At 48.6% G+C, this 1,092,405-nt stretch overlaps 334 protein-coding genes and 6 non-coding genes across 340 annotated transcripts; 166 read left to right on the top strand and 174 right to left on the bottom strand.

The window, feature by feature from the left end:
- Window positions 1-205: 205 nt before the first annotated feature.
- On the top strand, window positions 206-642 carry ATNIH1004_008314 (IQ calmodulin-binding motif protein; the record flags this gene model as incomplete). The annotated part of the gene is made up of 2 exons (XM_033572925.1): window positions 206-436; window positions 511-642. 2 exons carry the CDS (start codon window positions 206-208, stop codon window positions 640-642), a joined length of 363 nt encoding a protein of 120 aa, XP_033423477.1.
- A 206-nt stretch (window positions 643-848) lies between these two features.
- On the bottom strand, window positions 849-2,378 carry ATNIH1004_008315 (alpha-ketoacid dehydrogenase kinase family protein; the record flags this gene model as incomplete). Its single annotated transcript, XM_033572926.1, has 3 exons — window positions 849-1,740; window positions 1,815-2,051; window positions 2,119-2,378. 3 exons carry the CDS (start codon window positions 2,376-2,378, stop codon window positions 849-851), a joined length of 1,389 nt encoding a protein of 462 aa, XP_033423478.1.
- Window positions 2,379-5,038: 2,660 nt separating this feature from the next.
- On the bottom strand, window positions 5,039-6,054 carry ATNIH1004_008316 (urea carboxylase-associated family protein; the record flags this gene model as incomplete). Its single annotated transcript, XM_033572927.1, has 2 exons — window positions 5,039-5,241; window positions 5,322-6,054. The coding sequence occupies 2 exons, from the start codon at window positions 6,052-6,054 to the stop codon at window positions 5,039-5,041; spliced, it is 936 nt and encodes a 311-aa protein (XP_033423479.1).
- A 601-nt stretch (window positions 6,055-6,655) lies between these two features.
- On the top strand, window positions 6,656-10,413 carry BMS1 (GTPase BMS1; the record flags this gene model as incomplete). Its single annotated transcript, XM_033572928.1, has 4 exons — window positions 6,656-6,713; window positions 6,795-6,865; window positions 6,943-7,032; window positions 7,114-10,413. The coding sequence occupies 4 exons, from the start codon at window positions 6,656-6,658 to the stop codon at window positions 10,411-10,413; spliced, it is 3,519 nt and encodes a 1,172-aa protein (XP_033423480.1).
- Window positions 10,414-11,314: 901 nt separating this feature from the next.
- ATNIH1004_008318 (uncharacterized protein) lies at window positions 11,315-12,967 on the top strand (the record flags this gene model as incomplete). The annotated part of the gene is made up of 2 exons (XM_033572929.1): window positions 11,315-11,908; window positions 11,969-12,967. 2 exons carry the CDS (start codon window positions 11,315-11,317, stop codon window positions 12,965-12,967), a joined length of 1,593 nt encoding a protein of 530 aa, XP_033423481.1.
- Window positions 12,968-13,409: 442 nt separating this feature from the next.
- GLO1 (putative lactoylglutathione lyase (Glo1)) lies at window positions 13,410-14,145 on the top strand (the record flags this gene model as incomplete). The annotated part of the gene is made up of 2 exons (XM_033572930.1): window positions 13,410-14,027; window positions 14,101-14,145. The coding sequence occupies 2 exons, from the start codon at window positions 13,410-13,412 to the stop codon at window positions 14,143-14,145; spliced, it is 663 nt and encodes a 220-aa protein (XP_033423482.1).
- Window positions 14,146-14,544: 399 nt separating this feature from the next.
- ATNIH1004_008320 (CCCH zinc finger and RRM domain protein) lies at window positions 14,545-17,075 on the bottom strand (the record flags this gene model as incomplete). The annotated part of the gene is made up of 5 exons (XM_033572931.1): window positions 14,545-14,886; window positions 14,944-15,959; window positions 16,017-16,676; window positions 16,753-16,871; window positions 17,011-17,075. 5 exons carry the CDS (start codon window positions 17,073-17,075, stop codon window positions 14,545-14,547), a joined length of 2,202 nt encoding a protein of 733 aa, XP_033423483.1.
- A 723-nt stretch (window positions 17,076-17,798) lies between these two features.
- On the bottom strand, window positions 17,799-20,692 carry EFT1 (elongation factor 2; the record flags this gene model as incomplete). Its single annotated transcript, XM_033572932.1, has 6 exons — window positions 17,799-17,816; window positions 17,873-19,651; window positions 19,711-20,366; window positions 20,426-20,483; window positions 20,587-20,602; window positions 20,685-20,692. 6 exons carry the CDS (start codon window positions 20,690-20,692, stop codon window positions 17,799-17,801), a joined length of 2,535 nt encoding a protein of 844 aa, XP_033423484.1.
- Window positions 20,693-22,648: 1,956 nt separating this feature from the next.
- Window positions 22,649-23,299, bottom strand: ATNIH1004_008322 (uncharacterized protein; the record flags this gene model as incomplete). Its single annotated transcript, XM_033572933.1, has 1 exon — window positions 22,649-23,299. One exon carries the CDS (start codon window positions 23,297-23,299, stop codon window positions 22,649-22,651), a length of 651 nt encoding a protein of 216 aa, XP_033423485.1.
- Window positions 23,300-23,741: 442 nt separating this feature from the next.
- ATNIH1004_008323 (YjgH family protein) lies at window positions 23,742-24,158 on the bottom strand (the record flags this gene model as incomplete). Its single annotated transcript, XM_033572934.1, has 1 exon — window positions 23,742-24,158. One exon carries the CDS (start codon window positions 24,156-24,158, stop codon window positions 23,742-23,744), a length of 417 nt encoding a protein of 138 aa, XP_033423486.1.
- Window positions 24,159-24,632: 474 nt separating this feature from the next.
- Window positions 24,633-25,988, bottom strand: ATNIH1004_008324 (uncharacterized protein; the record flags this gene model as incomplete). Its single annotated transcript, XM_033572935.1, has 1 exon — window positions 24,633-25,988. The coding sequence occupies one exon, from the start codon at window positions 25,986-25,988 to the stop codon at window positions 24,633-24,635; it is 1,356 nt and encodes a 451-aa protein (XP_033423487.1).
- Window positions 25,989-29,350: 3,362 nt separating this feature from the next.
- On the bottom strand, window positions 29,351-38,436 carry ATNIH1004_008325 (uncharacterized protein; the record flags this gene model as incomplete). Its single annotated transcript, XM_033572936.1, has 2 exons — window positions 29,351-38,365; window positions 38,434-38,436. 2 exons carry the CDS (start codon window positions 38,434-38,436, stop codon window positions 29,351-29,353), a joined length of 9,018 nt encoding a protein of 3,005 aa, XP_033423488.1.
- A 457-nt stretch (window positions 38,437-38,893) lies between these two features.
- On the bottom strand, window positions 38,894-39,305 carry ATNIH1004_008326 (uncharacterized protein; the record flags this gene model as incomplete). Its single annotated transcript, XM_033572937.1, has 3 exons — window positions 38,894-38,900; window positions 38,984-39,013; window positions 39,067-39,305. The coding sequence occupies 3 exons, from the start codon at window positions 39,303-39,305 to the stop codon at window positions 38,894-38,896; spliced, it is 276 nt and encodes a 91-aa protein (XP_033423489.1).
- Window positions 39,306-39,884: 579 nt separating this feature from the next.
- ATNIH1004_008327 (uncharacterized protein) lies at window positions 39,885-48,762 on the top strand (the record flags this gene model as incomplete). Its single annotated transcript, XM_033572938.1, has 2 exons — window positions 39,885-47,113; window positions 48,264-48,762. The coding sequence occupies 2 exons, from the start codon at window positions 39,885-39,887 to the stop codon at window positions 48,760-48,762; spliced, it is 7,728 nt and encodes a 2,575-aa protein (XP_033423490.1).
- Window positions 48,763-50,245: 1,483 nt separating this feature from the next.
- On the bottom strand, window positions 50,246-50,592 carry ATNIH1004_008328 (2EXR domain-containing protein; the record flags this gene model as incomplete). Its single annotated transcript, XM_033572939.1, has 2 exons — window positions 50,246-50,251; window positions 50,317-50,592. 2 exons carry the CDS (start codon window positions 50,590-50,592, stop codon window positions 50,246-50,248), a joined length of 282 nt encoding a protein of 93 aa, XP_033423491.1.
- Window positions 50,593-57,433: 6,841 nt separating this feature from the next.
- ATNIH1004_008329 (uncharacterized protein) lies at window positions 57,434-58,203 on the top strand (the record flags this gene model as incomplete). The annotated part of the gene is made up of 2 exons (XM_033572940.1): window positions 57,434-57,690; window positions 57,747-58,203. 2 exons carry the CDS (start codon window positions 57,434-57,436, stop codon window positions 58,201-58,203), a joined length of 714 nt encoding a protein of 237 aa, XP_033423492.1.
- Window positions 58,204-67,591: 9,388 nt separating this feature from the next.
- Window positions 67,592-68,214, top strand: ATNIH1004_008330 (uncharacterized protein; the record flags this gene model as incomplete). The annotated part of the gene is made up of 2 exons (XM_033572941.1): window positions 67,592-67,654; window positions 67,711-68,214. The coding sequence occupies 2 exons, from the start codon at window positions 67,592-67,594 to the stop codon at window positions 68,212-68,214; spliced, it is 567 nt and encodes a 188-aa protein (XP_033423493.1).
- Window positions 68,215-69,404: 1,190 nt separating this feature from the next.
- On the bottom strand, window positions 69,405-70,903 carry ATNIH1004_008331 (uncharacterized protein; the record flags this gene model as incomplete). The annotated part of the gene is made up of 8 exons (XM_033572942.1): window positions 69,405-69,557; window positions 69,617-69,727; window positions 69,781-69,987; window positions 70,050-70,076; window positions 70,141-70,347; window positions 70,421-70,682; window positions 70,733-70,793; window positions 70,852-70,903. 8 exons carry the CDS (start codon window positions 70,901-70,903, stop codon window positions 69,405-69,407), a joined length of 1,080 nt encoding a protein of 359 aa, XP_033423494.1.
- A 256-nt stretch (window positions 70,904-71,159) lies between these two features.
- ATNIH1004_008332 (uncharacterized protein) lies at window positions 71,160-72,230 on the top strand (the record flags this gene model as incomplete). The annotated part of the gene is made up of 2 exons (XM_033572943.1): window positions 71,160-71,465; window positions 71,544-72,230. The coding sequence occupies 2 exons, from the start codon at window positions 71,160-71,162 to the stop codon at window positions 72,228-72,230; spliced, it is 993 nt and encodes a 330-aa protein (XP_033423495.1).
- Window positions 72,231-74,079: 1,849 nt separating this feature from the next.
- On the bottom strand, window positions 74,080-75,823 carry ATNIH1004_008333 (MFS transporter; the record flags this gene model as incomplete). The annotated part of the gene is made up of 5 exons (XM_033572944.1): window positions 74,080-74,372; window positions 74,430-74,791; window positions 74,848-75,055; window positions 75,107-75,436; window positions 75,499-75,823. The coding sequence occupies 5 exons, from the start codon at window positions 75,821-75,823 to the stop codon at window positions 74,080-74,082; spliced, it is 1,518 nt and encodes a 505-aa protein (XP_033423496.1).
- A 4,446-nt stretch (window positions 75,824-80,269) lies between these two features.
- Window positions 80,270-81,007, bottom strand: ATNIH1004_008334 (uncharacterized protein; the record flags this gene model as incomplete). The annotated part of the gene is made up of 3 exons (XM_033572945.1): window positions 80,270-80,458; window positions 80,526-80,671; window positions 80,854-81,007. The coding sequence occupies 3 exons, from the start codon at window positions 81,005-81,007 to the stop codon at window positions 80,270-80,272; spliced, it is 489 nt and encodes a 162-aa protein (XP_033423497.1).
- Window positions 81,008-82,000: 993 nt separating this feature from the next.
- Window positions 82,001-82,804, top strand: ATNIH1004_008335 (uncharacterized protein; the record flags this gene model as incomplete). Its single annotated transcript, XM_033572946.1, has 3 exons — window positions 82,001-82,278; window positions 82,358-82,620; window positions 82,701-82,804. The coding sequence occupies 3 exons, from the start codon at window positions 82,001-82,003 to the stop codon at window positions 82,802-82,804; spliced, it is 645 nt and encodes a 214-aa protein (XP_033423498.1).
- Window positions 82,805-83,079: 275 nt separating this feature from the next.
- ATNIH1004_008336 (putative fermentation associated protein (Csf1)) lies at window positions 83,080-92,828 on the bottom strand (the record flags this gene model as incomplete). Its single annotated transcript, XM_033572947.1, has 4 exons — window positions 83,080-92,563; window positions 92,623-92,658; window positions 92,725-92,744; window positions 92,799-92,828. The coding sequence occupies 4 exons, from the start codon at window positions 92,826-92,828 to the stop codon at window positions 83,080-83,082; spliced, it is 9,570 nt and encodes a 3,189-aa protein (XP_033423499.1).
- Window positions 92,829-93,800: 972 nt separating this feature from the next.
- On the bottom strand, window positions 93,801-94,722 carry P5CR (pyrroline-5-carboxylate reductase family protein; the record flags this gene model as incomplete). The annotated part of the gene is made up of 2 exons (XM_033572948.1): window positions 93,801-94,105; window positions 94,173-94,722. 2 exons carry the CDS (start codon window positions 94,720-94,722, stop codon window positions 93,801-93,803), a joined length of 855 nt encoding a protein of 284 aa, XP_033423500.1.
- A 301-nt stretch (window positions 94,723-95,023) lies between these two features.
- On the bottom strand, window positions 95,024-96,646 carry ATNIH1004_008338 (uncharacterized protein; the record flags this gene model as incomplete). Its single annotated transcript, XM_033572949.1, has 5 exons — window positions 95,024-95,122; window positions 95,182-95,825; window positions 95,891-95,992; window positions 96,069-96,422; window positions 96,601-96,646. The coding sequence occupies 5 exons, from the start codon at window positions 96,644-96,646 to the stop codon at window positions 95,024-95,026; spliced, it is 1,245 nt and encodes a 414-aa protein (XP_033423501.1).
- Window positions 96,647-100,689: 4,043 nt separating this feature from the next.
- ATNIH1004_008339 (uncharacterized protein) lies at window positions 100,690-102,093 on the top strand (the record flags this gene model as incomplete). Its single annotated transcript, XM_033572950.1, has 2 exons — window positions 100,690-100,810; window positions 100,883-102,093. The coding sequence occupies 2 exons, from the start codon at window positions 100,690-100,692 to the stop codon at window positions 102,091-102,093; spliced, it is 1,332 nt and encodes a 443-aa protein (XP_033423502.1).
- A 2,362-nt stretch (window positions 102,094-104,455) lies between these two features.
- PAFAH1B1 (WD40 repeat domain-containing protein) lies at window positions 104,456-106,273 on the top strand (the record flags this gene model as incomplete). The annotated part of the gene is made up of 5 exons (XM_033572951.1): window positions 104,456-104,493; window positions 104,552-104,717; window positions 104,783-105,867; window positions 105,976-106,015; window positions 106,139-106,273. The coding sequence occupies 5 exons, from the start codon at window positions 104,456-104,458 to the stop codon at window positions 106,271-106,273; spliced, it is 1,464 nt and encodes a 487-aa protein (XP_033423503.1).
- Window positions 106,274-107,048: 775 nt separating this feature from the next.
- On the bottom strand, window positions 107,049-110,458 carry ATNIH1004_008341 (KH domain protein; the record flags this gene model as incomplete). Its single annotated transcript, XM_033572952.1, has 7 exons — window positions 107,049-107,903; window positions 107,981-108,178; window positions 108,234-108,598; window positions 108,654-108,978; window positions 109,033-109,494; window positions 109,563-109,844; window positions 109,931-110,458. The coding sequence occupies 7 exons, from the start codon at window positions 110,456-110,458 to the stop codon at window positions 107,049-107,051; spliced, it is 3,015 nt and encodes a 1,004-aa protein (XP_033423504.1).
- Window positions 110,459-113,671: 3,213 nt separating this feature from the next.
- On the bottom strand, window positions 113,672-116,185 carry ATNIH1004_008342 (uncharacterized protein; the record flags this gene model as incomplete). The annotated part of the gene is made up of 1 exon (XM_033572953.1): window positions 113,672-116,185. The coding sequence occupies one exon, from the start codon at window positions 116,183-116,185 to the stop codon at window positions 113,672-113,674; it is 2,514 nt and encodes an 837-aa protein (XP_033423505.1).
- A 493-nt stretch (window positions 116,186-116,678) lies between these two features.
- Window positions 116,679-117,658, top strand: ATNIH1004_008343 (putative pyrimidine 5'-nucleotidase; the record flags this gene model as incomplete). The annotated part of the gene is made up of 5 exons (XM_033572954.1): window positions 116,679-116,747; window positions 116,807-116,819; window positions 116,874-116,909; window positions 116,972-117,397; window positions 117,480-117,658. 5 exons carry the CDS (start codon window positions 116,679-116,681, stop codon window positions 117,656-117,658), a joined length of 723 nt encoding a protein of 240 aa, XP_033423506.1.
- Window positions 117,659-118,006: 348 nt separating this feature from the next.
- Window positions 118,007-118,078, bottom strand: ATNIH1004_008344. Its single transcript has one exon. It is a non-coding gene; the product is annotated as a tRNA-Arg (tRNA).
- Window positions 118,079-118,718: 640 nt separating this feature from the next.
- ATNIH1004_008345 (putative dynactin) lies at window positions 118,719-122,862 on the top strand (the record flags this gene model as incomplete). Its single annotated transcript, XM_033572955.1, has 3 exons — window positions 118,719-119,153; window positions 119,217-121,472; window positions 121,525-122,862. The coding sequence occupies 3 exons, from the start codon at window positions 118,719-118,721 to the stop codon at window positions 122,860-122,862; spliced, it is 4,029 nt and encodes a 1,342-aa protein (XP_033423507.1).
- Window positions 122,863-123,838: 976 nt separating this feature from the next.
- Window positions 123,839-129,585, bottom strand: chsE (chitin synthase class Va; the record flags this gene model as incomplete). Its single annotated transcript, XM_033572956.1, has 4 exons — window positions 123,839-123,870; window positions 123,931-129,158; window positions 129,214-129,402; window positions 129,473-129,585. 4 exons carry the CDS (start codon window positions 129,583-129,585, stop codon window positions 123,839-123,841), a joined length of 5,562 nt encoding a protein of 1,853 aa, XP_033423508.1.
- Window positions 129,586-132,969: 3,384 nt separating this feature from the next.
- Window positions 132,970-139,405, top strand: ATNIH1004_008347 (uncharacterized protein; the record flags this gene model as incomplete). The annotated part of the gene is made up of 5 exons (XM_033572957.1): window positions 132,970-133,277; window positions 133,340-136,927; window positions 137,003-138,306; window positions 138,367-138,456; window positions 139,014-139,405. The coding sequence occupies 5 exons, from the start codon at window positions 132,970-132,972 to the stop codon at window positions 139,403-139,405; spliced, it is 5,682 nt and encodes a 1,893-aa protein (XP_033423509.1).
- Window positions 139,406-139,474: 69 nt separating this feature from the next.
- On the bottom strand, window positions 139,475-141,287 carry ATNIH1004_008348 (uncharacterized protein; the record flags this gene model as incomplete). The annotated part of the gene is made up of 4 exons (XM_033572958.1): window positions 139,475-140,622; window positions 140,718-140,961; window positions 141,049-141,117; window positions 141,171-141,287. 4 exons carry the CDS (start codon window positions 141,285-141,287, stop codon window positions 139,475-139,477), a joined length of 1,578 nt encoding a protein of 525 aa, XP_033423510.1.
- Window positions 141,288-141,634: 347 nt separating this feature from the next.
- ATNIH1004_008349 (ATP-binding mismatch repair protein PMS1) lies at window positions 141,635-145,262 on the bottom strand (the record flags this gene model as incomplete). The annotated part of the gene is made up of 5 exons (XM_033572959.1): window positions 141,635-141,710; window positions 141,810-144,843; window positions 144,904-144,990; window positions 145,073-145,160; window positions 145,230-145,262. 5 exons carry the CDS (start codon window positions 145,260-145,262, stop codon window positions 141,635-141,637), a joined length of 3,318 nt encoding a protein of 1,105 aa, XP_033423511.1.
- Window positions 145,263-145,644: 382 nt separating this feature from the next.
- Window positions 145,645-147,267, bottom strand: ATNIH1004_008350 (serine incorporator domain-containing protein; the record flags this gene model as incomplete). Its single annotated transcript, XM_033572960.1, has 3 exons — window positions 145,645-146,364; window positions 146,424-147,017; window positions 147,217-147,267. The coding sequence occupies 3 exons, from the start codon at window positions 147,265-147,267 to the stop codon at window positions 145,645-145,647; spliced, it is 1,365 nt and encodes a 454-aa protein (XP_033423512.1).
- A 2,090-nt stretch (window positions 147,268-149,357) lies between these two features.
- ATNIH1004_008351 (putative MFS transporter) lies at window positions 149,358-151,461 on the top strand (the record flags this gene model as incomplete). Its single annotated transcript, XM_033572961.1, has 8 exons — window positions 149,358-149,435; window positions 149,503-149,574; window positions 149,643-149,775; window positions 149,837-149,941; window positions 150,010-150,643; window positions 150,706-150,721; window positions 150,783-150,900; window positions 151,004-151,461. The coding sequence occupies 8 exons, from the start codon at window positions 149,358-149,360 to the stop codon at window positions 151,459-151,461; spliced, it is 1,614 nt and encodes a 537-aa protein (XP_033423513.1).
- A 1,128-nt stretch (window positions 151,462-152,589) lies between these two features.
- Window positions 152,590-155,584, bottom strand: ATNIH1004_008352 (putative GATA transcription factor (AreB); the record flags this gene model as incomplete). Its single annotated transcript, XM_033572962.1, has 6 exons — window positions 152,590-153,285; window positions 153,365-153,568; window positions 153,792-153,885; window positions 154,096-154,429; window positions 154,484-154,634; window positions 155,465-155,584. 6 exons carry the CDS (start codon window positions 155,582-155,584, stop codon window positions 152,590-152,592), a joined length of 1,599 nt encoding a protein of 532 aa, XP_033423514.1.
- Window positions 155,585-156,298: 714 nt separating this feature from the next.
- LSB6 (1-phosphatidylinositol 4-kinase LSB6) lies at window positions 156,299-158,719 on the top strand (the record flags this gene model as incomplete). Its single annotated transcript, XM_033572963.1, has 2 exons — window positions 156,299-157,801; window positions 157,859-158,719. 2 exons carry the CDS (start codon window positions 156,299-156,301, stop codon window positions 158,717-158,719), a joined length of 2,364 nt encoding a protein of 787 aa, XP_033423515.1.
- A 770-nt stretch (window positions 158,720-159,489) lies between these two features.
- Window positions 159,490-163,088, top strand: ATNIH1004_008354 (uncharacterized protein; the record flags this gene model as incomplete). Its single annotated transcript, XM_033572964.1, has 2 exons — window positions 159,490-160,243; window positions 160,309-163,088. 2 exons carry the CDS (start codon window positions 159,490-159,492, stop codon window positions 163,086-163,088), a joined length of 3,534 nt encoding a protein of 1,177 aa, XP_033423516.1.
- A 283-nt stretch (window positions 163,089-163,371) lies between these two features.
- Window positions 163,372-163,992, bottom strand: SRB7 (med21 domain-containing protein; the record flags this gene model as incomplete). Its single annotated transcript, XM_033572965.1, has 2 exons — window positions 163,372-163,902; window positions 163,951-163,992. The coding sequence occupies 2 exons, from the start codon at window positions 163,990-163,992 to the stop codon at window positions 163,372-163,374; spliced, it is 573 nt and encodes a 190-aa protein (XP_033423517.1).
- A 137-nt stretch (window positions 163,993-164,129) lies between these two features.
- ATNIH1004_008356 (uncharacterized protein) lies at window positions 164,130-165,059 on the top strand (the record flags this gene model as incomplete). The annotated part of the gene is made up of 1 exon (XM_033572966.1): window positions 164,130-165,059. One exon carries the CDS (start codon window positions 164,130-164,132, stop codon window positions 165,057-165,059), a length of 930 nt encoding a protein of 309 aa, XP_033423518.1.
- A 44-nt stretch (window positions 165,060-165,103) lies between these two features.
- Window positions 165,104-165,803, bottom strand: SPC24 (kinetochore Spc24 family protein; the record flags this gene model as incomplete). Its single annotated transcript, XM_033572967.1, has 3 exons — window positions 165,104-165,281; window positions 165,330-165,727; window positions 165,777-165,803. 3 exons carry the CDS (start codon window positions 165,801-165,803, stop codon window positions 165,104-165,106), a joined length of 603 nt encoding a protein of 200 aa, XP_033423519.1.
- Window positions 165,804-165,978: 175 nt separating this feature from the next.
- FIS1 (mitochondrial fission 1 protein) lies at window positions 165,979-166,599 on the top strand (the record flags this gene model as incomplete). Its single annotated transcript, XM_033572968.1, has 4 exons — window positions 165,979-165,997; window positions 166,043-166,061; window positions 166,107-166,200; window positions 166,276-166,599. The coding sequence occupies 4 exons, from the start codon at window positions 165,979-165,981 to the stop codon at window positions 166,597-166,599; spliced, it is 456 nt and encodes a 151-aa protein (XP_033423520.1).
- A 476-nt stretch (window positions 166,600-167,075) lies between these two features.
- Window positions 167,076-168,459, top strand: ATNIH1004_008359 (putative RING finger domain protein; the record flags this gene model as incomplete). Its single annotated transcript, XM_033572969.1, has 4 exons — window positions 167,076-167,183; window positions 167,251-167,759; window positions 167,809-168,231; window positions 168,279-168,459. The coding sequence occupies 4 exons, from the start codon at window positions 167,076-167,078 to the stop codon at window positions 168,457-168,459; spliced, it is 1,221 nt and encodes a 406-aa protein (XP_033423521.1).
- Window positions 168,460-168,549: 90 nt separating this feature from the next.
- ATNIH1004_008360 (putative aminotransferase family protein (LolT)) lies at window positions 168,550-169,932 on the bottom strand (the record flags this gene model as incomplete). The annotated part of the gene is made up of 2 exons (XM_033572970.1): window positions 168,550-169,835; window positions 169,881-169,932. 2 exons carry the CDS (start codon window positions 169,930-169,932, stop codon window positions 168,550-168,552), a joined length of 1,338 nt encoding a protein of 445 aa, XP_033423522.1.
- A 111-nt stretch (window positions 169,933-170,043) lies between these two features.
- On the bottom strand, window positions 170,044-174,907 carry ATNIH1004_008361 (GYF domain-containing protein; the record flags this gene model as incomplete). Its single annotated transcript, XM_033572971.1, has 3 exons — window positions 170,044-174,204; window positions 174,284-174,725; window positions 174,813-174,907. The coding sequence occupies 3 exons, from the start codon at window positions 174,905-174,907 to the stop codon at window positions 170,044-170,046; spliced, it is 4,698 nt and encodes a 1,565-aa protein (XP_033423523.1).
- Window positions 174,908-175,983: 1,076 nt separating this feature from the next.
- ATNIH1004_008362 (uncharacterized protein) lies at window positions 175,984-176,626 on the top strand (the record flags this gene model as incomplete). Its single annotated transcript, XM_033572972.1, has 2 exons — window positions 175,984-176,249; window positions 176,302-176,626. The coding sequence occupies 2 exons, from the start codon at window positions 175,984-175,986 to the stop codon at window positions 176,624-176,626; spliced, it is 591 nt and encodes a 196-aa protein (XP_033423524.1).
- Window positions 176,627-177,174: 548 nt separating this feature from the next.
- ATNIH1004_008363 (putative alcohol dehydrogenase) lies at window positions 177,175-178,342 on the top strand (the record flags this gene model as incomplete). The annotated part of the gene is made up of 2 exons (XM_033572973.1): window positions 177,175-177,975; window positions 178,046-178,342. 2 exons carry the CDS (start codon window positions 177,175-177,177, stop codon window positions 178,340-178,342), a joined length of 1,098 nt encoding a protein of 365 aa, XP_033423525.1.
- A 303-nt stretch (window positions 178,343-178,645) lies between these two features.
- Window positions 178,646-179,771, top strand: ATNIH1004_008364 (uncharacterized protein; the record flags this gene model as incomplete). Its single annotated transcript, XM_033572974.1, has 5 exons — window positions 178,646-178,756; window positions 178,830-179,201; window positions 179,264-179,307; window positions 179,529-179,588; window positions 179,636-179,771. The coding sequence occupies 5 exons, from the start codon at window positions 178,646-178,648 to the stop codon at window positions 179,769-179,771; spliced, it is 723 nt and encodes a 240-aa protein (XP_033423526.1).
- A 9,942-nt stretch (window positions 179,772-189,713) lies between these two features.
- medA (transcriptional regulator medA) lies at window positions 189,714-193,075 on the top strand (the record flags this gene model as incomplete). The annotated part of the gene is made up of 7 exons (XM_033572975.1): window positions 189,714-189,842; window positions 189,913-190,004; window positions 190,314-190,403; window positions 190,583-190,631; window positions 190,827-190,992; window positions 191,056-192,536; window positions 192,611-193,075. The coding sequence occupies 7 exons, from the start codon at window positions 189,714-189,716 to the stop codon at window positions 193,073-193,075; spliced, it is 2,472 nt and encodes an 823-aa protein (XP_033423527.1).
- A 1,085-nt stretch (window positions 193,076-194,160) lies between these two features.
- trpB (tryptophan synthase TRP5) lies at window positions 194,161-196,487 on the top strand (the record flags this gene model as incomplete). Its single annotated transcript, XM_033572976.1, has 3 exons — window positions 194,161-194,296; window positions 194,377-194,680; window positions 194,756-196,487. The coding sequence occupies 3 exons, from the start codon at window positions 194,161-194,163 to the stop codon at window positions 196,485-196,487; spliced, it is 2,172 nt and encodes a 723-aa protein (XP_033423528.1).
- A 717-nt stretch (window positions 196,488-197,204) lies between these two features.
- VMA2 (H(+)-transporting V1 sector ATPase subunit B) lies at window positions 197,205-199,269 on the bottom strand (the record flags this gene model as incomplete). The annotated part of the gene is made up of 9 exons (XM_033572977.1): window positions 197,205-197,518; window positions 197,591-197,809; window positions 197,861-198,135; window positions 198,192-198,508; window positions 198,577-198,738; window positions 198,793-198,828; window positions 198,899-198,918; window positions 198,996-199,080; window positions 199,111-199,269. The coding sequence occupies 9 exons, from the start codon at window positions 199,267-199,269 to the stop codon at window positions 197,205-197,207; spliced, it is 1,587 nt and encodes a 528-aa protein (XP_033423529.1).
- A 445-nt stretch (window positions 199,270-199,714) lies between these two features.
- Window positions 199,715-202,048, bottom strand: ATNIH1004_008368 (universal stress protein family domain protein; the record flags this gene model as incomplete). Its single annotated transcript, XM_033572978.1, has 5 exons — window positions 199,715-199,880; window positions 199,937-199,998; window positions 200,072-200,338; window positions 200,406-200,806; window positions 200,926-202,048. The coding sequence occupies 5 exons, from the start codon at window positions 202,046-202,048 to the stop codon at window positions 199,715-199,717; spliced, it is 2,019 nt and encodes a 672-aa protein (XP_033423530.1).
- Window positions 202,049-203,303: 1,255 nt separating this feature from the next.
- ATNIH1004_008369 (DnaJ domain protein) lies at window positions 203,304-204,267 on the bottom strand (the record flags this gene model as incomplete). Its single annotated transcript, XM_033572979.1, has 2 exons — window positions 203,304-204,034; window positions 204,108-204,267. The coding sequence occupies 2 exons, from the start codon at window positions 204,265-204,267 to the stop codon at window positions 203,304-203,306; spliced, it is 891 nt and encodes a 296-aa protein (XP_033423531.1).
- A 288-nt stretch (window positions 204,268-204,555) lies between these two features.
- Window positions 204,556-205,224, top strand: ATNIH1004_008370 (putative DRAP deaminase; the record flags this gene model as incomplete). The annotated part of the gene is made up of 1 exon (XM_033572980.1): window positions 204,556-205,224. One exon carries the CDS (start codon window positions 204,556-204,558, stop codon window positions 205,222-205,224), a length of 669 nt encoding a protein of 222 aa, XP_033423532.1.
- Window positions 205,225-205,467: 243 nt separating this feature from the next.
- Window positions 205,468-209,443, top strand: ATNIH1004_008371 (OB-fold domain-containing protein; the record flags this gene model as incomplete). Its single annotated transcript, XM_033572981.1, has 7 exons — window positions 205,468-206,036; window positions 206,100-206,531; window positions 206,602-206,977; window positions 207,039-207,177; window positions 207,260-207,689; window positions 208,169-208,347; window positions 208,737-209,443. 7 exons carry the CDS (start codon window positions 205,468-205,470, stop codon window positions 209,441-209,443), a joined length of 2,832 nt encoding a protein of 943 aa, XP_033423533.1.
- Window positions 209,444-209,765: 322 nt separating this feature from the next.
- On the bottom strand, window positions 209,766-211,886 carry ATNIH1004_008372 (uncharacterized protein; the record flags this gene model as incomplete). Its single annotated transcript, XM_033572982.1, has 3 exons — window positions 209,766-210,886; window positions 210,949-211,051; window positions 211,104-211,886. The coding sequence occupies 3 exons, from the start codon at window positions 211,884-211,886 to the stop codon at window positions 209,766-209,768; spliced, it is 2,007 nt and encodes a 668-aa protein (XP_033423534.1).
- Window positions 211,887-212,814: 928 nt separating this feature from the next.
- On the bottom strand, window positions 212,815-214,060 carry ATNIH1004_008373 (uncharacterized protein; the record flags this gene model as incomplete). Its single annotated transcript, XM_033572983.1, has 6 exons — window positions 212,815-212,928; window positions 212,991-213,335; window positions 213,410-213,514; window positions 213,588-213,801; window positions 213,884-213,910; window positions 213,975-214,060. The coding sequence occupies 6 exons, from the start codon at window positions 214,058-214,060 to the stop codon at window positions 212,815-212,817; spliced, it is 891 nt and encodes a 296-aa protein (XP_033423535.1).
- A 1,318-nt stretch (window positions 214,061-215,378) lies between these two features.
- Window positions 215,379-215,812, top strand: ATNIH1004_008374 (uncharacterized protein; the record flags this gene model as incomplete). The annotated part of the gene is made up of 2 exons (XM_033572984.1): window positions 215,379-215,544; window positions 215,610-215,812. The coding sequence occupies 2 exons, from the start codon at window positions 215,379-215,381 to the stop codon at window positions 215,810-215,812; spliced, it is 369 nt and encodes a 122-aa protein (XP_033423536.1).
- An 8,529-nt stretch (window positions 215,813-224,341) lies between these two features.
- Window positions 224,342-226,688, top strand: ATNIH1004_008375 (serine/threonine-protein kinase; the record flags this gene model as incomplete). Its single annotated transcript, XM_033572985.1, has 2 exons — window positions 224,342-224,461; window positions 224,508-226,688. 2 exons carry the CDS (start codon window positions 224,342-224,344, stop codon window positions 226,686-226,688), a joined length of 2,301 nt encoding a protein of 766 aa, XP_033423537.1.
- A 1,227-nt stretch (window positions 226,689-227,915) lies between these two features.
- ATNIH1004_008376 (exosome non-catalytic core subunit RRP42) lies at window positions 227,916-229,126 on the top strand (the record flags this gene model as incomplete). Its single annotated transcript, XM_033572986.1, has 2 exons — window positions 227,916-228,461; window positions 228,527-229,126. 2 exons carry the CDS (start codon window positions 227,916-227,918, stop codon window positions 229,124-229,126), a joined length of 1,146 nt encoding a protein of 381 aa, XP_033423538.1.
- Window positions 229,127-229,584: 458 nt separating this feature from the next.
- ATNIH1004_008377 (uncharacterized protein) lies at window positions 229,585-230,515 on the bottom strand (the record flags this gene model as incomplete). The annotated part of the gene is made up of 2 exons (XM_033572987.1): window positions 229,585-229,989; window positions 230,129-230,515. 2 exons carry the CDS (start codon window positions 230,513-230,515, stop codon window positions 229,585-229,587), a joined length of 792 nt encoding a protein of 263 aa, XP_033423539.1.
- A 1,302-nt stretch (window positions 230,516-231,817) lies between these two features.
- CYC1 (c-type cytochrome) lies at window positions 231,818-232,736 on the top strand (the record flags this gene model as incomplete). The annotated part of the gene is made up of 5 exons (XM_033572988.1): window positions 231,818-231,845; window positions 232,241-232,272; window positions 232,338-232,496; window positions 232,548-232,642; window positions 232,712-232,736. The coding sequence occupies 5 exons, from the start codon at window positions 231,818-231,820 to the stop codon at window positions 232,734-232,736; spliced, it is 339 nt and encodes a 112-aa protein (XP_033423540.1).
- A 1,008-nt stretch (window positions 232,737-233,744) lies between these two features.
- On the top strand, window positions 233,745-235,689 carry ATNIH1004_008379 (uncharacterized protein; the record flags this gene model as incomplete). Its single annotated transcript, XM_033572989.1, has 2 exons — window positions 233,745-234,285; window positions 234,362-235,689. The coding sequence occupies 2 exons, from the start codon at window positions 233,745-233,747 to the stop codon at window positions 235,687-235,689; spliced, it is 1,869 nt and encodes a 622-aa protein (XP_033423541.1).
- A 1,186-nt stretch (window positions 235,690-236,875) lies between these two features.
- Window positions 236,876-239,771, bottom strand: RPB3 (45 kDa subunit of RNA polymerase II; the record flags this gene model as incomplete). Its single annotated transcript, XM_033572990.1, has 5 exons — window positions 236,876-237,269; window positions 237,326-237,894; window positions 237,960-238,244; window positions 239,165-239,580; window positions 239,720-239,771. 5 exons carry the CDS (start codon window positions 239,769-239,771, stop codon window positions 236,876-236,878), a joined length of 1,716 nt encoding a protein of 571 aa, XP_033423542.1.
- A 3,383-nt stretch (window positions 239,772-243,154) lies between these two features.
- ATE1 (arginyltransferase) lies at window positions 243,155-245,356 on the top strand (the record flags this gene model as incomplete). The annotated part of the gene is made up of 11 exons (XM_033572991.1): window positions 243,155-243,212; window positions 243,517-243,561; window positions 243,641-243,716; window positions 243,777-243,839; window positions 243,904-244,026; window positions 244,091-244,252; window positions 244,304-244,537; window positions 244,600-244,697; window positions 244,771-244,836; window positions 244,893-245,170; window positions 245,231-245,356. 11 exons carry the CDS (start codon window positions 243,155-243,157, stop codon window positions 245,354-245,356), a joined length of 1,329 nt encoding a protein of 442 aa, XP_033423543.1.
- A 363-nt stretch (window positions 245,357-245,719) lies between these two features.
- cbpA (putative calcineurin binding protein) lies at window positions 245,720-246,586 on the bottom strand (the record flags this gene model as incomplete). The annotated part of the gene is made up of 1 exon (XM_033572992.1): window positions 245,720-246,586. One exon carries the CDS (start codon window positions 246,584-246,586, stop codon window positions 245,720-245,722), a length of 867 nt encoding a protein of 288 aa, XP_033423544.1.
- A 1,453-nt stretch (window positions 246,587-248,039) lies between these two features.
- On the bottom strand, window positions 248,040-249,002 carry ATNIH1004_008383 (alpha/beta hydrolase; the record flags this gene model as incomplete). The annotated part of the gene is made up of 1 exon (XM_033572993.1): window positions 248,040-249,002. The coding sequence occupies one exon, from the start codon at window positions 249,000-249,002 to the stop codon at window positions 248,040-248,042; it is 963 nt and encodes a 320-aa protein (XP_033423545.1).
- Window positions 249,003-249,577: 575 nt separating this feature from the next.
- grpE (mitochondrial nucleotide exchange factor MGE1) lies at window positions 249,578-250,466 on the top strand (the record flags this gene model as incomplete). The annotated part of the gene is made up of 3 exons (XM_033572994.1): window positions 249,578-249,853; window positions 249,954-250,379; window positions 250,434-250,466. 3 exons carry the CDS (start codon window positions 249,578-249,580, stop codon window positions 250,464-250,466), a joined length of 735 nt encoding a protein of 244 aa, XP_033423546.1.
- A 766-nt stretch (window positions 250,467-251,232) lies between these two features.
- On the bottom strand, window positions 251,233-252,777 carry ATNIH1004_008385 (phenylalanine--tRNA ligase; the record flags this gene model as incomplete). The annotated part of the gene is made up of 1 exon (XM_033572995.1): window positions 251,233-252,777. One exon carries the CDS (start codon window positions 252,775-252,777, stop codon window positions 251,233-251,235), a length of 1,545 nt encoding a protein of 514 aa, XP_033423547.1.
- A 1,152-nt stretch (window positions 252,778-253,929) lies between these two features.
- On the top strand, window positions 253,930-254,622 carry ATNIH1004_008386 (putative mitochondrial dicarboxylate carrier; the record flags this gene model as incomplete). Its single annotated transcript, XM_033572996.1, has 1 exon — window positions 253,930-254,622. The coding sequence occupies one exon, from the start codon at window positions 253,930-253,932 to the stop codon at window positions 254,620-254,622; it is 693 nt and encodes a 230-aa protein (XP_033423548.1).
- A 735-nt stretch (window positions 254,623-255,357) lies between these two features.
- On the bottom strand, window positions 255,358-256,055 carry COX12 (cytochrome c oxidase subunit VIb; the record flags this gene model as incomplete). The annotated part of the gene is made up of 5 exons (XM_033572997.1): window positions 255,358-255,392; window positions 255,500-255,563; window positions 255,630-255,711; window positions 255,773-255,803; window positions 255,989-256,055. The coding sequence occupies 5 exons, from the start codon at window positions 256,053-256,055 to the stop codon at window positions 255,358-255,360; spliced, it is 279 nt and encodes a 92-aa protein (XP_033423549.1).
- Window positions 256,056-256,400: 345 nt separating this feature from the next.
- ATNIH1004_008388 (uncharacterized protein) lies at window positions 256,401-257,005 on the top strand (the record flags this gene model as incomplete). The annotated part of the gene is made up of 5 exons (XM_033572998.1): window positions 256,401-256,460; window positions 256,539-256,554; window positions 256,654-256,716; window positions 256,783-256,795; window positions 256,906-257,005. The coding sequence occupies 5 exons, from the start codon at window positions 256,401-256,403 to the stop codon at window positions 257,003-257,005; spliced, it is 252 nt and encodes an 83-aa protein (XP_033423550.1).
- Window positions 257,006-257,275: 270 nt separating this feature from the next.
- ATNIH1004_008389 (RNA-binding protein) lies at window positions 257,276-257,792 on the bottom strand (the record flags this gene model as incomplete). Its single annotated transcript, XM_033572999.1, has 2 exons — window positions 257,276-257,416; window positions 257,472-257,792. 2 exons carry the CDS (start codon window positions 257,790-257,792, stop codon window positions 257,276-257,278), a joined length of 462 nt encoding a protein of 153 aa, XP_033423551.1.
- Window positions 257,793-258,281: 489 nt separating this feature from the next.
- Window positions 258,282-262,508, top strand: sec31 (putative protein transport protein (SEC31); the record flags this gene model as incomplete). The annotated part of the gene is made up of 8 exons (XM_033573000.1): window positions 258,282-258,490; window positions 258,553-258,669; window positions 258,736-258,841; window positions 258,898-259,131; window positions 259,188-259,274; window positions 259,337-262,052; window positions 262,102-262,400; window positions 262,464-262,508. 8 exons carry the CDS (start codon window positions 258,282-258,284, stop codon window positions 262,506-262,508), a joined length of 3,813 nt encoding a protein of 1,270 aa, XP_033423552.1.
- A 489-nt stretch (window positions 262,509-262,997) lies between these two features.
- ATNIH1004_008391 (peroxisomal membrane protein PEX14) lies at window positions 262,998-264,224 on the bottom strand (the record flags this gene model as incomplete). Its single annotated transcript, XM_033573001.1, has 1 exon — window positions 262,998-264,224. The coding sequence occupies one exon, from the start codon at window positions 264,222-264,224 to the stop codon at window positions 262,998-263,000; it is 1,227 nt and encodes a 408-aa protein (XP_033423553.1).
- A 1,523-nt stretch (window positions 264,225-265,747) lies between these two features.
- On the top strand, window positions 265,748-267,043 carry ATNIH1004_008392 (PAPA-1-like domain-containing protein; the record flags this gene model as incomplete). Its single annotated transcript, XM_033573002.1, has 3 exons — window positions 265,748-266,507; window positions 266,575-266,681; window positions 266,777-267,043. The coding sequence occupies 3 exons, from the start codon at window positions 265,748-265,750 to the stop codon at window positions 267,041-267,043; spliced, it is 1,134 nt and encodes a 377-aa protein (XP_033423554.1).
- Window positions 267,044-268,326: 1,283 nt separating this feature from the next.
- ATNIH1004_008393 (uncharacterized protein) lies at window positions 268,327-275,100 on the top strand (the record flags this gene model as incomplete). The annotated part of the gene is made up of 1 exon (XM_033573003.1): window positions 268,327-275,100. One exon carries the CDS (start codon window positions 268,327-268,329, stop codon window positions 275,098-275,100), a length of 6,774 nt encoding a protein of 2,257 aa, XP_033423555.1.
- A 481-nt stretch (window positions 275,101-275,581) lies between these two features.
- ATNIH1004_008394 (DUF4050 domain-containing protein) lies at window positions 275,582-276,820 on the bottom strand (the record flags this gene model as incomplete). The annotated part of the gene is made up of 1 exon (XM_033573004.1): window positions 275,582-276,820. The coding sequence occupies one exon, from the start codon at window positions 276,818-276,820 to the stop codon at window positions 275,582-275,584; it is 1,239 nt and encodes a 412-aa protein (XP_033423556.1).
- A 495-nt stretch (window positions 276,821-277,315) lies between these two features.
- Window positions 277,316-280,183, bottom strand: ATNIH1004_008395 (ATP-binding protein; the record flags this gene model as incomplete). The annotated part of the gene is made up of 1 exon (XM_033573005.1): window positions 277,316-280,183. One exon carries the CDS (start codon window positions 280,181-280,183, stop codon window positions 277,316-277,318), a length of 2,868 nt encoding a protein of 955 aa, XP_033423557.1.
- A 413-nt stretch (window positions 280,184-280,596) lies between these two features.
- ATNIH1004_008396 (lactonase family protein) lies at window positions 280,597-281,833 on the bottom strand (the record flags this gene model as incomplete). The annotated part of the gene is made up of 2 exons (XM_033573006.1): window positions 280,597-281,413; window positions 281,472-281,833. The coding sequence occupies 2 exons, from the start codon at window positions 281,831-281,833 to the stop codon at window positions 280,597-280,599; spliced, it is 1,179 nt and encodes a 392-aa protein (XP_033423558.1).
- A 1,652-nt stretch (window positions 281,834-283,485) lies between these two features.
- Window positions 283,486-284,517, top strand: ATNIH1004_008397 (uncharacterized protein; the record flags this gene model as incomplete). The annotated part of the gene is made up of 1 exon (XM_033573007.1): window positions 283,486-284,517. One exon carries the CDS (start codon window positions 283,486-283,488, stop codon window positions 284,515-284,517), a length of 1,032 nt encoding a protein of 343 aa, XP_033423559.1.
- Window positions 284,518-284,951: 434 nt separating this feature from the next.
- Window positions 284,952-285,821, bottom strand: ATNIH1004_008398 (type 1 glutamine amidotransferase; the record flags this gene model as incomplete). The annotated part of the gene is made up of 1 exon (XM_033573008.1): window positions 284,952-285,821. One exon carries the CDS (start codon window positions 285,819-285,821, stop codon window positions 284,952-284,954), a length of 870 nt encoding a protein of 289 aa, XP_033423560.1.
- Window positions 285,822-286,451: 630 nt separating this feature from the next.
- ATNIH1004_008399 (TauD/TfdA family dioxygenase) lies at window positions 286,452-287,831 on the top strand (the record flags this gene model as incomplete). Its single annotated transcript, XM_033573009.1, has 4 exons — window positions 286,452-286,715; window positions 286,780-287,045; window positions 287,115-287,375; window positions 287,468-287,831. The coding sequence occupies 4 exons, from the start codon at window positions 286,452-286,454 to the stop codon at window positions 287,829-287,831; spliced, it is 1,155 nt and encodes a 384-aa protein (XP_033423561.1).
- Window positions 287,832-287,983: 152 nt separating this feature from the next.
- On the bottom strand, window positions 287,984-290,730 carry ATNIH1004_008400 (anaphase promoting complex subunit 2; the record flags this gene model as incomplete). The annotated part of the gene is made up of 2 exons (XM_033573010.1): window positions 287,984-290,278; window positions 290,332-290,730. 2 exons carry the CDS (start codon window positions 290,728-290,730, stop codon window positions 287,984-287,986), a joined length of 2,694 nt encoding a protein of 897 aa, XP_033423562.1.
- Window positions 290,731-291,243: 513 nt separating this feature from the next.
- On the bottom strand, window positions 291,244-291,777 carry PKR1 (V-type ATPase assembly factor PKR1; the record flags this gene model as incomplete). The annotated part of the gene is made up of 1 exon (XM_033573011.1): window positions 291,244-291,777. The coding sequence occupies one exon, from the start codon at window positions 291,775-291,777 to the stop codon at window positions 291,244-291,246; it is 534 nt and encodes a 177-aa protein (XP_033423563.1).
- Window positions 291,778-293,597: 1,820 nt separating this feature from the next.
- Window positions 293,598-295,494, top strand: ATNIH1004_008402 (sugar porter family MFS transporter; the record flags this gene model as incomplete). The annotated part of the gene is made up of 5 exons (XM_033573012.1): window positions 293,598-294,126; window positions 294,190-294,662; window positions 294,714-295,059; window positions 295,118-295,194; window positions 295,258-295,494. The coding sequence occupies 5 exons, from the start codon at window positions 293,598-293,600 to the stop codon at window positions 295,492-295,494; spliced, it is 1,662 nt and encodes a 553-aa protein (XP_033423564.1).
- A 1,273-nt stretch (window positions 295,495-296,767) lies between these two features.
- Window positions 296,768-298,471, top strand: ATNIH1004_008403 (glycoside hydrolase family 71 protein; the record flags this gene model as incomplete). The annotated part of the gene is made up of 5 exons (XM_033573013.1): window positions 296,768-296,893; window positions 296,951-297,482; window positions 297,535-297,757; window positions 297,821-298,278; window positions 298,338-298,471. The coding sequence occupies 5 exons, from the start codon at window positions 296,768-296,770 to the stop codon at window positions 298,469-298,471; spliced, it is 1,473 nt and encodes a 490-aa protein (XP_033423565.1).
- Window positions 298,472-298,644: 173 nt separating this feature from the next.
- On the bottom strand, window positions 298,645-300,039 carry ATNIH1004_008404 (putative secretory lipase; the record flags this gene model as incomplete). The annotated part of the gene is made up of 1 exon (XM_033573014.1): window positions 298,645-300,039. The coding sequence occupies one exon, from the start codon at window positions 300,037-300,039 to the stop codon at window positions 298,645-298,647; it is 1,395 nt and encodes a 464-aa protein (XP_033423566.1).
- Window positions 300,040-300,498: 459 nt separating this feature from the next.
- On the top strand, window positions 300,499-302,040 carry ATNIH1004_008405 (Zn(II)2Cys6 transcription factor domain-containing protein; the record flags this gene model as incomplete). The annotated part of the gene is made up of 4 exons (XM_033573015.1): window positions 300,499-300,570; window positions 300,632-301,084; window positions 301,146-301,462; window positions 301,512-302,040. The coding sequence occupies 4 exons, from the start codon at window positions 300,499-300,501 to the stop codon at window positions 302,038-302,040; spliced, it is 1,371 nt and encodes a 456-aa protein (XP_033423567.1).
- A 3,897-nt stretch (window positions 302,041-305,937) lies between these two features.
- ATNIH1004_008406 (uncharacterized protein) lies at window positions 305,938-306,717 on the top strand (the record flags this gene model as incomplete). Its single annotated transcript, XM_033573016.1, has 1 exon — window positions 305,938-306,717. The coding sequence occupies one exon, from the start codon at window positions 305,938-305,940 to the stop codon at window positions 306,715-306,717; it is 780 nt and encodes a 259-aa protein (XP_033423568.1).
- Window positions 306,718-307,171: 454 nt separating this feature from the next.
- On the bottom strand, window positions 307,172-307,464 carry ATNIH1004_008407 (uncharacterized protein; the record flags this gene model as incomplete). The annotated part of the gene is made up of 2 exons (XM_033573017.1): window positions 307,172-307,176; window positions 307,242-307,464. The coding sequence occupies 2 exons, from the start codon at window positions 307,462-307,464 to the stop codon at window positions 307,172-307,174; spliced, it is 228 nt and encodes a 75-aa protein (XP_033423569.1).
- Window positions 307,465-308,879: 1,415 nt separating this feature from the next.
- Window positions 308,880-310,871, bottom strand: ATNIH1004_008408 (Zn(II)2Cys6 transcription factor; the record flags this gene model as incomplete). The annotated part of the gene is made up of 3 exons (XM_033573018.1): window positions 308,880-310,646; window positions 310,747-310,802; window positions 310,868-310,871. 3 exons carry the CDS (start codon window positions 310,869-310,871, stop codon window positions 308,880-308,882), a joined length of 1,827 nt encoding a protein of 608 aa, XP_033423570.1.
- A 585-nt stretch (window positions 310,872-311,456) lies between these two features.
- Window positions 311,457-312,226, top strand: ATNIH1004_008409 (uncharacterized protein; the record flags this gene model as incomplete). The annotated part of the gene is made up of 2 exons (XM_033573019.1): window positions 311,457-311,659; window positions 311,728-312,226. The coding sequence occupies 2 exons, from the start codon at window positions 311,457-311,459 to the stop codon at window positions 312,224-312,226; spliced, it is 702 nt and encodes a 233-aa protein (XP_033423571.1).
- A 751-nt stretch (window positions 312,227-312,977) lies between these two features.
- ATNIH1004_008410 (uncharacterized protein) lies at window positions 312,978-313,994 on the top strand (the record flags this gene model as incomplete). Its single annotated transcript, XM_033573020.1, has 3 exons — window positions 312,978-313,343; window positions 313,394-313,570; window positions 313,623-313,994. The coding sequence occupies 3 exons, from the start codon at window positions 312,978-312,980 to the stop codon at window positions 313,992-313,994; spliced, it is 915 nt and encodes a 304-aa protein (XP_033423572.1).
- Window positions 313,995-315,373: 1,379 nt separating this feature from the next.
- ATNIH1004_008411 (glycoside hydrolase family 15 protein) lies at window positions 315,374-317,099 on the top strand (the record flags this gene model as incomplete). The annotated part of the gene is made up of 4 exons (XM_033573021.1): window positions 315,374-315,599; window positions 315,649-316,456; window positions 316,511-316,954; window positions 317,012-317,099. 4 exons carry the CDS (start codon window positions 315,374-315,376, stop codon window positions 317,097-317,099), a joined length of 1,566 nt encoding a protein of 521 aa, XP_033423573.1.
- Window positions 317,100-323,465: 6,366 nt separating this feature from the next.
- Window positions 323,466-324,416, top strand: ATNIH1004_008412 (uncharacterized protein; the record flags this gene model as incomplete). The annotated part of the gene is made up of 5 exons (XM_033573022.1): window positions 323,466-323,484; window positions 323,539-323,758; window positions 323,814-323,897; window positions 323,961-324,020; window positions 324,074-324,416. 5 exons carry the CDS (start codon window positions 323,466-323,468, stop codon window positions 324,414-324,416), a joined length of 726 nt encoding a protein of 241 aa, XP_033423574.1.
- A 4,320-nt stretch (window positions 324,417-328,736) lies between these two features.
- On the top strand, window positions 328,737-331,508 carry ATNIH1004_008413 (uncharacterized protein; the record flags this gene model as incomplete). Its single annotated transcript, XM_033573023.1, has 1 exon — window positions 328,737-331,508. The coding sequence occupies one exon, from the start codon at window positions 328,737-328,739 to the stop codon at window positions 331,506-331,508; it is 2,772 nt and encodes a 923-aa protein (XP_033423575.1).
- A 628-nt stretch (window positions 331,509-332,136) lies between these two features.
- ATNIH1004_008414 (uncharacterized protein) lies at window positions 332,137-334,926 on the top strand (the record flags this gene model as incomplete). Its single annotated transcript, XM_033573024.1, has 3 exons — window positions 332,137-332,502; window positions 332,576-334,393; window positions 334,450-334,926. The coding sequence occupies 3 exons, from the start codon at window positions 332,137-332,139 to the stop codon at window positions 334,924-334,926; spliced, it is 2,661 nt and encodes an 886-aa protein (XP_033423576.1).
- Window positions 334,927-335,288: 362 nt separating this feature from the next.
- Window positions 335,289-336,329, top strand: ATNIH1004_008415 (mRNA splicing protein SMD1; the record flags this gene model as incomplete). The annotated part of the gene is made up of 4 exons (XM_033573025.1): window positions 335,289-335,302; window positions 335,421-335,470; window positions 335,562-335,771; window positions 336,094-336,329. 4 exons carry the CDS (start codon window positions 335,289-335,291, stop codon window positions 336,327-336,329), a joined length of 510 nt encoding a protein of 169 aa, XP_033423577.1.
- An 82-nt stretch (window positions 336,330-336,411) lies between these two features.
- Window positions 336,412-337,293, bottom strand: MTQ2 (S-adenosylmethionine-dependent methyltransferase; the record flags this gene model as incomplete). The annotated part of the gene is made up of 1 exon (XM_033573026.1): window positions 336,412-337,293. One exon carries the CDS (start codon window positions 337,291-337,293, stop codon window positions 336,412-336,414), a length of 882 nt encoding a protein of 293 aa, XP_033423578.1.
- A 220-nt stretch (window positions 337,294-337,513) lies between these two features.
- On the top strand, window positions 337,514-337,977 carry ACN9 (succinate dehydrogenase assembly factor 3; the record flags this gene model as incomplete). The annotated part of the gene is made up of 3 exons (XM_033573027.1): window positions 337,514-337,690; window positions 337,759-337,858; window positions 337,910-337,977. 3 exons carry the CDS (start codon window positions 337,514-337,516, stop codon window positions 337,975-337,977), a joined length of 345 nt encoding a protein of 114 aa, XP_033423579.1.
- Window positions 337,978-338,397: 420 nt separating this feature from the next.
- ATNIH1004_008418 (uncharacterized protein) lies at window positions 338,398-338,664 on the bottom strand (the record flags this gene model as incomplete). The annotated part of the gene is made up of 1 exon (XM_033573028.1): window positions 338,398-338,664. One exon carries the CDS (start codon window positions 338,662-338,664, stop codon window positions 338,398-338,400), a length of 267 nt encoding a protein of 88 aa, XP_033423580.1.
- Window positions 338,665-339,370: 706 nt separating this feature from the next.
- Window positions 339,371-339,811, top strand: ATNIH1004_008419 (uncharacterized protein; the record flags this gene model as incomplete). Its single annotated transcript, XM_033573029.1, has 2 exons — window positions 339,371-339,624; window positions 339,733-339,811. 2 exons carry the CDS (start codon window positions 339,371-339,373, stop codon window positions 339,809-339,811), a joined length of 333 nt encoding a protein of 110 aa, XP_033423581.1.
- Window positions 339,812-340,316: 505 nt separating this feature from the next.
- Window positions 340,317-341,085, top strand: ATNIH1004_008420 (GNAT family N-acetyltransferase; the record flags this gene model as incomplete). The annotated part of the gene is made up of 3 exons (XM_033573030.1): window positions 340,317-340,689; window positions 340,745-340,854; window positions 340,918-341,085. The coding sequence occupies 3 exons, from the start codon at window positions 340,317-340,319 to the stop codon at window positions 341,083-341,085; spliced, it is 651 nt and encodes a 216-aa protein (XP_033423582.1).
- A 242-nt stretch (window positions 341,086-341,327) lies between these two features.
- On the bottom strand, window positions 341,328-344,480 carry ATNIH1004_008421 (KAR9 family protein; the record flags this gene model as incomplete). Its single annotated transcript, XM_033573031.1, has 1 exon — window positions 341,328-344,480. One exon carries the CDS (start codon window positions 344,478-344,480, stop codon window positions 341,328-341,330), a length of 3,153 nt encoding a protein of 1,050 aa, XP_033423583.1.
- Window positions 344,481-345,528: 1,048 nt separating this feature from the next.
- Window positions 345,529-347,055, bottom strand: ATNIH1004_008422 (uncharacterized protein; the record flags this gene model as incomplete). Its single annotated transcript, XM_033573032.1, has 1 exon — window positions 345,529-347,055. One exon carries the CDS (start codon window positions 347,053-347,055, stop codon window positions 345,529-345,531), a length of 1,527 nt encoding a protein of 508 aa, XP_033423584.1.
- A 1,987-nt stretch (window positions 347,056-349,042) lies between these two features.
- On the bottom strand, window positions 349,043-350,225 carry AOX1 (alternative oxidase; the record flags this gene model as incomplete). Its single annotated transcript, XM_033573033.1, has 3 exons — window positions 349,043-349,553; window positions 349,609-349,899; window positions 349,963-350,225. The coding sequence occupies 3 exons, from the start codon at window positions 350,223-350,225 to the stop codon at window positions 349,043-349,045; spliced, it is 1,065 nt and encodes a 354-aa protein (XP_033423585.1).
- A 1,206-nt stretch (window positions 350,226-351,431) lies between these two features.
- On the bottom strand, window positions 351,432-351,660 carry ATNIH1004_008424 (acylphosphatase; the record flags this gene model as incomplete). Its single annotated transcript, XM_033573034.1, has 2 exons — window positions 351,432-351,611; window positions 351,655-351,660. 2 exons carry the CDS (start codon window positions 351,658-351,660, stop codon window positions 351,432-351,434), a joined length of 186 nt encoding a protein of 61 aa, XP_033423586.1.
- Window positions 351,661-352,542: 882 nt separating this feature from the next.
- On the top strand, window positions 352,543-354,630 carry GUP1 (putative glycerol:H+ symporter (Gup1); the record flags this gene model as incomplete). Its single annotated transcript, XM_033573035.1, has 4 exons — window positions 352,543-352,801; window positions 352,866-352,933; window positions 353,001-353,579; window positions 353,632-354,630. 4 exons carry the CDS (start codon window positions 352,543-352,545, stop codon window positions 354,628-354,630), a joined length of 1,905 nt encoding a protein of 634 aa, XP_033423587.1.
- A 159-nt stretch (window positions 354,631-354,789) lies between these two features.
- On the bottom strand, window positions 354,790-355,785 carry ATNIH1004_008426 (putative HIT finger domain protein; the record flags this gene model as incomplete). Its single annotated transcript, XM_033573036.1, has 3 exons — window positions 354,790-354,797; window positions 354,863-355,441; window positions 355,521-355,785. The coding sequence occupies 3 exons, from the start codon at window positions 355,783-355,785 to the stop codon at window positions 354,790-354,792; spliced, it is 852 nt and encodes a 283-aa protein (XP_033423588.1).
- Window positions 355,786-356,641: 856 nt separating this feature from the next.
- On the bottom strand, window positions 356,642-362,963 carry DOP1 (cellular morphogenesis regulator DopA; the record flags this gene model as incomplete). The annotated part of the gene is made up of 7 exons (XM_033573037.1): window positions 356,642-356,823; window positions 356,884-357,000; window positions 357,173-358,418; window positions 358,469-362,410; window positions 362,474-362,623; window positions 362,678-362,802; window positions 362,873-362,963. The coding sequence occupies 7 exons, from the start codon at window positions 362,961-362,963 to the stop codon at window positions 356,642-356,644; spliced, it is 5,853 nt and encodes a 1,950-aa protein (XP_033423589.1).
- A 381-nt stretch (window positions 362,964-363,344) lies between these two features.
- Window positions 363,345-365,504, top strand: MON1 (guanine nucleotide exchange factor MON1; the record flags this gene model as incomplete). The annotated part of the gene is made up of 5 exons (XM_033573038.1): window positions 363,345-363,939; window positions 364,004-364,866; window positions 364,955-365,136; window positions 365,207-365,441; window positions 365,496-365,504. The coding sequence occupies 5 exons, from the start codon at window positions 363,345-363,347 to the stop codon at window positions 365,502-365,504; spliced, it is 1,884 nt and encodes a 627-aa protein (XP_033423590.1).
- A 210-nt stretch (window positions 365,505-365,714) lies between these two features.
- Window positions 365,715-367,603, bottom strand: ATNIH1004_008429 (proline iminopeptidase; the record flags this gene model as incomplete). The annotated part of the gene is made up of 9 exons (XM_033573039.1): window positions 365,715-366,026; window positions 366,102-366,198; window positions 366,251-366,389; window positions 366,439-366,459; window positions 366,511-366,675; window positions 366,729-366,814; window positions 366,882-367,126; window positions 367,269-367,504; window positions 367,561-367,603. 9 exons carry the CDS (start codon window positions 367,601-367,603, stop codon window positions 365,715-365,717), a joined length of 1,344 nt encoding a protein of 447 aa, XP_033423591.1.
- Window positions 367,604-369,283: 1,680 nt separating this feature from the next.
- Window positions 369,284-370,816, top strand: ATNIH1004_008430 (pyridoxal phosphate-dependent decarboxylase family protein; the record flags this gene model as incomplete). The annotated part of the gene is made up of 1 exon (XM_033573040.1): window positions 369,284-370,816. One exon carries the CDS (start codon window positions 369,284-369,286, stop codon window positions 370,814-370,816), a length of 1,533 nt encoding a protein of 510 aa, XP_033423592.1.
- Window positions 370,817-370,957: 141 nt separating this feature from the next.
- Window positions 370,958-373,115, bottom strand: KLHDC4 (putative Kelch repeats protein; the record flags this gene model as incomplete). Its single annotated transcript, XM_033573041.1, has 3 exons — window positions 370,958-372,385; window positions 372,462-372,607; window positions 372,671-373,115. The coding sequence occupies 3 exons, from the start codon at window positions 373,113-373,115 to the stop codon at window positions 370,958-370,960; spliced, it is 2,019 nt and encodes a 672-aa protein (XP_033423593.1).
- Window positions 373,116-379,059: 5,944 nt separating this feature from the next.
- On the bottom strand, window positions 379,060-380,169 carry ATNIH1004_008432 (uncharacterized protein; the record flags this gene model as incomplete). Its single annotated transcript, XM_033573042.1, has 2 exons — window positions 379,060-379,929; window positions 379,981-380,169. 2 exons carry the CDS (start codon window positions 380,167-380,169, stop codon window positions 379,060-379,062), a joined length of 1,059 nt encoding a protein of 352 aa, XP_033423594.1.
- Window positions 380,170-381,144: 975 nt separating this feature from the next.
- On the top strand, window positions 381,145-382,680 carry ATNIH1004_008433 (telomere maintenance protein PBP2; the record flags this gene model as incomplete). The annotated part of the gene is made up of 3 exons (XM_033573043.1): window positions 381,145-381,651; window positions 381,716-382,598; window positions 382,658-382,680. 3 exons carry the CDS (start codon window positions 381,145-381,147, stop codon window positions 382,678-382,680), a joined length of 1,413 nt encoding a protein of 470 aa, XP_033423595.1.
- Window positions 382,681-383,109: 429 nt separating this feature from the next.
- On the bottom strand, window positions 383,110-383,907 carry ATNIH1004_008434 (uncharacterized protein; the record flags this gene model as incomplete). Its single annotated transcript, XM_033573044.1, has 2 exons — window positions 383,110-383,600; window positions 383,721-383,907. 2 exons carry the CDS (start codon window positions 383,905-383,907, stop codon window positions 383,110-383,112), a joined length of 678 nt encoding a protein of 225 aa, XP_033423596.1.
- Window positions 383,908-384,330: 423 nt separating this feature from the next.
- Window positions 384,331-388,805, bottom strand: ATNIH1004_008435 (FG-nucleoporin NUP159; the record flags this gene model as incomplete). The annotated part of the gene is made up of 3 exons (XM_033573045.1): window positions 384,331-387,926; window positions 387,981-388,674; window positions 388,731-388,805. The coding sequence occupies 3 exons, from the start codon at window positions 388,803-388,805 to the stop codon at window positions 384,331-384,333; spliced, it is 4,365 nt and encodes a 1,454-aa protein (XP_033423597.1).
- A 604-nt stretch (window positions 388,806-389,409) lies between these two features.
- Window positions 389,410-390,363, top strand: pup1 (proteasome core particle subunit beta 2; the record flags this gene model as incomplete). The annotated part of the gene is made up of 3 exons (XM_033573046.1): window positions 389,410-389,535; window positions 389,604-389,651; window positions 389,719-390,363. 3 exons carry the CDS (start codon window positions 389,410-389,412, stop codon window positions 390,361-390,363), a joined length of 819 nt encoding a protein of 272 aa, XP_033423598.1.
- Window positions 390,364-390,673: 310 nt separating this feature from the next.
- On the bottom strand, window positions 390,674-393,009 carry ATNIH1004_008437 (uncharacterized protein; the record flags this gene model as incomplete). Its single annotated transcript, XM_033573047.1, has 2 exons — window positions 390,674-392,637; window positions 392,694-393,009. The coding sequence occupies 2 exons, from the start codon at window positions 393,007-393,009 to the stop codon at window positions 390,674-390,676; spliced, it is 2,280 nt and encodes a 759-aa protein (XP_033423599.1).
- Window positions 393,010-393,613: 604 nt separating this feature from the next.
- ATNIH1004_008438 (class I SAM-dependent methyltransferase) lies at window positions 393,614-394,796 on the bottom strand (the record flags this gene model as incomplete). The annotated part of the gene is made up of 4 exons (XM_033573048.1): window positions 393,614-394,302; window positions 394,382-394,543; window positions 394,606-394,685; window positions 394,771-394,796. 4 exons carry the CDS (start codon window positions 394,794-394,796, stop codon window positions 393,614-393,616), a joined length of 957 nt encoding a protein of 318 aa, XP_033423600.1.
- Window positions 394,797-400,980: 6,184 nt separating this feature from the next.
- Window positions 400,981-401,579, bottom strand: ATNIH1004_008439 (uncharacterized protein; the record flags this gene model as incomplete). The annotated part of the gene is made up of 4 exons (XM_033573049.1): window positions 400,981-401,044; window positions 401,119-401,141; window positions 401,317-401,418; window positions 401,514-401,579. 4 exons carry the CDS (start codon window positions 401,577-401,579, stop codon window positions 400,981-400,983), a joined length of 255 nt encoding a protein of 84 aa, XP_033423601.1.
- Window positions 401,580-401,847: 268 nt separating this feature from the next.
- ATNIH1004_008440 (putative pyruvate dehydrogenase E1 component alpha subunit) lies at window positions 401,848-402,288 on the bottom strand (the record flags this gene model as incomplete). The annotated part of the gene is made up of 2 exons (XM_033573050.1): window positions 401,848-402,088; window positions 402,167-402,288. 2 exons carry the CDS (start codon window positions 402,286-402,288, stop codon window positions 401,848-401,850), a joined length of 363 nt encoding a protein of 120 aa, XP_033423602.1.
- Window positions 402,289-403,939: 1,651 nt separating this feature from the next.
- ATNIH1004_008441 (putative DNA repair protein Rad4) lies at window positions 403,940-406,992 on the top strand (the record flags this gene model as incomplete). Its single annotated transcript, XM_033573051.1, has 4 exons — window positions 403,940-404,500; window positions 404,561-404,764; window positions 404,817-405,174; window positions 405,272-406,992. The coding sequence occupies 4 exons, from the start codon at window positions 403,940-403,942 to the stop codon at window positions 406,990-406,992; spliced, it is 2,844 nt and encodes a 947-aa protein (XP_033423603.1).
- Window positions 406,993-407,157: 165 nt separating this feature from the next.
- On the top strand, window positions 407,158-409,307 carry ATNIH1004_008442 (uncharacterized protein; the record flags this gene model as incomplete). Its single annotated transcript, XM_033573052.1, has 2 exons — window positions 407,158-407,203; window positions 407,554-409,307. 2 exons carry the CDS (start codon window positions 407,158-407,160, stop codon window positions 409,305-409,307), a joined length of 1,800 nt encoding a protein of 599 aa, XP_033423604.1.
- A 246-nt stretch (window positions 409,308-409,553) lies between these two features.
- On the top strand, window positions 409,554-410,829 carry ATNIH1004_008443 (BSD domain-containing protein; the record flags this gene model as incomplete). Its single annotated transcript, XM_033573053.1, has 2 exons — window positions 409,554-410,475; window positions 410,540-410,829. The coding sequence occupies 2 exons, from the start codon at window positions 409,554-409,556 to the stop codon at window positions 410,827-410,829; spliced, it is 1,212 nt and encodes a 403-aa protein (XP_033423605.1).
- A 723-nt stretch (window positions 410,830-411,552) lies between these two features.
- Window positions 411,553-413,759, bottom strand: ATNIH1004_008444 (RanGTP-binding protein; the record flags this gene model as incomplete). The annotated part of the gene is made up of 5 exons (XM_033573054.1): window positions 411,553-413,263; window positions 413,316-413,350; window positions 413,402-413,470; window positions 413,535-413,683; window positions 413,738-413,759. The coding sequence occupies 5 exons, from the start codon at window positions 413,757-413,759 to the stop codon at window positions 411,553-411,555; spliced, it is 1,986 nt and encodes a 661-aa protein (XP_033423606.1).
- A 448-nt stretch (window positions 413,760-414,207) lies between these two features.
- Window positions 414,208-416,396, top strand: SUP35 (translation termination factor GTPase eRF3; the record flags this gene model as incomplete). Its single annotated transcript, XM_033573055.1, has 2 exons — window positions 414,208-416,277; window positions 416,340-416,396. The coding sequence occupies 2 exons, from the start codon at window positions 414,208-414,210 to the stop codon at window positions 416,394-416,396; spliced, it is 2,127 nt and encodes a 708-aa protein (XP_033423607.1).
- Window positions 416,397-416,730: 334 nt separating this feature from the next.
- On the bottom strand, window positions 416,731-417,336 carry ATNIH1004_008446 (pre-rRNA-processing TSR2 family protein; the record flags this gene model as incomplete). The annotated part of the gene is made up of 1 exon (XM_033573056.1): window positions 416,731-417,336. One exon carries the CDS (start codon window positions 417,334-417,336, stop codon window positions 416,731-416,733), a length of 606 nt encoding a protein of 201 aa, XP_033423608.1.
- A 2,520-nt stretch (window positions 417,337-419,856) lies between these two features.
- SSN2 (uncharacterized protein) lies at window positions 419,857-424,549 on the bottom strand (the record flags this gene model as incomplete). The annotated part of the gene is made up of 5 exons (XM_033573057.1): window positions 419,857-420,467; window positions 420,519-421,169; window positions 421,218-424,088; window positions 424,166-424,454; window positions 424,508-424,549. The coding sequence occupies 5 exons, from the start codon at window positions 424,547-424,549 to the stop codon at window positions 419,857-419,859; spliced, it is 4,464 nt and encodes a 1,487-aa protein (XP_033423609.1).
- Window positions 424,550-425,062: 513 nt separating this feature from the next.
- On the top strand, window positions 425,063-427,294 carry ATNIH1004_008448 (WD repeat NOL10/ENP2 family protein; the record flags this gene model as incomplete). The annotated part of the gene is made up of 2 exons (XM_033573058.1): window positions 425,063-425,279; window positions 425,343-427,294. 2 exons carry the CDS (start codon window positions 425,063-425,065, stop codon window positions 427,292-427,294), a joined length of 2,169 nt encoding a protein of 722 aa, XP_033423610.1.
- A 1,314-nt stretch (window positions 427,295-428,608) lies between these two features.
- Window positions 428,609-431,743, bottom strand: ATG13 (putative autophagy protein Atg13; the record flags this gene model as incomplete). Its single annotated transcript, XM_033573059.1, has 3 exons — window positions 428,609-431,233; window positions 431,357-431,455; window positions 431,513-431,743. 3 exons carry the CDS (start codon window positions 431,741-431,743, stop codon window positions 428,609-428,611), a joined length of 2,955 nt encoding a protein of 984 aa, XP_033423611.1.
- An 8,313-nt stretch (window positions 431,744-440,056) lies between these two features.
- ATNIH1004_008450 (BTB domain and ankyrin repeat protein) lies at window positions 440,057-445,123 on the top strand (the record flags this gene model as incomplete). Its single annotated transcript, XM_033573060.1, has 2 exons — window positions 440,057-443,138; window positions 443,394-445,123. 2 exons carry the CDS (start codon window positions 440,057-440,059, stop codon window positions 445,121-445,123), a joined length of 4,812 nt encoding a protein of 1,603 aa, XP_033423612.1.
- A 769-nt stretch (window positions 445,124-445,892) lies between these two features.
- ATNIH1004_008451 (uncharacterized protein) lies at window positions 445,893-447,878 on the bottom strand (the record flags this gene model as incomplete). The annotated part of the gene is made up of 1 exon (XM_033573061.1): window positions 445,893-447,878. The coding sequence occupies one exon, from the start codon at window positions 447,876-447,878 to the stop codon at window positions 445,893-445,895; it is 1,986 nt and encodes a 661-aa protein (XP_033423613.1).
- Window positions 447,879-449,384: 1,506 nt separating this feature from the next.
- Window positions 449,385-450,765, bottom strand: ATNIH1004_008452 (uncharacterized protein; the record flags this gene model as incomplete). Its single annotated transcript, XM_033573062.1, has 3 exons — window positions 449,385-449,730; window positions 449,763-450,503; window positions 450,572-450,765. 3 exons carry the CDS (start codon window positions 450,763-450,765, stop codon window positions 449,385-449,387), a joined length of 1,281 nt encoding a protein of 426 aa, XP_033423614.1.
- Window positions 450,766-452,694: 1,929 nt separating this feature from the next.
- Window positions 452,695-455,042, top strand: ATNIH1004_008453 (putative DUF21 and CBS domain protein (Mam3); the record flags this gene model as incomplete). The annotated part of the gene is made up of 4 exons (XM_033573063.1): window positions 452,695-452,952; window positions 453,022-453,235; window positions 453,289-453,958; window positions 454,022-455,042. The coding sequence occupies 4 exons, from the start codon at window positions 452,695-452,697 to the stop codon at window positions 455,040-455,042; spliced, it is 2,163 nt and encodes a 720-aa protein (XP_033423615.1).
- Window positions 455,043-455,597: 555 nt separating this feature from the next.
- On the bottom strand, window positions 455,598-457,083 carry ATNIH1004_008454 (putative C2H2 finger domain protein; the record flags this gene model as incomplete). Its single annotated transcript, XM_033573064.1, has 3 exons — window positions 455,598-455,615; window positions 455,681-456,905; window positions 456,968-457,083. The coding sequence occupies 3 exons, from the start codon at window positions 457,081-457,083 to the stop codon at window positions 455,598-455,600; spliced, it is 1,359 nt and encodes a 452-aa protein (XP_033423616.1).
- Window positions 457,084-457,709: 626 nt separating this feature from the next.
- ATNIH1004_008455 (HECT domain protein) lies at window positions 457,710-461,800 on the top strand (the record flags this gene model as incomplete). Its single annotated transcript, XM_033573065.1, has 3 exons — window positions 457,710-457,912; window positions 457,976-461,618; window positions 461,678-461,800. 3 exons carry the CDS (start codon window positions 457,710-457,712, stop codon window positions 461,798-461,800), a joined length of 3,969 nt encoding a protein of 1,322 aa, XP_033423617.1.
- An 871-nt stretch (window positions 461,801-462,671) lies between these two features.
- On the top strand, window positions 462,672-463,425 carry ATNIH1004_008456 (uncharacterized protein; the record flags this gene model as incomplete). Its single annotated transcript, XM_033573066.1, has 3 exons — window positions 462,672-462,869; window positions 462,935-463,094; window positions 463,142-463,425. 3 exons carry the CDS (start codon window positions 462,672-462,674, stop codon window positions 463,423-463,425), a joined length of 642 nt encoding a protein of 213 aa, XP_033423618.1.
- A 1,622-nt stretch (window positions 463,426-465,047) lies between these two features.
- Window positions 465,048-466,623, bottom strand: ATNIH1004_008457 (uncharacterized protein; the record flags this gene model as incomplete). Its single annotated transcript, XM_033573067.1, has 2 exons — window positions 465,048-466,045; window positions 466,098-466,623. 2 exons carry the CDS (start codon window positions 466,621-466,623, stop codon window positions 465,048-465,050), a joined length of 1,524 nt encoding a protein of 507 aa, XP_033423619.1.
- Window positions 466,624-469,909: 3,286 nt separating this feature from the next.
- Window positions 469,910-470,758, bottom strand: ATNIH1004_008458 (uncharacterized protein; the record flags this gene model as incomplete). The annotated part of the gene is made up of 1 exon (XM_033573068.1): window positions 469,910-470,758. One exon carries the CDS (start codon window positions 470,756-470,758, stop codon window positions 469,910-469,912), a length of 849 nt encoding a protein of 282 aa, XP_033423620.1.
- Window positions 470,759-474,051: 3,293 nt separating this feature from the next.
- On the bottom strand, window positions 474,052-475,642 carry ATNIH1004_008459 (uncharacterized protein; the record flags this gene model as incomplete). The annotated part of the gene is made up of 4 exons (XM_033573069.1): window positions 474,052-474,126; window positions 474,171-474,863; window positions 474,942-475,550; window positions 475,637-475,642. 4 exons carry the CDS (start codon window positions 475,640-475,642, stop codon window positions 474,052-474,054), a joined length of 1,383 nt encoding a protein of 460 aa, XP_033423621.1.
- A 4,112-nt stretch (window positions 475,643-479,754) lies between these two features.
- ATNIH1004_008460 (trypsin-like serine peptidase) lies at window positions 479,755-480,711 on the top strand (the record flags this gene model as incomplete). The annotated part of the gene is made up of 1 exon (XM_033573070.1): window positions 479,755-480,711. The coding sequence occupies one exon, from the start codon at window positions 479,755-479,757 to the stop codon at window positions 480,709-480,711; it is 957 nt and encodes a 318-aa protein (XP_033423622.1).
- A 6,012-nt stretch (window positions 480,712-486,723) lies between these two features.
- ATNIH1004_008461 (uncharacterized protein) lies at window positions 486,724-487,205 on the top strand (the record flags this gene model as incomplete). The annotated part of the gene is made up of 2 exons (XM_033573071.1): window positions 486,724-486,862; window positions 486,943-487,205. The coding sequence occupies 2 exons, from the start codon at window positions 486,724-486,726 to the stop codon at window positions 487,203-487,205; spliced, it is 402 nt and encodes a 133-aa protein (XP_033423623.1).
- A 1,921-nt stretch (window positions 487,206-489,126) lies between these two features.
- Window positions 489,127-489,789, top strand: ATNIH1004_008462 (uncharacterized protein; the record flags this gene model as incomplete). The annotated part of the gene is made up of 2 exons (XM_033573072.1): window positions 489,127-489,582; window positions 489,760-489,789. The coding sequence occupies 2 exons, from the start codon at window positions 489,127-489,129 to the stop codon at window positions 489,787-489,789; spliced, it is 486 nt and encodes a 161-aa protein (XP_033423624.1).
- A 1,588-nt stretch (window positions 489,790-491,377) lies between these two features.
- ATNIH1004_008463 (uncharacterized protein) lies at window positions 491,378-491,945 on the top strand (the record flags this gene model as incomplete). Its single annotated transcript, XM_033573073.1, has 4 exons — window positions 491,378-491,420; window positions 491,481-491,672; window positions 491,726-491,779; window positions 491,908-491,945. The coding sequence occupies 4 exons, from the start codon at window positions 491,378-491,380 to the stop codon at window positions 491,943-491,945; spliced, it is 327 nt and encodes a 108-aa protein (XP_033423625.1).
- A 2,928-nt stretch (window positions 491,946-494,873) lies between these two features.
- ATNIH1004_008464 (uncharacterized protein) lies at window positions 494,874-495,179 on the top strand (the record flags this gene model as incomplete). Its single annotated transcript, XM_033573074.1, has 1 exon — window positions 494,874-495,179. The coding sequence occupies one exon, from the start codon at window positions 494,874-494,876 to the stop codon at window positions 495,177-495,179; it is 306 nt and encodes a 101-aa protein (XP_033423626.1).
- Window positions 495,180-495,215: 36 nt separating this feature from the next.
- Window positions 495,216-495,761, top strand: ATNIH1004_008465 (uncharacterized protein; the record flags this gene model as incomplete). Its single annotated transcript, XM_033573075.1, has 3 exons — window positions 495,216-495,302; window positions 495,348-495,606; window positions 495,667-495,761. The coding sequence occupies 3 exons, from the start codon at window positions 495,216-495,218 to the stop codon at window positions 495,759-495,761; spliced, it is 441 nt and encodes a 146-aa protein (XP_033423627.1).
- A 5,875-nt stretch (window positions 495,762-501,636) lies between these two features.
- On the top strand, window positions 501,637-503,041 carry ATNIH1004_008466 (uncharacterized protein; the record flags this gene model as incomplete). The annotated part of the gene is made up of 2 exons (XM_033573076.1): window positions 501,637-501,658; window positions 501,720-503,041. 2 exons carry the CDS (start codon window positions 501,637-501,639, stop codon window positions 503,039-503,041), a joined length of 1,344 nt encoding a protein of 447 aa, XP_033423628.1.
- A 110-nt stretch (window positions 503,042-503,151) lies between these two features.
- On the bottom strand, window positions 503,152-504,202 carry ATNIH1004_008467 (glycoside hydrolase family 43 protein; the record flags this gene model as incomplete). Its single annotated transcript, XM_033573077.1, has 2 exons — window positions 503,152-503,452; window positions 503,541-504,202. 2 exons carry the CDS (start codon window positions 504,200-504,202, stop codon window positions 503,152-503,154), a joined length of 963 nt encoding a protein of 320 aa, XP_033423629.1.
- A 652-nt stretch (window positions 504,203-504,854) lies between these two features.
- Window positions 504,855-506,197, top strand: ATNIH1004_008468 (uncharacterized protein; the record flags this gene model as incomplete). Its single annotated transcript, XM_033573078.1, has 2 exons — window positions 504,855-504,911; window positions 505,028-506,197. The coding sequence occupies 2 exons, from the start codon at window positions 504,855-504,857 to the stop codon at window positions 506,195-506,197; spliced, it is 1,227 nt and encodes a 408-aa protein (XP_033423630.1).
- A 167-nt stretch (window positions 506,198-506,364) lies between these two features.
- ATNIH1004_008469 (hydroxyacid-oxoacid transhydrogenase) lies at window positions 506,365-507,960 on the bottom strand (the record flags this gene model as incomplete). The annotated part of the gene is made up of 3 exons (XM_033573079.1): window positions 506,365-507,371; window positions 507,427-507,485; window positions 507,539-507,960. The coding sequence occupies 3 exons, from the start codon at window positions 507,958-507,960 to the stop codon at window positions 506,365-506,367; spliced, it is 1,488 nt and encodes a 495-aa protein (XP_033423631.1).
- A 409-nt stretch (window positions 507,961-508,369) lies between these two features.
- On the bottom strand, window positions 508,370-508,885 carry ATNIH1004_008470 (Bys1 family protein; the record flags this gene model as incomplete). The annotated part of the gene is made up of 1 exon (XM_033573080.1): window positions 508,370-508,885. The coding sequence occupies one exon, from the start codon at window positions 508,883-508,885 to the stop codon at window positions 508,370-508,372; it is 516 nt and encodes a 171-aa protein (XP_033423632.1).
- A 696-nt stretch (window positions 508,886-509,581) lies between these two features.
- On the bottom strand, window positions 509,582-511,131 carry ATNIH1004_008471 (arylsulfotransferase family protein; the record flags this gene model as incomplete). Its single annotated transcript, XM_033573081.1, has 2 exons — window positions 509,582-510,268; window positions 510,328-511,131. 2 exons carry the CDS (start codon window positions 511,129-511,131, stop codon window positions 509,582-509,584), a joined length of 1,491 nt encoding a protein of 496 aa, XP_033423633.1.
- A 3,747-nt stretch (window positions 511,132-514,878) lies between these two features.
- On the bottom strand, window positions 514,879-516,816 carry ATNIH1004_008472 (uncharacterized protein; the record flags this gene model as incomplete). Its single annotated transcript, XM_033573082.1, has 7 exons — window positions 514,879-515,189; window positions 515,243-515,610; window positions 515,666-516,045; window positions 516,076-516,286; window positions 516,333-516,456; window positions 516,504-516,637; window positions 516,686-516,816. 7 exons carry the CDS (start codon window positions 516,814-516,816, stop codon window positions 514,879-514,881), a joined length of 1,659 nt encoding a protein of 552 aa, XP_033423634.1.
- Window positions 516,817-520,043: 3,227 nt separating this feature from the next.
- Window positions 520,044-520,967, top strand: ATNIH1004_008473 (uncharacterized protein; the record flags this gene model as incomplete). Its single annotated transcript, XM_033573083.1, has 1 exon — window positions 520,044-520,967. One exon carries the CDS (start codon window positions 520,044-520,046, stop codon window positions 520,965-520,967), a length of 924 nt encoding a protein of 307 aa, XP_033423635.1.
- A 1,278-nt stretch (window positions 520,968-522,245) lies between these two features.
- ATNIH1004_008474 (GrpB family protein) lies at window positions 522,246-522,839 on the bottom strand (the record flags this gene model as incomplete). Its single annotated transcript, XM_033573084.1, has 1 exon — window positions 522,246-522,839. One exon carries the CDS (start codon window positions 522,837-522,839, stop codon window positions 522,246-522,248), a length of 594 nt encoding a protein of 197 aa, XP_033423636.1.
- A 331-nt stretch (window positions 522,840-523,170) lies between these two features.
- Window positions 523,171-524,272, bottom strand: ATNIH1004_008475 (zinc-binding alcohol dehydrogenase family protein; the record flags this gene model as incomplete). The annotated part of the gene is made up of 2 exons (XM_033573085.1): window positions 523,171-523,810; window positions 523,872-524,272. The coding sequence occupies 2 exons, from the start codon at window positions 524,270-524,272 to the stop codon at window positions 523,171-523,173; spliced, it is 1,041 nt and encodes a 346-aa protein (XP_033423637.1).
- Window positions 524,273-526,199: 1,927 nt separating this feature from the next.
- ATNIH1004_008476 (uncharacterized protein) lies at window positions 526,200-527,223 on the top strand (the record flags this gene model as incomplete). The annotated part of the gene is made up of 5 exons (XM_033573086.1): window positions 526,200-526,468; window positions 526,584-526,668; window positions 526,725-526,906; window positions 526,968-527,141; window positions 527,199-527,223. The coding sequence occupies 5 exons, from the start codon at window positions 526,200-526,202 to the stop codon at window positions 527,221-527,223; spliced, it is 735 nt and encodes a 244-aa protein (XP_033423638.1).
- A 2,447-nt stretch (window positions 527,224-529,670) lies between these two features.
- On the bottom strand, window positions 529,671-529,999 carry ATNIH1004_008477 (uncharacterized protein; the record flags this gene model as incomplete). The annotated part of the gene is made up of 2 exons (XM_033573087.1): window positions 529,671-529,765; window positions 529,828-529,999. 2 exons carry the CDS (start codon window positions 529,997-529,999, stop codon window positions 529,671-529,673), a joined length of 267 nt encoding a protein of 88 aa, XP_033423639.1.
- Window positions 530,000-533,071: 3,072 nt separating this feature from the next.
- Window positions 533,072-533,144, bottom strand: ATNIH1004_008478. The gene has a single exon. It is a non-coding gene; the product is annotated as a tRNA-Lys (tRNA).
- A 5,127-nt stretch (window positions 533,145-538,271) lies between these two features.
- Window positions 538,272-538,674, top strand: ATNIH1004_008479 (uncharacterized protein; the record flags this gene model as incomplete). Its single annotated transcript, XM_033573088.1, has 3 exons — window positions 538,272-538,301; window positions 538,353-538,419; window positions 538,472-538,674. 3 exons carry the CDS (start codon window positions 538,272-538,274, stop codon window positions 538,672-538,674), a joined length of 300 nt encoding a protein of 99 aa, XP_033423640.1.
- Window positions 538,675-540,568: 1,894 nt separating this feature from the next.
- Window positions 540,569-541,006, bottom strand: ATNIH1004_008480 (uncharacterized protein; the record flags this gene model as incomplete). Its single annotated transcript, XM_033573089.1, has 1 exon — window positions 540,569-541,006. One exon carries the CDS (start codon window positions 541,004-541,006, stop codon window positions 540,569-540,571), a length of 438 nt encoding a protein of 145 aa, XP_033423641.1.
- Window positions 541,007-541,099: 93 nt separating this feature from the next.
- Window positions 541,100-542,194, top strand: ATNIH1004_008481 (uncharacterized protein; the record flags this gene model as incomplete). The annotated part of the gene is made up of 5 exons (XM_033573090.1): window positions 541,100-541,521; window positions 541,585-541,645; window positions 541,702-541,847; window positions 541,973-542,041; window positions 542,092-542,194. 5 exons carry the CDS (start codon window positions 541,100-541,102, stop codon window positions 542,192-542,194), a joined length of 801 nt encoding a protein of 266 aa, XP_033423642.1.
- A 1,273-nt stretch (window positions 542,195-543,467) lies between these two features.
- Window positions 543,468-543,540, bottom strand: ATNIH1004_008482. The gene has a single exon. It is a non-coding gene; the product is annotated as a tRNA-Lys (tRNA).
- Window positions 543,541-544,382: 842 nt separating this feature from the next.
- On the bottom strand, window positions 544,383-544,943 carry ATNIH1004_008483 (uncharacterized protein; the record flags this gene model as incomplete). Its single annotated transcript, XM_033573091.1, has 1 exon — window positions 544,383-544,943. The coding sequence occupies one exon, from the start codon at window positions 544,941-544,943 to the stop codon at window positions 544,383-544,385; it is 561 nt and encodes a 186-aa protein (XP_033423643.1).
- Window positions 544,944-547,741: 2,798 nt separating this feature from the next.
- ATNIH1004_008484 (putative MFS sugar transporter) lies at window positions 547,742-549,310 on the top strand (the record flags this gene model as incomplete). The annotated part of the gene is made up of 3 exons (XM_033573092.1): window positions 547,742-547,835; window positions 547,906-549,179; window positions 549,236-549,310. The coding sequence occupies 3 exons, from the start codon at window positions 547,742-547,744 to the stop codon at window positions 549,308-549,310; spliced, it is 1,443 nt and encodes a 480-aa protein (XP_033423644.1).
- A 216-nt stretch (window positions 549,311-549,526) lies between these two features.
- Window positions 549,527-550,570, top strand: ATNIH1004_008485 (uncharacterized protein; the record flags this gene model as incomplete). The annotated part of the gene is made up of 4 exons (XM_033573093.1): window positions 549,527-549,688; window positions 549,745-550,031; window positions 550,082-550,295; window positions 550,352-550,570. 4 exons carry the CDS (start codon window positions 549,527-549,529, stop codon window positions 550,568-550,570), a joined length of 882 nt encoding a protein of 293 aa, XP_033423645.1.
- Window positions 550,571-552,813: 2,243 nt separating this feature from the next.
- Window positions 552,814-553,445, top strand: ATNIH1004_008486 (DUF967 domain protein; the record flags this gene model as incomplete). Its single annotated transcript, XM_033573094.1, has 2 exons — window positions 552,814-552,849; window positions 552,906-553,445. The coding sequence occupies 2 exons, from the start codon at window positions 552,814-552,816 to the stop codon at window positions 553,443-553,445; spliced, it is 576 nt and encodes a 191-aa protein (XP_033423646.1).
- Window positions 553,446-553,713: 268 nt separating this feature from the next.
- Window positions 553,714-555,911, bottom strand: bipA (Hsp70 family ATPase KAR2; the record flags this gene model as incomplete). Its single annotated transcript, XM_033573095.1, has 4 exons — window positions 553,714-554,279; window positions 554,336-555,441; window positions 555,496-555,691; window positions 555,761-555,911. The coding sequence occupies 4 exons, from the start codon at window positions 555,909-555,911 to the stop codon at window positions 553,714-553,716; spliced, it is 2,019 nt and encodes a 672-aa protein (XP_033423647.1).
- Window positions 555,912-559,224: 3,313 nt separating this feature from the next.
- On the bottom strand, window positions 559,225-562,027 carry HBS1 (putative translation elongation factor EF-1 subunit; the record flags this gene model as incomplete). Its single annotated transcript, XM_033573096.1, has 5 exons — window positions 559,225-560,432; window positions 560,484-560,663; window positions 560,713-561,444; window positions 561,636-561,704; window positions 561,799-562,027. The coding sequence occupies 5 exons, from the start codon at window positions 562,025-562,027 to the stop codon at window positions 559,225-559,227; spliced, it is 2,418 nt and encodes an 805-aa protein (XP_033423648.1).
- Window positions 562,028-562,889: 862 nt separating this feature from the next.
- On the bottom strand, window positions 562,890-570,273 carry pan2n2 (poly(A)-specific ribonuclease; the record flags this gene model as incomplete). Its single annotated transcript, XM_033573097.1, has 14 exons — window positions 562,890-563,814; window positions 563,874-564,989; window positions 565,050-566,350; window positions 566,413-566,557; window positions 567,906-568,464; window positions 568,511-568,720; window positions 568,773-569,297; window positions 569,354-569,404; window positions 569,472-569,592; window positions 569,643-569,741; window positions 569,805-569,880; window positions 569,956-569,990; window positions 570,074-570,123; window positions 570,234-570,273. 14 exons carry the CDS (start codon window positions 570,271-570,273, stop codon window positions 562,890-562,892), a joined length of 5,253 nt encoding a protein of 1,750 aa, XP_033423649.1.
- A 1,466-nt stretch (window positions 570,274-571,739) lies between these two features.
- pakA (mitogen-activated protein kinase kinase kinase kinase STE20) lies at window positions 571,740-574,420 on the bottom strand (the record flags this gene model as incomplete). Its single annotated transcript, XM_033573098.1, has 4 exons — window positions 571,740-571,844; window positions 571,898-572,232; window positions 572,284-572,383; window positions 572,444-574,420. 4 exons carry the CDS (start codon window positions 574,418-574,420, stop codon window positions 571,740-571,742), a joined length of 2,517 nt encoding a protein of 838 aa, XP_033423650.1.
- A 6,656-nt stretch (window positions 574,421-581,076) lies between these two features.
- ATNIH1004_008491 (putative RNA binding effector protein Scp160) lies at window positions 581,077-585,204 on the top strand (the record flags this gene model as incomplete). The annotated part of the gene is made up of 4 exons (XM_033573099.1): window positions 581,077-581,455; window positions 581,542-581,801; window positions 581,863-584,164; window positions 584,219-585,204. 4 exons carry the CDS (start codon window positions 581,077-581,079, stop codon window positions 585,202-585,204), a joined length of 3,927 nt encoding a protein of 1,308 aa, XP_033423651.1.
- Window positions 585,205-585,909: 705 nt separating this feature from the next.
- Window positions 585,910-586,596, bottom strand: ATNIH1004_008492 (cytochrome b5-like heme/steroid binding domain-containing protein; the record flags this gene model as incomplete). Its single annotated transcript, XM_033573100.1, has 3 exons — window positions 585,910-586,083; window positions 586,162-586,288; window positions 586,478-586,596. 3 exons carry the CDS (start codon window positions 586,594-586,596, stop codon window positions 585,910-585,912), a joined length of 420 nt encoding a protein of 139 aa, XP_033423652.1.
- A 1,755-nt stretch (window positions 586,597-588,351) lies between these two features.
- DOA4 (putative ubiquitin C-terminal hydrolase) lies at window positions 588,352-591,855 on the bottom strand (the record flags this gene model as incomplete). Its single annotated transcript, XM_033573101.1, has 3 exons — window positions 588,352-591,243; window positions 591,350-591,550; window positions 591,619-591,855. 3 exons carry the CDS (start codon window positions 591,853-591,855, stop codon window positions 588,352-588,354), a joined length of 3,330 nt encoding a protein of 1,109 aa, XP_033423653.1.
- A 727-nt stretch (window positions 591,856-592,582) lies between these two features.
- vps27 (ESCRT-0 subunit protein VPS27) lies at window positions 592,583-595,030 on the top strand (the record flags this gene model as incomplete). Its single annotated transcript, XM_033573102.1, has 5 exons — window positions 592,583-592,650; window positions 592,719-592,851; window positions 592,922-593,203; window positions 593,260-594,031; window positions 594,099-595,030. 5 exons carry the CDS (start codon window positions 592,583-592,585, stop codon window positions 595,028-595,030), a joined length of 2,187 nt encoding a protein of 728 aa, XP_033423654.1.
- Window positions 595,031-596,773: 1,743 nt separating this feature from the next.
- On the top strand, window positions 596,774-598,817 carry ATNIH1004_008495 (uncharacterized protein; the record flags this gene model as incomplete). Its single annotated transcript, XM_033573103.1, has 3 exons — window positions 596,774-596,836; window positions 596,905-597,331; window positions 597,394-598,817. 3 exons carry the CDS (start codon window positions 596,774-596,776, stop codon window positions 598,815-598,817), a joined length of 1,914 nt encoding a protein of 637 aa, XP_033423655.1.
- Window positions 598,818-599,666: 849 nt separating this feature from the next.
- Window positions 599,667-602,984, top strand: ATNIH1004_008496 (TAPT1 family protein; the record flags this gene model as incomplete). The annotated part of the gene is made up of 1 exon (XM_033573104.1): window positions 599,667-602,984. The coding sequence occupies one exon, from the start codon at window positions 599,667-599,669 to the stop codon at window positions 602,982-602,984; it is 3,318 nt and encodes a 1,105-aa protein (XP_033423656.1).
- A 341-nt stretch (window positions 602,985-603,325) lies between these two features.
- On the bottom strand, window positions 603,326-606,524 carry ATNIH1004_008497 (glutamine amidotransferase subunit DUG2; the record flags this gene model as incomplete). The annotated part of the gene is made up of 6 exons (XM_033573105.1): window positions 603,326-605,022; window positions 605,076-605,262; window positions 605,320-605,880; window positions 605,933-606,064; window positions 606,121-606,246; window positions 606,309-606,524. The coding sequence occupies 6 exons, from the start codon at window positions 606,522-606,524 to the stop codon at window positions 603,326-603,328; spliced, it is 2,919 nt and encodes a 972-aa protein (XP_033423657.1).
- A 2,199-nt stretch (window positions 606,525-608,723) lies between these two features.
- ATNIH1004_008498 (uncharacterized protein) lies at window positions 608,724-610,143 on the top strand (the record flags this gene model as incomplete). Its single annotated transcript, XM_033573106.1, has 2 exons — window positions 608,724-608,786; window positions 608,854-610,143. The coding sequence occupies 2 exons, from the start codon at window positions 608,724-608,726 to the stop codon at window positions 610,141-610,143; spliced, it is 1,353 nt and encodes a 450-aa protein (XP_033423658.1).
- A 503-nt stretch (window positions 610,144-610,646) lies between these two features.
- ATNIH1004_008499 (uncharacterized protein) lies at window positions 610,647-610,898 on the bottom strand (the record flags this gene model as incomplete). The annotated part of the gene is made up of 1 exon (XM_033573107.1): window positions 610,647-610,898. The coding sequence occupies one exon, from the start codon at window positions 610,896-610,898 to the stop codon at window positions 610,647-610,649; it is 252 nt and encodes an 83-aa protein (XP_033423659.1).
- Window positions 610,899-611,170: 272 nt separating this feature from the next.
- On the bottom strand, window positions 611,171-612,674 carry ATNIH1004_008500 (uncharacterized protein; the record flags this gene model as incomplete). The annotated part of the gene is made up of 3 exons (XM_033573108.1): window positions 611,171-611,345; window positions 611,368-611,554; window positions 612,551-612,674. 3 exons carry the CDS (start codon window positions 612,672-612,674, stop codon window positions 611,171-611,173), a joined length of 486 nt encoding a protein of 161 aa, XP_033423660.1.
- An 872-nt stretch (window positions 612,675-613,546) lies between these two features.
- On the top strand, window positions 613,547-615,313 carry ATNIH1004_008501 (putative salicylate hydroxylase; the record flags this gene model as incomplete). Its single annotated transcript, XM_033573109.1, has 7 exons — window positions 613,547-613,590; window positions 613,644-613,684; window positions 613,746-613,780; window positions 613,847-613,904; window positions 613,960-614,698; window positions 614,758-615,089; window positions 615,300-615,313. The coding sequence occupies 7 exons, from the start codon at window positions 613,547-613,549 to the stop codon at window positions 615,311-615,313; spliced, it is 1,263 nt and encodes a 420-aa protein (XP_033423661.1).
- Window positions 615,314-616,498: 1,185 nt separating this feature from the next.
- Window positions 616,499-617,808, bottom strand: ATNIH1004_008502 (NADH:flavin oxidoreductase/NADH oxidase; the record flags this gene model as incomplete). The annotated part of the gene is made up of 2 exons (XM_033573110.1): window positions 616,499-617,584; window positions 617,632-617,808. 2 exons carry the CDS (start codon window positions 617,806-617,808, stop codon window positions 616,499-616,501), a joined length of 1,263 nt encoding a protein of 420 aa, XP_033423662.1.
- Window positions 617,809-618,635: 827 nt separating this feature from the next.
- On the top strand, window positions 618,636-620,360 carry ATNIH1004_008503 (cytochrome P450; the record flags this gene model as incomplete). Its single annotated transcript, XM_033573111.1, has 3 exons — window positions 618,636-618,812; window positions 618,865-619,140; window positions 619,197-620,360. The coding sequence occupies 3 exons, from the start codon at window positions 618,636-618,638 to the stop codon at window positions 620,358-620,360; spliced, it is 1,617 nt and encodes a 538-aa protein (XP_033423663.1).
- An 84-nt stretch (window positions 620,361-620,444) lies between these two features.
- On the bottom strand, window positions 620,445-621,950 carry ATNIH1004_008504 (isoaspartyl peptidase/L-asparaginase; the record flags this gene model as incomplete). Its single annotated transcript, XM_033573112.1, has 1 exon — window positions 620,445-621,950. One exon carries the CDS (start codon window positions 621,948-621,950, stop codon window positions 620,445-620,447), a length of 1,506 nt encoding a protein of 501 aa, XP_033423664.1.
- Window positions 621,951-622,364: 414 nt separating this feature from the next.
- On the bottom strand, window positions 622,365-623,023 carry TIM17 (protein transporter TIM17; the record flags this gene model as incomplete). Its single annotated transcript, XM_033573113.1, has 4 exons — window positions 622,365-622,406; window positions 622,467-622,621; window positions 622,684-622,882; window positions 622,955-623,023. The coding sequence occupies 4 exons, from the start codon at window positions 623,021-623,023 to the stop codon at window positions 622,365-622,367; spliced, it is 465 nt and encodes a 154-aa protein (XP_033423665.1).
- A 508-nt stretch (window positions 623,024-623,531) lies between these two features.
- On the bottom strand, window positions 623,532-626,172 carry ATNIH1004_008506 (putative C6 transcription factor; the record flags this gene model as incomplete). Its single annotated transcript, XM_033573114.1, has 4 exons — window positions 623,532-624,268; window positions 624,315-625,222; window positions 625,285-625,798; window positions 625,953-626,172. The coding sequence occupies 4 exons, from the start codon at window positions 626,170-626,172 to the stop codon at window positions 623,532-623,534; spliced, it is 2,379 nt and encodes a 792-aa protein (XP_033423666.1).
- Window positions 626,173-626,919: 747 nt separating this feature from the next.
- Window positions 626,920-627,606, top strand: maiA (maleylacetoacetate isomerase MaiA; the record flags this gene model as incomplete). The annotated part of the gene is made up of 1 exon (XM_033573115.1): window positions 626,920-627,606. One exon carries the CDS (start codon window positions 626,920-626,922, stop codon window positions 627,604-627,606), a length of 687 nt encoding a protein of 228 aa, XP_033423667.1.
- A 757-nt stretch (window positions 627,607-628,363) lies between these two features.
- On the bottom strand, window positions 628,364-629,659 carry fahA (fumarylacetoacetate hydrolase FahA; the record flags this gene model as incomplete). Its single annotated transcript, XM_033573116.1, has 1 exon — window positions 628,364-629,659. The coding sequence occupies one exon, from the start codon at window positions 629,657-629,659 to the stop codon at window positions 628,364-628,366; it is 1,296 nt and encodes a 431-aa protein (XP_033423668.1).
- A 382-nt stretch (window positions 629,660-630,041) lies between these two features.
- hmgA (putative homogentisate 1,2-dioxygenase (HmgA)) lies at window positions 630,042-631,546 on the top strand (the record flags this gene model as incomplete). Its single annotated transcript, XM_033573117.1, has 4 exons — window positions 630,042-630,109; window positions 630,160-630,669; window positions 630,733-631,377; window positions 631,426-631,546. The coding sequence occupies 4 exons, from the start codon at window positions 630,042-630,044 to the stop codon at window positions 631,544-631,546; spliced, it is 1,344 nt and encodes a 447-aa protein (XP_033423669.1).
- Window positions 631,547-632,657: 1,111 nt separating this feature from the next.
- On the bottom strand, window positions 632,658-633,425 carry hmgX (the record flags this gene model as incomplete). The annotated part of the gene is made up of 1 exon (XM_033573118.1): window positions 632,658-633,425. One exon carries the CDS (start codon window positions 633,423-633,425, stop codon window positions 632,658-632,660), a length of 768 nt encoding a protein of 255 aa, XP_033423670.1.
- A 432-nt stretch (window positions 633,426-633,857) lies between these two features.
- Window positions 633,858-635,225, top strand: ATNIH1004_008511 (4-hydroxyphenylpyruvate dioxygenase family protein; the record flags this gene model as incomplete). The annotated part of the gene is made up of 4 exons (XM_033573119.1): window positions 633,858-634,510; window positions 634,559-634,618; window positions 634,677-635,034; window positions 635,091-635,225. 4 exons carry the CDS (start codon window positions 633,858-633,860, stop codon window positions 635,223-635,225), a joined length of 1,206 nt encoding a protein of 401 aa, XP_033423671.1.
- A 168-nt stretch (window positions 635,226-635,393) lies between these two features.
- On the bottom strand, window positions 635,394-637,930 carry ATNIH1004_008512 (uncharacterized protein; the record flags this gene model as incomplete). The annotated part of the gene is made up of 9 exons (XM_033573120.1): window positions 635,394-635,461; window positions 635,509-635,645; window positions 635,698-635,737; window positions 635,875-635,941; window positions 635,991-636,025; window positions 636,080-636,127; window positions 636,177-636,289; window positions 636,396-636,483; window positions 636,541-637,930. The coding sequence occupies 9 exons, from the start codon at window positions 637,928-637,930 to the stop codon at window positions 635,394-635,396; spliced, it is 1,986 nt and encodes a 661-aa protein (XP_033423672.1).
- Window positions 637,931-638,773: 843 nt separating this feature from the next.
- CYP51 (cytochrome P450) lies at window positions 638,774-640,353 on the top strand (the record flags this gene model as incomplete). The annotated part of the gene is made up of 2 exons (XM_033573121.1): window positions 638,774-638,968; window positions 639,034-640,353. The coding sequence occupies 2 exons, from the start codon at window positions 638,774-638,776 to the stop codon at window positions 640,351-640,353; spliced, it is 1,515 nt and encodes a 504-aa protein (XP_033423673.1).
- Window positions 640,354-647,797: 7,444 nt separating this feature from the next.
- Window positions 647,798-649,613, bottom strand: ATNIH1004_008514 (uncharacterized protein; the record flags this gene model as incomplete). Its single annotated transcript, XM_033573122.1, has 2 exons — window positions 647,798-649,446; window positions 649,514-649,613. The coding sequence occupies 2 exons, from the start codon at window positions 649,611-649,613 to the stop codon at window positions 647,798-647,800; spliced, it is 1,749 nt and encodes a 582-aa protein (XP_033423674.1).
- A 7,830-nt stretch (window positions 649,614-657,443) lies between these two features.
- Window positions 657,444-658,033, bottom strand: ATNIH1004_008515 (uncharacterized protein; the record flags this gene model as incomplete). Its single annotated transcript, XM_033573123.1, has 2 exons — window positions 657,444-657,638; window positions 657,959-658,033. 2 exons carry the CDS (start codon window positions 658,031-658,033, stop codon window positions 657,444-657,446), a joined length of 270 nt encoding a protein of 89 aa, XP_033423675.1.
- Window positions 658,034-660,551: 2,518 nt separating this feature from the next.
- On the bottom strand, window positions 660,552-662,775 carry CCT5 (chaperonin-containing T-complex subunit CCT5; the record flags this gene model as incomplete). The annotated part of the gene is made up of 11 exons (XM_033573124.1): window positions 660,552-660,596; window positions 660,652-660,731; window positions 660,785-660,965; window positions 661,022-661,159; window positions 661,219-661,867; window positions 661,925-662,214; window positions 662,281-662,364; window positions 662,415-662,508; window positions 662,574-662,622; window positions 662,684-662,701; window positions 662,766-662,775. 11 exons carry the CDS (start codon window positions 662,773-662,775, stop codon window positions 660,552-660,554), a joined length of 1,638 nt encoding a protein of 545 aa, XP_033423676.1.
- A 439-nt stretch (window positions 662,776-663,214) lies between these two features.
- ATNIH1004_008517 (chromo domain-containing protein) lies at window positions 663,215-664,215 on the top strand (the record flags this gene model as incomplete). The annotated part of the gene is made up of 7 exons (XM_033573125.1): window positions 663,215-663,221; window positions 663,285-663,420; window positions 663,472-663,514; window positions 663,567-663,646; window positions 663,703-664,057; window positions 664,109-664,134; window positions 664,197-664,215. The coding sequence occupies 7 exons, from the start codon at window positions 663,215-663,217 to the stop codon at window positions 664,213-664,215; spliced, it is 666 nt and encodes a 221-aa protein (XP_033423677.1).
- A 480-nt stretch (window positions 664,216-664,695) lies between these two features.
- Window positions 664,696-666,261, bottom strand: ATNIH1004_008518 (putative transcription factor Rap1; the record flags this gene model as incomplete). Its single annotated transcript, XM_033573126.1, has 4 exons — window positions 664,696-665,607; window positions 665,680-665,920; window positions 665,994-666,079; window positions 666,133-666,261. 4 exons carry the CDS (start codon window positions 666,259-666,261, stop codon window positions 664,696-664,698), a joined length of 1,368 nt encoding a protein of 455 aa, XP_033423678.1.
- A 1,096-nt stretch (window positions 666,262-667,357) lies between these two features.
- Window positions 667,358-668,190, top strand: CTR86_1 (copper transport protein; the record flags this gene model as incomplete). The annotated part of the gene is made up of 2 exons (XM_033573127.1): window positions 667,358-667,505; window positions 667,574-668,190. The coding sequence occupies 2 exons, from the start codon at window positions 667,358-667,360 to the stop codon at window positions 668,188-668,190; spliced, it is 765 nt and encodes a 254-aa protein (XP_033423679.1).
- A 255-nt stretch (window positions 668,191-668,445) lies between these two features.
- CTR86_2 (Ataxin-10 homo-association domain-containing protein) lies at window positions 668,446-671,275 on the top strand (the record flags this gene model as incomplete). The annotated part of the gene is made up of 2 exons (XM_033573128.1): window positions 668,446-668,633; window positions 668,722-671,275. 2 exons carry the CDS (start codon window positions 668,446-668,448, stop codon window positions 671,273-671,275), a joined length of 2,742 nt encoding a protein of 913 aa, XP_033423680.1.
- A 182-nt stretch (window positions 671,276-671,457) lies between these two features.
- ATNIH1004_008521 (uncharacterized protein) lies at window positions 671,458-672,297 on the bottom strand (the record flags this gene model as incomplete). Its single annotated transcript, XM_033573129.1, has 3 exons — window positions 671,458-671,735; window positions 671,831-672,181; window positions 672,282-672,297. 3 exons carry the CDS (start codon window positions 672,295-672,297, stop codon window positions 671,458-671,460), a joined length of 645 nt encoding a protein of 214 aa, XP_033423681.1.
- Window positions 672,298-672,594: 297 nt separating this feature from the next.
- On the bottom strand, window positions 672,595-675,633 carry ATNIH1004_008522 (putative oxidoreductase, FAD-binding; the record flags this gene model as incomplete). Its single annotated transcript, XM_033573130.1, has 4 exons — window positions 672,595-673,965; window positions 674,022-674,198; window positions 675,306-675,325; window positions 675,468-675,633. The coding sequence occupies 4 exons, from the start codon at window positions 675,631-675,633 to the stop codon at window positions 672,595-672,597; spliced, it is 1,734 nt and encodes a 577-aa protein (XP_033423682.1).
- Window positions 675,634-676,434: 801 nt separating this feature from the next.
- ATNIH1004_008523 (uncharacterized protein) lies at window positions 676,435-677,704 on the top strand (the record flags this gene model as incomplete). The annotated part of the gene is made up of 3 exons (XM_033573131.1): window positions 676,435-676,596; window positions 676,672-677,399; window positions 677,698-677,704. The coding sequence occupies 3 exons, from the start codon at window positions 676,435-676,437 to the stop codon at window positions 677,702-677,704; spliced, it is 897 nt and encodes a 298-aa protein (XP_033423683.1).
- Window positions 677,705-677,836: 132 nt separating this feature from the next.
- On the bottom strand, window positions 677,837-679,351 carry PSA2 (mannose-1-phosphate guanylyltransferase; the record flags this gene model as incomplete). The annotated part of the gene is made up of 3 exons (XM_033573132.1): window positions 677,837-677,863; window positions 677,933-679,102; window positions 679,163-679,351. 3 exons carry the CDS (start codon window positions 679,349-679,351, stop codon window positions 677,837-677,839), a joined length of 1,386 nt encoding a protein of 461 aa, XP_033423684.1.
- Window positions 679,352-679,914: 563 nt separating this feature from the next.
- On the top strand, window positions 679,915-682,587 carry ATNIH1004_008525 (putative dynamin GTPase; the record flags this gene model as incomplete). Its single annotated transcript, XM_033573133.1, has 4 exons — window positions 679,915-679,972; window positions 680,023-682,103; window positions 682,172-682,313; window positions 682,364-682,587. 4 exons carry the CDS (start codon window positions 679,915-679,917, stop codon window positions 682,585-682,587), a joined length of 2,505 nt encoding a protein of 834 aa, XP_033423685.1.
- A 442-nt stretch (window positions 682,588-683,029) lies between these two features.
- On the top strand, window positions 683,030-683,784 carry ATNIH1004_008526 (uncharacterized protein; the record flags this gene model as incomplete). The annotated part of the gene is made up of 2 exons (XM_033573134.1): window positions 683,030-683,419; window positions 683,719-683,784. 2 exons carry the CDS (start codon window positions 683,030-683,032, stop codon window positions 683,782-683,784), a joined length of 456 nt encoding a protein of 151 aa, XP_033423686.1.
- A 277-nt stretch (window positions 683,785-684,061) lies between these two features.
- KRS1 (lysine--tRNA ligase KRS1) lies at window positions 684,062-686,021 on the top strand (the record flags this gene model as incomplete). The annotated part of the gene is made up of 3 exons (XM_033573135.1): window positions 684,062-684,277; window positions 684,357-685,944; window positions 686,011-686,021. The coding sequence occupies 3 exons, from the start codon at window positions 684,062-684,064 to the stop codon at window positions 686,019-686,021; spliced, it is 1,815 nt and encodes a 604-aa protein (XP_033423687.1).
- A 1,305-nt stretch (window positions 686,022-687,326) lies between these two features.
- On the top strand, window positions 687,327-688,475 carry ATNIH1004_008528 (uncharacterized protein; the record flags this gene model as incomplete). Its single annotated transcript, XM_033573136.1, has 1 exon — window positions 687,327-688,475. One exon carries the CDS (start codon window positions 687,327-687,329, stop codon window positions 688,473-688,475), a length of 1,149 nt encoding a protein of 382 aa, XP_033423688.1.
- Window positions 688,476-689,239: 764 nt separating this feature from the next.
- cox15 (cytochrome c oxidase assembly protein cox15) lies at window positions 689,240-690,817 on the bottom strand (the record flags this gene model as incomplete). Its single annotated transcript, XM_033573137.1, has 2 exons — window positions 689,240-690,350; window positions 690,420-690,817. 2 exons carry the CDS (start codon window positions 690,815-690,817, stop codon window positions 689,240-689,242), a joined length of 1,509 nt encoding a protein of 502 aa, XP_033423689.1.
- A 458-nt stretch (window positions 690,818-691,275) lies between these two features.
- ATNIH1004_008530 (uncharacterized protein) lies at window positions 691,276-692,753 on the top strand (the record flags this gene model as incomplete). Its single annotated transcript, XM_033573138.1, has 3 exons — window positions 691,276-691,774; window positions 691,843-691,926; window positions 691,990-692,753. The coding sequence occupies 3 exons, from the start codon at window positions 691,276-691,278 to the stop codon at window positions 692,751-692,753; spliced, it is 1,347 nt and encodes a 448-aa protein (XP_033423690.1).
- A 310-nt stretch (window positions 692,754-693,063) lies between these two features.
- On the bottom strand, window positions 693,064-694,271 carry ATNIH1004_008531 (uncharacterized protein; the record flags this gene model as incomplete). The annotated part of the gene is made up of 3 exons (XM_033573139.1): window positions 693,064-693,516; window positions 693,602-693,972; window positions 694,025-694,271. The coding sequence occupies 3 exons, from the start codon at window positions 694,269-694,271 to the stop codon at window positions 693,064-693,066; spliced, it is 1,071 nt and encodes a 356-aa protein (XP_033423691.1).
- A 1,684-nt stretch (window positions 694,272-695,955) lies between these two features.
- On the top strand, window positions 695,956-697,008 carry ATNIH1004_008532 (terpene cyclase; the record flags this gene model as incomplete). The annotated part of the gene is made up of 3 exons (XM_033573140.1): window positions 695,956-696,192; window positions 696,261-696,613; window positions 696,690-697,008. 3 exons carry the CDS (start codon window positions 695,956-695,958, stop codon window positions 697,006-697,008), a joined length of 909 nt encoding a protein of 302 aa, XP_033423692.1.
- A 406-nt stretch (window positions 697,009-697,414) lies between these two features.
- Window positions 697,415-701,508, bottom strand: ABD1 (mRNA cap guanine-N7 methyltransferase; the record flags this gene model as incomplete). The annotated part of the gene is made up of 5 exons (XM_033573141.1): window positions 697,415-698,120; window positions 698,174-698,894; window positions 699,329-699,495; window positions 699,554-701,124; window positions 701,263-701,508. The coding sequence occupies 5 exons, from the start codon at window positions 701,506-701,508 to the stop codon at window positions 697,415-697,417; spliced, it is 3,411 nt and encodes a 1,136-aa protein (XP_033423693.1).
- A 323-nt stretch (window positions 701,509-701,831) lies between these two features.
- On the bottom strand, window positions 701,832-702,535 carry ATNIH1004_008534 (uncharacterized protein; the record flags this gene model as incomplete). Its single annotated transcript, XM_033573142.1, has 2 exons — window positions 701,832-702,064; window positions 702,112-702,535. 2 exons carry the CDS (start codon window positions 702,533-702,535, stop codon window positions 701,832-701,834), a joined length of 657 nt encoding a protein of 218 aa, XP_033423694.1.
- Window positions 702,536-707,261: 4,726 nt separating this feature from the next.
- On the bottom strand, window positions 707,262-707,618 carry ATNIH1004_008535 (uncharacterized protein; the record flags this gene model as incomplete). The annotated part of the gene is made up of 1 exon (XM_033573143.1): window positions 707,262-707,618. One exon carries the CDS (start codon window positions 707,616-707,618, stop codon window positions 707,262-707,264), a length of 357 nt encoding a protein of 118 aa, XP_033423695.1.
- A 130-nt stretch (window positions 707,619-707,748) lies between these two features.
- acuF (phosphoenolpyruvate carboxykinase PCK1) lies at window positions 707,749-710,009 on the top strand (the record flags this gene model as incomplete). Its single annotated transcript, XM_033573144.1, has 6 exons — window positions 707,749-707,798; window positions 707,906-707,981; window positions 708,035-708,235; window positions 708,556-709,110; window positions 709,166-709,317; window positions 709,373-710,009. The coding sequence occupies 6 exons, from the start codon at window positions 707,749-707,751 to the stop codon at window positions 710,007-710,009; spliced, it is 1,671 nt and encodes a 556-aa protein (XP_033423696.1).
- A 2,444-nt stretch (window positions 710,010-712,453) lies between these two features.
- MIC33 (putative mitochondrial dicarboxylate carrier protein) lies at window positions 712,454-713,456 on the top strand (the record flags this gene model as incomplete). Its single annotated transcript, XM_033573145.1, has 2 exons — window positions 712,454-713,349; window positions 713,408-713,456. 2 exons carry the CDS (start codon window positions 712,454-712,456, stop codon window positions 713,454-713,456), a joined length of 945 nt encoding a protein of 314 aa, XP_033423697.1.
- A 1,175-nt stretch (window positions 713,457-714,631) lies between these two features.
- On the bottom strand, window positions 714,632-715,545 carry PEX11 (PEX11 family protein; the record flags this gene model as incomplete). The annotated part of the gene is made up of 3 exons (XM_033573146.1): window positions 714,632-714,794; window positions 714,849-715,329; window positions 715,479-715,545. 3 exons carry the CDS (start codon window positions 715,543-715,545, stop codon window positions 714,632-714,634), a joined length of 711 nt encoding a protein of 236 aa, XP_033423698.1.
- A 1,091-nt stretch (window positions 715,546-716,636) lies between these two features.
- On the bottom strand, window positions 716,637-718,421 carry ATNIH1004_008539 (putative MFS phospholipid transporter (Git1); the record flags this gene model as incomplete). Its single annotated transcript, XM_033573147.1, has 6 exons — window positions 716,637-716,729; window positions 716,823-717,093; window positions 717,144-717,454; window positions 717,504-717,522; window positions 717,582-718,180; window positions 718,248-718,421. 6 exons carry the CDS (start codon window positions 718,419-718,421, stop codon window positions 716,637-716,639), a joined length of 1,467 nt encoding a protein of 488 aa, XP_033423699.1.
- Window positions 718,422-719,987: 1,566 nt separating this feature from the next.
- ATNIH1004_008540 (proteasome regulatory particle lid subunit RPN7) lies at window positions 719,988-721,573 on the top strand (the record flags this gene model as incomplete). Its single annotated transcript, XM_033573148.1, has 3 exons — window positions 719,988-720,440; window positions 720,497-721,323; window positions 721,381-721,573. 3 exons carry the CDS (start codon window positions 719,988-719,990, stop codon window positions 721,571-721,573), a joined length of 1,473 nt encoding a protein of 490 aa, XP_033423700.1.
- A 1,206-nt stretch (window positions 721,574-722,779) lies between these two features.
- Window positions 722,780-724,324, top strand: ATNIH1004_008541 (putative alanine aminotransferase; the record flags this gene model as incomplete). The annotated part of the gene is made up of 2 exons (XM_033573149.1): window positions 722,780-724,006; window positions 724,070-724,324. 2 exons carry the CDS (start codon window positions 722,780-722,782, stop codon window positions 724,322-724,324), a joined length of 1,482 nt encoding a protein of 493 aa, XP_033423701.1.
- A 1,177-nt stretch (window positions 724,325-725,501) lies between these two features.
- ATNIH1004_008542 (copper fist DNA-binding domain-containing protein) lies at window positions 725,502-727,187 on the bottom strand (the record flags this gene model as incomplete). The annotated part of the gene is made up of 3 exons (XM_033573150.1): window positions 725,502-726,817; window positions 726,874-727,047; window positions 727,112-727,187. 3 exons carry the CDS (start codon window positions 727,185-727,187, stop codon window positions 725,502-725,504), a joined length of 1,566 nt encoding a protein of 521 aa, XP_033423702.1.
- A 2,956-nt stretch (window positions 727,188-730,143) lies between these two features.
- On the bottom strand, window positions 730,144-737,707 carry ATNIH1004_008543 (type I polyketide synthase; the record flags this gene model as incomplete). The annotated part of the gene is made up of 8 exons (XM_033573151.1): window positions 730,144-731,349; window positions 731,401-731,569; window positions 731,637-736,117; window positions 736,165-736,377; window positions 736,433-736,646; window positions 736,701-737,009; window positions 737,059-737,530; window positions 737,587-737,707. The coding sequence occupies 8 exons, from the start codon at window positions 737,705-737,707 to the stop codon at window positions 730,144-730,146; spliced, it is 7,185 nt and encodes a 2,394-aa protein (XP_033423703.1).
- An 824-nt stretch (window positions 737,708-738,531) lies between these two features.
- On the top strand, window positions 738,532-739,891 carry ATNIH1004_008544 (uncharacterized protein; the record flags this gene model as incomplete). Its single annotated transcript, XM_033573152.1, has 9 exons — window positions 738,532-738,563; window positions 738,613-738,665; window positions 738,716-738,884; window positions 738,936-738,943; window positions 739,000-739,173; window positions 739,372-739,440; window positions 739,495-739,551; window positions 739,604-739,740; window positions 739,802-739,891. The coding sequence occupies 9 exons, from the start codon at window positions 738,532-738,534 to the stop codon at window positions 739,889-739,891; spliced, it is 789 nt and encodes a 262-aa protein (XP_033423704.1).
- A 185-nt stretch (window positions 739,892-740,076) lies between these two features.
- Window positions 740,077-741,219, top strand: ATNIH1004_008545 (SDR family NAD(P)-dependent oxidoreductase; the record flags this gene model as incomplete). Its single annotated transcript, XM_033573153.1, has 4 exons — window positions 740,077-740,113; window positions 740,469-740,557; window positions 740,626-740,905; window positions 740,963-741,219. 4 exons carry the CDS (start codon window positions 740,077-740,079, stop codon window positions 741,217-741,219), a joined length of 663 nt encoding a protein of 220 aa, XP_033423705.1.
- A 1,118-nt stretch (window positions 741,220-742,337) lies between these two features.
- On the bottom strand, window positions 742,338-743,527 carry ATNIH1004_008546 (uncharacterized protein; the record flags this gene model as incomplete). The annotated part of the gene is made up of 4 exons (XM_033573154.1): window positions 742,338-742,465; window positions 742,517-742,651; window positions 742,718-743,383; window positions 743,446-743,527. The coding sequence occupies 4 exons, from the start codon at window positions 743,525-743,527 to the stop codon at window positions 742,338-742,340; spliced, it is 1,011 nt and encodes a 336-aa protein (XP_033423706.1).
- A 988-nt stretch (window positions 743,528-744,515) lies between these two features.
- Window positions 744,516-745,184, top strand: ATNIH1004_008547 (uncharacterized protein; the record flags this gene model as incomplete). Its single annotated transcript, XM_033573155.1, has 3 exons — window positions 744,516-744,603; window positions 744,703-745,106; window positions 745,176-745,184. The coding sequence occupies 3 exons, from the start codon at window positions 744,516-744,518 to the stop codon at window positions 745,182-745,184; spliced, it is 501 nt and encodes a 166-aa protein (XP_033423707.1).
- Window positions 745,185-745,963: 779 nt separating this feature from the next.
- Window positions 745,964-747,230, bottom strand: ATNIH1004_008548 (uncharacterized protein; the record flags this gene model as incomplete). Its single annotated transcript, XM_033573156.1, has 4 exons — window positions 745,964-746,294; window positions 746,356-746,454; window positions 746,517-747,004; window positions 747,057-747,230. 4 exons carry the CDS (start codon window positions 747,228-747,230, stop codon window positions 745,964-745,966), a joined length of 1,092 nt encoding a protein of 363 aa, XP_033423708.1.
- Window positions 747,231-748,527: 1,297 nt separating this feature from the next.
- ATNIH1004_008549 (uncharacterized protein) lies at window positions 748,528-750,317 on the top strand (the record flags this gene model as incomplete). Its single annotated transcript, XM_033573157.1, has 3 exons — window positions 748,528-748,790; window positions 748,856-749,104; window positions 749,162-750,317. 3 exons carry the CDS (start codon window positions 748,528-748,530, stop codon window positions 750,315-750,317), a joined length of 1,668 nt encoding a protein of 555 aa, XP_033423709.1.
- Window positions 750,318-751,621: 1,304 nt separating this feature from the next.
- On the top strand, window positions 751,622-754,561 carry ATNIH1004_008550 (uncharacterized protein; the record flags this gene model as incomplete). Its single annotated transcript, XM_033573158.1, has 5 exons — window positions 751,622-751,855; window positions 751,933-752,250; window positions 753,353-753,632; window positions 753,699-754,010; window positions 754,104-754,561. 5 exons carry the CDS (start codon window positions 751,622-751,624, stop codon window positions 754,559-754,561), a joined length of 1,602 nt encoding a protein of 533 aa, XP_033423710.1.
- A 421-nt stretch (window positions 754,562-754,982) lies between these two features.
- RGT1 (putative C6 finger domain protein) lies at window positions 754,983-757,744 on the bottom strand (the record flags this gene model as incomplete). The annotated part of the gene is made up of 6 exons (XM_033573159.1): window positions 754,983-755,857; window positions 755,930-756,519; window positions 756,584-756,779; window positions 756,823-757,067; window positions 757,137-757,249; window positions 757,334-757,744. 6 exons carry the CDS (start codon window positions 757,742-757,744, stop codon window positions 754,983-754,985), a joined length of 2,430 nt encoding a protein of 809 aa, XP_033423711.1.
- A 1,164-nt stretch (window positions 757,745-758,908) lies between these two features.
- On the bottom strand, window positions 758,909-759,413 carry ATNIH1004_008552 (uncharacterized protein; the record flags this gene model as incomplete). The annotated part of the gene is made up of 2 exons (XM_033573160.1): window positions 758,909-759,207; window positions 759,254-759,413. 2 exons carry the CDS (start codon window positions 759,411-759,413, stop codon window positions 758,909-758,911), a joined length of 459 nt encoding a protein of 152 aa, XP_033423712.1.
- A 275-nt stretch (window positions 759,414-759,688) lies between these two features.
- On the top strand, window positions 759,689-762,043 carry RSC9 (putative chromatin remodeling complex subunit (Rsc9); the record flags this gene model as incomplete). The annotated part of the gene is made up of 3 exons (XM_033573161.1): window positions 759,689-759,722; window positions 759,786-760,118; window positions 760,188-762,043. 3 exons carry the CDS (start codon window positions 759,689-759,691, stop codon window positions 762,041-762,043), a joined length of 2,223 nt encoding a protein of 740 aa, XP_033423713.1.
- A 658-nt stretch (window positions 762,044-762,701) lies between these two features.
- ATNIH1004_008554 (Zn(II)2Cys6 transcription factor) lies at window positions 762,702-764,953 on the bottom strand (the record flags this gene model as incomplete). Its single annotated transcript, XM_033573162.1, has 3 exons — window positions 762,702-763,904; window positions 763,961-764,449; window positions 764,498-764,953. 3 exons carry the CDS (start codon window positions 764,951-764,953, stop codon window positions 762,702-762,704), a joined length of 2,148 nt encoding a protein of 715 aa, XP_033423714.1.
- A 1,663-nt stretch (window positions 764,954-766,616) lies between these two features.
- Window positions 766,617-768,600, bottom strand: ATNIH1004_008555 (stromal membrane-associated protein; the record flags this gene model as incomplete). Its single annotated transcript, XM_033573163.1, has 5 exons — window positions 766,617-767,900; window positions 767,960-768,062; window positions 768,124-768,168; window positions 768,238-768,406; window positions 768,492-768,600. 5 exons carry the CDS (start codon window positions 768,598-768,600, stop codon window positions 766,617-766,619), a joined length of 1,710 nt encoding a protein of 569 aa, XP_033423715.1.
- Window positions 768,601-768,883: 283 nt separating this feature from the next.
- Window positions 768,884-769,564, bottom strand: MSRB3 (peptide-methionine (R)-S-oxide reductase; the record flags this gene model as incomplete). Its single annotated transcript, XM_033573164.1, has 2 exons — window positions 768,884-769,257; window positions 769,336-769,564. 2 exons carry the CDS (start codon window positions 769,562-769,564, stop codon window positions 768,884-768,886), a joined length of 603 nt encoding a protein of 200 aa, XP_033423716.1.
- Window positions 769,565-769,982: 418 nt separating this feature from the next.
- ATNIH1004_008557 (Smr domain protein) lies at window positions 769,983-771,784 on the bottom strand (the record flags this gene model as incomplete). The annotated part of the gene is made up of 2 exons (XM_033573165.1): window positions 769,983-771,650; window positions 771,755-771,784. The coding sequence occupies 2 exons, from the start codon at window positions 771,782-771,784 to the stop codon at window positions 769,983-769,985; spliced, it is 1,698 nt and encodes a 565-aa protein (XP_033423717.1).
- An 824-nt stretch (window positions 771,785-772,608) lies between these two features.
- Window positions 772,609-773,208, bottom strand: ATNIH1004_008558 (uncharacterized protein; the record flags this gene model as incomplete). The annotated part of the gene is made up of 1 exon (XM_033573166.1): window positions 772,609-773,208. The coding sequence occupies one exon, from the start codon at window positions 773,206-773,208 to the stop codon at window positions 772,609-772,611; it is 600 nt and encodes a 199-aa protein (XP_033423718.1).
- A 3,079-nt stretch (window positions 773,209-776,287) lies between these two features.
- Window positions 776,288-777,249, top strand: ATNIH1004_008559 (GPI anchored serine-threonine rich family protein; the record flags this gene model as incomplete). Its single annotated transcript, XM_033573167.1, has 5 exons — window positions 776,288-776,336; window positions 776,400-776,478; window positions 776,534-776,665; window positions 776,734-776,840; window positions 777,113-777,249. The coding sequence occupies 5 exons, from the start codon at window positions 776,288-776,290 to the stop codon at window positions 777,247-777,249; spliced, it is 504 nt and encodes a 167-aa protein (XP_033423719.1).
- Window positions 777,250-777,966: 717 nt separating this feature from the next.
- On the bottom strand, window positions 777,967-781,100 carry ATNIH1004_008560 (WD40 repeat domain-containing protein; the record flags this gene model as incomplete). The annotated part of the gene is made up of 7 exons (XM_033573168.1): window positions 777,967-778,103; window positions 778,171-778,246; window positions 778,309-778,506; window positions 778,572-778,857; window positions 778,925-779,867; window positions 779,924-780,066; window positions 780,895-781,100. The coding sequence occupies 7 exons, from the start codon at window positions 781,098-781,100 to the stop codon at window positions 777,967-777,969; spliced, it is 1,989 nt and encodes a 662-aa protein (XP_033423720.1).
- A 2,029-nt stretch (window positions 781,101-783,129) lies between these two features.
- ATNIH1004_008561 (SYLF and SH3 domain-containing protein) lies at window positions 783,130-784,499 on the top strand (the record flags this gene model as incomplete). The annotated part of the gene is made up of 3 exons (XM_033573169.1): window positions 783,130-783,172; window positions 783,253-783,356; window positions 783,426-784,499. The coding sequence occupies 3 exons, from the start codon at window positions 783,130-783,132 to the stop codon at window positions 784,497-784,499; spliced, it is 1,221 nt and encodes a 406-aa protein (XP_033423721.1).
- Window positions 784,500-788,344: 3,845 nt separating this feature from the next.
- ATNIH1004_008562 (putative telomere silencing protein Zds1) lies at window positions 788,345-791,279 on the top strand (the record flags this gene model as incomplete). Its single annotated transcript, XM_033573170.1, has 3 exons — window positions 788,345-788,350; window positions 788,614-791,025; window positions 791,082-791,279. The coding sequence occupies 3 exons, from the start codon at window positions 788,345-788,347 to the stop codon at window positions 791,277-791,279; spliced, it is 2,616 nt and encodes an 871-aa protein (XP_033423722.1).
- A 7,011-nt stretch (window positions 791,280-798,290) lies between these two features.
- On the top strand, window positions 798,291-800,348 carry ATNIH1004_008563 (arrestin family protein; the record flags this gene model as incomplete). Its single annotated transcript, XM_033573171.1, has 5 exons — window positions 798,291-798,352; window positions 798,430-798,573; window positions 798,642-798,960; window positions 799,013-799,441; window positions 799,503-800,348. The coding sequence occupies 5 exons, from the start codon at window positions 798,291-798,293 to the stop codon at window positions 800,346-800,348; spliced, it is 1,800 nt and encodes a 599-aa protein (XP_033423723.1).
- Window positions 800,349-801,372: 1,024 nt separating this feature from the next.
- On the top strand, window positions 801,373-803,126 carry ATNIH1004_008564 (PH domain protein; the record flags this gene model as incomplete). The annotated part of the gene is made up of 4 exons (XM_033573172.1): window positions 801,373-801,504; window positions 801,585-801,710; window positions 801,781-801,873; window positions 801,954-803,126. The coding sequence occupies 4 exons, from the start codon at window positions 801,373-801,375 to the stop codon at window positions 803,124-803,126; spliced, it is 1,524 nt and encodes a 507-aa protein (XP_033423724.1).
- Window positions 803,127-803,628: 502 nt separating this feature from the next.
- On the bottom strand, window positions 803,629-804,764 carry ATNIH1004_008565 (uncharacterized protein; the record flags this gene model as incomplete). The annotated part of the gene is made up of 2 exons (XM_033573173.1): window positions 803,629-804,313; window positions 804,379-804,764. The coding sequence occupies 2 exons, from the start codon at window positions 804,762-804,764 to the stop codon at window positions 803,629-803,631; spliced, it is 1,071 nt and encodes a 356-aa protein (XP_033423725.1).
- A 1,327-nt stretch (window positions 804,765-806,091) lies between these two features.
- Window positions 806,092-807,048, bottom strand: ATNIH1004_008566 (uncharacterized protein; the record flags this gene model as incomplete). The annotated part of the gene is made up of 4 exons (XM_033573174.1): window positions 806,092-806,499; window positions 806,717-806,790; window positions 806,869-806,918; window positions 807,041-807,048. 4 exons carry the CDS (start codon window positions 807,046-807,048, stop codon window positions 806,092-806,094), a joined length of 540 nt encoding a protein of 179 aa, XP_033423726.1.
- Window positions 807,049-808,629: 1,581 nt separating this feature from the next.
- Window positions 808,630-808,957, bottom strand: ATNIH1004_008567 (uncharacterized protein; the record flags this gene model as incomplete). Its single annotated transcript, XM_033573175.1, has 2 exons — window positions 808,630-808,906; window positions 808,932-808,957. The coding sequence occupies 2 exons, from the start codon at window positions 808,955-808,957 to the stop codon at window positions 808,630-808,632; spliced, it is 303 nt and encodes a 100-aa protein (XP_033423727.1).
- A 1,222-nt stretch (window positions 808,958-810,179) lies between these two features.
- Window positions 810,180-814,932, top strand: ATNIH1004_008568 (uncharacterized protein; the record flags this gene model as incomplete). Its single annotated transcript, XM_033573176.1, has 11 exons — window positions 810,180-810,213; window positions 810,274-810,309; window positions 810,369-811,079; window positions 811,202-811,373; window positions 811,941-812,023; window positions 812,211-813,117; window positions 813,169-813,377; window positions 813,431-813,563; window positions 813,618-813,842; window positions 813,894-814,049; window positions 814,101-814,932. 11 exons carry the CDS (start codon window positions 810,180-810,182, stop codon window positions 814,930-814,932), a joined length of 3,498 nt encoding a protein of 1,165 aa, XP_033423728.1.
- A 148-nt stretch (window positions 814,933-815,080) lies between these two features.
- On the top strand, window positions 815,081-815,153 carry ATNIH1004_008569. The gene has a single exon. It is a non-coding gene; the product is annotated as a tRNA-Thr (tRNA).
- A 328-nt stretch (window positions 815,154-815,481) lies between these two features.
- ATNIH1004_008570 (uncharacterized protein) lies at window positions 815,482-816,015 on the bottom strand (the record flags this gene model as incomplete). Its single annotated transcript, XM_033573177.1, has 1 exon — window positions 815,482-816,015. One exon carries the CDS (start codon window positions 816,013-816,015, stop codon window positions 815,482-815,484), a length of 534 nt encoding a protein of 177 aa, XP_033423729.1.
- A 6,006-nt stretch (window positions 816,016-822,021) lies between these two features.
- On the bottom strand, window positions 822,022-824,232 carry FAA4_2 (long-chain fatty acid-CoA ligase; the record flags this gene model as incomplete). The annotated part of the gene is made up of 3 exons (XM_033573178.1): window positions 822,022-822,111; window positions 822,159-823,713; window positions 823,781-824,232. 3 exons carry the CDS (start codon window positions 824,230-824,232, stop codon window positions 822,022-822,024), a joined length of 2,097 nt encoding a protein of 698 aa, XP_033423730.1.
- Window positions 824,233-825,695: 1,463 nt separating this feature from the next.
- ATNIH1004_008572 (calpain-like protein) lies at window positions 825,696-828,440 on the bottom strand (the record flags this gene model as incomplete). The annotated part of the gene is made up of 7 exons (XM_033573179.1): window positions 825,696-826,691; window positions 826,746-826,937; window positions 826,989-827,094; window positions 827,141-827,401; window positions 827,450-827,714; window positions 827,763-827,949; window positions 828,006-828,440. 7 exons carry the CDS (start codon window positions 828,438-828,440, stop codon window positions 825,696-825,698), a joined length of 2,442 nt encoding a protein of 813 aa, XP_033423731.1.
- A 1,306-nt stretch (window positions 828,441-829,746) lies between these two features.
- On the bottom strand, window positions 829,747-830,945 carry nimX (cyclin-dependent serine/threonine-protein kinase CDC28; the record flags this gene model as incomplete). The annotated part of the gene is made up of 4 exons (XM_033573180.1): window positions 829,747-830,008; window positions 830,071-830,234; window positions 830,291-830,799; window positions 830,909-830,945. The coding sequence occupies 4 exons, from the start codon at window positions 830,943-830,945 to the stop codon at window positions 829,747-829,749; spliced, it is 972 nt and encodes a 323-aa protein (XP_033423732.1).
- Window positions 830,946-831,497: 552 nt separating this feature from the next.
- Window positions 831,498-832,676, top strand: alkB (oxidoreductase, 2OG-Fe(II) oxygenase family; the record flags this gene model as incomplete). Its single annotated transcript, XM_033573181.1, has 2 exons — window positions 831,498-831,789; window positions 831,865-832,676. The coding sequence occupies 2 exons, from the start codon at window positions 831,498-831,500 to the stop codon at window positions 832,674-832,676; spliced, it is 1,104 nt and encodes a 367-aa protein (XP_033423733.1).
- Window positions 832,677-833,361: 685 nt separating this feature from the next.
- On the top strand, window positions 833,362-835,283 carry gmdA (putative general amidase GmdA; the record flags this gene model as incomplete). The annotated part of the gene is made up of 5 exons (XM_033573182.1): window positions 833,362-833,634; window positions 833,687-834,520; window positions 834,583-834,630; window positions 834,684-835,095; window positions 835,159-835,283. 5 exons carry the CDS (start codon window positions 833,362-833,364, stop codon window positions 835,281-835,283), a joined length of 1,692 nt encoding a protein of 563 aa, XP_033423734.1.
- A 389-nt stretch (window positions 835,284-835,672) lies between these two features.
- ATNIH1004_008576 (uncharacterized protein) lies at window positions 835,673-837,417 on the top strand (the record flags this gene model as incomplete). The annotated part of the gene is made up of 2 exons (XM_033573183.1): window positions 835,673-836,262; window positions 836,325-837,417. The coding sequence occupies 2 exons, from the start codon at window positions 835,673-835,675 to the stop codon at window positions 837,415-837,417; spliced, it is 1,683 nt and encodes a 560-aa protein (XP_033423735.1).
- Window positions 837,418-837,670: 253 nt separating this feature from the next.
- ATNIH1004_008577 (putative ABC transporter) lies at window positions 837,671-842,814 on the bottom strand (the record flags this gene model as incomplete). Its single annotated transcript, XM_033573184.1, has 13 exons — window positions 837,671-838,301; window positions 838,360-838,649; window positions 838,710-838,961; window positions 839,015-839,576; window positions 839,630-839,707; window positions 839,763-840,432; window positions 840,485-840,532; window positions 840,590-840,714; window positions 840,767-840,865; window positions 840,915-841,037; window positions 841,103-842,006; window positions 842,053-842,224; window positions 842,290-842,814. The coding sequence occupies 13 exons, from the start codon at window positions 842,812-842,814 to the stop codon at window positions 837,671-837,673; spliced, it is 4,479 nt and encodes a 1,492-aa protein (XP_033423736.1).
- Window positions 842,815-845,177: 2,363 nt separating this feature from the next.
- Window positions 845,178-846,326, bottom strand: ATNIH1004_008578 (RNP domain protein; the record flags this gene model as incomplete). The annotated part of the gene is made up of 1 exon (XM_033573185.1): window positions 845,178-846,326. One exon carries the CDS (start codon window positions 846,324-846,326, stop codon window positions 845,178-845,180), a length of 1,149 nt encoding a protein of 382 aa, XP_033423737.1.
- A 1,340-nt stretch (window positions 846,327-847,666) lies between these two features.
- On the top strand, window positions 847,667-849,722 carry GND1 (NADP(+)-dependent, decarboxylating phosphogluconate dehydrogenase; the record flags this gene model as incomplete). The annotated part of the gene is made up of 5 exons (XM_033573186.1): window positions 847,667-847,683; window positions 848,000-848,187; window positions 848,255-848,706; window positions 848,778-849,206; window positions 849,282-849,722. The coding sequence occupies 5 exons, from the start codon at window positions 847,667-847,669 to the stop codon at window positions 849,720-849,722; spliced, it is 1,527 nt and encodes a 508-aa protein (XP_033423738.1).
- Window positions 849,723-850,583: 861 nt separating this feature from the next.
- Window positions 850,584-851,583, top strand: ATNIH1004_008580 (anticodon-binding domain-containing protein; the record flags this gene model as incomplete). The annotated part of the gene is made up of 3 exons (XM_033573187.1): window positions 850,584-850,714; window positions 850,841-851,336; window positions 851,437-851,583. The coding sequence occupies 3 exons, from the start codon at window positions 850,584-850,586 to the stop codon at window positions 851,581-851,583; spliced, it is 774 nt and encodes a 257-aa protein (XP_033423739.1).
- Window positions 851,584-853,670: 2,087 nt separating this feature from the next.
- CAS42 (putative nucleotide-sugar transporter) lies at window positions 853,671-855,548 on the top strand (the record flags this gene model as incomplete). Its single annotated transcript, XM_033573188.1, has 2 exons — window positions 853,671-854,132; window positions 854,199-855,548. The coding sequence occupies 2 exons, from the start codon at window positions 853,671-853,673 to the stop codon at window positions 855,546-855,548; spliced, it is 1,812 nt and encodes a 603-aa protein (XP_033423740.1).
- Window positions 855,549-856,235: 687 nt separating this feature from the next.
- On the bottom strand, window positions 856,236-858,093 carry ATNIH1004_008582 (DNA-(apurinic or apyrimidinic site) lyase APN1; the record flags this gene model as incomplete). Its single annotated transcript, XM_033573189.1, has 5 exons — window positions 856,236-857,142; window positions 857,195-857,329; window positions 857,399-857,518; window positions 857,575-857,611; window positions 857,682-858,093. The coding sequence occupies 5 exons, from the start codon at window positions 858,091-858,093 to the stop codon at window positions 856,236-856,238; spliced, it is 1,611 nt and encodes a 536-aa protein (XP_033423741.1).
- A 688-nt stretch (window positions 858,094-858,781) lies between these two features.
- Window positions 858,782-862,669, top strand: ATNIH1004_008583 (putative checkpoint protein kinase (SldA); the record flags this gene model as incomplete). Its single annotated transcript, XM_033573190.1, has 4 exons — window positions 858,782-859,774; window positions 859,880-860,312; window positions 860,379-860,723; window positions 860,796-862,669. The coding sequence occupies 4 exons, from the start codon at window positions 858,782-858,784 to the stop codon at window positions 862,667-862,669; spliced, it is 3,645 nt and encodes a 1,214-aa protein (XP_033423742.1).
- A 1,750-nt stretch (window positions 862,670-864,419) lies between these two features.
- Window positions 864,420-866,408, bottom strand: ATNIH1004_008584 (uncharacterized protein; the record flags this gene model as incomplete). Its single annotated transcript, XM_033573191.1, has 1 exon — window positions 864,420-866,408. One exon carries the CDS (start codon window positions 866,406-866,408, stop codon window positions 864,420-864,422), a length of 1,989 nt encoding a protein of 662 aa, XP_033423743.1.
- A 3,462-nt stretch (window positions 866,409-869,870) lies between these two features.
- On the bottom strand, window positions 869,871-872,275 carry ATNIH1004_008585 (cytochrome P450; the record flags this gene model as incomplete). Its single annotated transcript, XM_033573192.1, has 7 exons — window positions 869,871-870,322; window positions 870,395-871,000; window positions 871,073-871,141; window positions 871,213-871,321; window positions 871,376-871,492; window positions 871,570-871,803; window positions 872,153-872,275. 7 exons carry the CDS (start codon window positions 872,273-872,275, stop codon window positions 869,871-869,873), a joined length of 1,710 nt encoding a protein of 569 aa, XP_033423744.1.
- A 774-nt stretch (window positions 872,276-873,049) lies between these two features.
- Window positions 873,050-873,983, top strand: ATNIH1004_008586 (putative pyroglutamyl peptidase type I; the record flags this gene model as incomplete). Its single annotated transcript, XM_033573193.1, has 2 exons — window positions 873,050-873,160; window positions 873,231-873,983. The coding sequence occupies 2 exons, from the start codon at window positions 873,050-873,052 to the stop codon at window positions 873,981-873,983; spliced, it is 864 nt and encodes a 287-aa protein (XP_033423745.1).
- Window positions 873,984-874,439: 456 nt separating this feature from the next.
- ATNIH1004_008587 (MOSC domain-containing protein) lies at window positions 874,440-875,513 on the top strand (the record flags this gene model as incomplete). The annotated part of the gene is made up of 1 exon (XM_033573194.1): window positions 874,440-875,513. The coding sequence occupies one exon, from the start codon at window positions 874,440-874,442 to the stop codon at window positions 875,511-875,513; it is 1,074 nt and encodes a 357-aa protein (XP_033423746.1).
- Window positions 875,514-875,683: 170 nt separating this feature from the next.
- On the bottom strand, window positions 875,684-878,922 carry POL5 (DNA-directed DNA polymerase POL5; the record flags this gene model as incomplete). Its single annotated transcript, XM_033573195.1, has 5 exons — window positions 875,684-876,580; window positions 876,655-876,954; window positions 877,025-877,833; window positions 877,895-878,489; window positions 878,551-878,922. 5 exons carry the CDS (start codon window positions 878,920-878,922, stop codon window positions 875,684-875,686), a joined length of 2,973 nt encoding a protein of 990 aa, XP_033423747.1.
- A 756-nt stretch (window positions 878,923-879,678) lies between these two features.
- Window positions 879,679-879,760, top strand: ATNIH1004_008589. Its single transcript has one exon. It is a non-coding gene; the product is annotated as a tRNA-Gly (tRNA).
- Window positions 879,761-887,565: 7,805 nt separating this feature from the next.
- ATNIH1004_008590 lies at window positions 887,566-887,662 on the bottom strand. Its single transcript has one exon. It is a non-coding gene; the product is annotated as a tRNA-Gly (tRNA).
- A 1,828-nt stretch (window positions 887,663-889,490) lies between these two features.
- nimT (putative tyrosine protein phosphatase MIH1) lies at window positions 889,491-891,357 on the top strand (the record flags this gene model as incomplete). Its single annotated transcript, XM_033573196.1, has 4 exons — window positions 889,491-889,744; window positions 889,818-889,879; window positions 889,939-890,152; window positions 890,226-891,357. 4 exons carry the CDS (start codon window positions 889,491-889,493, stop codon window positions 891,355-891,357), a joined length of 1,662 nt encoding a protein of 553 aa, XP_033423748.1.
- A 1,132-nt stretch (window positions 891,358-892,489) lies between these two features.
- sld5 (putative GINS DNA replication complex subunit Sld5) lies at window positions 892,490-893,356 on the top strand (the record flags this gene model as incomplete). The annotated part of the gene is made up of 2 exons (XM_033573197.1): window positions 892,490-892,666; window positions 892,736-893,356. 2 exons carry the CDS (start codon window positions 892,490-892,492, stop codon window positions 893,354-893,356), a joined length of 798 nt encoding a protein of 265 aa, XP_033423749.1.
- Window positions 893,357-893,791: 435 nt separating this feature from the next.
- Window positions 893,792-896,546, bottom strand: CUL3 (cullin family protein; the record flags this gene model as incomplete). The annotated part of the gene is made up of 4 exons (XM_033573198.1): window positions 893,792-893,963; window positions 894,023-895,896; window positions 895,966-896,355; window positions 896,505-896,546. 4 exons carry the CDS (start codon window positions 896,544-896,546, stop codon window positions 893,792-893,794), a joined length of 2,478 nt encoding a protein of 825 aa, XP_033423750.1.
- A 348-nt stretch (window positions 896,547-896,894) lies between these two features.
- Window positions 896,895-897,455, top strand: ATNIH1004_008594 (DNL-type zinc finger protein; the record flags this gene model as incomplete). Its single annotated transcript, XM_033573199.1, has 1 exon — window positions 896,895-897,455. The coding sequence occupies one exon, from the start codon at window positions 896,895-896,897 to the stop codon at window positions 897,453-897,455; it is 561 nt and encodes a 186-aa protein (XP_033423751.1).
- A 379-nt stretch (window positions 897,456-897,834) lies between these two features.
- UTP20 (putative HEAT repeat protein (DRIM)) lies at window positions 897,835-905,735 on the bottom strand (the record flags this gene model as incomplete). The annotated part of the gene is made up of 2 exons (XM_033573200.1): window positions 897,835-904,324; window positions 904,384-905,735. The coding sequence occupies 2 exons, from the start codon at window positions 905,733-905,735 to the stop codon at window positions 897,835-897,837; spliced, it is 7,842 nt and encodes a 2,613-aa protein (XP_033423752.1).
- A 276-nt stretch (window positions 905,736-906,011) lies between these two features.
- ATNIH1004_008596 (CwfJ domain protein) lies at window positions 906,012-907,731 on the top strand (the record flags this gene model as incomplete). The annotated part of the gene is made up of 2 exons (XM_033573201.1): window positions 906,012-906,025; window positions 906,084-907,731. 2 exons carry the CDS (start codon window positions 906,012-906,014, stop codon window positions 907,729-907,731), a joined length of 1,662 nt encoding a protein of 553 aa, XP_033423753.1.
- Window positions 907,732-908,364: 633 nt separating this feature from the next.
- Window positions 908,365-909,576, bottom strand: ATNIH1004_008597 (uncharacterized protein; the record flags this gene model as incomplete). Its single annotated transcript, XM_033573202.1, has 2 exons — window positions 908,365-909,379; window positions 909,449-909,576. 2 exons carry the CDS (start codon window positions 909,574-909,576, stop codon window positions 908,365-908,367), a joined length of 1,143 nt encoding a protein of 380 aa, XP_033423754.1.
- Window positions 909,577-910,983: 1,407 nt separating this feature from the next.
- On the bottom strand, window positions 910,984-911,527 carry ATNIH1004_008598 (resistance to Congo red protein; the record flags this gene model as incomplete). The annotated part of the gene is made up of 3 exons (XM_033573203.1): window positions 910,984-911,263; window positions 911,314-911,427; window positions 911,508-911,527. The coding sequence occupies 3 exons, from the start codon at window positions 911,525-911,527 to the stop codon at window positions 910,984-910,986; spliced, it is 414 nt and encodes a 137-aa protein (XP_033423755.1).
- A 2,166-nt stretch (window positions 911,528-913,693) lies between these two features.
- Window positions 913,694-914,640, bottom strand: ATNIH1004_008599 (ADP-ribosylation factor-like protein; the record flags this gene model as incomplete). Its single annotated transcript, XM_033573204.1, has 6 exons — window positions 913,694-913,967; window positions 914,020-914,091; window positions 914,151-914,213; window positions 914,284-914,303; window positions 914,387-914,534; window positions 914,591-914,640. 6 exons carry the CDS (start codon window positions 914,638-914,640, stop codon window positions 913,694-913,696), a joined length of 627 nt encoding a protein of 208 aa, XP_033423756.1.
- Window positions 914,641-916,000: 1,360 nt separating this feature from the next.
- ACR2 (DNA-directed RNA polymerase I core subunit RPA135) lies at window positions 916,001-919,792 on the top strand (the record flags this gene model as incomplete). The annotated part of the gene is made up of 2 exons (XM_033573205.1): window positions 916,001-916,501; window positions 916,556-919,792. The coding sequence occupies 2 exons, from the start codon at window positions 916,001-916,003 to the stop codon at window positions 919,790-919,792; spliced, it is 3,738 nt and encodes a 1,245-aa protein (XP_033423757.1).
- Window positions 919,793-920,190: 398 nt separating this feature from the next.
- pre2 (proteasome core particle subunit beta 5) lies at window positions 920,191-921,554 on the bottom strand (the record flags this gene model as incomplete). Its single annotated transcript, XM_033573206.1, has 5 exons — window positions 920,191-920,526; window positions 920,609-920,824; window positions 920,903-921,058; window positions 921,133-921,240; window positions 921,423-921,554. The coding sequence occupies 5 exons, from the start codon at window positions 921,552-921,554 to the stop codon at window positions 920,191-920,193; spliced, it is 948 nt and encodes a 315-aa protein (XP_033423758.1).
- Window positions 921,555-922,031: 477 nt separating this feature from the next.
- ATNIH1004_008602 (Eisosome component PIL1/LSP1 family protein) lies at window positions 922,032-923,290 on the bottom strand (the record flags this gene model as incomplete). The annotated part of the gene is made up of 2 exons (XM_033573207.1): window positions 922,032-922,685; window positions 922,796-923,290. The coding sequence occupies 2 exons, from the start codon at window positions 923,288-923,290 to the stop codon at window positions 922,032-922,034; spliced, it is 1,149 nt and encodes a 382-aa protein (XP_033423759.1).
- A 642-nt stretch (window positions 923,291-923,932) lies between these two features.
- ATNIH1004_008603 (uncharacterized protein) lies at window positions 923,933-924,422 on the top strand (the record flags this gene model as incomplete). The annotated part of the gene is made up of 2 exons (XM_033573208.1): window positions 923,933-924,207; window positions 924,266-924,422. 2 exons carry the CDS (start codon window positions 923,933-923,935, stop codon window positions 924,420-924,422), a joined length of 432 nt encoding a protein of 143 aa, XP_033423760.1.
- A 692-nt stretch (window positions 924,423-925,114) lies between these two features.
- ATNIH1004_008604 (uncharacterized protein) lies at window positions 925,115-927,267 on the bottom strand (the record flags this gene model as incomplete). The annotated part of the gene is made up of 3 exons (XM_033573209.1): window positions 925,115-926,833; window positions 926,900-927,163; window positions 927,232-927,267. The coding sequence occupies 3 exons, from the start codon at window positions 927,265-927,267 to the stop codon at window positions 925,115-925,117; spliced, it is 2,019 nt and encodes a 672-aa protein (XP_033423761.1).
- Window positions 927,268-928,407: 1,140 nt separating this feature from the next.
- Window positions 928,408-928,635, top strand: ATNIH1004_008605 (uncharacterized protein; the record flags this gene model as incomplete). Its single annotated transcript, XM_033573210.1, has 1 exon — window positions 928,408-928,635. One exon carries the CDS (start codon window positions 928,408-928,410, stop codon window positions 928,633-928,635), a length of 228 nt encoding a protein of 75 aa, XP_033423762.1.
- A 219-nt stretch (window positions 928,636-928,854) lies between these two features.
- On the top strand, window positions 928,855-930,279 carry ATNIH1004_008606 (putative MFS transporter; the record flags this gene model as incomplete). The annotated part of the gene is made up of 4 exons (XM_033573211.1): window positions 928,855-929,000; window positions 929,052-929,523; window positions 929,577-929,904; window positions 929,969-930,279. 4 exons carry the CDS (start codon window positions 928,855-928,857, stop codon window positions 930,277-930,279), a joined length of 1,257 nt encoding a protein of 418 aa, XP_033423763.1.
- Window positions 930,280-931,238: 959 nt separating this feature from the next.
- Window positions 931,239-932,902, bottom strand: ATNIH1004_008607 (Zn(II)2Cys6 transcription factor; the record flags this gene model as incomplete). Its single annotated transcript, XM_033573212.1, has 4 exons — window positions 931,239-932,013; window positions 932,065-932,189; window positions 932,270-932,553; window positions 932,614-932,902. The coding sequence occupies 4 exons, from the start codon at window positions 932,900-932,902 to the stop codon at window positions 931,239-931,241; spliced, it is 1,473 nt and encodes a 490-aa protein (XP_033423764.1).
- A 510-nt stretch (window positions 932,903-933,412) lies between these two features.
- On the top strand, window positions 933,413-935,179 carry ATNIH1004_008608 (uncharacterized protein; the record flags this gene model as incomplete). The annotated part of the gene is made up of 4 exons (XM_033573213.1): window positions 933,413-933,551; window positions 933,604-933,754; window positions 933,853-935,101; window positions 935,147-935,179. 4 exons carry the CDS (start codon window positions 933,413-933,415, stop codon window positions 935,177-935,179), a joined length of 1,572 nt encoding a protein of 523 aa, XP_033423765.1.
- Window positions 935,180-935,395: 216 nt separating this feature from the next.
- On the bottom strand, window positions 935,396-936,019 carry ATNIH1004_008609 (HAD family hydrolase; the record flags this gene model as incomplete). The annotated part of the gene is made up of 1 exon (XM_033573214.1): window positions 935,396-936,019. One exon carries the CDS (start codon window positions 936,017-936,019, stop codon window positions 935,396-935,398), a length of 624 nt encoding a protein of 207 aa, XP_033423766.1.
- Window positions 936,020-938,548: 2,529 nt separating this feature from the next.
- ATNIH1004_008610 (uncharacterized protein) lies at window positions 938,549-938,934 on the bottom strand (the record flags this gene model as incomplete). Its single annotated transcript, XM_033573215.1, has 2 exons — window positions 938,549-938,794; window positions 938,839-938,934. 2 exons carry the CDS (start codon window positions 938,932-938,934, stop codon window positions 938,549-938,551), a joined length of 342 nt encoding a protein of 113 aa, XP_033423767.1.
- A 1,110-nt stretch (window positions 938,935-940,044) lies between these two features.
- On the top strand, window positions 940,045-941,628 carry ATNIH1004_008611 (retrograde regulation protein 2; the record flags this gene model as incomplete). Its single annotated transcript, XM_033573216.1, has 1 exon — window positions 940,045-941,628. The coding sequence occupies one exon, from the start codon at window positions 940,045-940,047 to the stop codon at window positions 941,626-941,628; it is 1,584 nt and encodes a 527-aa protein (XP_033423768.1).
- Window positions 941,629-942,323: 695 nt separating this feature from the next.
- On the top strand, window positions 942,324-943,374 carry thiA (thiamine thiazole synthase; the record flags this gene model as incomplete). Its single annotated transcript, XM_033573217.1, has 2 exons — window positions 942,324-942,657; window positions 942,716-943,374. 2 exons carry the CDS (start codon window positions 942,324-942,326, stop codon window positions 943,372-943,374), a joined length of 993 nt encoding a protein of 330 aa, XP_033423769.1.
- Window positions 943,375-944,334: 960 nt separating this feature from the next.
- ATNIH1004_008613 (SGNH/GDSL hydrolase family protein) lies at window positions 944,335-946,145 on the bottom strand (the record flags this gene model as incomplete). The annotated part of the gene is made up of 10 exons (XM_033573218.1): window positions 944,335-944,634; window positions 944,685-944,921; window positions 944,987-945,046; window positions 945,110-945,203; window positions 945,264-945,351; window positions 945,488-945,609; window positions 945,673-945,725; window positions 945,785-945,821; window positions 945,876-945,882; window positions 945,944-946,145. 10 exons carry the CDS (start codon window positions 946,143-946,145, stop codon window positions 944,335-944,337), a joined length of 1,200 nt encoding a protein of 399 aa, XP_033423770.1.
- Window positions 946,146-946,899: 754 nt separating this feature from the next.
- SMPD2 (inositol phosphosphingolipid phospholipase) lies at window positions 946,900-948,273 on the bottom strand (the record flags this gene model as incomplete). The annotated part of the gene is made up of 1 exon (XM_033573219.1): window positions 946,900-948,273. The coding sequence occupies one exon, from the start codon at window positions 948,271-948,273 to the stop codon at window positions 946,900-946,902; it is 1,374 nt and encodes a 457-aa protein (XP_033423771.1).
- Window positions 948,274-948,510: 237 nt separating this feature from the next.
- SWD3 (WD40 repeat domain-containing protein) lies at window positions 948,511-950,319 on the top strand (the record flags this gene model as incomplete). The annotated part of the gene is made up of 3 exons (XM_033573220.1): window positions 948,511-949,455; window positions 949,513-950,163; window positions 950,269-950,319. The coding sequence occupies 3 exons, from the start codon at window positions 948,511-948,513 to the stop codon at window positions 950,317-950,319; spliced, it is 1,647 nt and encodes a 548-aa protein (XP_033423772.1).
- A 613-nt stretch (window positions 950,320-950,932) lies between these two features.
- On the bottom strand, window positions 950,933-954,242 carry ATNIH1004_008616 (uncharacterized protein; the record flags this gene model as incomplete). Its single annotated transcript, XM_033573221.1, has 3 exons — window positions 950,933-951,685; window positions 952,593-954,045; window positions 954,106-954,242. The coding sequence occupies 3 exons, from the start codon at window positions 954,240-954,242 to the stop codon at window positions 950,933-950,935; spliced, it is 2,343 nt and encodes a 780-aa protein (XP_033423773.1).
- Window positions 954,243-954,530: 288 nt separating this feature from the next.
- Window positions 954,531-961,103, bottom strand: ATNIH1004_008617 (putative ubiquitin-protein ligase E3 component (UBR1); the record flags this gene model as incomplete). Its single annotated transcript, XM_033573222.1, has 2 exons — window positions 954,531-954,798; window positions 954,880-961,103. 2 exons carry the CDS (start codon window positions 961,101-961,103, stop codon window positions 954,531-954,533), a joined length of 6,492 nt encoding a protein of 2,163 aa, XP_033423774.1.
- Window positions 961,104-961,857: 754 nt separating this feature from the next.
- On the bottom strand, window positions 961,858-962,390 carry QCR9 (cytochrome b-c1 complex subunit 9; the record flags this gene model as incomplete). The annotated part of the gene is made up of 5 exons (XM_033573223.1): window positions 961,858-961,917; window positions 962,010-962,058; window positions 962,123-962,188; window positions 962,257-962,327; window positions 962,379-962,390. 5 exons carry the CDS (start codon window positions 962,388-962,390, stop codon window positions 961,858-961,860), a joined length of 258 nt encoding a protein of 85 aa, XP_033423775.1.
- Window positions 962,391-962,632: 242 nt separating this feature from the next.
- Window positions 962,633-963,555, top strand: ATNIH1004_008619 (putative RNA binding protein Pym; the record flags this gene model as incomplete). Its single annotated transcript, XM_033573224.1, has 2 exons — window positions 962,633-963,256; window positions 963,325-963,555. 2 exons carry the CDS (start codon window positions 962,633-962,635, stop codon window positions 963,553-963,555), a joined length of 855 nt encoding a protein of 284 aa, XP_033423776.1.
- Window positions 963,556-963,806: 251 nt separating this feature from the next.
- On the bottom strand, window positions 963,807-965,756 carry hem14 (oxygen-dependent protoporphyrinogen oxidase; the record flags this gene model as incomplete). Its single annotated transcript, XM_033573225.1, has 3 exons — window positions 963,807-964,598; window positions 964,669-965,358; window positions 965,433-965,756. The coding sequence occupies 3 exons, from the start codon at window positions 965,754-965,756 to the stop codon at window positions 963,807-963,809; spliced, it is 1,806 nt and encodes a 601-aa protein (XP_033423777.1).
- Window positions 965,757-966,183: 427 nt separating this feature from the next.
- ATNIH1004_008621 (mRNA-binding protein NAB2) lies at window positions 966,184-967,759 on the bottom strand (the record flags this gene model as incomplete). Its single annotated transcript, XM_033573226.1, has 2 exons — window positions 966,184-967,264; window positions 967,329-967,759. 2 exons carry the CDS (start codon window positions 967,757-967,759, stop codon window positions 966,184-966,186), a joined length of 1,512 nt encoding a protein of 503 aa, XP_033423778.1.
- A 1,138-nt stretch (window positions 967,760-968,897) lies between these two features.
- ATNIH1004_008622 (cytochrome P450) lies at window positions 968,898-970,623 on the top strand (the record flags this gene model as incomplete). Its single annotated transcript, XM_033573227.1, has 3 exons — window positions 968,898-969,057; window positions 969,108-969,681; window positions 969,759-970,623. The coding sequence occupies 3 exons, from the start codon at window positions 968,898-968,900 to the stop codon at window positions 970,621-970,623; spliced, it is 1,599 nt and encodes a 532-aa protein (XP_033423779.1).
- Window positions 970,624-970,950: 327 nt separating this feature from the next.
- GUT1_2 (glycerol kinase) lies at window positions 970,951-972,953 on the bottom strand (the record flags this gene model as incomplete). The annotated part of the gene is made up of 4 exons (XM_033573228.1): window positions 970,951-971,442; window positions 971,535-971,701; window positions 971,767-972,752; window positions 972,820-972,953. The coding sequence occupies 4 exons, from the start codon at window positions 972,951-972,953 to the stop codon at window positions 970,951-970,953; spliced, it is 1,779 nt and encodes a 592-aa protein (XP_033423780.1).
- Window positions 972,954-974,416: 1,463 nt separating this feature from the next.
- On the top strand, window positions 974,417-975,589 carry ATNIH1004_008624 (MIP/aquaporin family protein; the record flags this gene model as incomplete). Its single annotated transcript, XM_033573229.1, has 3 exons — window positions 974,417-974,715; window positions 974,808-975,354; window positions 975,422-975,589. The coding sequence occupies 3 exons, from the start codon at window positions 974,417-974,419 to the stop codon at window positions 975,587-975,589; spliced, it is 1,014 nt and encodes a 337-aa protein (XP_033423781.1).
- Window positions 975,590-977,010: 1,421 nt separating this feature from the next.
- On the bottom strand, window positions 977,011-978,310 carry ATNIH1004_008625 (glycoside hydrolase family 16 protein; the record flags this gene model as incomplete). Its single annotated transcript, XM_033573230.1, has 4 exons — window positions 977,011-977,090; window positions 977,160-977,555; window positions 977,605-978,159; window positions 978,214-978,310. 4 exons carry the CDS (start codon window positions 978,308-978,310, stop codon window positions 977,011-977,013), a joined length of 1,128 nt encoding a protein of 375 aa, XP_033423782.1.
- A 4,024-nt stretch (window positions 978,311-982,334) lies between these two features.
- Window positions 982,335-989,143, top strand: acyA (adenylate cyclase acyA; the record flags this gene model as incomplete). Its single annotated transcript, XM_033573231.1, has 4 exons — window positions 982,335-982,381; window positions 982,778-983,522; window positions 983,588-988,798; window positions 988,865-989,143. The coding sequence occupies 4 exons, from the start codon at window positions 982,335-982,337 to the stop codon at window positions 989,141-989,143; spliced, it is 6,282 nt and encodes a 2,093-aa protein (XP_033423783.1).
- A 2,069-nt stretch (window positions 989,144-991,212) lies between these two features.
- ATNIH1004_008627 (terpene cyclase) lies at window positions 991,213-992,662 on the bottom strand (the record flags this gene model as incomplete). The annotated part of the gene is made up of 4 exons (XM_033573232.1): window positions 991,213-992,014; window positions 992,073-992,357; window positions 992,422-992,595; window positions 992,649-992,662. The coding sequence occupies 4 exons, from the start codon at window positions 992,660-992,662 to the stop codon at window positions 991,213-991,215; spliced, it is 1,275 nt and encodes a 424-aa protein (XP_033423784.1).
- Window positions 992,663-994,238: 1,576 nt separating this feature from the next.
- Window positions 994,239-996,184, top strand: ATNIH1004_008628 (carotenoid oxygenase family protein; the record flags this gene model as incomplete). The annotated part of the gene is made up of 4 exons (XM_033573233.1): window positions 994,239-994,267; window positions 994,347-994,983; window positions 995,036-995,094; window positions 995,347-996,184. The coding sequence occupies 4 exons, from the start codon at window positions 994,239-994,241 to the stop codon at window positions 996,182-996,184; spliced, it is 1,563 nt and encodes a 520-aa protein (XP_033423785.1).
- Window positions 996,185-998,513: 2,329 nt separating this feature from the next.
- Window positions 998,514-1,000,410, top strand: ATNIH1004_008629 (phytoene desaturase family protein; the record flags this gene model as incomplete). Its single annotated transcript, XM_033573234.1, has 4 exons — window positions 998,514-998,541; window positions 998,596-998,717; window positions 998,779-1,000,105; window positions 1,000,319-1,000,410. 4 exons carry the CDS (start codon window positions 998,514-998,516, stop codon window positions 1,000,408-1,000,410), a joined length of 1,569 nt encoding a protein of 522 aa, XP_033423786.1.
- A 7,277-nt stretch (window positions 1,000,411-1,007,687) lies between these two features.
- Window positions 1,007,688-1,008,018, top strand: ATNIH1004_008630 (uncharacterized protein; the record flags this gene model as incomplete). The annotated part of the gene is made up of 2 exons (XM_033573235.1): window positions 1,007,688-1,007,777; window positions 1,007,836-1,008,018. 2 exons carry the CDS (start codon window positions 1,007,688-1,007,690, stop codon window positions 1,008,016-1,008,018), a joined length of 273 nt encoding a protein of 90 aa, XP_033423787.1.
- Window positions 1,008,019-1,018,011: 9,993 nt separating this feature from the next.
- Window positions 1,018,012-1,019,624, top strand: ATNIH1004_008631 (uncharacterized protein; the record flags this gene model as incomplete). The annotated part of the gene is made up of 2 exons (XM_033573236.1): window positions 1,018,012-1,018,194; window positions 1,018,245-1,019,624. The coding sequence occupies 2 exons, from the start codon at window positions 1,018,012-1,018,014 to the stop codon at window positions 1,019,622-1,019,624; spliced, it is 1,563 nt and encodes a 520-aa protein (XP_033423788.1).
- A 429-nt stretch (window positions 1,019,625-1,020,053) lies between these two features.
- ATNIH1004_008632 (dihydrodipicolinate synthase family protein) lies at window positions 1,020,054-1,021,150 on the top strand (the record flags this gene model as incomplete). Its single annotated transcript, XM_033573237.1, has 4 exons — window positions 1,020,054-1,020,177; window positions 1,020,245-1,020,340; window positions 1,020,418-1,020,788; window positions 1,020,869-1,021,150. The coding sequence occupies 4 exons, from the start codon at window positions 1,020,054-1,020,056 to the stop codon at window positions 1,021,148-1,021,150; spliced, it is 873 nt and encodes a 290-aa protein (XP_033423789.1).
- Window positions 1,021,151-1,022,086: 936 nt separating this feature from the next.
- On the top strand, window positions 1,022,087-1,024,192 carry ATNIH1004_008633 (uncharacterized protein; the record flags this gene model as incomplete). The annotated part of the gene is made up of 8 exons (XM_033573238.1): window positions 1,022,087-1,022,187; window positions 1,022,247-1,022,404; window positions 1,022,460-1,022,564; window positions 1,022,625-1,022,984; window positions 1,023,087-1,023,362; window positions 1,023,526-1,023,643; window positions 1,023,866-1,024,030; window positions 1,024,096-1,024,192. The coding sequence occupies 8 exons, from the start codon at window positions 1,022,087-1,022,089 to the stop codon at window positions 1,024,190-1,024,192; spliced, it is 1,380 nt and encodes a 459-aa protein (XP_033423790.1).
- A 3,728-nt stretch (window positions 1,024,193-1,027,920) lies between these two features.
- ATNIH1004_008634 (WD40 repeat domain-containing protein) lies at window positions 1,027,921-1,030,055 on the bottom strand (the record flags this gene model as incomplete). The annotated part of the gene is made up of 3 exons (XM_033573239.1): window positions 1,027,921-1,028,105; window positions 1,028,346-1,028,511; window positions 1,028,580-1,030,055. The coding sequence occupies 3 exons, from the start codon at window positions 1,030,053-1,030,055 to the stop codon at window positions 1,027,921-1,027,923; spliced, it is 1,827 nt and encodes a 608-aa protein (XP_033423791.1).
- A 1,289-nt stretch (window positions 1,030,056-1,031,344) lies between these two features.
- Window positions 1,031,345-1,033,890, bottom strand: ATNIH1004_008635 (ATP-binding protein; the record flags this gene model as incomplete). The annotated part of the gene is made up of 3 exons (XM_033573240.1): window positions 1,031,345-1,031,348; window positions 1,031,422-1,031,905; window positions 1,033,254-1,033,890. The coding sequence occupies 3 exons, from the start codon at window positions 1,033,888-1,033,890 to the stop codon at window positions 1,031,345-1,031,347; spliced, it is 1,125 nt and encodes a 374-aa protein (XP_033423792.1).
- Window positions 1,033,891-1,034,583: 693 nt separating this feature from the next.
- On the top strand, window positions 1,034,584-1,035,257 carry ATNIH1004_008636 (alpha/beta hydrolase family protein; the record flags this gene model as incomplete). Its single annotated transcript, XM_033573241.1, has 2 exons — window positions 1,034,584-1,034,689; window positions 1,034,758-1,035,257. 2 exons carry the CDS (start codon window positions 1,034,584-1,034,586, stop codon window positions 1,035,255-1,035,257), a joined length of 606 nt encoding a protein of 201 aa, XP_033423793.1.
- A 44-nt stretch (window positions 1,035,258-1,035,301) lies between these two features.
- Window positions 1,035,302-1,038,335, top strand: ATNIH1004_008637 (uncharacterized protein; the record flags this gene model as incomplete). The annotated part of the gene is made up of 2 exons (XM_033573242.1): window positions 1,035,302-1,035,534; window positions 1,038,176-1,038,335. The coding sequence occupies 2 exons, from the start codon at window positions 1,035,302-1,035,304 to the stop codon at window positions 1,038,333-1,038,335; spliced, it is 393 nt and encodes a 130-aa protein (XP_033423794.1).
- Window positions 1,038,336-1,039,514: 1,179 nt separating this feature from the next.
- ATNIH1004_008638 (class I SAM-dependent methyltransferase) lies at window positions 1,039,515-1,040,180 on the bottom strand (the record flags this gene model as incomplete). The annotated part of the gene is made up of 1 exon (XM_033573243.1): window positions 1,039,515-1,040,180. One exon carries the CDS (start codon window positions 1,040,178-1,040,180, stop codon window positions 1,039,515-1,039,517), a length of 666 nt encoding a protein of 221 aa, XP_033423795.1.
- Window positions 1,040,181-1,042,932: 2,752 nt separating this feature from the next.
- On the top strand, window positions 1,042,933-1,044,705 carry ATNIH1004_008639 (alpha-keto acid decarboxylase family protein; the record flags this gene model as incomplete). Its single annotated transcript, XM_033573244.1, has 1 exon — window positions 1,042,933-1,044,705. One exon carries the CDS (start codon window positions 1,042,933-1,042,935, stop codon window positions 1,044,703-1,044,705), a length of 1,773 nt encoding a protein of 590 aa, XP_033423796.1.
- Window positions 1,044,706-1,045,611: 906 nt separating this feature from the next.
- ATNIH1004_008640 (HpcH/HpaI aldolase family protein) lies at window positions 1,045,612-1,046,634 on the top strand (the record flags this gene model as incomplete). The annotated part of the gene is made up of 3 exons (XM_033573245.1): window positions 1,045,612-1,045,851; window positions 1,045,927-1,045,979; window positions 1,046,040-1,046,634. 3 exons carry the CDS (start codon window positions 1,045,612-1,045,614, stop codon window positions 1,046,632-1,046,634), a joined length of 888 nt encoding a protein of 295 aa, XP_033423797.1.
- Window positions 1,046,635-1,047,146: 512 nt separating this feature from the next.
- Window positions 1,047,147-1,049,648, top strand: ATNIH1004_008641 (uncharacterized protein; the record flags this gene model as incomplete). The annotated part of the gene is made up of 6 exons (XM_033573246.1): window positions 1,047,147-1,047,311; window positions 1,047,379-1,047,911; window positions 1,047,979-1,048,372; window positions 1,048,430-1,048,535; window positions 1,049,087-1,049,171; window positions 1,049,477-1,049,648. 6 exons carry the CDS (start codon window positions 1,047,147-1,047,149, stop codon window positions 1,049,646-1,049,648), a joined length of 1,455 nt encoding a protein of 484 aa, XP_033423798.1.
- A 3,224-nt stretch (window positions 1,049,649-1,052,872) lies between these two features.
- On the bottom strand, window positions 1,052,873-1,057,429 carry ATNIH1004_008642 (uncharacterized protein; the record flags this gene model as incomplete). Its single annotated transcript, XM_033573247.1, has 6 exons — window positions 1,052,873-1,052,880; window positions 1,052,930-1,056,006; window positions 1,056,415-1,056,512; window positions 1,056,565-1,056,843; window positions 1,056,901-1,056,942; window positions 1,057,007-1,057,429. The coding sequence occupies 6 exons, from the start codon at window positions 1,057,427-1,057,429 to the stop codon at window positions 1,052,873-1,052,875; spliced, it is 3,927 nt and encodes a 1,308-aa protein (XP_033423799.1).
- Window positions 1,057,430-1,058,782: 1,353 nt separating this feature from the next.
- Window positions 1,058,783-1,059,401, top strand: ATNIH1004_008643 (uncharacterized protein; the record flags this gene model as incomplete). Its single annotated transcript, XM_033573248.1, has 3 exons — window positions 1,058,783-1,059,122; window positions 1,059,276-1,059,297; window positions 1,059,350-1,059,401. The coding sequence occupies 3 exons, from the start codon at window positions 1,058,783-1,058,785 to the stop codon at window positions 1,059,399-1,059,401; spliced, it is 414 nt and encodes a 137-aa protein (XP_033423800.1).
- Window positions 1,059,402-1,062,868: 3,467 nt separating this feature from the next.
- On the top strand, window positions 1,062,869-1,064,429 carry ATNIH1004_008644 (uncharacterized protein; the record flags this gene model as incomplete). Its single annotated transcript, XM_033573249.1, has 4 exons — window positions 1,062,869-1,062,986; window positions 1,063,055-1,063,237; window positions 1,063,281-1,063,379; window positions 1,063,615-1,064,429. The coding sequence occupies 4 exons, from the start codon at window positions 1,062,869-1,062,871 to the stop codon at window positions 1,064,427-1,064,429; spliced, it is 1,215 nt and encodes a 404-aa protein (XP_033423801.1).
- Window positions 1,064,430-1,066,887: 2,458 nt separating this feature from the next.
- On the top strand, window positions 1,066,888-1,068,054 carry ATNIH1004_008645 (uncharacterized protein; the record flags this gene model as incomplete). Its single annotated transcript, XM_033573250.1, has 1 exon — window positions 1,066,888-1,068,054. One exon carries the CDS (start codon window positions 1,066,888-1,066,890, stop codon window positions 1,068,052-1,068,054), a length of 1,167 nt encoding a protein of 388 aa, XP_033423802.1.
- A 1,883-nt stretch (window positions 1,068,055-1,069,937) lies between these two features.
- ATNIH1004_008646 (uncharacterized protein) lies at window positions 1,069,938-1,072,212 on the top strand (the record flags this gene model as incomplete). Its single annotated transcript, XM_033573251.1, has 2 exons — window positions 1,069,938-1,070,432; window positions 1,070,491-1,072,212. 2 exons carry the CDS (start codon window positions 1,069,938-1,069,940, stop codon window positions 1,072,210-1,072,212), a joined length of 2,217 nt encoding a protein of 738 aa, XP_033423803.1.
- A 148-nt stretch (window positions 1,072,213-1,072,360) lies between these two features.
- On the bottom strand, window positions 1,072,361-1,074,150 carry ATNIH1004_008647 (cytochrome P450; the record flags this gene model as incomplete). The annotated part of the gene is made up of 6 exons (XM_033573252.1): window positions 1,072,361-1,072,514; window positions 1,072,576-1,073,247; window positions 1,073,298-1,073,413; window positions 1,073,473-1,073,664; window positions 1,073,723-1,074,016; window positions 1,074,073-1,074,150. The coding sequence occupies 6 exons, from the start codon at window positions 1,074,148-1,074,150 to the stop codon at window positions 1,072,361-1,072,363; spliced, it is 1,506 nt and encodes a 501-aa protein (XP_033423804.1).
- Window positions 1,074,151-1,074,644: 494 nt separating this feature from the next.
- On the top strand, window positions 1,074,645-1,076,434 carry BIK6 (MFS transporter; the record flags this gene model as incomplete). Its single annotated transcript, XM_033573253.1, has 5 exons — window positions 1,074,645-1,075,082; window positions 1,075,140-1,075,541; window positions 1,075,595-1,075,712; window positions 1,075,781-1,076,035; window positions 1,076,097-1,076,434. 5 exons carry the CDS (start codon window positions 1,074,645-1,074,647, stop codon window positions 1,076,432-1,076,434), a joined length of 1,551 nt encoding a protein of 516 aa, XP_033423805.1.
- Window positions 1,076,435-1,077,458: 1,024 nt separating this feature from the next.
- pksP (polyketide synthase alb1) lies at window positions 1,077,459-1,083,924 on the bottom strand (the record flags this gene model as incomplete). Its single annotated transcript, XM_033573254.1, has 4 exons — window positions 1,077,459-1,079,783; window positions 1,079,836-1,083,249; window positions 1,083,303-1,083,594; window positions 1,083,647-1,083,924. 4 exons carry the CDS (start codon window positions 1,083,922-1,083,924, stop codon window positions 1,077,459-1,077,461), a joined length of 6,309 nt encoding a protein of 2,102 aa, XP_033423806.1.
- A 292-nt stretch (window positions 1,083,925-1,084,216) lies between these two features.
- Window positions 1,084,217-1,084,738, top strand: ATNIH1004_008650 (EthD domain-containing protein; the record flags this gene model as incomplete). The annotated part of the gene is made up of 3 exons (XM_033573255.1): window positions 1,084,217-1,084,354; window positions 1,084,413-1,084,609; window positions 1,084,660-1,084,738. 3 exons carry the CDS (start codon window positions 1,084,217-1,084,219, stop codon window positions 1,084,736-1,084,738), a joined length of 414 nt encoding a protein of 137 aa, XP_033423807.1.
- A 271-nt stretch (window positions 1,084,739-1,085,009) lies between these two features.
- Window positions 1,085,010-1,086,412, bottom strand: ATNIH1004_008651 (uncharacterized protein; the record flags this gene model as incomplete). The annotated part of the gene is made up of 3 exons (XM_033573256.1): window positions 1,085,010-1,085,537; window positions 1,085,588-1,086,100; window positions 1,086,158-1,086,412. The coding sequence occupies 3 exons, from the start codon at window positions 1,086,410-1,086,412 to the stop codon at window positions 1,085,010-1,085,012; spliced, it is 1,296 nt and encodes a 431-aa protein (XP_033423808.1).
- A 229-nt stretch (window positions 1,086,413-1,086,641) lies between these two features.
- ATNIH1004_008652 (uncharacterized protein) lies at window positions 1,086,642-1,088,279 on the bottom strand (the record flags this gene model as incomplete). Its single annotated transcript, XM_033573257.1, has 1 exon — window positions 1,086,642-1,088,279. The coding sequence occupies one exon, from the start codon at window positions 1,088,277-1,088,279 to the stop codon at window positions 1,086,642-1,086,644; it is 1,638 nt and encodes a 545-aa protein (XP_033423809.1).
- Window positions 1,088,280-1,088,532: 253 nt separating this feature from the next.
- Window positions 1,088,533-1,092,071, top strand: ATNIH1004_008653 (uncharacterized protein; the record flags this gene model as incomplete). Its single annotated transcript, XM_033573258.1, has 7 exons — window positions 1,088,533-1,088,840; window positions 1,088,903-1,089,159; window positions 1,089,214-1,089,584; window positions 1,089,639-1,090,080; window positions 1,091,016-1,091,173; window positions 1,091,222-1,091,512; window positions 1,091,565-1,092,071. 7 exons carry the CDS (start codon window positions 1,088,533-1,088,535, stop codon window positions 1,092,069-1,092,071), a joined length of 2,334 nt encoding a protein of 777 aa, XP_033423810.1.
- Between the last annotated feature and the right edge of the window lie 334 nt (window positions 1,092,072-1,092,405).

Genomic DNA, 1,092,405 nt, shown 5'->3' on the forward strand with positions numbered 1-1,092,405 from the left:
GCGGTGACATCGACCCATCAACAACTGGTTTCGCGTCGTAGTCGAGGATCATAGTTCAGACGATATTTCGAGCAATAACAATGTGTCTTTGTTTTCTATCAATGAATAGAAGCTGCAGTCCTCCACATTCCAACGAGGTCAGCTCTATCAGCCCACATCATCAACGTCGTTTTAAATTCTATCATTCTTGCGGCCAAAATGCAAAATGGCAGCTCTTCCTAGGCTTCCTCTCAACAGTCCCGGATGCTCAATTCCTCCAGAGTTAATGACTCAAGACTCGCACTATAATCCTGAAAACGGCAACGAAACACAGAGAGTCAACGGCATGGTCGAGCTGCGAGACGAGGAGTCACAGACCCAACCCGTGACTCGCGTTCTCAGTATGTCTCATCTCTATCACCTAGCATACAATCATCCAATCATCAAGCTCTCTAACGTGAGACATCACTATCCAGCCCAACACCACGTAGATGTCCCGATAGCAATCGACAAACACATATGAGACTCTAGGTCACTCTTCAACGTCACAAACCATTCCCCATCGCCCTAGTGAACCTGAAGCTTCGGAGGCAAGTCTACTCGAGCTCGACCCTCCCTAATCAATATCAACATCACATCTACAAGAGCACCCAACAATTGTAGGATGTGGGATGAACGGTTTGATAACCAGGAAATGATAACCCGTTTCCAGGAAATTCATTCTACATGGAACGTGGAGTAGATACATTAAGTCATTTGGACTAGTCAGTTCTATCCAGCATCTACTACTTACTGTCTTCCTATTTCGACATTACATAGTACTACTATTGAAATATGCCATCACAGCGTAGGGATATATCCAGTCTGCTTCAGATCTTCCCAACTCCCTTAAGAGTCAAATAAACATCTGTACCCCAACCCCATAGACTCTGAACAGCAATACTGCCTCCGAAGTATTCGGCGTATGCTCTACTCAACGGCAATCCGTACCCTAGACCGGCGATACTGCTTAAGTTCCCACTACTACTGGAAATGGCGTTGAAGGCATCCATATTTCCATTCTCCAAGCCCTGGACATCGAGGTCCGAAAACGTAGTAAAACTGTACGACCAGATATTGGGCAAGATCTCCGGAGGGATCCCGTGTCCACGGTCGCGGATTCGGATCGTGATACTCTGGGCGGAAGGGGCGGAGATTTTGATCGATTCGTTGGCGTCCGCGGTTCCGACCACCGTGTCCATCTGGAATCCCACGTCTGTATCTAACTGGGCGGCTGGGTTTAGAGTTGAAGTTCCTGGGGTAGATGGTTCGCGAGCGTGTTGTCGGGGTACATCAGGCGCAGCGACAATGGTGACCTCGATGGGCTCACGTTCATTCCCAGCTTCAACCACAGCACGGAACGCGTTCTTCAACAATTCCGTGATTATGTATTCCACGTGGACAGGAACATAAGCGAAGGTTGCATCTGGCTGGCCGTCAATCTTTACTCGAGGTCGGATGCCATATTTCAGTTCGCAGATTTCCCCTACAAAGTCCTCGCATAGTTTCACAATGCGTGCGGGTTGCAGAGCAGTGTCAATGACCCCGATGTAGTTAGAGGGGGTGGTGCTTTTTGACGCCTGTTGGGCTCTGGTATCGGCACTGCTGACAGGTTGAGAAGCGAAATGAAGTGCCAGGTGTTGCTCGGCTATCAATCTTGTACCAATTCTCGCGCGCAAGTGGGTATCCAAAAATCGAGTCACTTCCACAGGGTCGACGTATCTGCGACACTCCAGGAAGCCGCGTGCAAGTATGGGTATTGTATTGGTATGTGTGTGAACGAGATCGGCCAGCACCTCGGCAAACTGGTTTCTTCTTCCAGGGTTGTGACCTGTCGCTGTTGGTAGGGCAGAAGGGTCGAGAGGGAGTGAAGATAGTTGTTGTAGATTTTGGAGATATGTGGGTTTGACACAACAATAAACGACAGATTTCGCAGGGCTTCAATTCGAGATGCTAAGCGTGCGGGAAGGAGAGAGAGGGTATAGTTTGCGGACGCGAGAAGAGCTTCATCAGACAAAGGCGGGCGACCATGTCTAGGATATCGGAATTAGTACTTGCTGCATGGCAAAGCTCAGGAGGGGCAGTTCTTTGGAGTCTCACTTCAGCAAGTCTGCTAGAGTTAACGGTCGGCGTCGACTGGCCGCCAGACGTGCAACTTCATCCTTCGCTCCATAAGTTACGGGCTGTTCAGAGGGGACCTTGGGGAGCGGTGACACAGAGAACGGGCGTTGGAGATGAGTAATAGATGATAAACAAGGAAGGCAGTTACGTCGAAGGCCGTGCCTCGCGGTCCGCGTAAGAGCCCTTTTTATGGCCATAGTAAACACTAGCCATCCTGCGACGCACCTAGTATGTAGCATCGAGTCATGATAAAGCTCGTCTTTCCTGCCGAATGGTTCCAGAGCTTTATTCCAGAAGAGGAAGTCTCACGTGAACACCAATCCCAGATGGGCAATTATTTAGGCAGCAGATCGAGGGGTTGGTATCTCACTGGGCTGTGTTCGAATACAGGCTCCTTGAATGTTGCCAAAAAAATGAAAAAGAAAAAGAAAACAACAAAATACTTATTAAGGAAAATAAGAGTCGAAAATCTTTAGTTATCATTATGGAAGTTTACCTTGGCATTGCTCATCGCAGCTAGTTGCCTAATATGTTTTAGTTGAGTTGGTTGGTAACACCTAAGGCAATGTGAATAGACATCATCCTTTCATTATTACTAATTTTGATGGAGTGATGATATAGGAAGAAGACAGCACTCCAAGTTTAGATGATATTGTTATATAGTACTGGAAGAAATTATAATTTATCATGAGATTTTCTCTCCGTTCACTAAGCTCTCTGCACAGCAGGCTCAGTTCACATATGGCAATCTCTGGTCATACAGCAATAGAATATTCGTAACCTGTGTTCCATGATGCACCTCCGTGTGTGTTGATGCCTTGATTCTAAGCCACGCTTGATGGCTGTCGGTTGCTAGGCTGTTGTTTCCCATAGAAAACTTGTACAAGCTCTACCACTAGATTTTCACTTCGCCATCTTGCTCGACATGAACGTGATCATTTGTCTCAAGGGTTCTGACCGCACCCTCTTCGTATTCGGCGCTAAGTGGGGTCAGCTGGACTGGAATTCCCAATGACGGTGCCTTGGAAGTCTCCAGGGAATATGACAGCTGCCTTACGTGAAACCTTTGATGAGAGTATACTCGTGCTTGATGGTACCCCCTTCCTTTTTCACCTGCTCCTTAGCCCTAAGGCAAAAATAAGTTCCGTGTAAGTATTTCTTTCGTAGCACAGAGAAGGGAAGAAGGAGAAAAGGAGAGGAGAGTGGCGCCTCACTTAGCTAAATGCTCAGGTGGAGAGTCCTTCTTCAGTGTGACCTGCAAACAACTGTTAAAGGATGACCCTAACGCGTGATAGTCAACAAAGGCACCACGAACGTTGTAGACCGGCATTTTGCCTGTGTTGTATCTTCAAATCCGGGAATGATGGATGTGTGGAAAGGTAGGGGGAAATGGACACGGTAATTGAGAAAGTTGGACGTTGAATTTGGAAGGGGTAAGGTTTGAAGCGGGTGGGACTAAAGAGGATTTATACCACTTTGCGCGGGGTGAGGCGTGCCACAGCCGATAAGCAAATGCAGCCACCGATGATAGGATAAAATGGGAGGGGAAACGTGGCCGTTGACCGAGGACCCTAGGATCATAAATTCCTTGAATCGCACCATCTAGGCCATCCAATTGCCAATGTGGTTGGATACGGTTCCTCGCATGGCGCTGCCACTCGAAGTCACTTACTTTTGAAGGCACCCTGATTACCGGGTTAGAATATTGCTACCACATAACCTAGTGCTGCACCATGAACTTTCACAGGTTTGCTGCCCTAACCGAGTTTGTTTCATACTTTACACCCCACTTGCTTATGGCAGTGCGTGGTATGCATAACATAGACACAAGTGCAGAAGCCTATCTCTACTCCGTAGGTCTACTAACATTACTTCCCGGATCAATGCGGCATGACATGTCCATGCAGGAAGTGAAGAAGTGGGGAAAGGGAGCCGATGACGATATCCAGCGCGGGGCAGTCACGTGAAGCATAGCTAGTATGGCTCATCGTAGATCAATTCTCCTGGAAGTTCGAGCTAACACCTCCATCATGATATAGCCAACAATTTTTCTTTTTTATTTCTTTTATTGCATCATTCCTATGAGAAGGTAACTTCCTTGTCCAAGCCTGATACATCGATATGGCCGAAACACATTCCAGTGCATCTAATTGTGGAGCGTAGCAGCAGTATATTTTGCAAATAGTGGGGCCTGGTCACCTGACCACTTTCTCTAGTACTAATCACTGTCACGTGTTTTCCAGCCTGTCTCAGTGTTCTACCGTTCGTGACCTTAGTGATTCAACCCTCTACCTTCTACATGTCTAGCGATACAGCTAATATCGCCTGTTCTGATTGCGCGCGTTGCCTAGTTCTGTATTTGCACGTCCGCGTTTTGGCTTCTGGAAGACATGCCAAAAGGTGCAAGAGGCTCGTGAGATTTGTTTTACTCCATTTATCTTGCTGTAGACACCAAGTATATCGCTTGCTTGCTAATAAGTTAGGAAATCATGCAGGCTCAAGCCCATAAATGGAGTAGTGACATCGCTGCGCTGACGCCCCCGCACCGATTCCGTTATTTCCATGATATGCAACACATGGTGGCTTCTTGAACTAAACCCGGCGCGTCCCATCGCGTACATATCACCACCAGGGAGTCCAGCGCCAGGACTTCCCGCGATAGGCAGCGGCCGTGCCTTATTACATCTGCAGCAGCAACTACGCCGCTATGATATTTCGTCACTTCAGCGCTGACAACAACAGACTGTCATGAACAAGAAAATGGCCGTTTTAAGTAATAAATAAAAAGCTTCTTCGGTGTCTACTTGATATTTGATATATTTGTGCTCCTCATGGACATCATTACCCCTGCATTGCCCTCTCTTCTTTTTTTATTTATTTGCATGTCCGTCACTGGGTACTACAACCCAACATAATTGGACCCATCGTCTTCACGTGGTGGCATTTTCAGTCCATGCATACCTGTATATTTAGGACTTTTTGGCTGTTTCCATCCCGCCAAAACCTGAGGATCAGTCAACTTGTACACTTCCACTCCGAGAGGGCGAGTGGTAGCGCCCATGCTCTCCTCCTTTTCCTCCCAGCTCCAATTGGAAAGGTCGCCTGGAAACTACTGTTAGCCTTTTCTTCTTTTTTTTTTTTTTTTTTTTGCGATCTCCATGATGTGAGGGGAAGACACGTACCCCCAGGACAAGCTGAAAGTGCACACAGAACATCGACCTCGGCAAAGAATTCAAAGTATTCGCCAGGCTTGGCCGGTGAAGCCTCCATGAAATATTTTCCCTCTTCATCCAGGCCAGTCACCTGGAAGACATTGATAACGTCATGCACATCAAGCTCAGTCAGCCCAAATGGCATCACTGCGCGCGTAAGATTCGAATGGCAGTGGAAGTCATACGACTCCCCGCCCATGAGCAGGTTCACATAGGGATCACAGCGAGTTCCCAAAAGATCATGACATCGTCCCCCAAACTGCGTTGGCCCGAAGGTTGATTTCTGGGTTCCATCTTCATCTACCAGCTCATGGAGCTGTCCGCCAGCCAGCGAGTCTCCCGTGATTGTTACGAGTGGGCGGAGATAGGGAAGGTTGGACCAGAGACGGTCGCCAACAGATACATGAGACGCGTGGATCTGGCGTGTGCGAGAAGCCCAGAACCTCTCACGGGCGTTTTGCGCGTTCCAGATATTTAAATCTCCTACCTGAGGGCCTCTGGGAGTAGTGAGACGGCAGATGTGACCGGCTGGTACAACCCAAGCTTGGGCAGAGCATGGACGGATAGTGAAAGAAGTCTCCAGTGTGCGTTTAGAGGCGTCCGAAGCTGTTTCGGAGATAGATCTGTAAATTTGGGTAGTGCCGTGGACTGTTGAGTCCTTCGGGGCTTTATATGCCGGGGGAGGTCGATGGAGCCTAGTCATGTTGATGTATCTGCCAGTATAAAAATGTGAATAGAATGGATGCTGCAACGTGGTAGGGAAATGACGAAGGCTCTTGACGGAGAGGGTGCTTGGTGCTTAATACCGGATGCCATTGTCGGCTTCCTTCCGATGGCATTTGTAATATACTAACTATCGTTAAGAACGCCATAGTATATGCCCCGCTTTTTCCAATCTCCAGAGCCTTCTGTCATGACTTCCCAAGTCTTAAAAGGATTCGTGATAGGCTGTTATCGCCGCTTAACGCTTTGATTGGACCGGTGCCCTAGAGTGACGTCCCAATCTTGTATCGCCGGACCGGAAAACATGCCGGCTGATAAGAACTTATACATAGTAGGTTCGTATAGTTGGTTGGTGCCTCAGGAATCAAGAGCAATGCGCAAAACCCTTTTTATTTTTTTTTTTTGGGGACCGGCACGGATTAAGTCTCCCGCCGATGAAGAAAATGGAAATAATAATTTTGGACCGAGCAAGCTAGCAGCCAGAAGCAGCTCACAAATTGCCATCTGAGTCTGCGGTAAGTCCTTTCTTTCATACGCAAAGAAAGGATTTCTCCAGAGGTCCTTGACCTCTTTTCTCCACAATGGAACAACATCCAAACAGGGCACATCGGCCCTCGAAGGAGAAGAAGAAGTACGATGGTATGTGCATATCTTCTTTCCCTCCCTCTGTTCATTCTTGTCCTATTATCCCATGCTGACTTGCCATTTTTCTTATTCTAGGTGCAAACCCAAAGGCTTTCGCGTATTCAAATCCTGGAAAAGGAAACAGACAAGGCGCGCGGTCGCATGATGTATGCATACTCTATACTCCATATCTTTTAGTCTCGCTCTTGGTGACCTGTGAGCTGATTGGGTTGCTCTATTACAGATTAAGGAGAAAAGACTGCATGTGCCTTTGGTAGATCGGTTGCCTGAGGAGGCTCCTCCGCTGGTCGTTGCAGTGGTTGGACCACCAGGGGTAAGTTTCAAATTATTTTTCGAGTTCAGTGTTCCAGATAGTACGAAGAGCGATGACTGACAGAGGACTTGCCGTATCTAGGTTGGAAAGACGACGCTTATTAAATCCTTGATTCGCCGTTACACCAAACAGACGCTTAGCTCACCCAATGGACCTTTAACGATCGTAACGTCGAAAAGACGCCGACTTACAATCATTGAATGTCCTTCCGATTCTCTTGCTAGCATGATCGATGTAGCCAAAATCGCAGATATTGTGCTGCTGATGATCGACGGCAACTATGGATTTGAAATGGAGACTATGGAGTTTCTCAACGTCTTGGCCTCGAGTGGTATGCCGGGAAATGTTTTCGGAATCCTAACCCATCTGGACCTTTTCAAGAAGCAAAGTACCTTGCGAGCTGCAAAGAAGCGCCTTAAGCACCGTTTCTGGAGTGAGCTATACAATGGCGCCAAACTCTTCTATCTCTCCGGTGTGGTCAACGGCCGTTACCCTGATCGTGAGGTGCATAATTTGTCCCGCTTTTTGTCCGTTATGAAGAACCCTCGGCCGTTGATCTGGCGCAACTCTCATCCATACGCCCTTGCAGACCGATTCCTGGATATTACGCTCCCAACTGATATTGAAGAGAATCCAAAATGCGATCGGACTATAGCTCTCTATGGGTATCTCAGGGGCACCAACTTCCCCGCCCAAGGAGCGAGGGTGCATGTTCCTGGAGTAGGTGATTTAACCGTCTCAGGTATTGAGAGTCTTCCAGATCCTTGCCCTACACCTTACATGGATCAACAGTTAGCCAAATCTGCGGGCAAGGCAAGCAAACGCAGGCTGGGTGAAAAACAGAAACTTTTATTTGCACCAATGTCTGATGTTGGTGGCGTGTTGGTCGACAAAGATGCTGTTTATATCAATGTTAAGACATCTAATTTCGAACGTGATGAAGACGACAGCGGAAATGAAGATCGTGGCCTAGGGGAGCAATTGGTCGTTGGCTTGCAGGGTGAGCGAAAATTGCTCGGTCAGACAGATGGTGGTGTCCGTCTGTTCAGTGGTGGCGAGCCGATAGCAAAAGCGGATGACGAAGATGGCTCCGCGGGAAGAAAACATAGACGAAATGTGAGATTCATGGATGGAGAGGATGCACCGCAAGAAGATGACGAAGGTTTCGAAAGCGCAGAGGACAATGACGATGAAATGGACGATGACGAGGTCGACGGTGCCAGCGATGAGGAAGACCTTGACGTCTCCGCCCCGGCAGACTTCGAAGCAAGTTTCAAGGAAAGACAGGATGGCAAAAGCCGTGAGAGTAAAGAAGATATCGCATTTGCTGACAGTGACTCTGATCTCGGCTCCATATCGTCTGTTGAAGACCAAGAACTGGAAAGTGATGAAGATGACGAGGATATGGAAGATGATGATGATGGAACGCTCCGATGGAAGGAGAACATGGCAGCCAACATCAAGGCCCTTCACGCTAATAGACCGAAATACCGAATCACTGATCTATCCCGCATGATGTACGACGAGTCCATTGATCCCGCGGACGTAGCGCTAAGATGGTCGGGGAAAGACAATGAGGACGAGGAAGAAGAAGAACCTGATGATGAAGGGGATGCATTTTTCAAGAAGACTGATGCCGAGAAGGAAGAGCAATCCGAATTTCGTGCTATCCCTGAGTTTGACTACGAGGAGTTGGAGCAGAAGTGGCAAGAAGAAGATATGATAGAATCGATACGCAGCCGGTTTGCTACCGCCCATCTGTCAGGCAATAGGGATGATGACTCTAATGTTGACGATGATTTTGATGAGGATGATGAAGGTGATGGGGAATTCGAAGATTTGGAGACGGGAGAGATGTTCAATGGAATCAAAGATGATTCTGACCGCGAATCCGATACCAAGGAGAATGAAGGTCCAGCTGATCTTGAAGCTGAGCGTGAGCGTAATGCAAAAAAGAAGGAAGAACTGAGGTTGCGCTTTGAGGAGGAAGATCGAGAAGGATTCGCTAACTCCAAGGATAACTCCCGGCAGGACGGCGGTGGCGAAGAGGAGTTTGGCGAGGACGAATGGTACGATGCACAGAAAGCCAAACTACAAAAGCAACAGGACATCAATCGTGCCGAATTCGATACTCTGGACCCAGCCTCTCGGGCTAGAGCAGAGGGCTTCAAAGCCGGTACATATGCGCGTATCGTCCTTGAGAATGTCCCTTGCGAGTTTGCCACGAAATTTAACCCTCGCTATCCAGTTATTGTTGGTGGACTGGCACCAACTGAAGACCGGTTTGGCTATGTGCAGATGCGCATCAAAAGGCATCGCTGGCACAAGAAGATTTTAAAGACTAACGATCCGTTGATCTTCTCACTTGGTTGGCGTCGGTTCCAATCCCTGCCCATTTACAGCACGTCGGACAGTCGAACACGAAACCGCATGCTTAAATACACCCCTGAACACATGCACTGCTTCGGTACCTTCTACGGCCCTCTTGTCGCACCAAACACTCCTTTCTGCTGCGTGCAGTCCTTTTCAAACAAAACACCCGGTTTCCGCATTGCAGCTACGGGAACAGTATTGAGCGTGGATGAGCATACTGATATCGTCAAGAAGCTGAAGCTGACGGGTGTACCATACAAAATCTTCAAGAACACCGCGTTCATCAAAGAGATGTTCAATTCTTCTCTTGAAATCGCCAAATTCGAAGGAGCCGCAATTCGGACTGTATCTGGCATTCGCGGTCAGATCAAGCGTGCCCTCAGCAAACCAGAAGGGTGCTTCCGTGCAACGTTTGAGGATAAGATCCTCATGAGTGACATTGTCTTCTTACGGGCTTGGTATCCGATCAAGCCGCATCGATTCTATAACCCAGTGACCAACTTGCTCGACCTGGACACACGAGAGGGGTCCAGTGATAGTGGATGGCAGGGAATGCGCCTCACCGGTGAAGTCCGTCGTGAACAAGGCATTCCAACCCCAATGAACAAGGACTCAGCCTACCGTCCTATTGAACGGCCCACACGCCATTTCAATCCTCTTCGGGTGCCACGGCAGCTAGCCGCAGATCTACCCTTCAAATCGCAGATCACCAAGATGCGGGGACACAAGGAAAAGACATATATGCAAAAGCGCGCTGTGGTTCTTGGAGGCGAAGAGAAGAAGGCGCGAGACCTTATGCAGAAGCTCACTACACTGCGAAATGATAAGCAAGCTCGGCGGGCTGCGAAGCAGGAAGAGCGGCGCCAGGTGCATCGTGCCAAGGTTGCGGACAGCCTGGAGAAGAAGTCGGAGCGCGAGAAGAGGGAGCGTGATGATTACTGGCGACGTGAGGGCAAGAAGCGCAAGAACCAAGGCGAGGACGGTGGTGGAGGGAAGAAACGGCGGTGATCTTAAGCTCCTCGGTTTGCATAGCCACCACGCTTTCCCTCATTTGCTGGCAAAAAGTTGTTATTCTATTAATAGTGTCCATATGTATCTATGTATGAGTTGCATGGTGGATGGCGTTGAATATACTGGGCGGTATCGCCGCTGATTTTTGGCTATTCGCTTCTCGAGACTTTATAGTGTATCTACTATTATCGGATGGGTGCCGTGCTGCTGGACTGCCTGAAATCACTGCCTGACGGCTCAGGCGCTAACACGTGATCGCGCCGCGCACGCGTCACGAGTTATAACTGGGTCGACAGCTTGGGTCGTCTGAACGCAAAGAGCACCTTCGCTCGTCCAGCATCCGTCCTCCATGTAGGCTATTATCTATCATTGTGTGCCTCTGGCAATTTCTGTCCTTCGATTCCCGCGTGTTCTCAAATCGATTGGCGAGGTGTCGAGCTTGAGAGCCCCGTGTGGAGACCAAGAAAGAACGTGCTTGTGCCGTGTAGCCTACCGTTGGCCACGCATTGCGCGTGTAAATTTGGGCAAGGCACTCCTTACAGCCATCTGCAACACGGAGTTTTTAAGATCGAAAGTTCGTGCCGATTCAATCGCCCAGTGGGCTGGGAGGCGCTTGACAGCTCCGTCTCGGACATTCCCGCGCCAACCACCCATCTATCCGGGCGGTGATTAGATCATTCATTCGTGCCCGCTTGGGACTGGGGATCCTCGAGACGCCGCTCCCAGGCAGAGCTGGACTCATTTGTTTCAAGTAAACCCTTTTTCTCCCGCTCCTTTGAGAGGCGAGTAGAGTCGGTATCTGACAGGTAGCGGACCAAACTGTCTCTTGCTGGGGAGCTAACCGCCATCTCTCTAGGTAGACAGCCGCGTGCGGGAGTTTCCGTTGCCTTCGACTACAATGGGCGGATCGCCGCACTTAAATGAGCGCCAACACGTGCCGCAAGCACAATCACAGTTGGGTTCTCAGTATCCTGTCGCGGCGGCTCGTGAGAATGGACGGGCCGCCTCCTCGCACGACTTCTACAACACTGTAGAGCGCAATATAATACCTGCTACCCATCATCCAGTATCACCATTGGACGCGCGAACAGAGACAGAACCTGCGAATTCGTCCCATAAGAACCATAGCGAAACTACAAGTTCAGCATCATCTATAGTGCTTGTTCCTCAGTCGCAAGAGCTGGACTCGTCGAATTGTACAACGGCGCAACGTGGTTCTCTTTTGCAACCACCAATGCAGCCCGAGTCTACAGGAGCTAGCAACCTTGGAAAAATAGATGAAAAGACAGTCGCATTGAACCCAGATACACAAAATGACACCCCAGGATCTGAGAGTCCGTCTAAATTGCTACTAGGCCAGAAGCGGACCGCAACAGGCGTGGTCAAACCTGCAGCCAACCCGCAAGATCCTCATTATCTAGACCAAAACGGCACCGAAAGGCGTCGTTCTCGAAGCATCGGCTCCGTTTCACGTGGGAGCAGGATAGCGGCGGTAAATGATACCATAGTCTGACTGGTGGGCTTATTTTCTAGATTGCTGATGTTATCTTAGTTGTCCGTACATCTTCGTACGCGTCTCTCCTACGCCGCAGCCAAAATCGAGAAAAACCGTCAGTCCCACAATGCTCAAAACCAATTGCCATTGGAGCTCCTACACAGTGGTGCATTATCCCAAATATCGAGTGTAGACTCATTGAGACGAATAGGGCTTTGTCCCTCCCCCGACGATGCTCAAGCGATGGATATAAATTCACCAGACGGCACGACCGTGTCTGCACCAGACTTCCAGTTTATAAAAGATCCTTTGCGGGCATCGCCAATAGTCCGGTCGGATGCATCAACCCCTCTCGCGCTGCAAGGTGAACGATTAAAATCCCACAGTTCAACGGCCGCTGCGCCAAAACTTGCACCGCCCGCAGACATCATTTCGAGTAACAGCACTCGACGAAGACGGCCAAACCCGAATGAAACCCTACAACAACCACGACATTCCCATTTCCCCCTTCATCGAAGACATCATTCGCAGCAAGAATCTAGTGTCTCAAGGCCGGCCATCAATTCGGGAACTGTCTTGGTACCTGGAACACCACCTCTTCGACCGTCATCTCATACCACCTCTACTCCTTATGATGCCGTATCCAGTCGGCATGGTCAGTCGCAAAATTCTTCGATGGAACAAGATGCCATTGAGACGTTGCTTTTCATGTCCAGCCCGGGAAACTCGGGTTACCATTCCAACTCCCAAAGTTCCCAGCCTCAGAAGAGTCTGATACACAGCAGTATTAGTAACTCGATAGATTCCATATCCAGCTCTAAATGGTGTCAGGCTCCTTGTATTAAAGATGAACTTGAACCGTCCGATTCTCAAGAGCGCAGTTCGCGTTTGGGCCTGGAAGCGCAGGCTGGTGACGAGATAGATCGCATTCTAGACCAGATGGACAGCGATAGTGACGATGAGAAGCAGTTCACGTCTAATCTCTCAAACCGTCTCAACACGAGTTCGATGTCTAATGACAGTTCTGCAAGACAAGGGGAGTCTTCTACGTCCTAAGCTGTTATCAGGCCGAATGGCCTTGGTCTTCTAGAGTATCGCACAACATTCATTGCTTTTTGGTTTCACGTCGTCTTTGTGATGTTATTTCTGGCACCTTGCATAGTTATGTCCAACATATATAACGCCCATTTTTATGACGACTGCATGCGTTGGGGATAGTACATTTTGGCGTTCAAAGATCCTTTCTACACTGTTTGGCACTGATTATTTTTTTTTTTTTTTGGTCACTTTTGGATTATAGCAATGAGCGGTTGGTTTGAATTTGCATTTTGAAAACTCATAAGGGTCTTGTCTTAGAATGGACATGATGGTGCCCTTCGATGTGGAGATCCTAGGCAATATAGTTTGATTACCAGCAGAAATGCTCCCCCAGAATTAATCCACTTCTACATTTCTACATTTTTCTATTTCCTTACCCTCCAGCCGGAAACCAGAAAATATGGCCACCAAAGACATCGCTGACAGCACCACCTCTCCTTCACCTTTCGAAGAAGGCACGATGCTCCGTGGCGGACACAACACCGATCCCCCGCTCCCAGAGAATAGCCCCACGGTCAACTACAAACTCAATCATCTGATGCTCCGTATCCGCGACCCCAAACGGACTCTTCATTTCTACATCGATCTTATGGGCATGCGCACTGTCTTTACCATGAACGCTGGTCCTTTCACTCTCTACTATCTTGGATACCCAACCACCGAAGCAGACCGCGCCGACCTCCCCACTTGGGCCTCCAAGGTCCCTATCACCCAGACCCTCGGTCTGCTGGAATTATTCCATATCCATGGCACTGAGAGTGCCCCGGACTTTGAGATCTCCAACGGCAATATCCCTCCGCATCTGGGATTCGGACATGTCGGATTCACCGTCCCAGACGTCGCAGCGACAGTCGCCCGACTGAGAAGCAACGGCGTCCCAGTGATCAAGGAACTAGGCGATAGTTCGCGGGAGAGCGTGCCCCTAAGCGAGTGGGAGGCCGAGCGCGGGATCGGGATCGGTGAGCTGCATCCTAATTATAAGAAATTAGTTGATCAGATTGCTTATGTGGCTGATCCGGTATGTTATATCGTATCATATATCCCTCCCCCCTCCCTTGTATGGACGAATTTAATGTCTAATGCTCATGTAGGATGGATATATCGTAGAACTTATTCCTCAGAATTTGCAGAAATAGTAGATATTGTCACGGGTTCTCTATTAGAATGTGGTAGAAGTTGATCACTCTAGTCTCTGTGTATATACATGTCATCCAGTTATTTCAAATGACATATGTCGTATAAATGATTCTATGCTTGATTTAGGAACGTAATCAATCAAGATATAAAGACAAAAACCAAGGATGATTAAAACCGGCAGAAGATCGAAGAGGGGAAAGAATTCTAGAAAGGATCTAGTTTTTTTTTTTTTTTTTTTTCCTTTTCTGGTCTTTCAAATTTTGGTCAAAGTAATGAGAGCTAGTACATTATATCCATAGACATGCAGGAAGAAAAAGGGACAAGTGAAAGGAAGGAAAAGAAAGAAAAAGAAATATTCAACCAGTTCCTATCCTATCCTATCCTATCCTATCGATATGTTACTCCACGCCCCAGTTATCATCCACCTCTGCGACATCATAGTCTACTTCGTGGTTATTATTTCCGTCTTTCTGTTTTGTTGACTGGGCAGGTGGAGACGTGGTCGAGTCCATCATGGTATCTTCGTCGGGAGTCGCTTTCGTCTCTGACCCGGGACCCGAAGTTGTAGACAGGGTGGAAATGGGAGGATTGGGGACCCAGGTGAGTTGAACCTCGCCGACGGAAGGAATCTTCCAGGATCCGAACATGAATTTCTCTGCGACGTAGCGCTCTTTGAACGCTACAATGAGAGAACTAGACTCCTCGGGATGGGGCTCAATCGATTCGTATTCCCCGATGCCCTGAGAGGAATCATGTTAGTGAATGTTTTTAAAGAGTAGATATAGATGTATACTCACAATCAGGAACTGCCGTAATGCTTCATCCTTCTCGTTATTGAAATCCACGCCGGAGACGGCAATTCTTTTGGGTCGATTGTCGAGACGAAGAACACCACCTCGGCCACGCGCCATGCCACCTCGTCCGCGACCGCCACGGTAGGAGGGATCATATCCACGACCTCGTGGTGGATAGCCGCCTCTGCCGAAAGCTCCTCTACCACGGCCGCGGTAGCCAAAAGACGAGGTTGAGTCCGAACTACTGGGGTCAATTCCGAGCGTCTTCGCCTCTGCTTCCAGAGCCGCTAGTTGTGCGCGCAATTGTTTAGTCTGATCACTGGTGTTGTCTTCGGATGTGGATTGTATTTCATCGCTTTCAGGCTTTGCGCCATTGCTAACGTTCTTAGCGCCAAGTCTTCGCATGAGTCGGTCTTTTTCTTCTTCTTGTTTCTTCAAGAGCTCCTCTCGCTGCTTTTCCAACGCTTGCTTGGCATGCTCAGTCTCTTTGCGTTTCCTCATCTTCTCGTCATGGGCCTTTTGCGCCTCTTCCTGCTGCTTCTCGAATTCTTCTTGATCGAAGACCGGTTCTTCCGCAGAGGCCTCGACATGAGCTGGCCGCGATTCATTATTCCGCTCCGTCTTTGGCTTGTGCCAATACACCTTGACAAATCGGTTATCGAATATGACTTTGGGACTGGACCAGGCTCGCTTAGCAGCTGCATGGCTATCATATGTAATCAAGGCAAGTCGCCGGTGTGGTTGCAGAGAGACTTCGACGATTTCACCGTACTGTGAAAAGAACTCGCGGATGGTTGCGTCGTCAAGCTTGTCGTCCGGGATTTGTTCAACCACGATCGTAGTAATCGAAGTATCATCGTTAGGTCCCGCAGCAGAGAGCTCTGAACGACGTCCGCGACCTCCAAACCCGCCCCTGTCTCCGCGACCGCGGCCACGACCCCTGTCGCCGCCGCGGAATGAAGAGTCCGTATTCCGTCTTTGGAAGTCTGTCACGATATTGGATGATTTCGGGTCATATTCTATGCACGGCACGTCGTCAGCAACAGCATGTATAAAAAGAAGCGAAGAATGCATACCATCCTCTTTCGAGATACCAGGCATAGAATCATGCTGATAAGGGCAGGCGGCCCCTAGATAGCATATCCCCTGAGTCTCGTAGAATGGACATCGCTCTGAGGTTTTCGGCACCATCTGCTCCGGCTGCTGTCCGGGAGCACCCGGTGGCATAGGTATCGGGGGCATTCCAGGCATCTGAGGGAAACCCATGCCCTGTAGCGCTATCATTGCTGCCATTGGGTCATTTTGATCGAATGCAGGGAACGCAGGAGGCATGACGGGGAACCCGCCCGCGGTGGGGGGGAATAGCCCCGGTACACCAGACGTGGTACGGCTATCTCTGCCCATCCAGTCTCCCCTGCCACCGCCACGGCCTCGACGCGGGGTCTTGAACGTCCGGTTGTGAGGGAAATCATCGCGCTCTTGATCAGCGTGGAAACCTTCATGGTAGCTACGCTTGCGATTGAAGCTGGGACCGTCGCTTTGTGATTGAGAAATATTATCCACTTGAGGTCCATAAGTGCCTCTGGGAGGGCCCGAGGGCGGATTGAACTGGACCGATTGCGTAGAAGTTGCCGCAATGCTGGGCATATCATGAGGTAGAGGTGGTTGAACTTGTGGCGCAGAGGGTGTTTTCGATGCGAATGTAGTGAAGAGCTCGTTGACAAATTGAGCAGTATCTAAGTCCCGAGAATACTAGTCAGATCTCTATCCCACATAATGCCGTATGACACGGTTCATTCCTGGGCAACCCACGCTCCCTCAGAAAGTCTTCCAAGTTCTCCTCCGAGGCCTTCCTGATATCTTCATCTGGAGCATCCGTGCGGATGAGTGCCAGTACGTAGTCAGCAAGCACATCAGAATCAGCATCAGATCTGCAATTCGCACAGAGAGTCAGTTAGCACAGGGTCAAGCGAAAAACAATTTTTTTTTTTTTTTTTTAAAAAAAAAAAAAGGGGGGGGGGGGGGGATCCAATAACGCATGTAGGATAATGTAGCATAAAGGAGCCATACATGTCTTCTAGCTTCCTGATCACCCACTTCTTCACCTCCTCCGCCTGCACTTCTGAGAGCTGCATATTCGTACTCAGTGAAGGATTCCCTGCAGACAACTAGCGCGAAGCAAGAAAACTTTGTCAGGGGCTTCCGGGATGATCGAGGTCAGATGCAGAATTCAACTTGATTCTTTCACAACTCGACCTAGAACTGTGTGCGCTTCGAACGAGGGAGCTGATGTCAGAGGACAATATACTGCGACGAGGATAATATCAAATCTAGTGTTGATCAAGCCATCATGTGGTGAGCGAGGTGATGGAGGATAGTATTCCAAGAAAAAAAGTGCCTTACGGATCACAAAGCTGGGGAAACGCGAACGACACAGAAGATGGGTCACGTGCACCACCACATAATGAGCCTGCCTTGGAACTGATGCGAAACACCACCCAAGTTGATCTACAGGGACCTACATAGTGCAACGAACTGAATGCATCATTGAACTTGAAAACTACTATTTTTTTGCCTTTCAACTAGGACAGCAATTGAATACGGAAAAGACAAGCCCTCAGTCGTTAACATCACAAAAGATAAGAAAAAGCATAGCAAATGCACGTGCACTCCTGGATTCTACTACTTCTAGGTATCGAGAAATTTCCACATACGACATTAAGCTGTGTCTGTTTTTTTTTGTGTTGGTTCTCGGGCATGCACCCTAACAAAGACATTGTATTGCGTTCGTCAATCTCATAAAGATAGGATGCCAAACATGACCGATTTGACCCCTACGCGGTTCGTAAAGAACGTTTTTACAGCTTGTCGTAGTACTGTTCCAATACGTTAGTTTCATTGTAGTCAAATACGGGTATCTGAAAATACTTACGTTCTCGTATCCGGGAACCTGCTCCTTGAGACCCTTGCGCTTACGCATCTCCAGAATGATCTGACCAGGCTTGGTGGTGGGGTCAAGAGGAGAGCCACCAGGGAGGATAGCCCAATGGTCGAAGACAGACTGAGGGAAAGCCTGGCCACCGGTGGCCTGACGAAGGTCACTGGGGAAACCGAAGGACTCGTTGACAGGCAAGTAGGCCTTGACGTTGAACAGAGGAGTACCGGGGCGCTGCTCCTCAGTGTAGACGTGACCACGACGGCGGGTGAGGACACCGTAGATACCACCCATAGCCTGCTCGGGCACCTGGATCTCGACGTTGAAGATGGGCTCCAGGAGACCGGGCTCGGCAAGCAATGAAGCGGCGTACAGGACACGACGAGCAGTGGGGATGATCTGACCACCACCACGATGGATGGCATCAGCGTGCAGGGTCACATCAAGGATGTTGAAGCGGATAGCACGCATAGGCTCCTCGGCAACGGGGCCCTCGCGAGTGGCCCACTGGAAACCAGAGACGACGGAGTCCTTGATTTCATTGAGGTACTGGACGGCCTTGGTCTGGTCAACAAGCAAGTTGGCACCGGTGGTGTCGGGGCCGAAACACCAGATCTTACGAGCGTCCGTGACATCCCAGCCGTACTCGTCAGCCATGAGACGGGCACGGACCTTGAAATCGTCACGCGGGCTGATCTTGCCGGCCTCGATGGCAAGAGCAACCTCCTCCTCAATGGGCTCAGCAACGACGTATAGACGGTTGTGCTTGTTGGGCGACTTAGACAGGGCAGTCATGCTGGACTTGCCAGTGACGGTTTCACGGTAAGACACGACTGGGTCGGAGACACGCAGGGGAACACCAGCGTGGTCTTCCTCGAGATCCTTCAAGCAAATTTCGAGGTGAAGCTCACCAGCACCAGCGACGATGTGCTCACCTGACTCGGAAATCATGGTCAGGACACAGGGGTCAGACTTAGACAGGCGCTTAAGACCCTCGACCAGCTTGGGAAGATCCTGGGCGTTCTTGACCTCAACGGAACGCTGCACAACGGGGGAGACAGAGAACTTCATGACCTTCAGGTTGTGGGCAGTCTCGGAGGTGGTGAGGGTACCAGACTTGAGCAAGAACTGGTCAACACCAACCAGACCGACGATGTTACCAGCAGGAACATCCTCAATGGGCTCAACGAAACGACCCATCATAAGAATGGTGCGCTGGATCGACTTGACGAAGAGATCCTCCTTCTTGCCAGGGGTGTAGTTAGGACCCTGGATACGGACCTTCAGACCGGACCTGACGGTACCAGAGTACACACGACCGAAGGCATAGAAACGACCCTTATCAGAGGTGGGAACCATCTTGGACACGTAAAGCATCAGAGGGGCCTTGGCGTCACAGTCACGAATACCAATGGCGCACTCATCGTCGGCGGGACCCTCGTACAGAGTCTCGGCACGGTACTTCTGGGCAGTAACGGGAGAAGGCAAGTGGATACAGATCATTTCCAACATGGCATCAGCGGCGGGCAAGAACTTGCGCATGACAGTCTTGAGCAGCTGCTTGCCAACGAGATCCTTCTCATCACTGGCAAGCTTGATCTCAAGCTTCTCAAGGAGAGTAGGGATCTCCTCCTTCTTGTCGTTGTTGACGGCGTTGAAGATTTTGAAGATGGGATCCAAGATAAACTGGTTGAAGGCACGCTCAAGGGGCTTGCCATCGGAGTCAGTAGAAGTCTTGGACCACTTCTTGGTCTTGGGGTTGAAGTAGTTGTCACCCTACTCGAACGATTAGTAATTGTTTTTCTTGTTGGTGTCTCTCCATCTATAAAACTAACCCACAGACGCTCAAGCATCTTCTTGCGGTCAACACCGAACTTCTTGGCGTACTTGACGGCGAACTGGCGGACAGTGAAAGCCCAGCCGTGGAGACCGGAACCGAAAGCAACGGTACCGCGGTCAGGGTAGACCTGGACATCACCAAGAGCCTTGTCGAAGTAGGTGGCGATGATGACGTTGACGGACTCGATGGTACGAGAGAAGGACTGGTACAGATCCTCCTTGGAGACCTGCAGTTCAAGCAGAGCACGATCGACCTTGTTAATGATAAGAACAGGCTTGATACGCTCAGTCAGGGCCTGACGCAGGACGGTCTCGGTCTGGACACAGACACCGGAGACACAGTCGACAACGACCAGGGCACCGTCAGTGACACGGAGAGCAGCAGTGACCTCAGAGGAGAAATCAACGTGACCAGGCGAGTCGATCAAGTTGATCAAGAACTCGTTACCGTCGACAGCCTGGGGGATTTCCTTGATATCCTCCGGGTCGGTGAACTTGGCGTACAGTGAGATGGCGGTGGACTTGATGGTAATACACCGGTCCTGCTCATCAGGACGAGTGTCCATGAAACGGGTCTCACCAGCCTTGGCAGCCGAAATGATACCGGCACGCTGCACCATGGAGTCACTGAGAGTGGACTTTCCGTGATCGACTGTTCGTAGAGGCTTGTTAGCATGGAATCGACAGCTGCGACAAGAATGGTGAACATACCGTGAGCAATGACCGACATGTTACGGATGTTGGACTTGCGGTCCATCAGGGTCCGGATCTAGTGGGGGTTAGCAAAAGTTGTATTTCCTCAAATTTTCCCGAGCTCTTCATCGATAGGCTATAGCTATAGGTTGACCGACGGGCGGGGAAGGTATACGGACCTCTTCGATAGTGAAGCTATAGGAGACATCGTCAGCACTGTTGTAACAGAATATTTCCAAGGCTGTCCGAAGATGATTGAAGGGGGTGGTGGACATACTTGACCATCTTGACGGTATTTGACTGTCAAGAGCCTTAGAGGCGGGGTTGTGTGATAAGAGAAAAAGAAAAAAGAAAAATAAGAAACGACACACAAGGATCTGGATCGAGAGCTAGCTCGACCTTGAGATCAATAGGACAAAAGGACCTATGTGCGCTGCTCCAAATCAAGGAGGATGATTGCTTCACGGAGGAAGGTGAGGAGGGAGAGGGAAAAAGACGAGGTGGTGGAGGAAGAGGGGGAAGAAGAGAAAAGCGAGAGTGGGGACTTTTTTTGCAGTGGGATTTTTTCCGATTTCAAATCCGGGATGTGCGTTTTTTGCCAGTTCCCGCTTATGCCCCTCGTTATTTTACCGTTTGCTGTATTTGTTCTGCCGGGGCGATACCGAACCATGAATCTCTACGTCTTAAGGATTACAATAATAAGTCATGTGGAAGTATGAACTGTAAATCTGCCTCTATTCCTACGTTAATAATTTGGCAGATGGTTTAGATCGCCAGATTTGTTGTATCTTGCGGTGGTCTACATCGAGCTGGACTGTGTCGCTTAGCTCGATTTGCATATTCAACCCTTGGTTAACAGACAAGCTGGCTCATTCTGTGAGTCACTAGAGACAGATTGTCATTTGAAAGTATAATATAAATCATAAACTTCTTATGAATGGATAAATCAACTCACAGTTATGTGATATTGACAAGTATTGATATCTCATCCATTCTATACATTGTAATTACCGATGTAGTTATGCCACTGTATCAACCTTTCCATCCAGCAACTTACGTGGATTTAATAGAAGAACTTAGCTTCTCCTTCCATTAGCTAAAATCCCACCCAGTGGTATGATCACAATTCTACTAAGTGCTGCTTGGTGGCAAGTATACGACTCAACGATTGCATAGCATGCTCCATACATACATACATGGATGCGCGCACGACATTATTAAGCAACGTTTCCTTCGTTTGGTTAAATCCTAACTCCGCTGGGCAGCACGGAGGGGCCCTGCAGTTCCTCACTGGCCGCTTACTTTTCTATTTTGTGGCATATTGCGGTCTGAAACGATTTTTCTTACAAGAAGCTTATTAATCTAATAACTTGGAGGACTATATCAGGTGTATTTTCATAGAACCTTTGAAATTTTCACGAACTTCAGATTCCTGTATGGCTGTTGAATAGGCGTTGGTATTGTTCGTCTCATTGCTAATCTAAAATACATGTTATCAATTTTCCTGCCAGATATCTACAAAGCTCCAAGAAATATACTGGATGGTTCTAAATACAGTTGATATGAATATCCCAGGCTGATGAATTGTTTGATCATACAAAGACTTAGTTGGAAAGGTCAGGTTTATCCTTACAAAGTCTAACGTACTCCTCAATCGAGCTGCGCATACGGTCAAGCTGCGCACCTGTATTCTCATACAAAATGGCTCATTTAGCTTGGAATATCTCAATCAATTTTCCATTATTGTGGTTCGTATTGGAAAGATTAATTATATATGAGCATATAAATAGGTATTGTAAGTATTTTATAAAGGAAATTTATTTTTAGTCTAAAATACATAGTTATATGAGGCTTGAAATATTAAGTAATATATAATATCGAGGTGATTAGTTAATATTACTAACTATCTATTTAGAAACTATTATATGCTCTATTTAATACCTAAGGATTCCTTAGATAAAGTATCTATTAATAAAGATGCAGAATTTTTAAAATGTCCTAACTTAAAAAGATCCTATTTTGTATGAGAATACAGGTGCGCAGCTTGACCGATGAGCAAGTTGGCCGTGGAGTACGTTATAGTTACCTACAAGCCCAATATACTACCTATGTACACAGTGACTGCTTGTCTATTGGGTGAACAACCCCCATTCAAATACTTCAACCCTGTATCCACCGCGACAGTGGCGATCGTTTTTATCCTGCCCTGCCTAGCCAACGCAATCGCCGCTGGAGGTAAAATTAAGCTTGGTAGACGTACCAAAATGCAATCCCTCCTCCCTCACGAGCCGTCGACACATCTTCCATCCTTCGCCTCTGATATGCCACGTGCTTCATAGTAAAAGGCCCCGTCAAGATGCGGCTTAAACCAGTCCCTATCCCATCAACAGCATGCGGACCTAATTGGCCCTTCGTAATAAACGGTGAGGACGCCAGTTCCAGAACCACGACGCTAGTCCTATCCGACCGTTTATTCTTCAGAACACGAGACACCCCCATGATCATACCAGCACTTCCCACCGCGCCACAGAACGCATCAATCCGGTCTAGAAACTGCCGTACCAGTTCCTGTCCGATCGCCTCATAACCGACGAGCGCATCGCGGTTGGAAAACTGGTTCGTGAAATAGTAAGACTCAACCCCTGCGTCTGCGATCTCCCGCGCCCGTCGTATCATGGACAGCATCAGATCTGGCATGAACTCAGGATGACTAAGGATTAGGTCCAGGGTTGTTCTGGGGGTGTGCATGGTTTTGAGCTTCTCTGTAGCGAATGCGTCCGATGATATGACGGAGAACGGGTATCCCTTGATGGCACAGACGAAGGAGGGGCATGAGTCGGTGCTTCCCCTGTCGCTTCGACGACGGTCATGCCTGGTTTTAGGGCCCCGCATCGTTCGGCCTCTTCGATCATGGATTTGTCCATGCGGTCTTTGTAGTAGCCGGTGGGGTTCACGGCTTCGAGTTTCAGATATACCTGTGCGCAGTTGCGGGACGACGTGGGTGAGTCGGACGACTGGCGTGTTGTCGATCACACGTTGAGGGAGGAGTTCAAGGGAGGATGCATGTTGGTTTGTTGATTGATCTGAGAAAGAACAGCGTGAATACGTTATATAGCTGGGTGGCATACGCTGATTGGTATAGGAATGCATAGATCATCAGTTACTTCATATGCCCAGTCTAGACAAGTGTGAAGAACTATACTACATTACAATCTCCAATTGGAGCTATACAATTATGCAATAAACGAATACGAATAGCCTACTTGTATAGCCAACTAATGCATCAAGTATCAATATCAATATCCTCCCAACCAACCTACACCAATATAGAAGATTAAACAATAGCATCTACCTCAATCTCCACCAACATATCCCGATCAATAAACCCATCATGCACGACAATCATCGTCGCCGCCGCCCCAAACTCCTCTCCATTCTGCTTTCCCAACACTTGACGAAACCCCTCGCCGACATCTCCGCAGATGTCATTGCGCGCGACAAACATCCGCACGCGCACGATACTCTCCGCTCCCTTTCCGCCCAGCGCCTGCACGGCCTTGATGCATTCCGTCAGAGCTACCTGCGCTTGCTGGCGCGCGTCGCCAGGGAAGAGGATTTTTGGCGCGCTGGGAGGGGAGGTCGGATCCACGGCTGTGGTGCCCGAGACGAAGATTTGTTGGCCGTGGCGGACGGCGCGATAGTAGCCGATTCGCTGTTCGAAGGGGGACGTGGTAGAGTGGTATTTCTTCATTTTCTTCTCTCTTTCTTTCTTTCTTTCTTTCTTTCTTTTTTTTTTTCCCCAAGGGAGTTTGTTTTTGGGAAGGAGGATATAGAATTGAAATTGAGGAATTAAACGATTGAGGAATTGGTGATGGTGATGATGGGTTCGGGTGCGGACTTTATAGTGGGGAACTTCAATGAGTCAAAGTTGCTCGTATAACTACAAGTTGGAGTACTGTTTGATTTACTGTGGGGTCTGAAGTGATTGTACTCAGAAGGATGTTCTGCTCAACCCTCTATGGGAATATTGGGTATATATATTTCACAGGATGTCCCGATATGGATTAGTTTATTCTGACAAGTAGTCCAGTTTTTTCCATATTAATATTAACAATGTATTTCTGTAGCACTGATTCCTTATCCCATCCTGAATGTATCCTATACCAAGAAGTATAGAAATCCAGGATATCAATAAATCTCACAAGGTTATACATCTCAAGATAGACTAACCAACAATATCCGGTCCAATCGGCCCATTTAAAAATGCCTTCAAGATAGCAATAATCTCCTCGCCCATGGCCGCAATCGCCTTGGGGTCAGTCAGACTCGTCAATTTGGTCGTCTTCGTACATCCCTTGTGCACAGGAACCCCATTGAACCGATCATTCAGCCAGATAATCGCATCCGGAGACCCAATTACGGCCATAGACCCATGCTCCGAGAGCAGATCACGCTTATACTCCACGTCCGAGCCACCACCGCAGTACTTCGTAATCAAGTCATCGGTGTCCTTGACCGGACTGACCTCATCCCCGACGGATTTATACACCATCAATGGAATAGTAGGGATGTGTTGACCCATTGCGTTCGCCTTGATCACCTTCTGGGCTACCGGGTCGTTGAAGATATCCGGGTTCTTAGTGTATGAGTAGATATCTTTCCCGAGATAATGCAGCGCGTCACCGGCGAGACACATGGTTTGGGTTTTATTGAAATCCGCCAATTTCTCGGGCTTGATTTGGTCGAGGATCAGCTGTTGGACTTCGGGGTATTCATTGGCAAGACCCTGGATGCCCGCGGGGACCAATCCGACGAATGGACCCTTATTAACTGCGTCAATGACAGGGAGGATCTCGGGCACTGTGCCTCCAATAGCGGCCCCTGCGATTTTCAATTCCGGCGCATAGCTGGGCTGTAGCTCCGCGGCAAATCCACTCGCCAGGCTACCGCCCGAGTATCCCCATAATGCGACGGTGGCGTCCGAAGAGATATTGGTGATGTCCGACGAGGAGAGCGCCGCGCGCACGTTATCCAGTACGGCGTGGCCGGAGAGACTGTTAGCGAGGAATGCCGACTTCGGACCAAGATGGTCAGGCGCAGTGACTATCCATCCTTTGTTGAGAGCTGCAGCGATCAAGAGGAGTTCAGCCTGCGGCAAAACCAGACCGAGGATTCCGTCGGTAGCTGCATGCAGTTGGAAGGCATACGATGGAGCACAGTTAGGGTTAGCGGCGTCCTCAGCCACCTGGTAGGAGAGGAGCTTGGAGAAGTCTGCGTTATGGGGGATCAGGACAGTCGACACCGTGGCGGTGGCCTTGCCAAAGGAATCCGTCGTTCGGTACAGGATTTGATAGGAACCGGCGAGATTGGCCTTGATGGCGCTGAATGCAGCGATTGGGGATGGGGGCTCGCGGCAGCGTAGGATGGTGCCAGGCGATTTGGACTCGAAGCCTTCTGGGGGGATATAGAATGGGTCATCTAGAGGCTGTGATGGGCCGGAGCTGCGTACTGAGTATGCAGGGAAGGCCACCACGAGAGACAAGAGGCTGAGGATTTGCAACAGAAGGCTTAGCTTGGCCATAGTGCTATATACAGTAATAGATGTCTATATATTTTGTATGGATGTGTATGACTCCACAGACAGGAGATCTCTCCACTATATATGTAGTGCCCCATCTTGCAGCCATCAGAAGAGGATCCTCGCTTGTAGGAACAAGACGCAGGGGCAACCTTGTTCAGTCTGCCGAATCTCCGCTCTTGACACATGATCGAACTGTTCAAAAGACAAAGGCACCGAGAACAGTGAAGACCAGCCGAGGTCAGTTAGGGCTAGATGAGCGATCAATACTGAAAACGGGTTGGCCTGGATATCCAAGGAGGGGAAGACAGTATATTGCTTGTTGATGCCCAAAGAGAATCGGCAGATCGTAAAGGAAGACCATCGTTTCGGACTAAGCCTAGTGTTCCTCAATATCAATCCATCAACCCCGCAATGCGGAGTATGCAGCCGCCGATCAGGGAAGTCTGGGGGAATTCCCGTCTTGCTTTCGGCATGTGCCGCGGAGATCAGGCTTATAATTAGTCGACTCAAAAATGATGAATTGCTGGTTAGTTAGTCCCTGTCGAGGTTAGACCGTAGGAATGCCAGCATATCCTCACTCTACTCCTTTTTACGGCAGCTGGCAATCTTAGTACTATATCTCTTTTTTAAGTAATCTTGTATTGAAAAATAATATCGGACTGGTCGGATAGGACTATTTATGCTAAAGTTTATTTCATAAAATAGAGATACTGAAAGAAGTGCGTGGTTATATCGAATAGTCAACTTATTAAACCGAGCTATCTGGGCTCTTCTCCAGCAGGAGCCAATGATATCGTATGAAATCTATAAATACACAGAAGATAAAGAAGTCGTCAATAAATATAATGCCAAATTAGAATTCTGAGACCATGGCGCTTTTTATGGTAGAATGGTATGACAGAAGTACATGCTCATATGGTATGAAGCCGAGGTGAGATACCCGTGGATCACTCTATCTTCGAGCCTCGCAAAGAATTGCCTTCATTGAACTAAACAACCTTCGATTTTCTCTTCCATTTCCCACCACTTGGAAAACACTTCCTCTCATAGTTTGCCCATCCAAGTGGTCAAAGTTTGTAGTATTCCGTGAAAAACTCATCAATGGCCTTACCGAAAACGTCCTCCTCAGACACCATACCAGTTTCACCAGGCTAATTGTTCTAGGGACGTGATCTACCGACCCCCCTAAAGGTACTCCTAACCCAACCCCCCCAAATTTTCACCTGGACCAAAAGTGGAAGGGTTGGGTCACGTGTCATAAAAAAGGGGGGTGTTGCGAAATACACAGGCAAAACTCCTAGTTTCACAGGTGACTATACCTTAATTGGGGCTAGCGTGGAAATGAAATTGCGTATTTATATTTATACGGGTGCCTTAGTTATATCCTAAATAGGAAATATATAGATATATGTAAACACGAAAGCTCAGAGGAAGAACATGGTCATTTCATTAATTAGTGTGAAGTTGAAGATTGAAGGTGGACGAGATCAAACGCTCGAAGTATGGGCCAAGGCCGAGAACCACTTATGCAGTTCCAACCTGTATGAGTGTGCAACATTATCTAAGAGGTTAAATCCAGGGAAAATCTTAACCCAGCAATATACAGGCGTAATTCCTTGTTTTCAAGTTTTCGTAACAGCTTAATCGTACACTCCCAGGAGCATATTGCCTGGGTACACGTCTATAAAACGTTAGAGGAGCTACAACCAATAGGGGCAATAGGGACACTAGGGACAATAAGGACAATTGGCCTGAGAGGTTAACCGGGCTCACTGTTTTAACCAGAACAGGTGTATCTTCAAATTAAAAGCAAAGTATGTAAGCTGCATAAGTGTCACCTGATATGCTAGAATTGGTTAAAGAAGCGAGAGTTATGCTGGTGTGGTTGTGGTTTTGACTATGATACCCAAAACCGCGGTTTTGCCGCAGTCTATGTACAATTAGCTATCGATACTTATAAGCGAGGCCTTCTTGCTTCTAAAACTGCTGCAGCTAAGGCATTTGATGTTCCTCTAAGAACCCTGATGACGCGTCTTAATGGCACTACTGCTCGCAAGGAATCAGTTGCAAATAGTCAAAAATTATTAAAAACACGGGAGTCATGGATTATAGATATGGATCGTCGTGGCCTGCTTCCCCGGATGTCAGCTATACACTACCTAGCCTAGCTACTTCTCTCTGCCCGAAATCTATCTGCTTCAGCTATCAGAGTGCACTGGGTATTAAGATTTATTAAACGCCACCCGGAAATCAGCTCAAAATACACCGGACGGTATAAATATCGACGGGCAAAATGTGAGGATCCAGAGATAATTCAGGAGTGGTTCCACCGGTTCCGGGCCAGTATACAAAAGTCGGGGATCTGTATGGAAGATATTTTTAATATGGACGAGACGGGCTTTCAAATAGGTGTTAGATCAACTTCAAAAATTGTTTGTGGTTCCAAGACGAGGCAAAGCAAAGCTAAAGCAATCTAGCCTGGTAATAGGGAGTAGGTTACTACTATTTTTGCAATTAATATATCTGGATGAGTGCAACCACCACAGATTATTCTTGCTGGCTAGAATTATCAATCTTAGTGGTATAATAATATGCCAAAGGTCTATAGCACCTCTGTGAGCAAGAATAGATGGACAAATAATAATATAGGTTTGGATTGGCTACAAAATTGCTTTGATATATATACAGCACCACGTACAGTTGAAAGATAAATTTTAGACAAACATAGCAGCCACGCCACTGAAGAGTTTAATAAATTTTGTATAAATAAAAAATTATTCCTTTTTACTTACCTCCTTATTCTTCACATCTTCTACAGCCACTAGATGTGAGCTGTTTCTCGCCGTTAAAATATCTCTATAGCCAAAAGATTGCAGATATGATGCAAAAAGGAATCCACTCTATTAAAAAACTAGGTTTTTTAGCAATCTATCCTTCTGTTCATCTCAAAGCTTTATTATTATTAAATATTCAAAGTGGCTTTGAAGCAACTGGTCTTATGCCACTAAACCTGATACTGTTCTTTCAAAGCTTGATATTCAGCTTAAAATACCAACTCCACTGTCTAGAGTGTTAGGCCTGCATGTGGGCCGCAACATTCGGCTCCTGCATGGCATGGAGTTTTGTCAGTAGGGTTATGGTGACAAAGCTTCTGTGCTGCCTTGGATCTTGTGCCATCGGGTTAATATACCTTTGATTAATTTATTGGTTAATGTAAAGCTAAAGTACACTCATTAAACTACTAGGACTTGAGATCTAGTATATATATAGCCACGGGGGAACTTTAGATACACTCTGATTGATACCTGTTAAGTGTGAAAGACAATTTTGGTAAACGCTGAGATAACTTTATATAAAACCTATTACTTCACCCCATAACCAACCAACAGCCATCCCCGCCCTTGCTTGGGTGAGCCCAAGCCCTTCAACACGATATTCCAAAGTTCTTGGATACCGGGCAAGGAGTCACTGGCAGTAAACAAGTTGTATCCGTATTGCTTACCCGCTGTTTGCAAAATGGTGTGGGATTGGGAACCCTTGGCCTTTAGCTGGAAAGATACATTGTCGCCCAGGGCAGTGAGCAATGAGACCTTGCTTGGAGTAACCGTCTTGTCACGTGTCCAGTAGGGGAGTCTTGGGATCAAGCTGGGCAACTCCATCACCCCAGAAGTCCACATTTGTTGCCATTGTGCTGCATATTCACTGCTGAGATTGATGGCCAGTGTGTGCGTGGCAGCAAAGAATTCATCGATGGTCCTGGAAGCGTTCGTTTCTCGAACGGAGCTGCCATCTAGGGCTGTGTAGCGGAGATGCAGCACTACATCGCTGATGGTGCTGTAGTCGAACTGGCGGTGTTTTGGAAGTTGTAGACTCCACGATGAAATGGCACCTGCGCCTTCGAATGGCCCGTACCGGTCGCTGCTGCGGAAGTTGAGATCAAAGACTCCACTGTCCTCCACCCCGCTGCTGACGGCAATGGATGTGATTGGGACTGGGTCGGTGCGGATGCTGTCACTGTGCTGAGATGATACTCGGTATTCGTGATGCTGGAGACTGAGCGTACAGTTTAGAGAGGCGTAGGGGCCGACGATGCAGGGAATGGACAAGGCAACCGAGGATATGCGGCGGCAGTAGTGACGGGGGAAGTCCAGGTCAAAGAGAGCCTCTGAGAGCTTGAACTCGGTGTTGCCGTCCGCTTGAAGTTTCAACAGGGATTCAGGGTTCAGCTGCCGGAGGGAGATATTCTTAACGATTTCATAGTCGTGCGTGTGGTCTTCCAGATAGCGCATCTCCATCTGCTTCAGCTCCAGGAACAAAGCTTTGCTGGACAGCAGTCCATCCACGGATTTCTCGCAATAGCCGCTGGCATTTGATGGCATTTGAAGTGCACTCAAGGATCCGTTCTGAGAGGGGACAGCATGCTCAAAATTAAGGGCTTTCCAGGCGATCTTCATCATCTCTATGGCGAGCAAGTATGTCTGGTGGAACATGGCGCTCAGGGAATTGTCCAAAACCGCGTAGAGCTGCTTGTTCGTGTACTTTCGATTCAACCATTCTTCCTCCGCGGCCGCATTCTCGATTTCTTGCTGCTGGGTCTGGATTTCGGCGTCGCAAGTGGCCAGACGAGCTTCCATCTGTGCCAGATCCTTGTCGATCCTCATGAGTTCTCGACCGATTGTATTTGCTTCGTGTCTCCGTTCCTGTAGAAGGCGTGTGGCCGCTGCCATGCGGGCCGCACGAGAGGCATTGTCTGCAAACTGCTGGCCTTCCTGCCTGTACATGCTGGCCTGACTGGCGAAGAATTGTCCGATGGTGTTGGAACCAAAACTGGTGCTCAGTCCCACGCCCATCGGTTGCACATTGACGGTGACCGCTGGAATTACCGAGACTACAGCGGCTTGATAATCCTGCTGCGCTGCCTTTTGGTTCTTGCCCGATGCCTGCTCATACAGGTCCAACTCGGCCTTCTCGAACGGGGACATGCGGAGGTCATCTGAGCTCGGGTTTATAAATGCCTGCGGGATATCTATCCATGGCTGACCGCGACGAGGGATGGGCTTGATCTCGTATCCCTCTGTGGCTGGGCCTGTCTTCTGGTTCTGGACGGTGCTAATACTCTGCCCAATGAGCTCGAGGTAGTACTGCAGTCGCGCTTCCTGTTGTCTTCGGGACTCATGGAGCACGGCAACCGCCTTTTCTGATTCCACCTTTTGCCGTTCCTTGACCTTTATAATGAGCTGAAGGACTGCGTTCTGATGCTTGGAACGGAGAATGGCCAGTGCCTCCCCGTCCTTCTTTTCCTTGATGGAGAGCAACTGCTGTGCCGAGTCCCTGAGCTCGTTGACAAGGTCATGGCCATGCTGCATCAGCACTCGGAAACGGTATCGAGGCATTGGATTCTCCAAGCCACCCAAAAGGCTCGATGTGCCGGGACCAGCCGCAGCGGCATTCGACCGCACCACCATCCCTGGGTCCAGGGCGGGTTCGAACAAAGGAAGCGTGCGCACATTGCCATTGATGTCCATGCCGTTTCGGATGTTATAGAGCCGACTATCGATCAGGTCCCGCAATGAAACCAGCTCCGGGTTCGACGGAATGCAGAAGTACAGCGTTCTGATCAAGGCAAAGCGCTCTGAGTTGCCATGGCGCAGACCGGCTTTGCCCCGGGCTCCTGGCTCACTGAAGAATGGAAAGTCGAGGCCTAGGTCAACGTTGACATTGGACGAAGGGTCGAGCTCACTCTGGATATCGTTGTATGTCATTACAGGATACTTGCCCAGACGGGGATTTTCTACCGGACGGGGGCCGAACAGGTGGTCGGCCTCGCTATACCGTTGGATCGCTAATGGGATGCTCTCCATTGTCTCCTGTCGGAAGTACTGATCGCCCAGGGCCACCAGAGCCTGGATATACTTGATCACGAAGCGCATCATGTAGGCTCGGGGCTTATACCGGGCAGCCGCATGAACATTGCCCTTGCTGGCGCGCCACTCCTCCGTTGCTATGGTCGTTTCCCAGGTTCTGGTGAAGTCCGGCATGATGCCAGTTCGAGTATATTCGTCTCGGAATGGTGGAAATGACCAGCATCGGTCCACTCGTTCGCCGTCGGTCGTGGGGTCAAATACCAGCCGGGCCACCTTCAATGCCAGCTCGTACTGCTGGGTCGCAATTAGTCGCTCCATGAGGAGGCTGGGTATATGGACCCCGAGCTCCCAATGATAGACTGCCGACGGAGTAGCCCTCTCGTGGAAGACAACAGAGTGCCGTCTCCCAAAGGCCTCATCTTGTAGGTTACTGGGTAGGTCACGGAGAGCACGATAAACGTCTTTTGGGCTCTGGTCAGAGTTCACATTTTGCATGAGGAGGGGAGTAGCAAAGTCTGTGAGCCTTTCCGTTATCCAGTCCTGTTGGTCGTGTCTCGCCCTCGGGTTAACGGGGAAGCTAAAGTACGTCTCAATCGCATGAGAACCGGCGGCTTCCATGACCAGACCCTGAGGGAGAGAATTGCTTGGAAACGACATGAGCCACGAGCGTACCGACCCTCGGGCCTCTGCAAAAAGTGGCTCCATCGTATCTGGGCTTTGACCGGCTCCGGATACCCCCGCTCTCTTCAATGCACCGCTAGTCGGCTTTTCGTTAAACTTGATTCTGCAGAATTCAACGCGTGGGCCGTACTGTACAGCAATCGGAATCTCAGAGGCTGTCTTGCGCAACGAGGGGGTTGGGATGGTGGTTGAATGGTCCGTCAAGATCAATTGATGGCCTCTAACCTCAAACTTTCCCCAGATGTGGCCGCCACCTCCACCGCTCGTTAGTGATTCTACAGTGACGCTCAGGGTTTCCCTGGCCTTGGGTTGATCCTCCGTAATACGACTCGCCTTCTTACCAACCCGGAAGAGAAAGCTAGTTATGCTCTGTAGCTTCTGGTCCTTGTTCTGCTGAATGCGAATCGACGATTGTGACAACTTCTTTGCGGACCATTTCCCGTTGATATACTCAATGTAACCGAGACGAATCTCCCAGTGCTGATGGGGAAGGGATCCGACCACTTTCTTATCGGTCAGCTCCCCATACTTGGAGTCATTTATACCCCCTTCTGCCTGTCCCAACGCTGACTGCTGACCGGTGATGATATCTGGGATAAACACGAGTAGACGGCCGTTCGAGATAGCCGGGATAAGATATGTTCCAGGCGCGTCCAATTTGGTCATGTCGTAGTCGTGTTCGTACATGGGGATGTCGGCACTGAGCTTCGTCCACGGGGACCACTCGGTGGCCGTGGCTGAGAGTGATCCCTTGGCGATGGAGAGGCCCAAGTGGAAGACGAGGTAGTCTCTGATCCGTATACTTGATTGATTACCACCCAATTCGCCGATGACCTTTGCGAGACGAGGGATCTGTTTTCGAGCTTCCGTCGGTTCTCCGAGAACTTTTGCCAGGAGGCTGGCAACGTCGTCCGTGTTGGATGGAGGTCTCGATCTTTCTACTCCCAGCTCTTTCATCAGAGCGATGAGGCCTTCTGCCTCGTGTTGCTGGGGCTCCATGCGGCACAATCGTTTCCGCAATTCGGTAACGACGCCTAATCTTTCCCACGATGGCCATAGAACGATGTCTCCAAGCAGGTTCTCCAGGTACCAAAGCTTCTCCCTTAACCTCATCCGGTGGACCGAAGACCACCAGAAATTGACAAATTTGCCCCGATTCCCCTTATCCCACTGGGACAGGATTTCCCGCTTCCATCGGGGCAGTTGATTCAGCGAGCTCCCCGTGTTGACTCGGACGTGCAGCTTGCGATAATAATGCGCCGGAGGAATGGTTCGGCTGCGGCCAAAGAAGTGAAATTCGGACTCCCCAGGGATCTCTCCGGTGTCCTTCCTTTCCCAGAGATACGAGACAATCTCAATGTCCGCAACCTCAGTCGCGCTATGGACGTAGCCTTTGATGATGTCGGCGATCCTCTGATCATCCAGCTTGGACTGCATGACAGTACCCTCCACAGTCTGGAACTGCTCCGTTTTATCATCACGGAGGGTCGGATCAATCCAATTCTCTGGGTACAGGTACGACTTGCGGTTTGCCTCCCAGAGGCGATAGCGCATCATGTTTTCGATTTCCCAGTCCGACAGGTTTTCCCGCAGAAGCGTACTCCGGATCCCCTGCTTCTTTTCGCTCCCCAGCATACATCGCTGGAGGAAGAGCTGAACAGTGGAGATGGCCTGCTTGATTCGAGAGGTGTGGAGTTCTGTGCCCATCTGGACGTCAATTAGATAATGTCCGAAGAGGTCATTGGCATCTCTGAGTGGGGGTTGATCTGCTGATAGTTTACTTTGGACTAGCAGGCAGTGAATCAAGGCTGTTCGTTGGCTCTTGCGGATCTGATCGTTGGCGGTAGAAAGCGAGGTCGAGCCAACTGCACCCGAGCCAGAGGAATGCCTTGACTGTATTGCTGAGCGCAGAATAGCAGCATTGTTGAACTCTGCTGTTACTGACCCTGGCCGTTGCTCGGACGGCAATTCGGGCTTCACTGGAGTAGCCATTTCGAACAGCGTCTGTAGGGGTACATTGGACAGACCTCCTCTTCGGACAAATCGCATCACTTCGCGCATCTCAAAGAGCTCGTTAATATCACCGAAGACTTGGAGGAGATTGGCGTCTTTCATTCCCGGGTATCTGCCGTGCAGATAATCGGTGCATTCTTGGATTGTCCACCCTGTAGTACTCTGGATTTTGCTGGCCAAGGAGGTTTCAGGGTCTTGAGCAGAGAGCCATCGGTAAAGCTCGAGCAGTCGTTCTTTGGCGCCAGCTCTCTGGAACTCTTCCCGTAGTAGGCGGTACTTGACGAGCTGAATTAAATTCGCAAGCGTCAGAGAATTTAAGTAAATTCCCTTTGCTTGCAACACGCGGACCTCCGAAATCTTCAGATCCAGGTGGCTTATAACCTCGCTCAGTTGCGTCAGCTTCGCCACCACTGAGCTGGTAGTCTCCAATGTCTCTTGACGGATGAGATTGTTACCAGTAAAGGAGACGTGTGTAGGTGGAACTGTCTCCTGAGACGACCAGTCCAAGTCCGAAAAAGGACCGGTATACTCCAGTTTGTACCAGTGCGCAGCCAACAGTCGACTTGTTTCTGCTCTCTGCGGTCCGTTGCCATGGAGGACCAGCGGCGTCCCATCCAGCACGAGTCTTCTAGCTTTCTCTCCCTCTGGCTCATGTGCCGGAGCCAGATCGATGTTGTATCTCCCCGTTTTAGGCAGCCGAAAGTAACCTTGAAACTCGGAGTCTTGTGCTGTTGGTAGACGAGAAAGACCAAGGAGGGTATCCATACCGCACAAGGCGCTCGATTTCCCGTCTAGTCGTTTCTCTCTCACATGAATGATTTCCGTTAAACAGAACTGCAGGGTTGTTATGTCAAGCCCTGGAAAGTGTGGCTGCAAGCTTGCTAGGATCACTTGACTGCGTTGAGCTGTAGAAACGGCAGCAGCAAGCTGGCTGTAAAAGACTCGCATCTGGGCCGTAGAATTTTGCTCTTGTTCAATGCTTTCAATCACTCCTGGCGCATTCTCGCCAAACACAAACCGTATGAGTGCTGTGATTCTGGCTTTGTCATCCGGTGTGCCACCCTTGTCAATGAAATGGACGATCTCCTTTCCCTGCTCCTCCCCGAAAATCATGGAAGCCAATTGACTGACGCGATTCCTCAGGTCAGTTTCAATAATCGCAGTGACGCTATCAAACTTGACGGTCGATGTGGCAGTAGATGACACAATTGACGCTGCAATCTGTAGATTTTTATCGACGGCAGGTTGATTTGTGCTGCTGTCAGGAACCCTGGACTCTCCTCGCAGGATAAATAACAACTGCTCTGGTGCCCACGAGCCGGGGATCGATGTGATTTCCTTCCATTTCTTTATGAGCGCGAGAGTTTCTCTGGGTCCATGGAAGGGATCAGTATCATCGGGGTAGACGGAGAGAACCTCACCGTATAAAAAGGGTGATATTCCCAGCATCCTACAAAGAATTGCCACCCTATAGAGCTGACGAATCCCATCATGGCCAAGGGGGCTGGTTAGTTGGCTAGCCGACATGACTGCTTCATACTCGGAAACGCTGAGCTGCAGTCCGGACAAAATCAGAGGTAGATTCCCCGGAACCTGCATCGATCCTGCCTGGAATCCGTGCAGGTTGTAGAAGAGCCGGCTATATAGCAAATTTTGGTCTTCGACATCAATCCCTCCCCAGAGAGGCTGAAGCTCGGCTCGATTGATGCCAGTCAGCTCTGACAGCTCCTGAACCGCTGCGAGCTCGTCCATCAGCTGGGGGTCAATGGATGAGGTTCTGGTGCCGGACAGCGTAACAAGGAGGCTGTCTAACTCATCTAGTGGCCACTGAAGCTTCTCTTTCAGTCGGAGGAATGCTTGAAGCTCATGACAGATGTCAGGGTCAAGGCTCAGTGTCTCCTGGTCTCCCTTTCGAGGAAGCTGTCGCAAACGCATATTGTCCAGGCTGTCGGTAAACACAACACCACCATTCTTCGATAAGATGACTAGACGCTTGCCCATAAATCTGGTTTTCAGTATGGACAACAGGCCCTGAAAGTCGAGCCCGCTCCGGGGTAATAGCTCACGCTTGATCAGCGTTAAGCCGCTCTCTCCGCACATTTCCTCCTGGCTGGTGTATCCCCAGTACTCGTGAATATCTTTCAGTCCGATACTGTGGCAGTACGAGTCTTCGTTCCAGGTCTGGTCCTGGGAGAGGAGGTATTCGAGGGAGTAGCAGCTTTCTCGCGTGATGGCGACATAATCCTCCCGCTGCAGGCCGAGAGATTCAGCAGCAACACTCCGTGCCAGGATCTTTTCTGCGTCAGGTTTCTGCTCTGGGCATGTTGAAATCCGACGGGGAGCACGGAGAGTACGCATTAATTGGATTCGGGAAATACCAAGGGCCGTCAAGCACGCCCGGGTTGCATGTGTAGCCTGGTTATAGGGGAAAACGTGCATTGGATAGATCATTGGCTGCACGATTTCCTGGTAGACCTTTAGGTTTGTATTTTGAGGCTGCGCGATATAAGCCTCGCTGGAGCTGTGCTCACCCATGTTGAATGCTTGGATCTTGGGCCGACGTCCCTGCTTTGCATTCCACAGGACCGACTCCAGCACCTCGTTTACCAGATCAATGTAGGGTATCAGCACCTTGGTATTCGCGCAGGAGAGCTCGAGATCGGCCAGATCCGGCCTTCTTTCAAATAGTTTGCTCCTGAGCGTCTCGTTTCCTGTCGTCCCAAGTCGAATGGCTCCGAGCTTCTGCAGCAAGTCCACGAAATAAGCTGCCGGCCCGGTGACCGAGGCGCACTCAATACAACCCATACTCTGTAGACCAAATAATTCCGTCATGTTTATTACGTCTGCAAGTGGTGGCCTCTCGTCAGGTGGTCCGTCATCGTCAGATGCGGCATCGACCGCGGCCAGCCTCACATCCGCGATGCCACCAGTGCCACGCTTGTCGAGTACCTCTCGCCACAACTGGTCTCTTCGAAGCTCGAGCACTTGGGCATGACTGACAATGGCCTGTACCCGTTCTGACGGAATGCCGTTTGCCTCCATGCATTCTACTGCCTGGACCTTATGATCCACAATGTCTTTGGCGGAATTGTATCCCTCGCACTGGATCAGGGAGACGAGGTCGTCCGGTTCACTGACTAGTCCTTGAAGTTGCTGCAGTCTGGACAGAAAATTCTGGACAGCCTCTGCCTCATCTGGCTCCACCTCCGCCTCTGCGAGTATATTGCCTTCGCGCAGAACCGCTCCTATCGGCTCCCGTAGCAGGTCAAAGTGGTATCTCTGCACTAAGTGTAGGACATGGAAAATTTTGTCCCTCAAGATCTCTACATTTTCGGGCAGTGGGGTTTCACTACACCCAACGAGCGCGCACATCACGGCCTGTGGTTCGGAGAGGAAAAGATGTCGACAGATCTCAACCCAGGGTGAAACATACTCTGCCAGCACTTCTCTCTTCCCATACGAGAAGACCAGTGTTGCGAGCTCCTGACGCCAGGAGGAGAGGTGGAGGATATGGTGGGACACTCTCAGTCGGTTTATGCAAAAGTTGACAAACGGTAGGGAGCCTCCGGAATGCTCCAGAAGATATCCCATGATCTTTAGTTTGGCCTTGTCGTGTTTCACCTGCTCCTGATCCACCCCTTCTCCTGCCACCCAGACACCCTGACTCGACGTAAGGTCCCCAATTGCGAGCGGCAGACAGTCCGTACGATCGAGGACCGTCAGTATATGGCCCAGATACGGATCATCAGTGCCAAATGCCGACTCCAGCAGCCTCACACACTGGTCTTTGACGTCGCCTTCGAGGACCAAGTTATTTGCCTGGTGGGATCTTAGTTGGCAATCACGGTAACAAAGCAGCAACACTATGGGCTGAGACATAGACTCACCATAATTTCAGCTATCCTGCACGTGGTGACAATAAATTCTTCCGGCAGTAGAGTAGTTACGCGATGTACGCAATCAGGTGCTAAACATTGCCTGATCGTGGCTCTGGGTCTATCCAAGAGTTCCCCCGCGGGGTTTGCATTCCCTACTTTGTTTCCTTTTGTTTATTTGCAGTTGCAAAGTGAAAATGACGGTTCCGTTTGCTGTAACATGGCATTGCATCATTTTCCTTCGGGCAAACTCCCTGTTGACGTGTTCGAATGTCTTCCACGTGTCCCTACTTGGTTGCTGGGAATGCATGCCTAGCGGATGTGATTCACTTGCAGCCCCCCGCTTAATGAAGTAGTAGTTGCGGAGTATGGAGTAGTATTCTACGGATTGGATGATTCTACCTCGATTGTCACAGGAATGCCCACATTGGTCTCCCCACCACATCGGAATCTTCTCATTCCTCCAGTACTATCAACGCCTGTCTATGATGCCTCCTGAGGGTACTGCTTCGTCAGTAATATCGTGGCACATTTACGTGACTCATGGTACATAGTCAACTACAGGTCGTCGCCTTGGAAAGTTCCCTTGAACCTGTTTTTCCCCCTGTCAGAGGCCAATTAACTCAAATAAGTCCCGCTGCTTACCAGTAATAACTGTCCTTGAGGAACTCAATTTCGGTCTTTCCGGGGCTCGCAGCCCTGACGCTATCGATTTTGCCCATTCGCATCGATAAGGACTTTTGCTCCCCCTCGGCATCCGTTGTCCACTCCCAGATGGCTATCGCTGGCTCTCCGTTGAGTGCCACTTCTCCGGGAAATATCACAGAGATGAGTTCGTTTACTGCATACTTTTCATAGTTGAGCCTGCCCAGGTAGAGGAACATGGTAGACAAATCACCGGGTAATCAAGCAGGACTGGTGTAAATGTGGACGTGCTTGGATAAATCAACAGAACCGGATGTGCTATGTGCAATCGGTACAGGAGAAGTTGATTTCTGAGATATTCAATGGGAGCAGATATATATTTCGGACTGGAAACATGAACTCGTCAGGCCAAAGGCATCTGGCCCTCGAATCCAGAGGGTGGAACCGGTCAGAAACTGGTGGGGGGAACTGCATGCTGTCGTCAGTAGATGACGATCTCTTGTTTGCTGGCATTGCAGATGATTGTTTCTGTTGAGCTGATAGGATGTGAGATTATTCCCCATAGCCCATCCTCCTCAGCCCCTCCGCTTGCTCATGGAGCATTATTACTCGACGTGGTACCAACAAATGCAAATTTTCGCGCTTTAGGTGTAAATTTCCTTTGCCAATTCTGCCAATTTTTGCAATGGGCCATGCAGTCTCCAGCCATGTTCCCTTGTCTCACGCTATTTAACGGGAAAAGGGAATGCGTCTACGGGCATATAACTCAGGATCGGTCATTTGTTCGTAGTCAGAGTAACTTCACTCATTCCCTGACAATGTCAGCAGCAACACGGGCCCAGTTCCAGGATATATTGCCCTATCACTCCACGGCCAGCCGCCACGCTTTCCCAGTGGTGGAAAGTGGCTCAGAAAATGGAGGGGATCTGGCCTCGAGTTTCCCCGGTCACCTTCTTGCAAATGGAGACAGCAGTCGACCAGCACGCGAGCAGTTCAACGTCAATACCCAGACCGGGGGCATGTCCTTCACTCTCCCCATCCATACATCGCCCGGCCGTAGTGGCTTCGGCCCATCCCTCGCCCTGATCTATGACTCCGGATCGGCGTCGACCAACGGGGTTTTTGGGCTCGGCTGGCGACTAGACGGGGTGGAGAGCATCAGCCGTAAAACATCCCAGGCAATTCCAGAATACGATAACGACCGGGATGTATTTGTGCACTCACATGTCGGTGAGCTCGTGCCGCTGCGGTCGTCCGACAACACAGAATATGTGGAGTGTGACCGAGAGGGATATCGCGTCAGGCGATATCGACCTCGCGTCGAACGGGACCCGATATGCATCGAGCGATGGGGGAGCATATCGGATCCCGGAGATATATTCTGGAAGGTGATCCAATCCGACAATACGACGTCCATCTATGGGAGAAGCACAGAGTCCCGGATAGCTCCCATTGAAGCGAGCCCATCCGAGACGCACCACCACACATTCTCATGGCTGGTATGTGACACTTATGATAGCCATGGCAACTATATGGTACATTCGTATAAGCCGGAGGACAGACTGGGGTTACAAGACCCGGACATCTGCCTCAATCAACGCTATCTCAAGTCTATTAAGTACGGCAACAGGAGGCCCAATCGAGATGTGGAAACGTGGGAGGTCGAGCTCCTGAACGAGGACGCTGGGGCTGAGTACTGGATGTTCGAAGTTGTCTTAGACTATGGAGACCAGGATGAAGCCTTCCCAACCTGCCATGACACCCAGCCCTGGGCCCTCCGGCCTGATCCATTTGCACTGCATACGGCTGGCTTTGAGGTCCGGACGCACCGGCGGTGTCGTCGGGTGCTCATGTTTCACCACATCCCGGAGGAGTTGCAACATCCAGACTACCTAGTCGCCTCAACGGCCTTCCACTACGAAGAAGACAGCAGATCAGGGACGAGCCTCCTCAAAGCCTCCACAATGTCCGGTCATACGTTGAAGCACGGGGAACGACGATACTCAGCTTTGGCCCTTCCACCGGTGGAGTTTGAGTACCAAGAGCCCCCGGATCTGGACAACCTCCAAACGGAGACGGTTGAGTTGAATCTATCGGGACTCACTACGGGGCGAGCGCAGTGGGTGGATCTCCATGCGGACGGCGTCCCGGGCGTCCTCGTAGACAGTCCCGGTGGAGGATGGTACTATCATCCGAATCAGAGCCGGGGAAACGAGATCCACATTGGGGGGCCGTGGCTCCAGGACAGCGCTCCCAGGGCCATCTGGTCGAATAACTGGCGCTTTGAAGATGTCAACAAGAACGGGAATGTAGACGTGGTGTGTGTTTCACAAGATCAGAGTTTGCGGGGATTCTACGCAAACGCTGGGGATGGTAAATGGGACAGCTTCGCACCGTTCACTGCGTACCCTACCAGAGGCGCGTCAGGCAGATCATGGACCACGTACAAAGTGGATTTGACCGGGAATGGCCAGACGGACATTCTGTACAGACCCCCCAACAACGACTTGGAGTGGCTCTGGCACGAGTCCTTGGGTCCTTACGGATATGGGGAAGAGCGTCGCACAACTGGAGCACCGCGACTGCCATTCGACCCAACAGGGGCCATCCTCGTGTCCGATATGACAGGCGACGGGCTGGCTGACATCGTCAGCGTGCACAGCACGAGCATTTCCTACTGGCCGAACATGGGATATGGCCGATTTGGCCAGGCCGTTCCGATGCAGAATTCCCCGCGGTTTCCGGACGCAGCCTTCAACCCACTCCGGATCCGGATGGCGGATTTGACAGGTTCTGGAGGGAGCGATCTCGTTTATCTCTTACCACAGGGTGGAGCTCTGGTATATTACAATCAATGGGGGAACGGCTGGGGTACCGAGCATTTCTTACCCTGTATTCCTCCTCTCAATCGGTTCTCTGCTGCAGACATCTTTGACATCGGTGGAAAGGGCACGCAGTGGCTGTGTTGGACATCTGATATGGACAACATCGCTGCACTCGGAATCTCAACAAAGGTCGATGCGGTCGACATGACGGGGGGCTGTAAGCCGAATCTGTTGACTGGTGTAGCCAACGGCATCGGTGGTGAGACGACAGTGGAATACCGCTCGTCGACTAGCTATGCTCTCGAGGACAAGCTGTGCGGCCATCCATGGGCCACACGGTTGCCCTTTGCGGTCAATTGCGTGAAGAGGACCACATTCCATGATCACGTTGCTCAGACATCACACACAACACATTACAGATATCACAACGGGTACTACGACTACCGGGAGCGTCAGTTCCGCGGCTTCCAAAGGGTCGAGGAGCGGACTACGGAAGAGTTTGCGGTGGGAGTCAACGGTTCTCAAATCAAACGCCCTCCCACCGTCACCAGGAGCTGGTTTTACACGGGACTGGAACGATTGGATGCGGAGTTGATCCTTCCCGGTAGTCCCTTGACGCAAGAACCTCTGACCCGAGCACTGTCGAGCACCATTGTGCCGCAAGCACAGACCGAGCCGGCAATTCACGAGGCGTACGTGGCACTGGTTGGCAGGCTCCGTCAGCAAGAGATCTACGGTGACGATGGGACAGACAAAACCGAACAACCGTACGTGGTGATTCAACAGGGATATGAAGTGGTTAGACTCCAAGAGGCATGTCCCGGCAGAAACGGAATATCCCGAGTTAATCCACGCGAGACGGTGAAGACAATGTACGAAAGAGAGAAAGGAAACGATCCTAGGGTAGAACACACCCTTGTTCTCAAGGTCGATGCGTACGGCAACGTGGAGAGGGAGACTGTTGTCAATTATGGCAAGCTACAACGGGAATCGCTAGATGGACAAGACTGGGAAGCCCAAAGACAGACGACCATCACATACACAGAGACCAGATACACAAACGCAGTCGAGAACACTGGAAGCTACTTTCATAAACCAGTAGTTGCCAAGGTCTCGCAATATAGGGTATATCCGGGTTCAAACCTGGCGAACACTGGAGTTGGTGGGCGTTATCGTTGGGATCAATTATCCACAGAGGATGGTGCGTTGCTCAGCCAATCGATCACTTTTCCAATGCAAAAAGACTGTCCTGATCGGTTTCAATCTCTTCCAAAGGAGGGCTATAAGGTGCTCTACGCGAAGGAGATCACGCTCTATCGTCAGCTAAACCTAAGAGGGCTGCTCCCACTGTGCCAGCTCGATCCGTATTCAGTCAAGCACCAAACCTACAAGTTATGTTTCACGCAAGAATTTGTTCAGGAGGTGCTAGACGGCACCGCAGTTGATGGCAGTACAATCAAGGAAGAACTACAGGGCGCAGGCTACGTTAAACTTGGCCCTGCTGCCGGTGGCCACAAGAACGAGTGGTGGGTGCCATCGACACGGCATGGATTCCATAATGATCAGATCACCGATGATGAACTCGGGGTCGCACGCCGCCAGTTTTATATCCCGAACGTGGCAGTAGATCCATTTCAAACGGCATCATACGAATGGTTAGATCCCTACAAGCTCTTCGTCGTGGCGTCGCTGGACACCGTTGGGAACACAACCAAAGCCGTCCATAACTATTCCTTACTGCAGCCAATAATGATGACTGACGCCAATGGGAATCGAAAGAAAGTGGCACGAGATTCACTGGGGGCAATTGTGGGAGTTGCCACAATGGGAAAACAAGATGAGAAGGTTGGGGACTGCCTGGACGACTTGGACGTCGAGATTACCACCGAGGATTTAGAGTCATTTACCCGGAATCCATCTGGTCCGGAAGCTGCAAATCTCCTGGGATACGCTGGGACAAGGACTATCTACCACCGGAATCGGTACAGAGAGGGCCAGAGCGCTAATTTTCGTGCCGACCTCGTGCGAGATCAACATTATCGAGACGGAGACGCCCAGATCAGGATCCAGATAACGTACGTCGACGGCACGGGCAATGACTTTCAAAAAGCGGCCTTTGTCGGACATGGACAGGACAGAGGATGGCAGTTCAGTGGCTGCGTGCTTCGCGACCGTCAAGGGGACCCAGTGAAACAGCTGGTTCCGTTCTTCAGCGCTTCCCATGAGTACCATTCTCCGACGGCCAGTGCAGATCGCCCTGCCACCATAACCTTCAAGGACCCGGTTGGCCGCAGGGTAGGGGAGCTCAATGCTGACCATACGTGGAGTAAGCGTCGGATTACCCCTTGGAGGGATGAGAGGTGGGATGCCGGAGACACCATCCTCGTAGAGGATCCCTCCGGAGACGAGGATGTTGGCATCCATTTCCAGTTGCTGAATACCCAGTTGTATCAGCCCACATGGCACTGTCAAAGAACAGGCATTACAGGAGCAGAAGCAGATGCAGCACGAAAGTCGGAGGTATACGCCAACACTCCGATGATCGTCCATTGTAACGCGCAGGGAAAGGATATTCTCATTGAGCAGCGAGGTTCTACGTGCTCCAGAGACAACCGAAAGGTTTACGACGGGCGTGGAAATATATTTTCCCTTATCGACGCATGCAACCGTTCTGTCACTAGGACCTGGTATGACTGCTTGAACCGACCGCTCCTCAACCACAGTATTGATAGTGGGAAGAGCTGGCAGCTCGTGGGCTGCGACGGGGCCCCCGTGCGAACCAAATTCAACACTGGTCCATGGAAGCGTGTCTCCTATGACGCTCTGCGGAGGATCAAATTCATCGAGCTGGAGTCACCGGGGGGCCGTCAACCCCCAAGGAGGCTCGTTTGGAATGTGTACGGGGATGAGACATGTGTCCTGGATGCGACTAAGAATAACCTGCGAGGGAAGCTGTATCAATGCCATGATCAATCGGGTATCGAAACCCATGTGTCGTTCGATTACAAGGGCAACTGTCTGGAATCGTCCGTCCAGCATGCAATCAACTACGATGGAATATTGGACTGGGCAGCAGGTGAGATTGAGATGGAGCCCGAGATGTACACCACCAGATTCTCGTTCAATGCGGTGGGCCACACCACGCGCACCGTGACAGCCAGTGGTCACATTGTTCGAAATACATTTGATGTCGCCGGTCGACTAACCAAGGCGACTTCGCAATCCCCTTTGCAGGATGAAGCTGCGGAGGAAACGGGTGAAAGAGTGCCGTCTCACACGGATCCCGCAGAGAGCGTTGTAGCTACGTCTTCCGTGGATAACATCCAGTATTCCGAAGATGGCAAGATGTCATGCATCACGTACGGCAATGGTTCCCAGACCACCCACATATACAATGCACAAACGCGGAGAATCGATCGAACCACCGTGACGCGGGCCAGAGACGGTGCGATCCTGCAGGATCTCGCCTATACCTACGATTGCCTTGGGAAAGTTGTGAAGAAGACCGATGGAGCGCAGCAGACGGTCTATTTCCAGAATGAGGTAGTCACACCTACCCAGCACTTTGAGTATGATGCATTTGGCCAGCTCGTATCGGCAACTGGGAGGGAGCAGGTCGACGGATCAACCCCTCAGCTCAAGCCCTACTCGTCCCAATTGGGAGCGCCGAACGTGATCCCTGGAAATGGGGAGGGATTAGTTGAATATATCGAGACCTACGCATATGACCGCGCTGGGAACATTACAAAAGTCGAGCACCAACCCACTGACAATACGAAACACACAAGATGGAGACGGACGTACACCTACGAGGGGACCAGCAACCGGTTGTTGAGCACACAGGTTGGATCCAGCCATGAGCGGTATGAATACGAAGGTGATGCTGGGATTAATGGCTGCATGACCTCGATGCCCGGGTACACCTTGGAATGGGACTGCAACAACCGACTGCGCTCCCTGACGACGCAGCGTGTTGGTAAGCATGCGACGCCTGAGAAGACATGGTATGTGTACAATGCGCGCGGTGAACGAGTCCGCAAGGTCACCAACCGAGGAACCAGTCGCAACGGACCCTCGCAAGCGACCAAGCGACAAGAGACCCGATATCTTGCCCAGTGTGACCTCTCCGCCACCTACCACGGGGACGGGTCGTCGATGTCTCTGAGGACAACAACGAAGATAGCTGCCGACGCACCCTTAGTCATCGTTGAGTCGTCGACTTCACGTCACCTTGCCCGGTACCAGATCAGCGAGAGCCTCGAGCTGGGTGATCAGGCGGATGTCGTCTCGTATGAGGAGTTTTCTCCGTACGGAGCGACCACGTACCACGCACGGCGCACCGGAGCACCACGGAAATATCGATTTGCGAGCTACCAACGGGACGGAGAGAGTGGGCTGTACCTCTGCGGTGCCCGGTACTACGCTCCCTGGCTGGGACGCTGGACCTCTGCCGATCCTCTGGGCACAGTCGACGGTCCCAATCTCTATGCCTACGTGCAGAATGACCCGGTAGCATTGGTGGATCATCGAGGAACCAGTGGGAAGAACGCGCAAAGTAAAACCAAGAGTAATTCCTCACAGAACACTGAAAAGCAGGTGCTTGATGAAACACCACTTCGTAGAGCGCTAAACATCCTGGGACATGAAATGCTGAGAAAGGCTTACAATGTGCAGCCCATGACGCTGGGCACCCAAGGGGCCGGTGATAAGCAAGTGACGGGAATTTCCGGTAAAAGCCGTGCTACGGCCACGTATCAAAATGAATTCGGACGGCCAGAGACCATGAAATCCGGGACTTATGGGTTCGAGATCCGCGTCGACATTGAGAGTCCGAAGAAAAAGAAACAAGGTGACAGCGAGGGTGCAAGTAAGGCAGAGGAAAAGCCCAAAGGGTTTCATATCAACGTCAATTACGGGATGAAGGGCCACGAGCAGAAATACTGCGTCAAGAACCTTCCCGGACCAACTCATGAAGACGAGAAGCGAGAGGTGGACAGGCAGCTCCATAACCTCACCAGATTGTCCGGATGGAACAAGGAGGAATTCGACGAGAAGGACCTGCAGCAAAGAGTTGTCTACAGGGATGAGGTGGCTACCAAAGTGCTGAACCATTTTCTCTCTTACTTTGAGCCGCCTCCGACTGGCGAGCATTGGGTTCCTTACAATTTCGAGGCCATTTTGCTCCAAAACCGCAACACTCCGAGCAGATATGCAGCAGCTCCGTAGGCAATCAAACTGGATCCATTCACCTGCAGAATAGAAACCCCAAGAAGCAAGCTTCTTGTAACTAGCCAGTCATGTGTTTAGGGGATCTCTATTTCTTGATGTATGTAACCCTCTTGTCTCTGTAATTTTCGGTTGTGAAGAGTTTTGTTCTCATCCAAAAGAGCTGTTCGGCGGCGTTCAACGACAGCGTGAATTGGGAGCTGTGATCAAAGAAACCAAAATTCATTTTATTCGCTTGGGTGCAGACAGGAGGCATTGATGGCATTTATCGAGGCCGAGGCTTGGTTTCCTTCATCCTCATCTTCCCCAAGCAGGTTCGGCGTGAGGAATTCAGAAACCAGGTCTGCTTCTTGGCGGGCGAGCCTTTCTACCCACAATATTTTGGCACAACTTCCAGCTCGAATTTCAGGGCACTGTTACAAACGTTGGCTGGTTGCGTTGAAACACGGACTTTTTGGCAGACTCTGCGAGCAAAACTGATTACGGCAGCTGTGGAACCTTCCTCATACTACTAGTCTTGTCTCCCGTCCAAGCTCCCCAAGCATGTAGAGTAATAAACGTTATATTTATTCCTTCAGTTCTGTTATCTATGAAGAGCGCAAATCAATGGTCGGGAGAATGCAATGGATCATGTACATCTCTGGGTCCCGGTAAAAGGAGGCTTCGTCGACGATGGCTCGGTCTATATGAAAGCTGAAAGAATCCACCGGCGAATCCACCGGCCGTGCCTCTTCAAGTTGGGACGATGGATTTCAGGATCTCTTGGATTTGTTGTACAACCATAAAACATATCAACATCAGAGCTGTTTAGAAGATGAAGGGATGATCCCTCTGTAACAGGCTCAAACCCAGGTATTTACGCGGAATATCGTTCAGAGACCGTTCAATCCAACCAAAACGAGAACCAGCATAAGACCTCGACGCATTTTTTTTTGGCTGGCACCCAAATCATAACCCATAACTAGAGACGATGATGGTAATGGAATACTAAAGAGACCCGTCGTCTTTGTCTGATTTGACTTTGATCAACGTCTATGGTCCCTGCGAAATATCGATTGCCTGTACAATGGGGACAATAGTGTACAAGCAAAGCTATTGTGACGCCGAATTAATACATGTTGGACGGCCCTTACCACGCTACAACAGTACCATCATCGATGAAAGATTGAACCCGTTGCCAACAGGATGGCCAGGTGAGATTTGCATTGGTGGACCTGCTGTTGCACTGGGCTATCTAAATCGCGATATCAAGACGAGCAATCGCTTCATTACCCTCAACGGGCTCAGGTATTACCGAAGCGGCGACTACAGCAGGATCCTGAGCAACGGGAACGTCGAGTATCGGGGGCGTATCTCAGGTGATTCTCAGATCGAACTTCGGGGAATGTGTCTAGAACTTGATGGTATCTCCAAAGTTATCATCCAGTCCGACGAGGGGGTTCCTACAGATGCGGCGGTCATTGCCAAGGGTGATTCCAATCAGTATTTGGTTGCTTTTGTTGTATTTTCCCATGATGCTCTTCGACCGGCAGATGTCGGTAGCTTCATCAAAGCACTTATTAACGCTTTGCCATTGCCAACCTACGCAAAACCTGCGACGATCACTTCTGTTGATCGCATTCCCCGCACTGGTAGAGGAAAGTAGACGGGAATCCGCTTGACCTGTACATGAAACACTACGCCCTATTTTTATGTATGACAATGCCCCTATTATCCTGACAAATGTTTCCAATATTTACAAGATAGTTGGATTCCCTACACGGAATGGCCTCTATATTTGCTTTCCAATTCACCGCTGAAGACCACCAGATTCTGTGGTGTTGTGAAATTCAGGGGAAGTGATGCGCAGGGAGCTATTCTATCAGCTACAGGCCAACTAGCCTAATTAGGAAGTAGATGTCATTCAGTGGAAACACCAGGAATCGTAGTATCTCAACCAACTGAGCCTACTAAGCGGTTCCCTATATTCTCATTAAGGTGTTCTCCTATCTAAAGGATTGAGGGGTAGAATGGATCGTTAGATATTTCCATTATAGTGTTTCCGTAACACAACTCTGCCCTTAATGCTTGTAATTATACAGGTTAGTTCCTGTATACTAAAGGTACATATTTGTTATTATTGGATTGGGTAATTATTTCACTAAGTAGCAATAGTAATAGGCGAGGAAAGATAGTGCTAAAATAGCGATAGGCCTAACCCAGGCCAATGACTAAACAGGTCCAAAGTCTGTTTACTCTCCACCTCACGGCACTCCTGTTCTGAAGATGGAATTTCCCAAAACATCTTGAGAGGAAAGACCCAAAAGCCAAACGCTGGCTTTACAGCTTTTTCCAAATCCTCATCCTTATTTTCCCCATACAAGGCGCCCACCATCTCAAAATATTCTTTGTCAGTGCCCAAACTGCGTCTTGCCCAGTATCCGGATTTTATGTCGTCGTCAAGCCGCCATTTCCCTGTTCACTCGTCGTCTTCCACTTGCAACCAACGGTTTGCACTCTGGCAGTCCTTGATATCTCTAATCTGCGGAATTGGTGGTTCAAAGGCCAGGATAAACTGATAGTTAGCCTGAGACACAGAAACGCTCTATATTTTCAACACGCGTTGCCAGTAATAAGCCATTCTCATCGGTCCCTCTCCAATATGTGTTTGTTTCAGATCTTCTGGAATTAAGCGAGTGTCGCGTTGCAGGCGCTCAAACACTGGTGTAACTGTGGCAATTGGGAACGATCTATTAAAGATACATCTATAGGGATCGGCCACTGGTATACCACTTGATAATCCCAAGATCGTACGCCCTGCTCTTGTTCTGCAGATAAAAAAGACTTCTCGTAGCTGTGATAGGGTCTGCTGAAAGACTTTTCGAATCTGGATATTAATATCCAAAGGATCTGCCCGTTGAAGGTCGCTCGTGCATAAACTATTCACTCCCCCAATAGCTAGATTAAGTAGTCCAATACGAAGGGGATCGTAGGTCTTTTTTAAATGATATGTAAAGTCAAGTAAATCGTCTCCTCTCCATTCCTCCGATGCAATCTCGAGAAAATCATACTCCGGATTAAAATATAAAATCCCTGGTTTTGCTTCCACCGGATGTCCCACCGCCGCGTATATATACTCGTCCTCTGGATTATGGCTTAGTATGCAGGGGATTTTAACCCGGTAAAATCGCAACGTAGCCTGTCTTGATTCTTGGCTCACTCTTAGAAACTTGCTAAGGGATTTTCGTCCGTCAACCATAATCTGATATTGCGGCGACGCGCTATCTGGTTTGGGTCGCTCAGGCGTGAAAGGATACTGTTTCTGGAAATAAATCTTTATCAGGCGTTCACGTTTTAACGCATAGCGCCATATTTCGCTGCGGATTTCCGGAGGTAGTAAGGGAAAAGCGGGGAACATCGAGTTTTCATTCCAGGATGCTCGAAGATGATTGAAGATCTGCAAGTGCGGTTGCGAGGCTGCATTCGAAAAGGTCATTGGTATCTTTACTTGCCGTCGCGCTGAGGACGTAGAAGTGACAAATTTATTTAATAAAAGGACCTTTGGGTTATTAGGGTTGAAATGAGATGAACCACTGACTCCGACAAGTAATCGATTGGGTATATAAGGGGTGGACTGTTAGGCGTCAATTCGAACGCATAGTAGACTGAGGCTTAGCGGAAGGCTAAGCCAGAGTGTTTTAGAACTGTTCCTTTAGAGATGGCTGCGGTATTTTCCTGTCCCTGGCCCCTGCAGGATTATTTCAGCACTAGCTTCTAAATGCGGAGCTAGAATAGGGTCTAAAGCAATGTCTCTCTCAATCGAGAAGCAACAATGGCGCGGTATTGGCGATCTACTCCATTTGCGCCCGTCAGACACCCCCGATCATCTCCTCGTCTATGCTCTGCAGGATCGTGGTTGTCAGCTCACTCTATTATCTCATAATGCTGGTTTTCCTCAGCCACAATCTCCTGTGGGGTTTGATAGAGAAGGAATCCCTGGGCAATATTACCCCCAACTGTTGGTTACAGGGGAGGATGTACACCTTCAGGAATAAGAGTAGGCTAATACGCAACCCATAGCTTTGCTCCGGTTGGGTGCCAGGGTGCCTACAGCCGCCCCTATTCTACACCTATGTTTGCCATTTAAGCTACCTTTACACACAGGACTATAATGTACCCCGATCGACGTTTAATCAAGACCATACTTGCAAGACCGCCGACAATAGGAAAGGTAAGTCAAGCTTAACTCCAGTTAAAGCTGGTGGTTAATTTAATTTACAGCTACTATCTGGACTGAGCTAATAGTATCTACAGAAGCAGAACCTTCTGTCCCTAATACCGTACCAGTTCATAAACCAACGATCAACAGACCATTAACTCCTCTGAGCCGGTGTCTTCAGGTTGGTCTACCAGCAGAGACTGTTCAGACTGCCGCAGGCGGCCTTACCCAAAGACTTCAAAATTCTGATAATAAACTTGCTGCTAAAATTCTGATACATACAAATATATATTGTTTTGCACATCGCTTTTATCCGCGATTTTAAGGTCTTTGCGCTGCAACGCCTTTTACAAGCTCTCCTTACTATTATTTACCGTAGCCCACAGTAAGTTGTTTAATTAGTTAGATTTGAACATATTCTGGGAAGCTCGAGGTTTGCGACCTTGCCAAATTCCAAGGACATCTGCCTACAATGACTTGATCAGAGGAGTTCCTGAGCGTATAAGGCAAAGTTCATACGAGTTCAGGGCAAAAATTCCCCAAGCTGTTGTAATCCCAGCTTACTGTGCATCAATATATGTCTTTTTCCAGGCTTGGTGGCCAGTCCTTCGGACGTGGAACATTCCAAAATCTTATGCCAGCTGGACAGCTTGCCTCAGCATTAACAGCTTTCTTTGTCCTTGGAACATTAATCTGTAGGTCGCCAGCTCCGGCGATTGCGTAAATTTTGACTTAAATGTAACTACGTACACGCAGCTCATGACATCAACAGAGTAAGACATTACTAAGGCAGCTACAAGATGCTAATTATTTGTCGACCAAAATGGGTCTATATTACTGATTATTCAGCATCCGCTCGGTCCGACTTTGTTCCTTTGTTGACCATTTTTATTCAGTTCTCCCAGATAGATTCAGATAGTCAGAGACCTTGCCCTTCAATATAGATGGATCCTTATCCATAGATCAGTGATACTAGTGAATGAGACGAAAATGGTAGAACTCCGAAAGAGTAGGTCAAGGAAACACTCTTAGACAGTTCAGAAGTTGTGGGCCCCGAGCCCACAAGTTCCTGGTAGGAGGGAAGGCAACATTCCCTTTATGCAACTGCGTCCCGTGGTCTGTGAGAAGGTTGTTGATTGTCTATTACCTCTTCGACGAGGACTTAAGATAATAGCTATCCATACAAATGTCACGTGCTAATCCCCCGAATTCCTCCACTACACTAGCTCATACGCGTATTCAGCTGGCCGACATTATTCTAAAGGTTTCAAATTAAAAGACATAGGTAATTTATTACATACTAGATACTCCAAAAATACTGTGAAAAGTGCATAATTTATGTATTCACGGGAAAGTCACAAGTTTTAGTATGTTTACATATCCATAGATAATGTACCCGTCGCACCGCCTCCCCCCACTTTTTGTAGTGTTGGTGTAATGACAATACCGGCGAGCTCATTACGAAATCTTGAAATTTCAACTTTTTTATCGATTTCAATTACATTTCAAGGGGCTTATTTTGATTAGTCATTATATGCGGTGAGAGTATTGCAGCCAATAAGAGCCTATCCAGCCCAGATTCTGCCCAATTCTTTATCTTATCTAAAATGCCTAGTGTCACTGGTAGCAACCATTACCAATATATATATATTGACGGGGAGGATTTTAAACTAGTAATATTATCAACATCAGCATGGCTGAAGATTCTCCTGACAAGATCCATTACACCGAGATCGAGCTTCAGAAGTGCTTTGAAGTAGTAAGGGGCAGCACAAAGGTGACTGTACACCCACGTCCACACGTACGCTTTATTAATTTTGGCTAGGTCCCGCAAGTAAAATGCCTTGGGTGCTTCAAAGTTCGAGCGAAAAACACTACACGCCAGTGCGAGCACGTGAAGAAATGTAGCAGCGCGCAGGCTCTTATGGACCCCGAGAATACTCCTGGAAAGAGACAGAAACCATTAAGCTTCCCTACCTCTAAACCAAGTAGAAGTATTGATCGCTTACTAGCTCAGGTGTGTTTTACAGGAGGCAGGCCCTTTAGCCTTTTCGAGCAACAAGAGATGCAAGATCTTATTCATGCTCTAAATCCCGTATACCAAATCCCATCCCGCCATCGAATCGCTGATGACTTACTGGAGGAATCATATATCGAGATACAAGGGAAAGTTCGGAAGGAGCTACAGAGAAGTCAGTTTCTAAATATCTCTGTAGATGAGACAACAAATATACGTTCTCAACGGGTTATTGCTATGACTATTACAACACCCACAAAATCATGGTTTCTTCATCTACATGACATGGAAGATAAGACGCTTGATGCTGCTACAATTAGTGAATGGATTTTGGAAAGGCTCCATAATATTCTCTTGGAGCTTGATAAAGTTGTTGACTGGAAGAGGATTAATTCCATTTCAACGGATACCTGCTGTGTTATGAAGGCAGTATGGCAAATTTTGTCAGAGAAACCAGAGCTTAAGCATGCCTTTATGATTCCCTGTGACTCTCATGGTCTACAGCTGATTATGAAGGATATTCTTGATCCTAATGCTTCTAAGATCCCTAAAGTAAAAGGGGTTTTAAATCAGCTCTCCTGAAGTTGTGGTGTTCTTTCACCAATCTCCTCTTGAATATGCAAGGCTGCAAGCAAAGCAGATTGAGAAATGGGGCCATCGAAAGGCTTTAATTGCAGCAGTTATTACCCGATGGGGTACTCAATATGGCATGCTTACTTCTCTTTATGATTGCCAGGAAGCAGTTTGTGAGTGGGCTCTTATTACTCCTGCTGCTTCTACCATAAAAGGGAAAGAGGTGATTAGAACAACTAAATCTCATGCCTTTTGGTGGGAGCTAAAGGAGTTAATAAAAATCCTTAAGCCTCTGCATATTGCTCAGAAGGAATCTGAGGCCCAAAATTCATCAATCATGGAGGTAACGCAGCGGTGGTTAACCCTCCATGAGACTCTGCGGACGCTTGCTGCTCAGACATCCTTTAAAGATGATTTTTATTCTTATCTAGATGGCACTGGTTGGCAGACTCGAATGCTACGTCAACTAGAGCCACTTCACTGGGTAGCGTATCATCTTGATCCAGCAAGAGTTCCTGGCAAACTTGATGAGAGCGCACGACGCCATATTGAAGGTGCTTTACGACCACTTCAAAGCGAAGATGGAAGATCTACTGCATGGCATGAATTTCTGGCATTCCGGCAAAGAACAGGTGCTTTTTATAATTCCTCTTGTTGGGAAGCAAGAACACCAGCTCTCTTTTGGCTTGAGGCAGTAAGTTAAAGCTATATGCTATTAAGCAAGATACTTACCTATATTAATTTAGGCAGAATTTGCTCCTACTCTTGCTCCTTTTGCTCGCCGTCTGTGTAATACTGTTGCTAATTCTGCTGCAGCTGAGAGAGCATTTTCACAGATGAATCTGCAGCATACAAAGATCCGGAATCGGCTTGAATCTCACCGAGTTGAGAAGCTACTTTATATACAGATTAACAAACGACAATTTCGTGCAGACTCGCCACCTACCGTTACCCAAGAGATGCTTCTTGAGGAGGAAGATCAGGAGATAGAAAGAATACTGCTGCAGCGTAAGCAGGTGCAGGACTATCTATTAGAGGTGCTTGATACTTCAGACTCTGAGGAGGATATTCCACCGGACCCTGTGCCGAACCCAGTACCAAATCCAGCACCAGAACCAGCGTCGAATCCAGCACTTATTGCAGTATTAAGTTCTGCATTAAATTCAGCTTCAACTGCAACAAACCCGGCACTTGTTTCTGCATTAAATTCAAGACTGAATTCCGTGTTAAATTCAGCCTCAAGTCCCCCCCAGCTTTCGAATTCGCATACTGAGACAAAATCTGTACCAAATCCCCTTTTAACATGTCCCAGGCCTTCAGCTTCTATCAGAACGGGCGAAATCCATGGTATTGAAATAAGTAGTGGTACTGGTAGCGGAGTAAAGCGTCAGTCTGAATGGTCTCATGGGGTGGCGGACCATTATCAACAACCTACTCAACAGCAGAGGATCGGAGCTTCTGGTAACAAAGCACATGACCTTTAATATTGCCTATTTTGGATTAGCTTAATTTCAATTTCAATTTCACAGATTTTGATTTCATTTCAGGAGGCCAGATTTCATGAAATTTCAATTTTTGAAATTACATTTTGCCTTCCCTAACTTTTTGCAGTAGTGCAAAAAGTGCAAAAAGTGGGGGGAGGCGGTGCGACGGGTAACCGGTAGCCTAAGCGAGCCGGAATATTACATGCCACATTCAAGAATCATAATATCTCAACAACAACATATTGAGATGCCTTGAATTTTATTGCATAGACTGATATAATGGTCTATACATAGATAGTAAACCAAGAACTGTATATAGTGTATATTTCTGTATATTACAATATAAGGATTTTAAATACAGTTGTATTTAAGTTAAATCTGTATTGTAGGCTAGGAATAATTTATAAAATTTAAATAAAAGAAAAAGAAACCATGTACTATGTGCATAATATATAGGACTTAGCTTCAGTACTATATTTCTAATAGTGGCTGAGATATTAGGGTCCTGAAAAACACGAATTAGCATTGCATACAGTGGTGTCCGGCTGGCTTATATGTCCGGCTCCCTTACCGAATACGTTAACCCCCAAAACCGCGGTTTTCCAAAGTGAAAACCACAACCGCCCACAGTGCAGTTTGCGGTTTTGGTTATCCGCGGTTGTCCATGGTTTTGCCGCAGTCTAGACATGGTTAGCATTAGGCTCGTTTTTGGGATTTTGGGCTATAGTTTCTTCCCATGAACACCCTGTTGTCTGCCACACCTTCTCTTTGTATGGTGGTGGTTATTTAAAGTTCGAGATTATTCAAGAGCTATTTCCATTCTCTAAGGTTGTATGATTTGTTGGAATAAGTATAAGTGGAGTTTAAAGCCCATGGCTTACTTACGTTCGATCGCCGGAAACTTTTCGTCGAGGCAGATCATGACTTCAGCAATAAACTCTTCTGAGGGAACATTTCCCTCCTTAATTAATATAAAGTATTACGATATTCTACCACATTATACCTTTTGCTCGTTGCTCACAGAGTGGTAATGATCTGAATGGTAAACGACGGACAGTGCAACATGAGACAAGCCATTGTCTTTCTACTTATTAGCCAGTGGCAACTTGCCACCTTCTATAAAGTGGCTAGCGCGCAAACAGTTATGGAACGCGATCTGACCGGAAAGCTGACCCCATGTGCAGTAGGGATATAATCTTAGCGGCCATGATTTCTGTCGATCATTAACCCAATGTTGTAGTTAAAATGCCTGCAAGAGGCTGTACCAAAAGTGTCCTGCGGACTTACCGATATTCCTTGTCAATGCGCGAGTGACAACCTCGTTAAACTTGTGTCAGACTGCATGATTGCTAACTGCACTATGACAGAGTCACTTGGTAGGTAGACGCAATATCCTTCGGACAGACCTTCCGGCGCCACACTAACCTTCTCCCTCTAGAGCAGGTTGGATTCGACGCTGTACAATGCAATCGACCCCGGAATAACCGCCACCCACTAGTCGTGGGATTCCTAATTGGGGCACTGGTTGTGTCATTCACGGTGATCTTCCTGCGTGTTATATCCAGGATGTGGATAGCCCACAGACTATGGTTGGATGACTGCATGCACATCATTGGGGGTGTAAGATTGCTCCTTGGCATCCGTGAATGTTGTGGCTAAAACTTTAGACTGACAATGGAATTTGATATTGAAGGGATTTACAATACCTTTGGCAATTTTTGCCAATCTTTGTCAGTGCTACATGTAATCGCCTAACCCTTGACTCGTCTAACTTCCCAACTTTGTTGAAGGCTCCAATAATGGCTTTGGATACCATCTCTATGATATCCACTTCACTTCAATTTCCCAAGTATCACGCCTGCTTTTCTGGTGTAAGTCCTGCCAGCAGTCTTACCCCTTTCCAGCAAAACTGACCAGGGGGTTTACAGGGTATCTCTGTATAATATTCTGGCCTTCTAAAATCTTCTTTATTAAATTGTCTATTTATTTTTTTTATCTCCGCATCTTTCCAATTCGCACTTTCAGGGTGATCGTTTATATCTCCATGGGCATTTTAACTTCGTCTTTCCTAGTTCTTACACTGATGGCAGTTTGGCAATGCAACCCTATCCATGCCGCCTGGGACTATGACATCAAGGATGCGCATTGTTTAAACATCCCTAACATCGCATACGCCAATGCTGCCGTTAACATAGCAACAGAAATTATGATATTTATTCTCCCACTGCCTGTGCTTCGGACACTGCATACGCCGAGGAAAAAGAAGATGGCACTCTGTAGTATATTTGGCATTGGTGTGATGTAAGGCCACCTCTTCCCTAACGCAGGCATGAAGTTATTCACTAAGCATGAAATAGAGTCATTGCGATTGCTACGGCACGCCTTGGTACACTTTCCAATGTGGGAACGTACAATGACTTCACGTACGCCCAAGTGCCTGTTTACGTCCTCAGCTGCGCGGAAGTAGCGATGGCTGATATTTGCGCCGCTGCGCCAACGTTCTACGAAGTTGTTGTTCAGATCAGGCGCAATGCACTTCAAATGACCGAGCCCGACTCTATTGCGATGCAGCAGAGGCTTCCCAAGAAAAGTTCTCCGTCGGGGACCCCACATGCTCGCGGACATATCAATGACAGAATTTATCCAGGATCGATGAATTTATCTGACTTGGCCATTATGGGTCGTACTTGGATATCGGACAATCAGGATATAGAACATACTCCGTCCTTTTCTTCTCATCGGGACGTCTTGGCAAGCATTAACGCTCGCCAGGTCAGCCCAAAGTCTACTTGGAGTCAGGAAGAGGTGACGTGACGCAAAAGCTCCATTTCATGAAATATAAATTTCCTTTCAATCTTGCTCATTCACCCATAATCGTCCATACAAACTACGTCTCCCAAGTGTACTGACTGTACTGTATGTACATTTCTCCAAAAAAAATTTTGGAATCAATTCCTTAGGAACCGGTCTCCAAGACCTGTGCTAAGACAAGGACAGCAGATGTTAAAAGACTATCCTGCTTGCCAAATATAACAAAAATTAGACTGTCAATGATTCGATCCAGTTCTTTGCAAAGATCCACACTTCGTGTCCCCAGGACACGATTATTGACCCGTGATGGTGACGGCTGCGAGTATTGTACCCCTAGTGCAGAGCGCTCTTTTTCAGGTACAATACCTAGACGAGATAAGGTGGGCTTAAGAGAGATGTTGTTTCTACGATTGGGAGTCGATAATGAAATCAAGTAGTTTCGTGCAATCAATACTGCACAAAGGTTGTCGAGTAAATTATCTGCGATTTCTGGGAATATCTTGCGGAATGGTCGTGTATGGGCTATTATGACGAATAATCTTGATAATTGGAGATGTCAATTTCAGCATGCGCCGAGGGAAGTCTTTGACCGAATGATCGAGTTGGTCGATCGTCCACTCATGGTACCACCACTTCTCTAACTCTTTCTCCAATATGTTAAAAGAGAGTCTAGAAGAGGCTTGAGATTTCGGTGACTATCGTGTCCTGGGCGTAAGATTTGGCTTAGGAGGTGATTTTAGGCACTCCTGGCTTTGGGCCAGCTTGCCACAGACAACTGTTTCGTTGGCACTACCTGAACTTAGTGAGTTGGAGTCTGTGTATTTGTTCTCCCTAGGTTTTCGAAATGACTTCGGAGAACAACATTTATGTTTCATATAATCAGTATCTGAAAGTTCTACCGGTGTGTCCAGACTGGAGGCGGGTATCTCATGTTGGTGATAGTCCGGTGTAGAAGGGATCGTGCGCTGTGGTGGAGTCGGGATTAAACAACTCATCGCGGGAGAGGACTGATGCGAGATTTCGACCAGTTTTGGCCTTGTTTTACAACAGCAAGCACCTATCACGATATAAGTATGTCGTTTGTGCAAGAGAAGAGAAAATCTTACCAAATGTCTGTCAGAAGGAGGGGCTATCTGGCACTTTCTCCAGTTGAATTTCCTCAACCTCTCTCCCCTGGCCTCTGTTGTTTCCGCTGGAGCTGGTTGAAGCCTTTGTAGCGGGAAAGACAACACGGGACTCGGCTCCTCTCGCTAGAGACCGACTTAGAGCTGCTTCTCTGCGACACTATGGAAGTATCAGAGAACTTCCTACCCTGAGAAGAATCCACATCCGAAGAGGGTGCGGGACACACAGACGACATGTTTTCCGAGGCAGTCGACACAGGTGTGAGTTCCCATCATCCGAGTCACACTGTCTAATTAGTTTGGGATGTGCCATGTGTACATCATTAGGCTCGTTGTTTATATTTTTACTCTCTGGGTTCCTTTCCGATGTGGGAGTGTTGTACCAGTGAGAGGGCTTGGCCTTAGACCTGATGCCACAACTTTTTGGCGTATCTTAACCAGCGTCCGAATCATAGTCGGGTTTTAGAAAGAAATATGCGGATGACGCTGATGGCTGCGATGACTTTGACTTAGAGAGAGGAGGGCTACAGAGAAGACCGAAGGTTTCCATGCTTGGCGTAGTGGGATTCTGATTTGAACGCCATGTGTGCAGTGTGTGGTTTCCAGACAGCGTCTGTGAGACTCTGGGCTCACTGGAAGATAATGGGTCATTGTCAGAGGAAGATGATGGTAGATGCAATCGGAACGGCTGCTTCAACCTGCGCACCGATCGAAAGGGTGAAATGTAAACAGAAGCTTGGTCTGCTGCGCCGCATTGCTTGCGACGTGCCATACTCGGATTGGTCTGGACAAGGTGAATTTGAAGGATTAAAGGAGAGGAAGTTCTGCGGATGCTGCCTTCTCCAGGACTGTACATTGGGAGAGTAATGAGAGAAAACCATGTCGCGACCGAGGGACAGAGAATGGTCGCCTGCTACATAGCACGAAGGTACGCTTCTGTTAGAGTACGTTGGAAAATTATTCGTAGACATCGTGTATAGATAAACAGGGTAAAGGGTCTCAGAATTACTTTCGTACGAACAAAGTCCACTGAGGACATGATGGATAAAGGAGGTTCAATGAATATCAGATGTATTGGGTTGACAATTAACAATATGGATGAACAGAAGGTGTTGTGAATCTACAGTAGGTCAGAGGAATTGGCATTGAATAGAGAGAACTAAGCCATTGAATTGGATGAGCGAACTTACTTAGTATACAGGAATTTATCTGTGGAAGACGAGACCACAGGTTGGATGAACATCATGTTCATCCGACTTGTGTCCTGGTGGAAGACATAGTAATACCACTCTTCTTTTATTATTGTGAATCAGCTAGTCCATATATGACCAAGTAGTATACATCCCTGCCAATAAATTTCATTAAATTTGATTTACTGTATTATTTCTTTCCCTATATTTAACATATAGTTTTCTTATATTAAATATAGGCTCTACTTTGGATTTCTCCACACTGTAGTGCATTAAGGTAGATCATTATAATGTATTTAGATAAGTATTAGCTTTTTGTTTAGTTCTCTTTAATCTGTCGTTAGGTTTAGCTTTTTAAAATGTGAGGATAAAATTAGTCATGGTTTCCTTACATTTATCTAAAGGAAGTGGCTACGCATTTTTTCGGCCGCATACTGCTAGAAAATAAGACCGGGCTAATGTTACTATTGGCTATCGACGTCGCTAGGAGTTACCTGCTACCTTATCAAACTCACAAGATTATGAGGGGAGCCGACTGGTCGCTGCTGACCTTGAAAGCGGCTGGGCTCTTCCCAGAAGACTGTTACATATCCCTATTCAATAATGGGTATCCGCAATTTAAGGCATAATAAGGTGGATCCAGAGGGACACGCCCGTTTAAAGTGTCTCCCAACTGTAATTATATTTACTGATTTGCACTAAGACATGCCATTATTAATGTTGCTTCTTAATCTAGAATATCCCAGCTGGTATCAAACAGATAATAGCGTCATGAAACCTCGTAGTTTGCCATTCCCATTCCCCACCCCCACATTCGTACGGACAGACCAAATAGGTCTTGGATTCATGTACCCTCAGTCTTCCAAACAGCACGCCAGAAATCAGCAACGAATCACCACCTTCCACTAACAACTCCTCAAAATGTTTATTGTCACCAAGTTGTCCAAGAGCAGACACACTATAAGATGTTGCTAGGTTTCGCAGAGCACTTATCCCGTGGGCGTGGCGGATCGTATCGGAATATACGAATCGCACAAACTCAATAACTCCTGCCACGCTCTGGTGATAAAGGGTAAAGTCCTTCAGGGTTTGAGAAAGCTTAGAGAGAAATAGCCCACAGAGGGAAGCGATTGCGTATTTTTAGTTAGTCTATTTGCTCTGCCCATCAGGTGGCCATGACTGGCCCCATGGAAGTGGATACCGCAAGGTATACTATCCTACTCTTTCTTTCTAGCACAGTGACCCACATGTGCTTTATATAAATCATTTCCGGCCTCGTCGGCCGTGCAACTATGGATCGTAATTAGTCCTAGGAGGACGCTCAATAAAATCCATTTGGAGCCAGGAGGAGGTACGTCTCATATCAGCGAGCTGCAAATAGGGTTCGACGGGTCGTCCCGAAGAATTGGTATCAAATTAAATGGGGTGATCCAAAAGCCCGAAGCCGACTGGAAGTAAACTAACAGTGATATTATTTGTTGACTTGACACCTAATTCGTATACGTCTTTGACAACCAAACAAGCGATCTGATTCTCGTAACTATCTAACTAATGCTTCCTATATAACAATATAAGGACCTAATGGCGTGGCCACTAACGTTGTAATTTGAAATAACCAATTGTGGGTTAGCGGTGCGTCTTAGGTTGACATTATTATTCTGTCTATAAATGATGAGTAGGGTGTCTACTTTAACATCAGCGTTAGGAGATTTAGACATGTAAATGCATGACGACGATGACAAGCCATCAATACTTGCGCCTTAGCAGAGTCCAGCTTATGGTTTCTCGATATCATTTGGTTTTATGTAGCTTAGACAGTTCAATTACAATTCAGCTGCTAGATTACACGCTTGGTAGTATCTCATAACGGCAGGATAAAAAACAATATATATGTAGTGGCTATTCAGCTTTCCACACTTCAAAGGAGAGTTGAGTTTCCATGATGTCCTGACCTCCAGCAGGCACATCTGCCACAGATGAATTATTGTTTATGCATTTGCGAGCCAATATCCTGAAAAGATTCCCGGCCTATCTCGAACCTTGCAATCACCAATCATGCTAACAAACCAGGCGAATCTATTCCAGAGGAAGCGCAAAAAGGCAGCTATGTGTTGTTTCCTTGATTCAGAGAGCGTCGTGAACGGGTAGTTTTCTTGGTCTCGGTATCTTTACCGCCATGCATATTACTCAGAGTCTGTGTAATATCGTTGTTCCACACGCTCTGCTCCTTCATGAAGTCCTCCAATTCTCTGGCTAGTTAGAATACGAACATTTATAACAAGCTCAAAGAGTGAAAGAGGTTAAGACATTCCAAGGCAGACAGAAGTGTGGTAGATACTGTATGAATAAGAGAGGTACTCCACTTACTGGACTCTTGCCTCAAGACTAGAAATTATCAGTAACCTTTGGCATTCTTTGATGCAAAATTGATCTAACATACCCATGCAACACGGAGAGAGCTTCGTCTATATTTATGTTGTTGGTAGTTGTTTGGACGTTTGCCCACATTTCCCATCCACCAACTCTCTCATTTTCAGCCTCAGCGGTATCGACGAGCCTATGCCCATTAAGTATCTCATCTAGCTCGCTTTGATAGTGGCCACTCCTATCTGGTGGCAAACGTGTGGCTTTGTGCGGCCGTCTGGGGGGTTTGGACATGCGGACTTGATCGGTTCCTGATGCGCCTGACAGTAATTGTCGCAACCGCTCAACCCGTGAAGGGGGTTCAGTATTGCCCTGCAACCGATGTGTTACGGCCATTTGAATGCGACAAAGATTATTGAGATCATTGACAGAGACGTCGCTAGTGTCCCTGACAGTATTTGTTTCAGGATCCCATACAACGTACATATGAGTTCCGCAATATCCAACAATATAGACGTTCTTTGTGTGCGGGTTAAGCTTGGTGTTAGGCTTGCCGGCTGATTTCGACGCGCCGTGCAGGTGCAACGTGGCGGGTGAGCCAAATTTAACAAAATGCTGAAGTTTAATATCGCTATTTGTCCACGCGGAATATAGCGTAACATGCGAAGAAGGTTTCACGGTAGGATCTGCTGTGGTAGATCCTGGGCGTTAATCGTTATATAAAAGTGCTTTCGTAGGCAGTTAATTAGTGTGATCTATCGCCATTTAAGGTGCTTGCGGCCATAGCCAACATGGCAGGCCCGAGTCAAAAATCATGGCGAGGACACGGGCTATAAGTATACGGATCCGCGCTCACTAACACCATCTTGCCATGGAGAATCGGCTGCAGTTGGTTCCCAATGGATGCCGTATTCTTTGCAAAGTTGCTAAGTTTGTTTAGTAAGGAATTCGCGATCACTGCGTGCGTACGCAGGTGTATTAAATCCTTAATTTTTAATATATTTTAGCTATTACCCGAACATGGGAATAGCTTCGCTTCGGGATTAAAAAAAAATAAACTCAACGCTTTCGAGTAGCGTCGTCTGTGATTAACATGAAATATTACATAGTCTTAAGGCCAGGAGGTGTATAATTATTATCACAATCTAGTGTTGTACCTCTACCTATAATATTAATATAAATTCGCATTAGTAGTTTTTTTTTGCCGCGTGAGGAGCAGGATCCTTGTAATTCTGCCGGTTTAACGTGCTTGTTTGCAGATTTCGTAGAAAGGCATGGCTTTTGGCCCTTTAACTTTTATTGCCTTAATCCTAGCGAGTTGTAATATAGCACGAAAATGGACATGGGATAGGCGTTGATGCCATTCCACCATGGTGGTGCTTGGAATAGGCGCTGTGGGCTTATATTATTTGGATTAAATCGCGTTGACAACCAGACGAATAAGGTATCAATCTAAATTTTCTGTTAGACTAGCAGATAGCAGGACGCCTGTAGGACTTTTAATAAGAAAATATTTCTGCGTGATGTTGCTGTCTAAAGAAATATTAAATCCTTGTTAATCTAGCTGCCGGAAGGATAGCAGATTTAATAGGATAGTTAGTATATAACATACAGTAGGGATATTAGCGCCGTGCAGAGATATTATACTAATTCCCTTAGTCTCGTGCGTGTATTAGCCAGCGTTATTAATAAATACCCCTAGTAGTAATTGTATTATAGGAGGGAAAGGTTTAAATATTTTAAAAGGCTTAAACTTAACATCTTGGTATTAAGGTACTTATAAAACATCTCTGCCAAATTACGCTTTACAGCCTTTTCTTCTTCCTTCATAGAAACAGGAGGAGGAGATACAGAGGTATTAGATAAAGCCACAGAGGAGCTATGCAATAAAGGCTCCTCTGTCTTATCTAGAGGCAGAGCCCATGGATCCATGATCCATAAAAATGAATTGGTATAATATAACACCAGAACGCGGTTTAGAATAGGAGGTGCGTGGAATAAGGCTATTCCCAAGTAGGAAGAAAGCAGTGAACGTGGGATAGCCAATAAAATGCTCAACTAAAAACTACCACTAAACAGTTAGCGCCTTGCCAGGCAAGGGGATAAGCAAGATAGCCCTGGTACTGCCCTCAAGCAAATATATGTTGTATTACCAGGATCCCCACAATATCTCCCATCTGGTTTGGTGACTCCCATGGCACCTAACGGGAGAACGTAAAGTGGGTGTTCAGTCGCATCCCTCCGAGTCAACTGCAAAAAAAAAAAAGGATCCGAGTCGGCTTTGAACGTACACTGTGAGACTTCGAATAGTCCCCTAAGAGGCGATGGAAAGAGCTAGGACAATGGTTATGTGGGTCATTTCTATCATGTTATTAACTTTAATGGGAAATGGATAACGCGCAAGTTCGGTTTTGTTTTCGAGCCTAGTGGTATTTCTGACCCTGGGGAAGATGTCAGGACTGAAGTCCGTATGTTTTGATGTTCTGCTGACTTTGTTATTGTTATCATAAATCCTACATATCAGACATTTTTGATACCGCCAAGACTCTATATGAGCACGCTTACTTCTCCCTTTGCATAGGAACACAAGTTAGAGCAAGGTTAATCCTGGACGCATCAATACGCGCTTACTGTGTGAGGGTTTGGCTTGTCATTGCTGACTTGCGCACTTCATTTTTTCTCACCAAGGTACGAATGTGTTTGCTTCTTCAGCCAGCCACCCGCAAGATTCGAACCGCATCATTATATGAGACTGCACAGTCGATGCGAATTACCATCACCGCAGGCTGTGTCCATCACCTGTGCAGACTGTAGCATGTGATACGTACAAAAAATGGCTCGCTGCAGCGAATACGTAATTTATCTGGAGCGTGAACAAGCTTGCAGCTGCATTGAATGTATCACCTCAGCTTTCCACAATACATAGGATGTGGATGCTCTTCAGAGACTGCATATCTTCATTGTGGCGTTATAGTCAGGACAGGATGACCCGATTAGCGTATACTTGCTATGACAAACTAAAAGGAGGGTGGTTCAAGTAGAGATCCTACAGTGGTTGGAATTATTGTAATGGCACAATCATCGGCACATCGTGTCTCAGCTCTCACAAGTTCGGGGTCTTCTATATTTAGCTTATTTACCTCCTTTTTGCTCCTGCTTCACGGTTGACTGACTTGGAGGACATATCACCGGTAATGGGTAGTTATTAATTCCTAGGAGCAGCGGTCTAGACGTCATGCTGGAGGAAGTAGGTGGTTGTCGAACTCTTGACTAAGTAATAATGTTGGCATGAATCTTGAACATCAGAGAGACTCAGTCAACTCCGCGATCTTCTCGCATTATTGTAGGTTATTTGCATACAAGCAATGAGGCTTGGGACTTCTCTCTGTCTCACCAAACCGACCCTTAACATGTCATACTAATTTGCCTACTATTCAGCAATTAGTGCGACGAAGGGAGGGGTGAAAGATATAACAGATCGACTTTATACGAGATTGTTAAAATGTGGGACGTGGATGATTGCCAAGTATCTGCTTTATTACCGCAAGGGATGTCTTCCCCTTCCTAGGGTCTCCCTTGGGCCTAGTCACTGCATCAAGCGTCGAGTAGGGACCGTGATACTTTCCAAGCCGTATAACTGGGGCCTATATCCAGGCCAGGTGTGGGCTTTGTTTTACTAACCACCCAGGCAACGTTACATTGCTCTATATTTGTTGTTACTGTGGCCTCCTCTATTCATGCCAAGCTCCGTTTAATTGGTAATGGCTAGATTAAGCGGGTAGACTAACATAGGGAAATGACGAATACAAAAGGGTGGCGCGTTAGGGTCAGGCGCCTGAGACACGGTGGGAACCGGGAAGCTGATCTCGATAAATTCGGAGAGCGGCGTATAAATTTTACTTGCCATGGGTGGTGTTAACATACGGTATACCAGCCATAGACTTATCAGCGTGCCGAGTCACCTTTCAACTATTCTGGGGGTCCAACCTATGATTAGGATGCTGGTGAAGATCGAGCAAAAAACGACTCCTTTACCGCTCCCCTTGCATCATGTATACGACTCGTTTGATACCCGTGGTATACTGGGGGAATGATGCCTAGAAGTGTGGAATAGACATGGATCCCAGTAGCATTTCCTCTAGTCTATAAATCGGCGGCGACTTTGGCTCGCATATAACGCCAGCAGGTCTGCTACCGCATTAAATTAAGAGAAACAAGTCTAAATCCACAGTCCGTGACGTCGGACGGGAACATGCAAGTTGCTCGGCTCTGGTATAGCAAGTCCGTAGTATACCAAAGCGGCAATAATTAAATATCACACCCCTGTCGACTGTTAGATTCCGGTGTGGCATTTCATATTGGCCCAGGAGAGCCAAATCTATGCCTGAAAATGCGGATTAGATTCCGACAGTCTGCCCGTGGTGTATAAATTGAAGGCCATGCCTAACCCAAGTATTTGATTTTTAAAATTCGCTACCTAGTTTAATCGAAGCTATCTTCAGGCGATTCAGGCGCCATTCACCCACATTTATCGTACAAAATTAGTTTCGAGAAGCACGCCACTCACCATGTATGTTGCCCTGTTTCTTAAATACGACTAATTATTAACTGGCCTTTGTAGGATAAAAGGTACTGCAATATTCCTCATCCTATCGCTCGGGGCTCTTTGTGTATATTCGCAAGGCTCCTGTCAGACAAGCACCGTGAGCGGCAATGCCTGTGGCGAATATTCAAACGGCTGCCCAGGAGCTACCTTCTTCTCCCCTAGGGGGGACTGTAAGGAGAGCTTCGAGCTTGTTAATAACGCTAAGTGCTGTTGCGGATGTCCTAAGAAGCAAGTTGACCGTCACCACTGCGTCGTTAAGTTCTACGCAGACCCATATATACAATACAAATCACCCCAAAATGTGATCGGCTTCTGTCAAGACCAGAAGCACTTCGTCGCACGGGACCCGAATGATCTTTTCTCCTATGAACAGTGCAAGGCGGCCCAAGAAAAGATAATTAAAGATATGAATGCGTTCTACGACAAAGCATCGGGGAAGCAAAATACGGTACGGTTTAAGGAAATGGGCGGCCGTGCCAAGGTCCAGAAGAATAGTCAGGGTATCACATACTGGGAGTTCAAAACGAAAGAGGGGGTAGAGCAGATGGACGCGGAGTACAACGTTACAAAATCGTGTCCATCGGCTGGAACCAGCTTTCGGCCAGCGTCGTGTGTTCTTCAGAAGCAAAATCCGTGCAAGAGCAGCCTGCAGGGACAATTTATGGTTTCCGACAATACTGGGTATGATCCGGGGTATCCGGTTAGGAGAGAGCCTACCTGGAACGTGTAGAGGACACCTGCACCCGAGGGACCTGAAACCCACTAGATGGTCTTTTGCTCTTGATATTTTTATGTGCCCTAGTTGTCCAGCTTGCAGTGAGTGGCGGGTGGACCCTAGGGCCCCTTTTCCTTGTATTGCTGCTTTCGGTCATTTCTCGAGCTATTCTCGGAGGGGACATTTGGTGTTTGGTTGGCCAGCCTTGTGTTTTTGTAATTCAACTGGTTGGTGCTTTGGTTACGGTATGCACAGCCTACTTATCACCCACACTACTCCTGAGCTCTTGAAATAATTTCTTCCATGTCAACACGCTTTAGTGTTAACCCAAGGCTAAGTTATGATATTTGTGCTATGCTTTAAAATTCTTCTGATATTCACTATCTTCTAGAAGAGCCTTAATTGCTGTCATATTATCTGATCACACATATTTATATTACACAACGTTGCGAGTCATACAACGAGCACCTGAGATAATGAGACTCAGCAGGCAATTGGGGCAACCACTCTTGATAGCCTAGACCATTCCTAAACATTATGCTGAGGCTTATGGCCTCAGCTGGAATGTGTCACTGCAGATGCATGCATTGCCTGGAATTTTTTTTTTGGGGGGGGGGGAGGCGTGTGATATTCATGCCACATAGCTCCTGTAAATTAATCCTGCACCTAGTAAACAACCACTCTCATGCTTTCAAGGGACGTAGTTATGTTGTGCAACCGCCAAATGGTACCAAGTAACCACTAATTGCGTAGGAATTAGCTGCTAATTACATGTTTCTTTGCCCCCTTTTTGTCGTCGGAGAGAAGGAGTAAGACGTGGCTGGCCCCGGGAGACCGAAATCATGGCGAGCTGAAAACTATGCATATTATATAATCTTAGTCTATCTCCAACGTAGAGTACTAGCAAGCACGCCCTTGGAGCAGCCATAAATAGTCCTTCCTTTGTATAGTCTCGCTGTCGTTGCAGAACACAGACCTTGGCTCCTCTCTATTACATTGACCGTCATCTTGGGACATACAAATCTTCGAATGTTAACCTTCGCAGGTATAATGCATATCCCCTAGATAACTGCTATTGTCCTTAGTCTTCTTGTTCCACCGTATGGAGCACAGGATAGTGGCGTACAGCTGCAGATATGCCACGCTGATGGAAAGATTAGCTCTCAAGACTTATCAAACCTCCACTGAAGATTAATACTTAATCCCTATGCACGAGCGTGATCCCCTTGAAAATGCGACATTCCACTTTTCGAACTCTTTGCCGTGGTCACCCAATCATCTCTCGGGGATAACTTCCCTGGGTCGGGGAAGATTTGCGGGTTGTAGTGGACCATGCGAGTGCCCATGCACACTAATGTCTAATATCGCAATTATTAAGCCAGAGTCCTCGTGTAGAGAAGGTTGCTCGGCCACTTACTCCTGGCGGGATGTATTGATCTCCAAGCCAAATCCCGCCCTGAGGGACGATACGTGGCAGTTCCCAAGGAACTGGGGATGTGAGCCGTAGAGTTTCCTTGATTACTCCTGTCTAATATCGTTAGTTAGAAACTGTTTGCTACTTAAATTCATGTTGAGATATACAAGATAAGGAAGATTTCCTAGTTTTTCGTAAGTCAGGAGACCGTTGGCGGTTTGCTGCAGCGGCCACAGCTCTTCAGCTAATTTTAACCTTGCATTAGTATGGGTGAGAAGATAGTATATGGCCCAAGTAAGTGCATATGATGTTGTATCATTTGCGGCAAAGCAAAAGATAAATGCCTCATCTATAAGAGCCTCCATGTCGGGGGCCTAACGCCTTCCGGTGGGGCCATTAATAAATCCAGCACCGTAGTTGTCTTATTCGCGTGTACATCACGACTTAAGCCTCTGGCCTTGGTCTATTGTTCACATTTCTAGTAATGTTAATGTTCATATCAATATCCGGCTGAGGTATCAACGTACCTGTCGAAAACTGACATATGCTGGGAAGACCCGTTTGGCTATACACAGCGGAAGCCTGCGAGCAGCACGTGCGAGAATGGGAACGTGCTTTGTAAGATAAAAACTCTTCGTGAATAATGTCATGCTCCTTAAAAAAGGTGGTTCAACTTCATTTGATATTGTTAGGTTCTGGGTCTTGTTAAATAATAGAGCCATGATAGCATCTACCTACAATGGACAGGGCATTGTTAGTTTGATAGATTAAAAAGGGGGCCGCTTACCACAGCCAGCATATACAGACCGTCATACAGCGGAATAGCTGCTGGATGTTCAGAGGCTTCCCTGCTTCCTGGAAAGTGGCAATCTTAAGAAGAGCTCTCTCCACGATTTGTTCAACATTAGGGGCGAAATTGTCGACCCGTCGCTTTGAAAACAAAGGCCTCACAATGGAATGGCGAATCATGTGCTTATTTGGATCTCTAATTAAAGGCAAAGCTTCGTAAAGGTTGAAGCTAGCGTAGTATCTGGGATCTTTGAAAAAAGGCGTGCCGTTTTGAAATACCCTTGCAAGGAACTCAGCCACTTTTTATAGATGACAGGCGACATGACTTACTGGGTAAAGAAAGACAGATCGTTTACATGGAGCTTATTGGGACTGATGCGGACAATCGGGCCTGCTCAAAGTCAGACAAGTGTTATAAGGTGTGGTCCCGCCTGATGCGAAAGCCATACGTTCCTTGCCAATAACCTTCTTCCTTGCCCATGCCCACCCACCGAAGGCCATCTTTTTATGCTAGGAATGCTTATTCCTTACTACCATGTATAAAGGATGAAAATAAGGAAGGATTAATTACCACAACCTTTGAGCCAAAGTGACACAATCACTATAAAGGGGCTAGCTCTGTGATTACCCTGAAGTAGCTTACCTATAAGTGCGCAGAAGTAAGCTCGCTTACCTATAACCTTTGTCTTCAAAAAGTTCCTGATATAACTGCAATTCTAGACTCAGTCTCGCTATTCTTATTACTTGCAAGCTTAATATGGAGTACATATGGCATGCTGTCAAATCGTACTTTGGGGAAACATCAACTCTCTGGTTTCAGACTCATTGCTGTGACTTAAAATCACCGTCCAAGAAGAACGACAACGCTTACTACGGTGTGGAAATTAATGAAGACGCTATGCGTATCTTCTCGGGCATGGGAGTTGCCTGTCGCCCTCCATGTGCATGCAGGGACATAGACCGTCTGAGTGATTATATCGACAAGTCCATTCAAGCCTACCGTGGTAAACACGAGAAGGACTATACTCTGTACACAGCAAAAGGAGATACGAATATTGAGGAAGTTTGCCAGTATGCCCTTCGTGACGCCCTCTAGTGGTGGGCGCAATGGCATGGATCCTTGGACGCGCACTGATGGAAGCACCTGTGGGTGGCGTTTTCCACTGTTTCCGATGATATCACAATTCCTCCGCAGGACTTGGCGGACGGATCTTTTCGTCTCTTGGGGAATCGGTTATCGGACGTGCTTGCAGGTCTGCGTTCAGAGGGTGTTCATCCAGACGATGTCAAACTGCTAGAAATGCATCTGTTGAGGCAGTATACTGTGCAATACCTTGAGAAAGTGGACCCAGAGCTTCGCAGGCAGGTATTGGCAAAGACTACCCTCATGTCCCAATTCAGGGTGATGACAGAGGGCGCCCAAGGAGCAGCCCTCGTCGTTCTTGCCGCGAGGGGAGTTAAGTCTCTTGGGCGCCGAGACTGTGGGATTGAAATGGCCGGCATATGTAACTGTCTCTCGATGGACATAGCGAAGGAGGTTCTAGGTATACTCCGAAATAAGCGAACCGAATCTGTCGCGGGGGACAATCGCGAACAGCTCAAACGCGAGTTACGCTGGATTTATCTACGAAGCCTAGAGTGCCTGGATACACATTGTAATTCTACCTTTCTCCGGCGGTTTGCGACCTTAGGGTTCCACTTTGTGTTCCTAAATGACCGTTACCGAGAACGGGTGAGACATGTTCGACACCCCATGACGACGGATCTACGCCATCTGATCATCTCTTACTCGAAAAATTTGGGATCTACCAGGAAAATTCTCATTTAGGCTGAGAATCCTGACTGTAGTTTGACTACATGGACAATCTTTGGACGCAGGCATTCTGTTTTCATTGCTATGGTTGAGAATCAGTTACAATAGTAGCCGTTTGGATTGAGCGAAGACCACCGATCCAGACTGATACTCAATGTTATGTCTCGAGAAACCAGCCCAGAGAGCCTTCGATTGGCTTTGGCGTGACACTTTCAATTCTGGGGCCATAGTTGAGTGTATCTAAATTTGGCGAATCTACGTAGGCCAAAGATCCTTGACAAACAGCCTGGATCGTTTTACTTCCCTTTCTAGGAGGTGAAAGGAACATGTCTGCCATCCATATCGTTATCTGACGTTTCCAACAGCTCCAGTATCCCTTCTTTCCCACTCACTCCGTCCTTGGTACTACAGTACCGTCTGCCAAATTGATACCGACACACAGCTTTGAGCCCTAAGAGAAGGATGCACCCTTGGTTGTAGGTTGGTTGTATTTATACGTTGACCTCTCGCCTTACCGGCGATATACAGGGAGCAACTATCGCTATCTACTTTTCTCTAAACCGTACATGCACCGCTCTATAAAAACGAACTTTTCTGATCTAATGACTCTTATGCGTGCAATCGGGCTGTCAGACTTAGGGCTGCTATACGTTGTGCTGATCACCGTTCCTGGGAGATCAGACCCCAGGAAGGGAAGCGGTCTTCCCGGTCTGGATAGCGTCATCTTTCACCACCTGGTGCCGCTTTGGTCCTTAATGTGTTATCTCAACCCCATCTATGCACCATTAATACGCCTCCCCAGCGGGTGACGCACTTTATCTCTCCAATCGCCTCCTCTTATTTCCATGAAGATTGCATAGACAGTCTGTCCACCTTTCTCTTAATTTCGGCACAAAATTAACCTTGCCTCAGGCATTGCTCGGTTTCTTGCTCCTTATCCAGGTCATGCCTTTCTACCAGGAAACTCAGCGTAAAGGCGACAGCTGCCAAAGAGCAGCAAGCGATCCAGACGTCGCGCAGACTGTGCGTATAGGCGTGTCGCAATAGGTATCAAAAAAGTAGTAGGATATTTTTTATAAAATTGGATAAACACAGACAGGGAGAACTCCAGAATTGCTTCGTTCGGGGTAAGGGAAGGGCTAGGGTGAGTATATCTGGAATGTCACAGTTAGTGTGTGAAGTATGGAGGAAAAGGAGCAAGTGGCGGGCAACGAGCAACAGGGGCCATACTCCTAGACTCCTATGATAACCAAGTTCGTCAAACTTGCCCATCCGAGCCAGGCAGTGGCTGGTTCTGTAAACATAGCTCCAGAGAAGAGTCTTCATTCCAATCAGCAAGAAGGGTGTCGGACAGCGTCATTTTTAGGTATTGGGGGTGGAGGGTAATGCGACTGAACCGTCAGTGTATTCCCAATGTTGTATGGGAAGAGCCATAGTGATGATGCCCCATGGCGGTCGCAAGTGATTGAGAGGCATGTAGCAGTAATGTTTGAGACGGGTTTCCAACACGGGGCTCGCGTGGTTTTAAGATATTAAAGTTTCGCTCGTAGTCCATGCTTACCGGTAGTCACATGGAATATTCCATCACTCAGCAGGTTATCACTAATCACCACCGTTCCACTTATACCCTATCCAGTTGTAAAACACGGGCATAACTATTATATTAGCTCTAAAAATTTATTCTCACATTGTGGAAAGCACTCGTAACAAATATGTAAAATTTGAAAGTCATGACCCTTAACTTTTATTACTTTTCCCTTTTTGGTTCTATAACTACTGCTTGCAACTTTCTATGTGACTAAAATGTGACGGATACGACGCATATGAACGAAGCTAAAATCCATTCCGTCCCAGGTTGCATACCTTAGCCGCTTAATGCTGTAGCGAATTTGGATTTCTTCCTCAAGGTAGAAGAATATTTCATGAAGATAAAGGGAACTGGCAAAGCCAAGCAGGATATGCCCCCCAAAAGACTAGAAGCTGGGCCAATTCCCATATTCAAGAACATAGGTCTAGCAGCCAGGGGCAGCCCACAGGCCAGCAATGATCGTAGAAATGTGTTCCCGGAGATCGCGCTCGCCGCATATGTGCCATAAGTATCTACCAAGAAGTTGAGGCATTGCTGGAACACAACGTTGAAGCCAGCACCGATAAACCCTTGCAGGCATGTTAGCCCAGCTCCTCCTCTTGATTGAGGAAAAATGGGATACTCACCCCCTGCAACCACCGGCGACAACCAGCAATGCGGTGGCGATGCTGTCCAACCAAACCAAAACAGGCCAGCAGAGAAAAAGAAACCTCCAATGATCATTGGCGGCAGACGTGCCTCTGGCACTGGTTGACCACCATTTTTGACCATGGCCCTCACGTATAGAGGCTGGTTGGCGATGTTGATGAAGAGGGCGCAGAGTACACCGACGAAAATACCCAGAATCGGAATCGAGGAGACGACTAAGCTCCACTGACGTTGTTCATAGAATACGATCGGATAGACCTCGATACTGAGGAAGAGAAGTCCGTAGACAAATGAGGCGTAGAGCGCAATGCACGTCAGCATTGGCTCTGTGAAGAACATGCTATCCATGTACTGGGTTAGCTGGCTGCAACAGCACGCATAAACATGACCACGCACCGCAGAGGCCTGTGAAGGTGTTTTGTGACAGCGTTACGCGGGTGAAGCTTTTCATTCTCGCTGGGATGCCAGAATCGCTCATCTCCTGTACTCTCACGCATACGCTTCGCCTTGTGTTTCAGTAGGACAGGGCCATACGTTTCCGGCAGGAAAAAGAGCGCAACAGCCCAAACCACGAACGCTACTATAGCTTCCATGTATGCAGTCCCTGCTACAGAGTCAGTATATAGGTCTTGAACTGCTAAGTAGAGAAGCGTACATCGCCATCCCAAGTGTGGATTGACTGTGAGCGCTGCGCCAATAACAGGAGCCACTGTTGGACCCCCTACTACGCATAGCGCGAGGAATGCCATGGGCACCCCTCTATCCTGGGGATCATAAATATCCCCTAGTGCCGCAGATACGTTACTAATGGGCGCAGAGCCAAAGACGCCGCCTAAAAATCGAGTAATGAAAACACTTGTTGCGTTCCTGCTCACTGCAGTTCCGATGCTGAAGAGTCCCAACACGAGAACCGGCGGCAACATGGACCATTTGCGTCCACATATTTCACTAATGGGCGCCCAGAGCAATGGGCCCAGCGCAAATCCTGCTCAATTAACTTTGAATACCAAATGATTATCGCGTAACTACGACTATCTGCTGACTCACCTAGGACAAACAAAGATAGCACCAGTACCGTTGCCTCGATGCTGACGTCCAGATACGCCGACAGTGTTGCTGACGCTGGTGTCATAATGGATGATCCCAACGAGCCAACAAAGGCCAGCATACCCATTTCTATGGTGAGCCATAATTTGTAGTAAGGTTTCCAATTTTTTGGATTCTCCTTATCACCATCTTCGAAACGGACCAGGAAAGCATCCCGGTCGTCGTCTGCCTTGGTTAGCGGCTTCATGCTTGTTAACAGTGGGTACAGACCATTCTGCAAATCCAAGTTGGGCTGCCGGAGCCGGTAATTCTCTCCGCTGGGCATTCTGATAGACGGTGCTCCAGCGTGTAGATCGCGAGATGGGGGTTTGTGGAAGACAGAGTCCGTCAGTCAGCGTACATGGTAAGTTTATATATATGGACACGGGTAACTATATATTACCAGAAAATACCTGGTACAGCTTATAATGGTTTCCCACCATGTTGTCATGGTCGAAAGAGAGCAAATTGGCGGTCGCACGCACAATTAGTGGACTCAAAAAATGCCGCACGTTTTTTGGACGCTATGGTCCACTTCGTGCTAGTCCTGCATTCCTTTATTTCGACCAACTAGACAACACTAACTGACTGGGATACAGCCTTGATAATCAGTTATTAGGATCAGGTCGGATTTATAACCAGATTTCCTGCCATTGACACTGTACACAGTCACAACCCTAAGAGATTATTCGGTTACAACCTTCGATGGAGGAATGCCTCTATCTACAAGCAGCATAGCTGTACAGCCGATGCCTATGGCTTCTTATGTAGGGCTTCCAGCACAATCGCTGTTGTTATTGAGCTAATAACTTGCCCTGTAGTTGAACTGGGTGCGTAGCCGCCTGGATGTTCCGCCGAAGCCGGCCCACCCTGTAGCCTACAGCAGGGATATCACCCTTCCCATTGAGTCCCAGTAGTAAATTTTGTTATTAGATGATGCAATCTAAGCACTCTCTGTTTCGGCCGAAGCCTGTGTATCAGTTAACCTGGGCCACTATCGTGAGTGTGCAATGGACCGGAATCGTGGCAGGTGGTGATAAGGATGTTCGATGGGGTAAATCAGTTAACTGCTTAGCGTTGGACCGACTTTTGACCATCAGCACAGGAGATAAAGAGGCTGGACTTGGCTAGCCTAACAAGCTTTCTAGTTAGATATCGGGCACTATTGTTTAACCTAACCAGGCAGTAGCGATGTTAGCATATTGTCTAAACCAACTCAAGTGGATTAATTCTCGTATGACATCAACAAAATCGAGCCATGTTTGAATAAGTTGCTGAATCGGACACTGGGGGGAGAATCCTATGCTTCCCCAGTATACGAAGAGTGGTGGCTGAAATGTGTGAAGCGTCTTATAACTATATGCACATTATTCCAACAACGCGCGCAGGAATTTATGGTCAGAGACATTACGCGGGGCCCTTACGGTTAAATTCTGTCCTCATACGATTGCCATTAATCATCTTATTTATATGAAGCAGTTATCTTTTAGCAAAAAACAATAATAATTATATAAAGCTAAACATTTGTCAACCATAAAAATAACAGTACATGTTATGTTTGAATCGGCGTCATGACACCTTTTTAATGCAGCGGTACTCTTCGACAATATTTAATTGAATAAATCAATTTTGCATTATTTTACAACTGTAGGGTGATTACTGGGCATGTTTGTTATCATCAACCGGTTATTAGTGTTATCCTGTACTGCAGATACAGTACTGTCTGTACTCCGTTCTCCGCACATACACGCTAAATAGACCAGCGTAAGTACCCTCCAAGACAAATGCAGCTGCGCCGCAAAATGGCTTCCTTCGATGGCCAACAAGATCCCACATGCCACTAGCATGTTATCCCGTCCAATCGCATTGGCTCCAAAATGCATACCCTTAAGATGCGGGCCAATTCCACAAGAAATCTCTGTTTTTAATCCCTGGATGGGTCGTATTTGGTGGCTTGTATGCCGTCCAGGCCATACCACATGCATGACTTCCATATTTTCTCCTAGTCAATTTCGGTCATGATCCAGCTAAAGTGGCATATACTTCAATATCTACTAAGTACCCCTCGAGCTTTTTGGTCAGACTGGGCTTGAACCCTAGTTCCTGCTGTTGAAACTCTTTTTCGGCCACACATCGTATGGATCTGTCCAAACTATCAGGGAAGAATGAATAGGTCTGGCGTCTTCCCGTAGTGACTTTCCACAAGAAGTTTCTTTAGGCTGCATGCTCCGACAGATGACTACTCGCTCAGTGTCATATGCCCCAGCTTAGTCTACCAACCTACGTACTAGCAACCAAGCGTGGTGTAGCCTACAGGACGCTAGCCATTATTATTTAGTGCATGTCATGGTCAGGGAGTGGATCCGTTCAGGTATAAGCTCTCCCAGAATTGAAATCACACCCGTGGTCTCTAAGTGGGATATCGCTATAGTTGACCGTTATTACTTCCCCTGTCCACCAAATATTGCGACATCACTGCCTAGCACTCTGTAAAATAACTAGACCAGTACACATTGTACAGAGTAGAGTACAGATTGCCAAGTACGTACACTAGAGTCGGTGGCAGCGTTATTGAGCTTGATAGAGGTGGTGGGGTCATTCCATCTTCATAGATCTGTAGTTCAGATGTAGAATTCCAAGCAGATTCAGGACAACCCATAAGTACAAGTAGATTCTATGGACAGATCCCCGTTTCTGTAAATCATTGTTGTATTCTCTGTCCCATTTAAAAAAAAAAAAGGCCCGGAAGCTTGAGATTGTCGGTCCTTAGGTTGCCGACAAGCTAGCGTCGACACTCTTGACCGCGCGGCAAAATGCGACTGTGGTGTAGCCACTGCGATCATTCTATATTATCCGTTACTTGATTTTTAATCATTATTCTACGAAGGAGGTTAATCCAGCACTCCACACAAAATTGCTTGTTGTGCTATCCGGCTGTTGCCGCTATGGGGAAAGAAGGCACCTCAAATGCATGTTTGTCACACGCTAAGCTATTCAAGTGGAGCAGACCCAAATTATCGGTAACCAATTATGAACAGCCCAAGTGAAACTTCACTCCCAGGGAGCCGCGCGCCGCGCGGCCCGGTAGGGACTAGACTGCGGTAGGGACGACCGCATGGGTTCGGCGCGGCCCAGTCCGTGTTAGGTCTCAGGTCAGAGCGTGGCCTACATCGGATCTACGTATTACTGTGGCCTATGTATCCCTATACCCTAATAGTAGAGTGTACGCCGTATACCGGTATACGCCAATGGTAAAAGTCTTGGCCAAAAGGGTATACGGCGGGCCTATCCTATGGGTCCATGGTCTTTGTAGGTAGAGAGGAGATACAAGGGCCCAAATGGGGGCCTGGGTGGGGACCGGGGGGTTCAGTAGATCACTACCCTTGTTCTATGTATTGCCACATAGTTCCACTCGTCAAATTATGGAACGACTCTTGACCAACTGGCCGTCGTCGTTTATGTATATACAGAAGGCACCCAGATGATTGACTCGAGGTCGTGCTTGAAAGAATGCCGCTCCCTAAGAAGTGCCCCGATGGCCATGAATTCTCTCGTGCCTGTCTTGCCTTTCGCACCGGAGACATTGGAGGATCGTATATTTTGGCCACAAGCATTTTATTTTGGCCACAAGCATATTATTTTGGTAAAAGCATTCAGTATCAGGTTGACATTTAAGAAGCCGGGCAGTGAAGACTTGCCAATTGCAGCCGTCTTTGACGCTAATCAACGACTGTCAATTCGTAAGTGCACGATCCCGTCCTTCCTGGCAATGGGAGGTGTTTCAAACACCGTTCGACTTGGCTGAGCCGTCGTCTTTCATCCTGGCCATTTTGAGTGTTACGGCAACAATCTCTTATCACTTTTGTTGGGCCTGGGGGAATGTGTTGCTAGACGGCAAATCTCCAGCGTTTAACACAAGGGATGGGTGGTTTCGGGAGATTAGTTCACGTCACGCTGGTCTATAAGCTGTCAATCCGCTAGAAATATATATTGAAAGCAACATATGATATCTTGGCATGCACTTTCATCCACATCAAAGAGAGGAAAATGTGGGGGAGTCTGGATCTAAACATGGTCTGCTCATATTGAAGCTAAGCTCGACTAGTTTCGTGAGGTTGTTTACCTTCATACTACCGATTCGTTTATATTATTATATTACATATAAATGAGGTGCCCTATTGTTAATTAAATCAACATATCTATTATCTATCAATTTAATAGCCCATTTGACACCAAGGAAATACCCAGCATTGGACCTGCCGCAGCAGGCTGTATTTCATCCTAACTCAGTGGATATGATCCAATTCATCCTGATCTCTCGAGGTGTCTTAATATTCTCGGTGGCCGTACCCTAATACCTCAATTAATCACAGATCAAGATGACACCGTGAGACACAGACCTGTTTGGTCTCCTAGAGTACAAAACATCCGTATCTCAACGGAAACACTGGGTTGCATTTTCGAAATCGGAAAATGAAGAGAAGAACCAGCTCTACCGCCAGCAAAATGAGATGATGGACGGGTCCTACAGAGTGGCAATGAAGAACACCTCAAGGCCCAAGACGTCGCGGAGAATGGAGGCAAGTTAAAGCTTGCAGTCAGAGCCAGCTTCCTGTCAATTTCTGCCTCTTTGCGATCCAGCTATACACCGCAATTTCCACTCACTCGCTCGTACTGTTCGCCACCGCCGCAGCCGCTTTCATGGATCTGGTCTCGTCCATTGTCATGCTAATCACGCCTCGAATGCCGTCGCATCCGAAGCCATCCCAGTATCCTCCGGGACGTGACGTATCGAGACGATGGCAATCATCATGTTCTGTGCCCTGATGACCACCGTAGCGGTTGAGCTCATCATCGAGTCGGCCAAGTCGCTGGCATCGCGGAAGTCCGAGTCAGGTATCCTTGCTACGGTGCCGCTGGCCTGCGTAGGCGTCGGTATTTTTTCGAAATTTGTGCTGTTCCTGTATTGCTTCACCTTGCGGCGGTACCCAGCGGCGCAAGTGTTCTTCGTCGACCACCGGAATGATCTGGCGGTGAACATCTTCAGTCTGATTATGTCGATTGTAGGGGACAATTTCGTCTGGTATCTGGATCCGGTCGGAGCATGCTGCATTGGCCTCCGGATCTTGTTCTCCTAGGTGTCCACGGCGTTAGCAGACGTGGCACTTGGTGGGGAAATGCGCTCCCCGAGAATTCATGAACAAGTGCATCTATGTTACTTTGACTCCTGACGAGAGAATCGAGAAGGTTGACACAATGAGTTAACCATTTCCTTCCACGTTGTTTATATTTCTCCTGTTGCTTTGCCTGACAGACTTAGTGCTGAGCATATCATGCCGGACAGCAACTGTACGTCGAGGTCGATATCATCACGGATCCGGGCACTAAGCTCCGAGACTCCCATGATATCAACCAAACACTCCAGCATAAGCTGGAAGGACTGGCCGATATTGAGAGGACCTTTGTCCATGTGGACTATGATTATGCCCACGATATGAGCTAGGAGCATAGGCCATTGTATGATCCGGCCGGATCTGATTCCTCTATCAGGACACTGGTGAAATGTTTCGTATTCAAAGACGATGATAGAAAAAGTGATCGGGATGAGTCTAATGTTTAGGGAGCCAAATTTATTGATGGAGGAAATGTTATAATAATACATGGTCTAGTGAAGTATATTTGCCTGAGCAACACTCTAGGCTTAATACCACCTGTAATGTCATATTGGAGCGCAAAAGCATTAGTGGGATCCAAAAGATTTCAGTTAATTTTATTTCATTTTTACGATGTATAATTCTCGACATCAAGCAATCTACATGTATTTACTAGATATAAGATTGATAAGATAAGGGCTCAGTTAATCAGGAGGAACTTTCCGTTGCTGCTTACCTAATCTGAGAGCTCTCAAGGTTTACCCGATTGGGATAGCGCATGGCCCCAAACACACCACTGTCACTCGCCTGACACTGCATTCTTCAATATTTATGGGTTCGCCTGTATTGAGGCAGTTAATCGATGCATATGACAGTGATAATGATCATGATGAAGATACGGTATGAGGTGAATTGACTTGTACCTACTAGTGCCATTGTCACATCTGTCGAAGCAAAGAGACATGCGATGAGTAGGGCTGCAGATGATTAACATTCCATAATCCTTCAACCTGATATCCCTAACGCCCAGCCTCAACATGGATAATATCCCCACTGCTAGGTGTCATCCCAAGAAGACACATCAACCTGACCTCCACCGACACCAATGAAGAGCGAAGACAAAATCTCTCGAAAATTCATAGCCCCCGCGTTGCGGTGCTCGAAGGAACTGTTGAATCCAATCTTACCTAGCGTATATGTATAAAGCTGGAGTGATCCCCAGTAAAAACATGAGCAAATCACACTTACTCAGGGAACCTTGTTTTACCCTCTGATTGTACCCATTCCTCCTAATAGCTATTATATCAATCATGCCCGGCGACGGCAGCTTCCGATACCGCGATGGTATTGCAGTCGCCCAAGTCATTGCATTCTTCGCCTCTCTCCTTTTTAGCTTCTCGTTCTATTACCTTGGCCGAATCAGCTGGTTCTGCATCGCCGTGTTCTCACTCATCCGCCTCGTCGGCGCCAGCTGCATGCTAGGCACTATCAACAATGACTCCGATGGTCTCTGGGCAGGTGTATTTGTCTGTGAATCACTAGGCATGATTCTAATCATTTTCTTATTACTTGAGATGTTAGAGTGGATGTATGTTCCGTTACCCCATCTCATTCCATCCCAATCGCATACAATCCCCCAGAACTATATGCATATCTGACTACTCTAGAAATAAATCTACCCCCACAATACATCGTCGAATCTTCATCATCCCTCAAATCATCACCTGGATCGACATCGGCATTTCCATTACAGGCTTCATCATCGTCACTCACAAGGACCATGCCCTCCTTCCGACTCCGTACAGTCGTGTCGGAATCACTTTGGTCGCTGCTATTTATCTCTGGATGGTGGTCACGTTTGTGGTGTTTTGGCTACGTCGTGGATACTATTCTTCCATGGAACGAAGGGCCTTGATGTGTGTTGCGGCTTGTGTGCCGTTGTTGGCTATTCGTCTAGTATACTCCCTTGTGTTTGTCATTACTGCTGATATGGCCTGGAATGCTGTCAAGGGAAATTCGACGGCGTATTTGACTATGACTATGTTCCCGGAGGTGGCGATCATTGCATTGAGTATATGGTCGATTTGGGGGATTCCGTTGCTGTCAAAGGGTAGCAAGAGGGGTGTTGAAACGCAGAGTAGGGATTCGGAAGTCAGAATATTCCGTTGGTCCAGTGATTTGTTTGGATTATGTATGTGTTTTATGCTTCGGAGGTTTGGGTGCGTGCTTCTATTAGCGAACGGGTCAGAGCTAGATTCATCGATACCCACGTTAAGGTCTCTCATTGCAATTAATATATACTAAAAGGTAGATATGTACATAAAGAAACAATCCTATCGTAAACAAGCATCATGTAGTATGTACAGTCCCCTCGATTCTGGCATTTGGATCAGGAAGACCCCAGGATCTTCGTATAGGCATCTTCCACCTCCTTGGCGATTTCCAGCAATGTCACGATAATGATTTGATGCGTAATATTGGGCAACTTTTCACGTTGGAGCCCAATCCATTCCAATGGCGGCGTGGCCTCGCCCATATCACGTAGCTGAGGTGTCTCGATAACTGGCGGCTCTAGCGCAACATAAGTGTATTTGGACTGGGGCACATTGACCACCGCGGTGATCTTCTCTTGCTGCTCCTTGTCGGTCGTTCCATCTCCGCCCAATCCTCCAGTAATGCGCACTGCGGACGGCGGGAGAGGCTTGCCCAGACGAGATGCCAACGCGCGGGAATGTGATTCCCACATATCCCGAATGAAGCTAATACGGGAGTAATTCCACCCAACATCGACTTTGCCTTCAAACGTACTCCGGAAGATGTAGTCAATTTGATGAACTCTCAATTTCTGCCATGTTTCCATGGTCGCCACCAGTCGAGGAACCTTGAGTATCGTACCCCCACTTGATCCGATCACGCGCTTTGCAATTTCGCTAACGAGAAGCTCCTCAATGCCCATAGTGTTCGGCCGCACAATGCCTGACAGTGCTACACGTAGTTGTCCCAAGGTGAGCCCCAGTGCACTGTGGATCTTTCCTTGATCGAGTGAGACGTCAAACCGGGCTTGTGCATCGTGTGCCTCCATTTTGAAAACATGATTGTCGAAGAAGGAACTCGGGAACACTCCCAATGTGACGGAGTTGATGGTGACGACAACTCCCGTATGAAGGGAGATAGGTGCTTTTTCGACCTTGTCTTCTGCGGGCTCACTCGGTTCTTCCTTTATCTGGAACTCTGACTTGCCCTTGAAAGCTGTCGATCTTCGTCGCAAGTACCGTTCGACCTCTCGCAAAGCGGCCTCATACGCAGCCTGTTTATCTTGGACAAGACGTTGCCAAGCATGGAACAGCGCAATAGCTTGTGACGCAGTCAGGCTTGTGCAGAAAACTTGGACTTGATCGCCTTCCAAGATACTGAAGAGCCGCTCAACACCGGATTCGCTTCGAATGTTGTACATAAGAAAGTCGAACATGGCAATGCGAGCGATGAGGAAGGGCTGGTAGTCAAAAGAGACCTTCACCTGGAATTGGTGGAAAGAAACCGAGGCCTGAATAAGCGGTGTCTTGATCTGGAGGCCATCATCCGGCCACTGGATCGAAGTCTGAACTTTGAGCTTTTGGAACTCAATCAATCCACTCATGCGGCCTTTACTCTCGATGCCAGCTGTCTCGAAGCCAATACAGAGAGTCTGCTCCCTATCAGATGTCTTTTTTGAAGACAGCCACAGGTCATTGATGCCGAATAGGGCCTTGCCAAGGCTAGAGCCTAGGTCAAGTTGGATCTCCAACTTTTCGACCGAAATTGTCGTGTTCCAAGGAAATGCAGGCGCGGATGCCACCTGCTGATACCGTTGCACTATATAAGTTTGGCCCTCTGTTGATTGCGGTGAGAGTGTAGGGCTAGCATTGACGTCGGGCGATGGCACCCAAATCTCGCGGAAAAGAAGAAAGTCTTGCACCTGTTTGGCATTTAGAACCACTTGCATCGGACTAATTCTGAGGGCCGCCGAAATGCCCTTTACGCTGCCAAGATGTTTGCTATTCATGAGAGACATGACCATCGAATTCACCTCAAAACTTGCTGTTGACTCGTTGGAATATACATGCTTCACCGACGCTTCTAAGGAGTTGAAAGCAACCAGAAGAGCAAAGAATCGCCCATGCTCCTCAGACTGCACCGTGTTGATCGTTACGTAGGCACTTTCAAATTTGGCCGTAGCTGCCACCCTGGCAATGGGCTGACAGCTCAAGCTGAACTCCTGCTTGCAAATTAAGAGGCCCACGTTCAATTTGCATCGTCCAAGTATTGAGTCCTTGTTCTCTTTCTCGGGCTGCGTCTCCTGCATCAATTTTTGTGGCTGCAACATCATCGCGCTAGACGGTCTTCGAGGTCTATCTTGCTCTCCTTGCTCTCCTATGACTTCCTTAACGGTCGCTGTCATTTGCTTCACTAATGGGACCAGACTTGGGTAAAGCACATTTGTGGAGGCATCAACTTTCAATTCCGCATTGAGCGCCGAGTCTTCCTGGTTGTCTTCAAACTGGACCTTCAAAGCGACTCCCGGCGCTCTGAATGTTGCTGTGGAAGCTTCATCTCCCTGGACACACTGGTCATATCTTGCCTCTGATAGCTTGCCTTTCTTCAACGTTGCGGTCAGCATAGTCTGCGTATCATCCGTATGTCTTCCCTGCAGTGAAACAATCGCTCCAGCAAAATCAACGTCCACCAACACAGACCGGAATCGTCTGTTCCCAAAAAGAGAACGATGCTTGGTATTGTCTTCAGATGGTTTCGGAACGAAGGCAGAATTGGCCTCACGAACAACTCTGCTGGAGGCAGCAATAGAATCGCGTATCATGCTTGCTGGAAAAATGAAGTCGGACGTGGCTCGTATATCCAGTGATTTCCCGGCTGCTTGGAAGGCAAGTCGAACATCCTCTCCTGTAGAAGAGTAAGCCACGTTGAAAACCAACTCCGGCAACAAGGCTGAATTAAGGGACCGCTTCTTCCTGTGGGCGTGGTACGGAACCATCTGCAGTTGCACGTCTTCAATGCGAAGCTTTGCAGCGTTTGACTTTTTGTTCGATAGATTCACCCTTTTTATAGAGAACACCAGATCGTTCGGCTTACGCCTGGGTACAGGCACCGGCACTGTGCCCATGTTCCAACTAATCTGAATGTTGTTGAGGTCCAAGAAATACATGGCATCAAAGAGATCTTCTTGGTTGGAGTCTTCATTGACCCGGATATCAGGAATTTCCGGTGCCTTGGGTTTTAGCTCTAAGTGACCTCGTCGTCGCAGCTTCTTGAGACGGTTTACTTCATGCGATATATCCAATGTCTTAATGCGTTCTTGGAGGTGGACGGCCATATCAACCACCAGTGGAGCCGTCTCAGAGAATAGATCCACGTCGAATTGCTGGCTGCTGAGATGGTACACTCGCCTAAGGTCCCCATTCTCCCGTCTCATGGAAGTAGCCTGAAGTTTAGCGTCAATAGATAAGCCACAGTACGAACGGCTCCTGAGTGCCTCCTTCTTTCGTAGATTAAAGCTGATATTCGATGTATCAATGTGAAACTCGGGGTATTCCATTGGATAACCATCCTCCAAGCCATTGTCTAGGCGCATGCGCACCATCCCCAAGCTGAGATCCATGTCTGCCGTATAGCTTTTCCCGTTGACGGCAGGTGCGGTGGCGTGGATTTTGGTTCCGGCCATTGTCATACGTGCTTTGTAGAGAATGCTGTGGCCATTGTCTTGTGATTCCTTATGCTGCAGAGGAGGCTTATTCAAGGCAAGAGCATCAACGAGATGCAGCTGCAATGTCTCTAGGTTTTGTTTAAGGTCCGACATCAAATGAGAAAACTCAGGCGTTGTGAGGGCCCCCAGCAAACTTCGCACAGAGCTTGCCTCCAGTTGAATAAGTTCGATTGTAACATCCACCTCCATATCAGTACGGACCGGCGACAAGTTTGCAACAACACGGCCATTGATTGGCGGTATTTCTAATACTGATAACTGATGTGTTTTATCCCCTTCCCCTGATAGGAATGTATGCAGATTCTTTTTCAAATCGAAATCTACCTCAACTTTTGCATCCATCGTTTGTATAACACATGTCCGTGCGACCTCCCCCGAGATCATGTATGTCAATGACGGCAAAACACGGAAACTCAGTTGATAGTCACCCAAGAACATTGCAATATGAAACATATTTCGGATTGGCTTTGCAGCAGGGATTTCGTCTGACTTGCGAGCTGAGAGATCCAGAGTTTTTGTGAGCCCATGGATGTATCGAACTTCGTGTTCTATCAGCCGATCTGCGGTATAAGCAAGGTTTATGAGATCTTCCTCCATTAAGTATCGAAGTTTCTTGCATGATCCAGCAACCTTCCACTCGTATCTCACTTCAGTCTCGGTTTCCTCAGACGTGCGTGAAAGATAGACATACGGGTTGCCGATCTTCCAAGACATGAGGACCTTCGAAAGATTTGATAGTTCCGAAGAGCCTGTTTCAGCACTAATCAATACAGCCAGGCCAGCAGCACCGTCAATAACGGAGCCCTTAAGGCCCTGAGAAATACAAGCCAACTTGGCATTGATGCCATCCAGAGTGACAGACCCAAGTTCCGTGCCAAACACGGCTTGTAGCTCGTCCCGTTCTTTAACTTCTTCGTTCGGTTTCCGTTCTAGAGTAGTGGATTTTAATTGAACATTAGACATCGTCTTCATTACACCCTTGGCAAGGTCGAGGATCTCCCATCGTAAGCGAAGGCTAGTAGAAGAGCAATAAGATTGAACAATAATCAAGCTCTTATATCGCTCTTCCCTTTTCAAAGAGGTGTACTTTTGTGGTTTGACAGCTATGGCGGTTGACAAATCCTCAACTACCAAGTTGGTCTCCTTTGGCCCAGGGTCAATAGAGAACCGGAACATTCTCACTGTTGAAGAAAACAATAGTGGTATGGGTAGATTTTCTGATTTACCGGCAAACGAATCCCATACTCTTTGCATTACGTAGCTTTTCTCAACGTGTGCCAAGTCCCAAGCGCGCCATTGATCAAAGCTACTCAACACAATCGTCTGGGCATCTCGTGGCAAGGAAAGGTCATCGCTCAGACATTTCGCAGACAAGTCCAGTTGCTGGTCCACAGGAAGACGGTTGTAGACATTGCGGATGCGGGATATTATTTTCCAGGAATCATGCTGCCGCACATGAGTAGGCGTCACCCTAAGCACATAGGAAATCCGCGTAAGGAACGTGGGATCGGGAATATCTGTAGCCCATTGTGTAAGGTAGTATATAAGGAGTTGCAAGCGTTTGCTATCAAGCGACGAGCTTTGCTGGAAGGAAGACGTGATAGAATCGACCATAGTCGTTGTGCGACTAACCAAAAATGCCAGATGCTCCGCAGATTTGGTGAAAGTGACAGTGTCAAAGGCTCGGGTCTGGAAGTGGAGTCTTGTTGTAGGCCTCGTCACAAGCCAAAAATTCAGGTCACCGAACACACAACTAAAATCGGCTTTTTCCTGATAGACATCACTTCGATTGCCCCGAACAGATATCGAAAGGTTTTCAGCAGCTGCATGGACAGTAGAGCTTTTACTGATCCCGGCCAAAAGATCGCCCTTATGCCGTTCAACTCTTGTTCGGAACTCTGTCTTCAGACGACTTATCGTAAGGCTGTACTCGTCCTGGAAACTGACCTCTTCGTTGGCAAGTTGTTCATCTGAATTGACCAACTTAACGAGTATAAAAGGAGCCCGAATTGCAAAGCCCGTCGACTTCTTCGGCTGTGCCAATGATTTCTCGTAGCCTACTAGGTCTGATATAACATCTATTTGAAGAGAGTCGATGATCTCAACCGGGTGTCTCGGCTGTAATTTCCCGACCAATGTCGCTATCATAAAAAGGAAATCGGGAGTACAAAACCCTTTAAATCCAACGGGTAACTCAAGGGCAAAGTTCGTGTGGGTTGTTTCGTCACGTTCAAACGGAGAGAATTGAGAGTCAAAGTGCCCAACTTCAGGGCCATCTTGAATAGTATCAGTATCGAATGCAAGGTCTGATGGAAGATAAGACATGTCTAGTTCGATCTTGTGAAGAGTAAAATTTGGCATGGCCCAGGGGTTTGCCTCTGGAACATGTGTTGGCGACTCTCTCGCATATTTGCGATCTTCAAATAAAAATGATGTCTGATAATCTCCTCCCAATATGCGAATGTCTTCTTGAGGCTTTCTCGAGGCTGTGCTCGGCACACGGTAGATGCTAGATGTCCCTCGGCGGCTACTTCTCATGCTTGAAGTTTCTGAGGACACCAGAAAACTTCTAGAGCTTAGAGTCTTCCGGTTTCCAGTAAATCGTCTTTCTGGTGAGGAATCCAGCATCTTAGGGCTTCGCACAAGGGGGTCGGGCATCGTAGGTATAGCTATAGTGGGCATGCCTAATTTGTCATTTTTCAGATGCATTGATTCAGGATCCATATCATCCCAGTCAAAAAGCAGCCACGGTGCTCTTTGGGTCCTTTCATCGTGTATTCTAATATGTTCTTGTTGCAGTCTTCGACTTTCAATGATATCACTCTTTCTTTGTGCCATTCGCAATTTTATTGTCGCCTTGAATATCGCGAGCGGGCTGACTTTGGTGTGAAGAACCCCAAATCGGCCAGCAAACTTGTAGTCAACTGCAGCAATGGAAAGGTCTGGCACAGAAAGGCTCATACGTTTCGAGAATCTTTCATTTGCCCAGTCATTTAGCTGAGCGGCGACAGAACCGGAGCTTAGGATTAATGCTCCCTTATCTAAAAGTATCGAGAGATGGATGGAATCGACATTGACACGTAGAAATGTAACATCATGAAGAACAATTGGGAATAATCGCGGAAGAGCATTCTCTTCATTGTCGAAGGAGAAGTCAAAGCTCTTCAATGCCGTTCCTAAGCAGGCCAGAAACTCTGTTGAGCATTCCCCGATGATCTGGCCTATCCTAAAATCCCAGTTGCAAACATACGTCGGCTCTGTAGGGGGTAGACCGAACAGCCGATGGCCATGGATTGAAACACCATCGATGAACAGCTGAGTACCAGAAACGGTGGCTGACTGGTTCGAGAGTTCTGATTCAAGGCCCACTTTCAAGGGAGCTATGGAAAACTGTAAATCCATATAATAGTTTGTGAATCGCAAGTCAATCTCTAGGGAAGGTGCAGTGAGCTGCAAACAGCTTAAATGGTCATAGATATTTTCTGGGAGAAGAGCAAGAGGGCTGTCCACAGTAACGTGCAAAATCACATCGAGGTCATTTGATTTCCTGTTTGGATTTATACCGTTCAAAGTCTCCGGCTGCTCATTCGAGTTTGCAAGCTCCTGGAATTCCTCGAGGGTTTTAAAGTGCACGTCTTCTCCAAAATAATTCTCTTTCACAGTCATGAAACACCGAATTAAAAACCCGAATAAGTAAAGTCTTGGCGACAGACCATCGATATTAAAATATAGAGTATCTGTCAGCTCAGGAGAGGTAGAGGAATAATAGCTGTATGTTCCATCAATGGAAAGCGTATCCAATGTGGCTGTGGATTTATTCTGCAAAAACAAGTGCAGTGTATCCCACAACGGGGCCAGAAAATCTATTCCAGCGTCATACAATCTGACACTGAAATCCACGGCATTTTGCTCAGATCTGTATTTTGTCAAGGGAATCGAGACATCAGATGTAAGTGTCTTGCCCTTGATAACCAGAAAACGATTGTCATCCAAATCGGAAGGATCGCTGATGATATTCAAGTCATTGACATTCACAAATAGCTTCAAATTTACGAATGAAAGGCTGAGTTTGTAGATGAACGGCACAAATGTATAGTAATCTGGAGGCGGACCTAAGCCCCAATCACCGACAAGGTCCGTTAGCAGAAATATGTGATCACGTAGTAAGAACAGTTCCATATCATGACTCTCTACGTCAAATTTCCACGTCCGGAGGCTATTCCAGGTCAGGGGAACCGAGAGATCGCAGTTAATAAGTTGTCTCGGGCATTGCCATAGTATTGTATGGTTGACACTTGACGACATTCTCGACTCCCGAAGGTCGAGATCAAGTCGGCTGGAGAACCCAGATCTCGAAGCCACCATGTCCATAGCATAATTCAGGGTAGAATCCCTGGCTATGCGGAGCGAGAACCAGCCAAACGGTCGGATATCTGGTCCAACATTTCCTTTGTCGCCATCAGCAGCCCTGGACTGCCTCCTCCGCGGCTGTTTCTTCAACTTAGAGGCGCCTCTTATTGCACTGGCTCTGCCTTTCCATTGCCAGTCTCTGGAAGGCTCTCTTGTTGGAATACGCAGAGTTATCTCTTCACTGAATTCCACTCGAAATTTGAAGACAGAACTCTTCCTCAGATCTCCAGGAGCCAATTGTTCTGCCGGTCGGGAGCTTCGATAGGAATTGGGGAAAAACACATTTTGAAGGCCAACTCGCTCCCGGTCAGCCCAAGGCCCGTAGTTAATAGTACCGCCTTCAATCTTGACATCCATTCCCCATTCAGGTGGTGGGGCACCATTGATGCCATGTGGTCCTTTGCCAAGTGAACGTTCCTGAAGAGGTTGAGGCCGCACACATCCAGGAATATCCCAATAATATGCTACAGTCATACTAGGGGTGTCCAAAATGGTTGAAAATCTACCGTACTCGATAGGATTCCATTCGCTATGGTCATCCTGACTTGTCTCATCCATATACCGGGAGAGGCCAACCCAACGCACGTCATTGCGACCATTCAGCCTGTTTTTCGACGCCGCGTTGGGATGCCTTTCGGTCACATGAAAGGATTCGACAGAAGTTTGAAAATAAGGAATAAGTTCACGGATGCTGTGCCATACTCGGCGCTTTTGGAACTGATAGTTAAATATAGTGTCTCGCTTGCGCTTCGTTCCATTCTGATCTTCTCGTGTTGAGCTGAACCCTTTCGCGGCATCGAATTGATTCTGTTTGAAGTCTGGATTGGGCCGCATTTGAACGACAGGATGGCTAAACTGGAAAGAGAAGGATTGTCGATAAAGGTCAAGTGGCCCAGCATTGTTTGCCTCAATCAAACCTGTTGCACCATCAAAAGTAGTGGTCAAAACCGATCTCGTGTTCTCATTCCCAATCACGATAGCTCCTTTATCACATTCTAGCTTAAGTGGTAGAAGCCGTAGTAATATGTTTAGACTCTCCTCCATTTCCTGGACAGGGTCTTCACCATTCTGAGAATCAACTGTTTCCGCGTCGGCCCTACTCCGACCAGGACCATGGCCTGCAGCAGACGTTCTATCGAAGTCGGACCCCGTTGCATACGAAGCTCTCGCCGAATCCCTCTTCAATTCAGGGTCTACCGTATTGCTTGCTGGATATTGTGGTCGTGCAAAGGAGGCTGAGTTTTCCATGGGAAAGAAGCCTGCGAGAATACTGTCATAGGCCGGGGTCTTATTGTAACAAAACCACTCAAGTCCATAGAATTTGGCGGTAAGACGACAAGGAACTGAATCCGTTCTGCCAGATCCTCCTTGTTCCCTAACGCCAGGGTCCTGGATACCGCCATCGCAGCCATTCCCCAAAGGCTTGCCCTTTGCTCGTTTACCATCGGATTCGAGATTACATAGGTGTGTTTTCCTCACAGTGCGCCTCCAATAGCACCACGAAATAAACCCCCCGTGCACAAATATCGTTTCATTCACCCCATGGTATCGGATGCCTTTAAAGAAGATCCTTCCCCCAAGCAAGGATATTTGGAGGGCATGAATGTCGACATATGCGCGGTAGAAATGCCAAGTGTAAGCGCGAATCCCGTACGAGAGGAGAGTAGCGAACAGGCGATTAAAATAGAGCAAGAAGAATAGCACGCTGATACAAATGCGATTAGCGATGTGAGGTCACGAAGCATACGGAAATGAAAGGCCTACAGAATGCAGCAGACGACGATCTCTAAAAGAAAATACCTATTCTGGCGTCAGCTGTTGTAAGATAGCCATCATAAGATAGCCATCATATGATGGCACGATCACTTGCCAGTTGAAACTTGGATCTGGTGTAAGAGTCAATGTAACCAAGCTTGTACTCGCCATCTTGGAATAGATACTATGTCAGGACCGCGGATGGCTGCGACCATGGCGGTGTCGCGGGCCGATTAAACTTCTCTGCAAATGGCCCTAAGTAAATGACGGTATTGTGCTAAAAAGTAAAAGAGGCATCTTCCAGTGGCCAAAACAGACGATTATTCAAACCAAAAAGACGGGACAAAAACAACATCAGCCCACCCTCTGCGGTTTTGGGAAACCAGGAATCCAGCACCTGTTCGCAGAGTTCGTAGTAGATAGAGACATCACCGCCTCATACTCATTCTGCCGGACGTATTTCCTTCCGCCTCGAGATCTATCCCAAATCAATCCTGAAGTGTCATCAGAATGTCTTCATTCCCATTTCAGAAGAAAAACCAGTACATTGCCACCAACCCTACACTCATGCTGTATAATTCTTATTAACACTGGACACATGCTCTATTTAGACCGTAGGCCTCGGTTAGGACCATCATACAGCGCCGGAATGGATGGGCTCGGAACGGTTCCTTTTTCGAGTTGGGCCAGCCGACTACGATAGATAACGAGGCAGGAGCTATATTATATGCAATAAGTGTCGTCATAGCTTCATTGTATCCCTCGGCTAATACTGTGTATAAATCCTATTCAGCTTCTGAAGAGCCACCAGGCGACAGCCTAGAGACAAATTTCTTAGACTCTCTCTTGTACCCTACAGACAATCGTTCTCTCCAGTTCCTTCCATCAGGCTGAGTTTCGCAGCCTGGCCACAGTGTCTGGTGCATACTTCAAAGCACGCATCAGATTCTATTCGAGGCATATCCCAGTGCCGAAATACCAGTTTCTTTCGAAGCTGAGGGCTGCGACCGTGGACGTTTGGTTGATATGCTGTGTGAAGATTGACTAATGCCATAATTACGAGTCGATTATTGGACTATTTGACCCGGTCCCGATACTCCTCTTTTTGTGTAAAGGGACCCATGCAACTAATATTTTTGATTTTGTTCGCGGAAATTAAGTGAAGTCTCGTAATGTTGTGAATGTATCTATAGCTTCCCAAGAGTGTTTCCCAATTCAGCAGCTCGGGACGTTGCCGCCTTGACAGCCTTGTCCACAGTGCCCTGAAATCCGAGCGATTCGAATGTTTGGAGAGCGGCATGTGTGGTCCCATTCGGGCTGGTCACGTTCTTACGCAGCTGCGTAGGGTCATCCGACGACTCGACAAGCATCTTGCCAGCTCCAAGGCATGTTTGCGAAGCCAACCGAGTAGCCTGGTCCTTTGATAGGCCTAGAGCTGTCGCACTGGCGACCAGATGCTCAACCATGGCGAAGAAGTATGCCGGGCCCGATCCTAATCCATATCAGTGTACAGAATTCTTTCGTTGATGCGTATTATCTCTCAGTGTAGCAAATCTCACCAGACAGTCCAGTCACAACATCGAGCAAGTCTTCCTTATCCACCCATTCGGTCGCCTTGCTGACGCTACTAAGAAGCGCATTCACAAGCGCCTTCTCCTCCAATGTCACATCCTCGCTAGCAAAAATGCCGGAGGCGCCCTCGCTGACAAGCGCAGGAGTATTCGGCATGACGCGAACAATATGGGTGCTTCTTCCATCGCTTGTCCGGAGCCATTCCTGTAAACTCTGCAAGGTAATTCCCGCGGCAATGCTAACAATGATGGGCAAATTGGCACGCTGCGACCAGGCGGCAGCGAGCTCCTGGCACACGCCCTTGGTGGTCTGTGGCTTGACCGCGATGATGAGGATATCCGCTTGTCCTCCCGCTTCGACGTTTGAGGTGGTTGTCTTCACTCCCATAGCTGCGACCTTCTCGCGGTTGACGTCCCATGGCTCCGAAACACAGATGTTTTGTTTGTCGACGCCCTTGCTCACAAGACCTCCAATTATAGCGGAAGCCATATTGCCCCCACCGATGAAGGCGAGCTTGCTCTCTTGGAGGGATGGCATTGTGGCACTTCGATAGAATCCTCGCTACGGTGTCTCTGGCGGTGGAAAAGTCAAGAATGATGCAGTTCGTTGACGCACAATCGATCCCCCACTTGTGGTGAGCGGGGAGTGGGGCGGCCTAAGGCTAATTTGGAATGCGGAATTTTCCAGAGCATACAGTGTGTACAGCAATAAGCGCATCTTTTGTTTCTCTCTGCTGCACTTTGGGAGATTGTAGGAATTCTGATCCCTATGAACATACAGCACATACATACTAATTGTAAAAGACAGCCCCCTTTCTCAACGGCCTCCAATCCACCACTTACAAGTTCGCCTTCTCATTGGGAGACCAATACTTAACAGACTTGACCGACAGCCATGATTCCAACGCTTCTTTACCCAGGTCCCGACCGAATCCGCTCTGTTTCACGCCTCCAGAAGGCATATTAGGAGTCAATTAGCCCAGCAGTTGACCGTAACCTGTCCCGATTCCAGAGCAGCGGCCACTCGATCGGCCCGATGAACATTTTCTGTGAAGACCGCCGCACTTAGTCCATATTCGATGTCATTGGCTTTGGCAATGACCTCCTCCTCGGTCGAAAATCGATGCACCGTTGCAACTGGTCCGAAGACCTCCTCTTTCACAATCGTAGAATCCTCTGCTACGTCAGCAAAAATAGTATTCTCGACGAACCCGCTTGATCCCTGCGTTTTGCCGGATCCCCCAATGATAGTTCTAGCATCCTCCTGTCGTCCCTTCTCCATATACGACAGGATCCGTTCATACTGCTGTTTGTTGACAATGGGGCCCTTAGTGACGCCATTCTGCAGAGGATCACCCATCACCGCAGGCTTTTGGTATGAGTGCGCAGCCAGACCTTGGACGAACTTATCATATATGGAATCTTGCACATAGATTCGAGAGCCGAGAGCATAAACCTGGCCATTATTCGCGCTGGATCCAGCAGACACCCAGAATAGTGCGTTCTCAAGATTCGCGTCTTCAAAAACGATGGACGGGCTCTTCCCTCCTAACCCTAGCGTCACCCTCTTTAAGGTTCGATGCTGCCGCGGCACGGAGTATGCTGCGTCCAGTGGCTGTGCTGCCGGTGAATGCGGCCTTTCTAATACGCATATGCTCCGCGATGGCCTTGCCGGCAACATGTCCATATCCGCATAAAATACTGACCACACCCGAAGCCGGCCTCGGTGACCAGTTGCCCCAGCTTCTGTCCATATAAGGGAGTAAATTCAGGCGATTTAACGATGAGGGTGCTTCCTTCCGCTAGAGCTGGCAAGTTACCAGACAGTTATCATTCTATATCAGGTATAAGACAAAAGTAAGCTTCATGGAAGGGCAAACATACAGTCAAGGTAAAAAGGAAACTCACAACGGCGCATTCCACGGCACAATCGCTGCACAGACCCCAATAGGCTCTTTCCTAACAATCCCCCTTCCATAAGGGTTGTCGACCGCTCGTACATTGCTCTCTGCGCACTAGCAAAGTATCTCAGCGTCTCACACGCCTGAGGAACATCGAATAATTTCACATCCTCGTACGCCATCCCGCCATCTACGGAATGGATCGTAGCAAACGTATGGGCTTCACGCTCAATCAACTCCGCAAGTCGACTCAGCAGCATCTGTCCGGTCGCCGCTTGTGTGTGTTTCCAGATCGTCTGGTATGCGTGGCTCGCGGCGTCAACCGCGGCATCGACATCTACAGACTCAGCAACGGCGATGGAACCAAGCTTTGTTCACGAGAAAGGATTAATGACATCCACTAGGGAGCCATTCTTGCTAGAGACGAATTGATTGTTGATGAAGAGGCCCGTAGGAACTGATATAGTGAGTATTATATTTGTTTGTTCCATAGGAACGGATGGGATTCCACTCACGCTCGACCTGGCGGCGATCTCGTCCGGTTAATTCGATAGTAGTCATCACGACAGCTATACTGTTTGTAAAGTCTGTCTAAGTGTGGTACTCTTGGTCAGACTCAGGACTGAAAAAAGGAGTCTTGGGGGCGAAAGGATGCATAAATGTCCCCAATGCGGAACTAATCTGCTGTTGCCGTTCGTCGGAATCAGATTGACTCGGCCATGATAGACCCCGCCCTACTTGTTCTGACAAAAGCTGAGACTTGATAGCGCTTGTATATTAACCAAGAAGTGGTTATCACGGGCCTCCTTACATCTAGAAGGAAGCTAATCGGTTTCTACTTCCCTGGTACTTCGACTATCTCGACCGCTGAATCCAGATATAGGTCCGATAATTCGAGACATGCAGCTGTTGTTGGATTAAACTGGCAGTGCACATACTCCAGAGGGAGATCATATTTCAAATCGGCCAAATTCTCGGAGTCTGGCTGTCCACAGACTCGGCCCTAAGTATCTGGTTCCACGAGCGTGAAGACAAAAGGAGAAAAAGAGAGAGAGAGAGCCTGCCTACAACGTGTCGATACACGCAATTCCACTGCCTTTTGCAGCCCATCCCCGGCGTAACCATCGTCATATAATTCCTCCAATTACTGTGACTATCATGCGCAGAAGTTTTGGGATACATGGGTTTCGGTCTGGCTCATGGAAATAGAACCGTCCGGTCAATCTCCTAGCCCTTTGCTGGTGTATAACTCGATTGTTTTTCTGTTTTCCCACTTGGTCTTCCGTGATATCCATATACATGGACTATGTTTACTATCTTGTCTTGGTCGTTCTTATGTGGGAGACGTATAGTCAAAACGCTCATCGAACGTGCTTGCTGAGGTCGGAATCATGGTTGATAGCCCTGCCACGCAATTTCACTCCATTGGAAATGGATAAAAAGCCGTGACAGAACAACTGCATCCCTTTGAAGGAGTCGATGGATGTCTTTATTAGTCCAAGCACTATCTAAAGTCAGTATATAGCGCTAATCACTGATGGGCCATCGCAAAAATGAAGCATTAAAGGCTTCCCTGGTCTATAATGTTAAAATACCATGACGTATAGACCAATATTTTCAGTACTGTCCTGTACCAGGATCGGAGTCCATCTTCATCGCCGCAGTTGGACAACGTTGAGGTGCTTCCAGTGTGTCGATAAAAATAGTCCAATGATGACTGATCAAGAAGGCGGTGAATGGAGCTCCATCGCTGCCTGGGCTTTGGGGCGACAATACTATTCTCCCATTTCTCATGTTCTCCACGCGACTTTCCCTCGAGTCATGCGAGAGTTTCGCTTTTATATGAGCGAGAACTATACGATACCTATTGACCCTTGTTTATGATCATGCGCGGTTCCCTTTTCTTGTCTGGTTCGTTTGCGGAATGCTGAACCGGTAAACGCAGTTATCAGCATATCCGGTAGAGAGCCGCGATCTTGAGATTCACTATCGACAATGGTAGAGACTTCGCCTTCAGGGGGTACGGGAACCAGTTTGGCCCGTGCAGTGGTGATTGTCTCTGGTGTATCTTCTCTGGTAGCTTCTCTGCTGTCCCTCTTGTGAGAATGCACTACCGTTCCCTTATTGAAGTCCTCCCATGCTAATATCTCCCTGTCCTCAACAGCTCCATATGGCTTCAGACGTATGCCTACTGCTCTCATGCTCCTCCTATAACCATCGCTGATCATTGCCCTAGCAAAAATTATCGAAAACCACTCCTCCAACGATATGTCGTTCGTATCCTATTGATGTCAGTATTCGCACCTCGAGGGAGGAACAAACCCCGGGCTAATCAGATCAGGGTTCCGATATATGCGATCGCTTCTTGGACAAGTATCGTCTCTTTGAAAGCATCTATGTGGCTGGCGCCAATCCGGGATATTTATGAGGTATAGTTAGGGATTTGGGACCGTCTTCGTGTGCCATTTGTTAACAAGTAGCTCTCAGGCCTTCACAATCTACACGTTCTTTCAGTTGCTTATCAATTTCCTCGGGGGTGAACGATCATTGATTATCATGACCCATGGCCGTGCCCCTGTTCAGCATGCCTGGCCTTTGAACCATTGTCTTCCCAAAGTCGACATCTCCGACCCACACACGTTTTTGGCTGTTAAGCGCGGCATCCTTCAATATACGTGGCTAAAACCCATTCTGGCCACGATTTCGATCATAATGAAAGCTACAGACACATACCAGGAAGGCTATCTAGGCCTCACGTCGGGCTATCTCTGGACGGGGATTGTCTATAACCTCAGTGTCACAATCAGTCTCTACTCCCTGGCAATATTCTGGGTTTGCCTTCACAACGACCTGGCTCCCTTCCGCCCGGTTCCCAAATTTTTATGTGTAAAACTTATTATTTTTGCATCGTATTGGCAGGGGTTCTTCTTGTCGATTCTCCAGTGGCTGGGAGCTTTGTCTAACGGTGTTGCGGGCTACACCCCCGACAACTTGGCAGCCGCCATCCAAGATAGTTTAATCTGCTTTGAGATGCCAATCTTCGCGGTCACTCATTGGTATGCCTTCTCCTGGCACGACTATGCGGACCCAACCATCTCCGCCGCTCGGTTACCTGTCATGTATGCTCTGCGAGACGCCTTCGGCATCCGAGACCTTATTGAGGATACAAAGATGACTTTGCGAGGGGAGAATTACGAGTACCGATTGTTCGACTCGGGTGATCATATCATTGCGCACGAGGAGTCTGGATCCCGTCTCCGGCGAGTGATGCATGGCATGCGATACGAGCGTGGAGGAAAGGCCAAATACTGGATTCCGAAGCCGGGTGAGGTGAACAATAGGACACCGCTACTTGCAGGCACCGAAGCAGGTACACGCGACCGACGCAGCAGCATTATGGATCGGTTTCGCGCTCCTGGTAACATCGAAGAGTTCACAATCGACGCCGAAGATGAAGGGCTTTTTACCAAGGCCCGGGTTTTGGAGTTTGGCGACTGGAATGTACGTTGCTAATAGCTGCCCTCTATTGATTTATTGATTTGACATGCTGACGTCTTCCAGTATCCCGTCATCACTGCAAACGAGGTTCCGAGGGATCAACGTTTGGCACACCCTATGAGCTATCAGAACCCACAGTCGCCTGACGTGGTCAAAAAGTCACGGAAGCACCGGAAAGTTCGCACCTCGAGTGACTCGAGGAGCACACATCGAAGCAATAGTGACAGCACAAGCCAATCTCGGAAGGGGTCGCTTCGGAGCTCCAGCACACGACATCCCACCGCGAGCTCTACATCTCAGAATTCTCATCGCAGTCAGTCGGTTGACCTTGTCAAGGACCGGAATGCCGAAGTAGAGGAGCATGTCCAGGCACAAGGGGTCCTGGGCCCAACATTCATCGACCAGTAAGTCGCGCAAATAACCCCGAATGAACAATCGTCTAAGTAACTCTAATTCCCAGGAGATTATCTGGCCCACCAATTAGCGATGGCACGCTGTCAGAAGCAGCTACGACAGAGGACGATACGGATGGTGGCGGTCCGAAAAGACGAGACTGGTCGTATGGCGACCTGGTGGAGGAGAACGTCTGGGACCGATGAGAGGGGGAACTGCAGCCATGCACGAATGGCGACATTTGGAACCTTCTTGAGACAGTTTATAAATAGTTGCAAGGGACCGTCAATGTCGAGGGTCCACGACAGCCGGTGATTGGCTGATGCACATACATAATGCCGATGATGATTGTTATTGTGATCCTGGAAAGTCGATCAATCATAAGAAGTAGGAAGACGCTGCTGCAGTGACTGGCACAACGTGGAATAGGCCCATTCGCGTTGCGAGCAAATGGCGATGCCTAGTTAGGCGCCCATGATGTGACAGCACGGCCGTGGCTCAGGCACTAACAGACTAGCTTGCATCCAGGCACACAGCATGTGCTGTCCCTCATCGTTATTAGCTCCTGCGATCTCCCGCGCGGGGTCTGCTCCCATTCTTTGTTCCTCTTCCTCCCCTCCCCTCCTCTCCCTCGAGTGTTCTCTCTCCTTCGTACGTTTGGATCTGTCTCGTCTTCTTCGAGATGGGCCACACACTCTGAAGCGCCGGTAGCTATGACCTGGGCAATTGAACTAGCAGGATCCCTATTCACTGGTTGGATCTCGTCCTGCTTGTTCTGCCCTATCTTGAGTGATGATGAGAGCTCCCATCATCGGCAGTCGATGGAGCAGAAGGGTCGGTCGATCCGCCGTGCCTCTTGTACATCTTGTCCCACGTCCTACATAGCTAACATCGTTTGCGTCACAGGTGCCGAACGAGAAATGAAAATATGTCACACGCAACCTTACCTCGTTCCTCCGATGACACTTCCTGTTCCCGACAACCAGCCTAGCTCGTCTGTTCCTTCGAGGATCGTCAATGGCCGCACTCGAGTATCACGAGCATCTAGCCGGGCTAGCATGTCGTTCAGGAGGAAGTCGATGACCGCTGCAACGTTGAGAATCAGCGCCCCGTCCGAATTCAGACGAGTTCCCACGTTGTCCATACCGGTGGAGGCAGAACCATTTCGTCCGCTGGAGTTGTCCTTCACTCATTTGCCAGAACTCCCCAATTTTGAGGAATTTAGCCTTGACAACGACGATATCCATCCTCCAGTGCCTCTGGCCCGACCCCCAAAGGCTTCGCTCTCGCGTCACTCACGCACGCGATCTCATCGCACTTCGTCTTCCTTCCATCTGCCACGCAAGCCCGTGAGGTCTGGATCCTTTCGCTCCTCGCTGGCGACACTAGAGCAGCCCTTTGAGAAGCCCCCTCCCATTCCCTCGAATCCTCTTGTACCACACTTTTCGTCCCCTTCTGCAGTCGTTAGCCTGAATACGAGAGTTTCTGCTCCCACACAACAGCCAGACTCGGCGCCCCCTTTGAAGAGCGAGCCCATCAAGGACCCCAAGAACGAACTCCCCGCTCTCTCTAGGGCTTTCACCTTGCAGGACAGGCCATTACCTCCAATTCCCATCGAGGATGACTCCTCAGACCTATCTTCAGCGCGCAGAGAACCCCGTACCCCGGTGACACCACCTGGGAATGCCCACACCAACATCAGCAATAACACCCCGCCTCGCTCCGGCCGTGTGGCCCAATGGCTGCTTCAAACCAGTAACAAGGGCTTATTCTTTCCTTCGGGCTCAATCACAAATCCCTGGAAACCCTCTGAAAAGAACCCCTTCCGATTGCGCTCCCGCACTCTCAGCGGCTCGACGCTTGCATCGTCCATCACCAGCCTGACCAGTAGCCTAGGGTTCAAGACCACCCCCTCCGAACCCGTTAACACGACGACCATTTTACACCCGTCCAACATAGACGGCCGCATGGAGAAAGAATTAGAATTCCCTCTGTCCAAGCCGTCGATGGATAATCCGTACCCAACCATCCATGAGAGCCAGCACCAGGAGAGCGACAATTTCTCGTTTAATTATTACGAAAATTATCGTCACTCGGCTGTGGGGTTGGCTTTTTAGGATATGACCGGTGCACGAAATATTTTGAGATCTCAGTAACAATGATATTGCCATGCATTGCCCTCGAAAACTCTTTTCTACCTTGCGTGCTCAATTTTTCTGGCTTTTTTGTTCTTGTTTTAATCAGACTGAGATCCCGTTTGATATCTCATTCTTCCTTGATCGTGCAGACTGCAGTAGCAGTGACCACACTCTACTCCTGTCAATAGCACAATATGTTCTTGATACCCCTTTAAACCTAATACATTGTCCCCTGTTCTTCAGTTCATACCCTGTTTTATCTTGTTTCTGTTAATAATACAGATAACGATATAAGACAAATAAATGGCAGCTAGTTGATGGATATGACTACTTAAACTATAGGCACAATGGTAAGAGTCAAAACAGTATTCAACGTTTACATTGAATATTTCAGATCCTGACATTCAATTTAAATGCAACTACTCAGTACAAATAGAATCGATCCCTCTGGTTCTAAGGGGCATCTTTCGCTCTCCCTCCTTCTCTAGAACTCTATAGCACGTCCTCTCCTTCAGGCCCTTCTACCACCCTTCCAGATTCACTTTTTTTCAAAAACCCCAGACCAAACAGAATGCTCCAAGTGGTGCATATACGACATGTAGAAGAGATCCATGAGAGTAAGTCGCTAGTCAAGTCAGCATGAACGACACTTACAAGAAAGAAATAAAATAAGAAATAATAAATAGATACCTCCCCAGCCATATATTCCTGCCCTCCAAGGATCCAATTAACACATCTACCCCCCCACCCCCAAGGTCTCTTCCGCAAACTACTTAACAGCATTTCATCTTGAGGCGGGTCTACTTGTTGAAATACCTGGATTTATCAGCCATTGTGCGCATAATATACTTGAAGATAGACGGTGTGTCCTATCTTACAAATGGAAGCAATCCAAACATACCGTATAAAAACCACCTCAAATACAAGTCGATTTGCTACAGAGTCAAAAGTCATTGCCCCCCGTACGGGCGCCTTTTCAAAAATTGCGACACTTCGGATATCATCCGGATCAGAAGAAAGTGTTCCTATATTGTCATGCTATATACCGTGATATAGCCCGGGATTCGTAGATTATGATGGGAGGATCAAAGGAGGTATTCTTCAGGCATGGAAGGGTGGCGAACGGATGAGATGGGTGTACATAGTTCCTTTGTTGAACGTACTGGGATGAAGGTTACTGCGTTTATTGCAAAACTGGTGTCGCCATTTTACACTCTTGGGGGGTAGGAAGGAGATTCGCCAAATATAGTCACGAGTCTGGAAGAACATCGAAAAGAAGCGTACCGTGACACCGATTTTGCAACCAACTGCAAATGTAAAAACTGATTGTTAGAGTGGTTTACCTTATTTTGCTGTGTTTCGAGTGAGATATGGTGCAACGTGATGTCAAGAACAATTTCGGCTACCACGAAGTGGACACGCCGTAGTCGAGGTTCTGTATACAGTTCTAGAGCCATTGAGTCTTAAGTGCTTTTTTTTTTTTTTTGTTTTTTTGCTATTATTTTTCTAAACAAGTTGATTCCTTGGACATGGGAGATTCATATTCTTTGTACCCTTCTCAAGGTGGTAAGTGTACGTCAACGCCGGTGCCTGAGGCTCTAAACGTGTGTGCTTTCACTGACCTTATTGATTACAAGTTTTTGTAATTTATCTTTGTTGGGAGCTTTGGCAATTATTCACAGTAGGTTAGAATAGTCTAGAAACCATTCTAATATGTCCTCAAAGCCTATATACATCGCTTGGCCAATGGGACTCATCTGATAGCAGTCATGACCCTAATAAATAACATGGAATGTAGAATATTACAAATATAGTGGCTTAATACTGCCTGGAATTTGATTATATGATCATTTAGTATTAACGATGTTACCTTGAAGTTGTTCTGTACTATCCCAACACAGATTGCATTCCCATTTCATCTCATATAATATGTAGGCGCCCGATTGCATTGATAACATATATATTCTCGGACAAAGAATCCGCCACTGGGAATCCTTCTTGGATATCACTGGCCTGGTCGACGTCAGATGTCCTCACTACACAGGCAAGGACACTTGGAATTTTTGGTGGTCTGTTTCTTCAAAGCTAAGATGGGATCCCGACGACATCGGGGGATATCTAGATGTACTACCCGATTAGGAAACCCGGAACATCCCTGTTCCCCTCTATTAATGCCTGAGGCAGATACGATTGTTGCCAAATCAATGTCATGTGATTCAGCACTAGTCTTTGGGCTATTTGTGTACCACTTCGGAGAGAGCTGTATACCTGCGCGAGAGTGCGTCACCTCCGGCGACCGTAAAGCACTTTGAATGCCACAGCTTCTCTAGACGCCGTCGCCATGAGCCAGATATTGACAACTAGGCAAGCGGAGGAGCTGTAAGCACTTACATTTTGCCTGTTACGAATTGCTGGTACCCCACTAATGCGCAATCAGGCACAAGTCCATGGTTGCCTACCTTTCGTCAATAAATGCGTCCAAAAGCTCTGAGACGCTTCGCGAAGAGCTGCAGATAAGCGATAGTTTCGATGATGCTACTTGCAAGAAGTATGAAGGATTGTTGGAGAAGAAATGGACAGGGATCGTTCGACTTCAGAAGAAGGTAAATACTCCACGCGATTAAATTTAGGGGGGAGGGGGGAGAGGCAATTGCTGATCAATTCGCAGATAATGGATCTAGAATCCACAATCGCTAGCCTCCATGCAGAGCTCGATTCCACCGCATCCACATCCCGTTCCAAAAAGCAAGATCCGGCAAATTGGCTCCCCGGATCAACGCCAACACATACCTTCGAATCGCACAGAGATGCCATTACATGCGTTGCCTTCCATCCAGTTTTCACGTCACTGGCCTCCGGGTCTGAAGACTGCACAATCAAAATATGGGATTGGGAATTGGGAGAGTTAGAACGAACTCTCAAAGGCCATCTAAAAGCCGTCTCGAGTCTTGATTTCGGTGGACAAAAGGGTCATACTCTGCTCGCATCGTGTTCTAGCGATCTTACAGTCAAGCTCTGGGACCCGAGCAAGGATTATGCGAATATTCGAACCCTCTCGGGACATGATCACTCTGTCTCAGCTGTGCGCTTTCTCACACCTACAGAGAATCTTCTTGTCTCAGCCAGCCGAGACGCATCGATCCGGATATGGGATGTTTCAACGGGATTCTGCGTAAAGGTGATCAAAGCCAATGGCACTTGGATCCGGGATGTTTCAGCTTCCTTTGACGGGAAATGGCTGGTATCAGGTGGTCGTGACCAAGCCGTTACAGTTTGGGAAGTTCAATCAGCCGAGGCAAAGGCCGCGTTATTGGGCCATGAAAACTATATCGAATGCTGTGAGTTTGCGCCTCCAGTGAGCTATGAATATCTAGCCACACTTGCCGGTCTCGCGAAACCTCCTCCCGCAAGTAGCTCCTCCGAATTCATCGTCACCGGAGCCAGAGATAAAACCATCAAGATTTGGGAATCCCGCGGAAGACTAATCAAGACCCTCGTTGGCCATGACAACTGGGTAAGAGGTCTGGTCTTCCACCCAAGCGGGAAGTATCTGATCAGCGTTGCGGACGACAAAACAATCCGGTGCTGGGATCTCTCCCAAGAAGGAAGATGCGTGAAGACAATTGATACTTCCCACGGCCATTTCATCAGTTGCATTCGCTGGGGCCCTATCAGTACCAAGACCAATGCTGTGGTGGAGACGTCTGAAACAACTACTAACGGAGTACCCAAAAAGGGCACCGCCATGCCTGCGTTCCAATGCGTCATTGCAACAGGATGTGCTGACTCTTGCGTACGAGTCTTTACATAGATCCTACCCATCCCATCCCATCCCTTCCCATGATGTTCTGAACACGATAGTCGAATCTTTATCGAATGCCCTGGTGGCATGGATTTCGAAGTGAGATTCCTCTAACGTTCATCTATTGAATTAACGAATTTTTTTAATGTCGTATCACTTCTGTGCTTTTCTGAGCCATGTTGTATATTTTTTTGGTCATATTGTAACATATCTAATATCTAGAGGGATGTTTATATGCGGATGAGGCTGCTGGAAAGGTACAACATGTCGCGCGATGGTGTTACAACACTCGAAACCAACAAGTACTGGACAGAAGTGGCCCTGTCAATCCCTAATGAGATGAGCATTTACCTTTGACCACGAGTATCACTATAGTAACTGGAACGCCAACAGCACCAATACATACCTGCCACAGAGTCGACCCTAGAGCACGAACATTCTATTTTAACAGTAAGGTAGTGCACTATGTACCAGCACCATTCACTACTTGTCATCACTAGAATGATAATAGTACGAGAACCTATGATCCGAATCACTTCATTCTTTACTCGCAAAACCTTGGGGATATCGTCGAGGTATATAGAGCGGAAATCCAAAACGCATCGAACAGAAGCACCGATCTGAAACTCCAGACAAGGGAGCGAGATGCCAGAGGAAATATCACTCAGAACAAAAACTGTCAACACCATCATACACCATCGTTTCACTTGGTATCAATCATATCTTGGACGAGGGTCAATGAAATTTGGATCCTCCATCATGCGTCCCATAAGGAAAAAAAATAAAAATAAAAATAAAATGCCAGCATCTCTCCACCCACCCCACCGGGGAAAAGAAAAAGAACTCAAGCACATAACGTAAACAGGCGTCTTGGAAAAACTGGGAATCTGAACAACTAACGATGAAAGGCATGAAGACTTCAAAAGGGTATAGCGTTCCCATTCTTTCTCCTTTCCCCCTCTTTTTTTGCAGATTTTCCGTAGAGCCCGGCCTTACTTTGAGTGGTATCAAAAATAAAAAAGAATAAAAGAAAAAGGCCGAATTAAGAATCGCTGATAACAAACTCTGCACGGGAATAAAACATGATCAAATCAATAGTCTTGGGGTATACTGCTGCAAATTGACATTGTTTTTAACGCGGTGGCCCGATTGGGGCCGGGTATCCAGAAGTAGAATTGGAAGTACTAGGACGACCACTATCAAATGACGCGCGAAGGTCATGCTTGGGAGTCATGTCCCCTGGCGCGGTACCGAATGGAAATTTCGTGTCAAAGCGCGCTGGCCAGCCATTGCTGCTGCTGTGGCTGTGCGAACTCCCCATAATGGGAACATCATCCTCTGGAAGATTTACCCCAGAATCGTTCCATGGGTTGCGGTAACCACTATCCCGAGACTCCATGGACACCAGAGACGCCTTGGAAGCATTGCTGGAGGCGTGCTTGAAGAAGGACCCGGGAGACGCTGAGTGGTTTTTGCGTCCAATAAAGGAAGAAAAGGAAGAGATGCTACCTGGTTTGCGAAGCCTCTCGAAAATTGACCCACGCTCACTGGTCTCGTCGGAGAAGTTCGGGCGAGTAGGAGAGTCTGCAACGATAGGAGCGGGTGCATGCTGTAACAGCTTTGAGTCAAAGAAGGGCAGGGACTCTTCGAACGAGTCCGACTTCGGACGTGGGATCGCCCCTTTGACGGTGGTTGCATCGAGCCCATGTGCCACTAGTCGAGAGATCAAGAAATCAATGGCATCCTTGAGACCGCCCTCGTTGTTCCGAGTATACCCAAGCACAACGCGATCCTCGGGAGCAAAGGTGGGCGAAGCTGAACCACCGTCAGAAGATGGGAGGTCGGGGTTCGAATCGACAGTGGTGTCCACCTCATACTGATCCTTCAGCTTGGCGCAAATGTCGTCACGGAACTCGGGTGACTTAAAGAAGTCCCGCAGCTCAGGGGAACTTTGGAGAAGAAGTTCGTGATTCTCTGGGACCATTCCCTGCGAGGAGCGTTAGGGAACTGGAGTGTGGGGGAACTTGAGTGTGAAAAAAAAAAGGAAAAGACAAAGGCACTCACTAGTAAGGCATCGACCGCCTGCGGAACCTGGTACTCAGGTCCCGAGATCGTCACAACATCACTAGCAAGCTCGGTGCTTGGGAACTCGATCTTGCAGTTCCATTTCTTCTCCAGCTCATCGATCTCGGTCATGCGAGAAAGTAACTCACGGTGGTACAAGCGGTTGATCACCACGCGCTCAGACACATACTCGGCATCCTACATCATCGATGAGCGACGACACATCATGATGAACATTAGTTGGGGAACTTACAACTTTCTCTACCATATCCATGATTTCCTGCTTGACGAGGTCCAGGCTCTGGGCGTTGCGTGCTGGTGTACGGCAGATGACGTTGTCGACCTTAATGTCATCATCCTCCTTGCCCATCCCGCCGCGATCCATTGCATTGGAGAATTTGACAAAAACCGAATATTTCTTCATGATTCGCTGGATGTGCTGACCTCCGATTCCAATGATCCGCTTGTGGTATTGATCGGGCACATGGAATGAAATCGAGGCTGGCATTTCCTGCTCCACGAGATCCAAGCCGTTCTTGGTAGATTCGTACTGAGCCCCGCACACATCAATATAGAAGTTATACTCATTGAAGCCATCAAAGATGATTTGCACATTGCCTGTTTACAGTCAGTGTTTGTCCCCGCAGATGCTGCCCCATTTCATTGGACTCACTTTGGCCCATGATCTTGTTGATCTTGCCGTTTTTCTTGCCGCTGACGAACTCTTTATGCTCATTGGCCAGTTCAATCTTCACCCGCATTTGATATTGGCTTCGTAGGATGAACGGGATCTGGTTGATAACCATCATTGCGGCTTTGACAGCATCGTCGGACCCATTTATGGTAAATGCCAGATTGTCAAAGCTTACTTCGGCGGAAGAGTTGGTGCAAATGTCGGACAACATGGTGCGGATATCTGCGGTGGACGGAGTGCGGAACGCCGCCTGAGACGGATCCGGTATGATCACCCACCAGGATGCGCTGTAAAACTGGCCGGCCTTAAAAGAAATGTTAGTCAATCAACCCACGGAGGGGAGCATGGGTTGACAAACCAGAGCCATGATTTCCCGGACAGTGCGCTCCACATGTAACACCTCCGTGCCCTGGACACGGACAAGGCCCCGTTGGCTTCCCAGCTGGGGGAAGAGAACGTAGGAGCCATTCATTTCCATCACCTTCCGCACTTTGTCTAGCCGGTCAAGCAGGATACTGTCAATCTTGTTACAATTGACAATGGCATCCTTGACATAGATCTTGACCCCCATCACCAACTCCCGCAGCTTTTGTTTGGCGCGAGCGATCTGTTCCTGGGTATCACCAGTAATGTACACTTCATCCTCGCTGCGACGATGGGAGCCCGGGGGTGTATAACCAAAAATGCGCGGGAAGGGCGGCGGGAAATAAATCGCCGTACCGGTGGCCGCTTCGATGAGTTTGATATTTTTGCGGGTTCGACCACAGACCAACGTGTGCATGGTTAGTTCCAGCTTCATGGCATCCACATGACGTTTGAGCTGTCTAATATTTAGCACACCAATTTGATTTGGGCAGAAAATGGGGGAAACAAGGGGGGTGTGCGTACGATTTGATCGATCATGATCAAGACCCTCGTCTTCGCATGTTCGGCACTCTCCATATCACCGTAGATTGAAACTCGAAAGCGATGATCCAGCCCATTCTCCGACACGTAACCATAAGAAGAAACGACGGCACTATCTGTATCGCGTAGCTTGGGGCTCAAGAGGAAGATGTCCGTTCCCGTATAAGCAGCCAATGTGTCCAGGTGCTCCAAGACACTTGCCCGGATCCCTTTGGTTGATCCATCCATGATCAGATGCATATCCACGTCGACGGTTGCACATCGCTTTTACAGCACTGTTAGCAGGAGGACGAGGAGAGAATGCCGAGACTTTTTTTTTTTTTTTTTTTTTAGGAACAGAGGAAACGTACTAAGAGAATTGGGGTCTCGTTTAGGATCCTTGCACGTATCTTGCGCACCGCATCCCCATCACCCGTGATACAAACATTGGTTACTAGGCCCTGAGGTCGCAGCTGTAACGATGGGAGGGTCTTGGGCTCCGAGGAGGCGACGGTGGCTTCGATCCGTCCGTTACTACTCTCCGTAATCTGACGACATAACCTCCGAAGGGCTTCGACATTGCTGGTGTGGACGGGCAGGGTGTGGACCGGGGTGCCTTCCGGAGTCCCCTCAGGGAAGCACCAGCGTTGAAGGGCGCCAGGGCTTGCATGCAACACTTCATCGGCATCGGGACCAGCCAGGGTGGAGGAAAACGGGACGTTCAGGGACAGGTTGACGGTCGGGTCCACGCCGGTAGGAGGGGTCATTGGTTGAGGCCCATGTGGTCGACGGAGGGAGTGCGAGGCCATGTCGGTATGAGGCCTGGACATACTGAAGGTCGGCGTCATTCGCTCCCAGCCATGACGGGCCTGGCCCGTGAAGTTGGAGATCTTGTGCATGGCCAAAGGGCGGATCGGATCGAATCTCTAACCCCTTGAACGAATCGAGGGGAGAGATGCGAAAGGAATCAGGTGGGAGGAATAGCGGAAAGACGGAGGAGGAAGGGAAGGGAGGGAGAGGGGGAGGGGGGGAGAGAGAGAGAGAATGGGAGAAAAGGACGGGGGAAGGAAGGTTTGAGGTTTGCCGTTCACGACAGGGATGGCGGGAAGAGGAATGGGCGCGACGATGAAGTTGGTCGGTTTGGACAGTTTGAGCGTTGGTGGACAAGGGCGGTTTTTTGGCACCGGAATGGTGGGAAAGGAATCAATTCAACAGGCAAAATGGGTATCGAGGGATGGATGGGTGGAGAAGGTGAAAAATGTAAAACAAAAAAAAAAAAGAGGGAGAAAATCAATGGAAAGGAAAGAAGGGAGAAAGGAAGAAAGGAAAAAAGAGAAAGGGGAAAGAAAAATCCCCCCGAAGAATGAGATAGATCGAGGGTCAAGAAAGGCAAAGATGAAGAAGAAAGTTGGAAGGAGAAGTTGAAAGAAAAGACGTTCAGTTCGAGTGGTCGGATTGGGACGTTTGGCTTGTCCCTGGAGTGAGTCAGCTTACCATTTCTTGTTGTCTTGTTCTCTTTTTCTTGTTCTTATTTTCTCTTCTCTGTTCTTCTTCTTTTTCTTCTTCTATTCTTCTTTTATTTGTTTAATCTATTATTGTTATGATGGTGATGATAATTATAAAATACTCTTTCCTAATGATTTGGCGGCAGATGCGGGTCAACTCAGCCCAGCATCTAGGCCCCAATGTTTGTAACTCTGTCCCTACACGGAATGGATGGATGCGAAGCATTCTTCTTGTCTTCTTACTATCCAGTTTTCTGAGGATCTGTATGAGGAGGATAGTTTCTGGCATTTCCATCTATTCTATTTCTCCCTTCCTTTATCTCTCCCTCCTTCTTCTCTCCAGGACTGGCTGGAACCCTACGGAACGCAATGGATTAAGATCGATCTACCTTACCAGCTGAGCTCTGTATAGTGTATGGTAATGCATATTTCCACCGATACTGCGTTCGTCCCTGCACGGCCCACGTCTTTTCCCTTTTGGGCTCCGCAAGCGAGATGTTGGGGTCACGTGTGTCTTCCATACGGTACGGAACGGTACTCCTCGTCGATTCCGTCATCACTTTTCTCCCAGTAAGAGTTGAGTTTATTAGTCTCTCCAGGAAAATACAAAGGACACTCTAAAACGCACTAAAGCTTAACGGCAACAAAAGTACGGGCTTTGGATGGATCTTGTACTCTGTATTTTGGCTACGGACTTAGGTACTTGATCGACAATTCGTCTGAGAAAGAGCGGGATTATCCTGCCAAAAAAAAAGAAGAAAAAAGAAAAGAAAAGAAAAGAAAGAAGGGAAGAAAAAAAGGGAAAAAGAAAGTGAAAGAAGCTAACTGGACCGGCTATATCGGCCGTAAGAAAATCAGTTCTACAATGTTCGTTGTATACCCTCATTGTCTTCTTCCTCTATCACCTATCATTGGAGTAGCTCCGAGGTATCCAGGTTAAGTTTCCTTAGTCGGGCATCGAGGTAAATAGTGGGTTTCGATACATACAGAGTAGGTACATTTGCCACTCTGCATGACTGGCATTGCCCAGCCTGCCGATTCGATTTGATTTTCTCTCCACATTTACGGGGAAGTTGAAAACTCAGAATGAATGTCTCCTCTTAGCTAGGCCGTGTTTCCACGAATACCCATTGCAGGAAGGGCTAAGAATTACTGGCCGAGAATGCCTTTGGACATTTCTGCCTTGCGTCACCATGATGTATCATGACTCGGAAGGAGCTGAAGTAAAGGCATTGTTTACACCAAGATAATCCCTGTCATGCTCCTTACCCTTCATCTCACTACCTTAGTGGTTACTACTTACTAGTTAGCCCAGTGTTCCTGCCATGGCCTTTGGATCGACTCGTGTAGTACATGACGAATCATTTGTAGATATCCATCTGGCAGGGTATGGTGTGTTTCTGGATGTTTCAGGTTTCTACTCCGTAATCCGTACTCCGTACCGTGCACGATCCTTCCAGCTCCCTCCCTTTCGTCACCAGTTCACTACTGCAGGCATCTTCTGGGTAAAGAACACGAGATGATAACCTTCTTCCTAAATCTACCACTCAACAACTACCTAGTTAGTTGAATGTATTACTCATTGACCAACAGCAGTGGCTAGTTAATTATATAATAGCCTAAGAGAAAGTATCAATCAACAACGTCATCAACACAACCAGTGGGTCAAAAATTGTCTGAAAACCGCGAGACAAGTAAAGGTCAGGTCACAGGTTACAGGTTACACAACAAACATCCAAAGCCTCTGGTACGGAGTCGGGGAATGCGCAGTACAACTTATACTGTCTTTGATTTACCCTCCGTCTACCCTACAGTTCTCACAGTATAGTTATAGCCCAGCAGGGGGATGGATTCTTCATTATCAGGTGTCATGTCACGCGATGTCTAACTGTCCAATCCCCCTTTTGTGTGCTTATTAAATGTGATATGTAGGTGTGCATGCATGCATACAGACACACAGAGAGAGACACAGACGGTGGTGGGGTATATGTGAGTATGTGCTGTAATTTGTATCCATACCTGAGCCCCGTCTCCAGCCCAGCCCTAGGAGGAATACTAGCAAGGGGCTCTGTGACCAGTTCATACTAGACTATGACTGCTCCGTATGCGGGAGATTTATTAGCAGGGTCTACTCCATGGAAACGATGTGGGGACAGCAGAATTTCAAGTCTACTTTCTGCAAGTACACATGTGAAGGACCTTTTTTGGATGGTGTCTTGGCGGATACACTTTTCAGAAACAGGTCTCAATCTGAATACTAGTATCCAGATCAGATGTATATTTAGAAATCGTACCCTATTCTAAGAATATGCCGTGCTAAGAAATAGAGCAATCCCAGACCTGATGAGCAACCACCATACTACTAAACAAAACAGCGTACCTAACTGCAACCCCAGTGTTCTAGGAATTTATTTTCCATGTCGTATTTCTGACGCAAGATATTGGTTGGGAGCCTGTCTAGATGGGATGGCATACAAACCACCTACAGAGTATCTGAAATACAAAGATCATGAACAAGGTAGGTCTGGTTGTGAGAGTATACCAAGGAAATGTTGTTCAAGGATTGGAACAGAGCTATTGTATCAAACCTAATTGCTGGAATATTCGTCAGTATCTTTGTGACGAAATTCGATGTACTCCTCCATCAAGCACCACTCGATCCGGCTCGCCACTTTCATAATACCCTTCCCCCCTGGCCAAGGGGCGCGCAGCCACATATACGGGCTGTTCATAATATTCCCTAGGTCGCCGCGCGGCCTCATCCACATAGACGCTCACATCCCGACCACCTGGTCGCGTGCTTTCGACCCGCGGAAGCATCTCCCGTGGCTCTTCGTACCGGGCAGTGGGCGGCCTTACACTCGGTATCCTGACAAACCTTTCCCGCGGAAGTTCGGCCTCCTCCACGTAGGGCGGCCGCCGCGCAGCGTAATCGGCGACCTGGACGCTAGCGCTACGCGGGAATGGCTCACGTTCCTCAAGAGGTGCAGCGTAGGATCGCCGGTCGCTCGGAGTGGGCCGAGTGTAGTTATTAACCCGCCGATAAATCCCCTGGGGAGGTGGCATCTCCTGCACGTATCGTCGGCTACCATATGGATCTTCTAGCACCGATGCGGCTCGGATACTACCTTGATGCATCGCCTGAGGGTCATCGTAGATCTCGCTGCGAGATACGCGGGCAGAGGGTGGGAGCATCGTTTGCATTCTCGGTGCCGGTGCCGGTTCATCGTAGTACTGATTCCCGTGCTCGTCAACCACGATCCTCCGGGGTGGAGGCGCTATTATACGAGCCGCAGGCTCTTCTTCATAGTATGCTTCTCGGTACCGCGGCGACGATGGTGTTTCGCCTGCGGCGATGTAGCGTCTCGTAGCCGGAGGCGCAAGCTCATCGTAGTACCTTGCTCTTTCATGCGGCGAACGCTCAACAACCGCGTACGACGTGGCTCGCAGCCCACGGGGGCTTGCGGGGTCCACGTATCCACGGGCATATTCCTGTTGCCGTGACTGATGAAGGCTTGCAACCCTCCGCAGATCCTGATCATCACGCATCGGCCGCCTGGTGCCACTCCGTGACGCAGTTGACGGGATTCCTGTCTCCCCATGAAACTCGTACGGGTCTAGCTCATAACCTTGCTCTCGTACCGCAGGATCTCTCCTCTCTATCACTGGGGTGTACCGAGGAGACACGATGTCAATATACACAGGCCGTTCTTGGGGTTGACGGCTGCGGTATGTTGGAGCGCTGTCCGCAAAAGGTGGCGGCGAGACAGGCTCCTCCTTGATGTGAGGTTCGTCAGAACGGCCAGGTTGTACTCTATACGGGACTGGACGAGCCTTGTCTTTTTCGTCATGTATTCTCCTACGTTTCCTAGACACCAACGGCTGGGGTGCAACATCTGGGCTGGCCTGCCGTTCCGGGCCGTATTCCGGAGGGGTGTCCTTCAGCTGGTGAACCGAAGGAACCTTAGCAGTAGCTAACGGCGAGACTCTAGATGGTTGCGGTGCTGCAGGTGACGTTATGTGGTTTCGTATGACCTTAACATCATCTCCAGGCGATAGAGATCTGCGAGCATAACGACCTCGGTCGGGTATTCGAGTCTCCTGTCCCCGTTGCCTTGCTCCACTGGGGTGTCCCCCCTGCAAATATTCGTGACCAGTTCCCCTCTCCATGGGTGCCACACCTGGAGCGGGCGGTGAGTACTCTGGCTCCTCAAAAGCATCCGAGGGGGGCTGCGGTTCTTGGAATCCAGGGGGCACATATTCTGCCTCTATAGCAGGTGGCCGCCGCTGATGACAGGGTAATCGGTGGTCTGCTACGGGGTAAGTATCTCGCATTTCCTGATCCAATCCAGGTCGGTTGAGGGCTTCAAGCCGTTGCAACTCATCTGAATAAGGTTCTGCTGGGACTGCAGTAGCAAGTTCCTCCTGATTAGAGGGGCCGGCTGGGGATGGCCTTTGCTGATCGCCTTGTTGTGGAGAATCAGGGGCTCTACTCGAGTAGAAGGAGTTGTCGTCCAATGACTCACTAGACGCCCCAGCGCCAGGAGCATCGACTGAGGGAGACGGGTTCACCATCTCAAAAGCCTTATGCAGGACATCGGACACATTGAAATCCGGATTCGCATCCTGTATCGAAGCTTTCTGCCGTGACTCCTGCTTCCGCTGCTCCAGTTGTTCCCGCAATGACCTTTCCACTCTCTGCCGCTGTAGCTGTAACTCTGCTCTGACAAGATCGGCTGACTTGGTAAGGAAGATCGGGTCAATTTCCGACGTGGGCCTTGGAGCAATACGCGAAGACCCCGAGGCGCTAGAGGACATATTGCCGGCAGTTGTACCCTGCGAACCAATGGAGATTGTTGGTGTAGTCACAGACCGGGGGAGGTTCTTCCCCGAGGGAGATGCCGGCTGATCCCCGGATATTATTACCTGGGCTTGGGTTGAGGCAGGGGCGGCCCGAGACGCGGGTTTGCGCACAAACTGCTGGGGAACTTTCAACCTAGGGTGAGTCCCGGAAAAGATCTCATCACTGATTCTCAGAATCTTTTCATACTCCTGTACTTCTTCACTTGAAGGCAGTCCACTAGGGACGCTACCTGCTGCTGGAAGCTGAGCCGTTGCCATGGTCTGAGACACAGGAAGAAAAATATTCGTTCCTGAGTAAAGTATCTCACAGTCCACAAACTGCAGGAGATTTTTGCATGGTCTTCCTGATACGCAGAATTTTCAGCTAATGCACCTACCCACAGACCAATGACCAGGGCAGTAAGAGCGGCAGGGGAGACGCAGAAATGGTATGGAGAGAGAAAGAAAGTGTTAAGAGCTTCGAAGCGCAACTTGCTGGCCGACAGGCACTAAACCACATTAGGAAAGCGCTTCGATCGCGGAACCCCGTGCTCTCCGCAGACCAATCATGGCGATTCAATCGAATGGAGTGAGAGGCAATGACTCCTTGGTCATGAATCAATGTCTGCGCCGTTCGTTCTCCTCTGCTACTTTCCGTACGCCCGTTGGGTGTCGCTTAGTTCCTACATCGCTATTTTCATCTTCTGTACTGCTGTCGTCTTTCTCCCGCATTCGTTATACCTATCGCATTCCACCACCTAACCGAAGAACCATGTCGAGCGTATCACATTTCACGGAGCCTGACCCTAGGCCAGTACTGTTTTTCGATATTGATAATTGTGTAAGTGTCTGCAATTTTGGTTTTAGCATTACATTTCTAACAGTCGCTGTGATCTATAGCTTTATTCTAGAGGTGTGGAACCCCCAAAGACATGGCGGAGTAATTGACTGACAAGTCGTCGAGTAGGATGCAACATCTTCGATGAAATGCAAAAGCTCATAAGTAAGCAAGTAATGTGATAACAACTAGAATCAGCTTCTCACGGGTTATGTGCACTCTGACAGATAAATTCTTCACCACACACCTCTCTCTCACGGTGGATGACGCCCACCACCTTCATATGAAATACTACAAGCAGTATGGTCTCGCCATCGAGGGCCTTGCCCGCCATCACAAGATTGACCCCCTCGTATTCAACCACGAAGTCGACGATGCTTTGCCGTTGGACAACATTCTGAAACCAGATCCCAAACTGCGGAAGCTGCTCGAGGACATCGATAGAGATAAAGTGAGGCTGTGGCTTCTCACTAATGCATATGTCACCCATGCCAAACGGGTCATCAAACTGCTGGGGGTGGATGACATGTTTGAAGGTGTCACTTATTGTGATTATTCACAGACCCCGCTAGTTTGCAAGCCCAGCCAGACCATGTACGAGAAGGCCGAGAAGGAAGCAAAAGCTCCCAGTAAAGACAAGTGCTACTTTGTTGGTACGTTTATCCTTCACTACTGCGTCTCCTTTTTCTTTCTTCCAGAGGTATGAATAACTGACGCTGACTGGATACTGTGAAGATGACTCTCATTTGAATTGCAAACATGCTGCGGATCGGGGTTGGATCACCGCCCATCTCGTTGAGCCCGATATTGCCCTTCCTTCGACACCGGCATCGCAGTACCTAATACGAAACCTTGAAGAACTCAGGACCTGCTTTCCGCACCTGTTTAAGCATGATACTACGACTGATGATTGATAGACCTATGCGATAGAGTTATATGTGTATATGGTGGATTGTGTTTATGGATATTATGGATTATTGAGCAAAGTTACTACAGTTACTTTGGGTGATGCTCACTTACCTTATTTGGTTGCTTATAAAGGTACATAGAAAGAGAGATACTCAAATTATACCCGTTCTAGCTCTCGTAGAAGCTCGTCAAGGTCAAGCAAGGGTCACCAAAGGGTACAGGACTTTGGGATATGGTCAGATACGACTTCGCCTACTAAGCCGTAGTTCAGAAAACACGAAGATAGTCTCAGAAGCTCTCTCAGCCGAGAAGCACGGAAAGTCGAATGGTAGATTAAAAAAGGAAAAACATGTTGACCGACGCAGGGATCGAACCTGCAATCTTTTGATTCGTAGTCAAACGCCTTGCCATTGGGCCAGCCGGCCTGTGATTGGCCATAATAACACGAGCCCCTTCTATGAAGCTCATTTGCCAGATCTTTCAGGTTTGATTGGAGTATCGAGAGAGCCGGTGGTGAATCCAAGATCTTGGATATAATCCCGCTTGCTAATAATCCCAGCCCACAGTATTTGCATGGATCGTATGAGGCGATATTGGTATATATAGCGGAGTCCAGTTAAAGAGAAGATTGCTGGATAATCATAGCAGTTGAGCCTATAGGGGCTCTTTATCGACTATAAAATGAGCAGTATATATGAATTGTATTTATCAAACACCACAGTGGCAATCATACATGACTGATGTGAGGGGAGAGTAGACACTCCTCTTCCCTATAAAGGTGCAGTAGGGGCGTCATTGTCACGTCTGGCAGTATAAGGAATAAGATGGATGTCGACATGACCCATCCCGGATGATGTAGATAGGGGTTTATTGACACGAGGCTCTGGATGGAGGAGATACTGATGCCTCAGGCGTCCACAGCCCTGCTCGTGGACCGCGTCCTGAGGCTCCGGACGGAGAGCCGCCGACGGATAAACAACGTCGACCCCTTTCTCACCGCGACGTTCATTCTGCCCCTTCCACGGCTATTGCTGGTACAGGGGCGCAACTCCTTGATGCTCGATAATGGCTGATCTATCTACCGGCCATGTCGTCACTCTGACGGACGGTCGGCAGGCTACCGTTCGATTCGTTGGGACGACGCATTTTGCAGCTGGTGACTGGGTCGGAATCGAACTAAACGAGCCCACGGGAAAGAATGATGGCGCTGTTCAGGGGGAACGGTACTTCGACTGTGAGCCAGGGTATGGTATGTTTGTCCGGCTGTCTGCTATTGCGGCCGTTGTTCGACAGCCCGTGCGCGAGGCCAAACCTACGGCAAAGGGGAATACCAATGTTCCACCACCTAGCAGAGGTCGGGCCCAGAGCGGCGTTGCTGCAGGTAGTACGGGTATCAAGAAACCGGGGTCTGTGCCAGCTACGAATTCAAAAAGACACAGCACCAGCCCTGCCAGTCCAACTCCCGCGTCCAAAGTTACGGCCCAAAGATTGTCATTGAAAGTATGCCAGCACCGTCCTATGGAAGTCACTGGCCTGTGACATGCTAACAATATCCTATCGCAGTCCCCTGCAAGGTCTCCGACGAAGCAGATGTCGGCTGCATCCACGCCGCTTTCATCTCATCGCCCGTCCCTCAGTGGTGCCTCTCGGCCAACTGTTGCAACCCCCAAGTTGCGACCATCTGTCGGTGCTAAGTCTTCCATGGGTCCTCCGCCTCCTCTCTCAGCAGCAACCCGGACCTCGCGACCCTCAATATCCGGGTCTACAAATAAGACAATCAGACAAAGTGCGCAAGACGCCCCATCGGCCTCGATAGGATTGGCAAAGCGCACAGTCTTACGGCCGACGGCTCCCAACAAGACGTTAGAAGAACCAGAAAGCGGACAAAGCTCGAACTCTGAGGCTTTCGAGACGGATTCTCAGGAGCCCGGAAATGTTCCGGAGAATGAGGAATCGACTCCCAAAGCGTCCCAGCCGACTTCAAGCTCTCTGCGAGCAGGTGTTGGTCGTCAAGGGCCATCCTCACCCTCATCACAGCGTCAAATTCAAAACAGCGCGGTAAACAGGGAGATTGAAGAGCTGAAGACGAGACTGCGGGTGATGGAGAAGAAACGAACAGAGGATCGAGAGAAGCTCAAGACTCTGGAAAAACTGCAGTCTGAAAGGGATAAATTCGAGGCCATCATCCAGAAACTGCAGGCTAAATATCAACCCCAGCAGGCGGAAATCAGCGATCTGAGGAGAAAGTTAAAGGATTCGGAAGCGAAGCTTGAGGAGGTTGAGCGGCTTCAAGCAGAACATGAATCCATCATGGAAATGGCAACTCTTGACCGTGAAATGGCAGAGGAAACGTCGGATGCTTTCAAACATGATTGCGAGGTGTTGAGAATGAAAGTCGAAGAGCTCCAACTGGAAGTTGAAGTTTTGCGTGAGGAGAACGAGGAGCTTGGCCAGGTCATGAGTCCCGAGGAGAAATCTAGCCAGGGATGGTTGCAAATGGAGAAAACGAATGAACGACTCCGCGAAGCGCTTTTGCGCCTTCGTGACATGACTCAGCAGCAGGAACAGGAGCTGAGAGAACAAGTCAAAGAGCTAGAGCAGGACCTGGAGGATTACGCAAGCATTAAGTCGCAGTACGAGTCTACAAAAGAAAAGCTGCTTGTGTCGGAAAACAACGTCGAAGACCTTAAGCAGCAATTAGAGACCGCACTTGGTGCGGAGGAAATGATCGAAGAGCTTGCAGACAAGAATATGCGCTACCAAGAGGAGATTAACGAACTTAGTGCGGCCATAGAGGACTTAGAGGCTTTGAAGGAAATCAATGACGAGCTCGAGTATAACCATATCGAGACAGAAAAACAACTGCAAGAGGAAATCGATTACAGAGAAGGCTTGTTCAATGAACAGTGTCGGAAGATTACCCAACAAGACGAGGTCATCGATGACTTGGAATACACCTTGGTCCGTTTCCGAGAGCTGGTGTCTACCTTACAGGGGGACTTGGAGGATATGCGGGCATCGCAACAGATATCTGAGGCCGAGGCCAACGATTTCACCGCACGTTCCCGGGCCATGATGGATCTAAATTTGAAACTTCAGGCGTCGGTCACGAAGACACAGACTAAAACTATCGACATCGAACTCGGCCATATGGAGGCGGAGGAAGCCACCCAGCATCTGTCTATCTTGAAGCTGTATCTTCCCGAATACTTTGAAGGAGAGCGAAATTCGATTCTCGCCCTTTTACGTTTCAAACGTGTCGGTTTCAAGTCTTCATTGATGATCAATGCCATTCGCGAAAAGATCTCTGAGCAAGCATCCATAACCACCGCGTTGGAAGATTCCTTCTCTGCATACGATGTTCTGGAGAAACTTTCGTGGATAGCTTCTCTATGTGAACGCTTCGTGAACTACATTACTAGCTGCTCTGCAGACGTCTTTGGAAGTATCCAGCCCACGCTTTTTGAAATGGAGCCCGTGGAACGCACCCTGAATTTTTGGATTGAATATTTGAAAAAGGACGAGCTGAAAATGAAGAAATGTGGCATAGAGTTGCAAAGATCCATCGCCCTAATGTCTCACCTCGCTGAAAATTACCTGCTCAGTTCGTTGGAGGTCTTTGCTGATGAGCTTTGCATGCGCTCAACGTTGACGCAGTCGTATATCGACCACACAGCCGCGTCCATATCACGACTGAGGACACTGCTATTATCCAAAATCTCGACCCCAGACGGCGGTGATGAGGAAATCGGCTTTCTCTCAAATAAAATGGAGGGATTCGTTACCCATGCTCGTGGGCTGAAAGTTGCCATGGGTAAGGTTTATCGGTCTCTCGACGAACTGCGGTTGAGGTCACTTTCACTTTCCCCAGTTGTTTCCGGGCCATTCAAAAAAAACCGAAGAAGCCGCAAAGGAGCTTTCCGAATTAGCTCGACATCTTGGAGAGAATATTGTACTACTGTTGGGCGATGACAGCCGCACGGAGCCGTTTACTTTGGAAGAGGCGTCAAGAAGTATGTCTCAGATCTCGACTCTCTATGCTCAACCATCAGAATCAGGCAGCGAAAGCAATGATACCATGTCTTTTATTTTCAACAGACTACGCAGCCTTGGGGGATGTATAGAAGAACTTGAATCCATCTCATCCGATCTCACTATCACGACAGAATTTGAGAAGCATTCTTCCCCTTGGATTGCTAGGGCTGCGGAGCTGAAGTCGAATAAGACCACTTCCCCCGATGCGGACGATGAAATTCGCCGCCTGAAGAATGAGATTAACGAAGCGTCGACAGCTCTCGGCGTGAAGGACAAAACCATCGAAGAGCAAATCATCAAAGTAGAGACCGTTGAAGCCCGAATGCGCGATGCAACGAAGAAGGCCTCCATGGTGAAAGAACTCGAGGCTAAGATTGAGGAGATGCGGACGAAGGAGTTGGAGCTCGAGGGACTCGTGAAACAACAACGTAGGGAGCTCCAAGACATGGAGACAGAATGTGACGACATCAAAGCACGGCTAGACAAGGTCAAAAGGGCTTCCGGAGCAGCCGGTATCGCTACGACCGACGGTGTGGTCGTCGATGCCGGCGTTTCGCTGGCCACCATGCGGGAGAATGAGGCCCTAAGGGCAGAGGTAGAGAGCCTTCAAGCGGCTGTACGCTATCTACGCGAAGAGAATCGACGTGCCAATATCCTCGACCCGTACTCTGTTCAGCGTTCTGCAGAGATGTATTCATGGCTTGATGTGCCTCTCACCCAGACAGTGGGTTCTCCGCGAGAGAAGATACAGCAAACGGCGGCTGAAAGCAGGGATGTCTTCACTCATCTCCTCAAACTAACCAAGGAGTCCAACGTTTGTGATCTGAAGTTCACCATGTCCCAAGATAGTACCAACCGTACTGGCTGGCGTCCATCGAAGACCAAGCTTCGATATCAGGTACTTCAACAGCAGGAGAATTTCGAACGCTGGGTCGAATGGAGAGACGACGTCGTCACCGAGGAACGCGAACGGGACAGACAGACCGCTGCAAGAAAAGAGCGACTTGCCCACGGACGGGCTCACGGACATGCTCCGCGGAACTCCGTGTTCGGCGGCTTTCCTCAAGGGATGGGCCATGGGATGATGGGACGCGCATGGCAGATCCTAGGTATGCAGCAGGACCGCAAGACCGCCAACAGGCCGGTGGAACCTACAATAGCGCCTTCATTCTAGTGGATATGTAAACCTAACTCAACGGCTCATTTCTCAGCGCCATATTACAACATCAGTCCGTGAATACGACTCGGCCGTGACATGCTTTCAACCAACAGGCTGTCAATTAACGCTCTAGAGCCGATTCATCTATTATGACTAGATAATTTGATCTAGCACCCATGAGAAAAGGTGTTCATATTACTCGCCCTGTTCAAATCTCCTTTGCTGTCTGGCGTGATATGCTCCATTGAATTGGATCCATGATATCTTCAAGAAATTCGGACAGCCTTCTGGATTTATTGTTGATAAAGAGGCATACCACACTCCCCATATACCTGAGGTACAACGCTGTTCCAGTTCCCTGGTTTTGTTTGCCTGTGCCTTCCAACGATATGTGGACTCTTACTTGAGTCCACCTTTCGACTTTTAACAGGACACCAACAATGATCCAGTTTAGTTGCATTCAGCCAAGATATCTACATAACGCAGAGTCTCAATTAATTTGGGACTGCAGAAAATCACCAGAAAGCATATTGGTGGTACCCATGTTAATACGAAAAGAGTGTAACCCAGTCATGTCCATCATAACTATTGCATTATATATTCTGCTCCCTGTATGTATCTGGGTGTAAATAATAATTACCTAAGTGAACATTTAACTAGCACAAACTTCAACGCTCAACCATACTATGTTCCAATGAAAAAAAAGACATGAAAAAGAAAATAATGTACAACTCCATGCTTAAGCTGTTGAATCTAAACCAAGTAACATGCATATGCAATATAAATCAAATGACCAGCAAGTTTTTGGAAACAAGTCCTGAAGGTGACAACAGGTGAAGGTGTCTTGAATTTCAGATCGTCACTTCTGGGTAGTAGAGACAAACACTCGCTGTGGGTCACATCGTAGATGGTGAGGAATTAGGCGGGAGAGATTGATCGTGGTATCATGTTTCTTTGTCCTAGGCAAGACAGGTGTGAAGCAAACGGATGATCAAAGAATGCCAGACAGAACTGCCTCGGTAGCTACAATGATTGTATGTCAGAGATGATGAAAAAATAGACTATATGGAAGGCGATGCTTACCTGAATTGATATACGGGCGTTTGGCATCCAAGTTCACACCAAAGCGCCTCTCCAACTCTTGCTTGATGCTCTTCTTCGTCACGGTCATGAGATCCACGGACCTCAGGATATCGCGGATTTCTGCGAGGATGGCATCGTCGCTTGGCAGGTGACTAAGGTCCTCCATTTCCATGTCCATATGCTGGCTCATCATCTCCGATGGTGCTAAAGACATACGAGACCCATGTTGAGGGAGATCAAGGTGTGACACGGGTCGAGCGCCAGGGAATCCGTATTCGGATTGCCCAGGGTGGTAAGACCTGGTACCATAAGAAATGCCAGAGACTTCGGACCGATCGTCCCGAGAGGTTTGCGCCTCCCACAATTCTGCCTGGTACTCTTCCCACTTCTTCTTTGGAATGGACGCGGGGTCGAACTTTCCTTCGTCGGAGATGACGATTTTGCGGCCCTTTTCTCCCGTGATAACACGAGTGTTACCCCATGAGAAGTCATCCATGTTCCAAAATGAGTACAGAGGAAGAGCCAGAGCAAACACAGGCATGGCGAGGATGTAGATGATCATCCAGCCAATCATTTCCCACTTGCGGCGGAGAATAAAAATGATTGCTTGTAGACCGTAGATGGCTGCAAGGAGGACGAATGCCGTCCATGGGATAGTAGACGAGTCTCGAATAAGCCAGACAATAAGATAGATGATGTAAGCAATAGTAACAGGTTGGATGGCAGTACTGAGAAGGTCAATAAAGACGATAAACCGCATACTAAAGCAGCAGAAACCGCAAAGTTGTTGAAGAGGGATCAATTCAACCAGGTTATGGACAGTAGAGTTGATCCACCGACGACGTTGCGACAAAAACACAGCCCAGCTTTCAGGGGCAATCGTCCAAGCATGCGCACTGAAGATATATTTGGTCTTGTATTTGGGATGATGCTTTAAGAGAAGAGTCGTTAGATAACGGTCCTCGCCTAGGTGCAGGAGGTTCTTCATATGAAGGGTATCGACACGGATCTCAGAATAGGAATTCACGACCTCGTGGCTGACAAAAAGTGGCTTTGCGGCTTCTGCAGAGCGAATGCGGTACATGGAAAAACAACCTGGCATACAAGTGACGGACCCAAACAGACTCTCGAAGGCCTTAATGAGGTTGTGGGATATATAGTATTCGTAGACTTGGATCATAGTCACCGCAGATGTTTTGGAATTAGTCAGGGCCGTTTCTCCACAGACACCAATGACACGAGTATCACCCAGGAAGGATGCCACCATTCGAGTGGCTGCATCGGGAGCAACGACTGTATCCGCATCGACCTGCAAGATAAACTCGTAGAACGTTGGATTGACACCAATGACATTGCGTATCTGATGGTGCATCTCCAGTTCCATGGGACTCATGGGAAGATTGTAATGAACACGGTTCAAGAATCGCATTAAAACCATCTGTGAGTCCCGTTTGCCTCGGTTACCAGGGCGCGATACTTCGGAAGGCTTTCCAACCTTAACGATAACAAGGAAGGGAACAATGTGACCCATGACTTCGTACAGGCCTGAATACACCTTGCCCATATTGTGCTGCTTCAACCCTTCCCCTAGGCCCTCCAAGCTGAGTGGTTCGGGATCCACTGATTCCGGGACCCCGAGAATGTCGAGAACTATCCTAGGCGTAGGACGGTCATTCCCTTGTCCAATAATCATACCGTCACAGATGATAACAAGAAGTTTACGTTTGTCATCATACTGCATCCGAGCCATGGAATCGATGGCACGGCGAAGAGACTCCTCATCTTCTGTATATGCTGGCACCTGACAAATGATGAACTTATCGAGATTTTCAGGGACGGTCTTTTTCCCAAATTGGAGGGCAGCCAGGAATTTGGAGAGCACAACCAAGCAAATGAAGATCGAAATTGCGAGGAGGAAATACTGAGAAAACTGACACTTGACCGAATTACGTGTATCAATGTGGCCCACGAAAAATAGATTGTCCAAGCAGAGCTGCATTCGGTTCCGAAGCGCTTCATCCATGTTCAGATTTTGCCAATATTTGGTGATGTCCTTACCAGACAGTTGCTGGAAAAGCTGCACCACCTGAGGGTCCATGAAGTCACGGTCAACATTAGGGGGAACCTCTTTCCCAGGGGGGGCCTGAACCCTTCGACCGCCAGCGACATACTCCGTCAAGTCATAGATATTGCCGTTGATGCTTGCGATCGACTTCGACTGTTTATCTGCCAGAGTTGTAAGGTACTGCTGACTGTAGCCGATGTATCCCTTTTTGTAGTTCGCCTTCAGGGTAACCATTTGTTCGTAGAACCAATCGGGGCGCGAGTCATTAGTGAAGTAGCGGAAGTCATGATATCTGGCATTGGGATCGCCGGCGCTGATAGTTGTGGCCGAGCCAGACACATTCGTCGGTTTGTAGTCCAAGAGCACTGCTGGATTAACCTGCCCATCTTTGCCTTGACAGAGAGCGGAAACCTGCACTGGAAAGAGGCCAGTCGCATCGAACCCTGCATATTTCTTCAACGCTGACTCTGGTACGACGTCTGGATAATGGGTGGGCATGAACTTGTCGAGGTCAAAAACCACCCCACGAATAGCAATGTAAGAGCTATGACCCTTTTTACCATCATGCGACGATAACTCAGAAGCTGAATAAACGTGTTGTGTCGGACATATTAGACCGGGAAGGCCGACAATGATAAAGATTGCGATGCCACAACTGAGCCAGATAATCAGGTTGATGGCAAATTTTTCGCGCCATGCGGTTCGCACATCCTTCCGTTTCATGCGGCCAAACACTTTAATTACCCAGTCAGGTATGTAGAAGGTGAGCAGGTAGACAATCGCCATCCAACGTTTGCGGCTACCAGAAACAGGAGTATCGTCTACCTCTTCCATTTTCTTTTCATTTCCCTTCTCCAACATCTGCTCCCTGGTCTCCAAATTGCGGAACATGTCGCCTGAATTGAAGGCAGAACCACCGGCATCAGAGCGTCCATCCAAATCACGGCTACCAAAGTACCCCTGTTTGTTGTCCTCTCCATAGATATATGTGCCAGGAGTCTGGTCGGCAGGGTTGAGAAGACGGACCTTGGAATCCATGTAGCCAGCACTCCGAGGATGCAGCAAGTCGCCGCCTTCATCTGACCCTTCAGCGGCGTAGACAGGAACGACCTTCTCCCCTACCTTCGCTAGATCTGCCCAACAACGCTCGCTAAGAAAGACGCCTGTGCTGCCAACTCGAGCTTCGTTTCCAGGCCATCGCTTCTCATCCAAGACAACCTCTGACTTCTCCTTATCACTGCCAACCACGACGTTGCCGATTTCGGCCAACCCGAGGAATTCAGCAAAAGGAAGGAAAACGCTAAAATCAGCGTTTCTAAGTCGTTGACTGATCTCAGCAATGCCGAAAGTCTGCACTTGGGCACGCACGCATTTGCTGTCGAACTGATTCGCAATTCGTCTGTCGTTTGGCTTCAGACAAAAGACAAAATATGGGTTGAGATTGGGCGAGCTCAGACTTTTACTGACAATGTCCAGCGAGGAGAGGAATTGGCCCGCAGCACCTTGCATGCCACTCCCGATCATGTTGCTCTTCCGCCTAGATGAGGCCTTGGTCGAGCCACCCACTTGGCTGTCATATTCATCTTGATCGTCGGCAGCCGGGGCATCGAAAGTAAGTCTGCTGGAGGGACTGGTTTTACGCCTAGCCATGCTCGGCATTCGCAGAGGCTTTGAGCTTACTTGTGCCTGCATGATGGCTGTTTTTTCTTTCGGGTGCGTCACAGTCTGCAACGCCTCTTGACCAAAGAGCTCTCTCACAAAGTCACTGCTTGTGGACTTCATAAGGTTCATCAGATCTCCTGAAACAACTTCTCCGTTCTCCTCAATTAAACCGGCGGTAGAATAATCGACTTCACCAGCAAAGTGTTTCACCGTAAAAGCTGAGCGTCCCCCTTGAGAGACATAGCCAGTCCCATGGGAGCCCCCAACGGTAATGGCCGGATTCTTGTTTTCAAAACGTTTCCTTACAGACTCGAGGAACTGGGAGTCTGTCCGTCCGCGTCTGGTCTGGTCATCAAGAATGCTTAGAAGTCCATTACCTTGTTTCAGCAGACCACGAACAGCATCGGTGTTGTCGAAGTAACTGGTGGCAGGCACAACAACCTCCTCACGCTCTAGCATATCGGCTTTCCTGTCAAAGAAGGACTGCAGGCAAAAATTGTACAACGACTCAGTCGCCGCATTGCTGAGCAGCTGGTCTAAGGTAGAGCCTGTGGCACAGGCTTGAGCGAATCCGGGGAAATCAACGATCGAAACAGTATTAGAAACACTGTCCTCGGCAGCGCATATCCTTTGGTTGACCGTTTCAATCACGTATGCGACTAGAAGGGAGTAAATGGTTCGAGCAAGCTCATCCGCATTCTGGCGTGCGCCCATTGGGTCAAGCATCACAGTTACTCGCTCGCGGTGAATTGTCTTTGTCCGGTATCCGAAGCTATTTTCAAGATCTTCGACGCTGAGACCCATGAAAGCGGCAACGATGGAGAGAACATCTTTGTTCCTCACCATAGTGATGGTTTCGCCACCCTCGTGAGAATATCCACCAGATTCTTCAGCAGAAGTGGTGGTGGCTTGTCCGCTGATGAAATCCAGCTGGCCAATATGCAAGATAGCGGCAAGGATCTGGCAAATCTCGGCAATTTCGCTTCGAGGGAATTCCAGCTTCCTCAGCGCGGTCTTGAAATGCTGGAAACCATCGGCATCATTGATGCCAACCTTCAACTGCGTGGGATGACCAAGATATCTCCATCTTTTATGGCTCACCGAAGCCGACGAGAGCTTTGCACCAGTTGAAACATGTACGGGGTTGTCAAAGCCCAAATGGGCCTTTTCGGCAGCGCTCGTCCCGGCCAGAAGATAGTAGAGGGCATGAAAACTTCGTTCTCCGGTAGGCACGGATGCAATCCGACTTCGCTCGAGTCTATGGTCAATGATCTTACCACCAATCAGGGTAGGGCTAACAGAGGTCGACCCATCGTATTGTAATTCCAAGAAAAGACCAGCTTTCGATGCGGTTGGGGTGGTCAATGATTTCGTTGTCGTTAAGGTATCGAAAACAAAGGCAGCATAGGACAATTTCGATGACAACGGCGTTGACGAAAAGGACAAAAACGCAGACACCACATGTGCACGAATCGTGGTTTTCCCAGCCCCGCTCTCTCCTCTGGAAAGAAATGGTTAGCTCCAGTAAAGATCAAGACACATCGATAAGCACATACAGAAAAACAATGGCCTGGTTCTCCCCACGAGCTCCGAGACGAGTAAAGGCGCGTCGAGCGAGGTCCTCCGCTTCCCCCATGGCACTACCCTCTTTGGCGCCATCAGGACCCTTCGATGATGAAGTATATGTGTTGAGGCTGATCACCGCCTGGGAAGACAGGCGAGCTGTAGGTAAACCGACATGGAATCTATAGGGCAAATATATTCAATCAGTATCCTGTACGGGCCGCAGGGTTGGAAATAAACCGGGGATCATACCGGCTGGCCAGATGCGCCGTCAAATGTGTGTCGGACTGTAGATGCGATGGCAACGAGGGAAGTGATGACTGCGCATGGGTTGGAGTGCTCCCCACTGGGGATTGCCCGACCATTCTGTTGGTCGTGTCGAAGCCTCGACACTAGGAAATTTCCACGAACTCTTTGGGAGCAGTAAAACTAGGATAACTTGACAGATCCGAAGATCAGGCAAAAAAAAAAAATAAAATAAAATAAAATAAAATAAGAATAAAAATAAAGAAAGAAAGAAAGGAGGAGAAGAAAAAGAATCTCAGGCGACCTCCTCAAAAGGTCTGGAATTTGGCAGAGTCCTAGATTCGACTGGACAACATGGACGACGGCAGACTAACTTAGGATGGAGGAATGCGGCCTTTGCGGCTGGTAAAATTGATTGGGAAATTCCTAGCAGTTGAAAGGCGACAAAAACATTGCTTGCACAGCGGACGAGACAGGCAAACAGATAACTGGACAGTTCAAGATTGGCGTAGATAACAGCTGGGACCTGAGATTCGAGCACAGGAAATCTGACTTGAAACAACCCGTGGTCCCGCAAAGAAACGAGGGACGATAGAGAGGGGTGGACCTAGCTTAAGACGGAGCAATTGTATATAGAGTGGTCAAGGATAAAACGAAGGTAGGTGAATGATCATTAAGTACAAAGCAGTAACAAAAACAAGCAAGATGAAGATGCTGCTGCGAAGAGATGGGGAAAAAAGAGAGTCAAATGGTAGACGAACAAGAAGTGATTAGTGGCAGTTCCGGGGAAAAAGACGCCCAGGTTGCCAAACTGGGTAAGTGTGTATTCAGTATTGTTACCACCACCGTGGTACATACAAAACAAGACTGGGTGTCGGTGTCTTCATTTTTCAAATTACTAGGAAGTCCGACCATTTACGAGAGAGGTGGTATTATTGTATCTAAACCCGACCTACTCCGTACTCCTCCCAGGTACGGAGTGCTCCACAGAGTATGTACTAGGTACTTAGGTAGGTGCTATGTAGCTATAGGGTATGGAAGGAGGAGTAAATTTACACCCTCTACTGCACTTCTGCATACAGGATGGACTGAATTCCTCGACGACCACCACATCAGCTGCATTGTGTCTGCATGGATTATAATGTGTATTGATGGATGGTGATCATTCGTTATAATTTTAGACAGCCAACCAAGGACCAGTAGATTAGGGAACGTCCAAGTGGGGATTCACTCCCAGTTGGTTCTAAATCCCAGGTTGTTTAGTTATGTTAATAGGTCGTTGCTGGTGATTCACCACCAGAAGTTCAGATAAATACTATTACAAAGTACATACGCTCCCGAGGGCCGTCTCAGATAAAATACTACCATGGATTCCGTATCCATACCTGGGAGAAAAGACGGAAATCCCGTCCATTCGATACTGTGTACGTACTATGTCAATCATTCAACGCCACACGCGGATGCCAGTCAAATATCATTCGGACCCTAATCAAGCCGTCAGGGGGTTTCATTAACTAAGTAGCAATTGACCCCCTTGACAATTCGAGTCGAACACTATCCACAGAGCGGAACCAATAAATGCAAGTTGCACCTCGGCGGACTTTTCCGCCCCTCCATATACCTTAGTACCAAGGTACTGTGACGCTCCATATACTCGCTACCGGAGTGGTCTATCCATTGTATCTACCTGGATATGGGACATTAAAGAGTTTATGGATGTATGGTTATGGCACTCTGTTCATGTCACAGGTACCTTGAAGATCGATTATGATGGGTGACTGAGCCAAAGAACAGACGGGGAGACCAGGAGAGAAAAGATAAGAAGTCATATGGGAGGAGAATTTACATGTGGATCGGATCATTCGATCTGTTATTAGAAGGGGAAAGGCGTGAAACTAGGGTGCATAGTGGGTGTGGCTATCGATTGGTACTCCATTCCATTCCTATCATCCTGGAAGATTGTGGAATGTCGGCTGCTTTTTGAACTTTTCATACATTTCAGCCATTTCCCGTAAAGGGCTTCGACGAAGAAGAGTGTACGGAGTATAGGCTATGGAACTTTGGATGGAAATGCATGGCAAAAAAGAACCAAATTGGGCAAGTTTTAAAATATATCCAAATTACATAGGTATTTAAGATACTGTACTTTAGTGGTATGGCTCTGCATGAGACATTCATGGAACATGGCCAGATCCCGCTAGGAGATGGCCGGTCTAAAAGAATAAAAATAACAACATCAAAGACAGTTATCATAGGAGGTTCCAGATAGACTGCATATATGACAGCATCTATTCCCAAAATAGAAAGAAAGACAATAAGGAAGAACACAACCAACAGAGACGCTGTAAATTTTTAACACAGTGGCAAGCTGGAGGGCAGTTGTTGGGTTTGACTGAGACAAAGTGTCCTCCATTAACCAGGGACAAGGCGGGTGAGACAAAGTGTGCCAATTATAGGGTCCCTTCGGGGCCTGGGACCCGATCCGACCCTTTTTGCGGCCTTGATTGGTTGGGCTGAAAGTTTGGCTGAAAGTTTTTGATGCACACCACATAACAGGTTTATTCATATATAATACAGCTATTTTAAAACAAACCCCAAAGAAGGCAACCAACCACGCCAAATTTACCTCCCGAGCAAGTTTCTTACTATTCCACCTAGATTTACATACACTAGAGTTTGTCCCATCCCAATCCTTTAACATTAAAGGGTGAAAAAAATAGATGTCTTGCAAATTCACTGGCTAACATTACCTACTGAACGGCTAGTTTTTCACTGTGTTCCGAATTAGTTCGGGTTTCAGTACTGGGTTACTGCACCAAGTAATTTTCATTTGATGGTTTCGCTACCAAACCCCATCCAGTTAAGCTACTGGAGAGTTATGGGGTGTCGCCGAACAGAAGACAGTCAGACTATGTGGCTCTCTTCTTTTCTTGACTACTACTAATCATCCACCTGGCAATCGTCAGTCTCCATGGTTTTCGGTTTTTGCTTTGCTTTTTCAATTGTCACTCTGGAGCAGCGCATTTGATCTTGTCTTCTACCCTCACCCTCTTCTTTCGTTTCTTTGTTTATTACCACAGTTTCATAATAGTTTTTATTCTCTCATCTCTCTTCTGTCTCTCGCTCAGAATTATCCCCCCCCCCTTCCCGATTATAATCAGAATCTCGACCGCCTCATTCGCTACTTGCCACATTCCTACCACTGGCTCCCACAAATCGAAGATCCTGACTAGGCTTGAAGGGCAAACAGATCTTCCATTTCACATCGCGGTCTTATCCCACTTTCCTCATCAAGAGTTGTCTTTTTTTAAGCTGGTAAAATTATACCCCAAGCTCGCATACATCGACTCTTCCACCTTTGAATGAAGCGTAAATACTACATGTTTTGATCTTCAATCCACTCCAGTCTTCACGCTCGTTGCTTCTGGCTGGTCAGGGTTTCTCACCAGGGCAGCTTGCCGCCACGGTCGTTTAAACACTGTGTTGCGTGATCGAAGCGCATCATGTCAATGTCAAATCGCTTTTCGGTTTACTCTAGCCATTCGGCTGGCTTGTCCTCGGGAGTTCGCCCAGCTCCCCAGTCAGGCTCCCAGGTGTCAACGACAACGCTGTTGAATGCATTGCACACCTATTATAATTCGGGTCAACCTTACCAGTTGGACGCAGGAACAAGTCTCGTGGTAAATACTTGGCTTACTGCTACCCAAACAACTCCCGATGGCCACAGTGGTGGTATCGTAGACCGAGATTTGCCTGTCAGAGCTTGGGAGCATGCGAGGCGAAGGGCAGAGGATGGGTGCATTGTACTGAGGTTTGTACTGACATTGGCGGATCACATACGAAAGGTGTCTTTGGCTGACGGATTACTCCTAGTTCCACTCACCAATCAGCCCCGTCTATCCTGGAACCTTTCCTGGCGGCATTACCTCTATCCACTCCAAGCATCACTTTCACTGCACTCGCCGCTCTGAGACCGTTTCTATCTGCTGTAACTTCCTTCAATCCATCATATTCCCTCTATTCCGCGCTCTCCGCTTGCTACACCTTTACCCTGAAAGGCGATATCACGGGACTCTCTCTAGCACTCTCAACGTCGGGCATTAATGTCCACAAGGGATTGCTGGATATTCCGTCTGAGCCGGGATATCGCGCGTTTGATGTCTTTTATTACCTCCTGACCTCCGCCTCGACACCTGCGGAGCGGGAGTTTCTCGATCTGAAGGACTTCTCCGCGTATGCGTTGCTCAATAAATCGGGCACGTATACGCCTCCTTCGTACCTTCCCACTGCGGACGACGCGGCCTCTGCCGAAGATTTCCGTGCTGCCTTGAAGGCAATTGGCATCAAAGGGGCCTCTCAGCGGGGCTTGCTGTCAGTGCTTGCAGGTCTCCTGAAACTGGGTGATGCGGCGGGCTTTTTAGTCGATCAGGAAAATCTGGAGGAAGCTTGCGAGGAAGTTGGAGGATTGCTAGGTCTAGACCCTGAGATCCTCCTTCATAAATGCTCCACCGACGAACGAGGACTGTTGATTTCGGGCGTCTACGAAGCCTTGGTCGACTGGGTAATCAGTAAAGCCAACGAGGCTATCGGGAATGAAATTCAGGCGTACCTTGAAAATGGCCCCCAGAGCAGTGGTGGTTCTGGCCATGCTGGCCAGCACTCCGATGATGATTCGGTGAGCATTACTGTGGTCGATATCCCCAGACCAGCTCTTGGTAAGGCGGTGGCAATGAGAGGCGTATTTGATGACTCTCTGGGTATCAATGCAGAAATGAAAGAGGATGGGGTTCCCACCCCTCCTGTTGGGCACGCAATTACGACCGAAACGACTGCCGCCGTGTCCCAAGTCGAGGCGGATTTGGGGATAACCACGGGCCCTGCTTGGCGCGAACGAGAATATGAACTTGACAAAAGACAAGGAGTTTTGGAGAAGGTCAGTTTAGAGGTCGAGCCGGACGCGTTTCTCCGGCAGCTTCTACTCCCCGTGGAGTCTGAAGGAATCACAGTTGGTCAGAGAGGTCGATTTGACCTTGCTACTGTGCTAGGCAGTAGTCGGGTGTGGCATCACATTTCAATACACCCAACTGATGACTTGCCCGAAACTCTGACCTCGTCATCTGCGGCGTGGGCTGCCGGGGCTGTGTCTCGTCAAATCCGCGACTGGAGGCTTAGCGAGTGGGCGAATCGTCGTCTCAAGCAACTTGATTTCACAGCCGACTTCGATGTGGAAGAATTTGTCGGCAGGTATTCCCGACTCGGTTGTGCAGATGGCAAGGATGGCGTGGAAAACTGGCTAGTCGAAAGGGGTTGGACAAATGGTGATGCGGTTGTCGGTCACCAGCGCATCTGGATGAGGGAAAACGCATGGTGGGAAGCTGAAACTATGCTTGATCTGAAACCAAATGAATCGCCACCAGCAAACCCCTTCATGTACGGACAAGGTATGCTTGATCCTGGTGTCCCAACTTATGGAGGTCAACCTATCGCAGAGTCAACCAGCCTCCTGGGGAGCCGAGACAATCTTTTGCAGAGGCAAAGCATGCTGGCTCCCAGTGTCGGAGGTGGGAAGTCGATCGCACCTAGCGTACCTCATATGGCAGGCGACTATGGTCTTGGCTCTAAGGGAGATGAGAAGAAATATGACAATCCTTACGACACCTTCGGTGGTGAGCTCGATCCCGAAATTGGCCAGCCGCACCATATTGAAAAGCAAGACATGACCTTTGGCCGTCGCCTCTGGGTCGGATTCGTCTGGGCATTGACCTTCTGGATCCCGTCCTTTGTCCTTCGGTACATTGGCCGAATGAAACGCCCTGACGTGCGAATGGCCTGGCGGGAGAAGGTGGTCCTTGTTCTCCTCATCCTCCTTTTCAATGGTCTTGTTTGTTTTTACATCATTGAGTTTGGTAACCTGCTTTGTCCGAATAGAGACAAAGCCTGGAACCAGAAAGAATTGGGCTATCATCAAGCTCCCAATGACTTTTACGTCGGCATCCACGGTAAGGTGTACGATATTACCAAATTCGCCAAACTTCAGCACAGTGATACCGATATTGAGACCACCTCATCGAATATGGAACCTTTTGCTGGAAAGATTCTGGACGCCTATTTCCCTCCTCCTTTGACTCGGTTCTGCGACCCGTTTGTCACCGACGAATTAGTCGTACTGCAGTACAATGATACCACTGCCGTCGAGTACTCCAACGGTAAACATGATTCCGGGCCTATGAATCAGCCAAACCCGAAGACGAAGCTTCACGAGATAACCTGGTACGAAAAGATCTTCTTACCAAAAATTAAAGAGTACTACAAGGGAGACCTGGTTTGGACGAAGGGTGTGGTCGCTAAGCAGGCGGACGCCGACCAGCGTTACTGGGTCATTAAGGACAATGGTATCTACGATCTGACAGACTATTTCTACTCTCTGAAGAGGAGCAACAACAACAAGGACTACGACTTCTTGCCCAAGAGCATTACGGAACTCGTCAAGAGTAATCCGGGCACTGATGTCACCGATAAATGGCCCAATACGCAAGAGGCGCAGGAGGCTCAGAAGTGTCTTGATTATGTCTTCTATAAAGGAAGAACGGATTTCCGCGATGAGCCGAAGTGTACGGTCAACAACTGGATTCTGCTTTCGTTTGCCGTTCTTATCGGCGTTGTCGTTGTTGTAAAGTTCCTTGCTGCCCTTCAGCTAGGAACTAAGCGTCGCCCTGCACCACAAGACAAGTTTGTGATCTGCCTGGTGCCGGCTTATACCGAGGGCGAGGATGCACTACGCAAAGGCCTTGACTCGTTGACAGCCCTTCAGTATGACAACAAGAGGAAGTTGATCTACGTAATTTGCGATGGCATGATCGTCGGCGGTGGCAACGACCGTCCCACACCCAAGATCGTTCTCGACATCCTGGGGGTTGACCCGAAGATCGACCCCCCGGCGTTGCCATTCAAGTCTATTGGGCAAGGAAGCGATCAACTGAATTATGGCAAAGTCTACTCCGGCTTATATGAGTACGAGGGCAACGTTGTGCCATATGTTGTTGTGGTCAAAGTCGGAAAGGAGTCCGAGCAGAATAAGTCGAAGCCCGGTAACAGGGGTAAGCGTGACTCCCAGATCCAACTACTCAGCTTCCTTAACCGCGTGCATCACCGCGCTCCGATGTCGCCTCTTGAGCTCGAAATTTTCCACCAGATTAACAATGTGATTGGCGTCGACCCTGAGCTGTATGAGTATTGTCTCATGGTAGACGCAGACACCAGTGTTCGGGAAGACTCGCTTAACCGCTTGGTTGCTGCATGTGCCAACGATGCTCGAATTGCCGGCATTTGCGGTGAGACCAGTCTCCAGAATGAGGGTCGAAGCTGGTGGACGATGATTCAGGTCTATGAGTACTATATTTCCCACCACCTGTCAAAGGCGTTCGAATCCCTTTTTGGCAGCGTGACCTGTCTTCCTGGATGGTGAGTCCTGCCTTCTGCAGTGGTCCTGCTGCAGTGGTATCTGGAATCCGGTGCATTTTCTAACCCAGCCAATAGTTTCTCTATGTACCGTCTACGAACTGCGGACAAGGGTCGCCCCCTGATTGTTTCGGACAAGGTTGTCCATGAATATGCGGCCATTAATGTGGATACCCTTCATAAGAAGAACCTGCTTTCGCTGGGTGAGGATCGTTATCTGACTACGCTGATGACGAAACACTTCCCGACCATGTTATACAAGTTTCTTCCCGATGCGTATGCCAGTACTGCCGTACCGGAGGAATGGACTGTCCTGCTATCACAGCGGCGTCGATGGATCAATTCGACAGTGCATAACCTCGTTGAACTAGCAGCTCTAAAGGATCTTTGTGGCTTCTGCTGCTTCAGTATGCGCTTCGTCGTGCTGGTCGACCTCATCGGAACTGTTATCCTGCCTGCGACCTGTGTCTATTTAGGGTATCTTATTTACCGAATTGCCAGTCACACGGGCCCGTTTCCCACGATCGCTATCTCTATGCTGGCGGGTGTCTATGGTCTCCAGGCGATTATCTTCATCGTCAAGCGTCAATGGCAGCATATCGGATGGATGATCATTTACCTCTGCGCCTATCCGATCTACAGTTTCGTCCTGCCCCTTTATTCGTTCTGGAAGCAGGATGATTTCAGTTGGGGAAGCACCCGTATTGTCATTGGGGAGAAGGGATCCAAGCGTGTTATAGCGGTGGAGGACGAGCCCTTTGACCCCCGCAGCATTCCTCTGCAGCGCTGGGATGATTACGCTCTCGCCAACAACCTTCCTGGTCGCCGTGGGGAGTATAGCATGAGCCAGGAGAAGATATATGGCGGTCGGTATATGGATGAGACGGCCATGGAATTGGACGATATGCATTCGAACTACTCCTCGGTAAAGCCTGCTTCCACGATCCTAACCGGCTTCCCTGGTCAGGGTCGTAATGGGAACCCGTACATGCCGCCGCAATCGCCGGCTCCTTTCGGTGGCAACTACCCGGGCAACAGGCATTCGCATCTCTCCCACCTCAGCAGGTACACCGATTTGCCACTTCAAGGTGGACAAAATACACCGCGACAGATGTCTATGGGTAATCTCAGCCATCTGAGCCAGTTCCATGAGAGTGGTATGAATACGAGCCGGCATAGTGTTGGATTGATGCAGAGCACAGACAATCTTCTTGGAGGCCAACGGCCGCACTCTCGGAGCCCCGTCGGTGGCGGATTCCAGTCCAGACCCCAAAGTGCCTTTGACTTCCGTGGCAGCGGCGGACCGGATGAGATGGCCATCACGGAAGCCATTCGGGGTTGTCTGGCAGAGGTAGACTTGGACACGGTGACGAAGAAACAAGGTAAGCCGAAATTACTGCCGTAGGGACGTGGACTATTGGCTAACTTTTTTTTTTTACCAGTTCGTGCCTTGGTTGAGCAACGACTCCAAACAACGTTGACTGGAGATAAGCGGGCGTTCCTAGATCGCCAGATTGATCAAGAGCTAGCCAGTATGTAAAAATAGAGGACGGGTGTATTTTTTTCTTTATTTTTTTTAATTTTTAGTTTTCTGGTTTGTCATTTTGCTTTATTTTTGTGCTGTTGAAATGGGTTGCGTGCACAGCGAAACTGTTGATTTAAGACATATCATATCATTGTCAGCTGGACATGCAGGGCGTTAGGGATGATTGATTGAGATTGAGCATATAGGGATTATGGACGTATAATACTGTTGATAATGGACATAATTGGCATGTTACTCAATAAGGAGATCACGACGTATACAGCATGCAGTATGTACAACTAGCGTGGTGGGGTCATCTGATAGATTTGTTGGATATAAATCCATCTTCTGTACGGAGTATTTTCATCATCAACAACTCTCTGGACACTTTGAATCAACTGTCTATCAAAATGACCTCCACTCAACCCTCCTCATCCTCTCTCCCATCTACCAATACTACTAATACTAATACCAATACCAATGTCACTGCTAATGTTAATGTCAATAACAATAACAACCCCACCACCTCCCCTCCCTACCAATCCCAGTCTCAATCCCAACAAGCTGCCGAAGCCAAAGCAGCATTTACGGCCTCGCTCCGCTCCGTCGGCGCAAACCACGAGACGGAGCTGCGGGAACGCGCACGCATGATCCACGAGAATGCCTCTGCGCTGACGAAACAGGAAACGGGTCTACATCGCGCGACGGAGGGACTTCGCAAGCAGAACGATCAGTGGGCCAAGGTGGCGGATCAGGCGCGCGACGGACTTAAGGAGATCGGGGACGTGCAGAACTGGGCGGAGCTGATTGAGAGGGATCTCCTTGTGGTGGAGGAGACGGTGAGGTTGGCGGAGGAGAGGGAGGGAAGACGGAGTGGAAGTGATGGGGAGGGTGAGGAGATGAATGGGAATGGGGATGTGAAAGGGAAGGGGAAGAGCGGGTGGTTTTGGTGGTAGTTTTTTTTATATATAATTTTTATATATATTTTTGGGGTTTGTTTGATTCAGTTATATAAGAATATGATATTATTCATTGGATGGATATTGTACTCTGTCGAGCGTGCCAAAGTCCTCCTTGATGGTCCGTACACTGATGAAGCGCTGGAGATGCGCCATCGTCCCTGTCTTGTCGTTCGTCCCGGAGTCTCGACTGCTCCAAATGGTTGCTGGGCTACCATGGATCCCGTGCATTTGGTGTTGATGTAGAGCATGCCCGCTGCGTGCTTCAGCGCCCGTTTGCGCCTGGCGTGACGCATAGATGTCCTTGGCGAAGATGCTGCCCGTCAACGCATAGCGCGATGTTGTATCCACCAGCCCCAGAGTCGACTCCCATTCGTCGTCAGGATACACGTAGACGCCCAGGATGGGCCCGAACAACTCGCGCGACATGATCTCGTGTCGTGGGTTCGTTGTTCGGTAGACTGTCGGATGAACGTAGTATCCCTCGTCGTTGGAGGACTGGCCCCCGGCGATTAGCTCCAGTTCCGGATCCTGTTTTGCGGCCTCGATCACTTGGGCTAACCGGTCAAAGGCCCGCCGATGGATCACCGGATTGATAAAATGGCGGTATTCGTCGACGGGACCGACGCTGACCTGGGCCAGCTCCTCCTGCAGGTGTCGTCGGAACTCAGGCCAGACGGACTCCGCTACGTACACGCGCGAGTTGGCCGAGCACTTCTGTCCCTGGTACTCAAAGGCTGCTCGGATGGTGTTCAAGGCCGCGTTCCGGATGTTAGCGGACGGGTGCACCAATCCCCAATTTTTGCCGCCGGTCTCGCCAATGATCCGGGGGTAGGAGTTATAGAGGCCATCGCCGATCCCGTTTCCAACCTTCTTCTGCAGGCCCTTGAACACCTGCGTAGATCCGATAAAGGTCAGCGCCCCGAACTCAGGTCGCTGCAGAAGGGTGTTGGTGACCTCCTCGGCGTCGCCAGGAAGGAATTGGATCACATCCTTGGGCAGTCCCGCTTCCAGGAGGATCTGGTGCAGCAGCCAGCTGGAATGCAAGGCCGAATCGGACGGTTTCCAGATCACCACGTTGCCCAACAGCGCGGCGGGTCCGATCAGAGTGGCGCCCAGCGCTGTGAAGTTGAAAGGCGCAATGGCGTAGACAAAGCCCTCCAGGGACGGTACTCCAGCTTGTTCCAGGTGCCGGCCGGTTGGACCTTGGGCTGCTGGGAAAATAGTGACCAGCATTCTTGGATGTAGTAGCGGAAGAAGTCCACCGTCTCAGTGGATGCGTCGATCTCCGCCTGCCAGATATTCTTACCCTGGCCCAGCATGGTGGCGGCGACCAGCTCCGAGCGATACTTGCCGACAATGAGCTCCGAGGCACGTAGGAAGATCGATGCGCGATCCTCAAAGGGCATTGCCTCCCAGGCAGGTTTGGCCCTCAAGGCAGCATCGACGGCAGCATTCGCCTGCTCTGGGGTTGCTGTCGCATACTCGGCCACAATCTCACGGTGTCTCGACGGGTTCTCTTGTTTGCAGGATTGCCGAGTTTCCAGCTGTCCCTTTCATCAGCCGATGGTCAATTCTAGCTTGAAAGACAAGAGCCTCACCGTATATCTGTTGACAGTGATGGGGATTTGGACCGGTACCTTACGCTTCAGCTTCTGCAGAGCTTGGGTCAATTCGATTCTCTCAGGGGACCCCTTCTCATAGTTTAGCTGAAGGTTCTTGTTAGCTCATACGTCCTCTGGAATAAATGACATCCACTTACCGTCTTCTCATTCTCAAACCTGGGGGGATGCCAAAGGCTCATGGATCGATGCATCAATGGCGGTAACCGGTGCAGGCCAACAGCACGTACCAGCTGTGTCGTAACCACTGACCGCATGATGAGAAATATGGATGGACCTTGTCATGTCCTCACTGGTTCCCAAATGGGCAACCATGGGCTACTTGTATCAACCAGCGTAGACTCGGGATGAGATCCCGAAGCAACATCGTCTTCCGGCCCTTCCCCGCTTGATTCCCCACTTGGGAGGAACGGGGAACATCAGCAACATCTAATAGGCGACCTGGAGAGACCTGCATTGCAGATGGATCATGTTGAGATCAGCTACGCGTTCCCCGCGTCGGATGGCGATCCCGAAGGCGCAATATAATTTAGAGTGAATGTCGCCCGCGACGACGAGAAGGCCGATCCAGAGAAAATATGATCCAAAGGGTTTGTTGCCCCCATTAGGCATTGTGTAGAGGCTCAACAGCAACTATCGGAGCAGGAGCCGAACTGATATCTGAGTCCAGGATTGTGCATCTATAAGTTGTCAATAGTCCTTGGAAGAAAGCTCGGGGGGTATCCGAAATGTTATTGCTAGATAGATGTCTAGGTCCATATCCAAAATGCCTTTCCTACCTCTCGTCAACTTCGTCTTCATCCTCCTCCTCTTCATCCTCCTCCTCTTCATCCTCCTCCTCTTCATCCTCCTCCTCTTCATCACCAGACTCTGCCATACACCTGAAATAGCCTTTCCATATGTTCAATGAGTCTGCCCTCGATTGATGGTCCTCGGTTTCCAGCCCTTCCTCCCCGAATTCATCCCACTCATTCCACTGTCGTAGACTCATCAAATGCCTCATGGTCGGTCGGCCATGAGGGCAATTCCATGGTTTGTCGATAGTCCCCATGTTCCTCACTACCTTCTCCATCTGTCTCTGAGTCAAGTTTTTGCCGATCATGATGCTAGACCGACATGCTCTCATGGCGAACATCTTCCGCACTTTGCCAGGGCGTGGTATATACATATGCGACGCGGAGCCCGTCGCGCTGGCGGTCGGCATCTCAGACAGCAACACAATCAGTTCCTCCAGGTCTCGCACGCCAAAGACTACCTCTTTGCTTAGAGGCAGTGAAACCAGCTTGCACCGGCGGCCGATGGGTTCGTCCCCACTGTTGTCGACTTCCACAATAAAGCCGTTTTTCTCCAACGCGGGCTGGTTCTCGATGACGATTTCCTCCTCGACCGCCGTGAGGTCCAATCGTTTTGGCTGGACCAATCGCTGATTCTGCACTACGGTTTCTGCTTGGAGCCGTTCAAAGTTGATTTTCTCATCCGAGGCATGTTGGTCGATGATGAACAGTTCGTCCTTGCCGTTGGACGATCCTGAACCCGGTTTAACTGTCGATGACCGCGTAGCCAAAATAAACCCTAGGTTGAACTGCCCGATGATGCGCATATTGGCAAAATCATCCTTGGCCACAGTGAGAGATAACTGTTCCTCGGCTGTCTCTTGCGACAGCGATGTCTCCATTGCGTCTTGAAGATCGCCGGAACCGGTAACATATAACCGGAGACTCTCTTGAATTGTTTCCGCCTGGGATTGGATTCTGGAAAGTGACCCATTGATGGTGCTCACCAATTGGACCGTAGAGTCGCGATGGGCAGCTCCCTTATTTAGTTTATTCGCGCGGTGGACATTGCTTTCTTGTGACAAGACGGCCTTCTCCTCTGCCTCTTGAATGAGTCGTTGAACCTCTCCCTCTTCATGCTTCCTTTTTTCATCATCATCCATATGTCTTGCAACAGGTGTTGCAGGCGACTCTGATGTCGCAGCTTCATCTTCATGGCCAACTTCTTGCTCAATCGAGCCCTGACTAGCAGCGTCGTGGTGCGAATGATCACTGCCCTGATCTGACGGACAATAAAGTTGAGATCCATCCTCAGACTCTACATCCTCGAATTGCTCAACTTCTTCATCATCTTCGATCTCCTCTTCCTCATCTTCCTCCATAACGTCCTCGGCATCACCGTTCGTCGCGTGCTCTAACTGGGACCCCGGGGCAGCAAAATTTCTCATTTGCTTACCAAATATACCAGCGCGAGATGGGGTGTGAATCCGTCTTTTCCGAGCTGAAGGATAGTCACCACTGATAAAATCCCCGTCCCTCTTTTTGGGGACACCACTCCCCACCATAGAGGTAACGGTTCTGTTGCCAATAGTAATAGTGGCAACCTCGGGGGGCATTCTTCTTGGCCGCATTCTATCAAATGCATTCTGGATTGTATTTGGCGTCTCCAGAGTGTCTACCTCCTGCGCAGGAGCTGTGTTTTCATCTGAGACATTGCTCTGACAGGTGCGGTCTTCAACTTCATCGACCTCCGTGTCCAGTCCAGCAGAACCCTGAGGTGTGACGTTTTCACTTAAGCCCAATGAGACTTTATCGGCTGGACCATCGCTCTTTCTGGGTCGTGGCTCACTGTCCTGGCTGGGTTGTTCATGCGTAGTCCGAGGAGTCGTCGGCAAAGATGGTATATCTTGTAATCTCGAGATATTCAATCTTGCGGGGGAGGATGACATAATTGTTTGTTCTTGACGAGAGCTGTGGCCACTGAGAAAGTCCTTCATTCTACTTTGCAAGCTAGTTTGACTTTGCTCCACTTCATCGTCTTCAATATCTTGCTCATCATTCTCCGCATCATCAAGTTCCTCGTTGGCTGTATGCCTTCGGGAGATGATATCATGTAGGCCTTTTTTACTCTGCTTGGAATCGGGCTGTCTGGATCCAAGAACCTGGGACTGAGGGACAGTCTGATCGGAAGATTCGAACAATTGTGTTAGTGCGACTTTTAGAGAATCAATCAGCGCCCCCGCATCATGAAGTAGAACTGTTCGCTTGTCAGGAGACACATTGACATCATAGGCATCAGTGTCCATATGAAAATCTGCGAAAACAAACGGTGACTGGGAAATATTGAACGACTTGTAGACTTCGTTAAATGCTTTTGCAATTTGCGGTAGCCCACAAGGGCGAGAATTCACAAAGAACATCTGACGATCGGGTGTTTGTCTTCCTTCCCCGAATACCGGTCTAGAGACATGTCCCCGAACGAAGATCTTATTTAACTGTTTCCCATTTCCATCTGCAGCTCGCCTAGCGGCTGCCGATGGTTCGAACTCCAGCTCCAAATCAAGTGGAATCAGGGCCAGAAGCGTCTTCGCGCCATAGATGTTAGCAATATTTTCTTTTGTAGTTTTGTTGCCGTTTGTGGAGAAGGCAACCACATTTCGTGTCTTTCCCATTGTACTCCTGACACTGAATCGGACACCCGTACTGATGCACGCATAAGCATGTAGAAGGTTTAAGACCTTCGTATATTCACGCTTGATATTCTTTTCCAACTCGCGACGTCGAACGGGCAGCCTCTTGAACAAGCCTTCCACCGAAGCAGTGGTGCCCCGCTGGCCTGCGACGACCTGTGACTTCTTCAACTTGCCAGACGATTCGAAATCAAGGCGGCTCGCCTTGGGGGCCTGATTGGCCTGGGCCGTGACGATATGGAAATCGGACAGGGCACATAGGGAAGATAATGCTTCGCCGCGGAAGCCAAAGGTTTGTAGACGCGAGAGATCATCGTACGAGGACAGTTTGGAGGTGTAGTGTTTAAGCGCTGAAAGCAATCAGTATCGAATTCAAAAATTCTGGCCATGTTTGATGGTTAGAAGCCCACCCAAGTTCTCGTAATTCTCAGGCGAGATTCCACTGCCGTTATCTTGCACCTCGATCAGGTCTAGCCCATTGTTTTTAAATCGGACCTCTGGGTACAGATTTATTCTCGTCAGATGTCATCAATGAATTCGATACACGGCAGTACCCTAAAAGAGAGCATACCGATTAACGTAGCTCCTGCGTCGATGCTATTTTCGACCAGCTCCTTCGCAACCGAGCGAGGTCAACTATAACCTGACCGGATTGGATTTGGTGAACCTGGAGGTGCACAGGACAATATTAGACAGCAAACTTTGAGTAGAAAATAAAAGAGAATGCAAAACATACCGAACGGGCCTCGATGGCCTTGATGGTTGCCATGATGATTCCATGGTGGACAGTCGGGGTTGAAGCCCGACGCGGAATTCACGCGTTCGTTGCCACTTTACGCGATGCCGCGATAAGTAAGCATTTCTGCAGACAACGTACAGAGTCTACATACTACGATGCAATCACCTAGTACAGAGTAGATTAAAAAAAAAAAAAAAGAGAGAGAGAAGAAACAAATATAGTTACCAGTGACTTCATTCAAAATAATACTAGTCATTAACGTACTGGTAGAGCTAATATGTAGCAGCAGTTGGCCCAAACGAAGGTCTCAGCAATATACAACAGGCATTGGGGAGAATTTCAATCATAACACGCCTTACTCTGCTTGCAAAAGACAGAAACAGAAATCAACAAAACCGCATTTCCACCTCACTCAGTAAACATCGAAGCGATCGGGAAAGAGTACTGGGGCGACCAAGGTCCACAAGTAAATAGCATAGCATACCCAAGCGCTGATTATCTTCACCCAACTGGCCCAGTAGGTCCGGCCCACAGGAGCAAAGTCATCGATGGAATCGGGGTCCAAATTCTGGGTGAGTAGGGTAGCCACCCATGTCGTGGCCAGGAAGAAAATTATGTGGAAGAGCGAGTAATTGTACTGCGTCGATCCTCTTTCATCGTCCTTGGATTGGTCCTCATCATCCGATTCATCATCGCTATCGTCAAGGGCGCTGGCAGGCAAGCTACCACTGGCGACAGCCGCACGAAGAGCATCGGCGCGCATCTCACGACGACTAGTGGGCTGTTGGGTCACAAGTCCATGTTCGTTATCATCTGCTCCCAGCTGCGAATAGTTGTGTCCACCTTTGGACCCTAATGCAATGCCCTGGGTGGCCGCACGGGTCGTGGTGTATGCGATCGTGGCCATGGTAGCAATGGCACCCAAGACAATGGTAGCAGTTCGCGTGCCTCGAGCCCGAATCAAAGGATTGCACTGGTTATCATCTGGTTCCATCGAAACGGCCGATATGGTCAGGTACGTGCAATAGACAGTCACCATAGCCGCTTGAGCTAACCCTGCTCGGGGGTTGGACTCTTGGATTGCCGGCTGGACGGACACAATGGAGATTATCAAAAACACGACAAAGTTGATCTAATCGGTCAGCCCGCATTCCAAGACGACAGGGAATAGAACAACCAAAAAAAACTTACAGTAATTGCTGCCTGGTTCATGGCACATCCACTGCGAGCGAAGAAAATGTACATCAAGATCGTCATCGCGAGTGACGCAATGTACATACCCACAGTAGATCCAATAAGCAGCCCACGCCAAAGCCTGGAGTCGTTTTCATCAATCTTCTGCAAGCAGAGCTCAGCCCACGAATGTGCCAGATCCACCAGAAGAATAAGTCCCAACAAGAGGAAAAGCATGGCGCAGATGAAAGCAATATAGTGGCCATAAACAAAGAAGAATGGCTCCGGGATGAAAAACGACATAACCACGAGGGCAATCCACAGGATAATCTTCGGGCCCCAAAAACCATTCTGAAGGACCGCACGGCCATTCTTGGATGATTTCACACCAAGCAGCATAACCGCTAGGACGAGATGAAAGAGACCCAGGCCAAAGTTGATGCGATGAACTGCTACCCAACCAGTGCATTCTTTCCCATCACACCGAATTTCCATATAATCCAAGGTCAAATGTTGCAGCTTTTTGAGCGCGAAAGGCGTAAGCATGATCCATGATATAATCGAATTGATCAAAAGAATGAAGGCGTAGGCAATCCTCGTAGCCATACTGGACTTCCGTCAGTCAACTCATCAGTCACTCCATGTCCACGCCATCGAAACTAGCCGGAATCCTCACCTATTTTGAAACTTCCCACATGCGCTACACACTGCCGAACAAGTTGCAGCGCCACAACATGACGTTGCAACTGTGATAAGCTATCTCACAGTGAGTTGAGGGTTCCGTAGCCCGAAGGTGTTGAGGGAGACATACCGTACTAGCACTCGGAATGACCATAAGCGGTAGAGATAGTAGAGCGCCCATTTTGTTGTCTGATACCCTTCAGACGAAGGGGGGTAATCCTTTTCGAATGAGCAAAGGGACTAGATAATATTAAAGGGACGGATGGAATGCGATTGAATCGAGAGAGCGGCGTCACCGCTCAGAAAGTCGCCGCCTTCGTCATGTGCTGCATGTCAGTTACATAAGCAGACGGTGTCTCCACAACTGACATGCAATGTTTGTATAAACTCTCTTCTACTATAGAATCACTGGTTGATTGGCTCACTGGGACTCTATGCGGATATAGGAGGACCTGTAATGATGTTGCACAGCACCTGCATTCATTCCCATACATCCACATATTCGCATCTATATATAATTCCAAGCCTGTGTTCTAAAGTACCCGACTTTTTGTCCAGCCAACACTGATAACAACCAAGAGTAGAATGATCTACAGCGCCTGATTCCAGAGAGAAACCTTAATCATCCCATTTACAGTAAAGCAGCAAATTTCGGCATCTTTGAGATCAAAACTGGTCAGAGCCTTGGCTTAGGCGGCCAACTGAAGCCACAATGCCATGGGAGATCAGCTGGACTCCCACATAGATGAGGTATTAACCCAGCCCGGAGTGGACAGGCAATGGCGTGTGGAATCAGCGAGGCACAGACGAACGAGACGAATGACCGGTTATCTCCCTTGAACTTCGTGCAAAGTACGCCCTTCAAGGACTTTATCAAGGACTAGAGGCAAAGACGATCTCCTTCGTGATTCCATCTGGCTCGAATAATGTACATAATTGTGGACAAATTGCGCCATCCACTCTAGTGAGCTAGAGATAAGTCTTCCAGTATGAAGACTCTTTCCTCCTGCGATAGTGCTGAGAGCATAGATCACCTGAAAGGGAGTTGCAGTTATGCCAGAAATGCTGGTTGTCGCCCCCACAAATATTCTTGCCCTGTGTATGAACAGTAGGTCCGTGCATGAACGATGAGCTCTCTAGACATTTCGACAATACTCGTTATATCTGTAAAGGCTATCTCCTGGATCCAAAAGCTGAGGATTGTTGTAACAGCTGGCCCCCAATCTGACAGGACTAGCAAACGCTATGGAAAGGCCGGGCAACATGTCGCGAGGGCAATCCCCGTACCCAGCCAGTCTTCCACAGAGGCCAATCAATGTGGTTTTGCAAGCCAAAATGCAAAGTGACCCATAGTTAAGTTAATGAACTAACCTACACTGTTCTTCTCTTAGGTAAGTAGATTCTATCTGGCTTGGATTTTCAAGCCCTCGAAACGACAAGGCTGAAACACAGCTGGTAGAGAAAGATGCAGAACCCTGTTCACTTCTGTAAATCAGTGCACTACAATCGAGTTCCCACACTGATCAAGTCGGGCTGGAACTAACGATAGAGCTAGAGATGTTTTGACTTCTTGCGATTCTCCTGTGCACAATTGCGAGTACTTTCCTGTAACAAACCAGAGGTGGAGCCTGCGGGCAATACGGAGTAGCCATATGGCACAACCGCTCGCGTGCCTCAACAACGCCTAGACTAGACGCCGAGGCAGGCCAAGGAATAGAGTCCCTGGAAGCCAGCTGACCCCCTCAAGATGACGACGAGATTGCCTTGGCTGAATCAGGAAGGCCGGTGCCAAGCCCTGGGGGAGACGCTAAGCTGGATCCAGAAGGAGGCCGAGGACGGGAGTGGCTCAGGTACACGGTACTTACTGTCATTCCGTAGGCCCTGTCACTCTGCAAGTCCCAGGTACAATTACGAGTGCTGGGCCACGTCCTTCGCAACCTCTCGCGTGCTACTTATCTGGCCCCTCTCTCACTCCGACGGTCCTTTCTAGTCGCTCGTTCCAATCCAACTTTCTTCCTCTCCCTTTTATTGTTCCATTTCAGTTTTTATGATTGTTCTCCTCCCTACATTTCCGGCTGTCTGGGCCTGTGTGACTCGATAACGTCGATCCACGCCATTCGCCGAATTGCCGTCGGAGACAGAGAAATATATTGGACGTACTCCGTATCTCCCTCTCCCTCTCCCTCTCCATCGTCAACGCTCCTCCGCGTGGTTCATGTAAAACAATCATTCTGGTGTTCAGTCGGTGCATCAGCACCGGGACGGATTACGATGGGGGATATCAGCACGGCCAAGCGGATGGTTTCCGTCCTGGCGGGCACCCTAATAGCTCTTGCCTGTGGTACCAACGTGCGACTGATTCCCTGGCCTGAGACCATCGTCTGCCAATATATGTGCTAATTATTATCCGCGACAGTATGCGTATTCAGCATGGGCGCCTCAATTCGGCCACCGCTTGAGGATCACCTCCACCGAAGTGAACTTTATAGTAAGCCAACTATCTATCTTGCTTTCCCGCGGCAAACCCTATGCGACGTCGATGTTCACCTTTTCCAGGGCGCAGCCGGTAATCTGGGCATGTATGCATCGGGCATTCCTCTGGGATTGTTGACGGATGCCAAGGGCCCACGATTGACTACGTTCATAGGGGCGATAGCCCTCGGGGTAGGGTACTATCCGATCTATTCAGGTTCGTCAGAGTGATCTTGGAGAAGCAGATCATTTGTGTTGATCTGGTGTCTTCAATATAGCCTACATGCATGGACAAGGGTCTTTGGGGGTGGCCCTGTTGTCCTTTTTCTCGTTCCTCACGGGCTTCGGAAGCTCCTCTGCGTTCTCGGCTTCAATCAAGACAGGTAAATCCGCTGTCGTGGGATCATCGTTCATCCATTGTAGAGCTAATGCGATTTATGAATAATTCCAGCGGCGTCGAACTTCCCAACGCATCGAGGAACAGCAACGGCGTTTCCACTGGCCGCTTTCGGTCTCAGCGCTTTTTTCTGGTCAACCATCTCGGCCGTCATCTTCAAGGATGATACCGGGCGTTTCCTCCTTTTGCTGGCAATAGGAACCTGCATTTTGAATCTCGTGTCCATTCCGTTCATCAAGATCCGACCTCCTAGCGACCCATATATGCCCATGCCGAGAGGCCGATCGCCAGGGGTGGAGTCTAGACGATTGCTCAGGACCAAGTCCTTTGACCTGCGATCCAACCCCGACGAGTCCGATCTAGCAGGTACGCAGAGCTCTACTGCCTTTGAAGCCCCATCCTCCCAGGAGCATGGAAGGTCACCATCGGCCGCGTCGAACTCCTATTCTGGCCAACCAACCAACCTTGATGAGACGTCATCATTGGTGTCGAAAGCCACCCCGAGAAGCTCTCGGGATTCTCCTGCCAAACACGACGCGGACGATGATGACGACGATGCTCTCTCTGATGTTTCACCTGGCTCACCTCACCCAGACATTAGAGGCTTGGCGATGCTCCCCACAGTTGAGTTCTGGCAGCTATTCCTGACCATGGCGCTTCTGTCGGGCATCGGTCTGATGACTATCAAGTTCGTTCCCTTGAATTATCCTCGTAGGCTGTAGCGCTTGGTATGCTAACATCAATACGCAGTAACATCGGCAACAGCGTGAGACGGTTCCCTTTACATATACCTATACCGTGTACCCAGGTTCTAACCATATCCCCAGACCAAGGCGCTCTGGAGATACTACGATGACAGCGCCAGTTCCAAATTCATCCAACAACGACAAGTCATGCACGTGTCCGTGCTTTCCTTCGGAAACTTCATCGGCCGTCTTTCTAGCGGTAGGGGTCTTTTTCTCCTAGTCAACTTAGTAGAAACTCCCTAACCATCTCATGTTCCCAATCCCACAGGCATCGGATCCGACATACTGGTCAAAAAAACTAGACATGTCCCGATTCTGGTGTCTATTCATCTCCGCCGTGGTGTTCACCCTGACCCAGCTAGCCGGGTCGACCATCGCCAACCCGACCCAACTAGTCGTCATATCCGGATTCACCGGCATCGCATACGGCTTCCTATTCGGTGTCTTCCCTTCTCTCGTGGCGCACACCTTCGGTATTGGTGGTCTTTCTCAAAACTGGGGCGTCATGACCCTTGCCCCGGTCTTGAGCGGGAACGTTTTCAACTTGCTCTACGGCAACATTTACGACCGTCACTCCGTCGTCGTCGGTGACGACGGCGATCGAGACTGTCCCGACGGTCTGGCCTGCTACCAGGCCGCCTACTACACGACCTTCTTCTCCGGCGTGGCGGGCGTCATCGTGTGTCTGTGGAGCATTCTGCGCGAGAAGCGAATCCACGGGGCAGTTCTGCGGAAGAGCGAACACGATCGTCTGGCTTGATTGAACCTCGTGGGTTCTATCGATGCGTCCTGAAGAAACCAAAAGCTACCTACCACTCCCACTCACTTATTGTTATTATATAATACCCCCCCTTCTCGTTCAGTCTTGCAACATACGGCAATATGACGACTATATAGATAGATGGGTCCGTTCTCGGGAGACTGGGTTCATTCATTCATTTTTCTCCTCTCTTTTTCATTTTCATTGTCATACTTTCTTTTCTATTTTTATTTTTATTTTTTTTTTTCTTTTATTTAACTCTTCTTGGGTTAATATTGATGAATCATTGGATCTAGCTCTTCGCTGCAGCGAAGACAGAGATAAATATATGGGCACCGAGGTGTCTTGCCATGTACATACATACTGTTTGCCGATCGAAAGGACACGATATTCAGCGTGTGACCGAAACAAATTCTCCGTATAATTAATTCCGAACCAGAAATCAAGAGATAGACAATTAGTGGTAGTAACCTCGGTAAATCAATTGCTTTTTAAAAGTACAATCATTGGTGGATGATAAAATTGATAGGAGAGATAAGATGGAGGGTTATCATATGACGAATGGTTGGACATCATGGGGATCGACATCAAACATCTCACGCAATACAAAACACAGGTAGTAACAACACGGAAGAATCGAATCTGATTAAACCGAGCATAGAGACAGTAGAAGAACTCCTGAGCTGCTTTTTTCTCTTTTTCCTTCCTTTTCCTTTTCTTTTTCTTTTTCATTTTTAGAAGGACTAAAAAAAGCGAGAGAGAACAAAGACACATGTCGGATTCATGAGAATAATAGTAAAATAGATAATAAGAACACATTATTCAACAAACACACTCCGCTGTTTTATAGATTTTTGGTGGCTCCGCAGATCGCTGTCTCATAGTGATCTCCTCCGGCCCACGTCGGAAGGGAAAGAGAATAGCTCGAAAGGATTTTTTGTCGATGAATAGCAGGCAAATAACGGATTCGAAAAACAAAGTTGACGACAGGAGAGGTATTAGTTCATCCGATATACATCCAGCCAACAGAGACGGACTCGTAAAGGGTATCACAAAGCCAAGGAAGATCAGAGAATGTAGCTCAGCGGATGCATTTTCCGGGGTCACCCCCATTCAACAGCCCGACCGTCAAACGCTCTTGGGCGATTTTGTGGGAGACTCCGCCGGTTGTTCTACCACATCAGACAGTCTTATCCGCTTGGCTACAGGCTCGGCAGAGTTGGTGGCTTCCGAGAGTTGATGCTCCATCTCTGCGACGCGTCGCTTCAGGTCATCTTCCCGCCGCTGGGCCTCGTCGAGGGAGCGTCGAAGGCGCACTTCGGAGTCCCGAACAATCATTTCCGACCGGCGTGCCGTCGCATTACTTTGCTCGAGTTCCGTCACCCGGCCCCGGAACAGCTCATTGATGAACTCCAACTCGCTCACGCGGGTCTTCAACGAGGTGTTCGCCGCGAGTAGGCCCTCGTATGTCTGGGGCGTCTCCAGGTGACGATCCTCAACCGCCGAGTTCGACGTGGGAGACGGCTGACGCACTTGACTGGGAGCAAGACCGTTGGAGGTATTCAGCCCATGTTCCACGAGGGTCACACTGTCGAACATGTGCTGCGGCGCGATATTGGAATTATGCGGCGTCGGGTGGTGCGCTTGGTGCATGGACGGGACACCCGGAGTGTCTGTTCGGGGGACTGGCGAAGTGGAACGGTCCGAATGGCCTGGGGAGGCCTTACGTGACGCGCGGCGGTATCCATGAGATCCCCCCAGGGGAGGAGTCCCTGCTTCGGATATCGAAGTCGGCAGACCATTGGCGTCGACCGCACTCCCGGACTAACTCGGAGGCATGGTATATCAGCGACCGGGATCTCACCATGAGGGCCGGGAAAATTTTTTCGAACTGATCGCTTACCTTGCGTTTGGGGCCCTGACCGGCAGTCTTGACGCGATTGCGACTTTTGATGACATCGGTTTTTAAACTTATCGGACGGGGTCTCCCGTGCAGCTTCAAGAATAAGCCACAAGCATTGCAGAGAACTGAGCCGAGTTCGTCTCGGCGCCATAGAGGGGTGGTGGAAGTGCCACAATTTTGACACACGGGCTGCAAATGCGGGCGCTTGTGGTCAGCCATTGTTGTTGCCATAATGAGGTCAATATCCCGGGGAAAGACAGATATGATAGCAGCAGGGGAGAGAGAGAGGTAGATAAGATGAGAGATTTGACGGGGGCGATAAGGATTGCCAGTGTGGTGCCAAGACCGCATGATAACAGATTGGCCGGAATAGGAAAGGCAAGGAAAATTGGGCAACAGCCAGATAAGCCCACGATAGGCCACTTACCGGGCTATTTCCCTGGCCTCCAGTCGTCGCAGCGGGCGAGGAGGTTGCGTAGGTCATATTGGCCATGTTGGGATGCGCATTGCTGCTCGAGGCTCTGTATGGAAAGGACGGATTAGTTGATGCTTTTCCCCCAGGAACCGTGTGGATTTTTGCCATGGCGCATGTTGGTCTGTAGGTATATATATAGACGCGACAGCATCTGCAGACATATATATATATACCATATCCATGGAATTTACCGTCTCCTGGAGCCACCGCAACTCGGATATCCAGTACCGCAAAACAGGTTCGTCACAGTACATACCGTAGATTGGAGGTGGGAGCCGATGCGACCGACGCCAAAGCTGAAAGTCCCGGTAATGACGGTCCTAAAGAACTGGGGAAACCACTACTGTTACCGTTGCTGCTGCTGCTCGGGCTGTGATTGGACTTATCGAGGGAAACGAAATCGGGGAGTGCGGAATACTGCGAGGATGCCGACGACGCACCCGCGGCCGCGTCCGTTGTCGACTGAGCAGAGGTGCTGTCAACGGAAGAGGAAGAATGGTTGTAACTTGGCTCGTGCGACGGCGAAGTGGACGGCGATGGAGGACGAAGGGCCGGGTCGATGGGCGACGCCCGAAACAGAAGCGAAGCCACTGTGGAAGCTGTATGAGGGTACTAACTAGAAATCCGGCCGGGGTTGACCGAACTGAAGTGAAAGTAAGACGACTCAATCCAGATGCACGTCGTGTTAGTGATTGTTTGTATTCGACGGGGGAAGAATGCCGTTCGAGGACCAGCCACGTCGAAAAAGGCGGAATGATTAAGGAATGTTTTCCAATTCTGGTTCTCGCTCACCCGCTGGAACCAGATAAGCAATTGCCAATCCGACCGAATGAATTTTCCTGTGCTTTGGTTTGTGGTTTTCGTGCCGATCGATGTTCAGATCATGGAGGATAAAGAGTGAAAGATCTGAACGACCACTTTTACCCGAGAAACAGACAAGGAATATGGGGAAGGAATGAGAGGTAGTGGGAGGAATTAACAATAAATCAAAATCGCCGCCGTTCGAAAGAAATATGTACCTAGAATGGAGAAGGTTTGAAAGTGAGAAGTGAGCAGGACAGGAGTTGCAGATGGAAGCAAAGCAAAGCCCTGGGACACGCAGGGGTCGAGATGGAGATGGACCGGATAGATTGATTATCGGGTTGTGTTATCGCGCGTCAGGCTATTGATTACGGTATGGCTGGTTCATTTCACTGAGTGCACTAGGCATTAAGACCTGAAGCTGCTCACTACGTATTGCCGGAAATTATTCTACAGTATTTCATGTACCATTAGATCAATATATTAACCCTAAGTAGAGTCACTACTAACTACTCGATCTTCGGTAACTACGGTGTCAGGACATGCTGAGTAACCAAATTTAGGCGAGCCGAAGTAAGTTAACGGTGATACCTACGGAGATGGCAGCATTTCTCCGGAATAAACCCAAGAACGCCTTGACAATCACTGGTTAGGGGATTTTCCATTGATTAGAAGGGGAGTACAGGGAGGGATATCTAATGAATTTCTTGGGGCTATCCATTCCCAACCCTGTGCGATGGCAGGGAGAACGGAGACACCAACCACGCACTATCCATGATTTCATAAAACCACAATGGCTTTCAGTGACAGTGTCTACCCCATACCTTGGGCACAAAGACCCCTACCGAGGCATAAGAGATACCCAGAAAGGGCTTTATCTCTTCCATTAAACGTTGGTCGCAGTGTTGGCAAGTCCCTTGAGCCCAAACAAGATACCCCGTCATGGTCCCGTATATAACCTCCCTGGGGATAAATCTCCCATACGTAGGTAAACATGTTTATAGCTTGTCATCCGAGAATAATTAAGTCCATCCTGCATGAGACTAGAGTCAAGGCTATGGTCGAATCCCCAGGTTGATATTGAAAGGCCGGCTTCTACTCAGGAGTATGAGGGGAAAGAAACATCTGAGAACATTCAGTCTTACCACGGATACCCCATCATAAGTTGATGTAATTCTACCGGTAACATCCTGGATACGAACGAGGCTCATGTTCATCGAGAAACCATATCACATTATCGGGTGCATCATTCAGGGGGCGTTGTTAAGCTCTGGTGGAGCCACACAGGACGCCGCGATGGCGCTAGATACTTCAGTTACCGTCCCGTACGGACAGACTCCCCGGAAATCACGGATCGAGAAAGATCTCCACGGTACGGTACGGTATCAGCCACTCGGCTTGTCTCTCGGACTTTCTGGCTTCTCTGCAGTTCACTTTGGCCGGTTCTCAGTAATGCCTTGAAGCTTTGTGTTACCTTTCTTTAATCGTTATTCTCCTCCCTTTTTCAGCCCTTTTGTATTTTTTTTTTCTTTTCTTTTCTTTCCTTCCTTTCAAATCCCTTTAATTGTGTCTTCGTTCCCTTCGCTTCCTCCCCCCCCTTTAGATGAGACCGTGCTGTATTTGCCTCTCCATCCTTTCAATAGTTCCCAGAGCTCACCATGCCTAAAAGCCGACCGGCAACGTCGGGTTACGCCCGCCTGGCCCAGGAAGAAGAAGACAGAGCTAACGACGTGTACGACTATTCGGACGATGATGACCTACACCAACGTCCCGACACGATATCCCAATCCGCCCCCAGATATGCACCCATCTCATCCCGAGGGCGCATGCAGGTTCCCAACCTCGCCTCGCCACCCGAAAATCGACGGCGATTGAGTGGACACTACCACCGACGGACCCGGAGGAATTCCGGGGTCGACATCAAGGCCATTAATGCGCGCCTGGAGCGGTGGGCCGAGGAGATCGCCTCCAAATTCAAAATCAAAAAGGTCAAGGGGAAAACGCTTGAGGAGGAAAAGTTGGAGATCTATCACTCCGTCTTTCAGCCCCCCGACGGCGTTCGACCGATCGCCGCCGAGACACTCGAATCGGACGAAGTGGAAGGGGCAGCGCGGAGGGCTCGAGAGGAGTTCGAGGAAGTGGTGGAAGGGGTCCGCGTGGCCATAGAGATGGGGGTCCATCCCCGGATGATCTCGCAAGGCAGCTCCGGCAGTTACTTTGCGCGCAACACGGAAGGGAAGGTGGTGGGTGTTTTTAAGCCCAAAGACGAAGAGCCGTACGCATCCCGCAACCCCAAGTGGACCAAGTGGATTCACCGGAACCTCTTCCCTTGCTTCTTCGGACGCGCTTGCTTGATCCCTAATCTGTCCTATGTCTCGGAAGCGGCTGCATACGTCCTCGACTCTCGTTTGCGGACAAATCTGGTTCCGTACACCGACATCGTGTATTTGTCTTCGAAATCATTCTATTACGACTTCTGGGACCGGCGGAAAGCGTGGATGGGCAAGAAGCCTCTGCCGCACAAGGCGGGAAGTTTCCAGGTGTTTTTGAAGGGCTACAAGGATGCCAATTTATTTCTGCGAGATCATCCCTGGCCCGATCAGACCAGCTCCGGTTTTCGCGCTGAAGATGCCCCAAAGCGTAAGAAGCGGCCCTGGAACGAAGCCTGTCGTCCTTCTGGGATTCACTCGGACGATGAGGATGAGGACGACTACGAAAACGGATATGTACGCACCCCTTCACCGCGGGAAGAGAGCCGGGAGCGACGATTCTATTGGACAGAGAACCTGAAGCAGTCATTAAGAGAGGAGCTGGAAAAGCTGGTTATTCTGGATTATATTATGCGGAACACCGACCGCGGCTTGGATAACTGGATGATCAAGATCGATTGGAAGACAGAGGAGGTGTCAATAGTCGCGGATCCGCCGAAACCTAGTGGAGTCCAGAAGGATGACGAGGACGACGAGCACCTTCCTCCTGCTCGCCCTGTGTCAGTCAACTCCGACCGCGCAGCCACTGCTTCTTACCCGTACCGGAGACAGGAGGCAATGATGGCGGTCAGTCGTACCGGAACCCCGCTGAACACACAGGAACCCCAGGCGTCAATCCAGATTGGAGCGATTGATAATAGCTTGTCATGGCCATGGAAACACCCCGACGCCGTAAGTCTGCTTCCTCAGATGATGCCTGAGTGAATTCTTCCACTAACCTTTCCCCAGTGGCGAAGTTTCCCCTTCGGATGGCTGTTTCTTCCCGTGTCGCTGATCGGACAGCCGTTTTCGCAAAAAACGAGAGACCATTTCTTACCCCTTCTCACGTCGACAGCCTGGTGGAGTGGTACGCAGATGGCCCTTCGTCGTGTTTTCTCCCAAGACGACGACTTCAAGGAGAGCATGTTTGCACGGCAGATCGCCGTCATGAAGGGCCAAGCATGGAATGTGGTCGAGACATTGAAGCATCCGGATCACGGTCCCCTCGAACTTACGAGGAGAACTCGAGTGTGTGTCTGGGATGATTTGGTGGACGTCCCGGTTGCCATCCCCCTTCGCGGGCCATCCACCGAAGCCCAGAGACGCAAGGTCCGGAATTATGAGCGTTACGATAATTACGACCCTGACAATGAGGAAATGGACATTGGCGCTGCCATGTCACTGGTATCGGCGCCGGAGCATGACCTCCTCGGTCTAGGTTCGCCCCCGAACGAGCTGCCTAACCCCAACCGATTCGAACTTTCTCGTGGCCGTAGCTCTCGGGACTTTGGCGGGCCAAGGGCTCAGAATGGCAGCCCTGCGACGTTGAACGATTATGACTTCAGTCGGCAGAGTATCGATGAGATTAGCAGTGGAATGGGCCTGGACCAAAGCTGGGCTACACTCCCCCCTCGACAGGGAACAAGGCATCAAAAGCAGAGTTCCGTGTCTAGTGGGCGCGGCCAAGCGCATCTGATTTGGAGTAGCGATGATCTGGAAGGAGATTTAGGATACGCCGCCGCCGAGGGAATGGAAGGAAACCAGCGCAAAGTTATTGTGGAGCGACTAGAGGCTGTCAAGAGCAAAAACCCTGTTTTCACCTGGTGCTAAGCTGCCATCTGTTGCAGTTTGTCTCACCCAGATCCCTCTTGTTCACTTCATCTACGCCTCCTCCTTCTCTTTTGACCTGAGCCGTTGTTATGACCTTTACTCTTCTACTTTAGCGTGTTATGGCCACTGGTCTGAGAGATCTGGATGTATGGTTGCGGCCTTTTTGGGAAATTCCCATCCTATGTTGTATATAGACTTGTTGCCGGGTTCCCTCCTAATAATTACATGGACCTCAGTGGGGGACTGGCATGCAAATAGAGACTACTACTTGTACTGCTGTACTGCTGCAAATAGTCATATTTATAGAGAGCTCATAACTTTGATGTCCAAGTAGGTCCTACATTGCTTTGATAAGCGGTCTTATCGGGGGCTTGGCACGCGATACCAGCATCGGCGAGACATAAGCCATTCCCTTTCCTTCTTCATCGCCATCATTCTCTCCCCTCTTCTCCCCTCTTCCTCTATCGTATGCTCCTTCGTCGACAGTGCCGACCATTTGCGTGTGGAGCACGCGATGGAAGGGCGTTGACGACACTCTTCTCGCTCACTTTTGGTTCACACTTCTGCCCCCTCCCCCTCGGCCCTCTCTCACACCGACGACAGTCGATACCTCGAAACCTGCACCATTCCTTCCATCGACTCCTCTCAGGACCCTCTACCCCTTCTCATTCCTTGACTACGGATATTTATGTCCTCGGATTTTGACCCCCCTCGATATCGCCGACCTACGTTCTCACCTGCATTTCCCGTCTCGGATACCTGCATGCAGGATGGCGTCCCATGCTGCCATGCTCCTGGACCCCAGGGCCTACAAGAAACAGCTTCAGAATAATGGTAACGACTCGGAAAATTCTGATTACTCGCCCCATTTGGACAGTGATACGATCCTGGGACCCCATGATGAACTGTTTCCCTTTCGCCCCTCATCCAGGCACTGCCCCTCTCCTCCCGAAGACCCAATGTTCTTGGATGCGACAGACTCACTGATCGACACCATAGACCGGCAAGATTCTAGCAATTTGTCGCCCAGTCCCTCTCCCGCTGCGACACCCGCAGGCACAGCCTCTGCGGTGCACCGTTTTCTCAGTCCCCAGCGCCGTCGGCAAACTTCCGTCAAGGAGATTCCGAAGTCACGATTCCAGCTGCAGTCGACTGAATCGCAAAGCGGGGATAGTACTGCCTCATCTCCGCAACGATCGATCCGAACAGACCCTGGAGTGGATGTGGAATTTACCAGTGCACGAGTCGATGATAGCAGTGACAGCAAGCGAAATTCCGACCAGCTTGAAAGCGAAGCCGATGTCCGCCACGGCAGTCTAATCGAAGATATGTATGGTGTGGAGAGACGAGCGAACCTGCCTTATAAGAAGCTCAAGACGGATAATGGCGGGAAGGCTGGGTTCGGACAGAAAGGGAATTTTGCGGCCGCAGGGGATAGCGAGTTGGGCGAATGGATGAAGGAAGATCGATCGAAACCAGATGCGTCGATGCCAGTTACTCCGGATGTGGTCGACTTGACTCTTGGTAAGCAGACCGACGGCAGCAACCGGTGCGCTGAAAAGCTACTTGTGTGCTAAAGAATGTTCCAGATGCCTCGACCGCGACCAACGATGATGACGACTTACAAGTGACCGGGTCGAACAACCTCAGCATTCAAAGAGTATGCTATGGCAAGATAGAGAATGCAATGGTCCAAGCTGCCTTAGTCCCCAAGCCGATTGCCCAGACTGTCTTCGGCGATTCCGCGCACGATTGGCCGTCAATTCGATTGGGGGTGCACCGCCAGGCGAGTCAGGTAAACAACCGGATTGATGTCTCCGACCCCAACGGGAAGATATTCGGGGCTGTTGATGCAAAGACTGCCGCCGTGATCGTCCCCCTTCTCGACTCGTCGGCTTTGAAGGTGGACCTGACGGCCCGGCTGGATGTTCGACGGCGATTGCCGAACGAATGGCCCTGGACACCTTGTTCAGCGTTGTACCGAGCCTCCATTAATCTATACGGCCTCCGGAAAGATGCCGAGCTCGTGGGAAAGCACTTGGGCCAGCATAACGTTTGGCTTGGGACCCCGTTTTCGGTGGAACAAGGCGTCCCTGTGTTCAACCCGCACGCCGAAAGAAGACGCGCCCAAGCCGCTTTCTTACCGGCGGCCGCTACTCGGAACCGATCCGGTGTGAACTACGAAGTCCGCACAGCCGAAGAGGTGAACGATGCGGTGATGAAAATGTTCGACCAACTTCAGAGTGCTGATAATCTCCCTGAGATGGACTCTCCGTCTCTCCTGTCGACGCCTCTGCTGCGGCATCAGAAGCAGGGTCTGTGGTTCATGACGGAAAAGGAGAAGCCCCGCAAGTTTGGACCAGTGGAGAAGGACAATAATTCTCTTTGGAGAATGGAGTATCTGGCGAATGGCAAAAAGCGGTACCGCGAGATCATCAGTGGTATGGTACTGGATGAAGAACCTCCGCAGACCCTGGGAGGACTCCTAGCGGATGTAATGGGTCTCGGGAAGACCTTGAGCGTCCTGTCCCTTGTGGTATCCTCGCTGGCAGAGTCTTATGAATGGGCGTCCATGGTCCCGTCTACGGAGCTTATTCGAAGCCTCCCAGGAATTCGGAATACCCGAACGACGCTCCTGGTGGTGCCTTTGAGTGCGGTCAGCAATTGGGTATCGCAGATCAAGGAGCATCTGAAAGAAGGGGCGGTCTCCTACTATGTTTTCCACGGCTCGTCGCGAACGAACGACGTGGACGAACTATCGAAGTACGACCTGGTGATTACCACTTATAGCATTGTGCTCAGTGAGCTGTCGGGACGGGGCGCCAAACGGGGCGTGAGCCCTCTGACGAAAATGAACATGTTTCGAATCGTTCTGGACGAGGCACATACCATCCGGGAGCAAACGGCAGCCCAAACGCAGGCGATCTTCAAGCTGAACTCGCAGCGCAAGTGGTCCGTCACCGGCACTCCCATCCAGAACCGACTCGAGGACCTCCTTTCGGTGACCAAGTTCCTCGGACTTTTACCGTACGACGACCGAAGCCGATTTGGAACACACATTCTCAGCCGGTTCAAGGCCGGGGACGCCACCGTTCTGGCGAGCCTACGGGTGCTGGTGGACTCGTTCACCCTTCGCCGAGTCAAGGATAAGATTGACATCCCCCCCCGACACGACAAGATTGTGACTCTGAACTTCTCCGAGCAAGAAAGCCAGCTGCATGAATTCTTCCGCAAGGAATCCAATGTGATGATGAGGGTGATTGCCGGGGAAGACCAAGCCAAGATGAAGGGCCGGATGTACCATCACATTCTCAAGGCCATGATGATCCTGCGCCAGATAAGCGCGCATGGTAAGGAGCTTCTGGATGCGGACGATCGGCAGAGGATCAAAGGCTTAAGTGTGCACGACGCCATTGACCTCGAGGAGGGAAGAAGCGATGCGGCGGGGGTATCCGACAAGAAGGCGTATGAGATGTTCGTCTTGATGCAGGAGTCGTCAGCGGATGCGTGTGCCGTATGCAACAAACGCCTGGAGGAGCCTAATGCCGACTCGGGCGCGGTCGATCGACAAACGCCGATGGCAATCGTGCTGCCCTGCTTCGATGTCCTTTGCCCCGAATGCTTCTCCGGCTGGAAACAGGCTTTTGATGCGCAAACCGGGCCGTCATCACATGATATCAAATGCCCGGTCTGTGACGGATGGATCCCGGTTTCCTATTCCACGATAACGGTCGGGGGCCTGCAGGATTATACTATGGACCAGGCGCAGGCCAAGCAAAGCCGAAAACAAGCCAAAACGCTAGGGGAGTACGAAGGGCCCCATACCAAGACGCGGGCACTCGTTGGGCATCTGCTGGAGACGGCGGAGGAGAGTAAGCATCTGGACGGTAAACGGCCTCTCAAGAGCGTGGTATTCTCCGCCTGGACGTCGCACCTGGATTTGATCGAGATCGCGCTGCGTGACAACAGCATCACGGGGTATACCCGGCTGGATGGCACAATGAGCCTGGCGGCGCGCGGCAAGGCGCTGCACGAGTTCCACGAAGACGACTCCATCACAGTGCTCCTCGCGACGATCGGTGCCGGTGGAGTGGGCCTCAATTTGACGGCGGCGTCCAAGGTGTACATCATGGAGCCTCAGTATAATCCGGCCGCGGTGGCGCAGGCAGTCGACCGGGTACACCGCATTGGACAGACGCGCCAGGTGACGACGGTGCAGTTTATCATGCGCGGCAGCATCGAGGAGAAGATCTTCGAGCTGGCCAAGAAGAAGCAGCAGTTGGCGGATATGAGCTTGAATCGGGGGAAGCTGGATAAGAGAGAGGTTCAGGAGCAACGGATGAGGGAATACCGCAGCCTGTTCAAGTAGTCTGGCCTTTTTTTGCTTTCTTTCTTTCCTTTTCTTTTTGTTTTTTTGTCTTTCTTGCCCATTTTTCTTGGTCTACAAGACGGACCGATTGATACCCCCCCATGGCTTATTGGCGTTCTTGCTCTTGTCTCATCTCATCTCTGATACTGAGGGCCATATACGATAGGAGAAGCATGCACGAGAGATCTAGATAGGATATGGACGCAAGTCCGGAGTTCATCATTCATCAATACCACAGATATCACCAGAAGGTAGAAAGTAAAAAGTAGAAAGTAGACAACCATCACCGATCGCCATAAATACCCGTCTCAACAGCACCCAACACAGCCTCCAATCGCTTCCTCAACCGACCCAACTCATTCATCTTGTGTTCCCTCTCCTGCTCCACGCCTCTCAATTCCTTCTCCAGCTCTGCAATCCGTCGTCCCTGCTCCGCCTCACTCGAATCAATCCCGGGTAACACCGAGATCAGATACTCAATCTGCTGCTCCTTGATGATCAGATCGCGCGCCAACTCCCGCTGTCGACTGGCGAATGTGCGCGGCGAGTCCGGCGCGGGTGGGATGTTCGGATCGCCTTCTCCTGATCCTCCTGGAGGTGCTCCTGGGGCCGATGGTTGCTGTCCCGGTGTCTGCGTCGGCGGCGGCGATGACTGGGAGGGAACAGGGGCTCCCGCGGGTACTGGAGGAGCGGATGAGTTCTTGGGGATTTGTGCTAGAGCTGGAGCGGCGTCGGGGATGGAGGGAGGGATGGCTGGGGAGTTGTCGTGGTAGGTGGTGAGGTAGCCCAGGGTGGCGTAGAATTGGGTGGCGAGCTATAATATTAGCAAGATAGAGAGGGGGGATATGAAGAGGGAGATTACTTGGTCGAGACAGGTTTGGAGTTGGGTGAGGATATCTGCCATGTTCAAATTCGATGATTGTAGATGATGTATTGAGGATATAAGTTAATAAATGGATCCTTATGAGGATATAAATGTTTGCCCCACAGACAAATCAGAGAGCAACAACAAAGGCAAAGACGAAAACACCACAGCATGACATGACTCTCCTATACACACGATTCAATAACTCAAATCATCAGTTACATTCCACTCGACAACTCCATTCCCTCACACGTCGTCTATTCAAACTTCCCATCCCCCCGACGGCCCCCTCACAGCACCATGACCTGACTTCCTTCCTCCACTACGCCCAACGCCAATCCCTCTCCCCAACGACAACGACCTACATCGGCACACACTACGAATACACCGTACAGGAAAAACTCCGCGCATTCTCCTTCGATCTGACCCGCACCGGCGGACGCGATGACCTAGGAATCGATCTACTCGGCACCTTTCACCCCCCGTCACACGAACACCCGTTCCGAGTCCTGGTACAATGCAAATCACTACGGACGAAACTAGGTCCGAACCTGGTGCGTGAACTCGAAGGGACGTTTGCACGGGCGCCGCGCGGATGGGGACCCGGGACAGATGCCATCGGGATACTGGTGAGTCCGCGCGAAGCGACGCGCGGAGTCCGAGATGCGCTGGCGCGAAGCGCGTCGCCGATTCTGTGGTTGACGATGCAGCGGGATGGGTGGTTACGACAGGCTTTGTGGAATGCGCGGGCGCAGCAGTTGGGGTTGGGTCCGTTGGGTGTTCAGGTGCGGTATGACAGTGTCGATGGCGGTGAGATGAAGTCTTCTGTCGTGTTGACCTGGGATGGAGAGGACTTGATGTCTATGGATCAGACGGAGGATATGATGCTGCGCGTGGAGGAACAGTGGTGGCAGATGTGGAGGGAGAACGAGTATAAAGACGGGGATGATACGTCTGGATATACGCATCTGCAGGTGCTGGAGGCCATGGAGCAGCTGTTTCCGCAGGAGAAACCGCTGCTATATGGAGATTCCTGTAGCAGTCTCTCTCGCGAGGATCGAGAGCGGGTGATGGAGTGGTTGAGGCTACGTATAGATCATAACTGATTGATTGGAATTAATTATATTAGTATAAGGTATCATAACGTAAATCATCCCTGCATAGTCGACCAGAGGTAATTGGAATAGAAGAAACGAGAGAATTTGGGATCGATCTTGACGACGTGCACGTCGCCTTTGCGACTGTTGCGAATGACGGCCTTGTTGAAATTGCCCGCCTCATCAGCTTCGATGTCGACTCCGAGGGAGCGATAGATTTTAAGCCTCAGACTATCATCATCAGTAGTTGAACGAAAGGAGGAATGAAAAGAAGCATACATCGTAGCATCATCAGCCTCCCTCTCCCGTCGCGTCGCTTCATCCCCCTCTAATCCCTGCGCCTCCAGATCCGCCAGACGCTCTTTCAACATCTCCAGCTCACTCTCGAGTCGCTCGCTTTCGATCTCGAGCTCGGTGGCCGCCTTGGCGATGCGAAACTTCTTGGTATCCAGCTCGACAATCTCGGCGGCGTGGTGGTTGGCGTCGTGGGCGGCGACAGCCTCGTCGTACTGGGTGTTCAGGGAATGCAGATGTCGCGAGAGTTTCTTCAGGGATGACTCGACCTCGCGCCGTCGCAGGTCGCGGGATTGCTGCAGGGTAGCCAGCGAGTCATTGATACGCGAGACGGCTTGTTTATCCGGTTGGTGGTTGAAGTTGCCGATGGTATGGTGGATCAACTATATATATTAGCATATTATAGAATGGACGAGAGAAGAGGGAATATACCGTAGCGGGACTTTCGTCGAGCAACATTTTATTATTTATCTTGGATGAGTGATGATGGGTAGATGCAGGATAAATAACGATGATAGTTGACGGAGCAACGCCACAGCACCGCCACCGACCGAGCTCTAGACACCTGACTGACAGCAAACAACAGACGCCAGACTGACTGACAAGACAACATCTATCGGTGTTATCCATCACGATGGGCTCGAATCTTCCATGTATGACCTCCGTCTCTAGATCTATCAGCAACTAACTCTCTCTAGATGCAGCCGATGCGGAAAGGTGACTCCGTCGAACGATAACCCAATCCATCTGCTGACCATCCAGTCCGCTGAAACCCGCGGAACTCCAGGTCTTGCGGTCGCAATATGAAAAAGAAGGCGACTACGTGGGGATTCAGACGAAATTCAACTATGCTTGGGTATATATCTCTCTCTATATACACAGACACCCGACTCTTGCCCAGTATGATGACCCAGTATAATGACTAATCCAGGGCCTGATCAAATCCAACACTCGCTCTGATCAACAAGAAGGCGTCCGTCTCCTGTCCGAGATCTTCCGTGCATCACCCGAACGACGCAGGGAATGTCTGTACTATCTGGCGTTGGGGAACTACAAACTGGGGAACTATGGCGAAGCTCGACGATACAACGATCTCCTGCGGGAGAAAGAACCAGCGAATCTGCAGGCGGCCAGTCTGGGGACGCTGATCGATGAGAAGGTCTCCAAAGAGGGAATGCTGGGGATTGCGATCGTGGGAGGACTGGCGTTGGCAGCCGGCGTGGTGGGAGGCGTGGTATTTCGGAAGAGGCGATAATTAAGTGTATATAGTCATTGTATTGATTTTGGAGCATGGAGGCGTCTGAGTAGATTCTTTATTTTCGTGAATATTATTTATTCTTTAGTCTTTAGTCTTTAACTTTATTCCATCTTTTATGGGATATATTTGTGTATTCAGGCTGATCTCAGGCACGCCACCGCCTAACGTCATCCGATCTTTCTTTTTTCATTTGATTTCGAACGCTTTCTTCTTCATTCATCGACTTCTTTCTTCATTCAGATTCATTCTCTTCCCCCCTTTTGATTCCTTTTGATCTCTCCATCTCATGACTCTCTGATCTCTCTCGCACGTCACAATGAATGACGCTGCTTTTCTATCCGAAATCTCGTATCTTTCCGACTAAGCTTAGACTGCCCTCAGATTGCGTTTCTTTCTATCTTCTCCTTCTACTGATATCCTCTCTTCTACTGAAATATCTCTTCTCCTGAAATCTCTGGTTTTCTCCTCTTGCGATGGCCGATGCCGGAGATCGCATGTTTTGCCATGCCTGTGGCGGGGTATGGCTGCGAAACGATAACGGGCTGATCTGCCCCCACTGTGAATCCGATTTTACAGAGATTGTGTGCCTCATCCTATATCTATCTATCTATCTATCTATTTCTATCTCTAACAGGGCTGACCTTGCAGATTGAAATCCCCCCGGATCCAGATGCCCCGGATCATCCTCCCGATCACCCTCCCGACCCCCCGCATAATCCCTGGGCACACCATAACCCCTGGGACCAGGACGGTGAAGATGATCAAACCTACGACGACGACCCCAGTGGGTTCACACATCACACCTACCGATCCCCCGATGGGCGGTTTACCTTCTCCAGCACGACATATTCCCACGGCCTCCCTCGACGGCGACAGTCGTCCCACCCGCAGGGAAACATGCCGATCGATCCTTTGATGCCCATGGTGCGCGGTCTGGATACCATCTTCCACGGGCTTGCCAACACCTACCAGCAGACCTCGGCCCTTAGGCCAGGACAGGAATCCTCCGGAACGCAGCCCCGGTCCGACCAACGGGCACCCGGCGTGACGTTGGACGGGTCCTTCGATTTCGATATGCAGCATGAGCCCGAGGGGTTACATCCTCGGGATGCGGATGGGCCGCAGCCCATGGCCACGCCGCTTCGGACGTTGGGCGAGTACGTACCCCTTCTTATATCTAGGACGACGTAGACTAACGGACTATAGTATCTTAGAGCTTTTCCGCTCCGACTTTCGAGAGAACGGAGGGGGCCACGGCGGGGTGCGGGTGATGACGGGGCCGAGTCCTCTGGCAATGCTGTCGGCGCTGTTGAACGTCGAGCGACATGGCGACGCGGTGTACTCGCAGGAGGAGCTGGACCGAGTGATCTCGCAGCTGGTGGAGCAGAATGGGAACCGCACGGCACCGCCGCCGGCATCGGCGCAGGCGATCCAGTCGCTGCGCAAGAAGGTGGTGGACGAGGCGATGCTGGGCAGCGACGGGCGGGCGGAGTGCTCGATCTGCATGGATAGAGTGGAGAAGGGCACGGAGGTGACGGAGCTGCCGTGTCAGCATTGGTTCCACACGGCGTGCATTGAGATGTGGTTGAACCAACATAATACCTGTCCGCATTGTCGGCGGGGGATTGGGTGAGTTTTCTCCTTGTGCAGTTTAACGGGACTGACCTAAGGGACAGACACGAACAGAACAGACAGGGACAGAACCCGCAGAACCGGCAGAACCGACAGGAGCCAGGCAGGCAGGAACCGGCCGAGGGGACGAGTGACAATCCGGTGGTGATTGACGATAGTCCGGGGCCAGAGGGAGGGAGTGGACTGGGGGGATTGGCTGGATGGGTTCGCAGTCGATTTGGATAATGAGTTATGACTGTATTCTTGAATGCTATGGCTAATTACTCTGCAACTCAGAGACTTGAGATGGTGTAGACTGTAGAATGCTAAACTAGACTACAGAGAAGATAGAGGACCCGACGACATCCTCTTACACAAATCCTTCAAAACACACGCCACCCATTCGAAATCGCTGCGATCCAGATAAATTTGTGCACACAGCCTTACCCAGAGCCAACCACCATGGACGAACACAGGCACAAAGGTCTGATATCGATAGAGCAACTGATCCTCAAACCAATGCTGAATAGCCAGCACTTGAGACGACAAAATAACTTGACCCTCAGCTTGCTTCCCGTCGCTATCCTCAGGATCGACCACCCGCACAGGCAACCGAACATTCCCCATCCCACAACGCCGAAACTCACTTCTCTGCCCGGCCTTCAACCCAGGTTCCTGGAGAACCTCGGTCCCTAGAACACTCGCAACAATATCCGCGCCCTCATTCGCCAACGTCTCGATATATTCATAGATCCTCTCCTCGCCACCGCAGACGTCACGACGGAACTGCAACGCCGCGGGAACACACAAATAGGGTGTATCATCCGCCGTCGCGACGAATTCAAACAACGATTCAAACGCCGATTTCTTCGGATTCTTCTCATTCTCCCGCATGATCGTCGAAGATGCGGTAGCCGGCGAATCTGGAAGGGGGATAAACCCCCACGAAGTGGGCACCGTCGTGCGTATAAGATGCTGATGTCTTACGGGCACGTAGAGAACCGCACAGCTGCGCGGGGTAAAGAGCCATTTATGACAGTTGGAGGTGAAGAAATCCGGGTTTAGAGTTGTCAGATCGAGTTGGATATGGCCAATGCCGTGGGCGCCGTCGACGAGACTGAGGACGTGGAGGTCGCGACAGGCAACGATGAGGCGTTCGAACGGGAATCGGAAACCAGGGTTACTCACGATGGTGTCGAACACGGCAAGACGGGGGTTGAGGTTCTGTTTGCGGAGGTCGTGCACGGCGGAGTGGAATCGATGCAGGAGTTCATCTGGAGTGATGGGGAATTCGTAGGTGATTTTGTGGCCCTGGAGAGGGGATTTCTCGAATTGCGCGACGAGCGATTTCTCGACGGCACCGTAGACGGTGTTGAAGTAGATGACTACGTCGCCGGGGTGGAAGTCAAGATTGTGCAGGACGGTGTTGATGCCCGTGGTGGCGTTCTTGACGAAGACGCATTCGCCCACGGGGGCGTTCAACAAAGATGCCACGGCTTGACGGGCTTCATCGAGACGTTGAGGGTGCGTGCGACGAATAAACAGGTCGGGACGCGCTTCAGCTTCGTCTTGAAGTTGACGATGGACGGTTTGGATGGCGCGGGGATACGTCCCAAAGGAACCTATTTATGTATTAGATTTAATTTAAGATTCAGAGATAAACAGACCATGGTTGAGGTTGCGATAGGCGGGATGGATGAGGAATTGTTCTTTGAACATAGTCTACAGATACTGAAAAGATGAAGTAATGAAAAGATGAAGAGTTGAAAAAGATGAAGAGAATTGCATCTAGAAAAGACATAAATACATCAATACAATTCAATGACTGACTCATCGTCGGCCCTTCTTCCGAGGCGCCACCACTTTAAACGCCGAATTGCCTTCTTCTCGGCTCGTTCCCGATCCTCGCTTGGCTACTTCGCTCCATCCATTCGTTTCACCTTCCACGATTCCTTTGTCGGCCTGCTGTCGTCGTCGGATGAATTCCTCTGCGAATCGTCGGCCGTCCAGCGTCTGCGAGTTGGCGTACACAGAGTCCGAGATGATCTCCGTCTCTGCCGGCAACTGCAGCAGTTGCTGGACAAAGTCCTCCACATTGATGCTGCTGTCCAGTCCCTTACCCAGGCTGACCTTGGCCCATCGCGTGAACTCCTCCATCGCTCGCTGCGCATTGCTACCGCCTCCGGAACTGCCCGCTGTACTGCTCATGCTACCTGTGCTGCTCACCATCATCGCTGCTGTCGTCGTCGCCTTGGGTCGCACTGGGGACGACGCCGTCAGAGCCATGCTCGACCGCGGTCCTGACGGTGCTGCTGGAGGGGGCTTGGGCTTACCACCAGCGCCCACCGTCGTCCATGCGCCCGCCGACACCGGGGATGGCGCCGTCGGAGCCTTGCCGGCCAGATCGGCATATCGCTTACCCGTAGATGATGGTGCTGGCGGGGTCACGGCGCTTGAGCTGGTCGGTGCACTCTGCACGACCGCTGCAGTTGCAGCTGTCGCCGCGGCCAGACGCTGCTTGCGAGCCTCCTCTTCCTTCTGGATCTGCGCCAGTGTCTTCTTGGCGGGAGCAGCGGATGGGGTCGTGCCCTTTTGCGAGTTCCACACGGAGCCGGTAGATGTGGGCGTCGCGGGCGATCCGGCGCTGGCCCAGTTGGCTGTCGACGGCAGCCCCGGTGCCTGCGTCTGTGTCTGTGCTTGACTGAGTCGCTCCTGTTCCGCCAGAAGCTGCGCCCGACGCGCCGCCGCCGCCAGTTCTTCCTTCTGTGCCGCATTGCGCGCCTCCGCCTCTTGGATCTCCTTCAGCGAAGGTCCCTTGGGCAGCTCGTGCGCCTCCTTGGCCCACGGCGCGATCGACGTGGTGGGTGCGTCCACGGGGGTTTGCGTCTGCGACCGTGAATGCGCCGCCAGGGACTCCGCCACGTTCTGTCGATTGCGCTGCGCAGCCGGGGCCGGGAGCGGCGACGCCGACGGAGGTGGAGGGAACGGCTGCGGCATGGCGCTATCACCCTTGACCCCCCAGACGGATTCCGGTGCGGATTCCTGCTCCTGTTGCTCCTGCTGCTGTTCCTGTTCTTGCTGCTCGCGTTGCGCCGATGCCGCTTTCACCTGCTCAGAGAGACTCAGGGTGGGCTCGTGTTCGATCGCACCCGCCTCCAGAGCGCCCGTGGCCAGCTCCAGCGAGGTCAGCGGCTCTCCTGTCTCCTCCAGAGACGATCCTGTTGGGTGCGTGGGTAGTCCCAGCCCCAATTCCCCATCCTGGACCCGGAGCGCGTGAAACTGGTGAAGTCGCTCTTCCCGCGCCTGCTGGTCGAACAGGCTGTCACCCTGCATGCTGTCAAACTGCTCCTGTTCCTGCTGCAACCGCGCCCGGTCCTGCAGCATCGACGCCACCTGCTGTGGGTGGAACAAGGGGTCGGGCTGCCGCGTCGCAAACGATGCGGGGCTGCCAAACGCGAAAGGGTCGCTACGGCTCACATTCAATCGATCGAGAAGCGCCGGGAGCTGGTCCTGGTTGTTCACAAGGTCGGTGCCCAGCATCGGGGGGCCGACCGGAGGTAGACCACTGGGCCTCATCGCCGCCGCAGCGTCGAAGAACCCGCCGCCGACTACGGACTGGGGTTGCGATGGCGGCTGCTGCTGCTGCGTGGGTCCCTGGATGGGCGATGGCTGGAAGCCCACGGGGGATGCGATGCTGCCGAAGCTGGGCTGGCTGTGGAGGCTATGGGCACTCGAGTGATGCTGCAGCTGATGGGGATGGATGCCGTGCGGGACCCCCTGGAATTGCATCTGCTTCATCAGCGCCTGCTGCTGTGCCAGGTGCTCCTTCTGACGCGCCATCAGATACTGTTCCTCCTGTTTCCGACGCTCCAACGCATTCTGCTGCTCCGCCGTCAACGTGGTTCCGAAGCTGGGGAAGCTGCCCGGGAAGGGGGGCTGAGCCGCGCCGCCCGTCGTGTTGGCTGTCCAATGCCCCGGGCTCGGGTCGGGTCCATGGGGGATCCCAATCTGAGGTACCAGGAATGGCTCACGCGAGTTGCCGATCCGCCGCACCAGCTGCGCCAACGGCTCAAACTCCGGGTCTTCGAGCTTCTTAATCTGCAGGTCCGGGCTGAAGAAGCCGGCCTTGAACCAGTCGTGCATCTCGAGTCCCGTCCAGGGGCCTTGAATGTTGCCCTGAGGATCACGGTAAATCCACCGCATCCGATCCGGCATCACCATCGTCCGCTGCTGGGCCGGCGGCACCACGTTCGCCAGCCCAGGCGTCTGACTCAATGGAGGCACATCGGCGGCCAGGGAGGTCGGCACAGAGCCCACCGCTGAAACCGGCGTCTGAGAAGTGGGCATGCTGGCGGGGGGGTTATTCGCAGGGACGGCCTTGTCCGCAGGCTGGGAGTCTGCTGCTGCATCTGCTTCACGGGTCAGTGCATCCGGGAGAGCCCGCGGGTGACTGGAAATTGCCTCACCTGCTGACTGAGTGTTCTCATCGAGAGTGCCCAAATCGGGCCGGGCCTGGTCCCCTTGCATCTGTTCCTGCATCGCTGGGGGGAAGAGGGACCCCAGTTTGCTCGAGCGGCCCAGACTACCCGTGCCACTGATCCCAGCATGAGCGGCGGGGGCGCCGAAGAGACCACCGCCTCCCAAGGTTGTGGACAGGCTTGGGGACTGAAGATCAGCCACCGAGCCGAAGATCGGATCGCCGAATCCACCAGTAAAAGCAGACCTCTCGCGGGTCGGAGTGCCAACAGCGCCAGAAGAGGGCCATCCTCCGGCACCGCCTAGGGAAGGCAATCCACCGAGACCCCCGAGGCTCGAGAAACTGCGGTTCCCGGCGGCACTGGAGGTCTGGCTGCGGTCGATCGAGGGTAGATCCATCCCCGATCCCACACGTCGGATCGAACCGAACGCGCTCGAAGGATCGCGGAGTCCCGTCAGTCCGGGGTGGTGAGTGTTCTGGATATCCGACCCATCGGTTTCCACGTCATCGACATCGCCTCTCTCGCCGTGAGGGCTCTGGTACGGGTTCGTGTTCGTAGGACTGGTAGGTTCGTGGCCGTGGAGTAAACTCGGCGTAGGATTGCGGGAGTTTTCGTGGCTCTGCATCAGTTCGCGAAAGCCCGGGATATTAGAAGTCATGCCAAAGGCTGAGAAGCCCAGCTGGTCGCCCTGAGACGGCGTGCTGACCTCCTGAGAGCCCCCGAGCGCCGCACTTCCACTGCGGATCTCCTCCGAGAAGGGGTTCGTCTCGCTCCGCCCCGCACGCGTTTTCACTGTCTCGGCCCATGGTGACTGTGAGCGTTTCTCGCCCTCACCTTCCGCCAGACGTTCCAAGCTGCTGAGAGAGGTCTTCTCCTTGATCGAGGCGGACATGTCCTCCGAGCTATCCTTGGAGAATAAGCCCTTCAGGCGACTCTCGCCACGGAGGCTGCCGAAGCCGGCTTTCTTTTCCGTGGTCGGCGTCTGGGCGGCGTTGGACACCAGGGAGAAGGCTCCAAAAGCCCCCATGGGCGAGAAGCTCGCGCTATGCGAAGCCGACGCCCAGGGCGAGCTGGTACTGCCGGAAGCCACATTCAGCGGATTAGTCGAGCTCCGCTTCAGGGAACCAAACGGAGAAGCGGCGTCGGAGCTGCCTTCGCGGCCGGCTGACTCCTTCTCCTTCTCCTTCTCCTCCCATCGTGCTGTGGATGAGGTATCTCGAAAGTCGGTCTTGCGACGCAGCAGGGACGGAGGCGGAGTAGAGGCGGTCGGTTCGTCACGGAAAAAGCGGGTGCCGCTGGCGGTAGGAGACATGGGATTCCCTGTGGAATCGCCCGTCTCTCGACGCCTCGGTCCTGGGCGAGCCGAGCTAGGGGAAGAGGTGTTGTAGGTGTTCATGTGCCCCTGCGAGTAGGAAACTGACGATTTGCGTCCTCCGGTCCCGGTGCCTGTATTATCTTTGGAGGCATTCGTTGGGGGGGGCTTCAAGGGAGAGTTGACCGAGAGAGTAAACAACTGCAGCATTTAGGACCAATCTTGCAGAAATAAAAAGAAAAAAGCCTGCCAAAAAGTCAATCAACAAAGAAAAACTTACCTCTCTCTCATCGTCCGTCATATCCACCAATCCCAAGGGTTCCATGTGTCCGTCATGATCCCAACAGACCTCCGGCCCCGAGGGATTATCCTTGGAGTCCTCCCTTCTACCCCAGGCGCCGTTCACAGGTGAGGTATCCGGACGAGGGTTCCAATCAGCCACAAAGTAATCTGCGACGTTTTTATTCAAGGCCCCGGAATCCCGCTGAGCTTTGTAGAGTTCTAGAAGCTGTTCCTTGGAGTAACGAGTTTCACTGCCGGCCCCGTTGCGAAGTGCGTTCGACGGATAATTCGAAGACATCTGTGAGGGAGTGTAGGGGCCCACCGTCGGAGTAGTCGTCGTACCAGACGCGGGTTGATTGGGATCCCGATTCTGAGAAGGATTAACGGCCACTGAGGGACGACGAAAAGTCTGTGTGGCTCCGTTCATACGAGTTCGAGACCTGAAAAAAAAAAAAAGGCACAACGGCGCGTGGTCAGAGCTGGTAAACAACGACCACGGGAGATTCCGTAGAAAGGGTCCAACCTACCATTCTCCACCCGCAGAGCCATCAGGTCTCCGTGAGGTATCATGGGGATTGCCAGCAGCGGCGGAAGCAAAACTCGAAGGGAGTGGCGTAGGCATTATGAAGTTGGACAAGACAGGCCGATGGAGGGAAAATCCGAAAGAAAGAAGGGGACAGAATAAAATGAATCCCGTCAGAGGAAGGAATTTTTTGGAGAAAAAATTTTTTGAGGCAGAGGGAAGAAGAGTTGGTGATGAAGAGCTAGGTAGCAGATCAAATCAATCAGTTGAGCCACGTCGAAGCGGTAGGGGGTTACTAGGGAAGGAGAAGGACGAGCCCACGAACAGGGAGACCACGAACGTACCTGATGAAGAGGAACTTTTCCCGACGCAGAAGAGAGAGCGCGAGAGAGAGAGAGAGAATTGAAGTCCGGGCGAAGAGACGATCGAAGTCCAGATTGGAAGGTCAAGAGGATCGAGAAGTTCTCCAGGCGAAAATTGAAGAGGCGGCGAATGGGCCGTGGCATTAGGAGAGGGGATGGGATTGGCTGGGGTCCCAGCCACCAAATATTTCATACACACAATACAGAGCATACCGTACGGTAGGTACACAAACACACAAACAAATAATTAGATTATAAAGGCTGCAGGGAAATAAATAAAAGGAAAAGAAAACAAAGGAAATATAGGAGACAAAAGACGAGGAATTACTATAGAGTCTTGTATTTTATAGCCTAACAGAAGTAATCTACGACAACAAATTTACTACCTACCTATCATCTGTAAGTGCGTGGATATAGAAATGTCTTACTGCCACAGCGCATATTCACTGGCCACAAAGGGCACGGATTTCCTCTTTGGGGTATTTTTAGAACGAAAAGAAAGAAAGACACAGAAAGAAAGGAGAACTTTTCTCGCGCTGTTTGTCGGGTGGCCCATTCCTGTGTCCCCCCAAGATGCAGTGAAGCATACCAGATGCAGTCAGATGAATGAAGGACCTTTGCCTCTTGTCAGCCTGAGGCATTCCATTTAATATGTATTTATATCTTCATAATTTATGGCTAATAGCTTATATTTCATGGCTTATAGCTGATGATTTATCAACTGTGTTCATCCCTCTATCGATCATTTTCCCACTTTGCAGTTGACTTTACAGTTGACTTTGCAGTTCCCAACTGCAAAGTGCTGAACCTGACATGCCCTTCTGCCGCAGGAGAGACAACAAGTCCCGTTTTCCCTACGCCTGGTACTGGCGAGGCAAGTCGCTGCGCAAAGGCGAGGATCAAGGAGAGTTCATCACGCCGGTATGCATGGATCTCCCACGAGAGAGGGAACATCAGTCCCTCGATCCACCGTACGCTTCGGTGAACAGATCCCACCATCATCACCCTCATCCTCGTCGTCATCATCACCGACCCAGCGACCACGTCCGCAGGGCGGAGAACAACACCAAGACCGATAAGTATCCAAACCCAGGACCAATCCAAGAGAGACATGTCCACTATCGGCGTCAGTCGACGCAGATATATCCTTCGGGAGTTGGATGTCCGGCTGGGAATCATGGCCAGGAAGTACTACATCGCTACCCTTGCATCTATCATGGGGATTCGTCGTCGGTCTCCATCTCCCCCAGGGAATTTAAACCGTCGGTGCCTTGTCCTGTGCATCTGCAGCCTGAGCATCGTGGGTCCTGTCCGGCATGTAGGAAGCATCATTATCAGGGCCAGTGTTATCTGCGACGCGGTCGTTCGGTCCGTGAGTGCTGCCATGGCTGCTTCGTCCCGGAGGATCATGCTCTACCGAGGGATCTCTGGGACGCAGATGAACCTGACGATGTAGACCATCGGTGTCATGCTTGTCGTCGTTAGTATCATACATCACAGGCGGATTATTGAAGTCCACCTCTACGCGATTTCCCACGAATCGAATCCTGAAACAGCATCTCGTTCACGGTAGGATCCTGAAATATCATCGATGGTGGGTTAGAGGGATGGACTGCAGACTCGAATACATTACAATAGAAAAATCTAGAATATTCCATCGTAGATCAATAGATGAACTTCCAAGTAAGCATTGCATTATAATAGTGAACAGTCCTGCCGGCCCGAGGTCGGCATATCCAACAACCAGGGACCATGAATTCCAGTAATATGAATGATTCTGCTCAATGTCGGCGATCCCATCGTGGATCACTGATTTATAAGCGATCAACCGGGCCTATCCGCAAGATGTTGAGTGAGGTCATGGTTGATGACGATGATAATATATAAATTTGCGCTTCCTCGGTTAACGATCCATCCCCGCATCCAATGCCGCACCACGTTTAAGTCGTCAATCCCTCATCGATCTTAATTCATATAATCTAACATAGTCCCTATATTATTACCATGTCAAAAGCTATCTTCCTCACCAAGGTAGACGGTAAACCCGGCCAAGTCTACTACCCCCTCAATGTCCAGACGCTCCCCAAGCCGACTCCACAGGGTCGCGAACTGCTGGTGAAGATGACCGCCGCGTCGCTAAACCATCGCGATGTCTTTCTGCGTCAGCACCTGTATCCCGGGATCACATTTGATGTCCCAATGGGCGCCGACGGTGTCGGAGTCGTCCTGGGGGCGGGTCCGGAGGTGTCAAACCCCGAGCGATGGCAGGGAAAACGCGTCATCTTGAACCCGGGAACGGGTTGGAAGGATTCCCCAGACGGTCCGGAAGATCCCAAGGGCTATCGCATTCTGGGCGGAACCAAGCACTACGAGAAGGGCACGATGCAGGAGTATCTGGTGGTCGACGAGTCTGAAGTAGAGGAGGTTCCGACTCACCTGTCCGATGCAGAGGCGGCGGCGCTGCCGTTGACGGGGCTGACGGGGTGGAGGGCCTTGGTGGTGAAAGCTGGGGAGAGGAACACCGGCAAAGGCACAGCGGTCTTGCTCACGGGAATTGGGGGAGGTGTAGCATTGATGTGTCTACGGTTCGCCGTGGCCAGGGGCGCCGATGTCTACGTGACGAGTTCGAGCGAGGAGAAGATCCAGAAGGCCGTGGAACTGGGCGCTCGTGGGGGTGTAAACTACAAGGAGGAGGCATGGGAGAAGAAGCTCCTGAGCATGCTCCCCGCGGGAAAAAGGGCCTTCGACGCCATTATCGATGGTGCCGGTGGCGATGCGGTCGAAAAGGCCGTCAAATTACTCAAAGTGCGTTCTTTCATGTCCAACGTGGTGCATTGATTTCTATTTTATAGGAAATATCCACTGACTGCTCTAGGCCGGCGGTGTTCTCTCCGTCTATGGAATGACTGTTTCTCCAAAGATGCCTTTCCTCATGCAAGCGGTTCTCAAGAATATCGATGTCCGCGGCTCGACCATGGGTTCTCGCCAGGAATTCAAGGAGATGGTTGAGTTTGTCAAGGCAAACAAAATCCACCCGGTGATTTCACGCGTACTGCAGGCGGACCTAGGGGACATCGCGGCGCTCGATGGGCTGTTCGAAGACATGAAGGAAGGCAGGCAGTTTGGCAAACTAGTTGTGGAGTTTGGGAAGGCGTCGGAAAGCAAGCTGTAGGGTCGGATCCTATGACTGGATGATTAGCTTTGTCTGCATTATGTGAAATTCCATGGCTAAATAAAATAAAAGAAGCTTGACTGGAATCAAGGGGACTTGTTATACCTGCCCGAAAAGACTGGACAGCACCTTCCCTGTTTGCGGCTTGTTCGCTTCCTGACCGATATATGTCTCTGCATTCCACGCTGCAAGACAATGCAGAGAGCCATCATTATTTAGTCAGTGGCATGGTTATCTTTCTTCCCCAGAAAGCTTCAGCCTGTTAATTGGTAGTTGTTAGCAGCATATACAGCATTCGACACCATGGACCCCAGCATCGTGCAGAAGTATGGGCCGGGCATGTCTTTCTATCTTGCGAAGACGAAGCGCTCTTTGAGCCAGAAAATGGAAACTCAGGTGCTCTTATCAGTCAGGGTACGTCTAGTTCTCATGTATATCGACAGAACCATCGACGGTCTCCTGGAAAAGCTTACGGTCGATGTATCAGGATTATTCCACAACACTGCAAGCCCTCCACGCCAGCAACGACGACCTACAAGAGAAAATGAGCAAACTGCGTTCGAACACACTGCGACTCGAGCTTGACCTGATGAAACTCCAGCGACAAGCCAAGTCGTTCCGTACGGAGTGCCTTGGGACATGGCAGGCGGACGTCCTCACTCGGCTCATCGAAGTGGTCTATGAGCGACATAGGTGGAAAATGCCCGGGAGACTCACGCCTGGAGGCTACCCTACTGGAGATCGGGATACCCTGTCCACGCTGTATGCAGTGGCCGCGCGGAAGATTAAGAAAGAAACGCTGAAACGGAGCTTCGGCCTCCCCGTCCAGTATTATGAGGCACTACAGAAGTACGATGAGGTGAGCCCCTGAGTCAGACCAGGGCCACCACTGGCATCCATTGCCCTTGCTGACCAGGGTAGATTGTCCAATTCCGCAGTACGAATCCATCCCAGACAGAGGGTAGGTTTGCCCAGTGGCTCGTGGCAGCGAAGGCCAAACACCGGGGTCTCTATCACTTCTGGGGGAGGTTGTTTCCTTTGTGTTATGGCCGGACGGTGGAAGAGATATCGGAGATGTTCTGATTCTATCGTCTGCACCGGTTCCAGAGTATTAGCGAATACATCCATCCAGTCTTACCCCTTCAAGTAGAATTTGGTAGATTCTCGCTTACCCGTGAGATTGTAGATTCCACAAGAGCCTGGGGTCATCGTTGCGGGTAATCCATGCCATCTCGTGGGAGCCCACGTACGTCAGCAGAGTAGTTCTCACCATCACCGGAACACGATGCACAGGGCCTTCCGCCCAGCAAACATCAGGGGGAAGCGCTGGACAGTGGCTGGTAGGGGCGAGGACCCATCTCAGCCGTCCTGGGAGGATGATCCCACAGCTCTCCAACACGAACTGCCGTCTGACTGGCCGGGTTTCTGATATTTTTGGCGAGCACTAGCCACGAAAAAGTAACGAAAATAAACCAACAAAAATAAACCCGAGTGCGCTACCAGCCCTACAGACCAAAAGTCTCTGGTCCGTTCTCGCGTCCAGTTACTGGAGTAACTGCAAATCTGACGAGGGGAGTGAATATTGCGGATGACACGGTTCCTCCTGTTGTGCTTATTTTTATCTGTAGCCATTGGTTAGACTTAGACTTTTGGCCGAGATAGTATGAGAAGAATAGAATGTCTTGGATGATGGGATGTCTCAGGTACCAAGTGGTTAGCATGGAACTTACGCCGCATATCCACTGGTGTCTTCCATCATCGTTCTTGACGCCAGGAGCTGGGATGAATAGACTCCGGAGGATAAGGTACTCTAAGGCATTCCCTAAAATCTGCAGGTAAGGTAGCTTGATGTAACATTCTAAATATACCGGGCCATTCAGCGTGTCAATGGGACGTGGAGATGGATGGACACGAAGCTTGTTCGGAGGAGATCCGAGTGAGGTCATAATGGAGAGGAGGATAGGATAGATCTAGCGCAGTTCGACCTAGGCTAAGTCTCTTTACAGTCTGACTAGTAGTCAGTGAATGTTTGCAAGGATAGAGACCAATATGTGCATAAAGCATTATGCATCAGCGTAATGAATATGTGCACGAATGTGTTACAAATGAGTATTATAAATGATTCTGTACCTTCGAGCTGAGGATATACCCCTGAGAATGACATACAGCATAAAGAATCAATAGCTCAGCCTTATAATAGAGCAGTGAAACTAGTCAACAATAATGGCAGATCTTACATTTGTTGTCGTCATTCTCGGACTGGTGATGATAGCATAGCATTGACCCGTTAATCCGTTGATATCCAGAGGTACCACCTGACGAGGCACTAGTCCTGTAGTTCGATCTACCGCGTGATGTGTCGTGGAGACTTCCGAATAAATGTTGACGCTATACTATACTATGTATGGAACTTACGGAGCCAAGTAATGTATTTGCAATTCGCCGATATAAAGATCACTGATTATTAAATTAACTATTCTCTAATTAAAGGTCTGGTAGTCATTAGATCAATTCCATCTTTACATATATACTCCGTACAGAGTACTGTACACATCAATAGTACTCCTTAGCTGATAGATCTATACGGAGTGTTTCATCCACATAATTTCTCCGAGAATTCCACTTTTGCCCCTGCGCTTTAAGCTACAATTGATCCCGGATACTGGATCTCCTTGGCCCGTTCTAAAAAAATAAAACCAAAGAAATATAAAAATAAACAAGAGTTTTCTGGGTTTGCAGTCCTTGGTCCGTACGAAAGAAACCGTGGTGAGACAATTGGCGTTTTCAAATAGGCTTTGAATAGACCATCCTTCGATGGACACCGGGGTTTCCTATTCCGAATCGGTCTTAGGCGCATCGGGGATATTTGCTTCTTACCACTCCGAGGAGTTCGCCTCCATAGGTCCTGGCTGAAAATTACGGAGTATGTCCTTGTCGACCATGGGTCCATAGGTACCATAGCTTGGACTCCGTCCGTCCGTACCTACTTCGATAGTTGGACTACTACCAGAACGTTTACCGAGTGCCATTGTGTATATACTGTAGAGTGATCAACTTCTCCAGAGCCCAGCCTCCAAACGTGCCGATCAGAACGGGCGGCAGGTGGACCAGCTGAGACAAGAAGACTATTAGATCGATGGTGTCCCAGCAAGGGCTGGGCAGGAAGTTAACAAGTTCACCCGTGCGAAATACTTGAATCTGTCTGGGGTGGTACAGTAGCGGAGTAGATAAGTGCCCTCGCTAGTCGTGCTCCCCTGACATCGGGGAATTGCCGATGCAGGGCGACGTAAGGGTCTGATACGCTGCATACGTAGGCGTAGTCACTACGGTAGGTACTGAGCATGGCAAGGTAAATGAACATGCAAGGACTTCATTGAAATTGCTTTGAATTATGATAGTCTGGTGGCAGAATTGATTGAAAACCTAGGACTTGCATCTGGACCGAGAGAGCCAAGATGAGGAGATTTGTCATTATCGGGGAATTTTTGTTAACTTTTGGTGGGCACTCGGGGACGAAGTTATTCCATTCCGTTCTTCCCCTCCCCTGTAACGTAATCGGACACGGAGTGTCCGATTTTTTGCCGCAGCATCACCAACAATTGCAAATTCCTCAATACTACCTATACTATCAAATGGATGTTAATTCTTAATAGGAGAGTATTCCTGGCCCTTAATCGATTCAGGGGGAGTAGAAAAAGTCGGACTCTCGGTGTTCGATTACGTTATATTTTTTATATTTTTATTTTTATGTACTTAACCGGTATTCATTCATTATTCTCACCGATTACGGAGCCAGCAAAAAAGCATACCACGATACCTAGTAGATAGCAGATACCTGCCCTACAGAGTCTACCGATCCTAGACGGGGTACAACGTGGTCGACATAATCTGGTAGCCTTAAGGACTCCATCCCGAAAGCAAATTCCTCCAATGAACTGAGTGCAGAAATAATCGTCCACGGTTAGTTCCTCCGGAGGCGGTGGTTCCCCGTCGATGGATTCGATTCTGGTACAGTAAAACCCCTATATAAGCAGCACCCGATTTAAGCAAAACTCCGGTATAAGCAAATGAACACGGTGTCTAATTTGATTTTCCATATTAATATGCTTAACCCCCCGATACAAGATCTTTGCTTAATTTTTCGCCCTTTCCTATATAAATTTGCCTATATCGAAGTCACAAAATTGCTTATTCAGATATCACACTTTGCTTTAAAGATGGCTAAGAGGACGCGTCGCGCTATTTCAAATAGCCAGAAGGCTGCCCTACGCGCTCAACATCATTTAAAGCCTTATCTTTCTCTGGCATCTCTTTCTAAGTGGTTTGAAGAGACATATAAACAGCCAATTGACCGCTCCTCGATTAGCCGAATCCTCTCCTCTCGATTTGCCTTCCTTGACGACATTCAAGCGCATCAATCTGAAGATAAACGACGCCGTACAGAATCCTGGCCAGAGCTAGAAAAGGCACTCTACAACTGGATACGGAGGGCTGAGGGACAAATAACAATATCTCAGGAGATTATTCGGCAAAAGCAAAGGGATTTCTGGCCGGAGGTCTATCCAGAAAGGGAGATGCCGCAGTTTAGCAACGGCTGGCTTCGACGCTTTCAATCACGCAGAAATATTAAGTGGAGGAGTCAGCATGGTGAAGCTGGAAGTGTATCTGAAGATGCAGCTACTGAAATGGTTATAATCCGTCACGCTCTTAGTATATATGCGCCTCAGGATATCTTTAACTGCGATGAGTCAGGTCTATACTGGAGGATGATCCCGGACCGGAGTTTATCTACACGTTTGCTTCCTGGCCGCAAGAAAGAAAAGGCTCGAATAACTGCGCATTTCTGTTGTAATTCAGACGCTTCAGAACTCCTTCCTATCTGGTTTATTGGGACAGCTAAACGTCCCAGAGCCTTTACTGCAGCTGGTATTAATATTGAGAACCTTAACTGCACTTGGCGCTCAAATAAGAAGGCATGGATGACTGGTGATATCTTTAAAGAATGGCTGCTCTGGTTTGATAGAAGAATGCAAGGCCGAAAAGTTGCTCTTTTAATGGACAATTTTTCTGCACATGAAGCTGCATATAAAGAAGTAAACCCGCAGCTAAAGAATACACTGGTTATATGGCTTCCATCCTGCTCAACGTCACGGTATCAGCCTCTTGATCAAGGGATTATACGCACATGGAAGGCATATTGGAAAAAACAGTGGGTTTTATATATGATGGCTGAGTACGACCGTGGTTTTGACCCGCTATCTACTATGACAATCTTACAAGCAATTCGATGGGCAATTTCTGCCTGGGAATTTGATTTGTCTAGAGATACAGTCAGAAACTGTTTTCAAAAGGCCCTTTCAATTGAATATGTCAATGAGCTTAATGATGAGCAACTTATTGACGATATAAAGCAAGGACTTCAACGCCTAAAACTCTCAAATAGTATCCAGGACATTATGGATATTAATCAGTTTTTGAATCCCACAGAGGAGCAGGTTGATGATAGTCTTATAGATATTGACTCCGCAGTTCTGTCTGAAATTGCACCGCCTCCAGCTTCAGATAGTGATGAGGAGGAAGATCTACAGCCTCTACCAATAATTACACCTACAGACGCTTTAGAGGGCTTATATAAACTACGACTCTATCACGAGTTTATTCGGCTTCTTACACACCAAGAAAGGCTCCTTCTGGAGAGAAGAGCTCAAGCTCAGCGTCAGACAGATATCCGGTCATTCTTTGCCTGACCACCCACCTCCACCTTATTAAGCTGCGGGGCCCCCTGGTTGCCAAAAACATGCAGAATATAGGTTATATCTTATAGAATGATTATAATAATTAATATATGCGTTCTTTAATTCAGTATGGTGCAGTAGATTTATATAAAGCTATATAAATATATATATTTATTACCTTGTTCGGTATAAGCAAAAATCCGGTATAAGCAAACTTTTAGCCGGTCCGAATTCTTTGCTTATATAGGGGTTTTACTGTACAGGTACTCCGTACCACAATCTATTTCCAACATGTTCCAGAAAACTATAGGCAGCTAGATGGAAGACTAGTCTGGGATAGCACCAGAACGTGCACCACCTGTTAATTAACAGTTAAATAGTCGTGTCTAGCGTAGTTGTCTATCAAACTCCGTCATAGACACCTTCGAATCCCGTGCCGACTATCCCCAATTCAGAGCCCGAGCTCCCGATACGAGCCGATGGCCACTGCGCCATGTGCCGCTGCTAGCGAATAGCGGTTTACTGTCAGAAGTTGATGTGATTGCCTGAATTAATAGTCTGTGCTTTGTACTTTGTACTAATGGGGATATGATTTTATGATTTTTCCACCAAACGTTCATTGAGTCGGGTTTCCATGCCCAATGGATCGTGGTGGATACAAAGTATGTACATACAAATAGATGCAGTCCTATTCCTGAGATCACACTCGAATACTTGTATCGTCCAATATATTTGATTCGTTCAAAGTGGTCTTAATTCAGGCAATTCATCGGGCTATCAGTTTGAGGAACGGAATGATGGTCAGTCCTCAAAAAGAGACTGCTTCGGGCCCGAAGATTACTGTCAAACTCACCTGATAAGTTTAACAATCGGCGACTCGGCGGTCCCCCCAACCCCGGGCCAAGCATCGCACACAAAGATTGCTGATCATGGTTTGAGGGCCCACTACCTTGAAGATAATCTATGCATGCTCAACTTGGCTTTTAACGTTTTCCCAACGTGCTGGTTGATCTATCAAATTTGGGTCGGTCCGTTTCCTTCTCCGTAGTGCTCCGTAGTAATATTGTATCAACCTCAGTGTATCCTGTTAACAATCCTTGGAACACCCCTTGGACGAATTAATTGGTGCCCTTTTCTAGGAGTTGGATGAATTGAATCAGTGAGGGACGTGATGTTGTTCCTGTACGATCTGCGCTATTGTTACATTTTGGTTTATTTTTTGGACTCCCGTCAATGTAACATAACTTCATCCTCGAGAACTGGTGGAACAATGGCCTTTTTTTTCTTTTTCTTTCTCTTTTTTTTCCTGGTCCCTCTTTTCTTGGGATAGTATCCGCTCACCCAATGGGATCTGGGCTCTAGATAGGTAAGGTTGGTGCCACCGCATGGTTAGTACGCAGTACATACATTACATATAACAGGTAGTACCTTAGTCACTTGTGAACATCAGAAGGATCACTTTGAATTTATTTTCTTTTTTATATAAAAAAAGAAAAAAGAAAGCTCAAGGTCTCCAGGGGCTACGATGAATAGATTGACCATGTGAGTGGCCAGTTAGATCTTTAATCCAACGACTCCGGTCACGACTCGCCGTTGAGTATGGTGACAGTGCAGAGTGACCTTCTTTCTATACTACCTCCGCCTACCACCTTCCACAAGGTCTAGGAGTTTGGGTTTATACGTTCGATCGTGCCACTGTCCGAGTGATCGAAAGCGAATCACAGCGGGTGTGGTGGGCGAAGGATTTGAAAAAGAAACGGATTTCTTAGTGTCAGTGGGGAGTCCCCACTAGCCACCTGCGGCGAGGTCAATGATAGGCCACCACCCTTGCGTGGATGGGGAGCCAATGCAAGGCTTGCTATGTTTAGCATCCTAGATCGGCCGCTATAATTCGTCGGCCCCGATCTTGGTGTTGTCCATGGATTGGGAGCTGAGTTGGTGCGCATCACAGACGGAGAATCCATGGTGAATGGTGTGGCTGCTGTCCAACTTCAAACTCTGCTTACCTAACAATCTAGTGTTGGTCGGATCTCTGGATAAACACTACTTCATAGTTATTAGGTACTAGCCGTCCTCTGACCTGAAAGCCATTCCACAATGGAGCTATGTGACTGAAGGTCACTTTTGAAGACCCTGTATAGATCTTATGTATAAGAGAGCTGCCGCTACTGCGTGGTAAGTCTGTGGTGTAAGACGACATAAACATAACAGGACATGTGAATCACTATTCTGACTGGTCGTGACGCCCATACTCGTTTTTGGAAAGCTGGTCCAAACCAGTACTTCCTACAGAGTACTTACAGACACAGAAATAAACTTTTCCCGCAAAACCTTAGACAGGATTATTCTTAGACGTAACGACGTCACCTGACTGGAGTAAGAAAGCAAGGTCAGATAGAAGAAAGAAGTCAAGTTAAAATAGGTCGTTTAGCTCGTTCCCTAAGATCGTTAGTGGGGACAAGGAATCGTTCGAACCAAGAAAGAGGGCGCGCACTTTGCATACCGATGGCCTAGTCACCTATTAGTTACCAACTGTTGAAGTGTGCGGTGATTTGTCTAGTGCGCCCAATTGTTTGAAGTCTTCCATAATGACTTCCACCTCCATCGGGGACTGACCGGCGCAACAGGTTAGGGGAATAGGATGGGAATCAAAACATCTCCAGACCAAGAGGCCGGAGTATACCAAGTAACCCAGTACAGCAAGAAGAAAGTGGATGCAGTCAAGGACAAGAGTGGGTTTGCTGGATTTGTGCTTCAGGGCTCCAAAATAAGAAATTCTAAAGGGAAAGGGTTTCAAGCTGGCACGGGGGCTGACTGCCTTGTTGCCCGATGTGGAAGGGAGGGGGGAGACGGAGACCTAAGATGGTGGAGGAGGGCCTTCCACTGGATGGACTAATAGGATGCCGCGATCTAGGCAGGTTAGGGCATTTTTTTAGACCCTAGTGCCAGTGTCGTGGGTGCTTTTGCTCCAGCAGAATGCTAGCGAGACTAGGCATCAAGTATTCGACGGAGGACAAGGAATCTACTCCGTACTATGTTATTGCCGAGGATTGGTACGGTGTAGAATTGTTGTGTGATTGACTAGAAAAACAGTCAGTGGGTCTTGAGGAATAATGCCTGTTCTTCACCTGCGCCCTAAATCTAGGGAATGATTCTGCATTCTGTCAGGAAAGTCAATATCACTACGGAGTACGGAGTTGATGGAGATGGTGGAAGGTTAAAAAAAATAATAAATAAAGAGAGAGAGAGAGATGTTGTGAGAAGAGGCTGTGCAAATTGATCCTTTAACTGCAGTGTCTATGACGAAGGCCTTAGCTTAAAACTACTCCATACAGTAACATACCGATCGGATAGGGAAGTCATCCTTGAAGAAGGCTTAACAAAGTACTGTATTGCAGTACATTGCAACGGAGACTATAAGGCTGCCAACGAGAGTGCTCTGTCAGGTGGGGAGAATAGTTCGCCAGATGTTTGATAAGTAAGGTAAGTATTCTAATTATTCTAAAGTTTCCCGTGGTAACTGGTAAGGAAGAACATAATTGAAGCCTCCACCATCCTTTCTTTTCACCCTCCTTCTGCAGCACTGACTGATCCCATGCTTTTGGTGGATCCACTCCGTCATGGACCGAACGGCGTCTGCTGCTATCTTCGCTAATACCCTTGCTAGTCGACTTCTGGTTTGGGTTACTTTGGGGAGTGGGTTTATTGGGAAAAAAAAAAAAAAAACACACAAATTAAAAATAATCCCTGGGAAAGAGTACTATTATTAAGTGGTTATTCCTTTTTTATTTATTTATTTATTATTATTATTTATTTTTTCTACTTGAGCTAACCTGCCTTCAGCAAGAACACCCTCCACTTTTCCTTTCCCCCTCTTTCCACTGGTCTTTTCCATGTATGTTCGGTATGTTACCATTGTATGTCCTTTGTATCGGTTAGTACAGAGTAGTCAATGATCAAGACTAGAAAGTAGAAAAAGTTCCGAAAGTGAGGGAAGAGAGTAACTGGGAACACCCCCTTAGAAAAAAAATAGGGAATTCTTCGGTCCCATACTTCCTTTATGGTTCTCTCGCCAAGCGGACGCCTGGGAAAGTTCATCAAAAGAACATGGACACACGATGTCTCCCCATGGATTGGCTGGTAACGGTTGGTGGAGGAGAACTAATCCATCCCTCGGTCCTTTGTATTCTTTCGTCCCGAAATCTTGCCCGACCAAGAAAATAATACTTACTATTAATATTCTAATATTTTTATTTAGCGAAGTGTTTCGACTGTCAAAATACAATTCCACTTTTATTTATAAACCCAGAAAATAGTAGTTAGCCATCAAATAATAACCTAAAATAATAATAGCTATGATATAAGTATGACCGCACCACACGGACAGACTGACCAGTATCACCAGAACTAATAACTAACGGTATTAATAAAATCCCTATCTGGGCGCACCTGATCCTGCAACTTTACTGACAGCTTTTCCGACCTCGTTTATTCTTACCTGACCTGATCCTCGAACTTAACCTTACCTGACTGGACCTTTTCCTTTCTTACACTTGCTCCTGCTTGCACCCCGCCACACTAGGCCGGCATCCTCTGCTGCTCTTCCCACCTTAACCGCAGCATTAGTGTGAAAAGTAATATATCTCGTCATATCAGACTCTTCAAGTCGCCCTTTTTTTTTTTTTTTTTTTTATTTTATTTTTATCTCCCTGTTCTATATTTTCCACTTTTTAAACATCCTACTTATTCCATTTATCTTCTCCTTCTCCCCCCTAAATCACTACATATTCCTCCCCCTCCTCTTCCCCTCCTCAATAGTATTTCCTGTTATGGCATCTTAGAAGTGTTCGGATTCGTTTTTCGGTTTTTTTTTTTTTTTTTTTTTATACACTCGCTCAAACATCGCTCGCTCTTACACTCGCTTTGTATTGACATCCAAGTCATATCACATTCGCTACGTTGATTGACCACGGAAGAAACGGAAGAAAGAATCATTTGGAACAGATTGGAGGAAGTGACTGGATCTCCAGTTATTATTGGAATTGAACATCCTAATAATTAATCATCACGCATATTACGCGCTCGTTCATCGTTAGGACGACCTTCGTTTCATTGCTTTTGCCTGCGTGTCTTGTGTCGACTTGCCGATCCGACGGCAGAACAGGATCCATCCCAGTGCATCATATCGGAAAGGAAGATCACCACGCAATATAGACCGAAATCGACTTGACGGCCATCTCAACTTCTCTTCCGTGCGGACTATCTACTTGGCGTTTGCCCTGTCTCGACACACGAGCCGTAAAGGAACCCCCCGCAGAGTCGTTTGTTCCAGCGGGAGGCTCAACGAGTCCCGTTATTATTATTATTATTCTATTGCGGTCTCGTCTGGTCTCAATTCACCGGAGTGGATCTCAGCCTGGCCTATCCAGCAATCTTGTGTAAGCGACAGGTTTTACAGGAGCTCTGATCTGGACTTGAAAGATCATCGTGAATCATTGTCTCGGTTGAAGACACCCAGCTATCACGCACTAGCAAGAAACATCTCGAACCTGGAGCATTTGGGACCCGACCAAGTCTCTAGATTTGCACCAGCTGGTAATTTGCTAAGGTTAGTGTAATCTTACCCTTCGCCACTGATGCCGTGGTGCCTTGCATTAATCGGTCCCTACTGCTTCCCCTTCCCTCTGGACCCTTGCTTCTCCTGGGTCGTGCCTCTGGTGCACAAGGACCCGAGGAAAATTAGGACCCATGACGGGTTCCAGATGGTTGCCGTTTCCACTGTGCTTTCCGTTACCAAGCCCCCGAGTGTTTGTTGTTGACACTGTCATAGTATAGACTATTTTGTCAGTCGTTGCGTCGTTGTGGACTTTGCATATTAGCTTTCTGGGGACCTCGTTACGAGCCTTCTGTTCCTCTCGTTCATCTTGGTAAGTTCTGCTAGCCTATGCAGCAAGCCGATCCCCTTCGATCTCTACGAGGTACTTACTCTCGTTAGCTGGATTGTTCGTTGCTTAACTGCGTTCATTCGTCTGGGTCTAGTCACTCCGGACACATCCTGAGACTTACTTCGCCTGGAGGAATAGGAAGAGAAGCCTGTCTCTCCTGTCGCCATCCGGTTAAGTTCGTACCGCTCGCTATTTGAGACCTTGTCACGGATATCCAGCAGCATCCCGTCAGGCTTAACCACGTTCGGGGGGATAATATTTCAACTTCAGATGCGACCTGGTTCGTCATAGGTGGTTTATTTGGAACAACTTCGGCATCGTGGCTCATTTCTGGGCCATCATCCTGCAGCCAACTTTTCCCAGTTTCACCCTGGTCTTCGGGTACGGGCCGTTGGTTTAGGTCCTCTCTACTGCGTTTTGCTAGCTGAGCCGTATCGCCACCACTCGTCTTCGCTCGTTTTGTCTCGGAGAGATCCTCCAGTGTCTTTCCGTCGTCCTATCGTTTTCCCAGGATAAATTCGCTGTCATTCGCTTCTTTAGGCTGTTGTGTTTCGTTGCAGTTTCTGCAACACCTTCAAACTGGCTTACTCGAAGGCACACAGTGTTTTGGTACGTCCCAGAGCATTGCATACCTGTTTCTCCCATTGCTACCCAATTTCTTCTTGTTGCATTTACTCTGTTTTATCCGTCGGTTTTGGAATCTTGATCCAAATTTTTTTCTACCCATCTGCAGACCCCTCCAGTTCTATTTTTCTTTGACTCTGCGCCTTGTGAGCACCTGTTGACAACGTTGTCATTTTCTAGTTCGACCAAGACTTTCAAACGCCTCTGATTGTGGACGAGTCGTTGGATTTCTCAGACGCTGAAGAGTCGCGGTTCATCGGTGCGTTCTCAGACGGCCTTTTGGCCAAGTCTGATCCTATCCTGTCTATGTCTACTTTCCAGAAGCCCCCTCAAGCAGCCTTGCTCGGTAAGTTGCGCCTCAGTGTCACCGATTTTTAACACAGACTTATTTTGCTAAATGTATATGCAGATTATGATTCTGCTCGGTCTCTGCATGACGGTGCCTCATACTCCAGCTATGGCCAGTCCTCTTATGTGACAAGTGCCTCCATGGTCCCTTCCCCTATGGCTGATCATGCGAGCCAGGTTTCAGGCTGTGTTCCCTACATGGAGAATCAAGGGTACGCTAACTCCTACGAAGAGAGCCGGTCGCCTATGATGGGTGGAGAGTCTCGCCAGCTGCCCGAAGTTCTCTCGTACTCTCCTCAGAGAGGATCTGAAGGCACAAGGGTGTTCGTGGACATTCAATCCCCGTATGATCTTCACAGCTCGACGTACGCGACAGTCTACCTCATATTTGGCTCAAAGAAGTGCGCATGTGTGCCACAGTACGTTGGTTTTCAGGGTACTTTTTTTCAATATGCCCTCTCTGTGGACTCTCCTCCTTTCATGTCGACGGGCTCGCCTTCGTTTGCGGTGCCACTGCAGGTATTAGTGGATGGTCAAAATGGGTGTCCCGGTACAGCCCTTCAGGTTGGTGTTTATACCTATGAGCAGGCTTCCCATCAATCCCCGCCGGATAATTCTAGGAAAAGAAGAATTTCATCTCTACCTGAGGACACATCTTCCCGGCCTATCAAGCGGGGAAGCGGGCAGTCTATGCATGCCAGAGATCAGTCGGCTAGCTATTCAGCATCCTACTCACCCTATTTGCAACCACTTCCCGCAGTGAATGGGTTTGCTACTCCCTACCATGCAGGATCGCCTAGAGTAGGCTCAACGCAGTACTCGACTGTTTCGGCAACCTCCCAACCGTCCATTCGAGCACCGTCGCCCCTTACGCCCTCGTGGAGTCCGTCCTACATTTCGGTCAGCAGTAATCCGCGTACTCCTGGGTTTGCTGTCGCCCATGGGATGCCCCATAAGGCCTCGTCTCCCGCTCGGTTTGCGAACCCACCACTCATTCGAACCTCGACCCTGCAGCAGTCTGGTGCTCTGGGCCAGACGCAGACCTTTAATCCTTACGCAATGTACCCATCTAAGGCGGTTCTTAAACTGAATGGAGACTTGGATAGCATGACTGAACAGTGGACCAAGGAAGAGCGAGATGCGAAACGGCGTTTGGTTCAGTTTACTCGTATGCAAAGCGGAAGCACCATACACGCGGATTTCAAACCTGTGGCCCCTGAAGACAGAGCCCCGAACAGTATCTGCATTAGTTGCATATGCTGGGATGGGAAGGATGAATGCTTTGTTACAAGTGTTGATACCATCTACCTACTTGAGTCCCTCGTAGGTGTTCGTTTCACCGTGGAGGAGAAGAATCGTATCCGAAGGAACCTGGAGGGCTTCAGGCCACTTACCGTGTCTAAAGCCAAAGCAGACAGTGAAGAGTTCTTCAAGATCATCATGGGGTTCCCGGCGCCCAAGCCACGGAATATCGAAAAGGATGTCAAGGTCTTCCCATGGAAAATTCTCAGTCATGCTCTCAAGAAAATCATAGGGAAATACGTGAGTTCTAATTCCATGCTTCACTAAGTCCCCCACCTACTAGCCCACAGTACTAAGTATTTATCTGAATGTAGTCTGCAAGTTACTCTTCCACTGCGGGTGCACTATCTACCCCCATGGCTTCGAGCTATGCAAGTAATGGAGCCGGGTCAGAATCTGGAACCGAATCATTGAACGCTGCATCACCTCAGTCTGTTTCCGATACCTCACCTTCGACGACCTATGGCTCTGCCATTGGAGTGTCAGCCTATTCCTCTCCAACGGTCCAACCCGGTGCTCCGATGTCCGCTCCCACGGAGCTCCGAACCGTGCTGCCGGCTGTTAACCAGCCTTATCAGAATATGACTGCTCCGTACCAGTGCGCAGCAGTCTGCCAGCAACCCAGTCAGATTGCTCTGAACGCTGCCGTCAGTCGAGGTTGGGAGCTCAACCCACTTGTCCACACCTCCGCAGCAAGTGGACCCCCCAACAATACCTCTTGCTACCCATACATGGCACCAGTCCCGTATACTCTATCTGAACAACCTCACGGGTCTTAAGCCATGATAATAAATTTTTTTCAATACATAATTGGCATAGGTTCGGCGTTTTTTTTTTTTTTTTAGCTTTTCTCTCTTTTTGTTTGAAGTCATTCTCGTCGCTCCTTTATAAGCCATGGCGCTGGGTGATTATGATGGTTTATATACGTGGACTTCCTTAATCCGGCAATGGTGTTCTTTTTTTGGGTTAATGGTAATTTGCCATGATCTAATGTCTCTCCTTTGATATACCTAATGTCTTGATGCCCCTTTTTATTTGAGCTTTTCATTGTTGACATGACGCATTATAGACGATATGTTATCCGTTCCTTTCCATTTTGCAAATTTTGCGGGGCATTGGGATTCCACTCCTTGATGAAAAATGTACAATTAGTTGGCATAGCATGGCGCTGCAGTCCTTCCTTCTCATTTCGCAGGTCGGGATATTTGAGATCGATGTGATGGACATTCGGGTCGGCGAAGGGAAAAAGTGTGGGATTTGTTTCGGTCTCGGACTGGGTGCATCTGTGCTCTCTTCTGACCCAGCAGAGAGGCTTATGTGGTACCCAGCCCTGTGTGTTATCTTGAATTTTTCGGTGCTATCTGGGTTGCTTTGATCTGGTTTTTTGTCTTCCAATTTGATTTGGAACCTGCATAGCTTGGGCGTCTGAACCTCTGTTCTCATGGATATTTCTGTCTTCCTTCTCTGTGCTTCGGAACTGTGAGAGTATGTTCGAGAAGTGTTAGTAGTTAGTCTTCGACCTAATTGTGACTGCGTTTGCTTCAAGATGTCCCGATCAGGCAACCCTGCCCTAATTTCAGGCATCTAAATCACATGACACTGTAGTTATCTTATCGTATCACCTGACCCCTCACCCCTGCCCGCGCAATGCGCCAAAGTGAGTCAACCGCCTCAGTTTCAGCTCTGCCACTTTCCTCTCACTCTCTCTCTCACTGACTCACCTTCTTTCTCCCTCCACTTCCAGCACCCGGTTATCTAGAGTCTCTTCTGCTTTGTTGGTCTCTTCCTCTCTGGGCCCTTTCTTATCACCCACAACCATTTCCCTCGTTCTTTTGCCCTCTCTCCCATCTGCCTCTCGCCCACCATGGAACATATCAAGCAGACATTCGCCAGGGCCAAGCAGGAGAAGCGTGCTGCCCTCGTGGCCTACACTACGGCAGGATACCCCACCGTTGAGGAGACAGTGGATATCCTTCTGGCCTTAGAAAATGGAGGTGCCGGTACGTGTGACTGACTGCGATACGAGCCTCGCCACTCATACGGAGTTCACTGGCTGACAATGTTGGATCACTTTTAACAGACATTATCGAATTGGGAATTCCTTTCACCGACCCAATTGCGGATGGCCCGACCATCCAAACTGCCAATACTAAGGCTTTGGCCAACGGTGTTACCGTCACCTCAGTCTTTGAGATGGTCCGTACCAGCCGGCAGCGAGGCCTTAAAGCTCCGATTCTCTTAATGGGATACTATAACCCTTTGATGAAATATGGGGAAGAGCGTATGCTCAAGGATTGCAAGGAAGCGGGTGTCAATGGCTTTATCATGGTGGATCTTCCTCCCGAGGAGGCCGTTCGCTTCAGAGACCTGTGCTCCAGTAACGGGTAAGTCGCCGTTGATCCCTCTGTCATTGCCCTGGTGTGGAATAAGGTCAAAATTGTTGTTAACATATTGGGTAGCCTATCGTACGTTCCACTTATCGCCCCCGCGACCTCGGAAGCGCGCATGAAGCTCCTGTGCAAGATCGCCGATTCATTCATCTATGTAGTCTCAAGAATGGGCGTCACTGGTGCCACCGGGAAGCTCAGTGCCAACCTTCCCGAACTTCTATCTCGGGTTCACAACTGGTCTGGCAACGTGCCTGCCGCATTGGGATTCGGAGTCAGCACTCGGGAACATTTCTTGTCCGTGCAGGACCTTGCGGAGGGTGTCGTGATTGGTAGTCAGATCATCACGACTTTGGGCGAGGCCCCTGCTGGTCAGGCGGCTAAGCATGCGGAAGCGTATCTGTCTGGCGTGACGGGTCGTAAGCTTGAGAGGGATGCTCAAGGCACATTGGTCCGTGAGATCAAGGTGCTGGACCCTGTGGAGAAGAAAACAGAGCTGGCCGTCTCGCAGCCCACAGCAGTCGTTACGGATGCCGAGACCCCTTCAGGCCCGGGCTTGGCCGATCAGATCGATGCGCTTAATGGTACAGGAGATCCTGCCGCCCAGCCGTCCCGGTTCGGCGAATTCGGCGGACAGTACGTCCCGGAGTCCCTTATGGACTGCCTAGCAGAGCTGGAGCAAGGGTTTCAACAGGCTCTAAATGACCCCAAGTTCTGGGAGGAGTTCCGTTCATACTACCCGTACATGGGCAGACCCAGCAGCCTCCACCTCGCCAACCGTCTGACAGACTATGTCGGTGGGGCAAATATCTGGCTCAAGCGTGAGGATCTTAACCACACGGGAAGTCACAAAATCAACAATGCATTGGGCCAGATCCTTATTGCCCGCAGGCTGGGTAAGACGCGGATTATCGCTGAAACGGGAGCTGGCCAGCACGGGGTTGCTACCGCAACTGTCTGTGCCAAGTTCGGCATGGCGTGCACCGTCTATATGGGCGCCGAGGATGTCCGCCGCCAAGCTCTGAATGTGTTCCGGATGAAGCTCCTGGGTGCTTCCGTGGTGGCTGTAGATGCAGGGAGTCGCACTCTACGAGATGCGGTGAACGAGGCCCTTCGTGCCTGGGTTGTCGACCTTGACACCACGCACTACATCATTGGCTCTGCCATCGGCCCTCATCCCTTCCCCACCATCGTGCGTACCTTCCAGTCCGTCATCGGCGACGAAACCAAGCAACAAATGATGGAGCAAATCGGAAAGCTGCCGGACGCCGTTGTTGCATGTGTCGGTGGTGGCAGCAACGCTGTCGGCATGTTCTACCCCTTCTCCAAGGACACGAGCGTCAAGCTTCTGGGTGTTGAAGCCGGAGGCGACGGCATCGATACCGACAGACATTCCGCTACCCTCTCTGGAGGTAGCAAGGGTGTCCTACACGGTGTCCGCACCTACGTGCTGCAGAACGAGCACGGCCAAATCTCCGATACCCACTCCATCTCCGCGGGTCTCGACTATCCCGGTGTTGGACCCGAACTCAGTTCCTGGAAGGACAGCCAACGTGCTCACTTCATCGCCGCCACCGACGCCCAAGCCCTGGTTGGGTTCCGCACCCTGGCCCAGCAAGAGGGTATCATCCCCGCTCTGGAGTCCTCGCACGCCATCTACGGTGCCATGGAACTGGCCAAGACCATGAAGAAGGGTGAGAACATCGTCCTCAACCTGAGTGGAAGAGGCGATAAAGATGTCCAGAGCGTTGCGGACGAACTTCCCCATTTGGGACCCAAGATCGGGTGGGATTTGAGATTCTAAGTAATGATCTGACATACCATATCGTCTTCCTTACAAATCTCAATTTGAAAATAAAAACGCAAGAGAGAGAAAAGACAAGACAAGGAAGGTTTAGAATCTTTATATAGACGAAAAGGTGGTTGCATTGGATCCACCCTACGATGATGATTTTGCAATGAATAATACATGCTGCTGCCTGGGATGATTTGTACCAGTTTATTAAAAAAAAGGCCAAAATTTTTCGGGTTTAAAAAAGCCATTTATGTCATTTCGGGTACATTTTGATGAGAAGATGCAAACTTTCTAATTTCGTGGTTATCCTGTGTTATTATTTATTTTTGTTTTGTTTTGCGCCTCGTTCGGTTTTTCAATATCCATTTTCTAGTATATAGATAGTATTAGGAATAGAGAGATAGTATCTACTTAAATGTTCAATTCTTCGGTACATTGACGGGTACGTGGAAGTGAAAACTAAGTTATAAGCAGAGAAGTTGAGTATCCAAAATCGATAAGTAGTAAGCTATATGATATACAACTACGATGTAAAGTATATGCAATATCGTAGCAGAGACAAGCTTGCAACGCGCAGAAGATAAAAATAAACCAGAACAAAGATATCTTTCGGATAGAGACAAAGAAACAAGGAATATCTTCTTCCCCCCAACTCTCCCCTACCCCCTCGTATCCCCCCTCTTGGCAAATCGAGTATTAGGACTCAGTTGACCACAGTAAAAAGAACTAGGTCTCAATGAGGTCAGCGCCCTGCGAATGAACTTGCTCAGGAGTAGAGAAGCTGTCTCGTGTATCCTTGTTGGCTACTTTGCGAGCGGAGCGGGCATAGAATTCGTCCAGGATACGCTTGGGGATACGGTTGAGCAGGTCCTTGGGGTAAATGCGGAGCAGGTTCCAGGCGATATCCAGAGATTCGAAGATGGTTCGTGATTCATAAGCGGACTGGCTGATGAAGGATCGCTCGAATTTGTCCAGGAATTCGAGAGACAGCTTATCTTCCGAGGACAGGGCCTCCTCACCGACGACAGCCTTCATGGCGGCTGTTGTTTCGGGCATAGTTAGCAATTACTATCAAAATTTAATCGGGGTGTACAGGAGAAGACAGGACTAACCGGCATCTCGTCCAATGGCGTATTTGGCATATAACTGGTTGGACACATCAGAGTGATCTTTCCGAGTACGGCCTTCGCCGATGGCGGATTTCATCAGACGGGAAAGAGAGGGGAGGACGTTAATTGGCGGGTTGACGCCCTTGTTGTACAGCTGACGGTCAATGAAGATTTGGCCCTCAGTAATGTAGCCTGTCAAGTCAGGAATAGGGTGGGTGATATCTGGTCCAAGTCAGCCGATGAACCCTTTCTTTCCTCTTTATATGAACCTACCATCGTTAGGCATGGTCAAAATGGGAATCTGGGTGATAGATCCGTTACGACCCTCGACTCGTCCGGCTCGTTCGTAAATCGTCGACAGATCAGTGTACATGTAACCGGGGTAGCCACGACGACCCGGCACTTCTTCTCGCGCGGCTGAAACTTCACGAAGAGCGTCACAGTAAGCCGATAGGTCTGTCATGATGACCAGCACGTGCTTTTCCAGCTGGTAAGCGTAGTATTCGGCGGTGGTCAGAGCCAGACGAGGGGTAATGATACGTTCAATCCTGAGAGCAAACGGTCAATCCACATCCAGAGCCGGACACAATATCGTGAGACGTACGTAGGGTCATTTGCCAAGTTCAGGAACAGCGTCACTCGTTCCATACTGCCATTCTCCTCAAAATCACGCGTGAAGAAACGGCTGGTTTCCATGTTCACACCCATAGCAGCGAAAACAATCGAGAAGTTCTCTTCGTGACCATCATGTACGTCCTTTGTGGGTTTGTTGACCAGGCCGGCTTGACGACAAATCTGGGCGGCGATTTCGTTGTGAGGAAGACCGGCAGCGGAGAAGATGGGGATCTTCTGGCCTCGAGCAATGGAGTTCATCGTGTCGATAGCAGAGATACCGGTAGATATCATCTCTTCGGGATACACCTGGGCGAGGGAGAACATTAGCCATGTGCAAGGTCACTCCGTCCAGTGCAGCGCAAGCAGGTACATACTCGGGAGTAGGGGTTAATTGGTTGACCGTTAATATCTAGATAGTCCTCCGCCAGGACCTTTGGGCCCTTATCAATTGCGCGACCAGAGCCATCGAAAACACGACCCAACATGTCCTCCGACACACCCAGCTTCAAACTGTGGCCGCTGAACTCGACTTTGGTCTAGGATAGAATCAGCATATCATCCCCGATCGTGTCCTCCAAACAGCTATATACCTTTTTGACATCGATACCCGAAGTACCCTCGAACACCTAACAGCGGGATGCCATGTTAATATAAAATATCCCGCAAAAAGGACTGCCCCAGCTATAGCACCCGTACCTGAACGACTGCCTTATTTCCTATTCACCCGACAATAAGAATCAGTTTCGCGATTTGAAGACACTGGGGTCGCATGCGATAAAGCATGGAGACCTACCTCTAGCCTCCAGGACTTGACCCGACCGCTCGGTCCCATCAGGAAGGGTCAGGGACACGATTTCATTGTAACGGGGAAATTTGACCTAGCCCACGTCGCAATTAGCATGGCATACAACCAACTGAGAGCCTCCGTTGCAGCTCCGGACTGGGAGGTCTCGGGACAGACGAACATTATCCAGAACGACCAACGGTCCGTTGATACCTCCGATGGTATTGTAGCGGATGCGAGGCTTGACGGAGGTCATCCTGGGGTCGACAAATCCAGATGCCATGGTGAACCTTTGCACAATACCACGAAGCGGGAGACGAAGAGAGGAGATAAAAGGACTAAAGGGGAGAAGGCGGAGGGAGGACGGAGAGCTCGCGCTGGCTCTAGAGAGGTCGGGCCAAGTAGCGGAGATGACGATTGCACGGGATCCGCACGTGATGTGTGGATTTCCCCACTTGATCGCTTGAAAGTATTCTATAGGCACAAAACAGCTACGAGGTACAGGAGACAATGCATTAAGATTCATCTCGGTCCTTCACACCAATGGACAGTCATCATCATATACATACATGGAGAGTTCAATCAAATCTCAAGAAGAACCAGGTGGGAAAACAAGATATGCGCCGTATGACCATTCAGCCGTGGAGGTATCCGCAATTGAGCAAAAACCAATTGAGTGAGAAGAGGGGGAGAAAAGGAAGAAAAGGAAAGAAAAACGCCAGCTCGAATTAATCCACTTTCGCAAACGCTAGTTTCTTGGGGGCTAAGAGATTGTTGGATAGACGGATATTCGTCTTCTTATTCTTTGACTGTTTCTTCAGCTTCCTACGAGCCACCATGACGGGGACCGAAGAATGCATCACCAGGTAATTGGAAAACGATCCAAGGAGAACACTGCACGATGATGTTGGTTAGACTCTGGGAAAAAAGGTATATCGATCTTTGCTTACCCTTTCAAAGCGCTCCGACCTCTGGCGCCGACAATGACCAGTGTTGGATCGAGGCCATCGATCTACGGATTCGAGAGAACGTCAATAAATTTTCCCCATCAGACACAGAAAGTTCCCTTGAAGGGTATCACATACCGCTTCGGTGATCATATGTCTGGGGCTCTTGCAGTGGATCACCTCCACGGCCACCCGGACTTGTAGTAGTGTCTTCCTCAACAACCGAACGCATGTCTGAGAGATGACCTCAACGGCATGAACTCGTTCCGATTCTGCTTTCGACATCCCCCGAGAATCAACGGAGCCCGGTTTGCTATCCGTCCCGGTTCCCAACCGGCCCAGTAGTGCACGGGATAGGTTAGTAGCTGAATCGTTTTTTTCGGGTCGTCTCTTCGGTCTGGGATCCTATAACAGCCGCTACATCTTGAATTGCTGTGGCGCTGTCGCCAACCTGCAGAGTCGGCGTGCTCACCTCCTCATGGATTGCACAGATGGCAAACATGGTGTCGCCGTCCCGAAGAATCGTACCAATCGTCCATTCCAGAGCATAGACTGACTCTTCGCTCAGGTCTGTAGCAACCATGTATTTGCGCTGTCGGCGACGGCCACCTTCGGTTTCCTCCGACAGGTGGGCATAGTCTCCGCGGATGATGGTCCGAATCGACCGACTGTGGACAGAGCTATCGATGGCGGACATCTGGATCCCAAGTTGTTGGGCTCGTTTGATATCAGACAACTCGGCTTCATCGTCAGATCCAAACGGTGTGGTGGGTGCAGACGCCGCGTCGTAACTAGTTCGAGGGTGAACATCGGGTCTTTTGGGGATTGGGCCTTGTTTGGAAGAATGCAAAAAGTCGGACTTCTCCTCCGCGCCTTGAATGATTGCTTGTCAGTACAGTAGATACAAAACCGCCAGGGTAATTAATTGATTTTGGGGGTTTTCATCCAGGACAGGAAAAAAATAAAAGGCAAAAAAAAAAAAAAAAACATACACTCTTTTTCTTCCGTCTCACCAGACGGTGAGCCGGCCTTTCCAGTACCTGTTTCAGTCCCTCCGACAGTCGATTTTCTGCCACGCTCCGTCGCAGGCTCATCGTCACTCGATGAAGAGTCATCGAGTTCTTCGTCACTAGTTTCAATGGGATTGTTCTCACTGTCGTACATGTCCTTCTCCAGACGCTCATCCGAAGGGGTAGGTAGTTTCCCCTCGACATCGGAGCAGGAGCTACGACGAGATCCCGGTTTGGACTGCGGTTTGTCGGTGTTCTCAATCTCTGCTGGTTTTTCCTTGTTGGGAGTCGATTTCCCCAAATTCAAGGTGGAATTGCGAGAGTTCGGGCTGAGCCATCGGTTCCTAGGAGGACTGGAACGCCCCGTGCGGGAGGCAGGGAGCCGCGAGTCCAGCGAGGTTCCCCGTGTTGGGCTGTTGCGCCCAGAGTCTCTGCCTCTGGTAAAGCTGGGCAAGCCGACCCTCAGATCGAGGCCTGACATCACCGCTGCCATTGCATTCCTGCCCTGCAGCGCCTTATTGGACGATTTCTCCGGAGGCTTGTTGATGCGCCTGGGGATACCGTACGTGGCACTGGGTGACATAGCGACCGAATCGTCCCAGCGAATGCTCGGTCTAGGCTTATTATTCGGGTTGTTGTTGGTGGTGGGAGTTGTGGAGGTGGTGGTGTTATTTGTACTGTCGGGGTTATCAGCCTTACTGTCTGTGACCTTTTTCTTCTTCTCGCACGCCGAGTGGTCGCTGAATCTGCGAGTCGTAGTAGTCGCGGAGTGGCTGGATGGCTTCTCGGGTGATGTGGGAGACGGAGTTCCCGACGACGTATTATTCGCACGCAATAGCGCGGCGGTCGGGGGAGGATCTGGCCAGTTGAGTCGAGTCGAGGGGGGGGTCACGCCCACACCAATGCCGGCAATCGACCCATGTCGGGGTGGTAGGGCGCCGGGGGCAGGAGCGATATCCAATAAATGCCGTGCAGATGAGCTCTGATTCCGTGGGGAAGCAACGTTGCGACTTTTTTCAAACTCTTCCGCCAGTTCGAGACGCTCTTCTTCCAGGGCAGATGCCAGCGACCCGATGCGGTTGGACTTCCTCCTGTACAGAGACATGGTTTTGGTGGGGGGGGGCACCGCCTTGCAGTGGTTGACAAGCTAGGTGGGGAATCGAGAGCTGCCAGAAGACCCCTATGAACTTGCAGAGAGAATGTGGATACTAGGAATGTCCCTTAGTCTCGTCAGTTCCGTACCGAGAACCGGGTGACGAAGATGGGAGGAGACAGAAAGGATGGAGCGAAACCGCCACACCGACGGCGGAGGATGGGAGGAAAAGATGGACACTTGACAGTTACCTGAGCTTCAAAACCCTGTCAGGGCCCCAATTTAGTCAAGATGCCTAAATATTCGAGGTCGAGCCTCCACGTGCGGGCAACCGTGTTTCAATCACAATGATCGGCCACTAGTTTGTTTAGTTTGGGTAGTCAATTCTGGTTCTGTCACACCGAGGTAAAAGGAGGGGTGTTGGTGGCTGGTGGGCTGGTGGCTGAAGAGATGCGAGCTCTCCACAGAGAGGAGAGAGGAAGAGAAAGAATGAAGATGAGGATGAAGAATCAACGGGAGATGGAAGTGAAGCTGTCAGGTGATGGATCTTGTATAGTCGAGTAAGTTGTTACCTATCAGCAAGGGACTGGCATTCTGAGGGAATAATAGCAATTGAAGAAACTCCGCAGCGTTACGGAGTCGAGTAAAAGAATGGGAAATGATTGCCCCTCGGTCGCTGCCTTGCAGTGGCTCCACACAGACTTTTTCTCTCCTCTTTCAGCTTCAGCTCTGTTTAATAGCGGTGAAAGGGAATGGGAGAGGCATTAATGTGAACGACTGCTTCGTCCGGCACTTACCTTATATATACGACCAGCATGAGGGGAAGAAGGGATGATCGTCTTGGCTGTTGGAGGTCTGGAAGGCGATGTAATGTATGTACCAGTAGGCATCGTTGGTTCGGAGTGGCACAGCAGTGTCCAGACCAGCCAACTTGGCAGCTGTTGGTGATGTCAATACCTTTTCCATGGGAATGCCATACTCATCGGGATGTCTGAGATGAATATACACAGGTAGTCCTATAGCGTTTTATACTCTCATCGGATGCAAATGCCATGAATCTTCGGGCTCTATAATACTGGTAGCAAACGCCGTCGTAAATGCTGTCATCTCCATCAATGATCCGGCAATGGTGATCTCTCCTCCAATGCTCCAAAGGTGATAAACAAATGGCAAAAAAAAAAGTCATCCCCCAGAACTCCTGCTCCATTAAAAAAATAATAAACTCCGCCCCCTTCCCTTCTCCCCTTTGGTACAAGTTCCCCCAAATTCACTTCTTTGTCTTCTTGGATTTCTGTCGAGCCCCCATCGCTGCAAAAGCTTCCTCTGGGGGCTCGTCGAATCCACCGGCTCGCTTCTTACCCCCAGTATAGGTCTCCTCCAACTTATCGAAGAAGGTATCCGCGCGGGAGGCCTGTCGCTGTCGAATAATCGAAGCTAGGTCATTGTCGGTCATGTCTGCATCCTTCTTCTTCCTCCCCCCCTTCTTCTTCGTTTCTTTCTTGTCTGCGAGCTCCTTAGAAAGCTGTTCAGCTTCCTTGGCCTCCTTCTGCGCCCGCTTCAATCTCAGCTGTTTCTTCTTCTCCGACTCCTCCACGTATTTCTTGTGTTCTTGCACCCGGCCTTCGCTCATGGCCTTGTTGATCATGGCACGGAATCGGTCATCGTCATCGATCACATTGCACAGCATCACCGACTCGTAGACCTTGTCCAAATCGCCGCGGTACTTTTCGAATGCGGCCAGAACGTCCCTCTCCTCCTCTTCCGATCCCTGGTAATCCTTCTTGAACTGGTCCAGCGCATTCTCGTCGACCGCGCTCGAGAATTGTTCCCGGTAAAAATCCATCCAGTTGAAGTCATCCCCTTCGTGCACGGCTTCGGCCGTGCTGCCAGTGAGATCGAATCGCTGGCGTCGCTTCTCGTCGGACAGGATCGCATAGGCAAAAGCGATCTGCTGGAATTTCTGGTTCGCTTCGTCTTTGGACTTGGCCTGTACCTTATCTATTGTGTTTCTCTCAGGTTGGCGGGGAGCAGATAAAACAAATACAAAGAGCAGAGATAGATAGCAGCGTACCTGGGTGATGTTTCAGTGCTAGTTTCCGATAGGCCGTCTTGATCTGATCAGGTGTTGCATCTTCCTTGACTCCTAGGACGTCATACAGATCGGTCTCCACGGGCGGCGGTGGGAATTCTACATCTTCGGATCCCTGAAAACCCTCATTCTCGGACGTCATTGTGAAAATTGAGGTAAATAATATGGGATAATCCAAGAAAATAGAATAGAACGAAATAAAATAACAAAAAATATATGATAGGAGTGAGGGGAGAAAGAAAGAACGAGGGAAAGAAACAATCAAGAAACGACGCGTTGTACGCGAGGCCCTTTGATTACCCGATCGGGTTAGATATCCCCCGCCATGCTGTCATGGACTTTTTTTGTCTTCTCTCTTCACTTTTGCTCTGCTTCCTTTCTTTGCTCGTCTGCTCATCTGCTCATCTGCATCCTATCGTACGTCTCGGAAATGCGCTCCCCACACAGAAATTACATCCAGCAATGCCTCAGCCTTGCAGAAAAGTCGCCCCCCCGTCCGACAAACTTCCGAGTCGGTGCCGTTCTCGTGTCGCGCAAAGAAGGTGACCTCTGGGCGGAGGACGACCGCATCCTTTCCACGGGCTACACCATGGAGCTAGCAGGCAACACGCATGCCGAGCAATGCTGTCTAGCGAACTATGCCGCAGTCCATTTGGTCCCAGATGACCGCGTATACCAAGTCTTGCCTTCAGAACCGGACCGAAAACTAGTGATGTATGTGACTATGGAGCCATGCGGGAAACGACTATCGGGGAACACCCCCTGTGTACAAAGGATTATCAACACGAAGGAGGGGGGTCGCAAGGGGATCCAGAAGGTCTATTTCGGAGTGAAAGAGCCCGGGACATTCGTGGGACAGTCGGAAGGGTGCCAGATGTTGACGGCGGCGGGGATTGAGTGGCAGGTCGTATATGGATTCGAGAGGGAAATCCTCCAAGTGGCCGTAGCTGGGCATGAGAATCGCGAGGAAGAGGTCAAGTCTGCACTGGATCAGGTCGATACAAAACTGGATGACATCAGCGACGAGGAGCGGGAAAGGCAGAAGCAGATACCCCGGAATCCGAAGAAGCGCATGATGGAGGTCAATCTCACAGGTTGAATCCATCACCGCTGTAACAGAATGGATGTATGTATGGACATCGAAGACATTGACCATCTGCCATATGCGCGTGTTGAAATGAGGCCGCAAGCAGGCGCCAAGATTCGATAAACTTCCCCGGCGGACAAACTGCTGCTGCCCGGCGGGAAAGCGAGTCATACTTCTTCACTTCTTCTTAGTCCATAGCAGCAGTAACACGGCCACAGATCACAATAATATGCCATAAGATCTCCTTCGCCCTCAATGCCGGATCAACGCCGGCCCTATCGTTCACACAAAGTCCCCGCCTGCGATCGATGCCGTCGGTTCAAGCGAAGATGCACTGGCGGGACTCCGGATCAGCCCTGCGTGCTGTGCAATCTGCAGGATGTTCCCTGTCTGATATCAGCCAGTCCCAAAACACGGGGTGGGACTCGTCGTTCGGCAAAACCTAACCAGGAGCGGGCTCAGCCGAGGACTGTCCCGTCTCCAGTGGTTGATGTTCACCATGCCGCCCTTTCTCCTGTGGAGGGCGAAGTGGCACTGGACCATATCGGGACAAACTACCATGGCTCTGCGGGCGAGGACCAGTCGAAGTCGAAGGTCGAGCTATCCATGGTTGCCAGCCCGGTGATCTCCGAGGATATTCAGATCTTGGAGCGGTATATGTCGTCCAAGGCTAGCTCCATGCCCTCCGTGGCCGGGACTCCCATGGTGTATATGAAAGTTCGCGGATGGAGCGAAGGGCTGGCTATATCGGAGAATCCAGGAAAGCGACAGAAGGAGACTCTGCGACAGATCCTCAACCCGTATGCCGATGAATTAATCAGACTGTAAGTGAAAGACTGGACCGTTATGGATCCGAATCCAACGGTTGATAAGGAAAACAAAATAAGGTACTTCGAGGAGATCCACCCTGCATTTCCCATTCTTGATAGTCAATCTTTCCTGGAGCTATACCGAAGCGGAGACAAACTCTCCCCAGCTCTCACCTGCGAGTTCTTTGCTCTTTCACTTATCCTATGGCAACACTCGCCCAGTCTCAGGCAGTTCCCTAAGCCGGACTCGCACTTCATCTGGAATTTGGCCGTAGAAGCCTTACAGCAGGACTTCCTCGCCCCAGGACTGTCCACCGTCTTCGCCGTTGTGTTAGACATGATGGGCCGACCTGTCTACTCTGTCCTCGCGAATACCATCAACAACGGCCGAGCAGTTGCGCTCGCCCAGTCCCTAGGTTTGAATCGCGATCCGACCAAGTGGAAACGCCCAGCGAGCGAGAAATCACTCCGCATTCGCCTGTGGTGGGCAGTGGTAATCCACGATCGCTGGTTAGTCTTCCATCCCAAGTTCGATCCTATGCACATGCTTCGCTTTGGCTGACCAATCCGTCCATCACAGGTCAAGCTTTTCTCATGGAATACCACCAATTATTGCCAAAGGTCAATACGACGTCCCCGTGCCTCTTCCGCGAGATATTCTCCCAGACGCCAACCAGAGCGAAAAGCATGCCAGAGGGGCAGACTGTTTCATACATCTATGCACCTTGACCAACATCCTCGGCGAGGTGCTCCCGCTTACCTACCACCTGGACGTCGACCAAAAGCTGATCTGGAAGCAAATCCGTCGTCTAGAGCTAGATCTCTGCGAATGGGAGGACAGTCTCCCAGCACATCTCCGACCCGGCAGTGGAGATCAAACCCGGACATCGGGATCCAGCAGTCTCCGACTGGGCTATCTCTCCGTCCGACTTCTCCTTCACCGAATCTCTTTGCATGTAAGCCTCGTGTTGTCTTCGGAGGTCATAATAAGATCAGGAAGCTAACAGACCCAAACAGGTTGCAACACTATCAGACGAGATCGACCGCTCGGAAAGCACCCGCTACCACCTTGCCCAGCTACGCAGGTCCGCCCAGGATGTCGTCGAATACGTCTGTTTTCTCACAAAATCCCAATTACAAGAATTCTGGCTTCCCTGTATGTATAGAATGCCACCCAACAGACCACGCACCACGCCAGTAAATCATAAAAACCATTACCTAACGAGAACCAGACACAGCCCACCATCTCATCCTCACCGTGATAATACTTCTCCGCTGCACCGTCGAATCAACCGAAAAAATTGTAGTCGAATCATGCAAATCCGGCCTCCGTCGCCTCTGGACGAAACTCCAGAATGCCGCTGAAGATGATGGATGGGACTTAGGGAACATATGCATCACGCAGTGTGCCGAGTCGGTGTCGAAGATCCTTGGTACTTCGGCGGAGTTGTGCCGAACTCAGAAGGAGCAGCGATTGGAAGCCGATGTGTTCGAGCGGACGGAGCCTGCCAATAGCCCTGCCAGAGCCCCAAGAGGTACTGGGAATGGGATGGCGACGGAGTTGGTTCCGGATATACTTCCTTTTGCAAACCCCGATATATCATTTGATAATCAGTGGGATATGGGGCTGTGGTACGGGCTGGGATGGATGGATATGGATAGTCTATCGTACGAGGGGGTGAACCCGGAAATTTTTCAGATTTAGTTGGAACCATCGCTTACATGAATGTTTTCAAGTTCTTATTTACTTGGAACCACGTCGTGTTCAGTCTTCTTGCTTTGTCCCTTGTCCCTCCATTGACTGGCATACGCCTCTGTAGAATAAGCTATAACGCGGTGGTATAGTGATAAGTGCTCGCGTATTCTGTAGGAGTTTTAAAATAGAAAAACAAGACCACTCATACCATGGTATCTGCATGTGTTTGTATGTAGAATGACAGTTGGATAGTCGAACAGCCTGACATGGATTATACAGCATGTGACAAATGTAGTATATATACTGATATATACATTATATCTAGTTTATAGGTATACATTCATGGAATAATCCACATAAGATTGATTTCTCAAGACGGTATACATCACGTGATCCCGACCATGATGGCGCGCATCTCACTCTTCAACCATCTCCAACCCTTTTCTTCCAGACAACACCGGCGCCCTATCCCCCTAAAAGATCAGAAAAATGACCCCATGGCGACACCAAACAATGACGGGCTCGTCTTTTATCCAGCATTTTGCTACAAGGCGTCCCCGACGCACTTCTCCTGGGTAAAAATGGCGGCGTTGGATGTTCATCGACTCAAGAGACGGCCGGAATTCGGAGGTATGGAGCTATTTTCTATCTTTCTATCCCACTTTTTAGTTTTGGTTTGGTTTGGTTTGTCTTGGCTAGGCTTATCGGTCTTGGGCGTCATTCTTCGATATCATTTGTGTCGTTCTCCGTTGGCGTATGGTTTCTTTATTCTTTGTTGGATTGGTTAGCTCGCGCGACTTTTGGATACTGCTAAATAGTGCGGGATCATACATGTGCAACATACCTCTCTATCTACTCCGTATATATGCGGATGAGATGTTCAGACCATGTGTCTTGTACCAGTTAGCAGGGGTTACTACTCATTCTTACATACTTTTGTCACAGCGAACACCAAGCACTATGATACCGATTCTGATTTATTTCTCGGGATTAAAAAAACAGTTAACCTAACAATCCAGATCAATCCACCCTGTTCTACCTGAACCATCCGATCCGCTTCGTCTCCGTAATGGGCATCATCATAGCAAGAACAGAATACCCACGACTCACAATCCTCACTGTCGATGACAGCAGCGGCGCAACCGTCGATGTTATCGTCCATAAATCCGAGACCATCCTGGACGTCTCGAGTGCAACTACCACTCCTCGACCCGCTGCCGCCGGAGGGGGAGGAGACATCCAGTCTCCATGGGCCACTCCGCACGTCGCCGCGACCTGCAGATCATCCGCGGTAGACATCACACGACTTGTTCCCGGCTCCGTGTCCCAGATCAAAGGCACGTTGACAGTGTTCCGGGCCACGGTGCAGTTGCAGCTGGAACGGGTCTTTCCGGTGCGAGATACGAACGCCGAAATGCGGTTCTTGGACCAGCGGTGTCGATTCCTGGTCGAGGTGCTTTCCACCCCGTGGATTTTGACGGACGAGGAGGTCACGCAGCTGCGACTGGAGGCGGACGAAGAAGAAGAGAAGATCGAGGAGGAACAGGAGCGGAGTCGGAGACGGCAGCGGAAACGTTCCAAACGAGAGGAGAAAGATCAGCAGCAGATTCAGAAGCTGTGGGAGCATGAGGAACGACGGAGGGCAAAAGAAGCTATGGTTTGTAAAGATGCTGGGGTCAAGACCATGCGTGAGATTCAGAAGAGACAGGCGAGTATGGATCGATGAATCAATTTACCGCTAAACCTTGCACTATCTTGTACGGGTCGGTATGGTTAGTAGAGCTTATCCTAATTGCTTGGTTATATACATTGCTCAGGATGAGAAGCGCTCCAGTCTTCAACATGTTGTACACAGAATTGAAAAATCCATAAGCATCATACAGTACATCAATCATCAGGAAAACGAGAAGGAATCCGCTATTAAAAAAAAAAAAAATACATCATGGATATAATTGCCACTGCGTAGCAGGCCAGGTAGAAAGAAAAGAAAAGAAAAGAAAAGAAACCAATCTAGACATGACTTAACAAAGCATATATGCCTCTCAACATTACCTGTAACCATACGTCTTATAATCATACCCGCCACTACCGGCTGTTCCACCCTGTCCACCAAGCATGCCACGGTAGAAGTCCTCTTCATTAGCCCAGCTAGCACGGGAAGGGAGTTGGTCGTTGTATTTGCTCTTCTCGCGCTCTTTCTCGCGTTCACGCAGAGATTCATACAACCTCTGATCCTCACTATCACGATCAAAGTCCCGGCGTCGTCGGCTATCTTCGATAATATCCCCTGGAAGGGTAGACGAGCCGGGACTATAATAATAATCTCCCCCTTGAGTCATTCCCGAAAACTTGCTGCCATTACTTTGTAGCAGGTCGCTCTCGGAATGCCGGTAATCGGTTCCGGCACCGACTCCCCGAGACGGACTTCGAGATCGCCCAGGCAAGGGATGGTGTGCGCCCCCGCTACGGGAATATAGTGAGCCCTGGTCATAGATATCTGAGTTTCTATGCCCGGCTGGGGATAGCCCTTCCTTTGGTAGAGAGCCCGCAGAGAACGAGTGTGTATGTCGATGTACAGGGGTCCCTGGCCCATCGTATGTTTTTCCTCCTCCGGGTTGCGCAGTGTAGGGCTTCCGTTGCCGCTCAATGGGGCGTGGCAGAGTTTCTGTTTCTTCCTCATCATCATCCACGACAGCTGAGACAGACGCATGGTAACGTCTGCGATCTCGCTCATTGAAGGGAACAGAATCAGGTCCTGATACGACCGAGCTAGTAGAAGCTTTGTGGCGATGGGATGTTATATTCTTTATTTCCTCATCTGTAACCGGGGGCAACTCGACGCCGCAGTGTTTCATAATGGATTGATCAAGTTCTTCTCTCAGTGGGAGGATTGGAGTTTCCGGGAAGAGCCGTCGTGGTATCTCCTTAGGGAACCTTTCCTTCTTGTTGTCTGGATTACTGATGGGCATATTTAATACAGCCTTTTGCAACCGCTCATACTCCTTTTCAGGGTGGGCCTGAATCATCAACGTAGCCCACCGCTCAAACCCGCGAGGTGTCAAACCTGGGATATCAGGTCTTTCGTTCAGTTTTTTCTGCACAAGATGATGCTCCGCCTCCACTTCTCGGAACAATCTTGATATTGAGGATGTATGGTCGTCAAAGATATCTGCAATTTTTCGGAGTCAGCAAGGTATACCTAATGGGATAGAGGCAGTGAATTCAACTAACCTTGCCAAGGGTAAGGGTCCGATGGTACTTTGGTATCCTCATAAAACTTCTGCATTTTTTCTGGCACTATCACAAGCGTGTTTCCCGGAGGGTAGTCCTCAATCTGGCATAAAATCAGTACTAAATTCTCTCAGTAATTTCATATTAAAAGCTACCAAGTGAACAGCAATCCCGCGCAAAAACTGGCCCAGCCTATCGGTAGGCTTTCCATTCTCAAAAAGCTTCCCCCATATTTTCTCCAGAGTGGTGAGCTCAGTGACCGTGACATCCGCATCCCTCGATGGTGGCTTGGGCCGAGGTTCCATATTCTGGCTATAATCACTTGCCTGACTCACTGGCGAGTCTCGCCTCTCTGGTGGTGGAGCCGGAGAGGGCCTGTGAGTAAAACGAGGACTGTCAGTGTACCCTGTGGACGGTGGGTGTGGCGGATAACTAGTGTCTCTGTAAGCATTGGGGATGGGCACTGGAGACGAATTCCGCATGCCCATAGACGGAGACGACGGAGCTTCATTTGATGCGGAGCTCGGTGCGGCGGAACTCCATGGCTTTGACGGCCGAGGCGGGGGGTACGGTGACTGTTGATCGCCTTGCAAGTTATTCAACCCAGTCTCTTTAAGCTGTTGGATAACATTTGCCGTTATTTGTGACACAACCTCCGGTGGCAGGTAGTTGGTGTTGTCAGCCTGGTGACATGCCGAATTAACAGCGTCGTTAATCCTTCCTGAATAAGGCTGTGGCGGGAGGACAGGATACTGATTTGACGGGGATGACGACGAGGGACGCATTGACGGCTGAGGCATATTGAGCCGATCGGTTCCATACTGAGATGGATAAGGAGGAGTGTAGGATATCGGGCGATATTCGTTTGGGTCTATTGGATTAGTATTGCCCGGTTGAGAGTATGGGCCTGTGTTGTTCTGGTAGCCATCGTAAGCCATGAGAGATCTTCCTTATTGAAATATTCTGGAGGCTGCTCAGCGGCTAGATTGGGTACAACAGAGGAAAGAAAAATAAGCTGTAGCTCTTGAGGGTAGCAAGTCCTGACGTCGAGTGCAACAAAGCAGACTAACTGTGGGTGGAAACAAAGAAGAGGGGCACCGGTGGGGGGGCGTTTGGGAGCAGATGGGCCTCGAAAAAATGTGAGTAGAGATTTGAAAAGGAGTGATACTGCAAACCGATGGGGTGTAGATAGATGCTAAAGCGGAGATAGAATAATAAAGAAAAATGTGGCCAGAGTGAGATGGCCGGCGGCTGAATGATCCTCGACCACTTTTTGCTGCAATGAGGGCTGGAATCACGAGGCAGACAGAGCTAAACCCCAAAAAACAAAGAGCCTCCAACTGTGACATCATTGGTGTTCCGCTCTTCTCTTAGACACATATCATGCCAACCATCATAATACTTTCATGTTCTAGTTAAGATAGCCGTTGAGTGGGACTCAACGTCAGCCAGAGAAAGCCGTCTCCGATCCGTCTTAGCCACAGCTATCAAGTAGAATATGTCACCCGCCTAGATGCCTTATGTTTATGTATTCCTCGAGTATGGTGGCAACTATATTTTATAGCTTGCTACAAGAAATAAACACGTAGTTACGTGTCTTGGGATAAGTGGGGATTGTTCCTGGGCATCTAACCAAAAATTGTGTTACCATGGTTCGCTGTCGAGGCTGCAATGAAAGTCCATGGATCCATTCTTAGCTAACATTCGATAATCGCGATTAACCGCCATAATCGAAAAGCTTCATCATGCGGTGCCACCACCAAGACCAATAGATGCCCACCACATGAGACGATTGAGTAGCTACCAGACTCTTTAGCGAAAAATCTAAGGCTTTGCCCAACTTTCGCTTGACGGAACAGCCTCCTTTCAAAGGTAGTCTTCAACCCCTGCCTCGTCATCTTCATTATCAGATTCAACGTTCTGAGAGGCGGGTTCAGGAGTACGCATGGTCGGAGCATCGGTCTTCTCAAAGCGTTTACCCTGTCCCAAGTTAGATAATGTTTTTGCATCATGGTAGTACGTGGGTAAGTTGGAAAGCTTACCGGAACCTTGGCGAAGTTGGAGGATCTTTTAGGAGTCGGGTTAGAATTGTTATAAAGGCTTCCGCTAGCTTTGGAGGCACCATCAGTAACTCCCCAGGAGTCCCATCCCTTGTGGATAGCGGAGCCACCAGCTCCTGACTGGGCTGCTGGAGAACGACGCGGGTTCCCAAGAGGATCGATTGCAGAGAGTTGACAAGTGGTGCTCCGGCTCTCACTTGTAAGCTTCACGAGGTCTTTTTCCAGCCAAATGCCGCCGGCGGCAGAAGAAGCTTCATCATCGCCTTCTTCATTAAGTGCCAGCCTTCTAGTTGATTCTAAGTACGACTCGTCATCTATCTGACTTCTCTTTGCCCGTGTCAGTACTTTCAAACAAAAAGAAAAACTTAATGAGGGCCATGGCAAATATCTTGTCAACTAACAGATGTGATGGTTCCTTGCGTCGAATGCTCGCTTTCAGTCATAAGTTTATTTTCCTCGAGAACGGGTTCCGTCTCCGCGTGGCCCTGCACGCAGTTCAAGCATCTCTATAAGTACGGCTCAAGTTAGGAGATTCAAACCAAGAGATGTATAAGGAGGAGGAAGTTTTAGAAAACACACCGCAGAGTCACGATTATGACGCTGGTTCTTGGCAAACTCTTCCAGTCCTTTGATCTGATCGCAAATGCAGCAACTGAGCTCAACAGTCGGGCCGCCAACACAGGTTCGACATTTGGCGTGCCCAGCAGTGGCAGCCCTGGGACCTTGGACGACAATGGCATTGCGCAGGACATCAAGCTGCCGCTTGGAGAAAGCAGACTGGATTCGGAATTTCCTACAAGTCATGCATTTGACTCTTTAGGCCCAATGTTAGCAGCGTACGTACCAACAATGTAGACAAGCCATAGAAGACTCACTTATCAGGCAGAGCGCAATTTTCCAGCCTAATTTTGACCATTCAGTTAGCCTCTTGTTTTTTCTTTGAACAATGGAGTACATATAGCCTACTGTCTTTTGATCGCCTCGCTATATCCCCCGGCATAGGCACTTCTCACACCCGAGGGTCCCTGCCCTGGGGAGCCTCGACTACCCATTGTCACAGCGAAGCAAGTGAAAAGACCGCTGGTAATTGGATTAGGTTGTGAGAAAAGAGAGGTAACTTTACTGCTGCGCTACCAGCAGAAGAAAAGAGGAAAGAAAGCGGAAGACTAAGAGCAAACGAAAACGAGGAATGGAAAAACCTGTCCACGTGCTGGGTAAGGTTATAGGTGGCTATTGAGTTGGGCTCATGTAGCCTCTGTCCAAACATTGAGGTAATGCTTTCCCAGCTTGATGTTGTATATTTATTGTTTTCTTGGGATCAACCTATTGTGGACTTTATAAGAACCAGTCTTGTCATTCACAATCCCAACGACTTCTTCACTTGACATCGTCGTTCATCAGACAGCACAATGAAAAGCAAGCCGGAACATTCTATCTTAACCTGTGAGCAGCCACACTGCCACCACAGAGACCTTAAGAAGTAATATCCTATTTTACCTCTTTATGGAATTCCCCTCCCTATTAGTGGAAACCATACTTTAAGACAAACTAAATGTATTAGCAATGGCGTGTCTTAATCTTGCTTCTTTGTTCCATGGAGGATGCATTGTTATCTAGGCCCACCTAATTTTGCAGTTGCTACATACTGCACATGTAGAATAAACTACACTGATATATAGAAGATATTATAGTTATTTTTTAATTATTTTTAATTGTCTTTCTTAAACAAAAGAAACGGAAGCTCTGTTCTAGCAGAGTAAGCCAGTACTCTGCTTATTTGCAACCAATTAAATGTGGGCAAGCATATTCGGAGAAAGGGGGAGCTCTGTATTCCTTGACAGTGAAAGACAGCCATTCCGATATCTATAGGACATCTGAAGGAGGTAGAAAAAGTGAGCTAGCATCAGCAACTTACTGTGGTTAATAGGATTTGATTCCACGTTCCTTCACTTGCTATGATCTGGGTGAGATCCTTGGAAGCGAGATAAAGCGATGAAGGAAGGGGAGCCTAGATTACTGCACAACTTTAGTGCAGTAGGTAGTTTTCTTTTGTCAGCCTACCTGCATGATTCCCGATACATGCGAGGGGCGACAGAGATGCATTTTGTGTGAGAACATTAGCATATAAAGAGGGGCAGATACCACTATAAAAATGGCCAGAATTCACTCCCTATCTTCTCGAGAGTACAAGATACTGGGTACAGGTTATAAAGGAGACTAACTTGCCGACTAAACCAGCAAGCCTATATATCTTATATTCCTTTTTCGAATAAACAGTGAGTCCCCTAGTAAATGTACCACCTAGCTACGGACTAACACACAGATTGTCAGGATGTGCAAAATCCATGTTACTATAATGCATTATTCCAAATGTTCTCTATCTTGCACGAGAGTGAGGTGTGTTCTAGACGGAGGGATGCACTACCTATGCAGCAGCTACACAAACCTGCCGAGATCCAAAAGAGTACCTGGGACAAACAATTACTTGAAGCAAGTGCCCAAACCATAGAGATGAAGGTTTGCGGAACGACGTTTGGTGAGCCTAGGTGATTCTGGCGGTTCATGTTCCTGATCTAATAGGTGAATGATGGGAATGGACAGAATTGGTTATTGCGACCGCTCTCCAACTGCTACCAGGGAGTCAGTCAGTCATGTATGGCATGAGCCGAGCCTACCTGTCGATGCCAACATTGCGTGACAATGAAAGAAGACATAAAGTAGTTGGACACCGAGCGGCGCAAGACACCGAGCGGCGCGCCGCTCACCGCTCCGGCTCTCCCTCACCTCCATCTTACTTTAGATAATATTCATACCATTTATCTCCATACAAATGAAATATATTATAAAAAATACGCAGTAGAACTATCTGGTAGGACATTTTAATCGATTATGGCCCTGAATATTGCAATTACTGCATGTGGGAGGCCTTCGCTGCCTAGGTGCCTGGGCCTCGGCCTGAATCTTTGCCTCCTTCTCGCTAATTATTTGATGTGCCGTATCAGCAGTTAGACTGCCTCCATCTTAAATAAACTGTCTAGGCTCTTCCTTTTTTTGCTCTTGGTACTCATCACCTGCCTGACGTCGATAAAGTTCATCCTTTAACAAAGACATTTACTGCATAGCAATCTCATTGCCTTTCATAGCTTTCTCAAGCAAAGTATCAGCAATCGATGGAAAAAAGCATTGGTTTTGAATCTCAAGAAGTTGCTCTTTTTGTCGATTTAATTGGTAGAGATTATAAGGTGTTTTTCCCAAGTAAAATGACTGGTTACTGCCTGAAGAAAATGGTGGACTTGGTGTTTTCAACTTGATTTTTAACTTTGATATCACTGTCGAAGAATCAAGAGGAATAAGGCCAGTAGCCTTAAATCCACTTAATATATTTGCCGATGACATTGCTTTTGAGTGAACCGATGAATAGATAGATAAAAAAATCTACCTTATCAATGGTTTTATACCACTATTCATCATTTCTTGCACTTTTTGACCATAAAAGTGCTTTTAAAGGTGCAAAACAGCTAACATCGAGTGGTTGAAGAAGGTGAGATGAATGAGGAGGCATATAAAGTGGAATAATTAAATTTTCCATGCAGTATCGATCAAATTCAGCAGTTGCATGGCTCCCGTGGCCATCAAAATAAGTAATCGATATTGACCAACAGTGCGGGATCTTGTATGCTTGTCAAAAACTTCTTGTAGCCATTCAAGTCCCAGATTATTATTAGTCCAGCCATTCTCACTAAGACTTAGTCGATAATCTTTAGGTAGAACAGAATACCACTGAGATTGATGTTTTTTCCAGCACAGATAATCTGGGGGGTAAAACCCAACCACTTGCTCAACAGTTACAATTATTAACCCATTCTCTATTACCTGGTTGGATTATTTAGATCAGATCTGCGTGTTTCTGCCGCAGACAACTTTGCTGTTATGTTACACCCATTTGGAAGCCAGTTTCGTCCATGTTGTAGATATCTTGTTCTAAATGCCATATTTTTGTATGTATTTTAACCAATTAAACAGCCTTAATAACCTGTGGACTCGTCTTCACACTTCGCCCGCTGGTAGTCATATCGACGATTATATCTTGACTTAATATCATCATGGCGGGAAATAAATCGAGTAACCCATTTACTACTGACTAGATCAGGGATAGAGGCCGGGGATAACAACGAAGTCTTTTGACGTGCAGATATTAAAAGACCAGCAAGATATTGAATTTGGGAGATCCGTTGAGGCAGACCACGGTTAGCCATATCAATAATCCATCTTTTTAATGTATCCTCTTCAAGATTGGACAATTTCCGGCTATTAGCAATAATATTATTGCGGTTGCTTCTTCCTTTAAGTCGATAAAGAAGAGTTCTTGAAGAGACATCAAATGCCTTGGCACAGGCAGTTCTGGATAAAAATTAGTTATTATTCCATGCATCAACAGCCATTTTCATTCTCTCATCCATTGATATGGCACTCATTTTGGTATATTAATAAAATACTGATGAAAATCAAGATAAAAAGGCTTCGAATACTGAGATGTTTGAATATTTCCAGGAAGAGCGGTGAGCGGCGCGCCGCTCGGTGTCTTGCGCCGCTCGGTGTCCAACTACTTTATTAGGAAATCGCTGAACTTTATAGAACTTCTCAACTTCGTCGCTAGGGACATACTCGTAATAGGATCCGGTTATTATAAAGTAAATTAGTGTTCCAGGACAGAATATATCATCACGAAATACAGGAGGGGCGTCCCAGTCGTAGCTAGAGTCGTAACTGATGGATCTGAACCGCACAGAGAAGCACATTAAGATCCAAGTCGAGAAGGAAGTTCCTGGGTGTGAGGTCGCAGCGTATAGCATGAAAAGCATGAAGAACACTTGGCGCTTCGGCAGCCTGTCTACCCCACTGGGGTCGAAGTTGAGGCATTATCTTTTGATGGTTTTATTGAATGTATTCTTTGAGTTTCTATTTTCTAGCTACTCCATCGCAAGCAGCAGGTTTCCTGGTCCCAATGGATTATTTTAGGCACACGTGGATGCTCCCCAGTCATTACATAAATCTGGGCCGCAAGGCCCATATTCAAGCGTTGGTCCTCTTTAGCGCCAGGCTTGTTCCAGGCTTGTTCAACCTAGGTACAAGTATAGCATGCACATTTAATAAGGTATGCCTAACTGAGTGCTAGGCTAGTATAAAGTGAATTCTGGTTGCTGTAGCAGCTGCCTGCAGAGTGGAAAGGCCATAGTTCTAATCCAAGCGAGACGGCACGACTGTGTCTTTTTACGGAGCCCAGAATAACTCCACACTACGGCAGGACAAATTAAACTATGCTTACTGATTAGAGCCCAGTATTCTATCTAGAGCAGATGAAAAGGGAGAAGACATTCCATCTATTAACTGAACTATAGAATAGGCACCAATTCCACTCATAGAACAATACAAACCCAAGGACGGAGAGGGGAAACAGGGCCATGCCGCAGAAGGATGCGCATGCATGTATCTAGGTATGTATTATGATATCTCATTTAGATTAGGGCCTAATAATAATAGAAGGGAGTAATAATCAAATAAATCTAAAACTACATAAAGATGGGGGGAATAAGAAAATAAGAGAATGCACCCGGAAGAAAAAGGGGGAGCAAGTTGCGATATCCGTTGTATCAAAGCACACACCCCTCCCCTACTGCAAGACAAATGTATGATCCATCAATCAGCTGCCATTCCAGTGCACTGGATTATCATCTATGCCGATAACCGGGAGAGAAGTACTTATGTATTCCGTTGGGCTATCATTTGATCCATCATTCCACCAGGGTTTGCCTTCGGAATTCTACTAAGGCATCTGGCAGTACTATCCGGATGGAGAAAAAAACACATTCCCTCGGGTTTGCCACGGAACGATTCAATGAGGCAAAAAAATAGCGCTCGTTACTATAGTAGGTCACTACTGCGTATTATCTACTCCAGAGTAGGCAATAGACAGTTCTCCGTAGGGATCTCTAGTCACATACGGACTACAGTAGTGCGTTTCTAGAAACAGAACTGGGCATCTACCCGTGTTTTGCAGGGGGTGTCTTATTGATCCTCTGCGGCGTATAGGGATTAAGTTCCTTCTAGGCTTCAACGGTTTGGCTAACTGAGTATTATTAATTGGTTAATGGAAGAACGGAAGAAGTCCCTTCTCTTCCTGAACTGAGCCGGCATACGTCGTATTCCGCATCCTTTTCCCGTTCCAATCCGTACTCCATACGAACCTCCTTAATCCTTCTGGAATCTCTAAGGAAGTTAATGGCTTCGACGATTACCTAGCATGCTTGTTAACTAGTTAATAGCCTGGGGGAGCGGTGTCCACAACTAGTTCGAAGTAGAGTGGCCGTCTTGGCACAGAGAAGCAGACGATAGGTCGACTCATTCAGGTCAACGATTTGGTATGATAATTACGGAAAACCCACTGGTCCAGTGCGGAACTTGACCCATGGTCGGATTATCGGGAAGGAGGGACGGGCCTGCACTGAGTGGGGTGTCCGCATTCCCCGAGCGCCCCGGTGCAATCAGCAGATCCATGACCTCAGCCATAAACCCCACTCATTGCCTTTTCCCGGCTCGATGGATCCAAACCACGTCAAAGTCCCGCTAATCATTGGTGGTTTACGTCCCTACACCAGCAAATCCGGTCGGAGGCTAGAGGATATATAATCCACTGCTGCATTCTGATCCTCCAGTCACCCCACTCACCTAATCACTCCCTCACAATTCGCCCTCTTTCGGTGCTGATGCCCAACCTTTGTCTTCATTTAATTTTTTTCCCCCAATTATTATTGTTGTCTTCCCTTCCTGTTTGGTACAGCCAACAATGGTTCAGTCCAGGAAACAGTTGGCAAACCATTCAGTGTTTAAAACAGAGGGGGCATGCCACCCCAGCAATACTCCAATACTTAATTATATAGCCACATTTCAATCTCCCAAGAACTAAGACATTAACTACATCAAAATATTCCTAAAAATATGAAACCAAATGGGTAATAATCTGAGTATACAAGCGGATTCATAGTGCGGTTATGGGTCAGGTAGCAGATATGGAGCAATTAGGAGAAAAGAGTATAGGACCCATAAGGATACCCCCCTTTTTGGCATTGTTCTACGGGTAAACAACCAATGATTGATAGCGACTTTGGCCGAAGTTAGCCACACCAAAAAAATAATCGAATAATTCGTTGACTCACTAATGCGGGAGGGAAAAGGTACCCATATCCTGGGTATTGGTACCATCATGCAGCCAGATTAAGTATGTCATATCATATGGTGGGACGAACTGTGTACGAGTACGGGAACATGCTAGTATGTACAGTGGGGGTGGTAGGATCCAGTATGATCTATTCCACACATGGCTTTTTCCCACTGCTCGAAAAGGCTTAGCAGGGCGTTGCGATTGCCCAGGATTGGATCTTTTCATGGTAAGGGTCACTGATGAACTACCTAATTCGAGTACTAGTAATAATTAAAAGATATAAAAAATGACACAGAGACTGGAAATGCACTCCAGCCCAGTCGAGGCATTTGATCAGATGTTACAGGGTAGATGGTCACTGTAGTAACAACTGCCACGGAGGATCAGCCACCCTCGCCTCAATCTTGTTATCGGATATTCGTGGCTTCTACGACAGTGCTCTCTACAGCTCTCATACGGGTGATTGGCGCCGTAGTTACTCCGAATTTGATCTGTAAAAACGTCATCTCCATGCATGCACTAAAGTACTTACGTATTTGTACGGAGTAGTTTCAGGTTCAATTGATACGTACGTATGTCTCAAAGTCTGTATATACTGCATATATCGATCTAGATAACCTGCAGCCCACCTAGTGGACCATGTTGTCAAGCATAGATGATAGGTACGTACAAAGTAGAACCAAGCGGCTGTGCATGCATATTTATTGTTATTGCTATAGAAACGTCCACGACTCGAAGGTACTTAATTATAACCTGCCTGGGAAAAATCAAACTACAATACCATTATGGACTTTTTTGTAGCACCGGAAATCGGCTTTAGTAAGATTCTGACTCGAGGTCTAGGGTATATCTCTCTTGCTTTGTTTACTATCGTTCTTCCCCAACGGGACAGTTCGTTTCAATCCACAGGTCAAAAGCTCCGTAATGGGAAGGAGAAATATTGCGAATTATTGAAACTCGTGGATTTGAAACGATAAGTTTTCACTGGTATCAACTTCGCGGCTGTCACAGTGGCTGCTTGTGATGGTCCAATCGAGGTTCGTATGCCTCTACCACTAAGACAGAAGATGATGATAGATTGTTAAAAGAGAAACAGACCAACTCGATCCAGTATACGTGCTTCATACACGACAGAAAGGACAAAGAGGGGTTATCAAGCCATAACTGTCTGGTGTCTTGTATATTGCCGGTTTCAGTTCGTGGGGCGGTTGCCCTGTTTGGCGGTCGGCCAAACGCTATCAACAAAATTAGTTGGCAGGATGGTTTAAGACAGCAGTGAACTATCCACAGTTGCAGTAGAGAGGCATAGATGCTGCACAGCGTACTCCATGCTTAACTCCCTCACTGTATATTATTTATTAGGTACATAGATTGTCCCAAAATCCCTTAAATTGAAAAGTGAGCATATTGTTCTTCTAGGAAGATCAATTTAAATGAGGCCATTTACATTCCCTCGAAGCAGCATATCTTATTGTGTGCCAGGCTCGGGACACGTCAGATTGCCTGTGTGTCTGATTTGTGAGCTTGAAAGACCTGGGCCCCTCAAGACTCTAAGCGGGATGGGCAATACTCTGTACGGAGTAGTAATAATAGTCACAGGCGCAACTCGCAATACAGAAGGCCCAACCCCTGGACATTCTTGGTAGGCCCCGTCGAAAGATCACTGGAAGCGGAGACCGTGGGCCTATTAAGGCTGGACCTCCGACGCGGATGACAGTGGCCGCCGAAGGGTCCCTAACTTGCCTCATACAGGCATTGTTCTTCTCCTATTGGGCCTTTACTGCAGTATCCTGGCATGAACACAATCCCAGCGGAAGGAGGCACACTGTCAAATTATTTATCCTCGAATTTTATTATTATTGTTAGTATTATTGTTTTTGATCTCGCTTCATTTTCTCTTTGATGACCTCATTTCACCTCGGTATATTTGGAAGGAATGGGCTGACAAAACGTAATAATTTGGATGCATAAGATCTCAGTACCTAGCTACTAGCTGCCGTAGTTGGATAATAGCCCAGAGACCTTGTTCTCATAATCAGGTTAGGCGAGGATTTCAATCACCCTCAGTAGGCTATCAGAGTACTTTGCAGAGTTGTACATATGGGGAAAAATTATTGGACACCGATGGTTAACCCCATAGCCTAGTTTTTCTGAGGAGTTCTGGTCCATACATAGTAGATGAGGGCTACGCAGCAGAAAAACCTATCTACCTATCCCTAATATAGTTTAGGTTCTGAATCCAATACCCCCAGTGGGTAAAATCGTATGTAACGGAATTACCTGTCTGTTTCACTCAAAGCCTGTTAAGCCATAGAAATATTAACACACGAACAACTGCTAGGTACCTTAGTTTTGGCTACCGTGTTGTTATTGTCTGGTAACTACCAGAACAATTTTTATGCTTATTAAAAATCGACCTCCATGGTTATTAATATGTTGGAGGAATGGTTATTTTTATCTACTTATTATTATAGCTTTATATCTTTTGGTTGATGGTTCCGACCTTGTTCCAGGGAAATAGTTGTTGGTACCTATGTTTTCTTGTTTACATTTCCGGCGGCTTACCATAATAAATACCCTTCTTCAATTCGAGGCCTTAGATGAGTTTCTTCCGCCCACGGGACTTTCCCTTCCTCGCCCCCCCTTTTTTTTCCCACTTCCCTTTCGTTTTTATTTTTAATAGATACAGTGGATCCCAGTTCCTCGACCTTTCCTCCTGACTCGCCTATCAGGATTAGCGTGGAGGCCTGCTACCCGCCGACAGGAAATATTCCGTATTTTATTATTTCTATTTTTTCTACTATTATTTTAGCTCTACAGAGTACTAAAGTAGCAATTTTAATACGTGTATTAAGAGCTAGTTGTATGAAAACGAGTCATCTTAGTGGGTGGACTGGTGGTGAATATGGAGAAAGTGGGAGTAATCTTGTTTTAGATTATCAAGTTCTCCATATTCCGTATTATTCGGGATTTCCATTTCCATTTTCTTTCTTTTTTCTTTCTTTCTCTCTCTCTTTTTTTTACTAAGAAAAATGAATTAAAAATTAAAGTAAAATATTATATTTTTTTTTTATTGTTCCTGTTCTTGATTGAACATCGCGTCTCTCTCTCCTGTCCGTTAATCCGTCCACTACAGTATTGTTGCCCTTCCCTCCTCAGCCATTCGCCTTGTCCGCTCATTTGAACACATCAATTGCTGCCCTCTTTTTGTCCCCCAACCAACCTCCTATTTGATGACCGACGGGATTATCTTCTGTTTGTCTTGTGTTTACTGTCAGTGAGAGAAGAGAAGCACTATTTGGTCTCTGTCCATGCCAGCACAATCCCTCCTGCTCAACAGATTTAACCCCTCAATAATCCACTTGTATTATCCTTATTTTTCCATTTTTTCATTCCCGTGGTGATTATTATCATCATTATTATTACTATTGCCAGCATCAGTATTTTTTATTTTGCTGTGATCTGCACCGTCCGATTCCACCATCCTTCAAATTCGCTCCGCAGTCGACCGCCTCTTCAAGGCTCCACGTCCCGATACCAATCTCGTCCTGGAGTTGGTAAAGCCGTCACCGCGTCAGGGGCTCTCCAACTCGGTCCCCGATCATCCATTCATTTAGCAGTTCCCACTGAATGGGCCCGCTCATATCACTACAGTGATCAAGTCCAATCCTCTGGGTCCTTCCATCTTGCTTCCAGATCTTCTCCTCCACCTTTCTTTTTTTGAGAACTACATGACTGCCCCCTTTCCCCTCCTCTCCCACTTGTTCTGTCCCTCATCTCGGTATCTTTTATTAGTTCTATTCCCTCTTCATCTGCTCTCGTTTCGATGGGAAAGAGCCATATCATACTCCGAGCCTACCACCGCTTGAACTTCGAATGATGAGCAACTGGTCCCATTAATCACTTTCGACCACAGTCGGGAGAAGTATTTGGTCCTATAATCTATACACAGGGTGAGATAGGGCTGATACATGATGGAATCGAGTGGAAATTGGTAGCTGACAAGGCCATAGTCATACCAAACCTCTTCGTTTATCTGCTGGCAGACAATAAAGGGAAAGGCAGGATGACCGTCACATACGACCACTCGTCACGGAGCGGTGCTCCTACTTCAATGGCTACGCTTGAAGGCCGCTTTGAGGTGCTGAAAGAGGTGGGGGATGGTAGCTTTGGAAGTGTTGCAGTAGCACGGGTCCGGACCGGAGGTTCCAACATTGCACGAAGAGGAACCATGGTAAGTTGTACCAGTTTCCAGGACAAGCCAGACCTAACGTCAACAGGTCGCGATCAAGACGATGAAGAAAACATTTGATTCGTTGACCCCGTGCCTAGAACTTCGTGAAGTGATCTTTCTTCGGACTCTACCACACCATCCTCACCTTGTTCCCGCCCTTGACATCTTTCTTGATCCTTTTTCACGAAAGCTACATATCTGTATGGAGTACTTGGATGGAAACCTCTACCAATTGATGAAATCCCGAGATCAAAAATACTTCGATGGGAAGCACGTGAAAAGCATTCTTTACCAGATCTTATCTGGCCTTGATCATATTCACGCTCATCACTTCTTCCATCGTGATATTAAACCGGAGAATATCCTGGTGTCGTCGTCCGCCCCGAATGATTCCACGTTCAGTCGCTATTCCCACCTCGTTACCCCTCCATCCACCCCCCCGATATATACGGTTAAGATTGCCGACTTTGGTCTTGCAAGGGAGACTCATTCAAAGCTGCCATACACAACGTATGTTTCCACGAGGTGGTATCGTGCGCCCGAAGTTCTTCTACGTGCAGGCGAGTACTCTGCACCCGTTGACATGTGGGCGGTCGGTGCTATGGCAGTCGAAATCGCTACACTGAAACCATTGTTTCCCGGTGGCAATGAAGTCGACCAAGTCTGGCGAGTTTGTGAAATCATGGGAAGCCCAGGTAACTGGTACAGCAAGTCTGGTACAAAACTCGGTGGTGGCGAGTGGAGAGAAGGCTCTCGCCTTGCCCAAAAGCTAGGCTTTACTTTCCCCAAGTTGGCGCCACATTCGATGGAGAGCATTCTACAGCCACCACAGTGGCCTGCATCTCTGAGTCATTTTGTGACTTGGTGTCTCATGTGGGATCCTAGGAACCGCCCAACCGCCACTCAGGCCTTAAATCATGAATACTTTGCAGATGCTGTCGATCCTTTGCGGCCGAAGTCCTCCACAGCTCGGTTACTGGGTCGGAAACATTCGGACAAGAGCTTCAGATCTCCAAGCCGGGAACCAACTGATTCCCCCACGCTTTCGTCAAAGTCATCCTGGTTTAGGAGATCATTGATTGGAAGGTCCGAAAGCCCTGCTCCAAATTTTGATGATGAGCAGCCTCCCAAGCAGCCAATCGTTTCCTATAATACCACTCCAGACCTCCAGAGCGCAAAGAACAGACCAGCACCTAGTAAGCGTGCTACGTGGGCCAACGGAGCTCCAATGCCTATCTTGCCTTCTATTCGGCCAGTGTCGCCACTGTCGAATGCAGTCACAGCGCAAGCCAACTCCTCCATCGCCCATGCGGGTGATGCGAACGCAGGCAAATCGAACAAGATTGGGCGTCAACTTTCTGTTAATTCTCACGGTAATCATTATGCTGATATCCACAGGCAAGAAGCAGAGAGGGCTCTCAATGGCGCTGGAAATAGCAACTCTACTGCCAGTCAGAAGGAGAGCTTTTTCTCGCATCTTCGCAAGCGTGCTCGCAGGCTATCTGGACGTAACCAAACAAATGTGCCTAGTGATGACCTCGAAGCCAATGCTGGTTGTATGCCATGGTCAAATCGATCCTCCCTAGCCCTGGACTCTGTTAACGTCAATGAAACCAAGCACAACTCGGATTTGACTGAACTGGACAAGGCCCTTCAGGGTGTCAAATACTCTCTCGACTCAACTGCCCTAGGTAATGTCCCTGTCCAAATTACTTCGCCGATGGAGGGTGGCAAGCGTCAATCCATGCCGCAAGGGTCTATTCGAGCCATGGGAGACATCGTTGTCTCCACTAATGTTACTCCTGGGCCCACTTCAACCCGAACTCGGCGTGCCTTTCAGTTGTCAACGCACCCCGTCCATCGTTATGAGACCCCCGAGGAGGAGGATGAGCTCTTGGATGAGGTACTTCACTCGGCGAACAAGGCTGCCAGACGTTTAGCACAGACCCAAGCTTCTGATGCCTCTTCCAACTATAGTCGACCAGCTATGGAGAACGACAGCTCACGTCCATTGCCAAGTCCATATCCTACTCCATCACCATCAGCCAAACGCGATGGAGTGGCTTTTGGTCACCCCGACGCTACACCTTGTCGGCGATTGGGAGTCGCTGATAACAAGACGGACTATTCATCTTCAACCCGTCAATGGCCTACTCCTCCTTACGAGGAAAGTGATTGGGCCAACCTTGCTTCTCCCAACATCATGGTGGGGGCAACATACAGGTAGCCATCCTCAGTCCTCGCCCTGGAGATGGTGTCATTTTATTTCCTGTTACTTGCTATTTTGCGACGTTTCTGTTCACATCTACTTATAAGAGAAAATGGGGTGATTATGCGTATAACTGGCGATCTAACCGAGCAAGGCGTACTGGGTCTGATGTCTTCTGATTCTCTTCGTCGTGGAGACTTTTATTTCACCTGCTTAATTTCTCTCGTTGCTCCCTATATCTTACTGCATAGGGCATGGGTTAGCCCGGATTTTTCCCTTTCATTTGTTGGTTCTTGTCGTTCTCATACCCCAAAGGCCTCATTAGATCTAGTCGGCCTCGCAACTTGTTTTCGGCATGCTTCTGATTTCCGTCTTTCGTTCTCATCATATTTGATGCTATTCTTTGCATATCCTCCGTTTGATACCAAATGCGCAAGTCGCGAGGTCTGCTATCATTCCTTATATATATACATTAACTCCCAAACATGTCCTGACCCCTACTGTGAACATTTTCCTTGTGTCTTGAGACTCTTATTTCCTCTGTATATTTTCCGGGCTTTCCTCCCTTCACCGCTATTCCTTTCGCTACACGGAGCAATGCCGTCCCTTTCAAAAATTTCCCTTCTCCCCTGTATAAATATTCTCCCCCTTCTGTTCTCTTTTTCATAGGAAGGACCGCTAGTGATCGTTTAAACAATTGTAATATAGTACTATCTATTTGTGGCGGAGCACCCGTCCAATCATACATACACTTAATGGAAAACACGAGAGCAAATGCTCTGGCCTCTTAATCACACATCCTCCTGCATTCATCAGCTAGAGAACCTTTAGAGTCTGCAGAGTGATAAGTATTATATACTTCACTAGTTATTCAGTTCGGCATGTAAGGGTGTCGCTCGGCCTGGAATAACAATCTACCGCCTTCCAGCAGAATTTCCTAATCCAGTACACCACCCTACGCTGCCGGATCGATTCCTCGTTGCAGAGCACTCCAGTGAGTCTCTAGCATGGACATCTTGCTCCATTGAACATTGTAACGGAGTAACCCTACCGGTACTACCTTTTTGCCTCAGGAGATAAGTTCAAGGGATATTGCCCCTTCACAACTCTCCCACAAGTAATCAGCCGCTAAAAATTGCGCACTTGCGACCCGGCTTCTGGACGGTTGTTTTTTTTTTTTTTTTTTTTTTTTTTTTTTTTTTTTTTTTTTTTTTTTCCCTACTTGGTTTATCCCTGGGACGCCTAATGGCAGCCCAGCGACAGGCTTCGTCTGCATCGCAGACCCCTCTGATTTCTCCTGCAGAGCTTTCTTACCTCTATACTTCCCTGGCTCTTCCCAATGGCCCAATTCGACCAGATGGCCGCTCTGCTACACAGTTTCGACCGCTAACGGCGGAGACCGACATCCTCCCCGGAACCAATGGCAGCGCCCGTGTTGGGTTTGCCGACGGTACGCAAGCGATTGTTGGAGTCAAGGCAGAGGTCGAGAAGACTGTCCTCTCAGCAGCTGCCCTGAATCCATCACAGGAAGCTAGTAATGGCTATACAGACGACGATGGTAACGAAGGGAAAGAAAGTTCGAGTGGAGGACATGGGTCTTGGGTGCAGATGTCCATTGAGATACCTGGTTTTCGGGACGACGATGCTCTACCTGTTTTCCTTTCCGAGATGATGCGGGAACCGTTGGTCGAGTCCGTATCAAACGGACATAATGATGACCTTGAAATGGCGGGGGGTCTGAAAGGGAGGCTCGTAATTAATCGAAGGTGGCATTGGAGATTGTATATCGATGTGAGTATTTTCGGGACTTCTGCTTGGCCTGTGTGAGTGTAGGGTGCTAATTTTCTTCGATGCAGGTTTTACTTCTCTCTCAACCTCTGTCCTATCCGCTCCCATTGCTATCCCTAACAACTCACCTGGCACTTTTGTCTACGAAGCTCCCTAAACTGAAATCGCAAGGTGAAGAGGATCCATTCTTTGACGACGACTGGAATGCCGCGGAACATCTGTATCCTCGCTCCGGCTCGAAATTGCCGCAAAAAGTTCGCCCGCCAGTGACGCTCCTTGTAGTCTCTGTTGGCGAGAACATTATCTTCGACCCCAACCGGGAAGAGATCGCTGTTGCAGATACTGTCATGGCCATATCTGTAACTCGGGACAGTACGTCCGATGTACTGAAACTGTTGGCTATACGAACTGTCGATCCTCCGTCCCGTTTGACGCAGCCTGGTGTGCCGAATTCGGAGAATGTGGCCACGGTGGGTTCCACAGCTGCCGCAGAAGAGTCGGCCGTATTGAACCCATCCACCGGCGAAGTGGAAACTCTAGGTGTCTGGAAGCCTCGACGGGGGGGTGTGAAGAGGAGTACAATCGCACGGATGGTGGAATTGATACTCCAAAAGGGAGGAGTTGGCGAGGAGGTCCTTGAGGGCCTTGAAAATGTCGAAGTTGGATGAATGGATTCGCTATCTGGGACATGATCTGGTCCCGAATTCGAACAGTCCCCTTGTCCCAAGGGTATTCTTTTACCAGTCCATAGTACAGGAAGGGTCTTGCCGGGAAGGAGAATGAGAGTGGTTGATGAGGATTGTGGGGAATAGATCATCGCTGCAGAGAGGTCCAGTCATGCAACCACAGGTAAATCCTACCCCGGAATTAAATGGAGACCTGAGATATGGCACTGCGCCTGATTAAATGCAATGGACGGTTAAGTTTGTCATGATAAGATAGATGGCAGAGAGCATATTCATGTACATAGAGAAAAGAAATCATATACCATATACTCTTGACAACCCAACATCTACGCTGTAATCTACATGCAATCTAGGAGTCACCGTTAGCAACTGCCTCCCAACCCCACTCTCTTATTAACAAACAGATATCTTCAGAACATCCATTCCCACCGTCAATAACATCACCAGATACCCAACCATTTTTTGACCGGCCTCTTCTTCCCCTCCCAATCAAGAAAATACCCGTCGCCATCGGCCTTGTCCTGGTGCTCAACAGCCACGGGCGACTGATCATCAACCACCTCGATATCAACCGAGGTCTTCTTGTCCTCCTCGGACTGCTCCTCCAATCCATGAGCAACGCGGTACTGACGTCTCTTCTCAGCGTCCTCGACACGTCGTTGGCGCTTCTGTCGCGTCTCTAAGGAATTATGTTCCACATGCATCCGGAACACAGTCATAGCCTGGGAGATGGTATCGATCGGATGTGATACAAGACCAGACCACGAGGGAAGTAGATGAGCAAATGGGGACGTGCGTTTGAAATTCGTCGTGAATGTGAACGTTGCCAAGGTCGTTAACACACTCTTGAGGGTTTCGTTTCTGTTAGCGAAAAGCTCTTCCGGTTGATCTTAAACAGGATCGATACCAAAACAGAGATAGGAAGAAGGAAAGAGAGACACGTAAGAGGGGAAATAAATAAATAAATAACGAAAAGAAACCCACCATAGCAATCCAAATATGAATCCACCGACTTGTCAAAAATTTAAACATGAATGTACCCTCTGGCGGAAACATATTCGGGTACTGTCGATTCTTCTGCTCCTCTTTCTCCTTTTCGGACAGCCGGGGACCGGGATAATTGATCGGGGCCGAATTGATGACCTTGCCATTGCGAGTCTGCACCACCCGTCGTGCCGGATGTGATGGCGGTCGGAACTTGTCTGGTTTCTCCAGAACACGATGCTTACCGTTGTCGGCGTGCGAGGATGATGAAGCGCATCGCGGAGACGACGGGGTGCTGCGGTTGGTTTGTCGGCTGAGGGCCAGTAGGGTCCGCGTGGAAGGGGCACCCCGTGGGAGAAGAAATCGAGGAATGTTCGTGGGTGGCATGGCCGTGGGTGGGACTCTCTACACGGCGTGGAGAGTCTTTGTCTCTTTTGCTGGTGTTGAATGACGGACTTGACGAACTTTTCACCGGCGGACATGCCGATAATGTGGTCACGTGATGATATACAGGGGCTATTGTATGCATCTATGTTCATGTGGATACAGACTCTGTGCATTTATTCTATATGATATTAATAGTATCGAAGATTGGATAGATCTGTCTATTTACAATAAATAGCAGAGGGATCAGTTTAGCATGGGCTATTAGCCTCCACGGCTGTGCCTTTCCATCTTCCATACTCAGCCTTACTACACCTAAGGAAATCGAATACTTTGAAGCAGCTGATTGCTCTAGAATCGTACAGATAATCGGATTCTTAATATCTAGTAGCTGAAGGGGTATACCACGAGTATATGTGTGACTCTTACAGTGGGAGTGGACTACGGAGTACGGCGGGATAGGCTCTATCAATGTACTTACTTATACGGGAGGACATAACACTATTGACCCTGGACATTCTAGGAGGTATCCTACCGGTTCTAAATCCAATCAGCACTAAGCATCCAGGGATCCAGGATAGACTCGGTGGTATGTCGGGCTGCTAGGAAGATCGACGTCTCAGATGCATCGGCGATGCATGGCTTCACAGATACAGGTACAGGTACACCTGCCCGTCGATGCGGAGACGATACCCGAAATATGCCTCAGGCCAGCAGAGCCCGGTGGAGCGGAGGCCGGTGCTGACTCAGCTATCCCGAGGCAGATCGAAACGTCTCGGGGAACCAATGATGACGCGGTCATTAATATTCCTCGGTGCTGGGAGTGCCAGGATGATGAACTCGCCATGAGATCATAAACGAGACGGTCATACTCCGAAGCATGTTTGTTAGGTAGTTATTCTGTAGATTGACTGGCTGATCAAAATACACAGGTCTATATATATATTCATCGTGACTAGAGTAGACCGGAGTCTTTTCGAATCCCCCTAGGAAAATGTCTAACAAAGTATCAGTCCACCTGAATAAGACACCGGCAATGGCCCCATCCCGAATGCGCCCGTTTCATGCTGAATCATCTGGCCGCTGATTGGTCCCTGTGCAGATCACGGGAGGTGTCGGGGGCTCCGCCGGGCGCTCTCGTTCTTGTACAAATTCTTGCGATCACTTTTTTTTTCCCTTCCCCTTCTGCTCCATTTTTTTACTCAATTGATCTCGTCCATTTTCTGGAATACCCGCCATCTCTCCCATTCACCTGTACAGTATTCTCAACTCTTTTCTACTCTAGATTCCTTTTATATATTCACAATGGGCAAGGAGGCTTCTTTCGCTCCCGGTAAGCAGATTCCCTTTCTCTGCTAGCCTGGCGCAGGTTAAGCAGCGAGTTCCCTTTTCATTCCCAGCGACTTGCAATGTTTCCTTTCCTGTATGCTGCAGTGAATGGATACTGGTCGATTTTGGCGCCAAACAGTGCTCTCTGCACCCCCTTTCTTGTTTATGGAGGTTTCACTATTCCACAACTTTCACCACCATGATTCTATAGTATTCATTCTTCGTATACTTGTTCTTGACCTTGTCCACGTCTGAACAGCCACCCACAACTCCTCTCCTTATCCACCAGCATGACCAGTTTCGATGTTTTTTGTTTTCTCACTACCATTGACATGCGCGAGGCCGAGTTGGAGGCAATGGAAAAGGCCAAGCAGACTGCTAACAGTTTGGTGACTCCAGGTGACACCGCCAAGGGTGCCAAGCTCTTCCAGGTGAGTTGAAGCTGATGAGTTTCCTACATTAGGGGGGGCGACGGTTAGCTAACGGAGAACACTAGACTCGCTGCGCTCAGTGCCACACTGTCGAGGCTGGTGCTCCCCACAAGGTCGGCCCCAACCTGCACGGTCTGTTCGGCCGTAAAACTGGCCAGTCCGAGGGCTACGCCTACACCGATGCCAACAAGCAGGCCGGTGTGACCTGGGACGAGAGCTCTCTGGTATGTGCTGGTTGGAACTTTACTTGGAAGTCAGCTAACACATTAATACAGTTCAGCTACCTTGAGAACCCCAAGAAGTTCATTCCCGGTACCAAGATGGCCTTCGGTGGTTTGAAGAAGGCCAAGGAGAGGAACGATCTGATCACGTACGTTTTCCCATGGATGAATAGAACATTGGGGGAGGGTGTTTCCGACTGACTGTGATTGCACTATAGCTACCTCAAGGAGAGCACCGCCTAAGTGTTCCCGATCTGCGATGAAAAGAAAAATTTCGTTTCTCCACCCCGTCCGTGCCAGCCGATCGACGACGGTCCTATGGACAGGGCATGTAATATTACTTGCTACGTACCTTGATTATTCGCAATAGACCTTGGTTTTTCCTTTTGTGCGTGCGCTGAAGAACAATGCGGATGTCATAGAAGATGCGCTATCTTTTCCTTTTCTTGTTGTGTGATGACCATGTGTGTACCATTTACCATTTTTCATTTTTCATTTTTTTTATTTCTTATTTTTTTATTTTTCGCTTTCACTGCTGGAGAAACCAGTAGTAATGAATGAAAGAGATCTCCTCTCATGACTTTACCTATTCTAATTATTGATGCTCTGTAGACTCTGGACTGGGGACTACGACGTGGCTGTACTGCGCAGAACGGGCCGTGTCAGGCACATGACCCACAGCGTCACCGCCCATTGGCCCAACCACCCACCGAGCCAGAATAAAAGGACGAGGGGTTCTTCTGCGATCCTGGGGACAATGACGGAAGAAAGAAGAAAAGAATTGAAAAGAGAAAGAAAGAAGTCACTTCTATCCAGAGAAAATCTACAATCACAGTCGTATTGTTCCATCTCCCCGCCACTAACCCCAGGACTTCCCCGCGTGATTGGTGGTCGTGCGTCCAATGCAGGCGCCGCTGTAACGAAGGAGTGACTTGTCGCGACCTTGTTAGTCGGTCCACGCCGTCCTCAGGCACCCACCCTTCCTCGTACCTTGGATCCGCCTGTATCCTCTATCCCTCTATCTACCAATCTATCTCTACTATCTATCTACCCTCTCTATCTTCTTCCTCCCTGCTCTACCTGCTCTATCTGCATCGGTTCCTATCGCGACATCACCGAACTAACCTTCCCAGCGCCCTCTAACCCTCGATCTAGATCGCTCTGGTTATCTGCTCAAGTGCTTGCCTTGACTGCGCGCCGATTGAAGTGGCCCTAGCCTCTCCCTATAGAGCGTGCGCAACGCCGTCCACCATGTTGGACGAGCTGGACAACGTGTTTGATGACCATCCGTCCCTGGATGCGTCCCTGGAAGATTTCGAGAACAACAGCAATTCCCATCAGTCGCCCATCTTCGGTCTCCCCTCCCAACATTCCGGGTTTCGCTCCGAGGAGTCGGACGGTGAGGACGAGGATGCGACCCCCCACGTGGAGCGCTGGTCGCCGCCGGGATTTCGCAGGTATGATTATGTGCAGGGGAGTGGGTGGTACCGCCATCAGCCCTATTCGCGCAAGATCGACCATGACCGTCTGGCGCTGAAGCCGACGGTGGGCCTGAGCCGGTCGCAGTCGCGCGAGCCGAGTCCTCAGTATGAAGATGCACTCGAGGGCCACACGGCTGTGAATCGAAGCACGTCCGCAGATACGGGGGATGTTACGATCGCTGCCAATGTACCGTTGCCAGCTGATGCAGACTCGCCGCAGAAGGGTCGGTCTCCCAGTCCCGGCCCGGCGGCCAGGACGAGCCCGAACCCGGATGGATTGGACTTTAGGTCGGAGAATCACTTAAGCAATTGTAGGCTTGACTCTCGGTTTGAACCCTGTCCAGCACGCTGGCGCGGGATACTAACGGGTGGGCCTTTTTTCTTAAGATATCCGGTTTGCTGTGCGCGCAGAAGTCCAGCACCGTGAACCCTTCGTCGCATCGTTTAATTACGTGCGATCCAAGTTCGACCGTGTCACCAGCTCCAAATCCAGTACCACGTTGTCCATCGTGATTGCGCTGCTCTCCATCGCGTTCATGCGCGCTTTGTTTTTGCCCAATGTCCCGCAATCCATCCCGGATCTCGTGAAGCTGTCGGGATTCGCGCGGTCATTCGAGCCATTGATCTATTATTCGGAGAACGGCGTGCAGCAAATTGGGACCTTACAGGAGACGGGCGTCGCCGTCTGGGATCTGAGTGAGTCGGTGCGTGGGACCAATATGACCAGTGCCCCGATCATTGTGCGCCAGCTGGATGAACTGTCGGAGTCCTTGAAGTCGCTCTCCCTGGAGCTGACGCGCTTCTTTGCCAATGTGGACTCGGACGTCGACTCGATCCTGATCGTCATGGATTGGGCAAAGCGGGAGCTCGAGACCTTGTCATCCCAGCCGCCGAGCTCGCTGCCCTCGATCGTCTTTGACAACGTGCACGATATGCTCTCACGGCTGGGCCCCCTGGAGCGGGTGACAGTCCCCAGCGGCGAAACAGGAGGCGAGGTCACCGCTGCAACTACGCCTACTGTGTACGGCCACGTCGTCACGGCCCTCCTCGGTCAAACCTCTGCGCAGCGCACGCGCGCAACTCTCACGCGGACTTTTACGGAGTTCCTATCCGTCCTGGAAGAATCCATCAACAGCGAATTGACCCACTCGACCTCGCTCTTTGCGCTCTTCGAGTCGATCGATCGGCAGTTCCTAAACCTCCAGCGCACGGTAGTGCGGGAGTCCGACGCCCAGGAGCGCGCGGAAGGCGAGATGCTCAGCTCCCTGTGGACTCGCGTTCTCGGGCCCGATGCGGCTATCGTCCGTAAATATGAGAAGAACAAACGCCTCCTCGCCAACGTTCGTAGTCGTACCGTTGCCAACAAACACCTGCTGATGGACCACCGTGGCCGCCTGCTAACCCTCAAAGTCAACCTCGAGACTCTCCGACGCAAACTCGTTAGTCCCCTTGTTCGACGGAACGATTCTGTGAGCTTTCTTGGTGCCATCGAAGGCGCCAGTGGCCGCAGCAATGGTCGAATGCTGGGGCCCGTGGAAGCCGTGATCGAGGGCCAGATCCGCGGACTCGAGGGCAGCCACGATTATTTGCGATCGGTTCGGGAGAAACAGAAAGCCAAACTAATGGAGATGGTGTATGGATCAGGCCGCAAGATACCGTCCACATCAATGCTAGCAGACGGGTCGGGTGATTCACCGGAAATCGAAGAATTGTAATGCGACAGAAATGGATGAACGAACCTCCCTCCCCCACATGTACCCACTTTCCCCCTCTTCTTCCTCGCTTTTTTATCCTCTGTTCAATACATGACACTGACATCTCTCTCCATTTCTGTCGCATCTGTTCTACCATTGTATATCCTCATCCGCCTGTCTTTGTTACTACGCACTCATGGATTGGTGTTTGGGAGTCCATTCATTTCCTGCTTTTGTCCTGTCTTCTGACTAGCCGGCGTCCAACATAAAGAACGAATGGTGTTTATCATCAGTGGTGTCTTATCGCTTTGTATCTCTTTTTCTTCTGGCATCTTAATACAGGCGATTGCGACGGAATTTCAAAAGCGATAGATGAGAGTTTTGTTTCCTCTCCCTCTATCTCTTTTTTTTTTTTTTTTTTTGCTTGGATTTCGTACATTCCTATGTTATCTGGGAGTGTTGTTGGCGCTGGTGGCTTTTCTTTTCTTCCCGTTTCTTTTCTTTTTCTGCTGTTCGTATTGGGTGTTTTATGTTCTTGAATGGATGAATGAACGGATGAATGGTTGGAGAATTTCTAAGGTGTATGTATGTAGTCTTTTTCTACTTACTTTATACTACCTTAGTATCTTCCAGGTACATACATACGTACAGTACTGACCGTCTGGCATTATCTCTACTATTTATTATATTTCTTTCCTTGCTTCGTTTATTATTCCATCATATAATCATGTAACGTAGGTATGGAGTAAACCGGTACAAATTGATTGTATTTGTGATATGCATAGAACTGTGTTCTTCATTATTCATTTTGTATTTTATAGGAATCGCAAATCAAAATATCCTGTACTAGAAGTACATGAGGTGTTGAATAAATGGATCTAATATGACATGATAGAACCTCCTAAAAGGAGAAAAGCGAAGAAAAGTAGGAAAGACTCACTCATAAGAGCCGTCCGATTGCACTCACCGTCCGTTGTCTTTCAACAGATTCAACAGAAAAGAAAGAAGAAAGAAAAAAGACATAGTATGAAAAGAACTGAGAACAAATATAAAGAAAATCCCAATAAACACGCCGCTGGACCATGACCCCTTTTAAAACTCCGACCGCATGCTTTGTACCCGGTTTTATTTTCATTGTGGAAGACAGTGGGTGAGTTTGATATGTCCCTGTTCTTGTTCACTTTTCCTTCAAGCTTATTATTTCGAATTAAAAGCCATATCCACCGCCTCCGTAGGGGGTCGCCCCGTATGGAGTAGCGGCGCTGGCTCCCCAGGCACTGGTGCTGCCGTTGGCGTAGGCCGTGAATCCCCCGTCGATACCCTCCGGAGGTTCATAGGCATCCGGACTGCGCACACCCATCATATCCTCGTCCTCGACGCCTATCATGCCATTGCGATCACCGTCGCCGGAGCCGGAGAGCGAGGAAATCACGGACGCGAGTTTCCGCTGCAGGACCGTGATACCCTGCTGGATGATCGTATCCGGGTCCAGGTTGCCGATACTTTCGACGTCGAGGTAAAAGTTGTTGGGCTGGGCGTCGTAGTCGAAGGGTTGATCGGGGGGAGCGGCGTGCTCCCATGCAGCGTTCTGAGAGACGGGCCTGAGATGGGGTTGTCAGTGGGGAAGGGGAAAAAATAGCTGAGAAACATAACATACCATTCCTTCACAGGATCCTCCTCATACCAATAATCTACATGTCGTAGATTATTGTGCGGGTCATATTCGAACCCAATCGCCGCAGTAGGCGCCCACTTGGCATGTTCCTTGGCGATGCCCTTCTTCGCGATACAGTTCATCTTAAGTTCCTGGCCCCGACGCAGTTTACAGATCAACGGACCGTGGCCCTGGGGGTCCGTGATGACCGGGTTTCCGACCCATTCGTTGGCGCGCTCACTGCTGACGACCAGATCGCGCGCGTACACGTGCATAATGTCGTCGCCGGTGCAGCGCGCGTGCAACGACAGGGTGACGCTGCAGCGTGAACAGTGGTCCTCGCATTCGCAGTCGCGGGTGTACTCGATGTCCTGGTCGCAGTGTTTGGAGTTCAGGGGGATGAGGCCGAGTCGGTGGGCGAGGAATTCGTCAGGGAGGACGGATGTGTTCTTTTCGACTTCGACAAGGTCGATGGCCATTGTGGGGACTTCAGCGAGCATGGTTCGGCGGAGGGAGTTGGCGAAGGCCAGGTCGACGGAGCTGAGTTTGAAGTCAACGCGGTAGGGTTCCGCCTTCGCAGAGCGTCAGTTACATTGTCTTTCAATTCATACTCATATATTCTTGCGGTATCGCTCACCTCTCGCACTGTCACTTGTGGCCCTGTGGGCTCGATGTCCATTTCATAATCCATGGCGGCGTTGAGGCAGCACAACGGGCTGCCAACTTCGGAGCTCGGATAGGAGAAAAATCTGCGTCGATGCGAGTGATAAACGAGAAAGACAGGAGGATCGAATACCGAGTTAAGTAGTTCAAGATGAGGCGGCGAAAGGGAGCGAGGGAGGTGATGAACTTGTAGGAAGAGAGTCGGAGGTGAAGGTTGAAGTTTGGCTGCAGCCGCGCTTTGCCCGATCGGGATATATCTCTACTGGGTTCGTCACTCAACGTCAGATCGATCTACAACTCGACAAAAGTTACAGTAGCTCATGTGTACATGATATTATTATTCTGATTGTATATACTGCAGGACAGCTACTGGCTACAGACTCTAAGTCTCTACTCAATGTCTATCTATATCAATCATTATTGGAAATGCAAGGCAATGAAGACAGGCAAATACTCTTGCGTAGTCAATCGGATCGCCGGGAGATGATATGATATGACTTTGTTTGCCTTCTTTCTTATGGTTGCTTCTTGGTTCAGAATCCTAGTATTTCATAAGTAGCGGACCAGATCACCCACAGGTGAAAGCAGATCCATCAGTCATCCTGTCAAATGGGTCCAAAAGATGACGATTCTATGACCGTCGCATTGGCAGCTCCAAAAGTATCCATCCGTACGTGGGATTAGATGGCCACCTCGTGTCTGATTCAAAATATGATTGGTATCCAAATAACCAAGAAAACAAATCCTTCTCAAATCTGATCCCAACTCAGGTCCATGAGATGTGTAGCTTTTTTTTTCTTGATCCGTCCAGAAACAGTACAGCCGACCTCATTGCTCTAACTTCTATTTTGACGGATTGTCGCAGAATCTATAGTGATGAGTGCCGGAACTGGAACCATGCGCCGAGCCATCCAGCTACCAAAGCGATGGTATAAAAACGATAATTCTAACTCCAAAACAGCACAGCCGACCATGACATTAAGGGAAGACAAGTCAAGAACTGCAGACGGGGAAGATGCAGCAAATTATAACGAGACATTTCTTTTTGAGAGGAAATCATGTCGAGTCATTAGGGGAAGATCAAAAAGCCCGCGGGATAACTTCCACTGCAGCTTATTCTTTCTTTTGTTCTCCCTGCAATGGAAGAATCAACCAAGTCAGTCATCACTACCGTCTCACTGAACTGCGGTTCAATGCCTCCAGGAGCTCTGGACGGCTTGCAAGAGCCGCAGCAGCTTGTGCGTAGCTGACCCATTGACGTTTCCGTTTGTGCATCTCTGGCCACTGGTCTTCTTCGCGGTCCACGGTGACCTCAAAAAACTGATACGAAGCTTTCGGCGCATGCGCCGTCAATAGCGTGGATGGCCGCATATCTGGGATCATGCCCAGATCTTGATGCACCGTGCAGATTACACCGGCCTCTTCCCAGGCCTCTCTGCAAGCAGCCACTTGGGCACTCGCCTCATCTGTCTCCCATCCACCCTTAGGAAGCACCCAGCCGCCTCGACCGGCAGACTGGATCATGAGGACTTTCGTCTTATCAGCGGACAGTGGGACCACGCCAGCCACAAGCCGTTCGCCTTTCGATCCGTAACCTGAGAGGAAACAGATACAAGTTAGTATAAATTTGCGCCACACTTATCCAAGAGATTGCGGGGGTAGAGGGTGTGAAGGATGCGAGGGGAAATTAAATATAAAAAAGGCCATAGAGTGGCTTCAGGGCTAAGGACTCACGTTGGTTCTTTCGCCCTGTTCGGGACTCCATTGACCGGGTCTGATCCATCATTTTGGACTAAGAGAAAGAATGAAAAAAAGAGAGGAAACGAGGAGACGAATTAAGAATAAATAGCCTTTTGCAACGCCTCTGAGAAATAGTCTATACCCAACCCGATTGATAAATAGAATTGGAGTTCAGCGCCGGTTATACCCCACGCGACAAAGAAGCAAAAGAGTGGAAGGGCTCCGAGAAATCCAGTCAAGCAGTATAGTATAAAAAAAAGGGTCAATGACACCAAGACCCAATAGAAAGGACTTTCTTGGAGTCCAGAAAGCGGCCTTTAGACCTCAAGAGACGGAGGTAACCAGGAGAGATCCAACCTGGAGGGGGGATGGGGAGCTGGTCCAGGAGCCGTCAACCCTAAACTTTTTTTTTCTCCGGGGACGTTAAAAAAAAAAAAAAAAAAAAAAGGCGAGGCAAGGAAATTTTTGGGAATGGAAAACTGGAAAGCAAGGGAACTAGGTGTCCCCGTTCACTCCCGCGGCGGAGGGAACCTCGAAGGAGATGAGAGGATAGGAGGAGACATGGTAATGAAGAGAATAAGACGGAAATAGGGGAAGAGGATAGAGAAGAGGAAATGGGAGGGACGGAGGGGGAGGCGAAAGGAGAGGATCGTAGGTAATAATGAGGGAGCTCGCCGGAGCGGATGGCGCTGGGCGGTACGTACGGGTTATACGCCGATGGTATTACCGCTGTTCGGCGGGTACTTCGCTGCTCCCAGCGAGAAGTACCTTCTATTCTGTACACGAATTGTGGAGTGCTCTAGCAGATTCCAAGGATCTGAGAAAAGCAAGCGCCGAAGAACAACATGGCTCCTAAGTCTTCCGCATTGCGGACCTGTTGGTTCCACCGCGCTCAAGGAATCGCATAATCCCACAGTAAGATAGACTATATACATTGTAACTAAGTAAACTTGGGGATGCATGGTCCCCCAGACCTTACTTGCCTTATACTGTCAGGCACTCGAGTGTTACACGCCTGAAGGTAGCATATCATCTCGGACAGACCAAGAATGTCAGAATCGGTCTGCTAATGGAGAATTGAGACAATTCCTGTTCCATCAGCCTTCGAACCTCACTAACAATCGACAATGTCCGCCACAAGCGCCTCTTACCTGCATCATCCATCTGCTGCATCATAATCGTGGCGGGACTTTAGCATCTCTCCATTTCACCTTTTTTTTTTTTAACAAAAAAAATAAAAATAAAAAGACGTATTTCTCTAAAGCTGTGCAGGCACTTAACCCCAGCTCTCTTTCCCTCGGTAATGAAGATATTTCTATTTCCCAGAGTCAAAAAAACTGGACTCGATCCACATCGGCATAACCAACCCTGGCTGCGGTACAAACGGATGGAACCAGGGCTTTTAGAACCGATGCCCAATAATCATCGTTCTAGTCATTCCTTATGGAGTGGAACGAGTCCACGAGTGAAGGCGCAGTTTCCCTCTTCAATAGGACTCCTTTCAGCTAGATCTTCGTCGGGTATCTCGTTGCACGGACTCGTTGATTTTGTAGGTTTAACGGTGTTCAATGAGAGCGACGCACATGGACAACACCGTCATCCCGTCATGCAAATCAATGCTTCTTGCCGCGGTAGCATACAAGTATTAGAATATGCACTACGTGTGAAGCTCCCGAAGGATAATTAATCCGCTGGTCCTGAGTCACGTTGAAAAGAGACTGGCGTAGAATTATTCTCATTGAGGATGTATTTTTTTTTTTCCTTTTTTTTTTGCCTGACCTCTCTTCATCAAGGTAAGCTAAGGACTGGATACCATGAAACGCACAAGCATGCTTGCATTACATTAGCTCCCAATGGCTATTGGGGAGCATCAGTCCTATCACAAAAAGGTTGATCCCAACCAATGCGGGGCACTAATCAAAACCTGACTTTTTCTCTTAATAAGTAGGGTTAAGGTGGACTATAACTATACAGGGTAAAATGAGAGGGAAAGGAAAGAACAAAGAAACAAACTTGAAATTTTTTAAAGAGTTAATGAGAGAATAAAAGAACTACAGACCATCTATATACACAGTACAGAAGGACCCCCGGCGATCATACCGTTGAGATTCAGCGGACAATGCGGCCACTAGCTGCAACAAAATTGTTCTACTAACGTCGGTAGGCCATGCACATAATATTAATAGGGTTGGTAAGGCCTTGAAACCCCACGTTAGTGATTGGATCGAGATGATACAACGCAGCAACGATCTGTAGCAGGGGCGGATCCCGAGTTCGCAAGGGCGTCGGAGGCCCTGCACGTGATGGCATAGAGTCCGGGGATTCCTAGACAAGATACATACAATCCAATCGCTGAATAGATCATATTAAAGAGTTAAGACATCCATATCACTTCTGGAAAGGGGTTTCGGAGATTGGCCAGGACTTCCGAAGGAAACGATTATGCCAATGCCAGTGTAAGGATTGGCACTTGGCCAACTTCCCATTCCATCGACAATTTTAAGGTACATGGTTTAGATACAACAGCCAGGTACCTGTATGGTAATGGATGTCTTCCATACGGTACGGTATGTACCTTCATACATACAATACCGTACGGATCTCCATCGACCGGATGCTCTCAAAGAGGTAAAGTTGATATCGATAGATGGAATCTGGAGTCAGGAGTTACATATGTACCTACCGAATAGTGCTCTGTACATGAGTGAAAATGGCAATATCAAGCTTCTGTCATGCATCATCGAGAGGGTTAGTTGCATCTGGTATGATTTTCAGACATCGACTCCGAGGATACCCATCCCTATGCATCTACTCCTAAGCTATCACCAACTCCCCTGAAAATAATGCCCCCAAATGAGTAGGGAAAGGAAAGGTGGTTTAAGACATCAAAAGGGACGAAAATAATCCCCTGGACAGGGGTGGGCTAACGGGGCCTTACATGAGCTTGTGACATGGGGATGCGATCGGATCTTTTCTAGAAGCAGCAGGGTGAATCAATCAATCAATCTTGATCTTACCTCGACTGTTCAATCATTCCTCTTGATATCGTAGAATAAATAACCTTTCAATCTGAATGGAATCCTTACTATCATTTCTACCATCTCGTGAGGTCCATGTAGCATTTCGTACCGCCCATAGAGGATATGGCCTGTAAGATACATTCTGTACTGCAGCGTAATGATTATTCTGAATAAATGGATGGACTCCTCTCCACTGACAAAACAACATCTCCATTCACGATCTTACTGCCCTTGTCTGTCCACACAAACATCTCCTCCAGTTGGACTGAACCCATGTCTCCCTAAGGGTTAATCAATTCATTTCTCCAGTAAAAACTTCTTTTCACCTACCCCTCTTCCGTTCTTCGAATTTTCTGCATTCCCGCCTTGAGCGCGACGATACGACTTGCTCCATCGCACCACATCCAATATGGGGACCATCATCGACGCCGAACAGGCAAGGAAGCTGTCGCTCTTCCGACCCCTAGGTAAGCAGCCACTCAGATGCGTGTCGTCGTTCCCGTGCCGTCATTATTGGCTCTAGTCTCCCATTCATCCCACTGAGTCAGTCATTCGGGGCCCTCCCATGATGTATGCCCCTCCCACTGTCACTTTTTCTTGGCTCCTCTTCGGAGATTACTCTGTCAAGCTTCTCCGTACCAGCCGTCAATCAATCGGATGGAGTCGACGATGATGGTCTCTCCTTTCTCGCTAACCGTCGCCACTACATCCTCTGTTGGTCCCTATCCACAATGACCAATTTGGGTGACTAATGATGTTTCCCGGGTCTAGGATACCAGCGTAACTCGTGTGGTTACTGTCACTCGGAGAACGGCAGTGAGTCTCCCTAAAGAATCCCTAGATTGCTCAATGAGCCTCGGGATATTGCAGTGAACACGCATCTAATCGACTGTAGGTGCATCCTACTATGCTAGTTCGGTCTCGGTTCGTCCAGCCCATTATGAAGAACTGGTCAACCGTGGTTGGAGACGGTAAGTTTAGCTGTCTAGTAAGACGCTCCCGCTGTAAGAAAGTTGCTAACTGAGCTCCAGGTCTGGTCCGCTTTACTACAAGCAGAATCCGCAGAGATCATGTTGTCCACACTACTCAATAAGGTGTGTAGTATGTCCTCGACCTGAGATATCCGAAATGTCTATTCACGCTTATTGGATACTACAGGCTTGAAGCCTCGGATTTTAAGCCCAGGAAGGACCAGCGGAAGGCAATCAACCGCTGGAACAAGTTCGTCCTGGGTCCCGAATACATTCGCAGGGCCGCTTACCTATGCCCCAAAACACGGGAGTAAGCATACCTATTTCGTCGCTCCGGTTGGTGAGGATGAGAACTCACTGAAGCCCGTGGCCAGAGAGAAAAAGCGTCGGAAATGCAACTTCGATCTTTTCGACGCGGTGCATGAGGCTGAATACAGCAACGTGAAACGCCCAATTGATCCCAAGACCAAGAAACTCCTGGAGCCCGCGCATCGGTTCGAAGTCAACATAGAGGGCGATTCCATATCGCAGGCCAAGTATGTATCAATAGCAAGAGTTGATTACGACTGCTCACATGTCCTTCCCAGGTTCGAGCTCTTCCTCAAATACCAGACGACAATCCATAAGGAGGATGTCTCTAAATGGCAGACCAAAGATTTCAAACGCTTCCTTTGCTCGGGAATGAAACGATCCCCACCTAATGCGCAGTCCCAAGAAAAAAAGCTTGGGTCATGGCATCAATGCTACCGATTGGATGGAAAGCTTATAGCTGTAGCCGTTCTGGACCTGATGCCGAACGGTTTGAGCTCAGTTTACATTTTGTACGGTCACCGATACCCTGAATAATAGACCAATGTATGTGCAGTGTTACTAACTGCAGAAGCTACGATCCGGATTATGAACAGTGGGAGTTCGGAAAGCTCAGTGCCCTGAGGGAAATTGCCCTAACCAGCGAAGGTGGTTACCAGTATTACTACATGGGTAGGGCTCTTCCGATGCAACCACCATATATACTCGATATCCCTTCTAACGACTATTTTATCTTATTTCCCAGGTTACTACATCCACACATGCCAAAAGATGCGCTACAAGGGTTCTTTCCGGCCACAGTATCTCCTTGGTAAGAACCCCGAATTTACAAGATATCCACCCGACAAAACATTTAACACTCCACAGACCCAGAAAGTCATGCCTGGGATCCCCTAGACAGCGAGCTCTCGAAAAAGCTGGACGAGCGCCCTTACGTATCTCTTTCTCGTGATCGAAAGCTGGCGCACCTGGATGCGCCAGAGTCCGCCGGGAATAATCCCGTTGACGCCGATGCGGAGATCAATGACGAAGAGGTGTCGCTATTTGACTTACACATGCCTGGCGTTTTGACTTTGGAGCAGGTGAAGGCTTTGGATCTGGATCATTGGCTTTTGGTAGTTCAGGGGACATTTGTGCATATGATTGTAAGTGTGTTGTGTTGCGTTGGTTTAACAGGTAACTTGCTGATTAGTATGAATTGTTAGGACCTCGTGGGATGGGAGGGCATGACGATGAATGATCCCCAGTCTGTGAAAGGGATCGTTGCTGAACTTGCTGCGGCGTTGGGCCCCGAGGTATACAAGGAGAGTGCTGTAGTTCTATTCGACTGAAATAGACTGTGAAGATCTCTAGAGATGTCCCTGTAGCATGTGTATAGAGAAATACGATCATTCATATTACGTATGCCACTATGTATAATTCAATGTGCAGTCGAAAACAATATAAACCCATTAGACTGAATGCCGCCCTTCACGCCAATGCTAGCCGATTAAACGCCCCAATGGTGTATTCTGTTAAAAATAACAAGAAAAAATAAAATAGCCACTCAAACACATAGCAACGATGCATTTTTGCGAACCCCTCATGTATATGCAAAGTTGCCAAAACGCACACGCTAAAGAGCAATAGCGACCCGTCCAAATAATAATAAAAATAAGAATAAAGGAAAGCCCTCCAAACGTAAGATGTTCAGTTTACTCCATCAACTCGACTGGCGGCCGAGATGTCTTGGGAGGCATCTTCTTCACTGACATCTCGATCGGACTCATCTCGACATCCAGATCATCTAGCGTTGCACTCGTATCCTCCACCATGACGGCAGGGAGATTGGGACTGCCACCGTGCTCATCGGGATGGTAGATCAGAGTACTGCTTCTGCTGCGTTGCTGCGACATAGCCACGGGCCAGCTGCCGGTTCTCTTATCGGAGGAGATGGACATGGGAGTGCCGGGTTCCACGTCCGCGACAAAGCCACTTGACTGCTCGGTGTTGAGTTTCGACAGAGCATGGGCCAGGTCACTGGCGTGGACTTCCTTGTTTGGTGGCTCTTCGTTGCGCATGACCCATCCGTGTGGAGGGCTGGGAGGCGGGGAGATGAAGAAGAGCTTATCCAACTGTGGGGCCTCGAGAAGCTTGGGTCGTAGGGCTTCCTGTTCGTCCAGGATTGGGGTGGGTTCACCGAAGTAGATCTTTGCGCGGATGTTGCGGCCCAGAAGAGGTGCGCCGTTAAGGAGTTTGCGGACGTTGGCGGCGTCTTCCTCGGAGAGGAATGAACAGACGATGCGCCGTAGGGACGGCAGTGGGGAGAACGAGTTCAGAAGGGCCATGGATTCAATCTGAGCGCGGATAGCAGCAAGCGACGATGGTTGGAAGAGAACGAGGTCATTGAGGTCTGTGATGAGGAGGGTGTTGGATGCCGGTGTTGGTTGAGACAGAGGAGGGAGGTTGGAGAGGTCGAGAGAGAGCGTTGGTCGTCTTGAGGATGTCGACGAGGATCGAGAAGCGCCGAAGGAAGGCGACGATGGGAATGACCCTGGCGGCGAAGTTGCGAGTCCGGACATTTTGAAGGAGACTGATGGAGTTGGAAGGAGAGCTGCGATGGCGAAGTAGAAAAGGAGAGAAAGACAGGAGAAAGAAGGAAGTTAATATCAGGTGGCGGTCAGGTGAGACGAATTGCCGCCGACAAGGAAAGTTCCAAGGAAATCAATCAAAAGAACTTCTCAAGATGAAAGTAGACAGTTTTTTTGTCTGGAATTCTCATTTACTTTGAATGCTTCGTGCAATGTTCTACTCTCCTGAAGAATCGCCGTTCTCGTCCTTTATATCAAATCCCTGACATTCCATCCATCCGTATTGGGCCTGCTGCGCCCCCCCAGGACACTGCCCCATGATTATTATGCACAAATACTAACTCCAATAGTTTGGTAGTCGGGATTACGATGGCTCTGCTTCCGTTCCTGACGATCCGAGATTTTTTTTTTGTTATTTTGCCTTTTTGCCACGGCCATGCCGACACCGTTGTGGCTGAAGCAATATTGCCACAAACAGGTACCCAAATTCGATTGATCCAGAATGATTTTACCTAGACCGCATGCATTGAATACTCCCAAGACTAATTACTGAGAATTATGAATGGTTCTCGCAATGACGAGCTAGGAGGATCAGAATACTTCTCAATGACTCTATACGGAGTGCATGGCTGCCCGGCTCTCCACATAAATCCATCACAACTCCGCCCCGAGAGTGGAGGGCCATTCTGCAAGCGCGGACTCAATCCCCGAACTTGCGGCGTTCTGTCCCTGTGGGTGTATATTTTTGGGGATAGTCTCATGCAGCTCTGACTAGGCATTCAAGTTTCTTCAGCAATGCAATGCAGGTGGTTGGTGTTGAGACATATGCTTCATTCTAAGCCCCTGTTGTAGATGTAGTTGGTGGGTCAATCGAGATGGTTCATGCCAACTGTCAAGCCTCCCGAACGGTCAGTTTTTATGATTTAATGATCTTCCAGAAATCTGGAATGTCACCTGAACCTGTCTGTTGCTTTTGAATGCTCCCATCACAGCCCTCTTCTCAGCCAGCTACACTGCGCTGAAGATATAGTCCAGCAACCGTATGTTTTTACTTGCTTCGCCTTTATTATCTTTCGCTCTTTTTTTAAACCATACCCTTCTTGGCAACTCTTCTGTTCCTCTGCCTTTAGAAATTGTCTGCCTACGTTGGAGGACTCCATTATACCATGACAACTAATCGACTTAGCCCCGTGCGATAGCGCCTTTCTGGTGCTAGTTTCGAGGACATAGCCACCCCGGTATCATCAATCTAGGGTTATAGCAGGATCATCACGATTGTTGGATTTAACACTTATCAACATTTTTCTCGTTGTGGTTCTATGTATAGAAGATAGCCATTTGTCTACACGAAATGCCGATGCCTTGTACTTCTACGGGTCTTTAATCCCACCCACCAGTGTTAATCAGTGCGCAACAGCGACTGTGAACATGTTTCCTAACTAATCTACAAGGCAGAAATCGCTCGGTATCGATTTGCAACCGCTCTCTTAGTCGTTTCTATGTCTGGAGTATACACCTCGAATGCATGCGGCACGCCCGAGTACACATGGAATTCCAAACTGATGTTGGCGGATGCAATTCTCGCAGCATAGGCTATGTCTTCATCCCGGAAGATGTCTAGTTCGCCAACATCTACGTATGTTGGTGGTAACCCTTCCACGCTGGTCGCGCGGGCAGGCGCAGCGTATGGTGAAACGTGGTCCGTGCCAATGTCGTTACCCAGGAGAGCGGTCCAGGCGGTGATGTTGTCGTCATTTGTCCACAGCGCTAGGGGCTCCAACACAGGATTAGGCGTAGTGTTGCGGTCATCCAACATAGGATAGATCAGGATCTGCTTAGCCAGGGGGGGCGACAGGCCACGGTCACGGGCCATCAAGGCAAGGGCCGCAGCGAGCAGCCCACCAGCGCTTTCGCCCATCGTGGCAATGCGGCTGCGGTCCACACCAAACTCGGTCGCATGCTCATACAGCCAGGCCAGCCCTGCGTAGCAATCCTCTGAAGGAGTTGGATGCGGATTTTCCGGAGCCAATCGGTAGTCTACCGAAAACACTTGGACTCCGGTTTGCTGAACTTGCAGGGAAAGTGCCTTCTTGGATAGATCAACATTGCCCACAATCGTGCCACCTCCGTGCGTGTGTAGGATGGCTGGACCTGGGACCACTGACGTTGGGCTCTTCTTTGCGAAACGATACACATTAATTGTCTGCCCATCATATGACTGAATCCGATGCACGCTCTGTTCTACTTCAGGTGCAGCAGGGAGCTTATCGAATGCGGCTGCGTATCGAGCAGTGATCGCAGTGCGGCGACTCTGGATATCGTGTACCGCGGGGCTTAGAGTTGTTGCCAACTCAGAGAGGAGCCAGGCCGCAGCCTTGGAGAATTCAGGGTCATGGGCGAGGGACATCCTAAGAAATTCTGTGCTGCGCCCAGAGATAGACGTATTCGCTTAAGTGGTATGGGAAAGAAGTAGGCAGTAATCACAGGAAGAGAACCCGGTGATAGGAGTCTATCAGGATAGAAATGTGGTCATAGCGGGGAAACATGGTGAGAAGTGATCGAGCCCAATTGCGATTGCTAGTCTGTTCAATTGACTGAAATAGGTATTGATAGCCAAGGCCGTTGCATGTGATTAGACATATTGATGATATAGGCAGAACGTTTTCACGTGACTCTTTTTCTTTGACTCTTGATGAGTGACTCGTAAGTCTCTCAGCTGAGTCTCGAATTTTCTCGGCGTTCGTCCACGATGACGTCAGTGCCGTTCTCTGCCCGTATCGTATCATACCATTAGCCGTATCAAACCCCGTACTGTGGCGGCCTGTCGTTTCTCCGACTGCGGGCGGTCAGCGTGGAAAGTCAGGTGAGCATCTACCGAAAGTTCTGTTTTCTCCGAACAGAATAAATCATACTACAGACTTCATTCGTCCTCTACCTCTCACCTGTCCCATTGTCAATTCCTTCCTCCTCCTTTCTTTCATCATGTTCCAGAGAGTCATCCTCAGACAAGTCAAGGCCGCTCGGTCTCTGGGCTTCGTCCACCCGACACCGTCATCTCCATTGTCTCTCCGTCGCATATCACAGCTTCCTCAGACCTTCCGTCCACTGACTCGACAGCCCAATTCCCGAAGCTACTCTACCGAGAAGCAGGCCGAGCAACAGGAGAATGGCAACAAGGAGGCAGAGTCCAAGGAAACTGCGGAGGACCCTGTGCAGAAGGAGCTCGAGGATAAGAAGAAAGAAATTGTGGACCTGAAGGTAAATTCAAAATTCTATTAATATTCGAAGCCCAATTGGTTGGCGCCAGCGTTTTGTATTATGTGAGAGTACATTGGCTTTTCTGACTCTCACGAAATAGGACAAATATATGCGCTCTGTGGCAGACTTCCTCAACCTCCAGGAGCGCACCAAGCGTGACATGGAGAATGCCCGTAACTTCGCAATACAAAAGTTCTCCGTCGATCTGCTGGAGAGCATCGATAACTTTGACCGTGCTCTCCTTGCCGTTCCCGAGGAGAAGATTACATCCCCCTCGCCCGAAAATAAGGATCTGAATGATCTGGTCTCCGGCTTGAAGATGACTCAGAATATCCTAATGAACACGCTAAAAAAGCATGGACTAGAGAGATTTGATCCCAGCGAGCCTGCTGAGGACGGCAAGGCTCAGAAGTTCGACCCCAACAGGCATGAGGCCACTTTCATGGCGAAGGCTGAGGGCAAGGAGAATGGCGATGTCATGTACACCCAGTCCAAGGGCTTCATGCTCAACGGTCGGGTCTTGAGAGTGAGTGGCCTTCTAGCGACAAGGTGAATTTCTCTTACTAATCTTTCGATTTAGGCTGCCAAGGTTGGCGTTGTCAAGAATGACTAAAAGCTCCGCTTTTAGCATTTCATACTTTCCGCATCTCCCTCCCTTATCTTCTCTCTGTATAATATACCAAAATATGTCTTTCATCATGACGAAACACTATTGTTTTTTTAGGACTAATACATGCGAATGTCCATACCGACGTTCCCCAGATCATTGCTACGTTTGTCTATGACTGCATGTGCATGTTATACCTATTTTATGCGACTGGAAGGGGTATGGGATGTCTTCCTTTCGTAAATTTCATGTGTTTTCCTTTTATCTATTGGCGTTCTTGAGACTCTCACCTCCCTACTACTCTGTATATTATGCGCAACGGTCTGTTGTTTTGCTGGACTCAAAAAGTGAGCCTCCCACTTTTTGTTCCTTTTTTTTTTTTTTAATTTATTGGATTGAGGGAGCATTGGCAAGGATGTGGTATGATATTAGCATTGCATTGGGATCTGGTTTTATACACCCTTGCATTGCTTTGGCTGCCTTGGTATTATATAGTCATACAGAGCATCATGGGTTTAGAGGACGAATAGCAGTCGGTTGGAGGATTAGGCTTTGCTCCGAGTTGAGAATATGTGGAATTCCTGGAATTAGATGACACATACACCTAACTGTGTATGGTCGGTACGACAGACGACCAGTGGACAGAAGTAGAGATCATTTTGATATAAGCGAGCAAATATACTACAAGATAAAATACAAGTGAAACTTCTAGCCAACCGGAGGCAGTCCCGAATATAATTTACAGATTCCACATCACACGCGTACGCTCAAATCACCGTAACTCAACACCCAGCTGAGCCACTAGTTTCTCTCGTACTTTGTCATGGAGGTTGTTGGTTTCCTCGTTGGTCAAAGTGCGCTCGAGACTGCGGTAGTTGATACGATAGCACATGCTTCTGCGATTCGTCTTGGGATGGGTGAATTCATCGATGAGCTTGACATCTTCAACAAGGTCACCGCCAATGTTACGGACAATCTCCATGATATCATTTTCATGAACGGAGGTGGTACCGCCGGCGGCACTGCCTACCGCGCTGGGGAGCCAGAATGCCACGTCCTTGTAGCAGGCCGGGTGCTTGGAGAAGGGCTCGAAGCGGGTGATCCGGCCGTCTTGGAACTGCGACAGGAATCGCTCGTCACGAGACCAGAAGAGTCGAATGTCGGGAATGTTGAAGAGTAGCATAGCGAGACGTTCCAAACCCAGACCGAAGGCCCATCCCACGCGGTTGGGCACGTCCGAGTTGATCAGGAGCTCTTGTCTAATCACACCACAACCGAGCACTTCGAGCCAGTCTCCCTGCCAGAATACCTCCAGCTCCCAGGATGGACTGGTGAATGGGAAGTACGCCTCCACCCATCTAACCTTCAATGGCTCGGGCTCGGCGTCTGTAGTGCCGGCGGCGGCCTTATTAGCCTCCGTGAAGATCTTGATGATCATCCGTTCCAGCGAGCGCTTCAGATGCGCACCAATGGCCTCGACCTCCTCCGCGCTGTGATGCACCGCTTGTAGGGGGTTTCGCTCAGGATGGATGGTGGGGTTCGGGTCCTCGACGGCGACGTCATGGGGCGGAATACGGTTAAGATCGTTCAGTATCTTCGCGGCCGTTTGCTCTGAGTGCTTTAGGGGTTCGGTGTCGGGACGTTTCCATAGCATTGCGCCTTCCATCTGGTGGAAAATGGGATAGTGGCTGCGGTCAATTGCATCTCGACGATACACATCCGCGACCACCGTATATCCCACTTCTTCCGGTCGGATATTTTCATTCCGGTTGATCTGCTGGAAATATGCCTGCTGGTGGGCACTAGTATGCGTTCGTAGCACCGTTTTGTGGTTGATATAGTAGGTATCGGTTCGACTGCGACCCGGATGGTCGAGCGGGAAACCCAGGACATCGAAGTTTTTTACCGTGGACACGACAGGGTCTTTCTCGTAATAGTTTCCGTAAATCGGACGCGGGAATTCACTCTCGAGCAGCTCCCGGATGATCGAAAGAGGGTGGTTCTTCTCAAGGTATAACCGACGTCCGATATGCGAGAGGATCGAGTCTGGCGTGTTCGTCCACTCGTCTGTTGGGTAGGATTTTCCTTCTATGGATATCGACCCTTTCATGGTAGGATGAGGGGCAGATTTGCTGTCCTGGCTGGCATTGGCATTATCTGATGTCCTGCGAGCCGCTGTCGAGCTCCAGGTTCTCCGGGTGATGGCTAGAGAAGTTCGTGGCTGTGAGAGCGGGATACAGACATTTCTGCTCGATGAAGTAATGGACCACCTGCCGCTGCTAATACGCAGGGCCCTACCGGCAGCCAGCAGGTGCATGACTCAACAGTGGTGGACTTGAACGACGCGAGAAAATAATTCTCTGGACGGCGTGTCTTCAGATCTCCAAAACAACTCGGAGCGGCGAAATAAGCGGCCGACTGTTTGTATTGTACGGAGTACCTCGTTCACGTGTATAGGCATACGGATATGGGCTAGAGATCGCTCTTCTTATAGGAATGTAGTAGATGCAGTATACATATAGTCCTACCCAAGACTGTAGATGAGAAATACCTAGTCTTCTCAATACTTACCAATGATATGCAATGTACATCCCTGTACATACATCTGTACATGCATCTCAAGTACCTACATACCCAGTCCATCCATCCATCCCGTTCCCAGACCATCCACGATCCTGGTCTGTATTAGGTCATACTCTCAGCAATCCCCTCTAATATCTCGTCTAGGTCGCAAATCAACTACCGACTTCATCACTCTAGACATCCAACTAGGTCTTTCCGGCGCGGGACTGTATTACCGAACATTACCGTGGTCCGGAAAAACCGAACCGTTGATTGGCGAAGTTGTTGCCGGCCTCGGCGCCTTGATTTATCTCCGGCGCAGAATTCAATTCAATTCGGATTTCCTGATAACACAAACCTGCCATTCTTCTTCCCCCCTAGATCTGCCGCTGGCATGCTCACATCTTGTCCGTCAAGATGGCTAGCACCGCGAAGTTGGATATACCGCAATCTCGGGTTGCTCCTGCTCCCGTGAAAAAGGTCCATTATCCATTTTGGTTCGGAGGCTCTGCGTCATGCTTTGCCGCGGCCGTTACCCACCCGTTGGATCTCGGTGAGTACAATCCATTTTGTCTGATAGTCCGTGAAGATATCTGAGGCTAACATTAAGGTTACAGTGAAGGTGAATATTCCTCGGTTTTATTATTCGTGCCGTTCTTTCTCCATTGTGGTGGCTGCATCCGCATTGTTGTCGCTCGCTAATCGATGCCGTGCGTTTAAATACAAATAGGTTCGCTTGCAAACACGTGGGACTGGTGCCCCTTCATCTATGCTGGGGACATTCGGTCATGTCATCAAGAATGATGGCTTCTTGGGTTTATACAGTGGGGTATATTCCAAACTTCCAACTCTTACTCACGGAAAGAAATGCCGTCGCTAACAGGAATCCATATAGCTCTCGGCAGCCATGTTGCGACAGATAACCTATTCGACCACCCGGTTTGGCATTTACGAGGAGCTAAAGTCCCGCTTCTCGACTCCCGATTCACCTCCCGGTCTATTAGCCTTGGTTGGAATTGCATGTGCTTCGGGCTTTATCGGCGGGATCGCTGGGAACCCAGCCGACGTTCTGAACGTGCGCATGCAGTCTGATGCTGCACTTCCCCCAGACCAACGACGTAACTACCGACACGCGTTCCACGGCTTGGTTCAGATGACTCGTACAGAAGGTCCCGCCAGTCTTTTCCGCGGAGTGTGGCCCAACTCGACTCGGGCCGTGCTGATGACAGCATCGCAATTGGCGTCGTACGATACCTTCAAGCGCATCTGCATCCAGAAACTTGGAATGTCCGATAACCTGGGAACGCACTTCTCCGCTTCCTTGATGGCCGGGTTTGTCGCCACAACCGTCTGCAGTCCCGTGGACGTGATCAAGACCCGCGTGATGAGTGCTACCCCAGCAGAGAGCCGTGGACACAGTCTCCTGGGTCTTTTACGCGATATCTATTGCAAGGAGGGATTTACCTGGGCCTTCCGCGGTTGGGTTCCTAGCTTTATTCGTCTAGGTCCTCATACCATCGCTACGTTTATCTTCTTGGAAGAGCATAAGAAACTCTACCGTTTTTTGAAGGGAATCCCTGAGGAAAAGTGCAAAGCATAGACTATATTTACCGTCATATTTACTGCCATCTCTTCTAGATCTTGATGTCTCATGTACACGATTTTGGCTAGCTATACTGGAGGGACTAAAAGGGTTTGACTTCTTGCTGTATATAATGCATCTGTTTGTTGTCTTTTTTTTCCCGTTTATCTTTGTTTTCCTTTCTCCTTATTCTTTTTTCTTCTCTTTTTTTATGATTGTTTGCCCCTCAGTTTCTGCGAGTGCTGTCCGTTGATAGCACCGAGATATATACCCTTATATCGGCCGATGCCTATCGGGATCACGATGGATAAGCCGCTTTTCGCATTTGAAATTGGTTGTCGGGCATAGACGCCCCAGTGGAGGGGAATTTTACAGCTACTGTTCTGGTTTCTTTTTTATTCATGTTGGTTGTATATTGAATTGGAATAGATATAATCTAGATAGATAGAAGATAATAAAATTACGTATAATTTTGACTACTCTCAAATTGCAGATTGGATACTATTTCGTCTTCTTCCTCTAAGAAACTGGAGGCGAAGGTAGACTATAGTACGAGAGGAGTACCGCGTTGCTATCCAACTTATGTATGGCGTAGATTTACACATTCTGCTCAGGAACGAGTTCAAACTACTGCGAGTCTATATACGTCCATGTCACCAACACACTAGGGATGGAACTATTCCCACGTTGATCAGGTAGAGTACATGTTGACACAAAAAAAATTCAACGTCAATCAACAAACACAGAAATCATCTATTGGTCCAGACGAGCAGGGAAGTTGCCAGCCTCTGTTGAAATTGATTAGCACTGTCACCGATAGGCACTTAAAGGTAACAAAGAAAGAACGTCGAAAAGGAAAAAAGCGAATTGAAAAAAAAAAAAAAAAAAAACCTACCGCGCTGGCCGTCCCACCGATCAGTCCAGGCCTTAGGGCACAGGGAGCGGAAAGCGTGGTAGAACTAGATCTTAATCAGAAAAATGTCCTCGAGATCCTATATATCGAGTCTCCTTTGTAAGAGAATTACCTGAGTGCACGGGCGGAAGTCCTCGCCCTTGGCGTTGACACACTTGTAGTAGTCGACATAGTTCTGCCAGCAGTGCTTGGTCCTGATGGAAGGATAGAGGTTAGGAGAGAAATTGAGAGGTCTGGAATTGCAGGAAGACCTACTGGTTCATCTGGGGAAAGCGAGCATCATAGCCTATCGATCGGGTGGTCAGCATTTTGCAGATGCACGACTGGGGACAAACACCACGCCAATGATGGCGACGAGAGCGATCCGATCGATCAAAAACCTGGAAGAAACGTACCAGCTATGGAAAAGTTAGCAATTGGCCATCATTTACACCGTTCAGCCAAGAGCGTCCTGGTTGGGATTAAGCTCACCTGTCACGAACTTGAAGGGCTTGGTCTCCATGACCTCATCGGGATCGGCTTCAGGAATAGCACCCATTTTGATTCTGTGGAGCAGAAGAAGCTCTGCAGAAGCGTTCAATAATATGGGAGGGGAATTGAAGGGTCGAGGGGGCGAGTGGATGGGGAGGTAGGGAAGGAGCAAGATGTGGTGAGGTTTGCGCCGGTGGAGTGGAATGACCCGTGAAGCAGTGAAGCCGGGAGTGACCGCGGGCGGTCTAGCGAGCCACTCATGCGGCGAGATTTCCTAAACACCCGACTCGGGAACGTGACCAAACCTCCCCTTCGAATTGCAACCTATCGTCACCACTTTGCTTCCTTTCCCTCCACCTCCAGGAACCTTTCACACCTGCCAGCGTGCTGTTTGTCGGTCCCAGCCCCCACCATGTATCCCACTCGTATGCTGCGGATGCAGGCCTCTCGGCCTTTTGCTTTCCCTACTCCTGTGAGTTTCAGCCCTTACCGTTCCGGCTAGAAAAATGAGGCCTTGGCAGTTTGCGGTTTGTGCTAATCAACAGTGTAGAAGGAGAACCAAAGCGGTATGCGCTCCCTGAGAAGCTGGCCATGGATTATGCATCATATGAGAGCTGGATACTGTCGACTCTGGATCAGAATTCGAAACTAATTGATGTCTCTAGCGCACACTATCTCCCAGCGTCTGCGTACCTTGAAGAAGGTGCCCCCAGAGTTGATCCCTCTCGGTATGTGACGTCCTCGAATGCTAACGTCTCATACGTTACGGTACTAATGCTTTACTCCCTCGACAGGACTCGTCCTTGGGTACGTTTGTTCTTTTGGTATTCTTTGGAGCATTTAGAGACATAGATATCAAACCTGCCACTTTGCCCATCCCCCAATTGTTACTCGTCTCACTGACATGATCACTGCAGCGTTGCCGTGGGAGCTGCTATCTACTCCAGTGCACACAAGCTCATGTCCGACAAGACCCTTCGTCTTTCCCGCAACAGTCCCGAGAACCGTGAGCACTAAATTGTACAATCACGTCATCATTTGATTGCAACAGGCGACTTGTATTTTGGTTTTGTCGGAGATAATTTGTATTATTCACCAGGAAGCTGATGTCGCGGGGGAACAAGATTCATAAAAGAAAGAAAATTCTTAAAACTCAGCCTCGGGTGTTGGAGCACGTGTATATAGTACGGCTTTGAACGGAGAGTTCTGGGGGAATAGTGCAAAAAGTTACCTCGTCCCTTAGCTTTCACTTTTGTCCTTCTCGAGGGGTATCATCTTTTAAGACACTCATTCAGGCTTCGGTCCAGCGACGTCCAGCTCTTCAAGTCCTTGCATTGGGTCCTGCGGTCGATCGCTTGCAGCCATTTGGGCCTGCTCTGTCGCCATCTTATCCTCTTCACTCACAGCGTACTTGGCCAAGTAGCCCTCCTGTACATTCCGTAGTTAGTTCTGCTTGGAGAGAAGAGATGAATTGCCTGCGTACCTGTTCCCAGATAGCCGTTTTGCTTCCCAATCCCTCATTGCTATCCTTCTGCGGTTTGGCGGCCGCCACCTTGATCGTCCGCCCGTATAGCTCGCTTCCATCCATGTTGTCGATCGCCTCCTTTGCATCTTCCGGCAGGTTGAACTCTACATAGCCGAAACCCCGATGGAGGTCGTTGGAGTTAGGAACATCGGGCTTGGGGAGGGTGATATCAACGACCTCGCCGAAAGGCACGAACGCATCGGCCAGCGTCTGCATGGTAACCGCCTGGTCGAGACCCCCCACATAGATGGTGCACTTCAAGCGAGCCTTTTCGCTCATGGTGAAACGATCGAGAGTGCAGCGAGGACTGGAGACTAGTAGGTGGCCATAAAAATAACGTGGTTGATAGGCAGGAGTGTAATTACGCCCTGAATTCGCCTCGTTTCTTTCCTCTTCATCTCTTCTCCCAGACTTTCTCGATGGATTCGCGTGATATCACGTGCATCTACGGGTGGTTTGACGAGGGTCCCCAAAAGGGTTAGGCGGATTTTCTTACCCCCAAACAGCCCAAGGAGGACACTTGGTTGATTGAGTTCGAAGACCGCCTCGATCGCATCCCATAACTTGGCAAGTCCCCCTCAGATCACGATTAATTAGACAGAGGGGTTGTCTGATTTGGACGTGTCTCGTTTGTTAACTTTTCTCATTAGCTGCTTACTGTTTCCAAACTGCCTTTTTATGACCCATTGTTACTAGGTTGTTCTGAGTCTGGTCTTCTCCTGATCTATATTGTCTTACCTTTCCTTGCCACTCCTTAACCTTTCCAACATGGTGCGTCTGAGGGAGATTCCCCGGACGGCCACGTTTGCCTGGTCCCCCGGGGCCGCATCGCCGTTGATAGCCACTGGAACTCGCGCGGGCGCTGTGGATGTTGATTTCTCCAATGAAACATGCCTCGAGCTTTGGGACCTGAGCCTTGACAGACAGGTGGCTGGTGGGGAGCTGCAACCTACAGCTAAGATTGACACCGACTCTGGGTATGGGACTTCCTCGGTGTCCATTCTCTGTTTGTGCATGTAATGCTGACTGTGGGTTATAGTTTCAATGACCTCGCATGGACAGAATCCGACGATAGTACACGGGGTGTGATCGCTGGTGCTTTGGAGAATGGATCTTTGGATCTATGGGACGCCGACAAGCTACTTCGTGGATCAAGGTTGGTAGCATTATAGAAGACGATGGAACGTGTTGTTCTTGTTCGATTAGCTGACAGTTTCAGCAGCGACGCTGTGGTGTCGAGGACCTCGAAACATTCAGGGGCTATCAAGGCTCTCCAGTTCAATCCTAAGCATTCGAACCTGCTCGCAACTGGAGGTGCAAAGGGAGAGGTATTTCGCCTGTATCGATGACTACAGAAGGATGGTTATGCTTATTCTTCCAACAGCTCTACATCTCTGATCTTAATAACGTCGCGAACCCGTACCGACTTGGAGGCACTGCGGCTCGCGCTGATGACATTGAGTGTCTGGACTGGAACAAGAAGGTGGCACATATCCTCGTTACTGGAAGCAGTGCGGGGTTTGTTACCGTATGGGATGTCAAGACGAAGAAGGAGAGTTTGACTCTTAATAATATGGGTCGGAAAGCTGTTAGCGCTGTGGCGTGGGATCCTGAGAAGGTAAGACCGGTGATTAGCGGTGGAGATGAATATTAAGTCTAACACGGTGTATACAGCCTACAAAACTCGTGACGGCAACTCCGCTAGAATCCGATCCTTTGATCTGCGTCTGGGATCTCCGCAATTCCCACGCCCCTGAAAGGGTAGGCCCGTCTCCTTTGCATTCCCTTGATTTGTAGGCCTTCTGATCACTAATTTGTCACAGACTCTTCGGGGGCATGAGTCCGGCGTGTTGTCGCTGTCGTGGTGCGCTCATGATCCTGACCTTCTTTTGTCGACTGGAAAGGACAACCGTACTATCTGCTGGAATCCGCAGACTGGTCACTCGTATGGCGAATTTCCTGTTGTCACCAATTGGACCTTCCAGACTCGCTGGAACCCTCACAACCCCAACTTCTTTGCCACCGCCTCGTTCGATGGAAGGATTGCCGTCCAGACCATCCAGAGTACTGGCAGTGATAACGCCCAGGCCATTGCAGACCAGAATCAGGCTCTAGACGGAGAAGACTTCTTTGCGAAAGCGCAGACCCAACCTCAGGTGTCGAGCTTTTCGCTTCCCAAGGCTCCCAAGTGGCTCGAAAGACCCTGCAGTGCCACTTTCGGCTTTGGCGGAAGAATTGTGTCGGTCGGTTTGGCTGAGAAGGACAAGCGAACATCAAAGATTACGATCAGCCCGTTCGAGGTCGATGAGGCTGTTGGGAAGTCCACGGAAACCTTTGAGAATGCCCTCAAAGAGGGTGACCTGCGAAGCATTTGCGAGGCCAGGGCTGCGGACGCAGCTAGTGACGAGGAGAAAGCCGACTGGAAGGTGATCGAGACATTGATTTCTACCAATCCCCGGAAAAGCCTGGTGGAATATCTTGGATTCCAGGATCAAGCTGATGAGGCTGCCGATGGACTGGCCAAACTGGGACTGAACAAGGAAGAGGAAGTCAATGGCGAGCCAGCGAAAGAATCCCGCGGGTCGGGAGCTAAGAAGCACAGGCGCCTGCAATCGATGTTCGACCCGACCCCTGAAGCAGATAATTTCCTGTCAGACCTGGCTGCATCAAAGGGTGCCAAGACCAACAATCCCTTCCAAATCTTCAGCGGCTCCGAGTCCGAGGCGGAGAAGGGCATCACTAGAGCATTGCTTCTCGGTGATTTCGACAAGGCCCTTGATGTTGCTCTGAAAGAAAACCGTCTTTCTGACGCCTTCATGATTGCTATCTGCGGGGGCCCGAAATGCATCGAAAAGGCGCAGGAACACTATTTCTCAAAGCAGACAGACAGCCCGAACTACGTTCGCTTGCTTGCATCCATCGTCGGCAAGAACCTGTGGGATGTCGTGTACAATGCCGATATGTCCAACTGGAAGGAGGTCATGGCAGCACTGTGCACTTTTGCCGATGAGAGCGAGTTTGCTGACCTCTGCGAAGCGCTTGGCGATCGGTTGGAGGAGCAAATCCGTGCTACAGATGACAAGAGTGCTCGCAAGGATGCCTCGCTTTGTTTCTTGGTTGGTTCCAAACTTGAGAAGGTTGTTTCAATTTGGATCGAAGAGCTTCGCGAGAACGAACAGAAGGCTGTTGAGACTGCTGATAACGACTCTATTTTCTCGATCCATGTACGCGCTCTCCAGGGACTGATCGAGAAGGTGACCATTTTCCGCCAGGTTACCAAGTTTCAGGACACGGAACGCACCAAGGACTCTGACTGGAAGCTCAGTACGCTGTACGACAAGTACATTGAGTACGCTGACGTCGTCGCTACCCACGGCCGGCTGCAAGTGGCGCAGAAGTATCTCGACCTTGTCCCGGAGAAGCACCCTGAGGCAGACATCGCACGGAACCGCATTAAGCTTGCGATGAGACAGGCCCCGGCTCAGCGCACACAGCCCATGGCCAGAACGGCAATGCCCAAGACGAAGCCTCTTCCATCAGCCACGCAGTCCAATGTATATCAGTCTCAGTCCACCTTCTCCCCCAACGCACCAGCTGCAGCGCCCAACGTCTACGCTCCTCCAGCTGCCACTGCCGCCGCTCCCAACCCCTATGCGCCGCCGACTGCCGCTGCGAACCCATACGCCCCTACTGCTGCTGCCGCCGCTCCAGCTCCGCCAGTCAACCATTACGCACCAGCTTCTGGAGGCAGCTACGCACTGACAGGATACCAGCCGACGCAGGCGCCCACTTACGGTGCTCAGCCATTAGGTGGGACTGTGCCTCCTCCGCCTCGCGCGGGCAGCAACCAGTCTCCAGCTACCATCACTACTTACACCACCGCCACCAATCTTCCTGCTTGGAACGATCTGCCAGAAGGCTTCACGAAAGCTCCCACGTCGCGCAGAGGAACGCCCGCCACCACAGCTGCACCCATCTCTGCACCGTTCCCGAACCAATCTCCTACTATCGCCCAAGGTCCCCCGCCGCCTGCGGGTGTTCAGCGGACACCTTCCGTTCCGCCTCCACCAAAGGGCACTGCCCCTCCTCCACGGGTGACCTCGCCCCCTTCTGCGGGCCCTCCGGCGCCTTCCATCCCTCCAGGACCCCCGCCTGCCAACCCCTATGCTTCCTTGCCTCAGCCTCCTCCAACGGCTTCCTCCACCATGGGTGTCCCAGCTCCAGTTCCCCGCGGGCCTTCCCCTTACAACGCTCCACCGACTGTGCCGCCACCAAGTAATCGGTATGCTCCTAGCCCAGCAGCGCAGGTGTCAAGCCCTCCGATGCAGACACGTGCTCCTGTCCCACCTCCTCCTCAGGCGTCTGCCTCTCCTTATGCTCCACAGATGGCCCCAGTGCCTCCAGCTGCAAGCCAGTATGCCCCGAGCACACCTCCATCAAATGTACCCCCAGCGCAGCAGGTGCCTCCCCCGGCTACAGGATCCCGTCCCAGTACCGCTTCTTCGCAAAAGGCGGCGCCCCCAGCAGCCCCTAAATACCGTAAGTGGCCACTCGAGACCTCTGACGGATCCTGTCTAACGTTTTCCAGCCCCTGGTGACCGCTCCCACATCCCGTCGGATGCCATGCCTGTCTTCGAGATCCTCAACGCAGACATGCAGCGCGTGAAGTCCCGTGCGCCGTCTTCCTTCAAGGCACAAGTCGAGGATGCTGAGCGTCGATTGAATATTTTGTTCGATCATCTCAACAATGAAGAGTTGCTCAAGCCCAACACCATTGCAGACATGGGGGAACTCGCACGTGCCATTCAAGCCCGTGACTATGAGACAGCACGGACAATCCATCTCGATATCCTGACAAACAGGACCGAAGAGTGTGGTAACTGGATGGTAAGTCAATTGGCCCGCTAGCGATATCTCGTATTTACAACATATGCTGATACTCTCCATCAGGTCGGTGTGAAACGTCTCATCGCCATGAGTCGGGCGACTCCTTGAGTGCCTCAGGTGTGATCCGTTGTATGGGCAACGATCCTACGAGCTCTATGTACGAGGGAAGACCAGATATATGTATGTGCTGTTTAAACCGTACTCGCCATGATCCGACCCAAATGTACGAGATGCGACATGTTATAAGTTGTATTTAGAAGTTGGTCTTCATATGTGACATGTTATTATTATAATTCGTTTCTACCCAGCCCATGTGTTGAAGTAAAATTAAATTGAATCCTTTTGCTACGCCGATACGGAGAGCCTATTTGTATTTGCTACGAGGGGTAGATGGACAGGGGAGGAGGGGGGAATGCATTCTACATAGGATACATTTCAGATGTGCTTCGATGCAAGAGACCAGACCCCTGAACGCCATGTTGGTTGGCAGCTACCAGTACATCCAATACACATTCTCAAAAAACCATGAAAAGTCACATCTACATGGTATCTCTTATCTCCATCTCATATCTACCTCATTTACTCTTTCACCTCACCTTATTTCCCAACGGAAAGACCAGCAGCAACTCTTCCACGACTAGTAGGGAAGTTTCTCGCACTTAGCAATGCACCCTTCACGCCTCTAATTTCTGACTTGAAATTCAATATCGCATCCTCCTCGCCTTTTCCCACTCCCGTTGCGGTCCCATTATTGTCCATGCCGGGGGTGCTATACACGCCGTAGCCAGTGACGGGGCCATATCCCGGCTTACTATAGAGTAAACCATCAAGATAGTGCTGCAGATCATTTAGACTCGTGCGCACGGTGTCATCCATAGTCGAGGACTCTCTCTCCGTGTCGGAGAATTCCCGCAGATGAGAAGTGATACTATCGAGCCGTTTCATGTGCGTATTCACCGCTGCCGTGGGACCGGGCACCGCTTCGCCATCGGTCTCATTCGTCGGTCGAGGCTGTTCCAGATCCTGCGAGGTCTGCGTCGCCACATCGCGATGGAACAGCTCTGTTGGATCCGAGGTGATGGATTCGGTCTCCTCGTCGGAGTCGCTCGTCTTGTGGGCTGTCAGGTGCGGTGGGATGATGGATACATTCTGTTCCAGCTTCTCGTTTAGCTTGGTTAGGTTGGCCGATGCGGTCTGCGCTAGGTCGTGTCTTGCGCTCGTCAGGTTCTCGAGCATTGGTTTCACGAGGTACTCGCTTGCACCGTAAATGCTGGCACCGAGACCGGCTGCGCCATAGAGGGTGTATAGGATGCTGCGTAGGGTCACGAGTGGTGGGGGCTTGGATTGGTGGATAAGGAATTCGGGGTATGTGATGATGGGCGGGACGTCGCGGGGTGACGACGAGGTCTCGGTTTTGGCACTATTAGCGTCGCTAGGTTGGTTACTAGGTCTTGTGACGGGTGAAGAGGCCAAAGGGGTGCTGGATGTCGCTGTCTTGGTTTTTGTCTCTGGGGTATTGTGAGAATCTGAGGAAGCGGAATCGGTTGAGTTGTTGCAGTTGGCTTCGGCGTTGCGAGATACACCTAAGAGGCGGTCGATCTCGTCATTCCGGAGACCCTTGGATTGTAGGAATATAATCTTGCGATCGACTGAAGCGTCACGGATGGATTCATCCTGTAAGAACTTGGATGCTTGCTCTATGAGAGCCGATCGGGAGGCACCGTCAGAGCTGGGCGACGGTGTGGAGGTGGAGTTGTTGGAGCTGGTAGAGCTGGGTTTTTGCCAGTCCGGGATAGAGGAACGGTTAGGTTTGGAGTCAGACATGATGACTGACGGTATAAGAGGAAGGGAAATGGGGAATAGAGTTGATTGAGATGGAGAGAAAGGAAGATGGTAGAGAGACAGTCCCTATGGAGAGGGAGTTGGCCTACGTTGATGTCGACCTCGGCTGTATTGCCGCCGTCTTAGTATTGTCATGTGTGGTATCATATCCTGTCGTACAGGCCGAAGTTCTAAAAGGTACCTAATATTGTCAACCTGAGGCATCTAGTCTATTAGCGTTCTACTCGTACCTACGTGCGAGGTAGTAGAAGCTTCCTTCGAGATAGTGGCGTGTTTGGGCTGAGTGTAGCGTGTCAATTGAGCATTTCAGTTGTACGAAGGTATGATCCAATATACATAGGAAGAACCTATTACTCCCAGGAGGACAGGGAAGTTGTCTGGAGATTGATTCCCTCTAATGGAATTCTCCTTCTCTATCTATCTTTACCATCCCATATTTATTCAGGCATTGAGACCAGTAACTTGCTATCTTTATAGGTCAATATTGCTCGTCGTAGTCAGCATGCCAAGATGCCACCGCCCGGCAGAATACTCTCGCATAGTGCCTTCCGTCATGCTCGCATCGCCTCGGAGTTCCTGGTCTTCTTGAGCAGATTAGTGGTTGTATACCGGACTTCCGATCCGTTCTATATATATAGGATAGGACTGATTCCCAGTCCTTGTGTGTACCAATTAATTTCCGTGATATTTCCCCCGTGAGTTCCCCCCGTCCATTCTCGGATTTCTATCCCGAAGTATCCATTCAATTTCTCCTCACTTCCCCGATGTTTTCTGCTGCGCGCGGTCCCTCCCCCCCCCCCTTTTTTTATTTGATTTTTCTGCCTCCTCCGATTGCCTGCGTTTCTCCATCAATATCCCTGCTCGACCAGCCCAGGAATAATAACATAATGTCCGTGGCCCGACACGAATGCTCCAACGTTGGATCCCCTCCTTCCACCTTGTTCAGAAGACAGTCCACGGAGTACTAGGGTCCAGGACCAGAATGCTCCCATTGGTTCCAAGGTGGCTGTCAGCTTAGAACCTCCCAAGTGGCGTCAAAAGATGTGATAGGGATTGATTGATGGCCTGTGCCTTTCCAGACTGTGTCAAGTCTCAACGCTGGCCCACGTAGCCAGTCAGTCGTCGTCACTACCAGATTTGCCTGTGATCTCTGGATACCCTCATCGCTCTCCCCTCCTTCCCACCCCAAATTCCATTGTTCCCCATTCTGAGGTTGGGAAACCCTCCCCAATACTAGTTTGAATGACCATTATCTTTCATCAAATCCTTATCCCCATACAGCCTTGAGTCCTTCACCTTCAATCATCCCTCTAGTTGGCTTGGATTCTCTTTGTTTGCTTTTTCACAACTTTCTGCACTTTTACTCTATTTCTAATCTGGAAATATTTCCCTTTCCCCTCTTTACTGCTCGTATTTCGTATTTCTTTTTTTATCGCTCTTTGTTGGGGGTAATTTTTTTTTTTTTTGTGCTCGTTGTTTTTGCACGATCCTTTGATCGGCCCATCATGTCCTTACGTCGCTCTCTTCGTGCCCGTCTTGCCCGGGATGATCCACCGAATCTGGATTCTAACACGATTACCAGGCCTACAAGACAGACCCGAGCTGTCGCACCGTCTACATTAGTAACGGTTGTTCGATCTCTGGCAGAGGAGTCGAAAAGGTCGATCTGTGTGACCGTAAAAATGCCATCAAATAAGCTGCGCGAAGTTGCGAGCAGTGGTAGCCGTACTTCGACAAGACGCTCGGTCAACGTCTTCACAGAAAACCCCATTGTCTCAGGGCCACGGACCAGTCGGCCCAGAAAAAGGCTTGTTGAAGTCGACACGAGCGACGAAGATGACGTAGAGGATCAGGAAGAGGATGAAGTCGACGACGAGGATGTGCCTGGCGAAGATGACGAAGATGTCGATGGCGATCTGGATATGGATGACGTCCCACCTCAGCCGCCGGTGTCAAAAAGGAATGCCAAGGCTTCTGGGGCCACCAAACTAGTCAAAAGTGTCGAGGCCAAGGAGATGGAGCTGGATGACGAGGATGACGAGGACGATGAAGAGCTCTCTGAGCCAGACTCAGATGCCGAAGGCGAGCCAGATGACCCCGATGAAAGCGGGGTAGGTAATACAAATGGAGGGGACGTGAATTTAGAGGACGACATGGATGAAGAAGAGATCGATAGCGAGGATGGATTACCCTCTACCGATCTGAGCAAGATGACCAAAAGACAAAGGGGTACTCTGGGGAATGACTTTTTGCAACTTCCAATGGGTGAGTTCTGGATACCGTTGTGTGCATCACCGCAGTATTCTGAGCGCCTTAACTGACATGGACACAGAACCCCAGGTCAAGAAGCACTTGACTGCAGAGGAGCGGGCCATGCGACGGGCGGAGATGGCTCGACGGCGAAAGAACCTAAGTGAAAAGCGAAACGAGGAAGAAAAAGTATGTAGTTGGAATTGATCGCTGTCCGTCTGTGTCAATGATTCAGAAAGTACTTTTTGATCTACTGTGAAATGGATATTGACGAAAATTTACAGATGGATACTATCAACAGGCTTCTACGGAAACAAGCTCCGAAACGGCGGGGCCGAATTCCCGCCGCGGAGGCTGCCGAGGTGGCTTCAGCGGAGCAAGAGCTACAGGATGTCGAAAGGGCAGATCCAACCATGGCCAGATGGCTCAGTGGCCGCGAAGGAAGCAGTGTCAGTGTACCCGTGGAATGGCTTGGTGCACCTGCCGGGCGTGCCTTTGGAGAAGGCCCTCTGGTGATCAATGGATCCAGAAATCTCGTGGAAGAAGTATGATTGATCGAGCGGAATAAGGGGGCGCAAATGGGATTCGGCGTATTCGGAACAGTGATATCAACACAACGGTCATAATCTGGTTACAGGCAGGGGAAAAAGAAGGATTCCTTTGTGGACATTTCGGAACTCCTGTGTCGAGCTGCGAGCGGCATCCGTGGGATAATATCCCGCTCGGTCAGACCTGCTGCAGGAAATGGCGCAACGAACAGGTGAATTTTACTTTATGTCAATTCTGTAAGCTACCACGAGAAAGAGATGTCTATTGATGCAACCGTACATGGTAGCAGTGTTGTACATTCGTAGAAATAGAGACAATGACGCTTGAGTGGGGGTATATATGTCTTGAAATGGATTCGGAGACTGCCAGCGTTTCTTCCATTGGGAGGGGGCTGGCTGGGTTCAACCTACTCTTTTCTTGCATCGCCGTGCATAGGAGTATAATAATCAACCAAAGTCATGGCTGACTCACTAGTCATACCAAGTTGTAAGTGCTGTAGAGGGCACCGGTATCTGCTCTGATACGCCATGCATTGATCCAACATCATTGCCCATGACCTGGAGAAGTAGCAGGTCGGATAGAGCCATATGAACTGACGTTTCTGTTCGTCCTAGCTCCACAGTGCCACTAGCATCTCTTGATATCCTTAATTTTTACTATTTTCCGTAGGTGGCGTCGAGTCTTTCGCGCTTGAAGTAGTACCTGAGGTGCTATGACCTTGTGGTTGCTCTATGGGTGGATCTCTATATGTATTTGGCGAGGTCAGCTTCGAAGGACAAGACTGTGGATCGCTGGACATAGGAGACACTGCCAAAGGACCTACCGCTGTGTAGTCTCCTTGTCCGAGTGTAGCTCACGGAATGCCGGATTGAAGGTGTAGTAACCTGCGACCCAGGTTGACAGACAGTTAGTGGAATGCTGACGCAGTATTTTAAGTGCTCGTACCGGTAAAAACGCCCATGCCAATGGCCAGGAGAGCGGGGATGAAGTTGCGACTCATGACAGAGGCGATGACTGACAGTGCCGGTTGAAATTAATTCGTTGACTTAAACGCGTGTGCGCGCAAAGCCATATCGAAATTGAAGGATGTCGGGGCGGGCCAAGGCGGCAAATCGCCAAATTTCCGCCCGTCGCGTCTCCCCGGCATCTCGACGCGTCCTGGCAATCCCCGCTTCGAGGCAGGTTCGATTCAGTTCTACGCCGCTCGCTGCAATTTGGTCTGGACGTGTCACACTATCTCGGAAATGGAGATCTAGGGCGATGGGTATCAGCGCCAAGGATACAAATGGAATCATGGCGGGAACGAGGATTTGTACCGGACTCGGACGCCGAAGGGGAGCTCGACAGTCAGGATACAAAGGATGTGATTCAGGATGTTGAATATGGAGACGAGATTGTGCTGGTAAATGCAGTGTCTGCACGTCCCTTAAACGAGACAGTCCCGGCCTCTCAGGATGAAGATACCAATGAGGAACGCCCTTCCTCTTTGGATGCCAATGAAGACAATGATCGGTTTTCGCAATCAAGCCATGATGTCCTAACTACAGCACTCGCACAAAATAATGACGATGGGGACTTTACGCCGAAGGCAAGAGGGGAAAACATGGAGCACGCTGCAGGATTGCAGACGGGGTCCGTGGACGAGGATACGATGGTGGATGAAAGGATGGATAACAATGCATCTCAAGAACTCTTGGCTGCTCCAGAGTCAAGTCCACCGTCGACGCCGCGGGCCGCGAAACAAAGAGACGTGTGGGACATTCCGTCGTCTTCTCCGGACGAACTACAGGCCGGCTATCACCCTTTTCTCCGGAAGCAGGTCCCTATTTCACCTTCACCAAGGGAACCAACTGATAGCCAGAGACGGTCAGAAGATGATGGCAATGATGACCACTCTCCTATATCGTCCCCGCCCTCATCACTTCACTCTTTACCTTTGAATGAAGCTGATGGCCAGGTTGACAAGGATGGGACGGATCAGCCACCAAGAAATAAACAAGAGGATCTGCTATCTCCGCTCGAAATCCCAGAAGACGTCCTGCAAGAATTGGCTCAGCCGTCAAGGAGATCCCTGCGACAGCGCAATCCTATCCAGTTGCATCCTTACCTACTGGAAGACGCGAAGTATCAAACTCTTATGAAGGCAAGAGGCATCAGGCCAGTACGTATAGCTCAGTACCAGGAAGCATTGCGTGTGGCAAAGGAGAGTCAGGGCCATGATTTTGTTGATAATGCTGAACCACCATCGAGTAGCCCTACGGCGGGAATTCCATCTGCAGAGGTCAGTTTTGGACCTGAGAAGAGCCCTCAGCGTCATGCACAACATTTATCTCCTACCCGGGAGAATTCTCCAGATGGTATTAGGGGCCCGAAGAGACGCAAGATATCGAGGCCTGGTGATCAATCTCGTCCGCAGCATTTGGCTCGACCTCAGATGATCGTCGATAATTCATCTTCGCCTTTCCATATGGAAGAAAATTCAACCCACAATGTGCCTCCCAGTCCACCCCGCTCTGGTAGCCCGTCTCCGCAAGTCACACAGACTTTCAAGGAGTTCAAGTTTCCCCGAGGGTTTATCCCACCGGCGTTAAACAATCATAGCTCGTTGCCGAGTCAAGTGGAAAAAGATGCCGGCGATGAAGCGCATGATATGGATTTATCCGACGGCGGTGACATCGCTGATGTCCAGTCGACAGCAACTCAAAGTGACTATCCTGATGAAAGAGATGAGGATGCGCATGAAGAAGCTGTAAGGCAACTTCAACGTCGAATAAAAGGTGTTCTTCCGGCTTCGTGGCTGCGATTGGACCAACAGAAGCAAAAACACTCTCGGTTGAGCTCTACTCAGCGAAACCATGACAAAGCAGCTCGGCTGGAGAATGCGAAGGGCGTTGCCAGAAAAGTCACCAAACGGAATGATTCTGCTACACCCTTTAGTGCAAGAGGGCAATTGGCATCACTGGAGAACCTTGCTGACCGTGATAGCAGCAATGAAAGTGGAGACGATGAAGTCGGTGGCCACATTAATGCCCGCCAGGCATTAGCTAATCTAGTAGGCTTTGACGATCCATTCCATGACGAAGATCTGGGAGATGATATCCTCGAAGACAATCGCATTGACTACATGTTCCCAATTGCAACACGCGCGACTTCATCCCGGAGTGAAAACCAGGAAAAGAAGCGGTCGAGGCCAGAAGGGAACAGTGCTCGGATTAATACTTACTCTAAGCGATCTCGCCTAAAAAGACAAACTCGACTTACGGACCCGATATATCCATCACGAAGCGAAAAACAGCCTGCCCCAGCCCCTCCTAGACTTAGCCTATTGGATGCCCCTGATGTTGCTAAACCTCAAAGCCGACAGCCTCAATTCCTTAGAGTCGCGGCGCGCAAAGTCCGATCTCGCCGAGATATGGGAAGACATAGTCCTGGCCGCAAGGTCTTCAGGCTGAGTTCGAGGTTGGACACAGAAGATGCTAATGCTTCCTTACGTGAATGGCATACAGGGCGCCTTCGACAAACCAAGTTGCCGAAACCCCAGGTGATGGCTCGGACACGACAACCTTTGATGGATCTTGCTACAAATAAAAGTGATCGACTCGATATTGACCAGGCCCGAGATACAATAGAATACCCTATATCTGATGCTGGATTCGAGACTCGATCTGGGGAGAGCGGGACCGTTGAAACCTCAAACACAACACCGACCCCAGCTTCAGGACATAATGATATACCCCCGAAGTCTGCACAACGTGACCAAGGAAACAAATGGATTGTCCGTAGAAATGTGGCCGTGTCATCTTTAAAGAGGAATGTTCCGAGGCCTGTGGCACCAGAGCCAGCTAGTACTGGCAACTATATGGGATCAAGCTCATTGCCCCTTAATCGGTCTCTTTCATTGTTCATTAGCGGTAACCGTCACAAACACTTGCCCAGGGCTTCACTTCAAAATCCGGTTATGCAACGATTTCTTACCAACCACACTGCCCCTGTTGCCTATGGTCCCCTAATCGCCACAGCGAAAACATCGAGCAAATTACATGATGAACTACCAGGGACCCACGCCCAGGGATCACGCCGTCAAAGGCGAAAACGGCCTCCTAAACGATTGGATGTTAATATGGCTGAAAACCAGGAGACGATTTCGTTTGTGACCCCAGATCCAGAGCCCTTGGATGCCAAAAGCAGGGATATTCAACCTCGACCCCGAGATTTTGGTGGTCTCAAAGGGTTCCAGAGCTCATATACTATAGATTTCAATGTCTCTCCCCTATTTCCGGGGACGTTCTTTCATGAGACTACGTTTATTGGCAGTACCGAGTTTGCCCAGTCTCTCGAGATAAGCAAGCGGGACCTAGACAAAGATGGGGGCTTTTTCTCCATGAAGGTCGGTCACCAGAGTTTCCGATGGGGTCCTTGGAATGATAGTGTATCATCCGAGCTTGGTATCGCTTTTGACGCCATAATTGAGGATGTCGAAAAGCATGAAGCGGTCGAGGCTACCGCCGGTCACCTATGCAGACGAGGGAGCAATATATATCGAAGCTTAATTAAATACGTTACGGAAACGATGGCTTTCATCGACCCCATCGACAGGGTTGGTTTCATAAAACGAGTCCATGTCCTTATTTCCAAGCTCAACGACAACATAACGCCCGTGTCGTCAATGCCGCCTCGCGATCTGGAACACGTTGCAAGCATTTCTTCTTACAATCTTGTGTTTGCGAACCAAGCGTTACAAATAGCTCGCAATGCTCTTGTTGATGCAGGCATTGCAAACGAAGCCTTAGAGCTTGTCAGGGTGGCCTCTCATCCTGTCATACTATTTGTTTCAAGCCCAGCAGGACAGGCAAATATTTCCAATTTTCTCCAAGCCTGCAAGTCCCGTGAAGCGCGGGAATCAGGGATCAGAGACAATTACTCGGTTGTTGAGGCTTATGTCATTGTTCAGAAGGTATTAGGCCGTACAGACCTTCTCAAGTGGTACTTTGGTGATTTTGTGGCCGAAGCATACTCAATACCTAAGGCAGGGGATTCCGACACTTCGAAAGACATTGAAGCCCTGGAAAGTAGATGGCATCGAATATTCAACATTCTCCCCTTGAGCGAAATCGACGTTTTTGGAATTGCACAAGTCGGGTCACGTTTTAAGGAGAGGCATGACAACTGGTCGGCAATCCAGGCCTTGCTACGACCGGTGTTAGATGTCTATGATCGCAACTCCGTTACACCTATCTCGTATAACAATTATTGCCGAGCTCTGCTCCACCGGTGCTTTTACCTCATTAACAGTTGGGGCTGGCGCGATTGCAAACCACTCCTGGATACGCTTTATGATTTTTTCGCCAAAAATACCCTATACAATCTGAAACTTGAAGAGAACTACACATCCCCGGCTTTCCTCGATGAACTTGACCGCAATCCTTCTCTTGAAGTCAAGACAGGGGATCCATGTTTTCATATATTCCTGAAAATTATTGCAAGCGGCCTGCGCTACTTGTCAAAGGCATATGATAAGAAAAGGGTCCGGAATTTTGCATGGCGCCTGTTACCTAACCACGGCAGAGTGTATCCCAAAGACCAGTCTATCCATCAAACAGACTTGGACGCTCTGAGGAACCACCATGACCTTCTCTGCACTTTGTACTATTCTGTTCCTGATGGATGTCGGCCTCGACTTGAAGCAATAAAGAACCTTGTGCACCCCGCTAGCTCTCATCGTGAAACATGCAATATCAGTCTGCGGTCTTGGTCCAGGCTTGTTCGTTTCAAACTCTCCACAGACGAGGATGTATCTGGGCTGGAACCGTTTGCCGACTGGCATTGCTACTTTGTTTCCGAATTGTTGAAGCAACATACCTTTGCCCGAAGGGAGGTGGAGGCCCAAAACACCGGTGGAAACCAATTTTCTCACAACTTGATCGAGCGGACAATCTCACAGAATCAACGTCAAATCGAATCGTTGCTGAAATCCTCTCTTAGTGGCTTGCAGAGTGCTATTCGGTCTGCCCCGACATTAGACCACGCCGAGAAACTTGTCTCCAAGGCACCTGTCCCAGCAGTATTGGGCCTTTTCAACTCCAAGCTGGCTCGCGTGAATAGTACCGTAACCGAGGCCCTACGGGTGATAGCGGCTTATATGGAGAAATGCCGCTCCCTGCATACAGCAGCTGCGGGTGTCGTTTCAGTCACCGCTGACGAAGACAGCCAAGAATTTGGAGACTGGACGGACATTGAAGCCTTGTGCGGCGCAGAATGGTCACCAGTGCGGCCTGGAATTGAGCACGTGGAAAAGGTTTTCTATCCAGCTGTGTCCCGGCTTGTTTCTAACTGTTTCGGCGAGGACAATTGCCCAGAAGACGCATTACTTTTGGATGCCATTGATTGCTGGACTTCTATCGCAGAGGTGCTCGTGAAGTATGGGATACGGCACTGGGACAACTACCTTAGCCCTTACGATAGTGACTCTTGGGCAACACTTCGAGCGACAATGCAGACTAGAAAATTTACGCCGAAGTTCTTGGCCAGTTGTATCGAGAAAGACCCTCGGTTTACTTCCGAGTGCAAACTCCAGGTCTTTGCCTTGTGGATGTCAAGTTTGGTGGAAAGAGAGTCGATACTCAAGTTCCAACATTCCCTAACGGAGGCCTTGCTGAACCAAGATTCAACGAATCCCGTGCTACAGAACCTGCCATTTTCGAGGGATCAAAAAGATGGGCGATTTTCAATTACACCGGATGACTTCAAACAGCGTCGAGTGTCTCTCATATCAAGTCTCCTGTCGAACATGCGTGCGCATCTGCAAGACCTGGAAGAACGACGAAGCAAAGACCTTTTAACAACCAAGCAAGAATGCAGGGAACTTGTTCAAAACATGATGTCGTCGATGAAGGCAAACTACCGGGAGCTAGGTAGCGGCGAAGCAAGTGCGCAAGGCGAATATGTTGGCTTCGTTCATCGCGTCGTTGGTTTCCTGCAACAGCATACAAGAGACATTTGCCTTATCGACCCGTTTTTCACTGATCCAACATCATTTCCATTACCCTCGACAGACCCCACGTACATTGTGGCGAGACTCAAGAGCTACGAACCGAAGCTTTCCTCCGAGAAGGTCGCAAAGACGCTGATCACGTTCATCCAGGGCGTCTCCGAAAGAGCCGCCATTGATGGTCAACAGAACTATCTTGTTGAGCAGATGCATGCGTCTATGGCAGATTCTTATGAAGCTGGTGATCCGAACAAGCCTACCCTGAGGGCAATACTGATTCAAGCGGTATTTCCGGCTTACCTGGAGACTGTTTTTAGTAATCCAGCTGCATGGATATTCTGTCGACCGATTATTCATACCGTGTCTCTTACTTTTGAAGAACTGCTTTTCAGTCTGGATACTATGGATCGCAGCTGCGTTTCGTCGATACTGGGCATTTTCAACGTCGTCTTTAGATCCACATACCGTGCGCTGAGTACTATAATCCGAAGACTAGAGATGCTCAACGAACCCCCCGTTGCGCTCACTGTTGCTTCTTTTATCCGAATGATCAGGTCTTCTTTGCGGGTCGTGGAGTATGTCGACAGAATCACTAGCGAAGGCGAGAGTCTCGTTTCACAGGTCCGCTTTTTCCGACAATTCGTCCTCCTTGCTGCGTCCCACCTGCACAACCAACTCCAGACCGATGATCTAGGAGGGTTGAGCCTGTCGTCCAACGCCTTTGCCGCAAGAGATGGAGACGACACCCCCACCACTGTCCCCAAGTTCTTCCAGAAGATCCGCCAGTCTGCCGTCCGCGAATTGCAAGCGTACGTGAACGAGAGCTGGTCCCGACACCGAGGGAAATACTACTTTACGCGACGTGGTGGCCAGCAGCCGCAGGAGGTCAGTATTGGACCGGAGGTGGCTGTACAGCTGGAACAACCTCCCGCGACGGTATTTGACGATGCCGCTCTGGCATTCTTTAATGCCCTCGAGACACTGGGTCTTCTCGGAGATTCGGACCAGACCCAGATCCCAAGAAACAGGTATATGAGCATGGACGAGTCATGGCCGCTTATGATTTTTTAGTTTACCCAGATACTAGATGTGATGTGTAGAGCCTGCTTGAAACGTGTGTGGTTTGATAAAGAGAAACTAGACAGACTATGATCAATAATTAATTGTGCCGCCTAGTGTTTCCAAACCCCGGACGAATATGGCAGTCAAGTAGGGAAGGTAGGGAAATCAATCATGCGGAGATATGCAACAGGCACTATGCGTACAAACCAGTAGTGAGTGATATGAAGGGGAGTGATAATCCAGCACGAATCCAATGCAACAAAGAACAAGAAACAGAAACAATAGACCAGACAATGGAAGAGAGAACAGAACATCCAAAGAGCGCAACGCAGCGCAGTACTCATGCAAATCGAACCAAGCTCATCGTCAATCAGCAATCAACCATCATGCAAGAACTATCACCTTGAAGACAACCAAAAAAGGTAATGCTATCCTTAACACCCAAACACAAATATGTCTTTTTTTTCTTCTTATCTTTTCTGCTTCAACCCTATGACTTATTTGGAATCGTCTGATCCACGATCCCATTCCCCTCCCCGGTAGTAGGAACATCATTCTGCCCGTGACTCGAGGATCTCCGATGCGGATGAAAGCCCGAAAAATGCAGGACCTTGCGGACGGCACTGGCGACGCCAGATCGCTTCTTCGACTCGGGGGAGGCCTGGTCGAGTGCATTGTTGGGTTTTCGAACGGTGGCGTCATCTTGGAGCACGATGTTGGAGGTCGCAGGTTTAGGCGGCCATTGACCATCTGCTTTCCAGCCTTGGACGATGGCCTTGGTCACGTCGACCAGGTTGATGGGGACGGTGGGCGTAAGACCCTGGACTACGACCTTCGAGTAGATGGAGGGGTACATGGTTGGGGCGATGGCGGCGCGGACAGGGTTGGTGGTGGAGATTAGTGTGGGAGCCACGGGGATGAAGGGATCTTCTCTTTCTCTTTCTTCTTCTTGCTGTTGTTGTTGGTCGCCGGTCGAGGGGTCATGATACGATGCAGCGGTTTCAGTAGCTGCTACACTGGCGGGGGCAGGAGCTGGTGTCGTAGGCGTCACCCCGGTGGTTAGATCCGGGTCGGGGATGAGGGATGCGGTGGGATGGAGATTCTCTGGATCAGCGGTCGAGGGTTCGTCTTCGCGTTCGCGGTCGGCAGGGAACTGGGAGGTAAATTCTTCCCTTTCTGTAATAGACAAGGAGACTTCGGTTCTTGTGGTGAGCTCGTCGCATCCAGAACCGGCCGACGATGTAGAAGACTCCAATGTAGGATTCGACGCCTCCTCCTTTTTCTTCTGGTCGTCATGCGATAGTGCACCATCTTCTAGCTGCGAGTCCCGTGGCTGCAGCTGTCGTCGACGAATCTCCTCCCTCGACAGGGCGCCCGACCAGGCATTCCGTCTCTCGACCCATGTGCGTAACCCCTCATTCCAACGCATTTCGGCCTCCTCCTCTTGTCGACGACGTTTGCGCCGGGGAGACATGGCCCGCAACGAATCAGGCAGGACGGTGTGATCGGAGGCCCCAATGTCCGGCGACGATACGGGTTCCAGCTCGGACCCGGAGCTGTCGTATTCGCGCAGTCGCCATTCTGCGATCTCGTGTGTTGGAGGCGGCGGAGAAGACGAGGCGGGCGCGCCGGCGTCGGTCGATGGATGGAAGGACCAGTCGTTGCGGACGATTTCACGGACATGGAGTTTGGCTTCGCGGATGGCTACGTCGCGGGCGTATGTGGCCATATTTCTTTTCTTTTCTTTTTTGTACTTCGTACTGTTTGGGATCGAGGGGTGAGTGGGTTAAGCTTGAGCTAGCTAGAGAGCTAGCTAGAGAGCTGAGCGAAGGAAGACCACCAAGAGACGGAGGGAAGCGCACATAGGAGAGGTCGAGAAGAGGTCGATGAAGAAAAGAAAACGAAGATGTGGAAGTTGGTAGTTGAGGTTGAGGTTGAGATTGAGGTTGAGGTTGAGGTTGTGAGAGAGAGGAGAGAAGAGAAAGAGAGATGTGGGGAAAGAAAGTGGAAAAATGCAGAATTCGTCTCGGTCATTCACCCAAAAATTAAGAAATAATTAAGAAATAATGAGTAAAAGATCTTTATATTTATACATACTGTACATGGATATCGCTAGGCAAAATAAAATCAAATTAAATACAAGTTCGTCAATAACTCCATCTCTCTATCCGAACAACCCCCCAACACCAGCCCAAGCAAGAGAATCAATCGCTCCGGATCAAGCTCAAGTGCGTACACGCGCAGCATCAGAATCTGCTTCCTCTCTCGCGAGAGGCATGAACCCCCATCCGGGACTCTTCTTGCGCCGTCCCTTGCGATCCCCATACTGTTCGTCGAACTTGCGGATCGCCGACAACGACGACATATCTTCGCTGATTGACGCGCTGATCTCTTCCATGCCGCGCTCAAAGTGGCTCCAAGTCAGCGTGCGCCGTGTCGGATACTGGTAGGGCTCGTCGCCCTGATGCTGTGCAGCCAGTGCGTTCTCGTCTCGTACGCAGGCCAACGCCGCGGCCACAGACAGATTCTTCAGATCAGATCCAGAGTACAGCGGGGTACGTCGCGCGAGTTCGGCGAGGTCCACGCTGCTATCAAGGGTCTCTTCCCTGAGGTGGATCTTCAAAATGGCTAGGCGGTCCTGTTCGGTCGGCAGGTCCACTAGGAGACGTCGCGGGAGACGTCGCAGTACCGCGTCGTCGAGGTCAAAGGGGCGGTTGGTGGCCACCATGATAAAGGCCGACAGGTCGTTCATCCCATCCCATTCCCGCAGGAACTGGTTGATGAGCTCCCGGTGCGAGGTGCGACTGCTGGCTCCTGTCCGGGAGCAGAATATGGCGTCCGCCTCGTCGATGAAAACGACGCAGGGACTCAGCTTCTTGGCCAGCGTAAAGATGGCCTTGACGTTCTTCTCCCCTTCGCCCACGTACATGTCATACACCTCCGACCCGCTTACCTCTAGCACCGTGGCGCCACTTTCACGCGCAACCGCTTTGGCCAGGAGCGTCTTTCCCGTGCCGGGAGGGCCGTACAGGAGCAGTCCGGGTATCTTGTCGGTGGCTAGGACGCCGTAGGTGAACGCCTCCGGGCGAATGAGTGACAGCGAGGTGAGCGTCTTCAGAGCGTCGATGGTCTCTGGCGGAACGTGCACGTCATCGAACGTGGTCCGCAGGCTTTTCGAGTCCACTACTCCGTTCAGCAACTTCTTCTCGTGGGAATTGCAGACCTTCCGGAGCGAATTCAGGAGCCGCTCCTTGTCACTGCTAGGTTCCGTATGCTTCGCCTTGGGCGTCTTTTCGTGCAGCCAATCACTCTTGATGCGTTCCGTCTTCTGCATCATCTCGATGCCATGCGCAAGATGTTCGAAACCGAACGGCTCCTCCGGCCCAAGACTGCCCAGCGCAAGGGTAGTGGCCCAGTGCACTTGACTGTAAGTCCAATACCGTTCTTCGAGGCCAGATTCCTTGACCAGGGAAGTATCCAGCGGCCAAGCACGGCCCCCAAAGATATCATCCTTGAGGGCGGAAGGGGTCTCGTGGAGTCGGGTTCGGAGCATGTCCTGTAGATGTCGAATGTTAACCTCGAGTGTCCGCCTCTTTCGATCATCCGCAAATGTCTTTTCAGCCTGCTCAGAGCCCATAGCGGGGATCACGACCAGCATCTGTGAGAACTGGTCGTCGAAGGCGTTGTGCATCAACCGCGAGGCATCCGAGTCCGGCGCAGCGTCTTGTGCCGCTGTGCCCACAAACAAGACCCGTGACCCGGCTTTTCGCCGATCCTGGATAGCTTTCTGTAACAGTTGTATAAACCGGGCGCCCTCCCGTGTCCCCTGGATGTCGCCGTAATCCTGCACTTGGACAATGATATCGCGCGCCGGTTTAGGCTGATTGTTTTCAGCGCTCCCACTGGGGTGGGGGTCCTCACCCGATTGTCGGGGCAGTTTCGTAGGTGAAGAGAGCAGCTCGTTTATCAGTCGGAGTCGCCTATCCTCCGCCCGATCCGGACTCTGGGTCGATGCGGCACCCCCAGAGCCATCTAAGGGGTTGTTGAAGGAAGCCACCAACGACTTTAGACCCATCAGGTTGGGAAGGGGGATGTCGCCGGGTTCGCGAGTGCTTTCGATGGTAATGAATCTCGGACCCCGGATCACCGGGCGAAGATTGCGGGACGGCATCGCGGCGTCAATTACATCGGCATCCTCAGACTCCCCCTCCTCACCCATTTCCTGCCAGGAATCCGAGGCGGACGGACGGTACACCTCGTAGCCCAGGGACCTGATCGATGAAGTCGTGCCAATGTCTGCCAGATCTTGCTCATTGCATAGCTGAGCAATATCTTGAGCGTCGAGCGTCACCAGATCCGCGCCTAGTTCCTGCGCTAGCCTCTTCACCACCGCGTCCAGAAACAAGACCCCATCGTTCCCGGGGTACTGTAGAACGAGGTGCGATTTTCGTGCCGAAGGCTCTGTCGCGTATTTGGCGGGCGGGAGTCGCAGACCCGCCCGGGCAGATGCGCATAGCTCCTCCCATAAGGCATCGGTCAAAGCATATCGGTTCTCATCTCCCGGTAAACCATCCGACGCCGGCGGATCATCTCCATCACCACCTTGGGCGACCGCATCTGCACTTATTTGGTCTATCTGCGGGGCCGACGCGGCGATTTTCACCTGCTGGTGAGTCTGCGCCGCGACCTGCCCGTCGTCACTGTGCACGATAGTGTTCCGCTCAAAGAACCAGTCCGGGACCGTTGCGACAGGGGCGGTCCATTCCTTCACCGATTTCCTATTTCTCAAGGCTCTGCGGACTGCAGAGCCATACGGTTTCGAGTCCTTCGCCGACTGTTCGGAGGCCGCCGGCGTGGCAACGGGAGGCAGATGTTCGGACACGTTCTGTCCGGCATTGAGGGTCGGAATATCACTTGTTACATTTTCGGAGGTGGAGTCACGAGCGCCATGAGGGTCCGATGGGATGGACGACCGCCAGGAGGGGGAGAGATGGAATCGACGCGAGGAAGACGCAAAAACGGCGGGATAGCGGCGGTGCGCAACAAATCGGCAGGGTCGTGGGAGGGTCGAGAACAACCGGCCTTGCTGCATTGACGAATACATCCGAGGCAGATGCTGCCACCGGAATCAGGAAAGAGGAGAACTGCTGACGCTACAGGGCACAGAAGGAGGCATCAGCGGGGGCGAAATGAAACTAGGATGTGTTTGCTGCTGTCTTTTTTTTTTATCGCTTTTAGATCTTTCTGTCGGCCAGCATGTCACGTGATGACGATCCACCGCCAATTCCGTCGGATTATTCAGCAATCTAGAGAGTGGTAGAGTGTATAATAATAATATATGCAAAGACGGTATTGTCTATCCAAGGGCTCATGACCTGTGAACCAAGTAAATCTATCGAGAGACCAGGCTGTAACCCAACAGATCCCTGCCTCACGCTCCCCCACTCTCCGTCCAACTTCAGCGCCGATTAATCCGCCAGGACATATGCACCATGGAGAGAGCATTTACTCCTCTCCCCAGATAATACTGCTCAAACCCTCCGCAGTACCGACCTTACCGGGTTCTCCCACTTGGATATTAGCCACCTCGTCTCCTAATTTCCCGGATTTGGGGTCCCTTGCCACAATGGCGACAGTTGACGAAGCCTGGTTCCCGATTGCAACCAGATCGCCCGCCTTGTTGATCACGAATGTGCGAGGAACTGTGCCATAGGAAGAGCAAAAGTCGCGATACTTTACGGTACCGTTCAAAGAGCGATCTAGAGTGACCATAGAGTCGTTGGGAGGGTGGGCATGGTCCGAACGGATGGAGACATACAGCGAGGATCCCTCCATCTGGATGCCCGACAAGGTGGCTCCCTCGGGTAACTCGGAGCCCGGGTACGGCACGAAGGACTGGGTCTTCTTGATGGAGAGGCAGCCGTCGGGTGGGTACGAGACGGCGAATGCGGTGAAATGGCCGTCTAGCTCATTGACGGTGTAGAGCATCGTCTGCGAGTCCGCTCTGCGTTGGAATCGCAGCTGAGCGTTCTCCGCGTCCCAGAAGAGCCCGTGGCGCGGTCCACTGCCGGCGGGAAATTCGACGGCGGGGCAGTCCGTGAGGGCGCCGGAGGACTTGTCAATGGCATAGACGCGGATCTTATCGGCGCCCAGGTCTGGCGAGAGGATGAAGGATCCGGTTGGGTCCAGGATGACCTGGTGCGGGTGGGACGCATCCTGTTGGGGTTTGGCCCCAGGCTTATCCAATTTGTAATGGAAGACCTGGAGGGTGTCCTCGTCCTCCTTTAGGGGAAGGGAGAAGGTGGAGAGCGCCGAGCCACCACTGACTGGGAGGTTAGAATATGCATTTTGAGCCCAGAGGGAGGTGAAAGGCCACATACTAATGCGCAATGGCCAGGTACTTGGCACCGTTGTCACCGCTGTAAACGACGCTATAGACGCCTCCTCCCGGCGCCGCCCCCGTCTTGGCGACTTCGGACAGGGACCCGTCTTCGCCAATAGCGAGACTATGCAAGGAGCCATTGCTGGAGGCATCACCGGATTCATCGGAGCAGTACACAAGATTCGATTCCGGGTCGAGAGTGAGCCAGCTGGGCATGGGGCCGCAGCCGTCCACGGAGGAGGCGATGGACAGCGAGTGTCCATCTAGGGATAGTGTGTAAACTGAGCCCGAGTAGTGAGTGGCATAGAGATGGGCTGCAGAAGCCAAAGAGCACAACAGTGGCAGATAGCGGAGCGACATGGTGGCGAAGTTGGGGAGAGAAACGATTACGTTGAAGGGGAGCGAAAAGGCATGAATATATACTACTTCCTTCCTTCAGCAGGTATGTATCCTGGCATCACCCTGGCGTTTGATGATCAGGGACCACCGTCAGCGTCAGCGTGAATGCAGATTAGCCAGCATCGATCTGCAACTGTGATACATCTCGAGCAAGGATCAAAGCCCCACACTAGCCAGCGTAGCGGGTATATCCGGGCGTTACTTCCAATCAATCTAATAGCATGGCTTCGGTGCGATGTTACCGTGGTTTCTCGGTTAATCCGGGGTGATGTTCTGTACGGAATGGTTACTTTCTCTCGTATCCCCACGACACTCTGATCGGCGTGGGGTAACCGTCGTGGAGCAATCGTCATGGGAGAGTCCCGTGGTTTCATCATTATGACATTCTACTCTTAGAATAGGACACACTGGATTGAGAGTGGCATTCCGGGCGGGCGATCCTTATAGAAATGGGGCCGGGCAGAATGCGGTAAGATCGGGGGCGTAAGAACCGGATTGAAAGACAACTCCGTCGAGGAGGATAAGGGTTTGGCAGAAGACAAGTCTTTGCCCGGTGGTAAGGAGCTTATGTGTTACGATGAACTGGATTGATAGGGAGGCGGACGAAAAAGAAGAGGAAGATGGTGATGATAATTGATAATGACGAGGAAATATCTGCCTTGGTGCCTGACGGACATCCGCTGACTAAGGCACTCTAGCCCTCTCGGCGCTTTACAGAGAGAGATATAAGTTAAATGGAAGAGATGAGATGGTATGATGCCGTTGACTGCTCAGGAGAGAGGATATGATAGTGCTTCTATTCTTAGCTTCCAGGTAATACGTAGTATGCAGTCCTTGACAGGTCCATCCGAGCAAGTCTTATCCTTGTGTTGCTCCGTGACAGTGGCAGTGAGGTATGTGCAAAGTACAGAGTATAGTTACTGATGGAAAGCAATATTTCATTGGCGTCAGATGAGAATATGGAGTACTTTTAGAAGTACTCTGTAATTCTTGGCCCGTACTCGACGTGAATCGAGATCGGCATTCGACAGGATCCCCACCCATCGATGTAGAAAATTTCCGACATGTACGCGATGGACGCGATGAATGCAACCCTTTTAGACTTGACTCGTGAATGTTGATCTATTTTACGGAGTAGGGCTGTGCAAACCTCGTACCTGACAGTGGGAGGATTCCTTGGCTCTGTCGGTGGGCGGTCCATGGTCCACTGGTCGGTTTGAGTTAGTTCTAGAAATGCGCACTCCGTATTAAGAATGAAAGAACATAATACTAACTGGCAATAAGAAGAAAAGAATAATAATCAAGGAGAATACTTACTCTATAAGAATCAACATCCAGTGGACCATCGCCGCGTGGTCGCTCGACGGTCTCGCCAATCAACATCGTCAACCTCAGACATCGACATTAACGCCTCCCAATTTCATGCTCCCTTGCACCGACAACAGAAAGAAAACGGAGGAAAAATGGGTGGGTCATCAATCATCAGGTTGTCCAGCCTCATCCATTTTTTAATCCGTATTTTTTGGTCTCTTTTTTGACACACTCTCTCTTTCCCCCTAGGTCCCTCGTTTATGCCAGCCATCTCAGCCCTTCCACTCGTTTGACCCTCCGCCATGCGAATAAACCTGCTGCTCACATTAGCGCTCTCTTCCCTGGCATGCGCCCGTCTAGAGCAACCGACCGGTTTCTCGCAGCATCCTTCACGCACCACCGTGCTTCCAGACCCATCTCCCGCGGTCGGCGACCATGCAGTCCTTTCGGATCAATTTCCCCCTGCGGATAGGGTTCTGAAGCGAGCGGATGATGATGCGGCCAAAGCCGCGGCCACCGACGACGCGAAGAACGACGATCCCAAGAATAATGATCCCAAGAATAACGACCCCAAGAATAACGCTCCCAAGAACGACGATGCGAAGAACGATGGTGCGAAGGAGGACGACTCCAAGAGTGATGATGCGGCCAAGACTACCGATCCCGCGCCCGCAAAGCCTGCAGAGCCTACCACCGACAAGCCAAAGCCAGAGACCACGTCCGACAAAAAAACGGCCGATGCCCCAGCGACGACGAAAGCTGAGCCCACGACGAAAGAGTCCACGACTTCATCCACCAGCAGCACAACCACTACACAGCCCACGACCACTGCAGAGCCGACAACGACCTCATCCACGGAGAGCACCACGTCCACCACGTCAGCTACCTCGCAGACCAGCAGTACAACAGGCAGTGAGACGAGCACCTCCTCCAGCACAACTTCCTCGTCCACGACCAAGACGTCATCTGCGGCAGCGTCCACCAGCTCGAGTAACTTCAATGTGAAGGAGTGGAATCACAACGGGATGGTGGCGGCAATTGCGGTCTCCAGCATAGTCGGCGCCATCTTCATCGGCACGATTGTCTGGCTGTGCACGCGGAATAAATTGAAGGGGACCTTTGCGAGCAAGCCAGCGCCGCTCGAAGTACTCCCGGTGGGTGCACCGGCTGGCGCATCAACGTATTCGATGGTGCCGTTGGCGGAGGGAAATAACCGACCGACCAGCGAGGCCAAATTCGATCGCGGCTCGATGATGTTCGCCAGTTCGTCGCGCACGGATCTGGAATCTGTGGCACACTCCAGTGCTGGCCGACCGTCGACTCGAATGGTGTAATTGGATATCATGTTGGATATATTCCCGATGCATTAAGTTGGATTGACTCCTATGGTGATAACATAGATTTATTTTGGGCTCTCTGGCGTACGGGTGTTTTGCATGACTTGGAACGGATATGCATGCTATTTGAGCCTTTCTTGGTCTATCTAATATCTTTTTCGGTCCATATACCTCAGTGGTGTATATACTATTAATCCTGATGGGATGTATGTATCCAACACTGACAGTGCATACAAACTACCAAGAAGTAAATGATATGTTCCGATTTGAATTGAATCCGTATAACAGTATCTCTGAGTTCAAATTAATACATCGATATCTATATCAATATCTATATGTATGTATTCGCATATCTATGTGCATGTGCTTATTTATAGACTTACATACTATCTAAACATCATACCTATCTCCACGCTAATTGATAAAAACCCTCATACATCCGCAAAAAACATCACCACAATTTCCGCAGCCACCTTTGCATCATCACCGTCCTGTCCCCTCTCAATCAGCCCCAACCACTCCCGAACCCGGTCCTTATCCCAGCCCATCCGACGAGCAAACTCTTGACATGTTTCACCATTCACAAACACATCGAACTCGAAGTGGCCCTGAAACGTCAACACCCTTCCGGGACAAAAAAGTCCCTGCACGGGACACTGCGCAGTGGACCCGATATTCATCCACGGCTCCGGCAGTTCGACGACATTGTTTGTGTCTCGGGAGACCGGCACCACCCAATCCCCATGAATCATCTGGAGTCTCAAGTTTCGATCTGGAAGCAAGGTGGCCACCGACGGGAACGAAGCGAGGAATCTCTCTTCCAGAGACACGGGGACGAGACCCATCTCGCGACCATGGGGGCATGGCTCGTTCTTCAAAGACGACGAGAGCAGCGTCTGCGCTAGGATCTGGTGTCCAAAACAGGACCCAAAGAATCTCACGTGTGGGAAATCACGATACACGGTACGCAGGTAAGATGTCAGCGGGATGATCCAGGCATGGGTGTCTGTTTCGTAGGCGCCGGCGGCGGCGCCAGTGATGAGGATGGCGTCGATGGGTTGGGCGAGTGGGTTTGATGGTGATGGGGGTTCATTTTCTGAACGGGGATCGGTGCGTAGACTCGCCAAGGGAGGGAGACAGCCGCCGACGACGTCGAACGCCGTGGTGTGGATGGCGATGTTGCGGGGGAGTCGTGCGGCGGCGGATTGGAGCAGAGTGCGGAATTGGGAGCTGTATAGACCGCGGGTTGGGTAGACGGCGGGAACGGGGAGGTCGCAGTCGAGAATGGCGATGTGGATCATTCTGATTTATTTATTGCGGAGCGTAGCATGGTATCTATTTTATATTTATTTGACGGGAGTTATAGGGGGTTTATTTATTTCATGGTGAGAATGTCTGGATCAATATGGACGGATCTGGATTCCAGGTTGGGTAATCGGATCCTGCTATGCTTATTTAATTTTGATATTTAATATATTTCGTCTCTTAATTTTTGTCTGGATCTATGGATCTATTGATAGTTATTCAGTATCTTGGATAGATAGTATATCTACCATTGACCCTGATTATCACCCTGTACAAGAGAATAGTTACAAAACATAAATACAACGCAGTGACGTCAATATCACATTAACTATCTCTTCGTACTTCATACTCCAGTCGGAGGATATAACAATAGATAAAGCAAAGGAAGATTACAACATCCGGCGCGATTGCGCCATCCGCAGCCTGGTCACCTCATCCTCGGCTCCAACGTCCTATGGGATGCTTCGTCGCCAAACGGTCCCCTGGCACGCCATGCGGTCCACAGTTCGAAACATCGCTGCAAACTCCGACTTGGCGTTTGGTTATAAATGGTCTACTTGCTAAATGAACATGATGTTCAGTAGTCACTATTCAATGTTCAGAGTTGAAACAAAATTAAAAAGGACATGGCTCTCACTCAGGCCCCCCCGCTGGATATCTTCCCGGATGGATTGAAAACCACCGGTCAACATCCTCCTCTCTACGATCAGATCCATCCCTTTGATCGATTCCCCCACAAGATATCCGGTCCAACACTGTGGACGGCGGAAGACTATCGGGATCATCCCGAGAAATGGACTCATGCCTTCACCTCCGAGGAGATTGACGAGCTCAGCGCTGCTGCAGATGCCTTTCTCCAGAGTAAGACTCCATTAACAGGCATTAGCAAGGTATCGTCCCCCCTCTCTCCCGCTCTCTCTATATACATATGGATCAAGACTGAGCTCAGTACAGAGCAAATTCCCCCTCCCCAATCTCTCCTCCCGTCTGGAGGCCCTCCGTGCCGATCTCGTCGACGGTAAAGGCTTCATTCTCTTCAAGGGCTTTCCCGTCCAGAAATGGGGAAACCACAAATCCGCCGTGGCATACATGGGTCTAGGCACGTATCTGGGCTACTTCGTCAGTCAGAACAGTCGGGGCCATGTCCTGGGTCATGTCAAGGATCTAGGAGAGGATTCCACCCAGATTGATTCCGTTCGTATCTACCGGACGAATGCACGGTATTTTCCCTCCCTTCCTGAACAGAATATATATATATGCTTAAAGAATGAACCTAATAAATAAAATAGTCAATTCTTCCATACCGACGACTCCGACATCGTCGGTCTGCTGTGTATTGCGCGGGCCCTCGAAGGAGGCGAATCCGATCTCGTCTCTTCTCATCATGTCTATAATACTCTGGCTCAGGAAAGACCAGACGTCTTGAAGACTCTCGCCGAGCCGATCTGGTATTTTGATCGGAAGGGAGAGACCAGCAAGGGTCAGGAGGAGTATATTCGTACTAGTGTGATCTATCTCGAGCGGGGGGAGAATGCCCGTGTATACACAAAGTACGTCTCCGCTCTTCCCATTTCCTGTCCCCTCACTGTCCTTTTACGTTATTTCTTTTCAGGGGAGAGGTGGCATGCTAATGAGTGAATAGATGGGACCCGTACTATGTTCGTTCCCTTACGCGCTTCTCCGATGCAGGGATCATTCCACCTCTGTCGTCGGCTCAGGTGGAAGCTCTCGAGGTCCTAGAGGCGACCTGTAATCGTCTCGCGTTACATATGGTCCTCGAAGTCGGCGATATTCAATTCGTCTCGAACTCGCATGTCCTCCATGCGAGGACCGCATACACGGACCATGCGCCCCCAGCGCCACGTAGACACCTGATGCGTTTGTGGTTGGCCACACCTGAGAATGAAGGCGGCTGGAAATTACCTTTCTGGGATAGCAATGAGAAGAAGAGAGGTGGGATCCAGGTAGATGATCAGCCTCCGGTGGCGCCTTTGGATGCGGAATGATTCCGATAACCCCCTCCTTTTTTTTTGTTTTTTATGAGATTGATGTTTAGCCTTCTGATTTGTTAGCAATACCATGTTAAGTACCTGGATGAATATATGATAATCACGTCTGATTGGATTCGTTGAGGTCATAAGTCATACATGCTCTCCAATTATTGTACAATTCGATAGTTTCCTCCACTGACGATCTCGATCTTCCCCTTGGATACCATACCTGCGAGGAACTCGCGCAGTTCTTCGTTGCTAAAGGGGAAGCCTCCAGGCACCGCGATCTTCAACATCATCACAATCCGCTGCAAAGGCATGGCTCCCTGGTTGGTCAGCATCCCCACGATGAATTGCCAATACAGATTCATCTTCTCCATGGCCGCTGCCTCCGCAGATTCCTTCGCCGCCGCCGCCGCCGCCGCATCGGCGGCCGCGGCAGCGTGCGTGGGCTCGGTCGATGCGTCTCCCATCTCGGTGGCGGATCGATTGCCAGGGATCTCCTCGTCTTCACTGGGGAGAACCTCCAGCACGCGGAATGTATCCCGCTGCACTTCGGTTAGAATGCGCTTGCTGACCCAGAAGAGGCACGCGCTGCGGACCAAGGCCGCCAACATCTCCAAGTCACGCGCTAGCTCGTCGACGGTGCGAGTGTCCCTCTTACTCGACGCCGAATCGAATGCGTAGATCACGGTGGCTTGCCACGTTGTAACCTCGTCCACGAATACCCGGTCCTCGAGATCAAGCTCAACGGTCACCTGGCCCAATCCGTTCAGCCATGTCAGTTTGCGAGACTGCTTGAGTGACGCAAAGCCCGCCGAGTATCGTTGCTGCAGCTCGGCGATATCCCTCGGCACCTTGAACTCCTGCTCCTGAAGCTCCGGCCAGAAGAAGTGTGAAAGGATCTTTGCATGGAGATCTGGCTGCTGGGAGGCGTTATTGTCAGGAGTTCCAGGCAATTGGGCAGTCGATGCACCAGCCAGCCCTTGGTCGTTTCGCACGACCGCATCCACTCGTCGGGAATCGAAGATGTCGCGCATCATAACCTCACATGCCTGCAAGGCGCTGTCGCCAAAGCGCACTTTGAGAAGCTCAAGGACGGACAACTCCTGCTCGAATTCCGTCCGCTTCTCTAGCAGACGCTCTGCCAGCATGCTCTGCATTTCCTTGACGAATGTCTCTTTAGATTCGAAAAGACTGATCAAACTTCCTATGACATCAGACGCCTTGGATTTCCGGTAGTCAGCCGCTGCGTCGATTGGATCTGGGACCCAGTTCATGTCATCCCAGTCTAATTCGCCGGTTTCATTCCTCAGCGAGTTCTGGTGCGCCTTGGCCAATTCGGCCGACAGCTCTACTAGCGTGTCTCCGCCAGTAGCAGTGTGTCCATCGGCGTTAGCTGGGTCGGCCAGAAGACCGCCGACAATGACTTTAACTGTGTCATCGCGATCGCGCAGGTATCGACGAATAGGTCGGGCTACCCGATCCAGCAGAACACCCTTGGGATCAAGGAGATTGAACGCTCGAATGATAGAAATATACAGCTGTAAGATCTCGACGGTGGAGGCGCCCGGATGTAGAAGCCGTCGAATGAGTACCGCAGCAAAGCAGTGCGTCAAATGAATCCGTCCCGCTGAATACGTTATGAAGTGCCGTAGATCTTCAATGGCACCACTAGTTGCAGGCCACTCCACCGTAATCTCGAAGAGTTCCCCTGTCCGAAGAGCGCCTAATCGAGCAATTGCAATCTCTTGCCACTTGTCCACGTCGCTCAGAGAAACATCGAGACTGTCCGGCTTTTTGTCCCCAGATCCCGGGACGTTGATGATAGCCAGAACCTGTACCACTAGCCGAGCGAATACATTCTCTATCCATTGTCGTAGATGCTCTGAAACCAGAGATGGGCCCTCCCACTGACCTGTATATGCCGCCCGCACAAATTCCGTCACCATCGTATTCATGACATCCGCGAAGACTTTCTGGGCTTTGTCCCCGCCCATACCAACCAGCTGGAGACCGGTGAGTAGTGACAGGAGTCGGTCACGAGCTGCATTAACCTGTGCATCCTCGCTTTCCGTCATCATCTGCATCCGGATTTCGGCGGATGGTTCATCTCTCCAGTCTCGGTAGGAAACCGAGTGCTGCCTGTCAACCTCCATATTATCCACACTCGCAGCCTCATTCACATCCCCCAGCTGGCTCAACGTATCAATACCCAGTATAACCAGTATCTCCTTCGTAAGCTCGCGCGTAAGCAACACCGATACCTGCGACCACGGTAGCCCGTGGGAAACCATCATATGGAACTCACGGCGCAATTTAATAAACACCTTCTCTTGCTCTGTGGAGTCCAGCAACGGTAGAACATATTCCATAAGAGGAGCAAAATATACCCTCCGCGCCAGCTGCAGACAGTGCACGACCTTCTGCAGCAATTCCTCTTTCTCGGGATCATTCAAGAGCTACAAAACATCAGACATCGCCGTCCAGGGAGGCGGAATAAAGATCCACCTACCTTGAACAATCCATCTCTAAAATTCTTTAGGAAATGTCGTCGTATCTCATTCCCATACCAATCAATTATATTGTGCTCTTCTCCGTCCGCACGAGCCTCCCGCCCTTCGCCCGTTAGATAGACCAACGCGTCCGCAACCTCCTTGGACGGTGCTTTATGGCGATTCGATAATCGGAGGAACTCGATTTCGCTAAGGCGTTTCCCAAGAATAAATCCATTATCTGGGATCATGAGAAACGTAGTTGCTGCGTGCCATGCCCGATCCCAGGTGTCTTGGTCTGGCCATGGGTCGTTCGTTGTAAGGGTGGCGGTCCTGAAGTCATCTGGTGATGTTGGCGAGAATACAGACGCGAATACGCGTCGTCGACCGGGGAGAACGAGAACTGGGGTAGAGGCCATTGCAGTGTCTTCATCTGGGAGACATTGCTAGCTTTTTCAAAGGCAACCACAGGGCAGTTCAAGTCAACAAACACCTTTTCGGCTATTACTTTTCCTTATCGCGTGCCATCACAACACGATGGATGACTCAGCCATATCACCACCTGACCTTATCGATAAAGCTCGAAGATGCAATTTCGATGTGAGCCAACAACAACACAGTGCTGGGAGAGTTTTCTCATGTGGTATCAATCTCATCATTGATTGAACTTCTTTCCAAACACATTTGCTAGTTACTTTAAACTAGGATTGATGCCTCTACTATGATTGGACCACTGTGGCATGCGATAAATTCAACGCAGAGTATATGGTGAAAATGGTAGTAAACATGTCTAAGGGGTATCTCTTAGTAGAAATAAAACCCAATACATCGTCAGAAGTATGTATATAAAGCGACAATATATCGATATAGCGTGAGACTCTCGCACTGAAAACAGGTTCCATAGTATCCAGGGAAAACCCTACAGTACCATGCTAGGTTGCATTACTGTTGTCCACCTTCTCCCACTCGCTGTCTGTGCTCACGTAGCCCGAGCTATCCCCGCCCACACTGAGACGCTTACGAATCTCTCCCGAGGCTTCTGCTGGCTGAAGTGTAGTCGGGACTGGGGTGGATCGTAGAGCGGACCCGGATGGATCCGGGCTTCTGTTGTATTCCGTGATACTTTCCGTCTCTGTGTCACTGTCGGTGCTGTCGAGAGAACCGGGGGTTTTTCTATTGCCGTCGTGCTTGTCCTTGACGTCTGTCGGAATCTCCCGGGCTGACCTCTCCTTCTCGGCTTCGGCGGCCTGTACTTGCCTCACTTCCCGAGCAAACCAGTTAATCGACCACCACAGGGATGCCGAGAGGAGCGATAGGACGACAAAATGGATGCTGTATGTCGTGAGGAGAAGGGCGAACAGAACGAGTTGGAGGGCCGCAAAGGTGGCGTTGGTCGCGACGAGCAAGGTCGGGGTTGGACCCGGGGTAAAGATGCTCGACCACAGTTCCTCCACAAACGATCCCATAATTACTGTCTATGAATCGGTCCGCGGAATGCGGGGAAGGAAGGGCAGCGGGATAGGGTCAAACGTGAAATGACGTCTGGGTCGGAAATTGGAATCCGTCCCTAAGAAATTTCTCCTCCTACGGAGTACTGTGGGACGGTTAGTTAGTGATGCAAGGGGATTCGGGATCAGAGAGATAAAAGTTCTTACGCGCTGATAATGAGACTTGGACGCAAAGCAAAGCAATACAGAATCACCGGGAGGTTCTGTTGTTTGCGATGTAGAGGGCGGACTGGTGATCTCCCAGACGAAGTCGGGAGTTGACCGATGAGGTCGGCGTTTGAACAGTTGATGGTAGAGAGGTGGAGAAGCAGTCGGTCGGAAAACTGGAGCCAGCCCCAGAAATTGCTAGAGACCAAAGGACGAAGTTAAAATGGAAGTGGCCGCCTTCCCCGTGGGGACCGAACCGACGGACAGTGGTGATTAATTCAGATAAGAGGCTTACAATGTTGTAGAGCGTTGGTGGCTGGTGGAAGTGGACACAAGGTGGAATGAGATTATGAAGAGGGAAGTACTGTTTGGGTCACGTCATCTCGAGGGGCAGCCTGACGGTCTGGGACATCCTCAGGCACCGATAGCGTCTCCCGTGCCATTTGAGCCTCGTGATAAGAACCATTTTGGGCAGAAACTAGAAACTACAAACTACTGATTTAGTGGTGTTTTGTTTTGTATTTTGTATGGTGCAGGAGAGTCAGGTGTCCTTCCACGGCTATGGTCGGCGGGAAACTCTCGGCTTGTTCTTTGGTCCAGTCTACACTTGCCAACCCAATGGCATTGCAGCTATTCCTCAAACACGGTCAGTCTCCGGTCGGCTTTCGACATGACTACTTCCCTCCAATTCCGTTGCCGTGCAGACCAGACAACAACGCTACAACATTCAGTGACCCGCCAACTTTGTAGTAAAACAAGACTGGTGATTGGACCTGGTTTCGCAGACTCGTGGGTCTCTCACGAGGTAGTATGTGTATGGTTGATTAGATCATGGAACTGGACAGTGGGACACAAACGTGATGTCCGGGGTACGGTGAACATGCCGCGTGTATCGATCTTGGGTTTAGAGGGGTTAATAACTCCTTGTCAGTAGTATCTCTTGTACTCCATAGAAAGGCCTCGAGAAAGGTCTCGTGGGGGAACTGGATGAGCCGATCAATCGGACATGAAAAAGTCGGGCCATGTCACGGGATCGTTTGGCTGGAAGGGAAATAAATGGTATGGAGGTGACTCGCCTATCGACGACGGTAACATCGACAGTAACACCGAACCAAGCTTCCCACTATGTCTTCGAACCTACCGACCAGGAATTCTCCCATCTTCCATCCAATCCTAGGGGTTTCTCCCCAGCGAGCTTTCCCCTCCACAGATACTGCATCCAGTTTAGCCTGCTCCTACTCCGGATCCACTTCGCCTACTCCGGAGTAGACCATCGTGTTACTAACTTATTCGACAGATGCCGGGGGATCGCCGTTCCCTGGGAGCGAGGTTTGTTAGGCTCATGATGTTAAGATGCAGCCGACAACCATGGTACAGCAACGAATCAGAAACGCTGGTCGGCCTTTGGCTGTCACGACGCCCAGACTTAACTGACTCTTGGCGATTGAAAGTGGACCGCTCCCCTATCCATCTATATAAGGTGCACCTGAGCTCTCGTTCCTCTCTCCTTCCTCCGATGCGATAGTCGTGTGAATCTAGACTTTCCAGCTTAACCACCGGAACTAGGTTAGGTTCTTGCCACCCGTTCATTCCTCTACATACTTCCCTCTCTTCTACGACCACGGGTAGGCATGTCCGACAAACTTTCTCAACATGTTAAGGACGCCGATGACCGCGAGTCTATCGAGGGATTCTCCCATCATACCGAGACCATCATGAATGACAGGGAGCCGTATGGACCAGCAGGCCTCGCTGGTCTTGTGGCCAACCCATTTGTGTTTCTCTGTGCGGCGTGCTCTACGCTGGGAGGTCTGGTCTTCGGTTACGACCAAGGTGTGGTGTCGGTCATTCTCGTGATGGAGCAGTTCCTTGATCGGTTTCCGGAAGTGGCCCCTGATGCACCGGGTGCGGGTTTCTGGAAGGGTCTGATGACGGCCATGATTGAACTGGGGGCGCTGTTAGGGGCCCTGAATCAGGGGTGGATTGCCGACATGATTTCTCGTCGCTACTCAATTGTAGTCGCAGTCATAATCTTCACCATTGGCTCGGTGCTACAGACCGCTGCGGTGAACTATGCGATGTTGACTGTCGCTCGACTGATTGGAGGCGTGGGGATTGGCATGCTCTCGATGGTTGCACCCCTCTATATTTCTGAGATCAGTAGGTGCATGATGTCTTACGGATGAACTTGTGAGGTGGTCGGGCTAACTAGAGATCTACCAGGTCCTCCCGAGTGTCGAGGCACTCTTCTTGTTCTGGAGGAGTTTTGCATTGTCCTAGGCATCGTCATTGCTTTTTGGACCACTTATGGCACGAGATTTATGAGCGGAGAATGGGCCTGGCGCCTTCCCTTCTTGCTACAGATGATCCCCGGGTTTGTTCTTGTTGGAGGCGTGGTTGTTCTGCCCTTCTCCCCTCGATGGCTTGCCTCGAAAGGTCGTAATGAAGAGGCTCTGGAAAGTCTGTCGAGATTGCGCCGGTTACCGTCTTCGGATAAGCGTGTGAGACTGGAGTATTTGGACATCCAGGCTGAGGTTCGGTTCCACCAGGAAATGAACGCTGAAAAGCACCCGAATCTACAGGGCGGCGGCATCAGAAAGGCATTGCTGTTGGAGATGGCCTCCTGGGCGGATTGCTTCAAGAAAGGCTGCTGGCGAAGAACCCATGTTGGTGTGGGTCTCATGTTTTTCCAACAGGTCAGTTGTGTTGGTTTAGCCGGGGAACGATTATACTGATGCGGGTTGCAGTTTGTTGGAATCAATGCTCTTATTTACTATTCCCCAACACTGTTCGAGACCATGGGCTTGGACTACGACATGCAGCTTTTGATGTCTGGCATTCTCAACGTTACACAGCTGGTTGGAGTCGCCGCCACAGTATGGACTATGGACAGCATTGGACGGCGTCCGAGTCTGCTGTGGGGAGCATTCTTTATGGCTATCTCCCATATTATCATCTCCGTTTTAGTGGGTCTTTTCTCCGAGAACTGGCCAGCTCACAGGCCACAAGGCTGGGCCAGCGTGGCTATGCTCCTGTTCTACATGCTCGCATTTGGAGCCAGCTGGGGGCCTGTTGGTTGGGCAATGCCGTCAGGTGAGTCGTCGATCATTCAATTCGCCTGAGGTAACTGATATCCTGACCTCTCTGCCAGAAATCTTCCCCTCCTCACTCCGTGCCAAGGGCGTGGCGCTTTCGACTTGCTCCAACTGGCTGAATAACTTTATTATCGTAAGATGGCCTGAACTTAAGATTTTGATATATATGTGGCAGTAGATAGCTAACGTCATTTAGGGTCTTATCACTCCTCCCCTTGTCCAGAACACAGGGTTTGGCGCGTACACTTTCTTCGCGGTGTTTTGTGTATTGGCCCTCGTTTGGACATTTTTCTTCGTGCCTGAAACTAAGGGCCGGACGCTGGAGCAGATGGACCATGTGTTCAAGGATAATTCGAGCGAGGCAGAGCAGGAGCGCAGACGTGCCATTGAGGTGGAAGTTTTGCGAGCGGAACAGCAGCAGGCCAGAGTGTAGAGGAGGATGTGTATATAGAAAGTCCACCGGTGGACTCCCTCCATTCTACCATGTAAAACAAGTTATACAGTTGCGTTCACGAAGTCTATGAATTGTATTGACAAGTTTATGCGAGAAATTGATTAGAAATACAGACCAATATTTGAAAGGACCAAGGGGACAAAATAAATCATTCGTCTGATAATCACCTGACCACTTGCCTCACTACCATGTCGACAAATTGTTCACGGATTCTTTTCTACACGACTGGAGATCGGGCCTCTCACCCTTCCTATTATCCTGCTCCTTCATTCTATGTTTTTACCATTGTACTACATGGGAAAACCCTGTGTTTTAACCAAGAGGCTTTATTATGGCAATTCCTAGAGAGCACTGGCGTTCGCATTCTCCTGTCTCCCAGTACGTGATTGTCAATATTTCAGAAGATTAAGCTAACCGTGACGATTAGATGCATGAGAAATAAATTTGTGTCAATGTTCAGAAGATTCGCCTGGCTGATTAAGGCCTTTGTAGCCTTTTTAGTCCAGCGGGAGTCTATTGATAATTTCAGCTGCGACTTGGAACACGATGTTCAAGAAACCTACTAAATCTCAGCAAGTGAACCTAGAGAGCTTAGCGGCAGCACTGAACAAAGCAAGGATGATGCTGGACTACTAAAGATGAAGTCAGAACTCATCTTGCTTGCGGCAGCTTATTTCGGAGTTAATGGGGATAGCGTTGGCAACCGAATTTATTCCTGATCTCAGTGCACTTGCCCGGAGTGAAACGACTCGAGTAGCCCCATGCTGCTATTTACTATGTCGGAGCAGGCTTTTGGCCCAGTGATGGGCCATCAAACTGTTCCCACTTAGGACCTACTTGATTCGTTTAGTGAACCTATCAGTGATAAACATTATGGCGTTAATGCTATCATGCGATTCAGTTAGACCTATGGCGATGATGACTGTGATTGCACTATCTGGAATCGGCGGTGGGTTTTCTGTTACCTGAAACAGACATCGCTGGGGGCCAACACCACTTCATTATTGCCATCGGCGCTTAGCAGGGGACCTACCATTAAGGCCTATGGTTGGAAGGGGACGAATGCCACATACGCTTGTATCACCGTGGACCTGTTCATCTTTCGAGACCCTTTGGCCCCCATCACTACTACAGGTCAGTTGGTTGGCATACGTTGGTAGCTTGTTTCAGATGCTTTATATAGGAGGCTATCGAGCGCCTACCTGACTCCTTGAAAGCAAGAACCCCTCGTTCTTGCTTGCTCGAGCCCGCGATGAAGGCCGACAGTCTACTCGTAGCAGCCTCGCTGCTGAGCTCCACCACCGCGAGAGCTGTTATGGGCGATAACACCCTCAGCGAACGAGACCCAACGAACCGATTAGTCTTTGCGCATTTTATGGTATGTCTCTGCCAGGTCAAACTTGTCGACTTCAGAGCGTGAGCCTAACAGTTACAGATGGGTACGGTCAGCAACCGCCAAAGTGCCTCCGACTACGACGATGATATGAAAAGCGCCAAAGCACTGGGGATCGACGCCTTTGCCTTGAATATCGGAACCGATGACTACACCAACAACCAGCTGGACTATGCCTACGAGTCAGCCGCCAATAATAATATGAAGGTCTTCATCTCCTTCGACTTCAACTGGTGGAGAACCGACCAGGCTAGCCAGGTGGGCCAAACGATTGTCGACTACGCGGGTAAACCAGGCCAGCTCATTGTTGACAACAAGCCCTTCGTTTCGTCCTTTTCCGGCGACGGTCTGGACGTTGGAGCCGTGCGCCATGCTGCGGGCCAGGAGATCTTCTTTGCCCCCAACTTCAATCCTGCCGCTGGGACTGACGTAACCGCGGTGGATGGTCTGCTGAACTGGATTGCATGGCCCAACAATGGTAACAACAAAGCTCCCACTGCGGGGGAGAGTGTGTCGGTATCCGATGGAGACAAGCAATATGTCTCGACCCTTGGGGACAAGGCGTACATCGCTCGTGAGTGCATATCCTCTGTTCTCCTGGCCGGGTCACTGAACAGACTCAATAGCAGCATCACCCTGGTTCTTCACTCACTATGGTTCCGAGGTAAGCTACAGCAAGAACTTTGTCTTGCCATCCGACACCCTCTGGTATGATCGATGGAATGAGATCCTCACCCTGGGTCCTCGCTTCGTGGAGATCATCACCTGGAACGACTACGGCGAGTCGCACTACGTCGGGCCCCTGAGCTCACACACAGACGACGGCAACTCCAAATGGGTGAACGACATGTGCGCATCCTTGCTTCAACTCTTCCCATCACCTGTCTACTAGTATAAACTAACAACACCCAGGCCCCACGAAGGATGGCTCGACCTCTCCAAGCCCTACATCGCCGCCTTTAAAGCCGGCGACACCTCCGTAGACAAACACATCACCGAGGATAAGCTGATCTACTGGTACCGACCTGCACATCGCAACACTAACTGCGACACCACCGACACCTGCATGGAGCCTGCAGATAACTCCAGCGGAAACTACTTCATTGGTCGCCCTAATGGCTGGGATTCCATGGAAGATTCCGTTTTCGTCGTCTCCCTTCTGACCTCCCCTGCAACGGTGCAGCTGAGCTCGGGTGAGAACTCCAGATCTTTCGAGGCTCCGGCTGGCGCATCGTCCTTTAAAGTGGACATGGGGGTGGGAAAGCAAAAGTTCTCGGCGGTACGGGACGGAAAAGAGGTTCTTTCGGGCACAAGTCTTAAGGATGTTGTGGAGGGATGTGCGTGTGGATTCTATAACTTCAATGCTTATGGTAAGTAGCGTCTTGTCAGATCCTCGGTAGAATGGATAAAAATGCTAAATTGAGTATAGTTGGTACTCTTCCAGCTGGAGATATCAGCTCGTTACAGCCAGAGGCTCTGTCCTCGTTCTCGAAGGGTCTGAAGCGTGGTACATGCCAGGCTCCACCCTCGGTTGTGTCGTCGACCCCTGCGGCTACGCCTTAGTTTATTGTTTCAGGATAGATATATCAAGTAGAATGACGTCTGTTGATTTCTGCATCTACTTAGAATCTTATTCTATGTGGATGCACTAGACTAGGACAACTGGCTTTGAGCGAAGAGTTTCCATACTGCTGCTGAAAGCAGCTACACATCTGTTATTCCGCAAAGCAACCGGTTCAGCTATTTCCAATCAGGTCATCCACCTCTGAGGACGTCACCATATGCGCCGCATCAAAGGGAGCTCTTGTAGCAGTGCTGCATTCCCCGTGGGTGTGATTCGGATGAGCGAATCGCGAACTAATATAGGTGAGCCACTCGGGAGCACTCGCGGTCAACACATCGGTATGGTCCATCCCCTTATACAACCTGAGGTGCATCTCGTTACCATAGCGACATGCATCTCTGTACGAATTGATAGTGATCGGAGGCAAAACCGCAGTGTCATTCAACCCCTGAACGATCATGACCGGTCCTGCAGCTTGGGCACCATTGGCTGGAGCCACCCAGTTCTGCCATTGCTTCAGCTCATTGTTCTGCTTGAGAGCGGAAAGACCAGTGAACATCTCAGATGGTTTGAGCCCATATGCCAGCGACATGATACCATAATAGCAGGACTGAGCGCGGGTGGCCAGCGCAATCCGGTTCAGGAATTTCTCCGTAAGGAACGAGGTACTTGTGCCGGGGAATATGCGCTTAATGGCGATGGGCAGAAATAGGGATTCGTAGACGACGTCGTAGTTCGCATAGTCCGAGAGACCTGTGATTTTCTCAACCGCAAGGAGTGTCATGTCGTAGATTTTGGATGCGGGCGCCAACGCCACACTGCCCAGATACGTTCCAGCAGCTTCAGTGCGATGTAGAGGACTCTCAGACAGTTTCCAGACTGCGCCTCCACCTTGTGAATGGCCCACTGCCATCCACTCCCGGGTGAAGAGGTTAGGGAATGCCTTTCGGGCGGCGACTAAGCCGTAGTAGAGATCGTTGGCATGGGCAGGGAAGCTTAGGTATTGGTGCTGGATATAGTCGTTGCCTAACCCTGCGTAGTCCGGTGCAACGATAGCATACCCTTGGTTGACAAGAAGGCTCCAACTGGTGTAGTCATACAGAGAAGGTGTGGTGGAAGGGGGACACCCTGCAAACAAACCGATCGTGCCGTGAGCGTACGCAATGACTTTGTATTTTCTGTCTTTGCGGAAGGAGGTGTATGGAATCCCGATGAATCCAGAAGCTGGAACAAGAGAGCCATTCAATGAACGCGAGGTATACTGGAACCGGTAGACAGACACCCCGGATACAACGTCTAGTTTTGTAGGATCGACCGGTTCAAACTTCAAGAGGTCTCCTGCTTGGGACCCCGTGAAATTGCAAGAGGTGGAATAGAACTGGAAATCGAATTCGCTTTTAAAGAGCTCCCAATCTTTCTTCTGTGCCAGGGTGAAGATCATCTGGCAGGTCTCGTCGCAACCATACTCTGTAAGAGTGGTGGATGAAAGATTAAAGTTGGCCGCTTGTTTTGCAGATGCCAAAGAGCTGAGCAAGGCGCCCAATAGAGCTATGACAAACGAGCGCATGGTGGATGAAATGAGTACAGTTGGAAGTATTCCCCTATGGATGGAGTATGAATGAGCCTGGAAAGAGGCCATTCTTAGACCGTTTGAAGGGTTTAAATAATAACATTTTCAGGTGATACTGTCGACCTAACCCCGCTTCGATATATTATTTCCGGATTGGGATGCAGGTGACTCTACAAAAGTCTTCACGATTATCGACCATAGGAGGTGCCTGGGGGCTCAGGCCTCCTCGTTTATTCGCGCTAGACCCTATTTGGAAATAACCTCGCGAATGTGGGTCCCTCTAACACAAATGAGGTTAGCGTCTCACGGGGTATTCTCCGTCTTGCATTTCCATCTCTGATTCTTCAGTCCTCGTCATGGTCATTCGTCTCTCTTTTCTATCCCGCTTTCTCCGCATTATTGTCTTCTTGCTATGATCAGTATTATGGATGTAGTATATTGACAAGAACGCAGAATATGCCATGCGGAGCGGGAGATAAACGTTTGTTAGGACATCGATGCCATCGATGCAGGCGGGACCATCTCAAAGTATACGGAAAGACTCCGGATCTTGCTTCTTGCGTTTCCCAACAGTGCTGACTGAACGCAGTGTGATGGGAATCGACCGTGTGGGCGCTGTAGTAGAAAAAAGGTGGATTGCAATTCATCGGAGCCTGCGCGAAGCAACCTGCAGGTGGTCTACTATTCGCATCCGGATTCCTCGACGATCCCCAGAGAGGTGCCCGCGGACCAGACTCAACATTATGCGCAAACATTTTTCTTTGCTATGGGACTCTCGCCAACATTGCTGTCTGCTTTTTCTGCCCAGTCCATTGGGTCATTGCTCTGTGATCACCGTTTGACCCAAGAGGCCATATCGGTGCTTGGAGGGCTTTATGCATGTTCTAACCCGAGCTTACTGAGTTTGCCGAGAGTGGCGAAACGAGAATTGACAGCTCGATGGCTTTCGTTGCAAGAACGGATTGAGGAAGGCTTGCAGAAACCGCAGGAAGCTGACTTCGATGGCATCTTAGCCAGCGCGCTTCTCTTAAGCTTTGCTCATGTACTGATCTCTGTGTATATTCCCCTTCACGATGACAGCCACTCGCTGATACTCCCTAAAGCTTTTGGCAGATACATCGGGGAACTCCTGGCGTTCTTGGATCTACCAAGTGCACACTTTTGCTGAATGGCACAATGTGGTCGGCCTAAAAACGTGTCGGCGGAAGAGTCTCCTTAGACTAGCACGCATTTTGGACGCATTCGCAGCGCTATGTCTACAAGAAGATATCGATTTAGTTTTAGCACCTCGGTGGAATGAACTGGGTTTGAGAATGTGTCAGCTCCAGTCCATAGGCCAACCTCAACCTATGCAGGGGAGAGACCAGTTCCTAGATTACTTTGTCAACGACCTGGAAATGTGGGCAAAAATTCAATATTGGTACGCTTAGAACTGGACCATATTATTTTTATTGCTAACCTAGAATGAGGATGATCACTTGGGTGCGCCATATTAATCAGCTTGATGGGCGGAATGGACGTCCTTCTACAGACACGCCCTCCGAGTATGAATTGAGAGGCATTGAACTATCCTGTATTGCATCACGTTTCCAGCGTGATGTGATTGCCATTATTACCTGGTATACCAGCTGGGCCGATGCGGGTGCCACAAGTAGCATACTGCCCCTCTACCACTGTATTAGCGTGGACATATCGAGAATGTTCTGTGACCCTAGTTGGCTGTCTCTCAATTGCCATCTTCCTGCTATGGAACGCCAAGTGAGGCACGCACAAGCAACCAGTGTACTTCAGCTTGTCGAGAATAGCGTTTCGCATCTACACCTGGAAGCCATTATTTACGCACCGACTCTATACATAGTGGGATTGGAAATGAAAAATAAACCCGAGAGAGACCGGATCCTCCAAATTATCTACCGGTTAAAACAGAAAGGCTTCTCTGTGATTGAGCGATTCGAGAGCACCCTTCAAGACTCGTGGCAGGGGTTGGACCTTTTTTGATTGTCTTTCAGTGCCAGTGTCAGATGGAGACTTGTTGGTCAGGGCCATAAAGATATCCATATACACAAAGGTCGATGTGTGATCCTTACGCACATCTGGGGTGAGCTCACTGGAGACCAGGCAAACTGAACGTCAACGATTCCATTGGTATTTTGGCTGAAATTAGTTGTCATGGACTTGTGTACTAATGCCATGTTGCTGCTCATCTTGAACAAAGCTGTCAGGTTTTGCCGATTGTTTTTATCCCCGATGACACCGTGATTCTAGCATAGGACCAACCGGGAAGTGACTGGATTGCCGAGAGAAAAATGCTAACACGTGCCAATATGATCAGCTCTGAAAAAACTACTCCCCTTGCTAATACCAGAGTTCTCTTTATACCCATTGGGTGTGGTTGACTGTGCCATACTGGAATATCCAATGCCCAGAACTACTGAAGTAGCGCTCACTCCGATAGCTACACCGAGTAACTAGCAGCACGGCTTGCCAAGTGTGTCATCCAGTATAAGGCATAAGCAGCGTTTAAACGGTGCCGTGCCTTTCTTCGTACACAGCTTTGCTAAGCTATAGGCTGTAACGGTATTAACACTTTCAGTTTTACTCTTGTGTTCTTGTCTTGGAATAAAGACGTCTTTTACAGCTCACTCTGAGAGACTATGATATTTCGTTCCACGTGAGGGTCAGGGATTATGATGACTGGAAGAGGAAAGATAAAATAATCGGTTCTGATAAAACCAACCATATTTGGTGGACAACGAATCGCATATAGGAACACTCATGCAGATGCGATTAGTCCTACATACTCCGTTGCCCTCCGGATTTGTCCAGTCATAAGCAGACATACTCTAGGGAAGTCCGAGGACTCCGACCCTTCTAGAGAAGTATTGATGCTGAATTCAAACCATCTACACTATAAATGAGCTCCGTATTTTGGTTCTGAGAAGGCAGTATGGCCATGAATCCTCAAGGCCTCGAATTGTCTGGGAGCATAGAACCGAGTATGGGCGTGCCTTCGAAGAAACGAAGCCCTCAGTGCTTGAAAGATGTTCCTAGCGACAAAAGGTCAACTGCTCCATCATTGCATGTCCCGGATGATGCGAACGTACCGTTTGAGGAGGGTCTTTTAGGCTTAAAGCATACGGGAAGCAAAGCCAAAGCCGCAGCGTGCTAGTGGCCCCGTTCTCTGGAGCGAAGAGGTTAGCTTTCTATGCCATGGTACTCACCTTACGTAAACAACCACCCAAGTAGTTAACTATTCTGAATATTGGGTGGTATCACTAACTCTCTTTTCCAGAGAATTATATCCAGAATCCTTCCAATGACTTTGGAAGGCCTGGCGCCCTGGGAATGGGCTAGTCAACGGCCACTGCCCTCAACAATTTCCTATGATTCCTGTCCTTCACGACACCTCTGTTCGCAGGCGTACTTGCAGATGGCAATTGGGGTCGTTACAAGACACTTGTCGTATCTTGCGTGTAAGTGGACCTCTAGCCATGATAGATTCAGCATAACCCTCTATAGGGTATGTCTTTGTGGCATCCTGTTGCTCTGAGTCCTTTTAACATCCATCTCATCGGCGATTGAAGCAGGAGCCGACCTAAGGGACCTTATTGGATCATTCATTTTGATCGGGCTTGGAGTTGGCGAAATAAAGTCTAGAGTGGACCCTTTACAGGTATCTATTCTATGGATCATGGAACCGGATGTTCATTTACTGACACGTCTGTTCTGCAAAGTCGATCAGGTAGGCGGAGACAGGAAACATGTCGCCACTCTTTTGTCTGATGAGCGTGTGATTGTCGACCCTGAACTAACGGTGAGGTGGGTCTACAGTATCTTCAACTGGTATAACAACATCGGTGCACTTTCTGGCATAGTGAGCACCACAGTAGAATTTTTTCCAGGCCTTTTTTTGTCACAAGTTCCTGAAGTATCTGCAGAATGAATAGTAGATAGTCCAAAGACCAGATTATTATCTTGCCAAGCAAGACAAAGCACATCATTTAATGATATAGCACATATAGTGCCCCATGGCAGACGTTTACGGTGATCATTCCGAAGCTCTTGAAGTAATGGAGGCGGAGGCGGGACTTTAGGCCTAGTAGTCCCACATGCACCATACCCACGCAGCCAAAGCATTTCAAACAATGGAACTGAGGTGAAGTAGTTATCCATATATACAGAGTATTTGCATGCCTTTGGGGCGGCCAGGCAGGCATTCAAGATGGGGATTGAGGCGCGGGGGGCCGGGGGGAAGCGTTATTCAAGGCTATATTCGAGGCGTTATTTGGGCCCGAATTCAGGGTACATTTACATGCCTTCAAGCCCTCATTCATGACCTCATTCGAGGCGGAATTCAGAGCAGAATTTGGTAAGCTAGTGATCATATCCATAACCATTAAATCAGTAGCACTAATCTCTGGATATTTAAACATCTCCATTAAGCCTAGCTGTCTGCTAGACTACAAGAATGTCCAAAATAGCCGTATTCTGCCGCTAGTCCAAAGACTTTATACCCTTGCTCTATAGGCTTCGTAGGTGTTTTATATGTATAAAACGAGTGTCCAAATAATGAGTCTGCAGTAGTTTCCAATGAATTTGGATATAGAATATGAAACGGCGCTAATTGTGGCAAGTTGTGGTGGTTTGATTGTCTCTACACTAATAGAGATAAAACTACTTGACCATATAAAAGGAACAAGATGACTGATCTTCGATCAGTCGCATCTAGCGCCCTATATAGTAACGAAGGCCTTAGTCGGAGCATCATACTGGGTTCAACCCGACACAAGTCTATGGGCGAGGGGATAGATCCTGTCTTTGAAGTTAGAATTTCAACCATGAATAGAGTAGTACGAATATAGTAGTTTATTTCCAAGAGTAAAAACACTAGTATATAATAACAATACCCGAAAAAAAAGGCATAATTGGAGGCTTATTAGGGCTCCACTAAGCACGTTCTGTCCGGTGTTGCCGCCCTTGCAGTGGTCTTTTTTCTTTAGCGCATTGTCTTGTTTCTCCATCCTGTTCATCGCTTCGGCGCGTACCACGATCAAGTTCTGTCTGGCCTCAAGTATGCCTGACAATCACATCGTCCCTCTCAGGTCTCGTCTCGGATGCAGAACATGCAAGTAAGTCGTCTCTAATCTATTAGTAGACACCATCGACATGGTATTCAACCTTCTCGCAGAATCCGGCGAGTTAAATGCGGACAAGAAAAGCCGACCTGCTTGCGATGTACCAGCACTGGTCGTAGATGTGAATATGAGACTGGTCCTATACCTTTCATGTTTTCTTCGACTCCCTCCACACTGTCTATCCTCGAACGGCCGCTCCCATCCTCCCCCAATACGGTATGGCGGGAGCGTCGCGCGTTTGCATACTACTCGGAGCATGCTGCATCGTTCATTGGGGGGGCTTAGACCTGGGGTTCTGGCGTGAGATTGTCCCACAGGTATGCCGCAGAGAGCCTGCCGTATGGGATGCAGTCAATGCCATCAGTGCCTTATTCGAAAGCCCTAATCCATGTCTACAACCGGTCTTCTTGAGCCAGAGCCCTGATGAGTTTCGTACCCTCCATCAGAATCATCAGGAAGCCCTGACATGGTACTCACGTTCGCTATCCAATATACATATGCAGATTGGTCGTGGGACGTGGACGTAAATGTGGCGCTGGTAAGCTGTGTGTTGTTCATTTGTATAGAGACCATTCAGGGCCACGTGGAGTCGGCATTGCAGCTCTATCAACAGGGTGAAAGCCTTATTCTTAACTTGCTTGCCAAGTACTGCAGAGGTGATGTGCCTACGCTGCTAAATGGCACGATCATTCCCCTCTTTGTACGCCTCGGAGCCGTTTCTCTCACCATCTCGGGAATACCACCCAGTCATCTCTTTAGTATGCAAGGGACCCGTTTGGCATATGTATTTGCCTCCCTAAATTCTGCCCGACTTGCTCTGGTTGTTCTTTCTTCAGAATGCATGATCTTTCAGCGGGCCGCAGAAGAGCATGTCTCTATTGTTGGCGACGAGTCTTGCCTGGCCGAGGAGTTTTTTATGAAACAGAGGACCTTTCAATCTCGACTAAGGGACTGGCACGCTGCATTTATTGACTTTATCAAGTCGTCACAGGAGCCCCATACCAATGGCGCCGCTCTGCTTCTGACGTATCATGCAGCCGCTCGGATATTTGTCTCGACCTGTTTGACCCGGAGCGAAATGATATATGATGCCTACATGGCTGACTTTCAGACAATCGTCGAGCAGTCCAATTCCTATATGGACGCTACTGTGGGTACTGCAGGTGCACAACCACCTTTTACGTTTGAAATGGGTGCTGGCGCGTCACTCTTCTTAACTGCCTTAAAGTGCCGCGACCGTGCTATACGACAGAAAGCCCTGGACCTGATGCGTAGAGCTCCTCCCGTGCAGGGGTTCTACAAGTGCGCGCCTGGTGTAACTCTGGCAGAAAAGGTATCAGAGCTCGAGGATGCATTTAGTCTTACCTTGGCTGAAGATCGACATAATGTCGATCTTATTGGCTCGTCCTCAGCGGCGACAGAAGATGGAGATATTAAAAATAGCGTACTGAATAGGACCTCTGATGAAAGTCATCCGAACCATGGGATCGATACTCGTCCCCATTGTCCGGATCGTGTTGTGAGAATAGGTGCGAAGTAACGCCATTGCAAAATGGAATCGAGGTCCGGATCAGCTTTTCTTGAAATTCCAGCGAAGGCAATATGACGCTATCAGTGACATATGGGGGTTGGTCGACGATATTGTACCGATTGATTACCGTCAGTCAAATGTTCTTTCTTAGAATGAACTGTGGCATCTATTTCATAGTGCGACTTCACGATTTAATTGTACTATGAAGTAAGAGATAAGCAGTGCCCGGATTATATACATAACACATATATTCTGCGGATATTGCTTCCGGTTGAATTGTACATCATTGATAAATATGGATGCTAGCCAGAGCTCAGACAAATCCAGCTTGCAGATACTGCCATAGGCTGAGCGATGTGTGATCAAACGACAGTCGATATGCATACTCCATGCAGGGTCCTCTTATTTGTTGGCGGTCCAAGGCCACACGCATTTTCCAAACGCCTGTTCTAATATAGTGTTGTTATGCTTTCGGCATTACCAATGCAACTAGTATGAGATTCTGCTTTCAGGCTATGCCACTGCAGAGCCACCTCTAGTGTTGTATTCGGTGCGGGCGTCCCGAGCAATCCAGTCCAAGTTTCGTTGGCGCAGGGCTCGCATATACTGTTTTTGGTCAATGGACATCTCACGTTCCTGCTTGTCGTTCTTGAATCCGCCAGTTGCAAGGAAATGGATTGAGTAGCCGATGAGGACCGAAACGATGCAGCCAAGAATGATCAGAACAATAAAGCCTTCACGACTAATATTGCCCATGTTGTTGGTTTATCTGGAAGCAGAAACCACATGAGATTTTGCCCTCCGGAACCACATAAATGCAGTCAACTTACAATTTAGGTGCTTTAAGGAACGAATAGTTCTCAAACTTCGGAATGCTTTATACTCCAAAGGGCCTGCTGGGAAAGCGAAACGAAAGAACGGAATCAAAGAACGAGGGACTGATTGAGAATTGCCACGTCTGGTATGATAGCATTTATATGGGTCTTTAACCCCCCCCCCTCCCCCGAAGTCCAAACACCTATGCACCCTTGTCACTATTCTTATCCTCTCGGCCCCCGTATACACCTCTATACAGGTGAGATGAGAGTTGGTTTCTGATCAGGGTTAGAGGATTGCTATATACAGTTAGTCGGACCTTTTTCTCATCTCGATCTACACCTTGATTAGCTAGTTTGCATATCCCATAAGATCAGTGACGTCATTTGCGAACCGGCCAATCAGATTGTCAGGAACAGGACCTGTTATGGCTGAAAATGGTTAAGCCCTATCTCTGCCGTTTTAAGAGTGGGCAATACATTTTCTAATACAGATAGGGGAAGTGTGGGCCAAACATGTTTGTCTCTGATACTAGCGAAGGCCATAGACAGACGGCGTCCACTTAGAGAGCAAAAAACAACCACTATGGATCCATCTTTCTCATGGAGTGCAGTTCTCTCCTGGTTCGGCAGAAGCTCTCAGTTGATAGCCGTTGGAATCCGCAAAGAAGGGTATCTGTGGGCTTTAGAAACAGCTGTCTATTGGCCTTTGGCCGAGTGTGTATCCAACCAGGGCATAATAGACCGAGAAAATGACCAGCACCGCGGTGGCTCAGTGAGAGCCCGATCCTGGTCTGATTGGTGCCCCTTCTGAGCGGGAATGCTTACATCTGAAGCTTACTGGGGAAGCTCTGACGAGGTATGCTCGAGACTGGGTCCTGAACGTCTCTGATATGTCGAAGCCGGTTTACGATATTTGGGACCGTACGGCGCATGGCTTGAGTATTAGGATGCCCCAGTTCCACAAGAACGAGCGTATCCCTCCTTGGATGAGAAGGTCTCCGCGTTTTTGGGAGTCACTTCGCTGTAGATGGTGTTCATTTTATTTCTGCAGATAGATGGTTCGATGATGGTCTGCATGCTAGCAACTCCGCCACCTATTGAGACATTTTGGATAGGTGGAGGAGCTGGCCAATGTATAATACAATACAAGTCTTTTTTTTTTTTTTTTTTTTTTTTTTTACAATTTTATCTTTTCTTGTCTTCATAGGGCCTGGTCTGGTGGCCCTCATACTGGTCGTGCAGGTATTATATTTGTATTCCGTATTAGCATGCAATCGTCAATACAATGTACAGTCGAGAATCAGGGTTCGGATATATCCCTGACTTCTCTTTCGGTCAAGGATATATCAAGAATCACAGCTCATAGTCCCAACCCTCGGCGTCTTCGGCATAGGAATCCAAAACATCACTATATGTATCGTTATGGAGTCGTGGGAGCCATTTGTGATTCGTCTTGTCCTCCATAACTCTCCCAAGCTGGGTAGCGGTTAGGATCCCAGTTGTTAGCCCAATCTCGCTTAGGACACAAGCGATATAGCTCTGGATTTGGTCGTCTGTCGAAAAGATATCAAGCTCAATGCAAATATGGCTGGCAATGTAGAACGGCCAGATCAGCATATGTCTACCCCGTGATATAGCCTCTATAGGGATCTCAGATGGCACCCAGCCTATGGTATGAGGAGCGCTGGCTAGAATCTCGCGAAGCATTTGCAGGATGACGTCGAGAGATGTTTCAAAGATAACTGTACACTCTGGGGTCAGGTAACGGGGCGGAATGGCCGAGAATCCTTTTAGCATTTCCATCCTGATCAGGTGGTGGAGAAGGCAGCGGCCGCTGCGAATGTTGTTCCAAGCGTACATGGTCCACATTTTGGGGTAGATATGGTACGTGCCTCTATATATTCGAGGATTGGCCTGGTCAAAGCGGGTTTCGTACGGCCGCTCTGTCGCAAGCCTGTCGTAGAGGGATTTGAATTGGTCATCAAGACTGAGCGCTTCTTGTAAGATTTGCTCCGGGCTTGTCAGCGAACCATTCATCACTCTTGATCGCAAAGACGCCAACTTTATCGTTATTTCGCTTGTGAGCCATACTACACTTCGAGTATCGACGTACTTCTTACATTCGCGTCGAAGGTGAATGATATGCTGCGGCACTGGTAGTCCATTCTGAATGCAGTTGATAGCCAAGGTATGACACAGTTGCTGGAACATCCGCAATCCGACTTCGGAAGTGAATTGCTCGTTGCCTCTTAGTTTTACTAAAATAGATGCCCCCTTGATATGCTGCGTCCGTATGCGCATAAACTTTCGACCAGTACAAGTGATGAGCTCGAAAAACTGAAGCAGCATAACCGAGAGGAGGGTGGTGTCCTGGACAGCATCAGAGGGAGTGTGAAGTGCCTTGTTGACCAGGTTTAAGCCTCGCACATAATACTTTCGTGCCTCGAACATCACATGGTCATGTTGTCTAATGTTTGCAAGACCAGCTAGTCCCACAGCCATAATACAGGACAAGGCGGTCTGGTTGCTCGTATCCCGAGAAAGAATTGTGCTTGCAAAGTCAAAGAAAGTCGGGCTTGGAAAGTTGTTGCAATATGGAGGGGGTTGTCGCGCATACTGTTTGAAGAAGACGGCCGTTCCGAGATCATTTACTGTTGGATATAGACATACACCGAGCGGTGAAGTAAAATATACGTCTTTTGGTGCCTGATTTTGCCACAATATCGGGGTAGCTCGCATAGGCACAACCTGACTGTAGGACGAGATATTCTGGTAAAAGTCATTGCGGACAGTCTGACTTGTCTCCAACTTGCTTGTGGACCGTACTGCATGAGAAGTATCCGAGTTTACATGGATATCAGAACCAAAACCGGTGTTTGAAATACCCGCCGTGACAGTTGAGAGGATCTTTTTATTGACGGAGATACCCTGAGCCACAGCATGAAGACGTTCATCTAGAGGTGTAGTCGAATTGGAGCCCCACGAGCCAGTCGCAGAGCTAACCTTCTTTTTAACGGAGTAACTCTGATCTTTAAAGATCAAGTCCACGTAATTCCTGTATCCCGGACACGGTTTTCGAGACCGTGCACACTGACGACAGCCCTCTGGGTTCTGATCACACTGCCGAATGTTAGCACCTTCCAGTAGTTTAGATAGGTTAACTATCTTGGCTCCTGTAGCTCCTCTAGAGCAGTTCGCGCCAAGTTCCCCACGCACTTACTTTAATCTTCCGCCTGCGACAAGCATCGCACCCTTTCGATGGCGGTCCGGCATACCCTGACAACATCAGCTGTAACGTACTACACATATAAAAACCAAGTAAGAATGATCGGACCACTCACCCATATTGACATCAATCAACCTTCAGAGCGCTGTATAGTGCAGCGATACCATAATTTTTTGTCAACAGGCTGATGGATTTCTGCATTGCGTGCGAGATGTCGCTAACCGAATCAAGTTTAGGCCCATCGAGGGATCCGCCGAGCTAACCTTATCTGGTGGTTTGTGCGAAGAATAAATGCATTTGATTGGGTTGTGATATGAAACCAAGCTTTCTCTTTGTAGTGTCGGCCAGTAAGATCCATTGCTTATCTCCCCTCCGCCTCATTGTTCGCTCTACTGACCCAAAAGGGAAGGGGACAAAAAAAAAAAAAAACCTCCTATGGAGGAAATGTTCAGGCTAGTATATTGTCACAACAATAGAATAGATTGCAAAGAGATAAATAGACATACAGTTCCCATCATATTTCCATTTCACCAGATGTGTTCGCCGACCTAGCTATTATCATTCCTGTGTTCTTCTATACATTCCCCTATAGTTCCAAGCCAAGTTAACTGTATACTTCCGAGACTATGACAATCGACTACCGCCATGGCATCTCCATCTTTGAACTTTTCGTGTATATTCCCACCTCCTTCACAGGTCTGTGGATGGCCAAGAAGCATGGCTTCAAAACAAGCTCTGGTTGGATCTTTTTCACGACCTTCTCCATCGTCCAGGTAATCGGGGGCTGCTGCTACCTGGCCACCCTACACAATCCCCAGTCGAAAGCTCTTTACATTGCCTCAATTGTTTGCAGCTCCATGGGCATGTCGCCTTTGACTATGGCGTGCATTTCCCTTCTCTCCCGAGCGTACGTATCAAAACAAAACGAATATGTTGTTGACAATGTGGGAGACTGATCATATGCACAAAAATTAGAAATAGCACCATTGAGAGTACACACCGCGTCGCTTTTAGCAACTACCTATTCAAAGCTACCCATTTAATCTGCGCCGTTGCCATGATCCTCGGCATCGTCGCGATGACCGAGAACTCGGACATCTCGCAGGCGCTTACAAACGAGAAACTTAGAATCACCTTGATTCTCTTCCTGCTTGCCTGGATTGGTCTTTTGCTTCTGCTGGTGCTTGTTGGCTCTCGCTACATCCACATCGCCAGAGGCGAGCACCGTCTTCTGCTGGCAGTGGGACTGTCCCTCCCGCCGCTCCTCGTACGTCTGATCTACTCGTTCATGAACTCGTTTAGCAACGATCAGTCATTTAGCATGATTTGGGGTAATCCGACTGTCATGTTGTGCATGAAGACTCTAGAGCAGATGTTCATTGTGTTAGTATGCCTGGGGATCGGGATGACACTGTATCCACGGCCACCAGATGTCGCAAGTGGGGGGCATATCCGGAATAAACGGGGCTTCTAGGGATGGCTTAGTGATGTAGTATGGCAAAGATTGCCCCAGTCAGTCTACTCTATAAATTTCTATGCCCGAGAGGTCCGTTGGACGACACCGTCGTCAGTATTCGATTGATAGGTGTTGAGACCTGAGGGGATATTGGTTAACTATATGGAAACCTCTGTTTATATTTTATTTGTTATATTTCTACTTTATCTGATAGATTATAGCTGAAGAAACAACATCTAATTAACTTTAAACTGACCTATATACTTCCGTTACTGCAGATATGCTTCTAGCCGGCGCTGTGCAGATAGGCACGCCACTGGAAGTTTCACATACTCAGTGAACCACAGATATCCCCTAACCAGCCATCTACTCGTTCTGTGTGCCAATTATCGTCCACTTCGTATTGGAATACGACGTACTCCGGCTGGATACGAAGGCCCACCTCTAGGCACCAGCCAGGCAGCATCCCAGAGTCATCTTCTTGCAACCATTCTCAGTACAATTTGTATTATTTTAATCTTGCTCGAGGTATATAAAATGCCAATCTATGCGTAGAAAAAAATAAATATACAGTGCAGTATCTGAACCAGGTCGACGTCATAACGCCAAGCTACACGCCACTCACGTGGAGTTGGGAAATACGAGAGGACTTGCTGAGTTGAAAATGTTCAGTTCTGCTACATATCACTGAATATTCCTTAGTGGTGACAACAGAAAATACCTTCTTGAACGTGGGTAGTACCGTTTGTCTAGATAGTATAAGCCCAACATGCACATCGCCGTGGTCCCCGCATCGTCCCAAACCGGCAAAGCGACCATTCGAGTCCTCCTCAACGACCAGCAAGTCGCTCCGACAGTCCAAGGCGTGTATCGCAATCTGTCCAAGGTGCCGTCAGAATTTACCTGCCATACGAACTTTCGCTCCGTGCAGGGTAATATTGGAGACGTCACGACGCTTGACTTTTCCGGCATCGATGCCGTTTTTTTGACTCCCCCGCCTTGCTACGATGGCTCGGATAGTGTGGAATTCACGCGGTCTGTATGCAATAATGTCAAGGCTGCAATTCAGAAATCGGGAACGGTCAAACGATTGGTGCTACTTTCGAGTGTTGGGGCCCAGCTCCCCTCAGGGACGGTCCGTAGAAATCTTACCTTGCCGGATGCGATAGACTGATTCACATGTAGGGAGAAATCGTGACAAACCACACTGCAGAAACCATCCTCCGAGACGCAGCACCGGAGGTTGTTTTCGTCAGGTGTGCCTATTTCATGGAAAATTGGGCCACTGTGCTTGAAACGATCAAGTCTGAGCATCCGTTCTTCTTCTCCACTATTACCCCGCTGGATTACAAAGTGAATATGGTATGTATACCACTCCCTTCCCCTTTCACTCTTTAAGTCTAACGGTCTTCAGGTTGCCGTGAAAGACATTGCTCAATCTGTTGCCGCTCAGCTTCTCGCCACCTCGTCTCCACAGACTCTCCCGGAATCCCCGTATATCTACGAGCTCTACGGGCCCAGACTGTATACCCCGCGCGATGTCCAGGCGGCATTCCAGCAAGCAGCGGGTAAAGATGTCGAAATCAAGCCGGTCGAAAAGTCGGAGCTGAGGGAGTTTTTTGGGAAGGTTCTGCCTCCGTCGCTCGCTGATGGATTTACCGAGATGACTGTCTCGTTTCTACCGGGGGGTGTGATGACGCAGGATGTCTTGGATAAATTTAATCCTATTGTGAAGCGTGGGAAGACGGAGTTGGTGGAGGTAATTGGGGAGCTATATCGGGGTTGACCTTGAGGTTTGCTATTTTGTCTCTCTTGTTTCCCCCTAAGTTTGATATTGACCTTGTCCCGTGTTTCGTTGACATGTGACTGCCTTTCTTTGTCTAATGATGAGGTATATGCACGAAATTGTCTAATTCTGAGTATATCAGTCTCTATGATTATCCCGTAATTCAGACCACCGTCCATTCGAGCATTTTGGACCAACACTCTCTGCTTTTGAGGCTCAAGAAATTGCTGGGATTGAGCCGGGTCTAGATCAAATCAGCGTTCCCATGAGTTTTCTGTCTTTGAGCCACAATATGCAGTATATAAGAGCAGAATTGGCAATTTCTATTTCAAGACTTGTCTATCCCGAGCTATTCGTACACTGTTCGACTCATCTGAGGGAAATTTTCTCATACGCTTCAACAAGCACTGATCCCAGAATTTTCATACGCCTCCCGACGATATTTACAGACCAGGCTTGATTTCTGTTTCCATTTTAGCCCATCAAATGACACCAATTTAATCGATAACATAGGTAAAAAAAATCATTCCTTCGTATTATTATTTTGGCTGGCGTCAGTTCCTACCTCGATAGTCGGGTGCCTATCCTACCAGGGACTTCTTTATTGCCCAGGAGATGTTAGAAAAATGGATAATGGACAGGGTTAAGGGTGTCAAAGTCCAGCTAAGCCTGACTGCATCAGACGAGAAAAATGTCCTTTCTGTATTATTTCTTGACGTCAAGGTGAGTAACATAAATGAGACCACAATAGGGTGATCTTGTCTCTATCATACCTGTTAACAACCACAGTATAGGATTAAATATAAAACAATCAATACTTAGACCCAGTTGTATCTAGAAGTTGCTTGGGCATGGTGTCATTTCTGCCATGCACATTTACTGCCTTGGCTATACTCGCCCTCAGCGACCAGTGTCCAGGTGCGGAAATTAGTGTTATAGAGCTATGAAAACTGATTTGATCCAGGGCGTCGATCCGAGGTTTAAACACGTAGTCTATTAGACATTAATCTAATGGTTGGTTATTGCATGGGGAAAGAATACACTAAAAATGACTAGGCTGCTGGGGCATTAATTTTGGCCAGTGATATCCTAGTTCACCGCACACTCCGGAGAGATATCGGGACGATCCCATCTAGCCAAATTGCAATTTTGGCGGATATCTGTGGATCTGTCTCCCTTTTAGTAACGGCTTTTTATTTAGTGAAATTACCTCCGAGTGATCTGCCCGTTACTTGTAGAATGTCTGCCAAGTAGCCTCAACGGAATCAGGAGAACATGACTGAAATCTAGCATATAAAGGACCGTCGCTTTCTGCTCAAGTCATGGTGATCAAAAAAAACTTCAACCTTCGAATACTAATATATGGTATTTGATCCATCATGTGGGCAAAGTCACTCATCTGTCTGCATGCCTTTACCGGCGCCGTGCTGGCATCTTCGCGGGTCCCTCTGGACAGGAGACAAGGGGGTCTAGACGCCTTCATAGAGAAGGAAACACCCATCGCTAAGCAAGGTGTCCTTGATAACATCGGAGCGGATGGGAAGTTGGTTAAAGGAGCCGCAGCTGGAATTGTTGTCGCCTCCCCGTCCAAGACGGACCCAGACTGTACGTCAACATTAAAGTCTTCCCAATATGCGCGTTAATAACAAGACAGATTTCTATACCTGGACACGCGACGCTAGCCTGACGATGATGGTCGTGATCGAAAAATTCCGTGCTGGTGATAAATCGCTTGAGTCTCTCATCCATGATTTTATCGACTCGCAGGCCACACAGCAGAAAGTGTCAAATCCGTCAGGAGGCCTCTCCGATGGTTCTGGTCTAGGCGAACCGAAGTTCAATGTCAATATCTCTGCCTTCACGGGTTCCTGGGGCCGTCCCCAGCGAGATGGTCCTGGACTTCGTGCCTCTGCATTGATCTCGTATGGTAACTCTTTAATTGACAGCGGCAAGAAAACCCTGGTCAAGAGTAATATCTGGCCTCTTGTGCAAAACGATCTGGCATACATAGGACAATACTGGAACCAGAACACATTTGACCTTTGGGAGGAAGTGCAAGGGTCATCGTTTTTCACAACGGCTGTTCAGCACAGAGCCTTGGTTGAGGGAAGCGCCTTCGCAAATGCGCTTGGTGAAACATGCGATGCATGCTCCGTGGCGCCCGAAATCCTTTGCCATCTCCAGGATTTCTGGAATGGTACGGGTGTTGTCTCCAATGTTCCTTCAAATGGCCGCAGCGGTTTGGATGCAAACTCTCTGTTAGCCTCCATCCATACTTTCGACCCAGCCGCTGGTTGCGACGATAATACCTTCCAGCCCTGTTCTTCCCGTGCATTGTCTAACCACAAACTTGTCGTCGATTCGTTCCGGTCTATCTACGGTGTCAATAAAGATCGTGGTGCGGGTAAAGGCGCTGCTGTGGGCCGATATCCAGAGGACAACTACCAGGGAGGCAATCCATGGTTAGTATTTTTTCTTCTTATTTTAGACGATGCTGATGAATATGATAAATAAAGGTACCTTACCACATTAGCTGCGGCAGAAGTGCTCTATGATGCTCTCTACCAATGGGATAAACAGGGGACCTTGTCCGTCACCGAAGTGTCTCTTCCTTTCTTCAAAGACATTGTTGGCGATGTCACAGCAGGATCATACAAGAAGGAATCAACCGAATATACATCTCTTACCAAAGCCGTCAAATCATACGCAGATGATTTCCTTTCCGTTGTGCAGCAGTACACACCCAGTGATGGTGGCCTGGCAGAGCAGTTTAAACGTGATGGTGGGGACCCCGCTTCTGCAGCCGACTTGACGTGGTCATTCGCAGCATTCCTGACAGCAGCCTCGCGTCGGAATGGAGATGTCCCAGCGTCGTGGGGCTCATCTGGAACAAAAGTCCCGAGTCAGTGCAGTGGGAAAACCGTGACCGGGACTTATGTGACTCCTAGTCCCAGTCCATGGTAGGTACTAGTATGCTTTTGGCGAAGCGAGAATGTGATCTTTCGTTGGTGGTTCAGGCATGCCAACGGCAGCTATGTTGTAGCCTTTTATATCAGATTAGGTATTGTCAGTAATGGAATGTACTCCGTGCTGTTAGAGGATTAAGCACATAGCCTCATTATGTATCTTCCCTATCCTCCACCAATATATCAGATCGTATCAGATAGTCACATTATCTTCTGACACGAGCCCACAAACGTCTAGTTTACAAGTGATTGGTCCCTTGGCGCAGTAACTAGACACGTAATCCAATTTATGACACAATACTACTGTAAGATAGCCGGACACATCAAGGAGCACCAAGATAGACTCGCTTAAGTGTATTGATGTCTATTAACCCATAGGGCTGATATAGGAATATGTCCACGTGGCTGCACGTGACCATTATCTCGAATAGCATTGACTAGAAAAGAAAGGCCGCTACTATATCCATTGCTCTCTCACTAACTCTGTATAATCATTGTAATTCTTGGTCCAACAAATGTTTATATCTCATACTAAAGAGTATTACTCTTATCGAACTTGTCCAGACGCTTCCTATATCATAGCAACGAGTCAACACACCGAAAGCAATTGTAGACTGCTCGACCACTTCCTGAGATCAATTCAATTGCCCTATGACTCTCGAGATTGTATTTATCATTGTTTGCATTACTGCGAGGCTACCTATACTTAAGTGAGATAAATATAGTAGTCAATAAGGTACAATATTATGGGTTATGTTTTTTAGCAGGGTAGCTAATTAGCTCCAGTACCACTTGCGAGCGCATGGAATAGAGAAATGCTTAAATGAATCGGAGTGCAGCTTTGGGCACCAAAAAGAGTACAGAGATATCAGAAGTCGCGTATTAATATCAAGGATTGTCAATGGCGTCTTTAATTATGCAAATTCGTATAGTACAATACTTAACTTGGATATTTACTTCCTAATCTACTTCTACTCCTAAGTTATAGATAACCTACATATATATTTTTGCATAGACCCGAAAGCATATTGCTTTGAATAAATAATATGATCTGTCCATATGGTTATACAAATCATTTTATTACATATTTGATTAGGCTTAGCAGATTATCTCTCCTACCTGCGTCCGAGAGTCTTCAGGCCAGCGTTTAAGGATCCTACACCATCCCAATATCGGTCTTCCGGGAGCCGGGGGGCGAATAGCGGTGTAGATAATAGCCTCAATTGGTAATACACACTGATCATCCGTCCCATGCATCATGAACTATTTTGGTCGGAAACTCAAATGGCCTCTCATCATGCATGATGAAACGTGACTTATTTGGTCCACTAGCAGGAGATGTCTTCCGCATATTGCTTTTCCCCTTTTCCAGCTCAGCTCGGCTTTCAGAGTCATGAGGAACAATCCTACTCCTTAGCATGGGGTGGGATTCCATGCAGATATCCTCCACCATTAGTGCTTAGATTCAAACCTGTAACACAACATCAGACGGTTGCACCAAGCTAGGAGAGTCAGACAGCCGATCTCCCATTGCTTATTTTAAAGTGAACTGTACATTGCATTTGTCAGCACTTTCAATAACTACTGGTGTCGAGAGTAATATTTTGCGTTTCTCAGTCTTGATTCTCTCTCATGTCTGCTGACTTGGAAAGGAGAAAGGGGACGCACTGCCACCTGTATGCCCCTGATAGCAGCGAAAATAGAAGCAGAATGACCGGGGTCGGTGTTTGGCATTGTTAGCTGCTGCATACGTATACTTGAGAGTGCTTAAGCGCCACCAACCGACAAGAGCCCCATCTTGGGCTTCAGCGAATGCGAGGCCTAGAATATTCGAGATCAAAAAAAAAGAGTGAAGGATGCAGTTCTGCCCCATCTCGGCCCCAATCCCTTCGAAACTAGCGTTCATCTCAGCTTGCCGTGTCGCCATCGATATCGTGCATGGTTTGCATGGGAGAAATCCGAAATGTTGGTATTTTGGCGTCTTCCGCGTCTCAGTAACAATGCGATATTTATGATGCGCTGATCCAGATTCAGTCATATGAATGGAGTACTCTCCAGCAATGATTATGGGCCGTAACCAGGGGATGGTTGCCTATCTGACAGAGAATCAGGGGTAGCCAAAGCTGAATTGGGTTTTACTACACAATTTCAATGCAGGGAGCCCTGAATTACGCCCTAAAAGGTCTACGTTGATCCGGGGCCGTTCATACTCCGAAAGAACAGTCAATAGATAGACACTAGACTCAAACGGGAGGTTGCAGTTTGAAAGCTGGCGTGTACCGCTGCGTGTGGTTGTACAGACACTAGTCCGATTCTGTTGGACTGTTTACTTGCTGCCTAGTCAACCAATGAAACACATAGTGTGGTGTAAATCATATTAGACACCGTCCACGTGAGCTGCCAAGGTGACCCACGAATCATCGGAGAATAGTGAGACGTTTTGCCGCCGGCAACACAAAGGAATTATGCATGGTGGGATCCTCGTGGCCCTTCCAGGGTATCCCACACGACATGCCACATGGCGCTTGGAGTACTTACGTGGGGGTTTCAATGAACTGGTATGAATGGTATGGGCTAGGGACCCTTGCGAGAGCGAAGAGTCGCGCGCATGCTTGTGCGACCGGTTCAGCACTTTAGACCAGGGGTGGGCGTACTAGGCTGACTAGTTCACTATGTACTCCGGGAGGTTGGGAGCAGAAGGCGCCAACGGTGGGCGGTTTTTAGTTAGGCTTATGGGCTTTCCTTTTCCTTCTAGGCATAGCCATTTATAGTTAGACCTAGATGGCCCATTCGAATCATGTCAGCATCTCCACCGTCCAGGTAGTATTCGACGAGGCCACAGTCTGCACTCCGTACCTAGGAGGAGTGACCAAACTAAGGGAAAACAGGCCAGCAGGATCGATAAAAGTGCGCGGCACGTGGAGACCGGCCGATCGTTTGGTCCTTGAAGGCTCAGCCCAAACCTTACGGAGAATAGAGGACAGTTTCACCTTGGTACTTAATAGCCGTCATGGCAGGGGACGGTGTTGAGGTTTCAAAGTGGATCTGCATTTGGTGTTGTTGTCCCGCATCTCTTTATCTACCTAATCTGGCCTCTCCCTTCGGGTCGCTTCGCTGTAGCTCTAGACGATGAACGATGGACGATGAACAATGGAACACGGAGGGTTGTGTTCGGAAATCTCTCGCCGACAAACGGCAATTAATTGATGAGTACAAGCTGCTATGGTTCTGTGTGGGGAAAGACGAAAGAGGCTGGTGAGGTTACGATGTCAATTGCCCAGTTGGGGTCGACTAAAAATGCACCATGGAGAGTTAGTGCGCACATCAAGTGACACCCACGGCGTCATGGGGTTGGGCTAAACCGTTAGCCAGAAAAGAGTGGCTTAATCTATTTGCATTCCGTGGCCATCCTCTCCCGCTACGATCGACGCCACCTTTCCCCTCTTCTTGGATTGATAATTGATTGATTAAATAAGTAACTAGTGAATTCGGAATAGGTAGTGGATACTAACCACAGGTCCGAGTCACCGACAACACGACAACACGACAACACGGTGAGTACGACACTACTCTCGATCGGATGGTGGCGGTCCTCCACCTCTTTAGCGCAGCAGTCATCTCCATCATTATGTATTCAAGGCCACATGCTCGAGAAATCTCCAGACTTCGGAGTAGCAAGCGACGTGTCAGAACCTGCCTATTTCCGTCCGTGGGGACGGAACCAAAAACATCTTCCCGCCAGTGTTTCACGGTTGGTGTTGGTTCGCCCTCGCCAATCAATCCTGGCGAGAATCAATCCACAAAAAAAAAAAAAAAAAAAAAAAAAAAAAAAAAAAAAAAATACAACAGAGTGGAATGGTTTCATCTGGGTACTTTCAGTTACCTCGCAGATACCAGCAGATAACGTCATCATGGTAGTCTTGTGCAGGGTTGCCAACCATACTAGATTAAGGTCCACGGTCAGTTTACGGTTTTATTTGTTTTGTTTCTATGTAACTTGCTTTGGAATGGTGATTTAAATAAAACAAATCCTGTGTCAAAAAAAAAAAAAAAAAAATTAAAAATTAAAAAAACACCATCTTCGTTTCCTTCTCATTTTCTCTTTCAAACCACTTGCATGTCCTATGCTTCGTACTCATTTCCATTTACTACCCCCTGTACCGCCAGTCTCGACTTCATGCTGATTCGAAAGGGCGGATCCAGAAGTGGCTGGCGTCAACTTTGTCAACTTAGTGGGGGCCAAACGAATTGGTCAAAAGCTCTGATGCATCCGAACAAGATTCACTCCTTGGATCATCGTCATGTCATTTACGGGAGCCATTCCTTCTGGCGCCAATCCCGATGGATCCCATTCCACGCGCTTTTTTGTTTCCTTCTATCCCCTCTCTTGGGCTGGCTGAGATGGGCAAATGGCAACCATCACTACCCCGGAGGAAGGGAAAGGAACGAGCTCCAATTGAACCGCCCATTGCTTATCGCCATGTGGTTCCGGATCTAAAACGCCCCTCTCCCTATCACAGTGATCGGTTGTTGACTCCACATATGCCTAGCCGTGTCTTACTCAACCAGTCCGAGTCCGGTACCCGCTCTGGCTGGTTCCGATATACGAATCGGCCTATCCTACCAACTTTGGCCCCCAAATCACTAATCAGTGCATCCACCAAAGAAAATTAAAGAAGGGCAATGGAAAAAACCACACCACCTGTGGCGTCGGTTAGCCTCCTGGGGCTGAAATGGAAAAGAGAGGACGAGGACAAGAAGAACCCTGGTAAATCAATGACAAGGGTTGAGAAAGGGTCAAAAAAAAAACCATTAGCGTGGGCAAATGCCGGGGCCAGGGGAGAAGACGACACTAAGAAGCCTTCTCCCCCCGGTTTTACTACGGCTCCTGCACCTTGTTTCTTGTTTACGGGATTCAAAATGAGTCCGTCTTCCATGGGTCCGTCCACGATCGGTAACCATACGGGGCCAACAAACGTCGCCTGTGTCAAGCCCTGTGAAGTGGATCCCTAGATAGCCAGTCCAGGTGATTCATGGTCCTATTTGTAGATGTGCCACTTCTGGATTGGATGGTGTCCAGGTCCGGGATCGTGAAAATCATTTGCAGGTCAGCACCTGGTATCCCGAAAATTTCCTTATTTCGTAAAGATGATGTGCGCAGAAGCAGATGCGTAGAGACCATGTGGCAAAAATCTCTCCCGTACTCCCCCTCCTTAGTACTCAATGCTAGAGCAGTCTGAACTGGTTGAACAATAGCCGCCATGGCGACCAAATGCCAGGTTAGGAAATAGGGGAACAGCGCAACGCCTTAAAAAAAAAAAAAAAAAGGGACCCCAGGGAGATCAAACCACAAAAAGTTCCATCATGGACCAGTCAGCGTACTCTGTGAAGTTGACCGTGTTGGTTTGTTCAGTGTCAGACCGTGGCAGTGAAGAGTTGAGCGTATTAGAAATGAGTTTAATCAAATTGAAAAAGCTCAGGGCGAGAAAATAAAATGAATGAGCCCCAAATTTAAATAAATAAAAATACTAATACTAATACTAGTACTAATACTAATAAGAAAAGCCCTCTCCAAACGATACCCAGATATTACGACAACCCGCCAAATTTGACCGACTCCGACTAAGCCCGCGACTAAAAACAATTGTCACTGGCCATAAGCTGAGCTCCAGACGACAACTTCGACGGCTGTTGCTGCTAAGTTCCAAACGAACTATTGTCGGCCCCCCGGTTCATGCTCATTGCGTCGATTTAGTATTATTTATTTTATTTTATTATTCTTCGCCTGATCTCACCTCTCAATCTGTTGGGTCCAGGGCGTTTAAATACTCACTTGCTTCGGTCTCTTGATAATTTGCCTCGTTCCCCCCCCAGTATTATATTGTCATCCCGGACAGATTCACCCGTAGGGACCCTGGTCACTTGTGGCTGCTGTGGCTGTTTGAAGAATAAGAGATCTGCTAAAGACACGCACTGTATGTCTCTTACCTTGTTGATACTTATATTTCTGTGTTCTCGTGTCTAAATCCTGAACCACATTCCCATCGCGCGCAGTGTCTGAAGAAAGAGCAGCAACTCCTCATCGTTAATTTTTACATGGCCGATTGGCGATTCATTCCATCGTAAAGTGGGTGGACTGTCCTTTTATCGTTGGGCCCTGGATTGGCCTTGAAGTTGAGTTCTCGAGGTCGACGAGGTTCTCCTACTCCATATTGCTCAGCAGCAACTGTCAAATCGAGAATACTGTGAAGCACAGCGATTTGCAATTATTTCCAATTTCTTCGCAAGTGATTCATTCGCCAGGGGGAGGGGACTCTAAACGAACAAGCAAGGAGTTGATCTTCTCTGCATTGTGTCCGTCACGACAAAGACAAGGACTAGAGGCGGATTCATGGTATGTCGAGCGAAAATCTACCCAGAGAGGTCATGAGATGCTGCCAGAACTCCTTGGCTGATATCTTCCTAGTCTGTATACGCAACATCCGGAGCATACGCACCAGGCGCCATGGCAAACAACACGCACAGTACGTCCTGCTTTGTCCCTGGAGCTTTGACTGCTCAAACTGACTCATGACTAGATTACGGTTGGCAAAATCGTTCATCGCAACAGTACCATCCCTCTTCCATGGCTATGGATCAACAGTCTTTCCCTCAGCCTCCGCTATCATCGGCACCGGGGTATCAGGTTGGATACAATCCGCCACCTAGCACGCAGAGTTACTATCAACCTGGAGGTCCCGCAGCACAGTACCTTGTTTCTCACGCTTCGATGTCCCAGGGCCGCCATCATCCCCGCAGGTAAGCTCGCAACGCGCATTGACTGGGCCCCTATCCATGATCTGATTGTGGATAGCTCTCCTATGCCCTATTCGTTCCCCAGTAGTCAAGTATCCGGCAGTCCTCCAACGATACAAGACCCCTCATCATACACTTCATCGTAAGGAGCTCTGGAAAGGCGCACACTATCAAGGGTTTAGTACACTAACATTTGCGGGTCCAGTCATTCTTCCTACCTCGTCAACCAACAAGATTACTATCTAGCGCAGAATCCCTCCTTCTCGTGAGCCACTACTTGATCTCTAAATCCGGCATCCACTAACCAAACTCTCCCAGTTCAAATCCCAGCTCACTCGCCGTGAGTCCGCAACCACAAAGTCTCATGACACCAGGAACAGTATATTCATCTCCCGACTCAGCCCCTGCCTCTTCGGATCCTGAACAGCAAGTCCGAGTAATTAGCTTCCGACCCAAACCCCAATGCTGGGACCACGGCTGCAACGGCCGTGAATTCTCCACTTTCAGCAATCTCCTCCGTCATCAGCGTGAGAAATCTGGCGTCGTCGCCAAAGCAGAATGTCCCAGCTGCGGCGCGGTGTTCACACGAACTACAGCCCGGAACATCCACGTTGCGCAAGGCAAATGCAAAAGTGGTGGCAGGGAGACCTCTATCGAATAGAAAATATTCGAGAAACACGTTCATCTTTATACGGTATACCCTATCTTGTGGGCACTTTTGCCGAAATAGGACCCGACGCAATACGACCAGAGTGAAGAAACGGGATACATGCGCGGGCACATACATCTATGACGATCTGTACAAACCAAGCAGCACAGTGGGAAAAGCAAGAGGAAGTGGCCTTCGAATATTCAACCTCGTGGTGGTCCTTTCGCTTTGCTTTCCTTTTTTTTTTTTTTTTTATAAAGACTTAAAGACGCCAGACGATCTATCGAGCGAATTGATAGTCGGGGATCGGTGATCTGGTTGGTTGTTGGACGGAGAGATTGAAAGGTCCGATGGGAAACTAGATTGGGAATGCTGATACCCTTAGTTGCTAAAGACGGAGTTTTCTTTTCTCGGTTTATGGGGCTGGACATTGCATTAATTTTTTTGGTTATTTTCGTTTTGTTTCTTTTATTTTCTTTGGTCTAGTACCATCTCTTTCTTTACTTGTTTATTGTTGTGTTTTAGTGATCGGCATTTTCTTTTCTTTTTACGTTAAGCATCATCGAGACCGGGCGGATCTGTATATAGAACGGATAGTGAGCAACCAAGCATGGTAAAACTTGGAGATTGAATTTAGATCTTACCTAGAGAGTACAGACTTTCAATTCCAGGGGCTTGAGATTTCAGAAACATGCTATATTTAACCTTTTTAGTGGCTTTGAAGCGGAGACTCTAAACCACCAGGGGCTCTTTTAATTACTTTTTCTCTCCTTTAGTACGGGACAGAGACAGCTGTCTGTATTGTGTCTGACTTCCCTTTTATTTTACTTCTGTATTTTTATTTATTTGTTCAACTCTCACTATTTTCAGCGAACTGCAGAATGAGCAGAGCACTGTAACTGGATGGGACAATATGGGGTCCAAATGTGATTCAGTTGCTAAAGTCTGAGACGTGTGGATCATCATCGTCACCACGTGTGTCCTTCATCAGATTAGGGGATAGAGACAATGCCCTTGTAAAAAAAAAAAAAAAAAAAGGGGGTGGTAAAGAACTATAATTGGAACCTGTTTAGCTTTGTTGACATTGGAATCAGAGGCTGTAACGAGTCAAGCTCGCATGAAGTGAACGAGTTGTACATGTCCTGGGCTGCCGTGGTACCATGGTGCTGTCGGTACTCGCTAGGGTGGGGAGAACTCGATGACACCACCCAGAAAGAGATACGAGCTGAGACATACACGCGGACTTAGCCCGATCAACCCTGTCCGTCTTGTCATCGTAGTAGCTGCTTCTCGTGGTCATGATCGCCTGTAAGAAGTGTTGACGGGAAGACAATCCATCGTTCTGCACATCCTGGGGGGAAAAACGTCGATGTCTGTTGGGGATCGACTTTTTCTGTGACATGTCCTTCAACCTGGCCAAGTTTTCCGCACCGTATAAACCGAGCTACATCTGGTCGCTGTTGTCTTCGTTTAGGCAACTATACAAACGGGTCGTGGAGTTCCCCCGGGGCATCTGTCTCCACCGGTCTGTCGCCGTGACAATGGAAATGGCTCTTACCGTCCCATCATGGCTGGCGTGTACTCAATCGAAAGAATGGACCACACTCTACAGCCAAGTCAGTAGCTTGTTTCACCGGGTGGGCCATAATTGAGATGAGTTCCAACAGTGAGCATTTTGTTGAGTACCCCATAATTTCTATGGAATTGCCACTTCGTCTGATCCCACTGTGATCATGTTCACCGGGATGGGCTGGAGGAGCAACGACATCTGTAGCCGGTGGTTTCGTGAATCGCAAGGATGCCCTTCTCTCAGTCTCTAGAAGTCATGATTTCTGTACAGATTACAGTTGGGCATCAATCTCGGGGCTCGCGGATCGATAATCATGCCGTCCGTCGGACAAGTCCCTCAAGACTGTCAGCACATGAATTCACTCAGAATTTCCTATAGGCTCGCAGCATTTGTCGTCTTACTTTGTGGGGCAATTGACCAAAAGAGCCACCCAAGATCTTTTGTTCAGCCTAGCACCGTCCCATTCGTTGGAAGACACGGAGTCATGGAGGGGTGGAAGTTTCTTTGAACTTTTGAAGGGATCAAAGCTCACAGGCAGTTCGTCAGTTGGTTTTTACTAATTAACTAGTTGGACCAATCCGACCGTAGCAATTTCCAGGTTAACAGTCAGAGCAAGTGTACTTTCGTATCCGATGTGCCGGGTTCTTGCCAGTTGGAAGCACATCAAGAAGGTAGAAACCTGGCCAGGTTCGTGCATGCCTCTCTGGTGCCAGATGTTGTGCAGTTGGTTGGTGTGCATATCAAATCGAGTGACGATTCCTGCATTATATCGTCCAAATATTGATGATGATATTTCCAAAGACGTTTCCTCTCCCAAGGAGATCAGACTTTTCTGCGTTCACATTCCATGGGCTAATACCATCTGCCAGCTTTATTAGATGCTAAAACCCCGAGTTTTGGATGAACCTGGAAGTTCTTAAAGGTGCAGTCATTTCATACTAACCTGAAAACTGTGGAAGCCCTCCACTTTGAATGGAGTTCCTTGTCAGTTTTGGTTCTTTTGAAGCATTGCACCGGGAATCAACCCTCCAACTGCAATACTTCCCCCATCATTCGCCTAGATATGGGCTAGCCATAGATGTATCATCACTGATTGCTATTTGGCTCAATTTTTCAGATCAATAAAATACACGGGTTGATGCCTGTCTAGCCGGAGTTGGACGGATGATCATCTTTACGAATGATATATTTGACCTAACGAATCTCAACCTCGTTGAGGGCTCTGGATTCATCTGGAGCTGGTCCCATAAATATGGTATATGAAGAGGGCATGGAGTAAACCGTGTATCTTCTATATATCCACTCCTTGTGTCTGGCATGGACCTGGCACTTCAAAGTGCACTACCATGTGTCCTCAACTCTGACGCCTTTCACAGGCACCTCCACAATAGCATCACCAAGAATATCACTGGAATCACTTCTCAAGCTAGTCCACCTAACACCTGATGCGAAGCTACCCCTCTAGTATGGCGCACCAAGAACTTTAGACTGCTGTGCAGTCATTCGGACTGATATAGCGGGAAGGCTAGGTCCATAATAAAGGTAGTGTTTATCTAGCATGTTGACTGTATGATTTCACAAACAGCCTCGAAGTGTCAACAGGAAACTAAACGATCCAAGTGGGCTGAGTGGGCGTCAATTGCCGGTCACATGATGGACAGGGATGTTGAAATCCAGAATTTACACCCTTGATGCAGTCAGCGTCGTATGGTCGTTGAGTTCTACATGATTCCAATGCTTTCTTAAAGCCTTGCTTCCGATTACCAGAAGCCCATGATAACGAGGTTAGATCTATGTCACTCTTTGCAGAGCCAATTCTTGGCCAAGGCATCTCTTGGATTTGACTTGAGGCAAAGAAACCTCGACGCGACATCTCGTACTGATGGCTGCCGACTGGATTATAAATAACTTTAGTGGGAGATCTGCATCATGCATTTCGGGTCTACTTTGACCTCTTCGACAATATGGACTAGTTTTATGCAAAGAAGTCTGTGCAATGTTCACGTTTTCCTCCACTAATTGAAAGGACATTTAAGTCTATGTCCTATATCATTCCGGCCTATTGTATCACATAGTCTGTCAACCTAATGGCCTGGATGACGTGGTAATCATGGAGAAAAAAGGAATTATATTTGTAACATGCATGAATTGTTTACTCTCACCAAGTGGCTTCTTCAATAAATTACATTCTTAATTACTCTGTGTCTCGTTTAGTCTGATGATCGTAGTAAATATCTAGCGGAGCTATATACTGCGTAGTTAGTATATCGCCCTTAGAGATGGAATTGCTACATTGTTGCCTGAGGCAGAAATGTATCAGCACGTGGTACTTACATCACTGATCACCTGACCGAGTCACGGCGTCAACGAGGCTGGGAATGGGATGGCCTGGGATTTCAGGAGCAACCAGTGAGTCACTGTGCTGCATCATTATGTCGGTTGTTTACTTCTGAATCATTCGGTGTTGTCAACTATTTATAACCATATCGTGACCCATTTATCTGAAGGGGTTCTCCTCTCTTTTCAGGACATTGTGCCTACAGCTGTATTGCCCACGTTGCCGTATTCCACACTCCCAAAATGACTATACCAATCCAACATCACTGTGTATGTGTGGGATTTCAAACGTACGTGAATTTACGTGGTCTATTATTAAACTTTCACATACCCCGACTGGGATTGGGTCTCGTTTAAACTTGTTTCTGTTGCTCCTTTCCCCAATCGCCCCTGCAATTAGCATCGATTTCGCACAGCATTGAACCATGGCTTCCATCTTCACTTACGACCCTGACCCGCCCAGGGTCTCCTCGCCATGGTCTACTTCTGGGTCGTCCACTCCACAGTTGACTGGGAGTGGCGCCCGCATAGCGATTCGGACTCGCTCCAGCACAAATTTGAACCAAGCAGATGCCGATGTCTTATCGGATTATGGCATCATAAAGTTGGAGCCAGAGCCGCAGGAAGGACCAACAGAGTACAAGCTTCATCTCCTGTTGCGTCCTCGACGTTTGTACGCATCAATGTCCACAGGCCACCTCGTGGGTGGCTCATATCATTCCCGTGCGAGCTTGTCGACTTCTGGACCGACACCTTCAAGCTATGAGTCGCAATTGAAGCCGCCCCAAACTCGCTCGACCCAGAGTCGCCAGCAACGACTGCAGCAATTGACAACCCAGTTGTTATGGCGCCTACAGCAGTCTTCGCCGTTTCATTCTTCTACCGCTGCCAATCTTGTGCTTCCCGTTCTCCCGGAAGCGACAGCTGAACTGGAGACTCCGCAGAAACCGGCTCGCTTGCTTCCTGGCCTTGAAGAGAGCCAAGGCGCTCTGTATGAAATTGGCATCGCCGACGATGGAACCTTCGTTGGATTAGCCCAAGACGAACTGGAGGAAAGTCTCTCTAACTTACAAGTCATGGCTGCCAGTCTAGGCTGCAAGGTCCAGATTCTCCGACGGGTAATTGTAGGAAAGTGTGAATGGACAGACGACGTGTGTGCTGGAGATAATGACGGTGCGAAGCACCATACAGGACATCTCTGGGTTGCCGAAGCGCTGGTGAGTCCCGATTGGGATTATTACCACGTTCGATCGCCCAGAAAGAACTCCCACGAAGGAATCTCTCCATCTGGAAAACAAAAATCGGATGTTTTACGCGAGGGAGGCTTCTCCACAACAGAGCAAATTCGCGTCTCCATCTCAGGACCTAGTACGGCCGGCAAATCATCACTTGTAGGTACTTTGACTTCGTCCGTACTTGACAATGGAAGAGGAACCAGCCGACTTAGCCTACTAAAGCACCGCCATGAGATCTCCTCCGGAATCACGAGCTCTGTTGCTCATGAGCTAATTGGATACGCTCCCAATAGTACGTCAGCGTACAGCGTCGATATAATCAACTATGCATCAGGCAATGTTGCAGCATGGGATGATGTGCATGCAGCCTCACAAGGTGGCCGCCTGGCATTCGTCTCTGATCTCCCAGGCTCGGTGCGATACTTAAAGTCTACACTGCGTGGTTTGGTTAGCTGGGCACCGCATTATGCGCTGCTGTGTATTCCTGCCAATTGTGATGATGATACCTCGCCGGAGTTTGGAAACAGCGGTGCTGAGCACACGACTGATATCAAACTAGCCTTGTCACATCTTGACCTGTGCGTCAAGTTAAATACCCCTATCATTGTGGTAATCACTAAGATGGATTTGGCATCTCGCACGAGCTTGAGAAACACACTTACAAGAGTACTCTCTGAGCTGAAGGCTTGTGGCAAGAAGCCTGTAATGCTACCTGCTCAGTCAATCGCATATGATAAGACCGTGGACCTGCAGCATTTAAAATCAAACGATGGCCTAGAAGTACGGAAGATTATTGATACAACAGATAACTGGCTGTCTACGGTCCCTATATGTCTTACGAGCGCTGTTGACGGATCAGGTATTGGCAAATTGCATGCGCTCCTTCGGTATCTTCCCATACCTACCAGGCCGCCACTTAGGACAGTATCCAGCGTAAAGTCAATCCCACCGCCACATCTTCCCATGAATGTATTCGACGTTGACGAAGTGTTTGCTATTCCCCCATCGAAAGTCTACTCCGTTTCCTCGGAAGAGCTTCATAAGGAAAATCATGGCATGGTTCTGTGTGGTCTAGTGCGCTATGGGGCTATCTCAATAGGAGACGAAATGGTTATCGGACCGCTCCCAGCCAATACACCACCCGAGCAAGGAGCTCGATACCGACAAGAGCGGCGACCCGATATGCAGCCACAGGATGATTCTGGTCAAAGCCGGCCGCCCTCGAGGGACTTCTCTTCCTCTTTCGTCCAAGGACTCCTTTCCGGCAAGGCTCCTTTTCCTGCTCAAGCCCATTGGCAGCGTGTCCGTGTTGTCAGCGTTCGAAATCTCCGACTGCCAGTACAAAAATTAATACAGGACCAAGTGGGCACAGTCGGAGTCGAGCCGCTCCCTTCTAACCAAGTGGGACAGTCGGCGCGACTCGGCAAGGTTCGCAAAGGAACTGTGTTGGCCAGTTTTGGAGCATCTGCCACGTCCATCTCTAAGTCCCTCTTGTTTCACACTGGGTTTGTTGCTAGCTTTGCGTCAAGTGAATTCGCTTCTTCGTTGTCACCCCCGTTGCTTTTGGGTGGCAATGCAATCGTCTATATTGCAAACGTTCGATCAACCGTGAAGGTGACGTGCATGGCGCTTGCCGGAGATGATATCGTCTCGAGACCACCGTCTCCAGCAGAGCCTGAATTCTTCGATTTTGATGGTGATATTGCTGATCGCGAACGGGATGGTGAGTCAGAAGTGAACCAGATGATCTGTTCCTCTAGAAGTGCCGCTCAAGAGGAGGTGAACATCACATTTTCATTTGTCACGTCTGTGGAATGGATTGAAATTGGCTCCCGGGTGCTCCTTATGCCTGGAGCTTCGTCTGCATTGGCCTCTGCGCACAATCCTACTTCACCGTCGGGACTCGAAGGTTTTGTAGGGAGAGTGTGCGATGTGCTTCATTCTGAGACTACTAAGTCCTGAGTTTTATTTTGCTTTTTGCACTTACGTTTATATATCCTCTGTTGTATCATTTCCGTTCTGTGTCTCTTTGTTAGTTGTATGTAGGGTAGTAATTCCAAGATTCATAATGAAAATGACTCGTTCTCTGTACGATCGACGCGGCACGTGCAGCCCGGGAAACATTTGCCTAAGGCAAGCAAGTATTTGAGCCTGACTGCCTCAGGAACGTAGGGAGCCGCTAACGCCGAGCCAGGCAAGCAGCTTTCCCCATGTCACTCTCAAATCACTCTGGACTGCTCAACCTAGTAGATCTCCTCCCCGCTGGGTGAGAGCTCGGCAGATCAGTCCTGCCTGCATGTCCGAACTTGTGTCTTTGTTGGTTGGTGAATACTTTTTGCTTTTCTTGTGGCACCATTTCTCTCTGCCGGCGAGTTCAAGCCACGCCCCTGTTCTTAATTACTTCATTTACCCCGGATCAGATCCGTCAATTCCGTTGTATCTATCAAAGGCTAGCACTGATTATCAAGTCTTTATTTCCCCATGTTACCCTTCTGACTCCTCTTCCTCTTTCTGTTGACTCACTTGGTGATGTCTTGAGTTCTACTGTATTTTTGTGAGTAAATCTTGTGCGATGTCAACCGTCAATAATATGGCGGAGTCCAGCAGCCTACATGCCGATTATCGGGCTGGCTTCGACATAGGCGCATCATCCGACGAAGAGGGTTTTGAGTCTACTGCGAGTACAGCCTCAGTGGCATCTGAGGGAATACCAGCAGAGAAAACCCTATCGCAGACGGAATCGGCGACGATGTTGAATCATAGCGAACCAGATAAACCCCAACAATCAACCGACTGTGCTAAATCAGAGGCAACTAGTGCTGGGACTGATCCTACAACTCTGGCAGCGAGGACGGCGAAGAGTCATTCCGCAGATGGTGTGAGAACCGTAGAAGCGAATAAGCCTCTACATTTGCTTGGTCTGCCTATGGATGTCTTACAAGAAATCATCAAGGAGGTAGATACACATCCTGTTTCTCAACTCTCACTCTGGGTATAATTCTTAACTAAGCCATCTTTGCATATTACAGGTCACGCATACCAATGATTTGACGTCGCTGGCTCTGACATGCTCAACGCTTCACTCTCTAGCCATTCCTCAGATGTATTCGCGATTCGATATTGTCTGGCCTGACACGTTGTCATCTTCTGATCATCCAGCTGGAGTTGACGCCCTCTCCTACGGCTTGGCGACATTAGTAATGGGGGAAGATATCTTTCACGAACTACCGCCTACATACCGGTCAGATGGGTCTTGTCCACACTGGGGCTTCAATAATTCCTGCACCCGATCAAGTACACAAAGAGGGATAGATCCTATAAGGAGGGTTCGCCGAGGGAATTATTATGCGCAATATACCCGCAAATTCTCAGTGGGAAATGGGCCGTTGATTTGGGTTCAAGAGTACTCTGTGACCAAGGAGACGGGGAAAATGCTGGGGACTTTGGTTGCCTTGGCCATTGCTCGGATGGTTAATTTGGAGACATTCGTATGGGACATGCCTACCGGTGTTCTCAGAGACGTGTGGATTGCACTTGCGTCATTAGCAGATCGACCAGGACATCGATGTCGCTTGGAGCGTGTTTGGGTCAGATGGCACGATAACTCGGAAAGTCCAGTGCGCGCTGCCTCGGCTGCGTCTTCTCTTACGCTTCCACAAACACAGGCCGGTGCTGCTTCTCCCGCCACCATTTCACCATTACTCCACAGATATGGTCATGTGGAGTATCCGTCCCTATCGATAGTGCCTCCGCTGAAGAGTTTGAGTGTGCTCGACATTGACGAGCCGTCGTATATTGAGGAAGCAGCAGTACTCATTCACCGTTCTTGGGATCGGATGAAGGAGCTACGCATTGGCATTTCCTCAAGGGTCTACCAGGCAGATTGGCTAAAGCCGTTAGGAGGGTCCTCTCGGGAGCCAGCTAGCACTGTAAGGACGGGTTGGCCTAAGATCGGAGGTGTCCTGGGAGCTCTACTAGGCAAGTCTGATGATCAGCCATGTCCGGATAGGGTGACGGACGAAGCTTCTTCGAAAAAAGTGCCCGAGAGCGGGAGCATTGGAGATGCTTCAAGTAGTCCTACTCCTCAGCCCACTGCATCATCAGAACAGAGTCTAAACGCTGAGGCAGACTCCGCTACCCCTTCTACACCTGCACAACCATCCCCGGCTCAATCTTCGGTAATAAAAGACCAGACTGAATCCTCTAGTTCTGTCTCAAAACCGGCTCCCTCTTTTACACTGACCTCGGATGCTGGATCAAAAGACCACCTGCTGCAACTGGAAACTTTAGCGCTAGAGCGCGTGCCTTTGTCCATCCCGGTTATGCTGAATAGTCTTGATTGGACTCAGCTCACGTCTCTAACAATCCTCCGCTGTGAAGGGCATGAGAAGCTTTGGCGGTCACTGCGTCGCCAATTTTCTCCATCCTCCGCACCTCCCTCATCTCCGAGGACAGGGAGAAAAGGTGGCAATGGCCAAGAAGGCCTCTCATCAGAACACTTTCTGAGACTCAAACACATCCATACGGATGCTGTGTCTCCATATCTACTACTATTTATCAAGGACACCCTTGCTCCTAATACCCTCGAAACGCTGTTTTTGCACGAGGCTCCCATGTATGACTCTATCGTCCAAATTGACGCCATATACCGGAATGTCATGCGGCATCATCGGATGAGCCTTAAAAAGGTACTTATTGATAGTACGGAGCGGTCAGTAGGCGGTGTTGAAATTGCCACCAGTCGCTGGCGTAAATGGATGTTCACGCGAGATATGGTTTCCTTTGTCACCAGCGGACGCATGCCCCGGCTGCGCGAATTATCCATGACTATACACTCTAAGGACTGGGTAAGACATAATCGATATCAATATGCTTCTAAGAGACTCAGCTAATCTGTAAACAGCACTATTTCTTACAGCGACTGCCCAACGTTCCGCAACTTCGAGCTATCCATATTCCTCACATCGCCCATCCCGTGCATCGGGATCCGAAAGAACTAGCACTGCAAATCCTAGACATTATCATCATCCGGCCGGAGGTGGGGCTGAGTTACGTGGGCATGCAAAACAAGTGCTACGAAATTCTGGAGGGCAAACGTGGTGATAAAGTCGAGTTTGACGATGCAGATGACAGCCACAGCGAAGGTCTTGGACCCGGCATCGACTGGTCAGCGTCAGAGTCGGAAGAGGATGGATCTGACGGTACGGGTGCAGCCAGCGCGATGGATTCAAACTCGGAGCTGTCCTCAGACCGAGCATTGTCGGACATAGACGACTCCGATCTCGAGAACCATAGGTCACGGGTGACATTTCGGCTGCGGGAGATTCTGTTTTATGATGACAAAATCGCCATTTTCAAAGCGCGGCATGGAGTTCTATGATTTTTCAGCAATTTTTTTCGTTTTTCTTCTTTTTTAGCCAGAGATACCATTGAATGATGAAGAATTGAAATAGATTATGGGAATATACGGAGTACTGGATATGTTATCTGTAGAGATTCCAAGTGAATAAATTCTATAGTGATACACAGGGTCTGTGCACTGGGAATCATCCTGGTCACGTGCCACAGCTCTCAGCCTGCGATCACAAACCTAAGACATCCACCAGCCAGACACTTGGAGAACCCATCCGAGAAATTCGACCAGCCAGTGTCTAGACAACAAGTGCGGTTCGCACTTTCTTCTTATTTCTCCTCCCCGTTAAATCCTTTTTTTCTCTGCACGTGGTGCACCCAGTTGCCATCATGAAGCTCGTCCGGTGAGTACACACCTAGGTCACGGAATTTGCATTGCCCAGCTACGAGGCTAGCGAGCCATGCCATGAGAGCGACCGTATCTTGCTTCAACAAGTACATCAAGACTGACATCTTGTCTAGGTTTTTAATGAAGTGCACCAATGAGACGGTCACGATTGAGTTGAAAAATGGTCGGTTTCTTTCCCATCTCCCAATCTCTTCAGCATCTTCTCTCTCGGCCCACGAAGTCGTTCATCTAATACTCTCCTGGTTGCAATACAGGCACCATCCTTCACGGCACTATCACCTCCATCTCCCCCCAGATGAATACCGCCTTGCGCACTGTCAAAATGACCCCTAAAGGCCGAGACCCCATCTCTCTAGACACGATCAATATCCGAGGCTCCACGATCCGGTACTACATCCTGCCCGACAGTCTGCCCCTGGATACCCTGCTTGTGGACGACCAGCCGAAGCCCAAGAACAAGGCACGTAAGGAAGCCGAGCGCGGTGGCGGCGGCGGCGGCCGTGGTGGACGTGGTGGTGGTCGTGGCGGCAGAGGTCGGGGACGCGGTCGTGGTCGGGGTCGAGGTTTCTAGACGGGTCAAATAATAGATTATGTATGGCTTGGGAGTTCTAATTCGATGATATTCCTTGTTCTTTTTTTTGTTGCTTTTTTTTTTTTTCTTTGTGTGGCTTGGGTGATATCGACTTTTTTTTTTTTCAACTTCGAGGGTTCAACTTGATTCTATCTGTCTGTTGTTTTCTGTGGAGGAGAAACAAAATGCATTTATAATCCGGATTTTACTTGCAGAAGCGGATGGTATTATGGATGACTCGAAAAACGATGTCGCTGAGGCTGTGGTCGGCGTGGCACGCACGGTCTTTTTCGATATGTTGCTGTCATCAGATCGCTCACCACAAACTGCCGTGCTCGTTAGCCGGGAAATAGCATCGAGTGGCTGGCTGAATGATACTCTGTACGAAAAAAATTCTATTATCCTCGACACCTATACTAGGATGGATGTCGTGTTGTACAACGATATCTGAGACATGAAACGGAGAATCCCCATCTTTTATCAATCATAATTCATACAATCATCACGTCTACCGTGTCCCATCATGTGTATATCTATATATCACCAGTTAAGTCCCTCCAAATCCTCACAATAACCAACTTCTCCCACCCCGCCTGCATCCCACTATTCCCCACGGACTCGGCGCGCCAACCATGTCCCCAATCACGAATCCTCTGCTTGACTTGATCCGGCCGATTCTGCGCACAAAGCAGCACATACGCCACTCCACGCAGGGGGTCCAACAACGTGGCGATCTCCCCGATCAGCCTATCAGTCGTCTCCATACCATCCTTACCCCCGGCATATGTCAACGACAGGAAATACGACTCGCGCTCGAATTTCTCTGCCCTTGTCAACGAAGCCAAATCCGTCTCTTCCTCCCCCTCCTCCGTCGCAGAAGGCACTCGTGGTAGCTCCTCAGTCGGGACATACGGCGGATTAAACAGTAGGACATCGACGCTGCGCGGACGTATCGAACTGGTCAGATCGCCAATTACGGAGGACAAGTAGACGGTTTGCGGACGGGGACGGGGACGGGGACCGGGGATGGAGGTATTATTATCTGTGTTGGGAGACTGTCGTTCGCAAATGGCTTTCTGTACTGTTTCTTGCGTCGCGACACATGCGTTCCGATTCACGTCTACACCGAGGGTGAGAACATCGCGACGACCGAAGATCTCGAGTGAGTTTGCTGCCACGAAGCCGAGGACGACGCCGGACCCGGTGCCGACTTCCACGACTAGCGGGGCGGGTGATGTCTCTTGGGGACGGCCGCTGGGTTCGTGTTCATCGGCGAGGTGGTTGTTGTTGAAGCGGTGGGAGAGCCATGATGACTCGGAAGGAGAGGAGAGCGTGTCGAGAAAGAGGTAGGAGTCTTCGGAGGGTTCGTATATGGTGTCAAAGGAGACGTGGGAGGTGCAGGGTGTAGGGAGCATCTCTCCTATAGAATTTATCTGGGGATTGACTGCATGTAATTCCAAAGAATAAAAGTAACAGCGCATTTTCTCTCACCGCCTTCCGAACCGCGGTCGGAATGACTTCAACATCCTGATCGGATAACCATATTACTCTGATCATTTTATTTCCCTTTGCATCCAGAACACAGACACAACAATGAGGCCGGCAGTACGTTTACTGATGGCCACGCCATCGACAATGGGCTCTAAATCAAGTCTCAGCGAGGCATTGGCACTTCTCCCGCCGCTGCCACTTTACCGGCGCATTCTGCGCGTGCATCGAAAGAAGCTCGAACCCGAGATGCGCATGCTCGGCGATGGATACGTGAAGAGTGAGTTTCGAGCGCATAAAGATGTGGATAATCCGTTACATATTGTATGTATTTTGTCTCTCTATCCATTGTTTACGTCTATTCTAGTGGATATATGCTAATGAGTCCTTAGATTGGATTCTTAACGGAGTGGCAGCTATACGCGCAGAAATTAGAAGGGGATAAGTGGGTAGGGGAGAAATTAGATAAGGCCAAGGTGGATAAAATGAGTGGTATTCTCTATCTTTCTTCTCCCGATATCATTCGAGATGCTAATGGTGTAGATCAACAACTTGGGCAGTTGTACGAGCTTATGCAGACGATCAAGAAGAAAGATGGAGAGAATCAGTGAGATGTGAACGATGTAAATAGGAGAGAACAGATTGATCCTGTAGTAATGTACTATAATTCTATATCACAGTGAATATGTTTAAGTATTTACCCCTATAACTGTCCCATATATATGAAGTTCGGGCTAATTATTTAATACTAGATAACATATACATTGGGTCACAATATTCACCGACTCAATTTCATATCGAAGCCGGCGCCCTCGGGATAATACAGAAGTATAATTTGGCAATAACCGTTTCTACAAGCCACTGTGGCTCGAGAGTTCGTCATTCCGATTAGATGTCATTTCCAGTCATGGGCGAGAGCGTTGGCGGTATCACAAGGTGCAGGTGGTACGTTTGGACTCCTTTCGGGAAGTATGTGAGATCGTAAAGCTTGGAGCTTTACCAGATGCTGGCTTGGTCCACGTTGTTCCGTTCTAGTGAATTCCGTCGAAAGGGAAGACAACGTGTCCATTTCCATTGCCGAAGTCATCGTCAAAATGCACCAGACCACCCTGATGGAGCCAGTTTTCGATAGGTGCCATCTCAACAGCGTCATCAGCGAGAGTAGCCCACGCTAGGAGGGTGTGTGTCATATTTTCAATCGAATCGAATGCTTCGCCTCCGGCATACAGGGCACCATAGAGATACTCCGCGAGAGTCGGGTTGTCGTCCCGATTGTGGGTAGAAAGTGCACGATGCATGCGGTTAATAGTTAGGGTAAAGAGACTAAGGACGAACCAACAGCCAACGCAGCCTCGTTGCAGTTTGATCCTCTTAATTGTTTGCAGACCGAGAGAGTAGAAAAGTATCCAGTAGTGAAGTAAGTAGCAATCTCTATCCCGTTGTGAATTTTATCAAGAATGCGTGACAATGCAACATTAAACGGTTACTTGCTCTGAGCAATTTTCAGCATATATAGGCACGGGAGAATTCGGTTCCTCTGCTATAGAAATAGCAACCGAAAATTTCAGTAGAAGCAGAGTTGCTAGGGCTTTAGGAAGAGACAGCTGCATTTTGGGATGTGGCCTAACTTCATTTTTGGATAGAATCCGTGCTTGTTGCGGCAATGAAACGATAGGCCACTACTGCCTAGCTCCTGGTGCTAATGCTCATGCCCTCTATATGGCCCGAGCGGAGACGGGGAGATAACGCCTTAATATTATGATCTCCGACTTGGGGCAGGCAGGTAATTCGCTTTTATGCTTACTCTAGCATACTGTATGATCGAGGTGAACCTAAGGCAGAAATCGCCGAGAATGGAAGGACCACACTTCCAGGTTGGCTCTCAACACAACATACCTGGATCAGAAACCGTGCATCTGTTCCCATCATGCGCGATCATTTACTCCGGCTCGGGGAATGCGTATGACCAGCTCTACTCCATACGTCCTTTTCATTTCCTCCACGATGCCTTTGGGATTTTTCAATTTCAATGCCCCAAGAACGCTCCCACAATCAACTGGTCCAAATGCGGTGCGGTATTATATCCGTCATTCCCTCGTAACCAAATACGACGCGACCCCTGACTTTGCAGAGGAAATGGCAAGTCTATGGAAATGGGGCCGAGTGCGCAACTTTTACCAAGGCTCTGCGTCGTCGTTTAGCCGTATTTTCGGACCCGATGTAGGACCCATCATTTTCGAGTCTCTGATTGAAGATAGGTGGGTAGACTGGTGGAACTCTTACAGTGGGCTATTAGGTTCAGGTGAGGATCTTGGTTATATGCGGGTGTGCAGAGTACTCCATAGGGAACTAACGCTGATGTCCAGGATGTTTGGTACTTTCCGTCGCATGTACAGTCAAGAACCTGATGCGTATCATGAGAGGATCTACGCCTCAGGAGACTAGTTGTAAGTAGTTCGTTCCTTTGCCGACTCAGTCGCTATGATCAATGATGTTAATGATGCCTTCTATTATATAGCCGCCCTGCGATCATTTTTTGTGGCTGCTGGCCCATTTACCTTGATATCAATCCTCCAGTGGCCCCAGTGTGCTCTCAAATCCTTTTTCTTAATTCTCAGTGTTATCTGTACCATCGTCGGTGTTATCCTTGGACTCGGCGAGCTCGCGGACCTATCTAATCAGGAGCATGAAAGAATCACATCATATTAGGCTAGCACCTGTATGCTCATTAGGCGAGAAAGAATTGATTAATAAACTCTATTTAATCGAACTCGCCTACTCTTAATATACTATAAATTGCCAAGATCAGGGTAAACTAGTTACGCCCTATGACAATGACTAAGCTTTTAAACTATTAAAACCATGCCACCCAGATCTATACATCATTTATCACTCCAAAGAATCCTCACTCATATATTATATACTATAAACATTATAAAATATATAAAAAATGCCCTCCCTCCTCGAAGACCCAGCAAACCACATCCCACCCCCCCAATCCGCCATGCAAGCCGCACCGACCCTTCAACCCCGCAAAATTACCCTGAAAGACTCCTCCCCGGTGACGTTGTACCCGATCGCGCACGGCGCGTCATCCGTTCCCTCGGATCTGATCACCCTGTTACACCGGGAATTCAGCGCCGAGATCGTCCGCGGCACGACATATCCCATGGAAGAGCCTCTGGGGCGGGACCAGTTTGCTCAGTATTGGTTTGGAACGTTTGCCGTGGTGGCGGTGCTTGGCCATGACGATGGCTTGAAGGAAGGGAGGGATTGGGAGAGGGTTTGTTTGGGGACGTTTTATATAAAGCCGAATTATCCTGGTATTTATTATCCCTCCTTTTTATATGTATATGTTGATGAGGGATCCATTGATAGGACGATGCTCGCATGTCTGTAATGCTGGGTTCTTGACGACGTCCGCGGCGAGGAATCGAGGGGTGGGAATCGTTATGGGGGAGACGTATTTGGAGTATGCGCCGAAATTGGTGAGTTTAGTTTATTTATTTTATTTTATTTTTTTTAAAAATAAAGTTGACAGATAGATATAGGGATATAAATATTCCGTGTTCAATCTCGTGTTCGAGAATAATGTCGCCTCCGTCAAAATCTGGGAGAAATTGGGCTTCAAGATCATCGGACGTGTGCCGGGGGCTGGCCGTCTGGCGAATAGTCCAGAACTGGTGGATGCCTTGATCATTGGGCGCGAGTTGGTATAATAGAACTGACTAGCATGTACTACTATACAGATCTAGATGTGTATTCTAAAGTACAAAACTATAGACGAAATCAATTAATCTACTGAGTACAACCGCTAAATCACATGCGAAAGGGATATCAACAAACGCAATCTGTCCCACAAACACTTGGTATAAGACTGACTCCTCACAGAACCGATGCTGATAATACATGAAAGAAAAAAAACCTGGACATGTGTTAAACAAGAAAATGAAATGCCCGGTTACCGCCACGGGGGCCGATCAGCAAGTTTGCTACGAGAGCCCGCAGCACTGTCCCGGCCGCTGCGGCCCTTAGGCAGAGGAAGGAGGCTAATGCGACGGCTGCCCGAATGGCCCAGTGCAGTGCCGGGACGCTCGGCCTTGGTGGGACTGAGCAATCCCCGGCCCTGGTCCTGCGATACACTGCGACTGAACGACAGCCCGGCAAAGCTTTGTCGATTCCGCGGCGTGTTGGCCATCCGCTCTGTTCCCGACGGTCGCCGGAGTTTGCCATACGGCGGAGGATCCAGAAGAGAAGAACCGGGAGAAGGAGACGGCGGAGGCACCGGACTTCGCGACGCAAGCCGGCTCGAAATACGGCTTGTAGATCGGGTGGCAGAGGGGGCAGGAGAGACAGAGATATCCCGCCGTATGCTGCTGCGGAAGGGCAGGGTGGAGGAAGGGCGGCTGGGGACGGAGGATTTGCGAAATGGCGTGGTCAGAGGATTGGGCTTGTAGATATGGCCGACTTGCAGGTCATTGGTATTCGTACTCCCATTCCACCGCGGACGATTGGGAATGGTAGAGACCGGACGCGGCGCTTTGCGCGTTGCCGGTGTAGGTGTGATAGCACCACCGTTCGTCTTCAACGGCGACGGTGCAGTCAGGGAAGGTTTGGGAATGGCGGACTTCCCCGTCAGGGCTGACGTGGGCTGTGGCAGGCCAGAATATCGACGGACCTTGGACATGGTTGTGCGTGCGACGGAGCTGACGGAGCTGCCGCGTCGACTAGAGCCCCCAAGCGGTGTCGATGCTCCCTTGAGGGCATTCCCAGGTGTCATGACCACCGACGACGGCGGCGAGCTGCCCGGCGTGTCCACCGCGCTCCCCGTGGCCGGACTGTCCATTGTGACGATGCTAGATATCGAGTCCCGCAACTGCTGACTCCGGGCGATGTGGACGTCCTCCAGCGATGCATCCATGACTCTGATACTTGCCTTCAATGCGTCCAGCTTGGAAGTCATGTCCGATAGGAGAGTGAGGGTCTCGCCATTGACCGTGAGTCGATCCTTGACGCCCTTCTGAATGATTGCAACCACGCGTTCAATCGCTGCCACGTAGTGCTGCTTCTTGGCGTCGTAGTTCTCGATCCGCTTCGCCAGTCTGGAGGGATTGTTGAACTCTGCCCCCGATTCCAATGCTTCTTGGAGTTTGGAGATGCTTCTCTCCACGGACTGAAACATCTTCTGCGCCTGTCCGCCAGCGTTGCGAAAAACCAGGATCCATCGGTCCTCGCTGAGTTCCTTGCGCAGATCTTCCGCGTCCCTCTCCAGCGTCTTGTAACGTTCTTCTAGTCGGTGAATGCCCTGCTGTAACTCCCCACAAGCAGTCGGGAACACTCGCTCCGCCCGGGATTGGAACAAAGACAGGCGCATAGGCAAGAAATCCAAGGATGCCCGTAGAGGCTGGATGCGGGCGAATAGGGCAATCAGGTCCGCGTGGAATGTGTCCTCCTGGTGTGTCTGAATGATGGGTGTATCGAAGGTGGGTGGGACGGGGAGTTCCATGCTGAGCCGCTTGCTGGACGTATTCCCATTGCCGGGCGTTTCTTCGACGATCGTCTCGAGTTCGTTAATATCGACCCCAGCATTCCCGGGCGACTGGCCCCCAGACATGACCAGGTGCCGCTTCTCCTCCATCTGGAAGATCAGCTGTGTCAGGTTCCCGACCTCAGCCCCTACATCCCCCAGAATGTTGTTCCACAGCTCTTCCCACTCCATGGCCAGTTCCACCTGTTCTTTTACGGCCCTGAGTCGCGCCTTAATATGTGTCCAATTTTGGATAATGAAATCCATCTGGGTGACGATCGTCCTCAAACTCTCCGGCTCGACACCTTCAATATCGTCCCGTAATTGCACATCTTCGATCGCCTTCACGTAGACGTTGATCAGACCCTCAAACTGCGTGATGGCTTTGTCAACGTCGTCGAGACCTTCTCGCCCTCCCGCCGCCGCCCACTCCACATCGTCGTCCGCATCGAGGCCCTCCAGTACGCTGGTTGCCTTCCTGATCCATATCTGAATTTGGTCGGCTGCTCCCGTGAGAGACTTGATGGCGGAGTGGGCGTTGGGGAGTGCCGAGATACTGGACGCCAATGATGATGCCTGCGGGAGGGAGATCGAAGTGAGTTGGGAGAGTTGATTGCTGAACGAGGCTCGTGAGAAGGAGAATATCGACTCGGCACGCTGCAAGCCGGCAGGGTTAAAGTGCGAGGAAGCGCTGGACGGTTCGGGCGGGAAATCTTTGGGCGGAGATGGCGGGGGGCACTGGGACCTTTCCGTTTCCATTTCTTTTTCCTTCTCGCTCGTGCTCTGGACGTACTTCTCGAAATCAGTGGGTTCATATGTTTCCGCGTCGGGTAGCGAATCGACGGGCCACGGCGCTGGGAGGGGTTGAGCGACAGTCATGGTTGTTTCAGGAGCGTACGCTCCCCCGTCTGGAGATGTCGGGTCGACGGGCTCGTCTGGGGGTATGTCTTCAATAGTATGTGTGTCTGAGTGGGAGGGAAATTGGGAGGAAAATTGGGCGGGCTCGTCCAGCGCCTTGTCGTATGATGATTCCGAGGGCACTTCTAACAGGTCCGGGTCGAACACCTCCAGGAGACCCGAATCGCCTTGCTTCTTTTTCTCCCTACTCGTCAAAAGCAAACCATTCCACGCGCGACCTTTCTTCTCAATCTTGATGGACGCCGATAAGTTCTTGTGAAGGGTGTCCAACTCCTTAATGTGTTCTTCTGGGATTCGACCCACCACGCCAGAGGTGCGAGATTGCGCGGCCTTGTGATGACTGCCGTCTAACAACTTGACTCGCGCCGCCAGTCCCGGGGACAATCGACGGAGGATTGAGGGGCGAACGATCGATTTGTCGGACGCGGACTGGTCGACACTATCATCGGGGTCTTCGTCGTTGAGACTGCTGCCGAAACTCCGAAGACTTCGCAGGGAGGATTTCGACTTGATCCGTCGCGGAAGGGGTTCTTCAGGGGTGGTCACTGAGAGCGCCGGTGGTGGCGGTGGAGGGGATGAGGCGTCGTCCTGCTGGTGGTGGTGGTGGTGGTGATGCGACGTGTTGAAACCGGGGTCCGGAAGGTCGGGGGCCGCCGCAGTGGTCCGCATGGGTACAAGGCGACTTGGGGGGGAAGAGAAGAAAGTGAAAGAGAGCCCGTGGATGGTCTGTGGAATGTGGTTGATGGGCGGAGAATCAGCCAACAAGGCTTCTTGGGGGGGTTCTGGTATGCCACTCTGCTGCCCCTTTCCCGGGAAATAAATGATCAATGAGTCTTAGCGTGAGTTTGTTTGGGATAGGCTGGCTGTGTCTGAGTACATCAGTTGTCAGTTCAAAGGAGAGATCGAAAAGGAGCTAGTCGATCCACATAAAGGATTGGTGAGAGACAGAGAGAAAGAGAGAAGTGATGTGTTGGCTACATGATAGGATCGGATAGGAGAAAGAAGTGAATGTTTGGTTTGGGCAGAAACGCGAAAAAGACAATTCATTCCGCTCAGGAGTCTATCCTCCATCACTGCAATCCCTCGCTGAATTCTCCCTTTCTTTCTCCTTCCCTTCCTAATGAGGATGTGGCGATTCTCATCATTCGTACTAGTCTGGCTAGTTGTGTCTTGTCTGTCTTGGGAGAGTCTCGTCTCCCTCCTAAAAACAGCCGCTACGGAACGTCGTTTAATTTTCCCAGATCCCTGGAATTCATTCTGCACCGTCTGTCTGTATGTATATGTATGTATATGTATGTACACCCAATCTGCATGCTTCGTAGGCAGTTCCCACCTGGTCAATCAACCCATCGCGTTCGTAAACAGATTCCCTAAACCGGAAGAAATGCCTCCATCTGACCCGTATCTCCATCTCTCTGGACTGCAGAACCCTATAATAATAAATAAGGAAAAAAAAAAAGAAAAAGAAAAAGAAACTTAAGATAATAATGATAAAGAAATAAAATGAAATAAAATGTAGTATAATGAAATGGTGCAAAGAATCAAAGAAATTCAATTCCCACAGGAGTAAGGGGTATCTAAGGGTGGGCAGCAAACACAAACATAATAGCCAGAAATGTTAATCAACCATGTTCCTCATACGTGTTCCCAATCGTCGCGAACCTGTCCCTCTCTTCCTCCTTCTTTCATCCTCCCCTCCTTCGATTCCTAGCTGGAGTCACCCCTCCAATTCGTCCTCGTTCGGAGGCCTTGCGTCGTTGCTGCGGGCGGCTGCCTCCTGCCAGTCGCGTGTCAACTCCTGGCGCACGGCGTGACACCATGTGAGGAGGGCCTGGTCGAACTTCCTCCAGGCCTCGTCACTATTGCCCTGGACGACCCCCATCACGTCCAACTCCAGCTTGGTCTCCCACCGGATCTCCGCTGCCTTGACCCAGAATCGGAGATTTTCAGCACAGCGATACGGTTTTCCAACGTCCTCGTGGTACGTTTTGATCTCGCCGAAAAGCCGCTTGGACTTCCGCACTGCCTGGTTATGGATGAGGACTAGGTCGCGGCCATCCCGAAGCCGTGTAAGCAGGGCGGTGGGTAGTGAACCGTTCTCCGGGGCTGTCCAGAGGGGTAATGGCGCGTTGGAATCCATCAGGCTACGCAAGAAGCTTTCTTCGCGCTCCCGCTCCCGACCGGTCCAGTCGCCGCCGGTCCAGGTCCAGCTCTTTCGTTCGCTGGCTTCCTGCTTCTCCAGTTGGATCTCTTGGGCCAACATGGACCGGACGTTGGACATCCAGCCCAGAATGGATGATTGTTCATCCTCGCGGAGCCCCCCGGCAAAATTACGAGAAGCCCACCGCTTGAGGACTTCCAGGACATTGAACAACTCCTGTCGGATCTTCCACTCGCTTTTAATCGATGCCAGTCGCTCCGGACGCTCGTGAGCGGTGTAGTATATCTTGGCTGCGCGAATTGCAAGCGTGACCACATCCAAGATACGCATGCCCCGGATCTCTTGCCAACCCTGAGGGATACCCTCTGCGGGGGTGGAGGGCGGAGCGACATCGTCGGGATCCGCTACCCCCTCCGGCGAGAGACTAATCCGCGGCGGGTTCATGTCGGGAGGAGGCTCCTTCTGAGATCCGAGAGTCTCAATGCTCTTCTCGGCCTTATCCAACGCAGAACACAAATCCTTGCGCAGCGCGGCCAAGTCAGGAGGGGGAGGTATATAGTGCGTTTTGATACTATAGGTGCTCACGGTGGGAGGGAGCATCATCTCTTCGGCCTCCTCGATACCATCCTCCCCAAGATCCATAGCCTCCTCGTCCGTGGGGCTCTCCGTCAGATCGTCGATGAACCGTGCATTGGGAGTCATCAGCAATCTGGGAACCTCCTCTGGCTTCTTCTTTTTCCACTCCCGAGCATGCCCGCCTTTGCCATCCAACAGGCCAGTGCGGGCAAAGTAGTATTGTAGGTGGGCAATACTGCCCAGACTCATCACACTTTCTCGATTCTTCGCGGATTCTGCAAACTCCGCCCCCTGGGGTCGAATGTACCCCCGTCGTTTCGATGAGATGGAGACGGAAGATCGGGCATCGGCGGAGGTGGCGGACGAGGTTGACCGAGAGGATATGGTAGAAAAGATACGGTCTGGGGATGGACAGGAGGAGATGGCTGGTGTCGGGGAGATAGACGGGGAGGGCGAAGAAGTCCGGAGTGGAGGTGCCGCGACCTCTGACTCGATGGAATCATCCATTATGAAGGGAGATGGACTGCGTAGACTCATCCACAGATAGAGAGGGGTGGATGGAGCTCGATGGATGACAGCACTCGTAGGAGACAGGTCGTTATACTCTAACAAGAAGGACCAACCTTGGTGTCAGTGGGATATATCTCTTTCTTTCACACTCGACAGGGAAGGACTGCTGGTCGTCGGCTCGATAGCCGTTTTGGCGGCGACAAAAATAGAGAGGCGTCACGGGTGGAATTGAGGATGACTGATCGATCGACGAGAGAATAATCTTGGAAGTTCGAAAGGGGGGCGTTTTTTTTCCCACTAAAGGGGGAAGCGGGTCGATAGTCCAGGAGCCAGCAGGTTGGCCATGGTTCATTAATTAAGGATATGGACCTCCCGCGGTATTAATAGAAAAAAGCCTACGTTTCTTTTTTCTGCAGCCGGTGCCCCTGAGAAAGAAATCGCTTGCATGTGCCTGGCGGACTCTTTGTCCCGACCCTGTCATCTCAGGACGCTCTTCTGCTTCGACTTCTTCGTTCTTCTCCTCCTCATTTTCTCCTGACGCTCCACCTGTCCTGTGTACACTTTGCCGTTCTCGGTCTAGCTCTCCCCCGTGCCTGGCGGCCCCGCGTTTGGACCGGATGACATAATCGAAGTTAACCTCAAACCAGGATTTCGTGCCTCGGTTGGTGGAAGCTTCATCTCCTGCTACCATGGTTGCAGTGAAACGCTTTATACTGCTACTCAGGGACCTCACGAAATCTTTAATCGGCACACCTTCGCCGTTCGCTCAATCCCTCAGGTCAGAACACCGCTACTATGCCATAGAGTGACGCCCTGCGAGAACAGGAGAGCCCCGCAACGGAAAGACCCCTAAGCTTCCCAGTAAATCGGGCTCTAAAATCCCTGTTCACCAGCTTACCAGCCTTGGCGGTAGGGTGATAGTGCCTTCAGTATTTGAGTTTTGAAACAACTTTGAACCTCTTTCGGCCCATCAACGAAGACAGCTATTGAGGTAGACACCGGGAGGAGGTGAAAGACACTTTTGTGACTAGTTGAGATGCTTACGCCAAATAAGTCTAGGGCAAGTTTTCTCTCGCCTTTTGCCTCGTCGGGTTCTCCCAACATACCTTAAGCGAATACGCATATCACTGAAATTTTGACGCCTGCATCTAGGACAGGATCGTTTCCATCCAACTCGGGAGACTGGTTCACAAATGCTCAAGCCACAGCGGTCTAGGTTGAATCATCATCCACAGCTTGGATAGGTTGATGATCATGAACCTGACTACTTGTCTTTCCGATGTCCAAATATGGCCAATCAAGATCAGGATGCGAACACTTTTGAGACGACCATCCACATGCTTGGAGGGCTTTTGTCTGCCTAAGTCTTGTCCACTCTGCTTCCAGACGTTTCATCTCGGCGGGACTATATTCACCTGTCCAAAGTAGTCGATCTGGCAGATCGAGTTCTCGGCGCATATGAGTCCAGATCAGGGATTCCATTTGCAAGTGCCAACACTGAGACCGGCAAGGGCTTCCATCTCGCGCAGACGATGGAACGTCTTCAACGGCTGAGACCAGATTTATGCAGGGGAGAGTTTAGTATTGAAAAACTAATATTAACCTTTTTAAAAACTCTCTATAGAGCTCTATAAATTAGACGCTTCTAAATGAACGGCTCTATAATTAGTAGATGTCAATATTTCCGAGATACACCAGGCTATTGCTTTTTAGTCCCGTGAGCTTAATAAAAGAGTCCCGCAGACTTGAACACAACCATTAACGTTGAACACGTGGTTTGATGATCAGACTAGATGTAAAGATGAATCTCAATGAGGGGAGTACAACCGATTGGAAAGATTACATCTAACTATGTATACATGAATGATACGTTCAAATGCGCTTTATACCCCGACAGGTTGAACCAGCAACCGGATTGCACACCCTAAACGCCATGCTGACTGTTCACAAACGAGGAAAAGAAGAAGACAGATGGATGTCTATCCTAGATCACCTCGTCTCGCTCCCACCCCGTGGCTTTCAAATTTTCAATCCCTTTCCCGGGATGAGGCTTGGTCGGGTCTTTATACTTGGCAGCATATGGATTGGGATCTGCCCCTTGGTGCAAGTTGCCCAATGTGTGGTTTACCTCTCGGTGTTTGGCCTCGTCTGCTCGGACGTACAGGAGGAGGTCCTTCATACTGCGCTGTCCCTCGGGCATTTTCCAGTATTGCACAGCAATCTCGGGGGCTTCCAGTTTCTCCCATTCGGGCAACTTGCCGCTCTCGATGTCTTTGATCGCTCGCGAATAGGTGAGGACGGCTTCCTCTTCCAGATACCCGACGAATCGATGGCAGATCCGGGGGGATAGGAGATAGGAAATGAAAAAGCCGTTGAAGAACACCCCTTGGGCCCCGAGAACCATGAGGCGCATGAACCATCCCGGCTCCGCAAGCTTGAGGAAGGTGAGCAAATGCATCCGCTCATTATATGCCTCTTCCAATAGGGTCTCAATCCTAGAGTATAGTTAGCTAGATATTAAATTCTACCGAGCGTACAACGTGCACCTACCATCCATTATCCCGCTTCATCCGTCGCAGACTCCTCAAATGTCTCAACATCCCTCCCACCATACCAGGCACTCCCGCGACGCTTTCCAGGAAGATGAACCGGGTGAGCCATTTCTGTTCGGTCATTTGGAACTTAGTTTCGTTCTCCTTGCCTGCCGGGGCATGGCGGTATCCAGTGACCAAATCCATACCCCATCGCAGCAACCGCACCGTGCCCAGAGCGACCCAGTCGGGCCAGTCCTTTGCTTGTCGATGGGCGACTGTGACTTGCTGCATCTGTTCTTCGGTGTAGCTGTAGGTAGCATTAACGTTAAAATCACGTTCCATCTAGGGAAATCAGATAGGATTAGCATACACAGGATGGACCCATGCGGTTTCCATCTCTTTGATATGAGGCGCATCGGGAGGGGGGAAGAATTCTTTGATTTTCGATTGCGGAGTGGTCGAGATAAACCGTTTGGCGTCCGTCTGATGGCGATGTGTCGTGGCATACAAGGGACTCCCCCGTCGTAACCCCGCTGTAGCAACAACACTCGTGTATCCTCGCAGGACAATGTGCAATTGTGATTTTGGGAAGCAGGCGGCCCGAATGGGCACTGTGGCCGTTAACGTGTTCATCCTGGTTGATATAATGTCAATAGACAACTGGTCAATCTCAAATGCTTTCAGCTACCGTAGTAGAAGGATTGGTAAAAGATATTGCATATGAAGGAAATTCTTTGTTATATCTCTGAACGCGGAACTACAGGCAAATGCCTACCACTTCCGGCGCCTGCCATATTTATACCAACGTACGAACCCAATTTTTTCAATCCAATCCAGACACCGATGGTTATGGTAGAAATCGGAATCACACCGGGACCAAACAGAGAAGAATGACATAGAGTTATCGGGGCTGGATCCGGCGAAGAATCTGCTCAAGGGGCGGCTGACTACCTCCTCCGGTTCCAGACGGACAGAAGTAGAACCTAGAAGTCAAAAGCAAAGCCTTGCGGGTCCCCGAAGGAATCATTGCCTTAAAGAGTTGGTTATTCGACGCCCTAGAATTTACATCGAAGTTACCACAATGCAGATCCTGTTGGGATGCATGTATCTGACTTCCACCGTCCAAAATACTCTCCTTCAAAATCTCCTCTGCATACGACTGGTGCCCATCATCGCAGTCGAACTGGAAGCAACTCCAACGTGCTCCCCATTATCTCTATGGGCGCAGACAATCTGAAGCTGTTTTCGGTGTAAGTTCGTATATTTCACGTGAATACAAGTCGCGTAATTTAGGGAAACTCAAAGGCCGGCCATGTGACTCCGGGGGAAGTCGGGTTGGAGTCTCGTCTGAGTCAGAAAACAGATGCCGAAGAAAAATCGGGTTCCCTTCGGGATCGTCCATTTGTTTTCGTGCCTGAGATTCTCGTGGGCAGAGAGGAATAGCGTTTATTCTTACGTCACGATTAATCGTTCTAGCGTTTTGACGTCTCTGGCTTTGTTTGGTGGACAAGTCCCCGAGCCATACTCGGTATATCCGACCGTACAGAGTATATAGAGCAGTTCCGGGCTCTTGGAGCCGGCCGAGAGATCTACATAGTATGATACTCCATCAGTATCTTTTATGCTCAGATTTTTACGTATATTCTTGGAGACATTGTACTTGCTATGTCATTGGAACTGCCCTAGCCTTCTACGGTTGATATTATTCCGTTTTATTATATTTAATACATTCACTTCATTTGGTTCCGATCATTTGTCCCATTTGTCCCATTTGTCCCATTTGCCCCATTAACCCATTAATGCAACTCACGACATAACCTTCTCCAGAGGAACAACCCATCAGCCTGTGGCATTAAACGTTGACTCTGACGTCCGCTTTACGCCGAACAAACCCTCTCCTTCTTGCGGTGGAATCTCTTTCTTTTCCAATTTGACGACGTGCGCGAGTCGCGGTCCGTTGTTGATTTCTTTCACGAGTTCCTGGATGGCCTCGTCCGGCCCTTGAGCCTCACCCTCAACCTGTTGAATGTCTCAGTGCCTGCAATAACCAGCGCATACTAACAGTCATGGACAGAAAAACAAGGTCGATGGATCTGTCAAGGAAATGAAATATGCACACCCTTCCGCAGTGGGTGTTCTTCACCCAGCCTTTTAGGCCATATTGGACTGCCCGTTTCTGTGTAAAATCACTGTCGACTCGAAATGAGCACGAATTGTGCTGTGGAAGTGACGGTGGAGCGTCTTACCGAAATCCGACACCTGAATGACGTGTTGACAATAAGTAAGATGGATATTTAACACAGGAGCCGTGGTGCATAGTATCTCCCATTCTCAAGGTCTGCAGATGAAGCACTTGCCTTGTACAGTGCCGTGGACTTTAAATGCAATCTGCATGCATATCAGCAAGATAACTCGATAAGCAGCTGGGAAGGTGGGGTTGAAACTGCATAGGGGAGCGGAAGCAGAAGCATACTCGTTTCTCAGCCATCTGATTTCTATATCCGAGAAGTATATTTTATCCCAGGGAACCCACGATATCGATCGTTTTGATTGTAGAGCAATAGAATGATGTCAGGCAATAACTAGAGGCAATCTCGATGAGTCAGCGGACAGGCTGCTCGATATGGACTTGTGCTACAACAGCCAATCACCGACAACGATTTTCACTTAGTCAGCAACTGCAAACGAATAGAATAGAGATGTATTCTTCAATTCAACATTATACAAAGATGTATTAATATTCTCTCTCATTGGAAGTATTACAAGGTCTATACACCTCTGTACAAGAGGCAATGTCTATCAATTCAGCGTGTGCCAACTGCTAGTCTCGTTGACCTTCAACCCAGTCTCCGCCCCTGAGCTGATCACGAACCGGGAAGTTGGCTCTCCGCAATAACCACTGCCCTTCGTGCTTCTACAAGGCACTCGGCCGTGTCATGCTGGGTTGAGAATGACTCTCACATCTTTTTCCCGGCTGCGGCAGCTGTACTCTCTAGATACATTGGATACCAGACTAACCGTGTCTGCTACGACTCCGCTGAAAGCTGCTGCTGACACGCGACCTGCCACTGCGAAAGATCCCCGCGCTCAGGCAATCGCCAACGGTGCCTCGCCCTCGAAATGGCGTACTCCCGAGTTTTACGTCTATTATTTGGTCTTTCTCGTCGCCGTGCCACTGATGTTCAAGGCGGTGGTTGAAGTGTCTCAGGGTATATATTCTCAATCTTACGCACTAGAACATCGGAACAGCTTGTGTTGATGGAAGCAATGCAGAAAGCCATCCTAGTTACTCGTCATATGCCGATTTGCTGTCGCCTGGTTGGGTGCCTGGTCGTAAAGTGGTATGCTTCACTTCCCTGTCTTCTCAATGGAGCCAAACCCCTGCTAACGATCGTGTTTTCTGGACAGGACAACTCGGACACCCAATACTCTACCTTCCGCGACAATACACCCTATCTTCTCGTGCTCTTGGTTGTTCATCCGTTGCTTCGCCGTGCATACGATGCCTTTATCCACCCCACCGATACCGGAGCCGTTTCTTCGAAATCTAACGTTGTTGTACCCGGGGAGGCACGTCTGAACCAGCGGATACGCTTCGATTACGGCTTTGCCCTAATATTTATAATCGCGCTTCATGGCGTGTCGGCGGCCAAAGTTCTCCTCATACTATATGTCAATTATAAGATCGCCAAATCTCTCCCTCGAGAATATATTCCCGCTGGTACGTGGGCATTCAACATCTGCACTTTATTTGCCAATGAGCTCTGCGGCGGTTACACTTTCGAGCGAATCGCATCATTGCTTATGGCAAGAACAAATGGTACGGGGGAAGATACGCCATTGATTTTATGGGGTCGGTCCATTGATGGCTTTGGGGGCTTAATTCCACGATGGGAAATCCTTTTCAACATAGCGGTTCTGCGATTGATCAGCTTCAACATGGATTACTACTGGAGCCTTGATTACCCAGCCGCAAGCGCCCTTGAAGTAAGATTGATATCCATTTGGCCCAATTATGAGAATGTCTAACAACCATAAGAAGAAGCAGGTTGATCCAGCCTCACTGTCAGAGCGTGATCGTGTCAGTATTCCTGCCGAGCCGTCTGCATTCAATGGACGGAATTACGTCGCCTACGTCCTCTACGCGCCTTTGTATCTGACGGGCCCCATTTTGACGTTTAACGACTATATCTGCCAGCAAAGATTTGCACCCCCGTCGATTACCATAACTCGCACTGTTCTTTACGGAGTCCGATTTTTCCTCACGTTGCTTTCCATGGAGCTGATCCTTCATTACACCTATGTCGTAGCCATCTCCAAAGCATCTCCGAACTGGGCACTGTATACACCGTTCCAACTTAGTATGCTGGGTTACTTCAACTTGCATATTATTTGGCTAAAGCTTTTAATCCCGTGGCGCTTGTTCCGCCTTTGGGCCCTGATCGACGGGGTTGACCCTCCAGAGAACATGGTCCGATGCGTGTCCAACAATTACTCTGCATTTGCATTCTGGCGTGGCTGGCACCGCTCCTTCAATCGCTGGATCGTACGCTACCTCTATGTGCCCCTTGGCGGGGGAAGAGGGCCTGCATCCTCTGGCGGCAGCAAGCTCGCGTCGGCACTTTATGTAAAAGCGCGACAGATCTTCAACTTCCTCGTTGTGTTCACCTTCGTGGCCCTCTGGCATGACATCAACCTGCGTCTGCTCATGTGGGGATGGCTCATCACGCTCTTCTTTCTGCCGGAAGCTATTGCCACTATTCTCTTCCCTGCTCGTAGATGGCGCTCCCATCTAACTGCCTATCGTGTTATCTGTGGTGTCGGCGCCGTTGTGAACGCTCTGATGATGATGATCGCCAACCTAGTCGGGTTTGCATTGGGCATCGATGGACTGAGAGGTCTGTTAGCAGAGATGCTGGGGTCTTACTCCGGTATTGCGTACCTTGGCATTGCCTGTGGTGCCCTATTTGTCGGTGTGCAGACAATGTTTGAAATCCGTCAACAAGAGGCGCGGGCGGGCATTCACTTGAAATTCTGATCTATTCAACACATTGATACATAGCATATTCATTTATAAAATCAATCTTCTTTTCCCATAACATAGAACCGTGGGTATATAGTTACAAACACACACCAAGGCAGGAACTCTGCCCATTCAACCTAGAAGAAAGCCCCGCATCTCGAATCCTCATGCACCTTATAACACTCCAGTCCACAGGTCCGCAAGTGACAATTCTTGCACCGAATCTTCCCCCAGTACCCACACATACAGCAAAAATACCGCGGCGCCTTCACTATAAGAGGAAGACTAGCCCGCGACGCATTATACGACAGCGGCGGCTCCGCCAGAAGCGCTTGCATGATACGTTCCGACGGCACAGAGGGGACATATGATCGAAGCAGAGGGTCATTATCATGTTCGGATTTGATGAGACGGTCGGTATCTTCTGGTTCGGTTTCTGGTTCGGTTTCTTGGTCGGGTTCGGTATCGGCCGGGGTACGAGACCCATCCTTTTTCTTCCCTGTGTCCTGAGGCCCCGTGGTCGCTGCCACGGCGGGGGTGGTTGAAGTCCGCGCCGACGAAAACCGAGTGGACGATTGTTTCTTCGGGCGCGCAGTCTCAGGTTTCGGCGTGGTAGTAGTAGTGGTAGTAGTAGTAGTAGTGGCGGGTGTGGAACTGCGTCTTAACGAGGAAGGTTTCGAGACTTTATGAAGAAACGGACGTGACGGGGGGTTCATAGTCTGTGTAGCCTGCGCCAGTGCAGCTTCTTCATCGTCCAGGTAATTCCGGAACGTCTTTTGAGATTGTAAAATACGCCGGACATTGGAGGTGACTTTTCCTCTTGTTCCTATTTTATTCCCAGTGTTAATTAGCTTGTTATACTATAAAATAGATGACCTTAATGGGCGCAAGAGAGAAATATATACCTCTCCCGGCAGTATCCTTTTGTTTGGTAGGTATAGGGATGTGAACATCTCTGTGATTCTCACGATCTAGTTCAGCTAGATGTCGAACAATGGCATTAGTCTGTCGGGACGAGAGATCGGTGCGCCCGGGGTCGCGGATTCCGCGTTTTCTTCCGATGGCGGGCGTGATGGCTGCTTTGGCTGGGTCGAAGCCTCGATCGGGGACATAGGTCCACCCCGGAGTGAGATGGGTGGATGAATTGGGAAGCACTTCGACGTGATACATAGGGATTTGACTTGCTGAGGGAGACACTTATGAAGAAGACAATAGGTGATGATTGAGGGGGCAAAGAGATGGATGGTGTTTGCACTGTTTGCAACGGCAATATATTAATGACGCTACTGGCAGCCTAATCAAGGGAGAGGACAAGAATAGGATGGCTTAGGTCATTTGGATTCTTTGGACTAGGAATTTATCATACATATATGAAATGATATGAGAAAGAGAGGATAGCTGGAAATTTCGGCATCTCAACGCTCATCCGTATACTAAAGATCTCTGCATGCATAAAATAGAACAGTATACTAGAGATGCAGAAATCATAGCGGAAAGAGGATATGGTAGAATGTTTATTTTACTAGCTATAATAGGCTCACTTTTTCTTTTGAAGCTGGTCCACTTTCGATTCCAGTTCACCGATGTAAGTCTGTATTTTCTGCGTTGCCGTTTGGAGAGCCTGAGCATGAATTAGTGGGAGAACCCAACCCTCAAATGATATGTAAAATTGACGGGCAATAGGATGACTCTAGGTTCTCATTCTCAAGAGAAAATACGGGTGTAGAGGCTTGTCTGCGGCTGGATAAGCTCCCTAAAGGAGAACCCAACCGACCGAGAGGATGAGGATAAGACACAATACAGAGTGATCAAGAAAGACAAGGTCAGCAAAGAGCAAATATAGTGAACCTACATTGATATCTTCTGTCAACATTTCATTCGACACTCTGTATTCTCCCAGTATATAATAATACACGGAAGCTCCCGCAGCGAGCGTTCCGGCAAGAAAACCCACCACTCTACAGAACAAGTCAGTCAGTTCCCAGAAGACATATGGGGGAATCATTCAGACGCATGTTTCGCAAACCTACCCTCCACGAAATGCCCCTATGGGCTTTTTGGCAGGTAGTGACGAGCTTGTGAAGTTCCTCATGGACGGGGAGGTTGCGAAGCTCCGCGTGGAAACAAACCCGCGCGTCATTGCGGCGGAACGCAATGTAGGCAGAGCTGTCTTCCAGACATACATAGTCAACAGAGATTGATGAGTCACTGGTATCAGGCAGTTAGAGCCATATGGGGAATAAAACAATTGCGTCTGAGGATTCCTACCGATTGGAGAATACGAGGAAGTTGGCGATGGCGAAAGGGCCGTGACGTTGACGTTTCCCGTTTGAGGCGAAGCGCCCTCGGGTCGATCCGGCCAATCGTCACGGGGTTTCCATGGAACTGTAGCCGATCAACTACAGAAGAAAGCATCGCAACCAAGCAATATTATATAGTACAGACCGGTCATACATGTCAATATAAACACAGAGACACGAAAACGCCCAAAAAAAACTGTCAAACAAGAAAGAAAAAGAAAGAAACAAACAAAACAACGCTCAGTTGGCCATCGTACTTTCATTAAATAGGTCCGCCAGCAGATCATCTTGACATACTTCCGAACTCGGGCTTCCCATACGATACGTGCTCTCAAAGGCATGAATACTAAGCTGTCCAAACCATGGCCGGAGCACCCGCTCGATAATCTCGTCTTTGGCCGTCTCGCGGATCCAATCCGCCGTAAGACCCGGACGTTTCATGCCATCGTCGACCTCGGCCGGATGCGTTGGTGTGTGAGGGGACGTGGCCCCTCGTACTCCCAAGCTTTGGGAGACCTCATCGGCAAGCGCCATCGACTCCCATCGTTCAGGGGGGTAGATGGCGTCAATTGTGTCGGTGACGTAGAGCCATTCGAGGAGCTGGAAGTCATCGGGCGCGAGAACGAGCAGCGTATCCAGAAGCTTGCACGCTTGTAACAGTGAGTATGGGTTATATACCTCTTGCTGGGACCCGAGAGGTATGGCCGCCATGGCTTCCTGTAGCTCAGTGTTAATAATCGGCCAAAACGGGGCCAACGTATTGGTTGAGGTCTTAAGAGTGAGTGCTCGAAGGACCATGAATATCTCAGCCCGTGTATTGGCCGATGGCGAGGACGAGCTAGTGGCCCCAAGTAGGTCTTCCAACTTTTGCAGAAGTCCCGGTAGTTCACCAACGAAATAGTCATTATTTGCAGACAATATAAGGAGGGCAATCCTTCGGAGGTTTAACTGCGCTTTCCGATCAGCATCCAACCGCGCAGCAGATGCTCCTACACCAAACATGATTCCTGCAGTACTTGGCGGAGGGAGACGTGACATCAATTCAGATAGTCGATCCTTATCAGCGATGACCCATTGGCGTAATAGGTCCATCCAGCCGTCTTTTACTACGTTAACCTGAGAGCCAAAGAATCGAGGGTCGTTGAAAGCATCCGAGATGTCCTTCTTCCAAACCTTCGCCGCAGTAGGAGCCTTCGCTATATGCTGCAGGAGTGCCATGAAACTGCAGTTGACGTTGTTTGGGAAAAGCCGCGACCGCAAAAGTGGACCAATCACATTGGTCGATATGCCGGACACCGCTGAGTTAATGCGGTCCGAGTCACCCAAAGTTGTGGTGAACGCAGGCATAGAGAGGGAAAGAATGCTCAGCATATCATCCGGTCCAACATGAAGGATAGACGAATGATCCTGATCCACAGATGCCCGGCCCATGACGCCAGATTCCTGAGATAGTCCCATGGGTTTGATCGTGAAAATAGCCGTCAGCAAACGCAGTAGAACGTCCTAAAAGCAGTTAGTGCATGGTCTTCTTCCATCATCGAAGGATACTGTACTCCAAGCTCCCTTCGCATCCGCCGGTCATCACCAAAGCTTGTATTATCCAATTTGGCTCCAAGGATGGCGGCAAACTCTACCAAGCGTGGGAGAATTTGTCTATGTGGAAAGGGATTGCTGAGCACGTCGCGTAAGAAAGTAGTGCAGTCAGCCCAAATTTCGTCCAATACGTCGTCATCAAGGGACCGGGCGTAAGTCACAAGGAAACATGCCAACTCGGACTCGGTAAGAGAAGAGGATAAGGTAGATTTACGGCTGGGGTCCAGCGCTGAAGGGTTAGTTCGGGTATATATTGCGTTAAAGACCGCCGGTATCGTGATTTTAGGTCGAGACCCATCAAGAGTATGAACAAGGCTGAAGATGAGGGACGAAGTATCAGGATCGGACTTTGTCCACATTTCCACCAATGTCTCCAGGCATTCCAGAGCCTCAGCAGTGAAGAGATGCTCAAGGATTCGCCGAGACCGGTTCCTCATGCGCAATGATGTATACTGGAAAGACGCAAGCGATTCTGCATCTTGGGGTAAAGTGCTTCTTTCCACTGCCCCCCAGGACCAGATCGAAAAGCACAAGCGCACGGCATCTTGAAAGCACAGCAATACGGTAAGTCTATTGTTTGCCGCCGAGGACCGTGTATGATTAGGGTCCGACGAAAAAACACCTGATACCATGGTCCCAAAGAACCCAGGAGTCTGGTCGGGGCTTTTGGCAGCCGGCGCATTCGTTTCCTCAAGAAGAAGACGCTCATGAGCTGTGGCAATGCAAGTCTCCAGCCCAGCAAGCAAAGCAATGGTGGCATGTTCTGAGCAATCCTCACGCCACTTTATCGTCTGTTTGAAGGCAAGTTGAAGGCTGGCATAGGAGAGTTGGATCTCCTTGCAGAAGCATTCCACTAACATAAGGAGGATTTGAAAAATAGATCCTGTGTACAATGGGAGAACCTCGCAGAGCAACATGGCCCATCTCTCCACAATTTCCCTAGAGTTGGGTGAGCTGATGCCCTTGAGAAGGCAATCAAGAAGGCGCTGAGGGGGTTGGGGCAAAGCCGGTAGCACAGGCGACTTGTCGGCTTTGTCACTCGTAAAAGACAAAATCGACGGACTAGTCAAGCGTTCTCGGGAACTAGCCCTTTGATGCTTTTGCCTTGGATGAGGTGGAGGTAGGTATGCCTGAGCAAAGCGGACTTTTAGTGTAGCAAGAAGCGTGTCAATGAGTGCTCCTTGTATAGCGATGCTGCCTCCTTCATCAAGCACGAGTAAAAGCCGATCAACAAGATAAGTGTCAATCCCTGAATCAGCAATTCTTTCCGCTCCAGGACCTAGCAGAAGCTGGCGCACTACTAGAAGGGCAGTTTGCTGCAATTTGATCTTTTCGGGGCCTGGTTTATCGGCATCCATCTTTTCCCCTCTAATTACCTTCAAGGCATCTTCAAAGATAGTGAAGTGCAGACTTTCAGCTTCGGCCCCATCCTCCGAGGCAGAAGAGCCCTTGCGCATTTCAATGTGTGACAGCGTATGGGTCAAAAGAGCAGCCCAGCCATTGTGAGAAATTGCACGTAGTGTGTTATAAATCGTGTCTAGCAGATAGTTGCCTTCTTTATAGTCATCGGGAGATATGGTAAAGTTCTCCAAGTTAGTATCAGAGGAGTCTGCCGGCACGAGTAGATGTTCAAGCCTCGAAACCAATATGAGGAAAACTTTATGTATCGACGACAAATCTTGAAGCCACTGTTGCACCAAGTGAGAAGCCTCGCTTGGGCCCTGAGATAGCAAATCCAAGACAATGAAAAGAGGACGCTCCAGCATTGAAGACTGATATGATATGAGTGGCAGCGTCAAATCGCTCCTTTGCTTCGGTGGAAGATCATATGTGCCATGGTTGCTGTGATTCCATAGAACAAAATACCTCCCGATCTGCTCTTCTGACGATAGGTGGCGGGATCTGACTGACGATGTGTCGATCATCAGAGACGTTATAGCAGCCTCGACTACATGATCAGGCCAAGTGACTGAGTGCAGATGCCACAAACTACGCACTGCCTCAACATGGTATTTCGGATTTAACGGTGAAAGGAATTGCCAAAGTTGCTTCACAAGTAACGGGATCAAATCAGTGAGGTCTTCGTAGCTGATATAGAAGCCAGGGTTATGTATAGAATATAGGCTTGTTACTGCAGATGCAATTGTGGAGGTAGATGAGAAGGACGTAGTAGACGGTTCGGCTTGGTCGAGTTTAGTTCGGTTGCAAATTGCCAGGTAAAAGCGCCTATCGCGCAATATGCGAGATTTTGGTAGTTTTCTTAACAAAATTATAAAAAGGTTGACTTTTTCATGAATTGACGTCGTGACGTTCTGGCTATCCAAAGCGGATATGGCGAGTTCATGGGCCTTCCCGATGATAAGCCCTCCAACGACCCTGGGGACGAAAGGTAGTGGTGGTAGGTCGAGGCTACCTTTGCTTTTATTATAAAATTCGTGAATCTTGTCAAGGATCTCGGTGTCGTCGAGGTGGGAGGCGGATGTTTTATCCATTCCCTTCTCGGGTGCAGACTTCTTTGCGAAGGCCCTTTCTGTAAGTAGTCCTGTCAGAGAGGTCATGACCTTCAACAGACTGCTGGACAAAGATTGCAACTGGTCGTCTGCCATGGCGGACCAGCCCTCCTGTGATAGTTCGCGCATTTTGATAAGGGCCGAAAGTGTCAGGAGTGGAACATGAGTAAGTACCATGTCTTCTTCCCGTACATTGAAGTTCTCCAAGATGAAATGAGTAAGCTTCAGGTTGTTCAAGACCCGCTCATACTTCTGAAGCAGTTCACCTGGTTTCCAGTCTATCAAGTGCAAAAGGTTGGAGAAAATAATACCGCTTTCGACTCCATCGAAGAAAGCACTGGCGCTGCGGAAGACCTCGTCAAATTGGTTCTTTGAAGATACCGATTCGAAAGCTTGAACGCTTCGGATGATTGGGAGAAATACTGCAGACACAATGCATCCACCAACTTCCCATCGGTCCATCAAGGAAAGGGATATCCGGAAGGGCCTTGTTTTCTCCGAAGGTACGTTCGTATCATGTTCTATCATCTGGAGGAGACCTCCTACTAGTGGTTTCAACCCGAAGCGAGTAAAGTGCTCAGATTGTGAAATCTCTTGACCGTCGGTCGCAGGCACGGGTTTTTCAGACATCGAGTTGCGAGCTTCGAAAGACGTTCTGTCATTGGCAGGTTCAGGCCCCAAGAGCCAGGCCCATAGTCTCCTATTTAGACTCATGTCCCTTCGAGCAACCACGCCAACCGCGGCCATGGTTAGCTGTTGAAGATCACTTTCTGTGATTCGAGTCTGTAGAATTGGCGAGCTAAGTGGTAGGTGTGTCACGAGCAAGTCAAGGAAATTCCGTTGGACAAGGACCTGGTCGTCAGATAGCCCAGATGCGAAACAACGGATAAGTAATCCTGGTTCAGGCGACACCACGGAATCAGCTGCCACTAGTACATCCTGTGGCAGATAGTAGGTGTCGCTAGCCTCATTATTATTGGGTCTACGGTCTGTAATGCCTAACTTTGGGAGATAGCGATTCAAGTAAGCCAAAACGCCCGAACGCCTGCTGGGACTAGTGATCGACGCAAGGAACAAACATTGCCAAAAGTATTGGCCACTTGAGCTTGTTTCCATGTCAGTCTTGTGAGTGTCCATTTGACTAGCGATTTCGCGGAATTTGTTGACCAGTCGGAGCGTGGGCTCGAAGTCATCACTCGTCTCCTCTTCCAGACCCGGTAGAAGGGCCAAGATGATCGCCTTCAAGGCAGGACGGATGGCCCATGGCTCCAGGCTACAGATATATGTCTCTACCAGGGACAAGAACAACGGCCGCACTGTAAGGGAGGCGAATGTCAGAGTAGGGGCAATGCCGGGTAGGTATAGAGGTAAATCTTGCGACAGTCCTTCGGACTAGTATGCGAACCCAAGAATTAGCCGATATGCTCCCAAACCAACTCTTTCGGAATCCCCAACCTTTATCAGACCAAATATGTATGTATAAACTTCAAGTGCCTTCTGGTGGACACCAGATGGTAATGACGGCTTCATACATTGAGCCAGTCGTTTCGCAACAAGAACCTTGTGAGGAACTATAGGTAAATCAGGAGGGTGGGATTGGAGAGTCTAAGAATCAATTCGTTAGCAGAACATCGACCGATTGTGTACACTATATCCTACCTTCAATAGTCGACTGAGAAACGAGATGTAATCCGCCCATTCCTGCAAGGCTGTATCAAACAACGACAGGGATCGTTCGACGCTCGACGCATAGCGACGATAATTTTTATCCTTCCGTAGCGGCTCTAGATAAGACAGTCAGTGCTGTATCAGGGTCACCCACAACGTGACAACGTCAATAAATGTATCTCAGACCTTCTTTCCCTCGTAGGCGGGACCGCGTCAGAGAGCTCTCGGAGCTGGCGGGGGAGTTCGACCTCGGAAACGAGCTTGGATCAAGGCTCATGGTGCGAATATCGGATAATGAACGATGGAACAGGTATTAATAGGCCGTTCTCCATCACATTTCGCTCATTAGTTGTAGTTGTTGCGGTTGAGATGCACGAGCTGGTCAACGTTGCGACGTGAAGCCACGAAGCCGCAAGGGGAGGCGGAGGTGTTTTTGACGTCCGCTGCCGCCTCCTCGTCTTCACCTCTCTGTACGCGGTGTTCGGGTTGCTGCACTCAGCCCCCCTCTCTCACATCCCATGAACGATGTATCCACTTGAATCTACGCTAAGTGGTATATTTGTCTCGCTGACGAGGAGGTCGTATGTTACTTGAGCAGTCCTCGCTTGATGTGCGACGCTGCTTCGGTCGAACCGAGCCTGGTGCGGATGAAATAAAGATGGATATGGCAGGTCGGAGCGAGTCTAATGAACCCATTAGTGAGAATACGACAGGACTCGATAATAATTTCTCTCACACTCCTTTGACTGATGAATCTACGACTTCCCATGAACAAGGGTGCAGCGTAAGCTCCGAAGAACAACCGCCGCCCCTACCCCCGCGCCCGAGCACGATGCACCTGTTGGATGAAGGGGCATCTTCCTCTCGAAATACTATGCATACGAACCTCCAATCGAGTGCTACTACGGCCATTTCACTGACGGAAACTGTTTCTCACGAGGGTGGAAAGGATAGCCAGTCTACTCGCAGTAACTCAGGAACCTTGCGGGCCAAAGCAAGCCTTAGCCACTTGGCCAGTTCGAGGGGCAGTGAGACCGGCGACTCAGCTAGTATCAGGAGTTCTATACCGTACACAGAGTCCAATGACGTGGATAATATTTTCAGTGATTTTATCGTGACAGAGTCTGGGCCGAATCAACCGGATAGTGCGGGCTTGCTTCAGTTTCCCGAGTTCCAGGCTGATGATGTGGAAGACGATTTTGCAACCGAATTTGAGCACGTGGGAGGTGTAGGTGCTAAGGGCGAGAATGAGGGTAGGTAGTTTATGTGTTATCGTTGTGGGTAGACCGCTAATTGACGGGTTAAAAACATATATAGAGATGGTCCTCGAGAAGTGGAAAGCCAAAAGGAAGCATTACCTTATCTTGTCTGCTGCTGGCAAGCCGATCTGGACAAGGCATGGAGATGGTGGATTAATATCGACATATGTCGGAATAATTCAGACCATTATCTCATTCTATGAAGATTCCAACGATCGCTTGAACAGCTTCGCCGCCGGAGATACCAAATTTGTAATTGTGACTAAGGGGCCGTTGCACTTGGTGGCAATCAGTCGGTTTCTTGAAAGTGACACTCAGCTTAAACTTCAACTTGAAGCATTGTATATGCAAATTCTCTCCACATTGACTCTTCCCTCTTTAAACCATTTATTCTCCGTCCGCCCATCTACCGACTTAAAACGCCCGCTTCAGGGGTCAGAGACTCTCTTGGCGACTTTAGCAGACAGCTTCACGAAAGGATCACCCTCCACCCTTCTCTCGGCATTGGAATGCCTCAAGATTCGCAAATCCCACCGCCAAACAATCAACCAGACGCTGCTGAAGACCAAGGTGGCCAGTCTTCTTTATGGCTTGGTGGTTGCTGGAGGTCGACTAGTCAGTGTGGTGCGGCCTAAGAAGCACTCCTTGCATCCTGGTGATCTACAGCTTTTATTCAACATGATTTTTGAAGCGGAGGCTATCAAAGCTGGTGGCGGCGAGAGCTGGATCCCTGTCTGCCTACCCGGATTCAACAGCAGCGGATACCTATACATGTATGTCAGCTTCCTCGATCTTAGAGAAGAAGCCGGTCATCTTGCCGATAACACAACGACAAAAGAGGAATCGGTCGCCATTATTTTAATAAGTACGAATAAGGAAAGTTTTTTTGAGATGCAGGAGATGCGCAACAGTTTTGTCGAGGTAAGAATTATATATTTATATATTTCTCTCTCTATTTTTAAAAAGAATTATTTTTTGCATGATGGATCTAACTTGAAATGATCTACAGCAAATAGAAAAGAACGGAAGCATAAATATCATCAAGGATGCAATAAATAAAGGCCGACCTACGACTACGGACATTGTTCCAGGAACGGTATTGCATCATTTCCTGTACAAGTCGCGGGTGAATGTACAATTCACCATGTCGTCGTACAATCCCGAGTTTCTATCAGTCTCACGGCGTCGAAGGTGCGTCGACGATCATAGTCTCGTATCTTCACCTATCTACATTGGCCAGAAAAACTAACTGATTTCTTAGACTCTTATCAACTTACAATAATCTCCATGCAAGCATTCATGCTAAACACTGCCATGTCAAGGTCCATCACTGCGTCTCCCAATCATCCAGCTCATTTGCATGGGTGACCCCGGTGTTTGAGCTATATTGCGTTGCCGTTCCCAATGCAAATCGGAATGCGCTTGCTCAAAGCGCAAGTAAGATCGTCCAGTGGGTCCAGCAGGAGGAGGAACGGCTGTTCATTATCGGGGGTGCGGTGAGGCTTTCTACATGGCGTCTGACCCGGACTGTGCTGACTTTCTATGATCAGGTTTTTTAATGAGAGGTATGCGACTTCTTATTGGAAGAGGTGCTAAGCATTGAGCGTAGGTTCGCCTCCATCAGCTTACTTGGTAGGAAATGGATTTTATATATGGTATTTAAATATTGCCAATAGACTGGATAGCAGATATGTCACGGTAAATTTAACCAAGAGATACCCATGGACAGCTGACATTGACCCCCGGGGAATTTGTTAAAAGAAGTCGAGCTAGTCAAGGGTATCATCCCTGAGAGCAAACAGCTGCTGCATCAGCTCATCTGACTTACCCCGTATAGCATTATGGTACATGGTATTCGTGGTGAATTTTTTCACACCCTTGATCTTCGAAGCGGTTTTGCTAGCAAGGTCGTAGTGCACGTACATGTCCTCCAAAAAGGTTGCGGCGTAGACGGGAACCTCATTCCGTTTGAGTTGGGCTTCGTCATAAAGGACAGGCCAGTCGTCGGTTTTTGCTATGATCTCTGCTGCATCCTTGATTTGCTTTAATTCGTCGTATGAGTCGAACATGTCCTTGTAAACCTGTTTGTGGGGGTTATTAGGTTATTTTCTTCTTTGAGTCATGACAAAGGTATCCGGTTCTCTTTCCAAACGTACCATCTCGCCAGTAAACCAGATTTCAGGCAAATCTGTGTTGATGCTGAACTGGGAATCAGCTGCCCGATGTCTGTCCGCAGACCAGTTCGATGCTCGTCTATATATTATTAGTTAGAAATATTTGCCACTACCGAGTAAAAGGAGATTACCCCTGGCAGTATATAGATTCGTGAAGAACAGCATAGAGGACGTTGTTATTAAAGTCACCATAACTTTCGATGGCAGAGATCGTGGGATGGGTCAGGAATCCAAATATCTCCAAATCGTTCCAGGTGCGCAGGATAAGATCTGTAAAGTGTTAGTCATGGATTAGTCGGGGCTTGCGACTCGATCATACCATGGACGCTATCAAGGCCACCTGTCTAGAGTTAGTAGCATGCACGTATCTTATATTGGCTATCTCGCTTACCATGCATGCCAAACATGATTCCCAGTTGTTGGAATCGCTCCGGGGTAAGCGCCCCAGATGGTACACGGACCAGGTTTGTCTGTAGGTACTTGATAATCTGTTTGACCCGATCCACGTCTTCGGGGAATTTGGCGTAATATGCCTTGTTCCTCTCTACGACCTTTTCTGTTATATATTTAGCTATAAACACAGATCCACATGTGGACCACAAATAATACCATAAGTAAGTTCATAGACTGGGTCCGGACCATCAACCAGAGGGGGTAGCCCGCCGCAAATGAATGCTTCTGTCAATCCCTCTGGACTGTAAGTAACCAGTCATTAGCAACGCAATAACAACCATGATATGGTAAAGTAAGTTCTCTACTTACAACATAGAGAGGTAAGTCGTCGAACAGAACCCACCGAAGCTCTGTCCGATGATACTCCATTTACGTTCCCCTTCGGGGTGGTCGGCAGTCAGACAGCGTCGAATGGCTTCACAGTCGCGGACGATATTATCAGCACGGAAATTTTTGAGGTACTCGGCCTGCTTTACGGGATGTCCCTGCAGAGCAAGTGTGTTTGCCGTGATGGTTGAACTAAGGCCCGTGCCACGTTGATCAAGAAGCAGGACCTATTGTTATGAGTGAGTGGTGGATTTTGCAACCATCCTCCACCAAAAACAAAAAGAAAAGAAAAAAAGAAAAGAAAAGAAAAGAAATGAAAGAAATGAAAGGAAAAAGCAATCAGTCCAGGGGAGCCTATTTTTAACATACTTGGTAGCCTTTGTCGAGAGCTGTTCCAACCCAGCTATACTCCTGCGGAGGTCGACAACCCATTCCCGGACCACCTTGAAGGTAAACCAGCCACGGGAGATGGCTGTCATCCTTAGTGGGTTGAACCGGAGTGGTCAAGCGACGCACACTGCGGGCAAACAGCCTGAGAGTGCCATCGCTGGGTTGGCTATAGTTAATGGGGACGTCGAAGAACAGTTCTGCCACCCGAAGCTTCCCTTCCCCACTTGTCAGTATTCCAACAGGTCGGCAATGATGGACATTGGGCACCAACCTGGGACGTTGTGGAATCTCCTATCAACAAGTTTGGCCGCCATCGTGACTCTCGTGTGAATCAGATTGGAAAGGAGATTGTTCGAGAATTGCACTGAGAGTGTGTTGAAGTGGATAGAGTCGAAGAGTTGGCGGTCCAGGTCAGGAACGGTAAATTATTGGTTTTTACGTAACCAAAGAAGTGTAGTAAACTAATAGCTAACTACGTATCCAGTACAGCTTGTGCGCTCTCGACGCCTTGGGATTCGATTAGCAAATGAGGTCACGGACAGCAAGAAAAGAGGTTTCTATTCTAGTTAGAATTTAATCACTTAACGTTCCTTTCTGGCAAAGGACGCAGGGGTATTTGAACCGGAGGCAGCCCACAATAGTTATCCAGGTCATGTTAACACCTACGGAATTGTATCAAACTTATTCATTGTATGAAACGGAAAATACGTTTCAAATACTTTAATTCTATATTTCCAACTTCAAGATTACATGTGATAATCTTCAGTGATACACTATGGGATCTAGCTGACTTGGCTTTACTCGAATGTGTAGAAAAATCTTCGTCGCTACTCTACCAGACAGATTGATTATCTTCTTCCAGAAGCCACCTTCATCTTGGCTCAAAAGTTGGATTGGTCTCGCATCTCTGCAGCATCTGCAACCCAGTCTTGGCAGTTGCCGACGCCAAACTCCAGGATGTTGGAACAGTTGTGTCCAAATTCAGAGAGTAAATGGGCGGCGTGACCCTTTTTTGTTCGTTAGAGAATGAGGCACGCTTACAGCGGTCCTTCAAGAAAGGATCTTCCAAGGGCTGAGGTCGTGGACCATAGACAAAATCGTCAACAGTGATGTTGCGAATGCGATGAATTTCGCGTGTAGATGTGCCAAGTTGATATAGAGCTATCACGATGTAAGATGGATCAGCTCTGTATATAAGCTCGGCGGCAAACATAACCCGGCTTTAAGTGGATGGAACTAGGCAGACAACGCAGCTGTTATGTTAAAGGCAATGAATATTGATATGGCATGTTATATCCTTGAAAAGCTAATTGTTTTGTATATTGAAAAACACTCTATCCTCTCCGAACTTACAGTCCCTAGGGCAGCCTTCTCGCTCTTGAATACCCTCCAGTAGCACCGCCACTACTCGCCACGATTTCTTCTGAACTACTACTGGTGTAGATCATGTTTGTGCAGGATAAATATGTGATGAAGCTTATTGTCAAATGAGAACTTTATGAATTGTTCCGCACCATTACATGACCAGCTGGAGGCGAGTATGGAAACCCTTTCAACATTCTTCTAACGTGCCCACAAAGCGAGCCATAATGTAAGTTTTAGGGCTGTCTGTTTATTCATCCTGTACATAGTTGCAGCCTAGATGTTCTCCATGAGGAAATGACAAGGGCTTGATACTCCGCAGTGGTTGTCCGTTCCATCCGCACAGAGGCCTGGCTGATAAATCCATCCCTAAATTACTTCAGAAATAATTACCTATTCATGCAGCCTTCGGAGGTTACCCGCAGCCCGTGGAAAAGCGGCATTTGGCAAATCCCGGAAGTCTGTCCTGTCGTTAGGGGCAAATCACTTAAATTGATGAGTCAGGACTATCGTGAACCAAGCTTTGGATGGCATTGGGACAGGTCGCAATTCTTTCTGTTCCGATCAGCTTACTCTCATTTCACCTTTCTATATATACATTAGGTATTCCACACTCGCAGCAGTATCTGAGAATGGAGCTTGGAGACTGCCAAAAGACCGCCCATGAGCAGGGTCAGCTGCAGCGGGACTTATGGGAAATCACCCAAAGCCCGTGGAAACGGGGCATTCTGCCCGGTGCCGACAGTTTGTCCCAGGCGAGAGAATCGCTTCCACGTTCCCTTCCTGCAGATGGAATGGGATTCGAATCGGTCCAGAAACATATCCTGGAGGATATTGTTCCCGCATTCAATGCCAGCAGTATCAGCCCTAACTACTATGGCTTCGTCACTGGCGGCGTAACCCCGGCCGCGCTGTTCGCAGACAACGTTGTCTCTGCGTATGACCAGAATGTCCAGGTCCATCTCGCGGATCATTCCATTGCGACCGATGTCGAATCCAATGCCCTGGGACTACTAGCGGATCTTTTTCACCTGGATCGACGCGAGTGGCACAATGGCACTTTCACCACCGGAGCCACGGCGAGCAATGTGCTTGGAATAGCCTGTGGACGGGAATTCGTGGTTCGAGCGGCCGCAAGTAAGAAAGGGGTTTCCAACAGCAGCGTTGGAGAATCGGGCTTGTTCGAGGTCATGCATGCGTCGGGTCTCTCGGGCCTGCAAATACTGTCGACAATGCCGCATTCTTCTGTCGGTAAAGCCGCTGGGATTTTGGGATTTGGCCGTGCGAATGTCATCAGTGTCTGTCTGGATGACAATAATCAGAACCCTCTAGGGATTGACTTCAAGAAACTTGAACGTGAGCTAGCGAGACAAGACAAAGCAAGTATTGTTGTCGTGTCTTGCGGAGAAGTCAACACCGGTCGATTTGCTACCACCGGAATTATAGAGATGCAGAAGCTACGCAATCTATGTGACAAGTACGGTGCCTGGTTACATGTTGACGGTGCGTTTGGACTTTTTGGTCGGATTCTAGTTGACAGTCCCGAGTTCGCGTCTATCAGCAAAGGCTGCGAGGGGGTAGAACTGGCCGATTCTATTGCCGGCGACGCACACAAGCTGCTCAACGTCCCCTATGACTGTGGCTTTTTCTTGACTCCCCATCATCAAGAGGCAGGAAACGTGTTCTGTAATGCCAATGCAGCGTATCTAACAGCAGGCAATGCCGGACTAGTCTCGATCCCATCTCCTTTGAACCTCGGAATAGAGAACTCTCGGAGGTTCAGAGCGCTGCCTGCATATGCCTCGCTTCTTTCTTATGGTCGGATAGGCTACCAAAATATGCTTGAGAAGCAGATTCGACTGGCTAGAATGATCACCGGCTGGTTGTTTGACCATCCGGAGTACAATATACTCCCGGAAACAGGCAGTAAGGAAGACCTGTTGGATCAAACGTTCATGATCGTCCTGTTCAGTGCGAAGCAAGACGCTCTGAACCAAAAGCTAGCCGCCAGGATTAACGAGACATCGAAGATGTTTGTGTCTGGGACTTCCTGGCAAGGGAGACCGGCCTGTCGAATTGCAATTTCCAACTGGAGGGTCAACCCAGAGACGGACTTTACAATCATCACGGATGTTCTTGACGAAGTTGCAAGACGGGAGCAATAAGTGGCTTAGCTACTATAATGTCTACCCTTATTTAAGGCGATGGACTTGATACTAGGCAATATTGCATCTAAAGCATGTTCGTGTTCATGTTCATTCACTCCGATTTGGTTTATATAGAGGAATATACGAGTTGGTGCATCATCACCGACGTCTTCCAGCACTACCCGCGTTCTCACCTCGGTCAGCAATGCTGATGACTTCCCCGATCCCTGATGCCTCTTGTTCGTCCTCTAGAGCCATGATCTCTTCTCTGCTATCCCACCATCTCTCCTCTGCAATATTGAACGCGTCCTTGCGTAGCTCTTTGACGTTCTTTTCCACTGCTATCCCATTCTCTTTCATCATTTCCAACAGGATCTTCTGCCATTCCTCGGAGGTGCGGCTGAAGAAGTCTCGCAGACTCTCAAAAGGCCGAGGAAGTGGTCTACTATCCTGCACGAACGGTTCTCCCTCCGGTTCCTCGACATCCAGTTGTTCCATTTCTTGCGTCACTGCAGGTAAGGTAACTTCGGTAGAAGCGGGGGAAGCATTGTCCAACGACATGGCGTCCTCTTCGTCTTCTTCATCGTCTTCCTCACCATCTTCGTCTATCTCGTCATCACTTTCTGCTTCGTTTAGAAGATGCCAGTTCTCCGGTTCATTATAGAAGACTTCTTTGACGCCGTCAAGTTTGACCAAGTCGATGGAATACAGGTCGTTGAAAGTAAACTCTCGATCCCCTTTTTCGAAAGTACCTCCAAATATGAAAAGTGTATCGTCTTGTACGGCTAGGTGTGCGTTGAATCGTCTATGAGGCATCTCGAACCGTACCACGGACTGTTTCACCGGTTGAGCAGGCACCTCTTCTGATTTAGGGGTACTCAGTTGCATTTCATCGTCATCTAGACTGCTAGCGGCCCCCTTAGCTTTTAATGCATTCAGGTTCTGGAGCAGTTCCTCTTCATCAGCCTTGCTCCGGTCTCTCGTCTTGGATGCCTGATTGGCTAACTGTTTCTTGCCTGGCGCTCTGGGACGTCGAAGGCTCAGTGGGAAAAAGCGGTTTCGATCGGTATTCCATGCATAAAGGGCGTCGAAAAACTCGCTGTCAATGCCTTCTTCACTTAATTCGACATCATGCACACCACCGAACATGATTCCTCGCCCTTTGTGATAGGCCATTGTTGCTCCAGCGCGAGGCGGATTGGGGGAGTTTGTGGGCTTCTTCCGACGCTCCCAGCGTACAGTTGGAGCAGCGGAATGGGCGGCAGCATCCGACTCGGGAGGCGTAATTCGTAGAAACCACGTATCCTGATGCACCATGGGCTTCATGACCATCCGCTGGGGTCCTCCTTTCAACGGTTTGCCTCCGATTCCGGCCGTGACTTTGACGCGGGAATATCCGCCATAGAGAACTGCACCTGATTCATGGGGAAGAAAAGAGAATGATGACCGGGGATCGGGCTTCTGAGCTGCTGTTGACAGTGTTGGACTAAACCAGGTGTATCGTGAGCAGTCGTATACCCACAAATCTTGAAGATACTTTGTCTGCTGAGAGGTGTCCTGGAAGCCGCCAAAGAGGAGAATGTAATTCTAGGCCAGCATGAGCATTTGAAATGGAACTATATAGGGGTAATCAGATAAGATAAGGATAAGTACATGTACAAACCTTGTAATATGTCATTCGATGACCACTTCTGGCTGGTGGGCCTTTACCCTTGGTCTCGATACGACTCCATTCTCTTGTCGAGGGGTCAAGATGCCAGAAGTCGTTGTAATGATAGAAAGTGCCTTGTTTTGGAGACGAAAACTCTCCTACACACGGAACACTAGTCAGTCACTGTTCACTGCAAATGCCAGTTAAAAAAAACTTCATACCTCCAAACAGATATATCCCCCCGGTATTCCCCCCACGACACCAGGCATGTCCACTTCTCGGCAGTGGGCTATTCGGACTAGTCACCTCTCTCCATTCGCCCCGATCAATCAGATAGACGAACAGATTATTGAAAAACGTAGCAAGAGTTCCATCGAAATACTCTCCTCCGAAAACCAACAGCTCATTCCTATTCGATGGCGACGCCAATACCGTCGCTGAGGTTCGAGGAGAAGGAGGTCCTGATACAACCTCCGTGACCTTGAGGAACTTGGCCTGCTCTTCCGCATACTGTGCTAGGATAACATCCAAGTCGACATCCTCTGCATCGCTGTCTGCGTCTCGTCCCTTGGTCTTGGATTTCTTTTCTTTTTGAGCTGCTTTCTTGGTTTGTTTAGCGGCCACTCGGTCCTTGTGTTCTGCGGATTTTTTGCTCTTCTTGCCCATGTTTCCCGAATCTTGGACTATATATTCTTATTCCTGTCCTTTCTTGGTAAGAGTGGACTAGAGATAGATTCTCGTATACTTAATTGTCTTTTTCACTGCTATTGTTGGACTCTAAGCGCAGCGCCGTGTTACCAAAAAAAAAGGATAAAAAAGAAAGGCGTCCCCACGTTTATATACGTATGAAAAATAATTACCGATACAGTACACTCTTGCTACTTGTAGTAGGTATTACATGAATACAAACAAGTAGAGTATTTTGAACGTATCTACTATTTTTACCGTAAACTAAGATATGCTAGTGTAGAACGCGATGTGGTTAGAATTAATGGGAAGACTGCATGTCCTTCTACTACGTATGTGCATTCCAATTTAGAGCAACAGTAGGTGGTGGCTTGGATTTCCGCTATCCACGGTATTTTTAAGATTACCTGGGTAAAAAGTGTACCTTACTACGTTCAAAAAAAAAAAAAAATTTACAAACCACTTTACCTTAGTGTACTTAGCAGATAATAGGATTATTTTTTTTTTTTTTTGCCACATGCAAACCTATAGAGAAAGGCCAGTTGACCTCGATATAAGATGCCTAGGAGGTGGGATACCTATAGATGTGTATTGTACAGTACCATACATCAGATTCTTTACATCATGGACTATTGTACCGCCCACGTGACAGCGCGCTGACAGCCCATGACGCGCCCATTTGGGGAAACGCATCGGAAGAGGCAGTAAACGTTTTGGCCGGTGACAATAGAGCAAACGACATTATCAATGTCTTATTTCGCGTCATTTTCTGAATCATGATAGAAAAGCCACGACTCTATGACTAGACATAATTTGAAATCCCATCTCAAATGGCTCTTGGATCAAGGCCCATCGCTTTACCCGTCTTTATCTCCGTCCGCACGCGTGTCTTGCAATACCTCCGCCGACCAACGCTTTAATACAACCCAGTCAATTCCAATATTGGATACATCAGGCAGTCAACTTGCGGAAAATGGCATCAGTGATTCACAGTCAATAAATGAAGCATGTTTAGATGATGATTTGGAGAATGGAGTGGGGGCTAGACAGGATATAAACATGGCACGATTGGTTTTTGCTCCGAAGTCTGCAAGCAAACCTCGATTGCTCTGTCAATCCAAAGATCCAATTTTAAGCTCACCGAAAATCCCTAATTCTCGTGCGGTTGCGGGGTCCCCGAAGGCTAGCCGCAAGACATTCCAGCCCACATTAGCCAAAGGTATTATGGTATATTTCCCTGGGACATTCGTAGATGACTGACAGCTATTTTCGAAAAGGAACCCAAGCTGCACGACCTTTATCACATCATGGCACCATTCTGCCAGTGGCTACACCTCGCCGTACAAAATCCCCATTTGATTTAGATTCACCTTTTTTCGATATTGATACTATTGATTTGACTGGCGAAGTCGACCAAACGACAACCACATCAGGTGCAGCTGACGTTGGAGAGCCACAGCGGCTGCAGACCGAGGAGGCTGCACTTCGCAAGGAGCCTGTCGAGAAACGAGGCAAAAAACGGAAAAGTGACGAGTACACTTCTGACCTTCGATCGCCAAGGAAGTATGCGTCAATAGGACGCTCGCCGTTGGCGTTGAACGACAAAGCAACATATTCCAACTCTGTCTCACCATCGAAAACCGCAAAGGGCCCACAGTCACACATAGCCAAGGACAGTTTCAGTTGTCTTACGGAACGACCAGTAGGCGAGTTTTCGCGATCTCGCGGTAACGCCTTGAATAAGGTAATCGCTGATTCTGATGAAGGCGAAGAAAACCTGTTCGATGATTGGGATAGCAGTGATGACTACACAGTGCCTGCCACTAGCGAGTTACTATACCCTGTTCTTCCCAAAAATGATGTGACAGAGGACTATAATAATGACATGTCTGCAAAGTTGTCAACCCCACGTTCTGCGTCGCCAATCAAATTTATGGATATGACATCAAGTTTAAAGGGCGAAAAAGATGAACACTTACTGATACCTGCTGATATGCCGTCATACTGCAATTTGTCGGGGTCTCAGCCTAGTAACGAAATGGTCGCTAGGTTTTTGACTCTCTCAATGGATATATTGGACCAGCGAATTTCTTCCCTGAGGAATAAACTTACAACCAATTCAGAAGTTGTCTACGAACAGGCAATGAAAGGTGAGCCAGCACCTGGCCTTATCGCGGAAAACAAGACCATCGCCGATCAGATCGAGGCAATTGAATCCCTGAAGCTGCAGAAGGCAGCATACATGTCTTGTGAATTGAAAAGAAATGATCTCAAGAAGGCTCTCATGCAAGTCATATCCCAAGGAGGTAGCCCAAACACAATGCCCGAGGAGCTCAAGCAAAGCCGAGAAATCACATCCCAATTAGAACAAATCGAAGCGGATATCAGTAGCCTCCTATTGCGAGCCGGTGATTTGTCCACCCAGTCCCCTGTGCAGAGGGAACCTGCTCGCCATGATCTGGACCAGTCAAATCCGTCCCCGCGCATACCGAAACCCAGTGGCATTGGAAGTCCTATTAAGCCAAATCACCCGGGACCCACTGGAAATTCACTGTTTAGACCTTCTACAGGGTCAACCATTAGATATGAAACATCTCGATCGACAATATCAGCGTCTACTGGCAACTCATCCAAGAGAAGCACCACTGGAACTTCTACACGCAGGTTTTTCGACTACGACGAGCTAATGCTGGATGGCACTGATGGCACTTTCACCAGGACAATGGGAACGCCGACTTTACAAGCCGAGAACCCCGACGAGTTCGACCTAGACGCTGATGACCAAGAAATGTTAGAGGCTGCAGGGTATTTTGAAGACAGTCGCTCATATGGTACCCACAACAATGAACTTCAAACCCGTAAGGTTTTTGCAGAGACGTCTGGGAATTCTTCCCGCCTTCCGCCGGGCCAAAAGTCTCAAAGCCACAGTGCTCTGTGGGACCAACATGCATGGTCAAAAGAGGTGAGGAAGGTGCTGAAGGATCGATTTCACCTGCGTGGTTTTCGCCTCAATCAATTGGAGGCCATCGATGCAACTTTAAGTGGGAAGGATGCGTTTGTTTTAATGCCCACCGGTGGAGGAAAGTCCTTATGCTATCAGCTTCCTTCCGTTGTGACCAGTGGCTCTACTAGAGGGCTGGCAATCGTGGTCTCACCATTGCTGAGTTTAATGGAGGATCAGGTTTCTCACCTGCGCCGGCTCAATATCAAAGCATTTGTTCTGAATGGGGACATTCCAATTCCGGAGCGGCAATGGGTAATGAGCACATTGGCAAGTCCAAGACCAGACGAAAACATCGAGCTATTATACATCACCCCTGAGATGATTAAACAAAACCAAAGCCTCACTCGAATCCTGGAAAATATCAACCACGCGCGTAGGCTTTCGCGCATTGTCGTTGATGAAGCCCATTGTGTTAGCCAATGGGGTCACGATTTTCGCCCAGATTACAAAGAATTGGGAGAGCTCCGAGGGCGCTTTCCTGGTGTGCCAATGATGGCTCTGACTGCCACGGCAACAGAGAATGTCAAAGTGGATGTCATCCATAATCTCAAAATGGAAGGCTGTGAGATATTTACGCAAAGCTTTAACAGACCAAACCTGACCTATGAGGTACTGCCTAAGAAAAAAGGCGTTGAGCTTGTGGCTAGCATAGCCGATAAAATTAAGTCATCCTATCGAAGCAAGTCTGGAATCGTCTATTGTCTAGCCCGCGAAACTTGTGAGAAAGTTGCACAGAGTCTGCGAGATGATTATGGCATAAAAGCCGAGCATTATCATGCAAAGGTGAAAAAAGATGAGAGGGCTCGGGTTCAACAGCGCTGGCAGTCTGGCCAAACCCATGTCATAGTTGCAACAATTGCCTTTGGCATGGGAATTGATAAACCAGATGTGCGTTTCGTGATCCACCATAGCCTTCCTAAGAGCCTGGAGGGATACTATCAAGAAACCGGTCGTGCTGGCCGAGATGGTAAACGTTCTGGATGCTACCTTTATTACTGCTACAGAGATACGATGGCTATCCTCCGGATGATCGACGATGGTGATGGAGAAAAGCAGCAAAAACAACGACAACGTCAAATGCTGTACAATATGGTACAGTTCTGTGAGAACAAATGCGACTGCCGCAGGGTGCAAATTCTTGCCTACTTCAATGAATACTTCCGTCAAGAAGATTGTAGCAAGTCCTGCGACAATTGCAAGTCCGACTCTATCTTCGAACTTCATAATTTCTCCCAATATGCCACATCCGCAATTAAGGTTGTCAGATACTTCCAGGATTGGAATGAGAAAGTGACGCTGTCCTACTGCGTCAACATGTTCCGTGGTAGTGTGAAAAGATTCAGGTCTCCTGAACATCGACAAGCTCCTGGATATGGGGCCGGTTCCTCCCTAGAAATGGGGGAAGCAGAGCGGTTGTTTCACCGTCTTCTTGCTGAGGGTGCTTTGGTTGAAGAGAATGTGGTTAACGGTAGTAAATTTACTGTTCAGTATATCAAATTAGGGCGGCGTGCCCCAGATTTTGAAAGTGGGCAGCGTCAATTACAGCTTCATGTCCGAGTTTCGCCAAGTGGGAAGGGGAAGAGGCCTCGAAGGGAGGTTGGACGGGAGTATTGTCCTCAATCGACCAATGTCTCGTCCCCTGTACAAACGGCCAACCGGCGCCAGCTAGCCCGTCATCGATGTGACAATGCCGACTCATCTGGCGATGACAGAGATAGTGATGGTTTCGAACAAATTCGAATTCCTGGAAAGCAACAGGGAAGTAAAAAACATACACCGGGACCGCCAATCACCCAAGATCAAAGGTTCAACCAGCTGGATCCTCTTCACAAAACAATTGCGGAAGATTTTATGGTCTATGCAAAGAATCATTGCCAGGATGTAAGTTCTGTTCATGTTGGAATAACTACACTGGGGAAGAAGATGCTCACACTGAATTAGTTGGTGCTCAAGAAAGGCCTGCGAAACCAACCATTTACTGATAGTGTTCTCCGCGAAATGGTCATCCTCTTTCCCAAAGGTGAGCAACATTACACTTGATGGCGTCTATGAGTGGCGCTGACTTATAGACAGACTTGACGGAACTTGCTGCGATACCCAGTATAGATCCAGATAAAGTGAATCGATACGGAGCCCAGATGCTAAAACTCGTGCGAGACGCTCAACGCCGCTACGAGGAATTGAAAAAAGAGCGTGAAGATGCCAATGGTGTTGTCCCCGACCCTAACCATCACAATGTCATCAACCTCAGTAGCGATAGTGAGGAATACAATGATAGCGATTTCTTGGATCAAGCCTCGACCTTGGATCTTGATGAAACCATCTCGAGCAAATTTTTCACTGCACAGCCACTCTCGGACAACGAGCCTGCCGATGATGATAACCAAGGTTCTTCGCGGTCCCGAGGTTATAAAAATCGGAAGCGTCAGGCCAGCAAACGGCCTCCTGGCAAGAGTACCACTGCCTCGCGAGCCAGAACCAAAACATCAAGACCTAAAAAAAGAGTCAGTGACCGTGGTGGAAGTCGTTCATTCCGTGGGAAAGGCGCAAAGACCAAGGAACCAGTCTCCCGAATAGGGATGATGCCTATTTAACCCTATCGCTCGTATATTCGGCGGGCACATTATGTCTTGATGACGTTTTCAGCGTTGTATGGAGTGAATGCATATTATTATTGGATGGATTCATTGAATTGGCAGGCTAACATGTTGAACTGAGATTCTCTTTCATGTGTTTGAATCTTTGTGGGCGGGCTTATGATTGTACATTCATTTATCATGTGTCAAGCGACTTTCCTGTAGATCGAATATATATATTCATAGCCTAGATTTTAAGGGAAAAAGTATCTATTATGTCATTTATCCAAAATATGCGTAAAGCCTATTATATTTGACTAACTGTAGACTGCCAACAGGGACGTCAGTCATTCAATGAGCGACCAAAATCAATTAACTTCAACTTCCGAGCATTCCGCGGGTGGAACTGTGCAACTTTGGCTCTTACTAGAAACCTAGACGCGGCTGATTCTCGGGGAAGATCTATATAAGATGAACCAGCTTCCAGTAGAGTCTCAAGAAGACTGTTCAGTTCTGCTGCTACTGCCTCCCTCTTATTTGATGGACCTGTCCTTGTATTGTCTCCCTGTCCTTGTGAACGAACCATATCATCAATACGACGCTGGTTGCTGTCATGTTCGGATACATCGGAAGATTTCGGTTTTTTGGGCCTGCCATAGTTCGTATATCCTCTTTCTAGCGTAGCATCCGTAATATCCATTGCATCTCCTACAGTTGGGCCACCGAGATCCTCCGCAGCGAGCATGGAAGAGAGGTGGTCATTGATGAAAGCATGAAGAGAATGTTTCAGACTTTCAGTGGCGTTGTCGAGTTCTGCTATCTTAAGCTCCTGTTCTTCGACAAATTCGCGCGCTAGCTGGGAGGGTGTCTTTTCATGTTTTTCTGTTTTTTCGTTGCGGATGTTCTCTAGCCGTTTTTCTAGACCATCTTTGATTGTCTGTGCGTCACGTAGATTTGCTTCCTCTGTCTTTAGACGTTGACGATGGGATGAAAGCTTCTCTGCTGTCATGGAGATTGACACTTTGCTTTCTTTAATCAGGCGAGAGGTTTCGCCAACTGCAAGCAGAGAAGGTAAAGGAGACCCAAGATCGGGTAGTTCCGTCCGTGACTTGACAAGCGAATCATATGCTTCCTTGGCCCTACGTACTTGCGATACACGCGACCAAGGGTCAGTGCCTATTCTGGAGAGATCAATGGAGTTGACCTCACGAAGCTGAATGGTACATTAGCGTGGTTCCTCTGCCTTCTTCGATTTTGTGCGTACCTTTCGTAGGTCATCCTCTTGGCGTTTGACTTGATATTGAAGTTCTCGCAAGGTATCATCGAGTCTTTTGTTGTAATCGTGGAAAGTAGAGGTGTTAGGCTGTTGTTGCTTTTTATAAACTTCCTCGGCCTTCCCGCGTTTCTCCGCGAAACGCTGGATCTTACCAATTGTCTCCTGGGACACGTTCATATTGGGGTATTAAAGGGTTTATTGGATGCAACACACGAAGAAAGTCGGTAAAACAGATGTATGGAAAATGGGTCCGTCGACGAATGCCCAATTGCAGTGCAGACATCCAGGGTGTCGCGTGGTTTACTGCCCGCGACTTTGGACCCCTCAGATGCCAAGCCCACGTGATAAAGGTCATTCTTGGTCGTAATAGGAATAGCGTGACTACGTGCCAGATCTTCTCGCAACCTCAACTCTTCACCGCGATATCCATCCTGTGTCCTTCCATCCATCTCCCTCCTTCTCTTTCACCTATTTGGTATCTTGATTCTTGTGAAGCAGCAGATAGGCTGTTTGCTTGTTCTTGTTTTAATCTTTGGTCTTTATTGCTGCCTTTTTAGAGGCCTTTTTTGGATCAGTGCGCGTCGGGCTGTGTGGTGTGCATTTCACAGCTTTCACAGTATCGCGTCTTCTAGGGTCGGTGAAGTTAAGAAAAGGGCTAGGGAAACTATCTGGGATAATTTGCCTTGCTTCTATATTCTACTTGTTTCCCCTGGCTGCGAGGCTATCGGCTCCCAAGCACGCCCGATCCCTCATCATACCATCGTCCAGCACTGCCAAACATCTCTTCCTCGTACCCGACTCGATTCATCCATTTCCTTGCTTCCTCTTCCTTAGCACTACTTTGCTCTGGCAAAGTCTTCCGCTGAAATTCAAGGCCCGTGACCACCCAGCTTTTTTTACTTTCTTCCGTCGACTGTCTTTTATCCAACACCACTTCCTTCATTGTGCACGATCATCAACTTCCCAGTCACTCCAAGCACCAGATTCCCTCTCCAGTCGATCGCCAGCACCAGCAAGTTTTATTGGGAACTCCTGGTGTACATAGTCGATCAAATTAAAAGCTGAAAAAAAAAAAAAAGAAAAGAAAAGAAAGCTATCCTTTGACACCTCGACCTCCGTAAGTGAAGCAAGACTGCACGGCTGAAACCAAACATGTCTGCGTCTCCAACCGGTTTACAGTCGACCAAACGGCCTTTGGAGGATCCTTCCTCGCCCTCTGGCCCCAATGACCAACCGGAAGCCAAGCGTCCTGCTTTGGATAAAGTAGTTAAGGGTGATGAAACAGAGGCGTATGCGGATGTCAAGGCAGAGGCCTCGGGCGCTCCTAGTGCTAATGCTGACGGCCAAGGTGATACCGTTGTTCCTGATGCTCCTAACGCGAAGGGTCTCCCCAACGAGACACAGCCTATCCAGTCGACTGCATCTCATGGCGATGCCGCTGGTTCTCAGACTGACAGCCGCCCTCAAGATGAGTCCAGTTGGGTCCATATTCGCGCAGTAATTTCCAGCCAGGAGGCTGCTACGGTCATTGGTAAAGGTGGGGAGAACGTATCTCAGATCCGTCGTTTATCAGGGGCCAAGTGTACCGTCAGTGATTACTCGCGTGGCGCCGTTGAGCGCATCCTGACCGTCAGTGGTCCACAAGATGCCGTTGCTAAGGTCGGTTTGCTTTTTTTTTGATAGATACTCCCTAAGTCGATTTGCTAACCTACTTGATATTCAGGCGTTCGGTTTGATCATCCGTACCCTGAACAATGAGCCCCTTGATGCCCCTTCTACTGCCCAGTCCAAGACCTACCCCTTGCGTCTGTTGATTCCTCACATTCTCATTGGTTCTATCATTGGCAAGGGCGGTGGCCGTATTCGCGAGATCCAAGAGGCGTCTGGTGCTCGTCTCAATGCTTCGGATGCTTGCCTTCCCTTGTCCACTGAACGTTCACTTGTAATCCTGGGTGTTGCCGATGCCGTCCATATCGCCACCTACTACGTGGCCGTGACCCTTGTTGAGCAGCTCACGGAGCGCTTTGGTGGACCTGCCGCTTCTGCGTACGCTACTCGAAGTGGTGGACCCGCTGGCGCTGTTCCGGGTGGCATGCAAGTTGTCCCGTATGTTCCTCAGCCGGCTGGTGGTCAATATGGCCATCCCGACACCTTCAAGCGGCACCATCCTCACCCCAACCGCGCTGCTGCTGGCGCCTATGGGGTTCCCTATCTGCATGGACAGGCCGCACCTGCCCCCGTAGCCCAGCCTGCCATGCCCTATGGCGCTGCACCCCATACCCCCTACGCTGGCGCAGGCCCTCACCCACCGACGCCGTATGGCGCTCCGCAGCCTCCTCAGGCGCGTGGAGGCCCCACGCCTGTGGCCCCAGTGGGTGGTGGAGCTCTGCCTGGTCAGCCGCTGACTCAACAGATCTATATTCCGAATGACATGGTCGGAGCGATCATCGGAAAGGGAGGAGCTAAGATCAACGAGATCCGCCATCTTAGTGGTAGTGTGATCAAGATTAACGAGCCCCAAGAGAACAGCAACGAGCGTTTGGTAACCATCACCGGCACGCAAGAGTGTAATCAAATGGCTTTGTACATGCTTTATTCGCGACTTGGTTCGTGGTCCGGTCCTGATAACAAACTGCTTTTTTAGCCATGCTAACTTCGTCTACAGAAAGTGAGAAGCACCGCATTTAAGGTGTGAATGAGTCTACCCATGTCAACTTCTCTCCTCCTACGAACATATGGGAGTCTCTTCGCCTTTATCCTTCCTATTTCCGTTTTCGGGGGTGAAAGCCGGATTTTCATGGGTGGCCTGAATTGATTTTTTTTTCTCCATTTCCTTTTACTTTTTTCAATTCCTTTCGGGGTTTTCTGCTTCATGCTGTACTCTATACTCTATTCAAAAGCGTCGTTCATGAAGAGTTATATCAGATTATTTGTTTAATTTAACCAGATTTTATCGTAATTCTGAAATTTACCGTTCTCCTGTTGCCATGTTAATCACATGCTATTTGATTCTATGGAAGCGAATTCGACAGGCTAATTGTATATAAGGCGCAGGAAAGACAGGATCATGATTATATGAATCTATTAAAATATATGCCCCCGGCCCATTAATAGACACTAAATCTTCTGAAAACTAACATGTTTCATACCCAACCCAGGCAGAGGAGCAAGCATCTTTTCACGAATCGGCTGAATCGACCTCGTGAACTCTTCGGTCGTTTTACCCGCCATGTGTTTCTCCACGCTATCCCACCCCACCACTAAAAGATGCACAAACGCCTGCCCGGACGGGCTCTTTTCATGCTGCAGGGTTCCTGGCCGCTCTACGCATCCCATCGTCCAGGATGTTGGTCGCGAGTCCTCCGGTAGCTTCTCTGTCAGGGTTGTACGGAAGTTGATCAGATCGGCGTTGAGGGTCTTGCGGGCGTCCGGCGTCATGGAACTGGGAAACGCGAGAGCGCAGAGCTCTGTGACCGGGTTTGTTGATAATGTGTCTGTTTCAGAGATGGATGGGTTGAGAGTCGTGAAGATGATGGTCGGTTGGGTGGTTGATTCCACGTAGGGGGTTAAAAGGTGGGTTTGGATACTACTATGGGCGTCGGCCCATTCTGAGAATCGATATGGAAAGCATGGTTAGCATCTGTTCTGTTCTGCTCTGTCTGTTTATACTTTTCTTCGTGAGTCCTGTAGGGTTTCAGGAAGGTGGGAAAGTTGAGTTTTGAACTAACTAATTACCCATACGACGATGCTCTCATCTTCAATTGTTCGACCCCATGCTGAGCTTCGGTATCCGCTCTGTTGTTTAGTGGTTTTGAATAGATTGAGTAAGGACTGACCCTCTTCATTGGAGGGGTCCTCTGGTTTCACGGACGACTTGAGCTGGAAGTAGATGAGTTCGGTGACGGGGAGAGCCATGAGGAGAGTGCTACTTATTGGAGAGATATCTCTGAGAGGAATGAAGGGGTGTTTAAGTTATGTGGGGTCTTTGAGCGGCGTAGGTTGATGTCGGGATGATGTCAGTGAAGGCCTCAGGCAGCACTGTTTACTTTGGACGGACCTCAAAAAACTTAAATTTCAGCTCTCAGCTGGTCATTGCTACTTCTATGTACATACATTCATCGGTATTCAAGAGGAGACACCTTCAATTATCATGCCCTGACACGCATTCTCGACGTTTGATATCATTAATAGAAAAAATGGCCAGGAAAAAAAAAAAAAAAAAAAAAAAAAAAAAAAAAAAAAAAAGGGGAAAAAAAAAAAAAAAAAAAAAAGGCCAGGAAAAAAAAAAAAAAAAAAAAAAAATACCAAGACACAGGAGAAAGGAGTACAGAATAAATTTTACATATCATCCACGCTTCGGACCTTAACCTTTTTCCCTTCTATTGCCTTTTTCAAGCTGCCGACAATATGCTGTCGCCGGTGCATTTTCGTCTTCCATTGTGCACTCTCTTCCTTGCTAACCAAATCGCCAGCGCCGTTAACATTCCAGAGCCGACTACTTCGTGCCGAGCCGTTGATACTGGAACGGAAATAGATTCCTCGACCAGTCGACTCTGGGGTGTGATAGGCGCTGACTGGACCATCCAACGAACACCGAGATCCAGGGGTTGCAGATAGTCTGCCTGCGCCCTTTCTTGGGGTTGTAAACGGCGAGCCGTCTCGGCTTTCCTGAGGCGCAGAGGTATCGATACCTAATTTCTTCAACTGGGCTTCCAGAAGGTCGATGTCGCTGCTCTTGCTTTCAGCCATAGTCATCATGGTCGAAATGGTGGATGCTACGGCCTCCACAGTTGGCCGCCTAGACTGCCGGGAGGTACTGTCAGAACGGGGTGCTTCGGCAATTTTGGCTCGCAAAAGAGATACGGCGGATTCTAGATCAGCGAGTTTTGCTTGGATATCCGTAGAAGCTGACCGAAGATCTTGTTGGAGGTTTGCTTGTTCAGCAGAAAGAGGTGCTGTCATTATTGCAGCTGCGTCTGTGTGCGCATCTAGGGTCTTTCTGATGCTAGCACATTGACCTCGTAAAGTGAATATATCCTTACTCAAAAGCAAACGGCAACTCTCCAGCTTCTCCTCTACCTGTTGGACCCGCTCCTGCTCGAGCACCTCGAATAGTTTAAGCACAGCATCGTCGAGCTTCTCAATTTCAGAAAGACGTAGCTTCTCATCTAGAATCTCCGTCGGGTGATCGCCCCGTAGCTTTTCAACCCAATTGGAATCCTCTAAAGATTTCTGATATAGAACGAAGGACGATAATGACCGTGCGTTGATACCCAAAGTATCCACCATCGAATTGATATCACGGTAAAGCCTCTCGACTTGACCAGGGATACCTGGTTTGCTCGTCTGCCCAGTGTAGTCTTGATGAGATAGGAAAGGGTCAAGGGTAGGAACAGGCTCTAAAGGTCTGGCAAGATCACCGCGTAGCCTTTCTTCCTCGTCATCATCCGAAAGCGACAGTGCCTCTTCCTGTTGCCGTCGCACCTGCTGTTCTTCTCGAACTTTCTGGTCCTGTTCCTCCTGTGCTTGTTGTTTCTCTCTTTCCTCTATGGCCTGACGAGCAAGCTCAGCCTTCCGCGCAGCAAGAGCACTTCCTGGGGCGTATGATCCGACAGCCCCCTTTTGCATGTCACTTCGTACTGGACTAATTGGCAGTCGAAGCCCGTCATTGGCATGAGATGGAGAAGGAAGGGGTGGGGTGATTTCCCCAAATAACTGACGCAGTGGTTGCTCGCCAGGTTGAGAAACGCGTGAAGGCAACCCTCCTGTCGAAGCATTTTCTGAAGGTCTAGCCTCAGAGGGAGCTTCTAAGGACTTCTTTATACTTTCCACAGAGGGCTTTTGTTCCTCGTCTTTGTCACTGACTTCAAAGGTAACATCCTCCCCACTATCAGCAAAGTCTGATTCGTCCTCGGTTACACCTTTTTCCGACTCGTCAGCATCCGAGCCTTCATGCACTTCGCCAGGTTGTTCTTCTGAGGAAGTTGAAACAGGTTTCGGCGCAGCCGGGTGTGGGGGTAGTGGCACCTCCTGCGCGATCTCTACTTTCTTGTGTTTCTGTGTGAAGTCAGGGGGAAGAGGTGGTTCTCCTCCAAGTGTACTTGAAGGGGGCTTGATCTTAGGCGGTATACTAAAGTCTGGTGGGAGTGGTGCATCGTCAATCGAGCTTTTAGACACATTAGACGAGGCAGACGTATCCCCAGGCCCATACACTGCCTTGCTAGTTGAGTCAGGGGGCAGCGGAGGCTCAACCATTGAGGGAACAGGGGTAGTTTCTACATCCGTTAGTTCCTTCTGGTTTGGAGGTGGGCTAGCCATGGCCGTCCTCTCTGATGGTGGGGAAAGGGGGGTTTGTTTTTCATTGGCTGTGTTGCCAAACAAAGAGAGAGGTGCTTTGTTATTCTGGGTATCACCAAAAGGTTGAGATGGCTGTGCTTGGGAGCCAAAAATAGACGAAGGCGTAGAGGTCTGCATCTTGGAGGGCGCACCAAATAAGGGCTGTGCCAGTGGTTTAGCTTCGGATATGTCTGGCTGTTGCGAGACGCTAGGTTCATCCTCTGCATCATCCATGGATTCTGCAGGTGGGCTAGACTTATTGGGCGACGAAATCATGTCGTCTAGAGATGTGCCCAAAGAAAATATCCCAGACGGCTTCTCCGGCTTCGGAGCATCATTCACAGCGCTACCGTCGCCCTTCAGCGTAGATCCAAGCACAAAGCCGCCTGAGCCAAGGCCAAACAGACCCTTTGACTCGTCTGTCTTCTGTGGAGTGAAGGCCGTACTAGTATCAGTCTGGCCGCCAAACGGCAACGCTCCTGAAGCTTGCGAGAACGGGCTTTGGCCCGAACCAGAAATCTTACTGAAAGGTGACTCGGCTGCAGGTTTTGAAGCTGCAAGTCCAGCAAACCCCCCCGAGTTTGCAAATGAGCCAAAGCCGCCTCCAGAAGTAGAACTAGGTGTCCCAAACGGAAGGGAGCTAGCTCCCTTTGCAGGCGTGGATGGTTGCCCGAAAGCTGGCGTTGTACCCATTGAGCCAAACCCAGACTTGCCAAATTGGGCCGTACTGCGTTGTCCTAAAGCACTAGGAGTGCCAAAGGAATGTCCCATTCCCGTCTGCGATGGGGTTCCGAAGGAAGGAGTACCCCCAAATGAGGGTGTTCCGAATGAAGGTTGCTGACGCCCACCTAATGCTGATGGGCTCCCAAATGCCGGCGCCGCAGATGGTGTCCCAAATGTAGATCCCGACCCTAATGAGTTGCTGAATGTTGACTGACCGAACGTAGGCTGCTTAGGAGCGTCTGGCTGTGTTTGAGACTGAGTCTGGCTTGTGGACGCTAAGCCATGGTACGGTAGTTTCTTGCGAATTGATTCAGAATATATAAACCACCATGACGAAAGAATGCCATAATTGTTTAGTAATAGAAGATTCGGCAAGGGGGTAGAGCTCTCTGCGATGTCTTCACCTTGAATAGGTGCCACGACAATTTCCGTGCTAGATAGATCAATTCCCAAGCCAACCACTGACGTTTCGTCGACTGAGTCTGTAAGGGGAAGAGAGGCCCTCTTGGTGTCATCACTGACTTCGGTGGTAGTAAACTGCCCAGTGGTTGACTTAGCAGTATCATCGCTTGAGAGCGGTTGGTCAGATCTCGTGATTAGGCCTACATCTGTAGATGCGGTAGAGGACACAATTAACACATCTTTAAGATGTGGATCGTATTTCCTAAGTCGCGCAATGAACTGATAAGCTGGGGCCCGCTTGACACCAAAGGGGAGACATAACTCGGGCAATTTCTGGATCAAGAAAGGCGCTTGTTTTCTTCTCGTGATGATGTAGTAAGTGGATGGGGGAGTTTGGCCCGATTCGTCCTCGTTAGCGCTCGGGGTATACACCATAAGGAAGATGTCATTCTCAAGCCATGATATAGACGACACTGTATATAAAATTAGAAGGTCCATATCATATGCACATTTCTTATCCAACATACCGTGGCAATCCCCTTCAAGGTCCGATGGACAGGGTATTATAGCCTTCTCAACACCTTGAGGGGTCATTTGACACCCTGTTCCATCAGCAAGCCCAGCAACGAGCTGCTTTCCCTTGTTGCTCCAACACACCGAGCTCACTCCGGTTTTCAAAACTTGTCCATTCAAGCCTGAGAGCAAACTTCCCGCCTTAAGGTTCACAATTAAAAGTTCGCCACCGATTGTAACGAGAGCAACTAGAGGCGATTCGTTTTCATTAGCTGGGGCAGGATTCGGAGCAATGGCTCGGAAGGTGGCGCCGTTCGTTGGGATGGATAAAGCTGGTTGCGCATTTCCCGTCAACAAACTCGCGGTCTCGTACACTAGCAGTTGCGATCCATTTTCTGTAGCTAAAACTAAAGCAGCATCGCCTGATGCGAAAGCAACATGGGTCGGTCGCGCAGGAAGTGAGATTGTAGCTTGAGGTTCGAAGGGCTTTGTTTTCACTTTATCCTCTCCGGTAGGTGCGGAGATCGCTTTTCTCACAGATTCCGAGGAGGCAACAATTAGGGATTCGGGTCCAGCGCCAACCACTACGCCTTTTGTAGATGCGACGGCTAGAAGTGAGCATGTTGGCGCCGGGAGAGCATCGTCAGGCCAAGGGGTAGGGAGCAATCGGATATTGCAATCGCCGGAGACACCTTTAAAGCCGACTTCCTAAAATAAAGAGAGCGATTAGGCAAGAGCGCAGGAATATAGCGAATGCGACATACCTCAGAGCAAACATTTGGGAGCTCTGGGCCCAATTCTGCAGGGATATTTCCCCCTCCGGCGTTACTGAAAGCCATTCTTAATCTATCTAAGTCGGCCAATATCGATCGAGGACGGTTGTCTAAAGGCAGTCTTGACTTTGGGGCATGGGGAGAAGGTGGACTAGGTAGTATAAGCGAAAATGAGCGACGCTGGAGTGCTTTGGGACTCCAGGTTAAACCACTGCGCAAAAATCCTGAACACCTCCCCTCAAAAGAAGGGAGAGATGCAATGCACTAGAGAGACTCGGCCCCGACAGAGACAAAGGGAAATCCAAGTGCCAGTCCACAAGAACAGGATTCAATCAGCCCCGTCCAACACCGTGGAAAGCAAGAGCAAAACAGTTGGGTAAAGTGATGGCGATCTCAAAGGACAAAAACAGCGGAAGCTCTCTTGGCACGCGCCGATGTGACGCCTAAGGCAGCGAGATCAGGCGGCTGGAGCTTCGTCACTCCAGATTGCCATTACCGACCGTCGAGCTACCTACCCTTCACCTTCTCTCGTCTCTCCCCATTACCTCTCTTGACACTGGTCTAACTATTCGATTGGCTCTATAGCCCTAGAACGCATCTAGCACGATCCCTAGCAAGCCGCTATCCCTTCCTGTTCCTCCCTGCTCCATAATCCAGACGCTCCAGCGCCATGACAGGGTTCGATTTCTCTAACTACAACCGCAATGCGGCTCTCCACGCCAAGGGAGTGCCTATGCCTAAGGCTACCAGTACTGGTACCACGATTGTAGGCTGTATCTTTGATAATGGCGTTGTGGTATGTTGTTGCGAACTCGATTCAGACCGTCTGGGGTTGGCTGGCCGCTTAGAAACTGACTATCGCAGATCGCGGCAGATACCAGAGCTACCAGTGGACCTATTGTTGCAGACAAGGTACGTTCTAGGAGTTATCCCGTTTTCCTATGTACTCGGAGCTTTCAGTAATAACACGTTGGAATAGAACTGTGAGAAACTACACTACATCGCACCCAAGATCTGGTGTGCCGGAGCCGGTACAGCAGCAGACACCGAATTTACCACAGCTTTGATTAGCTCCAACGTCGAACTGCACTCCCTGTCGACGGGTCGCCCCCCGCGAGTAATTACTTGCATGACCATGCTGAAGCAGCACCTCTTCCGATACCAGGGACACATCGGCGCCTACCTAGTCGTAGCCGGTGTCGACCCGACCGGCACCGGCCTTTACACCGTCCATGCCCACGGTTCCACAGATAAGCTTCCATACGTCACTATGGGCTCTGGTTCATTGGCTGCTATGTCCGTGTTCGAATCGACGTGGAAGCCCAACCTTGACCGCGAGGGAGCAATCGCTCTGGCTGCGGAGGCGATTAAAGCCGGTATCTTCAATGATTTGGGGTCAGGTAGCAATGTCGACGTATGTATCATTGAGAAGGACAAGCCTACGCAGCTTCTGCGCAACTACATGAAGCCCAACGAGCGTGGCCAGAAGGAGCTCGATTACCGGTTCGCCAAGGGTACAACGGCCTACTTGAACCAGAAGATTATCACTAAGGAAGACATGAAGAAGTACGTTGCTGTGGAAGAGGCTTCTGGCGATCCTAATCTGATGGAAGTGGACTCGTAAATGGAGAGACAAGTTAGAAACACTTTGATATAATCATTTTTATTTCATTTCACTCTGGATCACCCACGAAGAAATTCCTTATGGCCTATTACACATTGCCTACTTCTAAAAGAAAAACCCTGGAAAGGTTCTCGATGTGACCCTTGCGACCTGCGCTTCCCAAAGTTTTTCGACTATTTGAATGCCCATTTGTAGAGGTAACAATAAATTGGGTATCTATGACAGTATTCTATCTAAATTATCCAAATGTGGTTTATAGGCTTCCCACTGCCCCTAAACACGGCATGGGCCATGGACCACAGTATAGGTATTATACATATATATACTCATCCTCCAGCTGGTTCGACCCTTGATGTGTTATGCCTACCTGCGACCCACCCGTGAGGACTGCCACCAGCTGAGGATCCTCGGCTTTTTTCACGCAATCCATGATATAGGTATACTGCGTCCGCGAGACATGTAAACCTTCCTGTCGGTATCGTATAACCCCAGCATGGTACATCGCTCGCACGATCACGGGTTTCACCGGGGCACCGTGCTTCAATAGGAAAACATAGAGCCAATGGATCAAGGAGTAGGCTCGACGTGGACTCAGGTTCTTCGAACATGAGAGGGAGATTGCTAGCGAATGAATCATCTCTAATGCGGCATGCGGATCAGGGCAGTCAGCGCTTCGAGCCTCCGGATAGTAGCGCACAAGTGCTCTTTTGGACGGTTCTGGGATCCCATGCCATGCCTTCGACAGTGCAATCTTCAGGGGTGTGTGGCAGCGAATGAGGCGGATTAATGTCCAAACTCTCTTAGAGTCGCCATTCCTTGCAATATCAACCATATGATCGATGAATGAAGGACTGGTAATGTCAATTTGCCGGACCATTTTCTCCAATGCTGAAAATAAATGGGGAGTGGCAGCGTTGTAAGCTGTAAGGTCTGCAAAAATGTCTGCCAAAGAGACCTTTGAGGATTCCAATTTCTGCAGCATCCCTCGAGTCGCTCTAGTCATGCCTTTTCCATATTTTAAGTCAACAGCGAGCATTGTCAAGCCGTTGAACGGTATATCCAAATCATGAATTTCTTTTCTCATGCTACTCAGAAAGTTGTCTGAGCTAGCATCTTCTCTGATCGTTTCATATAGACTTAAAAGATCGAGAATGGGACGGTCTGTCGTCCGCGGGGCTGGCCTCCAAAGTGGTCCTTCGGGGAGACTTTTACTGAGCGACCGTAGCACCCATAAACGCAAAATGATACGGTGCTGCGACGAAAATCCAGAGTTATCCGGCTCCGTAGCAGTCCCTAGGTTGGTCCAAACCGGCGAGGAGACGAATGATGCAACATCCTGTAGGCAGCATAGACAGTCCCGCCATCTCTCAAGCGCATTTCTCTTCGTGGAAGACACCAAAAACTCAGTCGCCCCAATTATGTGCTGTGATGCGGCATCTGGAGAGGAGTGTCTCATGAGATCGCCAACAAAAGCATTATCTTCGGCGGGACAAAATCGATTCGATAGTTCCAGCCATCTTGTAATAAGTAAAGGTACCCAGGAGCAGATAGCTGGATTCTGACCTTGAGTTGCGGTTACAATGTCTTTCGCTAGGATTAGTGCATCGTCCGTCTTCCTTTCCATAAGAACCCCTAGCCATGCATCCAATATTCCCTCGTCCAAATCCCTATGCCCATAAACATCGCATCGTCCAATCGCATTCCACATTTCTCTGTTGAAAAAGTCGAGAAAACTTAAGTTCCGTTCCCCCCGTTCCCTAATCATATTATCATGGCCAATTTTCTTCGGTAGAGTATGTATTATGCCCAAGATCTCGTCGGGCAAAATCAGCCCAATTTGAAGGGCTCGGATAACCGTATCCAGAAGAGCAGGGCTCTTAGTGAAATTCGTTCGATTAAAAACCATACGCTGGACTGCACTTAAATAATTCCCCGCTCCTCGGATATTCAAGTGTGGGTCATCTAGAAACCTAATAATTTCTGCCTCAGAAGATTCTCCAAGAGTCGAGTTCGACAAGAAGTGCTCGAATGCCAATCGACTATAAGTTGGGTCTCGCCTAGGGTCAATGCCCAGTTCTCGAAGAACATCCTTCAAATGAGCCACAGTATAGCAATTGCCTAAGTACTCTTTTAAATAATTCTTGCCAGGGCGCTCTTCCACTGTTCCCAGAACTTGTCGCCGATGAGATTGGTCATAGGACTCGCTCAGTTCGTTATTCCGACTGTAAAATGGTAGAGGGGAAGCGGACGAAGACTGTCGATAAAATTCAGAACCTTCAAGTTGTCAGATCGCTTTAACCCCCAAAAAATATCTGAGAAAATATCCTTACTTTGAGTCTCCGGGGTTATCCTTCCCACTTGACCATCACTCCACTTCATATGTTCCCGTCCATTGCGCCCAAATAAGCAGGCAATATCATCCAAAGGCCCAGACCCAGCTATACCAGCAAGAGCCGCATTCTTGCGCTTAGCCAGACGCCTTCTCGCCTCCAATGGGCCTGGCACTCGGCTCTCATAACGTCGTTGGCCGTTTGCGAATCGTCGGAATGTACAAGAGAGAAAATCTTCACTGATCCATACGTGGTCAATTAAACAATTGGAGGAAGACTGAATAGTATGCCTATAGGCATATCTGCCGAGAGACATCAGGCAAGAAGCGCATGTAGTAGCAATTGGGAGGTGTGAGCCTGAGGGAGATTGATCATTAACAAGACACGGAGTTCTGATCTGAGAAGATTGGATAGTTATGGAGGTTGGATGACTAAGCGCATCCCGTTCTCTCCCCACCACGACAGCAACATCATATTGGGCCTACAAGAGAGCAAAACAAGGTATCTATGTTGTTTCAATAGAGCTACAGACAATCTGAGAGGATTTCTGATACTGGAAAATACAATTTGACAATAAGTGGTGTGAACTAGCTTTTCCATCGAGTTCCGCACTCAGCCTGCATGAAAATCATTTGTTCAGGTAATTAGTTAGTTCTAGGTGCTCTCATAATACAAAAGGATGTTTGTTTTATGCAGTTAAGTATAGTATGTATAAGAGGAAGTAATATAAATATAGAACAAATGAAGCATTCCCGTGCACGCCTCCCATGCAAATTTCCCTGTAAATGGTATCTTATGCTAGTATAAGCCAACAGAGGCAAAAAGAAAGCAAAGAAAAGAATATTCATGAAAATGAAGAGAAAATAAGCGATTTCGTCGTTTATAGTTCAGTATGGCCGTAAAATGAGCTGTTAATGTGCTTATTCACCCTCGCATGGTTTTCTTCCTGTCACCACATAGTATTCCGTATAGCAATGAATGTCACGGTTCTGGATACTCTTTCTGACGTCGACCAGGAAGACTTCGATTTCAGGCTTTGACCACCCCAATAGACTGAGAGGTTTATAGGAATAGCCAGCCAATGCTTCGAGCCAGTTTGTTTCATTCCAAGCACCGATATGTTTCATATGCGGGTCGGCCGGCCACGTGTTTGTGGGAACTTTAGAAATGCGTTCTTGGACATCCACAAATCCTAGCTCTTTCATCCACCGCGCAAATCGATGGGCTACTCGAAACTGCTTAGGAGGATTTGAGACCTGACCCGAACGGACTTCTAGATCGCACCAGTCCTGCAGGGCAAAATCGCTGAAGCCATCCGGGTTCTCGGGCGGCATTGTTCCATCGTCACATTTCGGCTTGGGATCAAACTCATGGCACTCGACATATCCACCCGGCTTGAGGTGCTGTATGGTTTTGCGTAGGAGATCCTTGAATGAAGGCAGTGCTCCCATCAAGTGTGCTGTGTGGATGAAGTCAAAGTGTTTGGGCTCCCAGAGCCAGTCTTCTTCTGTAGCATCATCGACCAGAAAGTGCACGTTCTCGGGGACTTCGGTGGGCTGAACGGGTGAAAGATCAGTACCAATAATTTGGGCATCTGGGAATTCGGACGCTATGCAGAGTCAATTAGAAATCGTCAAATTCTGCCTAACAGGCACGCACGAGAGGGTTAAACGACATGCAATACTCACCCATCTCAATAGGCCATATTCCAGAACCAGTGCCGATATCCAGGATTCGTTTCGGGTTTTGTAGGGGAGCAAAAAACAGGCGTCCATTGTTAATTAGCTTGAGCATATGATGCTGCATATCCAGGCGATCGAGTTCTTGCTCGTCATTAGGATATGGATATACTGAGGCCCTTGGTCAGAAAGCCCTGTCGAGTAGGAGTGATACATTAGATGTCACGACATACTGCCTTCATGATATCTGTGATAGCGTCTTCCATTTTCCATAGGATAATCTGTAACACTTGCAGTCAAAGACTGCGTATCACTGCAATCAAACTTTTAGTCTCAGCCCTATACAGTGGCGCCATGGCTCTTGTTCTGGTAGTGGGTAAAAATGGTCAGAGACTTACAGGTCACGGCCCGATATCTTAGACATTATCAGCCAGCTTTAATTTATTACTGTGATGCGAACAAGTGGGTAAAGCCGGATATAGTTGCAGGCAATGTCTTCAATATGAAAGGAAATAGGTTGTCAAAATGCGGATCAGGGAATCGTGTCAGGGCTACAATAACGGTAATGAGACGACGGTAAGAAAAGAGTATGCTTACTGCCGACTTCGCACCCATTGTACTTATGGGACCTAGGTGCCTAATGGCACTGGGACTTCGGAAGCGAATTTGAGTGGGGGGATAGTAAATAGTAACAATTATCTAAATGAAATAGCCCTCAGGAAAAACAGAGAATCCTCGAGTACGGAAAAGAGGCGGTTTTAGATGAACTGGTAAATGTAAAAAAAAAAAAAAAGACGAAGAAGAACAAAGGACGTCCCAATTGAGAGTCAAGTCGTCCAAAAATTTAATGATGGACAAATATGTACGGCGATAGACAATCCCATCAATTGCTGTTGCCATGTATTATACGGGGACAAGGATGCACGACGTGGGATTTAATATTTTCTGTCACATGGATATAGAAAGGAATATATTAAAAGTAATAGGTAGATTCATTTCCACACTAGCGAAATAGGGAGATCGAAATTATGTTGGAGTAGGATGCTTTCTCCGTACGGAGTAGTGCAAGGAGAAGCAGCCGGCTGCTTTTTTTTCCTTTTCTCTGAACCCGACAGGCTGGATTAAGTTTGAATTTAGCTAGATGTGGGATAATCCCTAACTTAAAAGGTAAGAGGAGGATGTAGGGAATAGCCAGTCAAAAGAAATTAGGGAAATTATCATGAGGTTATTATTAAAGTGAACACCAAGGGTCTTTTCCAATGATCTTTTGTACAAGAGAAAGAGGAATGTGTTTGTTGATAAGTTAGGTCTCAAATTGAAATGCACTGCTCCTTCAAACACATGGATGTATGTGCATTACTACATCAGTGCCTGCTTGCAACTGTCCAAGGATGAGTTGAGTGCGGTTCTGGTGGTGTTGGAATAAGTATAAAGGTCATGCCACTTGCGAGAGGCATTAAGGGATTTAATCTGTAGCACCATCCTAATTATCCAGGCTAGCCTTCAAAGCCGAATGCCAGATACCTAGTAGAAACTTGGTCAGGTCTCGTTCTGCGTTTGGATACGAACGACGATCCCGAGACTCAGGTTACACCTCGGAAACTTTTTCTAGTATTTGTCCCAGGTCCAGGTAACGGGGACCACTGTACCTCCGAAGTACCAAACTTTGTTTACTGCGCAAAGTCAATCATTTGTAGGTTGACATATTGATTTCTCCGGATGTTCTACTTCACTGAGCTTTCAAATTTCTATTACATTGCTTACCACAAGGTAGGAGGTAAACTATTATGGAGTGCATAATAGTAGCATGTAAGAATTCAACGAAATATTACCAACCAGAGGTTTCATGTGAAGTGGTTCTTTTGGTTAAAAAAGAAAAATAAGTACCCTTTCTTCCACCCCGTCCCGGGCTTTGGCAGCTGAAACTAAAAAAGCACGGACGTCCCGGACTACCGGGAGAGCCACGGATGGGACCAAAACAACACTAAGTTGGACACTAAAAACGATAGCCTGCAAACTTGTGAGCGCCAAAGAGAGCCTAGAAACGCGAGGAGCAAGGGAAAGAGCCCAGTAAAATTTGTCAATTACGGAGAGCACACCCCAGTCCAGCAGCCTGTGTGCGTCCGGTATTTGGTGCCTCAGGGAAGGAGCAAATTATTTATTACCTTTTTTTTTTTTAATTTTTTTTTTTACCGTATAATATTAACCCACATCCAAAGTGATCTCTCGACTCTAGACGGGGATATGACACGGCCTATGTAGATAGGATGAATTCAATAAAACAGGGATCCAATGGTTGTCGGTGCCAGAGTGCTGGAAATTCCTATCCATGGGTCATTACCCTATGATCCGACTGGGCTGAACTCCGACTACAACACGGTGCATGCATATTGCATGATTGACAAGTTGACACAATCAAGATACCACATTCAGTAGGCCAATGGAAGTAGAGAAAAAAGCTTCTTCCAACTCTCAACGAGAATAACTTGCTCTCTAAACAATACAACCTACACTCTGCACTCTGTACTCACAGCTTTGGTTTTTCAATTCTCTGATGAGACATGGAAATGTTACAATTATGGACGGAGTTGCCGCTGTATCCAGTCTGTCGGAACCTCCGACCCACCGTGTTTGGACGGAATCCACTGTCCCACCTGAAGTCCAAAAGAACTTTCAGCACCCCTTTAATATCATGATTCCAAATACAGAGTAAATACTCAAACTTCTCCTAATTAATGAGAGTTAATCACAGTCCCTATTATAAATTATTACGATAATTGGTTTTTGCACATGGGACAGGCGGAATCAAAAACCATTCGGGTCACCAAAAATTTACTTGCCGTATACATAAGTTCGTAGGTCTAGTCACTGTGGTTGTAGCAACCAATAACCGTAGTATAATTTTTTTTACCTCGACTTTGCCAACCACATTACTATATGTAAACAGGTAATTTTGTGCTTCGTTGGTGGGACGTCGCATGCAGTTAGATTATTTTTACCCTTAGTTAGCGGCCAGATTGCACTTTGATCGTCGTCGGCCCGCCAGTACATCCATGAGCTGGAAACCTGGAAGGTGGCGGCTTGGAGACAAAAAGCAGTGTCCCGAGGAAGTGAAACCTGGAAGGCTGGTTCTGATCAAAAATATAGGTGCACCTTAATACAAGCTAATTGTCATTTAGATGTATCACCATTCCCTACATACATTACAGACAATCAGCATCAGAGACCATACAAAGGTAATTGTTGTATCTACTCCCATACAAAAATTTTTTCTTCCTTTCTGGAGAAGCTTATTCGCTATCTCCATACACTTGTCCAACAGTTCTCCACTGCTGAAGAGGGGTTGAGCTCTGGTTGGCTTCTAGTTGTAACGTTTTTCCGCCGCGTGTGCGTAGTCCCTGCTACGGATATTCTCCATCTGCCCATCACCTATAGTAGTTGAAGTATTATGTGCGCTTTTCAATGAATGATAAACGTAATGGCTACCCCGATCCCGTATACAGTATGCTGTACGATGTATGCTCAGTATGTATGGATTTCCGACTATTCTACAGTGACATGTTTGATATAATTATGGGTTCACTCTTAGTACAATTGGACACTAAGCAACTTAGCCTAAGTAAGACTGATAATCACAATGCCAACTTGACTGCGAAAACTCTGTGGGCTTACGCTGGGTGCTTAAGATGTTTGTACCCCCATCATGAGCAGTTGAGCACTAGCTTCATAAAAAAAAAAAAGGCTTGGCACTTTGAGAATTTCAACAAATAAAATAGGCTCTCTGGCTATTTTTGGCCAATTCGTATACTGTGTATTTCACTAATGACAAATACTAAGCTCCAATTTCAGTGTTACATTTCCCCGACATCGGTCGGATCTTCTAGTTATAATAATATATGGAGACAAACAAGACACTCCACCTGACGTCCTTCACGATTCTCTTTACAGCTACATCAAACACCGGAGCATCTACTCTGTATATAGATGGGATAATTATGCTAATCTTCACTCTAGGAATATCGTTAAGGATATACAGGCCACCTGGTTTATCCGAGTATCAAATGAGCTCCCACCATGTCACCAATGGCAAGAGCACGATACTGGGTTAATTAAATAGCTGTACAAGTGCGAACGCTGAAGACTGGCGTCATGAACTTTATATTTTCGGGGTTTGGAATTTTCCAAGGAGGATATTCATCTCCAGCCCTCGCCACAGACTACTGCACATAGTGCATGTTACCACTTAGAAGGGGATAGTTGACGCTGGCTATTGCATGACGAGAGCATCTCCGCAAGCCAAACAAATCACTCCAATGGTCCTTCCGCCCCCAGTCTACTCCTTCTCCATCAGTGTCCGCTGAATCATGTACATTTCTGCGGCCCTTCACTGACTGCCAAAAGTACTGGAGCTTTTGTCTTCTTTTGAAGAACTGCATTTCGAGTTTGTTTGGCCATTTAGCACTTGCAGAGCAGGCCTAACAAAAAAAAAAAAATTGTATACAACTCGTACCATTTTCGTAGTGAAGATGTCGGCTTAGTTACGTTTCTCCTATCCACTATCATAATTGTAAGAATTCATCTTCGCCACACAGGATACTGAAGTTTCACAAGCGTGGTTTGGTTCAATTTCTAGACGTAAAATCCCTCCTTGTCACTAAACTAAAACGAGTTTATGTGCCCATCAGCAGTCCCGTGAGTCAGTGACTGATAACCTGCGGCCAAAGCATACATGGTCAGTACCGATTTTTATCTATGGAAGAGCAGTGCACTCCGTACTTGGAGTGGAGGTTAGCAAGCCAAATGGTAGCCTGTAGATGGATGGCTCCATGTTAGTATATATTAAAAAGGTCTTGTTAGCCAGATATGCGTGAATTTCAGGGACCAACATAAGACAACCTTGGCTAGTGCTCCACCATCTCAGAAATGGCCTTATGGAATAGTCTACGAACCCCTTCTTGTGGTCCATTATAGCAATGATTTGTGTCCTATATCGCCTAATTTTACTGTTACGAGATAGACTGTCTACACTCCGAGGAGAAGGTATCAAGATTCGAGAATAGGTAGACTCGCCAAGGTCTACATGCCAGGATCTTCGTACGCCCTCGACACTAGCATAAACAGGCATCTTTACGGGCCTGGGTGGATACTGGATCTCCGCATTCCTGTAGCGAGGATTCAATTCGGTCTTAGTCATCTCTCCAATAAGTAGGGTACTTAATTTGCCAGACTAATGGGATTGGTGGCCAGGATCCTGTGTTGGAATGAAGAGGAATACCTACGGTTGTAATTTACATGTGCAACCCCGATCCGTGTGGGATGATGACGATTTACACAGTAGATACATGAATGATATGAGCTTCTCGGTTGACTGGAAAACCTCCGACCCAGCTCTTTTTGGAAATAGTTATGTCCTTCAGCATCTGACGAAACTCGAATCTCCGGACCGGGGGGGTTAATACGATCACGCAAACTGAAACCACATATAACTAGTGGGCCTCCAAGCATGCCACGCAGGCTGCGTGCGGTCTATTCCATAAGTACATGCACAGGAAGGAGGGGAAAACCTACTATATGCACGGTCTAAAGTAGTGACTGTGTTCTCTCCCTCCTTTGCTAACTAAACCAAAGCCCACATCTTTCTAGGTGCCTCGAGAACACAAGTACGTGCAGTAGCCCATAACCACATATGTATATGGCTGAGTCCAGAATGAAATAGTGTTACATTGCAGATAACCTTGCTAGTTCGATGGATTCAAGGGAATTTGGAGGACTGCGGGCATCCTATAAAACTTCAAGCACGCCACCATTCATCTCTTTTACGCCTAATTGTTCCCGTGGCTGCAGGACTGGTTTTACAGTAATGGGCGATAATTAAGCTTGTAATTAGGACCAAGTATTTGTTCCGGCGTCTCTCGCCATTGACATGTGTTCCATGTCCCGAGATAATGGTAACATCAACGCAGGAGATAATTTGAGTTAAGACATTGTTGGCCGGCGGCACAGGGGACGAGAATAAAACGGAAAAAGAAATATTGTCTGCTGTCTTATCTCTGCCTAAAGTCCACAGCCGTAGAGTGTCCTGTCTGTCTGTCAGGTTGCATAGGTCAGTTGTACTTACTGTAGGCAGCAGGGTTGGTCAGAAGTGTTAGCACTCACCATGAAAAACAAGTGTATTTCAGCTATACCTCATTTTCACAGTATGCTAATCTGCAAGCTTGAAAGGATGACAGATTAGGTCTCCAATGTATGCTCAAGTCTGCTTTGCTGACATAAGCAAGATATGGAATCAACTGCATGGTCTGCATTAAGGGATACGGAACCTTTCCGTATTTTTTTTTTTATTTTTCTTTTCCTTTCTTTCATTCTTTCTTTCTTTCTTTTTTTTTTTTTTTTTGTTTTTGACGTACTTTCCTGTAACCCCATTCTGATCAACTCCAGTGGAAAGAAGGCTTTCAGCCAGGATCACTAGAAGTTTCTATGGAAAACACGTTTAGACTTACGAAAGCAGAAAGATAATGATACCTAAAACACGAATACATTGCGCATTCTGGTTGACGACTTAGCTGCAACCAACTACCTATAATATCGTAACTTCCCTATCATTCTATTCAAGCGGTGAGGATCTTCTCAACAGACAAAATTTCGTTCTCCATAAGCGGGGTTTTGTCCGTTCTACAAGGTTAAAAGGGAAAGATTAGATACATGCACGCACCAGTGAGTTTCATCCACATTGGAGCATTTCTTACCTGGTCGTTATACGCAGGTCTGTCTGAATCCTGGCTATTCCACGTTCATGGACCAGTGTATGAGCAAGCCCAATTACTCGGGATACACGATCCCATGAACCCTCTGTAATACAGTCAATAAATCAACTCCGTTCATGTAGATTAACTAGGCCGTGGTCGAGACAGTCATCCTTTCCCACAGATATTCGCCTTACCAACAGTTGTCCCGGTGGGGGTCATCTTGTGCTTCAGATGGCATTTCTGCAGCAAAAGTTGGACATCTGCAATCTCCCGAGCAAACGAAACATCGCGAGATCCAATCTATGAGCCAAGCATTAGTGACAAATACATAGTGAATATTTCTCGACAATTGTTGAACAATAGATAGGTCACCTCAAAGCGAACTATATACATACTGGGACGAGCGAGAAATCAGCAATGCAATGCGAAGGGGTTTCCAAGCCCTCAATGTTAGACTCCATAATTGCTGAATGTATTGGAAGTTCTCTTTGAAAGTGAAGGCAGTAGACGCGAAGCTATACCATCTATACCCCACTCGTCTGAGTATAGATTGTCTTTTATAAGAATAATGGTTGGGGGCATACTACGTTATGGCAATATATCATAGTGACGTGAAGGTGGAGGAATATTTGGTGGTTGTGGCGGCGTTCTCCCATTTGTCCGCGTCCTCTTCCCGATTCTAATATATACATGTGATACTATGAGCTAATCTATTCTTGGTAGTAGGTTTCATGGATTGTCCTTGTCGTTGTCCCCACTCGCTACCACAAACAATATATCCATTCTGGGCTCCGGGTCCGGCATATTCTCAGCCTCTGATAGTTCTTTATTGACCATCTCGCGCACGTCCTTATCGACAGCCTTGGCCTCGTTATTGGTGATCACACCGCACTGCACCAGCCTCTCCTTGAAATCAGCTCGTTCTGTCTGGAGTTCGTCTCTGCTTCGGTATGCAGTTCCAGGATCAGATCTGCATAACGGTAGGTAACATATTCATACAGCAGCAGCCCATTTTCCAGTTTGAGCATAATTGCTTTCCATGTCTTACGGGCCTACGGCAGAGAAGACGGCGAGGGCACCAATGGCATTGATCTGGAGTCCAGGGATATATTGGTCGCGCTTATAGTATTCGGTCAGGTCGGATGCTCTAGACAGAGGGTCCCATACCATACTTATCGTCTAGGTAGGTCCATATCAGCATGTGTAGGAGTAAATATCACTGGCTCATATATCCTCATACTTTCAACACCAAAAATTACCGGCAGATTCTGTAGATCTATAGATGCGCCATATTGAATGTTTCATGGACTTGTCCCTTATTTGCAGCTCCATCATCAGATATCTATGGTGACAGTCTTGTCGTTGTTATACTGTTGCGCAAAGGCTATACCAGCCCCAACAGGAAAATGCGCACCTACAATCCCATTGCCTCCCAAAAAGCCTTCGCAGAACATATGCTTTGAGTCGCCCTTCAAATGCGATATGCCGTCTCGTCACCCAAGCAGCTCACCAATTATAGACTTCATTGTTCCCCCAAGCATTGTGTTTCCGTGGTAGCAATATGCCGTAATCAGCTTATCATTCTTGGTAATCGCATGCTCAATGCCAACAGTGACAGCTTCGTGCTCCGTGGATAGATGGCAAAACCCTCAGGTCTTTTTCGCCTTGTAGAGACTGTCGCCGGCTTGTTCCATATGTCTCCGATATGTCAATCATAGGTAGGGTGACCGAGACCAATTTCAAACAAACTTTTCAATGATATGTCATAATAGAGACGCTTGAGCTCATTCTTCGTCGTTTCCACAAAAGATGGGAGCGGATCAAAATTATGTTGCAAACCGATCCCCTGGGATTGACACTTTGAAGGGTTTATCGTCTTCAACAGTGTGCATTGTTAACTTCTCACTTCAAACTTCTCCCTCTGACAGAGTTTGATATATTGCTCACCGTAGGTATGTCTCCCACATTAGTAACGTGTGCTAGACAACGCCCACAGTTAGGGACAACTGGGCGTACCTAAGGAAGAGCATATGTAAGTTTCAAGGATCTCGAAAGTATAGCTTCATCCCTATAAAATATTCAAAACTGAACAGTGCAACTGAAAGCGAACTGAAGAGTTTGACGTATAGCTTGGTAGGAGCTGCCGTGAATCTACGTGAAACGTATGTGTGACGCAATTCCTAGCTACCGAGTCCACATTCTTTGTCGTCGAAAACGAGTAAGGACTATCCTTGAATTGCATAGATCCAACAACACATCAGCATATTGTACGCATCGATCGAGTTTATCATTTTTCAATTGGTCCACGCATTCAAAGCCAGGTGGGCTGTTGGGAGGTAGTGGCAAATTAATGAATGTAAATAGCACCCGAGGTGTTAGTAAACCCAGGGTTTTCTTTATTCTTCAATTTAGATCCGCAAGGCCCCCTCAGTATTGAATATGCTTAATTACGGAACAGACGCAACGACAATTCCTTCAACGCCAGCACGTTTCCAAAGGGCGTGCTATGGTTCAGTCAAAAGAACATCTGGAAGGGATGCAGTGGATCCACCATCCAATGATGCTAGGCAATAATTCCTGTTTTGGAAGGGACCAGCCTGAGTGTCTACGGAACGGAATAACTCTATATCCGGAATGACGCATGTTTCTCAAACCAGTTGCAGTGAGGATTTGCAAGCATGTTTGCGCGTGGGATGTCAGCGTTTCATAGTTGTCTCTCTGCAGTGGTCGAATTGCAATATCCCCAGCCTAGCTTGCATAAACATCAGCATACTTGAAGCAAGGCAATACTTCATGCTATTGTGCAAGAGTCTTCGGCAGCATGCGCCGTGTAAACCCTGCCCGCTATGGAAAGAGCGGGGCGTCTCGCAGCCGCCAGTCAAGGCAGCGAAGAGACCCAGATGAGGAAGTCCCACAAGTATACCAGGAGATGCTGGCAGAGGCCGAGGCTCGCGAATCTCAGGCAACAAATGATCCACCAACAAAAAAACGCAAAGTTAATCAGCCATCTGGTACACCACTCGTTTCTCGCCTTGCGAATGAAGCAGCGTCTCCTCAAAAGAGTAGTAAACACTCGAGCCAGAGTGTGCAGACTGTGTATGATACTACTACATCCGATGAATCGGATATGGAGTGGGAGGAGGTTGATCTCCAGCAAGCACATCCTGGCCCAGCCGGGTTCCATGACCCAGAAGCAGATGATGCACCCATGGAGATTACTCTTAATGAGCATAATGATAAAAAAAGAAAGGTGATTCCAAGGCGGAAACCTATCACAGGCGCAGAAAGAAAGCTCAGGCTGGATGTCCATAAGGTCCATTTACTTTGTCTTCTACGTCATGTTCAAATACGCAACAATTGGTGCAATGACGAGGAAGTGCAGGTCTGTTCTGGCCTTTTAGAAACTTAAATTTTCATATTTCAATCTGACAAACATCACCAGAAATTTCTCAAGCAAATGTTACCAAAACAAACTCTCTCACTGTTGAACCCACCAGAAGACAAACCCCAGTACACAAAATCAACCACCTTCATGGATGGACTGAACAAAGCCAGTGATGCTTTCATGAAGAGATTCAGAGTGACACAGCCGGGTTTAAAACGAGCCCACTGGGTTGATGATCCATCCTCTTTGAGACAACGAGCGGTATTGTATTCAAGCATTGTTCAGGGGATGCTCTCGTCTGACTACCTATTAGGGGCAAATAATGTTGGATCCGGAGGTCATTCTATCGAGAGAGGATTTCCAAAAGCAGGCCAGGACACTCAAAGGCTCTCGTGACTTTGGTGCTCAGTTGTTCTGTGCCTTGCTGCGTTCCGTCGCTGTCGAGGCAAGATTGGTGTGCTCATTGCAGCCGTTGCCATTTTCTGGTATCACGAAAAACGTGTCTCCAGTAAAGCTAAATTTGCAATATATTTCTCTTTCGTCGGATATGTACGACACTTCCACAGATGAACAGTCAGGATCTCCAGCCTCACCGACTCCACCTTCAAAATCTCGACGGCTTGCTCGCCCACAATTCAGAGCATCTCGTCCCTTTAAAACCACTGTGGCTGGTAAGTATAACTTAGGGCGTTCTATGCACTATTTGGTTGACGAGTGAAGCTTCACGGCCTAGCACCCGAGAATCAGCATACCCTGTGTTTTGGGTAGAAGCTCTTAATGAAGCGGTTCAGAAGTGGATCCCTGTTGATCCTTTGGTGACGAAGTCCCTTGCCAAAACTTTCAAGTTTGAACCTCCTTCTAGCGACCCATATAATGTCATGAGCTATGTAGTTGCGTTTGAAGACGATGCATCGATGCGAGATGTTACACGACGCTATGCAAAAGCTTTTAATGCGAAAACTAGGAAACTTCGAGTCGAATCCACCAAGGGTGGAGAGGCATGGTGGAAAAGAGTATTGCTGTTCTATGAAAAACCGTTCCTCGAGGACCGTGATGAGATGGAAATCAGCGAACTAACAGCCAAAACCGCCGCTGAACCTATGCCTCGGAATGTGGCAGACTTTAAAGATCATCCAATCTATGCATTGGAGCGACATCTACGTAGAAACGAAGTCATATTTCCGAAACGTGTCATTGGGCAGGTTGGGCTGGGTAAATCCGGATCCACGCATGAGAAATTGGAGCCTGTTTATCGACGTTCTGATGTACATGTTCTTCGCAGTGCAGACAAATGGTATCGACTTGGGCGAGAGATTAAAATAGGTGAACAACCTCTGAAGCGCGTTCCCGCCAGAGGTAATAATATCCTTGATGATGAGGACTCTGAAACCGTTACAGAGACCTCCCTATACTCCTTTTCTCAGACAGAGTTGTATAGACCGCCACCCGTTATTCAAGGAAAGATACCGAAGAATGTCTATGGAAACTTGGATATCTACGTGTCGACAATGGTACCACCTGGTGGAGTCCATGTCAAACACTCTGACGCTGCACATGCTGCTAGGATTCTTGGTATTGACTATGCAGACGCCGTAACAGGCTTTGATTTTAAGGGGCGACACGGAACCGCGGTGTTTCAAGGGGCTGTTGTCGCTAGCGAATATCATGAAGCACTCAACGAAGTCTTACAGGGCCTCGAATATGAGAAGGCAAACGCTAAACAGGAGGAACGGTCTGCTGAAGCCCTCCGGTTCTGGCGATACTTTCTGCTTAAACTACGCATTGCGGAAAGAGTCAAGGGGTATGCAATTGAAGGCGAGGAGGCAGAAGATGAAGAAGATGGTGGCATGAGCGATGATAGTTATGCAAACTCTGAAGACTATGGAGGTGGATTCATACCTGAGCTAGATCAGCTGATTACGACGCCACAGGCTGGGTTGGATAGTACGAAGCTCGTCTCACAAGAGCCATCAACTGAGAATAACACTTTGCCTGATTCAAGGATAGAAGATGCTTGTCGAGGAGGTTTCCTGCTTGATAAGGACACTAACCAAAGGATTACATTGAGGTCAGATGGAAATTCTGGTCCTACAAGTAGGAATCATTTGACAGAGCGCCCCCGTTATAGCCTTGTTGTTATTCCTAACGACAAAATCGATGGATTAGAAGAGAATGTCTCCAGAAAGGATACTAGCGTATCACCCAAGGCCTCAAATTTTGACTTACAACAGCAGAACATGAAGTCTGCGGATGATGAAGCGAACAACATGCAGGGATCTTTAGAAGCCCCGATTATGGTCGAATCATCAACTGGGGCAGACTCGAAATCTACCAGTGTTGAAGTTCTCTCACGAGCTCCTTCTCAAACACAGTCTCGAGTCCCATCCCCAGAGGCCTCTGAAGATGAGTCAGGAAGTAACGAGGGGTCGTTGTTATCTCATGACCCTGAGGATGATGATGCGATTCCAGAGTGGCTCATGTCTGATTGACCGCCAAAAGGTGTTTGACCGTGTGTATGTACATACATGATGCTGGAACACGACCTATGCATTCCCAGTAGTCAATAGACTTGTTGTACATAGTTACTTGCCTTTAAAATCGGGCAGAGAGGCTTAACTGTAATAGTTAGATTAGTAGCGTGCACAGACCACCACATGATATTTGACGCGTTAACGCGCCTTTTGCCTGATCAAGGCATCAGTGAGCAATGAATGAGAGGCCATTACTCCACCATCCCGTTAGTAACAGGCACAACTCCTATGGCTCACTGCGCATTTTTATATGGTGATCACTATCTTGAATTGCGATGAAGCAAGAGGACAGATCTAGTACGACCGCCAAAATCAACTCAGAACAGTTTCGAACGCCGGACAACCCCCCTACAACAAGCTCTTCCACATTATCTGACAGACCAAGGGGAGCATCCACCACAGGAAAAAGAAATGGGACTCCAGCATCTAGAACGTCTTCTTTCAGATCTTCAAGGAGGGGCCTGCCTCCGGATGTCCAGGATCAACCGACGCTCACACAGATTGACTTCGTGACTCCAGTATCGCAGAACCTTGAATCAGACGACGATCTTGACTTCATCGACCACCGACCACAAAATCGTCCACGGGAGACTTGCGAAGTGGTTGAGATAGATGACGACTCTGACGACAATGCTAATAGCCGACCTTCGTACTTTGAAAAGAAGCGAGCTCGAGGTGTTAGGTTCGAAAAGGAACCAAAGAGAAGCACCTGTAGACAAAAGGATTCCGCTGGACGAGGTGACAAGGAAATAAGAAGGAACCAGAGAAGTAGAGACGGTGGTTTTAAGGGCAACAAGAAGGGCAACAAGAAACAGCAGAAAGAACGGCATAAAACCCTCACTCAGATGGACTATGTACGACGTTACCTGAAGATCGAGCCCGATGAGGATGTAAAGTTGGAATATACCTACATTACCCCAAAGAAGGAAAATGCGGGGAAGCCTTCAAGAATACCTACTTCTACCACTGAAAACCCATCATGTATGCCGAGCCTCGGTCCAAGATCTTCCAGCGAGAATAAAAGAAGGAGACTGGATATTGATCAAGCTGTGAAAGATGGACCGGGATCTAGCAGGCGTCCGAAAGAAGATCTTTCTAGTCATCCAGTCACTCCACAGAAGCCGCGCAGATCTGAAATACCCTCCTCGCAGTCACCCGAGAGTCCTGGATTTACAATTATCTCTTCGTCTCAATTCCGTGGTGCAACTCGGTCTTCGCTGGGGGGTGTAACAACTCCTTCGGCTACTAATAAGCACATGGCAGAAGAATCGCCCACTCTCGATCAACCTGGGAATGATTGCTCAGATGCAGAGAGAAAACAGTCATCTTGCAATCTTTCGACATCTGTGGAGCCGCTATCACAAAAACGCGGGATGGCTGAAAGACAAGCGATAGATTCTCTTGAGACACAAACCAACTCCACAATGGAGCACTCTCTCTCCAGAAATGAAGCCGTGACAAGTGACGATGCTAAAGTGCATCCTGCAAATGCTCAGCGGACAGTTGTATATGAGACGGATGCAGAGACTGATTATGGTGATATTCAAGACGCTTTATCCAGTGCTCCTGGCTCTCCCTTGAAACAACACTCCATTGATCATAGACCTATAAATGAAGACGAATACGGTGACTTCGAAATCGACAACTCACAAGATCTCCCTCCTATGACTTCCATTGGACGTGAAATTGAGTCCGACCTTCTGCACTCTGACCATATACCACCTTCAGATGCCTCAATTTGCTATCAAAGAATGCAACTATCCACTCAATTCCCGCTTGAGCCAATCCCAATACTGAATACTCAGAAAATGGCAGAACTCTTTCCTGACGAATCGAATTGCCTGCGAAATTCCGTGCCAGGGTCACAGGCACTTCCAGAAACCAAAATCTGTGAACCCTCTACTCAAACCCAGAGCCAAAGCCAGACCCAAACACAAAGCCAGAGTGAGACGCAATCTCAGTCGCCAGGAGATATGGGCAAATTATCGACGGTACTTGTTCCGGAGTCTTCGCCTATTATACGAAATGAAGACAAGCTAAGCCCGAACAACACTATGCGCTACAGGCCCAGGGTTCAGGAAGCAGTGGTGCAAGTTGAGTCCTCACAGCCAGCGGACAAGGTTCTTCGACAGGGCGGGGGGGGAATGGATTCACGGATTCTGTCTGAGGGCCAGATCCTCACCTCCAGTGTTATGGAAAGCGTGCCGATGCCCGCACTCTGGTTGGGCAGCGAGGACAGCGTGGGAGAGCCTTACGAGATGCCGGATGCATAGCGATGTCATTAAGTAATGTCCATGATAGTAGTCCGTATATAAGAGCCGATGGATATGATACCGTCCGATCGCTAGATCGATCACTGCGTTACTGCATGATGAAGCGTAGATCGGCGGGGTTTCGGGCCGTCGTAGCCCCGGGAACGGAAGTGGAGAGTCAAGCCATGCTAATTGACCTCCGTCATAATTCAGACCCCAACCTTGGATTTAATCCGCCGATTGCACGTCATATAATATCTCGGAGACATGGATATAGTCTACGATCACATTCAGGAGGAGATTTTTACCTCCAACGACAGCTCCAAAAAAGACGAGTCCAAGGACGAGTCCGCGAAAACAGAACGGCCGAACGTCGATCTAAACACCGAGCTGCAAGAAACCTTCCGCGCTTTCTCTGCAAGCCCATGGGGTGTTCGCATTGGAGGTTTATGGGACAATGTTCGCAAGCAGGGCGAGAGCTACTACGAGGGAGCTAGACAAGAATATGCAGCGGCCAGTGAAGAGGCGGCCAAGGGCTTCTCGGGACTGAAGGAAACCATTGTCGGGCGCACGCGGGGTCTATCCCTGAACACACCGTTTGGCACAGGAAATACAGAAAAGATGACAGACGAGGCCTCTACGCCCACTACTTCCCAGGTGGGGGATGATCAGGGGGAGCGCAGTGAGACTGGCACGGGCGAGGGTTTCCTCTCTCGTTTCAAGGCCGAAGCGGCCAGACGACTGAAGGAAATTGAGAAGGCGGAGGAAGCTGCCGACGAGGCTCTTCTACGGTTCGGTATGAATATCAGTCAGAAGTTTCGCGATGCAGTGAGCATCGTGCCCCCAGAGACGGAGTCTAGCAAGATTCTGTTCGAAAGTAAGGACTCCGAGGGCAAGAGAGTTATCCATGCTACGCGATTCGAAGCTCAGCTGCATGTCATTCACTCTAACTTGGAGAGTTTCACCAAGGACCCCGTCAGTGAGGAGTGGGCTGCCTTCCAGGAGGAGTTCAATGTGGAGAACAAGACTGATGCCATCGCCACTGACCTGGAGAAATATCCTGAGCTGCGGGCCGCCATGGAGAAGCTGGTGCCGGAGAAAATTGAGTATAGTACTTTCTGGTGTCGGTACTACTTCCTTCGTCTCGTCATTGAAAGCGAAGAACAGAAGCGGAAGGAACTACTGAAGGGTATGTTTCTGATTCCCCCTATCAGTTCATGAATTGCCCAGTGATATCTAACTGTGCTTTGCAGGTGCCAATGTAGATGGAGATGAAGATGTAGCTTGGGATGATTCCGATGATGATACCGACTCGCCGTCCACTCCTCAGGTCAAGGTCAACAAGGCCAACGAGACTCAGAGCTCTACATCTGCCGCCGACAAGAACAGCCTCCAGAATCCCAACGAGCCCCGTCGTTCTAACGACCAACATTCTCAAGCCGACAGTGAGTCCAGCTACGATGTGGTCAGCGGCGCTACCAGCCGCGCCCCCACCAGCCCCAAGGAGAAGAAGGACGAGGACAGTGATGAGGACTGGGAGTAAGGTTTATGTCTGGAGTATAGAGCAACATCCCAGTTACCAAGTCAAGAGTTTGTGAATAGTACCATGTGGGCAGTCCCCTTGGCCACTGGCTGGTTCAAGGGAAGATTCTGCCTGGCAGAAGACGGTATAAGGTGTTAAGGCGCTGAACCCTCACTTTCCTTTAGGCGTTATAGGGGCCTCTTCATTTTCTACAGTTTTTTTTTTCAAGCGTTAAATTTTGAATTTTGTCCATTGATATCAAGTAGCCGCGTGATTCTAGTATTATACTATGATGTTTTACATATTCTCGTCAGACTTAAAAACTCAACTGGTACAGGATCAAGTAGGACATGTTATAGAGAACCAGGCAACTTTGTAACAGCATAACTGCTGGAAAGTTGACCAGAAATGACATCTATCACAAACTACTCGCGAGGTCTTTCCATCGCCGACTTGGATAGGCTTCATATCTTGACAGGTAAAGACTGGGGATTGTGAACGCACCGAGCTTATACTAGTCATTGTACACATATTTATGTAGTTGCAGAAATTTATCGAGTAAAATACCTGTAAAAATTTCTTTAAAAAGTAATGCGTGAAGTCGACAAGTCGTAGAAGCTATTGAAATCTATTGGAAGCTATATCGGTAGCTAATCACAAATAGCAAATATTTACAAATATGCTCGTCTTGGTACTATGCCAAGGCATACGCAACGTCTCATCAAAACTATGGCCATAAAACCTTCACTGGCTTTCTGAATCATCCGCATAAACCGATGAGCTGCACCGTGAAGTATGATGGTGCACATCAGAACGGACTGGAGTGGAACGACGCGACCGCAACGGCGTTTCCGGCGTATTCTCGCGTGATCGAAGATGGAAGCCCCGCGTCCTGTCGCTGGGCGAGTAGGGATAATCTCTATTTTCGCGCGGATATCCCGTGGGGGTCCCATCTGAAGCCCAGTTGTATTGATAATCTTCGCCTCGCCGTTTGACGGGGCTCTCATCGTAGGGATCCCAGCCGACTCTTCGTCGGGCATCAGCGCGGAGACGTTGACGGTGTTGTTCGTCGCCACCGGCGCCGGTTGTTGAGGATTCCTCTAAGAAGAAGTTTAGGAGTTCGTCACTGATGGATAGGTGTGATTGCTGTTGAAACTGCTGAAGGGATGTCAGACGGAGGAGAGTCTCGAGGAGCGACAGGGAAGTTCGGATGTTGTTGAAATGGGGGTTTGAAACGGTGGCCGTAGACATGTGTTGTGACGATGAAGGCTGGGGCCTGTCTTGTTGATCACGTGTTGGCTTGTCGCTAGGGTTCAGCGAGAGTTTTGCCATCATTTCAGGGTCGATGGACTCTTCTTTCTGCGAGGGTTTGGGATTCTCTTCGTCTGTTTCGGAGTCGGAGGACTCGCCTTCGTTATATACCTCGAAGGCGATCCACTCTGGGTCTAGGTCCTTGGGTAGTCGCCATTCTTCTGGAATGGAACTCTCGTGGAAGCTCGCGCCAGCTGGGGGAGCACTAGTGCTATTTAATTGCGCATCCAGTTGTGCTTGATCCTCATCCACGTCCTCTTCGTTTGATCCCTCGCGGGGAGAATTGAAGTCTGTCTCCTCCCGTTCAATCATGCGTCGGGGTGGGATGGCGTTGATATCTCTTTTCAAGAGCAGTACAGGATTGTTCGTTTCGCCGTCAGTGCTGATGTTTAGGATTTTGCCAGTATCCGCATAGAAAATTTTGGAGATCTGGTGGATAGGTAGGATTTCTCGTATCCCAGCAAGACCGACTCCTTCGTAACTCTGAGGATGGGGCTCGTTGTCATCGAACGTGTGGACTCTTCCGTCATCTAGATCCTCTACGATTAGAAGTTGGTAGGCAAACTCGTCTATTCTTGCCTCGGCTGGCAGCTGCAAACATTGTTGGGGTGTCCTGGAGGCGGTCGCCAAATCCATAGGTACCCGTCGAAGCTTCACACGGCCCTTATGCACGACTTCCTTCCAAGTAGTTTCGCGAATCCCCTCTTCATCGTGAGGCCGAAGATGGCTCGCAAAGAGCATGTACATCGACAGGGTGAAAATAGGGCCAATCTGAACCGCTTGTGACGGAAACATTGAATACTGAGTGTCCCCAGCGGTAAGGAAGGTACTGGCTTGGAGTAGCCGAGATGGGGATATGGTTGCTGGTAGATTTGTCGATAGCTTTGCCCCTGAGGTAGTAATAGCAAGATTCATGAGCGGGACTGCATCTTCAATTCGAACCAGAAGTCGTTTAACGTCCTTGATAATGAGCTTAATCTCTGCATCGTTCTGTGTGCGACTGGCGCCCGACTTTCCGCCCTTTTGGATTTGCTCTTTGGACGCAGCAGCGTTTGCTAATCGCTGTCCCAAGGATTGGATGTCCCATCTTAGAGCTTTAGTAAGAAAGACTGCAGACTCCAGAGAAGTATTGCCTCGTGCAGCACTGGAGACTGTCATCAGACTTTTGGTTTGGTCAGAAGGTGGGAGGTACTCACATCAGCTCGATCATATCAATAGCCGGTGAAATGACCTATCATACAAAATGAATACGTGATCAAAATGCAAACTGTATAGAACCCACCTGGATCTTGCTTTCGAGTCGCTGCTGCAGATCAAGTAGCTCATCTCGTTCCTCACTGTTGTCGACATTCTATTCCTCACCGAATCATCAGCCCTGAATCCTTCTACCCCACGGCAAGACCAGTGAAACCCACTTTCAGCAAACGCCCAGACTGGCTAATCGCATAGTTTGCGGTAATAGCGATTCCCGAGCTGAAGACATTAGAATTACGCTCCCCTATCACAGTCTCGTGTGGGATGGGATGCGGTACCGGATGGCATAGTTCATCGCCTGTTGGGTAATCTGCACGAGAGATCAGCCCCCGATCACCAGAGACGACGAGATCAAATCACATACTCGGGTTAAAAAAGACATCCATCATGCACAGACCAGGATTGGTGCTGTTGGGCTTTAGTAGGTAAATCCCGAGTGTGAATGCGCCGGAAACTGTGCGGTGCCTTAGTGCCTTATCGATAACGCGCCACCCCGTGGCTGGCGGGCGCAGAAGAAGTCCATATGTCGATCAGTAGAGGATGCACTGGAATCTCTGGGTATTCCAGGTTAGCTGATCTTTCCTAGCTATTTACCAAATCAATGGAAATGAAGCAATTCGCGAACAAACAGTGTACAAAGCGCCAGCCGCGCCAGACGCCACAGCCGCTCAGGGCGGGGGGGAGTGCTGAGTCAGCGGTTGCAAAATCGGGAGCAAAGAAAGGAAGAATCCAAACGCCCCTCACTTACTCCTTTCTCCCACTTCCTCTACGTTGGCCTGCCTCTTGTCGGTCAATTTGTTCCGTCTGCGTGTCTCTCGGTATTCATCATAAACCATGGCCGACCAGACTCCTGACTCGTGGGAGGACGAGCTCTCCAGACAGACCGAGGGCGTTCATTTGAACCAGAACGCACAATCTCGACCCCAGCCTCAGGCTCCTACCTTCCACCCGGGAGCGATGTCTTTTCAGCCTGGTGCTAATGCTTTTGTTCCTGGACAGGCGTATCAGGGATACGGTGGTTTCCCTCAATATGGCCAATACGGTCAGCAGCAAGCATACAGCCAATATGGCGCATACGCCCAACAACCCGGCGGTTACAATCAGAACTTTAACCAACAGTACGGAGGTTACCAACAGCAGCAGTTTCCTCAACAACAGCGTCAGGCGGCCTCCGTCCCTACGCAGAAGCCTCAGGCCCCCGTGACTACCTCCCAGCCTGCCCCGTCAGCTGCGGCCCCTCCCAAAGCCAAGGTCCTGTCGATCGGCGGTACCAGCAATTCCGCCTCCGCTCCTAAGACGAAAGTTCTCTCGATCGGTACTCCTTCGCCTGCCCCCTCGAACGCCCCATCTTCCGAGTCCGGTACTCCTGGGAACTCTAAGGGGCCTGAGGCTGCCCAGGCGGCCGCTAAGGTGACTGCCACCAAAGCCATTGAGAAGACCGAGAAGAAGGCGGAACAGAAAGCAGCGGCCAGTGGTACACCGTCTCCCGCACCCTCCGGTCGTTCCAGCCCCGGTCGGTCGAGCCCGGCTCGGGCAGAAGCTCCCAAGGCCGGCCGGGATGCGAACGCTGTGGCAATGGAGCAACAAGCGGATGTGGACGAAGAAACCTTGAAGGAAATCTACGGTGAAAAGAAGGAACATGTGAACATTGTATTCATTGGACATGTCGACGCCGGAAAGTCTACTCTGGGTGGATCAATCCTCTACGTCACTGGTATGGTAGACGAACGAACACTGGAGAAATACAAGCGAGATGCCAAGGAAGCTGGTCGAGAGACCTGGTATCTTTCGTGGGCCCTGGATCTCACCAACGAAGAGCGTGCCAAGGGAAAGACGGTCGAGGTTGGCCGTGCTCACTTTAAGCTTACTGTGCAGTCGCCCGACGGACCGGCTGAGCGGCATTTCTCCATCCTGGATGCCCCCGGCCACAAGTCTTATGTCCATCACATGATTGGCGGTGCTTCGCAGGCAGATGTGGGTGTTCTGGTTATCTCCGCCCGAAAGGGTGAATACGAGACCGGATTTGAAAAGGGCGGACAGACCCGTGAGCACGCTCTCCTGGCGCGCAACAGTGGTGTCAAGAAGCTCATCGTGGCTGTCAATAAGATGGACGACCCGACCGTTGAGTGGAGCAAGGCCCGTTTCGATGAGTGCACGGTCAAGGTGTCGAAATTCCTGGAGAACCTCGGTTACAAAAAAGATGATCTGACCTTCATGCCTATCTCCGCTCAGCGAACCTTGGGAGTCAAGGATCGTGTTCCCAAGGACCTCGCGCCATGGTACAACGGGCCCTCTCTCATTGAATACTTCACTGACATGAAGATGCCCGAGCGTAAGATCAATGCGCCTTTCATGATGCCCATCACCGCCAAATACCGTGATATGGGTACCATGATCGAAGGTCGTATTGAGTCCGGCGTGATCAAGAAGAATGCTACCTGCATCATGATGCCGAACCGCACGGACGTCCAGATTACAGCCCTCTATGGAGAGACCGAGGACGAAATTCCGAACGCAACCTGCGGAGATCAAGTCCGTATGCGTCTTCGTGGAGTGGAAGAAGAGGACCTCCTACCCGGATTCGTGCTTTGCTCGCCCAAGCGTCTGGTGCATACGGTGTCTAGCTTCGAAGCCAAGATTCGAATCCTCGAGCTCAAGAACATTCTCACCGCTGGCTTTAATTGCGTGATGCACGTGCACTCCGCCGTAGAGGAGGTCTCGTTTGGAGCCCTCCTTCATAAGCTTGAGCCGGGCACCGGCCGGAAGAGCAAGCGTCCACCACCATTCGCTAGCAAGGGTCAAACCATCATCGCTCGTCTCAATGTGACGAGTACCGCTGGTGCTGTGTGTGTTGAGCGCTTCGAGGATTACAACCAGATGGGACGGTTCACTCTGCGAGACCAGGTAAATTGACTCCTTGGATTGACGTGTCTTCAGATCGTAATGCTAACACTTGGGACCCATAGGGACAAACCATTGCCATTGGTATGATTACCAAGCTCCTCACAGACGAAACCCAGTAGACGAGCATACTCTAGGAAGGCATGGCATTTCTTGATAAACGATGGTCCTGTAGCTCTGGCGGTGGACAGGGAGGAATGAAGGAGTAGAGGCTGGATGACGATATACCAAGAGGACCCTGCTTGCGTTGATGATGATGAATTCTCTTTGTTTCCTTTCGTATAGATATTCCTTGCTTGGAAATGCAAAAGTGATTGGACTCTTACACTTGGTCTTCCATGGTATCTTTCCCGATCGACAAGTAATCCCTCATCAATCATGAAGTCATAAAAAATGAGCACGCATACATACAGTGTCTATATACCCCCGAAATATTCTTACAAAGAAAAAGGAAAATCACCGCCTCTTCTTCCCAACCACCTTCGTAAACCCGTCCTCATCAACTTCCGGTTCAACCTTATCCTTCGGAACTCTCACCAACGCCGGCGCGTCTCCCATATCCACATCCTCCTCCTCACCATCCTCATCATCTTCGTCCGTCTCCTGATCCTCATCATTGGCCTCCACTTTCCTGAACCCAGTCGCTGCATTCGTCCCCTTCTGCGCACTCTTCCTCTGCCACGTCTCCCACATCTCCTGAATAGCACCGAACTCGCCCCTCTCCGTCTGCATCTTCATTTCCATAATCTGCACCGCCACCGACGCCGCGCTCTCATCATCCACCACGACGTCGAACTCGTCATTCATCACCTGGATCAGCACGTCCTCGAGATCCTCGGCGTCTGTCTCGGGTCGTTCGCTCAGCATCTCGGAGATCGCGCCGCAGAGCCAGTCGCGTTTGTCTGCGGATGTGGGACCGCCCCAGTTGGATTGCACGGCGAGGTTGATTGCCGGCCAGCTGTTGATGGCGAGTGTGATTCCCAGGTCTAGGTAGGAGGAGGCGGTGGTGGGTTGTTGCTGCTGTTGAAAAACTTGTTGTACTTCTTGCTGTTGTTGTTGCATTTTGGGTGGGGGTTTATTCCGTAGTTGTTCTTATTGTCAATCAATTTATCGGTCTAAGTAGGTAGGTTCTTGAGAAATTTTGTTCTTGTTCGGTGGGTGTTGGCGGGGTTGGATTGATAGCTATGTCTTTACTGGTCAGTTCTGAGGTCAGGCTTCGTGTGCGCTGGTGGGAAAATCTCGGTTGTATTTGATCCTCCTTCTCTTGTGGATTATAGATGTTTCGTAATGGGAGGCAGGGTACGTGTGGCCAATTGCAAAGAAAATGGGGGTGAATGCGTGTGCTTCGAAATTTTTTGATACGGCGAGATTGGTTATCGATGAGATTAGATATGATAAGGTGGGTCATGTGATACTTTTTTGGGGAACGAGAATCAAGAACAGATGTGGTAAGTTCGGCCACCTACATCCCGATCACCCGTAGATCCAGAACACCTTGTAAAATCAGTACATGAAGAAAAATGCGTGAATTTCACAACCACTGCCTAATAAGCCTGCCATTCAAAACATAAGACATTTAAACCTGCCTTCAAAGCTTCATCTGCAGCCTTTTTAGCCATTAATTCGGGCTCTTTGGCCCTGATACGCTCAGTTTCTTCCGCCTCTTGTACAGCCTTATAATCTGCTTTATACTGCTAAACCTAGTATTTGGGTCCTTTTCAAATCGCTTCTTAATCTTTGGCTTCTCCAAGGTCTTGACTTGAAATTGTAAGCGAGAAAGATGGTCTTCCTGCAAGGCTTGGGCCGAATTCAGCTGGCCAATATCTTGCTCACTTTCTGTAGAAAAATCCGGGTACCTCGGGGTAGTTTTTGAGCTTTTTGAAGTAGTTGAATTAATTGATGAGCCTGGCGTTCGTTCCTAGGAGTGGAGTGAAGTAATTCAGCCTCGGAAACTAGCTGAGTAGAGGGAGGAGTTGACGGAAGGTCTGGGAGGATCAAAGCGTACAAAGCGGTTATTAAGCCCCTTGTCTGCATTAAAAGGATATAAACCAGCTCCTTTCCAGCCACTTTGCAGCATAGATTTGCTAAATACTATACTGCGAGTCTTCTGGTAGCATTGAATAAAACGCTCTTTCTTAATTGGGGCTGCGTCGTCCAGAAAGGCTAGAGATTGAATTTCCTTCCGATATTGAGCTTTAACACTCGAAAATGTACCAACATCAAGAGGCTGAAGAACATGGCTTGTATAAGGTGGAAGAAATAAGACTTGAATATTATTTTTATGGCATTCCCATAAAAATTCAATGTGCTCATGGCTTCCGTGGCCATCTAATAGCAATAATCTGGTTTGACCGTCTGGTGGAGCTGTTTCCGGCAAAAAAATAGTTTTTAACCAGTTAAGAGCAATAGAATTTGATGTCCAGCCATTTTCTGATGTCGCATATAGCCAGTCTGGTACGGAGTTTGGTTGAAACCAGGTTGGAGATTGACCTTTAAAAATAACCAACGGCCGAAGATACCGGCCAAGTGGATTAATGGTCTCAATAATTGATACCCACTCTTTATTTTCCGGCTCTTGAATAAGTGTATGCTTTTTTCCACTCTCTGCCATTACTGTAGAGTTTGTACAGATCCCAAGACCAATTCCATGCTCATCCATATTCCACATATTTTCCGGTTGTATGCAGTATTTGGTTGTTATCTCTTGGAAAAGCTTATAAAAAGTCGGATTGTTCTGGTCTGGTTCCCTGTAGCGGCTTGATGTATCCTTCGGCCTATAAGCTTTGAACGCGGGATTCGTTTTTTAAAGCTAGAGAGCCAGTCTTTTCCAACGGTGCAGTGTCGCCATTGATGCGGAGGATTCGGAGGGCAATTTCACGCTACGGGTGATGCTAGGAGGAAATCCTTGTTTTCCTGCTTATAATCCAATCAGCAAGAAAGCTCTCTTGAACTGGAGTAACCTGCGAAGCTTGATGAGCAATGTCTTGTGAAGTACACCCCTCATCCGGCCATGAAGGGTGGAGAGGGGTAGGTTATATAGCCTTGAAGCGGCTCGTAGAGATGGAATTCTTTTAATCTGAAATCTTCAATAGCTGCTTGAATAGTTCTCTCGCGATCGTCCATATTAAGGCGTTTTGGTGGTGTGGTAGGTGGTTGTTTTGAAAAAGTGGGTTGCGACGCGGTGCTCGGGATCTACAGGTGATCGGGATGTTAGTGGCCGAACTTAAACCATCTGTTTTCGATAATTCAATAGTGTTATGCTGCTTCTATGTCTGTTCTGCTGCATGTTCTTGCACACTGGCGGTCGCTTAGAGGATACTTGGGATTTGATCTTAGTCGTCTACTACTCAGGAGAACATATCCACCACAGCATACAAAACAAGATCAGCTCAAGGAGATCTGTAATCATTCAAATGCTATAGTTAACAGACACATAAACTCCTGGTATATCCTATCTTGGGTGCACCACAAGGGCTGCCTGTATGTACAGAAAAGAATAAGAATAGAAGGCCATGGAAAGCAAGAGTAACGCCGTGAACACCACCCATATACCATCCATTGGCCCCGAATATAACCTGTACATTACAAAACATAACTCAGCAGTTCCTGTGCTCGAACCGCCGTGGCGATATGCCAAGGTAATGTGCTCCTCTGAACAGTACATGTCCCTCTGACTCGAGCAAGGGTGGCTAGGTCACGATACATTCCCAGAATTTCACGGAGGAGTGATTCATACGCTGAAGGGTGGCGTTGGGTATATATAAGGTTGACAGTTAGGGCATACGCACCGTCACCATCGACCGTGCCCTTGCGACGCAGTAAATACCCGCTAGCTAAAGCAGGACGGTACTCAGTAATGTGCGGGGAGCTGTTGAGGCGATGGGATAAGAGTACCCCCCAGGATTCATCACAAATATCGATGAGCAAAGACTCGGATTCTGCTTCGAAAGTGACTTCCGTTGGCGTTGGAGCGTTCACGATGTTCGGAGGGGTGGAAGCATTTTGATCAGGCGAAAGAACGCTGGGATTTGGGGTGGCTACCGGCGTGGATGTAGGTGGAATGAAGATGCTCATTGGTATCGGGAGGTTCGGGGGTTCGAGGTAAAGATCCGGCGCGGAGCTGACGTTCACAATAGTCAATTCTGAAGGGGCCGGGCTCGCTTTATTGTATTGTTCAATGAAATTTGACCACGCTAGAAATTGTTAGTCATAAAGAACAACTTTGTAGGCACGAGTAGTCATACCGTCAAGTTCGTCCTGATCCGTAGATCCTGTGTGAACAACCACTATTCTCCATCGCGCTTGTATCCTGTCCATGATGTCTTTCGTTGCTGCACAGATTTCAATCCGTATATCAGAAGCACTCCTGGACGTACTTGCACCCCGGAAGCGGAGATTATATGACATTGTTCGCTGGATAGATCCGGTATTGTCGGACCAGGCTACGCTTATCCAGCGTTGATCTTGGCTTCTAGAGCACGCAACATGGAGATACCTTCCTTCCTGTAGCGGAGAAGATTTCTCAGAAGCGAGCTTGAAACTAAGAGATTTTGGGAGCGATTCCGCCAAAAGAGCTGGGGGTGCACAATTGACGAGACTGGATTGAGCAGTGCGGGGTGGACATCGACTGTAAACTTCCAAAGCTAAGCTAAGGTACTCTGCCTGCGGTGGCACAACCAGGGACTCAGTTGAAGCAACAAAGTCAATTGGAACAATTTGCAACACCAGCTCATTTAGTTGACGGGCTTGCTTCTTTTCCGCATCAGCTACATATTTCTGGAATAGGCTCCAGAATGCAGAGCATATGTCTACCATTGCAGCAGCATGCGTGAATGGGTTAATCATATACACAACAATGTTGTCTTCGTTGGGTGCGAATTTCAGAAGAGAGTTTCCTGCAAATACTCAATACGTAAACAGAGAAAACTGCTTGACTAACATACCTAGTTCTTCACAAATGGTCTTCAAGGACTGCATGATGGAAAGATAGTCTGGTGCCTCGAATGAACCAACATTCCACGACCCTAGTCCTCGCTCAAATGCATTTGGCACCTCCCCTCTGGCATGCATTCCAAGGTTACAACTCGAGTAGAGTAATCCTAGTCTTTCTAGGAATGTATTTGCCGCCTCAGCCGCACAACTTGGATGGATGCAATACGCTGCGATATCCTTAGGACCAGAAACGGGTTCTAAGCCAAAGGTTTCCCAGAAAGTAGCTGCAGGAGGAAGGATTTCTAAATACTCCTTCCCTCGGCGGACGCGCAAGTGTGGTGGAGATAGCTTTAATATTGATCCTTTTCCCGTCTCCCTGCGTTGTAACGTTTGACGAGATGTAGCAATGCTAGCCGCAGGAGACAATGAATTGCTATCCTGTAAAGAAACAAAGCCGTTGAGATCAAGCCTTTCCATTCCATTCATAAACGCTGTATCCTCAAGGAAAGTTTGTACAGAATGTGCTCTGTCGTCGAGATCAGAAAGACCAAAATGTCGATCAAGTTTATGATCTAACGACGATTGTGTGACCTGATCCACTAAGATTTGAGCAACTTGAACCTGGATTTCTTTGCTGATGAGCACGGGAAATATTTGATTTTCTGAGAAAGAGAAATAGCCTGTCATGGACCAGTCAGAGAATGTGGACAAAAAGTTCCCTAGGAATGTTGAATGCCCAGCCTTGCGGACAGACAATTCTTGATCAAGATCTCCAGGCTGTTTGTCCTGTGACAAAGCAAGCGAGCTATCAGAGTTAGAGCAGGCACGCTTTCTTTTGCGGGGTGAAAATGTAGTTGGAGAAGCACCAGTCGTCGAAGCAGCACTATTGCTATCATCGCTTAAGACACTGCTTGTGTCGGAATCCGCACACAATTGGTCTGCATCACTTGGGGGACTGGCATGGCCGTCAAATGTTTTTGAAATACCACCAGCTGTTGAAATATTCCTGTGACGCCGAGGGGGGCCAACGGTTGGAATATCTCCCAAGGAGTTAATAGGTTTTTTGACCGGCCTCGTATGGGTAATTGTAAACCAGAACTTGCCCTCTATACCATACTTCTGATTCCATGTTGACATGTTCTGTTTAAAAACAACAGGGTTATAGTAACTTTGCACCTGTGATTGCTTGGGAAGCGGTTTTGTGTCTCCGCTTGGCCCCGGAAAAAGTATTTTTTTAATATCCACAGGGCTTAGAGGTGGACTTATTATTGTTTGGTTTTGCTCGTCTGGCGGGGACTGGTGCATTGCACCGTCGCTAGGTGCGATCTCTCGGTCTGGCTTCGCTGTTTCGTTGTGCAAGGGGCCTGTATTGGGAACCTCAATATGCTCTGCTGGAGTTTCCTGTAAGGCGAAGGCTTCCGGTGAAGTGTTTTCAATAGGAACAGCCTGCATCTCTGGTTCATTCGAATCTTCTATATTGGCAATCGTCTGTGCAACATCATGCGTGCTGTCGGCCATGTGGCCAAACCCGGGATCATCAAAAAAGCTGAAATCCTCATCAGTGATTCCCTTGGCTCCGAAATCCCTTTCGTTTATATCCCCAAAGAGGTCATCATCTTCGTTGGTGTCATATAATCCAGATCCTACAACAAGCCCGGCCGATGGCCCAAAGCTCATGGGTACATCTCCATCCGACCGGTCTTTGACAGAGAAGTGGTCCTGGGCTCTTTGCTTGTTTTGGGCTTGCGTGAGAGAAAGTCCGAGATATGTATCTTCAGCAACAGCATCCGAGGAGCCAATGTTGTTCAATCCCATTGCGGCAGCCCCATCTGGTGGTGTCGGATATACAAGACTTGCAGTCTGAAGCTCGGGATACTGGGAGGCGCGAGATAGGCTCTCTAGACCCTCTGTAAGATCAAGTGCAGCAGGGGGTATTTCATCGTTCTTGGATTGTTGTTCTTGGTGATTGGAAGGCTGTTTGGGTTGCATATCTCCACTCCCGGGCATTTCAGTTTCGTGCCATTTCTGCGCAAAGTCCAAAGGATCGCTCGCAGGAGAGCAAGCAGTTTGCAAGATATCAGGAGGCGTGGACTTTACCCTTTTGAAACAAAATACGGCCGGCCATAGGATCCGCTTCAAAGGCAGTGAGGACGTGTTCTCCTCACCTAAACGCCAAGTCTCTCCAGCCAGTCTAGAGTAAAACGGCTCCCAGACTTCGACTTCAACCCAAGAAGAGTTGTCAACCGAATCCACAGCTAGACCAAAGTTTTCGAGCCATTCCAAAACACTGTCCTTCCATTGCCTGCCGTCAGCTGTCGCCTCACCATCGGTTGAGGCAGCTTCACCAGGAGGATATGGCGACGATGCATTCGATGTGCCTGGATTTGTTGTGACAAGACGGGCAATTGACCCACTAGGAGACAGCCACAAGTCAGACCCAGGAGATGTGCTGTGAAAAGCGGTAGCATCATCCTCAGGTTGGCAGAGTCGTGCGATGCCGGGCTGTGCGATCATTTGTAGTGTTACGGTTAATTTACCAGCGGGGGTCAATTGAACTTGAAGCGTTGTCAAAGCCGAAGAAAGATCACTGTTGGCAGCATTGAGATTCTCATAGCAATCCCTATCCACAGCAGTGAAAAGACTACGGGATCCAAGGGGAATCGCGTTGTTATGCCGAACCAAGTGGAGATTTAGTGCACCAGTCACCGCCGATATGAAGGAGGCGTAGATTGTAGCAGAACTACTATAGCCGTCCATTCGTCTGACAGGGGTACTAGCATTTTGCGAACGCTGCGGCGCAGATGAAACCCCAGTTCCGTTTGGAGAGTCGGCCGAAAGGTTCTTGACAATCTCCCAGGAGGTGATACTTCCAGATGCAGAGACTACCATTATAAGGTCAACAACACATAACACATGCACAAAATTACAGAGACGAGATATTGAGCGGCCAGCTACAAACCTTTTAAAGTAGATGCACCAACGGAAAGTCGATTCTGTTCGTCTTTACCATCGTTTGAGCAGAGAGGTATCAGGCTTTCGAAATCCGGGGTAGCGGAGAAGACCCAAAGACCGAGTCGCCTCGGATAGCTCGATACTAGGCAATTCAGGCTCCTCAACCGAAGCTCGAGACTCTTTAAGCGGCTGAGGTGCTTAAGGATGGTATAACCATTTGCAGGGGCCTCGCCAGGCATATTCGTTATATTGGGCTCCTCTGTATAAATCCTCCAGTATATGTTGGAGAATCCATCCTAAAATGTCATATTAGGAAGTTACCGGGGAATGCAACATTGGATTTACCTACAGTAACCCGTACGTTGGTGGTGGATCCTCCAGGGAAGTCCATGGTTTACCTGCTCCCCCGAGAGAGGATGAGGCAATTCCTTATAAAAACCAGGAAACTTCACACAAAAAGATCGGACTCATCTCCAGAAGCCCTTGGATAGATACCTATATCCCAACAACCAAACCATAGTCCATGAAAATTATCGAAAGTAAGCGGATAGAGCAAATCAGCTTTTCGGCATCATCGCGACCACTGAAATCAGGTATCTCGGGTTGTACCGAAAAGACGCTAATACATATATGCAAACCAAGTAGTTATGGCCGCGAAGAGATCGTACAGCATAAGGATCGATGCCTTCGCTGCCATCTAGCAAGGTGGTTGTTGTATCGCGATTCAATCGAGACCCAAAACGGAGGTTGGCTCGGCCCGCGCTGGCCAGTCACAGGCTATTGTCGCTCACCGCATCACGTGATTGTTAGTTATCGATATGGCCGAGCCTTTTTTTTTTTTTTTAATTTTAATTTATGTCAAGTTGGGCTCTTGACTCTCCGTCCAAAGAGCGTCAGCGGCATCATGAAACTTTCCAATCAGTCTGAGGTGCCGGTTTACACCATCTCCGGCTCCAGCACTGCTCGTCCACTTCCTGAGTGGCTTGCGAGACAACGGAAGCGCAGTTTGAAAAATGACCCGGAGTACGCGAATCGGGTTGAACTGCTCCAGGACTTTGAATTCGAAGAAGCCAGCCATTGTATTCGTGTCAGCGAAGATGGTGAATGGGTCATGAGCACAGGTCAGACTTATACGGCGGTTTACATTAGACAATAACCAGCGACTGATCAAAAATTGTATACAGGGACCTACAAGCCTCAAATCCATACCCACAATCTCCCACAGCTGTCGCTGTCGTGGGCTCGTCACACTGACGCCCTGAACACGACGTTCATTCTACTTTCCTCAGACTATTCGAAATCTCTTCATCTACAATCAGACCGTTCGCTTCAATTCCACACACCTGGCGGTTGCCATTATACCACGAGGCTTCCCAGATACGGCCGTGATTTGATCTATGACCGATTTTCTACGGAGGCATTAGTCCCCGCCGTTGGTGTCAATCAAGATGGTATGGGTGAGGTGTTCCGACTTAATCTTGAACTAGGTCGTTACATGCGAAGTTTCGAGGTCGATGTCGGTGGCGACGATTTCACTTCAGCTGGTGGGGGAACATTGCAAGGTGGTATCAATACAGGAGCCGTAAATACTGGTGCAATTGCTGAGGAGAGTCACAATCTTCTTGCTTTCGGTACCACACTTGGCACAGTTGAACTATGGGATCCCAGGGCCAAAGGCAGAGCAGGAATATTATTGCCGCCCACACAGTCAGCACCCGGTGATGTGCGACCGGAGGTTACAGCACTAGAGTTCCATCGCTCAGGCCTGACACTAGGCACCGGTTCTTCGAATGGTTTGATCCATCTCTACGATCTTCGATCCCCGGTCCCCCTCCTCAAGAAAGATCAAGGATACGGATTCCCTATTCATACTCTCGAATTTCTCCAGCCGTCAACTTCCACGCGTGAACAGACAATGGAGCCGAAGATTCTGTCGTCGGATAAGAAGATTATCAAGATTTGGGACCCCCGGGATGGCACACCCTGGACATCTGTGGAGCCTGCTGTTGACATTAACTCCGTTGCCTGGTGCAAAGATAGCGGAATGATTCTGACTGCCAACGAAGGACGGCAACAGCACGCATTTTTCATACCCCAACTCGGACCCGCGCCTAGGTGGTGCTCATTCTTGGATAACCTCGTTGAGGAGATGGCGGAGGATCCCAACGATCCTAACGCCTTTAATACCGGCCAATCAGGCTCTGTTTACGATAATTACAAGTTCTTGACTGTTCCTCAACTGCGAACCCTGAACTTAGAGCACCTGATTGGCAGGACCAATCTTTTGCGCCCTTACATGCACGGTTACTTCGTGGCCCAGCGACTGTATGAAGAGGCTCGATTGATCACCAACCCGTACATTTGGGAAGAGGAGCGCGCCAAGCGAGTCAAGGATAAGATCGATCAGGAGCGCGAGAGCAGGATTAGAGGCAAGAAGAAAGCCGCTGTTAAGGTTAACAAGAAGCTGGCTGAGAAACTTATGGCCATCGAAGACAAGAACGAGCGCCGGAAAGCACAGCGTGTCTTGAACCAGGGAGGTGACGAGGAGATGGTCGATGCCCCTGCTGAGATGAAAAAACCGGAGCCAAGTCAACCAGGCCTTCTTGGTGATAGCCGTTTCGCGCAGCTGTTCGAAGACGAAGACTTTGCAATCGACGAAACTTCTCGAGAATTCCAACTTCTCAACCCCAGTACTGTCCCAGACCAGCCCAGCCGGAAGGAGCGGGGACTCACTGCCGTGGAGCAGGAGGAGGTCGATGATGTACCTGGTTCGAGCTCAGACGATTCGGAATCAGACAATGGGCAAGGAAAACCTGCTAAGGAGAAGCCCTCTGAGAAGATCTCCACGTCGTCCTATAAGCGTGCCGGTCATCGCCCTCAGCCACCACGAATGCAAGTGTCTTCCTCCACTGCTGCCAACTCTTCCCGTGACCGTTCATTTGGTTCTCGGGCCCAGAATATGCGCAGCAAATCCAAGCCGCCGCGCCGTGGAGGCGGTGTGGTCGGAGAGAAGGAGGTGACCTTCACACCCAATGTCAAACGGAACAAGGCCCCCGAACAACGGCTCGATAAAACTACTAGTTTCAAGTCAAAAGAGCGACGAAGTGCCTCTGGAAATACTTTCCGGAGAATGTAAATTGCTGGATTATGCGATACCTTGTCCAATACCTAATTCCGGAGTTGGGCGTTATCATGAAAAAAAGAAGGGATCTTTAGCCGTTCTTGCTACGCTACCATTTCTATGACATGCCAGATCCCACGTGGACAGCACAGCATCCCCAGAGAACATGGTTTGCGGCTTTATCAGAGCCTTTGCAAGCCCTCCTATCTTGAGTTCGTCCTATACTGTTGCAAGGCGCTCTTAGGAGATTATAAGTGTCGAGATAGTGAGATACAAATGTGATCGTATTCGACCTATCTCACTTCCAGGGATACGCTCTAGGATCCCGTTGTTTGTTGGCCGGGAACAGGCCATTTGGATAAATGTCCTTCATTTCCCTACCATTCTTAACGACTCAAACTCAACGGAAAGAGCGATATCGTTGCCATGGCCGAAAGAGCAAGGAAATGATCCATAGGCAAGAGGGAAGCTGGATCCCGTGTATAATGTACATATAACCTAGAACTAAAAGAATTTTGCTATGCCTTAACAGCTAATGTTGATGGGACAATAAGCCTAAACTATATGCTAAGAATGGCAGCATATGCCTTTCTAAACATAAGAATAACAGTTTTAAGGGTAAAAAAGATACACATCAGGTGCTCATCAGATTAAGTCAATGCCAGGTTAAGGCATCATTGCTGGTAGATGAAATCATACTTATAGCCTCGCATTAATTACATAGCCAGACTGCACAAGATTTGAAAATAAAAATGAAACGAAAGAGAAGGGTAGGGATTAAACTAAGCAATAAGTGTCCTTAAAAATGAACAAGAATCTAAGCAAAAGGCGCTATGACTCCAGAACCCAAGTTCCCCAACAAGAGAATGATTTTGAAACGACAAAAAGCCCCAGTGCCATTTCTATTCTCCTTACCTGATCCTCGTCGGATTGCTTGGACTAGCCTATCAGTCTATAAGAACATCCGCCTGGCTTAAATGGCACGCAAAGACAAAAGTGAAATAAGAGACTCGAACATCAAACACCAAGAGGCGATCATATGTGGCAGTAAGCTGAAGCCTGTTCAAATCATGCCAAGGAATAGACAGAAGAATAAGAATAAGAATAAGAATAAGGATAAGGATAAGAATAAGAATAACAATAAGAATAACAATAAGAATAACAATAAGAATAACAATAAGAATAGAAAAAAGGAAAAGAAAAGAATTGAAAAATGAAAAAACGAAAAAAGGAAAAAGAGACGTTCAGGAGGCGAACAGTTATAAGAGTAGATGCACATGAAAATAAGGGTTCGGGGTTCGTCACAACATAAAGAGCGTACCTGCGGCTTCAGGACCAGAGGTGGAATCCTGCCAATCCACCTCGCCTACCGCTGCCTCGTCTCGATGCACTGACATTTCCACTTCCATCAGCGGTATGGTTGCCATGTCGTCCCTCTTCAAAACTTCGCCGAGAGACACCAAAGTCACTCATGGCAAATAACAAAGGCTCGTCCTCTTCCGCTGACTGGGGAGGACCACTACGGCCGGCACTGGGCCGTCTCCCAGCTCCTCGGCGGTCATCCATTGCGGAGATCCCGCTATTGCTACCGCTCCCAGTACCTTCACGGTCATTGTCACGGTCGGCAATGTAGGGGGGGATGCTAGTACCACGTGCAAGGCTACCAGAACCGGAGCTGAGCGATTGGGGGCCTCCAGAATAACCTCGTCCGCGGGAGCTGCTAAAGCGTGGCTGGTACACGTGGTTATTGGATGATGTAGAGGTTGCCGGGGCTCCAGAAGTTAATGTGCCTCTGTGTGAGACTGTCTCGTGCGTTGCAGAGCCTGAGGGTACTGTCATATCCCCGCGCGATGATGGGCACGGTTGTGCCTGGGGCTGATCTACGTTAGCCCCATTGTTCTCGTACTCGTATTGTCGATGCAGTGTACTGAGAGTAAGGTTGGATCTCTCTTCCGCCCCGAGGCTCACACTTCGCATATTGAAAGGGAAAATCTCATCGTCGTCAACCGTACTAGTACGGCGGTGATGTGCAGCGGAGCTAGAGCGGCGATAGACCTGAGGGAATAGTCTGGGTGACGTTGGGATGTCAATCGCATTCACAGTAGACGGACCATGTTCCATGGTTGTACCGTCACTGGAGTTCTCTTCCAAGGAAGAGCGATGCACCCCATGCAAAAGTCGCCGATTATTGTTGCCCGGGTCATTATAATCAACAATGCTATTAGAACTCAGGCGGGATGGGATAGCGGGGGTGTGTGGTGTATGAGGAGATATTGGTTTTCCAGGTGAAGACGCTGTCGAAATGGATGTCCCCGCTATCATAGGGGGAACGCCTGAGAGCTGCTTGCTCGAGGAATTGGATGAACGCTGTAAAAGCAAAGAAGATGACATTGAATCCGAAAGCGCTGCATTGGAGTCCCTCATCCGTTGGAAGCGAGTCAAAGCCGCACTAGTAGCAGTTGTTCGACGCGGAGCGGCATCAAGTGTAGCAGGGTTCAATGGATTTAAGAGGTCCTTCCTTAGGTCAAGCATTTTGAGGAACTCTGAAATATTTTCATCGTCTGCGTGGATGGAATCCGCACTCGTTCCCGTGGCTTCCGCGAGTAAGCCGGAGCCAGGTTGAGCTGAAGACGTTGCACTAGCTCTGCCACTAGAGTTGTCATCCTCGGCTTTGATTCCTCCGGAAGATTGTCTACCCCGACGATGGCTGAAAGCGCTACTATATCTCGAGATTGGAGCAGGTCGAGGAGAAGCGGAGTTAGAGGATGGAGTTACAATATCTGGAGCTGCGGGCAACGACCTGCGGACCGATGCTGCCATGGACGGAGGGGGCATGTTTCGAGACTCGATGCGAGACCCCTGCCCTGAGCGAGGGGACACACCAAGTGGAGGATCAACCAACGATGGAGATGCAGATAAGGGTGGGGCTTTAAATGGTTGGAAAGAAATGGACGGCCGTCTACCGATCCCCGGATTACCCTCGTTGGCAAGAATGGCAGCACGGCCGACAGGGCTGGCTTTCGTAATTGCCAACGGCTTGCGAGAAGACGAACCAGGCGGAGATGGAGATGAAGCACCCGATTCCCTTGCAGCCCGAAGAGCTGATATTGGGCTTGCGCTTGTTGTAGGTCTAACTTGGTGGAAAGTTGATAGACTCCCGTATGCCTGACTTGGGTCTGGATCCTCGACAGTTCTTTTCACTACTGGCACTGACCCAATCTCAGGGTTGTTGAGAGCTGCATTATGCAGCCCCTTATTAGGCAGTGATGGGCGGAAAATTTCATCATCTGCACCCATGAAACGTGAGCTCAGTAATGCTTCTGAGTCGTCCACTCGAAAATCACAACTGGTTCGGTAGGTAACTTGAACAGAGAATGGACCAGCAGGTGATTCGGTAACGCCAAAACTGTACGTATCCACCACCTTGCCACTTCCTTCGTACAATGGAATTGTTAAATGGTCCGGTTTCGAACTCTCCTGTGCAGTTTGTCCGTTGAGAACTCTATACTTTATTCGTAAAGCCGGGTTGGTACGCAGTCTCCCATTGCGTTTGGCGAATTTCCAAGCAGGCAAGAATTTAGAATAGGCGAACAGCGACCGGAAGAGGACAATGCTTTTTTTGTATACCGTTGGTAGGATAGAGGCCAAATCAGTTGGTAGCCTACTGGGCGTATCCCCCAGTTCGACCCTCCACCGCTCCAAAATGACATCATCGGATTTAGAAGAGGGAGACCTAACAGGCTGCGCTTCTCGCGACGTAGCTAGGGATTCTAGGACATCCCATCGTTTCCCGTTCTCATCTAAAACCACAAGACTTTGGTTGTTCGTGAGCCCCGACGTATCCAGGTACGTTTCGATAATTAAAGGGGGAGGGCGGTTCTCTGTGGCATCGCATGTTCTCCAAGTTCGCAATTGTTCTCGAAGAACATCCGTGTCTTCTATTTCGACGTTGAACTAAAATGACAGAAATGAATAGTTAGCACGGGTGTTATGCGGGACGAACGAATGTAGGAGGGCTGTCTCGGAGAACGGAGGCCGTCGTCCATAATGCAGTCTCGAGATAAGAGATAGGCGTACCCAGCGATTCACCCTGGGGGCATCAGAGCCCTTGTTGAGCGATGGAGGAAGGTCAATACGCGAGTGCAATATGATTAGGGCCGCTTTTGTGTGATAATTCTGCAAATGAATTGGTCAGAAAAAGGTCCATTCAAAGCTTGAGATTGGATATCATACTGAGATAATTTGATTGAGTTTCGCCAACGCTTCCTTCGCAGGCTGCGTATTCTGTGCCTGCTCTGACGTAGGATCCGTCTCAATTCCCAAGCCCCTGTTATTCTGTGTCCTAACTTCAGCTGCTGGGGAATTTGGGCGGAATTCTTGTTCTCTGCGATCGGCAGAACGGGTCAAGCTCGACCTGCTCGAAGTTGGCGCCGGCAGCGCCGGCGACCGCGGATGCTGATGCATGGTAAGCCTTGCAAACAAGGCAGGCGAGGCTGAAGATTTAGAATTTTTATTGTGGTGGGTGACACCAGGCCCAGGCTATCACGCAACGGTTCTCTCGATCAGGAAGGAAATGTTGCAGCAACGGATGCGCTGCGGACGGCCATACTAACGAACAAAACAACGTGAAACGGAGATCAGAAGACAAAGGGACGGCCAGCAGTCTTATCTAGCGTACTAGATAACAGGCATACACTGAAAGAAAAGGTAAGGTTAACGCCGATTTCATAGCTTTCTGTGCTCAGGCAACAAGGAGTTGGAGCACTCGGAGAGCATGCGGTCTATACAACCTTGTGAGCTTCTCCGCATTGACGACTAGGCGGAACCAAAGTCGTCTGGGGCGTCCTCACGTTGTGAGAGGAAGCAGAATTTAAGGACCCATAATGTCCAGAGACACCCAAAATTAAAGAATAATATGCAAAGAGAGGAATGCAAGTTGTTGAGGAGGACGATGGAGGAAGAGGGCGATGAAACAGGAGGGAGAGAAGTAGTCGAAGTAGGAGCTGCTGCTAGTACCTTTAGAGAGTCAAGCGGTACGGGGGCAGGTCTGTGACGCACACCCGGTGACTCGAGGGTTCGTGTGCAAGCGGTCAGGCTGACGAAGTGAGCCACCGATTGCTCCCGGCAATAAGATAAGGGACCATGGAAAGGTAGGTAATAACACACACACGTATGAGAGAAAGGAGAAGGAAAAAATAATGGTAATCTCTCTAGTAACAAGCTGTAAGGGATATGGGTTTCTTAAGGCGTATTTCTCTTCAATTATGGCGTAGGACCTCCATCAACCATTCATCAATCAATCCAGTTAGACTAATCGGGGATGTTCGAAGGCGGTAAAGGCTCGGCGCCTGCAGGATAACGTACAGTAGTCAGAACGCTGTATTTACTAGTACCAGGTACCTACTTTATTACCTCCATCCGTTTGAGATCGTACACTAGTCCATATGGCTATGCATGCATCTCCCTGCCTTTGTAGTAAGTCTCTCCGAAGGGGTTATTTGATTCTTCTTTCTTTCTTTTCTCCCTTTGAACTATTCCTCCATAGAACAAGTAGGAACCGGAAAGTACCAATAACGCTGGAGAGAACCTAGGATGCATTGATACGTTACAGTGATAACGGCGTATCAGGCGGCAAAACTATCCGTGGATGTAAAATACACAGTCCAAAGTACATGTACAGTACCTATGTAGCAAGCAATTCTTTGTACCAACTAAGGAAGGCAAGAGGATTAGATATTTAAATCACCAGGATTTCTGACAACTGGCATAGGGACTGGCAATTCCATACCCCCCTAGATATCTAGAAAGGTACCCTACTGACTCACCCTGTATGGGGCGGTGTAAATCACTGGTTGATAGCTCCAGATTTTGCCGCTCGTGCCAGGGCGATCAATCAACCCGCATGATAATGATTCATGATAGGGTCCTTTCCAGCCGTACTAGGTTTACTTACCTTTCAATTTGGTTCGATTCCATTCCTTTTTTCTATCATCCAATTATTAGATCCCCCGTTGTTCATTTCCTAAGGATATATTCGGAATAATAACCTAGGAGAATTATCCAGCTGTCAAATCTCCAAATATGATATCAAGTAACTACTGGAAAATATAGTAGATACCCTACCCGTCACTATCAGTAGGTATCGTTATCCCCAGTTCAGCGTAACAGTTCGTCTCAGCAATTCAATTTCCCATACCATTTGTAATTTTTGGAAAATAGAATATCTATACCAAGATAAAAGATATTATTGTAAATATTCTAAGGCTGTAATTCTGTTATTCTGTTTGTCCAAAAAATACATTTGGTACGTAGAAAACGCTTTAAGGTTCAAATATCTAGTTGCCTTAGGTTTCAGGCCAAGTTATGTTTTCTACCTACCATTTTAGGGCCCCAGACAATAAAGTGAACCTTCATCTCTCACCACCATAGCTTGGGGCATTCAAGCGATAGCCCCAGTGGCTGGACTGCCTCCAGCTCAGCCTCACGGTCTTACTTACCCCGTGGTCCGACCAAGCTTCAACAACTGAAGATGGACGTACCATGCAGAACAGCAAAAGAGTTCTGACAACCGCCCCAGGCTATACAGGTACTCCTTTCCATATTTCCTAAGTACTTATTAAAAATGACCCGCCGAGCGCTATCTTATGATGATTACACTGTGGCCTGGATATGTGCCTGGCCACTGTAAATGGCCGCGGCGAAGACCATGCTAGACGAGACTCATGTTGCACTTCCCAACCTTCAGCCGATCATAACTACTGCTTACTTGGTAGAGTGAATGGCCATAATGAAGTACTTGTTTGCCTACCACATGGTATATATGGAGTGGCATCATCCGCTAATGTAATGGCCCATATGCGGCCAACGGCATTGGAGGCGCGTACCAAGTAAGAACAATGTCCGTCTTGGTGATGTGGTGGTCAGCACACCAACAGCGATCTGTGGAGGCATGGTTCAGTACGACAGTGGGAAGGCTCGTTATGGACACTTTCAACGCATCGGTTCATTGAACAAGCCCCATCAGGGCCTGCTAACCGGCATACCTCAATTTAAAATAATCACAAGATTGACAAAATGTTTATTGATGACATTATATCAAACTCACTGCAGAAACACCAAGATATAAGAAAGCAATTTTCAGGCTCAGGCAATGATTGGCTGTTCAACACCAATTATAACTATCAGAGCGAGTCGGACCCTAACTGTTCAGGATGTGATCAGACTCAGTTAGTAAACCGTGTGCCACGTCCAACGATAAAGCTTCCTATTCATTATGGCTTAATTGCATCTGGGAACCAAGTCATGAAGGATGCCAAGACACGAGATCAGCACAAGAGATCGATGCCGTTTGTGTTGACATGGAGGCTGCTGGACTCGCGGGCCAGACTCCATGTCCGGTAGTCCGAGGGGTTTGCTACTATTGCGACTCACATAAGAGTAAGGAATGGCAGGGATATGCAGCCCTTGTTGCAGCTGCCTATACCAAGGAACTATTCTCAATCATTCCTGTCGATATCAGTAAGCAACATCGGAGAGACACGTCATTCGGGAAACAACTCTCCACTACAAGCCTGTAGGGCCCAACTTCACCACTAAGGAAGACCTTGGCTTCCAGGAACAAGTTAAAAAATCCCTGCAGATGCCGTACGTCTATCCTTACAAGTACTGCAAAAAAAGGAATGTCGAGCATGTCTCAAGCTGTGTGGATGGATCGTAAACCACCATTCTTTTAGAAAGTGGAGCCTTAATCAGACATCAAGTATTCTATGGGTACCAGCGAATCGAGGATGTGTGAAGTCAGTGTTAGCGAAACACCTAGTCGACAATGTACTGTCCGGATTGGACCGAAAAATATGCTACTTCAAGGATGACTTTGAGTGCGAAAAAGGGGCTGCATATGCACTCTGTGGCATTTTACATCAGATTTTTTACAGAAATACGGGAACTCATAACCGACTTGGTACTGGAGAAATTCCAGGCCCAGAGATATGAGCTCAAAGCTTCGTTCTACGAACTGTGGGATATTCTGGTGACCATAACAGCGAATACAGATACGCGGGAAATTATATACGGCCTGTACACCTTGAATTAATGCCAGGAAAGTGACATACACTTGCTCAATCGGGAACTGGAGAAGTTTTACGCAGAAGTACAAAGCAAGAGAAGGTGCTGGCTGAAATTTGTGATCACTTCTCGGCCATGTGACCACGTACAGCGCAAGTTTCAGTACGTCCTAGATCGTTCTTCTACGATTCATCTGAGTGGTGCAAGCGAGGAAGAAGTCCTTGAGATTTCTAGAGAAATCGGCCTTGTTATTGAAAAGCGAGTCGATGATATTGGTTGGCAAATATCGGCAGGCCGGACGAGGTACTATTCCTACGTTAAAGGCTTAAAGATATCCCTAGTAGAACATATCTCTGGGTGACCGTTACCCTGGACGCAACTGCGAATATGACGGGCTTTACCGGAGGAAATACCGACAAAGCAATAAATCACATTCCCAGGACAGTCGATGAAGCGTATGAAAGAATCTTACAAAGAAGATCAAACACCGCCAAAGCAAAAGAGATGCTGCAAATTATAATAGCAGCAAAGGGGCCATTTTCTCTGGGTGGAATGTCTTTTACTCTGGTAATGCGGTGACCTAGCAAATACTTTGAGGATCTGATGGAGGAAATGGAGCCGGAGCACCGATTCAGAGCCACTCTTAGAGACATACGTGGTGTCTTCGTGGTGATCATAAATGCTGAAATATACTTGCTTCATCAAGCAGCAAGAGAATTCCTGCTACGAAGTGATTCACTAACAAGGGTGATCCCTTCCTTCAGTTCCCACGAAAAGCCACCCCAGTGGAAATACTCGCTGCAACTACAAGAGTCGAACAGAGTACTTGTTAGAAGCGCATCTGCATTTAGCATTGGATTTGGTCGCACGACTGATTCTTCGCATTTTATGCTGCCAAACACTGGTCACTTCTGAGGATATCAGAGCATGAGCGCTACGCCTGTGGAGCCATAATCAAATAAATGCCCTAGACTGTTGGATTTACATTTGCTGGGTTGGCCTTCCTCTCCATCCCCAGATACGCTTCTTTAAGTTGCCTCATATCTGGGACTTGAGAGCGTTGTCAAACTTTCCTTGACGGAAACACCGACCCCAGTACTATGGGCGATGGACATACTTCTTTGTCAAATGCTGCTGCGATGGGTCATACAAAAGTCGTCAAACTCTTCTTAATGGACAGTCCACTTTGCCCCGATAGTAGTCTCGCTTGGGACCGACCCCACTGTCCTATGCGTGTATGGCAGGTCATGCAGAGACAGTCAAACTTTTTCTAGCGGACAGCCGAGTTTGCCCCGACTCTAAATTAACCGGTCCGTTTGACGGACGTACACCACTGTCACGGGTAGCGGGACACGGCCATACAGATGTTGTTAGAATACTACTTGCGGATAAACGAATTGATCCCAATTCCAAGTCAGCAACTTATTATGTAAAGGGCGAACCCCCTTAGCATGGGCAGCAAGTGGCAGCCGGCAAGTTGGAAACAGTAAAACTGCTCTTGAATGGCTCTGGAGTTGATCCAAACTTGCATGATTGATGGTATAATTGGTTTACAACTTGATGTGGGAACGGGTTAATCCCAATGCTGAAGCTGGCGGTCATTGTCCTAGTCGAACTCCTCTCTAATAGGCAAATAAAGGAGGCATGTGGATGTGATTGAGGCTCTACTTTCAGATAGCTGGGTGAAGCCAAGTGGGTTAACACCCCCCTTACCATATTATTTGTACTGCCCAGTGGACTTCGTCTGCTGCTGCTGCAACAGCAGTCCTAGCACACATTTATGCTCTCTCAATGCTTCCTATGCAGCCATACATACTGTGATATTTGTATTGACATGTTTGAAACACTCTATATTTATGGGGTCTTCTAACCCTAGAATCCTTATAAGCTCTACAGCTACTTTAGTGTAGCTTATTCTCTACCTCCCAATTCGTATCTTCCTATCCCCACCTCCCCTCGCTTTCAAGATGTTCGCGTGTTTCGTTCACGCAGGAGTGTACAACTACTAGTAATTACTATTTTCCTGCGACAATGCGCTAAAATCAAGAAATTGAGAGATGAAGTACACTCTGCAGGACAATACCCATCAGAATCAAGCACAAGCAGTCCAAGATTGAACCGAGCCAATGATGGGGAAAATATATAAAAGCTTCGCCAGGTTGAAAGCAAGTATCTACCAAGCTTCCAGGTAGATGACATTCCTGGACATCGAGATAGACTCAGAATTACCAAGCGAGTGATGCTTGTTAGAGCAGCGTGCTGTTTATTCCGTGACTTTTATAAAAGGCATCCAGCTTCCTGATCCTCATTTGCACTATGGTTGGTAAGACTTCATGCTTAGCGTACTGGAACCTGAAGTGAAAGTTTATATAGAAAATTTTAACTATATTTAGACAAGCTCTTAAAAGCCACCTTGGTGATCTGCCGGTTGGTTAAGAGCTTCTTTTTGCTTGCTTTTAGTCGACTGTCAACAAACCAACCATTTGCTGCGAAGGTGTTGGTACCTTAAATGTGCCGAGGTTAGCCATAGATACGTATACTAAAAAAAATCTCGGCAGGGGCAAAGTTCCGAAGTTTAGTAAACCATATAGTTTGAAATCTTTTAGGTAGACCCATATAGAAGTAGATTAGATGATACGTATCTGCATAGTTTTACAAAGACTTGCTGCGATGCTTTGAAATAAAACTTCAAATACATAGTAAGAAACTAAATATAGATCAATTGCATTTTTATTTCTCCGTCTGGGCATACGACATGGATACCATATATGTATGACAGTAAGTATAAAGTACATATAAGTACTCAGGTATAGATACAGAGCAGGGGCTAGTAAATCCACCTCCATGCGAAAAACTTGGACACGGCTGGTTGGCGCCAGCTGGTGCTGCAGATGCAACTTCGCCTTTTGCTTTGGTTTGCGTATGTCTGGCATCTGGCCCTTCACTATTCATTATATACTTCGAGTAGCATAACTTTACTGAAGTAAATAGTATTAAGTCTGATTAATTTCCTCGTCTAGAATGTATTTACCACAGAGAAAGAAAGACCTTTAAATAGCAATTGACGCCTGAAGTTGCGTCACGCTGTAGGCGAAATTATATTTTCTGTACTTTCTAATAGGCTTTACGCTTGTTTGAGATATATCTAAGAAAAAAATAATAAACTGTATAACTCTATTCCATTTTAAAGCTATATTTTGTACGGAGCTTCTTCTCCCAGAATACAAAGGTATGTGAACAGTTGATGTATTTATAGAGTATAGACCAAAGACACTGACCGACATCTATCAAGGAGTCTAATATGCATATCTCCCTTACGCGACTAGACGGGTTCTGTTACTCTAATAAAACCGCTGTCGCTTACTATATCTGAACCGGTAAGGGCTGTTGTACATGCTGTAAATAACATACGATTGTTACGTTGCAAGGCAGGAACATTTTGAAATAAACCAAGACCCTAATACCAGGAGCATGGAAACATTGCTATATGGCCAAATCAGGAGACCAACACTGTGTTTTTTTTCAGTCCAACGAATAGCCAGCCCTCCGCATAAGATTTGTAACGAAGCAAGGGGTTGTCTGGTATACGGCTTGGGGTTGGAAATTGGTTTGCAGCGTTGGTGTCCATGGCAGGTTCATGGCGACTAGTAGTATTACTCTGGGCAAGTGTGTTCAAATCCAAGGGTAAAATTGTACAAGCCACTATCATTGACTCAGAAGTGAATATAATTTCGCAACCAAGGTAGGCCTTGACTTTAATTTGCTCTAGTATGGTCCTTTATCTAGAGCTGTCCCTAAGTTCCCAAACTGAGAGACTGAGGTTTAGTAGGTTGAGTCATCCAGTAGTTGCGTTCTGCGGATAATAGTGAACGGTGGTGGTGGTCACGATATAGTCTGATCTCCATCATCTACGCTAGTCTAAATTGGGCATGAAGGGCTAGGTCCTTGGGATAGGTACCTTAGTGCCTGGGCCTCGGCCATCTGTCCTTACAGTGATGTGTAAATTCTCAGGCATTCCATTCCACCTTGTAGGAGCGTCCAAATATAGTCCACTTAAATACTCCGATTGGCGACCGTGACACCTCTTGTAGACCAGCAATCCACCTTCTCGACAAACTGTGTACTCATGCGCTCCAGCCAACGTCGGCCTCTCATTTGGGGGCATGGAGGGGTGCACTGCCCCCGATTGGCTGCTTACGGTCGGACTTATCCACGGGTCGTTTACGAAGTTACTCACCCTCACCATCAGTCAAGGAATGTCCGATTCTCGTCTCGGATGAAATCGTTATATAGAGAGTCTTGTTGCATACCATCATCTGGGTCGAATTTGTCGCCCGTCGTGCGCGAACCCTATCGTCCTACCTAATCCCCATTTCCCCGGCATTCGATCCCAGCTTCGGAGATAATAATATTGGTCGCCTGTTACCAGTCACATAGCTCGCTATCGTCGCCACCACTCACTCGAATTCACGACACGTTTCGCTTCCTCGTGCCTCATCGCCTTTCACTCATCTCAGCTCTTGCATTTGGAATTCCTAAATCCACCGGCAGTACTGGCGACGCGTTGATCACCATCAACTTCTTCCCTCTCTCGGTCAGGATACTCTTATCGCCCGCAGTGCTCTTGCCAGTACGCCGTGACCCCTCAGTGGTTATCGCAACACTCTGGCCCTGGGTCGATAAGAGATTCCGACATCCTACAATACTGGGCACATGAGTAGCAAGCTTTGGGAATATTTTCTGCGCGATGATGTCGACAGTTTCCAGCGGTTCTTGGCAACCGCCAGTTACACAACTGGCAGCCAGCGGACCCCGGGATCTGGAGGTCCTCCTACCTTCAAGGCCGGGACCCCCGGAACTATCACGGCTTCTTCCCCTGGCGTCTCATCAAAAAACAGGAAACTAAATGGGACGTCTCCTGGGAGTTCGACGACCCCAGATAAGGGCAGTGGTCCGCGATCGGGCAGGGCTCTGACTCGGGAGGATTTGAACGCGCGGGACCAGCTTGGCAGGACCCTCCTCCACCTTGTGGTATCTTCAGCAAAACCTTCGGCGGTACGATTCGCCATCTCGCTTCTCGAAGTGCCTTTTCTGGACATCTACGCGCAGGATTGGGAGAGCGGCTGGACAGCTTTGCATCGGGCTTTGTACGCCGGGAATGTCACGATTGCCCAAGCCTTGATATCCCGAGACGTACGCGATGCAACGGATTTTAGTAAACTGGGGACGTCTGTCCATACAGGAGGGTTGATTAAGATTAAAGACCGGGAGGGAAATAGTCCTTTCGATGTTTATGGGGCTACGATTACATCTCGTGACATCAAACGCATTGTCTCTCCCGCGGTCCCAGATTCTTTATTCACGGATCTAGATCATAGCGATGTGGCATCTATTGAATCCCCCCAAGACGATGATTCAGACGAGGACGGTCTCATTGGACGAGGCCTTTTAAAACCACGGACAAATTTGCTTGCTGATGAAGTGTACACGTTTGGAAGCAACAAAAACTTAAATCTTGGTGTTGGAGATCAGGATGACCGTCAATTTCCGGAGAGGATATCCGTCAAACGTCCATATCATCTCTTGCAGCGGTTCCATCGAGAATACGAAAGGCGAAAAACCAACGTCACCGGGTCTGATCTATATCTCGAGCAGACCATGGATTTGCCAACCCTGATCAAAAACAGAGCTATCAAAATCCAGGACATAGCTATGTCAAAACTCCACACAGCCGTCCTTACGAACGATCCGCAGTCCAATCTCTTTCTGTGCGGTTTTGGTCCCGGTGGACGACTAGGCACCGGTGACGAGTCAACCAGATTTGGTTTTGTCTGTATTGAGACAGGAGGGCTTGCCAATAAGAAAATTGTTAGCATTGCTCTCGGTCAGGACCATACTCTTGCTATCACTGCCCAAGGGGCAGTCTTCAGCTGGGGAAGCAACAAATATGGCCAGCTAGGTTACAGCCTTCCCAGGACTAAAAATAAGGACGACGTGCCCATTCAAAACGTCCCTCGACAGATTTTCAACCCCTTCAAGAAGGAAGTTATACTAGGGGCAGCAGCATCGGCAATTCATTCGGTTGTCTTCAGCACTTCGGGTCTTTACACTTTCGGCAAAAATGAGGGCCAACTTGGACTTGTTGATTCGGATGCCCGGTCACTTGAAATTCAAACAACACCCCGGCGTGTGGGGGCCTCACTATTCAGCGCTGTCATACACAGCGTGTCCGCTATCGATCATGCCACTGCTGTTCTTCTTCAAAGCCATGAAGTTTGGGTGTTCTCCCAATATGGCTATTCGAGGCTCTCATTTCCTCTTGATGTCAGCTCCAGTTTCATCAGAGACAGCTTCATGACAACCCGATACGGCAACTCAGTCAATGAGATCGTCAAAATCAGATCTGGGGGCAATACCATCTGCGCATTGTCCAGCTATGGTGAAGTTTTTACTGTCCAGGTCAATAAGATGGAGAACCCACCACCTTTAACATCTACGACGAACCCAACCAAGATACGCAATTCTTTATCCCAGCCGTCTCGAGTGTGGTCTATGAAGAAGACGCACATGGCTGTCACAGATGTCGACGTTGGACAAGATGGTTCAATTATCATTTCCACAGCGAATGGTTCCGCATGGCGGAAGGAAAAGCGTCGGAAAATTAAGGACGGGTCATCGAAGGACTACAAGTTCGCCCGAATACCTGGACTGTCTCGAGTTGTGGGAGTATGCAGCAATGCATTTGGTGCTTACATAGTTGCGCAACGGGACTATGATGTAACCAAAGAGCAGATCACTGTCGGTCAAAGCACGTTGTCCAGGGATTTCATACCGATATCGCCTTTTCGCTCTTTCATGTTGACTGATCATACTGGCTTCGATATTTTTCAGGACGACTCATTGGGCCTGGAGTCTGCCATGTCTATAAAAGCTGCAATTATGTCAGCAACAGACGTTGAGTCTTTTGTCCACACTCTGCAGAATGAGGTGCCCAGCGGGAGAGTTTGGCTTAAGACAACCCTCTCCGACATTAGAATCCCTGTGCATGAATTCATTTTAGCTGGGCGCAGTCCTATCTTGAGGAAAGGTCTTCGTGATTTCCGACTTGCCGATACCTTCTCCATACCAGAATCCCTGACAATTGGACGTGGGGATGAAGGATGTACTCAAATTGTGTTCCAAGGGTTTGATTTATTGACTATCTTGAATCTTGTCTTCTTCTCATATACGGACGATGTACTTGATGTCTGGCAGCATGCTCGACAGACGCCCGAAAACGCTTCCAGATATCGTCAGATCCGCACTGAAGTGATGCGCATTGCGACGGTTCTGGATCTGCCAACCTTGGAGAGAGCTGCTAGGCTTATGACCGAGCCTACTAAAGCTCTGGAAGCCGATATGGCGCGTGCAATACTAGATCCTGCTTTCTTTGAAAGCGGCGACGTGATAGTTGACCTGAACGGCGACGCCGTGAAGGTCCATAGCCAAGTCATTTGCCAAAGGTGTCCCTTTTTTGATGCACTATTTCATGGTCGCTCGGGTGGTAAGTGGCTAGCATCCCGGCGTGCAGACGCAGCAGACAACATCCATGTCGATCTTAAGCACATTGAACGACCAATATTTGAGTTTGTTCTTCGATATATGTATGCGGACACCGAAGACGAGCTCTTTGATGAAGTGCGAACAAAGGACCTGGACGATTTCATTGGTGTCGTGCTCGATGTTGCGTTTGTAGCCAATGAGTTAATGATCGATAGGCTGGCCCAAATATGCCAGAAGATGCTTGGTAGATTTGGTAAGTCAGTCAATGCCGTGATTCACAAAGGTTCCTTCATGCTCCGGTTGCTGAGACAAACTAGTGAACACACCTAATGTGTGCCATTTTCTCAATTCGATTGCTCCGTGCTCCGTGACCGAATTCAAAGATGCTGCCTTGGAATATATCTGCTTAAATCTGGAAGATCTTTTATCAAACAGGCAAGTGGTTTGCCCCTTTGCTGGAACACTCAAATAGCCGCTAACTCAAAATTCAGGTTTCTGATGGAACTAGACGAGCATTTGCTTTATGCACTTGACCATGTCTGCCATGAGAACCAGTTGGCAGCTTACCCTATATCTCGAGGACGCAATTCGGAGGCTTACGTTTTTGAAAAGTATCCAGAACTTGCCTCTTTGATAGATAATGACAAGCGCCGGAGAATCGATTCTATGAGGCTTAGGTCCCATGTCAACCGGATTGAAGCTCACGAGGGAAGACTACGTTCGATGAATAATGAGACTGTTGTGTCCCCGCTCGCACAAAAAACTAAGCCTACTACCTTTTCAAGAGAAACCCTGGCTGCCTCTTCACTCAGTCCTGCATTAAGACCGAAGCCGTCAAGCAGTGACCTGATGTTTCCAATGGACGATGACAGCCTACTATTACCCGGTGATTCGATAAAGGGCAAAGCAGCAATACGAGGGACGAGGCAGACTGGTACAAGTGAAAGCCGGTCGCAGATCGACTCATCTGCCGCTAGCCCTGGCCTGCCTGAGTCAGATTCCTTTGGCGATCAAAGCTATTTTGATGCTCAGATGGCTTCTTCCCATGGTACAGCTCTCGGCGAATCCCATCCTGAATTCCGTGCTGCTTCACTCAGTAATAGGAGAGACGATGCTCAATCGGCAGCAACCTCTTCTCAGGGACCATGGAGCGCGGAGATTCAGACGTCCAAGAAAAATATGAAAGAAATTATGAGCGAGGCCTCGGAAACTCGGGTGTCAAATCTCAGCCTAGGCATGTCTGATCGCCGAGAAAGCAGCAGTAATTTCACCCAAAAGCTATCACAGAAAGAACGCAAGAAAATCCAGCAACAACAATTGCAGGAGATGCTTTCTGCTCAACAGAAGACCAAGGAAGCACCCCAGAATCCTTGGAAACTGCCTACATCAAATCAAACCCCGAGCAAACAGTCACCTTTAGCGAGCGTCAAAGGACAAGATAGCGCATCCTCGGAAGGTGCGAAATCAGTTTTAAGGCCCTCAATGACTATTCGCCAGACGGTTGCCGGAACACCCCCTCCCTCCAAAGCTAGTAGTGGAACGACAACGCCCGTCCAAGTGCAAAGCTGCAGTGTGTCCAAAAGCGTTGGACCATCCTCAAGGACCTCCGTTTCCGGCCCTTCTGCGGCACCGTCTTTCCCGTCTCCAAACCCTTCGGCCAACGCTCAACCCCCAATCCAGTCAATACGGCACATCCCACGGCCTGAGCCATATCAAGTCAGTTTCCATTCTGCCTCGCCCAACTCAATGTCATTAGCTGCCATTTTCATGCAACAGCAAACCGAAAAGGATGAGATCCGCGAAGCAGCAACGGCCAAACACAACCTTGAAGACATCCAACTAGAGCAGGAATTCCAAGAATGGTGGGATAAGGAGAGTCGACGAGTCCAGGGCCTACCAGACCCGAACTCTACCACCACTACAACTACAACCCAGCAAGAAGAAAGAGATCCCCGGAGCCGAGGAGGCCGTGGAAAGGGATCTGGACCGCGCAAGAGACACGGAAAACCGACTCCGGCCGCGAGGACCACTGCTCCGAGCGTTTCGGCATTAACCCATCAACTCCCACGGAATACCGACTTCGAACACGCACAGAAAGTGAACCCCTCTACTCGTCGAGACCACCATCCTCGTTCATCAAGTGGGAATCACACAGAACCCACCGATAATCATGCCCGTCGTGGTGGTCGTGGCGGTGCTCGTGGCAGGGGGAAAGATCGCGCCGAGAAAAGATCATAATTCTCTTGATCTACACATTCATATGGACAAGTAAACCTGTATAGTTGTATTTGACTAATTACACATTTATGATGATATCTGGAGCTTCTTAATAGACAGGGAGATAGGACCTAAATTCCTTATTTCTACGAACGTGACATAAAAACAGATAATAGAATAAATTTTTATTCTTTTCATCTGATTGATTCCGGAAACGGATCTAATTTTATTATATCTGTAGATAAATATATATTGTTGATGTCGATTTAGCTCTCTCAGTGACTAAGTACATGTCTAGATCTAGACCTGTGGATGGTATACTCACCCTGTAACTAGTTAACTAACTACTAGCTAATTAATACTAGTTTGATTTTGCCAGTTAAGTGTTTATTCTATTCTATACATGAATAATTAAATCTATGTCTTAATAAGAAAACATCAGTCGATTGCTCAGCAATTCCAAAGAAAGATAATTAATTACATTAATAAAGGGCTACCTATACCCCCCCGTAGTCAGCAATAGCTGAAAATCAAAATAAGAAAGAAAAGAAAAAGAAAAGAAAATATCAGCAATGGATCTAGCAAGACAACATCCAGAAAGGTCATGTCGCTTCATCTGCACAAAGCAAGAACAAAAAAAAGTGATCAATGAAACGGCGGAACGACCTCATACGCTATACAAAGAAAAAAAAGAAAGAAAAGAAAATGCAGCCATAACGCCTCCTTTGTAAGAAGATGAACAGGAATCAAAAATAAGTAGGAGGTAGTAGTGTACAGTTAAGATGGTTGCTTAGCCTAATTCGGGCACTTCGCGAGCTTCCCACATCCGACGGATCATCATGTCAGATTCGTTAGTGTAATAGGACGGACCCTCTTCTTCTTCAGCTGCAGGTGTGTTGGTGTGCACAGCTTCGTCGGAGGTGGAGAGGATGCGGTAGGAGGGATGTTGGGCACTCGGTTGCTTTCCAGCTTCGGTGGGATCATTCACCAGCTCCTCGGGGTCTTGCAGGTAAGTCTGGGAGACGGATGTCCGCATTGCCGGCTTTCTCTTGCTCATAAGCTGTTTGGGCTCTGGGCTTGGGCCTTTCTGACCAGGTTTCTGTGCCTTGCCGTCTTGCAAACGGGTCAGTGCCGGTGCCGATTTGATCGGTTTGCCGAGGGAGGAGCGACGCTCATGCCCCAGCCCAGTACTATTGCCGCTGATGACAAAGTTCAGCCGACGAAAGCTATCCCCCGTAGGCGACTGGAATCGTCGAACCACCGTCAGCTCCAAAGACGTCTTCTCGTACGCTTTGCGAATGTGTTTAGTTTCGTTGTCGTGCACCGCGCCACCGGCTCTGGCCGATCCATTCACTAGGGCTCGGTTGGCATCAAACGGACTGGCGCCCGAACGTGTACCCAAGAAGTTCGGGTCCATTGTTGATGGGGAAACACTAGTCGGTACCCCATGAGAGTCCGGTGGTGAAGTGTTCAGTGTCGCGGTGCGCTGCAGCCAGAGTTTCTGCTGGGTGCGCGACGGCGGCTCGGTTCCTGGCGGGCGTATAGGGGGGGAGGTTCTCGTTTTCTTTGAACCCGAAGCACGATTGGGGGAGGGAGGCGTTTGTGGGTGGTAATGCGGCAAGAACGACGATGGTGTATTGGGATCCGAATCGGTGCGCGACGACGGGTAAACGCCAGCTTTGATGAACCGAGAAACGCCCCCTTCAATAGAAGACGAGGTCGCTTGCGCTGGCGTACCTGGCGTATTCGCCATCGCAGCGGTATTCGAGGACGACACAGGGCGCCGCAGACCATCGGAGGCTAGATTGGTGAGGGAAGTTGGACGGGATAAGGAGTCCACCGCCGCCGGCTCTGCCGTCGCGGAGATGGAAGACATGGCAGGGGGTGCTTTGGCAGAATGAGATGGGGTCAACAAGCGGTTCGCAATATCGCCTTGGTCGGGAGCGCGGCCGGCTGCGTCTTCCGACTCTTCAGAACCCGTGGATGGACGTCGTTTATCTTGATCTTCGGCGTCGTCGTCGTCGCCGTCGTCGCCGCCGTCGTCGTCGTCGTCCGGCAAGGGGCCTTCCCCAAAGCTTTTACTGGTCGATTCTGGGAGGCTGGTGGCTCGGGGAAATTGTGGATAGGGACGTTTGACAAAGGTAAGAGGGTCGACTAATACCGCAGTGTTCTCCTCGCTCTCCTTGGACTGTGCGACCGAACTCCGCCGGGTGCTCTCTGGCGACTGGGTGGTGTCCTCCCAGTCGCCGTCGTCGTTGTCCGAGTCCGCCAGCTCGAAGCCCACAGTCTTCTTCTTCCCAGCGCTGGAGTTGGGGCGAACGGTCACCAAGGCCTTCTTTCCGACCACGCCGGAGTGATTCCGACGAAGAGCGGGGCTGGAGTAGTTCTTTTTCATCGAGGCCGTCGTAGGGTGACTATCTACGGCCCCATCCCAGTGGACGTGATGCTGCCCGCGGGGACTGGCGGCAGGCGTGGCGGGGGCGGACTTCTTGCGCTGGTGATGGCGACCGGCGGTATCGGGCAAATGGAGGGTCGAGCTATGACGCTGAAACTTGGCAAAGTTCTTGCCGTGGGAGGTATTTCGATGATGGTTACGATGGCCCCCGACGACGTGAGGACGATATAGTCGCAGGGGGAGTTGTTTCTGGTGGGTTGTATTAGGGTCCAAGTCAGCGGCCTGCGAAGAGGAGCGCGTGACGACGGCATGTGAGGAGACGGCGCGGCGGCCCAGACCGGGGCGCTTGACAGGCGACGACGTGTTGTTGTTGGTTGGCATGGCGCTAGATGAGGATGCAAGGGGAGGGGTGTCACTGCAGCGGGAAGAATCGGGAGAATGGTCAGGAGGCAATTGGTGGATTTGAATGGATGTTCGAGTAAGGGAGAACAGAGTGAGAACAAAAGAGTGATAATAAAATGACAGAGGGAAATGATGACAAAGAGAAGGAGAGGAGGGGAAAGAAAAGAGTAGAGAAGAGTGAGAAAAGAGTGAGAGAAGAGGGAGTCCCCGCAGGAGGAAAGAAGCCCGATTGAAGACGAAGTGATATTAGAAGATGCTGAGGAACAATGATGGAGGAAAGGAACAAAGGCGGAAAAGATTCCAGACGTACCGTGTCCGTCCGTATATTACGATACGATGCAGGCTGTATGGCCCGTACCATACCGAGTGACTTGCCTTATGAGGTTTCACCCAGCTCTATCCAAGAGAGAGATGATCCACGACTTCGGACGCTCAACAGAAATCATCATCCCCAATCAATGTCCATGTCAGACAAAAGCATGCTGAATGGTACGACCATGTTTCTCAAGAAACGTCGAGATCCATGACTCCGTCAATATGGAACCCAGAGAGAATGTGATGCCTGTGAAAATGCAAGTCCAGTCGACACAGTCTGGGGTGCATTGAAGAAGCATGAGGCTGATCAGTATATAATTTAGGGAGTCGGGTTCACTTCCCGGGTGACGCCTATCTCTAGGGACTTCTGTCGACTTGGAGATCAGTCGATCTGGGATCGACTGATCCAACCTATACGAGATGCTACGAATGCTATCTACATGGGAGCAATATGAACGTTTCAGGATCCATTTCATATAGAACCACTCCATTCCCTCTCTTTCCAAAGAAATCCCCCCAGATGGAAGAACAACAAGAAAGAATTTCCTCCACTTCCTAATCGAAGGATTTTACACCCCTTGTTTCTATCCCCAAGCAGGACAGTTCTTTAGGAAGATCAAAAAACGGTAGGCTGACGTCTTCCACACAAAGGACGGGAAGATGCCTCAGTGTTGGACAACGAGATGCGGAGCTCATGGTTGCCAGCCTCCAGCACACGCGTTCTCTTGTCCCAACGAAGTTGGTCCTATGTCTGCATGCCTTTCTCCTTCTCCAGGCCTCCCGTAGTTTCTGAATGTTCTCCCGCAGCACTGGCTCAGTGGATTGGCCTGGCTCGATTGACGGCGGAGAGATGATTTCCGTCTGCTGCTGGAAGACCGTCACCCTACTCTGCTCAAGGGCGGAGGCATCCCAAGTCACCTGTACGGCGCTTCCGAGTCTGCGAATTGTTTGACGGAACCATCTACTGGGCCAGGCAGCGCTTGAGGACTTCAACTGTCCCCTGAGCCGAGGCCGCCTGCTCGTGACTCCTCTGGGCTTCGCTCATTGCCATGCCGATCTTGCCTTGGAGCTTGTTGACCTTGCAGCAAGACTCTCAGCGACCGCAGGCTCCTGCGCGAGAGTCAAATCGCAGGCATACTTAAGGCCATCCATGGGTTGTCGAAGGGCCACCTAGGTTCCGCTGGTGTGAGCGAGGGCTTCCTGTGCTTCCCTAGCTGTGTTTTCCACCGACGATTGGGCTGTCGCGAGCTCTTTCTGTAGGAAAAAGACCTGCCCAAGGGCAGCGTTGCCTTCCAGCTGGATAGTCACCACAGGTCCCTCCAGCTGCTGGGACAGCTGGTCAAGCGAAGCCTGAAGTGACTCGTTCTCGAGGGGTCTGGGCATCGAGCTCGTTATTATGGTTAACGAGCTGCTGGCACTCGATGTCGATCTGCTTGTGCCGGCCGCGAGAGAGCAGCTCTTGGGCCTCGCCAGCGGCCAGGCGGTCCTCGATGGCGACGAGCTGGGCATTCCGAGTCTGAATCTCGGCTCTCAGCGATTGGATCTCACTCAAGGAATTGGCCTCCGCCTGTTCCCTCTCGTTGGCCAGCTGTTTTTCCACTTGGTGATTCTTCTCCGAAGGACCACTGGGTTGCAGTGACATTGTCCTCCAGGCGCCTCAACTGCCCCCGCGCGACGCTGAACTGCGTGTCCTTCTTCGGGAGCTCTATCCGCAATTGGATAATCACGACGGATTCGCAGAGCTGAGTTTTCTCGGTCAGGATGGGACGGGCAGATGGCTGTTTGACAAGCGCCCGGCCATCTTCCATCTGATGCCTCACTGTCCTGAGCTCCTCGGTTTTAGTGTTGAGGAGTCTCTTCTGCAGGGCAATAATGTTTTCGCAACGATGGATCATCGTTCGCAAAAGGTTGGCCTCGCGCTGTGCCAGAGCTGTGCCAGAGATGTCCGTTGGAGCTGTGTCTCGTTTACGGTGCCGTCCGCTTCGGGGCTGCAGGTTGTAGCATGTCGACATTCCCAGAAACGATGCTGTGGCGGAGAGCGTGGAGTGATAGCACCACCAGGATGACGTACAAGACACAGACAGCGACGAAGATGACGATGGAAATATGGGGGGATCTCTGCATCGATGGGAAAGAGTGGCTTCAAGTTGTCCTCGAGTATCGAACGCAACTCCAAGCCGGTTTCTTGCCCGAAGCAGTACTATGGCGTCAACCACTGATGCCGGTCCAGTCGACTGTCGAGCTCGATATCCCTGAAAGTTCCCAGGTAGTACCAGGTCATTTCCCATTCTGCGGGGCTCAGACCGTCAGCGAGGCCGGATAGGAACCGAGACGTAGAGTGAACGAGGGCCGAATACGCAGTGACACCGCAGAGATACGAGCTCGCCAGCCGTCTGACCATTGCCATTGTACGGTTGGTGGGGAAATACCGACTGACCACGGCGGAAACGAGGCGACATGGGCGGTTGCAGATACTCGACTGCTTAACCTTATGCAGAATGAGGTGCAGCGTAGCGATGAGCTCCCGACGGCGAGCTGTTTGACGACCCATCTTATACCAGCTGTGACGGACCAGGAGGGAGGCCCTGCCAATAACCGATCCTGAGAGCCAGGAGCATTATCGCTGCAAGACGGTGGCCGAGCCGGCTGTCAGGTCGAGCACCATCACTCGGTCCGAGCCTGAGAAGAAGTCAGGGTCGATAACATCTCCGAAGGGAATTCTTGCTCGCTGGCGGTGGTCATTAGCTTTTTCAAAGAAAAAAAAGACAAGGCAAAGAACAGTTGAAGTGTACAGACTTGTTTGGGTAGCTGTTGAAGAGATATAGAAATGATTGCTTGCACGAAGACTTTTCTTGAATATTTGGAGAATGTTAAGAAAATACTTTCGAGGAGAAGGGAAAAGAGGAGAAAAACGAGGAGAGGAAGAGAAGAATGGTAGGGAACATCATGCAGGAAGACCAGTGAATGATTGATTGCGTGGCGGAGGCAGGTCAACTGGAGAATCATTCACAGACAGGGACTTCCGGTTGCTGGGAGCAAAGGGGACAGGAATTAGTATTACGAACAGACATGAATAGTGAATACACAAGTACCATGGAGCATGGTAGTGTGGACAAAGCAGGTGTTGAGGCTATCCATATTCCACCAAGCGTTATGATGTATGCCATATATTCAAGGTACAGCTGAAATATGGGATTTTGGATTAGACTCTGTCTGTGTATTTGCCATGTCAGATACTTTGTATGGGAACTAGTTAGCAGTGGCTAATGTCTACGCTGTGGTTAAATGTAGCCATTTGCACGGAGAGATTCCTGGACAAGCGAATGTTTCCTAATCAGCAGAACCTATATTCAAATGGTTGAGATTTTCCACCATGGTTTGAGGGGATAAGAGTTGCTATGGTCAGCTTTCTCAGTTTCTGGTCTGTCTCGTGGCTCGAAGCTACTATCTTAGCCTCTTCCAGTATTTTATGCAAAAGAGGTCTATTTGAGCCTCTCTGAGGTTCCCTGGAGGTTTTGGAATGAGCTTGTCTATTTGAGGGTGGGGATATGCATATCCAGAAGATCATAGTGATGTTTAAGTATAGTAGTCTATTCAATCATACTCCGCAGTGTCTATTTATTAAAGACAAGGATTGGGAGATAAGTTTGCGGGATTTCAGGGTATCGATATGAGGAGTTTATTTACGAGTAGATTGAGAGATTAGACGTATGATCTCCAGAGTACCTAACGTATATTGAGGGGTATTGAGATATCCGAAGTATGCTGGTGTATTAAGCTATCAGTCGTTGGAGATAGATGATCGGAGATTATCATGACGATCAGGGGAACCTTATGCGGAGTACCTACAGTTAATGTAGGGAGGGATCTTCATTCGAATTCCCGATCGAGGACGATGAAACTGTCCCTGGTTCAGGAGCCATCTGACAGCTGTCAACGAACTCAGTCATAGTAGAGTATATAGAATAATCATAGACTATTGGGTAGAATCATAGAATACTTTGTACTTCATGGAATTATCATGGATTATGTACAGAATCCTGTATAAATAAAGAATCTCCGGACCGCAAGAGGAAATTGCCCTTTTGGGGCCGTACCTTCCCAAATAGGAAATCCAGATAGCGACGATCCATTCCAGTCTCTCTCATTCTCTCTTTTTGTCTCTCCCTTTCTGTCTCTCTATGGATCCGTCCTTTTCTTTTCATTTTCATTTTCTTCTTATCTTCTTGTTATTCCTGTTCTATGTCTTTCTATCATCTCTCTGGCCGATCAATTCATAAATACAAATCCCTCAGCTTACAGCATACTTTCGCTCGCCCCACCGCCTATCGCTCTTAGCTTCCGATCGCGACTGGGGCGCGCCGCCCCTTTACAGTTTACGCTGATTGCAACCAGCACCACGCCCGGGCAAATAAATATGTCCTGCGTCTAGCCCGCCCGGCTCCTTTTCTTTTCTCTTTCCTTCCGTCGCCCACTGCTGATGGCGACATCTCCGGCCATCCGTCTTCTGGCCCTCCGGCCCGTTATCTCTGGTTTAGGAAAGCTCCTGCTCTTCACCCTCACTCACCTGCCGCTCAGCGCCGCCGCTCCCACAGCTCCCTATTACACCACCCGCTCCTCCAAAGTAGAAACTCTGTCAGCCGACGATCCAAGCTTATGGCTCTATCTCGGTGTTGCTACCGCTCTCGTCTTGAGCGGCGGCGCCTTCGCCGGTTTGACCATTGCCTTGATGGGCCAAGTACGTTTCGCCACTAGCCACCTGGAAAATTTATCCCCTGCGCTAACCTCTGGTCTCCCATGATCCTAGGATGAGGTCTACCTCCAAGTCATTCAAACCTCCGGTGAAGCCTACGAACGAAAAAATGCCGCCAGCGTACTCAAACTGCTCAAACGTGGCAAACACTGGGTCTTAGTGACCCTATTGCTCAGCAATGTCATCACGAACGAGACCCTCCCCATCGTTCTCGACCGCTCTCTGGGCGGCGGTTGGCCCGCCGTTTTGGGCAGTACCGTGCTCATTGGTATGATCTCGCCATTGCCCTCGCTTCGTTGACGTCTATTGATGGCGATCTAGTCATTTTCGGCGAAATTGTCCCCCAGTCGATATGCGTTCGATATGGCCTCCCCATCGGGGCTTGGATGGCACCCTGCGTTCTCGTCCTGATGTACATTATGTCCCCCGTGGCATGGCCCATCGCCAAATTACTTGACCGACTCTTGGGGGAGGATCACGGAACCGTCTATAAGAAGGCGGGTCTGAAGACGTTGGTCACGCTGCATAAAACCCTCGGAGATGCGGGGGAACAGCTCAATTCCGACGAGGTGACCATTATCAGCGCCGTGCTGGACCTCAAGGACAAGGCGGTCGGCAGCATCATGACACCGATGGAGGACGTCTTCACCATGTCCGCCAATACCATCCTGGACGAGGAGACGATGGATTTGATCCTATCCCAGGGATACTCGCGGATCCCCATCCACGCTCCCGATAACTCCATGAACTTTGTGGGTATGCTCTTGGTCAAGATGTTGATCACTTACGACCCGGAAGATTGCAAACGGGTCCGGGACTTCGCCCTCGCCACCCTCCCCGAGACCCGTCCCGAGACCAGCTGTTTGGATATCGTCAACTTTTTCCAGGAGGGCAAGTCCCACATGGTTTTGGTTTCAGAATATCCCAGTGAGGATCGTGGTGCCTTGGGCGTGGTCACATTAGAAGACGTGATTGAGGAGTTGATTGGAGAGTATGCACATGCCCCCGCGCCCTGCGTGCTGGCTCGAACATGGAACTGACATTGTGGCTATAGGGAAATCATTGACGAATCGGACGTTTTCGTGGATGTGCACAAAGCCATTCGGCGCATGGCACCTGCGCCGAAGTCGCGCGTACCCAAGGGCAAGATTGTGGAAGAACCGCCCGTGTTACACGAAATGGTGGAAGGCACTCTGGTCGATGTTGGGGGCGAGTCTCGGGCAACCAAGTCGATGGAAGGACGCCGAAATTCGGTCGAGGCGCCGTTACCGCGATTCCAACTTCGGAAGCACTCGAATTCAGCGGATGGCTGGGTCACCCAGAGAGGAGCTACGGATGAGATCCGCGAACAGCTGAAGCATCTGGGACCGTCCAACCTGGCCAGTCGGCCCCGTCACACACGCTACCAGAGTGTGAAGATCAAGCGAGCCGGTGCGTCCCCGACACGCTCGGGGCAGACGGATGTTGAGTCGGAACAGAGCGCCTCGGGTTCCCCCCATCGGCGTGCCTCGTCTCTCGGCTTGCCGGGCGGCATTGGCGCGGGATTGCTCCAGTCCGGAGGCTTAGATGCCCGGGATGGTGCCCATGCCGTTCGTCTCGGCTATGACACCATGTCCCATACCCCGGCCATGGATATCGGAATGCTGACCAAGGACACTGCCGGAGTGTCCATCCCGGAAGCGGTTTGCGAAGAGCAGGACGAATATGGCCGCTCGCCGTCGAGCGCTGCCGTCAGTACGTGGTCCTCCGACTCACGGTCTCAAGAGCGCCCAAAGACTGGTACCAGTTATCAGCATAAGGGGCCGGCTCGCAGCGGCAGCATCACGGAGCAGATTGTCGACGTTAATGGGATCCGAAAGGTGGTCTTACATACGACCAGTACCAGCTCCTCCTCCGATGACAATGGACACCAGTTCCTGGTGCGCCAGGGCGGAGTGGTCCGTGATATGAATGATGATAAAGAGACGGCCAACCCCAGTGGGTCGAAGAAACGACGCCGGCGACACAAGCGAGGGAAATCCTCGAAGGGATCTAAGGGAGATCAAGAAGAATCGGCACTTCTACTCCCGCAATAACATTTTGCCAACAGTTTAATGATTGTTTTCTGCGGGTCAGACATGGCATTTTTCGTTTCTCCCGTCTCAGATTGTAAGATTAGCTGCGTGGCCTGAGACATTTGGACCTGATATTTCCCCATTCACAGAATCATTCTATACAGCATAGCCTCTATGTAATGCATTACTATGATTTTGTTCTAGTGCCAAAAATTTCCAATATCAATTTGTATACGAACAGGGAGTACTTGTAGCAGCTTGAGCAGCCTGTAGCAACTCTTATCCTATCACTAGGTGAACTGGGTGGAGTCAACTTTCTATGTATACTGTATCAAATGGATGTACGAAGTGAAACTACTCTAATTCTACAAATAGAGTGTTGGTTACTCCGCCAACTGTTGGGCACATCTGGAAAGCTGACAGCCATCTAGAATTCATGTACCATTCAAGAATTGATCATAAGGCTACTTTGAGTCATGCAACCATTAACTCCAAAGCGTTAGAGACAAGTAATGCGTTATGTATACCAAGCAGAGACATAAAACTCATAAGACTATGCAATTGAAGGAATGCAGATCATTGCAGGAGAGGATCCTGGGAGTAATTAGCCAACGTCATATATACACAGAAGGGATGGAAATGGTAAGAAGACAACATACCCGGAAATGCCTCTGGTTGTTAGCAGCACGTTGGACACGAGCCGTGTATCTCTGTTCTTGCCGGAGAGCGCGCGTACGGTCTTTACGCTCCGACAGGACCGCGACATGTTTCTGACTCTCCGTGGCGCCGATCATGCCCGAGCCGCCGTTGCCACGACTGATGACAGCGCGGTTGAGATTCCGGCCGCGGGGCTTCTGCTCTTCTTGGATCTCGCCATTCTCGATGGCCAGTTGGCGTGCGGCCCGCTCGTCGGCGGTGGGGTAGTTGTGCAAGTTCTGGCGGTAGTAGCGGGCGAGGGAACGGTGGCCGATGCTCCGGCCGGAGGGGAGGTGCATTTCATACTCTGTTTTGTAGATGACGGTGGGGTTTTTGGGCATGTCGTCTTCGTCGATGGAGGAAGCCGAGGTTTCGGTCTCCCAGCCGTCGTCTTCGCCGTCGACCTTGACGCCGCCATCTTCGACCATGTCGCTGGCGGTGGAAGCGGCATCGTCATCCTCATCATCCGAGTACGTGCTCCGGAAGTCGTAGAATTGGCCGATTTCGATCTGCTCCTCTTCGGTCTCGAAGGCGATCATGCAGTGACCCTTGTCGCGCATGTGGGTGCGGACGCCGGCGGGGCTGTTCTTAATCGCATGGCAGTAGAGACATTCATTGTTCTCGGTGATTTTCCGATTCAGGTAATGCACCAGGCCTTCGAGATTGACCAGGAAGTCTTTTTCTGGGATGAACATGCCATGGCTCTTGAGCATGTGGTCGGTGTTTTCTTGAAGATTCGCGGACTTAGTGGGGCAGAAGAGGCAGCGGGCGGGGCTGAATTCGCCGTTGTCGGGTGATTCGTCCATCTCATCATTCTCGTCATTTTCTCCTTCCTGTTCGTTGATAGTCGCGGTGTCGAGGTCCTTCGTGATCGTGGACACATCGGTTTCGGCACGCGGCTTGTTGATCGGTTCACCCAGTGAGAAGGTTGAGCTCATGACGGACGAGGACTCAGCCGCGTTCTCTTTGTGTAGTCGCGCCTCGCGCGCCCGGTGCTTCGAGCTCTTGACATGGTTCTGGTACGAGTTCTCGCTGTAGAAAGTCTTCTGGCAGGCAACACATGTCTTCTCAAAGGAGGCCTTGGCAGCCGCGGCGGAGGATGTGGCTTTGGCGGCGAGGACTTTTTCGTTGAAAGTTTCCTGAGACACGGGGGGTAGAGAAGCAACACGACGTTTCATGTTATAGAGACTATGAGGATGGGGTGAGTTACAGAGTAGGAATATGCGAGGGAGGAGTTGGTGAGCACTTACTGCCAGTCTCTGCGCATATGATCCCGCTGGGCATCGCTGCCACGGAAGGCAACGAGACAGGTATTGCAGGTATATGGCAGGGAAGTGGTAGGAACATTCGGATCGAAAGAAGCCATTTGGTTTTCAATCTGATGTAATCGGTAAAGATATCTATGTCTGTGGTGGTATACAGAATAATCAAAATCGTCAATCGTTGCCGGGTTGTGTGCGATAGTGAATCCCAAGCGGGATGACGGTTGCTCAGGCTTTAAATTACGACAGTGTCAAATGAGGCAAATGCCGACAGTCGTGATCAAACGACTGGAGCAGAGAAAGAGCAGAATGAGGGTTGATGGAGGATGGGACGAATATTTGATGGATATATTCTTCGGTGCCCCTCGAAATGGAAAGATTCAAGCCGGATGAGTAATAACAAATCATGCTCACTAAGCACCAAGGGCGCCTTGCCACTTTGGGATGCCAATGACGTCGAATAACCCCACACTAGTCCCCTTCAAAATTAGTGTGCGATCCCCGGATCATCACTTGTTCCATCGACGTTTTAGTCAGCTTCGACGCTAGACTTGGCGCCTGAGGCCACCCTGATGGTCTTCCACATGATATCAGCTCAGCCCCGGCAAGTACAAACCGCACACACAATCTCGACTGCTTGCATTCCAACGGCTTCAGATCCTGGTCGGACACCTCAGGACCTATAGTGACTATCTTTGTTGGGAGTAAGGAATGCTCCCATTCTGCGAAGATGACCAGGCTCCCCGGAGCTTCCGCGAGCTCGTATGAGACCTCGCGAGGAGGCATCGACCGGCCTCAATTCCATCGGTCCAAGTTGCCCCCCAACGCCCCCGAGATAATCACCCAGAATACTGTCGATGTATCCGACCCTGCGCAGGTGCTGCTTTGGTATAGGGATGAGCGACGGCGACAGTTTAATCTCTTGGTTCGCAGGTTAGTGGCTTCTCCAGTGGGAGTGTGCTGAGGTGGACAGACAGCTGAGTTTGACTGGAAAAGGTATAAGAATCAACTCCTATATGGTTGTCAAGATCCCGGATGCCAGACTCCCACCTGTGCCAGCTATCGCAGGAGGGTGACGGAAAGCCCGTTCCGTCGGTACACCGAGTTGAGTGCTCGCACGCTGGCTTGCTATCTGGCAAGCTTGGACAACGCAGAGAGCGGTCTCTGTCGCAATACCCCCCAAGTGCCATCGGAATTGTCAGCACAAGATTCTCAACGCCGACCTAAACGCCGCAACCGTGCGCTTCCTACGAATGATACAAATCGAGACCGTAGCAGCTCAACCATTTCGTCGGCCCAAGTGAACGCGAGAGATGGCAGCTCCCGGGCTTCGCCGGGACTTGAATTACAAAAGCACGGTGAATGTCTACCAGCGGAGAGTCCATCAATCCAACAAATGAAGGACCCAAAGTCTTTCACACAGAATCTGTTCGATACGCTGTCTTTGAGGATGATCGAATGGCTGCCCTTGCGTCGCTCTCCCAGTAGTCTTTGCACGGACTCAGACCAGGCATCCGCCCGAACCCCCTCACGATCGCCTAAACCAGAGAGTCGTCGCGCTCAGTTCCCACCCGATCCTGAGAAGCCGCAAAGATGTCGAGATCGTAGGCCTCAGTATCACACGTCTACTGGAAGTAACCCTCAAACGCCGTCATCACGGACTATGGGGAGCCAAACAACTGCGGTAGAACTGAGGGTTCCGAATCAACAGTTTAAGCGACTTTCGCTCACAGAAGTGGATCAATGGCGTCAAAGCTCACGGTCGAGCCTAGAGGAGAAATCGCACTCTGAGCTGAAACCGGCCCGTAAGCTTTCAATCAACACTCACCCATCTCCGGACGATCTAGTCAACATTCCTTCGCCGCCGGCGCTGAAGCACCGTCCACAGAAACACCGTGGCAGAATTGGAGATGCCAACGAGACCCCCCTGTGTGAACAACGAAAGAAGGAAAGACGAGTTTCCTGGGATGGAGCGAAACTATTGAATGGCGCCCAGATTTCGGACATCGAGAAGTCCATCACGACACAAGCAGATCAACCGCCATCGGGCACAGAGTCCCCCAGTAAACAGAGTCCAAACCATATAGGGCTGCCGTCCAGACGAGACGCTTCGGCTATCCAATCTGTCACCCATCTCACTGGTGAGATCATCGATGGACTGAGACAAATGATGGTGCTCTCTGAGTACGAGGCCCAGAGATGGAGAGACGAGTTGGCTTATATAGAGTCAACGGGCACACTGGAAGATTCTGAGTGGCGGTTTGCGACAGCTCGCCAGCGTGAGGTGTTCGCCTTTGTGGCGCAAAGTATATTCTATGCTCTGGGTAGCACAAAACAGATCCTGCGATCATTTCGTCAACACGCGCCTGGCCCAACGGAGGTGGAGCAGGATGCCGTGCCCTCCAGACTTAATATGCAACAACTCCAACCGTCTTTACGCAGGTTGTTTACGATTTGCCCAAAAGATATTATCTTCCATAGCCTTTGGGCCGCCTTGGAAACGCTATTCATCCCACCGAAGGAGTTGTCAACCCCTAGCAAGCCATCGCGTCGCTCATCCTACAATTCTGCCGCGGGGGTGCCCATCATCTCCCGGCCGACATCGGTATCGGCACGAAATGAGCACATCAGCGATGCGAATGCGGCAGATATTGCAACCATCTCGTTATTTGCCTTGGCCAGTGCCCTCCCGGAAATCGACGCGCTGACATGGCGCGGAGTACTCCAGATGCGTGGAACCGGTGCGGTGGCTTCTAGCGCCGACATGCAGAAGCTTCCTTTACAGAGTATACGGTTGATTGTGGAGGTTACTGACGTCTTGGAACATCATCTCGCACTTCGGCTCCTAGACCGCTTAGTCCGTGCTCTCACTGCGCGGCTGGCATTCCATGAGATATCCAAGTCCCGCCAGGCGTACACTCCCGATTCTCCCAAACAACGTAAAAGCAGTGTTTTGGATCTCTTGATCAACAACCTCAGCGAAAGCCAGGATCTCGTCAAAGCCCGTCTCAGCAGCCCGGACAACGTCCAAAGCCCCAGTCCCCCAGCTATCATTGCCGAGTGGCTCCGGACGCTTTTCCTGAAGGAGTGGGACGGCAATCCTGAAATGCCCAAAGGGAGTACCGTGGGTGGCGCCGTGCAGATCCTGTCTATGATGTATCAAGAACGGAGTCGGCTGGGACTCGTCCCGGAAGACTTTCACACGCCTTTTCTGTCGGAGAGGCTGGAACCGTTGGAGTTGCCCGTTGAGTGGATGGGACGGGTTCCGAACAATAAGACAATGCATTTACTATCATACCCATTCCTCTTCCCTCCCTCAGCACTCGTCATCTACTTCCGCGCCATAAACTATGCCGCCATGTCCAAACACTACGAAGCTGCCACGACCACGACGAGGCATGTGACACAGACGGCTTTTGGCGCCATTCAGATCCAAGATGACGTGGGCTTGCTCGCGCGTCTGAAGACATCCATGTCCACGTACCTCGTTTTGGTCGTGCGGCGCGATAACTTGTTGACCGATGCCCTCAATCAGCTGTGGCGACGTGAACGGCGAGAACTGATGCGTCCGCTGAAAGTGCAGATTGGAATGGAGGAAGGTGAGGAGGGTCTGGATCACGGTGGTGTGCAGCAGGAGTTCTTCCGACTGCTCATGGCTGAGGTCTTGGATCCACGCTACGGCATGTTCACGATGGACGCCCGCACCCGCATCTCCTGGTTTCAACCTTGTTCCTTGGAGCCTCTGTACAAATTCGAGATACTTGGATTGCTGGTGTCGATTGCAGTCTACAACGGCCTCACCCTTCCGGTCAATTTCCCGACGGCCTTCTACCGCAAGCTCCTGGGACTCAAGGTGAAGCACCTCGAACATATAGAAGACGGCTGGCCGGAACTTAGCAAGGGTCTGGAGGGTCTTCTGGATTGGCAGCATGGTGACGTGGAGGATGTGTTCATGCGCACCTATGAGTTTAGTTTCGAGGCCTTTGGGAACATCGAGTCAGTGGACATGCAGAAAGTTGGCCGGGATGCTCCCTGGCCTCTTCCATCTGCGCTGTTGCGAACAGGGAGCGGGCACCGGCCTTTCCCTTCCCCTTGGTCCGACTTCCGCCGGTTCACCGACCGCATAAGCTTGAGTCCTCCCTCGTCGATGGCCGCGGAGGCCGCCGACTCGTATGGCGATCCCATGAAATCGGTGGATGACTCTGTGCCCGTTCAGTCACCCACGCCACCGGCGGAAGAGGCTGCCCTGGTGACGAATGCGAACCGAAGCCAGTTTGTCAAGGACTACATCTTCTGGCTGACGGATAAGTCGGTGCGACCGCAGTTTGAGGCGTTCGCGCGGGGGTTCTATACCTGTCTTGATCGGACAGCCCTCTCGATCTTCACGCCGGAGGCGTTGAAGACCGTCGTGGAAGGGATCCAGGAGATCGACATCACGGAGCTCGAGGGCCACACGCGATACGAAGGCGGGTTTGGACCAGATCATCGCATCATCCGTGCGTTCTGGAGCGTTGTACGAGAGTTTCCGGCAGAGAAGAAGGCACAACTGCTGGAGTTTGTGACGGCGAGCGACCGGATTCCGGTCAATGGGATACCGAGCATTATGTTTGTGATTCAAAAGAATGGGGTGGGAGATACAGTGAGTCGACTCATGTCTACAGATGAACACAATTTTTATCGTTTACTGACTGTTTCTAGCGTCTTCCGACCAGTTTGACGTGTTTTGGCCGGCTTCTTCTACCGGAATATTCATCTCGGAGTGTGTTGGAGGAGAAACTCAATAAGGCATTGGAAAACGCTCAGGGTTTTGGCGTTGCATGAGCATTTGAATAGTTCTACTCTGGTTATTATTTTACGAGACAATACCCTAGATATTGGATGTCAGTCTATAGTATACCCCATTTGATTGTAACTATTATCCATTAGTTAGACTCGGAGGGAGGTCCTCCGAATAGGGGCAACGAGACAAAATTTTTCAACCTCGTCGATCCATGGAACAAGGCCCTAGAGATCGGAGGGACACTTTGGGTCTAATAATCGGATCATTTAGATTCTAGCGCTCCGATTTAATTCATGTGGGATGAGATATGATTCATTCATTGATGTTCACGTTCAATTGTTCGTTCATTCATATTCGTTCATCGGTGTCTCTCGTATTGGTGATTCATCTTGGCTGATTTTTGCCGTTTTACCCCGCTATAAAACTAATAACTTAACCTCGTTCTTTTCTGTCCGTATCTTGCTTTTAAAATTTTTCTTTATCCTTCTTTTCTTCCATTGTTCTTCCGGTAGAATAGATCCAGGTGAGTATGGATCAATTCTTTTTGCTGCCCCGCCAACGAATTCCCCACGTCTCTCTCTGACTCACCCTTAGACTCTCATCCAGACACCTACACATAGACAAGAAGAAAACAGAATAACGAAATAAGATAGAAAGAAAGAGAAAGAATATGCCCCCCATAATCCACTGCGTCCGCCACGCCCAGGTTTGTCCCCTTCCCGTTCCCCTCTGTATCAACAGTTCTCATATAAACGATAAATTAAGGGCGTCCATAACCTTTCCACCGCAAACCATGTCATTCATGACCCCCTCCTGACCGATCTCGGCAACGAACAATGCACCCAACTCCGCGATGCCTTCCCGTACCACGCGCAGATCGACCTGGTGGTTGCGTCGCCGCTGCGTCGAACCATGTACACCGCGTTGCAGAGCTTCGAGCCATTCTTCCGTGCCCATCCCGATGCCAAGTTGATTCTGCTCCCGGATACCCAGGAGACGAGCGACGTGCCGTGTGACACAGGCAGTGATCCTGCCGTGTTGAAACGGGAGATCGAGGAGAAGGGGTTACCTGTTGATGCGGGGTTGGTGACTGAAAATTGGAATGATAAGGTCTCTCTCTCTTTCTTTTCTTTTTGGTGTGATACAGAGTGAGAGGCTGATAATTGACGATATAGACGGGTCGGTACGCACCCACCAACGAAGCGGTCGCAGCTCGAGCTCGCGACGCACGACGTTGGTTGAAAGCTCGTCCGGAGAAGGAGATCGTCCTTGTGACTCACGGAGGTTTCCTCCATTTCTTCACGGAGGATTGGGAGGATAGCAGTCAATACCGTGGTAAGATAGGCCCTGAAATTTACATAAACGATGTGCTAACGACCTAGGCACTGGCTGGCTCAACACCGAATACCGCACGTATATATTCTCACCGGAGTTCCACACAGAGGATCTGGACGGAAACACATTGGATGGTGACAACGCGAGTTTGGTGGAGACTGCGGAATCGCGCGCTCGTCGTGGAAAGGAAGGACCCATGGTCGGTCGACGTCGACAGAGCACACTGTATAAGCTTGGAACGCACGAATGGGACGAACAGGGATTGCAGCTTAGTTCCGCGGAACGGAATGTTCTCAAGAATAAAGAAGAGGTGGAACCGGTTTCTGCTTAAGGGGATAATAGATGAATAGATGGGATGTTTCGGGCTTTGTAAATAAAGTGGATAGAAATAGATTGGCTGTCTGTGATAACTTGATGAATGAAGAGTGGACAATGGTGGATCAGAATAAGTCTTTGATCTGATTCATCCTGGCGATGTCTGTTAATGAAGACGCACAGTACAATGGCATTCTGCACAAAGATATGAGACGGGATTCTAAGAAGTCAAGGACAAAGAAGACTTCTTGCCATTTATCTATAAGAAGGCCGTCGACGACGAGTCGAGTTGAGTGTCAGACAGGGGAGTCTTCCATGTCGAAGATATCACTGACAATTTCAGGTTCGTGGACATCCCGTTTGATGATTGAATGGACGTAAGTGCTCTCATTGAAATGACTGCTAACTAAATAGATGGATACAATGCTTGCTCTAAATATAATTATCAAGCTTCATGAGAATCCTATACCATCCCCATACAGATTATCTACTGATGATAATTAGGTCAGATATGTTGAAACTCCCTATTGACTTGGCGATTATTATGGCTCTCTTGAAGCACGGGCTATCCACCATGTCACATTTGACTCTAAAATCCCTAAGCCCCTTTCCTCTATTATCATGAGATACGTGCTAACTGCTGAACAGGTCCATTAAATAAGGCGGGAGGCGGGAGGCGGGCCACAACAATATACCTGAATTTAGCTAAGCTCTTAAGTCTTCTATTATATATCCACAATCGCTAACTAGATCATTCACATCAGGAATATCATTAGAGGATCCTTACCCGATCCAGATGGTATTTGACCGCCCGTTCATGTCTCACCTCCGGGTCCCAACAAAATACCTTAAGACCCTCTATGACCCTCAACAGACCCGACGATCAGTCAAGACTTCTAATTTTCGAGGAAATCCCGAACCGGGCAAGAAACCTGAGCACACGAGGACCAGACAGGTCCTGGAGCTGGATACATGATATAGAGTGGATACGCAGAAGCTTCTTGTCTCGTGATGGATTGGATTATAAGCAGACAATTATCCACTAGAAAAGCAACTTTTTAGCCTTTCATTTTTCTCATCACACTAGAGAAGCCATTCATTAAAGATATCACCAGTTATCCACGCCTTCTGGCAGTAGAGGTACTAAGCATAATTGAATCTGGAAAGCCATGATTTATAATAGAAGTATTAATTTGCTCATTCTTACTCCGTACGTATATCCACATCCATATCGGCGAGTGGCTCCAGTCCAGTGCTTAAAATGTATACGTTGCGGAGAACAGACCTGAAACACAGCCACAGATATACAGATATCTGTATTATACGTGTCACAATCTAATAGAACAGTAGTATAGAAGATAGATCTCTTTGCCGAGGTATCACGGACGGATGGAACGGTCTCTTCTACGATGGGATGCTTTCCTTTAATGAGAGTTGAGTGATCTCCTATCGTCTATTGTGCAGATGTGTTATGTATATGATTATTATATTATAGTCTTAAGACTTTGGTATATATTCTCGTAATGATAAGAATATATTAATAAAAATACCCCAAAGGAAAGATATGTCGAAGCGAAAGAAGATATGCTAGATATAGATCACATCAATATGTCCAGTTCAGGTCACAAAAGTACGAGATTAGATATGATGGCAACCATCCAACAATGGAATTTTCACATCGACAAGTGTCGTATCCCACCACTTGGTTGCATACGCATCAAGCGTAAATGTAAAGTCCGATTTCAACCCCAAGCCGTTCTCGCACTTATCATCGTCCTTGGCGTCCTGCATCAAGGGCTTGACCGCATGAGCATCGTTGTCCTTCGGGCCCTGCCCTAAAGGAATGACGGCAAGGGAATCGTCATCCTTCGAGTCCTGGCCCAAAGGAACGACCGCAAGAGAATCGTCATCGTTCAGGTCCCTACGCAAGGGTTTGACCGGAAGCACTTTGGTAGCGTCCAAGGTAAACTTGTTCGCAACCCCCGGTTTGGCCGTCAATCCCCCGCTGAGGTCTAGGAGTCCGCCCAGGAAGTTGAGCGCCATCTCGACCGTGAGTCGGGCGTGGGCGTTGGCCGTGACCTCCGCGTGGGCGGAGATGTTAGCGTGAGGAGTATATGTAGGGGTCCAACCAGCGGACATGCTCTTCTGACTGTCCAGAACGTCAAGGTGGGCGCGGCCGTTAGGCATTTCGGCAGAGATGCCCGCGTGGACCTCAACGGCGCCTGAGGAGATGAGGTCCATACCCAGACCGAAGGCGACGCCCGGGCCGACATTCACGATGCCCGGCACGTTTATGAGCGTGTAGCTGAGGTCCGAGGGCTCGTAGACAAAGGCGGTGCTGTATGCCGCGTCGATCTTCGCGGTCAGGGCCAGATCGGCGGCAAATTGGGCGGTAACGTCGAAGTAGAGGTCGCGCACCTTGAACCCCCAGAAGTCGAAGTTCAGGTAGCCGTTGAAGGCGACTTCAGTGGAGAAGGATGCTTGGTTGGCCGTGACGGTGAGGTAGGAAGGTTCGTTGAACAGGATGGTATCTTCGGCCAGGGCCTTGGAGAAAGGGATCCTCACCGACGGGTCAACGACGAAGCGTTTGGAGAGGGTACCGGCAGGAACGGAGGAGAAGGTGAGTTCGCAGGTATCTAGAACGTCAGCTTTATTTCTTCGTAAGTAGTGATAAAACATAGATCATACTCGCGATATGCTGAATCTCCTGCTTGGATGCATTGCCGGTGATGGACAGGTCGGACGGGTTGGAGACGATGCTGTCAACCTTGAAGAACCCACGTTCAAACTCGGTATCGCAATTTCCAAGATGGTTTGTGATCAGGACTAGATTCTCATGCAACGACCAAGACTCGGACGCTGTTTGGAAAGCTTCCGAGTGCTCAAAGACCACCCGCACGGACTCATTGGTGCAGTGGACCGTTTTCAGAGCGTCGATGTATTCCAAGACGACAGACTCATGGGCGAAGTCCAGGGTCACATTGATGGAACCCGAGCTGAGGGCGGGTTTGGACTGCGACGCATCGTACGAGGAGCCATAGTACAGGGAGATATTGGCAGCAGGGATCAAATTGGCGGGGTTGGAAGTGTCAACATTGGGAGCAGCCACGGGGCCGTAGGTGACGGTGGCATTGGCGCGAGCATAGTTGGCGGCACAGGCGGACTGGCCCAGCGCGTGCACGCCAAAGGAGAGGAAGGCGAGCAGAGTCGCCATAAGTATAGACTAATGAATGAATAAATACAACAAAGTGCAGTAAAGAGCGACAGAAAGAGAGACAATGAACGACTGCTAGAAAGAATCTACATGAGAAAAGACCTCCTATTTATCCCCCCAGGCGCTATGAAGCTGCCCATGAAGCTACTAGATCTCCTGGATAACCAGTTTGCTAATGGATATCACTGCCAAGGCAAAAACACCTGATGGGGCGGACCCACGTGCACCGTTGCCAAGACTGCGGAGTTTGGCACGCTAAGACACATTATTGAGTGAACACGGGCTTAGGTTGCACTACGGAAATGAGATTGCCCATTGTCGAGTCTGAATGAGTAGAATAGACGAGGAGATCTCCTATCCAGGTATCCTTCCATCGATCGTCTATCCCTGTCTCATGATCCCCTCCGCCAGATCATGGCCGAGGTCGAACCGCACCCCCGTCCGGGATTCGTCAAATGATATTCCTCATCTAACATTAGCATTGGCATGACAAAGAGAAGAGAAAGACAGAAGAAAACATACACCACGTTCTGTCAGGCTCGGGATGAGGTCCCACCACCCCACCCATCCCTGCCCAAACCGAGAAATGGAAGCTGCCACCTCCCAATTTCTAGTATACCTCCCCACAACAATAGCTGAGGCATTTGACATGAGCTTCATCATTGCCCCATCCTGGCAGTACACCCACCGTCCCTTCTCCTCTCGACCCGACTGGAAGCTCCAATCCTCCTGGATCACGGTGTCCCTCTTGTCTGACACCTGCCCCCCGGGCTAGTTAATCTCTGTGTCCGTATCCGACCCCGAAGGAAGCAGATCGAAGCCCGGACTATTTCCGGCTAAGAACGCGCTCAGACTGAAACGGGCGTAGCGTCCGCCATTGGCCACGAAGGCGCGAATCACCCCCTTGTACTGTTTCTTTTTTTTTTTTTTTTCCACGCCGGATCGAGGAGTAGATTGATTAGATCGATCAGTTGGGACCCGTTCATGTTGATTCAGGATACACTTGTACCTATCCATCTTTATGAATGTGCAGAGAGCCTACCGCCACCACCCGGCTGGGCGTCGAGCTGGACCCCTCTCAGACTTTCTTCCGTGATATCGATCTCTTCATCGGGACCTGCAAACTAGACGTCAAAACCGGAGGGCGAATATTGGAGAAGCGAGGCAACGGATTCGGGGCATCCTTTGCAGGCGGCCAGGCCACGGTAGACCAAAGCTTTGGGAAGTGAGTCCTTGGCCATCGCGGTAGCTGTCAGAAAGAGAGGAAGGAAGAGACGCATGGCAAGGCCTTGTCGCGTCAATTTTCCGTTCTCATATGGTGGTACTTTCGGAATATTAAGTAGTAGGGATATAGGCAGCATCAGCGATGTCGATCCTCCGACTTGTAGTAGGGAGAGTTTCATTTGAAGGATGAAAATCCCGGAAATAGTTACCAATGGTTGGACCCGCTTGTGTTGGTTATAACAATAACATTCTCTCCCATTTATTGCCTTTGATTAACATCCGTCTTGCTTTGAATAATCACAGCCAGATCACGAATGATTCCTTGCATAGAAGTACGGAAAGAAGTGGGTCATATACCAAGCCAACACAGTTGCTCGGCTGTTGACATGTATTTATCTGGACCCCCCCCGGTCCATATATTCATAGAAAATGACGCAAGTACTGATGGGAATTAAATAATTCTTAATTACCAAACTGTCTAGAGCTAGTGTCTATCTGCCGGCCATAATAAACAAACTGCGCATTGTAATTTTAATAAAACTATAACTAGTAATTTAAGACAGTTCGCTTGAATATATATTATTTTAATAAAATATTATAGAAATTTAAGTATTATCTTTAACGACGAGACATTTAGCCGACAGCCAAAAAAAGAAGCGTTTGACGCTGCCTTACAAGTCTCACTAACCGTCCACAGTCTTGGCATCGTGGTAGAATAAGGGTAGATAGAAGCACTCTGTACTGTGGTGAAATACATTTTAAAACCACTGTACTATATGGCTTGATTTAGATAAACTAGTATGGGTGTGAATTATAAAATCAAGTCGGCATTACCTGCTAGCAGCTGACCAATAAAGCATTGTTTTAACACCCCAAATGAGCCAGTCCAAGGTATTGAAAAAGGTAAGGTGATGAGCAAAACTATTTGTGGGTCAGATAGCTCCCTATACGGTTATGTAGTCGACTACCTTGCATGTCCCTTGACCTTTAGCGCCTGTCACATCATCCGTGTACTCTACTCAACTGTCAGCTGCAACTTCCCCTTGTATGATGTCATATTGGTCGTAAGACAGCGCCTCTGTACGAAAGCATGAACACTGGGTTTCTTGGCAGCCATTACTACTTTCCGGCGATGAGCTACAGTCCCCGCCATACAGACATGTCTTCAGCTTCTCGATGTATGGGATACAAGTTTCGGCCTAACACCCACATGACCTGTGAGTAGTTCCTGGCCGGATGTACGATGAGAGTCCGTTCTCTACCGTGGGTGACCCCGGATTCTAGCCCTATGCTTGTAGATCTATCGCCCAGGAGATTAGAGTTTGACCTTTTAGCTCGATTTAGGTTGTGGGAAACGGTGGGCTTAGTGATCGGGTGACTTTACCACACCCCGAATATAGTTTAGGGTCACGCCATAGCCTTGGATTTAGATTACTCTATATCAAGCAAGCTAATTTCAATTCTCCACTATATTGTCTGAAGTGGGAGATCATGGGATCCCTACCTGACCTTAAACTGAGCTCTAACAAGCATCGCCAGACCTCTATGATCCCAAGAGGCGTCTAGAGCTCAGCTATTTCAGGATATCTGGAGACTAGAGCTTAGGTCTAAATGCTAGTATCCATGAAAGTGAATGCTAATCTATCAGCCACAGAGACCATCCTAATACAAGTATTTCCCAAGGTAGTATACAATACAATTTAATTTGTACTTTCTCATCTTAAAACAAAGGCGAGGAAAGAAATGACAAATATCTAAAGTAAAGAGTAGATTATGTATAGTTCTACCTGACGGGTTCGGTAGTGTATAGTTGTTAGAGTAAATGCAGTGGTTATTGACATGTGCATGGCTTGACAGTGGGCTGATGAACAATTCCTGTGTATTCAGTGGTGAGGCTGGTTTTGCTCGCCTCTGTACTAGCTAGTTTACACACAATAAGAGTTTGATTCTTATGCGAGGATAGATAGTAAGCTTTTGTTAGCTAGCATGACTTTTTACAACACTCAAACTTTTCAGAAATCGATGGCTTGTTTTCACTCTTTTTGCAACGTTTGACACAGGACTAGTTATTTGCATTGTAGTCCTTGATTTGCAACACATTCTTTGGTGGATTTCTAGCACGCCCCTCTTTAAATCCTAGTCCTGTTCCGGGGAACTGATAGAAAGCTTTAGCGCTCTCGATATCGGAATGTTGGATCTGGGGAGGGAATTCGTATCCCATCACTGAGAGCGGGTCACGTGGACCAATCTGTACGGTATAGTTGTTTGTCGTATCCTCAAGCTCTGGTGCGAACTCGTGACGGAAACCTAAGACATGACCAAGCTCGTGCAGAAAGATATTTTTTAGATACTGCACAGTTCCCGGCTGGAATGCTGCCTTGTATACGTTAAGAACGTTCAGATCAACCTCATTCGGAAAGAACGCCTGAGCAAGGACTCCATCGTTTTCACTATTTGCGAAGGAAAGAACGAATGCAGCATCCTCAATTTTAGCAACCCATTTGAACTGCACGCCGAGTTCCAGTCCATTCCATTCGTCGGCGGCTTCCTTTAAAGCATTGGCAGCGACCAAAGCGAAACTTGGGTCTGGATATCCGCTCTCAAAAGCGGCAAAGTTGACGGTTTTATTCGGGCCGGTCTTCCAGCGGGGTATGATTTTACCGAACCCAACTTGAAGTGCTGCGACATTAGTACTGCCTCCGAAATTCACTGGCATAGGCTTCTGCGTTGAGCATGAATATTTTGCTGGTCCGGTATCAGAGGCGCTAACTCTGGGCTGCTGGTTCTTTAGTTGAGAAGCCTTAAAGCTCTTAGGGTCAATGGTTTGCAAAGCATCTGTACCAACAGCCTCCTTCAGTTCATGGAAGAAATTGGCCCTGGCAGGATCGATAGTGTCTTGCTGATGAGGCATTTCGAATTTTTTAGATGGAGTAGTTGAAGTTCCACACCAGTTCTTTTTAATGGATTCCAGTTTTGGTTTCCTATATTAACTGAAGTTGAGTTAAGCTGTCCAACCTAAGAGAGTCCTTGCTAGAAACAAAGCCTAAATTTATATCCGGCGAGGTCAGTATCAGTCACAGTACCAATTGTCCACGATAATACAGATGCTTCCATCATAATGACACCCAGAGACCGATGTTCTAGACTCAATACAAGGAGTCGGCTGACAAGGCAATTGTTAGACGGGGATGCTGTGTCATCTTTCAGAAAGGTGTCACTTGGGCTTTATTACACATAGGATCGAGCGCTTATTGTGGTCGTTTATTGAAAGTTCTGAAATCTTTTAGGTTGGTAGTGGCAACTGGTAGTCAGATGTCCAAAGAACAATCATTTCCATGGATCAAAGGAAAGCCAGCCACGCACAGCTATTTGACCGTACGTTGTATACAGTACTAGTAGGTTATTATAGTTTTTAGAAAACGGTTTGTATAATTTTGCTTCCGCCACCCGGTCTTGCGATTTACAATAGTGGAATAGAATATGGGGAGAATATGGGAATGTGTTCTAAAATATATTAGCTTCTAATCATTACGATCGCATCAATACAAAATCAAACACAAGACTCGAGTGTTCCAAACTGGAATAAGTCCTTGGAGCAAATGGAGCTGTCATTAATATGCTATGTGGCTAGTGGCTTGGCAGTGGGGCCGAGAACAATTCCTTTCTTAACACAGAATCTAGCCCTTCGCAGATACGTCTAATTAGATCATAGGAGTTCAAAGAGCCCAGTCTGGCTCAATTAAGGTTCCAGTTAAATGGCGTGGGCTAATTTATCGGCTGTCTGTTCCGCACCCTTAGTATGGGGGCTGGAGCTTGTTTGAGATGATGTTGGAACATCGGCTTATGTATTCTGCGAGTGCACAGGTGGGGCGGCCTCGTTCAAATTTTAAGTAGTAGGTTACGCCAAGACGATGGGTCTTTCCCTTGCTGGTCTGGGCGCAGGCCTTGCACTGTCTTAGTCAGCATCTGTAAGCATTTAGCCTAACAATTCGCGGGTGTCTCCGTACCCCCGAATCCCAGGCTCCATCGCTTCCAACAGATGACCCATAACACGTGACTCTCCTTTTTCCTTCAACGATTCCTTTTGGTATATAGCCTATCCTATGGTTTATACGCGTTCAGCCCTGACACGTTGCACTCTATTCTAGCTCCCCAAAGGGCTCTTCTAGAGTTGTTAATGGCCAGGGGTAATTTAAATGGCCCAACAGCTCGCATTAATATTAAAAATATATAACAGAAATCGTAGAGGTTAGGTGTAGAATTGTGTAGAAGTCACTATATAACCTTACGGCTCGAATAAATGGGACTTTGTTATGGTGTTATAGGTTGAATTGACTGCCAGTTACTAAGTGTAAGGATATTTATTGGTATTACGGTTAATGCAATGGTATCAATTTATTCTACTGTTATATACTTGACTCTACAAAGGTTTTCTGGTGTACGAGAAAGCTGATCAGAATAGTCTTATTGCGTACTAGATCCTTGTATAAGAAATGGAATATGGTCAGACATTAATATAGGGTCTAAACATGCTACACATACACATCTTCTACAAGCTAACAGCTTCGCTGTATTGTGACAGCTAACCTGCAGCGCATAATCGAGCGGTTGTGACCCTTCGCTATCTACCGCATTGATATCCGCCCCAGTTTCGATCAACCGCCTTACAATCACCGCATCATCCTGTGCTGCGGCAACGTGAGCGGCAGTGATGCTGTTCTCAGACGCACAATTAACATTCATAAGGCCCCGGCGTAGAATACTCTCAACAATCCAGACGTATCAATCTTTGGCAGCGCTGACCAAAGTGGGAGATTCTCATGGTCACGAATATTGGCAGACGCGGGTGCTCGAAAGAAACAGTTTCATTGGAGACATCATCTCTCGACCTGCTTCAAATACCAGCAAAGAAGGCTCGGGAAGAATTCGTGTCAGTTCGGTATGTCCCGCGACTTGGTCCCCACATCTATGGTTGATGAGTTCGGCATTATTCCTCGCTCGAAATCATCCCTGGGATAACCCCTGGCATCCGGCCCTCGCTACCTATCTCCGGTCTAATCACGACATCTCTTGGATCCTACTGTTGCCAAATTACTGTCACTAATTTACCATATCACCAACTATGGTACCAAAGATGATGTCTTCCAATGGCCGGTGGTCGCCAAATCTACTGTACTCATACAGTCCATTGAAAAGGCAAAGGTAGCTGATCCCCCAACTGCGACTGATCTTCGCCTGTAATAAAAAGTATGAGTAACTTTGCCTTGATTAGTATCCACACAACAACCCCGGTTTCTGTGTTTATTTGGCCTTCCCCTCCTCTCAACTCCGCTGATCAGTGCGCAGCCACAAAATAATCACCAGCCTGTATTTGATACAAGGAAGCAAGGAGCTGTACGACAGTAATTGGTACTATTTTCTGCACCCAAGCACTTTATGTGGAACTTAGGCACACGCGTCAGAGCACACCTGGATTCGGCCACTTATTTGACGCAAGCAATTTTTGCATATTTCCAGGTCCAGTGCTGTTGGCATATGAGGTGGTACAGACCTTGGCCTCTTCTAAATTTCCGTGTCGGGGTTAGTAAATCTCTTGGAGGATTATATGTACTTTACTGGCCACACTATCCGATCCAAAGCAATAAGAACAAATTGCTTAATATTGATATCATACAAATACAGGAAATGAAAATCGGCCACCACACACATGTGGATTTAACGAGGTCCTTGGTTCGGGACTGTTGTTACACTCCCTAGATGATTTCATACATTTCCACCGCCTGCTGCTCGTTGGTTTGGTCAACATCTTTCCAAGTTACTGGCGAACCCTGTATTATATGCACGCTGGATTCTGTTTTATCCCTGCTCGCTTGAATTACAAAACAATACGGTATACAATACATGCTGCTCAGAAGGAGCGCAGGTTTGCACTAACTTGGTCCTTTCTTCACTATTTAGCCTTGGATTCACGCGTACTGCTGATTAGTGATGAGCTCGTCTAGTTGATACGTAGTCAACTATGAAATTGTGGCCAAAAATTTAACGAATGAATTTGGAACTCTGAACCGACTAAGACTTAATTCTGTTGGCGACATATCAAATCTCAGCGCTGACATGTGTTAATCCAACTTTTCTTCCCTGCACATACTGCATGCGGACGGTCCGTTAGGCATTCTTTCAAAATGATAGGCGGTTATGAAAACCTCAATTCCGGTCTTTGGAGACTGCCATGCGGACGCCCAAAAACTTCTTGACAACTTCCATCCCACTGGGGGAGGGCTACAGAACATGGCTTCCATAGCTTCTTTGTGATTGAAGCTAACCATTGAGGAATGAGGTTCGCTCATTTCTACGAGGCGCTTATTGTAGATGTCTGGGATCTCGTCGATTGTAACGATAATGGAATTTTGTGCCTGTTGAAAGAGACACACCATCACAAGGGAGAAATCCGTCGGACTCAGGTAGCAAAGGTTGCTCACGCTGACGGCATGGTCGAAGGATCTGACTGATGGTAGAATCACTTGGCATGGGCCATTGTGGACAGTAGAGTAGGCTCCTGTTTTCAGGCACCGGTCGATCATTCCCTGCGATAGTTCGATTCCATTCAGACTGATGTCTGTCGTGCGGTGATATGTGCAAGAAGGGTCCTCACAATGGGATCGAGGAGTTTTCGTCTTTTCAGACAGAAGCCGGCCGAATAAGCCTGTCCCAGGACCGAGCTCCAGAATAGTACCTGATAACCTTGACCCATCGATCACATTCCGATATATAGCCTCTAGATTTAGGTGTTTTATATCGTCGTCGTATGTGTCAGAATAAGCATCGTAGACCTTGGCCACACGGGCCTCGCGCTCTTTATCCCTATTCTGGCGATCCAATTCGTTTGCGATTAACACGTCGATTAGCGCGCGGTGCCCTCCAGGGAAGGAATTGCGGATTACAATATCTTCCCATTCAATTTCCGGTGTCAGGAAGATGGCCGGCATGGGAGTCACCTCGAGCACAGTGGGCTCGCCCTGTGCAGGAACACGAATATCCACGTTACACCAGCTCTATCCTTGCATTCGATTCCCGTACCAGGCTTGGATAGCTACATCCTGTAGCTTTCGAAATAATTCCGGTGTTTCTTCGAATGGCACAAGTTCCACGTGTGTCCTAGGATCAAACTTGACGTCGAAACGCAGGAAGTCACTGTATATATTGTACCCATCAGAGTGCACGTATCGTTCAGGGTTCAAAGGTACCGGGCGGTCTCCGAGCTCGATAATCACCACGGAGTGATCCCAACCTGGGATGAACTTCTGAACGACAATATCGTCCGGAATAGGGATTCCATCAACCACCAGGGAAGAATTTAAATTCTCTAACGTCCGGCCGGACATCTTACGTCTGGGCTCCAGTTCCTGGCAGAGGCTCTGGAGAGAGGCTCGAAGCTCTTCACGATTCGCACACAGGGGTTTTTCCGATATGAAGAGACTAGCACAACTAATTGCTGGCTTGATGAAGAGTGGATAATTCAAGATACCCGGGACCTTGGGCGCTCCCCCTAGGCTCTCGAAGTATTGACAAGCTGCAACCCCAGCAACTTCATCTTCATACTGGCCCCACATAAAGTTGAAGTAAAAGTCAAACCCCTTAGCCATGGCTGCATCAATCTGCTCTTTGGCCGTTGCCTTATGTACCCAGACATGCTCAAAGGAGTGCTGATTGGGAACCGGCTGGGGTCTGACCCAAGATCGTGCTCAACTGTTGGGTGCGGACCAACATATGCTGATTGAAGTACACACACCTTCATTTTAAACAGGTAGGCGGGGGTTGATTGGGAAGCAGAATAAAGTCAAAAAATAATAAGGATATCGAGAATAAGGAGTGAGGTAAACAACAAACCAAAACTACAGAAAAAGCAGACTTGGCAAACCATCAGAGGAACTGCACGAGCGTACGGGGCCGGCTTACCTGGCCTTTTTAACCCCAATTTATCTTCACTTTTCCCTTTGTTACAACAGTCGAGACACCCTAGATGCATGCAAAAGACTCTAAAGGAGGTCGAATTACCACCATATCCAGCACTTTTGTAGTTCTTCCTTGCCATGATTCCTTGCGTATATCAATTTTAATTGGTCTCTTTAGCCTTTGTGCTGCGTACCCTTGGAACTTCTGTCTATTCCTGCTGTGTAACTAAGGGATCATACAGATATCCCATGCAAGTCTGACAAATATTCTACTTGAAATCTGACATCATATTCCGAGAAAAAATCAGTTACGCTAATATAAAGAGATTTGCATAATGTTACATGAACTCAAGTAGAACGATAAAACGATGTGTTATTGATTCCACCTTAGTGCGGCTGAAGAACGTATATCGAGCAGTGCTCTAACGATCTGAAGAGGCGGAGCGGTACGGCATCGTAGAAACCGTCTATGTAGTTCCGCACGACAAGATGCGGTAGCGCAACACGTAACTAGTTGTCTTTTTTTCGCGCCAGATAGTTGTGAATTCAAAGGCCTGTCTCCTATCGTTACAGACTTACTTTTCGAATACACCATCAAGAATTTGACAAGCCGTCATGGAGGAATGCCATATATAGCGGTATGCTTGGGTGCGGCTGAGTTCTTCCCACAGGAGATATGTGCGTGATGTGACCTTGCATTTGGCAGTTCCAACCAGTAATAAAGTGTCATAGAGATCAAACGCAAGATTGGCTTAATGTCACACCGCCAATCTTCTCCCTCAAACTCCTAGATCTGTAAGGATAATGGCCGAAAGGGACTTTTGCTATTGGAGATATTCAGTTGACGTTGTCATGGTAGATGCCGACATATTTCAACCCGGGGCCTGCAATAGTATACCTTGCTTACGGACTTTACATTGTTATTGCTCTAGATTTGAATAGGCGAGGCTGTTGACCGGTTTAGTAAATGTTGGGTGTCCTGAATATTGTTCAATGGTTGCGTTGGCTTGTACTTAGCGGGCTATTCTGGAATTACCCAGCTGACTACAGGAGCCTGGTAGTTTTAATTCCTGGCACACGGATCATGGGTGGGGGTTTTCAGTTGAGATTGCCTTTACCTGGGCGCTGTGCAGTCGCATTGGAAGATCTGCAGGCAGCTAACAGGGTGCTTCGGACATTGCAGATCTAATTACGAGACCGGGTTCACATCGCCTATCTGATCACTGTAGATATGTATCATGAAGCACCTGTATGATACAAGAGGTGGATCGCGGGGCTAGCGTAGACCCACCTTTCTAGGACGGGAGAGCCAAGGCATGGCTGTCTGGCTAGGAAATCACGATCTCTGGAGTAAGCGATAAAAAACTGCATTGGCAGCGGATTTGCATTCTTCCCTTGTATACTCTATCTGAAATTATCGGCGCTAGCCGATCACTTATTTTCTGACCAATAATAACCTCGAAATAAAGCCACTCCAACCAATTAGTGTCAGAGTCTAAAACAGATAAGATAAAAAGATTAGAGACTTACTGTATTCAGTATGGTCACATGGCCTCTCTTAGTCACCCATCTAGATAACTAACTTATCACGGACCAAAATAATACATAATTAGTAAACTAAATAAATATCACATGACTTCCTATAGTAGGTAAAATTAGCGAATTTTATGCTAGTGCGGATAGATTTTGGATATTGCGGATTGGATGCGGATAGGTTTTCGATATCCAACTGCGGATGCGGATATGGTTTTGACATCCAACGGAGCGGATTTGCCGCAGCCTACCGGTACGTGACATCTTCAAACATCAAGCAGACTTACCATAACACCGGGAGCTTAATCAATCACTAAGCAATGCTAATTTCCTATAATTAACAAGCTCTCTAGCCTCTCTCGGTTAAGCTTTAATAATTAGAAATTAAATCAACATTTGGCGTGTGAAGCTGATATTGTAAACCTCTGTACATCAAACCAATACAAGAAGGGTCTGCTGAAAGCGCTTTATAATACCTAGTAGCAAAAAACCATAGCTCATCCTTACAGCATCGATCATGAGAACTAAATCGATGCATCTAGAACTAAAGTGATATATACTATATGGGGTTCATAACTCCGGAACCACAATTTTCTTTTTCCATAACAAAGGCTTTCTATGCAATCGAGAAGCCTTGGACTCTATTGAACTTGTAGTACAGGACCATGTGAACCAGATTTTGGGCCACAAATGTAACCAAGAATGGGCTGTATGGTCTCCACTAAATACTCCCAATACCCTTGGAATAGAGTTTGCAATGGAGTTTGGAATAGAGAATAAGTAATACGTCACTTGCAATCATCTCTCCCTTTCCAAATCTGATTTTCATCGTTTCCAATTCATTTAACCCAGGGGGTTCCCGCCTCCCATGGTAGCCTATTAATTCTGCCAAGCTCATCTGATCTCAAGGTATTGTGTAACATTTGGCGTACCCGAAATTGGCGGCGGTCATCCACTTCAGACGCTAAATTTTAAATTAACCTGAGGGCAAAAAGGGTTAAGTGCTCTGTCACTCTGTGTTAACAAGTTCGTATTTCGGTTTCCCCATGTTAGGGCCCTACACCCCAACATACCTCCAGCTCCGAAGTGTGTCACGTGGGCAGACAGCGTCCCCCACAGAAGTTGATCCACGGCTCCGCCGTGGATCCAATTTCCTCTCCACGCTTCGCATTCTACTCAACGGGAACACCATTATTGGATGAGCGGCCCAACACCCCACCGCAACTGAATCCGCCAGCCTAAGGGCAGTGGGTTAGCTACTATTTGAGGCTTTATTAGGCTGCCTAAAGGTATCGCTGTTGTATAAAATGTGTCTATGGTGAATCATTATAAAATGTGTGGGGAGGCCTGAAGCTATAATCTCCGGTTATAAGACAAACAAATTCTACGTCAGCGATATATCGGTCTCTTTTGGAATCCCACATTCAAAATACATATCCCAGAAGATCAGCTCACATATTCACAAAAAGCAACAAAAACAGAGATCGGGTTTCCAGCAGAAGCTGGAATTAATAACTGATGCTCACTGGACACAACTCCTCTTTAGGCCAAGTCTCGCTCAACGCACCACGGTTGTCTTGCTTAACCTTATCGTAAGGGATCTGCAAGCTATATACCAATGGCTCGATTTAAAAAATCTATTTAAGAGTACTCGGTATTTGTAACGCTGTTAAGAGGTAAATGGATTCTAAAGCTTGATATTAAACCTTTTCTTCGTCGTTGACCGTGCATGGGAGTCTGGATTAACTTTAAAATAAAATTAGAATTTAGCCGAAAATGTTTGCCGCCAAGAAGGGTAACAATAAAGAGTTAATGGAAGATAACAACTACAGAGCCTGGACCAGGCCTCCTAGGTGACAGAAACGTGACAGGCTCACAAGGTAATTTTAACAATGGGTCTACATAACTCTAATTAATGTTAAGATAACTTTAGCGATCTTTTGCCAACTCTAGACCTTCAGATACAATACCGATGAAGCTGTAAAAGTGGTTATGTTCTTCTTGATATCCAGTGAGTGGTTCGTGCCTATACTCTAGCCCGAGATCGACAAACCTATTTGATTAGAGTTATGTCAACCATCGGTGATTAACACAGAAGGCAAGGTAGGTGTTACAGGTTTCAGCAGTCCATGTGATCGTAACTCCGATCATTATAAAGTCAATATTTTATAAGTGGTGTTTATTTTACTCATTGCCACCTTCTAGATCACGAGAGACCTCAAATCATAGTAATTGCTAAAATCAAGCGCAATGCTATTAAGATGAACCTTTCGTCATAAACTCCATTATATAAAGAGACAAGATATCTATGCTTCCCTCTTCAGGTTGAGCTACCCTCTCCAACTCAAAGTATTCCTGCGTTAATCCTTGGGAGATCTACATTCATCACTTATCTTTGTGAAGGACATTTGCTTTCTCCACCATGTCCCAAGACGTCCTCGTTGGCGGAAGCAACGGTGGCCAGAACCACACCGCAGAGAGACTAGATCTCTCTCAAGAGCCTTCGACGGCCACATCCACAGCGAGCACCGACGCCTTCGTCCCGAGAAGCCTCGAAGTCGTCGAGGTGGAGCGTGCTAAGACTACACAATTCAGAGCCCAAAACGCCGATGAGCTTAAAAGGCTCGTTGGCGATGACCGGCTCGATCGCATTGTCGAGCGCGATCAAGTGGCTAACTACACCTCTTACCCCTTCTCCTGCATCGGTAAGCTCTTCGTTGGCGCCAACTCCAACTTCTCGGCGCCCCTCTGGACCGGAAGCGCTGCAATTGTAGGCCGCAATCTGCTCCTTACGGCCAGCCACTGCGCACCATGGGCCACTTCTGGAACGGGAGCGATGCCAGGCTGGTGGATGCGCTTCGTACCATCTTACAATAATGGCTCTGAGCCTTACGGCTCCAGCTACGTTTCAGATTTCCGCGGTGTGCGGAACACAGACAACGTGGTGGGTCTTGACTATGTAATCTGCCGTCTCTACAACCCACTAGGCAATACGTGTGGCTGGCTCGGTAGCCGCTGGTGGAGTGACAACTCCCCCTACATGCCCCCCAACAAATGGTCTTCTGTCGGGTATCCCGGGGACGCTATGAACGGTCAGGTTATGATGGTTGAGCGGGGCATCGGACTGCACCAGGTTGATCCTGAGGGAGCTAATGGCCGGGAGCTGGAGGCTCACACTTTTAGCACGCCAGGGTGGAGTGGGGGTCCGATGTTCGGAACACTTGATCAACAGCAGAAGTGTGTTGGGGTTATGAGTGGAAAGGAGTTTGAGAATGATGGCTTAACCGGGATTTTTAGTGGGACGCACTGGCATAGTGTTAGTGCTGGGGGCAAGTCGATGACTGATCTGATCTTGTACGGACTTGCGAATTGGCCTTGATTATTGGTGACATTCAGTTTTATTGCAGTCTATTGATGGACCGATCTAGGTTGCACTATCATTACCAGAGACATGGTCCGACTTTGTCGTCGTTCTGTTGGTTTTGTGACAACTCGCTTGATACTTGAACAAAATTGCTCCTTGTTACGACCCCTGCAGCCACTGTTGACGCTAGTATTTTGTACTGTAATGGCATTCTGATTAACGAATCCCTTAACCACTTCAAGTTAGCATCCATTATTAATATTTTTTGCATCCATAACTCAAAGAATTGAAGCATTGTTACCGGTGTCGTACGGAAAAGAGTGAATTTCGTCTTCTTTTAATGGATAATCATGGTTCGCACCTTACCTATGATTTCATTGAATTTGCTGGCATAAGCGCATTATTCCTTATTGTTTTATACCTCACACGACACATGGTTGCCAACCGCTTGATGATACGCCTTTTGAAGTCCTAAAGCATTATTATAAACAGTCTAATAATGATGCTGTTTCTGGGGTGGTGATCCGAAGCATAACGCCAATTTCTTCGCCGGGATGCACGATGTGCGCACCAAATCATTAACAAAGCGTACTATCCGCCATGGTTTCCGAGAATGTGGGATTTGGCCGATAAATTCCGATAAAGCCCTTGGAAAATTAGGCTTGCTTAATGATGATGACCTTCCCGAAATGCCTGGCTTTATAATTTATAATATCGCATCCGGGACTACCCCAGCGGAACACGCTTCTGTATGCTCTAAGTTTGGGGGATTAGACGTCACCCAGTCACCCGCCAACGGACCTCATGGAGAGCAAAGAGACGTACCTTCCCTGTCTGGGCACTTGAATCTGTCGTCAGGAATAGGCTCTATGTTGAATGAGAGGAAAATGGTAGAACTCCGAAAGAGTAGGTCAAGGAAACACTCTTAGACAGTTCAGAAGTTGTGGGCCCCGAGCCCACAAGTTCCTGGTAGGAGGGAAGGTAACATTCCCTTTACGCAACTGCGTCCCGTGGTCTGTGAGAAGGTTGTTGATTGTCTATTACCTCTTCGAACGAGGACTTAAGATAATAGCTATCCATACAAATGTCACGTGCCAATCCCCGAATTCCTCCACTACAATAGGGACATTGGCCCGAGAGGTCAAACGGGCTCTAGCCCTTTACAGATTAAATTTATTAATAGATTTGGTAAACAGAATGGCTTTGCGGTAACTATTAAGACCTCTAAGACTAAAAAGAACAATCGCTCGGTCAAGCAGGCTGTTTATTTAAAGTGTGATCAGGTGTGATGGTTTGGTTGTCTCTGCGCTAGTAGAGATAAAACCACTTGACCATATAAAAGGTACAAGACGACTAATCGAAGATCAGTCGCATCTAGCGCCCTATATAGTATGTTACAGGTTCAGCCTGTGACATCAGGGAGGAAATTATAAAAATTAGGTGCAGGATAATAGCCAGTGTTAATGCCATGGGTCTACTTGCCTAACAGGTTATTTATTTTCTACTGTATTGCACCGTCAGCGTGATAATTCCTAGAAGGCCAGAATAAGAGAGAATTACTATAATTATAAGCCCTTATCTATATTAACGCATCCTGTACTCCGCAAGTATAAGATCTCCCAAAATACAGATTATATTAAGGCCTAGTTTAAAAATAAATTAACAGCATGTCAGGTCAGGGACACACTAGGAAATATTACAAACTGTGATTTATACAACTTCACAAAATATAAAGCGGCAGTTTCTTAATAAAAAACACCTGTACAGGCATTACTTATAGCCTTCCCAGAGGATGGTAATTGGATAATTAACTATAAAACTGTTGCGCGCTCATACGGGTCGGAACTGCATAAGTGGTTCTTAGCGGTTACCCTACTTCATTCGTCCATGCTTCTAACGTTTGACCTCGTCCACCTTCAACCTTCAATCTTCAACCTCACACTAATCAATGAAATTGACTATGTTCTTCCTCTGAGCTTTGCGTGTTTTACAAAACCCATAATATTGTCCTTACTGCAGTATTTTTTATTTATAAAAAATGCTTAAATCTTCTTCGCCTTAATAATAGAGCAGTTTTATTTATGGATATTGTTGGAAATCAGGATGCCTAAGGCACCTTCGTATATCCTAGTCCCGCAGCGATGTGATATATCATATTCAGGGGCTAAGGGACACGTAGACATGAGGAAGCATTTGTCTACGCTCTCTCTCCTAGATAGTCGAACATACTCACCATGCGATACTAGATCGCACCGATAGTTCAATATACTATCCAGTCACCGCTATCCTAGCACCTCACGACATAGCTTCTTCCCCGAGATTCTCAACAGATATAATATACAAAACTAATAAATACAAAATGCCCCTCTTGGATATTATAGGCTGTACGGCAACCAATTGCACCTTTTATGTTAGATTTAACTTTATGCATAATAAGAAGGAGGAGACCTTTACCTTTATCCTTCGTAGCTTAGAGAATGTTTTGGCTGGCTGTGGGATTAGTTATCCCAAGACAATCCTTACTAATAAAGACCAGGCCCTTATAAATGTAATTTAAGATATCTTTCCTTTTACAGACTACCTTCTCTGTGTGTGGCACATCCAGAAGAATATTATAAAGGAGGCTTGGCCTATTCTGCATACAGAGGTGGTCCGTACAGAATATAATAACTCTTAATCTGCAGCTAGGGATCCCGAATTCAATAATAAGTTCAAGACAAAATAGGAGCAAATGTTTAAGTTATTTATAAAGGTTGTCAACGCAAATACTAAAGAAGAAAAAAGATTATTAATAGGCTAATTTCTGCGTGGAATACAATAATAATATCTGGCAACCAGTTCTACGCTATATTAAAAATAAATAACTTTTAAAGAAAACTGCAAAAAATTTATACATTACCGCTGCCAAGACCACTACGATAACTATGGGGCCACATGGAAAAGCGTTAATGAAAGAAGATTGGGGCAGGTGCCATGGCCACTATTTGTGAAAATGTGGCCTCTGGACGAGAATCGTGGCGTCGGCGCCAATATAATGTAGCTTTGGTCTTTGTACATATGTAGATTTTCTCAACTTTTTCCAATATAAATACCCATCCTCCTTTCAGAAAGTTAGTTCGACCCAAGAGGCTCAGAAGTAACTTCACCGCATGACTAACATGCTGCAGACCAAGGAGGTATGCGCATCCGAAACATTAAAGCACTCGAGGACAAGCAGGAAGTCCGTCCGCCAGAAACGAGACCGTCGCAGAACCAGCCTAATAAAGAAATCCTAGCCGGATTGCGGGCCGATGTTTGTTTAGGCATACGCATCAGGGAGACGGGCCGAGTGTATATCTTTTCGCGGATGCTTCGGGATTTTGGGCATTCGTAGGGTCACAATTGTATACTCCCTGGTTATGCATATGTGCTCCAATAGCTGATTCCTTTAGACTCCTATTATCCAACTCCAAGCCATACTGATATGGACGTTATCAATTCAAGAGACCCAGATTTGTTGGCGGATAAACAGACGAAAGAAACGGAAGGCCTAGAGTCCGACTAAACTGCATTAGGCTAACAGTTATGATAAATCTTCGGGACTGGTTTGTATTTAACCATGAGGGCCAGATGTATCAATAAACGAGATTATTTAATCCATTTCAAAGTTAACCCAGGTCAGTCAGACCCTGAGGTCAACTTGATTCGATTTAGTTGTTCCCACCCCTTTGCTTGCCCTGTAAAAAAAAAAAAAGTGATGATTTTCGATCGGGTTAATAAAGATTACCGTACCCAATCACTCAACGCCCAATTTTCAGGTCAACCAGGAGTGTAGAAATGAAGCTATACTGCCACAACGAAACGATCAAATAATTATATATTTTGTTGGAGCAGAGTATAATATATAACGAAGCTACATAGCTAATTTTTGGTGTTGCGGAATCGCTGGGAAAGCCGTATTTGCCTTCCATGCCTATTTACAGCAATAGGTGCCTCTTCCACTTCTTCCACATTTTTTTTATTAATATCTTCCTTTTCCTTTTGCTGTAGCAGGCCCTGTGGCCTTCTTCTTATCTTTATTAGCCTGTTCAATGTTATTTTGAAGTTGTATAGCAGCTTGTTTTGCGGCCTTCTCCTTTTCTTTCCGGTATTTTTTTTCCTCTGCTTCTCGCATCTGCACACTTTTGTTAAAAGCCCTTATTCTCTTTCGTTCTTCAACCGAGTGTTGTTTCTCTTCCTTCTCCTGCTGCCGGCGTATCTTATCCTCCTTTTTAGCAGCCTTAGCGAGCCGTGTAGCTTCTTCCTTCTCCGCTTGAAGGTTGCGTGCTTGTTGAATCTTTTTTGGGCTATAAAGATGGCATTACCATCTTCTGGAGCCTAAAATTAAAGCTGTGGAGGTTTTGCACGCTGTTGCCTCTTCTACTTATTCTGTAGAGCCTTTTTCAGTCCTAAATTCTGCAGTTTAAGAAGAATATTCTCCGTAGAAAGATGCAGTATTAAATTATTTAGTTTTAGATATCTTTGGGGTAAATATCAGAAACAACTTTTTTAAGAAGCTTTTCAATGCGACGCCAGTCTTCTGCCCTTAAAAAGATTGTGAGGCTCGCTGGAAGAGGGTCTTTCTTCTTCTTTCTGGTAAAACGGCCAAAACAATTCTGGATCCAAGATGCAAACCAACAGATTTCATGCACTGTTGATATTTGTGATTGAAAAAGCCTTATTCCAGCTTGGCCAAAAGAGTCTAGAAATCCGCTTTGTAATATGCTTAATCCTTAATTATATAAATTCTCCAGTTCATTATATACATAAGAAAGAGGACTAAAAGGCTATATAAGAGGCTGCAAACTGTGCGTTGAATAGGTGGATAGATAGCTAGAAGGATCTATTAGCATCACAGAAGTTAATAAACTTCATAGTAATATAGGAGCCGTGGCTATTAAGAATTAGAAGACGCCAATACCTTTATGCCTTTGCTTTTGTTTTATAATTAAATAAAGTAGTAAGCCATGCGTATCCCAGCTTATTATTTGTCCAGCCACTAGGTGATGATGTAAAGAAGCAGTGGTGGATGTTAGGATTAAAATCCTGAAGCCATGTATCTTGAATTTTCCCGGAGACAGCCTGGTATATAAGACCAGGGGAAAGAGTTGTTCCATCCGCGCAAATACAAGTAATTGTAGTAATCCACTCTTTATTTCTATCCTGCAGGCGTTGCTTGAGTCCTCCCTGTTTATATAATTGCCGTGAAAAGATTTTTTTACCTTTTGATAGTACACTAATAAGAAATCCTTTCTCATCCATATTGTACATATCTTCAGGCTGAATCTTATATTCCTCAATCTTTCTGGCTATAAGTTCGAAATATAGTGCATATTTATATACAGAATTAGCCCGCTTGCGTGAAGAATCAATCCTAGTAGTGTAGCAAGAAATAAGCTAATCTTTATATCTTTTTAAAAAGCAGTTTGGCCAGCATACTCCAGGCTTAGTTCCAGTAATTTCCTTCACAAAGTTTCGCAACATTGATAAAGATAGTGGTAAGCCACGCTCAGTAAGATTATTGATCCATTTAATAAGCTCTTTTAACTGCTGGTTGTTAAGAACTTGCCGATTTTCACACTCTACTTTGCGAGAGCTCTGTATACCGCGGTGATGTCTTGACAGTGTTGACCGGTTAACACCATGCTTTTTGGCAAATTTTGCATAATTAATCTTTTCACCTGGATTCAGGGATTCTATATCTGCAATTGCTTCTTCAATTGAGCCCATTTTAATGGTGCTGTGGTCTATCTAAAAAGTCGGTGTGTAGATGAAATTGGGCGTTGAGTGATAGCGGGCGGTGAGTGATTAGGTACGGTATCGGACCTCAACCATAATGATGACTGCTCTAAGCGCGACACACCTGTTCCACCTGAAGCAGAAGTGCTCTAATGGATACAGCCACACGGCACCGTAAGGCCCGAGATAAAAAGCTTCTGAGGTAATTAATCCCAGACCAGACCGTGAAGAGTTTGCTTGTGAGCTCGTGAAGGCGGAAAGCTGATGGTTATGAGCCGTGTTGGACGACGAGACATTTCAGCTTGCAGCCCGGTGCTTACCGTCCCGCTGGCTCAGGAGCCGCGGGCTGTGAGCCAGCCCGCCCCATCTGGAACCTCACTGGTGTCCGGTCACTCGTCAGAGGGCCTCTGTGGGATCCACCGCTAGCCTGCGGTGCTAGCGCCTCAGGCTGACAACGCTGCGGAAGCTAACGAAAGCTTAGTGCCGCAGTGACTCCCGCACCCATCCTTTCTGCGGTTCCAAAATGGGGTTTCATTGGTCCGTTACTCCGACTCCAGGTGGCAGTGGCCCGTGGGACTACCGCTGCGGAAGGGCTAAGTATTGGACGGAATCCTACTCTGGAGTTTTTGGGCGGCGAAACAGCGGCATGCCTGCTGAATATTTCTCAGCCACCAATAGAAATTCCTTTTCTTATTGTGCGGATTACCAAGCGGAGTGGTCCCACTATGGGATGGTCCTGTACACCTTGGTAAAATGGATAGATTCTATCTGAAGTGGCGATCTAAGGAAACGTCAAACGTAGAGAAGGAAGGGAGGAAGAAAGAATTCTATCGTACAGGAAATGTGGGAAATCTCTACATTATGGGATCAACAGTGAATAAAGCAGACTTGGTGCCTCAGGCAGGGCTCGACCTAGGTCCTGACACTTTTTGTCTCTCTCCCCGCTACAGTGCTATTCTGAACTTGGGAGATGTAAGCTGTGAGAGTATAACTGAATGCGTGGGAGAGCATAAAGTATGGAACAAATAGTGACAATGGAAAGAGGATACTAAGCAAGGCTAGACATGCGTAGCTATTGCTATTTAACCTTTTACCTTCCCTCTATAGGGAGTTCCTCAAGTTAGTTGTTTCGAATATGAGTCGCCCTACATTCTGAATAGATCTTGTTTCATTCTGCTTAGGTTTAGGACCGTGACACTCGGTGAGTTGTACTCGCCACACGAAAAGTGGCCTGAACGGTTTCTCCCGCACTTGCCCTGATCGTCTTCTCGCCACCGCGGCCCCACTACGGCCCGCAGATAGTTCGGATGCGAGGATCCAATAGTAACATCAGAAAGGTGTTATAAAGGCGCCAAACAAGTCATGCATTAAGCTAGAGCATTTCTCCCTGTAGATCAAATGCAAATGGGTGGGTGTCTGGAGAGATGAGTTGGCTCTTGGCATGTTGTTGGCCCCTCCCTACTAAATGATATATTGTAATCAGGAGGTATAGACGAAAACAGTACATCAGTAGGGCCTAGAATCTATGATTTGGACTGATATAATAGTACGTAAATAGATATTAAACCTAGAAACTTACAACTTAAGGAAAATCCCTATTACAACTGTACTTAATACTATATGTATTAAGGTGATCTCTCGGTTCCGAGGCCTAGAAGTCTTTTGGACTGCTAACACTGCCTTTAGGTCCGCGTAAACCAAGCCATCTACGTCACACTGCTGGCAGCAGTCAAAATTCTCTCAGGGATATGTGGTCTGCCGTTGGTGCAATATGTAATGAGCATCAAGATTGGGTGACCGTGGTTTATTACGTGGCAAGTTGCTGCGCGGTGTGATGGGGATCGACAAGCTGGCGACACCATTTTCAGCTTCATCGGCCACCGAAAATAATAGCTTGGGGCCAAATGGAAGTTCACTATTAAGTAAGAGTAAGGGAGAGATAAGCGATCATCAGTTAAGGGAAGCAATTTTATCTATGCTTGTATCTCTAATTACATTGTTCCACTGCATCCGGACGAATTTGGAGCCTCCTCAAGGCATGTGGTGGTTATGCTGCCTCTGTTCTCTGTCTGCTCTGCACTGCCTCCGGACCGCGGCTTCGGGTAGCACGGAACATCTTAGGGATATGATTAATAGAAGTGGGTAAGCTGGGTTAATACAAGAGAGGAGTGCAATTTTACATGACTTTAATGCAATGTAACCAAAACTAGCTGCATTTGGGTGTAAATCCCGTTGCAGTTTTCAGCCAGCCGTGTGCATACTATGTCAATTTCAGCAGTCACTACTATAAATTGACAACATCGAGTTGGCGTAAGAGTTTTTCACAACCCTGATCTTAAACTATGTGTTTTTGCATAAGTAGCTGCAATATTACTATAACCAACTTCAGGCGACGTGGGCTACATTAGTGGCTGTTAGTGCACCACATGTGTGCATAAGTGCGGGATATCTGTTCTCCTACAATTGAGCTGCACAGTGTCTATCCCTGCACAAAATAAGAGTTGGCGACTCTTACCCTCTAGATATAAATACCCTGTGAATCCCGCAGAATATGTATTCAAACTTAACCGTTAAAATTTAACTTCCCACTTTATTTTCCCCAAACATAGAAACCCGAGCTTATCATTACTTGTGGCATCTTCGCTTTCCTATTAAGCAACCATATCGTTATCAATGGATTCATCAAAGAAACAGGATGCTGGCCAACCAAGGGGCGTTATTGAAACCGGACCATTTGGCGATGGAGGAGGCGATGGAGTTTATAACCTGTACCCCGGCAGTAGCACATATGTGACGAAGATTGAGGCGTGGGTAGGTAGGGCCGATAATGCCGATGTGATAACAGGACTTAAACTCTACTGGGCTGATGGCACACCGAGCTCTATCGGTGGGCACCCTGGGGATAATATACACTCCTACGAATTTAAGGATGACGAAGTGATTGACAAAATGACTGTCTATACTGGGTGGAATCTGGACAGGATCAGCTTCCAAACAAACCGTGGTGGAAAGTTCGACCATGGTGGGAGCCATGGCTATGACCACGAAATTTCACTCGGAAATGGCAAGATGGTGGGATTGAAGGGCAAATTTGATAAGTGTATTACTCAAATTACGACTGCATTTCAGGTATGTTTATTTCAGTGTGACTGTTTTATAAGACTAACTAGAGCTGCAGCCAATGTGACCATAACGAAATGCTCCGACTTTTGAGGGCCGACTTACGCAGTGGTAAGTGGTGATTCAACATCACTACCTACTTTACCTATAAGGAATTCTTGGTGGTATGCTATATGATATTGCAAGATGCGTCTGGAAACTAAGATGGAGGACTGACTTTCATATGGGCCACTTCGTAAGGGAACGATGGGGATTATTTTATATTAAAGTGAAATGCATTTGTTGTCTTGATTCTACCCTCTCTTACCTATACATGCATTTGTAGCGTACACGCAATGGTATCCATCTGTATTTCCACGTCTCTCAGTCTAAACATTGTGTCCAGAGATGACGGGTCCAGTACCTCGGCAAGTTTGGCCATTTGCCAAATACTGCTAAAGTTACCACATTCCCTTTTACGCTTAGAATAGAAATGCTTCCAAAATCTTAATAAAGCCTTACTGTTGACAACCGCTAAGTAATACAAAGAGTATGTTTCCGCCGCTTAAAGGTGGATCTTATTGGTCTTCCTCAGATAATGGATCCCCTAGGCCAATGAAAGTTATCTTAGAACGAGATGCTTGGCAGGAACAGCTGTGGCACTAAGATTTCGCTTCGGCCTCTCTTCCACAACTCCCTCAATAGCAATCTCTTCTTTACATATGGCGTGGCAGTTGCTGGCGCCTATACTCATTGACCTGGCACATTTCAACTACATACTTATGAAAATGTTCGCTGAAACAAGCAGAACAGCAGGCAACTTACAACCTAGTACTAATTCAACGGAGTCGTGGAGTCGTGGCAGCAGAGAGTGCAGAGGTATGTCTTAATTGCTAGATTTCCCGCAATATTATACCTCTGCTCGTTTCCGAATAATCTCCCTCGAAGTGCTGGTTCTCAGGCTCACTTCTATCTTAAGGGGAGTTTTGACGAATATCTGCTTTTGCTAGCTGCTCTGGGCATAGGTAAATAACAACGTCACTGAAGATATTGAAAGTATAAGACATGATTAAGGATGAGATGGACTGAAGAGACGCAAGGGAAATCGAGTGGTGGAGATAAGGATTAAAAAAGAATTACCTGACTAGTAGGTTCTCTGCTTTACATATAGCGGACCAACCTTCTCCAGGACAGACAGGCCCAAATAATTAACATGTATATTTAGTATTGAGCATTATAATGTCAACCAAGGGCAGTGCATGCCGTTGTTGGATCACGCAGAATAATAATAACCAGTGGTTCATCCTGTTCCTATCCCGATTGAAACCATTGTTGCCTTGAATATAGATACAACAAGCCCCTGAAAGTTAAACAGCAGTGCCATTTCACCACCGGGGGCACCGGAAGCACCAAGAACCAACCATTTAAATTGTCTATGGAGTTGAGGTCCGATTCTGGCACAGATATTCTGCCTTGGACATGGGGTGTCTGCCATGCGACGGCCTTTGGGAGCAATAACTGCTAACCAAGCGCTTATCTAGGCCATGCGTGCACTAGCTATACTGTCTCAGCCACCTGTATGTGTGCAAATTTAGAACTGTTTAGAATTTAATATAACGCTGATAACGACATTCCCAGGCTCCAGGGTTGATTCATATCCAATTGCTCTTTCTTTGTGAGCCTGATATTGCAGAAGCACTAAACTGTTGGGACAAGGGGCTTTGGTTGTCCGGTATAAACGGGATATAAAAGGGCCTCCTGATCCTTCCTAACTAGTCTGCACTATTCTTTCACAAACCACTCACTGAAATCCCTCTTTGCGACAATGACAATGCCCCCGCCATCTGAAGTCCTGAATGCGAGCCAAGGTATCACCTACTTGCTGCTAAAGATAACTAAACTGTTGCTAATACCCTCTCTGGTTCAAGGTCTCGGGAGCTCAAAGTATAACCCAGTTCTTATTGATTGTGGAGAGAGTCCATATGGTTCTCGTGAGAACCCTATCTATATTGTAGACTGCGAGGCGATTTATGGATACCCTAAGAGACAAAGCACTGAACCTGGGTCACCCGAGCCCCCTATTCATGTTCCTGCCCCTGGAGGCGCAGTTCTTGTCGATGGTACGTACAGCACTTTTGCCTTCCTACTTGTGGCCATTACTAATAGATCACAGCGAGCGTGCAAACAGCCACCCCTACATGCGACAAGAGGCCAAGCTACGTGGATGGTACGAACGCAGTTATGGATGTGAAAACTTGTTCTGCTCTTGGCCAGTCTGTTATTATTAGCAAAATATCCCATGTCTCGTCAGGTTTAGTACTTACTCCTTAATATCCGCTTGGTAACTAACCACAGGGCATCGGCCTTCGGCCGGAGCCTTGTTGGGAAGATAGATTATATTATAGTTACAACGGCACTGTGTTAACAGCTGCTTTGCAAACAGGAGTTCCTTAGTGGCTCTGCCAAAGACAAAGTCTCTGCTATACAGCCTAGTTCGGGTATAATAAGGGACAGGGCAGGGGTGCATGCATTATTTTCCAAGTATTCTAGAATATTTTTCCCTCTGGATACAATTCGCCAATCTCTCCTTATCCGAACCCACTGGGCTTGGTAGCGATGCAATTCGGACAGTTTTATACAAATTAACACTTTTCTGTATTCTTTTTTTTTAAAGTCGACGGCTGCAGAGTCCTTTTTCTGGACTAGCTGTGCAAGACGGTCCCGGATAGCAACCAGATCAGGATGTTCTAAAAGGGCTTCTTTTTTTTTAGCAGGTAACTTACAGGGTAACCCGACTTCCTGAAATTGCTTATAACCTTGGAAGTAGTTAATATAATAAGTCTTTTTCTCCTTGTCTAAGACATCGCTAACTGTATTAATTAACGAACAGTATGCCTGGTAGTATTCCGGGTAGGTATCCTTGCTTTTATGCATGTAAATCTAAGACACAGGTGCAGAACTATACCTAGCTATAATACCTAAGCACATATTATTATTACGAAGTGGGTTATTATTAAAAACTTATCTTTAATCTTTTTACCAAGTGCCCGGCGAATATCATGGATTATAGCTGTCTTTAAGTACCCAGCCGTGATAAGAATATGGCGGAGGAAGTGGCAAAATCTTTTTTTATACAGTGCTTCCTCCTGTGACCCTTTACTAGTTATATTTTTAAAAACTGGTCTTTTTAAGGCGTCCTCCTTCCACCGTAGCAGAATCTGGGAGTTTCCTAAGCCACGAAGGTTAAATTCAGCAAGGTCTTCTAGGGACTTAATATTAAACAAAGCCCTGTTAGCAAGGGTAATAACAAGAAAAAAGATGCCCGTTGCAAACTGTGGCCGGTTATGGTTTTAGATCCCAATTCCAAACCTAATAATCAGTTAGCAAAGTTATATTCAGTGCAACTAAGGTTTCTTGCGCTTGGAAAACACTAGAAGGAAGTCCCTACACGGGTGTAATTTTCGTCTCGATTTTTTTTTAGCTATTATTAGTTAATCCGCCATCCTACCTTCCAGGGTTTATTGGTAAAGCGGAATAGGCCAGCTTGATGTGCTATAAGTGGTTAGCAAGAATATATCTAGGGACTGGCGCTTTGTAACTTCTAAAGCCTTACTTTATATTAAAGTCCTCTCTGTTTCTTATACTTATAGTCAGGAATAAAAGCACCAATTCTTACTCCGGTAAAAAGAAACACCTGCAGTGCAAATAGGATAAAGACTTTAAAAAGTTCGTGCAGAAAAACCGGGCTGTCGCGTGTCCACAGTGAAGATGTAGTATTTTAAAAGTTGTTTTTAGTAAAGTTAAACTTTTGTTTCTTAATATTCTTAAAAACTCCCTTGGCCGGTAATGTCTTTTTAATCTACTAGGGCTGTATTAGTAGGCCTATACTATATAAATAGGGAAATACCTACAGAATATATCTCTACCCGATTATTTTAAACAATTTTACTTATCGTAGCTTCCTCAAAGCCGCCAAAAAATCTTTTAGTAAATACTAGAGTGCTCCTAACTGTCACCCTTTTGTTCTTACTAAGTCTTCCGTGGCCCGCAGCCGAGTTTATATACCAGCGGATAAAATCTTTAATATAAACAATATCCAGAGCAGGGCAGTCGGCTTTAACCTTAAAGTTGGCTGGCTTATATTTCTCTTCTATAAGGTATCTAATAGAAAATTATTAATCAGCACGTCCAGGTGGTACGAGTCGCTTGTAAAATAACCCACTTCCTATAAAACAGAACATGTTGATGTTGGAGTTCCTTTACTTTGTCGAGGCGATTATATTTGCCTCTTACAGCGTCCTTATCTTGGTAGGCTCGCGAAATATAGCCGTTTTCTATGCGACGCTCACGGCGTTTTCTCCGGGCGTCTTCGTCCCGCCAAAAGGATCTTTGGCCCATGGTCAGCCAACGGCGAAGAAAAGAATAGCACAGAAGGCGGAACAAAATAGCAAGGGCAATGATGGGAAGAATTTCGGTAAATCCTAAGCTCTTATGGAATACAGTCTTTAAAAAAGGGGAGAAGAATACGCGTACTTATAGTTTCGACGCAATCCCTATACACGGTTTGTTTACTAGGCCTGTGATTGTGCACACTTGCTCCAGACAATTTGCCACTTAATCAATGGTTATTTAATTCCTATCAGTTTTCTGCTTGCGTCATTTTGTACGAACATATGAACGGGACATGGGTATTTGGAGATGCGCAATCTGGCACCAGTGCCAAACTACCCGTACAAAATAAAGAGGGGTCAGCCGCTCAGGGAGCCACGTGATTACTGTCAGATATACGGCTAGTCCCGAAGAGGAAATAGAGTACGATTAGTAAAAAGGTCTTATTTGAATGAATTGAGCTGGTTGGGCTCTTCTTGATTATTCTTCTTGGTTATTCTTGATTGATTATTTTGTTGTGTGCTCCGCGGGGGTTTTACCCCGATCCAGTCACATGATTCTGGTCCACCAACGGCCATATTATTTGACAATTACTCACTGAGCAGGCCCTGAGCGCTCAGTGAGCGGTGATCTGTGATGTGAAATACTCACTGAGCAAGCCCCTGAGTACCCTCATTAAAGCGGCGGTATCCGAAAGGGGAAAGTGTCAGTGTTCTAGAAAATCAAGTCCGTATAGGTACATATGTACCACAACTACTAGGAATGCCGCAGTGGAGTTCTTGGTTTTCGTGTCGGCTGCTCCCGTCGTAGCTCGGTGCAATCATTCCTGCTGGATACTACCTACCTACTACCCTACTACTTCCTTAGTATCCTTGCGTCCCCTTACCATCAGAATATTCTTTCCCCTTTCTCCCTCTCCTTCTCCCCCCACCATGCCATTAATCGATCTGGGAAGTGACTCATCTAGCAACTCTTCCAGCGACTCCGGCTCTAGCGGATCCTCCAGCCGAAGTAACAGCGGGTCACGACAACACGATCAGTGGGAAGCGGCCATGAGGGGAGCCTCGCTGCCCGACAGCTTAGCCTGTGAAACGGCACGGTGCGCTGTTATCCGCGGCATCCGCTGTTATTATGAGTTTGCCACAAGCAATGCCGTCAAGGAGGCGTGCACTATTTACTCTAATGTTTACCCCGAGTTCACACGCGCACGCAACGCCCGCCTAATCATGAGTAACTAAATTCCAGAGCCCTATCAGCTAGAAGATCCCAACCACATGCCCTACTGCATCTGGTATCCGGACATTGCACAGGAAGAGACCTACCGCGAAGTGGCTCGTTGGTATCCAAACCTGCGCTATCAGGTGGGCAGAGCATGTGCCGCTGCCGGCTATGTCGGCCTCTATTAGGAGCTGGACCTTCTTCCCGACGTGTCTATCGCGGAAGAGTCTCGGGAAAGTGGTGTGGACGGGGCCCGGCAGATCTTTGATATTATCATGGCGTCTCCGACTCGCTATGCGGTAATAAATAATCTACATCGCTCTGTGTGCCCACATACAAAAACCCCGGCGTTTTTAAATGGCGACACGGCTGTCCACTGGATATTGGAGGCGCGATCTTACCCAAGCCATGCGCTTCCTCTCTATCCAGATATCAAGGAGGACTGTGGTATGGGCAAGGAGAAGGTGGAACTACTATATTGGCGGTATTAGTATTTATACAAGGAAGCCAAATTGCTTTTCACCCCGCTGCCTCCCGACCTCCCAACCTTCAAGAAGGATCTGTTGATCCAGATGGCGGCCTACGAGGGCAACTTCGACTAATATGCCCGGCTAATGCGCCCAGGCTATATAATAATAGAGGAATTACACTGCGTGGTCCGCGGAATCTTCCACAATACCATGTTTGCGCGCTGGTGGGCTGGCCAGCTGAAAGTAAACCCGGATCGCATCAGGATTCGTGCGGGTACCTCTAATCCAATCTGGATGATTAACCACGCTATTAATGCCCGTCGCGTGATGGTTAATAATATATCAGGTTTAAACAATAACTCAGACTATCTGCCGTACATGATTTGGTGGCCTCTTAAGCCCACAATATATACTCTTCAAAATTTAGCTGAGCATGCCCCAAAATGAAAATCAGATTGCCATTACATGTTCTTTTGCGATTAGAGAGGCTATACGTAATCTCCAGGTACACCGCACTACCATATTTGGCTGGCCGCGAAACAAAGCCCCAACCCATTCTACCTTCGGATCTGGAGACTCGTGCGGCCGAACAGGGCTTTGATGTTACCAAGCAGACGTATTATTGGAGTGGGGAGACTTCGGAGTGGTTGACAAAGACTTGGAGCCACTAGCAATGCAATATACTCGCCCTTACTCCATTCTTTATATCGATAGCGGCCAAGCAGAAGGTACATACTTTGAGTATTCTATGAGCTCTGACATCATCGAACGCTACGTGTGGCAGCGGCCTGATCTCCTGCACAAACTGGAGGTTATATGCGAAGGGTACTGTCCGGGATCTATAGATTGGATAGAGGACGAAGAGCTTCCGGAAGACCAGGCTTCTGGGGGGTCTACTTTACAGTACCGGTGACTCAAGCCCAGTGGCCCTAGATTTCTCAACTGAGAGGCATTCGTCCAGCAGCCCAGGGACCTGGTATCCCTCGTAGTGAGTTATTCGAGTTAGGTCGTCCCCAACAATTATAGGAACTGAATTCTTGCATGGTGTAGAAGTCCAGTTAATGCTGTGGCCTCGTTTCTGGCAGAAATATACGGAGAAAGTCAGTTAGGAATTCCCTTACAGAAATCAATCTTACTGGAAAATTGTATTGTGAGCCGCAGCACTATGATAGAGAATTCGCTGCTAAACTGGAAGAGATAGGGCCTGTAGAGTGGAAGAAGAAATTTTGTGAATTGAAGCAACTGCCGATCTTGGACCATAGTCATATTTTGGGATACAGTCTAAATAATTTCTTAAACTACATAACCGTGTCTTATCTCATTTTCTTGCTAATCCACCCCTTTCTTATTTCGTATAACCCCTGTAGAACTCAAGCCCATCGGACTAGACCTGGACTAACTTAGCGCTGCCGGAATGGAAGCTGTATCGCTGATTTGCTGCCTTGCTCCATTTGGTCAGCTGGAAGTATCAGCAACCCACGCTGAACCAGAGATATGTTTTGGGGTTACGGGGAACGAACACGAACTGCGCATGGGTAACCCCGTAACGCTGAAGATCCCTATTACTATGTTTTGTATTAGGCTTCTTGAGAGCGTTTTGTTGTATATCCTAGAAGTCTTTAGCCCATTAGAAAAAAACCTCATGCAAGTTTTCCTAGCACTTACATGTAAAGTCACGAGTCGCATCCACGAATGTAACAGGATTTTGAGATTCGTCCGGCCGATTTCTATCAACAGGCCACCGTCCTTGTCTATGACCATATTATATCTCCGCCGCTTCTCGAGCTACTTGTTACTGTAATATCAATAGGGGGAACCACCCGCTAGTGTTGACTGCTACTCCAGAAAGTTCTGTACTTCCTGTAGCATTTCTGCGATACAGTCATGGGTCTCTGTTATGGGACTAGGTGGGATAGGTGTCAGGACTCTAATTTTTCACGCTAGTAAACTTGTTATTAGTAGATTCCGTACTCAATATAAGCAAGCTGTGAAAAAGCGCATCGCAACTTTGTAAGTGGCATTGGATGTGCTGCTCGCGCCGTCAAACGCTTCTAGAGTGCTCTAAGCATCTCCTTGTATTCGGATCTCTATATTCCCAGTGTTAAGAGCTGCGACTTGCCATTGTAGTCAGATGCTAAATTTATTTTAAAGATAGATTTGATGGACGTGTCGGTGAGAGCTGGCACGAAGAACAGCTAGAATAGGATAAGTGATATGAAATTCATAATCAAAATACTCTTTACAGTCACCTAGTAACAAACAAGACAGAGACACAGGAGTGCGCAATCCTACGAATAGCTTGCAGATAGTGCTTTTTTAGTCCTCTTAAATTGCTAGGTCCTCACGCTCCTGATATACCCAGGAGGGTTCTTCGGCCTTGCTGAGCAGAGATATACTGAATTAACAATACCATGGCTAAGCAAGTGGATCTTAGTCTGAGGCCTGAAGCCCCGAATGATCGATAAAATTAAGATGGCAGTTATAATTAAAAAAGGAGAAGATAAAAAAAGAAAAGATAAGAAATAAGTAAACCAAACTGATATTTCAAGGCTTCGGTGGGACAGTTCTAGCTTCTTATGGTATTCTTGTCCGCTGAATATCAATATTATCACCTTATAATCTATAATCCTACTTCTCTAGCCTCAGGGTTGACCAGAGGAGATTACTAGGCTACTAGCCTGGTTAACAAAATCCACAACTACTTTGACGGATGCTAGCTCGAAACAGGGACAACAGGGACAATAGGGCAATTGGCCAAGAGGTTTTATTATACAGTGTTGGAAATCAGGATGCCTAAGGCACCTTCGTATATCCTAGTCCCGCAGCGATGTGATATATCATATTCAGGGGCTAAGGGACACGTAGACATGAGGAAGCGTTTGTCTACGCTCTCTCTTCTAGATAGATGAACATACTCACCATGCGATACTAGATCGCACCGATAGTTCAATATACTATCCAGTCACCGCTATCCTAGCACCTCACGACATAGCTTCTTCCCCGAGATTCTCAACATACAGCATAATTAATATTACTATTATATTTAATACCGTTACTATGTAATATAAAGAACTACTTTAGTTAGAAGCTTCTAGGCTTAGTATTAATTTAAATACTGCGATATCAGTCTAACCTAGGCCCTCTCGTATGTTGATATTGAGATATGGAGATTAACTACCAAAAGCGCTACTAATACAGAGGTGGATCACTCGCTTACGTGTATCGCCCGCTCACCGTTTATCTTAAGAGTAATTATTTTCCCTGATTATGTAGCATCCACCCCACCGCAACTCTTTAATCTTCATTGTCTCAAACTACCATCTCTATCCTTCCTAAATACTTAAATAATGGGTTCAATTTGCAAGAAACACCGGTGCCTAATCAATGGACTCACCGAGACCTTTAGTCTATTTATTAATGCCCATTATATTTCCTCTTCCGATGTTCTATTTGCCCCGCATTATACTGATATTCTTTCAGAGACTGGGTTCTGAACCTGATGTTATTAGTCTGGTTCAACTTCTTCCGGCAATCAGAAATGAGGCAGTGTGGGGATATAATGAGAAAGGAATTGAACTTATCCCTCGTGCCAAACTGGTCAATTACTTACAACAACCACCAGCAGATATTGGTGATGAAAAGTTGGAGTGCTTGCGATGGGTAGATGATACCAACAAGAACGAGCAGGGAGTTTTCCCACCAAATATCCTCCGACCAACATTCCCGGCTTTTTATGAAGTCAGTGTTCTATAAAATATTCATGATCGTATGTTTCCTTTTTTTGGTTATTTAGCTATGATTTAGCAGAATCTTTGCTAACTGCTGCATTAGAGACTATAATGGAGTGGTGCCATCGAAATCAAAAGCAATGGCATGATTGTCCCCGCCAGAAGTGTGAGGAATTTTTTACAAAGATCCTTAGGAAATTCCACGCTCTTGAATATGCTCCTTTCTTTAATCCAGATGATAGTGCCCAACCTCCAAGACGTACAATAAAGGAGAATCCAATTCTATTCCAGAATATTTTTCCGGGTGGAATCCGACGTCCAATTAACACTCAAGCCGCTGATCAGCAAGTTGGGGAGTACGAGATGGCCGAGATGTCATCCGTTGTAATATTAATGAATAGAGGGCTCTACAGAAGATCTATTATGATGCAGGCTGGGAGACAGAAGAATTTAATAGAACACCTTTCAATGCCAAAAGAAGGGAGATATTGCAAGCAATTAATAACTTTTATGACCAATCTAGACGATGGAGTCGGATTCCACCACATAGAAAAACAGCAGAGTAACAGATTGCTAAGCAGGCTTTTCGTCAGCAACGGGAGGCTTTCTGGGCTGAGAGTGCCGGGGAGCACTATGTTTAGTAGCTGTAAATATCGATACATAGCAAGCTTCCTCGCTCAAATTTACATGCCTAGTCTATTTTATTCTTTATGTGAAAATAAAGTAGAAAAAGCTAAATTTTATGATTATCCTAATTTCAAACTCAGGCTAACTGGAACGGCATTTTTGTCCCAGATCCAAGTTAAAAATACTGACTTTGTGTACTGCTTATTAATAGGTATAGACATTTCATGTTTAATATAAATACCTTAATGGTAATCACATTTCATTTGCCATGGCGGAAGATTTATTTATTATATCTTATAGTGCTGTTGACTAGCATCGTGCTTCCTGCCCTTGGCATGCAGAGCATAAGTATCCATCCGAAATATAGATTTCCTTCCATTTTCGGTATAATGCTGACCACGTGACGAGAAAACTATTGTTTTTCGGAGTGTAATTAGCTCTAACAGGGGGTGTAGCTAGTTACACACTCTAATTATATGTTGCTTGTCCATTGTATCATATTCAATCTATCATATTGATCGCCCATGCCACATATGCATGCAAATGCATATAAGGCAACGACCGGCGGACAAGTAGATAGAAATCCAAGCTTCTTTTATATTCTTCTTTCTATGTACTAGAGGGCTCAGTATGTGTTGAGAATAGCGGGTTCCTCATCTACCATAGAGACACGGACACGGATACAGGATTGCTCAGGTTCGCCTGCTCGAGTTGTTTGTTCCTTTTCCTGCGCATCATTGCGTGCCTCGCCCCTCTACAGTAGGTAAAGGGGGAGCAGTAAAAAGCATTATAAAGAAATATGATCACTGGTAAACCAGCGTGGTGGTGTATTGTATTAAGGCGGTGTACCTACTCAGACTACTCACCCCTCTGCTCAGCCCTTGCTCAGCCTCTACTCAGTGACCAGCCTAGACCGCTCAGGGCGTGCTCTGATCTGCTCGATGAGCAAAAAGTGGCAAGGGATGAGCACTAAACGGAAAGGGAAAGCCTTCTGGCAGTCAAGAAAATCAAGGTCGTATGCTATCCTGTTTGTGTATATGCCAACCAACCTTAGCTGCAAAAAGAATAAATAGAAAGTACTGGTGATATAGAATATACATATGGGCTACCCAGCCTACTCTTGCTGTATAATCACCGGTTCCTGCAAGTAAACAATATAAAACTCATCTCTGTTCTTTTCCATGGATATGCTAACCTCTGTGATCCAGCAGATCACCAATAATTAAAGCGGAGCCAGGCAGCGAGATTAGTTGTCAGTATCATTCCCCTTTGAGGCAGATCCGACACTGATTCGTCATCTGTATCCCTTGAGTAGTTATAGTATGGAGTAATCCGGATGCCTGGCAGGCCACTAGACCAGTCTTGAAACAAAAGTATATGCATAATACGAAGTGCACCATGGCAGAGAGCTGCCAAAAGTCTGGCTGCCTGGATGCTAGTTAGTCAGCCTGCAGGGATCTGCGTCTATTTTTGGCAACCAGATTTCAGGCCTGAGGCAGAAACATATCTCGACTCCACTCGCTTTCGCACTACCGTCATTCTTCTCCCTCCATCGTTGCTTATAACCAGCCCAATGGCATCGTTCCGTTGCTTGCCAATCCCGTGGTCTTCCTCTGTCTCTGGTTGAAATACTCTTCTTTTCCACCTCCAAAATGCTTGACGAGGCTCTCCCCAGTACGTGTCTTGCCACTCTACCCCATACTGCCAGCCATCCAACCCACTAATATCGTACTAGCATTCTACCTTAAATCCACTTCGCAACCTCACATCTCAACCATCTACTTCTGCCAGCATGGAAACGAGCCCTCTCCCGCCTACTCTCTCCACCATCCGGACCCCACTTCCCCCTCCAGCAAGAACCGCTACGCCGTCGCCCTGGTCGATCCCTACGTCTCCGACATTGTCTTCGGCGAGATCCTCATCATCCCCGAATGGACCCAACCCATTCTCTCCGCCGAAGCCATCCGTCAGAACGGCGGCGTGGCCCCGCCGCCTGAGCCCATCCTCCCCACCCGCTTCACTATCCACCTCTACAACCCTGACCAGCAGGTCACTGTGCAGTTCAAGCCGAAATCCTGGAACAGCCCGGCCACATGGACGTTCGAGATGCCGCAGCACACCTTTCGCCAGCCGTCAAACTCCAGTCTCGATCGCACGCAGTCCGATCCCGCCACCGCAGACACCACGCCCAAACTGCGTTTCAGCTGGCGTCGCGACAGTAAATTGTCCAAGGACCTGACGTGTCTGCTGTCCGGGAAGACGACGACGCTCACGGAGCCGAAAACTAAGAGCAAGGAACCGGATATTACGCTCTCAATCTTCAAGGGTCTGCGTGAACTCACCCTCTACGAACCGAACCTGTACCGCGTCGAAATGGAAGATTTCAAGGGTCTAGAGGTCGTACTCCTGCTAGGAGCGGCCACTATCCGTGATGTGTATTTTACCTCTATGAAGGATAGCTTCCACGTTTCCAAACCGACCTCGACCTCGGCTTCTACAGCTCCCCCTGCGGCCAACGCAAACTCAGCCCACGTCCAGAGACAGCAGACTATCCCCATGGCTACGGGGGCACTGACCACGAGTCCGACAGAAAACTATTCACCCGAGAGTAGCTCCCAACAGCGCAACAAACAAGAACAGCTACGGATGGAGGAGGAGCGACAAACACAAAAATTCCTCGAAGAGGAGGAGAACAGGCGTCGTCGGCGACAGGCCGAGATCGACCAGGAGACACGTCGACTGCAGCAAGTGTACGGCCAGGAGGAGCAGCAAGCGCGCACGCAGACGCAGACTCCGTCCCTACCGCCGCGACCCACGCAGCCTGGCGGACGCGGGGCGCCGGCGCCGCGCTTCTACCACCACCATCACCATTCGCCGTCGACGCCGCACATCATGTCCGGCGGCGTGGGGCGACAGAAACCCACGGCGACGTTGGCGCCGGAACGGCCTCAGTCGACAGGGACACGACCGGTACAGCCGAAGAAGAGCAGTTTCTTTGGATTGCGGAAGACCTCTGAAGACGGAAAGTTGAACAAAAAGCGGAGCTCAATGTTTTAGTGTGATACCCTATAGAAGTATACCCTATCATATGCATAGCGACTAACGAAATGACATGAATGGATACGCATATGAATGGCATGATCGGATGATCAGGATGATAATGATAATCAAGATAGAGGCCTCCACTCCACCCCCTCGGTCGTAATCTTCACCGGGAGAATATTCCCGTTGTGATCAAACTCCATCCGATCGATACAGGTGACGCGATGATCGCGCTCGGTATCATTGACAAACCGTCGATGGTAGACGATATAGTAGTTCTCCCCGTCGGGGGTAAACACACTATTATGGCCTGTACCGGTGCCGACGCGACTATTCCCCTCGAGGATCTTGGTAGGAGTGGATGAGAACGGTCCGGTGGGAGATGGTCCCGTGACATAACTGACGCCGTAGGAGTTATCTCCCCATCTGTCATCATCAATACGGTATATCATATCATATCACACCAACATTTCATAAATGAAATGGAAGGGGAGGGGAAGGGGGGAAGACATACCCGCCCACACTATACATAAAATAATAAACCCCATCCCGTTTCAACATCCACGGCCCCTCTACATAATCACTCGGGGTAACCTCCAGAAACTCCCCCTTAAGGGAAATCATATCCTGATTCAACTCGACGACAACAGCATGCTTCCAACCCCCGAAATACAGCCAAACGCGATCATCATCGTCGCGAAAGATCTGCGCATCGATAGGCTGCGCACCCATCACAACCTCCCCGACTAGAGGTCTCCCCAGGACATCTTGAAACGGCCCCTCAGGACCACCAGAGATCGATCTCGCGACGCCGATGCCGGCGCCATCCCCGGCGGAGAAATACATGAAGTAGTCATCTCCCGACCGGGAGGGCGCGACGGAGGGTGCCCATGCGGCGCGATTTGTGGACCAGGGGATATCCGTGAGGTTGAGGATGTGAGGGTGTTTGGACCAGACGAGGAGGTCCGGGGAGGAGAACGCGTCAAAGAAGGTCTGGGATTCGTAGGCCGCTGAGTAGGTTGGGTAGATCCAGTATTGGGAGTTGAAGATGCGGGCTTCGGGATCGGCGTACCAGCCCGGGAAGACGGGGTTGCCTGAGTAGTTGGGGGAGAGGATTGATTGGAGGGAGTAAACTATTGGGAGGGATAAAATCGAGAGATATATGGTCTTGTTCATTTTGCTGATTTATGAATCTAAGACTGATTCATGAATCTGTGAATGATCATGACTGATCATGACTGAGGGATTGAAAGAGGAAGGAATGTAGATCACCTGCGGAGTCAGATGATACATCCCTAGTCTATCTTGTATCCTCTGTACTATGTTCAAAAATATCTTTTATACTATGTTTAAAACTATCTTCTGTTCTGTACATTCTATACTGTACATTCTATATCATTCAAAGAATAGAATAATACGACGCGGCTGAAACACGAGGCATACGATCTCCGCAATTAAAATAGAACTGATCGGATCCTTAGCGGAGGGTCCCATTCGTATTGCTTCTTAGACGCACACCGAGCCAAGCATCGTTCAACCGAAAGCTATACATAGCATGGCTATCGGGACAATCTCGTTTCCTCCTCAGCTACTACTCGGTGGGGGATTGATTCTCCGGGATGATTATGACCTATTATGATTATCCCGCCGTCGACACGAGAACCGATTGGGGGCTATCTATCTATATTTACATCTATTTAACGTCGTGGTTCTGCTTCTAGATGGATCAGCCAATTCACTCCTATACATTCCTTCTATTACACATTCCTTTCAATTGACTCTTCAATTCTAGTCCCTCCTTATCCACTCCTTTGCTTTATTCGTTGAAATGGTCGGCGTCCCTCACAGTACTGGCTGCTCTCTCTGTCGCGAGCGACGTATTAAGGTAACCCTACCTGTACACATCCCTCTCCATACCAGTCATTAAGAAGACAGTGCGACGAAGCATCCCCGAGCTGCACCCAGTGTCGAAAATACGGCCGTCCCTGTCCGGGATACCAGCGCACCTTTCGCTTCCAGGATGAACGACCCGCCCTTGAGCGTCGTCATCAATCATCCGTCACCCGGTCCACGTCCATCACGCAGTCCACTCGTCCGCGTCCGCGTTCCATCCCAGACGCAGCGGCCGCAGTACGAGAGAATGCCCTAGCCATGATGCAGCAGCAATCACCTACCAGTCCGTCGCAGATGCAGACACAGACGCATGCGCAGCCCCATCTCATCGAGGAATTCATCGCCTCGGCATTCTGCACTCTGTATTTCCACAATCGATTCAGATTCGCCAGTCAGACGGACTTCCCTGCGTACATTGCGCGGAATGCAGGGTCCAAGCCGTTCCAAGACGCAGCGGTCGCGTGTCTAGTGTGTGTGTATCGAGCATATCAGATGCAGGACCATGCGTTGCTGAAGACCAGTCGACATATGTATGCGCAGGCTCTGCGCGAGGTGGTGGCCGGTTTGTACGGTGAGGATGCGCTCTCGGCGGACATGTTGAGTTCGATGATGATGTTGGCTGTGTATGAGATGTATGCGCGCACTAGTCGTGATGCCTGGGCGGTGCATGTAGACGGTGTGAGACGGTTGATGGTGAGTCGTGGCGCGGCCGCCCATCAGAGGGGACTCGGACGGTCTAATTATATCGCGTTCCGCGGGTTCCTGATCGCCGCGGCGGTGCAAGAAGGACGACCCTGTATTCTGGATGAGGATGAATGGAGGTGGTTGTCTGGGAGAGTGCAGATCGAGGACGCTGCGAAGCAAGGGAGCGCTGCTAGGTTCGTGGATGTCACGGAACGGGTGTTTCAAGAGATTGTCCAATGCCCGCGGTATCTCAGCGAAGCGATGCAGGGATCTGCGACAGTGGGGAGTGACATTCACCGTGCACGAGTGCGGTTGACCCCGTTGATTATGGAGTTGCGTCGGGCCATTGAGACGCAGGTGCAGACGTCGGATGGAGACCAAGGACCCTCGTTGCTGTTGCTGGGGGCGGAGACGACGCTGACGCTGCTGGATGATCTGCTGCGTCGGCAACGCTCCGACGGACGATTCAGTCCCTTCCGTGTGGTCTCCGGATTGAGTAAGGGTTCTTCCTATGGAATGACTTGGCCGGACCAAGTGGCTTCGTCCATGGGTATGCTGGGTACGGTCATCGTGGACGATGGACCTTGTACATGATGGGCTGGATAGACCCGAGTAACGATTTTCCTTTTCCTGTCTTGTGTTTGGTTTAGATGTATGTACGTGTTTGAATTGCTAGCGATAGATCGGTTGGGTTTCAAGAAGCGTGAATGTCATGATTGCCTACTATATACACGAGGACGAAAGCTGTTGGTACGGGTCATCTAGTACGACATCGACTGTTCCAGTAGTTTTCTCAACTCCGTCTTCTCCGCCTCCAATTCCTCGCTGAGGTTAGGGGCCAGCATGAGCACGCGCTTTTGCGGCAGAGTGCCTTCCACCAGTGACTCCACGTCCGACGGCTTGAAGCCCAGGTCCTTCAATCCGCGCGGTTGGTCACCCAGTTTGTCAAGGAAGACGGCCAATGCTTCGCCTAGCACCTCGCCGGCGCTTTCGCGCTTGACGTTGGAGATATCCACCCCAAACGCCTCAGCGGCGGCCAGATGTCGGTCCGGGTTGGAGGCGGCGGTGAATCGGAAGACAGCCGGCGCCGTGACCGCGACCGACACCCCGTGCGGGATGATGGGGTAGTCGACTTCGTAGCCCGCGTGCTTGTACCCGGGGTTCTGGCTGGAAATCGGGTAGCTCATGCCGTGACAGAGATGGACACCAGCATTGCCGAACCCGACGCCGGCTAGTGTCGCAGCCAAGAGCATCTGCGACTGAGCTTCGATATCATTGGGATCCTTGACCACCCGAGGGAGATACTTGACTGTGCTGCGGAGTGCCTGCAATGAGAAAATATCCGAGATGGGATTAGACCCCTGGTACGCGGGACGATTGATGGGGTTGGTGGGACGCGGAGTCCGCTCATTGTATGGAATAGCGGTCCACGACTCAAGGGAGTGGCAGAGTACGTCCAGACCGGAAGATGCATGAACCGCGGAGGGCATGGTGCGTGTGTTCAGCGGGTCGCAGATCCCCAGGGTAGGTTTCAGGTTCCGATGGGCGATGCCGGTTTTCGCCTTCTTGGATACCAGATCGAAAATCGCGGTTCCTGTGGTTTCTGATCCGGTGCCCGCGGTGGTGGGCACGGCTACCAAGGGCTTCAATGGCTTAGTTACCGGGAGACCTTTGCCCAGAGGGGCATTGACGAAATCCAGGAAGTCAGCTTCAGGGAAGACGGTGTAGAGATTCATGAGCTTTGCGGTATCAATGACCGAGCCACCACCTATTCAGTAATAGTATTAGTAGCATTCCCAAGATAGACTATAGATAATACCCACCCACGGCAAGGAATGCATCCGGGTTATAAGGCTTTGCGAAATCAATCGCCTCTTTAATTCTGTCTTCATCAGCATATGAGTAACATAACTCCTGGGGGATCGATCGACTTACGAATAGTCCTTAGGCTCCACCCGAACCTTGTCAAAGATGGTGAACTCGATACCCTCACGCGATAGACCCTCAATAGCCTGCTTCATAGCGTCCAATTTGGCCACTGTGCTATCGGTGACGACACAGACCCTCTTCGCCTTCATGTTGGCAAAATCCATTCCGACCTCCTTCGTGGCTCCGGGCCCAAATCTGATGCTAGACGCGGCCATTTCAAAGGCGTATTCCTTCTGGCGCGAAGGATCGACCGGAGTGGCCATATGACGGCGAACATGTTCGGCCAGAGTGGGGGTGCGATGATGATGGTGGTGATTGGGATTCGAATGGCAGGGACAAGAAGGCGGGTGAGTGTATTGAACGGTGCGCAGGAGGTTGAGGGCTCTATTGGCGGCCGAGGGGGCCACGCGGACGGTTGGTAATACCATAGTGAGAATGGATGATGGAATATGATAATTATGATAGATATTTACGAGAAGAGAGGAAGAGAAGAAGTGGAAGACGAGGAAGAAGAGAAAAGAAGCAGAAAGGAAGCAGAAAAGAAGGGGAAGTTGGGGAAGTGCGGGGGATGCCCGAATTGGGGAAATCGGACAAAAGACCGAGTGGAGTCACGAGCTCCAATCATTGGATCGGTCGTTTTTATGGTCCGTCTACTCCGTATTATCTTTTCATGTTATTCTTTTTTCTGTCTTATTTGAGAAGCTGACTATTTAGATTAGCTTCCTACAGACAATGATTTCCGGTCCAGAAATGCCCAATGGTAATATCGATGAGATTCAACATTGAACAGCAGAAAGACATTTCCAACATAGACCAGTCCACATACAAAGTCAAATCTCAGCACACCGTCAAGGCCAAATCTGTCGCCGCATCCTGAATCCTCACCTGGCTTCCTGCTGGCGGCACTCCATCCTCCCAATTGATCGCCGGCTCGGACGGCAATAATGTAACTAGGTGGCCCTGGAATGGATCGCCAAAGACATCCGACAAATCGTACCACACATTGCGGTCGACCAGGTTATACGCGAACACTGTCTGCGGCGCACTATTGTACAGGCCGTCCTTGACCGTGGTAACCTTGAGGCTAACGCCGCCGGATTGATCGTCGTGGTGGAAGACCTCGGTGTAGTTTTCCTGAGGTGCCAGAGTGATCTGGGAACCCATGGTCGAGGAAACCGACCAGAGGTAGATGGCATGGGTGCATTCGTTGATGACGACGGCGTGTCCGGTGGTTTGGTTGGACATAGGAGACATAGAAGACGTAGGCATGGGAGAGGGCCTCGCCATGTTAGGCTGGGCGATGCCGAGAGAGGCGAGCGAGAGGGAGAGGAGAGAAAATACTGGGAAGAGCATTGTGTTCTGAATTCACCGAGGTTCACTTCTGTTTAATATTTGATAAGACTTGATGAATCTGGATTCAGGCAGCGGGACCAGTCGCTATATATCTCCTCCCAGCGACCCAGTCTAAGGACCCCGTTTCATGGCAATGCCTGAGTAGATCCAGTTGGGGTTCATTAGCGCCGATCCTAGTCTGTTTGCCATCGGGAAGAGGCAATGCCGCAAGGGGGTATTCAAGGCGTTCCAGCCCACGGCGCCATCAGTTACACCAGATCCAAGAAAGGTTCGGTGGGAAGGAGCTGGGCTGCAGACAGTAGGCAAGGAATTTAGCCTAGAAACAAGGACCAGATCTACACAGGGGCGGAAATGTTCTGCGCTCGGATATCCGGTATCACGATTGCAAATGGAACATTCTGACCTCGCAGCATACGTCCGGCAAATTATTCGTCGACCTCGGGGAGTTTCCCATGCAGGTACCACCACCCTTGCATTTGGCCTGAATCAATCAAGCGTCGTAGTATGGATATATCAATATGTACAAAAAGAACCAAAAACTGAGTATATATAAAATCATACCAAAATAGAAACATAGAAAATAGATACATCCCAACTTCAAGAAAATCGTATATGTAAAATGCAAGTAACACCAGCATCACACAGGGACCAGCCCATGTGTCATGTGGAAATGCGATACTTCATGCACATCGGTCTTTAAAAGCTCACAATCGGTGAGGTGCCGAGCGGAGTGTCACCCTTGCGAGCAACAACCTGTAGGAAAGAAGTGTTCAGGCCGGTCAAATCGACCCTGGTCTCGAAGGCAACGCGGGGAACAGACTTGAGAAACGTGGTATCGTCAGAATCCTGAGAAGGTACCGAGTACACAGCCCAGTTGTCATACTCTGTTGCCCCGTTCCAACTCATGAAAGCCAAAAAGAGATCATTGGGAGCCCGCTGCACGACGAGGGCAGGTTTCCAGAACGGCGTGGCCTTCCATTGGTACTTGAAACCACGGTAGGATGCTACGGCATTGTCGTCACCAAACTGAGCACTGAGAATCTGGTTGTTGTTGGCATCGAATTCCTTCACCCGCGCGATGGAGCCATAGCCCAAGAAGACATGGTTCGTTTGTTCACTTAGCAGCTGATAGCTCCCCTGGCTGACGCTGTGGATCTCATCTCCTTTGTTGTCCAAAACCCGCAAAGCGGTGACCTTGTGGTTGACCAAGTCTACACTCAGACTTAATCCGGTCGTTGCGGCAACCTCGTCGGAAGGAGTGTTGGCATTGTTGAACAGGTTAAGGACCATACCCTCCTGTGTTAGGTTGTAGACACACATGTCATGCTGCCAAGAGAAAACAGCGGCGTCATCAATCTCAAAGTCGCCGGCACCTTTCTCACCCTGCAAAAGAGAAAGACGAAATATTAGCAACCCTTCCAGAAATAGAAGAGGGAGCTTACACTCAACTGCCATCCAACGGAGCCATTGTTGTAGACATAGATACCAGACCAGTAATGGCGCAGAGAGATGAGGTAGCCATTGTCCACGACCTCCACCGAGTTAATATGGTAGGCATCCCAGGGATTCTCAAGCGTACCGAAACCGTCTCCTAGGACCTGTTTGGACTTCTCCAGGGGGATATCGCCGAGGTGTTCTAGAGCGCTCCACGAGTGCACAATCTCATTCGTCGCAATGTCAATCTCAAAGAACAGCCCGTCCAGCATGTAGTCATCCGGTTTGCCACCAATCGAGGTCAAGTTGTGCTGCGTCACGTTGTATGCCGTCACCAGCAGGGTGTTGCGATTTGTCACACGGCTCTCGTGAAGGTCGATATAGGAATCTTGGTGACTACCATCGGGGGAGATAAAGTTGCCCGGAAGAGTGACGGTGTAGATCTCTCGGTAGGTATTGTCGAGGACATGAACGGTGCCATAGCCGAAGCCTAGTGTCATCATGTCGCCGGCCCAGAATGTGATCACATCTTGGTTGAACAACCTCTGCACCTTGAAGTTGGCAACCACCTCCGTGGGACCCTGGTAGACTAGATGACCATCGTCGCTGTAGATGAGGGCCGCCGTACCCTGTTCCTGGTTCCCACGAGGGCCGATGAAGATGTACCCGGGGTCTGTGTTGCCGGTCTTGGTGACATGCAGTTGCGGGGGCCGGAATGGGGCGGTTGCCAACGTGATAAAGGGCCAGTTATCGGCGACTGCAAGGAAGGACAGCAACAGAATGCTGTAGGCAGCCAGGAAGCGACGAACCATGGTCTAACGATGCTTTGTACAAATATCGGATATATACATTGAAAAGAAGGCAACGGAGTAAAGAATGACTACCATTGAGCTACCTAGGGTAACCAACGGTGAAAGCCGCCGAAAAGAATCAACCGGTAGGATGGAAAGGAAAACGACAGACCGTATTGTAGGCCATGACTTCAAATTAAAAGGAGCGAGAAAGACAGAGAGAAACACTGAACAAGAGAGACCGGGGTGACGAAGCACCGGGAGGCCCACCGGTCGAGCCGACGGAGACGCGTAGACGAAGATGAAACTGTCCCCTGACACAAGAGTATATGAGATCCCAATCCGGCAGGCGGAATCCGGCCGGAACTCATTGCGCGTCAGGAGACAAGCGGCCAATCAGCCATCGTCCCCTCCGCCCGCTTATCCGCTTCCTTCAGTCCTGCATATCAGGCACGGTAATCCCCGACTTATCTACGGAGAATGGACGGAATATCGAGTATTAAATGGCATATCATTCCTCAAGATCATCGTTGCTCACGGAATCCCGTCGGTTACACCTACCTCTTAATTAGGTGCTGGCAAAATTCATTGATGATAGTATTTCTATATTAAAATCCAATTCGTTTTATCTTAGAATAGATGTAAATCTCCATACTCATATAATCCAATGGGAAGGGCTTTTAACTAGCTAGCCTTTAGTCTCACAAGAGCCAGAATAAAAACTGCTTAATAAAGCTCACAGAATGGCAAAATGCTTCCCCTCATGCAAATAGTGTATAAGATCGAAAGCGATGCAGGGATGATGTTATCTGTGGCCACCAAAACGGGCCCTATGCATTACAGTTGGCCAGGATGCGCATATTGTTTTATTAATTTATATTAAATTTAATTAGGTTTAGATTAAACTTTTCATGTTGTTGTTTCGTAAGATTGATCAGCCGGACTACATTTTAAGCCGTGAGATACTAGGTGGTTTAAATATCCTGGCAGTTAACAATGGCGATAAGTAGACAAGTCCATTATATTTTCTAGCAGAGAAGAGAGACAGCCATATTTCTCACCCATATTATACTACTAGCTCCTTTAAATTTAAGTAGCAGAAGGGAAATAGCCAACAAATATACAAAGACATGATTAAATATTTTACATCATAGCACTAGATATAATCAATAAATTGGAACATGGAGGGGCTAATTTGAGGGTATATTACCTGAAGGCCAGTTCGGTAGGCAGTAGTGTATCCCTTAACAATAATATTGCTACAGTAGAGGTAGAGTCTATAGCATTATTATGAAAGGTAATGTATTAGCTGGAGATCAGGTCAGACAGCATGCACTTCACATATAACTATAAAGCTATTTATCCTCTATGGTTGAGTATTTCAATATGTCTACTACTACTATTATATCATCTTATCCGTAAATAGTTACAGATGTCAAGAGTTGAACCCGTAGGACCTATAGAATAGGCTACATACAGAAAGGAATCATTGGAGGAAAGACAGGGAGAACGGGCGGGTAAAAAAATTGGAGACAAGTCACGTGATGTGGGTCTTCGAGGGTTAATGGGGCCAACAGGGACAACGGGGACAATGGGGACAATGGGGACAGTGGGGACAACAAACAGGCCCCATAGCTCTATACAGACTGCGCTGAATTAACCCTCCTTGGTACTCTACCTATAATACTGCATGTATAGTCCCCTATAACTGTCTTTACAGATCGACATGCAGATATTAACTTGCTCTAGCAAGTAGTTTTCACTGACCAGGCAAGTAAGCCCGAGAACGAGACCCGGGTAAGCTATCTGCCCACCACTTCGGTTCGCGAAAATTTTCACCTTTATTAGCAAGATCTTAATTAAATTTCTAAGAAAAAACAGGTTCAGACATTATCTCTGTGCGTGGAATTGAAAGTGACAGTTAGAATTCTGGTTTACTCGTACATGTATTAATGTTGCTCAATAGTAAGGGCCCTAGATATCGCAATATAGCATTTATAATTTGTGATGATGTTGATTTGTATTATAAATACCGATTTGGAAACCTGCCAGCTTGACCACCAATCGCTTCCCCAAAGCGATCCAGCGTGAGACTTCTATCGCTTGGATGGATGTAGCACTCGATGACCGCCAGCTTGCCAGTCACTTGCTGGGCCTGTTTTGGTGAGATTTGTAGCTCGCCGCTTGTTTTGACCTGCATGGCATTATGGAAGAACTAAGCCGGGCTGATCACGTTGAAATCGATTGGCTTTGTTGAAAGTATGCAGACGCTGCCGAGGGTAGTGGCCAATGCCGCATAGTTTCATTTCCCGTATAATTGTACGGGCTGTCGTGGATGGCGGTCTACAGATACTAGTACCCTTATCCTGATATATTTGTATCAGTAGAATATGGGATGTACCTCTATTCCATAGTCCAGGTTGTTAAAGATAAAGAGAACCGAGTTCGTCTTGAACCGGATTATGGTACATAACTTTTGCGCCATCATCTGACAAGCTATCGTCGCCGATCATGAGCACAGCCCGTCCATTTGGCCGAGCGATTTGACATCCCAAGATAGCTGGTAAACTCCAGTCTATGGAGACGAATACCATTTTCATCGGGATGTCAGCTCCTTTTTGGTAAGCAGATGCTCTGGGTGTTAAACCAGCTATCTCCCGTTTCGGCAATGGGGGTATCATTGAATTTGAGGATGCTCTGTATGCCCTGGCAGATAAGTGCCAACGATAGAGGAGCATTCATTGTGATGGACTCGTCCAAGGGGACTCGCGAATTCATCATTTTCCGAAACGAGTAACACATATTCTGTCTGCGAGGGATGTCCGCCTCAATCAGCCCAGCTATGATATCGACTGGTCGCGTCCCTTTGATACTCCGACTATCGTGTGTCCTGGGACACGTTTCTTGTAGATCAAGAATATGATGTCTCTCGCACGTGATATCAAGAGTAGTCGCAAACAGTATGATAGTTCGTCCAACAGCCGCCCAGAACCATCCAGAGATCAGATGCTACAACCGTCCGTACACAAGTATGTTCACTAGCCACAGACCAAAATGTTCCCGCAAACTGGGGATGCCTTTCCGGAACCACGCCGAATCTTGAAGTTAGTTACCGAATCAGGTTTCCTGAGTAGATATCCACAGCGTGACATCACCACTTATCTTGGATAGTAGAGGATGTGAGGAAGTAGGTATATGGGGCTTGTGTCACCCCTGGTACACGTTTTGTCTCGGTGGCTGTTAACTTAATGGGTGTTGCCCTTCTAGTGAGGTTGCAGACACGTGGAACTGGACATGTAAGGAGTGTTATCATCTCATACATGGAGATGGAAAAGTGCATGTATTGCGGTGAAGTTTACTCTATATATCTCTTCCAGTGGGATTACTTATTCTGGCTGAAGTGAGATGTGTATACCAGTTATTTCCTAATTACGTAGGTCTTATTGGGTTGCGAGTGTGTGAAATGGATAGTTTGAATCAGTAGTATCTGCTTAAATTCATTGTGAGTTTGATGTTACATATGATGGAATATAAAGTAGTTCTATTAAAGAGTACTACCTGATTGGCTTTACTGCTATAGAGCAAGAAACCAGAGAACCCTTAAGCTATTTCTGCCACTAGAGAGTACCAGACAGTCATAAAAAAAAAATATAACAATAGATATCTCTTCTCAAACTTATACTAAAACATGAACTATCTGAAGGCAAATAACCATCCCTGGTAATTCCCCGGTAACTCAGTTTACAGAACTTATTCAAATCTGTATCATCACGCCACAGCATGCTGTCGTCCACGTTTAAACATCAAAAGAGCAGCCAACACCTGCATCGCGGAAAACGCAATCATGGCTCTCAGTTGGATAGTATAGCTCCTGCTAAAAACAGCCTCGATGATTCCTTGCAGGTCAGGGGAAAATGAGCTGACCATGGCTGGGTTTTGAAGCAAAGTCTGCAGCTGCTCCGATGACAGTACGCCAGTCAGCTTGCTCTTCAACCTCGAGTTTAGGATATTCGACGCAACGGAAAGGCCAATTGCGCCTCCCAGAAAACGATATTGAGTCAGAGCTCCGGTTGCATTTGCTATGATATAATCTTAGTATGTGATTGTTTATGGGAAAGGGATTGGAATTCACTTAGGTCTTGAACCTCGACTACAAACGGCGTCGCCAATATCAAGATTCCAATAGTAGTTCCTATACCTAGACCCGCCAGGGCTTCGTATCCCGGTCCCTCAGTGGGAAAGGTTGGGGATTCAGGAAGGGTCGACAGCAACGTAACGCCGACGATCTGGAGAAAAGACCCTAGTAGGGTAGTGTAAACGAATGGAACACGGCCTTTTGAGCTACACAGACAGGCCAGGCTTGAAGCCACTGTAGCGACGGCGGAAAATGGAATAAGATGGATGCCGGCTTCTAGAGGCGACATCTTTACTAGAAGTTGAAGCCTCTGCGAAATGTAGAGAATAATCACATTCCAGGGACAGCCACTGGCAAATGTTGTTCTACATATTGGTCAGCTTGAATACTCCTGAGCAGCTAGGAGATAGCAGATCATACATCAGTATCCCGATCCAGGCTCGATTGGAAAGAAAACGTCTAGGAAAGATGGGATCATATCCAGAACAATTGGCCACGATACACAATTCCCATACAAAGAAGACAATCCAAGAGAGACAGGCCAGTACGACGAGGGTGATAGCTGTAGGGGAAGACCACTCAAAATGTTGGTTGGCCTCATTCAGCACAGAAACCAAGAGTAGAGAGCCACTGAGCTGCGAAACGAGCCCATGAAGTCGATTTTTCTGAAAAGCTGCCAACTCGGCATCAGCTCGGAAAGGGGCTGCGGCTTCGCAGAGCCAAAATGCGCAGGCATTCCCAGGGCTAGTAATATAACTGCCAGTCCTCCTGGTGGGAGGCTCCAGTTTCTCTGTCAAACCCTGTCTTTATCTGCAAGAATAAGGGCACACCAACTTGATATAGAACACCCATCGCCAACTTGAATTCTCGGTCAGAACCCCTCCAAATATTGGGCCCGTCAAGGATGCCAGAGCAATCGTGACTGCCATCAGGGCGCCGAAGAGAGGAAGGCGTGGTTTCTCGACTAATTCATACACACAGAGGACGCCAAGTGTGTATACACCTGCACCACCGATGCCTTGGAACGCTCGACATATAATCCTGAGAATTATTAATATAATATTCACATCACTCCTATAAGACTTACAGCTGGTCCACTGTCTTAGACGCTCCACATCCCATTGAGAACATAAGAAAGACGATATCAGCTGCAATAATAGCCTTCTTCCGGCCGGTTATATCACTGAACCTTGTCCATAGGCTCATAAAAGCTAAGAGATTAATGGTTATTGCTAAATATACCCGACAAAGGGCCTACCAGTGTATGTTGTCAAGAAAGCAGTCGCGATCCAGCTAGTCTTCTCGAAACCATTGAGGTCGTTCGTGATGCTTATGAGTGATGTGCTGACAATGGTGACCTCCAGGTTAACGAGGTACACGCTGGCTAGCACACTAGAATTTTGTCAGTGGGAGTGGCAGTAGAGAGAGCTCTTAAAGTACCCAACTGTGGTCAAAAATAGTCTCCATCCTCTAGGATACTCGACTGTAATTTCCTGGACATCCTCTGGGATACTGGGTAGGCGTTCGCATGATCCCATATGCCTAATGTCCTGTTTCTCGGTGTCTGTCATTGTGATAGTATATCTGTAACTATAGAAACCGATATTCAGTATAGACTAAATAGTATGGTATACTAAAATTAGCTTCAGTACAAATGCCGTGCGAGGTAGTATATTTCTAGTACTGAGCTGCGAATGTTGCAAAAGGAACTATTCTTCCGGGGTAGAAATCTATCACCGGCAGTTTTAATCACCCTATTAGTCCATTTGCCTTGGCACGTCATACAATGATACAGGAAACCTTCTATCCAAGGCATTATAAACGATGTGCCTCGGCATGTTCATACATGACGAACGTAGGAGCCGAGCTCTTGGTATAGGGTATAGGATCTTGATCATGATGCTGCATGCAGTGGTATTCGTACAACACTACGAGTCATGACCCACACGATGTACCAGTTGGACAGGCGTGTTTAACCGTTGCTATAAGCTGATTGCGCGGGAATAGTTCTCTCTGTAACGTAATATGTAAAGCATAGGACAATTCTGATCATTGTGATCTTACAGTACACAGTGGCTCTTTTTATGTTGGATTTAGCTTCCTCTCTACCAAACAAAAAAAGGGTCAAGCTAAGCACGTTCGGACTCCAACGCATGTATCTAGTCGACTCCATTCTAATTCCTACTCCGCTCTCTAGTAATAGCAACATATTAATTATTTCTCACTCAACATACATCCAGCTGTATCATACCAACAAGAATTAATACAATATCCCTTCATATTGACACCCGGTAGCCAACAAGGCAGGCTGCACAACATACATACCAGAACAGGAAATTCATGGCAATGCCGCCCCTCCCGAACCAACGCATCCACAAGGGAATTAAGAATCTGCACTTGTCCTACCAGGGTGTTTCTTCTCGACTGCAGCGCACAGCGTTTGGGTCCAAGAGTTTTGACCAGCGCATTTTGCTTTCTTGGGAGCGACGAGCTGCTTCCCTGCTTTTTGGCCGATGATTAGCAAGTCCGGATCCTGGTTACCCTGCCAAGAGTTTGCCCTGCTTTGTTGATACTGCTTCCTGTTTCGGTCTCTCGATCCCCTTGTGATTATTAATCTCGGGCTTCCGCGTTGTTCTCATGCCTATTTCATCGTGGATACTATTGCGTCATGGTATTCCGCGGGTGGTGTATTGATTCTGTGTTCTGTGTTTGTCTTCCCTGGAACTGAGGGTACTGTCCTGTGTATGAGTCTTTCTAGTGCCATCAGCTTGTAGGATGGGGCATTATCGTGTCCTATTAACGGAGGTAGGATATCGGGGGTGAATATGCTTAAGCTCTATATCAGCATGGTATAACGTAAGAACTTGGACGAGTACTCCAACTGAATGATATGGTCCCCGCATCGCCGTGGTGGTGGTGGTACGCTGCGGATAGGTGGGTGGTGTGATGGCAGGCAAATCAAATAGATAAAATCATATTGAGTCCTAAGAATATTAAAGATAAGGAGGAAAAGAAGAAAGTAGAAGGGACGTTATCATGGTAAGCGAGAACATGGTGGGCAGCTTCTTAGCCCTAAACCTGTGCCCTCAGCCCAATACGGTCTACAGACAAACCACATAAACATTGAGCTGAACGCGATGTCGAAGGCAAGGCCATCACACATTACCTATAACTTAATGAAACAGCCCCAAATGAACAGCCCATGTGAAACACGTCCATTGAGATGTTCCAGGAATTTACTTCTCTTTCTCCTCTCATCTTTTGGCAATTTGCTAGTATGGATGGGGCATACCTCCGTTCTTAATCGCACATGATCACATTATGCAATTATGCACCACATATACAATACCGCCAATTCTGTACTAGGTATGGTTGAGTTTGTCGGTGCCTTAGGTCACAATATTGTGCTGCTGTTTGTGCTATTTTGAAGATAGAGAAATCCTACCATGCAAAGAAAAATACCAAGCTTCTAAGTCAATCTGATAGTGATACAGTAAAGTTAGAGGCACAAAGGACTGGAAGCCAATAGGAGATTAAATCTTCAACCTTGAACAGGACACAGTGATATAGCAAATTTTGGCGGGAAAGAACAAAACAAAAAGAGGAAGACAGCCTGTAAATGGAAAAAAGTATGGTGATGAAGCACTCAGCATCAGGCTTGTCAAAAAGCCGGACCAGTGCGCACTCCTAATATCGTTTTGTGAGGGCTGGGGGGACGGGGTTTATGCCACTTTGTTTGTAGAACATTTGGCCCCTTATGTTCATCTCTACTTTTTTTTTTTTTTTGCCCCATTGTTCTCCCTACGAGTTTCTGACTTGCTTGGTTATGTAGCTGTGCAAGCAGTTCTCGGAGCTTGAGCGTCAGGCTTCAACCTATACGCCGATCAGTCTTTGTAGATTCCAAGGCGCAATAGCCATATCTCATTTGTCGTTAAAAACGCCACACTATACAAGCCCGCCACAGCGCCTACGTGTCTGGACCGTTTGAACCAAAGGCTGCCAGGCAACCAAACAATCGGATATGTTGAAAGGTTCATTGAGTTCCTAGACTACCACCAGCCTGGCTGTGTTCCTCCACTCCATTATTTGGGAGCCTATCATTGGCTTTCCAATTTATCCTTGAAGCCTGGAGCCCTTCAAGGGTAGATAGATCTCAGGGGAGAAGCGTAGGATACAAATGTTACAACAGTGAGTTACCATGGAAAGCTTCCTATTATCAACCGTATCTGCTCTGTACCTCAGCTAAGTACTTTCTCTCTTTCTTATTAAAACACAGGACTATTGCCAAGGCTTTCATCTATATTTATACGTCGATCATCTCTCCCGATCTTGATTGGCTTCCCCCCCTTCCAATGTGCCTTGACCTCAATTATGTACAAGAAAATGTTGCAGAGGCTAGGGATGGTGCTACTTAGCAGGAAGATAATTTAACTGAAATACTTCATCGGCTACAATCTTGGTAGCAAGCCGGTGAGCTGGAGATAGTCAGAGGGGAGCCCAAGTATTATTGGTCGCCACGCTGTATCAGCTAACTGGACAGCCACCAGAACACAGACGTAGCAATATTACACCTTTCAAATTACCATGAGTGGTGTATCGGATGTACAAATTTCAGCAGATGGAAACATCCTGAGGTATAAATATCTCCTTCTTTGTCTTAGAAATTGGTTCATCTCGACCTCCAAAAATTCTCAACTACATTAGTTACACAAGAGGCCTAGACCCCAACCTAGAGCCAAAAATGATGTCGAATTTTATAATCTTCTTGAGAATACTCTTCTCTTTGACACTCATTACTATGGTCTCCGGCATGTATTCACCGGAAGATCGTGGAAGTGGCAAGACCACGCCTTTCCCAGGAGCAGAATGGTTTAAATCTTACCCCACCAGTCCGATCATTACAGCAATGGGCAAGCGATTAGTAGCTGAAGGATGCAACAAGTACAGTATAGGTCCTGGACCAAAATGGACAGGCGCCGACCAGGCTTCATACAAATGCTGGCAGGAGAAGCTCGGATATACTGGTGTGGACGCTGATGGTTGGCCAGGTGACAAATCCTGGAACGAACTAAGGGTACCATCGACTCGGGATGAGGATGCAAATAATGACGTCGCAGTTGTCTTTTGGATCAAAGCCTTCATTCCATTGAACGTTGCAGGGGTCACCAGAGCCTACCCCAAAGATAGCAGCAAGATGATGATCAACGGAATTCCTATTATCGGCGACTGTTTCCTGACTGATCAACGTGGCTTTAGTAGCGCCAGTGACGCAAAATCGAGAATGCACTCTCAGGCCTGGGTGTGGGTTAACCCTAATGGCTACCGGTGGTCACAGCGGCACTATTGCGACGAAACCACGGAGGTTGATTGTGAAGATGGCGATGTCGAGGGAAGAAAGACACAAAATAATGACAATATGGCTTTTAAGGTGTTGAAGGGTTCTTCCACCAGGGTTGTCCTCGAATTTCAAGCTGCGCAGAACAATCCCCTAGTCACTGGGTCACCAGATATCGATCTGATAGGGACATTGACTGTTGACCGTGTGGATCAGTTTGTCGAGTTTGTGGGCAAGGTCGATGAATTTCCAGCCTTTGAGGCATATGTCTCAATCAACGGAGGTTCTCCACGTACGATCGCTCGACTTGGACCAAAACCAGGTGCGGGGCCAGAGTCGTTGTTTGGGAGTGCAAATAGATCTTTACGAGGGAGTGTTAACTTCTGATCGGGGGTTTATATACAGGGGTGATTAGTTCTATGTAGTCCTGCAGAGCAGTTTCCCAGTTGTTGATCCAGTTGTTGATATCCCGCGGTTTAGGAGGCTTGATGGCCTCTTGATGGGTTTCCCGAGCAAATTCTTGCACCCTATATTCATTAATACCAACATTGCTCTGTAGATTGGTGTACTAGTCCTTTAACGATCCTGATGGAATGCAGAAGAACTTAGAGGGCTGTGGAGGAACTGTCTTCTGAATCCATTCCCTAATTCTATTTAACTCTGCTTGTTGTTTGTTATCCCCAGCGATCAAGCCCGAGGGAGGACCAAATTGTGGCCCAAGACCCAGAGAATGCTCACGGAAGAACTCCAAATGGTTCGTCGGACCCAGAAATCCTGACCGAGAGCATGGTTCAATGACTGCTTTCGCTGACGCAGACGGAAGGCGTTGAATATAGCGATATTATGGTGAATAATAACTTCACCGATGGACTGAGCGGGCGCTGATTAATCCAGTGTTGAAGCGGAATCGCGGTATCTACAGATTGACAGATAGCTATAGAACGAGTCCCTTGCTTTAGCATTCCCCACAGATTTTGGGGCAGTGGGGTATCGTGCAGTTGATATCTTGATCGCACAGATGGACGATTGACTAAGATGCCGAGAACTAAGATGCAAGATTTAGTGGCAGCGTCCTCAGGGTAGATCCCTAATAATAGATCCAGTATAATACGATGATCTACATGGTTACCAGCTCTATCCAGTGATAGATCCCTATAACCACTCCTTTGTGTTCGAATATCCCCTAACTGGCCTGTGATAATGCTGGATGTCTATATATCGACACCGCGGCGACCGACCACTACATAGTATGGTAGATCCATGATCCCGGAGATTCAAGCAGCACGAGTTAAGACTAAATTAGTGCTTTAACTAAAATAAAATCCGAATATAATTACACTGGATACCACAGATCCCGGATATTCTCATTCGTATGTTCCTGGCCATATACGTTATCGCAATCTGATTTAAAGCTTGTAGAATAACAACTTAGGTCCGAAAAATGGCCATGGGAAGGGGAAGAGGTGGTTCTAGTTTTTGACAATAGATTTCCATCTATTGATGGTTCCTGTTGAGGATCCTACTTCTGTTATCATAGTAGGCTAAGGCTTGCACTTTAATATTGGATGGGATATGCACCACTCATCTTGTATATCCTATCTACAAGGGCAACCAAATCAGATTCACTCATCCACGAAGTACACTACAGCACCACAAGAACCAGCCTTACAACATCCCATGCACCTTATATATCTTCTGCAAGATATCCCGAATAACCGGCTCCTTCCGATCAGTATATTGCATAACAGTCTCACCCGCATTACGACTCGCCTCAGCTGCCTCCCGTTTAGCAGCCGCATATCGAATACGATCCTCCTCATGATCCCGCAACCAGTCACGAAACAGACGATGTCTAATCGCCTCGTGGCCATCCGGCCCGAACACATGTACATTCGCATAGGGGAACTCTAGCCCCAGAAACCGATGCTGGTACCAGTCTGGTTCACGTAAGAGAAACTGGAACCCGGCCGCCTCCAGTGCGGGGATGTAGCTGTCTTCGGCGCTGGGATCGGGCACAATCACGTCCACGTCTATGATGTCTTTGGCGGGGAGGCCCGGCACGCTAGTCGACCCGATGTGCTCGATGGAGATCATGTAGTTGCCTATAGCGGAGCGGATGCGCTGCGCGATGTGTTCGTAGGTGGCTGGCCATGTTGGGCTGGGTTCGACGATCTCGATGCGTTTCTGAGGGCGCGTGGAGATGTGTTCGACCTTTTGGGGATCAACAACAGGTTGTTGGGTGATGGGGTTGAGGGGCATGATCGGAATACCTGGTATAGGGAGAGGAGAGGATGTGGAGGTTTCTTGTGTGGGCGAGGCTGTCAGTCGTATATATTAGAGAGCCCTGTTTATGACTCATAAGTTAACTACTGTGTAGTTTAACTAACTACTAGTTAAGTTAACTAGTTATTTTAATTTATTATATAATATAAGCGGCTGAATTTTAGTGCATACGTGTCTCAACATAGTTGTTCACGGTGACAAGATGTTGATGGAATAAATATCCTCCTACAACCTTCCTCCAGAGTGTAGTAGCTATTATTTCATGTTTAAGACTAGATCCAGTATTCTTGCCTCACACAAATCACCATTACAGCGTCACGACCACCTTCTCCCCACTGACAGTCTTCACTTCGTCCAGGACATTAGGCAGCTCTTCTAATCCGTGCCCAACAACCCTAACCGGCAGTGGTACCCTGTACGTGCCCTCTTCTACAAGCTTGGTGATTGACGGGATGAGCTGCTTGCCTCCCGGCTGGTCGACCACGGACAACGCGCTGACGTCGAGCTTGTTGACCCCCTCCGGTACTGGAACTTGCACGCCGGTGATGAGAGCAGCGTACCTCTTACAGCCAAAGGGGTTGAGCACGTCGCTGATGTCGGTCTGGCTGGCGCCGGCCGACACGCAGTCGATAATTATGTCGACGCCGGCGGCTCCCGGCGACGCGGCCTTAATATCAGCCACGACGGTGGGAGACTTGTAATCGACGACATACGTCGCGCCGAGGTCGCCAAGTCGCGCGTGGTGTTTTACCGAAGCCGTTGCCAGAATAGGCAGCGATGGGTAGGCCTTTCGCAGAAGTTGAATCGCCGCCGCGCCCGTGGCGGAGCTCCCGCCGAGGATGAGAATCGAGGACGGCGCTTGCCCCTCGGTCGACATGCCTTGCAGGAAGGGTAGCGGGATCTTGAGGCTGTCGACAATGGCGCAGACGGCGGTGACGAAGCCGATGCTGTTAAACGTCAGGTCAGCTCTGGTGAGAAACCTGCACGCATCGATCTGGATAAACCTACGGCAGCGATGCAGCCTCCTCAAGTCTGATGTTCTTGGGCTTCTTGGCCACGAAGGACGCTGGCACCGCGACGCACTCCTGGAACGCCCCGCCCCAGGAGACCTCGAGGGCTACGCCGCGCTCCCAGCCCGCGACCTCGTCGCCGGGCTGCAGGTCGCCCACCTCCGAGCCCACAGTTTCGATGACGCCGGCGCCCTCGATGCCTAACACGTGCGGCCAGCGCGGTATGAGTACACCTAGGTCGCGCTGCTTCACGTCCAACAGGTTGAGCGCGACGACCCGCTGTCGGATCAGCACCTCTTCGGGCGCCAGCGTCGGCTTGGGAACGTGCACGATCTTGAAGGGGCCGCCCTGTTGCATGCACTGCAGCTGAGCGGTCGTCTCTGTCGTTGTGGATGTCATGTTTGCGGTGGTTATTGGAAACTCAGATGCTAATGTAAGTCGTAAGGATTCTGCGGTTGTTTCTTGCTTGCTCGAGCTTGAGGGGAAGCCTGATGCAAGTCGACGGCGTACATCCTTCCAATATATAGCCTTGCAGGCCGTTCGTATGAGCCGTCAATCTGTCCTCGTATTCTCTTAATGCGCTAGACTTGAATGAAATAGACAGCAGTCTTTGTAGATGTGAAGATCGCAGCCGCCGTGGTAAATCCGGTAACTCCGGTAACTCCGATGAGAATGAATCCGACAATGGCGATAGTTTTGCAAGTGACAGTGATGGCTTTAGTGTGGTCGGTAATTGCTGTAGAGTATGGTGGGACTTTTGCGGTGCAAAGTTCCCTATCGAAGTGCCTACATCAACGGCCTACCACTCCTAGAACACCCACGTCCTGCGGTATTTCTCTTCGGCGCGCAGTAGACTGTCAATGTCAGAGACAGTGCCTCATCCATATCAAGTTTGTTCCGCTCCTGCATGCGTTTCCTAGCAGCCCGAAGATTATAGAAGCGGCAGATTGGCATTATCTGGGCCTTCTCTTCACCGTGCCATTGCTTACCTGACAGAGCGCAACGGCGACGCAGATTAGTGTTTGCCTCCGCTCTAGCTCACCCATGACCACCTCCAGGAAACTGTGGACCTTGCTGTCAAGCTCTGCAAGCTCCACAAGCTTATTCTCCTTGTTGCTGCGGTAAGGTGCATGGCAAATAATAGTTGGTCTAGCAGGGAGACCGACTGTACTTGCCGTCCGAATTGACCAGCGTCTGCCGCATCCAGGCTTGATAATGTAATTTGATTCAACGGTTGCAAGTTTGGCCCTGGCTTAGAGTCGAGCCCGCTATTGGTTTTAGATCTGAAGGCAACCGACAATCAGGACCTGGATATTCTTTCGGCGGTCGTAGATCACTTTGTCCCTCTCGCACAATATAAGCCTGAGATGTAACTACAGTAACACTTCTCCCTTGGGCCTTGGCATTTTGTTTATGTTCACTGGTACCTTTCTAGCATTGCAATCGCCCATGCGAGATTCCCCCTCTCCATCTTCTCCAGTCGGGAGTCGGTTGTTTTTTGTGCATCTCTCGTAGTTCTCACCGACGTAATTCCCATTCCTAGAACCCGAGCCAAGCCCGCACAAGTCATCACGGAAATGTACGCAGCCTCTGGACGGGTGCATGTGTATTCACTTAGTGCGCCGCTTGGACTAGTCGCAGAGATGTGCAGATAGAGGTCTGAGCTTGAGAGAAGGCCGACTTAGTGATCGCGTAGAGGAACACATTAACTTGCACGAAGCGGTCACAAAGAGGCATCGAGGGCAGGAAGCACGATGAGTAACATGGAGAGAAATAGGACTGTGAAATGTGGTGCGGGTGAAAGTCGTCCTCGATACCGTGACGCTTCTTGGTGGAAAGAGTCGGGAGACACAACACGGAACTGTTTGTGAAAGGCCTGAATGTAGCGGTCGATGAGGTTATCTCACGTGAGCTTGGCAAGCTCAGTGAAGTGTTGGGCCACTGATTGAGCGATTCTTCCATTACTGACGGAAGGCGTAGAGACCCGAGTGGCGAAACGGAGTATGATCTTGTTGGCTCTCAAGGGACGGCGGCTGTCGCGTCACAGCCTTGGCCTGAGAGAGACTCTGAGAAGACCGGGATTGAAGGGCACAAAGTGTCTGCCTGGATTAGAGCAACAGGCGGCTGGCACAGAAACCACAAGCAGGCAAGGCTTTGTCGCATGCCTTTTTCCGCAACTTGCAGGAGTGACAGACATTCTGAACGCGCTTCACGTCGGTCATTCTGCCGTCTGGTAGATTCATAAACGCACCCCGGACTGTATGTTACGTCTGCTGGGAATGACAACAGTGAGCATGCAAGGCGGCCGCTACTAACCAGGGCAACCATGACAGTCGCTGTAGGTAACCCATCCCCGGCTATGACAGGGAGACCTGTTGGTGTCACTGCTAAGGTCAAGGTCGTGCGATGCACCATCAGAATTGCAGCTGTATCGGCGCCTTCTTCATTTCAGTATCGCTCGCGCTGTCCTTTGGCCCAACAGCATCCCTCGGGTCGTCCTGCAGCTTCACCCGTGTATGAACAAGGCGTACGGCCTGCAACCGAAAAACGTGTAATTAGCAGCCCTGTTCCCACCCGACTGCTGGCGCGGTATATGTAAGTGGTCATACCAGCTCTTGCCGCATTTCTAGGTGCTAATTCATGTCGCCTATGACGGCTGCGGTGAACTGCTCCCCTTCGTGTTCATGATGGTTGCATTTTCTTCGCTCAGCGGATTCCTTATGTCGAAACTCGGCTACTTCACCCGTGGTATATTTTTGGCTCTGCTCTTGCGCTCGCCGGAGCCACGCTGTTGTGTATGTAACTCCCTACTGCACTCTCACCGAGACACATACCTGACATATAGCCACAGACAGTCAAGCTGGACACCCCCACCTCGGCAATCTACGGGTATAATGCCCTCATCGGCATCGGAGGGGGCAGCTACTTCATGAGCTCTTTCGGCGTTGCACCCGCGGTGGTTGCTCCGAGTGAGATCTTTGATGCGATTGGCGTTCTCAGTGTGGGCCAGGGTCTGGCAATCTTTTCATTTCCGTCGCGGGTATTATTTATCAGAATCTGGGCCACCAGTACATCGCTGATGTGGTACCGCCAGATATGGTGGGAAGTATCAGCTCCTACCTGTCGGAGACTGGGAGTGCTCTTCAGACCACCTGACGACCGAGCAACAGGCTCAGGTTGCTCATGCTATTGTCAAGGCTTTGGATATGGTCTATCTTCCTGCCATTGCGGGCTCCGCGCTGAGTTTCCTGGCTTCGTTGTTTCTCGGGTAAGTGTTCTCCGCAGCCAAGTTGTGGGAAATATGCTGATCGAATTACATAGAAAGGAAAGGTGCAGTAAACTGGTTCTAGTTAATATGTGCCAGAAGGAATGTCTTGTGGTTAGTGCGGTGGATATCATGGAAGTAACACAAGTCGATGTAGTGTGGATGTATGGTGGATGTACGCTGATATTGGATCTCCTTAGTCTTGTTTTTATGAGATTTGCTTGGTATATAGACCTTGCTAGTTTAAATTGATGGCTGTCATATTTTCTGCAATATATCTACTCCATGCATCACTGTATCGACAAGTTTATCTCAAATCAATCTGGTTTCATATATACAGTTCGATCTGCGTAACTACTGTACTGGCCAGTATATTAGAGCTTCCGAATAATATGTGGTGAAGCCATTGTCAGTAATTTTAAGCGGCCTACTGTCTGGATACTGTGTTTAATATGTGTATGATAGCGATTCAGATACCCTGATAGCAAAACACTATCTCTCGCTGGGTACTTTACTGTAAATACGAGAGTAGGAATTTGCAAGACCGACGTAGCTGTAGCAGTCCAGTGACATAATGGATCTTTTACATGTCCAATTACAGGCCATTTTGCGTGAATAATAAGGACAGGGAGCACCTATCGTGGCAACCCTAATGTTTGAAGAGTGTTGTACTACAGTGGTTGAATTAAATATCTTAGCATATATATCACACTACAAAGCGAGAGCCATTTGCAAATCAACCATGAGCTTCTCAATAATCAATTAATCAATCATCAATCGCTGTATGTGAAGCTTACAGACTTGTGGATAGAAATATCCCGATCCTCCGCTCCGAATTGGTGGGCTCATGCGGCCCGAGATCCTGTTCACTCGGCGCCTTCACGCCGTGGGTGCATTAGGGCTGTCGATCAGACGGCGATCCAGGATACAGGCCGATCTTGAACGGGAATAATTAAGGGCAATTGACGTGGAGATTGATATATCTACATGAGATGCATGCAATTCATCCAGGCCCTTGCAGTATACATAGTTCTAGAAGCCTGCACATTCCATAACAGTGACAATGGACGAGAAGAGCGTGCCTACCTCGACGCCGTTGTCAATCGAACCGAATCGAACAAAGAAATCGTGGTACCAAAAACTATATGGGTTCTAAGAGTTCAAAACCGCCTATGTGCAATGATTGTTTAGATTTCCCGCCATAGAAAGTTATGTCTCTGCTGATTTCTTCACTGCTCGTGTATGTCTGGTGGCTGTAGCCAACAACCCTTGGAATTAGCATATTGCACTATCTCGTATCAACTCTGTGAATATGGCTAATGAGAGTCAAAGCCCGGACAAAGTTATACGCACCTTCCCACTTGTTCACGTGGACATCTGCAGACCCAGAACCAGTCACCTCTTAGGGAGGATAATGAAGGGAATAAATGCTAATCTCTGAACCTGAAGAGGGAAAATGCTTTGACACGCTTTACCGAGAAAGAAGAAAATAGGCCATCTTCTAGCGAGTCCTCCCTATTTGGAATAACTGTTGGTTAGGTACATAACGGTCCTAGCCTGTTTTTCTAAGGCATCGCTCTGAGAAAGCCCGCGTTCAGTTCAATGTCATGCTCCCGCTTTACTTTCACAAGCTTCCCTAACTTATAGATAATTACCAAGGCCAGAAAGCCCAAGGCAGAAAAACAGGTGGTGATGATAGTTAACAGCGCCATGGTCGACCAATCGCCCTTCCTTGCTCTGTAATTATTAGCTAGGGATGTGAGCAGCCCTGTTGTTGCACTGAGAAACATTGGCCTGTAATAGTTGAGTGTTTTAAGCTAGGTTTGTGTGAGCCTTACATGAACAGACGATTTACGAGCTATATATAATTGTCTTCAGAGCCAGACAGTCAATGCAGCACCAAGGGCAAAGAGAAATACTGCGAGTTTGCTGACCCATCTTCCCTTTATTTACACCGGTTGGTTAGCTGCACTAATTGGAGGGGACCCTAGATATAGCGATAAAACTAGCCTAAAGCTATTTGTTAGTCATAATAGATATTGTTCTTTCTTCTTATCTTTCTTTCTCACAATCTTCTAATATTATGTAGTATGTGCTTTATACTTTGGACCTTTACTTTTAGCTTGCTCGTAGTCATATCTACAGGTGTGTTTTGACTTGATCTCTAGATTGCAGCTAATAGATTGTTGCATCCATTTATGCACTGATTCTAGGCGGTTGAGAGAAGCAATCTAGCCATGTCACGCGCACTATCAATCTTAGGTGGTAGTCCACGTTGATCTGCAGATAATATCCGATTTTGAAATGTAGATTCTTCAACTTGGCTGAGCTTTCAGCCATTTGGAATATATCAAAGCAGTGTGGATCACCACAAGGATTTATTCTCTGAACCCTAACAAACTATCATTAAAGATTAGCCGCTATAATAACACCATACCGCCACAGACTGCATCAGGAGACAAAGCTGTAAAACTCTAGCTAATATTTGGGGAGTTCGGCTCCTGGTGCGATGGTTCCCTAAACGACAGCTAATTAATCCTGAAGTTGTGGCGATGTCACCGCATCGGAGAAGTTAGTAATGGAAAGCAAGAATATCAAGCAGCCAAGGCGCGCAAGATCGTCTTCTTCTACATGGACAACGTCACCAGTTCGATTTTTCTGACGGCCATGACCCAGCAGCACTGCATACCAGAGTCAGACAAGGTGCGCCTGGTCGAATGGAAGGCCTGATTGGACCTGGCCTGGTCCGCCACCGGGGGGAGCTGCGAAGACAGAGTATCGAGCAGTATGAGAGCGAGCGGAGCGTCGACGCCGACTGGATCCACCTGTTCCATGTCATCAACACACAAGATGACGGACATGTGGCCAAGTTTGTGCGCTGAAAAACGGGAAGACGGTGTCTCAGCCGTTTTAGCAGCAGTGGGAGACGTCCTTCCCCGTCCAAGACGACATGTGGCTCAAGCTGGCACATATGACGTACGGTTCAGCCACTATTTGCTCCAAAGCAGAAGTAGTGGTATTTGCAGGGTTTGATCATACCTGGGCGAACGTGCCTGACTGTAGATGAATATTTTATTGCTATCGTTTTAGATAGTTGTAAATTTTATATTACTATAAAGTTTACTAACTTTTTAAGATTTCTTTGCAGCCGCTTGACGTTGGTATCTTTGGTCCTCTATCCAATGAATATAGTAACTATGGAGCAATTTTTATTTAAATACCAAGGTCTCAGCCATATTACAAAAGAGATATTTTTTTAGAATCTTATAGCTAAGCTGAATTAAGACCTTATTAAACAAAAAGATTAAGAATTTATGGAAATCTGTTGGCCTACATCCTTGAGATCCGGGAAGTTGTTTTGACTTGTTTTACTAGAATAGAGGAAGCAAGGCCTTCTTCTAGTAAGTCCTCCAATTTTATTCTAAAGGCAGAAGACCAGTGCGGGATTAAATAGCTTCTTCGGCATGTTGTTTCCAATGTTTATGGCAAAAGAGCCTAAAATTAAATGATACAGTGTATCACCCATCGCACATCCTACCTCCCACCTTTTGCAGTAGGAGATCGGCTACAGTTCAACGCATATTATTTGCACTTCAACACCAAAAAATCAATTATATTGTAAAAACCAACGAATATTGCCTAATTCGGAAAAGGTGAAGGCGCACCACGATCCCTGTATCTATAAAGAATAGCGCTTCAGATGACATATTTTCTGGCCTTGAAGAAGGCCTTGTGGGGGTATTATCAGTATCTTGACCGAGCTGTTTCATAAGAACTTCTGCACATTACGATTCCTTTTAACTGTAGATCTCTAACGACGTCGTACTTCCTCTTCTTTTTCACTTCATTATGACTCTATACGTGTTCCACATATATAAGACCATTTAAACCATTCATTTTGAAATGGCGGCGCGATCGTGTGGCTGAATTGGATGGCCGTTTTTGCACGTCTAAAGCTTCATTTAATGCAGCCGCTGACATGGCTCCTTTTTCTGCATTAGATAGAGCGCCCAGTGGAATATAATCAACTTGTAGGAGAGAGCTCTATATTAGTAGCTTGCAATGCAGCAATTTGATAACGAATTGAATTCAGTGTCTAAGGTGTTTGTTGATAAGAGATGACGGTGGCTGCGGCTTTTTTTGTATAGTATTTGCAGTATTTCTTACTTTTTTTTCTGTGTTCTTTCCCGCATTTTCTGCTGTGGACGCGTGCAGATGATGAAAATTTTTAATCATATGGTCTCCGTCATATATTTGCAAAGTTCTTCCTCTGCATCTGTTGTGTGGCCAATTTTTTGCGAGACATGCATCGGATTCCATGGTCGGATCCCTACCTCTCGCCAGCCCGCGCAGATTACTCGAGAGGTCAAAGCATGCCTCCGTATATTATCAGTATCATATAAAAACTCCCATTTGTCATATTTCCGGCATGGATACTGGAAACAGTGTGGACTGCAGTAGCGTGTGCTTTTTAAGTTGCTGGAAGGGAGTTAAAACGAGTAGCTGCAAATGATGCGTTAGATGCGTTAAATGCACCGGGAAAGGAAACAGTAAATTTTGACGATCTGGACAATGTTGTACAAATTCAACAGTAGGATGAAATTCATGATTATCCATAAGAATTAACCTGTATCTATCTCTTTCTGTGTGTTGCCTTTTAGTATAGCCATCAAAATGATGAATCTAACTGCATGCAATCACGTCATTTCTGTAGCCTGATTCAGAGGTTTCAATAATATAATCCCTTGGCAATTGGTTTGTATATACCAATCGTCTGGGTGCACCTTACCTGGAATAATAAACAATGGTGGAATTGAATCTCCGAAAGAATTAACGCATCCAATCGCATTCACGAGCGTACGGGTTGACGCGCTTGCAAGTTTGGGATACCTAGTAATAATTGACTTGATTCGACCTTAACCAGTTCGGAAGCCAGTTTCATCAAATTTCCAGATATCTTGATCTTCAATTTTATATTCCTTAATTGTATGCCGCAGCTGATTATAAAAGCGCGTAATCTTCTCAGTATCCTCTGCTTCACGTCGTTCCACCTCAATTACACGCCTTTTCCCCTTAGTAGATTGAGGATTCCGCTTCATAAAGCAAAAATGCCCAGTTTTAAGAGAGTGTTGGGAGTTTGAAGGATTAGTATGGTTTTATTTAAGAATTGCATCGGCAGCCCTTCGAACGTCGCTAATATTCAACGGAGCGCCTGTGTCATCAAAACAATCAATATACTCATATAAAGTATCATACTAAGCAGTATCGAGCGCTGCATGGTGGATTCCGCGTTGATTTGCTTGCTCTACCATTGATTCGAGCTCGGAGACGCTATAGGATATATCATACTGACGCGCAGGTTCTGAAATATTGACGCGCGATTCGTCGTCTTTTTATTTTATTCGTGTACGGCCTTCTGAATAATGGCCCCTTCGGCTCTATATGTTGAATTCTTGATTCAGGTGGTAGGAATAGTTGCAATACAATATAATTGATTTTTTTTGATGTTAAGTGTAAGATGCGTTGAAGTGTAGCCGATCGATTCCCTGCTGCAAAAAGTAGGCGGGGCAGGCGGTGCGACGGGTATATAGCTTCTTTAATGCATATTTTACTACTCCGAAAGATCTGTATAATGTTATTATCTGTTGTATGCGGTGATATGGCTCCATTTTTTGGGAGTTGTCAGGTGACAAAATATTAAAAACAAAGTAAAACAAATCGGCTTCCTATTTCATTAGCCTGTACTATATATACTATATATATATATATACTCCTTACACTCTATCTGTACCAATATATTTATCCCTCGAAAGAAGAAGTTTAAAATACAGTAGGTAGTGGAGTAGTAGTAACTGAAAGGAAGAAAGAGGCAGCAAGCAGTCATGTAGAACGAACGTTCATTCAAAATGATTGGAAAAAAATTGGAAAAGAGAAGCCCAACGCGGGGCTCGAACCCGCAGCCTTGAGATTAAGAGTCTCACGCTCTACCGATTGAGCTAGCCGGGCTAACTGGTTGAGTCGGCTTGACATTTAATGCTACATGAGTCTAAGCCAATTTCAATTTTAGCAAAGCCAATGAAATTGCTTGTCTCTGATGATGATAACTTGGGGATTAAGAAAAATGGAAGAAACAGTATTATATGTCGATCGTTCTGATATAGATACCTGTAGTCTATTACCGGCGGAGGTTTCACCGGTGATTGTTGACCCGGTCTTCTCCTTCACAGAAGCTGACTCCATGTTAGCAATCGATATTGGATACATGGATGGATTCGGAAATCTCTATCCGTTGGGGCTATATATATCCATCCCCTTATCTTCCCAACTCTAGCATGGTCACTAACTCAGCGCATAGTTCTCTTGCGGAATATACACCACAACTCAAGCAGATAAATGGTACTTTTTCCACGGCAGACTTGGTGTGTCCGTCGCCTCGAACAAAGATGTTTTCACATTGACGGATTGGGAACGGGATGGAGATCTTTATAAGGAAGGTTGCGCTCACATCAAAGGTTTACCTCATGCATTGTTTGTTAACTCCCTCCTGAATATCCAGAATCCACCCATTGCTGCAGATCACGAAGCCTGCACCCGGCAGACCAACGCAGCGAAATTTCATATTCCGAGCGCTGCTAGTCGGTCTGCTCATCGAGATATTAATTAACAACTCGAACACATACTACGGATTGCGGACAGGAAGCGGAGCGCAACTTCCCACCGTCTCAGCGCTTCTAGTTTACCTTATATTATAACGCTTGCAAAACTCAAGTCCACCCCGTTATCCAAATCCGAGAACGCCTGATCGTAAGTGCAGCACGGCTAACGGGTGCGTGCCCGCCACTGTCAGATTCACAGAAGTCATTCCCGCACTGGAATATGTCCTGGGACCAGATGATGGAGGACCACTCCGGCTAGGATGGATCGACGATCACTTGTTCCTTGTGTCTTAGCTTCTTCGGTGTCCTGTTTGCTGCTCTTCTGAGAGATTGTCTTGTTTTCCTACCATTTGGCCTTGGCCGGGTGCAACTGCGTCTGCAAAAAGTGGTTAAATTATTGATCAGCAAAGGAGATGATCATTCGGAATTTGCAGTTTTTGGGGATGCCCAGCTACGGAGTGTGGGAGGATTATTGTATGCACCATGGACGATAGTTGACAGCGTGAACCTACAACAAAACCAGACAAGTTTCGGAAAAATTCGAGTCTGATTTTGATCTCTGCTGGATGGCCTTCTCTTTTGGTAAGCTCTCTCAAATGCGCTCATGTTGCCAGAGTTAGGGGGTGTATAAAGAGCTGGCAAAAACTTAGACTATGCTCATGTACTTCTTGCCAACATTCCAGAGCTTGCCTCTGTTTGGCCGTCAGGCGGGAAAGTGGCCTTGGACATTTAGCCTATCGCCTGGATTCTTCGGCTCTGGAATGATTATGAGGCCAGAGATCGTGCTTCGCATATTCACAGGGGCAATTGTTGGCTAGGCCATTTTGTCGCCCTATGCACTAACGCATGAGGTTGGGCTCCAGGGGAAGTTGATGGTTGGAATTCCAGCAGTTATGGTTGGCTTAACTGGGTCAGCTTGGTCACACTCGTGAAGATGATCTGGATTTACCTAAGTTTTATTTGGGGGAGATATGGACATCTACTTCCTCATAGTGATGGTGAATCCTTGGTAAATGACGAAGACAGGGTCTATAGCGATTATTCCATCAAAGCTATCAAAATACAGCACGTTTGCTTGGTTGGTATTTCCCTGACTGCAGGCTTCAGTGTCTCTATCACAGCATGTAAATTTGCCACTCAACTGATGTTCAAACAGCAAGTGCCATGGTATTACACACTCCTCTCAATCCTATTTGCATTTCCAGTGTCAATGACTGGGATTCGATCTCTGGCGGAGTCAGATTTGAATGTAGGAAGTGGCTTAGGTACACCTTACTCATACTTATATTCCGCTTGGTCTGAGAAAGGGTGTTCTTTTGCTAATTTCAACATCACCTTGCGCAAGCATTTTACTGGCTTCGACTAGCTGAACCACATTGATGTACTGTTTAAAAGCACAAATACCGAAGTTGCGAGAGGCAATACCCATGGGATACCTTGTTTGCACTAATCTCATAATTAGCAGGAATCGCACATGTGTCTGAACTAACCGAGCCATCTCTGTTACTCCCGCGCTCCACGGTGTAGTCTAGATGTGCGATATTGTGACGGCACCCCCCTGTGATTTACCTTCTTCGAGGTCCATCAACGGCATAAATTGAGGAGATGAGAATGACAGGAGCTATAGTGCAACGAAGAAAAGCTAGCGGTAAAGAGGACATCCTGTAGCTATGTAAGTGACCAATAGTTGACACCCAGAGATTATTCGCTGTATTAGAATAGTAGACGCATGACTCAGGGTCGATTCTTATCCATCTCCTTATGACTTTGGCTGGTTCCGCACATTAATAATGTAGCGTACATGTGTATATAATGGCTAGCGTAGTCGAAACTAATCATGCACTGGGATACAATTCTCCATCATGGAAATACACTTTATAGAAAGACTAACAGACAGGTTGTTGAACAGCGGTCAGTGACCATGTCGAAGACATCTCTAAAACTGGTAGACTGTTTGAAATATCGAGCAGCTGCACTATCCAGCTGATTGAGGAGACAGGAGACAAAATATAACTGAACAAGTTCGAAGCTGGACCGGCATATAGTAGAGGGACGCTACAATAAGGATAATATGTGTATACCTTGGAGATATTAGTTGGCAAATGCCTGGGAATTAGTTGGAGGGCAGACATTCGAGATACCAATAACGGTTGGAACAAATAGGAAGATATTTTCTAGCTTACGCGATGCCTGTCTATTCACGGCGCTGTCAGGCATGGTTGCAATAGGAGGGAATGAGTCAACAAGAAGATTGGGGTTCACTAAGAAATATTTTTTAACGGACGTTAATTGGATCTATACCCCGTCTCAGCCAATCATTGCCCCTGGCTATGCGCTAGATATATAGCTAACTATATAATACTGGAGATCAATGTACCAGTAAACACTAGCAAAGAATAGTTTTTGTTAGTTACTAATTAGCCCCGAGAGGATTCAGGCTCTGGGAAATCGATATTATGGTAGATGTTCCACGTCGGAGGCGTTGAAGCTTGTTCTTGGAATACGTCTTAGACTTAACTACCAGGGGCACCTCATAGTTCGGGGTTAGATGTTCACTCTTGGCCACGATTTTTATTAGGCAGGTATGCTAGGTGGACTAAGCATTGTTTATTTGTATTCCTTATTCCTTGGCTTCTTACGCCAACGCGTTCCTGCCAAGTTCTCCAACCTTCCAGGGTTTAAGCTGGTCCCTTCCAGCGTATTGATTCCATTATTCGGATCTAAGTTGATTGATTGAAAACTTTCCCAGATTAGAATCATCAACGAGGATCGCTTGGGGATAGCGTCAAGTTCAGATTGTATATAAGTAGCCGAATGATCCAGTGACACTCCCAATTTCTTGTCGACCCGAGTGGGTCAGTCTGGACCCCTGGTCAATATTACACAGTATTCAGCATCAGCTAGACCCGACTTTATTCCATTTTTCACCTTTTATTCAGTTCACCTGCATAGATTCAGATAGCTGGAGACATTATACGTTTCAATGCAGATCCATTATTATTCATACGATTGGAGATACTAGCTCATACGCATATTCAGCTGACGATATTACCTAAAATAGCCAGTACAGGAACTCACTATGTACTACATCCTAAAACGGTATATTGTGGATTAAAGCATGCAATTTAAATTTCTACTCGTACCTTAGGCTGTATATAAACTTTAGGTACGCCTGCCTGCTTGCCCCCCTAGAGCTAGCTTATATTAGATATACTGGTCTAATTAGCATAATTATAGTATAGTTTTCTACCTATATAACCTGTCAGGGGCTGAACCCGTAGAGCCTATAAGATAGGTCATGTACAAAAGGAATCGTTGAAGAAGGGAAGAAAGGAAGAGGAAAATGAGAGTTACATGTTGTGGGTAGAGGCCAAAGAGCGTAGGGGCAATAGGGGCAATAAGGACAACGGGGTAATTGGCCCGAGAGGATCAAATGGGCTCCAGCCCTTTACATAACCACGGTATATACTTAACTATGGACCTTCGGGCTGTCGTTTGTGATGAGTTGTGCCGGCCTTTGAGTGACATAGGTTTTTGAAGGTCCTTCGCAGAGTTTATGTTGAAGAACGGTAACACTGCGCTTTATGAGTTCGCCAAAGTACCACTAGTCAATACGTCCTTTCTTAACGACCTTTACTATTTCATCTTGTACTCATTGCGTAGGTTGTCAGCGTTATGTTCCATACCTGTTGGATATCCAGGAAGGACCTGTTAAGTGGCGATTCGGCCTAATGTGTTATGCTTAAAAGACCGTGAGCGGACGCAGAAAGGAATCGGTCAGCGTACATAGAGGAATTGTCAAACTCGAATTCCTAGTTATCATGTTGTTCTTTCCAGTTGGTCTTAACGGAAAGGGTTAGAAGCTAAGAGAACAAGATAGAGTAATATCTATTTATTCAATAACAAATAGGTCTCTGATAAATGGTTAGGCTTTTTACTAAGAATACTATTCGGTACTTTCAGATTGATATAATAGTAGGCTATAGTCAGATCACCTCTCTTATGATAGGTTCATACAACAAAGCTAGTGGCTATGGCTTCACATATTTATACATGCAATAGTTAATATCCACTGGAGATACGTGTTTGAGTAATACATAAAATACTTTCCAGACAGTGAATATCAACAGTCTAAAGACAGAACAAAGAGTAGTTGTTAGCTTCCTGGAGTCCAGTATCTATTTATTCAGGCTGGCAGGTTGATAGCAAGAATGGCTAGATCCCAGAATAGTCAATGAAGAAATACTGGTATGTAGTGGGATATCTGGACAGATTCCTAAGAGTCTAACTGGTGGCCACTTGTCTTTCACCTTCCATGGCAACAGTGAATAACAACAACTGTCTTTTCCCCCTCTCCTCCCCTTCAAATTCCCTTTCTTTACTGAGTCTACTCAGTCCACCCTCACGATCTACCACCCTCCTATTCTCTCCAAACCCACCAAAATCTACAGTATTTCTCTCTCTAACTTTTTCCAACATGCGTTGGACACCAGACAACGAACTCACCGTACCACTCCCCAATATATCTGCTCTCAACAAAGACTAACACACAGCCCAGCTTTTGAGAACCATCTTCGACACCCAGAATCTCCACATCGACATCGACAAGATCGCAGAATTTTGGCGTGAGTTCATATACTTATCGATATAGAAAACACTAACGTGATTTGACCGCAGCCGGCGAAGAAAAACCTACCCCCAAGGCTCTCGAGCAGCAGCTCTATAAATACCGTAAGAATCCAAAATGCGAGAACACGGTCACGTTTTCCAAGGGGAGGCGGAGCGGGGAGTCGAATGATGGTACTCCGCGTAAGAAACGTGCAACCAGAAAGACTTTGCAGAAGGATGTTGTGAAGGAGGAGGGTACGGCGGATGCATAGTCTTTATTTATCTGTCTGTCTATCTGGTACATTGATTGTGGGAAGGGCATCTTTGAGGAAGAACTATGGGCTTGTTTGTATCGAGGGTTATGTTACTTTCTTGCAGCCTTCGTGAGAATGATCGATCCCAATTTGGTGCTTGTATCTAGGGCTCACAGTACTAGAGCTATTTTATTCTGAGGTTTTATTGAACCACATTCTTGCTATTTCCTCCCTCTTCTCTCTTCCTCCATCGCGTAAGTAATGGAGTGATATTTTTAAATAGTCCGGTTATATTTCACCCTACCAATGCTGTGCAAGAGCTAAGGTACATATATATATACTCATGTCTGACAGTAAACTAATTCTAATACATATTATAAAATGACAATCAGACAACATTTCTCACCCCAGTCCCAGTTGAGATTCGGAGATAGATCTGTAAAAGATAGAGACTAGAATATAAGAAGAATTATATTGCCTATCTAGAGCCCCCATTTATGTGTAATGGAATTTTATTGGTAAATAGAGATAAAACCGCTTCTGAGTCTCATCATTGTAATCCATTTTTCCGGTTTAAATAATTTAATATTGAAATCTCGCTCAGACTCTCTCCCGACTACTACTTGCTCACTCATGAAATTATGGATAAGCATGCCGCGTCGCATAAGTCGAGTCAACTGCCCGATGGTCTCGAATGAATGGTGTGTACGAAAATACAGAGATTGATCTGGCTTAGATACTTTCTTTTAGTTTTTTAATGAAGGTATGTTAACTAGTTAGAAACTAGTTTATTTATTCTGTTCATCAAACTCAGCATGTTGTCTTGCCTCCTCACGTTCTAGATGTTGAGTCTCAAGTCTCTCTTTCCGAACTCTATTTTCTCCTTAGAAGCCAAAGAAGCTGTCTCCAGATCTCTATATTCTGACTCTGAGAATTGGAGATAGAGACCTGCTGTTAATTGGGAGTTTTATTTACAAGACAGATTATGAGGTAAATTAAATGTACAGACGCTCAAGAAAAGACATAAAATATTCATGAAAATTGCTTGGCGGAGCAATTAATAAGGTCAAGCTTTCACATAATTCTATATTCCATTCTTGTTAACAACAGGCATCCATCTACGCAGCTGCATTGGTTCTGATGTAACCCAGGGGGGAAGAAGGCAGTAAGCTCGTCGAACAGCTGCATGCAACCAGTTGCCTAATATAGGGAATGACATATCATTGATATCCTAGACCATGATAACTACCATATTTCCTTGGATGGTTGACTCGCACCTCTCTAGAATACAGAAAAGGGGTTAAGTACTGTTAGATATTCGGCGTCCCGGATAGGAAATAGAGTACGATGGGTAAAAAGATCTTATTTTTATGATTTGAACTGGTTGGGCTCTTCTTGGTTATATTAATGATTATAATGATTATTCTGATGGTTGTTCTTATTATTCTTCTTGATCATGTTCTTTTGCTTGTTGATGGCCGTTTTGACCCCTCCTTAACCATATGGTCCTTGCCGCGTATAGACATATTATTGACGGGCCGATAGTGACCTCGTCCCGTGATCAGGGCTGCATAAAGTCATATCCAATGGATTTCATGGATATTATGGATATGAATATAGATAGGCTAAATTTTTCCTTATCCATGGAGAGCTCTATATTAGATGTGCTATGTCTGCTACTCGCCCTGTTCCATGGTACTCTAGTTCTTCTTTCATATACGGTTACCTCCGTTACATTCGGGATGTTCAAAAAATGGAAGTGCCATATGTATGATGCAGGACTTGCCGACGAGCGCGTAAACACTACGTCTATAGAGATGCTCTATATGTCACAGCTTGCATATTTTATCCCTAACATTTAACCGGCCGTCATCCCCCACCAGACACGAAATACGAAATTTCCAACCCGTAACTACAGATCGATAAATCCACCACGGGCTCTCACCAAGAAACCTGGAGACAATTGAATGTTTGCGTAGTCTCCGGTGGCATCGCCGGCATGTCCGTTGCCATCGCCTTGCGCTGTGCTGGTCATGATATGACGATTTACGAACGCAGCGACTTCACCACCAATGTTGGCGCCTCCATCTCCTGTGCTGCTAACGGAACCCGATGGCTTCATGAATGGGGGGTTGATATTGCAAAAGGCGATCCCATCGTCCTCCGCAAACAGATCGACCGCGACTGGAAGACTGGGTAGCCAGTCAATGTGTATGACCTTGCGGACTACGAGGAGAGATGGGGATATAACTATAATATGTTCCAGCGAAAGTATAGGCACGTCATGTTGAAGGATTGTGCCTTGCGGGAGAATGGGGAAGGGAAGCCGGCGAAACTCTGCGTTGACCATGCTGTAAGGCCAATCCATCTATTTATACCAACCCATTAATACTGCTCCGCCTATATTGTCTCGTGTAATGACATTGATCTCTCCACCGTGCTCATGGCATTTGCCAACGGGACCACAGTCCAACACGGCCTCATTGTTGGTGCCGATGTCGGTTTAGCTGTGCGGAACATCGGTCTTCATCCAGAGAAGAAGCCTTCGGATTCAAGCTGTCTACATGCCTGCGTTCGCAGGGAGGATGCCGTCCGATACGGTCTGGTCGACTACAAGCAGAACAGTGCCCTGGAGTACTGGGGAGGTCAGGAAGATAAATGGGACAAGATCGTGCTCTTCCCCTGCAACAGCGGTAAGCTCCTTTCATACTACTGCTTCTTCCCGCGTGAGAAGGGCGACTTTACCAACCACACCTGGGACAGCGAAGATCGTCCAGTCGAGGAGCTGCTGGCCCCATACCCAGACCTTGATCGCCGGGTTTTGTCACACCTGGCCATTAGCAAGGAAATTCGGCTGTGGCGTCTGTGGGTGCAGCATGTTAATCTAATATCCCCTTTCTATCCTCACCCTAACATGTGAGCCTGTAGTGAGCCGTATCCATATATTACTCGCGACATGGTCTGTCTTCTTGGAGATGCTGCTCACCCAGTACGTTCCTTTACCCGAAAATCGGAAGAGAGCAAGAAGCAACGCTGATAGAATAGATGATGCCTCACCAAAGCCAAGGTGCCTGTATGGCGATTGAAGATGCCGCCGCTTTGGGTATTCTTTTCGGTAAAGACTATTTCACTGGCGATGTGGCGGAAGCGCTGGCGATTTGCCAGCAAATTCGATTGCCACGGGTCACTAAGTTTTAATCTGCGGCCGCAAAGGCAGCATGCAATATTAACGAGCGTATCCATATGTCCATGAACAAGCAATCTGGTGCTGTCGAAAGAGATGTAGTGCTGATAGGCGTTTTTAAGGTTTCTCTAGCAATACAGAATATCCAGCATATCGAGTCCAGGATGACAAAAGAAAGTTGACGATTGAGGATATGAATGCGTATGCGATGATCAGTGGCCTGACATTTTGCTATATCTAACATCTAGCAGGTATGACATGTATAAGGGCGTTGAGGAAGCTATCGCAAAGCGCAAAGGAAAACCGTTCAAGGAGAAGTTTGTTCAAGGGCCCCGCATGGGGTTAGCGCTGTAAAACGGAGTAATCATTGGTGTAAGGAATAGTTGCATGATTGTTTCCATCTACGAGTCTTAGGAATGGATATTATATAATATAATAGTTTAGGCTAGTTTTTAATACAATATTGCAAGGTTGCTCAAATTGTTCTAAGATTCTAATAATCCACTAAAGATACTCCCCTATTTTATTGATGTCACGACCTAACCTCTAGGAAGCGTTCCAGAGGCTAAACCGCTGCGCCAGAAACAAAAGACTAGTATTCGAGGACGCCAGTCCTAGAGTCGTTCTCTCTTATATGGTAGGTTGCCAGCGCCGTCACAATTGGCTCTCGAATTGACATTGGCAGTAGACTTACCCATTACGATCACTACTCTTACTCATATATCTATTAGCAAATGTACCAGAAGGCAAGTAGATCCGATCTATAATCATTGGAGACTTTGCCTATCGTGACAATTGCCTACTAAAAGAAGCTAAAAATGATAGGAAAACCACTCTATTTGGTACCTTCAACGAATATACTAAGCATGGAGAGGAAAGTGGGAGGAGAAAGGTGAAGGAGAGTAGATACAGAGGAGCTGTTACGGGAGGGGTGTGAGACGTTTATGAGTGGATATAATATAGTTAAATATAACCTTTACAAGTAATAGATAATTGTAAAGGGCCATCATGACCTTGAAGCTGTAATTCATTCAATAATGCAGCTGGGATAGAAAATGTAGCATGCAAACTTCAACAGTATACGCCGCAAGGACAGTAGTACCCTGGTTCTCTGTTTAAGTGGGCAGGAATAATGACCACAATTTCCCATTCCATAATTAATGCTATCGTTTTCCTTGAGTGGGCAAAGCGGGGAACGGTGAAAAAAAAGCTACAAAGTAATATGGTCGATGAGAAACTAGCGTGGTGCATTTTATTAAGGCTATCTACCTACTATGGCTGCTCGGCCCTCTGCTCAACCCTTGCTCAGTGTGATATCAGCTCAGGCCACTCAGGGTATGCTCAGTTCCACTCAATGTGCAAAAGGCGGCGAGGGGTGAACACTAAAATGGGAAAAGTCTTCGAGCTGCCTACAAAATCAAGTTCATACATATAAATAATGGAAGATTCCATAGTAAAGCAACTGGTTACTAACTACAAACTAATACCGAAAAGCTTAAAACAGGCAAAAAAATTTAAAAGAACGGGGTCAGGCTAGCTAAATATGAGGTGAGTTCCAGCCCGGAGTCAGCTCACCTGTATCCTGATGTCCATATCTATCTAGTTTAGATAGACTGGGGGAAAAAAAAGCCCAACGCGGGGCTCGAACCCGCAGCCTTGAGATTAAGAGTCTCACGCTCTACCGATTGAGCTAGCCGGGCTAGTCTGTAGATACATTTGCGAAATAGTGCTACATGAAACTGATGTGCAAAATTTCCTCATACATTCATTTCTTTAACGCGCACGCATCATAATGGCAGCTACGAGCCACTGTAGTAAACAGGTCGGAGCTATCCTCAGAGGATAGAAAGAATCGAATGAAGAGAACGCAGAGTGCAGGATGCAAGAATCTGGTCACATAGCAGATATCCCAGCGTGATCCCTCAAGCCTTAACGCCGTCTCTTCTACACCACACTTTCTACTCGAAGTAGCTTTTGAAATATAGGTATAACTCTAAAATTATCTGTATAGTACTAGGTGCGGGGAAGTGCCTCGCGCCACAAAGTGGAACCAGTGGAATCTTGCAACGCTGTACATGTATTCATATAAGGCATGGCTGGTGTATTCGAGGTCGTTCGATTAGCGGGCTGCGGACGCATTGAAACAGCGGATGATTTATTCTCCTGGCGTTTACAAAGCGAGTCGAAGTTGTCCGCATTGTTTGGTGATATAGAGCGACGTACGCGTCATGCATATCTTGCACGAAATGCCAGTAATAGGAATACTCCATCACAAATCGGGAGTACCGAGCTATGGTCGACTTGAGTCGTTCGTAGAACACTATATAACAACTACTACTTGGACACTCGAGCCCGTGCAAAATAGACCAAGCCTTGCCTTTGGGCTCATCGAGGTGGGTTGGATTCAGCCAGAATTCGTAATGGACCCGGAAAAAGTCTTCTACATAGTAGTCCAAGTTGGTGTCGTTCACGAAGTGCAGTTTGTGGTATCTCTATGCCTTTGTTCTCACAGCACTTATTGCCCAATGGGTGAGACGCATGTTCAAGACACACTGACACGCTGCACTGTGGACTGGGACCAACCAGTCGCGAACGTTTCGCAACGCGAAAAGGGATGTGACATAATGTCATGGTCATACCGGTGGACGATGGTTTGGTTCCCTGCTCTATCCATGACCAAGAGTTTGGCTGAAGAGGCATGACTGATCAGCTTGGCAATCATCGACACTCTCTGCCAGTGGAAGTAGAGGGTGGTTCTCATCCTGGGATCCGATGGGAAGATCCTTATGGTCAACCTCTTGAACAGGTGGAACGGCAAGTTGCCCAACCAACGGTCGAAATCAGACAGCGCTGCAATCTTCCATTCTGTTCTTTCCCAGCAGGAGTCATCGTAAATGATGCGTGAGACCTCTTTATAGAGAGCGTAGCTGGCAGCGAGTATATTCAAATCTACTTTCTGGACACAGCAATCCCATGTGTCTATACAGACTGGCGCCAGATACGCCCAGATCTTGTACCGGACACTGATGTGAATAAAGGAAAAGGCTCCCAAGTCCGGCGAACCATTTCCTGTCTCGAGCTCTTGGTTCCTGGTCCTTTCCATACATCTTTCACTATACTATTTTGGATTTCTCTCTTTCTTTTAGTTCAGGTTGCGCTTCCAACTTCTGGCCTTTCCTCTGGTTTTGCAGCTGAGTCCATAGGAGGCGAATATATTGTAGAGTGCGGCCCCGCTTAGTCGATATGGAGCCATCCCTTAAAAAAACATCGCCTATCCGAGGTTATCGCCAAGATGAAGTTTTTGAAATTACAAGCACTACCTAGCCAGCTATCGAGAGTCCCCTACCCTTGTGCAATAATCTACTCTCCAAATCCCGCTCATACCGCTCCGGAGATCGAAGGAGTAGTGTTTTAGATGTATCCTGACAATCTGTATAGGATATTAGAAGCCGTACAGTATCTAGAGCTTCTTGAGGCTTTAGAAGTGGCAGTGGCTGAATATAGAGGAATTATCTGAAGCTCCAGCAATTAGCTAGCAAGCAATAATTCACATGGTGCCTCAGTACTAGGCTCGAAAGATTCTTCTGCAGGGTTTAAAAAGTATGAAATATCCGTACAGTTTAACAACTGCCCTGTCTGCTGCACCTGATTATAAAGTGGCTTTAAATCAGGTGTCTCTATTGGAAGCTGTACAGGATTAAAAACCACTGTTTGTAGGAGCAGGCAAGAACTGTAGAGTTTAAAATATCATGGTTCCAAGCCCGTACAAGCCATCGAATGCAGTCTAAAAGTGTTACCGAGTCCAGTGGGTTTAAACCTCTTTCATAGTGGAACAGAATATATTATAACCACTGTTTTTAATAGTATACCTTCAGATTCTGGATAATTCCTTGGTCAAGCGGTTGATATTGACTTGTTGAATTCTTTGGAAGCCAGCAAATACGTATATTTGGTGGTGGAGGGGTTAATTCTAGCCCAGATAGATGCGCGGAGAAGTTATCCAAAGTAAGAAGCACCGGTCGCTGGCCAATATGGCTATAAAATGCTAATAGCCATTCACGCATTATTATTTGTGTCATCCAGGCCTTTTATTCCATTTCCATACAGCTCCAATTGCAGATAATTAATATTGCGAAGGGCCCGTGGGTACGTGCCTTACCAATAATCCATACTGGTAATAGATCTGTTCCAGAGGCATTGACACAACATACTATAGAGACACGGGACTTATCTTTCTTAATCCCGAGCCTACTAATAGAAAATAGGCTCTGTGATGGAGGCATACGCCAAAATATCCCAGATTCATCCATATTATAAATATCCTCCTCTTTGTATTGGCCGGCAATAGTTTGTATAGCCTTCATCTCTTTCTCTGCTTCCTCTGGAGTAGAGCCTGCCTCGCCATGATATATGCGTTGCTTAATATTATACCGTTGCTTGACGCGGTGTAGCCATCCGTTGCTGAAGGAAGGTGGTGGATGACCGGAATACTGAGGTAAAGAGTCCCAGATTTCACGTGCTTTTTTAATAACAATATCTCCAGAGATATAGGTCCCCTTTATGCTGAGTGGGTACTGCCATTTATAAAGAATTGTCTCAAGTTCTTGCCAATGACCGGTTCCTTTGCGGATTGCGGAGGAAGGGGTAGATACGGAGTCAAGATATTAATACTGTGAGCTTAAAATGTGAGAAACAGTAGACTGGCTTAATTGATGATTATATTAAGAATAAAACCAGGCAACACAGGCCTTCTGTGTTGGACGGTGAGGTTGGTTGTTGACCCAGTCCCGCAAAGCTTTCCGCTGAATGTCTGAAATCTTCTTCAGTTAAGGCATTCTGATTAGACAGATAATAAGGTTTCCACTAGGATGAGCTTCTCAGAGAGTCGATATGGTCTCCGATATATCGAGGATCGGGGTTAGGTAGGGGGGCGAGGTTGAATTATATGGGTTGGAATTCATCCCGAAGAAAAGTATCGGCTAAGCGAGATATCGGCTAAATGATTATCGGCTTGGTGAGGTTCTACTGTATATGGTAAACCAATTTGAGATAAAGATATGGCTTTAAAGTAGATAAAGTGATCACCCTGTGGATGGTGAAATATTGTGATAATACTCGTTTAGATTGTCATTGAAGAAGTTCGAAGACTCGTGGTTTAGTTACTACTGTAGATTTCACTGCTATGGGGCACTTCTTTCCTAAGAATCGTCCCCCGTGAAGCTGGAAGGTACAGGTTGTGGTCAATCATATTATAAAACTATGTAGTATTTTTATTAATATACAGAAATATTTACTGTGGAATTATAATACAACCCTGAATGTTTACTCTACCAAGGTATAAGTATTTTATTATAAAGTATACTCGCATCAAAGTGTATTATTTCCGCTGTTATTTTAGAACTATACACTTACTATGTACTTTAACCCCTATGCAACATCGTCGAATGCCTTCGCCACCTCAACAGAAGGATTCTGTCAACCTTTAGATACCGCTATTCCACTTCAACGCTAGATTAATCAGCGCCTGCTCAGTCATTCATTGAAGTTATTATTCGCTATAATATCGCCATATTTAATTATTCCAAATTACCCCTAATTTTCATGTATTTAGTCTTGAATATTCGCTTAGATTCGAAGAATCAGACCTTCATCAATCAAGGTGGTTGAATACTAGCCTATACGTTAAGCGATACGGTCAATAGATTCAGATGACCAGTATAACCCCAGTTCGAGGAGCCTTCATTCGCTGACCGAGATGTACACCTGCAGATCGCTGCAGACTGCTTCAATAGAACGAAACACCCGATCCTGATCGTCACTCATGTTAAATACCCCACGTCAGCTTGTCTTATCCATCCAGACTACTCAGTGTCCGTGTTAAGTCTACAGAGTGCATACAACATGGGTCGAAAACTCGGCCTCTTCCGTGCCATTTACCTGGTGTCTGCCAGTTGCATGGGGTCCTTCGCATTTGCCTTTGACACGGGCGTTATTAGTGCGTTTTCCATGGAAATAGTCGCGATGTTCACTGCGAGTACCTATAAATATAATAACTGAATCTACAGGCGGGGTTCTGACACTGGATTCCTTCCAGAAGGATTTCAAGTACGGCGAAAAACAACACACCTCGGTCAACTCCAATGCGGTCTCCATCCTGCAGGCAGGCGCTTTCTTTGGATGTTTTTTCACCATGCCCGTGGCTTCTCGACTCGGTCGTCGATCGGGGCTGATTCTGAGTTCGCTGGTATTCACCGTTGGGACTATCCTGCAGGTTGTCAATACACATATGCTGGGGACGTTCTACGCGGGGCGGGTGATCGCGGGCGTTGGGATCGGTGCCGCCACCGTTCTGATCCCCATGTATGCGGCGGAGATGGCCCCGAAGGAAATCCGCGGTCGTCTGGGAGCGTGTTTCCAGTTGTTCTTCGCTCTGGGGGTCATGATTGCTTACTGGGTCACATTTGCCGTGTCCAAAGACCAGCCATCGGCGACCAAACAATGGCAGATCGCGTTGGGACTGCAGCTGCTGCCGTCGACTCTGCTCCTGGTCGGCATGAGCACCGTCAAAGAGAGTGCCCGGTGGCTGGCTGCCAAAGGGTATACCGACAAGGCGTGGAAGTCCCTGAAATGGGTGCGCGGCGACGAAGAGACCGAGGAGCTGCAGCAGGAATTCGACGAGATCCTGGCCGGTATCGCGGAGGAGACCCGGATCAAGGAGAACCTCACAATCCGGGAACTCTTTCTCCCTGTGAATCGATATCGACTTTTTATTGCCATCACGATCCAACTGTGTGCCCAGCTGACGGGCAACACATCACTGGCATACTACGCCAACCAGATCTTCTCCGCCGTCGGGGCCGGCAGTTCCGCTAAACTGGTGACCGGATTTTTCGGCGTGGTCAAAGTTGTGGGTGTCAGCGTCTTCCAGCTATTTGTGATGGACCGGCTTGGACGACGTGTGCCGTTCATGGTCGGGGCCTTCGCCATGGGATCGTTTATGCTTGTCATCGCCTGCGTCCTAGCGACGCATCCGAGCGCGAGCGGGGAACAATCCAGCGCCACCAATGCGGGCTTTGCGATGATCATCATGACCTACGCGGAGGCGTTTTCGTTCAATATGTCGTGGGGACCGTTGCCATGGCTGTACGTTGGCGAGATCTTCTCCAGTCGCACACGAGAGATCGGAGTGGCAGTGGGAGCAGCTTCACAGTGGCTGTTCAATTTCATGATGTCGCAGGTGACGCCACATGCGATTGCTAATATTGGATGGCGAACGTTCCTGATGTTTGCAATTTTCAACTATGGGATAATTGGGTATTCGTGGTTCTTCTTGAAAGAGGTGTGTTTTGCTTTGTTCTACAGCATGGACGATGATGGCACGACTAACGAAAACAGACGTCAAGGCACTCGCTGGAAGAGATGCAAGAGCTATTTGGACAAGCGAACAAACTACCAGAGGAAAGGGAATAGATCGTCGGAAATAATCAAAGGATCCATAAACACTCCCCAGGCTAAACCCTAAAATAAGTTAAGAACGGAGTTATTTCGTGTCTACCATTGGCCGTTATCCCGACACCATCTCAGCTTCTTTATATGCGTTTGTATGTCCAAATGACTATTAATAGATAATATGTATTATTATATTCCCATGCCCTGCCGTCTTACTCACACCACGTCATAAACATCATGTCTCCAGAAAACCCCATCACCCGCCCCAGCGGCCCGGATGGTCTGGTCCTCGAAGCCTGGGGTCAAGGTCTGATGGTCGGATCGCTGGTCGTGATGGCCGCCGTGACCTTTTCCAATATGAAGAAACGCATCCTCCTGCATAAGCTGATCTTTGCCGAAGTATGTCCCAGCTGTCTATTTAACATACTGATATAAACTTGATAACGATAATGTAGTTAATCCTCGCCATGCCCCACGGAACCTTCATCTTCGCCAAACCCCCAACATACGGCTGGTATCTCTCTGTCAGCGCCATCGGACTCAATGTCTCCTGGAGCCTGCATAACGTGATCGCCTGGATGAAAAACAAACCGTTTCTGTCGTCGCGCATCTCCCGGATCTACATTGTCACTGTACTTCTGGCCCAGCCGTACTGGGTGTTGGAGATTTACGCCAACTTTGCTTTCTTTAATAATTTGAATCGCCTGTTTTTGAAAACTAGGCCGCTGGAGCCCCTATTTCGGTCTTCTTTCCCGTTTATATCCTTTATCTATATGTATTGATATAATATAGAGACCCATGGTGGATCTTCACCACCTGCTCCCTATTCTACACCATCAAACGCGAATACAACTTCAGCATCGTGGAACTCGTCACGGTCAGTCCACGATTCGGAATCATGCTCGTCGCCATGTGTCTCTCCATCGCTTTTATCGTCGTGGATACCTGCGCCGTGTTGAATGTCTTTCAAGCGGGGTTGCCTACGGGGATTGAGCCTTTCTGGAAGGTAACATATATCTCCTCTTTCCTATTACCTATCTCTGGATAATCTGATATGTGTAGTTATCATTTGTCTTCAAATGTCTATGTGATACGGTCATTCTGGATGATTTCAAAACCGCGCTCGATCGGATGCGCGAATACTGGATCCGGAAACGAGCTCAATCGGCTGATATATTCCTTACGAATAGGGCTCAGAGGAATGATCTTGAGGGCAGACAAGAGACGAATTACTCGTCGAGGAAGGGATCGGGCGTTCCTAGGGCTTATTTTAGGGTGTAGGAGAATGTCTAGCCTTCTTCTTTTGTTCTATATATCTAGCGAGTGGAACCGATGCATTTATGCTTAATCTATGCACGATAAAATAATAATCAGAATAATGACAAGATCAAAATATCTCCGCCAAATCCATCAAACTAACAGACACTCTATTACACTCCCCATTGAACACCCCCACCACACAGGCAGGAGCACCATCGACCTCAATGAACTGCTATACCCATGCCCCACTGGTGTGGCGATCTCCATCCAATCGCCTTTGCCCAGCGCCTGATTAACGAATACGGAGTCCTGCGTGCCACAGCTCACGATGATCGTACCGTTCTCTCCGCCGTATGGTGTCCAGGCGGCGTAAGGCGAGGCGGTAGGTACCACACTGTCGGAGACGATGAGTCTATGGTGCGGAGCAGAGGCGAAGGATTCTGGGTCTGCGGAGATGCGATAGTAGAGAGGGAAGGAGTATGAGTATGGGATAAAGCCGTATTCGTAGATGTATAAATATTAATGCGACGCGTAGAGATCGATCTGCGTCTACGAGAGATCTGTCGGGATGGTATTCCCTAATAATAAAAGCGTCCCCGCTTCATACGGACTAACGTCTTCAGGGAGATAGTACAGAAACGGCCGGTATCGGAGTCCGAGTCCATTGGCTGCATCGTGTCCCCCGGAGACCTCATCTCAGGCTTGACCGTGGTCCTGGGAGCGGTAGATAGGGAAGTAAACGGCGGGAGGTTCCGGGGGAAGGTAATTCTCCCACGTGGAGAGGAGGTCACCGTTGGGTAGTTGTTCATTGTGGGCGTAGAGGGTTCTGGGAATGGTGTAGTTTGATGGCGGATTGAAGATGATGTTTGGGAGTAGATTGGGATATGGGATTTGGGGATGGTTAATGCTAGCGCTAGAGGAGCAATTAGAAGGTGAAGAACGTGCCATTTATTTATTTATTTATTTTTTAAATGAAATTGGTAGTGAGGGAATACGGTGCATTGTCTTGCTTTATATGCATAGAATTATTAGACATAGTAAAGACATCCCGCCGGAGTTGCTTCATTATGGGCGCTGTCGTTGGTAAGTGCTAGTGAATTTCCATCAATTATGTCCTCGGAATAATTAGGGCATGATGAACAGAGCTGTAACTATCGGCTCATAGGCTGATCAATTATTTTCCATTCCGGCCATGCACATAATAGCAGAGGCTAGCATCGAGAACAAGTTAGGGCATATATTGAAAGCCATATGTATGTTTCCGTGATTACCATCTATCTTCGGGTTTTCAAGTCTAACAGACCCATGCAGCTAGCTTATATTTCAATGCAAGATCGATGACCTTGGCTTCCCAGATAAATAGCTCGGAGAATTTGGAGAAACGGGAGAGCGTGCTGATGCAAAGGGCAAGGAAATGCGGAGAGACGATCACGATGTAGATAAGATGACACTTAGCATATAGTAGAGATATTGAAGGGGAGAACGATTGAAAGGTTGGAAGAGAGCATCCTCCCTTGTCCTCTGAGAAATACAGTCGCAGAGTTCCCCAGCCCAGACGATGGCTCAGGTCCACGAGCTCAGCGGTGATGTCGAGTTCTATGAGGGATACTCATCACCAGCGGGGCAGTTGTAGCTGATCAATTGTGGTCTCACATAGTGCCGTAGTCAGGTAATAGGAGTAGATTTCATCGATTCTCTGTAAAAGTATATCCATGTTAACTACAGGCCAAACACTGTGGGAATATCGCCGATATAGACGCACTACCGACGCCAGGATCGCTGGGGGAATAGACCTGTTGGTTCCGGACGAGCCGGTCTGGCTGTGTTTCTTGCGGGAAATACACTCATCACATGCTCGTTTAGTGAGTTGCGGGCGCATGGTCTAAACATTGAATGGACAGGAATAATGGGTATACTAAGTAGAAGTAGAAATGGAAGAGAAGAAGAATAATGACGGGAAGGTCACTGACCATCACGGTACCACTCTGACTTCAGAACGCACAGGCCAGATATACATACATACATCATCCTATGTACAGTACATTGTACACATTGATCCTTCTTGGACCTTCCTCCTTCTGACCGATCCACTAATTCTTACTTTAAATGGACCGCCGAGTCAGCGAACCAAACATCGCAGTGGAGTCGATGTCATGTCGATTCCCCACATCGCAATGAGTTATAAGTTCTAATAACACTTTCGTTTCTGTCTGCTATCCAGTTTCCCATCTGCTCAATTCTCAATCTATTTTCTCAGTCTCAGTATGGAAGATAAACCTCTCCCCCAAGCTAGCAAAGACGTAAGTCCGGAATTACCCCTAGCTTAATATTCATCGCACTAACAACCATACCGAAGCCTCGCGAACTCACCACCGAAGAATCCTCTGCATCGGCGCTCTTCCCCTCCTTCACGTCCACCACCGCCTGGTCGCTGGGTCTCGCGCTCCGCAATCGCATTCTGTTACTGCCGCCGGAGCAGCGAAAACCCGCGTTGGTATCCATTGCGCTAACGGGGGGTTCAGAACCCCATGTGGTGTTTCAATCCGCGACCGAGCCAGGCACTGTCCCTGATAATGAGATCTGGGTGCGGAGGAAAAGGAATACCGTGTTGCGGTGGGGAGTGTCCAGCTGGTTGATGCGGAATAAGATGCTCTCCAGTACCGGGCTGGGACCAAATGAGATCGAGGGCGCTTTTGTTCGGAAACATGCTCTGACGAGTACGGGTGGCGGTGGCGCTGCTGATGATTTCGCCATTCATGGAGGTGGGTTCCCCGTCCGTGTAAAGGGTGTGGATGGGGTCGTGGCGGTCATCGTTGTGAGTGGATTGAAGCAGGAGGATGATCATCAAGTTATTGTGGAGGTTGTCAGGGACTTTATTGCGCAAGGTGGCAATTAGAAGATATCTTGGTCAATGGTTGGTTGTATGTTCTATTTGCATACAACAGGACACCAGGATATCCAGGATATCCTACTACGGAGATCTACAAACCAAGCCAGTAACAATCAGTAGTTGTATTCAAGGTATCATGCTATTCTTGCCACCGATTCGAATACAGCGATCGAAGTTTCATCGATGTAAAGATAAAAAAGAATTGATCAAACCAGACCAAGATAATGTGTCAATAAAACAATAAGAAAAACTCCATAAATCCCTCTAAGTAATTTTACAGTTCATCGTGACCCATGGGCTCGTCATCCTCATCTGCCGGGCCAGAGCCATACAGCTTGCTGGTGATGGGGTAGGCCACGTTGGACAGCTGCTCCTTCTGCTCCTCGAAGTCCTCGGTAGTAGCAGTGGCAGCGTTGTCCTCGAGCCAGTCCGACACCTCCTTGACGGCGTCCAGGATGGTCTGCTTGTCGTCCTCGTCGATCTTGCCACCCAGACCATTCTCGTCGTTGACCTGGTTCTTCAGGCTGAAGGCATAGTTCTCCAGCCCATTGCGAGCCTCAATCTTTGACTTGATGGCCTTGTCCTCCTCGGCGAACTGTTCGGCCTCCGCAACCATGCGCTCAATTTCCTCCTGGCTCAAACGCCCCTTGTCGTTGGTGATGGTGATGGACTCGGCCTTGCCGGTGCCCTTGTCACTGGCGCTGACCTTCAGGATACCGTTGGCATCCAGATCGAACGACACCTCAATCTGGGGAACACCACGGGGGGCCGGAGGAATACTGGTAAGCTCGAACTTGCCGAGTAGGTTGTTGTCCTTGGTCAGAGAACGCTCACCCTCGACTAATGGATGGTTAGTACACTTTGTGGATTCTTGCCAGGGATAGCGGTGAACTTACAAACTTGGATGAGGACGGTGGGCTGGTTGTCAGCCGCAGTGGAGAAGATCTGGGACTTGCGAGTGGGGATAACGGTGTTACGGGGGATGAGCTTGGTCATCACGCCACCAGTGGTCTCGATACCCAGAGTGAGAGGGTTGACATCCATGAGAACAACGTCACCAGTGCCTTCCTCGCCGGAAAGGACACCACCCTGGACGGCAGCACCGAATGCAACAGCCTCATCGGGGTTGATACCCTTGCTGGCCTTCTTGCCACCAAAGAACTCCTCCAGGAGAGACTGGACCTTGGGAATACGGGTAGAACCACCGACCAGGACAATGTCATTCACGTCAGCCTTCTTGACCTTGGCATCCTTGAGCACCTGTTCAACGGGCTTCAAGGTCTTCTTGAACAGATCCATGTTCAGTTCCTCGAACTTGGCACGGGTAAGGGTCTCAGAGAAGTCCTCGCCGTTGTGGAAGGCTTCGATTTCAATGCGGGTCGACATCTGGGAAGACAGGGTGCGCTTGGCCTTCTCAACCTCGCGCTTAAGCTTACCCATAGCCTTCAGGTCCTTGGCGACATCGACGTTGTTCTTCTTGTTGTACTGCTTGACGAAGTAGTCCATGACACGGTGGTCGAAGTCCTCACCACCCAAATGCGTGTCACCAGCAGTAGCCAGGACCTCGAAAACACCGCTTTCAATAGAAAGGAGGGAAACATCAAAGGTACCACCACCGAGGTCATACACGATCACCTGGCGCTCATCACCGGTCTTGTCCAGGCCGTAGGCGATAGCGGCGGCGGTAGGTTCGTTGACAACACGGAGAACGTTGAGGCCGGCAATAGTACCGGCATCCTTGGTGGCCTGTCTCTGGGCGTCGTTGAAGTAGGCGGGAACAGTGACCACGGCGTGGGTAACCTGCTTTCCAAGGTAACCCTCGGCGATCTCCTTCATCTTTCCAAGAACCATTGCGGAAACCTCCTCGGGAGTCAAGGTCTTGGGGGACTTGTTAACCTCGACCTTTACGATGGGCTTGCCATCCTTGTTCGCGATGGTGTAAGGGAAGTTCTTGGCATCCTTCTGGACGTCCTTGTCATCGAACTTACGACCAATCAAACGCCTGACAAAGGGGTTAGATCCAGTCCTATTGTAGTGTACCATAGGAGGAACTCACTTGATATCGAAGACAGTCCTCTTCGGGTTGGCGGCGTATTGGTTCTTTGCGGCGTCTCCGACCAGGCGCTCCTCATCAGTGAAAGCGACATAGGAAGGAGTGATACGGTTTCCTTGGTCATTGGCGAGAATCTCGACCTTTCCATTTTGCATCACACCGACACACGAGTAAGTAGTTCCCAGATCAATACCGATGACTGTAGACCAAAAAAAATTAGTATATGCTTGCCGAGTACTATAACTCATTCGGAGTGATATTTCCCTACCCGTTCCATAGTTCTCCTGTACCGATTCCTCCTGAGCGTGTGCAGTGCCGAAGAACGCTAAGGGGGCAATGAACACCAGGAGTAAGTAGAAGATGGTGGTCCAAGCCGCAAAAGGCTTGGTCGCGCCATTCGGAGATGAGGAGCGCGCCATTATGATTATGTGCGTCGAGCGCTGTCCCCTTTCACAACGGGACACGTATCAAAGTGAAATGAAGAGAAAAGCTATATGCGGAAAAAAGATGCGTTCTCTGAACTCGTCGAGAAAGCCTCCAGTTTTCACACAAAAAGGAAGAAAGAAAAGGAAAAAAAAAACCCAACCACAGTCGAAGAGAGGAAGGGGAGTGACGGAGGAAAAGAAGAGATGGGGGGGAGTGAAAGAGAGAAGTGAAGGCGATGGGGAAAGAAAGAAAGAAAATATAGCTCTTGTCCCTGTATGGTTTGCCTCCACGCAGCGGCCATGCTGGCCTTTTCGCCGTGAAGGTTACTTCTCGTGCCCTGATTGGCCGGACCCCTGTGACTCAGCAGCCCCTGCCTGCCACCGCCTGCGTTCTGCCGGAGCAAATCCGAGCACTGGCACTATTAGAACAGGCGGAGGCGGTCCATCGAACTTGCTAGAAATAGGATGTCATTCAACTCACATTCCTTCAAGTGCTGAGCTAAAAAAAAATAAAAATAAAAATAAAAATAAACAAAATAACCCAGGGTCTGAGATTTGAACTAGGTAGATCTACTCTGGAGTACAGTACTCTGTATGTCCCTCCGAGCTGGGCCAGGGGCTCAGATAAGGCCTGAGTGTCATTTGTAACGTTACCAATACCGATCAATACGCACTTCTCAAATAGTAGAGTGCCAAGAGGCCCCAAGTGGGGCCTTCTTTCCTAATAAAAGTGGTCGTTACTGGCAGAATTCAGCTGCAGAACCTCATTGTGGCTGGCATTTCTGTTACTGTATAAGATTCTTAAGTACGTAGTGATTTTATCCATCTGTTGGAGTTAGAAGATAGAGAATAGCAGTATATACTTCTTTTATAAACACTGTATGAGAATGTCTACATCTAAACCTGGTTTATATACAGTATATTTGTGCGTACGTGCATATACACCGAGTGCATATGCTAAAACTCTATATGGAGTACGCTGTAGAAGATAATTAGTAGGTATGAACCTAATCGTGGGTGGAAAATATGGAGTCCCATGCCGATAGTTTTCTATAGTCTTCCATTCCAATCTTCGAACCATGCCCGCGTTTTTACCCACGCTATAGGTGGTCTACACCTGGTACGCAGGAAAATCAGCTAGATTGGGCTTGAAGGCTCTCTCTCTTTTCTTTTTCTTCTTTCTTCCTGTTTCTTCCCGTCTTCTCACGGCCTGAAGCACATGGATATAGTCATGGATGCTGCCTGAGGTGCTCGACAAATTTAAACATGAAATCAAGGCGGAGACTCTTCAGGAAATCCAAGTCAAAGCCTTCAGGGATAAAATACAAGAATCTCCCTTCATCAGCGATAGTGACATTCTGTGCGCATGGTTTACTCGGAACCTGCCATCTGCAGTTAACGCCTGGTCTCACCAGCCGTGGACGCTAATCAATATTGATATTCGCTCTGCATGTCTCAAGAATAGTGTCGCATACATCCTGAATGCTAACAAATTCTCATTCACAATGCTTCCAATCCGAGAAGTCATGGAGTGCCTCTAGGCTTCCTAGCGACGCAGATACGAGCATCACTCATGCGGCAACGGGCCCCCAAATAGATTGAAGCGCAATATGCCCTCATGAAAGAGAGCGTTGCCAGATCCCACGGTGGTTTTCCATTTGCTGGAAGGTGGAACTCTATGATTGCTTTGTGCACAGTTTTCAACAAGGCCAAATTGTTTCAGCTTCATCTCTCATCTGCAATCTGGGAACCGGGTGTACCTGCACGTTTGCGGAAGACAATGCTTGGAAGACCCTTGCAGGCCCTGCAGACCTCTCTTCGTATACACTATAGGCTTGAGAAAATGTGGGAATGGTGCTTGGAAGTATGATGAAGGTACCTGGTGGATGCAGTGAGTTCTAAGGAAGAGCTCATGGGAGAAGATTCTTCAATGAGATGGCCATTTTAGAAGATGTAGGATGGAGTTTGTGCCAATAATTGTAATTTTATTTCAATTTTGCAGTTTCATGACAAATAGCAAAAGTAGAATTCTGCGTATCGAAGCCTTGCAGATGAACCAAGATGGCAATATATTATTGTTAGTAAAAATAATGCATGATAGCACTAAGTTAGAACTCACATAAAGCCCATGGTACTTTTTTATTTCATTTGACATTGTCGAGATGAGCTTACAATCATAGATTGACAATCCTGTCCGTATCCCTTGCCGGTTCACTTGCAACATACAACGTGAAAACGTACAACTACTGTTGCGAACCACTAACCCTTCATTTTGATATAAAGCTGAAGAATCTGAGCTTTGAATCCATGGAAGCATGAAATGATGTTGATTTGTTATGAGACTAATACTTATCTCTGCGCTGCGGCTGAGGTAGCCGGTCTCTTGGGACAGACTTACTTGGACGATGGTATCTTCCTGGGAGAAGGATGACTCAACCATGTCCTCATTATACCAGTGAGCGGAAGGATCTCATTGCATAATATTTTCTTGTTTGTGTCTATCTTGTGTGCTATTATCATTGTTGTGTGAGAGAAATTGTCTGAGCGATACAACTTTGTCCACTTCCGATGTGTTTGGCCGCAACAGATTATCGTTGGTAGTCGGAGCGTAGGACAAGTCGACACTTTTGCAAAGGTTTAAAGCATTGAATGTCATAAGAGGTATCACCATCTGTTCCCAAGGTAAAGTCAAAGACCTGCATGTGAAGTCGCTGCATTTGAGACTCGTTCAAAAAAAAAAAAAAAAAAAAAAGAAAAGTGGAAGGTGCTGCCTCTTTTATTTAGCAGATTGTACGCCACTTCGAGAGCAGCAATGGCTGTGTCACGTATTCTTTGGAGGTCTTCAGCTGCTTTTAGGCTTCGCTGCTCCCCGGAGGAGAGAGACAGCGAGTTCCAAAGAGCTTTTTTCAACAGGAAAAATATCACTCAGTTATAAAAGCCTCCATGAGCTCTTTGCAAGCTCTATCTTGGTATCATCAAGCATATACTCAGACAGCTCTGGCAGACCAAGATGAAGGAACAGGAAGAGGAATAAAAAGGAGAAAGGAGAAAGGCGAAAGGAGATGAAGGACAGACGAAATAGGAAATAAGTGACTGAGGAAAGATGAAATGTTATACGCATGACTCTGATGACATGAGTGAACGATAGATCTAGGAGTGGGAATGAGCACGAACGAGGAATAGCAAGTTCTTTCGATATCATTATGTACAAGCTTGAACTGTAATCCTGGCCATCAGATAGAATTCTTTCTACATACTGGCCTCTAAATGTCATGAAATGGGGCATCACGTCTAATTGTACTACCAGTTACTCTAATAATCCCGCCGCGACAGTATCGCCTCCAGCCCGTAGAACAATCCTCGCTGGCGCTTCCAGAGGCACTGAACGGTCCATCTCCACCTCAATCCGTGCCACCGTACCCGGCGCAATGACCTTAGGCTTCTTCTTAACAACAGCGCCAGACCCTTTATCCAGAGTGGCAACCAGACGACTTATTCGTCCCGCTACGTGGAGACGCCCTCGGTGAATGTCAACCATACTAGGCATCAGATGATCAAACGCCAGCACTTTCGTCGTAAATGAGGTAACATTGGCTATAGGGGCCGATGCCTGGCAGATTACGTCGCCCGAACGGAGATGAACGGGATCAATATTGACCAGGTTCAGAATGACGTTTTGTCCTGCCACAGCCCAGTCACTAGGTTCCCCATCCACTTCTAAACTGCGAATAGTCGCCTTCTCCCCGCTGGGCATTGTCAAGACTTGATCACCTGATTGGAGGCTGCCAGCGTCTAGACGGCCAGAGATCGAAAGAGGATTCTGCACGCTGCCTCGGAATACGTCGCCTATTGTCATGCGTAGTGGTTTCTCAATGGCATGGGTGTTCGGTTCGGTGGCCTCAAGCTCTTCGATCAACATGCGGCCTTTGTACCATGAGACACTTGGGTCGTCGCTTCGCCGAGTGACATTGTCTCCATTTATGCCCGAGCACGGCACGAACGAGATACTTCTGGCTTGGAATCCAGCGGTGGTTAAGAAAGATGAAACCTGTTGTTCAATCTCCTCGAAACGATCCTTGCTCCACTGCACCGAGTCCATCTTGTTCACTGCGACGATAATCCTTTGGACACCCATACTTCGTACCAGCAGCGCATGTTCTTTGGTTTGACCTTTCAGCCCGGACTCAAAATTCCCAGTGCCGGAATCGATGACAAGGACAGCGAAGTCCGCCTGACTGGCCCCAGCAATCATGTTCGGCACAAAATCCTTATGTCCAGGCGAATCAACTATCGTGAAAATCGCCTTCTCCGTTTCAAATTTGTTAGTCGCGATATCAATGGTGACACCCCGCGCTCTCTCTTCAGAACCCTGATCCAATACCCAAGCGAGAGCGAAAGACCCTTTTCCAATCTTCTCTGCTTCTTGGCGGTATTTATCTAGAGTACGTTGATCGATGGCTTTCAAGTCTGCAAGTAGACGCCCCATAAGTGTGCTTTTACCGGCATCAACATGACCTAGTTTGGTGTTAATATTATGTCACTTTTGACTTGTGCATCGGAACTGACCAACAACGGCAAAATTCATAGCATTCTTTCGTTTAGATTTCCTATATTCGGACAAAACGTCCAAATTTTTGCTCTTGACGTTTACCTTCTCCACGCTCAAATTAGTCATGCCACTAACCAAGTCAGTCTGGGGTTTCTTGTCGCCCGCAGTCTTGGAGGCGGATTGCTTCGACTTAAATCCTACAAGTTTATTAGGAAATGTCCTAGATCTTTCGCCGAATAGCCAAACCTTTTGCGGAGTTCTGTGCATTCAATACGACGTCATCGGGGCTTGGGGCTGCGAAGTCAAAAGGTTCAGTATATTCTTGCCCGTATATCTTCATCAAATCCAATGCGTTTGAGTGCAAGTGGCTGAGCTCGGTCACCATAGGGCGTATAGCATCTCCCACGATGGTACTGGCAAACGTTGAGGGTGGTGCACGAATGATCGCAGTAGACTCCTCCTTTCTCTCGCTGGCCACTGGCTCTTCCGTTGTTGCCTTTCCTATGCTCGCTTCATTCGGTACACTTGATAACTGTTGCTCCGTCGACGCTTTTTGCCCCGGTATAGGGCTTCCAATACGAGATCCTTTCCCAAGCGTGCGAAGTGACTGTGCACCCTCGGAGGATTTCTGGGACCTAGCAAGCCTTTCACGTAGAGAAAGAGGAGCCCCTTTTGATTCCGTTGAGGACGACCGAGACTGGTTTCCCCCAGAAGTAGAATCTAAAGCTAATGATGGGGCTTTGTCGGTCTCTTTCTTCTTGCGTGCGGCAGCCAAAGCAGCCAGCTTAGACACTTTTCCGCTAGATTCGGGAGCCCCTCCAAGAAGCCCCAGTTTAGGGTAAAGAGGCTCTATCAGAATATCGGCCTTACGGTGCGCGGGAACGTTCAGCCAAGGAGAATCGCGAAAAAACTCCGCGGCTGAAAAGTGGACAGTTTGCGGCGAGTGTAGGGTAGAAAGGGGTATCGGATACGCAGGCACTGGGAACCTGTTAGAACATACTCGAGCTTCCAATATGGAGTCAGTTTAATCAATCAAACATGGGGAAACAAAGCCTATACTCACCAGCCGTAGGGAACAGAACAGCGTGGCCAGAGGTATTTTGATAGAGTGCCGAGCCCAACCACCCCGACACATGCGAAAATCACGAATGAAAAAGGATAATGCTTACCTGGTGTCCCTTTTGCTTTCGGTGCCGGAGCCGTAGGAGGCTTCTTCTTTATTTCCTTCGCTTTCTTATCTAGACCAGACAGAGCTGTTAGCAACCATCGCTGCAAAAAAATCATTCGGCCAACAGCATACTTGGAATGACGTGATCTAGGGGTCGAACTCACTTCTTAGATAGTTCACCGATCTTTCAATGTCATTGTAGTAGTGCCATAAAGCTTCCTGGACCTCATCGCGAGTCGCCATCACAGAAGGCTCCCCAGCGCGCAGTTGCTGAAGCACCTCTACCGTGCAGTGCTCAACAATTTCTTGCTCCTCAGGATCAGCAGAGTCATAGCCATCGTCATCGAAATCCTCCTCATCGTAACTCAGGTTTTTCACGCGGTGTCGAGACATGAGGGAAGCGGGGCAAAGGAGAGGGGGAGGGGGAAGAAATAAAAGTCAACAAAAAAAAGGGGAAAAAAAAATACAGTAGATGAAGATTAATTTGACTCCCTGCTCTCGTTCTCGCCGGAATTGAATTGTGTAAATCGCAAAATGGCAGGGAGTTCGGCAGGTCAGCGCTGGGTAACGGGAAGACAAGGAAGGCTTCTTCGGAATGAGACTCGAACGGAATCCACGTCATTCCCCACTCGGTTGTTGGATGACACATCCAGGCGCTTCACAGTTCTTCTAAGTCCATCCGTCCGATTTTCTACTGTTACCGTGTGCTACCAGTGCTATTAAAGGACCTGGATATTCCAGTTTTTGCTATAATTGCCACTATTGGTCTTGTAGACACCGTTGTCATATACAACTCCTTTGATATAGCGAGAAATATAGAGGTTGATGTCGTGCAAGGTTATAGAAGTTGCTCGGAGACGAGCAGACAAAGCAGATACTAAGCTTAGGATGAATATTGCTAATATGCGTACTTAGTTCGATACATTTAAATGTCTCTGGTAAACATACAAAGACTGAGACTAAGATAGGGCCTTTTCTCCCCTCTTCCTATGATATTCTCACCCGATATTTCGGCTAAAACAACATCTGTATCATAAAACAGAAAGACCAATGCAGGGATTAACCAAGTAGCTGCTGGACAAAATCACCGAACGTGACGATAGTGCTGTTGGATCCAAAGGCCATGAACAATCAACCACAGGTTTACTGCATACATCTATCCATACCATCGTGAAGGGTGTCGTCAAAAATCCCCGTTCCTTCGATATCTTAAGCAAAGAGGCAATAATAAAATGGTAAGGATGAAAAAGCGCATTTACTTCAGCGGACTTCCACTAAAAAAGTCTCCTGCGCCTGGTCCGGTGAAGGTGCCGTTGCTTGGAGTCAAAGCAATCGAGCGTCGGAACGCCTGTCTCGGAGTCGCTGGTGCGCTAGCTGCGCCTCCAACGTCCGGTGCACTGGGAGTATTACGACCACTATTGTTCTGCAGCGTCACTGCAGTTCCAGGCCGAGAGAGAACCGTAGCAGTGCCGTTTCGAGGGGGTGGTCGGAACCCTAGTTTGGATCCCTCGCGGAAGATTTCTTCTAGAATTTGAGATACAATGCCAGCATCTTCATATTCCTGGAACTTCTTCCACAGTCTGAGGGCCATGCGTGCATCCTCAATGGAATCGTGGCCGTCGTTATTATCTGCGGGCTCTTCCTGGATATATTCCTTGAACACAGCCCAGGCGAGATAGCGAAGACTGAGTCGGCGATTCTTGCCAGGATGGAAAAACAGATATTGACTATCCACTGTCTGGTTCTTAGGGACCTGGATGTTAATTTGGCGGAAGTCTGAAGCCAGACCATGTCCAACGAAGACACAGCCCAGGTTGAGAAGCAGCCACAATTTCTTATATGCGACCTTAAGAGGGACGAGAGTGTGCTGACTGATTCGTGGGTCCAAATCACCGGGCTTAATACCCGAATATTGGGTGACATAGTCAACAATCGGCTCTTTGATGGTAATGTAGTCATCAATGAAAGGGACCCCTTCCCGAGCGCCTGAGCCTCGGAGAACAGAGACTCGAGCCAGTCCACTCTTGCTAGGCCTCACGATTTCCTGAGAACCATCCGCTTTCACATCGATCTCGGCCTTTTCGAGATCAACGAATTCCGTGTCAAGAGCAACAGGAGTACCGGGATTTGGTTTCTCCCCTTCGGCCAGCGTAACAAGTGATTCCACTGGGCGGCCAGCACTGTTAAGAATGAAAGTCAGTACCCGCAGTTCGATCATGCCGCATAAATGGCCACTTACTTTAGAGACCAGTCGCGGAAGAGGAGACTGGTGTCCAGGAAGTTCTTCCAAGCGTCATCGATAGCGTGACGAGCGTCTCGCACCTGATACGCTAGCACGCACGGCTGCTTCCATGGCTGGCTGAATCGAAGAGCTTCGTCTTTGTCCACCTCTGTAACTAAAAAGTCATTGAATAGATGCCATCTGCTGCCGGGATCCGGCTCTCGAGAAGAAATGGAGACGTTGATAAACGAAACCAGATGGGGCTTCTGATGCTCAGGAATATCGATCTCTGACACCAGACCAACCAATTCGTATACCAGGAGTCCAGGCATATTACCCTGCTTTCGGAGCTGAAGGTCCTCTCCTTCGAAGCAAAGGACTTGTCCTCCATCAACAACAATTCCAATCTCTTCCGGCAACCAACCGGGGATCGCCCAAAGCCGTCGGTATAAAGGATTGCTGAGTGACGCGTTGAGAATCAAAGCCAACGGCATGCGGTGGACGGACTTCCTGATAGCTACTTGCTGGTACCGCCGGCAGTAGTTGCACCATCCTCTATTTTGAGTCTCACGTTCAATACTTGCTCGTAAAATATTCGAAAATCGGAACGCTGGGTTCCTACGAGCTTGCTTAATATCAATTGCTGGATAAATCAGCTCATTGGCAAGCGAGTTACCGGGCCTCACGATCTCATTTTGACAGAACATGCATCGGATCGCCTCTGACGCGATAGTCGCAAGTCTCTGGTCAAAGTCATCGGAGCTCGGAAGAATCATGCGGAAATCATGGGCAATCTGACTAAGGAAGAACCTGTTGACCGCCTGAATTGCGGAAGAAAGCGATTTGTTGGTCAAGTTCTCTTCAAACAGACCCAGGTTGGAGGCTTCACGGAAGCTGCTAAATGTTTTCAATAGATTGGTCGCCTGGCAGTTCTGGCCATTTGCTTTTTCCAACATATCGAACAGATAGCCCATCTCGCATAGAAGACAGTTTTCGTAGATACAGCTGCTTGCGGCGTGGCTTAAAGCCAGATTTCGAACTAGTGGGATGAATTTAAGTAGTTGGAGAAGGGCGTTGGTAAATGAGTTTGCAATATGGGTCTCTAGGCCGGAGAAATCGGTTTGATTATAGAACCTAATTCCGACATCAACTACTGAACTCGAGGCTTGGGGATAGGGTTTTGCATATTCTCACCGGAAATCAAAATCATCCACGCCAAATCGGCTATACTTGATCTCAACGTTGCTATATTTGAGAAGAGGATCATCTTCGGTTTCTCCATTCAGTTTTACACCTGCCAGCGCCTCGGCCGTATCACTGATGGAGCCTTCCGATTTCGCTCTACTCTGCTGTTCTCGTGCCTTTTCGCTCAAAAACTTAGGAGCAATAAGTGCTGGCTCCGCTGTAGATAGTGCCCGAGTATTCTCCACTTGATATCGTCTGGTTTTCTTCGGGTTCGGCGCATAATGTCCGATCTCTGCAGGACGGAGATAGGGAATCACAGCTTGATCAATAGGCGCTGGTGGACTGCCGATTTCAAAGAGAAGGTGGCTCGGCCATGCTGATAACAAGCGTTCATGGTAGTAAGGCATCCCAATCATACTCAATGGCGTCTCTGAAGACCATTCGAGTGGAGGAGGTCGTGGAGCAACGTCGGCGAATTCAGTCTCCTTGCTCATCTCATTAAAATGTACCTTTGCAGGGGAGCCCCACAGATGAATGGAGCATTCCGCATCGTTTATGGCTAGAGCTTCTCCCGAGGGAGATATATCGATGCCAAGCATGAAGGAGACATTGGCTTGACGAAGATTAATTGCATTAGGATTCATTAGATCCACCACCTGAAGCTGACCCGTTTGAGAGGCAACAAAGCTGGTTGTGTGGAGCTTCGGATGCATGCGCACATACGCCGCTCCCGCGTGGAATGGTATGGGGGGTAGTGGCGATAAGGTTTTGAGATCATAGACGTTGGCCAAAGGGTCGACAATTGGAGACCCTAGATGTCTCACAGAAAAGCCGCATGTAACCAAAAGGTCGTTTCGAGCATCCATATCATTGACTGCTGTCCCATGCGCCTTCCAAGACTTGACAACCTGGAAGTCTGTCAGGCTTAACGCATTGACCGATCCCGTGTCGGTCGCAGCACAGAGGTACCGGCTCTTCTTCATCATCGTATACTGAAACTCGGTCTGTAACTTGTCGATTATGATACCCTTATCAATATCGATAGTGAACATCACCCCCTGACACCCTGCGACTATGATTCTATTCGTCTGTGCCGTGAAGCTCATGCAACGGAGATCTGTCATTTCCTCATGATCAATGTGCCATTGCGTCAAGCCACGCCGCGTTATCATGTGTACGCTTTTCGAAGACAACGATATCACACCTCTTTCATGAAACAAAATCTGTCGAACAAGACCCTCGGAAACTGGATGCGCCCTAACGGAGGTATACCTCTGCAATTCAGGGCCATAAAAGGAAGTAATTCGACCCTATAAGGATACAAAGCCAAAGATTAGAAAAAAGCAGGGTCCTAATAATCATGGATACGTACATATTCATTCCCTGTCCACAGAAGCTCCATCACATCATCGAATGCTACAGTCGTTGCAATTGTTGGCAACGAATGTGAACTTGGTGCAGGCACTGGAATGCGCGACAATTCATCCCAATCGGCTTCCATGGTATCGGCATCGCACCTGGGCAGAAACCCAGTGTATATCTTTTTTATTTTTTTTTTTATCTCAATGTAATTCGGCTCTGGTATGGGGGACGCTTCTAAATACTGAATCGGTTCAGCCCACCCAGATGGGCGAAATCGGACATCGTTCGGCGTAGACGCGACTGCGGGGAGGTGTTAGAGGTCGCGGTTGCTCAAGGCTGTGACACAAAGAGAACAAATATGGATGCAAGCGAGTCGCTTGCACCCAATATTATTGGCACAGATTCACCTCACTATTCGTCACCAGAGCCCCTGGTTGTGACATCTCCTATCAAAGGCGGCAGTAACTGAGTTACCGAACATGTCATCACGTGAGAGAGTTGCGGGGGTCTGGAGCTGTGTGTGCCTTAGGCTACTACAATAAGCAAGGCTTTATGGTTGCATGGAGAAAAAAATTTACAGATAAAATATCGTCGCACTTGGTATTTATTGATTTTAGACGGATCGGCTATAAGAACCGTTATTTACTACCTTCTTGTCATATAATTGAGCATAGCATCCCCAGTTCTATGGATTCGTGTGTACGGCAGACCGACATATATTGAATAGCTTCAACTACACACTGCTACATCGAGACTTGGACAGTCAACGTACGCCTATATGCCCCACTTTCCTCAATTTAAGGCCATTTCAGCAACCGTAAACAGATCTATCACGTACCTGTATTCCGTATGGCTCAAGGAACCCGGCTCCAAGAAAGGAACTGTAGAAACAGCTTGGCAGGGCAGTGGAGGTGTACAGCTGCCGAACAAATTAGGACATTCCCAAGCTTGATTGAATCATGTTAGAACACAGTTGAGCAGATCCTACGATGTCGAAAGGAGGGACAGTATACATACCTACCTGTTAGGGTTGGACTGTAACAGGTTACACTAAAGCTGACTCCAATCGTATCAATTTCACAGCCGTATGCGAGGGGGCGGTTGGACAACAAGCCCTAGAAAAGTAGACAAAAGTAAATTAATATAAGACCCTTACGCAGCAGCATCTGCGATAATATATCTGGCAACATATTATTCATCAATTTAAATCTGAAGAAAACTTGACAACGGGAGAGTCATGTAGCCCAAGGATAGTCCCTTTTTTGTACATAACTAGAAAATTCAATTCGATCCCTCCCAGCTAAGCACACAAGGCAGAAAGGATTCGGGCAGAATAGCTACCTAAGTTAACAGAGCGGGCTAAAATAACAAGGACAAACATTAAGCAGCACCCGCCTACCAGGGCATACAGCGAAGGGTCATCTAATCCTCAGATAGAGCGCGATACAAGGGCTTAAACGCGAGATAAGTCCCGTCCAACCTCACTGAGCACAGCAGATTTACCGATAATACGAAGCGGGGTTGGAGTTAGGCACACCACTTTGCGTCGGGTTGTATGCCTGGTAGCCTCCACTGGCGGGGTTTACAGGATAGTTGGTTGCTGAGCCTGGAATAGCAGCCGAAGGCATAGGTGGTGGCTGATGGGACGCTGGAGTGGAAGGATATGGGGCCTGTTGCCCGGGTGGCTTATTGGCTGCATCTTCAGGGGGATATACGAGATTCGAGTATTCTTGCTGCTGTTGTTGGAAATGTTGAACAGCGCCTGGAATTTGACCCACGGGGTATGGCAGTCGTTGATTTGCTGGATGCTCAACGGGAGAGTCATAAACAGATGTTCCTAGTTCCTGAGGGTGCTCATACGTAGACTCTGGCCGGTGATGCACTGGCTGATAGGAGTCCGCAGCAGGCTGTTGCGGCTGTTGCGGCTGCTGTGGGTATACCGGTCCCGCAGGGGGTGTGCGGTTGCGCATATCTGGAGACTGAGAGGCCGGTGGGTATACAGGCGCCTGATCTCCGCCATAATACGGAGCTGTGTTAGGCTGAACAGGTTGGTTCTCTTCTCCTGGTATCAGCAATGGCTAAGGATACTTTTCAATGGCGAAACGAACCTTGAGGGCGCGGGCTGAAGTACCGTTGGGCATCAGCCTGTGATGAGCCTTGAGAGTAACCTATGGATAATGCAGGCCCAGGATATCCGTACTGGGATTGGCCTGGTCTGCCAAATTGCGCCTGCGGAGGGTGTGACATAGACGCCTCTAGTAGGGCCTCGTAGTCTCGTCTAGCTTTGATGAATTTCTCATTAAGCTGCGTAAACTCATCTATGCATTCGTGAGCAAACGCAATACCTTGTGGAGATTCGAGAGAGCATACCCTTCTTCTGTGAATATTTGCCAATTAGTTCAATTAGTTTGGGGCGGATTGCAAGAGTCGAGTGGTACAAGTTTGTAATTTCCTCATTATCTTGCACATTTGGTTCGGAGCCACGAGTACTAAGCAGGGTTAAAAGTTTCTCGACATTTTTGATCTGGCCGAACACCTCAGTTTCCATCTGAGCCTCTCGTTGTAGTTCTTCGACGGTAGGGTCAGGAAGCTTTTCGACATAGTTGAGAGGGAAGATTCCAGTTTGGCCCCTCAGCGAACCCTTCCACCAATCCTTATATACTGACTCGAGGACAGCAATAACATCCCCCCTTTCGAAATTGCAGTTCACCCGGTTCTGACGGTTGAAAGTCGAAAAGCGCTCTGACGCGGGAGACCGTAGCAGCGGAAGTACCTGACGGAACAGCTTGTGAAGTCGCTCCTTGGACCTGATTAAGAGGACCGGAACTGGTGCTAGATTCAGCCTGCTGCTCTGGAGCCGCAGTGGCGGTGGTGGTGCTGGCACTGGGTTTCTCCCTTATGGACAGTGCGAGAGCCATCTGTAATTCCTCCTCCTCTTTCTGGCGATCTACGTCGGTAATCTCCGTTTTCACCGGCTTCGATGGAGGCTTGCAGGTTTGGATCTAGAGCAAGAAAGAGAGATAGGTTAGAATATCCCATAAGCGCAGCGCAAAATTGAACACATCTTACTCTGTGTCTTCAGTTTCATATATGCCTGCTCCATGATCCCGAAATCTGGGTTGCTAGAGAACATTTCCGTCCATTCCTGCATTCGTTCTAAAATCTTCGATTTAACTTGTTGGTGGGTATTCTAAGAGTTCCGTCAGCTTTATCCCGAATGATACCAAAGCTCGCGCTCACTCGGTCACTTGCAAGACGCAACAATGCATCAGTAAAACTCCTTGATGCTAATTCACGGTGGATCTTCGGGCCACAGTTCTGCGCCAGCGCATTTCCAAGCTACACGGATATGTCAGCATTTGAGTCATTGTCAAATCCCTCCACAAGAAAAGAACAACGGACCTCCAGTGTGTAGAGCTGCACGTTGGCGTTCCTATGCGCAAGTCTCTTAATCAAGGCGGCGACCGCATCTTTTGCGCTAAAATACCAGCCCTATATCAGCAACATATCCCGACAAGTCTGTGCAGATCTAAGACCAAGGAGGAAATCCTACCCAGATTCCTCTGCAGCAACCTTGTCACAGACATCCTATCAATTCCAGAAAATCAGAGTCAGAACAGTTTTCCCCCGATCGATCAACATGCCAAATATCCTGGAGAAGGGTTCCATACAAGTATATATTCCCAGTTTTCGGAGGTGAGATTCTCGTCGGTCGCCTTGGCTAAGTCACAAAAGACAACACTTGTCAGCATTTCCATATGTCAAACTGAAAGGCACAAATATTACGAATCTATTCCAGTGTAGTAAAATGGAACATGAGCGATATCGTACCGACTGCATCGTCAAAAGCGTTCTGCTGTGCGCGGAACATCGCGAGTGTTTCGCCTCTGGTCTGACCCCCAAGGAGAGACCGATTTCTGTTGATCCTGAAGCGTCGGGAAACAGTTGTACTAACTCCTTATTTCACTAATTCTCTCGGTATGAGATAAATTTGCAATATGAGAAGTTGTGCGTAGTGGTCTGAAGCTGTCGGCTCCGTCAAATGCTAGCTTTAGATGTGCTTGCTATGATTCTCTGGTCAAGGAAGATAAGCAGGGGAGTGCGGGGGAGCGGTCAACGGTCGGCAGATGTCAGGCCCGGTCAGTATTGCGTATCCGATTGAGTGAGAAAATAAAGGGTCTTTATAGAGTAGGGAAATGTACAAATCGTCCAGAGTAGCAGACGATTGTAGCGGATGAGAAAGCTTGGGCGTTCAGGGTAAGGCTGCAACCTGACGCAAAGCCACAATGGGTTGTGCAGCCAAGCTGAGGAGTGGCGCCTCTGACGCCTGATTTGGCCGCGACGACGCCTGAGTAAGCAAGCCCGTTGACTAACTATGACGAGGTATTTGCATTCTAGAAAATATGCAACTTGCTTCTTTTTTAGTTCGAGGAATCCCATGATGATCTTGGTATGCAACAAGCATATATTTCTCCTTCTATCAAGTCCTCTACGAAGCTATGCCAGGACTCTACCAAGGACTACATTTCTAACAATAGAACTCTCCGATGAAAGGTGTATATGTACCAATGTTGTTCATAAGTCTCTGTGACACCACTATATAAGTGACATGGGGACAAAATATCTCACAGGGTCTTGTAAACACAAGCAATTCTCTAAAGCGATAAGAAGAATTTTGCAGCTGTAAGATACGATAAAACCAGCATCAAACCAGCACCGGTATCATTTTGTTTTTGCCATTGAAACAATCAAGAAATGTCTCATCAATCATTAATTGAACGGACGCAAATAAAGCCACCCATAAGGCAACTCGAAGAGGCTTCGTGCCTCGGGAACCAAAAATTGTCTCCGATACGGCTGTTCTCGCCCATTCAGTATATTGAGTATCAAACTCCGCAAGCGTCAGTATGACTTCAAGGTCATTGAAAGCCATGTAACAGCAACAACAAACATATGCAAGTCCAGACAGGATTTATAATCACATATCAACCTCTTAAATACCAATGGTGAAAAGGTAAACATGTCAAAGGAGCGACGGGAAGCGCAAACATGATCCTCAAGATAGGTAAATATACCGACCATCAAATGAGGGTGTGGAGCCAGGAGTAACAGAGAATCAAGGACAGGGGACATATCATCAAATCATCGCCATCTATAACATTTAGATAGAAGGAAACAGACCCAGACAAGAAAAGCACGAAGAATATTTTTTTTTTCAATTATGCAATGCCAGCATATCGTGGTCCAGCAAAATATGAAACATGAGAGGGAATGGGTATCTGGAAGAAGAGACAGAGGACATCAACGTATATAGAGACAGCTAAATGCGAACGGCATCTACGGCCCTCCCTTTTGAGCTTTTTCTTGCGCCCTGCTAGTGCGCGCGGCTTTTACAAGGGGTGACAAATGATTGAGTGGCGCGCAGAAGGACATGAATGGGTGCTGCGCATCCGAAGTCAGCAGACAATCTAGAAAACTGAAAAGCGTGGACATACCTTCAGCAAATCATGCGCAGATGCTCTCTTTTCAGGGTCGACTTTCAGCGAAAGAGCCAGGAAATCGCGGAAAATAGGCGACAGAGTATGTTCGTCTTTGATTTTGGGAGTACCATTTGTGGCAATCAAGTAGAGCGCCCGCAAGGGTGACTCGGTGAGGTAAGGAGGCTCGCCCTCGATCATCTCGATAGCCATGATACCCAAGCTCCAAATATCGACTTTCCGTCCATATTCTTTCCTCGTAACGACTTCTGGAGCCATCCAATATGGCGTACCAACCATGGTGTTCCGCTTAGTATGTGAATCATTGATTTGAGCGCAGAAGCCAAAGTCGGCTGCACGTTGTTAGATTCAATGTGCGGGAAGACAAGATACAAGCGACTCACTTAATTTAATATTTCCCTCCATGGAGAGAAGAATGTTGTCCGACTTGATGTCACGGTGGATCACACCTTTCGAATGGAGGTGTTGCAAGCCATTTAGGGTCTTTAGGCAAATGTTAGTATTTTGCATGGTTGCTTATTCGCATATAACGACAAAACGTACTTCTCTGCAGACAGAAGCAATCTGCGCTTCACTCATAATGTTAAAAGTGACAACATCGGTCAGACTGCCACCTTCCATGTATTCCATCACCACCCATAGGTCCAGGCCAAGGAGATAGCTGTCCAGGAAGTTGACTATGTTTTTATGCTTGCTATCTTTCATCACAAGGATCTCGTTAATTATAAGATCCTTCTTCGGCTGCAAGTCCAGATTCATTTGCTTTATAGCAACGCAGCTGTTTGTACCATTCTCATAGGCGGTAAAAACACCACCGGATGCACCCTGACCAATCTTGGTCAGGGTATGGTACATCTTACTTGGGTCTCCGGGGGTACAGATCGCGACCAAGCGTGCCCTGATGTCAATTGCATTGCTCTGACGAGGCCGTTGCCGTGGGCGAGCCGCAGGAGGGGCGCGCGCGCCCTGTGATGCAGGATCTTCCACAGGTGAGGCATGTTGCGGAGGCGCCGGTTGTGTCTGCTGCTTCTGTTCCGGTCGGGGGCTTTGTTGCTGGCGCAGGCTGCGACTGCGGTCGAGCTGCTTGCTTGCAATTGCTTGTTGAGCTGCAGCCATTGCATGCTCCTGCTGCTGTTGGTACTGCGCCGGCGTAGATACAACAGCGGGGGGTACCCATGCAGGTTGTGTACCGTTGGTCTTGGAGTTTGATCGACTCCGTTGAGACTCGGATGGTAATGGTTTGGTTTCCGGGATGGGGGGTGTTCCGAACTGATTTGTAAAGGTATCCTGAGCCGGTCGCGTTGGCACACTGCCGTATGGGCTCGAGCTGGGTGGCTGAGGTGCCGGCCGGGCAGGTGTCATATTGGCGGGCGTGGGAGGCTTTGGCGGTGCCCTATTAGGTATAATAGTACCCATTGATGGGGATACAGCCTGGACAGCTGCTGGGGCAGCACGAGGAATGGGTGGTGGTGCTCGAGGATTTTCGAAGCTTCCTTCATGGTTTTGCGGGAATCGAGGACTAGTAGGCGAAGATGTTCGCTGCGCAGAAGAACCTTGAGGTGTCGAGCCAACTAAGCTAGGTTGAGATGCTGGACTTGTAACAGACTGGGGCTGCGGATACGCATGGTCAAATTTGTGCCATACTTCGTCATCCCCACGAGCATTCTTCTCGTAAAATCGCATAATATCAACCATGGTTTGTGGGTGTTCTTCCTGTTCCTTCTTTGATATACCGCTTTCTTGCAGCAGTCGCTGCCATTCCTTGGGTAGGCCTGTGAACTGGCCAGTCTGGTTGTCATAGCCGACATGAGTAACGTGGACGGGGTTTTCGGGGGCGGAGATCTTGATACCGCGAGGGGAGCCTAGCATGCTATTAACGAAGCTAGAAAAGCTACTTTTCTTGCTTCTTCCAGTCCCAAATGATTTGTGGCCATTCGCCTCGTCGGAATACCGTTTGGTATTCGCGGGTCGCTCATTTTCCGTCTTATTCAAAGGATTGTCCATACGGTTTTGTAGTGTGGTAAAACTAGCCGACTGTCTGAGTCCTCGTGAATCTGGAGCTGTCTGAGATCGTAGAACGGGAGGTTTCTCGGGAATCTTTCCGGTAGGTTCGGCGCTGTTCTCGTCCAGGGCGCTGAGCATACCACGAGTATCAAACGGGGCGCCGATCAATTCATCTGAGCTTTGTTCGTTGAGGGAGAATCGTCCAGCGTTGGGTGGACGGGGTTTGGCGGAATAATAGTTGCCCTGGGAGTAGCCCGAGTCTTGCCCCGGAGATGGACCCCCGCTATGTTGCTCGAGAGACGACGATGAGGAGCCGTAGGCGTTTGATCTCGTTCGGGAATGCTCTCGACTTCCAGCGGCAGAGGAACGAGGATACACGGGGGCTGAAGGATGTCGTTTGAGAGAGGTGTTACTTTGCTGACTTTTGAGGGTTCGAGAACTAAAGCTAGGGGGGTCTTTGTGAAGCTTGCTTGACATCCGTCGAAATTTAAAGGAGGAGAAACTATCGTGATTCATGACGTGCGGTTTTTAGGGGGTTAACAGGTCAAGCGACTGGGTAAGGTCGTAGCAAGGTGACAGGGTCAAGTTGACTAGGCACAATGGCTTGATTGGAGAGGGGGGGGGGGAAGCCACCAGGTGAGGCGGTGCTTTCTTGCTGTCCCTTCTGTCTGCCAACGATGGGTGGTGGGACTGGACGTCCGGGGTGGAACTGTATAGCGTATGTATGGATGGGTGAATGGATGACAAAAACGAATAATGGATGGATAGGCCCGAAAGAATTACTGCTGTTGGAGGAAATGGAATAATGGGGATGCAAGAAGATCCAGTTAGGACGACGCAAGGGAGAGCGCGAAAAAAAAAAAAAAAGGAATTGGAAGCTGCCGCGGACTACCGTAAAACCACAAGAATCAGTGGTTAGCACGTGGAGAGCCGGAGGACGTCCAACATGGGCGGTAACGGGGAGAGGGGAGAAGGGTGGAAGGGCAGCACTTGCTGGAAACTGCAGATAACCGACAGCTCAGCACACAGATCTGCAATACTAGACAGGGGGAAATAATTCAGGAGTAGAGAAATAAACAGAGGTTGGAGTTATTATGATTACTCCAGTTGATATCCAGTGGAATCATTAAATGGACTTTTTTTTTTAGGAAAAAATAAAAAAAAAAATACAGAAGCGCACAACAAGCGTAGCAGAGGAGGATAAGAGATGGGACACAAGACGGAGGGAACGATTTAGATTGGCGGCCGGACCAGCGACGGAAACCAAGCGAGTGCCAAACGGCCCGCCAAGTGTAGCGTAGGCAAGTGATGGGAGGCCGCAATTTCTTTTCGAGGGGAGGCGGCCAGCCACTTGGGCCCAAGTTGTTGTGACGTCCAAGGTACTTGGTTATATCTTCGCCACTATTGACAATAGGGCGGTCAATACCTTAATGATATGGACAAAGCCTGAAAGCCTGACTCGTACGAGCAATCTTTTATTGATTTCGTTACACGCTTCCCTTTAGGCTTTGATTTATTCGAGGATGACACCATATGAGGATTCAAACATTTGGGAAAATGTTCACCCGTGGTACTTTTATTTTTAATTCCTGTGTTTGTACCGTACCCCGTATGTTACGGGTATATACTCCGTATTAATCATAATAAATAGGTATGATTAGGATTTCCGCTACTCCAGAAGGGTTTGCATCATCTGTCTCAGATGTGGCCGCTCTACGGAGTAAACGGCAGGAGAAAAATTCTAGACACATCTTAACCCCAGTCTTATGGGACAGCGACCGAACTACTGTACGCCGTTAGGGTGCAATCGGATGGGACTTCCCATCACCCTCGATGCCTCGATTCGAATAAATTAGGCTTTGCCTGCCGCGAAATGAGGCGGCGGCTCTAAGTTGTATCTTAAGACATTGCTAATCCCGACCTTCTGGCTACCTTATCCTGTCGACTACACAGGATATGCATCGTTGGAAATTAGTTACATGACCTGAGTGAGAGTCCTGTGGTGTCGCTCCACATACGAGAAAAGGCGGGGCGTACCGGACGACGGTATGAATCCCCCAATTGACTGGCCCTTGTCGACCTCAAAATAATAACTAAACAGACTCCCCTGAAGCACAATGCCGGCCATCTTTTAGCTTGGTGATCTAACAGTCACAGAGTGCCGTCATTTCCGGTGTTTCACTAAGCAATGGAGCTTGTCTCAGGGAAAAGAAGCATAAGGGGATGGCAATCTACCTTTCTGACATAAGTACTTTATTTTACGCTTGACTACCGAGTAATTACCCATAATAGTTACCGCTTTTCAGAGTATCATGTAATCAGACAAGGAATCACGAAAATCGAGGCAAATCCTTGGGAACTAAAAAGCATCTCACATCGAAATGACTACCGAATCAACGAATGAGGAAGAGGAAATGATGGTTTTTAAAAAATAAAAATCCCGACGTCTGACCTCTATCATTATTCTGCAGGTACGTATCGTTCTCAATCAACCGGATGTGTAGAAATACGATCTCCCTGGCTCTTGCAGTATATGATGCAGCCCGTCCAAGTCACACATGTGCCTCTCACCCCCCCCCCCCCCCAAAAAAAATCCCTTAGCGTGCAATCATCTGAACGGCTCATGCAATCCTGGTCTATTAGACCTGTGGAATATCATATGTGACTTGTAATAAGGAATAAGGTGGCAGCACCTCATCCAGATAAGCCGGAAGGGAAGCTTTAATGTGTTCGGGGGACTGCGGGACCAGCTGTACTCCATGCGCTAAGCATCCTTCGTCAGGACCTTGACACGAATTTGATGACAGTGGACATATCCCCGGCTGCTCTCTTGGGGTATTTGCCTTCCCACAAATTACATTAGCAGGGATAGGGCTTGTAAACCAACTTGCACCACGTCGAATAGCCTAGTATCGGAATGGAGGTTGCCGGGTGATTATCTAGCTCTGTCCACAAACTAGAATGAATTAAGTTAGTTAACTTCCATCTAACCGACTACCTGCTGAGTAGTCAGCTGTCACGCAGGTGGATGGAGGAATCAGGTTTTTTAAGAGACCTGTAGTTCTCCCGGCTAGAGAAGATCACTAGATATGTGCTTGATGTAAAGTCAAACTTAAGTCACTATGCATGTGTCTCGACTCTATATCACCTTCGAATTTTGCATTGTGATTGAAAAGAGCATCCTGGTAGTTGCCTGGATTTGTATGATTTGATTATGTTGTCACAAAGTCCGCCAAATCAAAATCTGTGGGCAACACGTATTTGAAATGGGACACATATCTACAGCCTTGATCGTCGCAATCTAGACTTAGATCCAATGCTGCATGCGACCACAGCTGCCCTTGAAGATCCTTGAAATTTTAACCTGTGAGTGTTAAAAGTATAAGTTATCAAGTCTGCAGCCCATTGTCTTGTACATTGACGTAGGATTTACCACCAGAATAGGATATGCCTGTTTGTACCAATTTTATGTGCATGACCATATTACTTACATCCTGAAGGCTGGACTTTATGCTAGCCGCTGTTGGATTTATAATGACTCATAGGTCAATAGACACGAATCTACCGGGCGATATATGTCAGCTCCAGCTTCCATAAAGGAACATTCGAAATACCAGTTAAAACAAATGCCAGTTCATTGGTGACGTCTCCTTCGTCTTTCAGATCAACCTTGTCAATGCGCCAACAGTCCACTGCTGCGCCACATAGAAAAGCAGTGACTGTATACCCAACAGGTGTGCGGCCTGGCGTGCTCCATTCATCCTGGTCGTAGTTATCTATTTTCCCCCACGGAAAACATGGTGTTCAAGCCAATAGCCCAACGATAGAAGGAAGTTATCCAGCACATCCAGGTAGTCTCGGCCAACGGTATACATAAGAGAAAGATGTAGATGAAGACAGGTGTGACCAGAACGCGCAAGATACATTGAAAATGGTTTAGCAAGGAGCTGAGCTGAAAGGACACTGGAGTATACGGAGTATGGAAATACAATTGACACTAACTAAATGAAGTAACAGTGGTTACAAGTAGTCAGGATCACATAGTGGGAATATCTCATATTGCCCCCCCGAAGTTCCGGAAAAGCCCAAGAGCGCCAACAAGAACCTAGCGATCCCTTGAGGGTATAAATGAATGATCTTGAGAATCTCCCGAATTCCGCCATCGTATACGGCGGCCGATTTTGGATTTGTATCCTGTGTGGAACCCAGAGGCACTCAAGCGCACTATGTTGAGGAAGTGGACATAAGGTGGTATTCGAACCGTGACAGCAGCGCCCAATAACGTCGAGCATATTGTGATGGGACTGGTCTGTCCCAGTGACAACTCTAATCGATTCCTCAGGAAGCCGGCACTAACACAACTGATGTTCATTGTGCCAAAGGCCCACATGAATGCCATAGCTAGGGAGTTCAGGGGACGGCGATCATCAGAACGAACTCTATCAAGACTATTAGACTCGACTCCTAGTTTCCTATCAGAGAGTCCTTCATTATATCGGATGCGTTAAAAGAAGCCTTGTGTTTTCTCGGAAGGATATCCTTCGGCAGGCATCGTAGTTAGGTAGGTCTGTCCAGGGCTTTCCCCCGGCCTCGCGGGTGTGAATTTCCATAGTACTGACAACGTTTATGAGAAGGGAAACATGATAAGTAAGAGCGGCCTAATGGTAAGGAACAGCTTTCACACTCTTAACAAGTGGCTGGGCCTGTATTTATACCGTGTCAGAATGGAGCCAGGAAATGGGGTATAGGACTGACCTGGCCTAGTGGGATCTCTTGATCTCACATGTTGTATCCCACTAGTTCCTTAGACTAGTTTTTGTGGGGCTAAACTCTTATTAGAGTCTATCCTATTGATTCTACTCCGTGATTTGGAGTAGTTTCTACCGCCTAAATAGTAACTGAGATATGAGGCGCAGTGGCGGTGACAAAATGAATGATAGACTGGCTTAATACAGATTGCATCAGCTAGACAACAATTAAGGTTCCAGCGTAAAGGTGTTATGTACTGTTAATGCAATTCGTAAAGTTTCCAACCCTTTAAATTGAATTCTGTTTGGAAATATGCCCTCTTTTATTTTACCCGCTGTACATTGCATATCTTGGTTTAAGCTTTTGGTCCACATCGGGCCAGGCTTAGCATCTGCCGTACGAGTAGTGTCACTGGTCAGGATATTGCCTCGAGAAACAGACACAGAAAAACATTTTCAAAAAATAGTAGTAAGGAGGGAGACACGAGGAAAAGATACTGTATTATGGTAAAACTCACTCAGTACATATGCACAATTATTTTGCTGAACTATGGCCAGTAGCATTCACTGGAAACAACCTACCAAATAGACGAGCTGCTTCAGGCAAAAGTTTAGTAAACCTCTATGCCTACTAGTTACAGACAATACGAATGCGAATTTGTCTACCTAACCCTCCAGGGTGTGCCTAATTGCTACTATATTCGGAATAATGCCCAGCTTTAGCCAATAATCATCTCTGGAGTTGTAGTAAACAACTTTGATAGATATAGCTACATCTCTAGGTTGCACGCATCATGTTGTCTCTTGATCTATGAAATTAAAACCAATTATAATAAATCTTGATTATGAGGATGTAATAAGGTGGATCTCAACCCTGCTATCTAACCCAACTATCCTAGTCAAAAGGTTGTCTTTAACTACTGGCCTATTCTGCTGAAGTGAGTTTCGACATCTCCTCTGCGTTGCTACATTTAGTATTTCTATAGACCCCCCCCTCAACAGGAATTTATTTTATTTACCTATAACAGTGGTATTTAAGTAAACTTAATATGCTTAAGAAATTAAATTATCAAAAGTGCTCATAGAAACAAATTTAGGTATGCTTTGTAGCCGCGAGCAGCTAGCTAGGTATGTACATTCATCCCAACAGTAGGGATATAGTGTCTGAGGAATTTAACAATTAGAGGTCTTTCGTCTGGTTATAGATGTTTTACAGATACCACTAAAATAGAGCAGGCTTCCAATGCCGTTTACTTTTTTTTTTTTAGGCTATAATTTTGATTTAAAAATTTAATTCCATTTGGGGGAGATGGCATTCCACTTCCTGACTGTTCTTGGCATTGCTGCGTCCCAACAAAATATGCACACTGGTACTTTAGCCCGGCAGAGTGACATCTAAATTGGACTACAACTACTGTCGCAACGATATGTTGAATGTGGCGTAAATCCAGTAAGCAGTGCATGTGCAATGGCTACTATCGGAGCAATTGGTCTCTCTGTATATGATGGACTTGCATATATCCTCAAAAATAAAAACACATTCTTCGAATCATTATCCGACTAAGAACTGCCCTGCAATCAGGATTGGACACGAGATGACGACAAATTTTCAGGGTACCATATAAGAGGAGTTTCCAAATGTATTCCCGATAGTAATAACGGTGTTCAAGCACTCCTCGGAGTTGCGTACAGAAATCCAGATGTTGCCAATGCTCGAGTGTTTCGGTTCCGCCATCGAATGAATGTCCCGAAAGGGAATAACGACTTACTTCCCCCGGGTTTCCACTCCGACCACTCTCACTCGCTCCGTCTGTCTGTCCTCTTCTCTCCTCTCGTTCCATCCCATCCTATTTCATCAATCACTGACCCAGGCTTCCCTGACGTCCTCAGTGTGCCATCCACCTCCCCTTCTTCTCCCCCTCTCCCGCTTATCCTACCTCTTCTCCTCCGCTTTCCCACACTCTTCTTCCCGTTGTCTTTCTCCCACTTTCTCTGTTTAGCCTTGGGATGCCGTGTCGTTTTTGCTTCTAGCCTCACCAGATAGCAATTGCGGTTCGCCTACCTCTGTCTTCTTTTACCCTTTTCTATCCACTGTCTCTGGCTTCCTTATTATTATTTTTTATTTTCTTTTCTTTACATAAGAATCGGCAATCTCTCCCTCTGGAGACAATTCTTTCTGTCTACTGACCATATCGTTCTGCCTCTCGTTGAGCAGTAAGTACCTTTGATCAGCCTAGAGCCTTTTCTCTTTGGGTATGTCTTACATCACGCTCCCCTCGATAGCCCCTCGTTAACCAATTGGTAAAAGCAGTGCTCTGCGTCCAGCATCCAGCCTTCACGTCTCGTTAATTTCCTAACCCCACATTTGTTATTGCCCTGCGGTCAACCGGAACATACTACACTTCACGGATAATAGCTACCAAAATGTCCACTGCGACTGTTAACGGCGAGACACCTAAGTCCCGAGCGGCCATGCTGGAGGAGCAGCATGCCCGTGAAGAGGAGCATAAGTTGACTGTAGAAAATGCCGTGGGTGAAGAGGACGTCAATCACTCCCCACCATCATCGCTTGTGCAAAGCGAGAAGCCCGACACTTCATTGCAGACGGCAGCACTGGCTGCCGCTCCCTCGGCCCCCAAAACTGCCCCTAAGAAGGCACCTTCATTCGATGTTCAGTCCGAGGAATTGTTCCCTGCTCTAGGAAGCGGCCCAAAGCCCAAGGCTCCGGCTACTTCTGCCTGGGGTGCTAAAGGGCCTTCAGCTGCCGCCATCGCTAATGGTGCCCTCAGCGGCTTGCAATCAGGTAAGAGCCGCTCCTTCCTCTCTGTAAGCAGCATTATTGTTGCTCCCCATTAAAGGCGATCGCGTGGCTAAGTTACATCAATCTAGCTCCAGGTTCTGACGTCCCTCGGATCATGAGTCTTCCTGGGAAGCACATGGAGCAACTTCGGCTTGTTCCGTCCCAGATGCTTCCACGAGGACAACTGAAGAAGCCCCTCAGGGATATTTTGCGCGACATCTCCAAGCGTTCCAAGGCCAATGTTGACATGCGCGGTGGACCGGGGGGTTCCATAATTTTTGAGGGCAAGGGCTCTGTAGATGCTGTGAGACAAGCCCTCAAAGAAGTGGCTCAGCAGGTCGGATCCAAGGTATGTCTTCTGTGCCGCGATACGACAGAATGAGCTACTTTGGGCTGACTATTGGACCCAGCAATCGGTTCGTGTTCCGATCCCTACATCTGCACGGCCTCATATCATTGGTCGGCAAGGAACGGTTGTTCAGGACATCCAGCAGCGGACGGGTGCTCGCGTACAAGTTCCGCGCGCTGAAGAGTTTGGTGCAGGAGAGGATGAGGGTGACAGTGACACTATCGATGTCCTTATTGAAGGTGATGCTGTCGCTGCTGAAATGGCCCGCCGAGAGATCGAGGCTATTGTGAAAGAGCGAGCTTCAAACATGACCCTACGACTGAAATCAATTCCTCCTGAATTTTTCCCCTTCATCGCGGGTGCTCACAACGCCACAGTCCGAGACATCGAGGAGCGTACCAAAGCCCAGATCCATGTCCCTCGGTATGATACCTGGCAAAGTCAGCCTCCGCCCCCGGAAGCTGAACCTGGCCATGTCCAATTCGTACCGATTCCCGAGAAGAATATCCATATCTCTGGGGAGCGCGCTGCTGCGCAGGAGGCTCGTGCTGAGGTTGAGAGACTTGCTGCGGACCTCCAGCGCCGATTGGCACTTCGACAGTTGGCGATCAATCGCGGTCAGCATCAGTTCATCCTTGGCGATAACGCTGATGCGTTGCACGAATTTCTTGCCGAAACTGGTTGTGCAATCGTTCTACCTCCTCCTTCTGATGAGAGTGAATTCCTCACTGTCACCGGTCCGTTGGAGCATATTGAAAGTGGTATCAATCGGGCGATGGACCTTGCCACTAGCATGCAGATGGCAAGCATCGATTTGTCTCGTCAACACCTGAATGCTCCGGGTGGAGCTCATGCCCATGCCCGTGCCCTTACCAGGTATCTGAGACATCGACAAATTATCAAGGAGCTTGAAGACATGTACGATGCTCGTATCGCGCTCCCGCCAAGTTCTGACGGACCGGTAACGTGGGAAGTGTATTCGAGGGATGGAAAGAACACTATCCGTGCTCGATCGGATATTATGAACATTGTTCAAGCTCATCCCCCCTCCAGGATTCGCTATCTTTCCATTGATCCCTACTTCCACCCGTATCTGCGTTCTCGTAGCATTGCTAAGATGCAGAATGATTATGGTGTTCTTCTTCTTGTCCCGGAAGAAATAGATAGCCCAGATGTCATTCTTGTCTATGAGGGCCCATCGGCTTCCACCTCACAGTTTGAAGTGTCGCGACAGCGACCATCCACGGGTGAGCTTGCCATGTTTGAGAAGACTCTCCAAGAGGCCCAATCCTATCTCCTAAATGCCTTGGGTGACCAAAGTGATGTTGTGGCCAAATCTGTCAATGTGCCAGGCAAGTACCAGGAGAAGGTGCGAAAGTTCATTGCTCGTGACCAGCAGGCCAAACGAGAGGATCAGATCCCTGTCCGGACCATTGTCAGTGACGCCAGAGGAGCCCGTGGTGGTGGTACACCTTCTCAATGTGAGGTTTCCTTGCGCGGCCCTTCTCGCACTGTAGAAGACTTGGTTTCAACCTTGCAAGCATTTATTGCGGAGCAGGAGAAGGATGATCTCGAGCGTGGCTATACCACGTCGTTTGACTTCCCCCAGAAATTTGCCAACTTCCTGATTGGGAAGAGGGGTGAAAATATCAACAAGCTCCGCGAGGAATTTGATGTTGACATTAAGGTGGAAAATGGGAAGGTTGAGGTGAAAGGACCCAAGGCTAAAGCTGATGCCGCCAAGTCTAGAATCATCAACTTGGGGAAGAAGCTGGAAGACGAGACCACTCATATTCTGAAGATCCCTGCCCAGTACCACCGTGAATTGATTGGACAGAAGGGAAGCCAGGTCAACAGACTCCAAGATCGATATGCTGTTCGCGTTCAATTTCCTCGGGCTGCTGTTGTTGCTGACGACCAGTCTGTTGGGGAGACATCTAGCGAAGCGGGAGGCTCTCGTCCCAGCCGCTCCCAACAAGGAGCTGACGAGGTGCTTGTGAAGGGCCCCAGCAAGGGTGCTGACTCTGCACGAGATGAGATTCTGAGCCTATTGCAGTGGGTTGTCGACCATTCTTTCTCGGCGTCGGTTTCTGTGGCTCAGTCCCAAATCCCGTCCCTGATTGGCCAGCGTGGTCGAGAGATGGATAAACTTCGGGCTGATACGGGAGCGCAAATTGACGTACCTGGGGTGAATGATGCGCCAGATGCCTCGGGTCGTGTTCAGATCAGGATCAAGGGCACGAAGACGCAGGTTGAGGAAGCAAAGAAGATCTTGCAACAGCGCTCTAGTGAATTCGATTCGATTATCACCAAGACGATTGAGGTTGATAAGAAGTATCACAAGTCTTTGATTGGTGGTGGAGGTGAGTTGTTTGATATGTCAACGTGCACTTCTTGCATTTGCTAATATGTATTAGGTGCGAACATTCGTAAGATCGTAGCCGATGCTGGTGGCCCTACTGATGGAAGTGCCTCTCGAGTCGTCAAATTCCCTCGCCCGGAGAGCAGCGATGCTGCTATCAGGCTCGAAGGCGACAGCCAGGTTGTGGAAAAAATCATCTCTGCCATTGAAGAATTTGTCAAGGAGCGTGCAGATCAGGTCACCGCCAACATTGACGTTCCTCAGGTGCAGCACCGACTACTTATTGGCCGTGGCGGTGACACCCGACGTGGGATTGAATCGAAGTTTTACGTCACATTGGATATTCCCAAGCAAGGCTCCGGACGCACTGATATCAAGATCAAGGGTCCTAGCAATGCCGTTGAAGAGGCGAAAGAGCATATCCTCACAATGCTCAAGGATCAACAGGGTGACACGGTTGAAGTTCCCCGGCACCTGCACCATGCTATTGCTGAAAACGGTTCTTTCTTCCGTCGTCTTCGCAATGATTACCGCGTAACTGTTGATCATGCTGGCCAGCAGGTGCCACCCAAGCCTGCCTCGGAAGACTCGCGCGCCACGGTCAATGGTGCCTCAGCACTCCCACTGATCACCGATGAACCTAGCGAAGCTATCGAGACTCACTCGTGGAAGGTCGTTGACAACAGCCCTGCTATTGTGGACCCTACGCAGCCGGCCACTATCCCATGGGTGCTAGCTGGAACCAGTGACAATGTCACGAAAGCCAGGTCGGCCCTGGAGAAGGCGATTGCTAGTGCATCCCAGCAGTCAGCGACTGGATATTTGATCTTGCCTGATCCGAAAACCTACCGCTTCGTTGTTGGGCAAGGTGGAAGCCAGATCAACGCTATCCGGAAACAGACCGGTTGCCGGATCAATGTACCCAAGGATCAGGCCAAGGGCGAAGCGATTGAGATCAAAGGAGGCAAAGAAAATCTAGAAGAAGCCAAGGACATGATCCTAGAAGCCGTGCGTGTTGGGCTGGAGGGTAACTCGAGGTAATAGTCCCCCCACTCCCTACTGACGAGATCTTGGATTTAAAAAAGCATACTGGAGGTGATTTGTGTGAAGTTTTATTTAGTGAAGGCCTCAAAAATTCTCTTCTCATGTTGTCTTAATGCCGAAAAAAGAATGCGTTGTATAGCTCTACTAGCATCGGGGGCACTCACCTTACTTGGATATCTTTGACTACATAAGCATTTTATTTTTATATACTTGTTATCGTCACATGATTGATAGTGCTGTTTCCACTCTACCGTATATCCATTTTTAAATTCGCTTGTGCGTGACGACTCTAATGGGAACGTAATCCTGGGTTCTAACTATTTGGAAACCTTACGTATGCCCCTCAACAACGTAAAAAATGGGGTGCAGGAATTGCCGGAGGAAAAAAGAGACGGTGATCTATTGAAAAGAGTTGTCGTACGAAAGGACGGCCGGATAGTAAACAAGGAGAAAACAGTATATACCAGCCATTCATACGGCCCGGAAATCGAAACGGTCAGGCCCAAAATATCTCAGTCTTTCCTGAATATTAGAAAGATTTGACTCGAACGGGAAACATTGAACAGAAATATCTGCAGTGGATATCACCTGGCAAACCCCGAGGTAGGAACAAGAACAAGAAGATAGTTTCACATTAATTATAGGTTAGAGGAATCGGTAATTCATTTGGGTTTATCTTTTCAAGGTTTTGCATTTCTGGGACTACTGCGCCTCAGCGGCGGCTGTCTTCTGCAAGTACTGATAGGCACCGTAGGCGATAACACCACCGATCAAGAGGACAGCGTAGAGACCGACACCGAGTCCGGCCGAATCTCCGGAGCCAGATGAAGACGAGGAAGAGGTATGAGCCTGGGCGCGGGGGGCGGGGTCACCGGGCTAGAATTGACAACACCTATTGTTAATTCTCTCTGAAAGTACGGTATACATTTCCGAAGCCGGTCCATTTGAACGTACCATGCGCTTGAGGTCACCGATGTACAGGCCGTCCAAGATCTCGCGTGCCTCGTCGCTGTGTCCGACATCCTCGAAAGCCTCTGTTGCATCCTGACCGGCGACGTCGAGTAGGACTTCTTCACCACCACTGTCATCCGTTGTCAGTATTTTGGCGTCTAATTTGGTCTTTCTTGCTTCTTCTTCTCCTTCTTATTCTTTTTTTCCCCCCTCTCCCTCCCTCCCCTCACCTGTGTAGGACGGAGAATATAAGGTGGGAGGGACGAGGGTAATGGGAGTGATAGGAACTCAACGAAATAGGATTGAGATGGACACGTACGGGTGCTCATCGACGAAAGAGGAGCAGTCGTAGACCTTGTCGTGGACCACGAGGTGGAGGTCCTTCTTGGTGTTGTGGCCAGATACCTCTTGGAAAGTGAATTCCTTCTTGTCAGACATTATGAATGGTGGGTGTGATCGGCGAGGATACTAATAGGAAACGGAAGCGAAACGGTTAGCAAAGATGCTACAGTCCCTTAAGTAGGCTCTAGGGAGAGAAGAATTAGGTTGATGACAGATGGTGGAGTGACTTGTACAGACAAAGAAGGGTGGGAATTAAGTGCTGTAAGGAGAAGTAATAGGATTAGGAGGTAGGTTGGAAAAAAGGTTACACATTCACTGCAGGGAAAGTAAATAAATTACAAGGAAATAGCGTCATTAATGATGACGTTTGTGACCTGGGTCAACAGTCTTCGAGAACATTGGAAATATCATGGCCAGATGACAACCTCGCAGAGAATGCGAAAGGGACTGATAACTAGACATTCACTCACCAAGAAAGAGGCGCGTTGAGAGAGGAAACTGCAAACAAAGTCTATATATTAGATATTGCTGGGATACCGTGCGACGATTGCAATCGATGATAAGATGGGAGGAGAGGGAAGAAAGAAGAGAGAAAAGGAAGAAGACAGATGAAGAGAGCGAGAGAAACAAGAAAAGGGTAGAAACAGAACAACAGAAAGTTGGGGGAGATCCGGGAAACGTGATTCGACGGCGACTCCGCCTGAGGAACTACTTACTTGGATGTACCACAGATGATCTGACATGCAATGCTCAACCAAACGAGGGGGACACCAAACGTTGCCGCCAAACCCTACCGATAACTACGTCCGCCTACTCCTGCTATCAACCATATTGGACGAGATTTCCACTTCCCCGATCGTCGAGCGAGAGAACGTCCGTTGAGAATTCCGACTCGAACAAAGTGGCCTGATAGCCACGGGACCAATCATCGCCCGCTTATTCCGTATCTTAGTCAGCGTGTTCCTGAGTCCGCCAGACCGTGGATCCATCGTCGCCTGAGGTTTATTATAGGTCCTTTTCCTTTGCCTCGGAGGCATATGACCCTCAGGTGTCCCGATTGGATTGCCTCTTTCGTCCTCCCCGGCATAACTTTCTTCTCGACCCTTCCATTGCCTCGTTATCCTGCTGAGTGCACACAGACAATATACAAGAATAATATGAACATAATTATTATGTACCTATGTCATAAGCATATATAACGTACTCAGTAGACACGTATGTACTCTGTCAGTGGATGAATCGATAGGTGGGGTATAGTGTAAGGCAAACCTCAGAGGGAGCCAGATCCGTCAACAAACAAACAAGCAAACATTGACGTTCATGGCTTCGACCAGAGATCCCATCCAACATCTACTCTTAGCATCATGGATCCTACTGCCCCTCAGGACTCTAGACTCCCCAACCTCCGTTCATCACCTCGGGGTTGGAGATAACCCGTAAACCAACCTCGGGGCAGATCCGTCGGCTGGTGCTATCGGAATTACCTGTTCAGCCCCGCTTCTACCGCGGAATGGTGCAGATTTCGGACGCTATGCAAAGTCTCGGAACGACACTCATCAAATCCAATTGGATCTCTATCTAATACAGTGGGATTGCAATCATGTTAATCCGCTAGAATGGCTCCCATGATGAACATGTCAATGGCAGTTTAAAAAAAAAATAAAAAAAAAAAAAAACCCAGGCAAAAATGATCAAATGTCAAAGGTCGTTACAGGTTCATGTCATGTGTCCGCGGTCCTACCAATGCCAAATGCCCCAATGTGGTTGAATGAATCATACATATCCCAACGCTCCCTGGATAAGAAAAACAATGATAAAGAAAGGCTGGAAATAAAAAGGCAAGATTGGCCCTCACTTTACAGGGACTCGCTCATAAAATACAATATATGCTTGTTCGTTCTGTAGCCGCTCCCGATGGCGCAGGTCGCGGGGGTTGAAGTCTGTCGCCCGCTCATCGTCGAATCTTCGCCAGCATTGACGCTGTGCGTCCCGGACCAGAGAAATGTAATGACCACTACTCATCGATGACCCTAGGTGCCGCAGTACGCCGTAAGCATCGTACGTAAATGGTGGGGTCGTGGCCGAGATGGTGTCCTGTCGTGCGGTTGGGTTAGGGTCCGTAGACGAACCCTGCGCTGGCGGTGAAAACACAAAATCATCCATCCGAAGCCCATGTAAGGGAAACTCAATGGGCGTGTGTATTTTCCGGGCACTGTGCATCTTGGAGGCCGAAAACCGCTTGAAGTGTACGACTAGAACCTGTGGAGCACGCGTGATGATGATCTGCTTCGTCGCAACTCGCTCACACTTGCAATACGGGCACTTCCACACCTCGTCACCACTCAGCATCTCCTCCTTGCAGTAGCTTCGAAGACACTGATAGATATCGCCCGCCCCAGACGAGGGGATCTCCACGCTTATGCTGTAGAATGCCTCATAGGTAGTTGATGTTCGCTGGCAGGTTGTGCAGCGTAGTCGACTGGCATGCTGGCCGGCGAAAAGTGACGAGATAAAAGACTCTTCTCGGTGGCAATACCGATCCCATTCGATCCGGCAGACCTTCGAGACGGGCATCCTTTCTCGTTGCACCTCTTCTTCAAAGGTCAACGGTCGCAGAGGTGTTCTTTGCCAATTAATATTGAGGTCCTCGTGTAGGCAATCCACCACAAAATCAAAGAACTCTTTGGCATCCTGTTGTCGGTCAATGACCCACTCCTGGTTCAGGCGTCCGCAAAAGTTCCGGAAAGAGGTGGGCATGATTACTTCCACATCGTTCTTCCACAGTGATCTGATTAGGTTGGCAAAGAGCCCTGGCATGACTCCTTGAGAGCCCTTCCAGTTTCTCTGCACATAAAACCGAAAGCGGTTGTCGATGAAAAACTTACTCAACATTATCGTGGCACTCAGACACTGGATTGTCGAGTTCATGTAACAGGTGACTCCAAAATTGGTCAATCCGGTTCGGGGAAGTTTGAGACGATTCAACATCGAATTCGACGTGTACAGAGCAGTCTTGGTAGCAGAGTTTTGTCGTTCCAGCGTGGGTTGTATCTGGCGGCCATCTGAAACTCCACTGTAGCTTGGGCGTGGAACTGCGGGAGTAGGCCGTGAAGGGGCGACAGGAACCGGGGCGGCATAGTTGGGCATTATTGATACTGGTCGTCGTGCATGTGGCGCCGCCGCCATGGATTGTTGAACAGCATGTGGCTCTGGAAAGCGACGCAAGAAGTCCTCATAAGTATGCACAAAAGGTGACGGAGGCTCGTCGTTTTTGGCCTCTTCTTCTGGTTCCTCAGTAAGGTCCTCTTCTTCAATGTATGCACTGGTGTCGATCTCTTCGTTCTTCGATTTTTCCATCCATTCTGTGAGCTCCTCGGGGTTTAGCGGTTTATATTCACGGAGCCTCCTTTTCCTCACTTCTAAGCTGGAATTGGCACTTGCTATGGTCGGTATCCTTCCAAGTGGTCGTCCCAGTCTTCGCTTTGCTTGAATTGACCCCATTACAGCAGCAGTGGAAGACGTGGCGAGCGATTGCTGACCAAGAAGATCAATCCACGCGTCCAGGCCTCCAATCAAAAGCGCTGGAGGCCGTCCATCTTTCAGAGCTTTATAGGCATTGAATTCATAAAGGGTGTCATGGAGCGCTCTGAGATGAGGCGCTGTTGTCCCGACAGGTGACCCAGCCAGGTAACTGACTGAGCCAGTATCTTGATCATAATACACTACCATGTCGAATTCGTTGCGTCTCTCGAACAAAGACTGTTCATGCTCAGGGGACACTACCAGGCGTTCCTCGAGCTCTTCAGCGGACACATTTTCTTTCAGTATCACTGGTTCAATGCAAATTATCGATTTGGCGTATATATGACCGTTATCGTACTGATCTCGCGGGCGTACATCGATTATCAATACATTGTATTTTCGAAGACAATCAAGCAAGTCGTGGGCGCTAATGGTGGTGCTGTATGGTAAATCTGCGGTATTGCTTCGAGGTTCCTTCACCTGATGGACGCCGTTTGGGGTTCGTGATCTGTAAGGGTTATCTTCGAAGCCGTTACGACTTGGACTGTCGCGTGGAGAGCTGACGAAATGCGAATATCTCGGGTTGACTGGGCGCGAGCTCTCCGTAGAAGTCCTCGGGGGGTTTGAAGCCGGCTGTGACGGTACTGTCCATATGGGACTATAAGCAGGATCTGGTGCACGAGGAAGTGATGTATTGAGAGGAAGTTTGGGAGGTAAAGCGGGCACGCTGTGAGAAGACCCCATGCTACGGGGTCCTAGAGGACGCCGTGTCGGTGAACTAAGAGTTGAACTTTGCACGGGTCCTTGGGACATGTAAGATGATGGTCGAGGAGGACGATTATCAGTATATTCTGGTGTTGAAGCACTTCCATTTTCACAGTTTGTAGCCGGCCCCAGTCCATTCGTACTTGGGGGCGAGGCTCTCAGTCTGGCAAAACGCTGAGCGAGTATATCATCTACAGGAGTCGAATGCCTACTCGGTTTCTGATCAGACGACGGTTGAAACTCCCGTGGGCTAGGCATTCGTATTGAGTTTTCTCCCAATTCATTTCGGCGACCTCTCGGGCTTGGGCTTCGGAAAGTACCAACAGGAATGAATTCGGACATTGGCATCAAAGAACCACGCCCCAATGCACCCGTAGGTTGTACGTTATTGTTGAAGTTATCCTCCAGGATCTGCCGTTTGATGTCATCCATCGTCCCTTGCTTCGTGCGCACAGCCTACCGTCTTCGGGTCAGACAAAGCCGGAAAAGGATTAAAAATAACAAGAATACGGGGAGGGAATAAAGACACGGGCATGCTCTGCAAGTGATCTAGGCATCGTACCATCATTAAATCCGCAAATTGTTTGTACCATCCGGGACGCTGGGTGGCAGCTATTCGATAGTCGGCATGATGAGGAATTATATTGACAGTAATCTCGGAAGCACGAAGGTATTCCACATAAGCTATATCGGGCTGATCACTGTCAGCCAAATCCCTGGCACGCTTTATTGCCTCTTGGGCCCGGTTTAGCAAATCATCAAGCTGGATGAACACCTCAATTAGCAAACGGGAGTCCACTTTGTCAACTGTGTCACAACCAAAGAACTTACCGACGAAGACTCGTCCACGTCCAGAGCTGCTGCATGTTCTTGAAGATCTTTTATGCTAGGAAATCGCGGGGACCGAGCGCCAAGTGGAGGAGTGGAGTGGTTGTTCTGATACAGGCCAGGCGGGCCAATTTGCCCTGCTTCACCTGAATACATACTCCCGAGGGACTGAGGACGATTGGCCTTTTCCCAAGGGGCAAAGTCGGGTGGAGAGGGCAAAGCCGCTGCATCGGAGGACATTATGCAACGACCAGGAAGGGAGTGCTCCAACACATGACCCAGGGGGGTTATCGGAGAGCTATCGGAGGTCAGGTTTGGGCTGGAGGGTTCGGAGGCGGCAGCGGTTCCTGGTACTCGGATGGGGGGAGACGACGAAACAAGGCTCAAAACAAACGAGCGAAGATGGCATCAAAAGCAAACTATTCTGAAGTGATAATAAGAGAGGGGTTAGATTAATTGGGTAGGCGGAAACGAAGATTGATCAGCCTTCGAAATGAGCCAAAAAGACAGATGACCTATTGCGGGATGATTCATTTCTGGGGTATCAATGGTAAGTTACGTACCACGCAGTACTCACCGCCCTAGGAGATGACGCCAGCCCATGGTTTCCCAAAACAGGCCTTGTTGATGCCTGGGGCCTAAATATTACCGATTACGGCTAGCTAACTAACTAAACCTAGTTACCTTAGGTAAGCCCCATCCGTCAAGTCATCGATAGATCTGCCTGGAGAGAGCTTACATCAAACGCCTTCCACTGCATCTCCCACCAGGGTCCTGCATATCGTGCCTTTCACTGCATAGACACCTTTTCTACGTCAGCTGGTGTCAGCTAATCTCCTTCACCATCATCTGCAGCTTAAGGGAGCTATTTCCCTTCCGCTCTTGCTTCCCCGCTACCCAACGTCATAGTGAATCTGGTGTCTCAGTACATAACCTTGTGCAGCGTTGTGATTCTCCTACCGTCATCATGGCGGGCTGGTTCACTTCAACTTCACCGCTCGATGAGCAGATTGAACAGGCGACCTCCTCGTCTCTGTATGTACCGTAGCCGTTTTGATCGCAACCCGTAGCTTATCTGAACATTGATGCTAATAAGCTCCCAGCGAGGATATTGCCCTTAACCTAGAGATCTCCGACCTGATTCGATCTAAGAGTGTGCAACCCAAGGATGCGATGAGGTCGTTGAAGCGACGACTGGAGAACAAAAATCCAAATATACAGTTGGCGACATTGAAGGTTGGCCCCGCACTATTTTGAGTCTTGCCTTCGCTATGTCTGGATGCTAACGGAACGGTTACTACTACAGTTAACGGATACGTGTGTAAAGAATGGTGGAACTCACTTCCTTGCCGAAATCGCCTCCCGCGAATTTATGGATAATCTCGTCTCCCTTCTCAAGGCGGAGGGCGCCCCGCTGAAAACCGAAGTGAAAGAGAAGATACTAGAGCTGATTCAGGACTGGGCTATGGCGGCTCAAGGCCGTATGGATCTGAGTTATGTTGGAGATACCTATCGAAGACTGCAGGATGAAGGTTTCCGGTTTCCCCCTAAAACTCAAATGAGCGGTAGTATGCTGGAGAGTAGTGCGGTATGTACTTCCGTCAAAGTCATATTTTTTTCCTCCATTGACATGTTCTACAAAAGCCTCCCGAGTGGATTGACTCCGATGTCTGTATGCGCTGTCGTACGCCATTTAGTTTCATGAACCGCAAGCATCACTGCCGAAATTGCGGAAATGTCTTCGATGCCCAGTGCTCCAGCAAGACGCTTCCCTTGCCTCACCTGGGAATATTGCAGCCAGTTCGTGTCGACGATGGGTGTTACACCAAATTAACCGCCAAGCCATTTCAACCATCCGGATTATCGGACAGATCTGCGTTCAAGAATCACTCAATCACAAAATCCAATGCAATGGAACCCCGAACGGCTCGGGCAGAAGGGGGCTTTGATGACGATTTACGTCGGGCTTTACAAATGAGCCTAGAGGAGGCTCAGAAAAAGGGGTCAGCCGGCTACGTCCGGCAATCTCAGATTGCCAAAGAACCGCCCAAGACGTCAGGCCCATCAAAAACCGAAGAAGAGGAGGATGCGGATTTGAAAGCGGCTATTGAGGCTTCCCTGCGTGACATGGAACAGCATAAGCAAAAACATGCGGCGGCTTTGAAGAACACAACCGCAACACATACCTCCTCGTTTCAAGATGCTCCGACTGCTACAACTCTACCTAAAAATCCGTACGAGCTTAGTCCCGTTGAGGTTGAAAACATTCACCTTTTCGCCGCTCTCGTTGACCGATTACAACATCAACCACCAGGAACCATTTTGCGCGAACCACAGATCCAGGAGTTATATGAGAGCATCGGTACGCTGCGCCCGAAGCTTGCACGCAGTTACGGTGAAACCATGAGCAAGCACGGTATGCCTGCCTTATTATACTTAGCCGTTTGCTATATCTTTCAAATTTACTGACCACACACACTTAGACACGCTACTTGATCTACATGCTAAGCTATCTACGGTTGTCCGATATTATGATCGTATGTTAGAGGAGCGTCTCTCTAGTGCCTATTCGCAACACTCGTTAGGGTATGGACCTGTTCCCGGCGCCGCGCAATACCCAAATATCTACCCTTCAATGCCTTCACAAACATCCGATGGGAAACCCGGGGCCGAAAACTTTTATTTTGGCACTCCGGTTGCCGAGAAGCCGAGACCGTCGGATACCCCTTATACCCAATATCCACTGGAAAGGGAGATTCATGAAAGGGTTGGCCCACGCAGCGGTGCTATAAGCCCCAGCATGTATCCGCCGCAGTCGGCCCAGTCCCTACCGCATAATCAACCTTGGAGTGGTAACGCTCAGATTGCATCTCCAGGGCCGCCGAGCTCCAACCCACCTTTCCCCAGCAATCATCCTGTCTATCCTGGGCATGCAGCCTCGACGCAATTCTATGCACCTCCCACCCAGGAGCCAGGCCCGCAGCCATATCAGTCTCCCCATCAGGGGGATACGGACCCGACATCCCAACCATCTCCCGTCACGCGACGCAACTCCCAGTTCCAACTAGTAGGACCTCCTGCTGCTGTCCCAAGTGCACCAGAACAACCTCCCTCGATGGACACTGGCCCATCTCCTGCGTATATGCAGTTGGCAGAATCCCAACCGGTGCAACCTAACGGCCGGCCTGGACTTCAGCGTCCTCCTGCAGAACCACAATTCCAATCATACTACTATCAACAGCAACAGCCTCCGTCCGGGCCTCCACAAACTTCGTACCCGCAGGGTACACAAGCGTTTCATAGTACATACTCTGTCGGGGACGTCTCTCCGATTGCGGGACATCCGTCCCCGGCGCAGTACCAGCAGCCACCAGCAGCTCGGCCAGCAGCGGAGGAGAGTCTGATTGAGCTTTAAGGCGTAATTAGATACTTCGCCTATAATGAGTGATATTGCTTCATGCTTCCTTCTCACTATCTTTTTGTTTCTCCTTTTATCCTGTGGCAACTATGATACCAGATACTTGGATTGTTTGCAGACCATGAAATTGTATTTACGTTCGTTTAGAATACCAATCAAAGCTCATTTCAACAACTTGCACATTCAGGCTATATACAGAGTTCCGTTGACCTAGAGGGAGGTGCGAGATCATTCCGAGCCGACGGTAGATACGAAAATGATTCTGGTCGCCGAGTATAGAGTCTTAACTGACAGCGAGAATCATGGACAGTATCGATCTCGTCCTCGCCGTGGTTAGCTTTGTGTTTGGAAGTGCAGCTGAATGGTGGAGACTTCGACGGCCAGTTTCGCCTCCTGTATCGCTGCAAGTTAGTGATTCTAGATGGACTTCTATTGAAATGAACCGATGTAACAATGCTAGGTTCACTTCGACTACCTTAATGCGTAAGTGGATGGCAAAGAACCCCCAGGCAGATACTCCACAGTCGTCAGTAAGTCACAGGGTTCACAGATCCACCCCACGCTATTTTGCCTTGAAATCCTTGAGAGTCTGAGACATTGTACGGACCATATATACAAGACAGAATGCAGAGAAATATCCACCTCCCCATATTTAACAGATCTCTGTATTCTGAGATCCTCTAGGATTATCGAAGGACCATTCTTCCCCGTTCCATAATTGTTTTGATTTATGGTGTGATACGTTCTATTCAGCACTAGAGCTACTCTATACCAAGTCACATAGACCTGGTTGGGTGCCAAGCCTTCATCGCTCCACTGGAGTCATTAAGCATGCTTGGCATGACAAGATTCATGCTTTTCTGCAAGATTCATTCCTTCCTATCGATTCATTTACTTCTATTATGATTATGATGATGAGAGTATTTCCGTGAAACCATCTATATATAGTGCATGACAAACATATCTGCCGTGATGAAATATGGTCTCATCAGAGTTACTGTTATAGGCCCGCTAACCAGACATTCCGACGGTTCGCGTGCTTAAGCGCCCACGAGGTTCCATTGGAATTAATTAATTTGCCCTCATCCATCGAAGAAGTCTGACCCTTTATTCTCCTGCTGTTATGATCACCTATCCATTTTCTAGTCCTTCCTCCTGTTCCGTGTTTCATCTTGCGTCTGTTCTTCTTTTATTCACTCATTGATGATTCACTCCTTCATCATTCATTCTTTATCGATCCGCCACATTCGTTAATGCTCCTCAATCTCATCGCCGCCCCCGCAATTGCGGCAGCCCCCTATCCTTGGCACGTTCCACACCCCCATCCGAGGACAGCCCTGTGTTGCACAATCGTCGCGCGCTTCCTGCATTTTTGACTTTGGAACAATGCTCTTTATCTGAGCTGATCCATTGGCTTGTCCTCTCCCTCGGCTTGTTCCTTTCCTTGCCCCTGGCTGTCCAACAGCTATGCGCCATTAAAGCGCGTAACCGCCGATCCACCATACTCGATCCACACACGCTGTGGTTGCCATTCTTTTTCTTTTTTATTCGGGAAATCCCCCGTACAAATTCAACCTAGCCGCCCTCCTTCTTTGTCGCTGTTATTGTTGCTAGCATTGCTTGGGATAGTGACTTCGCCCGGCTGGTCCGACGAAGTCCCGTCCTTTACCCGATCACTTATCGGTTCTGTTCTCGGTTACCGATCGTTTGGTACCTGGCAGGGCCGGGTCCTAAGGCAGAATGCCCTGCTGCGGAGATCGTGAGAAGGGGGTTGTCTCCCAGGAGGAGAAATGGGACTATATAGTAAGTACCACTACTGATCGTAGGAAGTCTTTCAATCACGTCAGTTGCTAACGCGGTCTCTTTTCTAGAACCTGAAAGACTTTAAGTCCGAGTCCTGCCTCACTCCGTTCTCCTACTTTTTCCTTTGGGTCTTCTTGCTGATTTCGCTGGCGGTTTACGCCGTCGACATCTTCACTGCCGTCAACCTACTGGCTTTCTCTCGTTGGGCTGGACAAATCAAACCCGCAATTCCATTTCAGATATCGCGATGGATTTTCGCCGTCTGTATTATCATCTCCTTTGTTCTCCTCATCTTGCGCTGGGTGAATGCGATTCGAGCCATCCGCTCCGGTAGTATTGCGCAGAGTTATCTGAACTCGCTTGCTGTACGAATCCAGAGTGTTCGCATGGGGAAGACTGGTCGCGGGTGGAAAAGGTTCCTTGTCTTTGCCGAGCTGACCAAAAGCAAAAAGGGCGCCGAGTATGTCGCTCTGTTTGCGTATTTTTCTTTTGAGAGTGAGTCCGATCCTGTCCCACAACCATGAGACCAATCACAATCTGCTGACTTGCTTGACTAGCGTGGATGAATACTATTTTCGCCGATGGTCCGCGCCAGGTAGTCAATGCCCTCACGCTTTATTCTGTAATGCAGCTTGATCTTCTTCCTGGAGGGCAGAATGCGGCCCACAGCGATTCACCTGCCGTTGTACAATTCTTCAACAATGTTAAGATTTTGGCCGAGCAAAACAACCTGCGCGCTCTGATCCTGTTCGGCATGCTCTTCACCCTGGTTATCTGGGTCCTGTCGATTATTAAGCTGGCCCTTGCGATCATCCTCTACCTGATCTTCCTTTTCCACCACATTCCGGCCGACGACGGCTCGTTGAAGACATATTGTCGGCGCAAAATCAACACCCGCCTCATGCGCATTGTGCGGCAAAAGGTTGACAAAGCACTAGCCAAAGGGATTGCACTGCAAGATCGGGCACCCACTCGACCTCACCTTGGCTTGGACACGAAGCCAACCTTACCGGCTGTCGGTGGCAATGAGGATGACAAGGGGCCTATCGTCACGACAATCTCGCGTTCTACTACCCAGACGACACTTCCGCCATACTCATCGCGCCCCGGGACCGCTGGACCAGACCGAAACCCCAAGCTTCCGGATGTAGCAATGTTTGAGGAAAACCCACCATTGAGCCGCACCCTAACGAAATCCTCGGCCTATTCCGATGCTGCTTCGATATCTGGAAGCACGGGGGTTTCTGGATACAGTCCCCTTGATCGTCAAACATCGCCAGCGCCGCCCGTGCCGCCTCTGCCGAATCAGGTACCTGTGCCCCTCCAGCGCAACCAAGTGCCAATGTCGCGGTCAGACTTTATGCCCGCGCCACTTTCTTCGGCTCGTAACTCGGGTCCTATGACTCCTGCAGCTCGATTTGGGCAGCCAGGAGACGACTATGAGGCCTATTCATCCCATGATCAGCCTTCGAGCGCTTACCATTCCTATGGCCCAGCGACCGGCCCAACGGCACGGTCGAGGGCAGCAGGCGTGGCCGTTTCATCCAGCGATCGCGGGCCTACCTGCATGTTCTCCCCTTCGGGTCCCCGGGTGGGTAGTACCCCTCGCCCATCACATCCACATTCTGCGTATGCGTTCCCCCCGCGATCGTATACACCCGCCAGCTCAAGTGTGAATCAATCACAGCCAAGTTTGCGCCCCGTGGATGGTACACTAATGAGGTCTTTCCCCTATGTTGGTCAAAGGGAAACACCAGGTCCTCAAGAGCCAAATGGCTACTCGGCCTTCAACCAATCGTCCCGGAATTCCCCTGAGCCTGCCTCTGATGTACAAAACCTGAGCCTTCCAGTCTACACTCAGGAGCAACTCAGGCCTTCGCCGCCGAACCAACTCCGCACAGGACCACCGTCGTCTGTGAGAGCTTATACTCCCCGGGAGTATGCTCCTCAGCCTCAGCCTCCTCGAGAAGATTTCTTCTAACTTTGTGCCACGAAGTGCTCAAGTCTGCAGTCTCATAGATCAGCTGGACTCACCCCTTTTTCATTCCTTCGCTTCTCTTCTTTATTCCAATTTTTCCCAATGAAAACTCCAGAAGAGCTGGCATATCTTCAATGAATAATGATCATATCTTTGTTCATACCCTTCACGACGAGAAAATCAAGCTCAGGAATGTTTTGAATACCCTTGAAATTAATCCGGTTTGGTTATATTGCTCTTGGTATCTGGAATTGTGCCGCTTGACTAGTATTTCGAGCAATAGATACATAGATAGAGGCCTGCAGCCTGTTGACTCGATGTACCAATTCCACCCATCACAACCGCCGTAGTGGGGAATTTTGAGGTTGATCGCTGACTCACAAGAAGGCGGTGAGGCTAGCTGTTTGGGGATACGCTAGACTTGATTGGGTGACACCGTTTGGCTGTACATACTTCAGGAGAATAAGATTCACCACAAGTCCTAGCGGAGATTGAGGGACTTGTGCGAGTAATTAGAGGAGCAGGATCGACATATTTGACAGCTGCTGCCACATTCATAACCCACATTCATAACCTGAGACGAAGAATATGAGCGGCTTTGGGGAATGTGGAGAACAAAAAGTGGGTCATGTGATGGCAGGCGGTCAGCTAGGGCGATGACCCCATTTCCGCCTCCTTCTGCAGCAGCCAAACTTCTTGCTGACGATTCCTATCGAAACTCGCGTTTGCTGATCACGGATATCACACGCATCTCGCAGTGATATGGTGTCTGCGCTATGAGTATGTATCCTCCATAAGGCATTTATTCTTTCTGTTTCCCCACGCAGTGAGTTCCCGTCGGATTCGTCCCGCATGGGTGCTGTTTCCGTCCCCTGCAATGGTGTCCTCCGTTCTCCTTATTCCTCCGCCGATACGCATGGGGTAAATAATATCCCCGAAGTCTCGGATCCCTCTGATTTTGAATCTCCCGTGTCTCCGACGAAACGAACCATGGATGCGGTGAACGGTGATTCGGTTGAGCGACCACAGGACACCGCCACAGTGTCAGCATCATTTCGACCGGCCAACACAGATCTCCAGGGCCACCGCCCTGACCTAGTCGCAGGAGCTGGAAATCCCGACGAAGCGCCCCGGAAGTATCGAACACTTCCGTCACCGCACGCAGATCAGATGCAGGAGAAAGTGGCCAACGGCATCAACCATGCGCAACCGGACAGATCTGCAGCCTCGCCCTACCCATCGACCGAACATCACGACCGGACAATTTCAGATATCAAGCTACAGCAGAATGGGATTAGTTTCAGTACCGAGAGGGACCATGAACTGAGGTTTCCCAGAAACCACGCTTTGAATGGTGACCGAAAAGGCGGTCAGCTCTCTCTAACGTCTGACCAGGCGTCGGGAATGGTTTTTGAGCACTTCCAGGAAGGTCCCAGTAGTGATGCAGAACAAAATGTGCATAAAAATTCGTTGATTGATGTCTTCAAAGGTCCAGCTGTTGCTACCGCTTTGGACCAGTTGTCCGGAGAGTCATCCCCTCCGACAAACCAAGAGAAGGATCGCGATCAAGTCCCAAAGTTGTCGTCGGCCAAGATACGGGAGCTTACCTCTTCGCCCCAATCCATACCATATCGCGCGGCCCCAGTGGAAGGGGAACAAGGTCGGCGGGTGGTGTCAGATGGTGCATCTGCAGCGGTCCATCAATCAGAAAACACAGGGGTGGAATCACAACCACCGAATGACCTGAAGATGTCTCTGGATCACACACCCAAACAACGACCCAGTACAGAGTCCTCTGTGGATTTTGTCTCGGGCTTAGTTATGAAGCCTTCTCCATCAACTGCGCGAAATCGACCCCAGGTGCCGCATACTTTTTCTACACCCAGTTCCCTGCGACGACAAACTCTACCTTCCAACGAGCGCCTGTCACAAGCATGGGCATCCCGATCGAAGCAGGATCGCCCGACCGTCAGCAAGGACTTAGAAACGAGACACCTCCATTCTTCGCCAGCTGTGGCCGAACCGGCGCTACCATCGCCTTTACCCCCGTCAATTCCCCTTCCTCCTCTGTCGGTTCCGACGTACTTGCAATTGGAGCTGGCGTCTGGCCGACCCTCACCATTATACATCCACCGCTCAGCGATGAGTGACTTCCCTTACGAGTCATCTCGCGTCAAACTCGAGCGACTCATGAACTTTTTGATGCTTCCTCCCGCGCTAGAGCAGGTCCTCTGGTTTGGGATCCTAGCGTGTTTGGACTCGTGGCTTTATTCCTTTACTATTCTCCCCCTCCGTTTTTTCAAAGCATTGTATATCCTGTTAGAATCATGGATGATTAATCTAGGCGCGGAGTTCCGTTTTGTGTCAGGTTTTATCATAAAGGGCGTTGGAAGAGTATGGCGAAGACGCGCGAGATCCTCGATAGATACGACTCATGAGCAACCTCGGGGGTTAGAACCGGAGGCTCGGGGCCGAGTGACATCGGGAAAACAGGAGCAGAATCCCATGGATCGAGAAGTGCACAATCGTGCCAGCGAACCGCGTCGGAGACGCCGCACCGACGTCCAGCTCCGGTACCAGCATCGGCGGCAGAAATCTACTCCGTCCGCGCTGCTCCCCGACGACAAGGCAGACATTCTTAAGGGGCTACTTATGATCACCACGTGCTCGATTCTGATGTATTTTGATGCGAGTCGGATGTACCACTGGATTCGCGGGCAGGCTGCCATCAAGTTATATGTTATCTACAATGTACTGGAAGTCAGTGACCGACTGCTTGCCGCCATTGGACAGGATGTGCTCGAGTGCCTTTTTTCACGGGAAGCCCTGGAACGCCGGCCGGATGGACGAAGCAAAGTCTTCCGCCCTTTTGGGCTTTTCCTACTGGCCCTCACCTACACCGTTATTCATGCCACCGCACTGTTCTTCCAGGTCATGACACTGAACGTGGCGGTCAATTCGTATTCAAATGCCTTGATCACTCTGCTTCTCTCGAACCAGTTCGTTGAGATCAAGTCCACTGTCTTTAAGAAGTTCGAAAAGGAGAACTTGTTCCAGCTGACTTGTGCGGACGTGGTGGAGCGGTTCCAATTATGGCTGATGCTCACCATAATCGCATCTCGAAACTTTGTGGAGACGGGTGCCTTCAGCTTTTTTGGCAGCCTAGGATCCAGTTTTGGCACTTTTTCGTCAACTGCCACAAACAGCACACCGCTGTCGACTCCACCGCGGACGGCGTCGTCAATCCTTCCACAGTCATTCACCATCGTTCCGTCCTCTATTATCGCGTCCTTCAGTCATGTCAATTCGTTCCTCCCCACTCTGGCTCAGGTCCTCGGCCCATTCCTAGTTGTCCTGGGGTCTGAAATGCTGGTCGACTGGCTCAAGCACGCCTACATAAACAAATTCAACAATACGCGGCCTGCCATTTATTTGCGATTCTTAGACATCCTCGCCAAAGATTACTACACCAATGCGTTTGGTGACCAAAATCTCACCCGGCGACTAGGCCTGCCAGTCATTCCGCTGTCGTGTCTTTTCTTCCGGGTCTCGGTGCAGACGTACCAGATGTTCTTGGCCTCCCTGCTGCCGCAACACCCGTCATCAACGGCTGTGTCTTCGACCTCACTGTCCTCAATCCATAGTCACTACGTACCGGCCCCGATGACCTCACCGCAACCCTTGACCATCCGTACGATCCTTCCGGTATCAGCAGCCCACGTGGGAACAGTCTTCCGACAGCTGTTGGCGAATACCATGCCCTCCCCGGCTCAGTCCGTGACCATCTTCACCGTGGTTCTCCTTCTCACGGGATTCGTGCTATTGTTGATATTCAAACTACTACTGGGCATGGTCCTACTAGCCTTTGCGCGCGGCCGCTATAAAGCGATGAAGCATCGCGAAGCGGAGCATGCGTCATCAGCTGCCCGTGCCACAGCCGAGAATGGTGGACCGCCTCGTGGACGGGAGTTCGCCGTGGAAGGCAGCCGACGGGTTGGGGGATGGGGAATGGTCGAGGTAAACGATGACCAACGTCGTTGGATCTATGTGGATGATCCGGAGGCGTTGCGACGATTGAAAGCTAAGGAGGAGAAAGATAAGAACACGAAGGAGGAGATGAATATGGACCATGTGCAGCGATATGAGATGGTCGCCAAGCGAATCTGGTAGTCGTTGAATTTTTATACTAAGATACCGTACCGCGTTATCCTCTAGGATCTTATTTAAGAACATACACTGTATACATATCTATTATCCTGACCTTTTCTTCTAACTAATCCGTGGTTTCTGGTTTCCTTTTGTTCTGTTTTTGTTTCTACTGCGGCAAGTATATTCTATGTAGATTCAGATTCGAGCGCTATAGCACAGAAGATTGGATGGAGGTCATGGAATAGCTGATGGGAATGTTTAAGTTTACTCCATTATTATAATTGACGAATCCTAGCCATATCGTCTTTAACCAATTTGTCTATTACTATGCATACCTTTACTACCCGACGCTAATTAACCTATTAAAGTCCACGAACTTTGCCCGGTAACTTGGAAAATAAATAACTAAAAATCTCCCGACTCTTATACAGATTCTCGACCCGCAGACGTTCATTATACAGATGGGCGTTATCGCTTGCCTGTCCGCAGGGCAGGTTTGCCGCGGGCGCTGAGAACTCTTTCTCCAAAAAGCGGATCGTGGGAATTGATCCGCCCTCGCGGATGTAGATGGGTCGCACACCGGATGGTGCAGATACAGATGCAGGCCCCGGGGATGAGGATATGGGGGTCTCGTTGCGAAATACGGTGGACGTCTCTCGTGTCGTTGTGTCCTTGGAGATGGCACTTGAGGTGTTCGTCAGCGTGGAGGATGTCGGGACGGTCCGGGTTAAAGATGATCGTTGTCGTGTGTCCGTTTTGCTTGCGGACGATGTCGTCGTGGACACGATGATCCGGTCAATGTGGGAGGCGAGACTGTCAGAGGAGTCGTTCCGTGGAATTTGGGAACCTGGCTCCTTCGGCGCAGTTAGATTCCGTTGGATGGGAGGGTATTGGTGCTTCTGGTCGTGATGGCTTGGGGTCCAGGCCACTGTGATGGCCTCGTCAAGTGTCTCGAACATCTCATTATCTGGATCTCCGAGCCAGGGGTCCGATTTCCCCGTGATTTCTACGGTTAGGTCGTTCTGCGAACATAGGAGATCAAACTTCTCCTGTGCATACAGGGTCAGGCTGGCCGCCACATCATCAGCTTCTTGGTTTGGTACAATCCGCACAGAGAGGCTGGCCTTTGCTTTGCGGGAGATTGTGGTCGTCGTGCTTTTACTATTGCCTGGGACTTCGACGGAATGGATGGTGAGGGACGGTTCTCGCCAGCGATGCATGAGGGAGTTGATGAGAGCCTCCCGATCCGCAATCTCCGGATGTCGTTGCAGCAGGATTTGAGCGATATCGGCGTAGCGTTGTTTTTCTGCCTCTGTGAGAGGTAAGACAGGGTCCTGGACGCCCGGGATATTGATTCGTCCCTTGGGCCCAACTAAAGTGCCCAGGAGTAAGGTCAGATCCTTCAATGGTTCATCCAACAAAGCGCTCCCGTCGATACCGCTGTGGAGGTCTGGGTGGTCACTGGCAACGATCAAATTGGCGTGAACCACGCCACGCAGGCCATACGTCAAGCAAGGGTTGTAGTCATCTAGCCAGTAGCTGTTGGCCAGCAGAATCCAGTCCACCGGTCCAATCTGGGGTTTATGCTTTCGAACGGTTTCGTGAAACCCTTGGGATCCGGACTCTTCTTCGCCCTCGATGAGGAAGACAACATCACAAGGAAGTTGCTTCTGCCGAGCAAGCTCGGCCGCAGCATAAAGCGCCGCTAGAATTGGACCTTTATTGTCCGAGACTCCCCGACCATACAAAAAGCCATCCATGGAGGTCAGCTGGTAGGGGTCGGTCTTCCATTTGGCTCCATTGGCATCCGCCCCGACGACGTCGTAATGGCCGTAGAACAGGATGGTTTTACTGACCTTGTCGGGAGACGTTGCGTTAAACCGCGCGTGTATGATCGGGTTCGTGTCTTCCCCAGTCGTCAGGAGCTTTGTCTTAGCCCCCAAATAAATGCAGTGTCGTCTTAAGAAAGCCGCACCCTGATTACATTCCCCGGCGAATTTTGGACTAGCCGAGACGGTTTTGAAGGCAACAAATTTCGCTAGGCAGTTGACCATTTCATCTAGAGACCCAAGTCAGTACATGTAAGGCAGCAAGAGCTTCGATGGTCCATACCATTATTGATCCGAGGCAATTCACCCTGAGACAGAGATACTTCCGTCACGTCCCAGATTCCAACGGTGTTGTCATTGCCTCCAGTAGCGTAGATAAATCGATCATTGTATTGGCTAGCCGCGGATGCTAACATGGTACCTTCATGGGCAGTCCAGCTACCGACCTCTTCAAAACGTGAGTTGAATTTCTAAATTTCACCAAAGTTAGAATGTTCATTCCCACTCTACAATTCTTAAGACTGTACCTTCACAATTCCATTAGAATCTCCGCATACCGCCACGCCGTGAATAATGCCAACCGCCCACAGATCGCCCGTATGGCGAGTAATGCGCTTAACTAGCTGATGAGAATCAAGGTTCCATATGTTCAATGCACCTCCGGCGAGACCACAGTAGAGAAATGACCCATCCACAGCGAGAGAGAGGACCGGGTCTCCATTTTGGAGCTTCGCCATCTGAGAGGGGACGGCATTGGTTTTGTCTTGCTGTAAGCGCCATAGTTTAACGACGCCATCTCCAGCACCTGTCAACAGTACCTCTTCCCCTGGTACTGACTCAACTAATCCCCGAACCAGGAGCATGGTGTAAACATACCCATGGTGCGCGAACAGCTTATGATGGTCGCGCTTAAATGTAAGAACTTGACCCCCCTGCGTGACCGGGCGGGCCCCATCGGAGCCTGCCTCTGGCCTCGGGGCACGCGTACCGTCAGGGCCACGAGAGTCAAAAAATCTGTGCGTGCGTTTTGATAGTTGAGCTTCAGAGAGCTGCGCAGACACTGTATCGGTCTGGGATATATCACACCACTGGTGCTATGTCAGGGAGCTAACCGAGACGAGCGATGGAATAAATACTTACTTGGATACTCGTGTTCTGACCACCACAGTAGATGGTGTTCAGACTCGATGAGTAGGCGACCGCGAAGATATCCCCCACATCATGGTGGGTGTGAATAGAATATAGTCGATCAAATGTCCTGGTCGACCATACCTGTGATATTGGTCAACCCAAAACCACGGTAAATGGGGAATGGGAAGAGAAGATACATTGATAACCGAGTCCCCTCCACTCGAAAAAAGTAGATCTCCCTCATCGGACAGATAGAGATCCAAAACGCTCTCCTGATGCGCATGAACCGAGAGAACAAGGTCGTAGGTCTCAAGAGACCATGCCTGTCACGGATGAGTCAGTCTGGGAAAAGGCGCAAATCGAGACATATCGAGATGTCACATACTACTATGTCTCCTCCCTGGAGGCCGGCGAAAACACATTCCTTGTCAATGACCAAGGCCAGGACGGATCGACTGGCCTGGACGCGGTGACCAATTCCGCATTCCACTTGAGATTTGGGGTGTTTGGAGCCATCGTGCACATGGGATATCTCCCACACCTTGATCTGGTCATCAGTTTCCGAGGTGCTATCCGACTCGACAAGTACTGTCTGGTCCATTGCTGGCGCAATGAGCCAATCAGAGTCTTAGCCTATGTTTCTTCAGACCGAGATTTTTCCTTTTACAGAGTAAAAATATTCCACAGCCGCAGTTCACGTGACAACAGCGCACACTCCTCCGTTGCACCGTAGTACAGGCCACCCGTTCTAGGAAAATATATAGCCAAATAGAAATGTTGCTTGAGGTGGATACACAGGACACATCACCACGGGAAAATGGCCTCTGACATTGCTTGATTGAAGGGTGAAGTGAAGTGAAGGGGAGCTGGATGGAAATCGACTCAGGATTGAATGACTGGTCGGATGTCGTGATTTGGATGGCGGTGATGGCAGCTGTGGCGGTGCACCGGAGCCCACCCAATGCAGAAAAGGTAAGAAGATGCGGTCGACTTACCTCGCGTACTTTTTCTCTCAGAGCATCCCTGTCGGCAGTAGGTAAACAGATGGCGGTTTTGGTCGCATGATCTTACGCAGGAGTTAGCCCAGAAAGAGCGACAAACACAACAGATACTTTTTCGGGGCTTTTTGGGATTTTTGGGAGGCGCACCACAGGAATACCAGCACCATCACTGGAGAGAGTATGATAAAGGTGGCAATACTAACCTAGGTTCCCAGAGCAGACGTGCTAAGAGAGTGTCCTTTGTACACAGAGACATTCTCCAATATGATCCATTGGAAGGAGGATATGTGGATGAGGGGAAAAGATGCATCGACAGCGTCCGATGACGGCGGAATGCTGTATATATGTTCTCACCTAATAGGGAACACTAAGTGTTTCATGCTATGTCGGTCTCCGATTAGATAACGAATTGGATCTGCAGGAGGCCTTGAGATTCCACTGCATCCATCTCCTGGGATACTGCTGCAGCCAAACCATGCGTGGAAGTAACGGGCCTGGTTACTTGGGGCTAACTTGCAAATAACGTATACAACCGACCAAACGGGACGACTAGGAGGATGTATTGGAGTCTCATGTTCCATGGACAGCTAGCAGATTCCTGCGCCATCTTAATGGGATTGGAACATTTTTAGGATATCAACAATACTTCTGTATGTATGTACCTACGTTGTGTATGTAGGTGCTCCTATTTAATGGCCGTATTGAGTATGGTACGGTAAGGCTGACGGGCTCCACCGGCAGCACACCAGCCACTGTGGCTGTGGGATATTCCACCAATTAGAATGTACGGCATCACCGCCATTCCTTCCGTCTCCTCGTTGGCTCCTGAATTTCTATACTGGGGAATCGGGAATCACCATCGACTCCAACTGTCCAGTGTTCCCTGCAATCGTGACTCCTTAATTTAATTTCTTCAGCATCGTCTGCCTCGTCAGGTACCACTTACAGAGTGCCCAATTCCCCCCAGACCAATGATGCTATGGGATGGTGCTATGACAGCAAATGCGGTCCGTCCGGATTGCCTGCTCGTGCTGCAACCATTCATCTTACTTTTTCCAGGGGCGATTTGACATACTACTTACTTATTAACTTGCTGCCTTGTTTTCCCAGCATCACCGGCACCCAACCAGTTCTAACGGTTCGAAGCGGGCCCTTATCCTGTTCGTTGCTTCGTGCCCATTTTAGGCGCTGACTTGGTCCCCTCATTTTTTTACTGTTTTTTAATTCCCCAGCCCCTCACTTTTCTCCCCTATCCCTCCGTGTCCCTTCCCGTCCTGGATTTTCTTTCGTCGCCTCTCTTCTGATATCGCAGCGTGGCTGTGGCGTCATCTAGCTTTGACTTCCAGCTGCAGGCGACTCGCCGCTTTATCACTATACAAGCTCCAACCACGCAACCTGAACGCGAAGACTTTCCCAATAAATCAACTTTCAAACCTACCTTTTTCATTAAACTAATGTTGTGCCTTCACTTTTTTTGATATATATACCTTTTCATTTTTATTTTTTTAAAACGTTCAGAGGCATAAAGAACTTCGTTCTAGGCCCCATACCAAGCAGTTAAAAACTTTGGAAGAACGGGCCAATTCTCCACTCGTCGTCGGGTTTAGTCGCGATATTTATACACTCTCCCACACCGCTCGTCCCGAGCTTTGGCGGATCCTTAAAGACTGATCCTTTCATCAATGCTCCGGGACATTTGAACGTTGACTTGCTCGTTGAGAAGTCGACCGCGAGATTTGACACCCATTGCCAGCTTCCGAATAAACTATACCTAGCTTGCAGCATCGAAATTGATCATCATGCCCGGCCAAGTCGGCCAAACGATTGCCGTGATTGACAAGTCCGGCAAGGTAGTCAGCACGGTGTGTGACAGAACCCTTTCTTGCCTCTGCGATGAGAGAACTGGTTCTGACTCCTGACCTTTGACAGAGTAAACACCTCTTTGGTGTATTCAATCATGCCAAGAATGCCTATCGAGAGCGAAAGGCTCAGATTCAGTCCGAACGTAGCGCAAAGATCGCCGAGCAGGAGGCGTTGAGAGCATTGCAGACTTACACCATCGAGGAAGTACCTTCAATCGCCTCTTCTCGGAGGAGCCGTTCGAGACACCATTCGGGCCGCAGTCATCATCACGGCTACTATGAGGGTCCCCAATACGAGCAGGACCTGCATTCAGTGGCGTCGCGGCCACACTCTTCCTACCAGCGTCCAGCGGAGATGGTCCGCCGTCACACCCATCACGATATTGCCGTCCGGGAGCCCCGAGGACGGCCAAAGGCTAGTCGCTCAAGGTCAGATGCTAACGTCGACATGGATCTGGCATATGGCGACTTCCATCCATCTGCCTTGACGCGCCAACCGTCCGCCGCTCAAAACGGCCAGCTCCAGAAAATTGAGGACCCCGAACTGAATGGTCTCGTGGGCCGGGCGCAGTGGCTGCTGGAGGAGGCCAACTGCGTGCACCATAGTGCCACGCACACGATCTCTCACCTCCAAAAGAACCCAGATGCTATGGCCGCCGTTGCACTCACCCTAGCCGAGATCAGCAACCTGGCCACCAAAATGGCCCCGGCGGCGCTTTCGGCCCTCAAGGCAGCGGCTCCCTCCGTGTTCGCCTTGCTTGCTAGCCCTCAGTTCTTGATTGCGGCCGGAGTGGGTCTTGGGGCAACCATCGTTATGTTCGGCGGCTATAAAATCATCAAGCAGATCCAAGGCGGGAAGAACAAGGAAATCGGGGCACCGTCGGACCCCAAGCAACAGGAAAGTATGGACGACATGATGGAAATCAATACCGAGTGTTTAAGCAACGTTGAAATGTGGAGACGCGGGGTGGCCGACGCCGAAGAACACAGCGTTGGCACATCAGTCGACGGTGAGTTCATCACGCCAACGGCCGCGGCCATGTCGGGAATCGACATAACAACGGCGCGGATGACACGGGATCCTCGTTTCAAATTTGACAACGACGACCGTTCGATGGCATCTTCGCGCCGTTCGCGCCGTTCCCACCGTTCCCGGCCGCCTCGGGCGCACTCAAGAATGGAGCAGATGCCTGAATCCTATGTAGGCTCCAAGGCCGCTCCACGATCCTTCTTTGGCGGTGCGCCGAAGGCTTCCTCCAGAGCTCCCTCCAAGGCTGAGTCCCGCGTTTCTGAGAAAGGAAAGAAACCTGAAAAGAAGAAGCGATCCAGCCGACTGCGACTGATGTTTACAACCTAAGAAATGACTCTCACGGCTTACCTTATACGACAGACACCCTGATTAATACATATGCTATTGCACATTCCAATCCTACTCCCTACTCCGGTGGGGATTGACTACTGATTTTGCATACGACCAGCGATGGAATTGGATGTTTGATATGATTCTTTGAAGATTTAGCGAACACTTCTTATATCCGTCCCTTCTGTTTTCACATCTCCTCTTTCCTTTCCCTTCTATGTCTGGACAGCAGTCCGGTGATTATGTGATAAGTATTTTTTTTTTTTTTTTTTTTTTTTTTTTTTTTTTTTTTTTTGCATAGTGGCGTTGGAATGATATCCTCTTTTTTTCTCAAAAGTGGCAGAATATACGGTTTTCATTGATTGTTTGATTGTTAGAATGTCTGGATATAAACCGCAATCATATATCTGAATTCAACTAACTCCATATGTATCTAAGCAAATTATCTACACCCGACCCCAAGGTAGACTGCCTCCTTGCATGTCCTCACTCCCACACATCTACTCAGCCCAGTCCGGATCAATCTCAATATCCTCCGCGCCCTCCGATCCCTCCCATCCTCTCGCAATCAGCTCCTTATCCGGTACCTCAACCTGTACCTCAAATACCCTTTCCAGATACGCTCTTTCACCGGGGATCTCGATCCCTATGCACCGACCAGCTTGAACTGCCTCTTCGGAGCTTGCTCGCTTGACAGCGGACTCATTCCGCTCCGATATAACATCCCACATCTCCGTCTCCAACATAACCATCTCGATATGCTAAAGCCATTCCGAGGGACCCTAGGGTGGTCGGGAATTGGATCTCATCACCGACGTCGATTCTGCGACAGGGTCACCCACTGACCGCCTCGCAAAGTTGAAACAATTGTGTTGGAGCCAAGTGTGACAAGCAGGAAGAAGATTATCGATAGCAGGACTTGTATGTGTGCTCTCCCCCTGGACTGAAGAAGAGACAGCTTGTGTCAAACATAACGGTCTCTCAATTTCCAATGTCTCCAGAAACAACCACAATGCACACCAACTCAGTTCCACCGGCTAGCTTCGCCATTCAAAATGCTGCTCTCCCGTTCCACTGGAGATAGGCCCACGGATTCGGTGCTCCCGAACCATTGAATCTCCTCAGCAAGGTAGGGACGGTTGATCCAGAGACGCTGTCCATTCGGTAGGATAGCTTCTTCTGTGTTCTTGGAAGTATCCCTACGGTTCCGAGTAAGTGGACCGTTCTTGAGCCTCCAGGACAAGAGTCGCCAGTCGATCCAACTCGAAGCTACTGGGAGAAGGATCTTCGAGCGTGTATGAACTCGTCTCGTCCCAGGTATCACGCAGGGATGATTCGATTTCCTGGATGTCTATGTTTTGGTCGTTGATGTAGCGGCCGCTGAGGTTGAGGATGTCATTGTGGAGGCCTTAATGGTTTCAACGGGGTCGTCATGCTTGTACTGCTTGCATTTTTCTGCGAGGGAAAGATTGGAGAATACGATACAGAAATTATCTGTACAGGTCCGCATTTTGATGGTTCCTCGGCCAGAGGAGACTAGTGAGCGGGGAGCGTTGACGAGAAGAACAAAATTATATATCAAAGAGTGAGGCATAAGCGGCTGATGCTCAATGCTGCCGCTTATGATCGACATAAGCAGACACGGCGGATACACGCTATTTGGATTTGATATGGGTAGGTTGTGTTCGGTCTATTGTATACCAAAGTACAGTATAACTGAAGCATGAACACCATGAAACGGTATAGAACAGCTCATATCACCCCAAATCCAACAGATCTGCTATTCCTGTATAGCTCGATACCTAGATCGACATGACTCCTGCCACGCGGACAGGTATGTACTGGGATCCTCCTCCGACCTCGCAACCAGCAAACATAGTATACGAACTGGACAGATCTCGGTCAGCCAGATTACGTCAGTTCGCATGAAGGGCAAGTCTATGCTAATCCAATTAGCAACACCGTGCATCGCCTGCGCCTGGGGGAGGCATACCCAGGTACCTGGAAGAGTTAAGGCCTCATATTATGGGAACGATAGTTGCGAAGGATCGAGACTATGCGTGATTTCATCCTCGGTTTCGGCTTTACTGAGTAGCCAACCGAATGCTTGAACAAGGATGTCCCTTTAGTCGGATCCTTCGTCTAAGGATGATGTCTACCGTTCTCAAGTAAGGCTCTCCCTCCATCGTCCTCACTTCGAGGCTGGTCAATCTGTTAGATATTGTCCGAACGAGAAACCATCCCACGGCATCTAATTCCTGCCTCAAATGCCGATATCTCATCTCCCTCACGGATGACAATTTCAACCCCGGCCGATCTCGATTTTAACCACATGATGGGGGCATGCGCCGATCTATCAGCCCCGAGTCGCACAACGCGGGGCTGATACAGACTCTTGTCTCACATCGCATAACGGCGATTTGGCAACCGCAGCCCTTCTCCGCTTCGTAGAGGCGGGTGGTGAAGCCGAATACGCATGTCGATGGGATGTCGATGGCGCAGTGCTGAAGAGTGGCAAGCTTAATCATTGGCAGGAATCAGGTCGGTCCCTTACAGTTGGTCCTTGCCGGCCATCATTCTTGTTTGCTACGATACAAAAGCGATGATATCCCTTGTCCCCTTGCTATCGGGATGAAGGCTGGGGTGACGGTAAAATCACAGAAAAAGAAAGACAGGTGGGAAAAAAGGGAAAAAAAAAACCGCGGCAGACCGAAGATCGATGATACCCTTCAGTATTATCGTCAATAATCGCAAGGAATAAGGATTCGGCAATGCTTGCTGCCGTGCAATTGTTGACGATCAGAGTCGCCTTTTGCACTGTCAGCAACCCAAGGTGGGTCTGCGCATAGCATGTCAAGATAGGAATACTGAAGGGCTGGTGAGTGCTTCGGCAGATAATGGGGAGTGGCAAAGCCGTTGGTGCGAACAAAATAGCCCAGAAGTGAAGTCATGGACGGACCCAGCAGGATAGCCCGACCGGTGCCGAACAGGAGCTTCCTCCCGTTCCAGTGTTCGCGCTTTTTTTTTTTTTTTCCTTTTCTTTTTTTTCTTTTGTTTTCTCCCATTCACAGGCCCGGATGGCGCACCCCCTCCAGAGACCCCGTTCGAGGGTGCATTGCAGTCTGGTCCAGCCTCTGGAAGAAGCCTGTCCTTACTAGGAACTATTATTAGTTCGCTATCGGTCCCTGTATGAGTGGAGTACAGCTGGATGGCCACTGTCCGTTGCGATTTCAAAAAAACACTCGGAGTATGGTGTTATTATTCACTCATTTGTCAGCAGATATATAAACCCCGGTTACTTCGGCTTGGGCTTCGTCGTTATTTTCTTCGCTGTTCCATCCTTGAACTCTCCACTACAGGTACCGGGCTGATACTCACAGAGCCTCTGAAATCTTGCGTCATGGTGACTCCAGCCCAGACGCCTCTCAAGGTTGTGGTGGTTGGGTATGTCGCTTCCCCAAGGCAATACTAGTTGTGCATCGACTAACAAGAAATAGAGCTGGTATGATCTCTCCCATTGCTTGCTACAAAGGCCTGGGTAGACTGACTATCCCAAGGGATTGCGGGTTTGGCCGCAGCCCTAACGCTCGGTCTGCGAGGGCATCATGTCGTCCTCCTCGAGTCTACTCCCAAAGTAAGCATGGCCTTGGATGCCAATAGACACCAAGAGCTCAACATCGCTGACCAAACCAACCTCTAGCTTATGGAAGTCGGAGCTGGCCTCCAGATTTCCCCGAACATGCTGAAGATCCTGGACCGTATGCATCGCCTGGTTGCGTTCTGGAATCCAGACAATCACTAATACAGCCTCAGGATGGGGGATGTCGCCATCTATCCACTCGAATGACGTCGCTCTTGAGCGTATCCATGTCCGACGATGGCAGAACGGTGCCCTCCTCGGTACCATGCCGGTGAACAAGACCTACGGCCAACAGGTTGTCATCCACCGGGCGGACCTCCACAAAGCCCTCATGGACCACGTCCTGGCGCTGACCAATGTGGAATTGAATGTCAACTCGACCGTGACGAATGTGACGTTCAACCCGGCCTCGGTAACCCTAGCCAATGGCACTGTGGTATACGCAGATGTGGTAATTGCTGCTGATGGCATTAAATCCACCATCCGGAACCATGTCCTAGGTGGTTCCCCCTCCAAACCCATCCCCACCGGTGACGCGGCATACCGTATCGTGCTACCCCGGAGCGCGATGGAAAATGACCCCGAGCTTAAGGACCTGGTTAATGAACCTCAGGCCACGCGCTGGCTAGGCCCATACCGCCACGTTATCGCCTACCCCATTCGGAAGCACGAACTCTTCAACGTTGTCCTGGTGCACCCGGACAGATGCGACGTGGAAGAGTCCTGGACCACGCGCGGTTCAAAGAAAAAGATGAAGGATGAATACCGCGGATGGGACCGTCGAGTCACTAAGCTCATTGACCTAATCGCTGCTGACGACGTCCTCGAATGGAAACTCTGTCTGCATCCTCCTTTGAAAACCTGGATTCGAGGCTCCGTTGCTCTTATCGGTGATGCCTGTCATCCCATGCTGTAAGCCTCCCAGTCGCTCCCTCTTCGCGCACTGATTCGCACCTAACCCGGTTCATCAGCCCTTACGTCGCGCAAGGCGCCGCACAAGCCGTCGAAGATGCCGCCGCATTAGGCATCCTCCTTTCAACCATCACCTCTCGACGAGAGATCCCTCTAGCCCTACAAGCGTACGAGCGATCCCGGAAACACCGCGCTGAGATCGTACAGCAATCCGGCACGGAGAACCGGATGACGCTGCATCTCCCCGATGGGCCGGAACAACAGGCTCGCGACGAACAGTTCTTAGCCTCGACGCAGGGTGGATCGAATCCTGATCGCTGGTCGGATCACGAAACGCAGCGGATCCTATGGGGATGGGATGCGGAGAAAATGGCCCTGGAGGCATGGAATGGTAGGTTTTCTTTATATCAGAAGAGGCACTGGCTGATTAGTTGGCAGAGCTACGATTATCGGAGACGCGACACCATCTCTAGTCGATGGCCTTCGCTGGGGATTCTGTGTACTGATACCTGAGATGCAGGCATACATTCCGGTGAACTGTGGTGTATAATGTGATCTAATGAATGAAGCATGACAGAACGACTCTGACTCTGATTTTCAGGCTCTAGATATTGAATCCATGGCAAGTATGATATTTGTCTATACCATGATTCAATATATAATTTGTAAATAGAACTGATGTCTTATGATAATGTCAAATTGATCTTTACACTGCCAAGTTTATAAATGCAAATGAAGAAACGACAGCCTATGCGTAATTTAAGCATTGTCTCCATCCAGATGGCCTCACTGACCAAAAGTTTCCAGTACACAGAGTGAAATGAGTGTACCGCGAGCAGGTAGGCGATATAGTTAAGTTCCAACAACCATTCCAGGACTAGATACGTTCAAATTACAATATCTACGATCTAGAACAGAAATAGACACCTCCAATTGCCAAGTCGTCATCTAGAGGTAAATATTTCATGTCTGATTAGTGCCGTTCCTACGGTTGGTATCGATAAGACATACTAAACCCAAATACTATCCAAGGTTGTGACAGGTGGCGATGCTCGCGGACCATAGGAATCGAACCGAGGAGGTAGAAACTGTAGTATAAGAGAACCTCGAGAGCGTCCAGAGCGTCGAGAGCGTAAACCGAGTGTGCAAGGAGCAGATGCTACAGGATACCAGTTATGGATAGCTCTATCAATAGATAAGTTGCTACATGGATAGATAGAGTATGTAGTCCAAGCGATGGCCATAATTATCTTCAATAGTTCATGCAAGTGGTATCGTCATTCCCATTGACTAATATGTCAAACGAATATCATTATCAGCGTGGATAAGCCCTTAACGCCATTCAACGTAGCCGGTGCTAATCCATCCAGACTCCTAAATAATCCTCACAAAACCACCCAGTACATTATTTCGTAGACTTTTCAGTTGGGTCTGCAAACCACCACCGTGCAAAAAAGAATGCAAGCTCAAAGTCGTCATTTATGTCATCTCTGAATTCATATTATACCTTAGCAACACTCACCACCCGCTCGTTCTATTAAAGTTAGCCTCTAGGATACAAACTTGAGAGACCAAGAACGAGAAGAGGAGGAACTGGGCAGAAGGTCAGCGCAGTTCTCCTAGATTGTAGGGATGTGCTCACCGGGGCATCTACATGCGATTGTGCGTATTTCGTTTTCAGTCGCACCGTGATAATATTGATGATAGATATGAGCTCCGAGTGCAGCAGGCACTCTTCGGGAACTATCTTTGTAACGAGTATGCACTTGATATGGAGCTTTCTGCGTGACAGGGTAAGCATTATGCTCTATTCTGGCTCTTCCTCAAAAAAGGACCACCTCCACGACGCGAAAACCCCCATCGAATCTGGTTTGCCATGGAGATCTCCACATTCAACTCGTCCGCAAAAGCCCACACCAGCCCCGGATTCTTCTGGAATCCCCGTCCAACCAAGACAAAATCCAGTCCATCGTTCTCGAGCAGCGAGTTGGCCAGATGAGCCGAATTAATTGACCCAACAGAACCCACCAGCAGCTTGTCTCCAATGGCCCTTTTCACAGCAATGGCGAACGGAGCCTGGAAACCCGGCTTCTCGTGAATTTGCTGCGCCGCGTGAGTCCCACCACTGCTAATATCCAACACGTCGACGCTACCGCTGTCGGCCAACGCCTGGGCAAACTTCAAAGTGTCTTCCACCCGCCAGCTCGGCTGCAAGGGATAGACTTCTTCCAACCAGTCAGTTGCCGACACGCGCAAAAACACAGGCATATCGTCCGGGACGGCGTCGCGAGTAAGCTTAGCAATCTCGAGGCTGAGACGGATACGATTATCAAAGCTGCCACCGTATTCGTCCGTCCGCGTGTTCACTACGGGCGACAGGAACGACATGAGAAGGTACCCATGCGCATTATGGATCTCGATAAAGTCAGCACCCGCCTGAACGGCCCGTTTCACGGCTGCTTTCCACGCACGTTTGAAATCTTCGATATCCTGCCTCGTCATCTGCTGGGGGATAGGGAAACGATCGGAGAATGGGATATTAGTAGGGCCTTTCACATGGTCTGGCCATCCGCCGACTTTCTTAGAGGCAGTTTCGGCGAACGAAAGCCACGGTGCCACGGTACTTGCCTTTCGACCAGCGTGGGCGATCTGCACTCCGATGATCTGGTTTTGGCTGTGCACGAATTCTATCACCTGTCTCATGGGCTCGATCTGCGAGTCCTTCCATAATCCTAGATCCTGCGGAGATATTCGGCCTTCGGGTTCGACAGCCGTTGCTTCGACTATGAGGAATCCGGGGCCTCGCTGTGCAATGCCGCCTAGGTGGGCGGTATGCCAGGACGTCATGTGGCCATCATCGCCGGAGTATTGGCACAGAGGAGATAGCTAGGAATTGTTAGTATGGTGGTAGACTTGGTGAAAGGGATACTCACTCCAATGCGATTGTGGAACGTCAGACCCCGTACCGAGAAAGGTTGAAACAATTTGGGAAGGGTAGATCCATCAGATTGCGGGTTGGCACCGGTTCCTGCCGGGGGATTCTGGGCAGGAGTAAAGTAGGGGATTTTGGGAGCTGCTTTGTTCTCGATATCAGGGAAGTGTGGTGGCATGATGGTTCAATGGACACTGTAGGAGAAAGGAGTCGTGATCTTTTTGCGCCGAACAATCGTCAAAGACTGAATGGCGTCATGAGATCTTGAACTCTTATCTTATCGCTTATCTTATCGTACAGGCTGATTTTTGTTTGGGAAGGACTCGATGATCTCAAAGGCATTTGCTGGAAACTCAGATATCAGTGTATATTGTGTATACTGTCTATATCCGTACATGCACACATATAGATTGATGGATGGATTGTAATTCCAGCACAGTCCCTACGCTGACTGCAGTAATCATTGAGATAACAATTGGCGGGCATTGCTTCTTCCCGGACTAAATAAGAGCCCACCATGCCGCTAGTCCCAATATGGCTAACTTTGCGGCCTTTCACGTGCAGCCAATTGAATGACGTGTGACTTGGATCCTGCATCCTGTTTGATCGCAATGTTGACTCTCACCAATAAACCTGTCTACCTATTCTGTACTACCAACCAGATCCGCCGAGTGGCAACGGATGAGTATACTATCCGATTCGGCGGGCTCACGGTAACGGTGCATACCGAAACCGTCCTGTCCAGATTGTTATGGATGGATCCGCCGAGTGGAGCCGTCAATCAGGCCTAGCTTATTTACGTGTCTGTCATCTTTAAGCCTCTGCAGTGACTGCTGTTGGCTACATGTCTCCCCAGCCTCTCCTATAAATGGTCATGGATGGCCCTGTTCTTGATCGCATTCTAGTTCAGTATCATTAACTCAGCCAAAAGGCTTGAAACTACTCCAGTGATCCAGATTTCATCTGGATTTTTATACTATACTATTGTCTGACATACGGGTCGCCATGGCTGGACTCCCCTGGCCGATAGTCTACTTCGGGATCGCTGCCTATACGATCACCCGGTCCACTGTTGCGATGTTCTTTCTTCTATCCATCATTGCAACGGTGGCCAAAGTGCTTTACAGTGTGGCCTTGTATCCCAAGTTTTTCACTCCCCTCAAACACATCCCGACACCACCAGTAAGTCTACGATTGCCCTTCTGATAGTTCCTGTAGACTCTAACGAAGACAGCGCCGGTCGTGGCTCACGGGAAATACAAGCTCCTATTACATCGAGACGCCATACGAGGAGATGCGAGATTGGATCGTATCCGTCCCCAACAACGGCCTGATCCGGTACTACATGACAGGAAATCTCGAGCGGATACTACTGACCAGCCCCAAGTCCCTGGGCGAGCTGCTGGTGCACAAGGTGTATGAGTTCCCGAAACCTGAAATTATTCGCGCCAGTCTTTCCCGCGTCACCGGTCTCAACGGTTTACTCCTGGTCGAGGGAGAGGAACACAAGGTGGGGGAGTTAATGTTCTTGTATATCTTCACATTGTGTTATTGACATTGAATCAGAGACAAAGGAAAAACCTCATGCCGGCGTTCTCGTACCGCCACATCAAAGACCTCTACCCTATCTTCTGGGAGAAGAGTATCGAAATGGTCAGATGCATCGAGGACGACCTGCAGAAACGGGCGGACTACACGACCACTATAGGAACCTGGGCCAGCCGGACTACTTTAGATATCATCGGAGTGGCGGGGATGGACCATGATTTCTCGACTCTCCGCGACCCGGAGAACGACCTCCACAGGAGTTACCAGAAGCTCTTGAGCGAACCTCCCCCGTTTATGAAGCTGATCTATGTCCTGGCAATGTGTATCGGCAAACCCGATCTCGTGAACCAGCTGCCATTCCGAAGGAACAGGGAAATCAAGGAAGGTTCGGAGATTATCCGCAACGTCGCGCGGCAGATGATTCGGAAAAAGCAAGAAAAGCTAGACAACACGGACGACAGCTCGTCAGCCTCGAGCGAGGTCGACATTATCTCAGTAGCTCTGAAAAGTGGAAGCTTTACGGAAGACGAGCTCATCGACCAAATGATGACTTTCCTAGGCGCGGGACACGAAACGACCTCGACGGCTCTGCAGTGGGCCGCCTACGCTCTCTGCAAACACCCAGAAGTGCAGACTCGTCTGCGCGAAGAAGTCCGTACTCATTTGCCGTCCATCTCGACCACCGACCAAGACCGACAGCCTATCTCGGCCGCTGCCATCGACGCCCTTCCCTACCTCAGCGCCGTCTGCAATGAAGTCCTACGTTTCCACCCCTCTATACCTACCACTGTGCGCATTGCCGGTCGAGACACCACGCTGGTAGGCACGACCATCCCCAAAGGAACTTTGTTCCTGATTGTGGCCAATGTCATAAACCACAGTAAAGAGCTCTGGGGTGCAGACGCGGACGTCTTCAATCCAGACCGATGGTTGGGGCCCGGACGCGCTAACACCGGTGGCGCCAGCAGTAACTATGCGTTTTTGAGCTTCCTACACGGTCCGCGCGGCTGCATTGGTCAGGGGTTCTCCAAGGCGGAGCTGGCTTGTCTGATTGCCGTCTTGGTCGGCAGGTTTCAAATGGAATTAGTGAATCCAGATGCGAAATTGGAAGTGCGACTCAGTGCCACGATATGTCCAAAAGATGGGGTTCCTGTTCGACTGACTGCATTGGAGGGGTGGTGATGTAATTTCGTGATGTAATTTCTCATTTTGTTTATCATAGGATGTCAAACTATATATCACAGCACAATCTCACAAAAAGATCTACTAGTAGTATGGCTCCTGAAATACCATCACCTTCTCTACATCCTCCCCATTCATCTCATCGATCCAAGCCCTCCACATCCCTCCACAGTTAAAATCAAACACTACTCTACCTCGTCCCTGTCTCTCTTTCTCTACACTTGTATGATCAACTTCAACCTCTATTCCAATTATCCCTCCCTGGCCTTCACCAGAACCCCATCTCGGGCCCGCAGAACGCTGCAGCTCGCCTCCATGCCCTGCAACGGCGCTCACAGCATCCGCCAGCGTCAGACCGGAGAACCTTGCCATCGCACATGCCGTCCGGGCAGCGCAAACACGAAGGAAGGCATCGCCATCTCCGGTACCAGACACAGCGACGGCTCTTCTTGTCGTTCCCTTCATCTGAGGCGGACATGAGGGCGGGTCCATGAGAGGAATCTTTTCATCTGTGAATAGAGCATCCTTTCCGTGTGGATTATGCCATCCAGGCAAGGTTGTAGACGTGGATCTCGACCCATAACCAGGGATACACCCCTTCAGTAAAGAAGGGATACAATCCATCCAAGACGACCAGTCGTCCTCTATATCCTCTCTACCAGTCCTAATCGATCCTCCCGTCCTAGACATATCCAAAGAAGAATTTTCAACTCCAAAACCCACAAGGGAATCTGAACTTGTAGTCCAATTCTCCGCCCAAAACCCAGCCCCCAACGTCGGAGTATCTCCCACCCTTCCGGGGACTTTATTCGTCTTTCCACCGGTACTAGTAGCAACAGCCAAATGCCCCGATTGATCGAGACAGACGCAGCCGACGGTCCCCTGGGGGAGATAATCCATGTATTCTTCAACATACGGAGGCAACCCAACATCACATTCAGAGTCACCGTCACACACACCGGTCGAACCACCCAGTCCCACTTCTAATGGTTTATGCAGCCCCCGCCGATGCTCCTCCCACCTCCTCTTCGTCCAAAAATACTCATCCGGCATGAACTCTAATCCCCATTGTCTGGCCAAATCCTCAACATACGGAGCAGCCAATTGGGCATGCATATTCCCGCCGTCGTGGTGATCGCCCAAGCCCGAGCGGAGGAGAGCTTCGTGCGCGAGTCGAATCGGATGGCGCACGTTTTTCAGACCGATGACCCCGACACCTTTTTTGATGGAGCCGGGATGCATAGCGGAATGTATACCGTTACTGCTACTGATACCGTCAGCGTTGGTTTTGATGTTTGGTTCGGAGTCCGGATCGATAGAGGTGACCATTAGAGAAGCTTCCATTTCTATGGTCCCCGCGGAGGTGAAGACGCTGCCGCGGGCGCAGTTGAATAGTTCGTCATCTTCGAGGAGGGAGACAGCGTGCACGACGGCGTCGAGGGCAGAAGCTCCCAAATCAAGGAGGGAGCGGGTGGAACGAAGGTAGGCGAGGAGAGAGACATGGTATCTTTCGTAGAGAGATGGAGGGAGAGTTGAGCGGGAGAGGGAACCAGCACCGCCGTGGATGATCAGGGTGGGTTTGAACATCATCTTCTCTTGTTGTGTTGATTCTTTTGCCCTTGTTGTTGTTGTTGTTGTTGCTGTTATCTGCTAGTTGTGATAGGTTCATGTGGTTAAAGAAGATAAAGAGGGGTGTCAGTCATCAAACTCAATCTATGTATTATTTTTGTTTATCGCAAATTAATGTACAAACCAACCGCTTTTGCCTAGGCCACAACATAGCATGCAGGCTGTGCAATCCAATCGCCATAACAGTGCTAAATAAACATAATAGGAAACAAGGGAGAATAAAAAAATAAAATAAAAGTCGAGCAGATAGAATCAACCTCTATACTGTGCCCAATGAGCCACCCAACACCGGAGAAGAGAGACATGAGATAATAATATAGCATACACGGTGACAGCAAGAGGTTCTGCGGTAGGGTATCGTAAAGTGGACATCGATTAAGCGACGGCCTTTTCAGGAGACGGAGGGGGGGGAGGAAGCTTCGACAGTCAATTTGAATTCCAATACACTCGGAATAAGAACGAGGAAAATCAACTCACCTCCAATTTTGTGTTATCTGCCATCATTCTCTGGAATCCAATTCCAACACCCTCAATGACCGCCAGGAAAACCGCACACATGATAGCCGAGTTCCGAGCTGCCTTGACACCGCCACGGATAGCCAACGAACCACCGGTGAAGAAACCCGCAATAACTATTGAGACGTGAGCAAAGGGTTGTTATTCATCAATGACGAGACGGAAAACAATAACATACTCGCATTGTAAGGGTCCTCTTTCTTCCGAATTCCCTTGACCGCACAGTCAAAGGTCGAGAACAAACCACCCCATACACCAAAATTACCACCTAGGACGGGCGCTCGTGCCTTGATAGCTGTGATGGCACCTATCCGTCGCTCACCGTAGGGGCTGTTTCTGAAACCTTTGACACCGTGCCAGACGGCACCACCAATAGCCTACTCGTCGATATTCCATCAGTACGTTCGAGGAACATAAGAGTTAGATTTGACGGGGGCAATGGAACATACACCCATACAAAAAGCACCACCGAAGTCACTCAAGGCAACCCAGGGACAAGGATCTCTGGAGTGATCCATTGTGATTGTGAAGAGAGACGAGAGAAAGGTCGGGAAAAGGAAAGGTGAGAGGGATGCGTTAGGCGAGTTTGTTCTCCGCAGGCGACCGTCAGGAGAATCGGGACCGAAACGTCACTCGAACAATCGGCTTGGTCGGTCCAGAGGGAGACAGCTAACACAAACACCGAAATAGGTTGGGTGGGAACACGGGGAGATGTCGCTTTGTCTTTTGAAAGAGGTCAGAGTCCGCGATGAACGAAAGTCCAGCAATCTTTTTCTTGCCCCGAAAACGTGACTCAGGTCACGTGCAGATAACCCCAACAAAGTTTTCCCCGGTTTGATTTCGGGTGGCGACGGATTCCACCGATCAAGCCCGGCCTCTCATTCCTGCTGTCCCCGATGGTTGTTCTCGCTTGGCATGAGATCTACGTAGTATACACCATGGATGCTTACGTTCTACTGATCTGAGTACCGTCAATAATTTCATCATAATAGTATCTAAGGTTCACAATACTATGGCATAGTCTTGTCAAGAAGGGAGGTTCCAGATAAAATTCAATGCTCCCCCCTCGTACGCGGGAAACTGCCCTCCACTGCTGATTCCAAACGGAGCCATGGACGGGTCAAACGGCAGAGATAGCCAGTCATCCGCCGCGATGTCGTTAAGAGACGGAACCAAGCCGACAGCGGAGATATTTTGCGATTCATCCATGACTGGGGTCTCCATGTCTGGGTTCGGTGGAGGGCCCATGGAGGATCGTCCCGTGCCGTGGTTAGACTTGACTGTTTTCGAAGACGCCAGTAGGTTGCGCCGAAGACGCGAGACATGCATTTCCAGTAGGGTAGCGTAGCGGGTACTGAGATGGATGTCGTCCAAGGCATTCGATCGCAGTGCATGGATACATTGTTCTAGACAGTCGAGTGATTCGCGGAGTTTCGCTTGACGCGTTCCCAGGCTGAGGGCCTTCATGAGGAATATGGAGGAGCTGGTGATGCGGAGGAAGATCCGGACGGGAGAGAACCGGAGCATTTCCACCTCGGCTAGCTGAGTGACTTTCTGCAGGATTTGACAACACCCATCAATGACCTCCTGGATGTACTCGTAGTCGATCGGGTCGATATTCATGGCACGCACCTCTTCGGTGTTCGGGTCGCTGTCGGCAAGGACTCGTTCGACCACCGCCTGCATGCCAACGGAGTGGGTGTAGACGCGCACAAAGTAGTATTCGATAAAGAGGATATCGAAGAATTGTTTGGTGAGTACTACTAGATGTCAACAGTCTGTAGAGGTCATGGTAAAGGGCGCACTCACATTGAGGCTGAAGATGTGTATCCTTCCACTTCACTAGTAACGGCCGAAAATGATCCAGCAAATCGATATAGCGTCCAGTATGGAGCTGCTGTCTTGCAAAAGAGACGGTAGGAAAAAACATATCCGTCACCGACTTGGCCAGCTTGGTCAGGTCCATCCAAGAATCCATAAATACCAGCCAGTGGTCGCCAGACTGGCTCCAATCCCGATGAGTTTGCCGGCCTAGCATCGCGTGGTTCAAGCTCTGCGGCATAAGCGAGACGCATCCTATCCGCCATGCCAGCTGGTTGATATACACATACAGCAGCCGCTGGACGCGTTGCCTGCGGAGTTTGATCTGTTCTGTGGATATCGCTCCTTCGTATCCCGAGAGGTAGCTCCACTTCTTGTCGTCGACTTCGAAAATCCCCAACTCGTGTGCAAGTGACAGGGCCGACCCCAGTAGCATCCACGACATCTGGTCCGATCGTCGCGCAGGTTCAATCATGTCCTCTAGCCATCGATTCGAGGTCGATAAGTCGCTTGACTCCTGAGGCTCCGGGTCTCCTGAGACCAAATCAAAGTCCCAGCCATCGCTTTCCGGCGGGAAGTGAAGAGATCGAGGGTGCCATTCCGACATCAGCAGAAGGGCCTCGATCGTCCCGATATTCCGGGTTTTTGATAGTGCCGACCTTTCCTGGCCAAAGGTGAGTCGCATGACGAGTTGCTGACAGTGTTGCCAGAGCCGGTGGTGGATGAAGAAGTTCCTCGATTCGCCCCCAGCCCCAGGCAACAGGTGGTATCGAGATGAAATCATCAGGATCGTACAGCACAGCACAGGATCGCGGGCGACGAGCCAGCGATGGTTGTTGTGATCTGCATAGAAGTCCGTCAAGATGGGCGACATAGGCGACATGTTCTTAAAGAAACTAGGACAGTGACTTGATCAGTTCCAAACTTCCATATACCGTGAATCACAGTGGGCACGAACAGGTCGACAAAAGTCACGGCTTCTCTCGAAGTGAACCATCCCATCCGGACAAAACGACTCGTCTCCCAGACGCTGAGAATGTCTTTCGACACATGCGAGAGCCCCACCGGCCGTGAGGCCTTTGCGAGAACTTCCGGGGAAACCATGACATGGGGATTCATCGGCCTGGAGCTACTTGAGCTTCGACCTGAGGAGCTCTGCACCGTCCGCGACTGTGGGCCTGACTCGTTCAGGCCATTCTCCTGGCTGTGAACAGCAGCAGCTTCGAAGAGGATGTTGAGAGCATCATTTCCACTGGAGACGACGGTTCGCATCATCGAATTTGCTAGGGTGGAATTCGACTGTCGTCGACTAGGATGAGTCGGCGAATCCCGTTGTGGTGAAGCAGCCCCGGGATCGTCGACTTCTTCTGGGGTTGAGGAGTCGCGACGGACATGGCGTGACTCGTCCGCATCATGCGTGAAGCTACTCGAAAACCGGCGTTGCGTCCTTGGGCCATCATCGTGTGTTGTTCCTGTTTCTCGTTAGGCACTTCTGCAAAGGACCGGTCGGGCACGGATATTTCATTTTCAATTTTTTTTTCCCTTTTTCCTTTTTTCCCTTTTTTTTTTTTTTTTTTGTTTTTTTTTCCTTCCCCCTGTTTCCTCCTCCTTTCTCTTTTTGCTTACCTTTTCGCTTCCGTCTCTCCCATGCCCTCTTCTCACTGAAGACACAGGCTCTCTGCTCCCGTCGACATTTAGCACATGGAGGTCCAAGAGGCATTCCATCCGGCCCCTTGCCGAGGTCGCATTTTGCCTTCCGTTGACGACAGGCGAGACATGCCTTGTAGGCGCGCTGGTATATCCGGTCCGGGGCATCTCCGGGGCGAGAGGACCTCCTGATCTCCATATTTGTGCATGACGGGACCAATCAGGGACTTGTATTAGGTGATATGATCGATTGGATGTTACCTGCGATTTTGACTCAATTCAAGGCGCCGGATACCTGCTGGTGTTCTTTGTGCGGATGAAGGAAAGGGTCCAAGCGGTACGATGGAAGCTGCCGTCGGTTTCCGTCGGAGCAAAATACCCGGGCATCGCCCCTTGGTGCGTCTCATCATTACGTCGGCAGAACTCTGTTGTCTCGACAATACGAACTGTTTCAAATATATATCCTCACGCAGCATATATAACTCCAGCCCCCGACGCGCGCCATCATATATATCAAGAAGAGTAGATGGGACGACAGCAACTGCATTGGCCGGACAGTGCATACCGCATCTATACTACATTGGCAGCCAGCTCCGATTGGATCCTCAGACACCATGATGTCATAGCGATAAGCGGAATTGCCTCACTGGCAGCGATCATTCTTCGGTCAGTTGCGGAAATTCTAGCGCCCAGTCGGGTATTGCAGCGACGGAAAGGTTCCGCAGGGACCAACGCAGGGCTTTAGTATAAGAGTCGCGAGAATGCAATGCGAGTCCCCAGTACATCGAAACGTATGGTTGCTCCGTAGACAGATGAGGTATATATACTCTACCCCACAGCGTATATAGCATCAACAGTAGAGGCGCCTAGATCTATCCCTTCCATTCCATTCCATCCCATCCCATCCATCCCTTCAAATCCCATCTCATCCCATTCAACCACTACCATGTCTCAAACCAGAATCACCCTCCACACTTATTTCCGCTCATCCTGCTCGGCGCGTTTACGCATCGCCCTGGCACTCAAAAACCTCTCCTACACGCCCATCTTCGTCAACCTACTCAAAGGCGAGCAACACGCGCCCACCAACACGGCCCTCAACCCCTCCGGCACAGTCCCCACCCTCATCGTCGAGAACGACCAGTCCACCACCGGACCCGTCACCATCACTCAATCCCTAGCGGCCCTGGAATACCTCGAGGAGATCTCCCCCGCCGACTCGCCTTCTCTCCTACCCCCAGCCAGCGACCCGGAGGCGCGCGCCGTCGTCCGCACCCTAGCAGAGATAATCTCCTGCGATGTCCAGCCCGTGACCAACCTGCGGATCCTGAAGCGGGTGGCGCCATTTGGCGTCGATCGGACAGCATGGTCGAAGGAGTTAATTGGGGAAGGGTTGCGTGCGTATGAGACGATTGTGGCCCGCACGGCGGGTGTGTTTAGCGTGGGTGATCGTATCACCATGGCCGATGTGTGTCTGATCCCGGCTGTGTGGGGTGCGCAACGCAGCGAGGTTGATATAACTGCATTCCCAACGATCGCACGCATTGCGCAGAGACTAGAGCTGGAGGATGCGGTCAAGAAGGGGCATTGGCGGACGCAGGGGGATACGCCGGAGGAGTTTCGTCTGGCTTGATATATGTTGAGTGCTTCTATTTACTGATATCTATACGATGTGGGGTAGATACAACCTGCCTATTCTATTCAGATCAATCATACAGGGCAAAGACGATGGGTACATTATGAAGATATTCGCCATAGCATCCCTAAACCCTAGTAAACAAATGAAGCTATTCAGCGCTCAAAATCAATAGAAATCAAACAAATCCTAAAATGAGATCGTCTGGTAAATAATATAGGATTCTATTCTTATTATATAGTCCCTTCAAAAGTTAAGACTATATATAGAAGACTTCTAAGAGCAGTGTCAACTGCTCTTAGAAGTCATTTATTTTCCTCTCATTCAAGGTCTTTATCGAATATAGATTCTGGAATATTGAACTCAAGAAAGACTACTTTCTACCACCGACAGCTTTTCTTTACAGTATCTAGGTTCTAGAACATCCGATTTATAGTCTTATAATCCCAAGAGAAATTAATGCACCATCGCATCGCACAGATCGGGCCCTTATACTAAACTAGGTGCGCAGAAATGACCAAGGGTACTTTATGCTCTTCCGGGATAAGACTTCAAATCTATTTATTTCTGTTCGCATACCTATGACTTGTTTTAAACTGTATATAATCATTGATAGCTACTGAACTCCTTGTTTTAACATATAAGGAAGAATAGACTGTTTGTAAATGTACTTTTTAAAAGGACACCTATCTCGTCGTTATCTGTAGTTTTATCCAATATCAGCCAAAATAAGAATCAAAAAAAGAAATTCACATTAAAACTCCAACTTCACAGCCGGGAGAATCTTCCCCGTGCAGTCCCCGAATCCCACGTAATTACCCTCCGTCCCTGCCATTCCTCTTAATACCACCGTGTCTCCATCCTCTAAGAAGATCCGCTCCGAGCCATCCGCCAATTTTATCGGATTCTTCCCGTTTGTCTGCTCCAGGATACTGCCCTCCGTCTGTGGCTCCTTTCCTGAAATGGTCCCGCTGCCCAGCAGATCACCCGTGTTCATGTTACACCCCGTGATGGTGTGATGCGCCAGCATTTGCGGGAACGAATACAGGAGATTCTTGGCATTGGATCGAGACACCATCGTGGGCTGGCCCCCGGCGTTGGTGATCTCCACTTCCAGAGGAATATCGTAGGCATTAGCGGCGCGTTTCTCCCGCAGATACGGCAGTAGAGAGTCGCGGTCTCCGGGCTCAAGACCGGTGGCCCGGAAGGGTTCCAAGGCATCAATCAGGATGACCCACGGGGTGATGGTGGTGGCGAAGTTCTTTGCGTTGAACGGGCCAAGAGGGACGTACTCCCACGCTTGGATGTCGCGGGCGGACCAATCGTTCATAAGCACAAGACCGAAGATATGATCTTCGGCTTCGTGGACGGGGACCGGATGGCCCAAGTTATTGGGTCGGGAGACAAACGCTGCCAGTTCCAGCTCGATGTCGAGTCTCTTGCAGGGAGCGAAGGTCGGAACCTTGGGGTTCGCAGCCGGGTTGGCCAGGATCTGCCCGTTCGGACGGTGGATAGGCGTGCCGGATGGGACGACAGAGGATGCTCGGCTGTGATACGCGACAGGCAGATGCTTGTAATTTGGCTGCAGCGCATTTTCAGGTCCTCGGAAGAGCACGCCCACGTTGTAGGCGTGGTTGAGACCCGCGTAGAAGTCGGTGTAGTCACCGATCTGCATGGGTAGGTGATTCGTCACCTCCGTCAAGGGCAACAGAGCCTCCTTCTGCAGGGCCGCATTGTCCTTGAGAACTTGGGGGAAGGGGGTGTCGGCTCGGAAAACAGTCTGGATGTACTCGCGAACTTGGCGATGCACGGGACGACCCAGTGCTGCAAAGGCGTTCAACGTGGGTTGCGAGAAGACGCCGAGATGAGGCTCAATCGCTGGTAGCTGGGAGAAACCACCCGACGAGGCAAAGACACTCAGGTTCAGAGCATGGTCACCGATGGCGATGGCGGCTGCTCTCGTGGGGGCTTTGGTGGAGGAGATGATGCCAAAGGGGATGTTGGCCAGCGAGAAGGGTGAGTTCTTGGGAATTGACAGCCAGGAAGCCATGACTATGGAGAAGATAAGGGGGTTTGGATGGATGAAAATGGAGAGAAAGGGCAAGAGAGAGATAGAGATAAAAAACAATAATACCCGTGCCAGATAGGTTACTTTGTAGCCCCTCGTGGATTGACTTGGACCGCGGAACATCCCCGCCTCCGCTTATTGCCGGCTATTTCCATCGCGCAATTCCGCCCTCCAGCAGTCCCGTGCATCATACAGCGCAAATTCCCGTGCTTTTGGCAAATGGCGTGGGTGCTCTTATAACTAACAATCTGGATTCTGGCAGTGATTCTCATTGTTTCCACCATCCTTTGTTGTCTTGTCATCACCATCATCACCATCATCATCATCATCGTTGTCATCACCGTCATTTTCATCGACAGACGCCATGCCAGTCACCAACTTCTCCCACCCCGATCCTTACACCTACCAGAATGGTTTCGACTCGTATCATGAGTGCGTATAAATCCAACGGGAGTCATGGTTGTATGTGCTCATTATCACAGGTCGGAAGCTATCGCCGGAGCTCTTCCGGTAGGGCAGAACTCACCCCAGAAAGTGGCGCATGGCCTGTACGCCGAGAAACTGTCCGGAACAGCTTTCACGGCCCCCAGGCATGAGAACAGGCAGACCTGGGTCTATCGTATCCTTCCTTCAGCAGCACATGAGAACTTTGTGGAGGAGAATGCCGACTCCTATCATACTCGCATGACCACCGAGACACACAAGCTGCACCACATCCCCAATCAGCTACGGTGGAACCCCTTCGACTTGGACGAGAAGGTGGATTGGGTTCATGGCCTTCACCTGGTCGCTGGGGCGGGCGATCCTACCCTAAAGCAGGGATTGGGGATCATCCTGTATGCTGCGGGGAAGGACATGGGCAAGGAGGCCTTCTACTCGGCGGACGGAGACTTTCTTATTGTGCCACAACATGGTGTGTTAGATATCCAGACGGAATTGGGAAGACTCATAGTTCGTCCCAACGAAATCTGTGTGATTCCGCGTGGAGTCCGGTATGTAAAGACCATTTCTTTCCGGAAACTCACCGCAGACGCCCTGATCCGATAAAATCATAGATACCGGGTAACTCTACCCACAGGCCCTGTCCGGGGATATATCTGTGAGCTCTACCAGGGCCACTACCAACTTCCCGAGTTGGGCCCCATTGGCTCCAACGGCCTGGCCAGTGCCCGCGACTTCCAGGCCCCTGTGGCGTCCTTCGACGACGACGAAACCGAGTACCGTCTGTACAGCAAATTCGCCAACTCGCTCTTCTCAGCCCGTCAAGACCACAGCCCATTCGACATTGTCGCCTGGCACGGTAACTACTATCCCTACAAGTATGACCTGGGCCGCTTCAACACCATCGGATCCATCTCTTTCGACCACCCGGACCCCTCCATCTTCACCGTCCTCACTGGCCCTTCGGACCACGAGGGTACCGCCATCGCCGACTTTGTGATCTTCCCGCCACGGTGGTTAGTGGCGGAGAAGACGTTCCGGCCGCCATGGTACCATCGGAACACTATGTCCGAGTTCATGGGGTTGATCACCGGGAACTACGATGCGAAGACGGGCGGAGGCTTCCAACCGGCCGGAGCGAGTCTGCACAACGTGATGAGTGCGCATGGACCCGACTCGGATGCTTTCGAGGGAGCTAGCAATGCGGATTTAAAACCGCAGAAGGTCGGGGACGGTAGTATGGCATTTATGTTTGAAAGGTCAGTTTTCAGTCTTTACGTGTTGCGAATTGATACTGACAGGAGCAGTTCCCTGATGGTTGGAGTGTCGGAATGGGGACTTAAGACCTGCCAGAAGGTGCAGGAAGAGTACAATAAGCACAGTTGGCATCCTTTGAAGAGACATTTCAAGAACCCGAACAAGGCTTAGTGGTGATGTACCGTGCTGTATGCTAATCTAGTTTATGTTAATGCAATGAAGATCCGATTGTTCAGACTTGACCTTAGTCCAGCCATTCTTCGGTAATATACACCGTCATTAGTATCCCTAGACATACCCAGAATAGAATTGATGCTTATGGATGATCTCGCGCCATTTTCATCTGTCTTCCATATCATCCATGACTTTCTTTCCAGCTATATTAATCTTACTTCCTCAGCTCCACCAAATCGATATTGAATGCAAGGCTACTCCTTACATTCAACTATGGAACGCAGATTACCAACTCTAGTTCCCCCAGAGACCTTAATTGAAATCATTGCATCTAACTCCTATGCATTAAATGAGACATTCTATTCTTATTTCACTTACATTACCTTAAATGAATTGTACGACCATGGGAACTATGTAAAGTCGATAGACAATAAGCCTCACTCTCCGTCTATCCAATTCAATCAATTCCTACCGTGATATCATTACTCGTTCAATTCCTTAATAACCTCTTGAACTCGAAATACAACTCTGCAATCTCCCTGCTCTGGCCTTCGCCTTGCTCGCGGGCACTGTCATAGCGCAACCGCAGCAAAACCCTAACAGTGGACAATGTTTCATTAGGGTATTATAGTGAATAGGCTCACATAAATTTATTTATCTTTGTTATTATATATATACCTGTTATGGGCACGACGATTCTCGAAGCTAATTCTTAAAGTGTGAATTCGATTTAGTTTGCTATTCTCAATAATACACCTTTCCGGGAGGCATCTGGCCGGTCGATGTGCTTGCTATGTCGTTGTAGGGAGGTAATATCTACAAGGGTCTTGATATAGGTTATTCCACTTGGTTTTTCCGAATTTTGTTGCGAATGCAGAGGTTCTTTCTCTATTTACTGGAAACGTACTTGATTTGTAGTATATAAAGTTCTCAGGGTTCATTATACTCCTGCCTTACTAAGAACGAGTTGAGGTAGATATGTATATACTTCTTATATACACTATTACACTTAACCATACAATATATGCCATACTAATATTCGATTACTATGCCCTATAAATGCATAAACCACCCCCACGCCTAACAACCACAAAACCCAACAAACTACCTATAACCCTTCAATCTCCTTCCTCATCGCCTCCTTAACAATGGCACCACACATCTTCGCATACGGATTCGTTTGCACGGCCATCTGCTGCGCAACTTTATTCCCATACCGACCACCGAAGAAGAAATCCCGACTCGCCATCTCCTCGAGCTGATCGGCCGGCACGTCCCGCAACTTCGCCGGACCGCCGTCGCGTGGCGCAAATGGGGTTCGCTTCCACCGCGCCGCCTTGAGAAGGAGATATGCGCGGTGGGTGTGTGCGTCCGCGAGGATGCGGGCCTGCGGGGGCGACACCGGGTCCGGGGGGGACAGCGGCGTGGAAAGAGAAATGGCCTTGGAGAGGTCGTCGAAGATAGCGGATGTAGTTGGGGCGTTGGTCGGGTCGAAGAGACTGGTTTCTTCGCTGAAGTCGTTATTGTTGGTAGTAGTACCTGTCTGATGATCGATGAGGGTACGGAGGGCTTGAGCGCGATTCACGTAGGCGGATGGGTAGGTCGGGTGGTCTGCGATGAGGGTGGCGAGGTCTTGGATGGCGGTTTGGATGGTCTCGAGGGTGATGGCGGTGGGTTGGAGGGTGCGAACGATGGAGAGTTCGCGTTGTCTGAGGGATTCGAGGTCTTCAGGTAGGTGCAGATGTGCTGGGAATGCAGGTAGTGAAGAGTCAATAGTGACGGCGGAGGAGGGAGAGGATTCCGCGTCGAAGAGGGCTTGGAGGACGGCGGAATCGTTGGAGGTGAGGGAGGGATGCGAGGGCTGGATGGTGGTCATTTTGCTTGTGAATTGTAGAGTGTATGAGAGAGATAATTATGAAGATGATAGTGCCTGATTTTGAAACGGATTTAATTATAAGTAAAGTCATATATCCGAGAAACGAGGATATCAGCCGGATGTTGCAAATATCCGCCATCATCCGGCCTTTTCCTGCCAATATCCGCTCCGAACCGTCGCCACCCCTTATAGCCTCAGGATTGTCTACACTTGCTGTGATTCGGACGCTGGGGGCATGGATTCCATGGGTAAAGAAGATATCCGCGTCAGCGGATTTATAATGCATCGATGCCACTCGTCTATGGTTATTCTTGCTGACCCGTTTCTCCATCATCCCGTTCAGGAACTATATATCTATCTCATCTTCGCCATCGCATTTCCATTTGCCACCATTAGTCGAGGGTCTCTGAATTCTCTCTATACTTCCACACAATGGCCCCCACCGCTATCTCCCCGCCTCCTACTAACCGGGCTACTGCCTCTAGCCTGGGTGGCTACAAAGGCTATGACTATGTCCACTGGTATGTGGGCAATGCCAAGCAAGCGGCCACCTACTATATCACCCGCATGGGCTTCCGCCGTGTGGCATACCGCGGCCTCGAGACAGGCAGTCGAGGCATCTGCTCGCATGTCGTCCGCAATGGTGATATCACCTTCATCCTTACCTCGCCATTGCGGTCCCTGGACCAGCTAGACCGTTTATCCCCGGATGAGCAAGAACAGATGAAGGATATCCACAGCCATCTGGAGCAGCACGGTGACGGCGTCAAGGACGTTGCTTTTGAAGTCGACTCGGTTGACGCCGTCTTCAGTGCCGCTGTGAGCAACGGCGCCAAGGTGGTCTCTCATTCCCGTGTCCTTGAGGATGACGACGGCTCCGTGAAGGTCGCCCAGATCCAAACATATGGACAGACAGTGCACACCTTGGTCGAGCGAAATGCCTACCGCGGTACCTTCCTGCCAGGGTACAAGGCTGTTGACGAAGTGGATCCCATCTCGCAGCTGCTGCCTGATGTGCCTTTGAGCCGCATCGATCATTGCGTTGGTAACCAAGACTGGAATGAGATGGATAAGATCTGTGAATAGTATGTGACATCTCCCCTTCTATATCAAATTTAACTAAAGTTTTGTAGCTATGAGAAGGCTCTTGGCTTCCATCGTTTCTGGTCCGTAGATGACAAGGATATCTGCACGTGAGTATTCTCCATGTCCTTGATAATTGTTGGTGCGCTTCCCGCTAACAAAGAGTAGAGAGTTCTCCGCCTTGAAGAGTATCGTCATGGCGTCGCCTAACGAGGTTGTGAAAATGCCCATCAACGAGCCTGCAAAGGGCAAGAAGCAGTCCCAGATCGAGGAATATGTGGACTTCTACAACGGCGCTGGCGTGCAGCACATTGCCCTCTTGACAGACGATATTATCCGTGACATCACCAACCTCAAGGCTCGTGGAGTCGAGTTCATCAAAGTGCCCGACACCTATTACGAGACCATGAGACTTCGACTGAAGCAGGCCGGTTTGACGTTGCATGAGGACTTTGAGACCATACGCAGTCTGGATATTCTGATCGATTTCGACGAGGGTGGATACCTGCTGCAGCTGTTCACCAAGGTATGTTGAGTTGAACCGGTTATATTTGTAGGGACTTGAACTGACGTTGCGTGTAGCATTTGATGGATAGACCTACGGTCTTCATTGAAATCATCCAGAGACACAACTTCTCGGGCTTTGGAGCCGGTAACTTCAAGTCTCTCTTCGAGGCGATCGAGCGGGAGCAGGAGCTTCGCGGGAACCTGATCTAGAACGAATGGCAACACGTGAAATGATGATGTATATGACTATGAATTTTGGCTTGCTTGTTTGTTACATATGTATAGCATGTCGTCTTGTACGTAGCGTTGATAATAGTCAATACCATTTGGACATGTAATTATTGTTTTCTGCTACTTGCACACGTCATGATTGGACGATTACCTATCTTTCTTTTTCGACAAACCTCTCGGCGTTGTTCCTGGACGACGCTTGTACTTCCGTGGATCTAGAAGTGGTCAGCGTATAACACAGTATAGCACAAACAACACATACCTTTCCGGCTCATGAGAACTTTGTTCCGTGTTCCCTTACCTCCTTCCCAGAACCCGCTTCCTGCTTTGCCAATGAGAACTGCACGGCATATCCCGCAGTTCTCGGGCCGGTAGATCTGTTCGCGCGAGCAGAAACCACTGCAAGATCGTGTTAGGGATCAAGTGGACCTAATATACTGGGAATGCTTACCAGATCATGCGATTTGCATGTTCGTTAGGATGGTCGGTAGCTGCGTCGTGGCATCTGAATTAGATCAGCATCGTGCATGAGACAAGAAGAATAGACAGAGGGGGAGTCATGTAACTTACTTGTCACATGGAAAAACCTTTGTACAGCAGCTAAATCTGAACCAGCGATAGCTCTTACCATAATGCATACAACGGCCCCGGCGGGGTAGTTCTTGCCCAGCGACAATACCAAGGTCTTCCTTGGGCTTTAAACCCGTTAGCTCTTAATTCGCATGGTGTGTTCCAACTCCATACCTTCTTGCGCTGTGGAGCACGATCACGAGAGGTAACTAGTCAGCAGTATTAGCATATTCTCGACTAAATGTCATCATCATAGGACTCACAAGCAGCAGATCCTACTCTCAAGAACTTGACCTCTGGCAATTTAAACACTAAACTGGGTGAGCGCTTAATTCTGCATCCATTATCGTAGAGACATACCCATTTTACGATGGCATTGGCGACACACAGCCATTGCACTCTCCCCACGAACAGCAACAACACCAGGCGCATGGAAAGAAGTTGAGCATTCTGCACAGGTGGGAATAAAACTACTGTGAGGATGTCAACTATAAGTCCTGTAGCAGACCTGTATGGTTGATACACATAGCAAAGCGCCAAGTATTGTCTTTAGGAACATTCGTAAGCATTGACACTTACCTAGGAAGAAGATCCGCAATAACACAACCATCCAGATCCAGGTATCCAGCACGATTCGAATGCGAATGTATCAACTGCCGGCGGAACCCTACACAAGGATAGCATTTAGCTCAATGTTTCGGTTCTCTGACATCCCAGGACATACCAATGCTCATTGTGTTCGCGCATTTCTTACACGTCTCAATTTTAGGGATAAAGACATCATTTTGGTCTTTAGCTTGGGGAACATTTTTCACGTCCATTTGTTCCTTGCATCGCTCGCATTTTACCGTTATTGAAAGGCCAACCAAGTCCAAGAGTTCAATTCCGTAGAGTTCAATGAATGGAAAGGAAAGCGCAACTCCTCGCTCGGTTGTCGGTTCGGGCAGACTGGGAACTGGAGCTCCTCCTTCATCGTCATCCTCATCTGAAGAATATTCTTCCGAGGTATACGAATCCGTGTCGTCGCTACCGCTACCGCGATCGACTACCGACCACTCTGGCGGCCGAGAGACAACACGGAGGTGTGGTTTATCTCCAATCTGTACATCATTGGTCGTCGGTGATTCGTCCCTCACTGGTGTGTCCGTAGGTACAGGCCCAGACACTAGATTGGAGGCTTCCTCCAAAGGCGTCTTTGCAAAATTATGCATATTGCTTGTCAAATAGTTAATCTGTGACATTAGATTCAGATTGGTGTTTCCTTTAATCCACTGTGCAAACCCAGCTTCAACAGACCGTGCCTCTATGCTATCGACGCCATGCAGTTCCACAGCACTGGGTTCTAAAGGATACAAGCGCGGCACCAATAGCTTGACGGTCGTAACAGACCGCAGAGAAAATGGCAGCCGCTCCGCCTTAGGCGGATGGATCGGAATGACAAATGAGAGTTCATCTTTTGACTTCTGGAACAATGGCAGTCGACCTAAACGAGCCTCTATTTGCCTTGTTTCCATGGCCCTTCTTTTCTCGACCTGCGCCTTTTCTTCCGCAAAAAACACGCGGGTTGGAGTCTCGGTCATCAAGGCATACTGTTGGCTTTCAAGCGGTACATGTAGCGACTGCAATTTTTCAGTCAATTCTTGAGACCCTGCCGGCTCATTTCCTCTACTGCCAATATTTGTGACAAATTTGAGTGTGGGACCTCTCTCCGTCGTGGTGAGTAACCTTTCCAGGTGTCGATCGAGGGTGTTCATCCATGTCAACAGAGTACCACGGCCACCACTTCTCAGCGTGCTATCAACAATATCATCAAATCCTCGGGCGACATTGTCCCGAAATGGTTGTCCCATTTCAGGATTGGTTACTTTCAAAGTGGGCCTTGCCCCGGCAGGATATGTTGATGGGACATGTAGAATGCATTGGAGCTTGTCCAATTCAAACGGGAAGTCGGGGTCCGACGGCGCCAATCCAAACGTGAAGATCGTTCCATACTCATCTGTACACTCTGTTGGTCGAAACCGCCGTCTCAATTGGTTTATCTGGAACTCGCGTGGAGTGGCACTTTCGGCTTTGGAGATGGGCCTCTGGCTCCCATTAGAACCGGGATTGTTCATTCTCCCTGGGACAACTATTTGGCAGTGGTTTGTGGTCACTAAACGAAGAATCCTGGAGGATATAAAAGAAAGATTAAGGAGGCAGTAGATAGATCGACACAAGATGGATGTACATTCCATACAGATGGATGATGTTGATTATTAAGTAATTAGAGAGGTGCAAAGCTGAGTCAGCATTCACCCCAGTCTCAGACAGGAAGTCGTGGCAAAGTGGAGACGAACTGCCAAAACAGGATGATGAATCACAAGGAGTCACGATGACTGGTCTTTGCTGGACTGAAGACTCATAGTTTCAACTCGAACATCTATTCACAGTCAGTCCCTTCCGTGCCACCTGGGAGAAATGAGTCAGAGGGCAGAGCAAGTACTAAGCTTGTGACTAAGCAGTTGCTGAGGCCCAATTGCCAAATAGTGTTGCCCAATAGTACAATGGAATTAGTAATTCCATGAATACAATTGATCGAGTTTACTGATTATCTTTCTAGGGCGAATTCCAGCATCTACTCCAGCAGTGATGGAACTTTACATGCATGGAGTATTACTATATCCGGTAAGGTGATTGACGTGGATTATGTTGTCCCTGGCTAGATCCGGGTGGTGCGACTCGGATCAGGAACGGCCGACAGCGCTACGTTCTCCAAAGAACAAGCATCTGATAGGTGGTGTCAGCGTAGTTGGAAGGGTTGTTCCGATTGTCCATAGTGGCAATGTGTGATCTGATCGTGGAGACAACTAAGGGGGAAAGGTGGTGCCTGTTTGAGACAATGGATCTTTATTTATATGACTCTTCCTGGTCAATTCCTTCGTCTTTCCTGCCACCTTGAGCTGGAGGAATTCGTCATTATGGTCTCCTTTGCTCAGACATGTGTCTATGCGGCTGTGACTGCACTGGTTGTCATCCTCCTAAATGTTGCGCGCCAGCTGCTCTTCCATGACAAGTCGAAGCCGCCCGTTGTCTTCCACTGGATCCCTTTCTTAGGGAACACTGTCAGTTATGGAATGGACCCGTACGCCTTCTTCTCTTCATGCAAACAAATGGTGAGCTGATTGGTTTTGAAGGCATTCTCCGAATGCGTTGGTCTACTAACATGCAATCCACATAGTATGGCGATATCTTCACCTTTGTTCTCATGGGCAAGAAGACAACCGTATATCTGGGCGTCCAGGGCAACGACTTTATCCTCAATGGAAAACTGAAAGATGTAAACGCAGAGGAGATATATGGCCTTCTCACTACACCGGTATTCGGATCTGATGTCGTGTACGACGTTCCCAATGCGAAGTTCATGGAGCAGAAGAAGTTCATCAAATTCGGTCTCACACAGAGCGCGCTGGAGTCGCACGTCCAACTGATTGAGACGGAAGTCCTGGATTATATCAAAACCTCCCCCAAATTCAAAGGCCCCTCTGGAGTGGTTGATGTCTGCGCCGCCATGGCTGAAATCACTATCTTTACCGCAGGCCGTGCGCTGCAAGGCGAGGAGGTTCGCAAGAAACTCACGGCTGAATTTGCCGACCTGTATCATGACCTCGACGGGGGATTCACCCCCATTAACTTCATGTTTCCTTGGGTTCCGTTGCCACGAAATCGAAAGCGTGATGCCGCTCATTCCCGCATGAGGGAGATCTACACAGATATTATCAACAAACGCCGCCAGAACCCCCGCAAGGAGACCATGGATATGATCGGGAACCTCATGAAGTGTACCTACAAAGATGGAACCCCGGTGCCGGACAAGGAAATCGCTCACATGATGATCACATTGCTGATGGCAGGTCAACACTCCTCCTCGTCCATCAGCTCGTGGATCATGTTTCGACTCGCTGCCGAACCTGACATGGTCGAGAAGTTGTATCAGGAACAAATCGCTAACCTCGGGAACGGCACGAATGACCTTCCGCCCCTGGAATACAAAGACCTGGATCGCCTGCCACTACTCCAGAACGTCATTAAGGAAACACTGCGTATTAACCCTTCTATTCATTCGATTATGCGCAAGGTTAAGAACCCACTCCCCATCCCTGGAACTTCATACGTCATCCCTACCGACCATGTCCTGTTGGCCTCCCCTATCATGACGGCGCTGAGTGAGGACTACTTCCCCAATGCGACGCGGTGGGATCCGTATCGCTGGGAGAACCACCAGGAAAAGGAAGATGACGGGGAGATGGTTGACTATGGCTATGGCACTGTGTCCAAAGGTACCGCAAGTCCTTATCTCCCCTTCGGTGCTGGTCGTCACCGCTGCATTGGTGAGAAGTTCGCCTATCTCAATCTGGAAGTCATTATCGCCACGATTGTGCGCAACATGAAATTGTATAATGTGGATGGTAGAAAAGGCATTCCGAATACAGACTACTCGTCTCTGTTTTCTGGGCCCATGAAGGGAGCCACGATAGGATGGGAGCGACGTTCCCCATAGCCTAGAGTGTTTGAGTGGGATTGATCTCAGGCGTGCACGATATTCTTCATCGATCTCTATGTAACGTAATCCCTTTCGCATGATTGACACTTTCCACTTTATTATGAAACCCACATTAACGCATATAATATAAATATTTTGATCTTGAATTCGAAAACAGCGTCTCTGAGATACAAACACACCTGATATAGTCAAGTACCAGCCAGAAAAAGAAACGAAAAATGCTGCTCTACTCCGTACACATGCCACCCTACCAATTGGATAGACAATCAAAAGTCCCAATCATCAATACACTAGCCAGGTAACCAACAAAACCACGAAAAGTAAATACCATCTCTGTATCCACTATTGACCTGCAATACCGCTCCAACTTGACCAGGGTAGAAATGATAGGGCAACACACCCGTCCCGGGCTTTGCGCGTGAAGAAGCAGAAGCATTTGACCTGCTTTTTGCGGAAGATTGAAGGGCCACACAGCGCATAGGCAAAGTGCTACGGTACTTTTGAGGCTGAGCGTTGTGCCAACTCAGCAGCGGAAAATTAATCCCTGTCAAAATAAGAACTATGAGGGAGCGTGTGACCAGGAAAATTTTGTCGAATTCAGGGGAAGGCCAGGGGTTTGGGGAAAAGAATAACAAGGGAAAATGTCTGGATACGGTTGATCAACACACCATCATTGAAGACATGCTTGTCGAGGCGTAAATCTATGATGACCTAGACCTAGAATACGAAGCAGGAGGTTCGCCGCCATTGAGAAAATGATGTACTTTCTGTTCAGTCAGAGGCAATCGAATAAAAAAAAATTTTTTTTCAGAGGTATCAAGGGATCCATCTAGCCATTAGATGATACGCCTTAGGGGGCAACTGATAGCGTCAAGTGCGTCGTTCACCCATTCTATCCAAACCGTCGGGCTGGTTCACTACTGTAATCCTTCCCCATCCTAGGCCCAAGAGGATCACGGGTCATAACGGGCTTGTATCGTGGGATCGGGATCAGCGGAAATCTCGACAGAGAACAAGAACAATAATCGCGAACATTGATGACTTGTCAGTCACTTTTCCTGGCGACTACGGACGCCAGGAAAAGTCACAGTGTGATTGAACTGCCAACGCAGAGACCTGGTGACCTTGGGATCGACAGTGGCCGTCGGATGTCGGACGAGCCATGCAAGCGACGAGGTCAGTTCCCAGATAGCTGCAGCTGCCCAGTGGAGAGGGACAAGGATGCTATCGAGGGGGGATGGACGAAGTAAGAAGGAATGAGTAAACCAGACTTTCGAGGGAGCAGCGCCACGTGATAGGAGTTCACCTATTTCTTGGGTTGTGACAGTCGGACTCGATCAACATGATATCAAAGCGGAGACAGTCCTGGATCCTTTCTTCTGCTGGCCTCTTCCGCTATTACATTATTCAATCATGTGTAGCTCTCTTTTTTTCTTTTCTTTTCTTTTCTTTTCTTTTCTTTAAAAAAAAAAAGAAATAGTCTAAATTGTCTATAAGGTTGCCGTTGACGTGGTTGAAACCTGCAATAGCTACATCGACCATGATGATACCAAATTCGTTTCCATAGATGCCATCCAGTCCACCTCATCGTAGGGGCTCTTGCACCCTCCATCAGCAGAGTCGTCAGCCCGAAGTAAAGTCATCATCCACCCTCGGATACTGTCTCCTGTATTCTCAGGGGCTGGACCTCCGGACCGACGGCTGGCATCAATGGTCTGGCCGATGTTATCTAACCACCTATCTGCTATGCCTCTCATCATTGGATTACATACTGCCTCTCTCTACTCGGTCACTCCGACCTGCATATGCCGTGGAAGTTCTGGCCAGGGTACGCCTGGATCATGTTTGTCGGGCTTTGGACAATAGAAGAGCTCAGAGCGTTGCTGCATTATGATTTCATTCACACTGAATGTAGGGTCAAGTGAACTGAGGTCATCTTATGGGAAGTACCATGGTATGTGACCGTGGGCCTGATATGGATCAGGCCAAAAAGCAACCAGAGATGAGCTACTTTATCTGGCATCCAGCACCTACCTATGCGCTGGAGATGACCATCATCGCTATATTTACTAGTCAGCATAAATAAAACATAGCCGGGCGCGCTTGTGGGATTAATATTACCAGATGCTAATGATAGATCACGTCAAGGAGGGGTCATCTCATGGCGGCGATTTTCCCACTTCCCCACCAAATTATCTCGAGTCTTTAGCCTCCTCCCCGCACATCCCTCATCTGACGTACAGGGCCTCCTCGGTGGTGATTTGCGGACGCCCAAGGCCCAGCCGGGATGCAACCTCGATCCACCGGACGAAAATAATCAGGAGGGGAGCTGACTAACCAGGCGATCAACACACAAGTACGAGTCAGCAGACCAACTGAGATTTTAAAGTACGATCCGAGGTAAGCAGTAAGATTCTATCATGAATGGCATGGTAGGTAGCAACCTCACCATGAATAAATAGGAAGCGGAAGAAATCCTCCAAATTTTCTAGTGACTTGGCTCAAACCGCGTCTGAAACTGACAACCTTCACGTAAACAGTGATACCTCCAGCTGAAGTATGCACTACGCATTCCTACCAGGTAATCCAATAACGTCTGGATAGCCATACAGACCTACATGCGCATGCAAGTTTTCATTACTCCGTCCTTTCAAACAAGCCTCGATCTTACGAGCAATCGATGAAGCAACGTCTTCCAGAAGGGCATTTCTATGGAGCAGAATTCCTCCGAGATTTCCCATCCACCAATGGTCGAAATTCACTCCTTAACTGGCTCAATGATCATCCATTTCAGACGAATTGTCAATCACCATATTCCCGATAATATCACCGATTGATGCACCGGAACAAGGAATGTAAGCAGGTATATCAAGTCCACCCCATATACTCTGCATACAAAACAGAGCCCGCACAGCCACTAGACACTTAAAGGATTCCATCCGAACTCTAGCAGAATTCCATACAGATAGTATGAACCTAAACAGCGAAACGGAGCAAAGTCCTCCGGCCCATGTAACTTTAGGCGGTTAACTGTCAGTTTGATAGTGACTAAATGCGGAGTAACTAAACTGGCGGTCGGCGGAGACGTGTCTGTGAGAGTATCGGGATTGGGTTCCTTGCTGGAACCCGTGTCTACTACTCGTGCTACTCTGCTCCATTCGCACTAAGTAACAAGAGATATTGATCCATTCCTGGTAACTATGCATGAACCTAGGTAGAGACTAACTATACTCTATATGGTGACTCTCACGAGCAGTCGAGCCAATCACAGTGGTAATGGCTACACAAATTTCCAAGTGTCTATGACTCAATCAGGGGAGGGGAAAAAAGCCTCACATATAAAAATCAGATACTCGCAACACCATTGAGTATCGATTCTTTGGAAAGATCGTGGGCATTATTGGTCATAACTTCAAAAAAAAAAAAAAAAAAAAAACGCTCGACGCCGAGAAATTCCCAAGGTAGGCAGACAAGGCCGTACCGTAACTATCATACACTATCAATACGAATACCATAAACCATACCATACCGGGTACCAAGTTACCAACAATGGCCGCCATCCCACGCGCCCCGCTGCCACAACCACCTAATCTACACAATACCATGGTATGTCGAAAACCACTTACACAGTAGATACAATACCGCTAAACCACATCCATGGAAGCGTGTTTTAATGCCTTGATTATACGAAGTAGTATACCCGTGACCATTCTAGAAAGCTTCTCGAAGCATGTGCACGCGAACCTTGTTTTCTGCACACCCATAAAGCCAAAAAATAAAAATTAAAAATTAAAAATTAAAATAAAACCCATGGGTATAAATCTCACAGCCAGCCAAGGGTCTTATCTGCGCCAACAGACTCTATCTCATTCTTTTTTATGTTTCTTGCGACGCCATGTACGGGAACTCCGACGGAGTTGGTCTCGATATGGCATGGTCTCAAATTTCACATGATTATCTGATTCGCTAATCAGGATGTTGGGATGGTATTCTTCGATATGGATGATGTACTTCCCCATTCTCTTGACTCTAGAGTGTCTAGATTTTGTTAGAAATTCTTGTGTCCCAGCCATATACTCCGCCATAGAAGTTAAGAAACAATCCAACTCAGCCACGTTAAATATTAAGAGTGTCCTGTCCTACAATGCTGCGCCGTTAGTTTGTAGTTCAGCGGACCGTAACTGTCGGCTGGGGTAAGAAATACTCTAAATTATACAACTAGCGTGCTGAATAACAGACTGTATTAAGGGAGCAGGGCTGACCGTCCGAGACTATATAGCGGCATGCCTTAACTAATCGAGATGGATCGAAGATAGCGTGAAACTAAAAGGCTCCGCAGATGCCCATTTCCTATTAAATAAAATTTGTAGATCAGATGTACTCCGTACGCACTATGGGAAGGAACTAAGTCTTTGAACGGGAGTGTTTGTGATGGTTTGGTTGTCTCTGCGCTAGCAGAGGTAAAATCACTAGACCATATAAAAAGGTACAAGGCGACTGATCGAAGATCAGTCGCATCTTGCGCCCTATATAGGAGCGAAGGCCATGCCTGAGCAATACATTGGGGTCAACCCTTGACACTATTCCGGATATTGTGTGATTCGGTGTTATAGCCAAGCTCAGGATCTTATTCCACTGGACCATTGGGATCAGATATTTGGGATCAGATATTCCTGAGTACCTTATATAGAAGCGCACTGTAATGTTAGGTGATTTACTGCAAAATTCTGGCTACCACTGCTTCTGAAAAGAGGTATATAAATGAAATAATAAATAAAGTATCAATAAATTATCAAAATAGAAGAAAAGAATATGTACAAGCAAGATATAGGTATGCATCGAAGTTTTGCTCAATTGTCAATCTCCCCGATATCAAGTCTCCGACTGTTCGGCATGCCGAAACTCGGAGTACGGCAACCCGAAGGCACCGGCATGGCACAAATGGCGAGTGTCCATCACAATTCATCTAGACCATGACCTACATGCAGGATGAAAAAGGAAATAGGGAAGAACACACTAACTTACAATCTCTTCGTCTGCTGGAGAAACTACAGAGTATGATAGAACTAGGTACAGTATGATGGGTGATCAAAACCAACCATGCTCTCCACAACTCAATGATCAGGTTTTTAATAGTCCGCATCTACCAAGACTGTCTCGTCACCATCATACATTGTCATTGCATAACACTTATTACCGGTGAAGCTAGGATTCTACTCTGTACTCATCCACAAATCACCCTGCTGCCCGACCTTTGCCCGACCCACAGTACTCCGTAGATCCGCCCACAGAGCAGCTGAAAGTCTGAAAGAGAGAAAGTAACTTAGGTTGCCCCTCAGACCTTTTAAGTCGAGAAGCTACTGGACCCAGGCAGACTGGACTGGACCACCTTAGACTTTCTCCAAACTCCGTACCTCCGTACTTGTAGGTTTTAGAGATCCACAGCAGCCTCGATCCTCAAACCACCGAGGTAAACTCAATTCGGACAAGCTCGACACTCAATGAGCATTCTAGGCCAATCATGTTCTGGCTGATGGTCTCCAGCCACAATGGTTTGCAGGTTGTTCTCCACGCTTGTCGGGAACAGTCGGACGTCAGAGTTTCTCGTTTTCTGGAACGGAGGGTGTGGTACTCGGGAGATTCAGGGACGGGTTTTTTGTCAGTAGTGGGGACATTTTGGATGTCGTCACCTATAGTATCATTCTATTCAGTATTATTCGTAAGTATGAGTGTAGGAGTGGAGACTTTTTTTTTTTTTTTTTCTTTTTATTTTCTTTATTTTCACTAAGTGCTACATATAGTTGATCGTATTTGTTCTGAAGTATTATATTACCCAATGCAACATAGATCACAATTACGTCATGCCAGCCAGCCAGCCAGAATAGGTAGCTTTCAAACACAAACACAAGCAAAACAAAGTCAAATTCAGTCTCACTGCTAATCCAAAATATGAAAACTAAAGAATGTACTGCACGTACAGGATGTCTTGCATTTATTTCCTAGACCATAGAGCTTGAATACCTACTATCCAAAACAGGTAGGAAGAGCAACCATATTTTTCTACCTATACAATAACCTACTTTCACATCTTAGTTATAAACCTAATCCATACAAAGTTTACTAAATCCACCTGATATCTCAGGAGGTACAGACTCGTAGGCCAAATAATTAATTCAGATGCGTCCATCGTCCAGCGACGGAGTCGTTAGTCAAGCTATCTAGACTAGCCCAACAGCGCTACTTAAAACACTGTATTGTATTCGGTGTCAGAGTGATGTCTGATGTTACCTTGGTATAATCCGAGTGATTCCGTTAGATTTCGTTACCTTGTTGTCATACCCTTGGTCTGACAATTCATCGTCAGCTTTGAGATCTGGGTGTAACGGAGCTCTTTCGAGATGGAACGAGTGCAAAAAGTGGTGACGAAGGAACAAAAAGGGAAAGGGAAAAAAGTAGCAGGGGTAGTAGTAATAGGTGGTGAGTATAGCAACTAGTTAATAATTGCAAGGTATTATGCATGGCATGTGAAGAGATCAATGCGACGGTTCTAGATCTCAACAGGAACCTGCACACTGAGCTGGACTGTAGCCGGTGCTGCCCATTAAGACATCCCTGCTCCATCAGGGCGCCTGATATAGGCCGAGCGGTACTCAAGCTGTCAATGCCACCTCCATCATGCAATGATAAGGCAAGACATCATCTCACTGGTCTATGCAATTTAATTTTTTTTTTTTTTCCTATTCTTTTTAGTACAATATAACATACATGATGTACGTGCAGACTGCAGTCCGCGAACAAAGGCTCAGAATAAATCACAAAGCATAGTATGGTATCTGGTATCAGAGATAAAAAAAGATGGACGTGGAAATGCATGATAACAGTGTGTTTTTCCTGCTGCTATCAAAAATAAGCAGTCACTAGACACGACGATGACACCCCTAGGCCTCTTCTTTTGCTTCCACCCAAGACATATTGGAACAGAAATTCGTAAAAAAAGCCCTTCCCCAAATTGAATGCCCGCCATTCCCCGCCGCTGAAACAAATGGAATCATCTGTACATGAATATTAATTGTGTTAAGCGAGGCGTTGTCCTCGAAGTGGCTCGTATAATAGTCACAGAGCAGATAGCCACATAATGCAATGACATCTGAAGGGGTAAAAAAAGAAAAGCAGAGACCCGAAAACAAGATTAGGTCTGAAATAACAACCATATGATGCCGTGTGCGCCAATATGCTATGCAGAGTCGTGATCGTACGTGGAACAGGGATTTTCAATCAAGGGTCTTTACAGAGGTAAAAGGAAAAAATGCGTATGATAAGGGGGTATCAAGGTCAATAAACATTACCCATATAAAGGAGATGTTTTGACACAGAAAAGAGTGTGATAAGGTTGTTTTTTCTCATCTTTTTTGTAAAGGTTTCAAAAACACAGTGGTGCTTTCTACCATCCCTTCACGTGGTACTCCCACGGACCAAAATCAGTGTAATTAGTCCAAGAACCAGTTTTCGCGGCATCCTTGTCCTTGCTCCGACTTGCCGCGTTGGGATTCGCCACTCTAGTGCCTTGGCCTTTCTGGGCGTCGTTAGGATTAGGGTATTCCTGCAAATTTGCCATGTCATGAGCAGTGTGTCTCCGTTTGAGGAATGCATTGGCGGTTGTGCTCTTCTGCTGTCGCTCCCATAGCAGGTGACGGCGAAGAGACTCGGTCAACTCCGTAGCGAGCATATTCCTTCTGGTAGTTCTGGGAGAATGAGCAACCGACTGTGGAGGTGGTCTCATGATTATCGGCTTCGAACGAGGTACGTCGGGGCCACGCATGGTCAAGTTTTCGCCATCATTTTCGGGTGGAGAAGCGGGAATTGAGGGACCGTTCGGTGATGTTAGACGCGATCGTTGCAAGGCTGGACTGGATCGAGTGGCCCCCATCGTGGTAGGTTGGTGCATCATCATTGTCAAAAGAGAGCGCCGCGAAACAAGATTGGGTCGAGAATCAACACGCTGAAAGAGCTGGTGGTTTTCCTCCACACTTGATCGGCCGCTTTCGGTGACGGAATCTTCCCAATCAGAATCCTCTTCGTCATCAATAGCACTTTCGGATACCTCATCCTCGGTCTCGATGGCGTCCTCGTCATTGTCTCTGGATCGCTCCTTAATCGGTTTAATGGTCCCAACTTGGTTCTTAAACGAAGTGACCTTCTTCGGGCTCGGCTGGTTGCCATTAGGCTTTCCCAGTTCATCTGAGAGTGAGCTTCGATGCGGGCCCTGCAATTCCATACGATCTTCGAAAGAACTCTCATCATCATCGCCGGAAGAGCCACCCAACGTAAACATACCGCCCTTCTTCTTAAAAGGCATGGGCTTTAACTGTGCCGATTTTGCAGGGCTCTGGTCGGCAGTCAAATTCGCCTGGGACCGATACGACGAAGACACTTGCGACGGTGAGAAACCTCGGACAATACTAGGCGACTTGATCAACTCGGCACGGGTTGGAAGAATGCCGGAAGAAGATACGCTGGTATCCGAGGCGGTGACATTTGCGGCGTCGCTCTCATTGCAGTCTGGAGCAGTAGTTGAGCAGGATTCGGTAGACTGATTCGGCTGTTGGCTAATTGAATACGGGGATGGTCGCTTCGCAGTAGAGACAGATGGAGGAGTAGGCGTAGGAGTGGAGGGTCGTGGAGTGATGTCAACGACAGGAGGGGCGACTGTAGTCATGGTGGGCAAAGGTTCAAGATTCTTCTTCTCTTTGATATTCAACACCATCCGTTCCAATCCGAGTGATGTGATATGTTTCTCCTTGCCTCTGCCAAGGCTCAACAAGGAATCATCGCGGACTACTGTGGGCTTGTAGTCCATACCCTTAGGGCGCTTGATATGATGCTCAATTCTCTCGGCCTGATCTGAAGCAGCGGACTCGACACTGGCGGAAAGTTCTGGTAGATCGCCGGCTTCCTGGCGCAGGAGTGGCAAAACGGATGTATCGCTAGATGTTTCCGGTTCCACGCAAAATGTCTCACGTGTCCAGAGTCTCCAACTCAAGTTCTCCAACCGACGGCCCTCTTCCATATAGTCCGCACATTTAGAAAATACTGTTTCACAGCAAAGTCAACCACTATTATTCACCGTACCTGAGTGTGTAGTGAAGGAAAAACTTACCCATCCACATCCCATGAAGGCTCTGTGCATTAGCTGTGTCGACTTTGTGAATTTTCTCTGTATCCACCGTGAGAACGGGGGTTGATAAACGTGAAGGCATTGTTTTGGTGTTCCAGTTCCCAATTTTCAAACCCTTTCCACACACTTTGCAATGTGTAATATGGTGTTGAGTTTCGGGGTCGCCGTCTCCCCCGAGCGTGGTCGTACGGCGCGAAATTAGCGATGTAAGAAATCTCTCTAAACTGTGAGGATATTACCCAGGTGACAACTCTGAGTAGATGCTCCGCAGCAGCCTGTAGAAAGTCGATATTATGAAATCCTAGCGCCCAAGCTGCTGTGAAGCGAACTTCGAGCTAGCTAGTAGGTATACAGGGTATACGACACGCAACAGAAATAGAATTAAGATCGAAGGCTCAAATTGTTCAATACCTCAGATCCAACCCTAAGTCTAGCAGAGCAGAATTTCGACCGGAAGCAAATAACGGCCGATAGTTGTGAAGAGGATTGTCGTAACGGTGAAGTAGATGTGTATGCCGGATTCGGGGAAGTAAAGGGTGATCCTGGCGTTTGTCGTATAGAAGGTGGTAGGTGGTTGGATTGAAGGGAGGAGAGGGAAGAGGAGAATGGACGAGAGAAAATCAAGAGAAAAAATGGGTAAGAGGAATATGGGGGAGGAGAAACTTAGTGGGTGGAGCGGACGAAGAAAAAGGAAAAGGGAAGATAGTAGATACTAAATGACGGGTCGGTGGAGATGGACGGGGCAGCGTGTATTGTTGGTAACGGTACAAGGGGAGGTGGAAGAGAAAATAGGAAACCGAGGGTGGCCACACAGAAAACCCCGACGAGGGTACCGAGGAACAGGTTCGACTGTGACCAGAGACGGAGAGATGGGTATGGCGGTAAGTAAAAAGGAAGGATCCTAGCCGCGCCTCCTTCATGGTCCGGACCTGGATCGAAATTATTATTATTTTTGGGGTTTTCGGATTTGGTTTTTTTTTTTTTTTTTTTAGTGTGTTACTTCGGAGTACCCCCATGGTCTGTTGGTATTTCATACCGTGTCATGACCACCGGTAAGTTTACCGGTCTGTTTCCGGAGTCCCACCCAAAAAAAAAGTACGGGAGCCTGGTTACAGAAGAGGGTCACGGTCACGGTACCTTTCGGTACTGGAACTTGAGATGCCCAGTCTTATATCCAGATCCACTTCACTCCTGCATCCAGGTGCAGCCTTACTCTCTGTCCAAGGAACGTACGAGATATTATATACATGTATAGTTAACCTTGATCAATTCCGGTCTCCATCACTTTACCTTTTGGGGCTGAACCACACAGGAGGATTTGAGATCTTTTCGCTTAGGTACAATCCAAGGGGAAATTAAAATAACCTATATGTATCATAAGATGGACCATAATAATAACAAGAATAAAGAACAATAAAAAGATGATCTTACCTAAAAATATTCAATGCGATAGTAAATAGCCCGAATGAAGCAACTTAGTTTAGTCAAACATCCAGACAAAGATCGTCTGTCCTGTGACCTCTCCTCTCCGGCGCTGACTAAGAACAGATTCCCTTGGCCATTCACCACTCAAATTGCCTGGGTCACTTGACTCCTCAAAATTTGGGCCATGAATGATTGGTCCAGATAGTGCCGTTCCAATATCACTCACACTTGTCAACAATGCTTTGAGTAATGATGATTGAATAGGTACAACCATAGCATACGGAGGATGTAGGATATGGAGTGTCAACTCCGTAGCTATACTACTTACTAATAGGCACACCGACAATGTGTACCCAGCACGCCCTGTCCCGAGCATCATTCACTCGTGTCTTGCAGGCTCCCCTTACCGAAAACATACCTAGGTGACAGTTCACCAGGTCGCGTTGCTAAGACCTGCTGACTACCACTCTTGATTAACCTGCTTCGGCCATGGACTTGTATGTTTTCGGCCGCATTCTACAATAAATGATAATCTCATCGGTAATACCTTGTGTATATAGCGATTTTATTTATTATTTATATTTTTTTGCTTTAACCTAGGACGTTCTGGACAACTCAAACCGGGTATTTGCTTTTGCTCCTTCGTTTCTCTTTACAGGTTCATTCCTCAAAATCATCATTACCACACTAGGTTAGGAATTTGACTCGCGTTGGCTCAAATTTCCCGGCCGTTTGATGTCGTTTTTATCCACCACTGAACTCCTCCAGGCAAGAAATGTACAGTATCTCAGTTCATGCTGTTGTTGTGCTCCTTTCCATATGACACGTCGACATATTGATTCAACTATTCCCGCTGAAACGGTCTGGCCATCGATCTTCTGAGCATATTCACGACCTATTAGTCAGTGGTAGTATGTATCACCATCATTAAATTGCCTCCCCCCCGCAGAAATCACATACCGGGGAACAGCAGAGTGGCTCCCGATCTGGTTGATCGTCTTGGCTGCTCCTATGCTGCCATCGGTTCCTTGATTGCTTCTGCAGGTATGTATGTTCCTGTCCTGGGGTCTGGGATATTGGTCTTTTTTATTTTATTTTATTTTTTTTACATTTTATTTTCACAAATCTATCTGGGCATTATTGTTCACATCGCTATACACATACCTGGTAGATTCCTGCGACACGAAGACAAATCAACAGGGCGGCCACAGTTGCCCATTCCTACTCTGATCGCAGTCACAAGAGCTCAATATCTGCCACTTGTCACCAGTGGTTCATTATGATGGCTGGATGATGTTGTTTTATGGACTTTACGTAGGTACTAAGTAGATTTTAACTGTCAATGTCAACATAACCCTCCCGACGCCTATCCGTTGGGCCTTGCTTAGGCGTCCTGTCAATGTCCCTGATTTTCCTTTTCCTTCAAATTCTTTTTTCTTTCTTTTTTTTTAAAAAAAAAAGTTGTCACGGGGCTTGAAAGAATTTCTCAAATTTGGCATCCTAGGTTAATCCAAATAGGGACTAAAACCGCCACAGTCGGACGTTAGGCCCTTGTTCCCCAGGTGAGTGGTTCGGGGAACTGGGATCAAGAAGATCCTCCCGATCCACCACAACACCTATCACACCTACTTACTTGGTCTTGATTTACTTCGTATGGAGTACTTACAGACAAGTCGACGTTTGACCTTATCACTCCGGTCCCCGCGGAAGGCGTACGTTTCGTCAATCATGTGATGTTCCACTTCCACGTCAAGTCCAGATTTTCGGAACACCTGACAGATGAGTTGTAAGATATGGCCCCCTCAGTTTCATTCTCTTCTATAGGATGATACCATCCTCGTGATTGAATTGACTGATTCTCGCTGAATTTTTTGCCCCCTTTGTCGAACAATTGATTATATTCTGAATGTTCTTGTTTTCTGTCTCAGGTTACGCCTCAACTTCGCCTCACCGTGGAAATTGAAACTGAGAAAATTCGTCCCGCTCCCGGGGGTCCCTTCTAACTCCAAAGATGGAAGAAATCTCGTCGGTTTATGGTGACCCCGAGAGGATTCTATGCATTCAATTATGGGAAATGGGGTTCCATACCTAGTCATACCTAGCGGGGGGGCTAATCCTGTAGACCAGGTATTGAAATCTTACCCTTAGGTGATCTCAATCTTCCACAGATATACTGTAGCATTGCACTTTCTTATCACACCAAGAACACTGGATCTTAAAGTACTGAAATAGGTACTAACTATACCTTACCTACCAAATCTTGGACTTGTTTAGAGTTAAGTACGACCGCTGTAGTCGAAGCAAAGCTTTATAGCCACCACTATTATAGCACACCCACATCTTTCGCGCATATCCTATGCACACCATACTTGTATCAAGTTCCATATCTCATAGCTTAACAGTAAAGCTAGCTTCACAACCTGATATACAGACCAGACAAGATCAACAGAAAAAAAAAAAAAAAAAAAAAAAAACCTAAATAAAAAAACTTTAAAAAAAAAAATTTAAACAAAGAAAAACGTGAAAAGCAGGGAAACTGGAAAACCACTATCCAACGAACGCTTACTCTCCGGCAAAGTTGAACCATGAAAAAAAGGGCCTCATTACATGCAGCTGAGGGGTACCTTCCTTCGATGATCGAACTTGCTCAGCTGCTCATCATTCATGCATGCAATTGTTCCACAGCGACGTGGAGAGACAGCCACGTAGCTGCATCCTTATCCACTGATCAGGAAATCAGGCGTACTACTCCAGGGTGTCTAGGCAGTGAAGCAGAGAATTCAATCATCCTTCATACTTCCAGAATTTTATGGAGTATATTTCTTACAGAGTACATGGGAGGAGGTTAAGCTTACCTGGGGTTTACTGATAGGTAGTTAGTTGTGGAGAAAGAAAGGCGACAAAAAAAAGCATACGACAAACTACTCTGTAAGGAAGGTAATTCATTACTCTCCATGTCTTTTCGTGCCCCCTCAAGCCTTAAAAAAAATCCCCGACCGACAGATATTACAAGGAGAGAACCCAACCATCCCATGATCTCGCCAGAATGAATTGAAGTAGTAGTTGTAGCAGTAATATCTAGCAGAAGTAAATCCATTCCCGAGGTTTCATCTCCATGGTGGGGCGAAAAGGGAAGTCAAAGTGCATTAAGTGGCTTAAAGCTACCGAGGCTGAATGAATGGCATGGCATACTTGTATTTGCCATGAGCCTTTGCTTGCCCCATTTATGGTATATGCAAAACCCATGGGTAGAGGCAACCATATTGCGCACTGTGGCTTAAGGAACACCACCGGCAGTTAAGTCATAGGTTGTGTAACGACCATGATGCTGCCTGCCGCCCCTTAACGTGGGGGCAAAAAGGAGTGGTTTAGCAAAAGCCATTCACGTCGTCTGGTGGCGAAATCCTCAAGTCACAAGAACAAAATCCGCCCGTCACATGATGTGGGGTCGACCGCGGTATTGCGCGCCTGTTCTGGGCTAGAAATCGATCGCGTGAGATCGAATATTATAGGATGGATTTTTTGATGATGATGATGATGATGATGATGATGATGATTGCTCTATACTATACATACTATCGAGTATACTGTTTATTCCATGTGGATGTGATGATGTCTCCCCATCCCTTTCTACATAATTATGACTAAAAATTTGCTAAAGGGGATGGATTGCCTGTCCATCAGCCACCATCAACAGCTGCTATGGTGGAATTGCTGACTTATAGTTGAAGTCGGTTCTTTGCTGCGCTCAACACAGAAATCATGACTGTGGTACTCAGGTAGTTAGTCGGTAATGGCGGAGTACTTGCCCCGGGAAATAGGATGTCTGGTCTGCATACTGTACGATCTAACCAAGAAAGTGGTGGTGCAGAGTACACAACAGTAGGGGCAGAGTCTCTGCATACAGTCCTCCGTACACAACATCAAAATATCTTCTTCTCGTCCACCCACAGACCATTCTAGAGTTACAAGGCAGCGTCGATCCTGGAATTAATTGTCTGAGTCCACAAATGACTCTCTATATCGGGGAATGTGGCTGGTGGGTACGTGGGTGTTCATGTACCGAAAGACTCGGTGGGACACAAGTGAGGTCCGAGCCCTTATCCTGAAAGTATTGATTGTATCATTTCGGAGCTACGGCTCTTCCTTTCTTCAGGATGTGCGACGTATGAAGTCTCGATAACTGCCCCAAAACATGGAAGTCCGGTATGTGAGTAGGTACATGCATAGCTCCATTTTAACGTTCATCACAATCGGTCTAATCCGACCATATGAAAGTGTCTCAGTCGCCCAAGTAGATTCCTTCATGCATAACGTAAAGCTTGGATTGCGCACAGATATTAATATGGTGATCGTCATAGGTCTAGGTCTATGTGGGTATGTATGTACAAGGGGTAGAAACCGTTGAATTGGCTCTAACAGCTCCCTGGACAACGGCTGTTCCAGCATTATTCTTTTTATGTATTCTTTTACCATTATGCTTCGTATGCACTGTACTTTTACTCTTCTCATTTTATTATTCTTATTTCCATAACATTCAGATCAATTTGTTAACATACCAACAAACCTGTGTACCTTTCTGAGTGGTCACATTCCGCAAACCGGCCCGTATCCCCCGACCAGCCAGCCCTTGGACGATCTTCATCAGTGCCTCACTAGCTAAGCTAGCAAATAGACCGATTGGAAACTTGTCCTTTGTTCGAGAAATGGGCTAACCACGGGTTATGCGGTCCAGTTTGTCCCCCAGGGGGACGGTCGTGCATGCAAGGGTTACGCGGATCGCGGGTTCAAGGCCGGACAAAGGACGATCTGGTAGTCAGGAGGGATGTTTTTCGTATGTACCTCCCTGGAGAGCGTACAGATCCTATGAGGGGTTTTTTTTCCCCTCCTCTCTCTCGCTCTCTTTCTTGTTCAGGGGGTTGTTCCCTTTTTAGTTGAACTGTACACTTAGGGAGATAAATATTCGGCAACCTCCGTAGACATATACACCACCATCGCCATGGTGGTTAGTGGATATGGTAACAATCCCTTTTCTCTTACCTAGTTTATATATCACCACCAAGTCAAGGCTTACTGGGTGCCGATCGATAATGATTTATGGGCGACGGCCACGTTTGCGGGAACTTCCCCAGACCAACCGTTGGAAGGTCAAAGAAACCAACCACGGACCGTTTCTCACTCAAGATTTGTAGATTCTCCGGGTCTAAATTCTTGGATCAAGACAAGACTTAGAATGGTTCATTATCGGCCACTGACGCAATTTTGAGTTCTGGTAGGAAGTGGCTGCAAACAAAGGAACCCGAGATAGAGATCCCTTGATCCCCGATTGACAGTTTGCGCCAGGAACCAGAGATAGAGATCCCTTGATCCCCGATGGACACTTGCGAAGCCAGGAACCAAAACCTATAGACCAGCCCGAACCTTCCTTACCTGAAGGCAATAAATAATTTGGGAATTCGATGCGTACATGGCTGGCGCACATGCCTATGCCTAAGGTATACCAGATGTGTGTCAATCCGGGATTACCAGCATCTGCCCCCAGTCGGAGCTAAAGTTCTCTGCATCGAGGTGTCCAGGTATTTGGGAGCCCTGGCATGTTAATTGTTGCTTGTTTGGTCCACAGCGACCCACTGTCGTCGATCCTCTATCACTTAATAGGGAACAAGGCATTCTCTGGTATCTTACTCCGTACTCCGTACTCTGAGCTACATCTCTCCAGTAAGTACAATGGATATGTAGGGGACCAACGTACCTTGGTCCGTACTTCTACAGAAGGTGTAAAGATCTGCCCTTTTCTCTACCTGGACATTTGACTCTCGTATGGGTCGTACAGTACAGCTGGCTGGTATTCGTTTTGCCGCCGAAATTACTGACTTCTTTACCTGCCTGTCTGACATTCCTTAAGTCGGCAATCAGTCAGTCAGTCAGGCAGTCCGACATACTCAGGTTGTACTTCATTATACTCCATTTCTCTTTATGCTACGGCAGGGATCGATCGAGTCCACCACCCCAGTAAGCGTCCGATCCCAGCATCATGTGGATGACTTCTTCCATCGGAGATTCCCCTCTGGAAGACTGACTGCCCCCCTTTATCCAACCCCTATATCTCCCCCGATCCATCAACCGGGCACAGCCTTGTTCGCACTTTGACTCGAGCGTCTAATCCATCCGAACCAGCGCTCTTCCTTCCTCCACGCGCATGCATTTCCTGGATCTAGATCTGTAGATGTTGTCTGATGGATTTGAACAGCAAAAAAAAAAAAAAAAAGAAAAGAAAAGGGGTCACACAGATTAAGCCCCCAAAAAGCAAAGATGTCAGTCACTGAATAAACCCATTCCCGCGATAACCTGAAACAAAGATGTCGCCATATCCGCCGATTTGGATTTGGATCTGGCCTTCTCTAAGCCGACATATCTGCTATATCACAGAACAATACTGTCTATTCTATGGAGTTATCTGTCTACCTATCTCAGGGTCAGATTGCCTTCAACCATCCTTGACCCCGACCAGATCCCATGTGACTGCGCAACGCTGCCAAGATGATTCCTCATTCGGGTTCCTGGCTGACAGCAGTGTTTCATCTTGAGGGACCGGGGGATCGATGACTGGAGACGGTGTTTTCCATCGGTCCTGCAGTCCACGGTGGATCTCGGATAGGGTTGGGTTTGGCGATCGTATTACCTAGTGCACGTCATGAAGCTGTCAGGTAGCTGGTATCTTATTTTTTTTCTTTTTCTTTTTCTTTTCTCTCTCTCTCTCTTTGTGATTATTTGATGGAAGTTAAGGAGAGATGGAGTAACAGGATTGATTCAGAGAGCCATGGAAATGAACCCAGTTCGATTCATACTGGGCATATTTATAGCATTCATACAGTCAACATACAAGTAAGTACTTTGAAGAGACAATGACCAGTAATGAAAAAAAGCCAATTCCGGTGCTATACGTATGAATCAACCAGGATGAATCCAATAGAAATCATATCAGATGTTCGACTTCCTCACCGCAGTCGTGTGATGGAGGCGATCATCAACCGCTGAAGTAGCGGTCTCGAGCTGAGCAAACGCCGCACGGCGCATCGTTTGGCGCCCTGTCCGTCACGAGGAAGAGATTTCTTTCTCTACGGTCGCCACGTCAATGATTTCTGGCCATGTGATGTTTTCAATAGGCAATGAGGCTGACGGTACCGATTGCTTTTGATGTATGAGTGGGTTGTTTTTTATTTCTTTCTATCTTTACTTATTTCTTGGGCGATGTAGATGACTTGATATTGCATCTGCCCTTGTCAACATATCAATCTGCCGACATTCGGTCATCTGGATGGTTCTTCTCGGGATACTGACAGTCGATGGATTTTCGATTGGACTGACCTGTCAATGGAGGTGATGATGATTCTTTGATATGAACGATTTCTCCCTCACTATCATCTGGGAAATAAATCCATGCATATATTGATTCTCCCCTCCTTGTTCATTCCCGAGGATCTGGTCCATTGAACAGATGATTCCATCCACCGGTCGAATATCTTCATATGTATCACCATGTTCCCTCACCATGCAACCCACGTCTCCGTGGAATTGGGATTTCTGTTCCACGCGCCGCGCAACCTCGATGACGGGACCTAGCGGTCTGTCTCTTTCTGCATGTGTTCGATTTATTTTTGATTTCCTGTTCTAATTTCACAATCCACCGGATCTAGTATCATCCACCGACTACCCACTAACAATAAGCGCCGAGTAACAGCTGAAAGATTCATGCCGATGATGAGAATCATGAGATAGACTCCCCCCAATCCAGATTCAGACCCAGATCCCAGATTTCCTCCAAATGATCTTTCATGACATTTCCCATGATAATACTCCTTGGTCAGACATACAGACTCCATCCGGCCCGCCCCGCGTTCGCCAATCCCCGGATGATTCATAAAAGAAAACAACGCAGAAAAATAAACAAAAATCCATCCCGACTATTTCTTCCCGAAGCTGATCCATCCATATTCAATCAATAACCCGTACTTGATTGCCTTGTATTGTGTACACCGTCTGTCTGTACGGAGTAACTACTCAGAGTATAGAATCTCCCGGTCCGTCTCGTCTCGGATCCGCCCGTTTGATTCCCATCGTCCCATCCATCCATCATCCAACTCGGCTCTTTTGCGTTCGATCTGATTGATTGATAATTTATGCCCTACCTTCCCCGTGAGTATTTGTCATTTGACCTCCCCTGATCGGAAAAATCAGGTAGATGTTACGATAATCGTGAGGCGCAGTATGAGCCCTAAACCTATCTGTCTGTAGTATGTAGTCGTTTGCATGGTGTCGACCGACATGCTTTGACCATGGTGTTGGGTCCAGTTGACGTGGAGAAAAGGTACTGGTTTATAAATCCCCAGTCTGTGTATACGATGAAGTGGATTTTTTTTTTAAATAAAAAAAATAATGAAAAAAAGTCGGATGAGACCCTCGACAGCCATGCCATCTCATCTCATCTTATCTCATAATCTCCTTCCATTCGATTCCAAGAACCAAATCGATGATCTCTTCCATGTATCTGACGTCAGTTGGGGTCCGCGGGGGAACAAGGAGGAGGAAAATGAGGAGAGTCAGCTTCAGCCTTCTGCATGGATGCGTGCAGATATGTATGTATGATTCCACCAACTTGTCTTGGGAGAGTAAGTGTCTACGAGGTTCTGTGCTTAGATTTAAATTTCTGAATCGGGAGGTTTGCATCATGGTCAACATACTTACTACCTATGAGTACATACTATGTATAGATTATATAGTTTTGTTTGTCCATATTATTATTATGATGACGATGATATTTGTTTGTATTATGAGATTTTATGGATTTAACCAAGAGTAAATCCGGGTATATGGTCTTCTGTTCTGCACTAGGAGAAATTTTCCATGTGAGATATGTGTAGACATATAATCCTAAGCTGTTTCTCAGTTATCTTTATTCATCGCCATCTTCATACCAAGTCTGCCTTGAGGTTTATCTGAGGAATGTTTTTAGAAATATAGGTATCTAGACATTTATCTCAAGGTGATAAGCTATATCCTGGTTAGTTGCCTTGATCATGGATATATTCTGTGTTGGACTAGAACAGTAAGTGTCTTTTATAATATATACTAACAGGTAAATAATCTCTCTCTTTATACAGAGAGTGAATAACAGAAGATTGATCTTATATAGTTTGTCTGAAAATATAAATTTGCATAATAAGGGATTACAATAGGATATTATAGAAAGTTCTACTTCTGCGAATAGTCTACGGAGTAGTTAATAGAGAACATTATTGTCAGCCAAGACTTCAAGAACACATGGTTCCCCGAGGAGAGGAAGAGTATATCTATCCTCCTGAAAATACGTGAATATTGGTAATATGGGTAATCCTAATTGCCATTTAGATCGGACAACGCATCATCGTTACTTGTCTGCTACGAAATGAAATGTGATGCTACTATTTGTCATTGTCCTGTCATTGTTTCATCAACGGATTCTATATGGCCCGTCGTGCTTTACATAGAACTCCTCCCTGATTATTCATGGCATAACCTCAAGTACTATCAAGCTTTTCCTTGTGACATCACAAATCTAGAACTCCTGCTCGTCGTCGCCGGAAATGATGACGTTGTTAATCTGTATCCTGTTAGTCCAGTCCTTAAACTCCATGCAATAGACTTGCCTTCAGAACCATGCGGCAGAGCTGCGTCGCCAGCAAGAGTTGCTGCCGCTTGCTGATCAGAGGGTCAATTGCGAAATGCTCCCGCATATCTGAATGACGTATTGTCAGTAGCATTCCACAGTCCATAGAGCTGCGCACATACCGTTATTGCCAGTCATCATGCAGTCAACACCAAGTCGAGAGTTGTTCTCCTTCACGTGACGCGACTTGATCGAAGCAAGGGTTTCAATAGGGCTAAATCCAGAGTTCTCAGCCAGTGCCATTGGTACGGCATCCAGCGCATCGGCAAAGGCGCGCATGGCATATTGTTCGATTCCGGGGCTCTGTGGACCATACGTTAGCATGGATTTGTCTGACACATTGATGCCTGGTGACGCACCTTAACAGCGGCATCCTCCACGGCTATGGAGCAAGCGATTTCGGCAGCACCACCACCGTATACAACCCGGTTGTCGCGCACCAGGTTACGCACAACGCAAAGAGCATCGTGTAGTGAGCGCTTAGCCTCGTCGATGATCTAGACGAAGAATCAGTAATTCATGTATATGCACGGAGCCGCTCGCAACTGGTACTAACCATCTTGTTGCTTCCTCGAACGAATATCGTTACAGCACGGCTGTTGGCACACTCTTCGATAACGAGCATCTTCTCACGTGTAGTACCAAATGTCATCTCCCGCACAAGACCAGCAGTTCCCAGCTTCTCCGGGGTCAGGTCTTCGAATCGAGGAACAATCCGACCGTTCGTCGCGATAGCAATGAGCTCAATTTCAGGCCCACCGACCCATCGCACAGCGGGGAGCTTGTTCTGGAGAAGAAGATGGTTGGCCTCATCGTCGAAACCCCACTGACAGATAACCAGATTGGCGCCCGAATCCTTCAAGTTCTGAATCATCTCTGTAAATTTTTCTCTCTCGTAGTCCTGCAGCCGCTTGAACTCTTCAACCGTTGTAATGTCGAGTTTGTGCTTGGTCTTCGGCTTGGGGGGCTCGAACGGACAGGTCAAAATCGCCAACTTGGCATCCTGGACTTCGTCGGGCATTTGAGGGTGAGAGAAGTCTTTATCCACAATGACACCCTTGACAAGAAGCGAGTCTTCCAGGGCACCTCCAACCTTTCCATCCACCTTGATCAATTCGAAATCCACATCCTTGCGCTCGAGGTCGGCAACAGACAGCACTGCATCGACGGCGATCTTGGCGAACTGGTCGTGAGACTTGGAGACACTGGTGAAAGGTTAGTACAATGATAAATAGAGGGCCAGTGTTAAATCCGCCGCATACATCTTGCTCCCTAAGCTAGTCTTTGCAACCTGCAACAAGTTGCTCGTGTCATCCTTGCTGAATGGGATCTCATCACTGATCTGGTCAAGCTTCGCAACGGCAATTTCACAAGCTTGGTCATAACCATCCGCAATGCGGATGGGATGAATGCCCTTGTCGATGAGTTCAGAGGCCTGCTCCAGCATAGCAGCAGCCAAAACGACCACACCAGTCGTTCCATCACCAATTTCTTCATCCTGAGATTTCGAAAGCTCGACCAAAAGCTTGGCGACGTTGTTTGTGACTTCCATCTTCAAAAGTCAGGGCGTTAGCCATCGGTCTAGATCACAGCTCCCATGTGGGCGTGGAGAACGAACCTGGGACAAGATAGTGGCGCCATCGTTGGTGACAGTAATATCGCCGTCTGGGGAGATCAAGATTTTGTCGAGACCACGAGGACCCTAGACCAGTTAGAAAACAGTCATATAGATGGATATAGGCTCAATCATACCAGGGAAGATTTCACGATATTGGCGACGGTTTTGGCGGCAACGATATGTGACTTCACCGCATCAGTACCGTGCTGTCTCTTCTTCTTTCCCTGACTGTAGAAGACAGTGCAGATTAGCAACCGACCATGAGCTAGACAGATATTGTTGCTGCAACGTACTCTCGAACAACAATGAATGGCCGGCCCTGTTCATCTTTCATCACCGAAGCTATTGATGCAGTCAGCAGCGGATCCGTGGAAAAAGTAACGGCGGCAGTAAAACTCTATACCTTGAGACAAGTCAAGCTCTAGCAAAGGGAAGATGAAATCGTCAGTACGGTAGTTCTAGATGAGGGGCATTTTGGGACATACGCATCGCCATTTTGACGGACTGCCACACACGGCAGGTATCCGAATTCAAAAGCCTGAAGGGGTTACGAGACAAAAAATAGAATAGACACACAAGAAATCCCTCAAAAACGATATTGGAGGGACGTTGGGGCTCCGGAACTTGGAGAAAGCGGCGGTTCTTGCACAATTAGGCCTTTTCAGAAATTCTGGAGATGTCCACAATCGGACTAGTGAGCTGATTTCCACATCCGGCCAAGCGCATTATTGCCCGCCAACGCGCGCGCTCGCGACTCTGCATTTCGCAACCGCTCAGAGCAACTGCCAATTACTCATCAAGCTACCATCTTCAATCACTCATGCGCGGCTGCTAGCCTTCATCATCCTGCAGTAATTGAATTTGTCATCGCTGTCGAAGCGAAACCGGCATATTGTTTACCCGACTTTTCCAACTTCCAAATCCTTTTAGGACAATGCCTCGTGAGTGGTGATAGCCTGAGCTTGTCGCGCTTGGTCCGTCATGCTGAGTTAACTGTTATCTAGCACCGCTCGGAGACGTTTCCGATGATGAGTCGACTGGCGAATCCATTCCTTTCAATAATGCGGCTAAAGAAAAGGGCGAAGGCAACAATGTAAAGCCCGAAGAGGACGATGAGGATGACGAAGACGAGGAGGGAGTGTAAGTTGTGAAGCGATACAATGAGCCCACGACCATCGCTTACAAAAATAGTTATACGGTTGAGGAAATCGTCGGCCATGATTTTGCAAAGGATGTATGTCTATCTACACACATTCACTAAATCGCATTGGCTCACCATGGACCAGGGCTCCCTTCTGCTCCAAGTGAAGTGGAAGAACTACGACGACCCCGAAGACCAAACTATGGAGCCAGAAGCGAACCTACTGTAAGGAGAATCGTATGATCTTTAGCTATAAGCCTTCATACTAATCGCACGTATAGGGAGGGCGCGGAAGATATTGTCAAGGAGTATTTCCGCTCCATAGGGGGACGACCGCAGAAACAGGGTAGAAAGCGAAAATCATTAGGAGCAGCTAAACAGACACTGGAGAAAGCCGAACCCAAGAAGCGAAGAAAGTCGCGAGCCGATCAAGATACCGAGGGAGCAGCAAAAAAAGAAAAAGAAGAGGCCGATGGTGTTGAATGGATGCCTAAGTCCAAGAATTGGGAGAATGAGGTTGAGCATGTCGATACTATAATGCGCGAACAGGGGAGTTTGATTGCTTTCCTCCAGTGGACGAATGGCAAGAAGTCTAAGGTATCCATTGAAACTTGTTATGAGAAGTGCCCGAAGAAGGTGAGTGTCTAGGCCCCGATTAGAATCGAATACAGACTAACATTCAACCAGATGCTTAAATTTTATGAACAGCACCTGTAAGTTGCCCAATATTGGCAAATGAGTTAATGAATATATCAAAATACTAACTTTCTTGCAGTGTCTTCAAAGATACTTGAATTGATACCAGCCCCCCCTTTTGTCGCCTTTCCAATTAATGAGACCCAGTGTGCCAATGTCATTTGTTCGAGGTTCGCCATTCACTGAGCGTTTTCGCTTCAATTGCTAAAATTTATTTCTTGCGAGTGCCGGAAATCGCAACGCATAAAGGGCGTTTTCCAGGAGTTGAGCGGTCGTGTGCGATTTTCTGCTATGTAAGATAATTGCTTTGGGCAATGTTTTGGCCCATGAAAGTTTGGGAGTCTTTGACCAGTATATGCCCAAAAAAAAAAAAAAAACAAATAAAAGAAAAGAAAAGAACAAGGGCACTGTCTTACATTCGCACTATTTTTTTTCTCAACTGTATTTTTCTCTGTTGTATTCATAATGAGATATTCTAGTTCCAAAATCTCTTCAACCTTACACTCGTGATTTGATTTGAATTTTTTTTTTTTTTTTTTGGCAGGCTCATATTAGGAATACATGCATAATTGCTGATCTCAAAGGTCTGTAGTTTCTTCCTGACCCTTTTCCAATCCAGCCGATCTTGCCATTCCGAGATATTCCCAGCGTGCATTGAAGTATTCTGAACCGTGCTTGCTCAAAACCCTTTCGATACCCCTGGTGTCTTTCCCCTCGATACATCGATCATCCTCGGCGGTCCATACGCCGGCCATATCATCTGGGATGCTTTTTCCTGAAACCAAGTATTTTAGGACCTTATCGGCTAGGTGTGGGTCCATGCTGGTGCAACGCAAGGCTTCAATCACTAGTTCCTCTTCTACTTTGCCAGGTTGAAGACGACGGTCAATCCAGACATCGATGTCCTGCTCGGAACCTTCGGTGCGTCCTGGGCTGTCCAGAGTTTCCGGAGTTTCCGAGCTTGAGGGCAAGAAAGGTAGCTCTAAAAACAAGGGGTCAATAGGTTTCAGTTCTTCTACAGGGCCTTGAGATCTCGGTGTTTCTTCAACTTCTTTCGTATTGTCCTCATTGAGGTTTTCCATAGCATGTGACTCGCTGAAAGTTGGGGTTATGACTTCTGGTGAAGAGACTCGAAGGTTTGGGGATCCTTCACCTCGGCGAGGCTCAGCTTGACGTGTATTCTCCACGAAACTTACTGCTGCTCTCTTTTTGGGATTAGGGCTATCTACGCCCGAGGTAGTTTCTGAAGTTTCAGAGACCGGAGTGCGTTTCCTCTTTCTGTCATCTGTCATCTGAACTGGCGTGCCGGTGTCTTGTGTAGCCATCTGCCTCGGTGATGTAGAAGTTGCAGGAGGGACCGTCCCTCCCTGGCTGTTTTCCTGTGCGGCAGACGTCGAAGATATGGGTTGTGGCATACCACCCGGACGGGGGCGCCCACGAAGTCTCCTTAAGTACCGATCTCGATAAGACTGGTAAGTATGTCTAGGATTCTGAGTATATAGAAAGCTTGTAAGAATCGAACTTTGTAGTAGTGGTCTCACCGAATGCAGGGCAGTCCGTACCTTTTCAGCTAGCTCCTGGTAGAACCTATTACCACTAATAGGAGCACTTTTGTTATTTTCGTGTGGTTGCATCCAATCCCAGAGTATCTGGTCATCTTCCAGACTAAAAGGGATTTTATGTCCTCTACGCGGTATATTAGTGGCTCCCACGGGGCGAGTGGCCGAAGGACCAGCCTTATAGTCGTCGAGATTTTCTAGTCTCTTTTTGCGGACTGAGTTCTCAACATAGCGGTAGGAAAACCTAGAGCATAGTAAGCAATCCGTATAAAGCAGACTTAGGAAGAAAAATAAATTGCGAAGAAAGACTATCTTACGTGTCTGCTGGGAGGTTCTTTCTAGCGTGATCAACCAATTTAATCTCTGCGTCTTTCTCGTACAGTCGTATGATGCCACCATGTTCCTACATTCAAATCAGGTCAAAGAGCTAGCACTTCAGAAAGTCGCAAAATATACCTTAATAATGTCTTTGAATCGCTCCCTCTGAGGAATTTGTTTTGATAGCCAGAACTGCTTTCCCTCGAAAAGAGAGCCAGATTCGGTGTTTGGACTCCCACTTGCCCCATCCACATTCATCTCTGTCATCGTCACGGTAGGACCATCTGAGAATATAGTATTCTCACTGTTTGAGGCTTTTCACGAAGCCTTGAATGAGTGACCTAAGACACGTAGTCACGTGCTTGTCAAGCTGTGATTCTTGAATCACAAGAGACCAACAGAGCGGCTAGAACGCCTTTGGATTATATATTATTCTTCAATGTGGACGATATCTCGACCCAAAAGTCATCAATAACACCCTCTGGCGTATTGTCTGAATCAACCTGACTTCTGCGGACGGGTCACCCGGGTAATTTGATGCTTTGACGGGAAGGAGAGGTCACGTGGAAGTCTGCAAGTAATGCCAAATAATGAAAGGAGAGCTGCATCCTGCACAGTGGCTTGGTGGACAGTGCAAACCTTTCGATAATAGAGAGCCTTTCCCCTAGTCACTTCAGAGACATAATTCCAGGGGCACAATGCCAGGCCTGTAGTTTCGCTAGTTTCGCGTTCGCACCACCGCCACCATTGGACTCGGGTGCGCCCCATACAGTGTCTGAGCCTGGAGTAAGTCCAGAGCTTGATGAGATTACCCGATTTCTTGTCACCCAAGAACCAGCAATGGGGGAATTAAGGACCATTGCACTTGTGATACTGGGCATCTCCGGGTTCACTTTCATTGCCCTGTTTGGGAAACTGCCAGCACTGCGGTAGGGAAGAAGAAACAGACACTACTGATGATGGCCAAGGCTGATAAATTTGCTTGTGTAGGAGAACCCCAATTGGCTTGCTCCACCGAGTCGTATGCATATACGTACCTAATGGTATAGTCTACGTCGATTCACTTGTACTGGGTGGCCGGATTTCATATTGTTGGAATAGGTCTGGCAATTATGTATTGCATGAGAGCCACCCTCTTGTCCTGGTCAGTACTATCATGATAAACAATCAATCATATTTCGCTGATATAATTCGTAGATCTTCTTCCTTGCCCTCCTGGTGGCAGGGCAATGTATATTTATTCCGAATGCATGGCGGAGGATTGCAACAGTACATAAATTCTGCATCCCAGTTGCTGCAATTTTACCTTACGTATTCTTGTATGCCAGCGTTGTCACCAAATCATTCATTACTCCCGGGAATCATGTGGAGGAAATGGGACGCTATCCCTATGACAAAGTCATTTTCCATCCAGGGCATAATTGTGATTCGTGCCACTTCCTCAAGCCGGCAAGAAGCAAGCATTGTCGGTTCTGCAAAGCATGCGTTTCTCGACACGACCACCATTGTGTGTGGCTAACGAACTGTGTTGGTCTGAAAAACTACCACTATTTTTTATCTCTGATGATGTCACTTTCAGTTATGCTGATCTACGGCTCATACCTTGGCTACGGTCTTCTTTCTCAAACTTACGAGGAACTTCTACCAACCGACTCCCCTTGGCGACCAACACAGCAAAGCTGGGTAGCGTTTCTGAATATTTGGTCCGTGGTAATCGCGACCGACCTTCACATCGGGGCCATCAGCTTGTTAATGCTGATGACCGCTCCGCTGGCCATGGCCTTTCTTGTATACCACACATACCTCATTTGGGCTGGCATGACGACGAACGAGAGCGCCAAGTGGTCGGACTGGAAGGAGGACGTTGCTGATGGGATGGTATTCCGATCTACTAAGGCAGAAATCTACGATCGCTCACCCTTACTGCGTGAATATCAAAGCCCGCCAACATGCTGGCCGGTCAGTAGCGACCAGGTCATAGTCTTCACCGATGGGGAAGCACCCAGAGAGGGGTGTGTTTTATCACACAATTCCAACGATATTCGACAGCCACACAACTTCCAGATAGTGGCTCTCGATCAACGATGGGTGCCTGTGCGCAGTATGAGAGAAATCGACAATATTTACGATCTAGGCTTCTGGGACAATCTGCGTCACGTTTTCAATTTTCCCACGAGGCGTAAAAAGGTCTGTTAGCATTACTGGAGATAGAGGTTACCTGTGAATGTATGTGAATAGTTGTCTAGGCAATGATTGACCTCATGGAATGGTGAATGGGAGATGGAATAGATGGTAGTAGTCTTACCTAAAAGAGCAACCGGCGGGACCGCCTTCGGAGCCGGAAAAATTCCTCTCGACTGGTCTCCACGGAACTTCAATATTTCTTGAACAACTCGCTGGTCGCAGTGCACAGCAATCAGGCATTGCAAGTACCCCTCAACTTCTGTCAAGATGGCTGATCGAACTGCCCCCGAGGCGAAACCAAAATGTACTCCGGCCGAGCTCATGTTGAAGGTCATCCTGACGGGGACTTTGAGCCACTATGAGACTCGCGGCATGATTGACGACAAACGCCTGGAACACATGCTGTCAGCAGGGAAGTCGATTTTGTACAAGACTCACCAGGAAAGCGAGGTTCGGTATGTGGAAAGTCTTTTACTGCTTCTTATTACATCACCGTTGCTCTGAATACGCGTTCTTGTTTGCTGACAATGCCCCTCATGATAGGCATAACCTGGGCTTGTCACCGGATATTTGGCAAGGCTTTACCGATGTACTGACCAAGGCAATCCCGGTCTTAGAATCACAGTCATTTGCTTGGAAATGTCCCCCGACCGCAAACTATGACCACTCATCCTCCAACCTAATCGCCTATAACTACTTTTCGCTTGTCAAAGACATTGAACGCCTAAATGACTTATGCACCATTGCCCGAAATCTCCTGGCAACTACGAAAAAGGCACAGAATATGGCGGCAGAGAAGGGGTTCGATCAGAGAATCTTGGCGCTGGTAGATACCTGTGTTAGAGTTACCGCGCGGGGCTTCGACGGAGAAACCAATGCGAGAAATGAGGAGCGCTGGCAGAAAGTGGTCAACCTTTACAAGAGACTGTTGATTACCTGTCTCCAATTCATGCACAACTTTATTATGCACAACGAGCAGCGGAAGATGGTCCTCTGGTTAGATCTCTTCGGGTATCAATCTACAGGAGATTCACAAATCATACAGCCCAAAGAACCGCTTGACCCAGCCTGTAGTCCGCCCGAGGGAGTGGCGCCAATTGTAAAGACTGGCGAGCGAATAGTCAATCCGCCGATAAGGGCTCTTTACGACCAGACAGCGGAGGACCTGCTGCTGGAGACTATTTCCAACTTTCCGAGAGAGCCTGCGACGATCAAGGAAGAAGCGGCAATGTTGCTACTTGCCAATATCAAGGACCACATGGAAAAGCTCCTGGGCCGCGATCTGACAGCGATCCAAGAAATGGGCAAAGATCCGGAACAAGTCAAGGAGATTCGCGCAGCTCTTACCGCCATACTCGGTGCCAAGGTGGATGGATGGTCAGACTTGAATGACAGAGCTAAGGACCTGCCGCCTGCACTTCCAGAGGATGAACCACCACGCAAGAAAGCCATCATCTCTATCAATCGCACTATGACCGCCGGATTCCCCCGCATTTGCTGGTCTGATCTTCCGGATCTCAGCGAATTCGGTGCTTTGGCGGGAGGCGACGCGGCCATCATGGACGAAGACACAAGCATGCCACGATCTGCGCAGTCTGCTGCTGAAACACTCCAAGAAGCGAAGGACGAGCTGATGGCCCGTTTGCAAGAGTCATCGCAACTGGGCGACGGTGATGGTGACTATGATACAGGAGATGCGGGGACAGTCGGCGATGACGATTCGCGTAGCCTGGACGCTGTTGCCGACGGCAGCATTGAAGAGGACGAGGAAGACGACGAAGAGGATGAAGATGATGATGACGATTATAGAGGCCGACCCGGCGACCAGCAGCGTGGTTTGCTGACAGATATTCCGTTAGTTTTGGGCCCCGCGGAGATAGAGGCCCTTCCGATGATCATCCAGGCCGGTATTGTAGATAGCTTTGGACTCAAGGGTGGTGAGCGGACGGGATCAAGGAATATGCAATCCCTTCGCTGCCACATCCTGCTCACCCAGGAAACAGGCCGGAATCTCCTTCGGGAACTTTTGATCTTCATCGCTGCGTGGGACCTGCCTGACGACGAGCTCTACTTCAAAATGATGGTGCAGATCATGGACGCCGTGCTGCGAAATGGTTTAATGTCCCACGCCTACTCGGACTTCGGCCAGCCCAAGGACATCATCTCACCGGCGCAGGCAGTCGTCGTCAAAATCCTCACTCATATTTTCCGAGCCAAATATTCTCCTGCCTCCGTTACCGGCTCAGCACAAAGCAATACAACCAAGAACCCCGCGCCACTCTCGAGAGTTGACATTCTAACGGTGCGCTACATCTTCACCATCTTCCGTGGCAATATCATCCCGGAGACCTGCGCTTTGATCTACCTCCAGGGGCAGATCCGCGCAGGAAGAGCTCTTCCGGAGGACTTCCCGCTAAACTTATGGGATATGGAACGTGTCTACGAAGGGGTTTATCAGTTCCTCGAGTTCTTCGCTGTGCTCACTGAAAACAACGACTGGAAGAATCTGCTAGTCAAGTGGGAGATTGTCTATGACCTAGTAACGTTGATTAAGGAGCTGGAGGCCAGCATTCCGAAGGGCCAGTTAAGCCAAATGTCATTCGGACGAAGCAACAGCCCTTCCAAGGATTCCCAGCATAGCGGGGCTCCGGGGCCAGTTGCGGTGGAACGCCCTTACGACCCTAGTGACCCGGATCCCGCGGATGCGGGAGCCGGGTCCAGGGCCGAGTCGCCTCCCATCACCGAGGACCCGTCGGAATTCGAATGGCGGAATCTCAAGAAGCTAGTGGTTCTTGTTCTCTCCTCCCTCGTTTGGAAGTGCCCCGACGTCCAAGATCAGATCCGTCGATATGGCGGTGTCGAGACTATCCTGTCGTGCACCAACTTCGACGCGCACAACCCATACATCAAGGAGCACGCTGTCATGTGTCTCAAGTTCCTCCTGGAGGGCAACCGCGAGAACCAAAGGCTTGTGGAAGATCTGGAGGCACGGGAAGTTGTTAAGGACGACGGAGGACTGTTGGAGAGGAGCGGATTCGAGGCGGTGATTGACAAGACGGGCAAGCTGGCCATCCGACCCAAGGAAGAAAAGAAATGATTGGGGTACTTCATCCTATTGTACTGTGTATTAGACTGTAGATCTCTCTCTCTCTTTTCCAATTCTCCAAAGAAATGATCGCATATACATCACGTCATCAATCATATCTCCTACCTACTCAACAAGCATAACTCATCACAGCATCTTGAAATACATTCATCGCCCGTAAGAAATCGACCACCCTACCCATACATACCATCCCACTCTTCCTCATTATCCTCCACTGGCTTGTTCTTCCTCGCCTCCGCCTTCTCCCGTTCCTGCTTGGCGAAATCCGCCCGGTCAAGGGGACACGTTCCTCGCAGACGCAACCAAGGACGCACACACTCCAGATCAAAAAGATGCGTAGGATGACACGGCAATCGCACAACAAGCGGATATTGATCCTCCAAGAATGGATTATTACAGATGGGACAGGTCTGCGACGGCTTCAACGATGATCGAGGGACGCGATCCAACACTATTCAAATTAGCCTTCATTCTTCTTTCATTCCTTCCTTTCCCCCTTAACAAGAACACAGTGAAAACAGAAAGAAAGGGATAGAGAAAGCATACCATCACAAAACTCCTCACTCACCCCTTCCACCTCCTTCGGGGGCATTTCCGCTTCATTCAGCAACGTCCGAATCATCTGTGTCAGGAGATCGGGATTTTCGCTGTCGTCATTGTCGGTGGTAGTAGGAGCAGTGCTCTCCGCACCCGGGGCTTCTCGACGCATTACCTCCAATGCCTCGGCTAGGGAGTAAAATGCCGCGCTGATATCGTGCGGAACAGGCACCGCGTGCGGTCTCGAGCGGGATTCATCCGGACTGATTTCTGAGAGGGTCGCGAAGAAGGTGGAGAGGTCGGGTCGGCGACGACGGGCGGTTGGATTTGGTATAGAGGGGTCGGTGGTATTATGTTCGACTATAGTATAAATATATACTTGTGAGTTGGGTTATATAAACTCCTAAGGGTTTTTTTTTTTTTTTTCCTTTAGGCTTTGAGGGCTGGGAAGAAAGCTTACCTTCGTAGGTGGACATTTTGGGGTGGATTAGATAGCGGGGTAAGCCCGCTGGAGATTGGTGAAGAGGGTTTCTCTTTTGTTTGTGGGTTCAGATATTCGAGGATTTAGTTATTTCAAATGTGAAAGATTAATGTTGGGCTGTAGATGAGTATGAGGGAAGGTCTTATGAGAGGATGAAGTGAGGCAGCAGCGGAGACGCGTTCTCGGTCTCGGTTGCGTTATCGACGATAACCTGTAGTGCGCCGCGAGCTCTAACAATTCCGTCATGGCCATTACTATTCAGAAATATAGTACTGATCACAACAATCAAAAGTCAATAGTTGAAGTCTTCATATACTACGGTCTTCCCAGATAGCCAGTCCATCACCGAACTTTTTAGAAGCGGACTACCACAGAAGTACCACACGTCTGCCAACGACAAGTTCAGGTCAGCAGCGTCCATCCTACGACGCTCCACGCGCGCTGCGGTCACTTTCACTACGTCCAGATAGCTCATCTTGTCTTCATCATGCGAGTCAGGTCCCGTGAGGAAAAGACTCGTGCACGAAGGTAACTGAGGAAACCGATGGAAGGTATCCACGACCAATCCGAGGTCGCTAATATGCATGGACCAGAATAGTCGCAGATGCTTGATCTCGATGCCTGGTATCTGTGCCAGGACGGGAGTGATCCCAATCCCGCCGGCGATGAAAGGTAAAATGTCGTGTGCGTGTTTGTCGTTGAGTACGAAGTCGCCGCCGAAGCCCTTCAAGGGAACTTCCAGTCCGGCTCGTTCGTTGATGCGGAAGAGGTAATTGGTAACACTGCCATTCTTGCGGGCTGTAACCTCGAATTCATCAACTGGAAGACTCTTGCCTGGATACGATGAGATCGTGAACGTCCGGACATAGTCGTCGTTGAGACTCGATGGGTCGTCGTCCTGCATGTGGCGATAACCAATGTCCAATTCTCCCTGGAAGGAAAACGTGGCGTATTGACCAGGGGTCCACGGTCCGATCCGTTTGGGGTCTGATATGCGAAAGCGGAATCGGCCAATGTTGGGAGTAATGATTTCCTTTCGAACCATGGTGGCTGTTACGGATTGTCCAACGTCCATCGCCACCGGGATGGCCTTTTCTGTGGCTAGGTATCGTACCCTCGGGTTGTACGGGGAGAGACTTGCTGCAGTTCCTCGGAATGCTAAGGCATTCTGAACATATCGAGCGGCAGCCACGGTTACTCGCACGGCGAGGTTCGATCGTGGAAGAACGGCAGCCGCATTTTTGCCAACCAGGATTTCTGTGCGGCCAGTAGCAAAAAGCACATTGCCTGTTTCGAAATCTGGGAAGACGAATCCAGCCAGGGGGGTCATTTGAAGATTCCCCAAGGTCTGATATAGCCGATTCCCTGAATATTCCGGATAAACGAATACAGTGCCACTGGGCTCGTTGGAGACAACCCGGACAAAGCCAGGCGGTCCGCCACGGATATTTGTATCCATGTCGACCTTTCCATTCCGGGATGAAATGAACAGAGTGTCGACTCGATCAAGAAAGCGGAGGGCTTTTGGTGGTAGCTGGGGAGAGTCGGAAACCAGTCGCGGTTCCGGCCAAGCTGATATGATCTGTCGTGCGTTCAGGTATTTGGGACAGTTTCCTGCAGATGTCAGCAGACGAAGGACCACGGTCCTGGGAATTCCAAATGACTACCTAAACTCGCGTCAATGTGGACGGTCATGTGTGCAAATCCTACAGGACTTACATCTGTAATGCCCTTGCCCACGGGGCTAACAGATCCAGCAATTCGTCTGCCGTGAAGTTTTCCCCGTCGACGAGTCTCCAAGTCAATCACCAAGCCAGAGAGCAATCTTTCATCCGTTGACCCGTTCAGCAATATTTCTGCCAGGGGATCATATTTGCTATCGACAGGGGTGTCGACCTGGAAGGTATTCCGAGCCGTTACGGTCGCAAAGCCTGCCTTCCCACCCCAGAGTGTTGACCAGGGTCTTCCCTCCCGATCTATTGAGCCTATGGCTATCAAGGGAAAGGATTTCAGATACAAACTTATCCTGGGGGTTAAAATTGGATTAGTGGGATTATCCCGATGGGGGACTTGAAGCAAGCTATGCATCTTCTTTTCGCCATCATGCCAAGTGATGGGACCTGTGATGATAGATGTCATGGTGGGCTATGGACTGATACTTCTGGGATGAAAGGGAAAAGGGGACAGTGGCATAGATTCCAGATATATAGAAGCTCTCCCGTGATATAGCATCATCGTCACTTTTAACGGCAATTAGTCACAGATATGAACCACTGGCGGGGTAAGAAGTTAGTTAGGGTGGCAGATTTGTCAGCATTTCGGAATTAACTAAAGATTCTCAGATCTTGATAACTGCAGTCCAGATTGACCAGGTTCGAAGGATGTATCATCAGGCATGGAAAGGCTGCTATAGGTATTGCGATTCTCTTGGATGTGGCCACAAACGCTTTATCCTGATACCAGTAAATGTAACTCTAACGCTTTATCCGTGCGGGCCTTTATTGCTAGGTTCATCTTACTATATCGAGGGTAATAGGACCATTATATGGAAGGGTGTGAATATAATTTTGTCGGCCTCGACCGGGCTCTATAGCTAACCTGTGTACTGTGGAGTGGCATTTGAAGAGTGTCATTTGAACTATAGGTGAAACTGCCATTATATAATCTATGGATAGAACTATACTTATTAGTTCCCAGTTACCAGGGCTGCTAGGTACACCCAAGGTTTGTCAATGAGGTGATTATTCCAATATGGCTATTAGCAGGTCGCGGGTTTGGACCACATATATCGTCCACAGGATTAATGATCACCAAACACTCTTCTCATTCTCTTCCACGCAATCGTTCACCCACGATCGATCTTGCGTCCACTTCCTTTTCTGGCAATATCTCGGTACAGCCAACACAGTCTTCCCCATTAACTCGGCGGGATCAACTTCAAATGGCATGTTTATTAGCGCAAGCAGCGTTGCCGTTCTCAGTTTCGATGTTAATCTGCAATACCTCGGGGCTGGTATCGTTAGCTGGGACAAGGAGGTCAATGTTACACTATAATAGTCAATCTCTCTAGTCAGATCAAGAGAAGCGTCAGCGACAAAACTAGAGCCAGTTGTCTCCATTAACAGAGATAGATGGCAACTCATGTATAGGGAGTTCCCCTCGCACCTGCGCCCAAGTACTCATCCTGCACCATCAAGTCACTAGGGATTTCCGGCCAAATGTCCCGCCCGTATATGTTTTGATAGGTAAACCTTGCCAGTTTTGGACCAGCCGGCTGCGGCATGCTGGGGCTAGTATATTCAGATGCTACGATATATGTGGAAGGGGCCATTGTATTGCGACCAGGGGACCTTCAATTTGGATTCTGAGGGGCTGACTGGGGGGTGAGAGATGAACCGGGGGGAAGGAAATGAATGAAAGATGGGGATGTAGTAGAGTATGATTTTGAATTTTGGAGAACTTTTCATTGTCAGGAATGCGAATTGTAAAATATGCCGAGACTACAAACCAGAACTCCTGAGGTTTTGATCACTCCATCCTGTTATATCTAGATCGCAATACTATACCTATACCTATATCTGTATCTATAGGCACATTTATGGTTGCCTTCCTGCTTATACCTGAGGCAGGCACTTAAACAACACTTCAGGTAAGAGGCACGTGGGGGCTATTCCCAAAAGGGCCAACTGTTGACATCTCATAATGGCTGATTTTACGGTGGATGACTGCCTGTTGGCTTCGATGTGATGGACTGTTCGTATTTCCAAATGGACCTATAAACCCAAACGGGAGTGTCTCGTCCTTCGGTTACCAGGGCATCGTCGTCGTCATCACATTTGACTATCCGCTAGTTTAACTGGCTTCTTTCTTTAGCAACACCCGCAGTGGAGTCAAGATCAGCCAAGGGGGCACTGCATGTCGCACGATCCATCCCATTAACGTTGGTGCTTTCTTATTGCTTCTTGTTTTCTCATCAGCCTTGTTTCTTTATTTTCACCTTCATCGACCCTTTTTGCTGTTCTCACTGTAGGCCCAAAGGTATCTTATCTGGGTTATCCTGTTCAGTTTTGGGCGGATATTTGGTTCTTCTCCACCAGCCACTGGGATAATTAGTTTCATTTCAATAGTCATCATGCGACCCAAGTCAGTGAAACCATCAGCATATCCTCCAGTGCCGTTCCATATCATTCGGGGTCTGAACCTACTGTCCGCACTCGTTGTCGCAAGCATCCTGGCCGTCTTCATCTCCAATCTCTCCAAAGACCACTACAAACTTCCTTGGGCCTTCTTAGTGGTGAGTCGCGGAGCTTACCACCCATCTCTCCGGGAAAAGAGGACCATCCCGCTAACCATGGAATGATTCGTGTAGCTCCTTATCTCGTCGCTTCTCTCTCTGATTAATTTCGTCCTAACCACCATCACCCATTGTTGCTATGGCCTTTCCCCATTACTGTCAGCGACCACCCACTCCATCCTCCTGCTACTCTGGCTCATCTCCCTCGGGCTCATGAGCTGGAGTATGTCGCACACCATCTTGACAACCTGCAACGCCACCTACTGGGGCACATCGACGGGGATCAACGTCTGTCGTCTCTACAAAGCTCTGTTCAGTTTCACGGTACTCAGCGTGGCATCCCACTTATTCGGGTTGACTCTTGATGTCATCGTCCGCAGACGTCAAACCAGATTGGGCACGTACGATCCCATGGCCAGCAGCACGCACCTGAACAACTACAAGATGCACGACCGTAGTAGCAGCGTCATGTCCGGCAGCGTGGGTCCCTACGGTCCATACGTCCCTGAAGAAGACCAACATCCACTCTTCCGTCGCCACCAGCACCAGCCGTCGGAGGACGAGTATTATAATAACATCCCGGATCCGACTATGTCGAATACGAACACGAATACCCAGAGGATGCCCCCGCCCGTGTACGGGGCTAACTCCTCCCTGGAGCATTATCATGTCGATGATGCACAGGAGTATTCCGATACCGCTCCGGCCCTTAGCCAGCGTCGGACTCCTCGTGTACGATTTAGTGGGTATGGTGGTTACAATCATCCCGCGGAGCAAACGGACTATGACCCTGCGGCGTATAGGTAAATTATCATTTACCTTGAAACGGCGAGGGTTGTAATTTGTTGGTGGATAGACTGGATAGTATTGCTGGTCTGGGTTGACACTGTCAACGTTGAATCTGATGAGTTACGAACTTTAGATCTTTGAATTCTGGTCTTTGTGTACTCGGAAATGGGTCTATATTGTGGAAGGGTGTTGGGCGTATTTATCTAGCGAGTTTATTTTTTTTTGTTGTTAATAATTCCATGTCCAGTTAAGTGGGAATTAAATGGATATGCACTTGTTTTTACTATCGGCTAATGCTAATGACTCTGCTAGCTTGTAATGATTGCTGAATATAGACGAAAGACGAAGAGTGCCCGTGTATTAATTTCCACCAACTGAACTGAGTAGATCTTGAATCGTGACTGATATGATGAATATGATATGTAACCAAAATGACCCAATTATTCCAACTCTACATGATCACCTCATTGGCAACATCCTGGATTCGTTAGTTACCGTTATCAATATAGCCTGGGAAAGAGAGAGGGGGGGGGGGGGGGGAACATACTCTCTTGAGTTCCTTAAATGGCAGACACACACAGTTTTGAATACGCACCTCGTCGCCAACGCTACACTCCTTGCCTAGGATGGTGATGCTCTGCACCTTGATGCCGTGTTTGACGATGCTGGTCGAGTGGCTGTTGGCCGGGATCGGGGTACCTTCGACGCGGGCCCAGGCGCCCACACGACTACTCCAGCCGATTATGGAATGCATGACACAGGCGTCGTGCTTGATCTCAGTGTCTTCCAAAACGATGGAGTCCTTGACGCGAGCGCCGGCGCCCACGACCACACGCGGTCCGATGGAGACGTTGGGGCCCAGCTTGGCGGTGGGGTCCACGCTAGCTGAGGGGTGGATGTACACGGGGGGTACGATGGTGGCGGAGGGAGGAGTGAGTTCGTCCGACTGCGCCTGGAACGCCTTTTGTAGGTACAGGGCGTTGGCGGGCACCGCGGACCCGGCGGTTTTGATCTGGCGCCAGAAGTCCTTGGTCTCGTGTACGAAGAATCGGTTACTGTCGGCCAGGTCTGACAGGATGTCCTGTTCGAGGCGTAGCGCCTCGTTTCTTTCGGAGTCATCGTCGGTGGGGGCGACGAAAGACTCTAGGTTCTCAGAGGACGGATAGGAGACGAGCCGCGGGCGGGTGGTGCGACGCTTGATGGCGCTGCGGATGGAGGGAAAGATGCACTCGGTGGCGAACAGGTAGACGCCGCAGTTGATGAGGTTGGAGATGTGCGACTCGGGTTTCTCGACGTAGTGCAGGACGCGCTTGGTGTGGGAGTCGGACACGATGCAGCCGAAATTGGTGGCGGCGTCGTTGTGCACGCGCGTGCCTAGGATGACGGCCTCGGCGTCCTTCTCTTCGAATAGCTTCAGCATTTCCCCCAGTGGGAAGGAGCAGCAGACGTCGGCGTTGAGCACGAAGATGCGCTCCGGCTTGCCCTTGAGAATGGCATCGCGGAAATGGTATAGACCCCCTGCGGTGCCCAAGGAGGTGTATTCACGCAGGTACTGGATGCGGAATTGTGGGAATTCCTTGGATGAGTCCTTAATGAAGTCGCGGAAGACGCTCTCGTCGTAGTAGCCGACCAGGATCACTTCTCGAATATCGGGGATCTTCGCCAGTGCCTTGAGGCCGTGGTGGATGATGGGATGACCGGCGACTTCGAATAGAGGCTACAGAGAGAGACCGTCAGTGATGCTATGTTAATTATGGCCATAGAGTGAGGGGTCTACCTTGGGCACATCGAGGGACAGAGGGCGAAAGCGAGTTCCTCTGGAGGGACCTCCGACAAGGATGACGGCCTTGGTGGAAGCCACGTTGGTATGTTCTCGCACTGGCACTTGAAGCATCTCGAGGGAGGTGAGGAACCAAAAGGGACTGGAGGGAGAGGAAAAGGAGAAGGGGAAGAGGCCCAGTGGCATCTCTGTTGGATGTTTAGCGTCAGTTTACAGCCATGGTTCACCGCTTTGTGATCTACAGTACGGAGTATACAGAGTTCTCTATTTCTTCTGATTCTACTGATGCTATCTACGATGAGTCCAAAAATGATAATAATTATTACGATCTAATAATTAAAGAAGATTAAAATAATGTTTGTCCTTAACTGATGGATCACTTGCTGCCCTGGCCAAATTATCCCAATAATCTGTACAACCCTCACAGCTTTTACACCCATTCTATACGCATGTCTGTCCTGCTCTGTCTTCATTCACAATCATGGCTTCGTTTGCTTCAACTGTCGCTGGGGGTCCTAGCTATAAATATTTTCTGCATTGTTATTCACTTCCACTTCCATCGTCATTCACTTCTTATTCTTCTCTTTTCCCTCTTACCTTCCTTACCTTCCACAGTCTCACCTTCTTCCTTTCTTCCTGTATTGTTGGTTATTTCATCTACTTATTTCTTTGCACTGTGGATCTTTCTGTGCATCCCTCATTGATATCGTGTGTCCCAGTTCGGAGTAACGACCTGAGGACTTGACAACATGCGTTCACAACCACCCCCAGACTTGAAGAACCCCACCCAGGAGACTGTAATCAGAAGTACGCTGCCTTTCTATGGAGTATTTTTTTTACCTACTGACAGGATCTAGCTAAAGATTCGTCTCCCTCCACCATCTCAGGCAATGGTACAGACGCCATAAACCTGATTGCCCAGGACATGAAGTCGCTGGTGAAGAAAATCCAGGACCTTCGCCACATTGGCATTGAGGACAATCGGATTGCGTTGCCCAAGATCTGCGTGATAGGCGACCAGAGCACGGGGAAGAGCTCCTTGATTGAAGGTATGTCAGAGATCAAAGTTCCTCGGAGCTCTGGGACATGTACCCGCTGCCCCATGGAGATTAATCTCACGGAGAGCAAGCCGGGTCAGCCGTGGATCTGTCGAGTGTTTCTTTCGCGCAAGTACATGTTCGATGGGTCCCGCAAAGTCACCAAACTCCCCAAGAAGTCCCAGCCGCTGGGGCCGTGGATTCTTCAAGACCAAGAGGATGAACTCTTTGTCACACTGTCCGATAAATGCTTTGTTCAGGATGCTATTATGTGGGCTCAAGTCGCAATTCTCAACCCTTCACAGCCGTCGATTGACTATGTTCCGGGAAGAAATGCAGACGCTTCCATGAACTGCCAGGTTAAGTTCTCACCCAACGTCGTGCGCCTGGATATCTCGGCCCCGAGTTTCCCAAACCTGTCGTTCTACGATCTTCCTGGTGTCATCAGCCAGGCTGAATTTGACGAAGAGCGATACTTGGTTTCCTTGGTGGAAAACCTGGCAAAGGAGTATATCTCCCAGGAAAACTGCATTGTCCTTTTGACCCTCCCGATGACGGACGACGCCACCAATTCCAGTGCAGCTCGCCTCATGCGGGATGTGCGCGGAGCGAAGGAGAGAACCTTGGGTGTTTTGACAAAGCCCGATCGCGTACAAGCCTGCGAGTCTTACAACCAGTGGATGGAAATCCTCGAGGGCGATAAGTTTGCATTGGGGCATGGCTATTATGTGGTGCAGAACAACCCGGATCCCTCGGTAGATCATGCACAGGCACGCGACGAGGAGGCCGATTTCTTCACACGTCATCCGTGGTCCACCGAGTTACAAGCATACAAGGATAGATTCGGCACGAGGAACCTTCAGTCTGCACTGTCTATGCTCCTTCTGGAGCGGATCCAGGGATGCCTTCCTCGGATCATTGAACAAATCGATGCAAAGGCGGCTCGTATTGATGATGAACTGAGGACCCTTCCAGACCCTCCAAGCGCCAACGTGCAGTATATCTTGTGTCGAAAAATCAGTCAGCTAAAGGAAAGAATCACCGCTCATTTTAATGGTGGGTCATCCCAGTATCCTCTGCAGAAGATATGGGGTCACTTGGCCCTGGATTTCAAAACCGCCCTCATTAAGACTCGTCCAACCGTCCAGCTACGAGCAGGTTCGGATGCCGCCCGACTTGGGGGTGAGCGTGACGGAGAGTCCGACTGTGAGATGACTGGGGTCCAGAATGTGACCCCCGTGAAACGAAAAACTCCTGGTGATGGACCGACTTCTACACCCAACCTTCCAGATGTCAACGGGGCGGGGGGGCAGGTGGGCACCCCGAAAACCTCGGTATACTTCACCACTCATTTTCACAAGTTTGACAAGCCTGCACGTATGTTTACTTGGGAAGAGATCAGGGAGATCAATGAGGACGCGTACCGCGCCGGGATCCCCGACCAGGCAGATCCCAAGGCCATCGAAATCATGAGGCAGTTGAGCGTGAGGCACTGGAACGAACCCATGCTGGTGTTTCTGCAGGCTACTCATAGCTTGGTGCGGGAAATGCTCATGAAGCAACTGGAAGATGTGTTCACCCAGTATCGGCAGACAAGCCTTTACAGAGAATTAAGGAAGATTATTGACACATTTCTGAGAGGACTTCAGAAAGAACATATCCGACATGCACAGGAAAATTATGACATAGAGTGTCATAAGCCGTTTACCATGGCGACAACGACGCTGGAGCAGGTCAGCCGGTCCGCCTACCAGTTTCTCAGCACTCGTCGTAACGAAGCTCGCGTCCACTGCGCCTTGGCCCTACGGGGGATCTCCGCTGAGCATCCGCGCAGGGATTATGAGATGAAGAGACTGGTCCTGCCGGCTGACGACTTTACACAGGAGTTGAAGATGATGGCGGTAAGTGTTGTCTCAATAGAGTAGCTTCCCCAGTTTAACCGTCGGAATCTAATCCATTGAGTATGCAGTCCACCAGGGGATACTATGAGATAGCAAGTTCGCGATTCATCGACTTCACCTGCCAGAGCGTGCACACCAAGTTGTTCTCCAAATGCAGGGACGAACTGATCACTGTCATCGAGGAAGAGTTGGGCATTGTCGAAGACAATGGTGAGTTTGATAAGCCTATGGAAGATACGCCAGAGACTGACCGGACACAGCCTTTGAACGTTGTCAGGAACTAATGGCCGAGGATCCGGAGCGTCAACATAGACGTCAGTACCTGCTTCGGGAGAAGGAGAAGATTACCAAGGCGCAGGAATGGCTGGACAGTGTAAAGCGTGAAGACGACGCAGGCGAGCAGGGAACGGTGTTTGTGAAGTCACAGCCCCCCGACGAGTGGGCGAGTTTCCCGGTGTTTCCTCCTACCGTGAGTATGGATTAGTGCTGATGTCGATGGGCAGTTGGATGTGATATGCACTACGCAGTGTACCAATATGCGATGGCCTTTAGTTGTCACTAAGATGGTAGTACGGAGTATTCCCATCCTATATGTTTGTAGACGGGAACAAATTGACAGATTGGTCTGTTTCCGACCCTCCTAACCTCTTATGCAGTACAGTATACTCTCTAGATACTGTCACTTATGCCGTAGATGCTCGCCCGTGATAGTATCATACAACTAACACCGATATTTCTTCATCTCGCCCTTCTCCAGAGAAACCAGGAGGATTAATCAGTGAACGGTGTCCGCTTAGCCCTGTTTTGAGATATCGGTGTTAAACAAGACAATAAAAGCACACCTACTCCCATAACTAATTCCAATCCATCTTCTTCATATATACCAGCATACAGTCGTACAATCGTACCTAAGAGCCAAAAGAAAAATGGCATGTATCCCCAACCTCCCCGTCGCACTCTCGTCTCCGCTTCTTCCCATCCGGGAGGCCATCACCGACGCTCTCTCCCGGTGTCTAGTCGGCCTCAACACCAACGACCCAGTACTCTTCAACTCGGCATTCACACAGGACGCCACCTTCGAACTCAATGGAACCGTATCCCAGGCACTACCGACCATTCGCACAGACTGCTACGACAAGGTCTCGCAGCTGGACACCACACACTTCGTCAGCAATATGCATGTCGACCGCGCGGAGAGTGGGGACAACACCACGAAGATGACCGCGACTTCTATTGGGCGGCATTATCGCGATGGGAAGGGACTGAAGCAGGGTCAGACGAGACTGTTGACAGGGAATTTTTATTGGATGGACCTGGTGAGGGAGGAGAAAACCTGGAAGTTTAAGAATTTTCGGGTGAAGACGAAGTGGGCGGAGGGGTACTGGGGTGTTTTAGGGGGATGCGATTCTGTATTATTTATTAGCGTTTTTTTCTTTTCTGTTGTTTTCTCTTCCTTGTTCGAGGGAATGGGTAGATACTTGTACGCTAGATGCATATGCGCAGTGAACCTGTAAATCGAGATATAGTTCATCTGAAATTAAATTTCTCATTGTGGTTCCTCTAATTCTGAGTTTGTAATTCCTAGAGATATATATAGAGCTGCTTATCGCGATAGAAGCCCCACATAGCTGCCCTAAGCCCTAAGCCCCAAGTTGCCCAAAACGGCGATCGCGAATCTTGAACTCCGCAATGTACGACCAACGCGACGGCCAGCGATCTTTTGACCTAGGATACAAGCACAGCAGTGATCATTCGAATGCGATACTCCCTATATCCTGAGTCCCATACTGTGTGTTGACGTCGTGAGTCATGGCGGGGACAACGGCCCAATAAAGAGACTCCCGCCCGAAATTGATTTCTGCCCCTCAATTTCGACTTCAACTTCTCCCACCAAATCCTCTCTCTCCCTCTTTCCACTCACTCCACCATCACTTCTCCCCCCAATATTCCCAGCATCCATGGCGGACTCGAACGCTGTCAAGGAGGTAGAGGCCTCTATGGCCAATCTGCTCCTCGATGAGGTGACCGGTGAGAAGGTGTCCAAGACGGAACTGAAGCGTCGCCAGAAGCTCCGCGAGAAGGAGGCCAAGAAGAAGGAGAAGGAAGCTGCTGCTCCTCCTAAGCCTGAGAAGAAGGTCTCTGCGGAGGAGGAGGAGGCCAATCTGACCCCTAACGTGAGTTGTGGCTGTCCCGTCTTTTTTTTTTTTTAATTTTTTTTCCCCAAAATATTTGCAATTACTCATGATCATCTAGCAATACTTTGAAATTCGCAGCAAGCGAATCAACAAGCTGCGCGAGAGCAAGAACCCTGACCCCTACCCCCACAAGTTCCAGGTCACCGATGACCTGCGCCAGTACCTGAAGGAATACGAGGGTCTGGCCAAGGGCGAGCAGAAGCCCGACGTCACCGTTCGCGTCGCCGGTCGGATTTACACCAAGCGTGCCTCGGGTACCAAGTTAATCTTCTATGATATCCGTGCGGAGGGAGTCAAGGTGCAGGTTGTGTGCCAGGCCCAGAACACCACGGGCGATGTGCCCTTCGAGGCCCAGCATGAACATCTCCGGAGAGGTGACATCGTCGGCATTGTCGGCTTCCCCGGCCGCAGTAACCCCAAGAACCGTGCCGACGGAGAGCTATCCATCTTCGCCAAGGAGGTCGTGCTCCTGGCCCCCTGTCTGCACGCCATCCCCTCCGAGCACTACGGTTTCCAGGACAAGGAACAGCGGTTCCGCCAGCGATACCTGGACCTGATAATGAACGACCGATCGCGCAGCGTCTTCGTCACCCGGTCCAAGATCGTCAGCTACATCCGTCAATACTTCGACAGCCGCGACTTCATTGAGGTCGAAACCCCCATGATGAACGCCATCGCTGGCGGCGCCACAGCCAAGCCGTTCGTCACCCACCACAATGATCTCGACATGAACCTGTTCATGCGCGTGGCGCCCGAGCTGTATCTTAAGATGCTGATCGTAGGTGGTCTGGAGCGTGTGTACGAGCTGGGCCGTCAGTTCCGGAACGAGGGCATCGATCTGACGCACAACCCCGAGTTTACCACCTGCGAGTTCTACTGGGCCTACGCTGATGTTCACGACGTCATGAACCTGACGGAAGAGCTGATCTCGGGACTGGTGAAGCACGTTACCGGCGGCTACGAGACGACGTTCCACACGCAGACCGGCGAGGAATACCAGGTCAACTGGAAGGCGCCCTGGCGGCGCGTGGAGATGATCCCGGCCCTGGAGGAGGCCACGGGCGAGAAGTTCCCACCCGGTGACCAGCTGCACACTGCGGAGGCCGGCGAGTTCCTAAAGCGCGTGCTCAAGAAGACGGGCGTCGAGTGCTCGCCACCGCTGACAAATGCGCGCATGCTCGACAAGCTCGTCGGTGAATTCATCGAGGAGACCTGTGTCAACCCCACCTTCATCTCGGGCCATCCGCAGATGATGTCCCCGCTGGCCAAGTACCACCGGAAGAACGTGGGACTGTGCGAGCGGTTCGAGGCCTTCGTCTGCAAGAAGGAGATTGTCAACGCCTACACCGAGTTGAACGACCCGTTCGACCAGCGTCTGCGCTTCGAGGAGCAGGCGCACCAGAAGGACCAGGGTGATGACGAGGCCCAACTCATCGACGAGAACTTCTGCACCAGCTTGGAATATGGTCTGCCTCCGACCGGTGGCTGGGGCATGGGTATCGACCGACTAGTCATGTTCCTCACAGACAACTACAGCATCAAGGAGGTATTGGCCTTCCCCTTCATGAAGGAAGACAAGACGGCGCAGGATACCAAGACCGCTGCTGAGGTGGTGGGTGTGGAACCTCAGCGTGAGGAGGGAATCCGTACGTATCCACTCTAGTTACCTCTGAGCCGGTCCTTGGTCAGTGATCGCTAACTTTCGTTTCCAGCTCATAAATAAATATTGTTAGTGTCATGGATTATTTGCAGAGAATTTACACGGGATGGATGACTCGTATTTTATATCTTTGTCTCTTAAGATTCTAAAGATTTACATCAGAGATGCTCTAGAAACAGGGAAAGAAATAATAATGAGTTTGAGGAATACATGATTTGTATACTGTTTATAATTTGAATACAATGTAGTTGGAGCTTCTTGATATAACCGTATGAAGAGTCTACTTCCACCCCGATGAGACAACAGATTATACTAGCCTAGAAGACCAACTGTATAATACCTACTTAAATGTAAATCCTTAGATATCCGGTATAGATTATTTGCAATCCCTACCGGCTGATAATGCTTTCAAAGCTGGACATAAACCAAGTCTCACTTCTTTTGTTAAACTTTAGCCCACGAAACAATGCCCTTATCCTGTCTTTTTTCTTCCACTTCCAAAAAGCCCAGGGGCGAATAATGCCCCAAATACAAAGGGCCTAAGGAACCCCCCGGTTAAATAAAGCCTCCGCAGAGACTGAAGCAGAAGTACCTATCCAGTTAGCGGACCTCTCCAGATGTGACGTCTGCTGTCTTTATTGATATCCAGTGCCAGCCAACCGCCTTTGCAAGTGCTGAGCTCTCTTATTATAGTCTGTCTAGCCCTTCATTCACTTCTTGTTGGACATCCACGTGCACAAAACAGAACTGCACTGGCTCGCCTATCTTCTTCCTTTCTTCCTTTTCTTCTTTCTCTCGTCACTCTTTTTCCACTGCATGACCTGGTCTCCTTTGGTTTCTTGAGTAGTGTTCTTTCTCCCCAAACGAAAAAAGTCATCTGTATTTTTTTGCTGTTCTCTTCTAGGAGTCAATCATCAAGATGCCTAACTATGGAGAAGAGTACGATGCTTTTAGAGGTTTTCGATACCTCCCTCCTCCTCCTCAGTCGAGCCAGTGCAATGGTAACTCTTATCTGGCTCTCCTTCAGGCAGGCAGGCTTGGTCAGTCCCCTGTCTATCAGGTATGTGAAGTGCGTTTTTCGTTCTGCTCCTTTCTGCTTGTACTTGTCATGGATGTTGCCTGGGGTAGAATAGGAGCCAACAAAGCATGCAGGCGAACGGTGAAGGTCCTAGACATTGCGTCAGCTCTTTGACTTTCCATGCCAGACCCAGAGAAGAAATAAATAGTACGGTCGGACACATGGCCATGCCACACATGGCTTGGTCTTTCTCACGTTTTCCGACTGTTCCTCCTACCGCTTCTATCCATAGACCTGCTGTCAATAGACCATACCCATATTGGAACCAAAGTGACCCGTTTGCTCCGGACATGAGAGCTCCTCTGACCCATCACGCTATTAACACTTCTCGTCCTGGTCGGAATATTCGTCTGGCACCTATTTCAGACCTTCTCAATCCCGCAGAGCCAGAGCCCAAGGACAGTCTCGAGCTTCCCCCGTTGAAGCCCAGTGTGTACTGCCATACGAGGGAGGCTGATCCTACCACCGCCTTGGAGTCTGGAATGTTCCCAAAGCCCAAACCTCCTTTCCTTGTCGAGACTTCTTCGATCCATGGCTCTGAAGAGCGATCCCAGGGGCCTAGCACTCCAGTCACCACTCCAGTCACCACTCCAGTTACCACTACTTCCAATAATAGACCAGCACCGCGAACTCCTTCCCCTATGTCAGGAATCCCAGGACCATCGGCGGCACTGACTGAATTCGAACCCGTCAGCGCACATACAGCCAAATGTGATCTCTGTAATAAGCGCAACGGGAACGGGATGACCCGATGCCTAGATTGCGGATGGCAGTCATGCAATGTATGTACTCTCAAGAACGGGTGTCTTCGTACTCATCGTGCTGGTGGTCGTGTGCACACCGGTCCTATTAGCAGGGATGACCTGGTCATTCCAGATGAGACTCCTACTGGCAAAAAGAAAGCCAGACAGTTCAAGGGAAAGAAAGGAGGCGCTGGCGCTCAGGCGAAAGTGACCAAGAGGCGTACGCCCAACACTCAGGTTCGAAAGACCGGCAAAGCCTCCAAACCCTCCTCACCTAACGCAAGTCCTAATGAAGAGGCTTCCGCAGGAGAAGTTAGCGAAACCGAAAGTGTGCTGAAGAGCGCTCGACTCATCTTGGCGTTAAGCGTCGAGGCTTTTGAAATGGAAAAGTTTGCCAGAGATCATGACCTTGAATGGCGATGGGACAATCCTTTTGAGGTCGACGACAACGCGACTGAGCTGATAATGACGGATGAGGAAATGGGAGAGTCGATACCAAATGGCCCTGTTTACCGTTGCATACCAAAAATCCGCCGCCAGGCTATGGAACGGGGAAACCGAGAGTTAGAAGCTTATCGTCGCAAGAAAGACTTGGACAGCGACGACTTGCATGACTGGGACACTGATGAAGACGAGGACTACAACCTGAAGACCAAGGCTCAGTCCTATTCTCGCAAGCGTTCAGGAAAATTGTAGCTCAAGTTGGGTCGATTTCCTCATGTCCTTAGCCAATCTCTTCCCTTTTCTTTCCTGTTGGTTTTTGACTTTTCACCAAACCCAAATCCCCATTGTTGAACGTTTGTACGCCGGATTACGACGCAATGAAAACCTTTATGCTGCAAATTTGTCTGTCAACTCGCGTTGATGACGAATAAATCTCATGTTCCTTTCACATCATCTAGTGCTTTCAATTCCAAATTATGTCTGTTTTCATGTATCTAACTCTCCCATTCTCTGGCGTTGGGTATGGACTGGCTTTCAGTGAGGACTAAACCTGTCGGGACTGTCACTTTCTGTTATCTGTCTGTACGTTTTTCGTCTGCCGGACTGGAATCACTTTTGATTGTAGATTTCAGGCTGTATATTGGGAAGTCAAATGGACAACGTTGGCTTTGGGTCCTTGAGTATTGGGGTGACCATCTCAACACAGCCGGATAGTGTATCAAGTCAATGGATATCTGTGGACCTAGTCAGTAAATGAATGGTGTTGTGCAATTTCCTATGTTAGTATGGAGCCTCTTCTCAGATCCAAGATTCAGTTTGAGGACAGAAGAGAGAAATATGAGATGATCAACCGAGAAGCAAAATCGTACACGTTAATTTATTGTACAAAGTAGAAGTAGAGATTCTTATAACATACACTGGTCCTCCAACAATCGCAAACATAACACGATGATGGAGCAGACGCAAAGTCACACTAAAGTAGCCCGCCCTATCTCCGCAAGTAGACAGACTACGACTCATAGCTGGCGAGGACCATGGGTAGCAGCGTTCGACAGGGCCTGGCTACGAGTCTTGGCCGCCATTTGGAGCAGCTTGGCCGTTCTCGACGGGTGCCAGATTCGACTTCCCAAAACGAGGACCCAGGTGAGAAGGAACAAACTTCCTGCTTGGTGGGCGGACGCCAGAGGAGTCGGAACGAGGTACAGCAGGGTCGATATTCCCAGACCCACTTGCATGAATGCGAAAGCAACGACGCCATGGACGCCTTTCTTTGCAACGGGTGGAAGGAGGCGCTTCATAGCGGGAGACTTCGAGTACGCCCAGAGAGCCATGATGCTGGTGAAGGTGGTCATGGCCAGAATACGATGATTCAACTGAACAAGAGACGGGTTCTCAAGCACGTTTCTCCACCAGAGATCTGACCGATCCTCATGGCGCGAATATCGTGCATCCAGCAGTTCCGACTTGGGTGGCGCCAGGCCGTTGCCCATGAAGGGGAACTCGTTGTAAATCAGGCCGGCATCAAGACCAGCGACTAGAGCACCAGACATAGCCGTTACAAACACCAAAAGAGCGAGCCCGGCAACCGATCGACGGAAGACCTTAAGTTTCGAGTCACGAAGAGAGTCTAACAACTTGGTGCCAGCTTCTGGATCAGTGAGAAGACGATGGGACCGCAAGATCGCAAGTCCGTTCCACAACATGGCAACATAGCAGACAAAAGCAGCCCCCAGATGCGCTGTGAGACGGTACTGGCTCACTCGAGGGTGGCTACCTGGTGCGAAAAGATCGTCCTTCAGTCCTGACTTGACCATCCACCAACCGATAAACCCTTGAAAGCCAATCAAGCCCGCGATACCAGCCAAGCGCAAAGCCATCGGCTTGCTGACCTTTTTCCTAGCAACAAAGTATACAGCGGGAAGCACAAACGAGAGACCGACGAATCGACCCCAGAGGCGATGAATCCATTCCATGTAGTAGATCGACTTGAATTCGGAGAGGGTCATGTGCGGGTTCAATAGCTGGAATTCCGGGGAGTCACGATACTTGGCAAATTCCGACTCCCAGTCGTCTGCGGTCATGGGGGGAAGAGACCCGGTAACAGGGCGCCATTCGGTGATACTCAGACTATATTATAATGTCAGTTCACGTTCCAACTTTTCACTTGGAGACTTAATACTGAAAGAGCAAACGTACCCTGATTCCGTTAATCTTGTCAGACCACCAAACACCACAATACCAAATACACTGGCAGCGCTTGCCAGCAGCCAGTAGGCCACCTTCTTATCGCTGACATCAGGAAAACTAGATTTAGCTTTGGAAGCTCCGTTCTCGACCGCATTTACTGCTGCCGAACTTGAAACCGACCGGTTCCAAGCCGACGGAAAACCCTTTCTCACTCTAGCATACACAGCGGCCGAATTGGTCTTGCCAGTCGTCTGCGCAAAAGAGAAGGCACCAAACTGTCGGCGGAAGACGGAGTTGGCGGCATAAGTTTGGCTGCGTCCTAGACATTGACGACAGGTGAAGAACGAGAGAGACAGTCGGGGCGCAAAGCTCCGAAAGAAGGGCACAGAGCTCCCCATGGAGGCCATACTGCCAACCAATCTATAAGGGCGGGGGAGTTGTCAATGGGGGAGGAATCCGGAAGAGAAGGGGAGTAAATTGAATTGGATTCCATTATTGAATTGCATGAGCCTCTCGGCGCCGAGATCCCGAGGCGGAGCCAATCAGGGTGGCCTGATTTGAAGTTTTGGGATGACTGTACTCTGGCACGTCATTCAATGTGAAGACAGAAAATATACGGAGTAGATGCCCTTAACGCAGTGATAGGAACAATACAAGCGACCAGTCTCAGCTTCAGTCTACCTGTGATTCCTCTCGTCGACTTCCCTATAATGCCTGAGGCACCAATGACGTGCCTTCTTATCCGGGACTAGCGCCAATGCAATCCTCAGGCAAGAAGATCACTAAGGCATCTGAGTCGCTGCAATTAATTGAATTGGATTGACTGCCTCACCCCCAGCGCATCGCTCCACACGCTCCTGAAGCCATGTCGTATGCCGTGGAGACCAAGAAGCGCAAATTCCATCGGGTGCTGGAGTCATTGACCAAGCCCTTGACTCCTGAATCTTCACCCAAGGGAGCGCCGACGACCACTAGAGATTCGACCTCCGCGGACTTGTCATCCAAGAAAGCTCGAGTGAACGGCCGCGATGATGGTACCGAGCTTGCATCGGTGCGGAGAACGATTTCGAAGGTCTCTCGACCAGCGTCGCGTGAATCGACGACTTCACGACCGAGCTTTGTCCCATGGGATCGCGAACGGTTTCTCGAGCGATTAGAGACGTTTCGTCGAGTGGATCGCTGGTCCCCGAAGCCCTCGGATATCAGTGAAGTGCAATGGGCGAAGCGTGGGTGGATATGTACCGATGTCTCGCGAGTCACTTGCGTCGGGGGCTGTGGCGGCTCGGTTGTTGTCAGGTTGCCTGATGAGTTGGATGAACTGGACGGATATGATAGCGAGAAGGTACAGGAGAGAAAGCAAGTTCGTACGTTATGGTTCTCTAAAACTACGTGGTTGAATTCTGGAAAGTGAACAAAACTGATCAGGACATAGGCAACAAGCTGATAGACGAGTACGTTAGTCTTATTGTCCAGGGACACTCGGAAAGCTGCCCGTGGAGGAACAAGGGCTGCGATGGTTCGTTGGCACACCCCCAGCCAACGCGTTTATTTACGTCCAATTTGCTAATCAAACCGACAGCTACAATCCACCGTCTGCCTCTAGCTAATCCCGACACAGCAATATCTGGCCTTCGAGCGCGATACTCTCATCTCGTCAAAATGGCCAATGAATTACCATCCTACGACATTATCCGCACACCCAAGTCCTTTGCTCTGGAGGATATTATGAAGGCGCTACCAAGTGCGGGAATGGAAGACCCCAAAACAGAGCCGGACGCCACTGGACCACAGACTCCTCGACCAGTAGATAAAAACACGGAAACACCTGGGTCTGGGATTCAGAAGGAGACGTCAATTAATCGCACAGCATTTGTTCTGGCCTTCTTTGGCTGGAACAACGTCTCGGATGGAGCAGTGGGGCTTGCAGAATGCAATGCCTGTTTTCGACGATTAGGACTGTGGATGTACAGACCCAAAGAGAACGGCGATGAAGCCATATATGAGACGCTCGATGCGGAAACTGAACACATGGAATACTGTCCCTGGATCAACAGGGTCTCTCAGAGTGGTATAGGAAGGCAGTCTCAAAAATCGCAGGAATTGCGCAGTGGATGGGAACTTTTGGCTCAATCACTCAAGACAAAGCATCGTCGTCGCATTCGATCCACCGCTTCTATGGATAGTCTTGCTGTCTCGGAAACCGCCTCTGTAGATGGCTCTGCGGTGGACGAGGCAAATTTGGAGGCTAAAAAGGAGTCGGATCGTGAATGGTGGGCCAAACTTCGGAGGATGAGACAGGTGCTGAATGTCAAGTCGCCAAAAAGGAAATCGATTGCGCCATGATTGTGTTTGTACATTGCTTTTCCACCGGTTCCAGCGCGGCGTTCAGGGCTTAATCCAGTATTTCATCTATTCTGATGTATAGTACTTACATACCTCTAATGAGTAGTGGTTATCACTGTGCTTACGGATTTGCAATATGGTGACTTGCGAAGCATAAACCATTGTTTATACAGCATAAAAATGGAATTTATTATAGTAGAACTCAACACAGTTTTCTTTAGTGAAAATCAATTAAACCTCCTGACAATGAACGATGATGTACTCTATTTTTTGTATGAGCCTCAGGAAGTGATACAATTTTCAGACCGTTTTATAGTCCTCGAAACCACCAACCCACTACCAGTACCACCACAAACAATACCGGCCATTTGAGACGAAGAACCATACTTCTCTTCCTGCTATACATCGACCAACCTGGCCCGGACCTCTCAGGCAGAGGAAGAAACTGTATCGACTCCGCATCCGCAATAATTCCCGAGATCATATCTGCAGGAACATTGACTCGATAAGGGATATAATAGCGACTGATTAGTGTATTTAGAAGACCATCGCGCGCATGAACACGGGCAATGTACCAAGACCAGTCATAGATGTCTTTCACACGATTATGTCCCCTTGCCTGGTACTTCTCGAGCGCACGGTTAATCTGAAGGTATGAGGGTATCTGAGGTGAGGTCGAATAGATAAGGTCATGAAGAGTAGAAGACAGGAGTGCTGTATCTTCAATGGCACTGTTTGCTCCTTGCCCGGCATTGATCGTCATCTGGATTTTTTCCGTTGACCAAGGTTAGTCAATTGGGGGTCTAGTGCAGTCATATAGTAGGGAATATCGCTGTCCATTCAATTACCTTATGAACACTGTCACCGAGCAGCACCATTCGACCATAATGCCAGGTCCGGAAAAATGACTCTTCCAGAGCAGTCATTGAATAAGCCTCGCGGTTCCTCCATATATCTCGTACATAAACGCCGTTCCAAACATGCACCTCTGCAATCTGGCAGCAGAATTGCGCTGCATCTTCGTTCGAAAACCGAACTACGTCCGGGTAAAGGTATTTACGATCGAGCCTTTTAATAAAGAACCAGAATAATCGACCATTTTTGCCGTGGCTAGTCACTATTGTAAGTCCATTGAGAAAGGCATAGACTTGTTCTCCGGCTTCAAGTCCCGGAATGGGGGACGACATGCCGAACAAGCATGCATATTGCGCCGTCATACCTGGGAGAATTAGCCGATGATTATTGAGGATACATGGGTCATATTCGCAGACTCTTCTTCTCTTTCTGTGCAATTCGACCTGGCATGTGTTCTGCCAATCGCCACATCTCGGACCGGATTCGACTATGAACTCCGTCGGCGCCAACAATGAGGTCTCCCTTGTAGACTGACCCATCCTCTGTGATGACGCAGGCACCACGGTCCAGTTGGCGGACTTCGGTAACTCTTTTACCGGTGAGAATATTGGAACTGTCCGGGTATCTCTTATACAGAATCTCCAGGAGTTTCTGGCGGGCCATGAAACAGACTGGGAAGCCGAATCTAGACCGATACTCCGTCAGATCCTGTTGATGGTATGACACTGCTCAGTTTCATCCCTCCCGAGAAGAATCTCAACATGCCTCTCTTCGATGTCACTGAGATAGTGACTCCTAAAGTAAAAGCCATCGGGATAAGTCGCATGAACTACCCGTAGCGGCTCAATTATCCGCTCCATTTCTTCAAAGATTCCAAGTTGGTGGAATACCCGTGCCCCATTGGGAAATATGGCGACTGATGCGCCAAGCTCTGGAGCAATCTCTTTTCCTTTTTCAAGGACTATATGGCGGATGTTGGCTCGCTGCAGGCAATGTGCTAGAGTCAGACCTCCAATGGAGCCGCCAACTATGACGACTCGGAAACCCGGTGGATCCATTAATAGAAGATACCTGCTGGAAAGCTTTGTCTAGCTGGTATATAGCCGATGTTCCGATACCAGGAACTCCACCATCAGTAAAAACAGAACTGTCCAGCCGTGCTGATGAATCGTGCTGCCGAAAATTTGAATCAGTGCGAACGTTTTACGTATCACCCACGAAGATATGCCACATCGTAACCGTATGCCACACAAGAGATGTTGTGCCACACGGCAGCTCACGTTAAAGTCCGCAACAATTTCTCCGGTATTCATAAGCGCTGTCCAATATGCTCTCCATTTCCTTTGAAGTGCATGATATTCGAGATGAATGTTTTCCGATGAACTCACACTGAGGGCAGAGCCCCGATACATTCATATTGTTATTGGAACATTGCTCCATCAATACAACAGTAAATGATAGTCGTGTGCATGATATCCAGTTTTATAAATAAAGCTAATACCGGCAGTGGGCTGTTTTAGAAGAGCTAAGAATGACACATGATACAGAACAAAACCCATACGACAAGTGCAGCTATACATCGTTATCCAGACTGACCCTGGACTGGATGGACCTATAAAGATTTTGGATGAAGTGGACAACCCGTGTGCGCGACATAGCCACTAAGGGAGTGCTGATGATCCATTCAGTCTGCTGTTTCCCGGAAAACCTTAATAATCGCTGCAACTGTCATGCGGCTAGTGTTATTTCTAAACGAGAGAGCGCCTGAAGGCGGGTCGGCACCTGCAGCTCGCATGAGCATAGAACTCCTTTTCGGGGTTCAGGAACAGCTCGACGGAAATATGTAGCCAATCAGGAGAGGATAGATGCTAACTCCCATTCCGGCTTCATTGATCAATATCAAGACGAAACACAGACGTGATGAGCAAACCTCGGCTTGAAGTTAATTTTCTCAGGCACAGTTCTAGGCCATAGCCTCCCAATATGGCCTTGGCTTTCCTCTCTCTGTTACTGGTATGTTTGCACAATTCCTAGATGTAGCAGCAAACGGCCACCCCGGTTTGCGACACAGAGTAAAGCAGAGCATCTAGATAGTGTAACTTTGCCGGAGTGTCACCACGTACTAAGCCACTAGAGAAGCCCTCCAAGATCCTTTTTTCTTTCAGTCCATGGCTATATAATAGGTAAAGAATTGTGGTGGGTTGGAGAGTCTCTCACTGTATAGTCATCTCTATCTCTTTCCGACACCGACATTGAGATGGAGACTCATGTTGTTCCGTCTGTGCCTTTGCCCTGGTTAGCCACCGTCGGGATCTTCCCTCTGTTGTGCTTTGCTCTCATAGACCGAATGCCTCCACTTTGGCCCGTCTCCAAGAAGTCATATATAAGCAGACGGAAGCATCCTGAAAGCGTCACGGACATCGAATGCCCTTATGGCTATATCCGACAGCTCTACGGCAAGCATCACTGGGCACCGTTCGTGCACAAGCTTTCTCCCACTCTAAAAGATGACAATCCGGACAAATACAAGATGATCTTGGAGATCATGGACGTTATTCACCTGTGTCTGATGCTGGTGGACGATGTAGGTCATGCCCTTCGGCCAGAACCTCCGTTTCTTCTGCACTTTTCATTCTTAACAAATCGAAGTAGATCTCTGACAGTAGTGACTGCCGGAAAGGCAAGCCGGCGGCTCACAAGATCTACGGACCATCCGAGACTGCAAACCGCGCTTACTACAGAGTGACACAGATTTTGAATAAGACAGTTCAACAATTCCCCAGACTGGCGCCATTTCTGATGCAGAATCTGGAAGAGATTCTGCAGGGTCAGGACATATCCTTAGTCTGGCGAAGAGACGGACTTCGTAGCCTCCCCACACACGCGGACGACCGAGCGGCCGCATATCGAAAGATGGCCTCGTTGAAAACCGGTGCATTATTCCGACTGCTGGGTCAACTCGTGCTGGAAGATAAGTCGGCCGATCAGACCATGACCACTCTTGCGTACGCCATTCCTCGTCGCGATTTTGGCTCTATGGCACCCTTCTGCAGTGACAGGGCAAGCTGACCCTTTGTTTAGGTGGTGCTCTCAACTGCAAAACGACTGTAAAAATGTCTACTCATCGGAATATGCCAAGTCCAAAGGATCACTGGCTGAAGATCTTCAGAACAGGGAGCTATCATACCCGATTCTCCTCGCTCTCGAGGCACCGGGAGGAGACTGGGTCGCCAAAGCGCTGCACTGCGGGTCATGGCGTAACATTCGGCACGCATTACGCGTGATCCAAAGCAAAAGTGTACGGAATCAATGTCTGGAAGAATTGAAAGCCTCAAGCTCTTCTGTCCAGGACTGGCTGGCTATCTGGGGACGGAATGAAAAGATGAATCTAAAGAGCTAGAAGAACCTTAAACGACAAGTAGCGAACCCGTGACCCTAGCCTAGGTAGGAATGGTGGTGCAACCTGTAAATTTCAGGATATTTTCAGGGATTCTGCAGGTCAACATGAACACCGGAGGGCTGACCATCTAGTCGATTGTGAGGATGGTCATCTGTGAGAAATCATAGTACCTATAGATCACCAATAGATGGCATGTCCTCATATACGGAATAATAAGTAAATAAAGTTTTTGGCACAGATCATGGTATAGCCAACTATCCTACTTCAGTTACAGCGCCGGCCTACATCCACACAGTAAAGTAACTATTCGGTGTTCATGAATCTTCTTCGTCGGTGTCTATTAGGCACAGTCACATACCAGCCGTACAAGGAAAACCCGTATGATCATAATACCATACATATACAGCTATTCATCGAGGGCCGCACTGGATATAGCCCTCTCCTGTTTAATTCGAATAGGATCGACCGTAGCTTGTCGCTTGCTGCGATGATTCTCATCTCCATCACCCTCATCCTCATCCTCATCCTCATCATCGCTGGCTACGGTAATTCCGCTTCTCCGAGGCCGTTTCCGCTGGGACGCATCAGCTTCCATATCCTCATCCTCCGCTTCCCGCTCCAAGGCTTCGGCACGGCGCACCCTCCGCAGTAACACGGGATCACTCCGCAGATCATGCATGGTCAACACTACTGAGCACACCGGGCACTTGACAGAGCGGATACGTCGCGTCGCTCGACTATGGGGGGCGCCTGCCGCCGAGGGGGGCGCCGGCACAGTCGACGGGCTCTGTGCAATCATACTCTCAATAGCTTCGCGCTCGAAACTGTGTGGGCACTTTGTACTCGTGACAGGGTCTCGGAAGGGGAGCAATGTCAGCGGACACTTCCTGGAGATGCGCTCGCGTTCGATTGCGATCTCATCTGAGTCTGCTGGTGATGGACTGCGATTATTCCGGGTGCGGCGAGAAGACTCAACTTCTTGAGTCGCGTTTGGATCTTCCAGATGCGAAAACCATGTCGAAGCGTGTGGAAGAGGAGGCATATCGTCACCGGCATGTTTAGCTTCATGCACGATCCGGTAGAACCCAATATATGTGTTGTTTGCGGAGTATCTACACAAATTAGCATACCGTGGTCGAACACTTTTTTAATCAGTTGAACGTACCTTTGAGTCAAGGACAGCCTATCCCATTCGGCATAACTTTTATTAAGCCTGTCCTCCAGTCTCCGCGAAGCCGGTTCACCCACAATATCCCGTTCAGGCGTCGCTTCGTAATCTCCATCATCACCGTCTTCATCCTCATCTTCTCCCTCCCCTCTCCTTGACCGTCCCCCTCCCCTTCTAGTCTGAGATCTCGGAGCATTCGCCTCCTCCGCCTCTCTTTCAAATTGCCCCAACGCCCCCGTCAACGCGTCAACCTTAGCCTCCGCATCCACGGTCTGTCTCACCTGCAACTCCAATTTTCCCGTAATATCACCAACTCGTTCCTCCAACTGCGCCAATCGATTGATTTCTTCTTCATCCTCGACAGCGTCCCCATCCTCATCTTCATCCCCCCCACTTCTGCTCCTCCTCCTCCGATCCTTCTGTTTCTGATATCTCATCCGCGCATCAGTTAATCTTTCATTGACCTCCCCCGCTGAATCCGTCAACTTCATCCCCGCATGTTGAAGGTGGGTTTTGAGGTGATGTAGGGATTGAGATTTCAGCAATGAAAGGAGCGCATTGTGCCCTGCGGCTGTCAGAGGTGCGATTGGAGCTTCGTAGTCAGGTAACGGGGGCGTAGAGGGCCGTTCTCGTTGACGGGGAGCTCTTTGTGTCGAGCTGGGAGTGTAATGTGCTCGTCCCGGAGTGGGCGTTGCCATCTCTCTTGCCCTCAGGTTCCCTTTTGGTTACAGGTTTTGGGATATGATTATCCCCTCTGACTGAGGAATTGAAAAGAGTGAGGGAGATAAGGGAAGTGGTTTGTAACTTTGGGCTATTGGTTGATATGAAGATCGTGACTGATAATGAACTGTTGAATGCGCGACGCGACGACGCTAACCATATTTGGTAATATACATAGTGCCTTATATTTCAGGCTTACTTTCACTACGGGTTCTTGGTCTACCATTATGTGCTATGTTCCGGCTGATTTACATGTGGTGTCTCATAGAAAACAATGGCGATAGTATAATGACAATAATAAGATGAACCGACCACAGAAAACTCTCGAAAGATTCCTCAAATGATCACACCTTATAGAAACAAAATGCATGGTAGAAACCTGCTCTCATCAGAACCATTCCAAACTCATTGCAGACTCTAAGAATCACTTACTGGCTGCCTCCTTCTCTTCCTCCGTCATGAGAAGCGCCCCGGTGTTGCGGTCTCGGACTCCCATGCGCTCACTTAAAGGCCCCAATTCTGGGTCATCCTTCTCATCACGCCAGATGTCCATGAATGGTTTGCGATACTGGAGTTCCAGATTGTAATCTTCCGTCAGACTAAAGACAGGATCAGTCTCAACAGCCAGACTCGCAACATATGTGCCAGTATACGTACGCGCGAAAAGCCTCCCAAGGGACCACATATTCTGGAATCTCCTCCACCGCCTCTTCCATGAAATAACTGTATCTCCATCTAAAAGGCGGTCGGAAAATGCCATCTTCTGGGGTCTCGCCAGGAAATCGCACTCGATATATGGAATTCCCCCACTCCACCTTGGTATCTTCCTCGACTTCGCCGTCCTCTGGCTCGGCTTGCTTTGCTGCAGCTTCGCGCTCTTTTCGTTTCGCGTTGAACTCCGACACTCTCGCACTAATGACGTCGGAGTTTGGACACACGCCCAGAAAGCGGCCACCCTTCCTCAAGCATCCAGCAACATTGCGCAGCATTTGTCTCGCTTTATCCTCGCTCTCGAAGGCGTAGTGGATGGTGAACATGGATGCAACAACGTCGAAGCCACCGCCACCCCAGCGGGAGCTCATCACTGATCCTCCGGGGCCAACATTAGGGTCGATGCCGACCTGCTGAATAATGTCCAGATCACCCAGCCACTCTCCAAAGCAGTCCTTGACGAAAAACTCGGCGTGGAAAATAGGGTTAGTCCGCCTTCCGCGCGAGCCTCGACCCGATCGCATTCCATTATACCGCTCGCGCGCTTGCACAGTGGAAACTTCAGCGGGGTCCAGTCCAACATACAGATCCACTGTTTGCGGGGCTAGCTGCCATTTACCCAAATCTCCTCCCTTGCCACAACCCAAGTCCACCACCAGGAGCCGTTTTTCCTCCATGGGAGGTGGTGCGGTTCCCTCCGCCCAATCCTTACTCTCATTCACCCTGGACAGGAATTCTTCATCGGGGGAGAACTTCTGAATCAGAGTGCTCTTTATCCAGTTATTAAAACTCCGTAGTCCCTTGATCTTACTCTCGGTCTTTCGCCACTCCCGCCCTCTCTGGGGCACTGCATTGTAATGTTGTCGGACAATGTCAGTCACACCCCGACTTTGAGAAGTCCGCAGAGCATCTTCTTCCTGCGCACGCTCCCTCTCCTCCTGTCTCCGACGTAGGGTTTCCCGGTCCACCAGTCCCATCCGGGCGCCGCCACCGGGTCGTTTCCGCTGGCGTGGTTTCTCCTCCGGCGTAGGGGACCGTGGAGGAGCAAGAGGAGAGACGGGTCGGTCAGACCGGTCATTTCGAGCAGGGGCCGACGCAAACTCCTCCCCGTCACGTCGAGAGTAAGCCGACGGGGGGGTTCGGCCGCGTCTTCGCTGCTTCAGGTGCCGCTCTTCAAGGCGTTTGCGCTTTGAAACCGGACGGTCCGGGGCAGGCTTTTGCTTGTCTAATACCGCCTCCTCTTCCGTCGGCTTTCGTTTCTTGCCCGCTGAGGAGCCATTCTGCTCTGGACGGGTCGCTCTAGGTGATGGAGCGGTGCGATCAGGAGATGCCGGAGGAAGGTTTGTCATTTTAGACTGAGGAGCTGATTGGTTTCCGTCTTTATCTGTCAGCAGCTGCGATGGTTTCTCGAGTTCTGTGGGCTTCGTAAATGACTGGATGGGAGGAGCAGCGGATGTGACTAGAAAAGATCGTTCTTGCGTCACGGATTGTGCTGTTAGGGTGGGATCATCGGGAGGCTATAATTGGCACATTCATTAGTTAAGATATCCTAGCTATTTACAAGAATATCAATAAGGGAACGACAAACAGGGGGGCCTCCAAATTGTGAGCGGCAGGGCTGGGGAGAGTCAATACTGAGCTCGGAGAAAACATACCGCGGGCATGTCGGGGACGCGGTGAGCGTCCCATGAGTCCCGTGCTGGATCGTACATGGTACTAGCGCTGACGGCGTCCGTTCGTCGACTAACTAGTATTGATTCGCAGTCCTTGCGGCCGTTGAACGAAGTGAGAGATGATAAAGAGATGATAACGAGAAAAACGAGCAATGAATATCCGAAAGAGCTGATGCCAGCATGTCGCTTTGCTGATTCAATTCCCTGGTTGCGCCTAGCGTCAACCATGTTTCTCTTCACCGCATCCGGCGTCGATATGGTGAATGACTATCGATCTACAGGACCTACCTCTAAACAAAATCTATGTACAGTGCTACGGAAATCGTTCTCGAGGACTGAATATACGAATAGGTTTGCTTACAAGGCCACGAAATTTTTTATATATACTGTACAAAATAACGCTTCATATCCAGACAATCGAACATCCATTTCTCTGATGATTCCTCTCCTGGTATAGAAACTGTTGAGATTTCTCTTTTCGAAAATCAGTTGACATGGTGGAACAACTATCGTGAAATAATCCTGTACTCCGTTTCATCCAGGGTATCCAGTTATTGCTGCTCTTGCCCAGGAGGGAATCGGAACTCAAAATTCCTCACGATTGTCGTAATTAACAGTCGGATTTTCACCATTGCAAAGCCCTTCTTAGCACAGGCATATGGGCCAAATGAGAACGGTATGAAGGCCTCTTTCTTAATAATCAGGTCAGACTTGCTCATCCAGCGCTCGGAGATAAATTGTTGGGGTATCTGTGGTTTCTGAGATCTGTAAAACCCACGGTTTCCTCATGTCAGTTTTGACGAACGCAGACAAGGCTGGGAATAGTCTAACCTCTGTGAATCGCATAAGTCGGCACAGACACCATGTTGAATGGAGAAATGAAAACGCCATCGATTGTTAAACCCTTTGGACCTGTTTCTCGAGGGACTCCACTCAGAACAGCAGGGTATAGACGCATGACTTCGTTAATGCATCTCTCCAGATACGGCTTGCCTTCCAGCACCGAATGCGGCAAAGCCACCCCAGAGGATATAGTAGAGTCTATCTCTTTTCGCAGCTTCCGGCATATCTCAAGGTGTTTCGCCCAAAGAAAGAGCAAGGCGCTTGTTGTAGAGGCCGTGGTTTGCCTTCCTGCTCTAATTGCAAGCTCCGGGTCGATAACAAGGTCTCCACCAACTACTCTTAGAGAGTCGTCCGTTTGAGAGAGCGAATCTTCAATAAGGTAGCTAAAGAGATCTCTCCTAGAAAAGTCCATCTACCGTGCCGGCTATTGTCCGAAACTTGGAAATTTTAACCCTCGATACTCACCTTTTTTCTTCCACCATTTCACTATATCATTCGATCCCTTTAAATATGGCTCGGTTAATCAGGAGCATGTTGCGAGCCAGTATAAACTCCCATGTCGATGGCAGGGTGAAGACACTGTCTGACTGCAATTAGGAAGAAGCAATTTTAATATGCACCGGATATTCCTATTATTCCAGCCAGAACTGCCCATATCATAACATGCAGGATCCTACTACAATAATTAGAGCCCTACTCTGTATCATGGCAGATTCTGCAAATTTTAACAAGAACTTTTGTTTATTATTACAATTAAATACCTACTACTTAGTAGGTAGCTATAGGCATCTCTCTAGATGCCGTGTCTGCAATATATCTATACTATTAGAGGTAAGGAAATTGAAGTATCATAAGTCAGCGGAGTACAAGTTTGTTCGTTAAAACACCCTCTACCTCTCTTACTATAGATAAGCAAGATTAAGCGACGTGCCTTGGAAGAAATGCATCTGCCTGCAGCTGATTTGTGACCTATCTCTATCAAGTCAACAGTTCCCCTGGAAAAGAGAATGGCAGAGGACTAATAAGGAAGAATGCGAAATCGAAGGCTGCAGTCAATGTGCTTACCAGCGAGATACTGAACACGAACCTGGACGATGATTTATCCACTAAATTAGCCTTGCACAGGCTAGTGGTGTCTTTAAAGATCCTATCATGCCGGCGCCAGGCGAATCATAGAATTGCCTCGGTGACCAGTACCCACGACCCAATTTGTCTGAGGCTTGAACAGTAGCTTCGCGGTCTGAGTATATACAAATACAAGTCATTCAACTAATTGAAACTAAGAAGGGCAGAGCCTTATAGAGGCTATAAATAGTAAGTAGGTGTTAGCACAGGCACCAAGCAAGACTGACAAAATACCAGTGGAAGGAAAGACTAGCCTTTGCTCTTCTAGTTAGGATTGTTGAATAGCCAAATCTCTATGTCTAAAACAAGGTTTAGTTATCAATATAAAATTCTAGGATTTTCGGCCTAGGTATATCATAATATAATAAATAAAAAATACATATATTAGTTGGAATTACAATTATCCATTTCCCTTTACTGCTTGCATAATTCTATCGGTTGAAACGCCCTCAAAATTCCTAAATACAGTATATAAGACTACCTGGTTATACCATTGGGCCTGATCTTCCAGACCTGATATTTCTCCTGTATTCGTATCTATGTCTAGTGGCCACATCGCCTTCTGTTTTCCATCTATCGTCATAACCTTTCTAGTCCAAGTTAACACTCAGGTGGTCGTTTTAATTTGCACCACATTCCATAGTAACCAATCAACAGCACCAAAAAGAGGTTATGTTGTTATTTACTTTGACTGCCGTGCCTTGAAAAGCTGAAATGAATCTTTTGCTAGTGCCATGCTGGATGTTGATTATTTATTAATATTGTTGTGACCAAAATAGCGAGCACACCAAATCCTATACGAATATTGTATCGACACATATCCTAAGCATAAACAGTAGAATAAAACTAGTTATTCAGAGCTTGATTCGGTCTCTTGTTCCAAACTATCATAATCACGTACCTGTTTCGCATCACCCGTTTCGCTGATGCGTCCTCTGCAACCGTAGCTTTTTCTTGCATAGGGCTCCCTTTGCTCCTTGTTGTTATCAGTGTAGGATCGGTGTTTTTTGAATCGGGGTGTGAGAGAATGAGTTAGGCTCCATTGTGTTTTAACTGCGATTGTCAATGAAATATTAGTGACCCAAAATAAGTTACTTTTAGGAAGGAAACATACCACAGAACTTCGGCAAACTGCCATTTATCTGGATGCTGTGTCACGGGTTGAACCCCATAAGGCCTTCGCTACTATATAGGGCGCTAGATGCGACTGGTCTTCTATCAGTCGTCTCGTACCTTTTTATATGGTCAAGTGGTTTTATCTCTACTAGCGCAGAGACAACCAAACCATCTCATGTTGCTAAACTGGCAGAAATTTGGAAAGTAGGTAGGAAGGATTCTATCAGGTAATTGAAATAGCCGACTGTTTAAATATTCTGGAAATATGATTGTGGTGTCATTAGAAGTCGTGATGTGCACAAGTATGCCATATTAATGTCATTGTGATTTATAATTCAGGAGCATCAAGACCAAGAATGGCTTGATACTAGCTATCTATAAGGCAACACGCAGTTTATCGTGTCTCTCTTGTTTACTAGACCTTAGCTGGTATCTAGGCTGCACGTATCAAGTAAGATAAATAAACAATTGAATAGAATGGGAATATAAAAGGACAAAAAGGACAAGACAAGAACAGATAAAAAAAGGTTACAGAGAGCGAAACATAAGATGCAAATATAGAACTAAATATAGAAATTAAGAACTACTGTAGATCATTAGAAAATCTTTTACTCAATCTAAGTATATACTTCTTCGGGACAGGCCACCAACTATGAGGTTCCTAACAGAAAGTTCTCAAGAAATCAAATGATAACATACTGAATAGTGTATCTATTCCGGGGCTTCCCCCCAGAACTATGAACAACAAAGACGCTACATCGCTTGTCCCGGGCATGAATACGACAACAGCTATTCAGGTCGTATATACGCAAAAGTTCTATCTCAAATCAGGTGTCAACATAATATAATTAGAGATCTGTCTGCTTACTTCTTCCAACATATAGAGATGTCTTATACTTTGTATATGAATACGGAGTAGATAATTGGTGGTCGTTCATTTCTCGTTCCGACCCTTTTCATGGTTCGGGTTGAATTATTTTTAGTTTTATTTTCGGGAGGAATTGGCCATTTTTCGGGTCTTCCCTTGCTATCGGAAGGATCTAGTCGGGATGAACCACTGCAGGTCGGTCATCCCGAGAAACCCCAGTGATATCATTGCAGGATTTAATTGGAAGATTCTACCATTTGAACAGGAGGAATACAAAGGTTTAGTCCAGGTTATTTAACTGACCAGCTAGCCTACTAAGGTACTAACCTAAGCAATTTACAAGGAATGGACAATAGGTTTGTTCTAGACGACTACGTGTCATCTAATGCCATTCAAAAGAATCATTTCAGGGCCATTCAGTCATCAGTGGCAAAGCATTCTATTTTTGCTCCATGCTATTTGTGTCTCAGTGCTCTTTTTATTTTTATTTTATTTTTAATCGTTTGCCTTCTTTTCCTCTCCTTTTCTTTTTGCCCCCTTTCAGCTCTGTCTAGGCCTTCACTAGCGTAGCACTATGAGGGATTTTAATTACATGTGACCTTCGCTGTGACAATATTCTCGAGTTTTTCTTCAATTCTGTGCCAAAGCTTCCTAAATCTTCCGCATGTGGTATCTTTGTACCCACATCCCTGTCTGCCCAACCACATAGAATGTGACACAGCCTTATTCCACATTCGATCCTCCTATCTGCCCCGATCTGTGTGATGTATCTACGTTACATATTTGGCAATCATCGTATTGCTTGATTTCATTCATTTGATACACCGTGCTTGGTACGTACATCGTGGGGAGTGCACCCTTACTGAGATGCCCTCTACAATTGGCTGAGTGCAAGGAATATGGCCCGCAAAGAATTCCCCTTACGGCGAATCTCCCTCGTCTCTAGAGCTGAGACCTGTAGTATTAGTCTAGGGGAAGGCCCGTGTGCTCCAGGAGTTTAGTTAGATGCGGGGTATAAACGAAGATAGGACATCCATCAACATAGAACTCCGCTATCATTGGATCAGAGGTCGTAGTAGCATGCGCCTGAATTCCATATGCGGCCTTTCTAGGCTAAGCCGAGCATATCAGTTGACCGTCTACGGAGTAGAGAGAGCCATGTCAGGGACCGGCGCCTGACCATCGCTCTCAGGAGGTCAGTACGCGGAGATATTTGGAGAGCTCGGTAATCTCTGGTACCAAGACATTCTCCATCCACTGTTGAGCCTCTCTCATTATGGGATACTAACTCCACATTGTGTAGTTGTAGAGGACCATAATGAGTACTCCATAGGAGGCTAGCTACTCCTTAGATCTATACCAATCCGACGTTCTGTCACGCAGAACCGACAAGGATAGACTAGCAAATCACATAATCTTACTGTGTAGCCGTAGTCTGTAGGTACGAGACAAGGATCGTTCCGAGGAATCACACCTCGCAGGCGAAAACCACGGCAATAACTTCTGGCAGCTGGGTGACGTCGGATTGCAAATCAGAACGTGGTGTTGCCCGTGATTGGCCGCCAGGCGGTTGGCCTCGGGTGCTGATGACTAACAGAATGCCAAAGAGGGTAAAGCGGAGCGGCGGTTTTCGTGGCGAGGGGGTCCTGATTGGACCAACGCCAGCGTTTCCTTGGTGATCCTCAGGCCAAGTCCGCGTTGCTTTCGTTTTAAATGATTCAATCCATGTGGCCTCCAAGCCTTCCCGACCGGGTATAGTGCACTTGCTGCTTGCCGAAAAGTTCTCCCCGCAATTTGGTTCTTAGCCCTTTTCGAGCTATCCTTGGCCGCTGAGATCATTCAACGTCATCACTCGAGGTCTGTTCCCGTTTGTTGGTCTGAGGGAAGACTGTGGAATGATGAAGAGACAGGAAACTTTTAAGCGGAAAAGCCTTTGAGCACTGTGTACTACGTAATGCACAAAGCTATGGACAAACTCTCTTGGATGATAGGCAGACAATCTCATAAGTACAGGTTATCTGCAGCTTAATTATTGGGGCCACGGCACATCTACGTCTACCCTGCTAGGCTCCCACGGACTAACTTCCAGGCTTGCATGAGCCATTTGTTCGCGTTCGCGTGTTATCATTAAGCACGCATCTCGATCAATCATTCTTTCCGATTCTTGTCCTCTAGTTGGTGCGCTCGAACAGCACTTCCGGAACCACTTCGTGCCCACATCTGGGGTTCGGGACATTTCGGAAGTCCACGAGAGGCATTTTGTCCAGGCGACGGTAACCACTTCCTCAGCCCGGTTGCTCAGCCCCGACATCTCCCGTGAAACTGTGGAGAAGAACATCGGAGCTGGTGTTTGAGGCGTCTTTTCGACCCTCGTCGTCGTGACCATGGCCACTGCTAGAAACATTAATATACCCCCCGAAGCCCCCCAGGGTTCAGGTCCTATCTACTCAGACTTCTTTCAACAGCAAGTAGCTAAACAACGAAATAATAACTTTCATTCTACTTCGCTAAGAAACATGGTTGCGACTTCTGTGAATCGTACTGCCTTGCATCCTGGTGGTGTTCAGTATGTCTCCTTTTCCTTGATCATTTCTGTCCTTCTACTCTCTTGATCTCCCTACTTCATCTCTCTGTCGTGTCTCTTTCCATCATCTGCTAACAATTCCCCTCCAGGCCAGGCAAGGGTCACACTGAGTTGGAAGAAGAGCTTCACGAACACGCCCACATTGACTACGAGCGTGTTGCCATTGTAAGGATTTGTCGACATTGTGGGTAGCCTCGTACCATGCTAACGTCCCCTAGATCGCAAACCCCTCTGTTGCAGCCCTCTATGAAGATGCCCTGGTTTATGAGACTGGTACTGCTATTACATCGAGTGGTGCCTTGACAGCATACTCCGGTGCCAAGACTGGCCGCTCCCCTTCAGACAAGCGTATTGTCAAGGAGGAGTCGTCAGAGAATGATATCTGGTGGGGACCTGTCAACAAGCCCATGACTCCTGATGTATGTACTTCCTCTCCTGTCCCTTTGTTATGCGCGATATAAAGCGCATACACTTCTACCCCTTGCATTGGCCCACTTCTTGGTTCTTGGCCCTCGCGTGTCACAGGGGTTAAGCTTTTGGAGTTGTACACGCGGCAGCAATATCTCCGGAAATGCCTCATTCTTTATGAGGTATTTATTACTGTCTGTCGTGGAACCTCCAGATTGGTCCTGTACCACACGATGTTTTCCTATTCTGGGTGCCTGTGCCTTGACTCCTTTCACCCCTTGCCTCGATATATGATATTTCCTGGCCAAGCTGGTTAGCTAATGCACCTTAGGTCTGGCGTATCAACCGTGAACGTGCTGTTGACTACCTCAACACCCGCAACCGTATCTATGTCATCGATGGCTTCGCTGGCTGGGATGAGAGATACCGCATCAGCGTCCGTGTTGTTTGCGCTCGCGCCTACCATGCTCTCTTCATGCGCAACATGCTCATCCGCCCATCCGCCGAGGAGCTACAGCACTTCCACCCCGACTATGTTATCTACAACGCTGGCTCTTTCCCCGCCAACCGTTTCACTGAGGGTATGACCTCTGCCACTTCGGTCGCTATCAACTTCGCCGAGAAGGAGATGGTTATCCTGGGTACCGAGTACGCCGGAGAGATGAAGAAGGGTGTTTTCACGATTCTCTTCTACGAGATGCCTGTCAAGCACAACGTCCTTACCCTTCACTCGTCGGCCAATGAGGGCCAGAACGGCGATGTTACTGTGTTCTTCGGTCTGTCGGGAACTGGCAAGACGACTTTGTCTGCTGACCCCAAGCGTGCTCTGATTGGTGACGATGAGCACTGCTGGACTGACCGCGGTGTCTTCAACATCGAGGGTGGCGTAAGTTATAGACTTGAAGCTTCTACTATCGCCTGATGGCTGACTCTGGATCCAGTGCTACGCCAAGTGCATTGGCCTCTCCGCCGAGAAGGAGCCCGATATCTTCAACGCCATCCGCTTCGGATCCGTCCTCGAGAACGTCGTCTTTGACCCCATCAGTCGTATTGTCAACTATGATGACTCGACGCTCACCGAGAACACTCGCTGGTAGGTCATGATCAATAGCTTGTCTGCTTCGAATGTCACTGACTCTCTTATTCAGCGCCTACCCTATTGAATATATTGAGAACGCCAAGATCCCCTGTATTTCCGACAAGCACCCCACAAACATCATCCTCCTCACCTGCGACGCCCGTGGTGTGCTGCCTCCTATCTCCAAGCTCACGACCGAGCAGACCATGTTCCACTTCATCTCAGGTTACACTTCCAAGATGGCAGGCACTGAGGACGGTGTGACCGAGCCCCAGGCCACCTTCTCCTCATGCTTCGCGCAACCTTTCTTGGCGCTGCACCCCATGCGCTACGCCCGCATGCTTGCCGACAAGATCTCGCAGCACAAGGCCAATGCCTGGCTGCTTAACACCGGTTGGGTTGGCGCTGGCGCCACCACTGGCGGAAAGCGTTGCCCTCTGAAGTACACGCGTGCCATCCTGGACGCTATCCACAGCGGTGAGCTGGCCAACTCGCAGTACGAGACCTACGAAGTATTCAACCTGCACGTGCCGACGAGCTGCCCCGGTGTGCCGTCTGAGCTGCTCAACCCCAAGAACAGCTGGACCGCATCGACCAGCTTCAAGGACGAGGTCAACAAGCTGGCCCGGCTGTTCAATGAGAACTTCACCAAGTACTCGGATCAAGCAACCAAGGAGGTGATTGCGGCCGGTCCCATGCCTCAGTAGACGTGGTGGTGGTGGTTTCTTTTTTATTTTGTTCATATATTGCATGGCGTGCTGCGTTTCAAATAATGGGTTTTTTACAGTGATCCTTGCAAGAGGCAGGATATAACTGTCAAATTTTGAAGATTGGATATAATGTTGACCACTGGTCGATAGGAGTTATGATCCTGATGGTACATGGATACACCTGTGAATAAAATGGAAATGTATGTTACTTATATTTAGTATTCTAGGTGTAACCGCTTCGAATACGATTTTATTCTGATAGATACCCTGAGCAATAAATGCCAGAATTGATTAAGTTTTTATAACTTTTGAGGTACTTCAACTTCGCTGAATACAGCCTCCATCTTTCAAGCCATAGAATAAGCCAACTACCTATACTCCATGCAATATGCGTCCCCAACGACAAGATCCGTCCGGAAAAGACATCAAGCAACAAACCCAACCCGACATAGAATGGAAAGACCCAGACTGTTAGGGTGACAACAGCTTCTCCATCACGTCCCAACCACTAAGACCATTGGCTCAATACAATACCATCATGGTAGATAGTTCATCACCGAGAATCAACCCTTTCCCGCCTAGTCCAGTCCAGTACTAATCAAGCCTGATCGGAAGATGGCTACCTACCACCACTTAGTACAAGGACTCCCTGCTTACCGCAGTCTAATTACCGACCAAGTCCCCAGTGGATAATGGTTTACCGAGTTCCCGCCTCCACTCCCGGGCTCGTCCCGACACCCGGATCTGACTGCTACGTCTTTCCGGCGCTCTTTGCAGGGGAGTTTCCCGCGGTGGGGAGCTCCGTCTGCTTTTCTTGTCCATGTACATTGTATCTATCGGGATGAATGGCGGAGGTTGTGTTTGTTATTGTTATTGTTACGATATGTATGTCCCTATCTAGATACCTTTAGGTACATACATGCTACGAAGTCTTATCCGTAGGGAGGGTTTCAAAGTGGGTATAAAACGTCCGAAATGGACCTCTATCTCTCTCTACCTATCTTTTGTGTCTGAAATGACGCACTTTTGATATTAAGGAAGCGCCGATTTCGGCGGTTCGGAGGAAAGGGAGTGGTTGTGGACGAATGGAGATGGCTATATACTCTGTAGGTAGGAGTATGAAAGAACTCTACTTGATAGCCGAGGGAAGAGTGTCTGTCTGGTTGGAGTCTATCTATTACCTGTTATCTGTTCTTTATGCGTATGGCGCTGCTGCTATCGGTGTCTAGACATACCTATATACCTACCAAGTTAGATAGAAGAATCGCGAAGTGCGGTAGTAATGCGCTCAGTGATAGATCTGGGATCGTAGCTTATTTCTCACTACATGCATGTGTTACTTGATTCAGTTCCTAGTAATTTAATGGAATCGTGGCAAAGAAGACGCGGATCGGCAGCCGGCGATTCTCGTGCCCAAACGGGTTAGCGGAGTGCAGTGGGACGTACGGTAATTACATCCCCCACTTGACAGGACGTGGGGCAGCGGTATGATACATACCTATTATACCTTACCAGGATGGGGTGTATGACGATGAGATGTCTTCGATGTGTCTGGTGGCATCAAGGTGGTATCCGATACATCACGACTAGAATCAAGGGAGCGAGGTCGTAACTCGAAGGGACTTTCATCCGTTGATTTTTCTTTTGATTCAGCTTATCCTTGGTCAAGCTTCCAGAGTTGCCACTGCCTCTAGATTCTAGATTGCCATGGATTCCCCGCATATCCTGCAGTAGGTATAGTAGCTGGTCGGCTGTAACTAGTAACTACCTGGGTAGTTGATCTGTTTAGTAATTTAAGTCTCCCCTTCGTCCTGTCCAGTCTAGTCTACTAGGTCAGTATGGTATAGGACATAAAGTGTGATATAGTATAGTAATAGAGTGTGAACGCATTCCGGCGAAGGTCGCTCTCCTGGTGCCTGGTTCGGGTGCCGGATCGGTTCCTGGAGAAAGAGTTCGTTTGTTATAAATCCTAAATCTCTTTAGACAGACTCTGACAACTCAAGACAACTCAGTTGCATGACCCCCGCAGCGTCATCTGACTGGGTTTCGTGTAATCCAGCAAGAGCATCCAGAGCGCATTCAAGGATCGCTTCCCCTCATTCTGCTCCTGCTCTTCCTCGTCCACCCGCTCACGTTCCCCTCTTTTATTTTCGGCGCCTTCTCTCCTTGCTCCTCTCTCTCCTCTCTCTCCTCTCTCCTTGTTCCATACGTCATCCCCGGCGCTTCTCTTCCGGACGTCTCCTGCCAGGCTTTTTTTCGTCTGCATCCCGTCTTTTCCGTTCTCTTCTCCTCGGTTAGTCGGTCATTTTCTGTCTTTCGCCACGGCATAGACTTCGATCTGTCCTCCTGTTTTTGTCGTTCCCGTTCTCATCTCTCATCGCTCAACTGATAGAGATTGACATTTCATCAGTTCTTGTACGAGTTTTGAATTCGTGATTATCATGGCTTCTACTAGTGCCACGGAATCGCAGCCCCAAGTAGATTTCCTACATCATCCATACACTCGCGCCGCGCTTCCCTTCGTCAATGGTGGTTTGGCGGGGATGACTGCCACCGCAGTCATCCAACCCATTGACATGATCAAGGTGCGTCTGCAGCTGGCGGGCGAGGGTGTCCGCGCGGGCCCTCGTCCTTCAGCATTCGGTGTCGCTCGCGATATCATTGCCTCCGGAAAGGTTCTCGATCTCTACACCGGTCTGTCCGCTGGTCTACTGCGCCAGGCCGTTTACACTACTGCCCGTCTCGGTTTCTTCGACACCTTCATCAAGTCCCTCAACAAACGCGCCGAGTCTGCCAACCGCCAGGTCACTTTTGCCGAGCGCGCAGGAGCCGGGCTGTCTGCGGGTGGAATTGCAGCCATGATCGGTAACCCGGCTGACTTGGCACTGGTTCGCATGCAGTCCGATGGCCTCAAACCGCCGGAGGCACGGGCCCACTACCGTTCCGTCGTGGATGCCCTGCTTCGCATCTCGAAGGCCGAGGGTGCCACGGCCCTGTGGGCGGGGGCGTTCCCGACCGTGGTGCGGGCGATGGCACTCAACTTCGGACAGTTGACCTTCTTTGCGGAATCGAAGGCGCAGCTGAAGGCACGTACCAAGCTCACCCCTCAGAACCAGACCTTTGCCGCCTCTGCCATTGCTGGGTTCTTCGCCAGTTTCCTGTCGCTGCCGTTCGACTTCATCAAGACGCGTCTGCAGAAGCAACAGAAAGACCCAAAGACTGGACAGCTGCCGTACAAGGGTCTCTTTGACTGTGCTCGTAAAGTCGTCAAGGAAGAGGGATGGTTGAGGTTTTATCGTGGATTCGGCACGTACTATGTGCGGATCGCACCCCATGCGTTAGTCTCCCCACTCTGGACACCGTTTGCTTATCACTAACCCCACGGCTCCACTTAGTATGGTCACGCTTATTGTGGCGGATTATCTGAATCTTATCACCAAGTAGGTGTGGATGTGATAGGTATGTTGAAATGTGGGAGTAAGGATGATGCTGCAGGGTGGCTATATTCCGAAGACTGTTATCATTTATACTATTCACCGCGACTGCCGCCGGGCAGGTACCCAGCTTGTATGGATTAGTTACAAGTGGTAGTAATGCTGCATAGATTATAATTAATGAATTATGACATTATTTGGTTTTAGCCTGCTTGAACAACTCATAATACTATACAATACTTTGATTGAAATAGAGTTAGAAAAGTTTTCACACGCGTCCCACTGTTGGAAGAGAAAGACCAATGCTATAATAGCCTTTCTACATGATATTCTGTATTATACACAAAATATATAACAGTGTAAAGGCTTCTAACAATCTCATATATATATAAGTAGGTTGATAGTATTAAATTATCATCCCAAACTGTATTAACCAGATGGAATCCAAATCACCAGATCAAGAAATCACGCTCACCGCCACACTACGCTGTACTAAGCGGGGCATTATCAGCGGGGTCACGAGAGTTCAGTCAATCATCCACCATTTATTATTCATTCATTTTCTCTCTCTTTTTCCTCTTCATCCGTCCTTGTTTCCATCCTCATCGCTATTCCCTGTCTTATCCGCTACTACTTCTTTATTTCTTGTAATAACTACTTGCCATCAGCAGTAAGTTATACCATTAGTACATACTCATAGAACTTATGTATGTATTCTAACCAGTCAGGTAGAAATGCCCGGCCACGCTTCTTGTCCTTCGTGCAATGGTCCCATTCCTGGGAATTCTAAGACTTGCACTTCCTGTGGAGCGGTTTGTTCCTGTCTCTTTCCACTATATCTCTTGTCTTGTCTACGAAGTTAGAGAGTGGTGCTGACTTTTTAGACCTGTCCTAATTAGATTATCTCTGCTAGTTGTTGAGGCGATGGGATGACATGAGATGAGTTGGACTATGGTCTCGATTAGGTTTTGAGTATGGATGCAGTATAAATGAATTATGTTGAAATGTTGAGATGAGACAATGAATGAGATAAGATTCGTGTGAAATACTTCTAGTTGATTTGATTCTACGTAGTATGCTTATGATAACTCGTATATTCATAGGTACTGCAAACTGCAATAACTCCAATCAAGATCCACCACTGCCTACTGATATCTACCTAATATACAAACCAATCAACACTGTCTATGCCGTCTTTCGCCACTGAGATACCACACCAATCACACTGCTGACGGTACCGGCAATACCAACAAGTCCATCGTCGAGGGAGGCAAAGCCCAGCGCAGAAATGGGGACAGTCAAGTCGCAAAGATCCGAGATGAGTTGGGTACGAGCGGCCGAGCGTTCCCTACTCCATGTTAGTACACAATCACACAATATTAGTCTAAGGGATACGGGATACGACTTTTCAATCTTCTTAGCTTCCACAACACCTTCACCCTCCTTCCGATCGAGGGTCTTCTCCCTCTCCTGCAGTCTCCAGATAGTGTAAGCACTGGCGAAAGCGCTACAGACCAAACCAGCCATCCACGACCGATAGGCACTCTCCTGCAACCGCTTGGCGGCGGCGAGTTTCCGCACACCAATGGTGTCAATGACGGTGATCGTGTCCAGGGTCAAGTAACCCGCGTATCCCAGCTGACGACCGACGGCAAGGTAGCGCAGGATGGGGTCGATCGGGCTCTTGTTGTCTGCGGCGATGGCGGCGGCCTTGAGGTGCTCGACGAATTTGCCGATCCGTAGGATCTTACGCGTCGTTCCGAACTGCTTCTTCACAGCATTGTAGGGGTCGATAGAGGACTGTGGCCGGTTGGTGCGGTACAGGTACCAAGCATAGAAACGCGAAAAGTACTGCACAGTACGGAGGAGTTTGTCACGACCCACTGGAGATTTGTCTTGTTAGTAATTGTTTCGATAATAGATGGCCTGGACTGGACTGGGAGCGTAGATGCTGGTAAAAGGTCGGAAAAAGCTCGGTGGCTGGGTCGTTCGTTCGCCGACGCGACAAACGAAGAAAAATAGAACCACATACCGGTCGTCGCGACAAAACGCAGGTAGTGCGCCAATGCAGGATGGTAAACCAAAGCGTCTGCGACCATTTTCAATGGATAACACTCAGAGTAGATCTGTCAGTTCGCGAAGATGGGAGGGTCCCGGGGGTGAATTCCGAGCTGGATATCCGACACGAGAGTGACGAAGAATAGATTAGATGACAGGCCAGCTGGCAATATCGGTCAGAGGCGGTGGAAGAGGAAGAAGAGAACAAAGGAAGAGAGAGAGACAGAGAGGGAGAGAGAGAGAGAGAGAGAGAGAGAGATAGAGAGGATGACGGGGGTAGGGAGATGATGAACAGGGAAAGGTCGGTAATTGACGAACCGTCGGCGATCGCTGTCGACCTCGGCTGGTTCTGATCCGGGAATTTCCTCGTGCAGTGCCGTCCTTAACTTGAGTAGGTATTTCTCCTTTACATCCATTATGATATTTATTATGACTAGGGATATCTGATGGGCATGCTATGAACATACTGACTAACACTATCAATTAAATAATTCGATCTCACTGGTGGACCTGGCCTATCTGGCTGTTCAAGGAGTTGGACCTCAGAACAGCGTGGCCACTATATCACTTCAATAAACCCTGATCCCATTGTCATTCAAGTCTGGGTCATTCTAGTTCGAGTTAAAAGGTGAGTTCTTCTCCATCCATGGATAAAACAGCCTTCTGAGTCTCTCGACGTGGCGGATCATGTGACACGTGCGCGCGTGATTTACATCACATGTGCAGAGCCAGCAACTCCAATGCTGATTGGTACATGGACCAAAACATGTGAAAAACGTTATGGTTATTGTTATATTACCTACTAATACTTAATAAAATACATCATGGACAAGATGGCCATAATACATATGATCCGGTGTATTATTCACAAGTCAGTTCATCGCGTGGGCAATCAGACTTCATGCTACTTGGGACAGTCCTCTAAGGACTAATTTCATGGGGCAAATCTCCGCATCATCTGTACCGCTTCTGGGGTCTGGGGAATTGGCATCATGTCTGTCGCAAGGGTCGTTCGCAAAAGTCGCACGGGGTTTGGGCACTGCATGGGCGGTGTGGTGTGGGTGAGAAATCAATCACTTCGTGCGCAACATACGTGTTTGCAGGCCAGAATTTGTGCCGCCGCCCAGGTCGACTACGACTGTTCACGGTTGCCCAATGTGGTGGTGTCGTATCCATTCGCCTCGAGGTACTCGCGGAATTTCGTATCCTCTTCCGAGATGGTTTCCTGGTCATTTTAGTACGAAGTTCCTGGATTTGCAAGGCGAAGGATCATTTGGAAATATGAAAGAGAAAAAGAACCAAGCTTTTGGATACATACCTGAGAAATTCGGGGCAGGCAAAAGTAAGCTAGTATAGCACTGAAGATGCACAGCGAGCTGGAGACGAAAAATGGATCCTGACCGGCGCGAATCTCATTGGGGGCGTTCTTCTGTACAATGGGAATCACGTAGGTGCCAACAAATGCACCGATCTTGCCAGCGGCAGCGGCGATAGCATAATACTGTCCTCGAATAGCCGTTGCACTGGTCTTTGCAGCGCACAGTCCAATGTTATCACCTGGTCCAAACTCACCGAGGGCTGAAAAGATACTGTTCTCCTGGTCAGCCAGTATGGACGCTCAGCATCGAGGGACACCTACCCAAACACCACGACAAATGCAGCGACATTTTTCGGTGTCGCGAGATATTCATAGCAACCAGACATGATGAATCCAATGATCCCTTGGAGGCCCACTCCAAGGGCTAACGTGTTGCGGGGACCAATCCAGTCACTAGACAAAGCTCCCAGAAAGGAGCCCGGAATATAGAAAGAGTTGGTGACTGTGGCCCAGCCAAACGATTTCCACAGGGGTGCGCTATCGCCCAGAATAATCGAGAGCCACTTCGAAGAATAGATGTTGAAGGAGTACGCGGAGAAGTCGTAGATAAACCAGATCAACGATACCACAGTCTGCCACAGTTAGTCTGTTGTATCTAGATTGGCAGAGGCGAAACCGTACCAAACGTTTCCAATAGAATCTGCGGGGGAAGAAAACGGTTAGTCAACATGGTGACCTCAGAACAGACATGATACTCACTTGATAATCAACCAGGTTGGAAACTTATGCATGCGTTCTTTATCAAACTGCTCTGGCTCGCTCAACTTCAGTCGCAGATAAAGCAGGCTTAGCGGAGGGATCACCCCCAGCCCTAAGGCTACCCGCCACACGGCACGCAGGTGATTTTCGGTGAAAATTAGCACCAAAATCATGGCCACCAAGGCAGAAACAACGTAGGCAAAATCGATCTGGAAATTGCTGAACATGACAAACCACCGGTTCCGATGGCCGGCCTTCATCTCATTGGTATTCTCGGCTGCCGCAACGGATCCCGCAGGGTATTCGCCACCAATACCAATTCCAAGGAAGAAACGATAAGCCGTTAAGGCCGCAAACAAGCCATACGTGCTGCCATTCAGACCATAGGAGCCTGCGCACAAGGCGCCGAAGATGATCAGAATAACCGTCGAGACCATCAGGGACCATTTTCGCGACCAGTGGTCACTGAGATATCCGAAGACAAGCTGACCGAGCACTGTGCCTGCGAACGTAATGGCCGCGACGTTCTGACTGGCGGGGGACTTTTCATAAGTGTCTGGGTAGATCCGTCCAAGGATGGTGTTGACCGGCCCGATTACCTATAAGATATCACGTCAGGAGCATGTTTCTCCAAATACCTTATCATTCGAGAACCAGAACACATACTCCATTGAGATATCCATCGGAGAAGAGACCCGCGCCACAAGCAATGGTGGGCCAACTGCGTTCCCAGCGACCCTTGGTATCCACGGGACCGGTATCTAGAGGGACTGTATCGAGCGATGTCTGGTTCTTCTCCGTAGGCATGTCGACGACCTTTTTTTCTACTGTAGGGTTCATGATGTCTGGTTTATGCTGACTGATGGATATTAATAACCCGTGAGTGTCGGTTGGACACAGTGGCGTTGTAATACCAGAGGCTCAACAATCTGCCGTGCACAGGGAAAGGGGTGGGAAGTCAGACAAGGGAGGATTACAGAGAGGGAGAGCTTTGGATCAGGGAAGACAAGGCCCTTTTATGTAAAAGTAGGGGATAGGGAAAAAAAAAAGACAAGAAGAAATCAGGGAAAGAAAACGGCAAAACAAACGAGGGGGCCATGATGGAAAGGATTCCACGTGCTTCTCTCAAGACTGGTTTTAGGATTAGTGGATGCTGGTCCCTTGTTAAGTCGCATTTCATTATCTTTCAAATTCCCCCTCGAAGTGTCTCTGACGCTAAGCTTTTACATACGCGCGTGTCATTGGCTCAGCGAGGGAGGTGCCCAGCTGGTGTTTTTCTTGGTGTTTGATGGGCCTAACACAACATCTCCTCCCCATTTACCTCAGGCCTTTTAATACATAGTAGTCTACGGAGTACCACGTAAAGCAATGAGGCTATACTGAAGTGTCCTTTTACTCCATCCACTATAACCCCGCAAGATGATTGCCCTCCCCAAACGGATTGGAATTGTCAGCCGACGTAGGGCTTGCGGCGGACCCACAGCAGTTCCTGATTGGGCTTAGCCGAGGCTGAACATCCACTTTGGATGGAACGACGTTGGGAGAATGTCATCGAATAGTTGGCCAATTTCTCAGAGTCTAACTAGGTTGAGTCCCGTCGAGAGCGTCCGTAAGTCGGAGGGCTATCCACTCTCCGCGAAGGAGAAAACGTTGGTAGCGGAGTCGTACGACACGACTTGTCCGGAACCGTCCAAGTTATTAGCTAAGGATTTGCCAGAAAGTACGGAGTACGGGAGCTAGAATGGATGTCGTGGGTGTCAATGTTATCTGGCTAGGAGATCTGCTTCCTCGGTATGCTACCAAGACCAAGATCTAAGGGGTTGGGGCGTAGTCTACCAAGAAACAGTTACATACGAGGATTCCATGTTTATTGTAGAGAGTAATAGAATACTCCAGAGTAACTGCAAGATTAGAGCATGGGAGAGTAGCCTCTAGGAGTACTCTGGAGTACACTGAAGACTAAGTAATAGGCATATGTTGACTTCAGGGGATTTTCTACTATCAATAGGAAAGATAAGATTGGTAATGTGATTGAATTCTATTAGTATTTGATTCTCGATTGTAGGCGATGACATTGAAATCCCACTTTAATGAATATTCTGTATCACCTGCAACCTTAGCACAGTTGGCTCTCATGGCCAAAACCATTTTTGATTACACATGGCTGGCTGTTCAAGAATTGAAGGAAAAGAAAAAAAAGGAGGAAAATGTATAGTCACGTGCCTCGGACCGGATCAACGTTCCGCCAGCTGAGCTCGGTCAGCTACGTAGGTTGCTAATGTTGATGGGCCCTGTCTCGTCATCAACGACCCTTTCTGACCTCGAATCCACCACCTCTCCTATCGCATTCATTGTTACAGTGCCTACTCTCATCCTTCACACCCCATCACATCTCCCGTCGCTAGAATGGGGTCCGATCCGCAGTACATAAAGTACCCCGACCTCACTCTTGCCCAACATGTCTTCAACCTTTCCAACCCGTCGTGCCCCCAGGCCATACAGCAGGCGTCGCTGAAGAAGGTCCAGAGTGTCATCGCGGAGAATAAGATGGCTCCCTTCTACCGACATCTCGCACACCCCGTCGAAGGCATCCTGAACCATTCGGGTGAAGGGGCTCCCCAGCAAGGCGGTTCCGCCAAGTCTTTGATTACGTCCAATATGCTGGCGTCTCGGAAGGCGCCTCAGAAGATCGATTTCCCTTGGGACGAGGCCCTATACCAGTCACTAGTCGACGAGAACCGAAAGGAGTTGGATACCTTCCAAAAGGAGGAAGACGAGGCGGAAGAAGCGGCCGGTGATACCGAGGTTCTGGCTGCCAGAGGGAAGCGTGCTGAATTTTGGGCCAGGGTAGGAGATAAGGTGAGTGTCCAGAATCTCCATGCTTTTTTTTTTCAAGAAGACTAACTATGGCACAGGATAAAGCCATTGAATCGCACGAAGCCCTGCTGGAGAAGACAACGTTTTTGGGAACAAAGATTGACCTGATGATGGCGATGATTCGGATCGGACTCTTCTTCGGCGACACTTTGTTTGTCAAGAAGAGCATCGAGCGTGCAAACACCCTGATCGAGAGCGGGGGTGACTGGGACCGGAGGAATCGTCTCAAGGCATACAAGGGTCTACACCTGCTCACCATCCGTTCCTACAGCCTCGCTGCTCCTCTCCTCCTCGACAGTCTGTCCACGTTTACGAGTTACGAACTGTGCAGCTACTCCGCGTTGGTCATCTACTCGGTCCTCGCGGGCTCGTTATCGCTGAAGCGGGTCGATTTCAAGTCCAAGGTCGTGGATGCACCAGAGATCAAGGCCATCCTCGGATCGGGGGAGGACCAATTGGCTGCCTTGGCCGGCGAGGTGTCGTCTGGGCCGAACGCCCGGGACGAAGAGATGAAGGATGCATCCACCCCGAGAGCCACTCCCAGTGCGGCTGTGTCTGCCGTCAACGTGAACACATTCGCGACTGGCTCTGGCATCCAGGCGGAATCCGAAGTCCCGGTGGACTTTGCGCCCCTTGCCAATCTCGTCAACAGCTTGTACAATGGCAACTACCAGTCGTTCTTCGTGGCCCTGGCGTCCGTGGAAGACCAGTTCCTGACCCAAGATCGATACCTGTATGAACACCGGGCGTGGTTTGTTCGGGAGATGAGACTACGGGCCTACCAACAGCTGCTCCAGAGCTACCGGGTGGTGGGACTGAACACCATGGCCAGTGACTTTGGCGTGACGGTCGACTTTTTGGATCGGTAAGTTTTCCCCCCGCAGCTCCGGAGTCGCTTGAGCGCAGGAACTAACGAATGCAGGGACCTGGCCAAGTTCATTGCTAGCAACCGGATCTCATGCACAATCGACCGAGTCAACGGCATCATCGAGACCAATCGGCCGGACGACAAAAACAAGCAGTACGCGGACGTGGTGAAACACGGGGATGCTCTGATCACGAAGCTTCAAAAGTACGGACAGGCTGTGAGATTGCGGGGAAGTGAACGGAGTTAGAGGAGACCAGGAGGGATGGTGAGCTGACATTGCCATGCCACGGGTGGTGCGTGATGGATGAGACGTAGATATCTATTCCTATTTGTTCTGCTAGAGCAAAAAGCAAGTGAGGCTGCTGTATCATACCATTAATGACCGAACAAGGGACCTATGACTCGTCGTGATATTATAGGACTACTCGGAGGAGAGTGGTGGATAGATGTTTCAGACGAATATAATAGGAGGGAGTCTTGGCCGCGACGATCTGTGAGCGATTATTCATAGCATCATGGTTGGCAGTGGGACCATTCTGAACTAGTCGTCCTTTTTACCTAATTTTTCTCCTCAGAGGCAATTGATCCTGAACAGAAAATTCGGACAGAATGACTCATTCCTCCTCGATAACTACATCGTGCTGTAGTCGGGGACCGCCGGTGTGCACGTGGGGTTGATCACGGACATGCGGAGTATGGAGGAGGATCAGATATACAGAGAAGTATCTGTTATCCGTTCCTGCGTACTCTATTGTCTTTAGTCTTTAGATTTCCTGTAGTCTTACGAGTTTTTTATAAATTTCTTAGGATTCATTCTGTTCCCTGGTCGTGGATGACTCAGCATCTTACCGCCCACCGGAAATCTAACTCCTCTTTTTTTTTTTTTTTTTTGGGAAAATAAAGCAGTCTCTAGGTCCAATTCAGGCTCCAGGCTGTTGACGAAGATTGGCTTTCTTGCCCACTGCATTGTCCCTGACTGTGGAGAAGGTATTCAATCGCGCAGTTGGGCGCCTCAACAGTCGCAGGGAAACCCTCCGAATCAGTCCATCAGAGAGAGCCATGAGTTGGCAGTATAAAGTATTATTACCCCTGCGGGCGTCGCCGCGACGTGTTTCCCGGCCGAATGGAGCATTGCGTCTCCCGCGGTTGTCCTCGTTCCCCGCCGGATCGAAGTTCTCAGGTACGTTGTTTTGTTCTTTTTCCTTTTTTATTTGGCTTGTTTTATTTTATTTTATTTTCGGGAAATTTCTCGCTTTACTGGGTCCGATCGTCCTCTAAATGGCCCCATTGGAGCCTCCCAAGGCCCGATTTCCATCCCATCTCCTGACATTTTGGGCGGTTCCATCCCACCCACCATCTTTTCCTACAAATATCTCGCTTCCCTCGGGCCAGCCGTTCCCGAAAAAGCCTCTCCTGACCATCCCGACTTACTATAGCCACCATCCCGGTTAAAATGACCGTTTCCTATACCACAAATGCCCTCTCCGGTCGGGCTCGTTGTCTGAACCCCGATAATATCAACCCTCATGTGAAGGAAGCCAAGTATGCCGTCCGAGGTGAATTGGCCGTCAAGGCGGAGGAATACCGTGTGAAGCTGGCCCAGGGAGACAAGTCGTTGCCCTTCGACAGCGTCATCTTCGCCAACATCGGCAACCCCCAGCAACTCGACCAGAAGCCCATCACCTTCTTCCGTCAAGTGCTCAGTCTCTTGGAGAACCCCGCGTTGTTGGACAACCCGGAGGTGCTCCGGACATCGTTCGGATACCAGCAGGACGTCGTGGACCGCGCTAAGACTCTTCTCGCGGACGTCCAGAGCGTCGGAGCGTACAGCCACAGCCAAGGAGCCCCTATCATCCGCAGGAGCGTCGCCAATTTCATCGAGCAGCGCGATGGATTCCCCGCCAACCCGCAGGACCTGTTCCTCACCGCCGGCGCCTCGTCCGGTGTCAGCAACATTCTCAACGTAATCTGCAGCTCCCCCGAAACGGGCGTCCTCGTCCCCATCCCGCAGTACCCTCTCTATACAGCCACCCTGGCCCTTCTGAACGCGCGGTGCGTCCCCTACCACCTGGAGGAGGATAAAGCCTGGGGTACCGATGTGAACGCCATCCGCGCCTCTCTGGAGAAGGCCAAGGCGGCCGGCACCGACGTGCGCTCCATCGTGGTCATCAACCCGGGCAACCCCACCGGTGCCTCTCTGAGCCCCGATGACATCAAGAGTGTGCTAGATCTGGCGGCCGAGGAGAAGCTGGTGGTCATGGCCGACGAGGTCTACCAGACCAACGTTTTCGAGGGCGAGTTCACCTCCTTCAAGAAGCGACTCCGACAGCTGCAGCAGGAGCAGCCGGGCAAGTACGACAACGTGGAGTTGGTCTCCCTCCACAGTGTGTCCAAGGGCATGGTCGGCGAGTGTGGCCAGCGCGGTGGCTACTTCGAGCTGGTCGGATTCGACCCCTTGGTGACCGCCCAGATCTACAAGCTTGTCAGCATTGGGCTGTGCCCGCCAGTTATTGGCCAGTGTCTCCTCGAGCTTATGGTGAACCCGCCCAAGGCGGGAGAGCCCAGCCACGAGCTGTACCAGAAGGAATACAACGCAATCCGGGACGGACTGCACAAGCGCGCGCTGGCGCTGTACGAGGCCTTCCAACGCATGGAGGGAGTAGAGTGTCAGAAGCCTCAGGTATGTTATCTTGTTCCTATCTTTCCCTTGTGCAGTGCATGACGATGATTAACTCTTATCTAGGGCGCCATGTACCTCTTCCCCAGCATCACGCTGCCACAGAAAGCCGTCGATGCCGCGGCCGCCGAGAACCGCGCGGCGGACGAATTCTACTGTCTGCGTCTGTTGGACGCCACGGGCGTATGCGTGGTCCCTGGCTCCGGATTCGGTCAGAAGGAAAACACACTGCACTTCCGGACAACGTTCTTAGCTCCGGGAACCGACTGGGTGGAACGGATTGTGAAATTCCACTCGGAATTTATGGCCAAATATAAATAGATAGAGATTTTGAATAGACTGATGTCATTATTATTCCAGTGCCGTATGTATATTCCTTGGGCATGGAGTACTCCATACCAAAGACATGAATCAGGGGATATCTTACCAATTACCATATCATACGTACATCAACCTCTGCATCCGAACAGAACCCGGAAGAGGCAAGGGATGCCCAACAACACGTAGCCAAGTTCCAACAAGCGTTGACCAAAAGCTTGTCTTGTCTTATCCCTTGATCGGCAAATGCCTCAATATTGACATAGACATACATGCATATAGCATTGCTGTCATTACTCGTACTTTTCAGAATCTATGTGTAGGTATGTGTATGTGCATGATGCGTCAGATGATCTGCATATCTCTACAGTAGGTATACATCATACTTGCATACACAGGTATAAGTAGGGATATCCTCTTAGTAATACACATACATATTATAACATGATATGGTGCGTTATAATCAATAGTCAAGTATGGATGCTAAGTCTGAAATTATGTAGTTTTGATTTGATCAAAGAATCCAGACCCAGACCCAGACCCAGACACATGCTTAGACAGAGTAATGAGCGGTGTTCATGGACCTGCATCTGCACGCATCTAGCTACCTAGGCGTGTATCGAGTATTTAGTATCTGCACTCTATACAGGGATATGTTATTTAATCAACAGAGTACTCCGTAGGTAGGGTACGTGATTTGCCAGAATAGACTATTCCCTATTCTGATCTGCATGACAAATCTTGTAATAGAACTCCGTTCAGGTACAGAACTCTCAATACTGTAGGTACCCAACGGTACTATTAGAATAAGCATTCATTTATCATATTGATCCTAGCCATGACCTCGGTGCAGTGTCTACCAGAGAACCCAGGATCAAAATACGTATCAGATTATATATACTGCCGACATGTACTACAGACAAATTGTGACATTCTTGCCTAAATCTATCAGATCTATCAGGATCAGACTCCGCCGATCTAGTAAACAGAATATACAACGCATAAGATAATAATAATAATAATAAGCAATTCTTGAGTGCTAAACACTCAACTAGGCTAATCGAACAAAGAAGGCATTTATCATCATCTCTCATCAAGGTCATAAAGACGGTGTGAGGTGCTGGTAACGTGCCACAAACTGACCGCAAGCCATGTGAGCTCGCCCCTGCCCGCCTGCGGATCATTGTCCCCATGGTGGCGGAAAGTAACTGTCATCCATCGTCGTCGCCCCCGGATCGAACAACGCTGCCGGCCACAGGGACTCCCCTGCAGACGTCGTCATGGGTAGGTTCGAGCTGGCCGCCGTCATCGCCTTGAACCCCTGCGCCTCCGACATGGCATAACCGTCCTGCGACGGAAGCGGCTTGGACTCCATGCCCATGTTAGCCTGGAGCTGGTGCTCTAGCGCTGCAGTGGACTCGTTGGCGGACTTGAGGAAGTCGTCGATGTCGATCGATTCCAGGTGATTCGATGACAGGAGCTGCGCCTGTGGCAGTCCGATGAAGGATGACGCGGAGCTGATGCGCAAATTCTCCATATCCGACCCCTCGCTTCCGCTATTGAGGTCGTGCAGATCACCGCCCGCGTTCCCGAGGCCCGAGAACCCGAAATCCTCCACCTCCGAGATATCACCCGAAGACGAAGGAGCGGGCAGCCCCGGGCCCATCGAGTTGTAATCGAAGCTGGCGTAGGACGGAGCCTGGGTGCTGGTGGCGGCCGGAACGTCCGAGGAGTACAGCGGAAAACTCGACCAATCCACTGGGGGGGCGCTGAATCCCGTGGAGCTCAGCGGCAGCTCAGTATCCGGGGACGTGAAGTAGGAATCCTTGTAGGGATCCTGGAAGGCCATGCAGTTCACCGGGGAGGTAGCCGTCGTCGAGAAGGTGGCGTATGACGAGACGTCGAGTGGCGGCATACTGGTCACGAGTTGATTCAGCGGTTGCACCGAAACCGGTTCTGGCGCGACACGATCCACGGACTCATCCAAGGGTTGAGCCTGGGGGAAAAAGGACGAGAGATCAAGCGGGGGCACGGACGTCGGGACATCGTCCGTGGCTAGAACCGGGGCACTCTCGGGGGAGCCATGTTCGGATTTGACGCGGCGCTGGGGACCAAGGGAGGGCATCTGGTCTGGGAGATTGGGAAAAGCCTCGTTCATCAGGGTCGCTTGGGTCAAAGGCAGATGGTCGATTGACCGCCGGGCCACGTCGCACGTGGAGTGGATGGTGTGGGACCGGGGTATCGTGTAGGGAAGTCCGCACTTGTGGGCCATGTCATTGTGCTTGTGGGCCGGCTTGTGGTGGCCATCGCGGAAGATGGTCAGCGAGGTATCGGACTTGGTTGAGGTCAATTGAGGCTTCTTCGGGGGCTCCGACAACATGGCATGTGCCGGCGGAGGGAGGCCCGTCTCCGGGACAGGATCTAGGTGGGGTTCCTTTTTCAGCGCACAGGTGCAACGCAATCCATGAGTGCAGGCGCATCTTGGACGGGAGTCCTCTGTAAAATCCAGATCAGAAAACAATGAACCAGTGTACCATCGCCAACATGCTCACGCTTTAGATCCCGCTTGTCAACGGCGTGGGGATCCGAATCATGCTTGTGGCTATTCTTTTTCTTGTCACCACACTCGCACTTGGTGTGGGTTGTCCGTGACTTGCGTAGGCCGCGGCAGTGAGTGCATTGAGAGACTGGGCGGCCTTTTTTATTGATGTGGGTCAGGGGGCGGTCTGAAGGATACATGTCCGTTAATAATTTGGACTCCAGTTCCATTTTCACTGAGGTTTTACGTACCACTATGGTGACAGCTGCTGACACGGTGACCCCGGACGCAAGCTTCACAAGCCCACTTCTCGCCATCGATGAGCATCGCTGCGGTTACTGGGTAGCAAACATGCGATGATTCGCGACAAGGTATAAAAAGAAAATTGTAAGTGGACGAAATGCAACGAGAGGGACCTGATCAGGTGGGTCTCTCTGGAGCGTATCTTTTTGGTGATTTTCTTTGGGGTTGCTTTTCAATTGTATATTAAAAGAACAGAAAGGTTTTTAATCAGCCGAACAGGAAGACCTGTCGGGGTGATAAACGAAAGGGCCGTCAAGGCGAAGGTTGGCAGTATAGGAGTGCGGTCCGTCGTAGCGATCGGACCGACGAGGAACCAAGAACTCCAACAAAGCAGGGGTATCTTGAACGAATATCCCAATGCACCCAAGGAAGTCGCAGAAACGCCGGTTTCACCTGTAAAAGGGGGGACCGTGACCGAGAACGGGAGTGAGCCGTAAAAGATCACCTTTCAATCGAAAGGGTGAGAAGAGAGAAGTGTATAGTAGTAGTGGCGGACAATCCCAAGAACCAGGAACAGGTCAAGGTATGGTGGTGATTGATTGATGGTAGCGTTGGGGACGACGAGAAGAGGACGGATAGGGAGTCGAATCGGGAACTAGGAAGCCCAAGACATAGGTAGAGAGAAGAAAAAGAAATCACGACCAATTCAACTGACGACAATACGCGGGGGGCCAAAGCCTACGCACCGTTTGGCGCCGGCCGTGAGACAGGACACCAAATACCGGCTGTGGCGGCCAAGAGAGAGGGAAAAAGCGATCGATCCGAAGGTCTCGCAGTGCGACAAGATGAGAGAAGAAGAAGAGAGGAGAGAAAGGAGGAGGAACAAGAGAGGAACAAAGGGAAAGAAAAGGAGAAAAAAAGAGGGGAGCGGGAAGTGGAGGAGAGTGAAAGTTGGACTCGTCGCAAGGGAGACGCCTGCATTAATGGTCGCTGTGCCCGGCCGGAGTCGTTGGTATCCATACTGTACTCTGGATCGAGGATTGCAGCGCTGCTATAAATACCTGGAAAATAAAACAATCATAAATGGGTATTTTAATTCCCTGGACATCTCTCTTATTCTCTTATTACCTAAATCTGTCGCTTGCCAACCCCCCAAGAATGGAATCCTCTCCTGGTTACCTAAGAAGTACCTGGGAGGCATCTGCCCAGGTACCAAGAACTTGTGTTCCTGGAGGATTACCATACAGTACGGGTACCGATACGGGGAAATGGTACCGAGTTGCGTAGCCTCGTGTGGTTGTCTCACACAATGTTTTATTTTTATTTTTAATATTATTATTTCTATTTCGTCTTATTCTAGTATATTTTCTTTCTTGCACAGCCTGTGACAGTCCATGGATTCTTCCAATGCAGTTGCCTTTTGTAAATGCACTTGGATAGTGCTTCGGGAATTGGTCTCTCCAATGGACCAGAACTTTAGGTAATAGATACCAATGGCTGGTGTAGAACTACTCTGGAGAACAGAAGTATGTCCTCTAGGTGTCGACCTGCATACCGACCCATATGTAGTTACGTCGCAGTACGGGGGTCAATCCACGCAAGGGACCAGAAACCTCCTTTCCACCGCATGCTCGTCAAATTCATCAAGTAATCCCAGACGAGAATACCCAGGAGCGAACTACCTACTCTAGCCGCGATTTACGCTGGATTTTGTCAACCTGCTTAAAGGAGTAAAGTCTTAGGGTTTCCATCTCACGATGGTTTGAGACTTGAGAGCCTATCCTGGAGAAAAACGCACGGAGACGAACTAAACCAAACTCTGTTCATGGACGATGGATCCTCTTACGAGATTTCTGGGGCAGAACCGGCCCGGTGACTGGGGATGTCACTACGTATTGACCTAGACTATCATCTCAGACCGAATTTCATCTTCCAATTTATTCTCCGAAAATAGTGTGCACGTCTTCTTGAGTACAGAGTACCTTCTTCCAGTGTACGATACGGTCGACATCAAGTCCTAGGACTACCACTCTCGTTCTAGAAAATATTTCGGATCTTCCGTGGGGACCGATAGGCGTGGGAAACGTGCTGCGTCACAGGCACTGGGATTGGACCATGGAAGGGCCCTCGATGAGCCACGGATGGTTCGAAATGGCCATCTATGGTTACTCAGATTCTACTAGAAACCCGAAGAGAATATCGGTAACTTTCAGTGTTATGCCGTATTCCAACTATGCAGTATGACTACAGAGCAGCGTGGACAATATCATAGAGTTTTGTACATATTGATCTGCTAAATATTATTATCCACAACCAATATCCGCATTCTTTCGTACCTCAGAGAAAGAGAGAAAAAAAAAAAAAAAAAAAAACAACCGAGTGGGATGCTTAATGGCGTCATGCCTTCCTTTTTGGGGTTTTTGCAGGCGGTCAGGTGGGCCTCCTGTGCACGTGAATGGCCCACCCTTCCGCCAATCAGCGCCGGTGTGCTTGGAGCGGCTTCGTCCACGCCAAGTCAGGCGTTTTTCTATATTCTCAATTCCATTTTCCATCAGTTTCTAAATATTTGCATCTACCAGTATGTATCATCATCTGCAGGAATGTGATGATCATTCTCAGGCTACTGGAGAAAGGTAACAACGGTTCATCGACAGAGTGGATTCAATTCCTCCTCCTATCCCCAGACGGTTCGACTTTTGGTATCCGCGGACTGGCACTAGATGAAGACGGTCTCGACGGTTTGCAACTATCCAGATGGATTGGCTGAGAGTTGCCTAGAGTCGCTGTTCGGGCCGCTGTGGATATCCTAGCTTTTACCCTGCGCCTCATTGCCCAAGACGGTGAATGCTATGTCGTGATGGGGGGATTGGGGGAATCCCGAAGCGAGATCCATTCGCGCAGTGGTTGACTCCAAGCCTGCTGGGATATGCTGAATGAGTCATGCCATTAGTTAATCATTGCTGCTTGCTAAGAGAACGGGTAAACAAGTGTCCAACGAAACAAACATCAAAACACAGCCATTATTGAATACGCCCCCCATTTATCCCAGTAGTCCAATAACCTCCTTCTCTACCCCATCAATCAGCGAGTCTAGACTCGTGGTTGGCGACAGCAGATCTAGGAAAGGCACGTCTGCCTTGAAAACCTTGTACACCCAGGACCGGAACTCCGCCGCCAGCATACTGTCCATACCATACGTGGACAGTGGCTGCTTCACATCCAGCTTCTCTTCTGGGATCAGGATCAAATTGCCGAACCGCTTCCCAACGAGGGCAGCAACAGTATTTCGGAGAGGGGCGTTCTCCCCCGCCTCCCCTAGCGCTTGGGCGAGCTCGGCGGAAATGGCGCCTACCGCGCCGAGACTGTCGTCACCACTGGCCAGACCATCGATCGTAGTGGCGAGCAGCGACGCACGTGGGTCCGAGAGGATGGGGTTGCTCACGTCAAAACCCTTGTTTCGCAGACCCTTGAGGGCCAGTGGTTCAAGTCCCGTCAGAATATGACTGCTTGCTAGGGGATCGGCCCGCAGGAAGCCCGGCGTGCTGGCATTCTGGCTCAGAGCGACGTCCACGATCTGCAGGAGTTCCTCCTCGTTAATGGGCTGGATGCCCTTGCGCAGCAAAAGTTCCTCGATCTCCGGATTCTCGTGCAAGTAGCCCACCTCCGAGATCATGCCCAATCCAAGGGAGGTCGCGGTCAAGTTCTGAGCGCGACGGTACCGGGCAAAAGCATCCAGGAAATGGTTAGCGGCGCAGTAATTACTCTCCGTCGCGGTGCCAACGCTGCCGGAAACCGACGACGTCATGAGGAAGAAGTCGAGAGGGTGGGTTTTCTCGCGCGCGGCAATTGCCTGATGAAGATGCCAGCTACCCCGGAGCTTGGGACCAATGCCAGTGTGCCAGGCCTTGTTCGTCATAGTCGTGAAGAGAGCTTCGCTCAGACCCATTGCTGCCTGGACCACTCCGCCAAGGGTACCCTCGATACCATCGATGGCCCGTTGGACGTCCGCCATGCTGCCTACATCTCCGCGGACCACCGATACTGCGGCGCCTAGTGACTGAAGGTCTTCGACCAAACGGCGCGCGGCAGGTCGGTCCGCCCCCGATCGTCCCAGAAATACGTACTTGCGTGCTCCGCGCGCAAACATCCACTTGGCGAGAGATGCACCCAGACCACCGAGACAGCCAACCAGGAAGTAGGTCTTCTCGGGAGACAGCTGGGTGGCGTATTTCAAGGGCAGAACCTTCTGAGGGTTAGCATACGGTGCACTGGTAAATGCAACACGCAATAGACATACATCAATCTTGGACCTGCGGTTTTCTAGTGTAACTGCCACGCCGCCGAGCCGATTCTCTGCGCTGGCATAGTGATAGGCCTCGGAAATCTCGGAGATATCAAAGACCTTCAAGGGCTTAATGAACGGAATACAGCCTTCCCTGTACAACTCCAATACATTTTGCACGAGGCTGTGAAAAAATATAATCAGCATGGCCTCTTACCAAATATATATGAACATTCATTCACGTCACTCACCTGGACCATTTCCTTTTGACAGCAGGATTACCGGAGTAGTATAAGTGCTCAAGGTCGAATGCAGTGTAGGTCAGCTGTTTGGCGAAGAAATTCATATCCAGCCCCTCTGCAGTGCGATTACCAATTTCCACGAACCGTCCAAAATCAGCACATGCGCGCCAACTGTCGTGGAGCAGGTCGCCGCCAAGCAAGTTGAACACAACATCAACGCCGCGACCGTCGGTTGCTTCGAAGATGTCTGCGAGGTAGGACGACTCGTCCAAGAGGAAGACTCGCTTCTCGTCCATCCCATAGGATTTAACCAGAAATTCTTGAGCTTCGGTGGAGAGGACTGTGCAGAACACTTCCACTCCAGCAAGTGCAGCGAGACGAGTAGCTGCCAGTCCGATACCAGATGAGTCGATGTGCACAAGAAGTTTTTCTCCAGCCTGGATGTGAGCTCGGTCATGAAGGGCATACAGAGCTGTCGCGTAGGGCACAAAGATAGTTGCTAGCTCGACGGGACTTTCTGTGGACTCAAGTTTCCGACAGGCCCATGAAGGGACTTGATCGATAAGACGGAACTGATTAGGTGCCATCACAGCTACCCGGTCCCCTGGAGCAAGATCTGTGACTGCACGGCCGACTGATTTAACAATACCCGTGAAGGCCGTGGCACAGGTTGACTGCTTTGTCTCTGCCTTTCCATGGACCACTTGGCTGTCCGCTGCATTAACGGCGTGGGCTATAGCCTCGACCTCCACAGCGTCGTCCTTCAACTGGGGTCGACCCGAGATCTGTCTGAAACAAAGGGAGTGCACCTGGCTAGCTCCTTGAAGGAAGAGGCTGCAGTCACCCGCCTCTTGGAGTTCCATCTGGACGGTGTGCTTGCCTTGTGTCTGCTGGAATCTTTCGTTGGAGGCATAGTCAGGCAAGAAACGGCTGATGTACAGAAGGCCATTACTTTCAACAAACTCGTAGTCAATTGTAGGCGACAAGACACTCTGGTAGAGGATGAAAGCTATATGCCTCGCTGTGACATCGAACGTCGTTTTACCATCCATGTCTAATGTGTAGAAGCTCAAAGACGGCTGTTCTAGCATCAGTGATCTTGAAAGACCACCGACAAGGGCCATGTCGGGGTTCTTCCCCTGAAGCATGCCGCAGGTGTTCACCCAAATGACGTTTGAGGCACGGTTAGTGATAATCTTCAACTGCGTCATCCGATGTTCATACATGGTGGATAGGAATGGCTGGTTCGTCTCAATGGTCGTCACAACAGTACACTTTGGTGGAATTGTGCTCTCGGAAACCGCATCCAACGGCAGTCGACTGACACAGTCCGCGATGCTAGAGATCGTGGAAAGAATGGCGTCACCTAGGGGAGTACCGGCCCTGTCCTCAACAACAACAAGATTCTCTATCTGAGCACCTGTCTTGGGATCTTGAGTACGCTTCTGAAGGAGGCCAAGTCCGCAAATATTGGTTGCTTCCCATGTGGTTGAGTGTTCAGTTTCAGTTGGCAGCTTTGGAAGCGATTGCAAGGTGTCCGGAATAATCAGCAGGCCGTTAGGGCCGATCAGGGACGGAAGAAGATGAAACTGTTCCTTTCGCTGGTCTTGGTATGCCTGTGGCATGATAACAATATCGTACGTGGACGCGGTTCCGTCGACAGGCAACGAGTCGAGCTTTGATGGCGGACTGGCGTCGAGGAGCTTCCTCCGGTTCACAACACCCTCGTCAGTGATTTCGGCCACAGAGAACGAGCTGTAGGTGGGCATCTGAGTTCCGACCCCGAGTCTTTTCATGCAGACTCCAACAGCCGTAAGGTCATGAGGGTCCGTTAGAAGGTACAGGAGTTTCGCCCTAGGATTCTTATGGCAGAAGAGTTCAACGACTCCGAGCACCTGGTAGAGCTTTTCAGAGGGACAAACTTGTGCGGAGAGCTTCTCCAACGCAGCTTCACGCATGAGGTACTCTTCAAGTGCATCTGGTGCAGTTTTAAGGCTGGCGAGATCTGGCTTCCAGCAGACGCGAAGCATCGGTTGACGCTCGACGATATCGGCGTTGCTTGCAGCCCCTTCGTAAGTTCTTAGGCGCATGCCGTGGAACTGCGCATGCACTTGTCCGTCAGGCTTGCGAAGCTCCGTCGAGATTGTAGCCGTGGAAAAGCTCGTTGCATGGGAGTTGGCGTAAACCGTGTAGCTGCTGGTCAAATCTGCAGCCGTAGGTGCGCGGATGATGGCGCTCTCAAAAGACACAGGGACTTGGGCTAGAAGATCCGGGATAACACCATGCGCACCGGCGATGATAGCAGTCTGAAACATACCGTCAATGCTGACAGGGTGGATGGTGTATTTTGAATCCTGTTCAACACCTCCTGGAGTGCTTTGCTGGACATCAATCTCAGAAATAGCCCAGCGTTCCGTTCTTCCTCGCGGAACACGAAGTGTCTTCATGGTTTGGAATTGGTCTCCGAAGTTGAGGCCCTCATCTCCCATCTTCTGATACCAGTTCCGCACTGCTGATGGCTCGCTGTGGGCCTCCTGGAGTTTGACAGCTGCCGCAAGCGGCGCATGCGGCACATGGTTCGCAATTGAACCCAATACATGTGTAGCTGATCTGCCGTTCTTCACGGAACTGATCTGAAATTCCCACCATTTCTTAGACTTGACAGTCGGAGAGATATTTCGCTTTCTCAGCGTGGTAAATAGCTCAACGGGGACCATATTATCCTGATTGGAAAGTGTCAAAGCGGCCATGATGTTGACATTGCGCAGCTCGTAGGAGAGACCATCTGTTTGTTTCCTACCCAAGGCCTGTGTTAGAGCCTCAATAGCCATAGCAATGTATCCAGCAGCGGGAAACACAACGGTACGATCCAGCTTGTGATCTTGGATCCAACGAACATCATTTGCATTGAGGGCATTTCTCCATGAGAAGTCCATCAAATTGCCACCCGTAATCATCGAGCCTAGCAGTTCATGGCGCTGGTATGCCCGGTTCCTGAACTCAATACTGGCTCGTGACTCGTTCCACAGAGTCTGCTCGTAGGTCCACTGGTAAGTAGGAAGATCTTTCACAGTTTTTCCGACAATACTAATGTCCTTGGCTGCAGCGACGCTATCGAGACCATTGATAATATTAAGGGGAACATTTGCACCGGCCACATGCAGACTACCCAGGAGTTTCAAAAGGCTCAGATCAGAGGACTCTCCTCGAGTTAGGGCCTGGAAATAAGTAGGAGTGATTCCAACCTGTTGCAGAGTCTGCTTAATTGGCAATTTCAAAGCCCCATGAGGACCAATCTCAATCAATGGCGCTGAGCGAGTGTCTGTTAGCTTCTGCAGAGTCGGCCCGAAAAGCACCGGTTTCTCAAGGTTGTGCCGCCAGTATGAGTAGTCAATCGAGTCGGTATTCGGGGTGACAAAGACCGAAGAGATCCATTCCACGTGGGCTTTATTCCTTACCCGTGTTGCGAGAGGCGTGCAGCTGTTGCGAATGAGGGCTTCGTACTCGGCCCCTACCTGCATCATATGGTGGGAGTGGTATGCCCGTCCGTCGGTGAGCAACTTTCGTCGAAGCACACTCGAATCAGCCATGGCCGAGTGCAATGCATCAATTGCGTCGGCGTCGCCACTCAGAGTAACATTCTCAGGTGAATTGACACATGCCACGGTGACTTTTCCGGTTAACCCATTGCGTTCAATCTCCTCCTCGGCTTCCGTCTGGCTAAATCCGACTGCCATCATCTGTCCCTTTATGGACAATTTGCTAACAGCATAGCCTCGGTAGTAAGCAATTGTAATGGCCTCCCTCGAGGTCAAAAACCCAGCAGTATATGCCGCTGCAATCTCACCGGACGAGTGTCCGATGACTGCGGATGGCTCAATGCCCCAGCCAGAGAGAAGTTCAACTATAGCAATCTGGATAGCGGTGCATGCAGTCTGTGCCCTGCTCACTTCGTTGATCTTGCTCGTATTGGCTGGTTGGGCTAGAGTGTCTATGAGGGTCCAGGAAGGGCCATGCTTCAAACACTTGAGAACAGCATCATACCGCTGTATAGAGCTGCGGAAAGCCGCATATTGCTCAATGAGGCCCTTGCCCATCTCTGCCCACTGGGCACCCTGACCAGTGAAAACAAAAGTGAATCCTTTCGAAACGTCAATACCGGTTTCGCGAGGAATGATTAAATTTTCAGGCTTGAGATCCTCCGCCAGAGTGCGTTGCGAGGCAACAAGGAAGCCCTTATGTGCAAGCTTTGACCGACGAGCCGTCAAAGTGTACGCAAGGTCTACCAGGTTGACCGTCTTGTCGTGTAGCGTGGACACCCTAGCAATGAGAGCTGACTGACTTGAGGCAGAAAATGGCAAGAGGAATTTCTTATTGATCAAATTGAGAACCTCGGTGGACACGGAATTTTTGCTGTATCCAGCTGGCACGAAGATATCCGAGGCCTCCAGAACAATGTGGACATTGGCACCGCCGTATCCAAAGGAGTTCTGAAAAGGTTAGTTGAGAGCTATGGTTTTTGTTCCTAGTGACTCACGATCCCGGCCCTTCGAGGAATATTCCACCCATCACAGGGCCATGGCGTGTTTCGCGTGACAATCTCGACGTTCCAGTCGTACGTCTTGATATCAGGGTTCATCGTGCCGATATTCACTGTTGGGGGGATCACCCCTCGTTCTAGAGCAAGAACAGCCTTGATAATACTGGATATGCCACTGGCTGCTTCGCTATGGCCCAGGTTTGATTTCACCTGTTCTAATGAGCAAACGCTGACGGACTGAAGAGAAAAACGATAAAATACATACCGAGCCGACTAGCAAAGGTGACGCTTTAGGTCTACCAGAGAATGCATCTGCCAGTGCACGAATTTCAATAGGATCGCCTACAGGAGTACCTGTACCGTGGGCTTCCACATACGAAGTATCCTGTAGGCTCAGCCCAGCCTGCGCATGGGCCTTGCAGATGACAGCTGCTTGGCCTGCAGAGCTTGGCTGAGTGATCCCTGGGGTTCGGCCATTCCTATAATTAGCCGTTAGACACTGATATCTAACTTAGATGATGTATTATGCTCACGCATTGACCGCAGTGCCGCGGATGACCGCTCGGATTGGATCCTTGTTCGCAATGGCATCACTAAGTCTCTTGACATAAACAGCTCCTACGCCATCCGCACGTCCGTAACCATCAGCCTGGTCACTGAAAGTGTGGCATGTGGAAGTTTTCGACAGCACTCCAGCTTTCATAGTCCCGATATGCTGTTCAGGAGATTGAATTAGATTAACACCCGCCGCCACCGCAGCATCACACTCATGGTTCCGCAGTGCCATGACTGCAGTGTGTAGGCAATATAGCGAAGAAGAGCAAGCAGTATCCAGAACCAAACTTTTAACATTAGCATCACTCTCCTCGGTACCTGAAAAAGAGAACTAACCTTGGACCAACTAAATTGAAAACATGGCTGACCCGATTACTCAAAATCGTCGTCCCCATGCCCGTAGCACTGTACCGATGCAGATACTCGGGATCTCTTGTCTGCATGACCTGAAAATCCATCGTGAAATTCCCCACATAAACGCCCGTATTCGACCCGGCGACATCCTCCAACCGGGCCCCCGCGCTCTCAAAGCATTCATACACGACCTCCAGCAGCTTCCGCTGCTGCGGATCCATATACGTCGCTTCAAGATTATTAATCCCGAAGAAAGCGTTCTCAAAATCTCGGATATTCTCGTTCAGAAAATATCCACCCTTCGTGTTCATGCTCCCTGGACGGTCTTTGTCCGGGTGGTAGAACGCTTCCGCGTTGAATCGGGAGGTTGGAATATCACATTGACCTGTTCTGCCGTTGATGAGCATGTCCCAGAAGTCGTCTAGGGATGAGATGTCTCCGGGGAGACGACAGCCTGGTTTATGTATGATTAGTAGATGTATCTCGATGAGGAGGATTAGAAGGACTCACCTAGACCGACAATGGCTATGGGTTCTTGTAGTCCATTCTGCTCTGTGTGCTGGGGGGGCTGTGACTGCTCGTTCTTGTGCGATTCCACCTCTACATAGCTGGATTCTGAAGAGACGCTCATATTAATCGTTTGTCTATGAAATATCTTGGTCTAGAGTGTATAGAGGGATGGGAAAAGATGATATTAAACAAGTATAGAATAAAGACCACAGGCCATACGATAGAGGGTTATTATATTCAAACAATTGGGTCAATGCACACGGTCAGGACGAAGATACCCCTTGCTATATATAATCCACAGGTACAGTCATATAAATCAGCGACAAAGGAATCATGACAGCACCCTAAAAGGGAAAACATTAGGAAGTTCCAAAATGAAAGAAACAAAGAAACAACAATATTGTACAGCCGTAAAATACAAGGAAGGCTACGTCATTTCGAAATAATTATAATTAATCTGACAGAATGAAAAGAATCCCGAGAATCAGGAAAAAACGTTATTTATCGCCTGTAGGGTTCCATGTTCCTGTTCTTTGTCCGATGCAGGGCTATGCTTTAGCCCCAATCCAACATTTTTAATAGTACTTAATATCGACTGGAGGGTTTTGACCTGGCTGTAATTTAGAAAGAAGGTTGGATGATGACACAGCCCCCACGTAACAATCTCTAACGGTTGTTTATGCTATATTAAATCAAAGCCTAGATTCTGATCTCCACGCTGGACCACGAGGTATTTATCAGCTGAAAGGGGGCTAAGCCACTAGGTCCTAGGTACTAAGAACCACCTTACATCGTGGATACGCTAAGGGTGAATGCTATAGCCACGGGGGAAATACTTATCATTGAACTATAGACTGACTGTCTATCAAGTTCTGACGCAGCACCTTTCTTAACTACCAGAAATAGCTCGGGTACTTGATTTCTACTGTGAAGACTTAGAACAACATGGAAGAGAGTCGTTCCGTTCTGATCACTGGGTAGTACATAACGCTATACGTATGGAACATCAGATTTAATAGTTAACAGATGCGGAAATGGCGGTATTGGCCACGCTCTGGCATCGCAATTCAAATCTGGAGGTGCATTTCCAAGATGTCCGAATATAGGTGTCGACTAACACAATGAACAGGCTACACAGTCATCGCAACACTCCTCCCTCATGAGCCCCAAGACCATCTAAAGAAACTCGGGGTTCATGTCTTCGTAGCTGATGTGACCAGCGACGTCGAATGCAAATCACTACTCGAGTCGACTAAAGAGCTAACGGGAGGAAGACTAGATGTTTTGGTTAATAATGCGTATGAAACCCCGTTCCTTGGACATGCTACTTATGCTAACTGAATCTCCAGAGGAATTGGTTTGTTATGGCCGTGCAGACCTCTGGTCTAGTGGCTTACTGTATGAGTCTACTAGTGTATACCATGCCAGCTGTTGATACGGACGTCTCTCAGGTTGAGAAGATGTTCGCGGTGAACGTTTTGGGCCCTATGAGGATGGTCCAAATCTTCCACCGTTTGATTGTGGATGCAAAAGGGACCATTGTCAATATAGGCTCAATAGGTGGTGTTGTGCCATATATCTATGGGTGTAGGTTGTCCTTCTTTCCATGAGCTGTGGGTTGCTAACCACAGCCATATCAATCGAAGCATCATACAATGCAAGTAAAGCTGCCTTGCATGCATATGGAAACACCCTTAGAGCCGAGATGAAACCATTTGGGTACAGAATAACCTATTCCTTGAAGGATAGGGACAAACACTAATGTACTTGTTAGCGTCACCGTAGTCAATGTGATTTCGGGCGAAGTTGGTACAAATATCTTGAAGAGAGATTTTGACGCTTCGTTACCTGCTGGTTAGTATTAGATCCTGGAATACGTTTTGCAATTGTTGACCTTTGAGATTCCAGATTCCATCTTCCAACCTTTGAGCGATGAGTTCAAAGCCCATGTGCAGCGCACGCCTAGTAAGTGAATTCTAACTCAGCACGGAATCTATATGAATGCTGACGCTGCTAGACACAATGACACCGGTTGAATACGCAGCTGGAGTCTTTGCTGAAGTGCAAAAGAAATCACCTTCAGCGTGGTTTTGGCATGGAAACCTGACAACAGTTACACGCATACTTGATGCACTGTTGCCCCGAACATTTTGGGTGAGTTCCACATACTACTCCTGGATTTAAATATTACGTAGCCAATGTTAACATGCATCAGGACTGGTTATTCGGCCGGGAATTCCACTTTGATAAGCTTAGGAAGGCTGTAGAGGAAGGAGAGAAGACTCGAGAGAAGAAGTCTGAGTAGCCTACATAGTATGAGTCAAACTCAAGTCTAATTTTCTGTAATCAGTCGAACTGCCCAAATCTAGCTTAATAATCGGTCAGCCTGGGGTTATATAAGATTCAGTAGTTCTAGTCAAGGAGAATACTTCAATTTCTTCCTCGCTTTTTTCTTTCTGCTCAAAACAGTGTGTTGCGCATAGACCTCCAATGGATATCCACGGGAATGCACTTGTCATTGGCGCAGGTATGCTAGTAAGATTTCATTATCCACTTGGTATTACCTCTGTCATACATGTCTTGTCCTTCCTTATTTATTCTAGTCTTGTTGATTTCGATTTTTTTTTTCCTTTTTTTTTTTTTTTTTTCCTGAGTCCACGCCATGTGGATGACCCCCACTATGACTGCATAGAATAACATGATCTAAGGCTCGGGCATCGGCCGCGATGTCAGCATCGCTTATTCTCTCGAGGGAGCGCGAGCGCTAGTATTAGCGGATATCAACCAGGCCGCAGCAGACGAGACAGCAAGGCAATGCAGACAAGCCATATCCAGCAGGACTAATGGCGTTCCGGCTATCCATATCCATGTTCTCAAAGTAGATGTCTCCGATGAAAAATCGGTAGAGAGCATGGTTCAGGACGCAGTGGCTATGGTTGGTCGCATTGATTACTGTGTGGACAGTGCTGGTGTGAGTGAAGCTATCTGAGCCCGGTGGGGAGCAACGAGGTCCACTCCGTAAGCTGACACAGCCCGCAGCTTGGTGTTCAAAGTCCCCTGGAGATTGCAGAAGCTTCAGGGGAAGAAATGGACAGGTCCTGGAGCGTGAACGTGAAGGGCACGTTTTTCTGTCTGAAAGCTGTGAGTGCAGCTATGAAACGGCAGGATGTTCTGACGGTGCCATCTCGCGCTGGCACGAGGGAAATTGGTAGAGGGGTTATCATTGCCCTTGGATCATGCAATTCCTATGTGGCCACACCCCGTATAGTCCAGTACACTACAGCCAAGCATGCCTTGCTTGGGATGGTAAAGAATGCAGGTAGGGAATCAAGAGTTTCTACAGGATGTGGGAGACGCTAGTTAATGAATGATCCAGCTCTCGATAATGCACCGTATAAGATCCGTGTCAACGCCGTTTGTCCTTCTTGGGCTGACACGCCGATGACGGACGAGGCTATCGAAGGGGATCCAAGTCTGAAGGATATAATTCGACGAGTGGTTCCACTTGGCCGAATTGCGCAGGCTGAAGAGGTTTCCGACGCTATCATGTTTCTGAGCAGCCCGAGGTCCAGCTATATGACGGGAAGTGGCCTGCTCGTTGATGGCGGGGCTACATTACAGCTCCAAATATAAGATTTGATAAGTGTTTCGAATTTGGGGTCCAATTCACGTGGACTATCCTATAAGAAATCAACGAAAAACACGTAATACCCATATGATTTATAACTGCAAAAATCAATCGCTACATTAGAATTGTAATCTCGCTTAGTTTAATGATTCCGCCCGGGCCTTGAGATCCTTATTGTATTGATGAAACTGGCCCAAAATCTTCTTCCCCAACAGCGAAGGGCTCATCAGGAATGAAATCGGCCCGGTAAATTGTTCGGTCTGTTTAAACACCGTCGATGCTCCGTTATTGGCTGGTTCTATGTGAAAGCTATGAAGACCAGCAATCAGACCAAAGACAGGAGGTCCCTGCCACTGGAACAGTCTATCGGAGTTTTCCTTTCACGATTATCAATTTCAGGTGCCACTCTCGAGACCACGAACGTGCCCTCATGTAGGAAGCTGGTTTATTGGATGGGTATACCTTTATTTCCGCGGTAAATTTCATGCCATCAACGTCACATTTGATCTTGTCCCCTGGTTCCATTGATTGGAGAGTCTTGGAGCTATCTTCTGGTTCGAGCAGTTTGATAAAGCTCTGCCATTCTGAGTATTTGGAAAAGTCAAGCAGCTGATGGAAAATATCAAGTATGAGCATATGCCCCTTTCATTGCTTGAGATGGAAGCAGGCATGGCCGAAGATACATACCACATCCCGCACTATAGCGGGGGAAGCAGCGATCTCGATGTGAGTTTCGATCATCTCGTATTGTACGGATATTAAAACTTGTGATGGTTTGCGAAGGAGAGACTGGAAGTGGGAGGATGGGGAGGCAGGAATCAGGTCAGACTTGCATCACAAGACTCCCACCACCTTGCTGGGCGGTGCAGTTAACTTGTCTCCCCTGCTGGTTCATTGTTTCTGCGGAACTACAGTTGGCAGCTACTTACCCAAAAAGGCTAGACTAAGCGAGGCCCACAGCTATGTAATTTTCAATACCGGGTACAGCTATCATCATCGACGTTGTGTGGGTCTGACATAAGATAATAATGTACCCTATTAGGTACTATGTACATTGCTCTCCTAACGATCTGGTGAAAAAGAACATTGTACAAGCATTATTTTTACTACAATGCTGGCCACCTTACAAGGAAAATCTCTGTCCGACAATGTCCTCACTCAGCTTCCACAATTTTTCCGCCAACTCAGGATCACTGGCATACGTAGCTGGCGGGACTTGCTGGCAGTTGTCTATATAAACCGGATTGCTTACTGATGTGATTGTAAGCGGAGGAGAGTAACCATGATTAAACCAGTACTTACAGTTAACTCCTGGATCGAGCGCCGCAACGATTGTCGACGATACTCCTTGATCTGGAGTCTTGTCTAGCAGGCCTGACGCGATGATTTCCTTGGCTCTCTCCAAGTGTAAATGTCGACCAATCTCGGTCAGGACTCCTGTCAGAATAGCTTCAGTAACTAAAATATTAAACACAAGAGAATTGAGACTAGACAATTACATACCTCCTGGATTAACGGCATAAGAAACAATGCCTCGACCGTTCAGACGCTTGTTAAGCGAGACTGTAAACAGGATATTGGCCGTCTTCGACTGAGCATAAGCAGCCTCGGGAATATAGTCGCTGTCCGTTCGTACCCCAAACTTGGCCATTACGTCCCTGTTTGGCTCTTGATCTGGGGGGATCGGTTTGCCCTCCCAATTTATGTCGTCAAATCGTACGGGGCCAAATTTGTGCCAACCTCCAGTGAGATTGACGATTCTGGTGGCCTCGGGGGGGTTCTTCTCTGCGGCTGCCAGTAATCTGGGCATAATCAAGTTGGTGAACAAGAAATGTCCAATATGGTTCACGCCGAACTGCATCTCAGTGCCAAATTTGGTCAGTTCGCGGTCCTGGACGGACATGACACCGGCATTATTAATAAGAATGTCAAGGTGGCTGATCGATTGATTCAGCTTCTCGGCAGCAGCGCAAACTGACTCTAGATCACTCAAGTCCAAGGCAATGCCGATGATTTTGGTTTCTGGTGAAATAGATTCCAACTCAGCCAGCACGTCTTCTACCTTGGGCTTTGATCTGTAAGTCACGATAAGAGTAGCAGGTTTATGAGCAGCCAATATTCTTGCGGTAGTGGCACCCAGACCTTTTGTGCTGCCGCCTGTCACGAGTACTGTACGGAATTTGGTTCAGTACTCATTCTTCAAACGCACGGAGTGTAGAGAGTAGTCATACTGTTTTTTCCCTGTATGCGGTCGGCAAAAGTAGCAGCAACTTTTGACCCTGACGTGAATTTACCGTATGCTGGTGTCGCCATGATTGCACTTCTGGTGGTCACGTAGAGGGACAATGGTCTGACTATTAAACCTGTAATCTCTCGTGGTATTCTCTACTGATTTGACTGAAACCTCGTCTGGTCGTACTGAAATCGCGGAATCAGAGACATTTATATGATTATCCCCACCGACATGACTCAACCTGGTGATACTTGGTACCATGTGCAACTGAACCGCCCCCATATCCCACCTGGAAGTGTAGCAAACTCTAGGCTTCCTAGGGCAACTAAGTTACCCAGCAGTAATCAGGAGTCACGCCAAAGGGGAAGCTTAGACGATCTTACTATACAGAGCAAGGTTCTACTCACAATTTTCTAAACTCGCTTCCGTCGTCCATGTGGCATGAGCTGTTGAATTAATATAGTACGATCCGTCTCTAACAGGTCTCAGGGATTGCAGAGAACCATCAAAACTAAGTGACGTATTTTCCATTTCTTCTTCCACATGGTGAACCAAGCTATATATAAATATTTCGCTATTCTATCGCCCATCGCATCCTGAAGGAATAGCGTCACGATGGTTGCTTGATATTAGTGCTCAGCCTGAGTTCTGCCCTCGTATTTTCCATGCGTGAACCACTCATCTCAGATCCCCATCGCTAAACAACGCCAGTGGACAACACCAGGAAGAATGCGAAACAAAGGAGAAGAGCACGCAAAGCAACTAGGTGTAGTTTAAAAGGTGATGGTGTTCTCGAGGAGAGATTGTATATTCTCTTGACTTTGTCACCAGCCCCAGAGATCTCTGTCTTGAATTTTTTTTTCGAATTTTCTATACTTTGGCCTCCATCTGGTAATTCCAGAAGACGATATGCTACCCAGTAAAGTTTGCTCGTTGTTGGGTTGGCTTCTACCGGCTTGTCTCTGTCCACCAACCTCGGCAGCAGGGACATACGGCCAGACTTTGATTTTACAAATTCCAATCAAAGTATCCGCTACTATTCCTAGCGCACCGGCCTGGACATGTCTGATGAACACGTACAAAAAATCCCCGGGGGTTCTGGGGATCTCGTACGCCCCGGAGAGCGGCGACAAGCACACGATTGATCTCTTTGTTGGTACGTACTACTATGCAGCCTCAGTACTTACGACCCGACCAATAAACACATCCATCCATACATTTCACTCCACATTGGACTAAATTCTCACTCACATAGATGTGGACAACAGCTCCGCGGGCAAGGAAGTCGAGAAAATAATCACGTCCTCTGACGCAGTTAAATCCCTAAGACACATCCAAGACGGCACCATAAGACAATACATCGTGCCATTTGACCAGCCTCAGCCATTGAGGACACTCAACACCGCGGGCGACACCGAGCTAGCCATCTTCTACTTGCTTCCCGGTGCAAGTCCGCAGAATCTGACGGACTTCGAGTCGGCGTTCGGAACGCTCAAATCAGCCGTGGAGTCGGCGTCGGGGGAACTCTACGCCACTAGTGGATGGCACCAGGGGAAGGCTGTCAACCCCACTATCAGGGTCGATGTGTCCGCCTATGTTGCTCTCGTGGGCTGGGACTCACTCGCTACTCACCAGACTTTTCAGACTACGGACGCTTTTGTGGGTGCTATAACGCATCTGGTACCTTTTCTTAGTGGGAATTTTGATTCTGATGCTAAATTGATAAAGGTTTTGTGATGGGAGGAACGGGATATGGATATGGGTGAGATAAATTGGAATACTGTACTAATACAAGCACGGACAACACTACAATGAGAGGCTGTCTTGTTGCAATTATCTGACGGTTTAGAATATCTGCAGGAGGACCGGAGTACTCCGATGTAGTATCAAGAATGGAGCTTAGTAGTGCTACGAACCGGTCTACAAGGTATCAAGTTAATTAATTTGCGTTACGTAGGCTACTGAGTGGCAGTACTGTGTATTTGGAATCTATGATTTGTCGTGTCGTACTCCATATAAGTAGTGTGTTTTTTGTTGTCCTTCCAAGGGCTGCAAGATGGCTGTCATTCCTGGGCACGGTGTATTTAGTACCAAGCATAGTAGAAATGTTCTTTGAAAACTTTTAAGCGCACTAGTATTTTTCATTACTACTATGTGGTCCTCAACTCCTGTAGCACTAATTTAGTGCCGCTTGGGGCCGTGATTAGTACCGTAAAGCCGTGGGGCCAACATTGGGTGAATTGCCACTTTAGATGCATATGCACGACAATATTGATCCTGCAAATTCAAAATAAAATAAAATAAAATAAAATAAAATAAAATAAGATAAAATATAATATAATTAATTCCGCATCAACAATCAAAGTATATTTACATTAGGATAGCCAACCAGTAACTGTTGTGTACATAATCCACTTTTCCACGTAGCACGTGCCAGTAGTCAATAACTGGGGCAAGTAATAAGATGAAAAGCTAGCCGGAAGAAAGAAACGAGAAAGCAGACATATCAGGGTTTTTTATTCATGAGCTCGCCCGGCAGGGGCCGTACCATTTTCGAGTAGATACATCTCGTGGCCGTCTATGCTGGGATCCCTTTTTGTGGTGTCGCTGGCAAAAGTGTGGTTGTAAGAATCAATGTCGTTTTTGCTGTTTTTGCTGTTTTTGCTGTTTTTGGATTTGCCACTGAGAATTTCATATTCGCCAGGTTTGAGCTTCAGTCGCGCCAATCGTTCTTCGTAGCTGTTGCCCGTAACGGTTTTCTGTTTGAAGAAACGCTGATTGATCTTCTTGAACACCGGCTGCATGGGTGGCATACAGCCGACGATAATAGCAACATTGGCTTCTCCACTATAGTTAACTTCAGCAACACGAGTCATTAGTTGCTCAGGGAGCTGCTAAATAATCTTACATTTTAATGGCTGCCAGGTCAACAACTTCCCAAGTGATATCAACGCTCTTGGCCAACTGATGCACAAAAGGAATAGCGACAATTGAACAAACCATGGAACTGCAATAATCATTAACGGCCATATTTCTTATCCCAGGACGCGTATAGAATGGGTTTCATACATAAATCCAAGCCCGATCACGCCCAGGACACCGAGTTTGGTGGCCTTGGCCATCTGCACATTCCAGAGCATAAAAATGGGAATAACAATATAGCACACATCAGTCGCAATAGTAATTGCTTGGAGGATATACAGTGCGTTTGTGAAAACATCCCGGCTCCAGCAGGTTCCGGGCATTTGGACAAACCAGTTCTTCTCGAACGGCTGACATTGAGCAAAGGCAATGACCACACCGACAATCGTAATTGTTAGAAGAAAGGCTAACGTCGTGTACAGAATAGCCTTGTACAAAGTCTTACACTTCAAGCGTATAAGCAGAGCCACAATTGAAGCCTTGACGAAGAATAGGCCCAGGACGTTAAACGGTTGCGCAATGGTGTTGAGCTTAAGCGCCATCACCATGTCCTCCGGAGACAGGTAGAAGATATGTCGCCCCATGCCATACCGTGTGGAGACAATTGAAATAATTTCTCCGCCCATGACAAAAGGCTTTCATGACTCGTTAACGCACGGTGCAAGTCATTCTGGAAGAAAAGCATACCATGGAGATGATCATCAACCAATCATCCCAGCTCATATTTTTGGTCATAAAGGCACGAACCCCGGTTCGAAGTATGATCATGATTCCAGCTGGGATGAGAAGCCCAACGGCCGTCCCAAACAGCACGCTGGATCGATCCTCATCGGGTGGCAGAGGGGGGGTAGGAGCAGACATGGCCAGCAAGACTTGAAACGCTCAGTAGAAACTAATACGGGAGGTGGGAGAATGGAATGGAAATATGATATAAAAAGATACACTCAGAAGGATTCCTGCATCACAGGAGAGGCGATGGCCTATAAAATCATTCTCTGAAGGATATCCCGCCCCAAGCTCGTCGAATTATGTGAAGCTCTGCCCCCATCTTTGAGCATTTTTGCATATGATATAGGCAACGTGGGCGACCACTGAGGGGTAACAGTCAGCCAACCATTATCATAGATATGCATTATCGGAGATTGGCGGGGGCGATTTCGCACGCACTGTTTTTCAACAGCCTGGATGGTGGTTGCAAAACTCAGCCCTTCAATGTCACCTCCATAGGACTTCACAGTGCTGACTGTGCCGTGTGGACGAAAGGAGGGGAAGGAGGGGGGCGAAAATAGCTTCCTGTATAGAGATTCCATTATCAGCGTTTAATGATCAACCAGTCTGTGCTGGTATACATTCGTGTTACATGCACGTCGAATGTTTAGCGTGAAGGGTAAAAGACGTGGCATTGCCTACTTACCTATAGAATATAAAGCACTGACATCCGCAGAATGAATTATTATATTTCATTATATGCTAAGCATGACAATGTATGGACGGGATTCTTCACACAGCCTGAAGAAAGCCAGCTCTCCATACTAGACAAGGGTCTCCGAGCAGCTATTGGAGTAGAAGAGATCTGAGGGACTTGGCAGGTGTGCAGGATCCATCTTTACTCCTCTTTACCAACCATCCACCGAAATCAGGGCAAAGGGCAGTGTGCTTGCCAGATTTAGTATACATAACACAGTCATCGGAATGATATCGTTAGTCTTACCCAAACAGGCGCCTCAATCCACCAAGCTAGGCCTGAAAATATCTAGTTGGTACGTCGATACAGCAGGTAAAAATACCAATCTTTCGCAGTTTTGAATACCTTGCGTCGTGACAAAGTATCGGGGACGGTGCATTGAAACTGCCCGGCCTCGACAGGGTTCTGGATATCTAATGCGTAGGTAAGCATCCATAGCGGACCACGATAGAGATCCTGACACTACAACGAGGCTCTTTCTTTGTTGGTACTTGTTGTATGATATATTTTTAACATTAAGATGATCTCTTTCTTGTCTTGGGCGGAAAAATGTACAGTCCCTCTAGACTTTATTTTCATCGGTCGTCCTCCATGTCCGCATCCTTCCCTGACATTTTTTGACCACAGACTCATCCTCCTTGGTACTCTCCTGCAACTAAAGCGATTCCTGTCTTTAGGTTTCGTTTAGTCATCATGGCTGCTAGCGAATCCACAAAGACCAGCGACAGCATGGAAAGACGTCTCTCGGAGCCAGCTCCGCTACCACGCAAAGTAACGGGCTTCAAGTGGGTTCTTGTAATCTTTTCGATTCTATCGGCTATATTTCTGTTCGCACTGGACAACACGATTGTCGCAGATGTGCAGCCCAAGATTATCGATTCATTCGGTGAAATAAACAAGCTTCCATGGATCTCAGTTGCGTTCGCTCTTGGTGCAGTCAGTGTCAATCTAGTATGGTACGCAAGGAAACCTTTGACTGAGCCATATGAAAAGATGTATCCCATATTAACGACTGCTTCAGGGGAAAGGTCTTCGCCCAGTTGGAGGCTAAGAAGTCTTTCATAGTTACGATCATCTTGTTCGAAGTCGGCTCTGCAGTATGCGGTGCTGCGCCCACAATGAATGCCTTGATCATTGGACGAGCACTGTGTGGCATAGGGGGATCCGGTATCTACCTTGGCGCAATCAATATTCTTTCAAACAGCACGACTGAAGCGGAGCGGCCTGGCTACCTTGGATTTGTTGGCTTGACCTGGGGTATTGGGACAGTGTATGAAGCCAGAGGAATCCTGGGTAAATCTGTCTCATCTTGTTAACATTATGATAGACTTGGACCTATTATTGGAGGTGCCTTTGCCGACTCCAAGGCAACCTGGCGATGGAGCTTTTACATCAACCTTTGTGTGGGAGCTTTAGCCGCTCCCATCTATCTATGGCTCATCGAAACGCACGATCCCAGGCCAGGAGCATCTATCAAAGACCGCATCAAATATCTCGATATACCAGGTGCGGTTCTCAGTGCAGGGGCGTTTGTCTCCGGAATCATGGCAATTTCCTTCGGGGGTGCTATGTTCGAATGGGGAAGTGGAAGGATCATTGGGCTTTTCGTCTGCTCCGGTGTTTTATGGATCTTATTCGGACTTCAACAAGTATTTTTGACGACTCCTGAAACGCGTCTCTTCCCCCTGGAGTTTCTGAAGTCGTACGAACAGGTCATCTTCTTTGCCCTGGTGGCAGCCGCTGTTACATGTGCCTTTGTGCCCGTTTATTTCATCCCCCTTTATTTCCAGTTTGTCTTTGGAGACTCCGCAACCCAGGCAGGTGTCCGGCTCTTGCCGTTTGTCTTTATCATGGTTTTTGCCGTTATCTCCAACGGTATTCTAATGGGGATAGTGGGATACTACATGCCTTGGTACCTTGTGGGCGGTATTCTAGTGGTCATAGGTGGCTCCCTGATGCACACTATTACCCTGGAATCCAGCACGTCGAGGATTTACGGCTACAGCGTGATACTGGCGCTTGGAACCGGGTTATACTCACAAGCATCCTTTCCCGTTTCGCAGGCTAAAGTTGGCCCTTCAAAAGTTGCCTCGTCAACTGCTTTCATTGGCTGCGGACAGATCGCAGGTATTGCCCTAGGGTTGACAATTTCCAACAGCATCTTCATTAACCAGGCAACAAACAAAATCGCCAAAATCCTGCCAGATGCGAACATCAGCTTGATTCAACGGGCCATTAGCGGCGCCGGAGGACCCTTCTTCAAGTCCCTTGACTCTGCTCAACAGGTTGCCGTGCAGAAGGCATTGGTTTCAACTATCGGTAATATATACTTTATGATTGTAGCCGCTGGGGCCTTTACTGTTGTACTATCTCTCTTTATGAAGAGAGAGAAACTCTTCGTACAAACGAAGAAGGACACCGCAGAGCCTACAACGGAAGAGCCAGGGGAGGAGATTGTTGAAAAGCAGGACGAGCACAAGTAACAGACATGAACCACACTATACCCAATAAGGACCAAATTATGGGAGTCCGAAATTCGATGTTTGGAATGTATTATTTTCAAAATCCCATGGAATCACATGCGATGCACCGGCGGGTCAGTGTTGCCGGACCATTATATTTTTGAACTTGAAAAGACTCAGGGAGTGAGATAGGGGCGAAAACACACTTTGGAATATTTCTGCCGAAGAGTCGGGAGGTATTTCGACCGTATCAAGACCAATAATAGAATTTACGTGACCTCTTGGGGGCCAAATGAGGACCACACTGGTAGGATAAACGACTGAATAATCTTCTACAGACTGAGGGCTTACGATTCTGGCCCCAGAAATATATGACAGTGCACCTAGTGGACGGGCTACTCGCAGAATAAGCCGTTTAGAACCCTTCATGTGATATCTTCCAAGAATGTTGCCCCGATGCTTAGAGCCAACCACAAGGCCTAGGATACTAAATCCTGGACGTCGCTTATGTTGACTGCATGGCGCAATCATAGGATGTCATCTGGCTGTCAGATTCTTTGAATGATCCTGAACTAGACCCCCTGCAGGACACTAGCGTATAGACTCTTTACAAGGTTGTTGACTTTGGAAATATTGCCATTGGCTGTCTAGGAGGATGGCAAATTTCCCAAGATCCTGGTGTTCGAGATGTAGTTTGTTCTCGACTCCACCGCATGCCGTCTGATTGATACCAGGACCCTCGGGAAGGTCCGTGTCGGATGTGTATTCCACATTTGAAAATTTCAGACTCGGTATTGCACTAGAATCTCCCACGGTATTGCCTGAATTGCATCGCCAGGTACCATTTCTTTATAAATAGGTTGATTCAGCTGAAAACAGGGCAGTGGATAGAAGCCAACGCCACATGGTGACATGCCACCCTATGGCCCGGGGGTTTAGTTTAACGCCCCCATGTGGTTTCTCCATGCTGACCCACAGTGCTCAAACTGTGTACATTCCCCGCCGGGCCATGTAGATTAAAAATTAAGACCTCTTTGATGAGCGCTCGGCTCCTGGCAGTGTCCGACATAGCCCAAAATAGCAGAAGGCAGGCGGGGCACAGTCAGACCATAAACAAAGAACCTGTCTTGGTTTGAACAGCGATTTAAATTCAGTCTGACAACGGAGCTATTCTCATCGAAGTAATTCATTGTCTATATATCAAAAAGGAATAGTAGAGACAGTGAATATACATTCACAGAATCATATTATCCGCATTGATCAGCTCCAATCATCCATTCTTGCCTCTCTTTAGTTTTTAATTCTCACCAAGTCCATCCCTAGCCATGTCTCACGGAGGTCCGGTTACCGGATTCCCAGCGCCCGGTCTTCCAGAACAGAACCGCTATATTGTTGGCCACAACACAGAGGGAAAGTCCGTCTTTCTAGTCTCTGACAAGGGTGACCATGCCGCCATTATGGTCGAAGGAGCTGCAGCGCAGAATATCCCATACAGCACAAAGTCCAACCCGGTGGACTTGACAGATGATCAAGACATCAAGTTTTCCATGGAGAACAAGGTACGCAGATCCATCATTGGACGCAGCATCACTATAATATAAAGTGAAATGGAACGTTTATTAATTATACTGAATAGCCACCGTTAAACTATCCCGAAGGTTCAGTAATCCGCACCATCGACTTTGCACCTGGGGTCGAGTCGAACCTGCACCGTTCTATCGGTCTCGGATATGGCGTTGTCACACATGGCGTGATGGAGTTGTCGCTGGATAGTGGTGAGAAGAGGCTCATGTATCCTGGAGATGTGTCGGTGAACCGGGCTGGTATGCATCGTTGGAAGAATGTTTCGGATAGTCAGCCAGCCAGGATGGTTTATTTCCTCGTCGGGGTCACGAATGCCACGGCAGCTGGGAAGGAGTTGCATGAGGACTTGGGGTATTTGGCGAAGGAATATGTATAGTTGATTTAGATAGGTCAAGGGTGGGGGTAGGGGTCTGGTAGAGGTGTTAATCTACGATGTTATGCTTAAATGTGTTTACTATGTGATAAATTAATTGTTTCTTTGGTTTATACATGGCTTTACATATGTATTGGGGACCGGCTATGAAGTATGACTCCAATTGCTATATATTTTAAGGTTGGTTTATTTGAATACCTATTATAATGCACACTATCCACAACACTGCTTGCTGTATTACCAACAATCCTTACCTGGGGGAATTTCATTTCCCCTCCAAACAATAGCTCTTGAATATGCAGTGCTACCAATTCTCCTTTGACAATGTCCCTGAAGAAGTGTTGTCTGTCATGCAAATCTTCGAGTCGATAGTACCATTTGTCTTCATATTAACCAAGGCTGGTATAAATGTCAAGTATAAGTAATAAAAATGAATGCAAGTACTGTTGATGATGGTACAGCATTTTAGAAAATTGAAGGCTGAATCCGTATGAATAAAATGTTGGGATGCTAGGTCACCTGTCCTCCGTATTTTATTTTATCAATCCCAACCTAATGACCCCATGCCTATACTCACTCACTCACTCACTCACTCACACGCCCAAGTCTCAAGGGAATGCACCATCATGTATCAAACGATGAAGCAGTCCGAACTCATCCAGATTAGCCGTCTATCTTTAGGCAAGTTCTCTCATACAACTACTTCAATCAACCACAGGGGTCCGTTGGCTTGGAATCACCTCGTTGGCACTGGAGACCTTTGGGGGTTATTTGAGAGGTCGTCCTCTGGTCAAGTCACTCTCAAAGTGCTCCATAACCATGACATCCTGGTTTCTTCCCCTCCCTCCCCCAAAAAATGATTTTGAAGCCAGTATTGACTTATCATATCAAATACTGCAGGAAAAAGTAGACTTGACAGAACTAATACATGAAGCGGCCACACTACCTCAGTCCAACGGGCCCACGAAATCTGTATTTGCTGTCGTGGTGAAGCTCCCTTGTATTGCAGTTAAATATCAATTAGGAAATACATTCGTTCGTTGAAAACCAACCAGTCCGAAACAGACCGAGGAGCATTCCTTTCTGATGTTGGATATAGATCCGCCGATTCCAAGTCAAATTTTCTACGAACCGTGATTATTATACGGCGCTATCTATTCTTAGCGAGATTGAATGCCCATTTTCCGAGGCCAATGTAAGCCCAACGTCACAGGCGCGGACTGCGACAACTACCCAGACACAACTGTCCTCCGTATCTGCGGTGAAAGGTCCTTCGTGTGGCTCCTCACTATTTGATCTCCCTGCTTCCAACAGTCCACTCGTCTCAGCGCATCCGTCGACCGCGAGACCATCCACCGCTGTATCCAGTGTGACTGCCGGTATTCATTCTGCGTCCCTTGCGAGATGTAACAACGCATATACTAACTGACATGAAACTTCCATAGTAACCCCCTCGTCACCAAGCACTGTCATCCCTATGCCCACAGATATCCGAGCTACCAGGGGCAATCAAAACCATGCTCTAAAGATAGCATCCTCTGAAGAGGCAACACATTCCATATATCGTGCACCAGAGCAAAACAATATCAATAAACCCATCAACAGACTCTCAACTGCCACAACATCCTATGACATACAATCATTAGATCACATTTTGCCTCCGAAAAGAGAACTCCCGTTTTCCAAACCAGCTGCTAAAAGGTCGCGCACGGGTATACAACGATCAACCAAGCATTCTGAGACAGCACCGAGTACAGGTATGAACACTAGCAATGAATATCTTTCTATCAATCTAGAACAAATTTCATCTACCTTCCCACCTATTTGCGATACTAACCGAGACTATTAAGCTCCTGACTTCCAGCATCAACCTGAAACACGCGCACCATCATCAGCCTATATATTTCCCGAACCGAACAACACCAAGCCAGTAGCTCTAGCTCCCAAACCCGTCACGCCCAAATGCAGCTTTCCTTCATTCTCACAACCATCTAATAGCATGTCTCCACACAATCCCGCAGGATCCTTACCGCAGACTTCCTCCCTACAATGCTCCGATCCACCAAACACAGAGAACCCCATCCAACAAATCCATGCGTTGCAAAATACACTCAGCAAGAGCACCGAACCACTAGGGAAGTACAGTCAATATCATACGCCAGCCCTCTCCTCGTACTCGTCGACACCCACCGTGGAGCGGACAAAGCTCCTAGAGGGTTGGATTTGCCAGCATATCGAGGATGATGCATTCATCCGGCTTTGTGAGGATGTCGAAGGAATATGGAGACGGATTGCACTAGGGAAATAGATAGGTTATCGATCTTTGCTTCTTTTCTCGCACAAGTCCTTTTTATTTTTTATTTTTATTTTTTTCCCATTGTTTGTGTGCCTCTACATTCAATGATTCCATGTCTCCGAGGGATACATGATGATCGGAAAATTGTTCTACTTAGTCCAACGGCTACAATATGAGAGGTAAAAAGAGATACTTCCTAACAAATTGGTACTGAAGGCACTCGAAAACAAAATCCATAAATCCCCGCTAACTACCAAAACCCATTAACAAGTAAGGCTACTCTTTTTTTTGTTTTGTTTCGCCCTCTTCGATCCCATATAGGTGAGAGTAAACAGCAGGTTGGAAAATAATACTGAAGATACACACACCCGCACATAATAATAATAAAGTCCAATTTATTGTCCCATACTTCGATCAACTCGGAAACGCGGCCTTAGCGAGGTCGACGATAGATCAAGCCAGAGAAAACATTAAGATAACCTTCCTTAGTGAGCAGGGTGAAATCAACCACGACACGACCGTGGGGCTGCGCGACGGGTCCTAGATTTGGCGAAGTAGCATTCAAATTATTGTCAGTCGATGCTAGTGCAGGCGGCGGGGGTGAACCGGAGTTAGCAGCCACTGATCCTTCGGCGCCCACTGCAAGATCTGCAAGATGTTGCAGCGATCGCTGCTCATTTGGACCCATGACCGGGGGACCTGCAGAGCCACTCTTGTTCAGGTTGGGATCCTGGGCTTGGCTTTCCTGTGCCTTGGTTCGGCGCCATTCGAGAAAGACGCGGATTTTAGAGTCCCAGCCTGGAGTTGCGAAAATGTCGCCGAACTCTGCAGCTTCCGCACTTCGCTTTTCGCGATGGTCGAGTATCTCTTCGACTTTCTTCAGCGCATCCCAGCATTCGTTTGCGTATTCTGGAAGGACAGTGGCTTCTAGTAGAGTCATGGCTGCCAAGGCTAGGCTGTGGATATCAAATGGGGTGATAAGGCGAGACTGTGTGCTGGCTTTGTGCAACTCATTGATGAGTTCTTCGGCGCTGAATATAATTTCGTAGGGGCTGTAGACAAAGATATGTCGTTTGATCAGCAGCCGAATCGTCCAGTAAAGTTGATTCTGCAGACTCTCCAGGAAGTTCTGGGATTCGGATTCTTCCGGGATACTGGTGGGTGGGCGGAAATCCTCGACCTCTGCTAGGCGCTCTAGAGAGGCTAGCAGATTGGCTCCAACCATCCGACCGATGCCAGTGTTTGTTTGACAAACATTATGCTCCAACGAGGCCAAAGTAACCATCTCAACAAGGAATGTGGAGTATGCTGCATGGAAGCCAAGCGTTAGAAAAAAAAAAAAAGAGTGGTTGAAAAGCTAGGAAATTGAGGGAAACGTACAACCAATTCCAGTCGTAGCTCGTCCAACCATCCTTTCATCCTCTCGACCACCGACCTCGTAGCTTCCGAGAGCGCTCGGGTCAGCTACACTGATCGCGTACCAGCGGGACAATATAGCTAATGCAACCCAGTTGCGTCGCACAAGATTTGCTTCTGAGTCGACGTCTGTGTCGGAGGATCTTTTTATCTTTAACTGGCCAAGCCCCTTTGCTAGATCCGAGCCAAGTCTATTGGCAGACTGGATCAAAGAATATTTTGGCACACCGTCCTTCAGGACAAAGTTATCGGGGCCTCTCCCATCACAGTCGAGTATCATGAGTAACATGGTCTGCAGCCAGATCAGGTTGACTGCCGTAGGGCGGACAATGGCTGGCTGACGGGTGTAATATAGGAGAAGGTCCTGCGCATTGTCAAACGAGGTGACTCGCTCAAAGGTGCCGAATACTCGATCAAAGCTAGTGCGCGTCACGGTATAGAGGCTATATATGAAGATCTCTTGCACCTCACGGCTGCATTGATGGAGGATGTCCAGCAGGCGTTCCTTGGAGTGTGGCAATATGGGAAAGACAGGGTGGATTTTCATATAATAGCTGTGTTCAGTTAGAACTTGTACACCTTTAGGGAACTATACATGTCGAAATATAATAAACTTACGCGTTCATAGCTCCCTCATCCACATCCAATGGAGTCATATCCTCCTCCATTGCTTGTTTGGGCATATCCGTCATTTCAATGCCAGCGGGCAGCTCGTTTTCATTACTGGAGGACCAGAATAGATTGCCGGGTTTGGGGACTGAGCCTGCTACAACCGATGCGTTACAGGGATCCGTTGAGGTCTCTCCCGCGTCTTCTGGAGTTAGCTAAGGAAAGTGAACGAGGCGTATGACACGAACCGAATGCATTTTGAGAGCGACTATTAAAAGGCGCCTGCGTGAACGAAGAGCTAGGAAGTCCATCGAATACCGAATATGTCCTCTTGCGACCCACGGCGCCCGTATCCATTGGCGACGAGAAATCCTGGTAGCCCTTGGGGGATGACACTTCATTCATGCCCTGGTACTGCATGTCCTGATGAACCATTGTGGGCTGCATTTGACTTTCGAGGGTATGTAACCGCTCCGCCAATTCCTTGATGTAACTATTATATCCTGTCAGTGAGACGCGCTTCTCCTGCTCTCCCGACGCCAGCGGTCACCGCGTCTCTTACCCTTTGCTTGGGCCGCGTTTCATGGGAACGCGACTGAATTGACAGACAACCCCAAGACGGCGGCAGTTGGAGCATGTTTCCACGCCAGTTTCAGAGCTGGCATCGCAACGAACCTGCAAGAATCACAACATGAGCTCAGTGAATGCCGCTAGTGGGCAGCGTCGCGTGTCGCGACAACAACACGAGGCGTTTCGCACCTTTTTTCGCCTGCACTCATCGCAGGCGCGAGAAATCTTTGACCTTTTTCTTCTCGCACTCTGGTCACCGTAACTTAGGTCATGGTTCGGATCGACACCGACTTGTTGGCTGGGGGTGAACTGCAGCATGTGTTGTTGTTGATGATGGTCGGGGGAGGAAGGGCGGCCCATGTCACCACCAGCAGGGTTGGAGGCACCCATGACCATCGACTGACCATGATGAACGCCATTACTGGAGCCATCAGCAAGACCGGGTCCAGATGTTTCACGCGACAGCTCCGCAGAAAGCAGTTCGTCGGCTGTCAGTTGGCGGTTGGTGTAGTACTGCATGGCACCCTGACCGATCTGCGCCGCATTGGGGGAAGGGTATGAGGGAGCCGGAGGCATATCGGAATGCTCGCGAGAATTCATTGTACCGAAAGGGATGAGTCGGAGGGGTGTGAATCGAGGGGGGATGATGGAGCGAGGCTCCGGATGACGATGGTGGAGGAGGGAGAAAGTCGGAGGAGGGAAGACGCAACAGGCAAGGTTTTACAGGCTAAAATTGCCTGGGCGGGGAGGCATTTTGAAGGGGTTAGCGCCGTATGCCCTCGGGCGCTGGGGACCACAGCAAACATGATCGCTCGACGGGGATGGCAGGGAATTCATGCGCATAGAGTCTTGAATTCGCTCGGGGGTTGACTTATAGTTTCATCTTGGGACCTGGGATGATCGCGCCGACGCGGAGATCCGGCTTTTTGTTTCTGCGTTCAGCGCGCGGATTAATACTATTTCCCACCGGCCCAGCCAGACTTGACCTGAGCTCCCTCTGATCCGATGCTTTGTATCTGGGGAGATCCGACACGGTCTGTTTGTGCCTTGAGATAGATTCCGGCTGAGCTGGTGGAGTCCTGATCTCGCTTGACTTGGAGATGAGGCATTTGACGATCTACGTTGGGATCGTCCTCCTTTCAACCGACACGACAAAGAGATCATAATAAGTTCCATTTGCTCGTCAAGCCATTCTCTATTGTTCTTAAGGAGCGTCTATAATGGCATAAAATGGCAATGCACGGTCGTCTGGGCTGAGAGATCTGAACTGACGATGTCGGACTCGAGTTGGAGTATGGTTGCAGCTCATCCTCACAGCACAGAACAGTCGACGATTGCTATCATCCTGCCATTCTGCTGACAACATACAATATACAATAGCATCTACTTGCTACAGCTTAGAAAACTTTGTTTCTAGTGCCCAATCATTACCTTTGGACAAGAGAAGCTGCTCGAAGGGCGAAATCTCCTCAAGTTTGGGAGACAGGCCTTTCCACACCCTAACAGGCTATGTTTCTTCTGAAGCTACCACCTATTCCGTTCCAATCTCCTCTTATAGCCTGAATAGTCTCGATATCTCCGGGTAACTATAGGTGCTGTGTAACGGACAGGCAGGGCCTCTTGTGTATAACATCACGTGATTATTTCGGTCGCAGACAAGCCATAGTGTAGTTATTTCTCATTCGAGTCTCAGGATGGACTGATAGTATGGATAACTCTCTGGTGTAGATTAAGGCTTTCTGTGGAATATTTAGTAGACCTTACTCAAAGGCGTCCTGACTTTTGGGCCAACTGAAAAGAAGGCTTCAAGGATATCTCGGATGCCTGATCCCAAAGGCATAAGGCTGACTCAGTAACGGAATAATAGATAATCCGAACACGCGCCTGAGGCCAGCTGCAGAGGCGCGGAACTTTTGCCTGCGATGCCAGGACGAATCGCAGGACCAGCTTGTGTTGACGGAGCCCCCAAGGGCCACGACGAAGGCATTGACGCTCGGTTTGCATCTGTGCCCGTTGCCGATCATCTCCATTGCTCGCGCAAAGTGGTCCCGCTATTTTCCTCCCTACGTTGTTGCTAGCCAGTCGATGTGATTCGTGTTGCAATCTCACCTCCATTCTTGACGGATCCCTCTAAAACGCGCTCTCGCATCTGGCCCTTCTTGAAACTAGACCCTCTTGCTTTCGACACACTTTTAGGTCGGCATCGAACACCACTACCCGGTCCCTTGTTCACATCGAAGCATTTGGCTAGACAGAAAGCAAAAGCCATTATATTATATCAAGAACGCCTTCAAGAACGCCCTTCGGTAGTTCCGTTGATAGCCGTGCGCGTCCGACGGCAGTATATTTCGCTTCAAAAAGCCTGGTCTAGGATAAAGAACCAAGGATCAACCTAATCAGCGCGTCTCGATTGGTGCTGCGGACGAGTAACCTTGGAGCATTCGGAGGAAAAAAAAAAAGAAAAGAAAAGAAAAAAGGAGTACGTTCTGAGATTTGGCAGGCGCACGGTGTATCACCTTCTGATACACAGGGTTTTATAGCAAAATGAGTGGCAGTACTCCCCGCACGTCGCTGCGCCGTATGTTATTCTTCTATTTTGAAGATATAGCTGTCTGACATGGCTGATACTGACTGTTAACAGAGGGCTTGCGGCAAGCGCCAAAAGCGAACCAGCCCTTCATCCCGGATACGGCGCCAGCGAGACGGTCTCATACTCATGCGAATCAGTCACCACAACCGCAATCAATGGCTCAACCACATACGAACTCAACTGGAACCCCGAGCAGTCCTCAGCCCCATATTGAGAACTGGGAAGGAAAAGAGCCAAGGCAGGCACCCATGTCTATGCGCGAAGTAGCGACACCAGGGAACAGACCTGGCTTGTTTCCCAACGCACACGAGAGGGGAAAGGTAGCCAAGCAGCCTGACTTCTATGATCCATATTTCCCTCTCAGATTCCTGGAGGTTCCCAAGTGTATGTATAAGCCTGTCGCGTTTATTGGCTTTCAGCCGTTCATTTGGACTTAATTAACTATGGTGACAGCGGATCATATCTACAAACGAGCGCATTACGGTCTGCAGTCAGGAATCCCGGACGAAGTAGATTTCGCGCTATACCACCTCGTTCAAATATCTAATCAACGGTGGGATAAGTTCAAATTCGAAGGCTTCCCATTACTGGCGGAGACCTTGATGGAAAAGGCTATGGATGTTTCAATCATCTGTACTGGCATTAAATGGGAACTACAGTACGATTTCCGTCAGCCCATTGACCGTGTCAACGTATTGAACTCGCTCCACGGTACGCGAGATATTCTGGAGAAGATAAAAAGTATACCGGTTACTTTACCCAAAGACTCCCTAGAGACATATGAATTCAACCATCGTCTGCGCAATGTTAAAGAAGCCACACTAGTCCTGAGAAACATGGTGCTCTTAAAGGAAAACGCCCTCTATATATCGCGCTATGCTAAAGGACTGCTAAGAGACTTTTTGGTTGTTCTGATCAACCTCCCCAACCAACCCCGGCTCAGCGAGATCAAGAACGATGCACTGGACATCGCGGAAGAGGTTACCAAGTTCATGAGAACCGATCCCGAAGATCCACTTTGGATTTCCCTTCTCAACTGTCTCGAGTCGTCGGATCGAGCTCATGTTGTTCGCGCGCTTTGGGCCCTCACCCATTTCTCGACCGAGTTGGATGAGCCAGAGCCGAACAGAGCATTAGAGCGTATATCGAAGCAGACCCTGCAACAGATGTACTTCCATACTCTGCTAGATCTGGATAGAGATATTCTGAGTGGTGCACTGGACTTCTGGTACCAATACACGCTTTCACGTGAGAATATCGAGAATATGATCGATATCTTCAATCTTTCCGTCGTTTTTGTGCCGCGTATGATAGCACTGCTAAAGCACGACGGCCGACCCAGCAAGAAGGAAACAGTTCTGCAAGAGGAGAAAGTGGCCCCTCCACCAACAGAAATCCCTCGCGTGCCTCCTGAGCTCTCGAAAGAACTAATGGAGCTATCAGAACCTGAACGCAGCTCCCGTTGGTTGCGTTGTTGCTTTACTGAGGATTCAGACTGCGAGATCACCCAGATCGCATTATGGCAGGCATACCAAAGCCGATTTGCTGATCCCCGTGTCCCTGGCGGAGGGGTACTTCCAGCAGCGGAGTTTATCAAGAACGTCAGCACCACGTTTACTAATGCTCAGGCCCAAGTTATTAACGGCCCTGGCGCCACGACCAGGTTCATCATCAAAGGAATTCGGCCTCTGGAGACTGTGTATACTTTCCAAGGATTTCCTTATCTCTACTGCAAGTGGGCAGATGAGTCAAATCCCCCCAAGACATGTCAGCGTGCTTTTCCCAGCCCCACGGATCTACGCAACCATGTTTTTGCAGACCATATGAAACTTGAGGCAGCTGAAACGTCCGGTCACTACAAGCTGGACAAGGCGGAGTCTCCGATCCATTCTTGTCAATGGGATCACTGCACCAAGTTTCCCTCGTCCAGCCCCAGTGATAATACTGCGATGGTTGCGGGCCATGTCTCCTCACATCTGCCGGAAGAGCGGTCTGCAGATGCAGAGGCGCCTATTTCGAAGCGTGCTGTCCTCCAAGAGCGCATTGTCCGCAAGTGGTTCTATATGGACACTCCTGTGAACGATAGAGGCGAACCTGTCGGGGTAGCTTACAAGGCTGCATTGGTACTACGCAATCTTGCAAGAAACCTGCCAAACGGGATTGCACCAAAACTGAACGGCCTTCCATGGAAGAAAGCCGTATTCCTCAGCAACCGCCCGAAGATCGTCGAGATATGGGACCGTAACCGATCCTTACGTAAGGAACTCACCGAACTGATTATGATAATAGAAAGAGAGGATTATTACTGAAGAAGATTATTTTTATATTGGAAATGTTTAGGTGATGATCATTGGCAGACAGCTCTTGCTTCAACCATCTTTTCTTAACTCTCTTTCTCCTATTATATGTTGTACAAATACCCCCGATTTCCTTTAACTTCTTCTTTCTATCCAACTCTTTTACACCTATTTTGAACTCGCGTGATGCGCTCCTCATATTGATTTCCCTTTTCTATTACACTCTCAGGATCCCACCGTTCACCCAAGTGATGATGAATGGGATAGGATTTGCTTTTTCTTTTTTCCAGAACTCAAAAAAAAAATATAGTTATTAAAAAGGGTTTGGGGCACTGGCGATCTGACTTATATGGCGTCTGGGCAACGAGGTAGACATAATGCCCTGGTTTCGTTTTGCTTGCTTAGTGCTATATGTGTTTCAGTCGAGGCTGTTGATGAGTGTACTATACGAGTGAACTATGTAGTTGGGAGGAACCACAGACATATTAGTTAAAGATGAGTATTACAGCGAAGCTGTTGAGATTCTTTGCTTGTACTACACTATATAACCATACATGATGCAGGATGTAAACAGTCAGATGCGCAAAGTAATCATCAAATTTGCAAGATATAGCTAGGCTAGTTCACCACTTGGGATCATTAGCCCCGCTGAATTCACCCATATAGATATCTAACGAGGCATTATGATGCTATTCAAATCGTCGATAAAATTTTCATAATTTAACCAAGAGAGCTCGTTCTCCCGTAGATGGTTCCCAAAGTCGACCGCGTCCCACACACTTGACCATGAACCGAGACCAATCGTCTCCGACGACGACGACGATGATGCTGCAGCAGGGGCCATGTTTCCAGTAGCAACACCATTATGAGACACTCTCGACATCGACTGGATATGCCCTGACTGGGGAGACATAGGAGAGACGACTATATCAGACGGAGTAGATTTCGAGAAGAGTGGACGCGTCCCAACAGACGATAAGTCCAGTAGTTCATTTCTTCTTGCCTGTGCCTGCGCCATGATATTTTCCATTGGTTTCCAGAACATGTCTTTAGATTTATCCTCTACCATACTAGTTAGACGCTCCTGGGCCTGCTCGACGGATGTCCAGAATCTCTCCATCAGAACTGGGTCCTCGCAGACAGAGAGTTCCGAAGCCGCCACGGCGAGGGCATGCCACGGCATGAACATATATTCGGACCAACGCCAGGGAAAGGCCCTGGGGTTGTTGCGCAGTTCCTGGTGCTTTTCGAGGACGTCGACGGCGAGACGGAGGAGACGGTCTCCATGGACGCGGGGAGGAATGTAATTGGGGTTTCGAAGTAAGGGTCGTAGAGTGATGAGTTGCATAGAGGCGTTGATGTATTGTGCGACTTGTCTGGTGAACCAGTGGAATGGGATGGTATCTGCTTGGATGTGATGGAGGAGGGTTGACGCTGTATGTTGAAAGTCGACGACTAACTGCTGACGCAGGTGGATGGGTTTCACTGTTGGTTCGGTGAAATCAGAGAAATTGAGCAATCGGAAAACGTATTGCGCTTTCAGAACTATCATTGTGAATGTCATGTCGGTGAATCCTTCGGATTCCGGTGCCAGGGTGCCCATTTCAAAATTGATGTCGTGGTCGTTGATGTTCGAAGGCGGATGGGATTGTAACCAAGCTGCTTGCATCATGGGCTCTGATGCACAGCCAGTCGAAGCTTGGATGTCGAGGAACCCAATGGCGCTCCAGAGTCGTCTGCGCATTTCGCTCTCAAACGGCCGCACGGGAAACGGTGGTTTCGCCATGTGAAGACAGAGCGCTTGAGCAATACGGAGCGCAATGCTCAGCATGGTCCAAACTCGTCGGCTCTGGTCCTGGGATCGAGATGATAGCTGGGTTTGGTATCAGTGGGTGGATTCTATTCTGGGTTCTATTGTTAGATACCGACCAGAAAGAGAACGAAGGCTTGTAGGACTGTCATATCATTGGTTGCAAGATAATCGGCCTGGGCGAGTATCAATTCCGATTTCTTCTGATACCTTTCTACCATCACTCTTTTGCTGGTTTTGAATATGTACCTGTACTCTACTTCATCGAGGCTGCAGATGGCAGCATAGTACACGGCATATTTCAACGCTTTCGGTGCGAGGTGTCCAGGCTCATAGTCTAGGTATGGCTTTCCTTCGATCAAGAAAGTGCTCAGAGAAGGCCTGTGTAATATTTTAAAGACAGGATCCACCCTTTGAAGGTAAATTTGACACAGCTTTTGCTCTGTCTCCCTGGTAACATATGCTTCTCGGTCAACTGTTTGGGCATTTATTTCATTCTCGGCGCTCTTTGATATTGAGAGGAGGCGCTGGTATCTCATGGCAGTGTCATCGGCATTGAGGCTGTGAGTGTTCTGCCCGTGGTATTGGGTCCTATGTGTATCATGGCGCTAGTTTCCAATTAGCACAAATCTCAATGGTATAGAACGTCATTCTACCTGAGGAAGAGCGTGAATCCAAGGATAAATTTGCGAACCGTCATCGTCAGGTTCCTGAGCCTCTGACCTGCCATCAGCTGAGCCAGTCCGGGAAACGCTTGTCTGGCTCCTGGTGCAACTGGAGGTCGTGGAATAGGGAAGAGCTCTACTAGAAGCACTGGGACTACCGCAGTCGGCAATACCCCGAATTAGACTCTCCAGTCTGGATATGCGATCTTTCAAGCGCGTATTCTTGGGTAGTGGTCCTTTCGTTGCGCCCCGGCCAGTTCTCCCTCGGGGCAGTCGGGCCCGTTCAACAGGCACACAAGTGATGCCAATGCGCTGGCAATTAGTACATGGATCACGCTTATCACACTTAATCTTTCGCTGCTGGCACTTTTCGCAGGACAATCGTACTCGGGCCGAAGCGGAGCTGAAATGCCCAGCCTCAGTTGTCTGTCTGTGAAGATCCGCCATCGTGGGGGATGAAAAGCCTATTTTAGCTGAACCAGACTACATTTCTGGACTTCATGATGAGCGTTCCAAGATTATGGGAAACACAATTATAGATCACAAGCAACTCAACTGGGAGGTATACGAGTTTTGAAGATCTCCATGCCTGCTTCGTCTGACCAAGAACGCGGGGTTTAGTAACGGATTTAAGGCCAGTAATTCCAATGGTGGCGATTACAGCAATCAACAGTCCAGAGAACGAATCTTTTAGTAAGACATGCAGCGTCCCATCATCCGTAACAATCAGCAAGTTCAATTTGAAAACAACAATCCTGTTTATTGTTGAAAAGGAGACGTTGTGAGCCTGCTGACTCACTCCCTGGGGCAATCTATTAACAAGGCACAAGGCACCAGAGGCTCACTAAGTGCAAGCAATTGGGAACGTCATTATTGGCATGGCAAATGCAAGGGCATATTCACTTCTGCATTATTTGAGCACGAAGAAACCCTTCAAGGTTTGAGCCTTGAATGCCTCAGGATATAGTTTGCCCCTGGACGGATTAGCTTCTCACGATGATATTGTCTCGTGACGTCCATTTCAGCAGCGTGATCACTTCTATTGTTCTCTACAATCGATCGATGGTCACAGTCCTCCTTCCACAACAGTATGTGGGGTTGTATGGACCTATGAAGTGATCACTCGGTTCCTCGGTCTCCGTCGTCTCCGTTCGATATGACCATCGTATTGACCGAAGGAATTATTACTCCGTAGCTACCTCCGCGGTGACGGACTTCGGAGTGGATCGACGGCACTAATCTTCTTCAGATGGTCGTTTGTGATCAACCCCCAATCTACCAATCTAATTCTCTCAGCTTGACCATTCCTTTTTTTGAAAATTAACCGGCTCTAATAGTCCTACCACATGTCTACCATCCAAATAATACACACTCATTTAGCTCCATTCCGGTGAAACTATATATCCACATAATTGATATACTATGAATGTTGGCTATATTGCAGAACGACATCAGAAACAATATCTGGGGATCTCGTGGGAATTGACCGAGCTTCTTCGTTCCTCCATGGGCAGCCGTTACAATATCCCTCACTTTCATTGGTAACCGTACTCAGGCAAGAGGCATGCTATCCATGGTTCCTCACGATCATTGATGCTATCAATGTTTATCGACGCACTTGGTCAACATTAGCGGAAACATTCAATCAATCGGATCAGAAACATCTCGAAAGAAGATAAGCTGCACAACATTGCATGTAATAGATTTGTCAATGGATACATGATTGTTTATGTCCCATATCCAGCATTTCCTAAAAGAAGTCGACCGTCCTGTCCATTCTTCTAGATAGTTTAACGCATATCCAATCAGTTCTATGGTATTGAACTTACATCGAGTTTCGTAGAGAAACAAAGTCTCATTAATGCATGGTGAATACATATTTTGCTCATAAAACCACCCATTTTACAATCCAAAGCTCCGTTCTCGGGTCATGATCAATGAAAGAAAATACAGAATGGAGGAAAAGGGCGATAAAAAGAAAAAATAAAAAGAAGAAAATTAAATAAAACTAAAATAGAATCAATTGCGATCTGGCGCTGACAGGGTCTAAGAATGATACCAAAGTATGTGCAACTTCAGGGTAGTAGAGAAACACAAAAAAGTATAAGACCTACTCCCAAACATTAGAAAACAAATCATCAGCTCCGCCAAACCCGCCTGCCGGTTTAGCCGCGCTTGTTGTTGGTATGGTCGAAGACACGGGCGCTGCACTGGCCCACCCACCGAAATCCTCATCTGCGGCCACTGTAGGCGCCGGTCTGGAGCTTGTGGCTGGTGGAGCCGGGGCGCCCCAGCCGGCACCGATGTCGTTGGCAGTCAAGGTATCCGGCACCTTCATCATCGTGGATGTGGATGCAGATGGCGCATGGGGTGCAGGGGGCGCAGTCGGCGTAGGATCAGGAGTGATCCAGGCATTTCCTCCCCAAGGGTCAATGCTTGCTGGGAGAGCGCTTGCGATAGACGCCGTTGCTGCAGATACTTGAGGTTTAGGTGCAGGTGGAGCACTAATGTTGAAAGCAGACTGCAGCTCCAGCTGTTGAGACGGGGCTTTGGGTGCCGGAGGTGCTGAAGCTGCCGCGGCTGGGGCGGGAGGAGAAGACAATCCGAACAGATCATTTGACAGAGACGACTGCGGCGGGTTCGGCTTCGTCGGTGGGGGAGATCCAAAGCCACCAAATCCGGAATCGAATCCATTGGAAGAAATCGATGCGGTACGAGACTGAGGCTTCGCGGGAGGAAATGTGGGAGACGTGAGGCTATCAAACAAGCTTCCCCCACCGCTGACGGAGGCGGTAGGTGATGAAACCATTGGTGCTGCCGGTGTTGACTTGGCAGTAGCGAAGCTAGTCAGATTAGCAAAAGGTGACGGCTTCTCGGCCGGCTTTGGAGGAGGGGGAGACGTGGTCGACGGAAAGCTCAATCCACTGAAAGCATCGGTCAGACCCCCCATGCTGGAAGATGTCGACTGTGGCGCGGGAGAGGCGAGATCCCCAAACGAAGAGTTGCGTTCATGATGTGGCTGCGGCTTTGAATAGAGTGACAGGATGGATTGTTTCAAATCCGGTCGAGACATTCCTGATGGGTTGACGGGTGTGGATGCTGTGCTGGCCGGGCGGTTGGTGGTCGTCGGCTGGGCGTTGCCGAAGAAATCCAGCCCAAGCAAGGAATCGCCAGGACGTGTCGATTTGGGTGCAGCCTGCTGGGGTGGCGGCTGCTGCTTCAGTGTAGCCTTTGGTGTAGGTTCTGTCGTGCTAGGGCGCACTGGAGGTTCGATGTCGTCGCCGAAGAGGTCGATGGAAGGTTGCGGTCGTTGTATAGCGCGTGGTTGACTGGTGGCCACTCGTTGAGAGGCAGAACGCTCAATTTTTGCCTTTTCTTGAACGACCGCAAGAGGCTTCGAGAATATTTTAATATCTATCAGCAAGAAAATAGAGAGAGACCCGTATCACATACCACATCATCGTCGCCAATATCCAACGTCGAGGGGTCGGGCATTGGGCCGTCCATAATCCATCGCTTGGAATCGTATTTAGTCCGGATGAAGTTCTCGATTTTACTATCCCCGTGTTTGTATCAGCAAAATATCCAGAGGGTGTACGTGGCTGTAATCCACTCACGCTTCCGACGGGATATGACCAGGTGCCAATTTCGCTTCCCAGTATCTGCAAAGAGTCTGTCAGCACAAAACTCTCCGTCAATAATGGGTAAAAAGGCGGTCGCAGGGGACGGACTTGTTAGCTCTTGCATTGCCCCATTTCAAAACACTCTCAAGTTGTTCATCAGTCCACGAGTCGAGGTCGACGGATTTCACTCGGCTGATATGGGTTCCCATGCCCCTGTGGATGCCTGAGCAACGAATGCAAATGAAGATTCCTAGATTCCAGGAGGCCCATCGTGGGTCTGCCCAAGCAATTGTCAGCTAAAGTTCATCCGAAATCAAGGTGAGAAGGATATCGGAGGAAGTATATCGAAAAGGCTCACTAACGTTTATTGCGCTTGCAGTCGGCACATGTCTTGTTGTACTCGAGTTTCAGCAGGTTCTTAATGGTCTGCTGGTTCTGAGCAGCCTGGGATGGCGTCGCACGTCGAGACATTACAGAGGGCAAAAACAATCCACGCGAGAAACCGAGAAAGCCGAAGATGGACGAGAAAGAGGGAATGGAGATGGGTTGAAACACGAAGACGACAGTTGATCAGTCCGATTCATTAATCGCCGGTCAGGTGGCGGATCGCAGCCTGAGGCCACATTACATAGATGCCCATCCCGGCGGGGCACATGCACCCAGTGCGTAGTCCGGATTCCGCTGGATTGAGGACCAGGTGGAAGAGGCATCCATCAATTTTATATACATCTACAGAGTGCCTTCCATCCCTCCCTCATGCCTTTGACTTCGTACCCCCCGATTCATTCTCCTGAAACCGCAAACTAATGCTATTCACACAATGTCTCTCGTCCGTGGGCGTCGGGAATCCCTCGCCCTTAAAGACGTGCCCCAGATGACCCCCACAGTTGCTGCACACGATCTCAGTCCGCTCCGTCCCAAAGGACTTATCGGTGTGTCTCGTCACGGCACCGGGAATGGAATCGAAATATGCTGGCCAGCCACATCCGGATGTGAATTTGTGGGTGGCCTTGTATAGCGGAGCATTACAACCGGCGCAGTTATAGACGCCCTGGGAAGGATAATGGGAGTCATATTCGCCAGTTCCGGGACGTTCGGTACCTTTTTCACGAAGAATGCGAAACTGTTCTGTAGAATGTAATTGATAATCAGCGATCGGATGTGCCGTTGGTCAAGTCATTCGTAGGGATGAGGATAGCTACGAACCAGGACTTAAAACAGCGCGCCATGCGTCATCACTCCGTTGGTCAGGATAGGACATCTTATCACTAGAGCTGGAGCTGAATAAAGAACTCAGAAATGGAGTCGTGGGAGCAGCTTTGAAAGTAGCTGATCCAGGTATGCGCAGTGAAGTCGTTGTGACTCTGCTAATCATGCGGGACCTGAGAGGTATGAGGAAGATCCGAGGGGCAAAAGACAGTCCCCGGATACGCATCGGAGGACGGTTATTTGGGCGGATCGATGCAGGTTAGAAGATGAATTGTAGTCAATAGAGGAGATACAATGTGTATAGATAGATAGCTGTGTGGAAATCGATGCGGACTGTTTCTTCCCAATTGCCCCACATGACGTGATTAACCATCATTTTCAATGGTTCCAACGAAGTTCCTTCCTCCTCATCGTGGAATTTACTCGCCCTTATTATCTAGGGAGGAATTGTACTCTATGCATTGAATTCTTTCGAAGCTAGCTATGTTCTGTACGTGCGTGACTCCTGTCTAAATTTTCTCGTCGAATTGCATTCCTGTACTCCAGAATATACTAGTTCAAAATAAACAATTATATCGCTAAAATTGCTGTCCTACATCAAATACATCACACAAGGGTATCTCAACTATCACATAAGACAAATGCTAACGACGTCGGATCACACCCGTGACTGTCAATACGCCTTCACCAATTTCCACTCTCCACCCTTCACGAGCCAGCATCTTACCCACGGCTGGTCCCAAACGTGAAGTACCATCATGACTATGGCGTCCAACTCCAGTGACGATGCGATAGCCTCCTCGGATTGGGTCGCCGTTTCCTCGCATATACTTGCCATCACCCAGGGACTCCCACCAATCCGAGACCCGTTCGCTGGCGATGCGCACTGCATCCTGGACCGAGACTCCGTGTAAATCTAGCATGTTGGAGGTCGACTGAGAGTCGACCAGCGCGTCCGCAGCATCTGCAGCATTGCGCTTCGCCCGCTCCAGATGGTCTCGTCCCACGGCGGAATAGTAAGCAGCCGCGCCGCCCATCAGTCGATCAGACTTGCCGCGTCTGTACGCCACGCCCGCTTTAGACAGGGCCTCTGCGCCGGCTGCGAAATGGATTCCGGCTGAGTCCCGCGCCGCGTTATAGTCACGGGCGATTCGTGATGCAGCTGTCCATCGCTTGGGCGTTTCGTCATCCAGCTCGAGAGGAGGCGGTGAGGTGGTGAATTTGATTAGCTCAGAAACGACCGGGGTGACTGGTGCAGCCACCATCGCCGCTGCTAGTTCACCAGCGGCCGAAACTGAACTTCTCGTTATCTTCAGAAGTCCGGCAAACGTCGTGGACGCTATAGAGGGGAACTGCTGGGTTAGTTCGGCCACTTGCGCAAATGCGACTGGGTCTTGACTGATGTCTTCCTCCTTCGCCGGAGCATGAGCCCCAGCGAGAAACCGGATGGTGGCTGGTAACGACGCTCCATTAGCATGATATGCCGATTTCACTGCTTCCTTTTTCAAGATGGGTGATGTCCGAGAATGAACAAATTCGACATCCTTTTGGGCTGCATCCCATTTATTGACGGCACGGATTCCATCGCACGAAGCGTGAAAGCCATCAGAGTCCAAAGAAGACATTTCTTGACTACGGTTGGTTTTGGGTTTCCCTTTACGTTTGCGAACCTTTTTGCGCGAGATCTCTCCGTCCAATCCGTCCTCAAAACCATCAACACCTTTAGGAATAGCAACCTTGGTGCTATTTTCGTTTGGGGTTTGTTCATCGAAAAAGGCCAGGTTGAGCAAGACATCCATTGAACGATCAACATCTCCACCAGACTTTTTCAACGTGTGTTGGATGGTTAAATAATCGGCCGAAGGGAACATCTCTGCTAAATACTCGATTTTATCTTCCTGAGTCGCCCCGGACAGACGCAGAACACCATCTCCACCAATTGTGTACGCACCGCGTTCAAACAGTCTGGATCGGTCTATCTTATTGGCTTTCGACCCTTTTTCACTCAGACTAACAGAGGAAAAGTCCGACGCAAAACTGGTCACGTCTGTTTCGCGTGAGGGTAGAGTATCGTTTTGCGACACACTGCGATCTGAGGGTATCCCGTCCGCATCCAAACCATTGGCTGCGCTCAAGCCGCTGGTGCCGGATGGATCGAAAGGCAGATCCTCCTGCTCCCACGCAGACAACTTTAAAGCGTCTAGGGTATCGCGAAGTTGCTGAATCTGAGTCGAGTCGGCAAGGTCATAGTCGCAAACGATAGCCGTAAACAAGGCCTGGTCGAGGGGTGGGCAATAACGTTCCTCGAGTTCCTAGGCACCAGAAAACAGCAGTAAGTTATGAAGCTCAATCTGCGCCAGATTTATATCCGTATTTAAGTCTTCTACGGTGGGCGCGAAAGGATCTCGAAACTCACTCTGAACAAGCTATCGCTTTTGTCATCCATCTTCAAAGTCGCTGATTATGTGTCGGGGATGTATTTGGGATTTTTTGGGCATGCCTTGCGATTCAACGGGGAACTCTGTATTCCAGCAAGGAACCAGTCCCTGCAAATATCGCTGAGCTGACAGTGGGGAATTTAATGCCCTGCAAAGAGGAATCCGTGGAGTGGAGATGACAAACGATGTGAATCGCGGATGACATAATATAATGCCCGACAAGGCTCTGTCATTCACGCTGAGCTGAGCCCCTTTGTTATTCTCCACTATAGAACCAACTTAAGAGTCTGTTAATTCAATGGAACAATAACCTTCCCTAATGTATGGTCTGAATGAGTGTATTGTCTTCTTCCCATTATGAGGCACTACACTAAGATTATGAAATACATCTATTTCGGTAAGAAATCGTGTTTCGATATCGACTATATATCATCCCCTGGTTCAAGAAAAAGGAGATATCTACTATCCAGATCCGTATATTCGCTTATAAGCAAGTTGTTATCTACCAGAAGGGGTTAAAGAAGCACAAAAGAGTGTCCAGTCTATTTTCTGAAACGAGAGCCATCAAGAGAGCACAGTACGAATGTAAAGCCCATGTGCAATGAGACAAAAAATAATAAAGAGACTGGTCTCAATGATCACAAAGCCACTGGGGTAGACTACCTATTTTCTGCTTGCCATTTTAGATGCCCTATGAGCATTTTGACAACAAAGGACGACCAGACCCAATGTCCCAATCGATACAAACTAACAACCTGATCATATGAATATGAACAGCATCACCATCCCAAGATTTTAAAGTGTCCAACTAAGATTTTTCCATTCGCAACCCTCAATGTCTACCCGTCACAAATCTACCAGAACCTTTCGCTCCATGGGTCATAGGCTCAGTCTCATTTTCACCCGGCAATCCAGGAAACGGGAAAGGAAAAGGGAAACCATTAGAATCTTGAGAATCACCCGGCAATCCAGGAAACGGGACAGGAAAATGGGAACCATCAGAATCTTGAGAATCACCCGGCATATGAATCACGTCTCCCAGATCAGGCATCTCAAATTCCATTCCTTCGCGACTCTCGTTCTCCTTGGCATCATCGGACTCAGAATATTTATGGTTAGGAGATTCGCCAAAGCCAGGGAAGTCGCCGAATCCAGGGAATTCACCGCCAATTTCAGGGAATTCACCCATGTCCGGGAGTCCAGCGCCCGAGAATGGGCCGTCCTCTCCACCAGAACCCGGGATGAACTGGACGTTCGTCTTTCCATCTGTCTGTCTCTTGTGGAGCGGTGTGCTCTTCGACGGATGGGGAATGCCTTGTTGCTTGGGTGACGGCACTGACCTAGCTAAGTTTTCGTTTTGGGGGTCTCCGACAGGGAGGGCGAGGACAGAAGTGCAGAATCCGAGGATGAGAGTTGGGATTTGAGGCTTCATGGTGAGGATTGTTTGAATGGAGCTGAATTAATGCAATCAATCCAGACGCAACTTGTATAAAACTGGATATGAATGATGGTTCGAGAATGCGAGATGGCTTGAGAAAGGACGTCGAGTGGTGGTTTATATACCATTTTTACCACTGAACAGACCGTGTCGGTATACTTCCACTTGAAGAAACTCGGTTCCGATACCCTACTCCGGGGGAGTACACAGCATATTCCAAGCCCGGGTGAAACAGAAACAATGTGAACTATGGATGGTGAGGATGGTTTCATCAGCCCTGTATATTGGGTACTCTGCATGACACAGAGATTGGTTAGATATTATGCCAGACACGAATGATAAATCCCTCAATGTGTATTGGATAATAGCAGGACTAAAAATTAAGTAGTAAGGTTGGCTTTAATAATGCCATGCTGCCTTCCACAAACACAGAGAATATAGAAATGTGAGACTACAAACACCATAGCCAAGACGGGTGCAATCAAACATTTTACTTTTCTGCAGCTACTAGAACAAGCATTTGCTAGATATATTAATATTTAGTGTTTTATCATAGCAACTGTACTACCTTGTAATTCGTGCTTGGTGTGTCTTTCTGTTTTCTTAGAGATGGATAATATGTCTAGCATGTATCTATCCATGTATAGGTTGGGTACAGTGCAAACAGTACCCCTAAGCTCCAGTATAATTAGGGAGTTTGCTATAACTGTGCCAAGTAGAGGCATTTTCTGTAGTCCGGTGTATATAAGGATAATATCATTTTATGTTAAGAAACAGAGTGTATATATTGCCTTAGCTTGTTAATTACCTATGGAAGAACAATAGACATAACAGACATAGGTTAATAAATATACACAAAAAAATAGTGAGTTAAAAGAGAAAGAAGAGAAGACATCTAATACATCTCCGTAGCATATATAGTTATAGATGCCTTGTTGTAGAAGTATTATAAACATAACCAAGACAACACTAATCCTGATTCTAACATCTTAATCAAATTCTATATTCCCTAATAATTTTAAAAAAACTTGCAGAAATAACGTTAAATGAACGTATTGTGGTGGTTAAACATGGCATTGTATAATACCCATACCACTTGGAGTATAGATATCATGCCAATCTAAAAGGTAGTGAGGAATATATCTCTACTTATATATTATCAATAGAAGAATTTTCATATTCAGTTCAACCTCTACTTATTTTTCTTTGCTATAAAAACTCTCATTTTTGCCCACTATCTTCAATAGAGCCATTAAACTCTATCTCCAGCTGTGATGGCTGCTTTATATCTATGCACTATTGAATTGCAACGTAAGGTATATAGTTGTCTGTTGGGACAGTGTATCTCCATCTCTGCGCCACTTTTAGAACAACATTTACTTGTTGCCTAACCTGTTCTCAAAAAAAAAAAAAAAGACAGTAATCAGGAAGGAATATAAAGACAGTGATAGAGCCACCGAATTACTTGGGTTACTGTCGGAACCAGTTCTGCACGTAGTCATAAGGACCAACTATCCATTTTTAGATTATCTCTCATAGTTAGCTTAAGTCAGACAGCCAGTATCCAATGCCGGCACCCTGAAATGTGATAAAAGAACATGGGGCCCTTAAATTTAGTGGGACGATGTATACTAGTAGAAGAGATGTGTGAGATTCAAAAATGCAGAGACAATATCGTCTTACATCTTAGACATCTAAGAATAGCATCGAGTTTCCGTTCTGAATAACATCTGGATAATAACCAAGCTATGGTTCTTGCTACTGCTATTGAGCCACGCATGGACCGGTGCCCGATTGAGTACGACGAAAGGCAAATCCTCAATAGTCACTCTGTCTATCCCACTTGCATCTGACATGTCGACTCTCGAAGCGGCTGCAGATGAGCTGTATACCATGCTCGGTGCGCGAATCAAGCCCAGCGGAAAGCCAAAATAGTTCCCCATGCACTGGAAATGCCGCCGCCGAAACTACATTGAGAACTCAACTCCGATTGAATGCTAGAGAAGAGAGGGAAACACTTGCAAACGAGTCCAGTAGGTAGCACACATCTTTTTCTTGGATGCGCCAAGGATTGTTCAACCACCCAGTTAGCGGGGAGTGAGCGTAATCTTCTCTCCCCTCCTTAGGCATGAGGACGCAGCTGAGTCGCAAATTTTCGGAGACGACGACGCCTACGTGCCAGGATTTTCAGGCAGCTATCGTGATGTCGTGTTAAGATTGCCCCATCCGCAGACACTAGTTGGTCTTCATGTACCTTCTAATGCAAGTAGATTCGCCACTAGCCTTCTCTTGCTCCTAGTTTTATCCCCACCGATGCGCCAAGGGATCTTCGACTGAGATCGAGTTAGGAAATTGCCTAGGGGAGGCGATTCAGACGAATCCTCAATCTGGCCTTGCCGAGTTCCGACTTTGTAGCAGAACTACAAACATATACGGAGTACGTGGTACATCCAAGCAAAGAAGGGATATCACCCTATCCCAACCAAAACGTCATGGGACGGTTGAAGGGTTTTTGAAGCACCACCTGGCGAGGTTACCTTGAAGGAGATGCATCCCCTGCAAGCATGGGAACGGAGCCCCGTTGTTCTTAGAACCTACGATGGGAGGTCCCAATTCAAGTCGGTTCTCCTGCAATTGTTGTCCGGACTTACCAATCCGATGTAGGGATAGACTGAAGGTAGTCAAGGTTGGGAAGGAGAACAGATCATCTGTGGCCCCCTCGCTTCATTCAATGCAGGAGACTCTGCTTGCGACCGCACAACACCCAGTTATGATTTCTCCTACCGATCAATCCGGATCTGAAAAAAGAAAAGAAAAAGGGTCGATGAGAGGGATCGAGCCCTAGAAAGGACTGGATGATCATCCTTTGTTGCGGTGTATAGAAGCTCTGCAGGGAAGATATAAAGTCACCTTGTTGTCCCCCGACAATGCTATTCTGCTTCTTGTCAATTAATCGTACGTATTATATATATCATATTTCCTCTTTTTTTTTTTTTTTTTTTTTTTTTTTTAACTGAGTAACCATCGCTGTCTTGAGTCCTCCGTGATCCTCTACTGCACATCCTCGGTCACAATGCGTTTCCACATCGTGTCACTTATTGCCTTTGCGGTTTCTGCCGTTGGTATGTGATTTAGTCCTTTTCAATCTCTTCTAACTAGACATTCATTGCTGACAAAGTTTCAAGCTCTCACGCTCTCTTCTCCCAAAGCGCAGGACAAAGTTGACCTGAGCAAGCCATTCACAATCAAGTGGAAGTCTGTTCAGTATGTCAAATACCAAAGCCACACTGCATGATTCAGTCCGATTCTGACCATATAGATCGGATCCATCCAAATTCACCATCAACCTGGTCAACACAAACGGCTCCAGTGCCAACAAGGAAATTGCCAAAGACATCACGTCCTCCGATGGCACCTACACTGTCGACAAGGTCTGGGGCATTCCGAAGGGGTATGGTGATTTTAAGTCCAAGTTTACAAGGCCTGTGTTGTCAAGTCATAGCTAATTAATCTCTCTAGAAGCGGATACCAGCTCAACTTCATCTCCAACGACAAAATGAATACCGGCATATTGGCTCAGTCACCGCAATTTGAAGTCACCAAAGTTGCTGACGCGCCCCAGAACAGTAAGAGAGATTCTACTACTACTTCTATCGCATCATCATCATCATCATCATCATCATCATCATCATCATCATCATCATCATCATCATCATCATCATCACTATCATGCACCAGCACCAGAACCACATCCCGTCCCTGTATCCAACATCCAACCACTCGCAGCACATTTTCTTCACCATCTTCTAGCACCGTCCCCTCTGGCTCCGCATCACTGGGTGAGTACATATATAAGCTTGACCATGGCAATCATTTAACGTCTTTCTTTCCACCGCAGAAACCACCTCTACTGCTTCTAGAAATCCCGCTGCAACTGCCGCAGCACCAACTAATTCTACCGGCGGATCTTCGTCGCTTACGATTCCTGTTACTTTGGGTACTCTCGTGGTGAGTCTTTTTGCTCTTGCACTCTGATGCAATGTATTGCATTGGAGTACTATAGAGCAGAGAGGTAGAAAGTGATGATTAAAAACGATTACCGCTCGCGTCCTGAAAGGAAAAAAAGATACCTATCCGCACAGAATGGATATCTATCTATCTTCATTGAAGGTGAGATTCTTTATTTTGACTACCTATATAATGCATTAGCTGCCCTGGTATGGTATGGTATGGTATGGATAACAACCGATGTATTTACACGTCTTTATATCTATCTAATGAACATGCTTCATCTGAGTTTCATTTCTTATTCGCACATAGAAAGGGAAATATTCCGTAGGATGGTGGATTCAATTACTTTGGAGTATTGTGCTGTATTCCCTAAGAAGTGTATATAGGTATCTCTAGAGTGGGTAAAAGAGCCTGTCATAGCTGAAATTCTTTATTTTAAGCATGTCAATCATGAAAGATCTGTCAGTATCTACCTTAGTATCACTGGCTGGATAATGTGCTACCCCCATTTTAAGCCTCCAACTATTTACTATGATTTGGACTGGTAGTTGAACGTTGAACTGGAAACTGCGCTGGATCTGGTAGCAACTTTGGGTAGGCTAGACTAGAATCGGATGCAATGCTAGCCAACAGCAATCAACGTCCCCACAAGATAACTTTACAAACAGACAATAAATCCTCAAGCGCAAATGGGTATATCAGGTAACAAAACGTGCATATTTACAGGTGAACATACCAAGGTCAGAGGGATCCCTTGGCCGGGTCGGCAAAGCCGGATCTGGACCTAGCAGCAGGGGCACTGATCGCCGGCGATGAAGGGTGAACATTGTAGTTGTCATTGATACCTTCCCGGGGCCGGTCCCAGGTACGAATGTGTCCTTTATCTGTAGTGTCAGCTATCTTTGCAACCCATTCTGCACACAGCTCGGGCAGTGTGACGCTCACCTTCCAGGGAAGATGTCATGATGGAATCTTCTTGGAATCCTAACCAGTAGATAGGGTCGAGTCCGACACTCTTGGACTATCAGAAAATTAGCTCCCACATCTTTGTGCAACGAACGCCGGTAACAATGGGAAACACACCATGATAGGCGGCAAGAGAGCCGTCCGTGCTCTCGGTTCGACCGCATGACGGACAGTGTGGTCATAATTACTGTTGAGATCTGCCGTCCGTTGTGAGTCTGATCTCACGCGATTGCCAGCACTATCGGCTCTATGGCGATTGGTATGTTGGGTGTTGGAGGGAATCAAACTGGTCCGCTGACGAGCACTAGCCTGATGCTGTTGGAGCGCACGTCAGCTGTGAGCGAAATTTATTGCCTGGCAATCTACATCTGTTGACATACCACTCTCGGCCGATGGAGCATGCCCACACTAAAATCCCAGAGGAGTAGCCTGCAATCGTCCCCAACGCTTCCAAACCTGTAAGTCCTTTCGTCACATCTCCAAGGATCAAAGGCAACTGTCGAGACCCAGGAATTATGGCCCTGGCATCGGGCAACGATTTTGCGCTCTGGGAAGGACCATATTGTCACGAGATCATCCTGGCCACCAGTGACGATATATTTGCCATCGGGCGACCAGCAGACGCATATTAATCCACCATAATAACTACGGAAGATATCAAGGACCCTAGCATTCTATTAACAATTTCATTCCGCGTTTAGTGCTTTGCCGAAGGGGACAAATATCAACTTACTCTTCTTTTAAGTAATCCATTACTCGCAGAGACCCATCCTCCAGCACGATGGCCAGATGCCGTTGGTCCGGCGAAAAGGCGAATTGAGAGATCTTTTGGTTGGCTATTTTCCATAATGCTACCGGATTGGTTTTCTGGTTCCTGGAGTTAACCGATTTGAGAACTTGTAACGGATGTCGTCTCGACGGTTTGAATGCCTCCGCCGAGGGGCTGCTGAGTTCAGGGGTAAATAGAGCGTCTTCCTTTTCTTTATCATATACCACCAATTGCCCATTGGCATGTGCAGCCATGAACAAATTTTCTGATCCCGGTATCCATTTGATATGTGTCACCGGGGAGTTACTCACCACCCCGTTCTTATTGATCCGGGCATACTTCTGCGTTACTGGTTCATACCAAATTATATCGCCCGCAGATGACCCCATGACAACGTCAATGTGCGATGTACTTTTCGTCAACTCGTTGACATCATGGCTTAGCATGTGTGCTTTGGTGAATAGGATTTTTGCAAGCGGCTCTTCCTTTTGCTTTGAACTCAAGTCCAGCCATTGGAATGCGCGGTTGATATTGGCGAAAGCAAACAGTCCGTCAATATTCCGGTCGTTAAGTCGCTTTGTGGCAGCCTCGTGAGTAATGACTCGAGATACAAATGAAGAGCTACTCTTAACAATGTTATTCTTTGGTTTCCTTCTTTTGTTTCCTTCTTTCCCAACCGGGGCGACTAGCGCAGGGTTGCCGTCTCCAAATGGTGGTGCAATCCCACTGTCCTTCAGTGGAAACACCGGGGCCTTATTTCGATTACCTAGACTAACCAGTGACAACTTAACGCCCGTTGTTGGAGGAGTGGGAACCGTCGCAAGTGGGTTTGGATTTACGATCGGAGCTTCGGATGGGTGTGGAGGGGGCGTTGCGAGGTGCAGGTCGTCCTGAAGGTGATAGGTTCCTGAGGCAACAAGATGTTAGCAAGATCAATACACCGAAGAATTTCGTACAACGCACCTTCTCCGACTTGCAACGGACAGCCACCCTCCGGTGTGCTAATTATATTGTTGGTTTCTACGACTGGGACTGCCATGCCATTTGACGCTCCAGCTGCGTAGGCAACCGGTACGGTGTACCTAGGCGGAGGCGGGGGAAGAACACTAAATCAACGGTCAGCTAAGGGGACGGGATGTCGCAACGGTATCGTTAAATAGTATGGTTGGCATGTGGATAAAATCGGCAGGAACAATAAATCGGCAGGAACAATAAAGCCACTTTCATTGCACTTCCAACAAGTCCGACGACAACTCTGCAGCAGAGGCTTCTCCAGAAGGCAACCAGATAAGAGGGGAATCTGCACTCATAAACTGTGCCGGGACAGGGTGATTCTTACAACATGGTTGCAAATGCAAGTTAATGGAACCAAGTAATGCTGACGGATTGGCCACGCAATTGGAATGAATCCTGGCCCAAGAGGGCACTTAAAATGGTGCTATTCTGGGTGATCCGAGACACAAAGAAGAAATTAATTAAATAGCAAGGGTTGCAGACGATGGGTCCAGGATAGTGAATAGGATTAGGAGGAAGCTGTAGTGTAGTCCTTAGGTAGTGGCAGCGTCGAAGATGAATAGAGGGTTTTAGACACTGCAGACACTGCACAGCCAGCCGGAGTATGACGGTGCACCTCACAGTGTCGGGGATCTTGAGAGAAGGCGGCTTTCTGGGGTTGGCCGGAGGGGATTACCCAAGCGGGAATAGTGCGTCTCTTCAGGATTAGTATGCTCGGCTCTGGATTGCTCACGCTACAATGTAATTAAAATACACACTGCAACTCTATCCTCACTTTACTATTGCTATTAACCGTATCTAGATATAGACCCATGCATAACGAGATTGTATAGAAAGGGACAAAGAAAGACTCCGATCACGAAGAACAAGCTGGTATTCTCGATCAGCTGCCAAACCGCCTTCTCAGTCGATCCTTGTACACATCCTCTTCCTCCACCTTCTTTTGAATCAGTTTTTCGGCTCCTACACACCAGTACGGACTGACGGTCCGGTCAAACACACGCTCGGTACAATGATACTCACAGAAAATGCGTTGGATATGCTTGTTAAAGACGTGAAGAAGCCCCTTCAGGCTATTCGCGGCTTGAAAGTACCAGAAACTTCCTCTACTCCAGCATTCCCTCATGACTTGCGCCTGGAAAGCATTGAAGCCTTCGATTCATATTTCTTGTTTTTAGAATGCATCTATGAATTCAATGATAATTCTTTCGAAAGTGTCTAGGTGCTCTCCATGCTCAATGTCATCAATCGGCCGGCCAGTCAGCCAGTAAGGGGAGTTCGTAGTTCAACTGGAAAAGAACATGCCCACCCTAGATATGTGCCATTCTTCGTCGATTCTAGGAAAATGCTCCTTGGGGATAAAACGCGGGGACATACGCTTTTCAGCGATCTCTCAAGCATTATGATTTCACTTGGTCGTACCCGTATGCCATAGATTGGATCACTGAGCCTGGACAATGATGGTTTAATCAGTTAAACAGTCGGCCTTTAACACTACGGCTCTAAACAATCGACAACTAAGGCATTCCCACGATCTCTAGAGACTTGGTCTACCGGTCTGTGGAGCTGTATATTTACAGTGTCATGACAACCGTATTTACTATCAGCCAAATCTATCCATGTAATGAACCATAGCAAGAGCAAGTTGCTGTCTTGACTATGATGCGTGCTCTGCTACGTCATTTCGTTTCCCGCCAATACCGTAATGAAACGTACGTCCTCATGGTGACGGATCTTCATCCAAGTAATATGTTCATAGCTAACGACCATGTACCCGGTAGTCAGCCTGCTCACACGCTGCAAGCTGACATATAGACATGTTCTGGGCAAGTCCAACCACGACCGTATCGTAAGAGTTATACGCCAACGGAGTCGAGGGAAAAAGGCACTAGACGTACGTGGCACTGCGGAATGCAGTTTTTCATCTATATTTTCAGGATTATTTGCTTCCCCGACTTTAATCGGTAGGGGATTCGTACAAGAACGCGGTCCTCGGACGGTTAACACAGGCCGGAATGCAGGCATTTGTAGCTGCCAAATAACTAACTAATTTCATCGACAACCCGGCAATGTTTCGCACGAAGATGGAAAGAAACCACAGCTTCGATGTCACTCTCATGGGGGATAAGGTACGACCAGAAATCCTTCTGCTTCTGCGGATAGTCTAGTCGATGTAGGATATTGTCATCGTCTGTCAGGGCGTCTTCCAAGGAAAGCTGTTTCCCCTGAGAAGAGGACGGGTTACCATTCTAAATAGTGCGAACTATTGGAGGGAGAATAAGCACCGCAGTAAATAGATGGCCGAGACTGGTGCACTGTGTATTTCTCTGGTAGAACGCTCTAATTAAGTCTAGATAGACAACGGGGCAGACGAGAGCTGATAACGCCAGGCTTGGCGGTTTGACGGTCTTTGGAAACACGAAAACAGTGGATTGTAACTATTCTGGTTAACTTTGGTTGTTTCGATAAAATCCCCTCAAATGAAACCCCGAAGGATGTATGTACGGTGTAAAAATTTAGCCATTGCGCTTTTTGCAAAGTTCGTTTGCAGTTGGTTGTTGGTCGAGTCGGAGCTTGGGTAGCGGATGGAGCAGTGTAGCCTCAGGTTTCAACTCTACCCTAAGACAGACAATAGATCACTAATCATCCCCTAGTACTCTAGGATAGGAATGAATCCTCTCAGACCATAACAAGTCAAATCCTGCAATACCAAGCATGTATACTGGAAATGTGTCTGCCCAAGAAAGAGAACCTAATCGAACGACTCCGCCACTCTACGCCTGGAGAGATGTATTCTGCTGATTACTCCGCCTTCCTTTGTCGATCACCCTGCCAGAGGAGATAATAACCGACCCTAGAAGAGCTATTATTCTTCTCTTACATCGACTCCCTACCTATCCAGTATTTCTTCGACCCGGTGTGGTTCGGCACTTCGGACTAGCGCTCGGGGCCCTAGGTAGGAACCTGATCTGATATCCAAACCAGTGTCAGCCGTCATCTTGGCCCACTTCCGGTCGCCCCCATTCGGTCTTAGACCCCTGTCGCAGGACCCTGGCTAACGAACTTCACCATTACCATCATCCGATCGCTCTGACTTCCCCCCATCGCACCTCTTGCATCTTGCTCCTTCGGTTCTTTTGAAGAACACAATCAAGATGCCTCTCGGGATACATAATCCCCTGCCTTCGTCTCTAGGAAGTACGCATCACACCCACTCCAATCGTTTTTCCCCGCATTTTCTCGTGAAGTTCCAAGCTGACGTTACTCGTGCTGGGCAGGCGAATGCAGGAAAGCCGGCAAAATTCTTGCTTCCTTTATCGACCCAAAACAAGCCTTTGGACCTGACAAGGTTATACCTCCTGAAATTCTGGCCGGTGCTAAGGTAATAGACTGAAAAACTCGAATTGTAATTGATGGGAGGTAACGTTCCTGCTGATCAATCCTCCTACAGGGTCTGGCTATCCTCACCATCTTAAAAGCTGGTTTTTTGGGCTCCGCTCGTTTTGGATCAGGAGTAGTCGTCGCTCGTCTGGCCGATGGAACTTGGTCCGCTCCGTCAGCAATCGCAACTGCAGGTGCTGGGTTTGGAGGGCAGATTGGATTCGAGTTGACTGACTTCGTCTTCATTCTCAACGATGCTGCTGCTGTCCGAACCTTTTCACAGGTAGGAACCCTGACTCTGGGTGGCAACGTTTCCATTGCGGCAGGTCCGGTGGGACGGAATGCGGAGGCTGCGGGCGCAGCAAGCACAAAGGGTGTGGCCGCGGTATTCTCGTATTCGAAAACGAAGGGACTCTTTGCGGGTGTGAGTTTGGAAGGAAGCATGCTGGTGGAACGGAAAGATGCAAATGAGAAGCTCTACAATAGCAGAGTGTCAGCCCGCCAGCTGCTCAGTGGAACGATCCGACCCCCCCCAGCCGCAGACCCCCTTCTCACCATCTTGAACTCCCGCGCCTTCTACGGTAACGGACGATCCCAAGGCGACTCTATGTACAATGACATCCCTGTCTACGATGACCGACATGATGATGTGGTATGGGAAGGACGGCGAGGGGAAGCATATGGAGAAGGCGCTCGACGATCTCGGACAGGATTGAGTGACGCGGACGACTACGAGTACCGAGATCGGCCCCGTCGTGCGAACACGTGGGCCGATGATGTGTACGACCGGCCTGCGGGAGGCCTCGGTCGTTCTTCTACTACCCGTTACGGCCGCAATGATAGCTCTGACACTTTCGGCCGTAGTCGCAGCAACACAGCACCCTTTGGTGAGGATGACTATGTATATTCGGATCGCAAGCCCAGCCGGCCTACGGCACCCAAGCCAGTCTTTGGGCAACGAACAGGACAGGCTGCGGCTCTGCGTCAGGATCAAGCAATTGCCTTGTTTACTTTCGATGCCGACCAAGAGGGAGACTTAGGTTTCAAGAAAGGGGACATTATCACGATTCTCAAGAGGACCGACAAGAAAGAAGACTGGTGGACGGGTCGTATCGGGAACCGGGTCGGCATCTTCCCTAGGTAAGGGCGCATATCTTTTCGTAAGATTAGGAATGATCCTATACTGATCTATGACTTGCAGCAACTATGTTGAGACATCCTAAAGAACTCACTTTGTGCTGGCTTATACGGATTGGCCTTTGATGATCCGAGAGTATCTACCCTTATTTGGTCGATCTGCCTTTGCCCCCTTTCTTGGTTGTAGCACCCTTTTTTTCTTTTTTTCTTTGTTTATCTTTTCTTTTTATGGTACTTTAAATGATTCCGCATCGTTCTAGTCGTGCAGCTGGAAACCACATACATACTTATGCTCCTTCAATTTTCTTCTAAGGATTCTCTTCTCAGATTTCTAGTGCAAGCGATGGAGTCGTTTCTGCGTGGATGGGCGTGGCCAGCCTGGGATGATTTTACTCCGGCTGGAATTAAAATACCTTTTGTATATCTGGCTCTGATGAATCTTTTTCTGTCCATTTTCTGCCCCTCTTTGTTTTCGTTGTGTTTATTATTGTTTGCCGTATGGGCAGAAATCGGATCGTATCATTATATGCTTGGAGGTTAGGATGACAATTCCCCACTGCGTTATTGTGTTGTGAATCGATTGCATCTTTCTGTAGGTCAACTCTTTTCCGTCTTCGTTTGTTCACCAAGGCGTCTGTTTGGTATTATGACATATCCTTTGCAACGGAAGGGTTGAGACAAGGAGGCTCGGCATGGAGCGTTGTCATAAGTCTTCAGCAGACATAAGACATACTCCCCATGGAGATGGCGCATTCAGGATGAATCTATTTCTACCATCCGACAAATCAAGCAGTATCCCATACATAACCATTCAGCGATTCCAGTAAAGGACTTGACTTGATGTAGTAGCTGGAAAGAGTAGTACGCATGTGCTGTAACAGACCTAGTGGACCATAGACAAAACCGTAGCGTAGACACTGTATGGACGCCAACATATTACATACCCGGAAAACTATGCAGTGACTAGTAACTCTACTATATCTACATTCAGCATATCTTTGATTACACATCCTTTACTTTTAATCAATGTACTTTGGCCTTCTTCTATGGGTTTTACTAATGTTCAGATCGTCAAGAATGACAGACCGCCCATTGTTGAATATTCTTTGGACTAGAAAAGGCCCAGCCTACTGTGCTTCCAGCTTTCTGGCTTTGATTTCTCAATATCCGCTCGTCGTAACAATACTAGGTTTCCCGCGGCCAAGAGAGGTTGAATATGATATTCTTTGCTGTTTAATAAGCTGGGTACTGATGGCCTGGATTATCGCCAACATATTCTTATTCACCAGTGTGAGATTCATTAAGGGATATCTAGCCTTAACTTCTTTACATTCTTTACCTCACTTCCTTATTTCACTTCCTTCGGCTTATTTACTGGGCAAGGAATGTACGGTTTACAGAGTGAAAGCAATTCTGCTTCCATGTTACGAAGCTTCTGCCACCTTCGATCAACTATACAATCCAGTTAATTAAAAGAGGAAAATATTGTTTTAACTGCAATATCCACGAAGGTTATTATACAAAGGATATCATATAAATTGCTTGCCACTGGATACATGGAACCCCCTCTCGTCTTCAATACAGATCTGCAGTTGTCAAATCATGGAGTGTCGAAGATGCAAATTCATGGAAAGAGATCGTGCAGTCTTTCGAAACGCCTTCGACTTCGCCGTCCATACAAAAAAAGACGTAGGTTACAGCAGATCTTGGAAAACTAATCTTGAAATTATTGTTGAACCCGAAAGTGTCGTGGGAATACGTGCCGCGTCCGGTACCCAATAGCAGAGGTCATTGACCTTAGAGGACAAGAACTATTCAATGTCGCTATCATGGGTTACATTAACTCGGTACCATTTGTTCAGCGACATGTGGATGGACTTCTCCAAGACTTCATAAAGAAATACCCAGACTTAAAAGACTCCAAAGCCCCCTGGCTGCATTGCCTGCGAGTGTCTTACGTACGGCCCAGTGGCTTGGCTTATGTCCCTTATCTTCTTACTTTTACGGCTTATGTCTGATAGTTTCAATGTGGATGTTTTCGGGAGCAGAAGCATTTCTTCGCTACAGCATATCCGTGATTTGGCATAAGGAAGTGTGCCAGCAAAGTGACCGACAGTCATCTGATCCTTTCCCCTTCCGGACCAAGCCAGACCATGAACAAAGAACACGAGACTGCAGCGGAATCGGCAAGAACCCCAAGAACATCAGGATTCATTCCAGAGGATTCTGGGTCTTAACTTTCTAGTCCTCAACATCCTCCCTGGCACCGTGATACGGTATGGTTAAAGGGATAGGGACTAGGCCTATTAAGGGAGACACGTGAACTGTAGGAAATACCCCGTGAGTCTCAGATGTGTCTGGAATGGATCTGGAGTTCCAAGGAAGTTTGTCAAGCCAAGATTCTGGAGAATTCCAAGTTTTGGTTGTGCTGAAGACGTGAACGTATTCGTCGATTTCAGTCTCGGTTGTCTGGACGTGGCGATATCGGCTGAAACAACCGTTCGTTGTTGGGTAGAATAAGAGGGATGATATGAAGTATAGGACTACAACGATGACGGCGTCAACACGGATCTGTCATAAAATCATGTGATTAAAAGGGAGCATGTCTAGTTTAATTTTTATTCGTTTTTGGTTGTATTTTACTCGTCCAGTGATAGCTTAGCATTGGCTTTCCTCGATGATACTGTAACTACTAACTAGTCATCGAACTTGGGACGGTAAGCTCCACCCCAAGCCAGGTAACTGATGTCTAGACTCAATTAAGTAGCCGCTACAAATAATGATGCACAGAGATGGACCGGAGAACGACCAAGCCAGCTGTGGTTAGGGCTACTTTCATCAATCGAAGTATGCTTTTAAAGTAGAGGCCAGGCAATACACGGGGGAGGGGGAACATGCTGATCACCGATCGCCCATCGTCGCAGTGGCCCTGATCGTCCCTTGCTTGGTGGAGCAGATGCGGTGACTAAGCGTCGTCATTGACAGGATCCAAGACGGAAGAATGAGCGGGAAAGTGTGTTCTGGAGGGGTTGAATTGATCATGTAGACTGGGAGTTGGGGAGTGAATGCAGCATCCAAGAGCATAAGAGAGATAGGATACTGGGGCTGAAACGTGACCGAACAGCTGTTCCTATTAATTATACTGTAATTAACTATACCCAATAACTACTAAGAATATAGGAAGTACAGGTACTAATATTATTTGACCACCGCCCAGCCCATCGGACCAACCATCGTTTCGAAGCCGAATGGTTCTTTCCCATCCTCTCCCACTCTCCAATCCATCCATCCTCAATCCAATCCAGTCCAATCTAGGTACCACACTTCTCGCAGCCTCGCCGCCTCGCCCTCCATCTCTCTCTCTTCTCTCTCCATCTCCCTCCATCTTTTTCGTTATTCTGCCCCTTCTTATCTCCTTTTTTTTTTTTTTTTTTTTTTTTCCCCCCCCCTTTTTTTTTTTTTTTTTTTTTTTTTTTTTTTTTTTTTTCCTTTTTTTTTTTTTTTTTTTTTTTGCCCTCCCACCATTCTTTTCGTCTTTCTTTGCTCTTCCTTTCTTTTTTCCCCTCTGTTTCACTCGCTAGGTTCATTACTACAACACGCCTGTTGGTCACCGGATGCCTAGCAGTCATCCTCATTCTCTCTTTCCTCCCGTCACCCTGGTGGTTGCTCCTCTCCGACGACATTTCTTCCCCGCCTCCATGATTCCATGACCGCTATCCTGCTGTTAAGTCTTTCCGCCCAGGTGGTACATTGACCTCCTTCCTCCAGGCGAGATTCCTATCGCCTTTTAGTCCTCATCCTCGGCCTATTTCGGGATATCTGGCTCTTGAAGTTCCCAGACAAGTTGTTCTCATGCAGGTACGTTGGTTTCCTCTTTGTCCCCCTTCCCTTCTTCCGCTAGCCTGAGTTGCTTGGGGTTTAATGTCTTGATTTTTGTCTGTACCTCCAGCCCTCCTCTCTTGCACTAGACTTGCCTTTTTCCTTAAAAAAAAAAAAAAAAAAAGGGTTTAAATAAATACCCCTTCAACACAAAGTATCTCAACACAGCGTTGTGAAATTTGATTTTTTTTGCTGCTTATGTATGCGAATCGTCTCTGAACTAACCCCTGTGCCTTCTCCAGGCTTCACCAAGACCCTCTGAGGCTGGAGGAGGATATGCGGCACGGAGAGGCCATGTGCCTCAACTGTCGATTAGTGACCCAAGTCACCATGTCACGGAGGCAATCGGTCATATGTACGAAGACGATTATGACAAAAGGGATTCGAAACGCCTTAGCTACATCTCTTCCCCTCTGAGCGAATCCATCTCCATTATCCCCCCGAAGCTCGCGGGAGCCGAATCGCCCTCTTCACCGCAGTCGTTACAAGTGCAAAGCCATTTGAATGAAATCAACAACAATAGGCAGGTCAACGGGCAAGCCCGCTTACCCGTGGGTGCCAAATCCATAGACAGCGCTAGCCCAACGTCCCCGAGCTCAACCTCATCTCCCGGATCAACCGACACAGCCACCACGTCCTTCCCGCTCAATGATATCGATTACGAATCCGACCCTGCCGCCGTTGCACAGGAGCTCAGCAATTTGGCTGCTATTCGGCGGATGTCGATGGATGTAGCAGCTGCTGGTGATCCGGATCTTCCCACCTTTAGCCCCAATTTCTCCGTGCCATCGATTGCCCCCTCCCCTTCGGCCGATGAAAACGATGCCTCCCGACTCTTTTGGGTCCCAGCTCGCTTGCATCCGGAGCTGGCTCCCAAAGAATTTAAATCTTTCTTAGAAAGCAAGGCAGATCATATCAAGCGGAAGTCTGGTGGTGATTTCTCACTATTGAGTCCAGATCGGCAAGGGTCAAGCGGAAGTCTTCGACGCAAGAAGTCGATGCTTTCTAGGCAGATTGATGCTTCAAACGGTTATACAGATGGCGCAGAGAGACTGGAGAGGAAACGATCACAGTCCAAAGCGGACTCGTTGGGCCCCAACCTGCAAGAACTGGAGACTCTGGTGGACGGCCCAATACCACGGAGCCAGAGCTCTTCTATATTGGATGAGATGCAGAATTTTGGGATCTCCACGGACGAGGATAGGCCTATCCTCCCACCAGCTCCCCCTGGTCATAGTCTTAGACGTTCTACGAGAACTCAGTACAGGAAAGCAGGAAGTCTGAAAAAGGGCGAAAAGATCCCCTATTCCAAACGGCTTGCACGGTCATCCGAAGCAAACGAAGGTGCCTCGATAATTACCGCATCCGGTGACCAGCCGATCCTGGGCCTAACTCGAGTATCGACAGATCCCACTCCCAGTGTAACACGCGCCCAAGCTTTGGCCAAGTCTGAGCAGATAAAATCCAATACACCAAACGAGCTAGCCAACCCCGCCTTTGGCTCGACCTCAAACCAGGCACAGTCTGAGAATGACCCCTCGGATGAATCTCCATCGGCAGAGTCCCGACATAAGACAAGTACATCATCACAAACGCGCCAATGGCATTCTCGTATCAGCTCCAACGGAAAATCGGCCCTGAATACCCTCCCAACAGAACAGAAAATCCCAGAAATTATTGAAACGCCGCCTCCTGATAGCAACGTAGCACCGTCTACTCCCCCCGCCTCACAGTCGATGTTGATCCCCGGCCGTGGATCCTCTTATGATCCACCATCCGGGTTGCCTGCAAAGAGCCAAACGTCTTATGATCAAAGCCCATCCAAATGGTCCTTGCATAACCGCACACATGGCAAAGAGAGCACACCAACTCTCAACGAATTCGCCAACACCCCCCAACCTCTCCCTGGAAACACTACCCGGACGGACAGCCTTTCGTTTATTCCTACCTTCTCCGAGGATCGGAAATCGGAAACAAAACCAGAAGGCAAAAAATCCAAGGACAAGAAGGAGACGGAAGGTGGTCGGAAGTCGAGCTGGCACTGGCTGTTGGGTTCGGAGGACAAGGACAAAGAGAAGGACAAGAAGAAGGATAAGGACAGCGATTCCAAGAAAAGCAAATCCAAAATCGTTGATAAGGTACACGACACTGCACAGGCTCTGCCTATGTCTAGCGATTCTAGCCAGCGTGGGCGGGAAAGCGTTGTGCTAGATCGGCTTGATCCTAAACTGGAAGAGGAACGCCGCAAAGACCACGCCCGAAGGAATTCAGGGGAGTCGAAGAAAGAAAAGGAGTCTGGATTGTTTTCCTCGATTTTTGGAGGCGGTAGAAAGAAGGGCAGTGGGGACGGTCATAAGAAAAGTTCTTCTCGAACTTTGTCTCCCGAGCCGCCAATCCGGGAACTTCGACCAGACGTCGACTTTCCTTGGACTCGATTCTCTATTCTGGAAGAGAGGGCTATTTATAGAATGGCCCATATCAAACTTGCCAACCCCCGACGCGCGCTATATTCCCAAGTTTTGCTCAGCAACTTCATGTACTCGTACCTGGCCAAGGTACAGCAAATGCATCCCCTGATGCTCGCCTCATCGGCGGCGCAGAGGCAACAGACGAGTCAATCGGATGAATATCAACAATATCAGCGATATCAAGAGGTGAGTAATTGGTTTCCGTTCGCCTTGGTGGGCGAAAACGACGCTGACTTTCCTAGACTCAGGAACAACAATATAGCGACGGCTCCTATGACGGTCATCAGATGTATGATTATCATGATGATCAGCATGACCAATACCGGGCACAGTCACGGGGCAGTAAACAAGGATTTGAAAACGGGACTGTATACGGCCAAGGGCACTATCAGTATCGACACGATGCCCATCTAGATGACGATGATGACGATATGTGGTGACAGGAAACAGGAGTATCCTTTTTGCTACTGTTAAATTCTTCTGCAGCGTACGAATACCCCTAATTTTGTAAACTCTGGTCGTTTTCCAACTTTTGTACACTGATCACTACTTCCCATTCTTCTCTCTCTCTCCATCTCTCTTTTTAAATTCTGTTCGTCAGTTTCATGCTTCTGTGAACAGTGGATTCGTTATACATGCACAAGGAGAAAAAGAATATATGATGTGGCACTGCACTGTGTCTATACTTCCTCTCTTTGCATCCCATCTTCCTGCATTTCTATATAGCACACCCCTGAGTCCTCTACCATAGCAGGATAGTGCAAGATATGACTCGTTGTCTTGAAGAGGTTTTGGTTTGTTTGCATAGCGCCTGGGGTTTTGTTTGTACTCCACCTTTTTGTCTCTCTGGATGCTTTGCCATATGTCCCTTTATTTTTAGTGAGACTCTCTATGGACATATGGTCTAGTGTTTGCTCTGTGGCGTTACCTGCCTGTCTCTAATTATCACTGGTGGCGGGTTTGGCGTGGTTCTCCAAGCAACACGGACCTGTGAACTGGTGAAATCTTGCGGAGTTCTGGCTGCTGCAAGATGCGGCTCTGTATAGACTTTGTGAAATTTATTCCACAGAACAAGTTGAAGTTGAAATCCACAAATATTTTATGCTGCCTGGTAAGAATTATATAGTTAAGAGCCTCTGTCAATGGATGTGGTTTTTTGTCACGTGACTTGTATCCCGCGGCCCGCGTCATCGTCGCTGGCAATGCCACCTCCGTATCCGCTTCCTATTCACCAAGCACAAGCCTCCGGGGCCTATTATTGTCTATCATATTATATTTCATCAGTTTGGGGGGCAGATACTTTCTGGCCATTGCGAATAAGCTTCCAGAAGCCAAAGAGATATTTGGATTTTCAGTCCAAGGACACCACTACCAACAGGATGGGAGACGCCTACGAACGAGAACAGTATGACACCCGTCCATTTTTCTAGTCCTATATCACTTTATTTGTGTTATGGTATACTGTCTATTCTAGTGTATCATCTTTGATTGTCAACTTTCTATAATCTAAATCTACTAACCCCATACCAGACAGAACAATGCCCTCCTCAACTCTCTATCTTCCAAGGTATCGGCCCTGAAATCCGTAACCATCGATATCCACGATAACGCCCGGGACCAAGATACGCTTGACCATTCGGTTCGTCTCCCTCCTTGTGCAAGACACCGCTGTACTGTCATCTCGGAATATAATGGATATCATTTTCTAACGGGGTTATTTTATTTTACTTAGAGCCAAGTCTTCTCTTCCCTGTCCACAGGCCTGAAAGGTAGCGCAAGTCGGTTAACTCGTATGGCACGACAAGGTGATACCGTCGCTGTGTTGAAAGTCGCGGGGATAGTCGTCTGCGCCGGGTTGGCGATTTGGGTTATTTTGGGGTGGATTTTTTAGATCCTTTTTTCTATCTTTCTACATTTTTTTGCTGAAAGGAGTTCAGTGTTCGTTTTTTTTGTTACTATTATCAGTATTGTACAGTGTTGCGTTGTATTGTTGGGTTGGGTTGGGGTGAAATTAATCGTGTCTAGTCTTGCGGGTCGAGACAGGACTACGGAGTAGGTATGAACTGCCTTACATAACTCGCTGGCTCGCTGTTTAATTGTGGGCTTGATTTGATATACTGCTAGCAGTTTCAGTGGAGAGTACTAATAGTACTATACAGGTAGATTTATGTCTTATGGTTTAGTGTCTTTATACGTTGACCTGGAAGTGTAATGCCTTCTCTGTGTCGTGATATGATAGATATGGTTTCTCTTCTGAATGGGATGAAACAGCAATGTGACAGGTCCGTTCATCTGCTTTGCCCTTTGAACCAGCGGCTTGAAAACAGTCAATGGGTCTTGGATCTGAAGAACAGTTGAAGAGTTCAAGAAATATGCTGTTAATATCAGTGATGCTCAGTATAGCTTATATAAGATTATGTTCCAACTTGTTACTACTGTGTAAAACAGAATATACTTATAGGACTGGGTGATAAATGTCACAATGAAGGTGTATACACAATGAAATAGAGTCTTATTTTACAAGTACAGATCTAATCAATACATCTATATACTTTGTATTCTGGGAACATCTATGTAAGAACTATATGTATATTGGATGTATGTATGTACTATTTCATATCGGAAAATACTATCACTGTCTTGTCTAGAACCATGGAAGTCTATATAGAAGAGATTCAGATACTATTGTTGTGCAATGCGGAGTATTGTTGTATTGATTTGCTATAGATCTTCTCAAGGATTGTTTGATTAGTTTTTCTTGCTCTTCTATATCTCCATGATTACAGACCAATTCACATAGGTAGGGATTTCTCAAAGTCTTATATTTGGTCTTTATTTGTTGTGTAAATATCAATCTCTAGGAATAAGAAGTGTCGATTTTTGATAGTTTCTTAGATCCCTCGCTGCGAAAGGTTATGAATGATATGCCATTGGAAAAGTCGAAGAATTCTCAGCTGAAGAAATGAGGAGACATTCTTGGACACTATTATAAAGGGATACTTCAATGGCGACCAGCAGATAGAAACACGGCCGGATCAATGATACTGTGACTGTCCAGTATATTCCTGATGGATCAGATACAGACGATTACAATAGACCAATACCACTACCTAGGAACTCGTCTTCCTAACAGAGGAGTCTCTACGATGTTAGGACAGAGTCATGGTCACACGGGATCTGGTTCCCGTGTCGCAAAAATATTCCCGATCTGAACTTGCACATCGTCTCACGGGAATTATTCTGATCTCTTCAGAATTCCTACCCAGACATGCTCATGGACTCCAAGCTCGACACTAAATATCAAACCAAGTACGGAATACTGCGAGCACGTTATCATCTTTTCATTGGAAACAACCCAGCTACGTAGCAGGATCACATTCGGTAAAAACAGCAATGACAGTGCCGGATAAACAGTTTAAGAAATATTCCACAATCCAGCCATGTATGGATAGGAAGAGCCCTATTGGCCCAGTTTTTGATAGCCAAACAATAGTACTTCATAGTTAGTTCATGTTGATGTTGGTAGAGGTGGAATGGAATGTTCGCAAAAACCATTGTCCTTTTGCAGGCGCCGGTGTATTGTTCAGGCCAATCCAGGCTTCATGATAACTTGGTGGAACCACGGCAGAGTCCACTTTGGAAAGGGCACCGCAACTCCCCTCCGATAGCTTTTTTTTTTTTTTTTCCCTCGGGTTCCCTAGAAAGTGACTAAGATCTGTAGGGTGTTGGGCACACGGGAAGCTCTTATCTTGAATTGTGGGTTTTGAGTTGCACCACGTCTGTGCACTGTGTTTACTTAGCTCTTGACAGTGTGACATGCTGTGTAGCGTCCCTCAGCGCTCCATAAAGAAACAGGAATGTCTGATTGGCAGGATTTTTATCTTCTCACTCGTATTGTGCTGGGCTGTATTCCATGTAGATAGATGGAGGGGGCCAAAATGGCAAGATCGCCAGGTATCTTTCTCTTTTCCCTTTCGCAGGATTGCCTCCCGGTACCTAGCTTCTGTGAGCCAATGTTCAACAGCTGATAGTGGTATCAAAGCTTGAGTTGCATGCGACTTAAGCCATGCCGAATGGAGACACCGGATTGCGAAACCCTTTAAACCATACTCGGCATGCCGAAGGATCTCGACACGGAACAGTCGGCATTCCGTATGCAGTATTCTAGTATCAGGGTGATACATAGTGGAATGGCAAAAATGGTGAAACAACTGCGTGCTATGTTGCATTCATCCTAGCCCTTCCGGGAAGCATTCCCAGCAATGTTGTAGGCAGCAGTCACTTGTGACGGTCGCTGTACGCAGAGACGTGCATCTTGTGGAATGCCTTCCTATTTCGAATATCCCATAGCTTACAACCATAATGCGCTTCGACTTGATGATGCATTGGAGTATGCAAACTACGGTGACTTACGACTCTATTTTTCTGCATGACCTTCGTAATGACAGCACCATAATTTAGCGTGTTCTTTGTCGTCTACATCGGCCCACTTTACTGACTTTTCTGGGCTTAAATGATGTGACTACTGGCTGGTCCTGCATATCATCCCTGGAAGGTCTTGTTTTGGATTTTCGGCTCACCGAATGTGATCCTAAGGGAAAAATAGATGGATGGTTCCACGATCTACATGATCTGTACCTTGGAAGACCAAAACTTTCGCCAACTAAAATTTGCCGAACAGTGGGCCGACTTTTTCTACTTATTTCCCTCAACCCTGTTGCCCTAGGCTGAGTAAAATGTTGCTCAGTCGTGATATCAGCGCTCAGTTGCTTGCGTCAAAATATCAACCTGCAATGGTCTAGGCTATCTGAGGAAACTCATTGGGTTTGCGGCCCGAGAGTCTCTTTCCCAACAAGCATCATTATTACGAAAGACACGTCAATGGATGACAGTCTAGAACGTGGTCAACTATCATTGTATGAAGTATAAAATCCATTCTGATAATGACTTTGTTGCATGTGGTTGACACTGGATGAAATTCGGGTGGCACTCGGACAGCGCTACCCGTTCCAGCTACCCGATCACATGCAGGCCGGCAACACCCGATTGGGTCCGTAAGGCTGTATTTGAGCGCTATTTTTTACCTCTCGACTTTGCAGGATAGACGAGACAGGCAGCATGCCTAGATCAATGATTTGTCTCGCTTCTAATTGACAGAGTGTTGAGTTGTCCAGATTATCAGATACACGTGTCCTTTTGGTTATACTTGCACACGTGTAAATACATGTGAAATAATGATGATGCCTTCAGGACCGGACATACGTAGGCAATTGTTGACTACAGGAAGAACCTTAACACTGTACTCCAGGCAACCATTGAGATTATCCAGCATCAGTTTGAGTCCATATGACCATGCTAGATAGGATGATCACTTACTCTCCTTCTCCTTTTTTTTATTTTTTTTATTTTTTTTTAATTTTTTTATGGTTTTCACATGTTGGGGATAGACATGTGAAGTCGACCAATATGCTAACTGGCTGGATCAATAATTTCCCGAGTTGATCCGCAGCCGTTTTCTAGAATATTCATTACATTTTTAGCAGCCTAGTTACTGTGGTCTGATTATCTGATCAAACAAGAGTCAACATTATTCATAATTATGCTCAGCTTATGTGGAGCGGAGCCGTGAATAGCTGGCAATTGCATTGCTCTTGCAGATGTTTCCACATGCATCTCGCATCACTCTCCACTTTAGGCCCAGCTTGCGAAGCTGAGCTTAGCATAAGCCACCTAACTATCTATTTCAGGTGTCGTCGGAAAGGTTACTCCGTATGGGTTCCAGTTTGTACTGGGTTTAGTCTCCCATCTTGATGCGACTACTCTTCCCATCACGGTCCCAAGTTGGTGAACTGTATGGCGTGGGATGTCATGCCACCTCTCTGGACTTGATCTGCATGACCATATGACAAAATTCTCCCATGTATGCAAAAAAGGTACCTTCAAACTGTCCTGCATGCTCCGATAAAAAATCATTGTCGGCGGTACGGAGTACCAGGAGGGACGATCAGCTCTTGGAATTGTTTCCTCCGATGGCTGCTGTGTAACATTCTACAAGTTCTAGGTCCGGGGTTGTAGAACAGAAACTTACTCGCAGTGAGGTGCTTACTCCGTACTCCGTAGTAGATGCTAGATACTTTGTAGGTCCGTCCGAGTGTAGTTCTGAACACATGACAATGACACCCGGCTGAAGAAGAGATGCAGAGGAATCGGCTGTTTCCGCAGGCTATCGTGTCCCTGGAATTTAGACTAGATCGCGAATCATGGGGCGCGATGATCCCGAGGTACGCCAGCCTGTCTGCCTGTCAACCCCTTCGAAGAACCAGTACGAAGCATTGTCTGGAAAACTCACTGGTTGGACCCCAGAACGGATGGTATTGCGAGCCAAGAGACAATTTATTACGGATTATTTCTCCTTGTGATAGCCCCGGCTATCCGAACCTCCACCCAGGGCCGATGGATCTGTATTGCAACTTGGACTATAAAATCCGGCGATCCCTAGACAAGTCACTATGGAAATGGTGGAACATTTATTCGGTTGTTATTCCTAAAATTCTTAGAGTTATTTTCAGAGTGAACGCGACAACAACAGACAGAACTCCAGTTTAACTGACAGCAGAACTATCTCGCTGCATTTGTGGTGACCTCATTGGCATTTCGTTTTGGTATGTACTGTATGAAAGAATGGGCTCTGGCGTAACGCTCTGTATTTCCACCCTTGTATTATTACTTGCTCTTCCTTTGCCTTCATCCTAACTACTCTTTGTTCGTGAACCATCGTTGTGAAGAAAGATAGGCTGATGCATTGGACCACTCTGATTTCATTCATTCATTCCTTTTTGGGCACTTGACCTCCATGGCCTCAAAAACCCCCATTCGTCCTTTCTCTTTCTCTCTCTTCCCTATCTCTAGACACCTAATACTAACACCCGATTCCGCCCAGGTCCGCGTTTCTTTCTTCATTCATCACACTGTTCTATCTTTATCAGCGCGGCTTAGTCAACCGGATTTGCGAGACATCGCATCATCGGTCATTCTAACCTGATAAGCCCAAGAGATCCGCTCTCGCCACTTCCAGCCAAAGTTTTTGCGAGATACGGTGACGGAAACGGCCTCTGTGCCCCCACCCGCTGCAATCTATCCTTGGTGGGACCCGTTGTCGACCGGGCTTGTCTTGTCTTGTCTGTGAATCTGGTCAGCGAGTGGTAGATCAGTAGGTTCCATTCGGAAGAAAGGGCAAAAAAAAAAAAAAAAGTCCGTCTTATCTGTGTCATACTATTTTTTTTTTTTTTTTCCCGCCGTTCGGGGAGAAATCCGACCTACTTTCCAGGTTTTATTACCGCAGTATTTCCCTCTTTTCTTCCTCCATCCTCCCAACCATTCCATCGCTACCCACCCTGGTTCCCTTCTTACCTCCTAACAGCTGCCTATCTGCAGCTGTTAGTTGAACTGTCATGGCCCTCAGTTTCTTCAGTGGCGGAGGTAGCTCAAGTTACGCGAAGTACTTCGATATCCGGTGAGTCGAAGAACGCCACATGTATCCCGAGAACCCGAGCTCGCATCGGAGGTCACTAACCCGTTTTTGCCTTCCAGTCTGGACGAAGATTACATTGTATTCCGAGGCGGAGAACAAGAAGCCGCTAGTGCTCATTTGAGTGGGAAACTGATTCTTTGTCTATCGGAGCCCCTGTCAGTCAAGCACATTCGACTTCATCTGACCGGTATATCCCGTGTTTGGTGAGTCATTGCTCTGCACACCTATACAGCACAAGCCCAAGGATTCAATGACTGATTCCTGATTGTAGTTGGCACCTACCGTCCAGCTCCGCTACTGGAGGCCGAAAGTCATGGAGGGAGCGCGTATTCTATGAGAAGACATGGAGTTTTAGAGATCCGGGCAAAGGCAAGACGGAGATCCTTCCTGGAGATAACTATGAATATCCCTTCGATGTGGTTCTTGAAGGCTCGATGCCGGAGAGCGTCGAGGGTCTCAATGATACCTACATAACGTATCGTTTCAAAGCGGAAATTGGACGCAAGTATGCGAAGGATATTGTTGTCCGCAAACCTCTGCGTATCATTCGGACGCTAGAATCCAGTGCTTTGGAGCTCTCCCACGCAATGGTAAGAATATCTAAATTCTCTGTTTTCCCTTGGCTCACCTTTTGATTCGCAGTCGGTGGAAAATATTTGGCCGAACAAAATCGAATATTCCATAAGCACTCCTACGAAGGCGGTCATATTCGGGACCACTATCCGGGTGGACTTCAAACTCATTCCCCTTTTGAAGGGACTGAGAATCGGACAAATTGTTTCCCAGCTTATTGAGAGTCACGACCTCACTCTTAACCCCGAAGATCCTGACTCCATACGAAATACCTATAAAAACACGAGAACTATTTTGACAGATGAGCATGAACTGGATGCGGAAAATGGTTTGGAGATTATCGATGAAGCCGCGGAAGGGTATCAGTTCTCGCGCCACTTAGATCTACCTAAGACCTTGACCCGGTGTCTGCAGGACACGGATACGAGAGGTATCAAGGTCAGGCACAAGTTGAAATTCCGAGTTCAGCTACTTAACCCTGATGGGCATATCAGCGAGGTATGAGCATGTTCATATATCCATATTTGTTTTTGATGTGACGTTTCTAATTTATCCTTAGTTGCGAGCTACCCTTCCTGTCTCGGTCTTTATTTCTCCGAACCTCGCTATCGACGATAACAACAATCTAGTTGACCAGACACCTCAGTCGGCTCAGAGAGCCATCGATGATCTTGCCCAACAGGCTCCGCCATTGTACGGTGAGCACCAGTTCGATCAATTGTACAGTGAGCTTGATCCTGCTGGATATAGTACTCCGGGACCTGGAAGCGGACCAGGCACGCCATTCGGCACCCTTAGCCGCAACCTTTCAGAAGAAAACCTTGCTTCTATGAATGCTTTGACCAATACAGATATTTCCGCATCGGCTTTGCATAGCCGTCTCTCGACCCTTCACGATATCAGACACAATTATCCATCGCCGTCCGAACTAGATCATCATCAAAATGCTGATGGTGAAAATCGCCGATTGGGTCTTCCCCCGGATTATTTTGGTCCTTCGTCGGGACCCAACTCCCACAGCCCTACGAGTCCCGGGTTTTCCCGCCGGCCCTCTGATGAAATCGTCCATGAGCACGACCATATACCTTCTGGAATGGCCACCCCATTCCACCCCCAGTATGCAGAGGTGGAGTCTCTCAGTCGCGTCCCAAGCTACTCGACCGCCGTTCGTACTACTGTTCGCCCTCGGGATGCCGACTTGCCAGACTATCAAGCTGTAATCGCCAGCGATTTCGTCATCCCGCCTCCCCAGTCGCCTCAACAAGCTTACATTCGCTCACCTGGACGTGGTAATGGAGCATACTGTCCTACCGCGGATGTACTCCACCTCCGCCCGGAGCTTGTTCACGGCCCCGAAGATAGTGATCGACGGATTCGTATCATGCAGGCCCGGGCGCGAGTTTGAGGTGCTCCAGTGGTCATCTTCACTCAACACTGTGATGCTCCGAACTTGAGAGCTGGCTTAAGTTGCCAAATCGCTCACGAAATTTTATGATACTCTTGGTGCTGGGTGCCGAGACGCAGCAAATTTAGAAGGTATGCAACATTGTGAGACCCCAAAGAGGTTGCATATTTGTTGCTTCCTGTATTTGCATTAATTTTACAACCCATGGCTTTAAAGGCGTGGCTACGGCTGGCCGATTGCTAGCCGATTGTGGAATTTATATGTTTATTTATTTATTTCACGCACATACACATCGGAGAGATTCGGGCTCGGCGTTTACGATTCATAGACAGGATTGGGCATATAGGGTAGGGGTTTTACTCGGGGGTACTGGGATTGGGACGAAACAAGATGAATGCATTATTTATGTACAGACATCTTATGTATTTGCAAAGCTATGCGGGGCTTCTTGCCCTATATTGTTATAATATCAACCTTTTTCTTTGTCATCAGAAATAGATAAAGCCAAAGTATGATATCATTGATTTGTGGTACTAATTAGTATTTGGACTGAAGAAACTATCCATGGCACAAGAGGCGTTCCTGAGGGGCAAAAGGATGCAGGCGGTGACCTCATAGTCTCAGGCCATCGATCACCTCCACTTTCCCGACCTATATTTTCTTCTCTCATCTCCCCTCCCTCTCTTTGTTCCCTTTTTCATCTCTCATTGAACTCAGCTGGATTGCCTAATTTTCTTTCCTTGATTAGACAGATCTACTGGCTTTGGATCGCATGTTCTCGGAACTCATATGTAATGTTTATATATCGCCTGGTATCTTGGTAACGGTCCACTCCTCCCGCGCTTCGATCGTGAAAACAACTGTAGTTAACGATAATCGCACCTAGCCCACCTCATCAGTCCTAGTCTCCTCAATAGCGCCACACCAGATTCCGACCCAGTTTTAAATATTAATTGCTTCTCTTTCCCCCGAGCAACCGTATCTCAGTCCTTATCTCACAGATATTGCACCTTACTTCGAAGAGATGTCTGCTACAAGCAGTCCAGTGGAATCGAGGCTCCCTCATCGGTCCGGTACCACTCGGAGCTCCATTGGTCCCGATCGGCGAGCTTCAATGAGTGACGATGAAGCGATTCCAGGTTCTGATAGCAACGAGGTAGGAAAGCTCCTAGTCGATTTGAGATAGAGCTCTCCGTGTTGTGCACTGTGCAATTGCTAACCGTCGGTCGCTCATAGACTACAAATCTCCTCCTCGAACGTCTTCGGGCCTGGAAGCATTTGTGTGGCTATTTGGAAGACTACGTTGCGGTGACGGCCAAGGTACAGAAGTCTCAATCGAAGGACTATGAGAAGATATTGAAGGTGTGTGCGACCAATTCGTTCTCAGTGGCTGGACGATGCTGACCAAACGGGTGGGTCGCCGTGGATATAGACCGTCAGCGATCCATTGAAGGAAGGACATCATTTTTCTCCGAGCGCTGGAGGAGTGTCTTCATGGTTCGAGAATATCCGTACCAACACTCAGGTATGGCCTCGCGCCTAGTTCGCCCCACCCCTTCCCCGTTTGAGAACAGCTGCTGAGGATGATATATTGATTTTTGCTAGGGAATGGTGAACATGTATCTGGAATCAGAGAAGAACCTGAAGGGCTCCATCACCCCGACCCTGGAGCGTCTTCATAAAGAGATCAAAAACAAATCGAAGGAGCTGCAGTCGGGGGCTTCTAAGAGCTCGAAGGCTGTCGAAAAAGCAAGAGGCGTCACTCAAAAGCATATTGAGCTCCTTGCTCAGCATAGCGCATCGTTCGATGCAGCCGCAGGGACCAAGCTTGACCAACACCACGACCCTTATATTCTACGCCGGGGCATCAACCACCGCCTCAACAAACAGGTTATTGAGGAGAACAACAACCGCCAGGATATCATTGCAGTGCAGAATAACTTTCAGCAATTCGAGGCGCATGTTCTGCAAACCCTCCAAGCCACCATGGAGCAGTTCGTTGTGTTCACGAATAATCAGCTCGACCGCCATCGCACCATGTACACGGATATACTGGGTACTGCCCAACGCATCCCTCCAGACTTTGAATGGGTCAACTTCATCACCCAAAACGACACATCCCTGGTCAACCCGGATGCCCCGCCCAGGTCTCTGAGCAACATCACCTTCCCCAATCAGGACCATCGCGCGACAAAGCCACTGATCGAGGGATCCCTGGAACGGAAGTCTCGCGCCGTCCTCAAAGGTTACAGCACCGGCCACTACGTCGTGACCCATGCTCGGTACCTCCACGAGTTTAAAGATAACGATGATTTCCGCCGCGATCCCACCCCGGAATTATCCCTCTTCCTCCCCGATTGCATCATCGGTGCCATTGACGGGAACAAGTTCAGTGTGAAAGGCAAGGATGTGTCTAGCGGGAAAGTTGGAAACGCTTTCCACACGAACACCGAGCTGAACTTCAAGGCTACCTCACCCAATGAGGCCGAAAAATGGTGGACTGTAATCAAGGACGCAACCCGGGCTCCTCCCTTGCAGACTAGCATGGCCACCCCACCAGCTGCCATGTCGTCGCAACCTGCTAGCCCGGCTGTCGTCATGGGCGACGTGACACCACCCGCATACACCGAAAAGACCAGCGAGGCAGCCGCCCATGGCCCCAGTGCCTCAGCCCAGGCAACCCAGGCCGCTCCCTCGATCATTCGTGCTGACACTGCGAAGTCAGTTCAAAGTACCACCTCTACTGGCGGGGTAGCCCCTGCCAGCGAGAAAATGTGAATTGATGCAGATTTACAATACATCCATACTATGATCATGGGGTCCATATTCTATATTCCATGTGTTGAGTCTCTTAATGGTTGATATGTACCTCTCTTTTTCTTGTTATTTTAATTCATGGTTCTTGGACCGAAAGCAAACATTCTCCATTTCAGTTTCTTCGCTTCATATATTATTCGTACGTACATTACTTTATGATCATAATATATATCTTCACGACCTTGCCATATAGTTCGATGTTTTCTGTATGTACTAGTTCAGGCTGTTCGAGAGTAGGGAGGAGTCATTCCGTTTCTCGCTTCATGGATTGTAAAGATAGGCAGGAATCATGAACCACTTGATTAATCAAAAACCAAGCGTGGTATATCATGGATTAAATACATAGTAGCATCGCTCAAGATAAATGAAAAATGTGTAGAAGTATCATCCCTGGTTCGTAAACAATGTCGTACAAATAAAAATAAAAGGAATCAAAAAGGGACAAAAAGAAATGGAGTCCTGTCTAAAAATCTTCAGGGCTTTCGAGATCCTCTAGTTTTTGACTGAGGAATCTTCCCAAAGCCGCTGATTTGGACTCCAACGCAAGGAGAATAGCCGGAGATGCGGACAGGTTTAAACTTGACAGACGCGCCAGGTCGCTGCTGCGGTCGATTTCGTATTGCGTTTCCAGGTGTGCGTCACCTTCCATGTTAGAGCCGCTATGACTTCGAGAGATGGTATTTGGGGTCCCCGTGTGAGGGGAGGTCTGATTGGCAGACGGGCAGTTGGTAGTAGGGTTGCTCATAAGGAACTCCGTTGTCGCGCTTGCATCTATTCCGGATCTGAAGCCGTTGGCGGTGGTCGTAGTTCCCTGTGTGCCATTCAGGGTAGGACTTGTGCCTTGTCCTACGGGATCGATTTTAGACGGGCCCATGGCAGCAAGGAGAACCTTGTCTGCGATCTGGGTAACAACGGCAACCAGGTCCTCGAGTTCAAAGACGATTGAACCCACATCACCAAGTGACACGGATTGGGCAGTCACGTATGAAGATGGATGACTAGCGGGGTTGACGCCTGTTAGGTTACCACTCGAAACGTTCTTGGCATAACATGTGTAGGCAGCACCGTAAGTTGCACTCAGGTTGCGTAGCTGGCGTAGGGGCAGGGAGGAGGCGGAGGCGAAGATAGCTCCATTAGTAGCAAACACTCTGCACCGCACGAATGACTCGTCAGCAATGACGCGGAACCCGAAGTAGTGAGACGTATATCATACAGAATGGAGGTGATCTCCGGGGGCGAAAGGTTGTCCTCTAGCAGGTCACTGAGGGCCTCCGCATCCAGCATCTTGATGTCGGGTAGACCGGGAATCATGGTGTCGGAGAGGCTGTGGAGTGTGATGTGGGGATAGGAGACTTGTTGTTCGACGATCCAGTCCTTGGGTGGTGACCAAGAGCAGTCTTCAGGAAAAAAGAAACTGTTATCCCAGTAGTCTCTGTCGTCGTGGTCGTACTCGATCGGCTCGCCAGAACACTCTAGAAGGTTTTGTGCGTATTGGACTTGGCTTTGGGCCCAGTACGGACAGTATGGAATATCATAGATGCTAGTTGGTTTCGGCTGGCGCGACTGACCAGGTGGAACTGGATCATGATACTCAGCCATTTTTGTGGTCGGGTGAAATAAGGCAGCAGAGAGAAGAGCTAGGCCACGGGAAAACCTGGGGGATTGAGGGGGAAGCGGAGAAATGAAGAATCTTATAGTCCAGAGAAAACAAATATGATGTTGCGAGTCAACCGACACGAAGTACAAGAAGAATCGGTGGCACAAGAGATACACAGAATGAACAGAGCCTTTTTTTCAGCCAGGACCTAGAGTGGAAACCAAACAGGGAGGGGATAGGTGGGTGACTCCATTCCATCACTAGCTCGAGCGCCTCGCGACATCCCATCATGGAAATGAGTTGTTAGACACGAGGAGGAATCTCCTCCAAACAGGGCTCAAGACCGTGGGGAGAGAAGCCCGAAACAGAGATAGGGAGGAATGGGCCAAGCAAGCCACCAAAGGAAAAAGAAAACATCACAGAGAAAGAAAGAAATGGGCCCATAGCTAGGAGTAAATCCGCAAGCGCCAACAAAGCAGAGCACAGAGCACATCGACGGCAGGCGCATGGAATGACGATCTAAACGGGCAGGTGTGTTGGGTCTTCAACGGACGAACAATAAGGAAGCAAACGACGAACCTTGACCAATTAACAAAGCAACCAGCGCCGGAAACCCTGCAAGAAGCCGATCCGATGGACGGAGAAGAAGAAGAGGCGTACACAGACGCAGGAAGGGAGCGAGAGAAGGAAGATCTCCTTGGACTGACTTGTTCGATAGGAGGTGGAAATTGGATTTCCGCTTTGGGCCATTGCTGCGCACCACCGCCTTGGGCACATGATGTGTCATCTGTTTGCTTATGTAATAAAATAACTAGAGTTTGGTGTTCTCCTAGTTAACTAATCTGGATATAGTTATCTCATGATCGCCCTCTCACACGCGCTGCTCGCCCATCCGATGGCTGTTGATGGACTCACATCGGCTGAAGAGCCTTCCCCGCTGGTGAGCCTGTTCCGCACGAGTCGCCACCTCCTCTTTCATGTTCTTGCTCACAGTTACTGGAGTTGTTTCATATGGCCCACCAAACACTTTGATCGTCAGCTAGTTTGGGTACTGCTCCACCAACTCTTATTCAGTAACGCCAGAAAAGACAGCAGACCATGTCTCAACTCCACTGCCATTTCTCTCCGTCGTTCTATTGTTTACAAGGTTCGTGATAGCTCCACTGAACACCTTGGATAGAGCATGCTGTGCGGGTGAATTATGCGCACTACCCTCCAGGCGTTGGACGTTGAGTACATACGGGATATCGAGCAGGTGAGCAACGCGCCATATCAGAACACCCACTGTCTTTCGTATACGGGGGTGAAGCGGGTGGAGTATATTCGAACCTACAATGGTTCTACGCCTCCACTGCGGATGTACTGCCATGGAAAGTTCAGAACTGGGCACACGAGCCCGAGATCCCGGTTCATCTGTGAAGTGCGGTAGTACTGCGCGGAAATAGGCCCGTCATACTCACGTCGGACCATGTGCTCAAAATCCACAAGTGGGTAGAACTCCAGCAGCTTCTCCTTGGTAAAATCGGAAAGACCAAACAGCCACAGTTCAAAGCTATTTAAGACAACTTCGTCTGTGGAAGTCGGCGGCGCTGCATACCAGGCGCCATCATTGGCTGGAAATCCCTTGACAAATTTCCCTGCACGCATAAGCTGGGATGGCCGCCGCCGCAAAAATGTCCCAGTAAATGGTCGTGTAGAAAAAGCCCTCGCCGAATGGTGGACGGGCAGGGCGAGAAGCTGTGACAAAGATATTCATCAAGGTTTCAAATGAGACACTGCATAGGCAGTCCAAAACTTTCCTGGACTGATCTTTGCTGCTCTCCTGTCTTGCGATGGCTGCCGTGTTCTCTGCCACGAAATCTGGTTCACTATTGAAGTTAAGGCCTAGACTGCCCGACATCATTCTAGGAATTCTTATGCTTAGCGTAGGACCAATCTTGCCTGACGTACTTACTCGCATTGCTCGTTGGAATGGAACCCCTTGCACGCCGTCAAATGCTCTCAGTAGGAGACTAGTATCACTGGCTCCTACACTTTGCCCGATAACGGTTACTTCAAACGAATCAGCCGACTATATAGGACAGGGCCAGTTAGTTGAAGTCCTACCTTTGTTGGGATCGCCGTTGAAGGCTTCGATATTGTCACGGATCCCTATTCTGAAACATACATTCTAAGGCAGCTCGCTGATCTCGCTAATGTTGACCACCGGACTAGAGAAAGGAAGTATATCTCCAATTCCCAGTGGACATCAGGCTCCAAGTCGTGTTACATCAATAACCGATCCATTGCGGGATTGACGGGAACCGGTGATGCGAACCGACGCTCGCCAAATGGATCCCAAGATTTCTTGAAAATGCTCGACTCCAGAATGAAGGCTGCCGAGGTATGTTATATTTCGGACGGTGTCTACCACCAATGGCGGGGGAAAAATAATTCCAGGAAGCAGGAACGCATACTCTACACTATTCTGGAGGAAGAAGTCACTGAAAGGCTAGATATAAGTTGCAATGATTCCCAGGGTTAATACCACTAGGCCCACAAAGAAGGAGGTTCGGATGTTGGCCATGGTCGATATAGACTGGTTTCGTACTGCTCAGTATGTCAGTGAGTGGCTCATCATCTGAGATGGTGGAACAATTCACGACTGTAACACGTACACCAAGGTGATCAGATGAGATCGTCTTCAAAAAACTCAGAAGTCATCGAAATCCATGCTGGGAGAATGACCGCCTTTCACGTGGCGATGGAGGGAGCTTTAAGCGTTTTATATTGAATTGCCCTCAGCGACACAGACCATGTAGTATGCACTACGAGTCATCGAACTTGTTCGCCTTATGGAGCCGGATTCTCCCCTGATGCTTAATATTGGCCAGTTCGCTTGTGTTCAATGGACCCTTTGGCGGCCACAGCTGCACATTGCCAATCTCCGGTCTATATCCATGGTGGATGTACTACGTAATGACGGGATTCGGTATTTAAGGTCTCTATATGTAAGGGACTCCGCTCGTTATCATTGCTACTAATAGTCCTTTTAAATGCCCAACATCTTTATTAACTGCTTTATTTTATCTTCGCTGACCGCTCTGTAGTAGAAAGGTAGAAATATCAATTGTGGAACTTACCTATCACATACTATAGTCCAAATAAAGCAGTACGCAAACTTCCAGTATTGCCAGGTTCCAGCCATGGACCTTGGAATTTAGCTTATATGAGTCATTGGTATCATCAGCGTTAGTCGAAGCCCCATCGATTGAATCAGAGTCGCTAGCGTCCGAGAGACCGGAGTCGGATAATTCCAAATCAGAGAATTTAGATACATCACGACCAGCGTGTTGTCTTAGAGTCGGACCACCTCTTTCGCCGCCACTTTCTTCTCCCGAGCAAGGCCAGTTTCGGTAGTCTTCAACTAAAGATGCACTACTCCCTTCCTGGTATTGCTCATTAATTTCTTGCTGCATGCTATTCTCCATACGTAGCCCATTATAGGCAGCAATTATCACTTGAGTATTGATACCTTGTCTTTTCGTGTCCACAGATGCCCCACTCTCAAGCAATGTGCGAACAGCTTCTACACATGGTCGGGGTCTCCTGTTGCAACTTGACGGGGGGGCCACGCCGGAACTGTCTTTTGCATCAATATTCGCCCCCAGCCTGGCCAATATCTGGACAATGTTCGGTCGAGAACCCTCAACAACATGGTGTAAAGGGGTGCGACCAACGCCTTCCTTCGAATTGATATCTGCGCCATGAGCTATAAGCCATTTAACTACTTCTGCACAGCCATTACCTGCCCGAGCTGCGAAGTACAGGGGGGTTATACCTGTATTATTGCTCTCTCAACAGCCGCTCCAAGTGTTATCAGTCGCTTCACAACTTCGACATGGCCATCTCCTGCCGCATAATGGAGGGGGTGTTGCCAAAGTCGTCCTTCCCCTCGATTGGGACACCAGGATCAGTCAAGTATTGAGACACCCCCAAATGGCCGGCTCCAGCTACGATGTGCAGAGGGGTTTCACCACTTTCAGTCCTCTCCTGGGCCGCCACTCCGACAGCGATCAGTCTCTTAACGGCCGTGGTATGGCCGTTGTATGCGCATAATGGAGGGGAGTGTCGCCATAGTCGTCCTTCTCCTCGATTGTAGCACCTTGGTCAATCAACAGTTGCAATACCTCCACATGACCTCCGAGAGCTGCATGGTGAAGAGGTGTTTGGCTGGACCTATTCTTTAAACCAACATCTGCGCCTGCTCTAAGGATTCGAGTCACTTACAAATGGCCCATGGGCTGCATCAAAAAGCGGTGTCGAACCCGCATAATTCACTATATCGACATCAGCTCCGAAATTCAGTAGTCCCTTTACTATCCGTGCATGTCCATGACGGGCAGCTTTATGAAGACAGGTCTCCTCCACTTGACCACTTGAGAAGGACCTTGCCCCTATGTAAATTAAGCCTCTCGTACACTAGAAGTAGCCATACTATTAAGCAGGGCAGACCATATCTATAGAGCTCGGGCTGTACAATTCCATATGTCGAACCACTCGTCCTCGCCAAACGTGAGCCATCCCCATGATCTAGGCGCTCTGCAACTTGCAGCACTAATTCTGGTGGCAAGCGGAGTAGCGTCTTTCAGCCGAATGTTTATCTTTATCAAGCATTGACCGTCTTGGTAGTAAATCGTGGTTCGCATGTACGGACAAATGTTTTATAGATGGCTTTCAATCCCTTTTACCCGGACTGTACAATAAGCGCTTGTCTCGAGTCGGCTGGTTTGTGGATTAGGCATCCGTTGTTGCCTCCTCCAACTCACAACTATATGGAGTAGCATCGAAACTTTTGTCCAGGCTGCAGGGCACACATAAGATTGAGACACGGTGCCTGAAACTGGAGATAGTTCGGGAACAGGAACTCTAAATAATCCTTATCCATGTATAAAAGGTATCCAGGAATATATCTCTGGGAAGGATACAGCCGAAAGCTTCTGTAAGCTTTTGGAAACAACTGAGTGTAGATGGTAACCTGGTACAATTCCACTGAAAAAATATATCATATGCCCTCTCGAGACTTACGTAATTGAATAAAAATCTAGTTAGTTATAGAAGAATATTCAGATGAATACCACTATCTGGTTACCAAATCCGAGCATAACGTCATCGCTCCACCCGGAACTTTTTCTCCTCCGCACGAACCACTTATTAATCAAGTAAATGTTTTTTCCCTTTACCCCTCCTCCCATCGGCTGATGTTCGCTAGCCACGCTCTCCCTTCCTTTCGATCCTTCTCATCCAGGGTCCTCATCTCAAAGTCTTCTTCTATTTTCATAGGTGCGTGTTTCTAATACATGGGGCCTAGCTTTCCCCACTCATCCGAGTTCTTTGCTCACAAGGTTGTTCAAGGAACCAATAGATCGCTGGCAACCATGGCGACCGACACGTCCAAGTATAAGCTTAATCGTTAGTGATCGACAATCCCATAGGCAAAATCAATCCAAGCTGATGACATTGCTTTGGTAGACACTATGCTCCGGGTCAAGGACCCAAAGAGATCCTGTGCGCATATCTTCTGTGATCCCCCTCCTCCTCCTGGGCTAATACCTTTGTATAACTAGTGGAATTCTACAAATTCTTGGGACTCAACCAGATCCAGCAGCTGGATTTCCCCGAGAACAAGTTCTCACTCTACTTCCTGGGATACAACGGACCCAAGTCACTGCAGGGAGAGACCCACTTCACGGACCGTCATGCTCTATTGGAGCTCACTCACAACTACGGTACAGAGGATGACCCCAACTATAGCGTGGTCAATGGCAACACGGAACCCCACCGCGGCTTTGGGCACATCGCCATTTCTGTTGACAATATCGAGTTGGCCTGCAAGAGACTGGAGGATGCCGGGTACTTGTTCCAGAAGAAGCTGACCGAGGGCCGTATGAGGAATATTGCTTTCGTCAAGGACCCAGATGGATACTGGGTCGAGATTATCCGTCGTCATGACGAAGATGTGGGCAACACTACGGACCCGGCCAACTACCGATTCAACCACACGATGCTCCGAGTCAAGAGTGCCGAGGCCAGCTTGAAGTTTTACCAGGAGGTCATGGGAATGACGCTGCTGCGTACAATGGAAAACAAGGATGCGGAATTCAATCTCTACTTCTTGGGATACCCTGCAACCAGCCCCAAACTGCAGGAAGGCGCCAAGAACCCCGTGGCTGAATGGGAAGGCCTGCTGGAGCTGACCTGGAACTACGGCACCGAGAAGCAAGAAGGTCAGGTCTACCACAACGGGAATATTGAACCTCAAGGATTTGGTCATATTTGTAAGTATCCGAGTGGCACCTCTATTTTTTTTCTTTTTTTTCTTTTTTCTTTTTTTTTTTTTTTTTTTGAAAGGAGGAGATTGAGATGAGCCATGGCTACAACGATGCTGATTTCCTTGCAGGTGTTTCTGTTGACGATCTCAACGCCGCCTGTGACCGTCTCGAGTCGCTGAAAGTGAACTGGAAGAAACGCCTGACTGATGGACGGATGAGGAACGTGGCGTTTGTGCTTGATCCCGATAACTACTGGGTTGAGGTGGTCCAGAATGAGGCGCACAAACGTACTGGTGATTGGTAATTCTTCGTACGATTAGCAGGTGGTCGTGATGGCAGCATATTTGTGTAAATAGTACCAATATTCAATAAGATTAGTCAGGTGACCAAGAGGAATATTCCTGGAGAAATGGAGTGGGGCACTTTAACCCGAGAGTTGGCCCGAGTTGGATTACTACTCGGGGGATACGATACGATCTCTTCCCCAAAGCCAGAGCCATCTCGACTCCCATGGTTCGAAACTGGGACTGTGTGTCATGTTAACACCCTCCTCCATCACCACTGTTCTTGATCTGATTATGTCGTCTGCCACTCTCGCCTCTGCCGATGTCGGTTGACTTCACGCCTCTTGTCGCTCCGTGATTCTCCCCACATTCTATTGTCTATCTCCACAGTCGCTGCGAAATTAATTCAAGTTCCCTTCTTTGCCACCCAAATCCTCAGCGATGGAGCAAGACTCCAAGCCTAAAAAGGCGCCTCGTAAGCACGTCACCACCGCCTGCGTCCCTTGTCGGGAGAGTAAGATCCGGGTATGTCACGGTCGCAGTGAATCCACAGTGTTTGATGCAAGCTGACGATATTTCTCAGTGTGACGGAGCGACTCCACATTGCCACAACTGCGACAGGAAAGGGAAGGAGTGCAAATATCAACATGGAGACGACAAGCGGAAGTGAGTCCAGATCGATCCATCTCTGTGAACTGACTTCGTACCAGATTCCAATCTGGACTCCTGTAACGAGCGTGGCAAGAGAGGCTGACCATGTCCAAACAACCCAGGGTGTCACTGCGTGCTGCGACTGAGTTATTTTCCACCCGGATTGACCAGCTGTGTCAGTTCATATACGACCATGGCCTAGAACCGCCGCCGATGAACCCCGACGATGAGTCCGGAATCAACAGAGTCCTGGATACGCTTCAGATTCCTCGAGGGTTGGCCCAGAGAAAGGAATCTCCATGCGAGCAAAATACGCCGCTACAATCTGCCGTCGCGCATTCTCCCGCCTACAATGCACATACACCCACCCCGTCCGCGTTGGACGGAAAGTTGGATCCCATTGGAGGTGTTGCGGGAGGTCCCTCTCCCTCGTCGAGTGCTTTTCCTACCCAGCCATTTATATCCGGGGCGGAGAAAAGCCAAGAACCAGTGGTCGCTTTCGCGTCCGATACCAGCCTGGCAAACCACTATCCCCCTGCAAATTGGGGATTTACCCTTCCAACGGCTGAGAGCCTGAACACTATTTATGCTAATATTAATAGCGGGCCCAACGGCTCGCAAGAGAATAGTCTCAGTCCTGACAGTCTGCATTTGTCCCATGATATGCAGCAGCAACCGGGGGTGCTGCTTGGACAGTCGTGGAATAACAGGGATTATGACACAGACAGTGGGGAAGAGGATGAAGCGGAAAATGACGTTATCGAGCAGATCTCGCATCGTATTGGGACTTTGAAGATTGCAGGCGATGGCCATTTACGGTTTTATGGTGCCACATCGAACCTAAACCTGGTAGATGTATCGGCAACGCAACAGCGACAGCGCCCTGATGCGCGCACCGTCCGCCACGATGGACAGGATATTTTGAATCATCTGCGGGTTGGGCAGGCGGTTGACCAAGCCCTCGAAGACCATCTGGTTGAGTTATATTTCACATGGCAAAATACGAGCACTTATGTGGTGGACAAGGAGATGTATATGACGGCCAGAACAAAATGGCGGAATGAATTTGACGATACCCCGTTCTACTCGGAAGTTCTTACGAATGCAATGTATGCTTTCTGAGTTCTATCTGTCTCTGACCGCTGATTGACAATTGCCAGGTGTGCCATTGGTAGCGCGTTTGAAGCGCGGTATCATCCTACATTTATCACTTTTCCTAAATCGCTATCGGAGTTCTTTGCGGACAGAGCGAAGGCCCTTCTTGAAATCGAGCTCGACTCTCCGTGTGTTGCCACAGTACAGGCGCTAGTTATTCTGAGCTGTCACGAAGGGTCCTCGAATCGTGACGCTCGTGGCTGGCTTTACAGTGGTATGTCAGAATCACCAGCACACTGCCGGCCGAAAGCTAATTGTCTTGCCCAGGGATGTCTATGCGACTTGCATTTGATCTTGGATTACATATTGACATGACTCCATATGTCGAGAAAGGAGATATAAGTGCTTTTGAGGCCGATGTACGACGGACAGCATTCTGGGGAAGTTATATCGCAGACCAGTAAGTTGGGACCTACTGCAGTTTGATCTTTCTGGGTCTAATCCTTGCGTTTAGTTTCTGGGGATTCTACCTAGGGCGACCGTTTCGGATGAGTGCGGGTGATATTACTGTTCCAAAACCTGCATCCAACTTGGGTGCAGAAAAGGAAAGCATCTGGTATCCATACGGGCTTCATGGGGATTTAGAACCATCAACGAGTGGGGTGAAGAACCCGAACGAACTGATCAGCAGGCAGTTTGCTATTCTTTGGGAAATAATATCCCCTGTTGGCCATATTCTGTAGGCATCCCCGGCGGTCTCGATTGCTTGAACCTACTGACTCGTTCATAGTTATGGCTGTTCTGATATTGGCCGGCATGACCTCCAGCGACTGTGTCATAGAGTGACGGATGACTTGTTTGCTTGGAAGGCGAATTTACCTTCGAACCTTGATATTGATCTTGATAATGATGCTGTTCCTAAATTACCACATCTTCTAGTATTACAGTATGTTTTTAATGCGCACGGGATGGCCAACAGGTGCTAACGGGACCACAGTATGCAGTATCATCAGATTGTCATCTTCACCCACAGACCGTGGGTGTCCAAAAGCTACATCCAACCACGAAGCCCACGTCAAGGACCGGGTTATCACCATGCTCGAAGAATGTGCGTCGAGTCGGCAACAGATATCGCGCGACTGCTTCACCTCTACGAGAAACATTATACCTTCCGCCGCATGAACAACCAGGTCGTGGCCATGATCTTCAGCGCAGCTTTGATGCTCCTTTACGTTACCATCTCCAACACCTCTCCTTCCAGTCGAACCAGTGGCGACCAGATTTACAATAATACGGAAATGGTCGCATACCTGAATCTCTGCTTCCGTGCACTGGACGAGCTCGGCCAGTCCTTCGAGAACGCCAAACGTACTCGAGATTTCCTCGTCAGCCTCCAGCGCAGATGGCAAGCCCATATGCGTCGATCGGGAGCGAAGCGACAAATCAATAATCAGCCTTCATCTCAGCAGATTGCGGGCTCTAATTCCGACTCCGATGCCTCGCGGAAGAAGTCGCGCACCACGGCACCCCACGGCCACGCATCTTTCCCATTTTCAACCCCCGCGCAGGCTATGGCAGTGCCTCTGGGTCAAGCGGAGAGTCAGCGAGTAGGACAACCGCTTGATCCGACCAGGCAGCTAGGCGCTTGCCAACCCGGCGATTTCGACTGGATACGGAGCTCGGACCTGCAGCTACTGTCGAGCGGTCTCGACGAGGGGGGATTCAGTCAGTTGGGTTCGGCCAATTATGGGGAGGCTGCATTGCCTAGTTTGTCTGATATTGAACCATGGTGGGATTCGCCCGGGAACGGATTCGGGTCTCCTTTATGATTGCTAGATAATCAATTCGTTGCACATATCCAATTGCCCAGTACTTGTATGTACTACCTGTAACTATAACGTAGATCTTTATAAGTTTGTGCTCTGAAAAGTTTCTATTCTAATATAACTCTTTAGAAAAATACCTTTCATCACAGCAGCTCCTATGGCTCAGTTGGTAGAGCGCATGACTAGTAATCATGAGGTCCGCGGTTCAAATCCGCGTGGGAGCATTTCTTTTTTGATTCCATTGCTATTACTGTTTCTTCTCTTCTGTCTTTAATTCAAATGTCGAGAATAGAATACATGCACCAAGTAATATGGCGTCAGGTGTCTGGTTAGCCTGAAGTTACGAGACAGCCGATGAATGGATTGGATTGCGGTTCTCCAACAAATCATTTTCTAATAGTTAATTAAGCATAACGTACACAGCCACATTACTATTCATCAAACCAGAATCTAGTTAACCCAATGAACAATATATGCATTTGCGAGATTAAACCTTTTACTATATATTTCTGCTGAATATATTATTCATACACTGAACCAACAGAATTTATATTATACTATCCTCGCAACAACCAACATCTCATACTCCGGCAACCCCACATCTTCAAATTCCATGTTCACAAACCACCCTCGGAAAACAGCCTCATAATCCGGCCAATCCACACGCGGACCTAACCATAGAACCATCTCTAGCTGTTGCTTGTCCTTCTGATTCTGAACACAGTATAAATCCAGATACTTCCCCACCAGGGCCGGTTCACGCGGATAGACAAACATACAAGCGCGAGGTCCTGAGATACCAATCTTACCTGTCTCCCCAGCCCCAGACTGTTGTTGTTCTGAAGGCAGTAGTGCTGGTAATGGTAATGGAGGTAGTAAATCCCACGTCCCACCAACAACATGCACATCCTCATCAGCTAGGTACCGGTTCACAGATGAGTGGACCTCCACGCCCTGGATGCATAGATTGGGATGACGATGGACGAGAAGGGCTTCAAGGAGGCCAGAGCCGCTGCCGATGGAAAGGGTGTAGTTTGGTCTCTGGGGGAGGAGACAAGATAGATGGTTTAACAGGGGAGTGGACATGGATAGACAGCAGTTGGGGAATGTGGTGGGGGTAGAGGGGAGGGTTTTGGAGAGGCCGCTTATTGTTATGCTCATATTTATTGAGTATCGAGCATCGAGCATCGAGTATCGGGTATAAAGGGTTAATTAATGTAGAGTGGATTGGTTGGATAAGTAGAATGAATTGAGGAGGAGATTTAATTACCATTCGTATTGCGGATACGAAGGTTTTTGGTTCTATTCATTTGAATAATACATTAATAGGCATATTAGTAGCCAGGTCTTTACTGCTTTTCTATCATTTACTCTCTCGATATACTGTTTAAACCTGTTACTAGATAAATATATTTCTAGTATTTCTGAGAGGATTAGGTCTCAGTCATCACATGATGCCAAAAGATTCCTAGGTAGTATTTCTCTCCAGAATCTCCAATAATAGCTGCATCGCATCCTTTTTTATAATAGCAGAAGATTCCGTCTTTACATTTAATAACTGGCTCATTGACACAATTCAACTTTCCATATCCATTACAGTACAATACTTGCACCCAAAATTTGCTTCCTCCACTCTCTCGTTTCACATTTCGTTTCAGGGCCACAGCGTGCAACAGCGCGCGTCACAGTCTAGAATGCAAATTTGCATTCTGGGATACAAATATAGGTTAGCGGTATTTGTGAGGTTGATAATTACCGATAACAGCAACACGATGCCACCCAAATATACCCCTTCAATCTACTTGGACCAGCTACAGAATACTAATATAAGAATTATCTTAATCGTCTATGGAACACACTGATGTGCAAAGAGCTTTTGAATATGTTGTAAAAGATAGCAAATAGACCTATTACGAGCCTAGGCTCTGATTACCATGGTAAAGACACCTCTTGTAGTTAGCTGTCCCGTATCTGGAAGGACTATCTAGAATTCAAGGTAAAGAGAACAACTTCACTGCCTTTTCTTAAAATAGTATCACTATTCCTTTCGATGGTTGAACTTTGAAGCCTGAACTTGAGAATCTTGCTTTGAACTGAACAAGTGAAGTCTCATAGTAGATTCTATAGATAGGTCGCTTTGCTTGGATAGGCGTCGACGACAATTTAGGCCAACGTACGTTGAGATTGGACAAATAGCGAACACGTTTCTCCTACAATATTTGGAGAATCTTACTTCAATATCATGGTCTAGACCGTTGAAACACTTCCTCTACTGCATATGCACACTTCCGCATACCTATAAAGCTTGTTGAAGATCCACCTTCGCCGTCTAGTCCGGAAACATGATTAATAAATCTGCGTTACTAACTTTATAGATTGCACAGACTCATCATGGAATTAGAATTAATTGCAAGTATAACAACTGTGCCCTACAGTAACTTACGTAGCTGCGTGATCATTCTCCCTTTGGATAGCATGGAAGAGGTACTAGATCCGTATTATACTATGTACGAAGTCTTATTAATAGTAGCCGTCGCTGATCTGTCAGTGTCATTGCTCCCTAAGAAACGAGCAAAACCTTGATCTTAACTCTCACCAATCAAGCATATGAAAATGACTAGGATAAATGTAGATCCAGCACTGCTGTATTTAAGCATAAATAGATTCTCCTTCTCTTCATGGCTGCGCAATCTCTAGGGTCATTAATGTCTACTTGGACGACATTAAACCAAATTTCTCTCTTCTATTAAAACGTTAACCCAGCCACGCAGTGGCTCTATATCTCTTCAAAGAAATTTTCAATCATTCTTATAGCTACATCTGCTATTCTGTCTGAAGCAAGTGCTGGAGTGTTTTATCCAGAGGTCGATACGGCGGGCAAAGGTTTCCATGATTGCTTGCCCCATTGATATTATTGCCATCATGGATGGGTAGGCAAATAGGCATCTCTACCCTCTTGGGAAACTGCTAATAGTTACGCCACAGCATCCTCAACATAAAGGGGTAAGAATTAAACCCATTAACAACTTATTGCATTACTGGAAGATCTGCTAACGTCATAGGATAGCGATGTTGGACATGCTGCAAGAATGAAGACTGGGTTTATGGTGAATACGACATGTATGACCGGGTAGTCTAGTATCTTGCTTTTTAGTCTCGCTGGTGTGATTGAAATTTGGGATTAGAACTTGGAGACAGCCTTGTTGTTTCAGGGTCTAGTATTCTCGTTTAGCCATGGAAAAGGAAATTGTATCTTAGGTGATAGTGTCCTTTTAATATGACTTATAGTAAGGCAATCAACCAAGGGACGTTATAATTGGCCCCCTACCAAAAGCCACGAGTAACGAGTCACAACACACTACAGGACTTGATGTCTGATCTGAAGATAGATATGATGATTTTGCAATATGTCAAAAACTTTTCTCCGAAATCAATCCATAGTTTGGGCTATAATCTGGAAGATTACTCTTGGAGCTGGTTGACCAATTTGTAACTAAAAATTGCAAAACAAAAGCAAACACACTTCACAAACCATTGTATAAACTTGTGAATGATGGTTGTGTACACAAATATAAGCCATTCGTAATGTCTACTTTCTCTGCCTGAGTAGAAAGTGAAATAGTTAAGGCAACAATTAACCATCCTAACTATTCGCTAGTACTTTTCAGGACTTTCCCCCTCTTATATGATGATTTTCGTGACGGTTTATTCTGAGGTCGGGGGCGGGGGAGCGGCCGCAAATGTGCCGCAACAGCAATACACGTCCCTGTTCCCTAAGCTGATGAAAAATGGGTTTCGCACCTGGCCACAGCCTTCCGTATGTGTGCGCAGGTTATTTCCGGGGGAAGCGAGTTTGAAGCAGTAACCCGGCCCCGGTACTCATCATGTTAAAGATCGACTGCTCGCTTCAAAAACCTTCCTATAACAGGAGCGGGTCTACCACGGCTCGCATACTGACGTTGGGTTCTAGACGGTATCTTCCCTTGGCAGTGCCTGGCAGAAGCGGCCAGTAGAAATGTCGTGTATCGCCAGATCTTGCACGTTCTCAGCGGCTTTGTGGCGGTAACGGTCGTAGATTTTATCATGTGAGGAATGTCAGGGCCACTTCAAACGGAGCAGACGACACACTGCATGGAGATGTTAGAAGGCACAGGCGAAGAAGATTGGTTTGTGGATGGAATTAGTCGATATGTACACCGATGACGAGCGCTTGTCTGCCGGCATCTGTCGCAGGTCTTGTAGAGCGCGGACTGCCAGGGCTCCTTACAGCTTGAACAGAGGACATTCTGTATGGAAAAGAGGATATAGGTTGTAATACAAGGTTCAAACGGGATATATGCAAAACAGGCCAATCGCAGTAAGAGGCAGTGGACGCCGCAAGCAGGGTCAAGAAGACATAAGATGGGATGTGTCTGAGTGAAGCCCTATCACAGAGGATGTTCTCGCTAAGCCCCTCCATCGGTTGGCACAGCTCATACGATGACGGAGATGCGGTGGCGGGAGTTGTCACCTGGATTCGTGGACAAGGATCAAGGATGTTGTGGAGTGGCCAGCGAAGGTCAGTACTGAGAAGAATCCATTGTGATAATAATACTAATAGTAGAGAGAGATTGCTTTAAGCAGCTTTATAGATTGACCCAAGATATATGGGAGCATGAAATATTGTAGGACGACAAAACATCTCGATATATAATATGACGGCGCAAGCATGCTGGATAGTGAATATAGAGAAAAGAGTATTAAGTTAACATTAAGTGAAAATTATCAGATTTGATATAAATTGTAGGTTTTAGGTTTTATGTTTCAGGTTTTCACAATATGACCTTACATAGTAGTTTGGTGTTTGGTTACCGACCAAACATTATGGCTTTTTGGCCTGTTGACGTAGCGGTAAAAACTGAGGTTACTGTCACATCGACGAGAAGGCTCATATTCTTGAAGCAATTCAGTCAAGCCACTGCCGTGAAGAGTGTTATACCACTAATCTTGTTGAATATCTCGGCAATGTCGCTCTCGAAGTGGTAGTGTGATAGTGTGATCAGCGAGTTGGATGGAAGGAAAGACCTCTCTGATCTTTACGGCCTTCATCCCATACTATGAGAGGACTCTCCCCTGAAGACATTAACGCTGCAGCATATGTCCGTTTCCCTGGTGCTTGAGGAGATGGATCCCGATCTCTTGCTTTCGTCGCAGATGATCCGCTTGTCTGCACATCCGTAAGCGCGCGCCGCCGAGGACTTTGAGAAGAGTCTAGAAAAATGCCGGTGGAATGGAGCGTGGTGGGCGATGCAGATTGACAAGGGGATGGCATTCCAGCGAGGTGTCTGATAGTAGAGTATTGGGGTATGGTCGAAACCATAGTACTCCCTCATTGTACTAGCGGTAAAAGCAATGACCTTCTCCAGACATGGAGGATTCATGTGGAAATTGAACGCGACAGTCTCAGAAGTTGAGGTTGACCACTTCCAGGGCCATGATTGGCTCGTCGATTGGTCGCATCCGTTTAGTATAGGATCATGCAACAGAAGATCTTCATGGACTTGACTGCTTGTGTGACTGACGTTGCGAATGCTTCAGTCTACACTGTAGCTGCAGAGCCATGTTCAATGGAATAGTGTCTCTTGTTTAGGACGATTATGGCAGGAAGAAGGGATGGCATAGAGCCAGCCTCCGAGCCAATCTCCGCTGGGGAATGATGTCCTAACTGATATTGACTAACTGGATTCATTTTGAGAATTTTACCATCAATTCCATTGCCATTGATCGAGTACCATAGAGCATTGTAACTGTTGGATAGCCCCCACTGATGAAGCTGCTACTCAACCTCATCCTTGGACTACGGTGAGCAAGCTTACAATCTCGTCGCTCTTCACTGATACTTCGTTCTTCATCTCCGGGTATGGTCTTCAATCTAAATATATGTGTGCTAGGGTAGAGGGATCGTTTAGATGGAGACGAGAAACCTGTCCACCGGTTCTTTCAGGATTCAAGACATTAACTGCATTAGCTTCTGGAAAGATTTCATTATTGACTGGGAGACATAACCGTCAGCAGGAGATGACACGGGACACCAGGATGTTCTTCAGCTTGGAAGATCCGAAGTTCCTCTCTCCGTGGAGGTCAGCCCCAGTCTTGATCAGCGAATCATACTCTCATCGCTTGAACCCTTCAGGGGTCAAGATCATGGAGTTTGATGGACTTGAAGCTAGCGGGTGCGGGAATGCTTGCTTGACTGTCACTTGACCAGACAGACGAACTTACATTGCTGCATACTGCACTTATTGTCCTGGACAATTATGGGAACTGCTTGATCATAAACATGGCTCTACCGCTCCTGGTAGTACCCGTCTGGTGAAGTAAGACTGTGTAACCGTTTGCAAGCCCAACTCTTATTCTGTACGACTCTCACCGGCCTGTTGAAATCAACTCTTGAACTCTCTACCAGCCATGTCTGACTTCAGTCTTTCCGACTCTCTCGAAACCGTGAAATGAAGGTGCCAGTCTTTGGACTAGCCTGCATCGGGCACATCCTGTAAGCCATCTATTCATCGTCTGGATGTAGAGGAGAGGAAGGGGATATTGACAACATAGCATAAATACCATAAACTCGCATATGCTCAGTTGATCTTAGTATGTAAAATAAATATAAATAAAATAATAAGGGAGAAAGAAAGACTATTAGGTCAGGTCCGACGGTGATCGTCCCAAATAGGAGACGTGCAGGAGACTGCAGGAGACTGAGATAACGCCATCGTTAACTGTCAAATTCATGTGTCATACCTTGTCTATCGGATGTACCTGCATGTCGCCCCACTGATATAATTAGTAACGTTCTACGGAGTCGGGATGACGATCTTTTTAATGCTCAACAATACAGATTACCGGTGCATAACTGAAGACAGATGAATCGGATATATTGCTATACCAAAATACGACAGCGCTATACAAAACATTACATCCAGTTCCTGCAAAAGCCATGCTATGAGTCCATACCATATCAGACACAAAATATTCATGAATCAATGACCAAAATGCCCGAAATATTCATCCCGAATAACAGCCATCAACGTAGCGCTAAAGAGTGAGGGCAGATTATTTCTTACCGTATGCCTTATCAACCCCCTTCTGATTCTTCTCAAAAATCTTCTTTCGCTGGATCTTTTGAGCGGCAGTGACATAACCCTACATACGGATTAGCATGAGCAGAATAAACAGTAGAAAGAACGTACATTTTGAGGGGTCCATTCGTCCTTGTCGAGAACCACACCATCGATGATCTCAAAAGCAGCGAGCTGGCCTTGTCGACCGGCTTTCTGGAGCTCTCTCAAGACAAGGCCGTTCACCTTGGGGTTATCGACAAAATCCTCCAGATCGTGGCCTTCGATGCCGTTCTCTTTGGCCAACTTCAGCAAAGCCGGCTCCGATGGCACGATTATCGCGATGGGTTTCTGTTGGTCCTGCGCGGCGTACACGCAGATGTTGGCGACCAGGGGTGACGCGCGATAGATGGACTCGAGCTTTTCAAGTGCGATGTATTCGCCATTAAGGGTCTTGACCAGATTCTTTTTGCGGTCAATGATCTTGACGTGACCGTTCTTATCAAACTCGGCGATATCACCGGTCATAAACCATCCATCCTCTCGTATGGCGAGCTTGGTCTCCTCCTCATTCTCAAAGTACCCTGCTGTGACCGAAGGACCACGGATCCAAAGTTCGCCCTGCGGTGGATTGTTGGAGGTGAAGTATCCAGCTTCTGGGAAGTCCACTAGCTTCTCCTCGACAGAGGCGGGGATATCGCCGTGAGCCTCAAACGTCAAGGCGAGAGGGTCATTCAGCGCGCCCATTCCTCCGGTTTCCGTCAGTCCGTAGCCGCTGATCAGAGGGCAAATCGCCATCGAGATAAACTTTTGTGTGTCCTTGGCCAAGGGGCCACCACCGGACATGGAGATGCGGAGTCTGCCGCCAGTAGCCGCACGAACCTTGTTAAACACAATGGCATCCAGAAGATTTACACCTGGAATGCCAGTTGACAGCAGGAACTGCTTCGCCGCCAACGCTCCCCAAAACAGGTTCCGTGCGATCACGCCTCCTGCGTTCACTTTGCTCACAATACCCTTTCGGATGGTTTCCCAGACGGCTGGAACGCCAATTAGGATACTGGGGCGGAATTCGAGGATGTCGCCCTTGCAGTTGCGGACGGAGGTATCGGTGAGTGTTTTAGGTGACCCATAACCCATGGAAGCGCCCCAGAAGAGTGACGCATTTTCAAAGATAAATTCAATAATGTGAGCCTGGGGAAGGTAGGTGAGGAGACCATCCGCGGGCCCGATGTATTCGCCAACAATGGAGGATGCGCCTGTGACGGCAGCAATGACAGCTTTGTGCTTGATGGTGACACCTTTAGGAGCGCCTGAAGTTCCGGAGGTATACATAATACAGGCCAGGTCCTCCGGCTCCGGCACAACATGTTCTGCCGGGTTCTCTTCGCCCAGCTTGTGGAGATCGTCGAATGAGATCACGCGGATTTGGGGGAATTCATTCTTAACCTTATCCAGCTCTTCCTTTTTGGGGGTAGATTCGTTGTTCAGGACAATGTATTCTACCGTAGGCGCATCCCCCAGGGCCTTGTTAAGGACTGGTAGGAGGCCCGAGTCTAGAAACACCGCCTTCGACTTGGTCTGTTTGAGGGATGACCGAAGACCTTCGAGACCAAGGGTATCGTAAGCAGTGACAACAGTGAGCGATTGGGTAAAAATCCCATGCGCCATTGAGAACCAGTTCATACTACACCCTAGTTAGTATTTACGTAAACCAACTCTCCGTATCCATAATGTGTCATTGAGATACCTACCTTGTTGCACCGTAAAGATGGATTTTGTCGCCCTTGGTCAATCCTAGATGCCTCAGGCCAGCACCCAGTGTGCCGACCAGCTTCTGCAATTCGATGAAGGATAGGAATTTGTAGGGGCTCAACTCAAAATATGACCACTCTTTCTCGACCTCGGTCTCCTTACCATCGATCATCTTCTTTATCATCTTTTTTTCCTTGTGAACATTGAGTACTGTTCTGGACCCAATACATCGTGCGTTGCCAAACTTGTTGGCGGAGTAGTTGACAATATCGTAGACCGTTTTGACCGATGGATCGGGCTGAGTAATGAGACCGTCTTTGTCTTTGCACCGAATGTTGCGGCGAGGTATTGTTTCGCCGTCGACCTTCTCAACACCGGGGACTTCAAAGGAGAACGGGGGGCTCTTGTGCATCTTCGGTAAGAAAATGGACTGCTGCTGTTCGGACGCCATCTTGGATTTCTAGGATTTCGTCGATCGAAGTTCGAAAGCCGACCGATCAGGGCTATTTAGAGGGAACTCAGAGGATAGGAATAGCTGTAGAAGATCAACGACGTATAATCATTTGCTGAGGATGTAAATAAAGGGAGGGGAGGAGAAAGAGGGAGGGAAATGTAAAAGAAGAGAGGTCGGCGGATGGTAGCTTGGGGACTACGGACGTAATTTAACGGACTGGTCGCGGGGAAACCAGAGCTACCTTATTGCCTGTCTTATTCTCTCTCCCTCATTCATTCTTTTCTCTCCACTTTTCAGACAAAAAGTGCTCGTGCGCAGAAAAAGACCAACAGATCGACCTGTGGAGAGTCAGCAAAACACGGTTGGTGCACAGGGGAAGCTTTGAGTCTAACTCGATTGAGGGTTGGGACCACCAAAGTCTAAAAGCGTTGAGTCGCCGCCTCGCCTGACCGTAACAGGCTCCAGGGAGAGAGCGAGATCGAGACTTTCTCCCCGCATGTTACTTACCGCTTTTCGCCGAGGTGAACCTATTCCAGGAGCTCTCCTACCTCGGTATCTCCTCCTGGGAGACCGTCGGAAGTCTAGGTTTTGGAATTATTCCCTACCGCCATGCAATACCACCTCAGTATCTGGCGCGGTTCTCCCAAAGTGGGTGTTTTGGTGGATACAACGGACCGAGACCCACGTCGGCTACCAGACTTACTGCTACGGGAGTATATTGCGGAGGCGTTTGACACATCGGGCGCCACCTAACCGATGGGGATGCTCCAGGAATCAGGAATCCAAGTTCACTACCGCCATTTATTAATCTATCTAGCCCCACGGCTCTTATGCTGTATATGATCTCGATTCTGGTAAGTTCCTTAGTCAAGCTGTTCAATGCTTTGCTCCTGTCCCTGTCACCTAACCGCATGGCGCGAAATTATGGGACCAATCAGCCCGAGGGCTTGGGCACCTGTTGCGTTCCGATCCATGTCCCTATTCCCTGCAACATTCAAGTTGGCGTTTGCCTCTGCTCCACAACGCCAGTGGAAAAGGCTACCCCGGAGGCAGTTAACCCGAGCTATATCCACACCACATGAACTGCTGTGAAAATTATCTCCTCGGTGAAACATTCAATCCTATCTCTGTCTCTGTTGGTTGCCACTGTCGGAGCAGAATAACACCAAGAGTCGAGATGTGCCCAGTTATGCTGTGCATTGTGTCAATGCCTCGGTTCTGAGATTGCCAGCAGTGAAAACTTCTGGCAGTTGATTTTTGCAGGGCCATTGATAGCTGATTAGTACTGCTCTATGTACCCAGCCGTGTCAAAATTTGATCGCGTGGGACTGTTGTCACACTCTGTCCCAGGAGGGAAAGCTGGATTTGAATAAGAACACGTACTACATCTTTTGTGTTATAGGGTAGATTATTATGCATCTATTGTCAGAGCTACGGTTAACTTCCCCAACCTAAATTGTCTATCGAATCCATTGACTCGCTGCCGGATCATCCATATCAAGCGCTGCTTCCCCATCCTCAGCGGCCGCCCGAACCACCTCTAAAGACAGCTGCCGATCTTTGGAATATACCCGCAATCCCACAACACACACCGCGTTCCACGGGTCCTCGCTTTCTTCTACGCAGCCGGACACCTGGAGTCCCCGTGGCTCCGTCGGCTCTTCCGGCGGCATATCCAGGTCCGAGTCGAATTCGAAGCCTTCGAGCCACTCGGCCTCTTGCGGGCAGTACGAGGGCGCGGACGATAGGGAGTTTGGCGTGTCGAGACTGGTGCGCGCAGAGTCCTTTTTGTGTTTCGAGTGGTACCCGGACACATGGACACCGTTGCACTGGATCGTCGGAACGCTGCCATGCTTCATGTCAATGCCGACCCCGGACCGGTAGTCCATAGGAGTAGTAGTTTCCAGCGGCGACTGCACCGGCCCCTCCGGGAGGATCTGGACGGCGGTGCTGTGGTCACGGCCTGGTCCAGCAGCGCTCTTTGCTGAGAGCCGCTCTGCAATCCTTTTTTGTCGTGCTTCCAATTTTCGCTCCCGAATCCACTGCCTCTGTAACCGTCTCTTGGTTTCTCTTCGCAGCCTCCGTCTCTCCACTGCCTTGCGACGCCCTTCGCGATCTTCCCGCAGTCTCTTTTCCTTGTCAGTCTCTAACCCTAACCCTTTGGCATGCGCCAAATCATAGGAAAGACCGAGTTGAACGAGCTTTTCTCTCCTGACGGGCGCCAACTGACTCACCACCTCCTCTGTCGACTCCATATCGCTGCGTTTGTAGGCTACGACTTTCATCAATACGTGGTATTTCCCAGGACTAAGCTCGACCTCGGCGTTCACAGATCGGTACATGACATAGCTACTGTGGCTGCGTACCATGTACTCGTCTTCTCCCTCTTTCTGTAACCGAAACTTGAGGATGAAATCGTATTCGCCGGCTAATCCCTTGAAGTAGCGTGTGTCGAGCTATCCATGTCAGCCAAATCCTGGTCGAGGAGAGACTGCAGCGGGCGTAAATACCTGGGAGAGGACGATGACCGCAGGCCCAGCTTCAGTCACATTCAGCATGAACTTGGTGCTGTGGTAATCAGCGGACCACGGGACGTTCAAAGTGGTCCATTGCTGAGTGACGGTCCATTCAGGGCCGAACAGCCGAGTTCGATCAAAATGTTGATACTTTTTAAGCAGATCACTATAGGAGATCCAGAAAAACTAGGCAGTCTCTGTCAATATGCATCATTTATTGTCCAGGGAATGACTTACCCCATCATTCCCAAACGTATGTCCTAATTTTTCCATCCACTGCGGCGTCCATTGCTCCGATCCATCGCTCCAGGCGCCATTCCATTCCTTCTTTCCCCAGGGATTTCTGTCATGGTGAGCTATGCACTTCTGTATGTGAGAACTTCTCATACCTTAGTCGAAGAAGACGCTGACCATCGACTTCTCTCGCTTCCATGATTGAATATGAGTGGTTCTCAGATATACCCTTTCTATCCCTTGGAGGCCCTTGGTACTTCGGGTCGAGCCAGTTAGAAAATAGCCCTGTTCCGCAGCCAAAAAGGAACTCCTTGTTGACTTTCATGAGCTCTTCTTCCCAGAAGCGATCCTTGTCCAGGATATTGCTGGACAATATATCAGATGTCACACCGCCGGTGAGATCCTCGATAGCCTCCCTAAGATATGTCAACCGCCGCCGCGACTAAGAGATCAAGATTACCTACCCTACAAACCCGCCCTCAATGGAAGAGTAGTCCCCATGGACTTTCGCATAGGCCTTCTCAAGCAAAGGCAGCCAAGTCTCGTTCTCGTCCACACATTGGGCAAAATACAGCGCTCGAGACCCAGTCTGCCAGACTTTGCGATACTCTTCTTCGGTATCACTTCGATTAATGTCGTCCCAGATGGGCCGCTCGTCTATTGACTCGTCGTAATCGGCGGCTCGCAGATATAACTTGTCATCCACTATGCACTGTTGCCATTCGCCATCTAGGTAAGGTATCAGTTTCTGCGCCTACAAGAATCCATGGACCATACCTCTATAAAACACGAACCCATAAACACCGACCTTTTCATCCCGAGCCACGCAGATCTTCTCAATAAGACCTATCTTATTGCCCATGGTACAGAGAGCAGCCATGAACCAACAATCTCCATCTCGACCCTGTCGCACATCCGAAGCAGTCGGACCATTGACGAAGAATTGCGGCCTCTCAAAGACCTCCTGTTACTCATGGTTAATAGACAACCACTCGCAAGATAGCTATGGCTAGTACTCACAGTCACTCGTTTGACGCCCCTCGGGCGCATCTCCATATTCATTTCATTTAACCCATCCAAGTAATATCTCCTCCCCGACTTAAGGTCCACCTCAATGTCAAAGTGAGGATCCGTGTACTTCTGATTCACCCGTTTGCACTCATTCACAATGCGCTCGACAGTCTGCTCGCATTCCTTCCGGGCTTGCTCGTACGACTTTCCGGCATCTTGTCCTTGGATGACTCCCTTGGGGACTTTCGCAGCCTTGGCACGTGCGTAGGGGTTATTGGGTAACACGGTGTACACCTTACCCGGGAATTTGGTGTTGAATTGGTCCCAGAACTGGCGCACTGTCTCCTGCGGTTCCTGGTTTGATCTTCGTGACATGCGGCTCCCAGATCGGCAGGAGAGAGGAGGAGTGAAAACCATGTTTGTTAAATCATCGTCGTGATCCATTCTGTGTTTCACTCTACAATATATATAGGAATGACGATTGCTTTAAACGAGTCGAGAATATTTAAAACTACAATTAAAAAAAAATTTTCCGGTCAAACCAAAGTAATTATATCCATCAAGAACTCGAAGAACCACCCCTCTTAAACCAAATGGCAGAGCTGACCAGCCTAAACCAACGACAGGAAATGACGATCTCCTCGAGGGTCCAAAGCTAATTGCATGATAAGCCGACCAATTGGGTTGCCTCACGAATCGCTTACCTCCGTGGATTGTGGAATCATGGATTTGGGCGCCTTACATGCAATTACCCATGACAGTCTCAACCAAGTATAACTAGTTAACTAGTTAATAACTAACTACAAGTAGTGCTTATGTCATTGTCACCACAGCTGAAAAACCCAAAAATTACAACATGAACCCAATCGAGTGCCATAAATAGGTAGGTGGTAGAAAAGTTGTACTGCCCATCGCTGATCAATTAGAGCTGACACGCGATGCCATGTTTCAGATTCTGTCCTACCGTAGGAGTATGTCTGATGACTGGCTTATAGATCTATGCAACACAAAGGGGGCAGAAAACTTCTTTGTTCACTGGCTCTGGTATTCCCATGACTGGTTAATATTAATAGTAGCCCAAAGCACAGCACCGATCCGTGTGGGAGAATACGAGCGCTTACCATCGCTCAGACACATGGCGTTAACTAATGTTCCATTCCCATTCCCCAGTGACCTATAGGCACCTCCATTCTAGCGCTAGGATTTGCACGTTGCTAGCCTGAGGCTGTGTCCAATCTCTCAGGGCGACTGGTTGAGTCGAATGATTGGAATTTACTCCGTAGTGTAGATTCTCCAAACGGATGAACGTGTTGCAACCAGGACTAGTTGTTGCTGTAGAGTATAGAGTGAAGGTCGAGGGAGAGGTTTGCAATAATAAACATTTTGGCTTATGACCTTCCCCCTCTCGCTTAACTATTACAGGGACTATTACTGAGTGCATCAACAGACTTCAGATGGGTATGTACGCATTAGTCAAAACAACACTCCTTGCATATCCAGTAACCTAATCTCCTTCCTGCCAAATGATAAATCACTCCGCAAACAACGCCATGAACAAAGAAAATCAACAGGGGAGTTAAAGATCGTCGGGAAAAGAAAGCATTAAGGGACATTGGGAAGGCCGTCCGACACTGGGGCGAAAGGAAAGGTGAGATTTATCGACCAGATGTCCCCTTGTGTCTCTGTATCTACCAGAGTCGCCCCATACATACATTACACGTAAAATATTATTCCACAGAACATCCTTCACTCAATGGTATCCATTTCGTCGGGCGCGCCCGGAATAGTAGGAACTGCCGTGCTGAAAGTACGGGTGCATGCAGGCCTGTTTGGCAGAGAGCCGTTGTGCCGGGTCAAACTCAAGTAGAGCATCCAGCAGATCAAGGCCGTCTTCTTCCAAACCAGGTACCAGCGCACGGGTTTCTTCGCGTTTCCATTTGGGGAATGTTGGCTTGTAATCAGGGAACGAGGTCACGCCGGGCCAGACGCTATCATCCGGAGTACCCAAGAGTCTATAAAGAAAGATCGGGTGTTAGTCAGGTTTCTCCTGCCATGTGGGTGTCAAGGGCCGTACCGGAAGATCTTGAAGATCTCATCAATCTCGGAATCACCGGGGAATAGAGGCTTGCGGGTGCACATTTCCGCAAAAATAGCTCCGCAAGACCACATGTCCACACCGGTAGAGTATTGGCGTCCACCCAAAAGAATCTCAGGAGAGCGGTACCACAATGTGACAACCTGGGACGAAAGGTCAGCTGCAATGAACATGCATCAGCGCTCTAGGGATCAATTACCTCATGGGTATAGGTTCTCAACGGAACACCAAATGCCCTCGCCAATCCAAAGTCCGCCAATTTTAGGTTGCCATCTCGGTCAATCAAGAGATTCTGGGGCTTCAGGTCACGATGCAAAATACGATGGCTGTGGCAATAACGAATCCCCTCTACCAGCTGGGCCATGAATTTCTTGACCATAGCGTCGCCCAATCCCATGTTTCGACTTAGATTGGAGCCCTCCGGAAGGGCTTTGCCACGTCCTCCCTCGCTGACTGGAAGTGCCTCCATGTACTTCTTCAGGTCGAGGTCCAGGAATTCAAAGACGAGATAGAGCTTGTGGCCGTCGGCGTGGACGATGTTGAGGAGCCGTACAATGTTCGGATCGTTCATCTCCTTCAGCAGAGAGATTTCACGGATGGCCGTGCTGGGGACCCCTTCATCTTCCGCCTCTAGTCGAATCTTTTTCAACGCGACAATACGGTTCGGATGGGTGAGCTCACGGGCCTTGTATACGACACCGTACGTTCCTAATCACGACAGTTCGCGTTAGTTTTTAATCCAGCATACAGCAAGCCAAGGGATATAGTGATTGGGCCCTCCCCAAAACAATGTATGCCCCAATCACTCGATACGTACCCTCTCCGATCTTCTCGATCTTCTGGTAATTTTCCATGGCGATAAACCGAAAGGACTGATCTTTTGGGCAGCAATTCACACGTTGATGTTGCTGAATTGTCTCAGACAGAGGAGAAAACCGAGCCCACCAGCACGTGGGGGTACAGGGGGGCACAATGTGCTGCACAACGCCGTTTTCTTGTTGCCCGGGGAAGAAGCGAAAAAGGAAAACAACCGAGTGGGTTGAGAGGGAGAGAAGAGATAGTGGAATGAGCAAGGGACAGAGCCAGGGGAAAAGGGATGATCAATGGCGAAGCACCAAATTCAAATAACCACACGCTGGGCACAAACCACCAAGGCCTGTGAATTAATAGTATTATTATTATCTGTCGAGTCGATGGCTTACTTCAATTGTTGTCTTTTCATCCCTGGTGGGGAGCGAAGGCGGTCAATTCTGTACACAAACAAACCCGCGTCCAGGGCGGTGAGCGCGTCAGCGGTTTTTTTTTTTTTTTTTTCCTTCTTTATTTCTGGTCCATCTGGAACTCATCCTACCAGCCAGTGTCAATTTTCTTCCACAAGAGTGATTCGGTCTAATTTGAACATGGCAATGGCTCGTATACAAGACCTAAACGCTCATGAACGCCCTCCAGAAGCAGTCCGACAACGTTACAAAAAATACCAAAAATCAACACTATCTGAGATCCAGCACGATGATACCGTCATTGATCTTCAGGTTTTGGACCCAAATCACCTTCCAGCCGGAATTTCTTTTGTTCAGTGGATTTCCAGGGATAGTCTCCAGCCAGTCTTTCAGTCATTCGTGGCACCACGCAAGGAAACCCAAGATGGACTGCTTACTACCAAAGATATTCCTATCTACGCACATCAATCCGTTTCTGGTCAGCATCCTTGACTTTCAAATCAAACATGGGATAAATGAACCTGTAGGACAAGTAACTCCTAACAAGTGGTAGGTTTGCAAATGATTCCGGCACTGTTCCCTCCGGCTGTTCAAATAGAGCTGTTGTCTCGTTTACTGCATCGCGATGTGTCTAACAAAGAACATCGAACCAACCTCCATCTGCATTACAATGTCACTTATCCTGGCCAAGAGGGGATAGATGACGTCCAGCGTGATGGGACATCCTCGTCTTCGGCCAACAGTAGCTTAGTAGATCCCAGAACAGTATCATTCTTTGAAGACGATCCGACGCGCATCATATACCCTAAAGACACCAAGATCCACAAGTCACTGGCTGTGCAAGATCTACTGAACAAAAAGCTTCGATGGATCACCCTGGGTGGTCAATATAACTGGACTACCAAAGAATATCCCCCAGAGCATCCACCTGCGTTTCCAGAGGATATCGCAGAGCTCCTGCGAGCTGTATTCCCAAAGACAGACGCCCAAGCAGCTATTCTGAATGTCTACTCCCCGGGAGATACCTTGAGTGCTCATCGCGACGTCAGTGAAGAATGCGACGTGGGACTGATCAGCATCAGCTTTGGCTGCGATGGCCTGTTCCTGGTCAGCCATGATGACGATACGGGCTGTGAAGTCATTCGGCTTCGGTCTGGAGATGCCGTATACATGGACGGCACATCTCGCTTCGCTTGGCATGCAGTGCCAAAGATCCTCCCTGGTACATGTCCGGACTGGCTGGCCGATTGGCCAACACTTTCCGGTGATGCGACCTCGTCACGATATAGCACTTGGAAGGGATGGATGTCGCGGAAGAGGATCAACTTGAATGTCAGACAAATGAGCTCTGAGCCTTATACCTAACCGGGTATTACTGATGCCGCCTTGCTTCATGGTGCTGAAAGACTATGTGGGGAGCGTATCAACGCATACAAGAGTGTTCCAGGTCTGCAGGTGTCCAATTAAATCACTGATGAAGGCAGTTGCGTATCTCCGTCCGAACCCGGAAAATGGCTTCTGGACTCCAAAAACTTGCGAACACCAGTTCATGGTATTCGCGACAGAATCTATGATATACCGACACAGACATATGACGGAGTCTCTGCCTTAGCATGGTCCAAAAGCGCGAACTCCATTTTATGGTCATTCAGGAGTCGAATATGCAAGGAATACGAATTACCTGTTGGAGGGGAAGACAATACGACACATTCTCTCTCCAAATAGCCGGTCATTATTTGAGCACATGCGGGAATAGACCCATCTAGTCATTCTTATCAAGTCCCTGTTTGGGTGGACTAGAAGAACTCCAACTCGTATTCTCTTGGTGGTTCTTCTGTAACAAACTATCGACCCCGCATCCCCTCGGAGGGAATCAATCTGCCAGGCAACCAACCACTTTGACCTGCCTGATGGACACGCCGATCATCGGCGAAGATTAGGAATTGTACATATTTTAAATCTGTCTGCTATCCCCACGGGATCTTTTCTTTCGTACCATACACACCCCAGTAAGACGTCGCATTCCATCCCCTCAGGCACTTGGCTCAGTATGACTCTGGCACAATGGAAAACGGCGGGAGATAAGAAGCGTCAAGCTATTTTGGATGCACTTCCCGACAAATGGACGATTAAGAGTTCTATTCCCGCACCAGAGGAGCTTCGCGATGTGACGGGTTATATTCAAGAGTTTCTGACCCCTCGTGAAATCGAGATCACTGAGACCGATGCAGTGGGCATCACTGAGAAAACTACATCCGGGAAATGGTCTGCCGTCGAGGTGACAGAGGCATTCTGTCATCGAGCTACGATTGCTCACCAGCTTGTACGCTCATAAGAGAACATGTAACCGTTCCATTAACTAATAGAAACCGCAGGTCAGTTGTTTGCATGAAGTCTTCTTCAGCGCCGCTATCGAAGACGCGAAACGACTTGATAATTACTTCGCGGAGCACGGAAAGCCCGTGGGACCTCTACACGGACTGCCGATTAGTTTGAAGGATCAGTTCCATGTCAAAGGTGTCGAAACTACAATGGGGTACGTGGGATGGATCGGCACGTTTCAGGGCAAAGCAAACGACCCAAGAAAAGGCGTTTTCGAAAGTGAACTGGTCCGGGAGCTCCGAAGCCTAGGAGCTGTTCTGTATTGCAAGACCAGTGTTCCTGCCACTTTAATGTCCGGCGAGACGGCCAACAACATCATTCAATACACCACGAACCCTCAGAACCGACTTCTCTCGTCCGGAGGAAGCTCTGGGGGCGAGGGGGCCCTCGTTGCCTTGAAAGGCTCCCCTGGAGGGTTCGGGACCGACATTGGTGGAAGTGTCCGTATCCCAGCCGTATTTAATGGGCTTTATGGTATACGCCCCTCGTCCGGCAGGATGCCCTATCAGGGGGCAGCGAACTCGATGGATGGCCAAAATACTATGTTGTCTGTGATTGGACCTCTGGCGACCACTGCACGTTCCCTCCAGTTTCTCTTCAAATCAATCCTCAGCCAGAAGCCATGGTATTATGATCCGCTTGCTCTGGAGCTACCCTGGAGGGACGCAATCGAGCACGAGACGCGTGAACTGATCAAATCATCAGCTATTGGTTCTTCTCAGCTTGCTTTTGCTCTCATGTACCATGATGGCGTGGTCCGACCTCAGCCGCCGATAGCCCGAGCCCTGAAGATTGTTGAACAAACATTGATCCGGCTGGGACATAAGGTAAGGAACGGTCAGAAAAGTGAAGTGTGTAGATCCCATGATGTTGATATTATGGACGCTAGGTGATCGAGTGGAACCCCCCATCCCATGTGGTAGCATATAAAATAGCTGTATGTTTGGTCCAACCCACCCTAATTGCTCTGAACAACGCTGACAATGCTAGCGCACGACCTACAACATGGATGGTGGAGCCGATGCCCGGTATCACTTTGGTTTGTCCGGCGAAGTGAGACCAAATCCAGTTATCTTAGAGTCTGGTCCCCAAAAGTCTGCCTTAGAAATTGCCGAGCTCAACGTGGAAAAGCGGGATTATCAAAAGTCATACATGGATTATTGGAACACAACCGTCGAATTGACCGGTACTGGTCGACCCGTTGACGGGCTCATTTGCCCTTGTGCACCTTTCGCCGCGGTACTCCCTGGTAAATATAGTCACGTTGGATATACATCCTTTGTCAATGTCTTGGACTATACCAGCGTTTCATTTCCGGTGACTCGTGCTAACAAAACCATTGACGTGGCTCAACCTGGGACGGAGTTTTTGAGTGAACTGGATCGACAAGTTCAAGGAGAATGTCAGTCAATTGCTCTCCGATTGGACCATATGTGCTGAGAAAAAAATGCTGACAACTCGATAGATGATGCTGACGCTTATGACGGTGCACCGGCTGGACTGCAGCTGGTTGGACGGCGACTTCAGGAAGAGAAGATGCTTACGTTGGCGGAGTACCTTGGCGAGAAAGTGAGGGATTTTCCAGTGTAATTAATTGGCTGTTGATACAATATAAAATGGAATCGTAGTAGTCTTCGTGTGATGAAGACAACATTCCTATAGAACGTATATCTAGTCCGGTGCCCGGCGATGAAAAGCTTGGCATCACGTTTCTCCTGCTTGCCTTCTCCTCTTCTCTTTTCTTTCCTCGACGCCTCGCTGCCTGCTGCTGCTTGCGCCCCTCGCGTCGATGTGCACCATCGCTCCCTTCCCATCCATGACTAGATCCTTATCTATCATTTGCCTATTCTGTGCCATGCACTGAGCTGCATAATTTTACTTGAGTTTTAGCTCCGTGAACGCGTCTCCTACCCCGATCTAACCCACTCACCCACAATTGATATCCGTCCGCGGGCAATATTCTCGCGTCTTTGTGAAACATGGACGAAGGCGCGTCTACTCGTCCAACAAATACACCCGAAGAGTCAGCTGGGGCAGATGACAACCAGGCCCAGTCCAAAAGCACGGCGACGAAAGACCGCAAATGTCAGTACTGCGACCAGGCGTTTACCTCGTCTTCTCTGGGACGACACCTGGATCAGTTTCTTTTCAAAAAGAAACCAGATGGAATTCACGATGTCGAGGAGATCCGGCGCATTCGGAGCAGCATTACTCGACGCCAGGCCCGCACCTCGTCCGGGAAACGCAACACTCCGGAACGCACGACCGGGAAAGGCTCGATAGATTCATATCATAACTCGGGAGACAAATCCAGGGAGAGTGGATTCAGAATGATGTTCAACACCCCTACGTGGCACGCGACCGGAGTCATCAATGATATCCCTAATCCGAGTCACACCCAGGACGGGTCAAACTCCTCGCGCCTTAATGCTTCCCAGCCCCGACCTGGCTCCATGAATCTCCCGGACTATGCGAGCAGAGGCGCTAGCGCGAATAATAATAATCGTGATACGGTGAGAGCGTTGGAGCTAGCTCTGCAAGAGGTGTTGGACAACGTCAAGGCAGCAACGTATGTTTACCTTCTCGGTGTCGCTGATACTGATCCACATGTTAATCGCGCAACAGCTCTAGGATGCGACCGCCAATATCCCCCTTTGATTTTGACATCCAGTCACAAACGTTCCCTTCACTTTGTCTGCAGCTACTTCCTCCTCCGCCCAACCTATTCTCCACCGAGCCGTTTCCATCTCCATCCTCCTTTCCCCTTCGGCCACCAGGGGTCGAGCACGTCGAGATCGTCCGACAAGCTCTCCGTGCGAAGATCGAGCGATGGCAGTCCGATCAGCTTGCCATCAATTCCACCAGCAATCTTCACTCCGGAAGAACCTGTGTTAGCTTAGATGTGAACATGATTAATCGGAGTGCGCAACAGCATGAAGACATCAGCGTGAGACATCTGGAACTGGCAGTCAAGCATTGGATGTCACTCTCCCCGGATGCACGACAGGAAGCGTGGCAGCTCGAAATAACCCGTGCCTTTGCTCGTGAAATTGAAAAGCGCAAGTCTCTGGATGATCAATTGGCACGAGTTCAGCAAGAGGCGAACCAGCTCCGTGCGCAGGTGGAAAGGCTAGGGTCGTGCCAATGGCCGAGGGAGTTTGCTATCTTTCCTCCGGATACGTTGCCGTTGCCGCGAGAAGTTGCCCGGGAACTGGACGCCCGTGAAGGCCAAATCAGCCCAGGCTCACAGCGATGGGATTATGACAACGTGGTGGCGAAGTGGAAGCGAGTTGTGATGCATGACAAGAGTATGGGCCGTGTCGGAGTAGGATACGCCAATCCTATTCACGACGAACAAGGCAACGCAGACAGACAACGTACGGGTGACGAGTCGAACACCCAGCCGAGGTCAAGGCCTCTGCAAGGTCCGGCGGCGATGAGTCCTCCGGATCCATCCCCATCCCAGATGGGTGGTGCGTCAACCTCACCCACCCAGCACACCTCGCCTTATCCTCAGAATGATACGACCAAAAGCCCCAGTGAAGGTCCTCAAGCCAAACGCCCCCGCCTCATGAACGGTCACTATTCCGGGAATGGCCCGAACACCGCCGAAGGGACCGATAGTTCGTCCAACTCTTGGAATCCCCAGCAAAAATCTTTGAATGTCTCCAACATTACGAGGTCTTCAGGGCTAACTCCCCCTCCATCTAGCTCTGGCACATAATTGTCATATATCAAGCTGCGCAATATCTCCCCTTATCTCACATTATTTAGTCTCTAAGGCAGTTTGGGCACATACGAGAGTGCAACCAGTATCTTGCAAAATCTACTGTATATATAAGCTTCAAGGTAACGCGCAATTTAATGCGCAAGCAAAGTGCCTACTGCTTCGTCTGTTTTCAAACCGCTCTAATGTAGTATCTGAGTTCATTCATAATCCAGACCACCTTGGCGATGCAAACTAAGTGCTATCCCAATCACTTTCCAGTCACTTTCCTCGCCCTCTTCGCACTAACCCATCGCTTCATATTCCCGACTCCATGAAGATACAACCACGAGCAGAAGTAAACCGCCGCGAAATTGAACACCACATAAGCCCAGAAAATCCCATAATCCCGCCACTGATGGGCGTAAAACATATTCAACCTCGCGACAAACTTATCCCCATCCGAGGCCCGACAATAAGCACATAATCCGTTCTCGATATCCCGCACATAACCACCTGCCTGCTGGGCAAACATACCCGCATAGTCCTGACAATTGGAACCGGGGGGTGGAGTAAAGGTGGATTCTTCCTTTGTGAGACAGCGCACGGGGACATCATGCGTGACCACGCCGAGAAGACCCTCCACCAGATAGGTGAATGGACTAGCTCGGTACATCCAGGATCTCCAGAAATGGATCATATTTGTATATGGCACGACGACGCCGCAGAAGGCGACGACGAAGGCGAAGAAGCACGGTACAAGAAGTGATGCGAATACCTCGTTCGGTGAGATTGCTGCGATGAGTTGTCCGAATCCGATGTAGTACATCTCAAAGAGTATCAGGAGCATCCAAACGTATCCTGATGTGAATGAGTCGCGGGGGAACCAGACTCCCCAGTACCTGGAAAGACGTTAATATATTATTAAGTGGGAGTTAGGGAAATTGGAGGTAGCTATACCAGCAGTTGAAGTAGATGGATCCGGCAACGACGGAATACGGTAATTCCGGGAGGATGGCACTTATCACGAAGGCTGTCCAGGAGTAGATCTTGGAACTAGATTCGCGCGATTCGTATAGGTTTCTGAAATGAAGGTATTGGGGCTGGAGTTGTTGAATCAGTGGTGGCGCTATTGTCAGCATCATGAAGATGGAAAATAGACGCGATTGCATATCAATGTAGCTGTGTCCCAAGTGCCAGAAAGTGAACGTATTGAACAGTCCCGTGAAGATATGCAGTACGAATTTGCCCTGGACAGGGATGTTTTAGTCTCTAGGCAATGTACTCTGAGAAAGACTTGGGTCGCATACAGTGCTATACTCGGGCGTTCTCCAGTATGCGGTAAATGAACGCTTGGTAACAGCCAGGATCTGAGCCCAGATTGGCATTGCATATTCGCGAGTGTCATCTTTGCTTTCGCTCTCTTCTTTGCCGCGACGAGACTCGATGAGCTGGTCGATTTCCTCGGATCGCGCTTTGGCCTGGGGAGAACGCGCCCAAACCTCAGCCCAATCTTGTCCTTTGTAGTCGGGATTCCCCCCCCCAATAACCTCAAGCATATACTATACTATTTATGAGTATCGGAACCCAAGTGATGTGGTTCTGGGGCTCTCACCTCGGCAGGATTGGCATGAGGAGGGCATGTCTTGGCTCCATTCTGCTCGAAATATTTAATCATCTTGCTGGAATCGTGTCCCAGTTCACCGTTGTATACGACTTGTCCTCCACTCTGCAGGAGAAGTAAATCGTCGAAGTATTCAAACAACACCGCAGACGGCTGGTGGATTGTGCAGAGGATTGCCTGCCCGGTATCGGCAAGCCGCCGAAGGAGACGCACAATATTGAAAGCAGCCAGGGAGTCGAGGCCAGAAGTGGGTTCATCCAGGAATAGTAGCAGTTGAGGCTTGCTTGCCAGTTCAACTGCAATCGTGAGTCGTTTACGCTGCTCTTGGTTCAGGCCAACGCCCCAAGAACCCACGGTGGCGCCTGCGATGGGCCGCATTTCCAGGAGATCGATGATTTTCTCGCAGTAATCATATTTCTCTTGAACTGGCACCTCTCTAGGTTGGCGGAGAAGGGCTGAGAACTGAAGAGATTCTCTTACGGTTGCTGTAGGTTCGTGGATATCCATTTGCTCAGCAAAACCAGTGGCTCGTTGGAAGCTCTTAGGAAGAGGCCTACAGATGCACATGAGCCATTTACCAAGGAGCACGGTAGATGGAATGCATACTTTCCGTCAACAAGAAAAGAGCCCGTTACGACCCCAAAATTAATCCGCTGGGCCAGCGTGTTCAGCAGAGTAGTTTTCCTGGGGGATACCATGGATTAGCCAGTGTAACTTCATTCGGCGAAATGTCACTAACCCTGCTCCTGAAGCGCCCATCAAGGCAGTAAAACGCCCTGGCTTTACGTAGCCCTGGACATCCTGAAGTAGCTGTTTTTGTCCGCCCTTATAAGGTATGGTATAATTTACATGCTTCCAAGTGAAAATGGACGTGCTTCGGGCAATGCCTTCGACTATATTCTGCGAGTCATCCAAGTTGGTACCCTCCAGGTGGCAGTTTGGACCTTTTTCCTTTTTCCCAGTTTCAACGTCGTCTGGAAGTTCTTTCTGTTTGACTGCTTTCTCAACACCTGCAGGTGCTTCTCCCCTCTTGAATATTGTGACTGCGCTGCCTCCCTTATTCGGCTTCAGGAATTCTGTTCCAATCATTGTCAGGGCAATGTAGAGAACAAGCCAGGCTACAATAATGCCAAAGTCACGCCACAAGTGGGATCGTGTGTAGGCAAAAGCGGTCTTGATGTAATTGGAGCCTTGAACAACCAGTCTGTCGGAACTGCTCCCCTGAATCGAACACGTTTGATAGCCAGGAGACGCACCGGGGCCGTCCGGTACAATGTCCGGCGGCTGGCATTGAAAGTCCAGATCATGGAATTCGTTCGCCATTAGCCCTGCAAAGGCATACTGGACCGGGTTAATCCAAATCAACCATTTAAGCCAAGGGTGCATTTTCCAGGGCGGAATAAGGTAACCTGGATGGAGAATAGTTAGTTGGCCTGCCGCGATACTTTCGAACTTGTATACCTGTATATACCACCAGTGCTTGAACTGTCACCCCGGTTACTCGTGTAGCTTGATTCCACACAGTCAGCCGCGTACCGAAGCGAAGCTAGGAAACTGTAAACCTACCAACATCGAGGGAAGCAGATAATGACCCAATCATCCGGAAAAATGAATACATATTCATAGTAAGAGCAAATGTAATTAAAAAGCTAATGAAAAATTGAGACGGTGTTCTCGATAAATTTGCCATGCTAGAGAGGAGAGTTAGTAGTAAAAATCAGCCCACGGCGATCTAGAGCTTACAAATAGACAACCAGTTCAAAGATAGCGACCTGGATGAAGATTAATGGCACATCGACGACAACTTCAGCAACAGCGAATGCAGAAGGGCGGTAGAATGAGCTACTCTGGTCAACTTGTCTTCCGTGGCATGATCATCAAGTGTACCCACAAGCTTTTATGTTTGAGCAAAACAGGACGATTTTGAAATTGTCCAGTGAGTTCGGCCAGGGCAAGTAGAGAGTTGAAAAGCAAGACGAAAAACAGTACACCTCCCCTAGTGAAGACACCAGCGCTAGAAAAAAAAGTCAGTCATATATTATATATATGCTTCCTCCCCCGTCAACATTTTTGGCCTACCTGGTTTGTGGAAGGTCGTAGAACAAGCTTCCTATCATGAGCGCCTGGAAAGTGATCATGACCCACTTACCAATAAGAGATTGCTTGTCGCCGTACATAATAAGAAATTGTCGATGAGTAAGAATCATGACCTGCTTGTAAAAAGAGACGGTATAGTTTTTCTTTGGTATATCCTTTCGAGCAGCCTCCCGGTCTTCCCACTGTGACTCGACCACCTTCTCGAAGTCATCAATGTCGGCTAAGGCCTCCTTGTGTATGTCACTATTGCGATATACATTTTGAAACTCTTCTGCTGTTCGCGGGATGCGATTTTCCCATCCTTCCCTCACGCGTCTGGCGTGGGGATCACTGACTGAGGTCAGGAAATCTGGCGTTGTCCAGCGAGGAGGGCACTTGAACCCTAAATGCTCAAAATAGGATCTCGCCTTATCAGCGCGACCAAAGTACGCGCATCTGCCCTCTTCAATAAGGATAACCTTGTCAAAAAGGTTGTATAGGTTTTCAGAGGCTTGATACAACGCCACTAGTGTGGAAGAATTGGCCATATCTGTTAAGCTTCTCAGACTCTGCACATACTCTAGTGCTGTATTCGCGTCTAGACCCCTAGTTGAGTTGTCCCAGCACTGTGTACTTGCTTTGGTTACCAATGCTTCACCTATGGACACCCGCTTCTTTTCACCGCCAGAGATTCCATGGATCAGTTCATTGCCGACTTTCGTTCCAAGTGTATGCTCAATCCAAAATAGCTTGGCAATCGTAGACAAGAATGTCTCCTGATACTCCTTCCGACTCTCTCCTGGCAGTCGTAAAGCCTTATCCGGGGTCCTGGTCTTGAGAGCAAACATGAGGGTATCTTTCACGGTCAACGTCGGGTAATGGAGGTCATCTTCTGGGTTGTATAGTACTGTGGAAATTAGCCATCTAGTAGCCCTAATAGGTTCCTGTCGTACCTTCGGAGCGATATTTATCTGCCATCGTTTTGAAATCCGCTCCACCATATGACACCTCACCTTCAATGCTTCTATACCCAGATCTTTGGTTTCCGATAACCTTCAAGAAAGTCGAACATCCAGAACCCGGTCGTCCAAGGACAAGAATCATTTCACCAGGTCGTACACAGCCCTGTTATCAAGGTATGTTAGATTCACCCTTGAGCCAACTCTGCAGTTTTTAGAGCCAAAACATACCGAAAAATCATCTATGATTGTCCGTAAAGTAGGCTTACTCCTATGAAAATTCAGGAGCTGCCTGATCATCCTTGGTATTGTGAACAAGACGTCCGAGCTTGTAGTCTGAATAGCAGCGCCGAGACCAATACCTCTTACGGTCAAGTTTTTCCACACAACGCCTTGATGCCTTGTCTTTTCCTCGTCAGAATTGGCTTTCCTATCCCGACCAAACATACGAGAAACCAGTTTCACGACCTGCGCCACATCTTCATCCGGCGCGCCGTGGGCAGAGCTCGGGCTCCGTCGCTGCGATAGCGCTCGAGCAATATCGTTCTCCGTGAGCTGTCGCCCCAGCAATGGCCTCTTTCCTAGGACCGGTTTCTCGGATGCGTTTGAGGATTTATTGTGATTTGTGGGATGGCCGATAGATGAAGTAGAATCGGAATGTGTATTCGATGATAAATTCGACTTCGCATCATGATCTGTGATCGTTTCCCTGCTGTGCTTTGCTCCATAATAGCTATTGAATGGTCTAGGCTCCATTTTGATCCTCCCTTATCCCAAAGCCAAGATCTAGAGCATAATATCCTTGTCCACCATACAAGGAGCATTCGTTTCGATATGCTAGTGGTAAGGAATAGCGAAACACACACACACGAAAAAAAAAAAAAAAAAGAAAGAAAACTATGGTAAAAGTCAAATATTACCCGCAGCAAGGACCTGTCAGAACAAAACAAGAGAGTTCAAAAGTATTTCGGTAGAGATATTCACCAACATGGTCGGAGCATTACCCCGTAGATTAATATTTTATGTCCTACCAAAACGACCGGGATGTAAAAGAACCGAGTTTCCAAGATTAAAGCCAGTAATATATATTTTAGGTAGGCATCCCAATGACGCTTTGCGGACCCGAATGCGGTGATGGTGAAGTCATTTCTGGGGCCGATTGGCGGAACATCATCGGGATGCCGACAATCACATGCACTCTTCGATCATTGACTATTCATACTCAGCATAAGGCCTGGATAATGCAGATCAGAAGTTATACAAACGCTTATTAAACCTCGTGTGGAGAAGAGGATTCTGTTGCTTGCTGATGATCCTCAGCGATATACCTACCCATGCAAAAGAGAGACGGACAGTGGATTCCAAACACATGACAGGTCTAGCTGGAATTCTGCAGAATGCTGTCTGTCAGATCTGTGTTTCTTGGCACTTGAATAGCTGATCGCATTCTTGACTTGATTTTGGAAGTAATGGAAATAGTGTGTCGAGCTTTAATTTCTACCATGATGGAACTTGTACGGGGCGGAAAACTAGATCGATATTTTACTGCCTGACTTTTTGGTAGATCACTCCTATTGTGTTGTCTATTCAAACCAAGTATTTATTCGCCTGCAATCCCTACCTTATAACCATTATTAAGTATGGTCTAGAGAATAGTAAATATAGAATTAAAGAATAAATCAAGTGCTAGGCTAACTCAACACATAAACTTGGGCTATATTAAGATTCTACCTGCAACCATATATTAGTAGAATTCGTGCCTTGTTGCCTTAGGCCATGAAATAAAACCCGGAGGCTGGGGTACCTAGTACCTGATGGCGCTAGCAGTTAGGTCGACAGCTTAAGTACCAGGGACCCAATTACTGAGCTCATCCCGCCCCACGCAGTTCAGATCCCGCCTTCTCCAACATTCACTCCCAGCCACCCGCACGAAGCAGAAATAAATCAACATGGCTGGGCCACGTTGTGCGCCTGCTGGTCCCCTTTATAGTGGACGGTGCCCATACATTCCCTCCTTTTTGCCTTGTTGACATCCCTTGAATTGTCTAGATCACATTCCAGGATAAACACTACAACTCTCTGTATAGACAGATCGCCCAATTGATCGAGCCATTCCTGATCAATTTGGTTTGAGTCCCCCTTTTTCCACTCCCACCCCTTCGCTCGTTCCAACCGGCACTCTCCCTCCTTGCCTTGGTGCCTGAGAGAGGTATCAGACCCCTCTCATCCCATCCAGAATGAAGAGGAATATCACCATTGCCGTCATCATTATCATCCTCTTCCTCTTCCTTGTTGTCGCTGGCTTCGGGATCTACGCCATGCAGAACCATATCTCGTTCTTTTCGAAGAAGCGCGCCATCGATGAAGAAAGTGGTGAAGAGGGGTAGTATCGATACCTACCTACGTGCCTTGCCTACCTGCGTGCTGGCTTCGACCACGTGCAGATCTACGCTTATACATACCATACCATCTTATATACTACTTACGACCCACGACGTTACGCTTCATGAATCTATCGAGCCCCGAAGATATCAAGCCAAATCGCCGATCCCGATGACTGATTGCTTAATATCGATATTTTTACTCGCTTGCGTACACGCATATATCTATACCTTACACTCATCGGATAACAAGCCGGACTGGATCTGGCTTGAATTTCATAGTCCTTGTTTCCTGTGTTATACATGGTTGACGATTTATTTATATTTATCTATACTTATATCCGTATATATATTTATCCACGGACTTGTTTTTGCTCTATATTGCATGTTGGTTGATGAAATTGCATGACCATATCTATGTGACGATGTTTATATCTTATGCTCTTATTTCTCTTTCTTTCCTTTTCTTTCTTTTTCTTTTTTGGATGTTGCAGTTGGAAAAGTAAATGGCGTTTACTATCTGTCCATACGTGTTTGTACTTGACTGCGTCGATTTGGGAGGAAGTGTATCATATTCTTGACTGGTTGGGCTTGCATATACTTTCGACACTCTATCTGAGCTTTTGAATCTACTGACGTACATGTTTGACAAGCTTACCCTTCCGTGTACATGCAGTCTTCTATTCGATCTGCACGTTCTGTCATTAAAATACGGTAGGCTGATTCCATATACAACCTTTAGCCCAGGATCCTCAATCCGCCCTTTGTTTTTCCCGGCTTCCTAACGCCATCATTCTTCACCTTCCCCCCAGCTTGACCGCCTGCGGAGCCACCACCGTGTTTCCTTGCATTCTTCGTATTGGACACCGGACGCACTTCAGTAGTGGCTCGGCGGAGTAAGACCGGATGTGAGCCGATGTATTTACCTTGCATTTCTCGGGCCGCTCGGAAGTAATCATCACCATCGCTGAAACTGACAAACCCGTACCCTTTGCTCTTCTGTGTCCGTTTGTCGCGGATCACACGCGCTTTCTGGACTGACGTGTATTTGGCGAACGCCTTCAGCAACGAGTCATCGGTGACCTCGCCCGCGAGGTTTCCAACAAAAAGGCGGAAGTGTGCCGGATCCCATTCCAAAAGGGTCGAATCGGTCCAATTCTGGCCGCCGCCAGAACGAGCCACGGTCTTGGGGGCTTGCTCAGGGCGCCCCGGCATGGATGCAGGAGTCGTCGTTGTGGGCGTACTGGCGGAGGGGGTATTGGAGCTGGAGGTAGCTCCTGGCATAGCCGAATTTCCTTCTCGACGGCCGGGAACCTTACCCATAATCGGCGCTTCCTCCTTGCTGACGTAGGCACTCTGCCATTGCGCAATCTGCGCTTCCGTTTCAGGATCTAATCCAGAGTCGTTGCGTCCGTAATTTTTCCCACGCGATCCGTAGGTGCTGGATTGGTCAGGCCCAGAACCGAAAGGATTCTGAATCTGAGGCACGGACGGACCGTAAGAGTTATCATTGTATTGGGCAGACCCATAGTACGAAGCCCCACCTTGATATATTTGCTGTGATTGCTGAGAATAGTAAGAGCCGTAGCCTGCAGTGGTCGGTGTGGAGTATCCCGCCGACGAAACGGGAGGAACGGACACTATGGGGCTACTGGTACGATGTGGCTGATTCGACACTACGGTGCGAGGCTGGAAGGCAGTAACTGCATTGTAGCTCGACCGAGACCCGTTTCCACCATAGCCACTGCTGGCCCCGGACGGATGCGAGGGCGCCGCTGAGTATGCGGGCTGGAAGCATGCCGGCGATGTAGTCGTACTGGCCGGTGGTGGTCGCGGAGGGAGTGACGACGGGTTTTGCTTCAAACCTGGAGGTGGCGGAAACGACATGATGAACGGAAAGATCGAAGAATAGAGACGATGGATATATGATGCGCCGTGTGCAGATTAGCAACGGACACGTACCTTCAGGGCTTGACTGACGCAGCAGTCATACGCCAGACGTCACGCCTGAAAAGGATTCCGAGCCACAGATGGAGGATGAACTATGTTAATTCTCCAAATTAACGTGGTATGTCCTCGTGTCGCTAGGTATGGAGACTGGGATACGGTATAAAAGCCCAATTCCTGGGCCGGGGAAACTCCAGTCAATGTAAGGAGTTTTAGCAGCTCCTCTGGGCGAGGCTGTTGCGAAATGGTGCGGGGGTGAGCTTCGCACTAAGAGAGGGATGATATGTGGGATGGTGGATGACTGTGGTTGTCGATGATTGCGCAGTGCAGGAAGGAAGAAAAAAGACATGGCTGGCGCATCTCGGTGACCGTACCCTGCATTGAATGCAAACCTGCTCCCCTATACAGGAACAATAATGATCCCTCCGGTCGGCATCGGCGTCTGGACTAACCTCAAGGAGCAGGTTACTCCGGCACCAGCCCCAACGGAATTTAATGGTGATGTAATACAGCCACCCCCACTCTAGCCCTCTTTGGGAAAGGCAGTTGCCGACCAGAACGTGGGTGATCGGCGGAGAAAATTATAATCAGAGGGAATTTTCTGGCAGAAGCTCTTCATCGCGTGGGATTTGCCCTCTTCTCGGGCGGATGTAGGCATATGATGACGGTACTAGTAGTGGAGACGCTCCATTACCGCTGGTTGAGAGCCAAATCTGCTTCACCGAAAGCACGGGCTTTTCCTGGTTCTGCTTGCGAACATTGCCCCTCCAAGTGCCCCGCCATCAACAGCGTCCCAGCTTTGTTACTAGGCTCCGCCATCTCCGAGACATGAAGAGGACAGTCTTCTGCTGCAATGGACGGACAATTACTGTAGCATTCTCAGGGAGGATCAATCAAAGAGCCTCCCTCCATGTAAAGAACATCCTCCACAGTAGAATCCTAGATCCATAAACAATGAATAGTTGAAGCACGTAGGACAAGTCCGCGACCACCGCAATCTGTTGGTCTCACCGGACCCGGACGACTCTGCTCCCTGAATGCCCCTCCCACGCCGTTGATGACGGAGGGTTGTTCCGTAAGCCGTGACATCTTTCAAGCTCCTTCTCTGCTATTTTCTTCCGCTCCTTTCCTCTCTTCTATTTTCCTCTCCTCCATTTTCACCTTCTCAACCTCGTCCACCATCCTACTTTTTTGGGGCAGCCTTCTCTGCTGTACAAAACCTTCACACCTCCTCGTCAAGCAAAAGTTCCTGAGTTTCCTCCTCTCTGCACTCATTCATCATGGCAGACCAGGCTGTGTAAGTGTTCTATTCCATTACTTATCTTAGTCCCCTCCCCTACCCTGCGTCATATCCCCGCCTCATATTCCTCTCCTCCATTTTCACTGTCACTGGGATTTCTAGGCTGTGATGTGATACTCCTACCTACCACCCTTCATTGCCTTAGAAATCGTTAAATATAAGCTACTGGTGGTTTTGCCAAGATCGTTCGGGTGTTTCTTGCTCACGTTATTGCGTTGGGTCGGGTTGAGCGTCACACAATCCTTCTCCCTCTCCTCCACTTCTAAAACCCTTCCCCTCAGCTATTGACTAGGGTTTGACAACTGACTTTTAGCGCCCGTTTGGCCGGCATTAATGTCGGCGCACCGGCGTGTCCTTTGCCTAGTGCTGATTTCGGTCTCATCGGTCTGGCCGTTATGGGCCAGAACTTGATCCTCAACGTTGCTGATCACGGCTTCACTGTCTGCGCCTACAACCGTACAACCTCCAAGGTCGACCGCTTCCTTGACAACGAGGCTAAGGGTGAGATAGAGAGCCTTCTCCCCTGATGGTATTACGAAGAAAGCTAATGCGGCTAATCATTTTTTAGGCAAGTCCATTGTCGGTGCCCACTCCATCGAGGAGTTCTGCGCCAAGCTGAAGCGCCCTCGCCGTATCATGCTTCTGGTCATGGCTGGTAAGCCCGTCGACCAGTTCATTGAGTCCCTCCTGCCCTACCTTGAGAAGGGCGATATCATCATTGACGGCGGTAACTCCCACTTCCCCGACAGCAACCGCCGTACCAAGTACCTCGCAGAGAAGGGTATCCGCTTCGTCGGCAGTGGTGTCTCCGGTGGTGAAGAGGGTGCCCGTTACGGCCCCTCCCTGATGCCCGGTGGTAACGAGGAGGCTTGGCCCTACATCAAGGACATCTTTCAGAGCATTGCTGCTAAGAGCGACGGTGAGGCCTGCTGCGACTGGGTCGGTGATGAGGGTGCCGGCCACTTCGTCAAGATGGTCCACAACGGTATTGAGTATGGTGACATGCAGCTCATTTGCGAGGTAAGCAATACTACAGTGGCCACCTTGTGGTAATATGTTTTGGCCCGCGCTGACAGACGCATCCCTATTAGGCTTATGACATACTCAAGCGGGGATTGGGGTTGCCCGTCAGCGAGATTGCCCAGGTCTTTGAGAAGTGGAACACGGGTGTTCTGGACTCTTTCCTGATTGAGATCACTCGCGATGTCCTTAAGTACAACGACAACGATGGCACCCCTCTTGTCGAGAAGATCCTTGACAAGGCCGGTCAGAAGGGTACCGGCAAGTGGACCGCCATCAATGCCCTTGACCTCGGCATGCCTGTCACCTTGATCGGTGAGGCTGTCTTCGCTCGTTGCCTGAGTGCTCAGAAGGACGAGCGTATCCGTGCCAGCAGCCTTCTTAGCGGCCCCACTCCTCAGTTCACTGGTGACAAGCAGGCTTTCATTGATGACCTGGAGCAGGCCCTATATGCCTCCAAGATCATTTCCTACGCCCAGGGCTTCATGCTAATCCAGGAGGTATGTCATTTCTCTTCAAAGCACCATTTCGGCCACCAATGCGGACGCGGTTACTGATAAATCCGAACTGTATAGGCCGCCAGGGAGTACAAGTGGAAGCTGAACAAGCCCTCCATCGCCCTCATGTGGCGTGGTGGTTGCATCATCCGCTCCGTCTTTCTGAAGGACATCACCAATGCTTACCGTACCAACCCCGATCTCGAGAACCTTCTGTTCGACGACTTCTTCAATAAGGCCATCCACAAGGCCCAGAACGGCTGGAGGAACGTCGTGAGCAAGGCTGCCCTTTGGGGTATTCCTAGCCCTGCTTTCAGCACTGCTCTCAGCTTCTACGATGGATACCGCACTCGGGACCTCCCCGCCAACCTGCTGCAGGCTCAGCGTGACTACTTCGGTGCCCACACCTTCCGCGTCAAGCCCGAGTATGCCAACGAAAACTATCCCGAGGGCAAGGATATCCATGTTAACTGGACTGGACGTGGCGGTGACGTGTCCGCCTCAACCTACATCGCTTAAAGCAAAGGATACGATGCAATGCGCTGGACGTGGAGCCTCGCCCTGGAACGATGGTGGAACATGGCGAAGTTGAGAGTTGAGCAGGACAGACTCCCTGGAGCATATAGAATGATGACGCTCAAAAGACTGTTAAAAGGGGTTCCTCCCAATGTACTTAGATGACAGGTTTAGCCTTTTTATTTATTTACGCTGAACGTATGAAATGAAATGTGTTTTAGTTGTTCAGTGGATGGTGGGCATAAGCAGACTGAGCCCTTGAATCTGCGCAGGAATGGGCCGGTGTAGACACCTGAAAAAGCAGGCAGCAACTGTACATGGCGCTAAGCCGGTTTGGGACCTATTGGCCGCCAACGTGAATTGATCCATGCGGCGCCGACCTTCCAGACAACGTTCTCTCTTCCTTCGACATACCATCGCCGATTTGCCGCTCCCCAATTTACAGGCCAGCGGTCCGGGTAGACTTTTTGTCGTCTGCTTGGCTGCCTTTGCTTCGGACCATTTTCTTTTCTGTCCTGCCTCTTGTTTGTCTCCCTTTTGGCTGCCATTTCCGTCGCTCCTTAGCTCCGGTTTCCCGCTACGTCCCACTTTGCGTGACTCGGGTTCGAGTCCTCTATCATAGTTACGAACGAAAGTAGATCCGACAAGGCTTGGAGCCGGATATCTTAGGTTTTGAGCACCGAACTGGTTCTGCTATTTCGACCGGGACTACTGGCGCGCGAGTACGAAAAGCACCTTGTGTGTTTGTTCTTCGATCTCCTCCCTCTTGGTACGTTTAAGCGCTCACGTATCGATCGATCAGGTCCCAGCCTTTCTTGGTTCGCAAGGGGAGATTGAGGGATCCTCGACTTGGGAGACGGTGTTATGGCAGACAACAAGCGTCAGAATTCAGGAGTCAGAGCGCCTGCACAGGGAACCTCCAGTGCTGCGAATCAGGGAATGGCCGGAGCCATGGTACCTTTGGAAGTCGCGCTGAGCGGTGCAATTGGTGCACGGTAAGTTGTTACCGTCCTTGAGTCCTGCAGCGACGTGGAGTGTCAATTATAAGAGAAAACTCGGGGCACCTTTCACGAGTACCGCTTATTGTTGGATATCGCTAACTCTTTGTGTCTCCCTACCAGTGTTCGCATCAGCACAGCAGCTCCCGCTGTGTCTACGATTGAAGGAACCTTGTTCACCGCTTGTCCCATCACCAACCTTGTTGCTATCAATACCGCCGACGGGAAACAGGTGCAGACAGGCGATTACCACGTCATCCCGGTGTCGCGTATACAGTCCTTCCAACTTCTTACTCTTGCCCCGTCGACTGGCACCCCCGAGGGACCATCTTTCTCCGATGCGGTCCCTCCGGTACACGCGCTTGATATCCGTGCCTTGAAGACGCGAGAGGCCAACGCTGTCAGCAAGTTACAAGAGAACGAGGCGCGCCGTGGTAAAGGTGTTACTCGGGAGGCCCAGAAGTTGTTCGATGCGTTCAGTCGCACAATGCCGGCCAGGTGGGACAGAACTAGCATCGTCGTAGCAGACGCAGTCACCATCGCACCTCCGTACCGTGTAGATGATTGCCGGTCGCTGGTGGCGGGTGATACCGCTGCTCTTGCTCGAGTGCGCAAGGTGGTACGTAAAAACCAGCCCTTGTTTTTCCATACTATGCTTGAACCCCATGGGAGTTTTTTTAAAGCGAGGAATGCTGATCATCGGCGTTGAAACTCGACAGCTTGAAATGGAGCGTATGAAGATGGAACTGCGTAATGACAGTGCCACCATTTCCTCCACTGATGCTTTTTCGCGAAACTCCACTGCCAATAACACCAACTTGTTGTCTCCAGGGCCTGGCGCTGCTGGACAAAGGAAGGGAGGTTGAGCCGTGCTTTTCATATCTCCTCCGCTCCATCCGCACACGAGCTCTTGTGTAGGTCGAGTGGAAAACATCTATCTATCAGCGCCCATTTATGACAGGATGAAAGGAGAAAGGCGGCTCCCTAGCTGGGTGCCCGGTATATTGAACCAATCTCGATGCGGCTGGAGCTGAAAGGAAGGGGCGCACCGCGAGACAGTAAGCGATATAATTGAATCGGGTGATGTGATAGATGCAACATGCAATGAATCGGCGAATTTTTTTTCTATTTTATTTGTCTCTCTCATATCCTCATATCTTCATATCCTCATATCCTCATATCTTCTATTCCTCTTTTGTTTTGTTGTCTCTCTGGGGAGAATCAAGCGACCAGACGCGATGCAGGAGTTGGTGGCGTGGATAGTACATGGGTTATTGCTGTATATCTACCTCATCCAGGGGCAACGCATCGAAAGCGATGGATGGATGGATGGGTTGGAGTGAACCTCATCCATTAAATTTTACGCTTTAGAAACCAGATGACCATTATGATGACCCTCTTTGATTCTTCTTGCCCGTTGTGTGAACACTGTTTACGAATAACCATTCGACCGATCGATACGTAGTGAACTGTCTTGGGTCTCGGGCTCTACAGCAGACCACTTCTTAGGAGGTCGGTCAGTCGAATCCTCGAGTCTCTTCGAGGATGCCGATGAGTTCGGCGACTTTGCTAGGTAGGACCATCTGGGGAACATGTGTATGACAAGCGACCTACCTTGATCTGATGGCCTTGGTCAGCGGACAATGCTGTCAGTACAATATTTGGATACTGATGCCTCATCCGTCGGTCGGATTTAACGGGACTGATCCAGACATACAGAGGATATTGATATTATTGTTATTGTTGATGATTTCGGCGACAGACCCTTAGAGTAGAAGACTGTGTGAGAACCCCCTCTCGTATTCCCACATAGAGCTTTCTGAGCCGCCCATCGTTTTAAACATGTCCACAGAGTTCAACCAAATGTGCCAAGTGCCGATAGCGTCGGATACCAAGGTTATGAGACCTCGATGGACGACGAGCCATGGAAGACGACAAAGTCGCAGAGAACCAACTTGAGCCGATGACATCTTCCAAAAAGGGCCACATCCTGCAGCTGCAGGTACTAAAAGCAGACGAGGACCCATGCAGCTAGGATGGATGGTGTGGGATTGAATCAAATCCCGGGTCCACTCGCCAAGAGTCGGTGTGAGATGAAATCGCCTCGTTGGCACTGGAAATATGGGAGCACTTTAAGCATGAAGTCATGAACAAGCGCCTTGTTCTATGGAGGGATTCTCTGTGAGGGATTCTCTGGGGGGATAGATGTCCCTTGGTTCTTAGAAAGAGACAAATAGACCAGCATCGACCCCGGATCGCCCAGAAAGTTCACTAGTTAACTGACCCTTTCGCATGATCAGACTGACTCTGGAGACTAGGATAAGAGAGGAGAAGATGGACGAGGGAAAACTTCTGCCTGCAGATGATTGATTGAACCTTCATCTGATGATTCCTGATGGTTAGTATAGTATAGAACCATTCTTTGGTCAGGCACGAACTGTCAGCAGCCAAGATCCAGTCGGGTCTAGTCTCATCCTTTCATCTCTCTCTCTCTCTCTGTCTCTCTCTTGTCCTCCTTTTCTCTCCTCTTCTTTCTCCTCTCTCTTCTATTCTGGAATCGAATGCGCCGTCTATCGGTCGCCCTTGCATGAAGCTCCCAGGCCATTCTTGCTCCTTTCGTCCTGGATTCTTTCCTTTCCTTTCCTTTTCCATTTCCTGTGTGCTTTCATTTGTCCGGTTTTCCCTCCATTCCACTTCCCTTGACATCATTCTCCTCTCCTTCTCCCCTCCTCCTTCTCCCTCCAACTTTTGAGTTGGATTTGCCCGTTGAGCCCCGGGGGTTCTTCCCGCCAATTTTCCTTTTCTTTTCTTTTCTTCTCTTCTCTTCTCTTTTCTTTTCCTTTGTTTTACGGATGGGGTCTTTCTCAACTCGATCATAGTATAGTAGTCCTGAATAGATACCCTTTTCTTTTGTTTTTTTTGTCGACCCTTCCATTCCATCCATTCTTCCAGCATGGTCTCTCCGTCGAGCAATCACCACCGACGGCGGAGCTCCGTCCTGACGGGCGCTGGAGGCCCGTCACAAATTCCTTCGACCGACCAAAGGGATGAGCATTCCCGAACCCCCGTCGCCGATGGGCCCAATTATAAACGGGAAGACCAGAAGCCTGGAGGTACCGAGGACGCCGATGCATCCGACCTTTCCTCCATTGCAGAGAGCGTCGAGATGGATTTCATCAGCTCCGATGACGATCTTCACGACGACGAGGAGACAGGCCTCACAGCGAAGCAACGACGTCAACGACGCCGGAGAAGAAAGCAGCGCCGCCAATTGGATGCCCGGATCGCCGATGTCAAGTCCTCACGACAGGATCTATTTTCGCTGGGAGGTGCGGATAGCGATATTATCAGGAAGCTCCTGATTAATACCGGGTTGATTCTACTGTGGTACTTCTTTTCGTTGGCGATATCAATTGTGAGTTTCCTGAATGTACAAAAAATGCCTTTCTTCTTTTTGAGACTGACCAATTGGCTGCTCCAGTACAATAAATGGATGTTCGATGATGACGAGGTCGTGTTTCCCTTTCCATTGTTCACCACAAGCTTGCATATGCTCGTCCAATTCACTCTCGCCTCCATTCTCCTCTACCTGATTCCTTCGCTACGTCCCCAGCCGGTCGCTTCGTCATCACCCTCCAGCTCACCCGTCGGACAGCCCGAGGGGGTGGACTCGAAACCACCGCTATTTACCAAATTTTTCTACTTCACACGCTTGGTTCCCTGCGGCGCGGCGACCTCGCTTGACATTGGCCTCGGTAACAGGTCGCTGAAATATATCTCCCTCACCTTTCTCACCATGTGCAAATCTTCGGCTCTTGCCTTCGTCCTCCTCTTCGCCTTTCTTTTCCACCTGGAAACTCCATCCGTCAAGCTGATCGTCATTATCGCCACCATGACCCTGGGTGTGATCATGATGGTCGCCGGGGAGACCGCCTTCAATGCGATCGGGTTCGTCTTGGTCATCGCTTCAGCCTTCTTCTCAGGGTTCCGATGGGGCTTGACCCAGATCCTACTTCTACGCCATCCGGCGACAGCCAATCCATTCTCAACTCTCTTCTTCCTCACCCCCATTATGTTTGTATCGCTGCTCATCATTGCTCTGGCGGTAGAGGGCCCGTCCGAGATCGTAACGGGCTTCGTCACCCTTGCCGATGCTCGTGGCGGTCTGTCTGGCATTCTGCTTCTTATCTTTCCAGGCGTGCTGGCGTTTTGTATGATTGCTTCGGAATTCGCCCTTCTGAAGCGCTCGTCCGTCGTCACCCTGAGCATCTGTGGCATTTTTAAGGAAGTGATCACCATCAGTGCAGCAGGGGTCGTGTTCCATGATAAGCTCACTATCGTCAATATCTCGGGCTTAATTATCACGATTGCGAGCATTGGCACCTACAATTACATGAAGATCTCCAAAATGCGCGCCGAGGCACGAAGCAGCTCGTGGGAACGTAGCCCGGATCTAGAATCGGAGATCGAAGGCTTGATTCCGATACAGCGGGGAGAATACCACCAGGTACATAACCCAGAAACCCGTATGGTGCAGTCCGATGATAATGTCAACATTACCCCCGTGGACGACCTGGAAAGCGGCGATCGGCGGTCGTTCCGGGTTCGGGCCAGCGGTTCGACCAACATTCATGGGCTCAGTATCAACACAACAAATCTAGCCGCCGGTGATCGATCGATGTCTCCGCGGGTCTCTGGACCGTCGCCTTTGCGCTCTGCTCCTCCCGTTATTTTCTCTGCAGAAGCTGAGCTTCCTAAAACAGGACGGAGTGCAAGCCCGGGCCGTAACTTACAGTCCTCTCCTGAGAGGGCCGGATGGGAAAGGCAGTAGGCAGGATTCCTACTCCTTTTCTCATGGCGCCTCTGTGTGCTAGAAACCACTGGCATGGTTTATCCGGTCTCCTCCCTCCACTCTGCCTTGCTACTTGACATTTGTACGTCTCTTCTCTCAAGCTCAAGAAAAGGCGCTTGTGAGACATTTGACTAGCAACATGTACTGGTTTTCCAGCACAAGTACTATATGGCCCTCCTATTTTCTACAAAGGATTATCGTCAGTGTTTCCATGGCAGATTGGGCCGCAGACTTTTATAGAAGGGGTCCATCAAAAGCATCCTGGATCTTCCGTCTGTATTATCTGACACGGGGGTGGCATGGCATCTTTCGGCATTTAGCCTGAGTTGTGGTCGCTTGAAGGTCTTCCACACAAAATACCCATTTGGATTACAGTTGGCAATCATTTACTTCCCGCCAAAAGAAAAAGAGACATTGTTAATGTATAGCGAAGATGTATATTGCTTGGGGTCGGCAGACTTGCAAGCGTTAGATCTACTCCAATGGAGTTGATGGTACATGACTCTCACTAAACAAGCAGTCAGTCAAGAGTTTATAGGTGCATACATATAAAGCCTGTTTTCTCGTATATCTGCGTGGAAATCTACGTCCTGGTTAGAGGAACAGTACAGGTATATTCATTAGCTAGGAGCACGTAGATCACCACGACAATTTAGAAGCGTTTTTCTACTCCGAGTGACTCTGGCATCCTTCGTCTTCACTGCCATCGCCCGTAGCTGTCTGACTCGCTTTCCCTTTCCTTCCGGGTGCATTCATCATCTCCAATAACGACTTTTGCGCTTTTTTGCTCGGGCCTTTTGTCTGCTTCTTCTTTTCACTCTCCAGCTTTCGATCATATTGCTCCTGATGCTTTTCGCGCTCTTCTCTACCTTCGTCGGACAACTTCTTCTCGAGGGCACGGAACTCCGGACCTTCAGGATCCATCCCGATCAATGATTCAAGAAGCTCGATCTCCTTTGCCCAGACAGAGAGATCAGCCACCATTGCAGGCTTCGCACCAGCCGGTCGCTTCGGCTGCTTCTTCGTGGCTTTCTTTTTAGAGTCAGCATCGCTAGTGTCATCCTCTTCCTCCTTTTGGTTCTTGATACTTGATTCAGGTCGATCGATAGGCGTTTCAAGAATCATAGGAAGACCCTCGAAACGAGATTCATTCATCACATTATGAAATGCCCGGAGACCAAGAAACCCCGTTCCAATATTCGCGTGAAGATCCCGTCTACTGCCACGGGGGGCCTTGGAGTCGTTGAGATGGAGAGCACGTAGATGCTGAAGCCCAATCACGTCTTCGAATTCTTTCATGAAGTCTTGGAACCCTGTCGAGGTGGCGAGATCGTATCCGGCCGCGAAGCTGTGGCACGTGTCGATGCAGATGCCGATACGGGGATGGTGTTCGTGTGGGATCATAGCCAGCAGGTCTCGGAATTCAGTCAGTTGGCCGCCGATGGTGGAGCCGTGGCCGCACATCGTCTCGAGGACGGGGATAACCGTTGTCGTGGCGGAGAGGGCGTTGGTTAGGGCTTTGGCGAGTCGGCGTAATGCGTCGGAGTGGCTGCTTTGGTTTGCGCTGCCGGGGCTGGGATGGACTTAGGTTGGTGTAGATTCTTGGTTGGTCGGCTGGGACTTACTGGAAGTTGTATAGTTTGATTCCTAGGGCTTCGCAGCGACGGAGATCGTCGAGGAATGAGTCGTATGCTTGCTTGGATTTAGCTTTGTCTTCTTGTGCTAGGTTGACTAGATAGGATCCGTGAGGAAGGATGTATCTAGTAGCGTGTAAGCGATTGTCTGATGTGGAGGTTGTCTGAAATGGTTGTCAATAGGATTCAACTTACTTTGCTGCGTCGTAATTCTGTTCCTGGCAAAGCCGACGGAACTGGTCTCGGTGGTCGTCTTGTAGTGGAGGGTTATCCCATTTTCTCTGTGACTTAAGGAAGAGTGCAAAAGCATTGCCACTGAGAATATAATCAACTTTGGGGGCAATCCAGATTATTTGGGTGGGTTTATTTACCCGATGTGTGTGCTATTGGATACGGCGTTAAACACGCCTGCCATACGCATGTATTCGTGAGATTGTGTAGGTAGGGACAGGGCAGGACCATTGCAGATAAGACATACCTTTGGCTGCGCTGACATGCGCTCCCACATGCATGCGCAGTCCCTGTGTCCTCGAGCGCAGAGGCATGTGCTCGGACTTCTTTTCCAGTTTCGTTTTTTGCTTTTTCGTAGCCTTTCCCTTCACGGCTGTCTTTTCATCCGGCCCTTGCTCCAACTGAACGTGAACGGATACCTTGGTCTCCTCCTTTTCTTCTTCTCCGACTTCCTGTTTGACCGTCCCGTGGGATTCAGTCAGAACTGAAGAGGCTACAGTTTTCAGCTGATCTGTCGACTTCACTTTCTTTGATTTTCTTGGTGGGGAGCTCGGCACAGCACTCTCCTCGGATTTTCGTTTATTGCTCCCTGGGCTGGTTGTTGGCTGCGAGCGTGGTGCACCGCCAGAGGTTGCCCTACGCGTTCCACGTGGAGGCATAGGAGGATAATTGGCTTTGTTGGTTGTGTTTAATGCGATTGAGAGTTTAAAGAGATGTAAATGTGGTCCAGCGCTGGCTTATGTAGAGGTAAAATCATGAGTCTCAACGGTGCATTCTATACGTAGAGTAATTGGAGACTTGAGCGGTCTTGAACCTAGAGGGTATCGAGTCCCTTTCTAGAGCATAAACTCAGTGTCTTTCTTGTCCTGGAAGTTGAAGATGAAGATGGCAAAGCTAGTCGAGCCCGATTGGCGCACTGTTCAATTCGACATCGACAATAACACGTGGCGGTGCAGTTGTTTGAAGCCCACGCTTAACACCAGTATCTCTGAACCTTCTACCACCAATGAAGCTGCAGGGGAAGTGTTCCTGGGCGTATATTCTGTCTGGATTTGACATTCTTTGAGAACTGCCGTCACGGGATGGAGTCGCTTATCGGAAATAGCGCACGTGATACGTAACCTGGGCAACCAGGGCCGCTTGTTTATCGATAAACTCGGCTAGAAAAGAATCTCCACCTTCCGTCAATCCTCGACATTCTTTGACGACTACCACCACGACTGTCGACACTGTGCTCTGGCTAAGTTCTCTATTTATACAAGCTAATCTCGCTTTCTACGACACCGGCTATATATCACCAGGATCATTCCGGGTGTTCGGGCGCTATCGCCATCAACCATCGCCGCTATGGCGGCCAACGAAGACCTCATCGACTTTGATATCATCGAGACACAGAAGGAAAACATCCAATCATTACCTGGTGGCCGATCTGCGAGGGAGTTAGCTCGTATCTTTTCTCCGCGAGACACCACGGACAAGCTTGCAGCCCCATCCCCTAACGACACGAGGACGATGAACGATGCCATCCGACAAGATTACGAGGCTGAGTTGAAAACCATAGGAGAGTCGGACGATCCGCTTGATATATACGACCGCTATGTAAAATGGACACTAAATGCATATCCGTCGGCCCAAGCAACCCCGGAGTCGGGCCTTCTCCTGTTACTGGAACGTGCGGTGAAATCATTCCTGTCGTCAAATCACTACAAGAACGATCCTCGTTACCTGCGTCTGTGGCTTCACTATATTCGACTTTTTTCTGACTCTCCACGGGAAACGTTTGCCTTTTTGGCGCGGCACCATATTGGAGAGGGACTTGCGCTTTTCTATGAGGAATTCGCAGCTTGGCTCGAAGGTGCAGGGCGATGGACACAGGCAGATGAAGTGTACAGGCTTGGGATGGACCGGGAGGCACGACCAGTGGAGCGCCTTGTACGCAAATACAGCGAATTTCAACAGCGCTACGAATTGAAGTCTCATGACAACGGTCCGTCTTCCCCTGCATTACCCGCGGTGCGTCCAGCATTGGCTGCCAAAGTAGATCCGTTTTCTTCAGTCACACCGGCATCAGCAGATTCACAAGTACAGCGGCCATCCCCTGGTGCGAGGGGACCTGCAAAAATGAAGTCGGGCAAACCAAAGATGGCGATCTTTTCGGATACTGATTCCTCGGCAAGTCCACCCGCCGTAGCAGGACCGACCAAGGGCTGGGAGAGCATCGGGTCATTGCATGAACGACGAAAGGAGAACAAAGTAGAGGCAAAGCCATGGGCGGGAGAAACTTTGAAGGCAGGAAAGAAAGACGGACCGGCACAAAAAATGACAATTTTCAGAGACGAGGTAAGTACAGGCATATACCTGCTGTTTTCTGAATTCCATATATTTACGATCACAGGACTAATGGGTGGCATGAACCTGGATTTGGTTACGATTTAATGTATTCAGTCAAACTCAAGTTTACAAACCAAAGATGCAGAGCAATCGAAGCATGTTCCAGAACATCGTGTAAGAGAGGCAATAAACCCCCGTACAGGGCGCCGAGAGCGTGTTTTCGTCAATCTTGATGCAGTATATCCCGACTATACGAACCCCAACAAGGAGGTCAGCTTTGAAGAGCTCAGGGCCATGAGCCGTGGCTGGATGGACATGAACTGGCGTTCGCAGAAAGAACCTCTCAAGCAGATATCAGGGAACGAGAACATCATTGATCATAGGCTTAATAGGGACTTACCGGAAGAATTCAATCAAAAATTGATCATCAAGGACCCGGATACTTCAGCACCGCACCCTGTTACAGACCTCGATGGAACCAATGAGGGAAAGACTGGAAAAGCACGGAAGTGGAAATTTCGTGAAGTTCGCGGAGAGACGCAAACTGGTGAGTAGCACATTCGCACGACTTTGCTAGGTTTTCGTCGGCCAAAGGCACTGACCAGCTCTTCAGTCAAAATGAAGTTTGACTCGCCGACTGGGAACAAGATTCGACGTAAAAGCACCTCTGAACCAACGATGACTATGCATACCCGAGCTGCCACAGACGAGATTTACAGCATCTTCAATCAGCCTCTAAGGGCGGAGGCGGAGGCTGCTGAAAGCAGCGATTTTGAGGATGATGGCTACACGAGTGCTGGAGAAAGTACTGTAACTGGACGGATATCAATTGCTTCAAGCGATTTCGGGGACGATGAGACCACCACCTTCCACAAGTCTTTCGATGAGGATGGCTTTGATGACACGCAGGCCGAAAGTGTTGTCGAAGGAGAATGGACCGAGTTTTCGCCTAGGAAAGGTATTCCCAGCCTAGACCATCTTGATTCAGAGAACGTATTATCAGCTGATTTAACAGCTGAGTGTGGCATAGCTGAGGATGAGCAAGATGACGGAGACATATCCAACGAGATGCGAGGAAAATTTGTTCCCCAAATGCCCGATGATTACAATCCACCCTACGGTACTTATCGAGATCCTGCAGTAATGGCCCAGAACCGTTTGCCTTTCATGACCCCCATCGTCGAACAGACGGAGCATTCCCTGGCTTCAATGACGGCTGCCAGAAGCCAGATCTACAATGCGAAGACTCCATCCAAGCCGATGCATCCCGAAACGCCTCATATTGACCTTCTGGCAACTCCACTAGCTACGGAGACACCGCATCACACGATAAGCCTTGGCTGCTTGCCCGAAGACATGACGCTGAGCCCAACGGCAATCAAAACGCAATCCGGCCCGAAGCTCACTTTCCCATTGAGAGATAATAACGAACAGTCGACTATCATCACGGACCCGCAGTGCAATCCCACAAGCAAATGCATTCGGGACGCCATTCTTTCTCGTTCTTTGAACCCAGCCCTTGCTTCATTTGCTGGGTATCATCGCTCTACGGAAATAGAGACACACTATGCTTCTGACATCCAAAAGTTCATGAAAACCCATGTCAAGCGTCCTAGAAGTGGTGACGGAGCATCATTTGATGTGCCAATCCTCGATCTCCCTGGTGCAGAGCGAAGCTATATCATTCGAAGAGAACTGGGGGCCGGTGCTTACGCCCCAGTCTACTTTGCGGAAAGTATTGACAACCTATCGTCTGATTCGGAGAATGAACACATGGACGACGATACCCAAGACTCCCACTCGACGAATGGCAGCAAGCTAACCAAGCGAAACGCGTCCCGCTATGGATTTGAAGCACTTAAACTGGAAGTTGGACCCCCCAATCCTTGGGAGTTTTACATGATCAGATCCGCACACGAACGAGTTAGCCAGGTGCCAGAGCTGTCCCGCGCTGCCGAAAGTATCATTCGTGTCCACGAGCTTCACGTCTTCAAAGGAGAAAGCATTCTGGTTGAAGACTACCGTAGCCAAGGGACGTTGTTAGATCTTGTCAATCTCGTCCGCAACGAGCCGCTTACAGCCAACGCTACCGCCGAAAGCGGGTTGGATGAAGCCCTTGCTATGTTCTTCACTATTGAACTATTCCGAACGGTCGAAGCTCTTCACGCATGTGGCATCTTACATGGAGACATCAAGGCCGACAACTGTCTTGTGCGGCTAGACGAAAAATCGACTACACCTGCCTCGCTTATTGACCTGGACAATAATGAGAAATACTCCGACCCACGCGAGGTTCATTACTCTCCTCGAGGCTTTCACGGCTGGCGTTCTAAGGGGCTTTCCTTGATTGATTTTGGCCGCGCAATTGACATGCGTGCCTTCCTGCCCTCCGTCCAATTCATTGCGGACTGGGAGACTGGAAAACACGAATGTAATGAAATCCGCGAGATGCGACCATGGACTCACCAGATCGATCTCTACGGCATTGCGGGTACCGTGCATATCATGCTCTTTGGCAAGTACCTCGAGTCAACGCCAATCCAAACAAGCGAGGGCCCTCCGTCTTACCCCAACGGCCATAGCACCACCACCACTACGAGAATATATCGCATCCGCGAAACGCTGAAACGGTACTGGGAGCGCGAAATCTGGAACGACGTCTTCGATCTGCTGTTGAACCCCTTCGCTGATCGCTGGGTCCAGATGGAACGTGATACCCCTATCGATGGCATTATCGCAGACGAAAGCACCCACCATCTCCCAGTGCCGAACTCTATGCGATATGTCCGGGAGAAAATGGAAGCCTGGTTGCTCGTCAATGCCGAGAAAAAGGGTCTTGGTCTTCAGATCCGAAAATTGGAGGCTATATTTTCTGAAAGGAAGAAAAGAATGGAGAAGTGTTAGCATGCAGCTCATCTTCTTTCCTCCTTCTTCCTTTCTTTTGTCTTTTTTGCTTTTGTCATATTCTTCACTCGTAATAAATTCGCTTTCCTACTTCACGATGCATCACGACACCACCAATAAATACCCCCTTCCTTAGCTCCTGCAGCGTGGCGTTTTGGTTTTGAGATGGAATATGATTGCACACTTGCTTCTTTCTGTTGTGTACGTACTTATTCTATATCTTTTTCTTGGACATATTGAATTATGTCTTCATATGGGATTTCTGTGTCTTGAGGATTTTTCTTTTTCTTTTTTTTTTTGCCTATATTAGTATCATATTGCTCACAATTACAAACGTAGGTGGTACTAGTTCAATCTTGTCTTCTCATCCTACAGAAGTGAATTCAATACAGAGCTTATATCGGTGTCAACTCCCTGAAGGATCACTGCTTTGGATTCATCAAATCTAATCAAAGGAAAACAAAACAAAATACATCAAGATTTGCCACGGACCACTATGTCATACTAGTCATCAATACAAATATGGATCTTATCATCTTCATCTAACGAATACAAAACCTAGCACTGTAGATCATAAAGGATATGAAGAATATAGGAACCACCAGCAGTGATCCAGTAAGAGATTGACTGAGATAAATTGTAGTATAAAAAGTTGAACGTCCGACTTATGCAAGACTTGATAACAGTAGAATAAAAGCAGTCATGGAGGTAAAATTCAGACTGGGACTGAACGCTGCAATGGCTGTAAACGCTTTCATGAACGTTGCTGAGCAGCATCATCATCATTTCATCTATAAGTCGTTTCATTCAATACCGGCGTCTCTCCATTCCAATCATCATGCATCCGGAAAGAAAAAGAAAAGATGGCAAACATGGTTCATCATCAAACAAATCAACAATATAATGATTCTGGGTATTGAGAGAGTTCCAATTCCAATTGATAATATAGAAGAAAATAAAGGATTGTAAGATATCGATAGATTTTTTTTTTTTTTTTTTTTTGCCTTTTTGGCTCGAGCATTTGTGTCGATGTTGTATGAGTTGTTTCAAAGAGTGAATGGGATTCGGTAGACAGGAAAGGAAATGAGAATTCAAAGATTGTGTCGTCTGGACTAGAAACCAACAGCGGCATATGGATGATCCATTAGCCCAACCAGAAAACAGTATTGTCAGTCTACCTTATCGGTTCGTGCTATTCTGGATGGTTGTTTATGCAAGCCAGATCAATATCCAATGCTGATTTGGTTGATAAGAAAGAGGAAAGTAAAGAGTGGAGGTTGAGAATGTAAGAGTAAGATAAGAGTAATAAAAATGTTAATCGAAGCAATGAGTAAAGTTTTGCCAACTCCAAATAATATTCAGCCATGTTCATGGCCCAATATGGAAAATACTGGGAACATAGCCCAGATTGCGTTTGGATGCAAAATCACTCGACTTTTTTGGTTTGTTTGTTTTTCTTGGAATGATGTAACACATCTGCTTAGAGTGGGAAACATCCTGGTTTTCTTTGTTGTCGTGCTGTCTTTTTGTGTGTAAGGGGTTTTGTTTTTTTTTTTTTTCTCTTAAATGTCGTCAATGTCGTCAATACCATTTCTGTCATTCATTATTCTTCATGGACATTGAAACCAAGGTCGCAGTAAATCATCCAGGTCATTAGCAACATATTCAAATGAGGTCGGCACCATATTGAGAACAGATTTTTCAGTGCGGATCCCTGTCTGCTGCTTGCTTCGTGGCTTCCATGGCACATTTATTGCCTTGTGTGGGACAGGTTTAATATCTGTCTCCGAATTCGCTCCGCATCAGAGATGCCTTTCTCGGTAGGGTCGTATGACGGCAGATGCATCATGTCTTGAACCCTTGGCCGCGCATCTAGATTCGTCGGTCTAATTTGAGATAGCAACTCTCTTGAAAATGGCTCTGAGCGTGACGCTACATGTCGAATGAACCGGGACGAAGATCCAGAACGCTTGAAGGCTTCCACTTTAAATGGTGAGCCGAGACGTTTTACATTTTCGCCCGCAAGATTCCGCAAAGGATCAACCACAGGCTTTCCTATCGCGGTAGTCTCTTCATTTCGAGAAGACAATGGTGGAGAAAAGAGCTGATCCAACCCCTTCGGACTGACGGAGCTTGTCGTGGCTCCACGGGTCCTAATCCGCACGCGACGCTGGCCCATATCATTTATCTTGCCTTGGCGGAATAGCTCTTCTAGATGACGATGTGTATCTTGTTCGCGAGGTGATTGAACACTAGATTCCTGGTTAGGAGTGAGACTGCTGTTTTTCATACCGGAAAATACATCCATGCGGGGAGGAGACTGCAACCGTGAGCCGGTAACATGAATTGTTTCGCGTCGAACTCTAGGTGTATGGCGATTGGCTCTCTTCCTTGAATTAATTGGTGCCCATGTATTGTATGTGAACGGAGACCCAAGACGAGGCGCCATCTCCCGTTCATCGAAACTGAACGGCCTTTTCGCAAAGGGTTCGACCACCTTAGACGGTTCACGAGGCACAAGCTTGTTGAACCACTCACTGTTTGTCTCTTGGGGAGAAGTAAACTCCATGGCAAGCTGAGACAGGGGACCGGGAACCGAGCTGGAGACAAGGGAGACGCCCAAATCACGTGTCGCATAAGCCGCCGAGCTACCGCCAGAAACCTCGACATGCGACGACTCATAGGACGGGTGAGAGAACAAATCGAGGGCAGGTGTTGGACTCCGGGATTGCATTATTCTCTGATAATGAGGGGCGATAGAGAACTTCCTTTTGCATAGCAACTTCAGTCTCCGCCTGGTTGAGGCCTCCGATCTAGGCCAGAGTGGCTTTGCCGGGTTGGCTTTTTGGGTTGGCGTAGAGTCACCACTCCGGCACTGTTGCAAACTAGACGGCAACCGTTTCGTCAATAGAAGAGGTCTCTTTTCCCAGGTTCTCTTCGCGTCTCGCGCTACTCGGTGAGTCACTCCCAGTGGTGGGATACTCCCCGGCGTCATTTTGAACGGGGTAATGGTAGGATTTTGGAGGTACAGTTGGTAGGTATTCCAAAGATGATTGTCCATGTCCATTGTCCACCGTTCTTTCCCGGGGAGCATGCGCGATTTACTCCGCTGACTCTTCAGCAATGGGGATTCCACGACCGGTTTTGGATGGATCTCAAGATGGAAGAATGGATCATAGGAATCACTCTCCATACTGGTACAGCTTCCACCAAGTGAACGCCGCGAAGCAAAAGTTTCAATTGACGAGACCGAGGAGTCAGAAGCATTCGAACAGGCGGAAGCCGGACGCTCGATCGTTCCCCCCAGGATTTGGGGATCTTCCGTAGACCAAGTTCCGGTGGATCTTGGCTCGATGGGGTCTTCGCGGATCTGTGCAGGTGGGGTCTTGAGGGCCACACGATCCCGGGGAGGGGCTAAGAAGCGGTCACTGTCGGCAGGCATCACCAGGGGAGGCCGAACAGTTGAAGCATCACCAGGAGGAAATTCAATAGAGGGTAAGGGGATGTCGGATTGTCTGGAATGAAACATGCTGAGATCATATTCGGCATACGCAAAAACGTCGGTCCCTGAGCGCACACGGGACCTGCGCAAGCGGCAGCTGGAATGGCGAGGGGGTGGGGGCGGGACGTCCAAGCGAACTGAGGCGCGTTCAGGAGTTCTCGGTTCCCCCATGCTTGCCGAGGGGAAGGTGAAGTTTTTTGGCAACGTGCGTGAGAACCCTCCTTGTCGATACGCCATGGTTATACGTTGTCCCGTTCTCGACCACCGAAGGTATAAATCAAACTAGGAAACAAAGTCGAGGATCTCCGAGGGGTCGTTCCGCGTAACAGATGAAGAACGATCCTCTATTCCAGTACCATTTCGCCAGTTGTGAGCCTCGTGCGCGTTTCGTTAAGTGTCCGGTCCGGGGGCAGCACGGAATCGGATATTCCCCCGTCGCACACCAGTCGTCTAACCCCAATTGACTGCGTACCCTTTCTTCCGTGATAGTGACGCCTTGGGAGAACGGTAGGGTCCCCAGGGAAATAATTCTTGTTTTTTGCGTTAATGGTGTAGGCGTCGTCGACCAATGTCCAATTAGGTCGACTGGGGAGGCGCGTAAAGGGGGAAGTCGTAAATCGTAACTTAAAAACAAAAACAACAACAAAAAAGGAAATAGAGCTCGTCCAGGTGTGAGTGGTCGGAGAGACAGCGACCGAATTTGTGTGAATGCCGATGCGATATGCGATTGATATACTTTGAGGCGGTATCACATCGAACGGTTCCGGCGCTTGGAGCAAGTATAGAGGGAAGCCGACATTGACACACAAAAACGCCAGACCAACACAAAAGAAAAGGGAAAAAGGGAAGAAAGGACGGAATCTACGAACCACGCGCGAGATAGCGGCCGTGGCCGTGCAAAGGTGGGGTGAAGGGGGAAGGGAGAGAAAGCAGGCAAGCAAGGGTGAAGGAGAAGAAGAGTTGAGAGAAAAGGGCTGGGAGGATCAGCCAAGAGGGGAAGGGTCGAGCCTAACTGCTATTGCCAGCACAAGCCTAAGTTGGGGGGCTCCACTGCCCGAAATTAATATGGATAATCACCACGTCAGGGAAGTCGGAACAGATCAATTAATCAATTAATTCGCACGAGGTCTAGTGCGTATTAGCGGTCCGTCCGAGAGATTCCAAACTGACAGCTTTACAGGCCCGTGAGAAGTGCTCCGTATATACTGCAGTAGAGAGCCCCAAGAGGTGCATCTCATACTCACCATAAGGAATGCAACAGATGAAAAATAATAAATAAATAAAATCACCAAATTGATTGAACCCAATCGTATCCCCCCGAGGACAATCAAACAGAACAAAATCACATGGAATAATAAGTAAACCCGCTTGCTGTGGAATGCGGAGAATTGCTGTTGGGCAGGACCCGGCATCACTCCAGTCTATCTTCGTTTGATTAATTTCATTTTATTTTTATTTTATTTTTTCTCCCATTTCTAAAAACAGTGCACCCATCGCATTAGTAGAAATATTCGGGACCATCTAAATGCTGGAGGTTGGTCGTGGTCAGTCTAAACCACCTCATTGCGCCGCCCAACGAGGCCTCAGGAGCTAGAAAACGGTCGACAAATGGCGTTGGTCCCGATGGAGTCATTCACTCTTACGGCCTCGAGTACAAGCTGCACAGCGCTCCTAGGTCCCACTTCCAAAACTAGGTACTAGGTACGATAGGGAAGTCCTCACAAAGCTGCTTGCTTGATCTTCCACCTGCCGCAAAGGTACGCGAAAAAGGATGCACTGCAGAGCACTAGCGAATCGATTTAATACGCAATATCCTTCGTTGGAGGCAAAAAAAAAAAAAAAAAAAACCGCGTCGGCCCATTCGGAGTGTAGGTGAAAAATCCTATCATCGTTTGTCCTTTCAACCCTTTTTTCCTATTCGATAAATAATATGAAACGTTGAGAGCGGATAGAAGCCTATCAGAACATCATATGCCATACCTCTCTCCCAGTTCATACGGATTCAACTGATCTACATGGAAGACAATCAGGTAGGCTCTTGAGGACTCTTCGTCAGTTGGTTGAACCTTGATGACCGTGTGATCAAGTCGGTGGCTGGGAAAAATTTAACAGGATCATACCAGTGGTCGAGCCACTGAGGTCTCCCCTAGTAGCACGTACGGAAGGAGGGAAGTGGTTTCGAAAAGTTCGAACTCCAGTCTCTTGCAGAAACGTTCCCCACTATGTCACGGACGAACCAAGGTGGACGCTGGGCATGCATTAGTGCTACCACGTACTTATAGTAGGGATGAGCAAACGCGACTTAACCGCCCAGTCGGTGGGCAAGACGGCCACCGAGGAAAGCCTCGTCGGCGACCCAGATGTGATATCACTCAAATCAACGGTCGACACTCGGCCATCTTTCAAATAGCATATCCGGACGTCAAAATAAGGACCGCGCGCCATCCAAGGAACGTCCTGGTCCAAGTGAAAAAAGGCTTTGTTCAGGTTTCTTTCTTCGGTCTTGGTCACGTTGCTGCGCCCTCGCGTCAAGGTGGGCCCCCATCGCGTCCCAACGCGTCTGGAACGCGTCTACGCGCGTTTAGTAACGTACCGTTTCCTGACGGGATCCAGCCAGTCAGAGACCAGGCAGATCGTCCTCATTTACGGGTGGCTGACGGTTCCTGGACTAAGAGACTAGCAGAGACTTGGAAGTGTCAATCCTCTTTGCCCAAGAAGGCAAGAATCTCTGCTCAGGATCCCAAAAGGTGGATATTCTTGGTGCTCCTCCTGGAGACAAATGGGTCTATGCAGGAACCCTTGGCCACCTACTGTCTAGCGACCAGGTAGTAATACGGACAAACTAATATTGAAAGATCCCACTGCAAAGAATGCTAGTCCAGTGGGATTCTAATAATATCTTCGACCTTCGGCTTGGATTCTTGGAATTGAATCAGTACGTATAACACGAAATTTCAATTGTCCTCTTCCCGGAGATATAAGGACTGCGATATACTTAGTCTTGGAATGGTGGATTCCTGGCAAAATAAAAAATAAATAAAATAAAATAAAATGAATAAATAAATGAACAAATAAAACCATCTTAGGTATGTCCGTCAAGTATCTGGGATCAAAACAAAGACTTGAGAAGAGAATTGTTGGCCCTACCTGCCTATGATTAACAATCCCAACCCAACGATCCTGCACCTTCCTTGCTTCCACTGCAAGTGCACAGGTAGGTCTGGAAGAGATGCAGCTGCAGCTGTAAGCTACAGTGGTTCATACCAGGATAATGTTAGAAGGGATGGTAGCACCTGTGTAGTTCCTCTCTTGGTAAAATATAAAACCATCAAAGGTCCTGCGGCTGTGCTCTTTGACATCCTAAAGCTGAAATGTCTAATTTTTGGTCATGTGAACGTAGTTGTCATGTGGTCTTCATCTACGGGGTGTCATACTCTTGCCCTTCTGGAGACCACGCGGTAGGGAGTTTCGATAGCACCTGGAGTACTTTCTTGCTTGGATACCGATAGCCTCCCTTGCATTATTGTGCATAAATTTGTTGGGTAGCAGCAGACGAACCACATTGTTCACCCTTTTAAGCGAATTCTCAGTCTTGCTCATAACGAGATAATTAATAGCTAAGTTAGTTATAAATAGTTACAAAATACATCATTTAGTCATCACTCAGCAAAGAAAACATGTACCACATGGACTGGGAATTTATTCAAGGATCCCTTCACCAAGCCTAGCGAGGTCAACCTCAGGCTGTCGCGCCTTGTACAGCAACTTCACCGTCTGGTCGCCAATGATCTCCATTCCATACATGAACGATTTCGGTCGCCCCGTCCTGTCGGCAAATTTCCAATCGTATTTCATCAGCAGGTGGATGAGGAGAATTTTGATTTCAGTGGCGGCGAAGAATCGGCCGGTGCATGCATGCAGGCCATGACCGAAGCCAAGGTGTTCCGGGCTCGTCGACACCAGCTGGAACCGATGCTCGTTACCCGGGATCTGACGCATGTTGTAGAATCGGAAGCCGTCGTAGGTGTTCGCGTTCGGGTACACTGCCTCATCTTGCATCGTATGGGCTGACACAGTCAGAGTGGCACCTTTGGGAATATGAGTCCCGTTGGAAAGCGTAATGTCTTCGGTTGCGATCCGGTTAAGAAAAGCTGCCGAGAATGCCCAGAGTTAACATTAGGGCAACACTGCGGTCCTCCGGTGGAACCCAGGAAACAACGTACCTAGACTAACGGGGTTCAGTCGCTGGGTCTCCTTCATGACGCTATCCAACTTCTTCATCTTCAAGAGACTGCTCTTCTTCAACACACCGTCTTCCTCCAGGACAGCTTTTATCTCGTCTCTCAGCGGCTGGATGTATTCTGGATACGCTATCAAGTCGTACATGATGTTCAGCACTAGATTAGACGAGGTGTGGATGGCAGCTAGAGACATTGATATCTGGGACCGTGTCATATTCAATGGCCGTCCATTGGCAACTTCTGCAAGCCAATCCAAAGCATCTTCATGCATCCTGGAATGGTCATTTTCGAGCACCTTGCCTTGGCGGATCATGTCTCTTCTGTGCATCTCCCGTTGGATGATCTCATTAGCAACCACGATATGCTTCCGGAGCCTCTGCATCGATGGCATGAACCAGTGCACCCATGGTCGGAGGATTGCCGGCCAGAGTCTAAGATTGCGAGCAGCATGGAATCCATCGGTTGCATAATTGACCGAGACGTTCAGCCAGCCCTTGTCGCGGCAGATATTTTCTCCTAGGAAGACCAAGGAAGACAATCGAGCAACGATGTACGGGACTTCCAGCCCCAGTATGAACGGTTGCCACTCTACGTGTAGTAAGCCCTGTTAGAGATAGGATCCAAGTTGTGCCAGATGAGAGTATAATAGGTCCAACATACCATTGGATTTGGGTAAATTTTCGTTCAGCACAGCAGCTGTTTCTCTTGATAGAGGAAAAATAAGGCTTCCTACAAATAGAAAGAGATTAGACTATAATAGGATAAGAGCAAGCGTCAATCACCACAGCAGATTGGCTAACCAAGGACCTGGTACGTAAGTTTTTTGCCGACCATTTCGCGAACAAGGTTATATTTGTCGTCACCTCCATCAAAGGGCTCAAACCCCGGGATCTTAACACCAAAAAACATCTAAGTGGAAGTTAAATCATCTCAGATGCCGAAGCGTATCTGCCGTCATAATACCTTCTTACTAGACTCCGTAAAGCTCAGATGTGGGCTGTTTTTGATTTCATCGATATAGCATGGATGCAAAACGATCACCGGAGCATGGTCAAACATCATTTGGAACACTGTATTGCCCTGTGCACGAAGCATCAGTCTTCAAACTTGCCGTCTTTAACTCGACAGGTGAGCATCGTGAACCGTCCGCCACATACCTCACTAAAACCTTGCTCAACAAGTTCTTTGGCCGAGCTGACATAGCGCTCTTTGGCTTTGGCGTTGGAAAGCTCCCATCTACCTCGTCCTATGATGGGGATATTCCAGTAGGGGAAGCCATCTGCGAGGTCCCTAAAGAACTGGCATACAAGAACGAGGATCAAAGTCACCGCAATGCCCCGAACCAGGATCTGGCCGTCCAGATACTCAATAGCCATGATAGTAGACTTCAACTAAAATATAATCGTTACTGATTTCAGAAGGTCGCCAAGGTAGAAAAATGGCAAAAGGCACCATAAGAAGTAAAGAACAAGAGAGTACGAAAATAATAAAAGGAAGTGAATAAGCAGAGATGAGGATAACTAGAAGAATTATTTACGTAAAACAAGACAAGCGGAGGGGAGTAAATGGCCAGGGGAAGGGGATGGAAGGTCAGGAGATTGCAATCAAAGAGAGAGATGGAAGCGAAGAGATGTGAGAGGCCTGCAATCATTGCTGCCGATACTATTCGCTACCCATCCCACACATCAGGCACTGAGACCATATCATCGTCCAACAAGATCGTTATCTTTGGGCTGATACCGAAAGGGAGGGTTGCAAAGAGACGTTGGATGCGTCGAATACGCAGAATACGCAACACGCAGGTCCGATCGAAATGATCGGCGCTCCAGCGGAGGTGGCCAACCGGAGATGCTTCATAAGCATTCTAGGCGAACCTTTGTTAAGCTACCAGACAAACAATGCAGAACGATTAGCATCGTAGTAGCTGAGAAGGATCAGCCCAGACTTTTGCCTGTCATCACCCAAACTATGCCTCTCCATACCCAGCTGGGGCCCTGCCAAGTCCATACCTGACTGGATATTTTCTGCATAGTACGGAGTAGATCGAATAGATCTATCCAAGTGGACTCAGGGTGGGGTCTTCAAGGCAGGGAAGAAATCGCCTATTCTATGCTCCAGATCAGGATCAGCTCGCTTAATTCAAAGATGCATTCCAGGGAGTTGACCTTGGTCCAATCAAAAGAGCGCTGGTTGGTTTGCAAGAACTGCAACTGCCGTCTACCTTACTAGTTTTAGGTGGCTGCATCCCAGGTAGGTAGTTCCCTGTATCATCCTCAGTGTTTCAGATTGAGAAATTGATGATACCGGAAATGAGCAGCATCAAAGGAGAGCATCTGTTTGTCGGCCATAGCTGTTTGTTTTGCCATGTGCGATGCAGTCTAACGAAAAATTCCCTGCAAAAGTTCAAGCATCTTTTGCCAAGACGAGAATTGATCCCGTGACGCCAAGCCCCGCATTTGGGTGCGGGGGATCGCCCGGGATTACATAATCCAGATCGTCTCTTCACTTGTTCTCCCTTCCTGACATACATATTGGCCTCCCTCTCTCTCTTTCTCTCTGGTTTCAACACAGTCACTCCTTCCCTTCAATTTAGATATAATACCCTTTTCTTGCCCGGATTAGCTCGATCGGTTAGACATGGGAGACTACGGACCAAGCGTGTCACTACCCCAGACACAAGTATCAGAGAAACCTCATCAGCCCTCCACACAGTTTGATGAAATCTCGGTTCTGGTAACAGGTTTCGGTGTAAGTTCTTATGTCATGGATATCCTTGTATCTTGACTATTCGATCAATTTCGCCTGATTAGAAGATTAGCCTTTCAAAACCAACCTCGTCAATGCCTCGTACTTGATCGCTTCGTCCCTACCTTCGTCGTTTGAATTCCCTTCGACAGACGCCTCGGGCCCCCTCTCTCGTCGGGTCTCCATCCATGTACATCCTTCTCCGATCCCTGTTGCTTACTCCACGGTGCGTGAGACTCTCCCGGTTATACTCGAGGACTACGCCAAAAGCCATGAAGGCCGACGACCGGACATTGTCATCCACATAGGCATAGCGGCGACGAGGAACTATTATTCAGTAGAAACGCAGGCACGTCGTGATCATTATCATATGTCCGACATCAAAGGTAAGACTGGTTACGAGGACGGGGAAAGGCTATGGCGGGAGCTGGGGTTGCCTCCAGTACTGCGAGCCGGACGCGCAACCGATGCGCCTATGTCACCCAAGGGACCGACGATACCTGTGTCAGCTACCCGGAAAGATGTGACTCAAGCCCTACGACTTCCCGTGAACCCTTGTCCGCCTGATGAGGATCTACTTGAGGCGTGGGAATCGTTCGTATCTCCGGGAGTCGACGTTCGTATTTCAGATGACGCCGGACGCTATCTTTGCGAGTTCATTTACTATACAAGTCTAGCACTTGCTTATCGAGAAGGGCAAAATCGAAATGCCGTTTTCTTTCATGTTCCTGGCGCATGCGATGACGGGGCCATTGAAACCGGCAAGGATGTAGCCATAGCACTGATTAAGAGCCTTGTGGCATGTTGGATCGATCAAAAGGCGTAATATATCACGAACTGGCCGACGGCGTTGGTGACTTTTTAGGTGGTGACTAGCGAACTGGGACTTGCATTCAAGCGTGATTTACACGAGTTATGATGACACATCAAATTTTTTTTTTTTTTTTGTCTGCAAATTTTTGGGCTTTTTCCGGGCATATTGGAGATGTTTGATCTATATCTCCGGATTTCTTAGCGCTGACTATATATGGCAATAGAACATCCGGACTATCCGAAGTCATATTTGCACCGTAGAAAATATAGCGATGATCACTGGTCCAAATTAATTACTGTTGAGGATTTCTCCACTGCTGATTCTTCTCATCCCCAAATCCCGACACGAAAATGACTCAGAGACCCTTTGAAGGCGGTCGGCACTGATGAATAAAAATGCCCCCATCATTCATTCTCCCTTTCGGTATGAATCACCAACGCCTGTCATGCAGGATCTCCAACAATCAGCATGCTGGGCTCTACAACCATCCTCTCGGTGACCATCTTCGTGCTATTGATTGTGGTACCTCTGTTTGTCATTCCCCGGCTCTCAGGATGGACCCAAAGCAACCAATCAAGTCTTCTGCAACGCCTCAGAGGCCCGAGACAGCCCCCCAGCGAGGTTGTGTCACTTCGCGTATATCCGATCAAATCGTGCCGTGGCTTCGAGCTGGGCAAGACCAAACTGCGCATGCACGGCTTGGATCTCGATCGCCAGTGGATGTTCGTCGATGCGAAGACAAATGAATTCCTGACCATTCGACAGATCCCTCAGATGACTCTCATCAACACAGGACTCAGCCCGGACGGCGACTCGCTCGTTCTGACCATCACTGGTGTCGAGGGTCAATCTGTTCGCATCCCGGCCCGTCCATGTGCCGCCTGGCTCGCGGCAAACACTAGCCTGACGCAGGTGAAGATTTGGGACATTGTGACGGACGGCTACGCGTACGGACCGGAAGTAAATGACCTGTTCTCATCTCTCTTGCACCGTGACGTCTGTCTGGTCTACAAGGGCCCGACCCCTCGCATCCTGCGAGGGAACGGAGACCCTCGTCTCCTGGGCCGTACCCAAAGCACGAACTTCCCCGATGTTCATCCCGTGCTGATTGCCTCGGAATCGTCCATTGCCGAGCTTAATTCGCGGCTCAAGACGAACGGCGCGGATCCCATCACCATCGAGCGCTTCCGTCCCAATATCATCATCAAGGGGAATGCGCCGTGGACTGAGGATTCGTGGAAATTAGTGCGCATTGCGAAAGCAGACCTTGCCAAGTCGTCGGGTTCACCCGCCCTCACCCTGGATGTCGTTGCCCGCTGTGCTCGATGCCAGGTCCCGAATGTCAACCCCGATACCGCGGAAAAACACAAGACCCAACCGTGGAATACCCTCATGAGCTACAGACGGGTCGATGCAGGTAGTTCCTACAAGCCATGCTTTGGTATGCTTAGTGCTCCGCGCAATGAGGGGGTCATCGAGGTTGGTATGAGGTTTGACGTTCTTGAGGAAACCAGGAATCATAAATACATCAAGGGCTTTTAAAGTGTAATCACCTTCTGGAGTACTCCCTACTAACGTTTTGGACACATGTATAATAGTGGAATTAGTTTTCTAGCTCTATAATCTCACTTAGTACATATTTTTTTGAGACCCTATAAAACTCTGCGTAGATGAAATCCTCATAGGCAAATAGCAGCCGACAACCCCTCAAGCTAGTTCTTCATCTGCTTGCTTGCCGAAACACACCAGTTATTCCAGTCCGTAAACAAGGACGGCTGAACGTGGCATTTCTTGCTGAGAAGCTGCTCCTTTCGAGTCGCCGCATAGACATCCACAACCCCAGCGATAGCCTCCTTGTCGTGTGCCACCAACACCTTCACCACGAGAAGACTCGCTTGGCTACAGGCCGAAGCATGTGCAGGCGGGCCGCTGTACGTCGCTTCATTATGGATCGACTTCAGAAGCTCCCACACCGGCTCCGTCGATTCCAGCGTAGGCAGTGCAGACCCCTTACACAGTTTCGTATATTCACGAAGCACAGCATTAGCCTTGTTGGAGACCTGCTTTACACTAGATCGACGAGTAAGTCGCAAAAGCGGCAAAAGAAGATCGAGCGCCAGGATCTTCGAATGGCACTTCTTGACGTATATCTCCAGTAGATCCAGCACGCGGTTCTTGAAATTGATCATGTTCTCGCGCGCATCCTTTTTGTCTTTCTTTTGACCAAGAGCGTCCCGACGAGCCCGGAATACTTTCGCAAGTTGGTCATCGATCTCTTCCATCTCGTCGTCGTTCATGTCCGCGTCGGAATCCGAGGATTCCTCATTTAGGTCTTGGTCGCCGCGATGCGTTCCAAGCGCTTCGGCGAGTTTCGCTTCAAAGGCGGCGGTTTCTTCATCGTCGGAGTCGGCGTTGGAGTCGGGGCCTTCTTCTTCATCCTCGTCCTCGCCCTCGTCTTCGCTTCCTTCGTCGCCAGAACCTTCTGCGTCGACTACCTCGACGTCGCTGTCGTCTTCGTCTATATCGATCATTTCCTCGTCTCCTTCTTCGTCGTCTTGTTGATCGAACATTTCCTGCTGACCAGCAAGACTTTCTTTCGCTTCCAAGATCTACGTTTAGGCAGGTTAATTAGTCTCAATGTAATGAAAGAGAAGATACAATGGAAGGAAGCTAGAACACATACGGAAGTCAATGACTCCAGACCGTTTTCCGTGATTTTTTCCGCAAAAACATTGAAAACTTGTTCACTCATGCGACGGAAAAGTTGCGATTGCTTAGATGCGAAACTCAAAAGAATTTCCACCAGGGCGTCGGATGCATCTGAAGTCTCGTCCTTGTTAGACTTTTTGTCTGCGAAGATCTTGGTATAGCAGAAATCGAGTTCATCCAGCATGGATACGGCATCGGTGTCGCCATTGTATACCTGAAGGATGGTCATGGAGTATAGAAGTTTAAATGCATCAACGCCTGCGTCATCCTGTTTCTTTTGCCCACGTTAATCTCTGAGAAACAAAAGGTAGGGGTTAAAACAGCGGGGGTTTGGAAATGCATACTGTGTTGGAGAGTTTCTTCAATGCCTTAAATGCGGTCTTCACCGAGTCATTAAGTATCTCGTCCATGTTAATAATGAAATTGCCGAACTCTCCGGACTTGGCCACATCACGAATCTTGCGAACCACGGCATATGGGAGAGTGGGTGCACGCTTTGGAGAAGAGATAAGACTATTCAGACAGGAGATGATTCTGCTCCGGAATAGTTCCTGGGTCTGTTGAGCAAAGGCCGGTTGAGCAGCTGCCTGGCTGTCCCCTCTGTCCATGAAATAGGCAAACCGAACAAAAGTATACAGAATATCCTCTAGCAGGGATTCGATCCCTTCCTGGGATTCACCACTAGCTGAGGCTCGAGACCGGACGATAGACAAGAGCAGACCAGCCAGGAGTTGGCGGGTTGAAGCAGCAGCCTTGCTGTCATTCGTGCCGGGGCAGGCAATAAGCTTAGAGAAAAGAGGCACTATCTGCTTCAGTGCATCCAAGTTGGCTTCGACAACAATTTTCTCCACTGTTTTCGTCTTGGTGACTTGATCGAAGTTCACTGAGCCAGCCGAGCCCATTAAGCCGATGACAGAGGCCCCCGCGAACTCCGGCTCCTTTGTCACACGCGCTTGGATAGTCTTCGCTGATTTGACGGCCATCTTGTGCAGGTACCTGTCGTCCACGGCAAGCTGATTTATCAGACACCTTACAAGGTTCTTTGTAAACACATGAGAGGCCAGGTCCAAGGGAGCCTCGTTGAGGATCTTATTGAACAGAAGGAAGCCCCAATATTTACGTTCCTCCGACGAAGCAGATGCAAAAAGCCCGTCTATAGAGAGCACCACGGGTTAGAGTCCATACCTTCTGAAGGAGTAATAGGATGAACTCACTGTCAACAACTTCAGTCCAGAAATCGACAAAACTGAGACGAGATGAAGCGAAGCCTTCGCTTTTAGACTTCTCCTTGCCAGTAACAGCACTGAATCTAGATATAACGGCGTCCCAAGCAAAATGAAGCTTGGAATTCCAGACGCCAGATGACTTGGTGTTGCTCTGGCCGCCATTTTCAGACTCAGAGGAAGAGGAATCTTTCAAGACTTTGGATAAGTTGTTCCTTTCGCGTGCATCCAATGGGTCATCGTGCTTCCAGACTTTGCTTGGGAATTTTACAGATGGAAATAGGTCCTTAGCTGCTAGCCAGATGGACACGCCCTCTGGTGTCCGCGCTAGGTCATGGGAGCATAGACGTTCCAGGGCAGTTTCTACGTATTTGGGATCAGCTTTCTGGGCAGAAAGTTCACAGATACAGCGATAGATAATCCAGCCGCACTCCTCTCTGATCCACGGCTTCTTGTTGGCCAGATCAAACACCAGATCTAAGAGTTTGACCCACTCATTGAACGGAGCCTTGGGGTTGAAAAGAATGGAAGACTTGATAATAGCCTCCGCCCCAAAGAGACGTCCGAAGTGATGGTCTCTTTGTTCCTGTTGAAAGAAGGGTTAGCACTCCGAGTTCAGTCAGTCGCAGTCGACGGTGATGCCATACTTGACCCGACTCGCTGCCTGAAGCGCTAGACTGCGATTCCCAGATGGACATGACATTGGACACATTAATGTCCGACGACTCCCGAGGAGATGCAAAGACTTGATTCAGGACCTCAGTTAAAGCGATGGAAAACCCGATTCTTGCGGCCTTCCGGCTGCTGCAGAGACCACGGATGAGTCTCTGTAGGACTCTTTGAATATGCTCATCTGTGGGGTTTTTATCGGGGGTAAACTGCGACACCAGCGCCTGTGCGGATTTTAATCGAATTTCGTCTTTCTCGCTGGCAAGATCCTCGTATATCTCTACCAACTTGGTATTGACGTTGAATGGCTCGCGACGCCGCTTCTTAGAGCCGGCTTGATTTTGGGCCATTGCGTTGGGAGAGAGAAAGGGTGATTCTGCAGTCGTACAATCCTCTCGCTGAAACAGTATCTCTTGCAAGAATCGGCCGTGAAATGCTCGAGGATAATTTGTCGTTGCTGGTGGTGATGACGAGCCACGGCAAAAAAATTATGAGCGATGTGCCAGAAACGGTTAGCGCCATCTGTTAGGCCACTTTGGGCTAGTCCATTTTCTCATCAGTCTCATGGTCAACAGCTTAATTCAATGCTATGGGTTGCAATATAAATTGTCCTGGAACTCTAGTAACAATATAGTGCCTATTTGTTTGTTCTTATAGATGTCATGGCTGGATCTGCAGGAGTTCTATTCACAAGCCAATATATATATATATATATATATATATATTAGGTAAGTCTCAGGTCAGTTAAATTGGCACCAGTGACAGAGAAAAATAAGCACTATATATGAAAGAATTAAATATTGTGATGCAACAATCTGGTTTCTCAGAAATCGGGAAGTCTTAGCCTGCAGAGTATTGAAATATGCTATAAGGGGTGTACTGAGGGTTGGGTTCTTTATAGTAGTATAATTGCTTGACAGGTTTTACTGAATATAGATTTACTTAACTTCCACTGCCAGCCACTTCTGTAAATTAAAATAGATATGGAGCGAGCTACCTGATATTGCCATTACACAGGCGGAGGCTTGGTTAGTATGGGAATTCGACATAGGGTCGGTTACAGATCCCTCCTAATAACAATAAAAGAAAATTTCTTTTCTACGGAAGCATCAGTGGTGTAGTGGTAACATACAACTCTTCCATCTTAACTGATAAGTTGTGCCAGGGGTTCGATTCCCCTCTGACGCATTTTTTTGTTTTTAGCCCGCTCTGTACACGTTGTACGCCCTGCTAAATTGTTCATAGAAAAAGCAAAAGAGTGCTTGGATTTCAGAGGCCATAGGAGGGAAGGAAATACGATGAAATTGGAGATAATATGCTATAAGATTTCAGATCTAGCAGAACCCCGAGATCGTCGCCAATACGTGGAAGCTTCCAAGAAGCGAGCAATGAATGGCCAAAAAGCCTTTACCAGTTACACCGTCAACTATGGCACCTCTCGGAAAGACCAGTTCTCAAACACATGCTCTTGGAGACAACATCTTGAGAAGAAACCCTAAATTGGGCTTCCATTTAATCTCCTGAAAATGTGTAGTACCAGGCCGAACGGTTGAAAAGCATCTCAGATATGAAAAGTTCCTCTTCGGCGGAGCAAACTGCAAACTTTCTTACCCTGGATCCCCGATACCAGATAGTCCAACACTTAAAGAGTTATCCTATCCCTCTAGCAGAAATCTAAAGTCTACCCCGTCTTGCATATTCACAAAATAGCTATCCCATTCCAATTCTTCAACTTCTCACTAACTCATCAAACAAACAACTAAATGCAAACCATCTCCAGCAATTCATCAGCAATTAATTCCCTCGGTTATGGTAGCCGAAGTACGGAGAACCTGCCGACAAGCCCAAAGTGGGACTGTACACCCCTTGCAAGCAACCCTGTTCTTGCTCTCCACATATAATCTATATACTTACCAAGTAGGATGGACCCCCAAAAAACAAAACCCCTTACTCGTCCTCTATATAGTCTGATTCATAGGAATGGACCATACCGATCCAGTTAATCCTAGGGTCAATTTGTGGGGTACCTCTCCGTCATCAAGAGGGATATCACCTCTTGGTACCACTTATAGGGCTTTGCGGAACGCATACAGATGACTATTGGTGGCTTGTTTGTAGGGTCCACAATCCGGGTTATTAATTATAGGATTAGGTGAAGATTCTTGCCTGCCTGGTGCTAGTTGCCTACCTGCATTCCATCAGTGGAATACATACATAGTAGAAAAAAGAATGGGTGGAACATGGAATGTGGTAGTTGAACAGGAAAAGGAACAGAAACAGAAGACTTATTACTGGATGGATTGCTGAAAGATCCGCACTATGTATCTAAGATCTGTATCTTCTTCGACTATCGAATCTGATTTTACTCCCTTAATCATGAAGAATGGATGAAGCTTATTCTTCCGGATAGGGTAGTGTAGTGTTGTAAGGTATCATATGTCTATCTACTATCTATCGCCGGGATTCAGATGCAATGCATACATACACCAAACATGGATGGAACCATAATCCTGCATAAATCGCTCATCCAACCCCACAGTCTGCATACCTCCTATCAATCACACCAGTTGTCAGAACTTTAATCCACATCAGGTATCAGGATAAGACAATGGAAGTGAGGTTGGACAGTGGTAGACCGTGAAGGTCTACTGGTATATATTAGGATAGGAGGCACCATACTGCAAGGAATACAACACTATCGTTCCCTTGTCAACTTTATCTGCTGCTGGTGGAGTTGGTTGTTTTATATGTCCTTGCGGATTTGACGGCATTGAGTATGCTGCAAGGGTGAGATTTTTGTTGAGGATTTGCTGTATAAGGATTGGGTTGCCGTTGATTTACTGAAGTCATCTGATTAAGCAACACTGTACAAGTGGAATAGGAAGGGATGGTTTAGATTCGCTGTTATGAGTGAAGCCAACTAATCTCCCTTGTTGAAAGTGTTATAGATTGGAGAATAGTACTCGCCTAGCTGGTAATCATCCAATTTATCTATCCCTAGACTAGAACTCCTAACAAGACCCAATGTGTTAAGGGGCAGAATAAAGAGTGCTTATGAGTTGACCAAGTAATAGATTAAATGCTTAATTTAGGGTCGTATCTAAGGTATCGTTATCATTATAGCAAAACCTACTGGAAATCAATGCACGCAATCCTGCAGATCTAAGATAACAGATCAATAAACCACATACAACGCACGGAGGAAATCTGACGCCTAGGATCTCGGAGATTCGAATAAATTGAACCCACCACAATGGTTCTACCATTCTGCCAACAAAAGTAATAATCCTAGTGGAATTTCTATGTATCTTCCACCCCACTAATGCCAGTCATACTCCAGACTTTCAACTGCTGGCTCTGTTCGGGATACCGCTCCCGGACTGCTTCCGAAGGTCCGGGTATGTTAGCGTGGTGACGAAGTATCATCCGATTTCATATTTGGCGGTGGCGTTCTCTTGCGCTGCTCGGACGATTTTTGATTCATCCTTCCCATGTCCTCGAAGATTCAACTCTTGTTGTTTTCCGTCGCCTTATGAATCGCATTTCTGATATACTTGATATTTCCCTCCATGATGTGATGTCCGAGACAGTCCGTTGTTTGATAGAAGACGACTGATATTCTACAACACCCTCCCCTCCTTTATATGTCTCCTCTTTGCAGGAGGCAAGACTTCGAGACTTGTGCTTGCCATTTTGGAGTGGCAGTATATGTCTTGTTGGATATATTCAGTTCCAGGTTCACAAGCATTAAAGTCTCTAGGACTGGTAGATAAATGTTTAAACAAAAGATAAAGAGAAGATGTGGAAAGTTGATAGATGAACATTGAACTGAAAGGAAAAGACGAAAGAGAGATAGGTATGTTGTACGTCATTGGGCGTGTTGATGCTAACAATATAAACACAAACCCTGATGATTGTTTATAAAGAAAAGGGAACACTGGAAGGTGGGATACTTGTGTGCCAACAGGAGAGATTATGCGATGAATTAGGCAGCTATATCAATTTATATTCCTCAGGTCTTGGGTCGTTCAAATGTCTGGCGGTTGAGATATTCAAGGTATAAATATGCTAAATTGTATGGAAAGGCGTGGCGACTTGGTAGGAATGGTGACTTGGTGGGAAATTACATTAATCAGGGGCCACACTTAGCTAGCTTACTCATTACATGTTATAAATTGTGCTAATAAGACAGATATTTAAAGTATTTTTTTCAAAAAAAGGGGGTAAAATAGAATTCCAATTATGACCCCTAGGCTACGTCTTGTCCGCGCATTGGTAGGTACCTGACTACGTATTTACTCCAACATTAAATATATCGGTTAAATCTGTCTGAGCCCGCATCTTGACACTTCATCTCATTTAAAGTGTTGTTCCTGATATCATAGCATGTCAGCAGACCCCATATCACCAAGACAAGTAACAAGACTGAAGACGTATACATAGACTAGTATGGCAGTTTCACGAGTACAACTCAAATAACTAGCTCTCGGCATTTTCGGATGGTATGTGCAGCAACAGAATTTTGCTGCAGCCGAGACAAAAGGTGGTAGGAACGGATCAACGGCCATCGTTACTCCCGATGATTCAACACCAGCATCCACTTGACTTCCCGGAACATCCTATCTAACACTATCCAAATCAAATGGCTGGGAGACCATCATCACCTGTGAGGCATGACAATCAAGCTACTTGCAAGCTCTGCCGCAATTGAATGGCACGAATGCGGTCTGGCGAGCATGAATGTCGGGGGTAATAAACTACTGGCCCTTGTTGATTCTGGTTTCGAGGTCAACAATCTGTGGCGCTGCATACTAAGACACACTTTCACGAAGCAATGTTGTTCTTGGCCTCTACCCAACAGCAGCGCCATCCACCCCCGGAGCCGTTTAAATAATCCTTAGTTGTTGCGGCAATTTTCAGCCTTGTCTCTTAGAGCCGCTGCTACAGACTGTTGGAGGAAAAGACTTCTCAGGAGTGAAAACCATTAGCGCAGGAAGAAAATCGCGGTAGGGAGAGAGGCAAATTCAACGAAGAGTCTATAGTCTATATCCAAAGAATGATTGCAAATCAGACAAGGCTACCAAGCAAGCGAGAAGAAAAAAGATTGGTTCTCGCGAACGGAAGCAAAGAACAGTCCCACATGCAACTCGCCGAAGCAAAGGGGGTGGCAAAATGCAGGAGACGGGATGATCAGTCCAACAGTTAAAATACCTCGCCTATTCCGGTCAGGGAATCTGGAAAAGATGCCTTTAACCAAAGCAAGAAATGTAAAATAGAGGCCTCGTGGGGGAACAAGGCGGATTTATAGCCCACGCACCGCAATGCCAAGCCACAGGAAGGTGTTTTGCCCGAACAGAAGCGCTATACTGGTTCCAGCAATTCGCCGTCACCCAACAATACTCCTTAGAAACCCTTGTCGACTATCTGTAGGGCAATCGGGCAAGTTCCTGCGATCTCGGAGAAATCCTCGTGCAAGGAAGTAATAAGAATCCGCCACCCTGGATTGACTACTCTCCAAGTGGAAGGTAGCAGGAGCCTAGGAGGCATATACCCCATCGGCCTAGGAGGAAAATGGTAAGGTTCTGTAGCAAATAGTGGCGCCAGAATTGGTCATAGTTTGGAACATCGCACATGGGCGGCCGGAGAACAGGACGCCAAGAATCTGTTAGGAGATTTGAGATCAGAATCAATATTAATAGTTTTGTCGATCTCCTTCCCGAGCTTATGTAGTATCAGTAGTAGAACGGGTGAGGGTACTACTGCGTAAGCCGGAAGGGGTCACTGAGATGGTGTGATCGAGGGGTAATCTGTCTTTGTGTTTGTATCTGCACTCCAGATAGGTATCGAATTGCTAGGGCTCCCTAGGTACGCAAGTCACGATCATTGTAGACTCAATCGGAGTAAGGAAAAGCAAGGCAACCGTGATGCTGGATGGGCCGAAGATGATCTCATAGAAGGTCACGGGACTGCGCACCACAGTCGCGTTTCTGGGTCTCGGCACCACCACACGGTTCAGTACCACGGTTCAAGTCCACTGTTTGTTTACGTTTTCCATGGGACGTGACTAGCAAGTGTTTAGAGTATGGAAGTAAGCAAATATCTACATAGAGATAAAAGTATACAAGGCCAACGCATACCTACATCCAGCTGCACATTCGTCACATACGGGGCAAACTGGAAAGGTGACCAGGATTCCCCTCAGTGTGACATCACCCATCCCACTTGGAAGCGGTCCAGCAATATTTAGTAACAAGAGCATACGTATTCGACTTGGTAAATAAAGTTGCAGACACTCAGGCTCAGCAGCACGAGCGCTAAAGCTTCCCAAACCGCCCAATTAAGGGACGGCTCTCGGCAGCAACCCCGCACCTACGTCTTGGGGCCAAGGCAGGCTGATACAATACTGGCCTGGAAATGAACCTTCAGGTATCGGACGGTGTTATTTCCGTCCGTCGGTGGCCGAGAGTAACTGGCGCGACGCAAGGACCAAAGTCATACATAGCTTCGATCGATAATAGGCTTGCAAGAGAGCAGGATGATTCTGTTACTCGCTATTACCTATCAAGAACTAGGTATCGACTTACCTAACACGGACCTAATGATGTCGGAGTCTGAGGGACTCCCGAGCACATGGCAATGTCACCGCAGGTGATGGATCACAATCCTGGCACAATCCAGCCACCAAACTTCTATTTACGGTCTCCACCCGAGAACGGAGGGTCCGAGATGCGACGATACCCTCTCGGCCGGCGCGTACGGAGTACAGTCATCGAATAGCAGGTAGCATCAGAGCTGATCACTGTGCTCCAAGGCCACCCACCATGGATGGGGTTGTCACAATTTTTTAGTTCCTTCTGCCATGCGGCCGCCTGAAACAAGCCCATGAGCCGCAAAACTCGGACGACCGTCAGAAAATAACCCGATGTTATGTCTCGTAGGGGATCCTCCGTAGCTCCGCTACCTCCCTTAAGAGTCCACCGGTGTTTCAAACTGAGGGGGCTTCAGCTGGGGTCTGCACTTAGCAGCCAGATCATGCAAGCCTGGCGATCGCCACCGTCGGTTCACTTCGCCAGAGGCGGAGTATGAAGCTATTTTCACCCATCGAGACGCACATGTGGGCTGGCTCGAACGTCGACTCCATAGTTCTCGAGAAGATGATAATGCACGCTCAATGACACCGATCCATAGTGACGGGGACGAGAGGGGAATGTGATAGTGATTGAGAGCCCAGGACCGCAAATAGACAGAAATTGGCCCCTCGTCGTGACATGGTCAGCTTTTCGGGTGTATTAATACTAATGGGAGCTGCTGTGATCCCCACAAATAATCATGCCGAGGAGAGTAGGTATATGGTATTACAGCGTAATTAGTTTCTGGTCTTCGGAATAAGTCAATATGGGCGATTTGTAAGACGATTTAATTAACTATCTAGTTAGGTTGTAGAAAAGATAGTTGGAACCTTCAAAAATAAAGCGAAGGGATGAATGCCCTTGGCCAAGATCAGCAAAAATGCTGAAGCACTTAATAGTCGGGGTTAAGTAAGGGCAAGAAAAATTGCGTGGGTGAACTTGAAGGTTACTTAAACTACTCTTACTGTGCGAGAAGAATGTCGGGCAGTATGCGGCCTATATCGGTCACAGGTTCGATGGACAGAAAACTTGTGGAGAGCTCTGGGAACTATACTTACTCGAACGGTAGTGGTGATCATTGTTGAGGCTGTCTGCAAAATGCTTGCAACGCCATCTGATCAGTTTTGTCACGTTAGACAGGGTTGTGTAACCCTTCGATAGGTTGACTCTAAATTTGCAACCTTATCACAAGTCTCTTTTTCCTTTTTCTTTATTATGCATACTCTGTACAAAGCATATCTCTAAGCACGCAAGCTATCGGTGCCTTGGTATGCTCCACAATTCATCTCAATTTCTGAAGGTCACTCGTCCACATTACCCAATTCAATAGCCCGCGGTTCTTCCCAATTCCCAATTACCCAGGGTTCTTAATGTAGAAGTGATGGAGTGAATCTCCGCATGTTCACCCACATACCTACCACTTATGGACCCGGGATTGACAGAGTTGGTAGGGCATTGATTGGATTCGGAGATTTTATCCCCAACATTACACGGTTTAGATATGTAGGAGTACCCATACCACAACTTCATGAATGGCTGGTTTCTCTTGCGAGACTTTGTACTTGTTCTTGATACTCGTTCTTGAGAGATACCGGATAAGCTCTTTTTCCTGACTAAGTGGAGTCCAAGTGGAGTTTTTATTAGGCTCGATATCTCATTTGGATAATTTGAATGATGTATAATTTTATGGAGCCAAAAAAAAAAAAAAAAGGGAGAGAAAGCGCCGGCCACGAATAGAAAATTTTATATTACCCCTGGTCATTGGGTGTCTTTTTTTCAAGCAACCAGTGGCCAGGCCATTCACGACCCATACATAGTCTCAAAAAAGAAAGAAAAGAATAAATTTAAGCATAGTTTTTTTTCTTTTTTTTTTCTTTTTTTTTTTCTTTTTATTTAAAAAGGTGGAGGGTCTCGCCTAGCATATGTCAGGAGGCTTGATAAAGAGTGTAGGGATATACCCTAGGGTAATGAAAGGAATAATTCTGGCAACTTGAGCTTAAATGACCTTCCAGTCAAACAAAGGACTCCTTCTTGGTTCGAACCTTGTCAAACGGTTTTCATCGTCCAAAGGTGAAACCTGTCAAAAGGGAATGTATGTCGTACGGAGTACAAAAAGTGTCCTTGTATGGACGATACTTACCGGATAATCTCTGCCAGGTGGGGCTTTCCTATCTAAGCTGCCGCCGCTTTTACGAGGGATCTGGAAGTTAACCTACATAGAATGATTAGTATACTCACTACATTTTTATGGAGAAATTGATAGGCTTGCGAGGACGACCTACTTACTAGTATTAGGGAATGAAATAGAACTTCAAACTTAAAGGAATAGTAGGTTATTCCCAAAATAATCAGACGAAAAAATAATGCGTCAGAAGGGAATCGAACCCCTGGCACAACTTGTCGCTCAACAGACAATTGCCTATTCTGGAAGAGTTGTATGTTACCACTACACCACTGATGCTCTCACACAAAGGAGTACGTCTTTTGGTGCCGTAAGCTCACTGAGTGTTCAGGTGATAGTCAGGTAATATTGCTCAGCGAGAGAGTCAATTTTAATCAGTGATCAAAAAGCGGCGACGAGAGCACTAAAATGGAAGGGGATGGGCTTCGAGCGACAGAGGAAGTCTGGTATGTATGTATGTAACTCGGTATACGTGGAATAGGTAACGAAACCAAAAAGAATCAAAGGAAGGAAGAAAAAGGAAAAGAATAGAGCCGATCCTTTGGTACCTTAGCCCCATGAGACAGGGCACGATCCATGCCTCAGCCAGCCAGCCCAGATTGGTAGAACCAAAGCGGACGAGGCAGTAAGGACGCTGATAGGCGGGGGGTTGCTGAGCAGCGGTTAGCGTTGGCTATGGCGGCAAGGGAGTCCCGGCAACGAGGGGGAAGAAGAGAAGAAAAGGCCCAGAAGCCCTAGAGAGTGGCTCTTCGACTGTGCAGTGGTACCTGGTACCTCCATTGTACGTATCATACGCAAGAACCCTCGGTATCTGTACTATCTGTACCTTAGTGTACTCCGTACCCGTCCCTGTCTGCTGGATAAGCATAGATGGTAGGTACCTGCGTAGTACCTACCTCAGTACCTGCTTTTCGAAGGCAAAGACTGTACCTACATAGTACATCACCATACAGACGTCCATTCCCTCCGTACCGTACAGACTGTATGTCCATACATACATACATACATACAGCCATGCACTATACAGACATCTCACGGAGTTTCATTCCGTCATTCCTACCTTCTAGTAACTAGTAGTAGTGGTATAGTAGTTCGAAATCAAATCGGAGCTCTGCTATACAGATAGAACCAGTAATTCAATAGACCACACATCCAACTATTCACAGCGGGCGCTTCGAGAACCAATGGAAAAGCTCTCTGGAGGACCAGTTCGATGCTGGGATTCTGACACGGCTTAACTCATCGTCGCTTAAGCTCTTTCTTGAGTATCTGGAGATCGCATCCCCACTTTTTGCGTTGCCATTGCAACAAAGCCATCCCTTCAGCTTCACCTTTTTCCCTAAGCCTTTTTTTTTTTTCCTCTTTCTCTCCCCCTACTTTTCTTTCTCTCCCTGTCTTTGTTCTTAGGCCTTCTTAACATCTTCGAATTTCCCTATTAAGGCCTTCCTCTCGTCTCATTCCCATGCTTTACCTACGGCACTATCCTCAGACTCAATCCCGTGTCCAGACTTCTTCACACCCTCTTCTTCGGTAACTTTCCCCCAATGCATTAGCGTACCACTATGCTGCTGCTGCTGTGCTGCCATTGCCGTTTTGCCACCGATTCTTATGAGTTGCTAACCAAGACTTTAATGTCCTTTTAGCCCCTCCTCTTCCTTCTCCCACCTTGGGCCCTTTCTCCCCGTACCGTGTTTCAATTCTAGCCCTTGATCGACATTTATCAATCAGCCATGTCGCTCTAGCCTGGTGGATTCGAACACCCAGGAAGTGCCACTACATGCTGGTAGTTGCGGGGTCTTTGGAAGCCACTCTTCAACAATCAGCGAAGTCGGGATTCAACATCACCACCAGGAAAAGATTCACAAGGGCTGCATAGACATCGTGACGACAGATATTCTTCTGCCGTTGTAGTATATGCCAGGTAGATAGTTAACAGTACGACTGTCTGGCGTTGCTTCGTTGTTGCACTCTTCCCCTCACGACAATAGTGAAGTCCAAGAAGTAGGAGAGAAGGCAGAAAGGAAGGCAGAAAGGGCCAAAAAAAAAATTAAAGAAAACAACAAAACACCGCTCCAAAAAGGGAGGCAAAATTGGATACTGGAAAAGAATGGAACATTCGTCACCGTTGGCTGCTATGCAGCCTCCGTCAGTTCTCTTCGGACACTGTTTTCGCTCGGATGTTTCGACGGCATACTCGTCTTTGGGTCCCCGGTCCGGGCTGAAACCCCCCAATTTTAATTTCAAAGAACTGTCCATGAAGAAGTCCCATAGCGACTATCTTAACGTGAAGCCGGTCCGTGGTTCCTCGCCGACGGCGAGTCTAGCCGCAGATCTTTCGCAAAATTTTCACATCGATCAAAGGTTAGTGACGTACTGTTTTGTTCTTCATGTGATTTACGGTTCGCGATCAAAGGACTCTACTGACCTCGTTTAGTCCGCAATTGGCTACGCCACGACGGTCTTTGTTCTCTTCCAATCTCTTTGGCCATGGCCATGGTAAGTGGTCTCATTATTCTCGACCATGGAATGACATGTGGCACTTACCTTATAAGCAGAAGAAACGATGACGACCCCTCCTCTTCCGTCCTCCTCGCCAGCCCCCGCTATGGATATCATGGAAATGTCTCCTTTACCACATAAGCCGCCGTTCAGCATCGCAAAAACAATTGAGATCATCACATCTTGCACAGAGGAGTCGTCAGTGGACTCGCCTATGCCTAGCCCATTGGAGGCATCGCCCTCGGTCCCGTTAAAGGACACCCAGCCAGAGTAAGAGAAGATACCTGAAAATACAGATGTGAATGTGTGAACTGAGGCATCTAACCACAAATTTATTTAATAGGAGACGGCGTCCGACATTCCTGCGGCCTAGCCTGGCCAAAAGTAAAGCCCAGTCCTTTCAGTTTGGAATGGCGAAGCCTGCCCCAGAAAGTCAAGCACCGCCGTTTCGATTCCAGACCAAAGGTGGCAAGACCTCGCTGAGCACGTCCGCATCGCTGGAGGATATGTTTGGAGAATCACCACAGCGTGAACGACCATTATTCCGGAATCATTCATCAAGCGGTTTGGCGAATCCGCGGCTGCGAGCGCCCCTTGGTACTGGCAATGGGAGTCATGTCCGTGGAAATGGCTCGCCTTCAGCGGCGTCCATTCGCAAACATTCAAACCCGTTAATGCGCCCTCGTAAACAGTGCAGACGTTCGTTGAGTATGTACGAGCACCCGGAGGATGTAATTGTCGAAAAGGAGGCTTGTTTTACATCAAATGCACCACTTCAGTCGATCTGCGACATCGAAGCTACCCCGAGTCTACACCTGCCTCACTTTATTCCTGAGGATCAGGGAGACTCGTTGCCCCGTATTGACAAGACAATTCTTTTGGAGCTCATGGATGGAAAATTCAACGACCAATTCGACAACGTTTTGATAATTGATTGTCGCTTTGAGTACGAGTATGAGGGAGGCCACATTACAGGAGCTGTGAATTACAATGACAAAGAGAGCTTGGCCACGAGACTTTTCACCAGTCCGACGCCGAGGACTGCATTGGTGTTGCACTGCGAGTATTCCGCTCACAGGGCGCCTATCATGGCCAAGTATATTCGTCATCGGGACCGAGCGTACAACGTTGACCATTACCCACAACTCACATACCCGGACCTGTACATTTTGGAGGGGGGTTATAGTGCATTCTTTGCCGACCACCGGTCACTGTGCTATCCCCAGAACTATGTGGAAATGAGCGCCAAAGAGTACGAGTATGCCTGCGAGCGTGGCCTTGGGAAGGTCAAGCAGAGATCTAAGCTCAACCGTGCCCAAACTTTTGCTTTCGGCCAAAACTCCCCTGATATGGAGGACAGCCCTACTGGAAGGTGTCGAAGTAGTGTCGGTGATCGCACCAGACTCTTGGGGTCTCCATTCGCAGAAAGTCCTGGCTCTGGCCGATATTCTGGTCGTCGTATGCTGTCGTATTGATTTCTGCATACCTACGACGACGGCTTGATGATATGATGTTACTGAAGCGTTGCAAGCAGCTGCATCGACCTTAGCGGATTTAGTTTCTTTTTGTTATTAGTCTTGCTTCGCGATATCCATCGACCTACATGGATTTCTACCGGTGAATTGGAAGCCGGATCGATTGAATTTATGGCGCTCTTGGTGTAGCCTGTTTTGCTCACGAGGAACTTGAATATGCTTGGTGGAAGGCCAGGAATTCGTCCACTACTTCGAGTCTCATACATTCGCTTGACTTTTTTGTTTCTTTTTTTTCGTCAGCTTCTGCCTCTTCGACTGATAGAGCCATTTCACTTGATGACGCGATATAATTTTTCGCCGGGATTGTTCCTGAATTGAGGATTTCATTGTCAGCAGGCCGATTTCTCCAAATTTCCTTTGCGGCCACTTTCGAACTTTCTTTACTACTCGATCACTCCTTGAAGCCTTTCCTATGTGTTGACGGATTTTTCCTATGCCTTTTTCCCCCCGATCACTCCTTTTCGAGTTCAACGTTCAGTTTGACCACTCATGATACCACGCCATCTGGCATCTCTTGTTCTTGACGCTCTGATTTTTTTTTATTCCCCATTACTGTCTTTAATCTATACTCCCCTTGTCATGTTGTATACTTCCCGGGGGAGTGAGCCACATTTCTCGCCGTACACAGTACATATCGATGTACGGCTCGTCATTCAGACGATAATTTGAGATGCGCGGAGGCTGCTTTTTGAAGCAGATTTCCAGGAACAGAAAACAAAACTGCCAGGAATGAACCGTGCTGCTGTACATACATCTACCAACCTGCATAGTCTGTGCCACGTCACTGACATAATGGGAGAGCCGGGGGGGGGGGGGAATAAACGGTCTAAAAGATACTACTTTTCCTTTGTTGGAAACGAAACGAAACGAAATGAAGTTTTGAACATGATTCCAGCTGTAGTTGTTCTGTTGTACGTATGGATTGTGTGTGTATGGATGTAGACATAATGTGCCTCGTCAGCCTGAGGCAGAGAAGCAGCTTCTCCGCTTTTCCACCACGTTTCTAGAAAGCATTCCAATCTTTCCGTCCTCCTACTGCGCCTGTCCTCCTAAATGCGCGCCCCGCACGGTCATGGACATCGATGATATTCTCGCCTCCGTCGACCGCGATGACGTCTCCACCCCGGAGTCCATTGCTCTTGACCACCAACTCCTGGTGCGCTTCTGGGTCGCGGAACGCGGCGTGTCGGAGCTCCTCCCATGGCCTGGACCACTGATGAACCGCATGATGGAGCGCGTAAAGAAGCAAGTGCGTAGCCCTCACACACCCTGTACATATACATTGTATGTATATGGTGATCCATATTAACTGTAATAGATTGAAACAATCGAAGACCTCGCCGCCTCCTCAGACCCCTCATCCACATCCACAACCGCTCACAACCCAACTCTGAACCTGAAACTATCCATCCTGCAAACAGACCTATCGCGCACCCAATACATAATCCGGAGTATTCTACGCCAACGACTCTCCAAACTCACAAAACACAGCATGCATTATCTCCTCCGCATCGCCAATCCGGTCCCTACTCCATCCTCGCGCTCGCAGCAGCCCTCTCAGCAACAACCCGAAGACTCCATCCCCGACGTGAGCAACCTGAGCGATCCCTCGCCGCTCTCTCCGCAGGAGGTCGCGTTCCTCCATGCGCACCAGTCCCTGCTGGCGGGGCATTACGGTGCGTCGTTCCTGGGTTCGTTCCCACCGCAGTTGAGACGGTTGGATGATAATGCCGGCGGGACAAGTATGGTGCAGGGCCCGGAGGTGAAGGAGGTCGTATTTGTTAGGTGTTTGGTTGAGGAGGTTAGAGTCGTGGTGCCGCCTGGGGATGGGATCGAGGAGGAGGAGTTCGGAACAACCATGAGAATGGGTGATGTTTGGGCGGTTAGGTGGGAGGGGATTAAAGAGGCTTGGGAAGAGGGGGAGGTGGAGATTCTATAATCCTTTTTTCTCTCTTTTTCTTTTGCGTTTTGAGATATGGGTTGGGTTGGCCGGTGTCTTCTGCGTGTTATAGAATATATCATAGCATTTTTTGGCGCTGGGTCTTATGTGTCTTCTGGTATTTTTCATTTTAAACAGAATCTCATCAGTTGGTACATTAGATTCCTTGATTTTTAATCCAAGTTTGTCCAACATGAGGATCAACCATCCAGGAAAGAAATATCATAATCTGTCATCAGAGAAGAAACATCCTAAGGCTGAAGGAAAAAGTGAACAAATCACCAGATCAAAATCTATGTAAATGAACAAGAATAAATCCCTTTGCGCCCTTCACCGCTAAGCCCAAGATGCCCCCATCCTAAAACACGCGAAAAAAGAAAGAAAAAGAAAAATGAAGGGTGACCAACCCAGCCAGGAAACACGATGCAGGTACTTCTATGCGACGTAGCCGTAGGTCGGCGGCTCTTCCCCCACCCGGTCCAAGTATTCCCGGTCAATCAGGCTTTCAATACGTCGCTTGATCATGTTCACATCGGGGACAAATCGTGATGACAATTGGCTAAGCACTTCGCTCACGAGTTTCGAGTGCGCCAGCGTCTTGCGTTGTCTAAGTGGGAGTTAGCTTTTCTATAATCGGAGAACATACAGGCAGGGTTCATGACTTACTTCATGATTCGCACGATCGCAGCTTCAATGCTGGCACCACGCTCATCGGCCATACGCTTTTCGGTATCCTTCCTCTGATCCTGATTCTCGACCCTGTTGGCAGTGCCGCTGACAACGCCAATGCGGACTTTCATATACGGGCTGTGGAAGTCGTCGTTAAAGAAGAATGCATCAGTGGGTTTCACATCCTTGCTCATCGGTTCCTTTCTCAGGACACGGGTTTTGGGTGCCACAGCGAGTGACTGGAGATTTCGCACTAGATCGTGCTCGGGAATGCCTGTCTGGGCTTGGATCTCCACATAGCTAAGAGATTTGCCGTCCGGCAAATCGTTAAAAAGCATCAGGATGACCATGGCGTATGTGGAAACATTGAGTTCATGGCGTTGAGTCTTGCCATTGGATCTACGGAACGTTGCCCGGATGTCGACCGATCCCATGCTGGGTTGCCAGGAGAGTTTGCGACCACTGTGCTTGCCCAGGTAAAACTTCTCAAAGCTCTGCTTGATGCTTTCCACCTCTTTCGGGAGGATGCATGGAAGCTGGACGTCCTCGCCCTTAGCTGCTGACATGACCTCCATAGGCCACATGGTGCTGGTAAGAACATTGACTTCCAGATCGATTGGCTTGCGATCACCGTGGTCTATCCGCCGAATATGCTCCTTGAAACTGGCGGTCAGGTCCTCAGAGATGGCCATATCCTTGAACATGGACTCTAGACGTTGCGTGAACTGATTTCCCACCTCCATCTTCATCTTCGAGATCATCTGTCGCTCTGCATCCATGCTAACTGCACGCTTCATTAGAAGACGTCGGGAAAGGTGCTTCTTGTAGTAAGCCTCAAAGAGATCTTTATCCTTCACATAACGCAAGAGCGTAATGCCATTCTCCAAGAGGGAGTCTACCTCGCTTTCTGTTTTACCCTTGATGCCCTTTTTCAGGTTTTCATCGAAGAAAAGCGATAGGTATTCGGAGCTGCGACTGTTTGAGTTGATGAACTCTGAAAAGCTAGTTGTGATGGCACTCTGCATGGTCTGGTCGGATTGGAACGACTCCTGCCAGATATTGTCAAACTTCCTCTTGAGCCCTAAAGTGTCATCTACCCATTTGATAGCAGACGTGGTCTGTTGGTTCGCCGGCTTTTCCTTCTCTTTCTCTGCCGGCTTCTTTCCACCATCGGCGCTCTTCTCTACTGGCTTTGGCGGAGGCGCTTGGGCGAGCACAACTGTCGACGCATTAATCTCTCGACCTAGCTCGACTATGCGCTTCTGAACTGCCGCGGTCAAAGGGGTCTTTCTGCTGTCAACCCGCGCACTGAGCACATATATACTCCGCAGAACATCCAAGCGATCGGCATCGATCATGTTCTTGACGCCAGTGCCTTCAAGATTGACAACATCGGCAATATTGTTGCGAATCAACTCATTATCCAACACGTCTTTGATTTTCGACTCGGAGAGGGGCGACAGAGTGTAGAGACAACGCTCTCGTTCTTCTGCTATGCGCTCAGAAGCTACCTTACAGAATGTAGCAGCGTCTGCCATCTCCAACAGCCGTTTCCCCTCTGCCCGATAGAAAACTTTACTTGTTTCCAGGAAAACCGGCTCAAATATAGTCAAGTAAAGCTTTGATGACTCCTCCTCCGTTATAGTTTCGTAAAGACCCTCGAGCATGTAAATGCAATGCCGAATCAAAGTCCGGTCGATAATATGCCCCGATCGTTCCATGTCGATCATGAAGAGCACCGTGGACTCTAGAACACTAACAACTGTTGCCTCTCCATCAGGGATAGACGCTCGTAATACAGAGTCGCGAAACAAGGCCATGGCTGCAACATAGATCGACGGCTTTTTAGTGTCTGTCGAGACTACCCGATCCTACAACAAACCCCAAACCGTCAGCCCACATGAATCCTGGACAACGTGGAGTTGTGCGTCTGGACATACCATATACATGAGAACGTCTGTGATCATGCTCATACATAGCTGATGATCTTCCCACACCTCCCTTAGGACCTTCAAGAACTTTTCTCCTGCCTCTCTTCTCTCATTCGCTTGATCTTGCACATTGGTAACCTCCTTCGCTAGCAGCAGACTAGGAGAAGTAATCGCCTCTGTCACTCGATTCTGAACCTCGGTATTCAGCCACTCCTGTTCTAGCTGTTTCACTCGATCGTACAGATCGTTCCCGCGCATCATCAGTACGATGTTGTAGCTATTCCGGTATAGTTGTTCGAACGAAATAGTGGAGGCGTTTTTGGTGTGGATCTTTTTCAAAGACCCTGACAGGTCATTCCAGTACGATTCAAATTCATCTGCTTTATTGGAGGTTAAACCCTATGAATATCTAGTTAGCTCACATATAAGCTTTCTGAACCAATGTGATTCAGATTCACGAGGTGTTGCATGGGGGCTTGTCAGGGAAACCCTCTTGTGAGAATCAATGGGCCCAACAATGAAGTATAAAAAAAAGGAAAGAAACATACCCTCCGGGGGGCACGAATCTTTTGCCTTGCTCTCATAGCCATCTTGTAAAATCAGCGGTGGCGTGCCATCCACCTGCACACAGAGAGAGAGTGTTGGGGGTAAATCGACGACTAGGGCCTATAAACAGCGCCGGCAGAGATAGAATTCAGTCATTCACAGTATTGTGGAGATCTCCTATCAGGGGGTACCAGCGAGAGCAGCAACTCTTCGTATTTGAGACATGCCCAACAACATGGGGAGGGGATGAAGCTTCCATTGATGCCGCGGAGGCCAGCGAGCTGGAACAATGTAAATCCGGCGCATCTCCGACCAAACTCCGTCATCGTCACTTTTCGATCATCCATGAACAACTACGGTCATCCTTTATTTAATTAATTAATATCTCCAAAATGCGTTCCTCCATGTCGCTGTTCCAGGGCCTTCACGCCCTCCAGTACTCTCTCCCTCGCATGGCCATCTCTCACCCCGCTTCACGATCCTTCTCCCAGTTGGCCCACCGTTCTCGCCGACCATCGCTGGCATCCTCCTGGATCCCACGAGGAGTGTCTCTGTCTACATCTACCATCCGTTATGCCAAATCTCCTCTCACAGATCGCACCTCAGATGATGCCACGGATGCGGAGCTCGAGGAGCAGAACAGAAAGCGCCGGCAAGAAGAACCGGCATACCAGATCACTTTCACCTGCAAGCCCTGTGGCCATCGCTCTTCTCATCGAATGTCCAAGCACGGGTATCATCGTGGTACGGTCCTGATCCGTTGTCCGTCCTGCTTGAACCGGCATGTCATCAGTGATCATCTCAATATTTTCTTCGATGAGAAGAAGAAGTTGGAGGATATCCTGGCCAAACAGGGTGATAAAGTGACCCGGGGCTACGTAGATGGAGATATGGAGTTCTGGGATGATGGTACGGCGTACAAGAAGACTGGTGATGAGGCCAAATCAGATTAACACAGTCGTTGTGGCCTCGTTATCAATGTTTGCTGAAGCGCAATGGTGGATATTTTCACGAGAAGGCTAGTTTTTTCTACCACTGGTATTTTCATTTAGGAAGCAAAATGGTGATTACCATGAACTTAAACGATGGCGTTATTAGGTTGGTTTTATCATAGATACCTTGGCGACATTATCTACACTCTGCTCCGATGACATCTTTTATATACTTTTGAATAGAAGAGAAAAGCAGGAGGAAAATAGAAGGAAATATGTAGCTGTATTCTCTGTACTATAAATGCTAACTTTATTCCTGATCTCCAAACTCCGGACTTTTTTTTATAGATTCAAAATCAAACAGGTCGCCAAATGCAATCAATTGAACTCGGGGGAGCTCTTACCAGCCCCTTCTTCGCGCTCGATGCTCCATTCCCTTCTCCTTTCTCTTGTCACGCTTGCGATCGTTCCTCCGCTTCTTCTCGCGTTCATATCTCTCGGGCTCAGTCACGGCTTCGATGCGTCTCTTGACTCGTCGTCCCTCGCGTCGCTCCTTGATCAACTCTTGCACATGGGACATTTGATTCACATATTCTGTGGTTCCCAGCTTCTTCTGGATGAGGTCAAGAACCTCGTGACAGTTGGACACAAGCGCCTTGTACGAATTGCGGAAGCCCTCGTCGGATGAACGAGGTGCTGGGATTGAGGAATCAGTCATATGCTGAAGAGGCACCAGTATTACTGACAGAGATTGACGGATCTGATCTGAGTCAAGATGCCGGCAGAGTGCAGCCAAAAGCCCAATGGAGACAGTCTTGGGGATCAGACATTCCTGCCGAGTGGAAATGATTTCCCGGCGCAGTATGGACGACACCTGGACGAAGATGTAGTGGAGAACGGGCTGTTCTCCCTTTGCCTTCTCTTCTTCATCGGCATCATCGTCACTATCGCTGGCATCTGATTCGGCTTCCTTGCCCCCTGATTTGGACAGCACAAGTCCGTTCTGGGCACAGCACCGGGCGAGGAATATAATGTTGCGCACGCTTTGCATGGCAAGCTCCTCGCTGACGGCGGGAGTACGAAGACAACGTAAACTGGCCCGGATCAGATGTATCATTGCATCTTTCTCAAGCATCAACCCAGTAGCACCAGCCAGGGGAAGAGCACTGTAGCTATTTTCTGCATTTGATTTGGCGAGATCCGCAAGCCAGGTGCCAACAAGATTTGCGGCACAAGTCTTGACCCAAGCATGGGGATAGAAAAGACACTCGCGGATGGCCGCCCAGATCGTAGTACACTGTTTGCTCAGCGCAATCGAAGGCACGGCCTTGCTGAGCTTGGCAAAAAGTTGTAGCGCGAAATAAAGTGTCTGCCAATTTTCAGAGTCGTCATCCTCAAGGACGGGTTGCATAACGGATGGCAGAATCTCCGTGATGAAGCGGGCTTCTTTTTCCTTCTCTGTCTCTTCCGCCTCAAAGTATATTCTCATAGCCTGCAGTCCAGCGCTGCTCAAGAGCATGTTGTCCGTTTGCTCGAGCCACGACCGCAGGGGCGTGAGAATGGTCTTCATTTGTTCTCTGTCTGCCCTAGTGTAGAATTGTCCCAGTAAGACACCTGCCATTTCGCGACACTCGGGCGTGTCATCATTCGCCATAACAATGACAACCGGCAAGAAGAAAGTGCCAACAATGTCTTGAGCTAGCTCGTGCCCCGTCTTTGACAACAGCAAGTTGATCGCTTCCATAACTGACTGACGACCTTCCGGATGTTTGTATTCGAGGTTCTTGGCCAAGAAACTGAGTTGCTTCGTCCACCGGCTTTTAGCCTGGGGGAACTCGACGAGGAAATGGATGTAAACACCTCGTGCCAGATCACGCGCAGAGCGAGTCTGGTTTGTGACCATCATGGTGGCAATATGGTCTACCAACTCGTACATCTCGGGCACCACAAACTTGCGAGACATGACGGCTCGGATAAAATTGAACGTCACACCTTGTCGATCTGGCTCCTCTATGTCGGCCGTGAGACGTTGTAGGAGATAGGCAAGGTGGCCATCCCTGAGGTTAGTGCTCTTTCTTTCTCGTAACATGGCTGCAATCAGCTTCAGGGATGCCTGGGCAGCTTCCGTATTCGTGCTTGGAGCCTCCTTGATTACTTTCACAGCTTCAGTGAGATAAACATGAGAGTTGTTGTCGAGGTCGGCTAGAGGCAGTTTGATCATTGTCGACAATAGTCGAAGAGCCGAAACCTTCACTTCTTCATGTGCCTGTACTAATGCATCACCAATGACCGGAATGAACCCTGCCAGATTAGCCGGTGTGAGGAGGGTGTCAAATTTATTGAGTACTGAGCGCAGAACATCCAAAGCAAATCGAGTCAACTTGTAGGTATACGAAGAAGTAGAACCGCGTTTCTCGTCCCTTTTCCGGAATTTCACTAGGAATCGCTCTTCTGCAACAGATACCTCCCGTTGCTTCTCACTGTGCACTGGTTCGCGATACGACTCCTTAATAACTTCATAGCAGAAGACCAGAAGGTCGCGGCTTTCGGCCCCGGGATTCCTTAAAAGACCCACTCCAATTCTGCGTAAAAGCTCGTCGACCTTTCTGACAATGTTAGAGTTCAGCCTTTCCCGGAGAAGTGACTGTAGAGGTCGAATCATGCGGGCCAGGTTCTGAACAGAGGCATTCTTTGCAAGGAGCTCCATGGAGTCATAACTCTTGCTGCTCTTGACCTCCTTCATCTTGCTCACATATTCTTCTGCATCCTTTTCCTGACCTACGGTACCAAAAATATCATCCATCACAACACCACTGAGATCTCCCAAACAGTAATCCAAGTCACCTTGTTTAAATTCATCTGTCGTCACCACGAGCATGGAATGAACGGTGAACGAGAGAACGTGGCGTTGGTAGCCTTTCGTCAGTGTACTCTTAAGTTCTTTGAGGATATATGCGAAGTAAATAGGGCCCAGGAGGAGAGCGATTTCGTTGATTGTTTTCCTCGCTGTGTCTCGGGAATCTTGTGCTTTACTCTTGAGGGTGCTGCAGACATCCAATAGAACCGGGGGTAGGCGGGTAGCCATATCTGCCTCTGGCAGAAGCTTCAGCAATTTGATGGTGGTCACCGCCGCTGGTAAACGCAGACTCATCTGCGCTTCATCTTTGTGGTGAATGAAGTCAGTCAGGAAAGGTATGAAGTTTGTGGTCAATTCCGTTGCAACCTTGGTCGCAGACGGTAATGACTGAGCAAGAGTACATTTCGAAGATGTCGTACTCTCGACACCGTCCGTTTCACCCCCAGTTGCTTCTTGCGATATGCCTTTCTGGCTCATGGCAGTCGTCAAAGCGTCGGACATTCTTCCCAAGAGCCTTAAAATGTTCTTCTCCATATCAGACTTGCTATGCATGTAGCCACGATACCTGCGGAAAATGGCCCTGAATTGGCTCCAATCCAGCGATTCAGCCAGAACACCGATTGTTGCCACGGCTTCTGCTATTAGATTGTGGGCGCCCTCGTCTGCCTCCTCATCAAACACAAAATGTTCATTGAGAGGAATGAATACAGTGCTAATATTGGAGGCCTGAAGGTTGCCTTTCCCTGCCTCGCTTGCAAGGCGGCGGAGGGCCCGGAGGCGGCGATGCTGTTGAATATGGAGGATATTATTGAAGAAGGATGCCTCTTCATCATCTCCAACAAGCAAAACATGCATATCTTGCACAGCGGGTCTGTTCGGATTCAACTTAACGAAGTATCCAAGAGCTGAGACAAACTCTGAGCGAATAAGCTCTGACTTTTGTCGAACTCCGTTCTGCAAAGCAGGGATCAAAACATCCTTGACCAGAAGCTCGAACTCATCTACATTATCGCTCTCAGCAGCGGCTCTCTCTATGAACCGTTTCAGCCCAAAGGAGGAACTCGATCTGATTGCCAGCTCCTCTTCGTCTTTGACATGATACAGCATGTTATAGAGTAGGGGCCGCCACTGCCTGGCGTTAAATGTGTTCCAAAGGCACTCGTTGATTTTTCTAAACCCTTGCAGTCGACGCTCATAATCCACCTCCAGTTTCTTCCTCGACACGGAATTTAGGTCTTCGCAAAGATTGGCGACTTCGGTGAGCTCGGAATCGCGCTTTGAAAAGGCCGTGAAGACTCTGGATAAGACTTCCCGGTTCGTATCATCCTTGAAGTAATCGAACATAGAAGAGATCGCTTCGAATACCTCTCGGGAAAGATTTATGTCCTCCTGCGGATCGTACAAGGGCAGAAAGTGCTCCAAGCTGCGTAAAAGGCCAGATTTCGTTTTCGGTGATACTCGATCTGGAGGCTGGCGAAGAAGGTAAGTGGTTATACTGATCAAGCGTGACGTTTCTCCAGACGATTCCACACAAGGAGCGAGCAGAGAAAGGGTTTGAACCCCAGAGTTCAACACAGGTCGGGAAGGACCTCGCTTCAGAAGAGCTCCGAGATGAGAAAGGGTATGTTCTATATAAGGTACAAGAACCGCTGACTGGATTTCACCAGCAGCAAAATCACTCATCTTCTCCTTCTCTTCGAGCTCCCTTCCAGTGGCAAGTTCAATCAGCGGCGTCAGAATATCATCCATGACGAAAATTTTAACTTCGTCGCGGGCGGATTCCACGCCAAGGCAGTCCACAATTTTATCCAGGAGCGTATTGTTGTACTGAGCAAGATAGAACGAAGATCTAGGAGAAGAAGCCCAGACATGGAACAACTTGAGAAGCCCAGACACTCCTTGGGCAGTCTCCGTGGCGAAATTTTCGAGCCTCGGGGTAATGACTTCGTCAAAGATAACACGGACATAGGGTGCCCAATCTCGGTCCGGCGAGATAGAGAATATAAGGTCGAGGCACCTAATACACAAGTGCCGAATGTTGCGCAATACTGCTAAAAGACGTCCTTCTTGTGATTCTACCGCGTCCGCCGTTTGCTCTTTTCCTAACTCACGACATGCAAGAACAAGGCAGTAGAGAACGACATCCATGGACTGTGACGCATAAGGCGCTACCCGGCTTTGAAGAGCTTCAAAGACAGTCTCAATCGTCTTTAACAAACCAGCCTGCTTCTTGGGGCTAGCAAGTTCACGCGAAAATGCGTACTTGTCAATCTCACCATTTTGAACCAAGTGGACATCCCCAAGGGGGCCGAAAGATATCCGCATGAAAAATTCGAACTCTCGATCAGGCAACTGTGCCAGAGTTCTTAAAATGGCCTTCCGACGTCCCGATTGCCCTGCCTGGGTCGCACTCGCACCAGCCTTTGAGATCATCCTACCATAAAGCAGTCGAAGGAGGACGGGAATAAGCTCTCCCCTATGTCCTTCGTCGATGAGGCTATCCTCTCCACCGGCTTGGACAAAAACGGACAGTTCATCCTTGAACCGCGATTCGTCTAGAATGTTTAGGAGGTTCTCCCTGTATGGAGAGATGCTAGAAGACTTCCAAGTGAATAGGGCTTTGAGGGCCAACTTTTGGATTTCAGAATTTCCATGGCAAAGTAATCCAAGAAGCGCATCGTGAACCTCGGGCGCTTTGAACAAAACTTTGGGATTGACAAACTGACCGAGAAGGCCTAGGAAAGCCAATCGATCATGAAATCCCCAGGTAAAGGACGGGCCAGACTCTGCTGACTTCTCAGCAGCGCCAGAGGGAGCATCTTCATCATCGTGCAATGCCCAGGACAGGAACAAAGGAACGACTTGGCGGGATCGCTTTTCTGCTATGTTTGGTATCGCATTGAGGACACGCAACGCGTGTGTCTGAGGAGAAGCAGGGATGACTTCAGAGAAGCTATGAATTTTCTCAAAATCCTGCATCAAGGCTGATGCAGGTTGCTCAGAGTCTTCGAAGTTTTTCGCGCAGAGACTTTCGGCCCTGGCGGCATTATAACACTGGAAGTCTCCTGTCACATAGGTGTCCATGTTATCATCGCCGTCCGAGTCCCCCGCTGATAGGAGAGACCCCTTTTCTTGGAGCCACTGGATCGCTAAATCCGAGACAATTATCTCCCCCTCTGGTTGCTCGCTGACTGATTTTAAAGCAGCAGCAGAGTCATCCCACAAGGGAGCCATCTTCTTCGAAAACAGTCCGAAGCAGAAATTGGGTATCAGCCGAGGCATCCATCTGCGTGAAACAACTTGGGGATATGATATCGCAAGTTTCCGCACTTGCATAGCCAGATATCTGGCAGACTGCAGAGTCAAGGGACTCTCCTCGATTTCAATGGCCACTGAGATCAGAGAAGAATCGTCACCTGAAGCATCGACTATGACTCGCAATATTTTCAAGGACAACAGCCTTAGCTGGTGGGATGGGCCAGCAAGATTAGTAATAAGGACATCAGCAAGCTCTTCCAGCGAGGGCTTTTGGAGATCAAGTCGCTCAGAACAAGCAGAGACGTAGGCTAGTGTTGCCTCGAGGAAAACATCAAGACGTGAGTACTTGGCTGCGACCACGCTGATGCGGTCCCAAAGCCCAGTATCAACCCCTCCCTGGAGTGTTGCCAACTCAACATAAGACTTGAAGCCTTGCCCAATGAAAAATTTGGTCTCAGGAGACAATTCCAAATCGTTGCTCTTCAGAATACGAGCTAGCTGATCGTGGAAGATCAGACTCATGTCGGATAGAAGAGAAGGCTCAGTGGACAACGACATGGCCCTGGGAAGCTGCGAATATGCGTTGAGGAGGGTCACATCAGCAACACTAGGCTTGTTATTGCTCAGCATATCCTTTATCCGATCCTTCCAAGTGACCGGGCAAATGATATAGCCAGGCTTGGAAACTTCAGATGTTATGCAACCGGTTTGGCTCAGACGAAGCAAGGCCAAGCAAAGCTCATATTCGTACTCCTGCCATGAAACATTGACGAACCTAGAAACCAACACATTAGAATGAAGTACAAGGAGGTAGGGGCCAGAGCAGAGGTATACTTTTGAAAATAAGGCAGGACAACACTATGGAACCTCTCTGCACCCCACTCGGAGAATGTAGCGCAGAATGATAAGAAGTGATTGGAGAGCTGGTCACTAGTGACAGTTTCCATGATTGAGCGCATAAATGGTAGCATTTCATCCATGGGAGCGAGCTGCAGTGTATATGCCACGGCAGTAAGGAGCTGGGGTACAGCCTCTGTATACGCACCAGGCGCCGCGGATACTGACTGAAGGAGAAGAAGCAGAGCCTGAAGAACGGGCTTCCAGTTCTTTACTCGCGATCCTTTACGGGCTGAAACACATAGGAATATTAAGCGACAACATGAATTCGCATGGTTCTTCCCAGCTCCCTGGCAGTTGCTTTCGATATACGATATGACTGTGTCCAGTATCGGTTCAAATGTATCGACGGTTGTACAATGGATGAGGTTGATCAAAATCCCGCTGGCGACTTGCAAGCCCAAACTGCTCTCCACATCATCGTCTGTATCTAGGTTGTCCAAAAAGCAGCCGAGAATATCGGTTCCATTCGAGTGGATTCCACCCTTTACGCCTTTGATGGCATCAGAAAACATAGTCATGAGTCCTTCCTTGTAGATTTCCACGTTCTTCGACTCCGCCTCGGCCTGTCGCAAATCATGGAGCAGGAACGACACCGCACGTGTAAGAGGCGTATTATTTTTGTAGTATAGCAAGCCTGCCTTTCGAATAAGGAAGGACATTGACTCGGCGGCGAATCGGGCGACAAATGGCTTCTGTCGTTCTTTTCCCAGGTACGGGGTCATGATCCCCAACAGCTGTCTCAAATCCGGAACGAGAAGACGCGAAAGAAACTTGAAAATCCATGCCAGACATGTGAAGCTCCATTCAACCACCTCCACTTGAGGGTGAGTAGCAGCCACAGACGCTACCAGACTCACCGCGGTAGCAAAGTGCTTCTCGAACCGTACACCCAGGTCCCTCGCGAACTGGGCGAGAAGACTCAGCAACGGCTCCATGGACAGCTGGTCTCGCTTCTCGATAAACTCTACCAACAGCCCCATTATTTTATCCTCATAGTACAAGATCTGGGCGAGACTCTCGCACAACGGATTGACTCGGCGGGAAAACTGCACGAAATTTTCCGATAAATTCAGCTCAGCCCAGTGCTCAAACGCGGACCGAAAATAGGACGAAGTCTCGTCATCTTCTTCACCAAAGTCCGGCTGTCGCACACGATGAATGGGGTCAATTTTCAGCTTTGCGACACGCTGCGAAAACGGCTCAAATCGATGCGACTTGGTGGTCTCTGTTCCCTTCTTCACGCGCTTCACGGACTTGGTCCGCGAAGCAGACGACGCTGCTACCATCGTGAAGCAAGACGGTGACACAGTAAAGCAGCGCCGTTGGATAGTCGTCCAAATCGTAGGCCGTGAAGAAGCTCGAGGCCTGATATTGTCTAACAAAAAAATTCATCGGCTCAACTTTGTTCCGACGCGGAGATTAGCGGCCTTTGCAGAATCACACTAACCAGATGAGGCTATCACGTGGAAATTAATGTTGGCCCAAGCTCCGCCGTTTTGGGTGAAAATGGACAATGGCGAAGCCTTGCGACCTCGACTTGACATCGCGGGTCCCGTTGAATCATGGCATCGAAAATGTGAGTGCAGACAGATCCCTATGAGTATACACAACCCATCTTCTGACCTACTATCCAGAGTTGTGATTGGTGATGTGAACTGCGAACTACGCGAAGTGTTCACGAAACTTGCCAAGCTTCATGTCAGACAGGGTTTCGCATTCGCCATCATTGTTGGGGACCTCTTTGGCAACTGTTCCACCGAGCATGAACTCGATGAAGTGTCGGCCCTGCTGAAAGGGAATATCAGCGTCCCACTGCCAACCTATTTTGGGTTGGGCAGTCGACCCTTTCCCACCAGGGTGATAGAGAGGATTGAGGCTCACGACGAAGTCTGTCCCAATCTGTACTTCCTAGGCAGACGCGGTACTCTCAAGACAGCAGAAGGCATCCGACTCGTTGCCCTCGGTGGTGTCCTAGAGTCCGATGCCAAATCGACGGACAAATATCACCCCATCTACACCGAGTCAGATGCCCGAGCCCTCCACGGTGCCCACAATGCCGATATCCTTATCACCCATCAATGGCCCAAGGGGATCCGCACCGGCTCGAAAGTCGCATTACCAGACAATGAAACAGCCCCTCAGGAAGCCCAATGCATCGCCGATCTCTGCTCAACCCTCCAACCTCGCTACCACCTCACCACCTCCAGCGGATTCTTCTACGAGCGTGAACCCTTCTTCCACCTACCGTCAGAAGACAACCCAGACGCCAAACCTCTAACCCGCTTCATCAGCCTAGCACCATACAACAACTCCTCCAAGCAGAAGTGGATGTATGCATTCACCCTCGATCCCAAAGCCCCATTACCATTGACTTTACCCGTCGGCGCCACGGCGTCTCCTTTACCTTTTCCCCAAACCAAGAGGAAACCCTTCTCCAGCCAACGGGAGTCCTATCACCGCTTTGCCGTCGACAGTGACGACCATCATCACCAGCGCTCACGCAAGCGTGCCCGCGGTCCTCCCCCAGGTCCAGATCAATGCTTCTTCTGCCTATCCAACCCCAACATCGCCACTCACCTCATCACCTCCATCGGCAACGAAAGCTACCTAACCACCGCAAAGGGCCCCCTCCCTACATCCGAGACTTTCCCCTCCCTCAACTTCCCCGGCCACATGCTCATCATCCCATTCACCCACTCTCCCACTCTCAACAGCATCTCCGACGCGGAATCCCGTCTCTCCACCTACAATGAAATGCAGCGATACCGAACGGCCCTGCACTCCATGCTCCAGCATCGCGCCAACGGCACCCTTGGCGCCATCACCTGGGAAGTCAGTCGCGGCAATGGAATCCACATCCACTGGCAATTCCTCCCGGTGCCGTCGGACCTGATCAGACGCGGCCTCGTCGATGCCGCATTCAGAGTCGAAGCGGAGAATCTGAAATACCCCAAATTCGAGTCCACCGGTGCAGGGGATCCCAGTAGCGAACCGGGCGATTTCTTCCGCGTCTGGATCTGGGATCCACCAGCGGAGAAGAATCAGGAAGAGGAAGGATTTGGTGAGAAGGGCTGGGTTGGATCCGAGAAAACTCTCCTCCTGCCTTTGGATGTGGCTTTCCGCTTCGATCTCCAGTTTGGGCGCAGGGTGATGGCGAAATTGATGGAGCTGGAGCGTCGCATTAATTGGAAGAATGATGTGCAGTCGCAGGAACAGGAGGAAGCCGATGCGGTGGCTTTTAAGGAGTCATTTAAGGACTTTGATTTTACTTTGGAGGGGTAGGAAACTGTGTATACTCGCTCATTGGTTGGTTGTCAGAGACTTGTATGTATATTCATGTAGTGTATGGGGAATTAGAGCTGGTTTTTGGATGCAACGGGGAAAAGCATGCTTGCGGTGTACATTATGGTGTTCTGGATGATCAAGTGTTTGCTGCATCGTTTCTTCGAGTGGCATAACAAGGTATTCTCTGGCTGACCAGCCTCTGCCATACATGATCCTCTTGAGATATATGTATAGAGGATCACCAGTTACTCAATAAAATCATGCCTTCTTAGGAGTGTCGATGGGATAAATCCAAAACATTCGTCCCGCATCTTCAGTCAATTTAACGTCGCATTTCCAAAGTAAATACCAACACCCAATATGTACAGTATGTCCAAAGTTTGCTCATGTAAAACACTAAGCTAGCATCATCGTCAATCCGCATAGAACCAGCACTCCATGATTCGAGAACCAACCGTTATGTTCAATATGCATACAGATCATCTGAGCCTGTCAAGTAACCAAAGAAAAAGTAAAGAACATCAAGTCGGCAAAAAAAAAAAAAATATATAATAATTGACAATAAGAATGTGAAAAAGAAGAAATTCCGCTGAAATTATAGAGAATTTTGTCACTCAGCAAATAGTCCCTTTATACATCTCTGTAAGAGTTAGGAGCCGGTTTTCTTCCACTCTGAAGTAGACTCGGGGGCCGGCCCGCGTCGGCAGTCATTTCATAAGGAGCAGCGGTAGATGTAAATGGCGGAGGTGGTGTGCTAGGAATACTTGGAGACATCCCCCTATAAACGGGCGTTTTGTTGAAGCCTGGAGATGGTTGACGATATGGGATGGGGCGATCCACAGATACAGCGGGACCCGTGGACATATACTGCGGTTGAGTAGCATAGGGCGCCGACACAGAGGGTGTTTGATTCCAAGAGTTTCCGTGAGAATAGTCATTGTATGGTTGATCATACTGGTGAATGGGCGAGGATGATCCCACGACTGGAGATGGAGAAGCATACCCGTGCGCCCGAGGTTCGGCGTGCAAGCCGGAAGGAGTGCCCGTTCTGGCCGGAGGAACTGCTGCGTAGCCAGCTCCATCATAACCACCCTCAGCATGTCCACTGTCATTGTAATCACCCCCATGGTAACCAACCCCGTTGTAGCCACCTCCGTTCGGTCGGGAAGCCGATGGTGTTCGGTGAGTAGCTTGATTCGAAGGGTTCAATGGCTCCATTTCCATCGCATCCTGGTGGTGGTCGGTATCCTCGACCCTCCTGGTCACAGCATTGTCCCAGCTGGGCATGGCAGGCAATGCATCTTCGTTGTATTTCCCAGCGCTATGGTTCGATGGAGAATCGAAGTGCGCTACCTGCGCACCACGATACACAGGCGGGGCAGGAGTCGTTTTGTAGGCATCGTTGACGGGAGGCTGCATTGGAGGAGGGTAGTTGTACGGCTGATTATATGGCTGATGAAGGGGTTGAGTGTACGGATCATCCTGGTACTTTGGCCCACGGTCCTTGTTTCGAGGAGACGGGCAGCAGCATGAACAGCAACATCCTGTACAGCATCGATACCCGCAACATATACAATTAACCACACAGGCGATGATTGAAATGACGATAAGAGCCCCGACAATAATCGCGGCGATAACAGGCCACCTGTACCGTTCCAGTCAGTCGATATCCAGGGAGGAGATAACGGAGGAGACAAGAAACCAGGTAACATACTTGCAATAGGATTTGGCCATACAGTTGTCCCAGCTCGATAAGGTCTGGGGAGCGGACTTCAGTTCACTCCCTATATCCCTTACCCATATCGGGAAGGGCGTTACGGGGTTTGTATCCACCGGACTCATTTTGGCGGAGAATCGGGGAATGTGTGAGATTCGCAAGCCCCACTGCCACTGTATTTCCCAATACGATTATTTCGTTGTATCTAACTGGGTAGGCGTGCAGACACCAGCTCGTATTCCTTGGAACTCAGTGTAAGGATGCACCACACGAGTCAAAAGCAAGAACGAGTTTCGAATCCAAATCAGTTCGTCCAGGATGTTATGAAATTTTATGGGTAAACGGAGTAAGGCAACGAGATAATTTAGACCCAGCGCTTGTGTATGAGATCGTCTTGCGAAAGCGTCAAGTGAGTGACTCGGTTTGCGACCAAGGTCGATGTGAGAGGATGAAAGAGAGAGAGCGAAAGAAAGTATTAAAGAACTATGAGGATTATAGGATGAGAACAACTAAGGAAAGACTCGAAAAGAAAATAGCAACGAAATGTGGTGGTGAGTTTGCACCGCCTCCAGGGGAAGATTCTCCAGACCAGTAAATCTGCAGGCGGCGTGGAAGTAGATTCTCACCGGGAGTAAGGAAGGCAGATGAATTAATAAAGAGGGCCTGATGGAGTATGAATGGGAATGAAGGCAGCAAAAAAAAAAAAAAGAAAAGAAACAAAGAAAGAAAGAAAAGAAAAAAAGAGGACAGAAAGTGGACAAGAAGACAAGGATCAAGAAGGCATCCCATCCGATGGAGGACTAATTAATACGAATTATTCCCCCCTCCTCCTAAAATGCATTCTCTTCCGCCAAGTCTGCAAGCCAAGCCCCCCATACTTCTCCACTGGGACCCGTCGATCTCAGGCACGTCTCTCATGTTGGGTTGGACCAGTTTCTGTTCTTATTGGCAGTCAGTCAGTGTCCATCTCAACTTCCATGGGAACGGCATAAGTTCAGCATGTCTACCACTATATCATCTCGACATGCCAGGCAGGTTCTCTCTAGATGCACAAGTAAAGAGGCCACGAGGCGGCAATTTCAGCGGCCGAAAAGTGACATGTTGCAAGTTCTAACGACTGACATAGCACTAAGATATAACTAGGAAATTTCACATAACATCAACTCAGAATAATCTGTGGTGCCCATTGTTTCCAACGTTAAAGGAGAGAAATGCCATATGTTCCTGGACAAATACTGCGGCCACCTTCTTAAGCATCCCAAGCGTTCTTTGATCAAGTCATTAAAAATGTAAAAAGCATATAGTAATAAAGAAACTCATAGACCATCAGGCATGCTTCCTGCTGTCACTCTTCACGTCAGCCATAGAAGAAAAGAGCGTGTGTGAGATATTCTAATGATAGGTCAAACGCCAGGGTAACTATGGTGAAAAAAAAGAAAGAAAAACACAAACAAAAGGCTGCCAGATGCAAAAATGCTACATAAATGATATTCAAGCGTGACGTTTCCTCCAGCAATTAATACTCTCAGCATTTACACCTTAGCGCCTGGAGGACCCGATGGCGGCTGGTAGGGACCGGGGCCATTGTGATACGCATTAGGTGGCGACTGTAGCTCAATTCCAGTTTGCTGTCCTCCGAAATATCCATAGGTTTGCGGTTGAGCTGTATATTGAGGCGGCGGTGGTTGCTGGTAGTATGGATCGCCATAGGCCTGTGGGTGCTGTTGGTAGGCTGGAGGAGGGCCTGCAAGCCAGGCGGTACCAGGGTGAGGACGAAGGCCTTGCCTGCGACGTCGGCGAGCGTTGCTGCATCTAGTAGATCGTTAGAGTCATTGATTCCACAAATAACGGGCAGTACATACGCAAATAGGAAAAATATGATGAAAGCACAACCAACGATTACAGCAAAGGCCACCCAGCGTCCCCAGTCCCACCAGGCGCTGCCATCGCAGTATTGTATGTCGCCATGGGATTCACTAGGAGTAGAAGGTCAGTCACCTTTTTCAATTGCCAAAAATTGGATCCAAGAGCGGTCAGGAGTCGAGGCTAGACTTACCAGTAGCGACGAAGAATCATGATGGTTCGTGAAGGCCTCTCTCCGAGGCGTAGGGCAAACAATGACGTCGATCAAACGGGCACGCAGAGCGATAAAACTAGTGATATAGACACCGACCGGTGAGATAGATGATCAACAAGATCAGGGACGCGAGTAAAATAATACTACAGAAGATCAAAGGTCTTTCGATAAAAGAGAAAGGGTCGAAGGAAGAGTGATGCAAGGGAAAGAAAAAGGGCAATGAAGTCCTTCTGGGGAGTCTGAAGGCAGCAGCAAAGCGAGGAATTGCACGGGTAATTTTGGGGCGATTGGCTATTGGACAATAGGTCTGTGGCTGAAGGGGATGGCTGGGTGCTTGGCAACCTTAGGCCGCCAAATCCGTTCCAGGAACGCTTGACGAGAGGCAACCGAGAGGATGACTGGATGAGAGAAGAGACTAGTCGATTCCAGTCTGGGGTAAACTGTTTAACCCTCCTTTTTTGAGGAAAAAACAGGTACTCCGTAAGTACCCTGGAGAAAGCAAGTAAAAAGTAAAATAAAAATAATACCTCACCCAAGACCAAGGTATATAGGTATATGTAGGTCTGCAATTGCCTCTCAATAATCTCAACCTATGTACTCCGTACGGAGTAGAACCCCTGCTATTTATATTCAGACCAAAAGCCTGCTTATGCTTTTGACGTACCCATCCCCACTCTCTTCATACGTATTCATCCAAGCCACCGCGCATCAACGTCCGACAGTGCACTGACATACCTGCATGCATAAATAGTCCATCTGCCTTGCTATCCAAGGTCCCACACTGGCAGCGTTGTCTGTGCAACTGGGATACTAAACATTGAATAGTAACTAGTGGTTTGGTGGGCGCCTTTTGTTTCTTTCTTTCTTTCTTTCATTTTTTTCCCCCCCTTTCTGAACTGGAACTACCGATCTGAGCCGATCCATGGAAGTACCTATGTTTCGGCTTATCGGCATATACTCCGCATTGCTAGGCACATAAAATCCACCGAGTAAAGAAAGAAAGGGGAAAAAAGATACTAAACTCCTCTCTAGGGACTTTGTCAAATGAACCACCAGCCCTAATCAGTGTAATACTCTTATGTACTCCGTAGATTGCCACCTTCTATTATGCAGTTGAGATGGCAATACCTCTTGAACCCCCACCCCAGGTAACTCTCAGCTTGCAACAGCAGCAGAACACTGAGATAACCACCGTTCTTCTCTTCCTTGGACCCTGGACATCCATGTTTCATATTCATGTGGATACACAAGGATACCTGTAACTATGCCCATGCAAATTACCGAGACATTAGACTAGTCCAGCACAAAGAAACAATGTGATACATATTCTGGATCATCAAAAGTGCCCCCTACCAACCATCTTCTTGACTCAGCTAATCCGGACAGCTAAGCCGATACGCGGAAACGCGCGCGAGCCTATGACAGAGCAGGATGGAGCACAAGATGCTATCCTTGAGTCTTTGCAGTTTGCCCAGTGGTGTTGGCGGGGTTTGGATTTGCTGGATTTGTATGGAAGGCTTGATTAGTTCCCGTCTTCGCATCTGCAATGCCAACGCATCAGTTGGTCTGTGTGCTGTCCGGGGTTGCTCCTCCAACAACTCTGCTAACTAATAAATAAGATCTTGTATCTTCGTCACTTGCTTTCGCTCTCATGTCTCTTTTTTCTTTTTTTCTTTGTTTCTTTTCTTTTTCCCGCTCCTCTGGCGCTGCTTCTATCACCGCGACCAGTGTCAAACGGAATGGCAAACCTGGTGTACTTGCTACCTACCTAGCCGTTTGCCAGGGTCGATATTCTCTCTTGTCTCGGTGATTTTATTCCAACCACGTCACGATTGTTCATTATTTCTCCGTGTTGGATATCATTGAGTCCCCTAAAAAGACATACTTTTGAAGAGAAAAAGAAGAGGAAAAAAAAGATACAAAAATGGAAGACTTCGTTATCATCATAAATTCCACAAACAAAAATAAAATAAATTAAAAAAAAGATCGTTCACATCGAATGTGTCTGGTTTCACATCGTCAACATCATTATGCGTCTGAGGCAGCGGGCCAAAATGTTGGAACTCTTCTACAAAAAAATTCAAAATCAGACATGACACATGCCAAGGCAAACAGAGCCAGTGTTCCAGACTAAGCTCTTGCTACGACTTCTCCCACCGCATTGCTCATCGGCTGGTCCGGGCGATGAGCCAATGTAAAACGGCATCGAGGTTGGTCTCCTCTTTGACACTAATCCCATAGCAGCTCACTTCGCGATGGGTGATAGACTTCAGGTCCATCGTCTCGATCAGCTCGTCAACTGACAATTTACCCGAGAGGTCTGATTTGTTCCCAAGAACCAAAAGAGGGATCCCATCAAGCGAGGGCTTGTTCATCAGTTCGTGCAGCTCGTCCGTGGCAACCGGTAAGGCAGCGCGGTCTGCTGCATCCACAATATAACTGGGCTACATGTCAACCATATGAAAGCATCAAGCCTTTGGAGAACACTTACACTATTGCATTGACACCGCGACAGTATCGCTCCCACATCGGTCGGAAACGTGGCTGGCCCCCTAAATCCCAGCTGGACTCATGTTAGAGACACCATAGACAAACTGAGGTCGGCTGTGAGCCTTCACCAACCATTTCAAAGTCACATGGCCCTTCTGGACCCGCTTCGTATTGAACCCGATGGTAGGTATGGAACTGCGATGGGATTTAGTCAGAGGATGACAGTGCCTTCGACTAGGTTAGGTCCTACGTGCCCAGAACTTACTCTACAGTAAACTCGCCTCCCTATTCCCTCCGTATCCATCACATTAGCGATGAAGGTTCCACAAGGCACTCGATCGGTCGACTGGGAATGGGTAGAAGCATACCGCAAGCACACGCAGCAGCGATGATTTCCCTGCATTCTGGAGTCCGATCATGGTGACATCCATCTCCGTCGCCCTACGTCGCAATACACACGGTACCGCACTTAGCAGGTTCCATTCTGCGGGGACGGGCCGGGGTAGGAGGAGGGTACTATTCGCGGAGGGAGCCGCAAAAGTGATCGTTTAATGGAACAGCGGCCCACTTACCAGAACATCCTCAGGAGCCAGTCATAGATGGTTCGAAATATACCCGCCATATTTAGGGATCAAGTTATCAACTAGGTCCTTGTGTGTCTGCTCAACAGAAATTTATCAGAGCGACGGGAAAAGACGAGGCAGAAGCCAAAGCGACAAAGTCGGTGAAGGCGAATCAAATTAGCAAAGCCTGTCTTGTCTTGGCCGTGGCGGATGACGATGGACTAATATATAGAGACCTAGGATAATAGGTGTATGTACTGTTGGAGGGTAAGGTGGGGAGATGCGTGGGTGATTGAAAAGGAGCTGAAACCCACTATTTCGATAAAAAAGAAAAAAAAAAAAAAGGCCAGAAGATGCGTGTAGTCCAAGGAAGGAAAAATAGGAGGGAGAGATATATGACTGGGGGCGTGGGAGATGAACGAGGCCGCACCAAGCCGACAGACAGACAGACAGCTGAGCTGAAAAGAAGAAGAGGGGGGATTAAATTCCTCAGGGCCCAACCGCTGCCGCGATGGCTCTCCGTTCAGGAGGTGATAGGAGGAGCGTGGGAGTAATAATTCCAGTTCTGATACTCTGCTTTGCGGTGAAACTAAACTGCTGCTCCTATCTATGTGCACACATGACTGTTCACTCTTGCGCCGCCAAAGAGGGGAGCGCTTAGTTCGCCCGTGTCCCTGTCAGGTTAGTACTGGTCTGCCAGTGACTGGACTTGGACGGAGTAAGGTATGATGCTACTCCGTAGTATGACCGTAACTACGATGGCTACCTGCGGTTTCCCTAATGGCTGGGGCGAGACTTGCAAATTTCGAGTTAGCGAAAAAAAAATCGTAGGAAGTAGATAATCACTTTAATTGCGCCGCTTATTCTTTGCTCTGGTGGACTGAATGGCCTTATCTCAAGGCCCTTTGAGGGGGAACGAAAGTAACAAGCGCTAAGGAAACTTCCAAGGTTGCCTTGTTGCCTAAGGTGGCTCTGAGTTCCGTCCCGTGGTCCCGTGATGTGCTCCTGTCTTGTCATATAATATTAGCCTCAGGCATGAATGTCAATTACAGGGAGACTATCAGCACGTGATGATATCTGTCCGCCGGGTCCACCTCAAAAAATTTCCCCGTTGAGTTGACGAGAGAGGCTTCTTCGTTGCTCGGTTGAGTTTAACTCTCCATTGCGAGTTATTCCTCTCCCTTTGGGTCGTCTTTGCCCGTCTCCCCATATACCCCGTGGCCAGGAGGGAATGAGATTTTGAGTGCATCAATTGCACCGATCTTGGTGACGGTGCTTCTTGTTGCACAGTCTAGAGGTGTAGCAACCCTTTTTTTTTTTTTTTTTTTTTTTTTTTTTTTTTTTTTTCACATCCCTCCAAACGTGCTTGACCACAGTATCTATCCTCTTCTTTGACGAAAAGATAATTGTTAATACACCATGGCCCCCGCAAAGACAGACACCAAGTGGTCGGTCAACTACGACGTACTCAGACGGGAGAATCTTTTCAGGCATCCTCCCAAAGACCGTACCGCGTATCCCGCATTGGCCGATGCTATCAAGCCTCATATTGATTCATTCAATGCGCTTTTCGATGGCAGCAAAGTATTGGAGGCCGGTTTGAAAGATATCGGAACCAAAACATTCATCGATACAGATATTGAAACTCCCGACCAGAAGAGAGCCCGGCAAGCGGAAGGACGGAAAGCGCCCAAACGGAATAGACTCAATGTCCGCATCAGAGAAGTTTTTCTCGAGAAAGCGGCTATTCCCCCGACGAACAAATTCACTACGCGCAACCGCAATATCTACCCCTCTGAGTGTAGAGAGAGACATGCGACCTACCGTGGAAAGCTACGCGCGAAGATCGAGTATCAGGTCAATAATGGGGATTGGGTGGAGTCTGTACGAGAATTGGGCCAAGTTCCCATCATGCTGCGGGTGAGTATATCATATGGAGCTCCGCCGATATAAGCTAACGGTTCGATTCACTAGAGCAATCGATGCTATCTGGAAAAGGCAACGCCTGAACAACTCGTCCAGCACAAGGAAGAATCGGAGGAGTTGGGAGGTTATTTCATCGTCAACGGAAACGAGAAGTTGATCCGAATGTTGGTTGTTGGAAAGAGGAACTTTCCCATGGCCATCATCCGTGGTTCCTTTGTGAAGCGTGGTCACACATACACCAAATACGGTGTTCAAATACGATCGGTGCGTCCCGACCAGACGTCACAGACGAATGTTCTTCACTATCTCAATGACGGAAATGTGACTTTCCGTTTCTCCTGGCGGAAGAACGAATTCCTCATTCCGATCATGATGATCCTGAAAGCGTTGGTGGAAACAAACGATCGTGAAATCTTCGAAGGAATTGTTGGTGGTACCTCCTCGGAGGGAATTAACAACACATTCGTGACCGATCGAGTGGAACTGTTGCTGCGGACATACAAAGGATACAACTTGAACAGTCGCTCGAGTTGTCGCGCATACCTAGGAGAGAAGTTCAAGCCTGTCCTCGGGGTCCCACTGGACATGTCCAACGAGGACGCTGGCACGGAGTTCCTTCGCAAGGTGGTCCTTCCTCATCTCGGCAACCAGAATGTCACCGAGACCCAGGATTACGACAAGTTCAAGATGATCATGCACATGATCCGCAAACTGTATGCCCTAGTTGCTGGTGACTGTGCCCCTGATAACCCGGACGCCGTCTCTAACCAGGAAATCCTCCTTGGCGGTTTCCTCTACGGAATGATCTTAAAGGAGAGACTGGAGGAATGGGTGAGATCGCTCGGACCTATTCTCAGAGACTGGTCCAACCGCAACCACGGGGCCAAATTCACCGACCCAGCTTTCGAGAGAGACTTCCTGAGCAAGGTTGTCAAGAGGAGCAACGAGAATATCGGTGGTGCGCTGGAGTATTTCTTGTCCACAGGCAATCTCGTCAGTCCTACTGGTCTGGATCTGCAACAGACTTCTGGATACACGGTCATGGCGGAGAAGATTAACTTCTATCGGTTCATCAGTCATTTTCGCATGATCCACAGAGGTAGTTTCTTTGCTCAGTTGAAGACTACGACCGTCCGAAAGCTCCTTCCAGAAAGCTGGGGCTTTCTCTGTCCGGTGCATACTCCTGATGGATCACCCTGCGGTCTGCTCAATCATCTAGCCCACAAATGCCTGATTGCGACTAGTAATGTGGACGCCTCGCATATTCCGCGACTGTTGGTCCAGCTTGGAGTGCGCACAGAGTCGTCCGTCTCATTGGAGGAGAGTGTCCCTGTCCAGCTGGATGGCCGAATCGTCGGATACTGCTCACCGAAGCAGGCTCGCGTGATTGCCGATACGCTGAGATATTGGAAAGTAACGGAAACTCACAACATTCCGTTGGAATTGGAGATCGGCTACGTTCCTAACACCAACGGTGGCCAGTACCCCGGTATCTACATGTTCTCCCAATCAGCTCGAATGTATAGACCAGTCAAGTATCTGCCTCTCGATAAGCTCGACTACGTGGGCCCCTTCGAGCAGCCTTTCATGGAGATTGCATGCTTGCCATCGGACCTTATCTCGGGCGTGTCAACCCACATCGAGTACACACCCACCAATATCCTCTCTATTGTCGCCAACATGACGCCTTTCTCGGATTACAACCAGTCTCCTCGTAATATGTACCAGTGCCAGATGAGCAAGCAAACTATGGGAACGCCGGGAACAGCCATCGAGTTTCGTACGGACAACAAGCTTTACCGCCTGCAGACGGGACAGACGCCAATTGTGCGGCCGCCACTCTACAACGCGTATGGGCTAGATAATTTCCCGAACGGCACCAACGCCGTTGTGGCCATTATCTCGTACACGGGTTACGACATGGACGACGCTATGATTATCAACAAGTCCTCCCACGAACGTGGCTTTGGTCATGGTACGGTCTACAAGACCAAGATCCATTCTCTGGACGACAAGGATTCACGGAGAAGCAAGTCCAAGCGAGAAATCACCAAGCTATTTGGCTTCGCGCCGGGAGCCCCGGTTCGGGCTGAATGGCGTCAGACCATCGATGAAGACGGACTCCCTATCATTGGCGCCAAAGTCCGCGAGGGCAGCGTCGTTGCGGCATGGCATACCGTGCGTTACGATGCTGCGTCAGACTCATATCTGAACGTGGACGACCGGACCCAATTCGTCAAATATAAGGACAGCGAGGAAGGATTCATCGACAGTGTCCGTATCATGGGTGCGGAAACCGGAGTGGAACCGGGTCAGTCGATCAGTGTCAAGTACCGGATTCCCCGAAAGCCAGTTATTGGTGACAAGTTCTCCTCGCGTCACGGCCAGAAGGGTGTTTGCTCTCAACTCTGGCCCGCAGTCGACATGCCATTCTCCGAGAGTGGCATCCAACCGGACCTGATAATTAACCCCCACGCTTTCCCATCCCGTATGACCATCGCCCAGATGATCGAATCGATGGCCGGCAAAGCCGGTGCCCTTCATGGCCACCCACAGGATTCCACGCCCTTCCAGTTTTCCGAGGAACACACCGCTGCCGACTACTTTGGCGAGCAGCTTCGCAAAGCTGGCTACAACTACCATGGCAACGAGCCCCTGTACAGCGGCATCACGGGCAAGGAATTCGCCGCGGATATCTTCATCGGCCTCGTCCATTACCAGCGCCTGCGTCACATGGTTAACGACAAATTCCAGGTCCGAACCACCGGTCCCGTGAACCAACTCACCGGCCAACCCATCAAGGGCCGTGCCAAGGGTGGTGGTATCCGTGTCGGAGAGATGGAACGTGACTCGCTGATCGCCCACGGCGCTGCCTTCCTCCTCCAAGACCGTCTCATGAACTGCTCCGACTCCCAACTCTCCTGGATCTGTCGCGACTGCGGCTCCTTCCTCTCCACCCAGGTTGCCGTCTCCTCCGTCAGCAAAGCCCGCAACCAAGGCGCCGCTCTTGCCGCCGCCAAGGCCGCCGCCAATCAGTCCCTGCTGGGTGAGAGCGCCTCCTCGGCCTCCTCATCTTCCAGCGCCCCTACCCTCGTACGATGCCGACGATGCGCCCGTGAAGCCGTCTTCGATGACTCGCGTGCCACGGTCTGGGAAGATGGTGATGGCCGTAGACGCGTCGGCGGTGATAATGTCTCTATCGTCGCTATCCCAGGGGTTCTCAAATTCTTGGATGTGGAATTGGCCGCCATGGGTATTCGGATGAAGTTCTGGGTGGATAATTAACGTATATAAGTATCACTTTTCTTTCTTCTGTTGTCTCTGGAAGCATTATTCCCTCACGATCTGATAAATTTGGGGGGACAAAAAGAAAGAAAAGAAAAGACTAGATGAGGCCAGTTTGAGGATAAAAAGTCTGGTTCTTTGCAACTGGGGATTATTTTTAGTTCTTTATTATATTTTTTGATATGTATCCATGGGCTGTCGTCGTTTTGTATTTATTATAGTATAGTATTTCCTTGTTACTTTAGTTTCCACTACTTATTCTATTCGTATTTATGTTGTCTATTGCTTCTGCTCCGCGAGAAAATAGAAGATCAAAGTTGAAGAGGAATGTGTTGATGCCTAAAACATAATCAAAGCATTAATATAAGGAATAAACCAGCAACACCCATGAAAAATCTTTACAGTTCCGCCGTGACATTCGAGAACTCGCCCTTCTCCAACTTCGTCTTCCAGAAGATGGGGTTCATATCATTGAAGCCATGGTGGACCCAACCCTCTTCCTTGACATGGTACAGATTGATGAAACCACCGGAGTAAGCGTCTCGGTGCATGGCGGCCAAGATGCTTCGTCGACCCAGCTCAAGGGCTTCCTCTTCGCTGAGATCGTAGCGGTAATTGGCGTCCAGCACACCGTAAGCGAACGTCTGGCCGGATCCAACGCAGAACAGGTTGCCAGCGAGTCGTGTGCCGTCCGAGTCGATGTAGTAGAGAGCGGGTCCCTCCTGCGGTGTCATCTGTATGTGAAGAGCATCAGCGTAAGATTTTTATTCTACCCGCGGATATGTGATGAGTGGGAATGATTTAGGGTTGTCATACGCCGGCCAACATTGTACCCATACTCAGACCATATCCCTTGTAGGCGTATGTCAGGTTGGCGAGGATCTTCGAAGCAGCGGCAACGGTGATACGACGCTTGTGGCGGATTTCTGTTCCCGTGTTAGAAAACCAGAGACATTGATGCTCACAGGGACTGTTGAACTTGCCATGCAGTGTGCACTGCTGACTCAGGTATCTGAGCCAATATTGACAATCCTAATGTCAAGTTAGTACCGCTCCCAAACCTTTCTCATTATAATCGTAGTGAATAATATATATATATATCATACATACCGCAGCACCACCAGCCATAGTTCCCAAGAGACCCGGCGTCGGAGCATCCGTCGGCTTATCCTCACCACGACTCAATCGTGAAACGGGAATGACCTTCTTCACAGTCTGACTGGCAATCCAATTTCCAGCTGTTGCTCGTGAATCCGTCGCCACAATCTATAATCCCACCTATCAGCAAAATACATTCTAGAACAAAGAAAAAGCCCGTTCAAGAATCCGAGAAAACATACAATTCCGCCCTGGAAACGGAAAGCCAACGTTGTGGTTCCGTGGGCCAGCTTGATGGGACAGCTGGGATTTGCATGGTCATCGGTCATCGCACGCAGGAAAGCTCGAGACTAGAAAAGACCATGAGGCCCCGATGTCAGCCCAATGTCGTCATCACAGAAGGGGAAGGTCGGGATGATGTTGCGGTCCATCAAGGCGCTGGCCGGTAGGCATCATTGTCTCTCTCCCAAGCGACCTTTCAAAACCCCTGCTATCGACCCGCTTGGACCGTCTGCCTGATAGGAAATCTCACATTGTCCACCGGAGGAAGAGTGAATTTTAAAGAGATCGGAGGAAGACTCTCGGTGAGATCATGCTGTTCTTGTTCGGAATACAACTCATTCTGGTGAGACGGCCGGCTGTACTGTGCGACCAATTTATCCATGATCGGCGGGAGTGTGATCCTGGAAGATGAACGAGATAGAATGGAAGCAAAATCGAAGGATACCGCGGAGGATGAGAGGATGAGCAGAAGAGACAGATAAAGTCAGAGATGGAGCTCTGGAGCTGCTGCTTCGGCTCATCCGCGTCACGCTGGCCGCCTGCCGGTCACGTGCGTTTCTGCCCCGGATTCCAGGCAGCAAAGAGTATACTACATCGAGACTTCATCCTGTTTTTCACCAAACCACACTCTAATAGAACACTGCATTACTCCATAAAATCAACCGTAAAATACAAGGGTTGCTGAAGAAGGAGGTTGTTTATATCGATCACCTGCCTCTCCTTTTTCCAACTGATCATGCCCACTACAAAAAGCCAGTCCATCAACAGGTACACGAGAATCACTAATTATATCAACCCTCGGAAATAGCATACAGTTCGCCTACGCAATATAATAGCACCGAAACTAAAACCCATCCACTCAGTATGGAACAGCAATTGGCTGCGCTGCGGACCGGGCGGCCTGCTCCAATGTGCTTTGAGCCGCCTTGGCTTCCTCGGCCACGAATCCATTGAGATCTTGGGCGACGACGGTTTCTTTGGTCCCCTCCGTCACGGCATCCTCTGTCTCGCGGATGTTGGTTTGGGTGAGCGATTCGTCAACCTGCCGTGTCGTCGCAGGGCCCACTTCGTCAATCTCGGTTTCTCCCGGGATATACCCATTCGTCTCGGGGGTCTCCGAATGAACGTATCCATCTAGGTCCCGGGAGGCATCAGCGGCAGATCCGTCTATTTCTCTGGTGGTATCGGAGAAGGTAGTACCGTCCGCTTCGTGTTCTGCATCACGAGTCGGGTGGATTGCAGGAAGAGCACCGCTCTGCATCTGTGCAGCCGATGTCTGAATTGGTACCACGGTGCTTTCCCAAGTGAGAAGATCCTTTTCCGCATCTTCAAGCACCTGCTTCGCCTCTGCGCCCCGATCGTACTCCCTTCGCGCATCTCCGGGAACAACCGGAGTATCGTCGAGAAGGTTCAGCAGGTGGCGAGCATGACGAGCGAGAATAATCTGTTTCTCTCCTCGCTCGATGACAGCTGCCAGGTGGACATCGTAAGCTTCCTTAAGCTTCTGTCGAGTCTATGATGGGATCATTTAGCAAACCTGACCTTCTACTGGACCAGAGGGAGAATAAACAAAAAAAAAAAAAAAAAAAACAACTGAGAAAAAGAGGGAGACGAATCACGTACCATATTTGTCAACTGCGCCTCCGCGACAAGACTCTGCGCTTCTGCTCTTACGAGCTCCTGCTCCAACGTCTCCAATTTCGGGCTGTTGGGATCCTTCCATTTAAGCTTCTGGATATCATCCGCCACCTTTGCGCGGTGGTCTCGCGCCGGCTGGACAGATTTCTCGGTCTCGCGAATATGTTTCAGCAGACCACGGGAGTCCTCGAGATTCTGCGCGTAGATATCCTCCTGTTCTCCCACCTCAGCCAACATAACTCCCAGCTTGTCCGCGATATCCGACACGGCTTCATCCTCCGTGGAATCTCCCCATTCAGACAGCTGCGAAGCGATGGACACGCGTTCGCGAGCGGCTTTCTCATGAGCACTGATAACGCCATTCTCGTTCTTGATCAGTCGATTCAGCTTGCGGCTGAGTTCGGGCTGCTGGAGCCCGCGCAGCGTCCCGATGCCGAACTTCGGTCGTGAGGACACCGAGTCTCTACTCCGGGCGTACATAGTTCGATTCCTGGTGTATCGTCAGTTCTAGATAGGGCTGGTGGATTGACTGGCCTAGGGCACGTACATGGCTGCGAGAAGACGAGAGCGACAATCACCAAATATTCATGCAGTGGACGAGTACTTCGCAGCAGGACAACGAGGCCAAAGGCACACGGTGTAGACAATAGACAGACAAAGGGAAAGGTGGATAAACTGATAGATGGACAAGTGGAACGCACCTTCCTTTTCCAAGTGCTTTGGACAAAGCTCACAAATGATCGCCCTTGCTGATCGATCGACAGATCTGACAGCATCGACCCAACGTCTGGCACCGACCAGAAGTCCACGAGACTTGTGAATGGCGTTGTTGCTAGAACAAACCGTCGTTGACGTCATGCGGGATGGGCGGATGCTGAGGTCATTTCGGCTGGTTTCAGATAGCGCAAAAGCGGAATCCGATGGGAGAACCATGGGAGCAGGAAAAGTTTCTGAGATCTGATCAGCTGGTACGTATTTCAGACTGGGCGACTGAACCGTGGATGGGAGGGGGATTGATGGACTGCGCTCCAGTGAAGTGAGGATACTTGATTGGAGAAGGACGAGCTATGTAGAGAGTGCGCAAACAGGAAAGAGACGTGGAACGTCAAATTAGAACAAACAATGAACAAATCTCTGGGATATCTAGAAGCAGAAGCCAACCGTGACGCAGACAGCACAACCAACGGAAAACCCCCAGGATCCCAAACTATCTCGCTGGAATATATTCCACCTCCTTCCACTCTCGTCCAGCAGGAATCCGTCGAATACTCCACTCTTCCGGCTCGATATACACCACAGGCCGGTGCGACTCACAGTCCCGATGCCCCAGATCCAGCCATCGTGTCGCTCTCCTTCCCCAGATCGGAATCAAAGACTCTTCCAGGATCCGAGTCCGGGTTCGCGTGATGGTCGTATATGAGCCTCGTGGAGAACGAGAGCGATGTAAACGTGGAGGACAGACGATGGTGGAGTCGTGGCGGCTGTCGCTACTGCTGTTACCGTCGCTGCTGCTCGAGCTCGAACTGCTACTACTGCTACTGCTGCTGGTGCTGGTGCTGGTGCTGATGCTGCTGCCACGCCGGTGATGATGATGCCGAGGACGCGGAACTGAGGCTCGCGGAGGTCTCGCTCGATATTCCGTGAATCGCACGCAGGGACCGTCCTCGTCAACTTCAACAAAGCACATCTTGCGGTGGGGGTTACCTAATTCCGTCGCTCGTCTTGCAGGATACGGAGGGAGCTTGAAGGCAAACGAACCAAGTCACACTCGTTGATACCATAGAAAGGGATGGTCTTCAGCAGTCGGTGGAAAAGCAAAGACAACCAGTACACACTGTAGAGATGTGCAGATTGTAGAAAGATGCAGGGATCGATCATGAAGAAATGATAGTAGAATTGCCAAAGCCCCGTCGTGACCTGCGTGCCCTCCGGCATCACTTGATCGGTGGGATGATGCTACCTGATGACTCGCACATAATCGATGACCGTTAGAAGGACATGAGCTGGGATGGGTTGAGTCTACGTCAAGGGAAGAAAATAATGATAAATAAAACGGAAAGAACTGTTGCTGAGAAAGCAAACATCATGTAATGATCCTCACGGCGTCACTCGCCCCGAAAACTGACCGAGCCTTGCAAATGAAGTACGTCGGTCTTAATTGTACAGAAAAATAAAACCAAAACAAAAAGAAAAAAATAGTAAATAAGAACCAGCGCCGAAGAATTCACAAACACCGTAAGACCACCCACTCCAACAATAGAAGAAAAGAAAACCCTCTCCAACAGCCAACGTCCCTGTGCCACCTCAGGCCATATCGTCCGCATCATGATGATGGGTATTTTCATTATCCGATGCGTGGAAGGCATCGCCAAATGCCGAATTCTCCAGATCGGGCAGATCAAGCCCTTCATTCTGTTCCGTGTATGCCGCCAGCGCATCACCGGCGCTGTCCATGTTGGTAAAGTCGAAGTTGGCGCCATCCAGTCCGTTGTCGGGTCCCGTGTTCCCTGGTGTCAGGCCCTGGATGCCGCTTCCAGGGGTGTCGATTCCTGACAATGAGGTATCCCCCAAGGTCATCTTGTCCATCGGGCCCTTCTTGTCGCCGTCGACCATTACCCAGTCACCTGTCTCGCCCGAGGCGGTACCGGTTGGGGGACCATCGCCCAGGTTCATCTCGACATCCAAGCCCGGCGCACCTTGCGGGGGAAAATCAATAGGTAGCGGGGGCGCTGCTGCGGAATCCGCTCCCGATGTGCCTGCAGCAGCAGCAGCATTTGGCACGGATGAAGTGCTCTGTGTCGTCGTACCGAAGTGATCGAGCAGATGGCTGTCGGCATGTTCCATGTCGACATCAGTCCCGGCAGGATGCCCTGTCTTGCGTTCCGGTTCGATCTTCTCCAGCAGGCCACCCTTCTGGACACAGGAGACTTTGGGTTCCGGCACGATGTGCTTCTGCCACGCCGTCTCGACCTCTTTGATCACGTCGCTCACCTTGTGACTCGCACGGTTTACCACCGGCTGAGGAGCGGGGCTGTCATTCTCTTCGCTAGGGATCTCTACTCGTCCCTCCAATCGCCAGATCTCTGATCCGGTCTCCGCGGGTTCGGCTGCCGAGTCCCGTAGTCGAAGCTCAGCATCCTTGAGCAGGGAGGTGCGGTTGAACTTCTCCATCCGTCGAGCATGGCGCTTCTTCAGCTTCTCAATCTCCGCCGTCATGTCGGCCACCTTCTTGACAACACGGTCGGCAAACTCCTCGGCCTTCGCGGGCTCCATTTTGGTGGCGGGGGTCGCCTCGTTGGTGTCTTTCGAGTCGGGCGCTTCAAAGAAGCCGGCAGTCAAGGATTCCAGCTCGCCTTTGCGGCCGAGACCTAGGGAGATGGGGGTAATCTGGCTGATGGCGTATGGGGAGGCAAAGATCTCCTCCATCCACTCATGGTGTTGTTGATATCGCATCTTGCTCACTTCACGAGGGGTCAGTAGATCCATCATGTCACCCGCAGAGACATCCTCATCTTCGAGCGCGAAGTCCGCGGCGGCAGCGTTCATCGCGGCGGACGATGCTCGGTGCCCGCGCGGCCCCTTTACCGGCGCCGCGCTCGCCGCAGCCGGCACGCTTTGAACCTGCTGCGGATAGAACGGTTGACGTGCGACCATGGTATTTGGATAAGGCCCGGGGACTTGTGCGAACCCCTGCGGGGCCATCTGCGGCGGGAAATTGATGGTCGGCCAGTTGTTCCGGTCGTGTAGCATGAAGTCCTTGCGGGCTAGCTGACCCTGGCTTTGCAGAAAACGGCGCTGGGCCAACATGCTCTGGACTTGTGGTAGGACCGGGATCCGGTTGGCAGAGATATGATCGCTTTGAGGTGCTCTCGAGTAATGAACGATCCATAAGGACGGGTCTGGCGGGGGGACGTTGGGATTCGGGACTTTCGTAGGCAACAACCGATAACGTCTTCGACAGTGGATCGCGAGCGATTCGTTCGGAGGATGGTAGCCACTCCGGTGCAACCACATTTCCAGTACCTGAAAGGCAGCGCCCCGTATGTCAGTCACTTACTCCCCTGGAGATAGATGAGTATGTCCACATACGTAGCCCCGAGCTTCGAAGGTAAAGGCTTGTTCAACGTCCGCCCAGACGTAGCCATCGCTCGCAAAATTCGTCCCCAAGTGGTTTAGGGGCTGCCATGTGAGCATCACCGTGCCATCCTGAGGTCCATCCAAAAAGGTCCAATGCATCGGTTGCGCCTCGCGGACAATCTTCTGGGCGGACAGGAGGTATTCAACCACGGTTTCCGTGGGCATCATATGCATCAAGGGGTAGCGATGCCGCGACACCAGGTGCATGTGCGGCAGCTATCAGCAAAAATTCCAAATCAGTGATCTATCTATGACACAGCGAATTGGGGGGTCTGCAGGCCTACCAACTGCCCGGGAAGACGGCTCGCTGGGTCGTCCATTGTGAGCGGACACCGTCACAATTCAGGGAGGGAAATGCCGTCGGGGAAGTATTGAAGAGGTCTCGACAGAAGCTAGGGAATGGAGAGATCGCAATGCATGCGAGATGGAAAACGCTGCGATGCGATGCGAACTGGCTGGACTGGAAATCCCAACGCGACGCGGAAATTTGAGGCTCCTGCGGTGCTGCGGCGGGCGTTACGATCTGTGTGTGCATTTTAGACACCTGCAAAATGAGGCCAAAATTTGGCGGCGTTGGGGGATCGACGCTAAACCCTTTTGGACCGAATCAGATGTCCAAATCCAAAGACTCTCTTGCTCTCTTTATTACTTCCATCGTCTTCTCATAGGGAGGAGAAGGTATTCATCCTCAGCCTGGATGCATTATTTTGGCCAAGACTCCCAGTGTCTCAAAATCTCCAAGACCTATGGATTAGCGACCTTGATCTTTCGTTGCGAGAAGGATTCTATACTACGGTGTATCAGTGGACTATTGAAATATATTGCATTTGACCTTGCAAAGGTGAACCCACTATACAGCGTAAGTAGTTTTATACTAAGTAGTTGCAGCGTTTGTATATGCTGTAATCCATGAGCACTCACCCAAGGCCGAGAGTAGGTATATACATCCACAGAACAAGAATGACTGGTTGAGAGACAATTCATATGAATAGAGTTGGAGAAACTGGGACAAAAAGGGGACAGTTGCGTGTCATACACCGTCCATCTATGAATCCATCCATGAATTCATCTATCGATCCTTGAATCAGTGGAATGAATCCCTTTCCCCGCCTTTCGGATTTTAAGCCTTGCCAAGCGTCTCCCGCCATTTTGGTTTCATCTTGTTGTTCCTCTCTCTATCGATCCCTCTCTCCCATGCGGCTGGCATCCTCCCTGTCATCCTGCATGCTAGAGACATCCCTCTCCTCTCTTCTGCTGATGCATCGCCTACCCCATGCGTGGTGTCACCCGAGTGGAACAGACTATTCCGCTTAACTCTGTCGATCCCCCCGGCAGATCCAATGAAATGGTTCTCCATCCAGAAAACTCTCCGATGGCTGGTTTTTGAGACTTCTCATAAGAGCGTACCATTCGCCGCTCATTAGCTCCCATCACCATCTTTTGACCTCCTACTGTCCGCCATGGGGTTCTTTGCGACGGGGAACGAGCATTCGAGCTCCAGTCCCGGCAACCCTACACCAGACGGCAATGATGATGTTATCCGTGAAGCTCCTGCTAACGAAGACTCGGAAAAGCAGGTGCCCATCCACGATGATGACGTGCAAACAGCGTTGCCGCAAATCCCGTCCCCCCCACCGTATACATCGACCCCACGGTGGAAGCTCGAGTGCTCAGGAAGCTGGATCTGAGGGTCCCAACGCTTCTCGGGTTCTTATGTATGACGCCCGGGAAGATCCCCACAATCGTGATGTTTCTAACCAGCTCTGGATGCCGACAGATCTGCTTGCGTTGTTGGATCGGAGTAACATTGGGTTCGTTACTCTTCGATGTCGCTATCTCGTGAAACAAAGCTCTAAAAAACTGACGGTTCGCAAAAAAAAAAAAAAAGAAACGCAAAAATCGCCGGCATGGAAGAAGACCTCCAGATTCGGGGGAATCGCTACTCGTGGCTATTGACGATCTTCTACATCTCGTACACCCTGTTTGAATTCCTGGCTCTAATGTGGCAAGTGATGCCACCACACCGATGGGCTGCGATCACTGTCATGTCATGGTAAGTCGCGGATATCTTTTCTCAGCGCCCCTTTCTGATGATGGATAACAGGGGAATCGTGGCCACCTGTCAAGCGGCAGCCCAGAATTGGCAGGGCATGATGGCTCTGCGTTTTTTCCTCGGAATGACGGAGGCCGCATTCGGTCCTGGAGTTCCATATTTGCTATCTTTCTTCTACCGTCGTCAGGAGCTGGGTCTCCGATGTGGCATGTTTCTCTCCGCTGCCCCCCTGGCCAATACCTTTGCGGGCGCACTGGCCTATGGGATTACCTCCGGCCACTCTAAACTCGCCAACTGGCGGCTGTTGTTTCTCGTGGAGGGCGTCCCCTCATGCCTGGCCGCTTTTCTGGCCTGGTTCTTCCTGCCCGATCACCCTTCCTCCGCCAGGTTCCTGACCGAGGAGGAAAAAGACGTCGCGCGAGCGAGATCGATCCAGCGCAGTGGCAAAAGCGAGCGCGTCGCCGGGATCGATTGGAAAGACCTGGGTCGGACGCTTCTGGATTTGAAAGCCTGGATCACCGCGGTATGTCCCTAGTTGTAGGGCAAAGAGAAAAAAAAGCTGATAAATCCAACCAGTTGATGTATTTCAGCTGCAACGTTAGCTTCTCATCGCTTCCCGTTTTCCTTCCCACAATCCTGAAAGACATGGGCTTTACGTCGATCAATGCCCAGGGTCTCACGGCGCCGCCGTACTTTGTTTCCTTTCTCTTCACCATCGCCACCACCTGGTTGGCTGATCGGCTCCAACAGCGCGGTCTCACGATTACCGTTATGTCGGTGGTTGGTGCCGTCGGGTACGTGCTCCTGGCGACTTGCACCTCGGTCGGGGTCCGATATCTGGGGGTATTTTTGGCGGCGGCTGGAGTCTTCCCTTGCATTGGGAATATTCTTCCTTGGGTGTTGAGTGTGTCTTATCCCGTTTCATACCTATTTATGCGTTTACACGGAAATCACTAACGAATAGATAGATAACCAAGGCTCCGACACGCGTCGCGGAATGGGAATCGTCCTCCTCAATCTCATCGGACAATGCGGTCCCTTCCTTGGAACGAACATCTACCCCGAAAGGGACGGTCCGCGATACGTCCGCGGCCAATCCATCTGTGCGGCCTTCATGTTCCTTACGACCATTCTGGCCCTGTCGTTGCGGGCTCTCCTGATGTGGGAGAACCGACAACTGGACAAGAAACACGGGACCAAGGCACAGAGGGAGGCTAAATTGGGATGGAATGAAGTTGCGACGGAGAACTATGGGGGTGGATTTCGGTATGTGCTGTAGGTTGGGATGAGACTGATATAGGAAGGACGTGAGGGATCTTTTTTTTTTCGCTCTTTGTACTATAATGATATGACGTTCGGATTACGAACGAATTTGTGGAATGATGAGAGGGGATGTGCTGACTTCAGAAGGCTTTCCCGTTTTAACATCTCGATTGTTTCTCTTCCCACCCTCGTTTTCGTCGAGGAACACACACTTTGCACACTATTTCTTAAAACGTGCTTTGACCGTTTTCTTTGGCGTTGTGCACATCTCAATAATCCGTCAACAGGCCCTAGCGACGTGGATGCATCCCCCTGTCATCTTGTCCTCTTGCCTGGACTAATAGCTCTGCTGGAATGGGTTGAAGCAGAATAACAGAAGAACTTTCTTGCCTAACTAGGGCCGGTACCATCTTTAGTGCAGTAGTAAGTTTATTGATAGTTGGTCAATATTTTCCAGGACAGGGTATCCTTTGCCTCGCTAATTCTTTATCATGCTCTGTTTCTTTCAGTCTGCATTCTTAAGGACGATGTACCTTGAAATGCATTGAATGTCTGACATAAAGTGACAAGGCAGAGCCTTTCATTAGTTTGTCTTCCAATACCCAGGAGTCCATGAAACTACTACTGTTGCACGGTAGTCGTTGACATTGGTATAGCCCAGTCCTTTCAGCCCGGAAGCAGAACAATAGCCAGCCAATTGAGACCGAGTTTCATCGCTACTGAACAGATGATCTCAGCTGTATGACAGCGCTAACAGTTATATGCTAATAGGAAGGAGTGAGGTGCCGTAGGAACCGTGGTATTGTGAGTATATGGCTGGCCTCGCGTACAAGCCATCACAACGTATCCACGTAGTCCGATTCCACCGTGGTAGGTAACCGATACAGTTTAGCTTTATACATCCTAGGATGATGTTGTCGGTGGAACCTTGGTACAGAAGTCAAGACGATGCCACATTCACTGACTTATTCTGGACTACATGGTACCAACTTGGAGGTGCGATTGTATTTCGTAGAACCCAGTGCCAGTGCAGCTTGGTGAGATACAGATTGTCAAGTCTGACGACCCTGGTTGATCTGCAGGACTAAGAATAGCGTCCCAGTGGGATCGAAATATAATTTCGCCTTGCAATGTCTCCAACCACAGGACGTTCTTGACGCGGGCGAAGACGTCATTCCAGTTACCCAGCTGTAGAGAGGCAGCCACAGCCCGAGCTCTCTCCGTGAACCACTGGTAATGGGGTGAGTAAGTCGAGGCCACCATTCCAATCGCAAGAAGCCAGACATTCAGTGAATCAGACACATGTGGTGTCGGTTCGAGTTGTTGGAGATACTTTACGAACCGAGTGATAATCGTATTCAAGATGACGGCATGTGAGTAATACGTTGGCCCCTGGGTGATGAACATGTAGATGATGATTGCGTAGCGAATGCATTCGGTGATCGATGATGACTGGGGGATCGTCGTTTCCGAAGCGGAGTGTAGAAGTCGGTGTATGACAAAACAGGTGAGGTCATGAAGTCGGGTGGTTGGGAAGGGTATCTGATGTGCCCGTCGGAAGGCGTTGCGGAGACGGATGAAGACATTCTGGACTACAGAGTCGACGTCAATAATGCCGCTGAGATCAGATAAATCATCATGAAGGGTAGTTGAGTCCAAATGCCACTCCGGTATGGGAGGTATGCCATCCCCAATGCCAATGTCATCCTGGGTCTCGAATTGGGGATGGCCCATGACGATCATCGATACCCTATTGAGGCATGTAAATAGATAACCCTCTAGGGGAATCAGGTTGACTTACCAGCTGATCATTCTCGCGGTAAGTGGACTGGTTTGCCTCACCGAATTGATACCTCCTCTCATGTTGACGAGTCTTTTCACCCCATCAACATGCACTTCGCTCATCTTGATATTCCCCTTGCCAAACTGGGGATCGTGAAAGATTAGTGGTGGGCTCGGAAGGTCAAAAAAAAAAAAGAGAGAGAGAGAGAGAGAGAGGATCTCACTTCGATCGCCGCCAAGGTGATGACAGAGTTCATGGTCCCATCTTGCACCGCCAGGGACACGTCTTCCACTTTGCGTCGGAGTAAAGTCACCGAGTCTACCATTAGAATTTCGGAGGTTTGAAAGCCTTTCTGGGCTAACAGCTCCTCATCAAGACAGGCCGTCTGCAGCGACACGTGAAATAGTGCTGGATCGCCCAGAGCCAATGGCCACCAAGTGACGAGAAATGGATTTGAGGTTGGGTTCAGGTCGAGAGGGTAGTATTGGAAAGCGATCTTGTGGATAACTGAGTTGGTGTAAGCTCAGCTAAGCCCGGGTCGACGACAACGATCGACGACGTACGTACAGCTATGGATGAGACGTTGAACACGTTCCCGGGGAAGCCTCGTCTGTGGGTAGGAATCAAAAGGATCGAGAGACCCGAATCTGTAGCTGGATAGCGCGCTGGATCCATCGAGAGACCTCATGGATGCGCCATCCTCGGGTCGGGGCGCTGCCGGCAGCGCCGTCAAGGGCTCATTGGCATAGACGCACAGGACTTTGCGCTTAATGCAGCGAGAACAGCGAGGGGTTTGCAGGTCGCAACTGTGCTTGGATTTGGCACAGGCCGCACAGGAGCGACGAAGAGTGCGCATTTTGGGGGAGGGTTGGGGTGAGGAACGAGAAGGTGTGGAAAGATAGACAGACTAGAAGAGTGGTGCTAAGCCAATGCGTGATCCACTTGGACAATGGTATACGATATACGATATCAAACGAATACACGAGGCTGCAAGGAGAATAGAGAGTAAGCAATTGGGTGCTGTTCATTAATTATTCATTATTACTCTTTTACTTACTTAGGGAGTGGATAAATTGCTGAGTAATCAATACAGTCATAGTTAGTTAATTTAACTAATTAGTTTAATTATGCTATTTTAGCGCCTTTCAAAAGAGGACTAGACTCCGCCATCGGTTTTTCCGGATCGAGACACTTGCGGAGTCTAGTCCTAATCTGGTAATAATCTATACAAAACTACATTCCGTATTACACAAACTAGCTATAGTAATAGGATGATGGAGACAAACCCCTATCATCAGCAAAGGATAATCTCCATATAAAATAGCCATAGTGTACCCCTTTTGTCTCTGCCCCTTCAAGGACCAACATGGATGCTGTCAACTCCAGCGTTCAGTCTCGACTGCTGCAGACAGGGTCTTTCCGCCTGCCGCCGGATTTTCTGGCTGCCTGGCCCATCTGGCAGTACATCGTGACTTTTCTGCTTGGAGTGGTGGTCTATGACCAAGGTAAGCAGGAATATCAAATTCATGGGCTTATCCAGCTGACCCTCGTCGCTAGTTATGTACCTCAAGAGAAAGGGTCCCATTGCTGGACCTCCCTTCAAGATTCCGCTTATTGGCCCATTTCTCCAAGCGATCCATCCCAAGTTCGAAGCGTACCTGGCACAGTGGGCGAGTGGACCTCTCAGCTGTGTATCTGTCTTTCATAAGTATGTGCTTTCCATTGTCATCTCGATGTGTGTGTGTGTGTGTGTGTGTGTGTGTGTGTGTATGTTCCTTGCTTATATTACTATCCTGGATATTGTAGATTCGTCGTCCTCGCCTCCGACAGAGACCTAGCCCACAAGGTTTTCAAGTCTCCCGCATACGCCGAGCCATGCATAGTTCCCATCGCCAAAGACCTTCTAGGCCACAGAGCATGGGTGTTTCTCCAAGGGAGGGCCCACGCCGAATACCGTAGAGGATTGACTCCCCTGTTCACCAACAAGGCTATGGCCACATACCTGCCCGTTCAAGAGAAGGTATTAAGTGACTACTTCGAAAAGTTCGTAGCGGCCAGCCAGGCGAATCAGGGACGTCCCATGGCGTTCATGACCATGTTCCGCGAGATCAACTGTGCCCTTTCATGTCGCACCTTCTTCGGGGACTACATCTCCCAGGACGCAGTCAAGAAGATCGCCGACGACTTCTACCTAGCCACGGCCGCTATGGAGTTGGTTAACATTCCCCTGTCCATGTACATCCCGTTCACCAAGCCCTGGTTAGGCAAGCGGACGGCCGACGCGGTCCATGCCGAGTTCGCCAAATGTGCAGCCGCCTGCAAGGCTAACATGGCTACGGGCGCGACGCCCACATGCATCGTAGACCATTGGGTGCTCCACATGATGGAGTCAAACCGATATCGCGAGCGCATCGCCGCAGGGGAGACAGACGTGGAGAAGCCCACAAATCTCGTCCGCGAGTTCACCAACGAGGAGATCAGCGAGACGCTATTCACCTTCCTCTTTGCTTCGCAGGATGCGTCCAGCAGCGCTACCACCTGGCTGTTCCAAATTCTCGCGCAGCGACCCGATGTCCTTGATCGACTACGGCAGGAAAACCTGACCGCGCGCGGCGGGGATAAGAATAAACCCTTCGATCTGCCCATGCTGGAGTCGCTCATCTACACCAACGCAGTGATCAAGGAGCTTCTCCGTCATCGTCCCCCCGTCATCTTCGTTCCCTACCTAGCCACCCGGAACTTCCCCATCACCCCCGACTACACCGTCCCCAAGGGCTCCATGGTCGTCCCATCCTGCTACCCGGCTCTCCACGACCCGGATGCGTACCCGAACCCGGATGTCTTCGAGCCTGAGCGCTGGATATCCGGCGATGCCCAGTCCAAGACAAGGAACTGGCTCGTCTTCGGTGCGGGCCCGCATGACTGTCTCGCTCGGAGGTATGTGCCGCTCTCGATGGCCGGGATGATTGGCAAAGCGGCGCTAGAGCTCGATTGGGCGCACCATGCAACGGCGAGGTCGGAGGAGATTCGGGTGTTTGCAACGCTGTTCCCGATGGTATGTTGTTCTGCATTGTTCTAAGGATTGTGCTGATTGCTCTAGGATGGGTGTCAGTTGGTTTTCACGAAACGTTAGATATGCAGGTTGTGATGACTTGGCCTTCCACAGGATTAATGCCTTTTAGAGTCCTAGACTATATTCCAAAAACAAGGCTCCTTCTATCTCTCAACATGGGGAGACCCCTCTGCTATCATAATCTCTTGACTTCAGACCTAGATGCTTACATAGCGCTATTTGTTTGTACATACAAAATATGATTTCCACCAGAACAAATATACACATCCATTCAACTCATTCCAAATACTCCATCACCACCTGCAAAGACCGACCTTCCCGACCCGGCGCCGACCCCTCCAACGCTGACAATCCCACACGATTATGCCAGACCACATCCATCCCGGCCGCCGCAGCACCCACCACGTCGCCATTACTCCCCGCCACAAACAACGCCTCACTGGCATCCACACCCAAGGCCTCTAAGATAGCCGCATATGTCTTCCCGTGCGGTTTATAGAACCCAGCTTCCTCAGCCGTAACTACGGCATCGAACTCGACCCCTCCAGCACAAACCGCGACGGCTCTCCGACCTAACGCCACCGAACAATTCGTCACCACGCCTAGTTGATATCCCCTGTCCTTCAGCTCGGAGAGCACGGCGGGGGCTTCTGGCCACGGACGGAGTTGATCCCAGTCTCGGAGTAAGGTTTCTGGTACTCTGTCGGGGAGATGTACGTCTCTTGCGGCTTCGTAGACTAGCTCTTCATATGGTCGATAGATCCCGCAGCCAAATGTCAGTTCTAAATATCGTCGACGCCATTGGTATGCTGCTGTGAGGTCGTTGGCGGCTTGGGCCCAGAGGGTCCAGCTGTCTAGGAGGGCGGTTAGGAGATCGAAGATTATTGCGCGGGGTGCCATATTGAATTGTCTTTCTTTATTTGCTTTGTTTTAATGGGGATGTGGGCGGAAAGAGTGGGGTAGATTTATATCTCTATACCGAGAGGATATATATTTTCGTCCGTGTTCGGGTGATTGTTAGGCTGAAGGATCACCCGATGTTTTGATAGTGACTCATCGGATGTGAGGCTGTCTTTTTTTATTTGTTTTGGGGATATATAGTCTTTGTTCAATTCTGGGAAAATAATATTATCCTGTAGAGCGTGGTATACATCTATTGTTCATGCTACCTAGGTAGGCAGTACTACGGCAATACTCGCTAATGGAACCACATTTCCAGAGACCGACCACGCCCCTGTTAAGGGTGTCGTCATATCTGTCACTGAGCAACTGAAGAGATAGACAATGAGGCTCCTTCACTGTTCTTGTGGGGATATACTGCATGAGCGATCTGCATCACACAGGATGAACTGGACCACGTGGCTCGTTCAGTCAAAAACCGATCAGCGGAGGCTTTGCTTTTCAGCTTCCATTTATTCCGGAGTGGTCAAGTTGCTCATGTGCAGTTATAAGCACTCGACACCATACGTGTCCCTTGATCTCTTTTCTTGTCTCCCTTTCCATCTTGAAAGGTATTCAGTTATCGCTTTCGGCCCACTCTGTCCGCATGGGATTTATATTATGCTTTTTATTTGAAATCACACCCATTCTGTTCTCGTTCAGCACCCAGTCGGGAAGAGAAGGCTCTCTTACCGAATCCTAGTTAATACCGTATGATGTGCCAGGCCTCTGCTGACTGTCGACTTCCCTGGTACAACTCGAACAGTCCGGTAAAATGTCCATCGCCATAAGGGCTCTATCGAATACTGTCGGTGGTTGGCAGTGAGTGATCAAGAGTATCATGAAAATGTGGAAGAACTCTGATCTTGGAACGATGGGCTGTAGTAGGCTATCAGGTTTGTGGTGCGGTGGTTTGTTCTGTATACATACAAGACAATGGGTAATATAGCCCTTGAACAACTTAGAAACATGGGAGATTGCCAGACCCCGCGTCTTGTCGATACTCGTTTTATACCCTTGATGGTGCTGTCGATCATGAATAACTTCAGCCCGTCCACATTGTAAGAACCTGGTGTTTCAAGTATTGCGTAGTCCATCCGGTGGTGCTTTCGTTCTTCCACCTGTGGTCCGTGAAACGTCCTCTTCTTTGATTCTGCCTGCCTCTTCAGTCTATGGTTCAGCGTCACGTCATGGAAATCAAAGATGAGAACCTTCTGTAACTTAGGGCTCCATAATAGATTTTCATAACGGAAATCCCCATATACCACCGAGGGAGCATATTGCACGATTTGATCGCCTGATCTCACCCTCCATCTATGCAGACAGCTCCGATCCCTTTATGTTGTCGCCCATCCAGGCCATGAGCAGCGTAGTGTCGAATCCAACCGTCACCGTGGAGGAAATAAGTCATAGCCAGGTCGATCGCCCCAATAAACGCCGGAACTTCTGACCCCTGTGCTTTTTAGAAGATGCGATACACCTGTATTTCTCTAGAGACTGTTTTCTAACATTAGTTTGTAGCCACTTTTCTGACTAGCGTATAGCCATATCGAGCACAGATAATCTTGAATGGTGCCCTATATGACTTACAATCGCCAAAAGGGGTACAGTTGTGATCCAGGTCTTTATACAATTGCTACTTTAGCTGGTGAATTAGGCCCTCTGAATGAAAGTTGTCCGAATGTAAACTCACATCGACAAAATGAAAATGACAAAGTACATTCTGCTGAAGCCCGAGCAAGCACCGTTGAGTGCAAAACTGCATTATGTGTTGCCAAGGCTGGCCACCTTGGTCCTGGCGCAATCCTCTTGGCTTTGCTAGGACCAAGCGCTACCAGATTCGAATCCGAGTTGGAGGAGTCCTGCGCTGGATGGTAGGTATCCAGCGAGGGCGCACAACTAGTCCGGAGCTGCGCACGGTCCTTTGGAGTTGGCCATTGCAAAAGAGACGCGATGGCAGCCATTCGGAGTCTGTTCCCTCAGAGTCGGTGGGGATCCTGTATATTCCAATCCAGGTGGGGCTTGCTGCTACGCGGGCAATGGCATTTCAAGGCTGTCGAAAGTTGAATGTCGTCCCCATCAACCTCCATATTAGGCTCACAGATAAAGTAATGGAGTTTGCCCGGATTACCTTGTAGCACACGGAGAAGGACTAAGGCAAGCCCGATTGTCACATATGACTACTCAAGCCCTTCGCAAATTGCGACATGGAACTCCTGGGTAAGGATCGATCACACAATCTGCTCAGCATTGTATTTCAGTTTCTCTGCTCCATCAGTGGGGTATCGTTTCCCTCCGAACCACTTCGTTCCAAAAATCCATTGGCCGAAGGCCCACACGTAGGTTTTCCACGGTAGGTTTGTGGGGAGGTTTGTACTCCACAGTCATGAGCAAGGTATAATTGTCGTCCATTCTGTGAATGCAGAATTGATCAGGCCTAGGTCGGTGCTGTGTTGAGTCTTCAGCGCCGAGTGAGGCAAGATCCTCCGTCTAGCCTTCCTCCAAGGCATTGGTATGACTCTCGAACCAGACACCATCACCAAGACGAAATCGCCGCCGGGCCGGGGGTAATTTGCACACTTCTAAGAAAATATCGCGTACATGGTTTTCAACAGCTAATCTTTCGTAGAATTCAAGGTCCCGCCCACTGTACATAGGACGACACTGCAGCGGGTCGACCAGGTCTTCAAGACCCGCAATGGTCGAGAATAGCTGCGTGGAACGCTCGTTCGTTGCCTGAAGGTAGTTACAAATGGAATGATATATTTTCTGCTACGTACCCGCGCATTCTTTCCACGGAAGAAGATGTGTTGGACAACATTTCCCTTGAGGCGCTGGGATACTTTCCTTTGTGGCACGTGAGGTTGTCCTGACATGTACGGGCCAGGACAACAGGCTGTGGCATGTTTGAAGATATTCTAGCAAGGGTGTTTTCTGACTGAACTGCCTGTTTCGATCTTCAGCATGTTCTCTCTCTTCATCGGAGTGTCTTCGCTCTTCCTCAACTTGCCTTTTCTCTTCTCGGCACGCCTTGTCTTTGCCTCAGCCTGTCTTCGCAGCTCAACCTCTGTCAAAAAGCTCCTTATAATTCGGTGAATTGTCTAGATCCATAGGATAAGCCTTTCCAAGAATGTCAAAACCAAATTCAGATTTCGCTGTAGTAGCGTGTTCTCGCTTGCGAAAGGAGCTGCGAAGCGTTCCAACTCCTGTTGTTTCACGCGACCGACGGCTTCGCAGGGGTATCGGAGCCCGGCGATGCGTGTCAGCGAACACCACTTGACCAAAATACCAATCAATATTGGCACTAGGGCTTAATCAGTGCAGAACTGCATTGGAAGGCTGATTCTACACAGTTGGGGTTGTATGGATGGTAAACAGTAAGCAAGAGGCGCTTTGCCCAAACAAGTATTATTCTAAACTGGAGTAAACACTACTCTGTAAAGGGAGATCGTTTAGTCCTAGGTGGTTTGTTAGTGTGTAACTAGTGCTTGGGGTGGGTTGTTACTAATAATACTTGACCAGTGGTTGAACATGTCGGGAAATTGACCAAAGGAGAGAAACTATATTAGGCAGATGAGTGAGAGCAAAAGGAAGATGAAAAGGAAGAGAGGTCGAGAAGGGATACCTGATGCCAGAGTGAAAGGACAGTATGAGTGAATACGCGCTAGTATGGAAAAGTGAGTGGTGGTTGGTGGGAACTCCTGTATGGGCTTACATCATCCTAACGATTCTCGAGAACTTCTCAAGATAGAGACCTTTCTCTTAAAATTATCTCTCAGCGTAGGAGAGTTATCCGTATAATGGCGGCTGATTCAAGTATATCCCCCAATCTCTACGGGATTGTGGATATGGGAAGGTCAGTTCGATAAAGTACTTTCCCCTGTATATTTCATCCATCACTATCACTCTTTATAGCCTATACTTACCTACCTAGCAATGGCATCCGCTTCTCTATTACCGACCTCTCGCCCCCAACTGCACGGGTGATGCCAGCGGTTTTCCAGGACCGAGCTGCCATCTCTCTCTACGATGTGCAATTCTCCACCTCGGGGGAGCGTGGTCCAATTCCTCTTGAGACGATGGATCAAGTCGTGGACGGACTGGTTCGATTCCAGGCTACGTGCGAGGATTTCGGGGTACCAACCCAGAATATCTATGTCCTGGCCACCGAGGCCACTCGGACTGCACCCAATTCCCATGAGTTCAGGACCCGGATCCAGGATCGTACAGGCTGGGAGGTCCGTCTTCTATCAAAAGAAGACGAGGGCCGGTTCGGCGCCCTGGGTATTGCAAGCTGTTCCTATTCCGTTGCGGGACTTGCAATGGATCTTGGAGGGGGGAGTACGCAGATCACCTGGGTAGTTGAGAAGGACGGGGTCCTTACGACGAGCCCCAAGGGCTCCTTTAGTTTTCCTTATGGTGCGGCAGCCTTGACGATGCGTCTGGAGAAAGCGCGGAAAGAGGGTCACAAGGCAGAAAAGGCACTGAGGGAGGAGATGACCAGAAACTTTCGAGAGGCATATAAGCGCTTAGACGTACCCCAGTTCATGACGGATTCTACGGGGCATCTGGATCTCTACCTTTCTGGTGGGGGATTTAGAGGCTGGGGCTACGTTCTAATGGCACAGTCCACAATCCGCCCATACCCGATCCCCATCATCAACGGATATAGGGTCAGCAGGAACTCTTTCTACGATACCGTCTCCGTGCTCGATATGGTATCCGATGCTGGTGACGACATCTTTGGCGTGTCGAAGCGACGAGCATCCCAGATTCCAGCTGTGGCTTTTCTCGTCAACGTCATCATGGATGCGCTGCCAAGCATCACGCACATCCAATTCTGCCAAGGGGGAGTCCGCGAGGGGTTCCTCTTTGATCGAATGCCCGAGGCAATTCGATCCCAGAACCCCTTGGTGGCGGCAACCTTGCCATATGCACCTCCCTCCGCCGACGCAATCCGACAGCTTCTCGCATCAGCGTTCCCAACATCTTCCTCTCATTTGGCCTCTTTCCGTCCTCCCGATTCATTTACCAGCGGTCTCCTCACCGCAATTGCAAATCTACTTTTTATCCATTCCCAGGTCCCGCGAGAGTCGCGGTCGGCCGCTGCCTTACACAGTACATCGACGGGGATTTTGGCCTCCGTGAATACACTTTCTCATGTGGAACGAGCCCTAATTGCGCTTGTTCTCTGTGAGCGTTGGGCAGGAGATCTCGCACCGACAGATCAAATCCACCAACAGCAATTGGCTCGGTGCGTCTCGGCACCAGAAGCATGGTGGTGCCGGTACCTAGGGCGCGTGGCCACCCTGATCGGAGATATCTACCCCGCTGGCCGCGTGTCGACGGCACATTGGAGGATCGGGTTGGAGACGGAGTGGGACATCGTGACGAAGAAAAGGCGATGTGATCTATTACGTCTCCGGGTGACGTGCAACCATTCCAGCGGAGTTGTCGAATCTATGGAAAAGAATGAGCTGCCGCAGAGAGCCGAGAAGATCGAAAGGTTGGGAAAGAAGAAGAACCAGATTGAGGGGTATGGCGTTAAAGTGGGGGTTACTGTGAGCTAGGAAGAGAGGGCTCCGTGTTCTTACTCTGTGCTGCCTAGACGATACTCCGTAGTTAACTAGGAGAGTCAAACCTCCAGCTCCATTAAGTCACCACAAAGTCAATTTGGCGGGGATTCTCGGATGGACGGTATTTACCGTACGCTACCGTACTGTACTGGACACCCACAGGAGATAAATACGCTTAAATACCCCTCCACCCCCCACCATCGCCATTCTTTTCTTTCCTTTGTCCATTATACTCGCTCATCCATCCTTTAGTATTCGTCTATATATCGAACAAGTCCTCCTCCCCTAAGTAAATACTCTCTCAAAAGAAAGAATTGGCTGACCATCCCCAGATCCAACCGAACCCCAATGTAATACCCACCTTGCATGGCCCTTTTCAGGGTCTGGTACGACGGAAGTCATGGATCATGCCTTTGGCTGGATAGTCGATTTCTGATCAAGGTATCTCAGGTAAAGTCTGGGCGTGGGCCGGTGTTCGTTCCTATCCCTTGACACCTTGACGTGGGCGGGTTTCTCGATTGGATTTCTCGAGATCTAGTCAGGTTCCAACCACACCACGGTGTCGAGGGCTCTGGGTTCGTTCTGAGAATATACGGTCAAAACTTGATCTGGATAATACCAGCGAAAGGATCATGCCTTCCCTCGTTTCCACTGTAGTGGAATGGCTAACGAAGAACAGTTTGATCATCATGTCGCCTCCCGCTGCCATTTACGAACCCACCGTGGCCCCTACTGGTCTCAAGGGTAAGCTCGTGGTTCCCGAGACCGCTCCCGCTGGATCCGCTCAAACCAAGCTGCTCGACCATTTTGGCAACAACTGGGATGAATTCAAATTCTCTCCCATCCGTGAGAGCCAGGTCTCGCGGGCTATGACCAGACGGTACTTCCAGGATCTGGACAAATATGCCGAGAGTGACATTGTTATTGTCGGCGCTGGTTCTTGCGGTCTGAGTACCGCCTACGTCTTGGCCAACGCTCGTCCGGACCTGAAGATTGCCATCATTGAGGCTTCCGTCTCTCCTGGTTAGTTACACCCAAGAGGAAACGTAGACCTATCGTATAGATGCTGATGTCTTAAAAGGCGGTGGTGCTTGGCTCGGTGGCCAACTTTTCTCTGCTATGGTGATGCGTCGTCCCGCCGATGTTTTCTTGAACGATCTGGGTGTGCCTTACGAGGAGGACCCGGCAAATCCCAACTACGTTGTTGTCAAGCACGCCTCCTTGTTCACCTCGACGCTGTTGTCCAAGGTGCTTTCCTTCCCCAACGTCAAGCTCTTCAATGCCACCGCCGTGGAGGACTTGGTGACTCGCCCGGCCCCCAACGGCGACCCCAAGGGGACTCGCATTGCAGGAGTGGTCGTGAACTGGACGCTGGTGACTCTGCACCATGACGACCATTCATGCATGGACCCCAACACTATCAACGCACCCGTGATCATCAGCACCACGGGCCATGACGGTCCCTTCGGAGCTTTCTGCGCCAAGCGATTGGTCTCCATGAACACCGTCGACAAGCTGGGTGGCATGCGCGGCCTGGACATGAACTCGGCCGAGGATGCCATCGTGAAGAACACCCGAGAGGTGGCCAAGGGCCTCATCATCGGCGGCATGGAGCTGTCCGAAATTGACGGGTTCAACCGCATGGGTCCGACTTTCGGGGCCATGGTGCTCAGCGGAGTCAAGGCGGCCGAGGAGGCGTTGAAGGTCTTTGACGAGCGTCAGCGCGAGTGTGCTGAGTAAGTACACGTTTGAGTCGGATTTGTCTTGTGTGAATGAGTTTAAGTTGTGATAATTGATTGATCTGAATGAATACTTGTTGAAGTTGTGCGTCCCATGCTATCAACGTAGTTATCATACCATTGTACATTCTCCTTTGATCGGATAAAACTCTATAATCCAGGTCAGATCCAAAGTACTTATAGCCATCTCATAAAATACTAAACTGCCCTGTTTACTCATTCCTCCTTTCTTTTTCTAATTAATGTACATAAGCGCATGTATTCATCCTCTAACACTGCTTCATTATCCTATCTATAATTTAGCATTTAGCTTCAGCTTTATCCTGTTTCCCATGCATTTTTAAAGAAAAATTTATACAAATTTGACCTCCGAGACTGTTCGTGCAAGTTTTCACTATCTTTGTTTCACTCTCATGACTATACTGAGCTGCGTCAAGGGAACTAACAAGGTCAATGTCATAGCACTACACGTTTTTGAATCTGGTATCGATACATATATATATTGTATTTCGAAGAAATCCATAGGATATAATAAAGCAAGAAGTGAAACAGTTCAGGTCTAAGCTGATCATCCTATAAACCCGCCTACTCCAAGTCCCTTTACCGAAAGGATACAATCCAGATAATACTTCCCTATTTAACATCTCATCCAAGAACTACTTCGGAATATTTAGGTGTTTCAAATAATCATAGATTTATCCAGTTCATTTGTACTATGTATATCACAACAATGAGATCTTCGAAACGCACCTAAATACAAGTCTATAAAAGCAAACGATATCAAGAAAAAAGACAAGGCGTCTCAAAACAGCCGGACCGACGCAATATAAAATCAAATCGATCAATCCAGTATTGAACAAACCCAACCAATCTGGAACGAACTGATGTACATGAAAGACTTGGGGACACCGCACCGGGAGGTGAAGAGAGAAATATACATAGAAAAGAGAGAGGGGAAAGATCAATACTCCTGCATGTCGTTCCAGTACAGGGTACCATGCTGAACCTCGCCCGTGGGCTCCAGAGGCCATCTCATGATCAGACGAGTCCATTGCAGTAGATGGCTGGCGATCTTGACGTGGCCAACATCTGTGGGGTGGTTTTTGGGGTTGATGTCGTTGTGCTGCAGGATGCCGGCGGTGTCGAACCAGTGCACGAAACCCTTGTCCTTGTAATGATCGTGAACGCGCTTGATTTCCTCGTCGTAAATGGAGGTGGGGACGTACTGGGTGCCGCGTTTTTCCCAGACGCTCCATTGTGTCTGGTGCAGGTGTGAGCGAAGGAAAGGTGTCGTGGATGGAGGGGACTTACCATGATGACCACGACGGCCTTGGGCCACACCGAATGGACGTCATCGATCAGGCGGACGTAATCATGGTAGAAATCAGAACCCGGAACTTTGTTCGGCTCTCGATGGTCATTGCCGCCCATCTGGATGATGACTAGGTCGGCGGGCTGTTCGCCGCGCACGTCGTATTCTTCTGGGTCTTGATCGTACATTGAACCAGCCCGCGAACCGGGGTCGGAGGCGCGATGCCACCACCATGGCTGGAGGGAACGTTAGACGGGAGTTGGGCCCAACTGAAGGACGAGGGAGGAACACATATACATACCATGCCATGGACGTCACCGCCGTAGCACTTCATGTCGGCGAGACAGACTCCCGGATAGGCCTATAGATCAGGGCATCAGTAATGGAGGGGACATCAAATCCCGTCGGGAAGACTGGGACTCACGGTGATTGTGAATTCAACATTGCCCAGACCAGCACCGTAGAGCCAGGACCACGAGGAGAGGGTTTCATAAGTGCCGTACTGTCCGGATGCGAGACTACCCAGTGCAAATCAGTTGAATGAGGTCGAAAGAAAACACCGGTGGGTCGGAACTTACGATCCGCCAATAATTTCCACCTTTTTCTTAAACGGTTCGACCTTGGAGAGATGGGCATCACTGGCGACGGAGACACCGGCAATCTGAGCTGTGTGGGCGGTCAGTCGGGAGGGGAGAGAGAAAAGGATAGGTTCTACTTATCCCCGGCCCCAGTTTGTCACTACCCCAGTGTCAGTCCCTTGTCATTCATCCTTGATCCTTGTAGTCTGGTCATGGAAGCATACCTCGCAATTCAAAAATCTTGGGATCACCCGCGGGAATACCGCCCATATCCGTTTCAGGCGACACGAACTGATAGGTAGAGCGGGCGGTTACATTCGAGAAGAGCCAGTCCAGGGAACCAATGCTAAAAAGAAAGAGAGTTGTAACGGAAATCCCATCGATGGCACAAGGAGATGAGAAGACCTACCGATAAGCCACTAGTACACCATCGGTGGTATGCTCACCGAAGCTAACCGCCAACTATTGGTAGAATCACATTAGTCGACTGGTTTCTATTCTTGAACCAGACACAGCCCTACCCTGTCGCCGGTGAACTCGGTTTTGATGCCAGGAGCTCTGTACCAAGTTAGTGATCGACGGCCAAAGCGAGAGAGGAGTGGGGGGACACACGACCACCCTAAGAGAAACAAAGGAACGTCAGTGAAGGAAATACCAAGAGGCAGCGATGGAAAACGTACAACCGATCTTCTTGCTATCCCATCGTCCCTTGTAGGAGATCTCGGAGGCATCGGCGTCATAGTTCCTCCAAGAATCGTCGAGGGAGATATTGGAGGCCTGACCGGGCCAAGGGTTCAGACGCTCCTGACCATTCTCGAGGATGGTGGCCGAGATGAGCGAGGCCGAGGCGGAGAGGAGGGACCAGAGGAGAGGAAAACGCATTGTCACCGGCAGCAGCACGATGGGGAGAAGGACGGCATGAAGAGGACAGAAGAGGACAGCACAGGACAGGACAGATAATTAATGTATGAAGCGATCAATGGAGAATTTGAAACCGGCTGATGCTGGGCATCTGGCTGAGACGGACCTAAGACTGTAAGAGTACAGCAGCGATCGTTGGTCCACCGTGAACCGGCGGTGATTGGCCAGACAGAGGGCGGGATGGTGTTTGATACCGTTTTGAGACGACTACTAGCATTTTGTATCATTTTATCTTTACGGATAGTGCTTCCTACAAAGAATGGTAATAAATTTATACTCCTTATAACTCAAAGGGACCTTCCTACCTTACCTACTGGATAAGAGATGGATTGCATGCCACTCCAGACCCATGTGGTGACATTCCAGAATGGGTGCTTCTCCCCCTTTCGGCTGAGCTGACTTTGGGGGCCACTCTTGCCTTTTGCTGATTGGTCCATGGTGGGGCTCGCGCGGGGGTTGACGCACGAGCGCCAAGCCTGTCCAACAAGGAGTCTGGGCCAATCATCGTGTCCAGACGTGAAGGAAAGGGGGCGAGCGGGCACAACAGGGCTGGATAGGGCTAGCCTGTGACGGTAATTTATTATTTTACGCGATGGTCGGAAAGTCTGAAACAGCCTTATCGGAGATCGACGGAGTATACTTCGAAGTACCAAGTAAGACTGTAAGGCATTAAGTACTTCAAGGTACATGGAATAGGTATATACAGGAGAATTAATCACTCCGACTTCGCCGGCTCGGCCCGTCGCCGCGCATTATGCACCTCCCATCGGAACTCCTTCAGTGCTCGGATCTCGCTCGACATGAACAATCCCCCGATCAATCCGTCCAGGATCCCCGCCCCGAAGCTCAGCGTGCTCACCACCACCAGGATGAACGCTACGTAGGGTAGATGATCTCCCGTCCACCAGACGCCCACAAAGCACCCGATTGACACCAGCACCGCCGCCAAGAAATGGGCCACCCGCCAGCGCCGTTGCAACCGTTCTCGTAGATCGTAGACTCGGATCATCTCGAGAATGTGGTCGTAGGTCTCGGGGGAGAGCCCCGTGGGGGAGGATCCGGATCCTGCTGCTGCTTCGGCTGAGGAGGAGGTAGCATTCCGCGTGATGACCGCCTCGACGGCGAAGTGGTCACTGAGCGAGCACCGCAGCTGCGGATGCCGCTGCATCATGCCAACACCAACAGACTCGACCGACCAGCGTGCCGCGCCCTCGCCGTCGCCCACAAATATGTAATCCAGCCGCTTCCCCCGCGGATCGGGGCTGTCCTTGTCGACGATGACATCGTGGCCCTTTTCCAGTTGCTTGCGGTCCGTCTCGGGCCAGCGCCAGGTGTTGAATTTGCTGTCGCAGGTGGTGCCGTTCTCCTGGATGTTGAACTCAGCTGTGGGCGCGGGCCGGTTGCGCTTCTGCTCAACCGGGTCGATGGCGGCGCCCACGGACGAGTCCGGATGCAGGACCTGCCACACGTCGCGGACGGGGCTGTGGGCACATATGAGCTTGTGGGCGAACGAGGACGGCAGCATGTTGAAATCGCCTAGACCGATCACCAGGTGGCCGCGCTCGGCAGCGCCGCGCATCAGCTTGGCAATCTCCCAGGCCTGGGCGGTGCGATGGCAGAGGTACGAGTCGTGGGGCTCGCGCTCGTAGGGGGCGTGCAGGTGCGTGCAGAAGACCTCGGCGACGTCCGTCCGTTGTGGGCCAAACCGCACCCGCGCACATGCCACACCCTTGCCGACGTACCAGTCGCCGCGGAAGAAAGCGGTTGGGCGGCCATTCAGTGGGTAGGCGAACATGCTGCTTTCCTCAATGGGCCATCGCGAGAGAATGGCCAGCCCGGCGCCCCAGATGCCGCCAAAGTAGAACTTGCCGTATGGAAGGAGGTGTCGGGTCTGGTCATGGATGCTCTCGTAATCCTGTTGTGTCCAGCACTCCTGCAGGCCCACGATCTCTGGTGGAGGATCTGCCAGGGCCAGCTGGCGACCGATTTCCGACAGACGTTCATGGCGGTATTTAGAGATGTACTTGAGACCCCAGCAGTTGAGGGTGAGGATGTGGATGTGGGAGGGGGAGGAATCTTCAGAAGGCATGTTAGATCAATCGATAGACTAGGAACTAGATAGAAAGAGTAGACACAAGATACATGATGGAGATGACAGCGAGGTGAAGATGACAAGCGAAGCGAAGAGTGTGAACTGAAGATATTTTGACGCTGGAGAGAATGACCTCACCGCCGGCGGCTGGCGCGTAACGTAGGCGGTGACAAGCGCCCGTCACGTTCACAAGATTCCTTCCTCGCATTGTCTTTCGCTCTGCTCTCTCGCGCCATGGACGGCTACAATCATCGCTCGAAGCGTCGTCGTCTTGCCCCGTCGCCGATGCGGCAGAAGGGTTTCATCAAGTCGCCCACCGAGTCCTCATCCGACGAGCTGGCGGCGGGATCAGAACACGACGAGGTCGAACGCCGTCGCGCCAGTTGGTCGCTGCAGAAAGCCCTGCCTCCCAAGCGGCCCTATCGTCGGTCCCGCAGTTACAGTGCCTCGGAGAGTCCCGATGAATTGACCATGGATGCCGAAGACTACTGGCGTTCTCGCGATCGCGGTCGCAAGTCGCCATCGGAAGTGAGTGTGGAAGCTTCGTCGGAACATTATCCCGGCGAGGACGAGGACGACGGGGAGGAGGATGAGGATGAGGCAGAAGACGAGGCATCTGAACAGACAGGAGATGTAGAGGATGCCGATGTGGCAAGGGTGATAGGGGAGCGGCCGGAGGAAGACAGGGAGGAAGAGGAAGAGGAAAGGGAGGAGGAAGTACAAGAGAACCATCAGATGCGGGAGGTGCCTGACGGAGACGAGATGGAGGTCGAGGAGATTGGTGGCGAGGGCGACGAGCCGGCTATAGTTGCGGAAGCCGATGCAGATGTTGAGGCAGAACAGACATATTCCGATCGATCTCCCACACCGGTGCCTCCGCCACCACCACCACCGCCACCTCCACCACCCAAGCCGGACAAATTGAACTACCAGTTGAAATTCCTGCTCCGGGGCCATCTCCGGGGTGTCTCCGCCGTGCAGTTCTCCCCCGATTCGTCCATGATCGCCAGTGGTGGTGCTGACGGGGCGGTCAAAGTGTGGGATACGCAGAGCGGCAAGTTGATCCACACGTTCGAGGGCCATCTGGCTGGTATCTCAACCATCGCGTGGGGACCGGATGGTGCTACGATCGCGTCGGGGTCGGATGACAAGACCATTCGTCTGTGGAATGTGCTGACCGTATGTCTCTTTTTGTTTCAGATCGGATTTGGGGATAATGGCTGATGAAAACTATAGGGCAAGGCGCACCCGATCCCCTTTGTGGGCCACCACAACTACGTCTACCAGATCGCGTTCTCGCCAAAGGGAAACATGCTGGTCAGCGGCTCCTACGACGAGGCGGTCTTCCTGTGGGACGTGCGATCGGCCAGCGTGATGCGGTCACTCCCAGCGCACTCGGACCCAGTAGGAGGTATCGATGTGGTCTGGGACGGCACACTGCTGGTGTCGTGCGCGACGGATGGGCTGATCCGCATCTGGGACACGGCAACTGGTCAGTGTCTGCGCACGCTGGTGCACGAGGACAACCCGCCGGTGACAGCGGTCAAGTTCTCACCCAACGGCAAGTTCGTGCTGGCGTGGACGCTGGACGACTGCGTGCGGCTGTGGAACTACGTCGAAGGCCGTTGCATCAAGACCTACCAGGGACATCGCAACCGGACGTACAGTCTCTCGGGGGGATTCGGCGTCTACGGCACGCGCGGCGGCACGGCACCACCGGCTGCTTTCGCCGTCAGCGGTAGCGAGGACGGGGCCGTGGTGTGTTGGGACGTGGTGAGCAAGAAGATCCTACAACGACTCGAGGGCCACGAAGGAGTGGTGCTAGGAGTAGACACAGCGGTGATGGGCACACAGTATCTGATGGTCAGCTGTGGCATTGACGGGACAGTAAGGATATACGAAGAGGCAGAAGAAGAACAAAAAGAACCAGAAGAACCACAACAAGAGTCAGAGGAGACCGTCGACACTACCGCTAACAACACAGAAGTACAGGATAGAGAGGATACCATGATGGCGAACGCGACACCAACACCGACGACCTAGTATTCGATTCATCTTCATTCTCATTTTCATTTCCCATTTCATGATGACCGGCGTTGGGAATGAATTGCGTGTACAATATACTTAATATAGAGGCGTTACCTAACAGGGTGAATATGGAATATAGGAATCCGGGAAATGAAACCCTAATTTTTTTTATTTTACCGATTCAAAAGAATTCCTTTCCTTCGTCTAGTGCAGTGTACCAGAAAAGTAAGAAAATGGAATGAAACAAATGCACAAGAATTGGACCGTTGTACTGGTCACACGATCTCAGTATCCATGGATAGACATCACTCCGGAGTATGGCTCCACCAATGCGGATGCAGTTTGGGCCATGATCCATGGAACGGGGTCTCTAGCCAGGAGAAAATCAAATAAGTAGTCTTGTTTGGGATTCTTTGATTCTTGAGTATTCCGTACTCTGTCGAGGATGGGGTAAATTCATAATGAATTCAACTAGACTATACGAGATGATCCACTGATGGCACTAACAACCGCAATCCGAAGAACAAAATCCTGGGCACACATTGCAAACTCTAGGCAAAGAAAAAAAAGAATAAAAAAGGGTAGGCAGAAAAAAAAAAAAAAAACCTGGTGGAAAAAATGGATAGAATCAAGAAACATAGGCCTTACCACTGATACTCAATCCTCCCTGGTTCAGTAGGTAACCATCAGCACACATGAAGTAGGCGTAACGGCCGACACCATCCTGGCCCTCCAACCAGGGGAGGGCTTCGTTCAGGAACTCAGCGGATGCCTCGGAAGCAGTGCCGGCGCTTATGTCCTGGCTCAAAGCGAACTCGGTGACCCAGGTGCTTTTGAGGTTGTATTGTCGGGCCAGGTCCATGGCCTCGGTGACGAACTTCTTGAACTCGTCGGCCGACTGGCCGTACCAGTGCACGGCCAGTACGCTGAGACCGCACTCGCTGCACTGGTCCAGGAAGGAGCGCATCCACGAGAGACCGACGCCGTCACCGCCGCCGTTGGTGACGGACGGGGTGACCAGCTTAGCATGTCCGCTCAGCGGGGTGATGTATTGGTTGTAGGCTTTGGCAGCCTCCCCGGGGCTCATAGCGGCCTGGGAGCCCATGTCGGGTTCGTTGAAGCCCATAATATAGGAGCTGCCGCTGGCCAGCGCCGTTTGAACGGCCGTGGACCATCCGCCGAACATCTTGCTGCCCCAGAGCATGGGCACGAACTCGACACCCTCGGGCAGGTTGCCATTCGAATACATGTTCCAGTCATAGGCCCAGCCGATCTTGCCGTTCTCATGGAGCGAGTGCACGGTGGATGCGTCGTTGTAGGCAGCACCGCGCTTGGGGCTCCCCTCGCGTTTGGTCAATTCACGGCGGCGAAGGTGCACCGTCTGGTCGTGGCCATGGCCGTGGGGGGACGGCCAGGGTGGTGGTGGCCAGCAGGCCGGCGGTCAGGAGGGAGGAAAAGGAGACCATCTTGAAGAGAGGGAGTGTGTGTGAGAATGAATGTGAGCTGGTAAGCAGAGACGAGATGAAAAGGAATGACAAGGACGTGCACGGCACAGTCGATCAGAAAAGGAGGGACAGAAGTATCACGACACAGGAGGTGTAATCCAGCCCAGTCAGGTGGGAGTCCAATTCTTAAGTATAACCTCCTCTTCTAGGGCTTGGATAGTCTGGTCTTCATTAGCGGCATTAGCGTGTTTTAGGGTCGACTGTAGCTGCGAACACCATGGATCCTGAGATTCTCGACCCATGGATGGGCGGTTAGGGTTGACAGTCGACATGGCGGTACCTGGTTGTCTGTGCGCACACCGGCAATCTTCAGGTACCGTCAGGTATTCCGTCCCAAGTACTGACGTCTGTCCTGTCTTCTGGTAGTTTGCCTACGCAGTTTTCTTTCTGCAGATTCTGGTCGATCGTGTCGATGACAAGCAAGAGCATCATCATCTCCCGATCGGGTCTTTGCACCGCCGACCACCTCTGCAGCCCCCCCCAACCATTCCCAGTCAATGCCTCTCCAACAGATGACGTGGGCGTTTACACAGTACAAGCGCTATTCTGGATTCCCCTGCATCCTATTTGCCTGTCTGGTCATGTTCCACCATCGTGGGCTGTCCATCGTTGGCTGATCCAATCCACACTTGGCCAATCCACACTTGGACCCGCTGCGTTCCGGTGGCGCTGGTTCTAGGCACGACGATGGATTGAAACATGCCCCATCGAAAGGAACCCATTCATCATCAGTTCAGTTTGCTGGCTTCACTCCTTTTGGCGGCCCGACAGCACCTGCATCACGTCAGACACGCTGTCCTTGTTTCCTTTCCTCTTCTTGGGCCCACGCTTTCGCTTCAGTCCGCCTCGTCCCTCGTAGGTGATCCCTTCCTCGTCTTCCTCGTCCTCGATGCGACTGCTGCCGAATCCCAGATCCATGTCCATGACGTCCAGGGCCTCACGGCGCTGTGCTTCCTCCAGGAATCTTTTCCGTCGTAGCAGCGTCTCCGAGTCAACCTCGCCTTCCTCTGTCCCCTCGACTCCACCCTCCGACGGTCGAAGCGCCGCTGCTCGCTTCAACGCGGCCCGCAGCGTGGGATCCGTCGCCAAGGGATTCGATCGTTCGATGTGTTCGGTCGGCTCGTCGCTCGTTGAGGTCGAGAAGTAGTTACGCGGTCGCACAGCGGTCCCTTGGGGAGCTGTCGTCGTGGAGATGGCTGCTCCGGGGATATCTTTGTCGGAATCCGATGAACCTTCTTCGTCTTCCTCTCCCAGATCCCCCAGGGGGTTATAATCGGCCCCAACTCCTGCAAAAATATCTTCCTCTTCCTCATCCTGTTTCTCAGCTGCCTTCGCCTTTGCTGCAATTTCCACTGGTATCTCCATGCCAAGTGGCTGAGCATCCTTGTTTGGAACTAGCAGGCCCGGCACCGCGGTGGCCACATTCGACGAATCCTTAGGCGCATCTAGCCACCGCATTTTTCTCTTGGTCTTGCCCTGAGCATCTGTAATCTGTAGAATCTCCTTGCGACGTCCACTAGTATCCTGCTCCACCCACCGTTTCTTCTCGACCTTGGGAGTCTCCCCGAGCTTCTTGAACCGCGCCCCCAGCACCGACTCCGGCTGCGCCTCCTCCGTGGTCGTCGCGCGGCGAGACTCGCGTAGTTGTTGGAGAAGCTCATCTCGAGACATCCTCGCGGGCCGCGGCGGGGCCATGGAGCCTTTCTTTTTCTCCTTTTTCATCTCCTTCGGCGCCGACGGGAGACTCAGACCCGTTTGCCCCTTTCCTTCTAATACTCGCTCCAATTCCTTATCGATATCGACCTCTTCTTCTCCTTTATTCCATTCCTCTTCTTTATTAGAGGAAGCTGCAGGAGGAGCAGGATTCTTGGAAACATCCTCCCCAGCTCTCACCCGACGTAGCAACTCCCAATCCAACCCCTTCACCATATGGGTACTACCGACATCACCACCAACTCCCAGTTCCCTGCGTAGTTTCTCAAACGTCGTCTGATCGATCTGTCCGAGTTTCACCATCTCTTCCAGTGCCTGGACGCGTTTCTGCAGGTCGGAGTCAGTCGCGTCGGTCGCGGTAGCTGTCGCGGTCGTTCGCAGTCGAGCCGCACGGTCTTCGTAGCCCGCAGGCAGCTTGGTCCCTTTGGGCGCCGCTGAGGATTTGAATTTTTTCGCGGGCGGCTGGTCGGTCTCGCGGTGTTCGGCTAGTTGCCGAGCGAAGTCGACGTGGGTGACAGAGCGGCTGGATTTGTTAGTTCCTTCATTCATCTGATGGATATAGAGAAGGAAGAAATTCACGTACGGTGTCATCGAGATACTGGAATGTCGTCGTGAGCCCACTGAGGTGGCAGTGGGAGTGTTGGAGGCGTCGCGGGGAACATCGCGTGCGGGTTTGGATGGATTGTCGAGGACGAGACGGCGGAATTGTTGGTTATTCATTTTGAAACTGGGGAATGAATTAAAAGAGGGAAAGAGGCAGAGAGAAGAGAAAATAGAAACAGAGAGAGTCCGAGAGAGGGAGAGAGAGAGAGAGAGAGAGAGGTCAAAGACGACACGATGGACGTCGGAGGGAAAAAAGATGCCGTCATTCTTGGCAGATTCAGATTAAGTAGACTGTATGTACATCGCTTTTACGAAATAATTAAAAAAAAAAAAAAAAAAAAATAACAAAAGAATCATTCTATCCCCATCCACTTTTCCATCATTAGATCATCTCCATTAGACAACTTAGATCGTCTCCCATCCCCCGTTGTTGATGTCCGCCTCTAGCTTTCGACTGATGGTCGCTGGAACGCCATGCGACAGCCACACGTCGCGTAGCAGTCGATCGTATCGTTTCTGGTTCAGGATCAACTGGCGATTGCGTCGCAGTCCTGGGTCGACTTCGCCGTGTCGGTCGAGATACGGTGCATAGTGCCACGATCCATTCTGATGGTGCAGGTACAGCACAGTGCATTTCCGGATATTGATGAACAGGCCAATATTCTTTCCACATCTGCATTTATTAGCAAATATACAAAGAAAACTAAAGAAAAAAAAAAAGGCAAAAAAAATGTGAAAAAGGAAGAAGACATACTTTTGCAGATGCTGGTTACACCCCCCCAGCTTATTCTCCATACAACACACGGCCTGAGAGCAGAAAATGTCGCCGCAGAACAGACAAATGCTCGGGTCTGTCAGTTCCTTCTTGGAATTGGGACATCGTCGACGGTTCGCCTCTTCGATCAACCGGTCGTAGTACTTGGGCAATCCCACCAGCTCGAAGATGGCCGGATGTGCCAGACTGGGCCACAGCTTGTGGTCACCGATGCGCACTCCCGACCGCGAGGCGTTCCAGTGGAATATCCAGCCTGATATCACTGCGTCCAACGGCTGTCCACTCGTGCGCGCCGGCTGCACCGCTGCGAAGATCTCATCCAGCGACGGCAGCTGCAGGAGGCGCGTCAGGCGGTCCAGCTCGTCCGTCTCTAGATCCCCGAAGCCCGTGGTCGGGAACTCCACGCCAGACTGGACGTGCAGCAGGATCACTGCCTTGCGCAGGAAGACCAGCGCGTATCGCGACACCAGACGCCGTACTGCCAGCACCACCTCGGGCGTTGCCGCTTCCTCGCCATCCTTGACGTAGCCGCTCTCCGCGGGGAAGGACGACCCTTCGGCGCGTCCCACCGAGTTGGATTTGAGCTCCGCCACGATTGTGGTGAAGAAATGCCACGTCGTGTCGTACGCCCGCGCCTCCAACAGCACTGGGTCCACCGTCAGGCAATCCCTGTGCTGGGCTAGTTCCTCCTTCAACCCTAGCGGCCATAGGGCGTACGTCACTACCACCTTGACGATCTCGGCCACGTAGCATAGTTGGATCAAATGGCGGATGTCGACGTCGAGTACGGGCAGCAGGCACAGCGAGCATTCGGCCAGGAATGTAAACGGGTCCCGGCCCAGCAGTGGTTCGATCTCCCGCACGTCGTCCACCAGCGACGTCCCCTGCAGGAACGGGTGGCCGACGAACAACTGGCAGATCTTCTGTCGATGCATTTCCTGGAATTCCTCCACCGACCGGCTGGGGGCGCCGCTGCGACGGTCATGCAAGCACCCAACGGCCGCATACGACAGCGCCGTCTCCGCGAGGACACGAAGATGAGTCAGCGTCAGTTGCGGGATTTTGTCCAGAAGGTTTGCCCCGGGTTCTGACTCCACGCCTCGCTGCGCGATCTCGGCCGCCGCAATGCTGAAGCCAAAGGTCTGGAACAGCGAATCCGTGTGCAAGAGATCGTCCGTGTTGATGGTGTCTGGAGGATGGCTGAACGTGGAGTAGATATGGTTCAACCGTAGGGTCTTCTTGAGTCGCTTGTAGATCTGGAGTAGCTCCGAAATGGGGCTGTCCCCTGGGGTCGCAACATGCTGCAGGGCACTGGTGGTCGGAACGTCGTCCTGCGACGGGAAAAGTCCCGGCATCGGCATTCGCGCCGGCGGGATATAATGTGCGGTCGACGCCAGGGGGGAGGACGGGGAGGAGGACGGGGAGGAGGCCATCAGTTGATCAACCTTGGTGGCCAGTGGCGGCACCAAGGCCTTGGAGAGGTAGTCGACAAATAACTCTTGATACGTCTGCAGTTGCTGCTGCGGCGGTGCCACATTACTCTCCATGAGAAATACGTAGTTTCGGGGCTGCAAGAAAGCCATCCGCATGCCGTCGCCGATGAACTCGTCGAAGGAGACCGACGGGTGGAGAGGACCGGGATAGGAGGTCTCTTCCTTGCCTTTCCAGGTGATGGGGAGGAACGCATTGCCCAGGGCCTTGCACAGGGGGCAGACAAACTCCTTCAGCTGCAGGCACTCAGGATGGTTGCGCGCGATCTGCTGCGTATGGCGACGCTGCGTGGCCGTGTAGTATACCTCGAAGCACGAGTAATGCATGATGTGCCCACAGCCCGTGGTGACGGGCCCGCGGAGAGTGTTCTTTGCGTTGAAGCCCTTGCTGAGGCCGATCTTCTCGCTGATGACCTCCCCGCCCGTCGAATCCAGTCGCCGGACCGTCGTGCGGTTCTCCCCGGCGACGCCAAAGGGCCGAATCCTCTCAGCGGACCGGTCCAAGCTGGACGGCGTATTCAGTACCTCCCGGATCCAGTCGGGATCGCGGATGTCCGTCTGCCGCAGGATGCTGCTGTCCTGAATTAGGGCAAACGTGCCGTACAACCGCGAGTCATTGGTCTCCTCCTGGCAGAGGATGCAGGTGCCACTGGGATACTTCCAGAGTTTGGCCTCCGGGGCGGCCGCTTCAGTTTCCGACTCCAGATCGCTGAAGTCCTCCTCGCCCCAGTCGATGGCGCCTTGGCTGTTCAAGAAGTTCTGCTGCTGCTCCTGGAACTGCGCCATCACGCGCGCCTGCCGCTCCAGCGCCTGTTTCTTCTTGATCTCCTTCTCACTGTCGGTGTCGATGGCGGGGGAATTCGTCTCGATCCGATCAAACGGGAACTTGAGCGACGCAGTGGCCGATGCATAAGCCTGTGGCCGTGTTTGCCAGAGCCGCTTTAGGATGTGACGGATCTTCGGACCACAGGCGGAGAACTCGCTCATGACTGAGATTTTCTCTAGGAGCCCGATGATGCTCAGGTTGCCTGCCTGGGTGGACCGGGCCTTGGTCAACGCATGGGTGACAAATGAGGACGCATCGTCGGACATCTCATCCTCGGTGTTGTCCTCCAGGGTGGCCGCCAGAACAAGATGCAGAACCACCTGCAGAAAGGTTTCCACCCGCGTGGATGGGATGTTGGGCGTGCGGTCCTTGGAGGACATCACGTAGTCCAGACAATGATGGACGAGCTGGGCAAAGAGCAGGGTCCTCGTGAAGCGCGGCAGATCCGAGAAGGCCCCCGAGGTGATGGGCCGCAATTTGGGCTCGAACACCACGTCCGAGGCCTTCTTGCCGGTCTTCTTCGCCATCCATTCCTTGTAGATATTCTCTGCCTCGTCGCGCTGGTTCTTTGTGTAGTGGGCGCTGTAGGGGTCGATCAGGTCGATGTACTCGGCCTTGAGCTCGAAGGTGCCCGTATCGTTCAGCCCTTCCGGCGGACGGAAGGAGGCGACCTCTTCCAGCACGCTCTGGAACATGTCTGAGTCCAGCAGCTTGTCGCTGAGACGCGTGGATAGATCCGAGAATGAGAGAGGCTTGAAACACAGTACGTGGGCGATATCCCGCTGGATGTTGTGGTGCATCGCGGTGTCGCTGTCGTCGATAGCTGTGAGGGAGTTGCGATCGGTCAGCAAGATGACCAGCAGGTGGACAAACTCCTCAGCCACGTCGACGATCTGGCTGTCCTCGTAGCCGGAGCGTGGGATGTAGTTTCGCGTCATCCAGTCCACCATGCCGAACCGGTCCGCGATGGACGCGAGCACCCGGCTGGGGTCGCACGTCACCAGCGCGGTTTGCAGCAGGAATATGTCGCGGTAGTAGGCAAAGTCGCGAGACGAGACGCCCCGGTACTGCGACATCTGATGTCGCAGACTCAAGCCATTGCGCACCCACATGCCGGCCTTCATCTGCGCCAACCAGGCACACACCCGCAGCGGATAGTCGAACATCGACAGCAGCAAATCCTCCGGGCTGAGGGCGCTGTCGTGGATGTAGTTGTCGTTGGCAATCGTCGCCGCTTCCAGCAAGGCATCCTGCATGAGAGCGCTGCTCATGCGGCGGCCGCATTCAAGCAGCCATGAGAGCGTATAATGCAAGGCATGATGGAAGCTTATGGAGCCTCGTTCGACTACGAAATCCACCACACGGTACCGGGGAATCGGGCCCTGCCGATCGATCTCGAAATCAAAGTGTGGCAGAGACTTGAATCCGACGTACTCCTTGATCTCGGCCTGATCGAATCGCTGACGCTCAGTGCCCGTGGAGTGGACCACAGCAGCGATCGTGGCCACCTTTAACGCTCGCAACAGGTTGGCGCCCCCGTCCACTTCCGGGCTGCGGAAGGCTTCGCAGAACTGCCGGCAAAGTCGGTTGATCTCTCGCATGAGAATCGAAGCGCTGATCCACGCATCGGTCTCGTATTCGACGTGCTCTCCGACCGCACGCACATTGGGGCAGATGCCTTGCGAAAGCTTGACCAGATCTAGGAATTGACTGAGATACTGGTCCTCGGTCCTCACGCGAACCTGCACGTACTCGGACTGCAGGAGATACCGCAGGTCAAGGAAAAAATGGTACAGGCGCCGGTTTGTCACGGACCCCGCATCAAACGCGAGCGTCGCGTTGGGGTTGACCTCGTACGGCTCCCCAACCTGCCTGGTGGTCAGGAAGGTATACAGGATGGCCATGACCTTGGTCAAAAAGTTCCCTCGCAGGACAATCTCCTCCGTGATCGAAGGCGTCGTGAGCAGTTGCAGCGATAGATTGACAATTGAGTGATCCGGTTCCCGGTCGGCAATCAGGTACAGCTGCGCCAGGGCAGTGTATAATGCGGATAGTCGCAGACCCATGATTCGCTTGAACTGTGGTACGTTGACCACGGTGCCTATATAGAGGTCACGAAGGTCCGTCCGCGTCTTCTTCCAGAGTCGGAGGTCGAACAGAATCATCCAGTCCAGGCGTGTGCGCCGCCATAAGTCCTCGTACGGGGGAACCGTCTCCCCCCTCAGGGGAACCGACGGCCGGACCTGCCAATGACTCGGGGTTTTAGCAGGGGAAGGCCTGACCGCCGCGGACGGCGTTTTGGGGATGGGGATGTAGGACATGGCCCCATCGTCATGACTGTCACCGGAACCAGAGTCTTGCGAGGCGGCCGGGTGAGACGACTGACTGTTCACCTCGGCTTGTGGCGGTGGAGGTGGCGGCGGTGACTGCTCGTCATCAGCAACCGGTGTCCGTTGGCCCAGGCCTAGAATGTGCTGGGCCATATCAATAGCGTCGTCCGCATTGCCCATCAGCATATCTTCATCCTCATCGACTTCCTCACGCAGCCGATTGAGCTCGATTTCCATCTCGTCATCCTCATCGTCCACATCGTCATGCTCAACAAAGACGTCATCGTCCTCGCCGTCCTCTGCCTCGTTGGCACCTTGCGCCTCGTCATTCTCTGCTTCCTCGTCCTCGTCCTCGTCCTCATCGTCATCCTCGTCTGCAGCCAATACCACTTGGCCCTGGGGCGAGACAGTGAGCATAACGGTGCGGAATGGCACATTCTCCGTTCGCTGGTGGTCGTCGATGCCCTTGAGACCGATATCTGCGTTATATGCGCCACTCCCTCGCTGCCAGGCACCCAACAACTCCTCACAAATCGTATGGCGCAAGATTTCGCTGTCGTTAAGGACGCTGCAGCCCGCAATATCGGAGAGCCACTCGATGATGGTCCCGCACATCTGCTCGCGGAAGGTGTCGCGGGCTGACCGGATGGTCACGGTGACCTTGATCTGCTCGATGATTTTCGACACGGCCAACAATCTCTGAAGGTCCTTGGAATATTTGACCACACTCCTCCCAATGTCGTGCGTTTCATGTGCGCGGTCATTGCCAAACCGGTCCCGTTCCCGACACGCGCGACTCACCTGGTGGGCGACATCTCGGATTGTATGTTTCTCGTCGTTCCACAGCGCGAGCGCGAACTCCGGCTCTTCATCTGCCTGATCCCCCTCGCCATACCACCCCGACCGCAGGCGAGACGCCTCCTCATCATGTCGGATCCCATCCTCGGTCTTGGGCAACCGTAGCTGCTCGGGGGAACATGAAATGACATCGCAGAAGTAGTCGAGGGTGCGCGCAATGGTGAGCCGGATACTATCGACCCAGTCTCGCGGCAGCTGTGGCTGTACCCGTGTCTTCCCCTTGGTATCTCCACTGTCTGTATGGATGGCACAGAACAACGGCAGTCGCCAAGCTTCTTCGTCCCCGCAATCGCAGCAGCCGCAGTTCCCGGACGAGAGCGAGATCTGATACTGATGGCCGGTATGATCCGACGAATCGAAACACCGACTACAGAGGACGCACGTGTCGTCCGCCGCACAGGTGATACATCGATAGGTCGCCTCGCCGGCGCGGAAGATATGACCACATCGCTTCCCTCGCGCGGCTTCCGTGTATTCGGCACCTTCTTTGGCCCCCTGTGCCTCTGCCAGCTTCCAGACACCGGTCGGCAACCCATCGGGGAATAACTGGTGGAGACGATCCTCGTTGTGGCCGGTCAGGGACCGGAAGAGAAGCTCCAGCAGATCCCGTTCTGCCTGGGGCCCATAGCGGTATTTATGTTGGGCGGGAAGCCGCAAGAGGCCTTGACCAAGAATTCTCTCACATTCCGTGAGCATCATTTACCGTTGTTCGCGGGACCAGACGACACCCATACGGCTGTCTAGAGGTTCGAAGGCCGATGGCCGCTTGTCGACGAAAGATGGGGGGGAGTGAGCTTGATGTGGCGGGAACCGGTTACGTAGCGAATTGGGGGTGGGGAAGAAATCCAAGATGGACGAAAGGGTTTCGAGTACTTAGAAATCGTCGTGGTAGTAGATAGACGATAATCACCTCTGGTGCGTAGGAAAGAATCCTAATCGAAGGACGTGGAGGGGGGAAAAATCGATCGAAGTATCAGTCAATCAGTCGATGCTTAGTGATCGAGAGGAATAATTTACTAGGAATCGATGTCACTGTGGGGGGATTGGCCCGGATAAACGCCAACGCACCAATAACCATAAACCCGGCCTCGGATCATACACTGATCGGAACTCAGGTCTTCTTCACTGGGTCTGACACACCTCTGAAGACGCAATGTACCGAAGAGAGTGAGTGGGGAGGCAAAAAGACCGATGGTGAAGAACAACGCTGGTGGTGTTGGGGGGGATGACGACTGTCTTGGCGTGTGTTCGGAAGGCCAGGCTCTATATCTTTCTACCAGGTATACTCCATACAGCTCATGGATTGGTATAGTGCAAATTGTAAAATCTATTTCATACAGACACACTCGGGAGGACCAATTCCCCAGACTCGGTATACAACAGTAGTATAGAAAGTAGTATAACAACATGAGGTTCACCCTCCTGAATCTATCGTTCCTCAATGGTCCATGACCTAGTCGTCATCCTCCTCCTCCTTAACGATGTACCGGTGCTTGATATCCTTCCATTGCCGCTGTCAATAGAAAATAAGAAGAAGCAATAGGTTAGCCAAAGCGGGTCCTCATCATATCCAACACCGAGGAGAATCGTTCATGGGTCACATACACCGCGGTTCAACGAGTCCCAGACCTTGTTGGAAGCAGAATCGAAGGCACTATTTGCGGGAATTATCGTCAGCGACCGTAGAAAGCCGGAGTTCACAGGGTCTCCACACGCACATTTCGAAAGCAAAGGCACTGGCGAAGATGGTGGTCAGGAAAACGGCGTTCCTGCGGATCACGCCCCTATAGATCGGTAGAAAAAGTCCAGATTAGCAATACTGGCCATATCACTCTTCATCCTGACCATCCACGGAAGACTCAGGGAGAACATGGGAGGGAGACATGCTGGTAGATGGCGGAAGCGATCTGATTCGGAGACACTCTGTAGTTAGCCATTGACGCACTGCGAAGGAAATCCATCCGAAACACTTACAGCGCCGGCCATTGTGATCGAGAAGAGTTCAAGTGATGAAGGGCGGGGAACAAACAACAAACTGGGGACGAGTGCGAGAAGTGAAGACGAAAGACGAAGTTGAAGTTTGAAAGTCGAGTTCGGCCGGGAATCATCGGAACGCTGATTGGCCCGCCCCGAACGCCGCCTACAGCAAAAAAAAAACGCACTTTTCCTTCATTTATTGATCTACCTGGACTTTTATCCTCGAAATATAACACGACGATCCCTTTCTCATGGCGTCCTCGAATCCTGGCCAGGTTTCTTCGTCTGGAATCACCGTCGATGCCGCGACCGGGGAGCGATACATCCCTTCTTCTGTCCGTGCGGATGGTTCTAAACGTCGTGAGATTCGCGTGCGCCCCGGATACCGTCCTCCAGAGGACGTGGAACTCTACAAGAACCGTGCGGCCGAGGCATGGAAGAATCGCGGGAAGGCCGGGGTCCCGGGTGCGGAAGGGTTGAACCAGGACGATGCCAGCTCCAAACCTGCCAGTACTGCCAGCAATAAGAATGCGAAACGTCGAGAAGCAAGAAAGAAGGCAAAGGCGGATCAAGAGGGATCCCAGTCGATCGACACGAAGAACGTGAAGGAAATGGAAAACTGGCGGGATTCGTCGGATAAGAATGTCGCAGGGGCTGCAGAACCCGTGGACCCTGAAGCAGAGAAAGAAAAGAAGGCACGCAACCTCAAAAAGAAGCTGAGACAGGCACGCGATCTAAGAGACAAGAAAAACCAAGGCGAAGCGTTGCTGCCAGAGCAACTGGAGAAAGTGATCAAGATCCAGGAATTAATCCGTCAGCTGGATGCTTTAGGATTTGACGTGAACGGTGACAAAAAGGATCAGGGCAATGAGAACGTCTGAATAAGGGACTTGGCTAATCACCGACCCGGACTTATATACCTACTCAACGGACGGCTATCCAGTATGCATTTGGGGATGACTCCTCCCGCCGTTGTCCATCGACATTCGCTGTGAAACCTGACAATGGGGAGGCTGTTCGATGCGGCTGTTCGCCCCATCAGATTGATTACCATGGCAGACAGATCAGCCGCGTAAACCTACAAGAAGCGTCTGAGATTGTCGATATCCATTATCAAACGGCGATTCCTGCCATCTTACGAGCGCAGGAATCCCCTCTCACCCTCTGGCGTTGATGATGCCTTCCGAGCTAGGCCGCACGGTGAGAAGGTTCCCTTGGCGTTTGTTGACTTCATTTCTTCGGCCTGCTAGTTGGAGTTGGAGGTTTTAATTTTCCATAATTTAAAAATTACAGGACACCAGATGGGTATGGACTATGGGGGTCGCCGGAGTCAGGTCCCGACCATACCATAACATGTCAATATATTCTAATTTTTATACCTACATCTTTTCGGTAGACTCTGGATGGATGGATTAGTGCTGGTGTTCAGAATGTACTTCGATACTTGGACACGTAGGGTCTAGCGAGTCGAGAAGAAGATGTGACGATGCCACCTTCCAAGGATGAATTTTCGTAGTCAAATTTCCCCCAAGGACGGTTGGCGTCGCCCTCGACCCTCCGCTGCGCACCGACTCCCCATGAGGCTGTAAGATACGCCTGACGAATGCAATCGACCACGCCCACGCCATTATACCAGTTTCCGGCAAGGCTTAGCCGGTTCTTGAATTCGTGTCGCGTCGATCGGGAGAGCTCCTCCATGCGGGACAGGTGGCCGACGGTATATTGGGGGATAGCATCCCGCTGCAGGCGACTTCGTGCTACGGCGGGGGTATCGGTGATCCCGAGGTGTCTGTGAAGCAGTTGACGGGCCATCTGGACCGCGGTGTCATGATCCGGGTAGTCCGATTCTATCCAGTCGTCCCACCAATGCCCACCCATCATCACCGTGAGCTTGGTGCCGGGGGCGGTATCTTGGCCAATACTCGTCTCGGATCCAAATATCACCCCCAATGCCCTCTCGGGGTTCTGTTCATAGGGGATCGACCGTGGGATAAGGTAGCCGAAACCTTGCACGGGGAGCAGATCCTTTCTTTCGTAGTAGAGATTGACGGCCATGACCGTCACTGCATAGTTGTGCTCCTCAAGACTTCGGATGGTACTCTGGGATAGCACCTGGTCCTTTCCCGTGGTCTGGCGTAGTGCGCGTGCGAGATGAGGAGGCGGGATGGTGGAGATCACACGATTGTGAACTGTCGATGGACCATGTCCAGGAGAGATCTGATCGGTGTTAGGTATGACTGCACGCATACAAGATCAAGAGAGAGAGTTCTCATCATTCGCCACTCACCGTGATGTCCGACGTCTGGGCATTCTGGTGCATCGCCTTGACTTCCGTGCCCGTCAAAATGTCAACCTTGTTGGACCTGGTCAACGCGGTAACCAAGGCATCGGAGAGCTGGCCTAAGCCGTTCCTAAAAGTTAAAACAGAGGCACCACGGACCAGTTGCTGTAAATCATTCAAGTATGAGCTCGGCTTGTCCTGGAGAGCCACTTCCACAGCCAATATATCATCCATAGACATATGTCTAATCTTTGTCCTGCTAGACTCCATAGCACGGACTATCACGCCCACTCCATCCTTGTGGTATTCAAAATCCCGGTAGGTGCCCAAGAGTGTCTGCGCACTCAAGCGATCGATATCGCCAGCGTAAATTCCGTGGAAGACGCTCGAGGCTAAATTATCAGCCACTTCTGGTGCGAATCGGCGCGAGATGAAGTCCGCGACAGACTCGTCTGCTTTCTTGGGCTGCGGCGCTGGGATGCTTGGTTCAACGAATACGCTCGGAACAAGGCCCTTGAACGCTGGCTCTCTAAACAAAGTATAGGCCAGCTCCCTGAGGTTTCCGAAAATGCCGTTTTTAGGGTTGGGCGCCGGCACGCGAACAAGATGGTCGGGATAGTATATGTAACGATTAAGGGAGGCGGGGGCAGTCCTGCTTGTAGCAACAACATCGTCCAGTACGTCTAGATCGACCAGCTTCGGGAGGACAGGGAATCGTTAGCTTTTTCCAATTCACCAGTCTTTCTGGGAATCTTCTAGGTGTGTCATACCAAGTCGACCATCGGGAGGCAATTCGGCACTGTCGTCCTCAAGGTCCGCGGACCGTATTCAAACACCACATGTCCACCATCGACGGGGATCGTCTCTGACTGTAGACAGCCCCCTACATCATCCGACTTTTCGTACAGAGTGACCCGAGAACAGTTGGGGTCTTTCGAAAGTCGGTAGGCCGTAGTGAGGCCCGTGATGCCACCCCCAATCACCGCGGCATCATACGTCGAGGAATGGAGAAAGTGTCTCTGCCCACTGCGGGCGAACGCCAATGGTGTTCGCACTCGGTTTAGTGCACGGCTAGGGGTACATGGCAGCCGCATATCAGCGACTGAAGGAATAAGGAGGGGGGAAGGGGAATCAAATGCAAAGATCTGAGGTAACCCAATGCAATCCACTTGATGCTGGATAATATCAGGTGAGCGGTGTAAAATTACCGACACCATACGGCTGGCAATACGACGGATTTACTGAGCTACAGATTGACTACAAAGGGCTATAGAAGTCTGCCATTCGAATAGAAACAATCTAATAGAAACGAGATTCATAATATCCAAATCTATTTACAAGCCAGCACGAGTTTCGGTCTGTCATTTATCCCATAGTCCGTATACGTCAAATCAAATTAAACGCCCTTGCCACCAGTCACCCAACAATCGCGCACACGAGATAGTACAGGACAATTAAAGCACATTGGGGAATTGGTAATCGACAATCATCAAGAAGGATGCCACATGAGGGTACCCGAGATCATGTCACAATCTCGTGGCTCTCCAAGCCATCCCCAGCAGTTTCGGGCTTGATCAGCTCCTCAGTAGCGTTTTCATCGGCCACAAACTTCCTCTCACTGACATGGGACTTGTCCTCGCCGGGCGTCCATACCTTATCAGGGAACGCTCCTCGTTGGCCCTCCTCATGCTTGTATGGACAGCTGGGGTTGAGACAGGGCTTAAACTTGCACGGGGTTTGCAAATGCGTGAATTTGCAGCCAGATACAGAGCAGTCGGCTCCATTGCGGCACAGTGGCATGGAAGGGTGCTTGAAGTGGCAATGGGGGTTCGCACAATGAGGGAAGAACTTGCACAGCTCCTCGGCTTGGTGTGCGGACTTCACGGCCGGCGAGGGATGACGGCCGGTGCATTTTCGGTTCTTGCAAGCGGCGCCATATGAGCAGGGATCCGAGACATCCACGGGCGTGCCTTCGGGGGCTGCTGGGGACTGGTGTGCAAAAGGGCAATCCTTCCGAGTGCATCGGAGGTTGAAGTGACATACGGCGTTGGTGTTGCTTTCATCCTGCTCTCCCTCCTGCGTCTGGTCGGGTTTCGTATCCATTTCGACATCCACATTCTTATTCCCCCGATTACCAAAGGAACCCTGGTGCCGGCGGTCTTGTTGACGTTCGACCCGGTCAAACAACGAACGGCCTTGCTGAGGGGTATTTGATTGAAAAGCCGGGTTAATTGCTGGAGAGACGAATCCGGGCATGAACTGTGCCATCATCCTAGCTTGTTCCTCGAGAAGAGACATGAGGTGCATCTGATCATTCGGGCTCATGTTGTTCATCATGTTTCCTGCGCCTGCCATCGGGTTGGGAGCCATGCCCATTCCACCCACCTGGCGTCCGCCTCCCATCCTGCCGCCACCGTTCTGATGGAAGCGCCCCTTCGTATGATCTCTGCTATGGGAGTTGATTCTTCCAGCTCCACTGCCGGACTGGCCACGAATGCGATGTAGAGCACCATCACCACGATCCATCGCTCTGTTGATCTGGTTGAGCATTCGGCCCCTCCCTCCCTGACGAGCGTTCCGCATTGCTTTAGGACCTGTCGGTCTATTATCCTCTCCGTTAGCTCAAGTTACTAGTCCCATGGTTCCGACTGAACAGAAGAACTTACATCACATCATTCACACCACCATTGCCCATGCTCACATCAGCGTCCATTCCACTGTCTTCTGCAATCGCCTGCTGAGGAGTCGCCGTCTCTTGATCGGTGAAGGATGGAATAGCTTGCACGGGGCCAGCCTCATATGTTGTCGGCGCACCACCGCCATTCAGCTGTTGGTTGAGAGTCTCAACTTGCTCAAAGAGCCATCTAGAGAAATCAAGAGCTTGCGTATCACCCTCTCCGAGGCCCAGAAGATCGTTCGAAAGTTCGCCCGCGATTTGCTCTTGGGTCTTGCCGTTGATCAGCATTAGAATCACGTATTCGATCAACGCTGAATCATCCCCACTATCGGAGCTCCAGCCCATCTCGATCAACTTCGGCTGAATCGCAATCGCCAAAGCCTCCGCTAGTGGAGAGCCAGCCGCCACCATTGTCGCCATGATGGGATACAACAAGTGTCAGAATTGACTCCAGGAGATAATGTAAATCGTGAGTGAAAAGAATCGAGGACAACCGCCAGTTCCTGGTTGCCGCGCCACCCGCTCGGCAGGCGACTTCAAAACAAACTAGCTAGTAGATTCGCCAGGATACTCGTAGCAAGGGCTCGGGAGAGATTAGAAGAGAAATGAGCTGGTCGGCAAAGGAGTCCAGGCTAAACCACTAGCCGGTTGCTGTTTTTCTCTATTGGAAGCTTGCAAGGAACTTTGCTCGATGATGAAAGGCGCCAAGGCGATTCTTCTAGCCGATGTGTCACGTGTTGACCTGTGGCTGGTGCGTGGCGTGATCGCTTAGTCACAAATATACATACAAATGGTGCAAACATGTCTATACTTGGTCGTCTTCGAACCTTCTCACGTAGAGCACATGGCAATTCTCTCTCACGGCTGTCTCTTCCTCAATAATAGTGTACAGAGTGTACATAGGTTTATATGGAGCTAATAATACTCCTCCAATTTCTATGGACATTCCGGGAGATGGATCCCCCCTTCCAAAGATCACGATTGGGAGTGGGGAACTGTAGAGGTACTACTTGAACTGAACAAGATCATCTCGAAATACCTATTCTTCATGCTTCTCCAAAGGACTAATGGTATTTTGTACAGGGAATAAAAGATCTTTATAAAATTTATGCGTCAAAATGCATAGAGGCTCTACTGACGTAACTGAGGACCGAAATATATTGTCTCTATAACAACTGGCATCTGCAACCCTCAAGGGTCTCAAAAGCTAGCAGGGCCATGGCACAATGTTGGAACTCATATTCACATCACAATCTGCAGATAGGCAATGGTACTACGCGGGGGCTCGCAAGCATTCCTCAAAGGGGCATACAACCGAGCGGTTGATCGGTCCGGCTTTACTAGCTTGTGCAGGGATTGCACACAAAGAAGCTAACAGTGCCCAAATATTTATTGCTGCTTCACTGTGAGATGTATCATCTTTGTCACTGGAGACTGTTGATCACAGCAGTCACTGAGGCTCTGAATTTATCTTCTCAAGAGCAACTGTTTTAAGCATATTTTGTGCTACTTTGTATTCTAAACTGTAGGGATTCATTAAGTGAAGCAGCCCGGCAGGATGATTGACGGACTCATCACCCAGATACTGTCTTGGCAGGCATACGTTGTCCTCCTTGGTGGGTTTTTACTGAGTTGCTTGATTCGCAAAATCCAAGTGTCAAACCAGATTGCGCGGTTAGGGAGTAGGGCTGCAAAGGTCCCTATCCGTCTCCCTTACGGTATGTAGTTGTTGAATCTCAAAAGGACTGTTACTGAAAAATTGGTCTAGCAATTGATTTTATTTACCAGTCTACAGTGGCTCATAAGGCCAATAAGGACCTTGAATTTTGGGAACAAGCGTTCCGGAAAGCCAAGGGAGCACGGCAAGTTGAATGCCTCCAAACCTCCGAGATCGATGCAGGCATCTCGTCCCGAGTGATCTTCACTGCAGACCCTGAAAACATTAAAGCGCTTCTTACAGGCCAGTTTGCAGACTACGGAAAGGGGGAGGACTTCCATCAAGAGTGGAAAGAATTTCTAGGTGACAGTATCTTCGTCACAGACGGAGAACTGTGGTCTCGTTCACGTCATCTGATTCGGCCGATGTTCATTCGAGAGCGAATTGTGGACACCGAGATTTTTGAGAAACACGTACAGGATCTAATTCCACTGTTGGAAGGTCAAGGCTCGTCTAGTCATAGCAAGATAGTCGATGTTGGCCCTCTATTTTTCCGCTATACTCTCGATACAGCAACGGACTATCTCTTGGGCCAAGGCACAGATAGTCTCCAAAACCCAGAGACCTTGTTTGCAGAAGCTTTCAGACGTGTTCAAAGCCGTCAGGCCGAGATATTCCGACTTGGGTGAGTGTCTTCCACTTGTGTCGTATGAGCTTACCAAGCCCGTATCACTAACAGGCAGACTGGAAACCCCATCGCAGTATATTCAATTTTCTTCTGTCCCGGAAACAATTCCGACGCGATCTGAAGGTGATGGACGACTTTTTACAACCGTATATCAACCATGTGCTATCGCTATCCGCAGCAGAGCTAGACCGGAAGCTGTCCAGGAGGGAGACCTTCTTGGAAGCACTGGCTCGTTTCACAAGGGACCCACGCGTCCTTCGGGATCAACTCGTGGCGATCTTGCTGGCCGGGCGAGACACAACAGCTGTAACACTAGCCTTTTGTGTCTTTGAACTCTCCCGCAATCCACACGTCGTCGCCAAACTCCGTAGTGAGATCAACTGCCGGCTGGGGCTGGGTCCCAATGGTCTAAAGCCAAGCTATGCCGACCTGAAAGAGATGAAACATCTCAACGCGGTGCTTAATGAGACGATGCGACTATATCCGGTCGTTCCCTTCAACACCCGGCACGCCCTGCGCGATACTACTCTACCTCGTGGTGGCGGACCAGACGGCCTCTCCCCGGTAGGTGTCCGCGCGAACACGCGAATCATCTATTCTACCATGATCATGCAACGTAACGCAGAGAACTACGATCCACCGGTATCACCCAACTACTTCGACCCACAGAAATGGCTTCCTGAGCGCTGGCTGTCCGGCTGGCAACCTAAGCCTTGGCATTTCCTTCCATTCAATGGTGGACCAAGGATTTGCATTGGTCAGCAATTCGCCATCATTGAAATGGGCTATACTATAGTCCGGCTTCTACAGGTCTTTGAGAAAATCCAAGCATTTCCCGCCACCGGCAAGGGGTGCGTGGAGGATCCCGTGCTTCAATTCGAGGTCACTCTCAGCCCGGGATCTGAAATGAATTGTGTTTTTGCCAGAGGACAAGAGTGAGTGAATGAATTTATGGTGTCTGGAGGGTTGCAGTGGTGGACGTATATGTAAATGTGGATATATATCTGCAGGGAGTAGTGTTAATTGAGATGTGGGTTACTATTAGCTGTATACAGGATGCAATGAAGAATATCAGTTCGTATTACATGCCACCTAGCATCTTCTATGGAATTTCAACGTACTGAAGCAAAAAATATACGCCATCATAGTATCATGTCACCACCATCGGATGATATATCATCAATCAACAAAAGTATATACTGCAACCCTCCCACTCTTTAAAAAAAAAAAAAAAAAAAAAAAAAAAAAAAAAAAAGCAAGTGAATTCTACAGAGACGAGGCCCTCGGCTTTCTCAGCTTCTTCAGCTTCTGTAAGATTTCCACCCTCCGCAACTCCAGACATAGATCTTCCTCATCGGCCTCATCTAGGTCACTCGATATATTGACAAAAGGTGTCTTAACGGGGGTAATAGTTTCCCCATTGACTTTCGTCAAGTTACTCTTCACTGCAGTTTTCATAGCCTCAGGGGACTCCTTGAGCTTCTGCGTCATCGTCGCCGGTGGTGGCTGTTGTCCCTTGTCTCCTACCCAACCTTTGCCCATATTCACGGCCTTTTCCCAGAGAGCAAACGATTTGGCACTTTCCTCTTGACTCACCTGCGGTTCAAAGACAGTTCCTCCAGCACGGTTGATGTCTCGTAACTCGGCAAAATTTCGCCAGAGCCCAACAGCCAATCCTGCCGCAATGGCAGCCCCGAGGGCCGTCGTTTCTCGCATTTTGGGTCGATAAACAGGGATTGATATGAGATCGGCCTGGATCTAAATGCGGGAGACGGGTTAGCTGTGCCATAAGGATTGGATTTTATGGAGAGGGGGAAGGTAAATCCTGCAGGATTAAAAGCCGTTCGTACCTGCATGGCAAGGTCGGAGTTACTCATCCCTCCGTCTACGGCTAGTTCGGACAGTGCGTGTCCACTGTCTTTCTCCATGGCATCTAGGATGGCCTTGGTCTGGAAACAGGTGGCTTCCATTGTGGCTCGGGCGATATGACCCTTCTGGGTGTACTGCGTGATTCCAACTACGGGGGTAGATTAGACAAGGGTCAACGTAGGGGTATTGGGAGGAGGGTGGTAGGTGTCTCACATATGGTTCCCTTTGCGTCGTCGATCCAGTACGGTGCAAAGAGCCCACTGAATGCTGTGACAAACACACAGCCTCCATTGTCCTCAACCGTCAGAGCTAGATCGTTCACCTCTTTGGGTTCCTTGAAGAATTCCAAGTTGTTCTGGAGAAATTTGACCCCGGAGCCCCCCACAGCGATGCTGCCCTCTAGAGCGTAGACTGGCTTTCCATCGAAATGGTAGGCAACAGTGGCCAGGAGACCATGTTTTGAAATGACAGGCTTATCACCGACATTGTAAAGAAGAAAACACCCGGTTCCGTAGGTGTTCTTCGCCAGTCCTGGGGAGAATCCTTTCTGACCGACCAGCGCGGAAGACTGATCGCCGAGACAGCCCATAATCGGAACTCCTGCCAGAGCCCCGTAAGACAAGGCCCCGTAGACATCTTTATCAGACGACGGGACAATTGTGGGAAGATGGATCCTGCCACGGATGCCAAAGAAGTCCAGCAGGGTGTTGTCGTACTGGAGGGTCTCTAAGTTCATGAACATTGTCCGGGATGCGTTGGTCGGGTCTGACACAAACACGTTGGCTTGCTGGCCTCCGTTCAACCGGTAGACTAGCCATGCGTCGACGGTCCCAAATGCCAGAGTGCCTCTATCAAAGGCATCCTTTACCGCAGGAACATTTGCCAGCATCCAGAGAAGCTTTGTGGAAGATGAGTAGGTCGAGAGGGGAAGGCCACATAGTTGTTGCAGCTGCAACGCCCCTGGTCTTCCTTTCAACTCATTGACGATGTCCTGGGAGCGTGTATCAGTCCACACAATAGCATTGCACAGTGGCTCCCCAGTCTCATACTCCCAAACCACGGTGGTCTCCCGTTGGTTCGTAATTCCGATTCCCTGGATGCTATGTCGCGAGTATCCCTGAGATTCAAATTGTTGGACGGCTCCTTCGATGCACGTATCGACGGACGACACGAGCTCTAGCGGGTCATGCTCGTGCCATCTACGCAAAGTGTCAGTCCGACCGTGCAAGAGTACGTAAGGGGGAAGGAACATCAAGGGTAACAAACCCGGAGTTGGGATAGATCTGAGTGAATTCTACCTGATGTGAAGCCACCGGTTCACCATCACGATTGAAGATGAGAAATCTGGTGCTCGTTGTACCCTGGTCTATCGCACCAACAAACATCTCCGACGGTTGCATGATGCTTGCTTACCTGAGACTCACAGACCGCCGTGCCTTGATAACCTTTTCTTTCTTTTATCTCAACTAGACGTAGGCAAAGGCGTGGAAAGCACACGCAGAGGCAGTATTCCGTCAGATATAACTACCAGGAACGACCCGAGGAAACATGGTGGAGAGAAAGTCGTCATCTCCGATCTTTATAGAGCAGCCGTTTTTCGTGTGACGGACTTGTGGTCTGGGACTACATAATATGCGGGGGAGCTGCCTAGCTAGGATCAGACCAGACAAGACAAGAGGCCTCAGCGCGAGCATGGGATCCAATACTAACAAAAGACGGGGTCGAGTGGCTGAGCCGGACCAAGGCCTAAGCACGCGTTCATTCGCAGAGACGAGGATGTTTGCTACAAGACCAAATCATACCCCGATTCCAATTCCGGATGGGCACATATGCAAGTATCTCCTGAGTGGCTGTCAGTGAGCCGAGAGAAGGAAGAAGAATATAAGGACTTTCACGTGGTCTCGCTAAGCAACGTAGAGTTCCACTTCGCGTTCCCCAGAATTGTGGAATTGTGGGGAGAACCACGATCGATCGTCGGGAATGAACTCATGAAGAATGTCAGAGTGGAGAGCCGCATTTCAGTTTAGAATTATACATCTGTCAGTCAACCAGCAACAAACTCGATGGGGGGGTTTTTCACATCATTTTTCACAGTACAACCTGAAATGAGCCATTACTGTCATTAGTCGTCCAATCCCCAACAGCACCAGCAGCCACCGAGGCAGTTGGAATGTGACACCAGCATGAAACCTTCGGCGCCATTCGACGGCCGATATGCAGGTATGACTACAGATTCCAATCCAACGCCTTGGAACTGGCCAGGCCGTTCCCCGAGGTTTATCTCACTCGGGGTCAGGTGCCTGCAGACGTCGATGGTGTCCAACCGATTCTCTCGTTTCGCTGCAGAGGCCTAACTGGATCGATTTTCGGTTGACAGGGATATCATCACCGTCGCTCTTTCTTGCCCTTTCTACGGAGTACACTCGTCTCGCTGTTGTTGTCCACCGCTGCTTGTTGTGTCATGCTTGTCAGGTGGCTACCAGCATGGTTGGAATTAGGAGTCCCTCGCTGTCTGGAGGATTCTGTAGACAGCCGTATTCGCCAATGGAATGGGCTGGCCCGTCGTTTTTGTCTCTCCTAGACCGTCTCCAGAGCGAGCAAATGAGTCGGGGTTCTCCGGCACGACCACGCCTATCCCAGGCTGCGCTCACCTTTCATGAGGGGGCAAAGCGGAAGAAACCCAAAGAAGGTAACACCATGCCTGTTAGAATCAAAGCCGGTTTAATATGTCACTCCCAGCAGGAATTTAGTCTTTCCAAATCTCCCCGGGGTATTTTACGTACCTCTTATACCCTTAATTCCCCTCCATCTTCCTTCGTGAAGTTGTGTCCAAGCGGAGCAGAGCGCATCAACGATATACAAGATGTCCTCGCCAAGACACAAGATGGAAGGCACAGAGGTCCAGGAAACGACTCAGGTCTCTTTAAGCCCCAGTCAGAAACCAGAAACATCATTGCACGAGCATGTCAGTGTTGGGTTGGAAGACATGCACGATGTGTCCTCACAGCTCCTGTGGAGTAGAATAAGAGAGTACGGCCGTGAAGCCTTTTCTGAATTCTTCGGCACTATGATCTTGGTCCTGTTTGGAGACGGCGTGGTCGCCCAGGTTACGCTCAGTCACAACGAGAAGGGGAATTACCAGTCTATTTCATGGGGCTGGGGGTAAGTGTTCAATCCATCCTGCGAGTTCCTTCCCGGTACAACCCTATGGATGTAATGTACCCATATTAAATCCATCCATTGCGCTTTTCTAGGCTCGGAGTCATGCTTGGAGTCTACGCCAGTGGTGCATCAGGGTCACACATCAACCCCGCCGTGACATTAGCCAACTGCGTCCTGCGCAAATTCCCCTGGCGCAAGTGGCCCATCTACGCGGTTGCGCAGCTCCTAGGCGGCATGTGCGCCGCAGCCATCATCTACGGTAACTACAGATCGGCCATCGATGTATACGAAGGCGGCTCCGACATTAGAACCGTCCCGGGGTATTCCTCCACCGCCACCGCGGGCATCTTCTGCACATACCCGGCCGAATTCATGACGCGCACGGGCCAGTTCTTCTCCGAGTTCATCTCCAGTGCCCTTCTGATGTTCATGATCTTCGCACTGAAAGACGACAGCAACCTTGGAGCCGGTCCGCTGACTCCTCTGGGCCTCTTCTTCGTGATCTTTGGCATTGGGGCCTGTTTCGGATGGGAAACGGGCTATGCCATTAACCTGGCTCGAGACTTTGGACCCCGTCTTGTATCCTACATGATCGGATACGGGCCGGAAGTGTGGAAGGCTGGCAATTATTACTTCTGGGTATGCATGCTGTCACACCTTGATGTTTGTCATGACCAGGCTCACAAACAAATAATAAAAAACACAGGTCCCCATCGTTGCTCCTTTCTTCGGATGTACCTTTGGCGGCTGGGTCTACGACATGTTCCTCTACACGGGGACCGACAGCCCCGTGAACACCCCCTATCTCGGACTTCGGAGACTCATCCAACCTGCGGTGAATCGAAAGCATGTTGCCGCGCTAAGTCACGTATAGGATCTAGAAATATATCTATTCTAGTATTTTCCATAAATATTGAATAGTAGTTAGGAAGTAGGAAGAGAGAAGATAGAACAGAGAGAAGAGACAGAAGAGGAAAGGGAGGAGAGATACTGGTAAACTATCATCAGGATCAATCACACTTATACTAAATCCATAGTATCAATTCCAATCTAACAAATACACCTAGACCCTATATCCTAGATCCTCGATCCCAGACCCCTAGAAGTTACTCACCATACATGGTAATGTCATGCATCCCACCCCCACCAAGAAGCTTATGTTTAACCGTAATCCCGATGAAGAGAAAAGCAAACATATGAAGACACCGACTTTCATACTGCCATCCATGGACATACATACAGACATACATACATCCCATGCCCCACCTTCCATTTCATAAATCGATCGATCCTACGGTGTCATTCTGCGACATAGACACCTCCAGTAAAGTTGGAAGGGAAGACAGAGTAAGTTCCCACTAGTCATGCATGTACGGTCGTGCATGTATCTAGCCTATTCTAGGCAATGCTGACCGATAACAACCTATGTATATCTTCGGATAACCTCGGGCTTGTGAAGATGGAGGGAAGGAGTGGGGTCATGAGGGAGAGGAAGAATTGAAGCGGAGTCGAACGCATCCTGGAGCCCGGATTTTGTCAGATTTTGTCCCGTGTGGCGTATTGGTGCTTTACTGGTGCTTCGATCTAGACCGTAGGGTTGTCTATAGTTATCTATCATACAGTATATGGATCTTGTAGTTGAGCCTGAAAGACACCGTAAGACCGTTCCATTATTCGGCCTCCAAATCCATTCAGGTGCTCAGTTATGATTAAGTACAGCCTAGCTATGGATTCATCCAGGAGGCACAGCGAGGCACGCAAAACAGACGGTAATTAATGGAGACCATTAAAAATCCCGCTTGCGGTTGCCTTCGCTGTAGAACAAATCATACAAACAACTGATGATCATCATTATGAAAAAAAAAAAAAAAAAAAAAAAAAAAAAAAAAAAAAAAAAAAAAAAAACATACAAGAAAAGAAGACAAAACGGCTCTATCTATATACATGGAACCAACCTTGGCCGTGCAAAGCCATTATCTCATATCTCATATCCAATATCTATCATGCCACAAAGGCGTTCCCACACATCTCACATATAGCTGTTGTTCGGCTGCTTGTGCGAGAAACTTGGCTTAAAGCATCACCATGACACTCACCAACAGCACAAAAAAAGCACCCATTATTCGGTGAGTGTTAACCATATGAGTGGCAGCATCGACATTCGGCGCTGCATGCACCTCAGTGGTAGGTGAAGAAGTGGCACTGGTTGTAGGCTCCCTTCCCCCAGTTGAGGTAAAAGAATGTTCTATTGTCTGGGTTGAGGGATGAGGCGAGGTGAGAGTCTCCGAATTACCATCAGAGCCAGAACGCGACGCGGATAGGGAGACTGAAACCGGCGAAGAGTGCGATGAGACTGATGTAAATTGGAAAGTAGACTGGAGAGAAACAGGCACTTTAGAATCCAGTTCCTCAACATCAACAAGTGGAATATAGGGAGTGCTCACTCACAGAGGCCGCGCTGGGCGGCTGGACTGGTCCAGAGCCAGAGGTCCAGCCATTGGGAAACGTGCGCTGGGGTCTCGTCGACGAGGCGGTAGCCGTGGGCACCCAGGGCCAGATATTCGGGGTTACAAAGCTCTTGGTTTCGCGGTGCGTTCCACTGAAAGGAATAGGAATACTGTCAACCGTCGCGGTCACAGTGGGGGCAGACTGAACACTAGAAAAGGACTCAGCCGCACTATTACCATTCACCTTGCCTCCTTCAGCCTGGATCGACTGCCACGATCCACTCTTGTCCCCATAGGAGTATGTTGAACCGGTTGAATAGTCGGTAACTTTGAGCGACTTCAAGTACATCGTGTACGGACCGGCACTGTAGTCCGTCAAGCCACCCGCCCAGTCTGCCAATTATTAGAATGATACATCGAATGGCATGCTAGTAGCACTCACCGATAGTTCCCTGCGCATTGTTGGGGTCACCACCAGCCCACACTCCAACTCTAACCATCATCGGAGTTTGGGGATATTGGTCGGGCTCTGCGGTATCCGGGGTGAGCACGCGAACTGTATTGCCATCAATCTGCCAGACAATCTGCTCGCTCGTCCAGTCGATGGTGTACGTATGGAAGTCATCGTGGTTTCCGGGGTTGTTGTGGGTAGCACCACGGTTGAAACTGTTGGTGTTCCCCTTTCCGAAATAATTACTCTGCACCAACGCATTATTGCCCCCAAGCCATTCCCAATCAATCTCATCCAGGTCATCGGACTGTAACACCGCACTGCTGACAATCCCCTTGCCGGGAGCAGCCTTGATCACGTACTCAACATGTCCAAACATGATGTACCATCCGGACTGGATCAGCGGGGCATCGCCCTGCTGGGCCACTGTGAATCCCACACCATTGCTGTCGTAGCTCAGTTTCCCGGTCTCGGCGAAATCAGTTGATCTGCCTTTCGTGAAATCGAATGTTGCCGACTTTCCCAGTGCTGTTTTTGGGGGACAGGCTTCAAAACGCATCAGCAATGGCAGATCTGGACGTTAACAGGAAAGAGACCTACTTTTTTGTCTTGGGTTACAATCCGAAAACGTTTGTGCCCCCACCAGGGTTGAAGAAAAAAGCAAGGAAATAGCAGTGCCGACGAGGGACGGCCTCATTGTGGTGGTTCGTCTAAACAGTTCGGATGCAAAGAGAGGGGGAAGAGGGAAAGATGTAAGAGAATTTCACTTATCAAATTGTGCTGTTTGATATAGTTAATATCCAGAATAATCTCTAGCATATCAATCCGAATACAACGTACTAAGTTAGAAAGGAGTTTTGGTGAGTTAGGAGTAGTGGTACGTAACTAAGAGGAAATACTCCAAGGGACAAGACTGCAGGCAAGGAAAGTGCAAGTCCTGGATGGAGCCCTCCTAAATAGCAGCATCCAACCTGGTTGCGACAAAAGAAAGAGCTCCCCATCGCCTCGAACAGTACTACTGTTAGTCGTCCAGCCTCCTCGCTTTTGCAGCCGCATCAACTCACATCCACATCGGGTGGAGACCCACAGGCGCCGCCAACATCATGGCGGTCCCGTGCTATCCATCGATTGGCTCGATGCCGAGTACGGGTGGCACTTTATCATCCGTTGGCACTGTGATTGGTCTATAGGAGGTACAGGTATTGTAAGGTACCCTTACCTCCGAGGTACCTTAGATCTGTCAGATACTTCCACTTCCTTATGTGGAGACCTCACTGTCCCTCAGGCAACAATTTATCAAGAAACTCAAGCTCTGATTTGGACTTGAAATTCATGACTGAGTTATATTAAACAGATGCAAGAGTTCTTACAATTCAATCTGTGTGTACAGTTACCAGTCTTCAAAGTTAGGTAGATATATCGAAACAAGCACCTCCATGTACAGTACCTCTGGTGTACGTGGGTGCTCGCCTCTCGCGCTGTCCATGTTGCACCACCAAAAGATCGCCACTGCATTACAACTTACAGGCCACAGAGACCCGTTGTCCGGAGCAATCATATAATGGCCACTGGTCCCACGACCGCAATGCCAACAATAGCAACGGGGAAATTGGCGTAGGATATCTTCTGTTTCACCACCCCACTCCCAGCCTTCTCATTTCCCTAGCACTAACTTCCAGAGTCAGTCTGGGCCATATGACCTAGGCTTCTTGAGAGTTTATTTTTTCCACTTTCCTATTATTAAAATTGTCTTGGAATATACAGGGTCCTGAAAAATAAAATAAAATATACTTACGTTACACTAATATAAATATTTGTATGTCCCAGTTCATTATGGTCACCGCTGCAGTGGCAACTGGGGATATCTATCTCTGCAGATATCAATCTTCTTCTATCTAATTAGACATGAATCCCGTCCATTCTTCTCGGATTAGGGTTATCTATTTTGCCCAATTTAGCTTAGTCTAGCATTCCATGGAGGTATTTTCTGTCTGATATTAATATAAAAATACCCGAAGTCCGTGTACTTATGTCTAGGACAAAAATACTTATTTCAATCGGAGGAATTTGAACAAATTCCAAGATATACATCTTGAGCTGCAACTGTCACTAAATTGTAATCCCTATCAATTCTTCAGGTACAACAACCATGCCGGACCCTAACTTTACATCTTTTGACCACACAAGGACTAGATTGTCTACACTTGAGTCGCGCAATGCCATGAACCACTCCCTTTAGACTAAGCTCTGCATGCCTAGATAAACACCAAAGTCGCATCCGGTTTATTAAATAACAAGGCTTGAAAAAGTCAGGTTATAGTATTTTATGTCTCCTCTTCTTGCATACCTTTTCTGCAGTAATTTAGGACACATATCATTATAATTATGGCACGAATTTTCCAAGAAGAGCTCTTCCTGTCTTTCCAGTAGGCATAAACCAACGCTCATGATTCCTATTTCTGGGGGAGGGTTGATAGCATTCTCTGGAGACTCAAATTATCATCATCGACGGGGAAGACTTCTGTCCCGGGAGTTTTACAGTCCACGTTGCTAGGGAATTTGGACTACACATCGCTTGTAAAATTTTGGACTTTCTCTCAATGGATCCAACTGCAAGTCACCCATCACTCTACCTAGACGTGCTCTAAATTGTTGAACCTTTACGCTATTCTTATTATCCCTATGCTGCAGCGAACAGCAATGGAAGACAAGATCCATATTTGATGGGTGAACATCTAAATGGGTACTGATTCATGAAAGCCGCCGTGTGATGTCAGGTTCGCTGATAGAGAGATATGTAGGCAAATGTCCGGACATAAACTTTCACCATTCATTCGTAGAGTAGACGCTTTCCGGATCCAGGCACTTTTCTTCTGAGAAGACGGCTTGATAGTGCTAACAACTAGCGAGAAGTCTTAGTTCCTTTTCGGTTGGTCTACAAACGTGTATAGGATTCAAGTATTCTATTGGGCGATCCCTTGTTGGCTGGTATGCATCCTCCAATTGGCTGAGATAAAGCTGCACATCCATACAGTGGCATTCTTTCACAAATTTGATGTGTCAGTTGACTTCTACGGAAGACGGTCATATGAAGCTGCATAGTTCAAATGCATCCCTGTAGGTGGGAAATTCCTCGTGAAATTGAACAAGAAGAGGCTACAAAGGCAATCCGAGTGAGGTTGACGAAGTGAGAGACTTAATATAAGTGTTCTGGTGATCTTATTTGCTCTGAAATTGGATATCCTTAAGACTGGGCTGTTTGGGCAAGGCTTTTATCCTAGCAGAAGCCCAGACATACACTATGCACGTCTCAAATTCAGACTGCTACTATTTCCAGGAACACACTCATGTTTAATAACTTATTTACTCTTTTTACTGATTATATCAACTAATCAGCATCAGAGACCTGACCATTACTTGGGATAAGAAAAACTGTCGAATTATTACTGCTTCTAGAGAACTACTCTGTAAAATAATTACTGACATTGACGGTACAATTAGGCTACGGTATTATTTCCTGGACTATAACCATACCAATACAAGGAAGCTGATATCCAACAACACGACAGATGAAATGGTTACACACTCCAAACTTTCTGGTCTATGAACAGGCCACTTAGTACAACCTAGAGAGTATCCACCTAGTGATGTCTGTCGAGATAAAACGTACAAATCAATCGGTCGGACCAGACCTGCCCGCTCCGGGTCAGCACGGACATCCTCACGGACCATGTAGCATGCCCCATACCCACAGGTTGACGTCCAGCTGGACAGAGAACAAGAATGCCCGCTCGGATGAAAATGAGCCAGATATTACTGCAGTAGCCGTAAAGAGTAGTGAAGGAATCTCAATATATCCATATAGAAGTAAAAGAAATGAGGGGAACGGACCTCGACGCAAAAGCTGAGGAACCTTGTATGACAGCTAAGGTGCTTAAGCTACCAGAAATGTAAATTGCTTTCTCCGGTTTAGCGGGCACCCGTCCAGAGCCTCAACAACTCAACTCGGCTTCTTGCGCAAGTTCATCACCATCACCACATCGGCCATCCACCAGATCTTCCCCTACCGCGTGTACATTATCCACAACGCCGAATTCAATATTCTTTCCGGACACCTTTTGATCACCGAGTCCGATTGCAGATCATGGGCCCATGGGCTTTTGCGATGGCGTTTTTTGACCGCTGCCGCCCACTCTCTAGGATATGAAAGCACGTCTTTACACCATCACGCCGACATCAAAACCGTGTGCCCCGACCGTCCGCCTTACGGAACCTATCTTCGCGGAGAAAGTCTTCCCTTATACATGGAGCTCTTTGCTGTTTCTTTCGATTCGGATTTATATAATCACGTTCACAACGGTATTTATATTTGCCACTAGTCGACCTAGTGCTCTCTCGGTCGGGTTTCTATCGCGTACGCCGGTGCTTCATCACACGACGACATTTACGAAGTTTTCCTATCATTTATTTGGTCGTTTATATTGGAGTACTTTATTACTTGGATGGTCGCTTCTTCTCTCCTTTCTTCTTCGCTGAACTACCTATAATTATCGAACCGAAGGTGTTGCCTCGTTCACTAGCTCCGGATTCATTGAATACATTGAGCTATGGCTTATCGAGGTGGAGATCGATCTGAAGGGAGACATAGCTCTGAGAGCTCTGGTGGGAATAGCTGGCTATCACAAGAGACGGTTAGAGAGAATCGGAGGCAGAATCAAGCCATGCCCAACGGTCGCAGCGTCTCCCCATGTTCTGGGTTGGCAGACAGGTGAGAAAGTCATCTTTGCCTACACTCTGCCTTTCTGATATTCATCCACCCTGCCTTTCTTGGCATGCGGTTCATGAAACATTTTGGCGCAAGACACGATGTTCCAATCATGTTTTTTTTTTTGTCAAACCCGTGCATTTCTCCTAGAACCTTCTCTCTTCAGTTGAACTCAAACATGCCCCTGCATCTCGGATCTGAGCACTTGTCTTCTTATATGATTATATCATTGCCTTGCATTTGATTTAGCAGACTTCTGGACTGAGCCTGCTTGTTGTTCCATGCATCCATGTATTCATTGAATGTCCTTGCCATTCCCAGCAACAGAAATAGAGCCTTACCTTGAGGAATCCGGGACGTCACAATTGTTGCTTATCGTGGATACTAATTTTCGTTCAGATCGGATTCACAGAGCCGAAACCCCTTGCCTGCCTTCGGAACTCGGAATGAATTGTCCAACTCCATGTTTTCCTGGGGTTCTCCAGATATATCACCAACGGATCAGCGCAATAAACCAGCAGGGTTTAGTGGTCACAGAAAAGCATTAGCTGTGCTAGGAGCTGATGACCCGTGCCCTCCACTTTCGGTCTCCCGACTCCCACCGCACTTGAACCCAAACCAAACAGATTACTTTCAGCAGGAGCCGGATAATTCATCAGCTTCGTCCCCGAAGATTGCGCCCACAGATAGTCCAGGAACATTCTTGCATGATTATTCCGAGCAAGAGGCATCACCGGCTTCCGCAACGTTCCGTCCGGGAACAGGGCGGACATACGCGAGTGAGCCGCTGGAGTTAGAGTACACTGGGGATGATCGAAGAAGGCCCTCTGTTGCTAGTGCCACCACCGTCAGCAGTCAAGGGTCGAAATCCAGCACAGGTGCTCGATTTCGGAAAAGACTGCAGGGGTTCTTTGGCGATGAGTATACTGGCGATCCTAGACAGGATTCAGATAGCAACTCTCAAAAGCCTGCAGCTAAACCAGTGCGCGTCACTCAAACTAGAGCCCGCGAAAGAGCGAACTCCGATGGCGCGCGAAATTTATCAGACCGGCCCAATGCCGAAACTTTCTCACAGGATGAGCTTAGGTCGGAAAGCCAGTTTCGCTCTAGTGAAATTACCCCATGGGAGTACCAGAATTTCAAAGTGAGCTCCAATTACCTTTTCTTACCATCCTGTTTTGGATACCAGATCCTAAATAGCCTACTTAGGACGTTTTTACCTATGGAGAAGCTCCGGTTCGTGATGTCCCCATAGGGCAAGACAGCAACATTACTGCCGGGAATAATGCATCAAGCGCACACCGGGATCATGCTCGCCGGTACCTCGGTAGCCATCATCGACACTCAAGAAGTAAAGAAGAAAAGCCAACAGTTGCTGGTGACCTGGCTGGATACCCGACCCGTCCAGCCACGGGACGTGATGATAGTTCTCTTGGACTACGCTCTTCCAGGGAAGGTAGCTTAAATTACCCTTCAGCTATGGCTTCGTCAAGTACTCCAGTTGGACGCTCTACCAGTCCCACGCCCAGTGTTCAAAGCGCCTCTGCTTGGGAGCAAGGCCATAATTCTCCCGGGCCAGCCCCGAATAGACGAACTCTTTTCGACAAAATTCGTCGGCCGAGGGGTCCATTCAGGGGCTTGCAAGACGCGTCTAAAAGTTCTCTCAAGTTGCCACGAAAACTTTCTCCTGCTCGGCGAGGACGGCAGGGAAGCCTGGACGGTACTTCCACCTCTAGGCACGGGGAACCAGGAGAGTCTGACCGGAAAAGAGATGCAAAGGGCCTGGCAATTGGCTCCGCGAAACTACGGGGCCGCCGCGGTGCCGAAACACCTGGACATACAGATGAACAGCGCGTTTATCAGCTTGATACGGACCTCTCACATATGGAAGGCATCGTCAAGCAACGTTCTCCAGCACCCTTGAGTGATAAGAATAAAACTGACGGAGCATCGACTGAACACAGTGGCATACCAGATGGCCTGGGCCCTGGAAATTGGGATGCCCCAGAGAGTTGGCATGTCAAGAAACAGTGGGATGATAACACTGCATTACTGCCCGGCGGAGGGGAGGGTCCCCTTCGCACTACGTCTGAACCTGCTGGGGTTCCGTTTTTCATTCGAGTTTTTCGTATCGATTCTACTTTCGCTACACTATCAACTGGTTTAAATGCCACTGTTGCCGATATTTTGCTCATCTTGGGCCGTAAATCCTTCCTTACGGAGGACCTCAACAATTATGACATAGTGATGCGGAAAAATGACCTCTCTAGGCAACTGGATCCCAATGAGAAACCAATTCTTATGCAAAAGCTGATGCTTGAACATGTGGGTTACACCCCAAAAGACAGGATAGAAGAAGTTGGGCGGGAGGACCATAGCTACCTCATACGCTTTACATTTCTGCCCACCAAATTCAGCGGCCTTAGCAGTCTCCAAGCTGGAGCTGAGTCTTTTGTCAACAAAACGCAAAAACTTACCACTGTGGATCTCCAAAGCCGAAACCTTGTGACAATCCCCATCAGCCTTTACAAAAGGTCGTCCGATATCATAACTCTCAACCTATCACGGAATTTAGCCTTGGATGTGCCCAAAGATTTCATTCAGGGCTGCATAAATCTTCGAGAGATCATATTCAAAGGCAATGAGGCCGTTCGCTTGCCTTCGAGCTTCTGCCTTGCAAGTCGGTTAACCCTGTTGGATGTGTCAAATAATCACCTGGAAGAGCTGGACCATGCAAATCTTGACAAGATTCAAGGTCTTGTCTGCATGAGGCTGAACAACAACAGGATAACTTCTCTGCCCAGCTACTTTGGAGCCTTTCAATATCTGAGAACACTCAGTCTGGCGTGTAACAACCTCCAGAAGTTCCCTGAATTTCTCTGCAATTTGAAGAGCTTGGTGGATCTCGACATTAGTTTTAACAATATCGCCGAGCTCCCGGATATCAGTTGCTTATCATCCCTCGAGCGGATTTGGGCAACCAACAACGTCCTGAGAGGGCCGCTGGGTGAGGTATTCAAGAGTCTCGTGAATTTGAAAGAATTTGATGCAAGATTCAACGAAATCACGAGTATCGATAATTTGTCCATGCTACCACGTTTGGAACAATTGTCAGTCGGCCACAATTCTATTTCGAGGTTCAGAGGCTCATTCCCAAAATTGCGGATTTTGAACATTGACCATTGTCCTATGACACTATTCGATATCGATGCACCCATGCCAACATTAACGTCGCTCAACATAGGCTCAGCCAAACTAGTTCAACTGCGGGATTCCTTGTTTGAGAACCTATCCAACCTGACGAAACTCATACTCGATAAGAACCACTTTGTGTCTATGTCACCTTATATTGGTAGACTTCGCAAGCTCGAGTACCTTAGTATTATCAAGAATCCGCTTGCTGCACTTCCCGCCACAATCGGGTGTTTGACGGAGCTAAGATATCTCAATCTGAGGGAGTGCAATCTCAGACGACTCCCTCCAGAAATCTGGCATTGTTTAAAACTAGAGACTCTCAACGTCTCATCGAATGTGCTAGATGCTTTCCCGAAATATACCAACCCCCAACCCCCAACGCTCAATGACCTCGTTAGTTCTTCTGCCGCGACTCCGGGAATGGCGGCAACACCAATTTACGAAGACGTAGGTCTACTTGAAGACAGCGAGGCCCGCAGACCTAGTCAAGCTTCAACTGCTCTTAGCACTGGGAGTTCTCCGAACGGTACAAGCTACCGGAAGCCTTCGGTCGCGTCTTCTTTAAGCCAAGGAGGAAGAAAAGTGTCTACGACCTCGCGCACGTACACCGACGGAAGTCCGGCTTCCAGAAAGGATTCCAATCTTTCGCAAATTTCTTCCTCAACGTTCGTCGGATCGCTCAAAAACCTCTATCTGGCGGACAATAGACTGGAGGATGATGTATTCCGCGAGTTATCGCTAATTCCAGACTTGCGTGTGGTCAATCTCTCGTATAACGAATTGACCGAACTACCGCAGGGGCTACTGAGACGTTGGCCCTTGCTGGCTGAATTGTACCTCTCGGGCAATGAGCTGACGTCCCTTCCTTCAGATGATCTTGAAGAATCGAGCAACCTGCAAATTCTCAACATCAATGCCAACCGGTTTCAGGTGCTACCTGCAGAACTGTGTAAGGTCAGCAGGCTTGCTATTTTGGATGTCGGTAGCAATTCCCTGAAGTACAACGTCACCAATTGGCCCTATGACTGGAATTGGAACTGGAATCGAAATCTCAAATACCTTAACTTTTCTGGTAATAAGCGACTGGAGATCAAGCCTACTTTTTCTTCCATGGGCAACTCGAGCGGTGCGCACTTGACCGACTTCAACTCGCTTAGCCATTTGCGGGTTTTAGGTCTAATGGACGTCACCCTCACGAGGCCTACTATTCCTGAGGAACATGAAGATCGACGTGTAAGAACGTCGGCATCCCTAGCCGGCTCATCTTTGTATGGTATGGCGGATTTTCTCGGTAAAGACGACCATCTCTCTATCATTGACATGGTCATACCGCGTATGAGAACCGACAACCAGGAGACAGTCATAGGCTTATTTGATGGACAATTCAATTATGCAGAGGGCTCCAAGATTGCAAAATATCTGCATGAGAATTTTGCCAATGTCTTCAGCAAGGAACTGAAAAGAGTGCGCCTCACCGAGCAGGAAACGCCACTAGATGCTTTACGACGCACATTCCTGACTCTGAATAGAAACATCGCCTATGCTTGCTACAAGTCTATGGATGACGAGGTTGTCCGGCAGTATCAAGATGACTCATCCGATGCAAAGAAGATGCGGCTTAATAAAAACGACATTAGGACCGGTGGAGTTGCAACTGTACTGGTTATTTACGAAATGCACCTCTATGTTGCCAATATTGGAGACGCACAAGCGATACTTATCAAGTCGGATGGCTCGCTTAAACACTTGACAAAAGTTCATGATCCTACCGAGGCCCACGAAAGGACCAGAATCAGAGCGGCTGGAGGTTATATAAATCGCAACGGGAAGCTCAACGAGGATATTCCCGTGTCAAGGTGCTTCGGGTTTTTCCCTGATATGCCTGCGGTCATTGCAGCTCCTCATACGTTGTATGTCAACCTCACTGAGCAGGACGAGATGGTAGTTCTGGCGTCGAAGGAATTATGGGACTACGTAACGCCGGATGTCGTCGTGGATGTGACTAGAGCTGAACGAAGAGACTTAATGTTAGCGGCTCAAAAATTACGAGATCTCGCTATTTCATTTGGAGCCCATAACAAGCTCATGGTAATGGTTCTAGGCGTGGGTGAGATCAAGAAGAAGAGCAACAGACATTATCGTCCAAGCGTCTCTCTGGGCGAGGAACAGATCATCCCAAGCACGAAACGTGGCAAGAAGCTGCGAGATATCCCTGGCGATTCCCGGCTTGCGCGTTTTGATTATGTGGATGCTCCCATTGGGGAGTTGGCCATCATCTTTACAGATATCAAAAAGTCAACAAGTCTCTGGGAGACATGCCCTGACGCAATGCGCTCCGCAATTCAGATTCATAATGACATTCTCCGTCGGCAACTGGGAATTATTGGTGGGTATGAGGTGAAAACCGAGGGCGACGCTTTCATGGTTGCATTTTCAACAACCACGGCTGCTTTGCTCTGGTGTTTCAACTGCCAAGCCCAACTTCTTGAAGCAGAATGGCCGACTGAGATTCTTGAACAGCCCCAGTGCCAGGTTCAGTACGACATGGACGATAGCGTCATTTTCCGGGGATTATCTGTTCGAATGGGGATACACTGGGGCGAGCCTGTTTGCGAAAAAGACCCCGTCACTAATCGCATGGATTATTTCGGCCCAATGGTAAACCGCGCATCGCGCATATCTGCTGTTGCAGATGGTGGGCAAATCTTCGTATCGTCTGATTTCATGAGTGATATACAACGTAACCTGGAAGTATTTGCCGATAGCGAGCGCGCTATCTCCACTGGTTCCGAAGAAAGCTATGTGATGGACAATCTGGGGTATAATATCCGACGCGAGCTTCAACAGTTGAACAGCCTAGGATTCGTGATCAAGGACCAAGGCGAGCGCAAGCTGAAAGGACTTGAGAATCCCGAGCCGCTCTACCTTATTTACCCACACTCTCTGGCTGGGCGCCTGACGTCCTTAGACAAGGATGCCACCAGCGATACTGCCCAAACAACCATCAGCAAGCATTCTCAGCTCGAGATCGAGACCGATTTGATCTGGCGCTTGTGGGAAATCACTCTTCGTCTGGAAAGGCTCTGTGCTGCTTTGGAGTACCCAGACGAAGCACGGCTCAAGGAGCCGAATTCGGCGCTCTTCAATGTGGTTAAAAATTATGGAGGGGAGCTCGCTGATTCAACCGTGCTTAGCTTGGTAGAACAGCAAGTGACTCGAATTGAGGTTTGTAGACCATTGCTACGGCATAGCCCTTCTTTTCATCTTAGTCCATCCCTGACTCTCTTACAGATGACAATAAACACACTTGCGATTCGAAACATGATGCGTCCCTTCCGGCCTGGAGACCGGCTGAGGGACCACGCCGTGCCCATTGGGGAAGTGATGCAAGAACTGCAGACTCAGCTGGCCGAGTACAAGGCTCTCAAGGAACAGCTTGCTGGCAGCGCTACGGACATCCCTTGCACACCTCCAAGATACTCAATGACCAATAGTGGAGACAGTAGTTGGGAGTCATCATCCTCTCGTGATACGGTCGATGAGGTATATACTAATAGCCCACACTCTTAGATCCCCATTTACAGTCTTTCATCTAAGTTCATATAACCGGCCTCTTCCCATGTTGGTTACCATTTCTTTATCTGTTTTTGGTCCCTCTTTTTTTTTTTTTGGGATTCGCTTCGGAGCGGCGTCTTGCGGATGGAGGGATATTCCGCTATTTTTCTAGCATGGTCAGGAGCTAAGGGGGGATCTATTATGTTATTTTTTGTTTACTACATCTAGTTAGTATAAGCATGATACATACGTACATGATTTTCTAGTCGGCTCAATATCTTTCCCTTTCCGATTTAGTGCTCACCCCTCGCCTCCGTTTTCTCACTGAGTGGACCTGAGCACGCACTGAGCGGCTTGAGCTGATCACTGAGCAGAGGGGTGAGTAGCCTGAGCAAGATAGCCTCTATAAAATGCACCACGCTAACTTCACCAGTGAAACCATCTTCCGTCGTAACCCTTTTCACGATTCCCCTTTTACCACTCAAACAAAACGATGGCATCATCAATGGAACCAGCAATTGTGGTATCATTCCTTCTGCTCCACGTGCGAGGCAAAACTTCAGTGGGGGGTAATCCGACTGAATTTTTGTTTCTCCAGCACTTATGCTTATCATTGCAGATTTGTAAGTTAACGAGCATCTGCTGAAAAACCATCTATCCCCGAAATTGAACGTTCAAATGTATACAGAATGATAAGCTCAGCCCTCTATTGGCAAGCCTGACTTATTTGCTCTGTACACTTTCCGGACAAAAAACATTCCGTTTCTCTCTACGGTCGGATGGCTTCCGACGGCTGTTCCCTGCTTAAACCACCGCGTCTTAGCTAGCATCAATTCCTACGAATCTGCATTGACCTGCGTCATATAGGACAGGAGATCTAGATAGTGAACCAGACCCATCTGCAGTGATCCAACTGGGCAAATCAGAGTATGGTGGACTACATGTGAAAACAAAGGTGCCTAGGGATAAAGTGCCAGTTTGCTGGGTCCTTTTAATGTGCGAGATGGGCAATGTCGCTGCTACCGGAGGTAAAACCCCGGTGTGTTGGCCGTACTCTTTATAACGACACTCCTATTATTCCATATCTTAGCTATGGCAACGTATTTGTGCATGTCTGTTGCAGTCGAAGATCATCCCGCTTTTGGTCTACGCTCAAGTTGGCGAGCCAGCTCATATGACATGGGCACTGACGCCTTGATGTCACCTGTGGACTAGTTATGCAAGCGATTGCACTAACCTACCGTAGGATGTATTTGCGGTTGTTGTTGCGTGTCAAGCAGAAGCTAAACACGGCCCGACGACGGTTCCGCCCCCGAGGGATCCTGACAATCCCCAAAACACCTAAAAATTCAGCAAGGGATGTTGAGCCATCATTCTCACCAGTCCCAAGAGACCGGAGGAGAGGCATACAAGCGCAATCTGCACCGACATCCACCCTTAATCTATTCTCCCTAAGCGGCAGCAGAGACTTACGAACCAGGAGGTCTGGAAGCTAATCTGCAGCCTGATAGAAGTCATTAACCATCAGACCAGGGTTATTGAATCGGGCCGAGCAGAAATTTTATGAGTTCAGAACCGAGCAACAGTAGCTAAAAGATTAGAATGTAAAACTATAGGAGGAGATTTAGACCCTCTGAGAGTAAATTGAGGTGCGACCGGCAAGCAGCCACCCTATTAAAACAAGGACAGAAGGTGTTTCTGGCGCCTTCCTGGGCTTCAGCGCTACCATCCTACAGCTCCGGAAGGAACATAACTGTGCTTGGATCAGCACGCAGAGCACTCCGGATACTATTGACAGTGACGAAAACCGGTTCGCACGATACCTAGCAACAGAGTGCGCCAACGCATACTTTAGGGCGGCCAAACTAAATGCAGGCTCCCATTCCATTTTTGTAAACAAAACATGAAATACTGCGGCTACAACTGCTTTTTAGCTGCCCAAAGCATGTTTAATATCACATTATCACATATTTTGAATCAGCTCGTTGGAGACTGCGCGTGATGTTCTATCAATGAGACAGCACCAGGATATCAGATAATGCGGGTTATCATGGAGTGTAAGGCAATGACACTTGTCAGTTTCGCTAGTACGTTGCAGCCCAGGCCACTTTAAAAAGTCTCCACCAAGGCAGCTTGAGCTTACTGTCGCATGCACTCACCTGCAGCTCCCTGAGTGCCTTCCCAATTTCCATATAGCTCAATATAGTCACTCGAAGGGGACCTCTAATTTTCGACGGCAGCTCATCAATTGCTTCTTGTGAATCTTTCGCGCACGTTTCCGCCTTGTCAAGAAGCCGATCTCGTAACACCGCAAGTCTGGGATGGGTAGGATTCTCAACAACCATAGATGGCGTTAATCCCTCTTCATTGAGCCAGGAGGTCGGAAAGTAAACACGTTGGTACTGTGCATCCTGTACAATGTCTCGTGCGATGTTCACGTACTGTAAAGCCTGACCCATACGCTCGGCAGCCGCAATCAGCCGGACGTAATCATCGTTCTTAATATCTTCCTGATGATGGTAGAAAATAAGATTAAGTACACTGGCAGCAACGGTACTTGCTACCCGGAAGGCGTATAGTTCCAAATCATTCTCTGTGGCAATGGGGAAGGTACCAGCCTTAGAGTCAAATTCTAAATCCATTTCAAAGCCCTTGAGAAGATTATAGAGGGGTTGACTTGACAGGCGCGATGCCGGGAGCAAACAGATGGGTAAAAATAGGGTAGGTGGGATTAGCCTCTCCAATCCTTTATTGCCATCTGCATCAACTTTTATGTGGTTGAAAATTACCGCTAAGGACTTAGAACATTGTTGGATCCAGTACCTAGCGGTATCTCGGTCAATTGCCTCATCGACCAAGTCATCCATTTTCCGGCAGAACGAGTATCTGAGATAGCTTGCGTCAATAGGATTACTCCACGCAAGGGAAAACCTGGGTTGCCTACAGAAAGATAAGATCGATCTGGAGTGGGCTGTCGAATAGCATGGAGCCCAGGTACATACTCTGGCTCTTGCTTTGTAGGTCATAAACAGCCTGGGAAAGCCCTGAAATAAAATTTCTGTCGTATTCTCGCCTATGTGTCAAAAAAAGGACAATAAGCTGTAGGATCGAGGGGTCCTTCACGGCATCCGATGTGGCGACCATATATTGGTATACCGCGGCGGCATTATCAATCGCAACAAGACCGAAGACAACCATGACGTTCGTGACAAGGAAGAATAGTGCCTCCCTATCCAAGCAAATGTAGAGGTTAACTCTTGTCCTTAACTCCTGTGTGCAGGAATAATGCTCACTCAGCTTCTAGGCTATTCCAAAGCTGGATGTTAACCTTGGTTCCGCTTTCAATAACCCAGGTTCCCCTTCTCAATGCCAACGTATCTACTAGCCAAAGGTACGCCGTCGGCAGGCAAATTGGTACCAAGGTATTGGTGAGCGGAAGAGCGAGGAAAAAGCGGTATGTCAACCCCCTAAATTATCCATCAATATCCCTGGAATTTATGCCCATAGACCAAGAACTCACCATTGAAAGATCATGACAGGAGACGCCCAAACTAAAATGCAGCCCATGTATGTGTACTTACCACCCCAGTATAAATACAGCAATCCCGAGGCTATGAGTCCTGTAAAGAACAGTATTCCTTGGTCCCTCCATACTCGAAGACGAGAAAAATAGAAGGGACCCATGTGCTGGTAGCTTGGTCCTGACAGATACATCGGCAGTACTAGTCGCTTGCTGAGCAAGAGATATACTATACTAGTATTGTAGGTCTGAATAATGAAAAAGAAGACTTCCTCCAGGGGTATGTCAGCAATTTTTGTCCCTACAATCGCACCGGCAGGATACGTCCATATCCGAGTGCGAATAAGATATGAGTCCCAAGGTATTGTCCAGGTCACCACGATCTGTCTCGTTAGTTATAAATGTGATCACCAAGAAATATAATGACGCTCTTACGCGTACCGCACACAGCAAGGATATTTTATAAAAATCATGTCTCGTAAAGAACGGTCGGTAGAGGACTGTGAGCACTACGGCTGGTGGAAGATTATACTTGACGTGACTTCTACCTGTTAGCTAAATTTTGAAAAACAAAAGCCATTATACTAACACCAGAAGGTAATCTAATCCCATTGTTCGATGACTAACGGGGGTGTTGTACCTGCAGTTGCAAGTCAACATAAGACTATGTTTTAGGAGTGGTCTGTAAATTAAATGTTACCAGATTTTAAATACGAGGGGTTTCAGAAGTTGAGCCAATTGATTTCCGCTATGTGGGCTGCAGTTATCATCAAAGAGCATTTGACAGTAAGGCTGGTACAATCCTTGCAACTGCCGGTACTTGAGGGGCCGGTAGCATTAAATGCGCGAAACTGCGGGATGCTTGGAAGTACAGCACTCCAGCACAACTTGGGGTCAAGTGTGCCGTCCAGGATGTCTCAGTGAGAGTAGTGGGGTCTAGAACGTACGAGTACGATGTACTTGGTCAATGTTGCATATTTTCGCAAGGTATAGACAATGAATGTGGGAGCCCAACCTGGCGGTAGGTGAGAAAAGGTAGAGCACGGACCTGAAGGGTTATCAGTCATGAGATCAGAAAGTACAAGCATGATCCTGGAACTAAACCGCCAAAAGTGAGGTATCAGAAAAGCAAACTGGAAGACGAAGATGATTCGTTCAGATAAAAGCCACACGCACAGTTTAAGTATATAGCAACCAGCAGAATTACGGAGCGTGGATGCAACAGACCAAAGAGAGAATATTATTGGACCAGTAAGAAGGATGAGATAACGAGAGCAAATCGGATATGTGCCAAAGACAAGAAAAGCGACGAAAAAGTACGAAGCCTGGCGAGAAATTGGGAGTCAAGTTTTATGGCAATTTTGCACGCAGCTCACACGGCAATGGCCGAAAGTGCACCCCTTTCTGACTGCACTAGTCGGATCTACTCATACCCATTGACTAGGATTTTGCTTAATTGACAAAATGAACTAGTGACATAGTGTTTCCGAAGTTGAAGATATATAGGCACAAAACCATCATCATTATTGACCAGTAAATTATAGAGGCCTAGCCACCAAGCCAACTGGCAGCAATCAGACCGTCCGTATCATGCCGCGAGTTAGAAAATCGCAACATCCGTACGTCTGGATCCGCTCCATGTTCGCTTTTGGATCTATCTTATGAATTAACAATATACTAAATTTCGCTCTCTCTCAGCCTCCTGGATGGAAATTTTGCACCTACCTCTGAGGTGCGGTCACCTGTATCTTGCCGCTATAAGGGTCTTATCCCACACGAACTGCTCGGTGGGCAGTATGTTCGAAATGGTAGTAATCCTGCAATCGTACCTAGTGGGAGAAGCGGCTACCACTGGTTCGACGGGGATGGAATGCTTACCGGTGTTTACTTCCGACGTACATATGATTCTTTGAAAGTACAGCCAGAATTTGTGTGCAAGTACGTTTGCACCGACATCTATCGAGCGTCTGAAAAGCTTCCAGCGCGGCTCATGCCGATTCTGCCGAGCTTCACGACACTGATAAACCAAAGTGTCAGCATTTTCACACTGGCTTTTGAACTGCTGCGGACTTTATTCCTGATTGCCTGGTCCTACATCCAGCTCTCACAATCTCCGATAAAGCGAATAAGTGTAGCTAACACGAACATCATTTTCCACGATGGTCGGGCCTTGGCGCTCAATGAAACCGGACCTCCAATGAGAATAAAGCTGCCGGAGATAGAAACTGTGGACTGGTTTACTGGCAGAGAGTCTGATGGTGTCAATGCGGGCTCTAAATATGGCTTTGGAGGCCCCGGGTTGCTGGGCTTCTTCAAGGAATGGACCACTGCACATGTTTGTTCATATTCACCGCATATTTTCTTGACATAAGACTGATGATAACTAGCCTCACATTGACCCACTGACTCAGGAGCTGGTCCTGCTTCATTCTACTCTTATTCCACCGTACGTTCGATATTCTATCATTCCGAATACGAATCCAAATCGTGCAACACCAGCAGCATGGTCACCGATTCTCGGAGCCACAGTCCTGGGATTCTCAAGTCCCAGAATTATACATGATTTCGGTGTTTCATTGGGTCACATTATTACCTTAGACTCACCCCTTTCTTTCAATCTGATAAATATACTGCGAGGAAGGCCCATAGTGCACTACAAGTGGGATGGTGTGTCCCGTTTCGGGATATTTCCACGCAGAACACCTAACGAGACAAAATGGTTCGAAACAGGACCCTGCCTTATTTTCCACGTTGCCAACAGTTGGGATGAGCGGCAGGGCCGTGACGAAGATTTTGTCGTTGTGAATATGCTTGTGTGTCGAATGACTAGCGCTTCAATAATGTATTTGACCGGGGATGTCCCGTCTCCCACTGGGCGCAAGACACGCTCAGAAGAAGAGCAATGTCGTCTTTACTACTACCAGTTCAATTTAAGTGATCAATGCAATAACATCACGCATGAGTGGGCTTTGTCTGCTATATGGTTTGAGCTTCCTGTCGTACCAAAGTCGAAGTCTATGCGTAATGCTCGTTTTGTGTACGGCTATTCAACAGCCCAGGCGTCATTTGGGGACCTAACGTTGCAGGCATTGAAGGCGGACTGCCTGGTCAAAGTCAATGCAGGGGCCTTGATTGAAAAGGGCAAGAAGGAAAGCCCAGTTCGGGTGATGGGTTGTGTTGACAAGAGATCAATATCAGAGATAATAACTTCTGCGGATCCTAACGACCCTATAAAAGTTTTTCGGATGCCACCGGGCTGCTACGGAGCGGAATGCTCCTTTGTCAGCCGTGAGGGTGCTTTGGACGAAGACGATGGCTGGCTTCTTACGTTTGTTTTCGATGAATCGCAGTTGCAGAAGGTGAGCAGAGAACAGTTTAGTGAATTGTGGATTATCAATGCAAAAGACATGCAAAGCGTTGTGGCTCGGGTTCAAATCCCCCATAGGGTCCCATATGGATTCCATGGCAGTTGGTTTTCCGAGAGTGACCTCCGCAGCCAGAGGGCTCTCGATAGCACGTCAAGGGGTAAGGATTAATGCAACTTAAAAGTGAGGGGATATTACTCTCATCTAGACCCGACCACTTTTAGGTGAAAAAGTCTGGGTTTGGAATCCAACTTGATTAGCTACAGGAAATACTGAAATTTTGATTACTTTGCTCTTGACTTATTCTGGGTTGCCCTTAAAGGCTGCCAGAATTTTTTTAAATGGCCCAATGAAATGCGGTCCTTGGCATCTGAATGCCCGATAGTCGCTCGAGTACCCTTGTTGCCTTTGTCTGCATACTCGTATTCCCGTCCATTGCAAGGTTCTAGAGGCGATGTTAGTGAAGAGATCATGAAGGGGGAGAGTCGCCTTAGTACATCGGTTTGGCAGCGTTTGATCATTGCACGGAGATTGTGTGGATACACCGGCTCCCTGATGTGACACTAATATATCTATCTAATAAATTCCACTCACTTGCGTTGCCGGAGCCATCACTTTCGAAGGGAGCGAGAGTAAATATTAAGTTGTGGTATTTATATCACAACCTTTTAGGGAATACTATTCCTTTTTTCGGAACATTTTAATCCACATGCACAGCAGTAGTTTCGTTCCCTTCCATCTTCTCATCCATCTAATTGTCACTTACGGGCCGGAACTGGGCAATAATTTCGTTATCGATGCTATGCAGGTCGTTTCGAACATCATCCTCCGCTGGGCTTAAGAAGTGTTTTACATCCATGAGATGATTGATCCTTGAAGACGCCTTCATGCTTTGAGAACGTCCATTGTGTAGGTTGGATCCCTGCTGGAATTAAATTCGCCTATTATGTTGGAAACCGATTGCAGTTTCGGTGGATGCCTTGATTAAGAGGCTGGTATCCGCTTGACGGGCTTGGAGGAAGCCAGACTATCAGAGTATTTCGCAGAGCGGAAGAACTGCATTGAATATCCCTAACAGCATCTTCGTGTGCCGAATATGGGCCCCAAGAAGGATCACATGCCTCCCATTCATCTCATCGTCCAACCATTGAAGATGCTCGTTGAAGACAGAAGCCGTTATCCACGCTGTTCGGTTTGAGCGACTGTGAATGTCAAAATTACGAATATTAAACCCAGAAGCTGCAAATGCGCGAGAGTGGGATGTAGTTCCAATAAGCCAGATAGGAAACGCTCCGAGCCGTCCGCATTGCTGCAGAAGATACCGGTCATCTGAGGAGGTTCATCCATCCTTCCAGGAAGACTACGGCTAGAGAGACTATATTCCAGCAACTATTTCAAAAAAACATGTCACCACAATGAAACACGTTCCGGGGAAACATAGAACTTACCTCACTGCAGCAATTTAAATGGACGTACTCTTCTGGGCATTGTCCTCCTAGCCTTACCCTCTGCAGCATTGGGAATGTCTTCGGAATTGGAAGCGCGACAAAAGTCCCGAAAATGCATTGTGGCTAGGAAGGCATACGGGAAAGTCAACATAATTAAGTCGAAGAAGCGTCGAGGTCTAGTATATGCAAACCAATTCCAATCAGACAGCCTTCTACTCGATGACAATGCGCAGTTTCCCTAAGACTCGACTTACAGATTCATACCGATGCAGGGATATCTTGCTAAAATAGCATGGAAGCTGAGCTGAGAGTGCAAAGATGCCCATTACACCATATCAGACTGCGGCCAATCAGTACATCACTGATACAGAAGACCAGAGTTAATCTTGGTGAAAGCCAGGCCTGATTGGAGAATCATATGGGACGTGAAATAGCTAGTTTGTAGTCGTGCGTTAGTTGCAAGTGTTATTGAAAATATGCAGCGATATGTCAAAGCATGGGTACAATAGTGCGGGTGTAGACTATCAGTTTTCGAATGGTACGATGGGTGCAGTGGTCCGGTAAACAACGCAAGGAAGCGGAGCTCCAGAAATGACGGATGTTGCCATTATTAGTACGATGGAATAGATAATGGTGCTTCTGACACCAGATGCAAAAACGAGGTAGGTTATAAAAGATGGGTCACAAGCTCCGGTGAGGAAAAAGTATGAGTGTGCTTGGGGACAATGATTTGAGGCAAAGGGTGATATGCACGATTAGGTGAAAACAGCAGAGGTTCATTATGACCAGGGTCCCTGGTGTTAAAGAGGAAGGATTCCTGCACGGTGGAACACGTAATAAATGGGTCGTTGGAACACATGAAACACTACATTGTATACGGTTGGATTCAAGAAGTAGCGGTGAGAAGTTATAGTTCTATTCACTCGATGTGCGGGGAATCCCGATGTACATAAGTCAATGTATGTCTACTATCCAGCCTTAATATCCAGAATTGCTATGAAGAACCTGGCCAGTTGCTAATAGTGTCCATACTCTGTTCGGATTATTGCATCATGGCCAATCCCCATGTCCTTGTTATCGGTAGGTGTACGAACATATCGATCTAATAGGGATTCCTCCTAACGACAAAATTAGGTGCGGGAGCTGGAGGAGTGGCTACGGCTACGAGGCTAGCAAAAAAAGGGTTCAAAGTCACTGTTGTGGAGAAGAATTCATCAATAGGTGGCCGGTGTTCTCTTTTCAGGCATAATGGTTTTGTATGCTGGCATAATCAACTTTTTGATGGAACCTTGAGCTCTGCTAACGTGTGTTCGCTAGAGGTTCGATCAAGGGCCTTCTCTGTTGCTCATGCCAGAACTTTTCCACGAAACGTTCGCAGATCTAGACACTACTATGGAAGATGAGGGCATCAAATTAGAGAAGTGCGAACCAAATTACCGGGTGTGGTTCTCAGACGGTGATGTGTTTAATATGTCCACCGATCTTTCAAAAATGAATAGCGAAATTGAACGCCACGAGGGTAGAGGTGGGATACGAAAGTTTTTCTCGTTTATGACTGAATCTGGAAGGCATTATGAACTGTCCAAGCTATATGTCCTGAAGTGCGATTTTCCACGACTGTTAAGCATGCTACGGTTGCCACTTCTGCGTTCCCTTTTTGCACTGCATCCTTTTGAAAGCATCTACTCGAGGGTTAGCAAATATTTCAGCTCAGATAAGATGCGAATGGTGTTCACGTTTGCAAGCATGTATTTGGGTATGAGTCCTTTTGAAGCCCCCGCAACATATTCTTTGCTTCACTTCACAGAGCTCGCCCATGGAATATGGTATCCTGTTGGTGGCTTCCAAAAAGTACTTGAAGCAATCGCAACAATAGGCAAGCGGCTTGGTGTTGAATACCGTTTGAACTCTCCTGTATCATCTATTTTGGTATCAGAAGACGGATATTATGCGACTGGCGCCTGCTTGGAAACAGGAGAACGTCTGGAGGCGGATCTTGTGATTGTAAATGCTGACTTAGTCTATGCTTATAACACACTTCTACCGCCCTCGAATTTTGCACGCTCTTTACAAAAAAGACCGGTGTCTTGCAGCAGTATTTCATTCTTCTGGTCATTCAACCAGAAGATTCCAAAACTCAAAACACACAATATATTCCTTGCGAGTAAGTATAAGGAAAGTTTTGATGCAATCTTTCAGGGCCGCAAACTTCCTCAGGAGCCATCATTTTATGTGAACGTGCCCAGTCGAATCGATCCGACAGCAGCACCGGAAGGCAAAGAAGCAGTGATAGTCCTTGTTCCGGTCAGCCATCAAGCTGACGATGGCCCTACAATGAGTGAGACGATTCGGAAAGACTGGGACATTCTCGTTGCGCGCGTTCGTGAAACTATTTTTCACACCCTTGAGCAGCGCACTGGATGCAAAAAACTCCGCGATGACCTTTTGCACGAGCAGGTAGAAACCCCATTAAGCTGGAAGTCCAAGTTTAACTTGGATCGAGGGGCAATATTGGGCTTGTCCCATTCATTTTTCAATGTACTGTCGTTCCGCCCGAGCATAAAACATAGCAAAATCAAGAGGCTCTACTTTGTAGGTGCGAGCACGCATCCTGGAACAGGGGTCCCCGTTTGCCTTAGCGGAAGTAAGATAGTCAGCGAAGAGATATGCAATGAGTGGGGCGTCAATCGTGCTTGCCGCAAAGGAATGACAAGGGGAATGCCTGCTTGCGTCTTGATAGCTATCGTGTTCTGTGCTGGACTATATTATGCCTCGTCAAATCCACAACTGTATCTGGGATGGTTTTTGTCAGCCTGAGACTTAACGACAACCCACATTTCGTTATTGCGAATTACAGAACTATATGCCGCGATATTTGATCCTGCTATAAATCGAGGCTCGACCAAGGAAACTGTAGTGCTTCACATACGGAATGAATTCCGTATGTAATCCGATTGATTGGAAATCAATTTGATATTCTTCTAGTATATAAACCCTTCAGTTTACTATGAGAATAGGTAATTACAAAAAAAAAAAAAAAAATTTGTCCTCTGATTCACAACAGACCCTTATATCAGTTATTTGTATTGAAGCAGATTGTTATATAGGAAAGATTAGTTAGACAATTTCAGAATTAGGTGGCAAGTCAACAATTTTTTCAATTCGTCTGGAAAAGTCAAGTCAAACCTCCAGGCTCAGCCTTTTACCCCACTCGCGAAACTTGCAAATACTACAGGCAACCACCAACTGGATTGTCGGAGAAAGATTCCACTTTATTAGAAGTTTCTAAGGTTACTACTGGTGTATTGCACCCCGGCTCAGCCCGTAAAATAAATGAATAGTATTTGTCAGAATTACCACTACACCATAGGTACAAAAGGTAGCGCTCGTTGATAGACGCGGTTAAGCTATCCGATGGCTCAGACCAAAGACATGCAACCATGTAATGAATTCGGGAGAAGAGCTTTGGTGGGCAATGTCAGAGGCTACACTATAGGCGTACTACCTATACGTTAACTTATGACAAGATTAGAGGAGCAAATAAGTAAGGCCCTAGCTATGCTCAAGCGAAGACCCACTTACGCATATGGGAGGGTCGAACAAGAATGGGCAAATGGTCCGCAGTACGGAGGAATCCGTATCCATTTGCAGATTCACAGAAGGGAAACACCCATGTAGTGCATTTGATTTGCTCTAGTTGCTCTATCGGCAGCAGAATTTCGTCCTGCAAGACCGACCGGCTATGTTGAGCCAGAAAAGATTCCATATTTGTTCTATCGGGAATGGAAGGGAGGGATGTGCAACCATAGAATTGCGAAATGGCAAGTTCAGTCTGCGACATGTCGAGAGCAGATGCAGCTCTTGCCCGTAGGGGACATGTGCGTGCTTTATGGAATCGATCAACCTTTTCGCCAATAAATACAGAGTGCCTCCCAACATTACAGAATATTCACTTGCATCAATTCCCTCTCCCCTTCAATGCCAGCCTACACAATAGACTAAAAACCAAAAAGATTACTACAGTAATAACATTTTTCTAATCTTTCAAATATTTTCGATATGTTCGAAAAGGACCATGTGTTCCCCCATCTCACACTTAAGTGGGTGATATATAATAAAAACACGATGTTAACCAATTCGCGAATTTCCCGCTAGCGTAAAAGAAAGGTTCTTCCAATAATTACCTCATACAAGACTAAAGTAACAAGGGGACACAGTTAAAAGTTGAGGCAAAGTTGGTCACTTTCTCGAGGCGCGTCACCTGTGTACACATTAGGCAGACAACCAAATAGTTGCAGATGTATTACTACCAGACTTGGTTTTATGTGGCCTTTGACCTCCGATGTCAAGAGCTCTCGGGAGATGTACAAAGAGTCCATAGACGAGCGTTGTCTCTTATTCCTAACGAGATTTTGGGTTCATGTGTCTGTCCAAAATATTAGGGATTCGGATAACCTGGGGAAAGGACTTTATCCAGCTTAACCAGGAGTTCTATGCATACTCTATTTTGGAGGAATTTGGAATGCTAGATTCAAGAGATCAAGATCTTCCATTAAGTCCCAGCATTGATCTAAATGATGAAAATTCCCGCAAACTAACCCGGGATCTGCATGAGAAATACAGGAAAATTTTGGACGCTTGACATACTGGCTGGTGGAACCAGAGCAGACATTAATTCATGTCAACGATTAAGCCAAATCTTGCAGAACCCAGAGATATTCATCTTCGAGCATCGAAACACATTCTCCGATATGTGAAGAAGACTATAAGTTGATAAGTATAGCTTAAAGGGGAGGAGGAACAATGGATAATGGAACTCTGATCATCATATGAAATGCAACAAAATGTCGCTCAACCAGTGCTACATATTTTGCATGGCGGAGACCATTAGCTGGTGCAGTAGAAAGCAGCCATAACTGCACTCTACTACTAAGCTGAATATATTGCTGCTGCAGAAGCTGCTAAGCATGCAATCTGGATTAGACACTTTCTTATAGCTATTGCAAGCCATGCGGAGCAGTTAGATTAGGTGTTGATAACCAGGGAGCTTGGACTGCAAACAACCCGGTTAATCACCTCGGAGCAAGCATATTCGCATCATACCATGCAATCAGGGATTTCATTGAACATGTGACATTAGGCAATTTATATTCCTAATCTGAAATGCTTGCGGATGGACTCACAAGGCGTACGGGTAAGGATTAAGCAAATGGTAAGAAGTTGCAACTAAATGGGTTGGAGAACTAAGATCCTATGGATGCAACATCTAGGACTTCAGATTGATTATTAGAGGCGTCAACACCCCTCCCAATTGTTTTGTTTATTTCCTGTTTTGGAAGTCTGTAGGCTTCATTTCATTCATTTATGGAAAGGCTACGGGGTATGAACGAAGGGGAGTGTTACGGAAACACTATAATCCGCCCGAGTTGGCGGTGCGGAAGTATCTGACGATCCATCCAACCCCTCAATCCTTTAGTTAGTTGAGCACCCAGATAGGAATGCAAGAGACTCAGTTGGTTGAGATACTGTGATTCCTGGTGTTTCCACAGAAGGACATCTACTTCCTAGTTAGGCTAGTTGGCCTGTAGCTGATAGAATAGCTCCCTACGCCCCATTTCCCCTGAGTTCACAACAATATCCGAGGAGCATGTTCCAAGCTCTCAGGAACAGGCTTGGCCGTGGAGCAGGCTAGAGTTCCTAGAAGTCTGGATAGTCCTAGGAGCAGGCAAATCATACGAAAATACCAAGACATAAGAGCTAATGGCCGCCAAGACTTGTTGCTGAGGGTAGCAACAGTTAATATTCTATGCTGGTGTACGTTATCAAAAGCCCCTGCCTATTTATTAAAATAGTACAGGAACAAGTAAGTCTTGCTTTTACTACCTAGCATGCTCTAGCTTTTTCTGAAATCTGCTGCTAAGATACTAGCCACAAAACTTAGTGCGCATAAAACGACTGCTATAAATATAACATGATAGTTTCCCCACCCGGGCACCTTTGGCTGGTCTGATCTTTTTTATATACATAACCACTGCTGCTCTTGCCCACCTTTCTTAACAAACAATCTGGCCAGATAATATTTAAACAACAGAACATAAACCGACGCTGGTCCACGGCAAAGAGCCAAACTGTCAGGGGCTGAACCCGTAGAACCTATAGGATAGGTTATGTACAAAAAGGAATCATTGAAGAAGGGAAGAAAGGAAAATTGTGCTGGTTTGGTTGTCTCTGCGCTAGTAGAGATAAAACCACTTGACCATATAAAAAGGTACAAGACGACTGATCTTCGATCAGTCGCATCTAGCGCCCAATATAGTACTGTAGATCACCAACTGCCGCCCGATACCGCCTGCCGCCCAAAATCTTTACTCACCGACTTTACAAACGTAGATGTTTAATTTACCATATCTCATTCAATATGGCTTCAATGGAAGCCGCGTTAGCTGCAATCAATTTGTTGGACCAGGAGAATGGATTAACTATACTCAAATTGCAAAACGGTTTGGTGTTGATCGATCAACGCTATCAAGGCGTCACCGCGGAGTTCAGCAGCCGAGGGAGGAGCAATATGAAGACCAGCGATTCCTCAACAACCAGCAGGCCAAAGAGCTTGTGTCCTTTATAAATAAGCAATCGGAGCGAGGCCTTTATTATACGCATGAGATGCTACGGAATTTTGCAAAGGAATTGCTGGAACAAAGCCAGGAAAGAACTGGCCTGGCCGCTTCTTAGAAAGGCATAAAAGGACCTTATATCTTGCTATACAACTGGTATTGATTCTGCACGCAAGCGGGCTGATTCTGCATTTAAATATGCTTTATACTTTGAGTATCTGGGCCGGAAAATCAAGGAATACAATATACAGCAAGAGGATATGTACAATATGGATAAGAAAGGATTTCTTATTAGGATGCTTCCTAAGGGCAAGAGAATCTTTTCTAGGCAATTATATCAAGCAAGGAGGCCTCAAGCAACGCCTACAGGATGGTAATCGGGAGTGGATTACTACAATTGCATTATTTGTGCAGACCAGACTTTTCTTTCTCCTGGTTTGATATACCAAGCGGTATCTGGTAAACTACAAGACTCCTGGCTTCAAGATTTTAATACTACAAACCAACAATGTTTCTTTGCATCTTCACCTTCTGGCTGGACCAATAATGAGCTAGGATTTGCATGGCTTCAGCAAATATTTGACCGGGAAACAAAGGCCAAAGCTAGGAGGCGTTGGAGGCTTTTAATTCTTAATGGTCATGGATCCCATGTTACCATGAAGTTTTTAAACTACTGTGAGGCTAATAAGATCTTTGTGGCGACCTATCCACCTCATTCTACGCATTCCTTGCAGCCGCTTGATGTCAGTATCTTTGGACCGCTTTTAGCAGCCTACGGAGGTCAATTGGAAGCATTTTTACATGAATCTCAAGGCCTAAGCCGTATTACCAAGCGGGATTTCTTCAGGCTATTCTGGCCAAGCTGGACGAAGGCCTTATCTGCAGGAAATATTGAAAGTGCGTGGAGAACTGTTGGGTTATAGCCTTTTAATCCTGAAGTGGTATTGGCACGGTTTAGCAAGTTAGAGGATAAAAGACCTTCTTCTAGCAGTTCCTCTAGGTCTGTTATACAAGCAGAGGATTGGAGAAAGATTGAACAGCTTCTTAGAGAACTTTTTGCAGACTTCCGGGACAAAACACTAAAATTTGAGCCGAACGATGCATTATTTTCTACAGAGAATATCCTGTTAAGCTACGAATAGGGCCTCCAGACGGCTCTCCAGAATAAGAAAAAGAGACGCCAACGTGCCAAAGCCTTTACAGTTTGAATTACAGGCTCCTGAGGATGGTAATGCAGTATTCTATTCTCCTAATAAAATCCAGCAAGCTCGGGATCTTCAAGCAGAAAAAGAGAAGCAAATACAGCTTTCAAAGGCTTAAAAAAGGAAGAGAAGCTACGCCGTCAGCTAGAAAAGGAAAAGAAACAACAATTAATTGAAGAAAGGAAAAGAATCAGGGCATCTAATTAAGAGATACGTGCCCAAGCAGCGGAGGAAAAGAAACGCCAGAAGGAAGAGGATCGGTTGGCTAAAGAGGCCAATATACAGCTTCAAAATGACTTTAAATAGTCCAGAAAATGCAAGAAGAATCCTCCGGCAACTCCAAAAGCAAAGAATCAGGAAGATATTGTTGTTCCAGCACCTGAAGTTGTTGGAGAGGCCTCTATCACGGTAAATCGCCGAGGAAGGCAGATCCGGCTACCACATCGCTTTCGGAGCGATTAAAATTTGTACATAGCTTCTTTAGGACCTCAGTTTCAGTACCTAAAAAGATCTCGGTATAATTTAAATTGTATGTGGCTCAAAAGCTTCATTTTCGACATTGCGGTGGTGTGTTGAAATTGGGCGGCAGGCGGTGTCGGGCGGCAGGTAGTGACCTACAGTATGTTACAGGTTCAGCCTGTGACAAAAATGAGCGGTAAACAAGGTGAAAGATCACCTTGTCATAAGGATCGAGGGCCAATGGAGCCAAAAGGGACAGTAGGGACAGTAGGGACAATAGTGTAAAGGGGCAAAATTCCTTGCTATCTAATGACTAGATATACACAAGGAGGAATCGCTGGTAGGAAGAAAGTAAAAGGGGAAGAGGGAAGAAGCGTGCGCTCTCATACGATGAGTCATGTGACTGCAATAAGCGGACCAATCATATGTGCCAATTGTAGAGAAGGAGATATACAAGTGTAGCCTGCGACAAATAGGGACAATAGGGACAACAGGGACCATAGGCCCGAGAAGGTGAACGGGCCCCAGTCCTTTACAATTTATTAAAAAGTTTTTTAAACAGGGTTGTATTATAAGCCTGGTGGGCGATATTAAGCAGCTATTTAAAACAAAGGCAATTAAAAATATCATTAATTAAACTATTATTATTAGCAGGCACGGGGCCGACCTGACTTATTTTTTAAAGGTTGGGTTAATCCCAAATCTGTACGTGGTTGCCGGATGTGAGTTTCTGGTTTTAATACCGGAGGTAGTTTAACAGGCCCAGGTTTGTTTACAGCACTGTACATGAACCGATTGACATTATAGACCTTCGTAACTACCAGGTGCCTTCTAAACCGGAAATTCGGGCAACAATATGCTAGGCTGTTCGAGCAATATGGGATGCTGCAACCTATTTTGCTCCAGCCTATATTGGAAAGCAAAAATTCGTCGACTGCGCCTTAATAGCAAACAACCCCGTGGACAAGGCTGAGGTGAAGCTTTGACTATTTGGGGCAAAAAAAAAAAAGAAAATGTACAGCTGCTAGTAAAGTGCTTTATATTAATTAAAAAGGAGTCCTGGGAAAGAAGGCAATGGAAGATAATATAGAGGAAACATCTTCCAAGCACTTTACTCAGGCCGAGCGGACCGTGCGGCGGCGGCACTATCTCAGGAAGTGTTACTTTTAATTCAATGTAGATCAGGGGCTGGAGGTTCCTTTGGCAGGGTACAGCAGCAGGGCTTAATTGAAGCCGCAACAGATGCATATTTGCGTTACAAGGAGGTAGCTAGAATAGAAGCAGTGAGTGCATATGGAGAGCTTTGACTGGTCATAGGTGCTGTTTCCTGAAAATTGCTCGATGCCTGTGACCATGCTGTCGGGCGATAAAGATAAGTATGAGCAGAATGGGGGATCTATTGCGGCGGGGCTGAACAGAGAACAGTGGGTAACAATTGTGGAGGTCGTGTTTTGTATATACAGTATAAGTCCTGATAAATAAAGCTGAAAGGCTTATCAGCAGCTGTTGGGTCGTCATCCAATAGTAGGTATTCTCATTGGCTAAAATGCGAAAGCGTGGAGAGTGAGGTTGGATCCATGGACATTATCTGTGTGTACGTGATCTAGTCATGTGACACAGAGCGAGTGTTAGGGACCTACCATATGTCAGATAAGTTGGTGGTAATAGTGACGTAAACAAGGTCATAAAAGAGGGGTAAAAACGAACTCCCCTACACCTAGCAGAAGAAGAAACCTAATGATCCATAATAATAATCACAAGAATGATCATATGTTGATCAATATAATCAAGAACCCATCTAAAACAATCATTTTAAGCACCTTTCAAGAATAGTGTCTACTTTCCTATTCGGTATTAGCCGAATATCGGATAATTAAGAGTCTCATACGCTGATCCACGTTTTATACGGCCCACCGATCCAACTATTTGACCTTTTCTTCCTCTAAACAGAATGTCTACCCAGAATACCATCATTTTGAAATCACAGGACCACTGGGAGGAATGGAATGCCCAATTTGAAGGATTAGCTCGAGGCAAGAACGTATGGGATATCATTATTGGAAACAAGGAAGAACTTCCTGAACCATCCGAACCCATAGAGGGAGAACGCTCCACCTGCTGGAAGCACTCGTTCACAATCAGGAACGCCTGTTTCCTTTGCAGATCATCAATTTGCTTGGACAAGATATAAAACACGTCTTGATGTCTATACCAGGCAGCAATCCCAGCTAGATAAGCTTCGGGAATGGATGCAGAAAAACAATCTCTCCATCAGTCTATAAACACTGCTGCAAACCAGCCAAATCAATGCAGGAGTGGTACACTAATCTACAACAAAGTGTTGGAATAGATAGTGCTACTACTAAGAATCTTGCCCGTGAAGCATATAAGAAAGCAATCAAGCCGATTACTAAATCAAAAGATGCTCTTACCTGGATAAACAACTGGGAAGAAGCTATGCAGAAGGCTACAGATGCAGAAATTGCAGTGGGAATATCAACAAGTGATTGGATTAATGACTTTCTAGCCGCTATACGTCCTATAAATCCTGTATGGGCAACGTCCTATCAAATGGCTAAACAAAAAGAGATTGATAGAAATAAGCTTACATTCCGACTGGCAGCGCAAGACTTCCGGAGAGGTTTGAATACCAATTTGATAAACCAAAGCAATAATAGAATTGCTAAAAGGGTCATTTGGTCCTACCTTTAATGCAGATGAAGCCGATGAGGCTGAATGCCCGGAACAGAATCTCGCACCAGGGAGTCAAAGGCAAACACAAAAGCGCAAGAATAATGACAGTCTTGGTAACCGTGGATCGGTCAAACAGGCTAAAGGCCTTGGTCACCAGGAGGTCAAACAGACTGATCAAGCTTGCAAAGCATGTGGTCAAAGGCATGAATGGAAAGACTGTTTCTATCTAGCTCTAAAAAAGGTGTACCAAAAGGATTTAGGGAACGAGCTGCAACTAGAAGGTATATTGATCTACTGCTTCAAACAGACAAGGAATTTGCAAAAGAAGTTAAAGAATGGCAGAATCAGCAAATATCGAATCAAAAACAGCAAGCAGACAGTCCGGAATGACTATTACAAAAACAGGTAGGTTAGATGCCTGCATTATTTGCAGTTTATTCAACCACCTATCCATTAAAGCACTCAGCTATATTGGACTCCGGATCAACTATCCACATTTTTAATATACGCTCTCGATTCAATTCTTATAGACCTGCTCAGCTAGGGGACTTTGTATGGGCAGGAGACTCTAAGATAGGCATCCAGGGATATGGCAACGTGGTGGTTCAAGATAAAAAGGGAATATTCTATATCTCCAAGATGCAGCGTACTGTCCCAGTATTGCATGCAATTTAGTGTCTTTACGCCAGCTGCATCGAGCAGGAATATGGTGGGATAACCGACCAGGGCACAATCTCCTAAGACAAAATAATCAACCAGTTGCATACTTGGAGGACCGATTTGACCAGTTTGTTATTAAATATAATCCTACCTCTACCAGAGACATCTAATATGCAAGCTTCCTAGTTTATCGTAACCAAGAATACACGCGCATATGCAAACCGCTGGCATCTACGTCTAGGACATCCTGGACCACTTGCATTAGAACACCTGGTTAACTCAACCAAGGGTGTAAGGATTCGAGGGCCTACAACAGTGGAATGTGATGCATGCGGAATTGCTAAACTAAAAGCGTTAAATACGAAGGACCCCATCTGACTTTATTGAAGGTCCAGGTCAACGATTAGCTATTGATTTCCATGATTTCGAACCAGGATATGGAGGCTTTAAAAGCTTAATACTTGCAACAGACCGATGGTTATACTTTATATGGGACTACTATTTATAAGACCGGACAGTTTAATCTATAACTGCTGCATTAAGACATCTACTTGGAACGCTTGAACGAATGGATATCAAGGTTAGAGTAGTCGAATGTGACAACAATAAAATAGCTGGTCAAAAGCTACAGGTGGAAGCATTTCTACAGTCAGATCCCTACTTTTTATAAAGGTAGAGCCTACTGCACCTTATACTGCAGCTCAAAATGGTGGTGCAGAGCGCTCAGGGGTGTTATAAAGAATAAAGCACGAGCCCATGCGGGAACATGCCAAACTACCTGACTTTCTATGGCCAGAGATTGTACGCGCAGCGGTTTACCTTTACAATCAAACTCCTTAGTATCAAGCTAATTGGAAAACACCATTTGATCGATTCCATACGCATGTTGCACATCAAGATGGGATTGCTATCTATAACCGGAAGCCCTATCAGGCACATCTAAAGGTCTATGGGTGCAAAGCATTTGCAATGACTACTGAAGCATTAAAAAAACCAACTGGAAACAGAGGTTCAACCCCAAAGCACATATTGGATATCTAGTAGGATATAATTCTACTAATATCTACCGGATTTGGATTCCACGTTTAAACCGGATTATTCGCACAAGAGATGTGATCTTCAACGAAGATGAGCAGTTCTCAGGGATTTCCAGGGATTGGTTATAAGTCTTCTATATAACCAATTCCAGAGAGTGCCTATAGAGGAGTTTAATCAGATTATTAAAGATATTGAAGTTCAAGAGGATCCTGCACCACCAAGCTGTGCGGAGCAGGGAAGAGGACCAACTAGTTGGACATTTTGATACACCTGATTATCTTATTAATATGGCTCAACTACCACTGGAAGAGACATCCACTTGGAATGCGGATATTAATGCAAGCCAAATTTAAAAGAATGCAGATACTGCATATCCTACACCACCACTAGAGGAAGATGTTGAACCTGCAACTCTAATGGCAATAAACTGCATTGTACCAGTGAGCCAACTAAAACATCTAACTGCATGGAAAGCGTCATTCCTAGCGGGACCATTAATTCAACCAAAGGAACCAGGGATTACAAAAGCTCAAGCCGAACGCTTAGATAAAAAGCTAAAAACAACTGCACCATAAGGAACTACCACCTGCACCTGTTTTCCATAGAGATCTTATTAATCATCCACTTGGCAACCAGTTCAAGCAGGCTGAAAAAGATCATCTAGAAGGACACAGAAATATGCAGACGTGGATAAAGATAAGCAAGACTTAGTTGCAAAGGCAAGCAACTCCTAGACTGCAAATAGGTCTATACCTATAAATATAATCAGGAGGGAATCATGCAAAAATGCAAGGCCCGCCTGGTTGTACGCGGTGACCAGCAGGAGAAAGGAGCTGCAGATCTATATGTGTTAACGCTGGCTATAAGATCATTTAGAATCTTATTATTTATTGCTGCAAGGTTTGACCTGGAGCTTATCCAATATGACATCACCAACGCGTTCGTGAACGCAGATATAGATGAGGATATCTATATGCGGATGCCACCAGGATACTGAAAGCCAGGTACAATTCTAAAGCTTAAAAGGGCTCTATTTGGTTTAAAATAATCACCACGACTGTGGCAGAAGCATTTTAAAGCGTCACTTTAAGACCTAGGATTTAACCCTATTCTGCATGAATCATGCTGCATGATTAAGCAAGGCATACTAGTATTCTTCTATGTGGATGATATAATAATTGCATATCAAAAACACTACAGGGAAGCAGTTAACGAAGTAGTCGATCAGCTCCAAAGCCAGTATAAAATGACTGGAGGAGACAATCTGCAGTGGTATCTAGGAATAGAGGTGATTCGGGATAGAAGCAGACGACTAATATGGCTAAGTCAACAATCTTATATATAAAAAAGATTGCTAACCTGGCTGAATCAACACCATCAGGTACTATCCCAATAACTACAGATAACCTGCATATTAATACGGGAATGGCCATACAACATCGCATACAAATCTATCAAAAAAAGATTGGATTAATCATGTACACAGCGGTGACAACCAGGCCAGATATAGCTTGCGCAGTATCTAAACTATCTCGCTTTCTTACCAACCCAAGCAACGAACACCAAATTGAAGCCGATCGAATCCTAGTATACCTATATCGAACCAGGTATCTAGCTTTGCAGCTAGGGGGTGGCGATAACTTTACTCTATACAGTGACGCTTTATTTGCAGATAACTGGGATTTAAAGAGCTCACAGGGATATATAATGCAGTTGTTTGGAGGAATAATAGGATGAAGGGCAAATAAGCAAGATACTGTGATAACTTTAATTACTAAAGCAGAGCTCCTAGCACTGTCCCAAGCAGCTAAAGAAGGGATGTTTATTAGCAGGCTGCTTGAAGAGCTAAAGATTTAACTGGATTAACACCAACATATTCAAATACTATGTGATAATCGTCAAACATCGGCTCGTCCATGAAGATATCAATCGCTTGCAGACGAAGCTTCGACATGTTGATATCCATAATCACTGGCTCAGGCAGGAAGCTCTCCAAGGAAGAATTCAAATTGGCTACACGCCTACAGACAAGATGTTGGTAGATGGACTTACCAAAGCGCTTCCAAAGCAGAAATTCAACACATTTGTGAACCAACTAGGCCTCCGAGATAGATCAGATTCAAGCTGAATAACTTCAGAAAGATCAAAAGGGGAAAGCTTTGAATCTGAGGGGGTGTGTTAGATAAGTTGGTGGTAATAGTGATGTAAACAAGGTTATAAAAGAGGGGTAAAAATGAACTCCCCTACACCTAGCAGAAGAAGCAACCTAATGATCTATAATAATAATCACAAGAATGATCATATGTTGATCAATATAATCAAGAACCCATCTAAAAACAATCATTTTAAGCACCTTTCAAGAATAGTGTCTACTTTCCTATTTCGGTATTAGCCGAATATCGGATACCATATTCGGTATGGTCACGTGGCCTCACTTAGTCACCCATCTAGATAGTCAGCTCGCCTGAGCCCCTTGAATTCAGAGAATTGTGCCTCGCGAACAGGTTATGAGACCCTCTATATCTTCCTTTTAGAGCTGATATTACGTGGTTTTAAACCACCTGTTTTGTCTATTCAATTGCCTCTCGAGGAATTGATAATAATTTCAATTAAAAATAGGCCCGAAGAAGGGAAAAGCGCCTGCTAGGGATGAATCTCCATACTGTACGCCTGGCCCATCCTCTCCTGCGATAATAAGACCACTACCACGAGATACTGCGTCGGAGGAGGAAGAGGATAATCGCATGGAATACGTGTCAAGGGACCAATTTCAGGGGATCTCCAAACGCAGCTGCAGAATCAACAAACTCAAATGCAGCAAATAATAGAGCTAATTTAACATAGTTAATCGCCCCTTTTAAGTACGCCTACTCTAAATCCGAAGCCCACATTAACAGCTCTACCGCCACCAAGCGAGGATGACGCCGGCCGTGCGAGTATAATACAAGCAGTTAGCGCCATGCAGAAGGATGTTGGTCGAAAGCTTCAATATAAAACCAAGATCTTTAAAGATTTCCAATTTTGCGGATTGGAAAGAGGATCTACTTAAAGACGCCCGTATTATAAACGCGGAGTCGATTTTGATTAACGAGGAGCTCAATCCACCAGACAGTGACGAGCTCAATTCAGCAATTTGGCAGATGAAGAATAAAGCTTTGGCTATCTAAATCTACCAGTCAATGTCACGAGAAGTGCAGGATCGCCTAGGTGAGATAGATATATCTCGAAGGCAGCTGCATTATATATACGAATCTATGAGGCCATAGGTCAGACGAAGGCCCAGGAGCGCTATGACCTAGTGCGAGAAATTATTGATATCGAATTATATGATGGCGATTATTTGGTGTACGAGAGCAAGCTTTTAATGCTCCAGGCACGCGCGAAACACCTCCATGTAACTGTGGATAACATATTTTATGATATCCACTATATTCGCCTACGCAATTGGCAATCGAATTTTATAACGAATAAGCTTGATCCATTCCTTGCCTCAGGGGCAGGAAATCAACCGATTAAGAATACCGATCTAGTTAAGATTGGACGATAGTTAAAATTGCAATAATCTAATACATGCCGTTCAAAGACTTCTGGATCAAACCAACAATCTGATGGCATCAAAAAAAGCCGGATAACAAGTTATCGGACTCTACCTCTTCTAAAGATGCGAAATTGTCTTGCAGTTATTACGGACAACATTTTTTCACGAGGATATGCTGGTATCAGAATCCCGAGGCAATTTCTTCTGATAAAGCAACGCCAGCGTTTCTCAAGCGAATCAACGAGTATAGGGCTACAAAAGGTGATCCTGCATATGCACCACCTGCACCGAAGCCCTTGGTATCTGCGAATTATATTGCGGAATCAAGCACGCAACAACCACCTGAATGGTATGTGGATACATGCGCATCGTACCACATAACCCCCAACAAGACGTGTTTTTTCAACGTACGAGATTCTACCGACTGGTATGCCTAATATTGGCGGATCCTTAGGTGGACAAAAGCCTCCCCTTGCTGAGGGAACGGCCCGAATAACGTTGAATGATGTTACCCTTGATATACCAGAGGTACGCCACGTACCTGGTTTGTCAGCGAATTTGTTGAGTTACGCGCAGCTCCTAAAGGCAGGTTTTAAACCATCGATCCTAGAGGACGCGTACACCAATATTGTTTTTACCAACGAAAATGGCTTGACTATCACTGCAGTCCCTTCAACGACGAACTGTTATAAGATTAACAGTGTGATATATAAGACATCTCGACCAGAGGAATTAGCTTTTGCGGCTATAGCCTCTAAAGCACCCAATCCTCAGGTGGCTACCATAATCCAATAGCATCGACGATTAGCGCACCTGAATTACCCTGATATTTTGCGATTATCTCGTACGCCTGGCAGTTAGATTAAGGTCTCCGATCCCCAATCTCGGCCCTTTTGCGATATCTGCCATGCGGCGAATCAGAAACGCAGCCTATTTTATACCTTGGCAAAACATGCCACGAGACCTCTTCAACGCATTTTTATTAATATTGCGGGTGGAGGCAATACTCTGTCTAAACGCTATAAGCAGCTTAACGACCCCCTGCTTCTCGTACGGGTTCTCGCTATTATATATGCTGATAACAGACGATGCAACTCGCTATCGGTGGATCTTATTCCTAAAGGATAAAAAGCTCGTCCACCAACATCTTAAACAATGGCTTAGCTATATAAAAAATCAAGGCTTTCAACTGCCTGCATTCGTGCATTGCGATAACGAATTTGTGACTGAGGAAATAACGAAATGGGCAAATAAAAGTGGTGCGAAAATAAAACCAACTAATCCCTATTCCCCATGGCAGAATGGACCAGGCGAACGCGTAAACCGGATTATTATCGAGTGTACACGCGCGATTCTGCATGATTCTGGATTGCTATATTAGCTCTGGCAGGACGCCATGCAACACGCAGTTTATATCACGAACAACGTCCCTATGTCTACTACACTGTACGCAGATTACTTCAGTTCCAGGGGGGGTATTTACTAATCCAGATATTCAGCCCTCGCAGCATGTTATACCGTATTCTGTATTTTTTAACAAGCATCCGCAGATTGCTTACATTCGTCCCTTTGGTTGTTGTGTTTGGTATTATAACAACCTAGGACATCAAGATTTCAACAAGATTGTTGGCCGCGGCGCCCCAGGCGTCTATATCGGCAGCGATTCTTTAACCAATTATAAGGTCTATGTCAAAGAGACAAACAAGGTTATTCGGACTGGCCATGTTTTATTCAACGAACAGGCTCAGAGGGAACAGCCTATAGAAAAACCGATTACTTCTACTATACCTCCCAATCCTAACCCTGAATATCTCGCGCAGGAAGCGCTGCATCTTATGGGGATTCTCCCGCGGAGGATAACGGACAATCTGACTGGGTTTAACCTGCTACAGGCTTTGCTCCATTCGCAGGATTTACCCCTACTTCGCCTACTTCTACTGCTGAGGCAAATCGACCTCCGATTCCGAATACTTGGCAGGAAGCAATGAAATCACCTGATAAAGATAAATGGTTAGCAGCTTGCAAGCTTGAAACTTCCTGTCTCGACGAAATTAAGGCATGGGACTTGATTAATAAGCAATCTATGCCTAAAGGCTTTAAAGCCTATCCCTGGCCGTTGGGTTTTTAATGTTAAGGACCTCAATGACGGCACTTTCAAATACAAGGCACGTTGGGTTATACATGGTAACTTGGTCAAGCAAGATCCTTATTTTGGGGAGATATATTCGCCAGTGGTTTATCCCCAAACAATTAATATTTCCTATTCGCAGTTGCAGCTTATCGCAAATAGTATATCGCTCAGGCGGACGCGGTGCAGGCGTTTCTTAATGGTAAAGTTAATATACCAATATATATGCGCCAACCGACCGGCTTCTAAAAGGGTGATCCTAACACCATGGTTTGCAAGCTAAATAACGCCCTGTACAGTCTCGCACCTTCCACATGTATATGGTACGACCGTCTCCGCAGTGATCTTGAAGCTTTGGACTTTAAAACAAGCGACTACGACCCAGGCCTATGGATTCACCAATCTCGCAAGAATCTCTATGTGACTGCTCATGTAGATGATTTTACTATTATTACAGCGCTTAAAGCAGACGCAGAATGGCTTCTAAGCGCAATACAGCGAAAATTCGCGATTAAAAAGATAGCTCACCTCAAACATTTCCTCGGCATGGAGATTACTCAAATCTAATGATAGTTAGATTAAGCTTATGCAGACATCTTATATTGATAATCTCGTTACTTCGGCAGGGCTCGCAGATGCCCATCCAGTCTCTTTACCTGCAGATCCGGGTTTAGTTATCGATGACGACCCTGATCCCACCCTTAACGAAGAATATAATCGACTTACGGGTAGTTTTCAATGGCTTGCCTCAAGAACCCGTCCAGATATTGCGCGTGTATCGCGAGCTTGCTAGCGCAGTTTAACAAGGCCCCTACTAGAAAGGCATTCGGAGCGGCCAAACACTTAATTCGATATTTGAAAGGATTTTGTATGCGGGGTATCACCTTTCGCATGTTAAATGGACCCCTACCGCAACCACTGGTTTATACCGATTCGGACTGGGGAGGTCCTCATCATAATCGTCGGTCAGTATCAGGCTATATCGTACTTTTAGCCGGTGCCCCGATATCATGGCGATCTGCCAAACAAACATCGATTGCCTTATCATCCAATGAGGCAGAATATATGGCGGCGTCGGACGCAGCTCGGGAAACTAATGGCTTCGTCGCCTACTTAACAATGGAGATCTACCTGCGCCTTTAGACCCTATTGCATTCCACGTTGATAACAAAGGTTGCAAGGATCTTATTAGTTCAACGGTTACCACCAAGCGCTCTAAGCATATTGATATTCGGTATTATTATACGCGCGAGCTCGCGGCGGACCGTATTATTAACATTCGGCTATGCCCTAGTAAGGAGAACGCTGCGGATGGCCTCACTAAATTGCTTCAATCCGAAGGATTCACGGCTTTTCTCGATAATATAGGTTTAGCTTAGTTTTTGGCTTATTTTTTGGCTTTTTGCTTTACACGCGATTCTGTATGTAATGGTGCTGGGTGAGCACGCTTCGGCCAAGGGGGGGTGTTAGGGACCTACCATATTCGGTATGGTCACGTGGCCTCACTTAGTCACCCATCTAGATAGTCAGCTCGCCTGAGCCCCTTGAATTCAGAGAATTGTGCCTCGCGAACAGCGAGCTAGAAGTTGTCAGATATATGGCTAGACCCGAAGAGGAAATAGATTTTGTTGTGTGCTCCGCGGGGGTTTTACCCCGATCTAGTCACATGATTCTGGTCCACCAACGGCCATATTATTTGACAGAAGTAATGTTGGGGTGTAGGGCTACCAACAGGATGCGGGCCCGGGCAGGTGGTGTGTCCGACTCGCTTGTGGAGTATATTACCACTAGTCCTATTACGTTCATTCCGACAACCTTCGCTGATGCGCGGGTGCGGCATGCTCTCCCTACTCGTTTATTCCTCTTTGCCTTGTTTCATTATTTGCCGGTGGCCTCATAGAAGTAGCAGGTGCCTCCGGCAACAATATACACTTAAAAAGTGGAATAATGCCACAAAGCTTGTCTATCGGTGCAGAGTCGATGAGAGGACGATATATTCGATCTCGCAGGGGTTGCTTAACTTGCAAGTGAGCTGCGACATGAAAACGGCGCTTTAAGAGATATCTACTAATTCAGTACTCAAGACGTCGTAAGGTCAAGTGCAACGAGCAGCGACCGAGATGTTCTCACTGCGAGAGGCTCAATATGGAGTGTATGTGGAGTTCTGCAGATCGGATCTCGAGCTGGCACTCCCCTGCAACAGGAGAGCATACAGTAATGCAGCAGAATGAGACATCAGCCGCGAGGGCATTTCCTGAGATGCTTACCGAGCAACCCATATTTTCGCTGACAGAGATCTTTAATTGTGACCGTTCCATTTGGGATATTGGCACTCAAAATTGTTGGCCGCAGAAAATCCCTGACACGGAGAAAAGCTCGACCTTCGACCCCCCAGAAACCGTAATATTTTCTAATATACGTGTTTATGCGTCTTCTAACGATGACTATAGGCAGACTCAGAGTGGTCCAGCACTTCAGTAAATGCTGCTGCAACCTGCAATACATTTTTGACCACCCCCCCATTCCAGCTACAGTTTGACGGACAGGGTGGACAAACAGACGTGGGGGTGACCCCAGAATCAGATAGTTCTCTTATAGAGTTCTTCATTCAGTCAGTCAGGCCGCCAATTCTAGCCGACATTGAGGCTCATAAGAAGTGGTTGACAATGCGTCATGCCATCGTGGGGATGGCAAGACATTCCCCAATAGTTCGGAGCGCAGTTTCTGCCTTTGCTACCCTACTTATATCTCGGCAAAATAATAACGCTGATACTTGCGAGCAAAATCATTACCAAAATGCTATAGCGGGAGTTGCTGGTTTCGACAGTTCGGCGATGGCAGAATACAGCAATGATCGCGAACACGTCTTAGTGGCACTTTTCTTTCTGTGCTACATCGACATTTTGGAAATAAGAATGGAAATGGCACATTTAAATCTCAAACGAGCCTACAATATCTTCCAAAGGGGACACAAAACGAGTTTTTCCTCCATGGAGAGGCAACTCTTGCTCTGGATCCGCCTTCTTGACGCGCGAGCCGTAAGTGCGGGGGGTGACGGACTCTTTCTTTTGGAGGACGTTGAATCTCTCCTGGGGGACAGCTCCCCTGCAAAATCTGATTCCATACCTGGTACTCCAGACGGACAGTCAGTTGGAGAAGATGATGTGGAGGACGTACTCTTTCAAGCCTTGTACCAGCCCGGTGTCATATTCTATCAGAAAGTTCAGAGTTACATGGGACATATATCCAAGCTCGATCCATGGCACCGATCTCGAGGAACGGTCGAGGACGAGATTGAAGTTATGAACAAGGGAGCCTCGATTGCTGCAGGTCTGCGATCATTGTATAACCAGCGTCCCATACTTATGGACCTGGCAGTGGCTGGGAGACTGGTCGAGCCGCACCTGTCATCCTCCCTAGCCTGTGCAATCACTCGCGCATTTCGAACCTACCTGTTAAACTTCTATGCCTGTAAAGTTCACCTCCATCGAGTTGCCTACAAGACTCTCCCTCTCACAAAAGAAGTGGAAGATGCATTGAGTCAGATCCGCAAGCTCGCACAGCAGATAGTGGCTGACTTGGAGCCTTCAGACAACCCTCCGGTCACCATACTTTGGCCCTTGCTAATGCTTGGTGCGGAGGAGACTGATGAAAGTGAGAGGCAATGGATCCGGGCACAGCTTCTTAGAATGGAGAATGTCGTTGGGAATGCCGGCCGAACGACAAAGGTGCTAGATAAGGTTCAATCTTATCAAGATACTGCGAAAGTTAGAATGGATATTCGGGCTGTCATGCACTCGGAATTTAACTTATGCTTTGCGATTGTCTAGGCGCCGACGCCCTTGAGCGAGAGACACCAAGAAGGAATAACGAAGGAAGAGGCTGACTTAAGACGGCGGCATTCTGTCGAAGTAGCACAGTGGCTTTACTGCCGATGTGAGTAGGATCGTTTGCGTAATATTTTCCTTTTCATTTTGGATCGGAAAAATACCGAGCTTTCCGACATGTCGTGCGACGTTCTATACCTCCAGGGCCTCGCTTCGATCGGATGGGCTAAATTTTCTCCACATGCCAAGGGTATTACGGGCTGAAAATGGTTCTGACATCATGGCACTGATTGACGCACACTCCGTCCTTTGAGAGACTAGTATTAATTTCCACTGCAGTCTTCATGGCTTGTGTTGGTTTCTCATTGATCTGGCTCAAATTATTTGAACTGTACTATACCTAAACTCTGTGCTGTACCTACTTTCTGAACAATGGCGGAAATGAGCTATCCACAGGGCATTCATGTGCCGTGTCTGACATGGTTTCGAGACAATGTCGACCAAGAGATAGATTGGAACCTCCAGAAGCTGCATATCGAATTTTTGATCAAATCTGGTGTTCATGGAGGAAAGTTTGGAACCCGATACCTAAACTATCGCTTGTTCTAACTCTGCTTCTATAGTTGTTATTGCTGGAACGAATGGCGAGGCGGTGTCTCTGACTAGAGATGAGAAGTGTCAGCTGGTCAAGATAACACGCGAAATAGCAAAGGATGTCGGTAGGCCTAATGTCAAAATTACGGTCGGAACCTCCAGTCAATGCACGAGAGATGTCATCGCCGAAACTACCTAGCAGAAAAGGCTGGTGCCGACTATGTCCTTGTCCTAACTCCAAGTTATTTTCACTTCGCCATGGACACCAAGGCGATCATTGACTTTTTCGAGGAATTGGCAAGGTCCAGTCCACTGCCTATACTGATTTACAACTTTCCCGGCGTATCAGCAGGGCTGGACCTTGGCTCAGACGTGCTGGATCACCTGGGCCAGAATCCAAATATAGTTGGCGTCAAATTAACCTGCGGCGGAATCGCAAAAGTTGCTCGAATATCTGCCAGTTACCCTCCAGAGCAGTTTGCAGCTCTCGCCGGACAGAGTGACTGGCTTATTCCTGCACTTTCGGTAGGTGGAACTGGAGCCATCACAGGAGTCGCCAATGTGTATCCTAAGGTAAGTTCGAAAATTTTTAGTGAATGTACTCCCTAAAGCTTCCGTATGCCTTCTACAGTTGCTAAAACGAATCGTTCCAGGTATGTATACAAATTTACAACTTGTACACTAGTGGCCAACTCAAAGAGGCCGAAGCGCTTCAGCGAAGACTGGCTCGCATGGAATGGGGCTTTGCGAAAGGAGGCATAAATGGGACAAAATGGGTTGTAGCCCAGCTAAAAGGATATCCTTCTGGAAGTTGGCACTGCAGAAGGCCGTATCCTAAGTTTCACGACGAGCAGCAACAATCGTGGATTCTTAAGGTTGTAGAGCCGCTGAAAGAACTCGAGGACAGCCTCAGTGGCAGCGTGAATCAGGAATAAATAGATTGGAATGGTCGACACAACCTGAAATACAAAGAAATCAATACACAGCAGAAATGGCTGGTACACTTATAATCAGGCGTAGTAATGTAATTAGTTGTCAAGCTCCATGAATACCAAGGCTGCATGCTTGAGACACTTCAACGAGCATCCAAAGAAAGAGGATTTAGAACTCGCGCCACGTCCATCGCAAAAGCCAACGCCATACAGAGGCTTATTCTATTGTAAATCAGAGGAAGAAAGATAATTATCGTTATTCTCATTGTAAACTAGTATGTTTATGTATGAGATATCAGACTGATTTCTCGAACAAATACTATATGTAAAAGTTCTAGTATCTACTAAACCAGATTTTTGTATAGAATAGTTTCTTATGCAGAGAACTGGGCAAGTCATAAACACCTCTACTTTTGTCTCGTAACTTTTTGGAGTGGGGGTCAAAAGGGAGAGAATAGTGTCACGGAGCCCTAGCTGGTTTTGGGTTGGATAATACCGAAAAGGTTAACCTTTACGAGCAACGACTGTCCGATAACTAGCCGATATTTGTCTGGCCCCGCTATACTTCGTGTTTGCCCCCGCCCCCGCCGTCGCATCGATCGGCTCGCTTCTCGGGAGTCGGAAACTCGATGCTTGTCAAGCTTAGGATTAGCTCCGGCAACTCATACTCTCACCAAATACCGATTTGGGCCAACCCTAACTCTCCAGAGCCCAGCAAACCATCGATGAGGACCAACTGGCCTCTGCTTCTCCCCAACCCACACACCTATGATGCGCTAGTCATGGTTTCCCCACAATTCTGGCAGAAAGCCTCATCGTGCTAAATAAGCCAGGAAGGTACAATTGGAACAATAAGATTATCCCACGGGGATATACATAATTGTTCAAACGCTCCCTACTCAAGACACTCGCCTCCGTGTGACTTGACCACAGCTTCAAATGGCCCGCAGTAACACTCGAGAGGATAGGTCCACGCCAAAAGAGGTGTACAACTGGCGCTTATACTCGGAGGCCGCAATCATTGCCACTGGTTCAGTACTGTAGGTATTGACAGCCCCTTGGGCTGGCTTTTGGGGCTGGCGTTCTCATTTCTCAACAGATATGGATACGATTCAGCGTTTATTGGAACCACCATCTCTCGGCAGAGTTTCAAGGCTGCATTCAATATTGGACCCGATGATGCTGCCGACATCTCCAGTAATATCACGTCTACCTTTCAGGCCGGGGCGTTCTTTGGCGCCATACTCTGCTTTCTCTGTAAGACACTTAACATACATTCGCAAATCGTGAGGGACACTGACACACCAATAAGTGACCGAAAAGTGTGGTCGGAAATGGGCTCTCCAAGCCAATGTTGTCGTGTTCTTGGTTGGAGCCATTCTCACGGTTGCTGCCACTCACCAACTATCTTTCATTTGTACGCCTTGCCTGTCTCTTTGAACCCATATTGCAGTGGTCATCGCTTACAAGTGTGTAGATGCCGGACGGGCATTGACAGGTGTAGCCTGCGGCGCGATCACCGCTACAGTCCCAAGTTATATTGCTGAATTATCCATCGATTCCATCCGCGGCATTTTGACGGGGATGTTTGAGGTGGCATACCAGGTTGGAACGCTTGTTGGCTTCTGGATCAACTATGGTATCAATCAGAGTATGGATCTCTCATCCACAGCCAGCTGGAAAATACCGATGGGGGTCCAGCTCATTCCTGCCAGTGTTCTCTTCCTCGGTGGCTTCGCTCTACACGAAAGCCCCCTGTGGCTGATGCGCAAGGGCCGCGAAGAAGATGCTGCCCAAGCATTAGAGTGCATTAGAAAATTACCACCGACCCATGCCTGTAAGTGGAGTTTCCTTTTCGGTTCTTTTTACTTGCACACCTGTAAAATGCATTGCGGCGTCCAGGGTCGGCAGTTGGGGCAAATATATTAATTATGTATAGACGTGCAAGAAGAGCTAGAAATGGCTCGCAACAGGCTAGTCGAGGAATCTAAAATTGCCAGAAATTATGGACACGGCGCGTGGGCCTTATTTCGAGGAACCTTGTTTGAACTATCCCGGCCAGGCATGCGGAACCGTGTTCTTCTAGTTTTCTGCGCCTTCACACTCCAGAACATGTCCGGGGCCGCTGCGATCAACTACTATTCGCCAACCCTTTTCAGTTCCATCGGCATAAGCGACGTTGCCCTCTATACTGGAATATATGGCTTAGTCAAAGGTACCTGTTTCCTGCATTGCATTTAAACCGGTAAATAAACTAATAGAGACGGCTGCAGCGGTTGCGTCCATTGTCTTTTACGGAGCTCTGGTTGATCGATGGGGACGGCGGCGTCCGACCATCATTTCCTCCATCATTTGTTCACTCTGTCTCTGGATCGTAGGTGCATATGTCAAAGTGGGCCACCCGGCGGACATTATTGCGTCAGGCAAACAGCTATCGCCATCTACTGCTGCTGGAGGCCGAGCCGCAACAGTTATGATAATGATTTACTCGGTCTTGTAAGTCCACCACTTCGCCATCTGGGACGACACTCCTAATTGATTTCCCGGCTCTATCAGTTGGTCTTTTGGTCTCAATGGTATTCCTTGGATTGTATCAGCTGAGATCTTTCCTGGAGCTTTGCGAAATTTAACAGGTACTTGGGCTGCTTTGGTCCAGTGGTAGGATAGCTTGCTATTATTCAAACCGGAAACGGCATGAAAGCTGACCATGCCTATCAGGCTCACTCAATTTGCGATAACGAAAGCACTTCCGTATATCTTTCAGTCATTTGGCTATGGAACATGGTTCTTCTTCGCAAGCTGGATGATGTTAGCATCCACCTGGGCATTCTTTTTCCTTCCGGAGACCAAGGGACGTACTATATATGAGATGGACGTTATCTTGTAAGTCTGAAAACGAAAACCGTCGGTTTTTTTAAGGCAAATTCTAACTGCCAGGTCTGATGAAGTGGATATGTCGGCAATCCATCATCCGAAGACCACGAAATCGCTGTCTTCCAGGATGGGAAAGAAGGTTCTGTTAGCCATTGTGAAGAACGGGTGTAGCATGCCCTGCTCCCTCCAGATTTACATGTGTGAGGTCAGGAATAATTGCAGGACCAAGCTCGGCCGTTAAATATCGACCTGATTGTGCACGGGGCGTCGTATTTGAGTGCTGATTTCGCGTTGCAATATATACGATCATTGTTCGGCTCACTGGTAAAATATGATTTGTTAATCTATATTCAAGCGCAGGACGCACGCAAGAGGCGATCGATTAGAGCTCTGCTGAACCCTTTAGGGAGTGTGATACAAGTTCGTAATGAGTAGCTTACTCCAAGCCAGGATATGCCTGTCTAATCCTGCCTTGCTTCTTAGCCTGGCAGTCTTCGGTCACATAGAAAAAGCTAGAGTCGCAGTCGGTGCGATTTAATAGAAGAAGATTGGAAACGCAGGACTGGTACCATGACCACCACTCCTTCTGAAAATGTCGCCTCTGAACGGGGAAGCATCGCGCCCGGCGCTAATATAATGCAGCTTTGTTATTTTGCGCATATGTAGAATTTCTTAGTAGTTCTTTCCAATATAAACCCCAATATGCTCCTCGATCAGTTCGACTCAAGTCATTCCAGACATGAAGTAATATATTTGACTCACAGATGACCATGCTGCAGACCAGAAGGGGTGCGCTAAAGCAATCCAGGGATTCGAGGTCAAGAAGGAAGTTAATTCACCAGAAGCGAGACCGTCGCAGAACTAGTCTGATAAAGAAATCATCCGAATATAGCCGGATGTGCGGCGCCGATGTTTGTTTAGGCATACGTACAGGGAGACAGGCCGAGTTTATGTTTTCCGCGGATGCTTCGGCATTGTTGGGCATTCGTAGGGTCACAATTGGTATACTTCCCAGACATGCATATGTACTCCAGTGGTTGATTCCTCGGGACTCCTATTATCCAACCCCAAGCCAGTTAACTGATAAGAACGCCACCAATTCACGAGACCAAGACTTGTTGGAGGATCAGATGACGATCGAAACGGAAGACCTAGAGTACGACTAAACTGCATTAGGTTAGACATTACGATAAATCTCTGAGGACTGGTTTGTATTTAACCATGGAGAATCCAGGTATGTCAATAAACGAGATGATTCAATCCATTTCAAAGTTAACCCAGGTCTGTGATACCCCAGGTCCGTTACGCCGGAGACCGAGTCCGATTCGAACCCTCATGATACAACCCCGGCCAAGACCATATTGGCCCCACCACGCAGCTCCTAAATATCAACTTGATTTGTTCAGTTGCTGTCAGATATTCAGCTAGTCCCGAAGAGGCAATAGGGTACGATTGGTAAGGTCGTAGTTTGAATTAATTGAGCTGGTTGGGCTCTTGATTATATTCTTGTTGATGCTCTGCTTGTTTCTTCCATCTTTTCGGAGATTTTTGACCCCTACTATAATCACATGATTTGGCCTAAATGGGTTTAGGCCAATACTAACAGTTGCTAACCATAGTATGCAAGCCCGATAAAACAATGTGTTGATTTTCGTTCCGGTCAATGTCGGAAGAATACCGGACCTCAACCATGACGACGACCGCACTAAGCGCGACACACCTGTTCCGCCGGAAGTGCTCCAATGGATACAGCCACACATCACATAAGGCCCATTACTCGGACAGTTTTGGTGAGCAATTGCTATTGGCCAACTTCGACTGCCCGCAGCCTATGGTCTGCCGCCCTCTGTGACCGGCCACCCTCGCTCACCCGCGGCCCTCTATGGCCGGCCACCTTCTAGGAATAAGTTCACAGCTTCTGAGGTAATTAATCCAGACTAGACCATGAAGAGTTGCTTGTGAGCTCGTGAAGTCGGAAAGCTGAAGGTTATGAGCCGTGCTGGACGACGAGACGTTCCTGTTGAATATCACGGTGGCTGAGGCTTATGGCAGGGATTAGGAATAGATATATATTTAGGATCCCGCCTCTGTAAAAGATAACCTTTGATCAGTCAATCAATTGAACATTTTACTATCACTTGTGTCAATAATTTCCATATTAGTTTACTCCATATGAAGGTCTGACCATGAAAGTATTATTATGAACGCATATTCATGGCAGAACACACAAAATAGTCTACATGTCTCAGACAACAGAATAAGAAATGTCTCTTGAGTGGTTAACTGCTCTAAGATGTCTCTCTCCGGCCGACATGGCTTATGTTTGTAAGAACCCCTAAGTTGAGCCACATATTCTCAGATCATACTGAGAACCATCACAAGAATCAATAAAATTAAGGAGTGCTCAAAAGCTCAAGAACTGATCATTTTGAGACGTTTATGGATTGTATTCTAGTATTCTATTTCCTATTGGGGACTGACCGAATATCTTACTGAAACTGTTAGGGCTGAACCCGTAGAACCTATAAGATAGGCCATGTACAAAAAAGAATTGTTGAAGGGAAGAAAGGAAGAGGGAAATGATCGGTAAACAAATAAGGGGGAAAAGTAACGTGATATGGGTCGAGGGCCTGTAGGGTCCGTAGGGACAATAGGGACAATAGGGACAATAGGGACAATAGGGACAATAGGGACAATAGGGACAATAGGGACAATAGGGAGAATAGGGAGAATAGGGACAATAGGGAGAATAGGGACAATGGGGACAACGGGGACAATAGGGTAATTGGCCTGAGAGGTCAAAGGGGCTTGCAAGAGCAAGAAAACACTCCAAGTTAATTTGTCCGCCTAAAAATAACCACCGGTCTCTTCCCTTGGCGCAGCTGTAGTCGCCTCCAGGGAGAGTAACGGGCCAATTGAACCCCATCTTTTAGTGCAGGAGGGAGCGACTGTGGCGCTAGCTCTTGAAGTGGACATGCGTCGACTCGCTCTAGAGAATGAGACTTTCCAAATGAGATCACGTAATGCATAGTAATGAATGTGTATCGACGAACAGAGAAACCGATGACAAGACTATAAAGTGTCTAACTTATCTATCCTGAAAGCATAGAAACCTGCAATAGAGAAAAAAAAAAAAAATTAGTAGTCAAAGCAATGCCTCTGCCGATACATCTCGTGGTCGAGCAGTTCATTGCAGTAGTCGTGATGACAGTCATCCTACAGAACAGAAACAAAAATTAGACCAAAAAATTAAATGAAGATAGACACCACGTCCTATGACTTTGCCCACCTCGTGACCAGTAATGATATCTCCCAACTTAACTCTATTTACTACCTCTATCCACCACTGAAATAGAATTTGGAGGATTTGCGTAATGTGGACGAAGGTATCAATGAAGGAGACAAAGATACGCGTAACGTTGAAAATAAGCTTGCCTGTAATAAGTCTGTAATCGACGGGGTCATATAGCAAGATCGTCTCTTACCTTTGGATTCAGTCCGTAGCACAGCGGCTAACATGAGAAGCCGACTGAAACATACCCACCAAGTAAAAGCTAAAAACGGCTTTCGAAGAGAAGATAATACAAAGTTACGTATACGCAAAAGAACAGACCAGCATACGCCTGAACGTCTGAACGCCTGAATATCTGGACGCTTGGGTGTCTTAACAATGACTTTGATATAAGGAGACGCCGAATTGCTAACATAGCTTCACCGGGTGACTAAAAATCGTTCAGGGCGAGAAGTCCTTCCATCATGTCCGAGGGCTATTTGTTACTATCCTACTCAAAATTTGCCTGGATTTGCTGGATCTGGACGCCAGCAACTGCGCCCCCGATGCACATCGGAAACATGGCGCAAAATGTCATTTTATGTAGCCAGGTCACTTCGCTCCAATTTCACTTGAGTGAATCTTGATGAAAGTCGTCAAAAACATGCAAAACATCAAAAGCAAGCTCTGGCTGTTCAGGTTTCTCGAAGTATTCCTTGGTATCTAGCACGGAACGGCTGCCGTGTTTAGAAACAGGCACCACTTTCCATGCGCTGGCGCTGTCTTGGACTTGGAGTACACCCTGGGGTTCAGCTATAGGCGTGTCGGATGCAGCGGGTTTGGAGAAATATATAACGTTCAGCTATCCCAGACCCTCTTTTTAAATAGAGATTAGAAAGCAAAAGTATACATCAAACGAGGGTTAGTACATAGGCACAGAGAACCCAATAAAAAAAACCCGCCCATCACGATAGCCAAGAACAAGGTTACCATCTTTAATAGCTGAACAACTAGTCTGACGATACTCAGAAGGGAGCCACAGTGCTTTTTTACCTCCAACAATCACCCAGTAGTTTACCAGAGATATTTGAGGGACACGGGTATGTGAAGTTGGGATGCCATCATTATCTTTGCAGTCATCGCTGGAGGCCACAGACTCAACCCAATCGGAAAGGCCCTCGAGGGTCTGGAGTTCCAGGCCGGTCTTGGCATCCCAGAGCTTGATGGTGTTATCGTAGGAGCCTGAGGCCACCGTATGACTGTCGGGGAGAAGGCCACAGAGCAAACTGAATCTAAATGGCCCTCTAGCGTCTGGCATTCTAGGCCAGTCTTGGTATCCCAGAGCTTGATGATCTTATTAATAGAGCCTGAGGCCACAGTCTGACCATCCGGGGAGAAGGCCACAGACCGAACCGAACCTGAATGGCCCTTGAGTGTCTGGAGTTCCAGACCGGTTTTGGCATCCCAGAGCTTGATGGTGTTATCATGGGAGCCTGAGGCCACAGTGTGACCATCCGGGGAGAAAACCACAGACACAACCGAATCTGAATGGCCCTTAAGCGTCCGGTGTTCCAGGCCACTCTGGGCATCCCAGAGCTTGATGGTCTTATCACCTGAGCCTGAGGCCACAATCTGACCATCCGGGGAGAAGGCTACAGACCAAATCGAATCTGAATGGCCCTTGAGTGTCTGGAGTTCCAGGCCGGTCTTAGCATCCCAGAGCTTGATGGTGTTATCGTGGGAGCTTGAGGCCACAGTCTGACCATCCGGGGACAAGGCTACAGACAGAACCGAATCTAAATGGCCCTCAAGCGTCTGGCGTTCCTGGCCGGTCTTGGTATCCCAGAGCTTGATCGTCTTATCATTGGAGCCTGAGGCTACAGTCTGACTGTCTAGGGAAAAGGCTACAGACTGAACCCAAGCTGAATGGCCCTCGAGCGTCTGGCGTTGCAGGATGGTCTTGGCGTCCCAGAGCTTAATGGTCTTATCGGTGGAGCCTGAGGCCACAGTCTGACCGTCCGGGGAGAAGGCCACAGACAGAACTAAAGATAAATGGCCCTTAAGTGCGAGATGTTCCAGGCCAGTCTTGGCATCCCAGAGCTTGATGGTCTCATCGTCGGATCCTGAGGCCACTGTCTGACCGTCCGGGGAGAAGGCCACAGAGCAAACTGAATCTGAATGGCCCTCAAGCGACTGGAGTTCCAGACCGCTCTGGGCATCCCAGAGCTTGGTGGTCTTATCATCTGAGCCTGAGGCCACAGTCTGACCATCCGGGGAGAAGGCCACAGACCGAACCGAATCTGAATGGCCCTCGAGCGTCTGGAGTTCCCGGCCGGTCTTGGTATCCCAGAGCTTGATGGTCTTATCACCTGAGCCTGAGGCCACAGTCTGACCATCTGGAGAGAAAGCCACAGACCGGACCGAACCTAAATGGCCCTCGAGCGTCTGGCGTTCCAGGCCGATCTTGATATCCCAGAGCTTGATGGTCTTATCACCTGAGCCTGAGGCCACAGTCTGACCATCCGGGGAGAAAGCCACAGACAGAACCGAACCTAAATGGCCTTCGAGAGTCCGGCGTTCCAGGCCGCTCAGGGTATTCCAGAGCTTGATGGTCTTATCATCTGAGCCTGAGGCCACAGTCTGACCATCCGGGGAGAAGGCCACAGACCAAATCGAATCTGAATGGCCCTCAAGCGACTGGAGTTCCAGACCGGTCTTGGCGTCCCAGAGCTTAATGGTCTTATCGGTCGAGCCTGAGGCCATAGTCTGACCGTCCGCGGAGAAGGTTACAGACAGAACCCAAGATAAATGGCTCTCGAGCGTTTGTATATCTGCACGCCAGAAGTCTTCTATTGGTGGTACCATACATATCCACCTAGGAATCTCTTTTTCAAATTTTCTTCTAATAATTGACTTTCTGGGAGAGAATATTAGTGCAGAACAATAAAGTTGAAGTGGAGCAGTATTTGCAATTTGCATGTTTTTAAGAATAAATTGTTTTGTGTCATGTAAAAAATCCACTATTTCGGAGGCTGTATTACTCTAAAATTTCTGTTTTAGTGCATAGAAGTAGTAGATTGTCCAGGCACTTACCCCTATAGCTGACTGCAAACTATTTACAATACTAATAGTCTCTGGGATAAACCCCATTAGACTCATTGCTTCCAGCCAATGGAGAAAATGGATTTTTAAGAAAGCAAGAACCTTAGTAGTATTAAGTAACTTGCTTTGTTCCACATGAGTTGTCCAGTAGCGACAGGAGTATTGTAGTTCTTCTGGGACGTATTGGTTAATAGTCTGACGGGTGATATCTACCCGCTGCATTCCATAACTTGGTAGGCCACAGAGATTTTGTTTAAGGCAAGTGTTCATAATGCGAAGGCAATGTAAGGCTATGCTCTTGTGCATGTCCTCCTCTTTTATATAAAAGGTGCTTTTCGTGTTAACAAGGAAATCTCGAAATGATAAATGTAGAATGCGGACTGGGGTATCTAGGTCCTCTGGTACACTAAGTACTGAGTGTAGCATACTCAATAGGTTGCTGATATCTTCTTTTGAAATAGCAAGAAGCTGCCCAAGAGCATTGATCGAGAGTGGAGTAGCAAGAATAATAATAGTCCCAATAATATCTAGGAACTGTTTTACAAGTTCCCTTGACTCATCCTCGTCGTCAGTAGTGAGGAGCTGATATAATACAGGTAAGTATATCTTCTCCATCTGGGATGCAGATGTCGCTGCTTTTGATTGAAGAAATTTTGCAAGACGCCTTTCTGGAGATAGCTTTCCTTCCCCGACAAAGCGACACACTGTGGCGGCAAAGATAAACAAGGGGACAGCCATTGCAACCAATCTCTCTATAACTGTGTCTCCAGGCCACTCCAAAGGAAGTGAGCGCTTGTCTCTTATTTTTAAAAGTCTGTCTTTTAGAAAGAGACGTATATCATGTTCAATCACTGGTTTGGGAAGCTCATGGAGGACTAGATCCTGATGGTTATCATGCCGCTTAAAACCAAGGCGGAAGGGAAGTTCAGGCCTGCTAGTCAGGAATATTCTCAGCTGCATAGAGTTAGATTGCTGAATCCGGGGTAAAAGTTCAAGGATAACTTCAATATTGTTATCTTGTTCGCACTCATCCAAAGCATCGATCACGATCACTATGATAGTGGACTGATTTGGATTAATACCTAACAGTGGTTGAAGAAGAAGTTTATCGAACTGTTCTCTAAGAGACTTTGCCGGAATATTTGGATTATCCTTAATCGCCTTTAAGACAAGAGGTTCCAGCTCCCGATGAGTCGTTACTAACTGTCTTATAATAGTTGATATCAGTCTTTTTGCATTGTCACGGTCTGCTTCGCCCCTTTTAAAGAAGAAACTGGCTCCTAGCTGCCCCTTCTCCTTAAAGGACTTTGCGACTGTTCGGGCGATGGTAGACTTTCCTGTTCCTGCCATGCCATTTAACCAAAATATACACTTTCCATGTGGCGACACAGCCCATTCTGCAACTGATTTAAGAAGCTCAGTCCTAGTGCCCGGAAGACAATCATCTTCATGCTGATCTGCATACGAGTCGAACTCGGCTCCATACGCAATTGGTAGCTTGTCCAGAGGGTCTGCACTTGGTTAATAAAGCTCCCCCGACTTACAAGCTTATATACTCTACCTTCATGAAGGCTAAACTGAGCATTAATCGTGCCATTATTAATCCCCGTTTGCATTCCAGAGTTAGGATTATTAAATGACACCGTAGACGCCATGATTCTAATGGTAGTATATAATTCAGAAATGGTTCGCAATTATAAGTGTTTTGGTTGATTTGGTTTTCTTTTTGCAAGAAAGATAGGAGATGCCCTCCTTTCTTCCCCCGCAATAAATACTCAACCCCTCTTTGATGAGCTGGCGCGGCTGAATGACCGGGATATGGCGGCTAATCATAGGCCAGTTAAGGTAGATCACTCGTTACCTGCCGCCCAAAATCTCTACTGACTTTACAAACGGAGAATAAGCGGTAAACAAACAAGGTGAGAAGTCGCGTGATATGGGTCGAGGGCCAATGGTGCCAACGGGGCCAAAATGGACAGTAGGGACAGTAGGGACGACAGGGACAACAGGGATCATAGGCCCGAGAAGGTAAACGGGCCTCAGCCTTTAACACAAAACCTGAAATCTTGCATAACTTGCAAAGCCCTCTGTCTGCCAGCAAGTCATTTCGTTTACCTATGACGCTAAAGATATTACACCGTGGTAGGTATTCTGGGCTTTGTTTTTAAGTAGGGTTAGCTAATAAGCAAAAGAAACTATGGATTTTGGTCAATTTAGACCTGATTTCTATGTGTCGATGAGTACATTGAAATTGACAGGGATGTGTATGTTCCTAATTATAAGTCTATTTATCGTCGACTTTGTGAAATTTGTAAGGAACAGCAAGGCATTTTTGCATGAAAACCTGGATAAGTCTACTCTGTGTGCAACTGTGGGAAGGCTTTCCAAGCTGTCTGAAATTCATTTGGAAATTTCCATAATTGAAAAGTACGACGAGTGGTTGGTGTCATATCAATCCGTAGGGATTGATGATAGAAGTACACGGAGCCTACACTTTGCTGTTGCGTCGAACGCTATTCACAAGGCTAAAATAAAACTAATGGGTCCGTCCGCGAAAGTATACACCGTTGGTTTGTCCGCTTTTCCATAAAGCAAAGGTAGAGGATATGGGGAACAGAAGGGCAGATCACGGACATAAAATTCCTCTTCGGTAATAAAAAGTACACAACTGGAGTCGCACGATTTATAGATACCACAGGGCTCTTCAAGTAATTCCGGAGTTGCGCTACCACAGAATAACTCGGCAACGGATTAGAAATTGTATAAAAACGACAGATAAACACACAGCATCTGTGTGCGCAATAACACAGACTCTAAGTACAGTGAAATGTAGATACAGAGAGAATATAAAGTAAGTACAAACCAAAGCCGCTGCTGTGATTTGTGGTGATAGCTGGCAAAGAAGTATAGCAGATAAGCTGCGCCACAGGACATGCGCGCGACCATAGCCGACGGTGGTCCGCATAGCGCTAATATTATCGTTAACTAGGGGAGCATTGTTGCCGTACATTACCAGAACAGCCATAACCCAGAGAATAAGAACATGTTGTAACAGGTCGTTATTGTAAAAAGTGTTCATCAACTCCCGGAGGTCGGACCAAATGTGCCAGGTAGGTGCGAGGATAAGCAAGAGAAACAGCCAGCTTCTGATGCCACTAATGAGTAAAGTATCTCGAACAATGTGCCGAAAATATACATAATACTTAGCTATGTATGCGCCCGAAGTTTCCTCGGCCAGCGTTTCTGCGAAATTGGCCAGAATTGCGACATAGAGAAGGTCCAAGGTAAGCTCAAAACGTCCTGCGCAGCTGAATATCAGTAAGGCCGATATCCAGCAGCCCTTGAAAAGGGAGAAATTCTCTCCTGCCTGTCGTTCCCCTTCCTGCCGCTTCACAAGTTTCCCACTCTCAAAACATTGCAGTGCCAGTGGCTGCCGAAATAGATAACGCGGACTAGATTGGAGGTCAAGGACATCTATCGCTGAAGCATCCTCCATTGTGGTATCAAAAGTGCTAAGGGATGGGGGATGACGAGGCGGTATATTAACCTCAAGAAAAGCATGACGATACTAAGTTAAGAATGAGCTCTCGATAGAACAATTTCCCAAATCCATTAATGATCGATAAACCACAAAAATAGTTAATGTGTATCATATAAAGCCTCAAGAGCCGAACGACGCGTCGGGTTTTGGATGATGCAAACCTAAGCTTTCCTGGAATGATTGATACAATCCTCACTTTCACACCAAAGTCACCCGAAGCTAAAAGTTGGTTAACGTTGTGTTAACAACCTTGGCGCAGTTCTACTTTTGCACAGTAGATTTCTCCCACATTCCACATGCAAAGGTATCTATGGTTGGGCAACCCGGGGAAAATATCCTACATTCTTCGGCTATAAGTGGTCCCTCTTGCGTCAAGACTCCGAATTCACTGACAAAGCCCTGCAATGTTTCGGAGATAATGAGCGAACTGCCCTACAAGAGAAAGCTCCACATGATACCAACATAAATCTCTTGGGAAATTGGACAACCCTATCGGATTATATGCACGCCCACCTTGAGGGACGGCATTATAAAAGACTGCTAGAAGCACGGCTCATATGTACATGACTTCGCAAAGAGACCACATTCTGTAAAACATACCTTTCAAGCTAACCTTTTTGAATATATTGTTCAAGGTCACTCTCCATTATGCCTGTCAACGGTCAGTACACCACTCATAAAGTCTCCAACCCATCCCACGGTGAGACCGTAGCTGGAGTCCTCCTTCGCCCCAAGAATGTTCCCAACCCGCCGGGTATTGTGATTACCGGACCCTATTATTTGTCAAAGAGCAAGCCCCCCTCCAGTATGCAACTCGGTTAGCCGACGAGGGCTATGCTGCTTTTATCTTTGACCCGCGTTCTGTGGGAGACAGGACCGGTCAACTTAGAAGACAGGAGAACCCTAAAACGAAGAACGAGGATACTGTGGCAGGACTTAATTATCTTGAGTCACGGGGAGATATCGACAAATCCAAGCTCTTCTTGGTGGGAGTCTGCCAGGGTGGACCGGAGTCACTAGACGTCGCGTCCTACGATGACCGCGTTATCGGGGCTGCATTCGTCACTGGGTATTTCCGTGATCGCGAGACAGATATTTACATTTGCGCTGGGTGTGTCTCTGCTGAGCCTGGAGCGGACATTTCCACTATGAAAATGCCGACGGCGGAACAGGGTGAAGCTCTCTATCAGGCACGGCTCAAGAGAGCAAGGAAGGCCAAGGCGCTCTACGAGCGTATCGGAGAGGTTATATACCAGCCACTCGTGGATCCCAACGCCGCAGATCCCGATAAAGGTCATCTGCTGGACTCCCAGGACCTGTAGTCTGGCAGTGGTATGGCCATGGACTCTGAGATGTCTATGCAATCATGAGTGATGTGGATCACTTTGATTACACGATTGACACGGGAGTGGCCAAGCTGACAAAGCCGACCCTAATCATCCATGGCAATAATTGCATGAATACAGCTGCCGCGAAGAGACATTTTGACTCGATTCCTACGGCGAACAAGAAGCTTATCTGGAATGATGAAGTTTTGCACTTCCAGCATTATGATCGGCCGGATTGTGTGGATCGCAATGTGGGTGATATCGCGGCTTGGTTTGCTAAAATCAAATGATATGGAAGTGAAGACAATACTCATATGTACAGTATTGGGTCTAACTGTTGTCGTCTGTCTGATTTCCGTGGCAGAGTTGTACTGACGGAGGGGTTATTACATGATTTGTTCTTGCTCTCGCCACGGACCTGCTCTACAATAAATCTGTGAATGAGATGAAATAGTACGTGTTTACTATGTTCTTAAAGAAATCTTCTCTAGAGACTAGATCGGCGGATTTCTGAGTGTACTACCTGTAATTTCAAAAAGCATCGATCAGTCACCGAGAAACACGCGTGGGCTGTTGGAGAGCCACAATGCTGGTATTTCAGACTATATTTTACATAGCCCCTACCCTGTGCCCCGAAGCAGAATATAGTAGCGAGGGGGAAAGCGTTACGTACAAGTTTAACATTATTTAGTAAAGCAAAGGAACTGAAGGAAAAGTAGCTACTATAGTTGCCATCCCATTCCGTCAAATTTCAACACATCCAGAATAATTTTGGCAGGCAGGGTAGTTTTGCGACAGTCTGTAACCAAGTTTCATTTAATCATTGAGCATCGAACGAGAGGGGGAAGAAAAAAGAAGAAAAGAAAAAGATAGGGAGGTATATTTCTATATTTTGGTTGAACACTTCATACAGTGAGCAAAATGAAGTCCTCACAATGTTTAGGGCAAACTATTAAATTTAAGGTGGGCAGTGCTTATTGCAAATGTCCAACAGGCTGTTAACAAATCGAGTGCCAGAGTCTGACCGCACGTAATATCAAGAGTGTTGAACACCTCGGCAATAAAGAATTGTTGGACACTTGTGAGCGGTGTAGTATTGAACACTTGACCTACCTCATTCAACGCTTGTGCTCTAGCGTGCTGGTTCCACTTAGCACACTGTTCTGCGTTGTTTCTGAATTCAATGATTTACTGTGCCGTCTACAATTTTTCATCTCTTTTTTTTTGGGGGGGCACGTAGAAGGGCCGGTTAATGGTCTAACATCCCATAGAAATAGCTATTGTCTTCATCATGTCACGTCAGTGAAGTTGGTCATGATGACCTACAGCACTTGTTAAACAATTCTTTTTTGACCTCCCTTTTTCCACTTTTTGCCGCCCGGATGTGAGTATATGATGAAACATTGAACAAAGTGTTGGATGGAATCAACATCTGTGTTAAACTGCCGCCCGTACTGAACACACTCCTTAATATTTAACCCAACAGCGATTCGTTAATAGCCATTGTTTGACAGGTCTATATTTATGTAAATTGCTCACAAAGTGAAGCTGTTAAAGAAAGGTACGTAGATTATAGCATGATTGTTTGGTTTGCGTTAAAAAAATGACTTGTTGAGCCATCGTGTCATAGATTAGAAGTGCAATGCGTGAACAGAGTCCCTTTGGCGACCCTCCCTGCCTTGTTGCCTTACCTACGATACCAAGACCTTTTCCGAACTCTACCAAAGCCAAAGGCTTGGATTGTGTATCGAACGGGAACTAAATACGGCCCGATGGTGATCCCGCCCAGGGTTCTGGCATAGTGTTCCCCTGCCACCCATTCCTTCCCGTGAGCGAATGATCATAACACCTAATCTCCATCCCACAAACACCCAAGGAATGACCCTGGCACAGAAGACTCTGGACAATGCTACCACATACACCAAACAGAAGTGGGAATCGCGAAGCCAGTATCAAAGGAAGGGTCTCCTAGTAAACAACCCGCTACCTCTGAGGCGACTCTCGCGGAGGGCCAGCGCACCGGGGCAACTGGAGCTGAAAGGCAGCATGAAGTCAACAGCAATAGATTGCCCGCTACAAAACGCGTAGTTGTTACATCGAATATCAAACATCCCTCGAAGCTTAATGTCACAGCTGCGAATGGCCCTGTCAGGACCCTGCCAAGAGGTATATGCGGCAAATCTATCCCGCCCCAAAGCCAATATTGACGCAAACTAAGTCTACCACTACTACTCAGCACGGACTGGCCGACAATGAAGTGGAAATCAAGGTGTAATGTGTAAGCCTGGAACAGGTTGATGTCAAGCCAAGGGCTCTAGCCAGTGCACCCCTATCGGTTATCAGGCAAGCGGGACTATTTCTCGCTTCGGTGAGAATGTCACTCGATTCCAGATTGGTCAGAGAGTGGTTACTCTAGCAGTACTTGTCCCATTAAAACCGTAAAAAAAAAAAAAAAAAAAAAAAAAAAAAAAAAAAAAAAAAAAAAAAAAAAATCCCACCCGATCTGGGGTCCAAGTCGAGGTAACTCATCCGCTACGCTCTGTACGTCTTTATCACCTCGACCACTCAGTCAGCCAAGAAGAAAGGCTCAGCAGCATTGGCGCATTTCTGCCAGAATTTCCATCAATGTAATTATATAGAGAATGCTGAGAGGGACAATTAGGCCTGGTATGAGTCAACGGTGTTAGAATTCTAATATCCGCCCTTCTACCATAAGCGTTATAACTGGAGCCGGTTGTTGTTTTAAGGTTTTTAGAAAGTTTTGGGAAGTGTTCTAGATTGAATTATCAATCTAATGAAGTATAACTGAGCGGTTTATTTTCCGAAGGAACAGCAGGCAAAGCATACGTTCTCGTGCATCCCAAGAGGGACAGCTGATGTAGATGTGTGTAATTGACTCCAAAGACAAACAGGGCGATGTTGAAGACGGTGGTCACCCACTTGACGGCGCCGATGGGGCAACAGCTTATCATCAGCGCTGCTGTGTTCCATTTCTGGAAATTGTGGGACTTGGAGCCAGTCGGCGGGCAACTCGACTCCCTTGACCCCGGTCTGTGGGGCGGCCAACAATAACATCGGGTCTACGATGTGGTGGTACATGATGATGCTGATCAGCAGCAAGACGACCACCAGTGAGAACAGTCCATCATTGATTTGGAACCGCTGCTTTTGCGTACGAAAGCGGATGGTGAATCGGATAACCACGCCAATCAGGGCTAGGGCAAGGAATATCGCGGTTGATACCTAGGTCACCGGTGAGGATATTGAGGATATCTATAGCGAGACGTGACTTCAAGAAGAGAGAGAATGTTCATTGCACGAAGGCACTTTTATGAATGCGGCCAAAATGATCCTGCTGTGCCATGGTGACTGACTACTTATTTTTCTCTCTCCCTCCCAGTCCCCAACAGAGGTTCGTATCATTATGGAGGATTGAAGAGAAGGGGAAAGGACAGCGGATGCATTCTGAAGAATCTCATGCACGCAAGAAGAGCATGATCAACGAGACAGGAGGCGAAAAACAGGGGAGGAGGAGGGGGAAAGTGTGTTTCTATCTTCATCTAAGACCTTATTGCACTGGACGAGCTGATAATATATTAGCGCTGGCCAGTGCAGATGCGAGCGATGCGAGCGATTCTCAACTCGGGGCAAACTAGAACGCCTCTTGCGGGGCTGACTTGTAAGATACGGTATCTAGTGCTTACTCTAAAAGTTTAAGTTGCACGTCCGTAGAGTTGTTCTGTTTAGATTTAATTTTGCCCCTGTACTGACTATACAGACTACTGCACAGCCTTCGCGTGGGGCAGTAAGTAAATACTTAAATAGCATTCTCAGATGGTTATCAAAACAGTGGCGCACTCGATGCGCGAGATATATGATACTGACCAAGCGGCGCGCCGTGGTTTACTAGTCTTTATACTATTCTACGCAGATAGGATGGCCCCAACATCATCAAGATTGCCAATCAAAGAACTCTGCCCGGCCTTAAGTTGTAAAAAGTCTCAGCTGAAGTACTGCTACGAATGTTTTGATGTTTTTACCGTGGAAGAGTGAGAAGAAGCACTGCAACACCCTTCTCAACACAATGCTTTCAGGCGATGTGAAATAATTACATACTGCTATTCCCTCATACGCCTATGGTATTGTCCTTTATGCCTCGACACTGAGATTCTTTCCCCTTCGCGGCACATGGATACGTTAACAATATGCACGGATCCAAGAGAAGTGGTCAGTCGGTTCTCACGCCCAGTGTCACATCTTCGTAGCAATAAAACAATATTGTGCTGCTTCGTCAGAGTCGGCTTCGTGAGGTGGCACGAAAATTCCAGTTGTTTCGTTCACAATCACAAGTCCATTCTCATTCAGAAGATGCTTCAATCCATGTCGGGTAGGCAGCATATATACCTCTTCTCTGCCCATAAATCGCCTCCTTACTCTTGCAAACTGTCCATCTGCATCATATTTCTCAATCTTCGCTGGATTGTAATCATCGGCGGTAAGTACAACCATGCACAGCAGACCGCCACTGGGTAGCCATCTTCCCCAGCGCCTTACACACTCTTCGTTGGGCTCCCTCATATGATGGAAGAGAGCGCGCACATTAAACACCGCATCCAAGGGCTCCTCCTTTGGGTGTTCATAGGCATACATGTCCTCGGTTAGAAAGGTACCACTGGGTACATTCTTTCTAATAAGCTCGATCATCGAGGCCGATCTATCTACCCCCTTAACCTTATGCCCTGCAGCAGCCAAAGCCATATCCAAAGGATTGCCTGTCCCGCAACCCATATCCAAGGTACGGGCTTGTGGTGGCAAGTAGCTTAAGACGCTCTCAATAAAGCCGAGGACCAAAGGGTCATTGGCGTACGCTTTCTGGTAAGAATCAGAGATCGACTCGTAGAAATCCTTCATGGCCATGGTTCGAAGAGGAGGTGACGCGCCTTGTTGATCGCTGGATTCGTTATCAGGCCTATACTGAAAAGAGTAAATGGACCGTTGGAGACAATACAATTGTCAAGGGAGAGGAAGTTGATAGTGGAGATAAGCTAGGTGATCATTAAATAGTATGTGGTGCTCTCTAGGCTTCTTCCTACTCTAATATATTAAATGACGAGTCCATGTTACTAACGGTCTTGGTTTATTTTGAGTGGCTGTCGGTTTTGACTTAAAGGCCCCTGTATACGCCAGCGAATCACGTCCTATTCAATGAACTGCCTATCTTCCAAACATTGTGCTCGCTATGCGCATGAAACGAACCCTTTCCATTCAAGCGTATGGGTGACCAAATTACTCGTAGTCGATGCAATTTATCTCGAATGTCGGTGAGAGATGTTGGAATGATATGCAGGCTCATATGAAGCTTGTTTCCTTTGGGGAAGGACAGCCCAGCTCTTCCAATCGATAGTAGGGATCAAATAAAGACATCAGGGAGGGACAAGAGCCACGGAATGTGCAGATCGATCTTGCTAGCTGAGTGTCCTTGTCATCGCCTTGCGGAGAGAACATGATGCACATCATCAGTTTCGGAACAATGGATGAAGATCTTCTGCATGCCGTATGCCGATCCCAATCACAAGCACCTATGTAGCTTGCATGAGATTCTGACGATACGTTCAGGTTTAGCCCATACCGCTGTACTCGCACACAATCCGGAGCAAGGGCACATTCCCATGATTGAAACTGAGAAAGACTGCAGTGGTGGGCTGTCCAGATTCCGCCAAAGCCCCTAGCTTCACTCCACTTGTCAGTCAGCATTGGATTGAGCTTATGCCATTCTACAGGGTCTGTATTCTTGTCACTTCAGTTACAGCACATCCTAGATCCATCACCAGCCAGCAAATCTGTGTAGCAGTCCTGATGCACCTATTACAGACAACTCGAATCATGGACAAGCGAACCCTCTGTGCTCTCTCCGTTGGCGCCAGCAGCAAGTTTTAAAGCAACACTCTTATCCCCAGAAGACTTCCGTGGAGTATATGCGTATGCAGGATGAGATGGACACAGAATACTCTTTACCTGAGGAAAGCTTCTGGTGCGTGAAAAGCCTTTCAGTTTTCTAGACATCCCACTTGCACTGCTATTGGGGAGTGGTTGTTATTGATAATGTATCTTGATTCTAGCAGTATATTTGTTTCTCCAATTTTTCTCCCATTTACTCAGACTTTCGACATCATTGACAACGAGCACTTATGGGCATCCTCCAGTATAGGTGACATGAGCTAATCCTAGTATGTTTTGGTCAAATAAAACAGCCGACATACACACCATATCCAGACCTACTGGAACCGCGACAAGATCTGGCCGCACTTCCTGCCGCACGGCCTGCGGACTGTAGCCGAGGCAGTGTACCTTGTGAGACATTGTTAACTCTGATGGTTTCGGTGCATAACAATTTCTAATCACAGGTGATGGTACACCATCCCTGCATTGAACATGGAGCTTAACCAACAAGATCTCAATAAGAGCATTTGTTGTCAGAATTTTAATTAAACCATATCACATATGTCACTCATTGGCTGTCGGCGGATAGTAAAACCCACTGATATACTTAGACAGTCTGGGTGACGCAAGAGGGAGTTGATTATGAGGCAAATAAACACGGGACAGCCCATTCCTACAGGCCTGGCAAACATTTGTTGCAGATTTGCGAAGCTCCTGACACTATTTCCGCTATTTGGGGGTTGATAATAGATTAGCATGCCCTACGCTGAACATTATGGGTTGGGGCAGATGGAGGTTAACACTGCGCTGGATGCTGGTGATAAGGCTTTTAGTGAGGCCAAAGGTCTCAAAACTTCTAGTTTCCTCACATTCTGCCCAATCCATGAATATCATCATTATACAGCTTAAACGCGGGGTATCTTAACATCGTTTGACTGTGCAGGGAAACAGCAAATATGCTATCGAACGATATCTGCGTTATATTCGCTTACGGCATGAGATACGTACTGGACATTGAATAATACATAGTTGTATATCAGAGACACTATTACATCATTATCACCCGAAAATATGCGCTGAATGAACGCCGTCTCAAGATACAGTTGGGGGAAGTGATTATATCGGCCTGCAGTCAACTCAAAAAGATTGCCGTCTGTGTTGGCGATCGCTGCAAAACAGTAATTGATTTTGTGAGAAGGTAGTATCTCACACAATGCTGGCTATTTAAGAACAGTATTAGCGACAGGGAAAGATTGAGAGATCATGCATACTGCCGTGGATGCTAGAGTCACCTGCACAGAATATCGATTTTCGCAGCGATGATGATATATATGGCTCAGCATCGACGCCGGCAAACGAAAGGAGCGATAGCGGACAAAGCATATCTACCAGTTTTAAGAAGTTAGAGTCAACTGGAGCTGCTTAAACTGGCTGCAATATGCATGCGTGGAGACCTCAGGCGTGGAGACCCAATGCTAGGGTGTTTATGAAAAGCCAGATACTACCCATTAAACATCTCGGAATTCTGAGTCATCTAATGGCTATACTATAGTTCTGAAGTCCCTATACGTATCAGCAAGGGACTGTCGTACATATATAGAGCGCAGCAACCTCTAATGTAGCGAGCTACCTGAAAGGGTTCTAATCATGATGACCGCCCAAAGTTAACTAACTGCCAGCCTCCAGAACAACAACATCTCGTCGGAACTGGCAAATCTAGCCTTCCGTCATGACATTTACAGATTTGAGTGATCAGATTGACCTCGCAGAGTACTTGTTCCGACGCCTATATCAGGCTGGCGTCCGAGCTGTCCATGGTGTCCCAGGCGACTATAACCTCACCGCACTGGACTACATTGTTCCAGCTGGGTTGGAATGGATTGGTAACTGCAACGAACTCAACGCAGGATATGCAGCCGACGGATATGCCCGGGTCAAAGGGATCTCAGCACTCACCACGACTTTTGGCGTCGGGGAGCTTTCCGCTATCAACGCCGTTGGAGGTGCATATGCTGAGATGTCACCGGTGGTTCACATCGTCGGGACACCTCCCAGAAAGTTCCAGGCTCAAGGGAAGCAGATCCACCATACCCTCTGCACTGGTGACCCTAGTGATTACACCATCTATGCAGACATGACAGTGAAGATTACTGCGGCACGAGAAAGCCTCACCGATGAAACAACGGCTACAGCACAGATTGACCGTGCGCTTCGTGAATGCGTCCTTCAATCAAGGCCCGTCTATATCCAGCTGCCAACCGATATGGTGACCGCAAAAGTGTCGGTTGCCCCGCTGGTCAACCCTCTGGAATTTACCGTCCCATCAAATGACGTCAACATAGAAATTGAAGCCGCTGACCATATATTGCGGAGGATATATGCCTCCACGCAGCCTTTCCTGCTGGTGGATGCTGGAGCTTCGCGGTATGGGGTGACTGGCGAGGCTAACAAGCTCGCCCGCATCACCGGATTTCCTACAGGCACAACACCTTTTGGTAAGAGCATCATCAATGAGACGCTACCTAATTTCCATGGAGTGTATAGCACAGTCGGGAAAAACGCATTTTCTTCCTGGGTCAAAGCCTGCGATCTTGTGCTCTACATCGGACCACGGTTGAGCAATATCAACACGTGTGGGTTCACGACCATTCCCAGCCCTGAGGTAGCCATAACATTTGATCGCGACACCGTCACCGTCTGCGACGGGAGCAGCGGCAGCCTAATATCATACCACGTCAACATCAAAGGACTAATGCAGCAAATCCTCGGACGCCTTGATCAAACGAAACTGCCAACATATACGCCATACCCAGACCTACCGAAGCCGCGACAAGATCTGGCCGCACTTCCTATCGCGCGGCCTGCGGATAGATTGGACCACGCAACTTTCTGGCCGCGGTTGTCCCATTTCTTCCGCCCCGGAGACATCATCATGACGGAGACCGGTACATCGAGCAGTGGCGGGCGTGAGTTTGTACTCCCGGAAAACACGCAGTTGATCAACTCGAGCATCTGGCTCTCCATCGGGTTTATGCTTCCGGCCGCGCAAGGGGCTTCCCTTGCTCAGAGAGATTTGGCACGAGCCGGGCAGATGCAGGGGCGAACGATACTTTTCGAAGGAGACGGCAGTTTCCAGGTGACCGCGCAGGAGCTCAGCACAGTGATTCGCAAACGGCTGGATATGATTATCTTCCTAATCAACAACAACGGCTACACCATCGAGCGGCTAATTCATGGCTGGAACGCGGAATACAATGATATCGCTCCTTGGAGGTACCTGGAAACCCCAAGGTGCTTTGGGGCTCCGGCAGATGGGTCGTACCATGTGCAGACAGCAAGGGTTACTACATGGGGCGAGCTTCAAACACTCCTTGCCGACCAGAGTTTCCAAGACGGGAGTGGGTTGAGAATGGTGGAAGTCATGCTGGGCACCCACGATGCTCCTGAGACGCTCAAAGTTCTTGCTTCCGGAAATATTAAGGTATATCAGGAGAAAAATTAGAGAATGCAGGATTGGCTATGGCATCTTCATAATGTGATAATGACATGCTTGTTTTTCATTAGCTTGCGTATGGAACAACTACGATTCCAGAATGAAGATTATCCATGTGTATCACTCGTAGTTGCACATACCGACACTGCCTCTAGGTCAACTACGAGATGTCTCCTAGGAATGTCCGGCTCTTAATCCTGTGCTCATGGTCAGGTGAGTACCCAGCACCGTAAGACGCATAATACTTGAGACGAACAATATTGCAGGAGTCAAACTCTAAAGAAAACAAGAAGGAAGAGCTAATTAATGGAAAGGTACATGTATAATGGATTAATGTGCCATATGAAGCTTCTGACCGATCCGGCCAGACCGGCCAATTGAACTTCGGCAAGGGGCTCGCCTAGGGCCTGTTACGCGCAAGATCTTTCACTATGCAAGCATACCTGGCGTGGTGATTATAACTAAAGCAAGGAAGCACAAATATGTTCGTGCTTACTAGTGGTTCATTGAATTATCAAGGGAAGGGTAGTGTTGTTACATGAGCGTGTGTATATGCAGAGCAAGATAGCCCCTTCCTAACGGTGGGCGACATTCATTGGGTAGGGGAGAAGTAGGGGGCAAGGACGCATGCGGGCTATAGAGAATACAAATGGAGATAAGAGGAAGGCTCAAGAGGGAATATAAAGAATATATCCATAAGTGCAGGGTGATTTTGGGGCTGTCAGCGTAATATAAATAGTGGGAAAGTGGAGCCGCAGAGGTGCAGCAAGTGAAGACAGGTTAGGCCGGTGGAGAGTCTTGCACTGGCACGCCTGGGGATAAAACAATCATATCCCGATCTTCATTCAATAAATCCCAAGGTGAGCAATTCATTCTATTTCGTTTAATTTGAGTTTCTAATTCCGAGCTATAGAGATGACTGCCGTTCAGAACCAAGAGCTGAGAATGGCAGCATACCGAGCCCCGTCCCTCTTTCAACCTCACCGTGCCCGTCAAGCGTTGCGCGATGCCCACGAGGGGAAAATTTCTCCTCTCATCGGTCTTTACCTCGGCCTCAGCTCAGTTCCAACGGCGAGGTATATCGCGCCGCTTGGGTTTGACGCGGTGTTTATAGATTGGGAGCATTCATCCTGCAATGTGGAGACCATGACAACGGTGCGTATCAAATTGCCCACTATGACTCCATCTACTTCACTATAAATCTCTCCCAAGCTGATCAGTCCTTTCTAGATGGTCCATGATATTTCTTTTATGAGCGAAGGCAGGACCATTCCTTTTGTCCGGTATGTAACTGGCATTGTACTATCTGCTCGGCGGGCCTCCTTTCGCTCACAGTATGGCAGGATCCCCGGCCATGAACATGCTGCAGTGGGCTACGCACTGGATGCCGGTGCCAGCATTATTGTACCGCAGGTGAATACCGTGGCGGAAGCAAAGCACGTAGTGTCTTCCACGAAGTATGGAGCGAAGTGCGGCGGCACTCGCTCGGCGCCTCCATATCGTCTCATCCAAGGCATTACTGATACTCCTATCGACAAGACCAAATCCATTCACGAAAACCAAAATGACCAAGCGGCCATAGTAATCCAGATCGAGTCACTGGAGGGATTGAATAACCTGGACTCCATCTTGTCCGAAGTCCCTGAGATCGATGCCGTGTGGTTCGGTATCATCGATTGTCGAGTCTCGATGGGACTCCGTTGGGAATCTGGCGTGGTACCGACTGAGCCAGAATGGCAGGAGGCTCTGGCAAAATTTGGGAATATTATGAGGAAACATAATAAGCCATGTGCAGGATTCGCGCTGGGACCCCCGGAGAAAATGCGAGCGATGGGGGAAGGCAAATCTTTGGTGTTTGTTGCTGTCGATGTTTTGGCCTTGCTGAGTATTGTGGCCGATCTGGAAAACGCTCACCAAGTCTTTGTGCCTGCCAATTGAGCTACATGGTGACCTTGTTGCTTCAAAACCCATGGTAGTAATATAAAATTTGCATCGTAGTGACTTCATGCTCCGTCTGAACTTCAGCATAGGCCAAATACTCACCGCTTCTTATTTTCCTGATTCTCTTGGGACAGGTGGGCTCGCATATGCAGGTTTAACGCTGCCTTGCATGTAAGTCAACCTGAACGATGTATATCTTCTCCTGCCGCCCGAAAGTAACAATCAAAAAAAATACTCACCGCTGTTTGTTGTTCTTGAATGATGTGCTAAGTCAGGTGCTGTGCTTTGACCGTAAGGAGGAATTATCTGTTGCGAGCCTAAAGTTGCGAGAAAAATCCTCCAATCTTACTGTTTGTCAGCTTTGGTGGGACGAGCAATTCTTATTAGCTATACTTTTAGCAGCGGACCTGCTAATGTGATCCCGGACATATATCTACCAGCTTCGTAAAAGCTTTATCAGATAAACAGCATATATCCTCTGTCCTCAAGAAGTAACTCCATTGATAGCGATGGGACATTCTCGATTTGACACGCTTAATCTTGTCCCACAGGACACCTTTCGCCAGCTCATTGCTGAGTTTGTCGCTGATGCATCCCCGAAGAAGGTCAGTCTTGCATCGGGCATGTACTGGGACGAAGAGGGCAAAGTGGCGACACTCTCAGTTGTAGAAAAGGTCGGGCTGAACATATAATAATCTGAACAGACGAACTGCAACAAACCTTGCTAAAAGAACTATGTAGGCAAAGAAACTACTTGAACTTGATTCATATCCAAAACACGGTTATCTTCCGGTCCACGGCAATGCATCATTCATTCACCTTACCCAGCGTCTTGTCTTTGGCGAGACATTAGCAGAGACCCTTATTTCTGGAACAGGTTTCCAACTTGCCTCGCTGCAAACAGTCTCTGGAGCGGGCGCCAACCATCTCGGTGCACATTTCCTCGCACACAATCTCCATCCTCGGCGTGTCTGGATCCCTGATGTAACATGGGATAACCATTCTTTAATCTGGCAGCTAGCTAGTGACTCCATGTCCCAGAAAGCGAAGCCACTAGAAATCAAAATGTACCCGTACCTTGACCGAGAGGATCATTCCCTCGATTTCGAAGGAATGATGAGTGTCCTCGCGCAGGAGGCCGAAACGGATGATGTCCTTCTACTCCATGCTTGCGCGCATAACCCAACGGGGCTGGACCCTTCAAGAGAGCAGTGGGAAATCATCTCCAATTTCTGTTCTCACCAAAAGGTCTTTCCCTTCTTTGACTTGGCATAGTATGTTTTTTTCGTCCCCGGCTTCGAAGTGATCAAGGGCATCAAGGCTAATGTGAAATGCATATAGCCAAGGCCTAGCGACCGGCTCCCTTGATAAAGACGCATGGGCTATTCGCCACTTTGTCCGCAGCAACCTAGAACTTTGCGTTGCGCAGACGTTCTCCAAGAACATGGGTCTTTATGGGGAGCGCGTTGGCTCCTTCCACTTGGTTACGGCCTCCCCAAATGCAGCGAAACGTGTGTTCAGCCAGCTGACGCGACAACAACACGGAGAGATCTACTCTCCTCCAGCATTTGGAGCGAGTATCGCCACCAAGATTCTGTTAGACCCAGAGCTCTATAATGAATGGCAGCGGGATATAGGTCTGATGCACCAACGACTCACTGAAATGAGGATAGCTCTCGTGAGAGAACTCAAGAGCCTTGGAACACCAGGCTGCTGGGAGCATCTTAAAAAACAGGTATGGACTATATATATAGGTAGTTTGTATAGCAGCTAATGCATTGTGCTGCTGTAGGTTGGAATGTTCGCATGCACAAACTTGACTCCAGGGCAGATACATCGGCTGAAGACGCGATATCATATCTATGTATCAAATTCTGGCCGGATATCTATTTCAGGATGTATGTTTTCTGTGTTATACACTTAGCGACTATTATAAATACAATGGAGCTGACATACCATGTAGTAAATGCGGCAAACGTGGCGTATGTTGCTGCAGCATTGGATACAGTTATCCAGGGAAATATTTAATTAGCCCGCACAGTTTATTGTGCCAAGTCTAAAGCCTATCAGATTAAATAACTATAGATAAATTCTAGAGAACTGGTTCCAGTCGTCTTTACCGGTAATTATTATTGTTTTTTGCGTCCATATTTCACTTGTTTCTGCACGTAACCGGCCTTTGGGCTACAGCATTTGCCATTCCAGAGAATGAACGTTAAGATGTACCCCCGCTGGTCATCTAAATTACCGGTTGTGCAAGCCAGAGCTATTAATCCAGCGATATTAGTATTTTAATCCCAAGTACATGTCCTTCATCTCAGTCGTAAGTTGGCGCCGTAGAGAATAGATGGGTACTGTGTGTTGTAGTTGGTAAGTGCAGCCTCCCTGCAAATTGTACCTTTGGGTAGGGTCGCGCTAGTTCAAAATGCTGACTCAACAGAGCTCTAAGATTTTCGTGAAAGAGCCCCAAATGCGATACACGAGGAAGTTTACATGACCGACATTAATAGATTATCTATCAACAGTCGGGAAAGGTATGACACTTCTGGGACGATTTCTCGCGAAACAATATCTGTTATGGTTCTTACGTTTAGTGGTGTTCCCAGTCAGCTTCGAGGTCTTGAATATCTTCACAAGATTGACGGCAGATTGACATGGGAGGAGGAAATTGTACCTGCTATACTTTTAGTAAGTACTGACTTTTAAAGTGACGACCTCAATTAGTATGTGGACAACTTCACAAGCTGGAGGGAGGATTTTTAACAAGGGACGGATTCCGATCTTCGGGGGACTTCGTTCCAAAATGGCACGCGCGTTGGACTGAATAACAATTGAGCAGCAAAATGCATGCGGCTACACTCGAAGAGATTGCCGAAAACGGCCCAGATGCGTTCTATTCAGGCAGAATTGCAAATTCCATCATAACAGCTGCTACTGCCACAGGCAGCAATAAGGCCCTTCAGAAGCGAAGAGACTACAACTATCTGATACAAAATACGTCAGACATTTAGTACCACGGTTTCAAGCTAACAGGCACAACCTCTCCTTCAAGCGGGGTAGTAATGCAGAGCATAATAAAATCCTTGGAGAAATTAGTCGAAGCAATGTGATATGGATACACAAGCGAATGACGAGATCCCCAGTGAGCATACTACGACCGAAAACTGACATAAGCATAGAGGACCAAATTGGGCAGCTCTGACTTCAACTCTTGCATATCAGAATATGAGAAATGGTTGCTGAATCCTTCCATTATAGAGGATACCCTCATGGATGAGGTTACGACCTATCACGACTGGGTTTACTATAATTCGGGCACATATTGCAGATCAGCTAGCGTAGTTAATACCCTGATCTCCCAGTTTTGTCCATACATGTGACAAGTACGATGCAGTAATGGCACATCGCATGTCATTGCTGTTTCCAAAGATAGCTTGGCCATCTCCTTCACTAACATGATCAGTCGGCTACAACTCGGATTTTGTGAAATGAGGAAGGAGGGAAACGAAAAAGAAAATTAGGTCGAACGAAACTAAAATACACCAAATAGACATATCACTCATTATCTAGAACTGTGGAGGGTGGAATAGAAAGCTTCCAAGGCCTGAGGCATGTCTCGCTGACTGGTCACGCAGTATACGGTTGGCCCGGCAGAGGCTGTGGAAGTCAGACAACCGCAGATAAAAGTAGGTAGAAGCAATAATGTATCAAGACAGACCGTAGGACATAAAACGATAAGGAATGCAGCAAGCAGAAAAAATCGAAGACAACATCTCACTATAATATTCTTTCGGCGCAATATGGACCGAGAGTAAAACCATGTTTCTTAGTAGAGAGATACCGCTGCATTTCTGTAGTTCTATCTGCACTCGTTGTAGATCATCCTCGCAAACATCGTTTGTGTCGAGAACCATCGTGAGACAGCGACCGCTGGTCAATATAAGTTCAACAAGAATATCTGTGTTATCGATAATTGAGAAAACATGAGCGTAGAAGTGGTAAAGTGTTAATACCCCATTTGACTGTAGGCTGAGAAGGCATATGTCTCGTTTGATTGAGATTGACATTTATCCCTTGCGTTGTTAGTTAGCGACTAATATCCCAAAGAGACGAAATAGAGATTTCAACAAGAGCTTTAGGGCTTAAAACTCTGCTTCATGGACTGGCCGAAAACTCTCACTATCCGTGGAGGCTCTGGAAGCTTAAATAATATTTTCATTTAGTAGACAGCCAGGCATAACTCTTGACTGCGAAAGGCAACAAATGTGCAGAAAATATAAGAGATAATACACACATACGTCTCTATCAGCTCGAAACTAAGGATAGCCCAGGCAGATATTCATTTCACCCGTCGCCTCAAGGATGTGCAGTAGCGTGAACAAACCTCTGAGGTTAATGTGCAACAGGGATTTGTCTTATGGAAAGAGTGGTTCCATTCCATAATTGCGAATATACTAATCATGCTAGCTTCTGTATTCATCACAAAGAGCGACACAGCTTAGTAGAGGCAGGGTGAGCACCCTGCCATCTCCTACAGACAAGCATTCCTTGCTTCATAATCTTCCTGCTAAAGCTTGCCGATAGGATAGGTTCCATTGCGGATTGTCCGTTAACAGAAGCCGCAAGCAACACTATAGGGGAGTTGCGGGTTTTAGGTGGCATTTTGGCGGTGTTTATTAAAGCTAAAATCGATGCCTGCGCAGGGGCGACAGTATCTGTTGGGGATCACTGAAAGCTGTTCGGCAGGTAATAATCCATGTCCCAGAGCAGCACGATATCCTTAACATTGCTTTGTGTATAGCGTGATTTGTAGCTAGTACCATACCAGGTACAATCACTCGTAGGAAGAGCTCTAGCCGTTGAGACTGATTTTGTGTGTTGGTCGCTTGGCCACATATTTTACTAGCTGGAAAGATATCCCACACACCTGACTTGAAAGGCTATTCCCTCTCGGCATTTCGAACTATCAGGATACCTGGATTCCCCTTACATTACCCAATTCACCATAAGTAGTCCAAGTATACGCTATCGTACAAGTGCAATACGACCCCTAGTTTATGCCCCAGTGTTTTACAGCTTTGTCGCAAGTCTACAAATCTGTCCGGCGCTCATGACACCCCGATCTCAGCAAGTCGATACGCCCTAAGATATGAGACAACATCTGGACACTCTTCCCGGGCTCTAGAACAAAGGCTAGAAGCCACATTCTATCTCTACATGGCTGCAATTTGCACTGAACCATTTACCTAATGGTATTTACTCGCCTAACAGAATCTTCAGCCGTCACATTTCTGCTTGCATGCTACGTGATTATTGTCGTCAGGTATCAGCCCGAGGCGTGTATAACCAGTATCCTGACCCTGGAATTCTCCTCTTGATTTCCTGTATCACGGATGAGCGCAACGTAACATGGGAGAACTCGGCGCGATCTCACAACCCTGGATGCCTCCCAGGGCACCCCAGGCGCTACCTTTGGGCAAGGGTAATATCAACCCGCTCGGTGAACCACAAGTGTACCAACCGTGATTTAATAGTCTCTAGACATAAGGACTCACGCAACTAGGCTATGAGTGTTTCTTTACCAACATGGGACTCCGTGATGGGCTTGTCTAGAAAGGAGAAGTGGGTAAAATTCCTCCACTGACATCAGGGAATGCAACTCGGTTGAAAAGAGCATCTTGGACTTTTTACTACATTCGTCAGTTAAATCCAGGGACGGGTGGAGAGACGGTCTGTTGAAATCTCGCTCACTTAAGTCCCAATTGCCCCCTAATGAAGGCCACAACTTCACCTACACAAACTGCCTATATGAATTGGATCTAGCGCATATGTATGTAATAAAATGTCTACTTGTTTTTAAAACGTAAACTCTAGGATAACTCAGAAACGGAGTTGTGGCTACACTAATCGGTCCACTCTTTATTAAAGCCATTCTTAATAAAAATAGCGTCCCCATTTTTCGGGCAAATAATGTCCCCTTCTTTTGTCAGTCTAATAAGCCCCCTCTCCATACTCAACCAGTCTCGAGGAAGGAAAAAGAAGCGTTTAACGCTGCAATCAGTACCAGATCTATCTAGAGCCGCTGAACAAATCCACGACTCATCGTCAATAAATATAAATCGATTTTGCCTTGAGCTCACAGGAATTGACGATGATGCGACACTCTGGTCAGGCAAAATTCCGAGCGGTGTTAGTAGGATCCTCCCTAATGTTTCGGGCAGATCTCTCGCGTCTATTATTTTCCTTGGGGATTTGTCAACAAGCTCTTCACAGTTAACTATGTAGACAGTACCCTTGTCCTGATTCGGCGATCCTGGGTGATAAAGCTGAAGAAGAACTTTAGGCTCGAACTGGGAGGCAAAAACTGCTCTCACTATATGTGTAGTCATTGAGGTTGCACTTGCATGCGAGAAATGTTCGTTTTCACCGGGTTTGTGCAATGGCACACAGAAATTCAGGATGTCATATTCCCCCAAGTTATCCCATCGAGCAACTATTGCTCCTTCTGGATTGAAACCAACAAGTAGGGCCTCGTAACACGGGTGGTTGATCCATTGGCAACCTTTCTTCGGGAGTCGCCATCTGGTTGGATGAAATCCATTGGCAAGTTTAAAAACAAGAAATGACTCTTGAGTCACGACTAGTAGCTCTGTCGAATTCCTACCAAATAGGAATTGGTGGATGCTTTCTCCAACGGACGACTCAAAGACCAGTTGTATCTTAGAATGCTCTTGCTCTCCGTGTTCGATGGACAATATTCTTAGCCAGTTGCCTAGGTCACCAATGGCCAAGAACTTTTCGTCGTTGCTCCAAGCCAAATGTTCGATTGAGAGGTTTGTTAAGTCGACTTCCTGTTCATAACTACCGCTTTCGAAAACTTTGATCTTGCCATCAAGACCACCAGTACAATATCTCGACGTAACGCAGCCCACAGCGAGTGCTGTTATGGGCTCGAACGATTTAGCAGCTTCTTCTTGGTCGTGGGAGGCCTTTTTAGTTAGTTTGTAGTTCGCATGCCTAGAGCTGGAGTTTTGCGTCAGTGGGGTTGGTTCCCAGACGGTACAGTGAGAGTCTCGCAAGTCATATATTCGCCGGCTATCTGGACTAATGCAAAATTCCGTCACTGTCGTTGGAGAGAAGATGCTATGGATACTTGAATAGTCATGGAAGTCCCGTATTCCTAGTGCACCGTTTGCGTAGCTAACAACGAGAAATTGACTGTTTGGGCTGCACCGTACGCCTACAGCCGAGTCTTGAAATGTTTCGGCTCTTTGCTCTTGTGGATGCCATTTGAAAACGGTGCCATCATTGCCGACCCCAACTATATGGCCAGTGATTGGGGCCCAATCAACTTGCATCACATTTGTTAGACCGGTCTCTCCCACAAGTTTATAAACTCTGTTCTCATTCCTGGGATCAACTTTGTAGGCCTTTAAAGCTACTCTCGGGCATACTATAGCCAACCGAGTTCCGTCAGTGTTGAAAGCGGCCGTGAGCGGAACCACAAAGCGACCCAGATTGGACTGGCTTCCTTCAGTGAGCCTGAAGTCCAGCACTTGCCAGCCTCCCGAATTTGACTCCATGCTGGCTCTGCGAAAAAAACCATCATCTGTGCATACCAGGAGAATGCTGTCTTTCTTCGCGAAAGTTATGGCCAGTATATTGGTGGCCTGTGGGTTGGGGGCGATGTAAATTTGGCGTCCTGTGACTAGATCCCAGACTTTGGTGCTGTGACGTCCGTACGACGCCAGTAGATCACCTGAAAAACTCAGTCGTAGTGCCATCACTCTTTCTCCATGGCTGATTTCCAGCAGTTCTTCACAGGTACGAGAGCGAAATATTTTAATACCACCTTGCGGTGATTTTGTGGAGAGAGCAAAATATTTATCACCACAAACAATATTTTCCGCTCTGTAGCTCCTTCCAGCGGCAATTTTGCTGAAAGTTTCATCCCAGGATTTAAATGGCATGCCTTTGATTTCCAGTCCAGAAGTTGAATTGTTCGCGCAGAACTGACTATGAATACGCGACCGGGGTGGACAAAATCGTGGTATTAGATCGTATATAGTGAGTGGGTGCGATATCAGTTGGTCTCCAAATCGACCAAGTATTTTGACAAGGTCTTTTGACCACATTTGCAACCTCACCCTGGCTCCTTCCTCACTTGCATTACGGATGGCTGTCTCTGGTATGTTTTCAGACATCTTGAAGAGGCACAGGGTTATGGCCTGAGCTGCTTGCTCTAGTGCAAGAAGCTGAGGCATCGACGCAAGAAAACATACCCAGATTAGTACAAATGGACTGTCAAAAAACTCTACCAGAGGGTGAAAACAGTTTGCCATTCTGGAAAAGTGACCGTCTTTCACAGTTCCATCCACTGCCGATAGATGATAAAACCAGGATGTAGCAGCGTACTCCAGAAAGGGCTGAATATTCGGGTTTGGCTTTCCGACTCTCAACACTGGATCTCTGAGAGCTGAGAGGCAACGTCTGAACATAGTAACATGCGCATCTGGTGCAGTTGCAGCAAAGCTGGTTGTGGATAAGAGCTCAGGTAAATCTTGAATGGCAACATTGTCGGATATTTTGACTCTAGCTTTACTGTCAACAACAGTAAGATCGCCGCATACTCGGTATATTTTTCGATGAATCTCAATGGTATCTTCTTCTTCAAGACATATAGCGGCTGCCAGCTCTTCCAGGGTCATTTGTCTTCTGGAATAGGTTACCCACATGAGAATTGTGGCTCCCAACTCCTTTTCGCGGCTGTTTAGCCCAGCCACGAGCGCGTTGTCTATGCGCCTATAATGCAACGCGGGTTCGCCTCTAAACTCTTCGAGAATTTCTATCAGGCGATCCTCATTTGTACATTGACGGAGCTCTCTCAACGCCATATTGACCCACTTGAAGTTCCCTTTTGAACGTTGGAGCATAATGTCCACCAATTTTCGCTTCAAGTTTGGATCCTGAAGGACACTTAGATTTTGCATTTCTTCTTGAGTGAACTCCCTGATACCGGCGCCTGGCATATGAATTTGTTCAAAGTCGGACTGCTCAGAGGATACTAGTTTTGCCATGAGGGACGGTGCGAGGGTTGGGCGGCTGATAAACATAATACGCAGGGGGTAGGATAATGAGGATATTAAACCCATGAACGGGTCGAGCAGCCATGGTGTATCACACGCATCCAAACCATCTATCACCCAGAAAGATACCCTAGGCACACTAATATTGAAAAGTCCGGCGATAAATAGCTCCTGCCAGATTACCCGCATATCGTTGTGGTCCAACACATGCCCCGTTTCGGCCACTTTGGCAAGTTTCTTCCGGAACTCTGGAACTGAGCAGACAGCCTGGTAGGCAATAGTTCTGAGGCAATAAGTTAAAGATCTCCTGGAATTTATATCAGGCCTAAAATAATAGAATTGGCACGGCCAGCGGCATTCTTCTTTAATATAATCGATCACGTAGGATGATTGAACTGATTTGCCAGATCCAACATGACCGTTCAACCAGAGTATCCGTGGTTTCGGAGATTTATCTTTCAACCAGTTTGTAAACTTTGGCTCTGATAAAATCCACCGACAGGAGTACTGTGCTCGATTCTGAGAGTAGAATTCATGATCGTCGAATGTTTCTCTTGTCACGGCTAAGAAAGACTGAACAAGCCTAAGTTCTCGAATTGACTGGTAGTCCCGCGGTTGGACATCTTGTAGACCATGCTCTCTTACCACATTTTTCAAAACGCCTGTTATAGTTGTATAACTCCGATCATACTTAGAAGAGAATTTGCAAACGCCTCGGTGATCGGCAACCAAGGAAATTACTGTTTCTTCGGGGTAGCCTGATACAGCAGACTCCCTTTTCACAATTGTCTAAGTTTATTGAGCGAAGGGCATTAGTACATGACATGGCACGGAAACATACCTTTTGCCATGGCCCAAAAGTGCAAGCAATTGTTTCGTAGAAGGACACAATGGTAAGGTTCGGTATCCTTTGGAACTCCTGGTTAAGTTGTTTCAAACCTCTTGCATCTTCTTCTAGTTCCTTAACATATTCCCTCGACGGCAGCAACGGAAACTTGAGCCCACGGCTTAAGATGTTCGCACAATCTGAGCCTTTATGAGGGGTAGCCAGAAACAATATACTGCAAGTGGACCGAGCAATTCCGTTGAATTTTGTATCTAGTTGACCGACAACGCAAGCCTGTTGGCTTCTTAGCATACCATCTGCAAAATAGTAGAACCACTGTACCTTTTTTACCACAAGCCCTCCCATGGAATGGACGACGAAAATTATTGGAATCTGTAAATCGTCAGAGTTTGTATTGATTATCGCAATACGAGAGTAATAGGATTCTAGATCTCACGCTTCCATATTGGTATTCTTCATCAATATCCACTGCGAATTTCAAATCAGACAATAATTGATTCGAAAAATCTGCAATGGTCAACGTGTTTTTTGGGCCTCGCGGGCTGATATTTGCATAGTAGCCGAAAGTAGAGATCCGCGCTGTCTGTAAGAAGCCTTCATCGCGCAACCATTTCAAAGGCCAGAATCGAGCGAGTCTATCAAATCTATCCTTCTTTGACCAAGTATACATGCTCGTGCCAGCTAGGCCATGAACAAAAATAATATCCACAGTGGGAGCCACATTAACTGGTTCACACAAGACGGTGATGCCATATGGATTGTGCGGCTTTGTTTTGTCATCGTAAAATCGTCTCTCACTGCTTGAAATTGAACTGGTCGCACGTTTTCGACCAGCAGTTAACCGCTCGGTACCAGTCATACTTCTGATCGTGGATACTTTAAGCTTGGTGCAGTAAATCAAATTTGAAGAATATAACGCAAATAATTTGACAAACGTGATCTCAGCGACAGTACTATATAACTGACAAGCGTAAAACTAAAACACTGATTAAGAAGGCAAAGTTGATTTCCAGGTATTCCGTCCAGAAGAGGGGAACACAAACTGCTGGAATCTCCCAGCGTACGGAGGACACGCCATCCTATATTCAAAGGGCATAATTGGTGACTGATCCTGGATAGCTTTCTATTCTTGTCTTCAAGCTGCACTAGCTACTTTATACTTGACCATCAACAAGCGACCCAGGACCAATAATAAGCGTCCATCTCCATAGACCAAGCAGAGTGGGGCTACCACTCAACACTGATTCGTTTTCCTGAGAGTATCGGATTAGGGCATTACCCACATATTTGGCGCCGACCGCTCACCTCCACCAAACAAAAGTTCCAGGAGCGGGGTGCTCTGCAGCTTTGAGACATAGTCACATTGTTCGGCGGTTAAATAGCACTGGCTGATGCCTTCACGGGTGGTGGTCATTGTTTCTCAATGATAAATAGTTCCTTTTGCCTTTTATCTGTTTACGTCTTTCCAAGCCGGAGGTATTTTAATCATGTCGCATCCCCCAAAAACAAAGGGCAACTTCCCCCTCACTCAAGACTTACTTGCAAGTCAGTATTCGCTGTCCGGTCTGAGGTACCGTGTGGCTAACAATAACTAGACTTACCTCCAGAAGTTTTTGAGGCTGAAGTAGTGGAGGCTAATGCATGGCGTTCCTCGCATTGGGCCTCTACCGCACGTATTTTTGCTAGTACCGCGAATGGTGAGCACAGGTCTTATTTCCTGAAGATGGTACGATAGTTAGCGCTGTGACGACGGTCGACGCTTATAGACTGATCCTTATATAGTGCAATCAGCAGAGCTGGAGGGCCCTTGCAGGGGAGTTTCATTGCATGGGTGCATTACATCTCCTTGACTCCAGTTTAGTGCCCAGGCCTCGTGTTCTGGGTAGCTTCCAAACCTCAGACCTTCAGCCTTCAGCCTTCAACCTTCAACCTTCAACATTCAACATTCAACATTCAACCTTCAACCTTCAACCTTCAACCTTCAACCTTCAACCTTCAAGGTCTTGAAGGTCTTGAAGAGAGAGGAAATGGAAGAAAGGAGAGAGAAAGGGGGGCCGACAATGGCACAAAAGAAACAACAGGAGGCAACTGCGGCACGGGTCAAGATTTTGTTCTCTACGACTTTGTGGAAATGACCAATGAAATACCAGACCCTATTGGATTTTGTGCTCGTGTTGCTGATGTCCACAGAAAAAGCGTTTCCCCTACAGGAATGTTCGGCTTTCACGTCCCCATCTACCATGGTAAGGTGAAAGTAGACTATGCGTGGACTTCCGATTGGTCGGCACTTTTCACAAAAATACTGTCAAATTTGTTTGAACTGGAAATCCAGCTGAATGGCTCTTGGGCTCCATACGAGCTTGCATTTAGTCAGTTGGTGGACGAAGTTATTCCCAAGCTACTTCCCGCACTCCAACAGCAAGGTCGTATCCTCAAACCCTGTCTCGTACATGGAAATCTTTGCGAGGGCAACATCGCAAGCAATCTTGATACAAATGAGCCAGTGATATTTGGTGCGCGTGGCTTCTACGCGCACAATGAATATGAACTGGGTATGTGGCGACGAGAGACGGTTAGGCTAAACAGCAGTTTTTTAAGGCAATACTGGAAATTCTTTCCTCCTAGTGAACCAGTACACCAGTGCGATGATCGTATCCGGCTGTATAGTCTGAATTTTAACCTTTCTCATATCATTAATTGGCCAGAGTCTAAATCTATTAGGCACGAGTGCGTTGGCCAGGCATCAGCTTTTATGACTCTGAGTGCTAACTGAGAATAGAATTTTCAATGACATGTGCTACCTCAACTCCAAGTATTGTTCAAGGCCATAAGCACGAAATGAGGCAGTTTGATACTCTGCGGCCTATGGATTTCTCGGCACCATATAAACGCTTTCTTTGTTTTTACATCAATCAACGAAGACTTCAATAGCGAATATACGAAGAACGATGATGACCTTGGTCACTGTGTCAATTATGTGTAGGCAAATGATGATAGAAGCTATGTAAGTGGAAAGTATTTCAGGGAACCGGGCGTTCTTGGGCATAAACGTATAGTGCTCATCATAACTCTTCGCAACTGGCCGAGGACTGGTAAATACAGGCGGATAATTAATAATCTTCATGTTTTTATTGTACTTATTCCTGTTAGCCCAATTCGATCCTAAGTTTGCTAACTATAATGAAATTAAAGCCATAGAAATGTCCTCCAACCTAAATTTACTATCCTCACACAAAACTGAATAATTCTCTATTCCGATTTTAGGCGTCGGAAAGGAGGTTAAATATTTGGACACCCAAACGCTTTTCCATTAAGCCTATTTGTACCTGTCTTCTGCTTTATTCGAGAGGAAAGGACATAACAAGGAGCCTTGCGAAATCGCGAACCCCCAGTTTCTGAACCGGTATCCTAACAGGAACTTGAAGCGCCGAAAGTTAAGAATTCTCTGGCAGTGTCAGGAGAGGCCCTAGTCCAGATACTTTTAAGGCAAGAAATACGATGATAAGGAAGGGTTCTAAAGCAGGTAATCTTGTATTTAGTGAGATCGTCGACTGGTAAATAACATAAACTGTTAGGTGTGGGTGCGTCACCTAACATTACAGTGCGCGACTATATAAGGCGCTCAGGAATATCTGATCCCCATTGGGATCAGATATAGTGGTCTTTTGGTCCAGTGGAATAGTTAAGATCCTGAGCTTGGCTATAACATAACTAGGGATACGTTACATCTTTTAAAATTTCTAGGGATCCTTTTTTTTCAGCTTGTTTAATAAAATAGTCCCTACTTCCTTGACTGTCAACCTAGCCAAGATTGGTGTGAAGATGATCATATTTCCTTTGACATTTACAGTGAGCTTCTATAGTATGTCTTACCATGTTAAATGGAAAAAACAATCTATTCGAGGCTAATCATCGACCAAACTATCCTCCACTGGCATTGAGTACATCTCGGTCATAAAGAGTATCGGTTTTTTCACTACTCTCATCGGTCGAATCCGTGAACGGACAGTGAGATTGGTCTGTGTAGCCGACCTGCATGATTGCCTATTTGCCTCTGCCGGACGGCGTCTGGTGTGATAAACTGGTTTGGTGCTTTGGTCGGGGAAGCTCTTCAACCAACTATATAAGCAGCTTGTGTACATCGAGGAAGACCATTAGGAACAGACGACAGATAACGATAGTACAAGGCTGGGCTTAAGAGACGATATAACAAACCTTACCTTCTAAGGGAAAACTCATTTCCTGTCTGGAACTGGTTGTACATATATCGAGACGACCAGCGCATGTAGGACGGTATTCGGCACCGTATGGCTCATTGGCGTCATGAGTAGGAGTTAGGTTTGGCTATAGAAATGATAATTCAACGTCAGTAACTGGATTTAACGCAGCCTGCAAACCCTCCAAGGAAGGTTGGGCAGAAACAGGAGCAATCCCATGATCATCAACGATAGAGTGATAGGAATCCTGTCTGTCTAAAGAATTACTAATGTGAGATTAAACATCAGAAGCACCTTGGTCTCTCTGAGATATTTCACAGTGGCCAAAGCAATCAGCAGTGTTCTTCCGGCAAGTTTGTTCTGGAATGATTCCATCACACTGACCTTCTGTTGGGTCCAGAAAATACTCGCACAACCTGTGTCTAGTTCCAAGAACAGGCTGTTCAAGGAACCGCGTCCATCATCACATGCGATAGAAATATCGCTAAGGGTATCACTAGGGCCCTGGCTGCCTAACTGACATTTTTGGAGGGCGGGCACAGATTGAGCTCTCCCAGAATGTTAGAAAACCAATAGAAAATCAGCGACCCTACAGAACCAAACTAACATACTCGGAAGCTGCAGGTATGACTCAACTTGTCGCTGAGATTTGGCGCCATAGATCCTGCCAAAGAGGGCACTCTGTCCCTATCACCCAAATGAACTCGTTTGTAGGACGAGCTAGCAGGTGCATCGCCGGCTAAATCGTTAAGTAACGGCTGGGGTTAAAATTTGGTTTATAGAAAAGAAAGGCACTCGTTTTGGATTTAGATCACGTAGGGTGGAATGAAATGAATACTAAGAATGATATGTCTCTTGTAGGAAGAAAGGACCGTTTTTAGGAATCACCGTTTGATTTAATGGAGGAACCTCGCTACCTTTGCATACTTCACATACCGAAGCCGGGAATATTTTATATTTCGGTACTGCCGAAAACTGCAACGGTAAAGATTTGAAGAACACAGTGTGGGTAGCCTGACCATATTACCGAAGGCGATATCAGCTTTGGAATGATATTTGGAATAATATGTACTCATCTATATCCAATCGCTCCGTGTTGGTAAGATCGGACGGAGCTAAGGGGCCCCTTTTCCTGAGAATGCCTCCTGTAAGCCGGAGTAGACATTCCTGAGACGGTTGAAGAAGAACATGCTGGAGATCGCGCTGGATAAACTTTGATTGGTAGTGCTTTTCAAAAACCGTGTCACCCCACTGACCAAGCACCCTTTTCCTCTCCTGGCTGGTAAAGATTCCTATGGACTGCAAGGTTGTATAAGTTCTCTAGTCTTCCTTCTTGCCCGCTGTCTTCTCCCCTAACATTACTATAGCATTACATAGATCTATCTTATACCAAGTAATCTATCAACTCTACCAGATTCAACACTTTACCAAAACACGCCACCCAACCAAGGACACCCTCGCCGCAGTAAAAAGCACACCTCCCCCAAGTAGCACAGCACCACAGTAAATCTACAAATCGCGAAACAATCCACCAGCTTGGCTGATCAGCGCTCCGCCGATCGGGTTACTCACCAGCGCGGCGACGGAGATCGACGCAAACTCCACCTACCCCAACCCGGAGCCGATCTCCCTCACGTCTGAGATCTGGGCGATGATCGCCAGAGGCAAGGAGACAAGGCGCCGGACCTGAACCCGTACAGCGCCCCGAAAAAGATGGTCTCAGAGGCGCTACCGCCGGCCCGAATCCACCAGCACAAGATGCCGGAAACAGACATATAATGATTTGCGTGTTGTACCAGCCGAGTTAGTCGCCGATCCAGCCCGGGAGAATCCGGCCAAATAAGCTATTATTTGTTAATGACACACTCTCGTCCAAGAAAAAGATGCACGAAGGAAAGAAAGGGAGGAAAGCACACCTCGTCGTATTTAAAATTGGAATCAGATACTCGGCCAAGGAGCCGAAATCCCATTCGACATGGCTACAGTTGAATAGAATTGATGAGTAAAATCCTTCTGCTCTAGCAGAACACGGCTTGCGTGCAGTTCGTAATGAATTTAATATTGAAATAGAAAGGATAGCTATGGCAGAGAACAGCCAGGTTGCATGTGAGACAGATCTGGATATGCACCTCGACCGTGGGCTTCAAACAGGAGGTGTTACAGATGTACCTCAACGTCAGCGCACATCTTTAACTACTGGTATGTCGGACAACTAATGAAAACTTTCTCAGTGAGGTTAGCTAATGTTATCCACCTCTATTGTCTAGTGACCTCAGAGCCAGCACTAATACAGACGAGCGCCAGCGATAGTCATAAAAACGCGTCTGAAACTGCCGTTCAACAGCACATCTTACAAGGTCAGCCGGACAAATGTGTACGTCTTTCCGTAGAGGCTGTCCATGATTCAACTCCAAAGTACACACCAGCGGAAGCAGAGCTGGATTTTGCAAGTAGGTGTAGTCATCAGTTCTCTCAGTCCCTAATGCATAATAGGTCGATCCGTGGTCACAATAGACAGTCCAGGGTTGCATCGAGATCGTGCCCCATCGTTAGAAGCTGGCGACAAGACCGGCAAAAACGCTACTCCGCCAGGTATCAATACTGTTTGCGCGTATACCGTCATCTTCATCAGGCTTGCTAGATAATATGTCGCACCCACAAGGTGGGCTTTGCGCTGAAACCATTCAGTATACACAAGGCGTCCAAAACAACAGCCCCTCGTTAGGGAGGCTAGTCCAGACAAGAGCAAGAAAGACCGATCCGATGAGAAAGGCTACGTGCCTGTGCTCTCCCGCTCATTAGCAAAACCACCCTGTTAGACACTTAGAAATACCCCGGAGTACCTCCGACACACACGCATTCCCTCCGCCCTCGACCAAATGCAAAGTCCAGCAGGCCAGAGCGGTTGGCTTCTGTTTCAGTGGTCATTCCAGTCGTCGATCCGATAGACTGGCAGCAAGTAACACAACAAATCTTTCAAGCCGAGCACGACGTCGTGGCTACCGAGATAGCAGCGACATTGACGATGACAACAGTGCCCCGACAGCGCATCACCTTAAGGATTATTCTCAATTGGCAAGCGCATCCAGTCATAAGGTAGGAGAACGTCCACGTAAAAGTCTCAGGCATGCGCTCCGGCCGAAAAAGGCAACAGAAACCAGCTCAGGCGCGACCACTAGCACCGTTAGGGATGCACGAGTCCGCTCCAAAAACCATCAGATGGAGGTTTTGCTGTCACTCCGGGTGAGACCCAAGAGATCTTCGGTCGCGGAAGAATCCTACGAATCCAAGCCCACGGTCCTCGACATGCTTATTTCATCACATTCCTTCGAGATGTTGTTCACCGCTCACCTATACCATCACCTCCTGAGATGCCTCCTGATCAGTCGATATGCTCTGACGGTCACTCTCAGAATTAGACTTTACGATAAGTGGCGCGCACTAGGCGTCATAAACATATTACGCCTACAACGTATGAAGATAAGGAGCCAACCAGTCGCTCGACAAAGCCGCATCAAACCTTGCAATCTCTGCATGATTGGCGAGAACCAACAGAAGTCCAGGAAGGGCTTGCCATGGTCTACGGAAGAGGTGGATCTTCTGCTGAAGTTAAAACCTCTAAGAAACGACCTTCAGAGGTGACAAGGCTATTCTCGGACCAATATCCAGGAAGAAGCCTTGGTCCAATTCAATTTTTTTGGAGTACTAACCTTAAGAAAATAAGACTGAGTTCTCCTTGCCGTGTTGCCACCACACTCGACTCATCGCCCAACTGGATGTTGGGCTATTTTCCGTCCTCTCCTCCTATTATACTCAGGGTTGCGACCAGCTGATGGCGACTGGTCAGGGGTTTATTCATCCTACCAAACGAAACTTTTCGCTACTTTTTCGGGACACGTGGAACCGGGCGTTTACAGCCAAAAGTATTGAGGCTGGTTGGCGGGCCACCGGGGTCCATCCACTTAACCCTGACAAACTACTATCCCAGAGAAGCAACCAGAATAATATTACCCCACCGCAGACTGCATCCGGTGATGCGTCAATGCAGATTCCAGGCTCCCTTCGTGCTATTCGGCGAATTGCTCACCAGTTCCGCAAGGAAGGGTCAGTAGATTTTTTGAGTTACTCGGCTGTGGGCTCGCAGCGGAGAAACTGGCCTCACAACATGAGATTGTACAACATGAAAATCGGGACCTCGTGGCCGCGCTCAGCCTGGCTTGTAAAAGGAGAAATGGAGAAAGGCCATAGGACTTTTTAATGTCGATGAGAATGGTGGTCAACCTACCTATTTCAGTCTAGTAAAAGTGGAGCCGGTGCGCATCGTTAAATGGACTAGGATTAGATAGAAGAGTAGCTCAGGCAAGCCATTGAAGATCGACCAAAGGCTCAAGAATCAGCAAAGAGGAAAGAACAGTGAGCTGCAGCACGTCAGGCTTTGCAGGAGCAGCGTGCACGGGAGAAAGCAGAGCGGAGTGCTGAGCGCGAAGCTAAACGACTTCAGAAGTTAGAGGAGGCGGCTAGATAAAAAAGCGCCAGGCTATTAGGTGTCAGATATACGACTAGTCCCGAAGAGGAAATAGAGTACGATTGGTAAAAAGGTCTTATTTGAATGAATTGAGCTGGTTGGGCTCTTCTTGTTTATTATTCTTGGTTATTCTTGAGTGATTATTTTGTTGTGTGCTCCGCGGGGGTTTTACCCCGATCCAGTCACATGATTGATTCTGGTCCACCAACGACCATATTATTTGACATTAGGGATGCTAAGTTACAAGTTACCAATACATTAAATGTTGGTGTGAGGGACACAAAAGACATGGGAGTGGTGATAAAGGTAGGAGTCGCCAGAAGCGGCCTCGCGTGATGTTCACTCAACAACACAACAAGCAAAACAAAGGAAATACAGAGCTCAGGTCCCATATTCCAGAGGCTGCTATCTGTGATTCTGCCAATTCCACAGGAAAATCTGCATCCACTGGCCAGCGCAGGCACCAGAAACTGTGAGGCCAATTTCGCATTCTCTGGGATCTGGGCAAAAGACAAAACCGCCCCGCTATGTAGTTAGATTATTTAGGGTCACGTGTATCATGTAATGTTTAATCCAATTTTATCAAATTTTGGAGGTTCTGGAATACTTTGAATTTAAAATTCCAAATTGTCAAAATTCGTGCGTCGCGTGGTGAATTACGTTTACTGTGTGATGAGAGACCTGATGTGACGCTATAGCACTAGTCGTATTACTAGGACATAACAGGATAATATATCTGATCATTGCAACACAAAAAAAAAAAAAAAAAAAAACTTTTCTGTTACATAAATTGCTAATATTGAAGCCTAATTGGAATTCCTTCGATTAAGAGGCCCCTGTGAAAATGTCGTTACATTACCCCTACGCTGGACAAAAATGAAGTAACCGTCATGAACGGATAATTCCGGGTACAGCCTCATCTCGTCGTTTAGTACTGTTGAATAACATGGTCGTTCGTGGACAGGTAAAACCCCCGTGCAGCACACGACGAATATAAGGAGATAAATATAATCAAGAAGAGCCCAACCAGCTCATATATTCAAATATTACCTTTTCAACAATCGTACTCTATTTCCTCTTGGGACTAGCCGAATATCTGACAAGCACCAGCAAAGCCCGACTTAGTTTCGTGTATGGCGCCATGCGCAGTCAGAGAAATGCAGATGACACATTGTATGAATGGCCAACTTCCTGAAGGATTCTGGATGAGAGAAACGTGGGAGAGATCTAGATAAGCCACCAGGATCGAAAACAAAGACAATGTAACTATCCCCTGCATGTTTGCCCGCTAAGGCTCACCCAGGAAGAATCCGGCCTCCACCTTGCTGTAACCAAGATTCCTATGGCCTACTGACGGGCATTCCATTAATCAAAATAAGGGTTTATAACCACTGCCATGTGGGGGGGGAAGAGAGTTATATAAGATGGATATATTATTAAAGCCATTAGCAGCTGGCTTTGTTCCCCCTTCGTGTCTTTAACTTATCGACCTGAATTTAAGCTTTGTTATCGGCCCCTTAGAACTCGACATATTCCAGAATCACCTTCTCCGAATAAATCTAATTTATACCGACGATGGATGCAGAAATCACTTCCAACACACATCCCTCCAAGTCCACGAAGCTCAAGGCGAGCTGTGACTTTTGTGCCCTGTCCAAGGTTAAATGTGACCGAGGACAGCCAAAATGTATGCGATGTGTGAAAAGCGGAGTAAACTGCCATTATAGCGAAAGCCGTCGAATCGGCAAAGCTCGACAGCTCTATGCAGCATCCAGAACGGGGTCTAACGGCCCTATCATGCAAGGTACCTGGCGACAGCAGAAATCGAACCCCCGCGGGAGTCGCGCTGCAAGTCCGTTACCAAACCGGCCGCCTCGTCATGCCCACTACCAGCCATCCGATTACCCTCTGAACCATCTCGATAGTTTCCTCTCCCAGGCTCCCGATCCTGTTGGGTCTTCCCCCAGTCACACCAATAATACGCACTTCTATCCCTATCCTAATAGGTCAGAGGCCTTGGTTACATCGTTCCCGAGCCCTGAGTCGCCAGAGGGGATCCTATGGAACGTGGCAGATACAGTAGATTTGGATATGGGGGATATGGAACAGATGCAGGGATTCGATATACAAGGGACCCAGACGTGGGACACGAGGGCGCACACCAATTTTCCGAACGACGATGATGCTACAAACTGTATTAAGCGGGCCTCTACCGTCCTCCAGAGCCTCTACGAGCCAGGGGCATCATGTGCCCGATCAGATGACGTTGTGCCGAACAAGATGCAGACACTAGATGCGGTCCTGAATAATAACCGCAAGGCTATGGACACTGTGCAGACCGTTCTGGACTGTTCTTGTGCCCAGGGAAGGAGCGTGGCGATATTATTAGCCCTCATCATGCACCAAGTAATTGACTCCTACCGGACGCTCCTGACGCAGCAAGAATCGGCGGCGGTGTCAACGTGTGAGCGAGCACCGTCGACAGCTGACCTTTCCGGGTATGCTGTGCCCATGGCCATTGGACAGTACTTCCTGGATGATGAGATGCGCACGCACGTCGTTCTTCAGGTCCTCCGGTCCGAGTTGGAGAAAATGGGCGCTGTCCTGGACACTTTCGCCCGGTATGCCCAGGGAATGGGCAAACAGACCGAGGAGACTGTTCTTGGGACGTACATTAGTTCGCTACGGTCCTGTAGGCGAAGCCTTTTGGATTCTCTCAAAAATAGAAATACCTCTATCTAGGCCATATTCTCTGTGGCTTCTTCTGTCTTCCGGATTAACGATTTGGGACGGACTTCTCCCTTTTCCTTCTTTATTATTGGCTTGGCTCGTTGGGATTATGGAGCAAAGTTCACATACATAGATTTTTTGTTTCCAAGCAATATTGAAATTTTACTCGAGTCGATCAAATATTCCTGGCCCCCATGAATCACACGATCCTTTGCTTGTGCTTATAGAGAAAATAGGATATCTTGGCTCAGCCATGCCAAGAACGACCACGAGGAAACTAAGCACATCTTGAAAGCTTGCTTTCCGGTAGTAAAATTTTGCCCTGCAATGACAATCCGTTGCCCTTGAAGTATACGCTAATGACAGAACACCATGATCCAACAGAACACACAGTGCTGACGACACCACGAGAAGTTCGAGGTGACTAAAGAATCCTTCAGGAGTGCGCCCCTGGACTCAGGGCGGGCTTATGCGATCGGACACGGCGATCAGTTCACCCTCGGAGCGTCATAGTGCAACTTGAAATGACCCACCATCGCGGACATCGCATAAGCTTGTGCGTGCCGATGGAGGCCGAAGAGTACGAATCGGATGGTAAACTGGCCCCTGCTTACGCTCGGTCAGTGGGGTAAGGCGAAAACAGTGGATAGGGCACCACTACCTCCATGTCCTAGTAGACTGATGAGCGTCGTTCGCAGTATTGAATGTACAGTACGTTGATTCGGAAGTGAATACATTCCATTCAAAATGGATCTAAATTGTCAACCTGAAGCAGTTTAATTATAACTGGAATATAAACAAATTTGTTAGTTAATCCTCGCGCAGGTCAGACAATTCTCGAGGCCTGAAAAAAAAAAAAAGGAAAAGGGAAAGGAAAAAGTCCAACTAGACATGTCGACCGGAGCAATTATTATTCCACTCATACATTGTAAGCCCAAAACTCGTAACGTATGTTACTTTGATATCGGGGTCAAATTCAGCCCGTCCACCGTAACGGTTTCGAATAGGCCCATAGCGACCCTTCCAGCCACGCCAGCCCCTTATTTCGGCAAAGCTTGTCTCTCTTTCAGCCGATCATGTAAGATGAAAGGTATCGAAAGATGGTCAGACTCAAGTAGCTGAGATCAATTCAGTGTTACGGCCCACAAAAAGTACCTCGGTAGTATTCCGAAGTTCATTTTGTAAATTTGTAAATTTGGTGGTAAGTAATATAGCTTGTACAATTATAATCAAAATACCAAAACAGGATCGAATACGGGTCGCAGCCAATCGTGATCACCGCTGGTTCGGCCCGACGGCGCCTTATCCGATCCCGTTAGCCCCATTGATTATGGCGTGAAACACGTAATTTACGCCCGATTTCCCCGCGATAATAAAAATTTTAACATGTCGGTCAGCTGAATACGCGTATGAGCTAGTATCACCGATTATATAAGAATAATATGGATCTGCATTGAAGAATGAGGTCTCTAAGGTCTCTTGTCTATCTGAATCTATCTGGGAGAGCTGGATTAAAAAAGGTGAAAACAAAGGAATAAAGTCGGACCGAGCGGATGCTGATGGGTAATATTGGCCCACTTTGGTCGACAAACATTTGGATACCGCTATCCCGCTTCAGCACTAGGATTTTTTACCTCGGTCATCATTTAGTTCATGCATTTAGTCAGATTAGTTGCCTAGTTTGGAAGAATCAGTCCTTCATATCCCTGGAGTTGATACTAGTCAATAGTCTAGCGAGGTGGCCAGCAGGAGGCTACTAATTCCATCAGGTGTTTTAGTCTCTTCAACTTGCCCTTTGACATTCCCTCCTCTCCTTCTTTCATCATTTCCCTTTGTCATTCTACTAATTCTCCCAGAGATTGTATTCACGTGGTATTCCTTGCTTTACGAATGCAATGGATCCCACCGGCTACACGCCACTACCATTTTCTCAGCCCCAACCCACCACGGATGTCAGCACTAGTAGTACATCGACCACAGACGCGCCGAAGGCTCCATCACATTCCCATATCCGCAGTTGTACCTTTTGCCGATATCGAAAAATCAGATGTGACCGCCAAAAACCCTGCACTGGCTGTGTACGCGCTGGTAATGAGTGTGTCTATCCCCCGGGTCCCGGGAGGGCGCCCAAGCGACCACGACGAGCTCTCGACGCGCGGGTGCTGGACCGACTATCTCGTCTGGAAACCCTGATCAAGCGCCTGGAGGGTGAGGTCGAGACCGGCAAGCCCTCAACAGCAACGCCACAGTCAGGAACTTCGGCAACGACGCCGCCGGCACAGCAGTCGGATGACGGATCGATCTCGGCGGAACAACTGGGCCGACTGGTCATTGATAACACGCGGAGTTGTTACGTGAGCAATATTCTGTGGGCAAGCCTGGGTGATGAGGTACCGCCTCCTCTGCGATGCAAGATAATGATTGCGGAAAAACTAAGATTGCATCCAGATCGAAGAACTGCGCGACTTGTTGCATGATCCGGGTTCGGATGATGACGAGAACGACACCTCTTCTGGGGCGCAGACGGAGGAATCAATTTCAGAACCAGAAATCTCTTTGGGATGCAACGCCGCAATCCTGGGGTTTCAGGCGCTGGTGCATTCCTTACACGCCTACCATCCACCTCTACCCCAGTCTGTGGCCCTGTTGGAGATCTTCAAGGAGAATGTGGTGCCGTTGGTGCACATTTTTCACATGCCAACGATGATCCACATCTACTGGGATGCAGTCGCTATGCCAGAAGCGCGGGATCGTAATGCAGAGGCGTTACTCTTTGCCATCTACTACTCCACCATAATCAGTATGGAGCCAGAGCAGTGTTCTACTACTCTGGGTGTATCGCGGGCCTACGCACTGAAGCACTATCAGTTTGCGGTCGAGCAAGCTCTAGCGCGTGCGGATCTGCTGAATACGCAGAGCATGATACTTCTACAGGCGGTGGTCCTGTTTCTATCGGCATTACGGAACGAAGACGCGTCTCGAACTGTCTGGTCCCTCACCGCGCTCGTCTTTCATATCGCCAAGGCCATGGGCCTGCACCGTGATGGTGCAGCGTTTAGTCTTCGGCCGCTGGAGACTGAGCTCCGACGGCGTCTCTGGTGGCATATCTGCTTACTGGATATTCGGTCGTCAGAGTACCACGGGTGTGAGCCCATTGTGCATGAGTCCATGTTCGACACACGACTGCCGCTGAACATTAACGACGGGGATCTGACCGCAGAGATGGCTGAGCCGCCAGCCGAGCGCGAGGAAGCGACTGAGATGACCTTTTGCCTCATTCGCTGTGAGGTGATGCGCATCATGTGGAAGACATCCTACGTCTCCCTCAGCTTCCGGCGCACGGGTCAGCCGTCTGAAGAGCTCTCCCTAGAGGCACGCGCGGAACTGGCCCGGGCGCTCCAAGAGCGATTGGAAGACCGCTACCTCAAGCACTGCGACACCACCATCCCGTTCCTTCATGTGTGCGTGACCGTCGCACGGCTGATCATTGCTCGCACCTGGCTGGTTGTCTATTACCCACTGTGCCAGAAGCAGAGCGGGTCAGATTTACCCACCAGTATCCGCGATCGCCTGTTCCTCACGTCCATCAAGGTACTCGAGTTGTCCAGCCTGCTGCTGACCAATTCCGACATCGCCCGCTGGACCTGGCATTCAAAGACCCATATTCAATGGCATGCGGTGGCTTTGGTGCTCTCAGAGATCTGTTCCCGACCGCCGTCGGCCGACTGCGATCGCGCGTGGGAGTATGTCCAGACCGTCTACGGCCGGTGGAAGATGAAGGGACATAAGGGCACGCTCTGGCGACCCATCAAGCGTCTGATGGCCAAAGCACAGTATGTGCGCGAGATGCAAAAGATCGACGGTCGGGCAACCAAACGACACTGGTGCGTGGCAAGGATGCCTCCTCCACATTTGGGCCTCCCAACTCCCGACTATAGCGCGGGACACATTCCGAGCTCAAGTGCGGCTGGAACCCCTGGAACCGCCAGCCGAGGCACTCCCTTCGTTTCTCATGGGGACAGTGTCCTCACGATGGAGCCGTTGGATCCGTTTTGCCACATGTTCTTCCCACCGGATGGATACATTGATCCGCCGGATATCGACTATGCCTTGGCGAACTGGATCGATAGTCCTAACGAGAGGAATACTTTAATAAATGGATTTGATTAATTGTAAAAATAGCAATGCATGGCTCATTATTTACTCGAGGCTCTACATGTCGAATATGGTAAATACACGCTCCATGTTTATTGATCGCCACATGAGCCGGCGCCCAATGTTCACCTGTGACACTACAGAAACTGAAAGCGAAGACAGTCTACCGCTGCTTGATGCGACACAGCAGTGGAGTTCGATGCCATGATACTGTGCCCTTTTGTGAGTCCTTCCAGTCCAGGGAAAGAGGCGAAATCTCAAAATCGAAATGCCAGAAGAGCTTCGCCAGAATTAATCGCGTCTCGGCTGTCGTCAAACTGCACGGTTTTCTGTGAGCCTGGGGGAGTCTATCTTATTCTTTTTGTGGTTGCAACTTACCGGATACCCAAGCACGTTCGGGGTCCATAGCTGAAAGGGTTGACGACCCCTAGTTGGTCTTTGGCGAACGGCGATTTGCTCTCTCGTGCCTGTGGCAGCCACCGCTCCGGACAAAATTCATTTGAACGGTGGAAATTTGACCGGCAATGATAGGCCGCATGCTGATGCACGCCGACAGTGGTACCTTCGGGTACGAATCGTCCATCAATCACCTCACCTCCGGATGGCACGAATCGACCGGTGGCTGAGGGTGATGGGCTGTGAATGCGCAGTGACTCCTGGAGGACTGCGTTCAGATACGGAAGTTGAGCGACCCGATCGGACGTGATGTCGACATCAGAAGCGAACGCAGAGCGCACTTCCTTCGCAAGGCACTGGTACGCGTCGCGATTCATAGTCAAGGAATGGAACGTAGTGGACAACCAAGTGGCCGTCGTGCCTGTTCCGGCACCGATGATTGTGGCGGCATTGAGGCGCATCTCCAACGGTGACATGGCATTTTTCTCACTCAGTATGTAACTCATCATATCTCGATGGTGAGGCTGATTTGTCATTCGTGTTTGTATTTTCGCACCGATGATTTTGCCATTCTCAATAGTGGCATTCGCGCGAGCCTTGGGTAGCAAGTACGAACTCCACCGCGCCAACCCGTACGTTTCCAGCGCTTGCATCCTGATCACCGTCAGTCTCTGTACTTTGCGCTGTGAGAAAACTATCCGTACCAAACTTGAGATTGAATGACATTCCTGAGGATATCCAGCCACACTCCGCCGTCTTCCTTCCGCAGGCATCCGTCCGGCTGGCCGCAGATCAGATCTGCAATCAGGTCTAGTGTAGTCTGCCACAAGATATGTGTCAGTCCACATCACGATTGAGCAAATGGACGGTTGGCCGTACACATTCAAAGTACTTGTTGAGATCTAGGAAACTCTGGCCACACCGAGCCCGCAGACGATCTACCAGAAGATTCACGTACTTGAGTACGATGCCATCATTCTCCCTGATGGCTTTTTCTGACAACGCGGGCGCTAGGATTCGTCGCAGCCTTGCGTGGTTGGACTTGTCAGCGCTTAGAATCGCATGTGCGTCCTGCAGGTGGTCTTAGCAGTACCATCCACTTCAACTTTTGCCATCGTAACCACTGTACCTTGATAGGAGGTCTACTGAAACCAGCCTGGCAATTCTTCTCCATTTCCACTGCTCGCCGGCCGTATATGGTTTTCCACGCTGTCTCTGTGGTATAGGAAAGATGGTTCGGGGCTACTCGTACGACACTTCCATATTTCTCATGTAGCTCAATGCTTTTCCATACCAATTGGCCTGTGACTCGGTAGTATGTCCAAACAAGGTGCGTGGCTGCCCACAGTCTCGGGCCGGGGTAAGCGCGCAACGGATGAAAGTAAACATTGTAGATTCCGCGCGCCAACAGTAAACATAGAATCTGTGAGCATGAAGTCAGATTTCTTCGCCGTTGTCCGGAAAGGGTTCCTGTTTTACCACAAGTACAAGACCAAGCACCAGAGCAGGGCGGCAGAGGATCGAGGGAACCTCCCGACCAAGAAAGATTCGATCCATGGATACTGCTAAATGAGAAAGGCATGCAACAACGTATCCGAGGAATGCTATTTTTTGGATACGTATACACTTGACATTGACTTTAACGAACTTAAAGTATTCCCAGTGTTTCATCGGTCCATCGGCGTTGCGACACCGGAAGTCGGAATGCGCATAAGCTTATACGCCAACTCCGAGAAACTCCCCCTCTTCCATTTTATTTTTTATTTGTAAAATTTATTTTTACTGTTATTTTCATTGGTTTTTTTCCCGCTAGGATTTTGCGTCTCCCGTCTCTGATTCTCCGAAATCCGCGATTCACTGTGTCGGCTTTACCAAGGGCCGAGACGCCCCGGATAAATCTGTATGAGAGAAAGTCTTCATATCCCCTTCACTCTCTAGATTCTTCCTCGTCTTTACATTAATTAATTTCCAGTCGGAACATACTCAAATCCGATCTCCAACCCTGATTAATTATTCCTCTTCCAGGCTGGACCGAGACTGAATATCCCGACATGTCAACTTCACAGCTTGATCAGCCACCGGCATGTAGCAGAACAAGTGACGACGACGCATTGCCGCTGAAGAATCAAAGTGGACATGAAAACCAGTCAATGCTGGAGGGCAAGCAGCTGGCCCATCAGCTCCTCTACAACGCAACGCCACCCACCGTGTTGGTTGATTTCGATGGCCCAGACGATCCGTACCATCCACTGAATTGGCCATTTCGGAAGAAGGTCGTCACAACTTTTTTGTACGGACTAACGACCTGCTGGATCACGTTTGCTTCGGCGGTCTATTCAGCAGGACTTTGGCAAATCGCCACTGACTTCAATGTCACCTTGGAGGTGGCAGCATCTGGTGTTAGTTTGATGGTGTTTGGGTTTGGATTAGGGCCTTTGGTATGGGCGCCCTTGAGCGAGGTATACGGACGGAAATGGGTAGTCATAGTGGTGAGTTGGGAATCCTTTAGACGAAGTTAACACGGATGATGCTGACTGCAGAGTTAGCCATATTTCATTGCCGCCATCTTCTCCTTCGGCACTGCAGCAGCGAAAGATATCCAGACCGTCTTGATCACACGGTTCTTCGCTGGTCTGTTAGGGAGTGCTCCGATCACTAATACTGGGGGCGTCCTGGCCGACGTTTGGCCTCCTCAACAACGTGGCATTGCCGTTGTTGGCTACGCCATAACCCTCGTCGGTGGACCAACACTCGCCCCGATTATTGGAAGCGCCCTGACATCGAGCTATCTGCGCTGGCGCTGGACTGAGTACCTAACGGGTATTGTCATGATGATGCAAGTCGTGTTGGATATCCTCCTCCTAGATGAAAGTTATGCGCCTGTCCTTCTGTCGCACAAAGCCCGTCGGTTGCGATTGGAAGGCAAAAACTGGGCACTACACTCTAAGGTGAGACTGCTACGCTCCTTGCCAACCGATGACGGAGGCTCTAACTATGGCAGCATGAGGAGTGGGATGTGTCGCTCGCGGAGCTGTCGCAGAAATATCTCGTCCGTCCATTCCAGATGCTTGGAACCCCTATCTGTCTGCTCATAAGTATCTACGCATCTTTTGTGTATGGTGAGTAGCATTCCGCAAGAACGGTACCTTATCTAGAGCTATTAATAATCTTCGCTTTCATTCACCAGGTATCCTCTATGCCAATCTGGAGAGCTTCTCAATTGAATTCCGTGAAATTCGTGGTTGGGATCCGATCGTCTCGAGCCTACCCTTCATCGCCTTACTCGTGGGTATCATCTTTGCAGCAGGGGTCAACATATTTAATAACAGATACTATTTCGACCAATTCCGAGCCAACAACAACCGGGCTGTCCCCGAAGCCCGACTCCCACCAATGATGCTCGGTGGCATCGCCTTCGCGGCCGGTCTGTTCGTCTTCGGATGTGAGTTTATCTTCTCTCACTTCCCTCCCACCGACAAAAACTCCTAACTCATCCTGCGCAGGGACATCCTCCCCAGGAATCAACTACTGGCCATCCGTAATTGGCATCGCCTTAACCGGCTTCGGATTTACAACCATCTTTCAGGCGGCCCTGAACTACCTCGTTGACACCTTCACGCGGTTCAGCGCCAGCGCTGTAGCAGCAAACACGTTTCTACGATCGATCACGGCGGGTGCGTTCCCTCTCTTTGTGATTCCCATGTACCATAATATCGGAGTGGACTGGGGGACGACGATCTTCGGGTGCATTGCGGGTGTTTTGATCCCAGTGCCGTTTCTATTTTTTGCGTGGGGGAAGCGGATTCGTGCCCAAGGGAAATGGAGTAAACATACAGTTTAGATGCGGTTCCATGATCTCTAGTTACATATACTCGTAAGTGTAGAAAATAACGACCGAGATATATATATGCACAAGTCAACATTCTCATTTCTGCGGGTATGCCTTGACGGATCTCTCGAGGACAGGGTTGATAAGGGCATGGGTATCCATTTTGGGCATGTGTAGGTTGACTGTGAAAAGTTAAGTCGCAGAGCCTTCCTGAAGGTTCTAGAGAACGAAATGCAGTGAACCGATACAAGTGAATTACTACAGAATTAACTAGAGACTGCAGATTGAGCCGGTTTAAATAGACCAACTGAGCAGGGGTATTGACAAATCGAATACCTCTGCTTATTCTAGCATGTGCTTGTTGTTTACTCGTAAAGCTCTATGTAATCAAGAACATCAGGGAGAAGGCTAGAAACGCTCATTACCCTGTATGTCCACCTACCGTTCTTTAGTACCCATCCAAGTATTTTTAATATAATTTTCTTCCAACTTAACCCATGTATACGACCCTTCTGATCCATTTATATACTGATTGTGTGCAGTAGTTTCCAGTAAGTAGATATATATCACGTTTCGGTAGTCCTCATCCTTCGGGCCCCAACAGAATCAGATATATGGGCCAAAGGGTTAACATAGCTTGCTAACTTCATGGATTTGAGTGTGAATGCTAGGATCGAAGTTAAACAGAATCCATATCAGGACAGCTTTATCAAGGTGGTGTCATATACGATAACAGCCGTATCGCATAACTGGACCAGGTCTGTGTCAGATATTCATTCAGTCCCGAGGAGGAAAGTAAGTTCAAATTATATAGTCTTAAATTGGGGATTTATTTTATGATTACACTGATTATTCTGATTATTATTGTCCTGATTATATTTGTTGACTCTGATTCATCTGTCGCCTTTACAATTGTTCTACATTAGAGATATTTGGAGCTTAAGATCCGGAATATGCTTTTTGGGAGAAAGGCCATAGAGACTTTGCTATATTCTATTAACACCTAGGAATATGTGGAACACACACCAAACAGAATTCATAGTGACATGGCTCGCCGGATGATTGCCACCAAATCTGCAGCTGCGGGTTCCCTGACCATCGTGAAATGGTTAGCATTCGACACGCTTTCAATCTTAATATTATTCCTCCCTAGCAGTTGGTCCCATCCGTTTGGCCCCAGGTCCTCTCTGTTCTCCAGCAACCAGGACATCTCCTTCGGGTCATCCGGTTGCGGTTCCGGCCGAGGATCAGTCGGCGATTTGCACACTCCATCTTTGGCCCAAATCAATGTCGTTCGGGGCACGGCATGAGTTGGATTAAATGGGACCGGATTGTACTTGTCCAGCGCATCAATGAAAGACAAGAAATGCTGAATGAGCCAGCTGGGAGGCTTTTGTCCACCGTGACAGCCGAAGACACCAGCCTTTTCGAGGAAGTAATAAAAATGAGGTGGAAGTTTCCCTAAACCGATGGGGTTGGGCGAGTCGAGCAAAATGAGTCGCTCAACCTTCTCTCCCTGCTGGGCGAGATACTGTGCGGCGTCATACGCAGCGATTCCACCTGCGGACCATCCCGCCAAATTATAAGGACCGCATGGTTGACGACGCCGGACCTCAGCAACATATGAGGGAGTGAGGTTTTGAAGAGCACATTTCAGGTCCTCTGGACGTTTCATATAGGGACAATTCATGCCATAGACACGTAAATCTTGCGAAATGGGAGGAAGCATCGCGTAGGATGTGGACGAGCCGGAGCCATCGGGGAATAAAAAGAGTGTCTGGGAACAAGAAGAACTACCTTGAAGGAGGATAGATGTTGCTGGAGGATGGCTTGACTTTGGGGGCATGGTGGGAGCTTCGTCTGTCGCTCCCAGAACAGTGCGTAGTGCATTCGTGATTGACTGGATGCTGGTGTGCTGGAGGAAAAAATCGTGAGGCAGATCCAGATTCATTTCCTCTCGAACTCTCCCCAAGGTTGTTAACGACAAGAGCGAATCCAGACCCAGCTCTGCCAAATCGTCCACCTTGGACAGCTCTTTGGAACTGACTCCAATCTCTTCGGCTAGGATTGACGAGATCATAGCTATAGTGGTCCTGAACCCGTTAACCGCTGATTGATGAGGCGCACCCTCATCCTCCAGTGCTGTCGCTGGCGTGGCCACGCTGGTGTGGCTTTCACTGGATGACGAAGAGTAGCTAGTGGTATCGCTATTGGACACAGGTGCCGATGACATGCTGAGGTATTCACGTAGTGACTGCACAGAAGGACAGTCCTCAAAGAGGGATGACGGCACGTCAAGATGGAGAGACTCGCGCAATGTACCGGTAATGTTCAATGACATGAGCGAATCAACACCCATGTCAGCAAACTGCACATCATCGGTAAGCTGGTTAGGATGGACATCAATCTCGACAGCAATAACCTTGAGTGTTTGCTGCCAGATAGTGAGACCTGATGGTGACATCGCTCGTGCCCTGCTCTGAGATGCGGGGGTACCCCGTTGTACAGCTGCTGCAGGTGATGTTCGGCCGGATAAAGTGGGCTTGGGCTTGGGCGCCGGCAACAGCATTTCAAATACTCGACGGAGGACCTTCTGGAAAGTTACGTCTCCATAGTGGGCGACAATGTGATTGTCACGCAGAATATAGACGTCTCCCGCGTACAGAGCGCCGTTCTCGCCGACAGGCTGCATCTTGACATGTGTTTGATAGACAATATCTTGGGAGAAAGGCTCGGCACAGCGCATGAAACTCCAGCCGTGATTGACATAGACATGCTCAGTCAGATCGAGCAAATCGTTGGAGTTCATGACAAAACCAGTGAGATGCCCGAAGCTGTCGCACCAGAAGGGGTTCAATATATACTGTCCTTTGCTGGACTGTAGACGCACCCGTGCGGTCGCCTCAAGCGCTGAGCTATCAAATGTAACCTCTTCCATGCCATGATAGGACGGTCCATACTGCACTACGGACGAGAAAAGCCGGTAGGCGATTCCTCGGCGCACTTTGTGTGTGGTTCCCGTCTGAACTCCCCGTTGCAGCTGCTCGATGCTACGCTGGATCAGATACAACTGGCGCCGCCAGCTATCCTGCCAGCTATCGGTGTGCTGAAGCTCAATAAGACACTGGGCGTGATCAGATGTACGTTTTCCGGTACTGTCGACGCTGTACAGCTCCAGACTGCCTCGACGACTGCTCCAATCCATGTCCAGGGACGCTCGAAGTAACTGTGGACCGGTTTCGTTGACAATCAAGGCCTTTGCAACGGCCATATTGCATATCACGGGTTTGTATCCATTCAGGTCTGCCCTTTTATGAACGAAATAGTCACCTAGTGTAAAAGCAATATCCGCATACAGTGACTGCCAGGAATTTTGTCAGGAGCGAAATTAGAGTGAGGAGCAAAAGACTTACTGATGGACACAAAACTAACCCATTGACCTTGTGATCCAACGCAACTGGCAAGAGCTCTGGATCATGCAAGTCGGATTCAATAACAATCAATGCCTGCTCTTCGTCTACTTGTTCCTTGACAATCCTTTGTACTGATGGACTGAGTCGAGTAGATGTGGGCAACAGTACAGTTCCTGGTGTCTCCGATGGTTCAGGAGATCCCTTTGTCAGGCAGAAGTTGTTTTGGTATTGAATCCAGTAGTTTTGATAGTCCCAGTTATACCCGGGCAATGTTACAACTTGGTGGCAGCTCTTGAAGTCGCGGTGATACTCATCCCAGTTGACCGACACGCCTGCCAAGTGTAGCATGCTCAATGACTCTGTGAGGGTCTTGAATGCATCTTCCTTTCTACGAAGCATGGGGAAGGCTCCGAAATTCGGACTAACAATGTTCTTTATCATCATCGTGAGGACGGGATGAGCGCCGACTTCTATGGCCAGTCCATTAGATTCCACGAAGCCGGCAGACTGAGCCGCTTTTACAGCACCGAGAAGATTCACAGTTTCACGGCAGTGTCGCCGGATATATTGCGGTCCGATAACCCCGGCATGTAAGATCACTTGGCCCAGCAGGGGGGACACAACTGGAAGTGTTGGCTTGTGGAATGTTACCCGGTTGGCAATTTGCTCCAGTTCTTCCAGAACTGGATTAACCTGCGAGGAATGGAAAGCGAATGGTAGAACGAGCCTGGTGGAAGACATGCCATGTTCTGACAACCATTGAGCCGCTCTATCGATGTCGCCATTGGGGCCACTCAAGACTGTATCTTTCGGTCCATTGATACAGGCTACCTCTACGGGTGCCTGTGCCAAAAGTTCCTTTACATCCGCCACAGATGCCTTGACTGCCAGCATTCCGTGTGAGTGAGCGATGCATCTCCTTGCTAGTAGCTCCGCGCGCGAGCCTGCGAGGTAGATTGTATCACGGATGCTAAGCACTCCAGCGAGATGTAGGGCAGCAAACTCGCCCAAACTATGGCCAAGTACATAGTGTGGCCTCAGGCCCCAATTTTGCCATAGGCGTGCCATGGCAATCTGGATCACCACTGTGCCGAGTTGGATGGTGGCTGGGGCGAGCTCTTCGATGTTCACTGTCCCTGTGACCAACGGCAAAATCGATGGGAATCCATGGCCGCAACCGACACCGTCCAGATGCACAATATCCTCCCGGAAGGAGGCAAAATTCTCGTACAGTTGTCGTGCCATCGCTGTTTGCTGCGTGCCCTGGCCCGTAAATAGGAAGCCTACTCCTGGAGGTTTGGCAGGGCAAGGCCTAATGTCCTCTGCCCTGGTAACATCTAACAATACGCGCTTCAACTGCTGTAAGTCTTTCCCCACCACCGCAATACGGAATGGATGATGTATGCGCCTGGCAGTCGTCGTGTAGGAGATTCGAGCTAAGAAGTCTGATGACGTTTGGCTACCAATAAAATCCGCCAGAGATTGGGCGTTTTTGGTGAGAGACTGGGCTGAACGAGCAGACACAGCAACAACATGATGTTGGCGTGGATCTGGTTGAGAGGCATTGTCTACGTTGTCCGTCGACGGCGCATCTTCTAACAGCAAGGCCGTATTGCCTCCCGCGGCAGAAAAGTTGTTAACAAATGTATAGCGTTTCCCTTGTGGGGGACGGGCCCATTCAGTCTCTTTTTGTGCGATATACACATTCCGTTGCGCCAGGTCCGTAGGGAAGCCGTGATTAATCTTGGTCTTAATGCCGCAGTGTGGTGGTATTCGGTCTTTCTGCATCATTAGCAACACCTTAATCAGAGCTGTTACGCCCGATGCTGATTCACCATGGCCCACGTTTGCCTTAACGGACCCTAAGTGTAAACGCTTATTTTGAGGACGGCTAGTGTCCCAAGCAAATGTATCAAGTACCGATTTCATTTCAACAGCATCACCGGCCTGCGTTCCGGTGCCGTGCATCTCGATGTAGCTGATATCATGGGGATGGAGGCCAGACTCGCTCAATAGCTGTCTAAACAAATATTCTTGCGCATCGGCGAGAGGACGTGTAATAGAAACCGATTCGGCCGAATGCGATGTGCGGGCACCAAGAATAATGCCAAAAATGGGATCATTGTCCGCAATGGCATCTGATAGACGCTTCAGAATAACAGTGCCGACACCATCAGCGCGGCAATACCCATCAGCACCATCATCAAATGTCTTACAGTTTCCAGTGGATGAGAGGAAGTGTCCTCGATCCAGTCCTGCAAAATTATCCGGGTTGGTCATGATATTTGTACCACCAGCAAGAGCAGTATCACATTCATAGTTTAGTAGTGCAGTGGTAGCGACATTAATGGCTGCTAAACTGGACGAACATGCTGTGTCTACCGACACGCTCGGTCCACTGAATTTGAAGAAGTAGTTGATCCGCCCCGGAATGAAGGCACGATTTCCTCCCGGGATAAAATAGGTGCCAATATCTTGGCCGCTATTGACCTCTCTCCAGTCGTCGCTTGTGGTGCCATAGTACACACCTACCCGATGCTTTCTGCTAGATGCTGTGCGATCGGGAACAAAGCCAGCCATCTCAATGGCTTCGTAGGCTGTCAGGAGAGCCAGGCGTTGAGCTGGGTCCGCCTGGGATGCCTCCCGGGGCGAGAAGTGGAAGAAGCGCGGGTCGAACAATCCCGGCCTGCGAATCCAGCAACCGTGCAAAATTCGGCTTGTATTCCTGGTACGAAGGGTGGCATCATAATGGGCGTCACGATCAAATCGGTCAGTGGGAATAGGCTTGTGAACATCGAGCCCCTGTTCCAGGAGCGTCCAAAACTCGGAGAGACCATCGGCTTCCGGGAACCGGCCACTAAAACCGATGATCGCAATCTTGGAAGATTCATGACTGGGGAGATGCTGCGGAGTCTTTGTGGAAGGTATCTGGGGAGATGTGAAAACTTGCAGGTCGATGCCGCGTTGGCGTAATGTTGATGCCAGACTTGGGGCAGTATGAGAGTGAATTGGGATCAACCGCGCAACGCTACCCGGGATATACTGGACGATGCCATCAACCAGGTCATCTATTCGGATTTGGGTGGTCAGGATCTCAGAGACTAGCACTCGCAGTAGGTCACCAAACGTAGATTCCTTGAGAAGTGCCCCGGACGAACTCGAGATGACTGCTATTTGCGCCTCTCGATGGCGCATGCTCATGTTGCCCGGCCTGGAACGAAGGATATTGTCGATGTCCACTTCGTTATACAAATGCTTGGCATGATATGGCCCATATACTGGCATCATCAAGGTCTTCTTGCTCTCAAGGTAGGATGAGGCCTGCAAAGCTTCGATCAGACTCGGAGTACCGCTGATAGTGACGCCGTTTATCCCAACAGCACTAATGTATGGCGCTAGATATCCAGATATGCCCTATTCAACACTCTGAGTACCAGACACACAAACCTCATACCGTTTTGACTAACCGTATCATTAATGAATCCTTGAAGAATCTGGGTAGCCTCATTTTCCTGAACACCTGTCACCGCTAACGTCCAGGGCTTTCCACTCGTCGTGTGTCCTGCGTCCGAAGCAGCGGCTTGGCGAGATACATGCATGCCCACACGAAACGCGACAGACACTGCCTCAATACCCAGAGGCACCAGATCCAGGGTAGTCTGGGCGCAACTAATGGCGGCAGCAGCGAGGGATCCAGTACATAAACCAACCACAACGGAGTTAGAAGCGGGATGGGATAGGTCCGTGTCTTGCAGGTGACTGGGGAATGATTAAAGACAAAACATATGATTTTGTGGGATCCTGCACTCACCGAATATATTCTGCAATCTCACATAAACATATCAATGCGCTCTCGAATGCGGCATGACGGTGTCCCTTTTTAATCATATCTAGTAACAGACCAAGAGTCTCAGTAGTCGGTAGTGACCCTCGCTCACCCGCCGGGAGCTGAGAGATCTCATGCTGAATAGCAAGAAAGGCTTCATTGAGAAACGAAGTCAATGTGGGATTATCGCGGGTGTGCAGGAGGGCGTGTAGGCTCTCTTCCACGCGAACCGTCTGGTCGCCAAAGAGGTAAATGTCAGTCATGGTCTGGATATTTGATGGACGAGAGGCTCTTGGCGGGCATGACAAGGGATATCCTGCTCGCTGTATATGAATACATTGTAGTAACTGTCAACTCAGGCTATGACGGGCACACTAGGTCGAGAGGAGACATTCGTATTAATCGGGAACCGATTAGATCCCCCTGCACCGAAATGTCCGAGGTAATCCGGAGTGTCCGCATATCCCGATACTTCCATAAATTGGCATCACACAAATTGTCGACTCAGTATACTAAATGATCATCACAAGAATAATAAAGCTCACGATTTGCATGATGTCACTGTGCCTTACCATCTGCGGGTACAAGAAGCCCGGAATCACCGAGGAGGAATATCGGGATTATATGATGAACATCCATGGGCCATTGGTGGAAGGACTCATGGTCCAATATGGTCTCAAACGGTGGACGATGGTATAGGCCCCGCCCAAATAAATTTTTGCATAGTAGGTTTCCTGACCCGGATGTGTAGACGCACAACCTGGAGTCAACCCGCAGACAGATGAGTCAGTTGTTTGACCCACAATTCGCCAACATCGCCGACTATGATGCGTTTATTCAGATCTTCTTCGACGACGTTGAGGATTTCGTTCGCATGAAAGCAGATCCCTTCTTCCGGGCGAAAGTGGCCCCAGACCATGAGAATTTTGCTGATACCAAACGGAGCAGGTAATGTGGGCCAGGAGGCGTTGCTTGACAACTGCTGATATGATCCTTAGGATGACCATTGGAGTGACTCAGGATCTCGTGTTGGATGGAAAAGTTGTGAATAGGGTCAATAGAGATAATGGCGAATAATATGCAATATTGATGACCGTACTTCATACATCTCATGAGAACTGATGATTCAAGGACAGGAGCAGATATTCAAATAAATGTAAGAAACTGTTGGACTAGCAATCTAACAGATCGTACAGCCATAGAGCCGTAAATCCCCCTCCTTAAAATAACCATATAAGGGACAGAACAAACAGAAGCCAAAATTTTTCGAAAGCCAACACCCCGCAATAATCGTCAGAGCTGACATCACCGACATCGTATATATTTATAAACAGACTACCTTCAAATTTTACTCATCCAGATGCAATTCAATCAATGACATCACACTCCCAAAAGGCTGCTCAACCTTCTTCATCGTCAGTCGCCCATCCACCTTGCGAAAAATATCTATCCAGTCCTCCATGTGTCTCTCCCGGCTGTTGAAGACCTGCATCATGGTCAGGTCCCTCACGCGAAGTAGCCGCTCCTTGGATGCTGGGATTGCTCCCGGACTTGGTAGCACTGTGTCCATGACAATGATGCGTGCACCAGGCTTGAGGGCCTGGACCAGACGTGACAGAATGCGCACAGAGTCCTCCGCTGGCCAATCATGCAATATCATCCGCAACAGATAAACATCTCCGTCGGTCACCGGTTGGGGATCAAAGAAGCTGTGTGCGCGGTACTCAATTCGACATTCCAGGTCATCAGCATCGGGTAGCGAGGCAAGATATTCAGGACCTCCCGCGACGACCTCCGGCAGATCTTCGACGACGAAGCTCAGTTCCGGAAATTCTCGTGCCAGGGAAATGGATGCATGACCCGTTGATCCGCCAACCTGATATTTGTTCAACACGAAGATTTCATAAATCCAAGAATCAAACTTACATCGACTACTCGGGCGCGTCCAAGAGCTGCCCAGTCCCAACCAACAACGAGGTGGTTCAGACCCGTTCCTTGGCTCGTGGTCACACTGCGCATGTATCCCGCGAACTGGCGATGTCGCTCTGGGTGTTGCCCTAGGTGCTTGAAGAAGGGTAGGTCCGTATGAAATGCAAGGTTGTAAGCCGTCTGGGTAGGCAGATGGCTGTTCGGCCATTTCTCATGCGCATCAACCATAGCCGCTGCAGTTGGCGCTGAGATATCACTCATGAAGACGGCCCAGTCGTGGAAGTTCTCATTGGTGCACAATAGGGCAGATGTCGCGGAGTGAGCGAGATGTTGAGGCGGATTTTCCACAAAAAGCCCACTTGTTATGGCCATGCGTGCGATCGCCTTCAGGCTGTCCTCCGGGACGTTGGCGAGGACTGCCAGATCAACATACGAAACTGAACCCTGTAGGGGAACTAGATGGAAGACGCGGAAATGGCACAGCCAGCGTAAGCAGGAAAGATAATGGTACTGAAAGAAGTAGTTAGCGCTCTGAATGGGTGTAGTGGCAGATATGTTAGAGCATACGCCTGTCTGTAGAGTGGCTAAGTACTCGCTCGGACCTGTAGCGAGCTGTAAGAGCTTCAGAGCATTGTCGAGAATGCGCTCGCGCGCCACATGAGCATCACGAGATGCGTCGTCAGGTAGCACGACTGTGGGTGTATGGCGATCAAATGACGGAACTGGATGACCGGTGGACACGAGATATTCGCTTAGAAATTTGACATCCTTTGTAAGGGACTGAGCCACTTCTTCCATGGGTGTGGGCAAAGCGACAGTCATGATGAGAATACAAGCGTCGTTGATGGTGTAGTGATGGGCGATTACATTCTAACCGGGGCGAATGGATTCTAATATGACGCTCTCACGCCGTGTTTACCTGTTGCTGTCCGATGGGCCTGTCGTCGGAATATTCGGACTGCGACAAGTTCCGAGTCAACGTCCGAGCAGAGGACAACAAAATACGGACTGGACAAGGCACAAATCATATTTACATATGGGAAAATTCTATTCACAAACTCGATACACCGGAAATACACTTGCAGAACGCTGCTACCTTCAATGCTTGCTCCAGCGACGTCGCCCCATCTTCCGCCGCAGCAGTAATTATCCTCCATGCAACATACCCATCCGGACGCACAAGCGAGCAGCCGCTTGTAGAGATACCGTACGCGCTACCAAAGCTCACCTCAACTACTTTGGATTGTCGAGCGTGAAAAAACCGGGTCTCGATGCCTAGGGCCTTGTTGACCTTGTCTACGGCTTGTCCCCACACCGGATCTTCGGATAGAACCACCCAGTCTCCTCGAAACAGGTCTATCGTCGAAATTGATTTCCCATCTTGCTTCAGCCAAACATGTGGCGCTCGAGTGCCCGGCTGACCTGCCCACTGATCGGGATTCTGTGCGGTCAGCAGTGGTCCGTCAGGCCCCAGGATGCCTTCGGACCGGTAGATCTGACCGAACTCAATGGCACTATCCGGCAGCACTTTTGTCTCGCTGTCAGTTTCTTGGCTGCTGGCCGGCTTTTGTTGAAGCGTTTTGTAGTCGCTGCGTGCAAAGATCTGATCATGACGCAACCATGCCACGGGCCGACGCTCCGCGTCGTAAGTCGCCAGCAGCCGTTCGTCAGAGATGCCTTGGATAACATGCGCTAACTTCCACGCCAGGTTGTGTCCATCCCCAATGCCAGTATTGGCTCCGTATCCACCACGATTCGGGGGAAGTGTATGCGCAGCATCGCCCACGAGAAAGACTCGTCCGCGCCCAAAGGAGTCGGCAATCCAAGCGCTCATGTCCCATCTGCTGGTTCCGAGGACCTCCAACGTGGCATCTAGCGGTCCAATGGCCTGCTGTGTCAATGTCTTGAGGAGCTCCGGTGTATACTCTCGGTTGTTGGGTAAATGTAGGACCAGGCGTTCATCCTCGTAGGCGATCATAAAGGCCTTCAAATCCGGCTGGTCGATTGTAAATTGCTTCGCGCCTCGTTTCAAGTAAGGAGTCAGCTCAGGGGCCCGGAACAACACACTCTGAATGGAGTTCACTGGGCCATGACCCTGCCGGGCAATCCCCATCTTTTCACGAATGACGCTTCGATGACCGTCAGCTGCAACCAGGTATTGCCCTCGGATGGAATACAGGGAACCATTTTTGGTTTTATCGCTGACGGTTACGGTCACGCTATCTGCATCTTGACACAAATCCACACACTCATGGTGCATGCGCACATCGATGCCCATCTCGGTCGCGCGCTGCAGGAGAATCGGCTCCAGCTGGTCCTGTGCCGTCGATGCACCTCTATAGGGCGAATATTCGGGTTCTGATGATTTCGCATTGTCATTCACCGTCCCCTCTTGAGGATTCCACGCGAGCTCTTCAAACCACGGGCCGGTCAGGCTCTCCACGCGCGTTCGCTGAATCTTGAACTCTGGCGGGGCCTCCGTAATTACGTCGCTGCCGAGCCCCAGGGCACGGAAGATTTCAATTGTGCGTGGTGTAAATCCATCGGCTCGTGGGTGTTGTAAGGTCTTTGGTCGGCGTTCAATCAAAACCGTGGAGACGCCATATGCGCCGAGGGCGACTGCGGTAGTCAGCCCAGCTAAGCCAGCACCGACAATGACAACTGGTGTGATGGGAGTGTAGGAGCCCATGGTATGAAGCAACTTGAAATCTTGGAAGACTGCTGGGTGGACACGAAATGCCGAGTTGCATATATTTGGCTCCGTTGTGTGGTAGTTTTCGCGGTTTCTTTTCTATGTCGGTGGTTTCGGTGTTGCGTTAGGGCTCGGAATCCGACTCACCCCGAGTTCCACACTCGGCCCTCATTTCCTGGAGACTTCATAACCATGTTCATGGGCAGCGCTGCTCTCGCCTTTGGTTGATGCGAAGCGTTGTAAACCGAATATGTCTCCTTCCGTCGTTTTACAGCACTACCAGGTCGCCATCATCGGTGGCGGCATTGCCGGTTTGACGACAGCGTTGGCACTGGAAAGGCTCGGCATTCGCTATATCCTTTTTGAGAGGCATGAATCCTTAGCCCCCGACGAGGGCGCCAGTATTGGCTTATTACCCAATGGTCTACGCATCCTCGACCAGTTGGGGCTGATGGAAGAGATCGAGAAACACACCACCGCGTTGCAGCGCTGGCAACATTTGGACGGAGACGGCGCGCTGCTATCGGAGGTGAATGCCCTGGGTTATTATCCCTCGACGTAGGTGCCTCGCTCTATATTTGTGACCCTAGTGGAGTCTTTGACTCTATCTAACTGGATAGAATTGGATATGGCGGATTGTTCTTGGAGCGACGCAAACTCCTCCGCATCATGGCAGACGGCTTGAAGAGCGTCGATTCGATCCGGACTGGGACACGAGTGACTTCGGTGCGAGAGACAAGTGAGCAGGCCATCCTCACCACCAGTGATGGCATTCGCATCACAGCGGATCTTGTTATTGGCGCAGATGGGGTGCGTAGCTGTGTTCGTCCGGCCATAGACCAGGCGCCGCAGGGTAGTCCAGGTTCGTCGGATGATTGTAAGTGCATTTCCATCACAACATCCCACGATCAGTTGGTCTCATTCATCTCAGATATGTCGACGCGGTTTGCGTGTGTTTACGGAATTTCCCCTCCGGTAGAAGGTATCATCGCGGGCGATTGCTTCTCCGTGTACCGACCAGCAGCGACTATTCTGATCTTCACCGGCAAGGGTGGCACCGTGTTCTGGTTCGTTTTTGAGGATCTGGGTCAAACATATACCCTGTCCACCACTCCACAATATACCACTGCGGACGTAGAAAAATTGTGCCGGTCTGTCTCTCATCTGCGCATTACACCTACCGTACGGTTTGGCGATGTATACGAGAAACGATCAGTGGCCGTGAAGGTAGCACTGGAAGAAGGAGTTGCGCCCAACTGGCACAGTGAGCACATGGTCGTCGTTGGCGATGCTGCACATAAGGTAGTTCAACATTCTTGCCTCCGTGAGCTGGTAACAATTAACTGGTGTCCTTAGATGGTGCCGAACGCAGCCATGGGTGCTAACCAAGCCATTGAATCCGCCACCGTATTGCTCAACGAACTTCACAGTGTCCTCTGCGGCCCATCACAAGGCTACATGCCCCACGAGACTCTCACAGCTGCTCTAAAACAGTACGCAAACTCCCGCAAACTGCGTACTGCTGGGATTGTACAGAAAGCGGGTATCACCTGTCGCGCTCAATTAGCTCACGATGGTCCTGCTGCTGCCCTACGCCACGAACTTCCTTCCTTAACCGATGGTGACTGGCTGTTTCGTGGATTTATGGGCCTCGCTGACGCCCCGGTATTGGCTGGTATCCCACTCTCGCAGCACGGCCTGCTCTATCAACAGGCTGTGGACCAGTTCCGCAAACGTGTTCGGGCTCGGGAGAATGAAGGCTTGAATATCTCGAATATGGAGCTGTTTGACACTGAGGGTATATAATGTTGTCGTAGATATTATCGGCAAACATGTGGACAATTAATGATTCGGCAGACCTCTTGGTCAGAATACTTACCTGATCATCTGACGCCAATTTTCATGTCCAATTACAAGTGCAAAAAGGAAGCTATACAGCCACAACAAACACATGAAATAGTGGGAGCTTTCGCGGAGAACGATATACAGGTTGAAGAAGCTACATAGCTAATTTTATCGTTGTCGAAACCCGGTGGAAGCCATGTTTGTCTCAACTGTTTACAGCTGTAGAAGCCTATTCAATAACTTCCTTAATTTAGTAGTAATATCTGTTTTTCTTTTTTGACTTAAGTAGACGGCTTCATTGTCACGTATTCCTGGCCTGTTTAACTATTTCAAAGCTCCCTATTAGCTTGCTTTGTAGCCTTCAGCGCAAAAAAAAAAAAGGATGAAATAAACAAAGAAGAAACCTTTTCAATTAGTCATCGTTTCTCTTCATATGAATTATCTGATCGGCAGATATCTGTGCCGAGCTCTAGCCAGTAAAGTATCATCATTGACCAACCTTCATCAAAGTCATTGAAAGTTCTAGGTCCGGTTGAGAGAGGAAATAGGAGGGTAACTTTTTGTCGACCGGAGTTTTTGTCGACTTAAGATAAATCACGTCCCAGCTCTGTCGTACCCCCCGTGGAAGCAGTCGAGCGTAGGAACAAGTAAAACGACCGTCAGAGCGACACGGACTTCGCCCTCGACTCCATGCAGATAGGAGGGCAGTTTACTTTGGTTGTGAGAAGGATCAGCGGCCACAACAAAACCACGCTCTGGTAACGGAAAATGGTCCAAAGATGATTGAATAGCGGCCTGGTTGGCATATAGGATGGTATTATATCTCAGCCCCGGCTCAATCTTATTCTCGTCCCGCAATTGTTGGAAGTACTAACACAGGTTATCTAGCACAGCATTATCTAGCGTCGGATCCTCCACCTACTGAATTTTCCAGCGCTATTGCAGATAATTGGGCATCCAAAGCGATGTTCCTTAATCTGCAGCATGCTAACACTAAGATCGACCGCGGCGGTGAACTGTTCCTGGAAATGTCTCCAGGCCGCATAGTCGTGAAATGAGGTGTGAAAGCAGACAAGGCCCTAAAATAGCTCCAGTCGCTTCTCCAATTCATGCATCCATGGAAACCAGCTGACCCATCGGGTATTCTTGCGGCCGTCCACCGATATCTGGTTCCTACGTTCCTCCTGGAGTTGCTGATGTCTCTCGACTGCGATATTACCATTCTTCCTCGCCTTTCGGTCGGTTTCCGTCTGGATGACATCCGAAGCGAGCAGGTATTTGTTGCAAATGTCATCAGGAAACCAGATATATGTCAGATCATCGGTGCGGGCTGCCATCTCGACCAGTGTGCCAAAATCCATGCCAGTAAGTTTCTCGTAGAATGCGTTAGATTCAGCGTAGGGATGCCGGCAGAGCAGTTTCTGACGGTCTTCAAAGGTAAGAACTCCTGGATCTACCGCCCCTTTGGCCCACGTATTTGACCGTTGTACATCCGAGATCTATGTACAATCACTGTTACTCGATGATTGGGCGTGGATCTTAAATGTGGGATCCGAGATTGAGAGGCTGGTCAACGGCACGGAGCTAAATCTGGGCTCGAGGCCATCTAAGCTTGATGAGAAGGAGGAAAACTTGGAGAAAATCCTCTGGCTTGCACAGTTTACGACGCCAGAAGAAAGCCTGTACCGGACCAAGGTCCTTAAGTGTCAAGATTCTCTCTCACCCGGAGACTCCTACGAGCTTTGTTTGACCGACGAAACGATCGTCACCTTTCCAACTCCCGTGGACCCGTGGAGCCTTTATAAGCGGCGGCGAAGAAAAACCCCGCACCGTTCGGTGCATTTCTTCACCTGTCTGATGCCATCGTGGTCGGCAGCAGTCCCGAGCGATTCCACTGGGACCGCAGTGGGCACTGTCAATTCAGACCTATCAAAGGCACTGTGAAAAAGTCGGCGACCATGACCAAAGAAAAAACGCGAAAGTTACTTAACAGCTCTAAAGAACGTGCAGGAAACCTGATGATTGTTGACCTAATCTGTCATAATTTAAGTGGCGTTTGGGCGGCTCAACAGGAATCGAAATCCTGAAGAACTCTTTACCACCCGGATTAATAACAGGTGCACCGAAGAAGCGCTCGTGTTAGATTCTTAGAGGTATTAAGCAAAGGCCTCGTGGTATCTACTCCGGCGTGTTAGGATACCTAGATAAAGGAGGTGCTGGGGACTTTTCAGTTGTGATCCGCACAGCGGTGCGTGAGAATCGGTTGAATACGGTTGAG

This window comes from Aspergillus tanneri, assembly GCF_003426965.1.
Source record: "Aspergillus tanneri strain NIH1004 chromosome Unknown AapTan_6_pilon_pilon_pilon, whole genome shotgun sequence".
NCBI lineage: Eukaryota > Fungi > Ascomycota > Eurotiomycetes > Eurotiales > Aspergillaceae > Aspergillus > Aspergillus tanneri.